Source organism: Leptosomus discolor, chromosome 5 (genome assembly GCF_034619465.1).
Source record: "Leptosomus discolor isolate bLepDis1 chromosome 5, bLepDis1.hap2, whole genome shotgun sequence".
In the NCBI taxonomy this organism is placed as follows: Eukaryota; Metazoa; Chordata; class Aves; order Leptosomiformes; family Leptosomidae; genus Leptosomus; species Leptosomus discolor.
The window spans coordinates 5,312,796-6,466,228 of record NC_141395.1 but is presented as its reverse complement, the minus strand read 5'-3'; the positions used below and the strand labels follow the sequence as shown (position 1 = coordinate 6,466,228).

Sequence of the window (1,153,433 nt, the reverse complement as noted above, 5' to 3'; positions counted from 1 at the left end):
AATCTGTTCTTTCTTGCCAGGGCTGGACAGGCGTGACCAGACCACCGCGTACCGCAGCAGCGGCTTCGAGGAGGGGCGGCTGTAAGTGCACTTCAGGTGGACACGACCTTGCACAAGCTCGGGAGTTATCACTGGTTGCAAAGCCAGGCTTGTGAGTTTCTCTGGAAGAAGGAAACAAAAGAAGGGCATAGCACAAAATGTTATTTTAATATTGCAATTGTTCACTCAACAAGAGGATATCAATATAAACTAAACATGGGAGAAATGCTACATTTTATGTTCTCATGATTGGATTATTAACTATGCAAGCACGAAAATGTATTTCATACAAAATGCAAAAGTTTCTAATTGCATACTGACTACCCATTGTTGTTATAATATTTGACCTGGTTTTTGATATTTCTTTGGGTTTTTATTTTCCAGTAAGAGAAAGTTTATTGAAATGAAGCACGCGGATTAATACAAATTAATTACTCTGGCAAAGGCCATCAGCTGTGCTTTCCCCTGAAGCCCAGCCTTTTGATCCAAGTTTTGCCATAAGTACAGAAGAGATATGAGAAATCGTTATGTTGCAGAGGTAAACTGACTCTCAGAGAGCACCCAGCCCCTATTGTCGTGCTCTGTAGGTCCTTTCCAGGCTATTCTGGGATTCACCTAGGCTGAGTCTGCTTGATATATTCTCCCTCTGCCCAGAGTAATGCCATTGCTCTAAAAATACAGCCTGCTTTCTATAGGCTTCAGCAAGTAGTGAAGTCTGAAACTTTTCTTCATTAACCTCGCCTGGAAAGTAGAAACAAGAATACTGTAGGGTGATGTTCTTTCGTCTCTAGAGACCTGGGCTCAAATCGAACATGAAGCTGGTTCAGATGCTTTGAAAGGATAAATTAAGTAACATCTTGGCAGTGTAGAAAATATTATGGAAGCCCAAGAGAATAAGGTATGAGGCTGTTACAGCAGAATGAAGAACCAATATGTTAACATCTGTCCAGGGCAAACTACAAGAGGTAAGAAAAAGAAACAAGTTACAAAAGAATAAAAGAATAAGGGCCGGCTGTTTGTATCCTTCTCTCTTTTGTTTTTAAGGGAAGCTGCCTCAAACTGTGGCTCACATCATGACTTTCTGCACGAAATTATGCCAGAAGGACAATCAGCTCATGGGAGGGTGTGAGCAAAATTGCAAGCACGTATGCTGCTTTTCCCAGCCGTGTCCTTTCTGTCAGGCTATGAAGCTTTAAATTCATTGTGTTTTGCAGCTCAAAGTGCTGACGGGTGTCCTGCTCCCAAGCCTCCAGAGGATGGGGCTGGGGGATTGACCCTGGTAAGAAGCTGTGATGATGCCAGTTGGACCCAGCTCTGGGGTTGTGCAGAGGCTCCTGTGGTGCAATGTTCACAGCTGAATTTAAGATGGAGAGTTAACAACCCCCAGTAAAAAACTTCAGCTTTAAGTGTTTTCCATCCAACACATCATACTGCAAAAACATCCTAAAGACAAGAAGTTAAAGACTAGGGAGAGCTGGACCTCACTGAAATGCCTAGGAAAAAGGTGAAAGCTTCAACAGCAGTGGTAGGGAAAAGGCAGAAAGTCGTTGGCTCAGGGTAGATGGGAAGGGATAAACTTTCTTTTATGAAAAATGCAGGCAGATTTACATTACTAAACATGTATGGATCAACAGAAAGAACAAGACTAATCACCCAAAAGGTATTGGTAAAAAATTCTTCAAACAAAGGTAGTGGAAATCTTATAGTTTAAAACAAGCCAAGCTTAAACTGGAAAATGACTGTATTTGCTTAAAAAGTCATTTCTGAGAAAGAATCATGGAAATTAAAGAGCGGTTTCATTTATTTTAATGGATATTTTTTATTTCAAGTAGTTGAGTTAATGTCACTATGTTTGGGCCTTTTTTCCACCCTCTTCTCCATGCGGGAATGTTAAAATGTTGATAAAGATAAAAAAATAGATATCTCTCTCTTTAAAGTTTATTTAAGCTTGAATTTTTCCTGATTGAAAGGTGACAACCCTAGTTTCTCAGTGTGTTATGTCTCTGTCCAAAAATGCTGAAAGGAATGTATAAAGGTAATTTTTTCCTTTTGAGAAAGAACTGTCTTTTCTGACTAAATCTATATGCACCTGAACATGCCCCAAAGTTCAGAAGGTTTAACTGAGTGAGCAATTGCTTTCTGCCATTCCTTTGTTTCCTAGCTACCGAACAGAGGTTAGATCTGTTGTAGTAGGCTGAAAATTATTTCTGACGAGAGTAATTATATAAATGTCATGAAAAAGATGTTATCAGTTTGGGTTTTTTTCCTTCCAGAGTTTCAGAATTATCTTTTGGGGGGAGATACTGGGTTACCAAAGATAAGAACAGACCTTAGATACTGTATCCTGGATACAGTGCCTCAATAAAACCGAGACACCTCAGCTCACTTGCTGTGCAACTTCAAGCCAAAACGGAGCCAAAGACAGTAGGAAAGGTTACATGTGAACTGTAACCAAGCAAAGAACACTTCAGTAATACACACCAGATTACATTTTGCACTGGTAATAATAGCTATTCTTCAGGAACACCTTGGACTGTGCCGCTGATTTATTTTCTGCATGGTCTGCATCTCACTGGGAGTGATGCTTGACTTACAAGGTCACAGAGGCGTGCATTGCAATACCAGGACCTTTGAACACACAGCCAGAGAGGCATATACAATCTTATTGACAAATACTTTACTGATCCTCACCTTCCGCGCAGTAGCCCATGCATCCTTGAGTAGGTTGCAGGAGGTACACAAAGAATTCGCCACAGTTCCTGACCGCGATGGGTATCCGAAACAAGCAGCAGTCCTTGGCGCCCCCAAAGAAGACTTGCCAGGTAGCACACGCCGTGAGCCGCCTGCTCTCGCCGGGAACCGGCAGGGATTCGGACTTCAGCCACAACCACACCGGAGCTTGTGTCCCGCATTTATTCATCTGAGAATGCACACAAAAGAAACTGTTACAGCAAATGTGGTAAGACTCCGTGGAGAATCACTAAAACCCAGGAATTTGAGCGTGGTGAACTTGGAGGGTCAGTGAAAAAGCTGTTTAGGCAGGGATGAAAATGTCTTGCTCAGTTTAGAGAGGTGACTTTACACAGATAAAATTCTCAAAGAACACAATAACTGAATTCCAAAGTATTTTCCTCTATTGTTGGTTGGTTTGTATGAAAAAGATGAAAGCATGTGAACAGGCTAGATCCCTTCTCTGGGAAGCACGCTTGGGGCCACGTCAGCTGGCCGTTCCCATCCGTGCTTCAGCTGTGGCAGAAGAAAGCAAAGGCTGACAGAGCATGAGGGGCAAGAAGAGGTTGAGACCATCCTGAGGCAGGACACTACTATGCTCAGAACATCACACACCAGCACCTTCCCCCACAACAGCTACAGCTTCAGCTGCCCTTGTCCTGACAACTCCTGCCCTACCTGTCCAGCACATACTGGACATGTCTTTGGGACCTGAGCCTCTTGCTCACTCTTGAAGGGACACACATACTCAGGATATATGAAATACATGTGCAGGATATACAAGTCTTGATCAATTTTTCTGGGGTTTTTGACCTTCAGGCTTCTATCTATTAACAGATTCCCTGGATAGCCTGAACATAGGAAATCCCAAAGCAGAACGAGTTGGTCCTTAATGGTTTAAGCTACAGCACTGTGAGTCATGGCCAGGAGTGGCTGCACCAGATTTACCTTTCCCAACTTCCAGATGGATGTTCAGCCGTCTCAGATCTGAATTGCCCTCTATACCTGCTGGGCGCTTGCCACCGACTAAAGGGACATGATTATCCAAAGCTGTCTTTAAGCACCTCAGTGAGGAGACTAGGTATAATCAGAGCCTAATAAAATTTACACAGACAATTATAATGGTAACTTGTTATTCTGCACTGTTACCTATCATTTACCAATATGCAAAGCATGCAGATATTTGAGCTAAAATTTCAAAACCATTGCCAAATACTGGCAATAATTTACTCTCAGATATCAGCCATATTCTGCAAAGTGTGACTGCTACCATTGCTTTGCATTTCTTCAGCCAGCAACAGTGAACTGTCTCTAACAGTCCGACGCAGTGGACACGCTTCCTTCTGGTGTGAATTTTGGGCTATAGATCACATTAAAAAAAAACAAACCCAAACTACCATTTTCCCCATTGGCCTGGGTTTGCCGCTGCACTTTTTGAGATCAGAAGTTGTTTGTGACAGCAGGGGAAGTGGTGAAAGTCAAAGAATAAATTTATTAAGTCATGCACCAGTGCCCTCCTGTAGTTTGAATTTTACCTGGGAGCTATACAAGCCAGATAGCAGGGATGGGAGAGCAGGGGTTGCATGTGCAAAAAAAGAAAGCTATTCAAAGAAAATAAAGCATATGGCACGACATGGTCTGATTTCCGTTTGGAGCTAGTTGTTGTCAGGCTTCTAAGAACAAGGATTCCTCAGAAACACCATTAAAATTGTCCAAAGTCTTTTTTTCCTCCAGAAATGTGGCAGTGGCCAAGCAGAGGGGCTGACCCTGCCCTCCCATTCGGGTGCCTGTATCCCCAGTGTCCTTGTGGAAGGCACTGGAACTTGCCCAGCACAGCAGGTCCCTGGGGAAGAGCAGCTTGCTGGCATTGTGCTAGCAAAGAAGAAGAGGGGATCAGCACAAAAACACTTTCACGTGGAATTTTAGATTAATCCTTTCCCTTCCTTTATTTAAAAGCCTTGTTGTGTATAACATTTTAAGATATTTCTTCTGTTTATTTATTTACAGGTTTAAGGGACACCGGTGGTTTCTGTGCTGGGAAAAATGGAGATGTCAGGAATTTTTTGTATCCTGGTGAACTTCTGACCTAGAGAGCAAGACCTGATGCAAACTAACTTGTTTCCAAAGCACATTTATGAGCATACACTTGTAACGACAGAAGATAGCGGAGCAAACATCATCCAAGAAGTAGTGCTGTATGCAAAGGGAGAAGAATGGGTGCAGAGAGAAGGACGGCAACTAGAGCTCAGCGGTCTCTGCTTCATACTCATGTTTTCCTCTTAATGAGATAATTGCTCCTTGAATTTCCTTGTGCTTGAGGTAACTGCCGACTTCAGTGCCTCTGCATGGGTGAGTAAAGATTGCTGGACTGAACCGTTATTTTTCGAATTACATTAAGGCGCAGACATTTGTGAGTGCACCTCGTGGGTGTTTTGAACCCCACAAGCCAGGGAGAATTGGAGTAGCGGGGTACAGAGCAGAAGAGATGAATAAGCGCTGGAGCCCAAGGGGTGTGCTTGCAGAAAGCCTTGAAGGAAAATGGTTTGGTAAGGGGACACACACAGCCTACTCATCCCTCCCGGGGCACTGCCTTGCTCCTGCTGACCCTGAGGCTGGCAGCAGCACTTGCTGCCCAAGGAGGAGGAAGAGGGCACTGCTCGTGCCATGGGAAGCATTCCCAGTGCTTCTAACACCTGCTGTAGGGGGCTGTGGCCACCATCTACTGACATCTATTTGCTGAAAAGTGACCTTCATTGCCTTGAGGTGACTCGATCTCCTGCAAATACCCATGTCTCACGGAATATTTGTACCCATGGCTGAACGAACTGAAAAAATACTCCAATGATTTTCTGTACAAGACCTTTTGCTGCTCAACATCAGCTGTTGCATCCATTTGCTTCTGCCTTTACCAGTGTAACTGGCCCAAACAGTCGGTTACGGTTCCATTGGGAGCGTGGCTGCCGGGCTGCCTCTCGCCAGGCACACACAGAGCCTCAGTTTCCCTGGATGCTGGCTGACCTTGAGCAAATCACTTTATGTACCTCACTTGCTTATCTCTAAACCAGAGGTAGAGGTGACTGAGATGGTAATAGTACTTCCCTGCTTGCAGCAGTGCTGAAAAGATAAATTCATTAATGAGACACTCATCTATCTGCTGTGCTGTGGGCCATGTAGATAAACAGACAGATGCAAGTGTTTTCTGGCTGTGGAAAAAAAAAGACAAAATGTGATCTGTACATAAAAGTGGGTCTGTATCCCCTGTTAATACACAGAGGAAAAAAAAAACCACTGAAATAACAGGACAGTGATTTTCTCTCTCTTTGTAGTTATCCTTGCCACAAGTCTGAGAGCCATTTCAGTGCTCAAGAAAGCGTGGATTAGCATCACTGACGTCAGCCACCAGCGTTGTGTACAGGCTTTCTGATAACCCCCCGCTGTGATCTGCAGCACCCTGGATTTGTTCTGGCAAATCTTCCACTGAAACCATTCGAGCGAAATAGTTTATTATGTAATGTGGGCAGATTACAAGCAGTAATGAACACTTTTGACTGATTTTGCACCCAGGAGAGGTCTGACTGTGACAAAGCAAGTTATTGTAGCAAACTATCATACAGTATTACAGGCTGGCCAAGGAAGAATTTTGGTATAAACCAAGTATTTCTGTTTTCCTGGTAGCTTTATGACATACACGCATTTATTTTCTGCTTTGAGCTACATGCTGTCCATCTGAGTCAGGCAAGTTGCCCCATGCTGGGAAGGCAAGGGCAAATATATAGTCAGGTATTCAACCAGAGGGAGAGACAAAGAACAGAAAAAAAAGCCAAAAACCCGAAGAAAACAAAGCAAAAAAAAATAGGAAAAAAAAGTCTGGGAGAAGAGACTTCAAAAAGCCAAAATTTTCAAGTCCCAGCTCTGTCATAATTAGCATTAAATGTTTTAGCAGTCATTTGGGAGAGTAACCGGAAAACTGAGTACAGAGGTAGCAAATGATTGACGTTTAGGATAGAGCATTTACCTGCAATAGCTAGTCATTGTTGCTCTAAGAATAGCATAAGGCTGTGGGAATCTCACATCATAATTCAGCAGCATTTCCAAAATGAAGAAGAGGAATTATACAGCTGCCTCCACAGAAGAGCGAACTCTGCAAGTCTCTTGTAGGCAGGAGCTCGTCTGCTGGGAAGCCGGTGGTGAGGATCTCCAGGTGATCTACACAACACAGCCTGCACAGCAGGAAGAAAAGCTACATTCCCAGCGGCGCTGGAAAACACGCGTGGGCCCACAGTCCGTCCATTTGCTTCTGAGTATATTGGTAGGTCTAAGGAGAAATAGCCTCTCTCCCCGCAGCTCCTGTCTCCCTTATATGTCTTTAAGCAGTGTCCCGGATGGTGAGCTGCAATGGAAGTCTGATTAACACTCCATAGATGAGGTCAAAGGCATTTGATTGCTTCACTTGACGTGTTTACTTGGACTTGCAACTGGTCAATGTAACGACAAGTTAGTGAAGTAAACTATATTCTTGTAAACCCTAAATTTAGGTCATTTTAGGCATCCAGTGACACAGCTTGCACAAAGGAGAACTTATCTAACACAAACAGGAGTTTTTAGGCTGTTGCCAGGCTTCTTTAGTGCTCAGTATCCTTTCATACTTTATGCCATTATAATTAAGTGGTGTTTTTAATCTTCAAAGCATTTTATAAACCTTACCTAATTAATCTTTGCAACACCTCTATGTGGCAGGTAAGCATTCATTAAGTATTTTTGATTCATAATTAGGCACCAGCTAATCTTTTAAATAATTTGGTTCAGAAAACCTAGACGAAAAAAAAAATCAATTTGTTCCCCCTTTGCCAAAACAATGGGATAAACCATTATTGTTTAATCCAATGATGTCTCCTTCCATTTAGTTGGGGTTTGGAGAATCAACTGGTTTGATTGATTGAACACTCTAAAGTTCTTTATAATTGCACAAAGAAATCAAGCTTGATTGTTCTTGTCACTTGGGTATTGCACTGAAATTATGCTGTTAAAAATAAGTAGCACTGTATGCGAGAAATGCATTGTTTTAGTTAGATGGAGATAGAAGGCTTTTTGGTATACTGTTGGTTGGCAGTTAAAGCATTGTGGTTTTACATCTGTTATCCACTCAAAACTTTATCTTAGTTTTTTTGAATTTCTTTGTAACAAGTTAAAGTAAATAAGACTTTTTTATTTCAATCTGGGACCAAACTCCACAGAAATCAGTTTACGTCAAGAATATCTGTAGTAGCAATTAAACCTGTGCCTGTCTTGTGTTTGTTTTAAGTACATGCTTCTGAACAATAGAGATGTAATTGTAATTTCTACAGAAGGCTTTTTGTATGCCTGAAAAACAAATAAGAAAAACAAAACCTCTTCATACCTACCATTATGATCTTAGAGTATTCATGTATACATGTGAGAAAGAGAATTAGGGGTGAAAACAAGAAATATTACCTTGAAAGTTTCACTTGCTTTTGAGGTCATAAAGCAATTGCAATCAAGTTAGGATTGGATTCAGAGCAAAATAAAAATTGAAACAAAAATTTTAAAATAACTGTATCCAGTTGAGTTATTGTATTTTGATTGTGAGTATAAAATGTTCTACAACAGGTTTGTGTAGAGGAGGAAATTAAACTAAGCATGAGAAAAAGTAAATCATCTTCTTCTCCAGGGGCTACAATATTAAGCACCTTCGGCAGGTTAGATTTGACGCGCTTTAATATGACCTTGTTTCATACACCAAAGATTAGCATTTAAGCCTATGTTTGAGCCTACTAGATGTATAGATAAAATACTATATTTTAAAAAATGCAACTGTTGAGAAAACATCAGCCCTGACTGCATAATATGTTGTTCTTATGCCACATTTACAGTTGTGCATGAATTTAGAGCAAATTTGGAGACGGTTTTGCTCATTTAGAGAATTAAATTTCTATAGGGGGTTATTGGCAGTCAGAGGCAGGTAATATTATTCGGGATTTCCAAACCAAAGTGTCATATCCATAACTAACCTGTAGAAATCCTTGCTGCAGGATTGTGAATGCTAAAAAAAATTACAGTGACTGGGCTGGCTCACGGGAGAGAAATCCCTTTAAAGCCTCCCACAACCCATGCCTGACTCCAGAAGCCCCTGAACCAGGGCTTGCTGGAGACTGGTAACGTGCAAAGCTGAAACCATTGCCCTGCTCCTGCCCTTCCCTCCACACAACCACATTCTGCTGCCCACAGGGACGAACACCTGGGGCTGGCGGATCTCCACTGTGGTGCACAAGGTCATTTGGAGGCTCCTGCTGTGCATGACAACAGGGCTGCAGAAAATACAGTGAACCCAAGTGAGGGGTTGCCTTAAGACTGGGAGGAAACCAAGAGTGAAGCTCTGAGAGGTTGAACTTCAGCTGACGGGATGCGGTGCTGTGCACATATACGCTTATGTGTGTGTGAGAGGGGGTGTATCTGTGTAAATGTACGGGTACACACCTGGTATGTGCCTGTCAGTCCTGGTAGTATGCATAATTCTGTGTGCATACATATGTGGATGCTGAAACATCATCCGGGCCATCTGTATTGATGGGTGTGGTGGGAGAGCTGCTGGCTGATGAGGTACTCTGACATTTCAGAAGATCTGGAGACCAATGTCTCACCTCAGCAGTGGGTGGGCCGTGATTTTTGTGCTCAGTGCATCAACATCCATTTTAATCTCTCTGCCTGAGGAATACGGTACCACGAATCCTTTGTTTCAGAGGACAAGTGTTTGATAGTGACAGTTGTTCTAGTAGCAATTCTGGTTTTAAATCCTTTCTTTTGTGCGTATTGTTTGCTGTTTGCTGTTGACTACTCAAAGCTGGGAAATACTAGCATTGCTTTGAGAAGTAATGAAGCCGACTCATGCATGTGGTATCAAGAGTATTGTTGCTGGCTCCAGAACCAATTACTATTTGCATAATCAAATTCTTAATTGATGTTTTTCCTTAAGGTTGCAGAGTATAATCTATGATTTTCACCTCCATGTAAATGAGGGGAAGAAGTGCATTTCCAGCCACATTTCTGGCTTCATCGTGAGGCGTAAGCCAGCGTTGCAAGGCCTGCCTGTCATTGGCATGGCGTGGCGTTTGGATTTGCGTTAGGGTTAGCAGCATGTGCTGCTCTTCTGTATCCACAGACTGTATCGATAACATTAGCGGGTTGTGCTCTCTCACATTTCATTTTAGTATTCATTCCTTTCGTGGGACTTGTCCACAGATGCATGCAGACAGATGTATACCCCTTACTATTTCAATTCAGAAGCCTGAATTTCTGTAGCTGAAGAGTGTTTTTCCTATACTGACTGTTAAACTTTTCCCTGTATTTTTAATAGGTTTTCTGTTGAGCCTTAATTTTTACGTCACTTTTGCTCTTCCCCTGAAGGTCATTTTACTACTAGGTCTGGCCATGTCTGTGTATTGTTTCTCACTCCTTAGTACAGTGCCTTAATCTTAGTAAAAGCTTCCCTGTGCTTTCTTCCTTCAGTGCTTTTGCCTTTCACAGTGAATTTGGCAGCTCTTGAAGAGCAAGCTGTTGTTTGTGATCTGTAGGCAGCAGCCTCAATACCTGGGGATACAAAATTTGCAACTTCGTGTTGCTTTTCTGATAGGATTTGGTTCTGGATGGGGAAGTGGCTGTGGCCAGGAGTGCATGCCCAGGATCCGGTAATTGCTGTGCCTCCTTTGGGAGCACAGGAGGAGAGACGAGGAAGAAATAGAGGGAGGAAGGTCAGGATCATTTATAGCCCCCAGAGAAATTCAGCAGGCAAAGACTAAATTAGAAAGCTGTTTCAATCAAAAGTATTTTGCCACTGGAGGAATAAGTTTATGGACAGTTGGATTCAAGGGATGGAAAATTCAGGAATACAATTCATATTTTCACTCTCTTTGACGTAAAAACTTTTGGGTTTTTATTCTGTCTTTTTCCCTTTGTTTTTCGTTTGTTTGTTAAATTAGTAGATCAGAAGCAGCTTCTTAAGAGCTGTTACTTGTTTTTCATTACAAAGGTTGCTGTGGATCTTAGCAGCGACACGGCTGTAGACCGAGGCTCTCCTGACTTCTGTATGTGACTCGGTTCTCCTCTCTGTTGAACATAATCCTTTCTATGGTTGAGAAACTATCCACATTTTTATTATGGAGCTTTTTTTTTGTGGCAAGATCCAGAATTCAGGCTTTGAGAGCATGTCTGAAGGCGTCAGCTACCGCTGCCCAGGCACCACAGTCGATTGTGGGAGCTCACCTCCCATGTGCCCACCAAGCACGTGCCTTTTGTCCTGCCGCAATTCTCTCCCAAGCTGAGCAAGACCTCTAAATCTCTATTATGGTTTAAATCCCTTTTGAGCTCAATTGGGTGACAAGAATCCTTACCTACTATTGCTTTGAATTAAGAAGTTAATCTTGCCCATCGATAAGCAGCTAATTGTATCCAGCCAGTATCAACAGGATATCACCAGGCGCATATTTTACAACGTGCTGGAGTAATGTACTTTTTAATTCTCCAGCTGTACTGTCAGGCTTTATTTGGTCTCTTTTCTCTTCTGTCTGTTCAGGATTTTGTCTTTGACTTGTTTAATTAAAATCAGCTCACTCCGGCCAGGCTGGAATATCCAATAATAGCTGCTTATTAAGGAGTGGAAGCTGTGCAGTTATTAATTTAAATTATTTTATTCCAGAGGTTTTTGCTCAAATTAAATGGAAAACCAAATTAAACAATGATTTAATTAAGTGGAAGAGATAGAACGTAGAGGCAGATTTAGAAGGTGAAGATCTAAAAGAAGCGCATTCTTCCAGTTGTGACATCTAACAGATGTAATCCTTCATCAGCATGGTGAAGCAGAGATTTACTGTCATTCAGAGGATAATGAAGAAACCAACGGCAAGAATTATGTTGCAAGATAAGAAACTAAATTAATGAATATAGCTCTACAAACCTGAATAAAAAGCGCCACAGAAGAGATTAAAAGAAACAAAGCATGCATTGTTGGAAAGAAATCTCATACAGTCGAGCATTAGTACATACTCGAAATTGTTGAAATACAATGACAAATCAAATAATTTCATAGAAAATATACACACTGATAGAGTAACTTGTAAAAATAAACTTCATAATGCATTGGGATATTCAAGGATGACCTGTCAGGAAATGAATATTTCAATAATAGTCATGCAATTTGTTCACGTTAATTAGATTTATGGTTTGTGTATGCAGAGTTAGAAATCCCACAGAAGTAATAATTATCACTTAACATTTAATTTAACATTAGATTATTAAGATATACTTCAATTGTGACATGTTCACAGGTCCATTTTGAGTGGATATGAAAAGTTGTTTGCTAATTTTGAGAAGGTCCTCCAGGTAGAGTAGCATCACCCAATATAAACTTCCTGGCACTCTAAGTTGAATATTTCATCTTTAAAGTAATTTATGTTAATTAGATTATTATTTTCTGAATAATTTTGTTTAACATTATGTTTGAAATTATTCTAACCTCCTGCAGCTAGGCTATTTGAGATGACAAAGACTTTAGATAGAGTCTCAAGTTGCTCTGGCAGCAGTGATTGCAAGTTAAACGTCATTGCCATACATATTAAACACACATAAAATCAGGTAATTATTGTTTTGTCTCTTTCAGAGAGTACTCTTATGCGGTGGAGCTTTTATGCCCTAGAAAGCCATTAGTATACTCATGCAACTAAATAATATATGAAATGGTAATAGTGGAAAAAGACTCAAATTTAGCTTTTCCTTCCGTATCACTAAAGAATCTCTTTTAATATCAGTTTTTCTGATTTTTCCCTTCTGATTTCATAATAAGAACATATTCCTAATTCACAATAAGTTATATAGGGATAAAATCAGGTTCTAGAATATGTTCTTAAACCAATAAAACTGCTTGAAAAGATTATAACTTAAGTGACATATGTGGATTACTAAGGTTCTCTCTTTAGAGTTGAAGAACACCTTCCTTTATGTTTGAATAATGCCCAGTCCATAGGGATCCTGGTCTCTGACTGCTGCCCTTGCACATGACAATACTATTATTATTAAAGTCATTTTCCCATTACCACTCACCTATCCCCACTGCAGTCTATTGGCTATGAGGGTATAGAGGTGTCTGGAAAGGAAAACTACATCAAAGGATTTATTCAAGTTCACCATGGTTAGTGCTTAAGGTTTACTGACTTCGACACATCTTGTTGGCATTTCTGCAGGCCTGTTGCCGATCATGAAACGGTACCATGCTGGTGGCAAGGAGTGGTCACAAACCAGGTCCTGAGTTGCTGTTCGCTGCAGCTCCAGTGAGTCAAAGCTGGTGCTGCGGTAAGGATTGCGGAGGACACGGTGTCCCTCCGGCAAGCACTCGGGAGCTGGAAAGGGTGAAAAAGGACAAAGATTGAGTAAGTTAACTCAAGAAAATTCAGTTGGATACTGTTCATAACCACTTCAAGGGGCGATACATCCTCTTGTGTTCAGATTCCGTTTAGGATTGGGCTAATTTTCAAGGCGAACACTGGGAAAAGATCAAATTTGGAATTAAATATATAAAATTGGAAGCTTGGTAACACAATGATTTAAGTTATCTAGTTTTTCATCATATTTGAATCAGAACCAGAAACCTTAACCTTTTAATTTCATCTCAGTCTAGTTTTAGGGATTGACATCTGAATTGTTCCTTCTCAGAAATCAAGCAATATTTTGAGGTTCCAAAGCCTCATGAACTTTGAAAATATGTGGGTTTTAAATTTAATTTACGATATACATGAGCATTTTAATCCCAATGTAAATTGATGCTCAAGTATAAAGTGCACTTTACATACTTTAAGATGCATATTGAGAATAATGAAAACAAGAAATGTTAAAAGGGAAAAAGAAATGGTGAAAAAACAATAGTACAGGGTTTTTAGAAATAAGCTCAAGTTAGGCTGACAAATACTCAAACCACAGGTCAGACTTGCTTGAGGCATGTACTCATAAAGCCAAATACATCAGAGCTTCTGTGCGCACATCGCAAAATTTGAATCAAAACTGCTGCCACACGACCTATGTTTGTTTCCACGCCTGCCCTGTTTATTTTCATATATCTCTTAATTTTTTTTTTCAGAAAATTCAGTACTTTCTTACCACCTAAAAAAAAAAAAAGAAGCCTTGAAGGGATTCTTTTAGAAGTTGTTTATTTTCAAAAAGCTGATTATGTAGATAAAAGGGCCTTTCCTTGGTTATTTTAGCCATTTCTCTATGAGGCAAAGTCCATTTTCGCTGTGTTGGCGCTGCAGAGTGGGTCACAGCAGGGGACCGAGGTGGAGCCTTTCTGCTTTATGCATCGGCAATAGAAGGCGCAGCTAATTTCTTGCTGCAGTAATCTTTAATTGCTAATGATGATGTAAGAGGCAGAGAGAACATCGCAGGAATTGCACAACCTGGTTTCAGGAGGGAGCCGGGCAATTAGCAAAAATCACCTTTTTGCACTGTAAATAGGGCTTATACATGTGACACCGTTGACAGAGAGTAAGACCCCTCCCCATAATACCATTTTTTCAAATGTCACTTTTTGGATTATAACTCTGCTTTAATATTACACCAGTGGCACTCTGAAACAGATTTATCATTTTTATTTTATTGACAAGATACTCAGAAGGTCAAAGTCAATCCATTTACGGTACTATTTTTTAAGATTATTTTTATTGTGCCAAAGGCAAGGCGATGGTATACAAGACAAATGGGGACAAAATGTAGCGTAACAGAGCCTTTATTGCAATTTTCGGGGAACTAAACTGTCAATTCGATAGTGCAATTCCCATGCAAAATTCAGCTGAATTAATACAATTGCCTTTTCAAATAATAAAGGAGTGCCCTAAGCTTTTCTTTTCTACAGGTAAGAGCCATTTAGAGAGGGAACACTTGGAAATGCTGCACCTCTAATTAAACCTGGGATTCCATTCCCTCTCTCAGATGTTCTTTCTAGGGATTTGGGCCCAGCGGTGGGGACCGCATGGAGACTGTCCTTTGCCAATTCCCAACCCAAGGGAAAAAGTGACATTTCAGCAGACCAACTATTTTACCCAAATGAAAAGTTTACCCTATATTTAAAAAAAGTTAAAAAATGCAGACCCTCACTGACCCCTTCAACATCACTCAGTGCTTCAGGAATGTAAATGGGAACAGGACTTTGAAACGTGGTGCCTTTTGCTTGCCTGAAGTAGCTCCTTTCTGAACAAAAGACAAAAGAATCTAAAAGTAAATGGTTCTTTGCACAGTAATACCACAGGAATCCTGCCAGAGCATTGTAATATAATTAATAGCATTCAGTTTCTCAATAATAATAATATCAAATACTCCCTTTGGATGTAATTAATAACCTTCTACTCAATGTGTATTAGTTATAATCCAAATTCTCACAATGTGTTGTGGTCTTACTAATGATTAACTGCTCTGTCTAAACAATGCAAATATATTAGACACTGAGACACAGCTAATTATTTTTCATCCCTTGCATAGTTTTGTTTGCAGAAGTTTAGAAAATGCTGTTTCATGTATTAACATTAGATCAGCTGAATGCTGAGGATGGGACTTGCAAAGGGCAGGGAGGGACTCGGAGGAGCCACAAGGGAGGCATGCGTGGTCAGTAAGGAGAGGGATGTTCGTCCATGAGAGGTAACAGTATTTGGGACAAATGCCACGTGTTCACGCCCTAAAAAGCATATATGTGAAGCCCTGGCTCAAGCAGCCACCACTTCTAAAGGTGTATTTTATTCTGTATTAAATGTCAGAGTATGTTTATGTGCCTGTGAGTGCGTTTAGTTATGCTTGCAGGCTGTCATCGAGGAGGCAGGAAGGCAAATTGATCTGCTGTCAGCTCCCTTGGAGCCTGACTGACGGATTTTGTTCTCACCCTGATGCAGATCAGACCGAACCACACCAGAGTCGATGGCGGTGCAGGAGGGAGCACGAGCAAAAGCTTGACCAGGTTTTGCAGCAAGCCATGAGCAAAACAATCCCTCAATTATCAAGTTTCCCTTGTAAAATGGTGCTTATTATGGCCTTATGACAGAATCATTCTAAACTTTAACATGTAAATTGCAGGTCATGGTACAAGTTAATTACTACTGCTTTTCCTGCAGAAATAAATAAATAAAGGCATCACTGTAATCAGACTGTATTATGAATATGCTATTTAAAAAAAACCCGAGAAGACACAGCTGAGCCGTGTTGGTTGTTCACCTGAGGGATGCCCGCCTGTACCTTACAGTGACTGCAGCTACACTCTAATCAGATGAAGCCTTCCTCTTCATTTTTAATTCATGACAAAGTCAGATGCAGATGTCAAAGCCTGTGTACAGTGATGAAGTGCTCAATATCACAACTGTCCCCCCTGTCGTGGGGAACAATAAAAGTCCACATCGATGTCTTATACGGAATTGCTGTTACTCTGTGGTATGCAGGCTAGATTGCCTTTAAAAGGAAATATTTATTTCTTTACATAGGAGAAACCTATACATTTAATTTAATCGCCCAGCTCTATTCCTACAATTGCTTTAAAAGGGCTTATGGAAAAAATGCTGGCTTTTCAGGGAGCTGAGTGCTCATCATCGTTACGATCATTTAGATTTCCTTCAGGAAGAAATTAAGGTGTGCAATGAGATTTTGTTGCTCTCGGTCCAGCGTGTTGTTGGGATTAAATGTTGTACAGTAGCTGGTGCTTTAGTCTCCTGCAAAGAGCTTTTTCTTGAACCACTGTCTCTTTCAATATAGGCAAGGAGCCGTTGCTAAGACATAAGGATTTGTCTGCTTCATTAGACTTAAAGCATTTTTTTTAAAACCTGACAATTTTGTGGCAGCAACTTGCTGCAGAGAGACACTGAGTGGCTCCTTTTTGATGCAAAAAGCAAACAAATAACAATACCTGTTGCAGCTGCTCAGTGAAAATGGCATTGGAATAAACTGATGGCATGATAGAGCACGTCCTGTGGGGAAAAATCTGTCCCCATTGAAAGCCGTTAATGCCTGCAGGTCGAGATTCACCTGACGATGATGTGCGGGAAGTGGTTATGTGCAAATGAAACGAGGGGCAGCCTGGGGGCTCACCGGGAAGAGGAAAGCCTCCTGCAGAAGGCAGCAACATCCAGAAATATCTGATGGAACATGAGCAGAAAGCCGCTATCTGAACTGGTGTTTCATGCTGAAATACTGTTGTGGTGGACCTGGGGTTTGGCTCTCAGCTAAAGGAAATATTTATGTGACCATGGCTGGAGGAAGATGTGCATGTCAGTAGATCCTGGGGACAGCATCCCAGAAGTCCCTTTTTAGTGGGTTGCTTAATATTATGCTGAAGCAAGTGGGTGGGACTGAAGCTCCACAGGGCTGTACAAGGGACCAGCCAAACAAGAATCTAGAAAGGTGATTTTAGGGCATTACTCAGATGCCCCCAGCACAGACCCACACATTTAACACTTTAAACATCCATTGGCTGGAGGTTATTTCAAGCAGGTTGGTGGCTGGATGGTCTGCAAGGAGCCAAGCCAGCCGTGAACTTCTTGGGCAGAGGCACTGGTGGAAAAGATGCTGCTGCGGGGACCCCCAGGCATTTGCTGAGGGTCCATCCATCCCAGCTGGTGCTCGTGGCCATGGGAGGAAGGATCAGACATGTCAGGGAGGGATGCCAGGAGAATTGGAGTGACAGGCTGAAAACTTGAAGGAAATAATTCACTAAACCTTTCCTTTTATTTCTAAAGGCAGGTGGATGCGGGTGTGACTGAGCTCTACCTGTCACTCTTGCTCCCAGTAAATATCAGTGGCTTATGGGGAGGAAGGTTTAAGAAGCTGTGAGATTTTGTTTGTTTGCTTTGAAGAGCAGCTGCAAATCAAATAATATCAATAGGTGATGGCAGCTAGAAAACCCTGAAAGAAATATAGTCCACAAGCCCAAGGTGTATGTTTGTTTTGGGCAAAGCGGTGCCAGCCATGCAGTATATTTAAAGGGCATTCTAAAGCTCTGGGAAATAGCTGGCAGATTGCAAAATAATTTTTGTGTGGAGGGTGAATGAAAATCCAGTGACTGAACCAGGTAATACTCAGGAACAGCACCATTTGGTGTGACCAGGAAAAACAGATTCTCAAATGGAGATTTCTCTCTCACTGTCATCCCCCATACTGTGGGAGCCCAGGTGGAACTTTCCTGCAACACCACAGCAAGCCCCAGGGCTGGGGGAGTGGGGCTGCCCGCCAGCTTTCACATAGCTTCTCTCAAAGGTGGAGAGAGGAGGTACTGGGGAGAATTTGAAGTACAACATTTGAAAATACACACGTGCAGGTGTGTGTATATATATATATATACACACATATGTAAGTATACGTATGTGTGTATGAATGTATATACATATTTTTCAAATTATGTGTGAGAATATTTGTATTTTTGACTTTTGTATGATATACAGAAAAGTTTTGAAGACACTCTCTGGCAGATTTTCAGATTTCCACTTTTTGTTTCTTTCGATCCATAGTGGAACAAAACATTTTCCACAGCGTTTTAATCTCATTTCACAGGAAAATTACAAAAGATTTTGCTTGGAAAAATCAGTCTGAAATGCCTAGGCTATTAACTCCCAATTAGTTGCAGACAAAGGATGTATTTGCTTTCTTCTCTTCCTGTTTTAGAGACAGAAGGAGAACTTTTTATCGTGAGCCACTTCCATGCCCAGTGGCTGCATTTCACTGACATAGCAAAGCTCTGATGCTTTTAATGTGTCAGTGTCATCCACTTCCCCATATTATGATTTACCATACGTTGAAAGAAAGTTGGGCAGAAAAGGAAGGCAGATGTTGGGAAAGGGAAATTCTTTCCAAGCTCTTAATGAATGTGTTGAAAACAACAGTAGAAGGCTTTGATCTGACAGTATTCAAAAATTTCTTTTGGTGAGTGCAAGTTCCAGGTGAACAATAATCTGTTAATAGATAAGGCATTTGTAGTTAAGGAACATCTGACAGGTTATTGCAGATGAAAGTTGCAGCCTTATTTCATCAATATTTGCTAAGATTTTAATGCAATTATTCTGCATGTTGATGACAAAAATTTTATTCCTAAAAATATTCAGAGGCAGAAATCTGTTGTGAATGTGAAAGTGGTCACTACCTAGAATGCTTGAGCCATATATGCTCCTCTGGCAGCTAAAATGTAATTATTTTATAAAAAACCTTGATAGCTAATAAATAAAACTATTTTCAGATAATTCAGAAGCAGAAGAACCTCCTACTTAACTGAAATTATAGGGAAGCACATTGTATAAACACCACATGCTCTTAATGGCCAGGTCTTGGACAAGTCATAATGTGTTCATAAGACAAAATTGATAGAAGTAAATGAACCATCGTGTAATATTAATATAATTATAGAAAATTTGACCCAGGAAGAGGCTGAGCATTGGCTGAAAAGCATAGGACGTTTTTCATACATATTATTTGTACTGAGTAACAGATTTAAGAAGGAAAATCAAGCCAAGCAGGAACATAGTTTTCTAGGAGTCTGCTGCTTAATGCTGCCCCTTAGATATTACACTGTTTTGAAAATAAGGTGTCTTCTTGTAACCCCAGGAACTCAGCATACAATTAAAGACTCTCTCACAGGTTTGTCCTACAGAGTAAGCACTCTTCTTTCAAGGCAGGCTTTAGACTGTTCAACTCTAGGGTTCTGCTATGTTTGGAAATGAAATGCAGTCTGCAATACACCCTCCTGCAGTGCTGGAGTGCAGTCTGAGCATCGATGACAAAGGCAGCAATGTGGGAAGAGATCCCTTTCCTTCTTCCCTCCATCCCACGGATGCTCTATATGATGCCCTTGATATTCTGTACTTATGGTATATGTAACTGAAACTCTTACTAGGATTGCTCCCATCAGGCAGGATTAGTGAGTTTATTGCTTGATTCTTAGGGAATTCTTTTTTTTCTGCAAAAAGGCGATAGCGCAGGGCTTCTACACTGAGGGGGAGTGTAGCTGAAAAAAATCCTCCTACATTCTCAAGATGTCTGGATGATGCATCAGAGTTTCGTTTGCCTGGGAACAAGGTCACTTATCATTCCGGTCTTCTATGAAGTAAAGCAATGTGCTATTGACAACCAAGGGCCAATGTTCAGTTCCAGAGAAAACAATTATTTATTCATGCTAGTATCTCCTACGTTGACTTGCATTTCTGTTTTTAACTTGTGGTTTAGAAAGGAGGAATTGATTATATGAAACTTTTCTCCTAGTCTGTTTCTCCTGAATGCTTTGCAAAATAATGCACCGATGCAGCTCGCACAAGAGGATGCAGATAGAGGCAGACGCGCATTTTGCATGGAGCCAGAAGAGGTCTCAAGAGGGGCTGACAGAATAGGTGACAACGAGGAGTCCTGTAAGAAACATGAGCAAAGCCTGAGGAACTTCTGGGCAGTTCAGTGTGGAGTTTGGAGCACTGTCACAGGAGATATTCTGAAAAGTGCTTTCTTCAGTGCTTCACAAGTAGAGAGGATGAAGGAAGCGAGTATTTATTTGCAGGGACAAGAATAGATGCGTGGCCAACTGACCTGGACGAGCCAAGAACTTTCCAGCAGAAGTGTTGTCCTTTGAAGTTTCAGTCTCCAGGACTTGCTATCTAGCATCTCTCATCAAAGTGAAAATTGTTCACAAGTAACATGGTGGGTACCGGACGGATGACACATGATCACATAGATAAAAAGCAACAGGCAGCTGGACAGGACAGGTAAAGCCTGTAGTTCACCTGCTTTGTGAAATATAGCCTCATCTATTGAATGAGGCAGTTCGAAAAACCAACAAAGACAAATTGTGTCAAGTACTCTACTGAATTTCAGCAAGTCTCATCCTTGCTAATTTTGGCTTAGCTTCAGAGCCAGGAAGTCTGAGCATCTGAATATAGAAATCACTTACTATTGCAGCGTCAGAAGAGAATTAAAAACCTCATAAATTTCCTCAAGTTATCTCCAAGTTAATGATGATGCCTTTAAGGACTTCTGAGCAATCAATAAAAAGAAAATTATAATTATTGTTATTGATTGGTCTATTTTGCTCTTGTCCCTCAGAATGAAAATGTGAAAAAAAATTAAAAGGTTCTTTCTTACCTCCTAATCTTGGTTGAACATACACTTGCAAATGCAGCTTTCCTAAATAGCAGCAGCAAAAACAAACTCACATGTTTTGATTTTAGAACCCACTGGGCTCTATTCAGATGGAAATTTGATTTCCATGGTTTACCCCTTTGAGAGCAGGAGCTGTTTCCATGCCTCAGTTGCGATGCAGGCTAATTACAATTTGCGAGCCACACATTTTGCCAGACTGCTCCCATGGCAAATGCTGAATTTTGGCCACAATCCCCCCCACTTCTTCAGTTTAATTCTGTACATGGATGATATAGCTTTTGGGAAAGCGTCACCACTAACTTATTGTCGGTGCATCCAGGATGCAGCAGAGACTGGTGGAAAGATAAGGGAACTCCGACTGAAGGCAGCTAAGCGCTGCCAAATGCCAGATTCGTGCGTGTGTCCTGGGTGTGATTTAGTTCCTAATGTATGCAGGGTGATGAGGCAATTTTTCCTGCTATTGTTTTGCTATTATTCATCGCTATTATTCATTCCATTCACTGGCACAATAGTGGTTTCAGCAGCCACACATTCCTCACATGTTTATAATGGGCTTTTCTGTCAGGGTTTTGACATTTAGGAAGAATGGTTTGGTTTGCTCTTGCCTTTGGAGTAAGCCTTTATTCGTTGCTGTTCTGCAGCAACGTACATGGACACGCTCCACTTCCCAAATAATGCAGAAACCTGGAAGGATCTCACCGCCTTCCTATCAAAATTCAGGTCTTTTTTGACCCTGGCCTTCATCCTCTTGTAGGCTGCCCACACTTCCAAACTTGGAGAGCTGATGCAAAACTTGAACACATAGCAGCTCCTGCTGAGGATGCAAAAACCCTTCTCATGCATTACAGCGCTTTGGATGGATTTAAAAATATGAAAATAAAAGGTCATGAGCAAGAAACCGTTGGCAGCCTGCCTGGCCAGCATGATAAGATAAATATAGTACTAAATATAGTAATAAAGTACTCCCAACTGTGGAAGTGCGACATTAAGTCTAATAGATTTCTAGAAACTAAGTTTATTAGCAACTCTTTTTGTTTCTTCAACATCCAAAAGATATGGGGTTTGTACATATCGCCATAATTATCTCCAAAATTAAAATGCATTGGTCCCTTCCTCCTATAGAAATAGGATGGTCACAGTTTCAGCCAGTGGTTTCCCTCAGCCATGGTGGTATTTCAGGGGAATCACCTACCTCTAGTTGTGAAAAACACTGCCTATTGTGTGTCTAGAACTTGAACGAGATCTGTTGATGCTTATTCATGCCATAAAAGGGCAAGGATTTCAATTCTTATACATGAAAACCCCCAGATGAATTCATCTACTGTTTTTATTTAGAGGAATTTAGTTCCCATTCACTGTTTTAACAGGTACTAATTTACGTTTTTGTTTGGGGTCATCTCTGCTTTGCTTGCTCCACAGATCTCTGCTTATTTACCGAGAGCAGTAGAAGCATTCATAAAAATAGCAAGGTTTCAGGAATTTATAAGGACTTCAGCTATAAGCTGCTTTTTGATACAAAAGAAAATCCAGTTCAGCTGGTATCAGCTGAGACTTCATTATATTTACAGCTGTTACCTGTGCAATATTTTAGGATGTAATTACCATAATAAGAAAAAACATCTCCATAATTATATGTGCATAAAGAAAAATGTCCTTCTCTGGCCATCCATCTAGACCTATAGGTACAGATATGCACGTTTACAGAGGACACAGGGGATTAGTGAGGCATAGGATTAAACACGAGACAATTGTTGCCCCATATGGTGCATATTATAGGCAGATGTGTTTTGATCAGTATCCGCTGTGCAGAAGGTAAACCGACTGACTTTTTCTCGTTTACACTGAACTAACTTTGATCACGGTGCAGGTTTGTGTGTTTTAAAATTTATGTGCACTGAAAAATGACTCCAAATGTGCTGGGCAGAAGGTCTCCTGAGCCAGGAAATGAGCTCCGTCCCTTGGCGGCTGGTCAGGCTTTGCTTGGGGTTTCCCATGCAGGGATGGGGATTTCCTTCACCGCAGTCGATGTGGTGCCAGTGGTTTTTACAGGGGGTGTAGCACTGGCCCTTTCCAGTTCTTTAGAAAGTAAATAAAGGAAAATCAGATTGCCAGATGGAGTATTCTCGATGGGAACCACCTTCTTTCTTCCTTAGACACTCCTAACTCAGTACAGTTTCTTCCCACCAGACAAGATGAATCCTAATACTTTCTATTTCCATGGAGCCATTTCCATGCTGAGCTTTTAATTCTACTACCCCACCTCCTTCTTGCCTGATAACAGTAACAGTAGGCTTCTAGATTATAAAATAGAGGTATAAGTTTTATTGAAAAAGATGGATTAAAAACCAGTATTACTGAAGGAGGAAGTAACCAGATCTTAATGTTTTTTCTAGGGAATAATTCAACAGAAAATCTTATCTATGTATCACCATCCATAGGCAAAATAAGGGAATTATAGGCAGATGTGCACTATTTCAGGTTTTCTTCCATCTTTCTGTTATCAAAACCAGACTCGATTTTGCATTCTTACTTGGTAATTGGCTAATAACTGTAATTTTCATCTTAAGAAGATAGGCTGGGAACCACTGTTCAGAAAAGCCCTACAACATAACAATTGATCAATTCTTCATTACACTTGATGCATTCAGTTTACCACAGTCATTTCATTTGCAATTTGAGCTAAAAAAAAAAACAAACAGCAAAAATCTACTCAAGCAATTTCAGATTGGAAAGCCATAACACAAATTAGTACACAAAGAAACAGCAGGCAATCAATTTATCATTTGCTACTTTATTCTTTAGCAATTTGCAGTCATTGCTGAGTTGCTTTTGAAACTTGTGAAACTTGATTATGTGAAACCTGGTGAATGTCAGGCTTTGGTCATCTCTGTGTTGTGTTTTATGAGTTGTGTAGAGAACAGAGAGTTTGTATGGGTAGATCCATCTGGCATCTGCTAATACCCTGCACAAGCCCACATAACTAAAATTTAGCATGGAAGCCGAGGCAGCTCTACCTCTGTATTTTTCTGCTGTAAACTTAGTTCAGAGAAGTTTAGTTTAGTTCCCACTAAAGCAGGTATATGCCACTTCAAAAGACACACTGTGGACCTGCATCTCCAAACCAGTGCATGAGTCAGCTGTGCTCTCAAGTGCAAGGCTGACTATTACGTCTCCTACAGCATCCACTGTGTGGGTGGAATATTACAGAAATGTAACGATGTTTTTAACCCTGCTGCTCGAATAACATGCCTGTCAGCCCATTAATAAAAAGGGGTTTGCCTGTGATAGACCAAGAAGTGGTGGTGACATATGCTGCTGTGCAGACCTTACACCTGTTCACATTTATTCATAGGTGACCTCAAGAAGGCTTTCTATTTTTTGTCCCCCACAATGTTCATCTTTCTGCATTCAGAAATGAGGATCCCATTAACCTTTTTTAGCCTTGACATCGAATTGAGTTGTGTAAATATTGTTTGTAAGCAGCAGATATACTCAGAGAGGCACTGGAGCATGATCTGCAGAATAGACCCAGTGGAAGAGCAATGAAAGGCAAACAAACAGGCGAGAGTGGGACTGACTTGGGGACATCTGCTGGGTTTGAGCTCCACTGACAGATTGAGAGCTGACTGGTTTTCCCTGACTTGAGACCAAGTCTGCCATGTCCTGGGGCAACAGCCTGAGCACTTGGATATTCCATGGCAGATCCCAATCCCACCGAAACTGCTCTTTTTTGTATAGTTTTGTTATCTATAAATAAGAACATGACAACTTTGCCAGCTTCCAAAGTTGTTTCCCTTCTTTTTAATTTTCTTTGCACCGGTGTTCAATTAGGTTTATAAAATGCTTAATTTCATCAAGAAAATCTACAGGTCTGATACCAAAATGTTCTGCTGCTTCATGATATCCCTGCAGAGCAGAACTCAGGGAGTGGGATATTAAAATGAGTTTCTTTGCCCCAACCTCTGCTTAATGGCTATAATGAGATGGAAAATGTCTCCTTTTTTTTTTTTCTAGGCAAGAGAATTTCTGAAGAAGCACTTAGCTGTGGAAGAGGGTTTCACAGATGAGACTTCTGAAGTGGATGAGACAGATACCAAGTTCCTAAAGAACAAGGTTTACCTGCTGTCACTTGCTGTGGTCTCACTGTGAAAATTTAGGCATCTCCCTGCTCAGCCTCCTGGTTGTGCTGGCTCCTGCCCTCCCATCTTTCTGGTTCACATGCTGTGAGGCAAAGAAAATTGCTCCTTGTGGACTATCACAGAACCATAGAATGGTTTGGGTTGGAAGGAACCTTAAAGATCATCTAGTTCCAATAAAGGGACACCTTCCACCAGACCAGGTTGCTCCCAGCCCCATCCAGCCTGGCCTTGAGCACTGCCAGGGAGGGGGCAGCCACAGCTTCTCTGGGCAACCTGTGCCAGTGCCTCACCACCCTCACAGTGAAGAATTTCTTCCTTACATCTAATCTATATCTCCCCTCTTTCAGTTTGGAACCATTACTCCTCATCCTATCATCACCCTCCCTGATCAAGAATCCCTCCCCACCTTTCCTGTAGGCCTCCTTTAAATACTGGGAGGCCACTAGAAGGTCTCCCTGAAGCCTTCTCTTCTCCAGGCTGAACTGCTTTGGATGAGGGCATTCACTCATTTTGGAGGTGGGCTAGGTACTTTATTCTGCACTGCTGTATAAGTAAATGTCCTTACTGGACTCTCACTCTAACCCCGTGTTCTTAAAGCAACGTTTACGCTTAAAATCACCTTTGTTGTGAATAGTTCAGAGACAAAGGGTGGTCAAAAATATCAATTTTGTGCCACTCAAAGAATTTCCTTACCTGCCTGATTCTTAATTTATTCTGTTTCTTTTGAAAAAAATGATGTCAAATTACCTTTTTTCTTTTCCTTAGCTTAGAGTTTGGGTTGGTTTTTTTGGAGTGTTTTGCATCGGCTAGACTAATTCTGCAGCTGATCATGTTTGGCATGTTTCGGTCTCAACTGTCCAAAAATCAGCTTTTCATCAACACAAGTATGCAACACAAGGCTTATTGTCTCTCATTTGAAGCCCACTGCGGACAGCTCTCTGTTTCTGTTTGACAAATACCAGAAGACACAAATTTTGGGCCTGCCAAGGTGCATCACACTGCATTGCAGGACTGAGATACAGCTATTTTTCCCTTTTCTGCTTCAACCCCCACCGTTTACCCAACTACCTCCAACTTACCCTTTTGGCAGGAACTGCAACTCATTCAAACGTGGTGTGAAAGAAAAGACAGGGTCCAAATTTACTGTGAAGATCTTTGCTAGCTATTTTTTAGCCTCTCATACCTTCTCTGTCATGCCACTGCAAAATCGTAGGCTAAGGACAAGTTTCATTTCACCCTTTCTGTTATTTGCTGAAATAAGTGTCTAGTGTAAAGGAAAGCAGTAAAATCTAGGTTATTTCCTTACAGAACATGTAGATTCAGCAGCATTGCTTGATATTAATAACAACTGAATGGCTAAATCCCTGCAAACTGGGATAAAAGTTTGCTCCTAGGGATCCAGCAAACACACTTAAACCATTGAATTATCTTAATTCTAAAATAGCCTTCCAGCAGTACCACAGGGCCAGGTTATTTTGCTGTATCTGGAATTTTGAGGCTATTCCAAAGACAGACAAGCACAATGAAAAGCAGAGTTGGCCAAACATGTGAAGACTTGAGGTATAAAAGGATTAACAGATGCTAATGTTCTACATTTTTCTGCTGCAATAATATAAGTACAGACAGCACTCAGAGCAAAGCAGAGAGGAAAAGATTGCATGTAGGAGGGACAGAAAGACAGAGCTATAATACTGTGCTGTAGTAAAATTTGAAAAAGACAACTGTTGAACAGATGTTACCAGCACATGGAAGATTTAGTAAGTAAATGATTTGCAATTCACCAGTCCAGTGAGGAAAAGTGACTTATTTCAGTCTAAAATGAAACCTTTCAGGTTTTACAGAGAAATAGAATCTCTAAAATCACCAAGACAGACTAATAATAAATGGAAGTCAAACTAAACTCTTCTTCAACCTGAAATTAAGTATCTTGGAAACAGGAGGCATCGAGACAGTTCATTTGCAAAGACGTTGAAAGGAAATATTTCAACTTTTAGAAAGATATGCCTCTCTTTCTCTAGGGCAAATAGTTTGTCACGTTCAAAATGAAACTACAGTAGATCTTGCTGATATAGACAAAAGTGTTGCCAATGCCATTTTAATCCAAGCTCTGCTCACTCAAAACACGCTCCTGAGGGCTCTCATACCATTGGGTTTGCCCCAAGGAGCATGATCTCTGTGGTTTTGTTTTCCCGATATCAACTGCTTTCATTTGCATGAACTGCTTTGTATGATGAGCGCTTATTTTTATTCTTTTTATTCTGACTCCGGGACAGCCAGATCCAAAACACAAGGTCTCCTGCAAGACCCCCATCACATTACAAGCTGGAAGTTACACAACTCCTGTTGCTCTGGCATTAGGAAAGCAATGCATGCGCACAGCATAGCTATATAGAAGAATGAAGTGTGTCTTGGTGTGGTACTTATCCCAACCCTGATTACCCAGTGTAAAGAGCACAGAGGCATTTTGGCATGAGCAGTGCTGAAAAGAGGGTCAGCCTACTGCTTTTCGTGATAATCCTTCTTATCTCTAAACTATTGCTACAGCATCTGCATGGGAACATGAGGCAGGGAGACTGCTTAGGTCTCTTGATGGTCCTTGTATAATAGACGTATTTCCCTGTCCTCTACCTCAAGTCTAATTCTTATTTATCTCCTTTACTGTAGTGATCAGCCACATAAATGAATGACTATGCATTCAAAATGCTCTGGATCCATGTCACCTGCAATATTTTTACATATTTCTTCAACAGTAAGACACAGGATTCATCTTCATTTGTCCTGAGAGACAACTGCCCTTCCTACATTTTCGCACTTTTTTAGGTTGCAATTCTTAGCCACGATGCAAACTTGTCCATGTTGCCAGCAAGTCCAATCTACCATTCGGATCTCAATCACTGATATGGGTAATAAAGTGCAGGTCTGACCTGAAGCGGCCATCTGAGCCAGTTAATTTCTGTATTTCTCTCGAACTCATTTCTTGATATTTGTTACTTATTCATTATGACTCCTTGACTACAAAGAGTACATCAAAGCTGAATATTTCTCTTTAATCAGGGACCAAAACCATTATCACTCTGATCATAGGATTGCAGCTTTCATATTTTCTTCTCAGACCTATTCTTGGAATATATCCCATCATTTAAAATCCTCTTCTAAGGTAGGAAAAATGACCTTTTTTCTTTCAAGGCAAATCTTTTCTTAGGATAGTCTGTGGACTTCATAGGTATATGCCAAGATGACATAGATTTTTATACAGATTTAATCTTATTTGCAGTAATAATTTGCAGTATTTTTGCATCGCCAAAATCCTTTCAAAGATTTCTTACAGCAGCAGGTTATTTTGGCTGTGATTTCGTGAGAAATAGCAGTTCAGCTCTTTGTAAAAAGCTCTGCAAATAGTCATTAAACTAAGTCTCCTTTCCCATGAGAGTAGGATGTAAAGAACTGAGATGTGATCATATGTGTGTGTGCATATGATATATGTGGAGACAGGGGAAGAGTCTGCTTTACAGCCTTTTTATAAGATTGGTAGATATATGTATAATAGCTAAAATAAGAGTAGATTTTTTTTTTTCTGCCAGATCAAGCAGGAGTTGGAGCTGTTAACAAACAACGTTAAGATTAAAGACAATAAACAAAGCAATTAATCATTTCTTCTGGCCCAAGTAAAATTAAGACTACAGCTGAGTTAGCCCCTCTTACGCTGACAAGGGAAAAAAAATCCCCTGTCTACAAGACAAAACCTTTCTAGAAGGAGAAAGAGAAAAACACACTGGGGAAAAAAGACTGCCTGTCCCTGTTGCCCTGAGGTCTAGCCTGAGCCAGGAGCAATGGGTTACAGGACACTTGGGCAATGCAGTAGAAGGTCAAAGCAAACAGGGCAGCAAAGGACTGGGAACGGTCATGTAATCTACACACATTCAACAATGTACAGCAGGGATTATACACAATCCCTGTTTCCACACGTGGTATAACATCGTGAACTTTAGAGACGTTACCGTTGCTCGGTCTGTGCTCTAAACAGAGTGCAGTGCTTTGATGCAGAACTTATCTTTCTGAGCAGCTCCCAGAAATTCCCTAAAAACGTTGCAAATTTATTTGCTCAGAGCCTCAGGTGCTGCCTCAGGAGAGTATCTTCAAGGTCCCCCTGAGGAGAGGGCTCTGGGCAGTCTCCTGTTGCTCAACAACAAGGGGGGGGCTTGTTCACACCCTTGTCTATTTAGGGCTTGGCATGGATTTTAAATGTTTGTTTTACTCTCTGTCTGCTAACAACTTGCCCCTGAGTATTTGAAATCAGTATAAAGTGAATAGAGTGAGATACCATATGCTAATTCCAGTATGTTTTTTGGCCGATAAAAGTGAAAAGTATAAACTCTCTTTGAGATTATTTCACACAAATGAGTTAAAGCAATTGCATGGATAAGCTAGAAAAGCAGTAGCTTTACTCATTAAGATTTTATCTAAATAACGCAAATGTTATGAAGGAGGGAAAAAATAGGTAGAAGGTTGGGTAGCAAGATCAAACTACCTAAAAATCTGATCTCTGGTCATGCAGAGATTTTGAATGTTAAACTTTTTAGTACGTCTAAGAGATGCTTAGTACGTGGTGGTGCAGCAGAACTGTTACTTAGTCTCTTGCCTGGGTGAATGTGTATATTTTGCTATGGCACATAATTTCTCAGGCAAACAAATACAAGTGGCAAGGGAAAGGATGTTGTTTCTTGACGCAGTTGTTCTCTTGACACTTCGTACTATGAAATACACTCCAAATTTCCCAATAGAAAGAGATTGAAATTATGAAGAATAAGATTGACTGAAATGGATGACAGTGTTTAAAAAATGTTAGCTAGTATTGATGTTTTGGAGAAAAAAAATACTCTGAGAATGCTGCCCCAAGGAGGTGATTGATACAGCTGCCATGGGGGCCTGTGTCACGCTGGAAAAGTCACTCCAGCTGTGTCAGAGGTGATCATTACTTCTATGCTTCTCGTTTTCTGGGTGCCTGACTGACGACCCTGATACGCAGAAATATGAGCCACTGAAAGCTTAGGTGCTACTGAAATCTCGATGTTAGATCTGGCTGCAAACTTTCTGAGGAAAAAAACTTCTGTTGGAAAATGTTGACTTGCTACAGCTAAGATTTTCACAGAAGTGCGTTTTTCCATTGAAGTTACCGTTGTGTGATTTTTAGTACAGAATTGCTGGAGGAAAAAAAAAGGAAGAAAAGAAAAGGGAGGCAGCTCTGTACTTTGGAATAATCAAAGCACATGAAAAACTGAAAAATGAGAGTCCTGGGCTCTGCTCTGGGGCTGCCCGAGCAAAACTTCGCAAATTAATGCCTCTATCTCCTGGGCTGATGACTATTAGGAGATTGGTGGAGGGGGCAGAGGGGTAAGAGAAAAGGATCTTTCTGTCTTTCCCTCTCTTTCTAAGTGCTTTTACTAAACATTTCAAAGGGTTTGTTTTTTTTTCATTTCAGTGTGAGAGAGTGAAAAAAAAAGTCTCTGTACTTTTCACGGAAAGGGAGAGCAGCTCTGTGCTGGGCTCCCCTTTGGGCAGCTCTGGGTTCAGAGATCAGACACTTCAGCAGATGGGATACTTTTAGCCCCTTTTCCCTGACTCTGAAGCCATTAACTTGTTGGCCTGGAGATGCTGGTAAAGTCAGGATACATCACACTTCACACTTGCCTTTTACTCACTAGACCAGTAACACTGTCAGAGAAGGAAACTGGCTCATATGTTACAATTTGTTCTTAATAATCCACGCCAGCTTTTTTCCCATCACATTATTTTCCCCTTTTCTGAGGCAGGATTTAACATTGCTAAGCCACCCACCTGTGGGGCTTGCCTATCCCGCTTCTCAGCTCCAGATGAAGGGAGTTTTGATCTCCCCAGACAAGGTGTCCCACCACTTAAGTCTTTCATGATCAGAAAGCGTCCAGCCTTTGCCTGTGCTGAGCTCAGGCTGGTCTCCCTCTTCCTCTGCCGTCTGTGGATATGGGGAATAACCAGCTGCTGCCTTCTCCACTGCCCATGCCAGAAGACTAAACACATCCCCTTTCAGTGCTCTCTTCTCTAAGATAAGCCTATTTTAACTTTCCTTGCAGGTCACATTTCCAGGATCCTTGTTAGTTTGCTGCTCCGTTTTTGAACTACCTTTAATTTGTCCAGCTTTATTTGAGTAGGATGAGCAAAATTAGACATAGTACTCCAGCTGTGGCCTCTGAAGTCCAAGTGCACATGTCTAATGAGTTCTGTGCTTGATATGCACTTCCCCTCAGTAACAAATTTTATTCTTGTTAATTTTTCCTAATAACTCTGCAAGTTGTGAATCATTAGGAAGCTGCATTGAAGGTAATCTGGCTGGTCTGTAGGTTCCCAAATCATCCTTTCTTCGCTTTTTGATGTTAAGTACTGAATTTGTGCTTCGATCTTTGTCCTTTGGATCTCAGAGGTTCTCCATAAGTTTTTGAAGATAACTTTTAATGATTCAAATAACGATTTGGCTGTTACTCAAGGTGGATTCAGCAGTTACTGGCAACCTGGATATACCCATTTTTAGCTGTCTCTCTCTTCTTTTTGTGCCTTGTGTTCCTATAATTGAAATTAACTGTGCTAAATATCTGATTGTAATTAAATTCCTTTGAGAAGACTGAAGCGACAAAGACTTTGACTGCGTCTGTATTCCCTATGTCATTTTACCTGCTCTCCTTCCCTGTTAATGGACCTGCACTACATTCCTTTGCCTTGATAACATTAATAACATTTGCCCTTCACCCCACAAGGGCTGTGAAAGTAAATTAATGACTGTGCATTAAGCACCCAGTTACTATAATAAAGAAGGAAAAAGCCTAGCCTATCAGGAAATTAATGGCACTTCCAAGAAGGTTGTTGCTACTTTGTGGCACACACGCATTACAGCTGCATGCTCACAAGTGAGAATGACATGAAATACTGACTCGCTGCTCGGTAACGGAGTGCCATCTATCCATCCTGGGCACCGAAGGAAGCCCCAGTCCTCGCGCAAGTCAGTGCACGGTCATGCTGCAGAGGCTGGCTTAGGATTTGCAAGCACAAGGAGCAAACTGAGGCAGCACAAACGACCTTCGCTCTGGGGTTTCCTGGTTCGTGAGCACATCTCATCCCAACTTTGTGTCCGTAGATGGAAGATGAAATATTTGCCCTGCCCCAAGTGCTGGGTAGTGTCCTGTCGGCTTCTCCAAGGCACTGAGGGCTTCCTCGCCTCGGAAGAAGTTAGATCATTCACTCCTGCCTGGGATTGTAACTATCGCCCTGTTACTCTTCTCTGGTTTTGTAGTTCCTTATCCACAGACAGAGCGAATAATACGCTCTCAGTGATTACAGAAATTTCTAGCATCCCCTTCAGTAGTGTCTGATGACTGCATGTATGTACCAGGCTGTCTTGCTGTCTTCTCGAAACTTTTGGAGATGGTAACTGCGACTTGCACAACTCTTTGTGAGTGTAGGCAATGATGTAAATTGTCAATGGAAATTACTCTGAAGTGAACTCAGGCCTCAAGCTGAAACAGCACCGTGTAAAACTGAAATAGCACCATGAAGATGACTAGCGAAAGTGATCTTTGCAAGCTTTCTGTTCCCCCAACACTTTTACTTGAGATGACTGGGGACCACATGACAACCTGACATGATGTGACCCCCAGCAACCTCTGCAGCAAACTGCAGAAGTTTCTAGTGACTTTTTACGGATCATATCCTCCTTGATATCACCACTACAGTGCTGCAAACCTGGGTGCCCTATGGCTCATAAGACCAACTGTTTTGTGACCTGTATCTAGCATCATTCTACCCAGAGGGAACAACTTGAAGTAGACTATGTTGTCTTTGTAGCAACCAAGATTTACTACAATAATGATATTCCTACTTGATGGCTTGTAGCAAAATTAAGACTTTATTTTCTGCTGAAGAGGTATGAACAGTCACCAGAGTGGATCCAGAGCTGAGCCTGATTTTGTCCCAAATAGTCTTTTTGTTTTTCTCCTGTTATCTAGCCTGGCTGCTGGGGATTTTACTCACAGGCTGTCATCTGACCTCTCTGCCCACAACTGTAAAATTAATTAAACATACCTCTCTCCATGCATGCTTGCTAAACAGACTGTCCTTTCCAGCACAAGTTAGTACATTGTTTGTATCAATATTAACAGGAAATATCTAAATACGGGGCATGAAAATTTTGCACTCTACCTGCTGTACAAATCAGCTGATTGTACATCCTCTCCTTGTCCTACATGTGTAGCCTTTTGTCTCCTGTGTCCTTTCGACTTCATTTTACTGTGCCCTCTACTTTCACCTCCATTACTGTGTTATACATGGGCAGTTGGCTATGTGACTTAATCATATCAGCCTCCTCCTGCTGTTTTACTTCAATCATCTCCAACCTTCCTCCACTGAGCTGACAAAGATACTTTCTCCTGCAGCATGGAAAACATGATCTCAAACAATACGGTAGTGTTAGAGTTCTGCATGCATAATTTCAATAACGTCCCATGTAACCAGTCACCTGGCTGGTCTTTTAAATGAAATTGTCCTTGTTATCAACCTGTTTCCATTCAGTTCTCACAAAAGGATTGCTCACAGCATGAGTCATGCCAGACATTTCAGTATTTCTGTCAGTAATTCAGTAAAGATAATAAAAAGAAGTACATGCAGACAAAACTTTGGAAATACAACATTTAAGAGCAGCGATGCTGCTGATAGCTTTCAGTGGCTTTGCAGAACACTGAGAAAAAAAAGCAATAAAACCCCAAAAGTAACATTTTGTTCATAAATACTTTTGTATTGCTCCCCACGGTGTTCACTTGCATCGGTTATGTAACTCTAAGGTTTCCAACTTTATTTTTCATTATAAAGTCTTCCGCCCTCAGGAGTCTCTTCTTGGTAAGGATACGAGGAAGCTCAGCAAGGCAAGCAAAGTCACTCATCTAATCATGTGAGGTTGGGGACCAGCCCGCTGCCACAATTCCAGGGAGGTAGTGCAGACGGGTGCTGAGAAATGCACTCTCCTGCTCCCTCTGCTGCCCTTGGGTACACGGGTGAGCGCTGGTACCTCTGGCAGGGGAGGTGCTTTCTGGGTTCAGTCCACTCCCATCTAAATAAGAAAAGGATCACTACCGCATGCACACAACTGTACGCTGAGATCATCTGTTATTTTTTGCCTAAATGTTTTTCTTCTGAAGAGAGTATTTTTTTTACAAAGTCAATTGGCAATATCTACATCGTTACGAAGCTTTCCTGGCACTGCATCTGCTGATTGATGGCTGTGAAAATGCAGCATATTTCATTTTCTTTTTCTAGACGCGAAGCCAGCTGCTAATGGTTTTCACAGGGTGAAGCTGGCAGCTGCAGGATCAGGTCTCAAGGCTCTAACATGTATAGTTGCAGATGAGCCACCTGAGCTTTTGGCTGTTTCATTACTGGTCATTACTGCTCATAAAAAGTGATCTAAGCAAAATGGGTGCTGAGCCTGGCTGTAAATTCTGGGGTTGGATTTAGGAAACCACAGTCATTAGCATCAGATGGAAGTGATCTCAATGATCTTGAAATCTCTCTGTACGCAATTAAAACTTCCATTGCCTGCTTCCAAAACCACATTAAGTCCCATCGTCTAACGGTTGACATTTATTTAGTTTTATTCATCTTCCTTTTCCAGTCAAATACAGAAACTAATACATAAGTACTATCCTCCTTACGTTAATTGTGAATGATTGCCAAAGACTGAAATAAAGCGCGAACGCCGGTGCATCATTAGACTGAATGAGAGCGAGACTGTGGCTCTCTGCAGACACCAGACAGCAATAAGTAATCTTCTCCTACACGTCTTGGATAAAATCGCTATCTAAGTACTTGTTCCTTTCTAGAAAAAGGCCATTTATTTCTAACATGTCTATATTTTGCCCGACTTCCCTGTATTTCATGCACAGCAAAGGGCAGAGGATGGCAGTGGCCGCTGAGCCCATCCGGGCTATTGGATTGCTGTCCTGCTTCTTCAAGCCCCATGCAGCACCCTGTTTTCAGAAAAGCCCTCAGCGACTATGAAGAATGAGATCTGGTTGGTCCATCCTAGACATGTAGATGACATGCTCTTCTGGGAGGTGGAGGCAGGAAAAACACATGGGCTTTGGCAGCGCCGCGTGTTACTCACTAGGCTGACATTTAACAAACCAGGCTGGGTGCCTTATATTTCCTAGAGAAAGACAGACTCGCCAGGATGCCTGGGAAAAAAAAAAGGCAGAGCTGTGAAAGAGATTCACCATCAGTCTTGTAAGCTGCTGTCAGACAGGAATCAGGCTGATCGGCACTTGCATTTGCATTTTTGGGAGTGTTTCACAATGACTTAAATGAGAAAGAGCAAGGCAGAAATGATCGGTCGTGTGGGGATTCCTGAGAGCAGCAAGAGGATTTCATAATCACACAAAATCACGCAAGCATAAATTTCGCATTGTTGGTCACTCTGTCCTCACAGAAAACTGACCTTGACACACACTTGAACAATTTGAAACAAGAGGAATAGTTTCCATCAGCAGAAATACTGCAAATCAGAACCTTCCTTCCAGGTTGGAAAGCCCTGTTTGCTTGATTTCTGACCTGTATGATCAACAAAAATCTTTCATAACTGTTAAGCAACTGAAAAGTGGGCCTAGAGTGTACACCCCTTTCTCCTGTGATGTTCTGCAGGTCGAATTCTCTCTCATCAGGGTGTGCCACAGAGGCTTTAGATAAGGAACTGGTGAAGAATAGCTGAACAGTGAAAGCTATTATCTCAAAAGACTGATATTTACTGGATTCCTGCTTTTTACCTTTCTAGCTGAGTCACAGAATTTCCTTTGTTGCTGCACATTCGTTTTCCTCCTTTCTCTAACAGATACCATTGAACTGAGTATGCACATGCCTTATATACTGTTATCTAGAATTATCTCCAAACCCCCTTTTAAGTCCTGTTCACATACAAATGAGACTTGAACACTTCCAGGGCAGAGCAGTGCATTAGCAAGCCTGCGAATTAACAATACAATTGGGTCAATAAAAGAAGGATATACCATCCGATCACAAGGTGACTGCTTCCACTGTAAAGTGAAAAGCTACTGTCAGTGCTGAAAATACAGTAGAGCAACAGTTAAATTAATGCCGCTGTACAGACCTCATTTGGATCCCTGCGTACACGTTCAGATTTGTGCAGAGGGAATGGCTATTAGGATAATCAGGGGAACGAAGAGCTTGCTTTGTAAGTAGAGATTAAAATTAATTTGCTTAGCCTAGCAAAAAGGAGACTGAGGATGCATTTCGTGTTGCTGATACATAAATAGGAGGGAAAGAACCTGTAGGCTAAGGGCGAACATTGTTGTGAGAACGTCTGCCTTAGGAGCGACACCTGTGAACATATTTGTGTGGAAAATAGGGAATTTCTACCTACTGAAAGGTAAAGATCTAGGTGACTTGAGCAAAATAGCAGTTTCTAAGATGGATTTGACATCTGCCTCTTTATCAAGGGACTTGGACTGAGCAAGAGCGATGACATGGTTCGTACAGGAAGGCCTTTTATAATGTAACTGAAGGAACTCTGCACAGTGGCATTTGCCAAATCCTCTTTCCAGTACACCTTCTTAGAACCTGTGTGTGATCAAAACAAGTCCTCTGTGTGGCCTGTAGAAAGGCAAAGATAGCTCCAACCACCCTGGCTGGACTGACAGCTCTAGCAAACCACCCTCTTGTGGATGTAACACTTGAAAACCCTTCTGGAGACTGAAGACGAGTATGATGCATAGAGCTCCCCTACAGATTACTTGGGTGTGTTTGATGAAGAGAAAATACCTACATATTACTGCAGCTACTGAAGCAGTGAAGCTGGAAGGTTCTAGTCCAGGGGATCAGAGACCTCTGAAAGTTTTGAAATGTTATTCTTGCCCTTACCCACTGCAGATTTGATTTAATGCCTACAGGCCACATTATTGTTTATAATATTTTACTTTTTGATACAAAAATTTTGAAAACTCTTAATCTAGTTTGCTATTTTATCATCAATTATTGAATTATTGTTGGGGGGTGTGTGTTATACATTCACCATTTCATCATAAATATCCTGGAATATAAAAGTATCTGATTTGTAGACTTTTACTATGAATAAATTAAGCTGGATTTATGAGACTTATGCTCTGTTCTTCCTCTGTTCTTTGGAGGGCTTTGTGAATGTGCAATGAGAGCTCTTATTTCTTATTATGGATTTTTATTGCCACTGTGTAACTGGGTTAATATAAGAAGTATAAATAAGGATACGCATTTGCCTGTGAGATGTTTTAATATGGAGAAGAGCATCTGAAGTTCAAAAATATGAACTGAAGTACAGACTGTATATCTTACTCTGTAAATAGGAAGAGAAACCATTTCAAACACTGAAGAAAGAATGGAGTATGTGGGAACTGTCCCCTAGGAAAGGTAAAAAAGTAATTGGACTTTTTTAAGCCATCTTGCTCTACTCTGCAACTGCATTTTAGCAAGCATCCTGAAATGCTGTGGTTGCTTCCTCTTACCTGCTGGTCTCCTGCATAAACTTTCATAAAGTGAAAGAAAGGGCACAGAAAGCAAGAGAAGCTGGAGAGGTCTAACAGCCAGGATATTTTGCCTTCTAATAGTTCCTCTTCTTTTTGGTCTACATGAATTTGGCTGATGTTACTTCATGTAGGCTGAGACCCAGAGAATAACCACATCCTACTTTTAAAAGAAAAAAAAAATCGAGATATGTGAAGTACACTTTTTAGTGAAGAATATAAGTTAAATCCTGAGACTCTCTCTCCTGTGCATGAGCAAATAAAAATCCTCATTCATTCCTGTGCCATCTTCTCATCCTTTACATACTTCAGTGGTATTTTAATAGCATTAAGTCCAGAAGGATACAGGGGTTGTCCATGCACACACATGAAGGGAAGGCAGAAGGCTGCTGTCCACAGATGAGGACGGAGCCAGCACAGCTGTGCCTAAAGAGATAGCAGCTGGAAAGGGCTGAGGTGGCCACCAAAAGGGAGAACAGCTGGAAAACCAAAAAAGAGGTTTTAAAGGAGGCACGCATGAACTGGCTTAACTGAGAGAAACGGCTGTTGTTTCTGGAGAGGCGAGATTGCCTTGCGAGCCACGTGAGCCCTCACCGGGGGGTGACCCCAGGGAAGGAGGGGTGACGGGAGATGGAAAGGGGAAGCGGGAGTTTGTGCTTCATACAGGTTGTGGGAAATACCCCTCTAGCAGCTCTGCAGCCTTTGGGTAAAAAGCCGTGGGGAAGGGGTTTGGCACAACAGACTTTTTGGTTTCCCGTCAAAGCAGAAAGGACTGCTGGAAACCGGCACAAGGCTGCTGCTGCTACCAAAGGGCGGCTGATACTTTCAGTCCTCCTGGGCAGATTTCCTTCTGCTGCCGACAAGAGGATTTGCTGGTTTTCTGGTTTTCTATAGGGACGGGATGGGGACAAGTTCACTGATTGCAAAGCTCAGTATTTTGGAGTGGGGTTCATTGCTCTTTGTATGGTGCTATAGATTATAAACTTTAATTCTCTTTTTCAAAACTAACAGACCTGTTTTCCTTTGGCCCTAAATGTAAGAGTACTACAGGTATTCTAAACACAATGGACATTTTATTTAAAAGGTTAAAAATCGCACTAGCCTAGAACAAAACTGTGGTTTCCTATTGTTCATCACTGCTGTAAGCCATCTTTGCTGCTCTGCAGTGTCAGACAGAGAGCTGGTGGGTTATTGCTATATTATGTTTCACTGTGAAATCCAGTCAGATTAATGACTTCGGGGTCACTTGAGATTTACATAATTTATATCGATGACTTGCTGTTTAAAGTGTTTTACAAAATCAGGAAATAAATTGTAGGTTTTTAAAAAAATCATAATTAAAAATTGACTTGTACTAACTGTTGGCTTCGGGAACGTGCATGGAGTTCAAGTATGATGGATTGCTTTGCTCAATGAAAACTATAAAAAAACCAGGAGAGACTTATGATGATAAAAAGCTTTTTTTTTAGGTGGTTATATTATCAATTTTTATATTGAGCCAAATGCTGCTTGTGTTTCTTCTGTGCATATTTTATTGACTTCATTGTGACCAATTGTGGAAGGAGAGCAATATTTGTATTATAGTGAAGAAATATTGTCATATTCAAGATCAAAACATGTTCTTGAACCAAGTATAAAACTACAGAAGCCAGAAATCAGACACTTGTTTTAGTTATGTCTTTAATATGACTTAATCACTCCAGAATTTAGCAAGCTGTGATAAATTTTTCTGTTATAAAAACAGAAGGGAAATTTCCTTGCCTTTCCTCACATTAGCAATAAAAGTATTCAGACGGTAAATGTTATTTTTTCAATAGTTTGACTTGGGAGAAGTATGAAAAAAATATGCAATGGCAAGGGGAAACTGTGACACGTTAAGGCTGTGTTTTTTTAATAAAAATGGGTTTGAGGGCAGCTGTTACGATGCAAAAATGAGCCAAACTTTGCTCTCCTTAAGACTGGTCATACTAACATGGTATTACAGGGTTCATAACATGCAATCCTTGTGTAAGAAATTAGACACATTTTTCCATTCTGTTTGGTATCAAACCAAAACTCAATTGTTCAAGCAGGATACCAAGATGTGGAAAAGGACTGCTAAATATAAAGATCTGCCTTGTTGCTACAGTTAGAAATAAAGCCAGATATGCTTTCCTACTCATTCTCCCTGGAAGAAGGGTGCTAGGGCAGACAAAATGTCCAACTCCAACCACTGCCCAGTAAATGACTGAGCAGGAGCTGGAGGCTGGAAACAGCAGACGTTGGTATGAAGTGGTCGCTGGTCAGGGTGGGAGGAAAGCAGGAGCCTGGGACAGTGAGGGATGGCACAACGGCACCAAAACAACTTGCTAGAGTTCATCTTACAATTATTAACTCAAGAGGAATGAATCAGGTGGACAAATGTGTCTTATTTTATGAGAGAAACTGTACAATTACAGAAGCAGGGCAGTGCTAGCTGGAGGCTTGCTCTTTTTAATCCAAACTTTTCCTATAATGCGGGTGGGTATGCACAGCAAGGAGCACTCTGTCATGGTGCAATTACATGCTCAACAACCTACACCTCTTTCACATAATATAATGGTCGTGTAAACAGGGCTCTTTCTGATCTTTCTGATTCACCTTCATGAAATGGGTTGGAAATAAGTTTTGATCTGTATGCCAGATACCTGTGATAATAAAAATGAAATTCCACTTAACGACTACTTTTTCCCTAGTTTTACAGCCCAGTTCTGGTTTGCTTTCCTCACTGAGGGCCCTAAGAGAAGCCAAAACAGCATGGGAGTTTCTGTGAACAACAAAACTGAGAGCATAAGGCAAAAAGAAAAACACGGGCACATGCATAAAGCTTCTTGATGGTAACCACATAGTGTAAGTGGTAAGTAAAACCCAAGAGATCAGTTTTACGCAGTGGCTGTACTACAAATGTTCTGCTATTTTGTGCTGTCTGTTACTCTCAGCTTGCATGTTCCTTCGCAGCTTCACTTGGGTTTCAAATGAACAATCGCACGCTGGTAAGTTTTCTGGGCCTTTATTTCCCAGTTCCCTGAATTTTGGGGTAGTGTCAAAAATCACACTGATAAAATCTTCCAGATGCCTCATCTGAGTTTCAGAAATACCTAACTTGTTGGGTTCACTCTTGAGCTCGCTCACAAAACATATCACTAGGGGTCACCAGAAAGAAGCAAAACTTTGTATTTAATCTGGAATGCTTATAAATTTATAGTGGTTTCCAGCTAATCTTTTAGAGGGGATAATTTACTTTTCAAAACCCAAGACAAATTATTTTTCTACAGACGACAGGTATTTCCTACTAATGAAAATGCCATTATAGAAGGCCCATGTTAAAAAGAGAAAAAGAGGCTTGTGTGCAATTTCTCGCTCACATAATTGCATGCTGATACTGAAAAGACACTGTTGAAACATTACTCCAAGACAAAATAAGATGCTCGCTCTTATGGTTTAGTAACCTGTGTTAGAATACTGGCTAATACAGCAGTATGAATTTTAATTTTTTCAGCTGGCTTTAAACAAAGTAGTAATGATTTGGTTTTGGTAAAATTCCTTGCAATATCTTTAAGTTTATAATTGTAGAAATATAGGTTACAGTTTTTCAGAATTTGTTCCAGCTCTATGCTTGCAAATCTTAGAAAATACATTGCATGAGGTGATGAGAGGTTTAGCCAAAGGTGCTTGAAAGGACAGCCTGCTCAGCTAGAAAGAATAATATTTTGGTAGAATTTGGGAGAAAAGAACAAAGATAGCATGGGTAGAGTTCAGCGGGGATTTGAGGAAGAATTTGGCTCAGGACTATTTTATTGCTCTTCTATTAATTCTTAACACTGAGCAAGGGCAAAGTTTCCCTGTGAATATTCAGCCAACAGTCAGTTTAGCTTTAACAAAACCTGAGAATAAGTCAAGGAACACTTCATTTTCCAAAATACATATATTTCTGTATTTTTCCAGTGACTTGATGCCTGTCACAGGAGAGGCCAGTATCTTGCAGGCGTATCTGAATGCAGTGATAGCAGAGATCTGCCTGCGCCCAGCAAAGCTGCGTAGGTCATACTCCTGTCAGTGCACAGTCATGCATATTCTTCCATGCTTTGTCTTGTCCCCCTTCAGTCTAGGTAAAATTGATATTGTTTCCCCCTCCCTTCTTGAATGTATGTATTTTAGAGCTAATGAAAATCTCAGGAAATAAGCTCATATTGATTTTTCTTTTATATAGTGCCTTTTCCCTAAATGGATGCCGGAATGCACTCTTAAAATCAAACTATATAGAACAATAATTTCTACCAGAATGGAAAAACATGGCAGCAGCTTAACAGCACACTTTAGTGCTAGACAACACTTTAGGAAACGAAGGCATCTTTAAGGAGCTGGAATAATCTTGTGGCCTTGAAGAAGTTATTAGGTATGGAGCAAGACCCAGAGCAGCCTTTCTCACCCACAGCTGCCTGCACTGCGTGGGGGAGAGGAACGCCTTGCCAGCCCCTTGCTCAAACCCTCTGGTATTAGGGAATAGGTGTTCCCAGACATATCTTATAGGCTGAAATATTATTTAAGCTATGAGGGCTCTTAAGACATCAGATTTCAGTTGATGTAACAAAGAGCACAACAGCCCCCAGCCCTTCATACAGAATTTACTCAACTCACTCCCTGATAGCTCTCTGCCATGGGCCAGTGCATACCTGCTGCCCTAGCTCCAGGGTCCTCGTCAGATTCTCCCAATTTAAGGACTCATTTGCCTTCAGTAAAATTATGATTTTTGTAAAGCAAAAATTAAGTTCACTTTATCTTGTTTTCTTTATGTAAAATATCCAATTCCCTTATGCCCTCCCTTAAGCATAAAACAACTGGGGATACAGGATATTCCAGGGCTTGCTTTCTGCAGAAAAGGACCTTTGATTAAAAAAACAGTTGAAAATCAGTGTGTTAGAACATTGCTTCATAAGCACAAATGAACATAAATAACTCCCTTCTGCATTGTTGGGAACTCGCAAACAAGTATCATTACTAATATTGAAATTTACTGCCGCTTTTCTGTAGGTTGTTCGTTCTTCTAAAAAATGTATGCTTGGGTTAGAGGTGGTAGGGAATTTTAAGTGTTGATTATTTTATATGCTGTTAATGAAACATTTCATACAAATTTGCAAGTCTTGAGAAAACCTGTGCTATTTTCAGTATAGGTTTCATCTTAGGAAGGGAGGAATTTGGAGGCTCATGCACTTGGGCATATGGTTTTGACCACAACAACATGTATTGATCAACTGAATCATCAGCCTATCTACCTGTCTAACTCTGTACTAGAATTGCTTTATTTCTATTTTCATTTTTTATAAATAGCTAATATACATTATGCCATCAAATGAATGAACCTGCTGTCCATCGCAGTTACTTACACCTTTACAGTAAATGAACACATAGGAGACTGACACAGAAGCCCTCATTCCAAGATGTATTTAATTACTGATAGAAAGTGAAACAGTTAAAATAAGAGATCTAAAGATATTCTCTCTGACATAATCGATAGACCAGTTCTGAGGGCACTTGTCTGTGACAGAACAGATTGATCCAGCTCCTCTATCTTAAAACACAACATCTTTCCTGTCAGAAGTGATTAACGAAATATCAGGGTATCAGTTAGCACTTTGGGTTTTTCCCAGTTCTGTCTCAGTGTAAAGTAAATTTTTAATTGTTTTCAATTGTTAAAGCAAGCAGACAGAAAAAAAAAACAACCTTCCTGTGTGGATCAACAGCAGTTACTCAGCCTGAAGTAGGTTATCTTTGGGAAGTTGTATAGTCTATAAACTGTTACACAGATAATCACAGTGCAGAGCTGGGTTATAACAGCAATGAACCCCTGATAGAATCAAGAGGCAAAAATCCCACTTAATGGGTGGATTTGTAGGGTATATTTTTTGTGACCATCATAATTTTTCCTGCAGCATTTCTGCAGCACTGATTTTAGCAGTAATTACACAAAGCAGTGGTAACAGTGGTGGCCAAAGTGGTGTTTCCTATGCTTAGGTACACATGGGGCCATCTGTGTTACCTGTCTTAGTTTTATATTCAACTTAGCCCTTTTGAAAGCAATATAAGCATTAATATATGTTAAGGTTGTCAAAGGCATACTTTATGCCTGTGTGCTGACCAGCTGCAAGGTTCTAAATCTGAGAACCTCACCAAAGGGTCTTTCAGAAAGCCTGTGTTTCACTACCATGGAAGGATTTCTCAGCAAAGCTGACTAAAAGACACCAGAATAAAGTTATATGCTTCAAGGGTTTTAAAAAAATAAAATCCAACACCACCACAAAAACCAGATTTTAGGAGGCAGCTTGTTTTCCAGCTAATCTTTGTATATACAAGTACTATCTAGTGTCTGTGCCACCAGCCTTTCTGAGTGATAAAAAAGCTCCTTCCAGCACAATTTTTTGACCTTGTGACTACTTCTGTGCCGGAATCCTTGGGATCTGCATGGGGTTGACCAGGCACGGCTTGCCAGGTCCCCTCACATCCCACTGGCACTTTAATGAAGGTGCTTGGTATTCTCAGGAGGCAATCTGCAAACTCAACCCTCAGACAGAAGATGAAGTTGTTTTGAAACAGCAGATGAATAATATTGTCAGGAGTGTATTAATGAGAGACAGTGTCTCCACACCCGTGCAAAGAGTATAGGTAATAGCAAACAGAACAAGAATTGTTAGCAGATAACAGACATTATGAAACAGCAGGAATAACTGTAGGTGATTTTCATGACTAAGGTATCAGTTATAGGGAAAATATCAAAAAGGAGGAAGAAGGAATCAGGTTGGGTAGTACATTTATGATTTATGACAAAGCTATTTGTATTGCAAGGCAGCAATCATGTCAAGAGGAGAAAATAGTTGTAAAATTCCTCTGGGAGATGTGTAGCTTGTGCTGTGATCATAGTTTGCAGCTTGAATCCAGCTATCCTGAAGGACATCAGTATCTTTAAGCCTAATGCCCTAATACAAGCATTTGCTAGGGACAGGGATTAAGCTGAACTTCTGCCCTCCACATCTGAGCCCGGGTGCTTCCACATGGGCATAGTCTTTGGCTATGAGATCTCAATAATATATCAGACCTAGACTCCTATGAGGTGTGTTGCAATGGGCAGGATTGCACCATTACTGTGCTGGGAGGTATACGCTGGCCGGGCACAAGTGAGTCCTGCCTGCTGCTGTTTTGGCAGATGCTGACCCACCGGGTAGGTCGTGTCTCTGCACAGGTACCCCCATACAGGGAGTGAAGGATGGACAAAATGCATCTTTGCTTGACACTGGGAATGTTACAAGCTACTCCAGCTTTCCAAGTGTGACTTTTGACAGTGGTTTATTAGGGATTTCTTTTACAGGATCAATTGAAATAGCTAGTTCAGGCAAAGGACTGAAAATTATTTGAAACCGGAGGATTCTTATATTCAACAATTATAAGTGAGACTTTTAAAGGGTATTATAGGAGAAAAGAAGCCCAAATACTTCAGGAATGTTATGGGGTGTGTGTGGCTGAGTCCCATTGGCATTTACAAGACTCTGTTGGAGTAAAAAACAAGTTCTGGGGTGGTCATGGGCTAGCTAAGGGAGAAGGATGTCTTTCTTTTACCTTTACTTTTATTCTGCTTTATACACATTCAGAAAATGAAATGTCCGTGTATTTTATCACTTGAAGAATGAGTTGCAAGTACTTTGGGGTAGGAATCTGCCTCCTCTTCATTTTCCCTGTGTTTCTTGCAAAAGAGAAACAAGGAATTAATTAGATTTCACCCTTTTTATGTCTTTGTTGCTAGCTCTAATCTGAACATCTAATAAAAGAACAGAGCAAATGGCTTGGTGAAATTTTATATATTTTTTCTCTAGCCCATTAAGAAAAGAACAGAGCTAATGATAAGGTAGCCCAAGTGAACCAAAGTATCTATGCTGTGTTATTGAGGGAGGCTGAGTCACAGTCAACTAATTTTATAGCATACCATAGTTGATTATAAAGTAAATAATTGGAGTAAAGGGACAAGGAAGACTATTAAAACTAATCTCTGAAAGATGTTTGCGAATCTGCCTGTTCTGGTAGCTGGACCAGGTCAACAAATAACATATCTGCCTAATGCAGTGAGGTCTAATAATGCTAATTCTAAAGAAATTCTGAATTATTAAGTTATGAATAACAAAACGTTAGCTTAGCGACTAAATAAACTAGTGACTGAGTTTTATCTCCCTTTGCTCTTCATATAGGTCTGTAGAAAATCAATGAGTTAAAATTCCATGAAAAGTTTGCATGACAGTCAAACATCAGCAAAATGCAATTTTCAACAGAGATCAGAAGCAAACAGGAGCTGACATAAGACAAGCTGCTTTCTGTAAAAGAATGGTCTAGTTCATATCCCAAGTCATTCTCCACAAACACCATTAAGCTCATTGTAGAGCTATTAATTCAGGAACTTCTGAGAACTCTCTTGTCTCTGTATTGTCTTCTAGATTTTTTTCCATAGACTTTTGCCTTCTGAGACAAATTAATCAGCCATTTAAAAAATAAAGAGAAAGTAAGGCTGCAAGGCTGGGAGGGGAAACTTTACGCCTTTTCTTATTAGCATAAGGAAGAGGAAAAGTTGGGGTATCCACCAGTTCATGGCAAGTGCAAGAGCCACTGAGCTGATGAAGCGTTAGCAAGATACTACATGGGGGAACATGTACTGAAACTGTCAACACATAAAGCTGTCAAGAGACAGTTGAGTTGTAAAATGCTCCAGCTACCACAGGAGATGCATTACATTATTGTGGTATGCAGATGAATTGCTATCCAGCTCATGGAAGCTGCTTTGTGAACAAAATAAGGGAATAAGATAAACTCGCTCTCAATCGATGAATTAATATAAAACCAGCAAAAGAAGCAGAGCAGACTACTCCAGTCCCTCAACTATATTAGGCAATCAATTTTTTTTTTCCTTTCCATATGTAGAACATTCCCTTGCAGCTCCCCATGGATGCCATGCAGTGTGAACACAGCAATCAAAGTAATAGACGTCAGAATAATCAAAATAATATGTGTCAGAAAGAAGCAAATGAGTACATACATTCATTAAGTAAATCTCCTAAGAGCTTAACACATGAAACTCTTTCCAGAAAAGCTGTACAAACAATTGCATGCACTAACACATGGTTTTACTGGTGTTTCAAAATCAGACGAAAAATATTCATCAAACTAATCCACTTTTTCAGCTTTCACCCTAAATAATCTCTACTTAGGGCAAAACACATAATGTAGCTGCCACAGTGAAATTAATAAGGGTCATTACTGAAGGTAAAATACGCTACTTTGAAGAAAACTTAAAAATCTTTAAAAAAGCAATATATGCTGCCAACCAAGCTTTAAAGGCAATATCCATTTCTGTAGTGGATTGGGCATCAGTAATGTCAACACTAAACCTCCATCTGTGAAGTGACAAGAAAGACTTTTCATCCAGGAAGAAAGTAGCCAAAAAGTCAGAACAAACCCACAAATGTCCAAGGAAACAAATTTGTAGACAAAATCAGACAAACCAGTAATCTAGCTGCCTTGAGAACTTTTCCCAATAAACTATTCAAAAAGGTACAGTACAAACCCAGCGAAAAATAAACGAAATAGTACTTCTCACAGTATTCTGAGCCTTTTGAAGTGGCAAGCCTAGGTCATAAAAGTAATTGGAGGAAATATATTGGAACGAAAGAGCCATTTCCAAAGCCAGGAATGTTTTATTAGGCTAACGAAGTGGTCTAGGAAGAAGTAGGAACAAACAGAAAACAAATTCTGTCTACAATGAAGTTAGTGCAGGAAAGACTTGACCTTCTTTTCTTCAAATAGATTTGTATGATAAAGTAGATATAGCATGTTGGAAGTGAATAGATGATTGAAATCATAGGGGATTTGGGGGAAGTCTCAAGTATTGGTCAGTTAAAATATGTTAAATAGTCTAACCCCCCCCAAACAGTACTTTTTGTCCCTTTGAGTTTGTGTGTGTAGCCATTTGACTTCAGAGTTTACAATGAAGATGGAGAAAGGGTCAGCATTTTTATTGCACTCCTATTTACTGTTCTGTTTTTTGTTTCAGTTATGAATTGTTCTGCTGGTAATGGGGCTGGGTTGTGACTCATGAGGCCTCGGTACAGATCTCAGCTCCACCAAAGGACTTCTGCATGACCTTGAGCCACTTCACGTTTCCATCCCATCTGTAAAACAGAATGATGATGCTTCCTCTCTGCAGCAATTTGTCTTGTCAATTTAGGAACAAACACTGATTTGTCTTGACTACTTGCAGCTCGTATCGATTGCAAAGGAAGTTAGATGTATACAATACTTCTTCAGATTTGGCATTTGGAGACAAAATAACTTTGAGGAACTGGACCATTAAAGCAAGCATTTTGGCCATGAATGTCCTATACTGTTATGAACAGTGTCTAATAAAATGATCCTCAGTTTTAGTACAGCACAAAGTAATAAATAGCTGTTAAGGAGTTTCAACAGCATACACATTTGGCAGGTCAATGGGAAACAGACAAATCCTTGAGAGGTGCAGTAGCAAGGCAGCCCTCTCACACCAAACATATTTTGTAAGCCTGCATAACTTTGAAAACAATCATTAGTTTTCATCAGAAGATTAAAAGGCAAATGCATGAGCTAAAAATTATTTCCCTACCAAATTTCAAAGTCCTAAAATCCAGCAGTGACATACTGACAGTGCTCAGCAGAGTCACAAAGATGGAAGAGGTTCCCTCACCCCAGACTGCAACAGCATCCCCATTTTGCATTCCTTATTAAAGAACTATTCCTGCAGTAAGCATAACCCTGTTTTTCAGATAAAAAGGAGCAGAACAAAGAAGTTATCAGCAAACAGAAATCATTGTACAACCCCTGCTACTAGCTTCGCTTTGACAGCACATAATCAGATAAAATCAGATTTCATTCAGTTCAAACAGTACGAACTGGCTTAATTCCAAACAATGGGGCCAATGGGGTTACTTGATGCTGACAAAAACCTAAATAAGATGGAAATAAAATATTAACTTCTAAACAGCTTCTGATAACTAAAAATAATATCGTGAGAGAAACATGCTGTAAGGTTGTTCCTCTCCCTTGGCGAGTTGTTATTGCTTATTTGCCATGGCCAGGGATTCTTGGTTTTACTTCTGCAGGGAAGCATTCAACAGGGTATTTTTTGTTTGCACAGTGCTATAAATGTTTGTTGTGCTTTCCACAGAATGAAGACGTGGAGCCAGAATAATCTCAGTGTAATTTCTATGGTCACGGGAATGTCCCTGATCAGACCCACTCATGGCCCAAGAGCTTGATCCCTGCAAGCTGTTTCCAGGCCTGATACCCCGGGGCCTCCCTGGGGGTGTTTGCACCCCTCCTGTGCTCAGGGACCCAGAGGCTGGCAGGAGGCCTGGGGCTTTGAGGGGTTGCTGGGGACCTGGGTGGCATGTTTGAGGTCTGACCAAGCGAAGGCAGGGTTTGTCATCTGCAGTAGAAACATGAAGCAGGTGGGAAAGGTCTTGAATAGTTTGAATTATTCCTTTTGAAATACTCATGGGGAGATGTTTTCTCAGCTCCGGTACATTATTTCTTAAAGCATGAGAAGTCCATCACGCTCAGATTTTACAGCAGAAGCTCATAGTGAGATCATGGGTTGCTTGTGGGTAGCACACAAAGCAGATTACATACTCTGATTTTCATTTCGTTCTTCTAGTGAAAGCGAGACCAGGGTTTATAAAATTGCAAGACAGTGAATAATTTTTTTTTTTTTTTCATGCTAGACTACTCTCATTTACTTTCTTAAATCAAATTAGACCATTTGGATCAGTTGAGAATGCATGGTCTTCTCCCCCTGGCTGTAGGCACCTAGCCTGGCCCTAACACCACCATCTCTCTTCTCCTCTTTCTTCGCCTCAGGATATGTTTGATCTTTTCCTTATGTGTTTCAGAGTTGAGCAAAATCCACAGGAGCGAACTTGCAAACAATTAATTGTATCCGATCTTACTATATATGTAATACCTTGCAGTGAAGCTCTGCTGGATTTCATGGGCTTTGAGGGAGGCTGGTGCCTTTGCAGGAAGCTCATATCCAAATTAAAAACTTTTTCAATTGTATGTTATGAAAAGGCTCCAGAGAGGCTGGGGAGCAATTCCATCTTGATGGTGACGCTACAAGCAACTATCTATTTTAAGATAAATACTTTTGTCTAAAATACCTCTGTAAAAAATCGATTGTCTTTTTCTTTTGACTGACTTATTTACAGAATTTCCTCTGAGAAAAGTCTGACAAGCTCTGTGTTGTGTCAGCCCTCCCACATGTATGATTCACTGAGTTGCTTTTGTCCCCGATGCTCTACTTAATCTTCTACCAGAGAGCAGCTACGGACGTTATTGGTAACCCTTTCATGTTTCTCAGTCACAGGAAATGATGCAAAAACCCCAAATAATGAGAATATCCTTAGTCACTGGGAGCTTTGTTCCCTAAAATAAGACCACAGAAGATGATAAAGTTCTTCCTTGGTCTTTAAAAGACTTTTTCATCTTCTCCTTCTTAATAAAGCATCTGCAAAAAGCTATTTGGTCAGACGTTCCTTATTCAAAGTTAAATTTTTCTGGGATTAGTAGGTTTGATAGAGTACAAAAGTAAACAGCATATGGCTCTGTTAATATCCTCATAATGTCACAACACAGTCTGTGAGAATGCAAACTTTTTTGAGCAGTTTCCTTTACTTCAAGTTCACACTGTGAAAAAAAACCCATCAAAATAAGCCTTATGAATCTTTCCACATCACCTCAGAGATAGCAAGCTATTCCTTAATTCTTGTTTTGTGTTCCCAGTTTAATAAGTATGTCTGTACATATTACCTTCAGTATCAAAAATACAGTGGAAAATACAGTTACTTAGTTACTAGGAGTTAAAAGGTCATTTCCCCTTGATGAAAAGCTTGTTCTATCAGATAAGTAGCTGCTACACTCCATAAAACTGGCAACCCTTCAAAAGGTTTCAGAAATTAGAGGCATTGTTTGAAGATAAAGGCAATAAGGTCATTTGCCTTGTATTTAGTCCTGCAAACCTTTCTGGGTGACCCTTTGATATTCAAATGAAGTGTGCTTGAAATTGTTTTATCTTCATCGAGCTAATGAGTGCTGACTGACAATCACTTTTAAGACTAGTTGAAACTCTACTGGAAATAGACTTTCTAAAATATTGTGGTGTATTTCCATTAAGCGGGGAAACTCCACAGAGTTTGCCCAAGCTGGATCCATAATCACTCACAGCACTATGCTCTGGTCCTATCACTTTTTTTCAGGCTTTTCTATTAACTCTGTTTTTAGTAGTTGAATAAAGTCCAACGTGATTTTCAACTTATTCCTGCAGTAGATTAATAAAGTGGTATAAACAAGCTACATACGTAAAATCTGTGTCATCTTTGAGCGCCATGCTAGAGTGAAACAAGCCTTACATTTAATGTGTACAGCAGTAGAAAAATTGCTCGTGAACTTTTTATTGCCAGGGACTGTATAGCTGTGTATTATTGTATCTGTAATTAACTAATCTATAACGTTGCTCTGATATATGGTGTATATGCATCTTTCCTTAGAGGAATAGATTCTTATTTTTAAGCTTTTTCTTCTTTTACGGTTCATTTCATATATTCCATTTGTGGGAAAACGTTATGAATATTCTATAAATCACTTTTTTTTTTCTAGTAGGAAGTAAGAATCTTCACAGATTTGTAATTTCTGTATTAAAAAAAAAAAGAATGAAAAAGTAAAATGAAATTCCTGTAATGGATAATAAAGCACTGTGTGCTGTAAGTATGTCTGGTTATCACTGTGACCTTCCTCACTACTTTAGAAGTTGTTTATTTTAACCTTAGTTGCATTCTATTTTGGAGACTCTTTCTAATAATAGCCCTCTATCACTCTAACCCACATTCAAAAGTAAATGTAAACAAGATCATCTCAGTTTAAAATACACATGAACTCTATCCCCCAAATGACTATCAAATAATTAAAAAGTACAAAATCCTTACCTAATGGAGCTGACCCAGTGCTAATGGCCAACAAGGGAATCCAACAGAGGCAGGCAGCAAGTTGGAGATGCTGATGGAAGGGAAAGAGCTCCTGCATATTGTCCAAGATAGGTTTTATCCATGCATCTGCAGTTGCTTAGAAGTTAACTTTTGAAGTAACTAAACTTTGCAGGAAAAGCCATCAGCCTGCCTGCTTGTTTCAATTCTTTTTTTTTTCTTTTTTCTTTCTTTCGTTCTTTTCAATCCACTCTCTTGGAGAAGGCTTAATGTGTCATTAATCCCAGAATTTCCAAGAGGGAAGCCCTCCAGCTATACACAAACCACACGTACCCACCCACCCACTCACCCACAAACAGAGCAGTGGAGAGCGTGTGTCCCTGCAGCTGCTCCGGCTGCAGCTGCTTGGATTTACACACCCGGTAACACACCCGCGCACACATGGAGGGTGAGAACAGCATGTACTGTCAGTGTCGGTGGTAGGAGGTGATCCTGGAGAAATTAGGGTTGCAAACCAAACGTGCCTGCTTGTGAGGATTTTAAAGCAGACAACACTGGCTTCAGATTGTTGTAGTCATATCTGACATTATGCTGGTATGAGAGGGGTTTAAAAAATGCTAAAATACAAGCTTGCAAACAGTTTCTTTTTCGCTTCAGATTCCTGGAGGTTACATTTATGCAAAACTGTTAACAGAAGTGGTCTGTGCAGTGCCAACAGCAGTCCTGAAGGTTTGTGTCTTGCATTGCTGTATCATTGTCTGGTCTTTTAGAGAATAGTCCTTTGCTACCGAAATAAAGCGCGGCAGCATTTGCTCTGCCAACCAGACCTGAAAAATGAGGTATACATTTCAGAAGGTCGGCTAACCAGCAATAATGACGGAAATAGAAAACAGAAGCAAATGGCAGAGAAAGAATTCAATCACTCATGTTGCTCAATCACGTTTTTCTAAAGTTTAGTCTCATTGGAAAGTGCCCTTTTGCTACCACATGGGTCCTTCGTGTTACTTCTAGTGGATGTGAACAATGTTTATTGTGTGACAACACACATTGTCAGCTTAATGAGAAATATGAAGAAATTGTTACTAAATCACATGCTATACTCTGATATTCATGGCATTTTGTTTAGAAAACATTGTATCCCCAGCCACTGCTCAGTGTTTTCCATTCCTGCCAGCATTTCTTTTATTTGACTTGTCAAATTTGATTATTTTGTGTCTGCTTGTTTAAGTGAGGATATTGTAAACTATCTGATAACAGAGTAATACACAAGTCTGTAAGGTTTTCAGCAAATCACTGTGAGGAGCATTTCATGTAAAAACATAAACAAAGCCATTAAAAATATTTTGCAGTGCAGCCAAGGAGTTTCAAATGTTGTTCATTTGAGTTAACTGCATCCCTTGAGGAGATTTACTGCTGAATTCCTTGAGGGAAATACAGGTTATTTAAGAAGAAACTTCTAAAACCTTTTTCTTAATTTTGATTTTGGATTTCAATGTTGCAAAATCACTGCTTTTCATAGTCATATTGGATTAGCTGTTTCGTAGTCCTGACTTGTAGCCCTTTGGGAGTCTTTGTGAGTCTTTCCATTGATTTTACTGAGGTTTAGATTATATTCCTTCAAGATCATTAAGACTCCAAGCCCAGTACTTGTGATTTTTTTTTTCCTGAGATATTCCCATCCATTTTTTGAGTATAAATGTATGACAAATTACAAAACTCAAGTTTATTTTAAACAGGACACAATTTCGACTTTTACATGTCTTTCTCAGTTATTGCTTGAATCTATTTGTGGCACTTTCTACACACTGATAGGGGTCCAATCTTCTTTGACTCTAAGTTTTGGCCTAAAATGTGTATCTGTGTTGTTTAGATTTAACATGAAATTTAAGAGATTTATCCTTGCCCAAACATTGGCAACCAAAACCAATTTTCAACAAAGCAAGAGAGCTTCCCACAAACAATCCAGCCTTTGTTCGTCTTTTGGATACCAAAAGCAAAATTAACCAGGAAAAAAAAACAATGTTAAGTGGCAAGTATTCAGGGCAACAGGAGAAAAGGTATAGTTTTGTAGACTTGCTTATCCTCCTAGCTGTTGTGTCCCTAAGCAGGTTTTAATCAGGGGTAGCTTTTCAAGGTGGTTACTCCTGGTAAAGATGAAATGAAGCTTCCCATTGTCTCAGCCAAAGAGTCTCCCTAAGTTGGATATTGTTCACTTCATTTTGGGAGGACTATCAGCTCCACGTCAGAAAATGAGGTGCATACGTTCCCCATTTCCCACTCTTCCAGACCAAGACAAGACCAGACAGAAGTCAGAAAACTAGTGAATCCCTCCCTCCAAACTTTAATCTAAAAGATCATGGGAAAATAAAACCATGGAGAACCTGCATACAAATTTTGGAAAACACTCTGGCAGTTTCCACACCATTGACCTCAGTAAGAGGAGAACCTGAAACTCCCCAGAAAGTTGGTGTAGTCAAGAGTGGCTAGTGAACACTTGAAACAATTAGCTTCACTGTACAAAAAGACAACACAACACTGAAGGCCTGACACCAGTCCATCTTGTATTAAATTAATTTTCAATGGTGGGGCTGGATACGGGGTGCTAAAACAAGCCAAAACTCACAGCTGTAAGCTGGCAGCAGCATTTCAGACTTGGCCAAAAATGGTTTGATGGATACGCATGTTAGGTATACAGATCTCTTCACTTTATAAGAAAGAGACAGTGTTTTCCTGAAACACCCCACTCAGCAGATTGGTGCTGCAATGCTGGGGCTGGGTTGGAGAAGCTGTGCTGACCCGGGGCAGAGAGGATCGGGCAGCCCACAGGGAGGTAAGCAGAGGTAGAAGGAAGGCTGTAGGAAGAGTACTAAGAACAACAATCTTGGCTTTTCTTTTTTTTTTCAGATGCAGAACCAAACCTCTGCATGGGACTGAATGATAACATGACGATAAAAATGCGAATATCCTGAAGACCTCCAAAGACATGGCGCTTTGACACATTGTTCCAAGTATGAAATGCTCAGGCTCCCGAGTCAGTGTAGGAAGCTTAAGAGTTGTGCGCAGAAGTCCTGGGCTATAGCAAAGTTTTTGGGGATGAATCCCATCACGCGGGTATCTTCTGAAGCTCATGTGGAAGTGTCAGTTTACCTGTGTCCCCCCAGGAAGGAGAAGAGAGGTGTATACCATGTTCCTTTTCTCAAAAATTTCGTGTGGCTAGCCCTTTCCTTTTGCACTTCAGCCAGCAGGCAATTGTACAACCCTTTTATGCTCTGACACACTCATTAGAAACTGGTCTAAAAATGACAGTCCAGGTGTATTTCCTTCTGTTTCCTTTGAGGAATACCTTTACTATGAGCCTGTCCCCTGGGGTGGCTTTCTAGCCATAGAAGAGATTTGTTTTTCACGGGTGACATAGAGAGCACGACCCTGCCTGTACAAACACGTTCCTAGTAGGACAGAGTTCTTCAGAGGGAAAACACATCTTCATTAAATATAAATATTTTTCCGAGTCTGAATTTACACATTTATGCGTGCCAAAACCCTCCCCTGTGCATTTTTCTTTGCATGTTTTGTCTTTTCGAAAATACCTGCCAAGTGACAAGCAATAAACTTGCTGTGCTCCCAGGGCAATCCCTTCTCTGTTGATATGGGCTAGCTGTGTCCACTGACTCTTCCAATCCTTTCTGCAGCTTCCAAGCAGGTGGAAAGGTTGACATAATGGCTTTTAACTGAGTCCCAGCAGTCTCCAGCAAGCACTATCCCCAAATGATTTTCCTAAAAGGGGTGAGAAGGGGTTCAAGTCTGGGATTCTCTCTCTCTTCTGTTGGCTCCTATTTCTTTTAGTCATCTCTGCCGATATATTTTAGAGAAATGCCAAGCATACTTATTATAACTAAAGTACAGTATCCACACACTTTGTTAGCCCAAACAACCACTCTTTGTCTCACCACTCTTATTTCAAGACTGCACAGGTGATTGACATTAAATGGGAGGAACTTCATATCAGCTTATGCCTATTTTGGGAAAATAAACAGTGGTCACACAATGATTAGAGCTTGTGTTTTCCTCTGTTTTGTGTTCCAGTGTATAGGATGCAGCATTTCTGGTTCTTCAGAAAACAAGACAGTAGTATTATTAAGAGAAATAGTACATGTAATTTACAGGACAAAGTTCTTCATTTAAGTGAGGACTAGTCGTGATTTTTAGGGTGATAATTCATTGTGCAAAAGCATATCCTTTGCACAGCTCTGGGAGTATAGAGAGTGATTTGTACGTTCAATCATTTGGTGTGTTTATCTTTCAGCTTCTAATTCCCTTGTGGGAGAACTCTGATGGTTTTCAGTGCATCACTCCTCATTAGCCAGTGGACCAAACTATGGGGGTTCAAACTCTAGAGATAAAGAGAAGAAACCTATTCACTATCTCCAGGTTTTTTAAGGGTATACAGAGCATAAGCACTTGGGCTCTGAGACAGCATAAGAGAAGCTATTAGAGGAATTAAATCCATTCCTTGTAACTACGCTGCCCCTTGGCAGGGATCAAAGTTGGATGTGACTCCTGACCTGACATGGTGCACTCACAGCTCTGGGTGTGCAGGGGGATGAGCCTCTGTTTTGCTCTCTTCACTGTTTTGCCACGTGTGTTGCCCTGGCCATCTGAACTTTAGCTGGGCACAGCATGCCCTTATTAAATTTGATGCATGCATCAGCAGTGCCTGTCTCAGACGGACACCTCTGCCAGGGCAGGTGAGCTATATGTCAGCCAAGCACCCTGTGAACTCGCGTGTGCTAGGGCAGGGTCATGACTGAGATGTGCGTTCTCCATACGAGTTCCTTACTTAACTGGAAAACACCAAACTATTGCAGATATGTCAATGTAAATCACATCTCCGACTCACCTCTGCTCCAGAGTGCCCTAAGACGTATCTAACAGAATGGTTGTCACTGCTTAGCAGCTCAAAACCAAGAATTGTTTCTCTATGTGAAAAGATCGGTAATTAGTAAATAGTAATAAAAAGAGGACACCCATGTCCAAACTGTATATTTGAACTGGCTGGGGATTTCTCATCAGAACCCAGTATCAGAAAAGTATATGGTTTCCACAAAATCGGTGGAAAGGAGATACATTTCTTAGAAATCTTTTTTTTGCTCTTGGATCAGCTCAGGATTTCTTTCATTTTTTGTGAGCTACTCTGATGCCTGAATCAGTCATGGTCCTGTCTTCCACAAGGAACTTCTTCAGCTTCTGTGAACATCATTTATTGTACAACTTGGGTGAAATGGATTACTTCATTAAATCCTGCATTTTGATTGTTCTTCTGTGAAGTTAATAAGTATGGAAGTGTCACAATACTCTCAGAGAGTGGAAATTCTCAAAACACGTTTACATTGGTGGATCAGTCCAGTAACACAGAATACAAGAGGGAAAAGGAAACGGACTCTTTCTGAAAAATTTCTTTGCCTTTTCTCCGTAAGTCTTGACTTATCTTGACTGGATAGCAAAAAGAAAGAGTAAGAAAAATGGCTACTCATAGCCTTGATTATGGGCAGATAATACCAATACAAAAATCCCTATTAGTCAGAAAGATTGCAGACAGAATTTTCTCATTGAGTGAACTTTCCATTTAGGAAACAGTTTCCTTTGAAATGACAGCAGAAAGGCATTTCGCAGGAGTTTTTCATCAGTATTAGTAGTGGAAAGGCATGAAGTGGAAAGGTGTTGCTCCTGCCTTGAACCATTTCATTCATCCTTTTTCTGGAACTTTTCTTTTCGAAGAAATTAAAATTATAAAGGGCTACCCATGCAGTGCCAATGCCCTCACCCCCAGATCTTCCAGTCAGGAGTAATAACGAGAATCAGAGCAGAACCAACAGGTTTAAAAACCAAAGATGGAAATTTGGCTTGGGTTAAAACCAGCATACAACCAGCATTAGAACCGACTATCTCTCACCTCTTCTTTCATTCTCCTTTTCCATCTTGGCCATTACCATTTGAACTTTTACCAGAGTCTATGTAAGCAGATGTTGTGTTCAAAGAAAGCTCGATTACTGCAAGTGGCTTTGGTAGGTCTCCTTCTGAGCAGACCTCATGGTTGCTTCTACTTGTTCAACATGGATGTTGCCTCTTCAGGGCTTTTAAACTGCTGAACAAGTAAGGGATGCTAAGAGTAAATAAAAAACCCATCATAGCTGTACCAAAAATGCAATATAAGTGGTACCAAAACATAAAATAAGGCTAACTAGTGGATGAATGAAAATAAGCGCCAGAGAAATGTGAGTTTTACAGCACAGATCACTCCTCTAATTTGATTCAATTGCTTTTCTACATTCATTCAAGAAAGAAAAATATTTCAAATACTGTTTCTTTTCAGAGATGATAGGTTAACCTAAGTATTAATGGGAATACTCATCACTATCAGATTAACTCTAAAGATCAACTTTAAGAAACAGGCCTCCCAGCAGATTTAATAAGGACAGTTAGATTCCTCCACAGAATGCTCCCCATAAGATATGATTTTAAGGTATCTCAGAAATTCCCTGGAGAAGCCTCATGGTATCACCGTAGAGGAAACCAAGGCGTGTAAGTCTACTTTTAAAATTCCCCCTTTCTTTCTGCCACCAGTATCATTCACAAATAGGAAATGAGTTTCAACAATTTTGTTAAAACATTTGCAGTGAAACAAATAAGAAAATAAGAATTTTATTTCAAGCTCCCAGTAACGTATGTTTCACTCTACAACCTTATCACAGATTAGGTTGCTTTGGAAAAGACAGAGATTTATTCTGAAACATTTTTCTTTGATCTCTTTATAGTTCTGTTGATGATTTTAAATGTTTGTGCTGTTGGTACTTACATACAGTAAGTGATAAATGATATATTACAACAACAACTCCATGAAGCTGAATTGCCTTTTTTAGTGAATTTAGTGAATTTACTGCCTTGAAAGGTAACAGATTGATAGTACTAGTGAATTAAATCCTCTCTTTATCCCCAGAACAAGTATAATATGGGCATTGCAAATATTTTCCAGACCTATAAATCAGCCGTGGCACCTCAACTATCATCCGCAGGGACCTGCTGCTCCCTGCTTTTTTTTCTCTCTTTTTTTTTTTTTTTTTTTTCCCCCCTGAGAGTTCTTCTTCCAGGGGTTTTACAGAATACATCAATTTCAAGAAGAAACGGGCAGTGGTACATCTCATGAGCTTCTCTTTTCTGTATTAAGCAATAATTATCAACTTTTTATACTAGAAAAAATATGTGAGGAGTACCATGTGTTGGTAACTAGTGATGCCTTAGAAAGTGGAACAGGAGCTGTTGAAACACAAGTCATAAAGAGTATACTGCCAGCCATGAATGGCAGACTCTCTGTCACCTCTTAGAGAAACTGTTTCTTTAAAAATCTCAGCTTTTTTACTGCTCATATTGTCATAAAAGTCTTGTGGCCACTGGCTTTAGTCTACCTTGAAAATAACTGAAACTAGAGAAATGTTGTAAATACAGGGCTGGATTCTCTCAGATATATTTACTCCATCGCTCTCAGTGGAGTTAATCTGATTTATACACACCACCCCACAGGAAAAGCAAGTTTCCAACAGAGCTCAGAAAGACCTCACGGGAGGTAAGGGCCAATTTATAGCTGGCCAAATATTTTATTTTCCACAAAGCTTCCTCTGTTCAGTATTCTCAACCAGACATTTTGCAAATGCCAGGTTTTCATCTTCTGAGACAGGTAAAAATCAATTCATTACTGAAATTTTCTGAAGAAAATTGTGTGGAGGGAAAAGCAAGCGTTAAATAAAAGCAGAAACACTCCAAACACATTATTTCAGCTTTTATAAATAACAGCTGTCTCATAAATTCATCTCTTGTGAAGAGATCTCATCTATTTCACCTACCTTTGAAAACCTGGTATTACAGAATTAGCAGAATTATATTTATTGTTATAGAACAGTAACATTTTAGAGGGAATGAATGTTCTAGAATAGGTGTGGGTTTTTTTCACTAAGGTAAGCATTCATTCCAAATATCACATAAATTGGAGTCATAACTCTACTTTACAAACCTGTTTGGCTCTCTGGGCAGTCGGTAATGGGCTGCTCTTAAATAATTGTGTTGCAGTCTCACATTATACATAGACCTTTCTCAGGCTATTTTTCGAATGCTTCCTCTCTTTTGGACTAACTTTTCTGTTGTCATCCATTTCAATAAGCATGGACACTTTTATGACCTCACTTTGGATTAGCTGTTCTTAGTCACTTTTTTAAGGGACAGTTCACCTTGAGTACAACAGCCCTTGGCTTCTAATATTCGTAAAATTCAGATCTTGCCTACAGTCAGTTGTTCCCATTGTGCTGTTCTACAGTTGTTTTTTTATCCTATCAGTTTTACTGGCAACATGAGGTTTGTTATTAACCACCCCACAATTCCACAATCACTGCTTCTGAAGGTTCATGAAAACAATACAATTGCAGCAGAGAAAATATTTAATTTTCCAGTATTATTTTTAATCTTGGCTCAAATTGGTACAATGCAGGTACCTGAAGTTAGTAGCCTGTCACAGCAAATCTCATACAAGCATTATGGTATCTATTTATATAAACCCAAGAAAAACATTTTTGTTTTATTAGGGACTTTAATCACATTTACCTGTTTGGGTTCAGTGTCACATGATAGTTTTTACACAGCTGACTGCCTATTAATTGAATACTCTAATTCAGTCTCTAATGGTTGAAAGCCCATTAAAGCAGCTATTTCTCTAATAGCTGTATAGAAAATGTGATGTTTCTGGTTTCGCCCAGACTGATTCTCCTCCTCATCTGCTGATTGAGCGGTCTGATGGGGCTGCCCAGGCCCTTTTGGTTGGAGTTCGGTGCCAGAGCAGTGCAAAGCACTTTTTCGGAAGTATGCTCGCGATGGAAACAAGATAGACTTGCTCTGTGTACATTATCCACAATAAAACACTCCTCTAACTGTATCCTGTGAGCACATTAGTCTAATATTATTTATTAGCCTATAACAACGGTCTACAGATTTCCTTTCTTACTTTCAGAAAATTTGGGCCAAACCCTTTGCCTACCCAGCTGGGCAGACTGGATGAAGCTAAATAAGGTCTCGGGAAAGCTTTTTTTCCCCAGCATGCACAGAGCTTTATAGCACACTGGTCCAAGCGGAGTAGGTTACAAGACACTTTTCCTCCTCTTCAGCCTCAAAAGAAGCAGCAAGTGTTTGCACTTGCCAAATTTGCTTTTGTCTTCCATGCTGTGAACCTGTAGTCACTGCAAGTAATGACATCTCGCTGAAGAGTTAACTCAATAAGTAGCATTAAGGGACACGGAGCTTATGATTCATTTTTTTACAGCATTTTGTTATATACTTAGTAGAACTGACTAAATATCAATGGCTAAATTATGACTAAATACCACTGGCTAAGTTATCAAGGTAGCTGATTTTATAACTCTATCTAAATGTGATTTGCTCTTTTGCAGGCTCTCTAATGTATTACAAATTGTCCATTTTTTTATTTATTCTAGAATATGTCAACTTACATCGTTGCTTGGCCAAAAGTCAAATGTAACAAATGCTTTGTTAAATAATTGGTCTAAGACTAGAGAACAAAGTCATCCATCATCAAGTCACAGGTTTTGTTTTGTTTCCAATAAATTGTTTCAGTGCAATTTCCTTTGGTAATAAATCTTAAATCTGTGATATTCAATACCATTAAACCATACTGAATTTACTATATGTGTTTAAATGTAGGCTAAATACCTACATGAGAATCAAGAGCTTACACAGACCTTTTACAGCATTTTTGAGTGTATAATGGGCATAAAATATTTAAGACATGAGCCAACTACTGTTCAGCTGAAGAAAAAACTTCTGTTATTCCCCCAGCGCTCATTATCAAGTTTGCTGAACTTTCCTCAGAAGCAGCTGGTGCTGGGCAGCGCTCGACAAGATGAACAACAAGCTGGCTTGTCGCATCGCAAGTAAGTCTCTCAAGTTCAGAGTGGGTCACAGAACAGAAATCGGCTGTTTCGTGGTGCAGGAACTGTCGCAGTAGCCGTATTTTCAGCCTTTGGATAAAAACCACATTATTGCTGCTGAGTAAGGATGCTGGTCCTAGAGAGCCATGCACTAGGTGCTGAAGATGATCAAACGGGGAATAAGGCACATCAGTGATGCAAGGAAAAGTCAACAGCCATTTTGGGAAAGCACAATCCATTTTGCAGCGTGACTTAATAAATCTAAGAATCTAATTCCTATTATACCACCATTCTCTAATTTTTTTAAAAAAAATTATTTAAACTGTTTGGAAGGTGAATTGATTAGTACAGGTTTCAGTTTCACAAGCTCACAGAGACATGAGAGTCTAAACGGTTCAATAAATCAAACAATAAATGTAAGTGTCTTTGGATATGTTCTGCCTTTCTCTAGATTTTAGGATCTGAGTGAGCCAAAATGCTACCAGAAGACAGTCAAATTTTGCCTATTTTTTGTTGAAATTATTGAGAGTTCCTCCTGATTCTGTAAGATTTTCAGATTAAATATGAAGCCCATTTTATCACAAGTTTCTCTGAGACTATCTTGCCAAAACTGAGTCCAGGTTTACCTGGAAAAAACTTGGGATTTTGCCCTAAAATAGCAGTATGGATCCATGTTCTGTTGCCCTAAATCCCACTAACAGTGCTACCAGAGATAGTTGTAACTCCAGAGAAATGCATGACCGTCAGCTCCACGGATGAGCGCATAGAGAGCTTCAAGTCTTTCATGAGATTTGCTATGATTTTGCAAGGTGAAGAAAAGACATACATGGCATCTGATACGTTAGCACAACACAACAGCACGTCAAGGGCAGTGAGTGAAAGCATCGGCCGCTCAAAAGGACTTGTCAGGAATTTCTGGAATACCTGCAGCGTTTCAGCAATGCTTACAAATTGCAAATGTCATTTTGTGATAGACTGCAAATAATTAAAAATGGCTAAATATACTGCTTGTAAGTGGGCTTGTTGAAAACTTTGATCACAGACAGAAAGGAATTCTTTTAAAAACCTACTGTTAACAGTAGGTAAAAAGTTAATGAGAAACATGTAAATAATTAATTCTTCCTCTAGAGCCAGAAAAGGTTTGTTGTTGCTGCTAATGGACTCACAATATAGGTTGTATTGTCTTTTCTGAAGTAAGCACTGTGTTACTTGATCTTCATACAAAAGAAAATAATTTATTTTGCCAATAACTTTATTAGCGTTTGCATTCCCAGTAAAGAATATTTCCCTGGGTTAAATAAAGCAGCTTGCCTTGATGACATTCACAGGATGGCAGAGCTAAACTGACACTTCAAAAAGAACACCATACTTCAAATAAAAAAAAAAACCCAAAACAAACAAAAACTGTTGAAGGAAAAATATGCAAAAAAAGATCTGGCACTTGGTATTTGCAAGAAAGCAATAAAGCAATTGCAAAGCACACAGAACTATTTAAGATGATCCGGTTGCAATACTGCATTAAAACATGTCTCCTTCCTCCACGTGTTGTTCTTTGAAGCAGTATCATCAGGAGAAGCAATGCTCTTCCTTTACTGACACATAGAGAGTATGCAGAGTCATCATAGCTTGAAGGTCATTGAGGTCAAAAATAGAGGATCCCAGGTGTTCAGACGTGGTCATTTCACAACTGAACTGAAAATATACTCTCCCTACATTATTTGATAAATATTTTAGCAATATTACAATAATCTTTCATTTGACATTATGGTATTAAGTGATGTGATTGCTCTCAGTTGTCCTATTGAAAATAATTCCTACATAGTTCTGCTGAACTTCTAAATTTCATGCAAGCTTGCTCAGTACACTGTCTGCATATTATTAGAAACTGTGCTGAGGCAGATACATCTCAGGGACAATAGAGATACCTTGGCGTATACCAACAGATAGCTTGGGGTAGGTAACAGGTTTAAAAATGTAAAAAATTGTCTTCCAAGTTCTTTCTGTATAAGACAGACAATCAGCTCCTGGTATGGCTTCATTCATGTGTGACAGACACTGGTAATATTTAATCATAATGAATGCACAGGATCCACTGTTGCTTCTGTTACTGACGGAGAAAATGCACCTTGGCTATCTGATGCTATTAATTTTCATTTATATGTAAATATAAGTGAATAAATATATTAGAAGGAAGGTAAAGTAGATTTCTGAGGCTAGGGTTTTACACCATTCAGTTGTGAGAATATATGTTAATATTAAACAGAATCTAATCTAAAAGCCACTCGGAAAAAAATCCTTGAATACCCCCAAACGAGTCTTTTCAGCTGTGATTGAACTGATCTTTACAGGAGAAAGCCCTGGCAAGGCCCCCAGCAGGGATGCTGCAGCCATACTCGTGCCCGTACTGCTGTAGGACCTGGCCTAACCATGTACCTAGCCCTAGCCTTGCATTAACGACTATCCCCTGCTCTCCACCTATCCCTTAACAAAATGGCCAAGTTCTTCATCCAGCCTCGTGATCCCCACCCAGCAGCGTTTGGCTGTGTGTGGCACTGTCCTGCCTTCAGGCAGATCTTTGCAGCTCAGGTAGCACATTACATCTCCTCTGGACACTTCTTCCCGAAAGGGAAAGCATTTTGAGTTTCAGTAGCACCTACCAGGAGCACGAGAAAATTTAATGTCTTCACCCTTCTTAATTTTACCCTATGGGGGTCTGAAATAGCTAGAGGCATTAACAGCTTGTATAAATTTGTGAAAGCTGAAAGGGCTGATGTAGTGGGGGGATCTTGCGCGGTTCCAGCAATTTGTCCTCTGCAGAAGAAAGAAATCTTGCTGCCTTTTGTGTGAGGGCCTTACTCAATTTAAGGGACAGTAACAGGTTGTCTCCCCATGTTAATGGGTTAATGTTTTAGCCTCGTTTCTGACTCCTTTGAAAGCTATTCTCTACTGATCCAATCATTAACAAGTCTGGTCATTTGGGCTGTGGGCGGGAGGGGGGAATGAAAATTCTCCATGAGACACCATCAACTACACCATCCTTGTTTGTGCCTTAGGCTATAGAAAGTGATGTGCCTTAACCATGTTAGCTGAGTTGATAGGCCTGTGGCTTTTCAGATCACTTTGCAGAATACCACCGATGTACCACAGGTACCCCACACTGTTACTGGAAATGATTTGTATCAGAAATAAGCATGGAAAGAGGCTACAGTAAGTTTAATACACCATACAGCAAGAAATCCTGCAGCATTTGTACTTCCTGCAAGAATAATTTCTGGGTCTTTGTCACATGCTGTTTCCCACATCTGGCCATGGCATGCATCTCGACTTGTCAGTGGGTGTTGCTATTTCTAGGTTTCTGCTTTGCAGGCTTTATGTATGCAACTGCATGTGACCTAGCCACATATCTGTAAGAGCAAATAATATCAGTCCTGATGGGAATCAAATTAATATGTCTTTTACAGGGCACAGCTGCTGTACTGGTGCTAGTCCCTGCACAGAAATGTTATGAAAAATGTTCCCCATTTCCCTACTCATGTACATCCATGCAAGGCAGTCGATTTTTATTATGTATCTATTTAGCTATGTCTTACATTAAAATTAGCCTGGAAAAGCATCAGTCAATGTTAATAACAAAAATAATGAAAAATTACATGATGAGGGCTCACCAAGCATGTTGTATGTACCCAAGAAGCTGTGGCTGGGAGTCACACACGCTTTCGACTTCATACGACCTCTCCATTTGCTGTATTAACCGTCTGCCCAGTAGATGGTGGTGTTATTTCAACTACTTTGCTCTGTGCTCCCTGGGAAGCAGCCAGGCTGCACAGAGCAACTATGGGAAAAGTTGCTTTAGGACTTTGTAGCTCCTAAAACTGCACTTACAGGTTATTTCCTAAGGCATCCTGATAGTCCTTCTTGTAGAAATAACTGCTACCAGTATATATTAAATTAAATATTCTTACAATTGTCTTGATGAACATGCTGGTGACAGGAGGAAGGGCCCCTTCTCACAAGCAGGATGAAATATTTCTTTCAAGGATCTCTTTTCCAGAAATTTCGGTCTGCTACAAGCTGCGCTCCAGCCTTGGTCTGGTATTGTAGTTAACTCCTGGTATTTCCAATCTTCTGTGCAGCGTATGTGGGACAAACTAACTACTCATGCTTTTTTACCAGCAATACCCTGTTCCTTTCTTTTCCAGTTCTTGTAACATTTTTATTCTTTCTTCCTGTCACCTCCTGAGCAGATACTTCATTAGATTTGCTGACTCTCTTGCAGCTCTGCTTTGCAGTCTGTATTGTGTCCTTTTCCTTCTCAAGCTACTGGCCACATCTAGAAACACAGCAGCTCAGCTCCTGGCTGTTTGGCTGTCATGGAGTAAGATCCCACAGTGGAGCAGTAAATCCCATCACACGTTCGATGGCGTTTCCCTCTTTGGATGGGAGCCCGAGGGGGAAAATAGCACTTTTAACGTGGGTTGTCTCTCTACAAGTGCTGAATAAAGTTGTACTTAATCTTTTTGCTTACTTTAAAAACTGTTACAGCCATTGCAGCGTGACATGGGCAGCCACCAGTTGGAAATGATCATTCAAAGGCAGTTTGAGAAGTTCGGTTGCTCAATTGATGATATTCAATCAGTTATGGTCTGACACAATATTTGGAAACTAGGTTGTGTTTGAGTTATAACATGTTTCGGCGCGTGTCTTTTGAGTTGTTCCATGTATTTAGTTAGCTGGTGCGTATCTTCATGAATACTTTATATGAACATAAAGTCTGAAACGTGATGCAAGTAATTTCTCTGATGCCAGCAAGAGTGGAAATTTGTAATCCTTGTTTAGGTCTCAGTGTTTCCATATTACAATGCTAAGAAAGCAGTAACTGATTATGAATATCATATACTGCCTAGAAAAGCTTAGGACCAAACCTGTTTCTTGGATATGGCAACCCCTTTAGCAAGACCTAGGAGTCCAAGCAACCTTTGGCATGAGTGGCCTTAATGACCTACTGTGAAACAGAGTTCGACACAGCCGTACCTCTATGTCAACACACTTTTGATAATACTATTTTTTCCAGTCGTTGATCACGAACTGAACTGCTGCACTTTTCACATCTGTAGTGGTCACCAGCCCAGGCAGACCCATGGCTGGGTATGGGTGGGAAGCAGGGCCAGGCTGACCACCCTCCAGCCAGCTGCTCTTGTGCTGCTGCTGCTGCGTCCCGCTTCTCCTGGGCACTCCAGAGACACGCTGCACACTAGGCTGTTTGCACAGGAGACCAGCAGCTTCTCAGTGTCACAGGCTGCAGACAGCAGCTGATGTCTCCGAGAGAGCATGGCTGTTGCTGTGTGGCTGAAAACCTCTCCACCACCCTGCTGTTTCCTCTAAGCGATGCCAAAGGCAGGAGTCAGCCTCCTCTCATCATCCTTTAGGGTCTGATAGCTTCCAGAAGGACTGCTCCTCCTGTTGCACTGCCTCACAGAGGTGTCACAAGGCTTTGTTCCCATTCCCTGCCCCTTCCCAGGGAATGTAGACACCGTTCCAAGTCAGCACTTCACTTGCAGCGTGCTTTGCCTGAGGCTGCATTAGCAACCTCCAGCCAGGTTGCACAGAGATGGCAACGCCCTTGAAGCCTCTGGCACTTCTGGCCCTAGTGGGAGCTCCCAGAAATCTCAGTTTTGGGGCACCCACTATGAACATACAGCTGAAATCTGTGGGCAGGACCCAAACTTATTTCCAGCATGTTTTCCTCAACTGCCGCTGCTAATGCATGATCAAGGGGCACTCGCTACTTCAGCGCTGTAGCCTGGGTTGAAGTTATCCCAAGCAGCCAGCCATTCACATCCACTTAGCCGTGCAGAGTAAGGCATAAAAATGTAAAACACATGAGAATGAGACTGCTTGAGAAGTACAGAGTATATTTTTTGTAATATAAGGCAATTTATATGTAAAACATCTGTAATCACAAAAGTGCCTTAAATACAATATTCAGATTTCAGCAATAAAAATCCTGTATCTGACAATGATAAATCAGCACATTAAAAACATGTCAGTCAGAGAGCAGATGCTCTTTGCAGGGGAAACACGGTTTGTAATGTGGAGTTAAAATAGTGGTGACATAAACAGGATCAGTCACGCACAGCTGGTCTGTGTCCCCAGCAGTGCCAGGATGGGAGCAGAGGAGGTGCAGAAATACTTCTGCAGCGTGTTGCTATGGATATGATGACATCTTCACCGGGGCTGCCAGGATTGTGTGTTTACCGGGTCGGACCCCATACTGACCCTAAAATGATAGGAGCTACTTGCTGGTCAAGTGGTAAATTCTATTAAATTGGCTCTAATAGGAATATTCTAGCTATTTCTTTCTTCTTTATGTTCCAGGACCCAAATCCCTTCATTTTCAAATTGTCTACAATTCTCCACAAACTAAACAAATCTTACCTAATTACGTTGGTGTATCCCAGTATGAAAATAGCCTTTGGATCATACATGTCCCTGGTCTTTTGGATGACCTTCTACTGCACTTGATTTCTACATGGATGATCAGAAAGCAGCTTTTCATGTAATCCAAGGAAAAAGAAACCAAGGAGATCTCTCAAAGTAGAAAGCACAAGCAGTTCCATTGCTTAGAGAAAAAGCACCCCAAAAAATTCACTACAGAGAGTGAAATTAGTGCATACCATATAGACACAAGCTCAGCCTGAAATGAAGTTTAGACAGCTATATAAGAATTGGGAAATTTCATTCATACAATGCAAAGAAAAAGGTCACAAGCTAACTTTCATGGGAATTAGATCTTTAAATATCTGGTCTGTGCTTGATTAGAGCAGTGGGCTGAAGTATAAGAGGTTTTCTAGTATATTTTTTTCTTTCTTTTTTTTTTTTTTTCTTTTAGTTAAATCTATTTCTAAAGTGATAAGATGGAAGGTTTAGATGCTGGAAACCAAGGATGCCATCAAGCAGTCTCATTCACAGAAGACTTAAACATGTAATACAGTGTGCAATTTAACAGGATTATCAGAATGTAATAGTTAAGGTCTTGTTCTACTAAATGTTCACCCATCCTTTGTCAAGTATTTCTAATTACCAGGATCTTAATGGTAATGTTTAACAGCCCCAGAACTCCAGGGTCTTTTAATATCTGCCACAACAGAGTTTTTCAATTATCATAATTCTGTCCTTAATTTCCATCATCATAATTATCCTTCGTTACAGCAACATTCTTAAATCTGACTCATCAAAGCAAAATTTTCCCTTGTTTCACTTGACTTGCAGCTCAAACTGGGATTTAACCTCTGAAACAGACATTTCACCTATAGTTTCAATGAACGAAAAAGAATAACTTCTCTGGTTTCCCACATACAACTGTATCAGTGTAGGGGACACACAATACTTTTTGTCAAAACTAAGAGTCAAAGGTTGAGTATTTATACAATTCTTATGACATCAGTTACAGTACAGGATAGAAATCTCTAATATTTGCAACAATCGCTCACATCACAGCATGGCTGACCTTCAGGAAACCTAGCATGTTACAAAAAAAAGTATTTGTAGTAAATAACAGCCAACTCTCTAATTCACCTGCCTCAGAAGAGCAATCCATTTGATACGCTATTAATGACATTAAAAAGTACTGGGATACCAATAAGCTACAGATCTTAATTTATTTAAACTGCTTATATGCAATTCACTTTCAAAGTGCCTCAACATTTGCACTTGAAAAATGTGATCAGCCTGCAAAAAAATTAGGTGTTCTCAGTGTCAAATCTTCTAGCCCCCACCAGCTCTGACTCACCTCAGCTTGATGGCAAAACCAGGATAGAGTCTGTCTTCCTCAAAAAATGGCTTTCAAACCCACTGAGGAAGGGTTTGAAAGCCATTTCAAAGTGGTGCACTGCTACATCGAGTCATTCCTTACCTCACCCTGCAATTATTAAAGTCAATTTTATTACTGATTTTGTGGGAACAGACTCCAGCTCTCTATCTCTTCGCCAATGAGCTTTCAAAGTCACTTCTGCAGTGCTTCATCCAAGTCAAGAACTAAATTTAACAAACTCAGAGCAGAAGGACTACAAAACAAACACAGTTTTAACAAGCAGGTCATGAGAAAGTGTTAGGTACTTTATGTTACTTCAAGTATTTCTGTAGTATTTCCTCTCTTAAGTCAGTGTGGCAGCCTCAGCCTAGAAGGTTTCCAAATTAAAACTAGAATATAAGTACTACGTCATAAGGCTTTAATAGAGAAAAATAACTGACAATCTCACTGTTATCTTCTATCATTGCCCTGTGGGAGGCTGTGTGGTGTAAGGAGATTGTGTGTTGTAATGGATGAAGCAAGCCCTGGTAGCCAGCTGAGCCTTGGAGTGGCTGTGTAATTTTGGACCTGTCACTTGTCCTTCTTTTGCTTCGCTCAAGCCAGCTGGAAAATTAGAGGTAACATAGAGCCAGAGTGAAAACTGGACATTGCTTATTGCAGTGTTTTATAGAAAGGTAAATTGCAAGAAAATTATTTTGTAATACCAGTTGTTTTCAGTGCTGTAATGTGTGTGGTACATGCAAACAACAATTCTATATATACACAGAGTACAATATAAATTTATGAAATTTATAAATGCATGCCTTCAGTTTTTGGCTGTATGCTATGCACTGAAGAGATCGTCTTGCAACTGCCTAAAATCTACAGATAATAAAAGTGTAGTCCATACTCAGTTGCTAATTAATCTAAGAACTTCTCTTTACATTTTTATTGATTTTAATGTAGCTGGTGAGTGGGCAGAAGACATGGTTTGTACAGAGGCCGCAGTTAGCTCATCACAAGAGGCTTAGTCTCCTAGCTGTAACATAGCAGCAAAGGAGGCTTGGATTTTTTCTCTCATCTGTATGCTTGCTCTCATTAATCTGGTGTTGACTGTATGTCTTGCCAGGAGGGGACAGAGTCATTCCTGTTGGACTGCAGGTAATATACTGGTCAGATAATTGAGGATCTGATGAGAGATCCTGACTGGAAGGTGTAAATGTTTTCAGACTGAAGTCGGCATTAAACCCATTTCTTCACATTTCCTTGGCAAACCTGGAGCTCTTTGGGCACTTTGTGCGTGTTCTTATTTTAACGTGGCTGATGGCCTCCGGTGACCAGCTCTGTCTGCCTCCTCTGAGGAGGCTCAGCAGTGCTCTGAAATACATTTCTGTTTACCCTCATGTCCCTGCCAGGCTGAGCACAGAGCTGAGGCTGTCCAGCCATCTCACCTGCCTCTGCAGCAGAAGCATACTGCGGCTCCTCTTCCAGAGGTTTTCCAGGATTTGACCCTGGCTGATCTGAGCTGGTCTTGCTGATCATCCTGCTTCAGTCAGGCTGGAGTAGATGACCTTCAGATGTTCCTCCTACTGGCATTTCTAGGCTCCCCTGGCCCTGCTTGCTCGGTGATATAAAATCAGCTTTGGTATGATGGCATCATCCCTGAGTGTGGGCAACAGCTGAGGCTTAGGTGGCTCATTAACCTACTCAAGAGGCTGTCTTGGAGACTTGGAAATCCTCAAGAGCTCACTTGGATTTGAGTTATCCTGTGAACTCTTCTGGGTGCACAAGTCTGGATCTGAGTCTTACTCATAGCTCCTCTCTAATTGCCTTTGATCCAAAATCTGCAACTGATGTAAATAAGAGATGGTAGAGCATGTTTATAAAAAAGGATTGTGGATACTATAAATATATATTTTCAATCTAAGATGATAGTTGACTTTTAATAAACTTTTCTGTCTCCTATAACTGCTCCTGAGCTGCTGCCAATGCAAGAGTAACAGCTTGAGAGCAGTTTTGTTCTTCCTTTTCAGTAAAATTATTTCAGTTGTCACAGATAAAGCAGTAGGATAACATTAGTGCTGAGAATTACCTTTATCAGGTCAATGTGATTGGAATTAAAGTCTATATGTAGCTATTCCATAATTATATAAATATTTATTTAAAAAAAATCAAGTACAGCCAAGAAATACGTCAGAGTGACAGGCAATAACTAAAATAGTGTATGAAATTATGAATAAGACCACGTGTACGTGTGTGACACCAAAGAAATAAGGAGTTACAAGGCATGGCTTAAATGCCACTACTGTACTGGGAAACCAGTGCTCTCATATTATACGGCAATCTAACGCAAAGATGAGTATCTTTGTTTCCTGATGGCATTTTGAGAACCAGCCCCCATACAAGCTGGTGTTCCTTAACTTAATACTGTAAAGAACTGTCAAGATTAAAGCAAATTTTTGCACATGAAAGGGTAAGCAAATGCATGCGCTTGAATTTATGTGCTTGTTTCCATGCGGTTCCAGTGTAACTTCTCCTTATGTCCATGAAGTTAAGCAAAATCGTTACTTAGTTGTGTCCCATTTAAAATCTTCAGAAACTATTAGCTACCTTAGACAATGAGATCAGGAAATGTCGTTGGCACCTAGTTGGTATTTGGACCAGCTTTGTGCTGGAACTCCTGCAATGTAAAGGAACGTATGATTAAAAATATACTTATTAACGTTTTAAAAATATTTACTGAAAATACTTTACTCACACAGTGTTACATATCACTCTTCAACTCGGGCTGCTAGTGGTAACATGTTGAAATTCAGTGATGATCAAGGGAAGCAGCAGAAAGTAGTGTCCCAAGCTAAAGTAAATTTATGAACAGGTTATATCTGTGCTGGATGCATTACCATCCCTTGCTAGTCATTGCAACACATTGGTTATGGACCATCTGCCATTTAGCATGTTCCACCCAACATCTTCTGTATGATGGAAGCAAAAAAATGTCATTCTTTGCTTAACCTCTACTGGAGCACAATCAGTGGCTCATAAGAGCTTATCACCCCGTATGGGGAAGGAATCTGAGCTAGCACTTGGAGTCAGCTGTGCTGGAAATCGGTTACATTTCAGAAATCCTTCACAGCTGGAATTTCTATTTCATCTGGTGGAACTGAATCAGTTCATTTCATCCAAGCAGTAATTCAAGCTCCCAGAAGAGCCAGGCAGGCAAATTCTACCAGAGAATCGAAATTTGGCTGTGCATGGAGAGCTGACTCCAGGCTTGAGTTACCTTTACAAATACAGATGCATATTTCAAACTCTGCAAGCACATATGGTATTGGTTGGCAATTAAGCATCCCCTGACAGGGTTATTTGTCTTCAGAGTCAAAAAATGCAGTATGATTAACCTTTGTCTAGGTAAAGAACAAATATATTAAAGCTCCTTATTTGAAATTATTTACTTTGTTTATCATTCATAGAAGTTTAATCATGCCACCATTTAATCTAATAAGATAATCTTGAAAGACACATGTCAGGTAGGTAAAGTGTAACCGCAAAAGCTCACCAAGTGATTTTTTCTGTACTTTGATTACGATAACTTACTAGACTAGCATAAAAACACTAAAGAGAATGGAAAACATTCATCCTGTTCACTTTCCTATTAGCACAAGACTGTTTTGCATTTTTTTTCCTCAGTATCTTGTCTACTTTAGCCTTCAGTGTTCCTGACTATGAGACTTCTGAAGTAATTTAGCAACAAAATAGATACTACTGTTAAAATTTTCTCTTTGCTATGTATTGGTATTGGCCAGATATTTCACTCTTTTCTTATTAACAAGAAGGGAATAAATGTAAAGCTTGACCAAGCTCTTCATTGCAGGGCTTTTTTATTAAATGCAATGAAAACGAAGATGGTTTTAGAGTCACAATAAAATTAAGATTTGGTTATGATTATGATTGATAAAATTTAACCAGTTGCATTTGTAACCTTTGAGCTAATGTCCCTTCTAGTAAATCATATTTTTGTGTCCTTTATCTCATGTTTCTGTCATTGTAAGAAGTAGCTACCCTATAATGCTAGCAATAAAATCTGTTATTCATAGATGTGTTTTCAAATGAAGCTGTAATAAGCAAAGATTTTCAACAGAGCTTTCTTTAACAGAATAAATACATTGTTGCAAAATAAATCCTGCATAAAGAAAATCATGATAACGGCAAATATGTCAACAGTCACAGGCTAGCCAGTCCTGCCCTTGACTGGCTGAGGGAAAGCTTTTCTGCTTTGGTAAATATTAAGAGTAGAATTCGAAAAACACTAATTAATGTGCACAGCCCCTGTTGACTCTCAGAAAGACATGACTTTCAAAGTCACTTAGCCATTTTTGATTATTTCATCCTTAGTCTTCAACAGGATACCCACATCACCATGGTATTCAAGAAAAAATGATGTGCCATATGTTAGAAACTACTCTAATGACTGAAAAATCTAAATCTATTTTATTTAACTATTTAAAAACTCTAATTAGAAGAAAGATGCCTGGCATTTGGACAGGGGGATCCAAATATATCTTGGATGCTGTTCCCTGCATAAGTAGAGAGAAAAAAGTGTATAGTTGCCTCAAATAGTGAATGCAAATCAGCTAGTCTTCCTTTAAATCCAAAATACTTTTGCCTGGGCACAAAGTGAGCTGTCATTGGGAAAAATATCATAAATAAAGTATGATTTCAGTATGCACAGCAAATAACTTATATAACGCTTTAGTAGCAACAGCAGACTGAATGACTGCTCGTAGAAGAGAAGTACGGTTGTTATGATCAGCATCAGAGTAAAAACGAGTGTCCCAGAATGGATTCCTTTTTGGCTTGTTATTGGATGTAAAAAACACTACCTGTCCTTCTCTGGGGAACAGTAGATTGGTTGTTTGTCTTTAAGGGAAAAAGCCAAAAGGCAATAAAGAGGAATCATACAATCCGCCAGCAGTGCAAACAGTGAAAGCTGGACACGTACATCATATAATGCTTCGTAAGCTGACAACTGATACTGATAGATACCACCAGAGCATACCTCTGTCCTCCCACTGCTCATCTTAATCTTGCCTAAAAATACTAGGAGTCTGGTTACAAGAACAGAGATTCCTATCCTGATGCAGTGGAGCGTCAGTGATGGAGAGAAACACTAAGCTAAAAGTAGGATTTAATAAAGGAGAAATATTTTTATTATGATTAGCATAACAAGAAGAATGAGTTATGTGACTAGCAGGGAGCTTTTTGTGACTGGAGATATTGAAATTTCTACTCATCTCTACGACGGAGGCTTATAAAATCCATGAAAAATATCTGTTGAAACGAACTGCCATGTGTTTTGCCTTATAGTCTAGACCAAAGGTCTATTTCCAGCTCTGCCACTAGCATCACCGTGACCCAGGGTGGGCCACCCACCTCTCCTGTGTCTCTCTCTCCAGCTATGAAAAATGGGTTAATAACACCTATCTTGCAGGGAAGTGTGAGCTTGCATTTTTGAGCCAGACTGGGGACGGTGAGAAAGCACGTTGAGGTAACTGACTGATACTTGCAAAGTGCTTTCAATGTGAATATCAAGTAGTCTGACTTTATTCAGGCTTTCTTATCTTTAACTTCTCATTTACAAACCAGTGCACATGTGGCAAGTTTCTTAGTTACAAGAGACATTTTTTTAAGGAAGTTTACGAGTCATAGCATGTCAGAAGGTTGGAACAGGGCGGATTTGTTTTACTTCTTTCAGATTAACTGTTTACAGCTTTTGCCATTGAAGTTTCAAAAGCGCAAGAAAAGAAATATACATGCCTATTTGGCTTTAACAGCATTTGGAAGACTATAGCATGATTGTCTTCTCACCACACTGAGTGATTTTTGGTGACTCCTTCTTTCCATTTCTGCCTCAGTCTTGTGCTTTTATCGGTTTTAGTTTTTCACCTTCTTTTCGATTTCTTCCCCTCTAAGTGCACACACTTTCCACCTCTCACTTCCCCGCTCCCTCCTGAGGTATGAAACGCATGCAGCTCTCCAGTGCGACGGCTTGTGTATTGCTCAAGGTCAAAGGCTTGCAGTTCCTGTGACTTGCCATATGTTTTGTGATTCTTCTTGTGTCCCTGAAAATGCTAATGCTGCTGCTGCACTGGGAGGCCATGAGCTGTGGGTGCGAAAGCTTCTGACAGCAGCAGAAGTGTCCCAGGCACCCCTAGAAAGAGGGCGAAAGGTAGAACCCAGCAAATCTGCTGGCACCAACAGCAGCTCCTACCCCACAGAAATGCTTCTAGGGAACATCTACTCTTCCTCATGGGTTTGCAGAGGTGGGAGCCTCCTCTTCCTCCTCCCTTTCCCAATAGATTGAGCCATCACCAGTGCCCCAATTCACAGCTTAACCTATGGATTTTGCAAAACCAAATGACCTGGCAGATCCGGCCTTTGGAGAGTTGAACTGGCCATGTGTAAATGCACTGAGGACCTGGTGTGAACATAATTAGCAGCAACGTGCAGTCAGCGCTGGAGCGAGTGGCCCTGAAGTTCATGACAACTTTCTTTTTAATTTGTTTTCTAATTTGCTGAACAATTTTCAACATGACCTGGCTGGTGTTTCTGAATGATAACAGCCATGGTTGTTATTAAAAAAAAATACAGGAAGTATTGTTCTCATTAGTCAAATATTGATTCACATGCTGTTTCTCCTGGATAGACACTGTACAGTCATGATTACATTAATACAACAGGACTAAGACATGTGAAATCAAGTCCATTTCCATTCTACAGGCTGCTGTGTTTTCTGAAGATCATAACATTCCCTTTGGATGATCTAGGACAAATTTTTAGGGGTTTAACCAAGAGATCTTTATAACTGTAGTAGTATAAAAGACCGTTATAAATACCACACTCTTTTGTGATGCTGATTCAAGCCTGTAAGTAAAAACCTGTCAGCTGTATTAATATGCCTTGCCACACTGAAGTACACTGAGTTTTCATGAAAATGCGTGTTTTTCGTTGTATTTTCAAGCTCAAAAAATCTGAAGTTCTATCAATAGGTGCACAAGTATTTAGCCTTTGATTGCAAATTGTGATGTTGCTTTTGCTAAATTGAAGCCCTTGTGAGACAATTGTGTTCCTGCTCCAATAATCTCTGCAGTTGCTCGTTTCCATCCAACAGCTTTCTCTGTGCTGCAGTGATTGAAGTTTCTTCCAGTTCAGGAACACTGCTACAGACAGAGACTGGTTAAAACTAGTTCTGACATGCATGAAATTCTGACTCTTTCTTCTGCGTGTCACTAATCATCTTATTTGGTCTTTAAAACGAAGGGTCATTGTGCAATGTTGTTCCAGAAAGCTTCAATGTCATTGATCAAGAAACACAAATCCATCACAATGTGTAATTGGGTGTGAATTGTCATCATCCCATAACAGGCACTTTGGCAACATCAGAAAGGATGTGCTTTTACTTAAGTAGTCATCATAGCAGGATCTTGTCTCTTGGTAATACAGCTTTTATTAACTGAGAATGGGAAAGATAATTTGACATAGCTGCTCAAAGAAGTTAGGAGCAATCTTTGAGCATATTGCACAGGCTCTAACAATACTGCAAGTTTTCTCCATTATTAAAATAGATGATTTTATGGGTGTAGTGTTGACTAGCCAAGTACTCACCAAATCAAAATCACTGCACAGCAGTGTCCAGAGCCATCAACCGGAGAGTTTTCAGAAGGGCCTCAGTGAAGGCCCAAATGTTGTTGGTCCTATCATAGTGGGTGAACAAATATTAGGGCTGACCAGCTGCTGGGAGGAAGAAGGCTGCTGCAACACCAACATTAGGTGGGAATTTGAGCTGATTCCTTTGAGGGCAGTCTTCCCGGTTTTCTGAAAAGTCTTGAAACACTGTCCTTTCTGCTATATAGATTTTAATTCATGGTTTGACCTTCTTAGGCATACATCAGAAGTTCAGATGCTTGTCTCACACTTAACTCCCTCTTAGATGCTCTATTCTGCTGTGCTGCCTGCAGTGAATGAAGGCAACCGGTATGTAAACCTGTATTATTCCCTCTCTTTACTCCCTCTCTTTATCCTTCTTTGCCTCTGAGATTTGCAGAGGAGGGATTGTGTTTCTGGTGTGTTCAGAAAGCATCACACTTGTAGACAGTGTTACCAAAAATTAAATAGAGTAAAAATGGAGCAAAGATTATTTTCAAAAACAGCTTGGAATACTTTATTGGCTCCCATCAGTCAACAGATGTGCATGAAGAAATCATGCATACGGGTGACATCAGAAACGAGAACATACATTTGCCTTCTAAACCAAGAACAGTTATAAATATTTGAAGTTACATTCAGATGACGTGTATCTTTTTAGATGTACCTTGAATTCTTTTGTAATGTGAATCTGGTCAAACAAGAGTAGATATCACTCCCTTCTCTGTTTTTCTCTTTTTTTTTTTTTTTTGGACAAAATATTACCAAAAAAGCTATGGCAGTGCATGGCAGGCTTTATATAATAGAGGGTTACAATGGATTTGCTGACGGGCTCTTACTTAGTGCAGCACTAGCCAACAGAGCTATGATAAAGAGCTTTATCTGGGATTAAAGCTTCTGGAATTACTCATTAATTGGATTAATGAACTGTAATTCATCATGCATGTCAATCCTGCTTTAGTCTAACTCCTTCTTTCACCCTCCTTGTAACATTCATCCAAGGAAGACTTCTGTTCTGGGAAAGTTCAAGAACAATGTTAAGACTTCCATGATTTAACAATCATTTTAAATCCTTAATGTGACCAAAATTCCCTTTAATTCCTTCCCTGAACAGCTCTGTAGGTTTTCTTTATAAGACACTTAGACTAGTTTTTAAAACCCCTTATTTCAGAGCTCAGGTCTGAATGGATTTTTTTAGATTTCAAGGCCATAGAAGTGTCTTCACTGGTCTTTTTTATTTTAGAAAATTAAAATACCAGAAGTGTTTAACTTGGATACTTTTGTTGTTGCTCTTTAAATACAGTGCATTCTATTAAAATATTTGCTTAAGTAGAGTCAAAAAAAGACACAGCTTAAAAGTTCCAGTAGTTTGCGGTTAGAAATCTCCTCTGGAAAATATGGTCCAGCTTTTTTTGCCCTCCCATGTTTTTCTTATATGCTGATAAAAGATCTACCTTATTAAATGGTTTTTTAGCTTTTTTTCCTCAGCTGAGGTATTTCATTTGCACCTTCAAAGGACACTTCATTGAATATACAGAATATACATTATTTGAGTGATGGTACTCTGAAACAGTAACATTAGCCCTGCTCAGCTGTCAAAAGCTGAAAAACAAGATTCTGTAGATATCACTTCTCTGGAGTTGTTAATAAATTGCCTCAGAGTCTGGTTACAGAAGCATATGTGCATGGCAGGAAGTCAGAATTTGAAATGAAAATGTTTCTGAAGTTTGGAAGTTACCTAATCACACATCTTCCCATTTGCTCTGTGTGTGTCGAAGCCCCTTGGCCTGAAACCAGAGAGGGTAAGGAGCTCTGTGCTTTCATATCTTGGTGGAGGGAAAGAGCCGTTTCATCTGCATATCCCAGCGATTCGCAATTTTCAGCAGACAGAAGCTCCTGAGGGAAAGGAGCTATCTACTCCCATTGTAGAGTGGAAGTAAAAAACGGTCACGGAGATGATTTAATGTGCATATACTTTCTATACAGAGCACTTGCAGTGAAACGGCAGGACTCATCCTGCCTAAAAGAAGGGCCAAATAGACTGAGGAGTGGAGCAAAAGACCTTCTGCTATTTTACATCAAGGAGCTTTTTCTCTGCTCCTGTCCGCTCTGTGTTGGTGGGAGGATGCTTTGATTAGAAGTGGTGAAAGCCTGCATCTCGCTGAGATGCATTGTAAAGCCCTTCTGCAGGAGGCGATAGCAGAGATGAGCCAATGCCGGCGAGATCTCACCAACTCAACGGCTGAATATGACTCACGTCACTAGAGCTGGATTAAGGTGCCTCAAGAGAAGGCCAGGCTCGCCAAATGGACTGGCTAGTTGCCCCCAAACTCTGATATAATATTCGCTGGCACCAAAGCAGGGACATAGCTTAGCCAAGGAAGAAGCGAAGGGAAGTCATATCCAAAGTGACATTTTTCCATGTGCTCTTACTTCGGCTGGGGGAATTGAGTTAATGAAATACTGACAAAGTTTCTGTGAGTGAATGCATTACTTAACATTAAGAGAAATAGCTTGTAAGGAAAGGTAATACACCTTATTAAACTAACTAATATAATTAGAAAACAGATAGAATTTCAAGGCAGAGTCCCTTTGTCAGTCTGACAAGAAGAACAAAATTCAACCTAATGTAGGTCAGACCCAACAGCTCATAATTCAATCTAATTGTGTTAATCACTTTGTGGCAGAGAAGGGAGCCGGCACCTTGGTGCAACGAGGGCTGTTAACAGGGGACAGGGACCATCACCTTATTCTGGGTGAAATATGAAGGTGCTCAGTGCTGTAAAATGAGTGAGAGGAAGATTGTAATGTACTGTAAAACCAGAGCTTTTACAGATTTGTATTAACCAGCTGACTTTTACATTTTTTAATTCTTGAGTTGTCTTTCGAAGATATTTTCCTGGGTCTCCTGTGAGGATCAGCTCTGAGAGATTAAAGACAGAGCACCTGCTTGGAGGAAATGCTCTTCCACTGGAAAAGTAGAAATTGTGATTCATAAGGCCTTTCTGTCTTCCTGATAGGTCTGTTCACTCTTTTTTACCTCTAAAAGTTTCCCTTTTTTTGTACACAGAATTAGGGTGGGATTTATATCACTGAAATTTAACTGCCTTGTATGAGAGAGTCATCATGCAATCAGTGAAGGCAAAAACATTCTGCCAGGGAAAAATGCACGTCACTTACCTTCAGGGGAGGCTGCTGTTTAACTTAATGCATTTGATGGAAAACATTGGTGATTCAATAACTGTCCTGTCATCTACAGCATCCTACAAAGGGGCAATGACGCAGGAAAGCCAGCTGGGGATGGAAACCACCGGGGTTATCCAGCCTAACCTAGGCCTGGTGTTTCAGATATGTTTTAAGATGAGTTGGATCAGCCTTTATAGGTGCCAAAAGAGAAGGTGCCAAGGTAAGAAGCTTGAATCAGCTGCCTTACCTGTGAAGCCATCCCATGTTTGGTGCAATTATTTCACTGAGTGAAAAGTAAGGGGTTTTTTTCAAGTTTTATTTGTAAGCAAGGGTTAGCAAAACACTGTTAATCCCAGGAATTCACGGAGGCTGCTCAAGCCAGAATTAGATTTCTTTTAAAGAGATCATCTTGTTATTTGAATCTGGCTCTTGCTGCTAACAGTGGGATTTCAAGGGTTAAATCTAAAGGCAAGTAGACGTGGAAGAAGTTTGCAATAAAGTACTTTTTTTCAATTAGGATAAGAGCAAATTGGGCTGATTGTCCAATTGATCCTTCTGCTTTCAGGAAACATGGGAAACACCACAACTTTGAGGTTTCTTGACATGGGTAGAAGGCAGAAATGAACACAGTGAACCAATAGGATCTCTTAAATATAAGAGACTGCACTTTTAGTATCAGCCAGAGATACTTTGTCTTGTTTTCTTCATTGCAGACGTAAGCTGGGATGGTGACAGATAGACTTTCCCATGCCACGGACAATGAAGGCAAAGGAGAGAGCCCAGGGCTCCTGGGACAATCAGCCTCTTGCAATGCACATGACAAATCCTCAGTCTTACGGTGAAGCACAAGAATGACTGCACTAACTCTAACCGACTGCTGTCTGAGGTTTAGCTGCAAACGAGCTCGGACTCACGGCCAGCCTGTGCTGTTTAGGTTGCACAGATTGCCTAAATGTACAAATTGCAATGGGTGTGCTTTTATGGCTGTTACTATAACCTTGATTTCCCCGTTTGCAAAACAGAACGCTACACTGAATAGATGCGTCGTTTATTCTGATTTATCCCATACGCAGGGTATTAGACGTGCAGATTTATGCCATCAGTTATGCCACCATCTTCATGTCAAGAGCCAACATTGATTTCATGCTAAGGTGAAGCATTGTGTGGGTTGCAGTCAGGATGTACATGTCTGAGCTGCTGAAGGCCTGCAGAGACTAAAAGCTGTCTACAGCTACCGATAACAGTATCAGACATCCTCATTTATGAGCTACCTTTTGGAGTCTGCAGACTCTAGGGTCTGTCTTTCATACCATTTGTGCCAGCAGCAACCTGGTGTGTGCCCGAGAAGCGTCTGACTCAAAGCTTTGGTTATCCAAGGCAAAACTGTCTACCTTGACCTCAAAATCTGAGCAATTTGCGTGCAGTTTAACGCACCCAGTTCAGGCCATGGAATACGACAGTAAGCAAGCACTGCGTAGAAACACCACTGCGTATACTAATATGCCAGGAGAGTGTTATGCTGAACTGAAACTGTGTTTCTGTCTGTAATTTCCTTAGGTGAAAATCAAGATTGCACACCTCATGGATTGACCCACAGTGCTGGCATATCTCCATTCCACTTATAAGTGTTCTCTCAGCCTAAGTGCAACTCTTTCTGTATTGAGATAAATCTCTGTAGCTTGTCATTTTCTTTATTCAAAGCAGACTTTTGGGTCTTTTTTATACCACAATATACAAGCAATATACTCTGCATCTATTGCAGCTAATCTGAGTGGTTTTACTCTCCAAACCAGGTAAGCATTGATCTCATCCTGCTTCTGGATCACCCCTACTCTGAGGTTTGTTCTGTGCTTCACAGAGCCCTCATTCCCCATCCTAGGTATTACTCCAAGCAAATGATAACACATTACTTGTATTTTAGGATGTAGATTGAGGGCTAATATTGCTTTTATGAAAAATCCCACATCTTTCACCGTTATGGAGCTTTTCTTGAACATAGCTGACACCAATTCATATCTAATATTTTTAGATGGCTGCTATGAAAAACATCAAACTCTTTCTGTTGAGTGTAAAAGTCAATGCCTGAACCCTAGGAAACACTGCTCAAATTATCATTTAAAATGTCAGCACTAACTATAATGAAAACTGAATTTTCAACTACTCCAAGCACACTTACAAAGGGATTTTTTTTAGAGTTTTGAGAATTCTGTGGTGTATAGGAGAGAAAACATCATTTTATATATATATATATAAAAATTAATTTCCAGAACTACAGATCATATTGCATTATTACTTTATTAACACTTAATGACAGGATCACCCTACACAGAAGATGACAGTTTCTATACAATTTCAAAAAACACGTGAGCCTAGCAAATAAAATCTGATTTTCTAATACAGCACAAGATAAATTATGATATGTAGTTTTACAAAAGAGTGAATCCCACAATATTAAAGAAAAAGTTTATTACAGATAATTGTTTGCTCTGTTGATGTTGTTTCTGTAGAACTTGGATAAGCAGTTTAAGTTACAGAGATTTATAACTGTTTTCATGAAGATGTATGAAACTAAAAAAATTGCAAGCTTTTTTAATCCACCTATAAATCATTTTATACATTTAATTTCTTCCATATAAATTTTATGGTTTCATATACAAATACAAGTTAAAATTGCTACATGCTTTCAGATGAACCAGCTATTGCATTTCTTGTCATCTTTTTATTATTACCTTACGTATCCTCTTCAAGTAGAATACATTAAAATTCCCACAAGGTACTTAATATTAAATATTTCATGGCTGTTATAATTCTGCTTTTAAAAATATTTTTGTAAGGATGTCAGTGGTGGGCACTGCATATGTTTCTTCTTGACGGGACTAGCAAGGTGTTCATTAGTTTGGAAACCAGAGTAATGGTGAGTGAACCCTGGACCAAAGCTATCCCAGGCTGTCTGCGAGGCGATTGCCAAAGCAAAGGGAAACCAGCTGAGGGGCAAGCAAACCCCAGCGGTGCTGAGACCCAGCACTCAGGTCAGGCTTAAGTCTTCTACATCGTCCCGTGGCTGATCCCTGCCCTCGCGCCAAGCCCTGGGGAGCTGGAGATGTTGGAGCTGCAGCTCAAAGGCTCCTTTTCCAGTCCATTATCTCTCTTTGCAAGATGCAGCAAAATCCCTCTGGTGTTAGCAAGACTCTGTGGATTTAATTGAAAGCAAGTGGCAGGCACCAAGGCTTTCTTCTCCCTGCCCTTGGTAGCTCACACTGTCCTGGTCTCCTCCTTTCTCCTTGTCATGCCCACTCTTCAGCTGGCATAGGGCCAGACCTGTTCCTGTGAAGTTAATGGAGGTTTTGCTGTAATTTCAGTGGAAACAGGACCTTAAATTGTGAAATCCCCTAAAGTTTTCTGGAACCTGTTAGTCTGCAGCGTGACTATGTCACTTCTATGGCAACAACATGACATTGTTCACTCCTAATTGTGTTGGCTGCTTATTCACACGAGTGGATTATTTGTGCTTTCTGAGAACTGATTTCTAAAAAAATACCGCTGAGGAAAATAGATTTAAAATGTCCTTTTAACATTACATTCTGTAGATAAGCGAATACATATGGAAAAATTTTAAGTGATCTTTCTTTTTTGCATTTTATCTAAAAATAGCACAAGAATTCTGACTTCAGAAATGGGAAGATCTGATCATTAAGGTTCCTTTTAAAGCATAATTATAATTTTAAAAGGCACTAGAGACACAGTGGAGATAAAGTATCCATTTTCCCCAAAATCCAAATATAACATTTCAGTTAGGGCAAATTTAGCAGAGTGTGAAAACAGATGGGGACATCCTTTTTATTTGTGCAGAATTCTTGTTTTCACTCAACAGAGGTGCAACTCAACCTTACTGTGAAAAACCCTGGTACTGTGACTACAGGCACAGCACGGAGGGAAACAGCATGAGTCGTCCCTTGCCACTTGACTTCCAGTTGAAGTTCCATAAAGTGTCTGAGCGCCTCCTTCACATTGTACTTTCTCTTACAATTGCCTTCTGGTTATGTTACCTGATCTTTCCCCTTGCTCCTTTTGTAGTTTTCCTTCTTTTTTAATTGTGTGTATGCATGTGGGTTTGGTGGTGGTGGGGTGCATGCAGTACACAAACCAAATAATGCAAGATGTTCCTTATTTCTATGAAGGAGCCCTCCAGTTCCCCCCCTGCTTACTCCAGGACATCATATTCCAGCTGGTCCACCAGGATTTCCATTTTCTTCCACCATCCAGTGAACTCAGAGTCCTTGTAGGTTATTTAATGATTTTTCAAAAGACCTAACAAAGTTATTGCCATTAAAGTTCTTATCTCTCAAAGGAATGAGAAAAAGAAATATGCAGTTTAAGCCACAGAACTTTACAAAATCTTTTCAGAAAAAAATCCTCCAGACATTGTATTTAGGCATCTGGGACATATACCTTGATGATATGTAACTGTTATCAACGTGCTGCTACATATATTTTAAATACGACAGACCTTCAATTATAAATTACTTTTTCTGTATTATTTTAAATGGTAGTTAAGAAGTTCAAAGCCATTTCATTACTACTGCGAAATTTATCTGTGGGGACACTAGAATAAAAAGTACTTATTTGCTTTGTGACTTAAATTACACCACTGTGGGGTATCAGCTTGCATTTTAAAGCTGTAAATTCACAAAATTGCATTATGTTTATAATTGTCATAAAAATATAAAAGGGAACATTAATCTTCTCAAATTTAATTTTGCCTGGATTTTAATTCCATTGCTTATTACCAGAGGGATTTAAATTTTTTTTTCTTAGTATCTCTGACTTCACAAAGTTTGTGTTTGAAAAAAATTATATGCTACAGTACTAAGTAATTTTCTAGTTGATAGCTTTAGTATTGCCCTCTTATTCTCTAATAATTTACATACAAGTATTACAGTACTCCATTTTTGTCCCGGTTCAATACAAATTTTATGCCTGCAATATTTCAGCCCTCAGCTGAAACACAGTACTGGGAATGAGATCGGAGTTTCCCAGGTTCTGCACAAATTTCTCACAGCTCTGCTCAGATTAGAGGTGGAACCAGATGCCCTACTGAAAAAAAGATGCTCTGATACTTCTTTTAACTGTCAAGTGTTTTTTATTATTAGATTCAGGCTTCTTTTCCAGCAAACTTTACATTTCCATCTCTTTCTGGTATCAAATCTCCTAGAGCATGGGCTGGGTGTTGCTGAGGCTTCATGCATTCCTACATGATCATCCCTCTCAGCTACCCAAACTGCGTGAAGGAAGAGAAGGACCTAGTGCACGTCCTCCTTTGGGCAAACAGCATTGTTCTGTGGTAGTGTAGTTCAGAATTGTTAATACCTTGTTAATACTTAACCTCCCTGAGGAAAAATGGGAGATTATTTTTCCTTCATTTCTTTTCACAGGCAAATATTTTATTGAGCAGATGGGACTCTCATACTCCAGTATCAGACAAGACATGTAAAATATAATATCACTGGTGGTTGCCTTGTTGACACTGGTATAAGAGAAGCCTATCTTGTTCCACAGTTTTGAGGTCTTGCATGAGGTGTAAGATGAGAAAGGTGTGTAACACGGCAGATGCACATTTATTTGTCTCATGGCTTAACATGGGAAGAGCAGCTGAAGTAAGAAGTTGCTACAAGAAAAATGTATGTTTACCTAGATCTCAAAAATTTTTTTTTTTTTTTTAACAGTTTAGGCTTCTAGTTTTAAGTTTCTTAATAACATAAAAAGAATAAACTGAGAAATGGTGAGAAATTGCTCACCCTGCTCAGTGTTTGCTGCATGGTCACCAGGGTAACCCCCATGAGATTCATTCCTTCTTGGAGACTGCCTGTATTTTCTATGACTCTTTGGGGTCAATCATTCTTTGCTGGTAGGCATTGGGGTGAGAAGGTCAACAACAGCTGAACTGCCTGTTTGGGACTAATTTCTGATATTGGAAATTACCACCAACATCCAAGTTCAGGGAGAAATTACTCTTTTACCCCTAAATCAGGCGCTCTTCATCACTGCCTACCCCACTCTTTTGCTGCCTGAATTTTTATGGGCTGTATTTTAGCTCTGTTGAGAGAACGGCAGCTCCTACATCATGAAACATTTTCACCCAGGGCAGCTTAGCTCTTCCTGCATTTCCTTATGGATTTTCCTTTTTCCATTTTGTTCTACAAAACTGGGAAGCAGATTCAGTTTCCAAAAGGGATGATTCGCAATATTTGCTAACCTGACTTGAGAGGGGGAAACAGTTAATTTGGACACGCTCATTTAGATGATCTTTTTACCGGTCCTTGTGGGAAGACAATGAATTACTTGCAGATATTAAAATCTCAAAAGTGTAGTTGATATGCTAGTTTAATAGAAGTCAGAACTTATAAATATTCTGTGTGCCTGGGATTGTATATTGCATTTCTGCAGTTTTTGTACCACTATTATCTGTTTTTATTATAAGGTTTATTTTACCAACAGCTCTGATAACTTCAGTAAAAAGTTTATTTAAGAAAACAAATCTAAAAAATGTTTTCATTGTAGACTAAGTTAATGTATTTTTGGACTGTCTGTCATTCTTATTTCTTGTTGGGATTTATTGCCTGTTTGTCACTTGTAGTCTACAGATTATACTTATCAGTAAACAAATACCTGTCTTTTATTACAGCTTATGCATGTCAAGGATGATTTTTTGCTTAAATTCGATATCAGACAAGCCAATTTCTGAATATCTTGCACCTATACTTTGTCAGTTCATGGGATGATGTGACACCCCTGTTGCCATTGTTGAGGGTGTAGCTATATGAAGTATTATACTAGGGTATAATTCATGGACCTGTGACTCAAGGTACAAATTGAATAAACTACGATGGATGGGTTTGTTCTCACAAGTTCCTTAGGATTAAGATGATTTTGGGTCCAATTTAAGCTCAAAATTAAGAAAAATGTGGTTGATTTCAGACTTTCTATGAACAATCAGGAAACTAGATAATTTACCTCTCTTATAAAAACTGATCCAGGATCTTTCTACCTACCTGCCTACACTGGTTAGAGCAGTTACACACTGAGGAGAAGGCATTTTCACGGGGCCACATCCTTCATATGCATTTCAGACATACTAAATAAATAATACGTCCATTACTAATGTCTCAGCAGGCTGATCTTTCACCCTTTTGCTCTAGTCTCCGGGAAACCATTGTAGTTCCAGTTACAGTCATGCTCTTCTAATTTTTGAAAAGGTTAACACAGTTTTATCTTTAATAGCTGCTTGATCATTGCAGAAGCTAACAAGTCATGTTGGAAACATTAGTCAGGGAGACAGGGGAATATATCTGGATGTCTTGCACAATTATAAGGAGAGTTATTCTCCTGCTGTTATCACTACATTACCATGGCTGGTATTGAAATGACATATTTATTAGGGAAGACTACATGAGGTTCAGGAAGCTTTGGGTGCCTGCCAGCAGTGGAGTGTTTGCCTCTCTCTCCACCATCTGGTCATCTGCTTGTCCAAACCATCTTGTGAAAATAGTCAGGCTATTGTTGCTTCTCTTATGTTCAAGGATCCCACGTTGGCCTTTTCATTAAAGGCCATCGCCATGTTCACTGCCATAATGATTTGATTAAATGGCAGAACATTTTTAAGTAGATAACCAAAAAAAGCAGCTTTTTAAAAAAATGTACCTAATTAAGCATATGCACCTCTGTGTAAATTGTCTTTGGGAAATAAATTATAATACAAATTTTGTTCATTTAAAAAAGTAATCTTGGCATTTTCCCATGTCTTCTCTCAGACTATATCCAGCAGAGCTCTCTCTTCACCAGGAACAAGTAAAAGCCCTCCACCTCTCCTGCTTTGTGTTTCATCTTATCTGGACGATCTGGTCGGTCAGGAAGAAATGCAATGGCTGTCTCTTCTTCCCTGCTTCCCCAGCGGAGGGCTCAAGGGAAGACAGCAGCCTTGTGAAGTGGCAATTCAAGGCCAGCTTTGCTTTGCTCTCGCCTCCTCCCCAACGTAGAGGAGAACAGATACCAAGGTGGAGGCAACGCTTGGGTGCATCTGCGTGTTCAGGATCCCAAAAGAGAATGCTTTGCTGAACCTGACTGTCTCCTGTGTTCAGCACCTGCCTATGCTTAAAGACAAGCCTGACTTAAGCTCTATAAATAGAGATAAACTGAAAAAAACCTCAAACTGCTGTGATCAAATCTGTTACTTACAGCCCTGTACCTTGTTTACGGTACAGCTCTTGGTGTTACGCTTCCTGATTCCACCTGCACTCTGCACACACAGAGACATTGCTTTTGCAGCTGGGAAACCTCGCCAAAATAAAACTCAGCAGGAAATGTTGGTTATGTCTTTGTAACTTGGATGTTGAATAATTTAATGGACACATACAACTAGAAGAGCCTTTTTCTGCTTTGTAATGCAGTTAGGAAACCAACATAAAACGACGAGGAAAGTGGATTGCGTTTCTATTACATTTGCATGTTTAACTCCTTGAAAGAGAAGAGAAGCTTGGAATGGTCTCAACAGGAGACAAAACACGTACAGGATGGAGAAAAGCTAGAGGAGGAGCTAGGAGAAGCACCACTGCCCATGCTCTTTTAGCTGTCCTCAGCAGGATTAGAAATGATGCATTTTGCACTGTACAGATTAGGTATCAGGAGCTGCAGTGGTGTGAAAACTGGAGTCATGGGACAGGTCAAAGAACATAAGCAAGATCAGTTGCCTTTCATGTGTTTTCAACCACAAATCCAGCTTCTTTCCAGCAATCCAGATTAGGAAATGTTATAATTCTTCCCATGGTGTACATAGCCATGTGCTCTGGGAAGGGCGTAGGTAGATGCAGATATGTTTAGGTTGCTTTTTCACTTGAAGAGAAAAACTGTATTAACCTGGAGTTCCGCACACTGATCTGATGTTATCTGGCAGTAGTCTACAATTATGCCTTATTTCTAGTATTGTGGTGCATTTCTTCACTTGCCTTAGTTCCTAAAATATTTTGTAAAGAAAGACTACAACCAAAACAATGTTTGGTACATATTCCTTTTTATTACAAAATATAAGGTTATTATGCTACTTCTTTATGCTACATATGTATACATACATCTCTCTATATAATAATATATCAATATCTATATTGGTAGACATAAATAGATATCAACATTTGATATCGATGTAGATATATATCTTAATATGGATATTTGTAGAAACATTTCATGTTTAAGAAATGAGTACTTTAAGTAAAATATAACTGGAACATCTGACCAGACACTAACGAGGTTGCTCAGGTAACTGTTGGTACAGAAGTAGCATAAGGAGTTTCTTATATATAAAATATGGTGTTTTAGTGAAGGCACACATTGTGAGTAAGGCACAAGGAAATTATACTCAGTGCAATAAGGTCAACTTGTACCCACACCTAACTACATTTTAGCTGAGTATAGGTTAATATTGCAGCATCTTTGGTAAAAATTTTCACTAAAAGTAACATTTTAGTAGCAATATTTGTAGTTAATTTCACATCGAACCACTATCAGATTGCATTTAAACTATTTTAGTGGCTTAGTGTTACTACTGGACAATGCTAGTTAGTCACTGTAACTGCTTAAAGATTCCATATTACTTTTAAATGGGAAAAGAAATACTAATGAAGTTATACAATTAAAGTAATAATAGATAACAGTCAAATAAGGATGTGAATTGCATCTATGGTGCTGTTCAGGGTTCTTTGATGTCCTGGGTTTAATGACACACAGCTGAATATTAAGAGCAAAAGCTTAAGAGAAATTAAATGTTCCCCATCTAGAGCTGATGACCTGAGATTGTGCAACAGCTTAAAAAGATTAAAATTCTAGCTGAAAACCCAGCCTACATTTATTACAATGCAGTTATTGCAATAACATTTTGATTTTTACTATATCATCTGAAAATATTTTAGAATTAGAAAAAAAAAATCTGTGGAAGATATAAAAGAGGCAGAAATTAAATCCATTACTTTGTACAATTTCAGGAGATGTTTCTGACCTGAGCTATGGGTATGCACCTGAGGCATATCCTGAGATCCTGTCTTGTGGTTACCTTCCGGTATGCAGGCTGAGAACGTGGAGTTCCCAAGCAGGTCTACAGCAGGGAGGGTGCTTGGGCAGTGAGAACGTCTCGAAGATGGCAGAAGTGTCTTTGCTAAAACTTGTTAGATCAATACCATTATCTAGGAGGGAAATTTTTTGGGCAGAGATATGTGGAGGCAAGTCTGTAATGATTCTGGGCAGTCTTTGCAGCAAAACCAATGGCCACACCAGAGTCCAGAATAAAGAAGGCATAAGTGATTTTCTGAACATTTTAAGTGAGCTCAAAATACAAATTTTTTAGTTAAAACTTAATTTTATGGAAAAATAAATTTTTTTTTTCTAACTAAGGCACTCTCTTAATATGGTTTATTTAGACTGTTTGCACTCACATATTTTCTAAGGTTGGATTTCTCTGCTGCTTAATGTAAACACTGGGCAATGTCTTGGTTATTTTATCAAGAATGTCATACTAAAAATGAATGTGTCAACACGAATAAACCTAGGAAAATTCAAAATAATTGGACAAGTGGCTTCTATTGCAGACTCCAATTGACTAAACTAATAGCAAATGAGAATGCCATGATGGAAATATCGAGACGTACAGCGCAGAAAACACATAAAAAGCTAAATGATGACTAGTTTTTTTAATTATGGGAACTGAACGAGGTGCAGCATCATTGATTCTCACACAGGCTTGTGGGCCTTCATAGCTGACAGGTAACATCTGTTATTTTGGCTTTCAGCAGGGCCATTGGGGAGCTTCATACCCAAGGTGAATTTGTATCCCACGTACCTTTGGTACTGCCTTGTCAGAGGATGTTCAGCTAGCACCCAGCACCTTCAGTCTGTTTTTGCAAGAACACGGTTTCCAACAGTGTTTTTCTGTTGTATGTTTACCCATTACTGTAATGTTTTACCCATTACTGTAATGCTCAAGGACTTCAAAGCACAAAAACTTCAGGCACCTTTTTATGCTTTCTAACCTTGATAACAACGCCACATCCTTACAAAAAACATTATGCACAGAATTAATCATATCAATGACGTTCAACTACAATGTCTGTAACATCTGTGGTACCATGGCCCATGCTCCTGTGATCAGTGAAGAATCAATGAAAATCTGACATCAAATTACAACAGTGAAACAAAACCTGCCTTCAGAACAAGGAAAATGGAACGATGCTGACTGAAACTGCTATAACTTGTGACAGGCTTTGGCCGTGGTAAGCATTCCAGCTGGTAAGTTGGCTTCAATGGAGGCCCACTTAAATGCCTCTGTGGAAATGCACAGAGCACGGGGAACAAATAAGAGGAGTTAGAGATGTGTGCACATCTACAAGGCTATGATGTTATAGGCATCACTGAGACATGGTGGGATAGCTTCTATGACTGGAGTGTAGGAATAGATGGGTATAGACTTTTTAGGAAAGACAGGCAGGGGAGAAGAGGAGGGGGTGTTGACCTCTATGTCAAGGACCAGCTGGAGTCCATGGATCTTGGCCTGGGGATGGATGAGGAGTTGACTGAAAGCTTATGGGTCAGGGTTAGAGGAAAGGCAGAGGAAGGTGACATCATAGTGGGGGTCTGCTACAGGCCATCTGACCAGAATGACCAAGTGGACGAGGCTCTCTATAGACAGGAGTGGCTTCACATTCGCAAGCCCTGGTCCTCATGGGGGGCTTCAATCACCCGGACATCTGTTGGAAGGAAGGTGCAGCAGGGCACCAGCAATCCAGCAGGTTCCTGGAATGCATTGATGACAATTTCCTTCTCCAGGTGGTAACGAACCGACGAGAAGGGGTGCCGTGCTGGACCCTGTTCTCACCCATAAGGAGGGGCTGGTGGCTAATGTGAAGCTAAAGGGAAGCCTTGGCTGCAGTGACCATGAAATTTTAGAATTCAAGATCCTCAGGGCAACAAGGAGAGTGAGCAGCAAGCTCCCTACCCTGGATTTCAAGAGAGCAGACTTTGACCTCCTCAGGGATCTGCTTAGTGGGGTGCCATGGGAGGAAGCCCTGAAGGGGAGAAAGGCCCAAGAAGCTGGTCCATATTCAAGGACCACCTCCTCTGAGTCCAGTAGCAATGAGTTCCAAAAAAGAGGAAGGCAGGCAAGAATGCCAGGAGGCCTGCGCGGATGAACAGGGAAATCCTGGACACCAAAAAGACAAAAAGACAATTTACAGAAAGTGGAAGAAAAGACAGGTAGATTGGGAAGAATACAAAGAAGTTGTCTGAGAGGCCAGGGATCAGGTAAGGAAAGCTAAAGCCCAGAGAGAATTAAATATGGCTGGGGACATCAAGGCTAACAAGAAAAAACTTTTATAGGTATGTCAGTGATAAAAGGAAGACTAGGGAAGCTGTGGGCCCTCTCCGGAAGGAAACAGAACTGGTCATGAGGAATATGGAGAAGGCTGAAGTTCTCAATGACTTCTTTGCCTCACTCTTCACCGGCAAGGGCACTAGCTGCACTGCCCAAGTTGCAAAAGCCAAAGGCAGAGACTGGGAGAAGAAAGATCTGCCCACTGTAAGTGAAGAGCAGGTTCATGACTATCTAAAAACCTGAAGGTGCACAAGTCCATGGGACCTGATGAGATGCATCCACAGGTCCTGAGAGAACTAGCAGACCAAGTTGCTAGGCCTCTTTCTGTCATATTTGAGAAATCATGGCAGTCTGGTGAAGTGCCCACTGACTGGAAAAGGGGAAACATCACCCCCATCTTCAAAAAGGGAAAAAAAGCCAACCATATCCTGGGCTGCATCAAAACATGTGTGGCCAGCAGGTCGAGGGAGGTGATTCTGCCCCTCTACTCTGCCCTCCTGAGGCCCCACCTGGAATACAGTGTCCAGCTCCGGAGCCCCCAACACAAGACAGGCATGGAGCTGTTGGAGCGAGTCCAGAGGAGGGCGACCCAGATGGTCAGAGGGTTGGAACACCTTTTGTGTGAGGACAGGCTGAGAGAGTTGGGCTTTTTCAGCCTGGAAAAGAGAAGGCTCCGGGGAGACCTTCTAGCGGCCTTCCAGTACCTGAAGGGGGCCTACGAGAAGGCTGGGGAGGGACTTTTTACAAGGGCCTGCAGTGACAGGATGAGGGGTAATGGCTGGAAGCTGGGAGAGGGCAGGTTTAGACCAGATATAAGGAAGAAGTTCTTCACGCTGAGGGTGGTGAGGCACTGGAACAGGTTGCCCAGAGAAGCTGTTGCTGTCCCCTCCCTGGCAGTGTTCAAGGCCAGGTTGGACAGAGCCTTGAGCAACCTGGTCTAGTGGAAAGTGTCCCTGCCATGGTAGGCGGTTGGAACTAGATGGTATTTGACGTCCCTTCCTATGCAAACCATTCTATGATTCTGTGATAATCCACCACCTAAACCTGTAGGCATGTCCGCTGAGTTCAAACCCAGTGTGACAAGATACAAAACTCAGCCTGCAGAATCCAAACGACCAACTAGGATAAGTTCTGCCTTTCCCCCCAAGGGCTTCTGGTACAAAAACTCTGGAGTCCCATGGAACTTCTACCAGAGAGCAAAACCAGTGTGGAGAAGCTCACAGCCTGGGAAGAGCATCTCAATAACCATCTGCAGCTTTCAAGACTGCCATTAAAAGGGCTCCTTCAACCTGTCAAGTTTAAAAAAAAACAGGAGATAGGAACAAACTTCCAACAGATGTAGCTGTCATCTAAGATTAAAGCAAAAAGCTGGCAGTACAAAACCTTACGATGTATGCAATCACGCTTGTTTCTACCAAAGCAAGAGCAGCAACATCTCTTAAAATATTTCAGTTAAAAATAAAAGAACAAAGTGCACCAACAATAAATAAATCAAGACACTGAGTAGAAGAGCTCCACAATATGTCCACACATGCATCCTATAAGCACCTCAAAGCTCTGTCCTCAGGGACCAATAATCCTTCCAAAGAATCATTTACTTTTCTTTTCACAAAGCATGCTGAAACATGAAGTCATAAATTCATCTTCTGACAAGAGGAAAACATACCTGCTCTAAAAGTGAGAGAACTAGGGAACAGGAATGGTTAACAAAACCCACAACACTGGGCAACGTCAAGTCTGGGCAGAGAAGAGCTGCCAGAGTCCCTGGCCCAGGATCAAGTGCTTAGGAAAGAAGCAGAGAAGATAGTTGTTTTAGGAAAATAGCCCCATTTCAAACCAAGCAGCCATCCTATCTAACACAAATTAGTAGTGCTTCCAAAAACAAGCATTCTGCTAACCTGGAAATAAAGTAATCTTCCCATATTAATCTCTACTGTGTCCTAACACCGCACGTGTCCCCTCAGCCAAAGGAGTAAATGGTACAAATACTGTCTCATGTCGCCAGGGCCTTTTTCAGCTTCTCAGGGCAAGGGAGGATTGAGTGAACAGGCTATTGCATACACAAAGTGGGGATAATTGCTTTCAGGCAAAAGAAGCTTACAGTCATATCCAAAATCCACTTTTACTCAATGAGAGGCAAGCTATTGATATATATAAGAGAAAAAAAAATCTTAATGAAAATGTGTCTAAAGTTCTGCTCATTTTCCTTAACTATAAAGAAAAGAATTAACTTTTTGGTTGCATTTATATTTCAGAAATTGTGTCTTTCCTATTCTACATATTTAAACAATCTAATAGCTTAACACTTACGTACAAAGGAATGTAAATTTCAAATGCCACACACATCAGAATTCCTTCCCAAGTGAGCGAAATCCTAATTTTTAAGAGTCTATCCAATTTATTTGTATTTTAAGAATCATGTTGGTTAATCACTGACAAGCGGCACAGTACAAGAAATCAGTTGAGCGCATATTTTTTAAAAGTACTATATAATCAAACCATTTAATCAAGCATTTTATATGTCTCAGGACAAAACAAACCTTTGTCAATAAAATCACAAAGCATATCACAATCTACAACAGATGCCTTATTGAATTTTTAAAATATATTACTCTATTAGCATCAGTTCATGTCACTGTTACACTTCAGGTGAAACCTTCTTAAATGAACACCAGATAAAGGATGGACCTGTTGCAGCGATAGATTTACTGTTATGGATTTAAGAGGTCTCCACTGTATTCACATTACTTTATTACCATTTAGCACATTCTAATTAAAAATAAAAAGACATCTTCCCTTTGCCTTCTTCCCTTGTGTATTTTGAAGTGATTTAGTCCTAAAGAGAAAGAGCAAATGACAGATCAAAAGAAAATGTTAGACTGTAAATTACCTGCTTCTCTGGACACATGGACTATTCATTAAGTATGAGGTTGAATGCTAGTTAAATTCCTTGTCTGTCAGGTATGCTAATTCACCCAAGACATTTTACACATCATGTAAGACATTCCCATGCTGTGATTTAGGGAATTGCTTCTCAAATGGAAGCTCCAGTTCTCAGAGACTCTCCAGCCACATCTGTGCTGGTACAGCAAAGACTGGCACCACTCATTGGGAAGGGGTCACCCCTGCTTTTACCTTCTAAGAATGGAAAAAAAGGACTTTGCTCAGGAGTCCTGTGCCCAGGCTCAGTACAGACGAGGCTGCACCACCCTGCCTTTCCAGCACAGCCCCGTAGACCTGTCAGTGCCAGCTCGGGCTGCACCAAACACGAAGCGAAAGTCCTGCTCTCAGGACAGCAAAGCATCCTTCCTGTCAGCCTGTCCTTGGAGAATGGCTCACGGGAGGAGAGGTGCAACTGAGGCACCAAAAACATACCTGCTTTGGCTGCAACCAAGAGCTGAGGGAGCCTGCTGAGCCCAGACCCTGTTGAAGTGTGTGCAGGATCAGGGAGGAAAGCCCAGGCAGGTAAGCCCAGGCAGGCGTCTGCACTATCATCACCGTTAAACACCTGAGATTAACTTAATTAACGCTGGATCGCAGCCCAAGAAGGTAAGCAATCTCAGCCAAGAAATTGGTAGGAATAGAAATGACAGGTGTATGGACTCGTCTTTCCCTTGGAAAAATTCAGGTTACCTATATAGAAGTGGCACCAGTCAAATGCTGGGCTCCTCCATCTTTGAAAGTGTCCAAATCTTTAAAGTCAGGCTGTGCCCAGCAGCATTTGTGTTTTATACTGGCAAGGCAGGGAAATGACATCAATCAGAAATGGAGCCGCAGAAAAAGCCGATTTTCTTGACAGCCTAAAAGCATGTTAATGGGAGAGTGGGTAACCCATGCCTTTTCGTACATTGCGAATGGTTTGTGCTTAAAAATAAGCACAGAACTTTGTTGGACATACAAAGCTGCAAAGTACCTACGTTAACACCACATTTTTATTTAGTTTCAAAAAGCCCCATAGAATTTGCAATGTTTATGCAAAATTGTAGTATGGTAAAATTGTCTTTATTAATTGTCTTTATTTTTTTAAATGTTGATGATTCTTAACATTCATAAAAATAAGAAGACAATTTGCACTGGATAGATCCTAGCAAAACCCTGCCAGAATCAGCTTAGCCTTCTCAGCAGAGCTGAGTGAATGCAATTTAGCATTCTCCAGAAATCCTTGGCACTTCCCAGGCTTCTTTTCATCAGAGACCTGCCAAATTATTTTGAACTGCTTGCTTTTTTTTTTCTGACTTAGATAAACATCGTGTAGGAAATTAAATTAATACTAGTTCACAATGGAAAACCTTTATGACCCTGTTTCATTATTACTACTTGGATCATCATTCACATCATGAATAAAGATGTGGGGTACTGCTCCTGGAAATACATTATACTGCTAAAAGGCAGGAGCTTGTTTAAAGCTACCTTTGCCTTGCTGGAAGTGAAGAGGTGATGTTGAGGCAGGCTCTCTTGAAAAGCTTCCCCTGTTGCCAAAGTAAGCTGCTACAGTGAACTTCCAACAAGCAAATCACCTCTCTGAAACGCACACAAGCTGGCACTGGTGTCCGACCTGCGCTGACAGATCAGGTCCAATGGTGTCGCTTGCTTTGCTGGTGTGGAGCTCACTTCAGCAAGGTGAGATTCACTCGACGTGGAGTAGAGGATGAATGAACATAATTAAGGATAGAAAATCAGGGTCAAGGGCAGTCTCACTCCTCACCCTCTCTCCAGAAGTGCCAGCACTGAATGACACAGGCTAAGAAATAGGGGATACTGCCTTAGACTAGAATTTTTTTTCTTTAATGTCTTTTATAGCATACCTGAGTCTCAGGTTAAAGTACTTCCCAGCCACTAGATAGGGCCAGATTAACAAAGTTGAAGTTTAATCACATGTTGTCATTGCACCTCCACATGGTTTTTGCTGGGTGGGTTTCCAAACTGAGGATCACATGGTTAAAATTTATTTGGAGATTTTTCCTACACAGTAAGTTTACCAAAAGGAAATTCACTTCCATGACAGAAGAGAAATTTTCTCTGTGTGTCAAACCACTTCAGTCATTTTGGGATATAACGAAGAATATGTTAACCAGTTTTAACTGGATATGCACATAAGACGGTATATTTTAACTACTAAGCAGGAATTTGGTTCTAGAAATCAGGGTTCTCACTGTCATTGTTGTGAAAAGCACCACTGATTAAGCATGTTGTGGCAGGATTCTCCAGGTAATTTTGTTAACAACAGTCTTAAAGTTATTTTTTTCTGAGGGACGGCAAAGCAGAATATTTGCCTGGAAAAAAACATAGTATTGTTCTTTGTTCTCCTAAAGAGCAGTCCTTCGAGAGAAATTGTCACATAGTCGAGAACTTGTTCTTTCATTTTATTCTCCATCTTTCAAGGCGGTTCCCAGGACAGAGTAGCTTTCTGGGAAGTGAACCGTGGTACATGGGTTAAAGTTTTCAGAAGAATGGATTATGGATTGCCTGCATATGACTTTTTCCTTTTATGAGATTGATGTGTATATGTACAAAGTAAGTTAAACTCAGACTATAGCTAGACTCTGCTTCGCTGGTTTCTCCTCCCCAAGAGCTACTCTCAGAGCCTGTAAGGGCAATTCCAGCCTTCAAATGTACATAACTTATTAGAATGACATTGAAAGTCTGGCCAATTAGTGAGACCATAAATCTGAATTAAAATTAAAATAAAAAAAAAAAAAAAACTTCTAAAGATTTCTGGTTACTGACATTGACTGTAATCACTCTTGCTTTATCATACCCCGAGAAGTAAATTGTGCAGTGGGTTTGCATGGCTTTATTTGTATATAATTGATATTGTGTCTCACTGGCAGTGGGTACAGAAGATTTACATTGTTTGGAAAGATGAGGGGAGGAGCTGGCAGTTCACATTTCAGTCGTCAGAGCTGCTAAACTTACAATTCAAGCTACATTCCTGTAAACATGAAATATGAGGATGAGTAAGTGATTTAAATTTATGAATGGGGAATAATGTTCTCCCACTCTAAAAGTCTTACTATTTGCTGTAGCTAGTGATGGAATGGTTTGTGAATTTACTTTGTGACTAAACTACAGATTTAACTAATTCTGAGCTTATAGAACATCAGTGTTGGATGGCAAGCAATAAGATGTAATTGTCAATTATCACAATATATCCATAAAGACAAAGTCATTAAACAGCAGTGAAATTGCAGATGGTTTGAAAGGTGTGTAAATGTTTCTAAATTTAGCCCAATTAAAATAATAGACCAGTGTAAAAAATAGTGGTTTAAGGAGTCTGAGGGGAAAAAAAAAATGAGACAAGTGATCTAGCAGTCTGTGCTCTGTATAAATAAAGCTCTAAAGATTCAGAGACAAGAGACTTTAATTGAAGTCCATTAAAATCAATAGAGGAATAAAAACCAGACAGAAATAGAACAGGAAGGAAAACATGCCAAGGGAGTTTCAAAGTACTGATTGTACCAAGGGAGTTTTAAAAGATCAAGTGCCCACCTGTAATTTCTACTGAATTAACAAAAGCTATTGATGAGCAAGACCTCAGGAAATCTAGGAAATCTGTCTGCTGCTGAATTTTGGCATCAAGTCCTGCTTTAAGGACATTATTCCATTGACCTTGCTCAGCCTGTAATTTCACCCTATCCCTCTGTTTTTCCTTTTTTACAAGGTGTGGACCATAAATAAGTCATAATGCTGAATCACTCTCTTTCTGCAGTGGAAAATTCTCTGATCTGCTGCATTTTCTTCAACTGAAAGTGTAGAGAAAAGTATTGATGTCTATCCTTAGGCCTGTAACTAAGTACCCTGTGAGCACCCAGTATCTCTAAAAATATAGCTGTCATTCAGAAAATACTTGTTTCCACCCTGTGCTCCTGTTTCTCATGGCTATGAGGATCCTGAGGAGCCTCGCCAAGGTACAGGGACTACATAAAAGCAGGACTAACCTTCGTGTTCTGAATTCATGAGCCAGGCTTCAGCAGCAAGGTTTTCCTTTTATTTGTGTTTTCCATCTGCTTTTTCAATTTCAGGTGTCATTTTCAAGACTTTCTTCCCATCTATGAAGAATGTCATGTTTCCAATTCAGGGAAACCCATTTTTAAAGACCATGATTATAAGTGTGGAAGATTTAAGAAAACTTGCATGAGATTTATAAGAGATAATTAAATGAGATTTTATTGGTATACCTTAGAGGAAATTTCCCCTTATTTGCCTGACTCTTCTCTATTAAAATAACACAAAAGCAAAAAAAAAAAAAAAAAAAAATCTACAGCATCCCCATACCCATGTAGTCGTTATCTGAAATTACAGTGCTTTGCTACCCAGTTGACCCATTAGTGATTATCACTACAGCCAGATAGTGCTATTTCAGAAAGACCATCGTATTTGATTATAAACTGTGGAATACATATAATTTTAATATGCTATGTTGGCCAGATTAACCCATCCTTCCTCTTATAATACAAGTAGACTCATTTATTTCAGTATAGCACAAAATTAACTTAAGGAAAAAATAAAGGAGAGAATGTGTCAATTTAATAGTCAGGCGCTTGCACGGCTTGCACCGCTCTTTCTGCTTCACTCAAGACAGGCTGCTGTGATAATTGTAACTCTGCCTCGTCAATGATGATGCAAAATGCAGGCCAAATGCTGCACACCTAGCTCATGGCAGCGATCCCACTAAACTGGGATTATGGTGGTTTCTGTATTCCATCAACTGGATGCCATGAAATGAAGTAGGATAGTCCATTAATTTCTTTTAGTGCAGGACTGGCAAAGTGATGAGTGCACAAATTGATATGCTGAATAGGGAGCTGGGAGGTTAGAAACGCACCTGATACTGAGTCATTACAAAACACTCCAGTAAAAATGACCATTAAACAGCAAAGTGTATTTTTCAGAGGAATATTTTCCAATACGAAATCAACCTCTAAAATGGCTGTCATAGGTAACACAGAAAAGGCTGGAAGTTTTCCCATTTCAAGTGAGATGTGTGTATAAATTGGCTAATAAACAAAAGAAACAAGATTATTTGGCAGTCACCCTTAAAAGAAATTTTAGGCCCATCAAGCAAAGAGATTATATGTTACTGTAACTATGCATGAATCCCTAGCTCAGAATTCCCTTTACTTTTATTTGTTGGACTAATTAATTCCCATTTATGTTTAAGTAAATGATTTTTCACAGCATTCACTGGCTAAGTTCTTATTGGATAAACATAAACAAAATTTATGGATAACTCTAAACTCAAGTCCTTGGACTGCTGAGAGGACTGTCTTGAGATTTCAGCCTTCAATTTCTAACTTCTTAAAAAGTCCAGAGTAAGTAATGATGCTCAGTATATCAGCCTGATACTGCCTCTGCACATTAGCACTGGTTAGATGGTGTCCATAACTCTTGCAATGCTGAAATCCACAGTAAAAACAAGTACCATCATGAGGCTTTTCTCCCTCAATAAAAATGTTTCCTTAAGTGAAGACCTATGAGCCTATATCAAAAGAACTTGTCTAACTAAATAGCCATTTGCTCAACACACTCTGGAGAGCAGAAAGGAGCAGAAAGGCGCAAGTTTCAGCAGTCCGAGACGCTCCTCTGGCTTGCTTTGCTCTGCTGTCTTACAAAACATAAGCCCAAAGGTGGGCAACATCTGATAAATTGACAGGGGAACTTGTAACTATGTATTATCCTGATAGAGCAATCTGGTAATTCAAAAATATCAACAGGAGTGAAGTTTACCTTAGTAACAATCTTGTAAATGCTCGGTTTTAGATCTTTAGGCAAAGGCATAAAAAATATTCAAGAAATAAATATCATGATTATTCAAATTTGCGTTTATAATATCTAGTAATCACATACTGCCCTCACTTTTGGCCAGATTTGGGCAAGAGAATGTGGACCTGAATAATGGGCTGGCAGGTATTTAAAGGAAACAAGCAGGCAAACAAAACTGCATTTTCATTTAGAAAAGGAATTTTAAAAAGGAAATGGGAAACAGGCTCTGAAAGAACATTTGTTCTTAGCAGATAGGCAGGCATTTTCAGAGAATATCCAGACTACAAGGGCATTAGAATAAAAATGAAGCAATTTAATGAAGAGAACAAAACATTTCAAGAGCACTGGAGTGCGTTTTACATAACGAAGAATTCAAAGAAAAAGGAAGAAAAGAATGAATTTTAAATACCATTTTCAGTAGTAACTATCTCAAAGTCTCTAATCAAAAAATGAAGCCTTTATACATAGCACAGCAATTACAGCTATCAAATACAATTTTCTTTCTTTCGTTATTTTTTCCTTTCATTCTTTTTCTTTCTTTTGTTCTTTCTCTGTTTCTCCATGTCTTTCTTTTTCTCTCTCCCTTGTTTTCTTCTCTCTTGCATGTGCTCTCTATCCTTTTTCACAAGTTTTTCCGCACTTGTTCTTTTTTAAAGTTATTGCCGGAAAACTTCCGTAAATATTTGAAGTGAATGATGACATACTGAAAACGTGTGCAAAAAGCACTCCTCATGTTGATTTCTTAAAAGCGTGTTCGAGTTTCGACTGTGAATAATTATATTTAGAGACCGATTAAGTAACATGACCCCAATGAAACAATACACTTTGCTACCTGCTAAACTATATTTTGTAGACACAAGGTTGTCTCACAGGGGGTTTAAGTACCAAAGTGCTTTGGCATCAGAGTTCTGGCAACAAGATAAAATAGGAAATTATGCAGGTGAAAATCTGTTATTTGTAGCTGGGCTCTGTTTGCTGGGACTGCAGTCTCTGAAACTGAGTCTATACTTGTATCACCTTCAACAGCAATGGCATTACACAGGGGATGTCTAATGATATAAATAAGCCCATATTCAACCACTTGCCAACAATGATAGCAACCAATCATTTCAACATCACACATAGAGCATATAACCCTACAGCAAAAAGTCTGGGTAGCTTTAAATCATTTTCTTTAGTGTTCTAGTTTGTCGCCCTCTCTGTGTCATTATCTCTCTCGCTCTCTTTTTTGCATAATTTATTATTATAAACAGTTAGGAATGAAATTGCCTACATTAGAAAAAAAATAATAAAGCAAATAAGGCAGAAATGGTTAATGTATTTTTATCCCCAGAACACCAAAATAGTAAAAACACAGGGAACTTTAAAACCTTTATCACTGCCCAATTTGCTTAAGCAAAGCACAAACACAGGAAAACTAGATGGAAGCAGAAAAACTGCTGCTGTATAATTTACAATGTAAAGAAACACATGCACATCTCACCTTTCTCTCTTTTCCAACTGACACCATGCTTTGTGAAATAACACATCTTGCTAGACATATCTGAGTGCCATGATACCCCCAAGATTTTCTACACAAGTCAGCCTAGAATGCTGCAACATCCTTACAGGAAAACGGTTTCTGTTTTCTGCTATCACCAAAGTAGATGAGCTTTTTGATACACGCACTAGTTCCTAACAACATCACTGATCTCATTAACACTATAAATATCTGTGAGGCAATATGATGCCTCCAAAATGATTAATGACATAATTTCGTTTTCAAGTGAAACCTTGAAAGTGTTTGAAAAGGCTGATACATTGAGCTTTTAAAAAGGCACTGCTGCAGACTAATTGTCCTCTATGTCTGTAGCCTCTCAGCTGTTCATTTTCATGGAGATATACGTTAGGGAAAAAAATAAAGGTTTTAGATTTGGTATGAAGATTGTTAGATTGCAAATAATAAACCAAATGTGACTGTCCAAATAAACTAAAATATTGGGATTTTCAGGCTCACCTACAAGTGTGTTTCTTTTATTACTAGTTCTGCTGCTTCTAGTAATTCAAGTTTTAACTGGAAAGAAAGTAAATCCATTCCTTGAAAAAAACTTCCTGCAGAATTAATTTAAAACAGAGCTTCAATGTTTGTTTTTCAGCAAGATGCTTGGCATAATACGTTTTTACTACGAAAGCATCAGTCTGTATCTTCCTGCACTGGGGAAGACTTAAACAAAAAAAATTATATTGCTTTAGAGTTTCCTCAGGAGGCCTCCTCTTTTGCGGTTCTTTTATGATATCTAAAGTCCCCAAAAGAGAATCACTTATGACGGAAAAGCAGGAAAAAAAATTAGAAGCCATTTCTTCCAGCTTCCGTGGAGTACGCTTTAAGTAAGAGCTGCCTCTATTTTTCACCCAGGAATCATTTTCACTCAGTTATCAATACTGACTATTTTACTCGTTTAGGAAAGACGTGATTGGTTTTGACAGGTCATTGTGACAGGTGTGCCAAATTGTGTGCAACTCCCAGGCTCTCTGCTCTGATTCCCATTCCAGAACTTTAAATATCTGCTTTTCTAGCAGGTCAGATGCCATTGTCTTCTCCTGAGGAGATCAATTTCCTCGATGCCAGTAAATGAATGAATGAAGACACTGCTGTGTCAAAAATCATTGCTGGATACTGGTAGTTCACACTAACAAGAGGAAAGAAGCCAGTGAGCGATTCTTACAGTTAACCTTCACACATACACAGATGGGCCTGAGCAAAAGATAACGCCATGTAGAGCAAAGCCGTAAAGGCAATATCAGAAAGACAAATGATCCTGATGGAAAGTGATCTTTCACCACCAGGTCATTGGTTCAAACCCATTCAAAAACTGCAAGAACAAGAAAGGTTAAAGGATTGAAGTTACTATGAGCCCAAGGCTTTAAAAGAGTTTCCTGTCTTCTCTGTGTACTTAAAAGGAAAAGATAAATAAGCAGCAATACCTGGTAAAAATTTCAGTGAAACATGAAGAACGTCCTTTTAAAAATACAGAAAAATCAAGTTAATACCTTTCTCATGTGCTCAAGTAATCTTATACTAATGATAAATACGGCCACATTATCACAGGAAATAACTTGAACGGGAAAGTGAATGCAGCTCATAGCAACAATAATACGTAGAAAGTGCTGATAATAATAAATAAAAATGGGATGGAATACTGATGCATGCTTCAGAAGGTGATCTGGTAAGTGAATAGATACGGGAGTGGTAGAGTAAATCAAATAAATATTTGCAATAAAAAAATAGTATATACTGCAATGTCACCCAACCAGCGTATATGAACCGCGCCTCAAACTTCAGCACGCACTTGCCAAAACATTCAAACCCCATTGGAACTTAGACTGGAGTAGACACAACTACTAGAGATTGTCTATCAAAAATATTAGCCTAAGAAATATTAACACCTTTCAGATATGCTGCTGAGCATTGCCATGGAAAAACCTTCACAGGTACCCACTTAAAATGCTTTCTTTACAGGAAATCCCAGAAAGTTAAAGTACAGCGCTCTTTCAGGCTCTTTCTCTTCTACTCATTCAATGTTTACACTACCTGCAACATTCAAGATATCTTCAGTTGAGAAGTAGGTTATAAAATTGTCTTTTTAAGAGACTGGGATTGCTGCGTTGTCTGTACTGGCATGACTGGCTTAGTGAAGTTATTACTGAAGCATCTTTATGATCTCAGAGAAATTTTCAGTATGTCCTAGATGTTACCCAGGTTATGCGAGTCTATCAACAGCATCGGTATGCGTGGCATGGGTCATGAGAAGACCTCATTTCCACCTTAAGAAGGAAATAAGGTGCCAAAATTTAGTTAAATATCTGAGTCAGCATAGTAGGGAAGCAGGAATCTTACTGACTTCTGTTTTGGTGCTTTTGGAAATTCTGCCTTTTATGACATTTATAAATGTTGCCAGTTAATTGCTTGGGAGAGGGTTGAGAAAGAACAAACTTCATGTGCCAGATGTTGGTAAACAGATCAATGTACTTCTGAAAGAAGCAGTTGGTAGAAAATTAAGCTGATATAGGGACCTGTGCATAACAATACTTCTCAAGTTCATTTCTCTTCCTAATGTTAAATAATATGTGTTTCTCATATGCAATATTCTATTCCACTATTCACCCTATTAATATATACCTCTTTTTCCATTAGCATGGAATGTTGAATCTTGAGTTTTGATGCATGGCTTGTTGGATAGATGACAAAACCCAGCATGGTAGTTAGCATATACGAGTATGAGGGAGCAGGATCAAGCTTCCCGGGCAGCACAGCGAGTGATATGCGCTGATGGATGTGTTTTCTTGTTTGCTTGCCAAAACAACTGCACCATCGCCTCATGCTGAGGCCCAGAATTCAGGAGCAAACATGGAGAAGTCACTGACAAGTTTCTTCCAGCAGAAAGTTAATTTAATTTGCTAGTAGAGTGGTTTTCATGCAAGAGCACCACGGCATCTGACACGATATGCTTTCTTCTGTGACTTAAAGAGTTTTCACCAGTTCTTACATCACCATTTACTTTGCTCTCCTTAAGGTTCAGTTACCAAAAGAGATGGAGAAAAATACTCTCATATCCCTTTAAATTATCCAGGAACAATTAACCTCTAAAATAAACTTTTGCTCTACTTTTGGAGGAATCATTAAGCAATAATGGAAACAATAGACTTTTTAATTAAACTTCACTGGGGAGGCAATTCTGGTATTTGCTGAGCTTGTCAGATGCCTTAACAGCATTTCCCAGTTTTGCTGGCATGGTACTACTTTTTCTTCCTGACCGTCACTGAACTCTAGCTTTATTTTGGGAGTCTCAATTTTAACAAAGTTCCTAACAAACTGAATTTTCATCTCACTTGCAGATGTTTTCTGGCTGCCAGCATCACCTTGTGCACTCCAAGACAATATTCATTGCTGCCTTTCTTATCTCAAAGTGGTGGATTAGGGAGCAGAGAGGGAAACATCCATCCTTTAAATTTTGCTTTGGGCGTTGGCTCTCTGCTCATATTTTCTCATGAACCACCTGACATTCTGACTTCTCCAGGAGTGAGCCAAGTTTTTGAAGAGATTTCCACTCTATTTCAAAGGGATGGTCCCTTGACACTTAAACTACCATTACCGGCCACTTGCCCTCTGTTTGGGGACTGGCAGGTACAAAATAGTAGAGAGAATCAACTTATGAATGATCTGCTGGGGAAATGACCAGTAGAAGAAATACCAACACCACCAACTCTAGTTTTTATCCCATTTTGAATAGTCTGTATAAGAGCACAGAAAAAGCATAGAGTGAAAAGTGGACCAAAAAGGAGCAGTAAATTAAGATGTCAGAAGCAATGGAGCATGATGAGTTCATGAAGTCTGCGTTAGAAAAGTGTAATGCTTAAAATGTAGGAAAGAAGGTTGCTAGAGAAGGACACACACAAAAAGAATGGTCAGAGCTGGGCCTATATTTAGAAGTTAGTGAGGGTGGTAGGACATTAATAGATTTTCAGTGATTCAAAGAGAGACAACTGAGTATCGAGAGCTGGAACAAGAGCAGCTCACACATACTCTCCAAAGGCAAAATAGAGAACTTTCCTCCCATAGCTCATTTGCGTGCAGCAGAAAGACAAATCCACTGCCAAACCATGTCGTGTTCCAGCCGTCTGCTAAGGCACCATGATGAAGAGACTAATACAACTATCTGTTAGTGGCACAGCTCTCCTGAAAAAGCAACTGCAGATTATTTGAAGTCTTGGGTAGGCAAGTCCAGAGGCAAAGTCAGAAACATAGAAGACAACTCAGGCATGGTGCATCAACTAGACCTTCATCCCCAATCCAAGAAAAGATTGTAAGAAAAGGTCTTATAAACTCTATGTGGGGAAGTCACAGCCTGGGTTAGACAGGTATATCAAGATACCATCATAAAAGGAAATTAGGAAATGACTGAAAATTGTATTATGAGATTATTATGAAGAGTGAGAGATACTTAATCAATAACTGCCTGGATGTGCAGAAAACCTTGACTGTGAAAAGTCTAAAGGAAACAGTTATTTAGTGTATTACGGAAACTAGTTCCTTAAAACCAATGTATATTTTAGCTGTCATTTTTTGTGTGGTTATCCAAAAATTTCTGTTCCAACTTGTTCCTTGCATCTACAGTAATAATTAAAAATAAACTCATGTTATCCTCTTCTATCACCTATTTAAAGAACGACATTAAATTCTGATATAATAAATACAAAATATATAAATAATGTTTGGACTTCTTAAATTTCACCAAGGAAAAAATAATTTGTTACTTGAAAATTACGGTTTTCAACCACCAAGGCCTTAAATTTCTGACCAGGTGATTTTAATGGGAATCACATTGGACTATTGCCAGGCATTATATGAAAAATGTGCTCTTAAGTGTCTTCATTAAAATTATGAAAACAGTGCAGTTCAGCTAAACCTAAAAAAATTTATCCCTAAGTAATCTTGCCATGACTTTTCATTATGGTGCATTAGTTTAAGGAATACGTTGAACCCAGACCAAATCAATATTTGATTTAAAAAGGAAGAATAGTGAGTTTTGTAAAACGCTAGATGTGTCAGCATCTGTACACGTCTTTTTTCCAAGAACCATGCATTGCAATGAGCAAGTTTCTACCCTCAGCTATGTCACTGAGAAAACCTTTGGTTGGCATTTTTTACAAAAACAAGCCCAATAAAGAATGCCTTAACATACTGTCTGTAAATCCAGCTGAGGCCCACATTTGAATAGCAGAATAAATAAGTGCCGATTTTCTGACTCTGACCTGTTCATTTCTCAACTCACACAATTTGAGAAGTGCTGAGTTTTCCATTCCAAATCTTCCATCACCAAAAGTGTACCTAGCAGAGTCTGATCTAATCCTCCCAGGAGCTAATTTCCATTGAGTTTAACAAGATGTTCAAGACTCCTTATTTTCATCTTTTGTTTATAATACAAGCATTTAGAATGGATCCCTGTGGATACAGCAGAAGTTTTTGCATTATGTGCTTTTGTAGCTTATTCTAGTATCTATGAAATCTCACTCAAATATCACAAGATGAAAATTTATTTTTATGCATTCTCCAACGATATTACTAAATATTAGAATTATGTTAATGTATAATTAAAATATTAACATTCAATAAATGTTAACTAGCTAGACGATTTTAGTCTGAACTACACCTGCAGCCTTCAGCACTGTTACTATGTAACAGCCATCGATACCTGGGAATTCTTGGAGGAGAGTTCAATTTCTCTTCCTAATTTCTCCCTTACACATTTTCTGCTCTCAGACTCACTCTGTGGCCTTTTGGGGGAATATTCTCCTTTCTGGACATGTGTTACGGTGCTGTGTCCATGGAAACCGGAGTCCCAAACAGGCAAGAAAAGCAGAACAGCAGTTTTTGCCTCCTTCAAGACCCAGCACTTTGCCCCAAATCTTCTTCTACACTTTCCTTATCTCCCAGATAATTATTTGTTTCAAACTATTTATTCTTTTTTCTGTAGTGTTTTTGTTTTCATCTTAGTTTTCAACTATTCTTAAAGGTATAAAGATTGATTACATTCTCCCCCTTTCTTTTTAGCTGCCATTTGTCACTGTTGTGAAAAACATCAAAATGAAGGCTGCTTCTATTAAATGGGAAACACTATAATTCCCATGCAATTTGTCCTTGTATAAGAAAAAAATAAGAAATAGCCTTTCCTCCATGGCTAGATTTGATTTCCCCACATAAATCCACACCTTCACACACCCCACCCACACATCATTTCATACATGCTGCCAAGTTAGTGAAATGCCACCGAGTGCAAGCAAATATCTTAGAAACAATTGCGTTTATCTTGTGAATGGCACCCTCTGATTAGCTTTCTTATAATCAATCACACTGATATCTGATCCACAAAAGCTCGATTATGCCTCTGCAAAAGCAATTAGATGGAGACCTTAAAAGAACAGATTAAAAGGTTTGAATACTTGAAGAGAGTAATTGAAAAATATTAAAAGGAAATTACTTTTTAATTTTATGTATTCATCTATTTGTAAGTTAATGAAATTAATGAGGCAAGAAATGAAATGGAAATTCCACAACTTTGCATTTCTATAGTTAGTTTGTTTGCCAGGAGCAATCCCAGAAAAGCCATATTTACTACCAGTCTACAGCTAAAAATAATAAATAGTCTAATTGCAAAAGTATTTCTATCACATATTTTGCCCCTTTTCTCTCATATAATCTACAAATACTCTAAATATCTCCCTGAAGGAGTCTGCTGGCCAGCATGAGGCTGAAACCCTACTGTAAAAGTATATAAAGTGACCCTGCAAAAATCGAGCATTTCTATTAAGACTATTTTTTCCTTTCTGCAAACAATATCTACTCAGCACTCTGTGTCGACATAACTTTGAAATGCATCATTTGAGGAATTGAAAGCTGTGGCCTAAGAGCTGTGAAAAAAAAAAAAAAAAGGCAGTTTTCAGAAGATGTGCATACTTGAGGTGTTCTCTTCCTACTGCTACATATGGGAAAAGATTTGCTCATTTCTTTTGTCTTCGCTTGGAAAAATCAGCACAACCAAAATAAACAGAAGAAATGGGCTGAAACTCAAGCTGCAGTTCCTTTGCAACCATTGAACATCTGTAAATTTTGATCAAGCATCCAAAATACAGATGAATTCCAGCAATTGACTAGACCAGGTACTCTTAACAAGATAGCTGGTCAACATCTGCTGCTGACATCTTGTTCATTTTCAGTTTACAGTTGGTTGTTTATAGGTTGCCATCCTCAACCTTTTTCCTTAAAAAAAAATAGTGGTAATTCCCCATCCCAGCTGTGGGACACACTAATACATACAAGGAATTAATACTTAGAACCTTAGAGACACAGGTTGGGTTATGTTGCTTAGAGCTGGTTTTGCTGTAGGCAGGATCATGTCTCTGGATTAGGGTGGGCTATGCTAGGAGCTAAGAAGCTCTAAATACAATAGTAGAAAGTTTTTTGGTAGTTTAGGACCTGAAAGCCATCAGCAGTAAATGTAGACACAGAGTGAAGGAATAAAACCTGACAGTGCTGAAATGAAGCAAAAATGGGAACCGCTGCTCTTGAAAGTTCTCCTTGTAAATGTTAGGAAGGTCATTAAATAAAACCTTATTCAAGTAGGTATTAATATTTGATAAAAATCTGGACCTTAAGATCTGATTCAGGGTGAACAGATCATGTCTACATTTAGCCTGTACCCAGGGCTAAACTGGAACAGTGGCTCTATCACCTGGCAACCCCTCACCAGCAAGGGATGGGAATCTAGGAAAAAGGAGAGCAAACCTGGGGGTAGAAGTGAAACAGATCTAATGAAACACCACCAATACCAACAGAGATACACTCAGCCAAATGAATATCCACTCATCACAACCAACCAGAGAGCACTCCTTGGGAGAAGTCAGAAGAACCTCAAGAGAAGCCCTACAGGGACCCTCTTTCCTCACTAAACCTTCCCCCTGTACAATGCCCATGACATTTTGGGATGGGCTACCCCTGTAGCTCACTCGGGTCAGTTGCCCTGGCTGACTCAAACTGCTAACGGCCTACCCAGCATGGCTGGGCTGGGATTCTGTCCCAGCCAGACCAGGACAAGAATGGAAATGAGAAACTTGGAGTTTTGATAACCAAACTATGACAATTCCTGTAGGAGCTCACACGTATCAGAGAACTATGGAGGCTGGGCAGAAATGTTGGACTTTCTGCCTATGTCCTTAACCTCTAAGCAAGTCCATAATCTGGTCAGAGCCCTGAAGTCTGTTAAGCTGTTTAATATTGCACATATGTGTTAGTAATTGCAGAATGTAATTGAGAAGTGGAGAAAGACCGGATTTTTCAAAGTTCTTCAAGCTTTCAAGCTCATTTCCTGAAGAATTTGGAAGAAAAGTAAGTCTGATGCTATGGCTCATGAAATTGGTGGGAGTCACTTGGTTGAATTCTGAGCTCCTTTGGGAACACCGTTAGAAGGGACGGGAAGGGGAACATGCAAAGCGTCAAAATCTGAACAATTGCATCTAAAGCAAAAGGGAGTTAGTATAATTATTTGAAGAAAGTGGCATCAGTAGCCTATAGCTCTTGTGAGGAATAAAATGAAAATATAACTTTTGAGAACAGTAGAAAAAAATACACCATCAGGGCTGGTGTCCCCAGCGAATATAACACCAACTCAGAATATATTTTACTTTTACTGGAAGCCAGGAAATACTTAATTAAAAAGATCATGTTGGCAAGAAGTCTTTTTATTAGTTATATCTAATCACAAGCAATTACTGTAGTATTAAACAGGTAATATACCAAAAGTGTCATTTATTGTTATGAGATTCTGTGCAGTTTAAAGCTCTGTTTAATAATACCCACAATGGTGGTAATAACAATAATGGACAAAGCATTAGCAGGAACCTTGTGAGACCATTCCCCCTATTGTCCTGCCCAGAAGAAGTCCTCCTGGCAATTTTGAGTCTCAAATTGCAATGCTAGGACTCAGCCAGATAGAGAGTCACAATGTTGCAGCATTTGGGTCTCACCCCATCAAATATGAATGTTTTCAGTCTTTTCTATATCAAAATGACATGTGTGAGTGACATCCCTTTGCTCTGAACCAGGTTTCCTTGCTGGACACTTGCTGTTGGTCCCCCATCCTTGCAAACCAGGATGCAGCATGGGCTGCTGCAGGGTTTGCCATAAACGCATCTTTCCTAGGACCTAAGCTTGGGAACCCTCTTTTCATTTATATCTTTCTTTAAGATGAATATTTAAACCAGACTTTTTTGAAGTAAAGTAGCTCCTCTAATACGAATGGCTGCAGATGGACACACAACACTTCAAAAGAAGCAGACATCTGGCTTTAGATGCTCACTAGTCACTCTTTGCTTTGGCTGGGGTAATGAAGACATCAATCTGGATTTAATAATAAAACCCTGTAGGTATTTCTTTTCTTAATTTCCCCCATTACTTCTACACATAGACCTTGACCCTAACAGTCCATCCTGTACCCCGTTTCTCTTCTGCTAAGCAAGGATCCGCTGTCTCACCTGACCTATGAGTTCCCTTCTTCTCTTACTGATCTCATAGTCAAACAGGAGTTATCTGTTATTAAAATAGTCCTTTTCTTTTTTCTTTTTTTTCTCCCATCTAAAGCTTTTTTTAAAATGCCTCGCGCAGGGATCTTCCCTTTTATAACGTCAAGGCCCATTTAAAAACAGCTCCTAGGTCACTCTCAGCAAGGGACTTAAGTGTTCCACTGTGATTTTGTCCCAAAACAGTGGCTATGTTTCAGGTCTGATGATGGTCCATGTGTCATCGAGCTTTAACGACTTTCTATTATTTCTAGACAAAATTATGCCAATGGTAGCGTGCACGGGACTTAGTATATATCAAAGCATCCAATTAAGGAACTATTTTAGACCTCTACCCAGAAATCATAAATTCTGCATAAACAGATTCCCTGAACCATCACTGCTAAGTCAGCTGTGAATATATGTGGGTAAGTGTAAGTGCTTCTGTAAGTAAAATAAACAAATAAAGTAGCAGATGACATTAGATGTTTAGTAACACTAAAATAAATCTTCAAAGTAAAAATTAGATTTAGTACATATTTGTCTGAAGACAGAATTTGGCCTAAGAAGTTCAAAAACCTTTAAGCATATTAACCATCCACAGCAGTGACTACTTAATCTCCCTATTTGCAGTAGCCCACTAGCCACACTGAAAATTTCAGGCCCAACTCTGCAATTAACTTGACTTTGAGAGGGTTTTGGACCTAACGGGAGTCAGTTGCAAGATAAAAAATATTCTATTGAAAGGAATCTGTTACTGTATATTTTATTTTAGATTTGAAAAGCATATTCTTTGAAAATTTAACTCTAGCAAAAATTTATACGTTCTTTATGATCTTTGCATTATTTTTACAGGGAAAGATTTTTATTTGTGTCTGTAAACCAACACAATATCTTGATTTTCTCACCTACGCAAACTGTTATACATGAAGTCATGCTACCTTCTTCAATGCTTTCCTATTGACATTGGCATCAGCGATATTAAATATATTGGCAACTACATGATTTTAGGTGCATCCGTGCAGCCTTAGGTATTTATTAATTTTGCATTTCTCGTTGCTATCATGTATTTTTCTTGGCAGTAGCTTTCTTACCTCTGCCCACATCATTGTCTAACACAATTAATCAACAAGAAGTGCTGGTCTGTACAGTCACTGACTCATAAATATAAAAGCTCTGGTATTGCACACTGACAATATCAAAATAACGATATCAAAATGTATTTCTATTCTTCACTCCGTTACTTTTATAGAACCGTAAATAAGTGGAAAAAATGGGGAAAAAAATGGGAAAGAAACGGACTTTTCAGTAGAGTTTGATTGCCAGAGAAAGAATTCACTCTATCTCTCCAATTCTGCCTGATTTTCATTTGCTTCATGGATGACCGTATTCAGAATATGGATATTGTAATGACTGAAACTTTATTTAGATAACAGTTTGAGTTGGAACTATCTGAATCTACTCAATAGAGAATAAATTCACAGTAAATAACACATTACCTTTATCTTTCAAAACAAAATAAAGAATTTTGTTGAGAACAAGTGTGGAATGTTTTCAAAATGTTAATTTAGGAAATTGGATGCTCACATTTATTTCATGCATTTCAGGCTGGTCTGCAAGTGGAATCACTTGTTAACCAAAGCAGAACAGAGAAGTAATAAATTTGCAGAAATACTTAGAGTAAACCTAAGTGAAAAAATATTTTTTTCAGTTAAAAAATATTAGTAATAATGGGAGAAATACATGTCAATTCCTGCTTTTTTTGTTTTCCACTACATTGTCAACTTTTGCAGCGTGATCTTAACTCCACTGAAGTCCATAGTAAAAAACAAAAATCCCTCACTGGAGTAAAATCAAGCACTTTGTGAACAATGTGGCACTCTGAAAATTAAGACCTTGAAAACTGAAACCACTTTTTCTTTTGTCCTGTTTTCTTATTATTACTTCAGAAACTTTCAGCTTATTTTTCATGAAAATTATGAACACATTTCTGGCTCTGTTCTCTCAACTGTCCACCAATGCAGAAGACAACATTTATCTTCTTATTTGTAAAGCAGATCTTCGGAGCTATTGTTTACCACAAAACACATAATACAGGCAGCAGCAGTCAATAACTTGTATGATCTCCGCATTTAGCTCCAAAATGTTCCAGCCTTTGGAATAAAAACATTGCTGGAGCTGGAAAAGCCCTTCATTCACAATCCCCTCAATAAGACTAAGATTTTTTTAGTGGTCCCTGCCAATAAGACAGGATATTTATTTTGGCCAGGTTTCATATGTGTTGACAAGGGAATGAGCAAAGTCCTAACCCACTTTAGACAGGCCATGAAATATTTGCATCAAAGGGTAACAGTGCTAAACTAAGACTTGGGCTGATTTTAAGAGGTGAAGAATGCTGTATAAGCATGAATCCTTGGAGCAGTTAAATCCTTCAAAAGGCATCCATATAACAGGATTTAATCTAGAAGAAGAAATAAAAGACCTACATTTTTGGGTCACATATGAGATAAAGCTCAAATTCTGCATTTTTAATTTTTTTTCCAAAAAATGATTTGAAGAATATCTACTTTATTCAACTGCCAGACCTAAGGCTTTCCAAGATAATATACTGCTTCCTTTGATCCTACTTTGGCGCAGACATAATATGCCTCATTGTAATCCGAATCCTCTCTTTTGTTTCTTGTTTAACATCAGACATTTTAACAGAAGAAAAGTCACTGTTCCATCCAGGCCTCAAAAACATCTCTGCATCTTTTGCTTTACTTCTGAAACTGGCAGATCTCACACATGTAAGATTGTGTCTATGATTTTTCTGTGTTTTCTGAAAGTTTCCCTGTCCCACAGCTCTCGTATTCACGAACCTGCAGTTTGAACCCATAAAATACTCCCCATCCTTACCTTGTGGAAAAAACCAAATATATGCATGTCTTAAATTTGCGTTCAGTTCTCAGTCACATCAAGATGGTCCAGTTGAAGTTGCTGCCATGAACTCAGGCCCTCAGATTATTCACCCTAACAACCAAGAAGTCAAGCTTTAAATCTAGACTCGCTATCATTGAGTACAGCTTGGATTTATGATCGAGCTTCTCTTAAATGCTTCTATCAATGAATCATAATTGCTCTTCTGAGACAAGCTGGATTTTGCTATTCGGATCTTCCTGCTGCAAAATCAGCTGACTGCCCTTGACAGTCATATTTTCGAAAAGATTCATAGATTTCCTTCATATACTCGTTAAATATTACCCAGGCTCTTGATCCATCTATCACATAGCAGAGTCCAAAACAGCACACAGAGCATGTCATAGTGTCCAGTAAGGGGAGTTTTTGGAAAACAAATCCCACAACAAACTAGGCCATCAGTATGACTGACCACTTCAGACAGTACAAGTATTTTGTAAGTGATCATGACTCATTGGTGTCATATATCTCTTGATGGAACAACTTATAAAGGATTATACAGACTTCTAAACAGCTTCATATTTCTTTTTTTGTTCTCCTTTGCTCATTATCAACTTCAACTGTTGCATGGAGTTGTCCATCTGTTCTATATAGCCTTCAAATTATTGCGTTAAGCCACATATTCTCCATGTTAGCCTGAATTTGCATTTGACACAACCAGGTTGAAACAGTTCATTTTTCCCTTGCAAAGTGGTGATTTAGTTAATTATTGTTCTTAGCTCCTTCTGCAGTTTATTCCTGTTTTGGTCTTGGCACAGTGTTTTCTTCCAAGAAATGGGAGAAATACTTCCTACAGACATGAAATAAACAGCTACAGCAGAAAGTTTGATTGCATCTTTCATCGCAACTTGGCAGAAAATCTGCCAGGCATAGTGTTCCTCACCAAGTTTTAATGACTCTTTTAGGTATTATAGACTCAGGTTTTTCTGACATCCTTGAAAGAAATTTTTAAAATCTCTGAAACTTTAAATTTGTTCTTGTTTGCGTCTCACTGCAACAATTTCAGTGAGGGTGGACACGTCTAGACTGTAGAAGGATCTTTGCATGGCTGAGAATCTAACAACTTGACTGTGCACAAAGCAATTAAATATTCTCTGAGTGCAAAAGCACTCAGTTGTTCAGAGGTATATAAATGAGAAGGTCAGATGGGAATCTTTATTCTTTCTTTTTAAATAACGACTAATAGAGCAATTGTCAGCAGGCTGAGTCATAATGTAAATGTGTTTCTGACCAAAGGTCTGACTAATCCAGCACAGTTCAGAGTATCCAGAGAAGTACATATAATCTGCATCCACTCCAGTTATTCAGCAGACTCCTGTAATTCTCTCAAGAGCACTGTTGGAAAGAGACAAGCAGACATGGGGAAATTGTTGGAGTAAATCTTGATGTAACTGAACTGAAGACACTACTTCTATTATAAGAAGAAAGACTTTTTACAGAGGCCACAAACCAATTACAGTAAAATGTACTACAGTTCATCCTTGACATCAGAAAGGTGTCTAATGAATATTTTCAGCACAAAGAGTGTCTTCTAAGAGGATACTTAAGTCTATCCTTTTTGATATATAGGAGAGGGAAAAGAGCAACCACAGGAGAGTGAAAAAATGGAGGAGAGAACCATGGTTTTAATACAAACAGAACTGGGGTATTTGGATCAAATAGTTTAATAAGAAGTAAACTAGCACAAACAGAGCTGCAATTCTACCTGAAATTATTAATACAAAGTGAGATCACAGAAGACATATGGTGAGAAGATCTGGCATTGCTCACTTAAGTAGAAATGTGTCAGGAACTATACTGTCCCTTCCCCTGGAGAGTATGCATCATTCACAATTGTTACCCAAATTTAAAGGGTTCCATATACTTTTCTAACTACACTTTTTCTAGATGGGTGGATGAACGAGGGTCAGAGGTTTAATAAGAACATCGGAAAATAAGGGACAGTCAGGAAATAAAAGGATCAGACAGTGAGAAAGAATGTAAAACAAGTAAAAAGAGGGAGACTGTGATGTTTAGTAGCTTCTCTTGCAAATACAGAAATAATTTGAAAAGAAGATAAAGAATTTACATAAAAGGCGTTTTCAGAGGAAAGGTGTATTTGCAATTTGGTCAAATCCCAATTTCAAAAGATATTTAAAAAAAATATCCTTAGTATCTATTTTCTTGATGTTAATTGTTGTCAAAGACTGTGATCTATTTTGACAGTCATGGTACATTTATATGCAGCCTCTCAGCTGGAAAGGAGCTGAAGCAGAAGGGAGGATTTTTCTAGACTAGGCTGCTAGGACACAAGTTTTTGGCTGTGCAAACAGGCGCTGACTCTCAAGTAGGTATGTGCATGTGTTTGCACAGTGTTTCAAATATTTTTAGCTTTGGATTGCCACCAACTTGTAAACTTTCTGTGTGCCTGTGCACAGTAATTCTTTCTCTCACTGTAAATTTCCTCACCTTTGGGGAAAAAAAATGGCTTGAGATTATGTTAGGAGAGTAAACACACTTAGCCATAGGTCTAGGTCAAACATTGACTCGAAGAAACAATAATTGCGTCAGTAAATTATTTCTGGCACAATATCTGTCACCTGTTTCAAAAGAGTTGAAGGCAAACATGTCCATTCCTCAGCTTAAACAAATCTGGCCTCCATGCTGCTGAGCTGGCAAGAGATGGTTACATTTCTTTTCTTACTCTTTTTTTTTTTTTTTTAATCAAGTTTTAAAAGATCCTTCTTGCCAGGTTTCAACAACAGCCATTTAAAGCCCTGGGGCTTTTTTTCCTGCCAGCTTCTGGTTTCTTCCTTGTTTTCTGAGGGTGAATGTGAGGGCTTTGCTCAGCAGGAGATAGGACAGTCCCTTTCCTTCTGCTCATGTCTCCCCTTCTGCTGGAGAGGCAATGCCTGGAAAGGACTTAAAACTTGGGGAATCAGTAGTTACTAGCAGACGAAGTACTCAATGCAAGTATTTGTGTAGACATTAGGAAATTAAAATCCTATGTATTGTTAATACTATTGTATAGGAGAATGATTATATTGAATAGATATATCATTAAATAGAGAGTTCAGGACTCACTGAAGGCAGCAACTTCTTCTGTTGATGTTTGTACTAGTTTAAAGTTTAACTGCAGTGTTATTATTAGTTGTTCTCAGTTTGCTTCTCACTTTAGCCGTTTCTGAAGTTTTTTAGACTAATCTTGTTATTATCCATCCTAACTGAAGAAAAGCAGATGGACAAGATGGATCACAGACAGTCTTGAAATTATGCTGTATTGTCCAAGGAAGGAATGAAATCTGGCGGGTTTATCATTTATGCGTGGCTATTTACTTATACTGCCTCATAACTAAACCCTGGGATTCATTAATGACTAAAATTCAAAGACACTGTAACAAGTAAACCTTAGTGAGTAAAAAAAGTCATATGCGTCTTTCCTATTATGATATAGGAGAAAAATAATATCAAATAACCCAGAGTATGCCACAATGTAAATGTATCAGCTGTCGGTCTGCATAAAAATAAGGTACATAAAACTTTATAGCCAATGTCTTTTTAATATTCTAAATTACCACATAAAAATTATTTTGCCTATGTCCTGTTAGCCAAGGAGTCCAGAGGTCTAATGTTTTATCTTATAAATTTATTTTAAGAAATAAAACAAGCTGTCTTTGAAATGTATGCCAATGCAAAAATAATGACTACTTGCAAAAACCTTAGCATAAAATGAAATTAGACAAGAAATAAAGGAAATGATACAATACTATTTGAATGATTAAATCAATTTAGGCTGTGGTCATGCTGCATTAAGGGAAGACGTTATACAGGCAGGACTATATTTTCTCTTCCTTTAGAGAGGATTGAAATTTATTTGACTCTCATACCTTAGCAGTACCTGTGGCAGTACCTGTGACACAGAGGAATGTTATTTTTCACTGTCATTTTAGTAGGAAATGAAAGCTGTTCCTCTTGAATGCAAACCTTGCCACTGTGACCCACTGTGACCCATGTATTCTTGAGTTTGGGTTATTTGAAAAGGTTATACTACTAGTCACCTCAGCAAATGAAATTATCAAGGGCAATCACATCTCCCTCATTCAATGTTTTAGCAGACACAAGTCTGGTTTTGTAAACAAGCTTGCCTTGTCTGCTGATGCTTTAGCCCTTCCCTGTACCTGTTCCAGTCTGGATTCGCCTTACCAGAAGATGGACAACAGGCAATGTACGCACCCACTCACTTCAGAGTCTTGTTCAGTAACCTAAATATTTCATGATCTTGACTGGAAAGAGGTGGCAGCTGCAGCCCTACAGAGCAGCTCATATGCAGCAAGCAGCTGAATACTGTACGTTCTATTTTTACATGTGTCAAACTGATGACTTCAACACCATCTTCTCTACCTGAACTAATAATTTTCCGTATTGTACCCAATCAGATGTTTTGCCAAAAACCGAAAACCAGGATATCAATTTCCTTTTCCTTTTCCTTTTTTTCAAAAATATGAAATGTGTAAAAAAATCATGATGATTTAAATATAGTAGATTTATGGAGCATTTTACTTTATTTCCTCATATGCATTTTTTTCATCCCAAATGCAAAAGACAGTGACCCTAACAGATGTATGGCATTGGTTTCATTTCTTGCCTTAAACATTTTTTTTCTCAAGGCCTCCCTCTAGGAGTTGAAAAGGCTACATCAAAATGTCTAGACAGCGTTTGTGTGAAGTTGCATGTCGATAGCTAAAATTATTTAAGATTCTTAAGACTTTAACTTACTATTTAGTTACATGGTTGGCATCATTTTAGCATGAAAAATGCAAACTAAAATTAGGCTAATGAAAGGACTGCGTTTTAGACCATGCATATGCAATTTGTTGAAATCATTGCTGTCAGATACTATTTAGAGAAGGAGTTTAGAAGCATTCAAAGTAGTGATTAGCCATTGGTATGGACAGAGTGAGTTTTGACTGAACACCAAATAAGGACATCATGAAGGGGCTATGAGCCCTTGTGCTTCAGGGCACAACAGTTAACCGCAGTGCTTGGGAGGAAAATATTGTTGCGACTGGGTCTTTGTACAAAGATTATTGTATTTTCTTCTGAAACAGCAATGCCTAAAGGAGCAAACGATGCTGCAGTAGATGGACCATAGGATAGTTGTGATATTCGAACAAACAAACAATCCCAGAAAATCAAAACTCATCATTTTAAACCCCTTAATCTATTCTATCATTTATTCTGCCTATTCTGTTTGTAAACTCCATTAAAGTGCATTAATGAACTGTAATACTGAAGACAGACAAGAAATCTAATTATCTCTTGTCGCAAAGCACCATATGCTTCTTTTAACTTCAAATAATAGAGAAGAACATTAGTATTTTAAACGAAACTTTGATGAAGTTGAACAAGAGAGAAAGGAAAAAAATAAGTTAACTGATATATTCCAGATACACTGGGTTTTGTTAGATGGGTTACCTTGCCACATACCTACTTTGCGGCATACCAAAGGGTAAATGAAAACAGGTGACACGGTTAGTCACTTTTATGTCAGACATCTTTTTACTTCCAGCTGTGGCCCTGAGGAAGTTTTTGTTCAGGGTTTTTTTTATTATTACTGTATTTTTGGCATGCTCATCTATTTGCAAAAGCACCAGATGTCTCCATTGACTTTTTGAATGAACAAGCAAACTAGGAAAAAAAAAAATCATTTTAAACCCCTTCATATATCGCACATGTAAAGGATGGTCCTGTTCTTGCAGATTTATTTTTTAGTCCAAAATGTTATACTGCAAAATATAAAAAGCAACCAACACCCCAACCCACCAAAACGAAACAACCCCCTCAAAGCAATCCGTTCTTGTGGCTGGCAAGTGTGGATCCAGCGAGCTGAAGATTATTTATTCAAAAGCAGCGAAGCCAACGCGTTCCCTCTCCATCCTGCCAGGTGTCTGTGTATGCTGAGGAAAGAAAGGCTGCCTGGGTACAGAAGAGGGGCCATCAACCCGCCCCAAGCCATGATCTTCACCCAGAACCTCACACACCGAATTTCTGCTGTTGACACCACACAAAGGTTTTCTCCAGCCCACATTTCAGAAAAGGGTGCGTTGCCCCAAGGACCCTGAAGAGAAGCGCAGAGGTCACCCTGCTTCACCCCTTTCTCCAGTGGGATGGTGAGCCATGGGTCAAACGCGGTGTCCATTTTTCCAGGGCTATCTGTAAGGAGGTGAACCCTGTTTTCAAATGGCAAACCTTCCGGTGATAAGAAGAACCGTACGGAGAAATAGTGGTTTAAAAATGTTTCTATTGCCCATCTCTGAATTTTTCCTTTTCCTCTTCCTTCCTGATTCACGGGTTTTACGTGAGAGTTTCTGAGGTAGCAAACGTATTTGTACAGTTCTTTCTACCATTGGCAGCTACCAGAATTTTTTTTAAATGTATGATCAGACTTTTATTTGGCAATCCACAAATAAACTTAAAAGATAAACAAATGGCTATTTACAGTATCAAAGTTAGAACCAAAACGACTATTTTAGGTACTTGTCAAGACTCATTTTGCTTTGTCTCCAGCTAGAAAGAAAACAGAAACCATTTGGCACTTCTGCAAGGATAATGACATACACACAGGCTGTCACTAGCACTGCTTCAGGAAACCATTGCATGCTCTTCCAGGTGATTAATACAAGCCTGTGACTTTAACAGTGCATTTGGAAGAAAAGTGAAAATAGTTGTTTGGATGTTTTGATGTCAGCTTTCTCTCCCTTTCTCTGTACTTCCCGACTCGTTGCTCAGTTTAAGCTCATTTTATTATGCTTCGATACCTGTGCTGAAATTACACTCATATTTAGAAAGGTGGAGATTTGGTAGAAACTTCAGTGGGCTCAAGGTGCTCAGTTTTTATTCCTTTGCCTGTTTCCCACCAGAGTTAGAGTTCATGTGTCTTGCAGGATCTGAATTTTTTATATTTTAACTGCATTTTTCACTTTTATGCTACTGATATGACATGATGTGCTTATTTCAGACGATGTGTCTTTGCCTTGGTGTGCAACATAAACAATGTACCTTTGTAGTCAAAACTTAGGGAAAAGAAGAAAAAGGCTTTCATACATGGACACACATTTGCTTCTTTTAAAGGATTACTCACATTCTTTCCAAAAGAAGTTGGAAATACTTTTGCTTGGAAAGGAAATTATTTATAACAGTAACATCTGGTTTCCTTAAATATATTAGTACTTTAATACTTGATATTTGGTTAAGATCTGAAAAGAGAAATAAAAGCTGTTAAATCTTTAACACATCCCTTCAATTTCCTCAGAAAGTCTGGGAAAGAAATTCTATCTATTCTATTCATTACATAAAGCAAAAGAGGACTGTTTTAAGTGTGTTCAGAGACCTTAACTATGCAATATCCTGGTGGAATTCAGATGTAACGAAGATTTTAGACCAAATTCTGCTTTCAGATAAAGCCACAGTTATATCTTTGGCTTCAGGACCAGTTTGACTGAAAGCAGATCTTGCCCACATCCTGGTCTGGCAGTTTTTTGGGCATCATCTCCTTCCCTGATCAGAGAACTGTTCATACGGGTCAATCCTGCTACGAATGGAGGCTCAGGGACCCTCAGTCATCTGCAATATGCTCTCATTCTGAGTGCAGAGTGAAGGAATTTGGAAACTAGATAAAGAAATGTAATATTGGTTAGCGAAAGCGTTTTACTCAAAGCAATAATCCACAAATTCAAATGTTTTTAACTGATCTTAAGAATGTCCTTTTTCTGTTTCACCCACAGAAGGAGAGGCGTAGCTGGCTAATATAATTTCCAGACTGAAAAGAAATAATTTCTTAGCTAAGCATTTCATTTGGATCCTGACAGTTCATTCAAGATCCTTTGGGTTTTCATCTCTGCACTTCAAGTACATTATTCCAAGTAACAGCTACAGTATTTACCACTTTTATCTCCTCCTCTCAGTGGTTCTATGAAAGTTCTTTTTGCATATATTGGTCTAAAGTGTTTCTTGCAGGGCTTTTCAATGCACTGAGGGGCACTCCAGCCAGTGTTGGCTGGAAGTGGGTGCTTAAGACACTTTTGACCTGTTTTTTCCCCCCCATTATCAACTACAGTTTTGTATACTCACTTTAAAATTAGTCCATCGATACCAGAGTTAATTGAGTTTCTTTATAAAGTCTCTCTCCTGCATCCTCTTTACGATGATTCCTTTGTAGCTGGCCTTATTTTGGGGGATGCATGTTCAATTTTCCTGGAATAATGAACCTTATATTACTTCTGAAATGTGGAATACAATTAGAAGGAGGGATGGTGACTGCATCCTGACCAAAAACTGCTGAGAAAGAGACATAACTTTGATTCTACCGGTGGCTGAGGATGTCTTTCAGCTCCATCCCAAGGCTACTAGTTTAACCTCAGTCTACTAATAAAAAGTGCAAAACTACCTCTCTTCTAAAAGTTCTATTACACATTTAGGCAGGGATGCTGTTCTTAAGTAAGCCTTCATCAGTTCCTCAAAAGAAAGCACGTAGGTGACTCTCTTTGTTCAATACTTTCAAGTGAGATGCACGTGGATGACGGCATGTGTCTGAAGTCCCAAGTGAAAAACCTGCACTGCAGTGAGGACAGCACGTAAAGGACTTTCCTCTTTTTATGTCTTCCACTTGCTTCTTTTAAGTGGATAACTCCTTAATTGTACAGTTGAGGATACTAATAGTTGAAGATGTCTCCTCATTGTGGACTTTCAGATCTCAGGTCCCAGATACTTTAGAGAAAGACTAGGATGCAAATAACTGAAATTAATTTCTAAAAATTTTTTATTTTTTTCTTTAAGTTGAACTAGACGATTGTTGTAGGTCTCTTCCAACTGAAAATACTCTATTCTCTATTCTATTCTTTTTAATGGGTTCAGTCTTCAGCATCATTTGCACTAGTAGCTCCCCATCCTGTCTTTGGGCAACAGCTTTTTTAAGTTTCTCGTCTTCACTGCAGAGTAATTCTCTGATCACCAGGAAAGAATAGAGAAATGGACAGTTTCTCCTGAGCCATCATAAATATTTCCTGCCAGGACCCCTGTGATAAGATGGAGCTGGTGATCTCATTTTGCAGCTGCATCACAGAATGGCAAAAAGGAGTCATACGGTGTTACTGCTTATAGAGCTCATAAAGCCCTAGCAAGATCTCTGTCCCCACATGCCCACGCTAAAGGATGGATATGATAAAGCTTGGATATCATCCAGTCCCTGCTTTCTGTCTCCAGTTTTCTGTTTTCAACAGCCTAGCTTTTCAAATTTATACTAGAATAATGTGACCTCAGGAGATGTTTATTTAAACAAATAGAATTAGGTTGTATAGCTATATTGCTAATGACGGTTCCTGAAACACATTTAACAGAGATTTGATGTTATTATTACAGCTAAGTAGTTTTCATAAGGCCCCAGTTAAATATTTCTCCACTAACTCATCAAGACAAAGAGTTGACCTCAGCTTTCTTTCAGAGTCCATCAATACAGCTCCTTGGGAAGCAGAGGGGCCGTTTAAAACACAAACAAATCCAAGAACTTCCACCTCCTCCTGTTCCATATTAGCTAAACACACTGAGCCTGCAGGGTTGCCCATCCCCTGATGGCTCATAATAGCCTTTTTCATTCTATTTTTAAGGGTGAAGTTCTTCATAAAGGTGGGCTGCCTGCTGGGCTCATGATGGATTTAAGATCTTGATATTCAGATTACAGTCAAAGTAGCTAAAGAGGAAGGAAAATACATCCTAGTCTTGCTGTTGTGTTCAACAGAAGTCTAATCACATCAGGTATTTTTTTCAAATTAGTATTATTTGTGTTTAGCCTTCATTAGTGCAGTTTAGATTAAGCAGTCAGTTACAGTAAACCCTACAGAAACCAGGACATGCTTTGTTTTAAATGCTACACCATAAAAATCTCTTAAGCCTCTCTATAAAGGAACCTAAGGGCTGTATATTGATAGAGATCCATGAAAAGGATTAGAAAGGAAAAAAGCACGCATGCTTTTGTGTGAATTTAATTTGTATGAATAAGATGAAGCTATTAGCAGGAAGAAAAAAGACTCTGCCAATGAGGGAGCATCACTGCACTTTGTCAGCATGATGGAAATGTTTTGTAGCTGGGTATTTTCTTCAGAATATGCACATTGCAGAGCTCACCAGCCCTGACATTGCCCTAGAGTCTGGGTTCAGTGCCTCTCACATTCAGAGGCACAATGCCCCTTACCGCTAAGTGCTCCTCTCAGTGTGGCCACCCCATAAGACCTGGGCTCATTTTCCTGTCCTTCCTGCAAAGAAGCAGCTGAGAGAAAACACTTGGAAACACAGACACATATTTCCCTCGAAGCACAGCTACAAGAGACCTGCATGGATTTTGAAGATGGCATACACATTATTTTGTGCTTGATCTCTATGGTCTTGGAAAGCTCTCCTGGACCCAGAGAAAAGTTTGGGCTGCTGGGCAGATCTGGTGTCCCAGAGGCGGTCAACGAGCTCTCAGAAAGGTTTTTGACTTACCTAAGGTTTGTCTACTGCCTGGAAAAGTCCTTCTACATGGTGTCCTGCTGGCAATAGCGCTGCTGTTCATGTCAGTCTGTGAAGATGTCCTGTTATCCTGGATGTCCTTGTCCATGCCTTCTACTTGCCCTCTATACTTTTAAGCCTGAACTAATGTAAATCTACGTTCTGCAAAATGTCAAGGCCCATTTCCTTCAATCTTCCTGTCACGAGCATTAACTCCTAAACAGTGTGGGATACGTACGGTTTCCTGACCGGCACACAGCTCTCTTCCAATTCCAGGTAAAATTAACAGCATGAGCTGCTCTTTCCTTTATTCAAGGTCAGATTTTTGCTCCAAGCCCTTGTATAGTCCGGGGACTAAAAAAGCCGTCAGACACCTCTGAGCGCAGTGCCTGGCTGCTGGTGGTCCAGGGACCTTGCCAAAGTCTGCCACGGCCTCATCTGCAAATGGCAATGCATCAACAAGGAGAGCTGATGGAATAGCAGGATGAGTTAACCCAGCACCAGAGAAGCAGGACACTGCCATGGGAATATCTGGTTGCTCTCCATGATCTATAGAAGTAACTACAGAAAAATAACAATTTTGCTTAAAAATGGAAGGAGATACGATTGAAACCCCTCTATGGAGAATTTTAAAGCAATCAAAGGACTATACTCTGAGTTTGTAAGCAGGCCACCATGTGTTGCCCGAGCCTGAGTCCTTTCAGCATCCACTCAACTACGTGCACGTGTTGAAAAGTCAATACGCAATGTTATGTTTTTCCCTTCGGGGGAAAACTCTGAAAGGACTTTTTCGTCTTTAATATACCAAGAGGTGTAAAAGATTTCAAGCCACCTTCAGATGTCAGCATCAGATTAGGATGTGATGACAGAGGACATAAGGTATTGCTGGACAGTAAAATGCCTCTGGCCACAAGCAAGCCTGTCCTCGTTAATTTTATCTCAACCCCATCTCCCTGATTCATCACTGGCTCTGAATTCTTCAATCCCTTCTCCCCATAAAAATGTCTAGCTGTCTCTTAAATTCATTTATGCCATTGCCTTTTATGACTTTACTTGATAACTTACTCTTTGTGTTTTCCATGCTGAGTAAAAAGCCCTGCCTAAGCAAATTTCCTCATTGGTCTTAATTTCTTAATTTTGAAGTTGTGTGGCTTTCTGCCCTAGTTATTCAATTCTTCACCAATATGAGCTTTATATTTATGAATGTTTATTTTTTCTCAGCAGCTAAAAATATTTTTTTGTTTAAATGGCAGTTAATTTACTAAAAAACCTGTGGGCAACGTTTTTGTGTTAGCCGTAAGTTTGGAAAAAGTTTCGAGAAAACTTACTTTTACACTATACATACATATACTATACATATAGCACGGACTCATTACCAGGGCTGAACAGGGGCCAGATAAACACGGCCCTGAGTCAAGTTGCTAGTTTTGGCAATTTTCTTCCTCATATACCAGTCTTTTCCAATTTTCTATGGATTGTATATTTTAAACCATCTTCCTCTACTATGGCAACCATCAACAGATGAGAACACAGCTTCTGCAAAAACATTCCTCCAGGCTGTCTTGATAATTTTTGCAATGCTTAGAATATTAATGAACTTTAAGAAACAGTAATAAGAATACTATGTGGACATGTATACCTCTACTGTTCACACCTCAGCTCTATATGCTCTTATATGCATTTTCTATTTTGAGAATTTGTGCTCCAGTCCAGCTCAAAAGGCACTATTAAGATTTTCCCCTTTCATTTCTGTACAGATTCCGTTGTCCGTCATGGTCAATACATCTTCCCTTAATTTTCAGAGTCCAGCCAGGTAGGTCATGACCAGTTTCTTCCATAATCTTTTTATATATTTAGACACTGTAATGAGATCATCATCCAGTCTACTTTTTCTTTCAGGCTAAATATGCCACACTTTTTGAGACTTTTTCTCATCTATGGCATAAATTTAACTCCTTACCTTTACCACGCTACTCTAAAAACTGACTAAAGCATCAAAGCTGTAGGTGGTATTTCAATCTTTGTACTTTTAGGTTAATAGATTATTTTAAAAATATGGTGGGTCCATCTTAGGCACAGTTCACACACCTTTCTTAAGTAGAAAGTTCTGCCTCTGTGACACTGCTGAGTGTTACAGAAGCTGCCATCTGAGAGCACTAATCAAAAAGAAAGCAAAAAAAAAAGGCAACTGCTAATCCCTACATGTTGGTTATTCCAGCTGGTTATACTGGGACCTGATGGTTATCCTTACCAGCATCCAACTCACCAGACAGAGGGAAGGATAAAGGCTCAATGCATTCTTGCTCCTTTATTACAAGCTGTGCAGACCGCAGAGCTTTGGTAGGAAATGGACTAAATCCTCAGCAAAACAACCCAAGGTCTGTTCTGGAACATGCATAATGCTCTCTTATAAAGGTTTGTTGTTTTTTTTTATTACAGAATTATTAGTGAGAAGAAACTGTGAAACACTGAACCCATGGATTGTGCTGCAGCATTAATGATAACTCGTTCTTCTTGTGTTATCTATGGGCTAGTAAGGAAATGGTTATGTCCTTCCTCTCAGTGTTTAGCAATATTAATTCCTATGTCCCTGAGTTATGTGGAAAACATAAGTAGAGAACCCAGAGGAAATGCTGCATATATTTTTCAGTACTGTCTACAGTCTCATGGGGCTGGCGTGGTTTGTACCAAGGAAAGATAATAATTTGTTCTACTTGCAAGGAAGGAAAAAAATAATTGGGGGCGGGGGTGGTGGAGGGTATTTACCATAGTTCTATAAATAAGACCGTGTTGACGCTGATTTTGGAGGTAGCTGTGATAGGAATTGTCAGACACATAAAAGAGTATTGGAGCTGATGCTTAGTAGCTAGGAGAGGCAGGAGCCACCCCAAGGACAAGGTCACACAAGTGCAAGAGAAACAGTGGGCTAATGTCCGTACTGCTATCATTCGCTGCAAGGCTGGCACAATAGACGTGCACCGTGTAGCACTTTAAAATATTTGTTCCTAGTTGTAATTTCATGTATGAGCTGCAGCTGCTTTGCTCGGCTGCTGTATGTCCTTCTTTGGCGTTTCTATAAAAACGGGAAAATTTTCTCTGCAGAAAATATAATAGATAAGGCTCCACAAGCGATATTTTTAATATTGGTAGACTGTAACTAGCCAAAGATGATACTTATCAGGAAAAAAATGCTGCCATTGGCTTGATTTGCTCAAGTCTGGCTGATTCTATGAGCATAGAGCTACACTTTCTCACATCCTCCAAAGCATGCCTAAGAAATTGCATCCAAGTGCTATTCATTAACAGTTTTACCATGCATGTTTATTTTGCACTGCAAATGATGATGTGTGAACAGCAAAATGGATAATGTCGTTATGGAGGTGCAAGTAGCAGCTCTGTAGTTATGAGCAGGTTTATGTTTTCATTCAAAGCCATAAAGCATTTTCTGCTCCAAAGATTTGTCTGCATGATGTGTTTGCTTAAAACAGCAGACAGAAAATTTGTTTCAGGAAATTTAAGTCTGGATTAAACACATTTCTATGTTAATTAATAAAACATCATTTAAGTATCATCTTGTGCTGTGCTTTTAATACAGATTTCCCACACCCAAGAAAATAGCTAAGGCAAGATGGACTTTAAGCCTCATCTGTCCTTGCTCCAGGAGTCAAAATGGCAAGAGATGTAATTTAAGCAGCCCACCCTGGAGATGGCAGCGTTGGCCAGATTTCCTGAGATGTGCATTTTGACTTTGCATGCTTTACTTGAGCAAAGCTTTGGCACAAACCCCGATGCCAGGATTTGTATCAATAAGTATGGAAAGCCCCCAGGGCTCTACGCAGCTGCCTTTTGCAGCGTGTGCAATAACATTGGTCTATCACTGAGCTCCGTGGTTTCAGTAGCTCACAACTACATGAAGGAATATGTGATTTTTGAAGGAAATAAAATTCCCACCCAGGAAAAAAATCTAAAATGGCTCTGAGAATAATGTGAGAACATGAAGAGGCACAAAAATGTTAGTATCTCACCCTAAGATGGGTCTGAAATCCATTTTGAAGGAAGCAAATGTATACAAAGGAAGTTACAACGCGTTTTTGTATAGCTATTTGTGTGAGAAAGCGGGCTGCTTGTGTATTTATTACATGTTAGAAAAATGTACACGCCCTGTGCAGGCAGAGGCTCCCTCGGTAATGCGGCAGGAGCCGTATTGTCCTGCCTTGAGACAGAGCAGGTTGTTGTCTCCCAGCCTTGAGCACTGACTGCACAAACAATCAAGGAGCCTACGTCACTACCAGCCACATTTGGGGATTTTTTTTTTGACAGAATGAATTGCCACCCATGGAGAATAATTTATCATAGCTGAGCCTTTTTTGGTAGAAAACACTGGCTGAGCAAACTCTTGTCAGGAAATACTTTTTAGCTGCAAGTTCTGTTTGGGATGAAAAATGCCTCCCCTGAAGTAACCAGCAAGCTGATACCCAAGACAGACAACAAGGATGTGTGAGGAAAGGTCCCTTTTCTGATGAATACACTTGTAAGGCTCAAAAAAAAGAGACTAAAAGCCCCTTTTCTGCACAATAGTCAATAACCACATGACGAGGGCTTGCTCTTGGAAGATGGAGAAACAGCAATGCAAGGACATGAGTCTGTGTCCTATGCCTCCAAGCTCCAGACATCAGCTTTCCCCAGGAAAATTATTTATATCTTCATGTTTCCTAGGAAAGTTAAATCCTTCTCATGAGGGAAATGTATCTTTTTAGGAAGGAAGAGGTTTTTATTTTGTGCTTTCTTAGAACAACAGAAATCCGGCATTACATTGCCACCTTTCAGCAGAACTTTGTCTCGGGAGCCATTGAATTCTATTACTTATTTCTTGTGCCATGTGCATCTGCAGGCTTTCCTCACTCTCAAGTTGGTCTGTGGTGTCCTAGAAAACCTGGGTACCAACAAAAAAATTCCAGTAGGTATTTTTTTTTTTTAGATTTAGGAAATATTGCCATCTTTCCAAACAGCATAATAAACAAGGCACCTGTGGAAACAGAACGACAGATTTCTTCTTTTGTCTCTTCTCTCCAACATGCTGCAGCTTATTTGCAGGAAGCAGGAATTAGCTGCAACTAAATGATCATATCCATGATCAACTCCAGCTTTGTGACAACTAGGCAAGAAATAGTTTTCTGGCCTCACCAGAATTTTTTCTGTCTTGGAGGTTGGTGGCTGCCAGATGTGGGTGAGGAGCCAAGGTCTCGCCCCTGTTACAAGAGGGCTGTGAGGCTGAGGGAGTTTTCCTGGGCCCAGACAAAATTTTTATTTTTCTTAGGTTTCATTTCAGTTTTATGTTCTAATGTTTACACTTCACTAAGGGATAACAAAGTATCAAAACAAAACTCATTTCCAGCCTTCAGAAAACACCTAGATGGGTTTAGAAAAGGTTGCAATGGACCACATCAATAACACATGAGCCTTCCTCTCTGAAGAGTTTTACATCAATATCTTTGTGGAAACAAACATTTTCCTGATTTCAACAGGCCAGTGTTTCTCCTTAAAATACCTTTCAAAGTTCTTGACTAGTTCAGGCTACTGCACAGACCCCCAAATCCCAGAAACACTCTTACTTTCTTTAGGCTTTTTGAACCCTTATAAAACAAAGGTACCATTTTCTGTTCCATTTTCTGGAATAGAAAGACCTATGGAAAACTGTAATGGTTTAACGTGCACTGGACTTTTGCAGCAAAGCCCCAAACACAACAGTTTCTTCTCAGGTTCTCCAAACCCCTACACTTTACGGTTGGGGGTCTACGAGAGAACCAGAGACATTTCCTCAGTGTCCTCAACTGGCACTGGTGATGGGCACAGGCAAAAAGCTCCATGTAATTGGAATCTCGCTCTTAAATCCATGCGCCTTTTTGGGAAACTGAATACGTGTTGTTCCAGCTTCACCAACAGCAGGAGGGCAACTTGTCCCTGAGCCAGCTGCTTCCTCATTTCACTCCCAGTGTATTCCTAAGCCCAGTGGGTAATAGAAATCTTGCTTTATTACCACCCCTCTATGTATGGATTAATGCATTCACTACAGCATTTTAGCAAGACACCAAGCACTCCCCTGCTCAAGTAATAGACTATAATATCCCTGACATTCAGGAGGAAACAACAGAATACAATTAAAAACAGACTATGTAATATTCACTGAAGTAAAACAGATTTCCTATCAATTAAAACAGACTCTTCTTTCAATAGCGCCAGACAAATAATAAATTTACAAAACTAATCGGTCCTACACAAGCTGAGCTAATGAGTGTCATTTGGGTCACATCCTCAAATTGCAAATAAATGTTATCATTTATCAACCTAACACATTACTCAATAAATCTTCTGCACTACTGTTCATACTTATCAGCTGTGTCATTTAATATTCCTTTCTGGTTTAGAAAACTATTTCCTCTGGTGCCTGACCCCTTGTAATGGAAAACTACTGAAAACAGACAGTAGCTAATTCAAGAATTGTGTCATTTAGAGCTAAACAGAGCTGTGGACAATGTTGAAATGCTCTAATATTAATTTTTCAGTAGGTCTCCTCCCAGGTTGTGATAGAAGTTTAAGGAAAGTCAGACTGTAAGAAGTGCAGTAGGAGCTTCTACGGTATATAAAATCATGCAAATGATTACACTCTGTCCAGACAAGGAGATGTTTTCTCCTTTTTGCAACAGAAAGTTGTGGACACTCCCTATTTCAGGCATAAACCCTCCTCGTCTCAGCAGTCTGATGTGCTGCACACTGCCTTGTGTGTAGACCAGTGATTCAGTGATTTCAGCATTTCCCAGTCCCTGCTAAAATGGGAATAAGGGGGAGCTTCCAAACACTACTCCTTCACCAACACCCCCTCCTTCCCCTCAGTGACAACCAGAAGGGAAACAGGTTTTGTTGCTCCATGGGTGATACCTGGTGGGTCCTTTCCTTCATCCCAGCCTGCTTCCCCATCCGTGGCATCCTTCAAGGCTTGCTGCAGGCTTCTCTGCATAGCACAGACAGACCTTTTTCTGACACATCCATTCCAGAACTGAATTACCCAGATTTGTCTTCTTCATCTCAGACACATAAAAGCATAGGCATACAGCCACTGGGACACACCTAAGAGGGACATCTTGCAACCGACCTTCTTCAGAAGTGTACTTCTTTCTGTGTCTCAAGAGCATATTTAGCTTCACTGTCAAACACTAAAGGAGTTATGAACAGCAGTGTCCTCTTTGTGCACTTGCTTTACAACACACTGCATAGCTGTACACAATATATAGGTACAGGACCACATTTCACCAGAAGGGCCTTTATTATCACTGCAGCGAGTAGTAAATGATCCATTCGAGAAACTTGGATGAGCTGGGGGTGTCGGTGATCGGCTAGCTTGTGTTCTTATGTGGATCTAACTTGCTTCTCATTTTCTGTTGCCTTTCCCCTAGCTCCTTCTGCTTGCTGCTATCTTTTCAATCTCCTGCCCCGCTTCTGCTCTGACTAGCGCCCTTGCAGTGATTCAAGTCCTCACTTTACCATCATCATCAGTCCTGTCCTTTCTTCTTCATTGCTCTTAACATTCTGGTCAGCTTTCTTATTTTTGCTCTCACCACATATCACATCCATTTCCTATGACCTCATTTGTTCCCCCTCCTTCATTTCCCTCCTTTTCACTCATCTCAATCCTTACGCTTCTTCATTTGAGTCAGGTAAGTTTTCTTATCCCCCGCCTGCCTCTGGCACCAGAATAGCTAAAAGCAAAGGCAAGACAGTCTTTTTGTGGTCAGTTTGAGCCTCATTGTGACATAAACCCCAAAATGCAAAAAGATATGACTGCTCCAGCAGCTGGAGACCCAACAGGAGCAGGCTGTCACCCCTCACGAGGAGTGGTGAGAGTAAATACTGTGCATGCCAAATGAAAAGCTCTGCAACAACTCTCTGCCAAGCTGAGGGGGGACTGAGGTTTGCAAAGATTTCCCCTTTGGGGAAGGTTTGATTACAAAGTCAGGAAAAAGCACCTCTTGCACAAGAAGACACTGCTGTCAAATAAAGTGTTATCATAGGTATAGCTGTAGATCGATGCATGGAAATCCAAAATAATGTGGTTTAAACCATGTAGCCAAAAGCAAACATAAGCGCAGAGAGAGTTATAAGCAACTGAAAATCAGAGGTTGATTGTGCGAAGTGTTAGGCAACCTTGACTTAAACATACCATATTTCACACTATAGATATGGTTCCCATACCACTTATAAAGAAGTCTAGATTTAATGAAATGCTCTAACATAACCTGTTTTGCAGTTCTGATGAACTGGCCTTAACATATTACGTTCTATCTTATCTGATTTCACTGAGGATGTATGGAAACAAGCAAATCTGCCATTTCTGGATTTCCATATCAACAAAACTCAGATAAACATGGCAACACTTCAAACTGCTCATTTGAACTGTAATTTGGATTGTACTGTTTTCAGTGAGAGCCCTGAACATTTAACAGTGCTGGAATATCTCAAATAGTATCTGCTGTGCAGATCTGAGAGGGAACTTTACACTTGACTGTTACACTTATTTTTACATTCGTTTATGCAATTTAATAAACACAGGAGTACTATAGATGGAATCTAACAATGTGTAAATATCTCAAAAATAGTATGCTTAACATTTACGGCACAGGATAGTCATAACACATCAACCGCTATTAAAAACACATTTACTTGAATTTTAGGGTTGCACTTCACACTGTTAAATGTCTTAGATATGTTTATCCAGCCATTTCTAATGTAACATGCAACATTAAAGTTAAAGCAAATGCATTTGCAGTGCCTGTTGACCACTTTAACCAGTTTAATAAACCATTCATAATAAGATATATGCAGAGAAGTGTTGCATAAGTATTGGATAAATCATTGTTATTAAAATACTCAGCACTCCAAATAAAATAAACATCTTTTCTTTGAATGTTAATAGGAAGAAACTAACCTGAGTTATGAACTCTCTTTGCGCTTTCAGTAAATATTTTCCTTTGTGAGCCTAGTCTGTGTGCATTGTGTGTGTGTGAATATACTTCAGATGAGTGTTTTCTGGCAGTATTTACATTTCTATCTGCACGTCACCTGTAATGATAATGAACAACTGTTAAGCATCTTACAGAGCTTTGCCTTCGCTCCGAACTATTTCTTTCCTTTTGCACATGAAGAGGCTTTTTCTTAATTTACTGTGTTTCAGCATTTAGAACAAACTTTAGTTTTATAACCTGGAAATATTTTTACTCGGTCATGTTATCTACTTAAGGCAGCTTTCAGGTAGTCTCAGGTGGGGTGAACACGCAGGCTGTTCCATGACAGTATCTATTTTCAAAAACATGGAGGCCACAGCTGAGAGAATTCACAAACCGCACTTCCAGTATTTGTTATTTCACTCTAGTGCATAGTTTTACATAGAAGTAGCAAGTAGATGTCCACAGGGATGTAAACTTTACACAAATCCCCTGCTTGTTTATTCTGTGAAGATATATACTATACCTTTATTCCTTCGCTAAACCATTCTTCATTTAATTACCCCTTTGTGCCACATATTCATTACACCCATGTACAACCAATTTCCTTTCTCTGTGCTTTCTGTTCACTCAATACTGTGCAGAGCCTGTCATTCCATGCATATATCACCCCTCTTCCTACCACAGCTTCTGCAAAGCCTGGCTTGCCAGCTGAGGAAGAACCAGTTTCAGAAAAAAAATTACCAACCGTTTAATAAGACTTTGAGTACCACTCATCTGGATTTACTCTGCGGGTCTTTAAGCTGGTATTGATCACAAGGAATAACTCTGAAATAGTAGGGTTCCGGGCAAATAAATAGGAACAGCAGAGAAATTTTTTTACCCATGCTTCCAAGTATCGAATGCTCCATTATGAAAGCCACTCTGGTTATAATTCCCCTCTTATCACTCTTTCTGCTGCTTTCTATTTTCAGTAAAACCTAATAAATAGTTTCTGCGGGGTTTTGTTTTCAAAGATATAGAATAATGGTTGGAACTTCCCTCGGGCGCCTGTTCACCGTGGTTACCAGGTCTGAGACCTGCCTTTTGACTGAGCTTTGGACTGCAAAAGCATGGGCTGAAGGACTGAGCCCCTACCATAGAAGAAGCCTGGGTCTCCCAAGGTAACAGAATAAATTGAAGGGTAATTGTCAGAATTTATTTTTAAAAAACATATGACATCAGAAGCCTTAAAAAAACCCTCCACCTTTGGAAAACCAGGCAAATCGCTATGTAAGATGTCTCATCCTACAGTTTGTGGTAATTATTGCAAAATCTTTGACCTTCTTCCCCCCCAAATTTCACATTTTCACTCTGAGCTCAGGCATTTCTTAATTTTGCCGTTCTTCAACAATATGCATAAGATTTTAAAAATATTTGCCCACAGCACTAAGTAGAAATCACTGGATGATGAATTTTAAACTTTGATTGTATGCAAATTAGAAAGATGAGAATGCATCAATATGCTACTGTTCTGAGAAATGACCAAAGTTTATTCTCTTACCAGTTTTAGGGTTGTAGAATTCTGACTTGTATGAAGGTACTTTAGATTTATTTAGCTATATCATAGAGCAGGATGTGCTCTGTATAGTGTAGTGTCTGCCGACTGAGTTTTCAAGATTAGTAAGTACTCTCTAAAGCTAACATTCTGAAAAAGATCACCTAATCAGTGTGCTCTCTTGCCGTGGATTTTATTGCACACGTTAGTTGGCATTAGCAGTCTGTTTTACTTCAGGCTCTGCAGCATTTTGGATATCTTTTGAAACTATTTCAATAAAGTTTTGGTAGAGAGCTCAGGGTGTTAAGCACATGTTCACCATTAACAATAATGGGAGTCATGCACATACTGCTGTCAGGACTACATTTACTAATTACCTCCAAGGCTTTATATTCAAAACCAAATACATTAAGTGCAGCATTTGCCAGAATGCACTCGAATTTCTTTCATTCATACTTCTGTTCTGGTCTCTAGACAGACAAAATATTCTCATCTTGTCACTCTTTGATGCTAAATTGGATACAAATGTACTCAGATAATTAATCACACTCAGTGCTTATTGTGCATCTTTCTTATTACTATGCAAGCAGATTTCACACAGCTTGTAGTTCGTTATCAGATTGCATGAAAACAGCTGATTACTTTTCTTCTCGTATAATTGTATTAACAGCAAAGCCAACTTCCTTTCTCCATGTATCTTTGACCATGTGGAATATTTCAGAATAGACTTGTTGGGAAAAAAAAGAGCAATATTTCACGTTATGCAGGTTTCAGTTACCTCTGTCGAACACTATATGTTCAGCAATATTCAGTATTCCCATCCCCATAGAAAGCAGAAATAAAAGAAGGAAATCCCTTCCGCTGTCACTTAAGTCCTGTGGTGGTAAATTCTGCTAAATTCATGCACACTTCTGCCTCTGCCTGGTCGTGGTCATCCTCAAGAAAAGAGTCTGCCATAGATGTTACATACATGAAGCATCTTTTTTTTTTTTCTGTTATAGCTACTATCATTCAAACTTTCTCCTGTTAAAAATAATTCTTAGTCTATGTTCCCTGCATTAAATTTTTAATAAGTTCATTCTATTATTTTTAAGGAAAACTTTCTTAAAAGCTATCTTAATGTGGTTTGGGGTTCACATGAGGACCCAGGGAGAAAATATAGTACTGACATGAACACAGAAACACACCTAGACTGATCTATTTAGCCTTTTTGCTGATGTCAAGGGGTTTACACAGAGTAAAACTTGGCTGAATGTCATCACGACCTTTCCCAGGAAGAGTCACGTTCTGGAAAATGTCACTAGTTCAACCTCCTTCCTTGACAGAATTGCTTCTGAAGTGAATAAAACCTTAACATTCACAGGGTACCTGCAAAAGCTTTCCTGGCCTTCTTTTTATTGCCTCCACCCAAAAAAAAAAACCCAACGAAACAAAAAAAAAAAAGTGGAGAAAAAGAAACCTAGATTGATTTGGCCACAGAAACGTGTTTTCCTTGGACCTCTATTTTCATTGTTAATTACTAAAACATCCAAATTTACCATAATCCAGTTGCAACAAGTCACTGACTTATACTTCTTGTCACTCTGGGTCACTGGGGCTCAGTTTTTTCACCTTACCCAGATATTGCTTTACTCTGTGTCCATAGCCCCAGGAATGATGGTTCAGGATCCTCCTTTGGGAATGGATGCTCTTCTTCTAGCCTGGCTGCAGCTCCCTCTGTCCTTTTGGTGTTCCCATCTTGGGGACTGCCCAGAGCCCTCGGCATTCCCCTTGGTCAGCTGCCTGTGTGCTCTGAATAAGATGCAGACATTTATTTCTGAAGCACCTAAAAAGAGAAGTGAGCCCCATTTGGACTTACGTGCTTGAGATACAGCCACAGTTCACCCTTTTAATGCTGGGTAGGGCCTAAATAGCATCACATAAATTTATGCTGTAAATGTGTATTTTTAAAATAAACTAGAAGTGTTACTTAATGATGATTATTTTAATTTCATAGAATCACAGAATCATTTAGGTTGGAAAAGGCCTTTAAGATCATCAAGTCCAACTATTAACCCAGCACTACCAAGCCCACCACTAAACCAAGCATCACATCTACATGTCTTTTAAATACCTCTAGGGATCGGGAGTCAACCACTGCCCTGGGCAGCCTGTTCCAGTGCTTGACAATCATTTCAGTGAAGAAATTTTTCCTAACGTCCAATCTAAACCTCCCCTGGTGCAACTTGAGGCCATTTCCTCTCATCCTATCGCTTGTTACTTGGGAGAAGAGACCAACACCCACCTCACTACAGCCTCCTTTCAAGTAGTTGTAGAGAGCCATAAGGTCTCCTCTCAGCCTCCCCCAGACTAAACAACCCCAGCTCCCTCAGCTGCTCCTCATAACACTTGTGCTCCAGACCCTCCACCAGCTTCGTTGCCCTTGCTCTGGACACACTCCAGCACCTCAGTGTCTTTCTTGTAATGAGGGCCCCAAAACTACACACTGGATTCGAGGTGCAGCCTCACCAGTGCCGAGCAGAGGGGCACAATCACTTCCCTTCTCCTGCTGGACACATTATTTTTGATTTCATCTTGACAAGATGTGTAACTTTTTGGTTTTATTAGATTGCATGAAAGGGCACAGATAAGATTTTAGCTTCCTTTGTGAGTTCCTGCACTAGATATTTTGCTTTGTATTAAATCTGCATTGTATTATTAGTAACTGTGTTATTAATAATTGCCCCTTTTTATCTGATAACTTCCAGGAAAAGGAAGAAGAATGGCTTAAATTCTATAAAGAAATTAAGAGCTTTGCTGGCAAAAGATTAACACTGTATTGACCCACTTTAGTGTTCTTTTCAAAACTAGCATAAAAGGAGAATTCATCATCCCCTAAATATCGAGCATTAGCCCATCTCAGATATAGAAAAATATTGCTACTCTTATTAAAAGTAATGGTAAACATAAAGCAGAGAAAACTTTTTTTGAGATGCTCTAATTGGCTTGATCCATTGAAAATAAACATAGAACTGCAGTCTCCCAGAACAGCAGATAAAATCACGCTTGTTCTCCCTGTGCAGCTTTTGCTGACTTGTACATACAGCTGAGCAGATAGATTTTATTTGCTCAATATTTCAATAGGAAGAACTGCCAATCAAACATTCGCTTCCAGGAGACAGATGAATCTGTGCTAGTAAGAGTTGCTTCAGAGCCATAGCTTCTTGTAAGTGTTTATAAGAAGATTCTTCTGTTCAATTCTGTCCCACAATGCAACTACAAATTCTTATTTCTTGCTACACATCTTCTTTTGTTTGAAATACAGAATGGCTGAGCAGTTAATGTGCTTATTTGCATATGGCAGCACACACCAACAACCCTGTTCCCTTATGTAATTATATCAGCTCAGCTTTTTCCTAGGGCTTTCTTCTTATTATGCCTTCACCAGTGCTAAACTTCTCTGTGTGTGCCTCTAAATTGTCTTCTTGGCCCAATCAACATTTAGAGGTTTAGTCAAACTGAGTTCAGATTCCGCATCTTTTCTCATTAGTTTGGTTACACTTAAAAAACTGTGGAGACGAGTAACATTCATTTCTATCATACTTTGGTCTTGCTTCTGGGATCAAATTATCTTTCACACCTGGATGAAGCTGTTCACTGTGCACAGATATGAAAATAGAATACAACGACCTCATTGGATGCATAATAAAATAACGCTTTCAGAAAATTAGCTCTCCTTTCTGTTGGGATAAAACAGTGGCACAAAACCAACTGTAGACACATGTTTACAATTCAGAGCCCTCAATTATTTTCCCAAAGGTTATCTTTATTTGTCTATAAATTTAATGAGAGGGTAAATACCTCTGGTACCTTATGAAAATTTGTAAAGCTTTTATTGTCTTATTAATGACTTCCCTCTAAAATGTGCAAAAAAAAGGGAAAGTACCTCCTGAACTCTGTACTACTTTGGTATGTCATATACATGTTTAAATACTTACTGCTTACACGTAGGTATCACATCACTTACGTCAAATAAAGCAAAACACACGAAAACCTTCAATCAGCACCAGGTTTTCTTTCATTACTGCTTTTAGACCCTATGCTAGAGGAAAGAAAATGTCTTCAATGTTAATTTCACACGTTAAGCAGAACATCCTTTGAAATGTCTGTATTTGTTATGAACGTGAACCTATACCATATTTTCATTGTCAAAATAATGGAGCTTTTTCAGATGGCAAATTTTTCACAAGCTTTATCCTTGCAAACAAGAGCATCATTATTTTTTTTTTTTTTAATGTTAAAAATTAATACGTGGAAAGAGAAAAATCTCTGCCCTCAGATAATTACTCAAGTAAACTGGTTTAATCTTATATCAAAGGCAAGCCAATAACTATGTTGCAACAGGACATAAGCTAGCATAAGTAAGAGTGTCTTTAAGTACTGGTACGGTTAAATGAGACGAAAGTAAAATTAAAGCTTTAGGTCTCTGATGGGCAGGAGATACATCTTGTCTTCTACTACAGTGTTTGTGGAAATCCAGGATGTTTCCAACTATGCTGCTTTGGGATATTGTTTTAGATTTCAATCTTTCCCTTCCTTTTCTCTGCCTCCCATTTTTTATTTCTGTTTTACTAGGAGCTAGAATTTAATTTCTTTAGAAGGCCAGCTTAGAGCATCTTGCTCTATATATGTGTTTAAGTTCATACACTCTGGGCCACTCTGAAAACGTGAGAGGAAATACTATTGTTCTCTTCTGATGTTCCCTGGGACACAACGCTCTCTGACAAATACCTTCTCAAGACCAAACTCCAGTATTTGGATTAGCAGAGCTTGCTGCACCCCAGGAGGAACACTCAGTCTGAAGGCAGCACAGACATGTCCTTTTCTTGCTGTGTCAGAACCAAAGCCTGGATCAAACATCCTCAAAACCAAACACCCTTGTGACAGAAGAACAGATGGACATCCACAATTTAAAATCTCTCTGGAATTCCACTGGAATACTTAGCAGTTTTTCTTTTGTTGTTGTTGCTGTTGTTGTTCTTTTATTAAACAGAGCTAGATTAAAAAGTATCATCTCACTGAAGAAACTGAAAATTGTAATGAGTTTTGTGGTCAGGCAGTAATTATATTAGCTTTCCCTAAAACTGGATACATTCAAATTCTCATCTAATTACGTTTTCAAAATGAAGCAGGGGAGACAAAGGTCATAGTATTATAAGCAGCATATTTTGTTTTCTTCTGGAAAAAGTACAAGAATAGTTTCAATGGAAACAGTTTGAGATTATGCTTGATAATTTGTAATTAACTCTCCAGGGTGCTGTGAGGCCTAATTAATTACTCATTGGAAAGCATTTGGAGATCTTTGGATGAAAGTTCCTATAGTAATGCCAAGAATTGTTGTTATTGTTATCATTAGGTATTTTCCATCCCCAAATGCAGTTAGGTGGAAAATGCACCTTTATTACCTTATGATACCTTACAAACAGGACTAATCTGCTGAAAAGCAGTATTTAAAAGCTTAGAATAATTCTCTCTACAGTGGGAAGCTGAAGACGTTTGTTCTAAAACTGTGAATATACTTTATGAATAAGCCAAACGCACAAATTGCATTCAGAAGTTCCACAGTAATAACACACTTTATATTCTCCATCTGCAGATAAGCTGTGCATCTATTTGTAGAATTTGTCTTATGCTATGAAACTGCCTTCAGTACTATGAAACTACTGTATCATGAATGCCTCTGTGTGTTTAGCATCCAGCATTTGTTCTCAGGTCTGTCAACAGGAACATGGCACCCAAATGCAAGTAACCCAAATTAATATAATAATGGAAGTCATGAAGATACTTGGATTCCTATTTAAATCAGGACGATACCTTGGTGCAAAACACTGAGAAACCAATCCATCCCAGTTTAGTCTTCAAAGCACTTGGGTTTGCAGAGTGGAACAGACTCACATGTCAAAAAGAAGACAAGTGTTAACCCTTCTCCAAAAGCCAGAGAAGAAAGGACAACTTCAAAAAAACTCAAGCAAACAAAGTTGTAGGAGGCTTGAGCTGGAGGAAGAAGTTTGCTTTTGCAGTACGGTCTCTGCTGTTCAGCTGAGCACTGAGCAATGGAATAAAAGGTATGTGCAAGGACCCAAAAGCCTTTCCACGTCTCCATCCAGAAATCAAAAACTGTTCAATCTTGCTATAGAAACTGAGAAAGCTGTAGAGAATTTTCTCACAATCGCATGGAAACAGTTTCATCCACCCATCCACCCTGATCTTCCTGGGTTTATGGAATTGTTTTTAATCGAAGCAATTGATTAAATTATGCTCTGTAACCCCTAACCACATCTATGTGTTTATCTTGAGTATCAAAACCCCTTGAAAATACCTGCAGTAGTGAAAAAGGGTCTATCTGTTTTACACAGAGGGGTCCAAGGGATAGGAAATATACCTGAGGTTTCCTCACTGTGAAAAGCCAACAACCCGAGAATTTAAAGGAGGATGCTTCACTATACTCTGTTTAGACAAACAGAAGCTGAAGTTTGAAGCTAGTTTGTGTCTTCCAAATACAGATCTACCCTGAAGGAACCCTGTCGGTGCTGTAAAAGTGTGGGTAAAAATAGACACAAATATGCATGCGATCTATGGTACCCAAAATAACTACCTACAGAAATGTGCTTTACTAAGTCCTCGTGCTTTCTTCAGAGGAAGAAAAATCTCAAAATGCATTGCTTATAATATTTTTCCCGTGTAGTAACACATTTGTGAATAAATGTCAACATGTGCACAAGATAGATATATAACACTGTTTTTTATGGTGTTGAATACGTAGTTCCCTCAAGCATTAGCCGACTCTAACAAGCAGGTTGTGGTGTCTCTCTGTTTACCTTGTCAGCAGTATTCATTTCTGTTATCACTCTTCTGGAAGAACAAAGTTTCTAGATATGCCTCAAAGGTGAACATAATTACGCTGTTTACACTGTTATTCCTACAGGGATCATAAAATAGTACTTAGAACAATGTTTACAGTCATCAACAAAGCAGAAATCACTCTGTACCTACCAGAAAGACAGAAAACAATCCCCCGTCACTAACTAATTACAAATGGGACTGCGTTGTATAAAGATGCCCCCTCTGCATATGATCTAGGTGCTGGGTACATCAGTAGCCTGAAGCGTCCAGCAATTACTCTGTCCATCAAATCAAAATTTCTCTGAGGTGTTTTCTTTTCACTGAGGCCCTGCAGACAATGCGACTTACCAATTTCTGACTTTATACTCAAAGCAAGAAAATAAATAAACCGAACGTAATGAAGCATGCCTTAATGCACCAACTAAAACACATCCTTCCTCAAAGGCAAACTTTTTCATTTTTCTACTGGGGTCAGGGACACAGTTAAGTGAAGCCCATAGAAGAGTTTCCTTTAGCTTCATATGGTTGGAGTCAGAGGTTTGCAGTGGGGCTCATAAAAAGCAGGAGTGAACTGGGGATCCTTCTGCAGGAGGCTTCACACCAAGGGAGAATGGCTGCTCGTCCTGCCCTCCTCCTTATGAGCTGCCTTCCGCTACATGCACGTGTGCTTTGAGAACAAGGCTTCTTAAAGTTACTTCTGTAAAATGTACAAGAAATACTGATTTAAGACAGCATGACAAGGATAGTTTGTGCATTTCTCGTAGATGACGACCCGGAACTGTTGGGTTTTAGCACAGAAATGGTTATTTTCCTTATTTCCTGATTGTTAATCACCAGTCAGTCTGTTCCATTCAACCTAAGGTAACTGTGATGTGCTTTTATATTCACAGTCTTCCTGTTGTAATATTAAGCTTTTCCTGGCTGACACTTTACATTCATCACTTAGTGACTTGGTATCCTAGTTTTTTGCTGGAGGGAGAGCACAGGGGAGGCATCAGCTCCATTGCACATCCGTGGGAACGTCAGTGACAGAAGTTCAAACTAATCAGCCAGCATCATCAAATATGTATCATAACAACCCGAAAACTATCATTGCTGAGAGAAGAAAAATAATAAAAGAACTACAGCATGTGAAATGCATCAAGGATGCAGCAAACCCAATTTTTGTGGGAATCCTTGGACCCTGTCGACACAGCACTGTTGTTTATGGAGGCAATTACACTGGTATAAACATATTGCTGATATAAACATGCAACTTTTGAAGCCAACCAGCTGCAGGACATACCTTTATCCTAGTTAACCTGGAGAGCACAGGGGTCTGGGGAGCCCTGCGGGACAGTCATGCTATGTTGCCGGTCCAACACAGGCACCTGGGGGTCCCCCTGAAACCCTGGGGGTCCCCCTGAAACCTCAGCATCATACGGGGTGCTTGGGGCTGAGCTGGGCAGCGCCTCCCTGTACTGGGGTGCTGGTACAAGAAGGACACTGGGGCACTATAGCTACATCTTCAGTAGATATACCATGCATGCATTGGACATTGCTGTCCAGAGATCAAAAAAACTTTTTGAGGGTGTTTTTTTTTGCCCCCCTTTCCTTTTTTTTTTTTTTTTTTTAATCTAGAAGTGAGAGCTGGTGAAGTCACTGAGCACTTAACCACAGACGACAGCGAGGTCAGGGTTTCCACCAAGCTGTGAAGCTTGTTTTTAGCACAGCACTTCCAGCTGCAAAACACAGGCCAAATTCAGGGTTACTGCTGTCACACGTATTTAGGAGGTGACAATCATGAAAGGGCATAAGAATCCACCAGAGGTACAACACATACATTATCAATTTCAAACCCATCTGTTAAAACCTGATCTTTTTAGACCTATTTCCAACTTGACAAAATAAAGCTCTAAGAAGACAGAGGCATCTTCTAAGCACTCAGAAAATGGAAATAAAACATGTCTACATCATGGTTTGATGCATCTTTTTTTGCCATTTGTGTAGCGTATTACAGTCTCAGTTACTCGCTGAGTTCTGCAGTTACACTAAACTGAGACTGGAGCTGGTCTTGGCTGCCTTTCTCTTTACAGAGTTTTAAACTAAAGAACTTACCATGCCTCAAATACTTCAGTGTTGAACCAGTGTTTGCATTATTACAAAGAAGCAGTTTTGGTTTTCTTGTCTTTACAGAACACTGTTCATATTCCTCTGCAAATGGGGGAGTATTTAGAAGTCTGCACTACCTCCAAAGGCATTGACAAAATTTCTGAAGCTGTTGACATGTATGCATTTTTTTAATTATTTCTTATTTAATCTTTGACTAAACTCTGCAAGTTCAATAGCTATTCACATATAAGAAGTCTCATTGATTGTGATGGACTTCTTTCCGCATCTCTTAGTAATAATGGATAAATGTTTCAAATTAATTAGGTAATTAGCTATCCTCAATATCATTGCATAAGTAGATTTGTTTAGCCAACTACGTTAATGTGATTTAGCAATTAAGGTCCACATAATGGAAAAAAAAAAAAAAAAAAAAGAGAGAGAGGAACTGCTTATAAACTTTCAGACACATGAAGAAAACATGGCTGGAAGCTGGGGGTGACACAGTCAGAAGGCTTCCGCCTGGCGCTTTCAGGTGTCAGACATGACTTGTCCCCCTCCTCTGGATACCCATCCTGGTTGGAATGGCCCCTTTTTTTATGGCCCCAACCGCTCCCCGAGCAGAGCCAGCGGTGCTGATTAACCTGTGAGACCAAACGAGCAGAAGCGGGGAGTAGCTCCGCTCACGGTTGTGGGGAGGTTTGTGCACGGACTGTATCCGAGTGCTGTGCTTGGTGCGAGGGGCCGCGTCGCCCTGACGTGAGCTCATGCCAGCAGGTTCATCACCTGAGATAACACCCTGATCACACCTCACTGCATGGCTTGCCCCTCGAGATGAAGCAAAATGCCTCGTACACACAGGCGTTTATAAAAATCTGCCTTTTCAATACTTGGGATAATATTTCCAGATTAGTCATCTCTTACTCATCTTTAAATCACCTCACACTTGTTTTCTCTGATTTCCTTCTCCTTCCAAATGTTGCCAAAATAATTGCACCCTTCACACTGATCGTGTTGCAGCCTCTTTTTGCACACAACACTTCTCCCTAATGAGTCCTTTCTCTTTTATTTCTTTCTCTGAGACCAGGAGGGACTCTGGATCGGTGTATCCGACCTCCCGTTACGTGTACCAAACACCTGTCTTCCAGAAAGGCACTTAGCCTCAATATAAAAAAGTTAAAAATAAATTTGTTATTTCCATTGCTGTTTTAAATTCAACTATCTTACTTTCCTGAGTAACACCCTGAATTTCTTTATTGCCGTCATATTTTAATTTGTATACGGATAAATTCATGCACGGTTTCTTAGGTGGACCAGGAGGACTAGAATATATTCAAGAAATCTGTTTCTAGGAAGCTCTAAATTACATTAGCAATATATTTTAGTAATAACAATCAAGCCTGGCTCATTTTCTTGGGATTAATGACTAGCTGGGAGAGCTGATGGCCCCAAGTAGTAGTCATTATTTTATTAGAGATTTTTTTTTCTGTTTTTAATTAGGCAAAGATTAGGAAAAAATCCTGTCTTCTTTGTGCATAGGAGGAATGATTACATCGCAGGAGAAAAAGCACAGTTACTCAGAGTAGGGAAAAAGGTCTCTTTAAAATGTTTGATAACCTTTGGTTAATACTGTAACACATCAGTATTTTCTGTGGGTTTCATCTGCTCTCAGTGTTTGCATTTCTCTGCTCCCAGAGGATTTTTTGTTGATGTTTTGAAAAATGAAGCATGCAGATTCTGAGGAACATTTGTAAACATATTGTGCACTTTTAGAAAATGTTTTACAACATAATCTTTTATGATTGGTGGCTCTGTCTAACTTTGAGTCTGTCAGCTAGAATGCCTTGAAAATCAGCGAGGGAAAGGAAGACTGGAAAATGTCAAAGAACTTTAAAACATAAAAAAAAAAAATGGGGGAAAAAAAAAAAAAAAGAGCCTGAGATTTCCAAACCAGTCAATTTAACCTCTCTTACCAAAAAATATTGGAACAGCTAGTTAAATTAACTAATTGCAAACACCCAGAAGATAGTAGGGAAGTGGGTAACAGCCAACACAAGTTCATCAAGAATTGTCTCACTATTGTGACAATATTCTTCATTGAGAATTGTGTCAGCTATTTTCTTCTATCACAAGGCAAGAGACTTGTGCTACTTCCGTGAAATTTTATTAGGTTAACATGGCTTAGATGAGCTTGCTAGGGTAGACAGTGAAAAACAGTCATCAAACCCATGCTGACAAGGAAGACAGGAGGGGTCTGAGCGTCAGGTGGTGTGGACATGGCGAGCAACTCCTGAGCGAGCTGCTGCATCCTCAGCTTCCTGCAAACTCATGTTTCATCAGTGACCGGTGAAGGTCAGAGCACAGACTTACAAAATTTACACTTAACGTGAAGCAGAAGGGAACAGCAAGCACACTGGAACATGAAAATAAATTTTTAAAAAAATCAAAATTGTCTTGATGAATTGTGGAGTTGATCTGGAAAGGAAAACGAAGGTGCTTGTTCAATAGGAATAAATTTCAAATGTAAAAAGGAGCAATCATCTGCACAAATACAGGATGGTGAAGGGCATCTAGTTAGAGGTGCTGTAAATCAGAAAAAGATGCAGAGCTCAACCAACAGTGGCTGAGAAGAGCAGAAAGTATGATCAAATGTTTACAAAATGCACAACTCACATAGGCACATACATACAGCTGCCATCCTTGATTTTGGGGAAAGAACAGGCGTGGTACTTAGCGGCAAGGTGGTACAGACAGTGATTTCATAGATAAAGACAAGGATAAAAATATTTGAGATGAGACTGATTCTGAGGAAAAGATTTTCTAACCGTACATAACCAGGTTGCTCTTGGGTTCCTTTGCAGCTTTTGCACTTTTCAGAAAAAGTTGTGAAGAAAAGGAAAAGGGAAGAGGCCTTCTCAGTTTGTCTGACAAGCAAGAATTGCATCTCCTGAATAAGAAAAACCTAACCCATCATAGAAAAACAGGTGTGCAGAGTTATGATTGGTTTGACCCCCATTTTCAAAACAACTTATAAATTACCATCATCTTGCAGGTTGTCTCTCTCTTTAAATGTGTTATTTGTAACTTTAAATGTTGTGGCTAAAGAGAACTAGTGCCCATGGCAATGTTGTTTTCAGTTGAAGTACACTCTTGATGACTTTGTCTTTGTTAACTTATTTGTCTTTGCTTTGTGAAATTATCTGCCGTTTACTCGTCATGTCTTGGAAATCCTCTGCAGTAATAACTGCATGCAACAGCCCTTCTGTCTAGTCAGCTGAGATTTGACAGCCTCTGTTTGCTAAACGTATCACTTCACTGAGACTTTGGAACACACTTTTCATCTCTCTCCACTCTCATTATCCAGCTAAGGTCCTTATAACATATGGTCCTATTTTCCTAATTGCATTCACTGTTACACGTCAAACCAAGCTAATCTTTCAAACCGTCAGGCTAATCAGTACAAAATGCATGGCCACTGTTTGCACACATGCTGGTAACAAGAGGGGAACAGGACCTACACAAATCAGAAAACGCCACTGAGTCCCAGCTGGCTTGTTTATTCCTCCTTCATTGTCTAAGATTATCTGAAATGCATCTTTTGCATTTACATTTTCAGAGTAATTTTCTCAGCAGAGAACTATTAGCACTGGTGGCTGTTGTCCTACCCAGCCAGACCTTCACCATAAAGTACAACCTTGGCTAGTGGTTCTCGTGAGACAGATCTTGAGGTGAAGGACAAATATTGTATACTATGTTATCATTATTCACAAGAAAATCCAAGGTATTATTTAACCACCTTTAAGGCAGCAAAAATGTAGGGATAGTGTGGTAATTACCACTTGGTTGCAGGTTTATTAATTGGTAAAAAAAAAGGTAATATGCAGCCTGTAATTTACTTATCATATCTCTGACATAATCACAACAAGCCTGATCATTCCCCCAAAGCAGGTTAGCTGGCAACATGCAGAGGTTAGGGGAGATATTGGTTTGCACATTTAAACATACAGCTATAGCCTATAAGAAACAAAGCCAAAGAAAAACTCCATGCTTGCATTTAAAAATATTTTTGGTATCTGGGCCAACAGATACATCACAGACAATTCCATCAAAGCTGTATGGTTTCAGTAGACCTGACCTAACTTCTAATGCATCTTCAGTAAATGACTGAATTTTCTTTAATCTTGAATAAATGTACCAGAAAACTGAAGCCTGAGCCATCAACACTCTCTGGAAGAATGTGCATTAGATAGGTGCTTTGATTTAACTGAGCAAATTCCGACAGCTAAAAACAGCATACACACACAGAAGAAATAATACTGATTGCACCAATTAGCAATTTTCTGTTTAAAAGCTGTTTTCCCTAATCCGCCTTTAAAAATCTTCCAAGTTTCCCAATCCAGTAGCCCAGTGGAGGTGAGGCTGCTGCAACTCCACGCACTGAGATCCACCCAGCAGTGAGGCTGAGCATGTGTTCCCAACAGACACACCACAAACACACATATACAAGTTGACACGGACAGTAACACTCATGTTAACACGGATGGTACCAAAGGCCTTGTCCTGTCTCCCTCTCTAGCTGATCTAGATCAAGGTCCATTCATGGGAAGTATATACACATATTTGGTGTGGATTCCTTCACCAGCTGCACTGAAGACACCTAAACCACCGAGTAGCTAGCCCAAGATGGTACTGCCATCTCAGCGCTGCCTCACACACAGACACACACACACACACATACAAGCAGGTCTCCCAGCCAGCCTGCAGACCTTAGGGTCTTCCCTGTAGCCAATGTGGACCACGTCCCTTCAGCAGCCTCCAGAGCTGGCCTTGACTCGGGTTTTCCCCACGTTTAGTTCCATTCCTCAACATCCCACAATATGTCTTGTACTGCTGTGTCCTGGGCCCTTTCAAGTGTGTGTGGGGCTGAGCCTTTAACCACAGGCCTAACAAAACCTACCAATTCTCTAAGTTTGGCCTGCAAGCACACCACTCATGCATATAAGCAGCATTCCTTGTGGTGTTTCTCCACCAGTTACAAATGTACCAGAGGAACAGCCTGAGAACACCTTCTGCACAAGAGGTATAACCGACTTCAAATTAAAATCTGGGTGCCAAGGGATGATTAGCTTATAAAATCAGATTTTGAACTATCTTTTGAGTGTAAATAAATGTTTCAAATACAATTAATACAAATCCTCAGAAGCCTTCCTCAAAAATTAGCTTCTGTAAAAGGAGTTTAGGAATCACTCCCCCTTCCTGCTCTATGGACAATCCTATAACTTGCTCCCAGCTATGAAGACGTGGGGTTTCCTGCTCTTGCAACAGCAAGTCCTGTTGCCTAACCCGTGATAAAGAGCAGTGAACCGGAGAAAGGACTGTATTTTCTCATATAAAGGGAACAAATACAGAATTCAAGGGTCCTGCTCTCATTTCACTCACACCTTGCATGTCTCAGATTTATTTGAAACGGGAATTGTGGAACTGTCTTCTGTAAAAGAAACCTAAGTGCTGCTCCATGGAAATGTATGTATTCACACTGGGACCCTATTAAGTGCTTTAGTTTGATCTCTCGTCTAAAGTTGTATCTGAAGTAACATCAAAGTATGATTTTAGAACAGTTCTTCTTACATGTATTACATAGTTGACTTTATCAATTCAACTGATACAACTCAGTCTAGAAACCAAGTAGATAGTGATTTAATGTGGGATACGTAGCAGTGCTAGGAAAGGCATGTAGAAGAAAGGTAAAGACTACTAGATATAGCGAGCAGCCTCTGTGTGGGGAGATATTAAACAGTTTGGTGTGTAATCTGTTTGGGAAAGAGATGGCTGAGGTCGGATGTCACAGGGGAAAGTTATGAACAACATAGAAAAAGTTAATAGGGAGCAATTATTCACTATTCCTTACAACAGAAGAGTTTGGGATGGTGCAATAAATTAATTTGTGTAATTTAAGAACAGGCAAAGGGCAGCGGTTTTTTCATGCATTCATGATTAAACTGTGGAACTGATTATTATAGGGTGTTAGAGATGCTAAAATCATAAAAAGGTTCAAAGGTAATTAAACTACTACAGGGAGGAAATGCACTTCTGGGGCTAATCTAAGAAAGATGCAGATACAACCTTTGGTTCAGACCCTGCTAATCTGTGAGGGTGAGAGCAGAAGTGCCAAACTGCAGGTGTACTCTTATTTCTTAGGCATTTGCTAATAGCCACTGCCAGAGATGAAATACTGAACTGGACGGCTTTATAGCCTAGTCCAGCCCGGTCAGTTTTATGTTTTATATTCTGAGATTCGCCTGTACACAGAGACATCTCAGAGGGTAGCTCTGACCCTGGCCACTCCAGAGCCCCGGCAGGAGAGGGCATTCACATCCCACCAGCAAAAACCCCAGGGTGCAGTGCTGAGCAGGCAGTAACCACCTAGCAATAATTAATACTGGTCACGTAAGCTATAAAACTACTTGCTTCTAAACACATTACTAAAGTTCAGCTAATGGCTGAAAGAAAACAAACTGTAATTAAGAAAATTATGTACTTCTCTGTATTTTGAGGGTCTCTGAAGAAAAGGAGGAAAGGATGCTTAGGAGCTTGGATTTTCAGATTCAGATAATTAAGTTCTGCATTAGAGGCTTATTAAAATATATTGCCCAAGAGACCAGACAGAATGTAAAATGGCTGGGTACCAGACTCTCAGAGATAGAGAGAACAAAGCTTCAAGGCCTAAATGACCTTTTGCTATTCCTGAATATCTTATGATGTTTGAAAATGAAGATCGCGAAACAGATGGAGCTGTTAACGAGTTTAGGAAACAACACGACATATGCTCAGAAGAGCTTTAGGAGAAAGCTTCCATTTCGTATGAAACGCTGAGGGTCAGTTAAGATCAATCAAAAGTAGAAAGGAAAAAGTTATAACTTTTTTTGTTATTAAAAGCCAGAAGATATAAAGGCATAGCTCCAAATCTGCTGCAGCATTTGTTCATCCAGATGATACCCTCCACTGGCGGGGTACTGGTGGACAGAATAGGCTGAGTATGTCCCAGAGGAATGGAATTGAAGCTGGCAGGTCTATAGCAGAGCTAACTGCCATGTTTTATGCTTAAATAAGTGAAATCAACTCAATTCAGCAAAAATCTATGGATATTGTACCAGCAACCAATTGTTGCTTAAGAAAACAGCACTAAGAATTCACACTTCTGTTCAAAAACTGAGACCCTATGCCTTTTCTCAGTGCAACCTTTGAAGCATATTTTCCATGGAGAAAAACCAGCAAATTTTATCTGCTGCCAGTAGAGTACTGGAATATGTTTTAACTTTTTTTATTTACTGCTCCCTGGAAAACACAGTTTCCATACTGTCTTAGCCCCTGTTAATTTCATGCTAGCCAGCTGCATGAGCAATTCCCTACCTCTTGGAGCACAGTAGCTTGTTACACAAAAATTGCCCAAATTGTTGATGTTACCACTGCTGTTGTGATGTGTCCTCTCTCATGGTGCATGGAGCTTTGCAAGCAACGCAGTTACGTGGCCTCCAAATCACGAGATCTGTGTCACTACAAAACTTACGGTTGTCTGTTGCACTTGCATTTATGGGGAATTTGAAAAAAACCTCTGCTTGGTTTTCAGGCTGAGGAAATGGTCTAGCCCTGCAAAATGCATTTTTGGACAACAACCCACAGAGCAGTAGCACACATTCATGAGATGAAGCCACATATCCTACTGTCCTTCAACATCCTGACGTAATCTTCTGGTTTTTAATGATGTTAGCATTGAATTTTCTTGATCTCTACAAACCATTACTGGCAATTATATTAACTACAAGACCGAGGGAACCAGGGGCAACAACTTACAAAGGGGCTGCTTTCATAGCCTCTGAAAAGGAGGAATGCAGCGTTCAGGATTGGTACCCAAGTCCCTGAGGGCAGGGTAGGTTTATCTATCAACTTCTTATTCAGGCTTTTTTCCAAACTTACCATTTCTCTGGATTTCCTTTCCACTCAGCAAATATTCTTTGGCTTAAACCCCTCAGCTTGTTTTCTGTAATTGGAGAAAAACTGTTCCTGGTTGGAGCTCGGGTGAGGTAGTTTAGCATCCCAGGAAAGCCTGGGTGAATGCTACTTGCATGTGGCTTAGCTATTAAACCAGGTCCTCGTCTTGCCAAACTGCACCTGACAGAAAGGTTAGATAAGCTTTCTCTTACATTTCATACCCACCACACACAAAATATAGACTTTAATAATTTATTAACATTTGTCATTAATATTGCAAAGTCAAGCGTTCATAAGCCAGGTTGTCTGGGCAACATTCTTTTTTGCGCTCTTGAGCACTATATTGATGCGATCTGTAATTACACTGTGACATGCTATTATTTCCGTAGGACCCTTGACTCGTTTGGTGCACGGATCAACCAGGCCTCCTTTAATGAATACAGCTAGTCAATATTTTATTTCATCCCCACTGTTAATTGTGTGGTTGTATCACATTTACCAGCACTGTTTAAACCCAGTGCTGAGGACAGACACACTAAATTCCTCACTGACTTTCAAACCACATTCATTATTTCTCCAGTTTTGTGTGGGGTGACCATTTGATCTTCATCTCACCACCACAATGACAGGATGGTAACCTGCTAATTTTATTGTAGGAAACTGACGTACACACAGATGAAGGTCAAAATGGTTTGCTAATTTTGGATGTCCAGTCTGGGACCTTTGGGATCTAAATTTTTTAGAGGGTTCAGCATTACGAGACATTAGGTACGTGCAGTGCACCCCTCCTGTTGCCATCAGCGGCATCTGCAAGTGCTCAGCATTCCTACAGATCACACATGAGGGCACTGAGTTGTATACCCAGAAAATGTTCCTACAGAGTAGGGCCAGCAACTGCTATAACTTACAAATATTTTTGCATCATCTTCCGCCTTTGTCTGGCAAAAAGACAGAAAAGATAACTGAATTATTTTCTCCCCTTTCATGGCTGCTAGGCAATGAAATGCTGTAGGACAAGTGCCAGTGTTATGCAATGTCCCCACAATTACCAACGTGAGATGTGTCTAAAGAAAACATGGGTGCAATGAAAAGAAAGGGAAGAAAAGTATGCTTTTGTACATGGTGGTTTTGGAGAGTTTGGGGCACAGAGTCACAGAGGTTGGGGCAAAAAAGTCCCCCGTAATTTTTACTCAAATTTAATTAGCTGGGTTTTGGGTTTGTTTTTTGGGGGGGGGTTGTTTGTTTGTCTTGGCATTTTTTGGTGTGTCTAGTGGAATATTTTGAAAATATTTCACTGCAATACTTCAGAAACAGAAGTTTTGTTTTGGACTCCATTTTTCTTTTCAATCAAAAAAATGACCAAAGGATAAAGAAATCTTAACTTGTAACTTGAAAATGTTACAAGACTCACCACATTAGGTTGAATTAAACACTCTTCATTTTCCAAATTATGTTGTTCCCATCTTGTTACTATTTTACGCTATTCAGACTTTCCTTCTCATTCCTTTACTGCTGGATCGTCTCAGAAAGCCAGAAAACTCATCCACTTCTGAAGTTATCATCACTTGTGTTCGGCTGGGGTTGGGCTGGCCTGTGGCCTGTTAGAGCAGGACAAAATGATGAACTCTTCTTAAACAGGAAGAAAGAAACGAGAGAAAAAGGAAAAAAAAAAATCAAAGGCTTTTAACAGTGTACTACTAATTTTTCGCCTTCATTGGTATTTTCTTTCTCTGGTTCAAAACCATTCAGTGCTCAAGTGCTTCTGGCGATGCAGGAGCATGGCTGCAGCTCTCTGCAGGGCTAGTCCCAGTGCACCAAACCTCGCAGCTCACCGGAGTTAGTCAGCAATTTCTGTATCTTACTCCCTCGCAGTCCCATGCAGCTGTGTCCTGATACTGCTTTGATGGAAGTACATAGCAAACCTTTCAATGGTTTTAACAGATCCAGGCTTGGCCCAAAAAGAATGATGTCTAATGCTCTGTTCAATTCGGTAAATAATCTTTTCTTGCGATACTGCAAACAGGGAAGAACTGATCCACGCAGTGACCTGTGTCCTTCTCTCATTCTCCTACCTTCTGCCAAGCAACTAAACAAATTAACACAGCTTCAAGGCAATTGAGTTCAGAGAGGACAGAAAACGGTGTATTCTCTTCCCAAAGCCAAAATAATCTACATTTGTTTTGGAACACTACCACGAATCACTTTAATCTTTCCTTTCTTGAGATATTTTTTATTTCTTTCTATAAATTCCATCCTTCCTCGGCTGAACAGTGTCCGTTTCAGTTGCATTTGAAAACTCCTCAGATGAGGTTTTAGTGATTTGCTTTCTGGTGAGTAATTGTACTCATTTTCAGCCAGAAGACGGTTAACCTTTTGAGACAGTCAATTGCCCTCTCTATGTACCTATCGCTGTTCTTACTGGTAGTGTAAGACTAAAACTTAATAACCTAGAAAAGATGAAGCATTAACATCCCTCTGACAAAAACACATTCTGTTTTAAGGCCAGAAATTTTAAAGGGAACCTGAAGGGTTTGGTTCTCAGAGAACTACAGTTCAGTAGAGTTGGAAACCTGAACAATTAGTACTTATGAGATCGTGGTCTGTATGACTCAGACAACATCTATAATACTTCTGTTATACTTGATTGTAATAACTACTTGAGTTTGAAGACTGCTGCTGAAAGATATTGTAAAATATAGGGAATGCACAGCAGTACATCAATTAGATCATCAATTAGAAAATCTTGTTTTGCTTTAGAAAAAATCTTATGGTCTTAAATAAAATTATAGCATTTTTTAACAAACATACAAGGAGATTACAATTATCTATAAGCATATTTAACTCTACATATCTTTGAAAAAATTCCATTAAAAGAAGCATTATATGCATTACATATGCAAAAAAACGTTGCAATGTGATGCTCTTGGACTGCTGCATTTGATAGTAACTTAATAAACTCCAAGTTATAACAGACTGTGCAAACACAGCAAAGCCATAGATCTTTAACAGTTTATATGCAAAATTCTACCCCACTTTCTGTAGAGGCTCACAATTATCCAGACAAAGCTCAAGGTTTTTAAGGAGAGGAGATGGGAAAAAATGAAGATGATATCCGTGGGAGTTGGTAGGAGACACACAGGTGGAGCTCTTCTTCTGAAAGGCAAAGAGAGAAAGAACTAGGTATGGCTTTGGGGACTGGTTTTGTTTGGCTTCTATTTCTACCTGCTAGGTGAAGAGGGCACATGGTCTTGTCATTGGATTTGGATGTAAAACGGATCTGTAAAATCATTCTTCACTTGACAGACTTGGTCTCCTGGGTGGGAATAGTGAAAGCTTTGAGAGAGACTGTTTGGAAAAAAAAAAAACAAAAACCACCACACAGTCTCACCAAAAAAAAAAAAAAAAAAATCCCAAACAAAACCTGCTAAATATCTTAGAGTGTAAAATCTAAATAGCACTGTGTGAGATATGCTGAGCTTCTGTCTCTGGCCGAGTACGCTAATGATGATGCTGCTATCTCAGAGAAGAGCAGATGTAAAGCTGAATTTGCATAGTGAGGTGAGTCTCTGAGTCACATCATTCTTCCCTTGTGCATCATGAAAAATCAAGACTCTAGGAGTCTTATCTATTCTGTACAAAGCAGATGGCCTTTTGCAGCTCCTCAGCAATGCTGGTCTTATCTCAGTGTCTTCTCACCTGCCACAGCATGCCCACCAGCAGCCTGTGGCAGGGAGCTAGAGATGCCCTTCCTGCTCTAACAGCAGGAGAACAGTAAACTCCCAAACTGACACATCCATGGCTCTTTCCTCATCCCCATTTGCAGAAGATCTCATTTCTAGAAGCCTTTGTGTGGGCTTGAAAAATTCTTAGTAAAATTAATCTTTTTTATAAGCGTTCTAAACTCTTAATTCCTCAAATGTTAAGAACATTTACTGCTGAGAAATGTTTTGTAGAAAGTTTCTTACTGCTAAATCCATTTGCCTGCATAAAGGTGAAAACTTACGTACATTTCTTAACAGCTCCATAATGATATGTTCTTCTGATGTATCTATTTTCAGATGTTTTGTGTTTTGCTGCAATCAAAATTACAAAACTTTCTAAAATGATAGCTGAAAACTATTTTTGTGTCATTTTGAACTTCCTTCAACAGACTACAGAGTCAAACAGCTAAAAACCTTCTGTATTCTTTAGGCAGTCACTGTCTGGCAGTTCTTAAGCAATTTCCTTGCCAAAACTAAGAAGAAATATCCCTACAAAGATACTTAAAAAGAGACAATACCTGCTTTGGTGGTCACTCCATGCAAAGTCTTTGTGAGAACCAAATTTAAGAAGACATGCTTAAAGCTGGAAGTCTTTCTTTGTTCAAATAAGAATGAACTGACCTGAAACAGTATTTCACCTCCTTTTCAAACCCTCAGAAACTTAAAGGTGTAGCACAAAAAATGTCCTGCATTTAAAAATTAGGATGGAAACTTTAACAATGTGCAGTAGTTTCTGCCCAGACAAAGGACATGCAGACATCAAGCTCAGTAAAAACTATAACCGCAACCTGGAGCACATAACATCATGACCTGATCCTGCTAGAATGGTAATTCCATGGAAACACTGGGAAAATGACAAAAAGGAAGGGAATGAGGATTTTTATCAGCCAGTGCCTGGTAGAGGTGGCATCTCATGCTGTGTGATATGTGGTGATGCCAGGCGAGTGCAAGCCCCTGCGAGCAAGGGAAGAGCATGGTCGGTCCCCTCCAAGCTATGGCTCCACAGCAGCAGGGATGATAGGACACAGACTTGCCCAAAACACCCTGCTGTTTTAGACCCTTGGTTTCACTGGTTTGGAAGAGGTAGAGTGGACCAAAGCTCTGCCAAAGAGTTACATTTAAATGTGTCTTGTAATGCTTTTATGGAATAATTGGAGGATGATGTAAGACAAAATATCATCAGCTTCACTGCTATACATTTCTCCTGTCCACTTGAGGGTGTGATATCCAACCAGAAAGGATGTGACAGTTAATCCTGATAAATCTTAAGAAAAAAATGCTATGCCATTTGCAAATTAAAATTTTAAATTTTAACTTATTTGGCTGTTCTAAAACACTTCCTCCAATTACTTGAATAATTGTTTTCATTCTTTGCTTTGATCCCACGGGACTTAGTTGTATAATCAACTTTGACTAATTTTAAAATTGTTTACTTAAAGTGGTTTACTATATCAAGCATAGTTCCTGTATCTTTACATATTCTATCCCTTTATAATCAACTTCAGTTTTCTCTATAACATCTGGACAAGATACTCTGGGGCACAAGACATCTTAGCCTTGTCTCTCTAAGGACAAGGTCAAGCATGGATTCACTAGAAAATTTGCAATATTTGTCAAAAGCTCTGCAATAAGATTCGTAGAAAAGGGGTGGTAACCGATGTAATGTCCACTTTGTTTCTTTATCTTTCCTATTGAAAGAGAATATTGACGTCAATAGAGTCTTTGCTAAGACAGAGCAAAGAAACACATGTGACCTGAACTTACAATGAAGTGAGCATCAGGAGATCTGCCACACCACCTGTACATAGCTCCAATGCAGAGGCACAACTGCTCTCGTGAGTTGACCAAAATACTGAAAAGGCCATGGGTATCATTTCATAATTCATACGGAAACCACTGCAAACATCTCAGGCTTTGCAGTGTGGGCCCACACAGAGGAATTCGGCTTTGATGGGAACAGGCCCTGCAGCCACAGAAGAGGCCGTACCAAGCACATCTGCTTTGCGTGTCCGTGGGATGAACCCACACGTACGGCTGCATGCAGAGCCCAGTGAAACCAGGGGCTTCTCCCAGCCCAGAATACAAAATGTTGCTTGGAGTGTGACAGTGGAGAAACTCTACACAGGCGATCTGCGCATGAACATTTGTTACTAAAACGTGCAGAGGCCAAGGCACCCATTGCACACAACATGCTTTGATGCTGCTGTGCAGAAGGTGTTCTTGAGCTCTGAGGATGCATGAGACGAGAGCTGTAGGGGCTGCGTCCCCCTGGGCTTTCACAACCTAGGCATGTATTTCTTCTTGATGCCTTCATGTTTCATGTGGCAAATTTATTTACTATTTGGCACATCACGCTCTTTGAAAAACAGTAAAAACACATGTATGGTTTCTTCATAATTACTTGCTCTCTCCTTTCTTAGCTACTAAGCCAGACAATAGCTTTCTATAGTGTCCTTTTATTAAGAATCCTCAGTGTAGTCACATTTTTCGTCTTTATCTATTGGGGTTTTTCAGCTACTCCTCCGGACCCAAAGCCTGGAAATTCAAGAAACATGAATTATGCTAGATTCTCCTAAGCAGCTTCGACTATTTCTCCAAATTCTTAGAAAATCAGGGAACAAGTATAATACGATTTTCACAAACCATAATATATTCCAGAAAAGCTTCCTTTCTTAATATATTCATGATTTAAGAGAAGCAATTATCACTGCCAAGCCTTATTTTAGGGCTGCAGCTTTAACAGACTGAGAGCACTGTGATTTCATTAATAATCAATAAAAGAGGCAATAGAAGCCTCCCCTTTAACCAAGTATTCACCGTGAAGGAATCTTCTAGTTTAAGGCAAAAAATTTAATGCAGATGGATGATGACAACATCACTGGAAAGATCTTCAGGCATTTACATATTTTTCTGATTCCAAAACCCATTAGAGAAGTCAGACACATTTTGCACTCACTTTTGAGCACTGTGAACACCATGAACTTAATAATAAAAAGGGTTCCAAGTCACTGCTAGCATAGTGTTAAATGCAACCTGCATTTCTCATAGGTTTTTTCCTAAGTGACGATCTCAACAAGTCTAGACAGACTTTTTCTCCCATATATTCACTGTATTCTTCCCATTTTGCTACTGAAAAATTCCAGCAGACGCTGCAGTGAAAACAATGCAGCCGAACCTGGACATAAAACTGTGTTACAAACCTTCAGCGGATAGTTGTGGAGCAGTATCTTTTTCTACAAAAAATTTATTGATAACTTGAGCATCTCGCTTTTACATATTCAAGTAAAAAATTCATATTCCCTGATGATATCAGGGAACGGCTTGCAGCTGAATAGATACCGCTAACTTTTTCCTGCTAATATTATGATAGTAGGATTGTAATAGCTGTGATGGTCTTACAATATAAGAGAAACAAGGGTTTTGAGGCAAGAGGTAATATCTTTTATTAAACCAGCTGATGTAGCTGGTAGACACACAGCAACTCTGTGCCCCTGGTAAAACTTTTGTGTCTGAAAACATGTGTTTGGTTGGTTTTCTTTCCCTCTCTACTGAAAGCAACCGGTCTTCTTCCTACAACCACTTATAATTAATTTACACCAGCTATGTGAGGGAGTCCTCGACCCCTCACTACCTCTGGCACCGCCACAGACAGACAATAAAAATCTCCCTCAAAGCAACATCCAGAGATTCTCCACAGCCTTTGTGGTGAAAATTGTCCAGAAAAGATGGGGAGGAAAACAGGACTCTAGTTCTCTGTCCTGGCTTACCTACCTATGGAGGTAGGTGACACATAAAGAGAAATAAACCATAACATATGAGATGCAGCAAAAAATCCCAAGAAAGACGATGCAGTCTGTGCAATCTCTGCGTCAATGCTCAGCTGCTGCAAAAATGAAGTCAGGACAAGGAGGGAATAACACCACTCGAACCAACAAATCTTTCCCTAAAGGAGAGGTCAATATAAAAGATGACTAAAGGATTTCCTCATTTGTCAAAAATGCCATCTTTTGATGAAAATGGTAAGCACAAAGTCATTTATTTTTCATGTATTACATGGCAACACTTGTCTTGCAGTCAGGTGTCGCAGGCATGCTTTCAGCACTGGTGTTTTAATGAGGTGCTTGATCCTTATGTAAAATCAGCACCACAGCCCTTATCCAGCAAGAACTAACAAGGAACTATAAATGGCCCAATTACCAGGCTGAAATGTCATTCACACATTTGTTATCTCCCATACCAACAAGGAAAAATAACACAGAGACACAGTAGCTGAAGGCAAATTGCAGTTACTGTCGATTGAACTAGAACTTGTGAAGAACTACATGTAATTCAAAGCTTTAAAATTTAACATGAACTATATTTAGTTTCAAACATCAGCTGGGTTCATTGATATTTTGTTTTAGGTTTGTCAAAAGTCACAATATCCTCATTAATAATATTAGCAGCTCTATATGTTGCCTACATGATGCTACATTGAGTTTTTAACTCTATAGAGAACTTACTTTGGGAGCAGCAGTGCTCAGAATGGAAGATTTCTGTGACACATGGTCCTGGAGGTCAGATGCTCTTCCACCAAGTCACCACCACTTCAGCATAAGGCGTGATACTTGAAGAAAAGATGTTGCATATTTGTCTTTTAACAGAATTTTTCATCTCAAATCTTAATCATTCTATTCCTAAATCGTATGCTGGCAATCTTTGAAAAACAGACGCTAATCCTATCTAATTTACATGTTTATAGTAGCAGTAATGTAATACTGGAGCGCCTAAATAAAACCATCTTCCCTGGAAGGAAAATGAGGCCTGCTCATAGTTTCATCATCTTTAATATTATAATAGCAGTATAACAACATGAGCTCTGTCAAATAGTGGGAGTGCCATGGCCATGGTACGGCAGCACTCAGCTCCTCCCAGCTTTCCCCATGTCTCAGGCACATCAGCTAACCCAAGCGGAGCTCTGAAATAAGGCTTTTCCACTTATAGCGAGCACAGGCAAGTCCCACTGAATAGACATAACCTCACCCCCTCGCCGCTTTCAGAAAAATAAGGTTGTTTTTTCTCTTTTCTTTTCTGTGAACTGCATTATTACTGTTAGATACCTGAATACCTATTAATAGGCGACGACGTGATCTCCTATAAAGCACTTTGGATGTAAAGTTGAAACAAAGCTATGCACTGAACGTCTCATTTCTGAAGCACTCAGGAAAGCGACAGGATGTGTTTAGGTATCAGCATTGTCAAGTTTAAAAAGCCTGCTAAGAGAAGAGTTCTTGTATCCTCCCCTCTTACCAGGAGCTGTCAGTAGATTTGCTAATTGGGGCTGGGAAATTACTCATTGCTGGTGTTATCTGAAAAGCAAACAAGAGATAGGGATAAGGACGGGGCAGATCAGGCGCTGAAATGGAGGATGCTATTTTGCTATTCACTCAATTCTAGATAGATCTTATACAGGTATAGATCAAGTGTCTGCAATATATTTCTGTTGATTTCCAGCCAAGAAATATTAAGCAGATTTTAACACATGTGCTTAAATTTGCTTGCAAGAGCACGCTTACAATGCACTTTATATAAAAACTAATTATGGTAATACGTGTTGCTGAATGCAGGGAGCTATAAGCACTAGAAAGAATAAACATGTCTTATCTTCCCACCTTTGTGAGTGATAATACTTCAGGCTTTTAATAGTGAAATACCATTTTTTACCTTTGGCATAGCTTGTTCATTCATTGGATTTCACTGAACTTTGGTATAATGTAGGGAGACAGACTAATTTTCAGTAATTTTTTGTAAATCTCACTTTATCACCCGTCTTTCAGAAAATGTTGGTGTCTTTTATAGACGGACAATGTTATGGACTGTTTTGACTCCAAAGTGCATTATTTCCAAATTAAAATTTGGAATTAAAAAAGGTTATTAGAAAAAAAAGCCTGGTTTTCATCTAGACCATATAGAGCATGAGAATTTTCCATGAGAATATTGCTATAAAATATCAGCAACATTTTAACACAATAAAAAAATTGCTCCTGAAATTTTGCTGGTTTTCCTATTCTTACTATTTAAAACACAAGCAGCTGCTTATTGCCATTTAGTAGGTCTTTCCTTTTTCTCTACGTTTTTACTTTGGTTCTGGTTTGTTTTGGTGGTTGGCTTTTTGGAGGTTTTTCAGGTGGTTGTGGGTGGGGTGGTTTGGTTTTTTTTTTTGATTTGTTTGGGTTTTTTGAATTGCAACTATTAGGATGGAAGATCAAGATAAATTACATTTTCTACCCATCATTTTTCACCTGGAGTATCCTTTGCATCAGCATTTCCGTCAAGCTAAACTCATGCTTCACCATTTTTTTAAGCACAGCAACCAATCTCAGGGTTGCCATCTCATAGCAGAGTCAATCCCGCTTGCAGGAGAGGATATTACATTATGCTTTCTACCCTGCACACATCACTCCCTCGAAAGTGTGTGCCCCTTTCTGCTGTTTAATAAGGGGAGCTTTGGCCTTTGGATCAAATGTCACTTGCAATACCCTTTGGAAGAATAGTGTGTATTATGGATTTGCTGCAAAATCCACTATATTATGGAAAGTTCCTTAGGAATACAGCGGTCAGTGGTTCCAGAAAAAAAAAGCAATAAACCACAGGCAGACACAGAGACAACCACTGGTGTGGATAAAGCTCCTTAATTTTATTTCTTTTTAAATATCACCTGAATGAAGGTGCCTGCTTTTGGCTTGGGATGTCTAGACACTGAGATCAAGCCAGACTCAACAGCTTCTTTCCTCTGTCTTGTAATGTATTGGCAATGGACAGCTACAGCCAAACACTAATCCTGGCAGCGCATGTTGCATGAACATCTGCTGTAAGTAACTGCTATAATTTACTCTCCTGATCCATCATGTAGTTAGGGCAGAAAGCCATCCCTCTCCTCCACCCCTCCTTCCCAGGAAGCAAAGAGGTAGAGGTGTCCAGCTTCCACGGCTGTAAGTACAGCACAACAAAGTTTTTTCTCTCCTCTGGTTTTGGGGTTTGGTTTTTGGTGGGGTTTTTTGGTTTGTTTGTTTGTTTGTTTTTAAATAAAGAGTGTTAGTTTTGCTTACGGGTCTTGGTTGTGTTAACTTACACAGAAACTTAGTTATAATCAAATGAGCAGCAGTGTTTCAAATACATCCCTACTTGAAGTCAAGTAAGAACTTAATCCCTTTGCAGGAGTGGTCCCTACATTATAGCCTTACTTGTAGATGACATTTCCCACAGGACAAGAATGTTCAAAGGGTGTTGATAGTCCTATGGACATCCAAGGTATCCAGAGACATAGTTAGTAGCTCCAAAGAAGCTGGAAGGAAATGAAAACATTTATGTTTCAGATATTCATGGGCTGGGTTGTATTTTGTATCTTTGTATCCTGAGTTTAGGGAAAGAGCTTTGTTAGTTTTTTTCAGACCTCTCACCGCTGACAGAGACAGATTACTGAAAGATATGGTCTTTAGGTCTCATTCAGTTCCTAATCACTGGATCCCGTGATGCAGTCAGCCAACATTTTTCTCTCCAAGCACATTACAATTTGTAGGCGAACTCAGTAACATTTTCTAAGCTTGTTTAATATTTCTAGTGTGGTTGTCAGTTGGCTTGTAAAATATTTACCTTTACAGTGGTTTTTGTGTTCCTTTCAGTGAGTTTCTTCTCTGGAAATTAATCCTATCCATGATCTTATGCAATGATATTGCCAGTGCTGCTGACCAGGAGTAGTACAGAGTTTCCTGAGGCCACTTTATAATTGCATTTTGGAATACAAATGAGTTTACTCTCAGAAGAAGATATTTCACTGGAATTCTTCCCAACATAATTTCTTTTTTAAACTCCATCATCCAGTGTTCATGCAGTCTATCCACAAACTAAATAGTATTTTGTGACTGTGCAAAGCAGTTCCTGTATGGGATTCTGCTGCATAATTTCGGCCCCGCTTTATAACCTGCTCTCTGTGAGGACTAAGGCCAGATGAAGCAAAGTGGACGCAACCCAAAGCCTGCGTGACATGCAAGGTTAAGCTGTGCATCACTCTGCAGTGATATTGAAATTGCAAACTCAGAGTTGACTTGCACAGCTGTGAGTCAAATCAAAATGAAATAGGCAACAAATTGCAAGTGGATACTATCTCAGACCACCCAGAGTTCCTCTGATGGAGTAATGCTGGAGTAATGCTGTCAGGTGGTGGCAGTTACTATTAGAGCTGCCCCACTGTGGGGATCTGGGTCAAAAATCTCTGGAAATGCTAGATTGTTCCCTATTTTGTATTAGTGTTTTGTGATTTTGAAAGCCCTGCCTGCTATACCCCCCCCCCCCCCACACCCAGCAGTTCAGAAGGGAAAATTCCACAGCTCAATATATGTCCTGCCAGGAAAAATGTTGTCGCGATTAAATGGTGATTCTCTCCTTCTTGTATTAATGCTTTTTCTCTTGCTTTTTGGTGGCATTGTTCCCTGTTTAACTGCTGAAACACATACTTATGCACTAGGCAAGAGCTCCTGAGATCATTTGGCCTGTCCCCTGGCACTGTGGTGCCCTGACCACCCCCAACTGGCCACCATAAGCGTCTAAAGATGTCCCCACATAACCTGTGGCAGCTCTTCATTATAGTTCTAACACAGTGAATTCTTCCACTATCCTTGCTTATATCCTTTAAAAATTTCTAATCATGATTTTCCAGCCTGTCTAGACACTGATAGCTCATTTTATCTTTCCGCACAGTGCCTGCTTTGCCAACCCGCTAACCATTTTTATAGCTTTTCTCTAAACTCCCTCCAAATTAGTCAACAGCTTTCTGTTAATGATGCATTCAGAGTTAACCTAAAAGGTGAAAAAGCATCATTAAATGAGCTCCGTTCTACTTTAGCAGTGGCTTAAATGAAAGCAAGTTCAAGTGAAAAAGCTGATTTTAACGGTACTAGTGGCTGAGTAGAAGCCTGCTTAGATGTGGAGCCACTAGGCGGCAGATGGATTGTTACATGAATTTTAACAGACCAATATGCTAATGTGGAGATGCCAATAAACAGAGTCATTCACATGAATATTTGATGAATTCAGGACAACTTCATAAGGATTTCAATTTCATTAACATGTCTAGGAAATTAGAGAGAGACAGAAACATGTTCTCTTTATGCAGCTTAAAGGAAATTTTTGGGTTTTCCAATCCAACAATACGATTTTTTTAAAGACAAGGAATAGTGAGTATGCAGCCTCTATATCTATAGAAATGTCAGTCTTCAGGGACCGACTGAAATATTGATTCTGACTGCAGCAAAAGGGACTTTTGGCACTGGGGGCTTGAGGTAGAGAAGGAAGTTTTCCAAAATACTACTAGGGAAAGCAACACATTGTGATGCACGGTAACCACATGCTATTCCACTGTATCCATAGACTAACGTACAATTCCTTTGGTGTTACAAGTGAGCAGTAACATGGAATTGCACAGAATTGCTCGGTTTATAAAACATTATTGTTGTGTAGAGAGATTAGTTTTAAAGTTAAATTTGTGTGTAGTTCTGTAAATGTCTTGCACATAGCACAGTACAGAAATATAAAAATTAAGTGTCCAGTCCTTAAAAAAGTCTGCTTGAGTAAAACAATAACTAGAATGCTAAAGTTGAAAAGAGTCTAGATCTGCAATTGCTAAAGCAAATACTTAATCTTTGGTACCTTAATTACACGAGCACTAATTCCATGAGAAAGTGTCTCTGGCTGGGCTAAAAGGAAAATATGAGTCAAGCAACTTAGATTCAACATCAAATCATGAGAAAACTTCTGATGCTTCCCTCGGCTGAGGATTAAGCTCAAAACATTTATGGAAATTCATAAGAAATTATAGCTTCTAATGAAAAGGAAAAGTGTCCTTGTAAATTTTTAATACGAGCTATACAGACAATTACATTAATAAGATTTAATTATACAATGAAATATTTAGTGGTTTTCTCTATGCTAAGTATTATTTTGAACATAGTTCTAGAAAGATTTGAAAGCTTAAGAGGTACTTAGAAGCAAAACAGGAATAAATGTTGAAAAAAAAATAAGTTTACAATAGTATAGACCAATGTTTCTGTCTTTACATAAAAAAATGGAATTATTTTGGTCAGCTATTACATTTTATTATCTTTATAAATAGAGACATAACATAATAAATACTTGGTGCAATATGTTTAATTAATAGAAAAACAGCTCATGTATTATAGATTTCGTTTTAACAAGTATATCACATAATCTACAATTAACATCAAATTTTTGGCAGAAAAGCGTAACTATTTATTAGTGTCTATATTTACTTTGTATTATGCCAAAACTAGTCAGCCATATATTTACTATCATCCACAATGTGACTAGCTAATTAATCCACTTGTGAAATACTATTTCCCAAATTGTATGCCGTTGCTATTTTTGTTACGTGGCTCTTCGGTCTAACACTACTTCACAATGAATGGATGCCGTGTTTCCTGCAGGAAACGTGCCGGTTTCTGCTCATCATAGTCCTCAGCACCAATCCTGCTTCCATGTAGGCTGTGTTCACACTGACCCACAGGTTGGGGGTCCCTTTCCCACCCACACGCCTGCCTGTGGGTGCTGGGACTTCAAACTGTAATTTGAGCACACTACCAAAACCAGTGGAATACCCCTGGAACAGCTGTAATTGGATAAGCGAGTTGTTATTCTTTAAAATTAACATTTCCAAGGCCATGGCAGTCTTCCCTGTAGTATCTAAAGCACTGTACAACATATCTGTGGCTCAGACCCACTGATTTCACTAAGGTTCATAAGAATTAGGTGCCAGAACGCCATCACGTGACGTTTTTCACCCTAAGCATGAACAAAATACTTTATGTATCTAATATGGCCGACGTTCAATACCCAGAAAGTGATTCCAAGGGTTTACCTGGCGTCCAGGTGAGCATAGTGCAGGTAGAGCATGCAGGGCAGTGTGTTGGAAACCACTAGGGACCCCATAAAATCACGCAGGACAAGTCCTTCCTGGGGATGCCATCTCCTCCTGAACGGGAGCGAGTGTTATGGAAGCAACCCTGAAAAAATAGGCACAATTTTTAGTAAATGGGAGGTCTCTCTTTACATTTAAGCCAGTTAACATACGTACTGACTCATATCTATACAGATTTTTTAATATGTATATGCATAACATTCATATATGCATATGCACACACACCTACCTATATGTGCCCACGCACACACACACACACAAGCTGTACAGAAGCAAAACCCCCAACCTCTGCTCCCCGACCCCCTCCCACGTCCGCAATACAGATTATTCCTATTTCTGCGGGGCATAATCACAGTTTGTGGACGAAAGAGGAGAGGAGTTTGCTCAGCACGGAGGGTGTCCGTGCCAAGACAATCTCCGCTTTCCGCAGGCGTCTCTGCGTTGAGGGCAACGTGTGATTTAACGGCACGGGGTTTGCAGCCTGCTCCTCTGCACCGGTGGGGTTTGACATATCGAATGGGGAAGTGGTACTCTGTGTATTCAGCCCCAGCAATTCTTAATGTTTTATTTAATAATTTGTCACAGGAGGAGACACTATTACTAACTTTTAATACAAAATGGGCATGCTATTTCCCTACGGTAAGTTGTTTAAAAGTTCTGCCGGCAACACACATAAGTTGTGATTTCCTGCTCGTTGTAATTTCCCTGTCTACCAGGTCTCACACCAGCTGGGGCACCACAACTTCTTCTAAATTTGCCTTTCTATTCTGTTTTATGGATTTTTCTCTGCCTTTTTCCACATTTTCCTGCCTTTTTTATTTTTTTTATTCTCTCATTTTTATCTCTTTTTCCTTTTGTCTATAACACCTTGTTAGCTTTAGCTCACCGTATTTCCTTCTACCTGCTCTTAGAGGCTGCAGTTTTTATTTGGTTCTTTTCCATTTTATATGGAGGCCAATAAAGGAGGGAGCAGAGCAAGCGGACCCACATGCACAGAGGCAGTAAGGCAGGACAGGGGCTGGCACGCTGGAGCCACCAGCCCCACATGCTTGTGGTGAGGGGGCATGAAAGAGAAAAATTGCAGATGGGGAGCCTGTAGCTCAAGGGGAGAAGCTGCAGTAAAGCACAAGGAGCCAACAGTCTGTCCTCAGAGGAGACGAGTAAATAAACCTGCCTGGGGATGAGAGAGAGGACTGCACAGTTTGCTGCAGCTCAGACTCAGAATTAAGCAAAGAAAATCCCACCAGCCAGCACAGACCTGCAAGTGCATGGCAGGGAAGAGAGACAGAGATGCTCAGAAGCTCTGTTTTGCTGTTCTGTCTCAGCTTGTTTCTTTGAGGGCTGGTTGCTTGGGGTTTTTTTGTTTAGAACGTAACTAGATTAATTTGAACTTTAGAAAAAAAACAGATTTTTTTTTAAAAAATATTTATTTATTTTAATTTAAAGCCTTCTGCTCTTTCTTGGAAGCTCACAACCAGGAAAAGGCAAGGGCAGACCCATCTCAGAGTGAGCTGGTTTGGTGGTCCCGTCACATCTACCCTGGGAGGCAGAGATAAGTATGGGCAGAGCTGGTTGCCTGGTTAGTGCACAGGGCAGTGGAAGACATCCTAAAAGAGTTAGGAGTATTGATTCCTCAAACTTATACTCAGGCAGCTGCTTGGGAATTGTGCCACAACTTGTATTTAGCGACAACTATGGCTTAGATTTAAAATACACTCGCCCTTTCTATTTTCACTCTTCCAAGCAGTAAACTGGGCACAGTAGACCTCACCTTTTCTTTTCTAAGGTGTGAGATGACCACCCACACATCTCTCCCCACTGGCACGCAGCAAAGTTGCCCCCTTTGGACCAGCAATCCACGGGTAGAAAAAGTGGTCAGCTGCTGTTACCACAGTAACAGCAACAAATTTCACCATCCTTGAATTTTCTCACCTCAGGCACATAGCCATGCACATGGGCAGGAGGAAAGAGGGAGAAGAAACAGCTGGAGCCAGTGCATCGTGGTATTCACGGAGGGCACGAGATTCAAATTTAGGCTTTGAAGACATAGTGAGTTGAAAATAAATACCAATTTACCTTGCCACCTTACAAGCCTTTTCTAGAACACTAATTCAGTATATAAATAAACCAATTACACATGTGTCTGTGTTAACTTTGCTATTACTTAAAGGAACTTTCACAGCAGCAAATGTCCCTAACATTTCGGGAAATTATTCTCAGAGGAAATACACCTTATGCTTAAAATGTGAACTAATCTCTCAGTGGCTGGACAGCCATTTGAGATGTCACCTCAGCATCTGAGTGCTGTCTCTAAATACTAATGCACATGGTTGTGATTTTGTTTATTTCACATTCTATCCTTACGAGCCATCTTCACTGCATCTCAAGCTGATGTTCCTGTATCTCAGTCAGAGAAGGTAGTCCCATAGATAGGCCTCAGCTACCTCTTCTCTGGATGCTTTTCTTCTTAATTTTTTTATACAGATAAAAACTTAGTTGAAGCAAAGGCACAGCAAAGAGAAGCAAAAAGAAAACATATCAAGTAGCCTGCTGACAGCTTGGATTGTATCCACCCAGAAGGCCATGACAGTCTACACTTCTGCTGGATTTTAACAATAATTAGGTAATTTTTGTCATAATAAAACCATTTGTAGCCATACCATGGAAGCAAAGACAATAAAGACAATGAACTCCCATGTTCCGAGCAGTGCAGACAAGTACGGTTGCCTCCCACCACCCCATGGACCTCTGCCAGCGAGGATGCCTGAAAGTGGTGGGAGGTTCTGTGGGTAGGGTGCTGGGTCAGCTTTGGTGGGCTCAGGGTCTAACCAAGTACAGGACATTTTATTTTTCTGAAACCAGGAAAATGAAAGTCAGTCAAGTGCAAGGTTTAGAATTAACAATGGGACAATTTTGCGACTAGCAGAGGAAAACAAAAATAAATTTTGGCTAGAGATCAGCTTTAACTCAGAGGCGAATCCAACAGGCGCTAGTGATAGCATTTAGCTTTTATCCCTACAGTGACAGAGGAAAACATCAAAATAGATCATTTCCTTTGTGTCTGTAACAGGCCTTTGTCCCAGCCCTGCATACACACAACCTGGACTGGATAATACAACGAGGCTTATCGCAGCCCTGATGCTCTGACAAGGGGCTTTCTCAGCAAAGCAAGGGAAGGTTTATCATCACAGATCTAGTTATCGGTCCTAAGAATACTTGCCATTTTAGTTTGGTCATTAAGATGGATTCAGTCTGCAGGTCTTTCCTTAGTACTAGGCTAAAAATAAGCTAATGCTTTCCCTTCACCCACACCCTTTCTGTTCTTTGCATACACTTTCAACAGTATACACCATAGTTTGACACACATGTATGTATACACAAAATGGTATTTTCACACGCAAAACTTAAAGAAAGCTCAGTTCTTTACAGCAACATCTGAGAAGCCCTAGAAAAAATATACTGCTAGAATTTAAAATTATTTCTGCTACAATAAAAAACTTTTCCAGGGACAGATGCTCAGATAAATTATCACAGCTCCTCTGAAGTGAACTGAGCCATGACTGTGTATACTCCAGCTACAGATTTTGTCCATAGCAGATATCTCTGCAGACTGATTCTGATCCTAGTGAAGTCAGTCATCAAATCCCATATATTTTCAGTAGGGCAGGATTGGTCCCGGTGTATAAATATAGTTGAACTGCTGAATAGATGAAGGAAGAAAAAGACATCGTAAAGTTCTTAGCTTGCTAAGCAGATGGGAGAAAGAAGGCCAATTATAGTGCAAAGCATCATTTCACTAAAAGAAATGTGAGTGCTGGAAGAGCTCTGAACAGAGGGGATTGTGCATTGCCATGTGTAGTCTCTGGGAAACAAAAGGAAGGGTGTGACTGAAATGAAGACAGGCAGAATGCAATATTTTCCTTTGATGTGTAAACAGATTTAATGCAACAAAAATCAATGAGGAAAGTCTCCGAAGGAGAGTATTTTAATGTGTTATCATATTTCACATAGATTTCATAAAAATTCAATTTCAATTATAGCACAGTTTACAAACAGCGCTGTGCCTCCCTGGAAAACATATGGCCATCAAAACTTCAAACAAAATACTGCCAAAGTCTCTCATAAAAAATTAATAGCCATAAGCCAGTGTGTTATTGTCCTTTTAATGTTTGTTGAATGCCTATAATTCTTCTTGTGTCCGCCTCGGCTGTCAGCTTTCTGACACTCGGGTCTCCCATTCGCACACCTCCCCTTGAAGATGTCTCGGAGCAAGAGCTGTATTGTGAGCAGTGCTTAATTATTTTGGATATTATCTTACGTCTCCAGCTGGGCTGCTGCAGAAAAAGAAATCAAATAAATAACCACCACCACCCCCACCCCCCAAAATAGCAGTGTAGCAGCAGCAGGGAGAGGCTGAGCTGAGGTGCAGGCCACCGCTGCAGCAGCTGCTGGAAGAGGAGAAACGGTCTCTACCCCACACAGCCACAAAAGGTTTCCCAAGAGCTCTGGGCTCCATCCACCAGCTCCTGCCTTGAGAAATGAATAACCTGCTCCGCAGCTTGGTTTGTCCCCTTCCAGTGAGCTGCGACAGCCCTGTCAAAGCTTGGGCACGTGAGCTGGGCGAGGAGGCACCTTGTCGGCAGCCCTGCTGCAAGAGGCAGGATGGAGTCGGGCTCTGGCCCCGTGCAAGGTCAAAGAGAGCACTACGCAGGCAGGTAGGGACCTGTGGCTGTGCTTTTGCTGGGGGATTACATCAAAGTGAATTTTGAGCTTTCGCAGTGCCCGGTGCTGCTTAATACACTGCGTTGTGCAACAACAGGGCATTTGCATCTTACACAGAAGTTGCTGAAAGTAGATCAAAACGTTCAACATTGTCCTTGCAGCTGGCTCTTTCCAGCTGGTCTGGGAGCTTCAAGGCAGATAGGAATGAGGGTAAAAGTCTGGGCAGGAAGGCAAAGGTGGCTTTGAAGCATCCCGCAGTTGGCAAATGTGCAGCTTTGAGAGCAGCACAGCCTGCATGTACCCCGATGCCCGCTGCTGGGACGTGTGTGACAGACCCCTTCTCATGCAACTGGGGTATAGGTACAATTTTATGAAAAAGACACAATGCCTTTTCCCCACCTTTAACTTCAAGAAGAGTCACTACGTCTCTCTGTGCACTTTCCAACCGACGGAGAGATGAGCTTCTTCCATTAACAAAACTCTGCCCTTTTTTCAATTGAAATGTTTTGCTTTTGTCCTTTAAGAGCTTCCTGCTGTCGGATGGAGACCAGCATGGACAAGCAGAGGGATGCCATGGCTGGAGGAGGAGAAGGTGCCCCTTCCCTCACTAAGCTTTTGCCCCTGCACAGTCCCCACAGAGGGTGCAAAGGCGGGCTGGAGGGAACTCCTCTTGAGACAGGGCTGGGGGAAGCAGGGTGAAGGCAGCACTCCGTGAAGAGCCACCCTCCAGGGCAACACTGCCTGGTACAGTACACTTAGGTCCCAGATGTGTTTGGGCATATGGTGGGGAGCTACTGGTTACACAGGTTTTGCAGCGTGCTTGGGCCAGAGAAGGAGCTGGGGGTAGAGAGAGGTGAATATGGAACAAATGCTGATAAAATACCAGCAATGCAGCAGAAGAAATAATAAAAAAAAGAAATATATGGAAGAAGGAGGATATTATTGATAGTGTTAGTGAAGTGTAAGTGTGGAGAAGAAAACACGATGTATGCTGGCAAGGGAGGAAGAGCTCACAAAACCGGTGTATTTTAGCTGTGAGACAGAGGGCAATGTTCAGAACTATTACTTTTCCTTGGCACACACCTGCCTAGCAAAGACTGTGATGTGATGGCAGGCAGTAGTGCCAGCTGGACCTCCACATAGGTCTTGCAGCTGGTACCCACAAATTTTGCTCCATTTTCACTGGAACAGGGGTCAGACATCCTACATAAATACAAAGAAGAAGAAAAATCATTTCTCCTTTCTTAGTGGTAGCCTGCACCTAGGCTAGCGATTTTTTTTTTCAGAAAGCATATAAGACATATCATCCCTACCCTCCCACTGCCGTTACTGTGCTGTCTCAAAATATGCCCAATCCTGACTCTATCCTTGGAGTAAGTCCAAACATTCTCACGTCTGCCATTAGGATTTTACAGGAAACCATTTAGTGGAAATGTTTTCCCACAAGTAGTTCGTCTCTTCACAAAGTGAGCCATTTTGTCAACTTCTTGAACATCTTTCTAGGTGAGCTCTTAGGGGCAGTCTGGTATTATGGCTCCGCAGCATAAACAGCTGCCAGCAGTGTGGGTTTGGTCACTTCTAAAATAATAAAGACAAAAAGGAAAGCCTGACATTTTTTTGTTGTTTTTTCCTATTACAAACAACAGTAGCTAAGTTGACAGTAGACATTGTAGGAATACTAAAACAGATCATTCTCCAAAGCCTTCAGAAAGTAGCAATAATTAAATATAAATGCATTACACTTTCAAGATAGTACAAACCAGCTTCATCAATAAATATCATTATACAGAAAGATAAGAGTCATAACAACTTCTGAAAGAACTTCAAAATGATGGGAAAACTTTGAGTACGATTACAACAACAATAGTATCACTGTGCATAGGAATGTACATTTCTGCACCTTAAATAGTCTCCTTACAACCTACCGCCTGGGTCTCTCCTGTGAGGGCAAATTTATTCTGATCATTTCCAATGTTCTATTTAGAGATCTTTAATGCCAAGGCAGCTTGAATCTCTAAACCATGAATCTGCGCTGAGACAAAAAAAAACCCTGGAGGACATTTGTAGGCGTGAATGTTGACTCGGCCTCACCACTGAACACAAAACCCCAGAATCCACAAAATGAACGGTTTTGGTTGGTTTGTTTTTTTTTTTTCCTTACTTTGGTTTCCTCCTACCCCATTAGGTGAGAACCTTCCTCCCTGAGAGCGGGCAGTGGTGGGGTGGTGGGCTTGGGTGTCGAGAGGGGAGGGGTTTGAGTCTGTGTGCTGCAGAAGACAGCATGTCTTTGGGAATGATCTAGTGCACGTACAGGAAAGCATCAGGTTAGTATCTAAGTGCTTTTAAATATTTAACGAAGAGTTGTGAAGAGGATATTGGCTACCTTGCTTAATCTATAAACAACTTGGCTGTATTAGCTGACGAATAACAGCGAGTGTCTAAAACGCTAACAGGAAGGGAAAAATAAAGAAAAACAAACACAGAGCTAATGGAGGCATAAAAGCACCTGCGTTAGCAGATAAATCAGCAGCCTTGCTCTGCGTGGGAGGTGGGACTGGAGCCCTCCAGTGGATTGCGCCGTGGGCTGTGAAGAGCAATGGTATTTTGGGAGCTCCTCAGAGAGCACTGCCTGTCCTCAGGACAAGGCTGGGTGAGAGGAGAGCAGCTCAGATATGTCACCTCCAGCTGCTTCTGGCTAAAGCAACAGAGAAATATATCCTTTTACCTTCCACAAACTCTCCAAGGATCCGCAACAGTAAAATTAGAAAGCTCTAACCTGACATTTATAAAGAGGCGTATAAAATATTGTGGTGGTGGGTAAGCAGTTGGTTAAATCAGGCTAGAAAGCCAGAAAAATGACATCCTGTGTGATGAAGTGCAGCCAGGAGGACATACCAGCAGGAGGGAGGACAGTGGAGCCCCGAAGTGGCCAGGAAGAAAAACCCGCTGCTTGCCTGGGATGCTGAGGCAGCTTGCACGCTCGGGCAATGCCCCGGTGCCTTGGTCATGCACGGGGGGAAGAGAGAAAGGAGCAGAGGACACGGCTATGGACCTTCAGGCACGGCAAGGAGCAAGTGGCTTTGCAAGACCAGGACAGACTTGCAAGAACTTTCAAGCTCTCAGGCGCACCCAGGGTTGACACTGCGCTACCACCATGGGAATCACTGGGGAGGATTCCCCAGCACGAGATGACTTTCAGGGAGCTGCAGTAACCCCAGAAGAAGGTTGGAATTTTTTGTGCAGATCAGCCCTGGGTGCGCTCCCCAGGAGAGGAGCAAACAAGTTTGGGCCACACTTTCTGTGCTCTGGCTGAGGAGGTGGGAGAAGTTGCCACGTAAGAAAGCTGTGCCGGACTTTAATGAGGCGGCCCATGAGCAAATGTGAAACAAATAAAGGACAGTCTATGGAAACTAATTATTACTTAAAAGAGCTCAGTACAGATGTGTTTAAGACACAGTTATGAAAGATATAGTAACATATATCTAACATATATTCCAACAAAACCTGTGTCGAATAACAGCCAAGCCCGACAGTCAATTAAAGCGTGACGTTGAGATATTCATGTATAGAAAGCAATAAACAGCTTTTGCAGTTGATTAAACAGCAAAGGCTGGGGCTATTAAATTAGCACAGGAGATATTTGCCGTAAGTACACCTCAGAGTCACAGGTATTATTGCTCCAAACAGGAAGGTTTAGTCAGCTTACCTTCCCCAAACCAAGAGAAGCAAATGCGTGGGCGAAGACAAATAAATTATCATCTCAGCGAGGCCTTGGCGAGGCTGGCCATGGTCACGAGGGAGGTTGGGAAGTGGCTGGTGTGTGGAGCAGAGACAAGCCAGGCCTCCGAAAGCAGGTGGAAGTGTTTGAAAACAGGCACTCATCTCATTGCAGTTGTTTGGCTTTTCCTCTTCCATTTCACAGACACTCCTGTTGGGTTTTAGGCAGAGAAAAACCATGCCAGAGCTGAAAATGACTTCAGGAGCGCAGAAGCTCATTCTTAGAGCGCCTGGCTTCCGTAGCTCATAGCTTTCAGCCATCACCCTCAGCAACAGCCAGACATGCCATATGACAGTCAGGATACACATACACAGTAGCAAAGTGCCTTTCCCAAACTTATTTTTATAGACAAAGAAAGAACAATAGAAAAGCAAAAGGAGCATTATACACATTTCACAATGCCCCACCGCTAACAACAGCCTCCTGCAGCCTTTATGCCTCAGCAAATAGCTTTACTGAACAATTTACTGGTGCCACAGAGAACTAAAGCTGGGAGTGGGTGAATTTTTGCTTTCCACCTCGGTGGGTTCATTAAGCATCATTAACCTTCTACGTGAGAGCACCACCATCTGTGCCTTTGCAGTGCTCTATTGTCTGCTATGCTACAACCAGCGGTGACACCAGTAGCCCAGGATTTGTAATCGTAGTTCATATTACTCATTGAGAGCCCCACACTTACAGAATGTTTGCATGGATTGGACATACACAGCCCAGACAAAAAAGGGTAAGGTGGTAAGGCAAAATTTTTGTTACACGTTTTCTTTCTCTGTTAAGTGACCATACCATGTTTCCCAACTGTATCTACATGGCAAACAGCATAGGGAATGAAATAAGAGGAATTCTACTCAGAATATCAGCTGAGAACTGCAAATAATATAATATGATACTAAATCATACATATCATATCATATCACATAATGCAATGCAGTGCAATGCAATGCAAGTTGCATACTGGTGTCAAGAGGATTGATGGCCAAGTCAAGATAAGTTGCTCAATACAGGGGCTCATCAACAAAAGTAATTAGCCCCCATGAATAGATAATATATAAAAAACATTATTATTTGTACAGGATCTGGATTGCTGAAGGAGGATAAAAACCACCTGGTTGTGCCAGGAGAAGCGAAGGGGCAGGATGGGTGGAAAGGAAGGGACACATTTTTAATGACCTTGTGCTGGTTTCAGCTAACAGCCTGAGTTCTCCGGGCTTGGAAACCGAGCAGAGCTCCCTGTCGAATCTGTGCTGAACTTAAAAGCAGCAGAGAAAAGCAGCAACTCAGAACGAGTTTTAGTAATGAAACTGCACTTTACTTTTTGTAACAATGGATTTTTTAAAAGATATGTCAGAGAGAATTGAATTTGGATCCATGAATACTGCAGTAAGTGATATAACTCAAGTTAATTAAATTCTCTCTGTCTCCCAAGAACTAGATTTTTTCTTCTTCCAGCAGATATATGCTGTATATTGTAGTCTTGGTTAACGCTAAGCATCCACTCTAGATCAATGTGTTTTCCTAGTGAAACTATTCTGAATACACTTAGAATGTACAAAATATTGTCATGGGCAAAAGCTACTGAGAATGAAGACAGGAAAGTAGAGACCATGTGAATCAGTCTGAAATCCTTTCCTGTGAAGTTTTGGTGTATGTGGAGGCGTACTCCTAGCCAAGCCCAGCCTGTGCTCCACGAGGTGGGGTATTACCAGTCTCTCCCCTTTGGGAGATACCAATTATGGTACAGCAAAAAGCTCCATCGATGCACAAAAGAGCCCAAGGGACCAGCAAATGACCAAACTGTTCTTGCAGCATTAAATCACAGAGGGTCCCGAGGTGTACACGGGAAAAATAAGATGGTGCTGCTCTGATAGGGTGATAGAAGACTGTCTCTTTTTTTTGGCCTTTGGCCTGTGAGTATCATTTCACATCCAGATGCCCATCAGCAGTGTCCAAACAATGTTCATTACAGTGACATTATTATTGTTCTTGTTGAAAAATGAAAGTAAACAGAATGCATGTACATATCAGCAAACCATAGGGCAACAGGGTTTTTCAAGCACTTTAAAATACATAATTTTTCAATTGTTTCACTTGAGTACTCTCAGTAGCAATATTGTCTGTTCTTACAAGGGTTTCAGACTGCAGATTTATGCTTTAGTGCGAACTACACTGCTACCTTCAGCAGTAAACTTGGTTTAGGAAAAAAAAAAAAAAAAATCTCATGTGCCTTGACTGCACAGTGAACCTAAAAAAAAAATCTATCATTAAGAAGCAGGCTTGCTACATGGAATTTTGAACAGTCTTTATTTTCCACTTTACATTCTCACACACACTGGATGGTGAACTCCAAGCTCGCACATGAAACATCCAGAGGCAGGATTTTAAATTCTAGAGCATAAGGAAACTGATTTAGGCTTCAAGAATGTTGATAAAATAGTTAAGTAGGTTAGATTAAAATTTCACACTTAGAATATTTTATGAGCAAAGCTGTTAGTCCTATAGGTGGCATTTTTCTTTGCCAGAGTCTAAGGAAAACACTACAAACAGCTGTGTTAAGTACACTGAATATCTGTTACTTATATCATAATAACTGCTTAGCTCATGGCAAACTTGGAATCCAGATACTCAGAAAGAGCAAGTTATGTACATATCCGTTCCCTATTCAAAATGTAATTACATTAGACCAGGCTATGAAAACCAGAAATTTTGTTTCTTGCCCACGTGCCTGGACTTTAGAAGTCATCCACATGTTTCTGTGGCACAATAGCCTCAAATATTCCAAAATTCCTAAAAATTCCTAAAAAAGTGAGTGTCACTGCATCTCGTACTGACACGAGAACTACTTACAGAAGTGCGTTTTGATATTCAGACACAAAGCTAAGCAGCACCACGAGCAGTATCACGTAAATAAGTCCATCTCTGCGGTGACTGCTGCTGAATTCCCCCGAGCCTGGCATGCAGAATGGGCAAGGAGATTGCTTAAAAGCATTCAAAACAGAAATTACAGTAGAAAAGGTAGGATAATGGAGTAAGGCTGCTGTGGGTTAGGTCAGCCAGTGTTTTTAATGGAAACAAAAAATTTCTATGAAGTCATAGCAATGAAAACTAAAATGCAAGATGCCTTTATTATAATAAACTTCCATTTCCCTATGTATTCTTCAGAAACGCAACTTTTCAGGAACTGCACTTCTTTATAAGGTTATCACGATCCCCTGATTGCCTCAAAGCAAATACGTATCTTTGCACAAAATGCAGAGGCAGCCTGTTCCTCGCAAGGGAAGCGAGCCAGTCAAGCCACCCATCCTTTGTAGCGCCCGCTCCCCAGAGGAGGTCAACACCAAGTGGAAGTGAGAGTGAACGCAAGAGCCATCAGTGGGAGAAATGGCAGAATTTCAGTTCCTTGGGGCTAGGAAACAGCGAGAGTGGTGGCGAGGGTGAAGAGGGAGAGGAGAGGACTGGAGTGCAAGTTGAGGGCCCCCACAACCAGCTGGAGAGAAAAAGGGTGGGATCATTGTCATTACACAGAACAGACCTAGTGCTTTACACAACTACAGCATTTACACTGAAGCATTTCCCCCTGCTCCCTTCAGGAAGGAAACATGCGGTCGGGGAATTCCTGGGGTTGCTCTACATACCCACATTCCCTTTTCTTACCTTCTTTTCTGATCTCTGAAATCCTCTTTTTGGCAGGGAGTGAGTGTGCTTGAATGCTGAGGCGGGGTGTGTGTGTGTGTGTTGAGGAACAAATCCAAAATGCCAGCAACAAACCCCCCAAAATACCTCACTAGAAGACCTGGGAACGTAAGAAGACATCAGCTATTTGAACCATCATCCCAGAGAAAGCTTCTGCCTGTTAAAGCAAACAGGTCTGTCTTCCAGCTCCCTTATGGCCTGAGTCTCTGAACCCACTGGATAATTCAGTCATTATTACTGGAAGAGTAACACAAACGCTATTTTTTTTCAATGTGTACAAATACGGTGCCATTTTTTTTCCTGAAGGCTAACAGTATTCAGCCAATTCCAAAATATAACACCCCCCAATCACCGTTCAGCGCTGTTCCAAAATGCTGGGGTATTTGTTGACTTTCTACCGCCAGCAGCCCCAGTGTAAATACCATGGATTGTGCTTCCTCAGCTGCCTTTTCTGCAGCCAGAGGATCTGCAGTTGTACTTCTCACAGCCAGTCGTTAGTGCTAAACTGTTAATGGACTCACTCATCTCGGGAACTACAAATGGAGCACATCATTGCTTTCTTGCTGATGCTGTGAGTATCATCAGACAACTTAATCACACACGTACCTGTGGCTCTGCATTTAAAATACAGTTGAATAATGTTGTGCCCATTAAGTGCAGCCTGTTACACGGGTAAAATGCGTGCCTTGCAGCTTATCACCGTAATTTTTATCGTAGAAAATGAAATGGTACTGTTTTGAAATAAAACATGAAAATGAATATTGCTGGTGTTCGGTGGGTTTTGTGATGAACGTTGCACCTCTCAGGAAGTTTTCAACCACTTATGAATTGCTTTTGTAACAAGCCCACAGAATCATAGTCCCCATGGCCCAAACATCATGAACTTCTAGGCTGACCCCTTGTATAACATAAGCACTACTTGAATGAAATCTTGGCTGAATTGCAGCATTATCCGTTTAGAAGAAACATTTAGTTTTGATTTAAGGATTTCCAGTGATGGAGATTGCAACAATGACCCTTGGTAATTTGATCGTGTGGTAAATACCCTCATTGATTGAAAACAAAACCTCAGAACTAAAGAAAAATACGCTTCTATCCTGAACATCATCAAATTTCACTCATCTGGTTCTAAATCAATCCCACGGATGCCAGACTCATCTGTACTCCTCTACACTGTCTCATGGAGGGCTCTGTAGACTCTGACCAAGTGACCCCTTAAGCTGTTCTTTGTGGTAAGAAGTTTGCAAAGCTGTAGGTACTTTTTTTTTTATCAATGACCCATTTCAGCCCCACAGCTGAGCTATGACCTTCCTTCAGCACCTTGTTCAAGATACTTTCAAATTTCATAGAGTTAGCATTTTAATTTCTTACACTTAGGAGTTTTGTTGCACTGTTGGCATTACTGGTTCATTATCTGTGTTACTGACCTGATGCTTCAATAGATTCAGCCTGCTGCTGCGAAATAAGGCAGAGCAGGGGAGTCAGTGGAGACCTTCCATCGAGCTAACGAAGCTCAGAGGTTTCTCTGGCAGAAATGATTAGGAATTCTTTGTACCACCAAGTCTTGTTTTTATAGATAGATATAATGAAATCAGATACATTGGCTATATTAGATACGTTAGATACTGTCTATGTGATTCTCTGATGTCTAGAGTTTTGCAGGGAAATTACCTCATGCCTTTTTTAGATACGGATATAGCCTTGTGGTTTTTGCTGAAATACAAAGATAGTGGCCCGCAGTGCCACTTCAGTTAGAGAACTAGTTTCTTACAGGTTGTGCCTAGCACGAGCAGGGATCAATGCGTGTATCCATTTACAGGTTAAGATTTATAAGCAAAGAAGCGACAATGCAGAGTTCTGTGTTCATTTGGACTGCAGTAAGGAGGAGAAGGGAAGGAAAGCGGCTTTACGAGTCCCATGTTGCTCATGGACATCTTCAGATAGCAAGCATGGTCCAGAGCTCCAGTGAAAGAGGACAACATGACACTGTTTGTCTTCATGCTGCCACCCATAGTCTGGTTGGAGATGCTATTCCAGCAGGCTTCTCCGTGCTCACGAGACATGGAGCAGGACTGAGCTGTGCACACCGCAGCGTCATCTTGTCTGCTTCATTCTAACTCTTCACGTTCTTAAAGGCTGTGGAAAGAAGTATGGTTTGTCTGTGATGGATAGGACAAGCAGCTTTAAAATTCAGCAATGGAAATTGAGACACATGCATGACCAAAAAAAAAACCCCAAAAAACAAACCCAAAAAACCCCAGTGCAAGTGCTGGAACTGGTTGATTAAGGACATTATTACTACTCTTCAAAAATGCTGGAGAGATACCTATAGTGGCTGGTTTAGCTGTAGCTGATGCTGTTTGGGAAATGCAGAGAGGTCAAGAAGGCCCCCCTGAGGTCCTGTCAAGCCCTGTGATTCTGTATTTGTTATTCTTAATTAAACAGTTCCCTCCCTCAGTGCTGTCTACAGGGTTTCTATCATCTCTAATGAGCATGAATCTGTTTTTCTGTCATTCAAATCCTGCAAAAACATCACAAGTTTTAAAATTGCAATTCAAACTCTAAAAATATAAGAAGTACAAATAAAAAGAACAGTTCCGTACAAAGAACTCTATTTCATATTATCTGTATCCATGGAAATCCAGTTAATTTCCCTGATTTATTTCAACCTGCCAGTGAACTGCTTCATAGAGAGTAGGAAGTAAAAAACCCTATTAAAATATTAAAGAAATAGAAATGCAGTTGAATACATTGGAAGATGAATAAGAAACTGTTGAAAACAATTTAACAAATAAGATGCTGTTGGTGACGGAGTCCTACAGACTTTGGATAAACAAAAATACTCTCTAAAATATCTGAAGAGAAGAATAAAAAGAATCCCATCTAAATCTTTTAATATACATGATCTATAATGTGATTTACTGGCTAGCCTCTTTTCAAGAAACTTGTAACAGAATACCTAGCTAACCAAAACCGATTAGCAAACAGGCAAGTACTGGGGTATAATTCTGTTTCCACTTTCTGCACTGGAATGCTGTTAGTATTTCTCTTCTGCAAGCAGCAGAATCCAGGACACCTAATTCTGGACTCAGCCTCCCTTGTGTAGCACATCACTGTTATTTCTGACTGCAATCCTTGCACAGAAAGTGACACATCACAAGATCATTGTAACAAGAGTCCCTGGAGGTATTTAGGGCTCAAGTGTGGTCCCCAGTATTGTTCAGCCTGCTGGTGAAACCTTCTGGGCTGCCAACGGAGGGGTGGAGACTCAGTCCTCTCCTGATGCGTGGGTTGAGCCCCTGGGCTCACGCGTCAGCAGTGGAGGTTTATTCAGGTGCTCTGTGGAGCCTCTCAAGGAAACTCTGGGAAGCCAAGGCAACTGGTAAGAAGTATTAATCTCCCTGAAAGCTCCTGCCAGCTAAAGGAAAATCTAACCAGAAGTATTTCTTCATAAGATTGACATTCAAAATAGACCATGTAGTTATAAACAAACAAAACCCAAAAATCGTAATCTCAGTCTTCTTCCTTTTATTTTAAATTTTGGCTAACTTGCATGTAGCCTTCCACGCACCTCCTGAAGTCTCTGTCCTTTTGAAAACCTCTGAAGTGGCACCTTTGGAGACAGTCCCTTCTCAGCGCACAACACTTGCTCGTGTAGCCAAGCATATTTTGCAAGACCCCCAAAGGCTCGTCCCATATTTAATCTTGCTTTCTGAAACTTGCTGTTATAAGATTGTGTAGGTGGTGTTCTTAATTAAGAAGTGCATCATTCCACATCCTCCGAGACGCAACTGTTGCGTTATTAGGTCAAGAGCCACCTCCTTTCCTGATGGACTAATTAACTGCTCCTTGTTCCAGTGAAGGGTAACACTTCCTACTCCCTCCCCTTTGGAGAGTCACCAAGCACATCTCAGTGTGAAGTGTCCTCTTCAGCGAACTTTCATATTTTACATCGCTCTGTACAAATAAACACACTTGATGCAGTATCTAAATTGAGTTTCAATATTCACAGGTTATTGCTTGTTCCTGGCTGACGTGATAGCAATTAACCACACTGGAGTGACAATGAGTGTGGGGTGACTGACCTCAACATTTTCCTCTTTGGGGTACAGCAACAATACTTCTGATCATAATGATGTCCACAAAAATAGGATGTGATACAGTAATATGTGACAAGATTCAGGCTCTCATACTGTATTTATTTGATACCACTATTTAAACAGAAAATATAATTGCTGCTTTTTGATTACATTGTCATTATGGTCAACGTTTTGCTGTCATTTAGTGTTATGGTGCTTGTTAACCTAAATTAATTTATTCCTTTAGTAAAATATTCATTTTTCAAAAATACATATTTTTTTTGAAAAGACTAATTTATAAGATATGAGAAAATTCTTTTGAGTTATTGTCAAATATTGAAACATGTTATTTACATTTTAAAATACTTAGCAGTAAAGGCAAATGCCAATGGGTGTGCAAACGTCTTAGTACGAAAAAAGGGGGTTGCCCTCTGATCATAGTCTCTTAAAAGTAATGTAATATTGTTTGTTTCCATTTTGATATTCCTTAAGAAAGGGCACTGCTGTCCAGTCAGATATAATTAATTAGGACTTTTCAGTGACAAGAGACGCTGTTCAATCCCTTGATACTTACTAATTTTAGAGAAAAAAACACATGGTGAGAGCAGCCATATAGTTTGACAGATACTCTTCAAACTGAGTAGACAATATTTTGATTAGGCCTGTGAACAACTGTATCTGTCCAGTGTGATTCAGTTTTGGAAATAACAAGTTAAGCATTTTGCTGGTCTACAGAAGTGGGGCCAAAAATAGTGGTGGTGGTGGTGGTGGTGGTGTCCCCACCAGTCCTTCACACAGCACAGTGCGACAGAACGACGTGTAACCCGTATTCCTTGCACAGTCCTTCAGTGCATGACATTCCTTTCTAACTGTCGCCACGGTACTAGGGGATTACTTTCAGCTCTTCCACTTGCTGTGTCCCAGTGACCTTGCATATTTAATCATAATTGGAAGTCAAGTGACTTTTACGAGACATGAATGTTAATTAGCTTTCAAATTGCTGGAGAGGGTACTTTGTCTGGAGTTCCTCTGATTGTAATAATTAATTAGTTGTGTGAGGTCAGTCTCCTGTCTTGCACAGTTCATTGAACAGTGTCTTTTCAAATATTTATAAAGATGTTTTACTACCTATCACTGAAAGCTACATTAATGTTTTAATTTTAAGCAGAAAAAAGGACAATCTAATCCTGTCAGACACAACTTTGGTAGTATACATAATAGGAATCTCAAATTAGCCATGTTATTATGTTTTATTTTATTCATGTTCAGTAAGAATAGGGGAAAAATATCTGATTCTGCACTATAGGAAACTAAAAAGAAAAGAAAGCCACAATTGTAGAACAATTTACATTAAAATACTGTTCAGGGCAATGAACTATTAGGACTTCAGGAATTTCAAGATGATTAGAGTAGCTAAATATATGCAAAAAATCATCACACATCTTTCACAAAGGCTTAACATCTGAAAAGTGTCAGATAAGACACATCAGGGCAGGACAACGCATGAACCCAATCAGGCACACAAAGACAAAACGAGGAGAAGGTTGCTGTCTTTTTATGGCAGACCTGTTTTCAGACTGCCTATGGAACTACAGGGTACATATGTTCTTTTGAACTGCTACAGCTCACTGCAGCCAGTTGAAAGGCCACAAAAAGACCACAGGATCTCCAGCCTGGGGAAGCACAGGCTGCACACCAACCTTGGGGAGCTCACATGCAGCTTGGGTTTTACTGCAGAGACTCTGATTATGCTGTACAAAGCATCCTGATATAATCTTAGTACATAAAAGTAGTTCAAATGACTATCAAGAATCTATAAGTGGAATATTGTGACTCCTGCAGTGAGGACAGCAGTGCGGCGTTGCACACTTTCATACCTTATGCTATTTCAACAAACTGCATTTGATCAGTGAGGATGCTCTGGCCACCTTAAAACTACCTGGATGCTACAGTCCTACTACGAAAAGCAGCAAATACAATCAGACTTCTAAAACAGAGCCTTTCTGAGCGTACACACAGGTACCGGGTATGCACACATTACATTTTTGAATGGAGTAAGAGGAGAAGAGAGATGTTAGGATCTACAGACATGCCTGGAGAAGGGCAACCTTAACCTAATACACAAGACAGATCTCCCATCCCACCTCACTCTCACTACTCTACTCTTCCTTAAGCATATCTCTTCCAACACATTGTTGTAAGATGTGGCAGATGCCCTCCCAGTACACGGGAACGTTACTTGAGCATTGCTTCCTTTTCCTTTTAAAAAACCCCAAACAGGTTATAGACCTCTATCAGCTCAAAATAATAACATAATTCATTGATGTCATGACTCATATTTCTGGAAGTTTTAGGTTCCTGATTCACAAAATACATATTTTTGATATCATATTTCACCAAGGATGGAGAATTTCTGTTGGGTAACTCCCAAACTAGTATTGAGCTCTTACCTCCAACCTTTTTCAAGACTTCCAGAATATTCATCAAATTCCTGTAGGCTATGTGAGCTAGCTCCCACAGAAGATGAGGTTTGTTAACTACACAGCAGCAAGTTCTGGATAAGGATGTTAGCTATGCAACTAACACCAAAGATCCTAACGAGATCTGGGCTTCAGAATCAAATAGATAACAACCTCACAGGTTTTATTTTTCTATTTTAAGCTCACAGTGGCAGTGTATAATTCCAGCAAAGGTCTATGTGCTGTGCTTCACACTTGCCAACATTGGGAACTACTGTTTGAAATTCAGGACTTGTGTGTCACGAGGAAGCATGTATCCCAATAAAAAGGGCCGCCTACAACCTATGTAATGGCATTTGCCAACCTTAGAGGACACCTAAAATGAGTTATCAGCATGCTGCTGTCAGACACCGTACAACAGTGATCACTGTGGTATCTCAGGGAAAACTCTCTCCATTAAATTATCAAGATCCTTTCAGATACACAGGCAGAAAACTATTTTTAGAGACTTGCTCCAGCAAAACGCAGTACAGGACACACTCATTGCATCTGAACAACAACATAATTCCTCTCTGGAAAGAAAGGTCACTCACCTGGCACTGCTCTTCTTTAAGATGTTTCACCTATATGTACACTCACACGAGACGCATGTCTACACGCAAACACTGCAGGCACAGTATCCATAAGGACATGTCTAAGCTTTCACTGTATTTTTAAATATTTCATGAAAGGAAAAGGGGAAAAAAAGCTTCTTCTCTTTTACTCTCAAAATGAGGTCACAACATTTTCCATACCCTGTTTCTTGGCAGTGAAAAACAGAAGGATGAGGCTGTGAATTTCATATAGACAACATGCCCCAGAGGAAAACCAGAGTTTATCAGTTTCTTAGGAGAAGTGCAGGCTGCTTACCTAAATGGAGTGGACGAGCAGCCTCCAGGTTGAGGTAAGAACCGTTACAAGTGTGAATGGAGCTAGAAGTAACTGCTCTAACCGTCACAGGAGCTGACACGTTTTGCTGAAGTCCGACACACAAGCCCAGATGCGGTCAATTATTCAGGGAAATGGTCTCCCATCTGACAGTGCACCCCATAACCTCTCAGCCAGAGGTGTAGACACTCGGTTATACTTTCTGAACACCATGAAGGAAAGGCAGTGTACGACAGCGTCACCAGTAGGGCATGAGGTCTAGCACAGAAGACAGAAAGCTCCATCCAGTGTGCTCTCTGCCACACCTTTCCTATCAGATACGACTGCTCTCACACCCAGCATGCTCTTCAAAGGTTCATTCCTGCCTTCCTAACAGACCAGGACTCCACCACCCTTAGACTGGGGTACCCTATTAGCTATGCAGGTGATGCCCAAACCTTAGTCAGCTATAGAATTAAATTATTAAACTTTGTATTTTAACATTGTCTCCTGCTCTTTGGACAGAGCAAGACCGTTGAGGTTCCTGGCCTGATTTACATGTTGGCCTGTTACAGAGCTCAGTGCGGGGCACACACACATACACAGGTCACTCGATTTAGATATCAGCACATCCAGGCATGTCAATGCAGGTGGAAATCCCTTCCCAACCTCTTCAGCTACGCAGGTGGCTGCACACTCATCTGTTGAGCAGATCTTCTCTCCAGCTAGTGCTGTTGTGACATCTACATGTGCTTTTCTTATTCTGTTTAACGAATCATCAAACACCTACTTACGTGACACAAGATTGCTGCTTGGGCATTACGGACATAAAACACATGTGAGAAAACGTTTGACTATGCAGCTTTTTTTCTGAAATCTTTTGAGGTGCCAACTCTTGTAACATTCAAAACTGTTTATTTAAGATTCAGAAAAATTCAATGACCAGCTTGTATAATCCTTTTTTTTTTTTTTCTCCAGGTTGAACACTCACTTTAAAAGAGCTTAACAGTAATCCTAAATTAGTATATCCCTTCAGTTTCCATGGCAGTTTCAGACCTTCCTTTCTACTTACCTGTAAAAATGAGATTTTACTCAGAGTACCTACTCATCAGTTCTGATACTTTACATATTGTGTATATGTACATATCTTGGTATTTAAAAATTCTTTTCTTTTTTTTTTTTTTTTTTTTTACAAAAATAGATCATTATTAGGTTTAGTAGCAGTAGTGGAGGTAGTAGTATCATTATCTTCTTTCCAGGAAAAACTCATTCAACATCCTCTTGAGGCCAGCAGACAGTTCCCTCTATTCAAGTACTACTTTGAAGACCACTGGCAGAGGTCATGAGAGTCACAACATGTACTAAGTGATCTGCAGCTGGCATAGGGAAGCAAAAAGATGCTTTATGCTTCTTTGCTTCTTTTTGTTATCTTACAGGCACTAAACTAGAAACCCTTATTTTCATTAGATCTGTATTTCACACATGTGGAGATGGTAAGCACGATAAATTAGAGAACTAGGATGATTATCATTCTCTGTCATCCATACCTCTGCCCATCTAAGACTTGAAAAATTCCAAATGCCTCAATAATTTTGCAGAGATTCCCAGGGCTAGACAGACAAGACTCACTGGTCGTCTGCTTGTTTCACATGAAAAAATGTCTTTATTTTTAAGGCTGATAACCTTGAGAATCTTTTATTATCACTGACATTTCTTTCCTTTACCATCTTATCCTCCAAAAAGGGGGATGTACGAGAAGATACCTAGTTTTATTCCGATACATTATGCCCTTTTATGTGAACCAAGTTTTCGAAACGTGTTGACACAAAATTTTATAACATATAGGACTGCACTGATTCTCGTCACTATGAGCTTGAGAAAAATAATTACTGTTATATTAGGACCTTCTCCACAATCTTACTGATAGATAATAAACTTAGGTAAAAGAGCTTTCCTTCTGCCAACATCAAATCCCATGACTGTCTTGGAAAAGTCTTGGAAATGAAAGACCAATTAAAAAATGCACCTCAAAATACATACTCTCAAATGTGCTTCCTAGTTTGTTTATCAACAGGACTACATTCATGGTGGCAATCTTAGTCGTGTGGAATGGCTAATCAAAGTAGCAAGAGCATCATCCATCCCAATTTGTCATTTCGGAACTCTTGTTGTCATAACTTTGCATAAACACTAACTCTTGCCCAGGACAAGAGGCCTATCATAATGCAGAGGCTCCACTGCGCTGTTGTTACATGTAAATATACTAGTATAACCTCTGTGGGAAAAAAAAATATTCATTAGACACAATTACATAAAGTTTGGCACAAATGCTTTTTTCCCCCATGTTTTGTGTAGAGCTTCTCCATTCAGAAAAGAATTTAAGAACTAGTTTGTGATGGGACACATCATGCCACCCTTCAAGCTTACAATCATTATTTTTTTTTTTCTGTTGAATGAAAATGTGGGTAATGACAGTAAAAAGAGACCTAGAGCTGTATCGTGGTCACCCAGGAACCTGGAACCATTCCTTAGCCTAAGAGTAAAAAGTAAACGGGCACTGTATTTCAGGGTTAGATTTATCAGAAGTTCCATTTCCTTGAATAATTTTAATACCTGATATTTATGGAGCCCACAAAGTGCTTCACATGGCTAAGAAAAAATATTAGTAGTGTGGAAGAAAAAATTTACCCTGATGAATTCAGTGAAATAGTACAATACTAGCATTTCCCATAAAATGCCATTAGTATCTTCGGGAAAGCAACCACAAAAAGCCTTGCAAAGATACCCTGAACAGATAGATGTTTTAATCAGTGATACAGACACATCTATATAAATTTTTTTTTGTCTAAGCTCAGGTTGACTTAAAATACCCATGAAGCTCTGGCATTAATAACAGCAAGAAGGCTGTGGAAATGTAGACAGTTAAAAAACTTTCTTGTTCGTTGTAAAAGTTTACAGAATTTCCTGCCCAAAATTATTTTACTAAACTTATGAGGTCATTAATCAGGTCCTTAATCTTTCACCCTCCAGCTCCTTGTGTGCTTTGTGCAGCTACAGAGCCTGAGGATTCTGGGGCTATTATAGGATTGTGAGAAACTTCCTACAGAGAACCTTGGTAAAGTCAAAAAAACAACCAAACAAAAACCCATTGGGGATTATTACACTGATGTGTAATTTAAAGATTTTTAAGGCATGGCAGTGGTAGAGCTCAACACCTCCCTCAAAATTCTGCCTATAAACTTAAGACCAGATTCTAATCTAATATCCAGTATCTACTAGCTGCACTGACATCAACTGTGTATTTCTAAGAAAATAAATAACTAACTTTTTAAGAAGTAATTTACACTTAAGTAAGTGTACAATAAATAAAAAAAGTCTCACTGAAAGGAAACATGAGACATCGCAATAAATAAATTTCATCAGGTCTGTATACGATTTCAAACTCATGTTACTTGTATACCCGCTAGTTAGAATTTAGTTCTACCTGAGTATTAAAGGTATGAGATTCTCTGCCACAAAATAAACAGTAATGTTTCTGAAAAGACCAACTACTTACGCCTCAAAACAACTGTAATTATCAAAAACTGAGGGCCAAATCCATCTGTGGTGATGTCAGCAGAATAAAGGCAGAACCTGTGGAATCATAGCTGTATGGTTTGAAACTATTTAATACAGTATTTTTATAGAAAATAGAATAGTTTTAAAATTCTATTGACATAATATACAGCTATACACCTAAGTTATCCAAAGATGTGCAGAGCTGTAAAAACATTCATATAGAAGTTGTATAAAAAGCAAAAATTTTCATTAAGAAAAGGCATGTGGCCATTTGTACAAAATCATGTTCTTTCCCTCCAATTTACTCTTCCTTAGTTTTCTCTTTGTAAGTTAAAATTAAAAATTAGTCAACACACTGAATTAAGTATGTAGATTTTCATTTAAATAAATCAGTCAACAATTTTTTTATAAAGTATTTAACACTTCATTGTAGAAACATAGGCAAAATGACTATTATAACCAAAATGAAAAATACTGTTCAATTTAAAAAAATGTACTTAAACAAGAACCTGAAAAAGTTTATGATATGCATAACATTGTTCAAGCAAAATTGCACTAGTATTACATAAATCAAGAGTTTTATAAAGGCCCCAATATGGCAAAGTTTAGAAATAGGTAGTATGCATGCACAATAGTACAACAAAAATCTTTTATAAAACAGCAGTTATTTTTGTAATGTTTGTACAAAGGGAATAAAGAGCAACCACAAACATATTTAATCTGTTAGGTTAATATATATTATGATAGCTAAAAGTCAGTCATGTCTAGCAGAGGAAGGAAGGGTCCTCCACAGTATATGTGTGAATAAGTCTTTTGTGCCTTTAAAGTTATGTATAAAATATTTCGATTCAGTTCAAACCTGAAAGAAATTGTATTCTTTATTTCCATCAAAATTAAAAAAGGTGAGTCAGATTTTTCCTCTTAACAACAACAGAAAGCAGACCAGGTCAGAGCAAGTGCTGGAAACTGATACTGATGCTTTTTTACTTTCGATAATTGGATTTTGATGTTCAACCCAGACTATTGAAACTCGGGCTTAGGTAAGGTTTCACTAATATGCAATTTGGTTAAGTTTTACCTCTGCAATATCACAGTTTTATCCTCATTTAAAGAAACTGCTGTGTTTTGTATTCTTTAATATCTCTAAACAGGTGTGACTTTTTTGTGATTGTCAAAACTGAATGCTGTGATCATCTGTGTGTGCTTAAGGTTTGGGGTTTGTTTTTTTTTTTTCCCTACTGCTTGGTTTGTGTTGGGGAATTATTAATCCATAAGTAATGCATGTGATTAAGTGAATAAACATATAATGAATGTGTAGGCAATGCCCTCTTGTGCTCTAGGGTGGCTACTGTCCTACAGGACTGTTGGAGTTTATACGCTTTGTCCCACAGCAAGTAAGGTTTCAGCTTCCAAGATATATCGTTACTATGTTCTATAAGGTTTTAATAAATACAAAGCTTGTTTACATGGTATATATGTTTAGTATATCATGTACAGTCACTGAATTTCTGAAACATAATCATTGTGTTCATGCAGATCATTAGATGTTCCATTTCTATAGCCTTGTTTACTTCTTGGCAACCTAAAGCTAATTTAAAAGCAAGTTATGTTTGTTTGTGAAAAGTTATCTAGCTTTATCAGGATCTGAAGAGAAATTCTAATGGGCACAAAGAAGAGAGTAGACCATTCAATCATTCTTTCACCATTTAAAATAAACAAAATTACACACTGTACTACAGCTTCCAGACTACATAATGAAAAAGTGCAGATACCATCTTCATCGATTAAGTAGAACCAAAAAAGTTCATAGAAAATAGATTGCTCATTTCCACGCTACAAACGAATATGTTGTTTGCAATTTTAACAAATTTAAAGGTGTGTTATTTCAGCAGCATTGTTGTAAATTGTACTGTAGTGCAGTTTCTTTTTCATAAAAATACCTTACAAATGGTCAGTCAAAAGTCATCAGCAAAAGAAAAACCCAGAAAACAATCAACCAAACAAAAAACAGAGGTAATGCTGATGTCAAAACAATTATAATACTGTTGGTACATAGAAAAGTAATCCTCATATTTTATACATTTATACAGAGTATAAAAGGTAACAACAGATTATGCCACAGTCTCCCTTATCCCAATATCTATTTTCTTTGGAAGGAGTTCTCTTCTTTCATCAACACTTGCTAAGGAGTTTCGACAGTTTTGTCCATCCATGTATAACTTTGCATATACTGGATTGGCGTAATTTGTTGGCTGCAGAGAAATTAAGTGTACATTAGATCAGTCAGATTAAACCAAAATAAACGGTTATGGAAATGGAAATGGTTTAGTTAAAGCAAGAACAAGTACACATAAAATATAATTGGACATATTTAATAGATACCTGGACTTCTGAAAACCTGATAATGAGTTAATTATTTAGTTAAAAATTAAATTCATGATGAGACATGCTATTAAAATAATCAATGGCATGACATGCAGCATATTATGATATTAAAACCATAAAAACAATGACAACAATTAAAACAAAAACCTTGAAAAATGTCTCTGAAGTTGACTTGTCCACCTTATTACACTGGAAGATTTCAGAATAGATATGAACAAGTTTATAGAGAAGGTGCACTGTGAGACCATGTGACAAGTTCAACAGTAGAAAACTGCAACCAAGTTTCCATATATTACCTGTTCTAAGACATCAGCATCCCATCAATAGCTGACCATGTTTTCGAATTCTGTGGCCCAAATATACAACATGATTTGACCAAAAATTCAATACTTTCGTAATGTAAATTAAACTTTAATAATAAATCAGCATAAATGTTAATATATCATAGTAGATACAGATTGAGAAGTATTTTCTCAACAATTTTGGTAGTTTGGACTGTAATGAAAAAGATCTATTGAAACGAGTGTTACTTCAGTATAGGACAAGTCCATTTTTAATCCTGCAAAGCACTTCAGTATATGAGATCTGCGTCTGACAGCACAGAAGGATGTATAACATGGATGAAAATTTTCCTATCACTCATGCTAAGGTGAAAGCATTAGCCAAAGTTTATCTCTGCTAATTCCTCCATACTTTTTGCCTTTGTTGTCTCCTAGAAGACCTTGGCTGTACAACTCGATGTTCAGCTTTTTACCTACAATAACTGGAAAGGGTATGTTGTGGTCAAAATCTTCCTCTTTCTTATAGCTAATGAAACAGCATTACACAATGCTTACACAAATACTGAGTGGAACACCAGTAAGCTATAAAATAGGTAAATTAATTTGTTTGGTGCACATAAGCAGTAGCTAAGCTTTAAATTACCCAAAGCAGAAGTGGGTAGGCTTTCTTCACTTGCAAATATCCTGAGTACACCCTGGGTGAGAAGGAATGAAAGATGTCTAGAATCTTAGTTCTTCCTTTCCCTCTCGATCAATGCCATTTCTGAGCCCAGGACTCACATATTCCTTAGGCTGGCTAGCACAACATCTACTGATTTAGTTAGTTAAAAGCTGCCTGTTCCACCTGTTACAGATGACAAAGTGATTGCCTGGTCTTTCACACTTCCCTGGAATGGAGGCAGAAAAAGGTGAGTCACATTTATTTAAAAAAAAGAAAGAAGTAGCTACTCTTCTATACTAATGAAACATAAATATACAATCAACTGCCGTCACAATTTATGAGAGCAAATTCTCACTTGTACCTGTCTGTCCCCATTGAATTTGAGATCTTTACGTTTGTTGTAATGATTATAATCAGAAATTTAGGAAAACAGAAATTCAGTTTTATTTCAACGAACAGAACTTTTTGTTTCATTGACAATCGTTATTAAGGATGCTAATCACAAACAGAACAGACACTTGGCATCTGTATAGTGCCTTATGGAGTTATCAAAATTATATATAAGAGTAGGCTCTGTCTCACGATCCCTCTTTGAGTAGCTACTGATAGCATAATGCAGTACAGTGAGGTACAGAAAGTAACTGGAGTGACTTGAATAACAGAAAAAGTTAGAGATGGGCATATAGTCTAGCTTTCACCATCCATGGTTTTGTGCTCCATCAGAAATATCATACCCTATACGAATTGTTAAACCCCCCAACACGACATACTACAATCATGCAAGAACGCGAATGGCACAAAAGATGAATAGATATACTGAGGCACATGAACATGAATGTCATACTGATGTCCCTTTTTAATATTTTAAATTTCAGCGTTTGCAAACATCATGCTAAATTGTAATCAAAATCTGATGTTTTAGAAGTAACTATTTTATGATAAAAAATGGATTGAAAGTTGAACAATCAAAAAATGCATTGCAAATATTAAAGGAAATTGTTCACTTCAGTGTGTATCAAATTAATCTAAAATAAAAGGCCTTGTTTTCATTTATTTGGAAAGTTCTTTCAGTTTGATAAACTTCACTAAATGCCTGTGATGACATGTAAATTACAAATATATCAAAAAACATGGCTGTGAATGCTATGCTAAACTTACACGATGCTATGGAAAAGCATCACATCGCTTACTGGTTTTGCATGCCTTTGCAAAGACACATTTGCAGTTTTAGATCATGTTACAATGATGGGTAGAGATGAACTTTTGTATGCAAATAGCAACCCTTTATTTCAAATAGAAAATGTATTATTTACTGTCACTCTTCTTTCCATGAAAAGAAGAAAATAAAAATTAAAAACAAACAGAAAGTGCCTCTATTAAAGTGACAGACAAACTTTCTTTAGAAAGGGGCAGTGGAATGAAATGGATTTGAATCATCATTTCTCACCCCTGTTGATAGTGGTCCTTTCAAGTCAGAGTTTAGGTAGATTGATGGAGCTGTATGGGGAAGCTTGAATGCAGTGGGCCCTCCCCCTATGTACCTGGCCTGTATAAACAAAAAATTTTAGTTTCTGTGCTAACAGAACATTTTCCATGTGTACTTATCAACACTGTTACATAAACAGTGCATCGATTAAACACATTCTTTTAGAGTGATCTACAGTTAAAAAAAAAAAAAAAAATCTACTTACAGGTATTCTTCAGCATGAAAAATGCTTGCATTCAATGAGAATAAAATTCAGCATTTTAAAATCATTTTCCATCAAGGATTAGAGCCAGACTTCACAATAAGCATTGGCTCAGTTACTCTTCCTCCAGTGAGTGGCTCCATTTTCAGCTTAGCTCTTGTATCCAGCACACTGACTATGTGATTCAGCGATGACATTCCTAGAGCTAACAGTAATCCGGTTATTGCTTTGTCAGAAATGCCACAGAATGATGGCTGCCCTTTGGTGTATGTCTGATTACGGAGCTCTAGGAAAGATATCGCAGCATTACCCTGTTCATCCCATGTCACATCACTCAGGGAGTTCAATCACTGAAGAGCGGTGCTGCAGGAGTGACAGCACTTTTTACAAGAAAATGATAATACTTACTAGCTTTGTGTAAACATGTAATCTATCTATCCAGCCAGGACCCTGAATTCTTTATGCCTTTGGAAGTTTTCATATACGAAATAAGTTAGCCTCATATGAATGCACACACTCTTTCACGCTTCAAATGGTAAACTGTACAATAATATATTTGCATTCACTACTTGCGACTACACTAAAAGGATAGGTTGCGATTTGGCAACTAAGGCAGATGTGTCTATGACAAAAAACTCATTTTGTAGTTTAGTTCTAACTCTGTTTTGGTAAAATAGAAAACATGACCATCAGAAAGCACCAGACTGCAAAACAGGTGTTGATATATACATGACATTTACTGTAATGACATCTAACTTGCCTTTATATTCATTAACTAAATTTAAATCTCATTGTTTTATGTTGCTATTAATTACATTTAAAGTCAAAACCTTTGTAAGACATAAAATAGGTAGTAGTTTTGCCATTAAGAAAAAGAAAAAAATTACCTTTTCTGCATTTACAGTAAAATCTGAGGCTAAAAGACCACCTTCACTGTGATCATGGCCCACCTCATACATGTTATATGATGGATTGCCAATTTCTACATTGATTCCTCCATTTATAATGGGTTGTCTTCTGATAGTTTTTGTTCTATGAAACATAAACATACACACACAAAAAAGAAGCTAGTGACTTTTCAAGTAATTTCTTGAATGCTTGATCCTGAAATAGTACAAATCTTATTTTATTTCTCTTTAATCGTTAAGACCAACAGGATGAACCAGTATTTCCCGCAGAGGCAATCCAAAACCACTTTCATTTTTCAAACAAAGTAGCATTCTGAGTCGATGTGTAGATCTCACATAAGCTGGAAGTAGCTTTTTGTTGTTTTCCTTGGTTTGGCTGTAGCGGTATGAACTTATACAAAGTACTCGCTAGTGGCCTATAACACTGATTTTCTCCTATTATTTCCAGATTCCCCTCACTTCCCAAGGAAAGCCTTGCAAATTCATTGTAGATTCCCTGCAGTAATGAAGATGGAGCAAACATGAGTCATGTCCCCTTGCTCAATCATTTCACCTCCATTTGAAACCAGTTGCCAAAAGTCAGTTGTCATCTGAGGACAAGCAAATGGTTTCATTACAATGCATTAAAAATGAATGAACTTCTCGTAGCACCAGTTTGTATTCCCTGCCAGTGGTTATTGAAAAGTTGAAATTCAACTTGAATTTTTTTTTAAAACTTTAATAAAAAATAGAGTCTTATTTTTAACCTTGAATTAGATATCAGTAAAGACAAGTGATGGAGTTAAATTGTTGTAGTTGCTGAATTAATTTCTTTTAGCTAAGGAGGTGATTTTAGTCTGAGTAACTGAAATAACCTCAAGAGGGTAATTTTTTCCAACACAATTTGTTCTCTAGAATTACAAGGGAATAATAGGGAGGTCACAGTCAGGATGATAACAGTCGTGTCCTCTTGTTTGGTTGAGAAACAGATAGCCAGTGTCTGAAATCCAACACACTAGAGGATCTGTATTTTTCACAAATGGCATAGAAAAATATTTCCTAAAATAAGCACTTATCTGTAGCGCGCAAGTGTTGAACATCTATACCTAGTTGAATACTTGACAGTTGTCTTTGAAGAGGTTAAAAAACCCTAAAATATGTTTTCAAATATAATTTTAAGAAAAAAAAATTCTTTATTTAGATTAGTTCTATTTCTCTACTGAAGATCTATTATTTAACAAGCTATTTCAACAACTTAATTTACAGACCAGCAACTGGTTTTCAGGATTTCGTTATCACTAAACTCAGTTTTTAGGTACAGCATCACATAATAACATCCATAGAGCCTGGCAGGGTCAGAGTTACTAACAGTATGGTCAGGGAATGTATTTATCCTGTTGGCTTTTGAGAAAGGATTAAAAAATTAATGCTTACTAGTTAGCACCGGATTTGCAGGGGAGATGCTATGCATGATGGTAGATTATATTAACTGAAAAGATTCTTTTAGTCTGGAGGACTGAAATAGTCTCATAAATGGTCATATTTGCAGGACCAGTAGAACCATCACAAGGTCCAGAGGGACCTCGACGGGTTGGAGAGGTGGGCCCATGCAAACCTCATGAAGCTCAACAAGGCCAAGTGCAAGGTCCTGCACCTGGGTCAGGGCCATCCCAAGCCCAGATACAGGCTGGGTGATGAGTGGATCGAGAGCAGCCCTGGGGAGAAGGACTTGGGGGTGTCGGTGGATGAAGAACTGAATATGAGCCAGCAACGTGCACTTGCAGCCCAGAAAGCCAATCGCATCCTGGGCTGCATCAGGAAAAGTGTGGCCAGCAGCGCCATTGGGGCTCTGGGGCCTAGAGAAGACGAGACTGAGAGGGGACCTTATCAACACTTAGAAATATCTAAAGGACGGGTGCCAAGAGGATGGGGCCAGGATCTTTTCAGTGGTGCCCAGTGACAGGACAAGGAGCAACGGCCACAATCTGGAGCACAGGAAGTTCCACCTCAACATGAGGAAAAACTTCTTTACTCTGAGGGTGGCAGAGCACTGGAACAGGCTGCCCAGGGAGGCTGTGGAGTCTCCTTCCCTGGAGATATTCAAAACCCACCTGGATGCAGTCCTGTGCAACCTGCTGTAGGTGAACCTGCTTTGGCAGGTGGGTTGGACCAGATGATCTCCAGAAGTCCCTTCCAACTCCCATCGGGGGTCCCCTCTTCTCTCGTGAGACCTCACCTGCAATACTGTGGTCAGCTCTGGGGCCCACAGCACAAGACACAGACCTGTTGGAGCAGGTCCAGAGGAAGCCACAAAGCCGATCGGGGGGCTGGAGCACCTCCTCTGTGAGGACAGGCTGAGAGAGTTACGGTTGTTCAGCCTGGGGAAGAAAAGGCTCCGGGGAAAACCTTATAGCGGCCTTCCAGTGCTGAAAGGGGGCTGCAGGAAAGAGTGAGAGGGCTTTTTACAAGGGCATGTAGCGATAGGATAAGGGGTAACGGCTTTAAACTGAAAGAGGGGAGATTTAGACTAGATGTAAGGATGAAGTTCTTCTCTGTGAGGATGGCGAGACACTGGCACAGGTTGCCCAGAGAAGCTGTGGCTGCCCCCTCCCTGGCAGTGCTCAAGGCCAGGCTGGATGGGGCTTGGAGCAACCTGGTCTGGTGGAAGGTGTCCCTGCCCATGGCAGAAGGGGGTGGAATGGGATGGTCTTTAAGGTCCCTTCCAACACAAACCAGTCTATGATTTTTGCTACTTCTAAAGGACTTTACAAAAGAAGATATTATCTTGGTTTGAGAGGTGGGCTAACCAACCCCACAGGAAAGGAAGACAGCTGCTCAAGACGAAACAGCAGGCCAGCTACAGGCCTGAAGTAAATAGCTGTCTGATTCCCACTACAGGTCTTCTCTAGTTGGCCATGTCCTTATTACTAGGAATGTGTCCTTGTTAAATCTGCATCACCACTAACATCACTTTCTCCTTTCTCTGAACACAAGAAAGTTAGCAGCTCTCTCAAGTGTCTGCATACAGTAGAAATACTCTTCTTTCCCCTGCCACCCAACGCGACCTTTGAAGAAACGGCCAAAGTCAAAATGTCTACTACACTTCCTAAGTTCATTATCAGCAATAATGCAGCTAAATTCAAGAGAACAAAAGATTCACTGTTCAGTGCTGGAACTTGGCTTCCTACTCAAGATACTACAGAAACAGAGTAATGATGACAAGGCTGGGGACTCTGTTGTAGGTACTTCGAACATTGATTACATCTTCACTGTAACATACATAAAAGTGAAAAAAATCAAATCAAAGTAATTTATTTGAATTCAACTGTAACTAGAAACTGGAGATTCTGCACAGACTCTGTCTGAAAGTATTTATAGACGTGAACAATATTAATTATGTGGTTCCAGTGAAATACATTAATTCTGTTTTTACTAAGTGTGGTGAAATGCTAGGCTTGTAAGGTTCGACTTAAGCAAAAGTAAAGCAACGTGTTTATCGCGCTCTGGACAGAGCAAGGACGGAAGCTGAGCAACTTGCTCAGCTGGAAAAATGCTGGTATCTGCTTCTCCCTTCTACAAACCTTGCGAGGGTAGATAACAGCTGAAACAGGGAGCCTTGTGGTGGCAAGATGGCTCTGTTTTGGATAAAGAGTGAGGAACCATGCAGAAAAACAGTTTCAGCACAAAACTTTGAAGGCTATGATGCCCTGGAGTGAAACCTTTGCTTAATTATCTAGAAAATTAATATTACAGTTAACACCCCTGCTTATGTTAATGAGAATTATAGGGATTGTGCTATATATATTATGACTATGTTACTCAACTCTCTGCCTAAATCATGCTAGACCTAATCCATGGGAGGGGAAGCAAAGAATTAGAGAATAAAAAGAGGAGAATAAGGGCTAAAAATCGGGAGAAAGGGACTGAAGATCTAGAAGAGATGGTTGATGGGCTGTGCTCCTCTTCCTCCATGCAAGATAGAGATGCCTTCTTGGTAAGAATTGCACCTTCGCCCCTGGTGAAGAATACCAGGGAAAACTTGGCCAGCATTACTGTAGTATGTTAGCGCTGCTGCAGTGAGAGTATTTATCAACGTACTTGTTAAATCTGTCATGTTAATAAATTACCTAGATTTGCAACCTTGTGAAACTCTCTCAGTGAAAGTCCCTGGGAGGGCTGACAGGCAAATGTCACACTAAGTTCACTAAGTCTCTCCATAATGTTATTCCCACTTACACAGCCTTAGCAGGATTGAGCAAACTGGATAAGAAAGGAACTACATTTTCTTATCTAGTGTATGTGGAATGTAAGTATAAATAATAGACATGATCATTCCAGCAAGAATCAAATGTAACCACCTCATTGCATCCAGAAACAAGTTTTGGGTTGTTTGCTGTATTATTTTTTTTAAATATCTGTTGAACATTTATAAACAAATTTTTTATATGGAAGAGACGCACATTATTTAAAAATTTACTTTTTTACTTCATATATCAATATAAAATTACTTACCTTCGTTTCCTTTTGCAAAGAAATAGTCCAATTACCAGAGTGGTGATCAAAGTCACCAGTAAAACAAGAGGAACAATGATTGCAATGCTTCCTAAAACAGGAAAAGGAAATATCATTGAATACTCTCAGATACATCTAATAATTTCTTCACAGCTGTAAAACAGTTGAATTAATTTTAAAAGAACAATTTCCCTAACAAGTGCATTTTCATGTGAAGAGCTTCACTGATTTGAGATTGCAACATCGATCAATTAAAAAAAAAAATCTAGATAATGGTGTACACACAAGTACATCTAGCAACAAATCAGGAGCTTCTATCTTCTGGACACCAATATACTTTGGACCAATTCCCTGCCCTCATTCACAGCGATACCATACAAAGGTGTGTGAAATTCCTGAACAATTTGGATTGGAGTGGCATAGCCACTGACTAACTGCCACCATTGCCTTCAGTAGTCTAAGTCACACAACTATTAATTTAAAATATCCACTAGGCATGGCTCTGATTGAAGAATTCCATTATTATCATTTACACGTATTTACTACTTTTATTTGTGGGAAAATGAAAAGTAGTAAGCAATATTCATTTCTAGATGGTTGGTGCACTCCTGCATTTTACTGCACTGTACTTGAGAGCCAATAATTTTGTTATGTTGATACAGGCAATCAAGGAAACTACAATAATGCTTAACGTAGGAGAAAAACAGTGCACAGATCAGACAGCCATGTTAAAGGAGAGGAGGGAAGAGGAAAGAAGAAAATGGGCTTAACATTAGTTTGGCAGATAACTTCACTGAAACGAGACTACCTGCAAAAATAAGGTCAGCAATCGTACCCTCCTAAGAATTTCTCAGCTTTAATGTAAGTATCTGGCAATAAAGAAACACATGCAACAAATAATGTAAAGTTATAAAAAACTGGCCCTTATAAACTCCAGGTCTCCAGTATAAAGCCAATGTGGAATGACATGAATTCGCTTTAATATCACAATCCTTAACTGCTGGAAAACAAAAATTTTGTGGGTTGTTTCATTGGTTACATTTATTCAAAAAATAAGCTGTTGGCAGTCTCTGCTCTACATTAAACACTGTCTAAATAAAGAACTGAAAAAGATGCCTTGCATTCTGCCCGAAGGCTTACTGAAAGCCAAATCAGGTTGTCAGAGGCCTGAAACGAATTACTGCTGAATAAAAACTTGAAGCATCCTGAGTTCACTTCAGCTTATGAAGATTCAGGATGTAAAGGACATTACAACAATGCTAGTTTAAGATAACATTTGATAAATAACTGGATGAAATTCTACTTAGGAGGCAAAAAAACCCTGCTGATTTTATCTTGGCAGATAAACATTCAATAAAAAACACTTTGAAAAACAGCCCACCAGGCATGAATTCCCATCTGGTGACCATGGTGCAGCCTGGGAGCAGGCACGAGACGAACACCCATTTCCCAAATCGTAGCGGAATTCCCTCCACATGAAATACTGATCTAGGTTCTGGCTGCTTTTTTGCCCATTTCCAGCTTGTAAGTGTTATTTCACTTGTCTGCATCTCTAAGAAGATTTCATCGAAGCATCAAGCTGACCTGAATACTGGGAGAATCATTTTACTCCTCCAGTTGGGTTAAATGTGACCAACAGAAGTACAGCAGGGTACCATCAGCATACTCAATGTACCGCAGGGAATTTGTCCAGTTTAAACTGCCAATAGTGTAGCAATACCATCCTTTTATGCTTACAGATACGTTAAAAAAATATGACAGGAGCTATTCTTACTTTCAGGATGATTTTCACAGTAGATAAAATTCAAACCTCTGCAGACAGCCAGCGCAAAAGTTATGAACTACTTACAACTCTATTTTTGATGCTTTCAGGAGGACTGTAATGGTCAGAGGTCTCGTACTAGTTCTCTGCACAGCACTGACATCACCAGGCACTTGCCACTTGATACACTTTCTTTAAGAAAAGTGCAGGCTAGCCCTTGAGGCAGTGAGTGTATAGCATATGGCTTGCATACAAACCATCTCATGGAACACTGAATATCAATCAAAAAGTTGAGATCTACGTTTCTTTTTATTTTTTTTTTTTTAAAAAGTACAGGGTAACCAGCCCATTTCATGACACAAACCCCCATTCTAAAACATCAGCAGATTAAAATTTCTAAACTGAGCCAAATCTGACAAGTGATAGCAGTTATTTGAAGTACTTACTTGTACTGATATTGTCAGACTTGCTGCTTTTGGGAGCTGGCCTCTCACACTGTGTGCCTGACCAGTTGGCCGAACATCTAAAAGGATCCAATTAAGATGGTAAAGTTAATAGATGTCAGTTATTAACACACTAACCTATTAAAGAGACCACCAGCATCTTCTCAAGAGCTACACAAATGACAACAGTGATTCTACAAAATAAACAATAAGCTTCATGGAAGGAGTCAGCAGTACTCTGCCATGGCACTCACAACTCACATTCTGAGTATGTTTTTAGTTTAAAACTACAGCTTTGTGTCTTCAATTCCTATTACTATCGCTGCAATCTTCATTACAGAGTCCTTTTCTAAAATTCTTGGATAATAAAACAACAGGCATAACCAATGGCATATTAACATCCTATTAAACCAGCTATGACCTACAACACAATAATGAAGGAACACTTGAGCTGGATCCATGCGTAGCCAACTTAGTCCAACAAGGACTTTAGCCATTTGCTGAAGCACTTTATTTGCACCATATTGTTTTATGGTCAGCTTTGATCCAGAAGATCTAACAGCCACGTCCGTACTGCCCAATGCATATCTGACTGGACATAAACTGCTACACGTGTCCTGTAACCCACAGCATCCACACCAGTTGGCTACTTCCACAGTTCTGCTGTTCCCCCACTGCTCTGGACAATGCAAAGTTTACTGTAGAATTGTTCTTACAGACCTGGTGGTATTAATTTGCTTGAACAATTAAGACCTATCTTTGACTAACATTCAAAAATTAACTGAAGTTCCCCTTTTCTTTGCCTTCAGATTTAAACATTTTCCTGAAAACTCTACAGTTTAACAGCTCTATCTTTTTAAATTTTGAGCTATATAACTAGATACGTATTTGCAGAAATATATACGCGTGTGCATGCAAGTGTGAGAGTTAGAGCATAAAGAGCTGTCCTGAAGGGACAGGAGTATCTACTGACTTTGGAGGGCCCTGAATACGGTTTATGTTCAGAATATATGCTTCCAGGTGCCTGGATGAGTACACAGTTATTCTGCTATAATTTCCTTGTGTGAATATCAATATGCAAATACCTCTTCAAACGGGATTCAGAATGATCCCCATGCACACAAGCAAACACAAGGAGTCCATGGATGCAGACTCAGCAAATCCATCAAAAATGGAAACAAATACCTGAATGAAATTCAATTGGTTATTCATCCTGCTGTAAATACGATTAAATTTCCTACAGAGCCTCCCTCAAACGCTCCTTGTGGAAACAGCAGGAAGCAGTCACTTTTCACCGGCCTCTGTTGCATATCGTGCATGCAAGGAATCACATTTTTTCTAAGTATTTTTGAATTATTTATAAATTTCAACGTGGGTTATCTTTAGGAAAATATAATGGAGCATGACCTTGCACGCAGTTCTAAGAACTGCTGTTACCTGATGCCTTTCCAAGGATTTAACAAATTGCAGAGTTTAGAAGTAGACATGCTTAACAGCTGACGTTGTTCTAAAATACAAAAGGTTCAGAAAGGTACAAAATATTGCAGACAAAAACGGTGGAATTGTTACAGGAGAGCCCTAGCCAGCTCTGATGGTGATGCTTTTGACTCTTTTTTTGCCTTTGCAGATCACTGCAGAAGAATGGCTAGTTTCTCTCTTTGCTCCTAAGTCTATTCCAGCACAATCCAACATTCAGATAAATCTCTTCACTGGGTTTCATATTAAGTTTGAACTTCTTTGGGGGGAAAATAACTTCATTTTAGGTAGGATGTGTTATGAAGGTGCTTAAGTCAAACTCTACAGAGGGATGGCACAGATGGTCTTTAAAAACATGTTTATTAATTTATAGTTGATTCAAAATTTTTCACACATCAGATAAATTGCATTATAATTTAGTAAGTTCTTCATGTTCATTTAAATAAGTTTGTTCATTACATAAGGTAAATTTCCTCACTGAAGGGAACCCCTCCAATTACTATTTAATTACACAAATTATGGTTCAAAATGACATATTTTAAAACGGAAACCAACTGATATTTCCATTTGCTTACCACCACTTTAGACGTTCTAACTCACACGGAACACATGATTTTAATCTTTTAAATGATGCATCTGGTTCTTTTTTTACAGATCCCCTTTTAGCAATTATATCAGATGCAAATGACTACACTGACAACCTACCTTACTAAGACACTATTCAAGGAACTTGTTTTTTCAAAAGATCACTATTCAACATATGGATGCAAAATAACTACCTCCATTATTGTAGGGAAACACCATAAATCTTCATACTTAGAATATTCTACTGGGATCCAAACTGTTGGCATGTGACAACCATGAAATAAAGTCTTTATATTTCTTACTGGAAGTTTTGCATCATTGCTGTTGGGGATTCAGCTCATGTGATTAAAGCTTGTTATGAGAGGCAATTTTCTTTTGATACTACGCTACTGAAAGGGAAAGATTTCTTTCAGAGTTAGACATATCTTTACTTTGTACCTAAATCCTCATATTGAAGGTTTCAAAACCTTCTGCTGTATAAGAGAATCATTACTATAAATCTGTCTTAAAACAGCTTAAAGAATATAAGACAGACTAGCAAAAGAATCACTACGAAGCATGTAAGTATAAGCTTATAAGAAAATTGTGTCTAATGTACAATTATGCTTTTCGAAATCTCACAGCAATGACACCACAACAGCTGGTGAAGAAAGAAATCCTACAGCTATACAGGTAGTAAACAGAGGAACAAATTAAAGTAAGAATATTAGCAGCTCTTTACCTATCTTGGCATTTTAATCGTGAAAGTCAGCAATACTGAAACCCTTCTGAGGCATTTGATAAAAGTCTCATAAAACACGACAGGTAGTTGCCACTTCATTTTCATTTTTTCCCTGTGCTTACTGTCTCCAATAAATTCAAAGGGACTGAAGCTGACAGGATGGCAGTCATTTCTTTCTATACTTAGAGGTAAAATGATTGCCCTTTTATGGTCCAGCAAGCTAGTAAAGGCTTGTCTTGGGCAGACAGAATAGTAAAAGAAATAAAGCCCATGGGAAAGGTATGTTGTCTGCGGGGGAATTTGACATAGACAATTAGCCGTGAGCAGGCACAGGAATAACGATGGGGTTGGGACACGGACAACTGTTCATGTAGGAACACAGGAAAGGAGCAGGTCTTAACCAGCTTCAGTTGTCTTCACGTATCGTAGACAGAAATTGTTCTTACTAATATTTTCTGACATTAGGATGTTTAAACTCCGACCGCTCAGTACCTAGCAGGGGAAGTGACTTCTGGTTCAGTGTGAGGCACAGTATTTTGTACCTTTCCAAATCATTTCGTACCAGGAGCTTTTGTTCTGTAGCATTGCCCATAGTTGTACGGTCAGAGGTAGGACATTTACAGTACAGGAAAAGAAAAAGCATTAACAAAGCAAAACTACATAAAGCCACTGGTTTCATTGAAGACATTCATATTACCAAGAACTGTGAAGAAAGAACAGTGGTAACACCTAATCTGAGATACACATAAACAATACAGATGGAAACAGATGGGGAGCTTGACAGTGAAGGACAGGTTGGAGTCCGCTGAGTGGTGCAAGGTGCTACAGAGAACATCTTAAGGTGAAAACCTCCAGTTCCCAACAGATTCGGTGAACAGATCAAAGAGCAACAATATCATAGACAATGCCAGTATCAAAACTGAAAGCAAATGTAATAAATAAAGGTTGTGCACAGTCTGCTGTCAGTCAAGGTCATAAATAAAACCGCTACAGATCTCTCTGTGACAGATTAGTCTATATTTAGGAAGAGTTGACTGCTTGGGAAACATGTTCTGAGATAGAGAATGCCTATGCGATAGGAATTATTTATCTCAAGGAAATAGTATTACCGAAGAGAGACGTTTTAAAAACTTTAAACTGAAATTATAAAGATGTCCCACTTGTAGTGAGGAATATTTAGAATTAATGTACTTACATTTCAGAGACTGGTCATGCTGTTGTTACAGAATCTATTCATGAGAGAAAATGTCTCTCTCTTCTATTTTTATATAACCCTTACAGGTCAGCGCACTGAAACACTGAACTCAATTATATGGGCACTTGACCAAAAGGAACCATTTGACTATGAAATGTCTGAACAAATGGAAAAAACTAGTAAAAAGGCTAATTTGGTGGCAGTGTGCATTTTTTTCATTATTTTTTTCTCTTTTTCCCCTTTTTTTTGTGCCACAGGCATTGTCATAAAAATATAATATAGCAGCATAATATGCAGTTAAAAGTGCTTTGTAGACAACTGCTTTCCAGCTCAATATACCAGTGTGTACAAGAAAAATGACAGAAAGCAGCACTGAAAGATTAGTCTAGAAGTATAAGAATCTGTACAACAATCATTACAAAATGGAGGTGGAAGGGGAATTGAAAATGTTTCTTACCTATAAATGATATTTCTTCATTATGCAAAGTAATTTTCAACTTTGCTTTTCTTTTTAGTTGCAGCATAGATAGTAATGTATAGTAAAACATCCTAATGAAAGTATCCAGCCTCACTATGTTAAAAACACTTACATTAAAAATTCACTGGAACGTGTCTTATCATTAATATTAAAACTCTTCAGAAGACGAGATAAGAGAACATCTGAGCTACAGTTATTTACTATCTATCTGTATTAAATTGCATTGGAAGATGGAAATCAAATAATCCCCTTTTTCCCCCAAACTCTATAGGATGACATAGGATGACAAAATCCTTGCAACTAAGCCAAATCACTAAACTATTCCTTATAATAAAGTTAGCAATACTTTTGGAAGTATGCTTTCTCCATACAGGGAGCTGATATTATACAGCTATACCCACAGATAAACCCTCAGGGATACAAAGAACCTTCATAACAACGAAAGACCAAAAAAATCCACCCCAACTTAGATCAATAGCACATCTTATACCTTCTCCTTTATTGAAGGGTTTAATTACTTTAAAATAATCACTTTTCCATAATTACTTTACACATGAACAGACCACATTTTAGTATTTTTATCTAGTGAGCATCACTTGGTATGTTTATAAGTAAAACAAAGTGAAGGAATTCAATGTAGAAGCTAAGGGACAGAAACTTTACAATGGTACTTGAAAATAAAACACAGATTACCTTGCAATCCAACAAATTAAGAATAATTATGTAATCCAAAGGCAGGCAAAACAAAGAAAATTACTTCAGAGAAACCTAAAGAATCTTAAATTTAGTAACAAAATACATGAAAAAATAAAATGTGACTTTAAACATGAATTTTAATTCGTGCATGACATCACTATATACAACATAAATTCACAGTTGCTGCATGGTGTTCCCTACAAAGGAACAAGCCTTCAGGTGCAACTCAGCCTCTATCATCCCAAGGTAAGGAAAAAAGTCATTAAGAACTGTGCTATTGTTTACAGCATGCATGCTGTGCAAGTATTAATATTAACATAGAGTAAATATATAAAAATTAAGCAAGTCTAGATGACTACTGCTGTGTCTGAAATTATGCTGAGCAACAAAACAAAAGGAAAAGAAGAGATTGAAATGGTAAAAAAACAAGGAGAAATGACTAGATCAATAGGTATGACAAACCGTGTTTTACTCTCCTTCTCACAGAGGCAAAGTAAGCAGTGACGTACAGCAGCAGCTACTATGCAAGGTTTACCTAAATTTTAAACTTATGGACAAAGAATGTCTGCATTATAGCCTAGGTAGTAAATGTTTGATGAAAAATATACATACTCTGCTTTTCCAAGATCTTCTCATTTCTTCCTTTGACAACCACTCTTGAAACATCTGTTTGCATTTAATTCTTGAACTAATGCTAGCTTGCGATACAAACTGAATGAAAGATTTTCTATAATAGGAAGTTATAGCTGGCTGATTATGTTCAAATTCAAGACATTTATAACAAAGGCTTTTTCGGTTGAAAAAGAAAGCTCTCAAAGACCTAGCACAATACTGCGAAATACCTGTTGTAATAGTAATCGGGGAGCTCATTAAATATACCTCAGGAAATCATATGGAAAACATTTATTGCAAGATATTTGATAAATTTTTCTGTTCTCTGGCTTACACTGCCTGTCATGGTTACCATTGCCTTCTCCTCTTAGGCAGTCTTCTCAGTGCTGCAATTGTTCTGCGCTGCACTGGCTTTTTCCGCTCAACCTTCAGAAAAGTGCCAGTCAGGGGACTGCACGGTATGGTCTCTTTCTTGTCCACAACCGGACTAGGGATGTGCTTTAACCTTTTTCTGAACAGAGGTTTGCCATGGTTATGAGTTTTACATTTATTTATGAACTTGCATGTACTTACAGCATTTGTACAAGTCATACATGTGCTTACATAAAAACTGCTCATATCTGAAGATTTTTCAACATGAAAGGAATGTCAGACGGAACGTATAGGAGGAATGTTGAGCATCACAGGAACATGAACTGGAGGGAAGTCCCTCCATCATGAGGAATGCACTCTTTTCTTTCTGATTTCCGCGACAAACATATGCACCCGTGTACCCACACACTCAGAGAGTGTCTCTCTCCAACCTGCTGGAAATAAAGCTGCAAGAACAGCTCCTATTAATTTCATTCCTGCAGGAATTAGTTTTTCTAATTGATCTATGTCTCCACTCCCAAGTTCAAGCTTCTTGTTATCACTTCTAACCTATTCCACAACCTGTTCTCTCCCCATTTACTCACTGTTGTCTTTAACCTATTACTCCACCAAAATTCTCAGTTTAGAAATGAAGTAATTTATTCCTTCTCCATCCTTCACTTTTCAGTTTCCTCTGATACCAAACTTACGCTTCCTTTCAAGCTCCTGTATGGTATGTGCCTTTTAATTAATCTGAAAGATCACTGATTTCTCTTATCTAATTTGCTCTCAAAGTTATGCATCTGCTTACTGAAAGCAATTAACCTATCCAGGATGACTTATTCTTCATTACAGAAGAAAATACGTTCGTTCTAATGTAGAAATACAACCTGAATCCCTCTGAACAGTCAACACATCTAGCCACAGGCAACTAATTTAATGCTGTGCATTGTCCTCTGAATTTCTCTGTTTCTGATGACACCTAGGAAACACAGGCTCCGAACTGTAGACACAAAGAAATGCACACACCTCTATGCAGAAAGTAACCTAAGAAGGAATAAATTACTATTCTCTTCATTAGCCAGCATAATATAATCTTACTTGTTTCACCTTAAAGTCCTCAGCCACAGTCATGCAGCATTGCTCAAAAGCTCATTACAGCATTTAAAAATTCTCTTTAAAATTAGTTTGGCTTAGTTGAGGATCAATATGATTTATATCTTTTACCGGTTTTGATTGTAAACTTATAACAGAAACTATCCTTCATTATACTTCTGTGATACCTAGTGTAGGGGGGTTATGATTTGACTGCATTTATTTTCAGGTGCTAATATTACTACTACTACAATTAGATCACATCTACATGCAGATGCAAACAGTAATTGTAACACAAATAAAAAGATGGAATTATAGCAACCTATAGTTACATGAAGGTATGAAAGAAACAAAGGTGATACAGGGTAATATTCTGTACTAAAGAAATTGATAGAGCACTGCCTATGTAACAAACAATAACGATTTGTATAGTCGAAAGTTTTAATTTTTTTCCAACTGTCTTCCTTGGTATAATAACAACATATAATCTCCCCCTGAACCTTGCTTCTCTTGCATGAATGTATACGCAGTTAGGTAATTAGTGAGCAGGAAACAGTGAGGCAAACAGAGGTAATTATTAACACAAAAGACAGCCTGATAGGACAGATGGAACTGACAGTTTGTGAAATAAATAGAAAAAGCGTTTCTTGATTATTTCCCATCTGAATCTGATCTCCTGTTCATGCTGTTTTCAACGGATTTGTGAAGTCACTGCAGCAATTCAGACACATCTCATATGCTTCTAGTGTTACACACATCACACTCCCCCAACCCATTAGTGAGGAGTACTAAAGATATTCTTAAAAAACAGTATGTGAATGCTAAGAAGGCAGTAAGTATATGTAAGATAATACTTCTTTTAAAGACACCCTCAGTGGCACATTTTTTCAGAAAACGTCAGTACCTCAAATTTTAACATTCTGATACTAAAATCTTGCAACTTTTTTTATTGAGCAAAACGGACGATAATGGGGGGTGGGAAGAATGTTCTTTATATTTCTAAAAATAAAGCTAAGAATTAATAATCTAGATCACATAGGACCTTATATCCACAGAGATATCACAGTATATGCTGTATCTTTTAGAACCTGACAGAGCATTCATTGAAACTGGAGAACAACTTCACAAAACCTTCCTTTCATGGTGGCTTACATTGCAGCCACAGTGAGGCCTTAATTCATTCCTAAACTGGTTAGGTAAAAAGCACAACTTCTATTTCCAATGTGCACCTAATTTTACTGCATTCAGGTTAAAAAAAAAAAAAACAAAAAAAACCAAACAAGCAAACTTATGTTAGGAAGATAAAAATAAAATGTACCCTACCAGTACAGGTTGGTAACAGAAGAGTATGTTCTTATAGGCTTACAGGTCCTCTGTATAATTACGGCTTCAGGATGGCCCTTTGGAACAGAAAAATCTTATTCTCTACTGTCTTTACTGAGTAGTGAGGGCTTGATTATGTACAAAGTTTGCATTCTCAACTGATCTGGCTGTGAGAGAGAGAGAGGCTTTCTTGCTGAATGACAATTCAGCCATTTCCTTTTTGTTCTAAAAACCACCCACCCATGAATTGGAGACTGGTTAAGGAGAATGTTAGCCCTTAGATAAGTGTGCCTCGGAGACCAGAGACAGATGTCATGCATAACATGGCCAGACATGCAGGTCGGAGGGACGAACCATTTTTCCTAACAGAGCAGAACTTACACAGAAAATCTTTGAGAAGCCTGTTCCCTGACACAATGACTCCCGTGAAGCATGGGATGATTCCCTTTCTTCCTGGGGTCTCCTACTTGACAATATCAGGTTGGTAAAATTATAAACAAGCTCCAGTTAAGAACTAACTTGGTGCCAGAAAAACACAAGATGATGGGAACAACTGGAGCTTGAGCTGAGGTTGGCAAGGAGAACTGAGACATACAGAGCTACACTTCTTCCTCGCTGTCACTGTAATTGTCTCCAACTCCATCGAACAACTTCTGTTTGCTTCTCTTCCCTTTCCTCTAAGCCACCTTGGCTTTGTAAAAAAAAGAAACAGTTTAGAAGATTCTAAATTCCTAGACGCAGGCAGTGGTGGCCATACTAACCCAACAACCAGTCTGAAGAGACAACAGGAACACTAGTTTTATCTATACCTATATTCTGAATGTGAAGTGAATTATGTACTTATGTATGACACATGGAGACACAAACTGGTCCAAGCAACCAAGGCCCACAGAAACACTGATCAAAAGACCCACTCCACACTCTTCAAAGTTTAAGAAACGGTACTTACAAGACTGATCTACTTTTTCAATGGATTTATGGTAGCTCAAGTCATAAGAGTTTCATTGCTTGAGAACACTGACAAAAGAACTGTGATCATATTTTTCAAAAAAATGAGAGGATTATTCACCATTAGTCACTGTCATTGCTACTCACCAGACAACTGTAGCACATCCCCACAGCATTTTATGTTTTCATAAACCATGCATTTAGATGAGATAAGATTAAAGCTGTTGGAGTTTCATATTTTATCCCAAGTCTAGGCCTTTGGCTTGTGATTTCACTTCTGACTTTTGCATTACAATTGTTGAGTAAAGCTATGTTCATCTGACTGGTATTTCATATCTCTGTGTATGTCTGCCTTACAGCATTTTCAAAGACTATGGTTGTTTCTTTCCCTGAGGAGGATTAAACTTTTCTCTTTAAGAAATAGATCTAAAATTCTTCAGAGAAATACAGCATACAAATGTATCTATTTCATACATTTTTTTTAATCAGAAGTCAGAGTTATGAGGTAGCTCACAGTTTCGTTTAACGGTTTCTATTTTGCAGCATTATTTCTATAAAGCTGACAATGAGACTTAAGAATACAAGGTTAACTCCTGAAGTGGTACCTAAATAGCTCTTCTGTTCCTTTCCCTGCACAGATAAGAAATAGGAAGTCAGTTTTGGACTACAGAACATGTGCAACATCACTGTTTGCTAAACTTTATGCTGTGTAGGATTAACTTGGTAAGATATCTCAAAATACGAACAATAAAAGCCAAGTGGCATTTTCAGTATTTTCCATTCATTTCTTAAAAATAAAGCTTTTTCTTTCTTCCTTCAATGCTATAGATACTTCAAAAGTATGTTTAAATATACTCATCAGAGCAACTATCAAAGGGTAAGTGTGTATTATAGAAGCGAGCCCCCAGATTAAGTATATATTGTGAAATGTATGTGAATGTGCATGACTTGAACCAATGAACTGTGGCCTGAAATGATGTCACAATGTGCAGCATTAAGTGGAAGGTTAAACCTACTTGCATCTTGGTTCATTAAACGCAGTTAAAGTGCAAATTCCCTCATTCTGACAGTAGTAATCACAAGGGTTCACTTTCTGGTCACAGCGCTGACTTTTAAACCCCACAGAGCATCTGCAGAATTTCAGTAAAATAGACCTATATAAATATTCTACCTTTTGCTGAACAGATTTTAAACGCATTATATATAATGATGGCAAGACACCCACACATCCACAGGCAGACACACACAGATAACAAAATTAATACTCTGTTTTTCACGGAAGGTCCAATCTGACTGTACTGAAAAGTTTGCTCATCAGCATTGACCAAACACTTTTAAAACAATGGGCTTATACTAGCTGATGGGTTCAGGAATTTAACATTCTTAACAAAGCTATTATTGTCAAATGTACTATACATTTGTATTGATTGATCCAGAGTGCAATGGCCTTAAAAACGTTCATGACTTTTCTTAGCACTGCTAACAGTGTTGGCATTTATGTATTGTAAATCCATACACAAATTAACGTATTAAACTTGTTTTCCTTGAGATGCTATGGTGCTCCATATGAATTTGAAAAAGAATAAGCCAGTTTTATAAGGAAAAAGAAAGGAATAATCACAAGCTTCTAAAATAGCCATTCTAGGTGTTTAAGCAAATGAATCACCAGACTTAATCATTATATTTGGGCCTTACATATTATATCTGTGATATTCTCCTTTTGCTGAGATGTATGAGTCTCTCTAGTCCTCAACAAAAGACGTTTAAGGAGACATGAATAACAGGCCAAAAGGGCTAAATCAAAATAATAATGAAAAAGAGACAAAGCATTTTCAGCTGAATAAGGACAACTACGCAGAACTGCATTCCACTGCCTCTAGCCCCAAAGCTGCAAACAGCTACTGACAACTTCTTTTCAATAGTACAGCAACTACAGTTTTGCCCCTTTGCACATTCAGAAGTGGAGGAACAGGGAGGTCCATCTCTTACACTGTTCAGACAACAAAATCCAGACATTTCTCTATGTAACTTCATTGAAAGTCCGAATACAACAAGCACTCTCTTTTAAGAGCACCTACCTCATTCACATCAACAAAATGAAGGGATGGCTGTATCTGTACTTACAAAGTTGTAATGCCAGATCCCTTTGGACAACAACTGACTTATGTCACCCTGGAAATGAGACACTCTAGTCCAATTCTCTCTTCCAACACCTCAGGTCATGCTCTGACCTGCAGGTTGTTCTCAGAAGTGGAAGGCTATTCCACAATGAAGCTTTTCAGCAGTGCAGAAAAGATTGGATCATTTATTAGGCAAAAGGAAAAAAAAAAAAACAAGGAGTATGACTATATAGCTCAATGTAACTGAGAGCAGGAAAGAAATTAGTTTCTTGCTACAGTGACTACTTCTGTATTTTACATTTAGCAGCTGAAAAAGAAGATACACCATAGCTCTCAAGAAAGGACTAGAATGTAGGGTTTTCTACCTCTTGAGAGTACTTCACTGTCTAGACCACAGAATCACATTTCCTTTGTCATCTGACGTCTGGGCTTACGAAAAGCTCCCTGGATTATTCTGTCAGCCGTGGTGCAGGAGGAAGAGAGCAGTCTCACCACAGAACAGCCAAGCTACTGGGGGCAGTGTGAAGGTTAGGGATGAAACAAGAGATACATGACCATATCCTCAGATCCATAAAGGAAATAAATGCTGACATGAGTCTTCCTATTCTCTAGCCACCAGGTTCATTACAGGAGTGTGCTGCCCCACCTCCGACCAGCTTTATAGGAGAAAAGACTTAATCCACCTTCGAGCAGCAGGGCAGGCAACCATTCTGTACCTCTGGATTCCATTCCTGAATAAATTCCTAAACAGGCTTTAGATCTGGCCTGAAATTATTAGAAGTCTCAAAAGATGTATCTTTGTATCTAAATGCATTCACAATATATACTGTAGTAGTACCTTTCAATACACATATTGCAAAAATGTAGACAAAGTATTAGGTTACAGAAATAGCCAGAAAATATACTGTAAGTGATGATTGCAACCGGCACATTATACACCCTACAGAGATCAAAAATAAAGACACATGCATAATAATTTCATTATTTCTGGCCCATATTTTAATGAGCTACACAATGCAGGATACTCACAGACAGACAGGCACATTTGTCTCTGGGTCCAGCTGACATGTACCACCATTGTAACAGTAGCCATCACATAACTGGCAGGTAGGGGCAATCTTTCCATTAGTGCAACTGTCATGGTTAAAAAAATTACAAATAGCAATCAGTATCTTATTAAATCTAGTGAATTGTCTTATAATTATCCATATACTAAAATACTGATTTTATGATACGTATGAGATCTACTGATTGCAAAACCTCCACGTTTCCACTTTGAAAAGCTAACAGAGGCAGTGAGCTTATTACACAAAATACTTTTAATCTTTCTTTTTATGAAAATAAACTATTATTACACAAAAAATCACTAAGCAATATAGCAGCACATCTTACTACGTATGCTTTCATTAGCATAAAATGTCTCTATCACTGTCACAGGTACTGCAGAATGAACAAATTTCAACAGTGTGGTAAATCTTGACTGTTAACTTTATTAACTACTCCAGTTTTTCCAAGTGAAGACCCATTCAGCCTCCTGCTACACTATGCTTCCCCCAGTGAGGAGTGCTCCAAAAGTTGGTTTGAAAAGGTAGGAGCCAGTGGGTTTTGCGTGGGAAGGAGCCACGCAAAGGAACTGTTCTGATGTGACCGGTTCAGGGGCTAGCCCTGTGTAAGAGACTTAAAGGTTAATGCAATATAATTGCTATGAAATATATGATTTTGAACACAATCATCCCCCCAGGCACACTTACTTGCATACTATGTCATTAGTCTCCTTGTTTATTATGCAGCGTCCCCCATGACATCTGATACACTTGTCCACTTCACATTTTGGACCTTCAAATCGTAGTGGACAGACACATTCTACGCTTCCATCATCAGAAACAGTACATGATTCAGAATTCACACAATAATGGTGGCAAACATCTGCAAGCAACATGAAAGCAAATTACTGAAAGACATTAAGGAGCATCATAGAAAAAAAATAATACTTTTTCTATGTTTTAAAAGGTACTATAATAAAAACAAAATGATAAATGAAGCTGGTGTCTCACTGGCAACTACAAGAATCCAGAACACCCTGTAAACAGATATATAATATGTTAATGACATAGTCTTGAGAAGTGAAATAGAAAGAGAAACTCATAAGAGATTTCCCCCTCCCCCCGCCCCTTCTAGATGTCTAACCAATTATGGCATCATCCCACATAATATAAAGACTACTGATGAGAAAAGCACAGCAGTGTTAATGTATTTAATGGGACATTGGCTGAATAGAAATCTTCTGATACATTCCCATTACCATTAACAGCATTATGCTAAACTGAAATGGAAACAGTATTTTGAAATAATTAAGTTTTATTTTCACTTATCCACATATTAAAATTTCATGAAGTTCTAATAATAATAATAATAATATATAAAGACATAATCCATAAGTTCTACAACAAACTTCATACACACTTATCTTTACAGACCGTGCAAGACTCCATTATCTTACTTAACTTCTGAAATGCCAGCAGAACTGAGATTTCAAGTAGTGACTTCTTTAACTCTTTAAAAGCTTCAGTAACTGTCTCATTTTTTTCACCTCCCTTTAAAAAAACCCAAGTTGCCTACCTGAAGAAGTTTCCAGAGCTACAATGTACTGGCATCTTAACGTTTTGGTTCATTTTTATTATGCAGTAGTGACAACTTCCTTTTACTCGTGTGTGGTTTGGTTGAGGTTTTTTGTTTGTTTGTTTGTTTGGCATTTTTTAAGTAATTTAAGATCCTTAATGGGGCCAAACAATTCCAGGTCTTTGTTTCTCTCTGTTTCTAATAGTTTCTCCAGTTCTGTGCAGTTAACATGTTGCATTGAGATTTTGGTGTTCTTGATGGACAGATGAAGTAATTGATATACAAGATGTATAAATTCTGAACTATGCATCTGTATTAGCTTAGAGTTAACCTGGTCCATATTAATAAAACATTACCTTCCTGATAAAACTAAAAAATTCATGTCCTTCAAAGCACAAGATACAGCTGAGGGTGAGTCAGTAGCAGCTAGAAGTAGGGCATTATCAAGCCGTCCACAGAGAACAAAACCTTGGCCAAAAGGCAACCTCAGCCTTAAGTCTGGAAGTATAAACACTCCAGCTGCCATTTGACTTGGGACACGTTGTAAGCAGCAAATTGGAGACTACTAAACCAGATATATTTTCCTGAATATATTCACGATGGATGATTTGTGAGGGTATCTCAAAGTGGGAAACATTTTGCTTATGCTTCTCTGTGCTTCTCTGAGCAGTCTGAACTGACCCCCATGCCATTGGTACTCACCACGCTGGAAGAGCTCACCTAAAGGACGAAGCACAACTGCTGGAGGAGGTTATTTCTGTTTGACACATCATTGTATGTCTCCAGCAGTCTATGCAGGCTACAGACTCCTCTGCTATGGAATCACTACTGAGCAACCAGAGAGGCTTAAAAGACACTAAATGAAGTAGTTCGTTGTTTGCCGTTCCCAATTCAAGGTACAGGATGGTAATCAGCAGCAGGGGGGCTGTTTCTTGAACAAACCCCACCGTAGTTTGAAAGCTAATATTGAGAGACATTTTATGAAAAAAGCATTGCCCGAGGGAAATGTCTCCACGTACAATAGGAAAAAAAAATCCCCCTCAAAACCTAGGAATAGGAAGTTTGTACTCTAAACCAATTATTAAGTTGTAGTATTGATTCTAGTCACAAACATCTTTAATCTTCTGCTGTATCCTAAAATGCATATGCTACATTTGGACTGAAATGACACAAAAATAATTCTTCCCCCCCAAAAGAAAGTAATTTCAGTTTCAGGGAAAGTAACAGCTTGTGAAATCACTATATCCACTTTGAATGATTGTAACTGTGGGAAAATGTTTTCTATTTTTTAGGTTGTTTGGGCCTTAAATGATACAAGAAATGAACTTTAACTAGTCTGTATGTCTTATTTCAGGAATTTAAAATAGGGAGTTATATTCAAATACATCAAATTCATGTATATATAATAACACGCACAATGTTAGTTGAATTCTATGTAAATTCATTCACTTAAAATTTATTTCAGCAGTGCCAGTGCCTTGACACGGAGCACACATTTCGGTTATTAGCCCTTATGTGAACTAATCACAGGAGAAACTCTGCATTGGGTAATCGGAGACGATAAGTATGAGGAAAATAAGGTCTTTGCAATCTGGCAATACTGCGAGTAAATGTCTTCTCCCTGCCATAAAAAACACTAATAATATTTTCAGCTTGGAAGAATGAATAAAATACCTATGCACATTCCTGTATCATCCTTTGCATATGAACTAGTTTCAATCACAACATAGAAAGGCTGAAAAAGATATCCAAGAGACAACCAATCTCTGCAATATTGCTATATTAATATATTCCAACACGCATACAAAGTGAATTTGATTAATAAAGCAAAAAATCACACATAAGTGTGAATACAGCAAAAATTCATAGATCTGAATTTATATACACGTTGTTAACTGTAAACCTGTACAACTTCTTAGAACTGTTATTGGCCACCAAAAAAAAAAAATTTCTTTAAAAGATTCTAAGACTATTTTTTTTATTAAGACATAAATAAAGAAAAGCTTAATTTTATTTTGTATTTTACAATGTGTTCAAGTGTCTGTATTGTGGCATTTTTTCAAAGTGTCAGAGGACAATCCAAATCTGATAATAAGCACTGCTTAAAAAGTGCCTCTAAATTTACATTTAAATTAATTCTTTTTTTTTAAAAAAAAGAAGATGTTTGCAGAAGCATTCAACTAGAAACAATTTGTTTGGTTTTGGGTAAGCCTCAAGTAAATATTTTTTCTTAATCTGTGTGTCTGTCTGTGCATGATTTATGTACTATACAGTTTTCAAACACCCAATTGTGTTTGCAGATAGCTATTTGTGGATCCATGCAGTTTGTTTAATACCAAATGGGAGAGAATCACAATTACTGCTGGTTTTCCATTCAAAGGTTTCAATTTATTTCATAGTCTCCCAACTGAAAATACATTCAGTTTACTTCAGTACAAATCCTATTTAAGATACACGCTAACCCTTTCCTTGTTTGACAGACCTTTCACTAAAATTAAACACTATTTGTATCTTGTAGATAATTCCAAATCAGACCTTTATAACAGCTAATTCCCTTTCCGTTTTGTTCAAATCTAGCCGTCTTCAGCAAATCCACTGAATTACGTACAAAAGAGATGATGGCTTTTACATTTATTGTTCTATTCTACAACAAGCACTATGACAGTCCTCTATTTTAGAATGTTACAGTCAAAGCAAACCAGGAGTGAAAAAAGAAGATTAAAAAAATAATAATTCTGTTCTTGGAAGAATAATCAGGTTTAGGTTAGGGTTGCTAGTGAGTCATCATGTTGGAGACATAAGGAAGACAAACTGTAATTTTGAAATGAGTGACCAAAAGAAGAAATTTATGACTATGTTCAAATGTCTTGAGTTACAGAAAACAGATAATGGTGATCCACACTAAGAGAAAGCATGGAGAGAAAAGAAAGATGAACAGAGTAAGAACAGAAGGCCTATTGATTGATGATAATCTTTCCGCTCTCCTCTGTAATAGAAGTAAAAAATTAGAGAACATTCTAAAAAGTGAGAAAAGCCTCTCTAAAGGCATGGAAACCTTTGGAAAACAGTATCTCAACGAGAAGAGACTGATGGGCTAGTGGAACGAAAAACTAGGGAGAACCTTGGATGCAGAGGATAGAATCTGAGTCCTGAGAATTACACAAAAGTAATACTTAGAAATCCTGATTTTCAGTAGCAGGAGAGGGCAGAAACCACACAAGGTGATCTTAGACTGAGCAAGATGAAGGAATGTAGAGGCGTGAAACTCAAAGCAGTTGTCAATGTACTGCTTACTGGGGTCAGAAATAAAAATTAAAGGTAAAGTAGCAGCTCAAGATACACGTGTTGGTCTGCAAAGATAAGAGGTACTAGAGAAATTCTTTAACCAACTACATCAATCCACTATATTTAGGTATTCCACCAGTGGAAGATAACAAATATGAGAACCTGGAATACAAAATTTTAACACAATTATCTCATCTATACTGGCAAAGTCAGCTGTCTTGTACAGCTCCATTGTTCCTATTCCTTCATGAAAATAATAAATAAATCGTTCCTTAACAGCTCTTTCTTCACCTACACATGCAGATGGACACTGTAGAAATATGTTCAAAGATCACTTGAGTACATCAGACTACAATCCCTTAGCAGTCCGAACAATTTTGGAGCTCAGTTTACCAACGCATGCCGTAAAAAAACCCTAAATCACTCAACTCATGTTAAACTTCAATTTTGTAGAACTTTTGTTATCAATCTGGATTCAATAGTTTGTGGAGAGCACTTACAATACTGACATCTGTCTCCTGTATACTCAGGCAAGCAGTTGCAAAAGGGTTGATTCCCAGCAGTGACACTGCAGGTTCCTCCGTTTTGGCAAACGTGATCGCAGACCATCTGACTGCAGTTTGGTCCTGTAAAACCCAGCGCACAGTTGCAGGTAGGCCTCCCTAATCAAAACAAAGAAAACTATTTTATGATAAAAATAAACAAACGTTAAAACAATAATCAGCACTTTAAAGACAGATATATCTATCGCAACAGTAGCAAGTTTTTATGTATGAGCCCAACTACATTTCTCCAGACAGTAATAAAACTTGCCTTTGCAAACATTGCTTGACTTCAGAACTCTTAAAAAAATAAAGTTAGCACTGTAAGAAACGGGCATCTGAAAAACTGCATCGATGCATTTTACATTTGTGCATTTATGGTTACTGACTATTTTGGAATTATTTTAAAAGACGGTCTTAAGTAGGAATGTAAGATATGACTAAGTTCTTCAAATCAGTTGCAGAGGATAAATTGCTGTGTAATTAACATCGATGCCTCTTCAGAATGCACTCAGCTATTCTCAAATCTACAAAACTTTATGTATAATCACATGAAAATACAAATATTTACTAATGCACTAATAGTCAACTTTACAAAATAATTTTTACTAAACCACCAATATTTGTGCCTGTTTTGTTATTCTACCCCTCTCATACAATAAATACTGTAACGTAAAAATGGCTGTCTTGCATCAGACCAAAGATGCCTGTAAGGTCAATATTCAATGTATGAGAAGCTGTGAACACCTCGGGATAAACATTTGTACAATACGAACTCAGAGTCTACAGCTTCTTCTTAAAACATTTTCAAATAGTATTTAAACACCAATGTGTTTTCCTCCCATGATTCTTTCCTCTTTTAATTTTCCCAATTTTTTTCCTTATCTAAATCTCACATCTAAAGGATTTATAGCTTCATTACAATTTCACTGTTTTATTAAAATCTTCTGCTTTTCCTTGACTTTTTACTTAAGGCTTCTAGATCCCGTAAATGTTTTTCCACCTCCTGACTTTGCTTTTATATCTCATTTGTAAATCTTCTCTTCAAGTAAATGACCTGATGTGTCCAACTAGCCATCTCCCTTCTCACTTCCTAATAATCTAGTCTCATTCTTGTTTCTCTCTGACAAAACATTACTTTTCCCCCACCCTCCTTCCTTCAGCTTTCCTTCAGGGTTTAAAATCACAGACTGGTTTGGGTTGGAAGGGATCATAAAGACCATCCAGTTCCACTCCCCACTGCCATGGACAGGGACAACTTCCAGTACACCAGGCTGCTCAAAGCCCCATCCAACCTGGCCTTGAACACTGCCAGGGAGGGGGAAGTAAATCAGGCAGCAGTAACTTTTCTTAAACCTAGGGAAAACAGAGAGTTTAACTCTTTTCTTCCTCCTAGCTTGCTGGTAAGGAAAGAGATGAAGATCAATTGGGACCTGAGGACACTTCTGTAATACAGGGCAGACAGGATGGTCTTCACCTGAATCACAAGGAACCCAACCCGCCAGCAAGTACACCAAGAACTTCACTGCATCACTGCAGAGTAGGGGATAGCTGACAGGCAAAGACTCACCCCTTTGAGTAAAGTCACAGCCATAACTTATCTCTGAGTAAAGGACAGTGCATAGGCCAGCCATAGCCAAACCGTAAATAGGTATCAGGCAGAACAACAGGAATGCCTCATAAGCAGACTACAGGAAACCAAACCAGTAACACATGTGCTTCACATAAACGGTAACAGTCTGAGAATTAAGATGGAGAACCAAAATGTCTAGTCTTGAATGGGAACATCAATATCATTGGCTATAGCAAATTTGGAAAAGGAAGGCAGCTAATGGGCTGTTGTAAAACTAATACAGAGTTCCTCGATATCTGGTCTTTGCCAGTGACAGAATAGGGCTACATGTTCAGAAGTGTTAAAGTAAATCAGATTAGCAAGGTAGCTACATAACGTACTGTATGTGTGATGCAGAAGCCCTTTGGATGGAAATTACAGGCACAAACAGGAAAAACAGCCTATTAGATTTTATTATTGACAGCCCAATCCAGATAATGATATGACTGTGGAATTCAAAAAAGATCAGAGAAAGTCAAGGGCTATGTTAAGGATGAGAAACTCCAGTTATCCCTAGATTCATGTTTGAAAAACTTTACATCACACAACAGGGCAGGAACAAACTCCTTACATATGAACAACCCTACTTCACGGAGGGGCGGGTTAGTGAGCACACAAGGGAAGCCATGCTTGACTTGGTTTAAAACCCACAGAAGAGCCAAAATCCTAATTAGTCAAATGAAATAACATTTAGGGGTTACTTTTCCATAATAATTCTCTCTCGTCTTCATACCGATCTACCAGGAAATACTTACTGCTGCCTGATTTACTGACGCATTATGACTAGTTCTCTTCCTTGCTGTCTTTTGTCTCATTCATTGTTTCCTCATTTTAATACAATGTCTGGTGTAGGTACCCACAACTGCTTTCACATTTGCCTCCTGATGTCTTTTAGCTGCATCTAAAACTCTGAAATGTGCAACCCTTCTTGCCTTTTTCTGTTTCTTCCCTATTTATCTGTTCTTTATTGGCTGTCTCATTAAAGTAATGTAGATTCAAGTAAATACTCCAGAAACCCCACAATTCTAGTTTTCTTCTGGACTGGCTTTGTTTTAATACTATGAAATCATTTAATATCATATTCATTGGAGAATTTTTCAGTGCAAGTGAAGCACCCTCATTTTTTCTGCTCTCTCTGATTCATGCAGAACGATTCATTTATTCTTTTTCCTTCACTCACTTCTTACTCTTCTTACATGAAACCCTTCACATAATTCTTTTCTACATTTTCTATTTTAAGCTATGCTAATTTAAAGTGTTTTGCAAATCATCCTAAAGGCCATGAGATCAGTTAGTCTCTTCCTCTAATGAGTACAGCAGGAACAAAACCATTGACTTAAAAATAGCTCCAACTAGTTTAATATGCATCAGCCTGGTTATTCATATCTATCCCCTGTGATCTAAACATTAAATCAAAGATGTTGAACTCAGATGTTAGCACAGACTCTTTTTGTTTTTCCCCATGTATACACTTGTATTTAAATTTCTGTCCCCAAGTCAGGGGGTTTCACATAATCCTTCATCTGAATCAGTGTTTCAATAAAAAAGATTAAAAAAAAATAGTGCTAGAACACAGATCTGGAGGTCTGAAATCAAGTTTTATTATTAACACTCCTCTATTTTTTAAAATGATGGGGCAATGATATTTTCCTATTTTGTAGAAAAGATTATTCGATTCTTTGCTAATATAGGCTGATAAATATGCCAAACTGCTGACAGTTATATGAAAATTTAATACAGTATAGCCTAAAACTCATTTTTGTCAACCGATTTAACATGACTTTAAGTAATGTTAATAGTTCATTGCCTCTTTATACACAGACTGTTGGCATCTAAAATAATACTAATAATGACATTTTAATCTGCCTTATTCTCATAAATTATTTCTGATACAAAATGGTTCCAAGTACAGTTTAATAAAACTGCAGTCTTAAACAATGACAAACAATGACAAACAATGCCATAAGGTTTTGTATCACAGAATCAGAACAGATTAATGTTTGCAAAGAAAATAGTCATGTTAACCAAGATGTCACATACCCTAACTAACAATCGCTGTATGGTAATCTCATGCACAGCGAATTTGACTGGTTTTACTGTTCATGAAGTTTCAGGATTAGAGCCATACAGACACAGAAGTAAAATTGCCTCTTAATTCCTGACTTCACCAGCACAGAAATGTTCACAACACATTACAGTATAGAAAAATATTAATAAGGACAGTGGCTTATGGAATGCTAAACTGCTTCAAATTCAGCTAACCAACTTCGGACGTATTTTATGCAAAAATAAGCAAAAGTCATTTTTGGAAAGAAAACACAAAATATTTTCCATTTTGAGCTCTTCCTTCTTCAGCGCAATCCTCAGCTGGATTTACTGGATGACAATACTTTCTTGTTTTTCTCTGCCTATTACAGATGAGCATCCCAGCGTTCACCTATCCTCTTCTTTAGCCTCTTCCCTAACATAATAATCCGAAGAAAAATTTCCTGTTTCGAGTACCTACGTTGAAAAGTGTTGTTTGTCAAAGCGCCAAGGGGGACAAGGTGGCAGCACATTCTCAGCATCTCATGTGTAAATCTTACAATTTTAAAAGCAAAGTAATATCTAGAAAGCAGCTCACCATTTTTTGTACAGGATTTCAGCACTCTCAGTGATTTACAATGGACGTGCGTGTGCTTTGCTATTTACTTTCTCAAACCCATTTCTTGGATACACTGAGTTTCTCACTATATATATATGCAAGTGGAAACATAATGTATGTAGTCCCTACATTGATAAGACTATTCTGTATTTAAAATAACTATAAATAACAATTATAAAGAGATGAATTGCAGCAAATACATTAAAGGGTGCCTGGTAAGACATATAAAACAAGTAACGTAAATAACGATGAAAATTCTCTGAGGAAACAATGCACTTGAAAGTCACTATTGCCTGAAGATTCTTTATGTAGCCTCTCTCTTGAAAAGATAAGAATAATAATTTACAGAATTTTTTATCTTAATTCTAGAACTGATAGAACTTGAAACAAACTTACAAAATTCTCACATATTTTTTCCGAATGTTTTGCACAGAACTTAGTAAATTAAAGGAGAATATTTTATGGTGACCTTAGGACATACAAAGTTATTTTTGGCAGTAGGACATAAAAAAAATGTGAAGTTTTTGGCATGAACATGAAATGCAGTTTCTGCCTTTCTTACAAAGAAAAATCATCCATAAGAAGACGATAGGGATAAAATCCAACAATGTTCAATTAGGCTTTAATTACAGAGGCTGTAGTAACTCCTAGTTTGCCAATTTAATTTGCTATCTAATAGCAAATACCTTTAAAATAATCTTCAAAACCAGCTAATAAATATTTTAGTGCACTCTTTCTGCTATATCTAGGTAATTTCCTTCGGGAACATAATCATACGTCTTCAACTCCTATTTACATTTATTTTATAATGGACAGAACTCTAATGGGATCAATTTTTATTCATGCTATTGCCTAAACACCACAGAAATATGTATTTTGTATGACCACATAAGGTATTTTGCAATTAAAAAAAATAAAATAGGGAAATACCTCTATTTTTGTAAGCTTTCTGAAAGTTTTGAAAAATGAGATCATGCAGATGAATGCCTGCGCCAAGGCATAGATTGTTTATGTCTTCCGGTCAGTGGTATATTCAATACCAGCAACATGTGTTTTTAAGTTGTTATATCTGAATATGCACACATTTAATTTGCATATTTCAGTTGCCGTCACGATTAAAGAAAACAATATGGCACTACACCAACCTACTGTAAGTAACATCATGTCTTCTGGAGTGGTTATCAGAAGTCTGTGGGAATCGTAATTATTAATTTCTGCGTGGCTGATGAACCATTATTAGCTTTGCTGAACCAACAGTAGTGGAGAGAAGCTCTGTTACTGTACGTAATTAGTAGGCGAGCTGACTGGGATCAATCCCAACAGATCTACATTCTCTCCATGTTGTGAAAGAAAGGGAGAAAAGAACAATCTCAAAATACGTTAGAGTAGCCTCAAAGGCTGCTTTTACCAAGGCTGGTTGGGGTGGTTCTGTTGGGACCCTTGTATGAGCACCAGACCAGACAGCCTCGACATCTAGCTAAATACCACCCCTTGCCCCTTCCCACAGTCCCTGCCGTGGTGACGAGATGATGTAGCATCGCCCTTTGGGACTGACAGGACATCAGCAAAGTAAACAGGTTCTCCACTGACAGTGTTTTCAGTACGCAACATCGTGTCCCAAAGTCAACTTTGTTTCATTACAAATTAGAATATAAAATAATATCTACTTTATATATTTTTTGGAGAATACTTCATCAATTTTCCTTTAGTGGAAAGACCTAAACACTTTTATTCATTTTGATACAAACATCACAACTCTGTATGGTTAGACATACTTTTTGTACCGTAAGTATAATACAAATATATATTCATCTAATTTTGTGAACTACCTGGATCTAGTCAATGTGTTCAAGACATTTGGTAAATTATTGCCTTTTTATGGCAACATTTTTTTCCCCAAATTCCCATTAATTTAGCTTACTGGAAAGTGTTCATTATTACACCCAAACTTTTAATTACACGTCTCAGATGTGTACTTTTAATTAACTGATGGCATTTCCTTTGTTCAATTATTGTAGTTCAGTACAACTGTCATAAACTTATAAATTTTAATTAAAGCTGCCCCAATCTCTAGCTATATAATGTTCACATAGGAATTTGCCAAAAGGCTTAGCAGTAAGTAAACCAACAGTGAATAATCCCTGAATTGCCAGTGGGATTTGTTTAACAAATTAACATTTGTGTGCAGATAATGAGGTTCTACAACTTAACACATCCAGCAAAGATTTAGCACAATCATCTTTTTAAAAATGAGTAATACTCTGCAATTTACTTAATTAGTTATCACATCACTATTATATATTAGGTGGTGAAAGAGAACAGGATTTACACATTCACGAGAACACACACATTCAGTAGAAGAGTATTTCATATGCTGCATCATTTTATTTATATCAGAATATGCTGAAAGGCTTTTTTTCAGGATATTTCTCCCTCAGTTTTTGAGCCAGAAGCCAACAGTGAGGAAATTCCCTGACTCCTAAGGAAGCCTCCCGGCAGCAGGCACCCTGCAGAAGCTCATCTCCCTGTGAGGCTGAATTTAGTGCCAGGCCCGAAGCTTTCCAAAGGGCATGAGTGTAGAATGACACTCGTCACATCGACTGCATCAGAGCTGTCTGAGTTGGTTAATATACAAGAATTGATAAGGGCAATCAGAGCTTTTAAGAAAGACAGAGTCAAGCAAGCTGAAATTATCACAGGTCATTTAGATTTTGGGGGTAGGATTTGGGTTGGCAGTCACACACATGTGGCTTCTGCAACTTCCAGAGGAAAAAGCTGTATCATTTCAAACAAAAATAAATCTAAAAAAAAAAAAAAAAGTGGGAAAATACGTTCAACTTGATTGTATCAGTTTAGCAGGACGGTTTGATGAGCCAATTGTATAACAGATCAAAAGTATAACCGCTGTTTTTTAGGAACTGGTTATGAGCACTGTAGTACAGGAGGTGGTATGCAGAGATAGCAATAGCACTGTAGATCAAATTAAAATGATATGGAGCTGACTTTATTTCACAATTGTAATTTTGTACATTCCAGAAGTGTGAGGGAATTCTCTGCCAAAAAAAAAAAAAGTGTGCAATGTACCTACTGCTGGCAGACAGGTCAAACTGGTAGGACATAGTATAAATCTAGACACAATATAATGCTTCAGTCCTACAACCATTAAGGGAAAACTGAGCAATTCCTAGTCATAAAGAACCTTTTTATTCCTACCTGTAGCAACGTGCAAGAATAAAGTAACATGACCACCAGCGACACTCATACGAACCTGACAAAGCAGATCAACTCTGCCTTGAAGCCTGAGACAAGAAGGACATGAGCGAATGCTGCTCTGGTCTGGATTTCACACCCTCAGTTCAAACTGGGAATGGTGTGTGCAGCCCCTGCAGCTTAATGTCCACTCACTGAATGCAAGGACTGAATTTGCACAGTGGTGTACTTGACTGGAAAGAGGAAACAGTTGCTGCAAAAACACTTGAGGAATTAAGCTTTTACGACTTAATTACAGTTTTCAATGCTTTTGGTGCGTCCATTTTAGCCTTCCTCTCTAAAATACATACCGTCCTTAGTATATCATGGATTAGATTAAACTAGGATAAGAGGACATCTCACTGACATGCTAGTTTGTTTCAGTAACACACAATTTATGGCCTGATATAGATAAGAAATACAGTCTGATAAGAAACAGAGATTTCTTCCTAATAGAATATTTACAGGGTCCAGGGGTTAGGCATGCAAGGAAGATGAGATGCGGATCAATTTGAAAATTTTATCTGGAATGCTAGATGGAGTCCCTTTGATTTAGAAAGATAGACAGGGTTTTTTTCCACATCTCCAGCACATGAAAGTTATGGCACGGGCTTCAAGGCATGGCTATCCTCATGGATTGGAAATGGCAGACAGGAAATCTGGTTAACTTGAAACATGATTAATACAAATTTGATTGAACTGGAAAAGTGGACACAGCACAGCAGAAGTATATTCTTATTAGCAGGTATGCCCAGTAAGAGACATCAGAACCAGCTCTATGCTGATCTTGGCTCATAAAGGCTTGACACACTTTGGCCATGTGTGGTACAGTCAACGTTAGTTGCAGTTAAAGGTTCAGGTTCCCAAAAATCAGGCAATTGAACAGTGTGATGTGGACTGTGGTGACATCCACGCTGGCTCTCCCGATGCATTTTTTGGTGTAGGCACATTATCCTGTTTGAGACCAAGCAGAAATAAGGTGAATGCCTGCTCTCCAGGCCCTCCGTAGGAGCTGAGGTCACGCAGCAGAAGTACATTGTAGAATCTGCTCATATATCTCCTTTACTCACTAGCGACTAAACCTACCACACTAATCATTTCAGCAAGTCTGAGAGATTTCAGAAGCTGAATATATAGCAGAGGGAAAAAAACCCAACCCAGGCGATAGCATAGCTGTGTGAGCACAGCAAGTGTTTGCTGCCTGGTAAGGAAAACACGAGCTGCTGGAGGTGAGTGAGCCCTATGGCTATTGCCAAATTAAAACCCTGGGGTCTCTGCAGGATACAGAGCCGAGCTGAGCTGCTAATGTTATGAAGACTTTTAACGCCACAAAAGAATCCATTAAATGCCAGACGTGTAAAGATGTGGGAGTAAACACTCTCTCTTCAAATGACAAGTTCTGCACATCATTTAAATAACCCATGACTTACTTTCAATCACTTGCATGTCCTCACTAAACATATATTGATCTCACTACATTGATAAAAATCTCTTCTTATCATTTGTGCCACTAGTTCCACCAGCTGTTAGAAGCAGTTTCAAGTATAATTAATCAACTTCAAGTAGAAGTAATTCTCATTTTCTAATATTTAGTCATCATTAGCGATGTTAACTATGAACAACATTATTAACCCCCAAGTACTCAGAACCGAAAAATCCTGTTTGGCACACAACAGATTGCTAGATTTGCATTCACTTGGAGTTTTGCCACCCCATCTCAGTAAATAAGAAGAGGCTCCAGAGAAGCCAGCATAGTAAGTGAAGCTAAATTACTAAACTGTGTAAGTTAAAGTTAATTAGCAAGGAGTGCTGAGGGAAACATTGAGATCTAAGCCCCCTCTCTCACAGTAGCTAAGGTAACTAATTCTGCATTACAGGGAGCTTTCTGTGCTAACCAGTCACAAACTCCTGCCTTAAAGTCAGGTGCTTGTACTTTTCTTTCAGAGATCAGGGTGTTGGTCACTTCATCACATAGAAGAAAATGATTGACACCATCTTCAGCAGCTGATAATCCTCTGAGAAGAAGAGACCAGACACCAAATTCTTCTCCAGCTGTTGTACTTTCAATCAAATATTTAAATATTTCTTGGAGCAGAAAACAGAATTCAACTTCTCCTTTCTCACAGAATTACTAACTTTTAGAGTACTTCTTATCACACTTTCCCTCTCTAGCTCAAACACTAACTGCATTATAAAAGCTATACAACAGCTTACATGTTAGGGACAAAGATCAACTGTCAAACATCCACTTTTTGACAGTTAGGATAATCTCCCTGAAGATAAGAGATGTAATTTCAAGTTCCTTGAGGAAAACAGAGGATCTGAGTTCTGATCAACCAAATCTTCCTGTGAATTAGATGAGTAAAATGCCTATTTTGTGAGTTCCAGTAAGACAAAGCTAAGAGATTGAGGTCACACAACTCCATAACTGAAGGAAAACTCTCAGTGTATGCAGTGTATGAATTGAGATAAAGAGAGATCAAGATGTGTGGGGTTGTTCCTGTCATTTGACTGGAACTTACACTCTACAGTTCCACTTCTACACCTCAACACGTGCAGCTGAGCACTTATGTGCTCCCTTTTCTGGGACGCAGCTTAACTCTGCCAAACCACTAAGACACGTGAATGAAAAGCACTACTGATTATAAAGTATATGCATGGTATATACCGCTATTTTGCACATCGTTTAAGTACAGACAAAGCAAATAAGCTACAAAGAGAAAAAGGAACCAATTCAAACACTCAAATTAAGGCAGGTATAACAGTAAGATATAGCTGCGCAGACATATTTACCGAGGAGAGAGGCTCCACAGGTTCCTCCGTTCTGGCAGTAATTGTAGCAATGGTTAGTTTCACACCTTTCACCAGAGTAACTTGGCCAGCAGTGACATCGGGGATCCCCCTTCTCATTTATAACGCACTTTCCTCCATTTTCACAGGTTAATTTACAGGAATCATCTGCAGCAAGACAACACACAGAGAGTTGTTTCCAACAACGCCATTTCATCTAACTGGCAAACCAGAAACTTGCATCATAAATAGAGCTACGAATGGGGGGCTGGGGTGGGAAATCACATTTCAAAATGGAGAAAATAAACTGCCCCTTCTGTTTCCACAGTGCTAGAAAAAAATATAAACTTAGGAGACCTGAAGCACTGGAAAGGCTGTCAAGAGCTGCGGTGTCGGTGGCTAGCCTGTACCACAGGGCTGGGAGCTTGTGCCCTACCAAGTTGGGGGCCTGTGCGTGGCAGTTATGCTTCATCCAAATAATGCCCCAGGAAAGCTGACCTCCTCAGGAGGTACGTTAGTAATAACAGCATGAATTCTTGTTCGAAACTATCGTTCCTAGTTAGTTTAAGAAATGACAAGATGACTGTTGGTTTCACCTTGGGGATCTCGGAAAACTTCCCAGTCATTTTCTAGTGACCTCAGCCTTTTCCTATTTGATTTTTTTGGATGTTTCTTCCACTCTATTAACTAACGCCTGTGGGAGTGTAGCTCGCTGAAAACAGGCATGGAATGCTAGAGGGCCTGCACAAGGGAAACTCTGTTGAACAGTTTGTCTAAACTAACATACTAGGCCTCAAGGACGCTTCGACCTTGAGGGTCAGAATAGAAGAATTAGAAGCTAACATCCGTATGAGGCGGAACACATTAGTATTAATACTAAAGTGATAGGTAGAAGCAGATGACTGATGTATGTATAGCACAATTGGAGTTTATGAAAATTGCAAGTCATGATGACTTTGGAAAATTATGCTATATAAGAAAGTGCATCTGCACAATAAAATGAGTTTCCTGATATAACTCATATTGAGTCTTTTGTGGATTCTCCAAACTCCCGTCTCCGCAAACGCCCTTCTTAACTAAACCCTACCCAAAATATTTAAAAGGAAATTATTCACCCTTTAAATCCTCCTCAAAAATTGATATTTGCATACTAGTTACTCCTAAACCATATTTTCTGATTATTCTTTTTTCTTGTCTGCTCAGTCTGTAAAATCACTGAGAAGAGACACTGCCTGCTGCTCTGCATTCACCGAGTGCTCACGGCAGCAGTGCCACCATCTTAGCGGTGAGGTGTGAGGTGACACAAATTCTGGTTAGGCCAGATTGAATCTCTCTATAAAGCTGTTTGCAATTAGAGCTGTGCTTGGCTTGGAAACACTTGAAAAATAAATCTCTATTCATTTCAGTGAATAAGATATAAAATCATTCAATGACACCAACAAGAAATTAATTATAAACTAGCACTCATACAATGCTCAAACATCCAAATAATTGTAATCCTAAAAAAATAGACAAGCGCCTTTCCAGCCCAAAACACGCTTTCAGCAATACGACTTTTCATTTCTCACGTAGCAACACAAATCCTGTGAAGCCAGACTGCTTCGTAACTAATCCAGCATTTGAGCCTACATGGCTTTTAACAAGAGGGACACCACAAACACTGAGAATTCTTCAGTAATATATCCACCAGCTGCAGATGTTTTGTTGAATTTGTCTGTTTTAGTCAAACAACTAACGAAAAAGCGTCAAGGTTCCCATTTATCCTATACGTGTTGAGGTCTAACACTGGTTGACACAGCCACACCTTTTTTTTTTGACGTTTAAAGAAACGCATTTTGTTGTAAGTGAAGAATTTAGGAATGTCAGATATCCCCTAGCTGAATAGTTCTCTCCAGCACAGACTCTGCAGAGATCAGTCATACAACATGCTCATGCAGCAGCCTTTTCTTTGGATGCCCCCAGGTCTCTCTTTCCTGCCTGGGCCTCTCCTCGGCAGGGGCTGGCTGCCTCCGCTCACGGCCGGCGCTGAGATGGTGCAGACATGTAACCTGGGATCAGACCTATTGAAACAGAACTTCTAGGAATGGATCATTGTTCAGGTAGTTGCATCTCTCTCAAATTAAGCTGAAACTAGACAACAAATCTAAAAGCGTATGTGGGGGACTGACTGGCACATCATTATTTCAGGCGTTTTACAATAAAAATACGAAATACTTTATGCACTTAATTTTTTTGGTATCTGCCCTGAATATATACATCTGCTGTAACAAAGCTACTTTGTATTTGGGAGTTTGAGGATGCCTCAGTGTTTTATTTATTTGGGTGGTTCATTAAATCCTTTGATGTTCCATGAACCATTCTTCAGTTACTCATTATTGAAGTTGTTTAAGTGGATAATGTAGCATATCTTATTGTGAAAAGGTCTATTTTTGTTTTGCTTATCTTATCTGTTTTACTTATCATTAGTCATGAGTTTATAGAGCAGAACTTGCTAAAAACAGAGTGAATAACACTGAAATACAGACAAGTGCTCATTTTTACGAACCTTTCTGACAGTACATTAAAACATACTACATTTCTCTTCTAGAGTATCAAAAGGCATATTTAGAACAATAAAACTTGAAAATTAACCTAACCATGCCAAGAAATACATGCCTTTGTATTTTCAGGAAAATATACTGAGCCAAAAATTGCTCACAGTAATGATTTTCTACTCCACTTAGCTTTCAAAGATTGGGGCACTCATGTCTTACACTTTTAAAATGCACTATATGTTATGAATTTATGCAATGGTCAACTGAGGAGATTCTTGAAAAAAAACCCAAAATTTGTAACATTTTGTACCATTACAGGATTATTAATATACATTACTGATTTTGTTCTCTGTAAAACATTCTAAATTCAAGAGTTTCAATACAAATCTAATACAAAACAGAGAAAAGTTACTACAACAATTTTGTACTTTAAATAAGCTAAGAAATAGGATTGAAAGATGTAATAGATAAGCCAGTTTTAAAATACCATGTTAGACCTTTAACAATATGGGGTTTTAATGCTGCTGCTTTGTTGTCTGAAGGTAAATACAAGAATCAAATTATTCTTGTTCATTCACATCAGCTGAGTACAAAAGTGGATCAGATGCCTTTGTGTGGGAGACCGAAGCAGAACAGTCCAATAGGAGAAGACAGGAAGAAAAAGAATACAGGAGAGAAACACGGAAGAATTGATATCAAAAGCTGAATACTCTTAATTTGAACTACTTAATAAAGACCTCTGAAAGAAGAGCTGGAAACAGGTCTAGTAAGTAACCACCATTGGAACAAATTTTGAAAAGAAAAAAGGAGAAAAAATGGAAAAAAAATCTGGAGTCAATTCCATACTGCTCTAAGCTTGCTGGAAGTCAGACTCAAAGACCTCTCAGCTGCCCTTTTCGCTTCTGAAATGACAGAAATAAATCATTTCCCTTGTTACCCTATTCCTAGTCTAGCTACTGGATTTCTCTAACATGAAAGGAAGGAAAGGGTTACAGGTCATGTAATTTTCTGTATTCTCTTCCAGCCTGGTTATTTAGTCTTCTGCTGCCTCTATTTGCCTACTTCAATCTTAATATGTCTTTAATAAAGAATCAAATAACTTTGATTTGAAGTTTTTCTTATGTTTTTCTTCCTGATATGACTGTTTGACACAAATATTTACGGACTTATGGCTTATTTGCTTCATCTTTGACTCTTTCCTTTAACCGAAAGTAAAAGGAAAATCTTGCTGGAAGAAACACTAATAAAGAAGCAAACCAAAGCTTTATGAACTCTACTGGTATCTTTTCCCCGCACTCGTTCAGTTTTTGATATCCATCCCTCTCCCCAAGTCATAATCACACACACATCTTTTATTGACATTTCTGTAACAAACCTGTCTTTCTTGAGAAAAACGCAACTTTCTTTTTGCTATTTTTTCCCTTTGAACCATGCACTGACTTCTGGACTAGGCAGTTAAACGGAGAGATGACACTATAAAGCACAAGGTTCACGCACTACTTTCTTTGGGACAAGAATAGTTTCCCTCCCCACGGTGGAAAATACTCATCTTATGGGGCAGAAGGGTATTTGTTCTTGCCTGCCCTTCAGACAAGGGTGCAGCTCATCCTTCACTGAGCTGAACACACCTATTAAAGACAGAGTGCAGAGTTCTAATTTTATGGTATAAATCTTCTTGTCCCTCCAGGTAGGGGTCTTACTATCAGCCAGTTTTCCATATGCCGAAATTTATCAGAACAAGTTGTAATGCCCAAATTTCATCTGAGTGCTCTAAGACAGACCCTCCTCTTTGTTTTCCCTTCACATTTTTTTTTTTCTTTTAAAAAACTGTTTGCTTTGCTATTTTAAACGGAAAAGAAGGGCTAAGAAAACAGTGTACAGTGAGAAAAAACTAACCAACACCTGCTGTAATGTAACCCATTTTCTTCTGTTCTGGGAAATACCAGTCCCAACAGTAACTCCTCCGTAAATATAGAAGATACTGCTGTAAACAAAAGGCTATTTTCAAACCAGAAACAGATTTCTGTGTGACCCCTGTTCCATTTGATAACTAAAAAGAGTCAAAGAAGGACATAACCCAAGAAGATCGCATGGATTGAACTGCCATCGCTTTTGCTAGTACAGTTCCCAGAGGCAGACTTTGTGGGTGAAAAAGAAGGTATATAGGGATTAACCTCTACATCCCCAGACAAAGCACTTGGTCTGCCTGCAATCTTTGTGTACAGTGGGCAAGTCCCCACAGAAATGTGCTGAAGGAAAAACCACAATAAATTAAATGTTTCATCTCTGTTCAGAAGCAACATCAGATCTGAGTCTTGGTAATTTTTCTCATGCTTTTCATCCAGGCAAGAGAGCACAAATATTCCCTTATTAAAATGAAAGCGATAAATGTGCAGCTCCAGAATACAGAACTCATGGAAGTGTTCATTACTCTTGCTCATTCAGCTGTGGTAGACACTGCCTTCCTCCAGCGCAAGTCTCTGTATTTTCATTCTCTTGGTACATGTTTAGCTTCATTGTGCTACAGACAATTAGATACAATAAACCTAATGGATGCAAATCCAGTGGTCTCTTTTAGGAAAATGAAGTGGTACTCTACCCATTTGAAAACGAAGGGGTAGCTTCTAAACTGAAAAAGTCAGGCCTGCTATAGCAAATAAATAAATAAACCACAAAAGAACTGTGCTCTGTCAATCATAATCATCTAGGGAGAAATGAGACAGAAGCTTATCTAAGAACACACAGGAACTCACTTTCATTTTGTTATATAAAAACATTCTGAATGATACAACACACATACGTTGTAATAACTCCAGCTTGAAAAAGCCAAATCAAACCCAAAGGCTGTTTCTCATCAGTTGTGTGAGATTCTGGTGGAACAGCTGTCTGAAGCAATCTGGATTCAGTCTTACAGAAAGCCACTGAGGATTCAATATTTAGAATTCCTCACATAGGACTTACAAATAAAAATCGACTCGATGGATCTAGCCAGTAACAATATTCTGCAGAATGTCAAGACTTAGCTCAATTTTCTTTTGTTAAAAAAAACCCCAGACCAACAACCCAATGAACAAGAATCTGAGTCAGTTTTTGGGATACAAGAAATATAGCAAGAGTAAGATTACCTCCCAGTCACCAACCTTAAGGCAGACAGACTAAAAAAGGAATTGTACAAAGTGCACAAAGCATCTTTATGCTAGTCATGCTGAAAACTACCAAAATGAGGAATAGCATAATAATGTTGCAAATGATCATTACTTGTTGGAAGGCATTTCTGAGAAGGATAGACACATATGCATTGTCAAAACAGAATCTTCAAACACAGACTCTCCTGGGGGCACTATTGAAGATGGATGGGAACTGGAGATGGCTGTCCATTTTGACTCTGTCAAGTCATGGAAATCTACTCCTAGCTTCCTTACTACATTTTAAAAGACCCAAACCACTTAAAGACACTAAAAAGTATTATGAATGTTCAATATTATCATCAATCTTAGAGAGTCCAATGGAGGGCTAAGATGATGAGGGGACTGGAGCATCTGTCCTATGAGGAAAGGCTGAGAGACCTGGGGCTTTTCAGCCTGGAGAAGAGGAGACTGAGGGGACCTTATCAACACTTATAAATATCTAAAGGGTGGGTGCCAAGAGGATGGGCCCAGGCTCTTCTCAGTGGTGCCCAGTGACAGGACAAGGGGCAACGGGCACAAACTGGAGCACGGGAAGTTCCGCTTGAACAGGAGGAAAAACTTCTTTACTCTGAGGGTGGTAGAGCACTGGAACAGGCTGCCCAGGGAGGCTGTGGAGTCTCCTTCCCTGGAGAGATTCAAGGCCCGCCTGGATGCAGCCCTGTGTGACCTGCTGTAGGTGAATGTGCTTCAGCAGGGGACTGGACTAGATGATCTCCAGAGGTCACTTCCAACCCCTATGATTCTGTGATATACTACTGTTTACTCCTGTAACTTGAATTATATATTATTCAAAAAGTACAGTTTAGTCACACTGTTACTTGATATCCACAATTACTATTAATTTCTGAAACTGAAAGGCTTCTCACAGGACTCCAAATAGCTACGGTGCAAGTACAAAACAACCAGTACAATTCACTTCAATTGCTACATGAATGATGTCCACTAAAAGAGACCTAAAAACTTGAGTTTCAGCTCTGTAAATTAGTGGTAATGTGTTTTCAAACACATAAAATATAATGTACGCAAATCATCTACTATACAACTATTGCATTGTGATCAAACCAGTAACAAAACCAAATGAATATATCAGTTAACAAGTGTTTCACAGATACTGCCGTCTCAAATGAAAATCTTCTAGATTTCATTCTTTTAGGGACAAACCAGAAGACTACCAAAATCAACAGAAATATTTCAACTGACTTTGAATTAGGATTTTATTGTAGACCAACAAAAAAATATGACTATATAACCTCCCTTTGTGTTACTGTCAGGTCACTCGTCTACAATACACAGGTTTTGACAGCCACGTAAAGCAGGAACTGCTGGTTTGGGTTACTGACATCCATAATGTGACAAAACTGCTCTGAGACAACAAAGAGAACACAATGCCAGAATTAAACAAGCTGAATGTATGCAGTTTGAAATATTTCATATACATTTTCCAGCTCTCCATCAGAAAAGGAAAGGACAACTACGCCTCCTATTTTTTTTATTCCATACAGTATAACTTCCCAATGGAAAGGAACCTGTTTTAGAACTTGGCTTGTCTTTTGTTTGCAGGCTATTAGTGACCTATTAATGGCAAGTATGCTGTCAGCCAGCCATTAATTATAAACCTGTATTCATTCAAGACGCTGATCTTGAGGTCAACTCTGATCTTTCCAGGAATCTCTGCTGATCCTTGGAAGACTAAGTGGAGCATCAGCCCGAGACAAACATTTAACATCCACTTCATACTTTTTTTAAAAAGTCAAAATATTGCAAAAACATACACTTGTTAGTGTGCTATCATACTGAGGCTTGTTTCAATTAATAATTTATAATCTGTGAGGCTACGGAACCTGCAATCTACTATTACAAAAATAACACACAAGAAAAAAAATGTACAAAAAAACCCTATGCTAGACATTACATGAAATACAATTGTAATCATAAAACTGTGAAACACTTATTCAGCAGCCCTTTCAAAATGGCATAACAGATATTGCAGTTGTAGGAAGATACTGAAAATTATCAATATATTAAAAATGCTTCTCTAGGCATTTTCTGTCTATCCATAAAAATTTACAACCAGCAGTGAAATAATTTAAAAGCTTCTTCAGATCTTTCTCTCATAAAAACACACCTTCCTGAAAACTCTACCATGGCATAATCCTCTGCTCCATTAGCAAAACCGCAGCATGCTGAAACTACAGGTTCAAATTACTACCAGTGAAAACCAATATTCTTTTATTTGTCCTTTCTTCAACACCTAAGGAGTAGCTATGGGTCATTTGAAATAATTTTCAGGTGGTATCAGCAGAAAATCTTGACAAGTATCCATCTCAGACGAACAAAGAGCTGACACCTGGAGGGGCAGGGAGGGTGGATGCTCTCTGAAGATAAAGCTTGTTCAGACTGATTGGTCTCGAGTGTTAGAAACCTTGTACAGTACATGAATATTTTCCATTATATCTACTTCAGTGACATCGGTTCTCCCTGAACAGCGGAAATTGTTGTAAACCAGCCGTAAACTACGTTGTAGTTATGTAACTATTCCATAAATACACAGATAGGTATTGAGCCAAGGGTGTACAGTCACAACAGCGTTGATTTACTGTATTTTTGCCACATGGTGTAGCACATACAGAAGTTGGTACTGTAAATGTATTGCATACAAGGTACTCCTATATAAGCAAAACTAATTAATGGGTTTGTTATCTCAGACAAGCTTTCTAATACTGTTTTACTCTCTAAATTATTCTTAAAATTCTTGATGCAGAAAGAGAAATGCTTCTAGACAGGATAGCTTTATTAATACCACATCATAAACTACTAAAACACAGGTATGTTAATTCAATATTTAAAGAGTAGGCAGTATAAATAGGTAAGATTTTCTCCACAGAATGATGACATGTCTGGTAAATTAATGTAATTGCTAAATTGAACTTTTTCAGTACGGAGGATCTCACCAACATATGTACCAACTACACTTCTGAGCCTGGAATTAAACGTATAGAAAAACAACCTAACACATCCTGACTTTTCATACACATAAGAAATCCTATTGTATGATTTCTAGAACCTTTTAAAATTCAAGCCGGCTAAGAACTTATTCTAGCAGTCTGACCACCCCGAGGTTTGGCCTCAATTACAGCGGGAAAGTTTTAGAGTACTTAATAATCTTCTATGAAGAAAAGTTTTCTTCCCCTAAAATATAGCAAGAACTTAGTAGCTCTTTTACCATGAAGTCTGGTTTCCTGTGTCTTGATATTAGTCATTACAGAAGGTACTGAAAGATATAATTTTAGATAAAACTATTTCATTTGGTTTTGCCCGTTACTTTGAAGCCATTATTTGCTATGTTGCTCTTACTGCCTTTTGACTATCGCTGCATTCTAAGCAGAGGTGTTTCTTGACTGTCTTTGTTGTTGTATTTTTTTTTTTTTTCTCCTGAATGGCTAATGTTTAATTTGGAACCCAAAACACTTTAGAGCTTTTCAGACTTCTTTTGGTCAATATATATACACATTCCCTTTTAAATATCGTCTTGTATCAGTTCAGCTGAAAGATCATTTTTCATTTTGATTAATATAAACAGTTTTTTTGAATCAGGGAATTTGCTTTTTCATATTTCATTTCCATTTCAGATAAGTAATACGTATATTGAACACCACCACAAAACTCATGACTTGCAGACAGCCTAGTCTTTTGCAATGACAAGAACTGACCAGTTGTTTATTTTCTGGCTCTCACACAGTTTCCAATACCTACCTAAGAGGCTCTGATCGATGCATGTTCCATTCAGCAAAGATTTTCCTTCTGGACAAGCACATGTTGCACCAGAAGGGTTGAGTAAACAAATGAATTCGCATATCAGGTCCAAGCATGGATTAGGTACTGTTTAAAAAGACAAAATATCAAAAATATTGATATAATTTTTTTTTTTTTGAATTACACTGTGTTCTAGAACTAGGAAAAAATAACTAATTAGATATAAAAATTCTGATACACTCCGAGTTTCCAGGATATCAACAGTCTGAAGTCAGTGAACACATGCACTCAAATTGCAGTGCAAGACTCACACCAGGATAGAATTTATTCCAGTAACAAAAAAGGCATTGGTAATATGCAGTAAAAAACTTCATCTGTCTTTAGCTAGAGGAACTTGTATTCAAGTTATTCATTTTCATATTCATTCATATTCATATTCATATTCATTCATATTCATATTCATATTCATTTGTTTTTTTTTATACCTCATTTACATTGTGGACAAGGTAAGCATTTGTCCAATGTCCTTGCAAATGAGAGAAAATACATTAAAAAATCTAAATCAAACATATAAAGAAATACGACTAAATCTATTTCCAGTTTGTACAATCAGGCTGTGTTTTACATTTACACAATTCGGTTACTTCCCCCCGCCCCCCGAGGTGAACTTGCTCAATATTGAGTTTGAAGTAATTATGCTTACTCACAGTCCATCTGTTTGTAGCGGTGAAAAATCAAGGCACTTTTTGCTTTATCAACATCCACACTTAGATACTCTACAAGGCTCCCACCAAATTTGTGTACTCTAAACGCGCCATTTTTAGGACCTGCTCCATATATGTAATCCTCAAAAATGTCAATTCTATGTGGATGCAGTAAACCTTAAATAAGAATGAACAATACAAATACATATTCATATTCAAATAAACAACTTTGTTTTAAGAATAACTTCAGTTGCATTATTGCGATTATCACCTAAAGACACTATTATTCAGACAGCGTGTTTTGTTACCCACAAAGATTGCCTTTAAAAAAGCAATCTTCTTAGAAAGAACTCTTTCCATACTACAAGCAACTAAAATCTCAAATTTTGTATTCACTTTCCACACGATTCACCCTCAGACAATGGTTGATAATTGAAGACAAGGGAAACCCTACAGTAACAACTAGCTAATTAGAACATAGATACAACACTTTAACTAGAAGTATGTGACAAGGAAGAAACAGATTATTTTGCTATACATAAAAGAAACTACTCTGACAGAACGTTTCTTCAGCTCCTTCTTAACATATTTGAAGTGCTGGCTTTCATACTACACTTATTTCAATCTATAATTATAGTAAATTAATGCAAAATAAAATGTTAAGACTATCAATTCTTCATTTTTAAGAGCTACGTGTGCCGATTAGATCACGTAGTTGGATTTCCTATGTGCAACTGGTTGTAGAATTTCACACATTTATCCATGTAACAAGGCAATACCTTCTCTGTCTGAGATGCATCTCTTCTTGATTTGAAGACATAAAGAAAAAGAATCTACCATTTCTTGTGATACCTTGTTCCTTCCATCATCCCCATTTACTGTAAATTAATTTTATATTTCACTTGTTTTTATCTAGTTTCAGTTATCATCAGCTTTTATTTGTTCCTACTGTTTTTCCACTCTATCAATACTTGGTATTCAGTATTTTATTTCAATAAAAATATTTATGAATTTTAATTTATTTTTTAATGCTTGTTTAATTAAATCAATTGAAGTTTTAGTCTCATTGCAAAGCAATTTCTAAACCGCAATTTCCTTTTGGTCCTATTTCTTTAATGTTTCCATATTTAATCCAAATGTCAATAGGAGACAAAAGGTGACATTGCTCTAGTGATCTTGTATTTCAGTTTTAAAAGTATGGAAGCAACAACTCTCTACATTCCACTTTCACCTTTAGAAAGCCCAAAGTTGCTGTGTTTGGCACAGTATAGTACAGCCCTTCCAGGCTACAAAATATTTCTAAAGTCATCAACTTACACGCCTTCTACTTTGTAGCACTGTTGTGACTTTTTTCCCCTTGAACAACATCACATTTATTCTTAACAGAAATGACTACTGAGACACATTAAAACACAATCTAGGATACTCTGTCAGTCTTTGTACCAGCCACAAGCACTAAGTATGTATTTTGTGATAGCTTACAGCCTAGCTACTGTGAAATACCGCAACCAAAGGAGGTGCAAGCAAAGTCATGAGGAGTTACTGTCTTCTGAAAACCTCCTGTTGGGCATCTGCACAGTATAGTTCACTATTACAGGAGGCCGTAGTCAGATCCCTGTTCCTTCTTGAGATGACTGCTTCCATGTATGTTGATCCAAGTTGTGAAATAAACACTTTTAAATCAGAATAAGATTATTTCAATCTGGTCTGCTCAATTTGGATTATGGGAGATTTTCCCTGGTATCTTCCAGAACCCCCTGGTGAATTCCAGATCATTGGCTAAAACACTCCATAGCACTGGATGTAACATCATCCTGAGGAACCTTCACTACCGACTGCTTGTTAAGCAACCCTCCCGAAAAACCTGCTTTCAAATTTTTAATTTTTTTTTATTGTGTTTCCTCTCTTTTCTACTCAAATTTCATTAATTGTTACAGAAATTATCAAACTGTTAAAAAGCCAACACACAATTCTATAAAACCAGTTTGCTCAATCAGAACCTCCTTTCTTATGAAAGGAGCTGTCCTCATTCACAATCTATTAGCAGAATTCTGTGATTACTTACTGACCTGAAAGCCAAACCCATTATTTTTCCCAGAACTGATTCAAATCAACTGTTCTATACACTATCGAATGCCTGTGCAATGTAGAAAGCTCTAATTTTTAACTAGTCAGGGTACTCCTGTTGCTAATGTAAGTCCAGCCTATTATTTGATAATACCTAAGCTACTGATTAGGTAAGAAACTTGGAGATTTGCAGGTATTACTGAATCATTGATCCCCTAAAGTAACTTTATCAGATTATCTTAAAGCTAAAATGATCTTAAACATCTCTTTGTTTAGATAACATCTGAAGCATTATCTAACAAAAGCAATTAATATTACTTGATAATCACTGCTTTTTGCTTACATAGTTTCTCTGATTAGTGAAACTTCAGCCAAATAAAATAAACTAGAAATCACGTTACACAAAAGCTCTCCATACCTTGTTTACTGCTCACAGACACAACTGAATCGGAACCATCGAAAAGAACGCTGCCAATGACAGATAATTCAAAATCAGCCCAGAACAAACGCTGACTGAACTGATCGACTACGAGACCTATAAAGAAAATAAAGTTCAAACAAGTATATGAAACCCGAAAAAAAAAATAATTTTTATGTAACTTTACATTCTCATGTCATTCATATTCTTGTGAACATGAAATATGTTGACTATGAAAAATCATGACTGGAAAACAAGGAGAATAAAATATAACACCTTCTCTTAAACCTTCCCCTTGAGGCAGCTGTGGTCTTTAACTTGCTCCTCCAAGGTCAGTGCCTTTTCAAACCCATTATCCTCAGCAGGTAGGGACATATACCAGGTGGGAATTAAAAATAGAATCTAATCCTGTAATTTGCTCTACCAACAAAAAATCTATTATGTCAATAGATTTCTAAGCAGTAGCACCAGTGTGACCACACGTTAAAAACAAGGCATTCAGATTTCAGAGTCTTCCTAACCTATCCTGTTTCCACAGGTATATCATGGTGGTTTTTTAATCACCAATAACTCACTTGCAGTAATTATTACAGAATTAAAAATCAGATTATTTTCATTACATCGGCGCTGCAAGACTTAAACAGCAATATTGACAGATGTATATATTTACATATATATGAAAAGAAAGCACAAGAGTGAGTGACTGAGAGCTCAAATAAGAATAAAAGATAGGTAACATTGTGACTAGCCAGCCTCTAGGCAATAACTAAATAGTTAAATCAAGTAGTCCCTGTTTCATAGAGGATGATTAAATGATTAATATGCCATTTTAGGTCATGTCAAAAGCTTCAGCCTGAAAAAATATTTGAACCATAAAATAATTTAATTCTGAGCTTTTGAAGTTGTAGTGTATTTTTAATAAGAATGGGAAAAAGTATTTTTCTTCCCATTTATGTAAGTAGGTAAGTCGGAAAAAATACATCAAAAGAAATTATACATAACAGCAAAAATACTCCTCTTAGGGTCATAAATTAATCAGCTACAGATAGATGAGAGGAAGTGGAGGAAGTCTGACGCATAGACCAGTGAAATATGTTTACATTTGCAACTCCATTAAAAACCCCACTCTTTAAAAGAAACACTGGCGTTCAGGCATACAGCTAAAGAGAATACTTTCTGGTAAAAGATAATCACAATGTGTCAACTCTGTGTGATGCATGGTACCTGCAAGGGGGAACATTTATAAGCAGTCCCCACTCTCCAGCTTTAAATTATTCTTTGCATTTTATTAAGAATATTTAAATATCAAATAATAAACAACATTCTCAATGTATCCTTCACAGTATCAGAGATAACAATATAAAAAAGGACTTATTTTTGTTTTATACATACAGCACTCCTGTGATAGTAATTTTTATGTAAATCCTGTGAAGTCAAGCCCAAATGCTCAACTCTCACTCTTTTACTTGAAATAGGAAAAGCTTATTTAGTAATAAATTTAAGAGCAGATGCTTAGTAAAATCTTAAACAATAAATCTCTAAACAATAGTAGTTTCATTTGGAAGGAAATAGAAAAGGCTTAGACTCTTTCTTTGCATTCCCTCGACAAAGACACGGATCTGTGTGAAATATCTGACAAAAAATTAAAAGACTCCATAAATGTCTATTTTCTACCAGGAAGTAAAGGAAGAAAAGCTAAATCTGCTAATTTTCCTAATTTTAATTTTATTTGCACTTGTAAGGAGAGAGAGGTATGGTTAAATGCTTATATGAAACTCTTCTATACAAAGTATATCAAGTAAAGTGTATCAGTTCTGGTCAGGGAAGAAGGAAATACTTGCATTTTCAGGTAAGTTCGATACCATTACCACATATAGAATTCAATAAATTCATTAATCCAAAACTCATGGCCATAAAGAAAAACGTGGTTTAAATGCCCTTTAATGGCCAAGGAAGTGGTGCCTGGCTCTGTAGGACATAACCTTGGCAATCAATCAGACTGATAAGACACAAAAAAGCACAATTCTGGCAATTAGAACTAAATCTAATGATTTGTACATCTCATATGTTCACAATATTTTATATAGGAAGTTCAGTAAAGAATACGTAACAACTCTGACAATAAAATTCTGTAGTCTTTCAGTCTGAATAAACAGAAGCTTCTTACTGAATTTACTATTGACTACATGTTTTTTATTACTATTGTGCTTCTTACTTGCCTAAGGAGCATAAGCTTCCTCTCCTCAAAGCTTTCCTGATCACATATGTAATTTCTCAAGTTGCTATATTTCAATCTAATCATGTCAATAAAGAAATATTGTTTCCTTTAAGGGATGAGTGTAATTTGCACACACAACACCATAAGCCCACCTTAGCACTGGACTTAACAGTCAGTTAAAATTTTATTACTTGTTGCTGTGACAGCGGCAGCTTCTGAGACACTTAGTCATTCAGAGAGCATCATCTTGCCAGAAGCCTTACGTTTCAATAGATATGCACACCAAAGTTGGGCAAGCCCTAATTAGCAATGCAATAACAACAAAGTATCATTGTAAGCCTGGAGAAACATCAAAGATCGCATGAGAAAACGGGTCATGAACAAGTCATTTGTGGTTGCAAGACAGGATGCTGCTATTTAAGAGACATATTTCATTCTGGATTTATCATGTTCTTTGTCATAAAAACGACTTTTATCCTGCCAATGGAGTCTTAATGGTAATTCACAAGATCTCAATGTGTACTGTCAAGCTTCACAACAGTTCTGTACAATACTGAGATAATTAAGTTGTTGCTTCTTTGAATATCTAAACCTTGTTTCATACCATTTTGCAGTGTATGCAGGCAAGGAACTAGAACAGGCTGTGAAATTTCATGTGCTTTCTTAATAAATGTGTCTCACTACTAACTGGTGTTCCCTTAATTGATTTTGCTTGTTCAGTGTTATTGAACAAATCACATTTTAACAGATTATATATAGTCCTCCAGTACCGCTTTGTAAAATCATCATATTAAGCTTTGTTACAAAAGTGTAAGTCATATGAAGATGTATCATTTGAAAACAGAACTACTTGATTAGTAATTGCATATGAATAACCAGAATATGTATTTTTTAAAGTATGTACTTTTTTTTTTCAAACCCAGAAACTGGAATTCAGCCAAGCTGAGTTAGCAAGGGTCATGTAATTAGGAAAAATGGATAAGCTCTATACCTGTAGGTCTTTGTAAATTCTTTTGAACCAATATCCTTCTCAGAGTACCATCCATAGATGATTCCTCTATGTGAGAGCGATCCCCAATTACTGTCCAGTACATCATCCTAAAAGTATTAAACGTAAAAAATAAGCTGAACCTCAAAACGCTTCATTGATATTAAATGACTATGAGCCTTTCAACCTTCCTGAAAGATGGGAGATAACTGATCCTGATTTACATACAGGTAAATTGAGCAGGTAAGTTAAGTAAATGACTTGGAAAAGTTTAGACATAATTTTATTTCTCATACTCCACTTTGCATTTTGGTTTGAATTACCAAAACAGAGTAATGTTAAAACATACATACCCCTTCTTAGGATTTACAGCGATTGCATATGGTTCTCCTGCCATGCTTGTAAGGAGTCTTGTACAGTTTGGCCCGTTCAATTGACCTACATTGATGGAGTATCTCAGACTAGTCCAATGAGTTGTATAGTAGCTGAACCAATGCATTCTGGAATGATCAGTCCAGTAAATATTTCCAGCAACCCAGTCAACAGCAATGCCCCTAGGTCTTTTGAATTCTGGACACTAAGAGGAACAGATGTTAAAGTCAGATTAACAGAAATCATCTTGCACAGCAGCTGCATAGTCAAAGTTTTTTATAACCTTTTACAGTTAAGTAACTTCTACCTTTAATATGGTGAAATTTTCAAAAACACTGCATTGGAAAAATATAAATTCCACATTCAGGAGATCAGCTCCAAGCAATCTGCTGACAATTCAATGCAGAAGAACAAGTCAATAGTTCAAAACTGTTTTCTCAACTCTAAGGCTACCTACATTAAGAAAAAGGCAGGCACAAACTACTTGAACTATTGATACTGAAGCAAACAAATGTTATATACTGTAATTTTAAAGGAAAAGAAAAGGCAGAATTAAGATTACACAGCTATTATCTCCATGCAGAACTATGGTATGATGTCCCATCTCAAAGCCCTCAGTGAAAATGGTGCTTGAAACCATCCTGAGGTACAGCTGCTCAGCAGTCTGCCAAGGATAAATAAAATCACTACATTTAGAAAACTGCATAAAATCACCTCTGTATTCTGACCAATACTAGCATGCAATTGTAAGGAAACTTTTGAAATGTTTCTCTTCCCTTGCTGTTAACTGTTCCTGTGTTCCACCACCGATTACAACTAGAGTTAGTGCAATATTCAGCTTCACATGTAAAAGAGGCTCGACTGATTATAATTTTAAAATTATAAACTGTAGTATCTCTGACATGATTTCACAATTATCATTAAGGCCTACATCCTAAAAAATGGTCCTAAGGATAGAAGTTCATATTGCAAAGTTTACTAGAATTTCTGCAGCGAGAAGTAAAATCTGTAAAACAGGAATACCCAACTATTTCTAACATGAATGCAGCATATGATAAAAAATTCCAGACCTGCATGAGCTAAATACAGATGCAGTTGTTTGCCTGTTTACCTATAATGACATCAAGTTAAACTATGAACAAAAACTGTCTATTCCTGGACAAATGCGGTAATGGAATGCTACTAAGCTATGTAACTAAAAATCAGGAAAGAAAATCCTAAAATAACTTGTTTTCCTCCAGTGTCAGAGTTCCCTAATACCACAAGACATTTGTAGACTATTTTCATCATAAAATAAAGGTCATTTCATTCTTTAGGTGAAATAATAGGGCTGCAAGGCTGAATTTAGATAGTTCATTGTTCACAACCTTTAATTCTCCAAAAATGTCATAGGATGCATGTTCTAAAGATATACAGAACCCTGGCTTTCTATTTAGATGAGTATTAAAGCAGCAAAATCAATCACTGCATTTACAAAACAGTATTTCTTGAAAAACAAGGTCACAGTCATTTTTTTAAAGTTAAACAAAATAATGTACCATGATTCTTTGCTATGAACTGATGACACTGGCAGCTTATGCTTCCAGAAATACCACAAAAATAAACTATATTTTTTTCCAAGAAATGTTGCATTGGCATTCAATAACTTCTTTTTTTTTCTTTGTTACATCATCCAAGCAACATTCATGTAGAGAACAAGGTATCAAAAAATGTGGGTATTTGCAGATAAGCGCTGTTGTATTTTTATCCAAACTCCTTTTATAATTCCGGGTAATATTCAGGCACCTGAAACCTCTTATACCTGGAGATCTCCAGCTACTACCTTGGAGGCTGCAAGGGTTACCGGCACTGGCCTACAAGGCTGGAGCAAAATACTCTTTCAGAAGGAGGGCAGCTATCACGGACAGTACAGTCCCTTGCCTTTCTTTGGGCTGTTCGACAACCAAAGACTGGTTATTTTGGAACCTGGTAAGCGCGTGATGGGAGTTACCACGTAGTGTGAGAGACGGTTCCCAAAAAAGCTGGTAGTTGAAGCAGATGAGACAAAGGGACGTCCTAAAAAGATTCTGGGACAAGGCTGGGTCACTTACTAACACTGACTCTTTCTCATTCTTTTCAACTATACAAGGAGAAGTGAAATTCCAGTAATGCCGGGGTGCATATTAAAGATCAAATGAACAGGGGGCTAGCCAGAAGAAATGAAAAGCAGCCATCTGGTGTAAGAGACTAAAAAAGAGAATTAAAACCACCAACTGATGCCATGGCTGTGTAAATCTCAGCTGTGTTCATTAAGTTTCAGCCTAGCTACATCATATTTCTGATGTCTTATGCATCTTCTCATACTAAGAAAATTACTTACTGCAAATGAGCTTTTACCTAATAGCTTATTTGGATTATGTTAATTTCAAAGAATGATTTTGCATACAGAATAAGGATGAAAATACAGGAACAAATTCACATCACTATTTTCTACAGCTGTTTTAGCCCATTTTGATGCTAAATATAACATACTACAACTTATTAGAAAAATCAGGGTTTGAAGCCTAATCGCCTTTCCTAGTGTGGTAGTCTGCACAACTACAGACCACGTCAGCTTGATGACTTTTGATCAGAACTGCTGCGCACCATAAACCTTTTTAAAGGTAAAGAACTAAAATAAATAAATAAATAAATAAATAAATTTCAATCCCCATGGCTGAGTTTGGAGAAAATACGTTACACATGCAGCAGGAACCCATCACCTTGCAATGCTTAGCATTTTAACACAGGAAGACTAAATTACAAATTTAATTTATACCATAAACAGATGTGAAGCAATATTTTCTCTATTTACTTTACAGCTGTTTTCGATATGGCATTGCTGTGGAATAAAGTAAACCAATGATTTCTTGTTGCTTAAAATACCCTCATTAAAAATACTCCATTATCTAATGACACATTATTAGAACAGTAAAAATAAATGAGAAACAATAATACTAGAAAACTTTGAGACTTTTACTTGCTGAAACAGAAAATTTTCCTCGACAGACGAGCAGTCCAGTAAGCGCAATTGTTCACCAAACCAAACCACCATTTGTATTACATAAATAGGATCGTTTAAAAAAAAACAACCAGCTGATTCCAGGAAGAGAGGGTCTCCTAAGTACATAAATGTCATCCATACAGAGCTATAGCTTTAAGGTAGAACCAGAAATTAAAACTATTTAGAGAAAAGGGTCTAGAAATTTGTTTCCACTCACAGTGATGCACTGAATTTCACTCACCCTGGGGCAAACGTTGGGAGTATATATGTGGATATATCACAAGAGTGGTTAAGGGTCCTTGTTAAGCTCTCAGAGCAGCGGGGCAGGAGCAGGCTGGATACGTTATAACATACAATATACCGACTGGATTCGTTACAAACCCAATGTTTTTCTTCCTATTCTATGGTACAATTATTTTAATGTTCAGCTTTGTGTCCTCTTCCATGAAAAACAGCACTTGAGTCAAGAGTCGCAAGTCACTCTGCATCGAATATTCACCTCAGATAACTTATGCATCTCTCTCCAAGGGTTATGCCAGCAAACAGCTGCACCAGTTACCACCAACTCGCTCACACTGCCTTAACTCGATTGGAATGCAACCCTCTTCCGCATCTGTCAATAAACTCTGAAGAGTTGATATCTACTATTTCCTTTAATGCTTCAATTTGTACCAAGCTTAAACCCCTTTTCACAGAAAAATATGAGAGATACTTAAAGCTATTCTCTGAGGAAGGCTCTTGATATGCTAATTCCATGGAGCAATTTCAGTTGAGATGGATTTTTGCATTAATGTAATTACCTGAAAATGCAGGTGACTTTGTTCAAGTTTACTGTTCCGATTTACATATCAAAGTCTAAATATAAAAGTTATAATGTAACCTTTGAAAACTTATCCATTAAAAAAACTTGGGTTAGAATTAAGGGATTCTCTAGCTTTTCAAAACCAAATTTAAGTGACGATATTAAAGCAACACTACAAAACCAATTAACCTACTGATCGGTTATATAAGGCAATAATATTTGGGTATTAATGAGATAAAGCTGGGAAAATATTCTGAATAGTTTAGCACAATGAGAAGTAAATGCTTCACAAACATAAACGAAATGTGTCCGAGATATAATCAGATACAGTCTGTGCATTTTCCACATACAGATTTGTAAAAAATCTTTGCATGGCTTGGATCAAGCATCTTCACGAGCACCTACCTGTACTGAAAAGACAGGAGAAAATAGTGTACAAAGAAAAACATATTTTTCTTCAATAATTTTGAATTAGGAGGAATTGGCAAGAAAGCATTCTTGCATAAGGGTGAGAGAGACAAGCAAAATGTATTTCAGTACTACAGAAAAATAATAGTAATTCTAAGAGCATTTGCTCTGTATTATATTAAACAGGGACACAGCGTGAAATCAGCTATAAAAATTTCAACCCCTGGACTATGATCAATTCTCAGTGAAGTTTATGTTCAAATTTATGGACCTGTAAGAAAGTGTAGATCCATTCGGGGGGTTGCAGGTCAGCAAACTACACTTACCCTTGCAGAAGGCCTCTGCATATTAACCCATAAATAAATAAATAACAACAAAACCCCCTAACACTTCAGTTTCACAAGACTTTACAAGTTCATGATTTCCTAATAATGAACTCGATACAGAGCTGTGTCTGCCAGGCACAGGTCTCTGCCACATTTAAATGAGGAAAATGTCACAGTAGAATTACTGCGTATCTTCAATACATGGGTTCTCAAAGTATCCTTCCCCAAAACTCAAATGACTATCTGACCTCCTAGAAATGCTAGGAATAACTTTCTACTCTAGATCTACTTTACATATATTCTCTGTCAACAAAATCTAGACCCTCCTCTGCTGGGCAGGCGGAAGCACTGGCTTTTAACCACTCTTCCCACCTACATGCCATCACAGACACAAGGTATCTTCAGTGTCCATTGGTGTCTACATCTCCAAGCTTTTTGCCCTGTTGGCATCACAGGCCAGAATGCCATTTGTTTGCAAAGGAAACATTGTTGGATGAAAGGTACTTAGAAGTGGCTTCAGATGTGTAAGAGTTGAACAATAGATGAAAGATCAGTCTACTGTTGCTACTGCTGTTTATTCTACCGGGTATATAAAAGCATTCAGGTGATGTAAGGTCGTCCCTGTTACCTCTCCCAAGTTTAAGAAAACATTGTTAACCTGATTTATCACTGGCCAAGACAAAACCTAAAAACTCCTCTCCTCTGCTATTTCATTTAATAAAAAGTAATAAAAAATAAATCTAACTTTTCAGCATTATAGAAACACCAACATAAATATCACATTGTTGTCTTCAGTTCAGCACTAACGCTTCCTTGAGAATTTCGTACAAATATATTAGGGAAAATGAGAATCAATCTGCATTTATGTTATTTTCGACTAAAGACCATTTGAAATTACACTAGGTTATAAAAATCCACATTTCTGCTGTAAAGTGCACATTTATGCTTATTCAAAATAAGATACTATGCAGTTCAACATATAAAGAAATAATACTTATTGTTCTGATTTTCAAATGTTTGTCATAGCTTTGCCAAACTTATCGCTTATATGATCACTGAAGAAATAAAGCTTGTCTTTGGCCTATCTACATTTTCTGTTTTCCAAGGATTTGAAATTCATGCTTTTCTTCAAACCATGTGCTACTTACATACATCTATTACATCCTCTCTTTTCTCTCTTAAGATAAAAAAATCTTGATGGTATACAATCTTTCCAAGCCTCAAACATACTGGTTATTTTTCTGTAGAAAACTGTTTTAAATGCTATAGTTAGAGACTCAACTAACTGTTGGAGTCCAGGATGGAAAGGCACTAGTAGACATACATCCAATTTGAATAAAATCATTCTCAGATATTTTAAGCTACTAAATCAGCACGTGTTATTACAGACAACCAGAACAGAAAAGTAAATCAAAAGAAATCTGTATCATGTAAACTTTGATTTCGATCACTTACTATCAAGCCACTGCTGCTTTGCCTTCTCTCTCTGTCGTGAAGTTTTCTGTAGAAAATCCCTCCTGGATTAAACTGAGTGCTCCAAACAATCATGTCCCCTTGAAAATATGCATCCATTCCAGTTATCCTTGAATTATGTTCAATATGTGATATTTGCTGAGGAACATCACTGTAGTTGAATGGATATGCAAAACCCAGGATGTCAGTGTCATTAGCAACATAGAGAACTTGATCTTCAGAGCCTAGGGATTATTATAATGAAACAAAAATAAGGTAAATGTCAACTAATGCGAAATCAGTGTTTTTCACTCAAGTAGCTTTCTGGTGTTTATCTGATATAATTTCTTACATTAAAATTATTTTCTGATTGTGGAAGACTGCAAAAACACTCACACTCTGGGCAATAAATGCAACTCTTCATACTCCGGCACCAATATATGTTACTTCATTGCTCTCCAAGCTCACACTCTGACACCTAAGACTATATTTTAAGGAGAATTTGAACACTTTAAGCAGTATACAAAAATAGGGGATAGCAGGCATTAAGACCATATGGATCGCTACATATTTTTATATGCATGCTGTGACTAGAGGGTCCTGAATGGATATTTTAAAGGAACACAAAGTTGCCAGTAAGCATTATTTTAAATTGCTTAATTGGAATTGGGAAATTAGAAATGGAACGATCCTATCTTTAGCGAGTGCAGTGAAGTTTTGAAATTGTAACATGAGCAAAAGGGACTGAAGCTGCTACAGAACATGTGCAGTTGTACCTTATATCTCCTCATTTCAGACAGTGAACATTCATGGATACCTGTGAATGGGTGGTATTTATGGATGCCTAGTTACCATCTCAATCCTGAAGCTGTAAAGTAGGTTATACATAAGAAAACGCTCTCTGGTATCTGTTCATCAAGTTTTGAGGAGTTTCAAATCTGCCGGATACATTACACTGCATTTGTAATTTTTTAGTTTTCCAATTTACATCACATTTATCCACCGAGAATCAACTTATGTCTTTCCAACACGTTTCCTCCTTAGGAGCATGAAATATCAAAAATAATTTGTTCCCTCATTCCTGCTAAATACAAGAAGGAGAAGCTCCAGCAAAGCAAGTATCAATGAAGGAAAGTGGGAAACATTAACTGTATTAAAGTGGAAACAAAGCTTGTGAAAAATTCAGACATAGGCTAATGACTCCCAGATCTTTGTTATAAACCCTCAGAATCACATCTGTGTTTCTGTAATAACAAGCCTCTGTCCTCAAATAGCAACCTCATTTGTTCCCATGTCACAATCTGACTGCTTCTTCAGTAATAGGCACTGATGCTAAAACCTGATAAAAGTCTGCATTGCGTATAGAGGAAATTACTAATGACTATGATCCTCCTGCGGTAAGTTGTCTTCAAGAAAATGCGAGCAAAATGTGTAAGAAACCTGACTATTACCATCTAACCACCCAGAACGGGTGTACCTCCATTACTGACTGGTGTGCTACAAAGAAGGAAGAACTGGAATGAACGTGATACAATCTGTTATGTTCGTTCACAACATGTGCTTAATGGCCACAGGGTTCAGATCAGGTACTGCTCGTGGCTGCGCACCAGATAGGCACAGAGAAGTGCAAGGAGCCACACCTTGTAGATTCAACACTTGCTCTGCACCGAAAGAAGGTATAAGCCTTCCAGGTGTTGGTATAAACCAAATTCGCACCAAAATGTCACTAAATGACAGGTGAGATGCTACGATCATACTTTCAGTTACTCAGATACAGAGCCATGAAGACTACATTAACTTTGCTCAGGCAGCTGGATTATTGCTTGTTTCATTTCTAAAGTGGTTTAAAAGTTATATACCCTGACTTAACTACTACCTCTATTTTAGGCAATACCTCTGCCTTATGAAAGACAGAAATAACATCTATGCGTGCCTATTTCTTTACTTTCAGTGATCTAGGCAGCTGATCCATATGAGGATTATCTTCTTAGGTGACTAAGAAAACCTCCACTTAGATGACTTCCATAAGATTTCTCAATGAGAAAGCAAAACAGGTTAACTGCAAATACTATGTTATTTATTCTTAAAGTTCTAAAACATGTTTCTGTGAAAGAGTTGATTCTTCTCTCAAGCTTCTAAACCTTCACCAGAATGCTTACATGCTAATAAATAATCTCAGTTTTTCTTATTTGTGTATATCTTTTTGTAAATAGCGAAAGCTGGAGTTGGAAATGGACTTTCATATCAAATATGTTCATTTACATGGAAGTGATAAGAATTTACTGCTTACCAAAATGAAAGGTAACCCTGAGTGGTTTTGAGAATTATTTCTGTGCACTATTCAAGAAATACTTATCTAAAAATAAATTCTATATGCAACACATTAGCATTAACCACCATGTAGATATAAATGATTTAGAACTGTCTCTCTATTTCGATTTTCATATCCTTACCTTTTGCTATGCAACTGTTATTCCTCTCTTTATAATTTTTCTCACATGCACATTTGTATGACCCCTTAATATTATTGCAGTGTTGGGAGCAGGCACCAAATACCATACACTCATTGATATCTAGGAGAAAGAGAATTGTAATTTATACCTATAGTTTAATACACTACTATTTAGCACGTTCAAAAAATCATGGAACAAAGCAGATGAACAAAAGGAACTTGTAAGCATTGGTGTATCTTGCAACAGTGAAAAGAAGCCTTCTGCTATTATCACTAATGTTACTTCCACTGCAATCAACATATCTCAGAAAGATCTTTTTCTATTACTTCTGCATCCTTCCTATATCAACCTATTATCGTTACAGCTTGAAATCAACTTTGGGAATGAAAATGTCTGTTACCATTATCTCCGGCATACCTTCCTCTGGTACAGTCAGAACTACATGATTACCTCTTCCCAGAAAAGCTCCTGCGTATATATTCTTAAGAGCCAAACAATGAAGTTTTTGTATGCAAGCATCTATGCACTTCGACAGTCCCATTGAAGTGATCTCCAATTTTTATGTACGCTACTGCTCGCCAGTAAGAAAATGAATTCACAACCCATTCTTTGCGAAGGTAGATTTATCTCATCTTTCTGATCAACTCTTCCATTATAACAACTGTGTCTTTCTTTTTTTCTGAGCAGTGTGGTATCATCTATATTAAGACTACATTTTCTAAGGAATTATACTTTCAATCTGTTTAATTTCAATTTCGTTTATGCATCTTCATCATTTTAAGCCACTCAAAATATTCTGATGTAACAACTTAACCACCAGTCCCAATTGCTCAGTTAAATAACCTACTAGACCTTAAATCACCCATTTACCCCTTCTATTAGAAAATCACGTAACAGTCTGACCAAATGTTAAACTTTGATAACCTCTCCAGGTAAAATGTGCAAGTCTACACTCTGTACATCCTTTCGGGTTTTTTTTCTTGATTTCTTAATCCCATAGCTATGAAATAGTTTTTACTCTGTGGAAAAAAGTATGTGATATGTATCTCCTTCTCCAGCACAGTTGACTTCATACTTTACAGCAATGGATAATGGAAAAGATCTGTACCTTCACACTGTCTGTTCCTCTTGTTTCTCTGAAATCCAGGTTTACACTGACACAGTAGGGATGTTTTTGTTTGATTACAGTATGCATCATCTCCACAAGGGTTCACATTATCTTCACATGTATATTCAGCGACACCTAAACATAAACAAAATGTCTAAAAATCCATTGATAGATTTGTTTAAACTGTTAAAAAAGAGATTAAAGTAACAACAACAAATATCAAATCTTTCATAAAAGAGTATTAGGTAAATTTTAAACAGATATATGACATCACAGTGTTTACCTACATACGTGTATTTAACTGAGATACTTAATTTCACATCAAGAATTTAATACTAAACTATATCTTGTTGCAAATATGAAATAAAATACGATCAACTTATAGCTAAACTGCTTCAAAAACCCAAGAACTACAACCTGAATTGCTATAAAATTTGCCTTCCTTTTGTGGTATGTCAAATAGAATTAACTCTTTTTTTAACCAAAATAAAGTAACTTTAACTTCTGTGTCATTGAGTAGGTTTTGCATGGATGAAAGACTCAGTTAATTATTTACTTTCTGCTACAATCACGAAAACATATCTTATCAGCCAAACTCACTTATTTTGCAGTCTTGCTCATCTGAACCATCTCCACAGTCATCAAACCAATCGCACTGTAGCTCCATTGGAATACATTTCTTATCATTACAAGCAAACTCATCCTTTTTACATGGTCTTGCTTTATATGTGATTTTATCTATATAAACACAAATTAATAAGGGAAAAATAAATCAGTATGTAAAATTCTTGGATTATTTTAGACTCATACAAATGGGAATGACCATGAAGCATTAAGCAATTAGAAATTATTTCAAGCTTAATTTCTTTCAATTTCAAAATCTGATCTACTAACCTCCAGTTAAGCTTTACTGAAGGACAAGCAGATCTCTGTAACAAAGTTTGCCTTCAAGTTGTTTTCTTTGATCTGAATGCCTTGAAAGGTAATACCACCTACCGCAGTGATCTTCATCCGAGTTATCACCACAGTCATCAACCTCATTGCAAATCTGCTCAGGTCGCAGACAGACCCTGTTGTTTCTACATCTGTATGGCCTTGTTGGAGGACATGGAAACTTTACTGCATATTAAAAAAAAGAATCAGCTATTACCCAGCTAGTATTCTTGAACCTTCTTCAATGTCTCCTTATCAAAGCAATAAGCAGGCATGAGAACACAGTTGTACTTGACATACAAATGGCACTTGATTTTAACTTCTGATAGCTAATGGAATAACAGTTCAACAATGTTTCCAGTACAGGTTCTTCATTTAGGGAATGAAATTATTTTGTGTGAAAAAAGTAATCACACTGGGTTTTTTGAGAACTAGTAAATATGACAGAAATAAAACCAAACAAGTGGAAGTTTAATGACGATCAGTATTTCAGTGTAGAAGTAACTTTTCCCCATCTGTGCATTTCCTACAATAATATTAACTTCTCACAAGTATTTTATTTGAAATTACATGAATATCAGTAACAGGAAACTAGATCCCACGTTTCAAGCTAACCTTCTAGAAATAAAATAAAGAAAACTTAGATGCATATGTCCTTATATATTTATGTATGTTGCATGTCATTTCTTGGTTTACTACATGAAAAGCATTGAAAAACGTAATGTCATACCACACATTTCAGCAACTTCGTCAGAATTATCGCCACAGTCATCCTCGCCATCACAAACCCAAAAATGTAGTTTGCAGAGGGAATTGTTGCACAAAAATTCATCAGCTCTACATATATTTCCCCCTGGGAGGATGAAAAGAAGACAGAAAAACACCCAGGGAAACAGAAAGACAAAAGAAAGAACGTCAATTCGTGATAAAACCAGTACAACCATTTATCCCATAGTATCTGCAGAGAATGACACGTAGCATAACTGAATGAACAAATCCCAAATGAAAGGGTTGGAGAGGCAGAGAGAAATAATCATTTAAAAATCTATTCCTTGACCGGATACTTCTTTCACTCTCTTTTCATGGCTGTTAGCTAGGAATTACCTACCTGGCCTGACAGAAAGGGCAGTTATCAAACCGACAGCTCGCCAGCTACGTATGTTCCCCTTGCGTTTAGCCAGGAGATGCTTAAACTGTCTTTCTGTCTGTGACTTCCTTTGGTGATGCCGCCTTTCAGAAAAGGTCTGGCTGGGTACATCAGTAATTTCTACCATCAGAGAACGGTACAAACCAGAAGACAGAAATACACTCGAACTCGTGAAAGGCCACTTTCAGTTCAGGTGTGTTTCACATGAATGTCTGATCCTCCATTGATTCCTACTCCCACTCTGAGCCACACATCGTGTTCAGAAGAGACAAAGTGATTGCAGTCCCTTAGCCATGAGGTAGCTGAGGAGTAATAGACTTTGCCAGGCTTGTAACTGCCCCATCAACTGTAAACTCTGTAATTAGGGCTAAGATCTAGCCATGTAGGCACAGAGTAGATAAGACTAGGTGTCTCTTAACAATCTCTTACTTTTTGTAACTTCTGAAATTTCTCATTAGGATATTTACTGAACACAGAATGCAGCAAGAATAAATTCTTCCATCTAACTTCAGTATTGACGGAACTCTTAAATCACATAACAAAACAGAACAGAGGGTGAGAGAAAATGTTTTAAGCTGGAGTGCTGGAACTTTAAAAATTGGTTCAAGAGATTCAGTTTTAACACGTGCGGCAGTAAGAAGGCATTTTGTTTCAAAATTATGACTGAATTTTACCACTACCAATCAATCAAGTTATGGAAACTTCTTGAAATGAATTTTCTACATAACACATTTTTATGGTAACTGGATTCTCAGTCTCCTGAGAGGAGTAGAGCATAAAACAAATAAAGCTGTGTACCTGCAGAGAAGGAAACAATGAAATTTTGTATGATAGCAACAAAAACTCTCACTGCGGCTTACCTCAGTGCATTACATCCACCCTAATAGTGAGATCAGGCTCCGGTGACTTTTTACTTAATCATTCAGTGCCTTGTTCACACCCCATTAAAATCAACAGAAGGCCTTCTTTCACTATAAGGGTTTGGAATGGTTTAAATTATTTTTTTTTCCCCAGAAAACTAATTTGCAGGAAATACCCACTGTGTAAGAGGAGGTGGGGAACTCTCACACTGTGTTACCAAATGTAATAAACTCCCATTGCAAATACAACTTATGAACATTAACAGAAATATTATTTGCTATTATCCAAGGAAAAATATATAAGATTCAAGTACCCTTCATGATGAAAGACATGAATATAAATAATTGTGTGTGTAATCACAATATAACCATAATTCTAGTTGTATAATAAGATTAAAAAGAGTTATGTTTATAAAGATGCACAGTGGACTGCAGATAAATATTACGGAGATTGTTTTAGAATGCTGTAGAATAAAACTCCATTTGTGTTTGCTGTATTTCCAAAGAGGAAAAAATTAGTTATCAGTGAGATAAACTGTGATTGCTCTGCTGTCATAATTTCTTGAAGGAATAGATATCCATAACAGAAATCATAATTGTGACATAAATACGAAGTATTATAGCAATAACCAGCTAGGCAAAAGGCTCCTTATTGCATTATAAGCAATTTGCAGTTCACAGAAACTCCATTATGTTATCTAAAGCATAATGTGGGCTTCAGATAAAATAAGGGTGTTATGTTACACTTCATTGGTTTTTAAAGAGATACAGTACAGATATTTTAAGAGTTGTTTTAAAACGGACTAGAAGGGGTTTTTTTAAAACGGTGTTATCTCAGTCTTCTTAAAACAATTCATTCTTCAACGCCTTCAAATATGATGTTTTTCTCTGCATCTAAACATCTTTGGAAGCTTCTTCCCGTTTTCTTAATTTTCTGATCTCTCTTTCAAACTTAATCATCCCATACACCTTCTTTTTTTTCCTAGTGGTAACTATTGCTTAATAGACTTAAAATAAGGGAAGGATATTTTCCTCTGTAATTGCTTGCTTCATCTCTGATTATTACTTATTTTTGTACTTCATTATGCTCTTGAAGTCACACACATATGTGACTGTAGATGACTAACACACAGTACTCACTTTAAAGAAAGGGAAAGAGAAAAATCTGGAAAACCCAAGAAGCTGACAAACTGCTGAGTAAAATTTTGCTTTTGGAAAAAAGATTCATTTAATTTGAGTGAGAATTTCTGTGTTTGTCACAATTACTGAATTACTATGCTCACTACGAATTTTATACAGTTACACTGCTACTGCCTGGCAACTGAAGCAAGGTTCAGTTAAAAAAAAATCAGCAACAACTACGAGAACAGATGTATTTCTCAAAAACATATTTGCAAGCTTAATCATAAGCATGGCACTGTGAGCATAGTGTTTAACTTCATGTGAATCAACTTATGTGCACAGTTCTGCTCTCTAAGGAGAGCAAAAATCCAAAATGTAGTTTTATGGGTTCTGGTTAGTTGCAACATTTCATCTTTACAGAAGTAAACAGAAACCTGGGGTCTTAAGATTACTTATTTAGCAATTTTTCATTATATTGTATGGCTTTGTAATTTATTGTTGCCTGTAAAATTGCAAATTAAATGGACTTATTGCTGATTTCCCTGATGAGACAGAATATGCTTCCAGTAATAACACAACCTTTTGGTCCTTGGGGAAGGAAATACAAAGAAGGAACAAAGACCTGTGAGTCATAAACAATGTAAGTTTTGCTTCATCCCACAAATCGCTTGTGAAGCTGCTATGCTGTCGCAGAAGAGGTCACAGAGCTATCATTTAATCACTCAGAATGGCCAGGGTACCACCAACTTATAATGTGCATTAATAAAAAGCCTAACAAAGTAAGCCTTTTAAAGAAAACTGTCTCTCGCCTTGGTCACAGTTTTCTTCATCACTGCCATCCACGCAGTCATGGATCCCATCACAAAGCCATCTGACAGGGATACAGTAGGCCTTATTTCTGCATCGAAACTGATCTTCTTTACATTCTGTTACACAATCCATCTGTGTGAATACAGAGATGAACTAAGCATTAATGAATGAGAACAACGACAAGCTTAAGACAAATTTTACCAACACTGTTTTCTGTTGCCCTACGTATTCGATACAATAAATTTGTACCTGACAACTCGACGTGCAATTTAAACAGCCTCTGGAGTCCAAGTGAAATTGTAACCACACGTTATATATGTTCTGATATTACATCTCTATGTTGGTTAGTATCAGCAATGGAAGCAATGGCCACAGTTATGTTTCTGAGGTCAACTGCCCTACAAGAAACAACACTGGACACGAGGCCAGTTGGTGCCAACTGGCTCACACCCACATTGATCAGGACTCGAAACCTGCAGAGCAGATTGTCTCCACCCGCACTGTGCAGCATTTGGCCCAGGCATCCTTCATACGCCAACCGGCACCTTTATGGCTCTGAGAAATAGAAACTACTTTTGTCCCTTTTTCTGGAAGTTGTTCATGAAGGTGGTAACTTTTTAAAAAGGTATCAAGAGTGCAACATGTAGGAAGAGCATGGCATGAAGGCCCACAGAGGCTGAGGTGCCTGCTAGGATTGCATCAAGCTAGAGGACAGAGGGAGCCAAATGTGTCACAAACTTGTCCACGCTGCCAGTACAACGCAGCTCCTGAAGCAAACGCCCCCAGAACGATGCTCAGGTTTTGACTTAAGGGAAATAAATTCGTCCACTCCAAAAGGTGGCCACAGAGTAAACAAACATAATGCCGTGTAGCTACTGGGGAACTAAAATCATGGGGTAAGTTATCTGACAGCGTTCAATGGATGCAATAAAACCCTGTTTGCACTCTTAATTCTTTTCAGACCTAAACCTGTTAACAAATTGCATGTCAGACAGTAGGGGAAAAAAAAAAAATCAACAGAAATTTGTCAACTACCTCATCAGATCCATCAGCACAGTCATACTCTCCATTACATTTCAAAGATGCAGAAATACAGCCTCCACTTGCACACACGTACTCACTTGAAGAGCAGGTTGGAGACGCTGGTTACAAACACATATTTTAGCATTAAGAAAAAGACAATTTATAAATAAGTTGCTTTATAATTTAATGTTTTCATCTGGTAAACATAGTGAGCAAACACGCATCTGTAGCTGACCAGAGCTGTTCCAAACATTTGTAAAGCACACTGAAATATATGACAAAACTGAATTGTCAAGTAAAGTGTATGATAATAGTGAAAAGATACTTGTGCTTTATCACTGAGAAATGTCTTTTTTTGTTTTCCTTATACTTGGAAACAATGGTAACTACAGACACACACTTATTCATAGAACAAGTATGTTAAAAAAATCGCATTCTTTAGAAGGGCCCTAAGGTTTAGTAAAGTTATGTAAGTGCTTATAATGCAATAAGCTAAATTTATAAGAAACCATGGCTTTAGAAAGTATACACTATTACAGTTAAAATAAATACATATTAATCAGTTTTATTTAAAATATAGGTGGTTATTTTGGTCACATAGTAAATCAGGGGAGCTTTGTCATTGGCTTCTATCAGTCTATCAGTTGCACCCCTCTAGACGAAGTTTACAACATTCAGGAAAATCCTTGCAAATATAAACAACTGCAGTTTCCAACACAGTAAAAAGGAAATGAAACAATAACAACAAATAATAATTTACTAGAGAAAACCTCTGCATAAGAACTAGTGAACTTTGAATGAACACCACAAAGTAGAAAACCTGCAGAGACACTTTAGTAACACGACAAGAATTACTGCTGTTTTCAGAGCAGAATTTTATACGCTGAGCATACATTATCAAATTATATTTCAATATAATTAAATTAAATCTCATTCTCCAACGAGCTTCATATTTCATAGCTGTCCATAAGTGGGCTTTTCAAAACTTGAGTAGGAAGACACAACGATGCACATTCAAAAGATAAAGTATTTCAGAGTTCTCTGCACTCCTCCCTACTTCTAGTGCTGAAGAAATCTTAATTTGTTGATTTATTTTCTCCTTGCTTTATTCTGATTTAATCCTTGCTTCATTTTATTTCTCAGCATTATTAAAAAAATACCTGGTTCACAATTTTTCTCGTCATCCCCAAGTTTGCAGTCCTCATGACCATCACATTTCCATTTCGCCGAGATGCACTGACCATTGGAACACTGGAACTGATCTCTTGAACAGCCTGTTTCACAATACCTCTGGTACCATAAAAAAAGGTATATATGAGATCAAGAGTTGCATATAAACATTGGTAAATATACAGCTGATCACAGAAGTTACAGTCTATACCCCTCCACACTAGGAAATACAGTAATGCCTTGTGAAATTAAATATATTTGCAGATCTGATTCATGAAAGGTGGCTTGCACCCTTCTAAGTAGGTGAGAAGCACCTGACGTTCAGTAATGGCAGGAATGGTGACGGGACAAAAGCCACAGGAAAGAACAGAAAACCAGCAAAGCATTACACAGTGCGCTTCTGCTACACAACAGTCTACACTGTTTTCTCAAAAAAAAAAACCAAAACCAAAACCCAAATCAAACCAAACCCCTGCTGTGTGTAGAAAGAGTGGTTCCCCAACCAGGATACAAAATATTTCCAGATAATTGCTGGGATAAAAAGATGTAGACTGTTTTTAAACGTGACTTGATTTTATTTGCATGTACTCTTTTTAGCATAACTATTTCAATAGGTTTAGTTTTGATTTAGTAAAGATATTTGCATATAGGGATTCATGTGCAGAATTCCAATTGCTGCTTTTTAGAATATTCATACGTGGGAATTCCTTCTCCAACGATATAAAACTATTAATTTTCTAAAGAAATATTCTTCCTGGCAGAAACCTACCTCATCTGAGCCGTCTGCACAGTCATAGTCTCCATCACACCAGAATCTTGCTGAAACACAGTCTCCATTTGCACAAAGAAAGTCTTTCAAAGTGCATGTTTGAGGCTCTGAATAAAGAAAAGTAACAACCCTAGGTTTATTAGCATTTCCTTAAAATATTTTATACATAAAACCCCTCAATCAATCACTGAATGACTAGAACAAAATCAGAATCGTTAACTTGCAACCTATAAGGACTTTTTTTCTGTAGGATTTTGTTTCATAACATTTTATAACTAAATTTCATTCACATATAGTAAGATATTAATGAAAATACTTTCATTTCAGTTCTATCAAATTGCTTTGGAAAATTATGTGATGCTGACTATATAAATATTATTTATTTCAATGCATGTATGTTATTACAGGTTCTGTGGGATACGAGCACAGACTAGAAAATAATTTTGCATCTGTTAATTTCCAGTGTAATTACAGCTGACCAAAGGAACAGTATTGAGATGGTAAATGGAATGCCTAAGAGCTAAGGTTTGGAGCTTCAAGTAAAATCCATTTTCCAGAGATTAAGTATTGGAGGAAGCATGACAATAATCCACTGACAAAATTGTTAAAGAGATTTCACAGAATGAGAATACAGCAAGCTGTAAAAGCCAATGGCTAGTATAATTTAATAAAAAAACCCACTACTGTCAGTTTGTTAGAAAACGGGGAAAAGGAAAAAAAGTATGGATAAGGATGGAATTTTCAAGTAATTTTGGGGAAACAGAATACTTGTTGGATAACAAGAGTTTTAGGAGCTTATAGATGGAGAGGAGACAAAGGTTGGAAGGTAAGTGGGATATTTTGTGATAAATGGTATGTTGCTCTGCTCGCTGGGAAGCAACAATACACAGGGAGGTCTGAAGTCATTGCAGAAGGTGGATAGAATAAAGGGGAGGAGTAGACACAAAATTAATTCAAGGTACAGGCAAAGCAAACAGGAGGAGCATGCTCCAGGGAGTGATGGAGTCATCCTGAGATGAGATTGGCTGTTTCACTGTCTGCACAGCCCTGCATTTTCACTACTGCTGCCGCAAAAAACACTGGCAAGGGGACCAGTGGGGAAGATTCCCCCAGCAGAATACTATGTGCTTTCCTCCTGAAAGTGAGGACCGTTACCAAAGACATTGGAAAAAATGAAGTTAATGTCTGGACTTTGGACCATTAGATTAAACAAAGGTAGAGAAGTAGCGGGGATTGAGGAGAATTTAAGCAAGTCTCTACATGCAATTCAGACTTTGCCTGTCAGAGAGCATTGGGAAAGCAGGACTGAAAAACCAAACAAAGATTGTTTGTGGGATTATTTCCATCACAGTAAACATTGCGTTATGTAAATAACGTAAAATCAAGCATAAGGATTAACTAGTAAGACCTTTTCAACACAGGGATGGGAAAAAAGTTCAGGCAAATGCTAAATGACAATGACCAAATCAATGAAGGGCAAAAAAGAAAAAGGAGAGACTGAAAGCAGACAGTGAAAATGGCCAGTGATAGACCGGGTAATGCTAAAGGGTCCTTTAGCTAGTTATGGAAGATGGAAGCATGAATGCTTTTGAAAAACATATGATAGTGATCAAGGAAAGCAAACACAAAATTAGAGGCTTCCAATTGAAAAAAAATTGGTAAATACCAGCATGAGAATACACTAGACGTGAGTTGCGCGGATCTAAGGAAAAGTTGAACTCAGGTCTTTTTCTGGATTTATAAAAGTCAAAAAACTGTTTTGAGAAATGAATAGCTTTAATGAACCTTTCAGTTACTTTATTTCTTCACTTCATAAAAAAAAGTCAAAATGACTCTGTTTGCTTGGAACTTTTTAAGAGAACTTTCTTTTTTCAAGTAGGTACAACTTTTCATTTTGAAGTTGTAGGAAAGTCACAATAAAAGCAGATCTACAGCAATTGCATCAGTTCTCCAGCAATGTTATATTTAAGCAAATCAAAGGTTAGCATTTCTATGGATTCTCAGATGATTCACATACTACTTTGAATTTTTATCAAAGCAAAAGCTCATTGTATAAACGTTAGCAAATCACTGACATTTGATTCTTTTTGTCATCAGCAGGCCAGGAAGAGGAAGTTCATGATATGATAAATCATGTGAAGGAAATAATTTGTGGAAAAAGTAATTCACATGCAAATATACATTTGTCATGTTTCTATATTGATTTGCAAAATATAAGCAAATACATTTTCTGCATGGCTAATGAATTATTTATAAACAGAGGTATGATTCTGGAAAAATGTACACAATGAGCTAACTTCTCAATTCTCTGCAAGAAATATTTCTTCTGCTGCTGGAATATATCCCTGTGATTTACATATGAACGCAGAAAAGTACTTTCCCATCAGCGCTCAGACTTAGTGAAAGGAGTATTAACAGACTTCTGTATAAGCAACGAAGCATCTTTCAGCTTCTGCTTTATAAAAACACTGAAACTCCTTCCTGAGAAAAGTACTTTTTAATCATTAGAAAGAATTTTATTGGAAACACAGCAAATAAGATGATCTACTACTTTCATATTTTAAAGCCTGAAAATAATCTGTAGAGCCAACAGACATTCGTCATCAACTTAAATGGTAGTAAGAAAAGGATTTCGTGAGAATCATTTAAAATTATTTCATATTTGGGGTTCAATTTGCATTGAATAGGCATAGATATTGCACTAAGTAATGAATTGAAAGGATTTTTTAGGAAACTGATATACTGATATACAGGTCCAAGGGGAAAAAAAAACCCCTACTTTATTTCCTTAAAATTAGATATGAAGTTCAAACTTATAGTGTACTTTTTACCACTATTTCTACAGCATAAATACGTTTGCTCCTTGGGAGAATTCTATGTCTTGAAACAGCTGTTACAAAGCAAACTCTTAGAGAAACTAATATATATAATAGGAAAGGTGGAACTTCTAGATAGAAAAAGAAGTAACAGCAATATAAACATGGGATAGGAGCACCTCCACCAAATGAGTTCCAAGTGTCCACTGACCTCTTGATTCATCCTGGCATTTGGCAGTAGATCACAAAGGTTTAAAGGAATGAGCCCTCACTTTTTTGGTGATGACTGAGTATTCATCAGATCTACTACTCAATGGTTGTGTTGAAGTTGAGACCTTTCAGTAAGCCAAGCCCGAGCATCCAGTGTGATGCACCCACACAACATCAGTGAAACAGTATTATGATGTGAGTTAACCCCGGAGGGTGGCTAAGCCACACACAGCCACTCAGAAGGGGAAAAGTTCAAAAACTTGTGGGTTGAGATAAAGACACTTTAAAAGGTAAAGCAAAAGCTGTGTGCACAAGCCAAGGAAAACAGTAATTTATTTGCTACTTCACGTAGGCAGGCTGGTGTTCAGCTGCTTCCAGGAAAGCTGGGCTTCATCATGTGTAATGGTCTTGGGAAGACAAATGGCGTAACTCTGATCATCCCCCTTCCCCCTCTTTTGCCCAGCTTTTTATTGCTGAGCACGACGTCATATGGTATGGAATATCCCTTGGGTCGGTTGGGGTCACTGTGCCAGCGGCGTCCCCTCCCAACTTCTTGTGCACCCCCAGCCTACTCGCAGGTGGGGCGGCATGAGAAGCCAAAAAGACCTTGATGCTGTGCAAGCACTGCTCAGCAACAACTAAAACATCAATGTGTCACCAACGCAGTTTTGTTCACAAGTCCAAAACACAGCATCATAGGATCTACTATAAAGAAAATTAAACCTATCCCAGCCAAAACCAGTACACATGACAAAGTGGAAGAGGAGGAAAACCCAAAAACCCCCTTCCTTGTAATTCTGTGTTACAATACTGCTAAAACCAGTAACATGGACCATCCTGCAGAATGAATGTTTGTAAACAGGATAATTAAAGTGGTCATAGGTGCTTTTCTTTTCGTATATTTAATGTGGCATTAAATGAAGATTTTCTTTACTTATTTTCAATAACTTTACTTAGCACTGTAGTTCAGCAAAACAAAGCTCTTTGTTAATCTAGGCATAAGACCAGCAGGTGTATATACAAGAAGAAACCTCCGGTACCCATCATTTTATCATACTGAAGTAGCATACTTGTCTTTGGCTAGCACTGACACTTTGCTGCTTTTAAAAAACTGACTCTAGCCATTGTCTGACTTGCATCAAGTCAGATGAGCCTTAAGGAACGTAAAGAATGTGAGTTTACAGTGTTGCCCGCTCAAAATTTACCCAAGATGACATTATAAGACATTCCAGCTTAGTTTCTTTCAATGTGCTGGTTTAAAACGTTTTCACTTAAACATTAAATAATTGTTAGTTCTCATTGTATTTGGGATACAAATTTATTCCAAAACAAAATTAACTAATTAGTTTTCTTGACAAGGTGTAGGAGCACCAAAATAGCATTGAGAAGACTCTCTAGCAACAGTAATATTTTTACACTGATTGAATTAATGTCTTTTTATATCATTATTACATTTGATTGGCTTCAATGTTTAAGGTGCATTATATTTTTTTTAATTACACTGAATAAAGCATTACTACTTTCTTTTCAGCAGGAATAAGTTAGTCATTCCTATGGAATTTTCCTTTTTTGGAGTTCCCTGAAAGAGAAAACACTGGTTTTGCTCTAATTTGTTTTTAAAAGTCCAAATAAACTCTGAAAGCAAACTCCCGCTCCAAAAAGATATTAACTCAGAAGATTTAAAAACACATTCTACTTTGCTTAGTGCTAACTCCTCTGGACCTATACATTCCTAACAACTCCTACTTATTTGGGAGGGTCCAAATATAGGTAAAGGACCACAGACTTTAGGACAAATACAGTTAAATAACAAAGTCATAACAGGCACAACTATTTGCATTATACCACTAATAATTTTTCACCCTCATATGTGATTCTTTCAACATGCATTCTGTTTCACACCTGATAACTTCACCGGGATGCTGTGTGTGCATGCGAAGGAACTATACTGAGAAATGCAAATACTTCAGCTGATTTTCTGTAATTCAATGAATTCACTCTCATTCTTGAGAAACGACTCATTTTCTGACAGAGTTGCCTGACAAACCCCTTTGTATATTCATGTATGCTATGAACAACTTACTGTAATGTGCAATGTAATATAGTTTGTCAAATGCTTTTGAAGTTCTATTTTCATATATATTTGTTTCACTACACTTTATTCTATAAGTGGCTTGAGAGCCTATGAATAATTTTATACATCTATTTCAAACAACCGAACAGTATTATGTATTTTCCCAAAGCTTCCAAGACTTTGAATTTTACTGTATCAGCCTACTGTATTCAACTTAAACAACAGAATATGGGATTCAACAGTTAGAAGTGAAATATTCATTTGACAAGCAAAAGAAAATGAAGAAAAAGCTAACACAAACTACAGCTCACCACACCGGCCTCTAGTCCGAGGCACTGGCTGTGTCTGGGTACTCTCAACTCACTTACTCCATCTATGACAATCAACTACAGATTTCTTTATCTGCAAGTCTAGAGAACAGTCAAGAACTGAATATAGAACTTCATTATTGATGTGAACACAAAGATGGCAAGCTTAATAAATATTTTAAAAACCCAACTGGACAGATGATTGCTCCCTCATTATTTGACTTTTTTTTTTTTTTTTTAAATAAATCACTTTGTACTATGAAAATCGAAACTTTAAGGAAGAAAATTATTAACGCTAGGGGATAAATAAATCCCACTTCCCACACGGCAAATTTCAAATAAGACACTTGATACTTATTTTGCGAAAAGACATAATGTTTGTGGGAGTTGGGGATTTTTAAACTTTCTAATTTTCCAAAGATTATCTAGTCATTGTAGATTAACACCACTATAGCAAAACTATGTCTCTATTTGATTTTTACATGAGAATAAAAGAACATAAAATAATCTCTTGATATTTATAATGTTAATGAAAATGGAAAAAATCCCACTACCATTAAGAATCGTTTTCTACGTAAAATCTCCGATGAAATTAAGAAAGCTTTTGTGTGTCACTCCCTCGCCCCCAGAGTATAACAATAATCGGCTCTGAGTGATTACTGAGCCACATGACATTTTCCCCTTTAGATAAAACACTTGCATACGAAAGCTACAGCTCTACTGCTTACAGAAACTCACAACATTTTCAAATGCAGATAGTAAACAGATGGCAGACATATCCACTTTAACCTCTCAAGCAAAATAAGCCAGTCTTCAGCCAACTACATGTACCTATGGACACCATGTCTCAGACTGGAGAAAGGGGCAGAGAGCATGTACTCAGCATTAGAACACCTAATTTATTAAGATTTCTAGGTCGTTGCCTTGAAGATACTAAATATACATTCATGATATACAATCAGGAATATGTATTCAAGATTATCTACAGAACAAGATATTAATTTCTTGGATTTCAGAAGAAAAAGAGAAACATAAACTGTCAACTGAAGAGAAGGCACTTCAGAACTATTTGAAGAATTTCCTTCTTGAAATATTTTATAAAGGCAATGATTATCAGGGAAAACCATTAAGAACTTGTCATTTCTTCCCGAAAATCAGATCAAAGTCAACTCACTGAAAGTGGTATTACAGAGATTTCTTAGGCATTCCTCACAGGTAGCAGAGAACTATGCTGAGTTACTTTGAATAACGTTATCTACTTATTAATGTGATTAAATATTATAGAACTGGACTTCTTACCATACAAAACAAGGCAAATAATCTCAGGAATATAATGAATGTAATGGGTAGGTAGTGTTTGATCAAACCTTAATGTTAACAAATGTTTATCGCATTACCATAGAGCAGCTTTTATGATTCTTATTTAGAGATAAGAAATGTGATATGTAACTTACTGACAAAGGTAAACTGATTGTAGTATTTATTTTGAACTGACCAAATTATTGAGAAGTCACGGGCTGGGCATTTTTGCATAGCTGATACAGAGTTACAGCTCTTTATAAGAATGAATAACATTGAGAATTTCAGCAAGGGACATTTTCGGTTCTGGTCAACTGATTTTCAACAGATCAGATGTCGTTGCATAAAATCATACACGTGCAGTTTATCAAAACTGAAAAGTTTACTCTAACATGTTGCTAAACTGACTCCATTCCTTATAATGTGTACTTAGGTAAAAGTTACTTACTACAGTTTTCTTCATCAGAATTATCACCACAATCATTTTGGCTGTCACATCTCCAATGATCTGGAATACAGTTGTTGTTCTTGCACTGGAATTCATGAGGCCCACAAGTTTTTTTATCTGCAATTAAGATGAGTATCATTTACATCATTGCAGACAAAGAGTCAAAATGGGAAAGACTGCTACTAAACAGTGACATGAGAATATTACTAGATACATTTAAGAGTGAGCAACCATAATACTTGAAATGTTACTCGCAGAAATAAATTACTACTCATACCACATTCTTTAAGATCCTATTTACTCATTCATACCAAAAGAGAGATGCTCATAAATTTGATAATAAAATTAAAATATGGACTGTTTACACTGTAGCTTAAAGTAAACCCCAGGAAATTCAGAAGTGGTCACACATTAGTTTGAAGAGAGGGTATTATTGCACTGAGTCTCAAAAACTGCATTGACTTTTCCTGGAATTTATCTGTAAGGCTGCTCTACCAAAGATCAGGTCACAGTAAACCACAATATTTATTTGAAAGTATACTAAATATATATTTTGCAAAAGTTATGTTTGCACATAATAATTAAAGACTACTCATACCTGACAGAAAACTTTATATTTTGATTTACATTTTCACCTTCTGATGTCTTGGATTGGAAGTCTACTTATACAAAGTAAAACATTATAAAGCATATAACGCTAAGCTGAGATTAATTTTCTTCCTGCAGTAAATTTTTAGTGAGCTTTCCTGATTACAGAGTAGCATTGTAGGCAAAGCTTCTTGCAGATGCATGAACATCCTGAACTCCTCCAGCAGAAAGGAGCTGCTTCTGTCTTTTATTTATATTTTTTATTTCTCCAGAAATTAAGGTGCTAAGGACTGAGACGAATTGAAGTAAATTAAAAAGTTATTGATGACATTTTCTTTGGAAAAAAAATGTTTGCTTTGTAGAAGCCTCAATGACATATTTAAAATTACATGTCACTAATATTTCAATAGAAATTTTCAAAATTTCCATAGGCTATTAGAACTCAATGAGTTCTAATGACTGACAGAATCAAGGAGGACTGAAACACTAGTTTAAATCAATCTGCTTTCTCTGTCTGTGAAATGGAAAGGATCACAAATTACAGGTATTAGATTTGATGCTAGAGCCTGAACTACTTCTTTTTGTGCTTTGTTCTAGGTGTGTTTCTGGAACTAGAGTGATAAATCAAAACTACGTTCGAATATCAAGAAGGTGGCGGTAAATGGTGTTGCAGCTCAGTTGGGTACACTCAAAAATTTTATAATCACAACACTACCTTTTGCAGTCGTTCCTTATTCTCTGATAATATCGTGACTGTAAGCAGTTTTCTTCCAAAATACTTTTCCCTGTGGTGTTTCTCAACATGACAGTCTATGACATTTCAGTCATGACAGTACGAATACTTGCACTGGTAAGCACTTAAATATTTAACATTACAAAATATAAAAATATTCTCCCCTGAAAATAAGAGACTCTTGTATTTTGTTTCTGTAGCTTTGCAAAAGATCAAGTTTCAAGCCAGAAATCCATTCTATGTTTATTAAAGCACTCCTAGCAAAGTCCACACTCTGCCGTTAACATGTCTGCCCACAAAATGACTCCTAGAGACTAATGACAGATTGCATTGTATTTATCCTTCGACATTCAATAGAAATACCACGATCTAATCAGTAATACACAGAAGCCAGAGATGACATCCCTTCATTTCAGTCACCTGCTAGGACGAAGAGAACATGCAATATATCTTTTCTTTTTCTTCATAAAGAATTATCTAGCTGTTGAGGATGCTAAATCCATTTTCTTTACCATTGTGAGGAAAGCCTGAATTTATTTTTAATTTATCCAAGTGTAGTCTAACCTTATAATTACCACTTGAATATCAATCTTTATTTTCTTACTTTATTTTTACTAACATAATAGAATATTTAGGGTTTTTTAAATGCAAAATACATTGCATTTTTGTAAGGCTCTCTTCTTCACTTCACAAATCTCAAAGCTTTATTCTTTCTTTGCCTTGACTGAACTCTCATAGTAGCTTACACTTGACAATGTCTTATAAACCAGAATTCCTTGTCTTGTATTTCCTTCTTCATGTTAATGAGTCTCCATGAAAACACTAGGATACTAGAACTGAGATACAAGAAAGGGGAAGATTTGGGAAAGCTGTGTAATCTGATCTTTGAGAAAGACTGATGTACTCAACTCGAAGGAAATTGCGCAAGACATTTTTCTGAATTGTGGTACCCTGAGAAGCACACATGGGCCCACACGCATTTTGTGTGTCTTCCACACTACATTGTTTTCCATTTTTCTTAAAATGAGACCACCTTAAAATGTGAAAGTTCAGATAGGAATTGTACAAAGGCAAAGAAAGTACTGGTAACTCAATGTTCATATTCCTCTCTTCAAATTATTACGAAGAGGTTTATTGAACTACTGCAACAGACAAAGGCCCCTTCTCAGAAGTTTGTGTGACCGCCTGAAGTAGCGGCTGGTTGGATGGCATTCGTCTTTTGTGCACACCGACCTAGGATTTTATTTTAGAAAGAATTCTAAATGAGCATGACGAAAATAGGATGGAGGCTCACATGGAAAACAAACCAACCCAACCCCCAAAATATTACATGTGCACTGCAAAAGCATTTTGAGTCAAATATCAATCCCTATAAATTAAAGCACTAATTTGTCACTAATTGCACTACATTACCATTTTGGCAATTTAATTCTATATATGTGCACATGTGTGCATGTGTGTGCCTGAGAGGGATAAAATCCAAAATGAGAAGAAACTCGCTTTTGATCACGGATCAGCTAGCTGTTCCAGAGCTTGGCAGGCTGTCACTGATGCTGGATACAGGAAATTAAAAGCCTGTTGAACTAAGTTTAAGTTTATATAACGCATCCTTCAAATGTCTCAAAGAACATATTTGTCATCATCATAAGAAAAAAAAAAACGTTGACATTTTAGGCTCAAAATAAAATTAATATTGAAAAAGTGAGGAAGCAGAAAGCAGCCATATTAATGTTGACACATTATGCTAATAAAGACCTGAAGTACTTATAACTTTTAAAGAAGATTATAATCACTTTCCAAGGCCACACACAACTTTCTTCAGACTCTAACTCAAAAAGGGCTTTTTTTTTTTGATGTAAGGTATTAAAGTTTTAAGCAAGGATTACCATAATCTAATGGCTTCTTTTAATTGCCTGGACAGAAAGCATGAATTAACTCTACCTACTGTTCTTTGAAAAACACCATACACTCATTATTAAACCTACATTTCCTAATTCTACTTCAAGAAAGTAACCACTGAAGACTTAATACATTCAGACTACTTCTAATAAATTTACTCAATATAATATCTCCAATAACACACAGTAGCAGATGTTGAATGAGCAAAATACATATGACCATGCAGCACTTAAGAAAAAGATTTCCCTTTATACAAGTTTCGCATTGTAAGCATTTTGGAAATGAACTATAAACGATAATAAGTTAGTATTAGCATCAACATATGCAGATCTTTATTATACTCAGCTTGCAGCTTTAGAATTTATTTCTATCAAGCTCACAAAAATAAACCATCTTTAAATTAAAAAAAAAAAAACGCAACACAGAAGATCGAACAGTGTTAAAACTACTCTAATAAAATTATTTAAACATATTTCAAAAGCTATAAGTATGGAAAACTTAAAATGTGATTAAACACATTTCTTGTGTTCTTAACAAGGCTTAGTTGTTCGATGTGTACATAACTGTGTGTGGCACAGAGATTGTGAATATGGATAAATTGTTCTGTCTTCTCCAACACAAAAACTAAGAGCATCATATGCAGCTGGCAGAATTAAATTCAAAGTGTAGGTGGTTTTCCAGGGAGGTGCGTAATTCAGCTGTGGCACTCCTCCTTGCAGCATGTTGTGAAAGCTTTACAAAGGCTAAGAGAGACCGAAATCCATCAAGGCTTATTGCATACAGAGACATACTTGACTCACAGTATCTCTGCTTCTCAAATTGTTAGAGGCTGGAAGAGTATCCCAGGGAAGTTTCAATACAGGCCTGCTTTGCTCACATATTCTTTCCTAGATTACTAGCTTTCAGTCACTACCAGAGATAGAATAAATGGCAAGATGAGTCTTAGATATTGGCTAAAATGATGAATCACAGTGAAGCACCTATTATAAATACAATTTTTCCTGTTTAGCGTTAGTTTTGGGGGTTTTTCCTCTTCAGTTTTAAACTTTGTGTCTTGAGGATATTAGATTAATTATTTTAAGACCCTTTGTGCCATATCAGTTGGGCTTTCATGGATTGCTCGAAATGGGAATGCACAGCTGGGAAGCTTGGAATGCTGTCTGAATCGGAAAGAAACGTTGTGTTGGAGATCAAGGTGATGGGGGACAGTGCAGGAGAAAACACCTGTGGAGTGGATCAGAAGGTGAGCAGTGCAGGGGTAGCTCTGCGATAGCCCACAAGAGGGTATAAAGACTCTCTATGGCAAAGGTTCATCTCCTTTGCATTCACTGTTTCTTCAAGCCAAATGATTTCTTGACTGCAACTTCTCTCCAGTTGTATGATTCATTAGCTTCCCCTTCTTGACAATTCAAACAATGGTCTTGGATTTTCAGTGCTGAAGAAGAGTTCAGTTTCCCAGGCATATTTACCACCTCCAGTATTTTCATATATGTGCTTGTGTCATTTGCTTAAAACATATCCATGGAAGTCTGTCTGTCTCTCAATGCTTTGTCCTTGATTACAGCCTGTAATTTTGTTACTCTGTTGTCTCAGAGGTAGCATAAACTGTCCAGACTCACGTGTTTCATCAAACCAGTTATTGATGCATGGATGAATACTAGCAAGAGCACTGAATGTTCTGTACAATTGTTTTTCTTGTTCTCTTCCATCTCGGAAGATTTTTCCATCTTTTCGTCTATAGACCTGTTTTGAAATTTCCACAAGTTTTTCTGCACTGGGTGAGAGTGCGTCTTGCATTGACATCCACGTTCAGCGATTTTCAAACAATACTGATCCACTTAATCTGACTCTGATTAATGAATACTTACCATTTCCTTTCATTTACAACAAGAGTTGACTCAGTTCTTTCCAACAACGCAAGCAATGACTGAGAACAGCTACTTCTTCTACTATACAGTGTGATCATGTACAGACCATTGTGAAAATTACTTAGATTTTCAACTTCCTATCAGTATTGTCTTAATAATTTGAACTGTTTCTGCAGAAATATAATAAATTCAGCTTATCTGTCAATGAGAAACATGATAAAATCTGTAGAGTTATATATGTGATCCAACAATGAATCTTCAAAAAAGCAATAAAAGAAATTCTTGGATTCAAAGCTAGTAGTTATGCTCTAGAAAAATCTGCCTCAGTGGCGTAGAACACTGTGGTTCAGTATATTGTGTAAAATCTGACAGAAACTTGGGCTCGGTTTGGCAATGGTGCAGTTCTATCCTTGATATTCTTTGTAGAGTATCTGCCGCCTCAAACTATCAAATTTAAGTACATAAGTTTCATGGGTTCTTGAGAAGTCATATGGAGATGCAAATTTGGTGGAGTGGTGTGTCAAGGCACATAACTCCCTGGAGCTCACAGAGAGAAGCAAAAGTTGGTCCTGCCCAGTTGGAATCCGGACCCTTCTGCACAGCCAGTCTTAACCAACATGATTTGCAAATTATTACATTTTTCACTATGAACTTCAGCAGCAACAAAGTATGCAGAATAAAATGACAGAAACTGGCTAACACTAAGAAAAATCAAGAATGTCGCTATATTCCAAATGAGATACTCATTTACAGCTCCTGCCAATAAAGTAGTAGTATAATACGTTTATAGACTACTCATATAAAGATTCCCATTCAGTAAGAACTGTATGAGCCAGATACAGCTATCATATCAGATAGGTATTATCATGCATTGAAAGAGGATATATTAAGTGGGATGATTATTTCCTTTTGATACTTTTTTCAAAAATGTCAAGCTATATTCAAAGCCACCAGCATACTCACCACAGTTAGCTTCGTCTGATCCATCAGCACAATCTGGGTCTTCGTCACATACCCACAGTTTAGAAATGCAGTGTTTTGTTGTTTTACACTGGAAATGGTCTGGAGAACAACTGTTTTCAGCTTTAAATAAAAGGATTCCAAATTAAAAATAGAAATTTCTGCTGATATTCAATATATTTGTTTTAAAGAAAAAAAAAAAAAAAGGATTCAAAATTTAAAAATTGGATACCTCTAGCATCACTTAACATCTGTAAGAGAATAGCATTCAGGTTTATATTGTGTATAATTTTGTCTTCTTTTTATACATTATGTATAACAGCAAAGTCAAACAAATTCAATAAAGTGTCTACTGTGATATTATTTTAAAAACAAATACACTTGACATTGATACAATCAAAACACTTTAGTAAAAAGCAGTCAGATTTTTTTTTTCCTAACTTCTTAAATACCGGTTACCAATTCTGAAAGTCAGTTTGAAGGACTAAGGCAGCTCTCAATGCTTTGATCGAAAAGGTAATAAAAATTATGTCTAATTTTGGTGAAAACCTGTGCTCCCTGTTAGAAGAGGCCATGGGTGAACGCTGAGAATAGTTTTGACAATTGTTTGACTTTACCAGTTTAGCACAACAATTTTTTGAATGAATCCTACAGCAAGCTAAAGATGCAACGCTGCAGCTAACCATCCTATTCTTCCAGGATGCTCTAAGTTAAAGCAGTTAAGCAACTGCCACTTGACAACATCAAAGATCCTCAGTGCACTCACGTGATTCTAGACTGACTCCCTCACCAGCATGTACGCCAGGTCTCACTATTTCTTAAACCATTATAACTCAGAATATAGAGGCAAGATGAAAAAAGGACATATTTCTGGACTGGACTGTGAGCAACCCATTTGTGACCATATGCATAAGGATTTCTTTAGAGATAAGCATATGTACGAGAACCTCCAAATTGTTCTAAACTGAAGATAGGTGGAAAACAGTACGTTCTATTCTCTGATAATGTTCTCTCATGTGAATGTTTGTCCCACTTTTACCCAGAGCACTCTGTAAGGTTGTTAACAAACTTGCCTGTCCCTATTGAAAAGCAATGTGCTCCTTGATACTATCATTCTTGTTTCTTGGGTTTGGCAGGATTTTAGGTTTGTTAAAAGTTGGTGTATTATTTGTTTTAGTGTCACGTAGCTATACATAAATTTACAGTGCTGGAATTAAAAAGCATTTAGACCTGGCTATGCTGCTAACTATACTTATAAAAAATAACACTGATTCTCAGCTAGGACACCTCACCAGGGGATTTCAAAGTGCTTTACAAGGAAGACAAACATAATTACCTCCATTTTACATATGAAAAGCCTTAAGTAAGAAATGCAACTTTTTCAAGGTCACTTGATATATAAAATGAAACAGTGGTAAAGCTCAAAGAAGGTCTGTATTTTATGAATCCTAGTCCAGTGAAATCAGAATGAAATAGATAATCTCATCTATTATCTCTCCTGTGACAGAAGCCCAAGCCAATATAGTAGACCTACTTAAAACCTCCCCTTTTTGTAATCTCCCCAGAGGCAACTGAGGAGTCTTCAGAAGCCATAAGTGAGGTTTTATTAAAATACAAACTAGCACACTTAACTTTCTTAGAACAGAAGCTAATAAAGTCTAGGTAAGACAGAACAGAAATAAAAAACCCGTATATAATTAACCTCCCCCGCTCCCCACTGTGTCTTTGCAGGTGGGTTGATGGCTGAGTTTCAGACAACTGAAAAGGCTTGCTTTATGTCACAGCAGACTGTCCTATTCCCACTAATCCCTAGGAAGTTTTCAACTCCATCACGGCTGATCCTGACCCTATCCCTCCCACAGTCCCTGAGCACTGCTGTGCTGCAGACTCTGCTGCTCTGATTTCATTTCTGTCAGCTACACCTCAAGGTTTTGGGAACCTTCCATATACCATGTGCAGTTCTTCGTAACAAAAAAAGCACTCTCACCCATCTTCCACAGGAGTTTACCTGACCCCACTTAATCAGTTTTCAAAGAAACGTAACATGCAAACCAACGTGTAATCCTGTCTGCCAGAGACTACAGCTCTGCCGAGCTGTTTCGAAGACGGCCATTAAACATGACCATCAGCAAAGCCTTTGTATCCTTAGCAACCCTTCCCTTGGAGCAGGCCACGTGCTTTGCAAAAATGCAGCGTATGCAAACCTTGAGAAAGCTAATTCAGAAAATAGGAATAAGCATCTCCGATCAGCAGTAGATTTGAATAATGATTTGAGTGAAGGACAGAGATGTCTTTCAAGACAGCGCCATAATTTTAATTACAAAATGATCAAAGACACAAGCTATTCAATACATTTCCATTCTAAATCCGAAAATATTTTCTCTTACTTTTATCCAAGAAATATGGAAGGAAAATGAATTTATACAAAGATGCATTAAAAGCTGAGTAAATAGAAATCAAGTTACATAGACAAATTAACAGAGAAGTCCCCAGACGAAAGGGAACAGAAAAGGTAGAAAACTCCCATCAAAGAAAAAGGATGTAGAAGGAGCTATGGATCTACATCTTTTTCAATAAAAGATGCAGAAAAATATCTTTTTCCACTGAAATGTGCTGCTGCAAGGCATGGCAGATGAAAGCCTGAAGAAGATGAGCCATTTCTGAGGTGGTTAAGAGCAAAATGGATGTTTCAGTAACTCAGAAACCCAATTAAATGCTTGAAATTAATTGTTTATACAGCCCGCTTCTTTGCAATGACTAAAAAATAACAAGTAAAAAATGACATTTTAGTTTGTTCTCTTGTATATGACTCATTGTACATCAATCAATCCCATGAATTAACTGGTTTGCATGTTCCTCAAATTATTTTACATAGAGAACATTTACAGTATTTTACATTTTTTACTTCAGTTCCTTGTTTAAAACCAGCTACATTTGTCACATCAAAATTCTCTAAACATCACTTACGACAGTCTCTTTCATCTTCTTCATCGCCACAATCATCCTGTCCATTGCATCTCAGATTTATTGGAATACACTTCTGATTCTTTGTGCACTTGAACTGACCTGACAGACACACATGTGTGTCTGCAAATTAAAAGAATAAAGATATCAAGTTAAAAAGATTAAAAGTTAAAGATTAAAAGATTTGAAAATTAAAAGGTAAAAGAATAAACCCAGAGTTTCTGGAAAGAATTTAAAGCACAGCATTTAAATCAGTTGAGCATGCTTCTGAAACTACACTGTACATAATCACCTACCACAGTTCAGTTCATCAGAATTGTCCCCACAATCATTCTCTCCATCACAGATAAAGGCTGGAAGAGCACAAAGTCCGGTTCCGCACTGAAAACGTCCTGGCTGACATCTGAATTCAGCTGGGAAAAAAAGAGAACTTATGAATACTATCAGAGGAGTGGTTAAAGTATCAACAGTGGTGCTTTTCCTCTATGGACTGGTTTTAAACAAGAAGAATTTATAAACCTTTCCCCATATAATCTTGATCTGAGTACATATTAGTCACTAAAATGTACACATACTATTGCAAAATTAAAGTCTGAGATTTTAAATTTGTGTAATTATAGTTATACCTTACTAATGAAACAGAGCGCAACCCTCTACATGTTGCTGCTTACTATTAGCTCAACAGAGACTTGCAATTTAGGGTCAAAACACTTGAGTTCAAGTCTGCATTTAAGAAACTCAGTATCTAATTCTATTTCCCGTGAAAGGTCTAACATTGTTCCTTCTCACAGCCACTGCCATTTGAATGAATGAGCAATTATGTACCTCTATAGTAATATTTTATATAAACATAGTGTAGCTTAAACTGTAATCTCATGTAGAATGATTACATATATTAAAGCTTGCTTCAAAGGCCTCCGCAGTAAAAAGAGAGAACAATTATAAAATCGTACAAATGTGGGTGAGAGATTTCAATACAAAAAATCAAATCAACTGTTACTTAACTAGAAGATTTCAGAACACATAGTAAAGCATTCTGTGTATATGAGCTTAAGGAAAGAAGGCAAGGATCTTTTTATTTATGTACATTAATATAATAGCACTAAAGTAGTCAGTGACTGGGACTGACAAATAGCATCATTAACAGATACTACTCTTTGTGAATTCAGTTAGAAAGGTACTTTTCTAACAAGTAAACTTGCATCAGCTACCATCACAGCAACCATCCTTTGGGATGCTGAAAATATCATCATCATTGTCTTCCAGTTGCCTACAGTTCAACAGGGGAATACCACAGTAACCTCCTATCAGGAATATGAGAGGCTACCGAGAAATATGCTGTATCTGCACCACCTTCAGGACAGTGTGTCAAAGTTACACAGAACACATGAAAAATGGTCATTGCATAAAATTGTTCATACTGGAGGGGTGAAATTTAGTCTCCAAATTTCCTTTTGATAATATTTTTAAAACTGGAAAATGAAAATATTTATATAAAACATACTGTGAAAAATGCACAGAGTCTTAGTAGGAATCACATGGAGAACGGTGCTGTTCATAAAACTGCACTAATTAATTGTAGCTAAACTTGTATAACTGAGATGAAACATAAGCAAATGAGATTAGAACTCAACATTTCTGTTATCTGCAGATTAAACCAAATAAACCTGCCAGAATTTTGTATTTCTTTATAAAAATCAGTAAGAATGTAGCTTTAAACTAAAACTTGTTAGCAAAAACATAAAAGGGATGAAGTAAAGGTTTAAAACACGTTCTTTTGATTTTCCAAAGACTGTTAGTAGACAAGAGTTAACTGACAAAGAAGAGCCTGCGCCTTTTGTAAATTTGACAGAGACCAAGGAAAAGAAAACAGTGCTGCAAACAAAAGCATTCAAAAAAATCCTCTTCCTAGCATCTCTAAAGCATTATATTTGATTGAGACCCTACTGACAAAGCTGGGTTCCAAATTCAGAAAGCACTTACGGCATTCCTCAGGCTCATCAGAGCCATCTCCACAGTCATCAACAGTGTCACATTTCCACCAAAATGGAATACATTTGTCAGTTTTGCAGCGGAACTGTAAAGACAAAGAAAGAAGGAAGAACAGCTTTGATATGAATATTTATTTATTTATACAGAAACAGTACAGTTTATGAAAAATTAGATAAATTGCTTAAGTCATTGTTCCATTAATCAACTCTGGCTGTTAATTTTATAAAACCTATTTTTTAAATATTCTTTTTTTTTGGAGCTGTTTTGCACTGAAACTTCCACTGATACGACGCATTGTAGTTTCAATGACATTGCTACAACACTGACTTACAGTGCCCCTGATATAAACCGCTGCATTCTATGATTTCATTCTTCAAGATCTTATTCAAAACAACCACTTTAATTCTTAAACAGTCTTTCTAGGCTTGAAGCGGACTTAGTATCTTTTTTCCAGATAAACCAAAACACCCACAGCTACAGGAAAAGGCCTTAACGGGCACTGTTGTACTTGTATACAGTATTGCTTACAATGTTTGAATTAAATGAGAAAAGCAGAAATTGGGCCTTCCAACCTTTCAGACGGATAAAATGTTTGTACTATAAAAGAAAAATCCTTTGTAAAACCTTGGCAATGCCTTTACTCAGAGCTCAGGCAACACTGTACCTTTGTTCTGAGAGAGGAATGCAAGAGTAGAAATTACGTGGTGCAATCTTCTAGGGCTAAACCTAAAATCAGAGTTCATTATGTGGCTAATGCTAGGGTGAAAAATCTGGATAGATTACCAGAAACTTAAGAAATGTTGTGTTTCCTACCTGGCGGCTGTGTGAGCACAGAAAGGAAGGAAATCAACGGGTTTAGAAGCGCAAGGAATCTTATTTTCTGTGTCCAGGCATAATTTCTTCATTTCTTCACATTTTTGAAATAATTGTTTATTCAATAAAGCTGCATTTCAAAGGTGTATTAAGTCTGGTGCATTAGCTCAGTTTAATCTTTTCTGCCAAGACCCTTTAGGGTTTCATGGCCATTTGTGTAGTAGGACCTATAGTTGGAGCGGCATGATTCTTGTACCATATTGAGGGACACGCTGCACAACAGGCTGCGTTTGAAAAGCAGCTCTTCTAAACTGTTAAACTGTTCCACAAAGGCATGCATCTCAGAGTGGCTCAGCAGAAGGCTTCCAAATGTGGAATACAAAGAGAAACACTGACAATTCTCATTCTTAGTATTTTCTACTTGCTAGCATAGCCTTCCTGCTGCTTAACTCTTTTAAGGTGCCAGCCCTGCCTTGCTCACCACAAAGGGCTGTTAACATCCTGAATTTAATTCCAAGAAATGGGTACTAACTCTTAGGTGCTGTTATGCTCTGCATGAAAATGCTTGCATTCCCTTCTAAACTGGGGAGCCAGACACTTCGCAAGATCAGGGGTCAGTCATGAGGGAGTGCCTGGAACGGCCTGCGATGGCCTGAGTGTTGGTGTTCTAGAGTCTGATGCATTTTGCACTAGACAGCTTCTCACATCAGGTAAGCCATCAAAACACAGCTGCAAGCCTGTAGGTGCACAAGACCAGCGTATCAGCCATCCAGCTCCTTTTCAACAGAAATAGTTAACACTGGGCATGTCGCCAAGAGCAATTACATCATAGGAACAACTATGGTTTTACAGCATCATCTGAAAATCTCAAGTAGCAAAGTCTATTTTTGCCACTGATCTCTGCATCTGATGCCACCAGATTGATGAATTATCAAACAGTAAACAGATTTCAAAATTGGAAGAAAATGACTAATAACCACTGTCAATTTGGAACTGTCTGTCTGAAACAGGTTCTATTTAACCCTGCTCTCCCTCCTATGGAATCCACAAGTGATAAAATATTGCTTCTGGAGGATCCAAGATGTGATGCTATCCTTCAATTCAGACTACCAACTAATTATTTAGGAAGGAATAAAGCCATTCTATCAGCTATTAGCATATAAACTCACTGTGAAATAAATTTCAGTGCCATTTAAAGAAAAATAAAAAAAAAAAAAAGAAAAAAATGCTTTTTTTCTAACCAAACAAATTTGATAATCTAGTTATGGGGGAAAAAATAGGTAAGAAATTTCTCATTTTTTTACACTCTCTTTTTGTTCATCACTTAATGGGAAGTAACAATCGGACAATCTAAACACAAAAGATTCGATGAACATAATAAAATCACACCAAACACTACCTTAAGGAAACAGAGAAAGACAGCCAGAAGGTTTCTTAAATAACAATATTAATTCAATGAAACCGTACATAATTTATTAAAATGACCACTGTTCCGTAAAAATTTAGAGTAAAACTCTTTCCTTAATGAGTACAGACAAAATGTATCAACAGTGTAGAATGTTGTAAGAGATCCTTAGCATACATATAATAAAAGCGGACTACTAGAAAAGCTGGACTACTACAAAGATTTTAAAGGCCATACGTACAACTACAATCAACCAATTAATTGTCTGGGTAGAACAGTCCAAACACTTTTATCAAAATAGTTCTCTTCTAAAGAAATCAGTATGTTCTACTTTATCTACCTTATATTTTAAGAAAAAAAAATCACCAAATATTTATTCCAAGTACTAGGAAATCCATCTCCTGTAAAGAATTCAATTATTTGATTGATGCAATTGTTAATTAACTGCATATTCTACCATTCCCATTTCAGCTACTGGCTTGTTTTTAATGTAACCTTATCGTTTACCTACCTACCTAACTGGACTGAGCTTGTTTTCTTGTATTAATGTAAAGTTCATTCATGCATGAATACTCCCAAATCATTGTTATACACACTTCGTATTATTGTTATACACGTTTTGTATTCTTATGTTTCATATTTTATACAAATGTTTTTTCAAAGCAATTTTTATGGGTTTAGTAGCCGTATTTGTTCTAATGACTGGCAGGAACAGTCACATTTGAAAGGGAACAAGTTCTGCATTCTCTGGAAAAAAGGCATTTGCAAACCTATTTTCAACTAATAGCCTTGAAGATGAAATGCTTTAAGTGTACCCACGAGTTACCTAGTCTTTGGCTCCTTTGACGGATGCTTCCACATTTCATAGGCACCAGCAATCATTATTTAAAAGCAGGTGGAAATACAGTAAAATATAATCCTCCTTCCCCCATGCATATGCACTTACCTGACTGGCAGTGCAGTTCGATAAGCACGTCTTGTTATCCGCAGCAAGGTAAAAGTTAGTGGGACAGGCACAAGTGTACATCTTGTCAGGGGCTAGGAGGCATAAATGACTGCAACCACCATTGTTTACTGTACACACATGTTTAGACACTGTGGATGGAACAGGAAAAGAATACCAGAGCCTGTTATTTCAGTGTACTTCGGGGTATCTGCTTTATAGAGGAAGAAAAATGTATCACACATACTATTTTTGCAACCGAACGTCTCAAATCAAAAACCCATAAGAGGCAACCTTTTCCTTTTGCCTTTAAGCTATTCTCTGTTGTATGCAAAAATGAATTAGTACTATGGATGTAGATTCAATACTGAAAGAATGAGAGGAAGAAAGAAGCACTAGGTTCTTGGGGGAGGTGGTGGTGGTTTGAGACACGCAAATAATTAGCTTATCTAGGTCAAGTGCCAAATTGTATTCAGTTACAATTCAAATACAGGAACATCAGGAGATCAGACACAATTGTAACACCTACATTCCCTGACATTCTCTCAGTCCAACAAGTTTCTAAATAACAGTATTCTGTATTATTAACTCTCTCTTACTTTAACTCTCTCTTACTTTTTGAATAATGTTTAATGTTTTCATAACACACTGTTCCCATCTTGGTAACTGGTAACTTGTGCTGTAATGCAACTTAACAATATATATCACATTTATTTAACACCAGGTATACATATAACATTAACCAAAGATTTATGTTTTAAAATGTTAATTTGAAAACTTCCACAATTAGAAACGAAACAGAAATAAAAATGAATCACTGCAGATAAATGAGCTTCCATTAACTCAGCAACTGGCTACTAAGTGAAATACATCAGTGTGCTGCATAGAAAGCATGGACAGAATAATTACCATCAGGTTGCCTGTAAGAATGGTACACCTGAATGTCTGTTATGGTATGCCATGAGTTAATCAGTGATAGTCTGTCTGATCCAGAGGTTTTGTGGGCACGGCTGAGCGACTTGGTTTTCCCGTCTGTCCAGTAGATGTAGTCTTCAAACAACGTTAGTGCAATCACCCCTGGAATGTCTTGATTAGGGACTGTAAGAGAAGAGATGCTAAGATTAATGTTCACTCTTGGAAGACTGCCAGTTAAAATATTCCATACTGTATGGGTTGACAGATACAACTGCTATATAATGTCTTGAGAATAATTGTCATGACAATATGTCGAGCCTAGAGGGTTCTTTATTACCAGTTACGATAAAGATGGATGGGGTACGAGCTCTGCTTGCTTAGAATTAGTTGGCCCAATCAGCGTTAAGGAAATGAAAGAATTCCAGTTAAGAAAAATCACGTCCAGATTCTAGTAAGGTAGTACATAACACGAATATAACTCAACCTACTCTTTACAGAAGGCCAATATTCATTTGCAGGTTTAGGGGAATAAAAGTTATTAGAAAATGTCCGAAGCGTAAGGTATACATCTCCAGATGCACTGTGTTTAACTCCTTTAAGACAATTAATAGTATATTATTTCAGCAAAATATACTGACAAGAGAGATAGGGGAAAAAAAATTAAACATAGCAGTAAGAGGGCTTATTCATTATTCCTAACATAACCAACCATAGAATTAAAAAAAAAACCCAACAAACATACAATGTGATGATAATACCCCATTGTTACAATATCACAAACTTATGAGTCAACATCTTAGAGGTTTTTCCCAACCTAATGATTCCACGCTTCTATGATTCTAACATCATTTTTAAAAGGATGGAAGGATAAAAGGGAGAAAAAGCTTTAGAGGCGTTCCTTATCCTGCTGTACACTCTTTCGTCTTGAACTATTTCTTCTAGGTAAACAGAAAGTGAACGCCACTTTAACATAGCTGTAATCACAAATGTCACAGGAGAATATCTCACCACAATGATTGATTCGTAAATTATGATTTTTCATCACTGAATCACCCTAATTATGGGCAGGGCTGAAAAGGCAGATCAGAGCAGCTGAGTCTGCCATTTTTAACCAGCATATCCTTAACACCTTTACCTTGGCTCGTTAGATGAACATAGCTTCATCTTTTTACCTGGAATGTGCTTAGAGTTGGCAAATCTGAGACTCCAGTTGGAACATTTCATAGTTCACTGACAACTGGTGACTGATACTGAGAATATGGCATGACACCTTTGCCATTCAACTTTGCATACAATGGTCTTGCCAATAGTGAACTCCAGGATAGGGTATGTTGCCTCCTGGTCTAGGACACCTTGCTTCTCAGACCTTACACCCTTCTTGTATGTTTAATAATATATACCACAGCCATCATACTGAAATAACAGTATGATATTTTAAAGAGCTTCCTAAGATTTCTGAGAAATTAGTCAAAGTGCAAAAAAATCTTAATTTTGGCACTTACTACATAGGCAACTTTGGCATGGTTCCTGACATAGTATAGTACCCCCAAGAAAAACTCTTACACTTTCCACTACTTATAGCATCACACTGTGAATAGGGGGTCTATAAATTGGAAGTGAATCACTCCCCATGGCAATTGTTGCTATACTGTTCCTCCGAGTGAGGAAGGGAAGAATTCTTGAAGTACTATTACTTTGAGTTTTGCCACCAAAGTAACAAATCAAGTTCAACAAAACAAGAATACAGAAACTGTAAGTACAGGAATTTCCATCGTACTGATTCTTTTCCCTCTTTCCTCTTTTTCCTTATTTTCTCACCACTGGATTTCACAGAATAAACTGCAAGAAAAACCTCCTAGATCTGGGAAATCACCCAAAGGCTAGAGCAGGATTTGTCTGTCCACTGGAAGACCTCTGTGTATTATCACTTAATTAGGTCAACTACTTGCATGTTAATCTTATCCCTACTCTGCTCTGGAAAGAACTAAATAATTCCCTTGGAAAGGAAAATAAACTGTAGACTAGACAACAGTACCCAGCTTCACACTAGATCTCTAGTCCTGCAAACTGTGAAACAAACCCTGCACCTAGTCACAACTGAGCCTAAGCATTCGCGTCCCAGTCATTACCTGTTTTCTTTTTCTTACGTTCTTTTGCTTAACGTGGGTGATTTAGCTTGAACCTCCTTGAGAGGTTCCTTAAGTTCTGCATACATCCTTAATAACGATGAATTCAACTTAATACTGTTCCAGAAAAGGCACGTATCTCTAATTTTAATTTTAAAATGTGAATGATCTTAATAGGGAACACTAATTATCATACTATATGCTTACTACCAGATTACTTCAATTAATTAAGGAGGCATTGAATTTACAGATTCATGTCATCTGGAAAAAAGGAAATTACAATTCTGAATTATTTCAAAATCTGTGTACATGCCTGCTCTGTGAAAGACCTTTTCATTTGAATCACTATCCAATATTTCAGCAGATCCCTGAAAAACTGGACACTCAGCCTTCCACCATTGCCACTCTTCCCAGTTCGCTACTTCACTGAATTTAAGTCATTTAGTTGCTTTATTTTGCTATTATATTTACCATGGGATTTTGAGTACATCTGGGTACAATCCATTGTGTTATCTTTATACACAGAGACTTAGGTATATTAAACTCGGCACTTTTTATTTTAGGTATATTATAAATGTTTGCTATTGAAAGTTTTACTGTAACTTCTAAGTCATGTGATTGTGCCACATAACAAAAATTAAAAGACAAGCAGGAATTGCTTGTCCTTCAAAACTGCAGGAAATTCCCCACTGATCCTAAAGGGCAGTTTCGAATGAGAAACACAAACCAGGCTGACAGAAGAACTAGGAAGGAACAGCAGAAGGAAAAGAAACCTGCTACTTTAAGTGAAACTCTGAAACTATCCATAAAGCAATTTTTTAAATTTTTGCCTGACTTCTGGAAAAATATTTGTTTGTATAACTTATGACCTTTGCTGCTACTTTTGACATCAAACTAAAGATGTGAAAGGTACCGCTCCAGTCTTTCTACATAAAACAAATGCACTTTTGTCTGTTTGCTCTTACTCTGACCACAGTTAAGATTAAAATCAGAATAAATGGGCATGTTAAAGCCTTAATGCACATGAAGAGGAAAATTATTTTGATTTCATCTTTATTATTCCCCACCAGTGGAAAATGTGTCTAGCGGCCACCCTCTCTTTGGCCACCCAGGAATTACAAGCAAACACCATATCCTGAGTATAGATGGATAAGCAAATGCTTACTTTTGTTTCTGTGCATGTTTGTGGATTGCCATAAAATTTATCCTAGCTTCAATGGATTCTGTCTACACCAGAATCCAGATGAAACTATATCCATCAACTAAAGAATCAGGAGAGCAACACATACTGTCTGAATTGTCTCATCACACATTATTAATAGGGAAGCTAAGTTAAATGCATGGAGTAAAAATGTTAAATACTACAGTTAGAGCACTGCATTTAAGAAAATTGTTCATTGACTCAAGTACATTTTTCTTTGTATTTTTTTTTTCTTTTAAAGCAATTCTGTGAGCATCAGGTTTAAAAGCTTAAATCTTCCAATCATCTTAAAAAAACCCCACAATATCAAATACAATGGAACAAATATTATACTCTTTTTTTATGTTCTTTAAAAGAAGTATGACAGAGTGTTTCTAAAAACTGGATTTTCCATTACCACCACATACTGGTCAAAAGTTGAAAGTGTCAATGGTTTAAACACTTGCAGATTAGGGTTGTAGTTTGCCTGCCACCATCTCTTATTTCTGAGAACATTATCAGTTTAATGGGCTTCTGTGTAAAAGCCAACTTTTCATTAAGTGATGCTCAACACGAACTTGATCAGAATTCTTTCAGAAGTTTGCACTGTTTACGGCTGTAAAAGTTGTATGTATTCTGTTGTGATTATGAAACTCAGAGAAAGTTATTAAAAAAATCAATCAAGGAAGCAATAAATGGACTGCTAAAATAGTACAAATAAAGGTAAATAAAAATCTACATAAAATAAAACAAACAGAAAATAAGTACAGCATCACTGAAGATAAATATTTTTTATAAAATTCTAAGTTGACCATTCTTATAAAATAAGAATTAATAATAATTACATAATATAAAAACTCTTAGAAAATACTTCTAAGCTGACCACAAAACTCAAATGTATTTTCTTGCAGTTGACACATTTGTATAGAATGAGAGAAGTTTCTGAAAACAGGCACTCAATGGCAGCTAATTCTGCTTTACTTTACTGTGTAAGGAACAGTTCTATCATAGCTGAATATTATTTTTCTTTACTTTTTCAGTGTATTATAAACAATGAAACATCAGAACTGTTGACATATAATTATAACATCTACAGTTCACATCAACTACGAATGACCAAAAAAAAGGAACACAAAACTGAGAAGGCATTTTTACATCTTATTTTCTGATGGAACAGTAAAATAGTCTCTCATGCTCTTTATTCTTTGCTTTTGAGGACATCAGTGTTTCAAGCTTTAAAAATTTCAGGCAGTGACAGTTATTGATTTATCATAGATGTATGTAGCAGAAAAAAGACCCACTTTCTTTCTTCAGCCCTTCCTTTAACTTCAAGAGAACCTTAGCTGCATTACTGATCTACCGCTTCATAAGTGACATACATTAGTTATACACTGCAATGCTAATTACTAACCTCACAGCACACATTACAGTGTGAATCACAGTTTTAAAGAGGGAAGCAAGACTAATTGCTCTTCTTTCTTTGGCAAGCACTGTGCAAATGGACTACTTTCTGCAAATTCAAAGTGGAGCCAGGTTAGTCATAACTGGTAAGTACCTCTGCTTCCCCTGCATCACCTATCTGAAAACATTTAATCAAGATGTCTGCTTGACAATCCATCAGTGAGAAAGTAATATATTCTGTTAAACACAAAAATTACATTACACCAACATAAGGGTCAGATCTCAACCAGCAAATTCATGGAGAATTTAAATAGCGATATTTTAACACGGTGCCATGAGAATTGCACTCACAATTACTCTCCAAAATTACCTATTTATTCAATAGATTATTTTTTTTTTCTTTTAAGATTTCTCATAACAATGTCACCCTACGGTCTCTATGAAAATTTCCAAAATCAGGTTAAGTAAGCTGAAGCCCAAGCCATATCCCAAAACACTCAGCAAAATTAACTAATTAAACACCCCACCTGCAGACTACTGGATACTGCTCTAGCAGTCTACAAGTATTTTACTACACCGGTACTTACTACACATGCTTTTTTTCACCCTCATTGTTAGAGCATCAAATCCTCAAATAATCTCTTGTAACCCAGGCGTATTACTTTTCTCTTGAATGAAGAAATCTCAGCAAGTTAAATGAAGTGCAGTTCAATCAGAAAAGAGATAATTGCCCAACCACCATAGGACTCGGACTCCATCAACATGGATGGGCACATGGGGCAGCTGTTATGGTGTGAGTGAAGAGGCCTTTAGCCCCTTCCATAAATCCTTGCCTCAACGGTATTACTCAGCTGACTGCTTCCACAGAGTCCCAAACTGTTATTTCAGCGACTTGTTTCTTACAGCTTACGATACAGTACATCTCAGAACACATATGCCAGTTTTCATAAGCTGCAACATACACTGTATATCACAAAAGTGTAAAAAATGTTTTACTTTGTGCCAGCAACAGAATCTTATTAACTCAAACTGATACTTTGATTTTCAAGACCCTGCTCTTCTTTTTTTCGTGTAGTAAAATGCACTATAGGGGCATATTTAACAACTTAACAACTACAAGGGACAAAAACCCATGGAATGCAAAATCACTGCCCTAAGTAATATCTGAGGAAAAAAATGCACCTGAAATTTGCTTTTGTGATTCCTTTTTCTACCACAGCTTCTTCATACCAGACACGGGCGAATCCCTTGCAATCCCTCCTTTTCTAACAGGCCTTCTGCTGCCACCTCTAGTTCTTTAACAGGATTTAATTTTATACACAAACTGTGGATTCTTTTACACTTTATGCTAATCCCAAACAGTGCTTGACCAAACAACTAGATGAGAAATGTGCTAAGACAGAGAAGGTAGAAAAAGGAGTGCACAGGCCTACGAGAAAGCTGCAGAAAACAGGAAGAAGAAATACAGGTGGGCAGTAAAAGGGAAAAAAAGGAAGGCTTGCAACAGATCAGAAGCAGTAGAAAATAAAAATTATAAGATACTTTAACGTAAATAAAAATGACAATAGATAACATACTAAAGGGAGCTAGAGTGCTGCATGAACTTAAGAGGAGTCACTTATCTCCAAACGAGGGAACATGATTATGTAGACATATAAGAAGCATCCACAGACTTAATATATATGTCTGTCTCTCTCCTGCATTTTGTACTTTGATCCAAGAATATAAATTCATATGCTGTAAGTCATATCTGCAATGTCTACTTTTCTTTTGTGTGAACACTGTTTCCCTTATTTTTTCTGTGTAATTCTACTTAAGCATAAAAAAATGTTAATTTGATTTCAGGGGTGAAAATCCTGTCATCTAGGATTTCTTACCTACAAAATATGCTTACTGAAGAAGTCATACAGAAGGAGTCAAGGCCAGTCTTATTCAGCTCTTATAGAAACATAAATATTTCCAAAAGTAAAAGCAAATCCTCTAACTAAAATACATGAACACAAAAAAGGTCTCATTGTCAGCTGGTAAAATCCATGTGCCAAGAAAAAGTGTTCTGAAAAAGGACAAATGCTGACTTCTAACCAATAAACACTACAAAAATATCTGTACTCTATCATGTCCCCCACGATGAGATTTTCTTTGGCGTTCAGCTCCTGTTCAAACTGAAGATGGCTGATGGTTTCACTTTTGAGAAGGAGATCTGTCCCTTCCCTTTCCAAAAAGAAGGGACTGAAATCTTGCCATGCCCTTGTGCAAAGTCTACTGCAAGAGAAGGGGTGAAAGATTCCTGTCTTGCTCCTCCCAAAAATGCATTCAACCAGGCAGTGCTGGTAAGCAACAGCTAAAGGTAATTAATTGCTCTTAAGCAACTTTTAAAATGACCCCCGTGTCATTAGAGCAGTTTCTGTTTAACAATTTTGGCACTCAAGGACAAAAAATTTACATTGGTGTTCAAACCTTAAAAAACAGACTGCGCTATTTTGCATTCCACTCTCTGAAACTCTTGATTCTCTGAACTGCAATAAAATAAAAATAAAAAGCCTACTGAGATCTTGACTCAAACAGAACCAGTGATAAACTCTTAGGAAGAATTAAGAATCCTCCAAGGATGAACTGCAGCAAGGAACAACACCACTTAATAAGAAAATAGACACTATACCTCCAAAACCAAATAAACTTGGAAATTGCTGATCTTCTCTTGTGCTGCAATTACTGGCCCATACTGTCCTCTTTCCATTTGAACTCCCTTGTAACCATTTATGTCTCATTTTACATTCAACTTGTAACCTCTTCGAGACACAGTCAATACTTTTTTATTTCTGTATAGTGCTTACTCCTGGTACTTGCTCCTTTTGATAATGAATTTGAGGTGCTTATACAATTAAATTAATAACTAACAATGACAATAAAACTATGTCTATTAAGCTTGTCAAAAAGTACATAATTTTGACAGATGTAATTGAAGTATGTTACTTTAAAACACTAACTTTTTTAAAAGATGAGACATTTTATAATCACTATTACTTTAAAAACCTGTCAAACTCAATGAACAGAAAAAAACATTATTCATAGGGTATATACATTAATTCAGTTATTGAAGCCATATTTCACAGAAAAAAAAAAATATGAACACACTAAGGATTATATTACTGGTATTTTTAATACCAATATGTGTACGCATGCATATTTGTTTCTGCAAACGTAATATATACATCACACATCCATACTGGGTAATATGGAAGATACAAGTCCCAGCATTAAGTGGTAGGATATTTTGCCTAGATCAAATCTAGGACTGAAATAGTTTATTGCCCCATTTTAAAATATTTTGTTGCTTTGTTAATTTCACGGTGAGCAGTGGTTTATATGCCAGTTATCCCATAGCAGTGCAGAGTAGCATGCTGTCACAGCAGTGATTAAATTATTCCCAAATTTATATGTCACCATTCGAGTAGAATGACTCGCAGTGTGCTAATGAATTTCAAAGATTCTTCAATTATTTTTTGGATTTACACAGACCATTTACGCGCCTACCAGCCCCTACACCTTAGACTTGTGTCTTGCTGCTGATTTCAATATTCATCCCCACTCTGCCCTCCAAGCCGTTCGTTCATCATCGCCTCTCCATGCTCCTGCTGGGATTGTCTCCTGCCATCATCCAACTATGAGTACATGAACTGCTAAAGCCCCTTTGCTTCATCTCATTTATCTTCTACCGTAACTGCAGGAGTTGTTCAAGACTGTAAGTTTCTTCATCAAAAACTTCCTGGTTTTGATTGCATTGGTATGAACAGGGGGAACTTGTGACACAAGAAAAGCTGTATTTTATGTTCTCCTCTCTGGTTGCTTTCTGACAGGAAAAACTGCATGGAAAGTAATTGCCCATTCGTTAAAATCTGTGATGGGCACATGTTCAGCTCATACGGTGAATGCCTGCTAAGTTTTTAATGAGTATGCAGAAAAATTATTTTCAGAAGTTTATAGTCTAATCAAATTTGGGCATATTATCAAAAGAACAATGGAAGATACAGGAACCAACCTGTTGGCAATCTTCATAAACTGAGCTCCATAAACCGGGGGTTGTGGAACCTTAGACTGATGTAACTGCATGAACTGCCTTTAATATAAGTGAATCTGTGAGTTTTTCCTAAATATTATCCATTAAAAGAGATACAACACAATAAAACAATCAGATTTAGGAAGACGTATGAATTGGAGAATTTTTACCTGAACAATTATGAAAACTGAATCTAGAAAGCAACAGTGGCAGTGAAGTAATTATCAGTTTGTACTATCAGACGTGGCTATAATGAGCAATTCTATAGATTCCTCCAAAGTTGGGAAAAATTTGTTACACTATCAGAACTACTGTTTATTTCTCAGCTGTTGCGCAAACCCCTCTTTTCAGACTTCTCTAATTGTTGAGCTGTGAAAACTGCAGTATAAATCTGGAAGGAACTGGTTTCTGAAATCTCTTAAATTACTCTTACATCAGGACCATTTCCTACATAACTGGATTTACTGTTCTATAAAACTCTGGTGGCAGAGTTAAGAACTAGACACAAATGCGCAGTTTCTGCCTACAAAGCCCTTACAATTAGCAATTTTTGAAATTACCGGAGCTAAAAAGGAAAAAAGGTTATACTCCCCAAAAACCTTGTACTGTTACTCTAAAACCAATTCTGAGGTTTGTAAACACTCAGGCAGATGCCAGTTCTGAAGAAAAGGGTTTTTTCAAATCGAAATACTATAGGAAAGTTTCTCTGTTAAGTATATTACAGCTAAGGAAATAATTCATGAATACTTAACTCATTTGAGGTTCAACACTTTTTGATTGCTTAATTTTCATGCCCCTGTAAGATGAAGCAACAAAGTGCTCAAATTTCGTTTTTACAGTATAAAACAAAGAAGTTGGCACAGTTAAGGACTAATCTCAGCTGAGAGAATCTTCCGTACTTCCTAAACTGGACTATCAGATTCCACTTTTATAGTTTCATTATACTGAAATTCACATCTTCAAAGAGTGTAATGGGAAACCAGTAGGCACCTCTGGGGTTTAAGAGCTCTGAAGGATAGGAAAACCTGCATGAAGCAATCAGATACCCAGGGAACAGCGAAGCTCGCATCTCCTCTGGGCAGTGGGAACCAAAAGCAGCTGTTAAGTCAGACAAATTCTTAAATGTTGGGTTTTTTTCAAAGCTCACAGAAGTAAACCAGCTTAGCACTTAGCCAGATTAGTGCTTCAATGCTTGCTTAATCATTTACTGCGCATAACGTTTGTGAATGCTGCAGTGCTAAATTGGCTAAGCTCTAAAGACAGTTTACATAATCAAGCATTAAACTTCAAATAGATAAGCAAGGTCATTGCTGCCCCTAGTGCCAAGAAGAGCTCCTGAGTACTGTAAGATTTCTGGCCTGGTTAGCATGTTTTCAAAGTTCTTACTAGGACTCTCTTGACAATTATAAAAGACCGTTTCTCTATTGAAATACAGAGGAATTTTACAAGAGAAAAGCAGCAGATGTTCTCTTTTCCTGAAAAATGTTTTAAGATTCTTAAGAAAGAAAAAAATAACGTTGCAAAAAGTGTTAACGCTAAGATCCAAATTTTTAAAATACATGTAAACTCCCACTGCATGGAATAAACACTCCTTGGTTTAGGATGTCAATAATTGTTCTGTTTGTCCTCAAGAAGCGTCTAGTGTAGAGCACAGCACACTGCAGTCTATCTCATACACTAATATCTCTTTATGATGTAAGATTCACCCATTCTGACAAGATACTTATTTGCTGGGTCTTGTGGAATCTCTGAGGCATTTTGCAATACATTCTGTAACAGGTAGTTTAAGATCCCAAAAAACATATTCTCAGCAAAAAGTAACAGCAAGCTAGCTTTACCCTCAAAGGTCACAGAAACAGGTGAAAAAAACACTTAGCTTATGGTAACTAACACTTCAGATTGCATCACTCACATTATTCCCATTCAGACTTTTTTTTTTCTCTGCTCCATGAGTATGTATTTTATGGTCATCATATCTGTGTTTATCCTTCTCCATTTGAAAACAAAAAGGACAGAATAAACTCCATCATCCTTTAGTTAACTCTGACAATACAAAGTGTCTCAAAATGACAAATGAAAACGGACCATGAAATCCACGTGAACAATACCTCTTCAAGAAACACAGTTATCACAAGATATAAAACTGATCTTTCTCATTTAAGTGCTTATCAACATGGAATACAGTTTCTCCTATCAGAAAGCTAAGAGGGATGACAGTTTCACCTCCTCTAAACCCCAGCCACCGAACTCCCCCAAGTTTTCCTTATTAATACGATTAATTTGCAATGATTTTGTCTTCCAGAAATATTTTTAGTCTTTAGTGCTGAAACTTGAAGACATGCAAAATTTATTTGGTAGTTTGTTCCAGGAGAAGGGGGGAGACAGGGAAAAGATTCTGATTAAAGATAAATTGATCATTATGTACAAGCTTTGCAACATTCTCAAAGCACCCTTTGGAGCACCTACAGGCATGTTGCATCTAATTCAGACACCAAGAATTCTATCACTTTTTTGTTAAATCCTCAGAAACTTTTCTATAACTTGATTTTGGTTTGGTAAACACATTTAGAGTGAAGGTCCTGATGACAGAAAGTGACAAATAGTAGCTAAAGAGAAAATCTTCCTCCCACATTATTTAAATACTTCAGGATCTTTCTCCCAAAACATGTTTCTTATTGCTTGAATACTTACACATCATCCATCCTTAAAGAGACACATCCTCAAAAAGTACAATACCAGGTTTGCACAAAGTCACTGTCGCTTTCGGAGCTTGCCTCAGATATTTAATTGGTACTAAATTTTTACAAATTTTCATTCACTAATGGAAATGGTAAAACTACCAGGCACAAAAGCCCACAGAATGTCCAGTAACACTTGACTTCTAGCACTTTCATTGTAGTTCCTAGAGAGTCAGACGTGCTCCTTAAACAGTCATGAACACATTCAGCTGTCTAAAACTAGCAGTGGTGGTGCTCTGTTGAATGAGAATTTATTGTATGAAACACTGTTCTTCACTGGTACCAGCTGTGGCTTTCTAACAGATATCCTTCTCTAGGTTCACATATCCTCAGGGGAAGATATTACTCTGTGAACAGAAAGGCACTTGAAGCCGATTTTACCCACTTGGGCAAGAGAAATCCACAGGCTGGAGACTGAGGAGGCAAGGGACACCAAGGACAAGATGACTGGAATTTTTCAGGCATCTTCTGAAATTTAGTGATAGGAGGACACCTTCTAAGAAAGAAAAATTCTGAAACTTTCAGGTTGAAAAAGGAAATTGAGAAATGTTTGACCACTGCAGTCATGTTAGGGCTAAGAGAGACACACTGGCTATTATTTACTTCTTTCCTTTGAAAGATCCAGAAAGAAGAGTAAGAGGATAACTGTATGAGAACAAGCCAGCAGGACTGCAGCACAGGGAATAACATCAAGAGGAGTACGGAGCTTTTCTTCATCTGTCTGAAAAATAGACTGTCAGCAGGAATCCAGCTGGCACGCTGGGGTATGTCTGGGCAAGTACTGCTTAGGTGAGCAGGTTACCACTGTCCCGTATTCCTTACAAAACCCATGGAAGTTAATGCTGAGTTTAATGGGAACGTTTACAGCTCTCATAGCTATTGCTGTAGTCTCTCCAATTGTGAATTGCTCACTATCTACTTATAACTTACTACTCACGAATACGAGGGCTAGAAAACTCTTTTTTTGTTTATAGAGATTCAATCTGAAAATGAAGTAGTTATTTCGTGAACTCTGGTTTGGAGAAAACCTAGAGGTACCCAGGGGGAGATCATAGAATCACAGAATGTTAGGGGTTGGAAGTGACCTCGAAAGATCACCTAGTCCAAGCCCCCTGCCAAAGCAGGACCACCTAGAGTAGATCACACAGGAACGCATCCAGACGGGTTTTGAATGTCTCCAGGGAAGGAGGCTCCACCACCTCCCTGGGCAGCCTGTTCCAGTGCTCTGCCACCCTCACAGTAAAGAAGTTTTTCGTCACGTTAATGTGGAACCTCCCGTGCTCCAGCTTGTACCTGTTGCCCCTTGTCCTGTCATTGGCCATCACCGAGACGAGCCTGGCTCCATCCTCCTGACACTCGCCCTTTGATGTTTATACATACATAATGAGGTCACCCCTCAGTCTCCTCTTCTCCAAGCTCAAGAGACCCAGCTCCCTCAGCCTTTCATCATAAGGGAGATGTTCCACTCCCTTCATCACTTTTGTGGCTCTGTGCTGGACTCTTTCCAGCAGTTCCCTGTCCTTGAACTGAGGGGCCCAGAACTGGACACACTATTCCAGATGTGGTCTCACCAGGGCAGAGTAGGGGGGAGAAGAACCTCTCTTGACCTACTGAGCACACCCCTTCTAATACACCCCAGGATGCCGTTGGCCTTCTTGTCCATGAGGGCATGTTGCTGGCTCATGGTCATCCTGCTGTCCAATAGGACCCCCAGGTCCCTTTCCTCTATCCTAAAAAGGCCCAAATGCATTAAGTTTTACCAGGACAGCAGCAGTTCTGAGGTTTGGGTAAAGCTTGTGGAAAGGAGCTCGAGCAACAGTTTCATCTCAAAAATAAAAAAAAAAAACAACAAAAAAACCCCCTACACACCAATATTGAGTATTTCATATATTTGAATTACAGTGAAAGATCATTAATTATACCATTTGGAATATGAGAACTATTCATCACAGTGTAAAACTTTATTTAAATACTTTATAGATAAAAGATACTAACTTTTTAATTATCTGTCAGGTGCCAAGCAGAACACAGGGATAAAGATTACTTCACTACATACGTATTTCAAAAGTTGTTATTTTTACCCATCTACCAGGGAAGGCCCAAATTACATTCGCAATACCAGTCTCCTTATTGACTCATGCTGAGCAGACTAACGGGCGTTTCCAGGCTCTCTCAGGCTGGAGAAAATGCTGCTTTTAGCTGTTCCGACACGCGGCGCACAGGACATACCCCTTCAACCGCCACGTTTCAATGGCTGTGTAACTTGGTCGAGAACATGTGCTGCAAATATGCACTAGAGCACAGACTTGACAGGGCAGCCTCTGATTGCTGAGTCTGCTCCTACCCAGAGTTTCTGTTTTCATTTGACATTTTTTCCATGGACATATATTACTGTAAGTTATGCAATTACTCATATTCATAACAGAGAAGGAATACAAAAAGCAACTTTGAAGATCTTGATTAAAAGGAAACAATGTATCAATAAAAGTTGCAAAAATGTTTTACAGATTTACATAATTACGCATAACATGCAAAGCATTTTCAATTTAAAAATTATCAAATAGAAGAAAACAAATCAAAAAAAGAAAAAAAGCTGTTGACCAACCTTTATGTCTATGAGATCCATCCATGTCAGAAAACTCAATATGATTTTCATCAGCCCAGTACAGTCTGTGGTTGACATAATCTATTGTAAGAGCCATAGGTCTAGATATCTGTGTTTCTATGACAACTGTTTGACTGGAGCCATCCATACCAACACGGCCAATGTGAGGATATTCACAGCAATCAATCCAGTATAAGTATCTATAAACCAAAATGCAACAGTTGCTTTGTTTAGAAATGCAAAAATAATAACAATAAATGATTAATTTATTTGTTTGATCTCAACAATATATCATAACGTTTTCATTCTTCAGACAGGTTTTCGGATTTTTCTGGACCTGTCTGTAAATGAGTGTGCTAAATGTAAAGGGTCTGAACAGGAGAGTCCTCATGTCAGATGTGATGTCATCAAATTAATTATGGACTAGTAAAAAGTGCATTTAAATTGCTTAGTCTTGATACCTTAGAACTTGAAGTTCTGCCTGGATTCGGTTTTGCGAATCTCTTACCCTGCAAAAATGGCATCACTACTAAACTTATGGCAAATATTCTATTACAGTTACTTTTTTTAATACACATATTACAAAACCTTGTTTTCTTGTTAAAAATAATACAATGCAAATTATCTTACTTCAAGAAGTACTAGTTCGAAGACATTACAACAGTTTCTCACATAAAGGGCTTAAAAATGGGCAAAGCATTGAGAAAGACTGTTGGAAAGCTGAGCAGCAACTTTCTCTTCAATACGCTATTTAGCCGCGAAACAGAGCATGTTTGGGGTTTTTCTTTGAAAAAAGGAAAAGTCCTATTATTTAGCACAAGAGTGTATGTTGCTATTGTTGTATGCCATTACTTAGAACCTCAGGACAGATCTTTCCAGCTGGGAAGCTGATATGCTTCTACTCCACAGGTTTTGGGCAGGCTCTCAAACCCTGCAGAGGCAGCTCATATTCTTAATAGCCACCTGGAATACTATTTGTGTGCAGGAGAAAACGGTGGCCCTAAGAACAGATATAGGTATCCTGCAAAACACAGGTGCAATATGTTGGCACTGAGCCTGCTCCACATAAGCAGTAGAGAAAGGGAACTTTCTCCACTGACTTCAACAGAGAACTTTTTCTTTGGAAATGTACCATTACTGTTGTATGTCGTCAGCAATATAGTTGATTTTGCATTTCTCATTTGTGAGAAAAAACCCAAGATACAACTAATACTATTTCAAACAATAACTCTGAATTTGAAATGCAAACAGAGTTTTTATTTCCAGCAGCTTTCCGTATTAAAATAAAGAAACAAATATATTTATCAAAAAACCCCACCCCAAACCAAACCAAACGAGCTTGGCCTCAGAAAGCTAAGTCTGTACACATACTGTGCAATGAGCAGGAGCACAGTAAGTTTATTATGCCTTTGTATATCTACACCTCCCTGGAAGACTGGGATTCTCTGTACAAACTTTGTAGAACTGATTTTTGCACACAGAGAACATGTCCTTGATATCCAGGCAACCAGAGAGGGATACTATGTGTTGGTATCTTGAATACATTGAACAAATGTTTACATCCTCCCTGCCAAATTTTTCAGTGAAGAAAGGGTACAGTTACAAGAAAATTCAATACTAGTTCTAAGAACTGGTAGAAAATGGCTTTTCTCTTAAAAATAATGAACTAGTTAGGTGACATTTCTCAGCTAGGAAGTACGCTGCTTTTCTTTGTTAGAGAATCCAGACCAACTCAACAATTTTCTCTTGTCACTGACATTGGAGATGATTACTTGAGCCTTAGGATTCAGAGATGGAAAAGAATCATTCATTGGCCATGGTACTATAGGAGTGTTATGAGACACTACAATAGCTTTATTCATCCAGTTTAGGCAGAAGTATCCTCGTGTTCCACAAAACAGAAAGCAATACATACGGAATTCAGATCTGAAAAGACATAGGGCAAACTTTCCATAGTCTATAATTTATTTATTGAGGAACTAGACAATAATTTCAGTATTACTATTCAGAAGTGTTACTTTTCTTAAAGATCATATGCAGCATAAATACTTATTTAAGAGAATTCTTTTGGTTAGAAATTCTCCAGGTTTTAATGACTTTCAATTAAACGTACACTGATGTGACAGGGGTCAGTGTAATATAGATGATGGTTTAGTGGTAAGTTGAGAGGCCTTTGTTTATGAGGCATTAACTGCATATTGAGCCATACAGACCCAGTGACTCAATGGCTGTGGCGTAACACACGTTGTCACATAAACAGGAAATATCTCAATGGTTTTATGCATTTTCCATTTCAAGAATATAAAAATCTTTCTTCTTCTACCATCCAAATTAGCTGCTGGCATGAAATAATGAGATAGTTTGAGTCTCTCTGATTTGGTTTTGATCAAATAGAAATGGGTAGGAAGTTTCTGTTTAAAAAAAGAACAACAAACAGAAAAAAGTAAAAAGCACTTGTATCTCTTGGGGTTTGACAAGATGACTTTCAGCCATTCCAACCTCAATCATTCTGTGATGCTCAGAAAATCAAATATTAAATAAACTTGTTTATGGAAAGATAATTTCTTTTCTTTCTTTCTTTTTTAAAATCCATAGCATTAGGTTAACCATCTCAAGGACATATGTTTTATGGGAAAAATTATAAACTTTTAAAATTACAGTAACTGTGAGAAAAAAAAAAGTCCATGGATCCTATAGCTCTCACACCAGTCAAGAAATCAAAAATGGCAGTGGTGCTCAGAACTGCAGCCACAATACCAGCACTGATCTATCGATAAATAAATTCTAGAGTCATGCAATAACTAATAGAATTAGCAATTAAAGGTACCAGCTAACGAACGACTTTACCTAGGCAGCCGTCACTTCTTATCACTGTTGTTGCAATACATTTTTCAAGCATATCGTCTCAAAGTTCTGAGAACTAAAGTTAGAAACTAAGTCTCCTAAAATAAACCCTTTGTATCCTAATAATTAGTCAGTCCACTTATTAGACTTGTTTGAAAATCAGAACTTTAACTGTATAGACTAAAAAAGGCAGAACCTATCTTCAAATTACGTGTGATTAAATACTTTTACTCTTTGAATAATGTGCAAAAAACGTCAAAAAAAAGTCTTCAAATATGTGGTAGCTGAATGGCTTAAATTATTTTGGAAACTAATAAACACAGAAAAGAGTGCTGTGCTAACAGGACAGTGCAGTACATAAATGAAAGAAAATGTAAAAATTTACATAATATGAACTTTCTGTTACTTTGTAACAAACTTTTAAAATGATAAGATATTTTTTGAAATATCTGCTTTCCTCCTACCAAAAGAAAACATTTACAGAGTAGTAAATATAACAAAACACGTTTTAGTACCTGCATTCCTCTATTATACCACTTTTATACATAATAATGATATGGTAAGCATTGGTATTGCGTTTTAGACTACTGATATCCAGTTTAGCTGAAAGTTAAATAATAAAGAACTAATTGTATTTCCTATCTTCTGTTTTTATAAAAAAAGATTTAAATATCAAATTAGGATTAAATATGAATTACTGCAAAATGGCTGCTTCATACCCAGCTTGAGGATCTAAGGACAGATCTCTAGGAAACTTCACTCTTTTGCTCACAAGGACGGTAGGGTATAAGCCATTGAGTTTAGACACCTCAATAATTCTCTTTTCAGTATCAGACCAATAGAGATTCTTCCCAATCCAATCAACAGCCAGTGCATTGGGGACAGCTGTATTGTGGACTACCTAGAAAAGCAAAAATTACATAAATTATTCATGTAAATACTCGGAAAAGGAACAACAATTCAAGAGTTACTAATACCAGAAGAGAGAGGCTGAAGTAATGACACTTCTTAAGTGATTAAGACAATGTGACATTTTCCTTAAGGTAAGGGACGATGGGGAATGTTACGATGTAGTAAATACCAAGTTTCCAACTTCCCTGCATTATGTACTAACTGTTAAGAATTTTGTATCCTTCCTTTTTTGTCTTAAGTTTCTAATTTTCCTTTCATTCCTTCCTTTTTTTTTTAATTTAAAAAAAACCCAACCTCCCTTTACTATTCTGTTTATTTTTCACAGAACTGAATGATGAGGCTTCTCTCCCCATAGCATGCCCTCAAACACAACTGCTTATTAGCTCACCATGTCTCCCACCAGTCTACATCCGCATATATTTCATTTTAATATCACAGTAGTGCCATATGTCATCATGACAGATAGACCATAAGGGCACTCAACTCAGGCAAACAGAAAAAGATTACCTAGTTGGAAAGTAAATACTGTGCTCTCATTTCCAACATTCATGTGGTAGAAGAATGAGGAATTTTTCTAAGAATTAGTTAAATTGCAACAGGACTATGTTATTAAGGAATAAACTAAGAGACAGAAGCAATTTAGTGACCTACTGGAAAGCCTGTGCTCTACTGAGAGGGATGTGTTATTCTCACAATTGACAACTTCAATAATTCTGCAACTCGAACAAACGCCTCTAGACATACATGATTACAAATCTCGTCATGATTGTATGACTCAATCTCGCTTGGCTAGGAGTACTTCTTGTTAAGCGTTGAGTGACATTTGAATATTGCCGATCATTAGAGCCCAACTTCTTCTAGGCTTAAAAATTCTATTCCTGATAAGGTCTATTCTGAACCTGTTTTCTTCCTGATGAGGTCCTGATTAGGTCTGTGCAACTAGAACTTAAGAAAAAAAAAATCGGAAAGAGCAGTACTTGAAAATATTTGAGATTTCTTAAGTACTAATAACGGGTTTATTACTGTAGCATACATCCTAATTTATTGTCATCTTCACCACTAAAAGCATGTGCAATGGAGTATAAACTTTACACGTAAAGATGATTATGTATAACTGAATGTGTTATTTTTAATTTTATTTACCATTTGAAGAAAAGCCTTCAAGATAAGAAGGGATACTGTGAGACACTTTAAACCAATTTTATAGTTATGAATATGTAAAAAACACTTTAAGGTTATTATGTTATTTATCACCTTATAAAATATTTTTTAAATTAAATCCAGGCAAGCACCAATTTTTTAATATAAATAGAATACATTTTCTAATACCTTCGCACTATCAGCTTCACTGGTTTATTAACGTGTAATTCCAGCAACCACTGCACTGTAACAAGGGACATTTCATGCAGAAGTGGATAGCTCTGCAAACTTAGATAGCAGTTTAGCTACACTACCTAGAAGCATCAACGTAATTAGTCTCTCTTTGCTGACAACTCTCCTTTGGAGAGTCACTTTAAGCCTACTCCAGTCACTGAGATCACTAGTGTGACATTTAATGCACACAATCCAGCTTACTACAGCATTTTCCAGTAACAGATTTCATTTACATCTACAATCCTATACATAAAACCTTTTGTTAATGTTTGAACATGTTTATGTGAAAAAGTTGTTGCTTATATTGTATAAATATCCCCTCCATGATCAGATGCAGAAGAAAAATGAGACGCCATCAGGCTTCCCAGAACAAGAAAGCTAGAGTTGATATGCTGAAGAGATGCTATCTTCTAAAAGGGAAATCCTAGGTAACGTATCAATAGCATCATTTACACTAACAGTACTTTTATTTTTAGTAACACAAGAAGTACGAAGGAAATAAAATAAATTCATACATCAAGTGAAAAGGCTGTCAATCATAAAACCTGTCTTTTATGACGAAAAAAATGTTAAAGAATTTAAATAGGTTTGCTGGGAAACTAATTATTTGCATCATTAAATATGGGCTATGTTAACCTATTAAAATCCACGTCGAAGAGACAAAGTTATCATTTGGTGCTGGATAAAAGATTACTGACAGAATATCAGTCAGTTACAACATATAATTATTGATAAATTTTTGCATACATTTTCAGAAGCTGAATCTGGGCCAAGTCTTTCAGTGAAAAAAAAAATTCTTATGAAAAGTAAGTGCACTTATTTTCATAATTTTTGCGTTCAATTTGTATCCTTTTTGTTTATTTATACTCATGAACATGACACTGATTCTGTAAACGGCAAAATATTAATGAAGGAACAATGACCCTCCATGCCCCCAACCTATTTTTCTTCTTTTGTTCAAATTTCGGAAACCATTCCTTAAAAAATGAAATTATTATTACTTTATTAGAAAGCAATAGGAGTTTTTTTGTACTCTCCCACGTGGCAACTACAACTTTTTGACTGGGAAAAGTTCTTTGACATCTTAAAACAGTTAAGACTAGAAAGAAAAAGTCTGGGGTCGTCCCCATTCCTGAAAATTTTCCCGAAGATAACAAGACACAGATTCATCCAGAATGGACAAGAAGTTAAATAGGAGGCTTTGTAAAATGTTTAAAGACCATAAGGATCATTCAAAGACTGAATGGACTTTGAACCCCACACTTGCCTGTCTCTTATTTTTTTGCAGGAAAAATCTTTGCAAGGATTCACTAAGACTTTTGAGTACATGCTGGACTCCAGTTTTACCCCACTGGAATCAGTGTCATAACTTAGATTCACAGAGTCATTCAGGTCGGAAAAGACCTTTCAGATCATCAAGTCCAACCATCAACCTGCTCTACCAAGTACACCCCTAAACCATATCTCCAAGCACCACATCTAAACGACCTTTAAACCTCCAGGGATGGTGACTCAACCACCTCCCTGGGCAGCCTATTCCAATGCCCGACAACCCTTTCAGTAAACTAATTAACTTATTAATAACTTATCCTCATTCATACTTTTTTTAAGTTCTAAGAACAACTATTTCCATGATGTAAGGATGTAAACAAGGTTCACTGATACCAGTCAGTTTCAAACCTCAACCCTCAAAACCACTAAAGTTGGTGTGCTCTGAGGATGTGCACTCCATGTACTAAGCTGTAAACGAAACCCAGAAACTTCCTTTCTGCATAATTTACTGGTGTACAATGAGGGAACAAAATTCACAGGATGTGTTACTGCTTATTTGTTCCATGTTTAATAAGGTCAGATATAAAAGAATAAGCAATGAAGAATATCTTACTGCTTATCACAAATTCTGGAAAATCGTTCAGGTAAGTCAACAAATATGTTTACAGTGGATTTGTGAACTTATTCCACTACAGATGTGGAAGAGGCTGTGCAGAAATGGGAGCGCATTTTTACCCTGGATTATTCACAGCAAAGACATTGAGTTATTTTCATTGAAGTGTAGTGGAGGTAAGACAGAAACAACTCAAAAGCATGGAAAAATTTATATGAAGAAATAATACATTAGTGTGTTTCCACAGCTTATACCTAATTACATCTCTTTTTAATTTGGCATCCTGTAAACCACACTGAACTGTCAATTAAGTCATAAGAAATTTAGTTCATAAATACAGTCCTTTTAGTCCCTGTCTCTACTTCAAATAAGATACAAACACAATCAAATTTTACTAGGACTTGCTAACTCATGCTGTGTTTGTACGCATATACCAAACCCTCAGAATCTGGGTTAAAAGCATGAAGGAGCACTTCCCAAAATTTAAATTTAATTCTACTAGTGACATTATTAATCCCCAATTACCTTGATGTCACTTCCATTTAAACACATTCTGTTTATGCGACTGCCATTCGGTCTGCTGGAATCAATCCAATAGATGAACTCTTCTCTATAGTCAAAGTCTATTGCAATCACGTTGTTCAGCCCCTAAAAACAGAAAAAAAAAGTCCATTTATTCAAATATTTGAACACGAACTGTTGGGTAGCATTCAGAATGCAAAATACATTGCATGTAATATCCAAAAATGTTTTATTTTACTGATTGCATATTTTTGAAGTACCTCTCTTATTTTTCCATACATTACTTGTAAATAATCAGAATAAGATAAACATTGTAACAGAAATAAAAACCAGAAAAGATAGAAAACAACTATCTCACTGAAAAAATGCAGATGATATGAAACTAAATGAAGCTTCTGCAGTTTTCTTTCCTATTATTAAAATGAACTTCAGCAGTAAATACTTCAACTTTTGCTCAATTTCTGTGTTAACTGCTACCTTTAGCACTACTTTGGCAAACTAGATGACGTTCGTTTTGTAACAACAAACTCAGAAATAGCATAAAACTTATCATCTTAATGAATATACTTCATTATTAATATAAATTAATCAGGAATTTATAACTGTGATGTTCTAAAAAGCTTTGATTTTAATTCCTGAATAAGGAGGTTTAAAATTTTTAGATGATATATTATAGGTACTGTGTACATACACATATGTATACACATGCACACAGAGGTACATAAAGTGCAAAAGTTAAGAGACCCAGCAGGCATTTGGATGTCTCCTGTGGCTCCAGTTACTGAGCCAATAGACTGTAAGAAGGAGTGCTGATCAAATCTGAGGTACTCCTCCAGGTTGGAAAGAGCAGTCATATAATATTGGCTTTTCATCCCAAATGGCAGAGAAGAAAGGCAGGTATTCCGTTCAGATGACGGCTCTTATTTCCTTTTCTGAGCATAGGAAAGCCTTGCCCATAATCTGCTTAACATTCTGATATGTAGTGAAATCAGAATTATTCTTAATATCAAAGTTGCTGCAAATCAAAGATGGCGCAGCAGCGGTAGGAAAAATGGATGCAGCTTGCACTGCTTTGAAAAGCGCAAGATCAACTGGTTAATCGATCCCCTTATCAGCCCAATGACATTCTAGTCTCAGGTAGATCAGCAACTTCCCTCGCTAATGTAAGTCACAGTTGTAGAGGGGATGTGCTGCACTGGCCAGCTCTAAGCCAAACAATATTTAATTGTACAGAGGCAATACATTGCTTAACTACCAACTACTAGTGCGACAGCATAAATCTATCTTCTGATCAAAATGTAGAGGAAAAGAGTGCTTGGGCTGCACAAACCATCATTAAAGAAAGCCTGAAACAATACAGCGCTGGAGGACCACCCTCATTTTCAAAAATCACGTAACCATGCATACAGTGTTTTAACAAAACCAACTGCAGCTCTGTCAGTCATAACTGTGCTGCAAAACACTCTCCTGTCTCTTTTTCTACTATTAGTCTAAGTGCATCTACAGATAAACCCCCACCCCAAACTCTTAACAAAGGAGACAACAGATGAATGAATACAAAGACTACCAAATATTTATAAAATTCTAGAAATCAAAGTCAGTAACTTGTGAAAAATTAGCCTTTTATCTACATATTCTACAACACCGTAAAAGTTTCTGAAGTATCCAGACTAATAAATAGAATCGACTGCCTGCAAGTTTTTGGTTTCAAGTGTTTTCTTTTGCATCATTTCAGTTACAATGTTTATCAGAATATCAACTGCCTGTAAAATTATTTCTGTACATCTGCAATAGAGTTCTTTGTCCAGACAACATCTCCTCTTCATGATCTACTTATCACTTTTAAGTCCTCCTAGCATAATTCTTTTCCATTTCTCATGTAACTTGCTTTTAGAAGGAACAGGGAAGACTTCAAACAGCATCAGCTGCATTAGTCTCTCATCTTAAATGTGTGGTGGTGTTTTTTTCTGTTATGTGCAGCACACGGTATCCTAGGCTGTAATTTGTGTTTCGAGGTAAAAATCACAAATAATTTGGAGGAAGATTCTCTCTATCTACTCTGTCTATGGCAAACCTAAGGATTTTGATGACTACGAGTGAAGGAAATGGAAGGCAAAGAACATACATGAGACAATTCAAACAGTTGTACTGTTTATGTGTATTTGAAAAAAAAAAAAAAAGAGAGGAAAAAGCTGGCACGGAACAACTCAGAGAAGACTGAACGAGCTCCTACTTTCAGCTCCTTTACTCTGAGTTTTTATGAACAACTGTCAGAATGGCAAAGCACGGACCAAATACACAGAGGAAGGTGGTTTTGCTCCTTTGCCAGAGCAGCTCTGGTATTTGCCTTCATCTGGTAGATGTCTAAGAGCGAGCCGATCCATCATAACATTTCAAGGACAAAAAGACGTCCTTATGAAGAAGACAGCCCCCCTGTTCTGCTGGTATAGCTCCCTCTTTTGCTTTCAAATCTGGGTGCTTTTGAAAATGCCGTATTTGTAGGACCAAAGGCCAGCAGGTTCAACAGCAGAGATATTTATTAGACTAGTGAATTAATGTGACATGGAAAACACAGATTCTCTTCAATGGCTGGAGCTACGTGGTCTCTAACGTACTAAAGAGGAGTCCGTTAAATTCAAGACTAACGAAGCTCTGAGACAATCTGGCAGCACCAACCATAGAGGAAATTTACTGTTGCTCCCCTCTTTTCACAGGCTTCTATTAATAGATATACCAGCAAAAGAGGCGAGAGGCAGTGAGATGTAAATGAGAGGTAGTCAGAAGGATTTCAGAACAAACAGACTTTAACATAACGCTTGCTATGCTTAAATAAAGTCAATGTTTAATGCAAGATGGGTTAATTTTGTAATTACTGTTGTGAAGACCTGAGCACCTCTCTTGTGACATTAAGATGCACAGCTTATTGACACAAGAAGTCACAAAAAAGCCTAACGATATTGACTGGCAATAACTGATTTTTCTAGTCTTTCTACAATTGATTAATTAGTACTCAAGGAAACAGATATTTTAAAACATATTTTGGAACTCTAATCTGTGGTAAGTAACTACACTTAGGTGAAGCATAGAAGCAGAGCAGAAACTGCTAAAAATGACAGCTCCATATTTCCTGGGTCACTTTAGTTTTGAAGGTTTTTTTCACAGAAGTAATTTTTTCCTGTTAAAATAATTTAGAGTAATTATTTCAAAAATTAGATTTAGTGAAAGCTGTAAGTTAATGTATTGTAATACAGTAAATCTTGGAATTGTCTGCCTAAACGAAAAAAAAATAGATTTGAATTATGACAGCGAGTAGTCCAAATACATGGCCAAATACTTTTTTCTTTGGTTGATGTTTTTTTCTTTTGTTTTGTTTTGTGGCTGTTTTTTGTTTGTTTGTTTGTTTGTGGTTTTTTAAACTGACATATACAAATTGCACAAAACATATTGTGATGGAAGAGGATCACAAATAACAATTTTTTTTAGTACATCAGAATGACTGACGAAACAACTGCCTGAGCTTTAATCACGTCAAATTCAGGTCAAATAGTCAATTCAAAATATTATAGAAACTCTGAAGATGCTGCAGTTGTTCTATGGTGTGTACAATGCCAATTGTAGGATGACGTTTCTGTCAGTTGCACACTTTAGAAAAGAATAAAAGTATTGAGTTAAACTTAGAGCATGGTACTATGATTATACCTGTTTCAACAAAGTGTAGTTGGATCCATCAGTGCTAATTTTTCTTATTTCATGATGATCAGCCAGAATTAAGAAAGGTTCCTCATCTAAACCCCGGGAGAAAGAATATATTAGACTAGCTTTTACGTTAATTTATGGAAAATCAGGAATACAATGCTGAAATACAGATGGTTTGAAAAATAAATGTTACATGCTCTGATCAATGTTATGGATGAAAGAAATATTTAAAACATTCAAATGTTCCAAGAAAGATCAATGATGCAGTATAAAAATGAACAAAGCAATCAATTAGTATATCTTTCAAAGTAATTTAAATTTTTTGCCTTTGTAATATGGGAACCATACTGTATTTTATTCTAATTTAGTGTCAGAGATTAAATTTGAAATATATTTCATACCACTTTTTTATAATTTCAACATTCACTTTCAAATTATCACTAAGACCTTTATTTGTTACGGTTGCAAACAACCAAGCACATTTTGACCACTGTCTTCTGAGATTCCAATACTCTGAACAGTACAGACATAAAGGAACGCCTATTCGGACAAAGCTTCACATTCTACTTCTGAACTGAAGCCAGATTTGGCTTTTTTACCCCTGCTTTTCTAGTTTATCAAAAAAATATTCCTTCAGATACTCACTCATGCCATCAGTTACTTTGAAACATCTCTGACACTGACACGTGTAATAGCAAATGGAAAAAAAACAGCATAGTTTTAAAAAAGCTATCTTTATTTTATCTCTATTAACAGTGACCTCAGCTAAAATAATAAAAAAAATAAATTACTACGAATAACTAAAAATGTATTAACGGCTTGTATCTACTGCTCATACATTTTGGAATGTAACGGACTGTCCAGCCCGCTCTGCTCTGGTACTCAATACATTGTACCACCTTGCTCGCATTCTATGTTCCACCCTTAAGCCGTTCTCCAGTCCTTAAATGATCCGAGGCACCATCCTGAGCCCTCCCTGACACTGGTCTGTGGAGAGTGGCTGCAATGCTCTGCTCTGTGGTGTAGAGTTCAAGGCCATTCACGCAAGAACTCAGCGCGAGGCCAAACATTCACACGTTGGCACCTCCTCGCAGCACAACCATCCTTGCCACAGCTCAAACAGCTTTGTCATGATCACTTTTGAAGTTTGATATATTACAGCTCCAATAAATTGTACTACGATGTGTTCCAGCTGCCTTTCTCATTGGAGTGATCTACGGCTTCTAAATGTACGAGTGGCTTGCAAGGCGTGAGATAGGAGTAAAGCAAAAAACAGAGACTGTATTTCTGCCCTCTCCTGTGTTTCCTCTGATTCCTCAGGGAAGCACCTGAGACAGGAATGTGACAGAGGTTCCAGTCGTCTTGTCATTTAGAAAGAAAACAGATTTTTTTGGATATTTGAAACCAAAGCACAAACAATTTTGTGCAAGACTGCAATAAAGAGGAGCCTGCTCTAGTCAAAGATTGACTGTACTATGAAGGAAATCCAGCAGAACGCAGTAATGGGTTTTTTGTTTCTTTCCTGTTGACATTTTGCTATTCCTTTCACTGATCTAGCAAAATCCCACCCACTGAAGCACATAAAAATAACACCAGTGGCATAGACAGAGGGGTGAGGAAATACCCAGTGTTCTTATGTATCTTGAACTTCATTGTGTACTACATATAAGACTGGAGCATTTCATATGCTACAGGAATAACAGATTTTGCAATTTCTATTATTTTTTCCTGTTCCTTCTTTTCATAACAGGAAGTTTGAACGACATTATAACATTCTAAAGTTGATGAAATAAAACAGCAGAAGTCTTTTAAGCACATCATAAACATATTATTATCATGTTACTCAGAAGTAGAATTGATGTGTTTTAACTTTCCTAATACTTTTTCTAATAAAGTTACTAATTCAGACTTTCATAATCCACTGTACCTATCCACTACAAAAGATTTGCGCACAATGCATACTAAAAATAGAACTTATTATTACATTCACACATTGAATCACATTCCTATTGTTTACTGAAGAAGTAGTGTGCTTCAAAGTACTTCCCTTTATCTTGCATAAAAGGGTAACCACAGGGCTAAGGTATTTCACAAATTATTTTGGATACAGCTGTGGATTAAAAACAAAAAGTGATACCTGAAAGGGATTTGCAGCCATTTGGGTTATCAGGCTGTATTTCATACCCTTCTGCACACAAGCATTTGTAGGTTCCATAGGTATTGATGCATTGCTGGCTACAGGGAAATCCAGACGAACATTCATCAACATCTACACATGTTTTGCCATCATCCTTCAGCAGGAATCCGGGCCAACATTTGCACTGGGAAAGAAAAACACATACATTCATTTTGAGTTACTCATTGACTCTGTTTGTTATCTTATGTGTTTTCCTCTGAATATGTTAGCATCATAAACTATTCCATGTAGTCTCAGTTTTTCAAGTAACATCTTAATTACATTGCTGTTTATATTGTTTACAGGCAGACATTCCTACATTTCAACTATTGCTGGTGCAATCCTAAGTACCATTCCCTCCCAAATAACCCTTTAGAATGAGTGATTATTCTTTCTTCTTCAACTGAAGTAACACACACATTTTCAACAAAAGCATGGAAAGGATTCTTCCATGAAACTAATGATGGACGGACCCTTTGGAGTTCTTTATTTTCAAGTACATGTGTGCTTTTTTGGTGAAGATACCCAGTTTTTAATAATTTTTCTTGAAGAGTTGATAACATCTAGCATTCAGTGTAACAAATACAGTAAAGTGAATGAGAACTCTTGAAGCTTTTTTTTTATCATTTAAGATTTTTATTGGGGTCTGACGATCACCATGGCAGGCTTCTCACATGTGATGTGAACGATACAAAACACAGCTGGGTAGAAGGGTTTTGAAACAGGGGCATAGTTTCATCAGTGGAAAACTTTGTCTCATGTTCCATCCTGTATTCTCTGATTAGTCTCTGCAAAGACCCATGACATGCTTTCTCCACAACGAAGCTACTTCAACAAGGCTTTTGCTGTACACAATCTAGTCTCCAGCCTTCCAACTAGGACATGGATTCAGAGGTTTGAATAACCTTAGAGCTAAGCATGTTGGATGGATTTTGTTTAGTTCTCAGTGGGCCAATATTCTATGGAAAAGATGAAATTTAATTTTTTTTTTGGGGGGGTGGTGTGCAGTTAGGGTTACTTCAGTTAAAACCCTGAAAAAAATCTCTTTCCTAACCTCAGCTTCTCTTTAAAGGTTAGTGCAGTCAGTAGCTAGGGTTTAGATAACACCCAAAAAGTATTCCTCTCTACATCTCAAGGCCAAAAAGCAGATTCAGGTAATTCAGAGACACCATCACATGCAGACATCTACAGTTTTATTCTGCAACTAAGGCAATTATACTTTGTTTAAATATTTCTACAAGTCTCTCTGACTTGGAAAAAAAATTTGGAGAAAACTGCTATTCCTGCTACTCACTCCTATGTGTTTTCCTTTTTTCACAACTGATTTTCAGTGCTCTGTATACATCAGTATGATTTGTTGTATTTAAAGCATTGTATGTTCTTTTCCATAGGTTTATAGTCTGTATCGTACCAGCTTTTTTATACAATTGGCAATTGTTTGCTTACTGGAAATAAAAATTTGAGTGTTCTTACTACGTTAGGTAAGCTACTTCATCACAAGGAAGTATAACACAGTGGAGTTTTATTATGTGGTAGTTAAGATATAGTTAAGAATTAAGAATTTGCATTATATTACACCACATGTTGTAATTATTCACCTTGTACCCAACAGGAAGATCCTGACAATCCTGAGAACAGCCGCTAACTTTCTTACTGAGGCATTCATTAACGTGGCAGCTTTTCTCATCAGATCCATCACTACAATCTTCTTTGTTATCACAAACGTCACTTTGAGGAATACACTTGCCATTTTTGCACATAAAAAAAGAGCTGTTACATGACTGCTCTGGAAAACAAAAAAAAAGAGAACACAACTTGGGGTGGTCTATTAGTATTCGGAATGAATTTTCTCCTGGATCAGCTGAAATATGTGCTTGTGAGACAAAACAATTGTGTAAAAATTGAATATTGATTTCTTATTGATAGTATTATAATACCTTTTTACTTTTCAGTGTCCTTAAAGGTTATTGTTCTCCTGGAGAATGTGTGAATACTTCAACTTATTACTGCCTCCTACACATTGTTCTCATAAAACTGAGAATCCTCTGCATTATCTCTGCACAAAATACAGTTCTACAGTTTACAACACTTAAAAAGCATGGCTTCTCTCTCTTTTGGAAGCTGAAGTGTTTAGTAACATGACTGCCTGAAATCTGACGCATTCACATGTTTTTTCCCCTATTTGGCAAAACTTGAATACATAATTTAAGCTAAATTCAGGTTCTTCAAATCAGAATTAGAACACTTAAATGTGTCAGGTACGTTGCCTTACCTCAAAGCAAATGAGTGATTTCCATGAAAAGTGGCATAAGCAACTGGGCTACTGCACAACAAACTCACAGGATCTAGACAGAAGAAGTGGTCTCTCAAAAGGCCACAGAATAGAGTGTCACATGCAGACCAGGATTCATTTACCTCTCAAAAACCAGTCACACCTCAGCAATCGTATTCATGTTCGTACAAAAAAAATCAATAAAACCTATCACATTTAGTCAGTAATTTACTAACAAAAATAAACCAGCATTTATTATTTATAGGAAGAAAAACTTCACATCCCCTTTTGTATGATCTACTTCTGTAGGATGAGTACATTAAACAAAGTAAACATTTTTAGGGCAAGCTAGAAACTTTGCAATTATTACATTAATGTCATCTTATTCTAGTACCAACAGAATTTATGCATTAAAGAATTAGCAGCTCTGTTATGCCATAGGAACTGGTGGCTTGAACTTTGTGAACTGAGGTTTTCAGTGCTCAGGACTGACAACTCGTTCTCCCAGCAAAACATAAGGAATATCACCATGAAAGGCCAGGAGATTTAAGCTACGAGGTTTTACATTTGCCTGTCTACAATCCTAAACCATTGCTTTCCAAGCAGAAAGGTCACACATGTTATTCATAAAATTAAATGCAAACCTGAGCTTCTGCATTTTATGTTTATAGGTGCTTCGTCAGATCGGTCTGGGCAGTCAAAATCGCCATCACATTGCCACTGGGAATTTAACAGGCATCTTCCATCAGCACAGGTGAACTCTCCAGGACGACAGTGACGATACCCTAGAAATACAACAATCAATGGCTTCATATGTCGCTTCATACCTTTGACATAAAATTTTGCATACGTGAGGCAATGCAAATAAAAATATACTTTGTTCCATAGAGAGAGACAAAGCATTATATGCTTACAAACGAGCGTCTACCAAGAAAGAGAGAAATCAAATGTGTCTCATGCAGCACAGTATAGTCATGAAACGATTCCCACATATGTAAGACATATTTATGTAGTTCTCAATCATAAAAGAATATTCTTTCAGGTATAATTTAACTTTTTGCTATTGTTAGGAAATAGCTTTCTAACAGATATTTTAGAAATTACTATAACCAGCAAACCACTTTTGTGATACGCTTACTACTATATGCTTTCCCTTGAAAATACGCAGAACACTAACATTATAACTACACTAAACATGTATTATCTAAGACGGCCACAAAATTGGTATAAATAAAATGTATACATTTCCAAAGTTAAGGTGTGTTTCTAACAGAAAATTATAACACATAACGAAGTAAAGAAACCACAGACATACACGGAACGCAGCTGTTTAACCTACAGTTCAAAAACAACAAAGCAGTAGAAAAATTTGGAAGAGTCAGTACTAATTTAGTTTTTTCTATTCAATTCTGAAACATGAAACTTGAAAAAATCCCAGAGGGAAAATCACCATCTATTTGTAAGATATTTACTTGTAAGATTCATTACACTAAACCACCTACTAAAAAACTTCGGTTCCTGTTTGGAAAAGAAAACCGTAACTTTTCCTATATTCTACATGTGTAAAATCTGCCTCAAATAATCTGTAGTCCTTTAAAAGTGCCTTGAAAGCAAGCCTTGATTTAGTTTAAAACTCAAGAAAAAATATAAAGTAAATATGGTTATAAAGTAAGAATTATATATATAGTATATATATATATATATATATATATATATAAATATAAAGTAAAATAGGAACACTTGTTTTGATTATGAAGAATGATTTTGCCACTTCTTGGAAAGAAAAATCTAAATTATGCTGAACTATGTTTAACATTCTTTCCTCTGCAGATTTTAAGCTTCAAAAATTTGATTCTTCTGAGAAATATATCCAAATTACAGAAACTGCTAAAGCTTTAAGTACTGAAGCTGTGCACATCTGAAACGAGCACTGATAACTTTCTAGTCCCTAAAAGCAGAAAGTTAATATTTGTTCTTTTTTCTAATTACTTTATTTCCTGCTATCTAGTAGAGCTTTTTTCTGATAGCAGATGGAAACACAACTGGGATAAGATATCCATCTACATCAAGAGCTTTAAACCTCTTGTATATCCTTAGTTGTCTTCTAGAACTGTATTAATGTACTATTTTCAAAATGCAACATGTTATTACATCAGTTACAAATACTACTTGGAATTCAAGTAATTCTGTGGTCTCCCGAAGGTGGCAGGGTTTTTTTCCCTTTTTTTTTAGATAGATAAGGCTTGAAGGAAGATAGCTTGATATGGGGAAAAAATAAAAGCTTTTTGGTTGTCTGAGACACTTTTGAATGCAAGATTTTACAAGACAACAGCCTTACCTCATGTCTGACAAGTAAGTCATCATCAAAAAACTCCTTACAAACGTGCAGAACAAGGGCTTCTACTTAATACTGTCTCTGCTCTGGAATACAGGACATCAGGACATAAAGAAACTGAAACCAGAAAATCCTGCCTATTCCTGTATTTGTCTTTTGATTAGCCACATAAACAAAGTGTTTCACCTTCTTGATGAAATTTCATATTCTTGAATAGATTTCCTAAAATATATTATTTTTTAATTTTTCAAGAACCTAAGAAATACCTTACAGGATGAGACAGAGGCTCATCTAGCTCAGTGTTCTGACTCTGACAGCAGCAATAGGAGATGCAGTTCAGGGAGAATGTATTTTCATGCTCTCCCCAGCTTGAAATATTGCTATTCTTCTGTTTGCAAGTAGCTAATTATTAATATTTCATTAAAAAGAGAGGATTATATAATGGAATCAAAACTTCTATCAAAGAAATTTTCAAGCATTAGAATGATCATGAACTTTTAAAATGTGTTTAGATGCAAATACTGATACAAGTAAAAAGTGGTTACTTCAATCACCAATCCCATTTTTATCTTATATCTGAATAATACTGTAGAAGAAATAAGAAAATACACCTTTCAATGGCACAGATAGAAAAAAAAAAATCTAGATTTTAAAATGCATTCGCTTAATTCAGCTTTTAGGAATATATTTCAAATCAAATTTCATCCCCTTTAGCGGGCCAGTTGCTGAAGAGTATTTTTTTGTTGTTGATACCAAGATGCAGAGGTCTAGCTCTGGAATCTAACACAGCTATGATGAGGCTGCCTAGTTTGCAGTGAAAGCAGAAATCAAAGTTTAAAATCTTGGTGTTTTACTTTTCCATCCTTGTAAACAACACCTTGACAACACCTTGAAAAGTGTGTTTTGGAGTTTGATTCCTAGTTTCTATGAGCAGCGCCCTTGCTCACAGAAGAATGTAACCCTTTCCTAACGTTACAGTATAACAAGTTTACCACCCTCATCACCACTGAGGTGTGTATTTAATTACCATCTAACAGCAAATTGCATTGTAGCAGTGCAACACAAAACCATCATTGCTGTACAGTTCAGTCAGTAGAAATCAAATAGAGCCAGTGCCTGAAGGCAGGTCCATACTACAATTACATCAGGAGTTTGCACATCCTCTGCTTCTGTTGCTGTTTTCCCCTCCTGTCTCTTTCCCAAAGTCTGTCAAACTATCACTATTTATTTGTCAGCATTTTAAGGAACCATGCGTATACGTGATGCTATAGAAAATTAAATACACCAGCAAGAAACTATAAGCACAAAGAAAGAAATGTGCCTATTTCCAACGTTTGTGGCTGTTTAGCTCTAAATACTTATTTAGGAATTGAAGATTGCTTCCAAGTAAAACCTGAAGGTTCTCCCACTCCCCCTCCATTCAACCTGATCATACAGGGCTAAGTAGAGGAACAAACCCATAATGGGTCACTTTCTAGAAAGGGTTCTGGCACGCATGAACTATTACTAATGAAGGAAATCGTTTATAGTTTAATTACTGTGTGGGTCCACTGTCACGGCCTCCTTTTGGCAAAAGGGCCCAGAGCACCACATCTGTGTGGAGAGCAGTGCTATCCAAAACATCACAGCGTGGGCTGCGAACCTGGCAGGATGGCTACACCAAGCCGGGTTGCCTGCCTGACCTCATGGAGCGCTACAGCCCTCTGCGGGTTAGCGGGTACATCTGCCAGCAACCCCACGTCCCGCGCTGGGGCAGAAGGTCCCATTGCTCTGCGTGTGTCCGTGTGCTCAGAACTTTTGGGCCCTAATTTTAAAGTGGCGTTTCAAAATGCATAAGATCTACCACCAATTGGCAGGTGTGATTAGCCCGCTGTGTTGCTGCTAGTGATGCTGAATGGATAGCTCACTGATTTCCAATTAGTTATCTGGCATTAATATATCAATGACCTGCTTTGAACCTGATTTGTTTTAAACCACACGAACTAAGCAGTGTTTCCCTACAACAGCTTATTGTTGCAAACTGCTCCTTTCAAAACACCGTGTAGTTCACATAAGGGAAAAGCAAACGGAGCTGGCGAGGAAAGGTGTGTTTGTTCCTTTCTTTCTTCAAGGATCCAGAAGTCTATGCTGGCAAGCATGTGGCACAGCAAGGGAGGAACAGTAGAATGCAAGAGCTGGTAATGACAACCCAGTATCCACACTGGATGCATTTCAGGATCTTGACGCTAGCGCTCTCCTGCTGTTGTGGACTTCATGCCCACCACCGGCTGAAGTGTATCAACCAGCTCAGCTTTTTTTTGTTTTTTTTTTGTTTTTTTTTTTTCCTCCTGTCAGTTCACTTGCTTCAACACACTGCATGTGAGCCAAAACGCTGTACGTGGGGGTGAGTGGGAGCTTTGTTTCCAAGGTGCTCTCCTGATGTGGCCTCTCTAATGTCAATGCAGCAGGAACGGCTGATGCCTCACAAGTACCAGCCTCCTTCTGGGCAGCATAGAGAGAAAGGACAATTTGGTGACTGCCCAGTTCACCACAGGAGCAGATTTTTTCCATGTCATAGACAGTTCTAAATGATGTGGATGAAATCTGCTCCTTCTATGACCACCAAACAACTAAGTTCTTATTTGCTACACTATATTATTTTCCTACAATGTTCCATTACAAGTTTGACTCGGACTTTACATGAAAAATTTTGCTAAACACAAATACTAAACATGATTTTTCTTACAATCATTGGACGTCTACTTACATCATTTATGCATGTACACTTCAGGTGGTGTGTACACTAGAAAAGCCCAAAATACATAGCTAGCTATCTTCTGCAGTGGTTCTCATCTCTTGAGCAAATTTAATAGAGTAAATAAGCAATATAGATTTCAACTGCACAAAACCAGGCATGATAACCAGTAATTCATCTTTTTGGACGGAATATTTGCTCTATGTTTTCCATAAATTTTATATAGATGAATGTTTCTGAGTATGGCCTAGATATACTGTACAGACAGTCACATAATATATGAAACCCTAAATTCATATGAATAGTGAAAATTTTAAACATTCACATATGGCTTTAGTTGATATAATTTAACTGCAGCAATAATCATGACAGAAAAGTTTCATTATTTGCTAGAAAAAATGTGTATAGAGACAAAGACAAAAAAGAACTATAAACCAGATATACACAATAAACAAGGAATTACAGACCATACATTTTTAAATTCTGTTAAATGTTATTAGCAATCAACTGTAAGTCACAACTACAGCAAATAATTTGTCACTGTAGCTCCAGCTTGAAGTTAATACCGAGTTGTATTAATTAATGCATAATTTAAAAGTTAACATTAAAAAAAATTTAAAAAGGGAAGAGCTTTCTTTTTCAATAGCGTCAGAGTAAGAGGCCTTGCAGAAGGCCTTACAGTTAGCAGTCCAAAATTTTTCTATTTACTCTACTTTTGTTATACTTGCCACATTCCAGAGATTCATCTGATCCATCACCACAGTCATCATCATGGTCACACACAAACTGTTTGGGAATGCAGACTTTATTATGGCACATGAAAGCATTCTCGTCACAAGTGTTATTAGGAGCTAAGGAAAATACAGTACATAAAAATAAATGAAATTGAGAACAATAAGATACACAGCCATTTCCTTAAAGAAAGATGAAATGAGAAGTAGTTAGTCCGAGTGGATTCAATGAAAATAATCATAACTTTTGAGTCACACAGAGCACCGCACAATTCAATAGCAGAAAGACAGCTAAAGAAGTAAGGATAGCTAAAATCTCATGTAATGCAAGACAAAGGCTTCAGGAGTTGATGCTGTCTACAACTAACCTAAGGTCTGCCTCTGAGGAAAAGGACATTCGGGCAATACAGATGTCCTTCCTATGTTCCCCTGCAGCAGCATTTTCTACAGGAAGAGCCATAAAACTGCATGGTCAATAATGTGCTAATTTTCACTAGTAAACACGCTGTATAACGCCTACGACACGACACCCCCCTGCAATCCTCTATATATTAACAAAACCTGAAGATGTTAGGCTGATTAAAACATTGAAGGATCCTGGCAGGTCTGCTGACATGTGGTTCATCAACCTTCACTAACAATCTTGACAGTATAAGGGCATGATACTACAGACACAAACAGCACCTGCATATTGCAAAGGCAGAAGTACCACGAAAAGAAATACTATATATTTTTAACGTGCAAACCTACCACAGCCTGCTGTTGACAGTTCATCGCTTCCGTTAGGACAGTCTCTTTCACCGTCACAAAGCCAGTGCTGGGGAACACAGGCATGGGAGCCTAAGCAACTGAACGTGTCTGCTGCACAGGTCACTGAACCTGAAAAAAAATTACACGAGTCCTGAACATGTTCTAACTGATGTTTTTTAAGGTAATGAGTAATGATTCAGTAAGAGTTTTCCTTTAAAAATAAGACTAAAAGAAGACCTTATTCTGCAGAGTATGACAAACTTACTGGCTAAGACTGTATTTTACAATAAAATTTTGACAATCTGCTATTTCTTCCATTCTTTTCCTTTTTTCAGTCTCTATTTTCTGCAAGGATATTTAATCTACCACACTTGATGAAAACTGCCCAGCAGAATAACTTCTCAAATAAATTTTGGTCTTCATGTTTGACTGCGTGTTTGGACTGACCAAACAAAGGATCTAGTCTTGTAAACCGCAATCCTTGCGCCAGTGTACTCTGTGCCAGGAGGCTAAATGTATTAAAAACTTGCATGAAGAAGTAGAATGTAGAAAAGAACAAGGTGTAGGTACAGTAGAGGTGGGAGTAAGAAAATACCTGACAGTTCTAATGCAAGTAACTCAGCATATTGTCTATTTGATTTTTTTTTTTTTAACCAGCCTTTTCTTCAGATAAGAATATTATAATATTATATCCTAGGATTAATTTTACTCTGGAAGTAAATTTTTGCACAATCCACCACTTATTTTCTTAGATAAGTTAAACGTACTTTACTAAAAAGGAGACAGTGTATTTTCTACTAATTTTAATTAGAAATAAATAAAATAGTAAAACAAATTAAAAAATTTAATTGTTGCACTATTTATGCAAGAGAGACAACTTTTCTTACTTGTTATTTTTTATACTTCTGAAGTTAATGTTAAACAAATATTGATTTTTTTTTAAGACTAAAAATGTGAAGTCATCTTCATCTCTCTTTCATTCTTGCAATTCAGATCTGCCTCTTAGTCCCAAGAAGAAATACAACCTTAACTCTCCCCTCTTCATAACTGGTGTGGACTTTTCTCTCTTCAAGAGATGGCCTAAAATTTTATTGGTGGGCTTTCTTCTAAGAAGAGATCTACAATGTATTGCAAGTCAAGATACCAAAAGCAGTAATTCCAAACAACCTTAAAAGGAGAAAAAAAACCCAAAAGTATGTTGTAGTGACACTTGGCAGTTTGCTGGCCTTTGTTTTCCATTCCCTTTTTCTATTTTCTGCTCTAAGTTTCCTATTAAGCTTCAGGCCTCGATGCTTTTTAGGGTTTCACGTTGTTCTATAGTAGTCCCAGATGAGGTGCTTGTCCTCTCATTTCACACCTTCTCCTTTCCTACGGGAGAGAGGCAAAGAGAAATCTTCCCTTTCCAACAGACATTGCTTCCAACTCCCCAGTCCTCAGCATGACCTGAACATCATGAGAAATTGTATTGTAGATGGATGGTACCTGAAGACAATGTAATAATTCATGCATATTTTTCCACAGTAAACCAGTACAATTTCCACCTTTGTCCTTTTTATTTGTTTGCATTTCTACATCTATGTTTGATTAAGAAAATACTTAGCAAACCAGAACTCTGAATAGAAGCTGAAGAGATTTCTTCTCTGTCTACTTAACACTTCCTGTAAAGTTATCAACAATATTTCTACTGTGGTATCACACATGAAATAAGGAATAAAGTACTCTTTCTTGAGTAGACTTGGAGTAAGAGGATTTTTGAAAAGGAAGAAATTTATATATATATACACACGAGTGAAAAGTTGGAATTTTAAAAAGAAAATCTTAAAATACAGCATAGATAAGGATGGAACCAATGTATAAAATATCATGGAATTGTGACACTATGACTTGACAATGTGATTTTCCTGCAAAAAAATCACTAACACATTTCCAGTCAACTGAATGCCAGAATGAAAATAAAACTTTCAATTCCTTATGCAATTTGAAGTGTTTGGGAATTTGAGAGGAATATTATGCAATGCTTATGACTGTATATACAAAAATTTAAAGAGAATAGGAAAAAAAGAGCTAGAGAAAAAACCCAACTTTAGTGTCTTCAAGCACCTACCAATGAAATGTAAAACTCAAACAGCAATACATGGGTTTTACCTCAAGGATGGGAACTGGAGAAAGTTGGGTTCTCCTTTTGCCCACGTTGGTGTGCCATATCTTCACTGAGAGACTATACACAACTCATATAGTGCCCATAAAAAGGTATCTAGGTGCTGGTTGGAGGTGGCTGGGGGAGGATATCCTCTAATACCCTATCCTTAAAGCACATGCCCTTTGGAGATTCTGTACTTGTTCCCTTTCCACCACCTTCTTGGATCACTTGGTCTCTGACAATACAGAACTAAAATTATTCTACTTACCACAAATAGCGTCACTCTCATCTAAACCATCTCCACAGTCATCCTCACCATCACAAATCCATTGCTTAGAGATGCATTTGTTTGCAGAGCAAGCAAATTGATTCCATGAACAAGACGAATCTAGGAATGACACCAGGCACTGCATTTGTTAGCTCACAACACCACTGCGTTCCCTGTGTTTTCTAGCATAGGTTAGGAATCTCCACACTGCTCCTTTCTGTCCTCCCAGTTTTAGTGAACCCAAACACTCAAACACATATAATCCTAATCATGGTATTCAGAATGTTTCCAGTTTGTCTAAGAGTTTGCATTCACCCATACATTTATAAAAATAAATAAATAAATGAATAGGAAAACGTTCAAAACACATTGTAATATTTTTAAATATTTTGCTAGTAGCCGGACAACAAATACTTTAAAAACATAAATCTGGTTTGTGTATTTCACACAGATATTGTAACTGCAGTGAAGTGCTTTAGCCTGGTAGTAGGGCAGAGACAGCACTGTCCAAATTTTCCCACACAGCTTTGCTCTTCTTATTCCAGTATTTAACTCCATCTTTAGGAGATTTCATGTTCTTTTCTCTCACAAGAAAAATTGCTGTGTGTTTGCATTTTGTCGTGCCACTTGCACTTCTGTATACATTAAAAATAATGGCATGCTTCTGCATTTCAGTCCGCACAACTGCTCTAAAGAAATGCTATTACTATGACCTTTTCTGAAAACTTCACATTGCTCACTTTTCCCAGACTTCTTTGAGAATAAAATTTATTTTGCTTTTAACTGATGACAACAAATTTTAATATTAACAATAAAAAGAACTGTAAGTATTGCAATCTGAATCTAGAAGTAGAGTTTTGTAGCAAGCACCTCAAAATGAGTAAGAGCAATAAGCGGGGAAAAAAGAATTGACACAACCCCCTTCCCTCTCTCCCACAAAAATGATCTAATAGGTTTTACAGGATTGCGTATGTCTGTGTAATAAAGCCTGGAAACGTAAACACTGAGTTAGGCCTGATGAATGTGATCAGCACAAAACCTCCCGATTTTCATAATGCACAGCGGTTGCTATTTTGAAATTGTAAGATGTATATATGTGATGTAAACTGCAAATCAAATACAGAAGCATGTTCATGGAAACTGGGTCATGAGGGGAGTAACATATAAATTTCGGTCATGTTAATAAGCAGTAAAGCAAAAAAAAAAGAATATAAAAAATTAAGTTTTTTTTTAAAATAGGCAATAGGAAAACTTGGTATTGCTTTGTGCTATTCTGCTACTTTTTAATTATAGAGCTAGTCCATTCAGTTAATTCATACAAATTTAAGTTAAAAGACAAGCTCTCACTATGACCAAACCCAACCTGCCTCGCTCCTCAATTAGGTAGAGTTTAAGAATCTTAAAAGGTCTGAGACAGAATGGACCTTTAACCTATTCACAGTTTATGCTGTATTTTATTCACATCATTTTTGTTGTTACTTTAAATAATCATACCTGTATGGCCTCTGATAAGAATAAATATCTATTTTTATTTCTTAAAGGTATGATTTGGTTACTTCCTGTTGGGATCCAGAGACTGATATGAACTGATTATATCTATAAAACTGTCCTAGTGAGGAGTTACGAATCATCAGTGAAATTAAAGCAATAGAAAAGTCTGTATACAAACATATCTTTAGGTGAAAAAGGTTTTGACAGGGCTTTCATTCTGCCATGAGACAGGGTTTAAGGTATTGGCAGTATGAATTATTAGAGCTGAATCTGAAAATACAGTATGAAAGATCTCTCTCTATGGCTCTAGATTCAGTCTCTGAGATACACACGCACACTTCCTTCTGCTTGCAAAGCGCATTAGCGATTACAGAAACACAAACAAGATAAAATGCTCACCACAATGCAATTCATCTACTCCATCCTCACAGTCTTTCTGCCCATCACAAAGCCAGGTGGTCAGAATACATCTTCCACTAGGACAACCAAAATAATTTTCTTCACATGTGGGTTTGTTTTGAACTGTGACAAAATAAAGAATGTAATGTAAAATGGTCTCTACTAGTATGATTAGGAGCCTAAAACATTTCTGCTAAGTTTCTGAATACTAATGGGCAACCAAGTGTTTATGTCTAAAAATGCAAAAAATACTATTTATATTAAATTGCGTTCATAGCAAATAGTGGTAGCTAAGTAGTTTAGGGAGCTAAAATACTTCATTTATTTAGAGAAGAATCAGAGCACAGCTTCAAACTAAATTAAAAGGACCTATAGAGGAAAGTAGTTCAGTTTACAGGTTTCGAGCTTGGGTAGATAACACTGTTTGTTGTTTTACACCAGCTGAAGAAACTGCCCTTCTCATCTATCCACCGTCACCTACAAGAAACCTAAATGTGGCACGATTTTTGTCACATTCACTGGGATAAGCTACAAATCTGATGCATGCACTGACTAACTGGAGGCATACTGCTGATGTCGGAGCCGGAGACTTAGAATTTGTCACAAATTAAAAAATTCTTCTTCCTTGCTTGCTTTCTTTGTAGAGCGTGAAAGTAATTTAAGATTTTACTTTAATGAATGGTTAGAAAACAGATGCGAGGAAAGAAAACATACCATATATTTGGTTTCATGAGGTAAGCACAAATTCTAGTTCAATGAGTAGCACAGGTTATTTCCAAAATCTCAAGCAAGGTCTTTGCCTGGGAAAACCAAGGCAATACACACTAGTTCCAAGCACTGGAGATCACTGAAGCTCTCTGCCAAGGTTTCTATTACTCCCTTATTGTATTGGGGCTATCGACACTGGTTTTGCTTCTTCCCCTCTCTCTCTCTTTAAAACAAAGTTAAAGTTATATTTATGGCTTCTATAGCTGTATGAATAGAAAAAAAAAACAATAAAGAAAGAAGTGGGATGTCTATGATGACTGGATAGATACGAAAGATTGTCTAAGTACAGCCACTCCTAAATGAATATTTTGCCTTAATTTTCTCTAAGAACAACAACACTGAACAAAGACTGGGGGAATTATCATATTCAGAATAGAAACAACACTCAAAAACTTAACGTGCCAAAGTTGGTCAGTTTTGAATGAAATGACGAAGGAAATCAATCGCATGTAGGTTGAATTGGAATGGTGTTGCTTCCAAATAAAGGGAGGAATGATCCAGACAATTAGTCACACATTAAAATGATGGAAGCTTTTGGCACACATTTGAAAGACAGAATAAAGTAATACAAATAAACGGATGAAGGAATAAAATGCAACATTAGTTTACTTCTGCAACATTAGTTTACTGAAGCTATAGCACACTGCCCTCAAAATCTTCTTTGGTGTGGAAAAAACCAGCCCTATAGACAAAGGAAATACAGTAACTCTAAGCTATTTTGAGCTCAATGAAGTATTATATACAGCAAATCCTAAAGAATTAATAGATAATCAGGAGAATATGAAGATTAGAAAGGAAACTATAATTTAATATGCATCTGGCTTATAGGAAAGATGAAAGTTCTCAGTGTCAGGTTGAATTGACATTAGTGCTGAAGTTCTAGGTTCCTTCTGGATCCTGGTAATATTTTCATCAAGAAAGTTGTCACAAAACATATGAGAATTCTAACTGAAGACTCTGGTGACACACTGGGATTATCACACAGAAAAACAGAATACTAAATGGGAACGAACAGCTGCTGTTAATTACTAGGCAAAAATTGGATGTATTTTAAAACATAAATTGAAAAGTTTTATTTTTACAAATTAATAATATTTATTAATTAGTAAATATTTATTTTTTCTAAATATTAATCCTTAGAAGAAAGAGATATGGGGCACAGGAGGGCAATGACAATCTAGCATGAGTCAATTTTGAAAACAAACAAAAAAATTAAAATGTATTTGCACGGATACAAGGCAAAAGTAAGATTTCATCTGCTCTACTAAAGACTAATATTTTACTCAAATAAAAATGATTAATGACAGACCTAACTTGGAAGAAATAGAAAGCTAGACAATACAGTTTTCCGTAATGCAGTAGTAATTTGTATTAATTTGTGTAATCTAATGAAACACAAAATAAAGACTGGTGAAAAAAATTGCATTCAGCATTATATTAATCTCTATTAAATATAAATATTGACTGAATAAACATGTTGCAACACAATTAGAAAACAGAACCAGAAATATAGGAATTTTTTTTTTAAAGTAATTTTTTATTGTGTTTTGTTTTGGTTTGGTTTTTTGTCTCGTTTTTCACAGTTACCTGGGCATTTCAGTTCATCTGTATAATCTCCACAGTCATTAGATCCATCACATATCCATTCTGGCAGTATACAAAGTGAAGTTGAATTACAGCTAATAAATCCTGAAGATTTTATTCCAAGTTTATAGAAGTAAGCACAGTTTGTATCATCTGGAAAGAGACAGTAAGTTACTGTATCACACCTAACACCGATTGAGAGCCTTATAGTTTGGTTTTCAGGTTTAGCTTGAGTTTGCGCAGACCATGCAGCTGCTGGTACCCAGCTAGTCATGACTATGAATTAACTGCTACATAAAAGGAATAATCATGGAACAGATGCTACGATGAACCACAAACACAAACTTACTGCAGTTCTTTTCATCTGAAGCATCTGCACAGTCAATGATCTGGTTGCACTGTGCTGATTTTCCAATGCAAATCCCATCTGCACAACGGAATTCTGTTGAAGCACATGTTGAATCTATAACATATGGTTATGAAAGATGTAAATTTGTGTACTAAACAGAGACTTCACATGCATATTTTACGCATTATGTTTAAACCTTCTACCTTTTAGAATGAGGAGCTCTGAACACACTGTACCTCCCATAGCTAAAAGTTCAATAGAAATATAAGGTATAATAAACTTGAAAGCATAAGTTTCTAATTTCCAAATACTTTTTGAGCCTAAAAGTCCATCTCTAGATAATTCTATTCAATTTGAGACAATCACCACGTGAAGGAAGAACTTGCAGGCCCACCTACGAATCTCTCCGATTTCGTTCATGTAACACCGGGCTGGGGTTTTTTGCCTGCACGCTTTTCTCTCTACTCATTTTCAGCTAAATGATTAAAACCCATGCCGTGCTTTAAAAACAGTGCTAGTTACTACAGCTACACAGCTTTTAGCTATATACTGTGGAATAATTTCCCCTCCAATCGTTCTGAATTCTAACTAAGGATTTGCGTTGTCTGCTAGCCAGTCTTTATTCATTGGCTGATGCACAGAATATATTCATGTTTTAAGACATAAAACCAATTCTGATATAAAGAGGAGCCAACTCCAGTAAGTTTTGCAAAGGACACAGACATTGCCATGCAGCTGAGCAGCAAAGAAATGGAACACTAGCTACTTCAACGAAGAAACAGTGCAGCAGATGCAGAGAAGAAATCACCCACCTTTCAACCCTTCCGTCTGTAGTAAAGATACTCTCTAATTTACTACTTCACAGAAGCAGCAGCACCTATATTTTCTGAGTTTTCCATAGCCAAAACCACTCTCCTTCTAGAGGACTGTAGGTGTAAACCAAAATCAGTCTTCATATCAATCCCAACATGGGCTTTCTCAAACATACCAGTGTGCACCTGCTTGGTTTTGAATTCCAACAAAAGAAACCCAAGCACCTGTGGTCCCAATAAAGTTACATGCATTTTCAAGCGACTTCTATTTACATGCTAAGTATTTAAGAGAGCAATATTCCAAAATCACCTTGCAAATAACTGTTATTTACCTTTACAGTCAAATTCATCAGAGTTGTCACCACAGTCATTTACACCATCACATACTTTGTGACTTGAAACACAGCGACGATTAGAACATGGCTTGAAGCCCTTCCGACAGCCTCTGTTTTCTGGAAAGTTAAGCACAAGCACATAATTTCATTTAGACACTTGATATGTAATAAAACTAGCTTTACGTTACAACCAGACAAACATCCCAGAAAAACATTTTAAATGAAAATGCATCTGAAGCTACAGGAAAACCCTCAGAAACTGTTCATATATTTTCCATCAGAAGAACTTGGACTGATAAACAGATAAAGAATAATAAATAAAAGCATGATAAAAAACCAAAAGAATAAAAAAAAAAAAAAGAAAAAGGAAACCCTAATTCCCAGTTTTCATTATCTTGTGGTATAAAAATGTGCTTTAAATGTATTTGTTTTGACACATTTTTGTCAGGCACGTGACAGTGTTTGCATATAGCATCAGTAATTCTATGCTATAGAATGAAAAATACCAAATTTGCTCTAAACCATATCAGGAATACATGGAGAGAAAAATAACAAAAAATATCAGCAGAAAAGTTTCTAGACTTCTGAATCCTAATACTGAAAGTGTTCTGCCCAAGTAGGTGCACTATTGAAGACTGTATGAATTTTACCTATGTTGACATGTTTGAAAATTCAGGAACGAATTCCTAAAGCCCTAACCATCGTAGAAGTCATGCCACAATAATAAATAATGTTCATTGGATTAGTTAATTGATAATAATGAGTCTAGCATTCAGTACTTTATCAGATTCAGAAAACAACATACTGTATATGACCTCGTGCACGACAGAACCACAGCTCTGCCTCTTTTCTCCAAGTAAAAAGCAGCAAAAAGTTCAGTACGTTTGATTTCAATAAAGCAAAACTTACACTGCCACACTATAAACTAATATAATGCCCTTCATAAAATTATGTGGCAAATCCACAGAAAGACAAATTGTTGGACCTTGCATTTATATGTAGAATAAAGTCTAAAATAGTTTTAGCAGCTCAGTTATCCTCAGACTACTGACATAAGACATCTTCTCTGGAATGACAAGAAAGAGTATTTTGAGATCCCTCATCCCCTACAACTTTCTCTGTTCCCAGATGACTTTCTCTCTATTCCTTCAGTCTACTCTCCTCTCCTAACAAAGTAAAAGAAACTATATGAAACCTTAGTCTTCCATGAACTGTGAATGAAATAAATGACTAAAATTAATAGTAGAGACAAAGAGGTCTAATCCATATAAAAATATATCTGACTGGGTTTTTTGGAGGTGGTGGTAGTTTTTGTTTTTTAAATTTTTAAGCAATATGCAGACATAAACACAAATATATCAACACATACTTAGTAAGGAAACCTAAGAATGAATTTACAGACGTAAGTCGTTTACTTTTCAGTGCTTTGACCTTTCCCCCCTGGTAACTAGCAGTGCTTTTTATATTCCAGATTCTTATTTCCTTGTCTGATGTGTTCCCTTTCTTCAGAGTCAAACAAACCAACCTCCTTGGTTATCTACATGTAGATGATCTGATGGAATGTTACTGTTAGTTTTACATGACACGATCAAACCGTCTGAAAGCTAACGAGACAAATTGAAGATGAAAGAAAAATGACAAAGTATCAGTTGCTATACTAAGATTGTTGGTGTCAATTTTTTTAAGGAACAAAAAAATTCTAGTTGTTTCTTTTTCCCCAGTATCAGCCTTGGCTATTAAAATGGCAGAGGTAAACTCCAGGAAGTAAAGCAGATACTTTCACCAAACTGTAGAGGTGGCAGGTATAAACACAACGGGTGTGTTTGAAATGACATGAGATTGTTCATTCGGGAAACAGAAGAGATTCCAAGGCTGTGACAGAGATACACAGAACAAAAAGGCGGCCAAGAGTTACAGGCACAGGGGTAACAAGATCTCACTTGACGTGCAGGACCCAAGAACTCACCAAGGTGACTCAGTGATTTGGGAAATTATTTGAAAAGCAGTGTTTTAGACAGTGCAGCAGGCAAACTCAGTTGGACAAAAACAAACCCTGGAAGTGATTCAGTTAGTGATTATTAGGGAAAAAAAAACCCTAGATAAGGATAGAATCCCTTGGGAAAATTATGAAAATAATGAGTAAACATCCTTGTGACTAACTTGTTGCAAGGTGCAGACTGATTGGTATGAAGAATGGTGATACTATAAACTTAAACAGAAAAATTGTTAGAAAGAGATCTATTACACAGCCATTTTTGAATAATTCTATTTTAGTGTTTTCTATTCACAGAGAAAATCTTATTAAATATGGAAAAATAAATCAAAATTGCTAAATTAAAGATGAAAATACTCAATTTCTCATCTTTGCAAAAGCAGCTAGTTGTGTTTTTTCCTCACTTTTGTTTTTGAGACAGAAATATGAGAACATTTGATATGCTTTTTGTTAAGTATAAGTCAGCTAATACATGAAGTTTACAAGGCAAGTATGTTCATATGTTCATATGCTATCCATATAATGTCAGATTTTTTTTAATGTGCGAGTTGGCATTTTCTTCTTGTGCATCTTGGTGAGCAGTTGGTACGAATGAGTAGAAAAGTCACAGAGGAACCAACATAAGCATATATAAACAAAATAAGAATGTGAAGGTGAAACATCTGGAAATACTTACCACAGTAGAAAAGTTTCTCATCAGACTTGTCCTTACAATGAGCAATGCCATCACAAGTCAGCTGATAATCAATGCATTCACCATTCCCACATTCAAATTCAGAATAAATGTTGCAAGTAGAATTTTTAGCTAAAAATAAATCATATTAACATGTAATTTTAATAGCTTTTACATTTAGTGAAAATGAGAAATATATTGGCTGCATTTAAAATATCTCCTACACAGGTTTTGAAAACCTAAGTAGAAAAAATACCACCATGGAATCAGAACTCAAGAGCTTGTACAGAGTGGTGGCCTGCAAGACTCCTATACTTCTCTGTAAATGTGTTGATATTATGCAGGACTGAGGACAGATATCCAAATAGCAAACAATTTTCAGAAATTTTATATTCCGGTGAAATCCAAACCAAGGTAAGAGAGTCTGTAAAAGAAAAATACATAGTGAAATATCCATGAAGGAACATGGATAGACACCTCCCCTGTGAGGACAGGCTGAGAGAGTTGGGGGTGTTCAGCCTGGAGAAGAGAAGGCTCTGGGGAGACCTTAGAGCGGCTTCCAGTGCTGAAAGGGGCTGCAGGAGAGGTGGGGAGGGACTCTTGATCAGGGAGGGGAGTGATAGCACAAGGGGTAACGGTTTCAAACTGAAAGAGGGGAGATTTAGATTAGATATTAGGAAGAAATTCTTTACTATGAGGGTGGTGAGGCACTGGCACAGGCTGCCCAGAGAAGCTGTGGCTGCCCCCTCCCTGGCAGTGCTCAAGGCCAGGCTGGATGGGGCTGGGAGCAACCTGGTCTGGTGGGAGGTGTCCCTGCCCATGGCAAGGGGGTTGGTACTAGGCAATTAAGGCCTCTTCCAACCCAAACCAGTCGGTGATTCTTTGAACATGTAGTGAAGCAACTTAAAGGCAGCAACTCCAATCCATAGACTTTGTAACTACTGTGCTCAGCTATCCTCTATATCTTAACAGATATTGAAAAAAAAAATCTCCTCGACACAGCATATCCAAAAGCAAGAAGTAAACACAATTACCTAGCAGTTAATTTGAACTCTCAGCTCTGTTTTGTGGCACTGTGCAGCTGCTTAGTACGTACACAGGTACCAGCGTTAATGTACCACATCCCATGTTGAAGATATAGCCTAACACCCAATGAAGAAAATCTGTTTGGTTTACTTATTTATTTTTATTCACAAAAAAATAATTGGTAGACATGTACATTTTTTGTGTCCTCGCTTTCTCAGAGTGGCTGTTTTATCTATTATTTTAGAAGAGAACAAGATGTACATTTAAAATTTACTCCCGCTTTCTCTTGCATATAGATTTTCTGTTAGTTCAGTTACAAACTAAAAAAGCCTCATAGAATTGACACAAAACAATTTGGTCAAGAACTTCATGATAGTATGTGCATTTGCTTCATGCGTTCAATTCTAAAGAAAATACCAAACAAGTGAAAAGAGAAGTATATACAACAGCTCAAGAGAAAGAATAGGGAAATAATATCTAATTATTTTTGGCCTTTTTCTTGTTTCTATTATAATTACTTCAGCACAAATTCAGGAAGAACCAAAGTCTGCTATTTGCAAAAGTCAAGCCAATATAAATTGAAAACATTTCTTGATTTGATTCAAACATGAAGAAATAGATAAAAGTGCTGAAAATACAGATCCTGGACAAGGTGAGATCTGATCTTGAATATGATTTGTACAATTGTTTAAGTTTTAATCAAGTTTATAACAGCAATTGTTTTTCTCTCTTTTCCCTCCATTTTTTAGCATTGTAAGAACTTAGACCTTGGGAAAAGTAATTCTCAATCACATTTGTCATTCATCTAGTTCAGCATCTTAGACTGCAATCTTTAGAGAAAGATGGAGGGGGAAAAAATAATCAAAACATAAGTATAGTATAATCTGCCCTCAGTTAAAGTAACTGCATACCCTTCAAAGATTGTTTCAAACCCCAGCTTTCAGAAACAAAACACTTTAATGCCCTTCATAACTTTGAATTTTACTGAAGCTTTGTCTCAAGAATCTTGACTGGCAGTAAATGATATAGTCTAATTACTCTTTGAAAGGACAGTTAATTCCTTTTCTCAGTTAGAATTGCTAACTTTCAATTTTATTGAGTATCCCTTTCAATTGTGTTATGAAGAAAGAAACTTTGGATCTCACAGCTAAACTATAGTCTGTATCGTTTCCACCCTTCCTGTGCTAGTCAATCCCAACGTTCAATGTCCAAGTCTTTCTGGGTTTTTTTTTTGTAACTAGTAACTCCGATCAACACTTCCTGCAAACATTCTACAAAATAATTTAGACAATGGAATCTTACATCATGATCTAGATGAGGATTTAAACACAGTTTTACCTAAGAGTAATTTTAAGAGTTTTAATGCTTTTGGAAAATAGAAATACCATATAATATTATTAAATACATTATCAGACTTATGAAGTTATCTGATGAACCTCTTTCACGTCCACTGCTGATTGCTACCCCAACAAGGTAAAGACATAGGTGAGAAAGCGCTTTAAGTAAAGGTTCAGCTTCAGTAACTCATCTGATACAGCCCTAGACAGACCCGATTGATGCACATAGATACTTTTATCTATCTCAGTAGTCATTATGACAGATATATGAAAATCATAATTATTACTAAGACAGTAGTATTTTACTACCATAGTAGCCGTTACATTTTTCATCTTGGTTATGTTTTTTTCAACCTCTTTGGGATGCCAGTGGCCATCTTTTTCTCCCACCTCCAAACAAACCAAGAGTTTTATTGCATTCATGCGATGAGTTTAAATCATGACATTTACATTACAAATGAGTTTAAATCATTACAATAACACCCATTACATTTAATGAAGGCAAAATGAGGATCAGTGAAAGGTTTGTCTCCTTACTGCTCCAAACATTATGAATGCCAACTATTCTTTGTATTTTCTCTGATTTTAATTAATCGAGGAAGCTGACATAACTACCCTTACCAAGCACTGAAAAATTTTTAACCTGCTACAATACGATCTTGTCTTCTTTATCAGCCAATTAGGTTTCTGCCCTGCTGTGAGGAAGTAAAAAAACCCACTAGTCTCTTGCCAGACTAGCAATGAAGGAAAAATTCCTTGCCAGATTCAGAGAAGGCGGCAGCAGTTACTTTCAAGTCTTCAGCAATTCCTGTACTTTAGCATAGTCTATCTCATGGATAAAGGTATGGGAGAACGTCAGCTGAGCGAGTGACAGACCTGTCCCACAAGACCAAGTACAGACTGGTAGGCAATGGAACTTAAGGGAATTTTCCAGTTCTAAAAGGTCTCTTGGATGACCAAAATCAGTAAAACCTGACAGAATGGGAGGGTGAAATAAGGTGATTAAATAAGCCTGGTGGTAATATGCCACCTGCAGGAAGAAGAAATATTTGGCCCTAGTGGAAAATATCTTTTTGTAAACTAGTAAAGTCCTAACAAATATCTTTGAACCACTAACAATCAGAATCTTGTCCATACAATCTCAACTGATCACTGGATTCTGTTACTAGACTAAAAGTCTGCTACTTTGAAACACTGTTATAGTTTAAATTAAAATCTTTATTGCTGAAAATCATCTTTAAAATTCGTTGTATCTCAATTATACAGCTAGACAAAGCAGTTTTTGAGTAAGAGCTGTAAATGTAGTACAGGTCAGTTGTACACTACTTTACCACTGCATCTGAACTCTAGACCAGCTGTATATTCCCTGTTGTGAAGGATAAGAGTTTCACCCCTCTTACTTCCATATATTTAGCTACAGAACGAGGTCTTTCTGTGAGATCTCAGTGACTTTATAATGCACTACATAAACACCTAGTTAATAACTAACATGTGTGAGCCAAAGGTAAATGTGAAGGACTAACTATGAAGCATGTGAAGGGGCAGAATAAAACTGTAGCAATTCATGAATTTGTTTGGGACACGTTGGTAGCTACTGTATGACTATACTGATCATATGCACAATTAACGTCTGCATCTGGTTTCATTTAGCAGCAATATCTTAGGAAATTAAGCTGAGGGCAAAACTATGGATCCAAAATAAACATGGTAAAAGAAATCTTAAGATTAATTTTAGATACGATAACCAAGCAATGAGCTTGCTATGGTATAAAAGTAATTACAGGCTTCTCACAGCGCTGTGTAGCTTAGCGGCCAAGCCGATGTATCTGATTCTAAAGGACTGGGGTCCAGCCCAAAGGATGCCTTGAGACAATTTCAAATCACATCAATACTCAAAGGTGTAATTCTGCCCTTTACCTCATCACAGTCTTTTGTTCTCACTAGTTCTCTTCAACTGGCTCTAGTGATCTTGCAGTGTCAAGCTGAATGAGCCCTGCTCACTGATCCAACCACAACTAGGTTTAAACCCCCCAAAATCCTAATTCCCAGTCAAGGAAGCAGTTAATTCATGATTCAGTTACGCAGCTGCTATTGCTGCTGAAAGGCATGTGATGGGAGAGAGCATAAGACTGTCCTTAGCAGAAGTACACTTCTTGCTCTTCTTCAACTGATCATTAAACATCAGTATCCTCTCCTGTTATGATACTGCTGATACAAAAATACTATTGACTCAGAGGTACGAGGAAAGCCTCATATCATTCGAGCATGAAACATATCAGTGGCATGACCAAAATAAACTCTGTTAGCAAAGGAGTAGGTTTGCCAAATAACCAGTACAGGGACTACATCTCTTCATATCCCACACCAACACAGCTCTGCATATACAGTTCAGCATTTTAAAAGTGACTCTCTGTTGGTAGAAGAGAAGCCACTGGCTAGGCTGCTCAGGAGCAACAGACTGACACAGAAGAGTCTGAAGCAGGTAAACTGTCTAAGCTTCTAGCAGGATGGTAAATCTTGCTAAATCATATATTAAAAAAACCCCATATTTTCTTGAATGTTACAGTGTCTCTCTACTGCTACAATCAAAAAAAAAAATTGATTTCGAGAAAGCAGGTGGGTCAAAGCTATGAAACTGAAGCAGTAGAACAGGCATACGTGGCAGATAAATATGGAAGTGGAGAACTTGATCTAAGAGTTGGGCTTTCTGCCCCACAGAGGGAAAGGTCCAATAAACCACTGGAATCTGGAAGCTGTCTCTAACTGTGACAGAAGAGCTATAACACAGTGACATTAACAAAGACATAAGGCACTGCATGCTTCCCCCTCAGCTTTCCCTCCATCCCCAATCCAGCCAGCTAAGGGAAGAAGCAGTCACATTCCAAATTATGAATGGCGGTTATCCCTTGGGAAACAGCCCAAAGCTTTAGAGTTAACTCACTCCTGGTATGGCACAGCATTAGCAAAGCGACAGAGATTTTCTCCAAATTATTAGAAAAGCCAGAAGAGTGCACCGTGTGTACAAATATAGCACCCTTCCAAATTACCAGCACATATTTCATGTTCATAAACATCAGTTCTGCACAGGGACAGTGTACTCCAAAGAAGCTGCAATTGATGACCATCTATTCTGAACCACTTCTGAACTATGAAAAACCATGTATCTTGTATTTTCTTTACCATATACTGAGACATACTGGTTCAGAGGAATCATGGGAAGATGCGAGAAGAGAAGAGCTTAACACAGTGTAATGCAGCAATGCAGAATATTCTCCAACAAAACCAGTCTCCAAGGAGTCTGTCATCTTGAAGTGATACATTTCCAAATTACTAAAACACCAATTCTACATAATTAAATACAACAGCTGGATAATAAGTTACAATTATTTTGTATTTTTAAGGAGATGAAATGAGAATATTTGTACGCAACAGAAACAAATTGCAAATAGGAAACGTTGAGTAGAACACAACTACTCAAAGTGGAATTTCAGGAGAGTATAAGTATTAATGCTTTTTAACCCCCCAAAAGTCTCGTAAGACATAAAATAGTTTAAAGCCTGGTATGTGCTGAATTGCCAGATCAAGTTTTACAGTGTATAGAAGCAATAAAATTAATGGCTTGGGCCAACCGCCTTTGCTCATGATAGCCAACTCCATCACACCATAGAAAAGCATTGTGTCAGCTAGTATTACTTACTCACACATCTGTTATCATCTATCAGTATTCTGTCCCCTCTACAGGAGCAGTTCACTCGTCCGTCAGGAGTCAGAAGGCATAAATCATGACAACCTCCATTCATTTGTGCACAAGGAGATAACTCACCTGAAAAACAAATGATAAAAGATGAACTCTGTTTTACTAAATTTGCTTCAATGGCCAATGTCTTTGAGAGAGCAAAGATCACCATATCTCAGATTCATGGGCAATTGATTCAAGTTTTATCAGCCAGATGAAAATGTCAGCATGCCTCAGATGCTAGCATGCTAAAGATAAACAAATGGAGTTACTTTGAGTATAGTAATTTTAAACCCCTACAACATTCAAAACTGCTGATATTTGTCAGGAAATGATTTAACTGCTATCAAATGAGCACAAAACTGTCATTCAATAGTATTTATTTACTTGGGGAAGAGGTTACATCCCATCTTTTGTTAACAGTTCCGACAAAAAGAATTTATGAAACACGACAAAGTGTTTGCACAGTTAAAACTAAGTAAAATTGATACTGGAATTAATTCTAAGTAAAAATGATACTGGAATTAACAAAACAGTGTATCTTGCTTTGTAACTTACAACTGTTAGTATCGTTGGCAACAGCAATAATGCCCATTGGCTGATGCGGGATATCAGAACGAAGAACTTTGGTATCTCCTCCTGTATATTTACTGGAACGCAGAATAGCTCTCCTCACTCCATCTGACCAGAAGATATAATCATCATATACAGCCAGGCTGAGAAAAGTACCTGGTCCAGATTTGACAATTACCTGAAATAAATAAGTACAGAGGAGAAACATGAGAAGGAATGTTGTCACTGAGTAAGAAGTTTTAGAAGTGCAATCTGTGACGCACATTATATTTTTTAGACAAACCACTTAATTCTTCTGTACTTACAGCACCTGGAAAAATGAGATAACAGCACTTGAAATGTGCAAAAAGGATGATACAAGCTTCCAAATTTCAGAAACCCAGGAATCTGTTCCATAATTACAAAAATTCACAGTTTATCTCAATGTGCCTGTAAAAATACCTACTCAACACACTACCTGCCTAGTAGTTCAAACGGAAAAGAGAACAAGAGGTACTGTAGCATGGCTGAAAGTCTAAAATTAATTCTGGGTCTTTATGAATCAAAGCAAGAAGCATGTTTCAGAACTGAAGAACCTTCACCATATGATCACATTAGAACCTTGAACCAAAGTCAATCAATGTTTTGTGTTTTCCAATTAAAAAAAAATAGTCTCTTCAGTCACCAAACTAATTATCAGTTCAAAACTTAGAAAGAAAATATGAATTGCAGTTCACTATATAGGAGGGTTTGAAAGAAAACTACAGAAATACAATCAATTAATCCCGGTCTGAATCACAGCTCCTGTAAAGTATTTTCACATATGTTCTTCCTATTTTATACATCACAATTAAAGATTTAACATGTACAGTTTCTGTTCTGAAGAAGATAACACATTTTGAATCAGTTCTCTAGTTGAAAATTTAATTTTGGCTGAACAGAATATGTAATAACATAATGGAAATAAATAATATTCTGAACATATTTATTGCACTGTATCCTTCCATGTTTCTCTGGGAAAATGAGTAACATGTATTTATAAAGTGGGAGCAGTTCACTGTCCAGGGTATTTCAACAATTTGCTAACATAAACAATTGTAGTTCAGTGCACAGGAGTGTCAAAATTACTTATATTAATCAGACAATTATAATAAATTCTGCATCGCTATGCATATTATATATTCCTGCATATTTGAAAGAAGATTTGACCAGCAATTCCTTTTTTCCAGCCAAGACTTTTTCCAGCAATCAATGTCCCAAGAGGACAACTTTTCCCTCAGCAACCTTTTTGACAAAATTAAAAGTATTAAAAGATAAATGGGAATGCATCAATGGCAAAAAGACCTCTTCTGTAATGGTGCACATTTACTGTAAGACACTTTTCATAATACACTCTTAAAAGCCTATACTATTCATATTCAGACACATTTCAGAAAAAAAAAAAAAAATCAATCATGTATGTTTCTGAAAGATCTGTACGAAATCTGGCCACGCAGATTTTGCAGTCCCATATTTGCTCTCCATGACAGTGTGAAACTGTCCCAGTTTGAAGGATTTTACTGTCAAAACCAATGCTAAAGAAAGCACTATTCTGTTCAGCTTTCTGTGTTTTGTAGCACTGTCGTAATTTTTCTCAAATTGTAACAAAAGAATGTAAATTTATTGCAGAACTGATCATTGTTGTTCAGCCTCGGGAGATTTGAGATCCAAATAAAGGGTCACAAAAGCTAACATCCAGAAACTTTTGTTCATTAATGCTCATACCACTTCATTCACTGAAGTCTCCTCTATTATGTCACAGCACTATCCAAGGACATTGGTTTTACCAAGCACCCAGAAGAGTGAGCTCCTATTTCTACCAGCTTTTGGACAACTTTACAGCCCTTATCAGGGCTGTAAATTATCAGAATTATAATTATCAGAAACGACTGAAAATGAACGATGATTTCTTTAAAAGTCTGTTCATCCTTTGGTTACCTGCCAAATCACGTTTAATCCTGAGGATTCAGCACCAACCGAATTTGCTGTGTGTCAAGCCTGTTGCAAGTCATCTCTGTTTCTAAATCTTGTATTCTATACAGCTTGCATGTTCATTTTCCCAGCAGTGTCTGCAGCTCTGCACAGAGATACCTATACATTCACTAGCAGGACCATGCAACGAAAATTCATGCTCTTACAGTGTGACCCTACCAAAATTCTCCTTGGGTGGCCCCATCTGGCTGGCCCAGGATGGGTAGGAAGCACAAAGGGGTCTAGTCACTACCGCCTGCTCCCTCTTTCCTTGCTGCTTGCTTGTCTCTCAAAAATAATGATGGAAGCCAATACACTTTGCACATTTGTTCCTCTGAGTTATCAACAGCAATCTGATAAGCTTTGGATCTAGACATAAGAGAACTGCTGCAGTCTTTCAGGGACTGCACGTACTCAACTACATACCACAGGGAAGAAACCCAATGCAGAATCAGTGATCACCATTCCATCATAGAAAAATCATGTTTTCTAACTGTAAAAACTCAGAGATAATCGACTTATAGCAAGTTTTATATAAAATGGTGGCTAAGTAGGAATAAACGAACCAAAGCAGTGCTCCCACAGGCAAAAATCTCCTTACATATCCCATCTAGAAGCATGTTATCAACACAAGCATAATGCCCAGTTAATCTGCAATCTATAACTGCAGTATATGCTGCTTGTTGTTCAATTAAGGGTGTATAAACTGTGCTGGAATTGGAAAGCCGCTGTGTACACTGGGTCAGAGGGTAAAAGGATAAAGTACCACAAGAAACTGAGTGTCTATATGACACGGTACCATACACGAAATAACTTTTGAACCTCTGCAGACAATCTACAGGTAAGGAGGACTAGAAGGTACAACCTCAACCATCGCATTTCGGCAAGTATGACATAGACCACAATGTAACTGAAAATGACTTCAGAAAGGCCACATTCATGCACTCCCACAAGCTACTGCAGTACTGTATAAATACTTAAGACCTTTTCTCAAAAGGACAAAAACTGCTAAAAAGCACCCTGTGCTGCAAGCACAAAGCAAGAATAATTACGGTCATCAGCAACGGTTTTGGTCACAGAAGAGAGAAGTGTGGTACTGAATGAATGGGCACACATTGAAAAAAACCAATGCGTTGCCACTCTGTACGACAAAGATCTGAACAGATTTCTTTTTTTACAGTATCAAGTTTTCAAACAGTTTGTTTTTAACAGCATAAACCAACATCAATCATATAAAGACCCTGTCTTGACATATTTTTATCACACATCTAAATTGATACTAAAAATTGCAACAATATATGTACAATTTTAAAACATTAAGGGAACCTGAACATGACACCCCTACCATCCCTTCCACCTGAACCAGTGGAAGTCAGACACATCCAATAGTACATCACGTGTTTAAAACTGAATGATACTGACATTCAGCTACAGCACACACTTCGAGCTCTGAATACCAGATGAAAAGTCTTCTGTTTCCTGTAAAGAGATAAGGAGCCTGGGGGAGGAATGTCACAATTAGCAGCACAATTTAATTTTAACGCTGAACCTTTCTTTTTTAGTTCTGATTTTTAAGTTCTCCACACAGCTTTTGTTTTAATATATAGCGGCTCTAAATTTGAGGTAAGTGTAGCAGTTTCTCTAGAAAAACGTGATTGAAGAGGGGGATGATCCAGTCAGGTAGACAAGAATTTGTGCCAGAATACTATAATTTGAATGATTTATATAAAACTCTTATTAGATTGTCAGTAAGAATTAGATTCATAACAATTCTTACCGTGAAAACACTTAACTTTTGTAGAAAGACAGTTTTTTTTTTTTTAAAGGTAAGTGCATAAAGTCAATGCATCAGCTTAAAATATGAGTTGCTTTTAAGTATTTTAACTCTAATAAATGGCTTATTGATAATAATTCTCTTTCAAAATGCTTAATTAATGGGCAGTGCCATCTAATAAAGCTTTCAAAAGTTTTTTTAAGGGCTATAGTCTTCTAAAGATAAAAAATCTACTTAGAGGTCTATAACAAAATGACAAATACAGTATAGAGAACTACACTTAAAAAGGCTAAGATTACTGACAGTTTAAAGTCAATTGCATAATAAAATCATTACACAAGTATAAAGCAATATCAGTAGTCTAAGAATAAACAACATTTTGGGTGGATATTGGAAAACTCAGTCTGACAGAACTGACTGACACAGAACACCATGTTAATCAAAATTACCTAATGTATTTTATTCTTTCAAAAGGAAGACATAAAATAGCACGCCATATGTATTATTCAGCTATGAATAATTATATGAGACTGTGATACAGGTAAACAAGTTGGTATTTTTCCCCAGCCATGGGAAAAATAAAATCATCTAAGTCATAGCTTGTATGGTTTTGATTTAGCCACCTAAAAAATATACACTTACATCAGACTCCTTGTTTTGCTTGTTATTGATGTAGTTGCTTTAGGAAAAAGCAAAAATTCTATCTCTTGCTGGATAAACAGATCTATCAGCCTTGATCTGCAGTATCCAAAACATGCCCTTCCAACACTGTGATGTGGGTGGTGGTGGGGAGGTTAAATACAGAAGACGACAGACATTTGGTATTGAAGAGAACACTTATGAGTTTACCAATTCCTCGTTCCTGTTGCCACAAAAGAAATTAGAATAATTCCTAGGTTTATGTTGAGTTTTGTGGAAGAACAGTGCCAATCGCTGATATACCCTACCAAAAATAATCATGCTTTTTATTGATTGGCCCAAATAAAGTCCCTAATTTCAGCATTGTCATATCTTTAACACATGGATTTTTTTTTCATTTATTGAATCTTTCAAAAATATCTTCATAATAACTTGAATTGCAATCACATAGCAAAGGATTCAGAGGACATACTAGAATACCGTGTTTTCCAAGAACAGTAAGATCCTGTTTCCACAGAACTGTCCAAGTGTGATGTAACAAAATCAGAAGCGCTTCCTCTTTAACAATGTATTTTTGTTTCTCCATGCTAGAAACAAATTTTTGTTTCTCCAAGCTTCTCTTGCAAGAGAAAAGAATCAAGAATAGAATATTCCCACTAAAACTAATATATTGATATTGCTGGACAGAGAAAATTAAAAAATCCACCACAACTTCACTTCTAGTACCATTAATTTCCAAGATTACCCACACCATTCTAGCTGCTTTTCAAACCCAGAAAGAATGAATTGATTAAAAACCCTGGAACCTAACAATAAACTATCGTAACAAGGGGAATAGGAGACGCAAAACATGACGAGCTTAAATGTCTAGGTGGTAAACTGTGGGTTTTGTGCCAATAACATCAATTTTTACTGGCATTTCTTGTTTCTCTACTATTATTGTGTCTAGTACTGTTTGACAAAATCACAAGGAAGCAGTATAAACTGAAGAAATGATGTCTCTATGGAGAGTAGGCTCAATTTTATTTTTTTCTGGACAACCACCCAAGCTTACTAAAGTATCTTCCTGCTAGTTGACATTATATTCCTTCAGGTTAGTTTTCACATTTTGTTATGTATTAATATACAGTGAATACAGCAATGCGATTCTTCAACTCGTAATTACATTCAGGTCCTGAATCTTTTTGTAACTGCTCATGTTCAGACCTTAGTGAGAGTCTTTTCTAAAACTTTTTATTAGCACATTCTGATTCCAATGGGAATCAGACATTCTACATTTTTAATTGTTATTATTTTTGCACTATTTATCTCTGTTCTGGCTACCTTGGCCAATCTCACATTTACCCTTGCCTTAGTGAGTTATTCGGCCACTTTTCAAGGTAATATTGATGTCGCCATGAATACCTTCCAAGAATTGACCAAAATTACTCTGCTGTCCTCAACCATACTACAAATAAATATAATGACGTGCCTGAAAAGTAATTTTAGATGTCAACCATAAAGTCAAGTTTTTCACAAATGCACAACTAAACATTGAACTTCCTTTTCTGCATCTAGTAGTTTGAAGAACAGATTTGATAAAACGTTACTGAAGATAACACAAATTGAATACCAAAATCGGAACTTGTTTAATTGCTTAAATACAGAATTCCAACAAAATAGAAAAGTTGTAATTACAGGAAGGTTGCAATTACACAAAGGTTATAATTACTGGAGACACTTCTAAAAATATGTTGATTTTAACAATCACACCTGTAGGCCCACAAAACTAACCGAGACCAAAGCGTTCCAACCTGGGTGTTAGAGAATAATCAGACCCCCATTTACAATAAATTAACTATATTCTATGTTTTTGATATGTAAAATATTACCGAATACTCAACACTGAAGAAGAAAGTGAAAAAATCAAAATTGCTCACAATTTATTGGAAAAATAAGTCCAAAACAAAATCAGCTTTATTTGCTGTTGGCTCAGTCTCTTTGTTCATGAACAAAATGTTATAATTAAAGTACTAAGCAGCTAAAACCAGCTGTGGCCACAATATGAAATCCAAGCAAAGGCAGGAGCAAAAATGGAAGAAAAAGGGGAAGGCATTGTGAAAAAAATAATTGCCACTTTGGCTTTTCAAACAGGAATGTCTGACAGAGCAGAAGTGTTAAAACAAACCCCTGCGTATCTTCTAAGAAATAAAAAGTAACAAAATATTCTTCCAAACTTGAAAGAGTACTCCAGCAACAAAATACTAGTATTAAAATATCAGCTTAACACAAAATCAATAAACTCTTACAATCCACTTAAAGTCAATTCAATACTGCTAAATTATTGTCTACCCATTCGTCATACCAGATTATTGTGGTGAGTAGAATGAAGAAAGAAGCTGCTATCTGGAAGAAAATCCATTATATTACCATTAGCATTTCATGCTCTACTATACAATTTCTACCTTTGTTATCTTAACTGAAACTAGATGGCAATGAAGCAGAGATATCAAGGAAACGGATAATCTGTTTAACCTGTTTTCGAGGGGCTGTTGATGGCAGGACCTTGCTGAAACTCCCTAAAGAATCTCAGATCACCATAACGGTGGAATGATTATCACTTATTACTGTAATGAGGAAGAAGAGTTAAAATGACAGAGAGCCAAACCAATATATACACAACCAGTATATAGTAGGAAAATTAGACATTTCAACTTCGATGGCTGAAAAAACTGAATGAGCAGTGCGTCTTGCTGATGCAAACTGAAAGCTAGATGTCTGATAAAAAGGTGGGATTTTAGTAATGGCTTCTGCAACAAAGTTGCACCATCTCCCATTTCATCTTTGTGATGTGTATTTTGTTATACCCTATGTTAACCCGTAGTTAAACTGTCTCCACATAACCTACTAATTACCATGTACTTAACTGATGGCATATTCAAAACCTGAAGTAAAACAGGATCGGGAAAGTAAAGCTAATCATGGTAGCAAAATGGAAAAGAACAAGATAGACCTATACATCAGAAAGTAGAAATGCAGCCAAAATGAATAGGAAAAAAAAATTAATTCTAACTGAAAAAAGTATAAGAAAATAATATAAGAATCCCTGTTGAACTATAAGAGGAACAAAAGTATATCAAATCTAGAAAGAGATATTTTCAGAAGAAAACAATTGATAAAAGCATAGAAGATAAAGGAAATTCTTTTTTAAAATTATTTACTGTTGCTGATCTGAATGAGGTATTTTTCTCTTTTCCCTAATTAATGTGACAAAAATAGTAGTGACATACAGAAATAACTTCATAGATAGAGATGTTATTGTACTTAAGCAAAGCAAATCACTGGAATAAAATGGCATGTATGTATCTTTTTATGTATACCCCTAAGCTCCAGGAACTTCAGAATACACGTCTGAATTTGCAATAAGCTTGCAGGCAAACACAATGTTCCTACTTGTGAAAGAAACAAAAGTTGCATGTGTCTTAAATATGTATTTTTAATTGACCAGTGAACGTTACTTCAAAAGAGGAGTTTGTTATTTACAATTATAATAGCGTAGATTAATACATAATGTGATGGAATAATATATAAAAAAAAATCCTCTAATATATTGTTGGTCCTCAAAAAAGACAACAAAATAGAAGATGAAGTACTGGAAATCAAGAGGAGGGTGATGTAATATATTAGAATGTTCAAATTGTGATCGAAGGACATAGTTGAGAAAGCTGACAACTATGAGAGAAATGGATAATTTCCTCTACCTGTATTTCAAGACAGCAACAAGTCCCTCAAGATTGCATTTGAAAAATACTCTAGTGTGGTAGAGTGCAAACTGAGGTACTCTCCAGACACATAATTATTAAAAAATAATAGGTGTTTAAAAAGCATGTAGATGTGGCACTTCGGGACATGGTTTTGTGAACATGGTGGCATTGGGTTGACTGTGGGACTTGTCTATCTTATAGGTCTCTTCCAATCTTAACAGGGGATCATAGGACAAACACGAGCCAACAGTGTGCACTCGCAGTCCAGAAAGCCAACTGTATCCTGGGCTGCATCAGAAGATGTGTGGCCAGCAGGTCGAGGGAGGTGATTCTGCCCCTCTACTCTGCCCTCCTGAGGCCCCACCGGGAATACAGTGTCCAGCTCTGGAGCCCCCAACACAAGACAGACATGGAGCTGTTGGAGCGAGTCCAGAGGAGGGCTACCCAGATGGTCAGAGGGTTGGAACACCTTTTGTGTGAGGACAGGCTGAGAGAGTTGGGCTTGTTCAGCCCGGAAAAGAGAAGCCTCTGGGGAGACCTTCTGGCGGCCTTCCAGTACCTGAAGGGGGCCTAAGAGAAGGCTGGGGAGGGACTTTTTACAAGGGCCTGCAGTGACAGGATGAGGGGTAATGGCTGGAAGCTGGGAGAGGGCAGGTTTAGACTAGATAGAAGGAAGGAGTTCTTCACCCTGAGGATGGTGAGACACTGGCACAGGTTGCCCAGAGAAGCTGTGGCTACCCCTTCCCTGGCAGTGCTCAAGGCCAGGCTGGATGGAGCCTTGAGCTACCTGGTCTAGTGGAAGGTGTCCCTGCCATGGTAGGCGGTTGGAACTAGATGATCTTTGAGGTCCCTTCCAACTCAAACCGTTCTATGATTCTATTCAAATTAGTTACGAATAAGAACAGATAAGACTGGATACATTTTAGGAGAACTGATGAACGAAGCAGGATTTAAGAAAAACACCAAATAACAGAAACGTCAAGGTAGGAACTTCAAGATCATTGCACATAACCCAATTAAAACTTTTGATAGTTTATATTTAGTAACATAAGAGATAGAATAATAAACAATTCTGCAAATACGATTGAGTTGGGACATGGTTCAATACAGATCCGTTACATACATCTGGAACACCATGTGCTTTTCTGTTACACTGTCCGACAGAAGATGCAGCAGTAACTGAAGGACATACAGACCTAAATGACCTGAATCATCTTTGAAAGCAGGACCTGAATTTATGTAAAAAAGTAAGTACAGATTTTGTGTAACAGTTAGAATCAAGATATAATTAAAGGATAAAACCCAAGGAATAGTATGAAAGAAGGAAAGATAGTAATTCCATTTTTATCACCCAAATGACAAAACAAAACAAAACCCCAAAGAAAACCAAACTGCCTTCCATACGTTATTCTCAGATACACAGGTGGATTCACTGAGAAAAAACTCCAGAAAGTTAATCAATTTTCACAGTAAATTCATAGTCAGAGATTATATACTTTAAAATCCATATAGCTTTGGTTTGTCCAGTTTCTGATGTAGTTACTGCCTCTGAAAACACTAGTGAGCTGCAGTTAATTTATATAAATGAAAAATAAGAAAGGAAATGACGCAAAGCTCTATGTGTAGTCATGCTGATTTTGCTTCTGTTCTGCTATTACAAGCTGGCTTTCTTTCGCTCCAATTAGGCAGTTTTCTCTAAACAAAGAATGTGGAACTTCTCCTGCATAAGATTCCAGAAAAACATGCAATTTTCATTTAAGACGCAAAAAGGTTTCAAGGCTTTTATACAGTATATGAAAGATTTATTTATTTTTTTTACATTACTAGATATGAAAGTGAGCTGATGTACCAAACATTATCTTGTAGAGTCGGACACCGAAAATGCAAGGCAAAACATGCCCTTCATTCATTTTATCATGTACTTTGGTAGGTGCAAAATCCCCAAAAGGAAGACTTCATGTAAGATGAGGAATTGAGAGCTAAACTTGGAACAAAATTGTCAGCTGCCTTCAGCATATTCTAAGCGAAAGGTCTGCTTGAGCTGAAACTAATGGAGTACTTGAGTACCAGTATGTATTATGATTAAAGAATAACGGACTGCAGTGGAATATATCTGAAAATGTATAGTTGGAAAAGAAAAAAAAATAAGATTTGTAGAGTTACACTCAAGCATTACACAAGAGTTCTAGTGCATTCAGAAAAGTTTGGCACTGGATGGAAAATTAAAATACTCCTACATAAAGCAGAACACTTCTCTACGTCTTCCAATAAAGTTAGTTCTACATTTTTTTCAAGCTTATACAGATAATTTAGGACAGTGATGCTTCATGCTCAATACTAACGCAAACAGATTTCATGGTAAGGGCCAGCATCTCCAGAAGGTCATCCAGAAACTGGAACGTGTGAGTAAACAGAGCATTACTTGTAGCTCAGAAGTGGTTTCAGTTTTAACTCTAATATGCAACTAATATTAGGAGAAACTTAGGCAACTAATGATCTTTCTCTAACATTTTCATTTTAAAGATGGTAACAAATGCAAGCAAACAGATTTACAATTAATATGTTTGGGATTTGTTTTACTTACATATCTTTGTGATCCATCATATTCACACCTCTCAATTTTTCCCAAGCTGCCATCTGAAAAGTAAAGTTTCTCCGCCCTGTGATCAATGGTAAGTCCATTTGGTGTCAAAATATCTGTACTAATGATAACCTGTGCATTTTTGCCTGAGAGGGTAGATCTCATGATGCTTGGGAGCTGCTCATTCCAGTTAGTCCAAAACATTAAGCTGTATTAAAATCAAAATATCAAAGAAAACCGTAAGATACATTTTATAATTTAATTCTCTATGAAACGAGCAACAGAAAAAACATACGCGTTCACAGACAATTACGAATGGCATCTATAAGTAATTGTGAATATCAATGGTGAGTAAGAAAATGTAATAGCCAACATCCTATAAATTACAGCAGTTTCCCAGTTCATTAACTTGTGTATGAGTACAGAATTTTTTTTCCCCTTCACAGGTCTGTTCAATTCTGATCATGTCTCTACACTAATATACCATCCCAAAGAGAACTAAGCTGTGTAACAATAAAAACTTAATTCTGCTAATGTGTATATTAGTAATTTCTCACAGTGAAATTAATCTGCAGCTTTTCCCACATTAGAACTGTGATAAGAGACCAAAGGACTGGTTTGCAGAAGGTTGTTAAGGGGAAATCAAGGGACCTCAATATGCTCTCCAGGAGGCTTAGTCGGCCCATTGCTACCGTTAAACCCTGATGGACAAAATGTTATGGAATGAGCTGCGGATGCAATTCAGACCCTGATCAGAACCTGCCCGTCCTCTCATCGCAACCTCCATCAGTATTTAGTTGGCTTATTGATGATACCTAGATAAATCGTATTTTACAACACAGTATAAACTCTTAATTTGCATAAAGTGAACATGAAGTCACACATGGAAATAACCTCGACTACCCACCAGTTAAAAACGGAACTTAATACAAAAAGCAGAAATGTAGCCTAGCCTCCCCAGAGGGGAGGCAGCTACAAGAAGCAGAAAAAGCATGTTGCCTTTCTTCCAGAATTAAGAGAAGATTAAAGTAACTCAAATTTGTAAGACACGTATTAGCAAGAGACTGAAGTAGAAATATAAACCCTCCTATTATCTTACAAGGGAACACCTTCTTCTTGAGAGTGGCAGGAAGGGCACTACATTAGACTTTTTTCCAGGGTGTCATCTACAAGCACCGTAAGTGTGCATCTTTTGTTATATTATTTTATACAACTGTGATTTTTGTGATAAACACATGGGCCTATCAATTTGCCATGCAGGAAACTCAGATTCCTTTTTGTAAATGCTTAAATTAATTTTGTTCTTATTTAAGCAATGAGAGTAACATGTCTGACAAAAGAAACCAGCAATATGATTGCTCTTGATAATTTGCATTTAGGTCACTTTTTTTAAAATCAGCTTGAATTTTTTAATATTCCATGAAAATGTCATGATTATTTGCTCTGAAAGATAAAAACGTATAAAATGTGGTATCTTAATTCTGCAATTGCTTTAATAAAAATGAATGAATATTTGTCTCCTAAATGAGGAAATCTACTTAACCTTCATAGGGTTCAGCAGTAGTAGTTGACTGTGAAAGAAGTGCTGCTGTGTCTTTGACACAAACTAAAAATTACAACTTAGTAAGTAAGAAATAATACATACTTTTGGCATTCGTCTAGAGCTAACACGTGTGGATGATCATCTTCAGACATTGTTATTACTGCTTCCCGGTTGAAAGCTCCTCGACGTCTCTGATCAACAGTGTGTCTTGTGATTGAGGATGTGGTTGAACTGGTCCAATAGAGAGTGTCCCAAGCTCTATGATAAGCAAGTCCCTCCACTGACCCAACATCTGGAAGACATGGTTAGAGACAGAGCAAATAAAACACCTTCTAACAAGGCATTTGTTCGTTCCCCCCCCACACCCCCAAAGCTGATCCTGCAGAATCACAGAGTTCAGCTCTTTCAACCTATTGACTCCACCAATTTCTCATTTCACGTCTGTATTTTTTATTGGAATCAAAGTCTTATTAGTTTTTCACAAATTTAAATAAAAAACATAGAGAGCAAGATCATTATTAATATCCCTGTACTATATTTGTCAATTCTAACACTCATTAAATTAATATTTTTACTACAGTGTCCCCAGATAATATATTAGAAATAATAAGCATTTATTCAAGACAGCAACAATTATTCACAACTTCAAACACCATTTAAGCCAAGTCTTGGCCATGTTTTCACTAATTACTAGTATTATTTAGCATTATCTTTCCATGTATTTTCTAACACAGATGCACATTACATTAATAGGGATCAAAGTGTCCTGTTGCTATTAACTGTAAAGGTTTCTTTTAAACACCTGAAAAATACTGAAAAAAGACCAACTCTGAAGGTCTCAGCATCAAGACGTCGTTTTAATAAGCCACAATACCACACTCTTTCATGGTACATAAAAAATTGAGCTAGAAACAGAAGCAAATATTAATAAGCAGCTGAAGCATATATTTAACGTCCAGAAAAGAGAAATTGTATCTGATTCCAATATATAAAAGTGACAGACTGTGAGAAATAGGAGTAATTATTTCCTACCATCATTTTTGAATTACTACAAGAACATACGTTGATTACTTCACTTATTATTTTGTTAGAAACAAATAATTTTAGACCAGAAGGTTCACACAGCTTATTAATGAGCTACAGAAGGCAAAAATCTAGAAATATAATAAGGATTATATTACACTGGTTATTACAATTTGCATTCGGCTTGCTGGAAGATTTAATTTTTATGATGCAATTCATATACGCAGAACAGAAAGTCCCAAACTGTTTGATCACACTGAAAGCGCCAACGCAAACAAAAATTAAAACTATAAGGCAAAAAATTATTTGTATCAGCTCTATACGTTTCTCTGTCTAAAGCATTTGGAGATATTCTGACTACATTTTCATGACAGATTTGTAAAGAAGTCTCAGTAACTTCTCTTAAGGAAGAAAGAAGAAATAAATGAGATGACCCTTCTTAAGGCAAGGGAATATATGCAAAAAGGGTTTTCCTACTTATGAAGGAGAATTTACGAAAAAAGTTAACTTCAGCTTACAAGTATCTCAAAATTGTGACTGATTTTAACTTTACAAATGGCATTGAAGGCAACTTGGAAGTTACAAAACTCTTCTGAGCATTGCAGAGATAAGAAAAAAGACCCTTTTGGTAAGAATTCTGGTTTTCAAAAAGGTGAATGAGCTACATGTATTCTTTCCTTGAATGCAATATTTAATATTTATTAATGAATATTTATTAATTTATTTTAAATCTGAAGCATCAAACCCATATTGATATATTTATTTTTTGTTTCAGAAATCACCCACTGAAACAAAAGATAATCAGTTCTATCAAACATTGTGACAGAGATGTGCAAACACCTACTGAAGGAGATTAAAACCAGATAGAACATGCCCGGATGGAGAGTTACTGTCACTTATGGCTTATGCGTTTTCTGGGTACGTTGGTCTATACTACGAACCCAGAAAGTCAGTTGCTTCATTCTTGGGTCTAGCACCCCGGAGCACCCACACCACATGCATGTGCCTTTACACCAGGGCAACCCTCTGAAACAAAACAACTAATTCCTCTTGAGACGTAACCCATGCATTCTGCAAAAAATTGCTACTCGATCTGAACATCCCCCCTCTTTTGGGAGTATAAACAGGACCACATCAGGTTTTGCTCCTTTTGCCTACAGAGACCTCGCAACCGCTGAAATCTCAACACCTGAAACACAACTTAACTTTCTCAAATCATGCTTTGGGACATGCAAAAAATACCCTTGACATCCTAACATCAAAATACCACTCTTGGGAGTGACATACAGCCAGCACATAGTTTTAGGCAGCATGAGCCAAAAGAAATCCTAAAAGTAATGACAATTTCTCAGAGCCAGAGAAACACAACATAGGATTCAAAGGAAACTCGGACTGCCCAAATCGTTCTGGAGGCACTAGGCCCAGCTCGGCAGACATGAACCACTCTGCTCCCTGGTCTGGGCCCAAGGACCACTCCCAAGGGCAGAAATCTGTACAGTTTAGATACGGGCTCTGATATACTTCTTGGACAATACTTACAAACCTTCCACTAACTGTGATACAAAAAATAAACCTTAGTAAGTGTGATAAGTGTTAAAATAAAGAGACAGGAATATAATTCTAACTTAATTACTAATTTCAATTTAAATTATATGCTGAATCCAAATTTACTGCTACTTAGAATTCTCTAAACCACAACCAATGCTCTTAGATATAATTTGGACAATGCTCTGAGATATATGGTTTAACTCTTAGGTTTCTTTGTGTGGAGTCAGGAGTTCATCTCTATGATCCTTGTGGGTCCCTTCCAACTTGGGATAGTTTGTGATTCTATCAAAAAATGACAAAAGATGTATTGATATTTTCTGACCAATTCTGCACTTTATTTGTAATGAACAAACCAGAGCTTTTATTGCACTATTTTTACCTTTCATGTCTGTGAATGTCAAGTATTTCCTCATTTTTATTATGAAAGTTTTTAGAATAATGAAATCAAGTCTTTACCCTGTGGTTACAGACGTAGCCCTTAGGAGGCGAGGATTTAACCAAGATTTGCTGCAAATAATGCTCTTTATTTGAACGATGACTATCAGAAAAATAAATTCATTTCCCTCATGTAACCTCTTGAATTTCTATTAACTTTAGCTTTGTTTCTTATCTGAATCTCAAGAAATTTGAAGGCAAACTGTTTATACAATAAAGACTAAAACTCTTTTGTAATAGACAAAAGATAACGATCTTGTTCCTGCCATAGCCAAATGTGATGAACACAGCTAGGATGGTGAAAGTGCTTTTCAAATACAAGATGTGCAGGTTCACTTGTAACTTCTATAGTTAAGAGAACTCCATTTTCTACACGTATCAGAAACTAGAGCTTCACGTTCTTAAACTGGACCAACACATCATACTGTGACTCACATTAAGAGTCTGTAAATGATGACAGAAGAAGGTTTAATTCAACATTATTATTTATAAAATGGTAATTTCTACATTTTTAGAAAACAGTTATTGGAGGTTATGCCATCTATGGAGAGAAGCAAAAATTTAGCATATAGATGAAAAATGTATCTTCCTTTTGTTTTAATAAAATATCTAAAATGAGCAGTTTTGAAAAACCTTGCCATATATACTTATGTTCCCAGTGGCACAGAACTGAAACAAAGCAATCAATAAAACATTTTATTTAAAAAGAGAACAGAGCAACAACTTTAAAAGAAAATAAAGAAGCTAAGATTTAAAAAATAAATCTCTATCTTAATGGGAACATCAACAATTAAGACTGTGAGTGAAAAGAAAATAAAAATTAAATCTGAAAATACCCCAGCAACAGAATCAGGCAGTAAAAGCTGCCTGAAATCAACTATCTGACATCCAATTAAGGAAGTGTTTTATTACACAGAAAACTTCAGGAACTGCTTGATGTATGTGTCATTTTTAAAGAAGACGAGAGGGCTCCTTATTAGATGATCACACCTTCGGACAAATTAACCCTGTGTCTGTGTTCAGCCTGTACCCAGGGCTAAACTATAACAGTTGCATTATCAACTGACACCAGCCAGGGAGGGGAATCAGGAAAAAGGAGAGCAGACCCAAGGGTAAAAGTGAAACAGATCTAATGAAACACCACCAGTACCAACAGAGATACACTCAGCCAAATGAATACCTACTCATGACAATCAACCAGAGAGCAGTCCTTGGGAGAAGTCAGGGTAGGAGAAGGAGGAACCTCAGTAAAAACCCCACAGGATCTCCCCTTTCTCAGCAAACCTTCCCCATATATAATGCCCATGACATTTTGGGATGGGCTACCCCTGTAGCTCACTCAGGTCAGCTGCCCTGGCTGACCCAAAACTGCTAACGGCTTGCCCAGCATGGCTGGGCTGGGATTCTGTCCCAGCCAAACTAGGACACTCTGCAACCATCAAAAGGTTCAGGTGAAAAGCATGATAATGGTTTAATAAACACCACAAACACAAAACTTCAGAGTAAAAAAAAAAGTCTTAAAAATACAAACCAACAAAAAAACCTCAGAGGAATTTAACTGCCTTGATTTAAGACAAGGGAAAAAAGCTAATTAAATATAAAACTGTCTGCTGCAAACACATGCCAAGCACATTTGCTTAGCAGCATCAGAAGTATAAATTCTGGAGGATTTATACCAGGCATTCTCTTTTATTTGCCAATAAACTTTTAGTTTTATAATGTTCCTTACTTATAGAATTGAGAACTCCACCAATACAGAAGAAAATTCTTTAATATTTTTAGAAATCTGTAAGTAAGGTGGTTTTAAAGACAATGACATAAGACTTAGAGTAGGTGCTAAAGCAATCCAAGGTTTAGATAAATTCTTACAATAGAAAATACAATTAACTTTCTTATTAGCATTAGTATGAGCCGGATGAAGCACCTTCAGTACACTACTCAGACAAATCTTCAGTATAGAAAGTTATGAGTGCTAATACAATATTTTTTGTTAGTTTATCTTGTTTCTAGATTAAAATAAAATTTTTGTTTTAGAAGTTAGTGAAGAATCCCAAAATTCATATAAAACCTTTTATCAGTGATAAAATAGGTGCCAACTGAGGACCGAAATGGTCCTAGAAATGGTCCCCTAGCCACTTCCTTAAAACTAAAATCTTCTAGCAACTTCATAGTGCCAAAGACAGGACAGTGGAGAAGATTCCAAAGCAACTGCATTCTAGTATTATATCATTACCAGTTTACAATAATATTATTTCATATTTACCTATCTCACACTTCCTTAACAAATATTCTAGAGAACTTCTTTATTTTTCTTTTAAAAGTTCATTTATCATTAGATAGTCAGTAACTTTAAAATATATCAGAAATACGTACTCATCCTATCTGGTGCTACAACTGGGGGACTCGGTCCCAAAGTCTACTGACAGGATGAAAATTTGCAATTTGTTTACTCTCAGCTTCATATTTTCACAGCATCGTATAATACTCTGAATTAGTAAAGCATAAAGAAACTGGAAATGAAAAGAAACACATTTGTTTCACTGACGTATTGAATTAAAACACTGATGGCATTAGATGCCTACAGCACTGATTAAATTTATTCTAGCCATGAAGCAACAGTTTATGATTTTCACATGAATAGCATACTTAAATGAAAGGAACATTAATACAATATGATATTAATATACAAATACTCACATTATTCACCTGCCACTGACATTCTGAATTAAATCAGTAATGGAGTGTATAACTGATTAAATATCTACACAAGAGAATGCAACAGCTTATGATTTACAAAGGCAATGGTAGAGTGATCACATCATTACGTTGCCAAATGCTATCTATCACTTTTACTGAACTTAACGAAGATGGATTGCATCCCACAGATGAGATGCAGCCTATAAATATTGTCATGCTGATCTTCATCTGACTTTCCCAGGGAACAGACAAGCAACAAATCAATAACTGAAGAACTCAGATTAGAACTCCCTTATTACTGCAAACAGAAAATAAAAATACTAGAGGACTTATCATTTAAATTATCCAATAGTTGTTGCGACTGACTTTTGGTCATGTATATACTATTTCCCAGTTTCCTAGATTTTTATCTCCTATCTTCTACTTTTAAAATTCTCTAGAAAGTTTACAGTCAAAACCTTTCCAGTTGCACCACTTCAATTACATTTTTTCCCTTAATTTCATATTTTTACCAACTCGTTTTCTTTAGCAAAGTTTTAAAGCAAGAACAACAGTCAACATAATTTTTTTTAATACTGAATATTTTGGGTTTTTTGTTTTTAATTTCATTATGCAGACCGACAGAAATATGTTATTCACTCTTACAAACATTTTCAGTTATTCAGAGAGAGCTCTGTAAAAGTTGCAGACCAAGAAACGGAAAACTCACAGCAGCATTTCAATTTTAGATTTTTTTTTTTTTTTTTTTTTAATATCCCTCCCCGCCAGTAATCGTGTTTTTCTACAGCTCCTATACAGCTTAGCTTACTTTGGATCAAACAGGCGAGCGCAGGAACTCACACTGAGAGAAGAGAAACAATGCCACCAACTTTTTGGTCATTTTTACGTGAATATACATGGAATAAGTAATCATCTCTTTAAAATGAGGAAAAAAGTGACTTTGAAAACTGAAAGCTTGTTCCAGAACTATGCTTCTATGTGCATGAATGCTGGGGTCCCAGGTAACAGCATTTAAAAAACATTAGACAAGCCACAGCAGGTAGCACCGTCATAATTTCCACCAATAATCAGCTTTTAAAAATCAAGTCTGTTTCATGTTACTAAATAAAACAATTACGTATTTAATTCTACATCTACATTCTTGTGTACCACAACAACTTTATTCAAAGAATGATTTAGCCCTTTTATCATGGTGGGAAAAATAACCAACAGCTTTTTATGCTGAAATCTCTACCTACTTCTAATTACTTTTTTTCCCCCCACAATGGATATAGCTCTTCTGTAGTTTTTCCCTGACAACTCACTGAAGTAAACCACATCAACAGAAATGTAAACCTGCAATATTCTCTCATCCATTGTCCTAGATATAACTTACTCCTTGATTAGGTTTAGGGACTGTCTTGGGGGGGAATGACATAGCAGAGGAATAATGATACATCACACACTTAAGGAAATACAGAGAACCCAACAATTTAGGAAAACAATAGTATTTTGTATAACTAAACTGTAATCCTCCGAGTATAGTTCAATATATAATTACTAATCAACAAGGGATATAATATCAAAATTTCAAAATAAAGTACCCATGTAAAAGAGGCTTTAAAAGCAGAAAGACTTTTAGACTGGAAAGCTAACATAGAGAGATGAAGTGGTTTATTAGGTCTTAAAACCTCAACAATTGCCATGGAAGAATTTTATTTTTCATAATTACAAGAGCCCACATTATCTTTTTAAACATTACATGTAGACCCTAAAAATTAAAAATACTACTCAGCTTTAAGACTTTTAAATCAACACTATTAGAGTGAATACCCTAAGACTACTAAGTTTTCTAATAAGTATGTATAATCACACATTTTTATTGCTACTGTTGAGGTAAAACCAAACACTATAGAGGTTTTAGAAGCATTAATGGCAGAACAGACTACTAACCTAATAATATTTGCTGGATCACATTACTCTTTAGAACAAAACAAAGGAGAAATGTCAAGAGATGTTCCTCGATATAGCTTTCTCCTGACAATTCACCAAATACAGTTTTGCATTTTATGCAACTAAGCCACAGCTGCTGCTGTAAAAATTTACATCAGCAAATATTTACATTAATAAAAGTTTAAGGGCAACGTGAAAAGTTGAACAGTCACAACCAGTATTAATTCTTCACGAATAATCTCAAGTTTAATAGGCAGAAGCACCTTTCTTGAATATGAGGTTGGGAACACGCAGGACATACTGAACTAAAAGACAGTGGACGTCAGCTCCTGTCATGAATACATTTCAGAGTTTCAAACCAGGAACAGCTGAACAAAACACAAAGTGTGCAGAAGGACATATTTCTAGAATAACAACTGGTTAATATAAAGTTAGTAAACTTTATCCACCTATAGCAACAGCTCATAAATTTTACTCACTAACCATAATATGCAGCCACATCCAGAAACAAAATATCATAAACTAGACACTTTGCTTTTCAGTAACAAGGCTGCAGCTGTAATAATCAATTTTAGTTTTTACTACTTAGATGCCCTAGACTTAACAATAGCCTCTCACTTTCGCTCCTTTAAAAAGTGAAAATCACTGGACCTATATTCCAACACATACAATTATAATGACTCCAATTCATTTAGGAAATGAAAAGCAACAATATTAAAATATTTATTTTTAACAGATTAAAAATTTCTTTCCTGGAGAAGAAAGCTCCAAAACTAAAGGTGTCTCATACAATGTACCAAATTTAATGCTCTAGAAGAGAAATGGGAACATAAATGCCTTTTTGACAGTTAAATTGGACCCATTTAGTTAGAAAGAACAGTAGCACACATTGGAACACCTTTAAAAGATTCAGACTGTAAAAAGCCTTACAATACATCACAGGATCTGACACTTTATGTTAGGAGTGAAAAGATTTCTGCCTTCTATAGACACTAGTGCCTAAAGTTCAAAACAGAAGGAGCGCTTTTCCACATAACACTTCCCTTTGTGCTGTGAAAGACGTTACACTGGCAAAACGTCTCAGTGCCGTTGTTTACACAGTTAGGAAAAAAATCCAGCTTATTGAGAGCATCTCATTTTAATACTTAATACTCCTCATTTGCTTTCTTTTGCCTTTCCTCCCCCTTTTTTCCTCCTCTCTCTTCTTTAGTTTTTAACTTCTTCATTGGTCTTCCGTGTACTGTTGTACCACTACATTAAACCTACTTGAATGCTGCGTTGTTTTTCTGCAGATACACTCAGGTGGGCTTTGGTTAATGAATATATGACCTCAAGCTTCTGCCTATGATTAAAAAAACCCAAAACTGCATTATCAGCTTAGAAACTGAAACTTAGTTCTAAAAAAAAAAAAGTCTTGCTTGTATGAACATAAGCTTTGAAACAACTTAGGACAACCAAGAGCAGTCTCCAGAAATGCTATGAGGCAGCTTCTTGTTCCCCGCTGCAAATTAGTCATCAACTAGTATGTCAGCCACTGTCTAAAGCTAATCTTAATTTCCTTTTTTACTGGGATGGGAGATAGCTCACACAGATGGTTTCTCAGAGAGATCGTTTAAGATGGTCTCCTGTCTGTTCTCAGTCGATAGAAATTTTCGACTTTTTCCAGAGCTGCTGATACACAATGTCACATTCACCAGGGAAGGAAGAAGGAAAACAGATGCTCCTCTGGCACTCTGCTTCTAGTCAGGCAGAGAAGGAAGGATGCTGAAGTAAAGAAGTTTAAGCAGATGGTTTGTGAATTAAGGCTTGATCTTGGATATTATAGAAGAAAAAAACATACCTTTATCCCATCCAATATAATGTATTTTTGGCTTAATGGGTCAATCCACACTGGTAATCACCTTATGTGTAACAGGAAACAAAGTATACTGGTCTTCACGATTTTAATTTAAGGCTTCCATTAGTTGTTCGATCCATCAAAACCACAAAGAAACTATTTTGGCAATAATATACCATCTTTCACAGACTTTTTCTGAGTCCAAGTGAGACCTCTAATTCCATGTAGAAGAAATCTCTATTCAGATCATCACATCATTAAAAATAAAGTTAACTCGCCATTCATCATTTGACAAAACAAACAACAGTCAGAGGGAGATGTGGTATGAGAGGGGATAAGCATGTAAGATTAAAAATCTCATCTATCAAATCGATGCTTATTTCTGTTGAAACATCTTCATTTCCAATCATTTCAGTCTACTTTAAAATTACTTGCAGATGGAAGATCGATCTATTTAGATCTATAAAGATTAAAAGTACTTCATATATGTTTATCAGGGTGCCTTCCAAATGGCTTCCAGTTTCAATACTACAGAAACTGGTTCAGAAGTTTGAAATAGTAGTGTTATTCTGTCTAGAAGTGACTAATGACAAAGAAAATAAAAGTAAAATTCTCCCCTGGACTCCCTCTGAGAGGAGAATAGACCCTATTGTTCCAAATGAAACTGATAACCTGTAGCAATTTTGAATAAGATTTCCAAATACCTCCTCATATACTTTTTGTGCCTTTAATTGCTACCGATTTCTGTTCTTTCTTTCTGTATTTTGCTCCACTACCTCATTCTAACCTAGATTTTCAGCACAAATTGTACCAGAGAGACTGTCAACAGTTATGTCTACTTCTGGTGGGGATGGACAGAAATGGTAAAGATTGTTCAGAGATGGTCACCCCAATATATTGATTTAAAGTCAGTGTCACTTCCACATAAATTTGTTACCTCTTGTAACTACTTTTGTATTTAATGCTTTCTTTCCATTTTCTAGAAAGCCTGAAGTCCACTGGAGGCCAAAATTAAATGAAAAACAACTTCCAAAGGGTATGTAATCTCCCTGTATCTCCTCTTGACTACCAAATGAATTACAATTTGATTTGTTGAGGCACTGGTTCTCACATGCAAAAGCTCCAGAAAGCGTATAAGAAATGAAAAAATACTCCTTTTTGCAGAGTGAAGCCTGCACAATTCCTCAAACTGGACGAAGAGGAAGTGTGTATGTATATATATACAGTATGAATATCCCAAATATATTGACTGTGACTGTGTTTTGCTTTACAAAGGACTACCACTGCCAACGAAAAATAGGAATGTCGTGACGGTTAAACATTTTACCTTAACAGGTTCATGAAGCTTTTACAGCACAGCAGAATACGGAAGTACACACGTGTATAGCTAGCTCAGGTTACAGGTGAGAAGCAGAAGCAGGCTAGCCTGTGTAAAGTGAACTGCAAGGCTGATCTTTTCAACCGAAAAAGAAACGGTTACAAAGAAATTTGTGGGTGGGACCCCACAGTAAGCTCCTACTCATTCCTTTATAGTCCAATATTTCTCAAAGTGTGTGCTTAAAGCAAGAAAGGCAATAAAATATAATCTCTTCCACTCTTCGGAAGGAAAGACTGAGATCAAAACACATGATATAGATGGCAGACATGTCACAACATATTTAAAATAAGTATTACTCCATCGGTAAGTTAATTTTTAATATGTCTTCAGACTGGATTCAACTGTACACGATGCTATAGAACTAAAATAATGAGTGAGGTTAGATAATTCATCATCCAAAAGAACAATTGTGGGAAATCATGGCCAAGAACAAGTTAAATTTTTAAAAATTGGCAATCAAGAATGATTAACCCCACAGAGTTACTGATAAAACTAAGAAAGTAAAAGTCCCAGCTGACTGACCAAAGGAAATAACGCCCATTTCATCAGCAGAGTTCATAGGTAAGAAGAATGCACCCCAAAAACCCACGCTGCAGAAGAAGTAAAGGTGTTAGGGTATGGCACACTATGCACATGCTACACTAGGGTTTTTTTTGTTGTTATTGTTTCTTCTTCCTGCTGAAGCCAGAACTTGATCAGGTGCTGGGTTCTTGGTGAGTTTTGAATCTGTTTTTAGTGAACCGGAACAAGTTAGATAAAGTTGTTTATATGCTGTAAATCTACTTTCCCTGAGCCGAAAATGTGTTAGCTAATGGGTTGTTTATGAGTTGCAAATCTGTTCAGTGAGGTGAAAATTTGTCAGATAATGGGTTGTTTATGAATTCTAAATCAATATTCAGTGAGTCGGAACTATGTTAGATAATAGCGTGCGTATGGGTTGTAAATCTGTTTTCAGTGAACTGGAAACATGCTAGATAATGGGTTGTTTCTGGGTAGTAAATCTGTTCTCAGTGAGCTAAAAACATGTTAGATAATGGGTTGCTCGTGAGTTGTAAATCTGCTTTTAGTGAACTGGAAACCTGTTTAACAAAGGGGTCTTTATATATCTTAACTCTGTTTCTAGTGTGCAGAAAAGTTCACAAATGCGCTAGATTTGAGTGGCATATCTGATTTCAGTGTGGTAGAAATCCAGCTAATGGATTCTTTATGAGCCGATCTACATTTAGTGACCTAAAAATCTGGGACAATAGTACCTTGTATGTAAGGTTCTCTATTTTGTCTATTTGAGTCAAAGACTGAGTAAAGGTTTGCATTTTTTGCGGACCTAATGAGGTAGACAGGGGTTGTAGAATTGTTAGAACCACACTAGATATTTCCAATGAGGTTTTGAACCTCTTCCTGGCAAAGTAAAACTTTCTACAGATGCTTTCTAATAATTTTGGAGGAAAAAAGATAGTAAAATGAATGTCAAAGATGTTATTTTTTTAATCCTCAGTGAAACACTTTTAGTAAAATCAGTCAGCTGGATTCCATTTAACAATTTCTATGTAAACACATATAGTTAACGTGGAATTTAAAAAAAAAAAATAAAATAGAATTTTACGTCTTCCAGTGAATGGAATCACTGGTGTCAACCAGTCTTACCACTTCTTTTTCCTTTATAGGTATCACTGTTGTTCAAATACTTCCACTATATCAAGCAGCCTCATGAACTGTCTCCTGTTTACAGTGAGGGAAAGTCAAGTGCACACTGTGGAAAGGTAGGATATGTAGTACAAAAGTACCAGCTGAAAATGAATGACTCAACATAAAGAAAAGGGCTTTAAAATACATGAAGGGGAACAACAAACTAACATATACTGGGATGCGATATCCCTTCTCATTTACAACGAAAAAAAACCCTGAAGCATTTCTAGAAAACAAACACCACATTTCACAAATACATCCCAAGCATATACAGTAAATTTTCTTGCAATGATACAAAACTTCATCTGACATTCAATTATTCAGTGTGCTGACTCTGCTAATGAAAAATTAAATCGGGCATATTTAGAAGTAGAAATACTTCCTAACAATTTCTTAAAACCATAATTCTCAACTATGCTTTATGGAATGTCTTTAGCTCTTGTACAACAACCTACTATAAAAGTAATGAGTAAAACTTTATTGTTCTTTTAAAAAAACAATTTGTATCTGCATTGATGCTTCACCAGTATTTCTTTCTCCTCCTTGTCTGTTTTAACAACAAAGGCTTTTCATGAAATACTTTTAACCTCTTCTTATAACACCAGAGTTAAAATAGTGCTTGTATGTCACCACTGCACATGTCTGCGAGCTGTTTGCGTCTCTTGTACAGCTGATCTCAACTCTGAATCCCCAGGTGTTAATGCTTTCCTGGGAGTAACGAGAACATCCTGACAACATTGCTTAGCTTCTCTTTACCGTATCTTAATACCAATACAGTTAATTTCTCTAAAATATGCACACTTCAAAACTCAAAGTAAAAAAAGGCCTTGTATTATATTTGAAAAATGCTCTTCCATTCATTAGTGTCAACAGCTTTCATGACCACGAATACCTTCCCAGAGCCACGGTGCAGAGGTACATAATGATACAATTATCCAATGACAGTTGTAGAATAATATTTTGTCAGCTTTCATCTGTTTAACTTCTTACTTTTCTAAAAATATTCCCATTAACATGCAACAGCCAAGGGTGATACATTGCACATCAAATCTACTTCCATTTCTCCTAATCCCTTTCTTTGGTCTTGTTATTAAACTGTTTGACCCAAACAAATAGTTTAGCGTAGCAACGCCATAGGCACAGTAACATACGACATCAGAAACTCAGATAAGAATTAACGACAACATAAGAAGCAAAACCATACAACACTTCAGACACACTGGAAAACAGTTACTGAAGTGAACTGCAGCCTCCAAAAAAAACAGACTGTATTGAAAAATTTCAAGGAAGAGAAAAAACAGAGTAAATATATGCATCTGATAACTGATGGCAGGAGAACAAGTGAGTATTCAGAGGCTAAAAAATCCCAAGTTTCATAAACCTCCTCCTACTAGTGTGGTGACTGAAGGCACAGTAAACGTGCAACGCTAATGAGTAAGCCTCTACTAAAAATGAACTATGTAATAGGTTGGAATTTGCCTTCAGTTATTACTGAGCAAAAGTCATTTTTCTTGGGCTCACTACAAGAGTGAGTCAACTGGACATGCTGCCCAGGGTTCTGATATTTTATACTCAGGAATGGTTACGTCAGCAGAGGTATCTTACAGTACTTCACCCACACTAACTAGAAAAATAAACAACCAATATGTTCGTGGGGTGAGGGCACTTGTTTTGTTTCCAAGCATTGCACAATGAGGTTTTGTTCCAACTGTAAAGCTCCTTAAAATCACAGTAATACAAATTAAGCACTGTCATTATCACTTCTAGTTTCTAGTAATATGCTTCACGCATTGTAAGATTATTACGAAATAAATTATTTTGAAATTTTAATTTTAAAGATAATGTTTAAATGTAATTTGTAAGAATAAAATACAGTAATTGTGTTACATGCTGAAGTATGGTAAAACATTATTGACTTTTTTTTACTCGTTTACTTTGCACTTAGTAAAGTTTATTGAAATAAAAGCCGTATTTTGAGAAATAATTTTGTTACTTACTTTCAATCAGCACTTTTCTGCCAGCCCAGTTGTCTTTAATAACCTGTATGTTTCCAAAGTGTGCATCGCTGAAGAATATGCGGTTTGTACCTCTTCCTTTCAGGCTGTAGTCAAAAGCAAGAGCTATCACATTTTTGAAGTACTCTGGATTTTCATATGGCCTTACTGGTGAATTTAAGTTGGTTTCATCTGAAAGATGTATACTTTTTAATATTGTCCTTCCCGAGTACAACAGGTAACCTTCATGTCTCAGGCAAGTAATTCCGTCTTCGGCAAGATAGCCATGTGCACAAGCACATGTTCTCCGTGCACTTCCCCGATAAAGGCAAAGTTGATGACATCCACCATTGTTCTTGGCACAAACATTAGTACCTGTAAAAAAAAAAAAAAAAAAATTAAAAAAAATCTATCTTTTATAATATTACACTTAGCTAACTCAAAAGTCATGTAATTTTACGTATTCTGAGAATTCTTCTCTTCAAACTCTTTCTACAACATTTACAAGTAAAACAAAGGCCAAAACAGTAAAGAATGTAGCTTTAACCCAGCCTAAAGACAATATTAAAGAACACAATTAATGAGCAAACATAATTCATGTCCTTTCCAATCCACAAGAGAATATATTTTAATAGAAAATGATAAAATGGGCTATTCCTCCATAATCAGCTGAAGACTTAGAAAATGATTCAAGTGCTTTGAAAGATTTATTTATTTTTTTTTTAAAACACCTGTTACTGGCAAAAAGTCAAATTTAGAACCCATCAGAATACAGTACTGGTTTTAGATGATTTCTATCAAACTGACGACATGCATATTGACAGTTACAAAACTGTGTCAATCCAGTTCCCTGCTTAATAGACATTTCCTAACATTTCTTCTAATTTCCTTTACAACTTCATTTAAAAAACTTACTCCCTGACAAACGCATACTATTAAGAAATCATTGTCAAATTAGTAACTTCAATGACTTAAACTACACTTGTTGCAAGCAATATTTAAAATTACAATAATCATCAACACATAGGAGCTATTTTCCATTGTCTTGTTTTGAACTACGTATGAATTACTACTACAATTAATTTAGATAACTTAGTTTCTATTTCTGACAGCACTTTTCATATAACAACTCAGCTCTTTCAATATAATCATTTTCCCATTTCTGAAAGTTTTCTACATAGTGAAGAAGAAAAACATTTTAAATAGACTGTTTTCAGGTAGAAAACCATAACAATTGTCAGGGATTATGTAGTGTCTGAAAGTACTGTTGATTGTATTTTCTAACTGCTACATTTCAAGCTGAAGAAACTTTTAAGAAAAAATAATGAGGTATGAGAGCTAAAGTGCTCTTAAAATTAGAAACATTGGATTTTGTGTTCCTAGGCAAAATTACACGAGGCATATTCCTCCAGAGTGATGTAAAAACATTTGGAGATTTAGCTGTATACAGTTTTGCATTTGGTTTGTTTTAAAGAGTTTTTTAAAGTTTTATTAGGCTAGAAAAGTTAATATCTGTTTGGAAGGATGAGAGGTTGAGAAGAGAAAGGAAAATATATGAAAAAGATCCTCAAGCTTCTAAAATCTCTCTTCAAAAACTTCAATGCTTCCACAGTTCACCAGCTGAAAATATTTTTTTAAAAGGGTTAATTCTGAAACCAGTGTAGTTAGGACCCGTCCTTGCAGACATGGAAATAGCACTGAAGGATAGGATTCCGCTTGCTAACAGCACTGCAGGACTGGCTCATCAGAAAGGGTAAAACAGGTGTTTGAAAAAAAAGCATTATTCACAATCAGCACAATTTGTTTGGTTTGTTTTAATAATAGAAGGTCAGGAAGCTACCTAATTACATTTTTTTTTAAACAGTTTTAATTGCTTTTAATTTAATGAACTTAAAAAAATATATGTTATAGTGTGATATAGAAAAAAAGATATATAATAGTGTGATATAGAAAAACATTCCAAAAACATTTTTCACCTGTTTTTTCCCTTTTGTCCTTGTGGCTCACTGACATCCCCTCCCAAAGACATTAACCATTTGTACCCTAGTAAAATTTGAAAAATATATTAAAAAATCATTCAGTTATGATTTTCAAACTAACATAAAAAGATTTTTAGCCTCAGTAACCTTTTCTCCCATTCCTAATGTGATCAAGTCTTTAAAGCTATCAATAAAAATCATTACATGTAAAGAAGCATTGTTTTACCCCATTGTTCTATTTTCCTAATTCTATAATATAAAGCCCTTCCAAGCAAGCAGACATTAACTATTTCTAGCCTAGTTAATAGAAACGATAATTTTTTGCGTGGATTTTCTTTTTATCCACAATATACCCACATTACTCTGAAATTACATGCAGAAATTCTTATTAAAATTAATATTCAAATGTTTGCAAACTAATTTTTTTCAAAACTATTTAAAATTCCCTTAAAAAAATGAAAAGACAATTTTTCTTACTGATTGTTAAATCTGTTTTCTTTCAAAGTGCAGATTTATTTTACATGTCATATTTAATGCAGTTATTTAAGAAAGATGTACATAAAAGAAACAGGGTCTTTGGGTATGTCATGCTGTGATTAAAGCTACTTTTGAGTGCTACCAACCCCAGAGATATATTTGTATTAAGAAGTTTATCTCGTATTACAGTAACTTTCTTTTTTCCCCTCTGTTTTTTGAATATAATTATGGAAAACATGGCCTGGCAGCAGTTTGTTCTGAGAAAGTTATCATAATTTTTGGTAGCTTTCTAACCAACTTTGCTCACTGAAACAAGTTTTTCATGATCTCTTCAAAACCAGAATTCTAGGAGAAAAAAGACAGCTAAAAGCAGGATTAATCTTAGTCAGGTAGTGGAGAACAAAATTTAACCATTGATACCATAAATCACAGAGAATGTCTCTTGAATTTGCTAAACAAACGGAATATAAAGGAAATGTGATCCTTTGCAAGGTCTCTTCCCACTCAAAAAAAACTAGGACTCAAAACCAAGTAATTTAAGGAAATATATACTTGAGACACAGAGGCTGGGAATTTCTAGCTGTGAAAAAAAAATCTGGTTTGCTTTCCAATAGAAATCTGAGACTGCCTGAGATTATTGCTCTTTAAAGCACAGTTCAAGGTCCCTCTCATTCCTAAGACTGCTTTTTTGCTTTTGGAAAAAAACAATCAAAACAAAACAAACCCCACTAAACCTGGAATGACAGGAAGTGTTTTGGTTTTAGATTTTCTCCTTAAAACACTCAGAAGAATTTTGGTAGAATTTGTACTATATGTTTCCTTTAGTACATTAATTTTAGCTTTAAAAAAAAAAACTTCAGGAGTAATAAGTGGAGATAAAATCAGTGATTACTTAACTTTTGGTATGCTTTAAGATACATAAAAAGTAGCAGGTGATATTAAAACAATTAATAGCATCCTTAAGAACAGCCAACCTTTCTCTCGTGCTCTATTAAAGACTTTCACTTCCTTCAGGTTTATTCCAAGGCCAGTCCTCATGGTCACAGCATCCGTGGCCTCATTCTTGTGGCCTCTTCTAATAGAGCCATTTGCATGTGCTCTGCCAAAAAAGTTGAAGATGTCTCATCAACAATCCTCAACTAATTCATACCAAACAGATGACTGAAGGGCAGTGGGCAGTTCACCTCACAGAAGGTGAAGAAACCTGTTCTCGTCTATGACACTGGTACGCTTTAGCTTTCTGCATCAGAAATGCCCTTTCTTTGGAAACTGCATAGGTTTCTGCGATCCATTCTGTGACCTTGCTAAGGAATGGCTAATCCTACAAAGGTGAAGCACCTGGCACTGAAATAACATTTTGAGACTCAAATACTTATGAAAAATAAATTACCTGTCAGACCAGTAGATGTAAGCTCCAAACACTGCGACTGAAAACATATCCACATTGCTCCCTGACAGCACAATCTCCCGATTCCCTCCACTCTCAAGGTCAATTCTTTCTATCTTGTCGGTACGAGCATCACACCAATATAATTTATTTTCCTAAAGATTAATTTTAAAGGAAACGTCAACAGTCTTGTCCAAGTATTTAATTAAGAGTTCTTAAGATTACATCAAAGTGGAAGAAACTGGCTTTAATGAAATGTAACAAACACTGTACCTTTTAACATATATTAGAAGATAGAGGAACTAACCTCATAGTCGATGGAAATCCCATTAGGCCACGCAATCCCCAGGCTCACAAGCACAACCTTCTCAGACCCATCTAAGTGTGCCCTGCCTATGCAAGGAGTCTGTCCCCACTCTGTCCAAAATAAATACCTAAAATGTTGTAGAAATTACCAATTAAAATTTAGCATCAACATAAGACCTGAAAACATGTAATACTGTACTTCAATTGCAAACAAAATGCACCACTACCATTAAATAGGCATTTAAAAAACATGATAGGAGTGATGTCTAAATAATCTTATGAGATTAAATGTATCGTAATACTTGTTTCATAGAACATTTTGAGAGATTTTTTTGCAAACGATATATAGGAAGTAATTCTTAAAAATGTATTTGATCAATCAATATGCAATTCTATTCCTTAAATAATTCAGCTTTGTGCTTGGAAATATAAAAGCAAATTATGAAAAAAAAAATTACTGGAACAGAAGCTCGTGTATCTAATTACTAACAAATGCTGTGATAGTACAAGAGATGTCTGTCTGACTTAAAAATGTTTTAAATATGAAGCAGTGAAGAGCACTATGGAAAATACTAAAGCAAGGGGATTTCATTTGGGAAGAAAATATTTCTCCTGTTCTCCCTGAAGCTCATGGGAAGATTCTGCATCTTATTTATCTAATTTTATATTACTGTATACATACTGGCACAGTAACATCACTATTTCAGGATAAGATGCTAGGTCAAACTTCTGCTTTGACCTCCTACTACTCAATCTGTTGCAAAATGAGGTCAGTTAATCTACACAGAGCACGTTCTCTACTGAACAGTAACCTACGGAATAGCTTTTATATATATTCTAAGCAAGAAATTTCTTCCTAAGATAATATATTTGAGATCTAGCATACTACTAATGGCCTGAAGAGAGATAATTCCATAGCGAATATTCACAAGAACACGCTAAAATATTGTTTAGTAATATGCTGCACAAAAAGCAAACAGAACATACAAAACCATCTCCATTGCTTTTCTCTGTGTGGAATATATGTATTAGTCTCATTTTAAAGATTACAAAAGTCTTCCGTGCATTACTAACCAGTTCTACCCTTTAGTCTGGCAACATCATTATACCAATCTGTTGTTAAATAGCTATATTTCACTGAATGTCTGCAGATACCTGAAATAACGAGGGATAAAATGGGACAGGGGAGAACAAAGATGGATCCTATAATTAGCTCATCAAATTTAGCTTCTGCAACAATGTCCTCCTTACTTTGACTCTAATTGTAGGGCTTTCTGCCTATAATGAAAACAAATTTGTTCTCATACTTCTTGACATAACAAACAGTAATACGAATACTAACTATAAAACTTATACTACATTAGGAAATTGAACTGCTACATTAGCCAAATTAAAAATATGTTTTAGAAATGTTAAAATAGACAGTATTAACCAGCTGGATATCAACAATCACTGCTTAAGTTTACTACAACTGCAACCAGACTACTAACAGCACCTCTAAGCAGAACTGAACTTGCTTTCAGGCATCTAGTCAGAGGTACTTTCTTAACACAGGAGATCAACTAAACGTTGCCTACAGAACGGCAGGCATTCAGTATACTTGACTTAAACATTCCGTGCTCTTTCCTTACACTACTTACTCTGAGGGGAAAAAAAAAAAAGAAAATTGAACCCCATAATTAGCAGGTTACATGAATCTACACTCCTCCAAAGAAAATCGTGAATAGCTGCCAAAAACATAAGGCAAGTTACTTAATACTTTCTTAGAGCATTAATGTTTATAAATATATTGATATATAAACTTACATAACCTATTTACCAGTATAGAAAAACTTGATCGCCCCACACCTTCATAAAAGATCTTACCACCTAAACCACTTGTTTCCTGGGCCTTTGCAGGTAGCAATATGCTACTAACACATTTGTTGTCTATACTGCAATGCTAGAATAACTATGACTCAACTTATTTCAGAACTATCCCATGAATAATTTCCATAGCTGACATGGAGATGCAATCGGCTGAAATTTGATGCTGGCCTAGAATTTCCAAAAAAAAGTTGATTGGAAAAAATTAAATCAGGGTTTGAACTCTGGCCCACTCCACCCCGCCCCCGCCAACTCTAAACACAAATGAAATTCCCAAAACAGTCTTGAAGAAGGAATCTTCAAAGTCTCAGAATTATTCCAGTATGATCTTAACTCCATATTTCAATCATAATCCTGAACTTCATCAGAAAACTATTATTTAATGGGGAAACAAAAATAAAGTCAGCCAAGTGTATGTTACATGAATAAGCATACATGATGAGGGACAAATACAGTCCTTTGAGGGAATACACATTCTTCACTTTTTCCTTAGCAACAATAAGAAATGTTACCAACCAGCTGGCTGCTGGCTGCTTCATATCTTGGCATAACTGGCAGATTCAATGAGATCTAATAACTGCTATTTTCCCCTCTATTCTTACAGCTGTCAACTCAAGTTTAAGAGAAAAGAAGAATGTGAAGTCAAGACAAGGGGAGGGAAGAATACCTTTGAACGTTTTGCCTCATAAAGGGAAAGAGATACGACACAGAGGGTAAAAAGGCCTGAATCTTCCCACAGAAAGGCATACCTGCGCTTCAGTAGTAAAACACTGCTATCCTTCTCCTGAAGAAACTGTGACTGGAAACATCTCAAGATACCATTTTGTGGCAGAGCATTAAAAAAGAGAGATGAAGCTTACCTACCTTTAGAGAAGATACACCGTCCTACCAGACATGTAAAAGAATTACTAATCTGTGGTCCTCTCACCCTCCTGTTTTGTTAAATATTCAAAACACACCCAAAACCCAACTCTATGAACAAGATCAAATCATCTACGGGATGTTTCAGAACTTAATTTCTACAGTTAACATTTCTCTTCTTTACTTTTTTTCTGTTTGAAATGCAGTAATTTAAACTCCTCCAAACTGCATTTTACCCATATTTTATTAATATCTGCTTTCTGGTGGCATTACACTATTATATTTTAAGATCTAAGAAAATGGTTCAGCAACATCTCTAAATATCCATTAACTTAAAAGCAGGAACTGTCTCTTTCCAAAGAATCTTGGTGATATTGTTGGCTGTTATTTCATCTGCTTATGTGCACACACCATTTTGGTAAAATAAAACCATGAACTGTTGAGTCAGAAAGCATCATGTGAAAACATTGTCATTAAAATAAAAACAATCCACACCTTTAGTAAAAAAAGGCAACTTTTCTATCAATATTAATATTAAATATTATTCTGTCAAGGGTTCTGCATTTACTCTTCCCTATAGCAATTGTTAAAAGCTGTTTCTCAGCTACAATCCATCTTCTCTCTCCAAATACCGCAGAAGAGTTGATTACATTTTTTACCACTTCTTTTAATATCCAAGTATTCTCCACAGAAACTGCACCTGCTGTACTTAGTCCTCATAGACTTCATGGGGGCTTTTCCTTTCCTTTGGTGTAAGCAGTGAAAATCTATCTGTGTATGTGTACAGCAAATACAATATATATATATATGTTCAAGAAAATTACACTGTAAACTAACTATTGTTTTGAACAAGTTTGGTTTAACCTTCTGAATATCAGGCTTCTGTGTACTTACCTTCAAAAGTTTTGTTTTCTTTTGTTTTTTTTTTTTTTTAAAGTTTCCTAACAGAAGAGCACAGCTATTCTGGTATATTAAAGAAAAAAATGTAATAATTAATTCAGCCAGATTCTGACTAGGATCTGGAGAATATCCTACTCTGAAGAACAGCATTCATCCTAAACAGTTAGCCCATACTGCCAAGAGACCAGTGGTGCTATATGAACACAGCTGTAACAATTTGTGGCAAAACCTGTTATATATGCAGAAGATAAACCCAGTTACCGCTTTCACCTTCATTCTCAAATATATTAAGTTGCAATGTTCCAGTTCACAAAAGACACAGATCACTATGTCTAAATTCTCACAGAAGAAATCACGGCAAAGATCTAAACAGCATTTTGCATCACTGGTATCAACCCGGCCTCAGTGAGAAGTCAGAATTCTTCATTACTATGGCGGCAAACTCCTCTGAGCACAGAAACTGCTTTCCTGAAAATAGTGCGATACTGATTTGATTGATTCAGGGGAAAACGTGCTACAGTGCCATTTTTGGCTTTGGGGACGGGTAGCTGCAAAAAAAACTCTTTAAGTTTTTGATAGACGCCATTTATCGCTTTTAAGTGTAGCAGTTAAATCCACTGAGTCTTGCTTATGCGCCTGTTTCTCAGAAAGTACATTTCATACTCCCATGGGAAAAAAATGGGAATTCTTTGCAGATTTTATTGCTTCTGTTTTAGTTGCAGGTCTGCTAACAATAGTTTTGGAGCTGGAATGGGACAGAACATTCTCTGTTTCTGTTGATTCTGCAGTGTAGTCCCTACTCTCACAAACAGCCGAAAGAATACACATGTCATTTTTGACGACGCGTACTTTTACCTACACGCTTCATCTCACATGACTTTCAGCTACCCTGGGCAATCTCCTTGGTTGTCGCAGTGAGATGTTACATGACACTAGAATTTATAACTACCAAGGGTTACATGTTCTACAATTCCATCATGACATCGAGGTCTTCATTGGCTAACGTGACTTCCTTGGATTTGCTGGAAACTTGAGAACAGATTTAGGCATGCTTCCAAGCGATGTCTAAGCCTCAACTGAAATGATTATCTTAGGAAATGAAAACTGTTTTGCAAAGAAAGTACAGTATGTCATGTATACAGCCACCAATGAAAAAACTCAGCATATGATAAGAACAGCACGTCCTTCTACCTGTGCTTAGTTACAGTGCAGTAGTTTCCAATACAACCTTATGGGGGTTTATTAAATGCTTACTAGCAAGAAGGGCTTAATTTACTTATCTAAGAACTTCAGTGCTAGCATGCAAACTAAAAGAAACGCAAGTAGCCATGGTCATGTTACCCTTTCTCTGGGTGTACCGCAATAGATCTTGGCTGGTCCAAACCCTGGGATATAATTACATAGCGGAATGAGCCGTTGAGCCTGGCAACTTCAATTAAGTTGAAGCCATGATCCGTCCAATATATGTTACCTAGGAAAAATACCTTGAAGTTACTGGAAAAAGAAAAGACTACTTGAAAAGTCTATAAATCTTAAGTGTGTACGTTAGGACGAGAAACTAATTGCTGTATTTTGACTTATATGTGTCTTATATTTGTAATTTCTAGTCCTATTCAGCCTTCTGTTTTAAAGTATAAACTTTTATTCATAGTTGTCACCGTTGAGACTGTCCATCTAAGAAGTAACATCGAAGTTATTGAAATAATTTTGATTTTCAATTAAAACTGCAAAAAACAGTGGTGGTATCTTCAGAGGAAAATATCTAGACATTTGGAATATTAGAAATTAGAGCTGGAAGCAAACCAAGTTATTTAGTCTTGAGCTGAAGATGCAAGAGTGTACTGTCAGAAATCATGACAAGACCCGAAGCAGGTTAAGACCTACCTGCTATCCAGTCCACTGCAATGCCTTCAACTCTTCCCAAACCATTTGTAACAACGTCTTCTTTCCATGTTTGGTCTCGTTTACATCTGCTAATTTTGTTGAAACCCATGTCTGTCCAATAGATTGTATCATTTCCTATAAAATACATGCCAATGATTCTGAGATTAATTCAGTTACTTCAGTCCAAGTATCTTCTACATCAGTAACTGTAAAAACTGCTAATTGTAACTTTGTTAATATGTCTCGGGGTAAACAGAAGAACTATCATCTTTAATTCCTCATTCTTTTGCCTTCTTTTAATTTTATTTAAAATAATTAAATCAGGACTCTATGTTTCCTACTGGTTGTTTTAGTACTGCATATATAACACAATAAGGCCACAACAACAGACGGAAGCTACTACCCCTGTTCAAAATCACAACAAATACGTTGTCTTTTATCCCACAGGGAAAAAAAAAAAAAGTTTGAAAAACTTATTATTTTGTTTATTAATCACATTCCAAAATATTTAGTGGTCTGAAAAACTACAGTGTAAAACTGCTCATACAGTCTTTTCCTTCAGTAATCATACAGATTGAATTTTGGCAGTATAAAAAATGACACTAGAAAAAAAAAAAGTGTGACATTTGAGAGTGATACAGTGATAAAAAATAAAAAATTGACTCCATCCACAATTCATCTTTTATTTTAAATGTCCTGACAAGCTTTCACTAGGAGTCGTCTTTGGTGTTTAAGGCATTTCAGCTGTCTTTCCTGCCATTCTGCTGCAGTTGGCTGTCCATAAGGCAGAAGACAGAGACCACTATGTAGTCTTACAGTACAAACCTATTGTCACTGACCATTTGAACTCATCAGCCGGGCTGAGAATTTGGAGTGGCTAAAGCACAGATATGCCCTCTCCTCTGTTGCCACAAAGTACCCTTAATAAAGAGATGGGGCAAACAAAGTGGTGACATCCGTCAAGCAGAATTGTCTGTATTTCCATCAACAGAGCTCTGAGTTAACAACGTGGATATGCTGCAAGGCACATTCTGGTTTCAATGGCATCAGCTGAGGACCTCCTGTGTGAGATATTTTGTCTAGGAAAGACATTGCTCAGACACAAATAATATTTTTTCCTTCTTTATTTTTTCATCCTTTATACATCTGCTTTTAATTCCATAAGAGAGAAAGTGTGTGTGTATATATATTTATAATATATATATTCCTCTATATAAATATTGGAAATATTACAGATATAAATATATATACGTGCGTGTGTGTGTAACAATATATAAAGAAAAGATAAAAACAAAGCTTACACAGATAACAACTAGATAACCAGTTTGGTATGCTCAAGAAGCCTAGCCACACCATCAACAAAACCCACAAGTACCCCACACATACAGTTTGATCATCACTTATGGGAGCCATGCATTTTGCTACTTACTTCAAATGAGTACAAAAATTACGCAGTTCTTAGCATGAGCTGCACATACATTCAACAATAAGACACTGATCTATCAGTGTGTGCAAGTGTTTGCCAAATACCCTGCAGTGGAATATGAGATACACAGAATCACTACAAAGTCTTACCTGAAAGTACATAGTTAATAAAAAAAAAAAAATCCATCTATTATGTTTACCAACTGAATAAGACATGCTACAAGTGAATTTTATGTATTTCATATTCCAGTTTAATTCATCTCCATAAAAATAAACCACTTTGTATTCATACTATGACTACTTAAGTCAGCCACGTGAGCCAGAATACAAATAGCAGCTTAGAAACTGTTATAAGAACACAGATCTGTGGTTTCACTTCCATGACTAAATCTTAATGTATACAGCACAACTGACTTCGTACTGCTATTTTCTTAGAACAGTGTCTTAAAGTAATCCAAAAATTCTAACAACTGAATTACCTGGATTTGCTTCCAGATAATCACATGTAAAGAGATAGAACAAATTTAAAAAAATAATATTTATCTTTAAAATACTTCATTACACAACAACCATTAAAAGTCTATCTAAATTACTAATGTAATTTATGTGAAATGCAGTATTTTATGACACAACTTTCTTTTGTTAATGATGAACACTTTTCCTTAATACACAATATACCTGACCTGATGATAAACGGGTAGGAAGCAACTAATGGTTCTGTACATCTACAAAAAAGGATGGTGAGGACACATGAAATTATGGAGATGTGCAGATGTCACTTAAGAGATAAAATACTTGCCAATAATAAAGCAAAATACATTTTAAAGATAAAAATTACAAGGAATACTCTTTTAACATCAGTCAAATTGGATTTTTATTTAGTTGGTAGTGTTCCTGTAAAATGAACAGAATTTTTAAGCAGAAAGTATCCGTTCTACAAACAAAAAATATATAAGTAGTTTTGGGACTGGAACTAATCAGGGAAACTCAAGTAATATTTACTCTGTTGGAGAATGTTCACAAAGCACATGCAGTTCACTGCTTCTAGAAAGTATCCTTAAAAGTAAATGCCAACAGCTTGAGTATGCAAAAAAACCCCCATACACAGATATTAAACCTCAGCTAATACATAATTTCCTTAAAATTATCTTTTTTTTTTTTTTACAGTCATATGCTTTACTTGCCTACATTTTGTATCCTGAATTAAATCCTCATTAAACAGTGGTGTAAAACGCATTGACTATGACATTTTGATATACTTGTTCAAAGATACTCCAAGGCAAAAAAACCCGAGCAAAACCAAACAATAGTTTTCTGAAGTACTGAGAAAGGTTATTTATTCACAGCAATGAAAAACTTTTCGGTCATGCTCTGCGCAATACATTGGAGAATGTTTTCTGATTTTTCAGGTATTCACGACAGCTTAAGAAAAGGAAAAAACTATACTCTCTTGCTGTACAGTGTGAAAATATCCAAGGAATTCATTGTCACCAAACTAATAAAGATCCCTGTGAGTTTCAAATACAAATAATACTACAGAATTTGCTGAGTTTCGGTTTGCAGTTGGATGGTATGATCCAAATAACAAGCCTCTCTCATTTTATGGAGAATTTTTATGGATTCCTTTCTGTTAATAATCAATCTATCATGGAGTAACATTCTCAGTAGGCCTCAACCACTGAAGACCCATGCCATGCAGAGCAAGCTAATAGGAATTCAGATTAAGTGATTGGCCTTTATTTTGTTGTAGTCTGTTAATTTATAAATGTGGATGATGTTTTCACAGATCTGGGTGTCGGTGCTGTCTCTGTCAGGTATCACTATTCATATTTGACTTCCACAAACTTGTTTTATTTTCCCAATTACTCTGAAAAATAACAGACACAAAATGAAAACTCCCTTGGTTCCTGAAACCAGTTCTGGCTTCAGACAGATGGAAAGAAGGCCTATACTCAATTTGGAGCCTTCAGTATCTATTTACTCATTCTATTGCTGTAATCTGAAGAGAAGAGAATTACTACCTGGAAATGACAGTCACCAGAAAATGGAAAACAACTGTCTGCAATTTTATGCAGCTTCTACAAGCATTTTGCTAAGTGGTGAGCATTAGTAACCATGGCCTCACATTGACTCCTACAATCCACAGGCAGCTTATCAGCAAACACCGAAAATTAATTCCATTTAATGCATTAGTATTTTGCCAATAAAATCCCGTAACTCAAAATTCAACATACAACGTATTTGCTGAATATAACTTCGTCAGGCCTTGTCAGCTTACTCTGTAAATGTTCAAACTGCATATTTCAACAGAGAGAAATCTATTCTCCTCCCCCCTATATATATCTGTAAATACACCACAGATACATATGCCTGGAGGCACAATGATAGCATGAGTAAGGGGGGGACAGAAAATTGAGACAAAAGTGTGGAAAATTATGTGACAGAACAGGTCTGGGGTCCCAGTTGCCACTAAGTTCAGCAAAATTCAATGAGGGACTGGGAAGACTGCTTTCCACAGAGGCAAAATCTTGCAAATCTTAAGCTGTTTCTGAGCTGAACTAGTGCAGAACTGAAAGGGGCTCAGCAATAACACTGCATTATTTAAAAACTAACAACAGCTTTAACTATTACTCCACCTTCATGGAGGCTTTTTGGCACTAATGAAAACATTCATGTAACTGTGCTGCATCGCTGTACTTTAGAAAGACAGAAAGGCTGCTACTCATTAGTTTGTGCCGTCTAAGCCAGTAGGAGTTAACATAGCATCTCCTGAACAGGATCACTTCCTTGGAGACAGAGTTCTACTCATCAATTTGAAGACCATTATTCTGCAAATAAACGTGATGTTCTCATTTCTTCAATACTTAGAAAGCCCTCGATGTCTCAAACACAGTAGTGTTTCTCTGCCATGCAGATTCTCCTTCAACCGGACTAAGCTGAAGTACAGAGTACCTCCCACCATGTGAAATAATGATTTCAACAAATGTGAACCAGATACTAAGGTAAAAAAAAATATGGTGAGCTTCCTGGAACAATGGAGAGGAAAAAACAATGGGTGTTTGTCTGACATACTGTGAAGACGTCTTCAGAAGCAGGGAAGAACCGATGCCGTTATCTTTAACAATGGCTACTAGGATCACACTCAGTTTTATAAACCTGGGTCTTAAATAACACTGACAACCCCGCTCCCCAACGACCTCTAAAAAAGTCCGAAAGGTCAAAATTACTCTTGTAGTTCTTTAATGAGAATTTAGAAGTATCAAAACATAGGGAGAAAAAAGGTACATTTATCTTCCAGCTCTTTCACATCTGCAAAAAATATTGCCGTAGAAGTCTTTTAACTATGGTACACTATACTGCTGGCATATGTTAATGTATTTTAGCCACTTAAACATTACTGAGAGTAGATCAGAATTTGGGAAAGTTTCACAATTAAGAATAAAATGCAAACAATAGCCACTAAGGGAAAAAAACCAACAAGATGAAATCTGAAAGTACCTCCGCTTGCCTTCTGAATAATATTTGATGAACAAAGGTTTTAGGAATGAATTCAGGAAATTCAAGGTAAGGTATCAAAATGAGAAATACAATTGCTTTTTAAGATGAAATGCAGTTGAAAGCCATACTATAACTTTTTGTAACACAGAATCCTCTTGTGATTTCACTGCTGCAGAAGATTTACATTCGTGTTTAGGAATGCATTTGCCAGTGTCAATTGTATTCACGTTCCGTGTGCTGTAAGTGATCACCACACAAGTTGGCAAATCTCACTCAATTTCATCCTTCCTCAAAGGGATTCATTTTTCCAAAAAGCTACAAATTAGTACATGCATCTTATTCTTCCAAGATATTAATTTGATATTGACTAGCGAAGTCCAAACAAAGCTCTCCTATAAGTAGACTACGCTAAAAGAAATCCCAAACCCAAAGAAAACACAAGATGCAAAATCCTCAATAATAACCTAGTATCAGTACTTTAGATCTAAAAGGTCAAAATTCAGAGTTCTGTATTACACATCGTAATTTTGTAAAGCTTACAAGACTTGAATTAAAAAATGGTAATTTTTATGGACATATATTACAGTAAAAATATAATCCCTGGAAAACCCAATTGCATTGTCTCAGTATTCTGTCATGCACATGTGCAGCTACCACTTCTCTATCATCCAGGAAAAGAGGAAATCCGCTGTGTCATACTCTTTCCCACCTTAGATATGTGTATAAAGGCACTGGCTTTCAATTGATTTTGATGCCTCTGTAGTCTGTGACTGAACTACACCTATGATGCAACGAAAGCTCTGAACATTAGCTGTCACTGATTCGAAAGCAAAATATACAAGTATGAAGGCACTGTAAATTGTTGAGTGAACTTGGAATTCTGCCAGGCAGAGTAAAGGTACAAGAGTATCAGTGATAAAGGCAGGCCAAAATAAAGAGAAAACGTTAGTGAATTTAACTCCTAACCCCTTAACAAAAGATTAGTGATATTTGTGTGATCAAGTAGTCAAGCAGAACAAGCAGAAAAAGGTCTGTTTTTAATATGAAGGCATATATTAACATATACTCAAGCAAACACTTAGGATCTCTCAGTTTCGAATTCACAGGCAGAATTTACTTCACAATGAAAAACAATGGAGTATGACAAAATAATTGTATGTTTCAGGAAGCCAATGTTCTGGTGTATATAACATAGGTAACTTATAATTTTATTTCCAAACTGCTGGTTTGTAAACTCAATAGGTAGCAAAAACAGCTCAAGAGAAAATCAGTTTTAAAGGAGGGCTGGTCAAAGAGCTCCTGGGTTAAAAATACAGAAGTGCAAGATGCTTTCAGATCACTACTTGGTCACAGACTTCTTATTTTCTGTAAACTAATCAGAAATTCCTTATGTCTTTGAAGATACTCAAATACCAGCAGGAGACGTATCCAATTACTTTTCAGGATCTGATCCTTAATTTCTTTCCACCTTCTTTCACTTGCATTCAAAACAGAAACAACCTAATTTCATTGGAAATTTGTGAGGCTATCTAAACTAAAACCTGTTTCCTATTTATACACTGCAGTGGAAAGGTATGTAGTGTATGGAAGATGGAAATGCCTGTTCTTCAAGCTGTTAGAGCATCAGCTTCTACAAGGAAGAAACAGATACAGAGGTGGTTTGTACGCTGCAGTGAAGTGGCTGAGCTTCACTGGACAGAAAGCAAGCCATCCCACTCAGCTGTCAAAACCACCTGCTAAGTACAATACATAGGACTAAGAAAATTCAGTGGAAAAAATGTCATGACAGGAAGAACACTTTCTTAATATGAAAGAGGAATCCTCTTTCCTACAGATTTATGACCGCTTTCTGTAAAGTCATCCGTTCCCTGCTCAAGTTCTCGGTGATGTCTCCACTGTAAAACAGCCGATAGTGTTGCTAATGCAATCTACACATACTTAAAACATGTTTTCCTATTTACTGTAAATAATAAATAGCTAGAGGTTAACACCGTGACACACAATCAACTTCCAATTCCCTTACATATAGATGTAATTACTTAGAATGTTTGAACACTGGGGGTTTATTTCATTTATAAGAACAATGTACAATATTTACCATACATCCAATAAACTATACATATTATTTACCTGCATGGAAGTCTATGCCCACAGCAAATGAAGTTCCAGATATAGGCATTAAAGCATCCATTTTATCATTCGGATCAAGAGGAATTCCTCTAATTCCTTCATGAACAGAATACATAAGAAATGATTCAATACCTGTGGGAAAAAACAAATAGCCAATGAGAGCAAAGTGGAGACTTTCTCAATTAACAAGACTCAAGGAACCAACAAGGACTAGACAGAGTTTTCCAATACTGCTCCATAGTTTTCCAGAATGATAACTTTATCTTTTTGAAAAAACATCCAGGAATTATTATGAGGTATTTCTAATTAAAGGATAAATGAAGCCTTATAAAGAGAAGGGAATCAGTGTCCATTTCAAGCATCACCTTAAATTAAGTAATTAGCAGTAATGAAAACTAAAACTTAGGAAGAAAATGTTTCTGAATTATGAGAAATTTACAAATATTTTCAGTGCACATCTGCACTTTCTGTACATATTCAGCAAGAGATCATTATAAAGAATTTGTGGAAAGCAGGACTCATGACTAAATTGTCTTGTGAGGCATGGGATTCGTCTTGCCTCATTTAGTCATGCACATTTCCTTTACAGAGAACAGAGAGAAATACAGTTTTATTGAACAATGCAGTTGATGCATTTTAAATGTCTACTTTTGTGTTAGTTTAATCATACTCCAGATATACCTATTTCTATTAAGTAGGAAGAAATTCTATTGTGTAGAAGTCTTCATAACAAGACATTCCCAGTTGAGATGAATCACATCTAATTGTTGACAACTAAAATTAGAACAAATACTTCCTTGCCCTAATCTGTTCATATTCACTTCTAAGTTTAAGGGAAATTATGCAGCACTATGATACATAACTCAAATGAAGAATTTTAGCTTCCATACACAAAAGAGTTCCATTTCTTCACAGCAATTCTTTGAAAATTTCGTTCTTTGTACAGTGCTAGCTAGTAGAAGTCCCTAAGCATGTGGACTAAAATGTTTCAGGTGGAGAATTACAAAATTTTCTTGAAAACAAGAAGAAATCTAGCTAGTATGTGGAAAGAGTAATGCCAAGCAAGTATATATGTACAGAACAGTATTTGTCATTTTTTTTCCATGAATATTCAAGACAGAATAAAAATCACAGAATCTTAGAATCATTCGGTCGGAAGAGACCTCTGAGATCATCACATCCAACCGTTGACCTAATTTCACTAGGCCCACTAAACCATGTCCCGAAGTGCCACATCTACACGTTTTTTGAACACCACCAGAGATGGTGACTCCACCACTGCCCTGGGCAGCCAGCTGCAATGTCTGACTAATGACTTCTTTTTAATTGAAGGACATTTTAATCATAAAAAGCTGTTATGATCTAGAAAGCAGTATATCTAGACATAAAGGAGGAATACGTTTCAAATATACAGCATCCACCAGTTTTACCTTAACCCACAACTAAAAGATAGAAATTTCTGAAGACATAATTGGGAAAAGTAAAAAAGTCTATTTTAAAAAGAAATAAAAAAATGTTAAGAACATGTTATTGTCACATATGAAAAGCGCTGAAGAAGTAGAAAAGACACATTTATGTTGCTTAATTCTCCTTCCGTGTATACTCTACTATTAACTAGATGAGGTAGCAATCCCTCATAGGAATAAATAATATTAAATTTATACAATTATATGGCACCTTGACCATAAGGCTATTTTGTATTATTCAGGCAAAAAGTAAGACCTTGGATGCAAGCTATGTTTTGATTTTTGTCTGCACAAACAGAGAAAATGTCTAAAAAAAAATCTTTCATTAAAATACTTTATATTAAGAGCAACACAATAGGACGAGATACCCAACCTTTCAGATATTGTAGCCTATAATTTAGTTTAAAGATAAGGTATATGACCTTGAACAAATATGTACTGCTATTAATGATGGCTCAAATGGTCTGTTTCTCTGCCTACATTTAAAAAAAAAGGAAAAATATTCCTCAGAGTTTCCACAAAAATCTATGCAGAACTACAAGACATTCAAAGCTGAATTTAAATTCTGCCCTAACCACAACAGACATTTCTCTGTTACTGCTTTAATCAAGCATATTAAATACAGTTATTTAACTTAAAATTTGTAAGGAAAGTTATTTACTCATTACAGCATTCCCATACAACTGAAATTAGTTAAAATAAACACTGAAAGCCGTTTTACCTTTGCATGCCATGCGGTTTTTTTGAAGGTTGTAGCCTACTGTACAGACACACGTCCTGGTGGTTTCTGATGTTGGTAAACAAAGCTGGGAGCACCCACCATTGTTTAACTGACAGGAATTGCTACCTATAAGACGATGGGAGAAGAGACCAGAGGAAACAAAATTTGAACAGTGCAATCCTGACTAAAACTGAGTGTTGCCATCAATTTATTAATATTACCAAAACCAAGCTTTGTTCAGCTAACTTCCTTCAAAAACTGCGATACGCATAAATATTTCAGGCTATGCTACTATTCATATACTCTTCCATGCTTCATTCTTACAGTATTTTATCTGCACATTTTAGTGTTTTTCCTCGGAATATTTTTTTAAATAACAGATTTCTGAAGAAGAATTTGCCTACTTTTAAAGTAAAAGCATATGATAAAATTGAAAATACTGCATTGTTTTGAGTAGCAATGATGAAATCTCACTGACATTAGTCTAGAAGGTGCATCTTACTCTAGATCATGACCAAATCATTGCCCATATTGTATTCATTCATCAAATGTTATATTAATCCTGTTATCTTCACAAACCAGCATTTGTTTAGTATATTTAAGATATGCTCCAATGTGATCATAGAGATCCATGCTCCTACTTTTCAATTAAAGCAGTATTTACTTTTAAGTAATAGATGAGCATTTTTTAATAAGATTTATAATGAACATTTTACACAGTACAATGAACACATCTCAAATTTGAAGGTTCAGGAAGAAAAATTGAAGTCTACTAAGACAGTCAAGGAATTAGTTGATTACAAGTTACCAAGCCCATATGAATCAGAGTGCTACTTGTCACATTTATTTTTGCATTCCTAATTTTGAAGAAGAAAGCACTTCTTCATCTAAAATCACAGATGTTTCTAAAAATCCAACCAGACAAATGGAAAAGACAAGTTTCAAAGTCACAGGTATGCTCAGACAAAGACAGAAATTGCAGAGTTAAAAAAAAAAAATAAAAATCCAGGATGTCCGATTTGTATACAGAGAAATCTGTAAGCGCCCTCACATCACACTTGCTCTAATGTCATTTTGATTTAACGAAATGCAAGATGCATAGTGAATATGCAACGATTCTTTAAAAAACGTGCAAGTGTAAAACTGAATCTCTTGTACCCAAAACCCTGACATTGCTCTCTGTCAAAATATAGATCAGCAAGGTGACATTTCACTACACAGGGAAACTACAGTTAAAGTTCAGTAGTACAACAAGAACTGTAACTTTTCTTCAGTTTCGTACAATGGAAGACACATATTAATGCCATGGACAGTTGATATTGCTAAGATTTGGGTGGTCATGAGGCTCTGTGCATGTCTCCAAGGTAGGGAGTTCAAGCATTTTAAAATGATAGAAACATTATCGAATGCCTAGATTTTTATTACTTACTGTTCCACCACATTTAAAACTAAATGCCAGGCTAGCAAAGCACCTTTCGTGTTTCCTAGATCAGGTAAAACAGCAAGGAGTTCCCAGAAGTGCTCCATATGGAACTGAATTACTGTACTCTGTACATAGACTACTTATGGTAGTAAACCATTCTGTGTTCTTTTGGAAGCTTCTCCACAAAATGAAATAATTTGTTTCATGTAGATCCCATCCTCATCACTGTCAGTAGCTGGAATCAGAAATAAACTTTTTCTAAAGAATCTCCCAAATGTTTTCATCTTTGATCCCCAAGTTCATAAAACTGAGTGCATGACTCCGTATTATCTTAGCTCCCAGTTTGCCAACTAAGTTTTGGCATTATTAGCAATATTCCCCCAGTTTTCTGCTGTCTCACTTCTGTCAATTTAAATTGTCTTAAACCAAACAGATAATGAGGAACATTAATGAATTCTCTCAAAATACTTCACTTCAAATTTCAATAATTTGAGATGAGGTTCACATACTAACTGATCATTTTTGATTAAAAATTTTAAACTCAAATTTTCTAAAAGAACTTCAATTTCTCTGTAGTGTAAACTTCAGAAAACATCTGATAAATCAAAATATATCAGGCAGATATGCTAAACCAATTATCCTATTATATTCAGTAATACAATATTTTATTGTATTTTATCACTGAATTACAGTGAAATACGTATTATTTTATTCTAGCCACGTGTGGAGTATAACATGGGAAAAGATAACCATGCCATGTAAAAGTTGGTTAAACACGCTTTAAATTTAACATACCTTGCTGTGCTGCTTTATCATACACTTTCATATGTACCACACCTGAAGTTTTGTTTCGCAGGACAGTTGGGTTTCTTCCATCTTTTTTGTTACAGGTACCAATCTGAGCTAAGTTCTGGTCCGCCCACCAAAGCTTTTTATCTGTAAAATTTTCAAGTTTTAAAAATTAAGAGGAGCACTATCAAATTATATATGTTTGAAACCTAAGGTGGGAAAAAGCTTTTGAGGACAATTCTCAGATCAATTTCAAGGAAAATTGCTCAAAGAATTAAAAAAAAATAAAATTTAAAATTTTAAAGCCAGAAATTTTAGATTTATAAATTTACTGGTTTGTTTTTTTTGTTTTTGTTTTTTTTTTCTTTAGGTGATAGGATTTCACATATTTTTGAGTGGAAAAACTATATTACGCCAAATTTATAACTGACAGTTACAAAACCTTATTCACAGATCATGTACTACTACAACACAGGGTTTCTTCTCAGACTTTGCTACATCCATGCATTATGTACGTCGAGATGACAGGAACTCTGGTTCCAGGTTTTCATTACTTCAGTGTTCAAATTAAGAAGTATGACAATCACCACAAAAATAATTAAGAATCTGTTGCTGTCTTAAAGAAATTATTGAAATCACTAACTTACATTGGCAGTAACTATTTCATATAATTTACGCAATATTTTAAAATAACAGAAAAAATGAGACATGCTATGCACATACTAGGATAAAACTTCAAACCACCCTTGTCAATCCACACATGCAGAATATTTGAATCATAGCATGAAGGACCTGCAAAAATTTACGCCACAGAATTCTCAGTTGATGCAAAATTACAGTACATGCAAGATATTTTTCAAGGGTTGTATTTCAGGTGCCTTTAGTCATAAAGATTTCACTTAAATTCTAGACAGAATTCTAAGCGACACAGGGACAGAAACACTAAGTTTGATCATATTGCTGTGACTGTATTGGTTACTGTGGAATGTAAATTTTCATTAAAAAAGAAATTAAGATACAAATGCCAGTATTACTGCAAAGATAATCTTCAAAACAATTTAAACAACAGTGTATGAAGACAAGCAATTTAAACAAATTTCAAGAAACTGAAAGGTGTACATGAGATGAATATTCTCTACTTTATTTCACTTACATCACTTCAGGAAAATATTATTTTTGAAGCTACATCAACATAATTTAGATATTAACATAATTTAAATAACAAAATTAGGGATTGCTTTAGTTTTCTTCAGAAATGTACAACACTTAGCAATGTTATCAGTTTGTCATTTTGAGACTTTTACTCAATATCTGAATGAAAGAGCCTCTTCAGTTAAAGAGCTTGTTAGTCTTTTATCCATCTAACAATAGCTAGTAAAATACCTCAGTGTTGAAGGTTTATGATTTCTTTAAGGTAATATCTTTACTATGTTTCCTCAAACCAGTATCAGGGTGGTATTCCTAGCAAGTTTTCAATATTTCATGTTTCATGCCATCATTTGGTATTGTACAAATGGGGTATAAAGTAAGACAGAACAACCACAAAGCAAAAAATAAAAAGCAAAGACGACCTATCAGGAAACACAGCAAGAAGAAATAATGCAAACAGAAGAAAAAAATATTAAATATACACTTTTGAAAAACCTTCACAGCAGCTCTCATAGAAATTGGTATTCCCTACTGCTAAGGCTTGGAAGACAGAATAGGTCAAAACGAGGGGAAATCAGAAGAACGCTAGAAATGCCCTTCACTCTCTTGGTATTCTTTATACCCCTATGCAGATAAAATGCCACATTTATTAGCTTCCCTGCAGCTCTGAAGGATGACATCAAGATCATAGAACCGCTTTCTACAACAGCTACAACCTGTCGGTGTTTCAGTGAAGATGCTGGGGTGATGATGGAAAAGCTCCGCAGTACAGCACTGCTACTTGCAACGGCCACGCTGTCAGGGGCCACAGTCAAGTGTCAGGAATCAGGGGTGCCCAAGGACAGCTCACCCTTATATCTCACCTGAGACTATCACAACTTGAGAATCAGGGTACCGAAATCTGCCATGACGTGCTTTTGCGACTTGCCATGTGCCAAGAGAGGAAGAGACCCCAACCTTTAAATTTCACATATGCAGGCAGCAGCATTGCACACTCAAGGTGGAATCATCTGTTTAATGCAAACTAATGTTCTACACAAATACCTTCCATGAGGGACACGGTGATGGTTCAGTTTAGAGGAAATTAAAGAATGAACTGAAATTGCAGAAGCGTATTTCTGAAAGGCAAGCAAACTTTTGTCAGACCCAAAAGGATCATAAACATAGTAATGATGTTTACTGCCTAATTCTAACAGACTAAACACTTAAGAACTTAAATTTGCTTCCAAAACAAGAACTCAGCTAACCCATAACGACTGAATGTTCACAATGGAGAGCTCCTTACCTAACCAATGCCAAGTCCTTCAGCTGTTTCCCTTATAACATAATCTTTTCACTTTTATCATAATTAATTTCAGCCAGCTTGTTCCCATTATTCATCAATCTCAACGGTTGCTGGAAGTAAAGTAAATCAGTCCTTTCCTGCCTGGGGAAGACTGAAACACAGAGCATACCGAACACACAGAAAACGCTTAGCCAATGCTAACTCTTAATGTCATCCTTCAGACATCGCATAGAAGCATCATTTCAGTGAAGAACTTCCTGATGTTTCTAGCTGCAGATAAACAAATCCAATGCAAAGCACTGCCAGCTATTTCTATCAAGTTTAACAGGAGCAACAACATCCTGTATCCTACTTTCCACAGTAAAGGCATGAGATACTGCTGCTAGCTTTTGGTAACTATTATTTAAAACTGTGGGAAAAATCAATGCACAGAGCTAACACATCCTTTGTCAAAATACAGATTTCCTTTTGAAGTGAAACCAAGAACACGCATATGCCATACTTCCCTGACGAAATCAAAAGCCACCCTATACAAAATCTTGTCTGACTGAGCCCCAGTGTACAGCAAAACAGCGGAATGATTGACTGGTTGAATCCCTTCAGCTTGCCAGCAGCCAGATGGCCATGCAGCACATGTGTTGGCCAGCATATCATTTCATGGGTAGCTCTAGAGTGGCAACAGCCTGTGCTGTGTTTTGACACAGAGAAGATGGGGAATGGAGAGATAAAATGGGAGAAATTTAAGGAATACGTGAGGAAAATGGGCTATTGTGATAGCAAACTGGAATTGTGAATGGGGGAAGGGTCTACAGGTGCTTGCAGCAGAGAGCGCTGTTGCACAGAAGAGCAGGAGAGAAATTGGGATGAGGTCTTAGGATGAAAGATGTGGTGTATTGCACCAGAGGTATTATGCAGAGAAGGTTATAGAGAGACGCTGAAGGTACTGTGTTATTAAGATTCAGGAGACATGAAAGTAGTCTTCACCAGTTCCACTTTTGCTGCAACAACTGCTGGTTTGAGGTTACTTCTATAGAAAATCCTAAATTAAAATGTCTAGTTATACATGGAAATTCTGCTGACTTTACTCTAGGGAAGATATTAATTTTCACAAGTGAACAAAATTCCTTGTAATATTAAAATACACTTTTCCATTAAAAACATATTACAACCAGTAACTAAGAAATCATGAAAAAAATGAAAAGCAGGCTCTTCCTCCCAATGCATTGGAATATAATTTTCAACAGCTTTGATATCAAGCTCGAACTTATTGAACTAATGGTCAAACACTGACACATAAATGATAGCCAGTCTTCTGACTTCTAGTCCTTAACACATTACTCCTCACTGTCTCTAGAGTACACACAGAGGTATGATGAGGGTGGACTGTTCAGTGGATAACGAATTGGCTGGATGGTTGCATCCAGAGTAGTGGTCAACAGCTCGATGTCCAAGTGGAAAATGGTGACAAGCAATGTCCCTCAGGGGCACTGGGACCGGTGTTGTTTAATATCTTCATTAATGATATTGACAGTGGCATTGGGTGCACCCTCAGTTTGCTCATGACACCAAGCTGGGTGGTGCAGTTGATATGCCAGAGGGACAAGATGCCATCCAGAGGGACCTCGCCAGGCTGGAGAGCTGGGCCCAGGTGAACGTCATGAGGTTCAACAAGGCCAAGTGCAGGGTCCTGCACCTGGACCAGGGCAAATGCTGGTACCAATACAGGCTGGGAGAAGACATGCTAGAAGAGCAGCCCTGTGAAAAAAGACTTGGGGGTACTGGTGGATGAAAAGCTGGATGTGAGCCACCAGTGCACAACTGCAGCCCAGAAGGCCAACCACATCCTTGGCTGCATCAAAAGAAGTGGGGCCAGCAGGTCTACTGTGCACTGGTGAGACTTCACCTGGAGTACTGCGTCCAGCTCTGGAGCCCCCAACACAAGACAGACATGGAACGGCTCAAGCGGGTCCAGAGGAGGTCATGAAGATGCTCAGGGGGGCTGGAGCACCTCTCCTGTGAGGACAGGCTGAGGGAGTTGGGGTTGTTCATCCTGGAGAAGAGAAGGCTCTGGGGAGACCTTATATCAATCTTCCAGTACCTGAAAGGGGCCTATAAGAAGGCTGGGGAAGAACAGTTCAAAATGGTTGGTAGCGATAGGACAAGGGGTAATGGTTTTAAGCTAGAAAAGGGTAGATTTAGGGTGGACATTAGAAAAAAAGTTCTTTAATATGAGGGTGGTGGATCACTGGAACAGGCTGCCCAGAGAGGTAGTGGAAGCCCCATCCCTGAAGACATTCAAGGTCAGGCTTGATGGGGCTCTGAGCAACCCGACCTGGTTAGAGATGTCCCTGCTTATTGTAGGGGGGTTGGACTAGCTTACCTTTAGAGGTCCCTTCCAACCCAATATGTTCTATGATTCTATGGTCCAGGTTGACAAGTTCCACAGCCCATAACACATTTCACAGTGTCTGTTTCTCATTTTCTCTGAATACCAGAACACCCTGAGTCCTTACTCCCTTCACAAGACTTAAACAGTACAACGACCTCATTCCAACTTATTGTGGGTTATCAGTTTCTCTTGACTTAGTCAAGTCAGTCACCTCAGTGACTGGCTAACACGCTGTAGCTCACCATTTCAGATAAGAAGATACAGATTTTTATGTTATGAATTTAGAATTATATTTCTGATGATCCACAACCTACATTTTCCCTATATTCCTATACTGTAAAGAAATACAAGCTATTTTGTTAGTAAAATTTAGCCATTCAAATAAAACACAGTTCTGGTACTAGCCTTCTAGGAAGTCTCAGTAAAGAAACAAGGTTTCATTGGCCCGTCTCGGTAATGTTGTCTTGAGTTAACAAAATGGTATAAAAACAAGTGCAAGCAACTCCCCTCTGCTCTCAGCCTTTTGGAAGAGTAAGTACTTTAAACAAACCGAACTAGATAACATTTTAATACCATATTACCTCAGACCTAGTTTTGACCAATATTCTCAAGGGCCACATCATGTAGTTTTTGTGTGGCTGTTAAATTTAACCATGAAATGGAAAACAACAGAAAAAGGGAACTAAATCATAGCAGCAATTTGAATTCAACTTTATCTTCAGTTTGTCATGTGTATTTTTAAACTGGAACAGTGTAAATGGCAGCATACAGACAGCACCACATGCTTAAGTTACTCACAGAGTACTGCTTTGCAGTAAGTTCACATTTCACTCATGGCTACATTTAAAATATTGTATTTCACAGTAATTAATCTCACAGTAATGTTCTACATTAAGAAAAAAGTACGAATAATTTTTTTTTGTCTCTAAATACTTATGTATCTTTTAAACATCTGAAATTAATAATTAAATGGGGCAAGTCTGTATAATTGTGAATTTAACATCATCAGCATTTTCATTTCAGACAGAAAAAGTTATTACTGTAGATGAACCAAAAGGGAAACCCTAGATTGAAAAAACTTTTAAACTTCAGGAACACTGCCTTTCCAACAAATATTGTGTATTAGCTTCAGTTTTAGCTCATTTTTGTTTCAGTTGAATGAATTGTTGCTTATGCTGCAGTTTTAATATTTAAATAACTAATTTATAGAGCTAGACAGTTGAGTTTTTCATGATGGAAAGTGCAGATCTGAAAAATAATTTCCATTGCAGTAACTGTAAAAAGGTACTGCACAAAAGAAAATAAACTCTGAAAATATCAAGGAAAAAAAGCATTTATGGAGGTAGTAGTCTTCACAGGTATATGGTGAGACAACAATCCACAGAATGAAAATACTCTGAATACGAAGACTTCGAGACATAAATGGAACTCTCCAGTGAAACCTGGGTAAAATTTAAAGGAAATCTATCATCCTACGCATGCAAAGGTGCTAGAATCGACTGAGTTAAAAGATCATCCTGTGATATCAATCTGTTAAATTAATAGTAGCTTGCATCTGATTATTCTTTTACCAGACAATCCTTAGAACAAGAAATTCCTGTGCTCAATTTTGATGGTGTGAATTATAACAAAAAGACAGATGCAAGATAAGAATATAAAAGTGACTATGTGATATAACTCATAAATGAAATCATAGGAATTTGACTTTTTTCTATTTTTTCTGTGAGACTGTGACCCACAATAACGAATTATCTATCCCCAAGTTTTAGGCTTTTTCAATGAAATTATTCTATGTGATGAAGTGGTTTCAGTTTTCAAATCTTCCATTTGGCCATGAATCAGGAGGGCCCATTAAATAACTTCGGTAATGACTGCTGCCTTGTGCATAGCATACTAGAACTTACTATTTTACATATCCAAATCCACCCATAAAATTATTAATTTTTTTAAAGAATGGAGCACAGGGAGGAAGCAAAACACATGTAGTTTTGGTGTTTTTCATCATTTACTTCAAACAAGCAATCAAACTCTTTCAGGCATTCATTAAGAGTCAGTCGGAAAACAGCATTGTCTCAACCTTGTCATCAGGGATATGGACAGTAAAGTACACCGAAAATTAGGCTAACATCTTGACATGAGTCTGCAGCGGCCTGCCTGAGACACAGTTGCTGATCCTGAGCATGGAATGCCAGGCTTGTAAGGTCATTATGGCCTGGACAGAGCAAGGACAAGAGCTGAGCATCTCATTCATCTGGCAGGAAGCAGCAAAAGGATAAGAGGGCTGGTATCTGCTTCTCCCTTCTAGACACCTCGTGAGGGGAGGTAACAGCCGAAGGAGGGAGCCTTGTGGAGGCAAGACGGCTCTGTTTCGGCTAAAGAGTGCTGGGCTGTTCTCGGGTACCAGGGATGAGCCTGAGAACTGTTATCATGAAAAACTGATCAGCATCGATGGAGCCAAAGAGAGGTGGAGATAGAGAGGAGGAGCAAGGAGTGTTACTTGGCATAAAAGATGGCTCCTCAGCACCCAAACTTTGGAAGCTTTCCCCACCAAGGATCACGATGATCGTTGGGACCGGCGGGACGTTTTCTGAACCTGGGACCATAGGGAGGCCCCTGGACCCGTGGTGGTAGCTATCAGTCTCTTTCATCTTTTCACTTTACCTTTCCCTTCCCTTTCACCCTCTTTCCCTATCGCACGCCGCTTTACGGGCGAACAATAAAGTTTCACTGTTTGATTGAAGCAAACCTCTGTGGCATGGTCGCCTTGATTTTGCACTTAGAGATGACAGCAAACGAATCATCACGAGTCCAGCGAGTGGACTGTGACAGCATTTCTTGAGTATTTTGTGCAAAAGCTCATACTTGGCTATGGACTCCACAGACTCACAAAACTGCAATTTGCTGACTTGCCTGTCTCTTATGTTAAAGAAGCAAAGAAAAACCCCAAATAACCAACTCCACGCGTTCTTTTACCAAGAGATGAAGGCATGGCATGTGCTTAATCAAGAAGTTCAATTTCCAATAATTATTTACACCACAAATAGTTTCATTTCCCCCTTTCAGTCTTAGCCTAGAGCCAAACTGTTTCTAAATCACCAAGTGAATGTTCCACCATGTACCTCTCTTGCCTATTGGGCTACGAAATGAGAGTATTTCTGCTTTCATATACAGTTAACAGTATCTAGACAATTTCCATCAATCCTGTCAGACATGTCAGATCATATAATTCTTCTCCCTTCATGACAGAAGAAAGCGAAATCATCACAGCATAAAGTCACTGAAGTACCTGACTGTGAACACAGAGGTTAAGTAGTCTCCTACGTCACCTACACTGATAAAAAGAACAAATCACAACAAAAAACAAGAGAATACTAAAAATACGCTTCAAAATTATTCTTTTATCTTCCTCTTCCATCCTTGTTAATATGACACCTGGATAAACATTTAATTAAAAACGTAACTAACAAAACCTTACTGAACTAGTATTTATTGTTCTCTTACATGGAGGCTTTATATGGTGCACTACAAGTTTTAGAAAGAGATATAGACAGAATAGGGGCAGTTAAATGAGGAAGCTCACGAAAATCCTGACATTTCAGGTATATTAAAAAAAAAAAACAACAAAAATCGAAAAATGAAAACCAGACCCCAAACAAAAAACAAAACTAAGAAACCAATCCACAAATTCTGAAGTATAGACATCTTGAGGTCAAAACTGAAGGTATGACTACCTGCCACAAAATAGGAACTGGTCACAGCTGGCCAGCTATGCCCTAAGAGCTAAGGAATACAGGTTTTAATTGTTCAGAAACTGCTAGGAGGCCAATATACACCAAAAACAGTCGCACACCAAAAAAACCCCAAATGTGTTACACAGCTATTTTTAACCATAATTCTAAGCAGAGTTTTGTACTCTTTCTCTCTCCATTATTCTCTCAGTAGATAACTCAACTGCAATTTCTAGTATCAGGATGAATTAATCTATTTAGATATTAATTTTAAAATATAGTAGATGATTTTACAAAATCGCTTGACTTGAGCATAAAGACAATGCTTTCTCAATCTAGGGAAGAAATAATGTTATTTGAAACCTTTAAACGTCAAATTGAAGTTAAATGATTTATTAGCTTGATTATGCTGTGTTGTTCGGTCACTAATTACAAACTTGTTACTGAAACTGGGTTATAATATACAATAAAATTTTTGTATTTATCCATTTTGTTACGTAATTAGCATTAAGCGCAGCAACATATTGGGAAACAGCAATTTCAAATGCCAAAAATTGCTACACTAGCATTGCGGCCAGTCCTTTGGAGATTTCAAGCAGTACTCTGAATGCAAATTTTGATGGGCCATTAGTTTTCATTAATGGTGGTTTGAGTATTTATGGAAGACAACTATGTACTGTACTTAGAACTGGGCAAATTGCCTAGATATATTTCATATATTAATGCTAATGTAATGAATGGTGTTACGGCAATTAGAAGACTGATGACTTGGAAAATTAAGGTGTATGTATTTGAAGTTTCCTGATCTAAGCAGCCCCTTTCACTTCACAATTAAGTCCAGCAAAGTCACAGCTCCCACCATTTGAGTTACTAGAAAGGCATTCTGGTGTTATTTTTGAAAATTCTTTTAGGATAAACAAAAAATCAAATAATCAATAAATCATTTATCTACATGGTGAAAGTAAACAGCAACATGAATATATTCTGGTAATATGAACGCACATTTTCTGTCTAAAATGAAATACTGTAATTACTGTCTATTTTGATTGTTTGATAATACACCTTGATGGCTGTATTATATACAGTTTGTGTTCAAAAGACATTCTAATAGCTGCACTCCCATTGAAAAGCTATTATATGTCTGATTTTGTTGTATTGCTGATTGAATTTTTTTTTATATGAATTTCAAAAGAAATAGTACTTACACATAGAATCATTCACTGTGTGAAGTTACTCTATTTTATACTGGGAAAGAACAACTAGAAAAAAGCTACTACTTAGCATCACGGAATACTTCCTTCGAGGTTTCTACCACAAGTATTTAAGAAAAAAAAATCACCAATGCACAACAAATTAGATCCTTATTATACAGTCTTCTTGATCTATATCATATTCCTATTTTTCAGTGAAATGAGCTGAATTTTATGATTTTGTGTAAACTGTATTTCTGTGAGGCCCTGATACAAAATCCAATCAAACACCCACATCAAAACTGCTGACAGAAGCCTTCAAAATCTTCTTCTTCTGAGCTACAAACTTACAGTAACTAATCAATACTTTTCTAGCAATGCTCAGTTTGTGATTCAGAGCTATATATCATTCAAGAAAGAATACACCAGTTTGGAAATACATAAGAAATCGCTGCAAGTTTGGAATTCAAATCTTGTAGTACAAAGACTGCTCACCAATCCAGAAACAGGTACAGTTCTCACAAGAAAGGTAAATTTCCAGCCAGTTTCTGTTACAGTCAAGGCACCATTTTCATCAAGTAACTTGGAAAGGGGGAAATGAGATTTCATGCAGAATGCCAAATACATCTATAAAATTTGATCGCACTCAGACACTGGCTACCAGGAAAACTGCTAAAGTCAGATACTCAACATGATATATTAAACTCAAACCTTAACACAAGTATAGGAACCATTTTCTTAATGTTGAAAAGAATATCATTCTGCCATATAAGAAAATCAGAGATTCTCTCACATGGAACATCCTGAGTTTCCAAAACAATGGATTCATTTGTTATCAACTTGTAAATGGTGTCAGCAGTAGGTGTTGAAATTTATGTGGGGCGTGCTGTGAAGCAGATAAGCTTCTAAAAGACCAGAAGAAACTTTGGGTTTTGAACAAAATAAAATGAACTGTTAACATAGTAGCAGAAGAAAATTACCGTTGACCAAATGCAAGACAATAAACAGTGGGAGGTATTAAACACAGCATTCACACGCATTTTTGAATGGTAAAATAACTAAAAATGGCTGATGTGGCATGCATTGACATTTCACACAGTGAATGTGCATTTGAAGAAAAAAGTGGGAAGAGTAGAAAAGCAAATGTGACTTCATCATGGATTTGTAGCAACATCTTTGTAATAGAAAGTGGCAACAGCAAAAATAATGTTTTGTATGCTTAAGGGCATGGAAAAAATAGTAACTTTGGATTTATTCAAATGCTTTACTTTCAAAGGGAATGTAATTTTCACCCCAGCTATATCATGCTCAAAAAGGAGTAGCAAAAGCAGGCACTAAAAGACCAGGAATTTTGGAGCTCAGCATATGGAAAAAGAAAGATGACTGACACCACTTAGTAGAAAACCAGTAAGTGAAAGAACGAAAATACAGAAAGATGTGAATTATATAACTTGTTTCCACTACCCTCCAAAAATAAACTTGAGAGTCACTTTAGCAACAACTTGTTTGTTAATATCATTTTTTTATGTCTTGTCATTACCTTCTATATGCTCCCACTAAATGATATAATAGTAGGAAAATGTTAAATAGGGTCTGGAAAGGACTAAACAACAGTAAACACCTGAAACGGTAGTGGTAACTTCCAAACAGGTTTCAACTGCTAAACTGCCGCACTAAAACAGAGGGATTCAAAGCATTGAAGTACAAATGATGAGGAGATTGAGGAGGAGTACTAAAGGGGAGTTGCATCCATCATTGCCTGGTGAAGCTCTGAACTACTCCGTAAGCTATATTAAAAAGCAAAACAAAACTTTACTGACTCAGCTAGCATTGCTTATTCAGTTCATATCTCTGTACACAACCATGGAATGCCTAACTGCTTATTTTTTTCCCATTTTGAAATTAACAGCATCAAAGATCAAGATAACACAGAGGCAGCAGAACAGCACAGAGATTACCAAAGCCAGAAAGGAGTCAGTCTTGGGCCAAGCCTTTGTCAGTCATTAGTTTTTTATAGTTCTGAAACATCTTCTGGAACCCAAGATATAGCAAAAACCACTGGTAACTGGCAGAAGATATGTTAGTTTTCTGTGCAAAATGCTGTCCAGACAAAGAATGGAAGACACTAGCTCTTCATATACACTATTGGATTATCCTCAGGTGTCTCTGGGAGCTCATGCTTCTGATGGCTGGGAAAGATGCCAGTAAGGACGTGCTTCACAAATAGATTAAAAATAATTATAAAATTTTAGAAGCAAGAAGGACTGAGGTGCTAGAAGAGATCACCGGTGTAGTAAACTTATGAGAAATTCGCAATTTTTCTGACAATTCTTTCTCCCCCAGTGCACCTAACCTTAGCAGAGGGGAGGGGGGCACGGGAACCAGGGCTATCTCAGGTCGCATTACCCTGTCCCCTCAGTCCACCATTCCATGGTTCCCTCCACCGTTGCCTTGTTTTAGCTCTTCAGAGCAACAGATGTCCTCCTGATCAACAACTGACCAACGCACAACTGGTGAGACTATTGCACAAAGGGTGTCTCAAAATAACCACCTCTATCTCCTCTTTCTGCCCCAGTGAAATATTACCAAAAAATATGACAAGATTGTATACTTAAAATAAAGAAACAAAAAATATAAGCTGTCCCAAACAGTGCTTTCACCTGGAGAGACACTAAATGCAAAAGACAGCAAAATGCAAAAGACAGCAGAAGCCTACAAGACTCTGTAGCGCTGAGTGGAACCTAAATGCCACAAAACAGTTAAGAGTTTGGGCACAGCTATCACGTCTGTTTTCTTTGCAGTCACTGATGAATTCAAACGGTAAAAAAAGTCCGTTTAGTATATACACAGAGAAGAAACATTCCAGCTCATGTTGATTTTGTTGTGTTTCTTTGCTTTTAGATAAAAGCAGTCAAGAAAATTTATGAAATGGTGCAAAAATGATGCAATAAAGATCATAATTACTGTGACTCACCTACTAAAACTTCCTATTAAACTTGTAGGCAAACAGATCAACAGGGGTACTAAATTTTCACATACTGCCATGTCAAATCTTACACTAGACAAAATTATTCCTTCTTCTTTATTTATATACTATCAGTTATGATCCTCTATCAATTACAGATGCCTTGTTGGATATCACATTGGATTTTCTGTTCTGATCCATTTTACATGCACAAAAGCCCGACTATAATATGACTCAAAGCCACAAGCATCTCAGGAAAATAGATGGCATTTATGTTGCTACAGTATGTTCCACAATATAAAATCATACAGGAGAAATGAATACAGAAACTTTCCATGTTTTTCAATCAGCACATACAGTGCTGTTTATAAAACTATTTGTTTGCACTTTTCTCCAACAGATTTACATACGGAATCATACTGCAATGGCATTTACCACAACTATGGCTCTGAACCAAAGACAAAACGCAAAAGCAAAATAAACAGAAAAACTCAAACACATTGTAAGGTTTTTTTACCAACTTTGAGTAGGACGAATTGTCTTCAGCCATAAACCAAAGCACATCAAACTGGGAATATGCTTTAAAACTATGCAGCAGTAACTCTTGCATCTCCGCACCCGCAAAAATTCAACTACTTTCATCCAAACAAGCATGAAACATTCGTTTTTAAATGAGAGCTATAAACTCTTTATTCAATATCCCAGATGGATCATCATTGTTATAGCTTCTGTGAATCACAGATGAATACTTGATATCACAGACATCCCAGTGACAATGTGAACAAATTTCATATTAAAGACTTCCAATAGCTCCCTAAAGGTCATCTATTTATTCTATTTCTAGTCACAATCAAATCAACAACAAACAATTTATCTATATTAACATACATGACTCCTCCTGACACAAAAAACTTGCTTTTGTTTATGAATGCATATATCAAACATCCCCTCTCCAATACGTTTTGAAAGCATTTAGAGTTCAATACTGGAAAATATGTGTATAATAAAACTATTTCAGCAGTTACTACTCTAAACTATAACTTAATTTACACCATGTGCATAAAGTATCTGTAGTTTAGTCAGCATAACTTTCACAAGCACACCATCTGTATGTATATTATATAATTAATCAATCAAATAAAATACTGTATAAAAACACTCTGGCAGTTGATCCCAGCAAAAGTCTACTTATCAACGAAACTTTTTTTTTCTAACATTGAAGATAAATATAAATAATTTTTAATTGAATCAGAACAGAGGTCAGTAAAGCAGTTGGAGGAAATATGGAAAGCTCTGAGGTTATCTCTAGAATCATAGAAATACTAGTTCTGAGTCAGACTGGAATTCTCAACACACTGTATCCTAGCTCCAGCAAGGGCCAAGAGCTGAAGATGTATATGAGAAACAGCCAATTCAAAGTAATAGTCTCACAACATTCATCAGACTGGAACTTAATGAATTATTGAACTTTTTAGGATTTTTTCCTTATGTTACATTCTTCTTTTTTTTTTTTTTTGATAATTTCGACGTTTTTGAACATTCTAAGTATTTCTAATGTGCAAAGTACAACAAACAAAACAACCTTTTTTCCAACCTATTTAATATGTGGAATATTAGCAGACATCTGAAAATCCAAAGCATCAATAATCAATTTATAACCCGAAGAAGTCTTCACAAAGTGCAAGTCGATCTGACAAGCTGAGGCTATTCTGAACTAAGACAGCAGAAAGAAGTAAGCATGACACACCTCCTTCCAACATACTTTACAAGTAACTACAGTAAATACAAGCCATCAGTCTGTCACCTTCATCCTGTGTATACATACGTGACTAATTTTAGAAACATGTACTTGCAATACAGATTGTAAACTGTCTGTTAAAATATAAAAAAATGTTTTTCACAAACAAACCAGTCTCACTCACGAATGTTCTGTATGTATTATTTACATAAAAAAACCCAATAGATTTCCCAAGCCTTTGCTATTTCACTATTAATTAGCTTCCAATCATTGAAGAACTATGTTATTACCACCGGACTTACCCATAATGGTTAATGCTGTGGCTTTCGTTAAGTCTTCTTTCATAGATTCTATTATTTCAAGACCACCACCGTCCAAGTTGCATCTGTTTATGGTTCCATTTCCTGAACTGATCCAGTAAAGTTTGTTCTCCCCATAATCTATTGATAGACCTGTAATTAATGTATACAACTTTAACTGCGGGCTGAATAGATAACATACATTTAGTGTTAAGCTGTTTTCATAATAAAAGCGTATTTAAGAAATACAGATATAAACACATAAAAATTGTGTTATCTATCCACTCATTCACTCAAATTTAAAAAAAAAATTGAGAAAACCAAACCAACTTGGCCATTTAGAGTGAATAAACCCATGCTTTTAAAAAGATCCCTGCCTTTTATTTATCCCAACATCTATAGAAATCAATCAGTGACTGACCGATGAAAGAGCATTATCTGGCAATGGACAATTACTTGAATTAACTCGGGTCCTAAGCAAGGTCATTAACTAACAGTAAATGCGATCCAGAAGCCATTATTTATATTCTAAAATTATGAATACATAAGGACTTAGAAAATAAGCTACTTTTTGTGATTCAGAACTGTAATGTCTGTTCTCCCCATACACGCACAGCCCTCTGCTGTGAATGCTGAAATACCAAAACCTAATTCTCAATAAATTTATAGTATTTTTTAATTTGAATTTCGCTTCATAGTGAACAGACCTCATGATCAGTTCTTTGGAGTTAGAAGCAAGATAACTGTAGAAATGAAAATACTTGCGAAGTAACCTAAATGAACAAAGCATATCATTTTCTGGAAGTAAGAGCAAAGAACTAAGAGATAACCTATTTCAGACTTCTGTAATCCTTTAAAAATATTCAAGTAGTAATAGCAGGAGATTTTCCACAGTGAAATACACTTGGCATGGGGACAATACAAGACATAATAATTTGCTTTGGTACTAGACTTGTCCCAGAATTCCTGTTAGGTATCCAGCAGCAAGTTGGCAAACTATATTGTATTTCACTCCACCGGTCAACCTCTAGATATTGTACAGTACACTTGCTCCATCCTGTGAAATGCTTCTCTGTGGAAAGCCAGATCTCTTCAGAATCCTGATGGGAGAAGGCAGTGCCACGTGCTGCAGTACTTACAGCTGGCATCTCGCCACCCCTTCTCGACGCACGTTTGACATCGTAGGCCAAAAGGTGTCCACTTTCCAAGCTTTTCAAAACCAGCTTTCCAGTTCCTTTACAGTTACCAAGATTTTTTCCCCTCTCTGCAAGTGTATCACCCAGAAGAAAACAACACTTGCTCGAGAGAAGGATAAGGATACCGAGCAGTGCCTTCAGGAGAGACTGATCTTGCGGCACCTCTCTGCACATAGGTATTTTCATGCTTGTACAACAAGCATCGCTCAAAGTGGAAAGACAGTGCCACAGACCTCGGAGACAAGCAGCACCTGCAGTAAATAGGCCTAGCACAGGGAACTTCCCTGGGAATATGGATGAACCTTGCTATGGGTTACAAAGGTAATACGCAAGTATAAAGGTTTCCTTATTCCGAGACGGATAGCATTTGCTACTCTGTGCTCCCCGTCAGCTGCTCGCAGGCTTCACCTAGACAGATCTATTTATGAGATTGCTGTGAATGCACTCTATACAGCAATTACAATGTTATCTTGTCAGGTTTTCTACTTCTTCAGATATTAAACTGGTGCTTCTACACATGGGTATCCCAATTACACAGCAGCAACTGACAGAAATAACATTCCTATCTCCTTCTACACAAGCCTACCACGTTTTTCTTCTCAAAGTATTTTCCTGTTGTGTTATTCTACCTATTAGCAACTTTTGTGAAAACATTATTTCTAATATAGGCAAAGCATGCTTATTTAGATTTTTTTTTCAGGAATTGTCCTCAGAGATCATCAAGTCCAACCGCTGACCTAATACCACCATGCCCACTAAACCATGTCTACAAGCACTACATCAAGACATTTTTTGAACACCTCCAGGGCTGGTGACTCCACCACTGCCCTGGGCAGCCTCTTCCAGTGCTTGACAACCCTTTCAGTGAAGAAATTTTTCCTAATGTCCAATCTAAACCTCCCCTGGTGCAACTTGAGGCCATTTCCTCTTCTCGTATCGCTTGTTACTCGGGAGAAGAGACCAACCCCACCTCACTACAACCCCCTTCGAGGTAGTTGTAGAGGGTGACAAGGTCTCCCCTCAGCCTCCTCTTCTCCAGACTAAACAACCCCAGTTCCCTCAGCTGCTCCTCACCAGACCTGTTCTCCAGACCCTCCACCAGCTTCGTTGCCCTTCTCTGGACATGCTCCAGCACCTCAGTGTCTTTCTTATAGTGAGGGGCCCAAAACTGCACAGAGGATTCGAGGTGCAGCCTCACCGATGCCAAGTACAGGGAGAACATTCAACTATAATAAGCCATATATTTGTCTTTTTCCATAATTAACCTGTGAAGTCACTTATTAGGTCATCCATCTCACTTCCTAAACACTAAAAAATTAGCACTGCATGAATTAGAGTTTCACTTATGGAGAAAGACAGCTTCTCGGCTATAAATGAAATATTAAATTAGGGTTTTAAGACTGCTACTCTCTGGCTCTTCAGCAGTGTTTTCTTGTTCTGAGAATGTCTTACGCTAACGGTAAGAATAATTTAAACCATTAAAACAAGCTTTTTGAATATATTTGAATTCAGAGTTTGATACTGAAAATTGACACTTGTTTTATCTATAAGGTACCTGATTACTTTTCCTCGGATATGCAACAGAATCTGTTGTCATGTCCATCCTAACTGACAATAAAACTGAGCCAAGATGTCTACCGATTAAAAAGTTTCTCAGCAATAGAGAGGTGCAAGCTTTATTTTCCCTTTACATGTATACATATACATCTCTCTCCACACTCTTTACACACTACATACTCTACACTTTACAATTTAGCACACTTTCAGACTACCAAGAAGAAGGGAAAAACAATTAAATCTGTATACTCTCCTTATTATGCAATAAGAACCTTCAGTCTGGATATAACCTATTTCAAGTAATTCTTATCAGATCCAAAAGGTCTTAAAAAATAATTTAATACTACAGAAAGAAAATAAATTGTCTCACTTGCAGCTTTGTGGTGAAGTAAAAAAACCTTATGTTGCAATTGTCATCCCTACAGGGCTTACAGGAGTGTTTAACTGAATGAACAGTCCATCTGATGCCAGTGAGACTGTGCAGGTCTGTGAAGAAGAACATCACAAAACCCACATGGATTCGGCATGCGCAGCCTTTGACAGTACTGATATACTTATAGGAAATAAAAAAAAAAAAGAAAATAAAGAAAAAAAAAAAAAGAGTACTTACCATTCTACCATGTATTTGGTTCAGTGGCTTTACTGCTACTCAGAACAAACTCAATGACAGAAACCATAAGGACTGCAATTTAGGACCTTGTGACCTATGATCACAGGATATTCAGTGCAAAATGTTGCACACAGCCTCACTTCTCAATATTGTTGTAATATTATTAAATGTGTTTATGCTTGACACTAAAATTAGTGGGTTTATCACTCTTTTTTTTTTTTTTCTCCAGATAGATAAGTGTCTTTTCAAGAGGACAGATAGAAAGTCAAATCAACAATAAAACAGTTACCAAATATTTTCTACAAACTTCTTTGAATTTAGGGTCTAAAATGCATGTGGTGTTGCTCTTATGTAAAATTTATTGAATCATTTAACTATTTAAGTCATTTTTGCTTCTGATTGCTTAATGCATTCAGTTATGAAAACTCATAAATGCTTTAAAATGTAATCACTTTATTGATGGGCCATTAATAATGCAACAACAATTGACATAATCACTTTTACTCTCTAAAAAAATGACATTACAAAAAGAAAAAGACCTGAACCAAAATAAATAGTACATATAGAGGGAGCATTTTTTTTTTTCAGAAAGTGCCATAATTTATCATCATCTATATTAATTCTCAAATACTAAAACTGAGGATAAGCCATTATATGAAATGTATGCTTCAATTGTTGCTCTTTCCTGTATGTGATAATTTAAGAGCTGAATTATCTTTGATCATGCAGCTGGGATTCTGGTGAGGAAGGTTCTACATTTCCAGTCAAAGCATCCTCTCACATATATCCGTAACTTATTAAAACCCTGCTGTCTACATTTTTTTACTCATGATCCACAGATTGAGAGATACAGATGGGTTCTCCTTCACCTTCAGTCTACTGTAACCCTAGAAGTTGATACGACTACACTTAACCCACTAAAGCAGATTTCAATTAGAATGGGGCAAAGATATTTTAAATTGTGAAAATGAAAAGTACATCATTGTTTTCCATGTCTTTATGTCTATCACTGTTATTTAGTATATGAAAAACATGATGGTATTCTTAAATAGCATTTCAAGATAATGTCCATAATAAAGCACTAGCACATAAAAAAGAAACAGGAAAAAATGTATTTACCAATAGGATCTTTTTGATTCTGAAAGAGTATTTTGCTGTTGCTGCCATCCATGTTTGCCATGTTAATTGTGTTACCATCTGTCCAGTAGAGCTTACTGAAGAAGAAAATGAACGTATTTAAAACATTGCTTTATGTACACAGTATTTTTACTGCATCGGTAGTGAAAACGCACATAAGTTTAGAAGCAGGAAAAATGTACAACTAATGATTACATGATTTAATCAACAGTGAGCTTTAGTAGGGAAGCAGTATTCAGCTAAGAAATTCTCAGCATAATCTTTCAAACGCATGCATTTACTTTAAGTTTGAAAGAAAACAGAATAGGCAAATTCAAAACCTGAACAAAGAAGAAATCCTCTGATGAGATTTACTGTCACTTATTTATTAAAACCATTGATACCTTACCCTTTAACCGGGTGAACTGCAAGACACTGGGGTTTATCAATTCCATGGATGATTGAAGTTTTCAAAGAACCGTCTAAATGTGCCACATTAATTTGTGTTTCATCAAATTCTGAGCTAATCCAATATAAATTTCGTGATATCCAATCCACTGCAAGACCTCTGATACTCTGAATATCTGCAAAAAGTGAAAGCAGTTGTTCTTTTTATTTTCTTTCTGGATTACTCTCAGTCTTGGAGGAAAAAAAAATAATTTTTTTTCTACAGTTTGTTACGCAATATTGTGCAATATTCTATTCAGATGTATTTATTAACTAGTTGCCAAGAATTGACAATCATTATTTTTCTTCTTGGCCCTGATACACTTACAATAAGAACACCAAAATTGTACTTACGATTCAGGAAATCCTCCATAAACAGTTATTTAAAAATTAGCATAAAAGCTATTGTCCAAAAAAAAAAAAAATCAGAGAGACTCTGAATTTTTGCAGTGTATTTTTCTATTTAAGAAAGCATTTACTACTGAGCATACTATTAAAAAGTGTGGTTTGTTGTGGGTTTTGTAATGGATGAGGAAGTAGAATGAGTTAGCCTCCACTAGGGAGTTCAACAATCATATTTAATAAACATTACTCGTGACATAAGAGGAAGGTTCATATTTCTTTAGTTGTGAATTACACTTTACATATAGAACATTAAGTGCGTTTCTGAAACAAAACTATGCTGAAGTTTAAAAGCCTACTCCCTTCTTTAGTACCAGGAAGGCTCAGTACAGAATATTTGAATTAAAATCACTGGCCTATGGCATAGTTCTATAGCACATAAGTAGGTAAGTAGCTACATCACTGAAGTTCTTTGCTTTTATTTCTGAAGGCCTTTAAGATTCCAAGTTCCTCCCCGCTTTCCTGCAAATAGCTAAACATCTGTCAGCCAATGGGAAGGAGTGAATGAATTCTTTATTTTGCTTTGCTTGTGCATGCAGCTTTTGCATTTCCTATTAAACTGTCTTTATCTCAACCCACATGTTTTCTCACTTTTACCCTTCTGATTCTCTCCCCCAACCCACTGTGGGGAACGAGCGAGTGCTGCTTGGGGCTCAGCTGCCTTCTGGAGTTAACCCACACCACCTGTATTACCTGAGGTAGCAAAACACGAGTAAGATATGATAAATTTGGTAGCTTCACAAGTGTCGGTATGTGATAGCCTTCCTTAGCAAGATATCAAATGAAAAAAAAAAATATCTTAAAACATGTTAATATCTGCCTTAACCACTGCTGACCATCTAGATACCAACAAGCCGCTCTGCCTTGTATAGCAGCTGTTCATATTGGCCAGCATCTTTGCAGATGAGGAAACAGGACAAGGGTGATTTAAGGATTTCATTATAGTTCATAGTTTGTATGCTGTCTCTTTCTCAGCTTGATGTGGTTCCTTCCACTGACAGAATTCTTGTCATTGACAAACTAACATGGATATGGCTGTGGTCTTCCACTAGGAAGTTTGCCAACTTCAGAGTACGCAACAAAGGACACAGAACACATAACCTTGACCCATTTTAAACTGATCCTGTGCTTTTCGGGGTTTTTATTTGGTTGGAGGAACTAGAAAACAAGCATTTCATACACTTAAAAAGATTAAAGTATGACTTCGGCTTCTTTGTGACAGTGGCATAAGACTTCATCCAAAGAGAATCGCACTAGCATGCGACTGCAAAGCTTCTTATGTTCTTGTAAGAAGTATAAAAATATAACTGTAAGCAAATGAGATCATTTACACATAATAAGTAGTCTTCATGATGATTTCATGTGCCAGAACATCACAATTTTGCAAATTTTAGATATAATGAGTTATGTCTGACAAAAAAACCCCACAGAATCCTCCACCACAGAAGCTACCATAATGTGAATATGAAAGAATGCTGATAAACAGAAACACTCACACATAGTATGTTTATTTAAGTTTCATTAAGTTTCTTGACAAGTTTTTATGATTTTTCATATATTTTATATAGTAAACAATGTTTTTATTCTACTACTTTCAAAAACCCCAACAACTCTCTCTTTTGAGCGTCTCAATTCATGATGTAAAGAAGAGCTCCAAGAGGCACTCTAAACCTTGTTCTTGTTACTGGTACTGAAAAATGTCTCCACTTGTTAATAAAGTTGTCTCTGAGATAGCAGGGGAAAAACAAAGCTACCCACAGAAAACAAATAAATTCAGCCTACATAGCCAAGTGGGGATATTGCCGTATTTGTCCAACGATTTCCCAAAATGTGCTAATACAGAACAAATTTCTTCTACAGTGACACCAGGGGCAAAGATTTAATTATTTTTCTGAAGTCTCCAAATAATCAACTGAAGAAGTATTTTATTTTTTTTTAATTTGTTCTTAAAATTAGAAAAGGTCTGATCTTACAGAATTGTGTTTGTTTTTGTTTTTGTTTTTTTTTTTTTCTCCTCTTCCCCTTCAAACATATATTTAACAGTGGAGGAACCAGAGTTTGCAAAATTTGCCTCCAATAGCGCCTGTCAGGCAGTTTTCCTATTTTCAAGCAGGTAGGTGTATTACAAAATAGAAGAACATCATGTGCTGCCAGGAGAGGAACTGACAGTGGTTGGAAACAAACACCACTAGCAAGGACAGCAAATGGTATCACTGTAATACCAGAGCTACTGACATAGGGTTGAAGCAATCAGTTATAGATTTTACAGTCCATTAAGTTTCTGTATTCAAAGTACAGAGCAAAAGGAACAATGGAGGCGTTAACCGTAGAAAACCCTGCCAGCCATGATTTTCCATTTGCAATATTCTAAGTTTCCTTTTATTGCTGTAAGCAACCCACCTATAATGAAAAAGCTCAGTAAAAAGGAAAACCTGAATTGTAGTATCACAAGTAGCCGAAGCAGCAACAGCAGAATAAATGTATACAGGATTTAAAGACACAGAATCAAAAGATTCCTCTTCCTCATGGTGTTAAGTACTACCAGCAGCCTGACAGCAATCAGTTTGAACATGGCACACGCTGCAAGAAGACAACAGGTAAATGCATAACACCAGTATCGCCAAAATTACGAAGCTACCCTATCAGGCATTTCACCAATGGTGCCAAAGCTGAAAGATCTACATGGACTGGAAAGAAAAAATAACTCTAATGGAGCTAATTGCCTCACTAGGTCCGCCTAGATAGTCAAAGGACATAGGAAATCCAAAGGGAATTCTATGCAAATCTGTGTCACGATACCGTTCTTTTTCTGCTTTTCATGTTTATTTGTCCCACCTTCCTCAGAAGACGTAACTTCCATTGTTAACTACACATTTCAATCTTGTATAAAAGCAATGCTAGAAGGACATCCCAATAAATTGAACTAGAATCTTAAACAAAATACTGCTTTCAATAAGATCAATTATTGAATTAGTTTAGATCAATTATCCCACACCAGTCAAAGATACACTTAACTAGAATTTGCATGCTCATATTTTAGCATGCTGTCCTAGCTTACAGTGTAAAATGTGCCAAAAGGAAAAAAAAGTATTCTATCACCATCTTCAGGAGCTGTTGAGACCAGGTGGGGCGGTGCTCCCTGCCTCCCCCCTCTGGACTATCTCCTGTTCATGGGCACAACAATGCCTTATCGCCTGACCCATCGATAACTCGCTCCTGGGCTATCTCCTGTTAATGGCCCATCAAGGAACTGCCTCACAACTCCCCATCCCATGGTGAGATGCTCCGCCCGGGGGGAAGGAGCCAAGCAGTCCATGCCAAATAAAAACGGAGATCTCCAACACCCTAGCAGCCTTCTTCCACTGGATTCCCAGAGGAGTTTTTTCCCCCCCACTGGAGTTCCAGAGGACGAGAGCTACCTGCCGACCACTGGACCTTCGGAGGAAGACCAGACTCTTTTACCTGATCGCTGCTTCAACAGAACTACATCCATCGCTTCAGGAGGACTGCAGCCAGCATCTTATCGGACTGCTACTGCCACCCTAACAGGGTGTCAGGTTGTATTCCTGACTCTGTCAGTGTAAACCAGGGGGTTGTTTGGTTTTTCCCTGCCTTGTGTTATATATATATATATATATATATATATATATATATATATATATATATTAGTAAAGTACTGTTATTCCTATTCCCCATATCTTTGCCTGAAGGCCCGTTAATTTCAAAATTATAATAATTTGGAGGGAAGGGGGTTGCACTTCCATTTCAAGGGAGGCTCTTGCCTTCCTCCGCAGACACCTGTCTTTCAAACCAAGACACATGCTTATAACACACATTTACCTATAATGAATTACTTTTACTTCAATGTTTCACATTTACCTCTTGAAATAATGGTCTCCAAGCCAGTCCCATTAATGAAGGCACGCTTGATGGTCTGTGTTTTCACGTCAGTCCAGTATAAGCGTTCCTCAACAGCATCAAAATCTATGACCGTCACATCATCAATGTCAGGAACGGTGAAGGCTGTGATGAAGTTGAAGTACGGGTTCTCTATGTCCACCCCTCTTATTTCTGAACGCCTTGCGTAAAGAAGAAATTTCTTCCTTTCTGTTAGAAAAAAGGAAAACATTACTCCTCATCCTCTTCACAACATCGCTAACAAAAGTCCAAGTCATTTGAGACCACTTTAGAAATGTGTAAATAAAGTTTAGATGGGCAATTTAACGTCTCCAGAAAACCTGCAGCCTAGTGACACTTGAGAAATAAAGTATGTTACAGAGTATAAAAATCACAGGAAAAATGTATTAATTCTGGATGCTGGATATGATGTTACTACATCACTAAATCAATATGGTCTTGTGCATGTCTAAGGAAAAATGTTAAAAATGCTATTTTAAAAATTTTACCCCACTTATCCCAATTAAAAAAATACTGTTTCATTTGCACATGGTAACAGATACTGACATTTGGTATCTCAGGGGAACAGAGTATCACTGTAACAGGGAAGTTTTGCAAACAACAAAACTCGGGATTTATTCCACAATGTATGTGTAAGCAGCGAAAGGCAAACAGGTGGAAGAAAAAGAACACATTGATTGTTCTAATTTAGACAGCCACTAATGAAAAAGTGGATACACTAAAGGCAAAACAGAAGTTTATTTTTGTTATCTCAGAAGTCTAAAGCAACTGTCTGAGAATGAACAGTAAAGATAACTTTTTTCTCCGCAATATCCTTGCTACGACAAATTATTTTTTTTTTATTTCCTAAACATTATTAAACACTGAAAAGAGTAATGTAGTACAAGGTTTTACAGATAATAGACACAACTATTTGACATTTTGAGGGCTTTTATAGCTTAAAAGTGTTTATTGTAATTCTTTATAAATCTCCCCTGTAAGGCTGCATGTCTAATATTTACTCTTCATTTCATTTTCTTAATCCCTGAAAATGAAACTAAGACAACTTTAGAAGAACAGGTAGAGATTTAAGCTATTAAGTACCTTTTTTTTATTCAGCTTACCTGACTCATCATTTTCTGATGACACACTTTACAGTATAAATCTTTCTGTTTTGCAAAGATAAGTTTTACTAACGTACCATACACATAAGCAACAGAAAAAATGGCTGTGGTAATAAATATCAAGGCTCCACACACCCCATATATTAGAATAAGTTATTAATTCTCAAAAAGTAGTTCTCCCTTTAATACATATTACTAAAATGCACTGTAGAGATTATTTTTAATATTATATATTTTAATTTGTCCAGTTCAAAATTCTAAAATCAATACAATTGTCAGGCTTTGGGAAGAAAACTTACCATAACATGTTTTCTTGTCTAAAGACAGCTTCATTAGATGTGGACAGGCACACGCAGCGCTTCTGTTGTGATTGATCAGACACATGTGAGAACACGGACCTCTGCCCTCATTAGCAGCACACGGATTGGAAGCTAAAATTGAATAATGAAATGCACAAAATATAAAAACACCTTTTAGAACTAAGGTTTGTCAAACCAGTGTAAGTGCACTGGTGAGAAAGTGGCGACAAGTCTGTTTAAAGACAAACCTGGCCTCATTGATCAACAGAGCTTGTACTCTAGTCGCTTTTTCTAGGCTAATATTCGACACTTCTCCATGCTTTTTTTTTTTTTGTTAGTATAGCCACAAAATTTATCACTGTAACTTCATGAAGCCACCGGATAAAATTTTCCCATTGAGATATTAATTTTGCAGTCTTTTAACGCAAGCAACTGTACACTCCTAACCAGGACACGTGGGATGAAAACATGTTAATATGACGAGGACCTGAACAATAAAATTCGTTTTGTGAAGACTCAAAGCTTGGATTATGCGATGAATTTTGGCAAATTCAACGTTCCCTCTCAGTTTGATCTACCTACTAGAATATTAGTTGGAAATCTAACATGCAAAGACAATTTGAAAAAAACCATGCCAAAGTATTTTTACTTTTCTCAGAGAAAAACCTCTCCTAAGTAACTTTTTTGAAGTAGCTTCCTATAGTTCACTAATTGAACAAGATGTGCCAAAATTGCTTTAAAGAACAGAAAGCAAGCTGATTCAGAGAAGACTAGTCTTACAAAACCTACAAACTATTCTTATGATCTTTTTTCATTAGTATACACACGCAATTCCAGAGCACTCCTAAAGAGACATTCCCAGTATAAACAGAAAGTAATGTTGATTTTACCATTTACACAAAAAAAAACCCAACCCAAAACCTTAGAAATTTAAGAGTGATGAAAAGGGAACTGGTAATGACTGACTTATAAAGAAAAACTTATAATTAACAAAATCAGTTAGTTTAGAATTTTTTCCTCCAACGCTATGCTAGCCTGCAATATAAGTAATTAGACAATTAGAGAAACCTGAGGTATGAATTCCTTTGTGACATAAATTTAGCTTAAACTCAAGCACTAAAATTTGAAGACAATGTCAAGGTTTGCTTCATTGAACCATTTCCTTTCCATCAATGTATGCTTCCTTAAATTTGTCCACCAACTCCTGAAGCCTTTAACTACTTACTTGTCAGATCAGAACTAAGGAAGATTGAAACTTTCACAACCTTGGATAAACAGGTTACTTAACTTCTTCCATCATTCTATCAAAAAAACCACAGGCTTTTACAGTTTTCTGTAAAATCCCATTTGCCCCTTACAAACACTGGCAGCACTGGAGGTCACTCAGCCCTCTCCCAGCCTTTGCAGTTTCTCTTGCTATTCCAAGGTTTATTAAAGAAGCATCCCATATACTCTCTGTCAGATCTTCTAAACCTCTGACAAAAAGTCACCTGAGCCAATAAGATTAAAAATATTTATTCTTGGTTAATGCCTTAATATCTTCTTTGACTGCTAATGGACTGTAAATACTTCATTATCCTTATGTGACGACTAAATTTGACTCTGCCTTTCCCAAAACTTACAATAGAGAAACGTTTATTTAACATCATCACTTTTCTTGTGTCTGTAGTAACAATGTGACAAAGTCAGGGGTGATCCCTTAATAAGTTCACATCTTTGTGTGGAAGGTAAAAAATGTGAAGGTGAGGAAAAGAGCCTGAAGTTAAGAAAGTTCCAGGAGCCCTTCAGGATAAGAATCAATTATTAAGGGACTATTAATATGAGTAAATATGTGTCATCTATCCCTATGAATTACACATCAAAAATGAAACATAATTCAGGGTTTTGACAATATTGTGAAGGAGATCACAGAATCATTCAGGTTGTACGGGATCTTGGATCATCTGGTGATTCAGCCTCCTGCATTTTTTGCCATTCTTAACACTGCTGCTTAACACTTCACCTTTTGTGAAAAAGCATTTCCTTTAATTTGCCAGTGCAAAGCAATAATTTCAGGGGAACCTCAACCACTTCATATGCATACCACTGTCTGTGGCAAAGATCTCCCTAGGTCCTAAGAATGATAATCCCCATCTTGGCTTTGTATGCAAACGGTGCATTATGTTCTTGTCTTCCTAAGTTGCTAATTGAGTATGGAATTCAAACAAAAGAACATAGAGAAGAAAAAATACAAGGCATGCTGGTTAATGATCATCTTAAAGAAAGAGTTGTGGTTAAAGTGTGCTACATGCATCAACAGAGAGGAGACAGTACAATTTGTGTACTCTCTGTCCACATCACAATTCCCTTCGTTTATCACGGAATACAAAATAGGTGGAAAAAGAAGTGGTATAAAGCAGATGTATTTATTTCCACGTGCATGCACAATCGGAGGAGTAAACTACCCTAATCTAAAAATTACTTACACCAGCACATATGCATATATGCCTTTCATGTTCATCTTGCTTTTGCTGAGTAACAGCGAAGCCCGTTCTTGGATTTTCTAAGAACTAAGTCTCTTGAAGGCAAATAGGTATGCCATTGCTCTGACTCACAAAAAATTGGCTCTTTATTTCCTTATTCTAGTTCTAATACTTCCTTCCATTCCTTATTCACCTTCTCCATGCCATTTATGATTTCACAGACTGCCATCAATACAGAAGTCTGTCTATAAGCTGTATTTTCAGAAGCGCCAGCTTACCTGTCTTCATACAAAAACCTTTCCCATACTCTTGTCAGCCTGTCAAGCTTTCTTGGTATACAGTATTCAAGATATGGGAGTGATATGGATTTATATAACATCATAGTTCACTCTCTGTGGTTCCTTATTCCTTTCCTAATCATTTCCACCAATCTATTTTCCTTTTGATCACAGCAACCCACAGAACTGGCGTTTTCACCAGCTGGCCAGCCTTTTGAATTATTTAATGGATTTCCACTGCTGATTGCTTGTCAATCCATTTCTCTTACAGTACTGAGCACAGATAGACATATGTAACTCTTTGTGGTCATATTTCTCCTTGACTGCTCTCTACAACATTATTTAAACAAAACGTTTGTATTTCTTGACCAGTAAGCCTGAAAAAAAAACCCTTAGACATTCTATCACCAGTTGACAAATGAACAGCTGCTCTGACAAACTCTGAATATGCATTCACTATGGACCAACTTATCCTCCATATTAAATTCATATTCAATCTGTCCCTTCTTGGTATCAGATTTTAGCTACGCAAATTTTAACCTTACACTCTAATGGTGTGCCACATCATTAAATTCTGCCTGCACCTTGAAATATATGCACTATAGTTACACCAAAAGGATACTTTTAGACTGCTGATAATCTATTCCCACTCATATTTAAAACCAGTTATAGATCTAATCCTCTGCTCACCGTCAATACTTTCTGCAGTATTGCTTTTCATTGGGCCAAGTTCCTTCTGCTGTACTCAGTCAAGTTAAAATCTTTATACTACCTGACTGTATCTGATTTTAGCATTAATCTTTGGAATTTGTAAGTTAGGACTGATCAGAGAATGCATTAGTTCTAAAATACGTGTTTATTTATATTCACTAGTTCTACTTCAGTTTTTCATCATTCACTTGAAGAATTGGTCAGTAAAGCATCTAACAAAAATTTACATATTCACTACGAAACAAAATAAACAAGAATATTATTAGCTCAAAGTTAGCACAATTCTTCATGATACTCTATTGTAAACGGTACAATAGCTTTATGGTAATTCTGAGGCTCTTGTTAATGAATCTCTCTCTTCCTCATCCCCCGCACCCCCCAAGTGTACAGTGTGAGATGAAAAAGTATTGCAAAAAACAAACAGAGAAAAATGTAATTAAAGATAGAAGTCCAAAACTAAGAAGGGACTGTCTGGAACGACTGACCTCAAAAAACACTGGCAGATAAGAAATGCAGATGTAAAAGAATAACAAATGTTGTAATGCAAGGGTATTACCATGTGGAAAGGCTAAAGGAAATAGTACTTTTAGGAGCTGGTGCTACGCTTGATAGAAAACTTTTTCTGTTTTGAAATTTACTGTTAAATTAAGTAACAAAAAAGCAGTGACAAAGGATTAAATTCAATCCAAGTGTGAAAAGCCACACAAGAGCTTCATGACAGAGCGACTGAAAAATAAAACGTCTGATAAAATTTAATACATGGACAGAAATACACAAATTAAAAAAACAATCTCAAGTTACATACATGAGCATGAGCACTGAAGAGCCTTTTCTGAAGCAACAGATTATATTTGTACATATGCAATGGCTGTGCAACACTCCTCTTACTAAAAGAGCTAGGACACACTGAACAGAATCATCAGGTACTAGGGTCAAAACAAGCAAGACTAGGTCCTCTCTCAGACAGTGCATAGTTACGCACCAGAGCCATCTGTCCCCAGAGGTGCAGACATTGAGAGTTTGCATTAGTTCAAAAGCCAATTAGAAAAGTTCATGCAAGAAGAACCAGCCAAAGGCTTTAATGCCTTTGAAGCACAAAGGTACCACTTTAGGTTCAAAAATCACTGAGTTACAGGTTACTGGAAGCGGACAGACTATATGGGAGAAGCACGGCTATCACCTTCTCCAAGGTCCATACTCTCCTGTAGGCACTGACCAGCCACTGTCAAAGACAGGATGCTGAGTTAAGACAAAATAAAATAGCCAAAACTTTGCTCAAGTGCATCTTAAGCTACATTTCTGTAAAAAAAGTTATTTATTTTAAACAGCCTATAATCCAGGCCTCAACAGAATACTGTAACAAAACAGAGCTATGAAGTTAAATGTTTTTCATGTTTTCATGAAGTTAAATGTTTTCATTACAAAAAAGCCCCGCAGTACCAATACACTTTATATTCAGCAGTTATTATACTGCTTGTCCTGATTTTTAGTCTACAAAAATTCAATCTGCAAAAAAAAAACTAATGCCATGACCACATTGGTGGCTTTTTTTAAATTCAAAGTAATATCCTTGAGAAATACAAAAAACTGGGGCATGTGCGAAGAATTCACAGCTTTCTGTTTTCAAGCCGTGATCCTTCCAATGCACTCTATTTACTCTTCTCGTCACTATCCTCAGTAGTACACCTCATGGTACAAGTACAACTTGTTGTGCCTAAAATAGAAGACCTTGTTCTTCGCAGCAAGTGGATTTTTAAAATACAATGGAGGCTGAGAAAATATTCTTCCTAGAAAACCTGTGTCTGCTGTATTAACAGCATTCCTAACGCACAACCTTGACTCTGAAGATGAGTAGGTCTCACACTTGTATTCCTCAGATGTGACATCATTCTGCATTAGGTCAAGAAGCTTTCCACCGTCCCCTGGTGGTTTATTGACAGATGAACCTATCATCCATACAAATATCTCACTACAACTTCACTACCTGAGATTAGCATCTGTCCTAGATTAATTGAAATAATGTTGCTTTAGGCTACAGAAATTTATTTAGCTCTGCTCTACTTTATTTCAATCAAAATGACCTGCATGTTATATTTTAAAAGCTAATAACCTTTCACCTACATAGGTGACCCAGGTATATACCTATGGAGATGAGACTAGAAAATATTTGTCCTTCAGTGTCGTATTTATACTGATGTTTTACGATGTAAGCCTACCGTTAATTTTATTTTGGGCATCTGAACTGCATGCTATCTTGTTTCATTTATTGCAAAATTGCTACAAATTCAAAAGAAAAATTAAGAAGTAATTGCATAGTATCACCATTTTTCTCTAGCTCCAGTAAAGCTAGATACTGGAGATTAGTAGAAAGAAATTGCTTCCATTGAAAGAGGATAATGCACAGCAAACCCAGAAGACCAATAATAAATTGGAATTTATGTTTTCTGCATCATAAAATAAAAGCTGCAATTACACAGCTTGATATTTGAACTTCTTGATTCTGGCAAATAACAGCTGAAAACCCTTCTACAGCTTATAGCTTGCCTTGAGGCCAAGGTATCTGTGACTATGGAATACTGACTGAAGTCTCCCTAGGCTATAGTCCCTCTCTACAGACATTGCCTGGCCCTAGTCCAAAGAGAAAATAGTTGTTTTTTTCTGACAGCAAGAAATGGCGAATGGGAACCCTACTGCTACTGAGAAAATACCAAATATAGAACACAGTGCCTCAAATCCCAAAGTTCAGTGACTAATTATAACAAATAGCAAAAAACATTACTTGAAAGGGGTGTGCAGAGATGCATATTTATACTCCACCCATATTTTAAGATCCTGGGCAGACATACTCCAGATGTCAGACAGCTTTGTTAGAAGTGTACCCTGGCCTAAAAAGTAAATTCTCTTAAGAGGCTTATTTCAAAAAGTAATAAAGCCCAAGGAACTTGACATCCACTGAAAAACTGTAACCTCCTTTAATGTAAGTTCATTACTATTCCAAAATAAAACCATCAGAAAAGTGTATCCTGACAGCATACGTCACATATCGCAAGGCAGATCAGCAGTTGTTCACTGCGAGTCCTTAACCACAGTTGTCTTCATGCTTGGACTCAAGAACCAACAGTGAGTTGTGTTCATTGCTCTCCTGTTTCCAACGCATGCTATTAGGAAGCATTCTTCAACTCTTTTGACAACTAGGGTGCAGGGAGAATTTACTTGCTGGTACTCATTTACATCAGATCTATATCCATAGTCTTCTATGTATAACTAATGCAGAACTGGGTTCTGAGGCATTTACAAAGCCATACGAAATTGTCAGGATTTAATGTTTTCAAATCAAGGTTGCTCAGAACCTACTAACACAAAAGTCTGAATAGCTTACCGAGCACTATAACCCCCTGGTGAGAAGGAAAACAAAATATAATTTCTTAATATTAAAAAACCCCATGTATACATGATATGAATTTTTAAGTAGATTCTATTACCATCAACTTTTTGCAGAAGAGTTGAAATTTATCCAGAGATCGTGCAACATTCTACAGCTAATTGGTAGTCATCCTCCAGTGGTATTTTTTACTTTCCTATACTTACATACAAATTAAGTCACTGCCTTTTGTTATATCTCACAATAAAACTACATATTCAGTTTTTGTTCAGCATTGGTATTTTGCAGGGCACATCCCAAGAACTTCTACAGCTAGAAGCTATAACTATATAGCTATACCTAGACATAGCCCAGAGGTGTCCTGTAACAACAGAACTTAATTTACTAATAGAAAATGCACCTGGTGGTATCTCAAGCATGTTAGAATGTAATATTGAAATCAAAACTATAAAAACAAGTGGAAAAATGGACATTCACATTTGCATATGTGGAGTACATACACGTACACATGTATAAGTATATATTCACAAATCAACTATGCGTTGTTATAGATGAGATATCTATAAGGCATTACTCACTCCCTAGATAACGTGTATCCTGAGGCCCACTCACACTAAATAAGCTACAGAAAGTCAAAGACAGGTGATGGAGAATTGGATATGGTGAAGTTACTAGGGAAGAATGAACAGCTTACGGGAGACAGGAGACAGTAAGAGGATTGCAGGAGAATAGCTGCTGAAGTAAACTTGAACATATGTATAATCAGTAAGAAGTCAACTCACCTCATCCATTATCATGATTTGTTCTGTTCTGGATGATATGCTTTGTTGTTTACAAATAACCCATGAGTTATTGATATAAAAATATATATTAAAAAAAGCCTACAGAGATGTAACTCATCCCTCCGATGGCTGATACAACCAATAAAAAATTTGCTACACGTGCATAGGAAAGCTGTACAGAAGAGCTAGACTATCTTAGGAAAGCTGGCCTGCCAGCTGTGGTTGAGAGGTTCTGAGCTCTGATCTCTTTTTGATCAATACTCTGATGTATCTTTTTTCAAGAATGGGTTTTGAAATTGTCACCAATATCATAACAATGTCTTCCTGTCCTATACTTGGTTTGGTAACTTTATTTTAAACATCAACATAGTTATATTGAAAAACGTCACTTTATTTAGTGCTTTTTACGTGGGGATCCACTGAGAGAACTGATCTCCAAGTATCCTTCCAACAAAATAACTGAAGAAGTTTAATCAGGACTGTCTTCTCCTGCTCAGCACCCTATCATATCCTTTCATTACTACCTCAGCTAACAACCTCTTCCTCATTATTTCACATAGAATGCAGTCAAGCTTCTGATCCAGAAGTCCAAGGACTCCTAGTAAATGACTATGTAACGACACTTTTCAACTATTTCTGTTAACATTTATGATTCCCAAGCCAGGGATACAGGGACTTTGAAGTGCTCAATGTTTGAAAAGTCAGAGAAGGGGGAATTATAAAGTCCAGTTAAAACTCCCTTTTTTTTATGATAATAGAAGTGGAGATAACTGTTAGGAAGAAGAATATTGACAATTGTCAGCACTGTACTAAGTATCTTGGCTTCACCTATCCTCAACTGGACAGTATTTGGGGAAAAAAGGAAGTATGAGGGAAGGCAGGAAGATGTCTTTGGACCAGTAGCAGACAGCGTTACCAACAGGTAGGTATCAGGATGAAATCACAGCAAAATGTGCCAAGTCCCTCTATAATTAATTTGGATTTAATTATTGCTTATGTTATTAGCAACATGCTTAGGTACAGTCTATATATTGCCATAACTGAACCCAGAAAATTTAGAATGGAAAATAAATTTGTAACAGTTAAATAAAATCTCTGCATTTGTAATCCTCATAATCCTCAGAGAAGTAATATATACAGTTACACACTAGAAAAATAATAGATGTGCAACTAATGCACTACTCCACACCAAAAAAAGGGAGTCGGAAGCCTTTCAAATAACTGTGGTTCTGCACTGTATTTGTAACAGATCAAGAACAAGAGTCCAAAGGGGCAATATTCACAGACACTGATCCCATGAAGCTTTTGGTTTGAATAAAGATTCTATTACAACTCCAGGAACATTAATGCTGAACATGACATTTAATTAGGAATTGTCAGTTTAAGGCATATTTGTATACAGACATTTGTATATAAAAAGAACACTACTTTCCTCCTCATACGTATAATAATTAATTATTCTATAGTCACCTTGGGGTTGACGACTTGGATGATATATTTGAAGATCAAATGGCTGAGCACTTGTTTTTTGTATTACACTGACATTTTGGCCAGTCCATTTATTGGCTTTTGCAAGTGTATTGGTCCGCCAATCTGTCCAGTATACTTCACTCCCATACAAAGAAACAGCGAAAGGGTGAGAAAGATATTCATGACCCCGAATAATCTCTATCATGCTGGTTCCATCATATAATGCAGAATAAATGGCATCCGATCTACAAGAAAACCCCAAATTTAAGATTTCATAAAACCAAAATAAAAATCACACAACCATTATGACATCGGTGCAAAATGTATAAAAACCTTGCTCTTACATACTGGTAAGACCAAAGAATGTTTACAGTGCAATCCTTAACTTCAGAAACGATTTAGTTCACATTATTGATTTAACTAGGGATATGAAATACAGATTTGCTTGTACATTGTTTTTAAATTCAATTTTACCTCCATGCTGTGAAATTACAGCAGGAAAATCAGCTTCCATTCAGATGAACTTATGGAAAAAAATAGTGAAATAGCTTGGGTCTTCCATGTATAAGTGTCAGGGAGGGCAAATGGGTGACTGCTCTCTGAGGCACAGCGAGCCAGGAGCCATGGATGATACCACAGCTAGCAGGGCAGAGGTTTCACTGTCCAGGGCCACATCCCACTGCCCCCAAGCGAGGCGAGCAGAGCAGGCCCCGGGGTGGCAGCCAGGTTCAACCAAGAGTACAAATCACCATAAAAGTTTGTGGTGACAAGACAGAGTCAGGCCAGGAAGCCATCCTGTGGGTTGGGATCTGGACCAACAGGGCGCACTGCCAGGCAGTGCTGCAGCTGGGCTGGAGACTGGTGCTCCAGTGGTATCACGTCAGCAGGGGCCAAGCTCGAGAGCTGAGCTGAAATGGGCTCCTGGAACCATGGGCAGGGAGTGTGGAGGAAGGTGACTGAGAAGCCATTAAGGTTTGCTGGTTCAGACCATTAAGAAATTATGCATAATATGAACACAATTAAAGAAATGTACATATTGTACACTTGCACATAATGTATATGACTATATTCCACTTACAATGTAGTTCACATTTCTGTATGTAAGAATAAGGATTTATAAACAGATAATAAGAACACTGTTATCACTTTACCTGGCATCTGTCCATACTATTCTTTTTTCAAAGTGATCTACAGTGAGGCCATTAGGCCAGGCTCCAGTATCCATATCCTTATATATGATCTTTCTTTCTGCTCCACTCATGGACGCAGATTCAATGCGAGGAAAATTTGCATCCCAGTCTGTCCAAAAAAGAATTCTGGTGAGAGGAAAAAAGAGATATGAGAAAATATTAAAGTATGGAGAAGCATCTAAAATGGTTCAATAAGACAATAGTTGGAAAAAAAGTTCAAACATTCATGTGTTTTAAATGAGAGGAATAAGCATAGATTAATTTTGGCAATGATATAAATCCCTGGAAGTAATTGAGTAACATGGAGGTAATAATTATTAGTGTTAGAGTAATCATGAAACTCAAAGTTTTTTAAAAACCAGAAGTTTAATAATGTTCCCTTTTTCATGTCCATTAATACAAGTAACAGCTTGTCTTGTCTTCCTTCTATAATTAGAAACCCAGCTCATTAAAAAAAAATTATAATGAGAGCCTTTGAAAGTAATCCACAGATGAAGAGGATGGGGAGGGGAAAAAGGTGATTAGAGGTAGCAGAGATTAAGGAACAGGCTAAATTATTGTGGTGGTTCGGTGTCTGGTGGGGTCTGGACACGGGTTTTGTAGTGGGGGAGGGGGCTAATGTGGTGGCTCCTGTAAGAGGCTTCGAGAAGCTCCCCCAGCTCCAATTTCAGAGCCTCCTCTGGGCAAGTCCAGGCCAACAGTGCCTCTGTGAATAATTATTTAAGAATGAAAGAAGCAGCAGATTAATCTCATTGGTTTGTTTGTGTGTGTTGGTGAGCAGCTGAGTGAAGGGGGATGGAACTTGAGGCCTTTTCCTCTCATCCTATCGCTTGTTACTTGGGAGAAGAGACCAAAACCCACCTCACTACAACCTCCTTTCAGGTAGTTGCAGAGGCGATAAGGTCTCCCCTCATCCTCCTCTTCTCCAGGCTAAACAACCCCAGTTCCCTCAGCCGCTCCTCACAGGACTTGTTCTCTAGATGCTTCACCAGCATTGTAAAACAAAAAAGCCTGTTTTTTGACCAAATTCCGTTTCTTTCTCCCTGTTTCGTGCACGCTGTGTGTACAGGCAGCCATGTGCCAGCAGCTGGAGCCAGACAAGAGCTCACGGGGCCAGTACGTGTGGGGTGCCAGCAACTGGAGCGCGCGAGGGTGTGCACGTCAGCGTGGGATCGCTGGTAAGGGTGCAGCCAAACTGGTGAGGGCACCAAGTGCCTTGGCAGCCAGGTGTATGTGTGTGGGTCTGGGAACAAGGCAGCCGGGCGCGTTGGCTACCAGAGGGACCGGGGGGCCAGGCCAGCTGGCAGAGAGACCGCGTCTTGCATGCACCTCTTTGTGAGAGACAGCAGGGGAGAGCGTGGATCCAGAGCTAGCTACTGGATGGACTGGGTGGGACTGGATGCCTACACCCAGCTACAGCTGCGCGTGTGATGGGAACCTTACCAGCTGCTGGTGCGAGGCTGCAGCCTCAGGGGCTCACAAGTCCTGGAGCCAGCAGCTGGGCAGCCCAGCGATCACTGGGCCAGCCACTGGGTAGGCTGACCGTCTAAAACCAGCTACTGGAGGAATCCACATTACACATCCATATGTATTTCCCCCTAAAACACCTTCATCCTTAACAGGCAGAGATGTTATCAGGATGAGACCATTGGTGCTGTTTGTTTGTGTCAGTGCTGAGAGTTTCTGCCTGTGCAGATCCATGCGGCCACACGTGTTTATGTACATACATTTACTTACACGTGTGGCTGTGTGCGTGGGCTGAGAACGCATGCTCAGCCTCACTGCAGGTCGGAACGGAGCTATAGTGGCCGTGCCTCCATTGCGATACAGGACTTGTGCAATCCTAACACAACCACCTACTTTGAAGCTTCGGTGTTTGTTTATTCATATTTATTTGTGAAAAGATTGAGGAGCTGTTCCCATCTGTGCTCAAAGATTTCATTCTTTCCTCACTTCTAACAAAATGTAGCATACAATTGCTTCTAGCTTTTCAAAAGGCAGATAAAGACTTGAGTTTCAGGAGGAGTGGTGATTTGATTTTTTTTTTCCCTCCCAAGCATTTAATTTGAACAACTTATCTGCCAATTCTTCTGACAACAGGATGCCTCTTTAAAGATCTCTATAGATAAGCGATGCACTCTGTAAATAAGCTTTCTAGCATCTTTATTGAGGGAGCAGCATCCTTACTCATTAAAGCATGTACGTCCCAATTCAGAATTTAGGTCCCAGAGGGACCACAGGTCCCAGAATCTGGGACCTTTATCTACTTTTATTTTTATGTTCACAGCTGTGTTTCTGAAATAAATATTCAGTGAAGACATATGATAGACCATAGCAAGTTCCTTAAAGTTAAATACCATGACTCTGCAAACTCATTGTAATTTATATTATTTTTGGTCACATTTAATTCGTGAGGGTTTTTTTGTGCGGGTTTTTTGTGTGTTTTTTTATTCCCCTCTGAAAAGAACAATAATTATGAGAAGAGGATGTAGCTATTGACCATTACATTTTGGCCTCTGTAAGAGGATCCAGCTACACACAATATTGGTTAATGAGGTTTCTGTAATGAGCTTTCAATTTCATATAGCTTCAAAACACTGCTCTAGCTCCAAGAATCACGAAATTTCTGTAGGAGTAGACTGAATTTCAATACAGAATCACAACTGACACCTGGCTCACCAGGGAGTTAAGGGTTCCATGAAGAGTTTTGCTTCTCTTCCACTACTTAAGTCTATTGACTTTGAATTTAAATAAATGGTATGGCCGATTTTTGCTCTGCAAAAAAATCAGAGGGTAATTTTAAAAGGAATCAAAAATATCATAAGTAAAGTTTTAATGTTGATACGTTTTTTTACTGTGAAGATTTTAAAATTAAATACGGAAATACATTTATATGTTTGATGACTGCTGAAATTACACTTTATGGGAAAAGTTTCCATTGTGTTAGCACATTATCAAAATCGGGCAACATTTTAAGTCAAGCATACTTTTTTTAAACCTACAATTTTGGCCTTTTTAATAAATATTTTGTTTAATTTTACAAAAAAAATCTAATATTTATTAGAAACATTTAATTATGACAGGTATTAGATTAAATACACATTTATGGTATTAGGCTGAATCTACTACACTCAGTTGCTTATGATTCCAGTTTACAGAATATCCCTTAGGAACAGGTAGAAAAAATACTGACAGAAGTTGGCAAGCATTATCTCCACTTTAAAGATGGCATTTACCTCACTCAGCTTTTTGTCTACCAGTAACATCTAAGCTATACTTTTTCAGTGACACCAAAAAATCAGTCTCTAAGTGAGATGAATCACCTTGGCAATGCCTAAACCTGTCCATTAACTGCACAGGAAGGTTAGACCAAAGGCTCCAGTTGCTAACATCCACATTAAAAAATTAAATGAAACTAATCACAAAGCAAGGGAAGTAATCTGCCAACAAATATATCCCCGTTTCTCCCGACTTACCTTTTCTTAACCCTTTTCACTGGGGCAAAACACATTAATAATGGATTGGTTTATTTTCTTTTTTGCTGCGAGTTCTAGTTCCTAACTCATCTTTAATAGTTCTCAAAAGTATATTTTCAGTGAATACAATCTCACACTTAAACCTCTATCGTTAAAATACTTTGCCACAGGAAAAAGTAACCTTTTTATAATTACCCATATCTGGGGTCCAAAGCAATAGCCCTTGGATGCTCCATAGCTCCTGCTATTAACGTCGTTCTCAAAGTGCCATCTAGTTTTGCTACTTCAATTTGGTCCAAATTGCTGTCTATCCAGTATATGTTTCCCGCAATCCAATCTACAGTAAGACCTTCAGGTGTGGCCAGGCCATGTTGTACTACCACCTCAATGGCACTAACACCTTAAAAAAAAGAAAGGAGAAAGAAAAAGAAGAAAAAAAAAAGAGTCTTAAAGAACTAATATAGAGGCTGATAGAGTGAACACGGACTTACAAGTCTATCATATGCTCTTGGAGTGAATTCTTGGTTAATATTTGTTCCACGTTACACCTTTTCTTTACAAATGCGAGAGACTGCTGTAAGTAAGTACACTTTTGGCAGTATACAAATAAACTTCATTCCACAGGAATAGAAATTTTTAGTTCTCTGATGCTTTAGTGAGTAAAGCTCTGAAACTTTCAATAAAAGTCAGAGGTCACACGCAGAGTAAGACAGAAAACATACATGTGCCCTATTACCAGCGACCTCTTTTGCAGCACAGCCAAAGGACATGCTCCTGCTTCGCCTCCCATACTAGAGAAAACTCACACAGCTCTAGTTCTGTTCTTTCTCAATCAGAAAAAGAGAGAACTGAGAGATTGTGATGAAGACAGAAATGGCAGGGAGAACCTTGTTTGGACTACACATTTTTAAAAGATCTACAATAAAGAGCCTTGCTTTGTTCCATGGAATTCACACGCACAAGTCATACTGTCACAGTCTACTAACAGCTCTTCCCTACCAAATACTTCCTCTGGAGGGTCTCAAAAGTTTTCACACAAAGGGCAACTGCAGAAGCAGTTAGCCCTCAGGACTTCCAGGAAGGCACAGTGCTTTCTGCAGATGTGAGTCAGTTCTTGACAGCTGCAAGACTTGAGGGAGTAAATTTTTATTTATATATTTTAATACAGCACAGTAGTCACTCGGGTTCTGGTACAGTGTGATTAAAACACAGCGCGATGACAGCAGACTACTTTACTGGTTTCATAAAAACACTCCAACCATTAATGAAAAATAGCCAGTCTTGGCTGTCTTTACATACTTGGCAGTGTAGGATATTTCTTTCCTGGTCTGGATCTGTGGATATAAAAATACCCACAAGTACCATCTGCTAAGGAGAAGAAAAAAACCCAGAAAACAAAACACAAACACGCCAGAGAACATACGTACGAATGCATACGTGAACTTTTACAGAAGCAAGTTAAACATCCTTTTTTCTGTTAGCTTATGCAGGGATGAAAGCATCTGAATATACACTTCAACAAAGAACATTTTGTAGAAATGCTTTTGTATCTATGATGAGATTATTTTGAGTTATAGGTCATAATTATGTCACCAGGGCAAAGAACAAGTTTTTCTGAAGACTATAAAATTATGAAGCAAAATCTTTCACCTAGTGAGATCAGATAATTTATTAGATGTCTGATAAATTCTTATACTTTTTTAATACGGTTAAAGTAAATTTTAAAAAATGAAAAAAATCAATATTGTACTCATTGGACCAGGAAGAAATATCAGCCCTTTGCATCTGCCATTTTCTTCTCCTTGTAGCCTATTGCAAAAGGAAAGTTTTGTACCAAGAAGTCTTTTTCTAGCTCTACATCAAGTACAACCTAGATACACACCTTTTTTAAAGGCAGAATGCCATCATTCTGTTTCTGTGAATGGCAGCTCAGTTACAATTTATCAGGTCTAACACCCTGTAACTACAGTTGTTCTTACTGTTAAGAAATTAAAGATCAAACTCTTACCTCCGGTATCAGAGAGCTTGCCTCTGTAGATTTTGTCCTCTACCACATCTGTCCAGTACAGTAAACTCTGACTGAAATGAAAATCAAGTGCTATTGTATTTCTTAAACCAGGAACTAAGAGGCTGTAGTCACGTTTGTGAAGATCAATCTTTCTGATCTCATGTCGAATAGAAAAAATTATGAAAGCCTCAAATGGATCTGGAAACAGAAGATTATACATATCAAAAGAATAATAAAGAAGATATTTCACATATTGATATAAATGACAAATGGAATAAGAACAAAAGAACTCTTTATTAGGAGGAAGAGATGATTAAATCAATTAATCTTCTGATGAAGAGGTCCTTCAACACATTTTTAGTCCCACAGACGTCTCACTTCTCCCTTCTGGCACTATGTTCGATCACAACTAGATATTAAACATTAAATTTGGGAATATCAAACTCAAGTATTGAACCGTGTTTTCTAGCTCTGCCACAAGGAGTCTATAATCGGAGCTTTAAAAAGTCGCATGTTATCAGATTTAAAATCCGTTTTCTTAAAAGTTTCAGAAAAATTAATCCATCAAATTCTACATTGTTTCAAACGCCAAGTTAGTTAAAACAATTTACCAACATTTACGTACCTTCTGTTTTCAAAGTGCTTTAAAAACCCTCACCCCAAACTAATGAGCAAGGAAATGAACATTTTACATGCTTGTTGATGTGCCCCATCACAAATTCAGCTACCGCTAAAGTTATCCTTCCTTTGCTACCCAATTAATGCTAGATTATTTGTGTCTGTGGGCTTACATCAAATTACACACAAATACCTGTAAACGCTCTCTGCATAGGTCAACCACACTATACATTTTTTTATTATAGTTCTTACATATTTTAGATTAGGAAAAGTTCTTCAAACATGTAGCTGTGTTAATAAAACAGAAGAGAAAGGCAAAAATTTGATTGTATAAACTGTTGAATCAACTTGGTATATCTACTCCAATAAAGAAAGTTTTTCACAGCAATCCTTTTCTGCGGAGAAGTAGCTTTTTTTTTTTTTTTCTTCAGTTCTTTCTCCTAGAGTGCAACACAAATGATACTGGGGGTTTTGTTTTCCATACAATTAAACCTCCATTTTCTGTAAAAGACAGATTATTGGCAGTTTATGGTAATATTGTTCTTTAATACTCAAAGTTGCACAAATTATCACCAAATACAAAGATGATTATATACCTAATTTTGAAAAAAACTAATTTCATGTTGTTCTCTTGTTAACTATTGCTATACAGATTAAATTACCTATAGTGTTTTACATTAATCAGGTACCTCAGCAGAGTTATGTTTCTGCTCTTGAAGTACTTGTTCATAATCTGGCTTGGATTTTCCAAACGATCCTCCTAGTTGTTAAAGCAATGACTTACTTTCTGCAAAGCCAATTTTTCAAAGCTCTGTAGTAATTAAATAATTTAATGAAGAACAGGATCACTGACATTAGTAGCTATTTCACAAATGCCAGTTAGCTGAACCTGAGAAATGCTTTAATGACACTTCCCAATTTCTTATAAATTGGCAGCTATTATGCAGGAGATCACAAGCTACTGACATGATGGGTTTTAGGCAACTCCAGTGAATAAGAACACACTTGATGGACATCACCAGTAGCTTCTTTTATGTTTCTCAGTAATTAACACCACAATGGAAAAAAAGAAACCTAATAAATCTGTGCTATGATGGATGAGGTTTTTTCATTCAAAGTAAAGGAAGCCTAGCTTAAGCTACCTAACCCACTGTGCAAATTATCAGGTACACCGATGAAAAGGTATTAGAGTTCAATGGGATCTTGACAAATTTAAAATAGAGTACCTATGAATGTACATCAACAATGAGAAATGGGTAAGAAAATATGTGTAGGCAAAGTAACACCATTTTTATGCAGACATTTTGGGTTAAATGAGCAGGTCATATTCTGCTTTGTTTCTTGCTCTTTCTTATCCTTCCCATAACAATGCTAAGATGTAAATTCAGCTCCTTGGTTACTGTGCCTGATACACAGTCAAGTCACAGATGTGGTACAACATGAAACAAAAGAATGACACTGCGAAAGAGAAGAGACACTGCATCATTGTGCAAAATTGCTCTGGAAAGAATTCAGAAAGAACAGAAACCAGTTTTACACGGGTTCCTCTACGATAAGGCTATGTAAATATAGCCAAATGGATAGTGGTGATTATTGCCTGGCTAGTGAGTTGTGTGCCAGAGACCAGCCACCACTCTGCTTTACATAATGTGGTAATCCATCCCCATAGACTGGACGACTGGAGTAGTCTAGAATTTTACTTATTACTGCCTGACCCCCCCTATAATTGTAGTAAGTAACACGTTTCAAGGACAACAACCTACATAAAACTGAGTATATAATTGATGGGACACCAGATCTGCAGGAAAGAATCCAGAAACTTAGATCAACAATGGCACGGCACTGTAAATAAGGTCAACTCAAGGTTTGCACTTGAAATAAACATGACATAACCCTTCCACTCCCTCCTCCTAAGCTCTGGTGAAGGAATCTACAATACCATACCCTATTCTGAGCACGGCTCATAAAGAAGAATGTGAATCAACCACAGGAATGCAAGAGGAAATCAGCAAGTGTAAGAAAACATGGCCTGCAAGGAAAGAATGAACACACTGGAATTGCTTAGTCTAAAAACAAATTGAATAAGACGATGATTTGAAGCACATAAAACTCTTCAAAGACATAAAAGGCTTATGAACTGAAAATGGGGAAAATCTTGTTTTCTATATAAATGACAAGTACGCTAAGGATTAAAGGCTTAAACTGTAGCATGAATACTCAGAAAAACTGGGGAATAAAATAAAATCTTAAGGAGAGTGAAGCACTGAAACCTCATCACTGGGAAACTTGGGAGTTCACCACTTAAAGTGTCTTGAAGGTCTTTGAAAGCAGAAAACCAGCAGCAGTATTAGGCAGCTTTTGATCTTCCTTCCTTATCATTCAATGACTCCATAAAATGAGCTATATTATAATGAATTAGAATTTTCAGATCGAATTTAAACAATTTTATTTAAGATTATGCTTCCATCACCCTACAAAACAAAAATTTGATGTTATTTTTCCCAGTTGATTCCTCTTCCGGAAATTGAGAGCAAATATTCAATAAAGAGTACCAATTGATTAAGAATATTTTAATAAAATCTCACCTTAACTTAGTTCAATGTAAGGGTTAGTGATTCCATTCTTTACAGCATTTTTTAAAGAAAAGTATTTGATAACAATTTATTAGAGAAAATTCATACATTTCTCTACCTTCTGGTTTCATGACTGCATCAAGATTTTATTATATAGGTAAGCATATATATATGAGACAACCATAAGGCATGAACTACATTAACAGTGGTAAGAAAGAATTCTAATAGAAGAAAACTGTGTAAACAACACATTCAAAAAAGACCATATAGAAAGAATAATGCTTCACCTTTTCCAGTCGCTTAAATTTAAGAGTCTTTCTTGGGAAAATTGCTAACTGAATCTTACTGTTTCACTGAAGCTTACTAAAGAACAGCAGCACAGCAAGCAACCTACACTGTGATTTTATGAAATTTACCTCAAAGGAAAATGATAACCTCTTAAAAAGTCTGAAAAAAACTTCATTAAATGTTTGACACTGCTTAGAGAGGATTGGACCACACTTCCCTGCCTCCCCTCCATTTTAATATTGAAAGCTATCTGGAAATTACAAGAAAATTGAATTTAAACTCAGCTAAAACAGAGCAAGCACACGGACACCATCCTCTTTTCCAAATGCACATATATATATATATATATATCTAGTAATATTACAGAGTTCCCACAGCTTAGAAAAGGTTGACAATAATTTTTTAACTAAATCTATACGAAGCTAAGTGTTTCTGAGTTCATCTAACTTTTATTACACTAAATTCTGCAAGGCTGAACATAAACATGAAACTTAAATATCTCAGGAACAGGTTTCTTTCTGTGTGCTTATTATAATCTAAAACGGTTCAAGTGCAATGTAACAGTACAACTTATTTTGAGATGCGTTGCAAGAGAAACTAGGAAGAAGAGTATTAAAATATATCATTTATATTAACTTGCTATCTGAATAATGGAGGTCTGTAGCATACTTTTAGTTCAATCAATACAAATTTAAATGTGAATGAAATGTTTAGTCTTTGGGAAGTTAGTAATAATGTAACAGTACCCATTCTAGCACAGCAAAAAGCAAACTAGATGAAAACAAGAGATACGGAAAGTGAAGAAACTGATGGAGAAAAACACAATTGCACTTGAAACCCTCAAGAAATGAAGAGAACATAAGCAGAAATAAGGAAAAGCAGGGGAAACTAAGAGAAAGACATTGAAAGAGACATTGGAAGAGAAACTAAAAAGAAAAGAACAGCTCAATTCAAGCGATCTATTTCTACATACTTACTCCACAACTCATTATATCTCCCTGGCACTTCATTAGATTCCTCTGACAAACACACTATTTGACTCTGTTATGACACCCCCAAAACACCCCAAACCACATACACTCCTGCATTTACCGCATTCATATCCTGATTGGATTTCTGATGGACACTCAAGTAAATGTTTTTACAATATTTTGAAAAAATGAAGTGCTGCATAGCAACTTTACACGTTATTGCTGTGTGCTAGTGAAATGTTTCACTGTATACAGGAAAGTGCTATTTTGGATAGTGTAAAAATGTAGCTAAGGGCAAGGTAATCATTTTCCTCTGAGTAATTTTTTTTCTCTTGGAAAAAGATTATTAGTTACTGCTCTAATATAATACACTTCTACTCCCGGTTCAAGGCATTTAAAATCACTATGGCTATTCTAAGAATTCCTTTATACCAAGTGTTATTATTGAAGAAGTGGTTTGGCATTTGGAGGACTATTTATCTTCGCAAGATCACTTTGAACTCTACTTGTAATAGTATTATATGAAAGCTTTTTCCTTTATTTTATATTCATTTAAGATCTCATGCACAGAGGCAGAAATGGTGTGGACGTTTTGAGGCTGACTCACAAATGAGAGCAAAATTATGCTCACTTTACTAAAATGCTGTTCACACAGTCAACAACTAAAGCATCAGAGGATCCGTCCTTCAGAGTATTTATTAAGTCTTTCAAATGAAATAAACTGAAACAGGCTAAGATTATTAGCAACTACAAAAGCATACGTCATATTTAATACAGAGTATTTTTGTTGCAGCTTTGATGGCATTAGGATAGTATCTTTACAGTTTTTAAAGAGAGGTATCATTTTTCTTCATGTCAGCTGACACCACCGCTCTCAGATCATCTATTTAATATTACATTCTTTCAGAAAATCTGTAAAAATCAATTTGTAACTTCAGATTCCCACCAACATCAGTAAACATTAAGCAGAAATAACTCATGGGTTTAAGAAAAACTGAGAAACCCTAGTCTCACTTGTCTTACTTTTCAGCACAAGTGAGTATATTTCACTTTGTTTGGTTTTTTTTTTCCATTAGCTTCCAAATACTGTTCATTTCTATTTGCCTAAATTTTAAGTTTGTTTCAAGCTTTCCTCTACCAAGTCTTAAATTATTTTAATCCTTTCATTTCTGTAACCCAGTAAGAATACACTTATAGAATTAGTAGAAATGTCTATAATAAAACAAATTAGATTGATGAAAAGTCGGTGAGAATAATACTAAAGCAGTGTCACACAATAAGAATTTCAACAGCAATAAAACCAAGTTCAGTTTCACAGAGCCACATCTGAACAACATAAGTTCCTGATCTCACACTGTAGTAGTAACTATTTACATATGATAGTAACAATTATGGAGACACAAAGGCTCAATTTGGAGATCATTCTGAAACTATAACAACAGTTATTCCAACCTGATGAATGTAAATCCCATTCTTAATGAATTAAAAAAATAGCTCAAAGGCAAGACGTGTAATTCATGAGCATTTGCTAAAAGATATGAAATGATACAAATTTTAACTATTAATTGTTTTGGAAAGAGAAAGATTATTTTTATTACATCTGATAGATATTTTGGCCATGAGTAAATTATGGGTTTCATTTGTACTGTAACGTAGTTCCAAAGTGTTGCTTAAATTAGCTCAAACATTGTCAAAGCATGAAGATTAGAATTTGACTTTTCTGAGATATGCACCATTAAGTTGGCTGCTAACTACGAAATTATTTCAGGTGACTAGCAAGAGGAAACAGGCTTTTATTTCTAGCTTAGTAACTCAGAAATTTTTTTCATGTGAATCATCTGAGGAAATCCTGAGTATCTGGAATAAATCAAGAATATCTTAATCAGGGTATCTATAGCATTATGAAATACCCAAATAAGTGATAGACATTTTGGGAGATATTTCTACTCAGAATTAATAAGATACTATCAAAGAATAAAGATAATAAAGAATAAAAATATCAAAGTATCCTAAACAAATTTTGAAAATCTATACGGCAAAATCAATGCTAGAGGGGTAAAGATGTGATGACAGTTTAAATGGCAAACACATGTTGGTATTTAACACACAACATTGCACTTGAAAAAGATATCGCTACCATCGTTTCTAAATCATGCTTCAGTACATATCAATAGTGAACAAGGAGGGGAATGCATTCCTTCTCCTGTTTCGGCTTATGTTGGTTTTCTTCTTGATGAGTGAGCTGAATGGGCTTAGTGATGTCAGAAAACAAGTACCAGAATGTCGTAGGTGAAAAAACAGCTTAAATTGTGACTGCTAACAGGCAGCAGGTAAACAACCATATGTGTGCGCATGCACATTCAAAACTAAACTTCTGAACCCTCAAGTAATACTGATCAATATCATGTGGTCAGATTGATCCATTTCTTCAAAATACATAGTAAATCCCCCATACTCCATATATATATATACACACACACATATGCATACTCACATATATATATCCTCTGAATATTAAATATACATGTAAAATGTATAAAACTGCAAAGAATTTAGAAATTATTTGGTATTAGCATTCTTAGAAATTCTTATAAGCAACAAACTAATATTCTAATACCCCTCCACCCTGCAACAAGAATAGGGACAGCTTTAATGAGTTCCTTCAAATTGCCATCAGACCCACATTTGAGTAATCCAAGCCTATATTGTTATTTAAATAAAAGAAATAACCTATCCCTAAATTGACATAACAGCTATTACCATCTGGAATATTAAGAACACACTGAATTTCAGCTTACCAGTACTAATGCAATTTTCTCCATCCTTACTGAGCTTCCAGCCTTCGTAACACGAGCACTTGACAGTACTTTTATGCTGTTCACATACTTGACTACACTTCAGGTGCTTGGTACAGTAATCCATAATCTCACAGGTTTTGTTGTCTATACTAAGACTGAATCCTGCAGGGCAGGAGCATACAATTCTTCCTCCAGGAACCACAGAACATTGATGGCTACATCCACCATTATTAAGTGAACATTCATCTGAAATCACACGGGGGAAAAAAAAAAAACAACAAACAAAACACTGAAGGCCACAAGGGCTGTCAGTTATATTGCACATTTTTAAAGTCACTAGGTCAACTAAAACCCATAAAAGGCCCCTAAGAAGCACAAAGTGCATTTTACATTTGTTACACAGCATTCTACTATTATTTTTAAAATTATCTAAATTGTAAGTATTCGGTATGGTAGCTTTACAGCAACCTTTCAAGATTTTAGAATGACAGATACACAATTTATACACAATATATACATTTTTACAGACTTTCATGTGCACTATTTCATTCACTTAAAAATTATAGAGTGTCCATACAGAGTCAGCCAAAGGCCATTATAGGTCAACCACCTTCAATGGTGACCAAAAGCTGCTGCACAGAGAAATAAGCATACTTTCCCAAATACTTCCCTTGCCTCTGGCCACTTCAGCTCGCAGGGAGAAGGCTCCAACTTAGCCCTATGTATCTACACCACAAGCAACTTGTCAAAGAACCACGTACAGATAAGATTTAAAAATCAGAATTTCTTTCCCCTCCTTTTCCAACAAAAGCTACTAGAGAATGCTACTTCTGCATTCTCTGTGGCAGTGCTCTCACATTATATTCTGCAGGCAACTGATGATTTGCAAAGCTCTGCTAAATGGATTGAAGGCGATTTGTGAAACCTTTAAAGCATCTGAATTAAAAGGCTGATAATTGTGTCTGTGAGAAATTCTGCGACCTCTGGGAAAAAAGCACATAACTACTCCTTACCTCATAGTACCACTGATACCCAGGGAACCTATGGGAGGAAGAAACTGGTCCATCGTTATACTGGAAACGAGGTTTCATTTTTATTTTGTAATAAAAGTGAAAATAATTTTTATATTTGTGTCTTTTAGTTATTTTGTTTGATTCTAACAAGTCTTTGAAATCCTTGCTCACTTGTGGTAAGATACATAAAACATCACAGTTTTATACAGAATAATTATTTTCTTCCCATGTTAAAAAAAAATAAAGTCCCTTCTAACAGCCCCTCTTTTTCTTTTTTCATGACAAAAAAGGATCAAGTTCCTTTATGTGTCTAACACGCAAATGTGTTGCCAGACAGCCCATATTTCTGCTTCAGTTTATGCCTAGGTGTGTTTTAAAACTAAATAATTAACAACTGCTGCAAATACTTGTGGACTAATAACACACCATCTAAAAGTTGTAACAACTGTTAAAAAGGTGTCATAATGGGCTGCTACTAGTAAGAAGATAATTGTCCAAACACAGCAATAGCACAGAAATAATATACACGACCTTACGCTATAATTTCTTTCACCTGGAGTCTAGACAGCATAGGATTTATATGCAGCTCTCAGAGGATTTAGGTCTACAATATATTCTTAACATATTCCAGAGGAACACTGAATTTAAGATCCCCTCTTACAGTACACCCTGCAGACCAACAGGGCAGCGTAAAGGTCTTTTCGCCATATCCCGCAGCAGCTTTGTCAGTGAACTCCGCCTCCTATGCCAAGCAACTGCCCTTACCCCCCTTAGTAAAGATAGATCCTAGAGGGTGAAAACGCTTGCAAACATGTCCAAATGCTTTGTAACAGAATGCTGGAGACATTTTATGCAAAGAGAGGTCAGTGTGGAAAGACAAAACGTGATGCAATAAAAAAGAATTATAAAATCAGGCAAATTTCCTACAAACTGTGTTTCACTGCTTATCTCTCAACCATCAGTACAGTACAATACTACTGCTATAGTATTGCCAGTTCTTTTAAAATATATTCATTTTATCTTTGCATCTCTTTTATAATAATCCAATTATGTTATCTGTTACAATTCTGTCAGATTTATAAAATGATTTTTGTACATTTTTTTTACAGAACACAGCTTTGCTAAGATAACCTACATTGTCTGACATGGCATGAAATCCTTTCAACACCACCATCAGAGAGACATGTTAACTCCTCCTAGTCATCCCACTGCATTTCCCCAGCAACTCCTACACAGCTACTGACAGGATTCTATCAACTCAAGGTGTAGCTGGCAAGAACTGCAAATTAGCTGAAACCCTTGCATATATATCAGTCCTTTTAAATTGTTTACCTCCAGGAGCATTTTAAGCGGTTAGGAAATGAAAGACTTACCTAAGGAACTATGTTTTCCCTTATTTGAAAAATAAACCCAGTATGATTTAAATTAAGTAAAAAATCCTCACATAGGCTACTGTGATGAGGCTGCAGTAAGACTAACATGAGAACCGTTTTTTCAACAGCAAGTACTGTGACAGACAATGTCAAGAATAATCAGGAGAATGTGTCTAAAAGAAGTACCACAAAGATCGCCTTCATCAGATCCATCAGGACAATCTCTTCTCCCATTGCAGAGCTTCTCAGGCTGTAGGCAGATGGAGGTATCATTAGCACAAGGGTATTTTGGTGGTCCACACATATAGCCCTCGCAATTATCCTCATCAGACTGATCCTCACAATCAATATCGCCATCACATAGCCACGCTTTGCTAATGCATCTCCCTTGGAGAAAAGAGACAATAAACACAGGAAATCAGACTGGAAGCAAACTTAGGAAAAAACCTTCAGTAGCATTGCATGGATTTTTTTTTTTGTTAATTATCCTTTTCTATTAATAGTACTTTCCCCTGAGACGAACAGAAAGAAACCAATTTGTACTTATACTCTGAAGCATCATCCACATCAGTGTTGACAATCTAATTTTCCAAACAACGTCAATCCTAAGTATTTCTGTGCTGAACAAAACTGCATAGAAGCAGGACACATCCTCATCATCTGTTAAATATATCGATTATATTAAAACTTTTTATTTTAAAAAATAAATAAATCTGCTTTTCTTAATTTCTTTTCCTTTATCTTCTACTCCAACAGCCTTCCATAGGAGCAACATTTTGCTACATGACTTTCTATTAGCACAGGTTGAGAAACAAAAATCTTTCTAGAAAGCATACACAATACATTCCCAGATTACGTCAGACAAATGATCGGCTTGTAGACAAGATAACTACAGCAGATGGAATTTCTGACATGATTTTAGTTTTATCAAACCAGCGCTCAGACCATTTCCCTCACTCCTCAAAAGGTGAAAAAAAAAATATCCACTTTTGTGCTGAACATCAACGTTTAGAGATGCAAGACAGTCTCTGGATTGAGGAAGGGGGTTTGATCTTTAAAAAAACCACAGAGCTTAAGTGAGAATCACCCAAGCCAAGGATTTTAATAGGTGAAAAATAACCGAGATTGTGAATGCTACCACTTATAGGCGTGCGTGTGTGTGCTCCTGTCCCAAATTATTTTTCAGCTCTAATGCATAAAGTTGTTACTTATGAGCTACAACCAGTAGGGCCTACTTGTAAGTTTTGATCACACCTGGACTGAACAGAAGTGGCATGTACTCTCCAAACAAAGAGACAACAGGTGGAACCATGGGTTAGGAAGCTCATCTTCATTGTACTTCTGCCTATAAACTATTCAGGTAGAGAAAATCAGGCTGGAATGGGAAAGAAGATTCTGGAGATGTCTGGAGCCACTGACTTCAGCAAGGCTTTTGACACTGTCTCCCAATCTCATCCTCGTAGGTAAGCTTAGGAAGTGTGGGATAGATGAGTGGACAGTGAGGTGGATTGAGAACTGGCTGAAGGCAGAGCTCAGAGGGTTGTGATTGGTGGCGCAGTGTCCAGTTCAAGGCCTGTGACTAGCGGTGTTCCCCAAGGGTCAGAAATGGGTCTGGTCCTGTTCAACATATTCGTCAGTGACCTGGATGAAGGCACAGAGTGCACCCTCAGCAAGTTTGCTGATGGCCCAAAACTGGGAAGAGGGGTGACACGCCAGAAGGCTGTGCTGCCATTCAGCGAGACCTGGACAGGCTGGAGAGCTGGGCGGAGAGGAACCTGATGAGGTTCAACAAGGGCAAGTGTAGGGTCCTGCACTTGGGGAGGAATAACCCCACACGTCAGTAGAGGCTGGCGGTCGACCTGCTGGAGAGCATCTCTGCCAAGAAGGACCTGGGAGTTCCGTTAGATAACAAGCTGACTGTGAGCCAGCCATGTGCCCTCATGGCCAAGGCCAATGGTGTCCTGCGTTATATCAAGAGGAGTGTGTCCAGCAGGTCGAGGGAGGCTCTCCTCCTCTTCTACTCTGCCCTGGTGTGGCCACACCTGGAGTATTGCATCCAGTTCTGGGCCTCCCAGCTCAACAGGGACAGGGAACTACTGGAGAGAGTCCAGCAGAGGACTACGAAGATGATGAGGGGAGTGGAGCATCTTTCCTACGAGGAAAGGCTGAGAGACCTGGGGCTCTGGGGCCTGGAGAAGATGAGACTGAGAGGGGACCTTATCAATGCTTGCGAATATCTAAAGGGTGGGTGTCAAGAGGATGGGGCCAGGCTCTTCTCAGTGGTGCCCAGTGACAGGACAAGGGGCAACGGGCACAAACTGGAGCACAGGTAGTTCTGCTTGAACATGAGGAAAAACTTCTTTACTCTGAGGGTGGCAGAGCACTGGAACAGGCTGCCCAGGGAGGCTGTGGAGTCTCATTCCCTGGAGAGATTCAAGGCCCGCCTGGATGCAGCCCTGTGTGACCTGCTGTAGGTGAACCTGCTTTGGCAGGTGGGTTGGACCAGATGATCTCCAGGGGTCCCTTCCAACTCCCACCATTCTGTGCTTCTGTGAAATAACGAACTAGGGTAAAACTCTGATATTGTTGGTTTTTTAATACACCTCAGTGTCAAATCTGCTACAGGTTGTCTTTTACTCTGTATCGACCATGACACGGTTCAATATAAAACCACCTCGAAAGAGATTCTGTACTGCTGTTCGCACAATGTAGCAACTGCCTTTAACTGTAATTCTACTCTCTGCCATAACACAGTAGCAGATTTCACTTTCCTTTAAATGATGTATTTACTTAAGAGTCGTGTGAAGCTTTTTGTTTGCTAATTTAGTCTTCTTTTAACAGGAAAAATGCTGACGTCTTCACAGAATGACTATGAAATAAAATAATGTGAAACAAGTACAATTAAAAAATACATTTCTGCAGAATTCACAAGGCAAATTTGAGACTGTTTTCACTTTTAGTGAAGAAAAGTAAGAAGTGAAACTTCAGGATCATACTATAGTGTGTATGGTTTCAAACAACAGAACATAATTTTACCAGTGCAAAATCACCTGGAAAACTTAAACAAGGAGTAGTGTCAATCAGAATGAAAAGCTTTCACCATTTTCCTACATTTTCCAAATATCCTAAACTGAAAAGACAGACTTGCACAGACAGAAGGAAATAAAGTTGTGTGTGTGATATGTATGCCATTTATCATCATATGCAACCACAACTGTTTCAAAAAAGTGTCCATATTCTTTATCTTGAAATGATCATTGATTTTAAATATTATTCTAACACAGCAGTAGAACGAAAGCTAATGGAAAATACCAACGCCAAGTAAACTAACCAGATCGCAAAGTAAATTGATGTGGCTTCCAGTAGAGCTCCTAATCTGTTTTTTAATCTTTTATACATACAAGTATTTACAGAGCCAATTCGTTTCCCTGCCTTTCTCTTACCTTAATGAAGATATGTTTTATAATAAAAGATTCATCTTCCAGTATGATAGCTGTGACATGTTCTTCATTAGAATATACTTTCAAGGAATTAATCTTTGCCAAAACTCTAAAGAGACGGACTTAATGTAAGTATTATGACTGTCTTGAAATCATTACTTAAAATTAACTGATGCATTTTTGCTTTATTGCCCCTTACTGAAACTTCTGGTTTTGGTTTCCAGGAATGTTTTTAGTAAAATTTTATCATAATGGATATATCCTTTCTTATCCATAACTCTTTTGTGCAACACAGAAGAAATATGTGTAAAGTAGTGAATCAGAAGTTTGAAGCAACAAGCATCCAGCAAAGCCCAACTCAAATGTTTCTCCAACTTTTTTTTTTTTAAACAAATACTAGCAAGTACAAAAGAATCAACTTTTTATATACTGTTCAGTCTTTCTTGGGATATGGAGCCCAGGAAGGTTTTCTAATGATTATATAGTCAACCTTGATAGAACATTAATCGCATTCATTTTCTTCTTACTGCCTAAAGCTGTAATGCCTTCCTAACCTACAGATCGGACTCAATCTCATTCCCATCAAAATGAAACAATGTTCTCATCTGACATATTTAACAACATGTGACGGTCAATGATATTGCTTGTCCTGTAGAAGACACCTGAGACTTAAAAGGAACTACATTGTTTTGAGAACATGGTAATTTCTGGCATTTAAAAGCTTTTAGTAGAAAGCAGATGTTTATACATGTCTCTTGGATGAGATAGAAGAAAAAATTTCAGGGCCTAAAGAAGAGAGCTATTACCACAGAAAATAATGATACTATGAACTGAGGATAAAAACAATATTGGGACAACACATATCACTTTCTAGTTTGCTTGCTGTGATGCTTGCTTTGCTTCTTTTCATTTAAATTTTAACGCCTAATGAATCCAACCCTCTAGTCAGAAATGTCATCATTCTGAGCCATCAGGATGTTCAGAATGGTTATTACAATAGTTGTACAAGACGTGCAACTCTAAAGATCTAAAAGTGAGAGAGGAGACAGAGCAGGAAGGGAACAAGCGGAAGCGACACTGGTAAACTCACCTTATGGCTGTCGTGGTTTAATCAGGATAATGACTGATACCCTTTCCACCCATTCATTGAACTCATCCATGCGCCCCATTCTTATGTTCTTATTAAATCTTCTCCTCTTTCAAAACCCCTCCTGTGCCGTACCTCTCCACAGTAACCCTTTCCTCCTCATCAGCCCTCACAGAATCTGTAGGGCAGCACTACCAATTTCCTCATCATCTTCTTTCTTGAAAACCCTTCCTTCCCAGCCTTCCTCAGTATCAACTTCTCCCCATTCTTCTCTACCTGTCACATACTTGCATTTGACTCACACTCCCCATCCAGACAGCGCTATTGCTGATTCTCTGCTCTTCTCCTATCACTGCAATGATCACCCCTTCACTTTATTTCCTCTCTACATACATTCCTTATTTTCCATTCCAAAGAAATTCGACTTCTTCCTTCATCCTTTTTTTCCCCTCTAATATATTATTAACATGTAAGAAAAAGTAAGTATAAAATACTAGCCCACAGGGTAGCATTATAAATGGTAAGATACAAAATTAACTGCTTCTTGAAAGAATCATAAAAAGCAGTAAGGAAGACAAATATACATTATAGTTCAGATCCACTGATTTCTAAACTAAAGTATTCATGGCTCTTTTGCATTTGCCTTCACAGAAGTACTTGATTATGATCATTAAAGTAATTAGATGACTTTTTAAGTGAGTTTGCACAGATTCTGCTTTTGGTCAAGTACTACTAACGGCAAAGTAGGGAGATGGAATAAAAAGGATAGATTTATGTAGCACATAAAACTGAGTTGAAGTACATGTCTGTAATAATTTTTGGAGGACAGAATCAGAATTCAAAATAGGAAGTTGGATCTTAGTCTAATCTAATTTAATCTACTGTAATTTAAAAGAAGTCTAATCTAGTTTAAAAGCAGAAAATAACTGGCTAGAAGCATCCCAACAGTAGTTCATCTCCATTAGGTAACTATTACATCTCATATCCTTCTGCTGCTCAAACTTTAGTAGATTTTTCATCACACATCACCACAAACAACTGTGTGATGTCCTCGAAAAAATTAGAAACATCATTCTGAAACCTGTTAACTCAAGTGACCTGCAGCATTTTGGCTGCGGTTGGATACCACAGCTCAAGAACGGCACAGGTCAGACAGTTCCATTGAGACCAACAAAAATACCAAAGGTTTAAAAATAGAAAATAAAAACAGAAGACACGTGAGAGAAAAAAAAAAAATTGTTTATTGAACAAAAAATGTGGTTAAGGAGACGTATGACAGAATATGAAAAAGATTTTTATACTGGTGAAAAGACGAAGACAATCAACCAAGCTTGCAACAAAGGTTCGGATAACTTACTAAGAAAAAAATGTTAAACTGTTAAGAGGCAAATTACTAAAAGGCTATCTATGTAAGTTATACAACAGCCTCTGTTGGATATTCTTAAGTGCACATCCAAAAAGGGACTGGGTGCGATGAGTTCTTGAGACCAGCATTACTCTTAAGCAAAAAAAATCACATTTGGCTGAAGGCTGACAAATGCTGCAATTGTAACACGACGTTCACGCCTCCGGCATTGTGACAGATTAACCAGAGCCAACAAAAACTACAGTAAGGAAAGACCCTGCAGCTACTCTTTACAGCCATACAAGAAGTAAGCAAAAAAATGAGTAGTAACATTTCACTATTACTATTCTTACTGCCACTTCCCTCAAAACGTATTGGATTTTTCACCTCCCCCCATACACATGTTCCTACACAGACCCATCATATTCCGCATTAGGAAAGCAGATGCTACCACCTAGCAATCTATAAGGGGAGAATTAGCCAATTTCTCCTCATCTGAACAATTCTCATAAGTGTGGAAGCCAGACAGTATTATTTCTCCACAGAGAAAATGACATTTATTCTGAAATGATCATGACAGACACTATTTCTCATAAAACCATTATTACTCATTTGTCCCACCATATGGAATTAAACTGAAAAGTAGCTAAACAAAAATTTGCTTTTACTGTTTTCTGTTCCAATGCATTACCAACAAGCCTCTTCCATAACAGCAGTTTTGCTCTTTCCAGGACTGACGGAAGGAAAATAATGAAAGAAAGTAATTATGGATGAAGCTGTCACAACTGATTCCTAAAGCGATGTTTCCACACAACCAACAAGCGCCACTGCATTTTCCCCTAAATCAAAGCCATATACCCTTGAATTTAGCAAGCGTTTGATGAAAATATTTTTTTTGCTGTATTTGTATGTGACAGCTGGAGAAGTCACATTTCATCCTTCATCCTGTAGACTGACTGAGATTTTGCCCTCCTTGCACAGGACTGCAAACACAGGCAAGTGTATAATGAGGCTGTGTAGTCTGAGACCTTTTCCCTATCTAAGCTCTAGGAAAAAGACAGTATCAGGGAGAAGGGCATTTCCTTTGTCAGCGTTTCTATCAGTCTAATATTACTACTTATTACACTCTCAATTAATTTTTGCTTTGAAAGTTATTTTACCATTAATATTTCATTTAGCTTTGAAAGACACTTTCCAATTTTTAATCCAATGCTGACATATATTAATTTCTTCCTTAACTGGACTGTCCCCTAAGAAAATGTTCCATCTAAGCATTATCTTGCAAAATATCCTCATGTAAAGATTGTCATATTCTTCTCACATTTTTTAATGAAGTATGCTTAGCAAAATTCGGTTTTAAACATTCCCAAAGAATGTATTTTTCTTCCAATATTGTGGTTCAAATTTCCAGTGCTGCAGTTCTAATTCTTTGAAGTCTTCTAGCTGATTACTTTATACCATTTCAATCAACTTAATTCTAGGGACAAATACCTGGACTTTGAAGTACTATTAAATGCTACATTTGGTTTGATGTACTATCATACACAACAGCTTCAGCTTTAAGTAATCTCAAACCCCATCCATTTTACATTGCAAATGAGAAAACAGGTTAGGGGAAGTACATTAATACTCTTTTGCTGGTATAAGTACAGTGAGTAACATCACCTCTGTAGAATTAAACATTAAAAGCAGTATACAAATAGTAAATACGCGATCAAATCATACAGACACACACACATACAATGAGTAAATGACAGCAAAACATATCTGCAAGCACATACCTGTAGTCTTGCAGGAGAACTTTGTTTTTTCATCACATAGTCGTATAGTTCCATTACAGCCTTTTTCATCACTACCATCTTCACAGTCCTTTTCTCCATCACAGCGCCACAACTCAGGAACACAGTTCCCATCAGGACTGCACTGAAATTCTTTCCCATTGCATCTTCCAGGAGAGGGAGTTTCTTAGAAAAATAAGGATTACATCGAAGAATTTGCTCATGTGATTTTTTTTGCCAAGTCTACAATGACTTAGAATTCCCCTTCCTAACCACAATCAAAATCAGAGTCCCCAAATACAACACTCAAAACTCACTATTCCTTCCTAACTCATCAGTCCAACACAAGCTTCAGGCAAGCTCTTTCTTATCCTGCTCACTCCCTTCACTCCTGCCTCCACCACAGGCTCAAAACGCTGATGTGTTTTTGCACAGATGTCAGACAAGAATGACTTTGGAGCTGGAAGGAGGACCAAGGCTGCTGAAGTTTTCCTGCTGCTCCGTAAGCCCTGCAGCTCACCCTCAAGCTACATTCCCTCCTCCTTCTTCATTCTCTTCTATTTTCCGACAAGGTCCATCTCCTAGTTCGCAAAACACGAAAGGTCACACCTCTGCTCTAACTGACACAAGGCCCCGACACCTGCCCGGCCTGGGCTCTTACAGCACCAGCAGACTTGTTGTAGCCTTTCCGAATTCCACAGCAATGAACTCAGTTCAGTGTGATTTTAATTATTCACCACCTACTTAACTCTTTATATATCTTCTAGATGACGGCCTTCTCCATGTTATCCTTGCCCTCCTCTTCCCAAACTATTACCACTGTGAGTATTTCTAGTATTTCATAACATACTAACAACGATAACATGCACTTTAAAGTAATGATAAGCTTATACATTACTGTTAGTACATAAAAATATTATTTGAAAAAATCTTATTTATTTCTTATTCTTTATTCATTATTTCTTATTTACTTTCTATAATTATATGGCTTATTTTATTAAAAGTTGTCTTGTCTGTTGGTTTTTTTTTTTCCTTTTTTTTTCTGCTAAATAATCTCCATTCTTGCATTTTATCCTAAATAAGCAAAGACAAGTTGCTGGAAAGTGCGCATCACATAGTAAAGCAGGACACAGAAGATGTATGAACTGCCAATAACTGTGTAAAACAGTGCTATTTCAGGGACAGTGGTGCAAATCCCAACATAACATGGTATTGTATAAAAAGGCAGAGCAAGACTTTAAGCTCTGAGATGGACATGAACATGAGGGAAGTGAGTAGTTTAGTTCCAGACCAATTGCTTTGATACAGAGAAATAATAATTTTTTAAAATATATATAAATTAAGGACTTGACATTACTCATGCACAGCATTCTGCTAATTCATCTATTTGTATGAAGTCTTCAAGCAGATTTAGAATATAAGCTTGTGAAAAAGGACCAATAAAATAATGTACAATTACTTTGTTGTGGAAAAATCACTGTGAGAAAAATATGCGAGAAAAAATATTCCCTCATTATTATCTGATTATTTTTTATCCTTTGCTATAAGAATCCTTCCCTTGTCTCCTCACCCAAATAAATACAATATATGGCATTTAAATGGTACTGTAGTTTGTTAAAAGGTTTTTTATGCTTCAGTAACACTGTTGAAAAGAAAACAACCCAAAAAGTTGGGCCAGACAAAAATGAGATTGTTACTGCATAAAAAACGAGAAAATATATAAACAGTAGCTTAAGGAATGCTGCTTACTGTCTCTTTATCTGGACAGCATGCATCTCTGTAATAGGACAAACACCACATTTAACATAATTCAGTAAAGCAAAACTACAAAACTTATCTCAGTATAATACCCTTTCTGTTTTCAAATGCATTCTCCTTCTGTGATACACTTCCGTATCATTATATTACACTTGACATATTTTCCATTCCAACCTCTACCAAGGTTAAAAGCATTTTCTCTTTCTCTATTGACTGAAGACGGGTCCTCTGTATTTCTAATAAAGTATTTGCTGTTTTTGTAAGTATCCAAATGTGGGAAGAAAAAAAAAACGCTCACCTTCCCTGCTGCAGTTTGTTTTGGTTTCATCACTGAAATCTCCACAGTCATTGTCACCATCACACGCCCAGTGACTTGGGATACACCTGCCATTATGACATCTGAACTGATCAGCAGAACAGGAGTGAATGCAGCCTAGTTCATCACTTCCATCACCACAGTCATCATCTGCAAATGTTATATATTATTTTAGAAGATAAAAGAATCTGAATGAAAGATGCGAGGCGAAAAAGGTATTTTCAAAAAGGCAAGAGAAAAACAATGTGCAGTAAATAAAACAGCAAGTTGACTGCCCACAGGCATATGGTAAAATTATTTCTAATGCAAGTAATTCCTTAACTCTAATCTACCAACAGCACTTGACTGTCATTTTGGACAGTCTAACCCCTTAGACTTACTCAGCTATTCAATCACAGGCACCAGCAACCATGAGAGGGCTGTAGAGCTTCTTGATTTCTTTAGTTGTGTGGAACTATGCAGGCTTCCCAACACAGTGGTTTGACTTTATTCTCAGTGATTCATTGACTTAGTTAAGCACACGCACAAAGAGCTTCACATAAACCAAAATGAAAACCTGATGGCAGAATTTCTTTTCAACAGTATTACAAATGTTGTTTCCATGTACTTGCAACAGCGCAAGGTGGAGAAAGGTGGCAGCACCTATATAACAGTGGAATGTAACTTCTCGTTACTTTAATGTTGTAGTCACTACAACAATCTTAAGGCAATTCCCATAATTTGATTGTGATCGCCAAGGGAGGGAAAAGATACCTATGTTGGGTAAACACTAAAGGTCTCCTTGTACAGAATTTCAGTAAGCATATGGCGATAATTTGGGGAATCTGTCCAATTGCAGCTATGAACTCCTGTCAGCCTCATAAAATTACAGTGATATCAAATGCTATGGTGGATGAAGAACCAAACCAGTGTTATTGGGACTGGCATGACACCATAAATTCTGAGAGAAGATTCATTTGGATAGCTGCCATTCCAATATGTACTCTTTCAGACAAAAGAAATAACTACATTGTAAAGTCTTCCTAGCCTTCCCTTTTGAGGGATGCTATTTATTAAATCGAACTTGCCCACAAACAAGAAAAAATCAGATATTTTGGTCACTGGAACCAGTTTTCTAAAAGTACAAAGTACTTTGACAGGTGACAGCTTACCTTTTTTTTTTTAACTAATGAAAGTTTACATCACACTTCATTCTACAGAACATACAACTTGTAACTATTACCATAGCCACTGCATCATTCTGTATATGAAGCTTCAGTATTGCTGCTTTCTAGTTTAGGTCAGTAATTTAAAAACGCTGTATTTATCCTCTGACCAGTTATAAGCCAAAGTGGCAATATCAGTCTCAGAAGAAAAGAGTGAGTACCAAAGCAATATTTATGTAATATTTACCATATTCATTTCAGATATAGAACACTTGATACTTGCCTGAATCACAGAGCCATTTGCTGCTAATGCATCTTCCATTTTTGCATATAAATTGAGTCAGTGGCTCACATGTTGGGAATTCTGCAAAAGTGTTCAAAAATGAAATAAAAACTATTTAATGCATATCCTTTTCAGTATTATTCCTCCACCTTCCAATACACATACATTACACCATGTATCGTATCACACATTTGCACCTGCTAGATACTTAATCCAGAGAGGAGAAAAAGGTGACACCAAAAAAGAGAGGATAAACAGGCTTTTAATTGTAAACACTAGTCCAAACGCTATCCTTCCTCAACATTGAAATGCATTATTCTGTGTCATATAACATGGTCCTCTATTCCCATCAGACCAGGGCTGGTTTTGCCACTAAGCATGCTAAGATTTACGACCAATTATAGCTTGACGACTGACACAAACCATATAGTCAATGTGTTTCTTTGTATAAAAAGTTCTCCAATTGCAATAGCACTGTCAGTAAAAGACAGGAAATGGTAGACTATAAAATGAGAAGGATAAGTACCACGGAAAAAAAACAGTCAAGAAACAAAGTTACTGTACACTGACATCATAAAACTCAAAGTTGTCATGATTTACAATTATTTCCTCCAAGCATTCTAGTTAGAGTAGTAGAAAACTGAGACAATAGCATTCACACTCATCTATATTACGAACAGATTTGGTTTTATAACTGTCTAATATGCTTCTGCATGGAACAACCTCCATTTTTTCAGACTTCTTTTTCTTCTAAAACCAGTAACGTAGCTAGGTATGTGCACTCATACTATTAACATGTTAAACAGTGCTTGTACCCATTCCGTTTGGAAAATACAAGATCTACTTTAAAACCATGGCAATCCACAGGAATCGAAGTCTAACTTGATTCAAAAGAAATAAGGAGGAGCCTAAATTCTCTCTACAGGCCATCAAGAGAAGAAAACACCTCTCAGTAACTGATTCCTAATGCAAACCAAAGGTGACAACGTGAACAATCTGCCTGAACTGCTGCTTAAAGGCAAGTTTGTCCTTCACTGAAGGATTTCTGGTTGGAAGTTCCTGCACAGTACATCCTAGATGAAACAAAAAGAAATGTCCAAAATGGTGCACAGTCCTGTCAGCCACACCAAAGCTGCCCAAGATTAGAACAAATCTCCAAGTGTATTCCTCATTACGTTGCTCTAGCTACATTGGGTTGTTCTAGTGCTGCTACAACTGAGACAAAGATAAGCTTCACAAAGATCCTGAGAATTAGGCCATGTACTCAGTAAGGAGGAGTTTTTCTGAATTTTTAAAACATGCTACAAACACAAAATTTCCTTATGACAAGAACTGAAATAGTCATTGAAGTCAAAGAATTTCTGACTTGGGTTTGCTGTCTCCTGCTGCATTTAGTGCAGGAAATATTTTAAAGTTAAAAAATTAACAGAATTAAGAGAAGCTCAGGGAAACTTTTGCTTAAAAAAAAGTCACACATGAAGCACCAAATCAAACCAGCTGCATCAAATAGTAAAATTTAGAGATCACCAAGATCTTAAGACTGAAGTGATTATTCTGCTTCAACACAGAAAAGGGTGGGAAGGAAAGTTAACACTAATGACAACGCTTTGTCAATCACTCCTAGAAAGTTAGGTTTGGTTTTGTTTTGTTTTGCTTTATTTTTTTTAATTAAAAAAAAGCTGGTTTTCTTGGGGGAACACTTCACAGAGACAACAAAAATCTGTTTGAGACAACTAACGGAGATGTGCAACTACGATGGCACTTAGCTATAGTATATGACTTGTGTGCTTCATGCAAAGCTGAAAGCAATTTTTAATTTTGCTTTTTAGTTGTTCAGTAATTTTCCCACAAACTTAACTCATATTAAACGTAATTTTCCCCTATTCCATACAAGAGTGCCTTCATAACTTTATTTTCTTTATGTTCATCTGTCCACCCAAGAAGAGTATAAACAGACAGAAACTAATTAAAACGAATTATGATTGTCCTCACCACCAGCACCATCTCACGATTCTCAGCCCACCACAGTCTTTCCAAGGATGTTTTGCAGCATCTCCAGTATTTCCTTCTCATAGCCCCAGCCTCCACCATCACCCACAGCTCCCTCTCACATCCTAGAGGACAGGCACAACACTTCCCCTCCTTGTCCCTATGGTCTCTCCACCTCTCCTTTCCCGTTTCACAGCAGAGATGCACATCCTGCAGCTGATTCACAGCCATCCCTGTGCTGACTGCCCTGCAGACAGAGAAAGCAAGAAAGGTGCCTCTTGAGCTCACACTGAAGTCTCTCCACAGCGTAGACACCGATCCCGTTTCTCTTTGCTATCCAGCTGTCTTGTAAAAGCTCCGCTTCTTTAATACGTCTTTCACCCTTCTGTTATTGAGTGCAAATGGTATGACAACGAACTGATAAACAGATGGGGCACAAAAAATAACCACAAGTCTTGTTTCCTTTAGGAAATAAGTAGAAAAATAAGGAGGGTCCCTTTCCAAATTTTCTTGAGGAATGTCATGCTGCTTAGTAAATCTGGTTGTATCTTAAGGAAAAGTGTATGCGCTATGGTACTGCCATCATCCTTCCAGTCCTGCTCACCTCAGCTATATGCCAATGTAAGTATGGTTAAGTATTTGAATCAACAGTAGCCAAAAGTTACTCATAGATGAAGACCGGTGCAGTTAAAAATCAACTATTTGTAACAGCAACAAAAAGCAAACCATGATTTTACTTTTAATACAAAAACTTGAAAATACATGAAGAAAATATATACCACTAAATAGAATAGCAAAATAAATGCCATTAGTGTGCCCATCAGCAATCAAATTGTAAGGCAGAACGAAAAATGAAATATCTGACACGTTTGCAGAACCGCAGTACTCGAGGATAAACAAGATTCTAAACCATGAAATGTATGTCAAGTTCGGCCAAACTGAAAAACAGCAGGCGAAATCAACGCTGGTTAAATGATCTGACAAAATCTTCCAGGTCAGCTGACAGGATACCAAACAAAACACATGGGAAGAAATGACAAAGCTGAGATTAATATCTGTGTACTGATAAGGTGCCAGAGAACACAAGGTACAGCTCGGCAGATAAACTATTAAGGTACCAAGTGCCACACTGTACCATTACAGAGAACGACACAATTTTAGTGACTGCAAGATATAGTGAGTCCACTGGGATCACCTGTTCTACCTCTGTACACAACAGAACTTACTTGATTCAAAGCACGGCAATTAGAAGTCTATCTTAATAATGTTCTAATTTTTACTCAAGTAACGATTTTATTTTATTTTTTTTTTGAGCACAACCTGTCACTTCATGGGTGATGGTACTAAAACAATCAGCATTCTTTCTTGAAAAGTCATTTCAGGAACATATCCTACTATCTTGCCACACACTTACTCATTCATATCAGTAAGTCAAATGATATCACAACTATTACCTTGTAAACAGGGAACACCCTGATACAACGTTCTGCAGAAAGCTCATTGACCCTTTTGCTCTCAGACTCACCGCAGTTGCCTGTGACCTGCTAAACAGATGAAGGCAGTCACGCTGGCTTATGAAAACCTGAATCGTTTGGAAGCAGCTGATGAGAGAGTGGCACCTCTCTCCATAGTACCTCAGTAATGCAGCAAGCAGCAGAGCTGCTGATACTCTCTCACGATATAAGCAAGACAGACTAATTTTTTTTCTGCAAAATACAACGTCAAAATAACCTTCTGTACAGACCTGAAACAGTCTGACTTTGCTGACATCTAGAACATGCCAAGGGGGCCCATGTGAAGAGGTGCGTGGTGGGGACAAAGATCAGTTTTTGAGGGTGAGAGTAGTTGATAATGTGCTGTAAATTAGGAAAGTGCTGACTGATCTGCATATTTGGTACTGTAGTTAAAAACTCATTAATAGAAAATACAGCCTTTGCTATGGGTTTATTTATTAATCAAATAAACTACATTTGCCATTTCAGAAAGAATATTACCAGTTCATATAAAACCAAAATGGCCCCTCGTACTTTTTCCTATCCATCCGTTCATGTGAAAAGAGATCCTTATACGTTTATCCTTTTATAGAATAATTTTACTTTTTTTCCCCAAAAGGAAATTTACTTACCACAGGATGTCATCTCATCGGTTTCATCCCCACAGTCATCCTCCCTGTCACACAGCCACGATGTTGGAATACAGCGTCCATTCCCACAAGAAAACTGGTCAACCTGACACGTTCTTGCTGTCAAGACAAAACACTCCAAAAATGCAAGGGAAATGGACTAAATCTGTTAGGTCTCTTGGTGCACGTCTGTACGTAGAAGCTGCAAGTCTGGAGGGCATCTCCTGGCCTGCTGCACATTTTACCTGATCTCACTAAACACCATTCACCTCCTTTGACTTCACAGAAAATTGAGGTTATCGCAGGACTGTGTTCTACATCTGTTACGTAGAAATCTTAGTTTCTTCAACAGATGAGAACATTAAGTTTTTAATGTAATTATACAAAACTAGATGGTAGAAGAGCATTAATGTTTGATGAAATAACATTACTGCTAGAGTTGAAGTAAACAAAAATCAGGGCATAAAAATGTTAAATTTACAACTGGAATATTAACCAACTGTACTTCGTAACATCAACAATGACCTAGTGAAATTCATATTTACACAGAAAAATTGTAATACAGCACGTGTGTGATGTGCCTGGCCTCACTGTTCTTAGAATCCTTGCTTTACAAATATACAACTGTAACGATCCAGTAACGGAAATGATGTATGTCTGTCTTCTGAAGAAATAAAGATGACTAAAAGAAATCATGCTATGCAACTACATAAATTCCTTTGAAAGATGATGAATAGTGAAACGTCAAATAAGAATCTAACATATAAAGGTGACGTGACTTATAATTTTGTTTGTTCAAAACGTGAACTGGTAACTACAATGCCAGTGACAGTGACATCGATTTTTGATACCAAATTTGAGCTTTTAGAGTTCATCTATGTGTGATTCCACGCTTTAAAAAGCAAAATAAAACAAAACCAAAACCTGATACATCAGAAACCCCAATAATCTAAAGAATATTTCTTCATTTGGTATCCTCAATTACCATCTTCCTTCATAGAAATAGCCCAAAATACAATAGAAGAATATACCTGTAAAATACTTCAAAGAAGTATTTTTTTTTAAACATGAATATCGTTTGCCACTGCAGGAGCAAAAGGAAAAACAAGAACGCAAAATTCAACCCATAGCCAAGTGACAAAAGGATGAAAAATACGGTCTTCATATCAGACTTTTATCCTACAAGCAAACAGTTGAATATCAAAGGACATCAAGATGTGTTACGATCCACAATAATGACGTAGAGGTGATAGGGACACCATAACTCTGCATTTGTGCTAGAGAGCTTTTGGCCAAATCGCACAAGTAACAACCAGAACTGGTTATTATCATACATATCAAAAATTAAATCAAGGAAAATTATTTCAGGGAATATTTTAACGCACAGTGTATACTGCCTATCACTGCATTTCAGCTTGAAAGAGCCATCGGCTTATTGATGCCTGATATTCTGTATATCAAATACTTGATGACTGTTTAGTGTGCTCTACTGACAAGCACCAAACATCACTTCCATAGAAGCAAAGCACATATTTGGAACTCCATGATTTACTGCAGTAGAATCAGTAAACAATCTTCATCTTGGCATTTCCTTACAAATCTAATACACAATTAATAATTTACAAATTAAAACAATCACAAGGTACCAAGGAGAAACTGAGTAACTAATTATGCTTTTGTCAGGATAAAATAAAATTTACTAGTGACATGGCACTCATCACAGCATGTTAACAAACAAAATTCTAACCACCAAAAAAGATTTACCAGGGACAAGTTTGTACCTAAGCAATGCTTTGACAGTCAACCCATAGGGATAGATTACGTTCTGAACTACGCTGGAAAGCACAGCCAAGCATAAGGATTAAGTAAAATATAATTTGTTATTCCAGCCTTAGTGGTATCAAAATCTGAATTAATTTAAAATGTCAATAATGAGATTACTAGTAGCAGAGGGGTTCAGTTCAGAGCAGTTTTGAACTGTTTATGGAACTGGAGTTTGAGAACTTGCATGCACGACCAAGTAAAATTTTTACCTGCACAGGTTTTATTTGATTCATCTTCATTATTACCACAATCATTAGCTCCATCACAAAGCCATCTCTTGGGAATGCAGCGATTATTCTGGCACTTAAACTGATCATCAGGACAACTATGATTGACTGGGGAGAAAAAAAATAAACGTTTTTTCCATAAGAAAGTAATCAGAGAAAAGCAGCTGAAAACAATATATTAAATGGTATTCCCTGGTGATGCAGTTATCATGGTTATTCTGTCTATATAATCACCACGATATAAAAATTGTTCAGCAAACCAGTCAATTTAAAAATATTGCAGTACTTCAATCGTAAATTAAACAATACATAACAATCTCCTACCATACTAGTGTCAATATGGAGATCCTCTTCTATTAACTACTAAGTGATAAAAGGTAGCAGCATTTTACTACGTTGCTATTTCTTTAATGAAAAGTGTCCTCGATCACATTTTATCAATGCGATGACACCTGCAAACTGAAGTGCGTATAAACAAAAGAAAACACCAAAGGGAACAGACGCAAATTGCTAAGTGCATATGCAAAATACTATTCCACAGCGAGCAGGGATTTGGGCAGGTTATAAAAGACTCTAAAATGATGCACATTACTGTCAGCGGCCACATGTAGAGCTGCTGTTTCCTTACCATGACATTGTAGGTGTCAAAAAGTGAAATATGCAACACAGTGTAAAACTGACCAAAACATCTGCAATTCAAGAGTGAACGAGGTATCTCACAAACATGTTTTTGCTAGCTACCAAGTGTCATGGAAAGAATGAAGACTGAATGCAGAGAAATTATGTAAATACTATCGGCCTGCTCTTGCAGCTGGAGTAAGTATACATGTTCTGCTTCTTTTATACGAATAGCAAGATCTATTATTAGCAGACAAGAGCAGTAAACTATGCACAGCTTCAAGTGCTGGGTTAAAAATAATCTCAAGCTATTTTCCACCTACTCAGCCATCCTCAGTCTCTTTTTTAGTTTAACATACATCTGGAAACAAACGCAATTTAAAAGGAAAGGATGTCTTGCAGGCTTACCCTTGACATTTCAGTAGCTTTTGTCTTTGACCTTTCTACCTATTCTTCCTATTGAAAACAACGCAGAGCAAGCGTGACAGCCATAGCATGTGAACCCTTCATGAGTGTTTTGTGTGGCGGGTGCAAGAACACTTGAAGGAAGGATTAATTCATAATCTGAGCAGAAAGGTATTCCAAGTCTCCTAATACTTATGAAGCAACTTAAACGGGAGAAAAAAGCTGTTTTCATTCATATAATAAAATTAAAAATGGAAGATTTTTTTAAAACCTGACTTTAATACTAGAGACAGAAATTGTTTTAAATGGTAGTTAAGCTTCTGCTCACATATATTTACTAACGTGTGTGTATTCTATTCATAATTGCAAATATTTCAGATTAACTAAAAAAAGAACTACTGAAGTTACTATAGCAATTGCTGAAAAGAGATTAATGTTATCATACTGGCCACCTAAACTGTATATCACACACAGATTTGGGACCAGATTATGATTTCATTTATACCTGTACAAAACCTCTGAGAATTACAAGCTTTGATCAATGAATTGGTCTATATTACACTAACTTAATGAGAAGTAAGTCAACTCTGCCAAAAGATTTTCCTTCTCACTGCCTTTATTAGTTGAGCTCCTTATTTCTGTGTAAGATCCCCTGGTGTTAAAATAAAACGTAAGTAAGCAACTAACTGGACAAATCCCTTCAGAACTGGACAACTGTTTTGAAAAGAGTGAGGACTGAAATCAGTAAAGAATATATGGAGCTATCAAAATATACAAATGCAGGAAAAAACCCCAAACTGGCTATGTAACAGCCATACAGAAAAAGACCTATGCATTACGGAGGATCACAAGCTCAGTATGTATCAGCAACATCAGGCCAGTGTGAAGCAGGGAAGAATTACTCAAGGATGTATAAACAAGACTATCAACCCTCACAATCGCATTCTCTCAGCCTAACCAGCTTCACAAAAGCCTCAGCAGAAGGACACAGATGCAGTTTTGGACATCCAACCCCTAGGATCGCTTGGCAAAGTACAGAAAAGAGCAACGAAATCTGAAGAAAACCCATAACCTACTGGGAAAAACAAAACAAAACAACAACAAAATACAGGTTAGAGTTGTTTTGTCTTGGAGAGACAAGAATGAGAGACTATGATATGAGTTTTCAGACACATCGAGCAATGCTGCACAGTAGAAGAGTATCAGTTCTTCATGTCTACAATCGAAAGGGAAAAAAAAGTATTTTCATTTCAATAAAGGAGATTTGGTTTAGAAAAGTGATCTAATGATAGACATAGGAAGCATTATGACAAACTGAGAGAGGAAAGGAATTTTCACTGCTGCAACTCTAATTTTATAGCAGGCTAGCTGTCTTCCAGGAATGGCACAGATACGTAATTGGTATGTTTTCTATTATTTTTCACTTCAACAGTGGGACTCCTCTACAGCAAAAAAAAATACAGCTCTAGTCAAACTGTATTTTTAAAGACAAAGTCCATCTAATTTAAAACTGGAAGTGGGAGGGGGGTTGGGTTTTGTTGTTGTTTTAGTTTGACTTGGTTTTGGTGGGTTTTCTGTGGTGGTGTGGTTTTGTTTGGTTTGGTTTGGTTTAGTGGGGGGGGGGTTGTTGTTTTTTTTTTTTTTTCTTTCTTTTTTTAAGAAATACATTAGAGAATCACAGAAATTTTTATGATCGGAAGGGACCTGTTGAGTTAATCCCCTGCTCACGCAGGGTCAAACAGAGCAAGCTTCCCATGACCATGTCCATATAAGTTTCAACTATCTCCACAGACAGAAACTGCACAACCCCTGGGTAATCTATTCCATTGTTCAACACAAGTCTTCTCTTGTGTTCAGATAAAATGTCATGCTTTTCAGCTTGCGTCCATTATCTCTTGTTCTGCCAGTGGGCACTACTAAGAAGACCCGGGCTCCCTCTTCTTCATTCCCTCCCAGCAGGTATGTATACACGTTGGTAAGATCCCTCCTGAGCCTTCCCTTCCTCCCAGACTGAACAATCTCAGCTCTCCCAACTTCTGGGACAGATGTGCCAGACCCTTAACCATCTTAGCAGTCCTTTCCTGGACTTGCTCCAGCAAATCCCTATCTTTCTTCTACTGGGGAGCTCAGAACTAGACACAGTCCTCCAGATATGACCTCATCAAGGCTGAGTAGAGGGGAAGGATCATCTCCCTCAACCTGATGGTGACTCTCTTCCTAAAGCAGCCCAGGATGCTGCTGGTCTTTGCCATGAGGTGCACTGCTGGCTAATGGTTAGCTTCCTGCCCACCAGGACCCCAAGGTCCTTGTCTGCAAAGCTGCTTTCTAACTGGACGGCCCCCAGCATATACTGATGCCTGGAGTTATTCCTCCCCAGACGCATTTTTCCTTGCTGAATTTCACCATATTCTTCTCCGTCCAGTTCTCCAGCCTGTCAAGGTTCCTCTGAATGGCAGCACACTCATCTGGTGCGTGAGCCACTCTTCCCAGCCTCGTACCATCTGCAAACTTGTCACATGTACATTCTGTCCAAGTCATTAATGAAGAGGTTACCGGCCTCATCATTAACCCCTGGGGTACACCACTAATGACTTAGCTCCAACTGGACACGGAGCCACTAATCACAAGCCCCAAGGCCTGGCCATTGAGACAGATGCCAATCCACCGCACTGTCCACATACCTAACCACCCTCTGTCAGCTTGTTTACGAGGATGTTATGGCAGACAGTGTCGAAATCCTTACTAAAGTTGAGGTAAACAATATCCACTGCTTTTCCCTCATCCACCAAGCTAGCCACAGCACCGTTGAAGGCTATGAGGTTGACTGAGCATGACTTCCCCTTCAGAAATCCACCTCGTTCTTGTCTTTCATGTCTTTGGAAATCGTTTCCAGGACTAATTGCTTCATCACTTTCCTAGAGGTTGAGGTCAGGCTGGCCCTGCTTTGTGAAGGCTGGACTAGAGTTATTCTGAGGCCCCTTCCAATACTAATTATCCTGTGACCCATATAAAAAAAGTAGGAAACAGCAAAAAAATACTGACACTCAAAGAATCCTACATGACCATGTCAATACCAAAAGATGACTGCTGTTGTACTATGCTATGAAATGAGTACACGAGTGTCATTTGAAATGACTACTATTATCATATGTAGGAAATTAAGAAAATGAAAGATTTACATGAATTACTTAGAGATTATTGGTTTTGTTTGTCTCCCCTCAGACTTACATTACTTTGTTTCCAATTTTTAAAATAAAGTATGAATTACAGGTTAAAATGTAAAAGCATACATACAGCAAATTTCTGAATGCTCATCACTGCCATCCAGACAGTCATCATCCCCATCACAGCGCCAGCGAGCCTGGATACAGCGCTTGTTGTTACACTGGAACTGTTCAGCTTTGCACAACTGCGGTGGCACTTCTCCATGGGTAGCTAGGAAAAACATCCAAGAAGCACATCTATTTTATCAGCTTGATACATACAGAATGCAATACTACCTCTACATAAATAGATGTAAAGTCTTGTTATCACTCTTCACAACATTTTTTTAGTAAACTTTTCACATTTGAGGTAAATCCAGCTGAAGCCTGTAGCAGCATGCATATCTGAGTGCATGGTTGAGGCAATATATTTTTAATAAATATAAGAACTCAGAACACAATGGCACTCAAACCGTTTTTAAATTGGTGCTTAGATGATAGTGTAAAAATACCAGTTTAAAATATTGAAATGCCTCATCAACAGTGAAAATATTCTTACAGACACAGACCAAATTCTGTGGCACGTTAAAGGGCTAGAAAATGATTACTGAAAAGCAGATTCTTGTATCCAAGCAGCAACTCAAACACCTGCTTTATGCACTGGTACAGACTCGGCAAAGAAGAAAAGATAAAATTCTGCTGAGGTAGAATTAAGTAGCAAGCTACAAGCATATCGATAAATCCAGACAGACACATTTCTCAACATAAGGTTCAGAAGGCTTAATGTGTAAATACCACACATCACTCTATGACCCTATGAGGAAAACCAAAGTCCATGGAAAGAGCCGGGCGATGAAGTGTGTTGGGGAAAAAGCAGGAAACCTGCTTCATTCAGATCTGAAAGTGTCTAACCTCTCTTCCTAATGCTTACATTCCATCTTACCAGTGAGAAGTCCACCTTCCAGTATTTTCTGCTAAAAAGAAAAATAGTTTTCTTTAGCAACAGTGATGGCTTTGCCAGCCATGCATTTGGGTCAAATTCAAGGTAATTGCAAGGTCAATAATGTTCATCATGTTATGAAATAATCCTTATTCTCTACTCATCTCTACTAGGCTTATTGCTGGAGACCTATATAAAGTTTTACACACTACACTTCAAGAGGTAGATCAATCAGAAAAAGAAAAAAAAAGGAGAATTTTAAGTAAGCTACAAATGTCAGGTCTAAACATTTTTAAAAATACCTGTATTATCTGATGAGTTATTATTTTTAAAAGAAAATATCACATTTTATTAACACATTTTTTTTTATTGGCATTTCAATGAAGATATCGAAAGAAGAGATTTAAAAAAAAAAAAAAAAGGGCCAGCAAAATTTGTTTAGTTTGTCAGGACCTGTTATATATAAATATATCTGCCTGACAGGTTTAATAAATAATTTCAGCATGACCATTTTCTGTGCCAGATTTCAATTTAAAATACTTAGACTATACAATAATCTGAAACCAGTTTATATAGATTTAATATAATATAATAATAATTTAGATTAATTTCTGGCATTTCTGATATTCTTTAAAAGAGGTCAGTGAAGTATTGAAGTGCTTTATCACACCAGATATTCTGAAATATTTTCGAATGCATTTGTGTACTTAATAGTTTGTCTTCTTTGAAAACTCTTTACTATATTTAATAAACTGTCCTCAATTAGAATATTTCTTCAAGGAATATTTTCTTTGTCTTATAGAACTGCAAAAAAACCTCTAGGAGACCACACTTTGATTTATTTTCAGATTTGACTTGATGCCTTAACAGTAGTACCAACTCAGATATTCTTTAAAACAATCTTACTCGTGCAGGTGGTACTGTTTTCCTCCAGAAGCTGATTATCAGCACAGGCACAAACTCTGCCTCCAGGAATGGCTAAACAAAGAGTGCTGCAGCCTCCATTATTAACACGACATGCATTATCACCTGTAAAAATAAAAAAAGGAGCAACTTTAAAACTAGCAGCCATGCTAGAACTAGGAGATGATTATTATTTTTTAGAATATAAGCACATGAAGAATTCTTTACAGTTATTTTCCTCTCATTTTAGGGACACATTATTCTTAGAGTTTGCTTACTACAGGTTATAATATCTAAACAATTTTAGTTACAAGTTGCAAAGACCTGTAAGAAAGATGATAATAATAATAATAATAATAATAAAACCCACCTACACCATCAGCTCACAACACTCTACCTCCCTTTTTTATGAGCGGAACAAATACCACAAAAAATGCAATACGACACAGCTACTTGCACGTAGTAGTTTTAAGAAATGAGACAGTATATTAAAAGAATGTTCTGAAGTCTACTGGCATCTGAATATGTTAAAACAATGTGACTGCAAATGTAGACTAATAAAAAGTAGAAAAGAAACTGAAATTAAAAGTAGAATGAGATCTATGGCAGATAGAATACAGGGCAGGTATTCCACTTCTCTTTTCTGATCACATCTGCTATTTCTCTGCCTTCTTTTTCTGTGTTATTGTTTCTCCCCGAGATCTGCACGCTGTTCACATGAAGATATTGACAGCTGTCAGGTGTTTTAATCATCTGCCCAGGACTGCTGCATCCTCACCACCTCATTCCTTACGCAAGCAGACCTAAAGCCGAAGCCCACTGCAGCAAATGTTACAATTTCTGCTTGTGTCAATTTGGTCATGACTTAATTGCTTAGACATGCACTGCTGAGGACATTCAACTTCTGAAGATCAAAGCTCTGCTAGTTTCATGTGGTGGTGATAACCGACTATGGTCAGGCAAGCTATAAAACTTCATGTCTGCTGAAACTTCACATTTAAACTACTTTTTTTCACCTTCCTGTCCTAGTAAACAGCAGGTGTTCCTTCCTCTGCTCCTCCTCTTCAGGCGTACAGAACATTAATCAACGTCCTGGGTTAAGGTAGACATCAAACAATTCCCTGTCCTCAAAGCACTACCACTTCTATTTTCACAGAAAAGATTAAGTTCTCACAGAGGTAGCTGAGAACATGCATATTAAACCATCCTGTCAGAGCCACACCTGCTTGTGTAGGAAAACAGGTTAAAATTATCAAATTATAAAATGAACATCAGATAACCAGCAAATAATTTAAGATTTTGAAAATTTTCAAATTCTAAGACATACCTCAATACATCTACGATACAGACCTTGAGCTTTTCATAATAATCTATTCTTAGACTTTCTTCTGACCCATCATACATAATTTCTTAGAAGCAAATGTATCTATCGTTTGCTAAAACCCCACTGGTCTTTCAAAGAAATTTGTGTAAAATAATTAATACAGAATCCTGTGGGAAGCCACTTTGGTACTTATACTTTCACTGAGCAGGGTGTAAGGAAGATGGAACGAACATAGCTGTATAAACAGGGAAAACTGCAAGTCTCTACGACGTGTGAGGGCTGGATCACAATTTCAGATAGAGCAGTTCCAACATAGACTGGACTGAAGTCAAGATCCAATAAAATACTTCATTGGATCTTGACTCCATATTTTAGACTATGACTTAAAACATTGTACAAAAATCCACCCCTTTATTACACCTGAGCTCACCAATACCCAAATAACACGAACAAACATCAAAAGAGTAAGTACATCTCTTAGTATTTGCATCTAAATCTTGGAACAGGTATAACATCAACCCAGCAAAAGTAGCCTTGAAACTCTCCACATCTTTAAAGGGCCACCTATTATACAAATCAAAGAATGTCAGTAACACAAAGATTTAAGGAGCTGCCAAAACAAACAAACCAAAATAAAATCTTCAAAAGTGAATCCAAAATTATAAAGCACAAATCAAGGAAATTTGCAGTGATTTAATTAAAGAATACGCGTGAGTTTGTCAGATCACTATAGAATAAAAGACTATTTAAGACAAATATAATAAACACTTTGAAAACCCACTACGATTCTGAAGCTGAATGTAAGCTTAAAATAAACATAATAAAATAAAATATTAAAACACTAGATCAAAGTCAACTGGTCTGTCTTGAAGATGAAAAGTTCCCACTTAACCTCATAATTGGGATGACAAAGTATAGCACAGTAGGCAACTTGCTAAGCAGATGATAAAAGAGAGGCTGATGACAAGGAAAATACAAGTACCAAGACTTAAAGCAAGAAGATCCTACAAAAAAAAGGTTGATAAAGCGAGCTTTAATGGAAGTCTTCAACCTGAAAGTGCAATGAGATCTTCAGTCCCATCAGTCTCCTGAAAAGACTCCTAAGCTAAAATGTCTCCTGAAATGCAGTACAACAAACAGGTTAAGCCTCTTTATTAAGCTGTGGAACTCATTTAGCTACCAAGTATTTATGAAATTACATTTCCTCAACTGCTGTTCACAACATCTACTTTATATGGGTCTTCTTAAAATAGTCCCAAAATTTTAAAACTACTTTCAAAGCTATTATATTTGTCGTATTTTGCCAGCTTTTAAACCAGCTGCTGCCTTGCCGCTTGCATATGATTAAATTAGGCTGATTCCATTTTAATCTGCTGAAAAAATAGGCCAGAGCTAAAGCAACAAGGTACTTGCATCTCTGTCACCATTCTCAGGAAAAAAAAAAAAAAAAATAGCAGCCATATACATTCGTTTAATCATCTCATTAAAAGATACACTGAAGTATTTATTGCTGCTTATCAACCCTTGTACTTCTATGTTTTCATGAGTACTCGTTTATATCGGTACCTTCCCATAAACCTAACCTCAAGTACTGCTACAGGTGTCTAAGCCTACTTTTAGGATCATACTAGACACATGAAGAGCAGCAGCCTGGGGCTCAAGCAGCTCTTCTTTGCAATCTGAGGAGTTAAAATATCAACTGATTTCAAAAGAGGCTATTTTAACTGCTGTAAATGGACTTACACAAGAATTACTTACATATGAGTAGAAATCTGCCCTTTCACAGCAGTAGAAACACCTGCAGGCCTTGGCAGGTTCATATGCTGACTGTAAACCCAACTCCTATGATTACTATGCTTCCTGCCACCTCCCCATTTTTTAAGGTTTTTCTTACCCAAAGACTAAGCCTAAGAAAGTAATATGAATTCAAATCTCTGAAAGCAAGAAAAGGATCATGTCTCATGAGATAGAAAGACAGCGAAAACCACCTCTTCTTAAGGAGACATCCAAAGCAGCTTAATGTTGCTACCCATAGTACTAAGCAAAGCAGGATTGGCACAGTCAAGTACCCTGTAAAAGACCTTCTAATAAAAGTGCCAGTCTCAATTCAACAGTGCCAAAATGAACTGCCATGGTTTCTGCTTGTGCAGACAGTGACAATAACAGCAGCATCAAAACAATCACCTTCAAAAAATCAGTGGCAAATATTCCTAAGATGCATGTGCTTAAGCTATAAATTGTACGATAAAATGAACTACTATGGTTTTCTCTGTACCACGATTCACCTTGATCTTCCTTTTTTAGAAGAAATACAAAAAACAAAAAAACAAAAAAAACAAAAAAAAAATTAGCTTTACTTTCTTTAAAAGTAATGCTTATGCTCCTTTGGGAGCAATGCAAGATCAGCCTCACTGAGTATGACAAAAAGGGAGGATCCTGAAAGCTGCAGTTAGCTTACAAAGTTTCAATTCCATTAATTTGTAAATTTCCCTTTTTTCCTAAAAGCAAAAGAACTTTTGAGTCCCAAATAAAGCAGCAGAAGTACTAATTATTTAAAGGAATCACCACATCTTCTCTTAGCAGATGCAGTTCAAAGTACTGTGAAATTTGGCCAACTTGATGGTAGATTTGGAGCCAGATTTTGCCTTAAAAAAAACCCAAAATGCCAAATCCAACAAAAAAACCTCAAACACACCATGTTTTCACATGACTTTATCAGTAAGAGAATCCCTGAAAAACATGTGTGATCAGAGAGGCACCGTTACAATGACTTTGACACAGCACAGCACTACACATACTACAGTTTGGTTTTGGCATTGAAAATCTAGATGTTATAATAGCAGAAAGGAGAAACTTTCAGCATTGCCTCCATATTGATAAAATCAGCTACGAGCTGGCTGTCTGGACCTCAGCACTCCATAATCAATTACTAATCTCAACGGCTTTCCCTAAGAAAGCCTAGATGTACATTCACAAACATTATGCAGCAGGAAAGGGAAGACTTCATATCAAAGAAAATCACTAAGCTTTTCAGCAAGGCCTCAGGTGGTTGAGACTTGTAAAAACTGTTTCTCCAAAGGAAAAACAAAATAGAGACGTACTTTTAGACAGAGAAGAAGTCTTTGTCTTCTCCAAAGAATATTAACCACGTATTGAAGTCTTCAAATATAGTAAATTTTAAAATGAAACATAACATTAAGTCACCTTATACATACAGATATTAAATGCCAAGAATTTGCCTATACACATATGCACTTCCCATTTTATATTTTAGCATTGTTTTGAAAACTAAATTGTTTCTTCCCTTCGTAAATCACCAGGGTTTTTTTTTTTCTATTTTTTTTTTTCTGGATGAAAAAAGAATTGTAAGACTAGACACAAGAAAAGCAACAAAAAATATTTCTTATGTGGGGCACATCAAACTTTTGAAATAAAACTACAAAATATTTAGCCAGTATATACAGGGAAAACAGTCACTATACTATACTTTCTTCTATACTGTATCACTTTTGTATACACACAGAGAAATGTATATATACACATTTGGCATATAGATATACGGCTATAATAAATATAAAGGCTAAATATTCCCTCTGTATCTACAACTGCTAAATATTTTTCTATTGTTTTGATTCTATCCACTCTGTAGTAGATTTATCAGTTGCTCTCCAAACCATTCATCAACTACAAGAGACACAGCCAAATCTTCCAAGCGCTAAGAACAGACATGAACAAGACACTGTACCCACATCCAGATCTGGAGGTGATGATACTGTGAAAATAAAATCGGGCTTCATGCACAGGGACAAAGTGCTTGTAATAGGCCCTGTAAACTAAAAAAACCCCAAATCAAACCCAAAACAATCTCTGCTTTAACAAGCATGTTTTGATATTGTATCTGTGCTAAGTAGCATTCAGATAAATGGTGCAATTTACGTTTTGTTACTTTTCTTGTTCATGTACAGAATCAAATGTAGCAGGACTGCCAGCATCTCAGTGTCTCTGATTTTCTATAGGAACTGTTGACTTGGAAATGTTCTACATGTCAAAAATGATGATCTATAGGATTAATGAGATCTACAGCCATTAATATTTAATATGGTCAACTTTTAAACAGCGTTTTATTTATACTAATTCCTGATGTTCAGTTTTATGTTTGGCAGCAGGCATTAATCAGAAATACATTTTTATTAAAGCAAGCAAATATTCAACAACTCATCTGAACACTGGATGCAGCAAATACCTTTCAAAATTTTCTTCAGTAAAATAGATTTGTAAATTTACCTGTATAGTAGCAATTGCATTTTCTATCTCCATCCATGCAAACCTATGGCCTTTATCTCATTTCTCTACTGATATAAGTAGGAACAACTGTGGATTTTTCTACCACTCTCAAAGGCCACTTACTCTGATTCTGTGTCACAATACCACATACTTTCAGGAGATTAAGGCATACAGTGCTGATGTAGACCAAGATGGGGGAGAAAATTACAGAAAGCAAAAGACAGACAGGATATGTGATCTTATTCAAGAAAAGGTAAATACAACAATATATTTTATGTCTATGAACCGATGTGTATATCATCTATTCTATTTTATACTTTCTTTCAAAAGTATCTCTGTGACACACAAGAAAAATGGCAATAAAGGTAGTGTAAATACACAGAAGAAATTCAGATGGGTATAACACTGTGATTCACTTTTTAGTAATACTATGATTCACTTTTTAATAACTATGAGATGATCAACGGATAGAAGATTGGAAAGTGTCTTTCTCATGCCACAAGTCATATTATTTTTTCTGTTGTTCATCTCGTCACCTCAAAATTCTAGGAGACTGTAAGGCAAGATATCCTTTTATAGCAGACCTTTGGAGAAATCTTATGTTATAAATACCTTGCTGTTTACGTGGATCATAAATCTGGAGCCCAAACAAAGGTGGTCTCTCACTTCTTAACAGTGTCACGTTCCTTGTAACCAGATCCAACTGGAAAATTGACCCGTTCATGTAATCTGTCCAGTAAACATAATTTCCGTGATGTGACAGTCCAAAAGGATGATTCAAATCTTTTCCACTGTAGACTACCTGCAATTAATTAGTGGTAGGTGAGTATTAGCAAGGTTAAAGTAACTATTAATATTTCTTAGCATGCACTGCAGAGAACATAAAATGGGAAACAGGAAAACGGAGATAATACCGTGCCCAAACATAACAAGTTAATGCAATAAAATCAAATAAAGAGTGTAAAGCTGTTCTATGCACCAGCATCAATATCGAACTTTAAAACTGCGTATAAATTCATTTTAAGTGTCTCTTGTCAGATAGCGCAACGGAATGTAGGTAACTCTGCAATCATTATGTTCAGTAAATATCTACCCCCTTCCACAGTAAGGAAGCATGATTCTTCATATAGCTTTGAGTATCTGTCAAGTATATCAAATATCTGTTTCTTTGAAAATGGAGAATAGTGTATATGAGCTGCTTATTTTTGTTGAAATGTGAAGTAAGGGCAGAGATTGCTTATTTATTTCTGTGAACTTCCTCTCTAGTTTGGGTTGTGTTGACTTAAAAAAAGCATTGCAGTTTGTTCCCAAAATAAGTCAAACTTTCTTCCATGCGCCTACTTCTGGTACATACATAAAACTAGAAACTACACCCCCAATCTTATCTTCATATTTTATTGGCCACAGAAACTCTCTAAAACTGCATCATTTGCTGAAGTTCCAGTCTCAGGACTCCTTCACAAGAACTGCAACTACCACAATAAAAAGCTGTCTGATAATGAGGAACAGTTTAAAAATATATTCAATCCCTATAGAACAAAACAAAACTCTAAAAGGAGTCTAAACTTACCATCAAGTCAACTACAGTAACTAGAATGATTCCCTTTAAAAATTAGACACAGAAAACTGCAGAACTCTAAATCATCTACTTTCCCGAGCCCTGCCTTTCTACTTCATCAGAGCAGCCGCAGTTTGGAGTGACTAAGTTCCACTCGTCTTCTGCTGGCTGGGGTCCTTGCTTGAACTAACGCCCAACAGTGTTTTTCTACCTTGCCTCTAGAAAGAAGGAAGCAGTTCATCAGATGCCCTACCTTGTCTTTACTTAAGAGACACAAACCCAAGACAACAAGGAGATAAAGACAACTAAAATACAACTACGTTGAGGTCACAAATTTGCCCTTCAAATTTTCTCTTTTGGCTTGGAATCCTTTTGGTCAAAACGCCTCATCCCAGTTAACTGGTTTTGATCAAAATTAATCCATCTATTATCCAGTATGTACTGGCAGAATTCTTGCAGGACTTTCACAGCCCCCAAAATCATCACCATACTGACAGAGAATTAAAGATTCTATTGATCCAGTTATATTTTGACCAAAATATCCTATAATTAACAACAAATGATTCATCATCAAAAGTATCTTCTAGTTATTTTTGGCTACATAAATGTTATTCAAATCGTTATGCATTTTATTTAAAACACAGGATTACAGAAAATCACTTTTCTAAAAACCAGAACTATACTGAGACACACTTCAAAACACAACCTGTAAAGACAGGTGCTTCTTATTATTCACCAGTTCTAGTGGTAAAACAGCAGTTCTCACTAGTAATCCACGTATAAGCCATGGCAGCTGCATTTAATCTTCCTAGACCTGTTCTGTCCAGGAACTTTTCAGAAAGTCTAGCGCTGCCAGTTGACAACGATCTCTAATTAAAAAACATCTTTCTGCCAATGTACTTAGCCCCCTCCCCACTCCATTCCAGACCATAATGGATTTGGAGCAAAAGTAGAAGTGCTAAATGTAAATCCTAACCCAGCTATTATGCAACACCACAGCATTAGTACAGGCTTAACAACAGATTACTCTATATTCAGGATTTTAAAAGCAATTTTAAAGCAATATGAGCTTGTATGGTGATGAGTTCCAGGGAGGACCGTGTCTACAGTTGCCACTTTCAATACTAGATATCCATGTACTGGTCCTATGAAGGCCATCATACAGAGGGAATAATGAGCGAAGGATAAATGAGAAGTCACAAGACACGTACATTTTGTGACAAAATCCTCCCACAGAAGGACTTAATGCCCACCATTCTCAATTAACGGTGAAATTTCAGTTGTCAGGGTGCTAATTTTATGAAGCAGATGGTAAACCTTCCCCAAATTATCAGACTCCAGTCTAAGCTTTAACCATTTTCCAGATGTCTGTTCTGTGCTTCTTACTACCACAAACCACCACAGAACTCCTATACAGACTTGTATCTAGTTCGTATAGGCTTTAGAACAACTAAAACAATCTCTCTCCATCTCCGACCGCACTTGTTGAGTGCTTCTCCTCTGCATATTATCACAAACGTTGAAACGAGGTGCTGAGATTCATCGAAAGCAGCTTAATAGCAAAGTTAAATAAAAGCCTCTCTCTGTCAGATCCAAAAGGTCTTTTTTTTTTTTCTGCTGAACAGCTCTTTGTAGCTTCATAGCTCAATCAAAAATGTAACTCATTGTCACATGAGAAAAATAGTTCTAAAAAAATTAAAGAAAAACCCCAACTTTTGTGTCACTTTCTGAAGATGAAAATTTCAAGCTGTATAATAGTCTCCTACAGGAGACTGCCAGCATTGCTTGTTTCAGCAGAGATGATGCTGGACATGCCACAGGGTTACGCAGACTTTAGAAAGCCTGAGAAGTATTTTTAACATAACACAATAAAATCCTGAGAAAGACCATGCCTGTGGCAAAACAGCAGTATTTTTCTTTTACCTTTCTGTCAGTTCCATTCAAAAATATCCTTTCAATGTGATCATAATAGGCGTCACACCAGTACAATACATTGGCACGATAGTCCAAAGTTAAACCATTTGGCCATAGCATCTTTGATGTTACAAAAATCTGCCGACTGTAGCCATCCATCCATGCCTTCTCAATTCTTCCCACACTGTCATCTATTTCATCTTCTTCCCAGTCTGTCCAATACATCCAGCTATGGAATTATAAAAATGAACATTCAGATACCATTTTAATCATGTGAATTATACTGTAGACTTTTAGCAGCAGTTCACAACAGTATAGCCACAAGCCAGAGCGATTTTGACTTTTGCATGTTTCTTTCCACTGCTGTTTCTACCACTACAGTTACTTTCCCTGTGTACTGGATGCTGCTGAAATGACACTTATGTTGATTTGCCCATACTGTAATGAATTACATGAATACAAACGGGTAACTGACAAGAACAGTGAATGAGTTGTTAAAGTTCTTATTTAATCCAACCAGAATTACACTTTCTTTTTTTAAACCAGAAATTTTATTGACTTTGTCACAAAGTGCGAACTTTTACTGGGCTTTTTTTTGAGGGTGTTTTTTTTTTTTTTTGTTGGCAGAGTCTAATTTGCCTTTATGATGCAAATCTGCTTTTTATTATGTTTAATACTATCAAAAAAGCTGCAATACATGAATTACTTGCACTCTAGTTTAATAGCTACAGGATAACCTTGACATTCTGTGAACTTCACATTCCACATGAAAGCAGCTAAATTACTCAAAAAACCCCTATTATGAACACTGTCCCTCACAAAAATGTTTAGGAAGATTGGCTATAAAAATTATTTGGAAAATTGCAGTAGGCAATTTTAGCATAGTGTTACGGCTTATAGTGCAGCAATGTCGATAACCAAAACTCTGAGAAATAGGTTCCTATGCTACTTTGGAAATGTAGCAAAGATGATAGTAAGTCATCTAGAAGTATCATCTCAGATGAATTCTCTGAGATGTTCTCTGCTGGACACTACAGAACATATCCCATGTTTCTTTTTGTTTTTTTTTTTTCCTTATTGAATTAATCTGGTTATAATTTTATTACAGAATTTGCTGGTGACAACTCTGATTTCAACAATTTAAAATACACAACCTGAACTTACACAAAAGCAGAGGGTAGCAAATATGCTAAGAAACACCACTTTTCTCTTTTTCTTACTTCTTTTTTTTCCCCTCCAAAGTTTGGAAAACCACAGGTTCATGGGAAAAAGCACACAGAAGTCTGTATGTAATCTGTGAAGCGCCTAAACAGCATTTCAGATCACATGACACAGTGAGATCAATATGCTGAAAAGGTTCACTAGACAGTAGACGTTTGCTTTTAAAGTCAAACCTAGGATTTCAATTATTAAGTGTTAATTAGATGAAAAACATCATACAGATCTTAAATGGATCCTACTTGTTAAAGTTGCCATGACTTAATTAGTATTTATGCGCCTCACCTTTGATTTCACCAGACTTCTGTTTCTCAAATAACTTGTGTGATCCTAACCCACTTAACCTGTCTCTACATTGAAGAATAAAGTCCTGGAACTGAAATTCTGAATTTACAAAGGAATGAAACACTGAAGTGAAACACAGTTTTGTCACCAGATCTGTGTAAATGATGCCAAATCTACTGCTCAAAAATTGTAATCAAATACACTCTAATGTATAAGCACAATTTGATCTTTTTTTTTTTTTTTTTTTAGATAAGAAATTGGAAAAGATAAAGAAAAAATTACATCATCATTACACAGGTTTCCAGACATGCTAATGTACCTTTTTTGTTTCTTTTCTGTCTCTTCCAAGTCACCCACCAGAAGGTTGTTTTGGGTTCTTTTAATATTTTTGTAAATATATGCTAAGAACATCAATCAATTTTTGCTCAGGAGGCTTTAAACTGCATGGCATGTTTGACTCAAACAACACTAGGTTTAATCAAAGAGTTATAAAACCTGCATATGCCCAAAAGCTCAGGCAGAGACGCAGGTCAGTATGGTATTTGTTTTATTGGAAGACAGAATATGTTTTACAAATATTTACATGACTGCCTAACAGCAATTACTGATCTTTTCTCCATTAACTTTTTGTCTGTACTTATTCTAGTTAACATGTCATAAGCTAAAACACGCTTACAGTAACAGACATTTACATTAATGTGCTTTAATTGTATCTCAAAATGCAGTTAATGCTTCTACATTGGTTAAATCAAGACTAATATTTTCTAAACATAATTAAAATGCCATAATAAATGCTATCCCTCAGGAAAAGCTTCCATGAGAAGTATAATCACGAAGGGCAGGCTATTTTATTAGAAAAGTGTGCTCTATAATAGCCCTTTTCAGACAATACATCTTCATACACTATTTCCTGTGCCACGCATTTACTGAGCTGGAAAATTTAACAAAGTAATTGTAGGTATGGTTATGGTTTGTGGTCCTGATTTTACATCCTTACTATCTGACCTTAATTAATTGTAGCCTTTCCACAGTCACTTCCATTCCTCAAAGGACAAGCTCGAAAGTGAACACCTGATAGTGCAAATACATTCTAGCACTAGGGAAACAGCAATCAATCCAGGCACACTAGAACTACCTGCCTATGCCATTGTCCAGTGACAATTCCCTGAATAAATGTAACAGTGATTTTTTAGGTAAACCACAACTATACTACACTAATATAATATTCTTTTTATTATGCAGCTTGTCACAATTAATTATGCTAGTAAGCAATGAAAAGCACCTGTCTCATTTAGTCTTGTAAACCAAAGTGTACACGATATGGTTATAATTATCTTCAGAAACTAAGACTTACAAAGAGAGAAATAAAGGAGAGTATTACGAAGTTCGCTTAGTATTAAAAATACGTACAGGTCTGATACACTCAATTTATTTGAGAAAAAGGTGAACCACATTCAGATTAACTGGATGTAGGTTCAATGGTGTCTGGGCACACACATTCTTCTGAAGGCTTCAGGCAAGAACACTGGACAGGAATTACAGATATTCTAGACTACCGTAGAATTAGACTACTGCATGACTCTACAAGCCCCATCCTAAGCAAAATCCAATCCTGTATTTATACTATAAAGAAAATCATTAAATGACATAGATTAGTCTACTTCATACCCATTGACAGGATCAACAACAATTCCTCTAGGGTGGGACATGTCTCCTTCCAACAAAGTTTTTCTACTCTGAGCAGCTTTCTCCAGTCTGGCTACAGCAATCGTTTTCCTGCGGCCATCGTTTGTCCAATAAAGATTATTTCCAATCCAGTCCACTGCTATGCCTTCTACATTATCAAGATCTGTTGAGAGAGAGAAGACAGTAATAGATTAATATTACATATGCTCTAACATTATCCATTAGTATAAACGATAGACAATACATGGTCCATATTGCTAAATTAGATTATTACCTTGAACCTGAATTATATTTGCTGTGTCTGTTTTGCTGAAAACACCCTACACATAAGACAAAGACTGGTCATGAAACTTGTGCATTAAACCATAAGCCTTCATATGTTAACCACAGCCAGCCCTGGGCAAATCACTATTTAACAAAATCCTACTTAATTTTAGCCCTAAATAGCAATATCACTCAAGTCAAGAACAGCTTCCAGGATCAGCTCTAATATTCTATATTATCTTGCTTTTACCCAAATCACAAGTTTCATTCTTATTAAAAATAAGCAAAATGTGCATTCAATTTACATTTGTTCCATTGTCCCTTCTTGACCTTGGAAAACATGTAAGCAAAAGCATCACAACAGTCCGAGTTATTCTCCACAGCTAAGTATATGAGCCATCTACTGACGTAGTAAGCAACGCACGAGCAAAAAGCAATGCTCCCATCGGATGTACGAATGGGCTCCTGAGTTTGACAGCTGTAGGGCTCCATCCAGAACCAAAACGAGTCAACAAAGTTCACTGCATACAGCATGGAGGAATCCCCATTTAAGAAGTAGGGAAACTATTCCCCAAGCAACAAATTTCCCCTAAATGATCCCACACAATCCCAATTCCTTAACTGACAGTGTATGGTCTCCAAAAGGTTTTCTATCTCCCTTCCATCCTATCTTTTCCCTTTTCTGGCAGAAAGATTTCAAAGTTCAGGTGCATGAAGTGAGATATGGAGAATTTCCAGTCATTCTCTCCTGGCCTTTGTATTGCGAAGGTTGAGGCATTACCCAAATTCAGGCATCACCCTTTGCCACACAGCCCATCTTACACCAGCCCTCTGGCATGCTTCTCCCAGTGTGGTCACTCCTCGTCTACAGGATGATCCCACCAGGTCAGGTCACACCAGAGGTGTGGTAATACTGAGGGGGGTGATGGCGCTTCAGCTACAGCATTGGTGACCACCACCTTCTCTGCTCCCTCTCCCTCACCTTTAAACAGGCTCCAGCACCCCAAGCACCAGGCACTCACTACCCCCTTTTCCTCAGCCCCTCCGTGGTGCATTTCACGGGGCGGGAAGGAGCCGCAGCTCCATGAACCCCTCTGCCAGCCGACACCAAAGCCCCCCTGAGCCCAGGGCAGCGCTTACAAGCAGCACAGACCCAAACTCCCCGGAGCTGCGCCGGCAGCAGCTCGGCTCACACCCTGTCCCAGGGCCGGTTCCCAGCTCCCGGCGAGGGCCTGCGCCCGCAGCACCCACTAACAGCCCTGTCAGCGGCCATCACACCCATTCGGGTCTCTCCCTGGCTCAGCTTGGCAGCCACAATCCTTCCTGGGGAGCCCGGGTGGGCGATCACAGTGCCAAGGGGGCTGGGGGTTCCTGGGAAGGTGGCCCTGACGCCCCCACCAGCCCTTTGGCCATCTCCTCAGGGGTGGCTGGGGCCAGCCTGGGGGCCAAAGCACAGCACCCAGCAGGGCTGAGGGGCCGGATACCAGCTGCTGCCTCCCACCACCTTCCTACAGCTGAGGAAGCTGCATTTGCTTGCTTTAGGATCCTTTCCGAGGTCGAACTTGGGGTGGAATCACTCCTTTTATGTGGTTTGGTAACTTTTCACTTCGATTAAAAAAGATAATGGGGTAACGGTGTAATAGCTGTTAGTGTAATAATAGCTGTAATAACTACACTGGGACTGGAGAATGCACAGCACTAAACTGGTGCCTCCCTTTGCTGTGACAAAAAAGGTCGGTATGGATGAAAGGGTAACACCCCCATCCCCCACCTCCCCTCCGGCCCAGAAAACCGCCACCACAGTAAAAATCCCCCTCCTTGCAACAACGCTTCTTGACAATATGGATCATATCACTTGGTTGTCATACCTGGATATACAATCCTATAGCACTATTTCAATGACAGGAATCATCAAGATTTGAAAAAAGGAATATAAATCGCTTTTTTTGTCCACGTTTATGCCAGTAATGCCATCTAGACACAAGCTTTCATCAGATTCATTCTTTATCACCAACGTTGATATCATTTTCTGATCAACACTGGAGTTTTTTTGAAAGATTTACTCCGAACAAATATGAAGCAGAGAGATTTTCATTGTGATGTACATAAAAAATTCATATATTATATTTGACAAAATCACTGATCCTACTTCAATCCTGCTTACACCAGGTACACACATGAAAATCTGCTAAACTGAACACAACTGTTTACTATTTGAACTGTGCTGCCAGACATATATAATTTAACTGTCAGCTTTCCAAACCACTTCACATGAACTCCTGAAGTGCTGGTTTGGGACATTTCAAGTTGTTATCAGTCATTTTTACTGCAACAGCATTGTGCAGTGACGCTGTGTTGTCATCGTCTAAACCTTCCTGCAGATTTCCACCAAGCTGCCTCCTCCCAATACAATCGGTAAGTACTAATGGAAGATCTTATTAACATTCGTAACTTCAGCATACCAAGAAATTTTTGTTTTGCAACATGTAAGACAGTTTCCTTGGAACAATCTCTTCACCAATTAGACCCCAAACACCTTTACCAACTGTCACTCTAATAAACTATTTCATTCTCTACAAGAAATCCATAAAATTCTTTGTGATGGACAGGAATCCAAATCTCTCTTACTGCGTCACAGACTACATAACTTATTTAGCACAGTACAGAAAGCTGTCTGCTTACCATAACCCATAGATAATATGGTATGTCATCAACAATACACTAAGATAAAATACGACAGATTTACCCAATAAATCAAATACTGGGCTTTTTATACACTTGGATGCAATAACAGCATCTATAAAAGGTGCTGTTATAGTCTCAATAGCATTGGAATATGACAAATTACTTCATAATGTTTTCAGTGAACTATGTTTTTTAGTTTGTTAGAATGTAATGTCACCTCGTTCCCTATCAAGTTAGCAGAGCTACAACATTTTCAAATACCTTGTCACCGCAAAAAGTTTCATACCTAACCCAGCAACCACCGAGTCTGACAGAAATCATCCCATCAAAGGGCAAAACAAATGTGGATCAGTCAGAGCGGGTGAGATCAGCGCCAGCAGCTCAGCCAGGTTTCCCAGGCTGATGGATACTGTCAGTTTTATTTATTGTCTCTTAGTGCCTGTCTACACACAGCCTGTACCCAGGGCTAAACTGGAACAGTTGCTCTATCACCCGACAACCCCTCATCAACCAGGGAGGGGAATCAGGAAAAAAGAGAACAGACCCGTGGGTAGAAATGAAACAGATTTAACGAAACACCACCAGTAACAACAGAGATATACAGTTACATTTAGCCAAATGAATGTCCAGTCATCACCATCGACCAGTCCTCTGGAGAAGCCAGAGGAGAAGCAGGAGGAACCTCAGCAAGAACCTCACAGGAGCTCCCTCTCCTCAGCAAACCTCCCAACAGAAGACAGACATGGAGCTGTTGGAGTGAGTTCAGAGGAGGGCTACCCAGATGGTCAGAGGGTTGGAACACCTTTTGTGTGAGGACAGGCTGAGAGAGTTGGGCTTGTTCAGCCCGGAAAAGAGAAGCCTCTGGGGAGACCTTCTAGCGGCCTTCCAGTACCTGAAGGGGGCCTACAAGAAGGCTGGGGAGGGACTTTTTACAAGGGCCTGCAGTGACAGGACGAGCGGTAATGGCTGGAAGCTGGGAGAGGGCAGGTTTAGACTAGATAGAAGGAAGGAGTTCTTCACCCTGAGGGTGGTGAGACACTGGCACAGGCTGCCCAGAGAAGCTGTGGCTGCCCCCTCCCTGGCAGGGCTCAAGGCCAGGCTGGATGGGGCTGGGAGCAACCTGGTCTGGTGGGAGGTGTCCCTGCCCATGGCAGGGGGTTGGAACTGCGTGATCTTTAAAGTCCCTTCCAACCCAAACCATCCTGTGATTCTATGAAATCTTCTCCCTTTACACTGCCCATGACATGGTGGGATGGGCTACCCCTGTAGCTCACTCAGGTCAGCTGCCCTGGCTGACCCAAAACTGCTAAGGGCCTGCCCAGCATGGCTGGGCTGGGACTCTGGTCCCAGTCAAACCAGGACAGTGTCTTTGCTACATTCTTTTAAAAAGGCAATGTCAGAGCCAGCTGGAAGTCTCTCAAAGTGGGAGAGTGGCCTTTGGTCTTGGAGTGAACAAGTATGTTGAGAAGACAGAAGTGCAATGTGTGACAGGGAAAAGAAGACAGCATCTCACCAAGGATCTGGGAGCCCAAGGCTCACAGAGAAAGACTGCTAAACTGAACAGGGAACAGAGACAAGCTGCAGGAGTGAGAGAAAAGTCCTTTAGGGCTCAGAGGGGTCTCGGCAGATTTTGCTCAACTCAAGAAAACACTGACATGTCTAAAATCAAGCTTGAAGACAAGGAGTGATTTGTTCAAAACCCATTTTATTTTTATCCTGTCTGACCTAGACATTTTGGGTTAATGACAGTTTTTATACTAAAAAAAATCAGCTTTTCAATGAAAATATTTTTGTGGGTTTTTTTCTTCCTTGGGAGACAAAATAGTCCAAATACGAACCGTATTAGTATCAACAACAAAGCTCAGTATTAGAGGAGAATTCTTAGATACCTCCCAAAATTTATAAGCATATTGCCCCAAGTCTATTCGGTTTCATATAATAGTTACTGTATCTGAGCTGCCATGCATTCTGCAGTAATTTTGGAGCATCCATGTTTCTAAACCAAACACAATCTATGTCAAAAAACCTCCTGGTAATTAAATATTAAATATATCAGAAAGTTTTAAAGTAACAGAGAGTTCTACAGCACAATCCTACAAGGAGAATTTACATTCTTTTTGTGAAGTTATGGTTTAAAGTTCACTTTTATTTATCTTAAAATACATTCCTTACTTTTTAGGTGGGCTTCACATCAAGCAGTAAACAGGAACATTCTGTCATTCTGGTTAAACAAGAATTGATGTTGATATAAGATTTTTTTAAAAAATCATCTTTCTAGAGGCAATAATTTGCCACATTGGATTTAAATATGCAAGTGATTATAAGGACAGTGTGTAACTTAGTACAGAATGGCCTAGCTCACCAATGTGAGTTAGATCATGTACACAGTGCCTAAAATACTAGATTAACACAAAAACCAGTGAAAAAAAGTAATTCTTCTATATGCTGAACAGCTTCCAAATACCTTTACAGACTTACTTTGATCTTGTTTAAGCAAAAAGTTAGCCCTTGACTATCTTTGCTAATATTTCTAAGTGAATAATATAACACTTTAAGGCTCACAGCACCCCTAAACAACATAAGGGGGAAAAGAAAAGTAAAAAAAAAAAACACCAGAGTTTGTGTTTATGTTACTTCAACTGAACAATATTTAAATCTTTTTAAAAATGCCTGATTTGTTCCGTTTTTTTTATTATTATTATTTTTAAAAATATTTAACATGGAAGTTTGAAACCTTAATTACAGCCACTTCTATTGCTGGTGAAAGTACACAACTATTGCAGTTGTGCCACCAACTCTAGGATAGGCTGTGCTTGTGGGCTGTCAAACGGTTATCAACACTACACAGCAGTTCGTTTCCCGAAGTGAAGAATAAGAAATCACAGCTGAAACTATACGGGAAACCAAACTCCAGCAGTGTTAGGTGCTCAGCGTTCTCAGTTCCCAGTCAACAGATTGGAGGATCAGGCTCTCATGCAGGCAAACTCTAATTATCCGAGTTACAGTGTTGTTTGAGCTAGCATATCTGTTCTTGCAAAACCTGATAGTCACAAAAAATGACAACTTCTAATCTGAGAAGTGACGCCTACTACAGATAGAGTTCCTCAGCAGCACGCCGTTCAGAGCGAATATTAAACCGTCTCCCGACACACCTGATTTTCGCTAGTAGCCTTCCACCAAGGAATGATTTAATCTGTGCCTGCTGAGTTCTTGAGAGCCGACAAGAATAAAAGCTGAGGTGGTATGGCTGGAGGCCATATTAATTTTTTAAATCATGAAAAATACATTAACAAGTGTTCTTTAAGCATACTTTAAAGTTATGAAACTACAAGTTCTAACTAACAATGTGAGCTCCTGGGGAAGAAGTGTGGGGAGAATGACAGTGACTTTTATTTTTGGGTTTTGTAAGTACTAGGACCAGCAATAATACATCACCAGATAATCCATAACTCTTGGTATTGCATTGCTATTTTTGCTATGTTGTACTTATAAAGAGCAGAAATTCCACTTAAACATTATTTAAAAGAGTCTCTTCAATTTGCTGGTTTGGTATACAAATTTTATTCGTGTTTGATTAAAGTAACCCCAACCTTTGACACCTTTCATCAAGGATGCTCCTTGGTGTTACCTTACAATGTTTAAATCTACTGACTGTCTGCTCCTTCCTCTACTCCACATCTCAATTACTTTGTTGTAAAATGAAATGTATGGTGTTTAGTAAGAGAAGGTCAGCAATGGAAGTTCTGTGAAGTATATTATTCATTTCCATATTTGCAGTGAAATTAAGAATCACCACATTGACAGCTGAGTATCCATTATTGCTCAGAAGCTGCCTTCTATTAAGTAATCACCAATACAGGGTAGAGAGCCATCTACTCCTTGCAACTGCGACTGAAGGGATCTTTGTGTAGACTCTGAGATCTGTGGAGAAACCTTATACCAAAACAGCACCGTGTCACTGCAAACTGGAGATAACTTCTCTGAGACAGATGAATTAAAACACGGGTTATGAATGACAAGGAATGAAAATCCCTGTGCTAAAACAATGATATTTTAGTTACTTCCACTGTCTCAAGCTTCAATTTACAAGTAAAGATATTAAGCTCTCTGAAGGCCAAGATGAATATTCATATTGCTTATTTTCTGGAGTAGTAGAAAATGAAGCAGTTGTTACCTGTTGCTGAAGCAGTCTTTCATGAAAAGGGTCAATAAAATACAGGCTGACAAACTGGAGGTTTTATCACCTGAACAGCATTTAGTACGACAAGATACAATCCTAGACCAGGGAGATTCTGTGAAGTGTGGTGGGAGAGCTGGAAACTAGAGAATTGCTGGTAATTTCTCTCATTGCTATAATAAATGGTACAAACACCTTAATTAAGGTTCTAAAAAAAAACGTTTAGGTCTTCCTCTTGCTTCCACATACACAACGGAAAATGCATCAGGAAAGAGAATGCTTTTTTTTTTTTTTTTTTCTAAGGAGTTTGCAAGCCCTACAGGAAATCTCACTGTGCCAAACTACTTGAATAAGCTCCAGAATCCACATTGTGATACAGGTTGGAGTGAAGGAGTCTACAAGCCCACAAGGATATGGGATGATGGCTAAGCGAACGATTACAAAAGAACTACATTACGGATCCATTGTATCTAACTACTGAAAGAATCAGTGGAGATGTAGGAGTGACTCACTGGTGGGTACAAGCTTCAATGGACAAAGTAAGAATTCACAACAGAGCAGCTTAACCAAACTTTACATTTCTGCGCTCACGAAAAACAAACAAGAAGTTGTAAAAAAAAGTATCTCCAACTCTGTTCAAGGTCTACTTTGGGTCTGCTTTCCATGGGAGGTATAAATAAAGCTCTAAATTATCTGCAAACATCAGTTCAGCTTCTCCTTAGTGAGATTCTCTGAATGTCACTATCGGTTAGCACTGCCTACCGTCTTTGAGGATTGTTTCTCGCTCTGTGCCATCAATTTTCTGACGTCCAATTAGGAAACTGGTAGTATCAGCAAAGTAAATGTAATTGGTTTCGGCATGGAAGTCCAGAGCACGAGGATTGACCAAGTTTTCTATGGGGATCATGTATTCATCAGATACTTTGGTATTCAGGTCCATTCCCCGTATTATTCCTGGGCGTCCCTTCCCATAAAAAAGAAACAGTTCATTCTTTGGTCCTGCAAAAGAAAGATTACAAACATAAACAACTGATGCTGCCTAATCTTCTTTTCAGTGCAGAATGTCACTGTTTAATTAACTGGCACAATTAGTGGGGGAGCAGAGCATTATTCAATACCAAAAATTAAACTTTCATATATTCCGAAGGTATCTAAACTCAAGAAATCTAGCTAATTATATCACCTTAATTAAAACACAAATTACTTCAGTGAGCTGCTTACATCTAATTATTTTTTTCTATAAAAGTTCACACAGAAAAGCAGTGCTAGATCACAGAATAACTTTGCATCTACTGTGAAATGGACATATATAGTTTCACAGACATTTAATTTTACAATTCATTAGGATCTATCAGGATAATGTAGACCATGACCGAAGTAATCATTAAATCTAACAAGACCATAAACTCTGGCAAATACAAACCACCATTTTTTTCACCTGAAGCTTCTCAGAAACAAACAAGACAAAATATATAATAAATTTATTTCCAATGGGAAGGAATACAACAAATCAACACACGTTCTTTCATACCGAGACACAAAACATGGATACCAATATTTTCTATTTCTGGGAAGATTTTTACAACGTAATCAAGTAGGTTAATTACAAAGAACTGAACCTTAGTAAGGTAATTTTCTTTCCTTTGAAGATACTTATAAATACCCTTAGATCCTTAGTACTATCAATATACCTCTTAAAATCCTCTAAGGTATGTACTTTTCCTAATGCCTCTCAAGATTTTTTGTTGAAATTTAGTGAAAACCATATCAGCTTTGACTGAGGTCATCTACCAGCATCTACCAAAGCATCTAATTGCATGCCTTTCACCTGAACTAAATCAATGCTATTTCACGCAGAAAATGGACAAAAATAGCTGTTCCCCAAAACTTTCAGGACTGTCCTGTTGGCTGTAGGTGACCAACAGGTAGTATGTACCTAAGGTTAGGCACAACCATAGTTACGCAACTCAAAGTTGCCTTCACAGAGTATGATGAGAAAAACCTTGCTTGACTTATTCACATGAACTGTCTGCTTCCGAGTTGCAAGCTGATTGTATGAGAAAATAGATGTGACAAACTATTTAACAGCATTTCAGTACCTATGTGCTGTGAGAATGCATAGTATATAAAGAAAGAGTGAGACTGATTATCATAAAACATGTGACGATGTTTAGAATTCTTTAAACAGCAACGCAGGTTTAATTTGTCACTTCTATGAACTCAGCCAAATCAAATCATTTTAAGGGAATGAAAGGAGTATATGAACAAAGTGTCAGGTACATGTTGCAAACAAATGTTACTCAAAAGCAGCCCGTGTGATTTCTATTGTTACTGATAAGCACGTTAAAAGAACACCCAGAACTATACCCTGGAACATCAGCGGCTGGCATCCTCTTTGATTTAAATAACGTACTTTTGCATGACCTGCCATCGCTCCCCAAGATGAAGCCAGTCCTGCAGCGACAAGTCCGTGCCTTGTAGTTGCCGCTGAGCAGACAGATGTGTGAACATCCCCCCGGCATTCCATATGGGTCCACTTCACATGCATGGCTTCTGACTAGGGCGAGTGAAAAACAGCACGATTCAAATCCATTTAAAGCAAAATATTTATATGCATCAGCATGTAGGAAGTTCAGACAGGAAAAAAAAAAACCAAAAAAAGATAATTTCTGTCACAATAAATCTTTCCCCAGAATATAACTACAAGGGAAGGTGTTTTTGTTAAAAAGATACCCAAAACAGACAAGTAATCCAAAGGCTCATCTTGTGGCTACAAGCGATACCTATTGTTGTGTGTGACTGCCCCTTTTTAAACTAGCTTCTGCACAGCACTTGCCAGGCAGCATTCCCCTGGGGTAGCTGACACTTTCCCCCCTTTTTATGTGTTGCTTTGGTTCATTTGGTTGGTTGTTCTTTTGAGAGCAGAGTGAATCACACACCAACGCAGTTTGCTGTTCATTCAACTCCATTAGACAGCACCTTTCCGTGGCAGATACCTGAGCAGAAACTCACGAACAAAACGAGCCTGGTAGTGTTTTTCCATATTCGCACAGTTGGGACATAAATCCAGCTGAAAAAGCCAAAGACTTTCTTTCCCTTGATTTCATATTTTCAAATGCACAGTTCTAAACATATCAAATCTATTTTTTTTAAACTCTTTAAGGCAAATCTGATGAGAAAACAAAATCTACCTTGCCATCCTACATTTACTAAGCTGGCTTACAACAGACCAACTCTGGTTTAGCTCAAAAAATGTTTTCTTCTTCTTTCTTCTTTCCCTCAAGCTTTTTCGTTGTGTTTTTTTTTAAAAAAATAATCGAGTGGTTTAAGGTCAATATTGTTAAAGGTATACAGAAACTCCAAGCTAAGACAGCTTTTACAGCGAATCCTGACAAGCAACAAACATGTCCATTCAAAACAAAAGAAGTAGCAGAGTGAACTAAGGGCAAGAGGAACAGAGTAATCACAGGATGTAATAAAAGATTACACTGTGCTCATGTCTCTCCTCTACTCAACCTCTCTGACTCCCTCCGGGGTACAAGAGGGGGGCCTATAGCGAGGAAAGAGTCTTTGCAGCCTCCTTCAGGCACTGACATCTGCAAATCAATGCCCTCAGCTATAGGGTGAAAATTAGTTCACCCAGTCTACATCAATTTAGAGTTTGTTCCCACTTCAGAAACTTCTCCACAAGCAGTCAGTCTGTTTAGTAACATTGACCTTGATCACTAGAATTGATGCGTTAGCTTTTCTGCCCAAGCAGTAGTCATGGCAATGATTTATTGCTATCAATCATATCAAAAAGTTCTCAAAGCATCACTGTAAACATTTCGGATCTTGCGGTCTTTCCCACAATGGCACTGCTGTTCTGAATGCAGGCAGGATGTGCTCAGAGCCACGACTGGTGTCATACAGGACTGGACCTCAGAAATTGCTCTTTTACCAAAAATTCTGAGATTACACGTTTTTCCTTCTACACGAAAATGAAGATTTCTTTCACAGAAGGCAAAGATGATATTTATACAAACCAAGGAAAACTTAACAGCAATCTCCTGCCTCACCAACTGCTGTGCTGGCAGTTAGGCCAGCTGCTGCTCACACCTCCGTGCTTTTTTGGCAACCCCGAGGACAGGGGCTCTCTCGAGGTTTGTGGTCTGTCCGAAAAGCAGGCCCAGAGAAACCAGGAATCTCTGAGGTCTGAGACCCAAGAGCGGGGACAGCATTGGACATCAAACAATCCCGATGGTGTTAAATTCGGAAAGCGTTGAGTGTGTGGAGCTAGAAACCCGCAGACCAGCGCTCTTTGGTGGTTCTCCAAGCTGAATGCTGTTGTTGTGTTAGGAGCTTAGAGGTGCAGGGAAGCTGGCAGTGAGCAAACAGAAAGCTGGGCAGATGAAGAAGCAACAGAGAGTTTGGCCATAGTGACAAATTTTCACTGCATTTTCTGATACATTTTTCTGGAAGAATAGTTTGAACCACACATCCACCTAATATCCGGTTTTACTTTCCTTAGAAAAAGGAATTTTGTCCTTACCTGGTGTTTGAGCTCTTTTCTGGTATACACGGATCTCTTTAGCATTGTCAAGTCCAGCAAGAGACTGAACATCAGTGCCATTATATCTGTTTATTCGTAAAATGCTGAGGTTATCTGAATTAAAGGTATATAAATAGTTTTCAAATACTGCCAAACCACAAAGATGCCTAATCTGGAAAAGAAAAGAAAAAAAATCATTATTTTAGCTGAATATTTTAGGTGTATCTATGACTTGTAAAAATCAAACATTACTATGAATTGTACATGCTAAAGTGTAGAAAAGGATTTCTGAATATGTGGATAAATATTTGTAAATAATAAACGCAATCTACGCTACAAGTATAGTTCACATTCTTGTAATTTGAAGTTCATAATTAGAAAACCATTGTACAAGAAAGGCGGAAAATTAAAAATATTTAGCAATGGAAATTCATTTATCCTCTGAATTTCCCAGTTTTGCTGCCTTTTAAATTAAAAATCCCTGCATTCTTTGTTAAGTGCAGCAGCTTATTTTAGTGTTAAGTAATCTTAATTAACTAACAATATTTAAGGTAAATTTATTAATATTAACTAGCATGTACTAATAAATACAGTAAATATAGCATATCAAACAGTTCATAGGTTGAATTGCTGTGGTTTTGATTATGTTAAAATCAAGGCAAGACAAACAGTGCAAGAGAAACCCACTGAATATTTTCCTAAGCACATAAATGAAGAAATAAACTCCCTCAGCTATGCTTGTGTTCTTTTTGTGCTGGTGTCTCTGAATATGGTTGTGGTCACACGGTACTGCCTGTTTCACAGAAAGTGAATTCTAAAATTGTATTAATCTGTGATGAGTCTGGATACATTGATTAAAAATTACCTAATGTTAGTTAGCGAATCACAGCCCAAACATGAAGGGTTTCACAACCTAGTGGTTGTGCTTGATTTGTAGATTAAGAAAATGTAGAATACCTCACTGGCAATTTTGAAAGCTGAACAACATACAGAGAATTTGTTGGCAGATGTTCAGATATTCACAGGGTGAATATCTTATTAGTTTAATCAATAAATTGATCACCACAAAGTATTTACTTAGCTCATTTACTCACGAATTCAGACATGGGTCACCAAAAAAATCCGCCAAACAAAAAAACCCCGTCATGCATCAAATATTTCAGTCCTTTCTGGAAATTACCCTCCAGTTGGACAAATTTTGCCATTGTATTCTGCCCTTACCGAGAAAAAATAAATAATTGAGATCCATGGAAGTGTTTGATTAAGACCCAATAGAAATTCAATCCAATTATAGTAAGATGGAAAGGAAAGCAGCCTTGAAAATAATGATGCATCTGTACCAAATTGTTGAATTCTCCTCTGCATTATAATTCTTCCTTCCCTATGTCCATTTGCACTCAGTTTAAAGCTTCATTATTTAACTCCTATGAGAGTTTTTCCATATCTACACTATCAAAACTATGCGACTCTTTTCACAATGCATTTTATAAACATTTCATTATTTGTATTTAATTCATGCATTTGTTGTTTTTCACATCTCATGAAGCTTTCCAGCTATCTTATGTATGAATGGAAATGTTGCTTGCTACAAAGAATAGTCCTTTGAAAGGCACCCAGGCTATCAAACATAAAAGCCCGTATCATTTGGAAAAGCATGTCTTTTGATCTGCTTGTACTTATGAAATAAACGTTAATCCCTAAAATGCCTTGAGAATAGTTTTCTGGTCTGCTGTTTCCTTGGACTAATGAGGGATAACTTGGAGTAACGGTCATTCTAAATACTGGTAAATGCGGGCACAGAACCTAGTGGAATTACCAACTTTTCATTTGAGTGGAAAGACAACCAATACGTTTCTCCTTTTGTGATAGCACTGACCAACTGAAAGGCCAAACTTTTAATACCCTTCACCCACATTGAAAGAAACAGACAAGCTTCTGCTGCCTCAGCTAGTTTAGAGAAGAATCCCTCTGAACTTGAGAAAAAAAATCCTCTTTTGCATCTAAACTTCAGAAAGAAAAGAAGGAACAAGCATCTCTCCTATGAAACCAGTACAACTCAGTTACAAGCCTGTAAAAGTATTTGTTAGTTGCTTCTGAAAATGGCTTTCTTTTCTTAAGTATCTATTCCAAAATGTTACCTGGAAAAAAAAAAAAAAAAAAAGAAGTTTACCAGACCTGTTTTTCCAGAACAACTGGCTACAAAGTAATTTGGTAAAAAATACGAAGGTGTTTGCTATTTAGCCAGGTGACCTTGGCTGGTTTTTGTCACATTCTCTGCCATTTGAAATGGTACTCACACTAACCAGTTACCCCTTGGCAGCAAGCAAGCAATGACAGCAGAGCAGGTGAAAGGTTTCTTCTGCCTGCACACTTTTCCACACTCTGTTTAAGCTCAGGCACTACCTGGTGTGAACATGGTACCCACACCAGCTCTGGGAGTCCAAGTAGCAACCAGGAACAGTTTGGTCTTTGCTAAATTTCCCTTGATTTACATATGCCTCACAACTGCCTGGGACCCCTTCCTTTCCCTGCTACCTACTACCCACTCTCCAAGCTGAAGCAACAATAATGGGTTGATCTACTCCTGCAACAGCCTCAGCATCTGTATTTATGACAACAAACACCTGGATCAACTGGGAAAAGCGTCATCACCATCAACAAAATATGATTTAAGGGCATCCAGACTGGTCTGAACAGGTGAATAGCTTTTGCTATTCTGTTTCTTTCACGTTCTTGTGCCTGTTAGTCTCTTCCTCCTGAATTGGCAAGGACATCTTGTCATTAATAATTTATCCCCTAGTATCTTTCCATAGCCCCGTATTTTCCCTCCTGAAGTCTCTTACAATGGGGAGTGTGACTTACACGGTGCATTGTTAATGAGACGCTGCGTGGAAGCTTGCCCGTAGGTTGCAAAATGGGCTAAATTGGAAATAAAACCTGCAGACAGATCTTTTAATTTCTAACATATATGAACTAAAAAGAGAAAAAATCTGAAATTACTGTAACTGTTAGCATTATGTACATTCACTTATCGATATAATCACTTTTTACTAATTTGCAAATAAATACCTACTTGTCTGCCTTTAATTATTGTATGCCTTTTTCTCCCTTGATAGTCAACAACTTCCACACTATCCAGATATATGTCAAGCCAGTACACATATTTATTGATGAGGTCTAGTGCAAGAGCAGTTGGCTGTTCAATTTTAGAGTCTACTATCCACGTCCTGTTCATTCCATCCATGTCACATCTCTCAACCTTGGCAGCATTCCCGTAGTCTGTAAAGAAAAGCTTTCTGTTGAAAGAAAATAAGATGTTGTAAGTTTCAGAGGAGGTGAGCAGAGAGCAAAGCTCCTCGTGGCTCTGTACAAAGTAAGTTTTTGGTCTTCTTCATTTCAGGGAGTTCATCTTTCAATAATCCATATAATCCATATTGATGATCTTATAATTACCAAAAAAAATCACCATATATTCTAACAAATTCACAATTACACAGAATTTTATTTCAAATGGAATGTACAGAAGTTCTAAGTGCATTTCCTTACACCACAGATATACCATGTAATACTTGTCTTTTAAATGGATGGTATTCATACGTACAGAGACTACATTACAGTCTTAAATATCTCTGTAACCATTATCGATAAAAAATGGCAAGATAGTTACAAATAATAAAGAGTGGCAAAACCACAAAGCACTTACATAGTTTGGAGAACAATTCATTGCATATGAGGTATAACAAATACAGTAATCCACACTGTCAGGCTTTTGAAAACATATTTCTAAAGCAGATGCTTTAGGCTGCAGGGCATGTGTTTCCAGTCTTGGAAGGATGTTCAGGCTTTAAAATGTTTCCACAAATCCAATGAGTCATTCCATCCAAGAATAAGGAGAAACTATCAAAGACTTAAAATTGCTACTAAAGCTTCCTAACCTGATACTTGATTAGCATTCACTGGGTTTAGTACAGACAAATCAATTTTGATTAACCTGACAATATTTTAACAAGATTACCTATTTGTGAGCTGAAAGTACACTTGCAAGCTGAAGACCACCTTGCTATGACTTTAACATGCTATAAAGAATAATCTGATTCCAGACTGAATGTTACTAAAACTACTTTGAGAATCAGGATTTCATTTTCCAAACGAAGTGAATTATCACCCAGTTATTAGCACTAATGGGAATAACATTGGATCAACTGCATATAAAAACCTGAGATACTTTTATGTTAAAGATCAGTAATTTATATAGCCTTGTAACCTCACATGGAAATCCAGCATTGTAGTATGTTTCAGGCTGGAGAGAATAGATGTTTGTTAAATAGCCAACGAAACCCCTATCCTTTATTATTATTAACTTCAAATAAATAAAAAAGAATACATTTTAAATGCAGTTAAAATGTTCCATGTGCAAAACATGTGAATTAAAAATCATTAAACTATTAAAGGCAGTAGAATTATCTATAATATATGTACAGCAGCTGTCAAATGCCAAAATGAATTGATCACAGAATCATAAAACAGAGCTTGAGGAGAATTTGAAAGGTCGTGTAGTCCATTGCCAGGCAGAATAAACTTTACCTATAACATTCCTGAGGGATAACTCCATTCCTGACAGGGGTTTCTATTTATCAAAATCATTTTGAATTCCTGTCTTGTCCTTCATTGAAATTCTGTATCCCAGCTGTACATTTTAAAAAACACATACTCAACATTCAGGTCCATATAAATCAAAACGTGCACACTACAGATGATGTGCAAAGTAAAAAAAATATGTCTGCAAAGCAAATGTTTAATTTGGAATGAAAACAGCTGAAGAACTGGGTGTATATAGATGTATATACACTTTACATATATGTGTGCATTTCATCAGCAATAACAAGGCCAACACGTAGTGCATTTAAAAACAGTTGCCGAAATGTCACATGTACTCCAGACTATGGTCTGTACTTCTGGGGATTTGATTTAGGTTATTTAATGGAACTTTGCATTTCAAGACTCAGTAATTCAAATAAAGCTCATTTCACAGTCATAGAACCAAATGGGTTTGCTGTGATTAGACACACACACACACACGTGTATATATAAATACACATACATACACAGAGCAACTACAAAGAGCTAAAGACTGACTTCAGACTGACACTCTACTTGATTGCTTAGAGCACAGTATTCTTACACAAGACTTAAAATTTCTACATGCTATCACAAAACAGACTAAAATACGCATTAGAAATAGTAAGTATTTGCCTTTAACAACTATATTCTCTTCCCAGATCAGAGAAGAAATAAAATGTTTGTACGTCAATAACAAATAGCTACAGTAAAGAGTATCTAATTTAAGTTGCCTCTCCAGCTTTCAGGAATGGGGGGTCCTTTCTTTCTTTTCTAAATTTCTGGTTTATATTAACATCATTTGTGCTAAGTCATGCTAGCTTGACTTCATGTGTAAATTACATTCTCTTCATTTTAAAAAGCATTACTCTTCTCCTGAAGACTGACAATAATAAAACTTTATCTTAAGGTAGAGGTAAAAGACAGAACAAGAAAGTTGTTGCCTAACTGCTGCTGTATGATCAAAGCGTTCTGAAAATTAAATTAAGAAAATGAAATGCTTTACCATGTCATCTTGAAATGAAGTTCTGTATTTAAAGAGTAATGCAGATGTTTTAGAATAAGGTTTAAATCAGAATTGCATTTATAACACATGAAGCTGACCCACAATTACACTGTATTTCCTTTGCCTTGGGAGTTCTCAAGGATACACCACAGTAGTATCCATCTCAGATCAAGACCAATTTTTCTGCTCACAAACGGTGCTGGATTTGCCTGTCCATTTTCAGCAGAGGGTGGTGAAATCTTTTCTCAATTTACAGAGCAATTTCAGCAGGAATACTGACCATGTACCATTTCCCTGTACAGCCCAAGCACTATGCATTAGTACTGACCTCGAGGGACCAGCTCCAGCAGGGACAGAGAGAGAGCTGTGCTCATTACAGACTTTATTTCCTGAGACTACCAACGAGGATGCTAACTGAGGCTGCTATAAAATAGTAAAAATTTTTGGCACTGAATTGAATTTTAGTAAGGCATGTCATCTCTTGAAAGCTACAGACTTCTCCACGCCTAGAAATTCTGAATATTCTCCTAGCTCTTTGACACTGTACAAATGCCATGTTCTGCCCATTGTTAAGCAAGAAGGGACATCTTCATCAAGTCCAGGCGCTTTGCAGGCATGCTATACTGCCCTTCTTTCGAAATTCTTGAACTCATAAAAGTACTCAGTTGTTGCGACCCAACGTTCCATCTCGAAGCTCTTCCAGAATGGTTTCATTGTTGTTCCTGCAGTTAGGAATCTACATCTAAAAACTAATGATGATATCGTTATGGCTTAATTATACCTACTGATTTCTGCAGCACACTTATTTGGATTAAACAGTTCTTCTCACCTGTCTTCCCCTCCAAAGGTATTTTTAAATGGCAATCAAATTATTTCACTCTCTACCTAGCAGCTAGAGATAAGCAAAGAAAGCCTTTTTCATCTCATATGACAGGCTCTTTATGTTGCCCTTCTGCACGGTTATTCCAATTTTAGGTCATGTTATGGAACAAACATGGTCAGCACTGGATGCACTGTTGCAGAGAGGAGTTCACCAGCGTCTGCACAATGGCACTGCAACTTCCCTGCATCAGCTGGAGATTCAGCCATCACGGGATGACATTTGCTATTTCCACAGCTCTATTAAACTGCTGATTTACAGTCATCCTCTCACCAGCTATTACATACATCCTCCTCCTGCTGCTGATGTCGAGCATTTATCTGACTTTCTGCAGTCTATGAAATACAATCTGTTTCATAGCTTAACAACATAGTCTTAAAAAGTTGTGGTGGGTGTTTTTCCAACAAAAGTTCATTTTCAACTAGGAAAACACAGAGAATATTCCTCCCGCATCTGAGCAATGAAATTTCTATAACATTTTAAAATATCCTCACTGACAAACCCACTGACTAAAATAGCTATAAAGTCATGTTATCAATTCCAGAGAAGACAAATGCCATCATGAGACAAAAGTGACAGTGAACTTCCCAGTCCCTGTTCTCTCACCAGTGGTCACAGACTCAGAGGTCACAGATTCATTTTTCCTTCATTATCAGGCCCCAAAAACATGTAAGGAAGGCCTCAAAATGCCTGCTGTTCTTTCCTAACAAAGACATCTGTCTTCAATAGAAACTTCCCAGATAGTTACTGTCTTAGTTCAGCTGCCAAATATTATATGCCTCCTTTATCATCACTGGCTTTGTCCAGCAACTTCTCTCTTGTTACTTCTTTTGCTTTCCAAGCTTTCAGTCACCGCATTCATAATCCACATAATTAATTAGTCAAGAAAGAAATATGTTTTCCTTGTAAAATTACATGTAGGCATTTGGAAGACTCAAAACTCATAATGTCTGGTGCATCTAAGAAGCCAAACACTGTATAGTACAATCAGACGCTTGGGGGGCAAAATTTCACAATTCTGCAACTCTCTGGCAAAAAACCCACCACCCATGTATAGAACAATATTATAAGGTATCATGAAGTTGTTTTCAACTTTTTTCCTGGCACATACAACTGCGCTTCACAGTTGAGTGTATTCACATGTCATAATTACTATTTTTTATTCTTTATTTCATAGAATCACAGAATAATAGAATGGTTTGGCTAAAAAGGTACCTTAAAGACCACCTAGTTCCAGCTCCCCTGCCATGGGCAGGGACACCTTCCACCAGACCAGGTTGCTCCAAGCCCCATCCAGCCTGGCCTTGAGCACTGCCAGGGAGGGGGCAGCCACAGCTTCTCTGGGCAGCCTGTGCCAATGCCTCACCTCCCTCACAGTGAAGAATTCTTTACTTACATCTAATCTAAATCTCCCCTCTTTCAGTTTGAAACTGTTACTCCTCGTCCTATCACTCCCCTCCCTGATCAAGAGTCTCTCCCCACCTCTCCTGCAGCCCCTTTCAGCACTGAAGGCCGCTCTAAGGTCTCCCTGGAGCCTTCTCTTCTCCAGGCTGAACAACCCCAACTCTCTCAGCCTGTCCTCTCAGGGGAGGTGCTCCAGCCCCTGAGCATCTTTGTGGCCTCCTCTGGACCCGCACAAGCAGGTCCATGTCTGTCTTGTCCTGGGGGCCCCAGAGCTGGATGCAGGAATCCAGGTAGGGTCTCACAAAAGCACAGTAGAGGGGGAGAACCACCTCCCTCAACCTGCTGGCCACGCTGCTCTTGATGCAGCCCAGGGTGCAATTGCCTTTCTGGGCTGCGAGCTCACATTGCTGGCTTAGACTCATTTTTTCATCCACCGACACCCCCAAGCCCTTCTCCCCAGGGCTGCTCTCAATCCACTCATCACCCAGCCTGTATCTGTGCTTGGGATGGCCCCGACCCAGGTGCAGGACCTTGCACTTGGCCTTGTTGAGCTTCATGAGGTTTGCATGGGCCCAACTCTCCAGCCTGTCCAGGTCCCTTTGGATGGCCTCCCTTCCCTCCAGCGTGTCGACCACACCACATGCTTGGTCTCGTCAGCAAATTTGCTGAGGGTGCGCTCAATCCCACTGTCCGTGTCGCCAATGAAGGTGTTAAATAGCACCGGTCGCAATACCGACCCTTGAGGCACGCCACTCGTCACTGGTCTCCACTTGGATATCGAGCCATTGACCATGGCTCTTTGGGTGCGACCATCCCGCCAATTCCTGATCCGCTGAGTGGCCCATTTGTTAAACCCATAGAATCATAGAACAATTTTGATTGGAAGAGACCTTCAGGATCATCCTAGCTGTACCAACACCACTAAACCATGTCCCCAAGTACAACATCTACCTGTCTCTTAAACACCTCCAGACATGGTGACTCCACCACCTCCCTGGGCAGGCTGTTCCAATGCCTGACAGCCCTTTCAGTAAAGAAATTTTTCCTAATATCCAGCCTGAACCTCCCCTGGTGCAGCTCAAGGCCATTTCCCCTTGTTCTATCACTTGTTACTTGGGAGAAGAAACCGACCCCTGCCTGGCTCCAACCTCCTCTCAGGTAGCTGTAGAAAGCGATAAGGTCTCCCCTCAGCCTTCTCTTCTCCAGGCTGAACAGCCCCAGATCCCTCAGCCGCTCCTCATACAAGACATGCTTCAAATCCTTCACTAGCTTGGTAGCCCCCCCCCTCTGTATCCTCTCCAGCACCTCAATGTCCTTCTTGTAGAGAGGGGCCCAAAACTGGACACAGCACTTGAGTTGGGTCCTGACTGTGTCTCTCCATTTTGGAGACAAGGATGTCATGAGGGACAGCGTCTAATACTTTGCTCAAGTCCAGGTAGATGACGTTGGCTGCTCTTCCCTTATCCACCTATGCTGTAACCCTGTCATAGAAGGCCACTAAATTTGTCAGGCAGGATTCGCCCTTAGTGAAGCCATGTTGGCTGTCACCAGTCATCTTATTTTCCATGTGCCCTAGCATAGTTTCCAGGAGGATCTGCTCCATGATCTTGCAGGGGACAGAGGTGAGACTGACTGGCCTGTAGTTCCTCAGGTCTCTCTTTTTTCCCTTTTTAAAAATGGGCGTTATGTTCTTTCCCTTTTCCAGCTGGCGGGAAGTTTGCCAGACCGCTACGACTTCTCAGATATGATGTATAGGGGCTTAGCCACTTCATCCACCAGTTCCCTCAGGACCTGTGGATGCATCTCATCAGGGCCCATGGACTTGTGCACCTTCAGGTTCCTTAGATGGTCTCAAATCTATTCTTCTTCTACAGTGCGTGGTTCTTCATTCTCCCAGTCCCTGCCTTTGTCTTCTGTGACTCGAGCAGCGTGTCTGGAGCTCTTGCCGGTGAAGACTGATGTAAAAAAGTTGTTGAGTACCTCAGCCTTCTCCATATCCAAAGTAACCAGGTCTCCTATTCCTTCTGGAGAGGGCCCTCTCATTACTCTTTGTAATAGGGAAGATGTACACTTCTCACCATGTCCAGAAGCTCATCAATTCAGCTTCCAGGCCTGACTCTAAACTGCTCCTTGTATAACTCACAAGACAGCCTATTCCAACTTCTTATTGCTCCTTTAAATCCCAGGTTGGCTTTTAAACCTCAAGTGCTCCTTCAGTGGACCTATGGAAGAGGCATGTGTTATCATACAGTAACCTCAGTCTCTCACGAGGCGAAGCAAAAGACAATTTCAGGCATGCCCGATGAGGACAGAGGTACAGAAAATAGCCATCATACATCTGATAGTATGAGGTGGTTGAAGAGCAAATTCAAGAGTGGACTCAGGTAGGAAAACAGTTTAATCACAGATGTATCCAAATCACACACCCTCCCCGTTCTGCGAGAGGGAAGATGTGGTACCCTATAGTTACCTAAAGCTCATAGGGTAACACTGCTGTCCATGTGACCCAACCTGTGCCAGCTGCTACGCAGCAGTCAAATGGCAATGCCAGGGAAAGCACCTTTTTTGCCTCCCACTCCATTTCTCTCTTCCTCTGGTCTTCTCTTATCAGAGATAAAGGTGTATTAGTGTAAGCACTACTCGGTAGGAAAAGGATAACGATTACAAATACACACACATTTAAAGGGTAACACATTTTACTTAAGCTGAAGAACCAGAAAGGATGTTCTTCTGGAGTAATTACAGGTCCACCAGCTTAATCTCAAGAAGGTGGGAATTGCAGGGGCAGTTTTGAAGGGATGAATGACAGAGAGCACGGCAGTTCACAGGGCAGGGTCAACTGCAATGCAGTATAATCAGAGGTAAATTTTTGTAGTATACATAGAAAGAAGGCTGCTTTCTTAGACAAAATTACTGCTGTAGACCTGATCTATCTAGATTAAATTAAAATAGTTGATGGTATACCTCACCAAGAGCTAAGAGTAGAAAGAGTAGTATTTAATTTTCAGAAATTACATTGAAAGGATCATTATCAAGACAGAAAGCTACTAAAGGTATTCTGTTGATTTTGGGAAAATGAATGCATGACAACAAGTTAGAGGCTTTTTTTCTAATTTAGAAGAGGGACGATGGTGTGGGAAAAAGTTCTGTGTTGGAGTAACAGAAATGGGGTGCAATTTAATCCGTTTAAAATCTACTGAGAAGACTGTTGGCATTGAGTGGCACCTGCCAGATATACTGTAGGACAGCTTGTAAACACAGGAAGGTACACTGTAGGATACCTAATATTATGGGGACTGTGGTGAACAAGGAACCTTCTTCAGAGGAGCTGATCGAAGCATCTCATTAAAAGGACCGTGTGAAAACATCTTTGGGATTCTCCTCTTGTAAATTAAAGCTTATGGTATCAGGTGATCTACTGGAACTGGATTCTCAGAAAGGGAACTGCCATGCAGTTCTGTATCTGATTTCCACTGCATTTAATAAAAATTAACGTGATTTGATTTAATTTACCTTGCATTTAATTAATATTATGCTTTATAGAATTGTCCAGGAACTTATTCCCCTCTGTTGAAATTTAAGTTGATTTCTGGGCTCAGTGTTTTTTGTATTGTTTTGTTTTGTTTTGTTTTTCACCTGCATCTAAAGCAGAAGAAATCATCCACGCTCAGAATTAGTCCATTTTTGGTAGTAAATGAGCCATGGCCCTTAGTGTACCAGAGAAATCTTAGGTACTTGAGGAGTACTACTTGCTAACATGCCCACATTTAATGAAATTGTCAGGTTTGGGGCAAAGGCAGATTTTTCCCGAAGGCAAGAATGTAAAAGACATTAGGTTTGGCCATTTGGGTACCCCTCCCCTCTGCCTTCTTTCTAGCACAACGCAGTACCCACCACCTTGAGGAAAATTTCCTCCTGCAAACCTATGCTTCTGCAGGTGGGTTAGAAACTTTAGAAACATAGGCTCTCCAGCAGTGCACCGCAACGGTTGTAACTGGTTTTGGAAGGAAATATTGGGTGGATGTTTTTTGTGTTACATAGCAGTGAAATTCTATTAAAGCTCCTATGTGAGTTCTGCAACATAAAGAAGGACATATGTTCCAAATGTTCCTAGTGTACTGGAACCTCAGCAATGAGTGCATAAGAGTAAAATAATAATGGTTTCTTCACCGAGAGAGCTGCAGATTTAGTGCCACGCAGGAAGCAGCACAGAGCCGAGCTGCAAATAAAAGCAAACCCCAGTTAGACCGCTCATTCACACCGCGCAGAGCCCAGCTCCAACCACTGCTTGTTGCACAACAGAACGTAGGCAAAATCAGCAAAAGCTCAACCTAAATGCCTTAGGGGGGACATTTGTAATGAAATCCCTCTCTTTTTACGGGAAAGTCACCAGTTTGAACAAAGGTTTTCTTATTTGCAGTACGAGGGATGGCAGCCTGAGCAGCAAACAGGGTAAGTAGCTGTGAATTCGGGGACGGACTAAAAATACAGCGAATCTGGTTTGCTGCTAAAGTAGCTACAAATTGTCATAATCTGTGGAGTTCGTATTGAACAGAGGAGCACAACATGGGGGAAAAGAGAAAATTCCTGCAACTATTTTTTTATCTTCTTTTTCTTTTTCCTACCAAAACTGCCCATCTATAGAAATACGCTTAGCATGAAGCTAAATTGGTTTGCCATCAAGAGGACCCCTGCCAATATAATTTCCTTACACACACAGAAATACGCATTTTCAGGGATGTTGTAAAGTGAATGTAATACGATAATTCAGGACTGCAATTTGTTATACCGTTACGACTATGCTCTACTATTGTTTTAGCTTATCAAAACAACATCCTGCACAGAATTTTTCAAGTTTGATCCTTTCCTTTTGAGGAGATAAAAGCCTTCACCTTCTCTTGTCTCAGGAACGGCAATCAAATATAAATAAAGTTTTTTAAAGGTCATAATGACCCTTAAAAAGTTTTGTCCCCTCCCTTTTCCACCCAAATATGCTTTCTCTGCAGGGAGGGACCAGCAAATCGTTCTCCAGCGCACATCCATCTACCATCTCTGGGAGCAGCAGGAATAATATATGATAGTAAGATGTAAAGCTAACTTTCTACTCCATGATAGCTTTTCACAGTTTCAATTTTCTCTCACAAGCTGTCCTTCTTCACACTCAGACTAAATATGAAGCAAACTCGTATCAACTCTACCGTATTCTCCTTCTTGCTCCACTTATGAATAGGTGTGAGCTTCTGTATATGCTAAAAAAATGCACGCCTGGAATAGAACACCAATAAATCAAAGACAAACACCCACAGAAATGAAAATTCAATTCATAGGTTTTGCTAGAGGATGAAAATGAAAAGGAAGTTTGTCTTCCACTCATTCTCATCATAATAGTTAAGTCTGTTTTTTCCCCCATCGACAATAAGATTACAGCTGTGAGACGTACTGTTGAAAAACTGCATCCCTTAGCATACATCAAATTTATACTTGCCTAATCTGCTTTCTGTCTAAATACAATTCAATGTCCTTTCATCAAAGCCATGTAATTACCTTGAATAATTTCCTGCAGCAATGGCGCATTTTCATGGTATTTCTCTTTTTTTCTGAACAAAAGGATGTTGTCTGAATTTTGAAAATTTATTCCCAATATAAGATTATAGGAAGTCAATAATAATTTATCTTCTACGTCACTGTTTTCATAAATACATGCAAATTTCTAACAACTGTTATTTCTATTTGAAAGAGATATTGCACATGTGGATTCATGAAGGCCCTGAACATTAGTATTTAATTTGTCCAGTTATTGCCATTCATCTGAAAAGGTATGGATTCGGATTTAAGTCAGATGCAATAATCTGGAAGGAGAGCCCTTTCAGACTGTACGTGAACTTCCCCATCTGGTACTACAAGCTCACCAATTAGAATAAGAATGAAGAAACATTGATTATTCCCAGTTTCTCACAAACCAGCTGTGCCAAATTGCTGTGCTGATCCACTGAGAAAATTCATTTTTTAAAGACACTCAAACTGGCTTGTAACATGATTTTAGATAATCACTTAAGTAGACTTTTAATGTGACAGACAAACAGTACCAAGAAGTCTTTATAATATTTTTAAAATAATATATGAAAACAAAACTATTTCACAAACAGGCTGTTATATATTTATAAAATGTGTACTTACATCCAAGCCATGCCCACACTGCTGTTAGATACACTTCAATCTGTAACTGAGCCTGGAGAGAACGTGATGATGAATATAGTTCTTGGATTATCCTGACTAATTATTTCTGAGGATTAGATTTCAAGTTAGTTAATTTCAAGTGCTGCATATTTTATCAAATCTACAAGACGCAGCGAAATAATTTTGCCATTGAAAATTAAAATTCTATTTCTTTCTTGCAAACTCAGGGTCTGACATATATGGTTTCATTCAAACTCAACTAGGTACATCCATTTGTAATGTAATATTTTTAATTATTCTGCTTTGAATTACTTCTGGAACAACAAAATGGTGCCACTTGACCGTTTTATAATATATACATGAACCAAAGTACATAGCAGAATCTGTATATTCAAAGACTGATTTTCAAAGATTCAATTAGTATTGTATTGAAGCTCTTTCACAGGAAAAAGAAACGGTACTTTTCTGAAGCTATTTATTATTTTAGTTTTATTTCATATTATTATATGCAGTCAGACTATTGTTTCTTCCACATAATAATCAACCTTTTCCTTTAGTTGAAAAGAGAGAACTTTAAAAATTACTTTTTAATAATGGGATTTTTTTTGTGGGGGGCGGGGTGGGGGTGGGGGGAGTTTTCAATAATTGTTCAATACTTGTAGGGATAAAAAACAGAAAAAAGCAGACCCCTGAAAGTGTGACTGACATGCAGCCTGATGAAACCCAGGCTAGCAGGGAAGCAGTCTGGCCCTTGGTAGGTTTAACTTTTGTCCTAGAGCTACGTTCAGCTCTGCAGCAAACCAGGACAGCACTAGCAGTAACTCGTTTTTAAAAACGACTGTCTAGACACAGGAGGATATTCTTTCCCGAACACACTTCTCCAGCGGCTTTTCCTTCTCAGAATTTGAGACACAGCCCTTTCAACCCAGTTGGAGAAATCATAGTTACACGGACTGTTTGGCACTACGAAATGCAAAAAACTTACCCCTTCAGTTTGTCAGAGATTTACATGGGAGTTTTTTGTACATCACCTACATCTATCACAATACAGATGTCTATTTTAAAACAAGCATGCTTTGTCTTCAAATGCCTGATTTCTGTCAACCAAATTTTTGTGTTTAGTTACATCGAATGAAAAAGACAGCATTTTCGCAATATTAATTGTTTTTAAAATTATCATTAATGTGAAAAATACATGCAAACAGCTTTTCCACCTTGGTATTTTATGACCTATACCACATTAAATGTCAGTAACAGCTGACATTTGAGAACCTGTCTCATCCATCTTATATGGAAAATGCTACAATAATCATCATTGTATAGGATTATATTAAATTAATCAAAAATCCACAGTTTGCATGCTTTTTGAATCTCAGGACTCCTCTTTCACACGCAGACCTGAAGAAAGGCAAGGATTATATGTAGAGGTGTACTCTTCAGATCCCTAATGCTTCAGACCCCACTTTTGAAAACTCATGATTTAAAGTCATGAGGAATTAGCAGTCAACAGCAAGGATGAGGATTTCTTTTTTCCAACAAATTCCTGGAAGAAGAATATATCAGTGGCTATTAAATGCAACTCTGTTTCTAACTCAAAATCACAATATCGTACACCGCTGGAAGCTGACAGGCTTGCTGTGGGATCTACTCTGTATGCTTGTTTTTTTCTTATTTTCTCATGTAAGCATTTCCTTTTGCTGCCTTCATGAAAAGTCACATCTAGGATGCTATGCCAAGGGATTTGCTAGAACATTCTCCGTATTACTGTCCTCAAAGCTCTTGGCTTAGATTTCAGTCATTAATCAGTGACATCAAAGCTGAAGATGATCTTGAATGAAGACATAGGATCTGCTGCAGAATAACTACTTTGACAAAAACTACAATTTAAATTTGTATTTTGTAGTCACATCTAAAGAATTAATTTATCTGAAAATTACACTTTAAAGAAAACTGTACCCATGCTAATAACTTCACCTTACGCCAAAGGGAAGCAAATACATTTCATTTTGACCTGTACAACAAACACTGCTAACACAATGAATCCTTAAGCTAGTTTAAATCGTGCACATGCCTACTTCGCAAGAGACAGCCTGTGCTTGACAGCAATGGACAGAGCTGATCTTTACCTCAACACGCCTCTTTCCTTTGGGACAAAGCAGTGAACTTTGCAGGTTAGGGAATTACACCAACCTAATTCCAGTCTGCGAACAGCAACGAGGAGGTATCAGGGCTCACCAAGGGAAACTGTATCTACCCCAACCATAACAGCTGTGGCAAATGAAATAAAAACAAGATTCCCCTCCAACACTTCCACGTTCCTGTTTAGAAATCTCCTTTCATGTTTTTCTAAGGTAATAAATTCTGAAGTGAGTATTAGAACTTGCCCTCCATCCTTAGTTTCTGATCAAATACCTTCTGCTGGAGCGACTGGTGCATACACTGCCGCTCTACACAAGGCTTGTTGAAGGCACATCATCAGGCAGGACTGCAGAGCCCGTAATCTCCCCACCAGATTCCAAGCTGGAGCGTTATTAATGTCAGCAACCACCAAGTTATCTGACGCCACACTTCACCGTGGCATTTGACAGCAAGTAAAGAAAAAATATGCAGTTCTGATTCCCCATTAACTACCAACTAAAGAAGTCATTTTCTCCCCAAAATTGAACTTGTAAATTAAATTAAAAAAACAAACAAAAAAAAACCCACAAAAAAACACCCAAACCAAAGTCTGGTTTGAAGCAAAGATCATGGACAATGCAATATCAAGTTAATAGAATGAAAAAGCAAAGCATATTTATACAGAATCATGATATCTGAAATTAGATTGGAAGTATTGTATTTGCATTATTTCGTCTCTTCTGAGATCAAAGACCCTTTAAATCTTCATGATATTTTTTCTTAAGGCATTACAAAACAGAACTAAATTTTGGTTAAGTGACAACTACTTTGGTTGTATTCCTCTAGTGTTTTTGCTGTTGTTACTCTATTCTTGATCTCATAACCTTTAATTTGCAGCAGCTAGCCCTAGTGGGATGGCAGAATTATTCATAATATTATTAATAATTAGTGACTAATCACTAGAACTAATATGAAACTAGAAAATTGGCTGGTATATATATGCAGGATTTAAAGCCAATGAACGCTGATTTGAAACACAAATCCATAAACAACAGAAGAATTTCAATTTTGACACCCAAAGGTTGCCACAACTGAGAGCCCAACGATGACCTGTGACATTGTTCTATTTCCACTGTGGCAGAGAAGTTATACAAACAATAATTGTCCAAAAGTGTTCATGCGTGCTGCTGTAGTTCCCAAATGTTTTTATAAACTTTTCCACAAACTTTCACTGAACGCTATGAAGAATACAAAGACAAGACAGTTTCTGTACGGGGCAGTATCTAATAATAAGCAGATACTGATGGGAGTGTAACAGTAAATTAATGGAGGTTGTGTACTTTCATGCTCAAAGTGATTTTAATTGAGCTTGAGCACGGAAACATGTTGCACTCATGTATTTACATTACTGAAAGGATGGGACAGTTACCGTGCTCTGATGTTTCGTGGCAAGTGACAAGATGTAACACCAAACATTTTGTGTTAAGAAATTTTGCGTATGGAGTCATTCTGTTGTCTACTTTTTTTTTATGCTGAGAGATAGATGTGACAATCAGAAGCTCAAATACTGAGGCAGGAACGGGTCAGAGCTGTTCCAAGTGAAATCACTAGAACAGGAAAACAAAAGGCAGTAAGTCCTTTTTGCAGCCACACACTATGGTCCAACCAAACAGTCCCTCATTTCTTGGGAGTACTTCCAAACCACTTCCATGCCTCTTGCCAAGCTCAGAATAGCTGAGCCCAGCTGAGCATTGACACAAACGTGGATTCCCCTGCTCAGGAGATCAGAAAATAAGCAGAGTAACTTCTAAAGGGGGAACTTAGGCATATTTCCACATATTTCTTTCTGTTTCACTAACACTTACCATCACATAATCATAAATTCAAGACATAACTCATCGGTTCATGCAGCTGCTTGGAATCTGCAGCATTGTCACTTTCCTTTTGCTCAGCCAAGTTATGAGAAGAAATTATTTTTAAGGTTATATTTTGGTCCTGAGCTTTCTTTAATATTTTCAAATTCATGGCAATGGCTGAATACACATAACTTCTGAAAGCTGCATTATCCTCTCATTAAAACCAACTTTATTGACTATGACAGCGTCCATGAAAAAAATATTTTTTTTCCTGAGAGTCTACAGTCACATAGAGTTTGCTTTCAACAGCTTACAGTCTTATCTTCCCTGACAATTTTCAGTGGAGATTAACTGATTCTTGATTAATATGTGTTGAGTCTCAAATTCAGAAAACTAGCATATGGGTAGCAATTAGATAAACTATATTCTGATACAAGTTACTGAGTGACACTAGGGCAAGGCTCATTCCCTACTGACCCCTACATGAATGGGACACACAGAGGAAACCGCTTTTTGCTCTTTACGTGTGAGCAATGATTTGGTAGGCAAAGATCAGAATATTCACGTTTCACTCATGTATTTGTAAAGGCTAAGCTATGGTGTCTGCTTTAGTGCTAGAAAACTATAATGGCTTATAGTCCTCCAAAATTCTTATTATTTCATAGGAATCATATAGAATCACAGAACGGTTTGGGTTGGGAGGGACCTCAAAGACCACCTAGGTTCCAACCCTCTGCCATGGGCAGGGACACCTCCCACCAGACCAGGTTGCTCCAAGCCCCATCCAGCCTGACCTTGAGCACTGCCAGGGAGGGGGCAGCCACAGCTTCTCTGGGCAGCCTGTGCCAGTGTCTCACTACTTCTTTCTGATAACTAATCTAATGTAATCTAAGAACTTCTTCCTTACATCTAATCTAAATCTTCCCTCTTTCAGTTTGAAACCATTACCCCTCGTCCTATCACTCCCCTCCCTGAGAGTCTCTCCCCCTCTCTCAAGAGTCCCTCCCCACCTCTCCTGCAGCCCCCTTTCAGCACTGAAGGCTGCTCTAAGGTCTCCCTGGAGCCTTCTCTTCCCCAGGCTGAACAACCCCAACTCTCTCAGCCTGTCCTCACAGGGGAGGTGCTCCAGCCCCCTGATCAGCTTTGTGGCCTCCTCTGGACCCGCACAAGCAGGTCCATGTCTGTCTTGTCCTGGGGGCCCCAGAGCTGGATGCAGGAATCCAGGTAGGGTCTCACAAAAGCACAGTAGAGGAGGAGAATCCCCTCCCTCAACCTGCTGGCCACGCTGCTCTTGATGCAGCCCAGGGTGCAATTGGCTTTCTGGGCTGCGAGCTCACATTGCTGGCTTAGACTCATTTTTTCATCCACCAGCACCCCCAAGCCCTTCTCCCCAGGGCTGCTCTTGATCCACCCATCGCCCAGCCTGTATCTGTGCTTGGGATGGCCCCGACCCAGGTGCAGGACTCCGCTGAACTTCATGAGGTTTGCACAGTCCCACCTCTCCAGCCTGTCCAGGCCCCTCTGGATGGCCTCCCTTCCCTCCAGCATGTCGACCTCACCACACAACTTGGTCTCGTCAGCAAATTTGCTGAGGGTGCACTCGATGCCACTGTCCAAGTCGCCAACAAAGGTGTTAAATAGCACCAGTCCCTATACTGACCCCTGAGGAACACCACTCATCACTGGTCTCCACTTGGTCATCAAGCCATTGACCATGGCTCTTTGGGTGCGACCATCCCCCTAATTATTTGTCAAGAACATGTCTCTCCAGTTTAGAGACAAGGAAGGAATAGTGAAAACATTTATTATCCTCCCTTTATATAGACTTTATTTATTTATATGTAAAATATGGCAAGTGGGTATTAAATCCTTATCCAAAATTACACCTTATCACAGGAGTCATATTAATGTCAACTAGTCAGAGCTAAATTTCATTCACTCAGATAATCAACTGAAAATATGAGAAGCTTAATAAAGCAATTTCGCCTCTGGAAGAAATCAAAATCTGTTTTTTCTTAATACAATACAGAATAAGATCCAAATACATATAAAGCACAGGTATAAAACCTGACAGTCAACTTCAATTTTTATTTTTATATCTATATACACACATATATTTGTTGGCGTTCATAGCTGTCCAGTGAAGAGCACGTGGACAATCAAATGTTATTCTTAGAATAGTTTGAAAACTGATAAAGAATTATTACCGTTCACAAAAATCAGGGATTAACCTAGTTTACTTCTTTTAGTGGCCTTTCTTATCTCTCATTTATTCAAAATCATTTGCAAGTTTTCCAAAGATGACTGTTTTACAAATGGCTGCAACAGTACTTACAGCTTAAATACTCTTGAAATATACAGCGTTAGTGGGTACTCCAGAACATATTTTGCAAAAATACTCTCGACCAAAACCATACAACCTAAGCTGTTGCTAATAAACACGTATCATGATTTCAAAATATCAGCAAAGAAAACTGGTGGCTTTTATTCACACAGTATTCATAGGTAACATCTAATCCTGTGTTCTCTCACCTTTCCTAAGGATTACAAACGCTACCTTTGTTCTTCTAACTTTTGCTTGAGAAACTGTTAGTACTCAGAATTAATGAATGTGGGTTGAGTTTTTTTGGAAGCTGTTAATTGCCATGACTGCATGACATATCTGAAGTTTGAAAGATTGGAAAGATGTCTGAAATTTTGTTTTTATATATATATATATATTTTTTTTTTAAAGTGAGTTATTGTCTTGAAATTTCCCATTTAATTTGAACAGATCATTCCAATCCTTATTTACTGAATCATCCACTGCTATTTTCCACACGAAGCTTGCCTCATTTCAAGGACAGTGAAAAACTGTGCTGGCATGACAAAGTACTTCATACAAAAGCTTTATCTGTCACACACTTGCTGTACTTGTTACAAAACTTAACATAAGTAATGAATTAAAAAACAGACTGCGGGAAGCAACCTGGGAATCGCAGGATTAAAGAGGCTGTCAGCTGATCCAGAGGCACAGAATCCACTTCTGCTCCAAACATACCTTTTTTTTTTTAGGTGTTGGTAAAATTTATTAGTTCAAAAATTATGTATTATCTTTATTTACAGAAATTATTGAAGGGATTTAGCTGAAATGAAAAGAAAAACCCCAGCCCCCCCTCTCTCCCCCAAAGAACCCACAAAACAACCAGCCATGGGAAAATTTTACCAAGTGACACAACAACGACAAAAGACTATTTCAGGGAAATACAGAGCAAGTTTATCTCTACATCTATCTATCCATATCTGGCAAACACCTTCAGCCACAAGGCTGTGACATTTGCTCCACACCCGCTTCTTCTCGGGGGGAAAAGCACGGCACAACAGCACATTCAGTCTGGAAAGGACTCCAGAAAGTCACAAAACATGACTGAATTAATAAAATAGAAAACCACAGGCCACCTAACTACTTCCCTTCCCCCCCTGCTCTACTCCATGCGTGGGCCTGGCACCTGCCCACACCCAGAAAACCTGGTGGACAGAAGAAGTCCTGCCCCAGGGTAGGAAACCTCCAGCTGCAGAGCGGCTCTGACATGCAGTTGCAGGTTAAAATCCCCGTGGGTCTGCACCAGGCTGCCCATGTCACCGAGGAACAAGTACCACCTTGCCCCACATTTCACGTAACCTGCAATGACCCACTCCTGGATTACCAACTCAAGCAAGAAATTGCACAAGCAATTTTGAAGCAAGTGCACGAATCTACTTCCCAATTACTCTTCTGCAACACTGAAAACGTAGAGGTGTATCAGCAGCACTGACTCCCCAGCTCAACGAGAAGAAAGAGGCAGAAGGTTTGCAGGGGAGGTGGAAATCAGTACACCCTGGTGACACCTGAATACACCGTTTCTATCATAATTTTACAAATACCAACTTTCCCTGTGTAGAATTAGACAGGAAGACAATTTCCGAAAAGGACTAAACTGGAAAAAATGAAGAAAGAATGAAGAGAAATTTTAAAAACTACTTTTCTTGCCAAGTGTAGGATTATCCTAATGTGCAAAGTAATTAGATTATGCCAGCACGAACTCATGCATTGATAGCTGAGCTCTCCAAGCTACCTCACAAATTTTAATACCAATTCTAAGACAATTTTCACTTAAAAAACTAGTTTAATTAAAACTATAAGAAAAATGGGATTCCAACGTATTTACAATGCACCTCACCCAGTCTCATAGGCATTTATAAGCCAAATCCGCGTAAGTGGTCACTAAGTCACTCTTCCCCTGCTGCATGTAGTCCTGCTCCCCTTGGTCTCCAGGTCACCAGGCACACAGCGATGCATCCAGTTGCATTTTACAGATTATTAACTAAGGAGTTTTATTCATTAACTAATTAACTATTTAATTTTAGGAAAAAAACCACTATATATGACCCAGTAATAACGCTGGGTATATTATATCACACGTGCTGTGGTGCCAGCAGAAAAGGAGCTGAACACCTCTCCTAACACTGCACAGGGAAGGGAGCTACGTGTACCAGAACGAGATTTATCAGTGGAGACATCTTTTATTAAAGCAACTGATAGAGTTTGAGGAGAGGATTCCCCTGCTGGTAGACAGCCCTTCAAGTCTGAAAGCCTATCCTGGTGCGTCTGTGTGTCAGGAAGGTTTAAACTGATACACGGTGACACGAGTGGAACAGAAAACAGACTTGTGGGGTGGGTTTTTTTGGGGGGGCAGGGGGCTGCTTGCTTGCTGGTTTTACAAAATGAAAGCAATACTCTACAGGCATAATTAAAAATACATTTCAAGACTATTTTTGTTATATTTATACATTATTTTATTTGCTGTCAGAAAAATAACGAATAACTACTTTGCATATTACTTGCAATAGCAGTTAATTTACTCTAATCAGTTTGAGGTGAAGGGAGCACAGATTAACTTGAGGCTTTTTTTTTTTTCCCCACACTTTGTTTCAACAGAATTGTCCTCCTCTGACATAACCCCAGTGAATAACCTTACAATCTCCAGCACTGTTTTAATCATTCAAATTCCTCGCTGCTGTCTATGACAAGGTGGGAGATAGTCTGGGTTGGGATACACAAGACATCACCTGCTGCAGAAGAGTTAATTCCTTTCTTACCTTATTAAAAGATGAGTTCCTGGTCTTTTCCCTTTTTATCCCAAAAGAGGGGAAAGAGAAGAGTGGTAAAGACACTACTTTATATTCTTTACAGGTTTTCTTGTGTACAGCAACCAGTAATTGCTTGGTACAGCCTGCTGCTTGATGGCACCTGGCAAGGGATGTGCTTACTTGTCACAGCGTAATGGAGAGAGTGCAGCGGTGACAATCAGCACAGCAGATCATACGGTGCCCAAATCCCAACGAAACCCATGGCAATATAAAGGATAAACCCCCGGGAATTAGTTGTGCAGATGCTTTCGAAAATCCTGATTGCTTTTGTCCCATGTCTAAACATCACTGAAATCTAGTCTGCGTCCCTGGGAAGTCAGATTCGAACAAGAACTCACAAGACAAGTTATGAACCCCAAGTCCCTGAACAGTGACTAGGGGGAGTGAAGCACTTTGAACTAGGATTCACAGCAGCACTGTTCAATTATAATGCAAAACTACATCCTTTCTGTTGTTATTTGGTTACTTTTTTTTTTTCCCTTTTTTAATTAAACTAGTAATTGAGGCTGTACTATGTGCTGAACTCAATTAAATATGTCAGGCTATGTTCAAAACATGCTCTTAAAACTCTGCCTCTCAAAGTCCAGGTTGGAACATCTAATCTGCAAGTATCAGACAGATGTAAACAGCAAATAAATTACTAACTGAACATCATGCTACTAAATGTGTCTTGGAAAAGACAGCACTCATCTCAGCACCCACATTACAGCTGGAAATCTAAGGACAATTCCAAAGGGGAGGAAAAATTCAATCCCAGGGAAGTGTAGATCAGAAAGGACATTTCTTTACTTTATTGGTTACATTATTCCTCATTAGGAATGTTGGTTGAATGTTTTATCAAGCAGTGATCTTGGCATCACATGAAATTTTCTGTTAAAAGGGCAGCATAATGTAACAGATATCCCACCGGCTGGGTTAAATCTGTTGCTGACTAGATGGCTTTTTCAAATCTGTATGAACCTATTTCAATATCAGAGAACCTGTCCCAATATTTTCTTTTGATGCTTTTGTGCTTTCCATTACTAATTAAAAACACAGAACAAAAGCAATAAGAGCATACACGAGAGACAAAAAAATTTTCATCTCTGCTCTGATGAAAATTATTTATTTACACATTGCTAAAAAGCTTCAATGAGAGAGTATCTGGTGGCTAAACAATTGTCTGGTGTGTTGGAGGAGTGGAGATTCCTCCCCCTGTATTCTGCCCTGGTGGGGCCGCATCTGGAGTACTGTGTCCAGTTCTGGGCCTCCCAGTTCAAGAGGACATGGAATATTGGAAAGAGTCCAGCAGAGGGCTACTAAGGTGACAAGGTGACTGGAGTATCTTCCCTATGGGGAAAGGCTGAGAGACCTGGAGCTCTGGGGCCTGGAGAAGACGAGACTGAGAGGGGACCTTATCAATGCTTGTAAATATCTAAAGGGTGGGTGTCAAGAGGATGGGGCCAGGCTCTTCTCAGTGGTGCCCAGTGACAGGACAAGGGGCACCGGACACAAACTGGAGCACAGGTAGTTCTGTTTGAACATGAGGAAAAACTTCTTTACCCTGAGGGTGGCAGAGCACTGGAACAGGCTGCCCAGGGAGGTTGTGGAGTCTCCTTCCCTGGAGAGATTCAAGGCCCGCCTGGACACGATCCTGTGTGACCTGCTGTAGGTGAACCTGCTTTGGCAGGGGGTTGGACCAGATGATCTCCAGAGGTTCCTTCCAGCCCCTGCCAGTCTGTGATTCTGTGAGACACCTGAACCTGAAGTCCCAGACGCTATACAAGGACATCCTATGACCATGGCTTTCCCAAGGTGCTTCCTCTTTCACAGTAACTTCGAAAGTTCCCAGGTTCACCTCAATATAGAACACAAAATCTTTTGCAGGACAGGAAAAGTTTTCCCCAGCAGCCCTACTCTTGCAACACGAAAACATAAACATGATTACACTTTCTTTACAAACAAACAAGAAAAGCCCAACCCATTTCAATGCCAGAAATCCTACGTAACAAGCTATTCTTTATTCTGAAATGCTCTCCTTGAATCATACCTATGCACAGCCTAAACTGACAAAAGCAGCTCAGAAGGGCAGTAGGTGTGCTGTTGGACATACTTTGTGTTTCTCTAATCTGCTAAGGATATCCAGCTTTTCTCATATTCAGGAACAGCTACGCTGTTTCAAATCAATGCTCAGTGTGTTTTAAAACGCACACCGCCATTACATATTTATGAAAACACTAGCTATTTATAGAAAAAAATAATTGGACATAAAGCTGTTCGGTGCTCATAACAGATCACTGGACATTAGCGAGATATTCATTAATCTTTGTTTCAGTTTGAATGGGAATGCATTCTGTTTGAAGTACAGAAATGGAAGCAATAACAGCAGAATACACATGTGTTTTATTAGCAGTTGTTTTTAGAATGCACTCTCTAATGTCACATAATGAAGTCAGTGATCCAAGAAAGCCAAGAAAATCGCAGGGTAAAAGGACTGAAAAGGATGATATTTATTAAGCCTCTTTTCAAGTTTTCCTAATAAAAATACTGTCACTAATCAGTCATTCATAACAAATACTCATTAATTTTTATCCTTCTCAAAGCTCTCTGAAAAAGTAAGGTATTTTTAGAGATGGTGAGGCCGAGATGTAAAGCAGTGAGCTCACACAATTGGCAAGTATTAAAACAGGAAAGAAACTTAGGGCTTTTTTAGCTCTTACACCTGCGCTTTATCCATCTGTTTATAGTTGGGTCTTTACTAAACATCAGTCAGGCAGCATGCCTAGAGCTTAAATACATCATCAAGTGACAGAGATGTATTCGCATTACCTTGCTTGCTAGGTACAGCAAATATTTGCTTTCATTTCCCAAGCCCTACATTGACGTAAAATAATTTACAAATCTACTGAGTATAAAACCTCAAAATTGTATAATTTGGCTCATGTAAAATTAATTTGATGTGCTAGAGAAGAAGAGGACTCTACATGGCCACACCCCAAAAATGTATAAACCCAAACTAAGCTCTCAGTGCTGCCTCCTCCTGAACACCCAACTACAAAGCTTGATAACAAATCAGTTTTGGTAAGGGTTCATGAAGACCTTCTCTATGTTTTTGGTAAAGGTTTTAGGCCTCTGCCACAGGCAATACTGCATAGCCACCGTGGCAGCTGCTGGAACTAAGACAAGATGCTTAATTGTATCAACCCAGTGCATGTATGTCCTTGGGTTTCCCCTGTTTCTCTGATGAATTTCCCAGACAAATTTCTGTGCAGAGGATTCCCTTTCAAGGGACTGAGATTTTGCAGCTAAACTGCTTTATACTCACAGGTCCTTAGAGTCATTTTTGCTGAGATCCAGCTGCTGTTTGTACGCTGGATTCATAGTTTAGTTTTCAATGCACTTGACAAACAAAAAGATTCACATACTCTCTGTGGGTTCTCCCATCCAATCAATTTTAACATCACTGACTACAATAAGTGTTCCGGTGTACCGCAGCTTCCCCATGAGTGTCGAACACTTGTAGGCTTAAGTAAAAGACTGAGATTGTACCACCTACCTGAGGCTTCTTTTCAAAATCATGGAGTTTCTTTATATCTACTCCCAGTGTAAAATGAGACTCACTCTGTTTTTCCTTTAGCCTACATTCCTGCCTCTTTCCAAGTCTCTCTATCCATCTGTTCTTTCATACTAACGCTTAGCTCCTTAACTGGATGTTTATCCTTACCCAAGTCAGCCACCTCACTGTTTTAAAGCACTGCCCCTTGACTGAAAGCCACAAAGGTGAAACAGTCTCAGCTGTCTCCATTTGGGAGATAAAAGGCTCAATTCTTTCAGCTTGCTTTTGAGACTTTGAGTTTGGCATTCAATATAGAGTAATTGCATATTCCTGGAAAGAACTTGTGTTGCACATAGATAAATTCACTGTATTTTAAACAGACAATGAGTTTTAAAATGCATATAATGATTAGGAATATTTCTTCATGTCTGTCACAAAGCTGTTCAGCTTTTTTTTTCTTTAATCTGTCATGACTGTAGCTATAACACATTCATAAAAAATCATGCAATTTGTGGATTGTTCCCAGGGCACAGGTTTTATTTGATTAAGCATTTTTAAGCAGCACTGAGTTTGGGGAACAATGGCTTGAAGCACAAAATGAAAAATAAAATGACACCGTGAAAGGTAAATGTCACCAATCTTATGATTTAAAATACAATTAGGAAGACTTCAATCTTGTAATAAATTTTGTGTATGATTTTTTTTCTTTAAGCTGTACCATATGCACAAATCTGCCGGCTACCCAGAGAACTTCACCTATAGAGGCCAGGGCATGGTCAGCCAATGACCTGTGACGAGTGCGCTGCAAAACATCCCTGGTGCTAACAGAACTGCAGTCTGACCTTTGCTTTACATGTCTTACTTGGGAGAGTGGTGTCAGAAACCGAAAATAGGACTAAAAAAAAAAAAAAAAAAAGACATAAACCAGAATTGGAACAACCTTCTAAGCCACATCTAGACTCAGCAGCAACACAGGAATGGTTCTCCACAGGGTGTTTTCCGGGTTTCTTTAAGTCTGCTTTTTGCTATAGATCAATGAATTAACAGGGCTATGCATGGTTGTCTAAAGTTTCATGAGGCTTCCTGGTTAGGAAAATGATTTGTAGCCACAGAGAAGATAAAATATATATCTGCAGAAAATCAGAATGATTAGTAAAAGCCACCTCCTAGATAAAACTGTAGCATCTTACCTTTTTTTCCCTGGTTTTATAGCATAATTCCTTTCAAAGCAGCTTCCAAGAACACCTAATCCTACAGAGAATCTGAAATTTGAAGTACAGTTTGCCTGACAATTAGATTAGGGAAACAGAGGAAGCCAAAAATATGGGCCATGAATATCCCTTGAAGCTTGAGGGTTAGCTTTGACATCCACACTGCTAGTCTGCTTAGCACTTCAATAGATTAGACTTGATGGTACTGAGTTTAAAATGACACTATTTACTTTCACAGAGAAGTAAACAAAATATGGAAGCTATCAGACTGAGTTCAGTGATGTACACATAATGCCGTTAGGGCTAGACTAAGTGCCAGCACTACCCACGCCAAAGAGACTGCTGGACACCGTAAGAGCAAATTTACCTTTCCTTCTCTTTCATAAAGCACAGTGGCTGGCATTAACCAGCTTCCCAGGAAAAAAAAAAATGTAATCCATGATGGCACCGGTTCCAGAAGTCAGGTAAAGCATTTTATTGCTTTAAAAAGCGCTTCAGCAGCTCTCATTTTATTCGTTTTGGCTGCAAACAAGTAGTGACGGAGAAGCTTTATGAATACTTTCTTTTCTCCCCAATCTTTCCCAGCCCAAATAGAAACATCTTTCCCTCGACATTTGGCACTGACAGTGACAGTCACTACTCTTAAAACTGAAATATGGTATCATCTCCAAAACCCCTAAGATCTCTGCTTAGAAAAGGAAGTCTCTGCAATCTTCACCTTGAGGTTTTCTTATCGTTTGTAGAAATCTATACTACATGGCACTGGCAAAAGCTTCCTATCAAACACCTGTGGATTTCAAATTGCAAATTAGGAGCTCTATTTCTCTGCAGTATCACAACAGCAAAATAAAATACCAGCAGGACACCAGATGTGAAAAAGCTAGGATTTGGCTCATCAAGAAAGATTTGAGTCCCATACAAGGGTAAGGGAAAATTCAGGCTTCTACAGTTGTGTTTTTTTTTAATACTGTTTAACAAGAAGTGGCCCATTCATTGCTCTTATTTTCTCTTTAACAAAAGGAAAGTAGGTTACTTCAGTTGATACATAGCTCAACCAAGGACAATTAACAAATGCAGATCTGTGTCACAGCACTGGAGAAGACACTATCCCACCAAAGAAATATATTCCCTTCATTTTCCTTTGCATGTTCGGATGGACACACATTTGGGAACATATAGACTGTGTGACTGTATCTAGGAAGATATTGAGCAAACATGCCATTTACATAGGGTCACAGTTGCTTCCAGCTGCTTAGAAGACTGAAAGTGTTACCAAGGATTACTTAATACACACACATTTAATAACTGCATGAAATTACTTATACGACAGTAAGACAGAACCTACAACTTCATAAACATATGAAACCTACTGTCATAGCTTTTCTCTCTCCCATATTCTCTTTCAGCAGATAGGAAACGGCTAAATTACCTTTCTTATCCAGCACAAACTGTTAATATGAGCTCTCAAACCCACCACACGCTGAGGAGAAAATACAGCCCAGGTGCCCCTGGTTATTACTAGATGTCATTTTTTTTTTTAATTCTAAGAGGCCTGTAAGACTTCATTATCTGATTTTACAGTGGTACTTTACTGTTAACAAGTAAAATCCAGTAAAGAAAGCACAGAGAAATGAAATCGTCCGCCCTGGGAGGTGGTCAGCTGGCCATCCCGAGAGCAGGATTCTCCACAGCAGACAGTCTGGGTTCGAACTGCGGCCAGCTCATCCCAAAAACTGTAAATCCAAACAAAACCTGTGCCCTGGGAACAATCCACAGATTGCCTGATTTTTTACAAATGGGTGGGATCACACCTTTTCTTTTTCCTAATACCTACCCACGTCATCTCCATCTGCAGCATCCTAGAATTAGTCTTCATCCTGAAGCTTTCTTCACTTTCTTCCTTCTTTCTCTTAAATTTTCTCCTTATTTTCTTCTCCAAATAAGGTTCACATCCTTCTCATACTTTTGTCCCATCTCAGCCTATTTGCTCCTTTTGCATTTTCACTTCTGCTTGTCTGATCTCAGGTTATTTTTACCGCGCCGTCTACAACCCGGCATTTCATATTGACTTTTCCCCATCTGTCCATACTCATTTTAAGCACTAAATCTTTTCTACAACACATGATAATAGAAAGGAATTGGAGCTTTCCAAAGTGATGTTTCAAAACTGAAGAAGCAATGGCTAGAGACACTAAAACCTATACATTTAAACTTGATCATAGAGAAGACTTTGTAATTGTGAAGTTCACATCTTTATTATAGTCTCTTTTCCCCTGAAACATCTCTGCAAAGAAATAACATGATAGAATAAAGTACCCGTCATTAAGTGTGAATCTGGAGGCAGGCCAAAACAGAAATAGATAGCTTATTTGGCTTTTGGCAAGACAGTATTAGGCATTTAATGTATTCAGCGGTAATCTGCATTGTATTTATTCAGTTGAGCATTTAAGGTGCACTTAAATGTGCGAATGATAAATAGAAAGGAGTTACACAAACTGCAATCAAACTTTATGCTAGCCTAGGCCCAGGAATTATTAAAATGAGATCTAATACAAAGAGAACTGGCAGGGGGAAGGTGTATTATGAAGGATATTCATAGCAATACCTCTAGGGTTTTATTTGTAGGTGCAATTTTTGTTTTTCTTCCAGTGGGAAACTCTAAGGGAGCTGTCTTATGAAATCTCATCTATGTACGGTACGATAGTCTAGATGTGAGTTTGCTTTTCTCATTCACCTTTTAGAAACGCTCAGATGCCATCCAAACATTTCTGCGTGCCGTTGGTTGAAGGCCAGTGCAACAAACACAAAACCCACAGATCGGGCACCGACTCAGAATAAACTCTTGTGATTGTACCACATGTATATTTTGGAGTCATTTCTGGAGTTTTATACTGTCATATATCTGTGGTCCAGCTCCAGTAACTTCATTTCAGATTTGCCCCCCCATCATGATTCTATTTTTTAGATATATTAATAGATAGATATATTAATTGCCAGATATTTACATGCTCTTTGTCATGTGTTCATAGCATTATCTTCAGCGGACAGATGTTGAACAGCTGCAGAGGTGTACTACCTTTTGTATGCATAACCGAGCAAGTTTGTGTTTCTGCCTGGGATTCATACCCTTCTCTGTAGGTCACCCAAACTTATCTTTCTGCAAGTTAACATTTGTCACTTAATATATTTAATATATTAGAGGATAATCCACGTTGTATTTGTTTAGTTGTGCTACTCGGGACATGAAAACCCAGGAAGGTTATTCTGCAATGTTCTCAATCGGTTGCAGAAGCTGATAGCAGAATTTTCTGGAGATTTTGACTGCAGCTGTTTCTCTGTTTTGCTTCATGTCGCTTATTATGCATTACAGTCAGTACTACAGCCCCTTTATCCCTACGTTTACTTGAATGCAAAATTGTTCGTGTGCAATTCTTTAACCAGCTGATGTTGGAGCCAGCTGAGGCAGAAGGAAAAGGGGTGTCAATATCGCATCAGTATGGCATTTCTCTAACGAGAAAGAAAGAAAACTGTCAGCTTATTGCAATCCCAGCTTGACCTTGCTACTTTGCAGGAGCCTAAAGGTCAGACCCTTTTCCTGTAAAAATGGAGCAGAATGCATACGGCTGCAAAACCAGAGCAGAATGCATACTGCTTACTGGGGTGTGATCTATGTATAAATTCAGGCAGCCAAAACACAACGCTGTTCTGTCCACAAGACATATTTGTGCTCTCCATGGCAATGTTTGCCCCACAAGACCAGTGCCTTGATGTCAGTGACCTGTGGTACTTTAGCCCCTGACTTCAGGTCTTACGCTCTCCCACAACCCTATTGACTAATGAGTTTGTTAGGACTAAAAAATGTATCTTAAACTGAATACCACAACGAGTATTCACTCCATATTTAAAGTGAAGTTAAGGATTATGCGTAGTTTTACAATGAAATGAAGAAAAGACTGTATTTAAGAGCACTACATTGTGAGAGACAACTGGAGCTTGTCTGTGAGTGCCTGCAGTGAGTACACAGGCACTTTGTTGCGGCTGTTTTTAACTGCATTCTTGTTATCCTAGAATGCAAGCAACACTGTACATTAAAATATTAACATTTCATGTGCGGTATCGCCTGCCGCCTTCATCTGTTAAAGCTGATGCCTTCAAGGTGATATACCTAGTTGGTCTTTGGACAATAAAAAAACCCCAAAACAGTTTGTATTAATGATCTCACAGAAAGCAAAAGCGCCATCTGACACAGACAGCACAGAGCGCGCCGTGGGGCACGGGAGGCACCAAGGGCCCCATCTGGTGTAACTTGTTCTTGTCAGCAAGCGCAGAGCACTCACTCGTGGATACGGTACTGCTTACGCCCAACTGGCGTAACTGGTCAATGATGTTAATTATAATTAGATGTTTATTGCAGAACTTTATAGCTTGTATGGACAGAAGAACAGAGAGTTGATTAACTAGCTACAGATTAAATCGAAATATTTCTGAAGCTAATGTTTCTGAAAACTATTAACAGAATTTAGTCAAGTAATATTTCCTGTTACTAACTGGCACGAGGGAAACAGATCATACAGCCATATCTCTGAGGAGTACATTAGATGAAAGATATGAATATCCTTATCCAGTCTTGTGGTTTGTGTGTTGACAGTCACAGTAATAAATCTCCTGTCAAAAACCTTTTGCATCGTATCTCTCAGCTTCAGTACTCCTACTAAAACCAGTATTATCCTGTATGTGCTTATTTTTTTCCTTTTTATAGAAGGGTCATGAGCCAGCTCAGATGCTATCGTGCTGATAGGCAACTGCTGCCAACTTTGCTTTCCTGTAAGGAGTGTAACATTAAGGTGATGACAAGCAGGAGTTCACACTCCCCACACTCTGGCAGCTGTGCCTCTCTGTACCTTCCAATGTCACTTAAATAAATGGAAGTGGAAAGACTGCAGAAATAATTTTCTGAAGTTCTGCTGGGCAGAAGAAAACTATCTTTAAGAATAACGAACAGCGGACAATGGAATACAGAACATATTTTGCTTTGAAAAACCAAAAGGTAAGGGATGACAAGCAATATGGAGAAGAGAATTAGACATCATACTGTTCCAACTGAAATAGAATACAGATGAGTAAGGAGGCATAGGAAAAGCTCTATGTCCACTTTGATTTCAACAGAAGCTGAACCAACCCAATGTCTTACCTCTCTGCAAAATCCCGCTGACCTCTTTTCAGCGAGCAGTGAATCACCTACGCAGCTACAAGAGAGGGAGCACCTGACTCAGCAAGAGGTCTTCAGGAAAGGATCTAAAGGGTGGGAGGATCTCAAAGCAAATGTAAAGGTGCCAGCCCTGTTAGTCTTCTCTGGACAGCAGCAGATAGAGCTTGAGCTGGTCCTACTGTCACACTGAGTCCAATAAATTTTCTCTGGCTGATGCTTACCCACTCTGTTCTGCAAAGTCTAGTCACTTCCTGCTGTGACCATGTTCAAGAACTGTTTTAAAACTGGTTTTAGTTTATCCTGGATTCTTTTACAGATCCTGTTTAGAGTGTGGCAACACAAACTGCTCTCTGTTGACTCCCCTCAGTGGGGGGAGTGACAGCTAAAAGGGCGTGGAAAGAACACGAGCAAGCAGAAGAATATAACCCGAAGAGGGAAATCAGAACAGCTGAATCAGTTTTACCAAGGTAACACCTAATCCAGCATCTAGTGCCAAGCCAGTTATATCACAGTGCCAAGGAAAAACTCCAGATAAACAGCAAGCATTACACTGAAGGGTTGACAACAGGAAACAAGCAAAAAAACCTTTCCTACTTCCCTTTGCGTCACAGGAAAATGGAGACCCAATGGAGACTTGACAAAGCGCAGCCACTAAAAAAGCAGATGCTTGGATGAAGGAGGTGCTGGTGGTAGGGAATCTATGGAAACACGTTGCAAGAAGTGAGTTTTCTCAGTCTACATTAAAAGAAGGTCTGTTGATTGTCCTGAAGAATCTAAAAAGTCACTACAAGAGGAGGGAAATAAACTATTCTTCACGTCCGCTCACAGCCTAATTAAAGGCAATAACCTTAAGTTGTGAGAGGCAAGGAACATAGAGATTCATGGAATCTCTTCTCTGAATATTATGAAACTGTTAGACAAAACCTCCTTGAGGAATGCTGCAGGGTAGTTTGTTCTGCCTTCAATGAGGGTGATGAAATACGTGACCCCTCAACCTCTAACTCTAATCTTTACTCTTTTTCCAGAATAACAGGAAAAGGTACAGCAGGTGTGGATTTATGTAACTTATCTCCACACTGTGAGATAATGAAGAACAAAATAAAAACTTGCATCAAAACTGTTACAAGTGCAAATTCAAGCATTAAGATGTTAGCAAGTATTACAATTCCTGTCTTGTCTTAAATTATCCCATGATACAACCAATCAAAATTCTTTGATTACATCCATGCTCATTATTATTTCAAAACACCCTGCCTCATGCCCTGAAGACTGACTATTGCTTTCTTACATTATGTGATGCCTCATACCCATCAACAGAAACGCATTTTGTTCAAACCCTGCTCTGAATACAAAGCTGTTCATTTCCGAACGGGCACTTTACCCGCGTTCGCACCACCGTCTCCTACTGCTTCCCACATATTAATGTATTCTTCCTCACAAAATCCTCCCAAGCTTAAACAAAGTAATCTCCCATAGAAGTTAAACCCAGAATTTCAAACCCACCCACTAATCACGACTGCTCAACTTGAAATATGTTAAGCCTGATATTTCGCAGCCTGATTTTGCCTTTGACACTGAGACATTACATTTTCAAAACCTTATTCCAAATCACGGACAGTTGAACACAGACAAAACTGCTGCATACCAAGGACACGGGCGGCTCATGCTGGCTATTCAAATAATATAAAATACATAAGCAGTGGTGTCTTGTAGAACAGTTGACTAAAATAACTCACCAGCAACAGACAGGAATCCTCTCCTAAAATCTTCGACAAATTCCTAAGTAGAATGCAGTTTTCTTTCCCAAGAACAAAATACTTACTCTTCACACTATCCTTACCTCATTCACATTTCCTACCAGATGGAGATAACAAATGAGGAAAGCTTCATTAAGCCTGAGAGTCACTACGGTCTACAACGTGCAAGCCAGCTGTAGTAAGAGAAGTGAATGTCTGGACATGTGGTTTTTATGTGTATATCATACACAGACACACACACATGTAATATTTTCTGTCTAACTGAAACAATTCTCAACAGTCTCAGCTGTTAACTGAATTGTGTATGACTTGTAGGCATTCGAATCTTTCAAAGTAAAGCTGACAGTATATTGGATGTTTATACATGTGTTTAAGTGCCAATATTAAGATTTCCCTTTTGGAAATGTTAGAAGATACATCAATTTTTGAAACGTCGGCTGCATATACTGAAGTACTATGGTACAGTAAAATATTACTATGTTGAGAAAACTGTCTACATGACAAATAACAAAATAGTAGCTTAACAGGGAGCCTAATACATAAAAGACAAACAAACAAGCAAAATCCTTGAACTTTCAGAAGATGTAACACTTTCACATCAGTAAACCATGTCAAACATTCAGGAACACAAACAAGAGCTTAGCTTGGTGTAGTCAACCAATTTCTGTTCCAATTTAAACATTTTGGTTAGAGGTCTGATTTTCTGTTGAAGTCAGTGGAATCCCTGTTGGAAAAGCAGTTTGCTTATTTTCCTCTCCTTATGCTCAGACAAATGAGCCGTGCCAGCAGAAAGGACCATATATTATCATTCCGCTGGATGAGATCAGCCCAGAGGCAGTGCTTGTGTCTGAAGGAGTCCATAAGCAAAAATGTACATTTGTAAAACTTACAAAACTGTAAGACTGTAAGTGGTTATTTTTCAGCAGGTAAAAAGGCAGTGAGTTTGAAATATCCTACTATTAATATAATGTTCTCATTTAAAATCTGTTAAATACAAATACCTGAGTATTTTGGTTTGGGGGTTGTAGATTGCTGTCAAATTGTAATGAATAAAAATGATCTAAATCAAGCTCAAGCAGAGTCAATGAGATCATTTTTTTCTTCATGGCCTTTGTCTAGGCTTCTCTGTGCTAAAAGTTTGCACCTTCAGGTAGCTAATTACCCATTGATTCAAGGTAAACATGTTTTCCAAGTGCCAGTCTGGACAGTGCCCAAACTCATAAATTCTGTATCTCAGAAACACTAAGCCTGAGGCCAACTGCAAACTTGGACCAATTTTATTATTTTTGTGTGTGCATGTGTTCTCTCTGAAAACGAAAGAATTAGCTCAAGGTACCTGGTAATGAGCAAACTTAAAGCCAAAAAAAGGTTTCTAGTACTACAGCATATTCAGTTTGAAAACTAAAGAAAGCAAGTGCTCCCTCACTTTCACAACTTTCGGTGTATTTTTTCAATATGGCAAAGTAATTGATTCCCCTTCCAACGCAAGGCTGACATAGTTGTGTATTCCAATAGGTGAAGGCCTTTTAACAACTCATTTAACAGCTACGTAACCAAACAGGAGAAAGAGAAACTTTGTCAGTAACTCGGAAGGACTCAACCGTAAAGAAGAGCTGCTCATCACCCACAACGCCCAAAACCTTCTACCCAACGCAGTCATTAGCCTTCTCAACCACACCAGGAGAAAGCTGCTCCTACTGCTGTATGTATGCACACGCAAATATGACTTTTAAGCTTACAATTCGATTGCAGTCTCTGTTAAAATCAAGGCAATTCTTAAAAGTCCAGGATGCTCCTCGTGTACGGGAACTTTTGCAGATATTCCATTGTACATTTTTAATTTTGGTATCAAAATCCTTTTACACCAAGTTTGCAGCTTCATTTGCACTAAAACCTACCACCCCTAAAAGAAAATGGAAAAAAAAACAAACAAACAAACAAACGAAAATTTAATTTTTGACACTTTTTGCTTAAAAACTCTCCAATCCCTTCAAGTGGGGAAGCAAAACAAATGATTACTTCGGGAATGTTTCAGCTGCACTTTTTAAATAGCAACACTGAAATGTTAGTAGATATGTTTATTCACATTTAGTCTTCCAGTATCCCATTCTTTGACATTATGGGTTTATAGACACGTACCCATGTACAGCCTCCCGTAGTGAGGAAGGGTAGCATAAGGCTAGAATATCCCTGCCAGACAGAGTCCTAAGCATCCCAAATAACTGAGATTACAGCTTTTACATGCACCATATGCTAACATCTCCTCAGCCTTCTAAATGTTTCCTTCATCTATCAAAGTCTCTGCTAATTAAAATGAGTTTTTTCCTGTCCTTTCTTTAACAAGGAGCATAATAAACTACCTTTCTATTTAACCACTCTTTTATAGAAAATAGTCACGGATTTTCTCAACCTTCTCGTTTCTAGATTAGACTACCTCAGTTCCTGCAGGTTTTGCACAGACCACTTTTTTTTATATTTTTATTTTCTATGATTAACTCCAGATTTCCTCTGGCTTTGCTATACCTTCCACCAAAACGGGTCACCTGTCAGCTGAGCTCCAGCAGGGCCTGTTCACATCGCTGAGCACAGCAATGAGGGCACGGACATGCAAGAAACCTCAGGAAAACAAAATTTGGAAAAACAATATGAAAAACTAAGTATCTATGTAAGCAACCTCAAAAGAACAGCAGTTTCTGTCAGGACGGCTGCTGATGAATTAACTGAACAGGTTTCATCATTTTTGCAAGTTTGGGTGGTTCTGGTTAATCTGGAAGAGTAATGCCAGCGTTTTGCATTAATTTAATTCTGTTCATTTTATAGGAAAAAAAACTTAAAGTCTCTCTCTCTCTCAATATATATATGTATATATTCACAGACACACACTTTAAATCCACAATAATGCAGTACAACTTAAAAAAAGATGGGTCCTGAACAGTTATTTTTTAAGATAGTTTTCTGTGCTTCCACTCATGTGGTGCCCTAACTCTTTTCAGAACCTGTCTTCAACATAAATGACCTTACAGAAGCTGGTTAGATAAGACAAGCAGGTAATTAAAAAAAATGAAAGGAGAATTCAGATGGACATGAACATAATGTACATGCATTATAGAGCCTTAAACTCCCATTTATATTCTTGTTCAGAAACAAAGTGGCCTCAATTCTCTCTAGCTTAATTGCTTTCATCTTGAAGAAAATCATTGATAAGGTGATTTAAATCATGTAGCTTTTGCCTGGACATTTCAGTTATTAAAAAAAAAAAAAAAAAAAAAAAAAAAGAGGACCTCAAGACTCCCACACTAGGCAGAATAACCTGCCCATCTTCCAGCTCCCTCACAAATAACAAATTCTAATTCATAGATTCACAGTAATTTCAGTAAAAGATGAGCATTTTGATCAGAAGCTTAATTAGCTAAGGACTGAAGGACAGGGATCTGAGGACAGGCATAAGAGTAACTCCACTAATTACACAGAGACAGTCTAAAACCAAAGTGAAAGGACGTGTCTTGCATCAGCCGTGACCTGCCCCAAGCAATCAAACTCACAGAGTTTTATTAGCGTTGTGTCTGTTCAGTGTTCAGCCTGGTTTGTTGAGATGGCTGAAATGGTAACAAAAAGCACCAGGGAGACCCCATAAAAAAGTAGGTTTGGGTAATGATGACAGAACTCAGCTGACAGCCGAGTTCTTCAGGTGGGTTCAGGAGGACCTGAGCCAAGTGAGAGAGAGGTGATGCTGCATGGAAGGCCCTCTGGACCAACCAGCTGAAAGGCAACTTTTGATACGTGAAAGAGCTTTACTGACTTGCAAGCTATTTTATATTTTGCCATTTTTTTTACAAACTACAGCTATTTTGTGATTTCATCAATCGGTTTTTCTTCCCACTGAATTTTTTCCATAATTATTGACACTACTCAAATATTGTTCCTATTAGTAGCAACACAGCTCTGAAATCCATTACCGGGCACATGCTGCATAAGGAAAAAGCTTACTTAAGTTTGTGTTGCAAAGGCTGTTTCATCAGTATTACCCCAGCTAGCTTTTTTATTCTCCAGACAGCAGTACTGATTATTAGACAGTACCATCACTGTGAACATCACCTATACTAGTAACACTGCCAGCCTTCACTTTGCCAACTCTTTGACAAACTTTTATGATCACTGGAAAATGTATTATTTATTCTACCATTTGTTTTCATACCGAGCACAGTACATCTTCCAGTATACACAAACGATTGGATATTAATTGTAGTCATCAATTATTAATTTCAGTAGTATTTGATTACAAAACCACTATGCACAATAGCAAATGCACTCACATAATGACTTGTAAACGTGCACGTGCCAAACTTGTTCAAGCTTATTCTACTTTTACTGTCTTGATTATAGCAGTGACTTTGATCCAAATCTATACCCTGCTGGTGGTAATGAGTTCCCTTCTAATCCAGTTGTGTAATGTGCTTGATGTTCTGATCCCTTCAGTTTTGCCAGTGACTGTGAATACTTTCCAGCTGTATTAACTGACCTTTTCATTCTATATTCATAAATTTATTATTTTTTTTTTAATGTACTGAAGAAAAAACATTATTTCTGCTATTTTCTGTCTGGACATGCATGCAAACCCATCTCATGTTCCTTTGGGAAGACGGCAGATGAAGCTCCCCCCAGCTCCTTTCCGTCACTACCAGCAGCAGCAGCAGTGAGGCTTCCCACCGAGCGCAGCTGTAGTGCTGCTCAAGAAATAAAGTTTCAAAGGGGATCAGGCCCAGGGAGAAACGACACCTCAGTTTAGTTCACAACAAGTAAGACTAAAAGATGGAATAGCGTGGAACTGGAAGCACTGTTCTGAGAAACAAAGATCAGTCAAAAAAAAAATCTTTTTTTATGCTTCCTAAATGTTTAGCAGGCATTTGAGCTAAAAAGATGACAACAAAAGTAAACATAATTTTAAAAGATTTATTTTTGGTCCGATTAAGTATTTTTTCTCCTCTCGGTTGTTTTGGCTACACTATTACATCATTTCCAACTGTTCACAGCCTGAAAGAGGTTGTAGAGGGGGAGGATGAGCAACAGAATCTGAATTCTTCATGAAAACTTTCATATTATGATTAGTTATTACAAAGTTTTTGTTGGTTTTGTTTGTGTTTTTTTTTGTCTGTGTCTTTTTTAATTAATAAGATTCTTTTTCAGGTCACCTTTAAAACTTTAAGTGTCTTATGTGCATCTTACAGCTCTTTGAAACTACTTTGTGACAAGAACAGGAACTGAGCTCTTTTAATAATGGCATGTTATTAAAATACTAATGATTTTGCTGTTTAAAAGGGAGCTTTAATGATTGTAACACTTCTCTTTGATCAGCAGAAAACGATGCCTAATCGGAGAGGGGGAAGAAAAAAAAAAATGTTTTAAGACTCAGAGATCCCTCCCAAGCCTGTGGCTGCTATAAAAACTCAGAGACAAGAGAGTAAAAAGAGAATAAAAAAGGCAGCAGACAATAAGTGTAGATGTTTTATTTTTATCCTGAAAGACTCCCCTGTCTAAATAACAATGAAGCAAATAAATAAAAATATATACTGGCTTGACCTCCCCTGCTTTTTGGATTCCTGCTCTTTTCCTCCCCTGTAAGAAACTTGATCTCCTCATTGATAAAGTCCTTGACTTTCTCTTCTTTTTCCTGGTTCGAGGAATCACTCAAAATCCAATTGCCATTTATTGCACTGTCAGGGCACTCTGCCAGGTCAGGCCAAAGACTTTTTTCGGTCTCTCTGCCTACCTGAGCAACCCCTGGGGCATCACGCCGTCCCCAGCTGCTGCCTAAGAACAGGCGTGAAGCAAAAGGCCATGGCTCTCCACAGCCCGGACACGGGGACCCCCCTTCACTACTCAGACCAAATGGGAGAAGTAATTCAAATGAAATCATTTATCATGAAATAAAAAGAAAGTACTAATATAAAAAAAAAAAAAAAAAAAGGTAATAAGAAAAAGTAAGGGTTTAAAACAAAGATACTTTTAATAATCTCACTAAGGTTCAAAATGACGTGGACAGCCTTGTCTGCAGCTACACCCCGGGTGCTGGCTCTCCTCCTCGCCGGGTCCCAGATCAGCACCCGCTGTCTCACCCTCTTAACGGGGAGGGGTTCTGTGGGGAAGCCGAAATGCCTCCTGGTGCAGCCCAGGACCCTGCTTTACCCTGCAAGTGTGTTTTGTCACCCCTCCATTCACCTTATTTCACGCTTAACTCAAGGCAAAGGAAAGGTAAATGCTAACTCTGCTCATTGTGCCTGATGCAAGGTAGAGCAGCTACACTTTGGGGCTTTTTTTCAATGATACAGGTACAGAAAACAAGAAAAATGAAATTGCTCTTAGTAAAGTTGTTTTGGAAAGGACTCTACCTCCTCATCAGCTGACTTGCTCTTTTCCAGCTTTTGCAGGTTCTGTAATACAGGATTTCAGGGCTGGCCTCAGGCTCTGTCTAGTCAAACACTCCATCAAAGACTTTACCCAGGCAAAAGTTTCTCTTAGCTTTTTTCTAAGATCCCACCAAGCAGGATCATTCTTAGTGGCTTACAAGTCCTCCCATGCTGCCAAACAGATTGAACTGACAGACCCAAAATCTTTCTATTTATATCTTCACAGGGTTAAAAAAAAAAAAAAAAGAAAAAAGAAAAACAAAAAAAGAGAAGAAAATCTCTTTGACCTCTGAAGGGTTGTTTTCCATCCTCTGGCAAGGCTTTTCCATACCCCAGGCACTATCTCCTGCGCGTAGCTCTCTAGCAAGGAGAACTCTTGACTCAACGAGTGTAAAACCTTCCCCATTTCCTTGGCTTTTTAGTGTGAACCGCTCAGCGGATCTTACACTACATTCCAGTCCGTCCCAATAAACACAAATATCCCTGGAGGATAATCATGCACAGCTTGAGTAAGCATATATGCAACAGCAGCTAATCCCTCTGGACGATAACAGGGTTCACATGACCAACATCCAACTCCTTCCTCTTGCGCCTACCAAAATTATTTCAGAAGTAGAATAAATTTACAGGTAAAAAGCAAAAAACTTTAGAAACAACTGTTTCTTACGATTTTTCCGTATCTTTTCTCAAACACGATGTTTCAAAGAAGCTGCTCAACTCCGTCCTTATACAGAAGGCTGTATTTCAAAATGTCATCTTATCTGTTGCATTCTCCAATTTTCTGAAATTTCAGACTGAGGCAAATTTCCCTACTGTGTTTCAAAAATACCCTTATGTGATTTTAATTATTACTATTATTTTCATACTGGGGCTTTGACTTTAACCACAGAAAAATCTGTGCTTAGAATCCTTAGAATCGAAGAGGAAGCTAATAGAATAGTTTTCTGTTTGTCTTTTTTTCCTCAGAACAAAATTCTGAGGTGAGGAAGGGGAAAATCTAAGCTATTAATTGTTCTCTTGTTTTGCTTTGTGGATCAGAAAGGTATCAACTGATTTCTATTACAGACTGAAAATGCAACGGAACATTTTTTTTTGCTGTTGTGTAGTTGTTTTTTCTCCCCTGACTTATCAACATCACCAAGAAATGGTACATAACACCATAACACATTAATAGATGTTGTTCTTCTAACATCATCATATCACAGTCTCTGTATGCATTTGCAAATGTTGTGTGAAAGAAATAAGCAGAGCTTTGGGTGGGTTTTTTTTATTATTTCTACAACATAGCAGGAGGAAAAGCCGATTAAAAGATTTATTCAAATATTTACATGACACACACTGGTGCTGTATTAAAGCGTGAGCTTGCTCCCTTTACAAATCTCTTTAGCAGTAAGTCTTTTCTCCCCATTGTCACTAATACAACTTTTAAATGGTAGTTACAAGTTTCCGTGACTTCAGCCTCTAATTGGGCATCCTCTCCAATTCTTCCCTCCCTCCTCCTCCTCTCCCCCTCCAGCACGCCTTGCCGTTACAGGCATCCAGGGAGGAGGCTCTAACCCCTTTCCTCACTCCTGGCACTTCTCCACACTCCAGCTTTGCTCTGCACATCCTCTTTGTAACCTCACCCTACTTGCCCTTGCTCTACACATCTCCTTACGTTTGGAACACTTTTGTGAGTGGGTGCTAGATCAATACCCTCTGCAGTTCAAAGGCTCTCCTTAAAATTCATCTTTTTCCATAAGCCTATGGAATAGAGTAGAAAATTATGATCGGCAACCCAAATCACTTCAGAGCTATCGTTACAAGTTGCACGTTGCTGGAACCAGGAGTAGCCCTGAGCCAACAGCCTTCCCTGCTATTCCTGCCTTTCCCCATCTCCTGGCATTCCCAAGAAACAGTACAATGAGTCCGAGGAGAAATTAAGACACTCTGATATTGATATTACTCCACATATGGCAGATGTCTATGCAGCAGGATTAGGACTGAACATGTCAAGTGCTCCCGTTGGGAGGGAACCTCAGGATCTCCTACCCCAACGCATTTTTCGTTTGTAAAATGTCGCTGTACGTTCTCCACGGCCATGGTGGTGCAGTGGAAGGCAACACTATACCTTGAACGCTGGAGGTAATTAAGTATAGGAATTTACAGTATGAATATGTAGATGTACACAGCAGTGCATTCTACAATACTAATTCCTAATGTTCCTGAATGCATGCAAATATCAGACAAGTTAAACAACATGCATTTTATGGGCCCTATTAAACAGAAGGGGATGCCAAGATATAGTAAATAATAAAATGCTTTATTTATAGGCATTTAGCTGGTTTGTGGCAGAGCTGGGAGAGAACCTAAATCTGATCTATCCTCTTCTGAGTTTTAAATATATTACCCTCTCTACCATGTATCAAAGTCTCATGAATATTCACACTTACGGCCAAACCAGCTGGAATCCTTTAAAAAGTCATTCCCTATGTGTACAGCAGACCTACGCTGAAGACCTTAGCTAGAGAGAGAATCATTCCAACTCAGCTCAGATTTGTTTCGTGTGACAGCCATCAGCACCATCATCTATTTTACAACAGTTTCAAGGATCAGTAAAAGTAATTGCTTCTGTTTCTTGACTGCTGAAGAAAAGAAGTCCCATATTAAAATTTATCAGAATTATGAACTGAAGACCTATGGAGTCAAACACCTTACTTCAAAGGCATTTGACAGATACTACTGCAAAACAATTTATTCTCCCTCTCTGTTTCCAATTGCCACTTTATGTCCTTCTAGCGTGGCCCTAGCTTTTTCTTCACATGTTTCCCTGACGATCTGGACTCTGAAATACTCACCGTGGTCAGCGTAGGCCCTCTGGTAACGGCCTCCCTAACACAGGTCCAATACTTACACTGAGCTACTCTTAACTGAAAATTAGTTGATGTAATAGATGAGTATCGGTACTGCAAAACCTCTCACTGGGTAAACTATTAGTTCATTGTTTGGGGCTGGGCGGGGGCAATTTTTTAGCTGGGCATCCATTAATCACAGTGTGGAATAACCAAAAAATGAAACACAGTTCAGATTGACAAAAATGCTGAAATCCTAAACCAAAATACCACATTTAGATCAGAAACACAACAAACTTGCTTGTTCAAGTCCTTTTTGAATGGCAGAATCTTTCTTCTCTCAATTTAATGTTCAGTTTTAGAAGAATAACAAAAGTTCATTTATTCATACTATGATAGGAAATAAGCTTCATAGCTCAAGTTCCATTGTAAGCTCATGGAAGAATATATAAAACTATCACCACTAAACATCTAACAGAACTCCCAGGCACAAATTAATAACACTCAAAATATATTCTTGAGAGCAGCGAGGGGAACCATTCGGAATTAAGAAATTCTCCACTGGCGCTTTATTCATTTTTCTGATAAATGAAGAATTTCTGGTTCATGAAACAACTAAATGCATAACACCACAGACGTGAACTTGTAAGGATAGCAGGGCTTGACCCTGTGCTACTACAGAAAGTTTATCAGAGGCATAAAGGCTTGTGATCAAGCTCTGACTTCCTTAGAAATGGTCTTCTCTGTGCGGGTGTACCTTCAGTTTGTAGGTACTGGGGCCAACGAACATACCGTGATAGCACTGCATCTTACAAGAGCAAACACCTTACAATGTAATTACATTTAATACCCTAATATGTAATCCTAACAGGAGATAAAACCTCACAGAACAGCCTGGCCTTCATATTTAAATAAATTAAAAAACCCAAACAAACCAAAACCGTGATTTATAATCATATGCTTTTGGTGTATAAATGTAAGAAGCTATTGCACACGCGCTTTTATGTAGCTCACTCATTCAGTGCTCAACTTGAAACATTTTTTTAGTATGGATGTTTTTGTGATTCTTTAAATAAAATAAAACCAGCAAGTTACCTAGGCAGCAATATCATGCTAATACTTTGACACAGAAATAAGTCACAACAACTATCAGCACCGAAGAGTAAAAAGAAAGGAAAAAATAATAATTAAAAAAAGACCAGAAAAAAGGAACAAATCATTTTCAAGTAGCCAGAATGCTTTTTCATCATCTGTTTGCATTCTGTACCAAAACCCAGTCACAAACAACCAGAACTAATATATAAGTTGCGGCTTATCTGTTAAAATGTAATTTAGATATCCGATTAATAGAACAACGTATGTCAGCTGACCAATAACACTGCCAATAAAGCCAGTAAAGAAATAACTGCTGAAATGCAAAATGTATTCTGAGAAATTTTTCCACCCAGTGTTTCCATCATGAAATAAATTGGTACTGCTGCACGATGCAGAATCACACTGTGAAATATCATAATCGCTTCTGGTCTTCCCTACAGGCCAGCGCTCACATCCTCGCTAAACCAGACACTATTACTTGTGTATATGGCACTGAAAAAGGCAACTATCGGAATAAGAATAGTTTGCAGCCAGCGGGTAAGAAACGAAGGAAAAACCGTCTCTCTTCTTCTATTCCACCCCTCCTCACCGGATCAAGGGGTCGGATACAGTTTTTACATCCCTGCCAGGTAGGATCGGCTAACGACAGGCTTTGGATCCATCTAATAAATCCAGCAAAGAATATTCAAGCAAACATAAAGAAAAAAAAGGCTGCTGTTTGCAAATTTGAAAGTTTCAAGCTCTTTCAGATCAGAACTTGAAGAAAATGAATTTCTACATGATTTTTTATTTTTCTTTTAAAACAACTCTGCAGTCAGATCAAGCCAAGCTTACCATCTGCTGCAGACAGAAATACAGCCATATTCAAGAACTACATTATAAAACTTCTTTGTAAACTTTACATGCAAGCTGTTCTTGTCAGAATTAAAGGCATTGTGATAATGCATCTTAATATTTAATCAGGCTTTAAATAAAGAGTGACAAAAGTCCACATATGGATGACAAGCTGCTCTACAGTAAATATTTTTGTATTTATTGAGAAGGCGCTTATGGCAGTTTAGGACATATTCCACCAGGCATTTCAGTCTAAACTACTTATGGACTAATAAAACCAAGATAAAACCCCTGTTCTAAAATCCTCACTAAAATTTAGTTTTTAAATTAACTTGATCCTATTCCTATTTAGCTACGCTTTTACTTCTTCCTTCAACTGAAAACTTTTCCCAGCTGGTGGCTGTTACAGAAGAGAAGACTTCTAGTGGCCTGTATTTTAAGCAAGGTTTTATTCCCAAGTGACACTGAATGTATCTATGGAAGAGAAACGTAATTTTACCATTTTAGCTGACGTTCTAAAGCAGAGTAAAAATTCTTCCACATTTTTACGTAATTAAACTTGTTAAAGCCACTTCCAATATTCCTGCAACTGAGGGTATACAGTATAAAAAGACCTCAAAAGTTCCTTTCCCACATATTGTAGTGAGAAACACAATATTCAGAAAAACAGAGGCAAAAGAAAATCTTATGCCAAGTAGGGATAAAACTGTTTTTTTTTCATTTTTCATTCCATTTTAAGAAGTTACAAGGCGCACGTTGCAACTAATATAGTTAACTACTTGCTACAAGTTCAGTACACGTTGCTGTTTTGTTACAGCCCCTATGCAAGTAATTCAATACAGCAATAAAAAAATAGTTTTTAAAACTCCGAATGAAACAGATGAACTATATGCAGTCATAGACAACAACACATCATATAAAATAAATCCTAATGCAGATAAATAATCTTACCCTGATGTGGGATCAACAGCTATGGCCTTAGGGTTATTAAGATCCAGCTCGATGAGGGTAATGCACACAGATCCGTTCTGGTTGCAAACGAAGATCCTGTCACTGACGTGATCCACAAAGTAAAAATTTCCCGTGATCCAGTCGATTGCTATTTGCTGTACATCTGCCAAAAGTAAGAAAGAAGAAAAAGCTCAGAAGTGCATTTGTAATACAAATAACCGAACTGCTAGCTGCTTCTCCAAGCAGATGCTCTACTCGGTTAGAGCTCAAGCTTTTTTAACACATATTACATGGAACATAACCAGGAATCCAATTCTCAACACACAAATACAGTTGGGAGAGAATTTTCCCTTTTCAAGTAGCTTCAAAGGCATCAGATACACGTTTGTTTGTAGTTCTCTTAAACATTTTAAAGTTTATAATTATAATTCTGATTGTTTTCATGGTACATTCAGAAGGAACATCACTGATGGCGAAGCCTGTGAAACAGGCCCGGAACGCCGGCGGTAGCAGACCGCAGTGGGAAGGCACTCCAGCTCTGAAGTTAGTGTTCTAGGACGGCTGTTACACCGTGGGGCTGCTACACTGACAGAGCTTGTAAGAGTTTATGGGTTAGTTATGTTTGAAGGGGACCAAAACCAGACAATAAATACTCCACAGAACTTCAAAGCAAATGTGTGTAGATATGCATGTCTAAACCCACTGTATGGAGCAGCAGACACGTGTGTGCACATACTCATTTTCATTTAAATTACTTTTAGTTTTGGTAGTTCTGAGAAACCTGGATGCTGCCAGATTTCTGATTCAACGGCCACAATAAGTAGCATTAAAGTAACTGTCTGCATGACACTTAGACAGAGATGTTTCTTTACACTGATGCCTGGAGTTTTCCTGCCCGGGATGCTAAGGCAGCTTCACAACTACCTACCACAACTGTTCTAAAACAGTGAGCTCTTTTTCTTGTGGGATCCTGGAACCACTTTTGGTAAATGTCTTCTAAATCCTGCATTTTTCTTGCAAGTCAACCTACGTGTCCATACCTAGTGTTACTGTTACAGCAAGCAAAAGTATAAAGAAGTGCAGAGAACATAACTTTATCATTTCATTTAACTAAGAATTCTTTTGTTGACAGTATTGAAACCACCCTGTAAGATAGAATTAGTTATTCTTTAATTAAGAATAACTCATTTACTGTGATAATATTTCCTGTTAAATGTTTTCAACGTTAAATATTAACATTTTTATTTTTAAAAATACTTATTCATTGTATTACAGCGGTTTCAAAATACTGCTAACATAAGTTGCAATTCTTTCACGATGAGAGAAGCCAGATGTGATAAAATATCCTTTTACATAGAAGCTTTTTTTGTTTCTTTCAGTTTTCTGTATTTCTATCATCCTTCAGAAGCTGAATTTTCAGGACTTTTTTCCTCACGCCAACAAGAACGTGTTGCTACCACCACATACATGCTGCGTTGGAGAATATAAAGTATACTCGGTGCAGAAAAAAAACCTGTAGTCATTAAGTTTTTGACAATAACTGAGGGCTTATGAGCCATGCCTTTGCTAAATACTCAAAACAGACACGGAGACTCATGCGTTGTCCTTCAAAGTGCAGGTCACATAAACAAGATTTACTCAACAAAGTACCAGGAATAGCTACCAGCTGTATTCCATCTCAGCCACCCCATTACACAGTTCACTGCTGTCTCTTCTGTCTCAGATTTCTCCTCTTCTGCTATTCATTCTCCTTTTAATTCAAAGTGAATATTATGCCTCTTCCCTTTTGATAACTCCTATTACAAAGACATGCTGAGCCAGAACAAAGAAATGCTCCATTTAGTCCAGTATCCAGCCTCCAGAAGAGGCCAATGTCAGGTGCACTATGAGACGTACAAGAGCACTAATATACTTTAGACAATAGGGAGGAAAGCGATGGGTTTTTTCGTTGTTGAAACAAAATATAGAACATGCTTACAAAAATATCAGAAAAAACCTCTGTCCCTCTGGAAATCCGTAACAGTTTAAGCATTTTCAATGTGTCTGCTTTCCATTTTCAGAAGTTGGATTCATGGAATTAAAGGTTTATGGCTCCCTGATTCAACGAGACTTTTGAAAATTGAACATAGGCTTTCATGTAAGAGAAGCATTTCTGAAAATATTTTTTATAAAGCATGAAAGTTACCAAAAGGATTCAATTTTAAATATTTATAGAAACGAAACCAGTGATTAACTTCCTGCAGTGAGAGCTCTGGAAGTTTGGAATACACTAGGAAGTGGAGGAAAAGGAACAAGCCCACTCGAGGAGGGCACTAGTTTCTTATCCTGTGGGAAAAGTACCCTTTTTTACACAAATGCGATATATACCTGTAAGGCATGCCACACACAGATTATTACATCTGTTAACATAACAATATTCACATCGATAAAACGTTGGCTCTATTGTTTCTGTAGTTATTCCTTAACATATCACAATAAATGGCACTGAACAGGTTTTTCATACAGAAACCAAGGATAATTAATTGAAGGTCATATTAGGGATAACCATTTGCATCAAAGAGTTAAAACTGAGGTTGCTCAGCGATAGAGGAGAGTGGGACATCCAGAAGCAATTTAACACCATAACCTTTGTGTCAAAGACTTCAAAAAGCACAGGTACCCCTTAACACTTATTTATCTGATCTCCCTTCCCCAGCAGGTTGTCTTTGGGAAGGGCACGGAGGTACCAGCAGCACAGACGCAGGCTCATTACAGCTGCACACCTCGCAAAGCTGTTCATTACAAAGCACGCTATGCTTAAAGACTTAATCATAGAGTTTCCAGAAAAAGCAGCACATTAATTCACATTTTTCCTCAGAAGGCTACTACATGAAACGGAAGAGCGATCTCCCACGATGCAAAGAACGCTCCTCTCAAAATCAGACCTTCTGGGGCAGCACATCACTGTAATCTCGTAATTAGCCTGGGCGTTCAACGCACAGCAGCGTTTGCCTGTAACAGTTACAAACATGTTGTAGGTACCGTTGATCCAGTCTGGATTTCGGCTTCTCTGCACCACGTGCTCTGCAGTGAATTGGACACATCCAGTTCCTTACAAGAGGAGAAGTCTATAAAGAATGGCCCGAGTCCACTCCCCCATAAAATTCTATTCTACATGAAAAATCCACTCGGCTAGCAGATAACAGTTTTTACAAATCAAACTTTTAATCTCTATGGTTTTGCTAGCAGCTGTGCATTAAGCTGCTTTGAATGGCTCTCCAGTTATCACACAAGTTGAAGGCACTGTATACCATAAAGATAAGGTTTTGGTTGCACTGGGGACTTTTAAAATATATATATAGCTTCTTCTATTCAAGAAGTTACTGAATTCATTTCATGCCTATTTCTGGATTCTTATATTAAACCCCACCATGTACAGATGTCTAGTCCACTCACATCTTTAAAGTAATTAATCTTTTTTTCATTCATTCACACAGTTGCAGAAGTCTTTAAAAACTCTCCCTCCGAAAAAAAGCTTCTCCCTCTGAAAACACACATATTTATCCTGAGCAGTCTTGTCTATATTTTTGATGTCTTTTTCCTATATTAATAACAGTTTCCTTGGGGCATTTCTGCCAAATGAGATCATCCTTCCTTTATTACTTTCTAAAAACTAGGATTTCCTCTTAAGGACTTCATAAAGAATAGTTAAGACATCATATAGTCTAAATTCTACTCCAGTTAATGACATTATGTAGATCATGGGCACAAGCAAAAGTGTGGCTAGAAGTACACTTTTTCCGTTTTTTTTTTTTTTTTAAACACACAAATATTATTATACCTTTAGAGAAAACAGCAATTTTATATGAGGGTGGCTAAATCCTCAAAGGGCACTAGAACTATATGCCTTATAGCCAAAAATATAGTTTATGAAAATCAGATCCATATTGGATGATTGCCTTCTTTCACTTTAATTTTCAAACACATATCTTGTCCTGTATGCATTGCTACATTTATTTCAATTTCAAATCAAGACTTGCACAAGACTTGAGTTAAGAGAAGAGAGGGAAAAGCAGCGCCACATTCTTGTATTTATACTGCAGTTGCAACCAAGGATTCAGCACAGGCACTGCCTACTGAAGTCAATGTTATGTTAACATATTTCATTTATTTTCCAGGTGTTTTAGAAACACTAAACCCAGAAAAATTAGTAAGCTTTCTCCATTTATACACTCCAGTAAATCATCCCTTGTTTTTAATGTGAGAAATGATCTAAGCAAACTACTCAGCGGAACTCATAGGAGTTGGAGTCTTATTTAGAAACTTCTGAGTGAACTGGGAAACGATTTTGCAGTAAATTTAATTAAAATTAAAAATGCTCATCCATATGCATCTAGTTAATAATGAAAGAGATAGACAACCTTTCTCTATTTTAAGGGAATGAACTTGGCTTCTGCTGCCTCATGGACTTTACATTTTCCTTGCTTTGAACACGGCTGCAGTGAGGACTGCCCGAAGGAACTTGGAAATCTTCTCCAGACTCGAGGTGCAACAATTTCATTGACAGTTACTATGGGAAATTAGAAATTAGAACCATGATTCATTCTTTCTCCTTAGGAATGGTTTTAGACCATATAAATATATATATATATACATATATATATACACATATATATACAGCAATTCAGGACTGATTTCTTGCTTGAATTTTCCCAGAAGTACTGCATATATTTGAAAATGCTTAAAAATAATCTTTATTTTTGTCACTTTTTTTTTTCTTCTTTTGCAAAAGTTGACCTTAAAGTAAGAATCATTTTGATTTACCCAAAAAACTAAAACTAAAAAGGTACTAATTTTTCTTCCATAACCCATACACATCTCTTCTGAATGAATGAAACAACCAAACTTCCACAGAGGAATGTCATGCTGCATTCTGGGCTTGCCTGGGGTTGATTAGAGAAGTGCTCTAAAAAGTGGTGGTTGTATCTTCAATAAAAGACCTTGGGTGGGCAGGTACCCTGACTCCCCATTAACACAGCCTCGAAACCTTGCAGGGAGGGAAGCGTTTGCTACTCCTACTGCACCTAAACCTCAACGGTTTATCTGACAGAAATCTTCCCACTATGCAGAGAGCAGCTCAGCTAAAAGTCACTTTTCCATTTATTCTATAACACAAGCACGGTGGCTTTGAGGATTGTGCAACAGTTGTTCGGGCGGTTGGCCATGTGCTAGGGGAATAAATACTTTGAGAAGCAAGAGAGGATCTTTGTAGTAAAACTTTCACAATCTTAACATTTCTGTGCCGGGCATCCTAGTGCATGGAAGATGTCAGTACAGTCCCCAGCAGTAATGCATAGAGGGCTGCAAGGGTGGTACTGCTCAAGCACCTCCTGCCAGGAAGAGTCACCTTCTGGCCTCACTTCCCCCACCGGCCAGGACAGGAGACCTGCAGCTCTCCTAGCCATGTTCACACCCCTTACTCTAAACCTGTTAGGTCAGTAACTGTTTGCCTCCAGGGCTTGCTTTCATAAACCAGCCTGGAGCAAGTAAGCGTTTCCTTCACTGGATTTTGACCAAGGAAGCACCTCCTGCTTTGTGCCGACTCAAAGGGTGAGACAGAAACAAAGGTTAAATAAAATAATAAAAAAATAACCTGGAAGCCAAATCCATGAAAAATGAGAAAGCATTGAAAATAAGTAAGAATGGGACAACATATTTGAGACGTTTTGCCTTTCCCTATGTTTTCTCAATTTTCAGGGTCTATTTTTTCCACATATTTGCATTTTACTCCTCCACGACTAGAAAGCTGCTTTAATTTTTTGACCGGAAGCTGAGATTTTAGCAGGTGAAGCTTTATGAATTGCGTCAGGTAGAGAGATAATAAAAGTGCCAGGCATAGCCAGACTTGCTTACTTTAATTTACTACCTATTTAGGAGAAAAAAACAACAACAAAAGGCAAAATTAATGTATTTATAAAGGAACAAACACTTTTTCTTCCAAAGAACAATAGCAAGCAACTTGGGCACACACTTTTTGCCTCCACCTGAGTAAAAAGACAAGTTTTGAATAACAAGACAAACAGTGGGAAACCTTTCTTTTTCTAAAATAGCCAGGAATGGTGAGACCAGGTAAACAGTAGTTAAAACATACATAACGGTGAGACCCTGCAGAAGCACTGCCTTTGCTGTGCCTCTCTTCTGAGAGTAATGTTGCTAATTAGCAGCCCAGGCAACCTTATACTGACACTGTGGCTTGGGAAAGTTAAGCTGTCATAGATTTTTCTGTGCCCCTTCTACTGACAGCAATTTGCCATAATTATGTCTGCAATGCCACTTAGAAAACATGTTTTTTATTAAAAATGTCATCATTCAGTATGTTAGACACACTGGTGTCTAAACTTTTAACAGCCATGTCCTGAATGATTATTGCATATGTTTAAAAATGAAAAATCAAAGGAAAAATATCCAACTACCTTTTTCAAATGACTCATGCTCAAATATCTAATTACTTTGAATTAAATCAGCCTTCTCAGATAGTTTGTAAAGAGTATAATGCAAAACCCTAAAACATACTAAATGTAGATAAGCACTCTGAAGCATCCAAACTTCAAGTTCCTCAAAAGATAAGAAAGTTTTTCCTCTTGTTTGCTGAGTAACATAATGTATATTTCAATAAATTGGGTTACTGTAGAAAATACCGTTGGTGTTCTTCCAGCCCTACAGGATATTTAGAAGATACTGCTTTAAAAACCTATAAATGTGAACATTTAGAGAGTAGCAGCTTCCCCAAGACAAAGAGTTCTCAAAAATAAGACCCTAATCTAAATACTATGAATACTTAATGAAAGCATCCTGATAGCTTACAAAGACACCGAGTCTCTGAGACGTATTCTCTCCAGTCACTCGGAGATTCAAGCATTCAGCTTCCAACTTTTAGGCATTTACTCCGTATGGGCATTTCTCCCGTTCAAAATCAGACTTTTCTCCTCCTACTGGATGCAGCTCACTTCTAAAGAAGATAAGATCCAACACCTGAAACTTCACACCATTTTGGAGTTTTTGAAACTAGCAGTTCCATGCCTTTCAAAGGGCTCCATGCAGACGGTGAGACAGCCTGGCCCACAAGATCCCTGTCAGTCCTCACACCAGTGGGTTAGTATCTGGGCACGGATGACAAGATAAGCTCACAGAAGCCAGTTTTGGGGTCTCTTAAGCAGCACAGCAGATAACTATGGGAGTTTGCTGCTCAGCTCAAAACTCAATCTTAGCCCACCTGGTGGCCCTGTTCTCCTACACCTTGCCTTGCGATAGCCCTGCTGTACACTTCTATCCCTACAAAAGCTAGACTTTCCCAGGGTATTTATGGCTTACTGTCTTCAGGCTAGTGCGAGGCGTGTCACTACAGATGGAAGTCAGGCAATGGAGTGTTACTAAGACGGACACGCTGAGTACATTGGCTGAGGTTGAACTTTGAGCAGGTACTGAGAGAGAAACGGGGGGTTAACCACAAGCCTCGTCCTCCCATTGGGAACTCTGGGATCTAGAGAACAATAACAGCAAAAAATCACATCTTCTGCTTCTAACAAATCCCTCTGTTTACAGAGCATTCAGAGGAAATGCAATGACAGCGGACCTCAGGAATGTTTTAGTCCATGTCTATGCCACGAATTTTAAAGCAGGGTAGCAAAATCACGTCCTAAATTTTTTAGCATTATTCCTTCTTTTACTTGTGTTACAGAACGATTCTAGCACACAATGTGCCAGGCTTCTGGAATGAGTAAAATGAGTGAAATGTTCTGTTACTGGGTCTTGAGTCCCAGAGTTGGCTGTGATGCCAACAGATTAAACGTGTAAGGAAGCAGCGTGAAACAATGAAATAAGGGCCTCATGAATGGCCCTATCTTCTAATCCTGAGTGTTAAGATTTTTATAGGGAGTGAATTTTCTGACATCAATCCCACGTAAGAAACAAGTAAGAATAGTTGAAAACCATAACGTTTCTAATTTCTGCGTTACTGACTTTCAAACACATCGCCCAGTGATTGTAAACTTGTAATGGGGTCCCAGTAGCCTGCATACACGCTGAACAATAAAGACAGATTTATCGAGGTACATAGCTATAACAGTCTCTTTTTTTTTTTTTAACTGCACATTCAAAAGCTTCTTATAAATCTGCTGAGACTGTAAATCAAACCCAGTTATTTACTTCAAAGCAGTTAAGTCATCCACTGTTAAAATTAAAGCATAATTCAGCCGCAATAGGCATCCCATCAAGCATGTGGACTAAGAGAACTGCTGTGGGGAAAATGACGTGGCTGCATTAGGCTGTACCACTCGTCTGGTTTAACCACCTTCCATCAAAGGCAAAAGTGTACAACCTTCCACCTTCCGAGAACTGCCTGCCGCACATATTATGAACTTCATAAACCACCGTCACACAAAAATAAGGTCACTTCAACATTTTCCCATAAAGATGCTAAGCAGTAGATTATTACAATTTTAAAGATATATCAATAAAATGTGGAGTTACTTTCATAATACAAAGTATTTAAGGAAAATGACTTCCAGAGAAAGTTTGAACAGTTTAATACCAGAGGAAGGCAATGGTGCTCTAAGGAATGCTTTTGGGGGGATAACACAGAAGCAAATTATCTTTGTCAGCTCTTAAAGAAAGGGTTAGGGAACAAAGGAAATCAAATTGCACATTTTTTGTAGAAGGTAACATTTCTCAGACAACACTGGTTCACAGGATCTGGATTATACTGTAGTCTCTTGCGGGTAAAATGCAGGTCAAAATTTTGTTGGGTAACTTCATTTTGAGCCCATTATAGTTGCTATTAGCAGTATATGGTCTAGGCAATATGAATATGCAGTATACGGCATGACCTAGTGCTATAAATCAATCTGTTCCTTTTCCCCAAAGGGCATGCTTGCATTCAATTTTAATCAGAAGGTAATACTGACCATAGAGTATTTCATTCTGATATATAGATATATTCATATATGGCACAAAAATCTTTATCTTAATCTGAAACATCTTAGAGGAAAAGGAGAAGGCATCACACTTTGCAAAAAACTTTTTGCTAAAATAAATTTTATTACAGAACTTTTAAATAATATAATCAAAATTTGCATAGAGTCCAATTCAAATCCAGCTTGAGAATTACAACGTAGAGAACACTAGAAAATTTAAAAATCTCTTCAATTATAGAAAATATAACCTGCACAGTTGGCAAGTGTATACCTCATTGTTCCATATAATATCTCTGAAACAAAACCCTATCACGTACCTTACTAGATGAGACAGACTCTTTTTATAGGGTTCCTAAGGAAAGACAAATAAATTCCTGGATGTACTAAAGGACATTAAGCTGTTTTCTTCATCTTTTTCCCTCACTCGAACAGAGGAATCACTGTCACCACCTGATGCTATCAGCACGCTTGTACTACAAAACACTCAAACCCACTGTACAGCACTCACGCATGTCACTTGCCTCACACTATAGTTTCAGGAGAACAAACAAATAAAACCCTTCATGTCGATGAACCTGACTGCCAACGGACTATTACAAATGCATACTCATGTAATCATTACCTCATCCTCCCTTTCTTCCTACCTGCCCTTTTTTTCATCCATTTATTACATCTTTGCAATAGCAAAATATTAACCTTTAGGCAGAAAACTGTTATTTACTATATGTGACCTGACCAACAAAGCAGAAAACTGCCCAGAATTAAAATACAGGCACTGCTGATGTACTTTAAAAAAAAAAAAAAAAAAAGAAGTTATTTTTTCTTGCTAACTGATTTCCAGTAATGCAAGAAAGAAAAATAATGCATGGGTTTAGAGTTATGCATTAATTATTTTCCTATCAATTTTCAACCAGACATCAGGGCACTGCTTTCTGTGTTGTTTATTTATTTCTATCATCATCACCACAGTGGTGGGATCCAACTATTGGTCTACCTGAGCACTATCTAAAAAAAGGAATATCACCATAGATTCCATTACAAAGTCTCATAAACCACTCAAATAGCTGTTGCTTCCAGTAATATAGCTCAAACTCAGTGCCCTTCTATTTGCAGAGCTTGAACTTTGCTTTCAGAAAGCTTCCAGCCCTTTCCAGAACTAGCCATTTTAGAAAGATATGAGGCCATAATCCCACCTCTTCTCAACCACAGAAGCCTTGTGTACTTTGTGCTAACTACTTCTACCTTGTGTATCCCCTATCATTTCAGCATTTCAGCTTTTAAACCTCACAGCATCCCTACGCCATATGGAAATACTGTATTCCTCATTTTACATGTAGAGGGGAAAAGACAAGATTACTTGCTAAATGTCATCCTGTAAGTCTCGGGGAAAAACAGTGGTCTCCTGACTACCAGCATATTGCCTTTCTTCCTAAATCACTCCTCCTTTCATGTAAACAATAAAAAGAATTTGTCCCAACACTTGGAAAGAAATACAGAGGAGAGACATGAATATGCATTACATCCCTTCTCCAGGCCCCCTCTGCAAGGTACGCTCTTGTCTTCCTCGCGGTAATACTTATTCCTACCTTAATGCTAAATTACTTCTGTGATGAATGATCCCACAGGCAGCAAGGGACAGGCTGTTAACGCTCGCTGCGTTCAGGAGCGGAGCAGAGGCACAGCACCGGGTGCTGCCCAGGCCCTGCCCTCACCTTACCCAGCATCCTTCCAGCCAGCAGTCGCCTCTGCCTTGCACAAGGCTCTCCGGACAATTCACACGTCAAGCAGAAGTACATTTCAATTCTTTTCAACTCAGCTATCTTCACTTTTTTTTTTTTTTTTTTCCCTTCAGTCTACTTTATGAAAGAATAATTGTCTGTCCAAGTACATGTTTGCAAGAGGAAAATACCCCAAAACCTCAAACTCTGACCAATTATTTTGGAAGATTTGGAGCACAGATTAGAGCGCATTCACAGACTGTTATAAAATATGCTTTCCCTACTACTTCTTACTTGAGTTGCCTTTTCCCAATGAGTTCGTTTCTGAAGCGAATGCAGTGGTTATGCCTATTTAAAAACAAACCTGAACTGTGCAACCAGTTGAACAGATTCAACTATGTTCTCAAAAAAGTCTTAAAAGGGAAATACATATTTTCAGTATATTCATAACCAGAAAAGAAATAGCATTGATGTTTTTAAGTGAGATATCAACATACAAGATGCAAACAAGCCCAGAAATGCCAACAAGAACTAGAATCTCTCTAACTGCAAATTGTGGCAGCTTAGTCAGCTTATTGTTTTCATTTATATAGCGTTTGTCCTGGTCTGGCTGGGACAGAATCCCAGCCCAGCCATGCTGGGCAGGCCGTTAGCAGTTTGAGTCAGCCAGGGCAGCTGAGCTGAGTGAGCTACAGGGGTAGCCCATCCCATCATGGCATGGGCATTATACTGGGGGAAGGTTTGGTGAGGAAGGGGAGCTCCTGCGAGGTTCCTGCTGGGGCTGCTCTCCTGTTGATTGTCACTGCTGCATATTCACTTGGCTGAGTATAACTCTGTCTACCTTTGTTGGTGCTGGTGCTGTCTCATTAAATCTGTTTCACTTCAACCCCTGGGTCTCCTCTCCTTTTCGTGGTTCCCCTCCCTGGCTGGTGAGGGGTCACTGGGTGATAACATCAACAGTTATAGTTCAGCTCCAGATATGGGCTAAATGTGGACTTTGTGTGATTACACGTGCAAAGACTATCCACACTTTATTATCAGCTTGAGAACTGTCATGGTGAATGCCTACCCCAACACATCAAACTGCAGCTGCTTTGTGACATGTTGATAGAATGCAGGGCTTCAGCTTTGCACACACCCACCAACCTTTTCTCATATTCTCTCTTTCTCTTCTCATTTAATTACCTACAATGATTAAAACGCTTTTTTCAAGAACTAAGAAATCTACATAGCTTAAGCCTGACTTTAGCAAAAGTGATTTACTCTGCTTACAAGATTTGTTACGTCCAATTTTTCAACTTCAGAGTAAGTGCTTCGCTAAAACCACCATTAAAAATTTTAAAGCAAAACCAAGATTTTATTTTAGTCAAACTGACAAATGGTGAGAAGGATAGGATTTGTTCCTCCACTTGATTTATTTCATAATGTTGACATGATCCATAAGGTTTTCAGCATTTCAAGTTCTTTTCCAAAGCTGAAGTCAAAAGAAAGTTTTAAATCAAATTTGCTTCATTCTAAGTAGAAATCCACAATGTAAATTTTGTGGATTGAGAAGACAAAAATATTTCTATGAACTGGAGATAATACTATTTGAGCTACTCATTGCTTCTGCCATTCAAAGAAGTTAAAAACTGAAAAAAAAAGCAGTAACATATTAAACCCTCAAATCAGATGGTGGTTTTTAATTTGTCATGTCCAGCACAGTGTAAATAATAATCACAGTTTTATCAACTTTTGCAAATGTGCAATTTCTATTCCTGTAAGCGCTCTTGATAAAGTAGTAAGTAAAGGGCAAGCCCTTTATTTTATTCTGATGTATACAAGCTCTTCGGGGTGTCTCCGTCACAGGCTACAGCACAGCAGCACCCAGGCTGTAGTGAATACGGAGAGCAGGCCAGCCCAGAGCCTGCAGTGGTATTGCTTATGTAGAATCTTTAAAAGCAGTGACAAAACTGCTGCAACTGGTTTTTATTTTGTCAGGTATGTAGCTTCTGATTTCAGATTTACCTGGACTACTGCAATTTCTTATTCATTTATGATCTCTAATTATGCTTTTCGCTGTAGCAGTACCAAGCGTTAGACCAACACATGGGTCACAAAACACGATATATAGGAGATCACAACTCACAATACTTGTGTTTTTATTCTAATACTCTTTCCATTGCATAAGATACGCAAGCAGGTTTTTTTCTTCCTGCTGCTTCCCCCAAAACATACAGCAGGCAGTTTCTTGTATTACTACGCACCTGACAGAGAACAGCAAAGTCACAGTACATGTGATTTGCAGGTTCCTGCAAATACCGATGGGGGTTGTGCCAATTCCCAACCAGTCACTTCACTGATGTCTGGTAGAGCCAGTTCTGCATGCAGCAGACACGGCACAGAGCACTCCTCAAACTTCTCAGGCTCTCTGCCGAAAACATACTGCTTCCTTATGGATTTAGCTACCAGATGGATCTCTGTCAGGGATGGACTTTGGTCTGGAATTGCTCAAGTGATTCATTTTTCATTTTAAAATATGGTACCAGTTATGAAGTCGGATGTAAGAAAAACTATAAACCCCAAATACTTTTTGTTTATGTCCCTTTCTTTCCTACAAAGACAAAAGTACTTCTGAAGAAGCCACAAACTTTTCTTTTTTATTATTTTTGCAATGTTGGTGCAACTTGCACTCTATGATCTGTGTCTCAGAAAAGCATTTAGGAGGCAGAAGAACTAATTTTAATCATCATAATGACATGATCCGAAGTGTATTATGTAAAAAGAAAGCTTTCTTGATTTCTTCAGTTCACTTTCGTAGGTTTTTTATGAAGTCTAAATGAAATATTTGCATTAACAAATTAATATCTGGAAGTATGTGGCAAATACGCTGTCAGTCTAATTGAAGGAAACCTGATTAGCATCATGTGACATGAATTTACAAAGAAATATCTCTGTTTAAGAAAAGCACTAGCTACACAATAAAAAAATGTTAAATTTATAAATAAAATAATAAAGTACCAGTAGAGAATAAAAAAAGTTCATGCACATGTAAGTAGTTGATGGTATCTACTAATAAAATATTGATGAGATATTTTATTGCCATTGAAGGCAGCTTCTAAGCGTGTGCACCTGAAGCCTCAAGTTCATAACCGATTTTACTGAACTGGGCAGGTTACAACTATATGTCTTCTATATATCTCCTACATACATCTTCTTTAGAAGAAAGGCAGAAGACATCTGAACACTGAGGACATCTCAAGAGCCTGAAAGATGTAGCATAAACAGCAGAGGACTTTTAACAATTGCTGTAGCTAGACAGTTGCTTTGATCCGGCATGGGACCAGAAAGGGGCAGAAGTTTTTGTTGTAAAAGGCAACACTGTTCTGTTCTTGTTTCACGTGGAGCATGTTACAAAAAAAAAGGACTTTCTGGTTTCAGCAGACAGCAAGAAAACCTACTCAACCAGTGCTGGAATCAGAGGAACTTCGTAGCTTCTTTCCTGATCTCCGAGAAGGCTGTGCTATGCAGATGCCTGTGCCTGCCTGGACATTTACCCATTACTGAATTCCACAGTGGATTTACAGAAGCAGAACAAGTTCAGGTTTTGTGAAAACTGTATTACAAATAACAGATCCAGTGGCTATCAAGTAAAAAACAAAATGAAGCCAACATGGCGCAAAAGGATGTCAAAGGCTTGTGGGAAAACGTGTGCCTAATCCCACAAAGCATGCATTGTTTCATTTCACATTTCAGAAAAAAAAAAAAAAAAATTGTTGGTTCTGCTGGTTTTTTTAACTGATATTTCATTATTCTTGTATCTGGAGATATGTATGCATTTGTAAAATATTCACTCCAAAATTGTGCATTTTATATCTGCAGCAACCTAATTATCTATGCATCAGATCTTTATAGCCCCCACAATTATTTTATTCTATCTTCAAAACCTTGTTAACAAAATACAAATGTTACTGTTTTACAAGCAGTATAATAATTTGATTTGACAGAGAGGAAGAGTCCCCCAGCATTGTCCCCGATAAAGATAAATTGACATGGTTAGTGATACTATGACCAAAGTGTCCATTTCTTATTTATAAAATCTTTCTTCTACTGTGGGAGGTGGCTTGCTTGCTCTTGGATTTCCTCTGTGGTGCAAGAGCTTTTCTATCAAGGAGGCTCAGGGATGTAAGGAAGACGCAAAAGATACGGTCGTGTCCCACTGGTAGGACAATAACGAAGTTAATTACAAATACATGACAGCTTATAATGCCTGTCTGCAGACAAGCTTGGGGCAGACTTCATGTAGGAATAAACACCTCCCCTCAGATCCTGACAGCTGTCCTCCTCCTGCGTAAGCCAAACTTTGCTTTGATTTCTCAGCAATATCCACAGGAGCTTCAGTCAGGCTGCTGACAAGCACCACCTCTAGGGCTTAGTGCTTCCTTCAGGGATTGAGCCTCACCAATGCCAAGCCAAATGACTGCAGCTGTTCTGAACACAGCGCTAGTAGTTGTTGGTAATAACTGCTAGGAAGTGTTTTGGGTCAGGGGGCGGTGGAGGCAATTAGAGGGACCAAAATCAGGGAAGAAATCAGGAATGTAACCATACAAACACTGTTGGATCCTGGGCAAATCCTCTGCACCCTCTATGGTCTTCACAACAATCACATACAACGAGTAGGAGACCCAAAAAGTCAGCGTTTTCTTGTGCTTGTGAGGGCAAGGAGAAGGTGCTGGGTTCCACAAGCAGAGACAAATACTTCGTCCCACCAGAGACTACAAACTATGCCCGTCCCCCTTTTCCAATCTTGGAGAGACTCTTCCCCTGTGCTGAGGTAGGGCAGGCTAGGAAAGGCAGCTAGATTAAAAAATGATTTAGCACAGAAAAAGTGAGAACTTTCTTTTCATCCAGACGGGTTCTGTAGAAGCACATCTGCCCGACAGAAAAACCTGTGTGCCTTCCGTGGCGAGGCAGGATCGACCGTCTGGAGGTACAAACCACCACAAGGTGGCAAAGCTGAACACAAGCATTCCAGGATTTGTACTGGTGTACTGTGAGAACCGAACGCCAAGAAAACCTGAATCAAGACAAGCACAGAGTATCATGCTTTGAAGCATCATCGCTGAAGAGATTTTGTTATATACTGCAGAATAATTGTGGTCAGAACCCAGGCTGTGCTGCCCGGTGCTTCTTCGGAGAGCATGGAAGGTGTTTGGTACTTTTAATGATGAAGATGCAAAATGCCTATTAAAATGAGGAAGAAGGAGATTCTGTCATCCAGAAGATGCTGCCCACCCCAACACACAAAAGCATTAGTATCAAAAATTGCACATCATGGCTTTGGAAGACCAGAGATTTGTGAGAGATTTTCTACATTCATGCCATTACAAATAATTTTTGCTGGTTTGGTCCAAGAGGTAGCACTTTCCATAAATCATTGTTTTTTAAAGTCTTGCTGTACTAACTGGAAGTGGATGTTAGTTTTGTTAAGTAACAAAAAGAACAGACTAGAAAACTGGGATTAAAAAACCCAGAAATCGAAATTCCACACACACTGCTAGGAACACTTGCCCCCCTACCCCAACACTTTAAAGGGATATCCTCTTTCCAGGTAGACATAAACACCAAAAAAAGAGTTTCCTATAAAGAAGAGATCTTCCATTTTTTATGTGAATAACTCCACGGCCATGACCATTTATTTGGCTTGAGCTGCCACAGAATGCAATTACACTTGAAACTGCTCAGGACGAAATTCTTGACAAACAGTTAAAATGAATTAATTTGCCTCATCAGATGTAGTGCTATATGATGAAGAGAAACAGCAGAAGTCACCTGACGGGTAACAGAAGGTAGAGGGAAGAAAAGGAAGAATTTAAAATTAAAACTCAATTTCATAGGCCACAAAATGACCTAAACTTGTGTGCAGGCATATGTAACAGGGACAGTAACTCGAAACTCCTGCTGTATCCTTGCAGGCATAACTCCAGATACATGTCTGGAAGAGAAGATATTAATCAGGTGGATAATTTCTGCATTGAGTATTGGGGGGGAAAAAAAAAAAAAAAACAACAACCAACGGATCTGCAACAGGTGAGTTCTGACTGAACCTTTGGGAGTCACGACTCCCATAAGGAGCAGCACCTTGTCCGTGCTGTCTCATGCCTCAGATGCCCCACTGAACCAGTCTGTTGAGAGCGTTCACTGCAGAGCTGTGAGCAGACGCAGGACAAAAGCAGCTTTCACACTCCTTGTCCCCCTGAGGAGGCATGCCCAAACCATGGGGACTGACGCTGCACCGCTGCACCAACCCAAGAAGAGCATCTGTGGATGGATGTGTGCCCGGGAAGAACCACCACCACAGCTAAATCTGCCAGACTTTGTCAGTCAGAGCTCCAAACCCGACTCCAAGAAATATTTCTTTAAGTTTCCAAGCGCTATCTCCCCAGTCAAAACTAAACAAGAAGTTGGAACAAGTCTGCAGTCGATTCCTGGCCATGAGAATTTCTGTTCCTCATTTCAACAAGACTGAACGATTACAGTGAAGCTTCAGAAAAATATGAGAGACCACAAGCTGCTGTGTACCAGCACTATGAAAAAATGATTAGCTCATTAATTCCAGGCACTGTATTAATTTCAAACCCATCATATACAGCCTTAATTGTGCAAACAGATGCACTAATGCAGTTCTGAACACCACAGAGATTAGCAATTCTCTTCACATGCAGAGAATAGAGGAGCGCAGGAGAGAACTACAAAGCAGAGTGCTAAGGTCCACTCTGGTGATGAAGATAAGTGACAGAACACACAACATACAGTTCAATACAAAACAAATTCTGCTAAGGACTGTAGTTAATTTGATTGCTCTTACTCAAAGGAAAAGAAAATAAAATGTCAATAAAAGAGTGATTCAAACCAGCGCAATCAATTACTACCACCGAGATTTTTAGGGCTTTTAGATATCTAAAGTATTAAAAACATTCTAAAATACAACATTAAAAAACTTCTGAATAAAATAGGAAGAAGGCAAAAAAAACCCAACCCAACAAACGATTATACTTTACACTTAGGATAAGAGAGTCCTTTAAAAGTAGAACAGCCACAATGAGTGTTGAACCAAAAAAAAAAAAAAAAACCCAAACCCTTTTTATTTTAAATTTAATTTTCTATTCTAGTAAATATATAATTAGGACAATAGGTAAAACCAAAAAATCATCCATTAGTCTGCAGAACTGACCACATTTTACCACAACTATCTTGATAGCCTAAAGCACAATCTCTATGAAGAATTTATCGCTTTGGCATGCACCTCTAAGAGGTATAATCAAATCTGTGATCTGAATATTCCCGATTCTGGATGGACAGAGAGTTCAAGATCCATTCAGAGATATTCTGTAATGCCTATCTCTCCTGAAAAAGATTTTGCAAAATCTTAGGTCCAAATTTAGGTTCCAGTCTTGAGTTTTTGGAAGCCTGTTATTAACACACCATTGCACTCCTCAGTGCTGTGGTTTATAAGCTGATCTGTGGACATCTCTTCTGTGAAAGGTGAAGAAAACTGCATTTATTTTGACTGCGTGCTATTTTGCAGTCCGTTCACGTGGGAACGAGTAAGTGGATGAACACCTCCTTCAGAAGGTAACAGCATTCCACAAATGGAAAAGCTGATTGAGAAACAATGCTGTAATGACAAAGACTAATTTTGTATGATGAGTTTAGGTCTTTTTTCATTTTTTTTTTTAATTGCAAAAGAGGCAGCAATTTATTTCTAGTAAGTCAGGAAATATTTTGTTATTTTCAAGAACTAACATAGTTGAAGCAAATGGGATATGCATGTGTCTCTCTAATCCATTGTTAATATTTTCCCAGTAGCAAAGACTAATTTTCAGGTTTTCTGTAGCACTACTTTGCCAGAGAAAAGGAAGCATTTTACATGTCTTCTGTTTCACTGATGTTTTTGTAACTACCACATTCTAGTCTAGAAAAACGCACATCTTTAAACTTTGCATAGATATAAATATTGCGACTTATATTGAATATATATATATATATAAATAGATATGAGTGAGAAACAGCAGTGCTTCAGTATGAGTTGCAATATTTAATGCCTTAAGACTATTTTGAACTGCAATTCTGAAGGCTCCTGCAACAGTTCGCCACGACAGACACTACTGTTCCGCTAAAACGCTGGCAAATACTTACTGTGAAGATACTGAGCCACGTTTATGATCCACTCATCTGTTAACTTCCCAGCTTTTGATATCCTGGTGCACTTCAGCTGACTCGAAAGATCTCTTGATTCAATCCAGCAAATGGTGTCTTCTTTGTAACTGTAGTCTACTGTCAGAATCGCAGATCCTTTCACAGGAGTTTGGGCAGACATTTTGCTTCCATTAAGATATAACACCTCGATAGTTTCAGAGCTTGTGATCAGAAGAAGAGGAGGTCTATCAGCAGGCTCTAAAAACAAAAGTGAAGAGAGTGTAAAGGGTTAACAGACTGTATACACCATATTTATTTTTTCCGTTTCAATGTTGTTTTTAATGTTTTTACCTGGATGTTTTAAGAGATATAATAAATAGGTTTTGTTTGTATTTTCACAACTATCATATATTCCAAATTACTAGTCTATTTTATCCTGCTGTTCTAATGGTTCACATCATTAAAGAAAATTAATTACCCTAGCCCCACAGCTTCTGTTTAATTCCAAGTATCATTATTGCCACATTTTTCATGCCTAAGTCATAAAATGAAATACAACTTATGCAAATTATTTCTATTCAGATTACTGGCACTTCTAAAAGAATGAAGGCCAGGAAAACCTGCAGAATTTATGAGCGCACATGAAATGGTAAAGTACTTTTCATATTAGGGTCTGTAATGTAAGACAAAAACTGAGGAGCGGATGCTGCTAAGAAAAAAATAAAACCAAGCTAATAAAAAACCCAATGCAGTGAAGCCTGGCTACATCATGCAGACGATGGGCCTACTACCATGCATTATAAAGGAGAAAGCACGCAGTGGAGTGAGTTTCCTGACAGCAAAAGGTGACTGAGAATGTGTAGTTCCCATTGGATTATCATTAATGTCACAATAAACAAAGAAAAAATATGAAGAAGCAACTCATATTAAGATATAACATGCAACTTTAAGTCTTGACACATTCACCTGGATCACTTTGCCCATAAATCCTGCTAGTAACTTATAAAAATACCGAAGCAATGAGTGAATAACGAAGGGAACAGTAATACCCCAAGAGTGAAGAGCACGTATTTAAAATACAAAATGTTCCAGTTCAAGTTAGACTTTAAAAAGTTACATCACCCACACAGGGGAACAAACAATTCTCATTGAGATAAAATACTTTTAGCATTATGATGCATGCTATTGGGCACAACAGCAGCTGCTCTTGCTTTGGGTGTACCTTTAACTGCATTGCTGCCTCGAACATCCAGGGATGGTTTGAAATTATGCATCTGACTTAGTCAACTGCAAATGAATACGACGAGGAGCCTGTTGCACGTGGTGCCACTGCTGACATCGAGCGGCATCTTGTTCTAGATCTAGACTAGCACTTGGACCTGAAATAAGGTCCCAGTTAATCCAGAACTGTCAGGGGGACATCTACATCAAAACCATATGCCAGCAGTTTCTCTTTTTTTTTTTCTGGGAAGAACTCCTTCATCAGATGCAGTATGGTAACATTGCTTTGCTTCAATCTATAATGAAGAACTGCTGTTGACATAAAATATTATGTGAATTGGCTGGGAAAAAGCATCAGACAGATGTATGTGCTTAACACAGAGGATAGAGAAACTGCTTCCTGATAAATCCCCTTCCTATCGGATGCTGTTCAGCGTTCAGAGTCCTGCTCCAAGCAAGACTGAGTAATGCAGGACCTTGTGAGAAGATTTCCTGAGGGAGGAAGATATGGTGACCCTAAAAATTGCTTCAGGTTTACCTGGAATAACAGTGATGTCTAACTTTGCAACAAGGTCTGTCCACGTCAATCACTTAATGGGAAGTTGTCCTTTGCAACACGGCCAACACCACTACAACACGTCTATTCATCCCGCTCGTTTGTTAAATTAAACAATGTTGTCAATGGGCAAACTTTTGGATCTTGTATTTAAAAATATTACCCTAAAGTACAGAAACTCACACTGCCGTTGTAAGCAAACGTGAAAAATATTTGTGTTGCCAAGTCAAGAGCTCTTGCTGCGATGTAATCTGCTTGTATTCAGAGGAATAAATGAATGTTTAAATGCTGTATTGACACTGCAGTACTTTCAATCAACGTTCTACCTAATGAAGTTTTCAAAATTTTACTAAGCAATTCCAGCTGTCTACATGGAGAAAAAAATGCATAAATTAAAGGATTTGACAAATAATATTTCATCAGCAAGTCTGATTTAAGAGAAAAAAAAATTTTCATTGAATATGGTGCTCAGTGGTCTCACTCAAATCCACAGAAACTGACATTAAATCCTGTTCTCTGGTACTATCTGTCTTTATTTAAGCATCTCATTTGATGATTTTTTTTTTTTTTTTTTGAATTTGGTCATACAAAAACCTTCTTTTCTATAAGAGATCAGCACGCATTCTTCCTAAAGTGAATTTCATTTCATTTTTTTTTCTGTTGTTTCTCACTCCATAATGTATATTCTACCTTGTAACATACTTTTTTCCTCCCCACTAAATGCCACACTGACAGCTGCAAACCCACACTGCTATAGCACTACTTTCCGAACTTACTGACCGTCCTCATCGGCCTCACGTTCACTTCCACCAACACACCAGTCACATCCATGCATTAGAAGTGGGTTTAAATTTGGGAACAGATCTAACAACTGAAGAGATTGAACTTCTGTGTAAAACAACCCCTTGTGGTGTAAGCCACGAGTGATGCTCCCCTGTCTTGCTTTTTCCAAAAGAGAAGGCAGTGGGTCCTTAGGAAGCAATTTCATCTGCAGTCTGCCAGGCAGGACGACTTGCAGTCACCAGGTGGCTGGTGTGTGTAAATCTCTCCTTCCCCCCCTTTCTTATCAACTTCTAGTACTCATCAGAAGAAGAGAGCCAGACTAAAGAGCTTCTGTCTCTATCACCCAGTCACCCCAGACACTTCCCTTACAAAAGGTGTTTCCACCTGCATCCTGCTAAGGTTTGGGATTTTTTTTTAACATCTAACAGCTCTGTGCTCAGCTTCTCCCTTCCCACAAAAGAACACCACTGCCTAATTCTGGACTCAATCACTCCTTTCCCAACCAGCAGCAGTGCAAAAAATCCTTTATCATTATTTTTGCTCTTATACTTTGTGTTAAGTAAGTTATTTCCACTCTCTGCAATCTATACAGTCTTCAAGAGAAGGCAGCTGCACGGGAGCTGATTGCAGTTACAAAGCCAGCACGGTTGTTCAGTCGTCCAAGGCTGCAACACAGAACCAGACCCTTTCTCGCGCTGTTTTGAACGGGTCTATTGAAAACCCTAACAAGGATTTAACACCTCCCTAAACTCTGGAGAAAAGTTGTATTTAATATTACTGCCTAAGACATAAGGGAATTCTGAAAAAGAATGAGCTTCAAAACTCCCGAGCAGCAGCTGTAATCGAACCTGCTGGCAGACAAAGGGGTCGGGAGGACTCGTGGCACCGCTAAGAGGTTCTGCTCAGCAGGCACGAGGAAACGTTAAAAATACACCCGTGTCCTGGCAGAACTTATCCAGAAACTAGATCACTGAGCTTGAAATGATATCTTTCAAGTAGCCCATACATGAAATAATTCAATGGATTGAATCAGTTAATCATGTTTTTCTCACAGTAGGGTAGGTAATGGGCTTATTTCAGTGCTGCTCAGATAAAGGCTGATTTCATAATTACTAAAAAAAAAAGAATAAAATTATTTGAATGATAAAACTACACAAAAATATTAAAAGTTCCTACAAAAAAAAAAAAATAAAGCATCTTACTGTACTGCATAATGCAGATGAAAAACAAAAAATAAGATGAAAAAAAAAATTATGACTTCTCCACCACAAAACCTGCTTGTCTGTTTCTCAAGAACAGGATCTACAAAGCTTAAAAGTTTAGAGGATAGGTCTAGGATGAGTTACAATGAGCTGACAGCAGCTTTTCAAATAACTGGACTTCATGTGTGCTATTTTTTAACAAGTTTTCTTTTTTTTTTATTTATTTTTTCATTTTATAGGAAAGATAAGAAGTGAATAGCTCTGTAATCCAGGAAAGTTTTATGATTCATCCCTCTTGACTAAAATGAAAGCACCTTCCTTTGAATTATGTTTAAGATAGAGTAGTGGAAAAGATGAAAGACTTGCATTTCCCCCCTCCCTGATCTTGTCTAAAATACAGATCAATAAGTGATGTCACAACAAATCAGAAACTAAGGCGTTTTGCTCTGCCAACAGTCCTACTTCTCTGGAAGAAAATCTTCAGAAAAGCCAGCAATTTTTGTTGGTTTTTTTTCCCACTACAATGATATGAAAAGGATAAATCCCAGAATTCAGTGTTTACAAGCAGCTTAAAACCCTCCTCCTGAGGTATGCATCGTAAATTGTAAGTACTTCGCTCTTACCAATACAGGTATTGTATAAAAGTCAGAGAAATATTTAGTAGCGTTAAATAAAATGCAGTCCAATTTTATTTTGAAATTAACATTGGATGTTTATCCACAATATACCCCACAAATAGGCTGCTTATTTATAAAGCCTTAAAACCGATTCTGGGAGATTTTACAAGAAAACTGCGTTGTGAAATCAATTTAAGAGCGACGAATGTTTTCTAAATATCAGAAAAAGCTTTTTGCTTTACTCATTATCAGTTCATCCCGCTTTATCTACATGACAAATGTTTCTCATCACACGGCATTTCTCCTAGATTGGCTATGCAGATATAAAACGCACCAGGAACTTTTGGAAAAAAGATCTTTTTTTCTCTTTTTTTTCCCTCGGCTAAAGATTTCCAATCTGTCATTTTGTTTCCTTAAATATTCTTTTAATCAAATGCAGGCCTTGCAGTATAGGCACACAAACTTGGTAAACTAAGTTCTAAAACTCTGTTCGGCAAAGCTCTATTTCGTTTCGTTTTCACCTCGGAAGATGTCATTAACTGCTTCTTTATTCATAAAAGAAAGTGTGTTTAAAGTCTGGAAAAAACCACGGTGTGCCCCCCGCTGTTTTGATACCTATTTTAACATCCCTCCCAAAGGTACCGTGCAGCTAGAAATTTCTGGCTCCAAAGTTATTTAAATGCGCTAAGGAAAAAAATGCCGAATTTAATGAGGGATAAACCTTTATCACCTTCACAGCCAAGCATTTGCCCGCCTGAAGGGTAGGAAAACAGCAGCTGCTGTGAACTTGTACCATGTCAGATGCGGAAAGACGGTGGTGTGGGGACGGGCTGCGAGGCTGTGCAAGGGCTGCAGGTGATCTCCACGGCCACTGCACCCATCCCCTGCGCCGGGGCAGGGCTCCTCCAGACCTCTGCTCACACACATGCGTCTCCCGCTCGGCACCTTCCCTAACTGGGGCCTCCACCATGTCCCCCACTTCTCTACTTGTAAATATTCCGAAACCTACCGCTCAATTGACAGAGACAACCACGATGTGGCAAAGGGCGGATCGGTGCTGCGGGTTGTGCCGTATCTCGGTTCCAAACGTGGATGGCAATTCCTATTCTTTGCAGTTCTGCTGTTATTAACATTCAAAGCTTTACATAATGCCTAACCTAACCTAAACCTCTACTGCTGCTTGTCTTTCATAGCTTTTACACACAGAACACACTATTTCTTAGCTCATTTATCTATTTGACAACTGCTTTTGTCAAATGTAGACAAAGAGGATAGCTTGCCCTTTCCATCCTTATTTTCTGCAGGCTTCTTAAGCAAAAAGAAAGTTGATAATTTTTCTCAGAGGTCCTTTTTTTTCCTTAGACACCTTCTTTTTCTGGATTCTGATCCACAGCTGCCTTGTGTGGTGCCCCTCACCGGATCTCACATCCCAGCTGAAGACTTCTCAGCCTTGAGGAAGCAGCAGGATTACTTCATATGCCTTGGAAGCAATCATCCTACTTACACACAGCAGGGTAGTAACCTCTCCCCCTGCGCAACGAGATGACATTCACCCATTTTTGACTTGTGATCCATCGCACATTCCTGACACTCTTCACCAGCCTATTTGTGCAGGGCCACACCTTGCTTTTGTCCCGGCTGGAACCTTACCCTACAAGGCCAAAACTCGTGAAAAGCGGCTTGTAGAATTACGGAATGATGACTGTAAAGGTGACGGTGTAGGAAAGCGACCTGCCGGTGCATGGAAACCTCACTACTTTCCACACTGTCTGCCCAGGGAAGCTACATAAGCTGTTACAGGTCCCTGCAGCTCTTGCAGAGCTCTGCCATAAAAGCACCTTCATCACGGTGCCAGGTGTCTTTTGGACCTCTGTGCCCTATGAAGTATTTGAATCAAATATTCATCATATTGATAAATCACTCGAGCGTTAATTCAAGGAAAAGTTGTGTTTACTCCCCCAAAAATATGTAATGAGCAACACTTATCCCTTTGCCATACCATGATCTTGATTTGTACTGTCCTGCAGAGATTTCTCTGACTAATGACTAGTGATTCCTTGCCGAAAATAACAGAAAAGAGAACTACTGTAAAATAAATACGATGCAGTATTAATAAATACAGGGTAGTAGTTCTTCTCTGTTAATCCAATTCATTTCATCAAGACACTGACAGCTCGCTACACCGCTCAGTTGTTACAGTCTGCTGGATCTAAGAAGTGAAACTCAAAGGCTCATCTCAAGCCCACTACTGGCACCATGAGGATTTCCTGTTCTAGAATTGCGTTATTGATTTTCATGTACTGGAGGGAAAAGAATATTAAAATATTTTTACTTTGTATGGTCTTTCTTATCTCAGAATTCTTTGCTGTGGATTTTAAAAAAATTGCTCAGCCATGTTGTGTGGATCAATACAAAACTTGGTACAAGCAGTAAAGAACTGTGTAACTCTCGTTGGTGCTCAAATCAGAACATATTTCACAATGCTCCTTACCTGAGGAAATCTCAAAAATCTCAGCATACCTTTCTATTTTCTGATGGCAAAATAACTGCCAAAAGGAGGACTCAAAAAATATATAACAGACACGGATTTATACTTGGATGTTGAATCATTGTGGACGTTGAATAATTTCTTAAGGAACTTCTGGGTTATTTAATGTAAAAGCATTGTTAATTCAACATGCTGAGTAAGAAAATACTGTCTACAATATCACTTCATTAAACACAATCCACTAATTTCCTCAAATACTCAATTCACTATTACTAATGAAAACATGCACTAAGGAACCAAAAGCCTAGTGTGAATACGTATATCCTGAAATTCACCTCTTGGGATATTGCAAGGACAAAGCAATCTCGTGTCTTTTTTTATCCTAAGGGTACAATTACCTCACAATCATTTCCTCTGTCTTCTCTATTGTCTTCCCAGAGTAAAGAGCCTATTTTGTTTGTGTGAGGAAAATCTTTGATTTATTTATGAACTGGGAAACTGGGAACTGTTCTAATCTTGGCTGAATTAAGTATTTCACTTTAATTAATAATAACCATATAATAACTTCTAATAATCCCCTTGGTGTATTGTCATAATAAGTGAAAACTTTTTCTAGAGTTGTTGTGTGGCATTTTATAGTAGAGTGAAGGAAAGTCCATCTCCTCTGTGTTTGTCTCTATCTTTTCTTACGTATCCTCTAGATAGGACTGAATCACAAAACATTTTCAATAAGGTAAAAAGATACTAAAACTTACCATTTTTGGCTTTGCAGGATTTGTTATCAGGCTGCAGTACATAACCCTCCACACAGCTGCAAGTGTACGATCCATCTGTATTTACACACATCTGGCTACAGCTCCCATACATATTACATTCATTCAAATCTAAAGGGACATTAACGAGATCTTGTTTAAGGATTAGGAAAAAAAAAAAAGAAATGCAACAAAAAGAATTCTAAGAGAAAAGTTTAATTCATTAAGTCATTATGGCATGATGCTTTATGTTTTCCCCTTCTCAAGCCATACCCTTATCATGGATGTTGGCTGTTGAAATTATTCCAGTAACCAAACAGAAGGCTAGAAGTTTTGAAGTTTAATAGCTACTAATTTTGAAAGACAAAAACCTTCATTTTTTCAAGTAGTACCCAGTGTCTATATCACGTTAGGGAGACATTTGGGTTCTTGCTAGTACTAGAGACCACGAGTTATCAGGGTTGATGAATGAAGCGACATTTCAAGAGAGGAAATAATTGATTATTCTTCTAACCTATTTATGCTGGCAATGTCTTATAGTTCCTTAAATGAACTGTCACAACTTCTACATTAAAACATCATCCACTACATCAAATCCTATATATTTCTCTAATAAATATAAAGAACAATTTTCTCAACTAGAGCATATAGGCATAATACCATAAAATCAAGGTATGCTATTTAAGAGTGGTTGAGGGTTTAAGTAATAAATTGACATTTTAAAAAAACTGCCATTGAAATTATTTCCTCAGATACATTTTTAATCACAAAACATGACAACCATAGAGCAAAAGAACTTATAATAAATTACATTTATGAAGAATCTGGGTTACCACTATTACTTGGAGAGAGGAGTGATTGGCAGTGAGCACACACATAAGGAAACAGAACTCCAATATGATTGTAAAAAGAGAAAAAAATAAAACAAGAAACAAACACCTGGTTAGAGAATTATGAAGTGTATTTCAGAAATGGAAAAGAACACCAAATTTGGTCTGCAATTAATTATGCTGAAATACCATTTCCCGCTAAGCTGTATGACCTCCAGCCTGGCTGAGGATGCTCTCCTTCCAGCAACTGAAGCCCAGCCACTGCTGGGGCACAGGCCCAGGCCACGGAGGGTCAGCAGGTCACCACTCTTTGCCCCTGCGGCCCCACAAGCCCAGGCTCATCCCTACCGAACACCTTGGAAGACGGGCGAGGAAGCCAGCCTGACCCCCAGCGTGGGCACCATTAGGATACTGGGATGTCGATGCTACAGCGTGTTTCTTTTTTACCTGAGCAGCTCCTTCCATCCCTGCTGGTTTCATATCCATCGCCGCAGTAACACCTGGTGCCATTCCTGGTAATGGCACATTTGTACTGGCAATTCAGCTGCTGGCATTTGGGTAGCAGTTCTGTAAATAACATTAGATACAGCAAAATGTTACTAAATATTTTTATTATTCCTAAATTGCAAACTTCAGAAACTTTTATATATATGTAAGTGCATGCCTCGGGAAGGAAACACCACCACATTCACGTTAGCTGATTTGGAAATATGACACATAACCCACTGCAAAATGCTTGCTTCGAAAATTGCATTTCAGCAATTTAATAAATAGATATCAGCATTTTATTTCTATCAAAAGTTGCTCAGAAGTTTATTATCGAGGTGTATGTTGCTCTGCTTAGACATCCATTTTTCTGCACATCAGTCATTTTCAGTCAAAGCAATGGTTTGGAAAAAAACCCCACCAAAGCTCAAACAGTTAGATTATAGTTATAAAAAACAGCCAAGGTTATGAGAAAGGTTTCAACATCTATGTCTTTCCTATTCCTCATATCAATTGATTTTCTATCTTTTTAAAGCTTGTTTTGATTTACTGATACACATATAACCTTCACAGCAATCAATGGGAATACATTCTGGCTCAATAATTTAACGTTGGACACATAATGTTGGATAAACAGTGGACATAGCGTATGTCGTTAATACTGAAGTCCTTTATAGAATCTATTGCTTAAATACATACCATCAGCACAAGGCATGATGCTAACAACCAGAGGAAATATAGCAATATACACTGTAATGATTACCAGCATGAAACAGCCTGAAAACAAACTAAAAAAAAAATCAAACACTTCCCAGACCCAAGCTGTCTGATATGTATCACTAATTTTGCTCACAGAAAAATAAAATGAAAGTATTTTAATGAGCAAAACCATTTATTTTCTACAGGAAAATAAGAAAAGGATTGAGGAAAACAGCTTGAAGCATCCTGGGGTGTATCAGAAGGAGTGTGGTCAGTAGGTGGAGAGAGGTTCTCCTCCCCCTCTACTCTGCCCTGGTGAGAGCCCATCTGGAATAGCGTGTCCAGTTCTGGGCCCCTCAGTTCAAGAAGGACAGGGAACTGCTGGAAAGAGTCCAGCACAGAGCCACAAAAGTGATGAAGGGGGTGGAACATCTCCCTTATGATGAAAGGCTGAGGGAGCTGGGTCTCTTGAGCTTGGAGGAGACTGAGGGGAGACCTCATCAATGTTTATAGATACGTAAAGGGTGAGTGTCAGGAGGATGGAGCCGGGCTCGTCTCGGTGATGGAGGACAAAGGGCAACGGGTGCAAGCTGGAGCACGGGAGGTTCCACATTAACGTGAGGAAAAACTTTTTCACTGTGAAGGTGACAGAGCCCTGGAACAGGCTGCCCAGGGAGGTTGTGGAGTCTCCTTCTCTGGAGACATTCAAAACCTGCCTGGACACGTTCCTGTGTGACCTACTCTAGGTGGTGCTGCTCTGGCAGGGGGTTGGACTAGGTGATCTTTCGAGGACCCTTCCAATCCCTAACATTCTGTGATTCTGTGAAGTGTTGATCTGAAGATATATTTCAAGCCTATATGCAGTTGGATCAGAAAATAACCTATAAATGGACAGAGAAAGTTCTGTTACAGGGTTGGCTTTAAGTAACTGGGTATGTCCCAACAAAAAAAGAGAAATCTGTAGTTTAATATGTGGGCAGTTTTAATCTGTCTGATCATTACCCATCAACTTCTCTTGGGGGTAGGATGAACATGAATACAAGGAAGAGTTTGCATCAGCACCTGATCCCTGGGGCTTCAATTCTGGAACATCTGCCAGTGTCAAAATAAAGCTGAAATTTTGGGACAAAAGTGGATGTGGTTGGCACCCAGACTGACTGCTTACTATAATGCAACTAGTCTAAAACCAAAAAGGTTTCATGCAGTTATCTCCGGGCATTCCCTAGAATTCTGTAGTCCACACAAACTACACATTGACTAGAGGCTGATAAGCCATCCACTGTCTAAATCTGTCCATTTTCCACGTGGTTTGTGTGTTTTCTCTCTGCCTTTTGTGCCCTTGTGAATAGGAAGATAATACATTTTCTTGGCTGTAGCTTGCTTTGTTGGTTTCTTGTCCCTAGTCCAGTCCTCATATCTATTACACCTTTCCAAGAACAAGCCCCATGGAGAATGCAAACCGGGAAACTTCCCCAAAGGTAACCTGAAATGGGACTGCACGCTGAGGCGTGGAGCTGGAACCAAGGCTGATTAGGTGGTATCTGTTTATTTAATATTTCTATCTGACCAAAATTGACATATACATTTCATTTTCTAAGCAAACATGGATCAACCATCCTTTACAACCTATAATTTTCTTCCTCAAATATTTGTCTGATGCTATACAGCCAGGAGCTTTTACCGGATGATAACTATTTAACTCACAAAAGGGACTTGGCTTGTTTGCACTCTTTCCGTAATGGATGCAGACAGCCAGCAGCTTAAACCAGAACAGTGGGACCTGCACACAGCCTTTACTAAGGCTGCTGGAGAACAGTAACAATAAAACTAAAAAACCAAACCAGCCTATCTGCTCATATTTTTCACAAAAACGGTTTCATTTCATTGATTTTAAATCATTGCTGTATCATGTCAGTGGCTTTCAACAACAAAACAGTTGCATTTTCCTTACAGGAGTTGCATTTTCCTTACAGTAGGTATAACTGAAGTGCTGTGGATAGACCATTTCTGCCCCAAATATTTCTTGTCACACATCTCAACCTTCATTCTTTCCACACTTAATTTTTCACACTGTCTCTCACAACTTTATTGGCGTCCTCATCCCATCTGCTATGCTTTTAGAAAGGGCTTCTCTGAGGAGGTATTCTACTTATATTTCCTGCCCTTAAGCAAGTCCTTACATTCACTTTATTGTGAATACTGTCTGATCCTATCGCTCAATTAATGAACTAATTTCAAATTCATTTTCTCCAAAGACTTGTTTCAGGGTCCACTATCAATAACAGTTTCAGTTATTTCACAGAGAAACTGTGAGACCAGTGAGAAAAACAAAATATCTTATCTCATTTTAGCCAGCTAGGAAAAGAAGCAAGCTACCACCTGCCTCAAGTTTTACACTAAAACTACTTTTACCTGGATGGTAACAGCAACCAGCTGGGAATTCTTCAAACACACCAGACTTTCCCACAAATCCACTTAAGAAGCACTGTTGACCGCCATATGTTTCTGACTTCAAGCTAACATTTCCCCCCCACTAAATTATCCACCAGATTATTACAACCGTGATGTGCCTCCATTCACAGCTCCGGTGATTAGCTTGCTTATTGCCTCTGTGACAGATGCCTTCGTGCCCCAGAACATTTTTGCTCTATTGCTGATCTGCCAGGGGAATCCACAACTGGAAAAGCACAAAATACAACAACAATGTCGAGGGTAACCAAAAATAGAATAGAATAGAACAGGTTTAGTTTAGTAGGAAGGGACCTACAAGGGTCATCTAGTCCCACTACCTGACCACTTCAGGACTCAGGAAAAGTTAAGGCATGTTAATAAATAGAAAAATAGAGAAATAAATAGCTATTTCATTTTCTTTATTTTAAGTAACTGATTCTGAAAACCTTTGGAAGAAAATGGAGTTTGCTTGCCTCTGGAAATGTCTGATGTATTGAAGGACATGCTATGGAAGACAGTGCATACATTTCCACTTTGGTTAGATTTGTAACGGGCTTCCTGGGAAGAAAGAAAAAATCATGAAGCAATGCACACTGGTATTTTTAATGCTCCAGATAGGAAATTTAAAGAGATAAAAGCCAGGGATGCTAATTTCTTGTTCTTTCCTACCCTGCTTTCGGATCAGAGTAGAATTCTGCACCCACTTTGGTCTCCCTTTCTCAATGTGAATTGGTTTACAAAGTAGATAGGCAGTGAAGAATGAGCATCACTGAGCTTTCCACTTTCATTGCAGCTACAGAAACCTCTGGATTTGTCAAAGCATGGTATTTTTGCTGCAAGATTTAAAGGAGGAAGCTGCGCTGAGGGAAAGCAAAAGGACAGGGTTTTATAGCTTGCAAGGAGACCCACAATTCAAGACCTGGAGCTGCAGAGCAAGCATGAGATTTGCAGAAATACAGGGCAGCAGAAGTAGTTGCGAGTGCCTTTAGGATGATCTATTTTCTCCAAGCCCAGGGAGTACTGACAATTCATCCAGCTCTGATTCAGGTCATTTTGTTCAGTGTTTTCTTTCTCCCACAGGAGACATGCAGGGCATCATTTTTTTCTTCCCTACATCCCCATGAACAAGCCTCTCTAAAGCTGTGCTCCAGCTCTATCACAGAAGCCACCCTACTTTCTCACAGACACCCATGTCAATCTTACGCTTCCCCACTTTCATATTCCTCTAACTCCCAGGTACCTAGTCCCACAGGAGAGCAGTCAATCAGGCAAAGTTGCTGCTCATCTCCTCTCCCCTAAAGTGATATACCTTTGACAGTGACTCAGAGGGGCTGTAAGCTTCTCGGACAAACTGCTCCCACAGGACTTCACAGTAATAAAATCTTGGCTTCATTTATTCCTCCAGTGTTCAAGGAAATACATTGCTTATCATAGTTCATCCAAGATGAATGATGTAAGGAACTATCATCTCTTGAATGGCTTTTTAATGAAAGGATTAGCCAATTGATCTGACTATCCTTTTTGTCAGTTCCTCCTGAGCTGACATGAGGTTCACAATAGGTTCACCCCAGGTTCTCAAGCTTAGATGTTTTGCCTGTTTCTATTAACGAGAAAAGCAGTTCAGCTTGTAGCTTCACAATACTGAAAACTTTTTTTGGCTCTTGGGGATTGTGAAGCAATAGAGTGGATTTAGGAAGATACCTCAGTTAGCTTTGCCTTTCCTGAGAGGATGAAAGAGGACTAGGTTCCCACCCAGTGAAATGCATTTAAATGCCATTATTTCTGAGCCATGTGGATGATATTAAGGCCTTTTGGCTATAGTGGGTTCCCCATTATGCTTCATAAGTACATTTGTATTACATAAACCCTGTACTGCTCTTTTGTAATGACAATGTATGCTGGAGAGTACAGACAACTCTACAGTGCTCTGTAAATTAAAATTTGTCAACTACATAATGTTGATAATCATCGATGACACAGAGCTGGAGTAAATAAAAGAAATTGGCTGAAGTTTACTAGTTCAAACGGAGAGATAATATGCTTAGAGAATACTAGCAGAGCTCCCGCTGTCAGTTTGGGCCTTCACAATCTGAAACAACAAAGGATCCTTGTCAAATAGTTCACCGGAGAATGACTATGTGCATTGAACTGACCTGGGAAAAAAGTGAAACGCATCACTGAGAGCACTGGGATACGTATTTCCCATAGAGAAAGTGTTGATATTAAGGCCCAGGATGCCGGTGAGTCCTTTTCTTTCAGGTGGCAGCTGTTTGTGGCTGTGCCCACCCCGACGGATATCTGGAGGACAAACTCAGACTTGAGCAGGATCAGAGAATGGCCTCAGGGATTAGCAGGGGCACGGAAAGCTGCAATCTGAGGGAATACTGCAAGTTTTTGTGTTGATTAGTGCCAGGAGACAAAAATGAAGAGGAATTATGACTGCTGTCTATGAATATATCAGAGGATCAACAGCGGGGAAAGAGACAATTTAAGGTAAAGGGCTGTTGGCAGAAGTACAAATGGGTATAAATTGCCCATTAATAAATTCTGGCTGAAAATAGGAAGGTTCTTAGCTATTACTGTAATCAGGTTCTGGAACTCCTCCTTGAATGGGAACAGCAGGGACAGAAAATAAATAAACGCTTTTGACGTGGATCATGGTAGATTCACAAAAGACAGCATATGGAAAGGCCCGTGAAATACCACAAACTGTGCTTGTGACCCAGGAGGTTCCTTCTACTACTATATTCCTCAAGCAACATACTATCTTATGCTAAAACATCATTTTTCATTATGGAACTACGATTAATCCTTTTTTCATTGTCTCTGGAACATACCCGAAGGAAAACAGGAGAGCTTGTCACTGAACTAGTCTTCTAATTGTACTCCATACATATTCTTCTTCTCTTAAATATTAGTATTCTTTTTGGCAGCTTTGTGTTTCACGAATTTACTTGATCTTATCACTGTGTTATTCATTCAGGTTTTGTGATTCAATATTCATACACTGATGTCTAGACTATTCTTATCACACATATGCTGTAAGCCTTATTTTTCTTTTCTAGTTCATTTTCCGAGTTTTTGAAGTACAATTCTTTTACAGATTAGACTCTTTAATGTAATCTACCCTAAGTTTTTTGTTTGTTTGTTATTGTTGATGTTATATACACAATAGAAAGCTCTAAGGTTTGTTTCTCTGGCAGAAAAGGGCAGCTTGATTGATAGAATTCCATTGCCGGATTGAAATAATGTTTTTATCTTACATTTGTTGGTCATTTTATTAGTTTTGACTATCGTACCATAAAAAAAAAAAGAAAAGGACAAAAATCTAATGGAACTTTTTCACGCACCTCAGCCCATAACTCTGCTATGGTCAATATACCACTGAAAAAGAGATATGGAAATCAGAAATAACCTTATAGTCCCGCTATGGCTGACCACAGTCAAAGTTCAGCAGAGAAGCAGAAGGAGTCAAATGCAAAAAACCTGTAATATGTGGCAGATATGCCCTGTTTTACTCAAACTGGGGAGAGAGAAGGGGAACAACACCTTAGGCTAGAAAAAAAGATTCCTGTTAGCCCTTAGACAGGTACCGAGATGAACATGTCCTCCACCTGTTTTGTGCTTCCCATGGCTGACCCACATCAAGCTGCAGCCTCTGCGTCTGGGCACCACCCGAGTCACTGCCGTTTCCAGCCTCATGGTCAAAGAGTCTTTGGAAAACACAGGACTAACGTTTTTTACTACTTCCTAAAATAAAGCACCCATTCTGAAAAATTAACTAAAATTTAGATGCATTAAAGACTGAGACATTCACAGTCAGGGTCTGCTAGCCAGCCTCCAGCTGCCTAGCCCCAGAGATCCACGGGGCTACTGTACAGGATTTCTGCATAACCCACAGCCAGGGTGGCAATAACCCAGAATGACAACTGAAAACCCCTGCACCCTGAACTGCCTACAGCAAGTTGAAGCAAACTGTAAGTCCTGGGTACCACTGCAACCCTTTTCCGTCACACAGCTTAGATGGCTAAGCCTGGACTGCTGTTGGGTAACTCCATTTGCTTAAATTCCAGAGTGCCGAATCTTTTTTCTAAGGCTAGACTGTTACAGTAGCACTTCTAGGAGAGAAGCAGATAACTGACACTTGAGAATGGTGCTTCGTCCTGGGTACCAGGCTGCTCCTGAATTTTCCCTAGAATATTTACTGGATAAAACGTATTAACAGATCGCTGTATTTCCACCCTTTGCCATTACTACAATCATCACACAACAGAGTGATACTCTACTGTGCACTCTCTGAGCCCCCCAAACTCCCTTTTTTCCTACCAGTATTGATTCAACATGAGAACACCTCACATCACGTGAGACGTAGTGACTGGTCCATCCTATGGGAATGGTTGATGGGGCGTGAGGTGTGAATAGCACTGAGGCTGAAGGCACACCAGGGTAATCCTGGGTCCCAGCTCCTAAGCAAGTGCTGTAAGGACAACGCTGTCATGTGAAAGCTGAGCACAGCTTCTGTCATCTTATTCTCATTAATAAGAAAAAGCTGCCTTAACTGTTCTATATCAAAGCTCATCCCCGTCAGTAGGTGTCTCCACTTTGGGAACCTTGGCCCACAACACCAATTGATGCAGAAAATTTCACCTGAAATAGGGAAGGTGTCTGCTCAAGGCAAGCACTTCTGAGCACGGTGGCGCAGGGATTGTACTTCATAAATTACACCCAATGTGTCTCAGCCTTCCATTGGATCTTTCTACACATCACTGTCTATGTGTTGGCAACCAGTTGCTGAGCAACTTAATTTATTATTTTAAATAGACATTACAACGTATTTGCCTACTTTATGATCACGAGAAAATTACACATCTTGTTTAACGCACTTATCAGTTTGCTCAACATCAGAAGCATCTTGCTGTGATTATTGTTCAGTGAAAACGAGAACGTCTTTCTGAGTAAGTTCAGGCTGGTTGTGAGTAACAAGATATTATTTTTAAAAGATGGATTTTAGTAATTTTTTTTTTTTTTTTTTGTCATTTCCAACATAATGAAGAAGGACTGTTGCAGGAAAAACAAAGCTTAAATAAGCAAATCGAATCTTCCAAATGCATACCCCAATCAGCACTCCGTTTCAGATGTGAGTATACCCACCTTCAAAATATTGCCTAACAGTATCTCCCTACCATGTTCATGGATAAATTTATTTTTCAAGGATGTACTATCGAAATTTCTTCCTGCCTAAATCTTGACCTACAATATTTGGCTGAGCTTCAAAACAATTTGTTTTATGTGGTGTTCTTCAACCATAGCATCACAAAACACTCTAAAAGATGAGATCAGCAGGTAGTAGGCATGTACTAAAATATTAGCTTCACCAGTGGAAATGGCTCATTATTTTGACCTTTTGCTGTTTTAGTTATACCTTGGCTGCCATACACAAATATAAGTACAAGCTAAAGAGAAGTTGACATGGGAAAATTAAACTGGATGAGTGATTTCATGACTAAAGAGAAGTGAGTGACTTATCTGGTTATTAACCTGGATAAAAGATACAGATTTAAAAGAAAAGATATTCTTAATATTAGAAGAATACATATGCTTATTTAAGTTTATATAAACCAGCTTATACTTTTAGATACTTTCACAATATTGAATACATATCAAAGCGGGTTCACTGAGTTACAGAGAATCATCATTAAATTAAGTGTGTCCAATGAGATATGAAGTCTGACAATACTGAACATGTTCATTAATAACCCAGAAATGAAAGTAGTGACAAATAAAGTTTGTGAACGGTGATAAAGACTGGCAAATGGATAAACTACCGAGAGGACTGCAGTCAACAAGAGCAGAGCACCCGGGCTTCTTAGTGGTCTGGACTTGGTCATACAAAACACATTTACAGAGTTAGCTTATGATTTCTCAGCCTTATAAGCAAATTGCATTTCAGTGCCTCAGGAACGCTTGGAGAGAAAAAATGTAACTTGGTGGCAGGTGCAGAGCAGGTTCTGCTGTGAAAAAAGTTCAGTAATGTTTTGGGGAGGTAAAGGATGTTAGGAAGCCTCTCAAGGGCAGTTCTGGAAATCTAAATGTGCTTGAGGAGTCTGTCCCTGATGAGGCAGGTCCCCTCTCCTGGGTTCTACCTTCACTAAGACTTGTCCTTTATTATTCACGTTCCAGAGGTATGAATCCTATTCCCCTCCCACCAAAATAATCTGTCTAGGATTTCCATCTGAGCATAAAAAAACCCCACTTTTTTACTGTGAGGGTGGTTGAACACTGGAACAAGTTGCCCAGAGAGGTTGTGAAGCCTTCATCCTTGGAGATACTCAAAACTCAACCGGATATAGCGCTGGGCAACTTGATTAAGGTGACCCTGCTTTCAGCAGAGGGTTCATCAGCTAGATGGTCTCTAGGGGTCCCTGCCAACCTCAGGGAATCTGTGGACCCTGCAGGTTGTCCCTTCCTTGCAAAGACCTGCCACCACCACTTCACCCTGCAGCAGCCTGAAATGTACACCAGGGAAGGGGCACAACTAAACACCATCCTCAGAGGGCAGGGAGCAACGGGAAGAGAGTAAGGTCAACGTGGAGAGCTGGGGAAGAGCTTTCTCCTTCTCTCCCTTCTTCTGTAGGTGAGATGGTGGTGCGAAGGCAGATCGGGCAGCGATTGCTCCCTGGGGAAGCTGCTATCGCTTCCCTCTCCCAGGTCTCTTCTAACCCCTAACTTCCCTCCAGCAGTGACAGCTGCACAGAGCTGGCAGGACACAGGAGGCTGTTCATCCTTGCACAGTAAATCTCCATTTCTCCAGGCAAAGCACACAGCATGTCACCTTCGAGACTTTTGCACTAGTCAGCTATCTACTTAGGTGATGAATAGAGCCAGCCCTCGTATCTTAATTCAACAAAAGGCAAAGTCACACACTAGGGAATAGGAAATTCATGCTATATTCACCAAATGAAGGAAAAAAGGGATTGACATTTCATAATTGACAGGCACACAAATGTAAACTACCATATGATGCTGTTCTGTGCTATCGTACAGCTGCTGTTGTAAGACTCTGTACAGTTAACCTTTGGATGTGAAAAGCAGCAAGCAGCTGTGGAGGAGAAACAACACACTGGCAGGACCGATATGGCATACTCGTACAGCTCTTGGTTGTTTTTTCAAACCAAAAGCAATTGGAAGGTCTGGACATCGTAATGGGCTGTACAAGTGCTCCTCGTTTGCTTTAATGTGAGGTCAACCAAATTAAGTTACAGAGACTTCTGTCTGAAAAAGTAAAGTTATAAATGTTACAAGAGGTAATACATAAGCTTTCTCTCTGGTGAAACACCTTCCACTTCAGCTTCTTAAATATCACTCGCTTTGACCATCAAGTATTTCAATGACCTTGTTCACTCTCATATTTATATACTCAGCCTTATTTCACATTCTGCTGATATTTTTTAATATGCCCATACATACCACTGTTGGATCTTTGCAACATTCATTTTTTAATAATGCTTTACAGTTTTGGCTTTTTTGTTTGTAAAAATACATACGTATGTGCACACATACCTACATATCAGTAGCTTCAAACACGTACTGAATGCATTTTTAGAAGTCATCTCAGAAGCAATAATTTCAAGCATGTTTTTAATATAACAACCTCCAACTAAAAACTACTGAGTGAGTCTCAGAGTGCTCTGGAAACATCAATTAATAATTGAAGCCCCACAGTGTTCTCTTGTAATAGTTACCCACTACATAATTAATGTAAGTTCACCAGGGATGCACACTCCCGTAGACGATTCCACTTAGCTCATCTAGCCACTGGATAACAAGGACTTCTAAGTGGAAGAGGTGTGACTTACATGTTTTCCGGCTCTATTTAATGGGAAGCCAGCTCACAGTGTGCCACCATCACTGTTCAATGTCTCTCTTAAAACGGTCTCTTGTAGATGACTAAAACATCTAACTTCCTCATGCAGATCTTCCCTTTCAAAAACAATCGTATTAAAGTCCATCTACATTCAGCAACAAAAAATTTGCATGAATTTGTTGTATAGCATCATATAACATATGAATTAAGACAAATCTCCTTTGTTAAAAAGTCCTTCAGTACCAAAATCGTCTGTTAATGCCTTTTATAGTCCAGAAACTAATTCTGATGTGTTTCCTCTAAACATAAGAGAAATATTTATGTTTTGAAATACTACTGATCAAGAAGCCACAAAATAGAATGAAAATCTTTTTAGTAAGGCTCTAAACCAAAACTTTCTCTGTCTCATCAATGAAAACTCATGTCTGACACCACCGTTGCCAAATCGATGTCTGTCGCCATTTTACACTGATCAGAGTTTTATCACAAAATAGACCAGAATATGACTCTGAAGGACTTTAACTGATGTTTTAATTACAACAAAGGTGTTGGAGGCCCTCCACACCAGTAACTTTTCTCCCTGCTTCGTGACCCCAAAGCAGCAACTTCGTGACCTCCACAGCAACACCTCCTCATGTCTCAGAAAGAAGCGACCTCTGCAGTAGCTCTAAACAGCTTGAGGTAAACGCCAGCACTCGCCATGGTCCAAGACTGATTTAGACCCAGGGACCAAGGGAAGACAGTAGAAAGCAAGAAACTCTCTCTTAAACAGCAGCAACTGATATTACGTGCTACACCTCAGGCCCAGCTCATAACAAAGAGTTCTCAGTTAACCAACTGCAGTCAATTCGCTTGTATGAAATGCTTCAGCTGAGACTTTAATACTGCAGTTTTAAGTACTGCTAGCTATACCTAAGTAAACAGAAAGTGTTTCTTTTAGTCCTAGTGGCTGCTAGGCTTGGACCTTACACCATCTCTACAGGCATTTACACTTCAACCACTCAGCAAGCTCAAAGAAAGTTATATTTTCTATGCTTTTTACAACTTGGGAGCCCTGTACGAGGTCACTGTAAGTCACGCGAATCTTCTTAGGTTTCAATCAGCTCACCTTTACCCACATTATAGAAACAACATCATCAACGGTCATAAATGCCAATCAATTCAGCGCAAATCAGGCAAAATTAATTGCTTGATACTCCTTGGGATCTTTTTAGCTTTTCAGCCATCACTGACCACCTTTTGATCACTGGGGGTGAGATGCAGTCAGACAGTGGTAGAGTAGTTCGTGTATCATATTACACAGATATAACTTACAAAAGTATAATCTGTATGGATTACAATGATGTGTCTTGAAGGCTGTGTTATACATTTAAGCTGTGGGGCACTTTGTTTGTTCTGCTGGATACTCAGCTTAAGAAGACATACTAAATATTCATTAAGCAATATGTTTCAAGAAGAATTACTTTTCCTATTATCTAACTACAGCGTACTGGCTTCTAAGTGACCAAGTTTCATTAGCAAATAAACTTTGTGGAAGGGGGACGTCCTGCAAGTCAGTAGCATAGGTCAGAAAAAATCTCAACACAGTTTTTTCCAAAGATAGTTCAGAAATGCAAAAAAATACCACTGTTCAGGACTGATAATATCCCAGGTTATTCTGCATACATGTACCTTTGCATAGTGGAGCCCAAGAGCTCTGGGATCACAAACATACGTCCAGTTCCATTTTACCATGCACTAAATCCATCTGGACAAGAGGAGATACTCTGCTCTCGGCTCCTACATCTCTCTTCTGTCTTCATAGTAAATTGCTATCTAGTCTCCCATTTTATTATGAATCAGAATCAAAATATTTTACACTACTTCAAAATAAACTCAGTGAGACTGATACAGTACACTGACTGCTATGAAACGGTGGTATCTACAAGCTCTCCCTCTTGACTAGAGTTTCATATTTGGGAGATGGTGCATGCAAGGAGTAGAGGGCTATTAGCTGGCACTTTAATTCACTACTGCAAGTAGATGGGATGGCTCTTACATGAGCAAAGCAGGATCCTAAGGGCATTTCACAAAAGCTTTAGCAATGTTGGGGAGTATTTGCATGGTCATGAGCGCTCTGTGGAGTGTAGGAGCTGTCACGTGTAGAAGCCCCTAGGCAATCTGACAACAAAAAGCAAGGAATTTGTGTGTTTTCACATATTGATATAAGCCAAGCGTCCAGTCCAATGGCTTAGTAAGTTCAGCTGATAATCTCTATTGTGCCTCAAGTGGATACAGTCTGGCAGTTGCAATGCCATGTTCCCCTGACGGGGCACTGCAAGATGTCTTGGTCTTCTTCTGGAATGACAGTTTCCAGAGATAAATGACAAGCTCAGCCTCTGTGTTTGTTCTGTTGCCTCCACTAGTGCTGCAGATATAATGGTGCAATAGAGCTGGGAAGGGCGTGGGAGTTTCAAAATGTTCTAGAGAGGCCAAAAGATTATTACTTTTCTTTTCCTGATACTGGGGTGAACAAAAAGGGAAAAAAAAAAAAAGCAAGCTAGCATCTTTATTTACTTCGCTCGGTTCTCAGTTATGTGGAAAAACATAATTAAATCATTTTGAAATCATAAAAGACACCTATAATAGCTTTTTCCAACGTCCAATTTCATGCCTCTTCATGGAAGTGGTACCTCAGAAATTGCTTCTCTTCATGAATACAACTTCACTTGACAGATAAAATCCTCAAAAAATTGCCAGGCAGAAACCTGAGGCTTACGAGGCAGTGCCTTCCTGGAAACTCAGCCAAGAACTTGGAAACAATTACATAAAGGGATTGAATAACAACGGATCCCAGAGAACCAAGTGTGTGGTTCAGTAACTGAACTTTTTTTACATGCAAAACTAAATGCAGTGAAGCATAAGAGAAAGGTCTTTAAGCTAGAAGAGAGTTAAAAACTGGTAGCAAGGAAAAACTATACTGGAGAAATCAAATTCTTATTCAACTGTTATTTTTTTTTTCCTGGGAGACAGACACATATACTTCTTAAGTGTGGCAGGGGCTAGAACAAGCAATACATTTTTTCTCAAGCAGCATTTACAGTGTCTGACAGCTAAAGAGGCTAAACGTTTACATTTTTCTTTGCAGCCAGCAGGGTTGGATAGCAAGTTGGCTTCTGGAGCGTGTTTGCCCCATTGGAGGTGCACAATTCATGACAAATTCCACTTAAGGGTTGTATATTGCTGCTGGCGTCTGGAAAGACTCGCAATTGCCAATTCTCAAAATGCCGTTGCAAGAGGTTTTCTTAACAGCTCACTTCTAGGAGCGTTACGAGTCGGAGTCCTGTCTCGTACGTGTATGTTAGCGTGCACGAATGCAGACGTTAGAAGCTAGAAAATACGAACCTTCAAATCCCAAAGCCTAGAAAATCACTGTGATTCAAACCTACTCTTCTGATGTCTGGGAGGAGACGCACAATTGTACGTTTGGTGATTTGTCACCATCTCACCTTGCATCCAGCTAGGACTGTTTAGCAGCAACATTTCTGGGAGAATGAAATATACTTAAGAGCACCAGCTGAAAACATGATCAGCAATAACACTGTAAAGTATGGTAACATTTGCTGCCATTTTACCATGACTCATCTTTCCTCTTTGCTCTTCTTATATTTTACCCAACTAACGAGACTTTCGCCTTTGGCAACATGTAATTGACTCAGTGTCGCTGCGTTTGGAAGCAACAGAAGCACAAGAATTGCTTCTCATTCATTGCTTCATTTAGTTGTAAGTCAGTGATCTACCCAGCGCAGCAGCTCCACTGCTCACAACTGTGCATCATTATTGCCCACACAAGCTATTGTCATAGGCACAAATAATACATAGGAAAGCTTCATTATTATTGCGTATTTTCCATATGACAATGACATTTGTTATTTTTCATTGTGCGTTCCCCAGCTGTTGTTTCAGGATGTTTTTTTCAGAGCACTTCAAGCCTCTAGAGCCCAAAATAAATCCCTTCCCTTAGCTCATCCTATAAACCAAACCACTGGTAAGTAGCATAGTCCGGTGATGAATCTTTTCAGCCAGACATAGTTTTTACGGTTAAGTAATGGTGATATTTTGCTGTAGCTGTACGTACCTTTACATGTACAGGAAAGGAAAGATGCAGTTTTTCACAGGAGATGTCATTGACATGCTTTATTAGTGGGGATAGTGTAAAGAAATGTCATATCCTGCCCCTTTAGCTTTACGCTCCAGGGCATACGCAGAAAAGGCCGATACATCAGCTAATACAACATGACGCAAAAATTCTCAATGCCAATTTCAAGATGGCAGAGCCTGGGATTATTAGAGGTACAGCTGCAAGGGCTAACACCGAAAATGAGTGACTCAGGTGATGTGCTGTAGAGGTTAAACGGTACTACAAAGATCAGCCCTATTTCTAGCTACCGAGAATAAATAAGGAATCACCATGGTATTTACACAAGGGCTTCATGTATTACTTCAACATTGAGCTACTACATTCTGGCACGTTAAAAGTTAACCTAGCTCTTCCCTGGCTTCTGGAGGGGAAAAAAGCATCAGTTTCTTTTTTCTCCAGCTTCCTTTTCTAAAGCTTCTGATTCTTTTAGAGAACGGTCTAACTGTGCCAAGTGCTTGGCTTCAGACAACGAATATTGCGCAGGTTTGGTGGGGATCGCTGCTTCTCTAAAACTCTATTTTGATATATCCTTTCCACAAAGCACAGTAAAATTCCCATAGCTCTTAGAGTAGCTTTTTCACAACTTCTCCAAGCAGAAGCACAGGGGATGTACGTAACTCTAGTTGCTCTTGGCTCATTCCAAGTTTGGCAGAGAACCCGATTGTTTTCTCCTTAAAGAACTGTTATGCTCCAGCTATGCAGGACTCAGTAAGCAGAGCCACCAACATCTAAATTAGGAAATTAATAAATAGATGCATTGCCTTGCTTTATGTTTGTTGCTATTTTTTGCATCTTAGCAAAAGAACGGATTTTTGCAAGATGAGAGTACTCTGAAATAAAAGCATTCACTATATTCAGTATAACAGTATAACATTAACAACATTGCGATACTCTTATCTCTGTATCGGACATAACTAAGTTGCATTTACAGGCAATAGTTCTAAATAACTATCTGTAACAAATTATTTATGTAATAATATTGTTTAAAAACTGTTAATTGCGTTTACATTCTAACTATATTCCATATATAAAATACAGAATAAATTCTGTATAATATATAGATAATAGTATTTTTTGAAGAGCTAAGTTACAGGGTTCTCCTGTGTAGTAATATCATCTGAAGTTACACATCAGAAGATAAAGACCTTATCATTTGGAAAAATGAAGAACAGATTCATTCACTTCTGTGTAAACACTTCGTACAGGAGACTGTTTTCAGCACGCTGCAAATTCTGCATGTCGTTTAAAGACTTCGGTAAAGACTTGTGTTTGGCCCTCATAAAACACGGTTTTGAAATTGGGCAAAATGTCTCACTATTATTTATTTTCTGCAGTCTTCACCAGATTGCAGAACAAAAAGCAAAGCTTTCTCCTGAACCACGGCTGTTTGCTGGCAGGTTACGAGTTATGCCGTCAAAGACACCTATAGCAGCTTTTACCACCATCAAGAGTAACAAAAATCTTTTAGTAGGAGAGCCCTCTGAAGGCAGGAAGCTCTTTACAAGTGTGGAACATCTTTAGTTGGGATTAGATGTCCTTTTTGCGTGACTTAGTAGCGGAACTTGTTAGAGGCTGCTCAGACTTCAAAGAGACCTTTTTCTCCACTGAGATAAGTACTCCCATCATTTCTAGAAAATTCGGTCATGCTAGGAGTTCGAACAGCAATTACAAGAAGTTCACAGTTACAGAATCGCCTTTCATTCCTTGAAAGGTAATATTAAAATAAAACCAGGGTAAAAGCATCTTCCCTACAGTATATTTGGTTTATTACTATTGGATTTGTGCCTGAAAAATTATACTGTTTACATATTGGTGATAGCTACATCCTTACGCACTTATGTGAAGAGACATACACAAATGTATTTATAAAACATCAGTGAAACAAACTTGATATATGGCTCTTAATTATCTTCTTGCTATTCCCTGTTACTGAGCCTAGTGGAAAAGCTTAAGCATACCCAAACTTAGATTGGAGTAGCTAAGGAGAGAAAAAAAAAAAAAAAAAATCCTTTATTTATTTAGTGACTCTTAATAAAAGCCACTAGGTACAGGCATTTCAGTACAATCTGTACAGTAGAATATCTGAACAGATGATTACTGTGAAAATAAAAAGGCCATTAAAGAGAGGATGATTTAAAATAGTTGCAGGTTAATTGAATTTTTCATGAAGAAAACAAAAATTGAAAATTAAATTGGGAAAGCATTTTCAGCAGCAGCTAAATTTAAGTGTGTCGAGTTCACCTTCACTTTTTCTAACAACCAGGATATAATAATTCTATTTAAATTTAGAAACAGCTTTATTTTGTAAAGCCTGTCAGCACAAACTAATCTTTTTTTCTTTTTTTTTTTTTTTTTTTCCCCCCTCTTCCAAAGCGCCTGGCTACCTTGGTACTGTATAGGAAGTACTGGAATTGGTTCGTCCATCATTGCTGCCAGGTAACTGAAGGGGATCGTCTATGCCAACAGCAAAGCAGCATTGCTGTGCTTTCCTTCTTTCTTAGCAAAGAAGCCCAAAATACAGACGGATCTCTTTGGATAAAGTGATGTTTATTTTTTCTGGGCAACTTAACTCCGTAATACTGCTTCTGAGTAGAAGACTGACTTTTGAGCAGTTTGGGTTTCAACGCTGCTCCTTGTAGTCATTATTCCTGCTGCACCTTTGTGTCTACCAGATTTGTTTGCTCACCGTTTCTTTGGGCTGAGGGTCAAATTTTCCTTCATCTGTTCACGGCAGCTGCTGAAGACATACCGGTAACTGATTTACTATGGCTTAATTATATTCGTATATTTTCATGATGTAACATGATAATACAATATTATATGACAATCATAATATTATATTCCATATAAAATCTTACATGATACTTAATAAATATATTTCTATCTTGATCTTCGAGAACGTTACCAGGACCTTTACTTTCTGCACGTGTTTGAATAGACAGGCCTTGGTTTCAGCCCAGGATTGGAGGAGCAGTCTAAAAACTGATAAACACCACTTCTACTACAGACTCAGCTATTACTTGTTTTCAGCAACAACCTGTTAGTGGCCAAACAAGATACCGCACAACACTTCCAGACCTGAGGGCTTTGAATTACTTATTAGGAAAATAGTTCTTCTTTTCTAACTAAACCTTTCATTTGATCTAGTTCCTAAATGAAGTGGTTGAATTTCAGAAGCACTGAGCACTTTTTAACTCCATTTGCGAGAAGGAATTGACTCAATGGGAGCGATAGCTGTTCACCGTGTCTCAGGAACACATTTAATTTGTGCATCTAAATGTGAATTTAAGTGATTAATTTAGCTACCATCTCTACAAACAAAAAAATAACGCCTGCTGAAACAAGCAAAGTGCCTGTTTATTCAGTGTTCTTTTGCAGCCCCATCAACTTTCAATGGTGTTTGGGTTGAAGAAATTCTGACATTCCTTTCTAGGGGACCTTTTTTCTTTTCCTTCCAAGTTTCTGGGTCTTGTCCTTACAGCAAGTAACTCTTGCCCTCTTTTAGGTATCTCCCAAGTTTTTAATTTTGCTGCATGGTCCTCAGTTTCTCTCCCTCCAGCACACTACCAAAAGTTCTCCAATCTGGGCACATGCAATTATTCTCCAAAAAGCACCATTTTCTACTTCTTTCAAACCGTTCAACTGTCCTCAGCCCAGCATTCTAGGATTCTGTGATTCCACACAGAACAAAGGACACTAGAAACAAAAGGCTTTTCTTTCCCACTGCGTCTAACAGACACAGTCTCTCCAACCAAAAAGCTATGCAATACTTACACAACGGTGAAAAAGAATTCTACTATCACATCCAAAAGAAGAGAGGTTTCAGAAGGCAAAAAGTATTATTTTGCAGAACTTTTCCTTTCTCATTTCTGTTAATGAGGTTGTAGGGCAAGTCAGAATAGAAAATTCATTATTGAAAGCTCCTCACTGTTACCTGACCACAACTGTACTACTAATTGAAGCCATTTAATACATTAAATATATATTTATCTATAATGTGGTTTTTGTTTCACACTTTCATGACTACTACGAGTGAACTTCCTTACCTCCAACCGTACCTGCTGCTGGCCCCCCTCTAAGCAGCTATGGACACCACCTCCCCTCACGGCAGGTGACCACCGAACGGCTCCATCCTGCCATCATCTGAAGCATTGCAAACACACAGTTTTTGTGAACTTCATCAGATTTTTTTTTCTCTGTGTAAGTGATAGCAACATTTGAGAGAGATGAGGAGGCAGTAACTAACATCTCCTCCAGCAGCTCTTTCACAGTCCTTCCACACAACTCCCACCAAACTCAGGAGAGGGCAAATCCAGCAGCCTTCAGCGGTTAAACTTCAGTTCACAAGCATCTTTGATGATTTCTTTGGGGTAGCATTACCATTTGTTGTATATGTCTTTCTTTTAGTAGGAGAAAATTTGTTCTGTGGATGGCAACAAAAAATTGCTGGTTTCCTACTCCAGTTCTGGTGTGAACTTGCTTTGTGAGCTTTGTCGTGTTTCCCACCCCTGAACCTGATTCTTGCTTCCTGTTTTCTCCCCACAGTCAGGTATACACAACCACATGTAAGCTGTATCCTATAATCCAGGCATGTACCATTTTCAGAAACCCACGATAGGAATCAACTGATAACAGACAGAAATTTGAAGAGACTACAGTAGATCATGAGATGAATCTGCATTTAGAAGACAGCAACAGAGGGTTGTTTGGTTGGTTTTTTTTCTTTACAGATTTAACTTCATTATTGCATAGCATGGCTTTTATATTTGGAATAATACTTAAAATATCAGGAAAAAATCCTCCATCTCTCTATACCGTAAAGCTATATTCTAATGACCTTAGTTACAAAATTATGCCACGTACTTAGTCCTACACTATACTACATAGTGTAACTTAAGAACTATGGTACAACATATGGTGTGTTTGTACTGTGTGAAAACAGCAGTTTAAACACAATTTAATTATATGAACATTTGAATATACATGAATTCCGCCATACATATTTAACACACAGTTTCAGAACTCCTTTCCAAGCCTTACTATCTAACGCAAAGTCAGCCTGACATTTGTCTGACACAGTCTGCAACGTCCATCGAAACCCCAAGCCAGAACACGACCCAAACAAGTAGACAGCATCCTAGCAGTCACAATCAGTTCCAAGTTATGTCCTTTAAGTAGCTGATGAATGGATATTATTATAAAGATGTCTATAAGATAGGTCTATCAGAGGAGCCCTGAATAAAATAAAGACTTCAAATACCATTAAAATTAATGAATGAGGTCAAGTCAGGTAATTCATCACCTGACTGAATTGGAATCCAATCTGAGGCATCCTTTAAAAAAAGACACATTCAAATGAGGCAGTGTTCTCAGGGATGTTCACAGTGAAGCTAATCATAATTTAAATGAGAAAATGCCTGCATAGTTTTAGGAAAATCTGACAGGGATTCTGTGCAAAAGCAGCATGGTAAGCAAAAGCAAATTTCCACAAATTAATTTGACCTTGATGAAAGGCACATATTTTTATCAATCAGACTTAACAAATATTGACTTTAGGCATTACCCCAAAGACATACATAAACATTCAGGTTGTTAAAACAGTTGTCAAGTTCATTTTCCTTCCGAAATCAGTTTGCTGATAAAGATCTAGCTGAACTTAACCTCTTTAAAAAAAAACCCGTATTGCCTCATAAAGCAAGAGTTGGATGGATTAGTCTTCTCTGCCTATCAACTGCTAAAAAAAGATGTGTCGCACTGGCAGACTGAAATCCAGAGCCAGAGTGCTGGCTAGGACAGACATACAAATGAAACTTGGTGTAATTATAACCACAATAGGTCCCCGTGAACACAGCCCATCATCCTCCAGCAGTACCAGCCAGGAGGCTGGGGGAGAATGGTAAGGGCACCACTTTCCCTGGTGACTACCGTTTATCACAGAGGTTTTATTTCCACTGGAAGGCCAGTAGGGCAGCATGCTTCGTGGGCCATGTTATGGGTCACCAAGACAAGGACTTCCCTAAGAAAAGTGTAATACATGGTAACTCCTTAAAGTTCAAGAACACGAAAGATGAATAGGTGCTGTAATAGTACTTTCTGCTCTCCCTTCTTACTGGACTACTGGCCCTTCCCAAAAGGAGAGGATAGCAGCTTGTGTAAAATGGTGCTGTCTTCTTTCCAGCTGCTCCATCAGCAGCTGAATGAAGAATCAACCATCACTTTGTGAAAAACCAAGATTCCCAATACACTTCCCGAGCAAAGCGTGCCCGCTAGCACTCCCTGAGAAGGTTTAAGATCTGTACTGCAAAGCCGGGCAGGAGCTCCAAGCAAATGCTGGGTGTCCCTGCAGGAAAGGCTCCCCGCTTGTGAGCACGGAGAGCTGTTGAACTCCTCGCTCCTCCAAGATCAAAACCTTCTCTGAACTGTCAGATTCCCTGAAAGAAGGGAAGAGCAGGGACCATAGTGGCAGCCAGGCTTCAGCCAAGCATTTTCAAACATTCAGTAAGGTGAGTGCAAGATTAGATTTGGGAAGCACACAAAGGCTTTTTCTGTAGCACAGTATTCAGACATCTATTGTGTGTCATATCCAGCCTTCACCGAAGAAACACCTTGAGGCATTTCATGACTATGTTGACATTTCAATTATGCTGCATTTAAATAGATTTGGTTGTGCTGAGTCTTACTTCTTGCTAAAATACTTCCCATTCTAAATATAGATTTAAGAGTTATTTACTAAGTCAGACTCTGACAGGGAACATACCAAGGAAGCAGCAAAGCAGAAAGTCACAGTATTTGCCTCTCCTTTTTAAAAATTCTTTTTGTCTCTCTGCCTTTTTTCATCTGCTCCATGACTGGAGGCTGTGCACAGAGAGCACTGCAGTGACAGAAGCAAAGCTCTGTAAGGAATCCTCAGAACGGATCCAGCGTGAGGAAAGGCAGGAGAAGGTTTCTTTTCTCTCCAGCCTCCTAGAACTGGCTGTAAAACGAGCTGGAGATCAGCCTACCCGCTGCCATGGCCAAAAAGGGCTCAGGCCAACACAAGAAATCCGTGAACAGCCTAGAAACGAACGGCTGTAAGTAACTCGGGGAGCCACTCAGCCAACCAAGCACACCAATACTTTTTCCTCAAACGTCCTCGAAGTTTATAGGAAGCAACAGTAGCAAAGAAGTGGAAGATAAAAATTGCTTCCATAATTTAGCAGCCTCTCTGTAATGACTGACTTCTCTACAAGCCATGAAAATGTCAAAGCCCCTGCAAGCAGAGTGTGCTGAGCTCTGTTAAACTGCTCACAGGCAGCCAGCCTTTAGGAACTGCAGGTTCCTAAAACACATAACAGATTCAAACACTCTGAAAAAAGAAGAAAATCGAAGGGTCAGTTAAGTTTCATAAACGCCTCCCCTTCTGCCTAGTCGTGGCTAAAGAAAGTGGAAGGTGGCTAATTCCAAACGCTGGGTATAAAGGTTTTCATTAACATTTTTTCTAGCACAGGCTGTGCATCTCTGTTGCTTTAGCTGTTCTGCAAGTGACAAATCTTATAAAGCCTGAATGTTTTCCTACCTGTATGTTTAAGATTTGTACTAACTGCTGTTTATTCAAAGAAATTAATGGCTTTGAATCCTGTCGAAAAATACGCCACATTATTGGTGAAGTTTTTACAGAATCTCATTTTATGAGAAAGAATAAAACAAGTGTGCACAGCTATTCAGCGGTATATACTACTCACTTTTTTTAATACGCCTAGAAATATTTGAGGGAATGTGAAGGTGATCTCTTGAGAATATAACCAATACCCACTGTTACCCTTAAAATTCCATGCTGAAACATCATTGCTAAAAATAGCCTCCTAAAGGTGACACTTCTGTGAAAGATGTCACAAGTTTCAGCAAGAGCCACATGCCTATATAAGCCATATTTACAGCACTACTACAATTTGCACATTTATTTCATGTATTCCTTTTCCTATTTCACATTCCTTTTCCTATTTTACATTTCTTTTCCTATTTCACATGAAGTTTTTGGTTTGGAGAATATTTTTAAGTACACGTAGTTATGCATGGGGCTTGCTTGAAAAACCTCATCATTACGGGAATGTGAAATATATCTACAAAACAGTGGTTTTGATCCAAAAAAGGAATCTGGAAATCAAAGAGCTAGAGACCAGTGTTGTACTGTTATTCCATACTGTTCCATTATGTTTTTGTATGGAATAACATATGGTATATGTCATTCCGTACGAAAAGAATTTACAAGGCAAAGAAAGCAAATATTCCAACCAAAAATATAATTTACTAAAAGAAGCAAAAATGTAATTATTTCCCACATAGTTTCACGTGAAGCAGGTCACAAACAGAGGTTAGCCCATCTACTCATGCACAGGTCAACAGTACGTAGAACTATTTACACGTATCCTTATGCACATAGTCTCTGGATGATCAGTGTAGAAATGATTTCTCACCAGCTGCCTGCCTTCCCCCAAGCCACCTTTCACAGACTGAAGCAGAGGAGGCAGCGAAAGCAGACTAGAACAAACCCTTTTGAAAATTCCCTGCAGGCTGACAGGGCTCAGCCTGGGCTGGTTATTTCAGCAGTACGTGTCTGTAACCTGGCTCATAGGGCTGTGCAGAGCGTGGCAGCTCGTGACAGCACCAAAACCTGCCCAGAAAACATGGGAGTGACAGGTCCCAGCTTCTGAGTCCTTCTGCTGGCCCAGGCACATGGATATCAGCATATTAGTGAGATAATCTGAAGCCACCTTAGACACATTTTAATAGTCTCAACCCCATCACAAGCCTTTATTGCAGTATCTCCTGGAAACAGGCTTCTCAGTGCAGAGACCATGTGTTACTACAACGACTTGTACGTTCCCCGTGACAGCTGAAGCTCCAGACCTGATGCAGATTTTGGGGGAACATATCAGGAAAAAAGTAAAATCTTTTGGAATATCTACAGAGAAAATAATAATTATTACTCAGGTGACAGAAAGGTTGCTGTGGGACCTAGATGTGATGTTAATTTTAGGTCATAGTCAGCTGTAGTGAATAGCTTCTTTTATTTCACGTTGTATTTCACTTCCATTTGCTCCACCTGTCACTGCAGTAGGTGATTCAGCTACAAGATGCAGACGAGCTGCAGGATGTTAGCTATTGGTATAAAAAATATTTCCACGGTATAATGCTTTGGACTCATTTTGCATACAGCATCATCACTATAAAACATGGGCAAAAAAAGAACCCTGACTTGTTAAATTCATAAGAAATGAGTTGGGTAAATTAAGTAGTATCCGTGTATCCCAACCCCTACTCTTTTTGCAGGGAGGGAAATACAATGTTTTAATAGCTTTTAGTACAACCAAGGGAAATTTACATTTTTAAAAGAAGCCTGAAGAAAATACTGAAGAAACAGAAAGTCTAGCTTTCCTTCAGACAGAATTTGTTGCATTAATAAAACACAACTATGATCCTCCTAGAAGCCCCCCCCAATAGAAAGTTTGGTTTTTTGTTTTTGGGGGTTTTTTTTGAGATAATGGGAACATTTATTGAAAACATCCAACCTAGCAGCTGTTTTGTTCTACACTGACTCAAGTTTTACGAAGTTAATAATGGCTAACTTTTTTTTTAAAAATAATAATTTCACAACCTAAGGTTGAAGGAGGATTCATACATAGCATCTTGACTCTGATGTTAAAGTTGGTTAACATTAGAGATAATCCAGTTCTTTGGTTTTGGCATGGTTGGTATAAAACCGAAACGTATGGATTGTTCTGAGGAGATCCAAGCACCGCAGTGATGCATCTCCAGAGAAACATCCCAGTGACTGAGCCAATTAATATATCTTTATATTCTGTTGATATGCTAGGGTACTAAAATTGTGCCTGTTCACTCTGAGGTTAGATTGCAACAGTTTATGTGCTTTATATACCTGGGGATGTGATGTTAATTACTCTCTGTCCCAAAAGATATAGAGGAGGGGACTACCACTTCCTCTTCATCAGTTTACTGAAGGATAGGTAAAGGACGGGTACAGTTTGGGCTCCCACTGGTTTTAGTGAAGAGGCACATATTCCTACAGTCCTCCTCTCTTGGTAGAGCTCTTCTTGCCTCTAATAAGCGTAGCAAGTAGCATGATAGCTACACAGGCACGACAGCCGGGACTGTGAAGAGTTACATCCCTACTACCACATGTTACTGTGCTATTCTTCCCCACTCGGTTGATAAGGCTGGAGACCTTGGTTGGCCTCCAGGATTCACTCTAATATATTGAAAGAAATTGCTAATCATTATAATAATATTGGCTCCTTGGAGTAAGGGTAAAATGTAAAGGGACGTGGATGTCCTGCCTGTGAGAACGAGGAACAGTTTCAAGCAGAGCTGTGCCAAGATTCAGGCTTCACGTTTAAAGGCAAACCCAGATCTTTATTTCAATACAAATGCACACAAAACTGGGATTATACTCTGATGTAAGGACTACTAACAAGACTCCCAATTAAAATTATAGCAGCAAAATCCAGCAATGTGTCAACCAGTAAGAAATCCAATTGTTCAGCAGATCCTGGCTGCCTACCAGGCTTAACTATCAGAAAAATACAACTACATCCAAAACTATTTCCAAAAATTCGTATGGAGAACTTTGAAGGGACCAGTATTATTTTTACTGACTTTTTACAATGTATAATGCTCTCTGAAGTGCCTTTATTAGTTCATTCAGGGTTTTAATAAATTGAGAGACCATCCAGGATCAGAGATTTACTTTCTTTTAAGCAGTTCCTCCAAAAACCCTTCCAACGTTCAGAAGTTCAAACCAAATGCTGACTATCACAGTGTGCTCTTCCTGACCTGAATATTTCAAATTCAGTGTTTCCTAATGAAAATCTCCCATCAAACACTTTTTTATTGACAATGGTCTACTCTTCAGAACAAAGAGAACTACACCTTGAGAATAAGAAATGTGTATCTGCAACCCTCCATATTTTATTGGCTACAAAAGTTCTCTGACTTCATGCTTTCTCCACACAAAAAAAATGACACAGAAAGCTGTGCCATTAAAATCATATGAGAATCAAGACTGCACTAAGAGCCCATTATTGCTGCTAATGAGGCTGATACCGCTGCGTCGAGTTGCTCTTTTGCTACTGCTGATCCGCAATTCAGGCAGTCTGATGAACTCGGATCTGCATTGTCAAACATCAAGAAGGCAGCGCAGGAAGGTCATGAAGTCTTTGTAGCATTAGGCACATTGGTAAAGTCAGAAGAAGAAAAATTGTTTAGAAAATAGCAAATGCCCTGTCTTTTTCATTAGCAGAATCAATCTCTAGCATAGCAAACGTCTGCTAGTACAAAAAGGAACGCTCCTGTGCTCCACCCAGGTAGCTGCAGCTGCAGAATATCACAATTCCCACAGCCATTGCAATGTAACAGGAGGATGACTTGAAGGAGCTTTCACAGCAAAGTGTCACCGCTTTCCGTGAGCAACCTGAGATACGGCGCACACACACGCATCCGCAGCCACACGATCTGTGCAGCTTCCAACTCAGCACAAAATCAGGCAGCTTAAAATATGACAATCATAGCTTCCTATTTTCAGATGGCACCATTTGTTACAGGATGGTTGTCTGCCGTGTATTTTATCCTCTACACATGAAAAATTTATAGTCACTCTTGAAAACGTTTCTGAAAAATTCAAGGAACTTACCATCAACTTTCTGTATAAAACAGCTCACATGAAAAATTCCTTCCTAGTCACACTAACACATTAGTGCTCAGTGCTGGAAAGCAGGAATCCCAGACACAGCAAATGACTGACTTGAGTCATAAACAGCACCCACCAAGTAAATTAACCAAGAGGCACAATCGCATGGGAAAGGCTACACCGAACTCCATATTCCTGTTTTCACTGAACGAATAAGACAGGAGGCACAGCAGTCCAAGTAATGCTGTGTCAGGCAGGTCAATGGACTAACATAATGGACTACTGGACCATATGGACGGCTATTTCTACCCAAAACATGACTCAAAACTGAAAAAATAAAATCCAGAAATATATTAAGTTCACATTCAAGACACTGATGTCCCCCAGACTTCTGGCAATTACTTCACCTTTGGTTGTATTTTCTACAACTACATGGACACATGCTGTGTGTATTGATAAGCAAGTATTTATTAATTGCATTTACCATTTAATTCCATATTTAACTGATTTAATTTCATTTCATTTCAGCTGAAATTATTTCATTTAATTCTTCAAAGATGGAGACAGCAAATATAAAAGGTGGATATTGATAAAGATCTGTGTAAAAGCAACAGAAACCCGGAAAAAAATTAATAGTAGAACACCAAAACTCCCAAGTTAAGAGGACAATTACAGCTGAAAAATAAAAAGCTAATGTATTTTCATGATCTCCCATCTCTCACAAGAATGACTATAGCCCTAGATAAAATCTGTGGTTTTTTTCTTTAATGAAATGACATTCAAAAAGCCCTTCAAGAAGAACAACTGGCAGCAGCTGCAATATTATTCTTTAGATTTTTAAAAAGAGAGAAGATGACCTGATTGAAAAATGCTGGTCAGGAACAATAGCTTTGTCCCATCTTTTTTTTTTTTTCCAAAGGAGAAGTGCTCCCTGACTGAGAAACGAGTGGGCAGAAAGCATGTTCTCCTAATCACTCTCAGGTAACAGGCCCCAGCTGAGCTCTACCAGGCAACAAGCCTTCTATTTTCTTTCAAAGAAAGGGAGGTAGACCTCATTTAGAGAATTTAGAAGTTGGATCCTTTCCCCCCCCCAACCCCTCATGAATAGAAAAGGCTGCAAAATTGGCTGAGTAATGCTGCAGAATCTCTTCATAGCCATATTGGGTTTATTGTGCAAAAGAAGGAGAACTTGGTACCTCTTCTGCAGGAAACAAACACGTGTGGATACCCACGGGCTCTTCGCAAACTGGCCAGTATTCCTAGTTCTACAGTGAGTATTAATAAACCTGTGTTTTCATCTCTTTAAAGCTGTTTGTAATCAACCATCGAGATATTTCGGAACAGATGAGAGATGCGGTTCAATCTGTATTTTAAATATTAAGAGCTGCAAAGGAAAAAAGAGGAGGGAAAAAAAGCCAATGGCATAATTTGGGCTAGTTTCCCTTGACCCTGACAAGGAACGACACAGAACACATAGCCTGGGATTAATTTGGATTTCATAATTTAATGGATAGAGCCTGTCAGTCAGAGAGGAAATGAGTTAATAAAATCCGATCAGGTACAAGGGGGGATTAGAATTCCCCTCTCTGCATGGGACTACAGTGGCCAAAGGCTATCGTTCAGAATATTAAAACTAAAAGATGCTGATAAACCAGCTTAGCATGTTTAGTAGCTGGTGCACAAACACAATAATCATTTCCACACTGAGCCCAGAATCGATACAGCGAATTACTTCCAAATGCCTAACAGAGTGTTTTCAATGTCACCAAGAGAAGTTGTGTCTCTAATCTCTGAGTCTTTATCCCTTGCCAAGACATCTCCCACTCGCTTCCCTCTGCGACGCTTTTTCCTGGCTCTGAACATCTCCCGTCTTGTCTTTTGACATCCTGCTCTCCTTCAGCTGCACAGCTTCTTCGCGTTTCACCCACCTCGTTGTATCCCCTCCCCATCCTCACACACTCTGAACACTAGTGGGATCGATCAGCAGAGGTAGTTATTTCTTAAGCTGCTCCATCAAAAAAAAAGTAAGAAAAAAAAAAACAAAAACCAAAAAAAGACTTTCTAATTCTAACTGGTTAACCAACTTTTTGTTTTTTCTTTTCCACCTCAAATTTAATTAAAAAAAAAAATCTGTGGCCAGTTTCTATCTCCTCTCTCCAGCTTTGTAATTTAGCAATTCTTTCTTTTAGAATTTTGTTTTCCAGAAAACAATTTTATTTCTCTTCTAGCCTTTTACCTTTCAGTGTTTTGTAGTTACTAACATAACTTCTAGGTCCTCTATTGTTCTTTTCTAGGTGTCTTTTATTCTTGAGTCTTTGTCTACCATATCTTCAGAGCTTTTTAAAAGAATTTCTATTACTCTCTTTTATAAATCTTTTTATAAACCAAATATGCTGCACTTGACAAACCTACAACTTCGTGTTTTGTGCATCCCAAAGCAAACAGTACCTAAACCCAACATGTCAAACAAACACGAACTGTAATAATTCCAAAAATAATCTGCTTTTAGTTTTGATTTGAACTAAACTAAAGAAGAATTAATGTGGTAAAGAATTCCACAAATGTGTTAGATCAACAAAGTCCACTTAAGACCAAGAAACAACAAAATGAGATACTAAAATAGAATGAGAGACTGAGTGGAAAACACCACTGAATAACCATAAAAAGAAAAGCAAGTAGAGATAACAAACAAGAATGAACTATATGAGACTTAGTAAGATCTTAGACAGAAAGCACAGGGAGAGCTCGAAAGGCCTAGAGGCTTCCTGAATGATGGACTCAGAATGGAAAACCGTGGAATAAAGCGGTTTTGTGTTCTATTGTTCTTTTCAGTATCATGCATTATGTTCTGCTGTCTGCTGTGCACGCCCTTCCCTTTAACATCCTCTGCTTTTTCATGGTAAATTTTTGTGGGCAATAATCTATATTTTTTTTTTTTTTTTCTGCTCCAACCCAGTTTTCATCTGTTTCAACATCTTTGCTTCTATGAAAATGGTGAGACTTCCAAAACGTGCTCTTAAGTCTCCAGGGCACCCACATGAACAGCAGCCTTCAGATCGCCGCAGTGCCACACTAACCGAGAGAGTCCTACTGTTCAGTGACAGTCACCGTTTCATCTACTGAATGGGGGACATTCCTTTACGGATATTTCTACTTGATTACACAAACTCTAGCTGTAAAATATTTATTCTTGATAACAGCAATGTTTTATGCTATAATGATATGATTAGATTGAATCACTGAGTCTTTGGTGCTAAACGTTTAAAAAAAGGGGTTATAGTACCTGGGCATGGATAAGGTGCAGACAACTGTTACTTATATCAAACACTTTGATACCAGAACTACCACGATCAATACTTCATTCTTAAAAAAAAATACCACCAAACCCCCTCACTTCTTCCATGCTATGATTCAATATTTAATTGCCAATGAGCATATCATAAAGAACATCCAGAATGCTCAGAGGAATCTCCATTCTTAGGATTTTCAGGTTTGGGACAGCAGAAATGCTCTGTGTGACAGCTTTGTTCCTGTGGGAGCTGTGCGAAAGGAAAACCTTGAGAGCGCAGCAAATTGGCACGGACAGGAGCTGGTGCTGAGCCCACCTGCAAAGCCACAGAAGTTGCATAATGCAAATTAAACTAAAAACCACAATTCCTGCAGAGTGGCTCTAATCTGTATCTTGGTGATGATTGTCACTCATCTTGATGAGAACAGTTATGCTCCTCGTTGCAAGCTGTTATTGTTTTTTCCCTGTGTATTTCAGGCACGTTGAATGCCAAGTCTTTTACCGCCTAGCTACAGTTCTATGGATCTTACCCGAACTTTATGTTTTTCTGCACGTTTCATTGTTTCTTCATTTATGCAATTGGCTCCAGCCTAGACTCATGACCTGTTTTGCTAACAACTTGCTTAGTTTGGATTAGGTGCCTTTTATGCGGAGTAAGATTTCTCTACATATGAACATTCATATTTCACACTTTCCTGGGACAAATAAAAAAACCATGAGCACCTCACCAGCACAAATATATTTTCCTATAAAAATATTATTATGACTCATTATCTTCATTTCTCTAAATTTTAGTTTGTACTTGGGCACCAACGAACACTTTTAAAAATTAGTTCTGTAGAGTAAATATTTTAAAACGTGTAATGTGTGCTACCCTGTGGCTACGCAACATAAATATAACCTTATTATACAAATTATTATTTTTTGCCAGTAACTGAGGGCAGAATTCCCTATAAGCGTAATTTATCTGTTTTCTTAGTGATGTATGAATAGCTCAATTTGTCTTACTGGCTCAACCTGAAAAAACAGTAGAGATGTGTCTCTATTAAAAAAAGCAGCAGGTATTTTTTCTCGACTGTATTGAATGCAGGTAGGGGGCAGACGTAAGGTGTAATCAGATTCCACTTTTACAGCCTTGGACTTCAGAACAAAACTTCTTTTTAAGTTGGAACTGTCTGATGATGCATATCAGACCTACCAAAAACTGAAGTATAAAAGTGTTAATTAAGAAAGGTAACGGTAATGAAATATAAATATTTTAGTGGCTTAATGAGAAAGAAAATGATGTTTCAGATCGCTTTTGGATCATGCTTGACAGTACTACATGGAATGGAGCTACAGTTTAAAACTGCCCTTCCGCTTGCCTAGATGTATGATACTACCCTAATTACTACCTTACATCCCATGAGGAAACATCATTTCTTATCCTATTCTTACATTTTTTGAAAAGTTACTTACATCAAAATTCCCCTTCTCATTTGGTGTTTGGAGCCTGGAAACTGAGAACTTCGGCCAAAGCCCCAAATGGTTAGGACTAAAGTTGAATGAGTAAAAAAGGAAGGAATACAATCAGAAGAAAGCCTAGTAGGAAAGGAGACAAGGTGCATATTTTCCCTCCTTTTTTCCCGTTCACACAGAAGAACATTGTGACATAAAAGGCAATCACAAAAACAAAGAAAGGGCTGAGTAATGAGAGTATCTAAAGTCGGGACAAATGATGAAATGCACTGAGTTTCAATTTCATTGCATTGTACTGCGAGACTACTCTAATGACTCTTCGGGAAGGTCTTCTATTTAAAAAACAAAACAAAACAAAACTTTGCTAAAGATTATAGAAATGTATATATTGTCTTGCTTTTTCCTTTGGCCCACAATATGCAGCGGGCTGAAGAAATCAGGCTTTAGAACGAAACCACTCCAGCAAGTTCACTTTTCCAACTGCTAAACTTCCTGCCCATATTTTACACTCTAAATGAAAAGTGTGGGGTTTTTAATATACAGTTAATGGTTACTTCATTTTCAAGGGGAAATGGTGGAAGGCTCATCAAAATTATACTACAAGGAGCAATCTTTACCTAAAAGAGGGATGACCAGAAGATATAACATAAATATTTCATCTCTAATTTCTTAGATTTACTGATAAACAACTCTGTGAGTCAATCATAGTACTTGTTAAAAGGGTGCTTTATAATGGAGAAATGGACTGCTCAGTAGCACTGTGCCCATAATACTCAAAAATTCTCCACCCTTAGCTCAAAACCTAGAAATGGTTTACGCTTAATAGCAAGGATCACACTCTGCTTGTTCAAAACTGGTCATTACCACTTTGAGTGTTCCAGTGAATAAATATTTACCTCTGTACTGGTTCTAGTAGATTGCTGGATGAAAAAACTGAATATTTCATCAATTTCATTTCTAACTGAATATTCATTTTGCATTTTGTCCAACTCTTCAGCAGATATAATGAATCGAAATGCATACTGGAGTTCTACTGAGTGTGCCTAATTGATAACACCGGCTAATTAAATTTACAGCTCCTATGCATATTAATTCTCCATTTTTATTTTGCTACTCTGAAATTCCATCAAGCTTCCCCTCATAAAGAATGCAAATGTTAATATATAGCCACTTCTGTTGCTTAGTTCACATCTGGAGTTTCAAAGCACAGGACCTACTACTTGTAATAAAAAAAGACACCTTTTGAACTCACTTGGAATATGAAAGATCACCTCGAAATAGCCAGAGTTTTCTGAACCTACAAAGATCAAAGTTGTGGTTGACTTAGGAATGATAGCTATTTGAAGATTCTTAGAGCAATATTCACATCCTCATAAATTACAAGCCTTAGAGATCTGTTTTAATGTACAGTATCAATTTTAGAGTTTCCTTCCCCTACATAATTCCAAGAAAATATAATGCACAGTTTTCACTAGCAGTTAATGATGGATGCTCTTTGGATTGATCTAATGTTAATCAAAATATTTTGTGACTTTGCCCTCCAAAGTCTGACCCTATCGGATTTTTACTTTACCTATCATGCGATTCGGAAAATCCTCCCAATCTGTGGATTTGTCCTTAGAATGAGTGCATGCACAGATGTCAGAATTACATTTTTTATTGATACGAATCTTCTATCGCACACAAGAATTCAGTGAAAAGGGCCACATCGCTATTGCTATAATTGTCACAGTCACTCTATCACTGTCATTTACTCATTCAAGAGGTCATACTTATTCAATATCAACATCATCACATGCCATCTTAAAGGAAATTAAAACAACAAAGATCAGAAAGAGACAACAAACTCGGGTTTAGAGCAGTAGCAGGTCTCCCACTGGTGCTGTACAGATGTCCAACCACCAGCATATTCCAAATCTGGGATTACATTACTCACATGAGTGGTTGACATATTTGACAGCAGTTGAGGAAAAAAAACAAGTTGTAGGGTGTGTGGGAGATTGAATTTTCCTTAGAATATTTTGCTCTTTGATTTATCTTTATATTTCAACAGAAAGACCTTTTCTGTGCAATTTGAAATCCAAAAACAGATTATAAGTATTACAGCGCCATAAAGCAAAGAGATGTTTTCAAAACTGACTTAGACCATTTAATTTAATAAACTACTTTATCTGAAGTCAGAGAAAAATGGTTTTGACAACCAATAATAAAACTTGGAGGTTCACAGAATGCTGTGTTAATAAGACTTGAATTTGACGGACGAATTTTGCTGACCTCACTGTAAACCTTTTACATTACGGAGATGTCATAAACAGCACTCAGTAGGAGTAAATGTGCTTGTTAAAGAAGGGAACTAATGTGGATACATTGGAATTTATTATTACATGATTGTTTTGTTAGATTACACTTTTATTTTTGAAATCGTAATAGAATTCAGGTCACTGATAATAACCGCCATTCATTCCCGAAGGGTTTTTTTACAGTGTAACCCCAGTGAACTTATGCTGCTGTCTATTATACACTTCAGATGTGTGCCACTGAATAAGCTGAAACATACAGCCTTCAGGAGTAATTAGTAATTGGAAAATGAAAATTAATAAACCATGTATTTTTCTGTATGATAAACAAAAGCTAATTGTGGGAAGACTTTCATTACTGTTAAGAACCTGAAGGAATACAGCAAAACACATGACTTTGTCGAAACAGCTATCAGCTATTGCTTACTTTATTGGAGAGAGTCAGATCCACCCTGTGTCAGTCCCTGCATTGGGCAGCAGCGATAAGTTACGATAGCAATCCTTTGGAGGGCTGCTAAAATCCACTCCTTCTCAAGCGACACCAAGCAAAGATAAGGCAAGTAGAGGAGGAGGATTTTCACTCTGGCTCAGAGGGAGATGCAGCCAGCTCCTCTGGGGCCTTCCACAAATCCTCCCCGACCTCAGGGATGACGCCAGTGCAGGGCACGGGGCTTGATCTCACTCATCAAACTCCATCTATCAGGTTGAGCCATGTCATGTCTTAACACATGAAGTCTGATGGAGGCTGTAGATTCCTCAGCTGTGAAGAAGCTTAAGACATTTAATACAGATCTCTTCTATGCCTGTTCTTGTTACAATCATTGGCTGGATTACTAGGAGCTAATAGCTAACAGACAAGATCATGGCCACACTGTTATGGATGAAAAAAGTATAAAACATTTCAAAACAGATGAAAGAAATTCATAAAACTAGGCAGAAACGACTGATCCAGATGCAACATGACTCTGGAAGATGCTACTCTTCCCAGAACAGAGAGCACGCACACCTAGTCTCTCCACCAGCAATATTTCTAGTATTTTTCCCAAGCACTGACTCCTGGCAGAGGCTGGATCCTTGGCCAGATGGACCTTTGCAGAGAAGTTCTTTTGGGGCCAGAACTACAAGAAAAAGTTTTTCCCTTTGCCTTATAATCTCTGTTACATTTACCTTTCTCAGTTACAGTACATAAAGCTATTGAATTAGCCAATAAAGGCCAAGTATTAAAGTTATTATTTCTGCACTTCTTAAGTTACACTTGAGAATAGAAGGCTGGGAAGAAGTTCTGCCTGATTCTTAGGGGGAGAAAAGGCTTATTTATAAAAAGTAACAGATGTTGCTAGATGAAAAGAAGTCAACCACACCAGTGCAAAAAAAACCCCAAACAAACAGAAAATCCCAAACAAATCCAAGAGAGTAATACTTCATTCAGCAAAAATGGATACTTGCAATATAGAGTATTAAAATGCTTCTGAAATTTTCAACTTAAGAAATGCATTAATTCACAAGTAAATGGAATTATTTGGAAAAAAAAATAAAACAACCTAAAATCACTGATTCATTTGTGCAGGATTTTTCAGAGAATCATCAACATAGAAGGCTTCTCTATTTTGATCAATAAATATGTCTTTCTCTCATTCTTCTATTATAATTCTTAGATTCATTAAATGTGCTTCAGATGCCACAGTTTGCTTGAAAATGGTTATTCTGCACCCAATAATTTGCACTAGCAGGCCAAGTTAGCGTGTGAAATTCCCTAATGCGCCCTTACAATGCATGTAGAAGAAGAATTTAGGCTGAATTCCAACGACGGGGAAGACCACAGAATGACACAGGAATGACAAATGGTTCCTGGTCCTGCTCTCTGTGCGAGTTTACAGCCTGACTTGAGAACACAGTTCTTTCTGCACAGGGCTACGCAACTGCCATCGCACGGCAGGACGTTTTCTAACAAGAGCACTGTGGCTTATAAACCTTAACAAATCAGGTATATTTTAATTCTTTCATCTAAAATCAATTCTCCCAGGTGACTTATAAAGACTAAGAGAACTTATACTTGTGTGCCAGAAAAGCAGAAATAAGTTATCGCTGATGAAAAAGTCGTCGGCAAGCTGCAAGCTGTCTTCTAACAAACGTGCCATTCCAAACTCTGCTGCCACCACGCCTTAAAATATCACCCAGACAAAATTATCCTAACTTTGGTTTCTTAAATTCTGCCATAGATTCACACTATGTAGAGCTGAAGGAACCTGAACGAACACTATTTTTGCTAATAATCTGGTGAGTAGTACAGAGCTAATTCACAGCAGTATCACTACAGACTGTGGTGATGGAAATTCACAGTGCTATGGATTAAAACAGAATGACAATGATTACCATAGGTATGTGTTTTGTATCTGCAAACTGCTTTTTATGTTTATCTCCTTATAGGAATATTTAAGCTCGTTCTTAGAAAGACTGAATAAAAGCCCAAAAGGACATAAACAGAAACACATAAACAGCTCTGGGTTGCAATTAGCAGGAACATAACAACTATGCCTCTTGATTCTTAATAAACAAAAACATGCTGTGTAACAATAGAAGAAAGTAAGATGAGCTGCAGAACCACAGAGCTGAGAAAAAGCCTCTTCCAGGAAGCTTCTTCCAGATGCTCAAGCGCAGCAAATGCTACCTGTGCCGTCTTCAGCGAAAGTACAAATCAAAGCCATTTCCCTACACTTAAAACCAATATGCTTTTCAGTAGTACTTTTGGGGGTTTTTTGGTAACATAACAGAAGAGCATGTAGGACACCTGAAGCACAAACATCCCAAAACTTCACAGAGTACTAGTGTCACTGTGAAGTCTGCAGTTCCCTGCTGAGCTTTGGTCCTGCGTGAATACGAACAATAATGCTCTTCAAAAGTGAAGAAACAACCAAAACCTTGGCTGAAGCCATTACCACTCCGAGCCTCTCTGATCACAAGGGTCCCAAGGACATTAGCACAAGGTTTATGTTTTTGTGTACGACAATTACTCAGAATTTAGTATTTTTCTTCTGCATATTTACAATTTAGAATTGATCTGGGTGCTGGAGGTCATTTTCTTTTAGTACAAACAAAATAAAGAGCACGGTATCAATATCTATACCCAAGGGAACAATACCTCCAGTAGGAACCCCAGGCCCATGCATTTTCTGTAATAGCTGAATGGGAATGACTACTTAAAGTAATAGGGTTTAAAATGTTTTCTGAGATAAAGCAGCAGTACTCCAGCAGTTGGGTTTTTTTTTTTTTCTTTTCATTGTGATTTTGCTAGGAAAGAGGTAGGCAGCAGTAATTCAGTATATAATTCCATTTACACATAGATCTGAACGTAGACTTGAGACTCCTTTGTATAATGCAGGGCTCTGGAATTGTCACATGCAGTTTATCTCGCTAAAGCCTTGTATTATACTTCGCAAATGCAAAACAGTTGTTAAGTTTCCCATCCCTAGGGAAAGTGCATGCACTGCAGATTTAGAGTATTCTGTCTGCGGGCGAGAGCCAGACAGAAGCTCCGTGCATCAGCTTTTCTCTTGGCCAAGGAAAAAGTGACCTTGTTCCCCGTCCTTCTTAGCAGGTTTGAAAGACACGGAAGAAACTGCATGAGAAGTAAGTAGCGACAGAGGAGTGGAAGTGGTTATACCATCCTTTTGGGCTGCAATGCAAATAAGCTCGGTAAGACTGTAAATATATGCGTGACTATCTTTCTCTTTCTTTCTTTTTTTTTTTTTTTTGGTATTTCTTTCCACATTTACCTTCTCTTTCCTGCCTTTCCTCTTAAGCAGGCTGTTACTGTCTATCACCTCGCCATGGGACCAGGTGGCACTGACACGTAGGAGAAAGCAGTAGCAGCGCTGATAAAGGATGCAAGAGCTACACAGATAATTATGTGTGGTGCTTAAGAGGAGGAGCAGCAAAACCACTGGCATCCAGCTCCTCTGTGTCTGTTAGCAGGTGCAGCAAGTATCTGTGAAACTAAACAGCACGGTGGGAATACAGGGGGTGGTTTAAAAATGAACTGTCAATAGACAGAAAGTCTACGCAGATTTCAATGTGCTTATCTGCTCCACGTGGGCTGTTCAGCTGGGCAGGCTTTTGTGTGGTACAGAACTATTATATATCATATGCACATACACACACCCATAGGTGTATATATAGGAGCATGTTCTATCTCTTGCACTGATATCTATTGGATGTAAAGTCAGCTTTGTCTGCACCCACATGTGCAGGTCAAGCTCCTGTCCCTGAGTCTGCAGAGATGCTCTTGCCCTCTCCAATAACGCAGCTACCAGAGCAAACGTTGTGTGTCTCATGATCTCCAAAATCAGAAGGCTTATATAAAAATTACGCAAGAGAAATGCTGCGACTTGACACAAAGCTTTTCATGGCAAAGCCACTGGACAATAATTTTTGTTCATGTATAATTCCGAGTGGGAATTCAACCTGAAAGGAACGCATTGTATGCGCCGTTATGCACTCACAATAATGAAGAATTTAAGAATAATGTTAAAAGAAGAGCATTCCTCTCCAAAACACAGCTACATTTTTCAAGTGTTTTTCCACTTGAACAGCCAGTTTACAATTTTTGAATTGAATATATATTTCAACCAAACTGAAGGCTGGGAGTTTTAAAGGTATTAAATTCTGACAAGACTTATGAAAATCAATAGCTTGCCAGGTGACAAACTTCTTTCCCTGCCTCCACAAACAGGGAAGCTGTGAAAAAAAAACACCTCCCTTCCTGGTTTGTCCCAACGAGCTTGGCAATGACCTTGCACCTCTGCCTTGCCAGCGAACGCAGGGGCAGCAGGGAGGAGGGACGGCACACAGGGCTGCCCACCGGGGTGGGCAGTGAGGGGACAAGCAGGGGTTCGGGGAGCACTGCAGGGAGGCAGGCAGGGAGCTGGAGAGCAGATACGGGGAAATGCAGGCTGGGGTGGGAAGGATGGCAGCAGGGGTAGGTCTGGAAGGAAAGCCGGGGTTAGCTTTCCTAAGGGAAAGGCAGGCTTGTGGGTTTCAGGGAAGATTACAGCAATTTAGCATTTTGGGGGGAAGGTCAATGAAGGTGAATAAGGATCGTTTCACTTTCTGACTCAGCACTTTTTTGGTCTGCACTGTTTCCAATAGTTGAATTCTGTATTTCCCCCTTGTCAGGAGGCTGCTGCAATCTTGCTTTACTTTGAGAGTTCAACAGCAGCAGCTTTTCTCGCTGACTCCTGCCTTTTAATCCCTCCAATCCTCCTACAATGCTTTGATTCACAGCTTATATTCCTCTCGCTGGTTTTCAGAGTCCTAACCCCACACGCTCCTACAATACCTATCCCAAGTGCTTTCCTACCTACTGCAGAGTGCAGGCATCCCATTTCCCTGCATCTTCCCCTCCATCGTATTCCTACTGCTGTCTTCCCACTCTGTAGCCTGAAAGAGAGGACCAACGTGGTGCCCCCAGCCTCTTTGTCTAACAGCACTTTATAGCCATCTCTGGGTCTTTGACGGTCATCAAACTTCTTAAATAGCCTGCAGCTGATTTTCAGCTGCTTTTACAAACATCTTGAGGTGTTAAAGTGAATACAACTTCCTTCAGCCCGAATGGCTTGGAATCAGTTATTTCTCTTCTATACCAAGAGGCAACTGTGTATTTGATGTCTCTGATGGCTGTCTTTGTTCAGGGATCTATATGCCTCTGCTTGTAGACAGTTGCAGCACGACAAAAAACTAAGGAGCATTAAAAATATTAGCCTCACTTCAGCTGACAGCACACAAATCTCAGTATTAACTATGAGTGTATAAAGAAAATCAGCCTGTTTTATGAACAGGCTCTGCTACAATTGCAGTAATAGACCTGTGCTATTAAAGAGTGACAGTTTGTTGTGTTTCCATTATAACTGTCAGCTTTCAGAACGGCACAGACCTTACACGAGTGCCTGTAGTAGCACGCCATGCCTACGATGAGCATGAGAAGCAGAGCGGAAAGATTAACTGCAAATCAAACTCAATGAACTACACAGGTGAGGAAAAGTTTGTAGAAGGGTAATGGCTCTGGGCCTCTGAGGAAGATACAAGCTGTGAAGGGAAAAGACTGTTTTCCGAGTCCAAGATGAGATCAGGAATGACAGAGATTTAACTGCACTCCTGCAATATCTGCTCACGCAAGCTATTAACTCGCAGATACTCCAGCAGGATGTTGTGAAGCTCGATTAATATTTGTAAAATGTTTGAAAATGAAATGCTAAGAATTAACCTTGCTATCATGAAAATCTGTGGGAATTATGCCAAAATCCTGTTTTCCAGCTACTCCCATTGATTCTCTTTTATGGAAGAGTTACAATCGCTTCTTGTTTGTGATAGCCTATTATCCACTCACCAGCTCCTTTTAACAAAATCTTCTTACTAGATGCTTCTGGTTTTCCCTGTTTAAAATTGTTAATTCTTATCTCTCGCTTATGTTGTACTACAGAAATCCAAACCCCAATTAAAAGAAACAAGTTAATAGCGTTGACAGATTATTATCAATATTTTTCAAGGAAATAAATAATTAGAAATTACTACAAAGTACAAACATTGTTTACCATTAAAATGCAAATGCTAGGCCTTTAAGCTGAAAATGAGTACATGAATTCTATGTGCCGTAAGCTGGTCAAAACCAATATTACATTTCATTTATCACTTCACATAAACGGAGAAGAAATCTGGTAGTCAAGCCTTTCTCTCTGAGATGTACAAAGTGTTCTGCCCAGACCTGACACCCATCAGGATGCCCTACGAGAACTTATTGTACTGCTAAGAATGATTTATAGTGTGCTATGAACATTGTTGTTTCGTATGGTGAGGTCTTGTTAGAATGCTGATGTATTAAGACAAAGTACCATCACCTCCTAAACTTAGCTGGGATAATACATAAAACCTGTCTTGGTGGTCATCGAGCTTCATCATTGCCACCCATAAGGAACAGCATCTTTCACCTCCGAGGGGCTTTTCATAATGCAGCACCCTCCCTCAGAGCTGACCATTTCTGATCAATCCTGAGCATCCAACAGCACCATAAGGAAAGACATCTCGTACTGTCATCACTAATCACAATTATCTCCTCGCCCCACCACTTAAAACAGTGAGTTTATTGTTAGTCCAATTCTTCTTTAAACAGTTCTGGTTTTACAGTTGGTGGCATTCCAGGGACTTAAGCAATGAAGAATACAGAGTTTTAGTGTTGTGACTCTGCAGTGTATAATTAATTTTTAATTAACTCACAGAGCCTTAAATGTAGGGAAATCCTCTTATGGCAGCTAAAACTACACGACACAGCGTTTTGGTCGATTTGTCTGTTTGAATTGTGTTTTCATGATGGTTTAAACACCATATAGTACAAAGATGTAACAGCAGAGTAACAAACTGTCTATAACAGAATATTACATTCATACTAATGGCACCGCCCAACCAAATTTCCCTTCTTCCATTACAGGCATCTCTGGTATTTCATAAACAACTAAAACTCAACATAAATCTCCCTCTGATGCACACAGGACAATTACAGATTTCAGCCTCATTGCATAGCAGATATGCAAATGCAGATCAGCAGAAATCTGCTGAACTGAATCAAGAAAAAGTTTATTCCTAAGAGAGTTGTTATGTAGATGCTGAATGCAGGCCCAAATCTATGTCTAGCTGATGCAGAGGCTTGCACCTTAGCCATGGAAACCATCTGAAAAAGCTTACAGAAAAGAGAGAAATAGGGAAGTAGTCAAGGTGCTGCTTCCACCCATTAGTATGTTAATCAAGGAATGGGATAATAAGCTTTTTGTTTTGTTTGAATTTAGCAATCAGACTGCTACAGCTTATGTATGAGCATATATTTAGCAAAATTAGCAAACAAAGTTAGCAATCAAGGAGCTGAAAGAGATCATCCACGCATCCAATGAGGCACGAAGGTTTATACGTGAAGAAGATGAAGGCAGGGTCTTTGGGTTTGTCTGCATTGCAGTAGAAAGGCTGCTGCAGGGAGAGAAGCGACGATCACCCAAGTCTGCTGCGGCCAGCTGATCAAAGGAAGGGCTAACTGCTAGGGAAGACATTTGGCTAATTATGATTTGGTTGCTCAGATCTTACACATTTTTAGTTAAATAAATCTCTGCCTTGACAGATGGACAGTAGTCCGGTACCTCTTGAAGCTGAAAGGGTTGTATCTGAACAGCTAATTGGGTGTTATAGGAGTGAAGAAATAATGTTGCCATCTGTAGCTCAGTCACACAATGCAAGCATTAAGTATCTAGTATCTCCGATACAGAGCAGGGTCAAGATTGATTTTTCATATGGATGAGCTTTCATTGGACAAACTATTGTGCAATATTTCCAAATTCCCATCATTTGATGAAAATGAGTTTGACTCTACTATTAGTACCCTTTAAAGTAGCTGACAAAAATGTCTTACTGACAAAGGAAAGTAGGGAATAAAGATATCGATACATGATTGGTTCTAACAAAGAAGAAAACGTTATAGTCAGTGGATCTTGCAGTCACGGAGTAAAATCACACATAGCTGAATACTTTCATTACTAATTTAAAAACTGGTATCTTGCATACCGACTATTAAAACCACACAGTCATCTTGCAAAGAAAACCCCACAAACATTATCACAGTTAGGACAAAGTTTTACAAAAATAAAAGGAAATTCTGAATAAGCGGGATCCTCCATCCGATTTTTATCAGACTGCTAGCAGTTAAAGGTGGAAAGACTGGAGGGATATTTTCCTGTGGACTGGTTGGTAGAATGAAGGGATTTCTCTTGAATGTAGCTGGGGGGGGGGGGGGGGAAGTGGACCTTTGCTGTCTTTCTCAGAAGAGAAAGAACTATGTTCTAACTATGCCCCTTTCTTATTTAAGATCACCTCATCCAGACGGCTTCACTCTATCAGAGCTCCTTTGAAAGGCCTTGGCAGCACACCCTTAAAATTCACCAAAGTTCCCCTTTGCCCTTCCAGTTGCTTTCAGTTGAAGTTACAAGTACTGTTGTGCAGGATTTGACCCACTCTGACTTGCAATACTGGGCAAATTACCATACTTTTCTCCCTAAAAGCTTTTGAACCCTCTATTTCCATCAGTTTTGATGCTACGACAAATAATGCAAGAGCAGACAACTTTATGAAAAGATGCCATGAAACATAAAGTGCAATGAAAAACCAACCCACAAACCTTACCTGCACTGGGATTTTGATCCATTGAGCAAGTATCCAGATTTTAATTGAGAGTGTTAACAAACTCCTAAGTAGAACCTCTTTTCCTAGCCAAAAGCATAGTTAACCAAATCACACAAAACAGAAGGAACTGATAGTAATTTTTACATTCAACAATCATGTAAGAAAATGAGCTTGTTTTAGGAGAAGCTCGAGTAGGGAACATGATCATTTGCTCTCTCTAGTCTTACCTTCAGTTAGACAACTATTTGTGTTAAAGACTAAAATTTAGTGACACGTGCTCCATACATACACACCCAATTGTTTTATTATCTGGGGACTGGTTTTTATATATTTGTTAAAAGAAATGTGAGGTAGACTGGGATCTTTCTCAGATGCAGCAGATCTGATTGCTGTGCTTCTACAAGGCCATGTAGCTAACACAGCTTTAATTTAAGGTCACAACGAACTAAATAAATCTCACTACTGTCAGTTAACTATAATCTTTTATTTACTCGGATTTGACACTAATTATAGTAGAGCTTTCATAGTGATAAATATCTTCTAATACATTTATCAAGGACCAAATACTGTAAAAAGACAGTGACTTTGGGTCAAAATCTATTAATTTACATTGATATAAATCAAGATTAATTTTTTGCATTTATACCATAATACCTTAAAAATTAATAGTTCAGTTTTATGCTTTACATTTTGATGCTGTGCCTCTTGAATGAAGTTAATTTAGACTCCGTTGTACATGCCAAAGTCTTCTAGGTGTCATTTGTATTTTTAATACAAAACTAAGCATTTCCACATACACCTCCAAAACAAAAAAATTCCATGAAACAATAAGGAAATCAAGGTCCTCATTGCTCAATGCTTCAAAATGCTTTTTGAAAACTGAATTGTTAAGTACAGCTTATACATCTGTAACAGAAATAGCTTATGCAATTGTACGCAGCGCTCAGATTTTTAGCTGAATGTGCTCATAACAAGCTGGCATTATTGAGTGCTCTGACAGAGCTCTCCTCATCAGATGTTCACCAGGTGCCTTGAGATACACAAGCAGGCAGCATTTGGGGCAGATGCTTCCATAGCGAATAGTCTGATTCTTGACTGTGTCGTAAGAGGTCTTTTAATTTCTTACATCTGGCAGCTCCCACTGCAAATGAAATCTATCTAAACCTCTGGAGTGAGATTTCATGCACCCTTGAAATGATGTGTCTGGGTGTTTAGATGAGAGGATTTGAACTAAGACATGCTGTTTGCACTAAAATTTAGATCATGATGTCACAAATGCAGAGATAGTGTTCATTATTATGGCTATCTGTATTTTGAAAATTTGCTGAAGGCAGCTATAGCCGGGGGAAAGAAGAGGAGATGTGCTGCTCCTGTTGACTCTACTTGCAATGTGGCTGAAGGTGCAGGAAGCCACTACTCCCCGTTCTAAACCCAGGACTTTTCAAAAGGTGGCTGAATCTCATACACCTTGGAGGCGAATTTCCGACAGGTGCAGAGGATAGCTGATAGCAGGCAGGCAGCAGCAAACAGACAGCAGATGGGCAAGTCAGTGGGAAGGTAACCCCAGGCTACCAGTAGATGGCCGGGGCATGGAGGGCAGCTCTGTGTAATCAGCAAGTGGATCAAACTGCAGAAAGACATCGCGTCTTGGATCACCACTAGTCGTTTATCACACTTGTTGGGTTCTGTGAATGTCTTTTTCTAAAATGTTTTAAGGGTATGACCAGCCCTTCCTCCTCACGTTAGTTTGTGGGATTAAACTGACACAGCACAGCCCGAACACTGGACATTGCAGCAATGCCTTTTTAGAAATGTCTATCTTACTTTTGTTGGGTCACACAGAATCATAAAATGGTTTGGGTTGGAAGGGACCTTAAAGACCATCTAGTTTCAACCCCCTGCCATGGGCAGGGACACCTTCCACCAGACCAGGTTGCTCCAAGCCCCATCCAGCCTGGCCTTGAGCACTGCCAGGGAGGGGGCAGCCACAGCTTCTCTGGGCAGCCTGTGCCAGTGCCTCATCACCCCCACAGTGAAGAATTTCTTCCTAATACCTAACCTAAATCTCCCCTCCTTCAGTCTGAAACCGTTACTCCTTGTCCTATCACTCCCCTCCCTGATCAAGAGTCCCTCCCCACCTCTCCTGCAGCCCCCTTTCAGCACTGAAGGCTGCTCTAAGGTCTCCCCAGAGCCTTCTCTTCTCCAGGCTGAACAACCCCAACTCCCTCAGCCTGTCCTCTCAGGGGAGGTGCTCCAGCCCCCTGAGCATCTCTGTGGCCTCCTCTGGAGCTGCTCGAGCCGGTCCATGTCTGTCTTCTCCTGGGGGCCCCAGAGCTGGATGCAGGAATCCAGGTAGGGTCTCACAAAAGCACAGTAGAGGGGGAGAATCCCCTCCCTCAACCTGCTGGCCACGATTCTCTTGATGCAGCCCAGGGTGCGACTGGCTTTCTGGGCTGCGAGTGCACATTGCTGGCTCAGACTCGTTTTTTCACCCGCCAGCACCCCCAAGCCCTTCTCCCCAGGGCTGCTCTCGATCCACTCACCGCCCAGCCTGTATCTGGGCTTGGGATGGCCCCGACCCAGGTGCAGGACCTTGCACTTGGCCTTGTTGAACTTCATGAGGTTTGCATGGGCCCACCTCTCCAGCCTGTCCAGGTCCCTCTGGATGGCCTCCCCTCCCTCCAGCGTGTCAATGGCACCACACAGCGTGGTGTTGTTGGCAAACTCGCTGAGGGTGCACTCAGTCCCACTGAATACCTTATTTTAATCCCTGTTTAAAATAAAGATGTGTTTGTTGTACAAACTTGAAAAAGGAAAGTATTTTAGAGACTACGTAGTCCCTGTGGCTGTAATGAGCTATTAGAGGAAAAGACAAGGAAAGCAATGGAAGAACATAAAGAAACCACACAGGTAACATTCCCCTATCAAATATCACTTGTGAGGCATACAGTGCAAAATATTAATGACACGAGGCCCTTAAAGTTTAGGTTTTTAAAATTCATTAAAACAGCACTACTTTGTTACGTTGAAAACCGTACAAATGCAATAATAAAGCAACACTTCAAATTCTCTTTGTTGGTTGTTGTGTTTTGTTTTTTTTTCCTATAGCACAGCATGCAGATAATTTGCACTGGCTCAAAGCACAGCAAACTAAGGAAAACAGAACACTGAAGTCTTATGCATGACTTCAGCCTGTAGCTCCCATCTCATTTAGCATTTTATTTTCTGTAGAAGTGAACTTTTGTATTCCAAATTCCACAAACGATTAAACCTCGTTTTCTGATACTTTGGAAAACTGGATAGCACATATCACTGGCAGTTTCTCTGTTTGGAGACCAGACATTAATTCAGAGAGTAAGTATTCAATTTGCATTTCTATCAAAATAGAAAAAGACAAGAACACTGCCACCAATTTAGCACCTCCTCCTGCTCCCAACCTTCTTTTCCTCTCCCGCTGCCCTTACAGACCTTTCCCGAGCACAGCTGAAATTAGCCTATCTGCATACATAACACTGACAGACACATTCGGAGGCTCTTCTAATTTGATTTTTATCAACTCAACAGGGAAAATGTGAATCTTCACCGCATCTCATTAGGGACCAACCAATTACACTAACTTGAACTCCCAAGCAGAGATGGATAAATAATTAACAATTTCCTAGATGATTTAGGTTCCAATTTTTGCTCGTAAGAAGATTGCCATTTTTTTTGCAAATATTTTTATTATTGCCTTTGAAAATACCTTGTGAACTATTTCTGGAAATAATTATTTGTCTGTAGTTTCCAGTTGTGTTAGGGTATCTCAGGGGCATTTGTTACTCTGCACTTACAGGCTGAGGGAATTGTCTGTAACCATAGATCACATATTATGTTCCTGTCATGTATTTGGATGCCTGCAATAACTATAATTATTTTCTGATGTGACTACTAAGTTTCACCATCTAAAGCAAATTCTTCTGCATTATTTTAAAAACTAAGTTTCCATAAGCATTCTTGTCACTAAAACCACTAGACAGTACGAATACACCAAAAGGCTTCTTCATTTGAATATTAAAATTATGTGTGTAATCGCGGTTTGCAGTATTTCTGCAATGTCATTGGAGAGTAAGATAGGAAATAGATGTATCATTGCATTTGCTGAGGGTTGCTTCTGTTCTGGTACTCTTCCAGCCTCAGGGGCAAGAGAGTCAAACACCAGTCTCAGATCTGGAGTCTGAATGAAAGTAAAAAGGGAAAAATATCAATAGGCGAGTTACCAGAGCTGGGATCGGCAGGGAGGAACAAGGAACTATGTTCAGAACAAAAAAAAGATATGGAACTGACAAGGAATGAAAGCAAGCATCCTCTGATAACAATGTATAGAATATTTAATGGTTTAGTTCCAGGACCCAAACAGCTCTCTACATGAATAAAACATGTGCCTCTCTGTTTCAGACATTATTCTTCCTGTTTTTAATATTTTTCACAAGCCTTTAGTCTGTCCAGAACCCAAGGAAAATGAGAGAGAAAGGAAGATATGGATACACAGGCATGTATAGGTTTGAAAATATGCAGATACGTAAATTCAAAGAACTTTCAACTTGAGAAGCAAGAACTACCAATGAATGGATTTAACCCATACTTAATTAACTCTACATTTAATTATTAAAACATCACCACTATAGCAGCATAAAATATAGCTGCCTGGAGACTATCCTTCTTTCCAAATTGTATAACTACCAATTTCACAATATTGAACTCATCCTAATACTACTAAAAAAATATTTATCTACTAACAGAACACGCTATGAATATTGCTAGATAACTGAAATTGTGCAAAACTATTAACTTATCAAAAGAATTAGGAAAATGTTCACGTACACAGCTCCCGTTAAAGGAATGCAGAGGCATACATTTTTTTCATAGGGAAAAAAAAAAAACAAAGAAATGAAAGATATACTAATACATCAAAGAAAAAACAGTTAAGAATAAACACTGTTAAGAAAGGAAGTCTCACCAAAAAAGTCCTTGTTTAAGACAATTTTTTTCCCCCCCATTTCTATAGCTAACAATTCTTTTGGTTTTCTCAACATTCCAAAATAACTATGTGTTTTAAATCATTCTCTAATTTCTTTGGATAACTCTTTGTCTGCAGCATATTTATAGTGGAGTTAAATACTCAATAATCCACAAGTGAGCTGCTTTGATTATAAGCTTGCTATGTTCTGCTTCTTGAGTGCATGATAGGCCTTAGTATTAGCTGTCTGTGTGAATTCATTAAAGATACTGGTAAGAAGCTGCTAAGCTCCTTTGTGCAACCAGGTAGCTGAAACAATTCGAGATGTCCTTAAAACGCTGGCAACCATCACTATTCAGCTTGACAGGATATGCACAGGACGTTTGGGAACAGGAGTTTCACAGAGTATTATTTTGTGGCCATTTTTATATTAATGAGACAAAAGTAGAAAGACCAGTGAAGCAGAGAAAAAAAGCTGCAAATCAGCCTGGGGCACAGCCAAAGAGGTTCTGGAAGCTCTGTCCTTAAAGAAAAAACAAAGCTAAGAAGGAAAGCTCCTGGGCTGAATGCCGGAGAGAGCATCCGTCTTGCAATTCCTGGCCAAGGGAAAAGAGCTTTGGATATTCTTTGTGACTAAAGAGGATTCTGTTAAAAACAAAAAAAAAAAAAAAAACAAAAAAACACAAAAAAAACCAAAAAACGACAGCACTGTTTTTGGCTTCCTACCTGAAACAAACTCCAAAAGCCTGAATGCGGTTAACTGCTTAAAGAAAAAGGTGCAGTGCAAATGTTGCTCATGGAGTTCAGTTTCCCAGGAAAGTAGCTTGGAATTGGTCCTCCTGATGATCCATGGTGGAACAAACAGTGTAGGTACTTTCATAGCTCATTGATGTCTTGGAAAATGAAAAATATGATTTAAAACAAGGGCTGGACATATAAAAATGAATTAAAGCAATGTCTGAAAGGTTTCTAGAAAACAGCTGAAGGACGTCTTGTTTTTGGAGCTCAAACATCTGTTAAAGTAACAACCGGACCGTCTAGACAGATTATGAAGTCCATTTGTCTCACAATGGTAAGACAAATCAGGACGAAGTGGCTAGTAATGCAATTACTACTGACAAAAATATTTTTCATGGATAAAGGGGAGAGAAGTTAAAGAAAACCTGCAATTTCTTAATAAAAGGAATGGCAGCAAGGACTTAAGCCCCTGAGAGAGGAGTGGAAAGATTGCAGAGTGCTTATTTGGCAACATTTGGAATATTAACAGGAAAAAAAAAAAAAAGCCCAACCCTATTTCCAGCAACCAACCAATGGTGAAAAGAACTTAGAACTGATATCACTAACATGACTTGGTTATCCCTGTTTAGTGTCTGGACTTTCTACAAGGTTTCATTCCAGCCATTTGTCAGGGAAGGGTAAGGCCCAGTCAAAAGCTAAAAGGAAATATAAAGAAGAACCTCTGTCCAAGCTGATAGAGGACCTTGGGAGACTTGCCTTCTTGGCACAGCAGATTAATTACTTCTAGGATAAACCAGAAATGACCTGTTTTAGAGGTCTTACGAAATTTGTCATGGAACATGCAGTGATAGTCAGCAGAGTAAGCATCTACCAGGGCAGGGAAAGCAAGCTGTTTGCAACAGTCCCCAGTACGTCCTGATGTCTAAGATGTCCACGGGACAGAGGGTTCTCATCTGCTCCATGACATCCCTGAACAAATATGATCAGTTTGTAAAATAAGAAAAACAAAAAGTAGCGAAAAAACTGAGGAAAGTGGCTCAGGGAGATATATGTAATACTGTATTGGCTCAGTCACAAAATCCATCAGCCCAGTGTGCTCCTCCTGAAAACTGCCAGAAGCAAATGCTTAGAGAAAGACACTACCAACAAGACACGTGCAGAGCCATTTTTCCTCTGGTTTATCTTCCCAGGTACTGACAGCCAGCGGCCAGCAACCATCTCAAACCAACAGCTGCATCTGGTATACTAGTTCCCGATCAATTTTACCACCAAGAATATGACTAATCCCTTTTGTGCACTCACATTTTTTTTCGGAATTTTAGGGATAATTTAACTACATTCTGAGTAAAAAAAAATTGAAGAGAATGGCCACAAACCCCAAAGCACCACAACTATTAAGAAGCACAGTTACACTGCAGACCAAGCACCAAACATAAAACAAACATAAGTTGAAAGTCACTTTCCTGTTGCGAGAAAATGCAGCAACACAACCCTGTGGCACCAGTCTGTGCTGTTTACCCCTGGACCTCTGTTTTTCTTTGCTTACTACAAACTAATAACAATGTTTGTAATGCAATTATGTACAGGAGTAGTAGATATTTGCTGAAACTTAATAGTTATCAGATCCGACACGCTGAGACAGCCTGGGGGAATATTAGCTGCTAAAGTTCTGGTCGATCTGGAGGAGAAATGCCATACCTATCATTGCCAGCTGAACGTTTTAACTGTCAGGGAACGGTAAAGAAGGAAACGCTGCTGCAAACCTGAAGAAGCAGCCTTAATAAGTAGTGAGAAATCACAAGGGAGTGGCACTTGCCTTCAATTGGGCAAGTCTACTTTTAAGACACTTTCCAGCATGGGACAGCACTTGCACTATGCAATAAAGACAAACTTAACTGGTCCAGTCAAAAACTGAAAAAAAAAAAAAAACAGAAAGAAATATTTCTATGAGGCTCTACTTGAGTGTTTAGTAAAGAAGGAAGAAACTTTCCAGGCCGTTTGGTCATTTATCGAAGGTATACCTGAGCCTTGGGCCATTTTGTAAGTTGTCATCCAGTTCCAAAAAATCCCTCAAATTTCACCCAGGATACACTCCAAGGGAGCAGGCACTGCATGTTGATCTTAGTAATTGCATGTATCCAAAGACTTCTTACCTATACTCATTGATCTATTATGGTGTCTGATTTTTATTGGTTGTACGAGCGATTCATTTTTATATCTGCAAATCAGTATCAGACCTTGTATTACCAACTTGCATAACTTCTTACACTTGTTTTATTTCCTGACCAACGGTTTAAACAACCTTTCTGGATTATACAGTAACTTTATATCAGCATTCCCACAGTTCGATCCGCTTAGGTCTGGCAGGAAAACTTCTAATTAACTACATCTCTCAGCCATCTAAATTGCTTTGCTTGTATTTCTGCAAAGTTAAAAATCTCAATAGGGTCACCATTGTTTTAAAGGATTCTTATTCACTAACATCCTAGATGCAACAGAAAGTTCAATCGTTTTTTCTCCACACCGCATAAAAGGAAGGTATTGGCAACTGGAAGTGGATCTGAAGGAGCAGGAGAGATTGCTGGCAGAGCAAGCCAAGGCCTGTTGTAATTTAAAGTCATGACTTTTGGACCTGGCCGTACTTAAAAGGCTAATGGTGGGGACAGTGCATGAACTGCCTGATATTAGGCTATAGAGTCTTGTCTGTTGCACACTAAAACCTTTGAAATGTATGAAAGATGTGTGAATAATTTTGAAGAAACCTAACCTACATTGTGAACATAAGCCATGAGCGAGAATTTCCTCTCAATAAATGAAAACGCAGACACTGTGGAACTGTTTACGGCCAGACACTCAGCTGCAGAGTGTTGACTCCACTCTTTAAAAAAAGGAAAATGTGGTTAATTTATTGATTCCTTGGTTAAGAAATTAGCAAATATATATACTGAAAATAACTGTATTTTAAAGTTCGCAAAGTTTTGGCATTATGACAAAATCTGCCATAAAAACATACAAAGTTATGGTCCAAATCGGTTCCCAATGGAATAAAGCACAACAGTAGTGCCAACTCTTAAATCTGCAGAGTTAAGGCAGCTTCTCTAGACCTCCGTAAGTGAAAGATGAAGTTGATCGAACTACACCTTTTAGCTAAGATCTGATTATCACCCACTAAATCTCACTCATCTGAACATCTATTACAAACAGCATCGGGAATCAATGCCGTTCTCTGGCCCGGTCATGAGCCTCCCGCCTAGGCAGGCAGGGCGGTACGGCTCCCGCCCAGGTTCGGACACTCCGCTGAGATCCTGGGCCACATCAAGGTATTTTCGCATGGTGCCAGCTGAGAATGTCGGCAGAGAAGCTGGAACAGTTGCGTAGATTCCTAATGCCAGGAAAACTCGTCTCCACGTGTTTTATGTGTATTTAGCAATACACAGTGTTTATTACAACTATTTTCATGAGTTACTCAGCAAGGTTATAAATTCCCAACTTATTCTTCCAAAAAGGCCGTATTTGATAATTTTAAGAAATATACAGCAACGGCTGAACGCACTGAAATTCCCAGCGCTACCAGGAGGATGAGCAGTATCTCACCTGCCAAATCCAAACATGATGAAAAGGTCAATTAAGAAAGGCTAGGATCTTAAAATAAAATAGGCAAAGGTGTGGTATATTTGAAAGGCAAACAAAAAGATAAATTAAAAATTAATAAAAAATAAAGCTGATGGAAATTTCTTGCTAGCCAACACACTACTTTTTTCCCTTGGAGGACACCGTGGACTCTGTTAGAATTTGAAGCTCGTGAGCACTTGCAATGCATATTTAATTCAGTGGGTGAAGTTCCAACTGTTGAAAGCATTAAGCTCAGACATTGTATATTCCACTGGCATCCAGGAAACAAAATGCTTAAGCACATACACATCCACTCCCAAAGTTCCGCTGTATCTGGCCTATAATATGTATTCAATTTAGCAACGCTCTCCAGAGAGTTCTGGTGACAAAACGCTACTCTGTACAGTTTATATTGTGCACTCCCGAAAAATTATGTGCTGCTTTTATACAACATAAAGGTCAAATCATTAGCCTGGAAAATTTCTGCATTCAGAGTTAGAGAGAAGAGCTGTCTGAAGCTTTCTTATTCAATGTCTGTTCAAAGGTTTCGCTGGTATTTTATAGGGTCTCTCAGGTATCTTCAGACTGGTAATATGTACTGTTCAACTTGGTCATACATTGGTCTCTAGAACGCAATATATGTGATCCGTATTTTGTTTGTCCTCAGAAGTTTTAGGTTAAGCACAGTTTCCCTGTCCTGGCACTATGAACGCGGCTTTCTGTATTGCTTCTATTGATAGATCATCTACGTACAATGTTTTTAATGTCAAGGTCAGTTATGTGCAGGGTCACTGATTACTTGCATCTTTTTCTTCCCTTAAGAACCATAAGATTTTGACCTACCAAGAACCTTTCCACTCTTTATTTCCACCAAATTATCTCAGCAACAGAAGAGAAAAACAATTCTGGCTGAACTGGTTCTGTCAATGCTTTAAAATATTGTATCACTATCTGAAGTGATTTATGTGGCACACCAGATGAATGGGAGCACCTATCAATTGTGTGATCTATGATGCATATGCGTCATGTATTGTGACAAAAAATTGATGGAACAATAAAATGTAACAGGTGCAGCCACAACAGATCAATATTTTTGTTACATTTCAAGGAATACCACAGAGCAAAACACTTGACATATTTCAATATTTACAACGAAATTAAACATGTGTGAAAAAGATATACAAGAAAACTTGTTCTCACTTAACTTTCTTGATGTTGTGCCATATTTAGGTGTGGCTTCCTTCGTTTTACATGCTTTGCGTTTTTCAGGCTGGAGCAAGGACTACCAATACAAGAAATCTTCATTCTTTATCTGCCAAGATGAGAAGCCAGCCAAGGCATATATGTTCAAGTCATTCACACAGCTTGTATCAGCACCTGGTAAGATTTTTTCAGGCTCATTCCTTCTTAGGAAAAGAAATGGCATGTATATATTTAAATGGCCATGTTTAATCTTATGTAAATCTTGTAGTATCACAAATACAAAAGTATTTGATCAAAGAAATGAGCTCCACACACCAATCTGTGGATGAAAGGACACCAGTATCTCACGGAGACTAGCTACAGATCAACGGAGATAAAGCACTTCAGGTCCTTACGGTAAACGATTCCTGTAATAACAACGTATCTCCAAAACAAATTACAGCCCTTGCATAGGGCGGGCACACCTGACAAAGGATCTGTGGCAGCCCATGTGGAGTAACAGCTCAAGAGTGGGTATCCTATGGCACATAAAAACTATCAGACACTTTGGTTTAGTCCCCGAACCTCTCTCTTAACGGTGTACGTGTTCTCTGGCGGCCTAATGAATGTACACAGTGTGTACGCATAAAATGATAGAGAGTTTTGCATTTAATAAAGTGCTCTAAAACTCCACTCTTGCGTAACTGTAATAAAGAGGCAACCTCATATATGCAAATCTACACTGCAAATCGGTAATTATTTTTTCACCACAATTTTGACAAAGCAACGGGCACAGTATTTGGGTGGAATTTGTTTTAAACTGATATCTGAATTTCCATAACAATAAATATATACGACTTAATTTAATAATTATGTAAGATCTGGTAAACATCTTTCATTCTCAAAAGCAAAGTAAATAAAAGGGAACAAAACTAACTTAACAGATGTCTCATCAACTCTCTCTGTACTATAAACTGTGCATTCCTTAACATTTTTCCCTAATGCATAAATAGGGATAAAGAAATAGGTTAAAAGACAAAATTTGCCTGTGATGTCAGTTCCTTCCCAGCTCCTGCTTTGACCCAGACCTTTTCCTTTTATCTAGTTCCCTTAGCACCGATGACTCAGTTCCTACCCTGTCATTCCCAACAGTGCAGTTGGGAATGACAATCTAAGCTGGGGTTGATACTCAAGCTGGAGCTGATACTCAAGCTGAGGCTGATACACTTCAGCAGTAGCTCAAATGAGCAAAGGAGCCAAACACTTTTGGCTCAAAAGAACATTTTTAGAGCAAACCTCTTACTGCTGCAGAAGCAGCTGCAAGGTCTCAGTCTTTGACCCCCCTGTCTCAGTATTTTAAATACCTAAGATTGTTAGGTTTCTAACGGAGTGAGGGAAGAAGAAAGAAGCCAACTTACCACTCAAGCTCACAAATTTGATGATACAGAACGTAAGATACTTACAGGATGACTTTACACCCTTGCTATAGCTCGACTGTTGTTTTATTTTCAGAATTAATTTTCTCCTGTATCTTGATTACATCTCTGTGTATTCCCTTAATCTCACTGCGTAATTTGGATCATTACCATTTCCTTTGAACGTACTTCTCCCAACTGTTTAATGTCATTAGCAAACTTCAGCATCTCACTGCATTGTTCTCTTTAGAAATAAAACGCAGAAAAGAAACCTGCACTGTCTGAAGACACCATTTCAGTCACCGTCTCGCCTCAAAAGACCCATCTGTCATCAATATCTTTACGCACTGAAATCCCTCCCCATTCTCCTCTTGACACATTCACCAGTTACTGGTTTGCATTATACTTTATTAAAGCTTTCCACAGCTCAGATTGGGCAAGTATATTTACCTAAATGTTGCTGCCTGGAAAAGAGACTTAGTGATGACCAGCTCACACGCCTCTTTCACACCTGCTGTTTCTAACTTGTCAACAAGAGTTCCATGCAATCCACACGGTAATTAGCATAGCTACACACTCAGCAAAGATGGGTTCCTGCTTGACTGAACAAGAAGGAAGATGCTACAATTGCTAAAATTACGGTCCCTGAGCTCTAATTTGGGATAAAGCACACAACAATATTATAATGAGAAGATTTAAAACAACTATCAAGTTCAGAAATAATTTTGTAAATAACACTGTCATTTCAGAAAATACAGCAAAGAGAGCAAGGCATAAACCGGCACAGGAAACTACTACCGTGTATCATGTCTGATACATGTCTAAGAGCTTCCTTGAATGGCAACCAGTAAGGCGAGTCAACCAGTGAGAGCTGTGCCGCTGCCCAGGTGGATCTGGGCATACCCAGGCAGACACGAGCCCACCTCAGCTGGTTCTAAACCCCATTTTCCAAGCACTCCTGTTGCGGGGGTTACCTGCCTGTGTGCAAAACGAGCCTGTCCTCAACGCGGCGGCGGAGTGACCCTGAAAGGCCCACCGGGAGGATCCTGCCCCTTGCACCTTCCTTTCCTTCACCACTTGCAGAGCAACTCCCTAGGCAAAACAATCTGCAAGGTGCATTGCTACTCCTTCCTGGCCTGAGCTGAACTGATTCCCTAGGTTTGCTTCTATGTTTGAATGGAACTTACAACACAATATGAAGCAGTCTCACCATTTAAAATCATTGACCGGGGGGCCTGGCACATTTAAATTTTATCATTATCCCATGTAAAAGAAAGTTTGACTAACATGAAGCTTTTTTTTTTTTTTTTTTTAATAGATGTTGATTTTATTTTTTTAAAATAAGCTACAAAGCACTTACATGCGACCAATCTACCGGTATTTTTAACAGCTGAGATTTTAAATGCCAAGCATTGTATTTATAATGGAAATGCTCACACCCATTTAATTGTTGCATTGTTAGCTGTGCTGATATGATAAAAGCAACGTCATCTATCCTGTGATTTTGCCCTGATTGTTTGTGTCAGTTAGTCTTGTAAAAGCTCAGGGGGGCACAGCGTGCTTTCCTGGTCTCTAAATGGCAACATGAATTGTGGTCATTAAAGCATTCATGACCTGTGTACAGAACAAGGTATCAGTGTTACCTCAAACTGAAGGATCCTCTGGGACACAGATAATTGCTCCTACTGGTATGTATCAAACTCTCTCTCCGCTGCACGGGTTTATGAGTTTCAAAGATGAGAGATCTTTTCACTTTGAGGTTTAGGAATGCTATACGGTAGAGTATACTCTATTTTCCTTCCAGAAATGAGATTTATTGCTAATCTAAGGATAAAATAAGGATGATACCAAAAAGGAAAAACCCCAAACCAAACAGAAATACAGTAGTTGGAATAAGGACCAGATCTGACCACTTTCAAAAGGAAATACACATCAAGTTATGTATCTTTCTTGTGACCAATATGTCTTATTTATTTACGAATACATGGATACATGGAACCAATAAGACTGTATATAAGTTTTAATGTGGCAACTGTGACTATATCATTTTAATTCTATTTCCTTTGCCAAATCCTTTGAGTAAACCGAAAACCAGGAATTAAAAAATACCTGGGTCAGCCAGAAATGTATGTTCTCAAGTATTGATTTACTTATTTTTGGCAGAACCACTTTCCCCACACCTATTTTCTAATTTAGATTTAATAAAACATTTGGTCAACGGTGGATCCAGCTCAGCTGCTAACAATGACCATGGAAGAGTAAGAACAGAGCAGGTATGTGACACTTCCCCCTTAGTAGTCTCTCAGCCTCTAAATATAGTCACGTCAGTGATTTTTCTAAGGGAACTACATTTGCTATATATTCAACAGCCCTCAGTGGATGTTTCTTCCGTAGACTTACCCAGTTTGCCCTTGCACCCATGTAAACTCGCACATTTACAACATTCTTTGGTGAAGAATTTCAGAGGTGTCCATCTTCCACTGACTGTTCTCACACCTGACACCCATTGGTTTTCTCTGATGCCCTCTAATTTTTGTTACAGATTGTTACCGAACAACAATCCCTACCCACATCACTCATGTTTTCATAGACCCCTAAAATATTCCAACACAGACAACCATTTTTGAGGATGAAGAGTCTTAGTCTCCATTATTTCTAAAAAAAAAAAAGTTAGTCCATCATCCCTGTTGAATAAAATCTCTTGCCCTTTACCAATTTCTCCTCAGTTCTATAAAGTATCTTATTTCTATCGTGGGCATTTTTAATAAAGGTAGCCAATAAAACTTAAGGAAATATTTAGACCTTTATTAACAAAACAGAGAGGAAGAAGCTGTCTTTCAGTCCCGAACTACTCTCATTGATACACAGTTTGTGGTAGATTGAAGCAGAGATCCCACTTGCCTGACTTGATATTAAATCTTCCCAGGTAAGATTGATTAGGATGTTCCTCTTTAAGAAATTAAATATATATTTTAACAAAAAGAGTAAAAGATAATTACTCTAGAACTCAGTGTTCATGCTCCAGAAGTATACACCTAAGCTCGATTTTTTCACTAAAGGATATCTCAGTAATTTAATAAAAAATCAATTTCAACAGAGGTTGAGAGCTGCCCACATAAAATACCTTGCAGCATGATGATCTAATAAACTGTGTTAACCAAGGCAGGGAGAAGTTCATGTGGACCCAAACAAACAGCTTGAAACATGTCTCTTGCTTCCTGATGAAATGAATTAAGTACAATTTGGCAAGGGCCTTGCCCCAAAATTTTGTGCACCTCGGTATAATATATTCTGAAAATGGGATTAAAATTCGCCATCATTTTCATATCATTCCATAAAACCTGAAGTTTCAATTAAAAGGCCACCAAAAACATTCACCAAATCCTAGTCTGTCAGCAACCCTTGTTTTCCAGAAAAAAAAGTACTATATTTTAGAACTAAAATCAACCCAGTAGATACATTCCCTGCAATGTTTTCGACCTTTACGTAACTCAGTAATACACGCATTTCTCTTCACGTGCAGGAACATAATGTTTTCACACAACGTATTTCGCAAGGCAGCAGCCGAGTGCAGTATGCAAACAAACACACTCCCACAATCTCCAGACCTGAACAACACATTAAATCTGAAATTCAGAAAGGGAATAAAATGTCAAAAGTTGAGTTTTGAATAAAGCGTGACAAAGAACTGATTGACGGAGTGAGGAGGATAGGCAATAATTACTTAGTGACGACTCAATCGAAAGCAGAAAATGAAGAAAGAAATATTATTACTACAAAAAGATGCGAAAAACTGGGTTTGCATCAAGGCAAACATGCAGTGCAGCATCTCCCACTGCATGGGGCTGATTTTCATTTTTTTTCACTTTTCCCCTAATTAGGTTAAGAGCAAACTGACAAGTGCATCTTTATGAGGCAGAAGACATCTATATCGCTTTTAAGCTATTCGTTGGTTTTCTATTTCTGTCCATTTACCTGTATCTATTCTACATGTCAAAGCATGCTGCGTGCAAATGCAGGCTGAAAGTCTCAGAGCTTAGCAGGTGTTCCATGTTTGTCTGAGAAAGGTATTCCCACCATCTCTGCACACAATGAACAGCTTCCTCATGTCATATTTAGTAGATGCTTGAGGACAACACTCTAAACCACTTAAACTACTTAATTTCCTTCTTTCCTCTTCTGAAGGGAGGAGTATTCTTGCACTAATTTTGTAACTATGAAGGAAAAACTACATTCAATGGCATTTTTAATTACTGCTCTTCCCAAATCATTTTCAAAATTTAAATTCAAATGCAAATTTAATTTTTAAATTCAAACAAATATATTTCTAACAGCTTGTTTTACTGCTAGTAGTCTCCAGAGATCAATAGTGAGATCCCCACAACTCACATTTAGAGAGTCCCTGTCCTGCAATGTTTCAAATTGCAATGCACAACACAGGCAAGGATTAAGAACATGCATTACGCCTGTCTTGTCACTGGGGGAAAAGGGCATTGACAGTTTAAGAGTTTTCCAATAAGCCATGATATTAAAAATATCAATTTGGACGAGAAAAGAACGGAAATTGTCACAGTTAAGGTTCATCACTGGATACGGGGTCCTCATCAGTGATTTAAGTGATTTTTCTTTAGGCACCGCCTGCAATCCGACCATAGTTCATTGGAATTTTTCAATAAGGGACTGAATTGCGTTGATGTCTGGTTACCCAGCATGTGCCTTTCTACAGATAGCTTCGTAATTACAGAAATATTACATAGGTATTATTTCAATTGTGTTACTATTAAGAAGAAAATACAAATCAGCTTATGTCAGTTTTGGAAGCAGTAGAGTAAAGGAAGACGAATAGAAATAACAAACCTCTCGTGTTTTCCCTAAGTCGGGGTTTCAATTGGTAATGAGCTGTCGTTTGTGCAGTCCTTTCAGGTCCTCAAAAGAAAGATGCTCTGAAATATACTGCTGTTGTTATGGCAAAGGTCACCAGATGGCACTGTTAAACATTTAAAGATTTAACTGATAAAGATTTATTTTCTTAAATGAGCAAGGTTTTAGTCTTAAAAGAAAATGCCATTGTGTTGCTTTTTGGATAGGGAATCTTTGAGGAAGGTCTCCGACCATTAAGTAGGAAGTTTTCTGCCCATCTTGATTTCTCTAACTAGAATCAATAACGGAGAAGGAGTGATCTCCCGAGATCCCTGGTTTAAGTTCTCCAATGAGAGGCAATTGCCCATGTGGGCTGCTTCTGGCTTCTTTGCTTTGAAGACCAACATATGTAGTGTAGAACACCCTCATTACACAAAGAGCAAAAAGCTCTGGTTATGTAGCACTGATTTTTTTCATTTGGAAGCAAGCCAGAAATGTTTATATTCGGCACCACTTGTCAAGAAGGGGAAAATTATTATTTACCTTGGAAAGGTGAAGTGGGCAGAGTCTCCCCATTCCTTAATAAAAATTTCCTTCTATTTTTCTCCATGCTTACAAGTCCCCATGTCTTTCCCTGTAGTGTTCAGGGAAGCTTTTGTAATAACAGGAGAATCTACTTTAAGAGAAACTTCTTGGCAATGCTTTATACTAATTGATACTTTATGGTCTAGGAAAAAGCATACTGATCATCCCTCAGCATTACGCTGTTCTCGTGGGAAATTCACAATCTACCCAACAACTTCTTCTTCCCATAAGACTGGTGGAGTTCCATCCATACGTTAACCTGAAATCTCTATTTTCAAGCACTGGAAGATATATTGGTCAGCACTCTTTCACAGGTTATATATATCATATTTGTCTACATAGATCTAATAGTAGTAGAAGGAGTGGGAATGTGTACAAACTTGCACATAAAATGATAAACAGCACAGTCATGTTTGACATAAATTTTATCACCTGGCTGGATGCTGAGGAGATTTATGAAGACAAGTTGTCTAATGGGACCTGAAACAATACATAAAATTTCACTAGCTGGTCACTCAGGCAGGGAAAGCTCTGAGGAATTTCAGACCATGCTTTTATATTTAGTGAACACTCTTGTCACTTAACATGTTAGTATAAATAATACTGTATTTTTAAAACTTCATCCTCGAGAGTATAAAACTGTCAGCATGTATAAATTGTTGTAATAATGTATGACAGCATAGTTTAGGCGAGTCAGCAAAACCGTATTTAGAATTAACTCAGTGATTAATTTCATTGGTGCCAATTGAAAAGAAAGTCAGCAAATACACTACTTTTACAGCACCATAATAATACATAGAGGACCTATAACCACACGGTTTAGGTGCTTTGAAATTTCATTTTATCTCCTGGTGAGGCAACAGAATTCCTGATAACTCACTTAAAACGCTTTTGATTTTCCTCCTTACCTATGCAGTGGAAACCACAATATTGCCTGACATCATTTTAACTTTCTTTTGAGACTGTGTCTACCATGGTCTCACTCCAGCCAATGACAATACAGGCGAGAATGATTAATTCAGACATTTGGGTATTTTAAGGTATCACTATTTTCCTGTGGTTTGTGGGGAGGAAAAACCGAGAGTCTTGAAACCATTCTAACATAAAGCAGAAACCTTTCTGAAATCTCAAAAAATACCATCACAATATTAACGTAACCTGTTGCATTGTCGATATCTCTAGACTATACAATTAGTAAATACACAAAATTGTCTTAATACCTTCCGTATTCTGGAACTTGCTGCCTCCTTTTATATTAAATGTAGATGTAATTTAGGAAAAAAAAGTATATTTCCTTCATTGAAGACTTAAATCTGATACAAAAATTAGTCTACCTATGTCTGGCATTCTATCAAGAATTCCAAGAAAAATGGCAAATACAATCAACCCAACATTACAGTACATTTGACCATGTAATAAAGCTCCAGAAATCAGTTCAGAAAGAAAAACACGTAAGTTCAGTTCTTTCAACTAAAACTCCAGGTGCTCAGAGGCTCTGATGTCACTCTGAAACATTTATACGCTTATGTTCCAAGTACTTAGAGCTACTGTCTTTCATACTGTAGAACACACTTTACGGTAAAGGCTGTCCATCTATCTCTCTTTGCATGAACAAGGACTCAAGTTTGTATACTTGGCTGCATTTTACTAGAGAACTCACCTAAGAAAGGCTTGTTTGGTTAGGTTCAGAAGCCAGTTCTGATACATATAATCCAAATAATCTCACTGAAATCAACTGAATTACAGTGATTCAAAGTTGCCAAGAAATTGAATTTAAATTCTGATAAAATTTAAGAACCACTGAGATCCTTACATATTTAATTTCTATCCCATGGACTCTTCCCGTGTATAATTTCTTTTAATCAATACACGGCTAAACTGTAAAACCTAAGGAAAGGAAAGAAGGAAGACAGAATGCTATTTAATCTATTGATTCAATGGAGACGTCTGTCTTATTTTCCGTTGCATCTTTAATCAATTAAACAACACAATAACAACTAAAATGCACAGACTTTTGGCTCGGGAATACTTGTCATAAGTGTAACATCTGTTAAAGCTGTGGGAATGAACTAAATTTAGTTCCCATACCTGTAAATGGCATTTGGGGGGGGGGGGGGGGGGGGGGGGGGGCGGAGATAGTCCCCCCAACCCCAAAAACTGAGAAGCTAAAATTTCTATGCAAGATTTATTTTTTTTGTTCTTGTTCTGCCAGTTTCCTTACTGTCATGCATGGTAATTATTTATTAACACCCTAACGGGAATGAAAATAGAACTTAAATGGAGATTTTTGTAGGTGTGTCAACCTTTGTTCCATAACCAAAGTGTATAAACTTAATTTTTAACATTAACATCTGCATTAAATACATATTTGCTGCCTCTCTTAAATGAATTTACCGCTATTGCTGTCTCTTATCAGCTTCCAGTGTCAGAAATTGATTACCATGCACAAGAAAAATGCTGGAACATGAAGCAAAGTTGATCAAAACAAAACTCTAAATATATCAGGAAGAAAAGAGAGAACAAAATGGCACTGGAATATAAGAATAAAGGCAAATCTGCAAGAAAAGAAGTTTAAAAGGTTTCTCACGTAATTAATTTGATTTGGGATAACAGCAGAAAAGGTCTCCCAAGTGGTGGTTATTAACCAAGGCATCATTACATATACCTTTATACACACACACACACAAGACCACCAGCAAAAATAACTTCTACTTTCAACATTTTGTGCCAAATTTGAAAATGTAATTTAATACAAGTGGGAAAGTTAGCACTGTAGCTGCCCCCCTAACCCCAACTCAAAGAGTTTAGCAATAACTCTACAGTGTTCTCAGACTGGATACCTTGGTGTGACACAACACCTCCCCAGCAGACAGCCACTGCCTTTTTTTCAGGTCTATAGGATCCGCCCAACAGAAAGACTGGAAGTTATTTGAGCAGATCTAGGGTACAAAGAACTACAGAAAATGGGTGCTCACACAAGCCAGCAGATATCCCCCTCATTGTGACAGTCTCGAGGCTCAAGGTCTGAGAGAAATTCTACATGTTTGTGTGCATCTGTTCACGTTTACCACAACCAACTAACATGAAGTGTCCTCTTGCCGTGCGTGTGACAAGAACAGAAGAAAGACACTGTTGCCTGGACCTCGTCTGACATTTATCTGGCTGCATCCCCCTAACTCGCTCAACTCAGAACAGCCATTTGCAAACAGACCATTGGATGGGACTTGCAAGAAAGACAGAAAATACGAGAAGATTCTCAACTGCATCTTTGCACCATCAGTCAGCAAGTCTCATGTACAACCAGAAGTCTGCTTATAATCATTAGCAATTTTAGAGGGTGAAGCAGAACAGACAACGGCAAAAGACTTCAAGGCAAATCGAGCTGAACTGAAAAGGCAGTTTATAGGAAGAATTCTGCTATTTTCAGTGGTAGTTAATGAGAGACTACTGGGAATTATCTAAGATGAAGGAATACTCCAAAAGATGATTAAATGGAGAGAGATGTATATAAATTAACCTCCAGTGGATTACAGTACGGAAGCTTCTGAGCTATGAAACATTAGAGCTCATTAGGAAAGAGACAGGACAACTTGAAATGTGGTAAGGGAAGAGGATGATCCACTTAAAAGAGGTGAAAGTAAACAAAACAGGTTTGTAAATATTTAAGTTGGGCCATTCTCTAGAAAACATGACAACTTACTCAATTTCAGTGCTAGCTTGAAAACGCTGCGAGGGAAATACTATTTGCAAGATACTTAGCAAAGAGTACTACTACAGAGAGTAGTAGGCCGAGGCACCTGTGAGGGGACCAATTACAGAAGCAGTAACTGCGTAGGTGATACGCTGGATAAAAGGACCGATCCAGTCTATGTATGCATTTGGGAGAGGTCAAAAGAAGCACTCAGGGTGTTAGGACACTGCAGTAAAGGGTTAGAGAATAAAAAGACAACTTAAAAACTGGAACTCTCCAGGAGGTAAAGCAGATACTAAAGGAAATGTAGTAATAATATAGAGACTAATAGTAAAAGAAGTGACTGTGACCATACGCAGTCACAGTGAGTATAGCACAGTGACTAAGCATAATTCAAGTGTCTTGAAGTGCAATGAAGACGATGCTAGAGATAAAGAGGACAGGGCACGCTGTTTATCTACGAAGCAGTCAGGATTAAATGAAAGTATATATAAATGGGTTCTGTTTAGTCAAATCCACTTTGGAGTTCAATGGTTGAAAAGATTGAGGGGAGTATCAGGAGTCTGTTATGTGGACTTGGATTTAACTGACAATAAAAGTAATGCATTAAAGCTATCAGGACAGCAGTCATCCATGTCAGGGTGGTGTACATGCCTAAGTGGTGCTGGGCAGCACTGTGGAAATGATGACAACACCCACTTAAAACCAGCTCCATTTATAGGTTGCCGTATATACTTCCACACACCCACATACACTACGTGGTTAAAGCAAGTCACTTCTGAACATGACAAGAGATCATTGATTAAACGTGTGGCTAGGAGAGAGACTGGCATTTGCTTGTGATTTAAGTAGACAACTCTGTTTTATAACCAACTAGAAAACTTAAACTCCAATGTATTACAAGTTATTTTTCACTGTGAGGACATGTATTATTTACTATTTACCATGGTTTGGCAGGATGTCCAAGAAACTTCAAATTGGAATCACTGGCCAGTTAGCACCCAGTAGGCACTGCCTGGAAGTGTGAAAGTAACACCTGGAATCACGTCCAATTTGAGACTAGAGATCATGGACTGGAAAAACCTCTTCCTTCTGCAAAATGATCCCAGCATATATAACCTAGTAACAGAATAGTTCTCTCTTCGAGAAGACAGGCATACTCCAATGAGCGCTCTTCATAGCGTACTTTATCCTGCACCTTTGCTCCCATGAGCTTCCCTTAGCATGAGTAGCAGATTGTAATTCTTCCCATGTAGGAGGAAAATCAGTAGTGGAACAGTTTTCATTTTCCTTCTAGAGCTCCAGCTTTGGAGAAAAAACTGCTAGAATTTGTAACCGAAAGACCCTGCAGCTTGTCCTTACAGAAAGTACATCTGATATGAGTAACTGTTGGGTGGACACAAGAAAAATGGAACATCATTAAAACAGATTCTAATTTTGTGCAGTATGGAATATTAGAGCAGCACATTCCCCATTTGTTCTTGCCTTCGCGCTAGAGGGGTCACTCACAAGGTTAACTCTCCCGCACAGGACAGACGGTGGCTGCCTGCTGGTTTCACTGCGCCAGAGCGAAGGGCACTATTCCGTTGGTCATTCAGGGCCAAAGAGGGATTAGTCAGTGTGAAATATTGAATTGCGAATCCCTTTTTGAAAGTAGTCAGTAAGGAAGATTGACAAAAATCAGCATCAAGATTCTCAGTTGTTTAACTGCTTTTCTTATGGCACGTAAGTGTCTCTGGGAGACTGAAATGCTGTTACGGGTTGTCATGTCACCTTAAATTTTGGTGACTCAAGCATCGTAAATGACTTCCCTGAAGTACATAAAAAAAACAGCAGGAACAGTAGAAGTAGCTAGTGAATACCTCTGGATATTCAGCACAATTTAGACTCCATGAAATACAGATTTTTTCAGTACAACTTATCCACCGCAATAACATGCTGATATTTACAATTGATTTGATTATTTCTGAGTATTATGTTAAAAAAGGAATAAAAAAATCAAGAAATCTGACAGCAGAGTGGATGGTGCCTGATTTTGATGCCTTGGCTGCTCTCCACTACCTTCATTACCCAGATCAATGGGGTGCAAGATCAAGAAAGACTGATTCCACCTCTAGGCCAGGGCGGCACAACTCTAGCTGAGTGCAGTGTTCTTAGGGAAGCATGTGAATTGTAATCACAAATTACAAACCCCTCTTCCGTAGAATATTATTATTCTTCCAGAAGTCAATACCAAGGAGGAGGTGGAGAAGGCATACGAAGGGATGAAAGCACAGACAGTGCAGTAATGAATACCAATTTTGTTTAAAAATTGTGTAAAAACAGCCTACTTTCATTTATTGTCTTCTTAACATGCACAGTTGGACTTCTCATATTTATGCACTTTTGCCTATTTCAACTTATTTCCATTGAAACAGTACATACCTTTGTTGTACTGCTGCTAATGTGTAATTTATTTTGGCGACAATAATCCTGTGCATTAGACTAGGTCAGAAAACAAACAGAACGAACATAATGAAAGTAATTTCTTTTCTATTTGATTTCCATGCAGAAGATTTAAATGTGTTTTCCGAAAAAGCACGAGGACCAAACAGACACTGTTGTTGAGAAGCCATGGAAAGAAAGGTGCAGCAGCCTCAGAGACCTGCATGCTGAGCTTTCCCCCATCCTACGCGCGCCAAGGGCTGCCAGGAGGAGAACAGCAGCTGCCATGCCACACAAATCCTGCGGCTGGGCACAGGAGCAACGTATCAGCCTCCCCAAAATCAAAAGTATGGCCAGGATATTAGGATTTCATAACCGTTTCTTATAACCACTTCATACCACAGCTCTTTGATGTGGGAGGTTATGCGTTTATTCCTCTATTTTGCTTCAAAGTGCCAAGCGCTTGTATTAACACGTAAGAAAAATATTCAGGTCAGTGCTGAACAGTAATAATCTTCCATGCAAAAGGATCATAAAGTAATTGCAAGACATCTAAGAGTCATCCTCAAACTGAAATGCATCCATGTCTGGGATGGAAGGCAGGGAATTTGTTACAGCAGCCCCAGTCCTTCTAAAAGTGATAACTCGGGATAAAATAAGACACAGCATCAAATGAAAGTCTATATAGACCCCACAGAACAAATATAGACAAGATAATGATTGCGGCACACCTGGACTTTGGAGGAAAATACTGCAGGAACCAAGTGCTTTCCTAAGTGGAGGCACGGAGGTCTACTTCTCTGTTCAACACATCCAGAGCACTTGCGAGGCAGGAGGAGCAGTGCCAGGCCCAGCACTTGGTTATTCCTCAGGCCTTTGGCACGACCATTCTCCTCTGATTTATTCACCAACCCACCAGAGGGTACTGCATTTTCACCTTCAGCCCGTTGCCATTGAGGAACACAGGCATTTTGGTCCCTTTCTGCAACCAAGGACACTGATGCAAGTTACGTGTAGGCTAACCCTGGAACACGCGTGATTCTCCTGTTCAAGCCAAATTGCCCTTCGGGCTCCACAAACCATTCCGTGGGCAGCTTTTCGGAAATAAGCTGTGTAAAAATGGACTGAATCTCACTCACGCTTCATCTGTATGAATAGGTAAATCTTTCCTAGACCAAGTACTTAAGGATCTGCATTGGCTCATCAACATTCATAACTTCTGCCATAACATGAATGAGATAAAGCCCAAACAAGCTCTGAAAAGAAGATAAAAGAAGAACTGTTAAAAGCAAACATTCTCCTTTCATTGTGCTGTTAATTTTCTCTTTAACAGGCCACATTCCCAATCCACCCTGAGCAAGGCAACAGTCTCAGCGGTGGTGTATTCTGCAGCTCTCTCCGCAGTAGCAACACACAACCCGCACCTATATAGGACACAGCTGCTTGAAATTTCCAGGCAGCCGCCAGATTTCTTTTCATTTGGGAGGATATCCCCTCAATTGATGCACAGATGGAGAAGGCAGTTAACTAGCAACAATAATAATCATCCTCCCTGACAGGCTTAAAGCTGAATCCAAATCTAAGGTGAGGAGCTGCAGGAGATTTTAAGGCTCGGAGTCAGTGCCCTGATCGCTACAGAGAACACTAGCACATGGTGCAAGAGGCACAAATTCGCTGTTTCAGCTGGGGATTGACTCCAGTTTAAGACCTTAAGCTCAAGATACAGGTATGAGACAGAACCATTTAGTACCACGCCTGCTGCAGTACAGGATACAAACCAAAGAGAAGCCACTGTTTCAAACAGCTATTAACCTTGGTGAACAGGTGAAGTCTATAATCATAAAAATGTGTTACCTTGGAGGCTATTAAAGCAGGGAAGGACAAACTCTCATCTCCTAATCTCTCATGTAATTCCAATTCAAGTGATACAAAATCCTCCAGAAGTGAAAGGTTTTGTTTTCTTTTTTCTACATAGCCCCAATACCCCAGAGAAAAGTTTATCACGCAAGTGTTACATCCATTATCTTCTTAATTATCATTATTATAATATTAGTTACAGGTAGAAAGATTGATCAGTTTGGTCTGGGTTTAGATACACATGGTAATATATGAATGGTTAGGAAATTTAATTTGCAACTTAAGATGAAGTCCTCTGAGGCAAGCTTTCCAGTACTTCTGGCTCCACGCTAGTGTAAAATATGAATAGTGGGTGAAAATTATATCAAATCACCAGAGTAACCTTGAATTCTGGGAAAGATTATAATTCAAACACTTCGGAGCACACCAAATTCTTGTTTTCAAAATGTTACATCAGCTTTTCCCTACGCACTGGAAACTAGGGCATAAAAATGTTTCCCTCCCTCCATGAATAACTACTCTGCTATATTAGGGTTTTTTTAGTCCATGGAATACTGTAAAATGAAAGTAGTCATGTACTTTCTACCTGTAGCACCAAATTAGAAGAGGAAAGGTGCTGCAGATATTTTGCAGTTAAACAAAAGGCAATTCATTTTCCTGTAAATAACTACTGAAGCAGTAACAGAAATATAAAAATATACCTATATACAACATATCTGGCTTATTAGTTTTAAAACAATTTAAAATACAATTTCAGCAGTCCCCAAACTGCAGCTTATGAGATTTTATGATGGACAATCAGCCATTTCGGAGATGCCCAGTTCACCTTGCTCCTGGTCTACCCGGAATGCTCTCCAGGTTGGACTGTCTCACTATGTTTCGTCCTTTGCCAGCAGTCACGGCTGCAACCACAGTAGAAAATCAGCTGAACCTAACTCAGATTTAAGTTCCATGCAGTTTCAGTGAAAAACAAAAGTTTGGATTGGTTTTTATTTTATCCAAATGGTTTCAACCACCCTTACATTGCAATGGCATGAGCAAAGGACAAACAAGGTCAGAGAATAATGAAATTATGATTCAGTGACAAAATAACAAGGAACAAATGAATGCATTGGCAAATCAAGCCCAACAATAAAACATCACTCAAAACAACAACAAAATGATTAATAGATTTAAGTATTCCTGTCAGTGATTAAAATACCTAACTCTGGTACTTGTGAACTTCATCATTTTCTCCGTGTGAGTAACAACAGCTATGGGGTAATTGCTGCCTTCTTTAAGTCACCGGCGTAGATTTAATGTTCTCAAAGTAAAGCTATCACTGCTTTAATGCCGTGCAAAATGATTGCGGCCTTTTTGGGCACCTATCAATAAAAAATGGGTTTGTGGTGATATTAAAAGATGAAAATAACTTTCTGTTACTTTACTGACATCTCCTTTTTGAAGTTAACTTTATGACTAAAAAGAGAACAGACACCTTTTGTCACTGTTGAAAGATGGATGGATTAAAAGGAGCACAGATTGCTGCTGCAAATAGAGATCTGCATCAATATCAAACCACAAAGCATTTGACTGTACTAGGGAAACACATTCTGAAATTTTCATTCCATGAAGAGATTACAGGAACTTAAAAAGGCAAATAGCCATTGATTCTTATTACACAAACTGTTAAAAGGAAGGAGAAAAAGCAAACACTTAAACTATCCCTTAAAAATCTCTTCCTTAACTTGTGATTCATCTTTCTTAAATGCTAAGCACTGTTAGCAATTTTGTGGAGTCTACGCTATGGTTTATGTTTTCTCCTTCAAACTTCAATCAAATTTCATAGAAACTCTTTTGTTTTGTCATTGAGCACAGCTGGCAACATCTTCTCTACTCTCGTAAGTGTATTTTTTTCATTAGGAGGGCCTGTTGAACATTCTGAATACAACAGTCACGTTGTTTGTATTTTACACTATAGTACCCTACAGGCTCATCGATCTGACTCCACGTAATAACCAACTGGTTTTCCCTTACATGCATACTTATGTGTGTGATAATTGTCCTGGTGTGACTAGTTATAATTACAAGGCAATAATCATTACTTTAGTACCCAGGAGTTCGAGCCACAGACTAGACTCCCTCTTATCAAGTCAAAGTTTGCTCTGCGACAGAAAACTTCCAATCCTTGACAAACCAACTATGCAGGGAAATAGGAAGGGAAATAATGAATAACAGCCAGATGGAGAGACAATTGCCTAATGTGCCAAGGACCCCATTTCATGCAGACTAAGTAAAACACACTATTTTTGTGTCTTTCCAGAAGATCGATACATCTCTTGATTTTCTTAAAGATAACAAGTACCCACAATTTTTAACACAAACTTTATTTCTTAACACAAACTTTATTTTTTAAAACCTTTTCGACATGAAATCTGAATGAATATTATCAATTCTAATTAACTCCAAAACAGTAATAAAAGCTTTAGTGTTTTGGATTATGTCTCTCTTTTTTCCCTGAAAACATCCACCCTTAGATGACTTTGAGGAGACTAGGAAATTTTAGCACTATATTCTAAAAGTAAATTACACTGCAGCTGGTGACACACATCTCTTTAAAAATAGCGTATATATTTATTGAGGTAAAAAGAATTAGTTAGCTTCTTTACAATGGCACGGCTATTTATTCCAGGTAACATTAGATGTGCTTTCAAAGGTTCCTACCAGCCATACTCGTATATCAGCATCAGTGGTTATTTCCTGCCCACGGAATGGTCAGTCCAGAGCAAACGAGGAGAGGACGGGCCAGGAAGAACAACGATGCACCAGGAGGAAGATTCCCCATTTTGACCTCTGTGATTTCAGGTAGCACAGTGCTCTCCTCCTCCCTTGGGCGCTTTTCTGCCTGGACCCACAGGTCTCCTGCATCTCAGCACCACCTTCTCACCCTCCACAGCCAGAAGGTACTTGAACAACTGTTATGTTTTCCCAAGCTCACCAACTAACGGAGCTCTGCCAGCAGCACAGAAGAGTTACCATGCAAACATCGCACAGACACGGCATCTCTGATCCAAATGCAGGGAATCTTCAAGCTCTTTTAAAAAAACCCATGGTTTGTGAGATCTTAATCTCCAGTGATTATTTTATATCTTCAGCATCATGAATAAAATCTATTTTTACGAAATTTTAGATTCTAACTCTATAATATATTGTCCGACCTTTCTCTAAAGTAAACATCTCTATATACGGCATGGATTTATTGGAGGTTTCTGCAACTCTCTTCTTAAAATATATCAGGATGGGAATAAAAAGAAGTGCCTATATTCTTCACATTTAAAAGAGCAGAGTTTCTGTGATGTTTTCCTAAAAAGCTAATATAAAATCTTTTTTTAAAATTCACCTTTGACTTTCTAATTTACAAATATTCTAGTGTTCTGTATACAGCAAAATTTAAAACCAATTCCATTAGTTTTTATTAAAAACTCCCCAAGTTGTGGGGTAACATCTATTAAGAAAGACCAAAACAAATTATCATGTTACGGTCTCTCCAAACACTTCCCCCCTCTGCCCCCAAAATGTCATTTTTAACATTCAGATGAAAGTACCTTCCTCCATGAAGTTAGCAACAAAAAGCCACAAACAAGAAATGTCTGTATTGCCTATGCTCAAGAAAACCACTTATTGTGCCAAAACTAGCTATGCACGGGTGCCTCACCTGAGCAAAACCTAAGTAATAACTGAGAAAGTACCCAGGCTGTGCCTCAGAACAACAGCTGAATCCCAGCATCTACTTCCACTGAAATAATCAGGTCTTTAGAAATACATATAGTATTACTGCAGTAGACTCTATAAAATCCTAATTATCAGCTTACTACTGATGCCGAAGTTTGTTCTGAGTTTCCTAAATACTGGAATTACGAATATGGAAGCTTTAGTTACAGTCACACTTCCAGGTATTTTAGGACTTCCCAGAGTGAGAGGCAATGACTAGTAGCTTTCTAATATTAAAACTACATTTTCTATAGCACAGGTCAGTACAGAATAGAAAACAGTCTGTATTACACCTAAAGCATGAAATACATTCTGGATGAATGTTTAGCACTACAGTCAACATTTCCAAGCTCCTTCCCAGCAGAACTCACAGTACTGAGCATCAGCAATGTCAGCTCCTCGGAAATCTCTGACATATTTTACATAACCCAAACAGACTCCTCGTCTACGTTAATAATCCTTTCACACAGGGAGGCAAGCTCGTGAACACAAATTCAGGATAGAACGTGTATTACAGCTAACGAAGGTCGCAGCACAGTAACTTCTCTGCACAAAATCAGCATGGGATGGAGGAGTAAAGTCCACCTCTCCATTAGGCAAACACCACTACCAAGGATGAGAGCTGGGAAGGGAAATTTAGCAGGTCTCAGGCTGCCTACTCACCTTCTCCCATGCTCATGACTAGGGTGTGACTATGAGAAAACTCCAGCTGGTACATGTACAAGATGGCAGAGAACAAGCACAGTTAAAAGGTGCTTTTGTTCTCTCGTTTAGATTTCTCACTTGCAGCAACCAGCCAGCTAGCCTCAAAAATGTGTCCCGCAGGAGGCAGCAATAGCAATCCAAAAGCAGTAAAACTTGTGGCAATGAACACAAAATGACAAAGCAGAACAAACAAAAAAAACACCCACAACGCCAAACCACAACCAACAAAGAAACACCCAGTGATTTCTGTTTGAACTAGAGTAGAGTTGACGGTTGGATTTGACGATCTCAAAGCTCTTTTCCAACCTGAATGATTCTAAGTGTAAGTCTAAATGTTTTCAGATTTTACACAGTTCATGACTTGCTCAGCCAGATCTCAAAATCAAATTGAAACACCATATAAATTCTGGAAAATGTGAACATTTCTCAAACTGCTACAGCTTTTACACGCTTCTACCACCAAAAATGCCCACAACATGAGACAATAATAAATCTCACCAAAAATTAGTTGCTAATAGCAACTCTTTTTGAAGGCAGACAAATTATTTTGGAAGTCTAGCACTCCTAATCACACTCTTTGTCAAGTCCCTAAATGCACAGCTGTGCCTTCGGCAGGGGAAAAGGGAAGATGTGAGAAGCACTTACGCAGCTGAAGGCAGAAGCAAGGGCCTGCAGATGTATCTGTTAACAAGAACAGTATTTCATGCACGTTACTTTTTACATGGGAGATGACTGTACTTCGTGCTAACGCAAGCCAACAGCAATTTCTACTTCCATTTACAGCCCATATATTGGAAAGAGCTTCCTGAATCCTTTGGCGAACACTGACAGCGGCTTTATTAAGATCAACAGACCGACCTTCCTTACGCAAGGACCGAGTACACTGAAAGCACTACGGTTCCTGTTATATTTATGTCAGGGTGGACACGGACGTCTGTAGAGCTGAGGTCCAAAACAGCCCACTTGCTCGGCAGCTCTGGGTGAATTTACGTTAGACCCAGCTTCTCCCTCAGCTGTTGAAATTGTCTTAAGAGTAACTGAGGCAGCATGCCACGGTGGTACCTTATTATCACGTTTAAAATTAATAAACAGATTGAGATTGTTCCTTCAAGTACCAGAGCTTTACCCTAAAAGTAGAGGAAGAAAAATACCTGTAAGGAATAGTTTCTGAATAGGCAGAGTGTGTTCTAGATTTCCAGAAAAAGGGGGGCAGAGCAACTAACAGCTCCTGTCCTTCAGCAAAGAGCATTTTCTCTCTTATATATCCCCTTTAACCAAAGTACATAGGTCACAGCTCCTATGTCCCTACTCCAAAAAGATCCTGTGTGGTGAGCAGGCTCTGGTTGGGACCCCGTCACCATTATAGTTGTGTTACAAGTGTATGTAACCAATAAAGAGCTGCCTTTCTCATATGTAACTGGACGGCTAAGATTCTAGGAGATGCACATCATTAAAAGAGGGAAAAAGTCAATTAAACAAGAGGCAGGTCCTACATCTGATGCATAATTCTGAAAGAGGCTATCAAATATGCAAGACCATTAGAAAATAAAAAGTACCTTAGACAGCAACAAATTGTGCTCAATTGCCTGCTGGTAATTAAAAAGTGCATTTGTTTAAAAGACCATACACAGTTCTTAATGAGCAAGGATTCTGACCTTCTATAGCAGGGCAAAGAGATGTGTTTGGGGCTTAAATTACTATAAATGAGTCTTTCATTTTAAAACACAGACATTTTCTCTCTGGCTGATCTGGCTCTGGGAACGTGACATCAACTCTTATGGAACCTCAGATGAGTGTGGAAACCAAGCTGCACCATGAAAGGGTCAGAAAATTGTCACTGTGCATCAGATAAACCTATTTTTGGAATCATAATCTGGTCTGCTGCTAACTCTTTTTTTTTTTATAATCTTAGTGGTCATTATTTCCTTTGAGAAAATAGGAAGGCTGACAAGGGTCCATTGTTCCATTAATCCATCCCCCATATCTTATCTTCCAAACAGCATTTTTAACACTTTGCTACAAGTAAATGGATTTGAAGAACGACTGGACAGACAAAAATTATCTTAGAAAAATGCTAAGTATAGTCTCAGAAAGTTTGATTTTGTAGGCTATGTTCTACCACGATATCCCACAGTTCAAAAGAGACAGTCAGAGAGCAGCCCGTACAACTGCAGCAGCCTTATTCAACAGACGTGTGCCAGAAAACATTATTGCTTTGCACAGAGTGGATCACGGTCACATCCTGAACTTTAAATATGGCTCATCCTTCTCCAGGCGTAGCGTTTTCCTAGAGTTTCTTAAAAAAAAAATAAACCCAAACCCAAATCATCTGCATATGTAAATGCTCAAACAGCACCTGAATACAAGTGATTCAAAAAAACTTGAGCACATTTTTTTTGTTTGGACAGGCCCAAATCATGGATATCATGGAAATGTTGCCATTAATTCCAGTAGGCTTCAGGTCTCATTAATGAATTTTATTTTTTATTCTTACACACTGCTTATTTTAATTGTTTTTTAACAAGTGTCTTCACACTTGACAAATCTGTTAATGAACTTAACCTGACAGAACATTATCTACACCGAGAACAGTAAATTTCCTTGGCATAATGTGTTGCATTTCAAAAACAATATTAGTAGAAATTATTTATCTTTCTATTCTGCTATATGCCAACAACATAGATTATCTGTGATTCCCATGCATTGCAATTCTATTACATTTATTCATGTATCAGTATCAGTTTATAAGATCTGAAAATTCTCTGAACTTCACTGTTTCAAGTGAATTTTGGCGCTCTCTCCAAATTTCAGGGAATGGAAGTTTGTAGTATGTCGTATGGAAACAGGCAGTTTCTTCAATTCAAAATCTGTAAAAACATGATGACAAATCATAACTTTTGACCACTGAAAACATGTTGTGTACTATCCTGCATACTGGTTAAGACAAGTGGTGTGTGGAGCAACTGTGGTAAGTTCTGTGATGCTCTAACGGACCAGTACCAACAACCAGGGACACAAAGGGCAGAGGGAGTAACTACCACAAAGAAATGACGATGAGCCATACAGGTTGATACCACTGCATGCAGAGCAATGATGCTTTCAATACACTCATTTTCACAAAAGAAAAAATACTCTCAGATTAGAGAGTCTTCTGGCAAACTCTTGGTTTCTTATGTCAGTGGAGTGAGAACATGTTCCTACTCTTTGACGCACATGTTCCCAGAGAGCAATGATGTAAAATCACACAGAATCACACACAGAATGTTAGGGGCTGGAAGGGACCTTGAAAGATCATCCAGCCCAACTTCCTTGCCAAGGCAGGACCACCTAGAGTAGATCGCACAGGAACGCATCCAGGCAGGTTAAAAATAGGTCAAAATAGGTCTGCTTTACTCGTATGAAGGATTACACTGAACTTTATATTGGCTGTCTCTCTATTTTCCCAGTTTTTCTTCTTATTTGATGGCTTCAAGTGATTCTTTTTACCAGCCATTTACTGTCTGTACTTTCCCATGGTATCACTTCTTTTCTTTCTCCCACAATTTTTAACTCTTTCCATCTCATCCCACAGTACTGTAATCTGTACATTTCACAGGTAACTCAAATACCCCTGTGAGTTAAAGACTAAGTTACACTTTCTTAAAACAGATTTTTGAGGAGAAAAGATGGCTGATATCTTCCAGAGAGGCTAAAATGAATTCTGAAAACCAGGTTTTGTATGCTCTGTGCATGTTTTTACTTCTGAGTGGAAGACAAAGAGTTATTTCTCAAAGCGTCAAAGCAAACTTCCTCACACCACTATTATCAATCTCACTTAAAATCGCTGGTGACATCTTGACTTGCTTATCAAAGTCCAACAAATGATGGTAACTTTTAATTTTTAAACTACATTACACAATTTGAAAGTGACGCAGACTTTTTGATTATACAGCTTAAAATTGCAAAATGAAAGAAGTGGGATGCCGTAAGAAATTAAAGTCCTGGTCTAGAAGAAAAAATTATGAGTTCTCTTCAGCTATAAATCGCACTGTGCAAAAAGGCAGAACACAGTGTATGCCAGATATACATGGTCAGGCAGGTGGATGTTATGTAGAGGCATACGTATTCCAGGCGGGACTACATCTACCCCAACTCCCAGAGATGTACCCACTTTGGTTAACAATACACAACTAACTGCTGAGATAGGAACACGTGAGAGACCAGAACTGACTCTGCCAGGAGAATTTCAATGAACACTCCCGGAGCTTCAAGTATTTGCTGTATGAAATGTTTAACTGTTTATTCCACAAAGAGCGCCGTGAGAAGCAAAAGCACCCCCCACGCCAGACATCTCGTAGTTTGCTGATTTGTTTATTCACCTTGGGAAGATAAGGAGCTGGGAAGTCAAATCCCCTCAGGCGGGGAGTGAAAGAACTCGAAACCAAGTGTCATAATTTAGCTTGGCTGAGGACTCCTGGGGCAGAAAACTGACAACTGCACTTCTGACAAATTATGTGACGCTAGCCCCAGACTTTGCTCTTTTCTTTCTTCTTTTCCATATTCAATTTGATACCATCCTGTAAATTTAGGTCGACTTTATGAATAGCTTTAGGAGGACTAAATCCACGTTTTTCAGCACACGTGCCTTCCACTTAATTTTCTTCCTCACTTCAAACACCGGGCTGCCCAGTTATTTTAGAACTCTGTTGATGTGAGCAATGAATAGGCAAATAATGTCACTGGAAATTTAATACTGTTTTATTGACGGACAAGTACTTCAGATGCTTTTTTCCTCATCAGATATAATCTCACTGTTAGTTAATTTAAGAAGTATTCATTGAATCCTTATACTACAGTCTAAATTTAAAAGTTCCTGTATATTCTGAAAAAGAAAAAACTGTCAAAAGGAAACGGATAAAAGCATTATTCATTCTACATAAGGTTTCAGTATGTCTAAGCTGTCCCCCGCACCCGGAATATCGGTGACAATAGCCGAAGATAAACTTTGTGCTATCGTTCTCCCTACGCCTCAAGGTTACCAGCGTTTCGTAAGCATTTGGTGTCAGGCCCTAGTTTCTCCTCACTGAAAAGCCGTCTCTGACGCCTATACATCGAAAACGCAGTTAAGATATACTCGGTGATGTGAACTAATGGGAGCCGGGAAGCAGCTACAATTCCTGCTTGCAGGGTGAGTTTATGAGTGTCAGGTTTTTTTTGCCATGTGAATATATCTGGAAGTCTTGATATAGAGATTATGCCCAGAGTATTTATCTTCATAAAAGTACTTTGAAATTTATTTGTACAAAAAGCATCTTACATTTCTTACATAAGATGATTCCTCAAAGAGTTTTACTAGCTGTAACAGGGAAAAATAATTGGGTAACTATACACACTAATCAATAGAAAGATAACAAAAATTGTTGCATAAAACTGAGAAAGGGATGCTTATCGTAGAGCTTAAATGTTTATTTTGTCTTCTCAATAGAGGGCAGCCTCAAAACAGTAACAGCAGGAAACAATAAATACCATTAAACCTAAATCCCTGTGAAGTAGAACAAAGCTTTCTCAGACCATTCCACCGCATCCCCCTACGACACCGACTGTAGCTGCTTTCATCAGGTTTGTGCACCTCTGAACGTGAGCCAGTTAACTACCATCATGACTAACAGGCCCTCTTAACTACCACAATCTTGTTTAAAATATGATATATTAACACGTCTGCTGCACTTTGTGCATTTTACTAGGCAACGGGATCATAGAAAGATTGAAACATTGGAGTTTTAATCTTTACTCCTCTCTCTCATAAGGAAGATTAAAAAGAACTCCATGGTGCAACCATTCCACACTGCATTTCCTACTGTAAACATGGTTCCCATGACCTTGAAGAAAGCATATATATCTAAAACATGTGTGCTAAATAAGAAAATTAATCACTACATATATTCTGGGAGGTAATAACTGAACATGCCTTGATTTTGCCAGTAAGGAATGTTATCCAGCATTTTCTCTCAGGAAAAATAATATAGCAGCTTGAAATGGAAATACTGTTTGGGAGCAAACAAGACATACATCGCTCCTTCAGTGGAGAAGATCACAACACACTATATGAACTACATACTAGTCACATGTTATTATCATATATGGTCAAACAGTTAAATTTTACACTTAATTTGCCACACAGACAATGCTGATATGTTAACAATGGTGTTCATTTGAAGATTCTTGCCTAAATCTCTTTAGCAACTGCCCATGAAAGGTAGGATGAAATCACATCACTCAGATGTCTTCCACTGCTCTAGCCCCCTGCCAGCCACCTTTAATTTGCTTTGCTGCAAGAGGATTTTCTGATAGAAAGTTATTAAATCACCAAGCCCGTGACTTCCTTGTCTTGACAACAGATTAGACTAAATGACCTTGGCTAATTTCAGTGAGCCACATCATGCTCTATTAAGGCAAAGGGATGGGAAAGACAATAATATACAAGAAACTGGATATTTGGATGGTGAAATGAGAAGGAGATACAATAAAACAAACAAACAAACAAAAAAAGCAAACTAAGCCTTCGCTCGGACAAATGTAGTTACTTACTAGCAGCTTTGTTCCAAAAATACCTGTGATCCTCTTATTTTAGTGCCTACAGTTTTTGCTCTTTTCTATCTTATAACCACAAGTAAAAACCTTGATGCAGAACGCAGAGCGGTTGCAGAGGGAATCACTTTGAATGCTATGAAAATGATGGTTTCAGCAGCCCCACTGGTATGTCAGCAGCACTGTGAGATTTCCTGGGGGTTCAAGGATTCAGTACCCTAATGTGACACTTTGTACATCACAGTCTTAAAGGATGACTGATTTAAAGCCTGTCAGAGTAAACTGAATGAGTTTGCAGGGATTTCTTTTGCAGGTGTGCATTACTTCCACAAACAGTCCTGTGAGAAAATGGTGGGAACATTCATAATTCTAGACTAATTTAAGTTTTGTTACACAACTTCACGAGAAAGAAAGAAAAAGTAAGACTAGGATCTAAATGTATCTCCATAACTTTCAGTTTTATAATTTTGCCCCATTCCTGAAAGGCCTAAAGTTTCCATAAAATAAAATTAAACTTGTATTTTCCCCTCTGGTAAACATTACTTAAAATTTACCAGTGTTCCAGCTGTAGAAGTGCCAGAACAAAAACGTGATTCAGTAACAGCAGCATTTATGTTCATCTTATGAGAACAATTAATTCAAAAAGCCTAAACAGAAAAATAATACTCTGATTATAGGCTGCTACAACTGTAACAACTATTCAGCCAAATCATCTGTATGTGTGTTCTGCAGTATTTTAATACTAAACGACCTAGAGTTTGCCTTTGTATATTCCATTGGCTAGAGATTATGGTTCTGATCACAGCTAACAAAGATCCAAATAATCTGAAGACTCGGAAGGATTCTATGAAATCTGTTATGTTCAGTCAAAATTTCAGTTGTAATTAAAAAAGAAAGTATCTCCAGTAACCTCTGCGGTCTCTCCTAGATTTTCTTAATCTTAATTCATCTACTAAAAATATGTTGGGTTACATCTAGTTAATAGATCAACCAAAAAATTGAAGTTATCTTTGTAAGAGATTTAGTCTTCCAAATGCAGATTCTGCTGCATACCCAGGCTTGTCTATCCAACGGTGCTAGGTGGGCAGGCAGGCAGACGTGCAGGCAATTACCTTATGCACAGAGACTCTCCAAATAGCAAGGGGCATTACTTGACGTTGCACTCTTGTTATTATGAATAATTTCAGTGTGAGATGGTATGTGCAATCTGAATAATCACTATTTCAGATGGTAAAAGATACAGTCACATTTTTCATGCAACTCCATCTTCAGTGGGGAGCTGCTGGGACTCAGAGCCAGGAAGAGCAACATCCCGAGCTCCGCCGAGCCCTGGTCCAGCGACTGCTGCATGTCACAGAGATACTGGCCAGATACTATTGGCAGCTAATCAGGAGCAGCAACTAGAATGAGAGAAAGCGTCCTCATGATCCTGCTCAACTCTTTGCCCTTCAGGATTTTAGCGCAAGCAGACATCTAGGGAATCCCTACAGCACTCCTGCTTTCCCCTTCCCAGAGCCTCGGCTTGTCTGCCCTCAAACCAAAGAAGTACAGACCATAATCCATGTCAAGGCTGTGACAGAAGACTGTTTAACGAGATCCCAATGTACTTTATGCTGAATGTGTCCATTGAAAGAGCGTACATGCAGACCATTAATTCCGTTACAATTTCATCTCGTCACGTAGGATGCTGCAGAATTCCCACTGCACAACACAACACGCTCCATAGAAATCCAACGGATGCTGCAGTACAACGCAAAACATACTTCAACTTTTAACATCAGAGCATCAGCGTGCAATTAGTGCCTTCACTGGGCTCTTACCTGGGCCTCTGAATTCTGCGTCAGTTTTGTTTCTCGGTAATTGTTCCAAAAATACTCCACTTTGTGATACATTGGCATAAGCCAAAGATACACAGAATATTTGTGGAAACATTCTTTTTTCAGCATTCTTTTAGTATTTTCTGTCTGGAATATCCAGAATTTTAGCATAACTATTTCTGCAGCTATTAATAACTTACTGCTTAAGTTAGTTAAGAGAAAAAAGACATTTCTATATTCCGTAGAAGTTCTAGTTTTCTATAGCTGTAACTCAAGGATAGACCAAAAACTAAGTTTGGTATATCACCTTTAATTCTTTCCCTTATGTGTGTGTGTGTGTGTATATATATATATATAAATACATACAAATTTACATATATAAAAGTAATGGTTTACAAAACTTTACAGATCACCTCTGCAGCCCCATAAAAAAACCCTTTCTAAGATTCACAGGATTGTAATTCTCTAGAAATTATCTTAAGGACATATCTAATCCTTTACCTGCTCAAGGCCAGGTTACTCTGTCTAATCCATAATGGGTATTTGTCTAAGCTGTTCCTAAAGCCTTCAGAAAACAAAACAAAACAAAACAAAACAAAACAAAACAACAACACAACAAAAAAAAACCCACAAGGTATTTTAACCTTCAAAAGACCACAAAATCAGAGGCTGGAGCAAGCTGTAGCCATATGTCTACTTTAACTGACCACAGCCAGACCCAGTCCTGTATCAGCGATACCCCCGGTGACCTCACACAGGACTGGGATGAACCACGGGAAGGAAGGAATTAGAGCTAAGTAGTTCAGCTTGCAATAATTCGGCAACTACCCTGCGGCAGAAGACTTCTCAGCTTGTCGCATGGCTCAGCTTTAAAAGTGGCTGAAAATGCAACTGAAATACAGACCTGACTCTCAAAAGAAAGCCGAAGAACTATGTTAAAGGAAGAAACTTAATTGTCAAGAGCAGCTCCGGATCAGTCATCTACAAGGTCTACGCAAGCCTGGGTCTAGTTTTGGCATTGGTAAATTTTACCTGAGCCTTGTCAAGCCTCCAAATAACTGATGGGCACCAGCTCCCCCGTTCAGCAGGACTGGATGGTGGTGAAATTATCTGGTGAATCTCAGAGAGCTGAACAGCCCCAGTCCTAACCTATGCTTTATAGGAGGGTTTAGTACATACTTTGGCCACTTGCATATTCAGCCTTTCTGAATTGTTATTTAATTAGTAAAAAAAATAGCAAAGAATCCAAGATGACCCAATAGAGAGGTCTTAGCGCTATTATATGCTGTGAGTTTCAGTTTCAGTGAACCACGCACCACTTCTCCTCTGAAGGACACCGAAACACATAATGTGAGACAACCATACCTAATAAAACATTTTTTATTTCATATTGCCACAACCCCTCCTGAATTTATGCATTACATTCACCAGCAAAAATGCATATGTGCCTGAAATAAAAGATGCTGAGACAGGAATGTCTTTGTATTTACTACTGTTTCCTTGAAATTTCACATACATTACCATTTCACTCTGCAGCTATGACTGTATTTTTACTTGTCCAGGGAAAGGTGCAGGCTGAATATCTCTCTCAAAGATCGTAATGTAATGAATTAACATAAGAATATTGAATTTAGAGAAAGAAATTCCAGTTACTGAATGTTTATACACCATTAGTACTTAAGCATTATTAGAAGCTGTCAGCCCCATGGGGCTGTGACCTGTACACCGAAATGGTCTTTGCCATGGTCACACACCCCATACTTCGTATCACAGCTTATTGTCCTGGTGTGTAGACCGTGACTTACACACACAGCACTACTAGTGTCACTAGCAATACATTATTTTAACATAGGCAGCTCTGTGACCAGCTAAGTTGTTTGCAATTAAATATTTAAAACTGCCACGGTCCTCTTGATCAATCAAAAACTTCATCTGAATGTTAGTTAAAGAGGAACATACTTAGAATACCATTTTTGTTACTAATATCAACAAAAAGCTAACTGTTTGGCTAGGTTTCTGAAGCAACTGTGTAGCTTTTGACTGAAGAAATACCCACGCATTGTTCTGGTATATAGAGATATATATATTAAGAGACTAATTATAACCATACTGTATTCATACCAAATATCTAATACATAAGAACGTATCATAATGACACACCGGTGGCAGTTGTTAGTATCAAACTACACGATCATAATGTAAAGTTGTTGCTTTCTATATTCTTTGGCTTTGTTGATAGAAATGTGCTGCTGATAGAAACGTATAATAATTTTATTATACATTTATAAAACATATAAACCACTAGTATATAAAACACTAATAATTTCAAGAACTGCCTCTAATAAACAAGTCAAAATATGTAATTGCTACAAAAATCAATATTAACGAGTTTTAACCATTCACTAGATGAGGTATTGGGAGACAGCTTTAAACTAATAAATTACAATATAAAAGAACTTCCTTATCTATGTTTTCTGTGTGGTTTAGATGAAATGTTTGTTTAATAAATTTTACTAAATTCTATGATAATTTATTAGAGCAGACATTAATTTTACCACTGGGAAGTTTTCAGATTCATATATGATAATAATGAAAGGAGCAGGTATCAACATGAACCTGACAAGGTGTATCTGAGCATAAATTAAAAGGAAATGAACAAATAGTAGGTATTTTATATGCTATCAGATTCCAAAGTACAGGCTGCATATATGAAATGCTACGCATGAAAACCAAACATATTTAATTTACACTAACATAAGATTTCATTTTTAGTCTATTTCTTATTCCTGATTCTATTAATCTCCTAATGTAAAGAGTTAAAATACAATAAAAATACAAGAGAGTTATAACACAACAATTATTCAGCACTAGAGGTTTTATATCCTCTGCCATTTAATCCAGACTAATTTATACAGCTATACGAATTACTGAGGAATATACATTTAAACAGTGCTTAATGTTTCAATACTGTTCTCTGAAAAACACTAATCTGCAGTTCAGAAAGCTTCAGTATGGTCCAAATCCTGCTTTGGCCAGTTTACCTTTGGGGGTTTTGTGGATGCTGGGACCAGAGCTAAAATCACTATGCTGACACAAGTTTTGATTTTGTGCAATGCTCATTGAACAAGGACACAAAAGTAGAACCTTCAAGAAAAGAAATTATTCCTATCACTATGAGTAGGAATTGTCACATATTTTATGACAGCCTGTATCCTTATCTGGTTATATAAAAATAACTATTTGTAGTTTTGTGAAGTCAGCAGTATTACACTGATTAATTCCAGCTACTTTTTTTTTTTTCTTTCTTTTTTTCTTTTTCTTTTTTTTTTTTTTTTTTTAACACCGCTTATTTTTGGTGCAGGCTTAGATTTTACTGTGACAGTTTTGGAAAGCTGTCCACCTGAACTCTTAAATTCTAATTGAACTTTCTGAACTATACTATTAATTGTATCTTTTACCGTATATTGTCACATTGGATTGTAGCAGGAGTCCCAGGACCTGTCCCCGAGTTCCTGGTTTTGAACATGAGATCTGTTGAGAATCATCAACAATCATTTGCCTGGCAGTAAAGGCTACTGGCTGAGAATAATTGACGGGCTAACGACTCATGGTATCCAAGGTTTGGGCTTAATATGGCAGCCTTACAACTATCCCCCAGGCAGACCTTAATGAATCTTCTGAGTAGTAGAGCTGCGAAGTTAAAAAAGTTGACCTCCACCAATTTCTGCTTAAGAATTCTCATTGACAGAATTTGGAAACTACACTCTTAAACAGTAGATTATTGGAATAAAATCCTCCCATGAGCAAGCCCTCAATACAAATTAATGTTCATGGCAAATCGGATGTATTTTTCAGTGTTCGTTTTTGGGTTTAAGCAAAAGTTACAAGGAAAAAAAATATTCTGCCAAACAGCGTGCTCCCAACCTTTGCTCCTTGAGAAAGGGCTTCCTCACCCTTCTCTTGCTATAACTATTTCCATCACATAAGGCTGGTAATTATTAAAGAAAAAGCCTGAAAACCTGCAAGGGCTTTTTACTTGCACTTGCTTCACAGAAAATATTTCTAAAGTCAACTTGAAACACACATTAAAACATGCTTCTATCAATCCACTTTTGGTTTATGTGTATTCCCAAGAATAAAAAAGTTCTGGTTTTCTTTGAACTCAAAAAAAAAAAAAAAAAAAAACAAAAAAAAACCACCAAAAAAAGCAGAAGACTTCAGGTTAAAACATTTTTTCCTCAGCAATTTTACTTACCCCGGCAATGTACTCCTTCGTCATACCCATCAGAACAGTCATAAACACCATTGCAGAGCTGGGACAAGTGGATGCATTTGCTTGTACCGATGCAGCTAACATAATTTGGGGTGCACTTGAAATCTGCTTCCTCGGGACCTAAAAAATACACAGAAAATTTCTTATACATATTTTTATATCTACAACAAGACCAAGTTTTAGACTGCATTGCCATTTAAAGCTAAGGGTAACACTCCATGTACCAGTCCATTTTGCAGATTTTTATATTTTTAGTGCATTATCATTGCTGTATTTGGGAGAATTGAAATAATCAAGAAACGATTAGTGCAATTAAAGGCAAAATCAAGGGGTCAGGGAGGATTATTTCCCAAAATACAAGTGTTTTACAGATGCTAAAACTAAGCTTTGCAAACATTAAAAAGTATCATAACATTTTCAATTGCCTTGTGAATATCGTATCTTATCAAGAGTCACATCAAGAGTAATAGGTACCAGTACTTACATTAATTGTTGTGCTCTATAGATAATTGCAGGTATTTATGAAATTACATACGAACGTTACATATTTACGGCTGCATTAGATCAGAAACTGTTCCTCCAGCCCGAGAGTCTGCCTCTGGAACTGCGCAGTACAGAACTACAGGGAGAGGATAAGGACGCTGCAATCACTCCCTTTGGGATACCACCCCGGCTGCAATCACTCCCCATCCCCTTATTGCTGAGGTGTTCAGTACAGGGATTTTTGAGGAAGTTCAGGGGGTTTTGAAGATCTCTTTTGTTTATCTCTTAGAGAGGGCTCTGACTGATAAAAAACCCAACAAACATAATGTCACATGATAAGGATTTTCAGACTTTTAACACACTGCAAAGAACCTTTAGAGGTCTGAAGGATTTAGCTCATTTAGAGGATGAACCATCATGTATAGGCAGTATACGATTAGCTACACAGAGACTGAAGGTGTGGAAATTTTTAAGGAAACAACTTAAAGCTCCTTGAGTGCATGTATTGGAGCCTTGAATCTGTGCTAAACTGACGGCTTGTAACAGTCCTCAAGGGAAATATATCCTAGAACGCACTGCGCTCAAGTGCAATATGCTTTCACCTTCTCTGAGGCACTAACTCCAAGACCAAGGACAGAAATCACAGGCAGTAGCTGAAAGCTCCCTTATAAGTGGGAAGATCTCAGCTTTGGCAGATCCGATCTCTTGAAGTCAGCAGGAGAAAGCAAAGGAGAACTCTGGGGGAGGGGGGAAGAATTTACGACTGCTGTAACAAATACAGATAGCTCTTAGCACGGCCATTAAATAAAAATCCTAACTTAAAAAACTTGTCCCCATTAGAAAAACTGAATTAAAAATTCCCACTGCTGTGCTACATGTCAGGAAGCTGTCCATCATTTAGAGTGGGCACAACCAATACCAAGTTTCAGGGGTTTGCAAAGCTTTTGCCTGTATTCTTTTACGCAACTCCCATCAGCACAGGGCAGGTGCCTTCCCCGAGCAGAGCACAGGCCCCTAAAACAGACACATCCACTCCGCAGGAAGGGTGAGGTACAGCGTCCTGCTTCCCTCCTCTCACCCTTCCAGTTTCACACCTGGCACCGACGGGGTGGCACCAGTTACACCCTTGATTAACAGAAACATCTCACACCGGACAAAAAAGCAATGTATATGGGGATGAATGTACTCTGTCTCAACTTGTGTGCTTCCAGGATGAACAAAAAAAAAAGGTATTTTTTTTTTATTATGGCCATATACTACATACAGTTTTTCATTCCTAAGCTAAGGATAAGAGATGTAAATTCCATTTGAACTCAAAGAAAAGAAACTCTCACTATGCTCTAGGTTAAGTGCGGAGGAAATGTAGAGGTATTAAAAAACTTCACTAAGAATACGTTTTTCCTATATTTTCCAACAATAGAAAGTTAAGAGATGATTAAAACTTAACTAGATGTCAGGACTTGAAGATCACGGTAATAAGAATCAGAGGTGTGACCTCCTGGTGCTGGCAGAGACCCCTGCATCATGCCAGAAAACAAGAGGTGAGGGCAACGTGGCTCCATGCCCTTCCCAGACAGCACACCCACTGGGTGAGGCTTTTTTTCCTCAGGCTTCAGGCATTTTACTCTTTTTTTGATAGCTGGACGTAGGACACTTCATCCCACAAAGCATCCCATGGAGACATGCACGTAAAGCTCATTACACTACCTAAAACCTCTGGCAGTGCCCAGCGTTCCTCCAGGACTGGTTTAACTCTGCAGAGCTTTCGAAGAACGTCAATAAAGCAGCTGAGGACAGCCAAGCTCTCAATGTCAGGTAGGTCAAACAAAAAACTGAAAGATTTAATTTGCTTCCCAATTCAGGTACATCAGGATTTGAAGGCACCTAACATTTCATAAAACCAAACTAATTTTCTGATTCACCATTTATACCTTGGTTATTCATTGCATTATAGCAACTATGAGTAGAGTGTGAGGAGTAAAAAAGAGCTTTTCTTCCAAAATAGAGAACATTCATTAAAACACTTCGGACTGTGAAGCGTATAAACCACGGTACTTGCATTACTTGCATATAAACTCAAGATTCCTAGAGGACTTTCAGCATTCACACCTTCTCAAAAAGAAAACTGAGATCTGTGACCAAAAATATATAAGCATATATATTTATCTTCTAAATTTAATGAGTGAAAAGAATGACTCCCTTAATTAACATTTAAAATCTCAATAGGACTAGTCTGATATGCTCCTGGCTAACTATTTTGGGATTTAATTTAGATTTGATGCTTCTTGCTTTTAAAATACAAGATTCCTTCAGGATAAAAACATCCTACAATTTTAAACATTTTATCTAACTTAAAATACTAGTAGGGGAGCTTCCTAAATTAGATTTCTTTGATTGGGAACTGCATATGAGGGGAAACTGAAATATGGTCCCAGAAGTATTACTCACATTGTTTTCAAGAGAAATTTTGTGCATCACTTGTGAAAACAGAAAGGTTACGCCTAGAAGTGATTAACTTCTTCATGTGATTAAGATAAATTCAGATGTACATTCTCTTTCCCTACTAGCACGATCCTTTGGAAGTCAACTTGACCTAAAAATGAAGATGAACTTCCGTCCAGAGAAGCCCTGTTTTATGGAAGATTTGAGACCTATTTTGTCTGCGAAACGACTCTAAAAGGAAACAGGTGTCAATCACCCAAGGCCAGCGGAACAAGACAGCATGTCCCAAGGCCTCCCTGCCCACAATTCCTCATTGAATAAATAAGTGAAGCTAAACAAAGCTGCATGTTGCGATGCCTTTGAAGCAGCACATGCTTTTCCCACTGAATCCTACCCAGCTGCTGCACTTTCTGAAATGTCTAATGCAAATAAAGATGAGTAGCTTTTTATCTTGTTTACTCCTCTTCCCGCTTCCTTTAACAGACAGCCACTTCTGGCAGCATTATCAAGTGAACTTTGGGAAAAGGAATTTAAAAGTGTTCTTCAAAATAATCTCAGTGTATTTTACATCAGTGCAAGAATGCTAAGAATATAAAAGACGGATGGTGTCTTTTCTTCCCTTCAAAAGACACCATAATTCCTAGCCTTGCCAGTTGGTGGAAAAATAGTCAAAACTACTGGCTGCAATTATGGTAATACACCGTCTTGAAGTTTCAAACACTTGTAACAAAGACACTGCTTGGAAGGTGAAGAGGATGCAAGCAGCACTGCTCATGCAGTGCTGTGCAGCTCAAGAGACTCTGGCTCAGCAGAGTATCGGACCGTCTCCTTGGTATAACTGCCTCTCAGCAAATGGCAAAAGGAGAAATGGAAGAAAAAGCTGAGCGGATAGAAAGGTGAGCCAGGGCCATGGGGGATCCCCCACGGGCTGGTAGCCCACCCAACGGGTGGGTGACTGGGGAAGTCCCAGCCTGGGACATCGGGCACCCCCATGGGGATAAGCCGCAATATCTGCCCATGGGTGGGGTCAGGATCGGGCCTGGTGAGGGTACCAAGGTCAGACACAGCCCTGGGATGGCCGGGAGGGGTCAGGCGGACAGGTCACTGCTTTCCCAAATCCTCCGTGAGGCAGGCTGTGCCCAGGAGTAGACAGGATGAAAACAGAAGGCCAGCGATTCATTTCAGGTCTGGATTTCCTCAGCTGTTGAACTGACTGAGAAGGCCATTTCTGATTTGGTCACCCTGCGTCAAGGCTCACTGCACTTGAGAAATCGTGGAAGAAAACTGCACCGTGTTTCGACCATACCTGTGCAGTGAGCAGTGACTCTAGCTGAAGTCCCTTCAACAAAGCGCCAGTAGTTCAGGGGAGGTTGAGAAGAGGTGGGAGTCCTTGTGATATCCTCCAGCAGGAGACAATGGAATCAACCAAACACCACCTCTGGATTCCCACCAAAGAAGCATCGTGAGAAAGTATTAAAGGCCACCATCAGAATTAGCAGCGACACTTCATCATGCACTTTTGACATGGTATCTGTCCTGAATTTGTGCTTAACAAAACCTGTACCTGCCTCGCTTCTGGCTCATGCTACACTAAGTTTTGAAGGACAGAATACCACTCAGAATATACAAGCTGATTATTTCCACTAGCTTTTGTTATAACAAGTAATATACAAGTGTTTATTAGTAAAAATTACGGATGAACATTATTTCATTATGTACGTTTCCTTCTTCTAGAAACATTCCCCCTAATTTAATGTAAATTAAGGTACAACTTTGTCTGGCAAGTTTACTAAGGAGTTACAAAGCATGAATAAAAGAGTTTTGCAAAGACTGTAGAGATAGCCAGACAGAAGGACACAAGCTAGGGTGCCCAGCACAAATTCAAGGTCCACAAAAAGTTATTACAGAAACCCCTCACCCCCCCTTCTTTCAAATTCATTTAGAGATGCTCATATCTGCCATGTTACCAACAAAGCTGCTACTTCTGAGCTTATTTTTTCACCTTTGTTTTTCTCAGTTAAGTTTTTACAAAGTGCTTTTTTTTTCAACATCTCAGGTAAAGCAGCTAGACTTTTAAATAAGACATTGGTCAGCCAAACGTGGTACATCCCTTTTACATCACTGCAACCAATTTACTTGAAGACCAGCAATTTTCTAGCAGCTCTTATCCTGGGCTTTCCTCAGCCATGAGAAACAATTATACCAAACTGTGGGATGCCTTCAAAATTCCCATTTGTGTTGTCCATCACTGACTTACAGATCCATCCTGCTCTCCTAAGTGTCTTTATGGAGAGAACCTTCTCTGCAGCGAGCAGTTCTCCTGAACAAAACCTCATTCCCCTGGTTCAATCGCCTTTGAATTCCACTCTGTTCGCATGTGTAGGTAGGAACTCTGGAAAAGTTATTTTGTACCTTTCCAGGTACAAAAGCACCAACACAGCAGTGGATGGAATGTGATCCAAAGACAAAATTGATAATTTTAAGGCAAATAACAGAGTTGTCAAAAACTGCCTTATACCACTCTTGACTGCAGCACACATTCGTCTAGAGGAGTTTTGGTATAGCAACAGCTCAGGTCTTCTCTGTGCTATTATCGAATGAAGTTGATTAATAACTGTAATTAAGCCAAAATAGCCCATAGTTTAAGAAACAACAATCCACATAACAACTTTTAGGATCATTCTGGATAAATAAGGGCTTAAATGAAAATACTCCACTATGGTACAACACAGTATGCAGCTTGTCAAACACACACACAAGCTTGTGAGACCTGTTTCTCCCTGTTAGCTCGCCTCCGCAGCATTGCCAATACCCCATTTCTACTGCAGATTCACAGAGCAGTACAGGATATTTAAGATTGCAGAACTGATAGAAAAATTTAATATTTTTCTTTAACACAACTCTTGGCAACAACAACTAACCTGCCACACGCAGCCAAAGTAACATAAAATATCTGACATAGTTTTAAAAGCGAGAAGTCATCCTCACAGGTGGTTTTTTAAATTTATTTTTGGTCCAGTTCACCATCGATAACCAGGAATTTTAAAAGTGCTTATCTCTTCTAAAACTTCAAATCACAACACCTTAAAGTAATGTTTCTGACCCTGCCAAGACAAGATACTGTACCTTAAATATACTTAGGATTTAGGGCTAAATTATGGCTATTAGAAAAGGTTGCTTTTCTGGGAAAATTAGAGATTAATGGGGAAAAGGTATTATACTTCCATAATTAATTCTTTTTTATGTTTAATGTTAGAAAATTTCCAAGAGGTTGAATACTACCTATTAATTTCTGTAGTTAGAGGTTAATGTGTAAAGAGTACACTAAACACACATAGTATCCCATGGTATCATAATTGCTTTAAAAATTAATTTTTCACACAGACTAGATGCACACTTTTAACATCAGGGTTTTGAAACACTGGAATAAATTCACGGAAATTACTCAAAATCTTTACTCTTTGGTATCATATATATATGCAAAGAAAGGATTTTATATTTAATAAGGATTTATGTATCCTAAGTAACCCCTCATTCATTGCTACTTTTATCCATATGCTTTATTCAACCATATAGTCTGATAATGAATATAAGTTTGAGTCACCTTCAACTACTTCAAGTATTCAGCTGTCCATGAAAGGAGGAGATGAATAAACACTTTCAGTAGGATGTGGACAACTGAAAAGAAGAGGAAAGCAAGCAAAATATTGTGCTGTTTGCAGCAGAACAACTGCTGTAATCTCTGACCTCACAGACACAGCATGCTGTCTCCAAAACAGTATTTCACAGGTAAAAATAAAACCAGTGGCAGCCAGTAGGTTTGTGAGTGTGCAAAAGAAGGAACATATAGTACGCCCCCATCACTTATGACCAAACGTAAGAGACGAGCTAAAGACTGTAGAAAGCAATACTGAAACAAACAGAAACAAAAGAGAAAATGCAGAACTTTGGAAACCAAAAGATGGCTTCGAGTCATCATGGTTTGAAAATCAGTGATCTGTGCCAGTTCACAGCTCTGGGGCGTCTAGTGCCAAGCCTCTCCTCTGTCTCTATCAATGGCCACAATCAGCCCTCTGGTCTCTACCTCTCTTTTCAAGAACAGGCTTTGGCTCACCGTGCTTTGTACAGGGAGAACCACCACAGCTACCCAAGCCAAAGTTCTCCAAATCCAATCAAGGATTTGCATTGATCTTCGCCTGTGCTTAGCCTGCCAATATACAATTTAGTCAGTCAAGGACTCATAATCAAAAGAACTCCCACCACTGAAATTCGCTTCCAAAGGCTGGACTTTGTGTGTGACTGTAGACAAAACAGTTCAAAAGGTTACCTATCTGTAAAGCTTAACAAGCCTCCTAGAGGCACACAGAGCTCCAGTTGCTACGCTCCTGTGATGAGCTTTTAGCACCGGCACTAGCGTTACATACAAATGGACTCGCGGGTGCAAAACAGAGCATATGGGTTGAAGATGCTCTACCCTTGCTTGCCTTTTCCTCTTTGCGTGGTTCTGAAAGCACTAGAGAAAAGCAAACAGCAGATAGCCTAACTACAATAACTTTAATTGTTTAAATACTGCTTTTTGTTTAAAACCAGGAACATTGTTTGCACACTGCCATTCTAATGACTCTGTCAGGAGCTCTGTTTGAGACGGCTCTCCAGCCAACACCTTCCCTTCGGCTATCTTTTTCCTGATCACTGCTTTCGGTGTGTCAGACACTTGCTCATTTTCGCTACACAGATGTAAATAATTAACGGAGCCACAGGACTCCTCTTTTCCACTGTAATGTAGCTGATAGCCACTGGAGAGGAGTAGAAAAACGACGTTGAAGGTTTCACAAAGGCTGGCGAAGAGGAAACAAGAGGTAGAGGAAATCTTTGTAAAACAACTCCTCTTTGGATCATTATCCGAAACCCCTCTGGGCACACAAGGGCTGGGACGGGGCTGGAGTTAGAATCCAGCTCTTTGGGTGATCAGGCCGAGAGTGGCCACCGGAATCGAGATTCGAACTAAAAGCGTTTTTTGGCTAACAGAAATGTGCCTACTAAAGCTGGAAACGCCATGGAGGTAATCAGACTAATAGTAAAATCAGATCATGACAGCAAAACCTGCCCAGATTCCTAAATGCAGTTAGACATTCTGCATCCAAAAATGACGTCAAATACAGAATTCACTGGTCCCACAGGAGAAAACACCACCTCCTCGGCCAAAACCCACCTAATACAACATTTCTACAAGACTGGAGTAATTTTTCACTGAACAGCTCTAAACGAAGCCAGTTCTGGATTGAATAGCATGACAACGTGATTATTTTTGTTATTCTATTAAAACAAGGTTAAGGGTAGTCGGAGAAATCAATGGCCACAAGGGGAACGCCAAACCTTACCTGCCCACCAACTTTTCTGCAGCCTCTCTAGTTATAGGCAAAAAGCAAAGAACAAACAATAGCAGAGACAAAGAAAAGGAGAGAGGAAACGAGACTGGAGTCGCCTGGAGCGTTCTGTCTTTCCAGAGTTCATGCACTGTGTCAGAAGATTAATGTAAGAAATCAATTAACAAATATATAGTGCTTAAAGACTGCCACAGTGTATCAGAGGGAAAATTAGTTTAGGGAGAGGGTAATGCAGATACATAGCTGTACTTTATGACAAGGACCCAAAGTCCAAAAGAGAAACATGTTTTAATGTTTTCTGGGTTGTTTTGTTTTTTTTTTTTGATTTGCACTTGCATTTATTCAGATGTCAGTGAAAATGTCTCTATCGGTAGCAGCAGCAGGGCTGCATCTCTATGCATTAAGGCCACAGAGTGTATTTGGCACACAACACGTTTCTAAGACATTTCCATCCCTATAGAACAGATTATAAAATTCTGGCCTCTACTAAATATCTTATTTTTTTTCTCGTTGCTTACATCAAAACCTTATATTCTATCCACTGCTTTATCAGATGATGGCAAACTCATCTTTTCTGTACACATTATCTGGCTTTCACTGGCCCAGACTTAACAACTATCTTTGTTTTACGGACTCTACGCACGCACATTTACATGCGTATAGTGCCTTAAAAAAAGCATACACGACCTACTAGCATGTAAATACTGTAAATCACACCTTCCCATTCCCCATTCTATAATATCATGGAGTTGTGAATATAAATATTAGAAATGGGTCTCACACAGTTTTTAAACCTCTAATTTTTCTTAAATATTCCTAAATTTAACCCTCTTTGCAGCCAGAAAATACTAATAAAAATATCTAGCTGTAGAGAAAGCAGGTTGGTGTCTGAAAGCAAGAAGAATGAAGAACACACAAGAGCACACACAGCATGAACTTTTCTTAAAAATCAAGTCTCTATCTTATCTTGCAAAACTCAGTGTACCAGCGGTGTTTGATTAAAAACAACAATAAAACAATTCTCACCATTATAATCTTCCATCACAACTGCTCAGCACAATATTGTTAACGCATCAATGAATCTTAGTATTTTTATATACTTGCCCAATGACCACAGCTTCAACTTGTGCAGTAAAACTATACCATATGGACAACAAGAGAGAGAGAATTTATGTTCTTTGCTACAGTCCCTAAAAATTAAAAAGCTAAAACACACTTTTACTAAGCTCTTGCCTGTAGGATGTATCGGAATATAAAGGAAGGTCCTTGTATGTACCCATACATAAGCAAAACCACTGCAAATTATATTCCCTGGTTATTTTTGGAGAATAGATTCACAAACATTTGTCAATGAAGACTGCATAAAGAGGAGAAAAAAAAAAAATCTGTTTCCAAGAAGTAAAAATAATTAATACTCTTGTACAGAAAAGTTTCGTTAATGGATTTTTTTAGTGATTTCCTACAACACAGTAAAGCAATGCTTTATGATCAACAAAGTGAAAAATTAATATTGTTTCATTGAGATGGTCATTCCTTATGAGTTATAAGGAACCTATTTTTAATTTGGAGATTTTTGCTTAATTAGTGTCATACATCTCAAGGCTGTCATGTGTCAACTGTTGTAACGACCCGATGCCTATGTGCAATGTAGAAGGGGATGCTAATAGTCTCAGTTTGAGAAAAATTATAATGAACAAAAGAAGTGTTAATTACTTACACAATTAAAGTACCTAACACCAGCAATATTGTAACACATCAACACTTCTGTTATAGATACTTACACATCCAAAGTATATAAATGCCAGTGGAAAAATGCATGTAGCTGCTCTTTACAGAGCTATATAGTGGTGTAATAGAACGGCTGGATACAACACAGAATACGGTATCGGAGTCTCTGCAGCATACTAGCTTTGTTAGACACTATAACAACGTATCTGACTATATTTACATATATCAACCATCTATATATATTGTGTTCTATCACATTGAAGCTCAGTCTTCATTAGACTGCAGAAATTCTATTAAAGAAATGGAATAGGAGGAGCTAATTACTGGATCACGCCTGTAACAAGCTCTGGAAATTTTGATGGAAACCCTTCCATGGCCCACATTTTTATGACCATTTATGCACCCACAGACAGCCTCAGAAATGTCTGTGGATTGAGACAGAATTCGCTAAGTTCATGTTTGCATCGGTAGAACTGGAATTCAAATTCAAACTCAGAAATAGTTTTCAAGTCCCAAATAATGTGAAATTTCACAGTTTTTGATGAGCTTTATAACACGACACACAAGTGTTTGAGAAACAAGAAAGGACTAGAACGTACACTGATACCTTAACTTCTTATTTTAAACAGCAAAAAGCGAAATTTCCATCTTGTTTGCAATACATTAAGACTTTTTAGTGGAAGATGTTAGCATCAACACACATGTTTTATTTATGATTTTGGGGTAGAAATTTACCATTAAAATGCATAACTGTGTTCTATAACCACATGAAAATTTAGCTTAGAGGGCCAACATTTTCTAAGTATTTGAGCTTTTTCTAAAAACATGTTATTAAATCTGCATTCATTTTAAAGATTATCTTGTATGTTTAATTCAGCTTTACTGCAGTAACTTAGAAATACATGTCACGCATTTTTAAACTGAGCTAGGTAGTTTGCAATCATAGAGTTGTTCATTTTTATTTTGTACACAGACACATAAATGTAAATTACATCTAATTAAAACAAATTGTGTGACTTGTTTCTTCTTACGCAGCCACGCACTGAAATGATGAGAACCAATTTTAATTGTTCTAAGTACAGAATTTAACACTACGAAAGGTTTAATCAGGTTTGGTGGAGTACACACTGTGTCAAAAAGGTAAAAATGACAGGGCTTCATATTGCATAGGCACTGAGGGTCCCATTTCATTCAGTATTGGCCTACAACTATAAACTGACCCGGAATTACTTTAATTTCAAACAAAAAGTAACATGTGTTGTACAAAGCTTCCGTCTCTCACAACATACCCACATCCTTACTTCCTTAGAAACAAATACAGGTGAACCAAAATTCATATGGCCAAAAAAATTTGAACAGCTGGTAGAAAAATCCTGCATTACTGACAGGAAATGTTAAATCAGTAGTTCCCAGAGACTTCTAAAAGGCTTTGCAGCGTGATAGGTACTACAGTTCAGCGAGAAAATTAGTTTCACATGTTTACCAGCTACAAAATAAAATAACCTTCCCTCCCCATTTTTGTACTCCTAGAATAATTCTATAGAGGCATTATTTAACACGATTCAGCCTTGGCCGTATCTTTTTCACAACACAAAACCCAAAGTGGCTCCAGATAACAGCGCGGTAGAAGCAGACAAAGAACCCAGGCTAGACACAAATGCAGTAAATCCCAGTGAACAAGCCAACACGCTCTAGCCCTTTCAAGCCAGATCTTCCCCCACTATTGGGTATGTACTAATGAAATTCATGAGAAAGTTCCAGCTCATTCAGCTCCGTTCCCTTTGAAACAAGATTTTGCTGAACTCGAGGCCAGGCCACCTCAGCTGCGACTGAATACAAACACCTAGAGACGTGATCCTTATCCCCCTGCTCAGCCGCTCCTGGAGGCTTCTGCTGGTGCACAGGTAAGAGTGGGAAACGAACTGCTTATGGTTTCTCCAAAGAATGCTTTAAAATGTCAGTTTCAGTGTAATTCTGTATAATAATCTTGTTTGAAACAAAAATTGGTAGTCCACCACTACAATAACAGTCCAGCACACTGGAATTTCCAGGAGCCCATGCCTGGCTTCTAACTGAATCCTTACCAAGAGAAGGGGACATTAAAGTCTAGTCAGTCTGAGGAAGCAAGAACAATTTCATGTGAAATACAGAGGAAAAACAGTGGAGGGAAAAAAAAAAAAAATATTATTTGCCTGCTGCGTTCTTGTCCCCAACGAGAGCTACAGAGACTTTTTCTCCCTCATCAAGCAATAACACAGTTTTTCAGAGTGGAACATTTAGACTTTTCATTGCTTATTATGTATTTTAAGCTTTCCACCACGTCCTAGAAAAGCTGAATACTTCAGCGGACTCCAGAGGAAAGGGAGTCCAGGAGCGTAGGGACTTTGGAGAGGCAAAGGGAAGCCAATGGCAACACCTGAATGCTGTATTAACCTGCTGAACACTGGAAGGCAATAATCCAAAACATGGTCAGCTTTTCATCTTTTCCCATATCTGGCAGCATTACTTCTAAAAGCAAAAATGCCATAAAACTGAGGAAACTATATAGTTGCAACGTGAAAAAAACTGACCAAAACCTGCTATGCCTAAATGTGATCAATCCCTACAATGCGAGTAAGAGCGACTTGTGCAAGTCTCAGGTGCGACTTGCTTGAGGCTTTCCTACCTGGCAAGGCATGCTGCGAGGAGGTGTTGTAGAGGGAGGAGAAAGCCACCCACTCCCAAGGAGGAGCTTAAACGAGGAAAAAGAAGTAATTGGGTTTTGTACTTCATAACAGCAGATGCCCCATTCCTGGAAACAATTCGAGGTCAGGCTCTGAGCAACATGATCCAGCTAAAGATGTCCCTGCTCACTGGAGGGGGGCTGGACTAGATGACATTTAAAGGTCCCTTCCTACCCAAACTAGCCTATCATTCTCGTCTCCCTTCATCCTCCCTTCTTCAATAAAATACTGTTGTTAAGCCACAAGATTCATCACTTGTGACTAGGGAAATCACTTCCATCAAGGGGAGCTTGAGGCAGTGCTTACTTAAATAATCCAGCCTTTATTGGTACTCATCAAGGTCTAGCGGAGAGGCGTGTGTCATGGAAAAGTCTTTAAAAACTGTACTCCAAAATGAGAAAAAACTTTGTTTCATACAACAATACATTAGAATGGATCCAAGCCATTATTGAAATCCTAGGTTTACAATCTACTCAGAATGAAAAAAAGAACCAAACAACTCTGACTTCTTGTTATGAAATTATGACGTAAAATCAAAGCTGTTCCATGTAAATCGATACGAAATAGTAAAAAAAATTATGAAGTAAAATGGACACAGAACACAATTTGCCTTAGCATCTGTGCATACTATCTTCAGAAAGGTTTTATATATCTGTGTTAGAAGTGTATGGTGACAAACTAATTAAGTAAAATTAGCATGTTGAGGAGAGAAATCATAGAATCACAGACTGCTCTGGGTTGGATCACCTAGTTCCCACCCCCTGCCATGGGCAGGGACACCTCCCACCAGACCAGGTTGCTCCCAGCCCCATCCAACCTGGCCTTGAGCACTGCCAGGGAGGGGGCAGCCACAGCTTCTCTGGGCAGAAGTCAGGCTTGTATTTTTTCACAGTCATAAAAACAGTTTATTGAAAGCATTTGATCTCTTTCACAACAGGACTAGTAGCGAAGAGATTTCCAGTTAATCACAACAGGGTGTGCTGAGCCGGACTTACGACAGCTGCTGAGACCATTTGCCCCAATACTGGGCTTTAACTGACAAGACTCAAGATTTAAAAATGTATTCAGGTGAATCGTGGCAATGTTTTCAAACATCAACCCCAAAAAAGACTCAACATGGTTTATAAACAAGATGTATATTATGCTGCTTTTATATCTAATATTCCAAACTTGAGAACACACTACTCTGTCAAAAATAAAAGTGGAGTTTCTGTCTTGAACATTTTTACTGTCTTGTCCTAATATGTTGTAACTCAACAGTTACAGGAAAATTCAATACAGAAGACAGATTATTTAACACTGGATCTATATTGGGGAAACAATCTAAAATTCTTGTACAGATCTATAAACAAATCTTTTCAAATTTAGACAGGAAAAACATACAATTGTAGTTTCACAATCACAAAAAAAAAAAAAAAAAAATCCGTTACCAAGTGTTAAGCAGAGAAATGTTATCGTTCCCATTGATTTCCCTGTAGCCGTATAGACCTAGGCCACTGTGGTATGCTGGAATGTTCTGGTATGAGCACGGTAGTTTCAACTTCAATTCTATACCGAGCTTTACATATATGGGCACAGAATCCTGCCTTCAAGAACAGTGCTGACACTGATGACATCAAAACTGATCATTTTTCTATTATATCAAGAAAGAACAAAACCAACAAAAATATTAAGACCTGGTTCCTAAATCCTGCTAGTGCATCGGTGTTCAGTAAGTGTTGCTGAGAATGAGCAGCCCCTATGAAATGAATAGGCTTACTGCAGCTCAGAGTAAGTGCTGCAATTTAAGAATCTTTTGAGTAGGGACAGTTACTGTTCACTTCAAATAAAAAGTGGAAATTTTCCAGGAAAGCAACAGTACATTACAGATACTGTTGGGGTATGGGTGTTTTTTTTTTTAAAAAAAAAAGTCTACAATGGTTGACTAAATAATGACAGAAAGTATATATCTGATAACTACAGAGGATGCATGGGTGAGTTCAAATGCTGTCAGAATAATTTTCAGTCTTTACAGTCAGATTATAGGAGAAGTAGTTCATTTACTTGAATATAATTTCAAGAAACCCCTTTTGTGGTTACTGAACCTATCTGCTTTGCTCTGGCATTTGGTGAAGCACAAAAGTCACTTTATTCTGATGAAAGCAGCTCAGAAAGAAAAGATTGTAATATTCATATTTTACCTGAATACATTCCTAAGGACTTTTAGGACGTATATATTTAAAGGATTCCATTTACAGACTGCTGCATCGACAATGTTATCCCATTAATCTCAATAGTTTGCCTTTGTGCTGTGTATTTCTGCGTTAGGACCTAAAAAGTAACATAATTGTGTTCCTTTTCTTAGCATTGCTTAGCTTTCATCCATGCTCAACTCCTATTAACCTTAAGCAACTTCCACAAGAGCACGATGTGATTTTAGTTATCGTACGTTCATATTTTTTTAATGTTCAGTTTCTTGCACCTCAATGTCTCTTATTTCCTTCCTAAGCAAAGCAATCAGTGGTGTCCACATTTAGCAAACACTTACTTTTCTGTCTGTTCACTACCTCCCACACCTTCAAAAGTTCTGGGTCTAGATCCAGAGCATGTAAAACATGTGGAGTGAAATCAGGTGAACGTTGGACGACCGAATTCAGTATTGGGACTGGAAAAGTCTGCTAAGCTTGGTGAGTGACATCCATTTTCACTTCCAAGAGGCACTATCTAGAAACACCAGACATAGCTCAAAACAGAGGCATTTGCGTAGCACACTGAGGCATCCTGGTACTAGTTCCGCTGCCACAAACAAACTTTAATTTAATTTAAATTAATTTACCTTGATCATTAACTCTAGCTGGGACCAACCTGGGCTTTCAGTGCTGCAACTATATGAATGCTGGGTTTTATAGCCCTAAGGCAAAGTGGAAACTGAATATTGTTTCTTATTTCCTAGCCAAAGGACTGAATTGCAGGTTAAGAAGGATGGAAGTTGCCAATAGACTGAAGAATTTGTGTTGTCTTTTGTGTGTTTTACTGAAAAAACATGGAGGTAGGTACATCACCGCGGCCGTCTGTTTGAGAGCTGCCCGCTTGCTGCACAAACGCTCCGCAGCGGTACGCTGTTTGAACGTCCAGGACATTTCAGTACAAAGCCTGTAGGGATCCAAAGTTGCGCCAAACTACCCATTTTTGCCTTTTTAACCTTGCTTAAAGAAGAAAAAACGTCAGAACCTCTCGGTACTGAAACCTGCATTTGTTCTCTGACTGAAAACAGAGACCAAAACCGTTAGCGTTTGTTTCGCTGTCGACTTGTGGCCGTTGGTTTGGCCGTTTCACGTGAGAACTTTTTGATGCCCTTCTAAATCCCAGAAGATCAGTAGTTGGGAGGACTTTTTATCCCCATTTCGCTGCTTCAAAAATGATGTTTCATTCTTGTGCTATTGAAATTTCTTTCAGTTTTAAAAGAATGTAGGAAATTTCTTTTTTCCTGACCTTTGACCCACACGTCTCCATTACAAAGACCGTAAGTAAACAATGGAGTTGGAGGGAAGTATTTTAAATGTAACTTCTATTCTTGCTCTTTTCTCACAGAAGCTTTTTGCTTTTTCCCATGCTAGAGATGATTAAAAACGAGAAGCCTACACCATGAAGAACGGTCTCAGCCTCTGGACCTCTTAACTACAACAAATACTTGAAGAGTGATGTTTCCCTTTCTCTCCGCTATTGTCCTGTGGATGCTTTTATGTTGAAAAAAAAATTCGATATGCTGTTTGCGGGACCTTTCTCCCATCTTTTGTTATCTCTGCCTCCTGGTGGTCTTTGTTTTTCGAGGTTTGATTTAAAAAAATACCACTTTTAAGTGCTTCTTTAGTCCTGACTTATTTTCTGCTGTTCACATTCCTTTCTCTAACAGTCGCTGGTTTTACCCTGGCGCGTTTACTTTACACATTAAATGAAAGGTATTGAAGCCGAGATCACAATGTAAAAGTATTGGCCCCATTTTTCCTTGCAAATACATCACTTAATTTTCAGATCTGTTCTTCGGAATCTTATTCCTCAGCTCTGCTTTTATCAGGTTTGCTCCAAGGTAATTCGCTTTTATCGGAACAGTAGTAACAAGTAAACCTCCCAGCCTATGAACCAGTATCCAAATAAATTTCAAGGACTATATTTTATAGTTAAACAGAAGTGCTTTTCCTATTTACTTTCATGAAACAACAGTTGTGAGGCTCCTTGCTCCAGACAGCGGCTCCTGTGAATATTAGTTTAAAAAGTTTCTCCACCTCACACTGCCTACAGAGTAGCTACAGAATCCATCAGTAAGTAGAGATACCAAAGAGAAAACACAACAAAACAACCATGGTATTAGTACAAACATATCCACATAGTCAAAGTAACACTAGCAGTATAACCAAGGGTAAGAGACAATAAATTAGGTAACAGACACATGCAGCAAATGGGGAGGGACACGATACAAAACCAATAAACAAATAACAAAACCCTCAAAATGGACATTTGCTATAACATTTTTGTGCACTTTTCTTAAGGAGCTACAAAGTTTGCTGAAAGGCTTTGACTGATGGATGAGAAAATAGCTTCTTCCTTAACTTAAATGAGTTGAAAAAAATAAGGTATTTCATATCTCTCTATATATTCAATAAATGATAAATGTAGTTGTATGCCTGCAAAGAGACAGGTACTTTATTCCCTGCCATGGAGTAACCTATGTAAGTAGAAAGGTAAACAAAAGGAAAATCTGTAGAGCTCCATTAAAGCTCCAAAACCTCATCAGTATCGCATTGTTTCCCTGGAATATTTACTGGTGTGCAGACACCAACAACTCTTACCTGAAAGATTTTCAATCAGAGGTCTCAGTTAACTTCTTTAGTTTTCAGTCAAGCTCTTGGAGAAACTGCCATGGTTTCTGAGCAAAGAAGTCCATAGACTTAGGTGCCTAAAAGCACAAACCTACTTTTCAGATTCTTAAAGTCCGAGACGTTCCAAGTTTCAAAAAAGCCTTTGTTCTCAATGAATTATTCAAAGTTTAAATTTTACATCCACAAAACCAGTTTATCAGACTATTGAAATCCTGTACATCCAGTGCCAGGATTTTAAATTGTTTAACAAGTGGATTTCAAGACTGGCACAGCACTTTGTTCATCATTCAGCTTCTTTTTCAGAGGCCTTACATTATTTGATGACTAACTGCTGTACCGACCATCCTCTTTCCTGTTACACAGTTTGACTTTTACACCGGTTTTGGGTAGTCTACAGCGAGCTTCGCTTTCAGAGCGACCGTGCCATAGGGGTAATGGAATTCATGCCTGGCCTATTGTGCAGAACTGCCAATTTTGCTACTGCACGGCTATTTCATAGCATGACTTTTAGTTCACAGAAAATCTCTCCCCTTTCTGAACAGAAACTGCAAATTATACAATTAGTTTCCTTTTATATCTGAAGAAAGAAATCTAAATGTTAACTAAATACATTTTTTCCTCTTGATGTGTATTCACAATGGCATCTCAGTCGTCTTAGTCCACCAACCACACACTATTAATAGTCTTTTTTTTTTTCCTTCAGACTTCCTATTTCATCTCACTTCTAAAACTCTATTTACCACCAAGATTTCATTTTTCTGAAGACTTTTGCGTCTTTGTTTTCATCAGCTTCAGTTAGTCCCTGTGCCATAGCAAGTCCAGGGAGACTGTACATTCTACCATCTTTCTCTCATCTTCTAGCAAAGTAGATTTCCCAACAGATCTCAGTAAAAGCAAAGAAGATTTTTGCAACAAAACGCAGGCAGACTATTGAATGACCCCCTCCATCATTTATAGAGGCTTATGCCTTTTTTTAATTTATCTTCTTTTACTGAGAATTTTCGTAGGTTTTCTATTGCTAATCTTCATTAGCTGTTTTGCTACAGCTTACTTTTTGTTTCTGAACAGAAGTGAAATAGAAAAAAGATGGTTGGTTTTGTTTTGTGAAAATGATCCCCAGAATGTTGTCATCGAGTTGAGATTTCTCAGCTGGAGCAAAAGAAACATGTGAAATTGAACTTTCCACATCTTTGACGAATACTCTAGCCACTGGATTATTCTGTGCTCTCTGATATCGTAACTTTCTCAGTAACATTTAAGTAAAACCGATACTGTCCATGGAGTGTCTCTATTTCAACATTCAGCATCTCCTGTTCACCAACAAAGTCCGTGTATTCCAATATAATCACATAACTCTCAACATAACAGTGTAACTCTCTATCTTGCACCAGCTCAAAGTTTTCAGGCTACACCCTAAGTGTCTGCACTGTCCATTAGCTCTCAGACAAGATCAGTAAGCTCAGTAAGTAAAACAATTTTGTTTCGCCTTGTTTTTAATAGGCAAGCTGAGACTTCTTCAGCCTGTAGCTTAAATTGTTCAGCATTTCAGATACCATCTGGTTTGTGCTGGACACCTGCCATAGACAGATAAATGCTTACAGAAAGAGGCTTGTTTGTTATTTGGCTCTGTTTTTTTTCTTTTTCACGCTGCAAGTCTTTCCTGGTTTATGACCATATTTACCTTCATTTGCAGGAAATCATCCTCTTAACAGAATATGTTACAGCTTTTTTTAATACAGCACGCGCGTGAACTGAAGAAAACAAATAATCAATTTTCATAAGGGCTTGGCACCTCCTGCTTCCCCCCATCGCGTCTCATAGGAACTGCAGGCAGTGTCACCAGGTGGGCAACTTTGAGACCAAGACCCGAGTGACACACAAGAGTTATTTCTGCCTTGACAGACAACTCCACCCCCTGGCCCGTCCGTCACGCACACGTTACAATTCAGTGAAAGGAAAAGCAGTTTTCAATGGGGAGAAATTGATTTTATGACTGCACTGAACTTGGCAAATCTGCCTCGGAATGAAAGGAGTATTTTTTCTTTTTTTTTTTCTTTTTTTTTTTTTCAAGTTCTGAAAATGACTTAAACCAAATTTTTTTTTTTTTTTTTCTGCTGTCTCCTTCGGGGTTTTATGGAAGGATAGTTCTCCCTTATCAAAGACTGTTTGAAAGTCAGAGGCACAGTCGCATGTACGCACTCACAGAGCTACAATCAAATACCCTAATTCTCCGTATGTCTTCCAAGAGCTTCCCAGTAGAAAGCTGCAGGTAACTAACCCCCTTCTCCCTCCCGTACGCAGCCTGGCAGGCCCTGTGACTACTGTTCTGCTTTATTTTACAGGAACTTGGTAGGACCAAACTCCAGTCGCGTGGTGATGCTGGGACGTCGGCGCAACCCAAGACATCCCTTAAGCACGGCAAAGTTTGATCGTGTTCACCCTGGAACGCAACAGTGCGCTGCAAGTTACAGGAACGGATTATCACTTTTGAGTCTTCTAAGGGTCTCCTATTCAGCCAAGCACGCCACCCTTCAAACCCCCATCTTTTTTCTAGCAGCAATGCTGTAACCACTAGCTCAATTACTTAGATGAACATTTCTAAAGCCAGCCGGCTTGTCTGAAGGCTGCATAGTCACAACCAGCTGCATTAATTAAAGTAGAAACTCCAAATGCCTTTACAGTTATTGACGCTTTGAAGGAATTCAATCTTTTACAAGCTGCTTCTCCAGCTGTTATCTCACTTTTTCACCTAGCTCTCCCTGTGCCTTCTCGCAAGTGTTTTTTGCCGTTAACCTTAAGTGATTTACAACTTATCTATGTTCAACAACTGGGAAGCCTGCTTGAGTGACTTGACATCTGTTTCCATACAGCTAGAGATCTCTCCGTCACCCCTGATCTGAGGACAGTTGTTGACGCGCACAGAGATTCAAACGATTGTCAGATCTGACTGTAATCGGCCTTTTTTAAAGCTTCAGTGAGCTACTGCACAGAGATACAATCTCAGGAGAACAAGTCCCTCAGTGCACATGAGCTCACTGACATTTCTTTAGGTGAGCATAACAATCAGGCTTTGACCCTGTTTTGGTGCTTAATATAAAAACAACCTTAAAAGAAAAGGCAAAGGGGAAAAAATATTTTTTACCCCTCTCCAATCTAAAGCCTACACCCTCACCAACAAACAAACAAACAAGAAAGACAAATAAAAGTAAACCAAAAATCCACAAGTGAACTGTATAGATAAGCTGCATTTTATCAAACTTTTTTAGTAAGTCAAAACTATCTCAAATTCTCACAGAAACACAAGATTGGATTCTTACTGAGTTCATGAGCCTAATTTTATCAAAACCCCTCTCTGTCCCCTAAGAAATGAGCAAGCCAAATGTTAATCCTTGCAAACTAGAAGGAGTAAGTGAAGGCCAGGATGTCACACTGGTCTCTTCAGACATGGAATGAATCCTGTCTGTTCTGGTATGTAGGAAGATAAATAGGTGGTAGATTGGTAGGCAGGCAGGCAGATAGATGGGGTATTCTGCTTATTTCTTACATTATATGAATTTATGTCAGAAGGATCAACATTATGAAAGGAACGTAGAGCACAGAGTGAACAGAGAAGTATACCCATCACTGATTTTTCTCTTTCAGCATTACATGAGGCATACAGAAAGCATGCAAAACCACCATTTTACAGAGACAGAGAGAGACTTCAAAAAGAAAGGCAAATGTCAGCAGAAAGATACAAAATAATCTATGTGAAATCACTTTAATAAGATGGCCAACAGCAAGAACAGGAAGGATGAAGAACAGTAATTACAATCATAATAGAAAAAAGCTTTGAGAGCACTGGGTTTAATACGTCTTTCAGTGGATACATCTCCCAGAGCAACAGCTGTTTTTACGGTGCTGACCCTTTCATGAAGTGCTACCAACTTTTAGTCAGAAAAACTGTGACAGAAAAACTGAAAAACTGAAAACCACGTCACTCAGCAGAAGCGACTCCACATGTATTTGTAACTAATATTTTCCATCCTTTTCTACAGACACATCTGATCTGGGTATGCTGAAGCAAGCAAAATCTTTAATCTGAGCAAGCAGACAATGTCATTGAATGACGAAAGTCACTAGCTGGGATAAATAATGACAAAAATAAAAACCAGAGGAAATATCCAAAAAAGCCACAATGTTAGCAAGTAGAAGACAGCAAAAAAAAAAAAAAAAATAGAACAAACCTGCACAAGGTTTTTTAGTAAGTCAAAACCTGACGCAGGTATCCAGGGTTTCACAAACCAGATGCTGATGTGCTTGGCGATAAATAACTATTTCCGAGACAAGAAACTATCTCACTAAAGTGCAAAAGCACCCACGTGCGGATCTCAGTAACACCACCACGTCAAGAAGAGCACACAACGTGTACTAGGTACGGCACTGATTATTCACGCCAAAGAAACACTTTCACGTATGAGCTCAGGTCTAACAGAGGGAGTCAGACTGGATGGCCACCAGAAAGTGAAGTCCAGGCTGGGAATCCTGCACACGCCACCTGCGTGATGGCCTGATTAATTGTTCTATTTATTGAGAACTACCGAAAAGAAGTTTAAAATGACAAATTCCCAGTTTGCAATACATACACAAAGACCAGTCAAATCATTCACATACACATGGGGAACACACAGACTAGAACTGAACACTACCAGCACCACAGCTCACTTGCCTTTAAATTAAATGTTCCTACTAATTATAGAGTATGTAAGTGCAACTAACAGGTACTTTGTCATAATCTTTATGTAACATAACCCCTCTACACTAACCTCACACACGAACTAAGAATAATGTGGTTTAATACAGTTATGATTTTCACAGTCACTGTTTGCTTCAAACAAAAAAAAGCTTACTGTACTACGGCATTCTGTATTTTCCCAGAAATGCATATCTTTATTCAAATCATCAAGAAATATTAATGGAAAAATGTGAAAGTTTGATTTAAGTAAAATCTTCAAGCAAAGTTCAGATCAAGATTTCAAGATGATTTTCATTCCAGTCCCTGAATTCCAGGAAGAGATGTCAATATTGATATGTCCTTCTCATCCTTCCCAAATATATCTTTAGCTCCGTTTAACATAACCAATGAGGCTTTGATTTGAAAAACATTAGATCAGGGTCTCAAGGGTATGTTGATGGAGAGACAGTACATAAATTCTTAAATTCAAGTAATCAAACATACAGGAAAAGCAAAACATGCATACAAGATCATGCATAATTGACTATATACTAAGTGCGTGCACAATACATTTTTGAGCAATTTGTTTCTTAGACCCATAACTGAAATGTTCATTCTATTGGAGCTATTAATATTCCCTAACCTTTCTGTAAAACAGCTGATGTTCTTTATTCCAGACTTTCAAGTATGATGCTAAGAGGCTAACATAGCTAACATCTATGTAATTACGTGGAGACTGTGTGGCTGTATTAGTTAATATTTTTTCTATATTTATTTATAGCAACATAAATCAAGAGTAAGTTCACAGAAGTCAAGGCAACTACAGGGCTATAAAACGGATGCAGGTGAAGATCACCTACCCCCTTAGAACAAAGGTTCATTATGGCTGCTTTTCATAGGAAGAACTGATTGACGATGGGGGGGGACTGCTTCCCGGGAACAGAGTATCCAAGAGATACAGAACCTTTTACCTGACAGGAATTATCATATTTAGCTATTATTAAAAATCAGATTAATCATTTATGCAATACACTTGCCAGCATAAGTTTCTTACTAGCCAATTGACTGGTTATGTACCTCATGGTGTCATACAATTGGTTTCTGAATTCCAGTGATGTTCCTTCCCCACTTCGATCTCTCTTCAGTCAAGCCGGCTATGAACATCAGTTCACAGATCTATAAGCATCATTTCCTTGGCACAATTTTGTGAATAAGGGTATGTTGGAGTTTGAGACTGAAGAAAGATTCTGTACACTACAATTCAGATTAAGAAGAGGAGATGAATCAGAAAAAAATCTCTGGTCTCCTTGCGCCCCCACTTCCTTTCCTTCCTGCCAAATTTTGTAAAATCTATTATGTATGATAATCACAAAATATCATTAACTTAAGGAACTAAGAAAATTTGCACCATTTCAACATTCTCTCTCTCCATTTAAACAACTGCATGTGAGTAGGATACAAAATATCCCAGAATAGAAAGTTGTGAAAAATTGCTAATATTTGATCAATGAAGTTGTTCAGAGGACTGGAAAATCTCCTTTATTCACTTAAGAAGTGCACAACCCTGAGCTGAACTAAAACACTCATGTAGACACAGCCTGGCAGTGAGGCGGAATCATCGCTGCCTCCATTGTGCAAAGTGGGCAGAGAAGTAATACAGGGGAAACAAAATTTGTGAAGATGAATTCTTGTCCTAACCACAACAAGGCATGTCAGCTCCCAGAGAGGTCAAGTGAGAGCTAATGAAATGCCAAATGAAAGGACGGAGATGGTGCAGCATCACTCCAGTACCACGCTGGATAAGCTAAAATCTTAACTGAACTCGTGCACCTGACATGTCACGCTGCTCTTCACAATTTCAGAGGCGGGACAGTCCGCGGTCAGAGCAAACACCGCGGAATCCTTTAGAAGCGTGCAAATTCGAAGTGCTGGGAGAACCAATGCTGGGATCCAGCTAGATGGTCTGTGGGGATGGTTTGCTGAACACTTCTAATTTGAGGCATCAGCGAGCCACGCAGAGATCAATCCCAAAACGATTTTTTTCTTTTCTTAAAATTGTAAGGTCAATTGTCTAATGTGATACTAAGTAAAAGTAGCGAGGTGAGATTTTTTAATAAAGGTAAAGTGCATGTTGATTTTAAATCTGTACTGTCTCATACATCCAAATTTTTAACAACTTTAATATTACTGAAATCTAAGCAACTTCTCTGCAGACCATCCAGAAAGTAATCAGTAACTCAAATCTATATCCATGTACACACTGACACAAGATTCATCAAAGTCTTACTTCTTGCTTATTTTTCTTAACCCAAATTACAGACACTAAGACAGGAAGCTTTTTCTGACGTTGGTAGCTGTCAAAAAACTTTCCTAAAACAAAAACCTAGGAAACAGTACTGCATTTTAATTTCCATCTGATTTCAAAACAAGATATTTTTCTCCCCTACTGGCAAACTACATCAGAACACAATGGTGCAAATGCGCCCTTGTTTCACTCTGATAAACACTGTGCTTTCAGTTACTTCTTCCACTCTTGCCCTTAAAAATCCTTTAGCTTTAGTCTTTAGCTCCTGCTGCTTTTGCTAGTACTCCTTCCCCAACTATCTTATTTACTTTTTGGATATTCCTGTTCTGGTGATCTGCTTTTAGATTTGATGGGGTTATTCCACCTCCATCATTAGTTACATGCTTTATTCTTCAATTTATAAGCAAGCAGGTTTTCTCCCCATAGTTCCTGTTTGCTTCCTAATTTTCTCTCAGCATTTTTAATCCAAGTCATTGCAGTATCTTGCCCACTTCAGCTTAAAAGTCATCAAGGAAAATATTTCAGGTATGAGACTATCCCTGCCCAATTACAAGGTCCTTTCAAAGCTGTTCCATCTCAAAGAACCTCCATGGCTGGTTTCTTCTGAGCTGACAAAGCTGTGAGTCGGTGACATGCTCCACAGCTTGAACACAGACTGTTAATTTAATACTGATATAAACTCCTTGATTATTTGTTACACAGGTGCAGGAGGAATATGTCATATGTATTTTCTATTTGATGTATCATTTAATCGAATAATATTTTGAAGTAGTAAGCGGTAAATGGAAAATTCTTCACAGAACAGGGTAGGCCCTTCTATGTAGGTCTGGACTTCTACAGATAATCTTTTACTATATGATTCTAGATGAACAAACTAAAAAAGGACTCAAAAACCTTGACTAAAAGAAACTCTGTAAATTTGATATGTCAGTATCTACCTCCCATTGTACTGTTGTTTTGTTGTGGGTTTTTTTTTTCCCTTAAGCATCAATCTGCATAGCAGTTGGTTTCCGTAAGTATTTGCAGAAAGAAAAACTTACTTCTTTTCAGTGTTACCAAAAGAAATTATTTGTTCAACAACTTCAACAGGCTCTTTATCTTCCTTCCATGTGTAAAAACGCAGGATTTCAGAGGAATTAAATATCTATTCACAGTTCATTACCCTGCAGACTAAGAGCTTTAATTGGTCAAATACTTATTTGCTAAGAAAATTTCAGCCAATTATCTTGAAGTATGCTGTTGGTGGAGAGGGAGGATTATTTCTCAAGAGGATGCAGCTGCAGACCACATTCCATGATATCACAAGATACTCTGGATATGCTGTCTGGATAGGCTGAAGAACATTTTGTGTGTGCGTGAAACGGATGTGGAAGAATCTCTATGCCAGCTCTCCCGTTTATCCAAACCCCTCAACAGCTCTTAATATTTCAAAAAACAAATGACCAAAAAGTGCCCTATGTAAGGTTCTCTCCCTTCTCACGAGAAAGCACCAGAAATTCCATTAAGGCAGTTGTAGCTCTGCGTGAAGGCAATTGCGTATCATGGTGGAAAAGGTAAGAAAAGACCCATTTGATCTGCGTGTCCTGCAGTGCTAAGCAGCATTAATCACACTGCAGCTCCAGTAACTGTATACAAGGCAACAAAGAAATTCTCAGCATTCAGTTACAACCAAAATTTAATTTCTTTAGAATAGGGTCTGTCTATACCCAGGAACATGACCTTATCTCTGCAGCTTTGTTTACCTCTCTCATTGATTTAGATCCAGAAGATAGAACTTATTTCAGTGATAAACTTCTGAACAATACAGACGCAGTATTTATCCTCTTTTGTGCAATCTTTCCAAAAACTCATAAAGCTTTTTTATTACAATCGCACCTTCAAAATATTACTGATTTCCTGAGATGTGCCCCTCAAAGTGAACGTGTCTCACTTCACGAGACACGCAGGTTAGGAAAGTTCAGTTTTGAAGAAAAACACGCAAGTTCCCAACTTTGAAAATATTAAGATCTTGTCAAAGAATAATAGTGGAGGACCAATCAGAACAGTATGTAATAATTTCGAAATACAATTTGCCAATCTCCTCGGAGCTTCTGTGGGGCAGCGCTCCTAAATGACAACAATTTGACTGGCAAATTGTAGAGCTGCAAAAGCTCATCTTTGGCATCTCCATTAAAAGGCTTTCAGCTATTCCTTAGCTTGCTGAATGTAGTTTTATTTTGTTTACTTGTTTGGATGTAATTGCATGCAATTTGTAATTGTGCCTTCCCCTATAATTACATATGCCAGTTTTCATAGTGAAAAAATGACGCAGCAACCACCAAAGCATGGCAGTATATAAAGGTACATGTGGTGAAAATTGATAGATTTTCACTACTATGTATGTTTTCAACGTGTACGCGTATCACGGAGAAGAATAAAGACCTCCTAATTCCTGTTGTGCATGCATTTCAAAGCTGCATCAATTTTTCAATGGAAATCTAAACATGCATTAAAATTCTTTTCATCTGATTGATCACAGTGCAATAAATACTTAGCTAAACTAAAATCCTTTCATTGTTTTAAATCTTTTTGGAGATAACTATGTAGTCTCACAACACTCTAATTAACCGAAATAGCGCTGTTTTACAAGCTTCTGTGTGGCGTCCAGTGATCCATGAGTGTCATATAGCGCAGTATTTCACACGCCGCATTTCACTAATTTCTAAAAATAGGTCTAAAATACAGAAGTCTGTCAGTCACTAAATGGATGCTTTCGATAATCCCTTCAGATATTGTTTATACAGAGATGGGGACAAGGTACATAGCAGAACTGAACAGTAACGGATACAGGTGTCCATGCAGTTCACCGAAATGAAAATCTGATCCAGAGTTTAAGAATTCCAAATCTAAACTATTCAGGACCCAACCCTGAACTGAATAAGTAAATTGCAACCATGGAGGAGAAATGATGTGAAACTAGAGAGCAAATTCTCATTGTCCTTCTTCCCGCTGATCAGGAGATGAAGAGGACACAATACCTTTCAAGTCAGCTCATGCTGGCTCTTTCCCTCTCGTTAAAGCTATGCTTAACCTCTGTTTCATTTGTTTCCCTTAATTTCCTTTTCCTTCTAACAAATCCTAGATTTAACAGCAGCGTAGAATCCACAAGCCAGAATTAAGCACTGCAGTCTCACCATCACACAAAATCGGACACTCTCAAAGGATCTTCTGAACACGTGCACGGGGAGCAGAGAGGCACAGGGAAGCACTGGCTACGTATTAGACATCTTTTAATTGGAAACTAAGAGTGAAACAAAACTGAATCCCCTAGTCCATAGCCTGTGTGGCAGGCATGAGTATGAATCCTTCAGAAAGAAAAGGGAACAGAGAGTGCTCAGACCGCTAAGCCATTATAGCTGACTGGGACGGCAGAAACACCAGGAGTTCTTATACCTCAAGCACTAAGTTAATAAAAGTGTCCCTGAAGTTTTAATTATCACTATGTGTTACTTGTGGACTAGATCTGCCGAGCTTAGATGAGAGTTTGTCCCTAATTTCTCTAGCTAAGGTGGGTTTTGGATACACAGAAAAGCAAAGCCCTGTGCACTTTCCTGTTAAAGAGAGAACTGTGCAAAAAGTTTGGAGAGCCTCTGCTTCAGCTGGCTGCTGAGCAAGGGCAGAGGCTCACACACAGAGGTAAGCTACTGATGGAAGGAGGAACTTTGCTGTAGTTTGGGGAAAAAAAGCAACCTTTCTCCTAGTGCTTCAAACACATCACCCAAACTTTTGGCCCACAGCTATGAATTTACTGACAAAAGGTATGGAAAAATACATTGCCCCAGTTTACCAGAATATTTCTGCAGTATTGACAGAATACTAGCAAAATATTTGGATTCCTTTAGGTTCACCATTAACAAAGGCAAAGGGGAGGAGTAAAACATCTCAAGCAACTGGCCACAACAAAAACATTTCAGTCACTTATATAAATGGCTGCAATTCCAACAACAGCATTACTAACATTGCATAAAAAGCCCGTGCATAAAACCTAATAACCAGCAATGGCACATGCATGCTCTAGCCTAAACATTCTCCTCTGGCATAAGAGCATCTGCATATGGTGTATGTCTGCGTATTCGGAAAACATGAATTACAAAGCTGGTGTGGACTGTTACAGTTCTGCCTACAAATCATTGGTCACGTTCATATGATGACAGCTAAATTACAGATTATCTGTCAAGTCCAGTCATTAACTCTGCGTGTGTGTGAATATGCGTGTGTATATAAAATACACTCCATTTCCCAAGTATAACGCACATGGGTTAAGCTATCCCATTTTACTTTGAAACAAGACTGAATATTCATACATTGTTCGCTTCTCATTTGACAAGCAGTAGCTTCCTGAATGATTGCAATTTGTCTGCTTGACCATATTCTGACCGGTCCACCCAACGGACATCCTATTATCCTCATTTTACAGAAAAAATAACTGACACATTATAGTAAAACAGCAGAATGGTGACAGACAAACTTCAGATTCTTCATTTCTAATCCGCCCTTACTATTTCCACGCTGCCTTCAAGATATAGGCAGTTATCAGTAGACTTCCACACTTTGCCTTTTTAAAGCTAATTTTTAGTCTTTTTAGCACTGCAATAGTTGCAATATATGTATGGGTACAACTTTTGTAGGCAATAAATACATTAAGAAACTTTACTAATATAAAACAGATTAGGTACTAGAGAAGCTTCACTGATGTGACTTTGTATTGTTTTCCAATTTTATTCATGCATTTTACCCTTCCCAACCCCAATTCCTTTTCAGGGCAGATTTTTGCAACACTATGCTTAACCTTTTACTATCTCCATCAGAAGCTGGAAACACTCTGAATGGGTAAATATAAAAAAAACAAATGAATTTGTAGCTGACAGAAGTCCAGCAGCCTCTATAATTTCCATTGGCCAGTTATTTCTGGCAGCTGGGGGTGGTGGAGGGGAGGGAACAATGAAAAAGAAAAGCCACATTCAAATGTCTTAGAAAATTTCCTCCAAAACGCAATCTCCATCTATTTCTCCATCAGTGTCCCAACTGACCTCATAGGAACAAATCTATTCCTTATTCCTCCGTCACCAAATGAGAACGCAAAGGAGAACGAAAACAACAGAGCAATGGGCAATGAACATTTCTCAGGCAGGCAGGAGCGGAGAATGGATGTTTCCTGATAACCAGCTCTACTCCATCCCCGCTTCCCGCCCTGTCCCTTTACCATGCAACACCTGTTTGTGAACTGGGCACGGTTACAATTGCAATACTTATGTTCTGTAATTCAGGTAGTAATTCACTGATGAGCTGGTTTAAGCACTAAGTTGTTGCGGAGAGGATGCTGAGACGGGCTTCTGCAATGCAGAAGGTAGTGAGATGCCAGCAGTGACTTTTTGCTATGCTTTCCCCCAGCTTGATACACTTTTCACCAGCTCAAACTCCCTGACAGTAGTAACCACTTCTGATGCTGTGGCTGCCGAGTGGAGAGGGTTTATCGGGCGCAACTGTGGTGCTGTGATTCGTGACTACACCTTTGTGCACATCTATTACTTATCAGCTATCAAAATGACTGCTCCCTCCTTAGCTATGCATGCAGTTTTGTTTTCCACTAATGAAAAACAGAAAGCAGAAAATAAGGGGTAGGAACCAGTTATGAAAGGAGGGAAGGAGTGAGGCAGCTCTCACCCCAGCAGCAGTTCCTTCCCACGAGAACCCACGGCAGCTTTGCACGTGGAAGACCACGAGGACGACGGCACGAAACCACCGAGTAACAGCACAAGGTGCGTCACTGCCACGGGGGCCCTGGGAAGCAGAGCCACAGCAGCTACACCGCAGGTTACACAGCTAACAGCAAAAGGCAGGCTGGAGACTTGCAAATGCAAGGCCTGTAGCTACACGAGGGTGAAGGCACCTGCAGGATCACCCAAACCCTTTGAACTGCGCACGTTGGTGCTGCTCTCTGCAAGAACACCGTTAACTCCATAGAAGCCTTTTCACCAGGGTACAGGCACAGCAGAAATAGTCCTCCCCCTCCACAGTCTGTTCCTTGTCTTACCTTAAATTCTTTTAAGTCATATTGGCATTTAGCCTTCATTCTGTACTTCTTCCTCAAACTGAGTAACTAGTCACCTACGTTCAAAAAACTGATGTTATAACAAAAAAATAATGTATGAAGCTACTGTTCCAATTTATCCAGTTTTTAATCCCACGGACTAGCAGATAATCTAATGAACCTATCAGCAAAAGAAACCTTTAAAGCTTTGAAAAATAAAACTCATTACCATATGGTGCCCTAACTTTGAGATCAGTATATAGAAACCCAAGTTATATTCACAGCAACGTCAACTAACAACAGAAAAATCCACATCAAATCGTGGCATTCTAACCTTATTGGCATCGACTGTGGTGTCTTTGCCAAACCATTCTGGGTAAATTGTGGTTCTGCAGCTATCAGATTTGTGTGTCGCTTCTCTTCCACACTAGCAAACCCATTCTGGGATGAACTATCTCTTCTCCAAGATGTTCTACTGCTGCAGATTTCCATGATCTAGTAAAGATGCCTATTAAAACAGCAAATTCGCAGCAGCACTAGCTTATGGTTTAATCCATAAGAGTTTCCTCCACGTTCAGACACACGCAACCACAGTTGCAAGCATAACAGGAGAAAACAGGGTGGCAACTGCTGTATGTTTTTCATTTAAGCTCAGTAATTCTTTAGAAGGCTTATTATGTCAAAACAAAAGGGTTAGTATCATTTATATCCTTCTGAGAAATATATTATGTTATATATCAAGAAAACTAATTAGAGACAACAACATCGTTTTCTTCTTTTTTCTAAATTGTACACAACCTTTTTATTGGCACAGTGAATTGTCCCTGGGTGAAAGTGATGATTCCTTCAGTGCTAAACACTTAAATCTTTATTTAACAGTGGAGCAAGCCCTGAAGAAACAATATTCCCATGTGTCGAAGTAGTGTATTTTTGAAAATACAGCCTTCTGCAGAAACAGATTTCAATTACAGTTCTTAATGCTTAAAATACAGTGACCTCATTGACTATTTTTCCCATCTAGTTTACACCTATGGAATATATAACAATTTCAATATCAACGCGGCTGGCCGTAACCAACAAAAACAATATTTACTTGAGAAATCAAATGCTATATTGTCAATCATTGCATAAATTGACTTCCTACACTCACAAATGTCACTAGCTCCAACCATGCCACAGCAATGACAAGTTACTATGGAAACTAATGTATAAATTATGTTTTAGAATAATTAAAGCGTGCATTTACTTCAGCATTACAGTATTTATTAGAGCTATGTAGAAAACAAACCCATTTGCACAAAGGCATCCACTATCCCAGAACTGACTCCTGAACCCCATGGAACTGAGAAAGAATGGATCTTTCTGTCAGTGAAATACTTGATAGTTTATCTAACATTTGTCCTCTGAGGGGAACCATTATCTGTGCTTTGTATCTTCGTCAGGCACCAAACTAAATGTAGAAATCAGCAGCTGTGTACTCAGCCCTCAGACAAGGGCAAAGCAGACCTGAAGGAAGAAGAGAAATCATTTTGGATGCTCTGAAGACTAGCAATGGAAAGTATTTCTGAAGTGAATGTGGATCTAGCCAACATCTTCCTGACCTTCTACGTCTTCACAGAATGCAGCAATGTAACTAATCATTTTCCCTCACAAGTTAACACGGTGATAAGCAAATGAAGAAAAAATAACAGCATCTTAGTCCCAAAAGATCAAATCCTTTGTTCTGCAGAGCATGTCAGTGCATCTGTAGAGGGATCTGTGAAAGGATGGAGTTAATTGCCTTGTGAGTCCAATGCACTGTTAATAGACATTTCTTCTGAATAAATAATGTGGAAATAGGAGTATTAAGTAGTTCACGATTTTCTAATTTACCTTAATTTGCACTCGTTTTGAATTGCTAGAGCTGAATGTGTTCTGCTTCTCAGTTTACTAAGGAATGCAGAAAACCTTCCCTCACCCTGGAGACGCATGGGAGGTGAGAGCCAGAACAGACGAGCTCCCAGACCCCAGCGGTAAACACGCCCTGATGTGACCGTGGGCACGCGCGTGCCGTATTCCTCCACCTTCCACTGGCTGGGATACGCTGAAGATCAAGTGTTCATGAAGATGCGAGCAAGGGGCTCCCGTGGCTGAGGTGCACCACCCTCAGCCTGACGGCTTCCCAGGGCTCTGTCACAGGTCTGAGAGGGCACTGGCTGACTTCTCACCCCACAGCTTGTTCTAAGGGAAAATGATAAAAAGCAACATTTACAGCATTGACTCTCACAGAAACACCTCTAGTGGGCCTTCATTCCCCATTATTTTGGGCAGTGCTATATCTCTTCTTCCAAGTGACAAATGCCTGCCCCTTCTCCTCTGCTCTTCTCTTAACGAAAAGAATGCGTACGTTCAAATCAAAAGGTTCTACTTTTGTACTAAAGGAAGGGAAGCAATTCAAAATACTTTATAATCCAGATTTATTTTTCCTTTTGAGAAGGAGCATCCATGCTGTGAACTGTATATCTATATTTTAATTTTTTTTTTGGCTAATTAAAATCCTGTTCACCTATAAAGCTTTGAAGAACTCAAATAAAATTAACATAAAATAAAATTAGAATAGAATAAATAAAATAAAACAGAACAAAACAAGACAAGACCCCAGACCCTACCTCTTTGTCGACATTTAAAGGCTGGCTGACTGCAAAGGCAGCAGGGAAATCTGAGCCAGAGAGACCTGTTCAGGTACCAGAACAGCAAAGATGCAGCAAGTTCTTAGTCTCCTTGACAGCCACCATTTTCTGTGTGAGTAGTAACCTCACCTTTTGTTGGCACTGAAACATGCTCAGCTGCTTAGTCTCTCTGTGTCCATCACACATACTTCACGTCACACTGAAGTGACATTTTGATTAAAAAATATCTACCTCCCCCCAAGGTTTTACTCACATTTACTCACTCCTTCCCCACATTTAGTTAACTGAAGTTAACAGAAGAGCCATTTGAGTGCAGAGTTCACTAATTCTCTCATTTTAATGTGGTTTGGTTTGGTTTGTTTTCAATGAAGTATTTGTGCACAGCGACTGGGAGAGGGCCTGAAAGTCTGGATGGTTCAGTTCTGCCCCCCTCTCTGTCTTTCTGGCTCACAATGTGAACTTGGGTCAAAATACTGGTTTTGCTAACTTTTGCTCTTCCTTAATATTACTTACATGCTTATAGTAGTCATCTTCTAAAGCGTCATTAATTACGTGTATATAACATTTGAACTCCAGCACCAAAAGGTTCTATATAAGCGTTATTTAACCTTGAGTTCATTATCACTATTAAGTCTTCTAATCAAAAGAACTGAATAATCTTATTCATACTAAGTCATGATCTAAATATTAATCATTCAGAAGGTTAGAAATGTTATTAATAAAAAAAAAATATCCTCATTTTTTGGCTTTATTGCAGAACTTACATGGGGAAAAATAAGAGGGGGGTTAAAAAAAAAAAAAAAAAGAAAAATTGTACCTTTCCAAGAGCACTGTAGGTTATTAATTCCCCCACCTCACATCTGCCCAGAACAACTCAAGTATACGCACTGGCTTTGAGGTACTACATAGTACTATTCCAGACAGCTTTGTGTCGTGAGAGCTGCTGTTTTAGAACATATTTCAGTGACACAGAACCACCATTTGACACTAATCTGTAATTAATAATGCTGGGAACTCATTTGAGAAAGAAAATGTATCAAAACATCTTTTTTAGCTTAAACAGAGCAAGTTTTCTAGCAATAATACAAGAAAACATCAAATTTTGCTGTTCAAAACACAGAACTACTCCACTGGTGAAAATGAACTTTGAAAATTAGCTGCTAGACAACTAAGGAAAATGTGCTTTAAAGGAAAACCTAGCAGGATTTTCTTCTTCCTAGTGTCCTGGGGTCTGCACAGTGTCACATTTTAACTGTTAAATATTGAATTTTCTTAATTTTCTTTCCCCCATCTAAATTGATTACGGAAACTTCATTAAGAGATGGACTGAGATTTTCTAAGTGAGTTAAAACTCTGTTTCATTATATTGCTAAATCTAATCAAGAAGGCTAAATTTATATAGAACAATTCTTCAGAGGAAAGTCATTTTCATAATGTGAGCTTAGTAAAACTTCAGATTAAAAAAATTGCTAAGGGAACATCGTTCTTCCCTGTCATGTAAATAAATAACCACAATCATCAAGTACTCTGGGTTTGCACATAGATTCTTACAGTATCAGCTCAGACACAGACAATTGTCTTAGTTTTCTGCTTGAAAGGAATTATCACTTTGGTCACTATGGCTTAAAAACAAAATTAAAAAAGGGAAAAAAAGGGAAAAAAAGAGCCAATAAAACTGTTCAGATATTCCTCATCTGTACTACTATCGATCTTTCCTTAACTGCCCTTTCATACGTCTCTCTGTCTGTATTCCAAAAATCGCTGGTGGGCTCCATTTGCAGCATTTTGTGTCACCACCAACAGGACTGAGTCTAACCCAGCTCAGAAACTGTGGGGTGGGTTTTCAAGGCGAGAGAAGTCTCCGTGTCCCTTTCAGCAGAACGAAGCGCTGTTAACCACTGAGGTGTATTACTCTGGTTGACCTTGGCTCTTTCCAGCAGAAAAGGACAGCTCTCTGCTTACGTAAACACAAATATCAACTCCTCCATCCCTCCTAAGAAATTGCTTCCCCCAAAGCAAAATCAACACACTGCAAGAAAATACAGGATTTCACTCTATTCCTTTCCCTTTTTAGGACTAGCGAACAACCCACAGTGAGAGATCATACTCACATCCCCTCAACTATAACCAGTAGGTGCAACATTACAGCAATTATTAGTATCCACATAAAACAGAAGTACGTTTGTATAGACACAAAATGAGACTCCTAATCTTAGTAAACATGCAGAAATTGAATCAAAAAAAGAACTAAAGAGATATTAGACAATTAATAACATACATAGAGAAACAGTTAAAATAGTGTCACAGTGCCTCTCAAGTCCATACAAGCCCATTCAAAAGTCATGAAGCTTCTGGCAAAGAATAATTAATATGTTATGTCTATATGAAAACCTGTATTGCTAGTGGCCCTTACCTAAATATCTTAAAATAGCTGTATTGTCATGAGAGAAGACAGAGGGTCATCTTGTGAATTAAAGATTCCCTAAAAGATAAAAAGGATATGGTAGAATTACTTGGGTTGGTTGTTGTTTTTTTTTTTTCCCATAATAGGAGATGTAGGTTATTTCAAGGATCAGTGCTCAGATCCGTGATATTCAACATTTAAGTAACTCATGTGGCAAGTTTGAACATTTGTACAGAAGTTTGATTGAAAAGGCACAGACAATATAGAATGTCTGGTGATGAAATGGTAGATACAGCTCAATGGCAATGAGCTGCACACAAATAAAAATAACCCTATCAGCACAATAATAGGCTCTAGATAATACATTGCCAGGCGTGCAAGACAACTGGTATCATGTCAGACAGTTCTCCAAAAGTGTCAGCTTAATGCTCACTAGCACTCAAAAAGGCAAATAGAAAACTATTAAGAATATCTCAAAACTATCAGTATGCCTTTGTATAAATTCATGATGTACTATGTCTAGAATTTTCCATGCAATCCTAGACCTCAAGAAGCACTTATAGCAGAACTATGAAAATGTATAAAAAAATTAAGTTATATTGTACAGAAGTTTTTAAATAGGAAAAGATAATAAAAAGGAAAAAAAAAAACCCACAACACAACAGAGCAAATGTTTTTCAGTCTGATAAAGAAACAGGAACAAGGCCAGAGTAGATAAAATAACGATTTGTATGATGAAGTTGAAAAAAAAACAAACTTCATGTGTTTCAAACAAAAAAAAGGAGGATAAATTTTAAATGGAACGATCTTGTAAAATCACCATTTAAAACCTCAGTTTTGCAACAACTGTTGTAGGATCTGATGGAAGCCAACGGGTTCAAAAACAGGTCAGGGGCAGAGTCTGTCATTGCCTATCAGTTGTGATGGCTATTCCGGCTAAGGAGTGCCCTTCTTTTCTCCTTAAGGCATCAGTTAAAACCTGGGAGGTGCTCAAGATTGGGTAAGTCTCCATTTGTCCTGTAATTTTATGTTTCCCCAGTGGCCGCTTCCCAAAAGACCTAATTGAACTGGTTGACTCGGTACCACCAGCCTAGCTGTTTTTATGCTTCTGGACTATGCTTCTGAATCCTTAAGCTTATTTATTATTAGTGTATACTGATCCAACTGAACTTTGACTTAGATACTATTCTGTTTTATTTATTATTGGATAAAAGTTACTTAGCTGAAATTGTTAGGAGGTAAGAGTTCATTATAAAGCTACTTCCCAATATCAAACATTTACTTCCTTTTTTTTTTCATTTATTTTTTGCTTGTGCCTTCTCAGAGCTTTCCAAAAAAGTTATTTAAACTCCATTTTACATGATGTGACAGAAGGAACGAGTTCCTCACCCCACTCTTCAAAATTTGTATCCATGCAAAAGGAGGGGGTTGAGAGCACCCTGCGCAAGGTCAGCGGTGAGATAACATTTAAACCAGCGTGAACCTACTCATGCAGAACTATTAGCTAGCTGAGAGCCGAAAATCTGCTGAAAGTTTGCTGTACTGCACAAAGTGAAAGACAACTTCATGGCAAAGGTTAAGGACTGAAATCAACAGAAAGAGATTCTGCCTCAGCCATCGGACAGTATTATCCAGTATTTTTCTCTAAAACAACAACTTACCCAGCAAATTGCTCCCATCCAAGACACACAGACACTGCAGTCCCACGGCACTTTAAAATATCTGTTCCTGATCTTCCTCTATAACCAAGGCTTGTCTGTCCTCCTCCTGTGTACCAACACCCGCACTTGCACGACCCAAGCCTGCTTAGAAAGCCTGAACGCACAAAAACTAACCCTACCGATCGACAAACTGACTAGTCTGCAGACAGATCAGCTCCCAACATGGCTCATTGTGCAGATAAACAGATTTTCAGTGGCAGCAAAGAAAGAAACAACAGAAACACTGCTGCTACATGAACTATACGCAAATAGTCTGAGTCACACTATTTTTATCATCGTTATTATTATTGTTTACTGTAAAATAAGAGCCTATACTTCCATAACAACTTATTTCCATGAAAAGAAGTCCTTACTAAAGAGGAAAAAGTGGGAGTTTTCCCTCATCTTTTCAGATGACTATTCGCTTCTCTCTAGAAAGGTATTTTTTCTAAAGAGATTTAAAATGCTTTCGGTCCCACAGATAAATAAAGACCTCCCAGTAGTACAAGAAGATCCAAATTGATTAGCATTAGTAACACGTCCGACTACATAAAATTAATTGAACTGGTCAATGAGGAACTGTCTCTGCTACTTGTGCAGTGGCACTAAGGGCACAGGAGGACTGGAAAGAATATGCTGTTGTTAAGGTATCACGTCAGGTTTTATACTGTTAGTATTATTACCCAACTACATCTTGTTAAGGAATAGCCCAGCTGCCAGGCAGCTAAATATAATGCAGCAGCTAAATATGATGTACCACTGTTGGTCCTCATGCATGTCATCTTCGGTACATTTTTGTGGGATGGGATTCAGACTCAGACAGCAATCTGAGTTTGAGCTACAGAGCTCCATCCTGAAATGGAAGAGATGACTCTTCCATCAAAACTCACGACAAGCCACGGGATACCATAGTAAACAATAACTTCCTAAATCTTTTTGCTGAATAGTTATTGTTAGATGGAAAGCCACAAACACAGGGAGGCAGTTAAGCCCTTGCAAGGCTGGGGCAATACTCTACCATATCAGTTTTAGTATTTCAAAACCTACGATTGCTCTAAATTGAGAAAAATAAAAAGCATCCTGAACGGTTATCCATACTGCAGGTTGAAATGTCTTGTTTCAAACTTACCCTTGCACTCCTTGGTATCAGGAACTGTGCAGAGGTGTAAGATGGTATTTGGGAGGAGTACATGGCCCATCACAGCCCATGCTCAAGGATCTGCTCTCCATCTCTCCCAGTACCCAAGTCAGGACACTCAAACACAGTCGTTTCAAATGTTTTCAGCCCAGTTCTTACTCACACAGTATTTTGGGAAGTCCTCGTTCCCCTTCCCCTCTTCACCCAAAATATCAAACTGACAGATCCCTGCAAAAAACTTTGGGCTTCACAACGCCAGCAAGCTCTACGTATCAGAAAACAGGTACGGTGCTCTGCTTCTCTTCTGACAACTTCGTACACTGCATGGCAACGAGGCAGCCAATCTAGATGCTGCCCTCTTTTGCGCCAACTAGACTGTCAGTCATAAGTACGAAGTATTTAATCAAATCCAAACAAACCTCCCAGACACTCGCTAGGGTGAGAAAAAACAAGAATGCTTCAAAAAGGGATGCAATTCTTTCAAAAATAATCATCTCTTGAAGCATTAAGTTTCAATAGCTTAGATTGGGGATTTCTTTGCCAGTTCACCAGGCGTGCAGATTTCCTTCCACATCTGCTCAGAGCTGGATATCCTACATCTTGTGAATTTTATTCAGCTTCTCCAAAGGGAATTTATGCAATAATTTAATTAAGGCTTCCTTTTGTTCAGCTAGCCAGCCCGGGTCAGGGGATTACAGGGATCCCAGGCCCAGGCAGGATGAATGTGTGTTCATATTCAAGCCATACTGAGGATGAGTTACACCACAGGGATGGAAAAAACACATTAATATAGGAACCATATGATATCACAGGGAACCTTCCGTACTCTTTTTAATCTCTTTTACTAAGAACGGAGGGAAATTGAAAAATACTTTTGCTTTCAACAACGTATTTGTTCAATACCAGTAAGAGACGGAGTTAATGGAGCCTGAGGCTCAGTTACGTGGAGACCCTTGGTGTTTCTGATGTTTGACAGAATCCCCTATTAAGACAGAAGATTTGGAAACTCAGAAAGCTGCCTCCAATGAACGATTTATAGCATTCCTTATACCTCTAATCATAGCACAAGGAAAAGCTTGCCTTACATTATCTTCAGCAATTTCTTCCTCACCCCAAAACCAGGTCATGCACCAAAAGTACATAGGTCTGTGAAAATGAAATATATTATTGCTACGTTAAGCATATGGGTATTTAGGAACATTTAACCATATTTGCTTCAGGCTTACCTGAAATTGGGGTTTACTAATGTTCTTGTTTTAGTATCCTGTCTACTCTGAAGACAATCAGAATGGATCTAGCTTGATAGAGTAATTCACACTAAACAGTACTATAATAATATATATATATATATATCAAAGGCATGACTATCTTGAGGACGTGCACTACACATAGGGGCACGCACCTGAACACACAATAATTACACTTATTATTTAAGCATACAAACAGCGAGTGAAGTCTATACATTTTCATGTGCTCACAAAGGTAGAGGCAGAGAAAGAAAGCAATTTTAAGTGTGCTCAAAAAACTAGACAGACCTCTTCAAATTCTACACCAAAACATACCACAAGATAATATTAATTTTTTTCTTTGAGAATCATTCTCCATTTCATCTCTTCTAGCTGTAGAATTCTAAATCTAGTTCTATCAGGATATTTCCAATAAACTGAAGTAGAACATTCAAAATTTTTGACTGAAGCATTTAATCTCTTTTTTGATTTAAGAAATGAATATATGTAGACCACTTCCTCAAGGAAGATCAACTGTAATAGCTTCTTTTCATTTGCATTATGGAATGCTGACAAAATTTCAGCCTTCTCTGTCCTATTTCATTATCCTTCCTCAGTTTTTAAGAACATATGCTTTGTCAGCACTCTTCATTTATAGCATATTGCTCTATTCTCTATGACTGTTCTATCTTGCTAAAAATAAAATGAGGAATTTGTCTTACATAACTTGGGTATGAGGCTTGTTCCATATTCTTCCTCACCTTCCAAAAATCCACTTACTGTCATTTCTGTCTTGAAGCTTCTCAAAATAATAAATATCAGTAGGGTATATATGGCTTTTTCTTGACAACTGCTGATTCTTCCGCTTGACAGAGGTTTTCCCTGCTCTTACAGACAGCACTTGCACAGCCAACATTTACCCAAGCTTGAGTTTGCGCATGGAATTTTTTAACGTGTCTTTAGCTATCAGTAATTTCCATTGCATTAAGACAGAAACGTTATAAGACAGAGTTGCACGTTTACCCATAAAACAGTGTTTGGAATTTTTTTGCTGGAATGAGTTTTGATGCCCTCACCAAGCAAAGCTGCAGGTTCCGTAACTCTCAGCTGGCCTCACAAACACACCGCTCTCACCATCACGATGACAATCCTTCAGTGTAAAACAGAAAGGATCACTGCAGTGAGACGGCTCAGTCAGCTCTGTAACTAAGGCTCACAAATGGGCTGAATTTTCCACTGTTTAGAAATTCAGCCCAAACCATGCACCTGTGGTTTCAGCCTTTAGCAATTATTATTTGTTTGACAGGAAAGTACGCCTTCCCCTCTGATTAGCTATCAAATTACTATACCCCATCCAAAACCAAAGTCAGGCCTTAACTTTCACTTCTACAATTTGGACAAATTTATTTTCTTCTAGTTTTCCATTAGAGGGAAAGCACATAGACTTTTCGTCTTTCTTGGAAGGAAGGCTTTTATGAATATTGTTTAAACTGTCAACACATGCCTTGAACTGTGGACAGAGACAGGCGACCTTCTGGCAGTGTTTATAAACGAACAAAATGCAGAGGCACCGTTTTTCCCTTCCTACCGGATACACCTTGTGTACTCACATATGGCACTGCGAACTCATGTTTAATTCATTCCCATCAAAATAACACCCTGCAAGAGTAATGACTTCCTAGGTAGGATCTTCTGTTCCGAAAGTGTAACTTTAATACAGGCACAGGCTTTTGCACATGCTGCTTGCTTGCACACAAGAAATTCTGGCCACTCTGAATCTGACCTGTTACTGTCATCATTAACCACATCCTCAAACCCTGTGTAAGCTGAAAACTTTATGAATACTCATTTTATATTTACTCCATGTGATAAAAAGTGTTAAACACTACAGAAAAAAAGAACCTCAAAACACCTACTCTGTGATGCCAAAATTGTTTTAAACAAAATTGCTTTAAAATGTGCCAGTAGCTTATTTTTAACCTACTGCACCGTGCTGTTTTGCTGTTCTTCTTAGGGTATCACGTGCTACAGATGTTTTTTCCAAGGTGTATGACTAATGCCAACATCTTTATCAATCAAGCTTGTAATCTCATCAAAACCAATATCAAGGTAGCTTGGTAGGATCCATTTTCCCTCAGCCAATGCTATTAGGCATTAATTACATTACCTTCCTTAATTTTTTATAAAGCAAGCCTAGTATTAACCACTGCATTATTTTGCTCCGGATCAATATCAGGCTAACAGGCCAGCAATCATCAGGACCGCTGCATTTACTCTCTTTAAATATTGGCACACCATTATCCTTCTGCCTGGCACCTGCACCTTCCCCGGATGAGTTATTTCAGTTATTACAAAGAGCAGTTCTATACAAACAACAGAAATGCCATCGCTGAAGTAACTTTATTTTGACATTTTTTGTATAAAACTCTAGAATGCATTTTCATGAAGCCTTAGGCATCTAAATCCATAAACATTAAGAGCTTATATCCACCTTTCTAGTGTTTATGGGTACCCAGAACTCCCCTTACAGAGCAGCACAAAAATGAGCTCTGAAAATGTTCAAGGTTATGGTCAAGACTACAGTCAGCTCCTTCTCTCATCGGGCTCATCATGTAGATGAGCTCTGATTATTTCAGGAAAAAAAAAAAAAAAAAAAAAGAGAAAAAAAAAGAGGTGCCCCGCTGCCTACCACTGCCTTCCCTGCTGACAAAACATTCCCCAGGGGAGATCCCGGTCCATATCCTCCTCCAGCTGAGGAGACTTTAATCCCTATTTCACACCTCCTTGGAGGGTTCCCAACTGTTATGCTGTCGGGTATTATGCAACTCCATCTGTTTGTGCTATCACATTTTATATGGATTACGTACGTAGTCACTGAGCTGAAAAGAAGGGAAAAGCAAACCTGACGCTACAGCGTGGGTGGAGGGAAGAGCTAGATCCCGGGCCCTGCTTCTCCCACCATTCAGTGTTTAGTGGCACGCTCTAGCCAGTGAGCTAGTGATTAAGAAAAGGCTTTTAAAGAGCAACGTAGCTGATTGATTGAAGAGCGCAGCGTCAGATATCGACAAGTTATTGCAGAGCAGATAGTAACAGAAAGCTATTAACTAAAAACATTCATAAGGAAATTGTTCCTAAAATTTCATAAACTACTTTTGTATAGGTATATTCATATATATATATATATATTCATGTTTTCATATATTCATACACAAACACACATATATTTATCTATTTAAAAATAAAGGCTGCAGGGAAATAAGAGTTGACATCTCTATAGAACATGAATTGCATTGGAAGTTCTGGAACAAAGGAAATGTCATTTCATTTTCCTTCTGCTTCTGGGTGTTATACTGCACTGTCATGTAATATAAGCACACATATATTTTATTAAAAAAACAGATGCAGTTTCATTATAGATTTAGCTCAGTTTATACATCTAGACTAAAAAATTAAAATTATGAAGTAAAACCGAAATGTCGCAGATGCCAAGATGAAAAGTTTTGACACTATCACAACAAACTGAGGAGCTTACGTAAACCTACTGTAACTGAAGACAGCAGTGATACAGATGGGAGCTAATAAAAGTTCTAGAGCTTGAGAAAAGTTCATACTCTGGTCAAAACCATTGCATAGAAAATGGGTGTAACTGCTTTACTATACATATCTCTTTTAATACTTTGGGGGTTTTCCCCAAAAAAATACTTCTTTCTGAGAGGCAAACTGTCTTCCACAAACAATACAGTCTTTTGAATCAGTGCAAATTATTTAACTGTTTTTCCTTAAAACGTTAATTAAATGTCAGTGACAATTACAAACATTCTTCTATCAGCTAATTTTTCAAAACATGGAATATCACTTGCTTATGACATTCAACTCTACAGTGCCCAGCTGATTTCCTTTTTCTCTTTACTAAGCTTTTGAAGCAGCAATACTAGTAAACCAAAGTACTCAGTACCCATAGGAGCTGTTTCTGCCTTTCTAACTTCACCACTAAAAGTAACCATGTTCTTAGTTACTGCTAATCAGTGTCTAAATTTTTTATTATTTCTTTTATTGACAGCTCATTGAAAACAGCAGCAAAATAGTATCATAGCTCTCAACTAAATTAAATAATGCTCTGCACTGACAGAAAGAACACAACATCTTTGAAACTTGTACTTGTTTGCCAACTCTACCTCAGAAAATCTCAAGGCAGTATCAGGTGAGGTGGAAGTCTCCCTGATACGACTCTCAAAGTAACAGAACTCTGTTCATTTCCTAAGAATGTTCTGTAGTCTTATAAAAAAGCAAAATTTTGCATTGTCTCCAACCCTTTCATTCACCCTACATAGCAATGACAAGGAGCTGTTTGCCTTCAAGAGAACACGCGGCACAGAAGCAATTTCAACACACGTGAATTCTTTCCTACATTACTGTGCTCTATTCCGTGCTAAAACACCAAATGCTTATCCATTTCACTCACCACTATAACAAATACACATAAATAATGCACAACAAAACATCACCATTCTCCACAAAACCCTCATGTTAACTAGTTTTTCCTATTAATTCTTAATGCACGATGAAATAGCTAGTTTCTCACAGGGTACTTTGCTGGAGCAGAGCAGCTGATCCAAACAAAATGAAAGTGATGTCCTGTAGCAGGAGCAGGATGATTTTCACAAGCCAACATGGAGATGACTAGCTATTTTTGAGTGATATCAAACCACAGAAAAATATTCCACTTTCAAGAAACTCCATCCTTCCTCCAAATGAAATTACAGAATCACAGAACGGTAGGAGTTGGAAGGAACCTCTGGAGATCATCTGGTCCAACCCCCTGACAAAGCAGGTTCACCTACAGCAGGTCATACAGGACAGTGTCCAGATGGGTTTTGAATCTCTCCAGGGAAGGAGACTCCACAACCTCCCTGGGCAGCCTGTTCCAGTGCTCTGCCACCCTCAGAGTAAAGAAGTTTTTCCTCATGTTCAAGCAGAACTACCTGGGCTCCAGTTTGTGCCCGTTGCCCCTTGTCCTGTCACTGGGCACCACTGAGAAAAGTCTGGCCCCACCTTCTTGACACCCGCCCTTTAAATATCTTTTTAGCCACAAAGACATCTGGGCAAGGAAAGAGGGAGAAAAAAGAAGTAGACTTATCCCAGAAAGCCTTGGGAACCTCTTATTGAATCCGTATTTAAAAAAAAAAAAAAAAAAAAAAAGTATAAAACTCAAACATTGGTGTAGCTTAAGGTAGCCAAGCCTGCTTACCCTAATCCTTCATATAATTTATATACAAAGTCCTGTAGCCTTTAAAAAGAAAGTATTCTATTATTACAAGAGTAGCCTAGGAGTTTACTGCTAATTACAACCAGTTACAACTTTAACAAGCTCAGGGAATCGATATGGCTTAAGAAAAAAAAGCTCGAACACAGACTAAATATCCTACAAAACCCAAATCAGTTATGTTTGGGCACAGCCATTTTGTACACTGTTCATAGCAGATGAATAGTTTATATTGCCAACCCTTAGCTGCTGCCTACTGTGTTCATAATGTCTATATTTGAACACTTTCATCAGGTTGAGTCTAGTCAGGAAACTGCCATATTCCATTATGGTCCAAAGCAAACAGTTTCTTGTGGACTCATTATTGCCTGGTTTCAAGTAGCATAACGAGTTTTTAACAGATTTTCAGAGCACAAGCTATTAAAAGTAAGTAGTGCGTGCCAGATGCGAGGTTCGAAGTTTCTGCTGTGAATACCAGATCTCTCTGTGCCCCTGTCTGCATTTTCAAATGCTGGCTCACACACACTCCTATATTCTGAAAGCAGAACACACCCCCCAGGCAGACAACATGCAGGATATACAACGCAATGGTTTATTGATGTCTTTGGTTAGCCAATCCCCTACCCTTTGTAAAAAGTGTGGCCTGTCTTGGTCAAAATAAAGTTTGGGTAAGTAAAATCACCGCTTTAAAGGCTCCCTCAGTGTCAGTTAGGTAAAAAAACAAACCCCTCAACTTCTTTCTCAATAAACACACTGTATTGCAATAATCCTCACGGCCTGTCCCAGGTACGTAATGCACCTTGGGAACAGCCACGCTTGGTCATTTCCCCTCTTCTGGTGGCCTGTCCTTGTAAACAGAATGGGACAAAACCAAGCCTAGGGCTGGTGCTTTGAGAGGAAGAATGAGAAAGAGGATTTGTCTTATTTGCTGCGTCTTTTGGGAACATAAAAATGTTCAATGACGTAGATATTTAAGAAAAAAAATCCCTTTTACCTCCCCTGTGAGAGGGTGCTCTGGGAAACATAATCTGCCTGCAAACAAGGCAAGCCTCAAAGGATTGCTGTCCTTTCCTACCTCCAAGGTGACTCTGTCCCCTCAGCACTTCCATCTCAATCAGCTGCCTCTTTTTCAGGCGTTTATTCTCAGCACATTATGGTTATTTGAAAGTTTGGATATATGAAACTGTTAAGAATATTCTTAATAGTAGGTTTTTATTAATATGTTGACTAGCCTTTCTGGAACAGGTTGAGAGGAGGCAGAGATGCAAAGAACATCTCCGGAGGCTCTGCCATTGGAGATCTACAAACTGCCATCGGAGATCTAGGCAAACCTTACCTTCATGCTTGATAAAAACACATCGACAGTGACAATATTCCACCTGGGCACTCTGTTTTCTCAGTCTGTTCACTAAAGCCTGTATTTCTTTGAAAATATTTCCATTTGCTTACTGTCAAATAAACTGACAGAGACCTGTGGGAATTCCAGATATTTGTAGCTACCCAAACTGATTAACCGGTTCTCAGAACAGTTTGGTAGAGAGCTGTAAAAACCACATTTTCGATCCAACTGAGGATGCCCGAGCTTCAAGGCAAGGCAGTATGTTTGAAGTGAAACGTGTTCTAAGGAACAGTTACTAAAACTACAGTAAAGGGCTAGTTTAAAATTGCGGAAAAGTACAAATTAAAAGCTGCTTTGGTAACGTGGTTTCAGAAGTGAAACAGCATTACAGGAACCATGTCACAGTTTGATATTGGGTTTTTTTGACAACTCAATATAAAAGTTTTTAGAAGGTGAAATTTCTTAAATGCTGCTTCCCAAATTAGAAACAGTTAATTTATACATATTTATTTATTCATTTAGTTAGTTTATTTCTTCTGGACTTTGATACAGGTTCTGGATTTCAGGGAATTCAGAGCTGGAGGGGAAAGGGCAAAGAGGAGATGGAGAAGACAAAAAAGAAATGAATCATCAATAAACACTCAGCACACTTCAGTGGAAGAAAACCATAGAAAGTTAATATGCCTTTTAACTGAATAAGCCTTATACAAAGGAAAAGCCTGTAATATGAATTCTTCACCTAATAATTATGTACAATTATAACAAGAAACAAGACTGGGATCAAGTTTTCTGCTTTCTTCTCTCAGCCACTTTTTCATTCAAAGAGACAAAGTTTGAAGAGTCCTACTTGCAGTCTTGGTGACAGCTCTATGTGCTGCCGTTTCACCTACAATGGAGCACTAAACAATGCAAAAGAAAGTACATGCAAATATTAGCCAGCAATTAGTGGGGTTTATGAGCTTGCTCAGAATGTTATTCTGTGAATTGATGGAAAAAACCTGTTATTTCTTTCATGAGCAGTTGACATTTGTGAACAACAAGGCACCAGACCATCAGGTGGCTAATTTAAGCATTAACAGTCCTTGGCAGGAAAGATAGCCAGACTGCATGCAGGCATTTATGACAGCATTTCTAAATGTAGGTTTTAGTCTGTAATCCTATAAATGAACATTCTTTTGTGCAATATTTTGACAAATCAAGGGAAAAAATGCCAGGAAATATCCAGCAGATAGTATGAGTCACACCTTTCCTAAGCCATTTCAGGCATCTGTTACTATGGGACCATATGGATAAAACAGAAGATGCAGGTACCTTTTCCAGTCACAAGTATTCTAAAGATATCCATATGGGTAGAAAAACATTAAAAAAAAGAGACTCTGATTTCATTGTCTGTTAATACTATGCACTATGCCTACAACAGCTTTTCTCTCATCACCGTTACAGCTAATTGTGATTCACTGTTGCTTTTTACACTCTGGCATCCAAGTGCCAAAACCAAAAGTAAAACACTTCACTTTCACAGTTTGGGAGGGTTTGGGGGGGGGGGGTTTGTTGTTTGGTTGGTTGGTTGTGGGTTTTTTTTTTTTTTTTTCCCTCCACTGGGAGGAGTGTTGTGTGTCCAACTCTAAGCTCCTCATTCCTCACCTTGATTATTTTACTACAAGTTTACTATACTGTTAGAAAATTAATTAGTTCAACAGAATAGGCTGATACTGTATTTATTTTCCCCACATTAGGAGGTCACTGAATGATGAATGTGAAAATAGCTTTGATACCATGGGTTAATGGATCATTACCTACATTTGCATAAAATAATCATCACTGTTCTTTCATTTTATAGCCAAAGAAGATTCAAGAGACATCACCACTGAAAAAAAAAAAAAAGGTAATAAAAAGCCTCATGTATATTAAATGCTATAAATAACATTTGCTTACCTCATGTATTTCTATATATGGGGTCCAAAGTCTTGGCAGACCTATAAAGAATCAAAACCTCGGAGGCAGAACAGCCCCTGCTGGTACTACGTATGTCCATACTACTGCACTTTAGAGAGAGATGCTACAACTAAAATCGCAGTTTTTAAGATGATATGTGACTCAAGCCACAAAGCTTGGGAGGGTTATTAATCTTCCACATGAAGATCATAAAATTAAATTAAGAGATTACAGTGTATGGATTGTTTAATATTATGGGTTTTGTATTTAAATCATAGCATGATGTATCATCTTAAGATTTCTAAAAGCACCTGCCAGTTTTACTGCATTTTCCCATTTTGGGTATCAGAAACATTTCAGGAACAGACTGGTAAGAATTCTTCAAGCTGTTCTCAAGGTGTGAATGAATTTGAGCAACTTCCAAAACCATGACAATTAAAAAAATTAAAGAAAAGTCCCATTTCCAGGCACCTGAAGAGCTATCAAAAGTAGAAAGCAAAGTCTAAAATAATATGCCTTTTAATATGCAAAAATCACATACAAGTATATATAAATCTGTATGTCAGAGTTTCAAGTCAGCTGAGCTAAAACGACTGCCGACGGTAAAGCAGACAGTAACATTAGAGAAATTTGTCACAGTATTTTATTATATCCAAGTCTTATAATAAATTACCACTATGTTGAGCTTTTTTATATGTTTTTTTTTCTTAAATAAGTGTGGCTGTTTTGAAAACTTCTTTTGCTTTGCTTTGATCTGGGTTCCAGTTCTTCAATTTGCACGCATCCTTTTGGCCCTGATGCAGGATTCCATGCTGGTTTGGATCCAGTAGAAACATTCACATTGTCAGTGTGTTAAAAAAGCGTCAGCTTTTTCCTTCCTTCCAGCTTCTCTTCCTTCCATCCTGAAGGTTTTTAAATATTGTATTTCCTCTCCACCTTCCTTATCAGTAAGCCATATGCAGTGTTCATCATGAAAGCTGTGTTATCACCTCTGGTCTTCCAATGACAGTTCTAAGAGAAATCAGCTTTAAATCAATTCCAGCATCAATCAACCTTCGTGCACTTCAAATTCAACAGGAACTTGCGTTTGAAAATATCCACTGGAAAGAGGTCTGAAAATATACACAGGGGACTACCTTCTTTCTCTCAGTTGCAGCGTCTTTTTATCATAATGATAAGCAATGACACTTGAAATAAAAGTGTTAAAAATCTGAATCTCGCAGCCTGAACAATGTTAGTGTCTCAGGGCACTTAAAAAGAAAAAAAACCCAAATCAAAACCTAATGCTGCCTGTTTTATCTGCTGCGCTTCTTCCTGTCAAGTGAAATAGAAGAGCAAATCCATAGAATGCACAAGGACGAAATGCTCTTTCTTCCCCTGTGCACCCCCTGCTGTCCTGCACTGAAGGCAACTGCTGTTTAGTCAGGAATTGCCGAAAATAAGAGAAGCTGCAATAGCTAAGTGCAATTGTAGGCATAACACAGAGGTGACAAGGGTCCAACCTCTGAATGTTCTCTATTGCGAGCTAGCGAGCTTCCTCTCATTTGTCCTTCCAAAGCTAGCTCGAAGAAAGGTTCATTTTCTGTTAGAAATCATTTCCAGATGCAGTATGTAAATGGAGCTTGTCTATGTTGACGTGTATATTTATTATCTGTCCCTTAAGTTCGTATTTCACTGAAATTCTAGTTCTGTATTTTGTCACTAGTAAAAAGTATCAGCAAATACTTTTGACTTCCACACCCCTAAGTGTCCTGTCGCCCTAGTGCTAGCACTATGTTGGCTTTGCTCACTGCCCAAGTACTGCTGAGAATATTATTAGAGCTGATAATAATAACCATAGGAACCATACTTCACATAACCATAGGAATCTTTCACTCCTCCTTCGCAAATTGCTTTAATCACAGAATCACGGAATGTTAAAGGTTGGAAGAGACGTTGAAAGATCATCTAGTCAAGCCCCCCATACTTCTTTGAGATTTTCATGTATGTAGTCCAACACGTAACACACTAAATTTGAAGCACATTTGAAAAAAGTTAGTATTGAAAAATATCCTAATATACGTATGGAGGACTATTTTAAGCTATTTTGCTTAAGGTGGACATAGATGTACATGGATACAAATGAAAACGGGTTGGCTTTTTTAATCAAAATAAATGAAGAAAGATTATGCTTCTTCCTCCTTTTGTTTTCTCTAGAGGAAATAATCAAGTTCTGTTTTGAAGACTGAAGGATATTATAGCAAAATGATTTCACGAGGTACAATTAGAAAATAATCTTATTTCCAATTGTCAGTGAGAAATATAATGTGCTCTTATTAAACACTAATTACAAATCATTTATGTATTACTTCGAATAAAAAAAAAATCCTCTCAATAAACCATCAAGTTACATTATTTTAAGACTGCAGGTCATCTGCCCATGTGTATAATCACCAAAGGCCTTGATACTCAGAAGCAGCAAATACAGAGATATTTCACACTGAGGAAAAGAAAGGAAACAAAATGGGGGCCCAAATCTTGGTTCCAGTCTTACAACAGAAGTATTTAAAAACGTTTGCTTTGATGAAAACAGGCTGACCTGTGCAAGTATTAGTAAAGAAAAATGTTGTTAAACAAATTAAGCAAGCTAACACTGGTACCAGCCTACCAGAGCTGCCTCTCAGCAGGTATAAGACATTGGATCCTGCCTGTGTGCACCTGGGGTCATACCTTTTGTTCTATTCCAAAGCAACATGGCAGGTTCAATACAGCAAATGGCACAGAAACTTGGGTTCATTTTTCTTCTCCATGCACAGGTTAGTACCATTTATTCATATATTTATATTTATACGTATGTATGTATATATTGTGATAGCAAGAGAAGTAAGCAGGGCTAGAGATAACGGAGGGGGTTTTTACAAGTAGAAGGATTATGTAACTCCAGCCTTCTGTTTTTCCTTTCTGTACAAAAGGAGGTCAAGGTTGAGCTAAAATATTAATACATCTAACTGTAAAATCATTTCATAACAAACATAATGGCATCCCAAGGTAACTGCAAAACAAACCCAGTTTTTCCATTTGAATAGCTACTCTGAGAGAACAATGGGAGATCGCACTCCGGAGAGAAACGTTAAGTTCAATCCTGAACTTCTTTTACTAAGAAATAAGAACGTAAAGTAAGGCGTGATCTACGGGTCAGGATACACAGCTTGGCTGCCCTGGTATCCAGGTGCAAGACCAACACCGGAGCTCCCAGTCTCCACAGTCCCTCCTAGCTAGAGAGTGTTAGGGCAGGTTGCACCAGAGAGCAACCTCTACTCCACTCCATTCTTGAAAGGATCAAGAAGTAGCAAGTGAGGATGGTAAAGCTCATGAGCCGATTCAGCAGAGCGGTTTAATGGATAGTTTGGCCTTGGCTGATTTAAATCCTTTGGAATTTTGTTCCAGAGCAAATCCATAGTTAGGAGACTTTGCACGGCGGATAGAAAAGGACTAACCGAGTAGCTTCATCCTGAAGGCACAGGCAGGACAGCGAAGTGGGCATAATCGAGAAACCTTGAAGACCAAGATATTTCTGAATTTCAGATAGATCATAAAATAGCTGCAGGATGAGAACAGAGAGCATCTCTGCTGCTCACCTTGCCAGGAGGCACGGAGGACAAGGCAACAGTGGACAAGCTTTGCTCTTACTATTGGTAAAATACCAGCCTGACAGTGCTGACTGCACGTCACAGATGGACATGGAAAAGTTCTAGAATACTTGAAACGGTGATTTATCTCCAAATAGCTGTCATACAGGTACGCAAGACTTCAAGGGAAAATTCTGTCATGTGGCCACTCTCTGCTATTGAGGCCAAGTTTTATAATCAGTGTAACAGCCCGATGAAGATGGCTCTACCTTAATTATTTTTTTTTACCTTTGTTTTGATCAAAGGCAGTTCAAGAACCGAACTCCTACGGTGGTTAGAAACTTTCTTTTTAGAAATAAGAAAATAATAGTCTGAAAAGAGAATTCAATGTGAGCCTTTGACCAAATCCAATTCCCAACCTGAACTGAAGGTTTTGTAAATGTTCTCCAACATTTTATTATAACTATTTCACGTATCTTTGATCTTCTTGTTTCTTTCTGGGGCGATTTTCAGGTGTCAAAATAGAAAGAACAGAATAGAGCTGAGTCAAATAGTTCAGTTGGAAGTGGTCTACAATGATCATCAAGTCCAACTGCCTGACCACTTCAGGGATGACCAAAAGTTACAGCACATTATTAAGGGCATACTCCAAATGGCACTCTTAAACTCTGACAGGCATGGGGCAAACCCTCAGCAAATATTTCAGTGATGCTTACAAAGCATCACTCCTAACACGAGTATCTGACCATATTAATTTTCTGCTTTTGGGGATACAGCAAACAGTTACTTTTCCTCTAAAGCTTGTAAACTGATGGTTAGTGCAGGATTTTGTCATTTTGAATAAGAAATCATAATTTGTTACATGGAATAATTTAAATTTTCTGAGTTTACATGTTTCTCTGTACGCACCAAAAACTTTAGTAGTCATTTTTTATTCATTTAACAATCTACAGTATTTCTTGACAAGACTTTCACCCTTATTTTACCTCTGTGTAAATATACTGCATCTTTAGGCACACGTTCCATTCAAGTCAGAGGCAAAGGTAAGTGGACTGTAATGAGCAAGAGCTATATATCTTTACACAGATGCATTAAAAGACCTTCTAAAGGGCATTATACCCTTGGGAAAGGCACCATTTACGGTTCATTATCCTAGCAATCTTTCCTTAGCAATAAGTAATATTTAACGATTTAGGGCAAATCAGCAAAGCACATAACTGTGTGCTTACATTTACGGATGTGCCCAAGTCCTTCTCTACTCAGCACAGGCCACTGACCCCCGTTCAGCAAAGCACTTACAAAATTCTGCATAAACCTGAAAGCACACACACATGTGAGAAACTGCAACATGTACTGCCATCAGTTTTGCTTAAAAGCCAGGAAATTGCCTACAAAATACTTAAATCATTGCCATGCTTGTAAAATATTCTTCTTCCTGTTCAATATTATAAGCAATTCTCTCAGGAGTTAATAGTTTTGCTATATTCAAAGCTATAGAGATAGGGAAGTCCACAGAAGAAAGTAAAGTATGCCACAACCTGCAGTGACAGCGAATGCTGCAATTTCCCTCTATTTCTACAGTCCATTCCAAAACACAATCCTCACTAAAATATGGTTAAATGTTTAATGGTTAAATGCGTTTGTCACTCACCCTCTTGTCTCCGCAAAGCTGAAGTGAAACAGATCAGTGACTTCTAAGATGTACTCTACTTCATATGTGTGTGTGTTAGATAATTAGTTTGGACTAGAAAAAAGATTTGCTGCCCTCCACCAAAGACACTGACATTGATGTGATGTTATCCTATTACTCTTAATTTTCCAGACAAGTACCGAACTTTAAGAGAAAGTATACACAAGAGATGAAAACAGGCACAAGATCCATCTTACAGTTTTGAATGGCACCCCATAAATATCAGAATGACAGTTTTGACCTTTTGGAATCTGCTAAAGGACAGAGATTTCTGAGAAGTCTCTATTTTGTTTGGGGTTTTTTTTACATAATTTTGTAGAAAGAAAAGATTCAGAAACTGATTGTATACACATAAGTTCGATTGCGCTTGGCTCAAAGCTCTTAAAAGTTTGCAAGTTGTTACTGTAACTCCGAGTACGTTTACCAGACTTGTTCTTCCACCACCACCCAGTTCTCAATACTTTGGACCACCATTTGTTTGGGGTTTTTTAGTGTAGTTCTCTCTTGGTAAATCAATAGATCTTAAAAATGAAAAAGTTCTGAGGAATTTGCTTTGAAGAATTGCTTCAGTAAGTTACAAAACACGAATAAAACTAACTTCAAGCACAGAACCTCCGAAAGCCACTTCTGGGAAGACAAAACCGTACTCAGTATCTGAGGTTATTGTACAGAAAGCCCTGGAGAATTCCACACTTGCAAATCAGACAGCATTTGAATGCCATTTTATGAAGGCTGGTTTCTGCGAGGCAGTTGTCACCTGGAGGCTCTCTGATATTAACAGCAAATCATTCCTGATAGTGTGTTTTGCATCAGAAGCAAGAACATGGTTATAGCATTTTGATCTTACGCTAAATATTCATGTAACGGCCACAGGGGTGAATAGTAACTATTCTCCAATGAAATTATTTTTTGTGTATAGGTGTCAATGTCACAGGAGCCGAAGATTAATCTTTCCCTTAGGTTGCTACAGAAGCGGTGGATAGGACAGATGAGCTCTTAAAACTGCCAACCCAGACTCCCAGGTTTTGCCCGACTGTTTGCACTGTCCTGCCGTGAACCAGAAATAAGACCTCAGCTGTACTGGATGTTAACGTACTGCATTGCTGCCCCACTTCTGTCCATTTCTTTCAGCAACTACAGTGACCTAACACCATCTACTTTTTGAGGCTTTCTAATAATAAACTAACACGACGTTAGGTAGAAGGCAGAGATTTAAGGAAGCTATGTCAAATGACTCCATCATAAATATTTTTTTCCTCCCCTTCATCTTGCTTCACATTATGTTTAAAATCAAATAGATCCAGCCTCTACTAATCAGCCACTAGAACCAAAAGGTCTTCACCCTGTTTATCTAATGTAGCTGTTCTGATGAGTTAACGGCTGCTGCCATGGAAAACATTACCTCTATCTAAGATTGGAATAAATTTATTGTATCTTAGAGATGAGTATATTACAAAACACAATTATCTGAATCGTAATTACAACCAATGCATAAGGTGGTGTGCAATGAAGTATGACTAATGATGACTCTACTACCACTAGAGAGAAAGCACACTATAACCTTAAGTTCTTTACCTCTCTGTAATTGGAATATATCCTTTCCCTCGATGCCCTAGCAGAGGTATACCCACTATGACACTGTGGTTTGAGTCAATACCCTGTACAAAAGCCAAAGAGAAAGGAGATGATTTACAGAGCCTGCCTACTATTTTCTTTCTACTGTTTATGTTCCTTGATAAGCATTTTGACCGCAACCGATGTCACTGCAACACGTTAATATACCTAGAGCTGAGAAAAGAGAAATGGCAAATGACAACAGGCTGGTTTAAGGATTATGCTTAGTTTTACCCTAATTCTTTTGGCAGGCACTGTCATCATGCTGCGGTGAGCAAAGATCAGATACCAATAGGCAAAACCATACTGCAGCGCTGGAGATGCGTATGCAGAAGAAAAGGGACTGCACCAGGATGGCTGATCTTTGATCTGTCAGAGAACGACTTCTGAGGAGAACAACAACCAAGGTCCCTAAAAATACCCGAGCAAGACTAAAAAGAATCTTTAAATATCTTCTAAGGTGATGTTAAAGAGAATTAAACACAAGGCTCTACTCTTGAAACAGTTCATACCCCAAAGCTAGCTCACTTCTATTTCATGCCAAATGAAAGCTGTATGAATCACATAATAAAATGTTATGGCTGCTGGCACAATTAATTAGAGATGGAGGAGAGCACAACTTTCACCTCAAACAGAAGTGTCATATTAAAGGAAGAAAAGCTGTTAAAATATTGACACCGTTTCTAACTGATTCAGTCCAGAAATCAAGAGATGCTAAGAAAATACTAATTTACAGGAGTTATGGAGAGCATGTATCACTGCAGCATTCCCACTACATGGTAATGTTTGTAAAACACCTTCTGGAGATCATGTTGTGATGATGGTGGATCAGCACTTCAGATGGCAGATCTCTTAATTACTCTTCTGCTACTTATGGCAACAAGAAATGTAGTGGCATCTTCATGGGCCGATTAAGTCCAGATATATATTTTTACAGACACGAAACTTCCACAATTAATGCAGTAAACACTGAAGTCCACCTTCACAGTCTTCCTTCTATGCTTCAGACAATTATATTCCTTCAAGCATTTGAGGAAAACAATGAATTGAAGATTACTCAAGATTGCTATTGCAATGTAAACCCCACTGTGTATTTTATTTGTGGCTGCGTTCATGAAGCACCATCTCTACATAATTTGGGGACATGAAGTCCGTATGCTACACACTATGCTGACCTGCACTGCACAAACAGCCGGGGAATCCCCTAATACTACAATGAAGCAACAGTTTTGTTGCTCATTGTTCTCAATGAGAATAAATGTAACGTTTTTCAAATAAATATATTCCAATCATAGCTAATATCATACATGTCTATTAAGCACACCTACGGTTCCATATAAATTGACAGTTACTGGTGCGAATGATTAACCTGAACAAAAAACTTGCAGTATTGCCCTAAGTTCTGCTTCCCTGAAATCATATGAATGGTTGGTTTAGAAGAAATGTAAGAATAATAGTACTCAGAGTCAACAAAAATTAAAGTTAACAGTGGTCAAAACACACCTTCCATTCACCACGGATGACTATGACCAGTCATTGCTGACAAGACAGGCATGGATTTAGGACCCAGGTTTTGGCAAATAAGGATTACCCTACTCACATCCCGCACATTTCAAACAGCATGCACAGTCAATCTAAGCAGCGTATCAGTGTGTGATTTAACGGATGACAGTCAAGATGTCAGTTGTAACCACCGATGCCTGATTACGTCAATTCGCACAGAAACTATTTTAGACATACTTAAATACACAATGCAATTCAGCAGAGTTTGAGGATCCAGTTTTGACAAAAGCACAGAACCACAGACTGGGGGGGGCTGGAAGGGACCTCTGGAGATCAGCTGGTCCGATCCCTCTGCTAAAGCAGGTTCACCTACAGCAGGTTGCACAGCATCATGTCCAGGTGGGTTTTCAATGCCTCCAGCAAATGAGGCTCCACCACCTCCCTGGGCAGCCTGTCCCAGTGCTCTGTCACCCTCAGAGTAAAGAAGTTTTTCCTCACGTTGAGGCGGAACATCTATGCTCCAGTTTCTGCCCACTGCCCCCTGTCTTTTCACTGGGCACCACTGAGAAGAGCCTGGCCCCATCCTCTTGACACCCACCCTTTAGATATTTACAAGCATTGATAAGGTCCCCTCTCAGTCTCCTTTTCTCCAAGCCCCAGAGCCCCAGGTCTCTCAGCCTTTCCTCGTAGGAAAGATGCTCCACTCCCCTCATCATCTTCATAGTCCTCCGCTGGACTCTCTCCAGTAGTTCCCTGTCCCTGTTGAGCTGGGAGGCCCAGAACTGGATGCAATACTCCAGGTGTGGCCACACCAGGGCAGAGTAGAAGAGGAGGAGAGCCTCCCTCGACCTGCTGGACACACTCCTCTTGATATACCCCAGGATACCATTGGCCTTGGCCATGAGGGCACATGGCTGGCTCACAGTCAGCTTGTTATCTAACGGAACTCCCAGGTCCTTCTTGGCAGAGATGCTCTCCAGCAGGTCAACCCCCAGCCTGTACTGACGTGTGGGGTTATTCCTCCCCAAGTGCAGGACCCTACACTTGCCCTTGTTGAACCTCATCAGGTTCCTCTCCGCCCAGCTCTCCAGCCTGTCCAGGTCTCGTTGAATGGCAGCACAGCCTTCTGGCGTGTCACCCCTCTTCCCAGTTTTGGGCCATCAGCAAACTTGCTGAGGGTGCACTCTGTGCCTTCATCCAGGTCACTGACGAATATGTTGAACAGGACCAGACCCATTTCTGACCCTTGGGGAACACCGCTAGTCACAGGCCTCGAACTGGACACTGCACCACCAATCACAACCCTCTGAGCTCTGCCTTCAGCCAGTTCTCAATCCACCTCACTGTCCACTCATCTATCCCACACTTCCTAAGCTTACCTACGAGGATGGGATGGGAGACAGTGTCAAAAGCCTTGCTGAAGTCGAGGTAGACAACATCCACTGCTCTCCCCTCATCTACCCACCCAGTCATGCCATCATAGAAGGCTATCAAATTAGTGAAGCATGATTTCTCCTTGGTGAATGCATGTTGACTACTCCTGATAACCTTCTTTTCTACCACATGCTTAGAGATGACACCGAGAACGATCTGCTCCATCACCGTTCCAGGGATGGAGGTGAGGCTGACTGGCCTGTATTTTCCTCCTTTGTGCCCTTTTTGAAGGCTGGAGTGACATTGGCTTTCCTCCAGTCCCCAGGCACCTCTCCTGCCCGCTATGACCTTTCAAAGATGATGGAGAACAGCAGCAATAAGATCTGCCAGCTCCCTCAGCACTCCTGGGTGCATCCCACAAGCAGACAATGATTACACAAGGGTTCATTTATACTCTCCCTGCACGTGTCAGTTTTAACTTCTAAAATGTCCATTTAGAAGACCTAGAGACTGGCTATTTCAATTATACCTAATTACTAAATGTGTCTTCAAAGTTTGTTTCATTTTGGTCTTTTAAGTTTTTTCTAAAGACAAGAGTTGCTGTTCACTATAGAATCCAGGAAACTTTCTGCAAAACAGGCTGTTAGTAAGTAAGACTTTTCTCAGTCTCATGTTTTGATGTTATGGTTTGTACAGTTTGTTAGGCAACAGTTACGCTCAACTGACTCAATGCAAATTGCAGCACTACACGGATATACGTAGTGACACACTTCTGTCTCCACCAAACCTTATTAACAACGATGATTGACACGAAGCTCTGTGTCTTAGAAATGAAACTTAACTAGGTTTGCTTCTGTGATGTTTACCCACAGGGAATGAGGAAAAATACGTATTCCTAGTTAGAATTTTTCCTCCTTGCATTTAAGGGGAACCAAGTTTCCCCTAGGTATACATCCTTCCATGTTTATGAACAGATGTAGGAAGGAAGCCTAGTTTATGGTATACTAGTTTTAAATTGACTCATTTGTGATTTCATTAAAATGCAAAATTTGCTATCCCCAGGCAATATTTCCACAGGATTCTTTAGGTTAAGATTTTTTATTTCTCTAAAAAGAAAAAGAGATTTTCTAAAAGCTTGCTGATTTTATATATCATTAAAACTGCTGTTGAAAGAGGAATGAAGACAAGAACAAATTTTGTTCCTCAGTATTCTTCATTACTTCTTAAACCAGCATATATTTCATGAACCTGAGAAACCTCATCAGAAAGCTAAAGAGCCTCTGCTTGCTGAGAATCTATGCAAAATCCACATAGAGTAAATGCTTTTGCATATGTTACACTTTTGACTTCTCTGCCTTTTTCTTCCTTTTGTATTAAATGTATTTATTCTGGATTAGATTCATTCATTTTTATGCAACAAAAACTGAAAGAGAAAGCTGTTGGTACGAAGTTATATAGAACAAGAAACTACAGTATCATTCCCTTCATCTCAGGAGGCTGTAAGATACGAATATGAAAATGAGCTACAGTCCTTGAAAAGATGATTTCATTAAGATGACGGAAATGCTGGTAGCAGTGATCATCGTGAAGCTATCTGTACTAGCACTTTATTTTTAAAATATTGAGCACTAACACATCCTCATTATCACTACCTTTAATTAGGCAAAGACCCGCATTCTGAAGAGCGGCAGAAACTCGCAGGGAACGGCCGCTTCGAACCGATCATTGTTTTCGCCCCTAAGGCGGTGCTACAGGCCAGTTTGCTTGGCACAGAAGCATCGTATCACCTATCGACAGCAGCACCTTGTTTCTGGAGGAAGCAGCTTCTGGTGAAGTCAAAACTGCACTACGCTTTATTTTCCTCCATGACCTTAAACTACTGCGTGGTAGGCTGAAGGCATACATCAATGATATTTAGCTAAGGTAATATGGAAATGAAGAAAAGTATTTGACGTGCAAGACCATACCCCCTTTTCCTTAAACTCAAAGCCTAGAGGTTTAGGTCCAAAGTGACAGTAAATAATAACAAAGCTCAGTAAATATCTTACAGAGGTACCTGTGAATATTTCCTAAATTCTATGGTTGACCAAAAAAATGCCTCTACATAGTTCAGCATACTACATTCTACGTAAAATTTAAACTCACCAACTACTTTGATAATGAACATTAAACTTTGATGAACAGTAAAAAGCATTAAGGTTACTTCTGGTTAAATATTCATTAGACCCAGGTGTTTTTTTTGTCTTTCATGAAATTTCTAATAATGCCATTTAGGTGCCTTAGTGACTCTACAAGCTATCCTCAGACAATTTTTGAACTAATGCTTGAAAATACGGCACACACAGTATGCACCTGAAATGCCAAGATGAAAAATCATTTCAAAATTTCATCATGGGGGATTTAATTGCAACCAATTATACTGAGGTTTTACACAGGCAGTAAAAGATAACCCCAGACCTGTACTGCAGGTGATCAAGGGACATTATTATTTGCAAAATATCTGTTTCTTCAAATGCAACCATGGTAATTAGTCAAGATAGTGACAGGAACATACTCTTGATAGAGAAACCAAGTCTCACAGCAGAGGGTATGGATTCCTTCAGCGGCAGGCTTGTACTGGACTCCGGCCATTAGCTATTTCTGGATGACTCTTCCTGACACTGTTATTCCTTACACACTACGATGGACCAAACTGTTGAATACATAGAGTTTAGCAGAAAGTGTGAACTCTGACAAATTTGAATACCTTATTAATAGTTGGACTACTAGTTCAGTACCAGGAATTGCTAACAAATGTAAGAATTGCTGCTTAGGCAGGAGAGGTTATATATAGGTCGCCTGAAAATGTTTTCTGATCAGTAAAGCCATAGGGCAAACAACACAATACAGTATTTATTCTTCTATATTTATGGTGAAGATATAATAGAAATGTAGAGAGAAAAAACTAAGAGAAAAGTTCCCTTATTTTTCCATAATGTTTCCACCCTACAGATCCATCATTACAGCTATTATTCTGTGAACAAAGACTGAAATCTAGTTCTGAAAGCTTAATGAAAGTTTTTGGCTTTGTGACAGAACCAGTTCAGATCTGTTTACTTCAAATCATCTCACCGCTCCTTCAGTGGTTCTTGCGCTTGAGTAACAGCAGCCACATCGTAAGTAATGTAACAGGCTCTTACACTAAAACTTATTGAGAGATTACAGATTTCAACATGAATGGCACTTTTCTTGGCCTAACATACTACTGCAAAAAGTCATATAATAATCTTTGTGTAGCATTTCTTGGTAGTGTGTAGGGCGCTTATTTATAAACTGCCTATTTGGAATTCCTGACATTTGGATTGCAGCAAACTATTTATTCAGTGAGGACAAAAGAAACAAAGACTAAGGGAGAAGGAAGGTCAGGAAACTGATTCAGAGTTCACTCCCCAATTAATTTGATCCGCTGGGAGTCTTGAACTTTTCTAAGAATTGGAATTCAGGGGGAAACATGTAGCATGACCTAAGTATCTGTGACCGGCCTGATTTAGACTGCAAGAGCTATGGGGACAACCAGACAAACACTTTTCTTTCCTGCATAATACAGGAACGAAGTAATGTAAAAGAAGGCAGCATTTCCCAAGTGGCCACCAGAAGGTAAGTGCTGCAACAGAGGTTTTTATTAATGCTGTCTTAACTGCTTGTCTTCTGAAAAGCCATTTCTCTTTGAAAGAGATGAACAGTTCATTGCAAAGTTAGCTAGCGAGGTAAGCGTATGGACCCACTGGGAACCGGAGGTTGGAAATGGAAGGCAACATTGCGAAGTAATAAGCCCTATTTACCACATTAGGGTTTTTCTTTCTTCTGGTTTTGTGTTGAAAAACTGTAAGCGAGGGAAAAACTCAGTCTCCAAAACCTTTAATTTACAAATAGCCTTGTGCTCTAGACAGGTGGGGAAAAGAAAAGAAAAGAAAAAAAAGAGATGTATTCTGCTTGATTAGGTTAAAACTGCTCTGAAAACAATATAAACGGAGTAGAAAACAACTATAGGGTACAGAGAGGTGCTCTGTGCAGGGAGCAAAGGACCTTTAAAGATGCTAAAATGTAAGAAAATATCTAGTAAATATACATGAATTTTTAGATGGTTATACCTTGGCCAAGTATGAATATGAAGAGTAAAGATACTGCTATATTGCATGGGCAGGAGCAAGAACAGAGTACGTACACTCCAAACAACATTTTTTAATTGCAGTTTGAATGAGGAAGGTTGTGGGTCACTTTGGAAAGGGATGGAAGGACAAAAGAATTTGGGAAATGCATCCTTGCTTCATCGCGTCTCCAGAGCATCTTAGTGAGAGGCTGTACCATTTATATGTAATACTCAGCAAAACAATGTATTTTCCCTTAATCTCTGTTACTCTTAAATACTGGATGTATTTTGTAGCCTGAAATATCCCAGTATTTAGCTTAGCTCATATAACTGACATTGAAATTTCTGCCAATATATTTAAAGCTTAGCAGAAAATAAACAACTGAAAAGAGGGTTTGATATGGGCAGGCAGTAAACAACCTCAACTGTAACCCCTGCTGCAAGTTCTTCCAGTAACAGATATGAAGCAGAGTTTTTCCCATAACCGTCCAAAGATATTATGTTAGATTCTTTTCAAGCCAACCCAATAGTAGTAGTCGCCTACTGAATTACGAACCTGTCTGTGGCAACTTATCTGCCGATTTGCTACATCTTATGTGGTCGAGCAGACATCTCTTCAAGACAGCTTGCAGGAGCTGCGACAGACAGACTTCTGACATCTCTAATATTTGCTTAGATGAGTAACAGGAAAATTGGTCTGTCTGAACAGTGTTCAATCCAAAAAGCAATTTACATAACAAAACAAAGTAAATCATTAAATGCACTTTTAAAACAGAAAGTGCACTTGCAAACAAAGTATTCAGCAGCGTGTCTATTTTAATTATAACTATACACACAAAACATACACCGTAGGCATAGAAATGGATGGCAATTCTCTCTCAACTCTCCATCCTTGACCTAATTTCAAAACATTAGATAAGATGTCAGGAAACCATTCTGAGGGATGGTGAACGTTTCCACTTCAGGACTTACATAATGTTATTTTTTCAATATTTCACATGCCTGTCCTATGCCTTCTTAGTTGGAATGCTCTTTATTAGCCTTCACATAAGAAGACTGAGTGCCAAAAATGCAAGCACTTTACATGCTCGGGATATTTCTCTTTTTCAAATGGTAAGTATAATTGAATACTACTTCCCCGAGGAGATTAGAGTTGCAATATGTCTTATATATCCTAGTTGATTGGATAATATACTTAATGGAACATACCTGGGAAGATGAACTGCTTATCTGGTCGTAGCATATGTCTCCAGGAAAGATAAGACACTTGACTTTTTTTCCTTCCCCAACTGATAGTTCTTGATAATTCGCTTGTTTGTTCATTTGCATAGACAAACTATTTCATGGAGTCTTGTACACCCACTCATCAAGAGTAAAATGTGGAGAGGAGCAGCAGACAAGTGGTAGCGCTCTGACATCTCCAAGCTCACTTGACCCCCTTCACCAGCAGGTCTCCACAGATAAAGTAGCAAGTCTGAAGACCTTCTGTACGTCCTGTGCTCTGTGAAAGGGCTGTGGCAGGAAAAGCCGCAGCCAGGTGAGATCAGCCAGCCTTGCAAGGGGCCTGGCCGGGACTGTAAGCCCTTAACCCAATGATTAAGTACCCTGGCATAAAGACAAACGTATAGATCCCTCCTTCGCTCCACAGCCCTCTACCACTCGTCAGCCACGGTCAGAAAGACACCTTATATGTGCACACTCCAACTAAGACTGTTTGTTTACCACCAGTAATACCTAGAGTTCATGTTTCTTCACAGGCATAAACAGAAAGGTAGACCTTTTCCTAACCCTGGATTTGGGGTGGTAATTATAATCTCTCTCCTAATTTCAATTGGGTATAATGAAACTCGAGTGGCAGGTTCACTCAGTTTTGCCGCAGCCCATTACTGTGCCTTATCCAGTAACTGTGTCCGTAACTGAAATTCTCAGCTACTGGCAAGAGTTATTACTTAACAGGTCATAATACATACCTTACCAAAAATATCTTACCTGTACAGAAGGCCTTGCTACTTACTTATAACTGTGCTGCTTTAAGAAGTGTTATGCAGCTACCACCGCAGTATTTTTATTTGGTGGTATATCCCAAACCTTTTTTTTTTTTTTCTCCTGCAAGCCCTCCCTTGCTGATGCTTAGCTGTCTCAGGAAGAACACTGGCAAAGAGTACCAGGCATAAGCATTTCCTTTTATGATCCTTCTTTTCAGCAAACCCTTTTCTTTAATGAACAGAGACGAGAGCTATTGTTCCGTGAAAGGATGCAATCCGCCTCCTCTGCAGCTACTTTGAGTCATTACATCCCAGAGCTTTACTGAAAAGCTAGGAACAAACTCAGCGTTGGGAACAACAGGTGAGGTGGAAATGGTCCTGGGTAGGCCAATCTTTGCTTTGAGAAGGGGATTTCAGCCCCAAGGACTCAGAGTGGGGTCTGGCTCTGAACAAAAGCTTCTGCCTCATGGATTTATGTGGATGCTCACGGAGCTGCAGAGCAAAGGCTGTCCCTTGTTTGGCTCTGAAAGGCAGGCAGAGGGGTACTCATTAATAGCATGGCTCTCTCCCAGGCCATAAAGGCAGCACTTGTGATGAACTGAGGTAGGAAGCTTGCTGACACAATAAACACCGTTTCTGAAGCCATTTGGCAGAGTCATGGCCAAAGTCAAGGAACCAGTCATATGGAAAAAAAGGTCTACCTCAAAACCGTGAAGATTCTTTGGTGCATTTTGCTGTACCACACTTAATTCCTAAACTACTAAGCCTCTAAGTATCACAGAGGGGGGCAGGCTTCCCCCTCGAAGGGCTCAGGGTTCTACAGAAAGATGTACTTTGCGAAGGCAAAAAGACTCCAGAGAAAGATGCTGACAAAAGGTAGAGAAAGAAACTGGGTTTTGGCAAACTCCTTTTTACCTACATTACTAAAAGGAAAGGGAACAGACACTTTTTACTGCCAACAACCTTGCTAGCCAGTAGCTCACAAAGAAATGACTTAATAGATTTAATAGGTGAATCATTTCCTACATTAAGTTACCAATAACTATAAATACAGTTACGACAGCTGAAGTTACATAGTGTTGGTAGCGGGTCACCCTGGGGCCACATCTTCTCATACTAGCTGGTTCCTGATTTAAGAGCTCAACTTGAAGAACTGACCGAGTCACCATCAGCATGGTAGAAACAGTTCAAGGCTCATGGACATTACATCACTTCAAATTTCTGACATTGCTTACAACTGGGAAAAAAAAAAAAAAAAAAAAAAAACACACACAAAAAACACACACCAAAAAAACAGACAAAAAAGGAGTGGAATAAACTCATCTGCAGCCCTTTATTTAGTCAATGTAGATGTTACTGAAGACTGAATCCTCACTGTAGTAAAGAATTGGTGTAAATCACCACAATCCCACAAGAAATTAAACTATATTGCCATTAGGTTTGGTGAGAATGGTACAGGAATTGGATTTACACCACACAAAACCATTCCCATACTGAAGACATTCCTATGTGGTCAGGGAATGCACTCCTGATGCTTAAAATACTCTTCCTTTCAAACATTTCAAAAGATTTCCTCTCCATTTGCTGCAAGCTATCAAATGTCGCGAACAAAATAGTTCTGATAAGCAGATTACAACATCTCAAATGTAATGTCTTTCTGCTTTTAATACAGGTCAGTCTTTTAGAGTAGGATAGAGCCTATGAAAAAAAACTCTTCCTGTGCTCCTTTTCTTACTCTCTGTTGTTGTTTTTTTCTTATCTTTTTAACAGTATTCCATATTGAAAAAAAAAAATCTAACAAAAGATTTGTTAAGTTTTATAGTCTACATCTAAAAATGCCTTTCCACAAAGTGAATCTGCAGGTGCAGTACTTTGAAGGGAGTAACTATTCCAACTTGGACAAAATGATACAATTTTATCAGCATCAACAACAAAGAACAAAACCAAAAAGAATGGTGGAAAAAAAAAAAAAAAATATGGCCATACCTTAAATCAGGTAATTGTGGCACTAAAGATGGGAGAGAAAAAGAGAGAAGAAACAGTATTTGAGGGAAGGGGAAATCTACCCTACAATGATAGACCTCATTTGGACTGATATTTGAGGAATTATTCCAGTCATTCTTAAAATGGGGAGTTTGACTTAACTTCTTTTGTGGAAGACTGCTCTTAAAAACATGGAATATATTTTATCTTTTTTTTACTGGCTAGTAACAGTACTAAAAATGGAACAACTGATTCACACCAACATCTTACTCACAGTCCAACAGAAGGTAATAAGTAGTTTAACATTAATTGCATCTATGAACAGGAAACGAAAATGCTTCAAAACCAGTCAAACTGGTACACAGCACTGATACTCCTAAACATTTAATGCTAGCATAATAGACACCACCACACTAATCCATTTTAAAACCGACAACTAAAATTGACCGTGCAAGCCTAGCCTCTCCTCCACCTAAGTATAAAGCCTAATTGAAACATAAATTTTAAATGAAACATCCATGTGGCACGATAAATAATAAAATAATTATGAAGTTGTTTAAAGTAATTTTGATCTGTGTGTTTGTTTAGAATGGTCAGCTGCGTAAGCAACACAAGTCAATGCTTGCCAATAAAGCAGACAGAATATCAAGTGCAATACCCACGAATGCTTTCAGTCTTGATGTATATATTTCCCCGAGACTAAACTACATAACTGATTTATATTTTCATTCCTTCATTTTCCACAATAAATCCTCAAAAATGTCTTGAGCACCGAAGTTCAAGGTCCAGCTGCTCTCACAATCAACTTTATCTTTCAAAACAGTTGAAACGAATTAGGATAAAATTATTATCTTGATTTTACCGTGGTTGGGCAGCATGCTGTTGCCAAGCTTTCCAATTAATTATGTCCCTTTGAACTCCCCTAGACCACACTGTGGTACAAGTAACCCATACGTTCTAGCTAAGCCCATTTTTATAAGGAGAAATACGCTAAGCTGGGGTACAAAAACTACACCTGGAAGGGTGAAAGCAAAAGGAAAATAAGCCCAAATATCCCAAAAAAGCTTCTGCTCCTTTGTGAAGCATGTTACCTGTTTGGCTTTACATCTTTCACTGACCACAGAGAGAAACATTTAGGTTTCTGTTCTGATCTTTAAGAGAACAATTAGCAAGACTTAGGAGGTGCAGTTTTTATTTTCATCTAGGTTCTCCCTTCCTGGTTAAAACCGGTGAGTTCACATGGATTCATGTGTCTTGACAGAGCTTTTCAACAAAATTAAACTAATTTGGATGAGCTTACTTGATTAGCAAAATCCTCAAGCCTCAAAATATTTCATTTTGATGGACAGAAAAGATAATACATAAAGCTGTGCAAGAGAAGAAACTTGAGCATGTTATTGAGATGACAAGAAGCCTTCCCTTACCACTCTTTCATAAATGTGCCTAGGATGTAACCTGTATGTTTGCCTGTATGTGAATTAGGATGTATTGTCCCTCCCTAATTCAGTGGTACGTAATAGTGATAAAACATTTCCAAAGAGTTGCCACCAATCAATTTTGCAATGGTCTAACTTTAGTTACTCAGTAAAACCTAAGGATTTTTTTATAAACTCTTAGCATTGACCTGAGCTTGACAATTTATTAAAGACTTCAATTGAAAGAGCAGTAGGCCAGCCTCTAAAATCCCATACATACTAGTATATAGTACATGGCAGCTTCCATATACTGACAGTGATTAAAAACATAAGTTATCTTAATGACAATATTCTTAAATCAGTTTTGAAGTACTACTTTAAGTGATTACCTAACCTGAAACTTTAAAAATGAGAACTGAATAATGCTCTATGCTAACATGTACCATTTCAAGACCTTCCATCAGTTTAGCAGGCACATGCATATACCAGTGACATTCACAGATAACTTATGAAACATTCCTGCACATTACCAGATTAAAAAAAATGTGTTTCTGCTTTTGTTTTTAAAATGTTACTATGAGAAACACTGAAGGACTTGAGAAACTGCAAAGGCAAAATCACAGAACAGCATTTGCTACGGTAACTAATCCTACCCGCAAAATCCATCCGAGTAGAGTATTTGCTCTTTTGCTGCTAACTTGACAAGATAAACCATACAGTAACAGACCAAGACTCCAGAAACCTTCTCATCACTTGTCAGCTTTGTGCAAAGATCAAAGCTTCACAGCAACACCTAAAGTTGAGGAAAACGACAGGGGGCTACCTAAAGTCACAGCAGCTTATACAGTAATGCCTGTAGGAGCACCACCATGACTTAGGAGCCTACACCTTCGCCCTGGAATGACGCAAACGGTCAAGTCTTCAGTGGTGAGGTGCTTCTGGAAGGCCTTTCCCTTAACGGTATGCACTCACATCCTTGCAGTAGCTCTATAATCATCATGTCATTTAAATTTGCTTAGCAGACTTTAAAGAATTTGCACCTCTTTCTCACTTGCCACCTGATTAAAAAAAAACACCCTATTTAGGCACATGACAAACTTTAAGCACATCTGTGTTCACGAAGTAACTTCCAAGGGATTACTGTTACGATAAGTATCAACCATCCTTTGCAGTAATAGAGATGTAAAGGGGTGGGTAAATGTAGGGTATTTTCAAGACATCCATTGTAAAGATATCCACAGTTCGAAAACATAGAAAATTTGAAGTTTTGGCTTTTCATGGAAAGTTAATATATGTCTGCTGTAATTCCAGCTGTAGGAGTTACTAAGGTTCCTCTTTGTCTTGTTAATAAACCACAAGAATGAGAATAAACAGACTGAGAATATTGACAGAAGTGTGTTCATTAGAATAAAGTCACCCTTCCTTGCAAAATTTCACCCTTCTGTGTAATAATTATAGCTCAAAACCCCAAGGTTAACCTGATTATACACAGCACAACACACACCATTTTAAGCACCAGCACCACAGTGCTCCCAGTAGGCAGCTCCAGGCAGAGTATGGACCAAGTCTAGACTACCCACTGTGAAAGGAAGGAGGGAATGCAAATAAAAACAAGGTGTGACCTAAACTACAGTGAAAGAGCAGGGTGGCCACGATACTGCAACACGTGAAATACACACCTCTCCTTTGCTTTCGTGTGACCACGCAGAGAGGTACAATCTGTGCTCACTCCCAAGTGCCCAACAGTGTGGTCCGTTGGCTCTCCTTTTCCTTGGAGGAAAGGCACCAAAATGAGGGAAGATGGACACGTGGCCCCCCCCGCCATTTCGCCACAGCACCGCTAAATACGTGTCAGCAGCTTGCTGGAAACACAACCGCACATCCCTTGGTAACAACGAGCAGGCCCAAGACGGGGTACAACTCTTCGTAAAACCATTTTCCACATACGCCTTTTGGATTACAGGCATTTTGGAACAAATACTTCTTTTGCCTTTTTGTTCACTCACAAGGCACCCATCTGACCTCTTATTGCTCTAAGAAACACCTACAAACCTCGTCAATAAACAGTCTCACACACTGCTGAGAGTTCTGTTTTGAATTTTACGCAGGAAATTACTAATGTAATATGTGAGCTGTTTGTGCAGTAATGTGATTTTAACCTGTCGAGGTTTCTTTTTTTCTTGACTAATGGTAAATTACTGTGAATATTCAATGTCTTTTAGTAGTCTACTTTTACGTATTAACAACAAGATAATCATAGGTAATTAATTTTTAAAAAAATTAAAAGCTTTCACATGTTTAACTTTAAGCCCAAAGATGATTTGCATTTATTCCAGTAAGACTACTGATCATGGAAAGGTGCCAGTACTTTTCTGATTGCCAGCTTACTCCTGGAGTTTTACAAGGATTTTATTTTTTAATTTTTAAGTCCTTTCATTCAACTTCCACACTAGAGCAACATCTCGAGCTTTTGAAATGAAGCCCAACATCATCAAAATCCACGCGAGTAATTTCTGTTTTAATGAGGCAGTCAGTACCTGGCATTCAACAAATACCCTTGGTAGACTCTGAAGAGGGTGGAAGGGTTTCTAAGTTGCTCAAACTTGCCATGCTGATTTGCAAATAAGCTGGCGCTGGCTGCGTGACTACTTCAGCTTCCCGTAAGACCTTCCGTAATAAGACATATACCACAATAATGCCACACTCTGGTTTTCCACCTTTTTTTTTAAGCTTCTTTCACATTTGCCATTCCATGTGAGGACCTACCCTTGCCATTCATTTTTTGCACAGCCCTTCCCCACGGATTTCAGGGGGATCGATAAAGCTGATCGGTAAACACAGGGCTAGCGGCTGAGCACAGGGAAGCCTCTGCCTCCCCGGGGTGGCAGCCAGCAGTTTAAGGGTACACACCAGAGCCAACCATACGTGCCACAACATTTTCATTGACTTGACAAGAGCCTCCACCACCCTATCTTCTTCTCTGTGAATGAAACACATCAAATAAATCCGTCATATAAATAACGTGGTGGATGAAAGTTGATTCTGAGGAGAGACTTGGCAGAAAAATAATCCTTTAAGGCTGTTTTTACTTTTACCATGTCATTAAGATTCACGTATTTCTGTCCTGGATTACCTAGACCCAAACACATACACACCTGCATAGGTCCTATTCACAGTGTCTGACTTGTTCGGGCTTACTGTGGAGCGCAAGCCCTGATCTGCTGACCCACTGCGATTCAAGAGCAAACCTGGATTTTTCAAGTCTAACCAAAGCACTGGCTATGACAACACTGCAGGGTGTCTGGTCTGAAGTTTTCCAGTTCAGCCAGAAAAGATATTAATACTGAAAGTAAACACATTCGAGGAAATACAGACATACAGAAGTCCTACTTCTGCCAAACTGGAATGCAGAGGAAAAAGAAAAAACTGCCTTCAAACTTATTTCTGCTGGGTAATGTTAAATTGTACCATATAAATTTAAGGAAGCAAACCAAATAATCAAAACTATAGCCAAGAATCAGAAATAGTTGAAGAGTATAAAACACAACAGATTTGAAACCGATCAATAAAAATATGTACATATGAAACAATCCTCTGCCACAAAGTGTAATTGAGACAGGCTGCTCAGTGAAATACAGTGTAAGTTTAGACATTTATATGAACCCCTAAAAGATTTCAAAGTTGTCACCACTAAAGGGTGGTAAATTTAACACAACAATATAAAAACCCACCTATAATCAGTAAATAACTTTAGTTATCTGCACATATTGGTAGAAGCAAGATAGCCAAGACTTCATTACAGCCATCGCCATGTTCTTCAACTACCAATTAGGAAATTATTTCATCAATAAATAATTGTTGAGAGAACACTCTTTCTTCCGAGTCTCCAATTCAGAGGGACAGAATTCAGTGGCAGTTCCGGGCTTTTTCACACATTTTCTGTGTAATGTATATTTTTGTTGTCTCCAGATGCAGCAATTGCTTTTAATTCTCACGCTCCACTATGTCAGTGTAATGAGTCAATACCGTATGCTCAAGCCATGACCACCCCTGGTTACCTATCCTGCCAGTGCAACACCGAGTTTGACCTTGCTAATCAATCCTAATTGATGCTATTGATTCATTCGGAAAGAAAAGACACAAGCTTCCAAGGGAAGTCTGAGCCTTGCTAAAGAGATCATTTGTGAAAGAAACTCCTAAGGAAAAAAGAAATGGCAACCCATTGTTTGGGAGCGTTAAAAAACATTGTGACAAAATCCATTGTAAATATATCACCTGGAACATTATTGCCCTGGAGGGAAGATTAACTTCTCTGTCTCCTCTGCAGCGAGTCTAAGCTTATTTGCTGTGTATTGAGCTTTGTGTCATGTGCTATTCAAAGCAACTTTGAGGCAAATCATTTATCACTAATCGCTGTCTGTTCACTCTGGCACAAATATGTACGCCACAATTTTTAGGGCACTTTTTCCTTATTTCATATGTAATTTAAATTGACTCTCAAGTGAATAGGAGATATCCCTCTTGAGTTCAGTGACATGCTCTTAATTATTTTTGTAGTTATGAGAGCTATGAAAATCAGTGTTATTATTAAAACAAATGCATTTTATGTAAGTCACAGAAAATAATATTACAGGCTGGTCCCTTTTTAAATGTGTGCTTTATTTTTCTAGTATTAAAAAGCCCTTATGTTAAAAGCGCAATTCAGTTCATTCATAAATCACAACCTACCTAGAAAATTTTCTAAGTGAATGAACTAACGGATTCAGGAAACGGAAAAGTTGATTTTTCAACTGCAGGAAGGCCGTGCTTTTTTTGCTAAAGCAGAATTTAACTGCCCAAGTTTGACTAACACACAGGTTGTTTAAGAATCAAGAGAAGACCCACCCTCACAAAGCACACTTCTGAGATCAAACCCACACCCCACTCATTGAGCTAACTGCCTAAGCAGAACTTAACTCAAAAAAACCCCACTCCACTCCTATTTCTGAACATTTATTCCGCGTCACAATGACAGGCTGCAGAAAAATCACTATCACTCTGTTCCCTAGTAGCAGTTGACTTAATCCACTGTGGTTCTATGGACCAGAGGGAAAAACAGATGTATTCTACACCATAATATCAAGAACCAGTTGTTTGCATGCCACTTTTACACCCACAGTCTCAAGGAAGCCAGGCTGCACTTAGATTATCCCTAAAATCTGAAGAAACAACATTCTGGGAGAGAGAACAAGGGAGAGAGGTTATGTGAAGGCCATAGATGAAAAAGTATAAAGTAAAAGGGAGAGAGGGAAAAAAATATACCACCATGGATTAAAAGCCGTCAAATGAATAATGGAAAACTACAAAAAGTAAAGAGTCTAAAGCATGCAGAGGGAGGGAGACAAGAGGAGGAAGAGCTTTGGGAGACAGGGACTGTCGCTGCAGGGAGCCAGCAGGATCTGTCCTAACCCTCACCCTGCTGTCACTGGTGAGGGTTTATCCATGAGGCTGAAGAGCTTCACAGGAACAATTTAATGTATTTATTTCTTGGCAAGGTGTGACTCAAAATTAAGTTCCGAACTTCCCGACTGACTGGAGACTGAAATAAGGAGCTGATGTATATTGGGATTTGCTTTCCCGTTTTGTTGCCTCATTGTGACATTATCTCCCCCGTTCTGTTACAATTTAAATGTAAATCTATTTGGGGTGGTTTGTGCTAGTAACTCTACAATTTAGTACTGCAATACAGAAAGTCCATTTTAAGTGCTAAGTGCTCCCAAAAGGTATCTGTCACACTGCCACATTCTATTATGCTCAAACATCAGCGAGAGAAGGGAGAGGACAAACGCTCACACATTATGATGCTTTACATCGAGGTTGTTTCCCTGGGTGTGCAGGACTCTGCACAGCTGTGCAGTTCTGAATAAGCTTTCAATTATATTGATACAAAAGCTCATTAAAAAAAAAAAAAAGTAATTTTACTTCTAGGGTCATTAGTACTGAAATGCGAGGAATTTGATTCAAGCTGCACCCTATTAAAGAAAGCCAAGTTATTTAAATACATGTCTTTAAGCACTCCTTTCATCCCACAAAAATCTCCACAACAACACACCTAAATTCATAATTTTCCAGCAGTGCATTTTACAGATAGCTGATACAGGTGGGCAGTGCAGCTTGCTGTACACGGTCAGGTAACTACCATTGGCCAAGAACTCCTGTCATCACAACCAGCTTTTTATTAGTGATTTTAAAACACCATCAGCCATCAGGGTCAGTAGATAATGTTCAGAGCAACTGTTTCACTGACAGGATATACAGGGGGATTTCAACAACATCTCCTTTGACTAAGGTCTTCTGCTTCTTTGGCTAGAGACCACTTCCCTGCTCCATGCAGCATCACTGCAATAGCTGGTTGATCAAAAATCACAGTAATAATTACGTGATCAGCATCATCACTGTGACAGAACATGCAGCTTTTGTTATTTAACCCAAGTATCACATAGGTATTAACATGCAAACAGCAAAGCATTTATCCCCCTTGTCATAAACACAAACTTCTTCAGAATAAAAGACTCTGGGAAGAAATTTATAGTTCACAGAAAGCTGAAATTCCTCCCTATAACTGAAAATTCAACTGATATTCCCTTTAGTCCATGTTAAGCATACGTTGTGGAAAAACATGCTTCTGTACTCAATACACAACCACAAAGCAAGTTCATTAAAAAAGCTTTTGAGAACACGGAATATATATACACCACAAACTGGTAGATAGTAGGGTGATAGTGAAGGAGATCTTGGGATATTTATGCATCTACATTACCAAAAAAAAAAAAAAAAAAGAAAAAAAAAGAAATTAGAACAGGAAAACAGTTCAGGGTATGGTCTAATGACTTGCTTATATGGTATGTTTGTCCTCTACACAAGTTATAATCCCCTAAAGCCAGTTTATTTTGTAATATAAAATGACTGTAATCACATACTGTGATAAATTGTGTGGGATGACCAAGACCTGCAGCATTACTATTGCAAACTAGTCCAGTTTCTACGTTCTTTATTATCTATAGGATGGCAGATAAACTGCTATTTTTCTCCCATATAATTAGTATTCTGAATTCTTTCCCTCCAACCCAGAGTTTCATGACTTCAAGAAATACTCAGTAAAACATAAACAGATTTCTGCAGCCCCCCAGTCATGTCTCACATTCTGGGTTGAGTTTCCAGCTCACTTTTCCTTAAGTTGGATTTAGGTGTTTCCATGTTCACACAGCTCTAAGCAATATCTTCTCATTTGTATGTGTCTGACCTAATTTGATTCCATTCTTTTCTAAACCTCAGAGGTAAGATATAAATGTCAATACAAATTAAACTCTGGCCAATGTAAATCTCTTTAGTCTTTTATTTCTATTTAAAAGCAAACAAAAAGGAAGAAAAGAAAAACAAAGAGAGAAGCGGGCTGCAATCTCCTATGACTTCAGTTTGAAAATAACCATTCAACTTAAAATAAATCCTATCCCCAGTTTAAATAGCTATATTGCCTTCCACTACCTGGTAAATGTGAAAATGATCATTGATGGTCTAATGTGCACAACTGACATTTCCCTGTTCTATGAAAATTCTACCTATGTCTTGTAAATTCCCAGCCCAGCTTCTCGTTTAGCGCCTATTGCCGTACCTTTAAATTCAACAAATCTGTGGAAGAGATTTGTAAACTGGAAAGTTTACAATAACAGTATGATTCAGATCCTATATTTTTACTAACAGTTATTTTTTAGAGGAATCTAGATCATCTGTGCAGCTAAAAGAGCAGTCTACGGCACTTTCCAAAGTAGCTGTGTACCATTTCAGCCTTCTCACTGTTTGAATGAAATACTAAGTTAGAACAATTGAATATGAACAGAAGTAGACAGAGTTTATGACTTCTTAGCTATAAACAACAGAAAACCTGTCCACATCTTCCTTACCACAGTAGTTCATGGCTCCCATTTATAAACACATGTGATGTATTTAATACACATTGAGACAGGGCTGGCTTTTTTAATAGCACTTCTTCAAGTTTTTGTTCAACTTCTGGAAAAACTTTGCAGAACAGCCAGACCATGACAGTGTGAAGTTTGGCCTCTTCTTGCATCCTCCCTCTTCCGCTTAGATCTGCTGAATGACCTCCCACCACACTGTTGTGCCCACAACGTAAACCACACGCACGCAGTCTTCAGCTTGTCTTTCTAATGCTTTTTAACAGCTCCTTGCAGTTAACTTCTCTCTTTTTCCCCAAGAATTTACTCACACTTCAGCAGACATTGAGCAAACGTCAGCTGCCATATTAGAAGTGAAGGACACATCATAGAGTTTTTATCTTAAGCAAGTTCTGTAAAAGACACACACAAGACTGCTGCCTGCCTTTTCAACCAGCGCTGATAAACAAAGAGGTATAAAACAACAGCTTTCTGCTTTTCAGCTTACAGTCTCTGAACTTCCTAATGAACAAAAACGGCAAAGGGCACGACCTTCATTTCGGACTCCCCCTAGTATCAACTGTGAGGTGAAATCTCTTCCAAATCCCCCCAGCGGTGCACACCCTGCTCAGAGGCACAGAAATCCCCAACTCTGCACTCCTGAAAGCTTCTAATCTTCCTGCTTTCCCCCTCTCCTCCCAGCTACCTCTCTACATGGCGTTATTTCGTAAATAGTTATACTTTGACAATAACCACTGCTGCATATCCAGAACCCCACACAGTTAAATGCCAGGGCTGTTCTTAGTTCCGGATTTACTCATGACTTCAATTTTTATTCCTTGGCATTGGGGGAGGAGGAAAAAAAGAAAAGGGATGAAAATACACTCTTAGCAACAGATTTTTCAGAAATACATAAGTAACATTCATTGCTCAGAAAACATTACGGAAATTACATTCTACAGCAAACTGCTAGTAGTAGCTTGAAACAAATTCTGCTAATTGTAGTTTTCAGAAAAAAAACCCTGCGGTTAAGATAACTGATCAGCTGGGAATATTATAATCTGGCAAAGAAAGCTGTCAATTGAAGGAGGAATTTTTAGCATGGCTTATGAGCCAGAATTAGGACAGCTACAAATGTTTCACGGTATTTGGCAATATTTGAGGAGAGGCTAGATTTTAAGCAGGTTAAAAGAAAAAATAAAAGATCAACTTAAACCTATCACCAACAAAACAAGACAGTTGGGAATAAATAATATATATAAAATATATAATTTCAGTGCACACACACACTATATCTATATATTGCTAAAACCCAGGATTCTAATGCTCCATTATTCTCATTTTCACTGGAGAAACCCCTTTGTGCCTCAGTGTCATCATCTGAAAAAAGCAAGGATAATAAGTGCGTATAAAACTTTGACGTACGCCGGGAGATGTCAGTGTCTAGAAATCCTCAGACACCTAGAGAAAAAGCAACTGGTTGGCAGTTACAACAAACAGCTCAAGAAACTGCACCTTCCCTGGTGTGACCTTACACTTAAATCTTTTAATAAAATCCCTACTCCTATTCTCTCGTCTCAGGTCTCAGCTCCTCCACTGTCCCATACCCCATTAAAAGCAGGTTGCTTCAAACTGGTCATAGATTTAGTGATTTTTCTGCTCCATTTATAAAGCAATAAAAAACAAAACAGTGTTTACCCAGATAATGAAAACTCAGAATAATCTGGTCTGTGACCAGAATACTTGCCACTCTACTTGGTTATGTTGAAGCCAACCTACCCTTATTTGTGAACTAGAACAGTGGGGTCTCTAACTGGGGCAGGAGTTAGAGACCCCCGCCCCACCCAAAAAAAAAGGAAAAAAATAATAATAATAAAAAAAAAAACCCAAAAAGTCAAACCACTCCAGCTGAAAAAAAAAAAGACTAAAAACCTCACCACCATCAACAACACAAAACCAAAGCCAGAAAAGCACCCAATCCTCGTAGGCTGACACACGCAGTCCGAGTCAGCAGCTGTTCAGGAGTTTATAAGCACCTTGTAATGCAATCGTGACTCCAGAAAAGGGAAAAGACATAAATGCCAAAGAAATTGCAACTTCCCTCTCCAACTCTAAGGAAAGGTAACACTTGTAATTACCCTCATGATACCAGCAATTCACAGAGTCCCTGTAAATGCAGAGTCTAGGAGACCAGGATTAAAAACCTGCAAAGAAAGATCACTAAAGAGGATAAAACCATCTTCCCATACAGACTACACAAAGAGATAGAAGTGATGAACATTTGAGAGTAAAGAGAAAAAATATGGAAAAGTGCTACCAAAACTTCAGCTAATCACCTCAGTTTTCAAATTACAGTCTCTATATAGAAGTATCCTCACCAAAATTACACTTGTACATTCTAATTTATCATTTTTATATAATATAGAGTTATATATAATTATCTATCATCACAGATCAATAAAGTGCCCTTGGATCACACTCAGCCCTTGCTAAAACAGCACTGAAAAAGTACAGGACATGTCATGGTCTAAAGACTTGAAAGTTACAAAATTTGTACCGAAATACAGCACTTTTTCCTGGGCTACTTAATATAATTTTGGGGGAAGAAAACCCCATCAAACAAGTAAGATACGGAGCTTTTTAAGATCCCTTGTACATGCAATGCTTGCTTGTATTTTCCATCTATATCAATCAAATGAGAGACATTGCCTATCCCTACAAAATATGACAGTTTTCAGCCTTGTAACAGTGGAATTAATGAAGATGATGTTATATAGTGACAGTGTCGCTTCATTTTACTTCCCGTGAAGAAAAACAAAAAAAAAAAAGACTAAAAATATCTTTGGATATCCATGCATATTTAAGGAGTTCCACAGACTTTTAGTTATTCAGTGGGATATATGAAGTATTTGTACTCAAGGCTAATAAGATCATCAGGGGAATAACCACTAACGATTAAAAGTCAGAAAACAAAATTTACAGCACTGAATGGCACTCAGGCTGAAGTGATCTGGCACATTTAGGAAAGATCACATACCAATTAACTAGCATATTTAAAGAGTTTATGGAAATGTGCAGTTCTGTTTCTTAAAAGGTAATAAATAAATTTCATGCGATTAACAACTGGTGTGTTTGCCTTTGCGCATTTTACATGACTTTTTTTTATTTTTTAAATTGACTATAGGATCTATAGCAAAACTGAAAGACTAATGAAGCAAATCTACAGCTTCTACATTAAAAAATAAAATAATGGATCATGCATGAGAGAGAAAGACAACTGATGGGTTTCATTAAGTAAAAGAGTCACATTGGTACAGGCATAAAGCAAAGGAAGAAATTTACTTCAATTTACTTTACTTCCATCCAAAAGCACTAATGTAGATCCATAAAACCAAAAATTACTCAGACTGGAGCTAGGGCAGTGCCAAGCAGCACTCATGTAATAGGGAAATGCTGATTAGAGAAGGAGTACGAAGGTCATGTTCTAATTGAAGACTAATTGATCCCAGTCCACTGGAATCAATGAACTCCTCACCACGGACTGCAGTGCCAGCAAACTGCACAGCGCATCCCTTGCAGCGTCTGCTCTCGGAGCACACCCCGAACCTCACGGGCCTGCAATGGTTGGTTCTTACAGCCGAGGCGATGAGTGATGGCAGTGGTAGAAAGCCAACCATAAATAACAGGCTCATCGTGTATCACACTACATAGATCTTTATGCTTGGTCGCTCGACTTACTAAAAGTCACAGAACTGTGAGCTGCAAACTTCCCGTCAAGTATGGGATAGGGCACTCATGTTAGAGTTTTAAATGAAAAAAAATCTACAGAATATTAAAAATCCCACACCCTATATGTTCTACCATAAACAAAAAGAAAATGAGGCGATACAGTATATAAGGAACGACCTGTTGGTCTGATACACATAAAAAAATCCAGAAGTCATCTTCGATGCAAGATGGGCCATGACACGAAGCGCCTTTTAAGTGACACATTTTTATTCTGGATCTCCCATACATCGGCATGCTCTTGAAAGACTTACTTTCGGACTGCTCATAAAAAAAACATGAGTCACTTCTAGCCCTGTTACCAGAACCATTACATCTTTTTCCCCCTGTATAATTACTATACGATCCACCTCTTGCTCCTCCTTTTCCAAGTGTTGATTTGACTGTGACTCAGAGTCAGTTATTTTCTGAACACCTGATTGCCACTGTAATGAAGTCACATTGTACAGATGAGTTTGTTGCTTTCGTTGCCTCTCTCAGGGAGTCCACTTTATTCTCTTACTTCATTGCCGGTGACAATTTGTGGTGCAGCTGGAGGTGCACTGAGCCATCCCCGCAGGACTGTCAGCCACTACACTTCTACAGAGGAACACCTCCAGCTTTCAGACTCCAAAGGGAAACAAATTGAGCACAGACTTTTAGGAACTTCCCACTGAAAATAAAGTTAACACGGCATTGGACAAGAAATGTATTTCACATTGCATGCAGTGACCCTGGAAGCACTTTGGTGGTTACAGGAGTGTTCTGTGTCTATCGATGGGGATTGTTTTTACTGTATCTGATTTTCTGCCACTGCAAAAGCAAGTTGCAATAAAGGCTATTTCAGATCCAAACTCAAAACAGCACAAAGTGCAATTTCAAAAGAGAAAACAAACAAACAAACAACAAAACCCCAGCACTGCACAGCAGCCATCCCAAGCTGAGCCGTTCCCACCCATAGAGTCTCCAGCCTCTTTCCAAAAGTGCAAACCTCTGCAAGGAGTTCTGAGCTACCAGAGACTCTGCTGGTAAAGCCACCCAAAGCGGACCTCCATGCAGAGACCTGCCAGATCACGCCTGGAGCGGAACAGCTGTGGTCACGGGGCTGTGCCCCCCACGGCAGCCTGTGCACCCTGGTGGGAGCCGGCTCACCGGCAGAAATCACCCATCTTTCTCCATGCACACTCTCGTCTCTTTCACTCCCAAGATAAAGGAAATGAAACCAGTTTGTGGTCTGTTCCTACAGTGTGGAAATGGAGTTTAACCGGGTCAGAAGCTGCTTCTTCATGGGACGTGGCTCAGTGCTGCCAGGAGAAGGGCAGCCTCCCTCTGCCCATCGTCTTCTCCCTCTGCTGCTCTGGCCTCAGGGTTCTACTTTCTCGATTCCTCCAAGACACTGGCACTTGCGAGATCTTCCACCGAATCAGTTAACTTGCAAGCCAAATAGCTGAATATCCATTTCAAATAATAAAAATTTAAAAAAAATTACTCCCATTTCAGCAAGTTACATTTGCTCATGGAGCAGCTTGTTAGGCATTGGGATGAGTTCAGAGGAACTGGTGGGTGCATGGCCAGTGTCCTGGCAAGACGGGGAGGGACAGGACAGGAAAGCAGCAGAGGTAAGCAGCCACAGGCTCTGATATCCCATGCTACATTCCCACACAAACTAACGTGCTATTGATAACAAAACTCCAGCACCAACAAGAGCATTTCCCTGCATTGCATTAGGTACCAGCAATAGCACTCAGATTTTTCTGTGGAAAAATGGAATCCCCATCTCAGAATCGTAACTGAAAGTTAAAGGGAGTCCATATAAAAGCATCGTGTGGAAGTACAAACGTATCCCCAATCAACTGCCTAAGGCAGATCCTGCACACCTTATTCATTTAACCACTACATCAAATTAAAAAGTCTAACATTTTTGCAAATACTTTTTAAAATATCCTCTAAATAAAATACTGCATGCACCCATGCTACATATAAATTTCAGTGATTCCACTCACTGCATTCAATTACTCTGCTGTTTACTTCGGTTCTAAAACATTAGGGTATTTTATTTCTGTATTTTCTTCATTTTTTCTGTCTCTTTTGGTTCTTGGACAATAACAACTACTTCTACTCCAGTCTGCCAGTTATTATCCTTAATGGTGACAACGTGATAATGAAATTACCTCCAAAATATAACACTAAATATATTCAGATTTCACTACTAATTCAACATGAAAACGAGAATGCATATTCTAAGCCTTTTTGACAGAAACATCTCGATTCCATCAGAATTAGCGGTTTTGGAGCTCAGTATATACAAAATGCAAACTTCTGTGTCCGTGTTTCAGGTCAGCTCCATGTAGCACAGTCCTTGGCTTCTCAGATGTGCACAGAAAAGGCTGCAGTGCCCCATGTTCTGGTGGAACAGAACTGGACAGAACAACAGTAACCAACTTAAGGAGGAGTCGTACAACAACAAGAACAAAATAACCAACCTCAGGCACAATTAAACAGAGAAATTTCCAGCAAACTCTTAAAATTAACATGTTCCTAAGTGATTTCAAAATACCTGTTCTGGGATGCTAAGAGACAACCAAAAGAGGTGGTATTACCAACCACGGATGTAGTGTTTACACAGAGTCCACTGTTCACCCTCCAAGAGCGTAATCACTCCTGGAGGGACCAGGGCATGAAAATGTATGAGCTCCGATGCCAAAACCACAGCCAGATGCTGTAGGCTTATCATTAAAATCACATGGAGAGGCACTGTTTGCAAAACAATTTCATCCCACAATCTCTTGACTGATGCTTGAACACAAGCCCAGTTTGCCAACTGGCGCAAGGCTGGGAAGGCTCTTGAGCAAATCAGCGTGCTACTGGCCCTCACGAACTCAGCACACCCCATTCTCCCCTCCCTACCCCCAGGGCAAAGGGGCAAACATAAGCCTTCTTTCTGGAAACCACAAAATCCCTTAAGATTTCACCCCTTTCACATTTCCACCCCTGTCTCTGAAGCCTTCCTCCCCAGTGAATCACAAACTGAACACGCTACATGAGGATGCCGTTCCTAATGTGCAGCGTACCAAATCCCTGCATTTGAAAGCAGCCTCAGCCTTCCTGCCGCTATTCCACAGCTTTCCCTGGTTTGCTTTGCCTTTTAGCAGCCAGTATTTTCAAGCAGCATTAAAGCTTTCCCAGGCCTCTGCGGACAGCAGCTAAGAGAGAACAGAGAGTGGAACCTGCTACACTTCATCTCCATCCTGCTCTTCATTTGAGGGTAAGCTTTTTCAATTTGATACACCAGACAGGCTGTTGAAACTCATTTCTGCAGCAGTTTATAATTTCTTTTACACAACACTGTCCATGTTCAGGTCCCATTGGTTAAAGGAAATTATTGTGAGCCTTTTCTGTTTTGGTGGGTAACTTTAAAACTACTTTTGTTTTCTCCTCCGCCACATTCAAGCAACAGAAATACATAAATGGGAGCAGTTTGTTTTAGAAAAGCTACCATCTTGAATAAAGTCACAAGACTTTATTGTTTTGGATTAAACTACAGGCTCTACTCCCAAGCAGGATCTTCATTTTTTAAATCAACATCCCTTCCCTTTTACTAGATGATAGCTGTAAATTATATGAGTATAGCAAAGCCACTAAAAGTATACTTATCCCACAGAGAAAGCATTCAAACTATGACTTTAAAAATGAAAGACATCAGTTGCACTGGAATAGTAAGTTTTGTCTGAAATAAGTAGAATTCCCACTGAAACAGATTTCTGAACTGAAAAATACGTAGTTGAGTACTGTTCCACTTCAAAAATTTTTGAAAGTAATTCTGTAAAAGGATTTCCTCCATAAACCACATTCCCGCTCCATTAACCCTCATATAGTTACCAAAAATTATAACGTAATTATTGATTTTAACAAAGACATTTTACTGCAGAGACTCTGTGGTATTAAGAGTCTTATTATTTCTTCATTTAGTAGCTTCAATTCATTGTCAAAGATTTAATCTCTGTGACACAGCTACTATATTACAGGAAACAAATACACTAAAAAGATACAGGAAGGGAAAAGGCAGAGGTTGAAAACACCACAATTAAGCTTGTAGTTTACAACCCAGCTTTTTTTTTGTTCCCACATTACATCAAGAAAAGCTGTTTTTTTACCGAACCACCAAGGATCCTTCTTTCCTCCCCCCCGTAACACAACCAAATTGTCTCATCCGCAGCCGTCAGAAGAGCAGGACCCTGGTGCTCAGTCTCAGAGGCTGCAGGCCTGGCAGCTGCTGGGCAATGGTGCCCACCAGTAACTGCCCCCAGCGGAGACGCTGTCTGGGTCTGCAGCGGCACCGCAGCCTCCAGAGGGCTCTGCCTCGCCAGCTCAAGACCTGCTTGGCTGCCCGAGCTATTCTCGGGGAACTGAATTTCAACCCCCCCTGTGGTCCACTCCCATCCCCTTACCCTGGCAGGGCAGGATGAAGGGGAAGGCAAGATCAAGAGATCTCGTAGTTGAAGTCAAAAGATGCCAAGTCTGTCGTAGCCTACAAGAAGAATAGCAGAAAGCGAACCGAGGTCCTGAAGCAGGCGAAAGGCCATTTATGATTAATGAGACCTTGTATTTTTCACCTTTCCATAACTTTAATTAAAACACAAAAAAGCAGCTATGAAATATAGCCCTTTACTTGGCGCGATTAAAGCACGTTACCGCTTTCATTCACAATTCAGGGCCCTGACACCACACCTCTGCGATAGCTCGTCTCTCAGAGACTGTCCCAGACCACACCAGAAGGGCGCAAGCCTGCAGCTCCCGTTCCTCCTACTCCACACACTGCCCTACGCAGCATCTTTGAGCGAGGTGCGGCAGGCAATCTCATCCTGCTTGCTGGCACGGCTCCATTTTAAATACATAACATTCGTTGGATCAGCGTCAAAAGAGCATTTTGAGTCAAAAAATCACATTCGAGAACCAGCCGGTCGGGACACTCAGCTAATGACAACTGCCTCACTCGCAGCACCGCTCCAATGAATGCAAAACACTTACTCTACAGCTGCCACCAGTGTTTCCTACATAACCCAATCCGTCACGCACACTCTGCACAGCAGAGCACGATTCCTTGGAAAGCCTGAGCGGCTGGTGGAAAGTGCCAGTTTGAGTGGCAGCTGAGCCGCTCGTTGAAGATCTAAAGCCTGGACTTACACGTTTTAAGCGACAGGCATCTGTCTTAACTCTGTGGATGCAGCCTTTAATTGTTCCAGCGTCGGGCAGCCCGAGTGGACAAGCAAATGTCTGTGTAAACGTCCTGCTCAACCATGGAGTGTTCTCACCGAACACCAAGCTGTACAAGAGAAGTCTGCACTATGGATGACACTGAGAAGCACAGCATGCCGAGCATGAAATAGTCAAGAGAATTTCACTGCCAGCTGGAATTGTTAACCTGTACACAATGTGAAAAGTGAATCCTGGATACTCCGGGCAAGTGCCTTGCCTCGGGAGGTAGGAGAGTCTCTACTAGAAACAGAAGAACTGCTCAAGTTATAGTTCTGGTAGGAAAAAAAAGCAAATACATATTCTCTGGAGGTAATGCTCTCCCCTACAGCTCCCCTTTGATAACCAGAGAGATAAGGAACTTAGGAACACAGCAGAAGAAAGAGAGATTTGCTAAAAAGCACTGGAACAGTTTGCCCAGAGAGGTGGTGGAGGCTCCATCCCTGGAGACATTCAATCTCAGGCTTGATGGGGCTCTAGGAGACCTGATTGAGCTAAAGATGTCCCTGCTCACTGCAGGGGCGTTGGACTAGATGACCTTTGGGGGTCCCTTCCAGCCTAATGCCCAATATGATTCTACGAAAACGTGAAGGTAAAGTCGCCGAATGCAAACCTGTAAAACCCCTTAGATCCTATGGCCTGTTACGGCCTAGTGCTGCAAGCAAAACTTCACTTTTCCCATTTCAATCTGCTACTGCTTCTGGAGCCAGGACACCACTTTGTGAGACAAAGCAATTTTTGCAATAAGTTTCTTTCCAATTACATTAGAGCCTTTGCATTTCTTCAATCCAAAAAGAATGAGTGCCCTGATGATAGAGGAGAATGTCTTTTGCGAACCTGAGGTTTCTTCATTGTACTTTGAACACAAACACCTGGGAGATCTGCATTAAAAGTGCAGGGAAAACACAGTCCCTCAAGGGAATTTAGATTGCAAATTACTGATGTGCTAATAAGATTCTTTATGTACAAACAGGAATAAAGAAAGAAAGGATAGAGGCAATTTCCGTAGGATACATACAAACACACAAAATTAAATAACGCTGTGGGACTAATCCTCTGTAAAAGACACACTTTGGGGCATTTTATTTCTCTCCACTTAGTTAAACAAACGAATTGACTAATAGAAAAATCAGAATTATGCCCTTATTTTTTAATTTAACTAGCGCTTTATTCTTTTAAAATTACTTAAGGAGTCTAATTATTCCAGAAGTACCTACGCAATCAAGTATGTTATAGCTACAAAAATTCATGCTAGTAGATAACGGTAAAAAGTTCTGCAGACATGTAAGCTAAAAGCTGAAAGCTAAAAATATGAAAATAAGGGAGGAAACGCTGCTTTTCATTCCACTGAAACATGCTATGTATGTAGAGTTACTTAAGGTACTGAAAACCTGAAAAAAATCCAAAAAAGCGCATACCTGTCTGGTTTTACTCTGGTTTCTCAGTTCTGGGTTGCTGTTTTGTTGGTGGTTTGGGTTTTTTTTGGGTGTTTTTTTTTTTTTCATTTTAGTTTATCAAACCTGCTCATGACTAGTTTTGGCTTTATGTTAAGAATGTCTACTCCCGTAACAGCACATGGGCTCAGCATGCTGACCATATACACTCATTTTTCATTTTTGTGGCATACAGCAGGTGCCTATTTCCAATCTCAAGAAGCACAAACCCTGCAAACACTTGGTCTTCTGAGGAGTATACTGCTGGGACACAAACAATGATGAGAATAAATTCTATTTTGATAACTGAAAGGAGTTTCAGACAAAAAATTGTTTAGAAAAAAGAACAAGAGTTAACACCAGGCAGAATCTGATGCACACGTTCAAGGGGTGAAGGCCCCCCAAAAAATCCAAAAACCTGAGATGTTTCATCTTGCTGTATCCAAAGTGTTCTGTCTTTTTACTTTTAAGTAACATTAAGCATTTTCTGCATTAAACATTAAAAAAAGGACACAAAATAAAAAGCTGACAAGGCGGGGGTTTAATCAACACCAGTGATTTAGGTCATCTGTTTGCATCAGAGACACAAACAAAAATAAAATTACTTACAGCGATCTTCTGGTGATACATTTTTATTTCAGTTTCTTTCTGGAATCACGAGAACATTAAACCAGAAGTGACGGGGAAGTTGATGACATATTTCAAAACTATAGAGGAGTTTTAATTTCTGAACTGATGTTTCAGTTACTGGCTGTTACATAAAATCCAACTTATCAATTCTAAGAGCAGTTAAGACGACTCTCTTTTAAAAAGGGTTTTCTTCTTTTCCCATATGATTTCAATTTTTTCCTCCTTGGAACAGTGTAACAATGAGTGAGAATCTATTTAATTGGAAGTTTAAAAAGAATGGATACATTTTATATGTTACATAAATCAGAGCAAGAGATTAGACTTCTCTACGAGAATTTTTTTTTCAATTTTCAAGGGCTTGAAAAGATGGAGTTTTCTAATACATAAAGTTGTGAGAAACCATCTGACTTTTTGACAAAAGATATTATTTTTTAATCCTGGGAAATTTTAGAAGACAAATAACTTCTAATAATATAAGAAAGTTAGCACACCACAGCACACTAAACCATGGGCATACAGCCTTCCATAGCATCAAGAAAATGATCACTTAAAAAAAAACTCTTCAAATGCTTAGAATTTGTAAATATTTCCACTGTAAGTACCATTGCAAGTATACTGCATAGAGGTAAATGCACATTTCCCTTATTGTGCTTTCATCTATCAGATATCATCACAATTACAACAAAATTACAACCCCAAGTTATTGCAAATGTTACTAAAAAGCCACAGCAACATGAAGGGTCAGCTGCAGTAATTGTAAAGAGTTAGTACTATATGTAAGAATCTAGCCCCACGTATTTTGAATTATTCTAATAGGACAACGGAAAATGCATTATGAGCAAAGGAACTGACCTCAAAATCCAAATTTTCTGGTGACAACCACTCTCCTTCCCAGTCCTGCCTTTTCACGTACAGAATTAACGTGGGCGCTCTACACAAAGATGCTCTCCAGACGCACTTCTCACAAACATGCTGCACTCTGCTGTTCTTCTCTATATCCTTAGGGCTGATGTGTGAGCATCTTTCTCCAATTTACTGCCCAAAAAAGGTTTAGGTTTTCCCCCCTTTTTAAAACCAAAACCTAACACTAAAAACCTGCTAATTACGGTTAAGTACCTGGCATTACTTTACTATTTTCCACGTCTTCAACAATTTGTAGGCTCCTACCTTTGCTACTAATCAGTCATGATACCAACTTAAAAATCTGTATGTAAAGGTACCTTCCTTTAGATACCAGAGCTGCCAGCTACCGAAAGGTTATCCACACCATTTCCCACAAAAATATATTTTTGGTTCCTCAAGAAAATACTGCAAATCCTGTTTGTGCTTTTTCTCTCTAATAAAGAGCAATTATCTTGGTAGAAGAAAGGCATCTTTGGTAGGAAATAGACTTAAAAGGCTTGGTAATATCAGTTTTCTGAATTCACAGCCCTATCTTAATGCTGGACTGAAGATTTTTTTTTTTTCTTTCAACTCCCTCCCAAAGCCAGGTTTCTTTTTTCTCTTTTCTAGTCTCTGAAGTATCCTCCCATTTCAGTATACTGTTCTTTTTATGCCTCCCTTTTATTTTTTTGGAGGGGAAAAAAAAAAAAAAAATATATATATATATAGCGATGCAGCGGTGGAATTTCAACAGCTACTAAGCACATGAAAGAAAGAAAATCGCAAGCAACAAGCCAAAAGCGAAAGAGTTTCCATATTTGGCTCCCCAGCTACTCAGGACCAACTGTTGGAAGAGCAAGAATTCGCCGGGGCAGTGAGTGAGTGGCGACAGGGAGCCCAAAGCTGCCCTATCCCTTCGAGATGTTCAGCAGCCACAGGGAGCTTTGCCGACATGAAATCTCGGCTGAAGCTGGAGAGGCTGCTCAGGAGTCCCGTACGAGCTACACAATCGCTCCTGCGCCTCCCTTGTCTGAGCTCCACATCCCTGTCCCAGCGCAGCATTACGCTTCTCTGCGGGAATGCTGAGAACTGGCACTGTTCAAAGGCAGCCACCGACACGAAGGTCAGCTCCTTGACTGACACACCCTTATTCTTAAAATGAAACTGATGTTCGCTTTCTCTGGCTCTTCATGGGACAGACAGGGACTTTATACATTATTTAATAGGAATTTTACAATGAAACAGCAACTCCCGAAGGCTCTTCCGTAAAGTACAGGAGATTAAGGAAACAGGAGACTAAAGCTGGAGGTGCCAAAAGTGCCTTTCACGAAGACCAGCAGGCTTTACGTCTGTCTGCGCTCTTGTTCAGAGAAACAAAATTTCTGATGTATTTTCCATACTATCACACAGCTTTTGTGAGCAATTTGCTACATAATTAAGAGATCCAAAAGCACCACGTCACTGGTTTCAACAGAATTTAGTCCGAAATACCCATTATACCTAATAACAATATTCTGCCTTCTATGCTACAACATATTGTAAACACTGAGTAGCTATAATTAGCAGCTGAATGTCTAGACACGAGTAAAAATTAATGTTTGGTTAACGTGGCACTGTAGCTGTCGATGATGTATCGCTGCAAGTGTATTATAGTAACTACTGTTACAAAAACTCTGTACTGATCAATTTAAAATAACCTTGTAAAGTTTAATTGCCATCTAACATGAGTAATGAATTGAACAAATGTCAGATCCCAGTAAAAGTGTCTTTTATCATAAATCAGTATTTCACATACAATAATTATCCCATTAATGCTAAATGAAATTCTTATTGAGTGTATTTAGCATGCACTTTAAGTGGTTGAAATGACCAGGGAGATGTAATAATTTCCCGACAGACACAGTTTAAAAAAAAAAAAAAAAATCAAATCACTTTGAAAGGCAAATTATACTTGTTAAATAAAAGCACTAAAGAAGAAAATTTCTAATCGATGAAAAGGTATAGTGTCCTAAGTTCTCTTCAACATTTTCTGAGTTTAATAAAGAAAAAAAATACAGCAGTAACCTCCAGTATCTTCCTGAAGCAAGAAGGCTCTATGCTTCATTTGGTTTCAGTTCTGTCTTATAAAATAAAGAATGGAAAACAAGTTGCTGCCAATATACCTAACTTAACACATCCCAGACTTGCCAAGTATGCTGGGATAAATAGCTTTAACTACCTTCTGCTCATCTTTTTATTCTAGGACATGACAAAGCGATTTGTAGATTGGGGGGGAAAAAAAAAGGGGGGGGGGGGGGGAATTTGTGGAATTGAGAAAACAGTACTAACAGGTTCAGTGTGAAAAATACAATTAGAAAGGTAAGCAAACAGCAAAACTATATTTCACATTGAAAATACCTCAGGTTTTAGAAAAGCCTTTAAAGAAAGCTCGATATTGTTACGATCACGAGCAATGCTGTAAATAACTATGACGCTTTCTGAAATATGTTCTTATAGACTCTGTCTACGTGAGAAGCCCACGTGTGAGTCCACTACTGGCTCAGCCTGGCACCCAAGGGAAGCAGCCCTTCGCGGTCACATCTAAGTGGAAACCAAGACAAACATCCAGCTGTCCCAAGCAGCCAGTTCAGCGCGCTCTGCACAACACCGCTCTACCCCTCCCAACGCTCAGACCAACACACAGACTCCCACAGTCAGATTAGGGAGACGCCACCAAAGCTTTGGTCTCCTCTTCCCTTTCCATTCCCAAGCTCAAACCCGTCATACACTTTCCTTGTGCAGGTTTCAAAATGAGAACTCCTCTCCACATTCTTCTCTTTTCAAGTCACTATGGCACCAGTCTCGCATCTCTTTGAATCCGTCTGCCTGCAGGCCGCCACCAATATTGCAACAGCTTCTTTTAATAACTTTGTGCTGCCGTGATCAGCCAAAGAAACGTATGCATCTATATCTGCTACCTTGTAAATATGACTTTCCAAAAAGCTTAGGAAAGCTTGAGAGTGTGCCTCCTGGTTCATTAGTAACTTATGTGCACCAGTAATAACCATTATCATTAAATCATAATCATTAACCATTAACGTTAAATGCTCCTTATCCTCGTCCTCTATACCATGTTAACCAATTGTGCATCATGAATAAAAGAGTTTTTTCAACTCTTTCGATATACTTTGCACAGTATATCACATCGGTCACCTCATGTTGTGAGGCACCTTCTGCCTGATACAGAGAGCAAGGAGTTGCCCAAGTTAGCAGGCAGACTAATTTACTTCTTACCTGCTATGAACTGAAACTGTTTTCCAACCATCTCATTAAAGTAGTGGTTCTTAGCTGACAGTTTTAACAAGCCCATATCCCCAAAACTGTCACACGAATCTTGAAGTACATAATGATTACAAGAGAGAAAGAAATACGTTGCCTGGAATATTAGTGAATAAAGTTCACCAAATTGCGACTGAATTCCTAACATGATCAATAATTTAATTATCATATCATTCTGTCATCAACATGACAGAAGCCTGGCAGTTGTTGCAAAGCCATCATCTAACAAACTGCTCATCCAGAATCAACACAGATTTGAAATGCAGAGAAAGAAACCCAACATGTTTATGTAAACCGATAAACAAATATAGATGGGCTAGATGCCTGCCAAATATGAAGTCACCACAGGCTCTACTTCTGCCCACTATTTCTGACATTCAATATACTTTGTTCTTGTCCTCTATGCGTTTAGAACATTGTGAATACTGTTTTATAGGCCAATTTATAAGGTAAGTATCACTATAACCTTTTAATTCAAAGCGTGAAATAAAAACACTTACTGGAAAATCACTTGCCAACTGCTTTACCAATTCTGTTTATTAAATATTCACAGAAAAAAAAAAAAAAAAACAACCTCAAAACAACTGCCTTAAAGAGAAGTACTGCTTACAGCGACAGCATAGGAGCAAGGTACATTTGTACAAGAAGCCTGTGCAAGGAATGGAAACAGTCCCCATTTCTCTACCCCAGCGCACATTTTCGCTGCCGCTTTTCCCTGTCTCTGTTCATAGACTTCAGTGCTCTCTTGGTAGCTGAGTTACTGGCTGAGGCTATGGGTACAGGCAATCAAATATTATCTTTTTTTTTTAATCCCCAAATATTGAATTTGTTCAAACAATTAAGTGATTGCGACTCCCTTGCAAAACAACCGGTCACTAAGAGATACAGCCGTTCTCAAAGCTACTTGTCTGTCGATTCAAGTTCATAAACTGCTTTAACCCCAGTGGCAGCAGAGCTTCTCTAACTGCCCCACACGGCAGCACCGCAGGTTTCACAGCATGCCTTCTTGTTGGTGTTCTGTTAGAGCTACGCTAACAGACCATTCAAAGCATCTTTTGTTTCTTTACCCACAACATTCACTATGGGCTTCACCTGTGGTACCACCATAAGCCTTCCTCCGAATAACCTACCACTACCAGAGGTATTTTTTGCATGCATGTACGTATGTCTGTCTCTGTGCATGTGTGTATATATTATATGTCCATCTTTATCTGAATTATAACCTTTAAAAGACGTTAAAATGCTTTGTCTTTTACCACATCTACCATGTGGTATCGGTGACATCTGTTAACAGACAGAAGTCCACAGAGGCTATACGGCTATGGTGTTTTAACATGAGATTGTTTTCATATATGTAGATCTTCTCCAATAGATCTTCTCCAATAGATATTTATCAAGTGCTGACAGGCTGATAAACTGATTATACCACCACTCACCACAAAACTGATGATACTCTTTATTTCACCTTACTGTTTAAAAAATGAAACCAAACCAAACGCCAAACTTTTTCCTTCACTATTGAACAGAGACCATACTGGAAATGAGGAAATATCATATATTTTTGTCTTTAAAATTTCCCTTCTAGATAGATCTATGGTCTTTATGTGCCTCTTTGCATTTTAAAACCAAGCAAAGTTTATTTCATGGCACCTGTTTACATTTCTTATTTTCTATTAATGTTACAACATGCTTCACAGATTGAAGCTGAAAATCCTTATGAAAGATGAGGCTAAAACTTTTTTTTAATTCTCTCACATTTCCTGGAACTTTTCAGAGTGGCCTTAGCAGGTGAGAAACTGTGTATTTAAAAATCTCTGGGAAGAGTGTCAGAGTGGTTGTTTTTTTATGCCAAAGCTAATATTGCAATATACCGGTCACAGATTTATGGCCACACCTTCCCAACCTTCCTTCAGGTCCTTCGTGGCTGCGTGATTAAAGAATAACATTTGTAACTGGGTGACATGGCTGAACTAGAGCCTGTTATGGGCTATACTGTCTCGTAAAATGCCACGTGAAAATTCTGTTGAAACAGCAAAAAACCCAGCTGACTCACATTAGAAAAAACAAACTATGAAACTCAAGGACCACTTGAGCTAAAACAGCGAGCTCCATTTCTCCTGTGTTAGAGTACAAACAAAAAAAGGTAGAAACAACGTTAAATCGAGGTATGCTGAGTGCCCCCAGCCTTGCACCCGAGGCTGTAACCAAGGAATACCATTACCCTTCACCTCAAGGCAACCTCCACTTGAGCAGGGCTCCAGGCAGCACTAGCACCAGTTCCTCCGGAGCAGGAGTCAGGTTTTACCATGTTTCCACCACTCAAGGCATCGCCCTGGGGCGAGTGGTTGCCCTGGCACGCAGAGGCACTCCCGCAATCGGGCTAAATCCCCGAAAAGGCTGCCCAAAAAAAAAAAAAAAGATGAGAACTGAAATTGCATCACTGCAAGCAAGCATTTGCACGGCATACCAAAGATCACAGAATCACCTCCTCAGAAGACAAATTCTTCAGAGGTAACAGGTGATATCACAGCACAAAATGAATAGACTATTAGCCTTCAGCAAATGGGGTATTTATTGTTTTTAAATTGTACATTAGTGCTCAAGCATCGATGATATTTGTACTGCACATTAAACTGCAAGAATAAGAAAGTAGTGAGCTAAAACTGAGGACTTGGATTAGTGATCTTGTATGCCCTGAGGGAGTACGAGATCTAAATAGATGCACACATAAAGTAAATAAGATACAATGATACTGGGGGAATAGTGCCAACTGAGTCAGCAATATGAAAAAGCAACTATTCAGAAACATCCAGTGGGTATCAGACTCCAATCTCAACAGTTTGGAAACTGAAGGCATTTAATTAAGAGGGAACAATCCTGAAACAAGAGTAAGCACAGAGCTAAGAACACCTCCAAGAAAAGCAAAGCACTGACCAGTCCTTTTCCACTATCATGGCCAGAAAGCAGCAGAAATACCTCCATACACAGCACTCAAAACGAGCTGGCACACACCAGAACGCTGTACCATCATTTTATATTTTTGTCTTCAGGAGTTTTCCTCAGAGAGTGAGCTGAAACATCAACGTATTGGTATTAAAAATTCCTATTTTCTTCCTGCAGCTTTTAAGTTATAGATATTAACAAAGATGAAATGCTTATCTATTCAAACAGAAAGGCAGTTTTGACCCTAGCACATTAGTGTAAAAACAAAATGTGTTGTTTTGATATTTACAAGATGCCAGAATTAGCTGCACTTCACAATCAGCCTCATACCATCCCTGCTAAAACAGCCTCGCAAAAGCCCCTCTGGAGGAGCAAACAAAAATAAGAAAAAAAAAAACCCACAGTTGCCAGTAGAGGCTTTACAAATAGGACTTCAAATACATTCGAATCGAGCACTTGAGCTCTGTAGGATTCATGAAGCCCAAGCTAGAAGCAGTCTCTGCATATATGTAAAATCTTTTCCAACACCAGCCAAAAGCAGCCAGTGATTGCAGAGCTGCTGCAGAGGATGAAACCTGCTATCCAGGCAGCAGACAGTGCCACGTATATTAGTGAGAAATCATTAGTTTGCACAAGCCACACTCCTCCTGACTTGTCCATACACCGTTTCATTTGTTTGGCAAAATATGAGACAGAGAACTATGAATTGAGATGTTCTGGCCATGTGCAACTGCTGTTACACAGCTTATTAGCGAGCCACACCGAGCACTCGGAGCTCAGCCACCGAGCAAAGCAGACACGCAAAAGACACTGGTTTTAACTAACGTCCGAGCAGTCAATAATAACGAGCAGTGGCACCACAGTAAGCGCTGCAGTGGCATCAGTGACTGGCTGGAGGAGGTCCTACCAGCCGCCAGAAAAACGGGCTACGCTGCTTCCGAGCTTTTTATCTTGTTAAACATCTCTCAGTAACACACCAGCGTAAGGTCTTCAAGGATTTCTAATTTTTATTTTATTCGCTCCTTATCTCACAACAAAGATCCTGCGTGCTTTAAAGGAATATTAATGGTGCAGAAGACCCAACCCTGAACCCCCTGAAAGCCATTACAGTTTGCTGAGAGTAACCGGGCTGATGCCAGCTCAGTTTATTATATTGCCTTTGTTTGTTTCCTTGAAAACACGACGCTACAGTGAACCAGGGGCTGTTAATGTATTTCCATGCCATGCTGCATTTGTTTTTACTGCCAGAACTCCGTACTTAATATAGCTGATATCTTCTACGAGGCTAAGACATCTTAATGAGCTCAGCACAACCATGCGTAGAGGCCTACACCGAAGATGACTGCCTTGCGAGCTGTTTCTCGGGGCGGGCACGGATCACTCTCCAAATACTACTGCTAGCTGCAGACTAACTAATGCAGTTTTAACAAGCTAAAACCATCTTGCTAAAATGAATCTGTCATTATAAATAACTGACAATAAAGTGGGCACATGGTGTAATACGTTTACCAAGGCCATCGCACGGTGGGAGGAACCAGCTTTGGTATTTGGCCTGTTTCTACGCTGATAATGGTTGGGGGTTTCGGATATACTTTTTATTCTGGCAATTTCAGTTGCTCAAAGAGATCTTCCTGTCAGCTTGATGCATCTATTTGGTATAAGACAAAATCCCTTCAACATCCCAGTATCATTAAACTGTACCACTAAGAAGCCTGCGCCCGAGGAGTCCTGCCTACCCCTGGGCACTGAAACAGCAGTATCCCGGGCAAACTCTCTGATCTCAGCCTTTAAAGTACATCCAGTACCACACACCAGGATCACCAGGTTAGCACTACACCGCTGACCCGCAGTGCTACAGGTGGTTCAGGTACCTATATAGCTTTAATCAAGTAAGATGCGCTTCCTGAGAGACGGGATTCTGTCTCAGTCCAGCACTGCACCAGAGCAAGGCAAGATCTGCTTTCAGGCTTAAACTGAATCCACGCACTGACCTGTGCATTCACAGCTATGGAGCTCCTTATGTGCATACAGCTAAAGTAGGATTGCTACAGAAACACAAACGCACACACACATTTATGAGAAGGTTCTGCTCTGAGAACAGAAAGAAATCTTTAAATTCAAATACAAATAAAAGTACCTCTGATGTAGCGCTCCCCTGCAGAGCCAGAAAAATATAAACAGAGCTCAATCACAAAACAGAGCTCCCCAGCAGAGACAGTCATATAGAAGCACCTTACATCCAACACCTCCTTCTGCTTTGAGTAACTCTTCACATTGATTTTCCACGCACTAAGAGGGTTTTTTTTAGTAAGTTACCAACCCCTTCCAATGAAGGTCACACATGCAATGAGTCCAAATTTGGATTAAAAAAATGAAAGTTTGAGGTAGTTATGGGTGCTGCATCACTGCTTTTTCTACGCAATTGACTCCTCAGTTGCAATTTTATACATCTCTTAGCATTCTTCTCCACAATGGAAAAGGAATATTCCCCTTGACTGTGTATGAAGTTTTTCAGCTATTTACTGTTGTACAAAAATCAGACTGAAAAAAGGAAAACTCTCTTAAAGAATCTCACAGTATTTTTTTGGCATTCAAAACTGTAAGCCTGCTGGCAACCAGAATGTGGCCACAAATACAGCTGAGTCATAGACAAACAGAATAAACATGGCATGATTTATGTTTTTCTGATTTACCACAGAAAAGCAACTGAGCTGTCTGGATCTGCAATTTTCTCTTCCTTCCTAAGCTCAAATCACTCCCCATTAGAGCAAAGTATTTCAATTACTTTGAAATCTAATCCCTTTTTTTTAAAAAAAAATGTACACTGCAGACAGGACCACATGATAAAGCTGTTTGACTGTAAAGAAAAAAAAAAAGGAGCTGAAAAGCGCTCAACAATACTCTGTGACTAAGCGTCTGGCAGATCAGGCAGGGGCAGGTGAATCACGGGTGCGAGAGCGCGTGCGTCACCATTTGGCAGCAGCCGTTCGTAATCTGGGCGGAGGTGTAAAGGTTGCACGGTTTGCATTGACCCGCGTAGGCTGCTGAAGGACTTGGGAACTGATTAGATCCTGTTGCCCCTTCATCTACAGCTTCCCCTCGCGAGGCCAAGGGCTCCTCAGCCATTTGTCCCACACCGCCTTCCGAGGCTTTTCGACTGGGCAGCTGCAGCAGATCATTGCACCGGCATTAGCTGTGCTTCCTACGTTACCAGGCTGTGGCTGCATTATAGATGATGGCTGTATAACTACTGCGTGCTCTCATCTTTCTGGGTACTACTTCTGACAGCGGCAAGCCACAAAACAAAGAGACTGGGTCTTAAAGGTCAAGGAATATTACATGCATCATTTCAACCTATCATCAGCTCAAAAAAAAAAAAAAAAAAGGCAAACACCAAAACTCTTTTTCTTTAAGCTTAGCTTAGTCAAAGTTAACCTTGTTCTAGCTTATTAAGAAACATTTATCTGTTTCACGTTTTTCCAGTACTTCTAGGGGAAATACAAAAGAATGTGAAATAAAATGTTTAAATCCATGTACATACTTAGAATCAAAGAATCACTTTTGTTGGAAAACACCTTTAAGATCATCAGGTCCAACCATTATCCTAACACTCCCAAGCACACCACTAAACCATGTCCCTAAGCGCCACCATCTATACATCTTTTGAACACTTCCAGCACTGGTGACTCCACCACCTCCCTGTGCAGCCTGTTCCAATGCCTAACCACTTTTTCAGTAAAGAAGTTTTTCCTAATATCCAATCTAAATCTCCCCGGGCACAACCTGAGGCCATTACCTCTTGTCCTGTCATTAGTGACTTGGGAGAAGAGACCAACACCGGCCTCACTACATCTTCCTTTTAGGCAGTTGTAGAGAGCAATAAGGTCTCCTCTCGGCCTCCACTAGGCTAAGCAATCCCAATTCCCTCAGACACTCCTCACCAGACCTCTTCTCCAGACCCCTCACCAGCTTCGTTGCCCTTCTCTGGACACGCTCCAGCACCTCAACATCTTCCCTACACTGAGGCGCCCAAAACCACACACAGAACTCAAGGTGCGGCCTCACCAGTGCCGAGTGCAGGGGCACGATCACCTCCCTGCTCCTGCTGGCCACGCCATTGCTGATACAGGCCAGGATGCTGTTGGCCTTCTTGGCCACCTGGGCACACTGCTAGCTCATGTTCAGTCAGCTGTTGACCAGCACCTCCAGGTCCTTTTCCACCGGGCAGCTTTCCAGCCACTCCTCCCCCAGCCTGTAGCATTGCCTGGGGTTGTTGTGACCAACATGCAGGACCTGGCACTTGGCCTTGTTAAACCTCACAGCACTGGCCTTAATTTCATGTCATCTGCAAACTTGCTGAGGGTGCACTCGATCCCCTCATCCAGGTCATTGTTAAAGATATTAAACAAGACCGGCCCCGGGGAACACCGCTTGTGACCAGTCGCCAACTGGATTTAACTCCATTTACCACAACTCTCGTATCACCATACTTCATAAAAACAATGAATTAGCCAAATCCCTTCTTCCAGCATCCTTTTCCGTGGCAGACTAGAACACAGTCCTATGAAATGACTTCATTGAATATTCTTGCTGATCTGTACCATGATTGTGATCAATGCTCATGAACAAGGAAAGGGACACTTAGGGGACAGCCCTAGGCCCAAGCCCAGCACCAGGACTGTGCTCCCTCCTTCACAAGCAAAAAGGGACGTCATGAACGGTCCTTGTACTGATCTCCTGCATGAGTATGCATTCTGCCTTGCTTACATATGAATTCCTTCTCTCTGAGCAATCTGCCATTTTTCCTGCTGTGGTGATTTGTCCCTGATAAACCAAACTGAAAAATGCAGGAAAAATTCTTGTTCATTTAAAAAAAACGCCAAAAAACCCAAAACCAAACATTGAGAGTTTTCCAATTTGGGGCTCAATACTCAGAAGTGTAGAACGTGTTTGCCTAATATTTTCTGTCAACAATACCAGATGCATTTTTAATCAAAATAATTTGTGGGATATTTATTTATTGTCATTTGACATGACCAAACATTGTAATATCTTGATCTTAATTATATTTTGTATAATTCAGTATCTGAGCAGAGGTTAAGGACCACATCTGACCCCTTTATCAAGCTGTCAGCAGTGTTTCTTCATCGCTTAGAATCCTGGCATTGAATATGAAACTCAAGCTCATTTGCTATAGCACAACCACAACTAAACAGTTGCAAAAGACTCTGGTTTAGGTCAGCACAAAAAGCTTGCAGAAAGGGAAAAAGCCCATAGCTAAACCTATACCCAAATATAAATTGATGGTAACTTAAACCCCAAATACATCATTTAAACCATCAGTATATCTACCTAAATTTCAACTCCAATCTCTAACAAACACTCGCCGTGAATGCAGAATTTTTCTCTGTCACACAACGTACATGGACAGTGGCTTGCCCATATAGAGTAAATTTAAAGATCAGGGTTCTTGACATGGTAGATTAAGTTCTTCTTCCACACATTTCGCTTGCTGTGTAATTCAGTCATTAACAATCTTCCTGCCAGCTCCAGATAGAAACGTCTTTAATGTCTTTTAAAGGCAGCATTTTTTCTCCAGACATTAAAACCTTTTCGGGTTATTTTTTTAATCACAAAAAATTTCTTACTGCCAGTACTAGTAATATATTAATTATTTAACTGAAATAAATGCATCTGTTAATGTGTTTAATTAAGCATACAAAGCTCTTTATTTGATGTTATTTGTATTTAAGATTTCCTGTTTTCCCTGAAGTATTTATTATCCAAGGCATGATTCTTCTAATCTTAGATATACTCTGGGACCGAAGTCCTATTTTATATCAGCATTTCTCAGCTGCTTTTATCGTGAACGGATATATTAGAAACCATGTTAATGAGCTGTTTAGTATTCATATATTGGACTTTTCCTCATTTTATATGGAAATAATACTATAAAAATTCCAGGAATACTAGTTTTATGTGCATGATAATGATGAGATTCAAAGCAAATAAGGAGGAGGAAATCTGTGGTGGCAGTGAATACGAAATGGATTAGTACATCGTCAATGTGCTTTACATTGGTATAAAATTATTAAGCATGTAATTAAGTAGGATCAATTGCACTGTTTGTTTTTGGGGTAATGTTTTAGCTATTTTAGATGTTTCATCTTTAAGAATTTAATTTCACACTTTAATGATCTTCTTGTAATCTCCTCCTCCTGCTATGAAGTCACATAGTCAGGACATGCATGAAATCCACTACATATCAAGAAGTGACTAGGGTGGAAGGCCAGGCCAAAGTCACTGCAAAGGAAGATAAGAACAAGGCAAATTAAATAATTTTGTAAATACAAAACCAGTTCAGTTCAACTGACCTTATTCATCAGACGCATTCAAATCCCCAGGATTGTTAGCAGGAAAGAAATGATATAGTTACTTGCAGCAACTGCAGCTTTGACCTGGCTGACCTCAGAGCCATCTCCAGTGAAGCCAAAGCGAAATGAGATTTGGGGTTATAGGTGCCTAATGAGTAAAACCATCAGCCTTCAGCACACTTACACCCGCATGCAGGTCACAGAAGTAAATAAAATGTAAAAACCCAGCTTGGGTAAGGCGGAGAGAGAGAAGACTATTCTCTATCTTGGATAGAGAACTTAGTACTGCGTTACTGAATACAAACCCAACCGTCAAAATAAGTCTGCTATTAAACTGAATTGTCTCGTTTTGAACAGGGAATTACAAATCAATGAAACAAAGCACTTATGGAAATCCAGTGTCTGAGTAGGTTCCCTTATGAATTTCACATGCTGGACACAGCGCACGCTGCCCCTGCTGTCCCAGCCCACCCCTGTTCTCCTGCCCATGACCGCCCAGGGACTGGAAGCAGAGCGGTGGCACCAGCAGCACTCTGGATTGAAGGGGGTGAGAAGGTTGGAGGCAAATTCATTGAAAGTCAAGACAACAACAGGTACTATTTATTTTATTAAAAATATAGTCAGAGAGGATAGATTTTAGTAAGAATAACGTATCCTTATTTTATTATTGCACTGAACAGGTATTATACTATATAACTATCAGAGCAGATAACTATTATCTATACTATCCATTATTTGTACCTGGTTTTTGTACTTCAACTTACCATTGGCTTTCAGTAATGGATCACACTTGTAAACTAAATTACCTCTTGCAACAAGAAGCTAGAAAACCAGAGACAGCAGCACATTAGAGAGCTACCTTAGACAACTTGAGATTTAATGTTTTTTTAAAATGACTTAAAATATCAAATAGTCTTGTATAGAAGCAGAGCAGAAAAAGTCAGGATGAGTTAGAAAATGCTGGCTCAATATCCTCTATAGCCTGAGCATAAAGACAGAGTCACATAGCCTTGGCATACTTATGAACAACTTAAGTGAAGCAAAAAGAAGAAAAACTTTAGAGGTAGTTTTATTATCAGGTTTAAAAAAAGTATTTTTTTTCCACCTAGATTTTGTTTCAACACTTAAATAATGAAAAATAAGTTTGCTACATCTTTCATTTGAAGTAACTCATGTTATTGCAAATACATCATTAACAGCCATACTGTCTAGAAGCTGTGCCTGTAATGAGGTTATAAATGTCAGATGGTAACAGTTAATTTAGCATTCTCCATGAGGAAATACATACACAAACTTGGGTCCAATCTATAAACGCCTGTGCTCATGAGTAGAACTAACTCAGAATTATTTCGTATTGGGCATATCCAAGTTTTACACACAATTTAAGACCTATTTCTGAGGGCACAGCTCACAGTCCTACCGAGTAGATGCACGTGGATGTTGATGCATCTTTGAAGTGTGCAAGATGAAGGTGTTCAGCAATGCAGACTTTAAAGTCTTTCATTTGGCACAGCTAAGTTTCACCCAGAAGTACTGGGGCATGAGTAAGGGCTGCTAAAACACGGACTTCCTGGATTTGATCTGTACATCTGTAAGGTAACATAAGGAACTAAATCCTAACGGATACTTTCTGAAATTAAATCTCTTCCATCATTTCCTCTTCTGCTTTATTAAAAGGCTAAGATGTAGCACAGTTGAAGCCAGACAGGTGGCTACAGTGAGTTACTCTTCTTTGTCATAGTTACACATTATTCTTTGTGAGCAGAGGGTTTTGTCTCGCATTGCTTCTTCGTCCATAGCAAAATGCCCTCTTTGCTGACTAAAACCACTCTGCATTTCACTGCTAATAACGCATCTGAATTCTTATTCTAAATCACAGCTCTATTTTCAAAAAGAGCAATTTCACTTTTCTTCCAGAAAGCCATCTGCTTGCTAATGAGAGTTGTTTTCATCAGCAATTTTGAGAAGAAAAATGGTTATTACACTTTAGCACTTTTTAAGTGACAAATAAAGAATACCACCCAGACCACTATTTAAATACACCGTATTTCCCCCAGTACAGGATCTACAGGGCAAATGTATCATCATAATTATAAACATTTGTAATGAGTCTCAGTGCAATTGGGGCCCACAGTGAAGTATCATCACCTCAGATAAAAATCTTTCAACAAGAAATTTCATACATAAGATTGCTGTAATTTATAAATCCCTCCATTATCAAAAATTACCTTTTCATACCAGCAAAGCCAAAAAGGCTTTTGATGGTGCCATGTACGTACGCTCTTCTCGAAATGTATTTTTAAATTCTATCAATGCCTAATCAATAGACAATGCTGTGATACAGCAATTTTTCTGCCTCCCTTTCACCAACGCTATTCCTGGTACAGTACAACGACAGCCTAACAACCAACACTTTCACAATCATCTTGATATTTGGTTGAATCACCCTGCTTGAGGTGCATTCCTCATTTCCCAAAATACTCTCTTTTCCTGATGCTATTGAACAGCAGTAGCATGGCAAGACAACAACAGACAAAGGACGGTTAATGGGAAGATAAAAAGTGAGACAAAAAATGAAGGAATAAGACTTAGGACAACAATAAAGAGAAAAGGATGAGACCTACGGGAGGGGAAAAGGAATCTGTTTAGGATGATGACAGAGAAAAAATAAAGGAACACAGAGGATGAAAAATAGTTTTCATAGTAGTTTTAGTAGTTTTGTCAGCAGAACTAAGAAAAAAAGTGGGAAAATAATGAATAAAGCAACAGTGAGGATTAGGGCTAAACAAAAAAAAATTGCAGAAAAATGCAGAGCTGGAGTGAAAGCGATAACCGCTGTTCAGAAGTCCCTGAAAGAGTTGCAAAGACATAAGTACGAAAGGAAGAGAAAATAAGCAATAACATTGTTAAGTTGTAAAAGAGAATGCGAATTAAATGGATTACAAATAAATGTGCATGGAAATAGGGACAAAAACGTCATGGGAAAAAGTTCAAATCAATACATACCAAACTAAATAACGAGCTTCTAAAACAAAACAAAAAAAAACAAAAAAACCCCCACAAAACCAAGAAACCCCACACTGCAACCTCACATCTCTCCCCTCCATCACCTTCCCAACGATCGTTACTGCCCCACCTTTCCAGGCAGACAGACACTCTGGGCCCCAGCGTACCCGAGAGACTCGCGGGTGCAGCTTCTTTCAAAGACAGCGCTAGTGTTTAGCTCCTCCCTGGGCTCTCCTGCACTGACAGTGCAGGAGATACAGCCCTCCTCTGAATCCAGACAGGATTGCATCTGCACCCGAAAGTCGGCCCACGCCCAAACTGCGATGAACACCGAAACATGTGTCTTATTTGCGGCCAAATACTGTCAAGAATGTCAATGCTAAAAAAACCCAAAACCAAACGTCCTTAGGTTAGACTTAACAGCTAGCGCAACCTCATGATAGAGAATCTGTGCCAAGTCTTTCCACCTCTTCTTGCCACATCTGTGCTTTTTTGGGGGGTGTAATTTATAGCTCAGCTGTGAAAATAAAATTGCTTTGGGTTAAAAACTTGAAAACAAAGTCTTGGTCAAAGTATGAATTACTTTTATAGGTTTTTCAAAAGATTGATCTTTTCATTTCCTTGTCTTATGAGTATATATCCCATTAGATCTGCTTCTCTGTAGGAAGTGCAATTTTAGCAAGCAATTAATCCATAAATGAGCTGTTTCAGAGTTTTAGGTATCAGGCATCATCCTTCAAAGGCTCTATCCTGGCCTTGTATTATACCTACATGTTTCCACAGACCTTAACAGAGGCTCATTTTGTCAGCAATCATTTAATTGAATTCCCCGTGAACCACTTTTGGAAAACCATGCACAAGATAATCAGCTGTAGACCAGAAAAAAAAAAAAAAAAAAAAGAGTAGGATTTCTAATGACCATGTCACCGAGAGATACAACGACCTTCAAGTCCTTCAGTCCTGAACTTCTTATCGCATACTTTATTCCAAAAAAGAAAACATGCAGCTGGACAGCTACAAAAATTATACTTATTTGAACCTGGAGAGGTTCCAGGGAGGCAGTAATGACACCGCGATTCCTTGTGTAGGAGATTCTGTGATTTTGACACCACCACCCCCCCCACCCCCCTTCCAAATTCCTAAAATAAACATTTTGAAAAATTTGCCCCATGTGGAAAGGCAAAATGAAATCTAATGCTCCATTTTATGTTCTCAGATGGCCACATAAACTCTAGCACTTTCTTGAACACCAGGGAAAATCTCGTCTAAAGATCATTTCATATTACGAGCTCAAAGCATTTAAAAAACAAAGGAATTTTTCTTTCTTACAGTTTTTGTGCACCACACAGATCTCCTGCTGCACACTTGCAAGGCGCAAATCATTACTAGTAAACCCGAAACGAGCTAGCCTTACAAAAACCTATTGGCCTGTAATAAAAGTTAATGTAACTATTTATATTGCTAAGTTGTAAAGAATTGTTTAAGTATCTGCATATATAACACTTACGTTAACTTCAAAAGAATAATCAAACTCTGTTGCAAAGTCTTCAACTACTTTTTAAGGCATTTATGTTTGTCTGAAGCAGGATTAGATGTACGGACTACATAAAGGAAAACATTAAAGAACATTCAGACTGAAGACCAGAGTATAAATAAATACACAAAATGGAAAATAAACTATTAAAAAAAGTTACTGAATTCTTTTAGTCTTTAAAACGGTTGAAAAAATAAATTAGCAGAAGCACGTAATTCTATTCCCTGCCAAATTCTAATGTTTACCTGACTGTAGCACGTCACCTTCAAAACGATCATTTAAGAAAAAATATTCTTCATTTACAAAGCTGCAACTGCAGCCCCCTACAAAACGAACACTCCTGGAAGCCAAGCCCCTGTTGCTAACCCTTTACAGATAAGGCAGCGGTGCCTGACAAGGGACCAGGAATGAGACTCACTAGACTTCTGACACCAGCTGGACAGACTTACACCTTGCTCTTGCAAGATCCCTGTGTTCAGTACAGTGTAAACTTTAGTTCCTGCAGCATTACCTGGCAGACAGGGTATATGATACATACAATAGGTGTTTAGCGTACCATGGCACTCCTCAAGCCCTTTGTTATCTATCCTTTCAAACATTCCCTCTTGATCTTCCTATCCTACTCCAGTTCCCATAATTATCATGGACACATAGAGCCACCTTTTATCATTAAAAAAACCCAAATAAATAATTTAAAAGCAAGCACAAGCTTTCATTCCATACTTCCGATGGGAGAACGCAATGCAGCTCCAAGCAAAATCCCTAACACCTCCTGCTGGTGGGACTCATCAGCTCGTGCCCAGCGCCCCACCGGCGCTCGGCCGTACGCCAACTTTCCTTCACTGCGGGTTTAGCTCCGTGTATGGACACAGCCCACGTAATACTGGGATCAGACAGGGGTAGCCCTGCGGGGGGCTGACGGTGGCCAGTTGCCCGACACCCACCCAGCTGCTCGCTCGCTCCCCCTCCCCAACAGCATGGGGGAGAAGATCAGCCGGCAAAGCTCATCGGTCGAGATCAAGTCAAGGAGATCACTCGCCACTTACTGTCACAGGCAAAACACGCTCAAGGTCGGGACGATTAATCTTAGTCGAGAGCTGGACTGCAGTCCCTGCCAGGAGAACCTGCCCCACGCTGGGCTCCTCTCCACAGGACACAGCTTCTTCAGGAAATACCCACCTGCCCCTCCATGGTTTCCCCATGGGGTCTCTGCCCAGGCGCCCACAGCACCTCCACCCCCTCCTCCTCCACCCACTCCTCCTCCTCCTCCTCTGCCCTGGGTGCTCACAGGCCTGTTTCTTTACCCACCCCCCGGTGCTCGGCAGCGTTTTGCCCCTTCTTAAACACCTTTTCCCAGAGGCGCCACCAGCATGGCTGACAGGCCCAGCTGCGTCCTGCCCGGCACAGGGCAGCCCTGGGTCCCTCACAGAGGAGCCCCCGCAGGCCTGGCTGCCAGCACCCAGACACCCACACCCCCAGTACACGTCCAAATAACCATCACCATCATAAGCTCCATAGGAGGGCCACAGCCATCTGTTTAGTCACACCCAGTACTCAAAGTCACTCACACAATATGAACGAACTAGTTTTATTCAGAGAAGGATAACGCACGTACTCCAGTCATTTGACAATGTGCTTATGTCTCAGAAGTAGTATTACCGTCCGTTGGGAAATTATAGAAAGGAATTGCCTCTAAATGTTCTCTAGGGCCCCAATACCATTGCTCATATGCTGGCTGTGACAGAGAGTAAGCACAAAAAACATAAAAGCATATTGCTGGCCCAAGGCAAGTGCTCCCCTGCACCCAAGGACGGGGCAGCTCAAAGGGAAAAGGAGCAGAATTAGTGGTGAGAAACGTAGGAATAAGCCCAAAGTAGGAGCCCTCTCAGGAAGACAACTGGGCCTCATCAACACAGGTCCCAAATGCCACAGCGGAACAACCTGAATTCCTCCAGATCGAGCGCGACGCAGGATTTGTCTCAATGGGGTGCTTCTCTGTAACCTTTCCAAAAGGCTTAGAGGGTACGAGCACCATCGACATTCATCCTTTCCAGACTGTTTCCTCTAATATTCAGTTAACTACCAGAACATCAGCAATCCCATCACACCAGCAAAATGACCTTTCCTGGAGGGGCCGAGCGCAGCAGTTTTCCCAACCAACGCCGTAAGGAGAAAGCAGAGGTCAGAAGCCTTCAGCTTCAGGTAGCAGTCACACAGGGGGTCACCAGAAAAAAGGGGGCAGGCAATGGCAAACTATCGGAATGGGATCAAGCACGGCAGACCTGACAGACTATAGTAGAAAACAGGATGGCGAATAAATAATAAATACATCTTTTTACACCTTTTCTTTACCTGTGGTTACCAACCACAGTAGCTTTGCCAGACCTCAAGGAGATCCTCAGTGGAAGGTTTGTTTACTTTCAGGTATGTAAAAATTGTATTGGGAAAGTTAATCCTACTTCAAAACATTCATCTTGTTCTGTCAGAAGCACTCCTTTTCACCAGCTAACATAAAAGCATGGCAATATTGTATTGCATTAAGCGTTTAACTTCATTTTATGTAAACTAGCAGCAGTTTCATAAAATTTGTTGACATTTGTCATTTTGTTGTGGTTCATTTCCTACAAGAGCTTTAAAAGTTAAGTTCTACACTACTGATACAGAATCATAGATTCATAGATCCTGATCAGACAGAAAAAGCGAGTATACATTCATCACCTCAAAGCAGTTTAAATTAATCTAACCAATAACACAGCCAAGTAGCTTGCTGAAGAACAGGTGTAAGCAGCTGTTTTATGTAGCAGATTGCTTGTTCGACAGTAACTACGTACAACAAAATTATAAAGAATGAAAATATAAGACCACATTTTCCCCTCACGTCCAGCATTTTCTCCATTTACCTTCCATAGCCTCATGGCAGCTCATCTTTAATGTATGCAAGTTATTCATTGATCTGGGATTTTCCAAAGCTACTTAAGAGTAGTTTGGGAACCTGGCTTCTATTGAATGTCAATTAATCTACTCATAAAAGAATTAGGAGCTTTAGGAAATTTTATCTTCATTGTTTCATACCACAAGAGCAACACGGCACTCAATTACCTTCTCCTTTGCTAGTAAAAGAACTACAACTGAGGTACCCAATTAACAATTTTCAAGCTTATGAAACTGGTCTCACATAATTAGCATCCAGAGAATAAAAGAAGCTATTTTAGCAAACAAAGTGAGACTCAAGCTTTTAAACAAGGTATTTCTGATTGTTGCCTTTCTTTTGCTCCTCCAACTTGAGTTTAATCATGATTATAAAAGACGATACTCTCTCAAATCCCAGAGAAAGATTATTATCAGAGATCATGTCAACATGTTACGATAAGCCTACATCTGCTCAAACTTCTAGAGATAGGGACCATTAAAATTTGATGATTTGTTAACAGAAACCAGGGTTCTTTTAATTTAGGACCAGACAGCTACAAATAAATTGTGTGTGTGGCATGTATTCCAACAGTCATTTGGCTACCATTTAAGAAAGCTCAAATACAAGAACAACAGTGCCAGCATAACAAAGAAAGTGCAGCTGTGGACAACACAAGAGGCACAGATGCAGTCTGGAGGTGCAGAGTGAAATGTTTTCAGGAATTTGATGCTGCTAAAATAACTGAGTGTCAAGTACTTTCATGTCTTGGTAGTAGGAGATCTCATATTGTACTGTGGTTTTTTTTTTTCCCCTCTCATAAGAGATTCATGATATTCAAGCAATACTTAAGGTCATAGATGGTTCTTACGGGTAACTGTGCCATAACAAAGCACTGCTGCCTGTAACATGCCACAGAATGACATGAAAACAGCTCAGCGATTACTTGTGCCAGACCTCGAGTCTCTCTTCATAGGGCAGGTATCAGGGAGCGTTATAGCATCTTCCTCTACGTCATGGCTAAGAGGCAATAAACCAGCCCCTGCTGGAACTGCTGCTGCACCGAGCATTACAAAAACCAAAACACAATCAATGTGTACAGTTCCAGAAAGAAGCTACAGAAAATAATTCTTTCCCTGCTCCTTTGCTTCACCTTGCCTTAGCACAATGCATTCTGACAGAGAGGAGTTTGTGCACTGATGTTAGAAAACAACATGCAAGCCAGACAAATTCTGAAGCTCCAAACACACAAAAAAAAACCCTCAAGTACTACATGGATGGAGTCATTTGCCTATATCCCTTTTAGATCTCAGCCTAGTAGGAGGTTGAAAAGGAAACCAGGCAATAGTGCATCAAATCAGACGGCTAGATTTCAGAAGCCATTGCGATTCCTTGGGCAGCCACACAGCTTGTTTAGAGACGAATGTGTTATTCGGAGGTACAACTGTGGAACGCCACACACACGTACCCCCAAAATAACCAACGATGTAAATTGGATCTTTAGATACAATTTGCGAACTTCCCTATAAAAGTTGCTGAGATAGGCAAATGCTTACAGCTTAAGACCAATAGTGGTGGTAAGAACGGTAAAATAATGGTAAAATAAACAAAACAAAATTAAAAAAAAAAAACAAACAAGAAAACCAGTATTAAACAAGTGTTTCCAATTGGCCTAAAGAAGCCAACAGTGAACAGACACTAGGTGATAAAAAAGGTTGTCGCTATTTTTGTTTTTTTAAACTCCATGCGTTTTAACAGCATATTTGACTTTTGTTATTGTCCCACCAAAGCAGTCCAGTAGATGAATCTACAGGCAGCAACTTTTTTCTTTTTTTTTTTTTTTTTTGGTAATTATTATTTTTACAGTAAGGAAGTCCTCTAAACATTTGCAACAACCTCCAGACCAACAGCTATCTGTAAAAGTCAAACTTGTCTAGGCAGATTCTGGGGCGCCTGATAAGAGTTCTATCGATTCCAAGTGAACTTGCCGATTTAGCCTACTGAAGAACCTGGCATCATCCGATTACGTTAAGTAAATTGATTTTTGAATCCTGACTACTTGCAAACACCTTACAAACAACCTAGAGACCTGCTACCCAAGAAAGGGTAGAAATTACTTGGTCAAGAGTTTTATTAATAATATTTTTTTAAAATCAATTTTCTCACAAACAGAGAAGCAACAAAATTGGTTCACTAAATTATTCATCACAAATTACTGAACCAGGTTCTTCCGCACTATAAAAAGCAGCGGCTCCACTGAGAGCAGAAAGAATTACAGCTGCTACGAAAGAGCAGAACACAGGTACAGGTGCCGTAGGAAATCACTTCTGGTTTTGCAAAGCTATTTCTGAGACCATTTAGTGGAAGATGGGGAGTAGAAGGGAAACAGGCTGGTGATGGAAGCTCTTTGTTGACTCAGAAGAGTCGCAGGCAGTGACGGGACACCTCCATCACACTCGCTGAAAGCCCACGGAAGCTGTGCCTGCCGAAAGCCCAGCCCCAACCTTTGCCGAAAGCCCAGCCCCAACCTTTGCCAACGCAGAAGCCGAATTCAACGATACCCAAGAACACCACGTTTTTCTCATTTCTGTCCAATCCTAGACCTCTTTACTAATGCTAATAAAGGGACTAGACTGTATGATTTCAGGTGAATTCGTGAGGAAATTAGTTAATACGGTCATCTTAAGTGTTTGTACAGTCTAATAACTTTCAGGTGCTATTGCAAAACCTGCTTAAAATGCCACCAGGAGAGGGGCCACAAAGATATTTAGTTCCTAGAAGTTTTCTGCAAACAGATGGTTGAGTGATGAAACTAGTAAGGCTTTGCATATTCTCACCATGGGAAAAGATGCAGCATGAGAATTTCCCTCTTTTTACACACCCTGAAAACCCCATCGGAGAGAAGGTAAGAACTTCCACTCGCAGGAAAAAGCTTTGATCAATGCTTGCATGTTATTAGAACCCAGAAAACCCTATTACCAGGCACAAATCCACAGAAAAATCAATCAAACTCCATTTGTTTACGGCTATAGGAACAACTAGCAATATCTGTCAGGCTACACCAAATAATTCATCGTACGTAAGTCAGCAAAGAGCTGACAAATAGCGGCTGCATTCATCTATAAACACACAGACAACATGACTCGGTGCGCTAGAACTGGAAGGTGCTGCATCCCTGGCATTAACACCACAGACTCCTCAAATATTTCATAAGGTTATTTTACAGGTAGTTTATACCTCCTTGCAGATGCCGTGATGCCAAGTATCAGCAGGAAAATTCAGGAACGCTATATTAATCTCTAATGAGAAACAACTTACCTGATGAAGAAATAATACATTTGATAGCGAATTGCGCTGACTAAATCAACACAGAACCGTTGAGACCAAAAACATAATCGTGAGCAAATACATAGGAAAGTTTCCCCCAGCATCCCAGTGCCGTCACTTGGTTCTCAAGCGGGGTCCTGGGCTGAGTTGAACCGAAAGGGTGAGACAGGGCACCAGCCACACACGATGACCGTCTCGGCCAGTACAGCCAAGTCTTGCCCAGGCACCTCACCAACCAGCAGCTTGTCAGCCAAGGTCTATGTAAGCTGTCCATGCACAAGGAGTCAAACATCTTCCTGCTCTACAACCAGAAAAGCCACGATGCTAACTCCTGCCTTTGACTTCGGCCAGCCAAAGGAACGCATCCTCCAGAAACTTGTGAGCATTTGCAAAGGGGAAGGGGTTTCCACGAAGATCAGGCTGGCTGACGTCAGGAAGAGCGCAGGCTTGCTTCCCCACCCTGCTCCCTTTTTTTTTTTTTTTTAAAGCCATCAGTAAACTTCAAAGGTGTTTTTTTTTTAATATGACATGACTTTGAATGACATGACTGAACACAGATCATACGGTCTGTACAATAAACACGCAAAGTTCCTGAGAGGAAAATACCAAGGCACCCAGCAAGCTGCTGGATTTGGAACTACGTGCTAAATATCAGGAGGTAAATTAAAAGTTGTGTGTGTGACCATTTTAAGCTCTTATCACAATATTCATTAGTTAGCAGAAAAACCTTCAACTGCACATACTAACACTATGCTTAAAGATATGACATGAGAGAAGACAGTCATCAGAGCAGTAATAAAATCTTAACTGTACCTGATGCTTCCAACTACAGTATTTTGTTTCTGAGAATCCCAAAGTATTTCAAAGGCAGTCCATCAGACAACCTTCACCACAGCCCCGGAGGCAATTTTCCTATCTGTTCCACAGAACAAACGCTGGAGCAAGAAGGTTGCAATCATCGGTGCAATGTTTGCCCAGACAGAAATGGTTTCCAGACATCTTGAATTTCTGTCCCTCATTTCAAAGATTAGGCTCCTAAATACTGTCTGAAGTTTGATATTTTCTTTTCTTGTAGCAGTAAACCACATTTCTAGCCTTCCTGATTGTCAGTATTGCTTTGATACAAAGTACATGGTTCTTCTCTCACATTAAGTGATTATCCTGGGGATAAAATCAGGAAATTCCCTCATTTTCCTCCGAACGCACGAAACAAGGGAACATTAAGATTTAATATCACCTCATCAGTAGTCTACAAGGCTGATAAGAAAAAAAGTCTGTAAGGTTGCTACTCCAGTCTTCAGAAGCTCTTAGCCACATTGAAAAAAACAAGGTCTTTTATTATAATTAAACATGTTTTATTAAAGCTTTCCCTCATTTTCCTTTCTTTACTTCTTTCCCCCTCATAGTTTTTACATCGTCTTTCATTCTTCCCTTTGATGTTTGCATGCTCTTCATACTTTTATTGAAAACATTTTGCACTACTCATTTCCACCCCACCTCCCCCTAAATGTCTTCAGGGGAATACATTTTTCCTGTGTCTGACTTTGCCTCTGCCCTCTACAGCACATCTAGAGCTCAGTGAGAGCAGAGGAAACATATGCTCTGGCGACAGTGCTCGTTACACGGTGGCACGTGAGCAAAACACCTTCCATCTCTTCCATTTCTTTTGTCTCTCACCTACGCAGTGAATGTAACCTGTTCCCCTTGATATGAAGGCTTATTCAGGATTTATTAAAAAAAAAAATTGAATCCATCCTTTCAATTGTATAGTTAGTGCGACTATAAATGTTGTCGTTAAGAGGAAGACAAAATATGGTTGGCTCCTTTTTTTTTTAATTACATGTGTCTAAAGACTCCTCTGAATCACCAGGACAATCAGGCTCTCCATCACACAGCCAGTGCTGGGAGACACAAGTCACGTAATCACGACACAGAAGCTCTCCTACATCATACAACTGATGTTCTTCTGAAAATGAGAAACGTTTTAGAATGCAGTGATCATAAATGAAGGAAAATAAAGTGGCACAATGAAAACTGAAAATAAAGTGATTCTGAAAACAGAAATCAAAGCAAACAATAGAAACAATATGAAGTAATAATGTAATGATATCTAATGCCCTTACTTAGTCTGTAGAGCCTAACATCCAGCTGCAGTGTTTCAGGGGAAGCATCCCATAACCGTTCCAACCAGACACGAACAGCATCAGCATAAACTATCTCTATCAAACAGAATTTTAAGAAATTCTAGTTTTCTCTTATCGTTTTACCATGAAGTAAATTTGTTTACTAGATAGAAATCAACAAGCTTTAATTTCATATTACCAGCAGGGAGGTACCCCATTCTCCTCTCCTGCCCCAGAAAACATTGTCAAATTGTTGTTTCAAAACATCAGATTTTCAAGGATGCATTTCTGTAAGCAAAGGGATTTTTAAATAAACAGATATATTGTGTACTCTTTCTTTAGATACATATTTTAAAGACCAAATCTTATCTCAATTTTATACAAAAACCATGTTATATTTCCTGTGACAAATTTGCAGACAAAGGGTTTAGTTATTGAAGGTCAACACTGAGGCACCTTGAAAACAATGGCCTTAAAGAGGGCAATTTTGGAAGCCTGGCACACCCAAACCATCTGCTGGATTCAACCACCAAAGTCTGATGTCCTTGCTATCTAGAGGTAATTAACTCAAGAGTATTCCATCATTAATTAATTTTAAACTGTTCCAGCATTAATTAGAGCTCACAAAGCCTCTGTGCAATATATTGTATTCATTTTATCTATATATAAGTTTCAGTAGTGCCTGCCACAAGGTTACATTACAGATGGCTGGAAAAAGATTTCTTGATTATTCTTACACTGATACAAGTGAGAAGCAACTTCACTGGAGTCAACCCTGTCACAGAGTTATAAAGTCAGGCATAAACAAGGCCAGAATTACCCCAGTTCCGCTTGTAGACCTATCCATCGGTCTAGCTCATACCAAAGCTCACCGATTCTGTTGCCTTTTTCTTACCGCTCTTTGCACGCTGGCAGTCGGTGCCCGGCACACCGCTGGAAGACCCTCGTTGCTGCAACTTGTGATTAAGTGCTTCAACTTTTCAGGAAGCACTACAGTATTAATTTCTTAGTCTGATATGTCAACTAGAATTAGCATGTTCCTCAGAACAACCCAACTGGCCTCCTGAACAAAACACCTATTTCACAAGCAGACACTACATACATATTTTGATGTTTAATCACTGTAAGATGTGTTTCTAAACATGCTTGTAAAGCTGGCTGAGCTTCAAAGGAAAACCCTTACAGCACAGTTTGCGGGACATTTATGTGTTATTACTCTAGGAAGTAACAATGGGAAGACTCCATCAATATTAACCTATCATTTCATATGCGCATACCTCATTTTCAAGGTCAGTCTCTAAAGCTATCGATGGATACAGGTTCAAACGTTTCCAAGTTGCAACTATTATACAGATATATTTCATACTGCTTAAACTAGCTACATCACAGCTCTTGTAACTGTAGGAACCAAAGCATTTCTGTTATATTTTAATTCCTCGCCTTTACTTCAACAGCAGTGATCACTCATTTAAGTTGTTTCTCGTCACTGAAAAAAAACGAGTGACTAAAATTAAAAGTTTACATGCACGTGGAACTGGTTTTGCTTAAATCTTCCAGGGAGATGATCAAAGGTCCTGCTTTGATAGTGCTTCTTGAAAAAACATCTTGGAAGTCAGACAGATAGGGGGAGTTTGGCAAGTTTCAGCATTTTAAAGATATACAGTACTATGAGCAAAACCTATATGAAGAACTGTTTAATATTTTGGTTTTATAATATTCTTGAAATTCATAATAAACTCCTGTTTCTTTATGGAAACCTTGTACTACAGTCTGAACTGTCTTTCTCTGTATAATACATGCCTGTTTGTAATAGAGCTGGGGATATTAAAACTAGCACAAAACCAGTTATCTACCACGTCCACTCATTTATACCAAGAACAATTATTTCTCAGACCAAAAAATAGTCGAAATGGCTAACTTCATGAATTAAGATTCAAAAGATCAAATTATTTCAGATTAGATTTTTCTAATTTCGTAATAGATTACTGAACTGACAGCTAAGTGGAAAAAAAAAACATTGACGAATAAATATAAAAATGTAAAGTTGTGAAAACATTTATGTAGCCAAGTTCACACAAGCGACTGGTTCTACATGAGCCTACCCAATTACCTACATGCACAATACCTAGAGAAAAAGAAACCTTGATTTTTTTCCAAAGGCCTAACTGACAGTAATCAGGTAAAAGGAGAAACCAATGTGGTCTTCTGTGCCAAAATGTAAGACTCCAAGTCTAATTCTACACTGCAGCATGCAGAGCCCAGTGTTTAGAAAACCAGATTTGAAGCCAATGAAGAATTTCACTCAAGTTATTCAAGTTTGTAAACAAGCCTTGCAGTGATCACGGGGAAAGGTGCAGAACTGCTCTTTCGTGGCTTTTCGGTGCAATGTCTATATTAAGCCCTGTCCACAAGTCCTGCGGCTGTCACCGAGGAAACCCCAGCACCAAGGGAGGAAGACGGTGCAAAATGAACAGATCCCTGTTCTACACAGCCCTTAACATTGCTCCCTTGGAAAAGTTAAATTTAAAGCAGAGCAAAAGACAACCCGTAAAGCTGCCATTAATTTAAAGACCTTCCTCCTCTGCAACATTCCCTTATGTTTTATACTTTTATCTGTATGTCCCAGGTTACAGCGTAAAATGTGCCAAAAGGAAAAAAAAAAAAGTATTCTATCACCATCTTCAGGAGCTGTTGAGACCAGGTGGGGCAGTGCTCCCTGCCTGCCCCCTCTGGACTATCTCCTGTTCATGGGCACAACAATGCCTTATCGCCTGACCCATCCATAACTCGCTCCTGGACTATCTCCTCTCAATGGCCCATCAAGGAACTGCCTCACGACTCCCCATCCCATGGTGAGATGCTCCGCCCGGGGGGAAGGAGCCAAGCAGTCCATGCCAAATAAAAACGGAGATCTCGAACACCCTAGCAGCCTTCTTCCACTGGATTCCCAGAGGAGCTTTTCCCCCCACTGGAGTTCCAGAGGACAAGAGCTACCTACCTACCACTGGACCTTCGGAGGAAGACCAGACTCTTTTACCTGATCGCTGCTTCCACAGAACTACACTCATCGCTTCAGGAGGACTGCAGCCAGCATCTTATCGGACTGCTACTGCCCCCCTAACAGGGTGTCAGGTTGTATTCCTGACTCTGTCAGTGTAAACCAGGGGGGTGTGGTTTTTTTTTTTCCTGCCTTGTGTTATATATATATACATTAGTAAAGAACTGTTATTCCTATTCCCCATATCTTTGTCTGAAGGCCCGTTAATTTCAAAATTATAATAATTTGGAGGGAAGGGGGTTGCACTTTCCATTTCAAGGGAGGCTCCTGCCTTCCTCCGCAGACACCTGTCTTTCAAACCAAGACACTGTAATAAAATCCCTTTTCACTACTCAATGTCAACAGCCAGTCAAAGCGCATCCCAACAGTGCTACTGCCAGCCGGGACCACAGACCCAGAGAATCCTGGAGCCGTTTAGGTTGGAAAAGACCTTTAAGATCACCGAGTCCAACCGTTAAGACAGCGCTGCCAAGTCCAGCACCAAACGAACAGGAGTCGGACAGAAACTTCCGCCTAACACCATAAATGCCTGAGTAAACGGCATTCCGAGGAGAAGCCCTCTGGAACAGGGAGGTATCCCAGCACCGTGCCCAAGGGCAGTGAGTGTCTGACACAAAAGCCGGGCAGGAAGATATGAAGCTTTTTCTTTTTTCTTTTCTGGGAGGAACAGGGATACAGCAATCAGGAAGCGCTGTCGTAGGGATTATCCCTCGCCTATTCGCACACCAGGTTCTTCTAAAGCAGCACATGGTCACATATGTCTACACAAATAAATCTTCCATTTGTTCTTATTTTGGGCAAAGATTATGAAAGTAGCCTAACTGGACATAAACAAGTTCTAAAAAGCTATTGTATACATAGCTCTAGTTTTGAGCATGTGCGCTCGGAAAAAAAGGCTTGTTTTCTACTTTTTTTTTAAAAATTGAAATAATTTAGCTACTTCCACAAAATTAAATTCTTGGGTTGTATTTTCTGCAGTGGAACAGAAATTATGGAGATCTAAGCTTTTTATATTCTCTATACCTAGCAGAGTGAAAAAACACTAAGTTATAAAACATTTGGAAAAACAGATCTTGTTTAGAATAAAGCACCTTAATATTAGCTTGGGGTTTTATTGGCGCTGAAACTGCTTTTTCAAACTGTTTTATTTTGCATTTCTATAGAATTATCTCTATTTTCAGCTGCTATCTTTAAAAAATTAATTGGACCAGTTAATCATAAACACACACTAATTAGTGGGTTTTTTTTTTAAAAAAAAAAAAAAAAACAAAAACCAACAAACACTTCCTGAAAAATGGTCACCTAAGATGGCCTTGTTAGCAAAGAAAGCAGTTCTTTTCAGCGGCACCTCTCCGCACACCGTTTCCTCCTGTATTTATTATTTGTGCTGCTCAGGCAGGCTCCCAGAGGATGAGAAAATTCACATTTTTTAACATACCAATTCTTTGAGATACAGAGCAGATGGTTAGAAATCATCTCTCTATGGGTAAATGAAAGCTTTGCCTCCCTAAGGATCATACTCCTATCCTATGTTGCAAACACCTGGCAATGTCTCCTAGACGGAAAGTTTCACACACACAAAAAAAACCCAGTGCCTTTGTTTTAAAGTCAATGTTTCCAGAGCCAAAAATGTGTTGATTTTTGGTTGTTTGGGTTTTTTTTTTTTTAATTATTATTTTTTTTCTAGACAGGCATATCTTTAAGAGGACAAAGCTCAAAATCTCCATTAGAAAAGTAATTACAATTATAATTTATGCAATTACACTAAACTTGGAAGACCGAAATTCCATTGTGCTGTTAATAAACAAGGGGGGGGGGGGGGGGGGGGCGGGGGGAGAAGGCAAAGAAACGAACAAAAAAAACAGCACACAAGACAGTAGCCAATGTCTGCCTACAACAGGAACGTTCTAATTTAGCAGGGCACTTCCCTCTGTGAACATGCACTCAGCTCCTAAATGATGAGGGATCACTGTCCGTGATCACCTGGACTGGTACAGGTCAAAGGGATCTGGATCCTTTCCATCTGAGGGAATGTAATTATGAAAAGCAGGTCAGCAAGGTTCTTGAAAAGGACTATACAGGAGATAACATTTATATAATTGAGTGTTTCTTCAGTTCTGTGATGAGAATGTAAATGATTCACTGGGAATCTAATTAATATCTGCCTTCGTCAAGCAACCGGACGTGGAGAAAAGCTGTTGATTTCTACAACTGTTGTCCTCTGCAGGCGTCAGCACTGTCCCACCTTTCAGAAGGCCATTACTCTACGGATCTGCCAGGCTTCTACTATGGTCTAGGTGACCCCACCACCCCGCTTAGGTGGCAGCTGCTTGTGTGCCGTCTTCAGAGCACTTCAATCCCCATCTGCTAAAAGCACCTGAGCGCCGAAAAAACCCAGATCTCCCATATGGCAACACTCCTCAAAGTGAACAAAACTCAGCGTAATAGAAGTCTTGATCCGTTATAGCAGGGAATCTGCTCATTAGGCTTTCACTAAATATTCATAAAAACCACACGTGCAAAGTAATCCAGAAACCACGTTCAAGCAGAAGCTTTTGAATTATACAATATAGCACTATATCAACGAATGTTTTGGGATAAAAGATCATCATAACGTAATTTTTAAAAGCTTTTATAAAAATAATTTAAGATTAACTCAAAGTAAGAATGTTTCATGAACTCAATTTCATTAAATTTTGTATCCATTAAAAAAAAAAATCTATATTTTTACCATGGTTCAAGTGAAACAAAAAACTTCGGCATTTTCAATTTCCTCTCCGTTTCAAGAATGGAAAAGGGCAATAAAAAGTGCACATAGAATATGGGGATGTGTGTGTAAATACGCTTTCCTTTTCAATTGGGGAACAGCAAGATCAAGGAAAGAACCATAAAAACCATGAATAAGTACGATAAACGTATACAAGTGCTCAGCTGGTTTCTGACCGACTGCACACCCAGACAAAAATCCCAGGAAAGGAGAGGAATTTTTTCAGAAGCCAACAAGTAAGAAGACTAAGAAAAGGCAGAAAGGCCAGTAAGAGTTGTCAGGAAACTGCAACCCAACTGGACATTTTCATTCGGATCCACTGGTGACTGCATCACCTGTCTGCATGACCAGAAACTTCTACCAATGATAATAAACCCATTCTGCCATGTTTCAGGGATATTATGCAACCAAAAAGTTGCACTTTTAAGTTATTAATTAGTTTTGCTTTGATTTTAATTAAGTTATCTTCATTACAAGAGCTTAAGAACACAGAACTTTTTTTTTCTCCTTCTCAAAAGCATGTTTTCCATTTGGGATTTTCTTTGATCTCTCACTGAAACTTGGAAGGGTTTGCAGATTAATTTCTGCAAAATTTAGTCAAAAGTTGAGAACTATATTCCATGATAGAATTCATCATATGCTAAAGCCTAAATTACTGTAACTGAAAGGGAGATGGGAAGAAAGAGCATGCACAGCACTTCCTACTTATGACTTTTCAGACTTTTATATAATACTTTTCCAACCTTTTATACCTTTTGAGTTAAATCTACATTTTTAGAGCACACAGTAAAATATTTTAGCTGCATTAAACTACAAACAAAATCCTTGGAATTTGTCTTGCAAAACAGTAAACAGAGTTTTACATACTGAGTATTAAAAAATGTTGTTATTTATTTCTGTCCCAGCCAGTTCAGTACAATGCTGCGTCCAATGTCAGAGAGTAAAAGTTTTATTCACAGGATTCAAAAATCTCTCTCAAGATCTACCAGACCCTCATTTGTGCTTCTGCAGTGCAAAGGGGCTTAACCAGCTGTAGGTATGTTCCTATGCATATAGCACTCCTAAACAGGGGTACATATATTCTAGGTGTATTTACTCAGTTCCTAGCATGTTAGTTATCACTCACTTAGCACTTACTAATCAACTAATTGCTTTATCCATAGGCAAAGCACAGGCACAGGTACCAGTCCTTAAAAGGACTGTATGTTCACTTTATGCCACCTATCTTTAAATGCCACCTGAAAGCTTCTCTCAGTCTGCGCATCTTCTGCCCACCAAGGTAACCGTCAGTCTTTTGATTAACATCAGACCTCGTAGTTGTCAGCCCATAACCTAATCCATAAATATTCACGCTCCAATTCCTTATTTACATCACAGAGCTACAATAATTCTTCATATTTTTCACAGTTGCTCAGTGCAGGCTGAGCAAATAATGTTAACAAGAAGACTAGAAACATCCCCTGTTTCACACAAATCCTGAAGTATTTTCAGAGGTGGGCAGGTGATAAGTCTAAGGGCAGCCTTGTTCCTCTCATTTTTGCTCTTCCTTTGACAAAAACGTATTTCCATTAAGGGGGCTGACCCCGAGTCCCCTCCTGTGGATTTGAACCAGAGAAGGTTATTATTCAGCCTTAATTTGGCACACATTATAGACAGAGAAATCGACGAAATATTCATATAATGAGAAAGACCCAAATATTCCTGTGACAATTTTTACCTCACCAGCAAAAGGTCGCACAATAATACGTGTCTCAGCAAACTACGAAATGACATGATAGTGATGTTCTCTAATGACACCAAAATATCACGGAATAGCCAGATGCCTTCTTTAATATAAGAGATACACTAATAGAAAAACATTACCTGTAATCTTATAATTTGCCAATCCCTACTCCAAGTAGCCCTATACAGAAAGGAGGTTGAAGTCCCAACAAGCTCACTATGAACTAGTTCTCCACAATTATCTTTTACCTCCTTGAAAACCAGAGGAAACACACAAACAGGTTCCCCAGGGTGAAATTGTCCTTCTTTCCAAACAGCCAGACTTAGATGGAATGTTAGTGTCAAGATGGAGGGTCAAAGTGACCATCACTTATCCCCCTATGTATGAAGGATGACAAGCCCCATAACAGAGTCAACAACGTGCCCTTTCAGCTGCTGACAGCTAGACAGTGCCAAAGTAAACGTGAGTGAAAACGCTCTCATTTGTGGAAAGCCCTCAAAGGTTTCCACTGAAACAAGTCTTCTCTCTTCCCCATGTCACAGACAAAACGTCTTGGAAGAAACCATTTATATGGAATGAGAAATCCCCTGAAGGTCTCCACCTTGGTCTGTATTATCATAATGTGTTCATCACGGTCTTATTGCATTTGTGTTGGTGTTAAGCCTTCTCGTCAGGAGGAAATGGTTGCAAGAGAAGATAAAAAAAACCCATAAGTCACATTAAAAAAAAAAAAAAAAATCTTTATATGGAATTGTGGCAGAAACCTTCACAGGACGACCAAGAGCTCATACCTGAGGACACTATGCGCTTCCTAGTGTAAGTATATACCTTGATAAGCCACACAAACTTTCACAAGCAAAAGAAAATTTAGGACAGACGACTTGCACAATACACTTTTTTGTATGCACACGTGCTTGCTGCTTCTTCAGGAAGCTCGATGGAGAAAAGACTAAGGCTCTCAGCTACACCCAGGATCAAATCTCACAAAGGTCTGACAGACAAACTCCTGAAAAGCAGAGGAAATGAGCAGAAGGATTGGGACTGAGAACAAGTCACCCTGAGCCAATTTCAAACCCAGTTCGACGCAGCGTGCCACTTGCTGTGCCTCTAAGCAGGACTTCAAATGAATCTTTTTCATCTCCTGCCTCTGTTAGCTGTTTTAACTTATATATTTCCAAGTTACACTTTTAGCTTCACTAGTTGTAAAGCTTCCAAATTTAATGTTTTTATGGCAAAATTGCTTCTTTTTCTTAAAGTAGGATGGAAATCGGGACTTGAGACAAATTATTTAAATAAGTGCCATACACAATATTTTCTCCTTTGAAAGCTGAAAACATTCATTACATTGCTTATTACAATACCTTTGATAAGTCCTCTGTTGAGCAGATGTTCTATCACCGTGAATTTTCACATACTAACCTTTTTAGCAAATACTGAAAGATAATTAATTTAGATAAATGCCATATATCAAAGAGTAATCAGTGATGTAATTGTTTCAATTCGGTAGTTTTATTACCATGTAAAACATAACAAAACCATTTTCTTTGAATTTTTTGAGCACTAATAGGATGACATCTGCCCAAGCAAGGAAGGAAAAGCACATACTAAACTGCTGCAAAATTTGAAGATACCAGGAACATTGTGGAAATAAAAATAAATTTGCTCTGTTTATCATCACTTTGAATAAAATTAAAGTTTTAAGTTTTCTTTTATAGCGTAGATAACTTCATGAAGGAAAGATAAAGCTAGGTAAGCTGTAGGTAATTCAGATGACTGCATAACGGGAAAACAAAGTTATACTTAAACAGAAAAGAGAAATAGAACCAGCAAGTTATCCTAAAGGACAAAAAAACCCAAAGCAGTATGGAAGGAACTATAAAGTATCTGGACTGAATTGCACCATCTTCTTTGCTTTCTCTTTTATTTCCCTGGAGGACGATGTTGAGGCTATGTTATCACTGGTAGTCAATTTGATTTTTTGCTTTGGTTTAGGACTCAAGGACAAATTTTGTTCCTTTTGCTAAACATTACATTTCGAGTATTATACCAGATAATACATCCATTCTGAAATTGTACAGTCTTTCAGCAACTAAATGGTTTGCTCAAGAAGAACTTCCTTCCTCCCTTCTCTTGGGAGAGTTCATATACTCCATTACTTCTTTTGGATTCAGTGGGCCTTTCTCCCTTCCCTCCCACCCGTGGGCTTCAGGAACGACTGCGAGTCATCAGCGACTTCAGAGAACCTCAAAACACGCAGGACTGGCAGCGACCTCGTGAGCTTACCCAGCCCAGCTCCTCCAAAGTAAACCACAGCCTCGTTTCCTAAGGCCGATCTAGCTCACACCTACCAGTGCAGTTCTCACACCCTCTCGTGAACCTTCTGTCCTCCTCAGCTCGTCTATCCCAGTACTCAGCTCCTCTTACGGAGAGAACATTTGCCGTAACGGGCAGCCTCGCCGTCATTACAGCAATCAGATAGTATTTACCCAGCTCTCAACCGCCGCTTACTGCTCCCACTTCAGCGCAGTAGCACAGAGCTATCCATCTTCCCTACCCACTCTTTTGTCGTTCCATTGCCAATCATTTAATACTAACTGCTCTGCTAACCATGATCAGTGTCATAGAGATAGTGGCCGAGCTTGATGGATAGCAAAGCTGTTTTTTATCCCACAGCGATTAATGTAATGGGCTGGGGGGAAGATGTATGGAAGAACTTGCGACTTCCACACAATTTAAGTACATGAATATAGTACATAATGACACGGAAGGCAGCAAGGCAGGAAAAGTGAGAACCAAACACTCGGAGAAAACCTTATCAGAAGGCAATAAACATGAAGGTATTTTTGCAGCTAGGAAGGAAGCCCTGTCCTACCATACTCTCACAGTGAGGTGTGGCAAGCCTGCTGCGGCTAAGCGTACCTCGGAATGATCCCACTTAAAATGACATGATATAAAGATGAACAGGTTTCTATAGCAGATGGAAGCCTTTTACATAATTCCCTTTTAATGACCAAAGAAGTCTTAAATACAAAGGTTCTGTTTGTGCAACAAGAGACATATATGAAACAGCCAAATCTGTTACTGTAAGCAACCACACGTTTAACACATGTTCATTTTATATTGGAATCATTAATCTACAGGGAAACAGGGTTAAAGACTGTAAGATATCCTTATATTAAACTCAATGATTAGAAGGAGTAAAGAACTATGAGAAAACCAAGTTAAAAGGCTTTCTAAATAGTCTACATAAATAGTAAAAGGGCAGTCTTACCAGGGTTAAGTATTCAATCCAAAGTGGATACTGCACAACTTTAATACCAAAAAAAGCACTCAGAATATTAAAAATGTGGTAGTAATAATAGAAACTCACAACAACAACAAAATCTATTTTTCATATCAATCATTTTAATATTTACTCCAACCCTTACAAACGGCTCCATACTTATGCTGGGCCCTACTGAAGTCATGTCCGTTATTTTAAATAACTCCAATCAACAGTTCTAAATGAAATTGTAAGAATTAAATCAATGGCACGCCAAAGGGTCACCTAATTTAGGCTTAATTGCAATTTAACTGTCAGGAAAGTAGTTAAAATTGTGATCTTCTGCAGTTAGATCTGACTTTTTTGATAGCACGATCCAAAGCTGATAATTTAAGGTATTATTTAGAAATGTATTCGTTGAATAATAATTTTCACAGCACTAGAGAACAATGTATTGCGATTTTAGCTGCTGCTGTCAGTATGCCTTGAATGGGAATGCCTGAGTAGGCAAACACATTATTTAGAGGTAGGAAGGTGTAGTATTTAGTAAAAAGTTAGTAAGAGAAAATTTTGAATTCTATTTACAAGGGCAGCTTGTATTCTGTCCAAAATGGGAATGTTACAAAGAAGGATCGCATCAAAATAACGGATGAACTTCATGCCTTTGCGCTTTGTAATGCTATAGCCAACACATACGCACATTGCATCACCTCGAACAGCACGGTGTCACCCAGCTGCCTACAAACAAGTTTTGAAACTACCCCTGCTTGGATTTATTATCCCACATAGGACAGTGGGAACAGCACTGGGTGAGTTATGTGAGCCTTGAGGAAGGACACGCAGGATTAACGAGCACATGTGCCCATTTGCTCCTTGGAAACAAGAAGGAAACAGTCAAAGTTTTGACACTAGGGAGAAGAGTTGAGTTGATAAAAGGCTGAGAAGACCATCACAGGCCTCAAGTATGGACCAATAACAAAAACTTTTCTTTTTAAAGCAAGCTAGGAATCACCCAACCCTGACGAGAGCTTTCCTGCAGGGAGAAGCTCTTGTCTTAGGTTGCATTCTAGGATTATCTGCAGCTCATCATGCCAGGAAGAGCGAGTACTACCACCGAATTATTTACTGTTACTTAAAAAATAATCAAAAATGTATTTATTAAATGTTTTGAAACATTAACATCATTTAAAAAAAAATCATATACATAAATTAAGTATTTAATTGTTCAAAGGCAAGCCAACACCAAAGAAATCTAAGTTTAGATAATGACTCCTTCGGCTTATTAAGGTGAAATTCCATCATCCTTCATAAATGTTACCTTGTTTTTTTAAAAAACACTGGAAAAAGATATAAAAATGGATATAAGGGAAAATAAAGACAATGTTTGATACAATGTTATTAATCCAATTTGTAGAGAGAATTAAAAAAAAAAAGCTTATTGCCAAATATTCACTTGACAAAAAAAGCCCCACGTCCTTATGGAGGAAACACTGAATTCAAAGGCAGCGTTCCTATGGGAAGACTTAACGTCAGCTATTGCTTTTTCAGATCCCTGCAGGCCCGAAGGCTCTTTGTGTCACACAGGATGGTCGAGAGGGTGGAAACAATCCATTAGAAAACTAAAGACAGCATCAAGAACAGGGTCAATACGACGGTACGCATGACTCCGCATGCACGCTGAAATTCTTAGTTGTACGGAAACCGAGGATGAAATAATTTCGTTTTTAACATAACGACTTTCTTCTGACTATCCTGGTATCTGATGATTGATGGGTGACCAAGGCAATCCTAACTTTTCAAAGTCCCACTGCAGTCACAGAAATCAGGCTTATAAGCCTGACGTGCTGAGGAAGTGGGCACCTGAACAACCATGACATACCACGGCCTTCATAGAGGAAGGTCTCACCTTACAGCAAAACCTGCTGGAGGACAACCATCAAAACACAAACTCAGGCTCGTCTTTGTCCTCACTCTCTTCCGTCCAAAAATCTTTAAGTTACTTTTGAGACTTTCCACATGTGGGGAACAATAATTAAAATTCAAGGGATGGCTGAGGAGACAGAAGAGGCAACCGAGAGCTTCACATTCAGGAAAAATTGACCAGCTTTAAATAAAAACCAAGAAAAGTTATCTGCAGGTAGTAAGCTCATGATAAAACCTGCAGATATCATCATTTTATCAGGTCAAAAGGATGATCAATATTTAACCTTTGTTAGCAATAACCAGATCTCACTTCAGCAGGAAAGGTGCTGAGGATTTCAGCACCAGCTTTGCAAGCTGCTGAGACTGCGCTGAGCAAATGATGCCTTGTTTTTACCACACATAAAGGTGAACAAAGACTCTCTTTGCATTGAGCTACTTTGGCTCTAAATGCTTATTACTGATTTCATGCATAGCAAAGGTGAGCCATGCCGTATACTGTAAAATACGTAAAATCTTGTAAACTGTCACTTTCTTGACAGTGTTGCCACAGTCGTTCCCAACTACCTCCAGGTGATGTGAAAACATATGCTTGAACTATCTCTGCTGGGACTTACTAAACAAACAGTATGTTCTGTAGATACCATAATTAGGTATGATGTCAGTATTATAAAAGCACAGGAATTATGCCCCCATTTGTTCTGCTAATTTCCTCAGCACTACAAACGTGAATCCTCACAGGCTACCATGAAACTGGTAGTTCACAGTTCAGAAGTCTCCTCTCTTCTGATGGGTAAAAATACTTTTGTAAAACTAACAAAGCCAGCAGGTTCCTCTGACTGTCTCTATCTATCTACATATTTAATTTAAAGGCTTCACGGCACTTTGGATCAGGCCATAAATAAGGAGCTCTCATACCTCTATGTAGTATGGACCACTTCATAGAGTTAAGCAGCATTCATTATCTTTATACCGTCTCCTCCCTTGAGAATAGAATAATAGCAGATGCCAACACAGAAAAAAACCCAATATTAGGAAGCATGTATTTTTAGCAACTTTAATTATATTCTAGCAGCAGGAAAGAAAGAGATGCAGAACCATACAACCAGGCAATTCTCCACAGAAGACAGACGCAGCTCTGGAGCTCCGCAGCAGAATGATTTCACTTGCAAGTGATTTCAAGTCAGGGAATTACTGAGAAGGCTGTTTCTTTGCTGCTGCACTAGTTATTCTCTGCAGTTGCTCTACAGAATCTCAGCAACCGGGCTAAATCACAGAAGCAGACTCAATCCTTGTGATCTCTCAGAAACATATGTATATGTATGTACACACACTCCAGAAAGAAATGGTTTGGCCTGAACTACGATCACAGTAATAACCATACTTTTTAGGTTTGGGGTTTTTTTTGGTTGGTTGCTTGGTTCTTTTTTTTAATGGCACCATATTTCTAGGTTTCCCCCCAGCTGGGGACTGATTAAGAGCAGCCCACTGTACTTTAGTGCACAGGCAAAATCAGTTTTACCTCTGAAATCCACTTGTTGAAAAGATGCAGACCTGAATGCCAGTCTAGATTGTGCGATATTTTTAATATGCATCCTAGGCAACTGATATTCCAGCCACATAACGGTCAAAGTAACACTGGGAGAGCTAGAGAAACGGGGTTTTGAAATGATTCAGCTGATGAACTCAAGTAACTTCTTTCAATACGCTAACAAAGCGGTTTTTCTGGGCAGTTTGCTGAAGGAAAGATACAGGACAAAACATTCAAATCACCACTACTACTGATTACATGCAATCATTTTTTCATTATACCTATTACTTTCGCTGTATGCAAGGCATGGTGTATAACTTAGATTTCATTTAAGATGCAAGTGAAAGAAGAGCTTCATCCCATTCATAAATGACAGATTTTCCTGCTGCAAAGCCTGTACCTCTCACCAGCAGCACAAATAACCGCATGACTGGATAGCAGCTCAGCGTAGGAAATATTTACATCACAAAAGTAAATGTTTAGTTTGGCGGTTTAGTGCCATATTCGTTTAGGGGGAAATAAAGCCTCCTATGTTGACTATGAAGGGACACGTTTCTGGAGCTGCTGGAGGGCACCTGTGGAGCCCACACAGCCACCTGCATCCCCAGCCCAGCCCAGCCCAGCCCAGCCCACAGCAGCTCCCACCCAGGCGCTGCTATCTGTTTTTTTAAGATACTACAAATTCCAAACCTGTAATAGGAAATTACCACGGCATAGCAAGCAACAGAGCATCCCGTGCATGTTGTCTTTTCAGGGTGGGCGTTATCAGTGTAGACAAAAGTACACCTACACTAGAGACTTCGTATTGTAGAAATAAATCAGTGGTGAAAGAAACCTTCACTCAGAACAACGTCACTTTATAGAACAGCATTTAAACGCATGAGTTTTACAACCCCTATTAAAATAAGCGTTAATAAAACCCACACAGCAAAGCATAAGAATATATACACTCTTGCGGATGTATCTATCACAGCTTTGAGAAGAAGGATCAGGAAATACCCCCCAGGGGCGCAGTCCACTTCCACAGGACCCCCACGAAGGAGGGGATGCAGGAGGCGCTTGCTGCAGCGCAGCTTTGGTGTCTCTCTCCCTCCCTCCCAGGTGCCGCCGTGTGCCCAGTCCCAAGCGCTTCAATGGTCTTTGCAATTTGGGTTATCCTCAGCAGAAGCACCCACAAAGAGTCCTCAGGGACAGTATTTCAGGCGACACGTGAAGAACTGCCAGCCTGGCCAGCAACAACCCAGGCAGAGGTCTCTGGCACGATGGGTCTGAACGTTTTACAGTGCCACCAGCACGTCCTTGCGCACTTCAGCCCTACAGGACTGAGCTTTGACAAATTCTTTAATAATCCATGAGGATTATAATGATGACTGTAAATTCTTAACAAATGAAGCCGTGCTCACTCAAGTATACTTTTTGTCCAAAACTCTGCCAGGAACACATGCTCTGCTGTATTCAATGGGATACCCTCTGCCCACTGCTGCTGAGGCCAGTTCAAGTACCAGCTCTTACAAAGATTATTTAATTAAAAAAAATAAAATTAGTATTTATTTTAACAGTACTTACTTTACACTAACAAAATTATTTTATTACTTTCTTATATGCTAACAAAATTATTTTATGTTAATACTTATTTTATGCTAACAAAATCATGTACAGTATTAACTGTTCGAGTCATCGTTTGAAGGCTTGTGTAATAAATATTTAAAGTATTTTAGTTCTGAGAAATAATTGCAATAGCTCATGTTACAGTGTGACAGTCAAAAAAAAACCAACTTTAGTTTCACTTACTGTATTTGCAGAACAAATATAAGCCTGAATTACGGCTCAGGGAATGGAATATTTAGATTGTACAACCTAAATATATCTCCCAGGGAAAAACAATTAATTATCTTTGTTACTGCCACTACTGCTGAGAACAGCTGCAATTCCTGGCTTGCCAAGTTCACGTCACTGAGGGTTATTCCTATTAATATCAATTAAGATCTAAACTGTTTGAGCCTCTTCAATAATGATGCTCAAGTAGATTTAAAGTGCCATTTCACAGAAAGCACACCTGTAGCAGAACGGTGCCACCTACTCTTTCTTTATCTAAAAAATAAGGATTAAAGAAACACTGATATGGCAGAACACTGAATTGTGGTTCAAGCACCGGTAACTAAGGCACTTTAATTCCTAAGACAGCTCCAAAGACCTGTGTGTTTACTTCCACTTAAGATGCGTGGCAAAAACCTTGTTCCTCAATTGGACTGGAGATACTATTACACCATCGCTGACGGACTGCGATCGACTCAGCCTGCGAAGTTGTGTCAAACTGGCATCACGTTGTGTGACTTCAGTGCTGAGCGCACTTACAGACCACCACGGCTAGAAGGAACTCCTCCCTTGCCACCTCAGCCTGGCCTTTCATCTACCCAAACTATGAGATCAGCAGAGAAATTAGTCTTCTCACCTTAAGAGAAGTCCCTGCTTTGCCTCACACAGCTTTTGACTTTTGTTCTGGTGACTATCTTAAGTTATTCAAATACATTTCTCATCTACAACACAAGAAAAATCATCACCTTGCAATGAGTTTCTTTAAACTGCAATCAAACAGCATCAGATACAAGAAGACTGACACAGACTGAGTAAAGTCTACCTAAACCGAGGCCTAGGAATTTATCATTTAATAATTCTTCAACCTTTACCTTCTACTTGACTGGTAACAATACAGGACTTTTTTTCCCCACCCGATCCTCCTCTACATTTCATGGACACATTTTTAAACAACCTTTTCTTAGATCCATTTTCTGCAGCGGCATTAAAGAAAAAAAAAACACAGCAAAGGTTTCAAAGATATTTCCAGAGACCACATTGTGAAACTAAAGTAATTTATGATGGGTTAGGAGGAAAGATGAGGTAAGATCCAGCAACACACACAGGATGTTTTGAAAGCTACTTCGTGCATCTGCACAAAGAAACTGGTTTGTTGGTTTTTTTTTTTTTTTTTTTTCCCTGTTATTTGCTACCTAGTAATGATCATGATCATAAACATAAAGAAAGTTTAAGCAACAACAAGTGTTCAAATCCTGGAAGATAAAGATTTTAAAGGCAATTTGACAATAAAAATAAACCATATGTCTCATTTTGAAGAAAATCATATGTTATCACCAAGGACAAAAACAGTATTCACGGTAGAAGACATGAATATTGAAATATTTCTATCTTCCATACTGAAGAAGAGTGAAGGTGATAAATGCAGCTGAATACACAGGGGAAGACTTTTTTTTTTTTTAAATTCACACCACCTCTATGAAGATAGTTCAATGATCCCTTAAGACATGCTTTAAAATGACTGGATAGTCGAAAATATTTTGGAAACCTGCCTTGTAAGGAAATGGCAAGAAGATTTGTTGATTAAAACTCTCACAATTTTGAAGTCCAAGATGAAAATCAGAATAAAAATAAGATAAAAGTGCCCTAGCTGCACAGTATTTTGTTCATCGCTTTGCTAAATGGACTGAGGACTTCTTTTACCATTATTATTAGAATCTGACAGAGAAGATGGCAAGTCAAATAAGAGTAGTCATGACTTTCCAAAAATCTCCAGCTGGGAACTCTAAGGTGGTTTAAGCAGTCATCTGCCTCCTGAGGACATGCCAGGTCAGCTGTATCTCCTGGCTCGAGTAGCTAACGATTCAAGGCTCTGCGAGATCTCTGCACACCCTTCCCGTCATCCCCACGGACTGAGGCATCAACATGCAAACTATCCACGTTACGCTTCACAAAAGAAATAATTTTTAAACCATCTTGGCCACTGGCTCACATTTGCCGGTCGGATCACTTTTTATCTTTCCATCTCCTGCCGTGCTGATGGAGATCCACGTCAGAACAACATTTTACCCCGGCCCAGACCTCGGGCAGCACTTTCCCTCGCTTTTGTTCAATCAGAAATATCACACTGTGAACCCATTTTAGCTAAAAGGGGCACGACACAATGCAGTCTGAGGAGCGAGGAGGTAGAGCTGGGCCCATAGTTTCCTTCTTTTGGCAGACGTGTGACCGGTTCAGCCTCCCATGGAGATTAATCCGCCATTCCAAATGAATTTTACCTTCTGCAGCAGAAAAACTTATGTATTTATGAGCACCAGGGAGGAAAAGTAAAATCGGGTCTTTAAGGCTTTTATTGGACACTTGCATGGGAACAGCTTTTCATGGTTTTACTTCCCTACTGTGCCTGACCTCAGCGAGGACAACAAAGACATTGTTTGGTCCTCGTGGTTTTCTGCGTTGGCCCAAACATGTCACTGGACATCATCTCCCTTCTCATTTCTACCAAGTGACATAACTTAATGTTGCTCGAGAAAAGACGCCGGGAGGAAAGAAGTCTCTTTCATTTGAAGAGGGAAAAGGCCAACAGTACCGTGGGACTGTTGTTAAGGAAGCAAAAATGAGATGAAATTATGTTGGAGATAAGACAGACAAGAAAGAGATAATAAAGCGACAATTAAAAAATACTTTAAAATACCAGGATGAAGGCAAAACAAAGAGTAGCCCAAGGAGTTACTACCTTGTGTGAAACTTTTGATATATTAGAAGCTGGACCTCTGCACATCCAAAATCCATAGAGGAACCAGGTGAGTCAGAAGGAACATTTTATCAGCGCTACAATAACTTTGCATCAAGCAGATAGAGAAAATAACCTTTGGAACTGGAGTCCTATTATTCATCATGCAAAACCAAATGCAGTTTCGCTCCCGCTTCACTCAATGCTGCTTCTAATACAGTGGTTTAGACTCACTTTACTGGCTTACAAGTTCATTTTTATTCTGATCAGATTCACTGACAGACATCATCGTGCTTCCTCATCTTGTCAAAGGAACACAGGACCAAGACAATCTCAAGGCTGACGTTTCGGTACATAATAGTACATTTATTCAAAAGCAAACACTGTATTTAAAAAATACCCCAACTAAAATCCTGTGGCAGGTAAAAACCCTTCTAAGTTTTTCTAATCATGATTTGGTCAAACACTACCAACATAAAAGAGACCATTTCATGAAAAATTCCTATTTTCCCCCCAGCCCTGAAGATAACTGCTTTAAGCGCTGCATAAATTAAAATTCAGCAACATTGAACTTAACCTAGATAGTTACTTTACATAACTTAGAAGTGATGAATAACAGAAATCTGCAGAACTACACAGATTATAGGAAAGTCATTTTACAAGTGTTCTAAAAGTAACGACCTCTGAATAAACTCAAGTTACATTTCTTTTTTGCCTTACCGGACACAAGCTAACATTTCCCACTTTCTACATTTTCTATTATTTTTCAAACAGTTCACGAGAAAGTCTGTTATCATTTTTCATAAATTTTGGTCAGGGATTTCTTCCTCTAGGGATGCAATTATATCATTAACCCAGACAGACATGCCTTCCCTGAGTTTTCCGGTGTGCTTTCCACAGAATAAGAGCACTAAGCGCTACTTCTACTTGCAGCAATGCTACATTGGTATCATACAACTATATTTGTATATACAAAACTCATTCATGCACAACACAAAGTATAACTTTTTCCTTCAGTATTAGTACATCCGCATAAATAATTAAGAATTCCAGCCTGCAGAAATACAATCTAGGGAATAAAGATCACTAAGAGAAGAGATCAAGTGAAATTTATTTATTTAGCAGAACGAAACAAAGGCTGAAGGGACTATCTTCACCATCTACGGTGTTTATACAGGTGTCCTTGTGCATTAGTATCTAGATTGGGCAAGATTTAATATTAAGGCTAGAAAAGCTAGACTTTTGAGAGAGGTTCCCTCATGACCAATAAAGGCATAAAATTTAAAAAAAAAAAGTTACAGTGGAGCTTAAAGAGAGTTATGAATCAGAGACAGAGCTTTCATATATAATCTATTCCCAATGTTCTTGACCTATAAAGCACAGTCAGTATGACCAAAATTTTGCATAGTCCATTCTAATGAACATGCTTATACTTTCATTTAATGTGTTTACTCAGAGCTAGCATCAATAGCATTTTTTTACTGCGTTACAAAGACCAGAAGCCGGCATCAGCCAACTTGCAGTTAAAAACAGCAGCCAAAAGCAAAGCATAACGTTGCTGTGCCGTACCCCTTTAAAAACCTCTGTCCTCCACTTAATTGCAATGACCCTAAAATAATATCCATTTCCTGGAACATACAAAGTATTCTTTTTTGACGAGGACAGAATATATTTGTTTCCCAAATTAGGTGGAACCCTACAGATGTTGGCATTAAGCGTACTGATGGGAATCATGATCATCTGTCAGAAAAACGTATAAATCCTTTGGGCTCTATAACAAGTTGACGGCATTCCTGCGAAATATTAACTAGGCACAATGCAGACATTGACATTTAACTCTGTATTTCCACTGGATTTTTTTCCCCGACTCATCATTGCTCTCTCCAGTCTTCTCAGGCTCCATATTTTACAGAAATGGCCATATGTTTAGATTTGTATTTGATGACATAATTGCAAAACTGCAGCGAGCAAGCAGCTAGAGCTCTGCATGTCAGCTGCGTTGTGGCCGCAGAGCTGAAGAAACCTTCTGCAGTGCAGCGAAAGCCACGCTAGCAACTTCCAAACCTTAGCGATGAAATGGGTATTTATATTGTCAGCTATGGCAAAAGCACGAACCCAGGCAGCCCTTAATATAAACTAGGTCCCTCTGTTACTTTTACAAAAGTAACAAGAGGAAATGGTAAATTTTAATCTAAGTTTCTGGTTTCTGTGGAGAAGAGTTGGCCTTTCTGTAGATCTATCATAGTTTACCATACAGCAGCATGGTAAGACAGAAAGTTCATGAATGTTTTATGAAGCTGTAGGTGGTAGGAAACTGCTTCTTGCTCAAAAGAGTAAAATTAAGAGCTGGAATCTTTTTCTCATCAAGAATTCCTTCATGAACCCAAGGGCCCTCCTCTTCATTAAAAGTCTCAGTAGAAGTGGTACGTTTTCCACATCCATGCAAGGTGTTTCACTTTTGGACAAACAGGCTTTTTTCTGATTAAGTCTATTTGGTTGAAAAAACTTCCAACCAGCAACTTCTGAAACACTCAAAAGAGAACATGCTCAAGGTACAGCAGCATGAGGTGGGCAATGGGGGATTTAACAATAACTGCAGGTATTTGGCCTGCTGTCTCAAGTGCAACTCATTAGATCCTCTCTTCAGAAGAGCTCCTGATGATAATAAGCCATCAGATGCAGGACAATATTTCACTCTTGAATCACCACACAGCTTTTCAAGGCTTTCCGCTCTTGACAGTCTTAGCCGAGGATGTCAATGTGGTATTTTCGAGGCACTGAAGACGCCCTGAGCACTTTTGCTCTCTTCAGGTTGATCTCCAAACTACGAAAGCAGAAGTAAGTAACTGAAAGCTTCTACTGCAGCTGCACATTGCCTCCCACTGACTTCAAGGCTTCATCCCCTCACCTGTATAGCAGCACAGTTTAGATCTGCCCTGTGCTGCACTGGTAAAATCCTGGCCTGAAAGAAGAAGAATCCCACTGAACTGAGCAGTGCATGACTCCACATAAAAAGGAAGAGAAGTGCCTGTATAAATTTGTAGTATTTACTTGGACACAACTCCCACCTGAGCGACTCTTTTGTCAGCATAAGATCCACAGCACTGCCTGGGTACCAAACCTTCTTTGTAAGGGCCAGTCACACACGTATAAGCCACCTAAGGAGTAAACTTTGTACAGGCAATAAAAAAAAAAATAAACAGAGAAGGTCAGAGAAGCAAATGGAAACTATTCCCTCACAACAGACAGTGCTGTGGCCATGGAAATGCTTTCCAAAGTCTGGACAATGGCATCAGGTGGGTCTGTAGGCACAGCATGTCGTCCTGCCCGCCCCTCGGAGCCGGGGACCCTCCAGCATCTCCACGCTCTGCTGGAGTACGGGCTTGCTCATCGGTTTCCCCATACAGGAGATCGCTCCACGTGGTACTTGGAGCACCTGCAAACTTTTGCTTGAATTGCTTCGCTTTTTCTGTAGTTTTATTTTTAAAAACTGTTAATAGGCTTTAAGATTACAACTGAAACAAAAGTAAGCATTTCACTTCACTAGGTTTTTTTTTTTTTAAAGTTTCTTTACACACTAAACTAGGAAACGCCTGATTTTCTTCAAATGCTACAGAAAGCAGAACTTCAACATCTTTCATGGAACAAAACTTCTGTCCTCTGCATTCTTCTAATCAGAATATTAAAGTAATTAAAACTCATCCAATGCAGCTAATTATCATTTGAACAGAAGCAGAGCCAAGATTCAATAAGGGAAGTGCTATTAAAAAAAAAAACCAAACACACAATCAGCAAAATCTTGTACTCTCTAGAAAAACATAATTGGTCTAACTTGACATAGATGTACATTAAGTTCTTGGATGCAAAAAGCAAAGCTTGATTACAGCGGTAGAGAAAGCTACCATGATTATCCTAATTAAAAATTTGCCAAGTTATTTATAGTATAATACAAGGAAATGACATTCATTATCCTATAAACTATTCAACAAACCATTAAGCACCGTAATAAAATCAATTGGCAAAAAGAGGTGCAATTATATTTATACTCGTGTAAACTCCTTAGTGAACTACAACCAAAGCATCACCCAGTCCCAGTATTCTTTATACAAGCAGCGCAGAGGTGTTTGAGAGATTCAGAAACATAGAAGTATCTCTTAATTAGCATGCTACCAGTTGTTTCATCTGTTAACTTCCAATTCAGTAGCCAACCGCCAATTACACGTCAGGTTTGCAGAGCACTGAGTTCAGAAGAAAAAGAAATTTGAAAAAGCAGTTACCACCCCACAAAACATAAATAAAAGTCTAAAACTATTTTACCACCTTTTAAAATGTGTTGATTTATTCTTAATTAACTGATGAAGCAGCATTCTGAAGTCTTTCTATCACTACACACACGATTAACTCATAAGCAATCAAGGAAATTAGAGGAAAATTAGAAACAGGATTGTCACAAAGTGTTGATCATCAACACCTGCAATACACATCTGCTGGAATTCAACTTGCATTATGAAACAACTGGACCAGCCTACTTTTTTAATTTATTTTAAGCACAACATTGTCCACAATCTGGACTGTTTTAAGTTAAGAGAAAATAATTGCTCTATAGGTCAACCTTTCTGATTCATGGTAACAGTAAGAACCAATTTAGATGAACTGAAATACATTTCGCAAAGGTAGAAGTGAATACGCCACAATTTGTCAACACCTTTTCAGTGCCAATTCTGTTTAAGCCCATTTAGAAAGGCATTATGCTACTATCCTATCAGTTCTACTGCCCTATCAATTTCTCAAGCTAGAAAAGTTCATCACCCTTATTTCTATCAGCATGTCCTACATCAGCTCCCAAACCCAGCCCGGCACTGACCTTTGGCTACACTTGTGGAGAGCTGCTACAGCCAGGGTTTGCTTTCACATCACCTAAGCTGGAGAGGAACCTCTCATTGATTCGTTTGGCATAAAGTGCAATAAAATAATTTTTTTTTTCAAGCTCAAAGATTGGTTAAGCACCTGCAACAACAAAATGAAGTTCTGTGGGTTTGCCAACATATATATTTTTTTGGAGAAGCAATTAATGTCTTTGAGGTAGGGTGTCAGTGCAAGGGGAACTCCGTGCTTTGATCTCGTTAGTGAGAATGAATCACGACTGGAATCCACCAGGGTAAATAAAACCAGGAGCCTAAGCTCACATCCAACCCTTCTACTGCAGCAAACCAGGAGACTAACTAGGACTTCCTCACAATAACATATGTTATTCTGCAGATTCATCCTTTCACCTCTTAAAATGACAAATAAAATGCAATCATAGTCTACTTATAAGTAATAAAATATAGCTATCTTTTCCTCCTTTGTTCCAAGAGATCTTTCACAACTTCCACTTCCAAGAGCAAGTATAGGAAATGTTTGTACCACACCTTGCACCTGCTTAGCCCTCTGAGTAAGAGATGCAAATTAACTGCACATATTATTAAAACCCCCAACCCAAGAGTTTAAGTTCAATTTACAAAATCCATCAGTTACACAAATAAATCTAATACCCTTTATTGAGGCTATAAGGCACCCACAAATCCTGGCTCTCCACACCTTCTGCTGTGTCCTTCTGCATGTACCACGCACCGTAGGAGCCGCCAGCATTTGCTGGCAGCAAGGCCCTTCAATGCAGGGCTAAGCAGAAAGACGACTGGAAATCTGTACTTGAAGCTCACAGAAACAGCTGTTTTCTCTCTGGTAATGTAGAAACGAAGTTTCACATCACTCGCTCTCTCACGAGAAATATGAGCAATGAAAAAAATCCAGTTCATCCCTCTTGCTTTCGGTCTCCAGCTGAGAAAAGGGACATCTGTTTGGCCTGAACACCCCCTGCCAGCTGACAACCTTAAAAACACTCAGAGGAGCAAACACCAAACAGAAAATTTTGATGTTTTCTTTCTTTGTTACTAATATTTCTTCCCTTACAATAAGGTCTTTTTTTTTTTTTTTTTTTTTTTTAATTCCCAGTGTATGTTGAAGAGTCAACATGAAGAATTTGTACCCATATTAGAGGGGAAAAAAATTCCAAAACGTAAGAGTAACACATCTTCCCACTTAGTGGTGAAGTCCTTCAGGTTTACAGCATAAGCAATGATGCATATACATGCTAGCACAACAAGAATTAGAAGGGGAACCATTCAGTATAAGGAACGGAGGCACCAGAAGAAGGGTTATGAGTGAAACCAGTAGATAGCATCAAACCCACCTGAAACCCCCTCAGTAAAGTACCTGGTACCCAGCTCCAACAGCAGTTCCCCCTGCCTCAGTGCCCTGGAAGAGGACTCAGGCACAGGGACCCAGCTATATATCTGTTTTTCTTTCACAGAAGTTACAGCTTTTCCACTAGGAATTCCGAGCAAGTTCTTACATTTTTTGCATGTGCATACATTCATATTACAGCTGAGGGCAGGTGATAGAACAGTTCAGTTGGAAGGGACCTACGCTGATCATCTAGCCCAACTGCAGCATAACATAGCCATGACCAGCTGGCCTTAAATCTCCATAACGCACAGCCAGTGATGGACTCAAAGGAGCAGGATTTGGCCCTCCAGAGTGAATCAGTGAGGCTTCGTCTGTCTCGCCATGCATGTTCCTGCGTGTATTTCAGCTTCGTGTCATCTCACACGCTGACAGCGCTATTAATCTCCGCTGGAGAAATGCAAGGCATTAGCTTCTTCCTTAAGCCTTCTGGAAATTTTGAGTGGTGCCATATCAGAAAGAAGAGGAGAGAAGTTCAACCTCACTCGCTCTTCCTCCCACCACCTTCAAACTTACACGTTTAACAACCACAGTGAATTTAACGCCTTTATTGGACTGCACTAGTACTGGCAGAGATACTATGCAGAGCAATGTGGGAAAATACCAAAGAGACAAGCTCAAACAAACAGAAACAGAATTAAATCTGTTTATTATCCTGCTTTTACCAATTTACCCAGAGTTAGACAGCCTGGGACTTGCAGAACCATTTGACCAGTCCCTCGGCTGTGAAGGCAGCCAGGCTGTCGGGGTCAGCAGCGCCCAGCAGCGATGGATGCTGCTGACACAAAGCTGGGAGCTGCTGAGCGAAGAGGCTGGATTGGGAGAACAGAGCTATAAAAAGCTAGATTGCCTTTTTAAAGGGCCAACTTAATTTTTAATAATACAGGAAAATTTAAGGACCCATATGCAAGGAAACAAGTCCTCCATCTAAGGAAACTAAACCACTTCTCTTGTTTAAGTAAAATGCTAGAGTGGTAGCAAACATTTTTAGTTCCAAGAAACGTTGATGGTGTTTTGCTTCGTATCATTGAGAGAAAAGATGAAGGGGAGGATGAAGAGGAGGAATGTGGTATGTGATAAATTCAGTGTGAGAACACATTCAGAGTGAAAAACCTCACTTTCCTCCAAATTCAACTTTCACAATCCAGCAGACACCCGCTATTTTTGCCCCACACAAACTTCACGTCTTGTTTTTAAACAGCTGATGACCTGCTTGCAATTGCAGCTATTTGTCATGAGCCACCAAAGGGATCATGTAATGTTTTCTCAAACTAGACTCAAGAAAGAACTTTTATGAACTCTAAAAGCAGGATTAAGCCCCCTCAGTACTGCTAGCACACATTCCTCCCGTTTGCCAAACCCAAGCCTGACCCCCCCTTTTTAATTATTCCAGCACACAAGGACAAAGCCAGGCAAAAATCACATTTCCCTCTCTCTTTTATACTCCTACCAGTGGGGCTATTTCCCTTTATATATATTCCGTGTTTGCTGAATATTATTTCCCTTTTGTTCTTCCTCTTTTTAGATTATTTCAATTTTTATTGAAATAGAAGCTAAGGATGAACAGCTTTTTTTTTTTTTTCTCTTCCCAAAAGAAGCCACCTCTTGTTAGACATCTTTATGAAGTAACCACATTTTTCTGAAGGCTTGGTTTGGTAATGGGAACAGCTAGAGGATGTTCTTCAAAAATGTAGACCCCAAATTACCTGCTGCTGTCTCTAAGCCTTCTGAAGCGATAAAGAAAATGAAGACAGGGAAAACATTTGATCTTTCATGCTATCTCCTGGTAGAAATTCCATCCTATCTTTTAAACCCATTTAAGGCAACTCCTGGAAGTAAAAGCATATACACAGGTGAAAGTAATTGTATGATACTGCAGAAGATCTGGCTTTGAAGAAAATTGGAATTTTTCAATGTATAAATAGTACATGTGATGCACTTTGCCTGGTTTTAAAGTTCTGCAAAACTTGTGCGTGTGTAGTGAGGCCCAAGGTCACAGAAAAAGTTTATTTAGTTGTTGATATATGGAACATTTCAAGGCTGAACTAGTCAATGGCATTTTGCCACCAACTTCAAAGGGGTTGGGATCTTCCCCGTAGCAACATTACACACAAAAGAACCACAGAGTTGTTACTTTTATAAACCTTTCATAAGATTCGCATAAAAAAAAAAAAAAGCAAAGAGCTTTGCTCAGGATGACATTAACACTTGCCAGCTTTCAGTGCAAGAAGAGCAGCGTCCTGTTTCCAGTGGGTTTATTTGTCAAGCTGCACTGGAACAGAACGTGCCTGAGAAAACCACGGTGAACAGAGCAAATGGATCTGCCCCTCACCATGGCTGCACCATGAGCTCCTCACACCACCACTGCCTTCATTAACAGGACGGCACTTTACGATTACAGCTAGGTGAAAAAGCAAGCTGACTTTATTTCATTTCAGTAGGTTTACAAAACTACGTTAAAAAAAGGGAGATGAAAAGTAAATGCCTTGTGCTTTCCGAACTAAGATACAGGATTAACAGTATTTGAAGGTTAGAGAAAGCAGTCACCCAAAGATGGGGGGAAAAAAACCCAACAAAACAAAAACAATGGAAAAAGAGATCAGGCCACCCAGACTATTTATTACAAGTTTCATGAAACCAAGGATGTGAGCAGGGCACACGCACTCTTGTTCAGTTGAGTGTATTAGATTCGTGCTGCCAGCACTGCTACCACTCTTGTAGGGAACCAAAAGCATGCTGAACCAGCAACAGTGCCGTGCCCGGAGCCAGAAGATGCTGCATTACATAGTCTCACTCCCTGCTAGTGATACCAGGGATGCCACAAAAAGGGTCCAGAGCAGCGGAGACAGAACTCCCCAGCTGAACGAGCAGGTCTCTGCTCAGGGCTACCTGAACAACCCCAACACTGGTGCTCCAAAGGCTGCACACTGTAGAAAGGCTGACTGAGCCTTCAAGTTAACGAAAAATGCTACCCACGTGGGCTTGAAACCTTGCTCCTTCTGATTTAATACACTGGTATGTGCCTCCATCCACACACAAGAGTTGCAGACTGAAGCCTTCTCCTCGAGGATGGCATCAACATCCATTGGGAGAAATAACAAAAAAATGCCTTACCGTTTTGCTTTCAAACCATGCTGGAGGGCCATTTCTATAGTAGTCAAGTGGTTAGAGTGTCTACGTCAAAGCAGCTCATGTACACCACAAACTCCTCAGCTAGGGAAGACCACCCAGAATTTCCACCTCCCAGAGGAGAACCCAGGGCTTTTGACTATGGACTCTGCAATCTATTAGATTGGTGCAACGATCTTGAGAACATCTTCCTCTGAAACCACGTCACCACACAGCTGGTAGCACAAGCTGCCCCCGCCTAGAAGTGCTCAAGGCCAGGTTGGAGAGGGCTGTGAGCAACCTGGTCTAGTGGAAGGTGTCCCTGCTCATGGCAAAGGGGTTGGAACTGGGTGATCTTTGAGGTCCCCTCCAACCCAAACCGTTCTATGATTTTATGAGAGAAAGCATGCGAAACAAGGAGCCCATCAGACCCTGTGTCAGGTCTGGAGTCCAGCCTCTGCTTGTAGGACAGCTCAGACAGTTCCACATTGAATAATTACTGAACAACAATAAAAACAACCCAACAATTACCTTCAAAAGTCTAACTTGTTTTCTGGTTACACCTCTTTGTCATCCTTCCAAGAGGATACTCAAACCTCCCTGAGAAAAATTAATGGAAAAGTTTAATAAACCTGTGAAATCTATCTTGAGGAACCAACAAGAATTAATTGCCAAAGAAAATAATCTTCTGTTAAAGATGGAATGGAGTAAACCACTTGGGCATGGCATTTTTGGATTTCTTTTGCAAAGAGAGGTACTTGATTCGTCCTTTCAGACATTAAAATGAGTAAAACACTAGCAATACCTAATGGTAATGAAATAAAACTCAGCAAATACAGCACACATGCTTACTTTTCTGGGATTTTTTAGATCTTTCACTCATGACAGTTCTTGTAAAGAAAACTTAAGTTGAAAATACCAACAAGTTACCTAGGCTTAAAAATAGCTGGTGGTTGATCACCACCAAGTCCACGATGCTATGAAGTTATTCTGCTCCTTACTAAAAGTCACTTTCCTTTCCAAATTTTGGAAGTAAATTATCCCCCACGCATTACGGCAGCACGCTGCTAACCCGTCACCTACAGCTTACGATTACGGTGAACCACACGCAACAGGTAACCCTTCAGAACAAGGTCCAGGTTATGCAGCAGCACCAGGACTGCTGCAACCAGCAAACGGAAACACGTTCCCTCACACTACGTTATATTCCCCAAGGACTAGACGACGAAAAGATGCTGGCAGCTGCCGAAAGGAGAAAAGCTCAGTGAATTATACAAGCTGCATTAAAGCAGTTTTCACATTAGCTCCGCAAGCAAGGGACAAAGGTTTTGAGGTGGGAAACAGAACAGCGTTATCATCAAGTGCAATATGCAGGGAGGTCCAGATTACTGCCCATTGCCAGCCTCCTGTTACATTAACTCTGCAGCTGAAGTCTCAGTACTCTGCATGCAAAACCTTCATATTTCTCACTTGCAAATAGGCTCTTACCAGGCTCAAATGTGAGCTACGTGCAAGGAAAAAACAACTCCAAGAGAAGCAGATATGAAAGAAAATCTATTAGATTGGTCCAACGATCTTGAGAACATTTTGTCCATTCAGTTTGGTTTTTTAGGACATATTTTACTTGGCCTTTTCATAACTGTCTTTTAGAAAATAAATAAAACCCGTGGTTTTAGCAGTTTAGCTATGTGGTAACGACTGGTAGGAAATCTAGTTAAAGTTTTCTAACGTAACAGAATTGCACATGCATCATGTCGTCATCTTGTTTCTAAATGCCACTGGATATAGGCCAGATAGTCAGGATTCTAATTAACAGCTAATTAGAGACATGGGCCTTCTCTTGGAGACTCCCAATAATCTCTAGATATCTCCAAGGTGGTTATCTCATCCTTTGCAACAACTGTTTTGCACAAATGAGAGTGATGTTTTTTCACCTCTAATGCTCCACCTTGGCTTTCTTGGGCATATCCCTTGCATTGATTGCAACAGATCAGTAAGGTCAGAAGTGGCCTAAAAATCAATTTACTGCAAATTAAAGTACATCAAAAAAGTTCAGGTTTTTCCCTAAAATTTAATATTTATGCCTCCATTTACTACAAACTAGGTTGTGAAAGTTTGATAAACTTCTGTTTTTCAAATAAATAAGGATATGACTACATTTGAAGAATGTTTCTTTGACAACAGTGCACAAAACTGAAATATCTTGGAAGTTTTCAGGTATATTAGTGAAGGAATTACCCTTTACATCCTTTTTAAAAAAAAAAAAACAACTCAATCAGTTGAATTTCTTTAAAAGGAAGGAAGTGCTTGACACAAACTCACCTTCTCCCTTGAGCAAACATATTTTTGATTAGTCCCAGCCGACAAAGCTCAGTGCTGAATAGCACAGGTAGGAAAAGAGAAGAGCAATTTAGATTGTTCTGGGACTCGAGGGAACACTACAACAGCCCAAGACGTAACCCTGGGATTTTAAATTGCACAGTAGCACTGCGGCTGCCAGGCAGCCTCAAACACCAGACAGTGGTTCTCAATTCGTATCAAGAAGGGATCCACTGTGTGATGCTGATTAGACTGATAACGTTTTGCTGACATTGCCAGAAACATTTATTTTAATATAATGGAATAAGTAGCTGAGGCAAATTTAAGTTCGACCTTGAAAGAAAAATATTACACAACAGATAGACTTGCTGTGCAGGGATATATATACACACATATACACACACACACACACAGAAGCACAGAGACAGGAAAGCAGTGACCGGTCAAACAAAATACTCAGCCATGGGAGTCAACATGACTCTCCGTTACCCAACGAAATTCAGGATCAGGCCCCATGTATGTTCCAGATTGACTCAATGATGCTACTGCAGCATCTTCTTTGGCTCCCACCTTTCCCTATTCTACAAAATGAAAGGAAATACGAGCAAGATGTTTGCTGGAAATTTGTGTAGTTATTAGCCAGGTGTATGGATGCAGCACACTCTGCCTGAAGCCAAGAAATACGTTATCTTTGCTTTTCAAAGTGGTTGCATCAAGCCTCAGGAAACAGAGAATTGATACAGCCCAGACACACAAATCACTTTCAAGTAGACATTCAATCCCATTTCTCTATCCATTTATATCCAAGAACCTAAATGACTCTCTTCTGCTTTGACCAGGGATGCAGTCTGGCTTGGCAAAAACGCTCTGACACACCTGAACAGCGTTCACAGGTATTTTTCAATGCAACTTGTTCTAAGAGTTATGTATGTTTGATATGGTTTGTTCCAAACAATAAAGAGACAATATTTTTTTTTCCCTAAAGAGCCTTATCAATACACGAGGAAACTTCAGAGCCAGTTCCATGTCACACAAAACTCGCTGTGCTCTCACAGCCCACTTCAAAGAAAGTATCAAGAAGCGTTTCTGAGGTTGCAAACCTCATCAGCTCTGCAAGGCGTTATAAGCCACTTACAGGGTTAACACCAGCTCTAGTCCAATTTTCCCCTCTGACACCTGGCCAGGGTTTTTTTTTTTCTTTTCCCTTTTGCATACTTAGGTGTCTCCAGTTGCTACAGTGCTGTCTCCTGCCACTGCTTGTGTACGGCACTCAGAAGTTACATATCAACTATGGCTAATAATACACAATTTGACTGTTTCTCTGGTTTGTGCTTAAAGTTGATTGCACAGGTCTTCCATAAAAATAAGCCAACTCCTTATATCCCCACCCCACCTCACATACACACACATTTTCTCGTCCCAGACCCCGAGTGAGCAAACAGCAATTTTCCCCCACCAACAGACCTGAACAAAAAGTTACCTTTTCTGCACACTAAAAATAGTCTTATCCTCCAACTTCAACCTGAGACCTATTTTCAAGAATAATTTATAATGTAGGCAGTATCAGTGCATTAAATTCCCAGCTCTCGCACCCAAGATCACTGGAGCCCCCTGGGTTTTTGGTCCTAGGGCATGAATGCTGGAGACCTACCCCAGAGACCATACCCCCTGCCTTACCTCTCTTATCCTCACAAAAACTGCTGTTCTCTCAGAGTAATCACTGCCTCAAGGCTTCTGTAAAGAAGTGTCCTTTCCCATTTCGCTTCCCAGACCCTTACCAGCCTCCCTCTCACTAAGTGTAAAAAACAACATTCTTTTTCCAAACCCTAAGCTACCCATCATCAAGGTGGCTCTCTCCTTTCACTCCCAAAAACATGTATTTCAATCTAACCATCATTAAGCTTCTAACACTCACCCTGTTCATCCTGCTCAGCTCTGTATTTCTTATTATTAATTCTTCCCACATTAAATCCCAGAAGCTGTTTTCTCTTAGAGCACCACAAAAGCTGCTGCTTTTCTTTTTCCATCCTTGCCTCTGAATCTTTAAAGGGTCCAGGTGTTTTCCACCAAGTCCCACGAGGAGGCAACTGATTCATCACAGCTGACCTGAAGTCCTCCCCGCTTTAGTCACACCTGACCTGAACTTTTACAATCTTAAAACACTTCGAAATCCTGCAGGATGCCGTGTACCTTTATCTATGGTCTTTTAAAAACTGTGTAAGAGAACATAAATACCTCTTGAAATAAATAAAAAATTGAACTAGTTTGTTCTATTGCAATTGTAACTGTTTCTAGATTATGGGCCTGTTAGAAGAAATCACTACTTCTTGCAGTGTTTCACTCAGAACACCCAGTGCCTCCTTGCCTCGCTCCCTCACCCCAGCACCCCAGGCAGGAACAGCCCTTTGGGCTACCTGTCAGGAGAAAGCAGAAATAAACCAGTTGCTGGCATGATCCCAGTACCCATGTGTTTCATAATGGTGTGATCCCAGTACCTACGTGTTTTATAATGCCGGCAGAGGCTTACACCCACTTTGAGCCAGGTACCTCCTTCCAGAAGAACAAGGACCTGGGTAACCTTTAGCCAAAAAATCAGGAGATGGAGGGTGACTGCTGGATCTCAGTTCTAGACTAAGTACTTAAGTAACTTCATAAATCTCACATTAATGTCTAGGCCTTGCAGGGAGGATCCAGTGATGGAGTTCATAAAGTTATAATCACTGTCATCAGATGAAGCTTAGAAGAAAATGATAGATATGTTCAGGCTCATCTGCCAGTGGGGCTATTAAGGAACAAAACAAACAGGACTGGAAATTCTGTTAATATATGGCTTTGAAATAAAATGGATTCTATGTCCACACAACGTTCCTGCAGTATTACCTAACGCACTCCCTTTCTTGCATTGTTTTTCTTCCCCCAAGAAGAACATTTTTAAGTAACATGTCAAAGTTACACATCATCAGGATGGGGTATCGTGGTTCTGAGAATTTAAAAAGCAGTAGGTTGCTAGAAGCCCTGGGTAAAGACTCGCTTTCCAGCATCGTTTTTGACATCACGTTCTCTTACTGCGTATTGATATTTCCAAGAAATTATTTTTACACCACAGTCTGTGGATTCAGAGCGACCCGGGACGGACATCGCAAATTAGCAGGTGGAAACAGTTTTCTTCTTTTTGTGGGTTTTTTTTTTTTTTTTGGTTTTGCACACACGCTAACCCTGTGCCAGCTGCACTCATTCTGTGTGTATCCTGTACAGTTTTCTTGAAATTTCTTTTAACTGATTAAAGATGGATACTAAATTAGCATTTATCTGAAATCTTTACAAGTTTTACACTTATTGAGAAGTTAAACTTTACAACTAAATACAAATATCATAACAGCCTATTTATGCATTACTGCTGCAGCCAAATAGGAATATTTTTTTAAAATATTTTTACGTAAATATATTGCAAAATAATACAACAGAGCAAATCAGACAAAATCACAAATCTGAGTGTCAATATGACCTTCTGGCTCATGTAATAGAAAACCAATATATAATAAACTAATGCTTTCCAGGGACATTATTGATACATTTCAGTTGTCTAAGAAGGATTCCTGAGGTCTGATTCTTTTTTCAAATATTCATTTTTCCTTTTCTACCTTTCTTTTGCCATGGTTATGGTGAACAACGATTAGGGTCATCATTATTTTTTTCCATATACTTTGTGTTTTTCCAGAAGAATAGGAAATATCATAAACAAAGTAGAATATAGTGAGTAGGTCTGGAATGTGACATCATAATTTCGTATAGCATTTGCATATTAATGGTGCTGATGGGAAGAACAAACTGAAAGCAGTTATTAGAACATGTAAGCTGAATTTTCTTGCATAAGCCATTTTCATATCATATCACCATAAAAAAAATTGTGATGAATGTTCCCCCTGAAGCTGACAAGCTACAAGGGCTTGTACTAAGGGAATAATAACTCCAAGATTCATAAAAACGGTAATTACTTTATCAACCTTCTAGTCACATTGCAGACACATATACTGAATCACTCCAAAATAACACTGACATCAAATTTAGACTTCATGTTGATATTATACTTCTTACCTGCAGTTTCCTTTAAAAAAAAAAAAAAAAGTCCAATATATTACTAATTACCTTGAAACCAAAAAAATCAGGTTTATTTCATACATCTTTAAACACAGAGGTAAGGCTGGATGGGATAGGGAGAAAAAGGAGCAGACATCAGGAGGAAAGAAGTATTCAAGTTTAAGGATGACATTGCCAAGGAGTAAGTTACTATATATTTTGTCTAGGAACAGCGAAGGTTAAGAAGTTGACAGCTCCTTATAAGACACCATCTTCTTGGAAAGCCTCCCAGGAAGGACAGCAGAGACAAAACTAGACCATAAACCCAATCACCTTAAAATGGAGCTTGATTAATTAATAAAAGAGATTACGTGGTCATGCTACAATCCAGGAAGATCTCCCCTGTCCCACATCCCCCTTGGCTTCATCCATCACCGTGCTAGCCGCGAATGAGATCCACAAACGGGTCCAAACAAACCCTAAACCCATGTTTTATTTCTGATATGAAACTGCCCAAAATCTCTACAACTGCACAGGTACAGGAGCGATCAGAAATAGCTACACGCATTAAAAAAACAGATATTCTTGTCTCCGGAGGTAGCCCTGACATGCCTTTTCAGAGCACATCCGGAACCTACAGAGAAGACAGAGGAGAAAAGTAGTGCCTTCTGCAATAAAGAAGACAAAACGCTAATTGTGACCGCGGAGTTATTACTGAGCAAGGCAGGGATCCCTGCACTCGGTCCCCGAGGCCCTGTTTAACTGGATCACATCGGCAAAGTGGCAGGGTCCTGTCAACACCTCTGCCTTCACGTCCCAATTCATTCCTCGGCCAAGAGAGAAGCCCGGCCCCTCGCTGCAGGTGGGAGCGCTGCCGACTCCATCGCCAGCACTTCGCTCCCCTCGGGCAATCCCTAAGGACAGCAGGCGTTCCCCCTGGGACTGCGGACACTAAAAGATGGCGGGGGGCTTTCAGCACTCAGGTCCTTTCCAAAGACCTAACAGTTAGTCCTTTGCAGTGTTCAAAGTCTTCATCGGCATCCCTGTGAGACAAATAACATTACAATCGAGGACGAGAGGTAGAAGCATTTAATTTGTTTGCTCGGAGCCGAGCGGATAAGCAGCATTTGTTCTGTGTTTTAGCAATAGGGTGCAACTAGGGGGGGGCAGGAAGATGGGGCTTGTTACTTCTTACTCAATCCTTTTACTCACTATTTGCTCGTGGAGCAACCTGGAGAGCTACGAATGTCACCGGGCTGGAGGTAGATGGATGGTGTTCCCGCCAATTTTATTTATCTTTTTTTTTAATTTTAACATGCAATTTCTGTTATCCAGCAAAACCAGAATTTACTTTTTTTCTAGATTATTATGTTTGTGTTTTAATAAAACACAGCTTTAAAGACTGGAAGATTCATGGTCGTTTTTTTGATGTTCTCACTTTAAAAATTGTCGGTCAATTCTCCATCAGGGAACCACCGGGCCGTGAAGCAGAGATTCTGTTTGGGGAGGACAGAACGGGATTAAACATGTCTCAGTGCATAACGTCCATCGAAATGCACGGGATCAGGAATGCATGGGATCAGAAATGTATAAAGTTAGAAATGCAAATATGATGACTATTTTTAAAGGTTACTCACACGACTGAGGCCGAAAACCATCCTCAAAAACAACACTGCAAGTTTTCTGTCTTAGGTATAAAGTTACCTTGCTTGTTCTCCCTCTGCGAGCTTGAACTACTCTTTTTTAAATTATTCATCACATTATTTTAATTCCTAATTGGTCCTTACGTCAGGGCATAAATATAGCTGGACATTTGAGCCCTTTAAGAAGACTCTCTGGCAGATGGAAATCTCACTACAGAGCGACTGTATCTTCCCTGCGTGCTTCCAGGCTCAATCTAGCCTGAAAGGAGGCAATAGCTCAGCCTTTGTTCCAGTTCGGTCCTTGACCTCCTTGTTTACAGTGCTAATGGGGACAGCAGTTACTCAGAGTCAAGATGGCATTTTTGAGATGTGAATAGTCACACAAGAAAACAGACTGAAACAGTCAGTACATTCATATCGCCTGCCTAACTCAGCTATTAGCTCGTTACGATGTTCAGCCACTGCTACTGATCTATACGGGAATAGAGACAATGACCTATAGGAAATATAATCTGCATCCCATTACCAACTCCCTGAGACATTTTTTCCCTCTAAAGCCCAAGTTTTTCAACGACATCCTTCTAAAAAGACCCTCTTTCATGTCGCTTTTATCATTCTGACCTTGTTCTAGTGGGAATTTCAATTCTCTCCTTTGAGACACGCAAATGATGCAAAATTTCACTCTTCTCTTGCTTCACAAAGATCCGAAGGGTAAAACCCCAGGTCACGACGGGGAGTGTCCCCCCACAACTTGCGTGACTGGCACCCAATGTGTGCTCCCGGTCACGACGCACAAGCCCGTTCACGTCGCAAAGCCTCGGCTGGCCTGTCCCTGCAGCACCAGCTATACTGCCAAGAAAACGCAGTATAGGAAGAGTTCGTATATCAAGTCGATATTATACACAAACTATATTTACAGAACTTGTTTTCGCAGAAGTGTAAATCATCCTGTTTGAGAACGTAGTCTTCACGAGCGGAAAAATGCGACATTCGCAAATAACTGTCTCAGTGTTTTGCTTGGCAGTCAAAGGCACAGATTACAATCCTGGCAGTTTTAACACACCTCCTCAACAGTCCCCTGTAATGCTACTTGAGCGAGCAGAAAACACCCCACATCGAACTACTGTGGCCTGGATTTCCTTAATTATATCGGAATAAGATGAAGATTTCCCCAAAGCATGGCCGTGACTCAAATGCGCTCAGGTTTACCCAGCTAATGGGGTCACAACCTCCACAAACATCAGGTTCATAGGTACCACGGCTCAAGGGCCGTGGCCTTAAACACAACGCATTCAGCAGAGTTGTAATTATAACATTTAAAACTATTCAGAATCCAAACCCATGCATTAAGCAAAAATGCCAAGTATAAAATACTGTACGGAGAGCAGGTTCTTTGCTAGAGCTCATGATTTTAAGCTTCCTCGTTCATAACATTCAGCACTTATCACTGTACTTTGCACCTGGCTTTTATAAAAAGACTGGTGTATTTTGTATCTTGGTGCCAGTAACAGACAGGAAAAGAGAAGAGTATCCGAGGACATGATCAAGGCTGTGTTAATCCACATTTCTGGTGCCACACTCCTTACTGTTCTTTATTACGGCTTTGAGAACCAAGATCCTTGATTAGCGGAGGGCTCTCGCCACTAGTGTTGGGGTCCTACACAATGACTGGAGCATAAGAAGAATGATTTTAGGACAAATATTCACAGCACTTTCAAAAAAGGAGAGATGATTTTTTTTCTACTTTGGTCTTGGAGCTTTGATCAACAAGTAGTAATCTTTCCTAGAAACTTCAGAAACCGCTTCTCTGGATGTTGGTGGAATCACAGCCCCTTCTACCTTGGTTCACAGTCTATGTTCAGTCATCTGTTCTTCCAAGTTTCACCCGAATGTGGATAAAAGCCTTATTTTGATTTATCCGTCTAGGAAACGCCAGAGCGGTAACATGTACAGCACACGGAGTCGTTGTTTCCTCACAACAACGCTAAGGTTACACAAATAAGAACTATCATTTACAGCTTCCTGAATTGCACAGATGTGGAGAACACCACCATTCTGCCTACTGCAGCTTTTAACAGGCTTGTGAGACGTATATAAAAATCTTCAATAATTTCCGTAAGAAAAAAGAGCTTCTGCTTCACCCTCCATCTCCCTGTAATTTCAATGTATTTAATCTTCAGATTAAGTTGATATAAAGAAACGTGACATCACTGAAGTGCAATTAGCCAGCTGACTTTCTAAGCAGAGCTATAGCCATGAAAGATTACTGGAAATCAGGTGGTTAAAGCACTGCAGCACATGTAGAAAACGCAGCGAGTAAGGTCAAACTCGCAAGCAAATTCACACGATAAGAAAGAATTGCTTTGATGATTTTTGAAACATCATAGTCATACTGTATTGGGTCATCCACACTAGCTTGAATCTTTTTTAAAGTTATAATAAATTGGAAAATCCAATTTCTTGGATGAAATATTTTTATTTTTAAGTCAAATTCAAGCTTGATTGAAATGTACTTGCAGGATTTGCAAAGTAAGCCAAGTCTGTAAAGCAATCAAGAAATTTCGATGTAGGTAGCTGGAATAGTGTCATATGTGATCTCCAAGTTTCCAACACAAAGTTTCCCAGAGATGTACGAGGGAGGAGAGCTCAGGGGTTCAGCATATCTAGTAGATATACTCTGTTCTGGTGGAACTAATGCATTTAGTTGCTAAAACTAAATGGGAAAGATTTAAAGGTGTATTTGAAAATGCATTTAAAAATCCCCCAAAAGAAGAGGTCGAAACAAAATAATGTTCCCAAATTTCAAGTAATTTTCAGTGATTCACCTATTTCTCCTGTCAATTAATAATGTTATGTTAGCTGCTATGGAAACCTTCATTTAAGCAGATAATAGTGATGACACCAGTAATTTGGACAGGCCTGATCAAATAAAATTCTTGCAGCGGAGCCAGATCCCGGAGTGACACATGATCTGGACACCCCGTTCTACCACACAAAGATAACACACACAAATTATTTGTTGCAGAACACACTTTGGGGAGCCTGTCAGCACACTGCACTATGCGTACACCAGTGTGTAAAATCTCATGTAACTGTTTGGTTTCAACCCGGCTCTCTGTAAACTAAACGGGCGAGCTCACATTTTGCCCTCTGAAGTCCATGGGCGGCTGCTCTTTGAGGATTTCTGGATGTCAGCGTACAACCAGCATAATCAGACTTTTCCCTGAGAAATAAAAGTATTTTTCCCCTGTCTCCTTCTGGTTGGAATGTGATTATCAGGCCAGGGATTCGGTGTTATTTTATTGTCTGGCAGCTTTAAAATAGAATCGAGATATTACATACCTGTTTCCTTGATAGCCTTTGCAAGATTTTGTCTTTGAGAGTGTATGAAGCTGCATTTACCTTGGATCTCTTGCCATGAAGCGCTCTGACCCCTCTCTGCAGCAGCCTCTGTGCCCTCTGCCTTGAAAGGAGGCCGTGGCACAGCATCCTGCAGCCCAGCCCGCAGGGTGCTCGAGGCCAGACCTGCAGGAAAAAATATCTTGCAGGTTTAGGACGCTCCCTACAGAATTGGGGGGGGGAATGCTAAAATAGAGAGCAGAGAGCTGGCCTAGGAAGGAATTTAGACAGCAGGCTATTTCTGGGTGAAGTGAACTGGAAAGAGCTTTTGTTTCTGTAACAGTTGGCAGAGTCGCAGCTCGCTGGCAGAGAATCCCCAGAGCAGGAGATGAGATTTCGGATGGAGGCAAAGCTCAGGCAGAACTCTTGTTTTTCACAATCTTCTTGTGGAGAAAGCAGGAAAGGGGATCATCCTCCAAAGACACCCTAGCGTACTCGCTCTTGCAGGCTTGCCATGTGCTGTTACTCTGAAATACTATCGTCCCGTTTTCTGTATTATTTTAGGAAGGTGTAAAAAACAGTGGAGAACTTGGGAGTACTTACTCCTGGTCTACGCCCCGGTTGCTAGTATCTCCTGTGCCTTACATGTAGCTGAGGTCCAGCACATATATCACGCTGCAGGACTACAGCTTCACGCACATGCTCTGCAATGGCGCTTTAGGAGGCAAAAATAAAGACTTCAAATGCAGTATACCTCTATTAGCATGGTTTGCTTTAGATGGGCTACCAAAGGACAAAGCAGTTTTAAACAAATCTTTTATGTCATCAAAGAAATCTTTGTATTGTTAGTCATTTGCTGGGACGAAAATATATCTACATATTGCTTGAGGGGAGCTTTTCTGCTCTTTTATCGTATCTGTAATAACAATTATTTCCAAAAGTTCACAGAAATGAAAACTTCGCGGAGCTCGGGGCAGCTATGACATACACGCCTTTTACAACAGGATCAACGCAGGCTCTTTGTTGCTTTTTACCCTTAAAATTATTTTAAATTGGCTTGTTGGGACCAAACTGACTTTCCCCAAACTGCGTCTCCAATTCTGCTGTAGCTTTGGAGATGAGATAGCTGGCAAACATCACAAAGTACCTGCTGTGTCCACAGGCTTTCTGGAAGGCTCGAAGCCGACTTCGCTGCAAGAAACCCCCCCTCTCAAAGGCTTCCTTAGGTACCATATTTTAATTAGTGCAAAATCATTCCTACGCTGTGCATACACGGTCTGCACAGGAAACCGCTGCTGCAGGAGGTGCACTGGGGTGGACAGGGGGACAGAAAGGTCCCTACACCTCCCTCTGCCTGATTACTCCAAAGAGGGAGAGCCTTTCAGGGAAGAGGCTGGGATATTTCTCCCATCGTCCCCAGGGTACCCAGGGCAGGGAAGCTCACAGGCAAAGACCATCAATACGTGGGCTTAGCCTTAAACTGCCTGTCACGCCACACTGGTAATGCTACAATTACCGGCGTCTCTTGACGTCAAACTCTGTTGTACGCTGATGCACGTTGCTGCAGAAGGATTTTCTGAGGTTATCTTTTCGCCTGAAAAATACCCTGATTCTAGGTGCATCTGATGCAAGTATTACTTTTTTAAAAAAAAACTACCCAGAGTTTCTTTTTATACTTCAGTTATACAACCACTCCCAACCCCAGTCATTTTTTGCCTTCAGACACTTGCACCAATAATGGGTGCAGAAAGAGCTTGGTACTCATACGAATCTGCTGTGAACCTGCAAAGGCAGATTTTCCTATTAAAGAGAAGCTTTATTTGATGACCTGGAGGGTACAGCAGCATGCGACTCATTTCCCTACCAACCACACCTTCTAGCACGCAGGAGAAAGGCACTGGCTCTTCTCCCAGAAAATTCACTAAGAGTCAGGAAAGTATAAGAAGTACAAGTAATCGCATCAGAAGGAAACTAAAGTAATTCTACAATGTCACCAAGAACTTTAAAAATGAGCAAACTTGAGTCAATAATAAACTAACACCAGAAGAAATAATAAGAGAATAATAAAGCTACACCTGACCGAAGCTGGTCACTAACAGGATCACAGAAATGTTGGCAGAAAATGAGTATGCACACAGCTAAGAGCTACAGAAACAAGAAGTATGAGATCTCTTAGTGTGGAAAAAGTAGATGACAGATGACTTTCTGGTTGCTGTAAGGCAACAAGCTAGAATTAAGTATTGAAAAGCCTACCACAGCCACCAAAGTGATAAGCTAAATGTGAGATTCCAATGAGCATTTATGCTACCCTTAGATATTGCACATAAGAAACAAAAGGCTACTGAAAGTGGCGGCTGATGTCTGTAACCCTAGAAAATCCATCTGATTAACAAGAAAAAGTAATAAGTAATGCTTAAAAATAATCAGATCCTGGATCAGTCTTCTAAGTTTTGACTTAAGGTGCAAAAATTTAACTCTCATACACATAATTAAATAGAAAGTTGAAATTCTTTTTTAAGCACAAGCTTTTAAAGATGTGGCTTCCAGACAGTTTTATTACACTGCCAGTAACTAATTGCAATGTGCAAGATTTTCTGAGCATAATCCCCCCATCACTAATATAAGGATTTTCTGATTTAGATGTTCTGCTTGTTTGGTTTTATTTCCTAGTAAGACCACAGAACCACATGAGAAACGGACCCTTGTTGGAAGCACAGGGCACCTGAACAAATCCTCCCTATTTAGAGGTGGCTCCTGAAAAAAGTCACTTACTTTTTATGATTTATTATTGCCACCTTCTACCACGATGCCATCTAGCACTGAGATTTCTGCTAATGAGGGACTAGAAAGCTTCTACACTAAACAAGAAGTAACACATTTAGATACTTTTTTGTAAAAAGTTGGCAAAGCAAAAGCTCCGTTACCATCTGTAGTGAAAACCTCCATCCTATGACGATATGATCTCTGCCTAGATCGAGGAAAAGTAAGCTATGATCCATCAGGGCAGTAAAAAGACACTTCAGCTGCTGATTCCTCAAGCAAACTCTGTAAAAATGGTGGCAAGACTTCTCAAGCAGAGGGACTTCTTCGGAGAAAGCTGGTCTCGTATTTTGTTGGAACCAAACGTGTCTGACACTGGGATGCAGCGCAGGTACATTTGTTCTGGCAGCCTTTTAATTGAATCTCTTCGCTGGCAGAGAGGCAGTTCTTGTGTGTGACAGTAATGTAGATTTATGGAAAATAATAAGGTGATCAGCTGTCCTGCAGAGTTATTATTTTGTTTCATTCAAAAAAATAAGACATTAAGACTAAACTGATGGGTTGGTGCATGCAGTGACGTATGGCGCCTGTTTCAGAGTTCACGGAAGTTAATGGAAAAACTCCCGTTGCCTTCACTTATGAATCAACCAGCAAGTTTAAAAACAAGACAAAACAAAAACTTAGAAAGAAAAAAACCCTAGTACTAGGTAAGTACCAGAACACTAACGACTTTATAAATATCCAGATAGTTAAAAGAATTTCTTTTGACTCCATTCTTGTCCCTTTGTGTTCCCTGGGTTTCAATATTCAAGCAAATTTGTTTAAGGCAAGATTCATCACTGAAGCAGTGAATTTAAAATTAATATCCCAGAATATGAACAGAATATCATTAGGACACAAATTTTAAATTTATAATCATGTTTATGCAAAAATAATAAAGTTTTTTTTCACACATCTACCTCCTGGTAATAATCTCATCCGAATAATAAACTCTGTCAGATCAATGGAAGTTCTCTTTCTGACTTCACCGAGCATGGGAGCAGACACCGAATCAGAGAATAAAACATACTACACGATCCAGTGCAGCCAAGTAAAACTTCTCGTGCTTCAAATATCAATCTAGAAAAAACTCAACACTTCTATTTTGTCCTTTGCAAAAAATCCCAGGGAAAAGACTACAGAGCAATGAATACTAACGAGAAAATGCACAGGGCAGAAATTAAAGATGATACAGTTACACACATATATTCTCCTCTTTTCTGTTAAGTGTAACAAGGAAATAGCCAGGAAATGCTGTAATAGCCTTGAGACCAAGCCGTATGTTGAAATCCCAACTACACACAGCACGCTGGGTCCTTCCTCTTTTTTCATTATCAGGCCAGAGACATTTTTAGGAAACCTGACATTTTCAATTTTTTAATTAATATTGACGAAACTTCCTTTCATGCACACAAAATTGCTTATGCGGAAACAGCTGGAAGTATCAGAAGAATCCAGCTGGCTTCACAACATAAAACTGTGGTTTTCACCAAACAGGGTATCAACTGAAAAATATCCTTCACTTAACCAAAATGAAATATCATGGTTGCAGGCAGGTTCCCCTCAACACCACTGCTTATCTTCTTCATAGAAAAAGCCACTTGAGAACATCGAAAATCGTTAAAACATCTAAAAAGTAAATATTTAGGATCGGTGCATGTCACCTTAACTTATTCTCTGTAACTTTCATACAGTCTTCAGCACCAGCAAGACTCAGATGTTCATACTTAAATACCTTGTGCAGCAAGTCACACGACACAAGTAGAAAGTTTCTCCTGTTCCTCGTGGCAATGACACCTGGAGAGGCCGAGTATTTTTCCTCCCTCTTCATTAGGCTTTTGAGTCCAATCCTGACATTGATCAGCTCGCCAAACTCCAAGTGACTTCAACGCAAGTTCATATAGAGCTCCCCGGAAAAGTGGGATTTATTAACACGCTGCTGGAGCTCACAGACGGCTGCCGCTACCTTATTGATCGGATCCTGTGAAATAGCATGTCTACCCAGGGAGATTATGGATATAATCAAGCAGGGGGCACCAGACTGACTGATATTTTTACAAATTTCATATTGCTTGTTATTTTCCTGGTGCTGCATGCGGGGAAACACAGGTACTAACAATGCAGGAGGGAAATAATCTCTAAAAAGTGAATATAAAATGAACTTACAAAAACTAAGTGGCATTTACCCTAGGCAAAAAAAAAAGTATTTTCTCTGGGACTTATCAACAGTGCTTTTCAAGGTATGAAGTCCTCGCAACAGATCTTCTTGGGTTTGGGTTTTTTTCTTCTCACTTAGCTTACCAGCCAATCTAGTCCTACAAATATTTTTTTCTGATAAAAAATCCCAGCTGACAACGGCCCAGGGTCCACCGAATCATTCTAGGATTTAGAAACCGAGTTTGCATCCCCATTCGATACACTGGGGCTCGAGGCTTCAGGTGGACTTTAATCAAATGCACACTGCCCTTCGCTTGATCTGAACAATCAGCTCAGAAAATTTCTCATTATGGCTTTTGCAAGAAGAAATAATAGCCTGTCTTCTTGCGAGCAAACACAATTTGAATGAACAAAATTAATGGCCATTTCTCTTAATTTTTTCCTCCTACTGATGTGATAGGTTATATATGAGGTCTAATTACAACAACGTCAAAGTCTCTGTTGAAAGAGTTAATTTGCTGGGAAAAATTCCCACCAGGAAGAAAAAAAAATCATCTATGATATGCAGATGAACTGTTTACTTGGTAGCTCTTCTGTGATCAAAATGAAACTAAGCTGAACTGCTGAAACAATAAAAGTAAATTGTTACTTGGGGTTTGCAAACCTCACTTAAATAAATATTATGCAGTAAACAACATTCTGGATTTTAATTAGGATAAAACAACTGAAAAAGGAGTTACCAAGCATTTGTGTTTATCTCATAGTAACCTTCAAATACTTCTTAGAGGAGAGTATATAACAAAGAGGTTTCTAAAAAACACACAAAAGAAAACTCCAGTTTTCATCTGCATCAAAAAGTCATCTTAATATGTATTTCCCCTCCTGAAAAGTTTCTATAAAACTTTAAATTAGCTAAATATGGGTATTGATGGTGGTTTTCTGGTCCCAGCTTTTCAATTACTTCTAAGAAAGCAAAGCATTTTGAAAATAATGTGATCAATTTGTTGTACTTGCTCTAACAAGACGAAATAGCCATGTAATTATCCAGCCAAACAAAAATGAATGCTAACTGGGGGGTAACTAATTTTAAATGGCAGGTACCAGGATGGAAAATCATGCCTCATTTTGCATTTTTCCTGGTAGGTATAACGCCATGCAATACAGAGTTTTGATTATCCATTTGCTTTGTTGTAATGCTGCGCACTTGGTAACAGAGTTGAATTCCTTGCCGAGTTACCAGACTCCAGCGTGTCTTTTGCAACGGCTAAAGCAGATTTCTACAGAAACTGAAGACACGATCCACGCCCTTATACCTCACCAGTTTGTCCCAGCTCTGCAACTGGGTTCCTACAGCAAGCTGCAGCCGACCTTTTCACCCCAGAGCGCAGTACGCAACAGGGAAGCACCAACGTGTTGCTACGGCTTAGAGGAGAATAAGATGTCTTGCCACTTCTTTGGGTGGCGCAGTCAACATCCCCCAGCGACGTGCCCTTTGGGTGACCTAATGACTTCCACGGGAGGGCAGGGACGGCGGCACACACGTCATGTCTGTGCCCGCGGGGCCGTACGAGCCAGCGCCGCTGGAGCGGCCGCGCAGGGGCCCTTCAAGCACAAAGTGCCACATGACTCACGGATGCCACCAGGTCTGCGCTCCCGCGTCCCGATCGCTGTTTTGAAACGGGCTGAGAATAGCTGAGGGAAAAAAAAAAATACTGACAGCGTGTAACGAACGGGTGGACCCTTGTCACCTCGGGGAGCACACCGGGTGTGAGCTCTCGGAAGAAAGGCCATGGCTGCAAGCGGCCTGCTCCTGATGCAGCCCCAGAGGCGGCTGATGGCCGATAGTGGTTCCCTCCACAAGGTGCCACTCATGTCTCTGGGTGCTTCAGATTCCTGAGGAGGCCTGAAGCGCCAAAGCCTCCAGATTCTTCCGTTTCATCTGGGAGCTCTGGCAGCAGGAGGCAGGATACAAACCTCTCCCCTGCCTCCAGCAGGCTGAAGAACATCACCTTCGTAAAAAGGCATATTTATATATGCAGGCTGTCCAAGTGTCAATTAATGTCAATTAAGCTGTCTTCAAAATCCTGAAATTCCAGACTTCTTATAAATATTGTTCCATTATTCAGCAGCACGACAGCACATTCTCAGTGGAGACAAAATTATCGGTCTAAAAATGAGAAGTTAGGCTAGTAAAGAAATAGCAATGACATTTCTAGGGGCTGACATTTCTGCACAACACGGTGAGCTATTAATTTGCTAGTTACTCACATAACACTATTTCAGTGGCTAGTTTAAGGAACAATTTAAATTGAACCTGAAGATTAAAAAACTTGGCCTAAAGGCTTGGATTTCTTCCTTCATTTTACACTACAATCTCTAAAGTAAAGTAAATTAACCGACTCCATTTTGTGTGGCTTACTTAGAAGAGGCAAGAACCTCGACGGTCAGTCCCTGCACTGCCTTGGAGCAACAGTCACAACTGCCAGTTAGTCTCCTCTATACCAGCAGAATTGATGTGCTTTGACTGACTTTTGTATTCCCAACAATACCACCGGTGTCCAGAAACACAATTGGGTTTTGCCATTTCTCTCTGCTTTGTAGAGAATGTTGTTGAAACACCTGCATTCACACCTCGAGTCAGGTAATTGCTACGGTGCTCTCAGACCTCCTCTGTGCAAGGAGCTTCGGAAGGGATCACACATGTAGGTGTCAATACCTTCTGCTGCTGCTTCTTTAGGTGACGATTCCCTAAATCAGCTTTAATTCCACTTTATTAAAGAGCCAATGCCTTACGAAACGTCATCACACCAGACCCCTGCTGCCAGGTAATTTTTATCAACCCAACATATTGGGAGGGTTTGGGTAGAAAAAGAGACTTTTTTTTTTTCACTAGCAATCTGGAAGAGAAGGGAATTCTTTTCCCAAGAAAATGATAGAACGGCCTGTACACAACAGGCCAAAGCGTCACGTCAGATTTCCAACGTGATCTCCAGCAGTTCCTCAGCCAAGACTCACACTCCATCTCCGATGAGTCAAGTCAACACTACAGTCAAGCCTCAGCTGACAGCCGTCCTCTTGGCTCTCGTTCCATTCCACACCTCTGATCTGCTCCCCTTAACCTCCCGGTCTCCTTGATAGCTTTTTTTTCCCCTGCTTAAAGAAAGACAGGTCCCTATTTTAGGGTTCCCAGGGTTCTCATCCCTATTTTAGAGATCCCAGCAGAGACAAAGACCTTGGCCATCCCAACACTTCAGCAGTTTGGTTCTGTGTTATCCAGAGGACAACTGCTGAAGGTCAAAAGGAAAAATTTCCACCAGCCTTACGTACATATGGCCTTCACTTCCATATGACCGACAGCTTCCAGGTTCACAGAAGAAAGACTGACAGTTCTGTGATGAGGAACATCAAGCTAAATCCAACCTAACGTATTTAAAAGAAAATCCACCCTTTAACGCTTCAGTTGGTTGATTTTTTTATCAGCACAACACAAAGCCCATAGCATAGCCAAATTCAGAAGTGACATTTCAGCTATTTCTTTCTCTCCTCATTCCCAGTTTCTCAATATTTGTTTGGATGTGTTGAAAAAAGAAATGAAGAAAACAGCAAGGGGGAATTAGGTAACTCCGAGTTACCGGGCAGTACGGTACATTGTACAATCTCTGGAAATCAGCTCAAGTTCTCCAATGGTACTGACCATCAGAAGAACAAAATCCATGTTTGGATGATTCAGAGATCTTTTATTATTATTTTGGTATTTCTGTATGTCTCCTGAGGAACGCCGTTTCCTGTCTCAATTACTTTTCTCCACCCACAGCCACCTGCCGCGGCTCAGGGAGCCCCACGCCAGCGCTCAGCCAGTCACCGGCTCCTCCGAGCCTCCTGCAAACGGACACACAGGTATCCCTGTGCCAGCACACACGCAGAAAGCAATCAGTCGTCTTTAAATGCGGGGTTTAATGGGCCGTATTTGACTAATCTCCCAAGCTATATTCCTTAATGGAAAGCTTATCTAAGTACATATAGACGCACAGCTGTGTGAGTGTATACTCTACTCTACATAACGTCCACACAAAGAAGTTTAAGAAGCTTTCTTGTCCTCATCCCCAGCCTCACTGCCTACGTTTTCTTTCTGTAGATACATGTTTAGGGTACATTAGAGAACGGGATGCATATGACTAAAAACTCCTCTGTCCAAGCTATGTTCAGCTGGTCTAGGATGCCTCCACTGCTGTAAACTCCCGTCTAAACAGAAATCTTTCATAAGAAGAATCTCAGTAAGCTGAGATGTAGCAAGCTGCTATTAGCTGGCTAGTGTCTTTTCCCCAGACTTCTTCGTTGCAGCCAAGCAGAAGCTCACAGAAAGACATGTCAGCCAAAAACTCCCTGTTCAGAGTCCTGGAAGGCTGAGAGTAAGAGCTCTGCAGACCAGGATGCACAAACCTTGTTTATGGAGATGAAGAGGAAAGTGAGTTTCACATCAAATGTATATAAACAGACTGGTAGGTAAAACAACATTCTTACAAAATCTAACCTACGAAAAATTAATGTTTAAGACAAACATCATGACTTCATATGCAAAACAGGAAGGCTGGCAGCCTACGGGTATAGGGAAGATGAGAGTGTGAATCTGGGAGAGCGCCAGTACAAATTTATAGGAAATCACTGAAAGCTCACAAGGCTGCACCTAAAATTGACTTTGCGCCTCAGTTTCTCAGTAGATCTTGCAGTGACAACTTATTGCTGCTAAGCGAACAAAGAAGCCCTGAATATATGGTTAAATTAGGCACAATAGCAAACATTAATTAATTGATAGTTGAAGAGCGTACTGAGAGTGTAACAGTTGTACAAGTGGGATCTGGGGAGCATTCACTCAAATTTGACATCTCTGCTATTCTCCGTTCTCTTTTCAGCTCCCCGGTGCGGTGAGAGCTGTGATTTTAGCAACACACAATGCCTGATGTACTAGTTCCCGCGGCTGGGAGGTTAAGGTGGGGATCGTGGCGGCTTTGTTTTCCTGGTCACTGCTGGAAGTACTCGTGCTCTCTAGCACAATGCGAGGATGCATGTGATCTTTTACTTTTGAAAGTCTCAAGGCATTTATATTTTTATTCAATTTTTCAGAAAGGTCAGTACCATTCAGATCACTTATCAATGATACCTCCTTGCCTATGTATCATTTTTATACTGTGGCACTGGTTTTCCTGGTTCAACAGTCAGCTCCTAATAAAAGAGGATGACATGTATTAGAAGTAAAGAAAAATAGCTGTAATAATAGCACTCCAGTCCTACTTACTTGTCTCTTAACCTCTTTCTTTCAAAGGCTCCCACGCTGCAGCGCTCAGAAGAAAGTTACCATTGAATTATCTACCAGAAATCTTTTGGCATCTATTGTTGCTTTGGTGCAGCAGCGTACAGGGCAACAGTAACAGACAACTCTTCTCAGATCCCTGCCCCTCTTCCGTCTCAACGTATGGGTCTAGAAATAAAACTTGTTGCAATGCCGAATATTTTTTAAATTAAGCTCACAGTTTCAGACAGGTATCAGCTCCGACTGACAGCTCAGCCCCCCAGGACCACGGCGCTCACCCACTGCCCCCCTGCTCCTTACAGGCATTGTTCTGGGGAAGCGGTTCTACAAAATTCTCACTGATGATGAAAGGCAAATAAACTAAATCCCAGAAGCAAAGGCAAAAGCATCAATATAGCTTTCTCTAGCAGCCCGCTGCTATTTATACAGGTGACTGTGAACATTCGCACATCAAAAAAGTGGTATTTTGGCATATCTTCCAGGAGCAATTGTCTCCCTAATGGATAGCATGGTAAATACGCTGTCCCTGATGAGGAAAAGATGGTTGAATTATTAGAGCATCTGAAAAGGATGCAGATTCGGTTCCCTGTCAGATTTCCCGATACGAGATTTTTTAGAAATCTCACAGGTACCTTTGGATTTCAGTACGAGGATCTAGGTGGCTTTTAATGCCACAATTAAAATTTCTTTGCTTTTCCTAACTTCACAGAGGAATTATCAAGATTGATACATGAAAGAATGAAGGATTCATTAGGGAGCTGGCAGCACACAGCTTTGGTATCTAAAGTGGATGGAAATTGGGACTGGGTGAACTAAGCCTCCAACCTAAAACTCAACTGGTTCCACAAATGACCATTTCAAAAGGGCAGAGGAATGCCTGTGGTCTGCTCCCTTCATATGGCACAGTACTACCTAACCGCCGAGTTATACCTCTGTCCCCACAATCCCCTTTGAGAGGGGCCCAGAAAACTTCCCAGCAGAGGACGGCTGGGTCTGCCTCTCTGCATGGCACGGTGGCAGGGCTTCCCTCCACCTTGCTGCCTTCACAGCAGAGGTGGGACAAACATATTCATCCAGTGCTTTTCAGGGACAGGCAAGCCAATTTCACATATGTATTTTTTAAATACCACTTCTTGTGCTGATCTTGCAGCCCAGGCATTTTCACTGCAATCTGTGCTATCTCATTTCTAAGATTAAGCAGTTAAATAGTCTTGGCCTGGGTCTTCTTAATCACACTAACACCACTTTTACAGTGTCTGCGCTGAAAGGTTTAGTATTAAGGACGATCACCCTCTTCCTTTATTACCAGCCAACGCTGAGAAAGTGCATTTAATGGGAAAATCATCGTGGGCTTCAGAAAGAATGAGATCAGGGTTAGATTGCTGTTGACATGGAAATACTCGGAAATATCTATTAAGAAGTGTCCCAAGCACTGAAGTCCTCTGTATTCCTCATTCATATCTTAATGAAGACACCGCCACAAGTCAGAATTTGGAGCTTGTCTTCCTGTTGAATGTTAGTGCAAAGGATAAATAAGAATTAAGATCGATGAGAATAATTTTGGCACTAAAAAAGCTAGTGTACTACATGTCCTTGCCAGTGCTCCCCCGTGTATCTGACAGGAATAGCTGCAAGGACTGGAGAAGCAGTAACTTTTGGAAAGTACTATATCTGCTACAGAAGCATCACATTAAGTAGACCAATTACAACGAATCCCAAATGCTCATGTTCATTAGCTTTTTGTGAAAGCAGAATACCATGTAAAATGTACATTGCACAGCACGACTTATACTGGTGCCCTACACGGTGAAAGAAGTCAAATCACATCCCCAGATTAAACAGTCACTGGAAAAAATATTATTATCTGAGCCAAAGAAACGCTATTCCGTAGAATTGGAATCAAACAGAACTGGGAAGGCTTCCGATTTCTTTACACAAAAGCATGAAATACATGTATTTTAAAATCAGCCAATAGCTGCTTTATAGACCTTTCAAACAGAAAATAATGTATTTTGCTATTACTTTAGATAAACAGCGCATGATGAGTCCAGGGACTTAGTTCAGCGTGGAATAGGATATTAAACAGCAAATGTGTCAGTTACGTTATTAAAGCAAAACCACGATGTTAATATATTAGCTTTTTTTTGAAGCTGAGAGACAAGGCCTTAAAAAACCAACGTTCTCCATAAGTAAGACACTACGGGAGCTGATGCTGAAAGACGTAATACGTAATCTCTAAGGCTTTGCTTGGGCATGGGAACCTGGCAGCAGTTCCCAGTTTCTGGGATGGGTGTGGCAGGATGAGGCCAAAACGCAGCCTCCCTTATCCCCCTCCATGCGTCCTCTGGCTTGTCGCTCATCCAGCTTGGACACTTTCTGGGAAACTTTGTTCTTTGGTAAATGTTAGGTATTTCTGCTTTTTACACAGACAAATCCATGTGTCAGACATCAAGGGCTTCACAAACAATACTTTGAACCAGTTAAAAGACAGAGTTCACTAAGTGGGATATGACAAATGTCATCGTTGACTGGAACAATTACTGCTTTTCCTTGTAACTTTACAAAAAGCGCCTTCTGTCTCCTAGCTAGAAGAAGTGGTTTTTTGTCATGTAGGTGAGCCAGACCAAAGGAAGAGTGGAATTAAACTGGAATATTCACTTGTTTTTTACTACTGCGATCACTGTATAAATTTTGCACGTGGTGAGCATCAGGATGCTCTTGACTACCGTGTGCTTATTGCTAGTTCTTTTTGTTTATTGATATAAAAAGCAAAAAATGAACAAAAGTATTATTTAACTCACCAGGGAGTTATGAACTGTCACCGTTATTGATAACAACAGGAAATGAGATCCGCGGCCGTTCCCCTTGCTCAGCATTGACGTGGTAAAATCATAAAGCAACTGGAAAATGCAGAGCCTGCATCTCTAAGTGCAAGGCGAGGGACCAGTTTCAGCACCGTGCCACCCCAGTCTGACATCTCTGTGACTCCAGTAATCTCAGCTGAATCATAGTGGAGCAGTGAATCAGACGCCTGCGGCAACCCCTTCGTTTTCCAGTTCACCAATGAACTTTGTCTACGGCAGTTCAGCAATACATTTTTACACGTCTCTGACTTCAACAAAACGCTTCAGTGTCTGCTGAGCTGTGCTCCAGATGGATCCCTACACAGTAAAGAAGATGTAAGTAATCTACTTAATCAAACTGGAGGCCGCAGCCAGGATGCTTCATTAGATGGACCATGGCCAAGGACAAATGCTTCACAAGAAGGTAGACTTTGCAAAGGCACATTTAAATTTGATTTTAGATAAGAAGTCACGCTTTTCTTGTGGAAACCTGTGGCAAATTTACCTATAAAGATAATTTTTATTAGTAATTTTGAAGAAGTTATGCATCTTTCCTAGCAGAAGTCCAGCAGCGGGATTCTCTGTGGAGAGACAGCGCTGACCACCATCACGGCCCAGCATTGCCCATTGGCTTCTCCCACCTGGAACCTCAAGGCGACAGGATAGCCCGTGTCCTCCCAACAGCCACCAGCACGACAGATCTGGAGGACATCCTGCACGTTCCTGCTGTGATCCTCCAGGCATCTGTTGGCAATATCTCCTCAGCCCCTGGAGAGCACTGCAGACCCAAACTCCAGAGGTAACACACCAGGGACAGGGCAAGAAGAGCAACACACGACAAGGACAGTGGGGGAGACAGCTGTGATTTTGAGGAGAGAAGGAAGTCAGTACAAATGAACAGAGAAGGTCCCTGTTGAGTCATCAGGTGACACAACATGAAGAGCAAAAATCAGTGGCTGCTGCCCGTGACTAAACACTCCACTCCTGCAGGGTACTGGCCAAAGAAAAGTCCCCAAAACAGCCTTTAAAAGCAGCGATTCCAGGGCCTCGATGCCTTTTTGTCCTCCACAAGTTACAGAAAGCGAAGAGCTGAAGTAACTCTATTACTTGTCCAGGACTACTGGAAATACCTGACAAACAGCCAGGACTACATCACCAGGACCTTGAGAAAGAAGCTTAACAAGAGATGCACAAGCTTAAGACAGCATTTAATGTCTAGTCCCTTTAAGTCCTCCATGCTCTTGCAGCAAATGCTCTTGCCTCTGAATGCTTCCCTTGGTTTTTCAAGGCTGATCACCTAAACATGATTTATGTCAGGCCATGAAGACAGAGTGACAGACTTGTCCTGCTCTGGAAGAAAATGCTACAGGACAATCAGTGGCAACCCAGGGCAAAAGTCTAAAGACAAAGCAGCGCCCCAAACCTTCCCTAACCTGTCAGCCCTTTCCCTCATTGTTTCCACGACTCATTTGCTTCATGACCCTCCATCAAACTGCAAGCCCACCACGGGAAGAGCACACTTTGCACCCAGGCAGAGCTACAGTAGCTCCTATCAAGCTTACATCTTGATCATGAAAAAACACATTTATCCTAAATCCTGCCAGAGGGCTCCAGCCTTCAACTTCCATTTGAGAAGGTTCCTCATGGATCCCTCAAACTGTTCTGAAGCCCTCTGCCAGGACACCTCTACTAGGATGATACAGCAACAGCACGAGCCCAGGTGTGCGCAGATGCTGCCATCCTGCTACGGATGCATCACTTCTGCACGGCAGAAAAGCAAACACTTTGCTTCAAGTAACACTGAAAAAAAAAAAACCCCAAGCTTGGAAAGCTGTGCTGCCAGATAGCTCTGTGAACACAGCTTTTACCCTTCGTGTAAGTACAGAAATTTCTGCAGCTGAAGAAATGAATCAAGAAACACGGATAAAATAGAACAAGCACTAGAGCTTGATGTTTCAAGTGCCGTCTGGTTCCTAGGCACAGACCGTCCAGCGGGCGCACAGGTACTGAGCTGCGCTGTTTTCAATCAGCAGGGTCCTTACATCACAATTATCAGCGTCATCTTGAACTAATTGCTGGAAATGGCGTAACGTAGACCAAACGCAGCCGTCTCACCCTCTTCTAAACCATCCGGCGCCCACAAATGACTCCGGATTCTCATAAGAGAGAGGAAAGCCGCAGGCGAAGCGAGTGTGGGTGCTGCCCCAGCGCCCTGCCCCGATGCCGGAGCTGCGGCACGTCCTCCTGCAGCATCCCTGACAGCCTCTGCCTCACATGAGCAGGTTTTGTGGCCGAGCTGCTGTGTCCTCTGACAACTTCAGCAGCACGAGGCTCTCCGAGGACGACGTGCTGGAACTTAATAGCTTGTTGTTCTACAAACTGTTCAGCCACGTTGTTGGCATGAAAGAGTAGCATTGGTGTTGCTTCTATCTGTACTTCAGCCTTTTGAAATGAAATATTGCCTTTTTTTCTTTCAAATCCAAGTCCCCTCAATGAACCCTCAGGTTTTCATTTCCCATCAAAACCACAATGTGCACAGTGACTCATGCATAAAAGATTAGTCGTAAACTCATGCGATGCTTGTGTAGGTATACTTGATGAGTGAGGCTAGAGATTTCCAATTTGTAAAGTTATTACTCCAAAAGCACAGTTTGCCATGTAGCAACCGTAAAATTCAGAAATATTTATTCAGATAAGATCTGATACTGATCTTCATCGCATTTCCACTTTTGCAGAGATTTTTAAGGACCTTAGCAGTTATCTTCTCCCAATTACAGTACCAGAGCTCCACCTATAACAAAACAAATCCCTACTATCTTTGTAAAAGCACAACATGTAAATCTGACTTCCACATTAATCCCTGAAAAAATGGATACTGTCTATGCAGTGTTAATAAGGCAATTATCACACAAGCAGCACATTTTTTTCTGTGATTTCCTAATTAACATGACTATCAACTGCTTATTAATAAAGCAGTTTCCTATGCTTTGACTTGCAGCATATTGTAAACAAATTTAAGACGCCATTTCCTGCTCTGTCATTTACATCACACTGTTAATTCACACTTGTATTTGTTTTTCCTATTTGTTAGTGCATTTCAGAGAAAACAGTACATCATGATGGGGAAGAAAAGCAATACTCGAAACAAAAGCACAAAAAGCAGATTGGTGACTAATTTCCTATTAAATTACACACTCAGGAACTTTTTCACAGTACGTGAAACTACTTGCCGGTAATCTGGACAAACTACCTCCTCCTGCATCAGTATTTTATTTGCCTTTCTCCAACAGGTGCTACTGACACTTTACTAAATGGTGCACTGCTTAATAAATTTAGTAGAGGAAAAAAACCCATTTCTTTTCATGGAAATTAGATCACGCATGAACTATGTCAACTGCAGAGTTTGGAGGGAAAAAAAAAGCTTCAGTCTAGTAAAGGAGTGGGAAAACAGGATTCCTACGCTTTCTGATGTTAACACCAAGCCATTTCCAACACAACACATTCTTCCGATTTGCCGTTTCCTGTAAATGCCATCCCGTGGCTAAATTTTCCAGAGCCAGCAATTTAAATACCCAGCGTTTTGAAATGACATCTCTTCGGTGGCACAGCTGTCTGCAACCGAGCACAACATGACTTTGAAATACACGGTGTTATACTAAGTGGTGGTTTTTTTAAAGAAAAACACCGCACCTTTGCACATTCCTTTCTGACGGACTCTTTTAACGTGAGCAAACATTTCCGACTGAACTTCTGTCGAAGGTTGTGCGAGCGTTTAAAGGCTGTAATATACAACCTGCACCCGCACGGGCTGACTAATGAGTCAGAGAGTGCCGAAACCCTCAGGTCCCATAAACATCCACTAATGAGATGAAACAAGATCTAAAGTGCTCAAATGTTGATAAGTACAGAATGTAGCTCACGATGTACTCTTCACAAATTAGTGAAGGGTTGCTATGGCTCCTTAATGAAATGTTATTATGTTTTAAAACTGAAACCAGACATCTGGGGGTGGGGGGGGTGGGAGGAAATGGGAGCCAGTGTTTGAACACCGTTGTCTAGGCTTCCTTTCATCAGCCAGCTGAATTTGCTTACTTGTCCTGAATCAGTGGATCCATTTCTTCAGCCGGTGCAGCGCCTCGCAATAAAGCCCAGCAGTGTGTGCCGTCTTCCGCTCCCTGGGAAGCAGAAATCTCTGGTATGGGAGAGGAGGCTTCTGTAGGAAAGACTATACGAGCTGCTCCTTCCCGGCTGTAAAAGTCTCCTGTCCTCCCGCAGGGACAAAGAGCATCCAAAGGATTCGACGAACGCAAGCATACCAATATATTCAGCACATTCTCAAAATGACCAGTCAGATCTTAAAAAATGCAAGCACTAAAGTGTTGAGAGTCGCTTGTTTCATGCTGAACTCTGATGTGAAAATATTTAAAGTTCTTTATATGACACCATATCAATTTCTTTCCTTGCCAACCTCAAGATAGATAGATAGATAGATAGACAGACAGACATATAGATAGATAAATATAGTGGCATACATATGTATACATATATAACATACATATGTATACATATATATACACACATACGTGCACACAAAAATATATATACAAAATTTGAGTGAGAGACAAGGATGGGTCTGGCTCTAACTACAGCAAGCCCTAGGATTTCCTACCTCCTGGTAAACAATGACTTTTTAAACAGTGCCCAGCACACACAAAGCTACATCCCTCCTGAGTTACAGCGCAATCACTGTATTATGAGCTTTGATAAGAACTAAATACTCCAGCTCTGGCATTGGAGGTGACTCTAAAATCACTTGCCTGGAGAGGAACGGGTTAAACTAAAGCCAAGAGATACCGAGAAGCACACTTCTTCCAGCAAATCTTCAAAACATTTCTTTAAATGCATCCTTTTAAACTTTCTTTTCAGAGGATGAAGTGAGGGAGGACCAGGCTGACAAAGATTAAATGAGCTGACATTCACTCTCCAGCACTCTGGGACGCAGGAGCCTGCTGCCGGCGCTGCCTATCAACACCGGCGTGGGCGGCAGGCGCAGCCCCCAGGGTGCCTCGGAGAGCCGATTCCATCTTTCCTAACAAACAAGCACACAAATACATATCCATTTTAAATTTGATTCAACTTAAACCAGTTCGTTTGAGTCAATTTACTTCTCCTGCTCGTCTCTTCTGCCTTACCTGCGGCAGCACCTCCAGCCCGAGCCCCCTTCTCCCTCACGTGACGGGAGATCCTGCGCCGCTATCGCCTTCCGAGGGTCCCTACTTTCCAAACTGAGGACAGTTTTAATATTTCACACTACCTTCTGCTGGCAACTCTGGCAATAGCTCTCGAGGGGAAAATTTTATAAACGGAGAATAGAGCCGTACAGCTCAGATGCCCGACAGCTACTCCCAGGCTTGGCAGGCCTACAAATGGCACACCGGGGCCCGTGCGCGCGGCTAATGGCCATCAGCCCAAATTGCAGGACCGGGTTCGAATACCTTCGTATCAATCATTCTGGCTGCTGAATCAATTGAATCGATACATCAGAGCAGAGGCCCGACCCACTTCTGATTAGAGTCAGTGAGATATTTCTTACATTAATTACTGAACTGCCCCTACAAGTACTTGAGAGGGATGAAAAAAAAGCAGACGACTTTCTGTGGCCTACGTTTTCCTGGATGTCATTTTAGGGTACTCTGGTGGCTTCTTCAGACCTTAAAAACATGAGTATGACTCATCATTGAGTCATACATGCAATGTAATGTGAAATTGTAAAACGTATCATTCAAGCTCCTCAACAGGACCCGGCTCTCATTTCACGGCCAGGAGCCCACCTCCCCCCCCCCGGCATCTGTGATCACGCAATATTTGCAGGAAGAACAACACACCAGCATCGCAACGGCAGTGCATCTGCTGAGACTCGAACGTACAGCTTCCTGGGGAAAAAGTTCTACATGAAAACAAGCACTTCAGTATGCAGAGTGAGGAATAAATTTTACCACTCAAACTAATCAGCATGGTGAAAATAACAGATTGGATGAAAAACAGCTTTACTCTTTATTAATTACACTATTTTCTTCCTCTAATTACAGTACTCCGATAATGTGGTGCTACGCGCATGCATTTGCAACATTTTAAAAGAAGGACAAAGAAAAGGAAAGAAAGTTTGTGTGTGTGTGTGTGTGTGTGTGTGTATATATATACATATACACACGGTCTAATTATCTTTAAGTCATTCAAATACAGATCTCAACAACCTAGTACTGGAAAACCCAGGTTGATACTACAGTTCTGTAATCAATAGTCCCAGTGTAATTACTTTACATTTCTATGAGAAAAAAAGAACACTAAAAGACTCAAAGTGATTTCAAAGTAAGTGATTCAGATGATGTATTATGTGATTTCTGTTTATTACTACCTACTCCTTCTGATTTTTAATACCAACACAGAGGTCTCAGGATAAGATTTCCAACCAATTTGGTCTTCTTCCATTTGGCAAACACTGTGTCTAATGGAGCTTGAAATTAAACCAGCTTTTTTGGTTACTTTCTGCTTTGCAAAGTCCCAGCAGTGATGACGGGCTCTGCTGTTCACGGGCTGCAGCAGAGGATGCCCAAAAGAAAAAAGCGTATTATTGTCGCTCTCACACATACAGCTGAACTACTCTGTGAGGTTCCAGCCCATGAATGAGGTCAGTAGGAGCTCCCACTTTAAAAATGGATAAAACAAAATAATATACAGGATTTTGGGTTTTGCTGGAAGTAGCAATGATTGTGATTTATCTATTTGACTGCCTGTGCTGGGACAAATGCAAGTGATAAACGGTCACTATAAATGACAAAGCAGTAGATGTCGTTACCACCTCACTTGGAATCTGACAATATCCCTGTCTCACTAGATTAGCAGCGCATGTAACTTAATTAAAGATACTTCTCCAACTCTTATTGAGTGTTTCAGTCAGTCAAATAAATGCACTCACAGATCTGTTTGTCTTTTTCTTCTTAAGGGTACTTGATCTTTTCCTGTATCTCAGAATCTGTTTAGACAATCTAATCTGCTCAGAGAGATGAGCAGTTATGCAAGCCATGTTTTGAAATGTCTAAGAAACACTTGACAGCCACAACCTGGACTTTTTTGTGTCCATTTGCGAAATTACATACGTATTTAAGTCGGAAGTTACTCATCCTGAGTGCCTAATAGATTAGTCTTCATCCAGACTTTCAGTTTTCATCTCCAAAGTAACACTAATACCTGCACAGATGCACCAGCTACAGCTACAAAGGATATTTCAATTTGATTTACAGTCTGGCACTAGGAAAAGTATTTTGCTAATTTTTCCATTAGTTTACTCTGTGCCATCTGTTAATTCCTCATGAATACTTCATTCCACTGCTTCCTACATTGCAAATGTCTTCCCCTCTTCCAGTATACCCCATGGTTTAGTGTCACGAAGGGACTGGGTTTTGCCGGAGCCACCCCTCATGGAAAGCATCCAGAGTCACTGAATTGACCAGCTGTGCTCTTTCAAACCATACAAATCTGCTGTAGGGCAGTGACAGATTGACACTGTCCAAGATTTATGCTCTATTTTCCAAACATTTCCTGGGAGATCATGACCTTGTTGTGGATTTTCTTGGGGGAAAAACTTAGAATTATTAACTTCACATGATATGTAAATATATAGATCAATGCTCCTCTCAGCAGACAACTGCCAGACTATTCAATGACTGCTTTTTTGTACAACTCTCTCCTTCCCTGAAAATCTCCTCATAAATGTCTCTGATGGCAGATCGTTAAACGCTGAGCTGTGGCATTTCCCTGAAGATATAATTATAAAGCTGTGGGAGGAAAAGAGACAACTCTTTAGACCACACTCTTCCTTCTTGTATGGCTATATAGTTCAGTGGCTAATGTGTATATTGAATTTAATTTAATCACTTCTGTTATTTCTACTAGTTAGATAGCAGTCATTTCATTCAGACATATTATTAAATTATTTATATGGGACCTTCTACTAGCTTAACTTCATTAAGATGGAGTTAAAAGTTTATAAGCACAAAAATAGCATGACTGTCTGAGGTTATGGCAAGAAAGCTGTAATACAAGAAGATTAAATTGCCATACCAGTACGCATATGCCTGTATATGAGCCAGATGCCTAAAACCCCATCGCCACCGGAGAGCCAGTGCCTGCAGACAGAGGAATTTGCAGAGCAACGCGATGGGGAGCCAGAGCCCAGCCACTCCCCAGGGTTCATCGGCTTTATTGATCAAGGCTCCACTGGCACAGCGGATGAGACACGTTGGCTGCATGTAGATACTGACATTTAAGTTAGTCTCGTATTGAATCCCACCAAAAGGGACCGGAGTTGAGTCACTGCTTAAGAAGTTTTGAAAAGTTTTTCCTGGAAAACAGTCTACTCTTTTCACTGAATCCTTCTGACCTTCTTTGTCTTCAGCATTAACTTGAATGGTGTTTGAATCCAGGAGGAGCGGTTGGGTAATACCATTGTATTCATTTTCGCTAGGAGCATCATGGTCTGGTTTTAGAAGCTCAAAAAAGAAGACAGGGATGTAAGACAGGCATGCTAATCCATCCCACTCACCCATACCACACAACGTAACACAGGATTACCAAGCTTACCTATTCAGCCTTCCATGACAATTCTCCCACGCTTTCCCTACACAATCCATGCTCGTGCCTACTTTCCCTCCACCGTCCTCTCATACTGTACAGTACCTATCTCAAACCCACGAAGCACCTCTCGGGTGCAGCCCATACCCAGCTGATGGGCATCTCGGCAGCGCTGCAGGCCGGACTCGTGTGCTGCTGAGAGGCAGACCCCAGCCTTGGCCCTGCTGGCCGAGCTAAATGAAAGCCTCTTCTCTCAGCAGAGCTCTTTTCAGCACTGATACCACTATATGCAACTACCTGAAGTTAAGATTTCTTCCAAAATTACCTCTTTTTAATAAGCTTAACTAGAAATTGCCTAGGTTCAATTGACAATGATTTTGTGTCCTTCCATTTATTTTCACTATATGCGCAATTCAAGAATTATCTGTACCACAGACTCCTTCTTCCCATCGCACATGCACTGACTTGATAAAATATATGTGCAAATATCCCCAGAAATGTGAACTTTGTATATCAATTTTCCATCCACACATCACGGGAGTTGTGCAGCACTATTATTATGGAGCCAACCTATTTTCGTTCCCAAATGTGGTATTACTGAAGTCAATTGAGTTACACACAGTTATCAAAAGAAGAACAAAATTTAGAGCACTGTGTTTTGGATTTCAGAGACCGAGACGTTTCCTAGCCATTTAGCTGACTGGGCATGTGGTTGGTTTCCATGATCTTTAGGTCCTATAATAAGTACTATTTTTATAACAGCAAGCTGTAACTATCTTCTTTCAAAAACCTGGCCATCTCCCGCAGCTGCTGGGGAAAGAACTCAAAAGTTCTTGTTAAATTATACCAAAACATGTCATGTAATATACATAGTCATAAGATATTATAAGAACAAGGGACATGTGAAAGAGAAAGATAGGAAAAGAATAAGGGCTTATCTACCCCAAGATGTTGTTTGACTTGGCATGATTTTAAATTAATCTAGCTAAACTAGTGAAAAGACTTTGTAAACCTTATAAACCATTTTTACCATGGATTAAATCAATTTAGAAAAAAGAAAAAACAGATTAAAGTCTTGGACACAGGAACTCGTTACCATGAGTAACAGATTTCTGCACCACAGGCAATCTGCGGTTAAGTGGAATATGTCATATAAACTGAAATAACACTGTCTGTGGAGACGCTTGTTTTAATTTATCTGAATCACCTAAGCCTGTATGAAATTGAGACCTCCTGTAAAAAGAGACCAGGAGAGGCAAAGCAACGAACGAGCAAGAAAAGAGCATGGATAATGTTTCAAATTATACACTGCGTGCACAGAGGTCACGAGATAAACAGTCATGTAACACAAATTTATAGCCCTGCTGAGGGCTCTTCCCAACATCATAACACCAGAAGAACAAAGCTGGAGTGTTTTCTTGCCAAAATGGGATTTTCTAGCCCTTTGCTGACTGCTTGTTTTTATAGAACAATCCGTTTATTTGACTACTTTCAGTCTCTGCATTGAGGCTTCTGAACCCAACCTGCAGGAACAACAGCATTTGAAAACTTAGTTAAATATTGCCAACCACATCACAGATCACTGCAGTCAGCTGAAAAAACACTATTAACCTCAGTGATCTTTTACGAATGTGCTTACTGCACTCCAATGTCCGACATGTAAAGATGCCACTTTATAAAACACTTTGGAAGATTAGAAGAAAGAGGTATGAGAAATGAGCTGCTCTCCATCCCAAAGACAGCATCTTCACATTAAAGATAATCATATTTACCGTCAGAGGTGGACAAAAGTAATCAAAGTGAGTTACTTATTTCATGATCAAAAGTCTTCTGTAATTCTTTGTAAAGTGTCCCTAAGATTGCATTAAAACCATACTACTAATAGTGTTAAGAACGACTGAGCAATTCACTTCTGAAGAAACTCAACAGCATACACTGCCTGCACAAATATCGCAGACTTCTGGATGTCTGCCGTTTATTCCCTCTGCTATTTATACTCTTAATTTCTAAATAATATTGATTTACAAAATCTATCAGCTCAGGTGGATGGCGTTCTTCCTGCTTTCTAGTTGCAGGACAAGTTGGGAGAATTAGAAACAATTTCCATGACGTAACAGGGCAACGCCAACATGGTCCACCGCGAGTTTTTCTAAGCAACTTCTTTCCCCCTTTTGCTGTAAAACTGCATACAAAAAAATTAATCACTAGGAATCCAACCAGAGCAGGTTATGTCATAACAAAAAATTCAAATATTTTTTCTAACAGCCCCCTAACGACACCTCTAGCCCTGACCCCAGTTCTCCAGGTAGCTGAACTGGACTCCTCTGAAAAAAGCATTGCATATAATTTTTTAAAAGTAAGTGAAATGTTACGGTCTGGCTCCCTGCCACAAAAGCAGGGACACTGAAAATTATAAATGACATCCTGGCTTTTATTCACACTACCAGTTTCTTTCTCGATCTTACGCAGCAGTCTTGTTTTGTCACTGACCTTTGTGGTGCTGTAAGAAGCGGGAAAGGTTTGACACAATAAATCATAATGTCACTTTCGGTGTAATTGTATACTTTTTTTTTTTTCCTTTAATCAAGTTGAACTATAAGGCTACGGTCTCTTTAGTGTGCTCAAATAAACCCTAAATCCCAGTAAAAATTAATTTTCTTGTCCTAATCAAATCACCAGCTGATCTGGGCTTCTTCATGGACGAATACAGTCTGGCACGATAACGCACAGAAAATTGGGTGCAGGGTACATTAGAAAACGAGCTAAAATTTTGCATTGCTCAAGCCCAGCCTATCATGTTTACCTGCAGTTTTTAAATAAACCTCTTATGTACTTAGGGCTACATTACGAGCAACTTCATACTCAGCATGGTTACTCCAACCACTTTTGAAGCTCATTACCTTATTTCTCTGTCCCAGCTCTATGTTAACTCCCAGCAGACTTTCACCTTTATGGGGTCAAATGAATTGCTGGAAAGGTTGGGACCAGGACTAAACACTATTTGTCCTTTAACATCTTCTTAAGTGTTTGATTCTATGAATATTTCATACAGCAAAAAAAGCCTTATTTGTGCATGCCGGAAAATAAGGGTCTCAAGGATCTTCCATCTAGCCAAAAAAAAAGAAGAAAATCTATCAGAACTCCTCACCAGGGAAAAAAGAGAAAAATGCAGCCCCAGGAGCAAGAGTTAGGCACTTGAAAGTGCTTCATCCTCCCAAATTTACATCCTCACCCAGCAGACGAGCATGCTGCTGATGCTGCACCGCCACCAAAGCCTGAGAAGATCAATAGTAAGTGGGTAATTAAAAACACCATTGTGTTTAAGGGACTTTTGTTGTTTGTTTGTACCTAAGTTTTCAAATTTGAGTCTCTGTATTTAAACCTCCTGTGTTTGTTCAATTATGAGAAGATGTGCAATAATTGGCAAACGTCCCGAGTCAGCTGCCCAGATAGATACTGAGATCAAAGTCCTGGAGAAAGGGAAAGAAGGCAATCCTGAGAAACCCCCCAAAAGCAGGAGCAGCTAGAAAAGAGGAGCAGCACTGGCAGTTGACTTGCACCACAGCCACAGGGTTTTTCACAAATTCACTCAACGGGTCCAGATTACAACCCATTTTGCACAGATTATTTCAGGCTTTACTTTCTCAAATTTATTGAAGTGAGTTGGTTTATTTTCCAACCTGTGAACAGACAGAAGATTGCACTGAAATTCAAACTCTGGCTTGGACAGTTTTAATCAAAGTCCATCTTCTGAGGGTTTGCTGGAGACAGACCGATGCTGAGGATTTTCACTTTACTGTCATTCAAAAGATCCAAAACTCCCAAAGAAATTTTTAACTGATTAACTTTCAGTTTAAAGGCTATTTCTAATGGCACCAAACATAAATAGTATTTCAAGAGCATGCAGGGGTTTTTTTGGTTTTGGGTTTTTTTTTCACAACGGAGAAGTAAATAATAGTGAAAGGATATAGATGTCAGATTGCCTGGATCCTAGGTTAGAAATTATATTTTAATGCAATCTCCTTACACACCTCCTTCAGGAGTGAAATCAGCTGTATGCACGGGGAAGGGTGTTTAGCACTGAACAGTGATTCCAGGTCTCTTTAATTTCATCCTGCTGCGACACGTAAATACTACTGCAGTCTTCTCACATCCTCTTCCTAATAAACATAAAATAAATATATTTATACTTATTAGAAAGGGGATGCGAACATTTATTACACATTTTTGGGAAGCTATTCATATATTTGCAAACCCAGCTACCTTCATAATTTTTTTTAATTAATAATGTGTGTCACGGCCTTGATATTTATAGGTACAGGTTTTTCGCAAGAAAATGTTAATTATATTCACCAGCCATGAGCAGAATATCTAAGAAACAATTTATAAATTAAACACAGTAGTTTGTGGTTTGAGGAAATCAGAGGTAAACGTAAACTATGTTTAGATTCACGGATCAGAAATACTTACTGATTCACTACAGCATATTGAAACAAGCAACAGATGGCAGAACACTACTGGGGTTTGGGGTTTATGGTGGGTTTTTTTCTTAGCACACAATTATCTACATTAGATTTATAAGACAACAGTGTCAGAGCTTAATAAGGATTGGGGAATAAATGCATGCTTTGAAAATGTTGCAATTAGAACACATAAGAAAGGAGGAAGAGGTTAACCCATGCACCTGGTGTGTGGAAGAAGGAACTTCTAACTTAGATACTGGGGTAACTCAGTCCTAGAAGGCAGAGAGATACAGAAGAGGGTAAGTTGCAATACGAGATTGACTTTTACATTAAAAACGCTGGCAAATGAGAAGAGAAAAAACCTGAAGCCGAGCCTAATTATCTCCCACATTTCCCTAATTCAGGGAAATACAGCAGAAGTGTACAACAAAACGATCTTTGGAAGAAAACTCTCTACACCAAGGCTACAGCTAGAACTGCTCCCCAGTGCATTTGGGAGCAGTCTGCGAAGCTACATTTCCCACGTGATACTGCTGGATTAGCATTGAGCAGATTTTCTGCCTTCAACCCTGCCATAGTAAACAGTCAGCTAAAACCTCACAAATAAATACACATACACAGGCACACACCCATGTACATATACACATACACCCCTGTGCTTCCCACTGCCCATATGAAACATACCACTGCAGTCCATGGAAATGCCTTAAGGCATAAAGTAAAGCTTGTTCTCGGATTTGGTGGCCGAGTTGTTCCATATTTAGGAATAAACACCTATGAAATTCATAGCAAATACGTGGTGCTATAAACCAGACATGCTTAACAAGATGAAAGCTGAAGTCCAGTGCTGTCTGCTCCAGCAGCCCCTACCAGGTCATTATGGCTTTCTATTCACCTCCTAAACCCTACATTGAGAGGTTTGGGCATACCAGTGGGGTGGGTGATGGCGACCCTGGCGTACTCCAAAGCATTCTGGAGGCCAGTTGCAGGACCCAGGGACTGAAGGGTTCCTCTGTCCTGAGGAGATACATGTTTCGGGTCCCGGGGTTTGCAAAGACTATTTCCTGATGTGTAGCAAGATGGCAACTGCCATACTTGAAGTTCAGCAAGTGTCTGTATGAGGTTAAAAAAATTGGAGCAAACCTGAAGTTCTGAACCTGAGAAGCTGTTCCACAGCATCAGATGAGCATCATGAACACAAGGAAAACAAACCATGGCGCTCCAGAAAGCACTCAGCAGAGCCAAACCCCTCATCTGATAATACTGTGAAAAAAAAAAAACCAAAAAAACAAAAAAGAGAGAAAACCACCTGCTTTGAACAAACTCGCTACCAGAGAGGGAACTGCAGGTAAACTGACCTGTTCAGTAGGAATGAACCGGAGAGGTTAATGAAGAAAAACACTTTTTGTCTCCATCTATTGGTCCAAAGTTAATTTAGCTGCTGTTTGGGTGTGTATTTTGTAATACTATTCCAGAAAGGACATCTGTGTAGCGAATACCCTAATATCCCCATTTTTTTCTGTCTTGTGATGAGCCTTTTTGATGCCCTGGAACACATTCTCCGTCTGCCTGATAGAAGCCTTTTTGTACAGAATGCAGGTGTCCAGCTTCGTTATTTGCTCATAAGGCTGCAATAATGCAGCAGCCTCTGACAGACCACTTTCCTCTCTGAGAAATAAAGTATGTGCCTTTACAAAACAAGAATATTACAGACAGGATCATAAACCAAAGAGGTAATTCAGGTTTTTAACTAAGCACAGGAGTTAGAATAGCATATTGACAGTATCATCTTGATTCCTGGTGACCTGGAAACCAGAATCCATTTTTTTGGTGTAATAAACAGAAATGTAAAGGTCTGAACCAAAGAGAACTAATGTTTTAGGAATTCTTCAGTCAGGAAAGCACATTAGCACTTCAGGAGAGAAGATGCAAGGGGAATAAGTAGCTATTTAAATGTGAGCAGCGTCCCTTTCTTTTTTTCCCCTTATTTTTTAGCATTAGCATCCACAACAAAACAACCTGTATGTAAGTTAATATTGGCATACTGTCCCTGCTCAGAGAGCATTCCTGCTGCATTACAGAAGGCAGCTGGGTGGCACAGTAAATGTGTCATTTGCTATTTAACATCGCTGTGACCTGGATTTAAATTCAGAGCCGCACAAAATGAGACTTCAGTTCCCTCGGAAGGCTATTAAGGCACACACAGAAAGACTTGTGAGGCATCCAAAGCCAGGGGGAACGCGCTCCCCGCACTCGCCCCTGTGGATGCACACCCTCCGAGGCTGCAGGGGAAGGGGGGACTGGATAATTTTTATTAAAAGGATGCCTTCAGTTTGGAAGAAAGGCACCCAACTACTGTGAATAAATCTTCTGTTTATTTAAAAGGTTACCCACAATGCTTTAACCTCCCCGTGAGAAAAGGCATTTGGTAAGTCGCTGTCCACCCTAGTGCCTCATCACAGGGCTTTACAGGTCTAATTGTTTTCCTATCCACAGAGAACAAAAAGGAGAGCTGCGAAAAATTCAAAAATGTTATATTCTCTCCCTTAAAGCATCATTACCCACCATCTACTGCATAATACTCCCAGCCTTGCTGGTACATCTGCATATGAGAATGAATTGCCTGCCTTACCTTTACGAGGCAGGACAAGTGCTTATGATGAGGCTTATCTTTAAATTAAGCTCAAAACTCTCCTTTTTTATTAGTTTTACATCCACCACCTCAAAAAGATTAAAACTTCAGCTTTGGCATGAGCCAGTTTTTCATTTTTCTGTGCCCAGTTAGTCGCTCTTTGAGAACTGGCCCAGCAAGACCTGGGCACCAACGCACAGGTGAGTTGGCATCTCTTTACCATCACATACCACAGGCGATGTGAACCCCACACCTCTCACCCATCTCCTGTACCCTCCATCCCATTCCCGCTCTGAGGACACAGTTTAACCTTCATCCCACACCAACCTGGACCCCTGCTGCTGCTGCAGCGATCCTGCCCTGCCCCTGCCTCCAGCTCCAGCCTCCCGTCCTCTGCAACCAGCCACATCCAGCAGCTCTTCCCAGCTGAAATCTTCTCTTTTTATATTCTTTCCTCTTCCTTTATTTTGCTGGATTCAAACATAGGAATTCCTTGGTTCTCTGACTACCACGCAGAAGCCCATAGTGGTGCTGGCACAGAGAAGGAGGCGCAAAGGCTATGACAGACTTAGATTAATCCTGACCAAACCCTAGATACGAACCCAGAAACTCAGCTGAAAGCAGAGCTGCTTGTAACGTTTCCAGGTAAACGAAGTTACACGGAGTTTGATTTTTGCCATCGTTTCCTTGGAAAATGGAAATAAAAAATTTAATTTCAGATAGCTGAAGTTTTACCAAAGCATCTCAATTCCTCAGTCTAAATCAAATCATTCAATATTAACGCATACCTGTCTGAACTGCCACAGGGTCTTTTCATTTCTCTTAAAAACTAAAATATTATTAAGAGTTTCTAAACTGAATGAACTAGAATGAACCGAGTTGTTAGTAACGCTGAGAGGTACTTGAGAAGGGAGCAATCAAAAACACAGATAAACTTTTCAGCACGCTTTTATTGGTCCTTTTACTCCTCTATCTGGAAAGCAGAGTCAAAAGGAGAATTTAAGCAGGATTTGGATACCTGTCTGACATGTGCCAGACCAAGATTAATTCTTTAAAAGCCCCTTGGACCCCCTGATGTCTGTATCTCACAAAGTACCACTGGCCCTGCCAGCCTTCGTTCCCTGCCTCACTGCTGCCCTGCCCTGCTGCAGGGCCAGTACGTTGTTGATTTTTAGCATGAACTTCTTTCCCCAAAGCTTATTATTATTATTATTATTATTATTATTATTATTATTATTATTAAAGTGTCTCCTGCAATTCAGACAGGTCCCAGTCAATCTGAGGTCTCAGAGCACCAGACCAGGCTGTGCCCCAGCTGCCCTTGCTCCCCACATCTAGGGATGAAGGTGCTACTGCACCATCAGTCTCACTCCCACTCTCCCACACCCCTTCCCTATTTTATTTTACCAACCATTTCAGTATGCTACGCAAAAGAACAGCGCTCAGCAGGAGGTGCAGTCGCAGTCTTCAACCTTTGGCCATCCGTGCCAGGCATTTTCTGCCGGCAGCATAAGGAGATCCCACACCCCGTGGACCTCATGTGGACCCAACTGAGGCTCCCGCATCTCTCCATAGTTTGAGTTTATACACATATGGATTTAAGCCCACATACTTGTCTATTTACATCCTCAGTTTTATCTGTATTTTGTCACTGTCACCAAGAGTTACATGTGCTAAAACACCTACGAGCCCCAGGTTTCATCGAGGATCTCTTTCTGGCGGAGTTTCCTTTATTTATTTTATTACCCTGCAGAAAAGTCTCATTGGGATGTTATCCACTGCTTTATTCAATTCCAACAGGACTCTTCGGGACTAGAGAGAACTACAAATCGAATGCTTCAGAATAAATCAAAGCATAAAATTACATTGTCTCTGGCAAGAAAAAGATTTGATTATCCACATTTCCGTACAAAGAAATTACAGAAGAACTTGTATTCGCGTTTAAAGGCCTGTCTTGTTCTCAATTGAAACGTAGCAAGCAAACAGATATGTCCCTCCAATCTTAACCTGACAGCAATCAGTGTGAACTGATACGTCCCCTCCCTGGTGACAGGGAGTGAATGCAGAGCGCTTGGTACTGCAGATGTGGGCTATTTCGGTCCGTGAGGCAAATCGACGAGGATTTTATGTGTAGCAGGAATTGAATTGTGCATCTTTCCCAAATGATGGGAAAATCACTCCCTATGAAGGTGAGGCTGTAGAAGGAATCAAAGTACAGTACAAAGCACACTATAAATAAAGGTCAGCCTCTCTCTGTATTTTATCCAGAGAAGGGCTAAACTTGGAGACATGTTGAAAACAGGTAATTGCATTGTCTGATGCATATTTGTAGTCTGTAAAATCCTGTATTTCAAAAATATAATCGAAGCTGAAAATGGGCTATATAAGGATTAGCTATAAAAGTCAGTAGTTAATGATTCACCATGATACATGATTTAGCTGTAAGCTAGAAAAACATAAAAATAGCTCAAGAAACTAATTTCTTATGCTGTTTCAGGCATACGGACGATTTAAACTCAGGCATTTCCATATTTTTTCAGATCCCTGAGCAATGGCATCTGATGAGAAACCGATCTGTTTAGACATTCTCTTTCTAGGGTAAATAACGACACTTTATGGCACCCGAGAAAAGACTGTGTAGTTCCATAATTGGTAATTTTGTACAGCTTGCATGAGGTCTGTGTCATCTCACAAATTTCACAAAGCAACTGCTCTGACTGGGGTGCTATAATTAATTACACAAAATTGCCGGGGTAGAGAAACGAGCACACTATCAATTACATTGATAGAAAATTGGTGGGACCGAAGAGCGATTTATAGCCACCACCACTCAACTCCTAATGGCAGGGACAGGTACAACACTCACGTCTCAGGCTTGCTGTTAAGTTACAGCTCACATAAGGAATGATTCTGGACAGACTGCACCAGCAGAGCAGCCTGGGGTAATTTCCAGCGGGACGGGACAGCTTTTATCACGGGGAAAAGCCAGAGCTCGGTGCTGAAACGCTCGCGTTTCATTCCCTGAAGCTGAATCCCGAGCTGTTTCCCTGGCTCTCTGCAAGTGATGTCAGCCCGATACCAGCTTTGCTGTTGGCATCTTTACTCTCCTGTTCACTTTGCTAGGTTGGTACAGCCCCCAGTCAACCGACAAACTTCTGCAAATGCTTTTAAATTCCCTAATATTGCACCCTGTGGGTGAATGAGGTTTTCAGCCATTGAGTTCAGCTCTTGTCAGACCTACCTCTAACTGAGCAGAGTGCTTGTGATTTCATGGGAGCAGATGATGAGGCTCAAATGAGCTCAAATGATTTTCCATATGCTACAGCCAGAGAGGGTCTATCCTGCCCTTATTTCACCACAGCAGCTCAAGTCCTGTGAGGACTCCTTCTGCTCCTCAGCTACAGGAGAGAGAAGATGGGACGGATGATAAAGCAACAAACTTTCAGTTCTCCTCGTGGATTTTGGATGAGGTCTGCATCTAGATGCAGTATCTTCCTAGCTTCAGCACGGAAAAGAATAGGCTTTTTATGTGGTCTTCTGAAATTTCACCATCTATTAGCATTAGTGGTACAACAACAAAAGATTTCCTACACAAATAAAAATGAACAGCCTAATTCAAGTCTAACCTTCCAGACAGAAATACCACGACATGCGTCAGACCACGGCCCCAGGCTCTTTCCCCTGTCATTGCTGGGAGCCCTGTGTGTTAACTGAAGCCCAGCTATTGCAGAAGCCGCAAGATAATTAATGGGTAGAACTCTGCTGGTAAACTAGTGAAGAAAAACCCTAATGAAGAGAATTCTTATATATATAAAGGGCATGTAGTATTTTTTATATATACACTTTTTATAGATGTATGTGTGTATACTTTATCCTGGTGTATCTCAGACTGATATTAGCAGGAGCCGCGCCAGTTCCTGAACTCAGACCCCGGTGTTTTTGTAAACAGCAGAAAATAACTGAAAGTGCTTGTAATGTCGAATTCCTACACCAAAATCTTTTATGTAGCTTCAGAGCTTCCCATAAAGACATTAAGCACAGTTATAAAAAACAACAGTCTTCCAGGAACTACACTACAATGACTTTTTTCTGACAACAGTCATCACAAAATCTCTTTAAGATGTTCGATGTGGTAAAATATGTAAACGATATACAGTTGCTAGGAGATAAAAAACTACGTGAACTTGTGAAAACATTGCAATCTGCTGCCTTTGAATCTGCAAGGTCAGCTGTATTTTCATGATGATAACTTATTTATATTGTCTCCATGCTAAAAATGAGTTTCTAAGCAGGTTATCTCTTTACTTAATACTAGCTGACCTACTGTACCTATAAATTGGTATTTATTACAAGGCTGGTTAACTTCCTCACAGAGTTTACAGCCCTTTAATTACATTTTGCCAGACTAATTAATAAATACACTGTACACTACTCCTTTCTGCTGAAACAAGCAAATGGTCTGTATTCAACACTTCTGTATCCATTTATTTATTTAAGCATTTCATTGAATGTTAGATACGTCTCTTCTTAATGAAAAATGCCGGAACATGAGAATGAAAGTGTGGTTTACTGTCCAATTAACAAATCTAGTAGCTTACTCTGTCACTCAATGAATGATAATGCATTGCTCATAAATCAGGAAGAGAACTACTTAGGCATAGACCTTGTAATCAATGCTACAAGTATTGGCTGCTCTCCACATAATACAGCGCTAAATGTGCAGCATGATTTTATTCCAGTAACACATTAACAGAATGTACAACCATTTTGACTTTTGTAAATGGTCTAACAGCGTCGCAACAAAAAGCATTTGTCCATTTTTTAAAATAAATGTACCCCGATGACAAATGTGTTTAGTCATTTTAGTGATGAACCAGCACCATGAACTAACTATGGCCTTTTAGTGCTTTTTCATCCCTGCATTTCAGATGGGCTCTCCACCAACCGAGGTGCGCTGGCTAGGATTCAGTTTTCATAAGGACCTTGATTGTTCTGTGTTTCCATGGATATTCTTGGGATTCCTTTACTTCTACATCTGCACAGGAGGATGATGCTTCTATGGGCAGCACCAGTTGCACTGTTTGAACATAAAAGGAGTGCCAACAATGCCATAGGTTGTTGGGGCAATGGTCAGAGGCTTTATAATATCACTGTGACAGAAATAAAGCAGCAGTTTTCCCACTTCCATCCCCACTAAGGACTTCCAGGCATTGTCCTGGTCCAGGGATTTGCAACTCCGCTGTGGAAAGATGGCAGCATTTCACTTCTTGGACTGAGTTACAAACCTTTTCTGCTGTAAAGTTCTCGTGTTCTGAATGCTCAGAGGGAGTTAAACAGAGTTAAGTTCCAAAAGCTTCTCGCAAGAAATAAACAGAAACACGCTAAAAGACTTTACAAATATATCAACAGAAAGCAAAGGGCAAGATACACAGCTCATGTCACTTTTTGGTTGACAAACCATTTTTGCTGACGCAGACGCTATGAGGAAGTGAAAGAATTGGAGACCCCAGTAAAACGACATGTGATACTGGTGTGTCAAACATAAAAGCCTGGTGAATCCAGCAATTTTTTTCTAAAGTGAGCTCACTTATTTGCTAAGCAGCTTTGTCTGAGCTTTCACAGCTAGAGCTGTGGAAGAACAGTAACTGAATTACGGAAGATCCCCCTGGGATGTTTGAAAGGGTGAGAAGGTTCCAGAGTAGTAGAAGAATAAATCCTAATTCTCATCCAAAAGAGAGAGAATGGGATAATCATGAAAATATTAGCAGGATAAGCGTGTTGAGTAACAGCCAGAGGATCTTTACCAAAGTCATCCTAAGTAGGATTGAGGAAACACTGAAATTAATAATATGTGGATTAGTACAGTTTCAGGATGAAATGGTGTTTATGTATCAAATCTCTCCAGTCGCACAAAATGGAGAAATTGTGGGATTTTGTGTGACGATTTCACAGAAGTTTCTTCACCTAAAGAAGTGATCAAGATGTGCAATAATGGAAAATATCTGAAACAAGAGTAAACAAGTTTGACTCTGACTGTTCTGCTGTACTGTCTACACATGTACTGAAGCAGATAATTTAGATTATTTTAGAAATCTAATGGAAATACTTTTTTTTTTTTCCCTACTTTCCTCTCTTCCAGGAAGAAGTAATGCATTTCCTAAGGGAAATAGCTGATATACTGCCACAGTGATCTTGGCACTATCAGTAAAGAACAATCAACACATGTTATAGTGAAAACTAATGGGAAGTGGGAAGGGAGAGGAAAAGAGATGTAGCTGAAACGTATCTGAAAGAAAAAAATTATTAACAAGGAACATAGCTATTCTTTGAAAAAAATAAGATTATTTTCGAGATTATGTGAAATGGAATCAGAAATTTCTCAACAAAGCCTCTACCGCTGATGAAGGACTGAACTTTCCTTCTGCAGCAGTGGAGCTGTCACTCAGACATATGATCTCACCAGACTAAAGACAAACCAGAGTTTTTACATTTGTTAGAGCTGTAATCAAAGACTTGGTTAGCCAGGAAGGCACAATTACACTGGAGCTTCGTAAACTACTGCAATTCACTCCAGATCATGACTTGTGAAAATTACCATCTCTCCCTAGCAGCTGTCAGTATAGTAAGTAAACAAATGTAACAGAAGAATTATGCAAAGACCGATAGTTCAGTGAAGTAGGAGAACGATTACTTATCATCAGTGGCCAAGTATGAGATGAAATACAATCTTTCTGAAGTGTTTTAACAGCTCCACCATTGTTTCAGTGTGGGGAACGATCATATTAACAGCAATATGCAGGTATCTGGCCTCATCCAATCTCAGGCTTCATTACAAGCTCTGGTTGAGAGGACATCGTCATGAATTGAAATGGAACAACCCAACCAGTACATTAATTCAGAAAACTAAAGAGTTCTTGGGAATGAGATGTGCTTTCATTTGTCTTCTTCAGACTCTCTGCCACTCTCCCTTCTCTTATTCCTCCAAATGTGTCATCTCGCTGGCTTTTAAAATGTCTTTGCTCTCCAGTCACCATATTTCACAGAATCATAGAAAGGTTTGGGTTGGAAGGGACCTTAAAGATCACCTAGTACCAACCCCCCTGCCATGGGCAGGGACACCTCCCACCAGACCAGGTTGCTCCCAGCCCCATCCAGCCTGGCCTTGAGCACTGCCAGGGAGGGGGCAGCCACAGCCTCTCTGGGCAGCCTGTGCCAGTGCCTCATCACCCTCATAGTAAAACATTTCTTCTTAATATCTACTCTAAATCTCCCCTCTTTCAGTTTGGAACCGTTACCCCTTGTGCTATCACTCCCCTCCCTGATCAAGAGTCCCTCCCCACCTCTCCTGCAGCCCCTTTCAGCACTGGAAGCCGCTCTAAGGTCTCCCCGGAGCCTTCTCTTCTCCAGGCTGAACACCCCCAACTCCCTCAGCCTGTCCTCTCAGGGAGGTGCTCCAGCCCTTGATCAGCTTCGTGGCCTCCTCTGGGTGTAGCATGAAGGTATGGTATTGCCTTTCTGCCTTCGACTGTTTTTTTATTAATCAGGGCATGTAAACAACACAACCCCAGGGCAGGTGGTTGATTCAGGCATCGGTGTTAATCGCCTGCGGTTTTCAGTCTTGTGACTGTATCCCTGTGAGAGGAATATGCCGGAACTGAACACATTTGGAATTAGTGTTCTTGTCTTCTTCGTCTTCTTCTTCTAATGGGACAGCCAAGTTAAAGCAAATCTAGGCAGAACGGTTAAGACTGGAACAAAAATTCAGCAAATCCATTTTATTGCTTCCCATTGAGAATATCACGAACACCAAAACCAGCGGGACCACATGGGTAACACCTGTGTCAACAGTTTTCAGCAAGTCCTTGTTGGAAGCGTCTTCTCCAGCACACCATCTAAGGAATCCAAGTCACGAATGCCATAGTTTGCAACACTCACAACTGATCGCACTATAGGCATCTGGGGCATGGATGTGAATTAAAATAATAAATGAGAAAGGAGTCCTTAGACTTTCAGAACTTGCCCATTCTCATGATCACTAAACTGACTGTATGGTTCCTGACCTCACCTGATTTCACAGAACCATCTTTGCCTTAGTTTGAAAAAGTCTGCGAAATATGCAGACGCAATTTTTCTTTCTCCCCATTTTTTCCACTTAATAATTTCACTTCTGAGTTTGAAATGGTCATCATGTTTAGAACTACAAAGCACTGAAAAGTTTTATAGAATTATTTTCCTTTTCTAATTAGGTCATTAACTCCAGCGAAGTTTTTTCCTTACTGCACCGACCTTCCACAGCAGGTCTGAGTTGTTTTTCCTATTTTTAAGCAAAAGGCAGATTTAAAACTTTACCTAAACAGACTAATTAGTTGGTTAGATGCTTGTAGGCTGACTGCTGAAGGGATAAGTAGATTGCATTTCATTAATCAAAATCAGCTTTAAAACCCTATTACTCATAAAACATTTACATTTTACAAATCAGCTGATATATTCGCAGCCTATCCATTAGAGGTTTGCTTGTGCTTATCCAGGATTCAACTTCTTACCAAGGTTGCCGTGTATCTAATGAGTACAACGTGTTCCAGTGACCTCCACAACATAAAAATGCTGCTGTTATTTAGACACAAATTGTTTTTCTCCATTTTACTTGGTGAACATGAAAGTGGTTAACACGCTATTGGGCCATGCATAATTTAACGTTGTATTTATTATTCTCCTGTTCTGCTCAGACGGACTTGGGGTGGAAATCTTCAAAATATAGGTACTGAACTCAACACTAGAACAATAGCCATAATACAGGCATATTAAGTAAGAGAAAGCCGCCTTTGAACAGTGGTTATGGGCTAACACATAGGAAACTTTGCAACCATGTGAAAAAAAATTGCTAAAGGATTTAAACAGAAGTCTTTTGTGGGTTGAACTGTGACACCAAATATTTCCAAAAAAGTAAGGGCAGAAAAGGCACGGCTTTAAGAAGCGCAATAGTTAAATTGCAGCTCGCGAAGTATCAACGGGATTTCTTCTCTGCTTACTAACAGCAGTGCAGTGCTCTGCCTTAAGACTTCCCGGGAGCCATTTCCCAAATTGCTCGATCTCTCCAAATCTCTAAAATGAGAATAATAACAATTTGTATCTCCTACTCTAAAACGTGGTGAAGGTCTCCTGTCAGGTGTTTGTGCAAAGACTTCCACAGCGGCTCTGAGCTCAATTGAAGTCTCTGGACATTGTTGAAATTTAAATAAAATTATTACTAGCGACTATTACCAGTGATCACCATCTCGCAAAACTTAACCATCAGCTGCCATTTGAATTGTCGGTTTGAACATGGCAATTGTAATTCACCCTGTTCCAGAAGTGATTTCTATCTATAATTTATATGGCTATAAAATTTAAATGGCTCAGCCTTTCCTCCTCCGAGTTTGCGATTCACCTGAATGAAAAGACATGGTATGCCCGACACTGAAAGGATGTTCTTTCACCTCATAATGGACTTTGTTCCTTCTTTCCTTCCTTCCAAGGCACAGTTTTACGAGGATTTGATCCCACGGCCAAGGAGCTGTGCGGCTGCTTTCAAAGGGTGAAGGAGGAAGCAGCATGGGCTTTATCCACAATAGGAGAGGACAGACGAACCGGTTGAACCTTACATCCTACTGCTACCTGATACATGCACAGTTTCTCCCTCAAAGCCAAGCAAACCCAGAATTCATTACAATATCATGAGCTTTAAATAAATTAACACCCAGCTTGTGTCAGGACTCGCTGCGTGCTGAGCAATTTGCATTCTGGAATTCCTTGGATGTTTCTTCTCCTTTGCAACCCTCCTGTCAGCAGAAATCAAATCAGGACACGAAGGATTTCACTAAATTCTAATTCTTTACATCTTTTACTTGAACTTTGCTTAAGACCAGTACGAAAATTGTAAATTGAAGTTTTAATAAAAGTTGATATTAATCAAGGCAGAAATTAAATAAATCAAGTGTGACAGAACACCCGTCAGACTGGACTGAATTTGGCTGTCCTAATGGCCTGGGTTAATTATCGGTCCCCCTTTCCCCAGGCAGGCTGGCTCACGCACTCAGAATCACGGTGTTTGTGACTCGCCAACAGCATGGAAATCACAAAAATTCAATGCAGTGCTGAATGCTGGAATATCAACGTAATTGCAGGCTCTTGGACCATTGCTGTAGCATACTTCGGTGCGGTCGCAATGTGTGAAGTATATTATCCTCTTTCAACCAGTTATATTTTCTCACAAAGCAGCCCCGGCATACTCCAGATGTAATTTAGAACTGAACATGTCTGACATTACATGCTGCAGAGTTTTTGTATTTATTACACTCAGGTTTCTCCCCGCTTCAAATGCTTTTTACTTGCCTCACCGCTGGCTGCATTAACTTGGCGCAGTCTTGCAGAGAGGAAGGAAAAATGCGTGAAGGGGGTTTTTGCCCGCAAGTACCCCACAGGTACCCTCACACATTGCACATACGCACAAGCATGTCCATCCTGTCTGCCCCCTGTGTTTCTTAAACAGAGAACTTTACAATTCCTATGAACTTCTTGAATTATGTTACTGAAGAAAATTATTTCCTAATTATGAAGAAAGAAAAATGACACGGAAATAATACAAATAAAATAAATTAATGGTTATTCTTCCTGATAATTTAGGGCCTAGCCTATATTTTAGTAATAAAATCTCAAAATAAATAAAATAATTCTTTCTTAACGTTAAAAAGAAATACAATTCTCCTGGCTTACGACCAAATGACCAAAGGACAAAATCATGCATGTAAGTCCGAGTGTTGTGATGACTCATCTGGGACACAGTGCCCAGCACTTCACTGATGAAAGAATAACTTTCCAAAAAGAAAGAGATGTCCTCAATTATTACTAATTTTAGGGATAAAAGCCGTGCAAACCTTCCTTGCACATCGAAACGACAAAGGCATTGAGTGTGAGGACTCGTTTCGCAGCCAGCCCTAAGTTTCTTATTTCACCACAATCCCTGTGCGCTGTGCGCTCCTCCTGCCCCTCCGGTTTCCACCTGCCAGAGGTAAATTAGGAAGGAAGGGCCTATTTGTATGTCACCCCCCCCCCGCCTTCAAAAACCAATAGTCACCGAATAGAAGAACTGCCAGTTTTTGGTAACCTGCTGCTACTATCAACAAGGTTTTCCCATGGCACCAAGACTTCTCCATGACCGTTAAGTCTTGAGGTTTTGGGGAAATATTTTCTGATTTATCTCGGTTTGAATGTAATTGAATTCAGTTATTTATCAACTCCGTTAGCCTCCACCCTACTCACACTACAGTACCACGGGTCTGTTGATTAAAGATCCATCTATTCCATAGCAAGGTCATCTCACCCATGAAAGCTATTTATGTATGGGATGCAAGCTCAGGACATATTGATCCATAGGATGAAGAGAGATCATAGGGCAAAATGCCCTGACTATTTATAGTTGGGTTAGGGTTTTTTTTTTCCCCTCCTATCAGATAAAAGGAAATGACTGCTTTAATGCATTGTGCTGGCTCCCTTACTTTTCAAAGGAAAAGCCATATATGTCTGTATGTGCTGCAGTTTAGCCGTCAGTTTTATTATACTACAGCCTTTACATTAGCAACATCGAGACAGGACCTGAATGCTGGCCATTAGGTGAGATTGATGGGCCACACTCGGCGTGCTCAGAGAGGCTCTGAAATCACCCGGGTGCCAACGTGACTTCAGGACAGCAAACGCCAAGATGCAAAATACCTGATCCGGCCGGCGCTGCTCTCCTTGCGAGCCACGGGCACGGGCTTTCGTGGCTACAAAGGCCAGCGCTGCGGTAAAACGGAGGCGAGCGTTTCTAGCCCCTAACACTTTCAGTCCTGGACGTTCAGCGGTGGCTTGGCTCGCGATGTTTAAATGGTTGCTAAAAACTATTTGCAAAAGCTCCCCAACCATAGGGTGAAGTCGACTAATACAAAAAAATATATTTAGCAAAGAGCTTCAGTTCTCCCATTTACCTTCTGTTTGCAAATAAAAAACACTTCAATTTATTTGCTGAAGCATTTCCATAAAATATTAAAACAACCACCGGCATCAATTTTTCTCCTATTGCATAAAAAAATTTGCAGCTCTATACAATGCCAGTTAGAAAGCTTTTTACTGCATTTATTTCCATAAGATAAAATCAGAATCTGCTTTCTTTTACAAATCTGATTGCTTTTGCCTTCTGGTCTGCTTTATCTCTTTAATGTTTATTCTTCCAGTCAGCACTTTGCAGCACTGACTGCTTCAGCTTTTTTCCCCATTAGACAAAACTTTTTCACAAGTCACAAGCTCCGAGCTGGGCTTGGCACTAGTACCAGTGCTTATCTGCGTCACACAGGGCTGCACCGCCTTCCACTTGCAAGTAATGCATTTCTTAAATATCGCCTCATATTTGCCATTCCCATCCCTAACAGCATTCCCACTTTTCTCTCTCACGTGCTTAAATATCACTTAGTTTTGATGGGCAACAGAGAGGCTGGTACCACAGCCACCCCGCAGCAGGGGCGGGAGCAGAGGGCTCCGCAGGACACGAGGCACTGGCTCTGGGACAGGGCGGCTTAAGAAAAGGACTGTCAGGCGCAGCGTGACTGAATGCTTTGGGTGAGGAACATCATCTCGTGCCATCATCTCCTATTTTTCTCTGTCTGGTTACCTGCCTGTTTGGGGTTAAGTCTTCGGCCCCTGAACGCCTGTGCCGTTTCTTATGAAGCCGCCAGCTGACAGGAGCTGAAAATTAACCTGAAAAAGCAATCCTGGGGAGCAGCTCCGTCACGGACCAGTCAGAAGGAAAAGATGCACAGAAATTTTGAGGCGGGAGGAATGGAGAGAGATTGTATTGCTAGCCCCAGGGCTGACTTGTTTCCAGGCTTTCAGGCAGGTAACGTTGAAGAAGTTTGTTGCCGATATTGTTTCATGCTCTGCAGAAAACATCGCGGGGGTTTAGATTTCCTACAAGCACCTTGTTTTAGAGAAGCGGTAAATACTGCTTGAGCCTGCACAAAGAAAGAAGTAAAAGAGAAATGACTATCAACCACAGCGCACTCCAGCGTTTCAGTCTGGGCATGGGTGAGACGTAACTAAAGAGGCTATCGCCTCCTTACTGGAGGCTGCATGCTGACGCTCTGTGCCTTGGAATAACCAAAACCCCACCGCTTTCCCACAACTTATGTCCATCTAGAGGCCTGGGCACGTGAGAAAATACTGCAATTGCATCCAGCAGAAATACGCACATTTTTTTGGCCCGAAAGAGGTGAAGCAGATTTCCTCTTCCTACTTGTCCTGAACTTTATCTGTAGCGCAGCTATTTAGGGAAAGTCTTTTCATGACGAAAGGTTAATTGTCTTCTCTGTCATTAGCCCAAATGAAATTAAAATTAAAAGTTTTCAAGATGTTAAGAACTAAACCGTCTGTGCTCTTTATGCTTATGGCAACGCATTGTTCTCTCTGCTCAGAGGGAGGATACCGGAGCCGCTGTTTGATCTCTAGAGCTTGTAGAAAAAAGGATGGAGACGGATGGAGTGGCTGGTGCCCACTCAGCAGACACAGAGGGGACTGATGGTACTCGATGCAAACCAGAGCGGTCCCTAAGTTGTGATAACCACGGTTCATCTAGGAACAGGCTAAGACAAAAGTAAGAAATACGAAACCTTCTGTCAGGCTGCACGTCTCTTAAACGCCAAGGCCACAGGCACTAACGAAGAGCTCCCTTTGTTTTGCGAGTATAAAATGCCTGACATTAAGCAGCTGAGCATCCACAAAGGGAAAGCCAAAGAGCATTTCAAATGCTCTGCTAAGTTACGTGTAACAGAGCCTTCTACATTCATTACAAGACACCTTTTCCTGTGCATCTGCTTTGCTTATTAGTAAAATGAATCCTTAATTGAAAAAAAAAACCAACACAAAACAATCCAAGTACATGGCTTCCTCCGCACTTGCTGTGTTAAAATCACTGTAGCCCGTGTACGTTCGGTATCAAAGCTCTCGCTGCTCTCTGTGAATACATCTCAGAAATCATCCCTTGCATCACACAGCCAGTGATCTTGACACAGAAGAAACACCGTCTTGAAGGATGTTTTCATTTGTTTTCATTTTCTCCTTTGTGTGGGAAACAGCTACTGCTTATAGATGGCATACACCAAGTCATGTTTGACTTTCTGCACTGTTGACTTTGAAGCTCCCATTCATACAACAGCCTTATACAGGGGAAAAACACACTGTGACAAGATTATGCGTAAGCAAACGAAAAAAAAAATAATAAATGAATGTGGCAAAAAAAAGCCCACGACTCTTTGCCAGAATCAAACTTACGTATATCCTGCTGTTCAGAAAAGCTCCATTAACATCATTCTCTTTATTTATGTCTTCCAGCCCAATTTTGAACCAGAAGGGATGAAATGATTGCATGAGTCTCAGCGCACACTATTTCAGGCTGCGGCTAGATTAGGCTGCAGCGCGCGCGGGAGTCAGGTGAGTCAGATGGCAGGAGCAGAGAGAAGTCCAGGACTTGTGAAGGAACTTGGGAGGAGCCATGGAAATGCTTTGAGCTACCTTTGCTGGTCCTTCTTGGTGGGGAAGGTCCTCCTGTCACTGTGAAGCTGGATGAGGCTGCTCACTGAGCAAAGAGCTGCCACAACTAGAAGCGTGTATGTGCACACAGTTTATAAAAACACTCAGGGACTAGCTTCTGCACAACTTCGCCAAATTCCCCCAGCAAAATCTACAAAAATAGGAACCGCTGATCGTTCTGATAATTGCAAAATGAAAAATAGATATCTTTTCTGCTACAGATTGTGCCAGAACTTGCAATCTGCTCATAGGAAGCATGAAGTCATAGGAGGGAATATTCTTCTGGTATTGTATCTGCATTGCCCTCTTTCTGTCATAACATTTCTGAACCACTATGAATTTACTAAACTCTAAAGTCTTGCTCCTCTATTACCAGCCATAAAGAGCTTAGCTTCATTATGCAACTGTAATTTCGCTGAATTTTTTGAGACTTCAACATAATTTTCTTCCTGCAGAATAAGAAAAGTTACTGAAAATGACAACATTTTAGTTGGGTTGAATGAGCTTATCTCCATCACTCTTCCAGAGTTATAATTTTTGCTGCCTAATGTGGAAACCTACCTGATTTCTGTCTAAATACAAAAGGAAGGAACATTTACTCTTGGTTTCATGTATTTTAGGTAAAATAACATGAAGCTCTCTAGGAACACTCAGATCTTTTCAAAGTTAATTTGCATATGAGCTTATTTACTGTTAGTATAAGCAAAAATTACATACATCTTCTAGCAACTTTTAAGAAAACACTTATGTGTTTTTGGACAAAAAGAAAAATCTCCAATATTAAAAAAAAAATGATTACTGTAACGGGCTTCTGTTATTTATGGGGACACTTAAATTTCAGGTAAGCCTGAGGCCCACTCAGCTTGTCTAAGGGTGATGGTCTGGGTACACAGGGGCACGGCAAAAAGCACAAGACTGTCTCTATCCATCTTTTGGCTGGTTCCACAGGAGCCACAATTCAGTCTGCCTCGGTCGGCAGAATGCTTTTAAGGTCTCTTATGAATGCTCCATGCCACGGGTAGAGACAGCTCCTCTGTCACAGCACAGGGTGCAGATCTGGCCACAAAAATGACTGTGGTCTGTATTTTGATTGAAACCTTGCCTTGACTCTTGAGCCTGCAGCTATGTCAACCTCGTTCATAAAGATGAGCACAAGCTGATTAACACAGACACCTCTTCTGATGTCAATGGAGCCACTTTTACGGTTGAAAGCCGGCCACGAGCAATGCTGCACAGGCGCCCTCCAAGCCTGTACATCTTCCCAAAGGTTTGGTGCAGTGTTATTAAACGCTCACATTGCACAAGAGCAATCTGGCAGCAGAGGACATTTGTCAACAGAGGGTCTGGCTTCAGCAAAATGACTCGCCTGTCAAACTGGAAAACTGTCACTGAGCTGTGCCAGGGTCACCGCAGCTGAACCCCCAACAACTCACAGCAGGTCTATGGTGACCACCTCAGCCTCCCGCTGCTGGCAACCCAAAAACACAGCGAGTCATTTGAGTAGCGAACCCACCCACTCAGTTATGGGGAGCTGACACCTGAGGGAGAAGCAAGGTTTTAATGTAAGCTATTGTAATTATGAATTTCTCCTTTATTTTCCATTGCATGTAGAGGAAAATGGAGGTTTGTTTCTTAAAAGCTCATTGTCCCAGATACTTTTCCCCATGCCTTTTAATTAGAAGCTATGCTTGCTCATTCATTATCATTTCCACAGCACAGGGCTACAAGTAAATATCAGCTTTTTGGAACACAAACATGCGCAGTGTCCTAACGCTTCCCAGCGAATAAAGGGAAATGCTGGAAGCATGTTTCATAAACAGAATACTCCCCAAAGTCTTAATGGTTGCTCATTTGGTTTTAACTTGGCCATTAGCAGCTCTCAAAAACTCCTGAGGCTTCATACGCAAAAAACCTGCAAACGTGCCTCTACAGAGAAAACGTTAAAACATTTTGAGTTGGGAAAAAGTCAGGAAGGCAAAAGAGACACGTTTTAACGTGCCAGCCTACCCTTTCCACTTCTGCATATTCACTTTGTTTATATAGGTAGGAGAACATACATTTCAGGGTAAAAGGAAAGAGCAAGAAAGAATAGAAGTAGGCCATGATGTACTAAGCAAGATAAAACAGTTTAATGAAGTCTATTGAAAACTTGGAAACGACCTTACAAAACAGAGGCAAATGAAGCCAAACTGTTGCTCTCACAGACTCCCTGTGCTAGGCATGCCTTGCCCCCCCCCTCCATCTCCCAACAGTTTTTAATCTATCAGACTAGATAAGCAATGTTTCCCTGTCTTTAATATATCTTTTACTTTTCCTTCTGAAAAAGACAGACAATATATTTTGAGTAGGTAAAGTCTAGAATTTTAACTCCATTCATCTGCTCTGGTTTTTGAACAAATATATTTTGTGTGAGTATCATCTATGACTCTGCTACTAAATTGAGACAAATTACTTTAACAGCCAACAGTAGGGCTGAGATATTGGACTTTCTCTTTCCATATCCTGCATCTCTGCAGAGTTCATCCGAAAATGTGGTAAGAGCTAATTCAAGTGTACATAACACGCTAGGTAAGTTGTATTTACATTTTGTACAGTTATTTTGTTATTAATATTAAATCAAAAGCGTTTGTTGTTTATCAGTTTTTACATTTGATAATGTATCATTTGTATGATCTTGTGTTTGTAAAAATGTAACACAGGCTTTAATTAGAATGGAATTAAGGTGTTCTTAATATGAACCCTCTTAAACCCCCCAAAATGTAAAACACTGGCTTTATTTGTTTTACCCATTGGAACTATTTTAAGTCATTGTATGAAAAGAAGCATGAACACTCAGTTTTATGTTTCAAAATGGTAAGCTAATAATGTAGCAGCTGGACCTGGCTGTCCTTAGTCTATCCATCCGACAAAAAGCACCAGCCCAGCTTCTTCTCCTTCACCTGAACTCCCTCAGGATTTCAAATACTAAAACCTTCCCACGGATTTAATGCTTTCTCACCCTACCATGTGCCAACACAGGAACTCACACTCTCAGAACCTGCAGGCGTGGGTGTTAATGACCGTCAGGTACCAAACGAGAGAGACGCCTGGTGTGGTGGTGGTGTGCCCTTGCACGGGTCTGAAAAATCCCCGCCGCAAGGTGAGGATGAAATGGAGAAAATGAGGAGAAAATGAAGCCTTTGCCATGCAGAACCAGTCATTTCTCCTGCTGCAAGCAAGCCCATTGCTGGTTTTCAAGACCACCAAAAGACACAGAGTACCTGCTACGCCTCCCCTGCTCCTTCTCTCTTGCCTGCTCTTCCCACAGACCTCCCAAACCACGCCGGGCAGGCAGAGACACTTAGATGTCCTCTGCAATTATTTTGACTGCATTATAACAAATTGCTACGCTGCAGGAACGCAAGTTTGGCCTCTCAAGTCCATTATGCTTTGACTGTGGAATAGTTGCCAGCAGTCAGCATTTGCAAGCAATTAATATAAAGCACCGTGAGATTCGAGATACCATTACTCTTCCTTCATTAGCCTTTTATACTCGCCTTTGACAAGCCCGTGGTTGGCAAAATCTAACTTTTAAGAGCTTCTACGATATGCAATTTTACCTCCTAGTATGCTGAGATTTCCAAAGTGCATACTGAAAAAACAATACATCAATAACGAGGAGCATCCTAGCTATCCTGAAAGGATTACTTAGTGAGCACGGAGGGGCTGACCGGCTGCAAGGCAAAACCTGAGGCACACAATTAGGACAGTCCTGGAATACTATGCCGGTAGGAAACACAAAAATGCCATCTCTCACAGAGATGTGATGGTTCTGAACAGAGCAGACGAAAACTTTAAAGGTAAAAACTCAAATACAGATGCTCCTACTACAATTTCCCATATATATTTCCTATATATCTATTCCCATACATAAAGTAGAGATTCATAAGTGAACATGTACATGAGTCCACCATTAGTAACACGGAAAAACGTCTTTGGGAAGACAGAAACACACAGCAGGGAAGGACAGAGAACAAACACTTGTCCATTATTCATCCCCATCCCAAGTAGTGGCCACAGCAGATAAAAGTGTCAAAGGATGCCAGCATACCATGCCATGCTCACCCAAAGCTTGCAATTCTGGGAGTATTGTACTTGTTATGTTCTTGTTAACCTTCCAGAACCAGTATGTCATGATTAATTATTAATGAAAATTGGTTGAAATATGTCCTTCAGGGAGTACAAATACTGTAAAAACTCTATTCCAGTCAGCACACTCATTCTTTGAAGTACATGATTAATTAAGGTAAGACTTTATGGTACAATTTATAGGTCACCTTGCAAATAGGTACAATAGACTTTATTAGTTTATTTTTATTAAGTAACAAAGGTGTTGGTTCCAACAGATAACGCAAGTGGCACTGTAGCAATGGGCAGTCATTATTTCCATGTCAATATTCATCAAGTGTCATGTCTTACAGACAGACTCTGCAGATCCACAAGGAAAACAAATGAATAACAGCTAGTTTAGGAATCTGCATTTATTCCCCAGTTTTTCACTTACAGGGAACTCTTGCTAAAAAGGAAAGCATAATACTCAGAGATTTGCAAATCAGAAGAATTCAAATTCTTATTTATTGTTTGAACAATAGGATCTTTTAAGTAAAAGGCATCCTTTAAGCAAAAGGCATTAAGGCTGCAAAGGCTGCACGGGGATGCAGAATGGAGTATCAGGCAGAAAGAGTGTGGAGGAGTGAGTGAGATGCTGCTTATTTGATTGACAACACGGGCGACAGCGATGTTTGACCTTGAAATAACGTCCAGAAAGCTCAAATTGCTGAAAGAGCAAAGCACAGCCTCTGATTGTTAAGAGTGTGTCTCTGGGCTGCTTCATAACACAGTTATTGACGGATAAGAGCATTTTTACATACAAAATTACTCCCTCCTGTTCTTCCTCAAAGACTTGATGAGAATCTGTGCTACTGCTTAAAACTTATCAACATCCATCCTGCTGCCATCTGCCCCCATAGTTGCTTCCATCACATTTTTTTCTCTGCAATAAGCTTTTGCCTGAAAACATGGCTTTATTATTTTTTTTTTTTAAATTACCCCAGAGATGGTCTAGTGGGTGTTTATCATTACTGAGCGACAGTTTATCATAATTCTTCATTTCTTTTTCTGAAAGACGTTTAAGTGCTTTACAAATTTTGCAAACAGGGACCACATCATCAGAATATGGCCCCCATAGTGAGCTACTTGGCAACCTCCTAACAGGCACTGCAACACCATGCAACGCTGACAACAACAACAACCGTCTGTGCACATTCCTGATGGCTTTATGCAGGCAGAACAACAGCAGGAGTTATTTTTGGCTTACTCCTGCAAATATATTTGTATTATTATGTTCTCCTTTGAGGCAAAGATAGATTATGATCAAAGACAGTGTCGGGCGATTTCTTCCTTTATAGAGCTTTCCATTTCATCACTTATAATAGAGATGTCCATTTGTCCACAGTTGAACAGGGTTTTGTTGAATCACACGAAGGCTGATCAAACTTAGTCTCAAGAGAAGTATTATGGATAATAGATCACTGCCTCCTTCCCCATCCCTGAAGAACTTGATGTTTGAGATAAGAGATTCTCCTCATCTCACCTTAATAATACTCAGCACTTTGCAAGCTCTGCTTCAAAGCGTTATACAGACACGAACTGTCACAAAGCCCCAGTGAGACAGCAAGGTGTTATCTTCATGTAAAAGATTTAAAAAAAAACCACAACACAAACCCAGTGAGCTTTAGTGACACCTCATGGTGGACAGAAACTCCAGGTCGAGCTGGAATTAGACCGCGGAGGCTCTTTGCTGCCAGTTTAATCGCTAAATATAATTTTACCCCATCTGCCTCCTCTGGATATTAACTATTTATAGAAGTATTGTCTCCTCCTCCCTCTACCCAGATTCTTCATTTTCAATGTTACTAGCACGATAATTACACAAAATTGAACTATTAGCACCAATTTCTATACAAATCTATAAACTGCGAAGCATAGCCTCAGTGTCACATTGTCTAGAAGAGAACAAGGGCACGATTTAATTGAATACGACTTTTCTTCTTTATCTAATTCATTTCATAACAACCTCGTGGCACTGGTAATATCGCTCCTCTGTAATGGGTGGATAAAGTGCCGATTCTTCTGATCCCATCCCTGCTCTGCTCTCCTCTTGCAGCTGCACCTTCGTATACGATTGAGACGATCCAGCCAAACCACAGGGGCAGTCCCCAGGGACCAGAGGAGCTCCAGGCACTCGCTCCCACAACTGGCCCCGTTGGCAGCCTCTGGCATCTGGTGCCCTGCCTTGGCCACCAAATTTATTGGCAGCAGGGAAGAGAGCAACAGGAAGATACCATTCCCCTGCCATCTGGCTATGGTGCTGATTTTCTTAACCTTGTAGATGCTAAATAGTATAATAAATTTTGAAAACAGACTTTGAGGTGGCTCAAGGGATCCTTTATTATGACAGGATGAGTCCGTTATGAACAAACATTACCAGCTATATCTCACATACCTCCGAGTGTGCCTGCACCCTGTTATGTTAGCTTTAGGCTTTCTAGGTAAGTAACTCTTTTTGTAAACTTTTTTTTTGGTTGTGTAACCCTGCTCTGCGCACTCAGACCTACGGCTGTAAAATAAATACATCAGTTTGGGAGCTGTAACCACATCATATACAGAGAGCAGCCTTCTCAGGGAGTCGGGAAACTTGAAAGTAATTTTAGCTTTCCCCGCTGATCTGACCCTATTACTTCAGCCGATGAGAAAGCAAGCAGAATGAATTCCCCTGAACGGTGAGACTCTTGTTTCAGACCGAGGTAAGCAGGGCAGCTGTGCCGTGAATTCCTCCGACTCATCAGTGCCGGAGCCTGCTCACCGCGGGCTCTGCAGCATCCCCGGAGCTGTGCCAGCGGCGCGGCGCTCGGGGCCACGCGTTTGCCAGCCACCGGGTACGGGCGTTCAGCTGAGCCACCGGCTCAAACGTTGCCATCGTGGTAAGCGACAGGCAGAGAGAGAGATGAGAGATGGAGCGACACACTCATACGAAAGGAGTGGTTTATGCGTTTGGATTCAATTCTGCCACTGACTGGCCTTGAAGGAACCACTGAATCTTCTACCGACTCCATCCCCTACCGGTATCCTGGTGAGCTCTCTGGGTTAGAAACTGTCTCCCAATATTTGCCCACAACGGTTTTGGTTGGAGATTCTTGGCGCTACCTTAACGGTAATCAACAACAGTCTCTTCAGAGCACTGAACTGGAAAGAGAAAGAGCAGATGGGAAAAGTGATCCCAGTGCCTCCCAGTGACTATCCCAGTCCTGCTTCCGTACCCCGTGACACACATCCTGCTGGGGAACAACCCAAACCAGACAGCTCATTTTATGAGAAGATTCTTCTAGAGCAACTGACGGCAAAAAAAGAGCCTTCCATTCTTTTTACTACTGATTCAGTATCTATCCTACCTATATAAACAATCTATTTTAATCTAAAGAGAAATGACCCAAAATCAGGGGACAAGCTCATTTAAAGTCACCCTTTTTTGGTGAAGTGCATGGGTACGGCCGTACTCACCGAGTCACAACTTCCCTAATGAAAATTTGTTCTTTCCACCACATCGCACAGCCCCTAAACTAATTCTCCACTGTAATTATATTTGTAAACCATCTGAGTTAAGTTTGCAAACCAAACCTACCGACAGGGGAAGAAAAAAACTACATCTGCAAGCTCAGAATTGTTCCATATTGGTTTTTCCTCGTTTCTTTCTTTCTTTTTCTTTTTCGGTTTCCATTATCAAATTCCAACCTACTGTCCATTGCTACTACAGTACTTCACAATTAATTGCAATTAATTAACCTTCGAGAAAACCTGGAAGTTGCTGTTATAAGCTCCTTTTTTCCTGGTTTGCTTTTCTAATAAGACTGTTCTGGGGAGATGTTAGGCTAAGGAAGGATTAAAAAATCCCTGATACCAACACTGAATACTAATTCATTTGAGGTTTCATCTGAATTTCCCAGCTCAAGCTGCCGTCCCTCCTCTTTCTGAAAGCCTCTTACCCCTAGAAAGCACAATCATGAAGAAAAATATAGGAAATAATTTCTTTTTGTTGATTTATCTTTCCGTAACTAACACATTATGGGTTCACAGTATTTCCACAACTGCTCTTTTCTAGAGAAAGAGCCCAATCAACAAATACAGGCTTGATGGAAACCTGGCTAGGAGCAGAGATTCGAGGGCATCGGTGCCATTTACACATTACAGAGCCCACAGGGAGAAATCCTGCTCAACGCAGAGCCCAACAAGATCCCCTCTGAAAGTGGGACACGACGACCTTTCATTGCATCCAGAATGCTCTGTCCTAGGCTGCTCTTCAGCAGAATTGCCCGTAGATCCTGAAAACCAACGCTTTTCTAAAAATGGACTATTCCGCCCGTAGGAGGCCTGATGAGCTCCCCCAGAGCTAACTTGTGAGCACAGCCCCAGTGCAGCGCTCCCAACCTGGGCACGTGCGGAGTGAAAACACATCGAGCTTAAGGCAGGCAGAGTCCTCCACGGCACAGATGAGAAGCGTGACTGATCCTGTAGCGGGTGCTCCCCTACAACCCCTGGCCACGGCTGGCATCATCACCCACTTCTGGGTCTTTTCTCTACATGCTCAATCCTGCATGCGGGGTCCCCACCGGTGACCACACACGTCAAAAGGTACATGGGATTTTCTATGGTACTGGGGAGATGTAAACAGTGTATCTGGACTCCAGTACCCCCAGCACACTCTGCATCAAACTGAGCTTGGGAAAACAATTTCATCGGAACAGGGGACACAGGAAAATTATCCGTTTTCTATACTACGAATGCAAGTGGGGACACTTCTTGTTTGTCTTTCTGAAAGAGATCCTGGCTTGCTGCAGAACAGAGAGAGCTTAAGGGCTCCCAGACATGTTTTTATGTAAATCAGACTTCATGCATTACCTGAAGACACATTTTGGAATGTAATTTATTAGTGGGTCATTTTTTCCTTAAAGTTGAGATTCTATTTCATGGAAGACTGGCTTTTGTCAAAGCCTTTCTATGTAGCTCAACCTCCACTACTGTACCCGGCTAATACGAACAGAAGGAGATGAAGGCTCATTAACAAGCATAAAGAAATTACACGAGACAATGCTATCAGTTTTAAATTCACCAGCCATTTCACCTAACCTTTTAAATTATGGTAGCCTGCAAAGTATGCTTCAAAACCCAGGGGAAAACAGTGGCTAGGCACTCACAGAAGCACAAAGGGAAAGGAATCCTTTGCCCATGATCTATCCACAAAGACTATCCACCATCACAGCTGTGCCTGTCCACGACATCTCCATGGGGCTTGCCAAAGGTGCAGAAGAGTTAGGACAAGGACCCCAAAGCAGTACCCAGGGAGTCTCCTCAGTTGTGTGGGAACAACCCTGCCTCTCAGCCATGCTCCCTGGCTTGGAGACATCATTATGCAATGTATGGTACCAGAAATAAACCACAGGAATAACCCGAGGCCTGTTCCAACCTAATGACTCTACGATTCTAAACGGGAGAGAGAAGTAGGCAAAAGCCCACAGAGCTGAAGCGCCGGAGATACATGGAGGGCAACTGAGGGCACACAAATAGTGTTCCTCTCTAAGTGAAAGGCACTGGCATGGAGGAAGACGGTCAAAAGGTAGCTTTAATTTTTATAACAGCTGGCCTGACCTTGTCAATGTATTTGTATTGCAGCAACAATTAAAAGCTCTGGTTTGGGATTAGGACTGGAGTATGCTAAGTGCTGTACAAACAGCGATCCCAGACAGACAATCCCCACAACAATAATTTCATAACCAAAGCATAAGGTGAGGCAGAGACAACAGATGGATACAACAAAAGGTTAAAGCCGCACACCATGACAGCGAAATGATGATGATCAGTGCCACAGTCAGCATCTACAGCACGCAAATGCGTGGCTGTTACTCAGGATGCTGTAAATACCACACCAGAGGCAAGCATGAGGAAAGGACCAGAGTGTAAATGTCTACTTGTGGCAGAAGCTCTACAGAGCAGACAAGAAAAAAGCAGAGATTTGCTTTAAGAAAACCGAGTAAGCCTTGTGGGCAATGATACTGTCCTGGTTTGGCTGGGACAGAATCCCAGCCCAGCCACGCTGGGCAGGCCATGAGCAGTTTGAGTCAGCCAGGGCAGCTGACCCGAGTGAGCTACAGGGGTAGTCTATCCCAAAATGTCATGGGCATTGTAAAGGGGGATGGTTTGCTGAGGAGAGAGAGCACCTGGAGGGTTCCTCCTCCTCTTTCCTTCTCTTCCTGCACACAAGGACTGTGAGGGCCAGACATTCTAGGCTGAGTATAACTTTGTACAGTTTATTTGTTTCGCCTTTTCATTAAATTTGTCCTTACTTCAACCTAGGGATCTCCTTTTCCTGTTTCCCCTCCTCAACTGGACAGGGGTCACAGGGAGATAAAATAACTGCTCTAGTTTAGCTCTGGTACAGGTTAAATGTAGACAGATAGATAACTAAAGACGTAAGTGGCTGCAAGAGAGACAATGACAGCATATAGGTAGTAGGAGAACCCCTTAAAGATGGATAGTTGGTATTTGGTGGCCCCATTTTCCTCCACTGTTGGGATGTCTTGTTCCAGACACCCCAGCCTCTCCTATCTGATATCTTTTATCCATAAGACTTCCAGTGGAAAATGCACACTTCCTTCAATATTCAGGAGAAAGTTAGCACAAATAATGGAAAAGAAAGCCTAACTGCTCTAGTATAGTGGTTGTCATTCTTTGAGACTCATATAACACCTGACTAAAAATCCATCTAATAGCGGCACAGTTTAGTCCAAAGGAGACTATACTTCCATATAATCAGTGTAACTGTTCTTAGAACTCAATCTGTCAATATGGTCTTTCAAAACAGTATTTCCAAAGGCTGCTTTCAGACTGAAGGCTTCGGCACTTAAAGCATATATGCTTTTCTGTAGATTTTTTTTTCCAATTGTAGTTCTACAATGCAGCCTTCAGATGTATAAATCATGCAATCATCTACACACATCTGTGGGGAGTTGATTCCAGCTTGCCTTTTGCAAGGAACTGCAATTATGATCCAGGAAGGAAATCTACATTTTACTGTTTTTAAATAAATGACATAATCTTTACCTATAACAGCCATTCTCTTATCCTGCACACATAAAAATATCACGTATAGCACAGAAAACAGAACCACCCATCAAGTGTGGTGTCCAAGCCAGGCAGAGAGGGAGCCCCGCTTTGATGCTGAAAACGTCACTGTTCCCAACAGTGCACAGTTTGGGAGCACAATCTTCTGTGGCCTCTCACTGGTACAATACTGTATTGATATTAATTTAAATGTATTGGCCCAATATGAAATGCTAAGAGCTTAGATTTTATACCTGACAAAGCAGCATTTAGCTTTTGAAAACATAGCTATAATTTCACAAGCGTTTTCTGTCTGTAAGAGTGCGAATACAAAGGAGTGCTTCGCTTAGTGCCCATCTCTAACAGCGAAAAAGAATAACCTCACTCATTCGGCAGGATAATGCCGCGTTTCCTCACCACCTCTGCTGCCAGCCCACGGGTGACGTTGTGGCTGTCCACAGCCAGGTTCGCTCCGCTGTCCCCCCAGCCCAGCGCTCGGGGGCAGGCAGTCAATCACACCTCCCCGCTGCCGAGCCTGACCTGCCACAGAGGAGGTACCAACTCACCCTTTTTATCCCAGAGGTCGCTCGTTTGAACCCTCACCTTAGCCAGAACGGAGCCCCAGGAGGATGCGTGGCCAGAGGTTAAAGCACAGGGCCAGCAGCCTGAAGACACTTATATAGAGAGCTGCCACGTGTCTTCGGGGAGTGTCATGAATTTTGTAGCTCTTCAGTTTGCTTCCACAGAAACTGATAAAACGCCACATATTTGCTCCGAGAGCCACTCGCCACGATACCCTCGACTTCGGCACAAAGAGCACCGAGGTCCAGGCAAAGAGACGGTGAGTTATCATCTCGGCTCTTCTACTGATTGCCTGCAATATCTCTCTGCTCTTTATAATTCTTAATAACCAAGGTCCCCAGCCCCTGCCAGGGGACAGATAACTGTAATTTACCAAATGTACAGCTATAGTGACGGAGAGGTTGGGCGGGTCATGGCAGGCAGACCTGGGAATGGAGTCCACGCTGCTGCTAGACAGACTCACCTCTTACCCGTTTGGTCTTTCAGGAGCAGACTGAAAATTATAAGATCACTGAATGGCCATCTAGCTGGCTGGCAGGTCACCTAATGATCACGAAGGAGATTTATGAGTCTATTTTTTTGCATTTCTGATATTATGTAGTGAATTTGGCCACCCAGATTTTAATACCTATTCACAAATATTTATACAATCTGGAACAACATGGGATGATTTGCCTTGGACTGGGTGAAAATCCCAGAGGACAAAAGAAGGACTGCAGCAAATGTTGGCTCTGAATTCCTCCAACTCATCAGTGCCGGAGCCTGCTCACCACAGGCTCTGCAGCATCCCTCCCCAATTAGCAAAAAATGGTATTTAAATTAATTTGATGAGCCAGGTGAGGTGTCAGAAGGAGCCTAAACTGCAAAATGAGCAACACATGGGTAAAACTGGAAGTTTATGGATCTTAGCACATGCTGCAGAACTTGTCCTAAGCCATCGTTGACGAAATTAGGGAGGACAGCACATGAGTTTTTATTCTGTTTATAGCAAGGGGAAGCCTGCTTAGCATGGCTTTACAGCAGCTACGATTCAGCCTAAAAATTGCATCTCTGCAGTGAAAATCCCTCTTTCTTGAACCAACAACAATAAAAGTAGTTAGAGAAATCAGAGTTCCCGGACGCTTTCACACGTTTGAATGCAAAGGCTCGTGTCCAGCCCAAGCAATTAGGTAGCACCAGGCACTGCCATCAAACGGATAATTCCCGACTCCGATAAGAAACAAGGTTTTTGAAAATAACTTGCGAGTACATGCTTTTATTTGCAGACTTTAGTAACAGCCAACTCACGAAGGTAAGTTTCAAGCAGAGACAAGACTGTCACACGAAGCATTAGCAGGATGCAATGCAGAACACTGTGAACCATTCTTGGTTTGAAAAAGTACAGCTAAATCCTGGTAGGATGATTAAGGAGGAGGAAATTAAAAAGAGCTTGGTCTGTTTAGCCTAGCAAAATGAAGTCTGAGAGGGGATACAATTATTCTTTATAGGTACATTTGGAAGTAAACAGCAGGGAAGGAGAAGAATTATTTAACTTTAAAGGCTGACACTCATACAAGACCGAGGAGCTATAAATTGTTCATGAATAAATTTAGACTGGAATTTAGGAGATTTCTGACAATTTGCAGACTTTCCAAAGAAGCCAGTATAGGCAAATTGATTTGAAAGGGAGCTTGATACATCCTTGGAAAATAAGATGGAGCAGATACGATCTTGCAGGCAGAAATTAAAGTTTTTGATACAGGATTCAGGAGTTTGATTTGCTGTGATTGTTCAGATTTGGCTAAAGCAGACTCGATAGCCTTGTGTGACCTTTTACATGGAGGTCCCTGATAGTTTGATCTCGTTGACCATACAAGACAGCTGGACTGAGTGTCAAATGCTCAAGATCAAGAAATAGTTTTCAAGGTGAAATGCTGTTTCCAGATGAAAGTGGCAGGTTAGTTTTGGGACTCACTTTTGCTGGAATTTAGTATCTGTGCCTTCTATTTTTGAAAAGACATGATTTTTCTCTTCTTGTGCAAGAAATTCTGATGCTTTTAGTGATAAATAAGAGGCAAACTGGACGGTTGTGTGGTGGTCATTTGTGGATCAAACGTAGAGGGTTTTTTTATGGTTACACGCACATCTTCTGCAAACATCTTAATGAATATATGGAGCCGAATAGTATTGGCGGATTTTACATTTGCCATCAACACACTGCATGATCTAAAAGCTCCTTTACTTTGATCCTCTGCTTTGTTCCTTTCTCATTTTTAGATACAACTTATGTATGAAAACTAATTTTCCTTCTACAAAAACGTCTCCATGTATGAAGTTGACTACAAGTACTTATAAGCAACTCCATTTTTTAAATTTACTGACAAGTCCTTTACCTACCTCCTGTAAAGGCTTTTGTGTGTTACAGACCCACTAAGGTTTTCACAAAGACTGTCCACAACACACGACATTTTTTAGTACAAATTACAAAAAAAAACTATAAAGGGGATTCATTTGCAAAAATGCAGGTTTCTTTAAAGCTCAGTAACAAATTTTGATCTCATGATTCCCACATTTGTTTAAGCTTACGCTTCTTCCTAGTATTTCCATATCCCTTCTAAATCCCGCACATTTCACCAAAACACCTTTAAATATTCTTGCATACCTCTGCACTAAAGCTGTTTTCTTTTCCAATGCATTTCAAAATGGGCCATTGCCACAGTGAGGATTTTAGTGCAATCCATCAATCTCACTACATTACGAACATCAGTAATGGCAGAAAAACCTTCCTGGAATTTTTCTTGCTTATTTGGAGAGTGGAATTGATGAATATCATGATATGTTTGAGCACAGCATTCAGGAATTGATTGAGGCAACTAGACAGAGAAGGCTGACTCAGGTATGCGATACTCCCTGCTCACCTCCAGAAGGGCTTGAGGACTGATCCTCAGCGGGTGGAAATCAAGGTAGCACCACTGAACTGGATGGCTTATTCCAATTTATATGACACAATATCCCTCCATGATTTACCCTGAATGCAGAAAAAATTTTTAAAAACCACTCAGAAAGAGGGTGAGCGACACTGACTTTGTGCCTTTCTTCTCTCCTCCAGCAAGAATGTGGGTCAGGTTGGTCTGAAGGAGACTCCTACACGAGCATGTGTGCTGGATGTAACACCCATCCATCTTCCCAGGTTTACACAGCCATCCTCCAGAAATCTTGTTCTTGCAGTTCTTCCCCTTTTATACTTTCAGCTTATGTAAAAAATGCGGAGGCACATAATGATCGAGATAACTCTCCTGTAACCTCCGCAGCACGTTCGGTAGCTGTCAATGTCAGCCTGTGTGTGTTCAAGGTGCAGCGACTGAACAATGTGTCTGGTAACATGATCTAAATATGAAATTATCTATCTACCTCCCTAAAAAGTTAAATGTTATCAGGTCGATAGCAGAATCTGACTTTTGCACATATTAATATATGATAACATTATATGCTCTGACTTAAAAACGTAGGCATGACTGCATGTTTTATTTACAGACATTTGGAAAATGCACAGACTTCTATTATTTTTAGTACTGTAAACCAGATACTACAGCCTATGAATTTAGAATAGAGTAGGAGAAAAGGAAAAAAAAAGTTACAGTTCTAACTTTCACTTCAAATGAGGTGTAGATGGATGTCAGTCTCTCATCTGGGATACAGAAGAAAATATATTCAACATCATTTACTACCCACTGCAGAAGGAGAAGCAAATTAAATGCAGCAGTAACAACATTAAAACTGCAACAGTTTCCAAGAAGTTATGGTTACAGAAAGCGCATCCCTTTCAAGTGTCAGCCCTCCAGCACTCCAGGTCCTCATCTCGCATTGTTACCACTAACCTCTGATCCTCCTGTATTGAGCTGCACAATAAAGCAAGCCAATTAAGCAACAATAGATCCATAGAATTTTTTTCTGCCATGGTCTTAGAGATGTGACATCATACCACCACTGTCTAAATACGTAAGACGAAGAGCCTAACCTCCTTGGCTCTGTATACTCAATGGAGAGCACAGAGGTTCCTCCAAAGGCCAGACACCCCAACTTGTCCAGGGAGGACAACAAGGAGGTGGAAGATAGGAGTGTTGTTCTCCCTGCCTGAGCAGGAGCAGACACACCGGGTTTTACTTTTCTACCCAATTCTATTTCACCTTTTTAGTACCATTAATATTAAATAGGTACTAAGCCAAGAGATAGGAGTTGAGCCTCATTAACTTTAAAATAACCACTTATAATAGTTTTGCTCATTCTATGTAATTATTAATTACTCTTACTGAGCTGTATTTGAAACTGTTGTGATTGTCAAGCCTACATAAAGCCCTAGGCAAGCAGTAGGATGCACAGCCTCCACATAGTCCAGAAGTTACAGGCCTGTGCTCACTGTCCCTGATAACGAGAGGCAGATAAACCCAGACAGCTCTGGCCAGGACAGTCACTGCCAGGGCACAGCTGTGCACCAAGGAAAGGACATTCGTATGGAGGGTGAAAGGAGTATTGACAGACACCCAGCTACCCTCTTCAGCTGCAGGAAAAAGTAAAATACGAGTGTGAGAAACGCTGATTTTCTGAACTATCACCCTTTATTTTGCCATTAAGATCCTGAAAGGATGTTGCCCAGTTTCCAAAGCTGGGCAACGAACCTCCAGCATCAGAATGCAAAGCCCCCCTTGTGCTGACTTTATCCTTAAAGCACATCCTTACACATCACGTAGGGATCACGTCTATGTCATCAGTAGTAAACACCGGCTGTGAAAAAACCTACGCCGAGCAGGCACATTTCACTACATTTCGAGAGATGAATCGGTAGAAAACAGCAGTGAAATACCTAAAGCAGGATCAGGATTCATCAAAACATTAGCGAGAGCTACACAGCTAACTGCTGCAAAGCGCTGATGACATTTAGCACACGGTGTTTAGAGAAATACTGGAAAAAGCTAATTGAATTGAGCAAGAAAATGACTGGTTAAATGCACAGTTTACAGGAAAAAAATATCCACCTCTATGGATCTTTTCTGCAGACTTAAGAGCAGAAGCCTGAGATGATGCTCCCTCCACAAAACTGAGAATTCAGGGTCTTATTGACTCGCTGAAGAAGAAAACATCCCTCAGCATTTCTTTGTTGTGGCACGTACAGGAAGCCCTGAATGTGATCAAAAAGGGTAAGGCTCCACTTCGGGGAGGGCGCAGGAGCAAAACGCAGGGACCTGCTGCAGCGACACCCGTCCCTGTGTCCCATCCCTCCCCAGCTCCCGCCCACCAGTACCGGCACAACGCGGTTCTGCTGGCGCTGCGGGTGCCCTAAGCTGTCCATGCTGCCTTGAATTTAGGGAGGGAGAGGAGCAACAACAGACTGGGCAACAACCGAACTGAACCCTGAACCACCCTTTGCTGGTTCCTGCTGGATTGCTATTTAAAGAAGCATTTTGGGGTACAAAATCTGAGGGGTTTTTGTCCCATGTTATCATCCAAGTGTAACTACTCAGTAGCAGGTAATCTGTGCTCAGAAGTTGGATCACTTCACAGGATACCAGCTCTCGGGAGATGGTCTCATGAAAAAGTGCCGGCTGCTCGAATCAGAGCAATTAATCAGTTATTGCAATACTGCAAACTCCCATCACTAAAATGTTGCTGTGATACACCGCTAGAGACTGCATGCTTTTCAGCAGACTCTTAACACCGTATCATAGACAAAAAAGCATTAATCTAGAAATGGTTTAAAATGGGTAGGACTACAGGATCTGAACTAATGATTCATAAAATCATTTGCAGCCATTAGTCTACAAGGATAAGTGCTGCTTGTGCTTTTATTTCAGTGCTTGGTGTGGTACCATCAATTTAAAATCTATCTCGTACGCTGTGATGGATTTACGTATGCTGTGGAACCCACAGCAGCCCTGTCAGGATTTTAAAATCTAGATTGCTATATAGAATTACAGGTGTCACAATACGAAATAACAATCGAAGACACTTAAAAGGAAACTCTGAAAATTCTTGTGCATACCATGCGGGAAGGCAGTTGTTTAATATTCCTGTATCATGCTGTGATTATTTCACTTGATGGAAGTGATATATTTTTACATAACTTGATCTAAGGTTACACCTCTCATGAAAATGATCTGCAGTCTTGAAATCCCTGAGGACAAGGAGAAGTAAGAGGGATATTTTTAATGGGCAGATGTCATTTCTATGACCGTTTCACCAGCTGTCAATACAAAACCCTTCATCTGGTGTCTATCTTGAAAAAACAGTTGAAAAGACTTTAGCTGGCAGATGTTCTCACTCTTAACCTTTTTCTTGAGTAGCAAAAAGGCAAAAATATGCAGTGCTAGGCATATCTAGAAGCGTTCGTATTACGTAGGTGAAAACAGTCAGTGAACTGAAAGGAGCGAGTTGGTTTAAGGACGAGCCTCTCGGAGGACGTGCCGTGGTCCCTCTGGACAGATGTTGGGTCTCCGAGACCCTGCAGCTCACAGGAGCTCATTTGCTCCCTCTCCCCAGTGCAACCTGACAGCAGTACTTCATTTCTATCTGTATAATAAATTAGATAAAATGGTTGAGGTGTTGGGAGACTCACGAGCCCAAGGGATTGCTGACTTGATGAAGACTTTATTTTTAAATCACTAATTGACATCCAATCATGGGAAGAGTAATGAAGAAATCATAGTTGTCTGGAGACCGCATGGGGCTGGCAGACACGTTAAATCCATTTTCTGCACGACAGACACGCGAAACGTAACGCAATACGACAATACACGCTGTTATACACGGCAAGGGCAACCTTTCCAGGAGAGGGATTGAAAGGGCAGAGAGAGACATGAATCATTTCAGCCTTTTCAATGCAACGGCCACGCAACAGCTAAGGGGAATCACTTGTCTTACAGCAAGAGCACTTGACCCCCTGCTTAAAAGTGCAAGGGGCCCTTCACTGAGGTTTGGGGTTTTCTTTGGACTGTTCCTGTTCCCTGGCATGTCCTTGCCTGAGTACAGGGAAAAAAATAATCTCCAGTGAAGACAGAGAGCGTATGTCTGGCAGTATAAAAACAGTAAAGCTGGTTTCTGAGGACTTTAATTTAGCAATGTTTAAACTTAATTAAATTATTTGTATTGTACAATTAATTATGCTAAACTGCCTAAGTACTTGAATGAATGTGCTTTGCCTTTTAATCTAAATAAAACACATGCATAGCAAACCAGCAACAATGGAGAAGTCTGAAGCTGATGCCAAGACATGCAGAATTTGAGACTCACGTGACCTTTCAGGGGCAATGCTGAAAAAACAAACCAACCAGAAAACAAATCCCAAATTACTAAGAAATGAGAAAGTACGTAAGACATTTTCTGAAGACTACAGAGCACCTTGTTCAGTCACCAGGAGAAGTAAATGGACTTCATTGGATGATTCGATCTGTCCGGGAAGTTCTTTCCTCTGCCAGTTAACGAAGTGGTGAGGAAACCAAAGCCTCTTTCGAGGTTCACCATCTTTGTCCCTTACACCTTCCGCCCAGAGAAGGAAACCCAAAAGGACAGAGCTATTGATCTGCCTGTTTTAACGAGCTGGTTTGCTGGGAGCAAGCCACCAGTGAATCAGAGTTTGGGTGGATTATAACAAAGGACTCAATGTTTACCTTGTGGCATTCGAAAGATTTGGGAAGTCTCCTCTTTTTTTTGAGTGGGAGGAATGAATCAGTACGTGCAGGTCTGTATCCCATTTTAAATTACAGAAGAGCTATATACACATACAACCTCATTAGCCTTTTACAAGAGTAACTGTCATTTTTATTCTAATATTATGACTGTAATGCTGTGGCTGGTTAATGCTTCTGATATTTAATCACAGAGTACAAACCATAATTGTTCTATTTCTAATACATCTCTGACCTCTATCCTCCAGATGATAAACTATGTAACTGGTTTTCAAAATACATAAATGTCTGTAGATCTTCACACGCTTTTACTTACAATAAATAATTGAAAATATTTTAAAAACTCATATTAAGCATTTCTATTGAGGCAAAAAATTTGCAAGATTTTGAGCTATACATGAAGGCATTATTTCAAAATTTTTAAGACTATTGGTAAAGAAATAGAAATGCCATTTCCATTTTGAACTGTCCATTTCTACATAGGCAGTTAGGGGATGATATTAAAATGCCCTCTGGTTGCTCTAAAACAGACGGCAGTGGGTGTAATCTAAAACGTGAAGATCCAGTAAAGTTTTCCATTTTCTTAAGCGCACTTGGATCTTGCAACCAGTATTGATTCAGTGTTTGTGTAAAAAACTCTCTAACACCTCATTCACTTGATAGGCCCTTTGGGGCATAATATTGTTCCTTCTGTTATTATGGACCATTGCCTTCAAATACTGTAACATCTGTGGTACATGATTATCAGCTTCTCGGGCCAAATTAGTCTCTGGTGTAACTTCACCGGAACTGATCAAATGATGCCAGGGTGAGTGTGACTCTTTGCCTTTCCACATTTCTTCCCAAAAGTTGTAGTGCAAATGGTGCAATCCTTCACCTAACTTTTTTTTCTAAATAAATAAGCCAAGAAAATTTAAGCGGCCTGGAAAGAGTAAGTCAAGTAAAATCCAGAATTATTATTATTATCCTTTGTATGTAATCCCCAGTTTTCTACACGGGAGCAGTCATTACTACTTTTCCCTATCTCGGAACATAAAGCCAAAAAAAAATCAAGAAGTTTAATACTAATTGGAACTTGATATTTCTTTAACTCTTTTGGAAAGAAGCCTAATACCCCAGCTGTGCTTTCAAGTGTGGATTCTTTGGGAGGCAAAATGAAGCGCAGAAATCCAGATGGGGAAGAAGAGGAGATGCTTCACGCATCCTTAGGGAGTCTTACACATCTCTTTAAAGAATTCTTTGGAAAAAAAGGCTATATTTGGAACCGTACAATAATTTAGGTTGTAAGGACCTCAAAAGGTCCAACCCCCTGCTCATACAAGGGCTGACTTCAACGTTAGATCAGGTTGTAGATCTTTGTCCCCGCCATTCAATCCCATCCTGGGGTTAGCACTATAGATAGCCAACATGTAGGAGGAATCCTTAATGGGGTTGTAATTGTCATTAATTCCAATGGCTGGCTCATCAAAAGGGGTATTTTCCACAGCTGGAAAAGGGGTAGAAAATGTGAGTTATCGCAAAGCTGAAATGAAAAACCTGCCATGGCTGCAACGAGAATGGACAGTACTGGAGAGCAGGATAAAAAAAATATTGCCCGGGGCCGAGCACAGCCTTGAGTGGTGCACAACTGGAGAAAATATGAGAGGCTAAAGAAGGCAGCATTTATTCAGAGGAGGAAGGAAAAATGAGCGAAATAAAACACGGTGGAGCGGAGAAATTTGTCAGAAATGGCAAAGAAGGATCACAGGCGAAGAAGAAAAACCTGGGTGTAATGGCGAGAAACAGATTCTCAGCATGCACTGACTGCAGGTTTCTCATCAGTCCTGTTTTCTACAGATTTACAACACCAAAGAAGAGAAAAACCCAGGACATAATTAATAGGACTAATCTACATATATAGATGTCTGTGGCAAAATATGTCGGACTAAAGTGATATCACTGGCAATCATAAATCTACCCAACACAGAGACCCAACTGGATGTTTTTACAAAGTCACTTGTGCAGACAGACATGTACAACCAAACCGGTATCAAAAGAAATATAAAAACCTTTGCACAGAGTACGAAGGTGAGTAAATAACAAGGAGGGAACTGGATTCAGATCGGCCAGGACTTTGCACAGAAGCTACCGAGCTGCCTTTGGAGCACTGTGACTCCCATGGCACAGAGATTTCTGTTCAGAGACAAACTGTCTTGATTGCCACAGGCATTGAGGAACTGTCCCTTCTCCTTCTACCAAAGGATTTCGAATGGAGTTACAAATGAGCTGCACTGATCAAAAAATAAGACTGATAATCGATAAGACACTTCCTTAGTGGGCTTAGTGAGAAAGGCTTATAAAATTCACTCGTACCGCAGTTTATCGTACCGTAAATTATCATAAGGATCTTTTTTGAAATAAGTATATACTAAACATTGCAAACCATGCAACATTTTACATTTTTCCAGCAAAAATCCCCCACCTTATTTCCAGTAGATACAATTCATAACCCCTATTATTGCTGTAAGATTCAGGGGTGTCTCTTCCAGCCACTGTGATATTTCACATGTTATTAACATAAACAATGGTTGCTCAAAATCAGTGACAAGACACCAGCTCCCTGTTGTTTCGTAACAGTGCTCCTGTTCTACCTATATTATTTAATGCTGTCAGATACTTTCATAGAGGAGTAATACTTATTGCACCCTTGTAATGACAGATAAAAGTAAGCCATGACTGACTAGGAATTACAGAGTTACTGATTAAAACAGACTACTGAAATCCCATGATTTGTTGTTTTCATGGTATGCAGAATATAATTTCTCAGTCGCACCATCTTGTCTTCTTAATTTCTGTAGCGTAATTCAGCTTTCAGTGTTAGCAGGAACCTTCAAGAGCAGTTTATGACCTTGGCTAGCTAGATCTGGAAATAAAACCGCTTAATAATTTGTTAGAATGTACATACTTTTTCTAAAAATAGAATATGTGCCATATAACATGCAGATAATATATGCTGAAAAATATTAAGTAACTTAGGGAGAAGAAAGGGGAATAAAAGAGAGGAGACATTCATTAAAAAAAAAAAAAAGATGGGAAAAATTAGCTTCTTCAAGACATGGGACATAGAACAGAGATTCACAGCTTCCTCATTACTTTTTTTAACTGATGCTTCCATTTATAAGGCATATGAGAAGGAGTAGAGACACAGGCGAAATGAGACAGAATTGGTTTGCTGAGAATTCAAGAGTCTTCCAAACAGCAACAGAATTTCCACTTACTTCCACAATTTTTTTTGACTACTCTGAAATGATCGCACCTCTTAATACTGTTTTTTAAATGTAATTTCATTGGCAGCAAGTAAGAGTTAACAGAATAATTTTTACAAAAACATTATGCATTTGCTTAAAATACAGAACCTTTTCACGACAAGCAGTTTGTCATACTTTTGGCAAGGTTATACATGATTGCCTTTTTATTTTTGGCTGTTACAGAGGCTAATGGCATACTAAAAATCTTCTTTCATGTACAAATTAATTGTGTCCTTTTGCAATTCATATTAGCCTGCCTTACTTTCCATTCCAAGGCTTTTAAAAGGTTTATATGGAACCAATGGATGTTCTCATTTATTGTGCACACCACTTCAATTACCTAGTTTCCACAAGCTGAAAGCAGAAAGACTATAAATGCTGGATACAGCCCATTGTCAACACGCGGTAATTTGGCAGAAAAATTTTTTGAAAAAAAACGTTCTCATCAAAATAAAAAAAAAAAAAAAAAAAAATTAAACTCTCGGAAAGCTTTGGAGATTGTTGGCAAATTAATTTAGCAACTACAAAGAAGCGTGTGCTCCTTAACGATGGAACTGCATGTTAGCAATTTGCAAAGCTCTGGTTTCACTCCTATTTCTGAGAAAAATACATTACCCGCTCTTCCCTCGCCACTAACTGAAGTTCAGCACTCTCCTTCCTGCACGCCGGTTTTTTTGCAAAAGGGAAAAGATTTTCTTTTACGCGTTAAAAAGCCTACGCCAAGGCGGAGCCCGGTTAAGCAGGGCTGAACGGCGCTCGGTGAACACGCTGTGTTGGGGGCAAACGTCAGGGGGGGCCGCAGAGCCGAGGGCGGCCGCTCACGATGCTGAGCTGGGAGATCCGATGGCCGTGGTGAGCTCGTATTTGGGCCGCCCTTGGCCTTGGGACACGGAGACATCTCTTAGGAGCTGGAGATTTCTGGAAGAGCTTACGGTATTTCAGCGAGCAGGCAGCGAACGCGGGGGATGGCGTGCAGCAGGACCACAGACCAGTTTGCCACCCCGAGCAATTTTGAAATCCTGAAATTTTGATCATACACCTCAACATGGCCCATCTAAAGCACCTGCAGGAACACGCAACCACTAAACCGACCCACAGGCTTGGTGTCTTTGCAGGCTCACCTCTAGCACTGCCAAGTACTGACTTGTTATCAAGCAGAGTGAAACCACCCTTTAATTTTTGCCGGTCATTGAAATACTGCACCCTTCTAAACACAGCTAGAGAAGCTAACAAGAAAAAAAAATCTATACTCAAAAGGTATTTATTCTCCTTGGATTCAAAACACAAATTCTTCAGGCATAGACCGACTACAGTAAAAAGCAAATTCAGTCATTTTTTTCCTTTCCTTTTTTCCTAATTTATACCTTCTATGTTCTAAAGAGTATTATTAATTTTTCTGCATTTGGTTAAAACTTTTTCATGTGTTCCGTAATACCAGGTAGACTAAGTTGCAGAGATAAACAAAGTTGCCTTTCACCCAGCCACTACTGCTGTAGATGCATCTGCAGGAAATTTGGGCAACTGGATTCACATGGGGAGAAGGAGCCATTGCCTATCAACCCTGGAAACTACGTGTCAGAGTCTGAGACCCTGGGTAACAGGTAAGTGTGATTTCAGCTAGCACTGGGTTGTGTCATTTTCTATTCTCTGAAAATTTTTAAAAAATATATATATTTATGTAATGAAAATGTCTATACATATTCCTCCCTCTTCTTGTTTTTACATTCAAAAAAATACTTTTCATACAAGAATGTTGACATTTTGAAGGAAGGAAAAAAATAATTTTCTGTTTCTTTCCCTCTTAGCATTTCATGGTTTGTGTCATTTGATAATATACATGACTAGGTTTAATACTCAATCGTTTCCCAAATCCAATTTGACTACCTAACAGGGTTTAATTTACATGATGATACAATTTCTCACACCAGAAAGCATAGTAACCCTTCTTCTTTGGAGGTTAATGGTGATCTAGCTTAAAGCCCAAAAGATAATTACAAGGAATGTGCTTCAGGTGACAAAGTACTTTTGACAATCCCAGACTGTTGATAGCTTTTTAATTATACTTCTTCCCACCATAGCAAACACTATGCTTTCTCCTAAATAGTTTGGAGGCATCTCGGGTTTATTTATTTATTTTTCAGTAAATTGCTATGCACTGTAATCAATATTTTAACTGACTGTTACCCCAGGCTCTGCTCTCTTTCTTTCTTTTGAACAGAGATTAAACGTCGGGTTAATTTTTTTTTTTTCCCATACAAAGTGAAATACAAAAGAGCATCAAGAGAAGAATACAAACATTTATTGACTCGCTGCTTATCTTCTGCACCCATTTGATATTTTGTGACATTTAGAAATTGAAACTTTGCAGGATTTTTAGGTGCAAGCTTTGCTAACAGAGAAGGTCAGGCTCTTAAGCAACAAGGCAGTTTATGATTATTAAATATGACCAACTCAGAAGGAAAAAAAGAAAATCCTGTGGCTGGTTTTGCATATTGCTGTGCTTTCTGAATATTTTTCTGCGCCTGCTTTACTCAGTGGATTAAAAAAAGGCTGTTTTGGTCAAGAGAAGAAAGTAATTGTAAATTAATGCGGTACATGGCAGGAGCAGTAACGTGCAGGTACCCTTTTTCCATTCCCTTTATATGCAAGAGTTCATTGGGTTTTATGCCACCAAAATTAGTTTCCCACTTGTATTTATGTGTCTTACAACAAATTGTTTGTCACTTCCCCTGATTAAATGTGCTCTTAATAACACCCAACTTTAAAAGTCTTTTCAATTTGGAGCCTACAGTTCAATCATGATGCCTGCCCCTCTCAGCACCTCTTATTTGCCCTTAAATAAACACCTCTATTATTTAAAGAGAACGGCAGGAAAGTAAAAAATGAGACCTGGATGTAAGCGCTTCTAAAAAAGGGTTTTAGCAGAGAACCAAAACCGCAGAAAAAACAGTAACTGCTGTAGGAATGAATTAAAAGAGTAACACTACCTGCTCCCCCAAACATTCACTGCATCTTATTACTCTCCCTGTGTGATGTTATTAATATGCACAGAGAAAACCAAGTTCTCTGTCAGGGCACACAGAAAGTGAATGAAAGCAAGTACAAAGTAAAGCTTTTCACGGTCAGATTCAGGCCAAGGATTGTCTTACTTTTGGTTTATGCTTTTCTAAGTCCCACCTCTTGTTTAGCTCAGGCTCCTATAAATTCCCAAGCCTTTGAGGAAATACATCATTTTAAGGTAATGCCAGGGTTTCTTAAATCTCAAACAGTACAGCTCAATCTAGTTTTGTCCTCCTAACTGACAATCCCTGTAATTAACCCCTTGGATACCACGGAGTACCCAAGACCAGCAGGCGGGAGGGCCCTATAGGCAAGTTTTCAGGGCTTTACAATGAAGCTGTGCAGCTCCTGCGCCCTTGCTCCTGTGCCAGGCCAGCTTTCCACTGCAGAGTCTTGTCAGCAGCAATTACAGCGGTGCAGCTCTGCTAGCAAAGCCTCCAAACATCAGTTTAAGTTATCCAATTTTTTCTATTTGTTTGTTCATTTTTTTCCCCAAATATAACTCATATTGAAATAAGTGCTCCTGAAAAAAAAATTTAAAAATTAAAAACCCGCAACCTCCCCCCAAAAAAACATCTCCTAGCTGGACCAGCTTCCCTTATCCTGAGGACTGCATAGGATCTGCTTAAAGAAGCCACAGACAGTGTGTGTTTTTGCAGACAAAGCAAACAGGGAAGAAAGACTGAAGCATAGTGTGAAATTTATGAAGAGTAGTATTTGTTGATAAACAAATAGCTTAAGCTACTCTATCCTTATGAAAGCTAGACTGGAATGAACTCTCCCAACAAACTTCAAGGCACATCTTTGCTAAGGATTTACTATATATTCATGTTCTTGTCATAAATGACCTTTTATTTTATTGTGTGATGTTTGCCCTTATTAAAGCCTAGTGACGGTGGTGGGTAGTATTTTAATAGCATGTCATCGTTAAAAATATTCAGCATTTCTGTTTCTAAAAAAAAAAAAAAAAAAGGAGCTTTGCATACAGCACGGATCAGACTTCAAAAGATGTGTTATTGCCTAGAGTGTGGTTACAAGGAAGTGCATTATCTCTCATGCTACATTTTAATCTGAAAATAATAAGAAACCCTTCTGTAAATACACTGCAGCCACACTGAGTTACTGCAGCGAGAGCCCTGCTACTTACTCCCTGTGAAACGCTACCATGCGTGGTGCTGGTGGAAATCAGAGCAGTCTTATTCTGTCCGATTTATTTGAAGTTTCAAGGACAGACTGAAATAGCAAATGGCATCTTAGATTTGCACTTTTTTTCCCCAGTATAGACGTATGTAGGTTAATAGATAGCTAGAGCAATTGGGACTGAAACACATTATGTAAGTTAAAAAGGTACCAAGTGTGGGGTTTTTCCAGGGCCTCAACAAAAAGCACTGTACAGATGGCTGATACTGGAGTTCATGTTTCCCTCCTGACTCTGATCAGCAGCACCTCTGCAGTAAGTAAGGCTTAAATTAGTTTCCACTAATTTGCAATAACTAGAGTAAATGAGATCACGTTTAGGCCAGAACACTGAATCACTTTTTTTTTTTTTCCCTTCTTCTCAGGTAGCCCTTGGATCCTTTAGCAAGTTTTTTCATCACCACTGAATCTCAGAACAGACTAAATGCATTACGTGAATTTCAGCAGTCGTGAGTTTGGATTCTGTTTTGGTTTTCCTTAATCAGTCTAATCTAAAAGCATAATGTCAGATCATAAGTATTTTCTAAAATCCTTCCTGTTCTTCCTTTCCTCTGCCCTTCCTCTAGTTTCTGTTTCCTCTTTATAGATCACATTGTCAAACTCTTTGATGTGGTCATCACAGGCATTACATCTGATTTACTTCCCTTCAACAGTTTATTTTCTGCACAGGTCAATGTTTTCACATTTATTTTTTCTGTCACATTATCATCATGTTTTCAAATAACTTACTGAGTATATTCAATGTATGACTTTCCTGCATCAAAAACCCCTTCTAAACCAGACTTCAAGTATAATGGCTTTCAATGTCACTTCTTCTGATACCAGGCAGTTGTGAAATCTGCATGAGATGCTTTTATTCTCTCCAGATAGACATATAGTTAAGCAGCTATGAAGCTATATAAATAGTCTGGACCAAAGTAGTTATGTAGCGAATTGTAAGAATAACACAGATTTCTAACTGCAACAAAGATTTTGCTTAAGGAATTTGTATAGCTGCTTTGTATTATTTATGCAAAAAATAAAATTTGCATTATCTGAGCTGTGCTTATTAAAAGATTCTTAAGATTCAGCTGTTTACTCAAGGTCCTGATGCAAGCTATACGTTCAGCTCCAGCACAGCCCTCCCCTGAGAGGCCAGCTCTTCCTCCAACCCTTATTGACTTAAAGCTTTGCTTCCTAAAGGTTCAGACAGGCAACAAGCTACTCAGTGAAGTCTTTCCTAGGTATTCCTGCTTTAATTTGTGAAGGTTAGGACTAGAAGCCATCTCTGTTATTACAAACACTGTAAGACATAGCTGTAGCTTTATTAAAACTGAAGATGCTTGTTTTGCAGGTGACTAAATGCGAATGGCATCAGAAAGCAGAAGTTTCATGCAGGAAAGCTGAAGAAACAGAACCCCTCTCACCCTGCAAGTCAGTAATAAGAGGCAGCTGTGCAAACTTTAATAAAGGCTGATTCGTATTTTCATTCCTATTTCAAATGTAAGGATCACATCTGTCGAGCCACGATCCTCATGTCTGCACAAATCCATGTTTCAATCAAATGGCACCTTTTTTTTTCTCCCCTCTGCCATATGCATAATGATATGGTGACAGCTGAGAAGAGGACGGGCTGACATGTTCATCGCTGTGAAGGATGGCCTCCTGTCATCTCAGCTGTGACAGAACAGTCACAGCCTGAAAGGGCCTAATGAATAAGGAAGGATGTATTTTGTCCTTCCTTAGCAAAAAGTTGCAATAATGCCTTTTTTCCCCACTTAATGCAGCAATGCAACATTACAACAAGCAATACTGCACGAAACTGTTTCCTCGAGATATTCGGTATCTATTTTTATGACACTGAAGAGCTCAGCGAAACAACAGCAGCAAATTTCAGGCTGCTCCTTAGCACAACAGAAACGTATAGGATAAATATGTCAAAAGGCAATTTTCACCCACGTTACCCAAAGAGGCCAAGCAAAACATGCAATGCTCCCCCATTCCTTGGCAAATGTAAACACCCGCTTGTTTTCAAAGATACCCTTCCTGGAGCTATTAAAGCCAAGAACAGGTCATCTGTCAAGGTACGATCCAGTAGTACATCTTGTCCTTCTAATAAGAAGGATTTCTCTTCTCCCGTGACAGCAAAAGAGAAACAGGAGTACTGAGCTAAAATTTCTCAAATTGACAGTAACTACAACTTCTATGGGGGCTCTAAGAAGACGATCTATACACTCACAGTAGCTAGAAAAGCCTTTGTAATTCATGTGCTACTGCAGAAGGTCATCCTTTTCCAGACAGATGGATTGAGCATGTCCTTACGTATGGAGGATTATAACTGTGCACTCATATACATACGTGTGCATTTTGGTTTATGTGTTTTATGTGTACAACGTATACATATCACACATAATGGGATATACTGCCACTGTTAATGACTCCTCATGTATAGTTCCAAACATGAACCATGACTAATTTATGACAGTAAGGGTTGGAAGGATGCTAGGAATTAAAACTCTATATTGTCTCATAAAGCAGAGAAGTGATTCTCTCTTCAAATATACGAAGGTTCAGAAACATTGTTAGATGTACAATCTCTTTTACTTTTGCATTTTCAATTAAGTAGCAATTCAGTCTAAATGCTACAATGACTGTAGATACAAGTCACATATGACCAATGATTTTTCTTTTTGATCAAAAAAACCCCTCGATCTATGTAATATTTTCAGTAAAATGTTACAAATATAAAATGCTGAAAGTGTTTTATTAACTTGCTCGGTTGGGCAGGGGCATGGTATCATTTGGATTCAGCAGAGTATCATTTTAGTCAAATCAGATTCAAAGCACAGAACTAACACCCTATATAACACAGACATTTGAAGTCTTATTTTTGTTCCAATTCTGGACAAGCCCTAAACCATCAAAAAGTGTATAAATGAACATTCTAAACAAAGATATTAAGTGGGTCCAAATAATATATTTTAAGTCAGGCCTGTCCTTCCGTCGTATCGTCTTGTAAATGCAAAATAAACCACTTAACAAGTATAATTGCAAATTGAAATCTAGAAACTTTCTTTTTAAAATTATCAAATGGGCTGTTTCAGCATTGCCTCACAGGAAAAACCTCACTAAGAAATAGGAGTAGCAACGTGAGACAACTTCATACAGCCTCGCTGAGCTGGCAGAGATGGTGGTGACTGGACGCAGCGAAGGTTATTTAGTGGCTTCTCTGCAAATTCCCCAGTGGATTGGGCTACGGGTGTCCCCTTGGCATTTCTGCTTCCCCCTGTGCTGTCTGACACCTCATGAACTCGAGCCCTGTTATAGTCTTTCCTGGAGCTGTAGCCCCAGGTCTCAGCATTGATGCTCTGTTTATTTTTTCTGGAGCATTGCAAAACCAGTTCAAGTGTAGCTTGTCCTACCTGCTGCAGTGTGATTTCCAGCTGTTATTTCTAAAAGAAGGCTGCACTCGCTTTTTATGTGGAACACATGACAACTCCTCCAGGCTGTGAAATACCCTCCTAAACATCTCTCTGTAGCTACCAGCGTGTTAACGACGTGCAAGCATCTTTCCTAAAGTCTTGCTGAGGCTACCCAAGAGGACTGAATCGAGCACTGCCAGTCTCGGCAAATCTAACTAATAACACGTCGCACGGCCGTCTGCCAAGCGCGCCTACGGGTAACAGGTTTTTATTCAAAATCGACCAAGGGAAAAAAAAAAAAAAACAACCCTGCAATTGTGGAACAGATGTGCTTGTGAAATTGTGAAAGTTTGCAGGTGTTCAGGTTTAGACAGAGGGATAACGAACGTGAGCTGCTGCGCAGGCGGAGAACCAAGGACTGAGCCCAAACCACGGGTCTCCAAAATGTGAGCCTCAGCTGCTTAGTGCAAGAGGCATTATAGAAATAAATTCAACTATTCCACTCTTTGTATCCATAAAACCTGCTTTGGAGTAGCTTTCAGCAGATATTAAATAGAATTAATTATACCAATTATTTGGGATACAATCAGTTCAAGTTTGTTGTTTTTTTTTTTTTTACAGTTCTTGTGCTTACTAGATTTTCTCATTTAACGTATTCTAGGGCGTTCATTGTGGATGATAAGTTCTTTACCATGCAAATGGCACTATAAATGTACATTGTGCTTGAAATTACAAACCATTACCTGAGGATTTAAAGATCCGAAATCCCAGGCCCCTGCCCTGCAGCTGTTTCCAGGGGCAGAGACCCCCTTACCTGCACCAAACGCATTTCAGTGGGAACACGGGTACAGTGGATTGCTGTGATGCAAGTGTCAAGTACTGCAGTGTACATCACTGCTTTAGAGCACGAAAAGGCCATAATCCACTAAAGGGATGAAAAAATAAACAGTCAAATTTTATTTTGCAACAAATCCTGGAAAACATAGGGATTTTGCCTATAAAAAAGTTACTTGCAGATGTTGTTTTTAAGACGGGAATTAAAAAGAAGAGAGGATGAAGGCAATATACTGCCCAATGTATAAATTACTTCTGTATACTTGCTATTACATAAAATGTGTAATTAAAGAGTTAAATTGCTTCCAAGCTTATACCTACAGTATCCACTGTGTAATAACCCCGAAAATGCCAGGGATTACACAAAACAGAAGTGTGTCAATCTTAATTCACATCCGCACACTAACTCTGCCCAGAAGCGCTGTACAGAGGAGCCGGGCTGGATGCTGCTCCAGCGAACGCCCCGCAGGCTGCCTGCCTCAGCTCTTACACTCGTGCCGGGGCCGTTTTGCAAACCTTAAGCGTGGCAACTACAAAGAAGTTTTAGGAAAACGCACAGACAGGTTGGCAAGTCATTAATTTTTTGCTGGAAGACAAACTACGATATTTAATCACCCTGTTGTCTAAATCTGAAGAATTATTCCCTTCCCTAAGCACCTCCACGAAGGAGGCAGCAGCCAGAGAAGGCAAGGGCGATGCTGCGGGAGTGCCCGGGCTCCCAGTATCTAGCAGCTCTTCTGCTGATCTGCAAGGAAAGCCGTGAGCCAACTGGCAGAAAACAATCAATTCCACCTCAATTCCATCACCATCTTGTTGAAATCAAATTATCGCTGCTAAACATTTCCATTCTGACAACGCAGTCATCATCTGCTATTACAAAACACCCGGAGTGAGTAAATTCCCAGCTGCATTTTGCCCACACTTGGAAATCTGTACAATTTGGAAGTTACCTTTTGGGATTACACTGCTGCTGTTTCAGTATGGTGATTAGTTTGAAGTGAGGAAAGTGCTTAGCAACACGTGTTTGGCATTAAGAGTAATTACTGCTGCCCATTAGGCTTGTGACAGCAGAGATTTTTTTTGGTTTGGGAGTTACTTCTTCATTAGGTGGAATATTCTGAATTACATGGGGCAGCTTTCTCAGACTGAGACACTCTGCACGTATACTACAATACGGAATTCGTCCGTGGATATCAACATCCTACATCAGCCAAAGATTTGCTGGTGTTTTTGGAGTACTAATCAACAAGCTGACTGAAGTCCAGGACTCAATTTGGTTCATAAATTCTTTTTTAAAGCAGAACGTAATTCTGTCTCTGTCATTGTTGACCTCTAGCTTCCCTAAGCCTTCTTGCTTGATGTAATGATTTTTTCCTACCATTATTTGAAAAACATTGCTAAACAACCTATCTGAATAGAAAAGAGAGAAAGTACACTTCAACAGGACATATGAACTGCCAAAAAAGTTACTTTGCATTAAAAATCATGCTACAAACATGGTATGATCTGGTGTACAGAAAGTCCGCACACGAAGAAAAGTTTGTAAAACTGCAAATTAGAACATTCCTATTAAATGTATTTATGTGTACAACAGAATTAATGTCTTATGATATTTCACCCTTTTTTTAAATTCCACATGGTTCTAAAAAATAACGAAGGTAATAGATGCCCAACCTTCAGTGTAGTTAAAATTTTGAAAAACTTGGGTTTTGTATCCCAAATTTTTAATATTATATAATATTATCAAGTCTGATATGTTCCAGACTAAGTTTTCAGAATTTGAAAGCCACAGGTTTAACAACACCCAGCACCAGTGGTGTTACACACACACCTGCGGGGGCACGAGGTGGTGAGGCAGGTGAGATCGGGTCTTTTGAAAACTGGATTAAGAGCAAAAGCTGTGGAAGTCAACAGCAGTATATTGGAGACAGTGGTACAAAACCAGTAGTAACAATTAGTGTTATGTTCCACCATTCTGTAGGAACAATATGAAATTCTCTCCTCTTCCCACACTCCCTACAAAGACTCGCAAAGAACCTTCTGCACAGCACTGCAAATTAAGCCTGTTAACAAGTATGTATCTTAGCTCTTCTTTCTAATTAAATGGAAAAAGATTTCCTCAGGAAGCAAAGAGCACAGAAATGCAAATGGAAAGAACTGACAAATAAAGCTAATACCCTGTTTCCACAAACATCAAAGAGCTTCCTAAGTGACATTTTGTACATTATTGAGATTTTGTGGTGTTTATAACCGAGTTTTATTACCGCTTCTCGCTCTGTTTTAGCTACAAATCTGACAACGCAGAGCAGAAAGTAAACAGACCTAACCTGTAACCAACGTGGCTCAGCCATTTATCAGATCTCTGATAAAGCAAGTAAAAGTTTTCAACTGGTAAGAAAAAAAAAACAAAACAACTTATACTTAGGGTTTTCTACAGCGCATTTTGTTCTGTATCTACAGTAATGCTCATTCTTACAGGTATTTAATTGTTATTTTTGCACCACTGGAACAACAGCTCTGTCTATTTCAGATTTAAACTCTGGTCTGTACCTGGAAGAAAAACTTAAAAGCTGACTACACCATGTCACTGCTACCTAGTCTTCGAAAGCACTTTTTTTAATGGTTAAACATTAAATAATGGAATTTTAAAACTCCAATTTCAAAGTACTATTTAAAATACCTTGTGTGCTTTGTGAGATCCTTCATCATTTTGTTAACAGCCACTGTCATATTTGATCTCCATCCTGTGCACAAGCGAAATGGACTAAAGCATTTCAGCCTTCAATGAATTCTGCTATTGACGCAGCATACCACAATCCCTGCATACTAATAATCGGCTTTGATTGACAGTTCTTTAAATTAATGGCATTTGGACAACAGTAGTGAAGATGATCAAGTTTAAAAACAACATAAAAATTAACTGGCAGAAAGTTCAGCCTGCTGTAAAAACCCCTAAGTGCCCCATAATGGCCAATATAAGCTTCTTTGCTTCTCCTGGTCTTTGAGTTAACTAGCATGTTAATTTATAGACCATTTTGCAGCACGGTATTTTGGCCAAGATCTCTCTCTTTATGGCTTTCCTTCCATAGCATCTCTTATTTACCATTTAATAAAACATCTATAACGTTTGACCATCAGAGGCCACTGGGAATTTTTCTACTGTCACCAAAAACTTCCTCAGGAGCATCACCTTTGACACAAAAGTAGAGAAGAAAGAGCAGAGTGAGACCTTTCTCCCCGCAGCAGACTGCCACCAGCCAAGATAAGACAACCACCCTACTGCTACTAGAAGTGTAGGGTCTACAACACGCAGGCAGGTTTACCATGACCTTGGAGAGCTGAGTTTGCAAGCGTTGGCGCTCAGCGACCCGCCCCCCCCTTTTATTTAGACGTGAATTCTATACAGAAAACAACTGAACAGCAACAAGCGCCAACACCAGCACCTCTCCAGTGCTCCACAGCATGGATCCACTTCTGCTGCCCGGCTTCAACCTACGGTTTGGAAGAAACGCTTCTGTTGTGAAAGCGCCGTTTCACACTCGTCCTTCCCCACCGGCATGGTCCATCCTGCTGACAGCATCGATCGCGGTGGCAGGAGATACTTAGTTCATCACTCCAAGCTGAGCTACTCTGCGAGTCGTTTGCTAAAGCTGCTGGGGTCTGATCATAAACATGATAAGCAGCAAACTGGAAGGAACAGCATACACAGTTCAGCGAGAAGTCAGGCTTTTCTTCAAGCTCTTTGGACAGAATGGAAGGAACAGCTTGTCCTTTTTTTCTTTTTTTTACTTAGTTTTTATCTAGTTCTTCTCTATTCCTAACTAATTCAGCCTTCAGAATTTTACACGCAATTTAAGCTCTGCAAGGTCACTATTTCCTAAAGGGATTTTAATTTTTAAAGTTTTACAGATGGTTATTCAGTTCAGACCTGTGAGTTCATAAACGATTTTTGAAATACGTGGTTTACAGTTGTATTCTAATTGTAGCAAGATGAAAAAGGAACAGGCTTGACTTCTTTTTTTCCTAGCTTCAGGCAGAGTATTTTTCCTTTGAGCTATACATTTCAGCCTTTCTCAGAGCATGTGAAAGGTAAGAGAGCTAATATAAATAAGATTTTCTTCCTACAGCTCAAGTAGTGAGTCTTTCCACCTGCTGCCAGACATGTCATATAAAGTTTACAGACATTTTGAAAATATAACATCTCTCTCTCTTTTCCTTGACACTAACAGGCACCTGGATTCATTTTTTAATTGCAAGTGCTTTCAGCTAAAGCGTCAGGGTGTAGGTGTGAGTGGTGATCAAGAGCATTTGCACTGTACTTCTCCTAGAGAAGAAAGTTCACAACCACACTTATCCCAGCTACACTCCACACCTCTTCCATTTTTCTTGTATTAGAAAGTAATGCTGACCAGGAGATAAATGATCAAAGAACAAATCAGAACATGCTAATTGTATCTACATTCATTCCATTTTTAAATGTTTTTATTATTTTTGCTGAACTGGTAATATCTTAATTAACTGGGAACATTTACAAATTTCTCCTTGGGTTCAGTTTGCCCTAACACGGATGCCATTACTCAGTTACTGCTCACCGGGGATGACATCCAGCCAGCTGAGGCACTACTCCCCTCTAAAGAGATCTGACCATGGTGATTTATGGCCTTTAATGATAAATAATCTTTTACTACCTCTACTTTTCTTGGCCAACTGCACCCAAGTTCTTACATGTGACATCATTTAATTTCCATTAAACGGAACTGTGTTATCCTTTTGCCAGCAGGTCTATCTCCTGTTTGGCATAGAGGCTGGTAACATAGAATTGGCTATTTTCATCGTGAAACACACTCATTTATGAGCACAACATCTCTTTTCTGTAAGAAACACCACAAAGAAAGCATCTTCTTACAGAGTGCTTAAAAAACGGCTTCCCCCAAGCTGATTTTCCTCTACCCCAGACCACCAGCTTCCCTCGGTCTTGTGCTCAAAATGACTGATCCGCTCTGAATCTGAGCACTTATTCCAATCTTCCCCTTTCAAGTACATCCAAAATGTCTCTTTTTTTTTTTTTTTTTTAACCTCTTTGCAGCCATTTCCAACCCCAGGATCTCCACAGTTTAAAGAGGAATTAGCGACGTAACCTATTTAATTTGTATTTTGGGACTTCTGAGAACCTGAATTTTTCCTAGAGAAATCCTCTGCTCTGTAATTACACCATCGTCTTTTAATGGTAATCCAATATTCTATATTTTAAACTGTATTTTATACATGTATTACTGTGTATGTTAAAAATCCATGCATAGAAAGATAGTCAGTATTTTCTGCAGTGAGTCACCAGCTTCACAGTTGCTGTTCTGAAACAATATTTTTAATCTCCAGTTTTTCCAGCTGTGTCCAAGCAGACCACTGCTCCTGTGCTGAAATCCCTTCACTGTAATGGGTACGACACACACATATTCCCATCAGGGGCAGACTGCAGAATAAAGTCTCAGTCTGGCTGCCTTTTGTACGTGCCAGGCTCTCATGAAGCTGTAGAGGTGAAAATTGAGAGAAGTGGAAACAATGACATTGTTGACACCCCGGGGCACGGATATAACACCTGAAAGTATGTGTGGAGTATTTTAAAGAATATAATTAATTCATGGGATTTCAGGCTGATGATGTCTCCTAAGAGAGTCAGAGCATCTCCTCCTCTACCAAGAGCAACAAACCGCCTTCCTTGCAACTACGAACAAGTTGGATGCAAAGGCTGTGTTTGCCCCACTGTCTTCTTCCTGCAGAGGATAAAATACATTACACAATGAAAGTCAATGAGCCTGCGTCACACAAGGCCAATTCTAGCGCTATCTCAGAGGGGTTATGATTGAGTGAGGCAATCGGAGGCGCTGATGGTATAAGCTTATACAGTCCACTAGGAATATTTATTCTTCATTTCATATCTGCCACAAAAGCCTTAAAACCTGTTTGCTGAATGTCACTGTTTCAGTTCATCAACACCCAACACAACGATCAAACTTTATTCAGCAGGGATCTGATATTTCCTCTGCCTTTCCTCTGCTGAACAGCATGGGTTAATAAACTGTGAAATGACTCATGACATCCTTTCTACCAATAATAATCTCTTTGCCTTTTAAACTTTTTTAGTTTCAAAATTGAGCACAATTATTTAAATAAATCAGTGTTCACATGGAGGCATAGTATTTCCAACCAGGTTTAAGTATTCCTTATTTTTCAGTTTCCTCCTAAGTCATCAAACTTATTAGAAACTATCTAAAGCAGACTGTTTCAACAGCTGCCCTTTTAAAAATAAATGTTCTCTCTCCCATTTCTACAACAAAAAAATCTAAAGATTTAGACTCCAAACAAGCTAAATAGAACCATCAAAATATCTGCTGCTCTACAGGAAGCTCCATGATGCCAATGATTAAAATAAAAAAAAAAGAATTTAGAAGATCAGTTATTGCTGTTTTATTTCTAGAGTTTCCTTTTATTATTTGCAGTGATTGTGCAGGGACATCTGGAATTAAAAATCAAGTATTCTTGAATGTCTACTGAAAAACAGAGTGACAGGGCCAAGAGGGCTCGTTGCGCCAGATGAAGGCTGCCCTTGCGGGTGCTTTGGCTGCATTTTATTGACCCAACCCCTGTGTCACTCCCTCATATGCTGTATCAAAACAACGTTATTAATAGCACATGTCTCACTTGTGCTGTCGCTGCCATTTGTTTTTCAACTGGGATTTGGTAGCTACAAGCACGCTTTGCTGTCAACAGCCCTATTCTCCAGTGCTATCTTGGTGCATGCTGGTGCCAGTTCAGTATGTTGACATCAGAAAAAAGGTGAGGGGTTCACTGCCCATCACCTGCTTTTTGCTTTATGCTTCCTGGCCTGGAAGGGTTCCTATCAATAAACATATGCAGGCCGATAAATGGGAATACAATCGACTTTCCATACAAAAAAGGACTGATTTATCTCCATGTAGCAAGCATATGTAGACCTCTTGGTAAATCTGGGCTAATTTAGGCATAGTCACCAGCGCAAAAAAAGCTGGAAGCTTCAAGAGAGGCTCCTCAGAGGATATATCCCTGCCTCAAAGCAGCAACAGAAATGCCCAGCAAACAGCTTGGAAGCACCAGCTCTTGGCTGCTCCTGCTCCGAGGAGACCCAGACCTGGAACCAGCATGGCCCAGAACCAACTGAATTGGCAGCAAATGAGAGAGATGTGCCCAGCGCCTCTTGCCTCCATCCCCGTGCGTATACGGTGCTATTCCAGCACATTCCTCCCTGGCACGTACACGACTTCACGTCCTAAAGAACAATCACCTCTTAACAAAAGGAATAAAAAAAACAAACCCACATAAAAAACAGTCACAAATGCTCACACAGCCTTTTTGAGCCACCAATTATTTGAATGAAACAGTGATGTTTCCCTTTCCTTTAACATTATCTTCCCTCTTGATAACTGAGGCTGGTATTTAGTAACGCAAGCCTTAAGTTTAAAGGCCCTGAAGTCTCACTGCCCAGTTCCAGTGACTTGGCATGCCCCCGCACCACAGGAGCCCCCTGAGAAACAGGGGACGCCATGAGTGCCGAAAGCCCACTGTGTCAGTACCCCTCCTGGTGAGAATCCTTGAAGAGAAAAGGTAAGGAAACCACAGGGGCCGTGCTAATTGATTTTCCATATAAACAAATAAGTCATTAAATAAGCAACTCCATGGTTTTACTTGCACGAAGTTAATAGCTAAATGCTCAAACGGAATTACACTTAAGTCCTGGTTAACTCTTAAATCTATATATGCTGCTTATGCTGCAAACTAACATATGCTAGTCAGGAATAACTATAGTAAACAAATATTTTTATTTCCTGCATTTATGTGGAACAAAAGCAAGAGCTACTTGTCGTAACAAAACTACATGTTTCAGAACAAACAAAGCCAACTGCTTATATTTTCAATTTATTGGGGGAGGTACTCCAATAAAAGACATGTGTTTATATACACTACATTTTTACACATGCAAAAATTTATAAATGAAGTGAAATCTTGTCTACCAGAAAGGAGCTAAATGCCAGCCGGAGCCACGGGTCTCTAACACCCAGGAGATCTCTGGAGCACAGAGGTATTCTTTATGTATTCTCACAAGCAAACCTCAAGCACTGGGGAGTCTTCACCAACACATTAGCTGGATCTATTCACCACAAAACACCATTACACCAAACCACTCCTCCTCCCAATCCTTCCTTTCACTCTTTTCCATCCCCACAATTATCTAGCCTCTCAACATCCACAATTCTCATTTTGCACCCAAGATTCTCTCTGGTAAATTACAAACTCACAAGCTACTAAACCCATTGCTCAGCAGTGTCGTCCTAAATGCTTTTCTTATCCAGGTCCTTGGCTTGCTTTCAGTTGCCTATCTTAGTTTGCAATGTCACCTATTTTAGTTTGCAGAGGCCCTTTCTATCCACCAACCAGTCGCTTCCTGCAGCAACAGCTCCTGCTCTCATCACTATGAGCATCAGCTTCTCTGACCAGCTTTCCCACATTATTTCACCAGCAGTACTTTCTTTAACTCCACATCATCCCAGCATTTTGTCTCTGCCAAGATCTCAGTAATGACTCTTTGGAAGGAGCAAGAGTTTTGCTTTTTAGTTGTACATTATGGTAGCCAATGTTCTGCATAATTTTGGGAATAAGTCTTACCAACAAGACAGGAAAAGAAACCACAGAAGCGCAAACGCTCACAATATGCTCACACATACCTATTTATTTAATACCCATGCAATTGCAAGGAATAGCTACAACCTCCTGATAGCTGCTGTAGTTGAAAGCTCAGTCTGTGCCGGCACTGGGAAGTAGCATGATGCCACGGGGCAAGTGCCGCTGCTGACCTGAACTGAAACCTACCACAGACACGGCCCAAGTGAGGGCCAGGCCTGTTCTCAAACACTGGAAAAACACTACCTTTTTCACTTCTACTAAAGAACCAATAACGGAACAAACAGAAGTCCAATATGCATACACTAATAATTCACACAGGTAATGCTTTGCTGAGCTCCCATATTTCACCACCTCCCCGGTACCGCTGAACTTCCATAACTATTGTTCCTGTCTCATCACCATTTGGAAGACAAACGTATTTCAAAACTGCAAATGACATGCACAAAAAATGAATATGAAAAGCAAAATGTTTCTTCATTTCAATGCTAATAATGTTTCTAATAACTGTTTTCATTCTAAGTACTCAAGATACTAACTTTTATACAAAATTCATTAATTTCATGAATTATAAATTAATCTAATGCCTTTCAAGCATCTACCTTAGCTAATTTCTACTGTATTAGCAGTTCTGCAGTACTGGAATACATTTTTTCATTGACTGCAACAACAACAAACTAGGATTATTAATTTTTCAAATACCGGAGTATTGGATTCTGCAGAATTAAAACCAAATGAAGTATCTTTGGATACTGATGGGACTGGTTCTTGGTCACCTCCTACTGATATTCTGTTTGCACAGTAGGCAGATGAAGGATGTTTTTCAAATCATTCAAGCCAGTACAGTGTAGGGTGGAATAGGACTAGAACATGTCCGTCTTCAAAACTCAATGCAAATTCTTGCAACTCCAAAGACAGAGAGGAGCATGCTAAACTCCTTGCAGCTTGGGCTGCATTAGCTTGGTCCTCAAACATAACTCAGAGTCTAACAGATGACTTAAAATAATGACAGTAGTCAAAAGCCATAAGGTAATAATAGATACAGAAGGTATTAAAAAATAAATTGCAGCTAAGCCCTAGAGTATTTCCCTCTGCTGTGAAATTCTGCCAGTACTGGCTTAGCAGCAGAGCACCAACCATTCCTAACGCAGAACAGCCCCAAAGCCCAACAACCCGTACTTAGTGCTGCTCACAGAGGTGATCCTCAAGGGCACCTGGCTGAGACAATCTCAGAAGACAGCTGGTTATTGCGAGATGTCTTAGAGGTTCACTAGCCTGGAGCAATTTTCATTGGACTCAATGAATTCATATAGGAACACTTATTTAAGCTGAATGTGAATTTCTGGTACCTACAGAGGTTTACCCACCATTGGTCTCAACACTTTTCAAGGATGATGCTCTTAAGCAATCATTCTTTCATTTGGTAGGTACAGTCTTTCTTGTGTTTTCTAGTAAACGCTGTAATTTACAGGTCTTCATATTCCTGGTAAAGAAATGTTGCACAAACCTTGAACAGACCTTTTCCTTTTTTAGTCACTTAGGGCAAAAATAGGGCGAAATACATATTTTCTAATTGAAAACTTGTATTATGAGACCAACACTAAAGCAAAAATGGTGATAATATGTCAATAATAAAATCCAACTTCTCTTCTCCTTTGAAACCCTGCAGTACCTGATTGACTTGAATGGCAGAATAAGATCCATTAAGAGAAGCATAAAAAGAAAAAAAAAAGAGGTTTAAATTACAGTTTAATTTATTACAAATTCTGTTTTATTTAACTGTTTTATTCTCTGTCTATAAACTCTGGCAAAAATTCTACAACTTTGGTTTTGTATATTTTTTTAAGTAGTTTTCAGAAAGATAAGTGTAACATCAAAATTCTAATTAATTATTTTTTGGTTGATCTCCTCCTCTGTTACCTATCCCAGATTTTCTGGTCATTAGGTATTTCTCATGCATGTCGGACCTTTCATTTTTAATGCTCAGAATGATCAAGAAGCCTGATGTTTTGTCATTTATTTTAAAATTAAGATGACCCTGAAAACTAGCGCAGTTAGTAATTTCTGTACAGTAGTCCCTTATCATTAAAGCAGCAACATTTTCCCAACCTCCATAATTAACCTTTTTGTACAACCGAAAGCAATAGCAATCTATCCTTTGAAAGCCCTTCTGGGTCTACTTAGCACACTTCTCTCGCAACTAAAAGAAATAAGCCAGCAAAGATAAAAAAAAAAAAAACCCAACCCAAAACCCAGAACCACCCTGCTTTGAATAAAATTAGATACTTTGTTCTACATCAATCATAAAAATATCACAAGTCAGAATTAAAACCTCACTTAACTGTTGGGGTTTTCTTTTTCAGGTCATATGTCCTGCTTTGTTTTTTATCTCTATGAACCCATCAGTTACTGGTAAAATGTGTATTATCCAATTGCTTTCAGCATAAGATTATTTCCCCTTTTATGCAATTGTTTGCTTCTACGCACTACTCAAAAATCAATTTTTATTGATCGATCCAGTCAGCGGCTGGCACATTGTTTCCAACAAAAAGGAGAACTATGTCATGCAAATTCAGGGCACTACAGAGAAGCAAGTTCTATGACTATCCACCCTTCTTTTTCAGAAAAGGTATCTTGTATTTTTCCATGTCAAACAAGGAGAGAAGATGATAATAAACACATGCTTACTTCATTAAACTGGATGCAATACGAAAGGAAAAATTGCAGCAAGAGAAGTTCCGCTTATGTGGACAGGCATTAAAGCAACAGTGCTGATTTACCCCAAGAGCTTGCCTCTCACGTATAAAGACAGGACAATAACGCTGACAAAGCTTCATTTATCATTTTAGAGCTACTTGGTGTTTGGGATTGCAGAGGTACTCATAAATGACAAAGCTGGGATTCACGCCGGGCAGCCCATGTGCACGTCGATAAGGCACTCCAGTCCCCCCACGTACACTACAGAAAGCCTCTTTCAAGAGCCTGCAGTGTTGTTACAATTATCAGAATAATTTTAAATTTTCCTCCTGGAAAAGATGACACTGAGCATGAAACACAGGAAGTTATAACTGTTACATAAAAAGGCCGCTATTTTAAAGTTAGTATTTGAAGACCTGTTTCTTATAGCTTGGCTGTGAGCCTCTATTTCTGTCATTACAGAGAACAGAAACATCCAATGTATAGATTTGCCACAGTGGCAGAGATGAAACCCGTGTTTGGAGGAGGAAAAGGAATCAAGGTCTTGGCAGAAGGGATTCTGTTTGTTTGTTGTTTGCTGTTTTCATTCTTCTGGCAGCTGTCTGAAGCAGTTGAAGAGTTTTGAACGATAGAATAAATCTCAGTAGAGATACAGTGAGCAAAAGCAGGTGAAGGGAACAAAGCTTAAATTTAATCACATTTCTATTATAATCAAATATGCACTCACAGTTGCGTACAACGTATTATAAAAACACACAATGAGCTAAACTGTGATTTCAGCAGTGTAAATAGCAGAGAAAATGCATTGATCTCAGGAGAGTAGTTCTGGCTTCTCACTGGTACAACCAAGAAGAATTTTGAACAACATATGCTAATTATATACAATATAATCTGGCAATCTGTAAACCCACTGCTGAAACTCAACTTGGATCATCCTGCCAGAAGGCTCACTGGTCTGAAACTTTGCTGCAGAAAGAAATAAAACCCTCTTATTTTTGTCAGGCAGCAAGTCAAAACTTTGAGTCATATTAAAATAGGGGACAGCAAGACACATGTAACAAAATACGTACATTCTAGTTTACCTTCCCAACTCAGTTTGTGGATGAGGTAGGATTTCATAATAATGACTCACCAGAACCACAAAGAAAAATATCCTGCAAAAGTATTTTTCCATTCTCAATTTTACCTAATTCGTTGTTTGATTAGTAGAGATATAGAATTAAAAACAAAGCCCAGGTAATTAAATTAGGAACTGATTTATTTCTAAATTGTATTCCTCACGGCTAGCAAGTCAGCAACAAAACTCAGCCTACATTTAGAGGGAACATCTGTAAGAAAAATCCCATTAATAAAGCAGGTCAGTGAAGGCAGGCAACAGACTCAGCTTTCTTTTTCGTTTTTTTTTTAACTTTTTCCATCAGAGGTAGAATCATAAGGCTAGAATAGACCTGTAAGATCATCAAGTCCAACCATTGACACAACCGGTGATCCTATACAAGTTGTAATACATATGTAGTCATCATTTATCAAAAGCTTTATTTATTAAAGCTTTTCTTTAATAGGCACAAATAGCCCAAAAAGATTAATACTGTACCAGTTGTCTTTATCTCCTCAGTCCCAAACTGGCTTTTATGACAGTAGAATTGAGTATCTTGTCTCCTTTTCATCTACTGTAACCGGAATCACTGTGGTTTCACTGATACATGAAGTACTTTAAAACCTAATTACTCTTACCTCCAGTAAGAAGGAACGTTTTTGCCTCGTTAAGAGGACTCCCGTGCAAGTTGATGGAAAGCCTCGCCCTGCCTCGTGGGTGCGTGACTGCAGCCTGGCTAAAAGCCCAGCAAGCAACATGGAAAACTGTCCCACCGCTTTTCAAGCTCACTGGATGGGGTTTCCCAGGTTTAATCGAAATCTGAATGTCGACTCTAATTTTCATGTTCCCCGGAGATGCTACCCAAGACCAGTGTGGAAAACCAGCTTGCAAATACTTTAACTCAACACCTGTTGGCTTCGATGAGCATTAGTGTTTCCCCACAGGTAGCTATGCAGAAAGTACTTCTTTCCCTGTATCCATTTCAACATCTACCCAATGAACTCTTCCTCAATATCATCTGGTTTGAACCTGAGGTTACAAGTAAACCATAGTACATACGATCATTTGTTGCTCCTGACACCTTCCCTTTTATCCTCACTTGAAAAATTGATCATCTTAATACCAAAGAAAGTTTGTATTAACATAAATCTATTCCACTTAAGCATTGGCTTGGACAACGAATTATTAAATCTTGACAAAAAGAATATTTATGAGATACAGAAGAGCCTTTTGACATAGAGAAATCAATATATTTTTCCTCAGAATTCTCGGAATCATCAAAAAGACAATATTTATATAGGAAAAAAAACCCTAAGGCAATGACAAGCATGGTATCGTATTTTTCTTAAGTCAGTGCAATAAAATAAACAAGAGAAGAAATTAAATCTAATGAAAGAGCCCACAATATGTCACAAGGACATATTATTTTATATACTAGGAAAAAAAAAAGAAAAGATTTCACACAGTTCCAGATGAGATGCTGCCACAAGCACGCAGAGTTGCACCCACACCTTAAAAAAATGCATTGTAATGGGGCACGCAAACCTTCTATTTCAGGATTTATATCATCAGTTTTTGCACTGGACACGAGCACAAATCCATACTGTTCACAGGTACACAAAATGTATATAAAACCCTGTCTCATTAGCAGCAAAACCTCCTTTAAAACGCATTGCCTTAAGTACAGCCCGCTGGCTGAGATCTGGTTGTGGAACAAGCACAGGAAAGCCAAAGTGCTGGTTCTGCACCCATCTATGACTGACGCTACTCCACTGTAGCTGTTGTGTTAGGTGAGGGTGGGAAAGCTAGATGCCTATGGAGATCATTTGAGGTTTTCTAGTGATGCCTTACACACAAAACTGCACCCTGGGATTTGAGGACTTGCCCTTCCTTCATCTTCAACTGGACCCTTGCAATCTTTGAAAAACCCAGCCATGCTTATCTTCCCATATTCCAGTTATCGTAAGCTCTGAAACAGGAACAATATCACTTGTTTCATATTTATTTTTAAAGGTTAATTAATGTTTGTACACCACCTTGTAACATGCTTTGATGACTAAATTCCATTATTATTGATTTTCTCATACATCAGTGCACAAGACAGCATGATTGGCATTTTTTGCTTCAAACTGACGCAGTACTGGAATCAAAGGGTATCGATGGTCACAGTTGAGATGCCGTACAAGACCTTGTTGACAACCACACATATTGCCTTCCTAAGGTAAAGCTGACCCTAGTCAGCACTATTGATCTTCCATTAAATTCACCTGTTAAAAATAAGAGGTGAAAAAACCACCTAGTTTCCTCACTTCTAATTCATTTTGCTCCTATTTCCTTTTGCCCATTATATGGTGTAATGATTTAAAAAAGGTACCAGGTACTCAGATTATGGCCATTTTTCAAACTCATTGATTTATATATTCAGGTGAATTTACGTCCGACTTTTCTTTGGGAGATTTAGGTTTTGGAAAATGAAGACCACCACCCCCACCCCCCCAGGCAGGAAAAGCCAGAAGAGCAGCCCACTGCAAGCACTCACCTACCAGGAAAGCAAACAGCCCTTTTGGGAAATAACAAGATAAATCTAAGATCAGACAGCCTGTGATACTTGTAGATATTTGAACTTGAAGGGAAATAAAATTAATTCCTCCTGTTTTCACATACCAGAGTGAAAATGTTCAATTACTCTACTTATGACACCTTGATTTTATTCCTAGATTGACCATTCACCGTATTTCTAACCTGGGATAAATGAGGACAGAACCCTGTTTCTAGGATTTATAAAGGAATGTCATCAAGCCGCCCTTAATGGAATATTGAAATTAGTTGCAATGCATAATTACTATTTAAAGAAAAGCACCTGGAGATCTTCCAGTGAAAGGCATAAATACCAGAAAGCATTATTATTTTTAAAGTATTTGAGTGCATTCATCTGCCATTGCCTTTCCTTTTAGACAAGAAAAGCTCAGAGGAGCTCAGCTGACCTAAGTGTTATATATTTCCCTCTTATACTCTGTGGTCCGTTATGTAATTTAAATGCTAGTTTTCATTGTTCAAAAGAAACTATACTTCTGAGATGCTTCTGATAGGAGATTATTTTCATTTCATTTTGTGGTAGTTTGAATTATGGTCAATCTTTTGTGTCTTTTCTGTTCAGTGCCAGGTGCTTTGTACGTTGGCTGGTAGCGAGTTCTACATTCCTGTGTTATAGGAAGGGACTGTAGGAAAAGATCATCATCCTTTTGTACTGCAAAAGGAACGGTATTTCATTTGAGACAAAAAGAGCACACTTTAAAGCCAAATTATCAGCTGATATCGTAATATAACATCCACTTTTTTTAGGCATGTACAAACCAACCCTCTGGGAACACGCAGTACTTTGCATAACAGGTCAGTAAATAATTTGGCATTGGTTTATGCTAAGCCAACTAATGCCATGTTATTAATATAAAAAATATTGCTACCACATTCACCAAGAGACTGAAGAAGTAACAAAAGTATAAGAGGTCTAAAAGTCATTCTAACAGAATTAAGAATAAAATATAATGAAACAGTTTAAATAGATTCCATTTAACTGGATGTGGAGTGTGAGAAAGAACAGCACCATGACAATGCACCTGTAAGAGATGCCAGAGAACAGAAGGTTGGGGGGTTTTAATCTATACCCTGCTCTCTCTTTGAAGAAAGTGTATTTTTCTTTCTACAATGTGGGTAAACGTTTACAATAATCACATGCTTGTAATTTCCACTATGCTCAAAGCAGCATCTCGCTAACTTCAAAAGTATTATTCTGGCCGCGACATTAACAAACGCATTAGCTGACAGCCAAGCACCCACCCAGGGCAGCAGGTTACCTGGGCAGAGTGGTTCCCATTCAGTTCATGAACTTTCCTAGAGTTTCTAAAGGGTACAGCTCCTCAGAGAGCATTTGGGCTTAAAAAAAAAATCTTCCCCTTGGGATCATTTGCAGTTGCTATGTACTAAACAGTTTTCAAAATCCAGCTATCTTTGAATCAAAAATCCCATATGCATAGAAGTCACCCTTGGAGAAAAATATCTGTGAAATCCTGACCTTCTGATTTCATCTTCCAACCTAGACTTGCGTGATAGCAACAGCTCCGAAATAAGCATTTGGCTGTTAACATCCTGAAAGCCAAATTTATGTTCTTTAAACGCTTTAATGGACTGCAAAACAATCCTCTTTGCCTCCTTTTCCAAAATTTCATAAATACCTTGTGAAAAAAAACTCTGATTTATCAGAATTGTACATAAAGAGGAAAAAGTCGTAAGCACATTCGGGTCTGTGAATTTGAGGCTATGATTAAACAGCAAGACGTATCTTCTTGGGTTTGTAAAGCGCTGCCTTTCATACATCACAGTCTTTACTCTTTCGATGTCAATACTTTCAAATGTTATTCTCACAAAGCTTGAGAGTGAAGCAAACACAGCTCTGAGGAAGAAGCAAGAGGGCCTCTGTGGCCCTGGAAAATCTAAAGATGCTTCATATCACCTGAACCAGCCACGACCCCTTCCTCTGCCCACTGTCCCATGGGCAAGCGGAGGTTCAGCTTCCTTAGAAAGACCACTTTGATCAGTATGCCAAACTCCAAACGCATGAGGGTGAGAAGAACATCTATTTATAAATTGCCTTTTCCCATCTAATTTGCTTTGCCTTAAGCCACTGCTGTTTTGGTAACGGGGTTTAACCAAACTGGCCTCTAAACTCAATACGTGGGAGACAGCATGAGTATGTTTGGACGTTTTTATCATCAAGCATTTTTTGCTTGGGCCATAGACACTGTAGATGAAGCAAATACCCAAAGAACAAAACCACACCATTCATCTGCATATGCTTAATCACAGCTGTCTTGTTTAGGCTTAAAAACACGATGCGAGGATGAAAGTAGAAAGCTGCATTTTTTTAATTTTTTTAATTTTTTTCCTGAGTTTGCTTTACTTTGCATTAGAAATTGTGCTTCTACAGCACAGGCTCTGGCTGGCAGGGTGGAGATCTGCACACTGCAGACACAGAAGCCTCCCAGATGTTCAGAGGGTGCAGCTACTCGCGGTATCACCCAGCACCCCTTCTTGGAGCCATCTGATATTGAACAATATCCAAGATTACACAGTACAGGCACTTGAAAGGAAGAAGTCTCTTGTGAAAGGCTTTCTAAAAATGGTAAGAAAAAATGGTTTCTGTTCTCTCGTGAAATGCATCCTTCCCGTGGTGATTAACATCACCACTCCGAGCACGGTCGGCAGAGCTAGTCTAAGGGCAACAGACTGTGGTCATTTCTATTTCGGGAATCTTAAGAGGAGAGAATATTGCTATGGGAAAAATTTTACTGAAGTTGTGAACTCTGAAGATTTCAGGGAAATAAGCACTCATTTTGCATCAATGAAACCCTGCAGCTTCCTTGCGCTACCCCTAATTTACACATGGGGAACGGAAGGAAGAAGCAGGATTCGCTCCACAGAAATCATTTGGGCTCTCACATCTGAAGTGTAAGAACATACAAGATTCATGCTACCCCCAGCTCTAATACCCCACCCCACAAAACAGCACAGGTCAAAGCCAGCACCCTCTCACCACCTGCTCTGGCTTTCCAGCCTGAATGTTAGAGCTTGCATCTTTAGTCACTGCGTGGAAATAACAGTTAAATGGGAAGTTTCATTTATATCAGCTCCACGCAACGCAACTGCCCTAAAGCAAAACATCTTATGCTGGTCACAAAGTACTGACAGAGTTTTGTAACCAAATCTGACCCTACTATTAGAAATAACCATCGCATTTTTATGTGTCATTTTGTAAGTCATATGTTAACAGGCAGATGTATACATGGTGTGTCCTGATTTGAAGGTAAAACAACAAACATTTCACTAATGTGAAATAAACGCCCTACACACATACTAAACTGACCGCAGACAAGTTGTACGCCTTCCTAACACTGAGCCTCTCTTTTTCAGGAGTGTTTTTAAAGGATTGTCATAATGATAATTAAATAAGAAATAAAAATATCGCTCGTTCATTCCACAACAAGCCTGCAGACGCGGCAGCACCTGATCTTCTTTCTAGTTAGGACCCATCACACAAATCCTCTTCCTTTAGTTGTTTTACTACAATACGGAGTACGGTTGCCACGACACGGGATCTCATTTTCTCCCATCCCCTCCTGAATGCTGATGGCAAGGCTGTATTTTACAAACACTTTCCAATTATTTCCCTTGGGCTGGATGAGACACACACTGGTGAGCACTTAAAAGTTCAGCGCTTTCTCTGAGATCTGCAGTGAGTGCCTACGATAAAGCTCTCTCTGCAGGGCACAGCGTATTTGAAACATAGATTTCCTCGGCTCCCCACAGGATCTCACAAATACGTCTCACAGAAGAACTCGGCTCTCCACAAATCGACAATGTTTACATTTGCCTACACGGTCCTCCAAGTGCCCCAGCGCTGGTGGTAGGTCACGTAAAGAAGAAACCCCCAACTATCTAATTACAGCACTGAAGCGTGTGTGCCTAAAAGCTCTGTGTGAATACTCTACTCCTTGAATATTTCAGTAACGCGATAATCCAGCGCAATGAATAATAATATCATGTTAGGTGGACAACGATGCTTAAGAGAAAACAGTCATTTGAATCTACGAGACGCCCTGTGTTCGCTCCATCCCTCCTAGAGAAGGAAACGACAAGCACACCCCACGTAGGTATTTCAGCAATGTCACTCTACCTAAGCCTGACACACCTAAAAGAAAATTTGGATCTGGAAAAACACTGCATACCAGAGGGGAAAAAAAAAAAAGCCCACACCAGTCTCATTTTGCACCAGTAATATACATTCTGGTTTTCCACTGCAAGGTAATTCCATGAGCGAAAATAAGGTATTTTAATAAGTCTTCTCATGAAAGTTAAAGTCGGTGAAATCCATTTCTTTCTGTCACAACTCAAGTATCCCAAGAGCAGTCACAGACTCACCTGAGAGCTAAGTGTCCTTGATGCTCCATTCAGACATCTCTGATTAACTGAAGTAAGTACTAAAGCCCATGTATTGTCAAGACTTAAGAAAATGTCTGGGAATGTAAGGAAATCCTTATAAGCAGCCAGTCAGGTCACATACTCACACTGTTTTGAAAGGTAGCATGTCTCGCTAAAATAAATGATCTGCAACAAAACAAACTGGTTTTTTTCCGTTTAAAAAAATCATAGAAAAATCCTTGAAAAATACCACCAAATTGTAATGTGCATCCTTATCTCCAGAAAAATCATGTGCCAGAGGAAAGAAAGGACCTAAACTTAGAGATCTCTGTTAGAGCACCTGAGTTTGCTGCAACAAAGAGATCAGCAGTACTACTATATCCCATTTTGGGATTCACTTTTGGAGCTTGCTAATTATCCTGGAGCATTTGGTAGCCAGAGTTCAGACCTCACCTTTGATTCTTGCAGAAACGAGTAGCAATTGTACGTTCAGAACAAGTACAACATATGCACAAATTTATCTTCATTATCAGCCTCTTTTCAATGACTAGAACAGTTGAAAGATGCCAGACTTTGGTCTTATTTATGATACTTACAAAAATACAGATATGCGACTAAATACATCCGTATCACTAACTTAATTTCTTCAATTGTGAAATGGGACTAATAATGCTTAGCAGCCCACATTGCTCATTTAACGAAATAATTAACTAGAGACAATTTATGTTCCAATTTAGAGACCCCTTACAACTACAGCAGAAATAAGAGAATTTCACAGCAAGTCGGTCATGGCACAGTGCCTTCAAGGCGATTAAGTACCTGCTGAGGCAGGGTGCCACAACAGAGGGGGCAACTGCTCAGGTTGTGACTTTGAATCTGCACATTAAAAAAAAATATAAAATAAATGCAAAGCCACTTGAGTTAGCGCAGAAAGTTTTTTCATCAACATGAACATTTCAATGCATTCAAATCAGTAGAGGCTGAAATTATTGACCCATCGACCTTTATGCAGATTAGAAATAAAGCCTCGACTCATTTTGCAAGCTCTGCAAAGCTCAGCCTAAACAGCTAAGTTATTGGACACCGAAATGTTTGACACGTTGATCAACAAGTTATCTGTAATCAATCGCGCTTCCAAAGGGGGGTGTGTGTGGAGTTACGCACCCCTACAAACATAGGTTTTTGCCTGGACAGACTTTTTTGGCTTTTTTAATGCAGTTTGGGAAGGAGTGGAGCGTCAAGAGGCTGGAGAGGCTGCAGACTCCAAGGAGGGCTTTGTGCAACTGCAGGTGGGCTGCCACAAAGCGAGCGTTAGGGTACATTTACGCTAATGGCAACCTATGAAACACGGTACTTACTGTATGAAGGTTACTGCTCAACGTTACTTCTGCTTCAGCTTTCAAGATCACCATGACATACATTAAAGAACATTTCCATGCACATTTTCTTTGTGCTAACAGTCAGTACTTTGTGGAGGAAAAGCGAAACTCAAGTCATTTAATGATTTATGCTTCACATTCTTTGTGAACTTTAACACTGGAGTTTAGGGATATTTCAGGAGCCATTAGCATAATGATCCCTTGTTAGGATCCTCAAATGCTAAAATTCTCAAATGGCCTTTTCCAATTGTAAGGTCAGAACAAACATGCAATCAAATTGCTAAATATGTCATGCACAGGAGCCACACATCTGTGTTCCCATGGAAACCACTTCCGTTATGTTTGTGGTTGACATTTATTCATTTTTCTTTTATTTTACCATCTCTTAAAACTCACCTGTTCATCCAAAGTTTTCAACTTCCAAAGGCGGATCTCAGTACTGGGAACACTTTCTTTTGAAGCAGACTTAAGACTAAAAATGGCTTTTCATTCATAAATATTGAACGAACAGCAGTTTGGTTGGGATTAGTACACGTGTCAGAATCTGAAAAGAAACTGAATGCCTAAAGTTTTCAATTTATAAACTCCCAGCTGAGTCACTCTTGTCCTTTACACTTCTTCTCTACACCTTCAAAAAGGCTACTGTGCTACTTCAGCAATTAATTTACACAGTCTTCACTTTTCTTATTTTTCTTGCAAGTTGACTGTTTAGCCAGGATTTTTCCCCTCGATGTATCCATCTTGTCTATTTTCCTTGCTATATTTATACAAGAGTCCATAGGAATGTTTTGCTTCACAAAGCTTTCTTATACATGTAGGAATTTGTATTAGTGTAGCTTGGGAAGAACAAACCAATTTAGCTAAAACCAGGAATTGACCCAAAGTGCTGTCAAAAACTTAAAACCTGATCTTTAATCTTTTAGATGAACATACCAATTTAATGAAAAGTGGCATTCTTCTGAACTTCCGTATTGCATCCACAGGCAAAGAAAAAACAAAGTCTGTTCACAGCAGACTACAGGTCCAAAGTGAGGAAATCAGAGGAACAGTTTCCAGCGGGTGGGGTATGGCCAACGCTCATTCAACAGCACAATTTTATACTACTATTTTGGATTATTGGAGGCATTACCAAGACAAGACTTTTACTGGTTATAATTTTCTCTAGTCCTGTCTTCTCAACATACAATTCACCTTTTCCATGTTATTCCTGTAATTTGCTCTGCCAGCAATATAGACTGGCTGTATCTGTAGAACTCCAAGGTGCATTTTTTGACCAATTTCTCATTACCACCATAGTAACCAAAACAACCTTGTCCTTCACCCATAAAACAGATTTCCTCCTGTATAGGCAGGATTTGTCAGGAACCTTTGTAATGAGTCGTTTGGACCCACTCAGAGCACCTATTAGATCTCCCATAGCTGTTGGCCTCATCACTATGTTAAACCCCCATAATTCACAATTCACAATCTTCATCGCTCAGAGCCACTGCAAAAGCTCAGTGTCTCTGAGACTTAACTTTATTTCTGGTGTCAACAGGACGTTTATGTCCTCACAGGCTACTTCTGTCCCACCATGCTTGTGTCTTTGATAATAAAACCAGGAAGTAACTCACTAGTAACTTGGCTTATCATAGTCTCTTCAGTGCATCTGCACAGTGATTTCTACTTCAACATCCTAGAATTATCAGGTTGGAAGAGACCTCTAAGATCATCAAGTCCAACCATCAACCCAACGCCACCATGCCCACTAAACCCTGTCCCAAAGCGCTACATCAATGCATTTATTTTTTTTAACACCTCCAGGGATGGTGACTCCACCCCTTCCCAGGGTGGATTTGTCCTCAAAAAATCAATCTAGAGTCATGATGCCTCTCAGCTCTGCTTACAGCTAACTTCTAGATGTGATATTGTACTAATTTGTTTACATGTATGGTCTGCAATATAACAGATGAGGTTGGGTTTTGTCCTAGCTAGCTCCATGAACACATACTACTACTTGAAAAAGTTTCTCCCCAAAACATTTGCACCTCACAGAGCAAGACAAGCACATAAAAAAATTGACCTCTAGTGCAGGGGAGGCCTCTGGACTGGCTCTGCTCCCCCAAATCCAACACTAACTTTCAAATCATTGCAGGTTCTGAATACATTCAGTAGCTGTTTGCACTTTGCACTGAAGGACTAGTCAAAGGGCCTCTGACAGATCCTCCACTCACAAGACTGATTATTCAGAACTTAAGATCATTTGAGGAGTGTTGACCCACAGTGGTAGAATGACTGCTAACACTGCTGACACAGAATAAGAACAGGCTCTGCAGGACTTCAGTACATAGTGCCAGCAGTGGGTTCCACGACACACGGAAGATTCACGATCAAACAGTGCAATATCATCTGACACTGCAGGTACCTTCTGAGACAGGCAGACAGACTGCCCAACTCTTCTGGCCTGGCAAAAGTGACAATTTGGACCAAGATTTTAAAATCAGAAACACCTCCAGCCTCCTAAATCCAACCCCCCCGAATAACAAGCAGCTCTTGTCTGACTTCATGGGAAGCACAAGGAACTTTGCAATTTTCCAGTATCTAGAAATGAATTCATATGCTAAGCTTTAGAGTAGGTTTCTGAAAATCCAGGTTCCAGGTGAAGTGAATCAGGTAGTAAATCAAGTAATCTAGGTTAGTATAAGAACAGTCAGGCTGGCTTGGGGTGGAAAGACAGGGCACTATACTGTCTAGGGGAAAAAAAAAAAAAGAAGAAAAGAAAAGTTGAAGTGTAAAACTCCGTGAGATGTACTATAGAACAGCAAAGGGGATAACTTTGTAATTAGCATAAAAGATAACAATGGCTCTGAAAGCCATTTGACATGAAAACAGAAGCACAAACAACATTAAAAATACGCATTATTATGCTCAAAGCAACATAACAACTTTCCAGAGTAACATACATATGGATATGTGTTTCCTTAGGATTTAACTACTTGATAGATGGAGGGGAACAACAATCTGTCCTAAGGAGATCTTTTAAACAAAGCACATACACACTGTAGTACTTTAATTGCACACCTCTGTATTTCAGAAACATATCTGACCTTCTGCATACTAAGAATTCATTGATTTTCAATAATTTTTAGTGCTGAACAGGATCCTTGATTCTCAGAGCAAGCCGACTCGAGTATTTGTAAACCTGTCTCTTAAATTGTAAGTGCCTTAACAAAAGGTGTCTGAGCTCTTTCTTTCTCAGCAAATTTATCTTTTGAAATTTTTACAAAGTTACACAGGTACATGTGTCACTGTAGGGCTCAATCCTTGCGATTACAGTTTTATGAAAACAACAGCTAGGTAGTAGTAGCCCAACTTCTTCAATAAATATAAAAAAGAACCTTCTTTTTGTCATTTTAGGACCAAGCAGCAGCTTAAGCATGAAGGTTATTCATAATGAAGCAATGTATTCATAATGATGCAGTAAACAAATTCAGCCACATGCACGAGTTTCTTCAACTCACGCTGAAATATTCCTCGGTGTCTTTGGGTTGGGCACCACATTACAATGCGCATGGCAAAGGAAAAACAACATCTCAAGAAGTTCTCCTTTTTGTCCTTGACACCTATGATCCCGCTAGTGGAGATGTGTATCAGCAGGATCAGCTTTTGCCTTCAAGTTCCTGTTATACCAACCCTGGGTCTCCCTTGAGTTAAACAGGCACCACACCACAATTCCAGGACCACTCTTGCAGACACCAAGATGACTAGGAAGAGATTTCCTTAAGATCAAGATGTCAAAATACTCCCCTTATTTTTCTTATTTTGTTTACTGTTCCCTTGATTGCTTTTGTCAACCTATTGTTTGTCTTCCCCTTGGTTTGATTTGCCTCCCATCACGTATCCCCTCAGTTTAAGTCTTCTAAAGAAAGTATTTTTTATAAAGGGGATATTTTTTCCTAAAAAAAAAAAAAATATGCTGGATTTAAAGGCTGGCTATTTTAAGTCTTGAATAGTGTTCAGCTCTTGCTTTACACATTCTCTTCGAACATTGTTTTGGGGTTTGGGTTTTTTGTGGGGGTTTTTTGTGGGGTTTTTTGTTTGTTTGTTTGTTTTTGGTGGTTTTTTTTTTTTTTTTAAAGTTAATAATCTGCAGGTTTTTAAAGGTACCTAGCAGTTTTTTTCTGTAATCACACCTTCACAGCACTGGAGCAAATACTCCACAGTGAACATCACACACAGACAGCACACCTTCCCAACCGAAATGTAAAGAAATGAGACAAGAAATGCCAGGACTGGGTTGGAAGCTAAAGGACAGGTACATGTTTCAACATATAATTTTCCAGTGGGCCACAGTGCACACTGCTGTCTCATCAGTAAACACATCCTGGCAGCCACTTCTACTTAAATTAGTAAAGTATCCCATTTTTCTACCAATTAACAACATTGGTTTTGGTTTGGTGTTTGTTTTTTTTTTTTTTTTTAAACACTATTTACCTACTAGGACAAAGAAAAAGCATGGGCATTCTGATACTAAAAAACATTCTACAACAAATTGTAACACCACCACTGAAATTCTATTCTTCCCCCTACCCTCTCCTTAACAGCAGCATGAATTATTCTTCAGCAGACAGCAAATAACATCAATTAGGAACAGAAGCAAGATGTGCTGCTATAAAAGGACATTATCTCCCCTTGGCTAAAATGACCTTTTTAAAACCAAGGTAAAACTTTTAATTAAAATCTGAGTTGCTTCTAGGACTGTCTTAAAACTAGGAACTTTTCATTAAATTGAGGTAATTATGAAGTACCAAACACGTCAGAGTTTAAAGTAGGCTATATATATCACATATTGATTCATATAGGCTATATAAATTTGTGTAACAAGCAGATTGATGTAAGCATATTTTATTTAAAAAAGTGAGAGATCAAATCCATGTCCATTTGTTTGTTACATATTGGTTTATGAATAAAATTTGTGGCAGGTCTACTTTATTTTGCTTGTATACAAAATAGGGGTTCATTTATGACAAATTGATTAATGTATATAATACCTTGGTTTGCAGTGGCAGAACACTAAATGCAGCAGAATTGCTTTTGGTTTTGTAAGTCACTAATTCATTGATAGACATACTGGTTGGATTTAAACACATAAAAGTCTATTTGCCTTTGTTTAACTTTGAGTAACAACCACTAGAGTTGACAGGACTTCTGTCTGTAGCTAGACTCTTCCAGTACTTAAAAAAATATATATTCTTACACTTACATGAATTAAAGGCAGCCATAACAGAATTTGAATATTAGCCTAACACTTGCATGATATTTAGGGATAACAGAGCAGCAAAATGTGGAAGAAGTAGTTAAGTTCACAAGAAGCACGTATGTAAATACATACGTACGTAAAACAACATTTCCATACCAGGTATGCATTGCACATCTTATTCACAGATATTCAATCTTAATATTAGACACAACTTAATGATGGCTTAACAACGCACATTTTAAGCAATCTTTGAATCTCACCTCATTCTCCTCATACTCTGGGCACAGATTTATCAGGGGGAAGGGCAGTTGGCAAGAGGAAAGGAGCAAGAAGAGAGCTTCTCTACCCTCCCCAACATGCCCAAACAGCACAGACAGCAGCAGCCTACAGCCACACCACAGGTATATTTATTTTACCAAAGTAATGGCTTTATAAGCCATTTCCACCATAGCCTGCTTGCTCCATCTGTGTTATAGCTGGTCACATCCATTGTGGAAAAGAACAACACAAAACACACAAATACTGCATTTTATTTATGAACTTGGGACCAGACTGCCAGGCGTCAAGCAACAACGGCGCTGCCCAGCCAGTGAAGCAATTTCAGTCTTGGCAACGGAGCCGAGGTCCATTGGAGCTCCATCTGCTGACATGGACGACAAACACAGCCAAAGCTCGTCTGGAATTATCACACCCATAATTTCCACAGATCTTTCACCTCTGGCACAGACCTGTCAAAAATCCGAGCTAGTGACTGGTCACAGAGAAGGGAGCAAGGCCAACTTTTCCTCATGGGAGATGACTACTGAGAATCATGAGGAGATAAAGCAAAGAACGGGGGAAAGGTGTTCCCCACAAAACAATTGTTAATTTCCTCTGTCAAACGCTTTTCCATGGGAAAACATTTCCACATGGGAAGGGAAAACAAGGGTCTATGTATGTGACTTATGTGGCTTATATATATATAAATATATATATATTTGCTAAAGATCACAACAAAGAGTTTGCATAAGAGTTCCCCACTCTGGTGAGACCCCACCTGCAGTGCGGCGTTCAGCTCTGGGCCCCCAGCACAAGACAGACACAGACCTGCTTGAACAGGTCCAGAGGAGGCCACAAAGCTGATCAGGGGGCTGGAGCAGCTCCCCTGAGAGGACAGGCTGAGAGAGTTGGGGTTGTTCAGCCTGGAGAAGAGAAGGCTCCGGGGAGACCTTAGAGCGGCTTCCAGTGCTGAAAGGGGCTGCAGGAGAGGTAGGGAGGGACTCTTGATCAGGGAGGGGAGTGATAGGACAAGGGGTAACGGTTTCAAACTGAAAGAGGAGAGATTTAGATTAGATGCAAGGACGAAATTCTCTACTGTGAGGGAGGTGAGGCACTGGCACAGGCTGCCCAGAGAAGCTGTGGCTGCCCCCTCCCTGGCAGTGCTCAAGGCCAGGCTGGACGGGGCTTGGAGCAACCTGGTCTGGTGGGAGGTGTCCCTGCCCATGGCAGGGGGGTTGGTACTAGGTGATCTTTAAGGTCCTTTCCAACCCAAACCAGTCTACGATTCTATAACCACCTGTACCCAAGGAAGAGTAATTCGTTGGAAAAAAATGATACAGTCATTGGGTTGAGCCTCAATATTGGGTCTCAATTCTGGTCCAAAGGTGGTAGTTTCTTACGCAAGGGGTACTGGTTTTCAGTACCAGCAGCAGTAAATTTTACTCTGTGTACTAATGACAAAGTTTCAGACTCTGACAGTGCCAGAAGCTAGAACGTTATAATGCTTTTAAAACATTACTATTTATTCTTTGCCATGTACGATAGGAAAGTATTCCCATTTTAAAATGCAGACAAGGCGATCAGAAGAGGAAACAGTAACTCTAGACTAGCAGAGGCTTTGGAGAGGTTACAGCATACTTGGCAGAAGTGATGGAAATCCGTGTCAAATCAATAGGTGCAACTGATTACCTGCTATCACGGATGATGTTGATAGCACTGCCTCAGACCAGAAACGTGAAGGCTCTTGTCTGATGATAGGTTAAAGATGTTGCATTCACATCTCACTTCAATTACATTGCAGAGGTAAGAGAAATTAAACAGGCATTAGTCAGCCAACCTTATTGCCTCTGAGTTAAGACAGAAAGGCAGAAATCACTAATATAAACACATATTTTGGTAAGGCAAACACCACATTACACAATTACATACATTAAAAATACGATTAAGAGTAAGATTAGAAAGTTTTTTTCAAGTGTCAATGTTTTACACGTTTGAAAGAACGCCATGTTTGAAAATATGACGCCTGACCGATTAATGTCCATTTAATCTTTTCAAGTGTTACATTTGCTTTTAAATGGAAATGTATTTGCTGAAACACAAGAGCTCTACTGACTCCAGTGCACTCCTAACCAGAACAAATGCATCTACCCTGAAGCCCAACTATTTCAGCCAAAAAAATCAATGCATTTTAACACAAGCCAATAAAATTACAATCTGAGACGAAATATTCTTATTATAACCAATACATTTCCCCTGGAATGTATGTAACATTACTGAGACCAACCTAGTCATTGGAACTCAAAGTCAAAACTCATTTAAAGGCCAAAGAGAAGAAAAAACGGACAAAAAAACTACCACCAGTGCTCCAACCTTTACTATGTATAAGAGAAAATGAAATATTTCTATTTCTTTGTCACCAAACTCTCTAGCTTCATTTATCTTGTAGAATTTCATGCATTATCAATGTCATGTCTCTGCCCAAAAGACATTTCAGATCATAGCAATCTCATTTCAGTCAGACAATAGATTTCCTTAATACAGAAAGAAGGACGAAGTGTGAAGAGCATTGCACTATGTTTTTTTTTAAATTTCTCTTTTTATTTACCAAACTATTTTAGGAATATTATGAAAAAAAAGTTACAATTCACATCTGTATTGCCTGGATGCTATGTTTTTTGTGGGGTTTCCTGTGATGGGGCAAGCAAAACACTGACCCCTGGGGGAAACGACAGCTCAGCAGGCAGAGGTTGACAGTACCTCTCTCTCACATCCAAGCATGCAGTAGTATTGGCTGAAAAACAGTATCTGCCCGAAATCTGCCTTTATTGCCTTGCCACTTTGTGCCTGATTTGTATTCCAAACTACGCTGGAAAACGCAAGGTGCCACTCTTGCATACTAGAAACTGTGAGAAACGCTTTATTTATTTTTATTCAGATAAGGTTTTTTTTTTAAAAAAAAAAAAACAAACCCAAAACAAACCCTATCCTTTCTCTTTTGCATGTTTTCCCCTTGACCAGTGACCCGAGATATACAAACTTGACTACTAGTAATTATATCTCTCTCTCTCTATATATATATATATATTGTTGCCCAATGAGATCATCCTGGTTTGACAGGACTAAAATTTTAAGTCCCTGAAACAATATGTGCTCCCTCTAGTGTCCACAAAAATCCACTCGAAATGGCAAATAAAGTACATGGAATAAGAGCTAAGTCATATCCAGTTTTAAAATATAGGCATATAAAAACCTAATACATGGCTTGAGAATTAGCAGATACTGAATTAAATTTCACCCATTTACATTTCAAACAGGAGCCAAAAATCTATGAAGAGTTAAGGCTGAATATGGACCTGATCAGGGAAAGATCCACGTAACTGGGAACAGAGGAGTCTTTTGCTGTTTGGCCAGAAATTTATCTGCTAAATTTCTCTTTGATCACAAATCAGTATATTTAAACTGATACACCAGTCAAGTAATCGGTCTCTAAGAAAACAGCTAACACTATAAATTCACAATAAGATTAAAATCAATTATTTAAATCAAAGTTTTCTGCTTGTTGGTTTAAATCAGAGCTAAATCACTTTGATTTAAGTCATTTCACCTTACTGAACACTTTAATCTTTATGTCAATGACAAAGCCGCCATTGACTTCAAGAGGATGGTTTAGGAGGATTCCCTCAGGCTGTGCAAACCAAACTCTTGCCTAGTTTTGCCAGAATCAAGTTTAAAAAAAAAAAAATGAATTACTAGCCACATCCAATAAACTGGTTTTACAGACCAACATACAACAGCATCAAGAAGTGCACATCCTCATGCTGTAAGACTAAGAAAACACAGTCTGCAATCTTTCCCCATGTCATCCCCTGCATGTTTAGCGCTTAACTAGCCCTGGTCGAAAGCTAACTCTGTTTCTTCTCCAGGAGCATTAAAACCTGGATGCAGCAGCGCAGCACGTACGCAGAGCTGTCTGAACCAGTGCAAAACTCTGTTTGCACCAAATCAGGCCCCATCTGTCCACTCACACAGAGTATGTTGGCCGATCAGGGTCTAAGGGGTTTCTGCACTTCAACTGTTCTTTGCTGGAGCATAATTACAAACGCAGCATTTTTAATAAAAAGCTGGCTAATGTTTTACTGCCATTGCAGCGAAAGGGAAAGAGAAAGATCTTGCATTCATTATTCAAAACTCTCTCTGAAGTCATGGCTGGATTTTGCCAACACATTAATTCTCACTATTTTTCTGAGGAAAAAGAAAAGATCTTTGGAGGAGAACCAAAGCAGTAAGCATACACAACAAGCACACACACACAAATCCAAACCAGAAAATGTTTTCAGCTAAAAGATTGTTGCATATAAAAACAGAAAGGCAATTTAAACAATCAAATTAAATAATGCAATTAAAACAAACTAGTTCATATATTCCCATGGGTGTCTTGATGAGCTCTAAATGTAGGACCAAGTTAAAGGAAATAGTACTATTAATTTAACAAAACAATGTAATGATCCTTGCCCCCCCTGCCCCCAAAATGGCCATTCCATTAGATATCCCATGTTTATGCATTTGAACTATTCCTTTCTTAATAGCCATTTCTGAGCATCCAAAGGGCTTTTGTGACCGGTTACAGCATTCCGGGAACTGCATGTAGTTCTGATAAACATTGATATAATAAAATCAGGATCTACCACCCATAATGAGGCAATTATCTTGCAAGCTACAAGTAAATACGAAAAATCCAGTTAACTGACTTTATTCTCGCCAACACTGACCAGTTGTTTTCCCTGCACCTTTAACTCAGAAAACATACACAAGTTATCATGTAATTTGAACCCAGAAATATGCATTTGGAACCTAATTTCACACCCTATGAACAGACCTTTTAGAAAAACGGAGCCCTAATTCAGTAAACACTGTTTTTACATTTTCTTCAACACTTCTGGGAAGCATCAGCAACAACAGCATGACCGTATCGCCAAGGCAGACAAGAAATCAGTAGCTTATTACCTATGATCATACCAAACTGCAGATGAATTATGTAATTCGTCTTTACAGGTCACATTATGGTGACTACACTTGCATTGTCCCCATGGTTACACCTTGATTAATTCCTGTATTATTTGCAGAACTTTAGCATAAGCAGCTGCTGGGCAGAAACCCAATGTAAACAAGGTACCCTGCTTAACTGGGATATCCTATTGAATTCTCTTTTATTGTACCACCAGAAGGCTATTAATAGTGACATTTACAATAAGCTGGATTTTTGAAAGTGAACTAGAAATCTGCACAGTGGGAAGGCACTTAGAAGTTATTGCTATACCACTAAAGAAATACAAAACACAGTTATTAGATGAATTTTTAAAGGAAGATTTTTTTTTTACTATAGGATTTTTCTACAACTGCGCCCACAGTTTCAGGTCTTAAGGTGTTGCCCAAGCAAAACAAGGGCTGTGCTTACTTTGCAAGGAAATGCTAAATTAATGATGACAAGCATAGCATACACTAAAGCTAGTAGGATTTCAAAGACTATAATGGTAAATAAATGGCTAACCACAAAGAGGAGCACATGGGATAGAAGAGGTCCATCATCCCAGTCCAATGGGATGCTGGTCCAGGAGCAATTGCACAACAGTAAATAAGTAACAGGGTTTTTGTTTGTTTGTTGTCTTTTTTTTTTCCCCTACACAGACCTTTCCAATCATAAAACTACAGGTGTTGTATGAGAAAGGGATCCTTTTCAAAGCTGGTTTAAAAATATCTACAGCAAGAGGATGTGAAGATACGGCTTATACACCAAAGACACCAATACTGTCTCAGAAAATTCTGCTAAACCAAAAGCATATAAAGGAAGAGGGGGAGAGGGGCATAGGGGGCTGGCAGAGACAAAATAAGTGGGGAAAATAAAACCCAACGAAAACAAATAGGGTAAATCTGGTGGATGTCCTCCTAGTCTTTCACCAGGTTTTCCCCTGCATCTATGCAGAACCAGATACATGGATTTGGGCCAAGAAATACACAGTTATGATTTTATTGAACAATCTTTATTGGAGGAGTGGGGTTGTTAAACTTTCACTTAGAGCTTTTTTTTTTTAAAGGTAGTTTAGTAAAACGGTTGAAGCTCTGGGGATGGTTATTCCAAGATAAATGTGAGAGCTTTACAGACCCAGAGTGAATCTGCTTATGTAGAACAAGGACAAAGAAAACATTCTCGAGAATTTAAGTTTATCTCCCACTTTTCATTTGGTCTTTTGTTCCCCAAAACTACCTATCTCACCCTAATCTTATTTTGTTTCAAAACTTAAGGACTCTTCAGGCCACTTTACCCAAGAAAAGCACAGGAGTCAGATCTCCCATCCTTCCCTTTTATCATGCTAACAGAAGCCTTTTTTGATGGGGTTTTTGTTTGTTTGTTGAGGGTTTTTCTGAAACACCTACTCAAACCGTTTTCCAGTCCATTCATCTTTGCATCTGCCTTCCCACTTCATCACCACTTGACAGCTGGCATTTGAAGCCTGGCAGTTCCTCACGTTCATGGAGTGCATGCCCTGATCTCTTTTGAAGGGAAACTTTGATTTATCTGCATGGTCTCTTCCTCAACGCGTACTTTTTTCCTACACCAGATAACCCCTGACTCAACATACATCCAATATGCACTTCATAATTTTTTGGTAACTGATCCCCTACTTAGGAGCTCTATTTCGCAGCTTCAAGAAAAAAAAAAATCAGCTTCCAAAGGCAAATTAAGTGAAAAATGTATTATTCTTGAGAATGCAATTGTTATATAACCCCCTCATTTATAAGATTATTCACTGAATAATGACTTCAGGAATATCTTGTGAAGATCAGTTTTCCGTGTCTGTTCGTCGCCAATCCTGAACCTTATCATTCACCCCGTTCTCTCCTAGATGAGAGCTGCAATAGCAGATTTGTCATCAGGTTTTGTTCGTCCTAGCCTACAATGATAGAGGAAAATGAAATAATTCTTAATCCACTCTGTCTAGCCAAGAACAAAAGGAAATAATACAAGTGAGGCACGAGTGAACTTGCTCCAGAGCCCCAGCTACCCTCCTGCATTAAGCAGACCAGACATGAGGAGACCACAGGGAAGCAGATCAGTCTCCAGGCAGGTTGCAGATATATGGATACCAAGTGGTAGGACGGCACGTTTTCACCAGATAGCACAACTTCACATTTATTACTAGAGACTGTTTAAGGACTCAAAGGGAAAGACAAGAGCTCCCCCAGGAGCCTGGCTTTGGGCTTGCCTGGACGGGTCAGCTGGCACAAGCCTTTCTTGAAAGGACTCTGCCTTGGCCAAGTAATACAGCTCAAAAACATCACATCACCTTGAAAAAGTGGTGGAGCTTGGACTTTCTTTAGATTTATCCTGGCCTTGTAAGACAGAGAAACAAGCACAATTTCCATGCAGGCAGGCAGACTGGCTCTCCTGGTGGCAGGGGCCAGTTTTCTTGCCCAAACCCAAGCTATAAACAGCAGTATTACTCATGCATCAATAGCAGATACTCAAAAATATCTCAAAGACAAGAGTGACTGTAAACCAAGCCAAAGCAATACATACAAATCCATACCATCCCTAAAATAACCTCTCTTTTGTAGCACTTAGCCAAGGAGCAGCTGCATCCTCCTGGTACAGCAGAAATGTCAAAGGCATCTTCCTCTTTATCCATTTGGATGAACTTGCTAAGAGACGCCGTGCTGCTGGAGCAAATCAGGTACAGTTTCAAACAGAGATTAAGTGTCTTTCACAGGTTGGAAAGAACACTGGAATAAGGGGAATGAAAGGGAGAAAAGATTAAAAGAAAGGTGAAGAGGTGACCTCCTTTGATGAAAAAATGAACAGGTTAAAAATGAAAAAAGCACAACCGAAACCCAAAAGCTCAAGCCTTTCCCATGGTATTCAGACAAACCCCAAATAGGAACAGATTGTTAAGATTTGTGGAATCAAGAGACATGATTTTTGTGAAACACTGTTTAGTGATAGGTAGTATTTTATATGTATTTTGGAGGACTGTTTTTCCTTTCAGATTTTAAGAAAAAAAAAAATAGGATTTTTTTAAAAGCTTATCTATTAGCATACACTTTGTATAAGTAAAACAGATTTATGAAAATGATTTTCTAATTAAACAAAAATCAACAGATGGCACTCTATAAGCAAGCCTCTATTTTCCTCATTTAATATATGGCTTCGACTGAAATGTCTTGTGTGATTTGAAGAGTTTGCGATTTGAACACAACTACTACGAAAAAGTTGCATGAAACCCATTTAAATTGTATGGTCCCTAACAATGCCATTAATGACAGATGAAAGAGAACTGTAGAAGGCAAAACATCCAAAAAGAACTGTTTTGAGGTACAAAGCACTGTATGTCATTCCATTCAGCAATTATTTCCCAGTATTTTACATTAATAACAAGTTTTCAGCCACTAGAACTGTAATTATCTTCTGTCAACAAGATCATTTAGTTCTAACTCCCTCAAAGACTTATCGGCCAGATACACGTGTGACTTTGCACAGGGAATCACAAGATTATTACTTTCCAAGTGTGAAATACAGTAACTCCACTTGCTTAACCCCCTGTACAGAGTACTAAAAAAAAACCAAAAGAAAAAAATTAGTGAACTGAGCTGCACACAGACTATCTCAACAACAAAAAGCAAAAGTGAGTCTTCCTCACCGCAGCCCTCTGAGGCAAGTTAACAGCCATAATGCACTTTTTATATGACAAGCACAACCCTCATCTAGCTAACGTTACCTTCCGTAACCCTTGGCTGGAAAACAAAATGGACTGGGTCTGACTTCTGAAATCCATTGCTCAGACAGAAGGAGTTTTGTTCTGGACTATGTAGGAGACATGATTTCAGCAGTGTTTTCTAGCCGAGGAACTGTCAGAGGCAACTTCGGCCACCGCAGCACTGTCATAACCCGTTCTGTGCAACAATTTCCCTAAAAGAGTGTTTCAGGCCCTAATTTGACCCAAACTGGAATTTTTTTAGCTAGCACTAAATTAACACACACACCCCTTTTTTTGGGGGGTGGGGGGTATCAATTAGTAGGACAACTCCACAAGGTGTTTTTAGTTGATTATCACAGATGAAAGAGGACCACACTGCAATTCCAAACAGCAGATTGCCACGCAACTGCACGTTTTTCGTCCTTGTGCAAATAAGGCACAGTTTACTGTAGGCTGATTTTCTACATGTAATATCTGGATTAGCAATTAACATTTTAATTAAAGCTAGATTAACCAATATTAGGAAAATTATGTCTGGAACTGTTCAATTTAAAATCCACCATATATATATACAGATAAACATATCTTTAAGTGCAAGTCATTTTCTGGTCTGTGTAAAAATGATATGATTTACAACTCAGAGAGACAGCATAATAACTTGATATTATTATACATGGAGATAACTACTGAACAAAAATAATACATGGGGGAAAAAAATTTTTTGGAGAAGCTGTATAATTACCATTAAATTAAGTGTTAGATGTTCATTTAGTGCAAGTTCTGACTGCAGTTCAAGAAGCTCTGCCTATGGACTATTTTAATTTAGCTATGTTTAAACAGAGCATCATGGCAAAGGAGGACACACTGTTCTAAATGTAAATTGTATTAGCAACAACATATTGAGATTTCTGTACTTCTTGTTCCATTTGCAGTTTTTTGCCACGAGAATAAATCACAACGTGTTTTCTGTTCTTGTAGCAATCTTTGTAGGGAGCAGCCAGAATCCGTACCATGTGCCTTTCACTCTGCATCTGGTCTCCTTTTGTCAAGGCATCCTGGGAGCTGGGTTTGTTTTCCTGTGGTAGTTTTTTTGGGGAGAGGACACCTGCTAATCTCCATCTCACCTTCTTTCTAAAGAGGACAAAATTATGAGGAGGGAATAAGCGGCCCTGATGGCCAAGCAAGCCAAACAGAATACGAAAAATAACATAATGTGTGGAATACGTGAACCTATTTACTGGTCATTACAATTATACAGAAATTGAACTTTCAGTTCAGTCATAAGAAGAAACTGGGACAAGCGCACTTAGGGCAAACAGTATTATCAGAACCTTCAAAAACCTTAAATGTTCTCATCAGCATCTTTTGAACCCATTTGGATACAACTGAATGACTTTGCATTTATAAAAATTTAGTATACTTGAAGGCCTAGTAAACAGCATAATAAATACAATGAAGCATTGATTTATATGGCCGGCCCTTCTACTCTTTAGTACCAAGGTATTTTAGCTAACAATAAAATACTCAAAAAAAATTATTCAGATCTTTATAGTGCACTGTTTCTAAAGCAGCAAACAAAAAATCTTTTAAGCCAATTAACTTCAAAAGGGCAAAGCTTTCTGGGGTTGAATACATAGCTCCTCAGCATCTCCCTGGGTTTAATTTCACTGAGATGGGTAGTGATAAAGAAGTAGTGAGGTGGCAGAGCACCTACTGGTGGCTGGAGGCACATGTCAGATGAGAAGTGACTGCAACAATTCACAGCTAAGCACACAAGAAAACTGAACACCTATGGAAAGGGAATAAGCCTTTTCATCCAGGCCAATGTTTAAGGCCACATTTATATAGGTCACGTCAGATTTGACTATGATTCCTTTCTGTACGTTCAAGTCTTGCATTTAAAAACTCACTTTCAAAGCCTGGAAGGAAGAGACTGAACAAGGAAGAGTTACAAATGTCTACAAAGCAACTGGAAAACACTGAGGCAGCAGAAATACATTTTTAGAGCTGCTCATTTGAGTTTAAACATGACATTTTGCTATTTCATAGGCAAACAACACAGAAGTATTCACAATACTGACTGCTTACTCCGCCACCACACTTCCTACAGGCTGGCCCAGCATTTTCGTGGAACAACATTGTCAAATAGTGGTTCAGACTTTTGCCTTTTTTTTTAAGATACTAGTATCAACATTATTCCCAACCATACCGAGGTTCAAAGCCTTGGGCTTAGAACCAGCTTACTTGCATTTAACCGTTGGTATTAGACTAGAACAGAGTCAGTGGAGAAAGGTAGGGACGGGGTGAACTGGTTTGTGAGAGGACAGGCTTCTTTCTCTCCTACCCAGGGAACCTACATAACTCAGGCCGGCAGCAGTGATAAAGAAAATACAACCTGGGTGCCTGCCCAGGCACCCCGATGGCTGACACCTTTTGCATTGCAGGCAGCAGAAGCAGCACCTAACCTCTCTATTAACCTTGCATGGACTCACACTGAAAGTCTTTCTGGAAAATGTAACTGCATAATTTAACAGCTTTGAGATACCAAGAGACACCATACACAGCATGGCTGTAAGCCACAGCCAGCTCCTTTGAAGAGGCAAATCGTTGAAGCCGTGCAGGTGGGTACATCGTAATGGGAACGCTTGTATTCACAGAATCATAGACCAGTTTCAGCTGAAAAGACCTTAGAGATCATCGAGTCCAACCTTTGTCCTAGCTCTACCAACACCACTAAACCATGTCCCTAAGTACAACATCTACCTGTCTCCTAAACACCTCTAGGGATGGTGATTGCACCACCTCCCTGGGCAGGCTGTTCCAATGCCTGACAACCCTTTCAATAAAGAAATTCCCCCTAATATCCAGCCTATCAGTAGCCATAGTATATGATAAAAAAATTCCATCTACTGAGAAGTTCTCCGATATGAATTTAAGACAAACAGGCCCCACACATTTCCACTACAAACACTGTAGCGTATGTGCCTGTTCTTTCTGTAAGTCTGTTGACTTAGTCCATAGAGCATCCTTCAAAATTGCCATAGAGTTAACACCTTGTTGTTTCTTTAACTTGTCAAACCATGCACCGCTGTTAACATTTCAGATCTAAGAACAGAAATAAACAGCGCAGACTGTCAAAACCACAGCTGCATTATTGGGAGAATAGAAATATAAACTGCTGGCCGTAAATTCCACTAAAAGGGAAGTTTTACAATCTGCTCACAGAAGCTGCTGTAACATTTGAGGGGAGAGAGGGTATTTCGAAGGGGCACGTGTGCTGCTCGAAGCTGAGCTGTCATAGCAATAACCTCATTAAAGCACCCCTCTTGGGAACGCTAACCTGTATTCCAACTGTTGGAAAGATGTCATTTATAATGGGACTTAATTCAGTTAAGAGTCAAAGTACAGTAGACTTGCAGAAAAGTGAAATTGCTAATTTAAGGAATTCACAAAGGAACATGAATACCGTATCAAATGGCTGTGAAAAATCTGGCTTTTGCCCTCATCATCTTCCATTCCCTAAAAACACCACCAGTATTTCAGTCTTTTAAGCCTATGATTTGCAAGTTACTGGCAATTCCTCTTTCATCCTCATCACCCCTCGAACCAGGGCTCAGGACGTGGCTGGTTTTATCATTACCCCTACATACAAGGCATTGCCATCTCATCTGCTCACCCTAATTTTCTCCAGCTCTCACACTGAGCTCCTGCCCCAGCAATTCACAACTGTAACTACAGCTGAATATGCTCCACTCCCCCACTCTGTCACCCTTAAGGCTCTTCCTTCAGTGTCTCTTTTTCCCCCAGAATCCCCACAAAAATGCGTATTTCAATGAACATTTCGACCCTTAGAAAGATCCACCGATGTCCAGAGCTGCCTCGATAAAATACTTGTCACTTCTATAACGGCGTGCAGCAACTGAATATATTAACGCATATTTGGATTTCACTTTTAAAGATCTATGATTTAATAACTTTAATTGACAGCAATAACGCATAAGTACAATACATTTTGGAAGGGCCTTTCAGTTTTTAAAGCAGCAGCGATAATTGTAAATGAAAAATGAAAGAAAACTGCACTGCTTAGTAAATGAGTCGTTAACCTTTCAACCCAAGAGCTATGGCTGGAAGCCTGACCGGAGGGACTGCAAGAGATATAATAAAGTTAATACAGAAGTTTTAGATTTCTTTTACTCGTCTTTTAAACTTTTTCAAGCTTGGTCTCCATGTCCCCAAAACAGAGTCACTTGACACGCTATTAACGTGTCACCAGAGAGGTTTACATTTCCCGCCCCCCTCTTTGGTAGATCTTGCAGAAGAGCTGAGCTTCACATGTTTTGTGGCCATTAAATGCTGTCTGAGCATTTTAAGCTAAAACTCAAACTATCCAACTGATGCCAGTGCTTTGACCTTGAGTGACAAATCCAGAGTTTTTCTCCAAACGGCGGGTGCAACCTCCATGAGGGTCAGGGAGCTGCAGTGGCACCACAGGGCAGCACACACAAGGTAAGCCCTGAGCCCAGCACAGGAGTCAGGAAAGGCACCGCTACCAGCAAAGCACAGAAACTTCCAGTTTAAGCTTTTGGGGTATCCCAGAGATAGAGTTAAGACTCACAATTCACATTGTTCTCTCTCTCTCAAGGTTGCTTGGACAAGCTATATGGAAGCATTTAAATCAGCTCTCCAGGAAGACAATAAACCCTGTATTTTTATTTTTTTTTATTAAATCTGGTACAGCAGTAATCCCCAAACTTGATTCAAACTCTTGTAGAAATTTTAAGACTTGCATCTCCTGTGTTTTGATGAAAGCTTGCAGTGTCACTTAGAACAACAATACAATATAGACAAAAAGTAATAAAAATGCCTGTGCAGCGTCACCTGCATAAAACAGGTTATTTACATCAGGGTACCAGTACATTTTAAGTTAAAACAAAAGCACTGATCGCATTTGCACTGATCTCTTGGTTATCCCACTCAGACACACTTATCAAGAGATACTCCTGCTATGCTTATAAAATAAATACTAATTTTCTTCTAATCACTTCCTTTTAATTACAAAATGCAATTATTAAATTCTGGTCTGTTACAACAAACCATCTCCACAGTTCAGGGTATAATTTCATCTGGTACACGTGGAGCTGTACAAGGCCTCCTGTATTTTAATGTGTTTATTTGCTAACTGTTGGCAGAGTTGTACAAGAGAGTGCTTGAAGCCAGTTGCAACTTACAGATTTTTCAATAAAAAGGGAGAAATATTGGCCAGATAGTTAATTAAATGGCACCAGGACTTTTTTCCCCTTTCATGAATTCCAGTTAGTATTCCAAACCTGTATTAGGTGCCCCAATGACACCAAAACTAATAAATCTTCATTTATTGTCAGCAGATTTCTAAACTGTTGTTTTTTTTTTTTTTAAACAGCATGATGAACACATTTTAGCAGAATATATTAGCCATGCCAATTTAATAAAAGGGAGATTGATGGATCCTTTCCTTTTGTTCCTCCATAGAGGGCAGAGCCCAGCTGCAAGAGCTCAGGAAGAAAATCCCTTGGGTTTTCCTTCTTCAGCAATCTCTTTGCCTTTTCTGGGCTACAGTTTCTCCTCCCCAAGCTGTTACTAGCCAGTCCTCTCCAAATCTCTGCTACTGAAATTTAAGAGTGATACCAAGCTTTAGCATCACCCACCTGAAGAGAGTGTGGAAAGAAGAGCACCCTGAGCCTCAAGAGCAATACTGCCATGCCCAAGGTCTGCTCAGGTTTCCCCTCCCCGTTGTACCCTTTATTTGGTTCAAAGCCAACACACATCAAAGCAGCCTGGCCCTGGCAGGGAAAGAGGTCTGAGGAGTGGGCACCCTCCTGTGGGCAAAAGCCGGGATATGGCCCAGGCGAGCAGGTCGCAGAGGAGCATCCCTGACGCCACAGTCCAGGTGCACCATCACCACCTCCAGACCAGAAGGTATTTCTGGCTCTCAGATCAGATTATCTGGCAATCAAAGGGTTACTAAGGGCAAAGAAGGAAGGAAAAAGGAGAGACTTTCTTCCCCACTCTACAACCCTTGTAGTTGCCCTGAAAAATACAAATGTTTCCCTTCTTAACCAGCACGCTTACCTTCACTCAGAGAACTAGCTCCATTCCTGAGCTTGCCTCAACTTGACGAACAACCCTGCTCCACCACCAGGTACGGGCACAGCTGAAGCCCAACTCAAATCTTTCCCGCAATGCTCTACCTAGTCCCAACTATTCAGGTACTTTCCTTAAAAAATTATATTTACCAGTTTTGCAAAAGCTTGCCCCAGTCACTTGCACAGAAAAGCCTGCAAAGGGAAGGGAGAGGGTCTAACCTTGGGAAGTATATGAGCCCCACCGGTCTAGCAGAAACTACACATTTTGAGTGGTGTTCTTCCCCCAAGTATGGGTACGCATATCGTTACTGGCTAATGAAATTCATACACATACCTCCTACTTACTGCTTCTGAATGATATCCTTTTGGATGTTTTGTGGTCCATCAGACTTTGACATCTAAGAACATATTAGTCTGCTTTTTATTCCTCTGGTAATTAGAAACAAAGTTCAGATTACTGAGAGAATTAAGAAGATCAATATTAATGAGCTTTTGGACTATGTTATGAGACAGTTTCATCCCACAATTGCAAAGTACTCTGGCTTAGTTTGCCAGGGTTTGGGTTTTGTCTGTTGGTCTTAAACACTAACAGATTTCTCAGAAAAAAAACAGTTTGTCTATCTGTGCATTCAAAGTGGCCAACTTTGAAAACTCAGTTTATACCAATAATTACACAGTCTGGCTCCTAAAAAACAAAAGGCCTCTAAAGATGAGACAACTCTACAAAATACAGTTTTGAGGGATGTGCTTATTTTTAACATAATCCGTTGCTTTAAAGGGCAACGATTTCCGCAGCACAAAGTTCACAAATTTCCCCACAAGTCCCCAATGCAAACACTATCTGCAAAGTCCATATGCTTTGTATTTCACAAAAGCTTTGCAGAATACATTTAACATAAGAGAAAACAGAGCTAGGTTTTACTTTTCACTTCATCTTTTTGACAGAAAGGTGTCAATAGAAAGATGCTGACAAGAGAGCTAACTGTAACTCATGCAACTATATTACCGAAGTATGGGGGGGATTACTTGGTTATTAAAACATCACTGCACTACTGCTGACAGGTTTTTTTTTTTCTTTACAGTGGCAGCAGTTTCTATTGGGATGAGCTGCTTTAAACCTTCAGTTATTTATCAGTCGCAAAACAAAAAAATAATGAATACAAAATACACTCAATGCAGACCTGAAGTCCCACAGCACCTTACCATTCGTTTCTATAACAATTAGATCCAGATCATCCATGAATTCTTCACTAATATATTCATTCCCAAAAGCAAGGGTCTCAAGGAGGGTCCTGTATTTTCAGGAAAGAAAGAAGGGAGGTTGATTTCCCCATGGCTTATAAAATACAATACTTGCACATGCCAAGTGCTGCTGCTTATCTCCTCACCTATTCAGAAATACAAGCTCTTTTTGGTTCAGAAGCACTGTGGAAGCTGTTAGGGGCTTTTTTTGTACTGGACATGGCCTTTCTTGCTCCCAACCAAATAAAATAAACCTGTAATTTAAGGAGTAACCCTCCCTGCCTCTCTGTTTCCACTATCCACTTCCAGTTTTTGTTTCCCTGAGGCTGCAATCCCAAATGAAAGCAGCTTTCAATAGGCACCTGTATCGTCAAAAGCTGTTACTCACTGATAAGCTCTGCAGCACCTGGTCACCAGAAGTTGTAAGAGATTTTCCCAGGCAGAAGATTTTGTAAATTTGATAAAAAAAAAAAAAAAAAAAGGGATATCCTACTCGAGGTGCCAATGTGAAACCAGGAGCGAACAAGTAGAATTACCACTCCACTTGCCCACAGTACAAACACAAAGCCCATGGCCAGCATATGCTTCTCAGGTGTCACATGAAATACAAACATCCAAAGATTTCCACTTTGACGGGGCAATTTTCTACTCACTATAAAACAGAACAGCAAACGGAATGAAACAAAGGGATTTTTTTTAAAAAACTAGTAAGGGGTAATTACTTTATGTAGGCACAATCAGGCAGTGGTGACCACTTCAAGGCAGCCATCCTCGACAGACAGGTATTTCCTCCCCAAAAATCAGAGAAAGGGTCACTAGTTAGCTTTGAGGCAAGCACTCTGCAGTGTTAATTTACTTCTAGGACCACCAAGGACATGCTGTGCTATCTTTAGAAAAAAAACAGCTACTGTGGGGCTAAACAGACTGTTGATCTATTACGCTCTGACATTTTTCATTAAGATATATAAACTTGTAGAAGACTCTCTCAAATTTGCATATTTGCATCATGCTTTTCATAGACACATAAACAGCCTTTTATAATGCACTTAAATTACTCTGAGTTGCTGGATTAGCAAATGTGATGCAGCAGCAGAATCCAGGTTGTGCCATACCTGCTAGCTCTTTAGCACTTATTTCATGCAACTACTTTTAGCTACACTCCTAATATTCACAGCCACGTATTAAGTTGTCCTGAATTTTGAAGTCTTTTACTGGTGGCCTTCACAGCACCAGTCAACAACAGAATGGCAATCACGGGCAATCACTGTCAGCCTTCTTGTATCACAACTTTTTGCAAGGCACTTTTGACACAGTGTGATACTACTGTGAGAAGACAGGCCACCAATTAATGTAAATCAGTGCAGTTTCATTGAGGATCATTTAACGATTCTAACTGACATAAAATCATAACATGGTTCATAGTGTTTTACCCATTAGTGAATACCACTAATTGGTATGGGGCGTTCTGCTGTTTTCAGTAAAAGAAACAATTTGTTATCACAGAAACACATGAATTGCACCAAGAATATTCCACAGCAAAGGTAGTTAACGGCATTAGAAATATAAGCAGGTTTTAAAGCACATTCAAGCGCATAAATTCTGAGCCTCACAGTTTGTATTGAAGCAGTATTTCAGAATTTTGTCATCATCTGTTGACAACCATCTGCCTCAAACTTCTTACTGCTCTAAGAGTGGCCAAAATCAGGTATTGACAGACAGAAATTCTACACAGAAAGGAAACTATTCACAGGACAAAGTAAGTGACAATGGCTGGAGACCTGGACATACATGCCTAGAAATCTGGGGGAAATAAATAAGAAAATTACAGAAACCTAGATCTGACACTCTCCTGTGATGTTACTGGAGACGCAGTTTGCAGGTCTCTGAAAACATCGAAGTGGCAGATTAGCTGACACCAATTCTCCAGAGGAGTATAATCTACAGAGTAAATGGGTAATATTGTGTACTGTCAACTCTGTTCAAGTCACAGCCATTCGAAACCCTGAGAAAGAAATGTAACGTCGCAAGGGCAAGCTGAGGAATTAATTCAGGTGGGTCTGTACGTACACACTGACCTGAACGGCTTGCTCCAATTTGAAGAAATGTGATAATGGGCCACTTGGGTCAGGGCGTAAGATCTTGTCTGCTCAAAAAAACCCCTGGTACTCCTGGCTTCGCTGTACTTAGCAGTAGCACTTTTCCCAACTCTCCCTATATATCCAAGGTTTTATATGCACATGTATATACATGCAATACATTCGCAGACAAGCAGCTTGCAGCAGCCCTACAGCACTACAGCAGCCCTACACTGCTGCAGCTCAGGTTAGCCTCCAAGACACTGCCTGCAAAATACCTCTTGCTCCACATAGCCTTGCTTTGTTTCTATCTAAGGCATAAAAGAAGTTCAACCTGACAAGCTGTAGGCATGGGACAGTGCTTTAGTTTTCACACTTTTGTAGTATCAACTTGCTTCATCTCCCTTGTGTACAATTTATTACTGCAGCCTCAAGTGTTTTGCCTGAAAGTACTATAATAAGACACTACTATGAAGAAACCATTTGCTTATCACCAGTCTTTCGGTAATCTGAATGCAAGAATAAACCACTTGGCTTAGAACGTGGTACGCAAGAGAAGTTAGTTCAGTTTTGAAGCCTTCTTCCCTTGCTTCCAGTCCTTAACTCCCACTGCCTGCAAACTTCCCTCAAAAATACAACTTCAATACAGTTACACAAAATAAGCATATTTTAAAACAAGTGTTTCTGACGAACCTGGAAGTCAGGTCAGTTTCCCTCCAAGCAGTGCATGAGTATCAGGACTGGAGAACGCAGAGGATTGACCCATCCCTACTTAAGCTTTACAAAATACTGCTGGAATAATAGCTACTTTAAGATAAGCCTCAAAATAAAGTCAAGTGTGCTCATCCCTGGGTGAGCCTATAAAGATTCACAGGGAAACGACATGCCACGTGAGAAGGTACCACCTTTACATTCCTTGCAGATCACCAAAACCCACTGAAAGCAAGACAACATTTTCCCAACTAAAAGCATCATGCTTCATCTAGGAAACCAGCAGCTTTGTCTGTATTACAGAGAACTGGGTTTAACCAACCTAACAACTGCCAAGTACAAGACCACACACATCTTAGTGCGTTGAGCTATCTGGAATTTCCTCTGGTTTTCTGACCTCATGAGAAGACTGTCTTTTTGCAAAAAAAAAAAAAAATTACTTAAATAAGAAATTATCGATTTCATAAACTACTTAATTTTAATAAATAACATCTTTTGGAGGTTTATTACAAACAGAAATTAAAAGTAATCGTGACTCTGATGCATATATTTTCAAATTAGATGTGGGAAATATAAAAGTGGGTTCAGTTTAAGGAACCCAGGCAAAACAGAATTAAACTTTGGAATAAAAATATTGAAAAAAATATCTATTTATTGCATAAAAGCCATAAGACAATACTGACAACATAATTTAAAGGCCCTCTAATTAAGACTGTTCAGTGAAGTTTTAATAGAATGGTCCACATTTCCCTTACACTTAGATGAAGCCTGATCCTACAACCACCAAGGACAAAATAAAGAATCTGTTGACTTCAGTGGCGTAGGTTCAGGTCTGCAATCTATTTGTTCGCACAGTAAAACACAAATAAAAACTGTTCTTCTCCAGAGAAGAAAGTCTCCTCAGCAAATGACATTCTTTCATTTCATAAGCACACAGTTTTACACAAATACCAATATACTTTGGGTAAATCAGTGCGTGTTTGCATATGCAAAAGAGCATCCAACTAGCTATGATCTTACTTTGCTCTCTCCTCTTTTATCTCCACAGTATTTGTAAGCAAAAAGAGGCAGGTGTTTTGGGAAAACCTATCTACCATCTAGAAAATTACTGTGATTTTTCATTACCTTCTTGCATTAGTGTAACTTTTTTTAACTTGTATTTTTAGGACTATGCAACTCCACAGCGTTTCTCCAAAAGAGGTACATTTGAATAAGGATGTATCAGAAGTGATACTTCCAGTGCCTCAGAATTACTCAGAAAAACTACATTTGAGGAAAAATACTTTCCTGTATGTCAAGGGAGGGGGAAACCCAAGTTTTCTCCACCGTATCACAGCCTCTGCAAATAGCAGGAGTCCAAACTATTTGACAATATCAGAATTGTCTCTTTAAAATCGCTGACAAGAATCTTTTTGCTAGTTTGCAGGTAGGTAAATTAAAATCATAAAGCATTATATGAAAGTCGTATGGGTATCTTTTTGTGGGAGTGTGTGTATGTGTTAACAGAACAGTTTTTCTCCTTGACAGAACACCTCACGTGAAAAATACTGCACTTGCAAAGCACTGCATCAGCATTTGTCTTGCACATGGTCTATCCCCACTCCAATATATTATTAAAACAAAAACCACACCTTCTCATTCTCCATGTTTTCTTTGCTCGTTTGAGGAAAACAGTAGCAAAGCTTATGAACTGCTATAAAAAAAAAAAAAAGAGCTCTACAGTAGTGAAAACCTTGAGGAATTATACCTATTCTCCTTATTCTGAAAGTTCAAGGTTTACCTTATAGCACTTATCCTATTAAACTTGAAGTGTAAGTCATTCAATAGCGTCACACACCAAAGTTACCAAGGGACGTCCTACTGACCATCAGGCAATGGATACTCCAAAATACACCAGTATCATCAAGAAAAGAAAATAGGTACAGTTTTATTGCTGAAGCAAAGCTGAGTTTCAACAGTTTGGCTCCTCTGGAAGGCCGCATCATTCAGCGGGAAGCAGCACGCAAGACCTTTAGGAACATCTGGCGGGTGTCCAAAGTGCATTTCAGGATTCAACGTACCGTATCCAGAATTCACAATACTGTAATCTCTATCTTTCCACTTTGGAGAATTAGACTCAATTTCTAACTGAAAATCTCAAAGTATACCTTAGTTCCAGACTGGCATTACATCATCTTTAAAAAGCCCTATTACTTACGAGTACACATTACATATTGCAGTCTTTTGTTATTAATATACCACTGCAATTTACTACGAAACAGTCAATAAAAATGTGGTTGCTAAAGAGACACGCAACCTTTCTTCTAGCATCCAACTCTATCCTCAAATCGGTAGGGTTCATAAACATCACGCATGGAGCCCAATTCCAATTCTATATTTACAAACTGCTTGAGAAGCAGCAACATATATAATAGACCCATATTCTTCCCAGGTACATAGAAAGATCTTAGTCCTGCTACTAGAACCTTAAAAATTAAATCAGATTAATAATATAACGAACATATTACTGGCAAAAGCATGTGTTTGTCTTTCTAATGATCCTTCCCAGTTCCCATTAAATCTAATTAAAAGGTACTGACTGAGTTTTATTGGAATTCCATTACCGAGATCCAACCCTGCTCCCACACAGCCCAGCACACCCCGGGAAACGGCCCTTCCCCAGCCCGCGGAGGCTCTGGAGCATCCTCACACACGCGACGTGAAGGCACCCGGCTCAACAGGACCACGGCTGCCTGGGTGACCAATTTTACAGCAACAGGGCCTGGTTATTCCACCTTACCAACTACCTAGAAAGGAAGATCCTGCTTTACAGCGCTAGGAAGTTTTGATACATCTTGGGAATCTTTTGCATTATGATCAACAACTGACCAGCTAGCTGGAATCTAACTACATTTACAAATATTTTCATCTTTGGTAGACAGAATTTAAGGGCAAAAAAATCAACTTGTTTAATTAAAAAACAAATTAGTGGGTTGGACAGAAGGTGCATAGTCATTATTTGAGTAATTATATTTAAAAAAAACCCAATTAGTTCCTAATTGCACTTACAAATTTAGGACCTAGTTCTACCAATGTCTACACTTAGCCCAAACTCACACTAAATACAGACCCAATAGTCTGAATCACTTGCATAAAAATAGCCAAGTTCTGGTATTTTCATCTTCACTGTTCATCATTAAGAATGTTTTGGGTAAGTGTAATTAAAATGAGTTCTCTAAGCAAAATTTGTTTAACTGTGTTTGAAGGAACAAGACTATTAAAGAACAGATTAATAGATAAAAACTAGGAAAAAGCAACAACACGCTGTGATTCAAAGCACGCTACTGTAACAAAAGCAATGTTCTACTACCTAAATTACTAGCATTTCTACAGATAGCCATAATTCTACATTCACAAATCAAAATTACATACATCCTATACAGTCAGTACGACAAAGCGCAACCTATTTTCTTCAACGGCAAACAGCAGATAAAAGGGCCTATAACCAGGCAGTAGAGGAACAGGCACTTCCAAGCTCCAGACTGAAGTCCATGTGAGTTTTGCCACTTTCTTTGAATGGGGAAAGATTGGAGTCCATCTGACATACGCTCAGATTTACATAGCAGCAGCCACATCACACTTCAGAAGAACCACTGTGTGAAGCAAGAGCTTTTCTCCTTGTCTTTGCAGCTACTTCAACGTGAAGGACTATCGGCAGAAACTCCATGATAAATTAGTAAAAGGCTTGCTAGAAAACAAGTTTACATATAGTCTTTTCACATCAAACATCTAGTTTTGAATTTTAAAATGCATTTTACCCTTCTAAATAGTTTGTATGTTTCTACCACTTTTCTTTTTATTATACTAAAGCTCTCCGAAACCACTGAACTTAAAATCATGCAGGTAAGAAAGAACGTTCACGTCAAGTTAACAGAAAACCACACGCACAGTTTTCTCAGACTCCAGAAGCATCAGTGGTTTGTGCATGCAGTCACACACTCAACTGAGGACATACATACATCACCGACTGCCTGCAAAACCAGTCACTGAAATTGCATTTGTGGACATCTCCCGCAATTTCTGTCTTTAATTACCTCTTACCACACATCCTTCTAACTACTGTCCTAAATTCCTCGATATATTTTCATCCTCCTCTGCAATCTTCCCTCTCCAATGACAGGCAAGTTCTTAAATAATATTGTTCTTTGGACTAAACAGATAAATGGCAACGTCACTGTGAGGCTGGAAACATATCTTTGGCATGTAAGATACTAACACCTGCTATCTAGGCTCAAGGCACAACAGTTAGGTATGAGAACATACATCTCTAGTACAGAACAGAAACAGCTTTTTTTTTTTTTTCCCCCCTCAGAAAACTTTCCCACTGATGGCCAAGCTGGAGCTCAGCTGGGTGAAGTAGAGCAGTGCTTGGTACACCCAGTTTCAAACATTAAGCTACTAATAATGAGGCAGTTGTAAAGCCTCCTGATGTACTCACAGTTGCCTGCTGTGACACCTTACCAGGGAATGAAGGCCATCAGCAGTCATCACAAGGAGACAAATTTATTTCACCTCGTTTGTGTTTCTTGCTACGGGGCTGAGTAACCCAGCTGAATCTTAAACCTGAAAATCCCATTTCAAAATGATTTGTTTCCAGTCTTCACTTAAATATGGTCAAAGGACACTGCAAAAACAATAAATTCCCTGCTAAGTGGAATAAAGACAGAAGTTTTGGAAGTGTTTGTGACTCCAGAGAGGATTAATGTTCAGGAAAATCTGTCTTTCAGTCTTCAAAACAGTTTAAAAAAACTGGATGAGTGATATGCCATTGCTCAGGGAACTTGAGTTTTAAGTTTTCTGACAACATTTTCCCATTCAGAAGAAAGTCTACCTTCACAGAAGGACCTCTTGCAAGACTTTGCTGATGAGCTGTTTCACCACACCAGCACTTGAAGGACAGATCCAAGACACTAAACCCACACGTGAACAAGCCCGCAGCAAGAAAGCAGCTCTGTGCTGCTGACAGAAGCGATCTGCCACCAAAACTGAACACCAACAAACCAGCAGCTTCACCACAGACAGTAAGTCAATTAGTAACAAGCAATGCACTCACTAATACTCCTGTGGATACACGTCTCGCTGACAACTCCACACACTTGTGAAGATTACCAAAATCAAGCCCCTGTTATCCGGGGCACTACAAAATTTGGATAACCCCTAGGTAACTGCACCAATTCACACAGTGGATTCATGTAATGCCGTTCCACAGCGGCAGAGACACAAAACCCACACAAGTATGACAAAAAAAGGGGTGTAGGAGCCTAGGCATGAAGCCAAGGTGAAGCTCCAAGGCTGGAGCAAGCTGCGGGAAGGAAATACGCCCACCAGAACTGCAAGAGCACCTTCAGCTCAAGCACTCAGCAGGTGGAGATGGAACCTGTGAAGTTCCCCTGTACATCTTTAGGGAGAGCAGGTAACACATGCAGTCTTTTCAGCTCTGTAAGCTGTTAGCAAGGTTTTTCTCAGGCTTCTGAAATTCATTTACTGCAACAGTTGTAACTCCTTCACCAGGATTAACAGGGAGGAAATCTGGGTCCGTGATCTTCCTCATGAAGAGGCCAACTGAAGCGTAAAAAAAAGGAAGTCGTACCTCTTCGCAGCTTAAGTGGCACAACCTCAACTGCAGGACTTCCCCCTCATCCTATCACCCTCCTGGCTGGATTCCCTTCTCCTTATTTCCTTTTTCCATCTCATTTCCAGCTCCCCAGCTCCATATCATTTCCTCTTCCCAATTTTTTATATATACAAATAAAATTAGAGGAGTTGAAACCCAGCTGAGGACAGACCTGATAGGCTGGAAGAATTTCATTGTATTTCAAACCCAGAGAAAAGGTTTCGATAATTCAAACTCCAGTGGGGTTCCCCCACAGCCAACCTCTTCTTTTTTCTCCTGATGTTATTCACGAGTCTAAGAGAAGGTGTTACCTCTCCCTACAGCACCTCACTAATATTTTATATTACCATGGCTACCACAACACTGCTATTAACACAACCTGTGACATTTTCCCAATTCTCTTATTACCGATGGTGAGCCTCAGTGCATTCCAAATTTCTGTGCCTTTCACATACATTAAGCTTTGCATGCTCCAGTGACTCAGAATTTCCTCCTGTAAAGGAAAATCAGCTTGGTATGGTCAATAATTTTTGCAGTGTATCATAAAGTTTATCTCATGTGCAAATGTAATTCTCTTTCTGGATGTCTCATCCCGAATCCCTTTTAGGTTGAGACCACTTGACATTTTTTAAACAAAATGCCTTTTAAGTCCTAATTTGTACTCCACTCGGTTTTGATAAGACATGACATTATGATATGATGACTTAGTTGATTCTAAGTAAATTTGATTTATCCCACTTTTTGGGCTGGTATGATTTACAAGGATGTTGCCTTTTAAGATGAGATTGATTTTAATATAAGCTGACAGCCCTTTTTTTTTTTTTGTGAAACACTAAATCAGAGCAAGGTAACTATGAAGATAAAACAAAAGGAAAATGAAGCAAAATTTAAGCACCAGAAATTAATATTCATGAATAATTGGCACCTGCTTATCTCCATCAAGGAAGACAGAGTGACAAATCAGTTTCCAGAACAATTCCACAAAATGTTTGAAAGTTTGATATTTATTCATAAGATCAGATGCACACTACAGCTGCTGAAATGTAATCTGACCATTTTGTGAATACCATGGAAAGTTCTTGAAATATTTTTCCATCAAACAAGCACTATCACCACCACGAATCTTCATGTATCAAAGTAAAAGCATATGTACCCTTCATAATACTGAAAGATTTTCCAAGAACCTTTCCTGTTCAGGTGCCATTATACAGAATACTACCCTCATTTCTTTGCAATACCCTTGTACCTTATGACGCAGTGTTTTAAACATGCAAGTTTGTGATGCTGCAGCAATACTTTTCCCTTTGATAGGTAGTTATTTCTCATTTTTGCAGCATGAATCACCTATGTAATTTTGATAGCTAGGGGGGGAAAGGGACTGGAGAGGTTTGGTAGTTCGACTGAAGCAGAGATCTATACCCCAGCCTGACTATCTAGAGGTATCCGCACTCGCCCAAACGAGTTGTAAGCAGTTAGTAAACAATTTAGTAGGTCGTGTGTACGTGATGGAGAGGGGCCAGGTCTCTAACGGCGAGGATTCAATGCTTTATAGAGTTGTATTTCCACTGAAATCGAGCTAAATCCTTGCAGAGTGGGTACAACAGCATTCAGAGCAGCCTCATTCCCGAGACCCCGCGGTTTTGAAGCTCCAGGGCTACAAACAAACCGCCAGGCTCCGTTCTGATGAGCAGCGTTTTCTCCAGCGGTAAGAAAACCTGAGTCAGAGCCGCACGCTGCCGTCCCCGCACCTGGGCAGAACAGAAGGGGGGACTTTGCACTTGGCCAAGACTCAATTCGAACATCTCCCGGGGAAGTCAGAGAGCTCCGGTGAACAGACGCGGCAGAAAACCCCGAGACTAACTCCGGCAGGAGGACCGCGACCCTCTTTGATCAGAGACTTCTTCAGAGGAGGGGAAAAAAAAAAAAAAAAAGAAAAGAGTTGCAACTTCGGGAATTTCCCACTCCTCGGCTAAGGGGTCCTGAGCTCCTTCTCCCTCACCGGCTCTACGCGCCCAGCAGCCTCCCGCTGCCCGCACCCCCCGCTCGGACGTTAAGCGGGCGGCAACTTCGCCAAAATTAAACGAAGGAACTTTTGAGATGCTGGGGAAAGCCAAGGGCGTTCGCCGTTTCTGCGGTACCCCCTCCCGCCCCCCGAGCCGGCACCGCTCCTCAGGACGCGCCCGAGGCTCCCGGAGCAGCGGGTGCTCTCGCCTCCAGGGGGGTGGCGACGGACAGGACCCCCGCGATCCGCGCCCGCGTTGCCTCCCTAGAGAGAAGCAGTAGTGCGGGGCCGGTGCGTTCAAGCCGGATCACCGTGGGGGGGGGCACATCCCTCCCTCCCCCCGCCTTCACTCTCCGTCAGGCTCGCCCGGTGCTCGTTCCGCCCGGAGCTCGTTCCGCCCGGAGCCGCAGCCCCGCACGCCGCCCCCCCCCCCCCCCCCACCCCGGCACCCAAGTTTGCACGGAGGGCTACGCGCCCGCCCCACGCACCGCGGAGGGACACGGAGCCACCGCCAAAAAAAAAAAAAAAAAAAAAAAAAAAACCACAAAAAAACTTCCCATAGAGAAGCCGGTACCGGCGGAAAGTTCATGGGGCTGCGCGTAAGGGCGAGCCCCACCACCGCTCCGCCGCGGACGCGCCTTACCTCCCGCTGCCAGCGCCTCGGCGACGGGCGGTAATCCCCAGAGCGTCGCCAGGGCCAGGAGGAGCGCGGACATCGCGCCGCGGAAGGAAAGAAGGAGCGAGCCCGCCCGCCCGCCGCGGGTGCGGAGCGGCAGCGCCGCCATGCGCGCGGAGCCTCTGCGGGAAGCCGCCGCCGCGCCGTCACTTTTCAACGCGGAGCGCGGCTGCGGTCGCCTCACGCAGCGAGCGGGCAGCGCGGGGCGCCGGCGGCCGGCAGCGCCGCGCTCCGCCCCCCGCCCCGCCCCCGAGCCCCGCCCCCGCCCCGCGCCGCCGGACCGCCCCGCGCCGCAGCCGCAGCAGCAGCCGCCGCCGCCGCCGCCGCCCGGCAGGCGCGAAGCCGCGCCGCGCCGCACGCGCGCGCGGGGGAAGGCGGGAAGCGCGTCTGCTGCCTGCCTGCCTGCGCGGGCCGTCGGAGCGGTTGGGGGTTTTTTTTTGGGGAAGATTTGAGGCGATTTTTTTCAAATTCGCAAAGGCGAACCTCAGGAAGGCATGGGTGGCATGGCGGGTGAGTCAGCAGAAGGGAAAAAACAGATTAAAAAAACCCACAAACCCTCGTGCAGGGATGAAAGTGCCAAGAGAAGGCAACGTACTGCTGCTGTCTGTGAGCAAAGAGCGGGCATCCAAAGCGGCCCCGGCAAGCTTGGCTTCGGTTACTGATGCTTCTGGAAGGACACCTAAGCGGGCAGCGAGCTCACGGGTTTTATTTGTTCCCCGCTTTGCGCGGCCGAATCGTAAGTTTTACTGTCCGTAAGCGTGTTACCTTGAAATTCTCACACAACTACGGTTGGTTTATCGCTTTTTTTTTTTTATTTTTTTTTATTTCTAAAGCCAGGCCCTTTAGCAGATGAAAGGTGATAAAGCTTTTACATCATCCTCAGATACTAGTTTTCTCCAAAGACAGCAAGGTGCTAAAACTGACTGCTGAGACCTTTACGTTTCAAGGGTAAAGCCTCAGTCCTTTTAACTTCGTGTTTATATTCCCCAACACAGAACCTAAATACCTTTTATATGAGGCAGTACAGCCAAGAGACTTCCAGGGCCGCAAAGACCAGGCGATGCTGAAGGACAGAATAATACACAACCTAGGAGAAATATAAAATATTTAATTGTTCCTGTTGAAGGACCCCGTGATACGGTTACCCAAGAGCTGAAAAGCCCAGTCCCGGCCCCAGGGACTCCTCTGAGGTCAGGGCCTGGCAACACTTGCAGAGGGTTACTGGTAGCTTTATTACCGAAAATAATTTACAGCTGAGGGGAAAAATCCAGTTGGATCAAATTCTGCATTTATCTACTGTCTTTAAAGCCTATGTAATTCCCCTACAGTCAATTAGTATTTATACAGCCATAACTGAGCAGAATTATAGATCCCAGTGTAGAAAACCTTTGCTAAGACAGAAACGAGCAGATCTGAATTAAGGTGAAAAAAATCTGGCAGTGTCCATGGTCTTGGAAATCAGTTGCTTTTATAACCAAAATGAAGTCATGCTGAATGTCACACTGAAACATTATTCCACCGCATTTACAGATGAGATTGCTTTGCGTCCTTCTGCAGGCCACCAGAGCCACCTATACGGCTCTTACGCATTAATTATGATTTTATTTGAGCAACCTTTTCCATTTCAAATACGAAAATATGTAGATGCCAGAGCCAAATGAGAACATGTGCGAAGGAAAACCAGGGAATTCCAAGTTGTGAGGAACTCCTGCTTAAATCAGTGACATTTCCCACACGCCAGGACTGTCACGTGGTATAAAGTATTTGCAAGTGAACATGCCGTCCCTGTATTCTCGGGATACGGAACTATCTTTACAGAATAGTCTTCTTTCATCTTGACTTCTTGCATCTTCTGCAAAAGTCTCAAGGTCTGCAAGGTCACAAGTGGTCACGGTTTTCCCCCAGATGTTATCTGTTAATTGGCGTGCTGCCCTTTCGTGCCTTCTCACAAAAACGCCCCGACTAAAATTGTTCTTTTCAACCGTCTGATCCTTTATTTCTAATTTGCTCCTTTTCGGTCTTACTCCATACTTATTTAACCACAGTCCTCACTACTCTTCTTGAATAATTTCTTTTAATGATACAGTGCAATTTACTGCCCATTTTAAACATTAACATTTATGAGAGCCTTTGAAGAATTAATTGATCTTGCTTTCAATACTGCAGATCACATATGCATCTAAACTAGTTAAAATATTTAAATAATATTTATAATAAAAGTCAACGGCCTCCTTGTTTACGGGACATAAAGTGTCAATACGGAGTATGCAGGCAGAGTTATGACTAAAAATGCAATTACCTGTAAGTAATAATTTGTCAAATTACTGCCTAAAAGTGTAGCTTGCTATGAGGCGATAGTTATCGTAGAAGCCTGGTTTTAAAATACAGGCTGTTGAACAAATACAAGTTGACCTTTGCAAAATCATTCTCCTCAACTTCATTTCCATTAAACATCTCTCGCTCTGAAGTGATGGGACGACGGGACGTCTCTATATGATGGGATGGGACGACTCCAAGAGTACAGTGAGAATGTGTACAAGTAAGCAGCACTCTCACATCGCCTTCCCACCTCAAGAAAAGGCAGCACCAAGAGCTGTGTGACAGTTTTAATGTATATCTTCTATGGATAAACCTTAAAGTGTTTGCTGAAGTGACCGGAGACAGAACCCCAGCTGGGGATTGTAATTCAAAGGCTTTAAGCAACCACCTGCTGTATAACATGCTTTTCCTCTGCCTCAGGCCCGAGGAAAAACAAAGGAAACGGAGATTGTCGCTGGATAGAGTTTCTGTGTTTCCAGCCTCCCTGCTGGTGTTTGTATGCACACAACCTCATTCAGATTTCCGCGTGGTAGGTGAACTTCGGGACACCAGGGAGTAGTGACAGGTACACAGGTCAGGAACCAGATCGGTTTGGCACCCATTTATCGAAATCTCCAGCCACTCCCATTTGAAAGAACTCAACCAGAAGCACCGGGGAGTTGAACTGGGACCAGAGATACAGAAAGGAATGGAGCGTGTAGAAACGTCTTTTCCTCGCTACAGCCAAGTGAAGTTAATTATACAGGAGACTCGAGTCAAGTACTCGCCGGACAGAAAATTCAAAGTTAAAACTGCTGTTGGAGATCTGTTTGCTCCTACGGCGCTTTATAACTCCTTCCTCCTCATCAGAGTTATTAACACTGACAGGTTAAATAAATGAATTCATCAAGCTATAGAATATTATGAAATCTCTTATTGAGATAAATTAAACAAAGTAGAACCAATCATTTGTACTCGCTGGTATAACACAACACAGGAATATTAATTATCAGGCAAAGGTAATGCTGACATTAGTCACTATGAAACTACCTCGATTGCGTCACTGAAAATTGGGTTATGCCGTTACGTATTTATTGTCTGTCAGCCACGGCCTTCGAGTAGGCGCGTAGGTGGGTGGGGACGGCGGCAGCGACGATTCCTCCGCTGCCTGGTGGGACGGGGGTGAGTTAAGGGGTGTGGTGGATGCGGGGCGGCGGATATGAAGGCGACGTGTGCGGCCCTTTGGAGAGCATCGCGGGCGCCCAGCCGGGTTGCTAGGGGATGGTGCTGGCAGCCAGTCCGAAGGCGGTCGAGTGCCCTGCCCTGTCCCACCAGCCAGAGAAAAGTTGCCAGGCAGCAGCTGACACAGGAGCAGAAAGAAGGAAAAAAGTATTTGAGAGGAGCGAGAAGGGAAGAAAGACCAAAAATTAAAAAAAAAAAAAAAAAAAAGGAACAAAAAAAGCCCACCCTATCTGAACTCAGGGTTTTGCATTACAAGCTGTCCCGACTGGAGAAAACATCCCTAAAGGAATTTTTCATTACTGCAGTGCAACAGTGGTTTCATTATTAAAGACTTTCTGAATGTGCATCTTCAACAGCTGCTGGAAAAGTTCTTCATGTGTGAGCTGTGATGGGTATATTTGCATACCAAGTGCCATGGAAGGAAATCGCTGCTTGGCCTTCGAGATGTTCTGGCATGGCTTTAATACCTAAATTGGGAGGTATTAAAAACCACGTGAAAATGGATCGGTGCGAAGACCTGCCTCACAAGTGCGACAATACATGGGACAAGAAAAGCCCCTAAACCTGGAAACCATGGTCCTGAGCTATTCCTATTCTCCATCTTCTGACTATCGTACAGGAATTCTGGTATATCATTGTGCTTGAAATGCTTGGGAGGCAGCACTGGACCCTACACCGGTTCTGGCGACACGCAATGAACTGGTGCGAGTCTGCTGAAGACGAGGCAGCTCAGCGCCAGCTGACGGTACCCAGACATCTGCTTGGGACGAGGGACATGTTGCAGTTAACTGGATATGCTTTAGTGAAGACATAAATGGGAGAACTTAATGCTGATTGCAAGGTTTGTTTCTCATAAAAATAGGCTCATAAAAGTTATTAGAACAGAAAAGAACTCATCACCTTTTGAAGTCTGTTTAAAGGGCAATTTTTTGGGGAAAAAAAAAAAGAAGATGAGAAGATGATTCTATTTCAAACGAAACTTTCGAATTATTTTGTTACCCAATAAATTAGGTTGCTTATATAAAACAGGCCAACTTTCTTACCTGGCTTCCTGCTGTGCTGAGGTGCTGCAACAACATGCAGGGAGAGATCAGATTTGGTTCCGATAAGTGGAGTAGAAACTCCTTGTCCAAAAAAAATATTATTTATGGCTGATGCTGAGAAAAAGAGAGAAAACTATCTGGTTCAATCTGTTTCAAACTCCCATGGTAAACCTTGTGTCTGGACCCTATGCCATATTAACCAGTTTAAAGTACTTCTTCCTCTAGTTTACCCCAAAAGAAATATACTCTGTAGCTCTGAGTACCATAACAAAATTACCTTTGTTTAACAAAACGTGAGTTTCCAAGACAGTGGTCACCTTGAGTTCATCTCACAAATACTTGGGAGCACATTCTTAAACACAACTGTATTCTCCATCGTTAGTCCTGAAGGTCCAGTGACTGAAATGATTGCGATTTGAACACCTAAGTACCTCTGCAGTGCTACCAAGAGGTGGCAGAGGTAACCAGTCCTACCAGTAGTAGCTTTGGATCAATTCCATAATTTGTAGCATTCACGCAGCACCTAAACGTACAGGAAAATTGCCTGAGGAGAGAACTCATCTTTTTTTTATTAGATCTCAATGCACCTAATTTATGAAATTTTCAATTTCTTCATGTGAGGTAAAGTGTACAGCTTTATCTGCCTCTTTTATTTCCTAAACACAGCATCAGGAATAACCTAGTGGGATCTTTCTCAGTGATAGCAAATGATTAAAATAATAATAATACATAATGCATAATGTCATTCGACAGAAGTCATTATCCATTTCCACAATCTTCTATTAGGTTTCCATATTTTACTGCTCTTGAGAAGCATATATTTGCCATTTGCCAGAAGCGCAGGAACTAGAAGTAGTGTTTAAAAAACGTATTTTTTAAGACTTACATCTGGCGGTACTGAAATTGGAGAGAATTTGTGCCAATTAATAAGTATTGTAAACGGATCCCGTTATGACATGTACCAATCATGTGTTCACAATTGTGCAGCACATCATGAGGAAAAAAGATGGTTTACCACAGTAGATCTGTCTCTACTGACAAACCTGGTAAGCTTGTGGTTATCTGACAGGCCCTGGAAATACATAAATCCTTACAATAATAAAACCAATTATAATAAATTTCTTTATTGCTAAAAAAGTAAAGTTGCTACTCTCTGTTGTATAATATCAGCTCCACATGCAAAAGAAATCTTGGTTTGGAGCAAAGCCGTGATTATCATCAGTTCACATCTCTTGGTGTGGGGTTATATTATAGGTGCTTTTCCCAAGGGAGGTGCTCCCTTTCCATCCCCAACATACCTCCTCATTGCTTGATTCATCGCTGTTATAAACTCATAAAATTCCCCCTTCTTGATCAACATGCGTTACTGAAGAAGCCTGTATGAACACTTTACTTCTGGCACAACTTTTTGTTCTACAGAGAAGCTGAATTTTATGACTTCGTTGGGGTTTAGCCCGGTGGCTACAGGTGCATCGTAGCAGCCTCCGTCCCAGCCCTATTGCGTGGCAGCAGCGTCAGTGCTGCCTGGCCAGGCGCGAGAGCTTTTGTGCCTGGTTACTACCCAAACTTCCTCTAACAGTTCCATTAGGAGAAATCAGTATTTACCAGCTTGAGATGTTTGGAAAATTATCCTCGTGACAGCTATTATATTCACTTTTGCAGTATCTTCCTCCAAAATGTATCGGAACGAAAACTTATGGGTCTGCACCACGGTGTTTTCCCCATACACACACTTCAAAGCAAATTATCGTGTGATGGCAGCCAGGTACCATAGCAGGGTTTTCATTCTGGTTTTGGGCTAAATCTGATTAATCATAAAACAAATCAAATAAAGAAACATCTGGTACAAGGTTTTTGCCATCAGGTAAAGGCTTTACGGTAGCAGTCCAAATGACTGCCGTGGCAAACCGCCACGACTACAACTGTAGGCAAAATTTTCCTCCACGGCAAAAAAAAAATAGATTTTCAAAAAGAATTTGAATAAATGATTGTTTCACTCCATAAAATCAAGAACAGAGGGTGTGATTGTCATTACCGTTTAAAACAATCCCAAAAACTCAGTAGGCGAATAATAATTGTATCTGCCATTGAAACATGACGTACAAGGTACCTTGTTTAGAATGAAAAAAATGCAGACAAGCTCCACAGTCTACACGGTGCTTTCATGCTTTTAGCATAATCAGGCTCTGAATGTCATTTAAATGCACCTTTTAATATCACGTTGTCTTTCATCGGGGAATAGTACGGCTGCGACAAAAAATGTCTTCGTTTATTTTACTCACTTTTGTTCTCTCTATAAAAGGTAACGTGAAAATGTGCCCCAGGGTCTGCCCCATTCCATCGCAGCCTAATCTGACTGGTTTGGGAGGAGTAGGATCTATTTGCAGTACTTGAGTGCCCCCCATAGGCTACTGCTCAAGTCATTCTTTTAAACTGGGCATAAAACCGAAAATCTTTCAGTCTTGGGGAAAAGGAGCCTAAAATCTTAAAAACAAACACACTCCCCCACCCCCCCACACCCCACCCCACCCCCACCCCTGTCACGATATAGCTCCCAAAGCAAAATTACAGTGGTTGACATAACTCTAGTGCTAATCACTATTTACATTTTGAGAGCTGCGTGTGTTTAGTGGGGCTAAGGCTTCAGTTAATTCTAAATATAACTTATTTAAAGGTGGCCGTTTAAATTGACAAATTGTCTTCCCTCACACATATAATGTATTTAACAAAGTGGAGTAGTTACCCGTCCAACAGAATTTACGAAGAATTCAAGGTTTATAGGAATACAAACAGCAAAAGGATATTGTAACTTGCAATTATATAGTTCTCAAAATAAAATAATTGACATAAGTTCATGTATTAGACAAGAAAAAACTGAGTTTGTTATGATGCATACTTGAAGAGGAGGAATTTTAAAGTTATGTTAATATTCTCTCTTTTTACAACTGCCTTCCACTGATCTTTAGCAGGACATTAAAATATATTGTCCTTTTGTCCGGTGGTTGATGCTAGAGTAAACATCGCACTTTGTAGCTAGTGAAACTTTTTGCGTATGACCTCAGGGGTGTCAAACACCTCCTTGTCAAATACCTGCCTACCCTGGGAGCTTCTTATGTCTGCATAAATGTACTTACAGAGCACGGAGGAGGAAGGGTGGCAGAAGGGGCAAAAGAAAGTACCAGGGGAAAAAAAATCAACTGTGATATAAAAAAAAAATATGTTCAAGAGGTGCAGTCATTGCAAAACGTGTTACAAAGTGCTTCACAAAGGAGCAGAAACCCTCTGAGGGGTTAATTCCCCCCAGGCTTATTGAGCTAATGCTGTTAGGGAATCACAGCATTTACTCTTTCGTGTCAGTAGATGGAATAATAATGAAACTCAGAAATTGCTACATGGAGGAGAAGGAGAGCTAGAAATGAGAAAATACAGTGAATGATGCTGAGTGGAACAACACGCTCTGGGAAATTAAAATTCAACTGCTAAACAAAGATCACATTCATCTTTATGTAAATCTTCTTCCTCATAGCCGAAGCAGGTAGATCTGCTGCCTGTTCCAGTGCACAAGTGAGAATAGCATGGCTCTGTCCACGAAGTTCAAGGCCTGTCCTACAACTAGAGAGTGACTCTTCCCAGAGAATGACTTTGGCTCTCCTCGGTTTGAAGTCCAGCTCATTGTCTGTTAGCCTTCCCTCGCACGGAGGACTTTTGCTCCCTCAGACATGGCTGATCTAGTGGGACACTCAGAAGCCCATTTCTCTTCCCAAGCTCTGCAGTGTAGATCCGGAAGAAATTTCCTGAAGCAAGTGGCTAGGTAGATCTTCATTGGTAAGAGTTTTACAATCCCTGCTTGGGGCTTTAGATGGATTCCTCTTGAAAAATGTGATTCTATTTCAAAATGCTGATTTGCTTCTCTTCCCGTCTCCCTCCCTCCTCTGAAGGATGGTTCTTCTCCTCCTCTGGGCAGCAAAAATTCTGCCATGTTCTTTACCTGAGACGAGGATACAGGCAGTAGCAGTGCAGGAAAAGGAGACAAGTAGAGAGACGAAAGACCTTTATGATAAACCAACTCCTTGTTCCAGGGATCCTGGTTCATATGGGTACTCCCTTCAATCACCTGAGAGTCTCTTTCGTGGCTGTGTGCCACATGCCCGTCTGAAGGGAAGGCAGCAGCAGGCTGTGCCCTCATGCAGAAATAAAAGGGCACTCAATATTAGGTAATATCCAATGCCAGTTACATGTGCAAAATAACTTCATGGGCTTCCAAATTTTTGTCCAGTACTGCAACAGCAGCAAAAGAGGGCAGATGATATCAAAACAGAGGTGTATGGCTGTGACTGTGAGGTACCTGGCTACCTATGAGACACTGAGACTTCACTTTCTGGTCTAATCACGAGGCTGTGAATACGGACCTGTTGTTCTCCAGCCCTTTTTCCTCAATGACAACATGACAGCTCTTCTCCCTACATGGAGAAAAATGGGGCTCAGCTGCTCTTCTCCATGCAAGAGGGACACACATCGACATCCACGTGTTCATTTTCAGAGGGCTTTCAAGGATTCCTGTCGTTGAAGTCTTAAAAGAAAATTGCAGCAGGATGAGAGAGGAAGTTCTTTCATGGATAAATAACTGACAGATAAGAAACAAAGGCTAGCAGTAAATTATTATTTTCTCCGTGGAGAAAGTGAAAGTCACTACTGGAGTCCCCAGGGAGTCTGGATATTTCTGCAATGTCACATACAAGCCAAGAAGACATCACTTACGTTGCAGTTTACACTTTGTCTGTCTTAATACACGCAGAAGCCTGGGGTACACCAGCAGCCCGGTGCCCTTCCTCTGAACAAGAATGCAGGAGATTGAAGAAGAGTAAGTAAATGACACAGGGGGCAAGAAAAGGCAGAAAGGGGAACCCAAGAAAGGAACGGTAAAGAGAAACCTGCTGGCAGCTGGACAAGTTGGGAATAGTGGTCCTGGTGGGAAGCCTTCTCCAGCTGATCTTAAAAGCTTATTCAAATCAAGAAATAAAGGGAAGGAGAGGCAGGAATGGGAATGACTTCTCTGACCAAAAGAGGTGTTAAATAGCCAGTGGCGCACGGTTAGATTATTGAATGAACTGGTCCTGCAGCTTTCAAATTCAGAGCTTATTTACTTCTTTACCAGTAAGGCTTTTCTTTATAGTGATGTACATCCCGAAGCTGGCGCTTGGCCAATACTTTAAGACGATAACAGTAAAATTACAATAACAGATTCCCCCCATTGGGTTGTATTAAGCGATATTTCTTAGGGGTACATGTGTATGCAAAAAGAAGAAAATTACAATAACAGATTCCCCCCGTCAACTTCTACACAGCATTGTTTCTTAGGGGTACATGTGTATGCAAGGCATAAAACCAGACACCAGGGACTATATTTCTGTCTTTTCTCAAGGTAAACAGAAGTATCTCTGCAAACCCATAAACAACGAAGGAGGCAAAGCCATTTAACAAACATTCATATTAAATGCACTTTGATAGCAAGCTTAATTCCTTCTTTCTGAAAAGATCTACAAGGATAACATTACAGGAGGACAAGGGGCTGGGATTATTTGAAATGAAGGCAAGAAGATCTTGTAGTGCCCTATGGCAATCCATTTGGGGAAGATTTCAAAACTATCCAACACTTACTTTAATATAGTCTGTCCCAAAGGCAAAACTATTTGCTTTTCACAAGCATTTTTATGAGCTACATCTTAAAAGTAATCACTGGCAGAGATAATTTATTGTTAGCCAGAGAGGATATTGAAAGGCAGGGGAGCTATTAATCATCTATGCAGATATGGGTGAGATCCTGGCCCTATAGAAGTCAATAGAAAAATTCCCATTGACATCTGGGAAGCCGGGCTATTACTCTGTGTGCTGGAGGTTTAAGCGTTGGCTCTATCTATTAGGTCAAGTTTCTCGTTTGCATAATGCTGCTGATTCACACAGAGTTACATCGCAGTTAGACTGAGGAAATATCTCCCGTTTGCTTTTCTGCAAGAGTCACTGCTTCTGACATCAGCAACAGGAGTTGTTTCTGGATGACACGTACGATGCAGGTGTGCTGTGAAGGTCTAGGTAGAGGCTACGGTCGCTCTTTGTAAAGAATCGCGAGGAGGCTGCAGTCCAGACTTGGTTGGTGAGACACTTGCACGCTGTCTTCCTGGCAAGTCTGTCTGTATTTCCTTCTGCTTCTCCTGGTAGAAGTTCGCAACGGAGCTGTCAGCTATTACAAACCAACAGCAAGCCCGATAAACAATTTCAGAAATACCCACTCTTGAAATGCTTACGTACAGTTACGTATGTCCTTCGGAATAATCTGTGCCTTTCCTGTAAAGTGGGTACATGAGCCCCAAGAGTTAACTCTGGAGCGAGAAAAAAAAGAATGCCTGAAAAGAATATACAGTTTTAAGCAAGCTATTCCCTTTTCTGTTTGAGCTGATGGTCATAGCAGATCACTTGGTGACGTTACGCCACTTAGATGCCATGATCAGCACACTCTCACTTCTGCTCAATATTTAGATTCTTTGTGAACCGTGTTGCCGATACTTCATACAGCTCCATCTCCTCTGCGGCCACAAAGGATGTGATCAAATTATTTCTACCTGCTTGTAGACAAAGTGCTCTGGAGGTATCATTTTTAGTCTCAGCCCAGGGGAACAGAAGCGATTAAACAATTGCTGTTTAAAAATAGCATCACACATCACCAACAGTCCATCTCGGAGTCAGCTGCAAACTAGCAGTGGCAAAGATGTTTGTTTTTACCCTCTTCTGGGCTGCCATGGCAGCCAAAATATTCCTTCTCTGAATTGATTTGTTCTGAAAGCCCAAGTATATTTGTTTTCCTGAGCAAATCCTTATGATTAATAATAGTAGGTGAGAGTTATTTTGTGTACTTTATTTTAATGAATAAAACCCAAAGCACAGGGAGGTTTGTGTTCAAACAAGGCTTGAACAAAATTCAGTGAGGGATTTTTGCTTTTCATGTGTCTTTTGTTTGGTGTTCAGGATTCAAACCTGTAGTACCACGCTCTAAATCCCTATACAGGAAAAGAAGGGTCTGACCCCCACGGTAGATTAAATCACTCTATCCAGAATATTTGGAACTGCTGCGTTTTGTTCAGAAGCATAGGGCTGATATGAGGAACGATAGCCTTATCTATCTATATTTGTTTTCATGTTTCATTCAGAACAGGCTGAAAAGCCTGATCTCTCTTAATTAAATCATGAATAAATATGAGATTTCCTTCCTTTAAAGCCCAGCCTGCTGCCTGAGCTCAGGCCTTACATACCAGGCAGAGCTTGATCCTGCAGGTTCAGCTTGCTCAACCCTGTTGTCAGTAGCTTGAGTGATACGTTCAAAGTGCAAGATCTGGTCTGGCACGGAGAGAATGAGATCTATTAAACAAAACCCCGGCAGCCTAGAGCCTTAAATTCAGATTCAAGAGACGCACTGGCCTCCTTCCCAGGGCTGTGGGATGTCAGCACTGGCATTCCGCACCGTGATCCCACGTCCTGGGGACCCGTGTTCCTCTTTACCACCTCAGGAAGAAGCGTATGCTCCTCTCCAAGGAGGCGGGCAGCACGAGGTGAAACCTCCAGCTTCAGGGCTGGTCTGAGTTTCCTAAAGACGCAGCCCCATCGCGTTTTTCCCTGGGGGAGCGAGCACAGAGAGCAACGAGGGAGCTGGGGCAGCAGGTCTGGCCCCACATCAAAACCCGCCAGGAGCACACCCAGACCTTGGAGGTTTTGGCAGGCGTTGTTCTCCCTGCCCTTCGGTCCGAGGCAGGAGCTGTGTTCTGTCTGTCACCTGTCATGCTGCGGCCGGCCACCCATCCATCCCAAATTTTGGAGGGGAGATACTCCTGATTATGGAACATACGTTACCCTTCCCTGCGCCGTGCAGGAGGCAGCCAGCGTCAGCAGAGGTGGGTGGTGGATGGCACAGGACGAAGCAGGGGGACAATCCGGGAAACGTGCTCTGTGTTCAGCACACAGAGAGGCATCGGGTGCAAAAAGTGTCTTAATTACAGCAATTCAAGACAGAAGTAAAACTGCCTTCCTAATTTTGCAGAGTGCTGGTAGGAGACACACAGCCTGCTAAGGCAGCAGCACAGATGGAGCCTGACTGCCAGCAATAAGGTCATTCAAGGGGGAATGTGGATGGGGCAATACCTCTGGGGCAAGGTCCTGCTCTTCCACTGGATGCTGCCTTTCTGCTAAAATTGTCAGACATTGCCTTTGGTCACCCTACTCGTTTACCAGTTCCTCCAGGAGAGGAATTACTAAAAAGCATGCATCGCTCGATCAAATATTCTCCATTTGTCCGGGCTTTTTCAAAGAGCAGCTGATTTCAGTGCCTGTGTGGCTCTGTGAAATAGCTGTGGAGAGAAAGGGCTGTGATAGTATATTCCTCTGGCTTTTCCATGCGATGCACAAAAGCCTTTTCCACTTTACCAAATATCTGCATCCCCAGAAGGGCATCATAAGCCAATATTCACGTAGACTTCCAGAGCACAGCAATTTCCTTGGAGGGGAGTGGGGTTTCTCAAGGAAAGTGACTAACCCCGATTTTCTAATCAAACTGCAGAGAGTTGTAAAGCAAACAGAGATTCAGATGCCAGCTTCTCATCCCTCTCCTTGGTCTGTTAATTCTCAGTAACACCTGACCCATCCAGAGGCTGCAGAAAGAAGGGCCGTGCTGTTGCCTGCCTGCCTGCCTGCCTGCATTGCCCTCAGCTGTTGAAGACAACGCTCACCCTACTGGGTGGTAGGAGAGGGTTTGAGAGCTTGCCAGCAGCCTATAAATGCCAGCACGTGAGCAAGAACACCAGGACAGATTGAAGAAGACACGATGACAACCTGAAGAAAAGGACCGATGAAGGGTAGTAGCTCCCTTTTTGAAGTGGGTGAAGGCACAATGCATGAAGAACAGGTACAATTTTGAAGTCAGACGGTTAAACCCGCGCTCTGCCACTTGCTGTACCAATTTCAGGCACGTTGAAAGATGCTGTGGAGTAAGTGTACATATGGTGAAGGGTGAACATGCATCTGTACAAATGCAACACTTGGTAGGAATGAAGGCAGGGAATGGGGAACTAGCTAAACATAGTTTTATGCTACACTGAAATACTCAGCGTAGGAAAATCAAGGTCATATTTTTTGTGTACGTTATTCAACTCCAGGGCAGATTTAATGGCTGAATTTTGAGTTCTTTTCTCCCTCATTGTTCCTGTGTTAGAAATCTCACAAACTTCTTGTTTCAGATTGTATAATGCCTTCATTTTCAGGTGAACGGAATCTCTTTAGTACTTTGACCCCCACCCCAACCCCCTGTCTCGCTATCAGGTGAATGTACATGCTGTCGTGGTGTTTTCTGCATTAAGTTGCATCCCTTAGGCCAATTCAGGACACTCACTGTCAGCAATACCGTACCCAAATTTCAAATAAGCTTCCAAAGTAATCAACAATTTATCATTTATTTATGCATCCTTTTTATATCTAGCACAACATTTAAGCATTAAGATAAAAAAATGTCTTTGACTTTACTATTGCATTTCACTCTGCATAATTAAAAGTATGAATCTTTTTTGTTTGAGATATAAAACTCTTGTGACGGGGTATAATTCAGAGAACATTTCTGCTTTTAGTACTTCTTTATTCCTGTATTTCAGTAAAGGGAGTGGAAAGAGCTAGATGTGTGTCATACAGTGCTTTTTACATTTTGGAATTCATAACCCTCACAGGACAATAGCATAAATGATGCATCGTCAAGTTATGCATCATCTGCTGCTTATACCTGACACTACTGAAAAGCAGCTTTCCTGAATAATCCCTTCACACGGTGGGACTGGAGGGGCTCTGCTGCCCTAGGCAAAACTCCATTTTTACCAGTCACCCATACAAACGGGTGCTGCATGTTGTGCAAGAGCTGCTCTCAAGACTTTTGAGTTCACCCTTTTCCTGTCACCCACGTTACATCTGCTTTTCAGAAGTAAGGCTGCTGCCACGGCTATTTTGTCTGAAAATGGAAAATACATTAGTTCTGCGCTTTGACACTTTTTTCTTTCTTTCTTTTTTTTTTTTTTAATCTTTTTAGCTCTTTCTGCCCACCCCGCTTCCCAGTCCCATTCCCATCCCGGCTCCCGCTGGCCCAGCAGAGGCTAACGGCATCCCTGCTACCATGGAAGACAGATACAAAGGCTTGCTGCCCTGCATAAATCAGTCCACCTGAAAATGTCAGGCAACCAAAGCTGGTTCTTGTCAGCTACAGCAGGAACCAGGAACATTCAGCGCTCATCCGAAACGCTGTCTTCACAACAGAGCAAAAGCAAAACAAGTAAGAGTGGTTTTCTGTATATATTGGTGGGTGTTGCTTGACAATAGAGGAATTACACTAAATTCAGAAATTTTGGAGTTAGAAGGTGTCTGGAGAGAAAAGAAAACCTCAACCCTCTTACAGGTTAAAAAAAAAGAAAAAAAAAAGAGATCCTGGAGAACAATATCTAAAACAAACACCTAGGAATACTGGGTATTAGAGAGTTATTTGGTGATGGAGAAGAAAAATTATTAGATATGAGTTCCAGTAATAGCTTTCTATAGCAACCACAGAAATATGAGATCTGGGCAAAAGGAAAAAGAGAAAAAGATTTCTTTTGCCTCTGCTGATGAAGACAATTTTTACGTGAATAAGGCTGGAGAAATTTATCAAAAGCCATTATTCATAACATGCTCAACAGGGGAATATGAAAATATCTTACAATGTAATAAGCAGGTGTCTTATTCCTGCCCAGTATTCACTCCTCTCCCGCCTAATGATGGTGAGAAAAAAAATTAGTTTAATTATTAGGTTTACTTCTTTGCTGAATAAAAAATGGCTTACTGAGAGGAATTTGCATTTTGGACCTTGTCAGGAAGTCAATACGCACCTGCACGATCATATACTGAAGGCCTTAGATGAGAAGATTAAAATGTTCAATAATTTCAAGATAGAATTTGCATGTTCTGATCCTTAAATTGCAAAGATATAGCCATAGCTATGGCAATTACACGCTTTTTATTTACCAAAATAAAAAACATGGGAATGCAAAAAAGTGGATCCAGAAGAGTAAAAACTGATCTCACACCTCGCCCAAATTAAACAGGAAAGGTGCTGTTTCTGCTTAAAGTCTGAAGGGGCTTTAGACTCTTTAATAATAATTATAAATAATAGCTCTGTTTTGAAAGTTCTTTTATATTCAGAGATATACTTGGTTTATTTTTGTGCTTCTTACAGACCAAACTTGCTAAGTTTGGGTTTAATGATTATTAAATAACTTATAATACCCTTACTTCAACCATATTTTTAATTTCAGCGATATTAATATGCTACGAACAGAAAGAATGGTAAAAAGGAAATCCTGAGTCCCAGACTCGAGCCTGCCACTTGCTAAATGCTGTGCATTGATTGCTTGTCGCTCAGGCACGCAGAATTTCTGTTGACCCTTTGGTGCTACGGAAGGATCAGCCTCTTGCCCTTAGCACCTATTTTCCTACTCTCCTATCTCTGCCCCAGCCTGTCCCCATTACTCACTTAGATCAACCCTTACTCAAGCCTAGAGAAAAAAGATTGCAGCCCTAACATCTACTCTAGGTGGTCCTGCTCTGGCAGGGGACTTGGACTAGATGATCTTTTCGAGGTCCCTTCCAACCCCTAACGTTCTGTCATTCTGTGATTAACAGATTTGCTGCCATCTTACCCACTGCTGACTGCCCTGCCCTTGTGTAAATTCACATACTCTGTATTTGTGCCATGGTTTGCATCTTGTTCAGGCCTTGAGTAGGAGCAGTCATGAATACTGTCAGTAATAACGAACACCAGTCTTCAGGAAAGAACGAGGCTGCTTCTTTTTTACCTCCCCTTTTGAATCTCTGCTGCAGCCAGAGTCACCAAGGGCTTCAGTTTCCCATTACAAATGTACCTGCCTCAGCTGAAAGGCAGCGTTATGTAAGATTTATGTGTTGCAATTATAACGTATTATTTTTAGACATTTCTCCAGTATTACAGCATTTCAGCCAAAATCTAAAGTTGCATAAAAGAGCACTCAAAATGTAAACCTTAAAATGCAGTTTTAATAGCATCCTCAGCTTGGCAGCCACCCAGCACAGGATTGCTCCACTCCCGTACCAGTAAAAGCAATAAACTACGTAGAGGCTATGGGTGGGGAACGCAGTCAAGAAGCACCTAGACATAAATACTGGTTTCCACTCTGCCCACCAGAAATGCCAAGAACATCCCATTCACAGCTTCTTCAGTCAAAGCTTCGGTCCTGCAAATAAGGCTTTAACCCACACCCCAGTGTCAGGGTGCTTCTGTATACGTCAGAACTGCTTTGGTTTCTTTGGACCTGATGAGCCAAGAATTACTAGACCTAAAACTGGGTTGTGGTCAAGGTAAATGTCATGAGTTAGGAGCATATTGGCGAAAGCAGCTTGATTTGAAGAAAAATGGCAACCTTGGCACAGGAGCTCTGATTAATTCCCAGCACTTGTCTCTCACCTGAGCGATGCCAGGTGAAAAACTAGAGTCAACACAGCCCTGTCACTCTCCTCCCCTAAACACTCCCTGTCCTCACAAAAAAAAGTTATTGAGAGGGAGGAGGGGAAAAAAAAATACTGTTAGTTGCAATCTGAATTCCTCACAACTTTATCCAGTTTATTCCGGGCTGCAAAATGTGCTTGGGTATCAGTTATCCCGTTTGTGGAGAAGTAATAGACTTACTTTGCAATACCCAAGCATTTGTGAAGAAAACAAGCCCCTCAACATCTTAAAACACCATTTTTTTTTTTTAAATTATTTTTATTTTTTTTTCTCTCATGGTTGTGTTCTTCCCTGTTATATCTGATAACGCTCTGTTAATCAGAGTTATTTCCATGTGTATCTGGTAACTATAATATGAAGAGTAAGATGTATAAGGTGTATGTGAGCAAGACATAGAACCAGAGCTCCTTCCTACCAACCAGCATTCTTCCCCACTTCTCGTCCTCTGGCAAGTTGAAATAGGAGACCTGGAGTGTGTCCCTCCAGCCAGGCACCCCCTGGCACAAGGGAAGAGGAGTTCACATCTCCTTAGGGTGGGTCTAGAAAGGGCTCTTTTGGTCAGAAACTCTTACCTTGTGTATGGGTCAGTAGTACTTCCCCACCCATCTGGGGTTTAAAAGGAGAAAGCTCTACCTGGAAGGGCAGCAATGGGCAGCTGCCTTCACAAGATGCCTCTGGGCTTCCTTCCAGGCAGCACAGGTACCGTGCTTTCAGCCTCAGCTCAGGCAGCTGAGCTCAGGACAGCAAGGTGATTTTAGGCTTACCTTTGTCATCAGTACTTCTTGTTGCAAATCAGAGCTCATCCCTGCTCAGTGCATTGGTTTTTTTGGTTCATAATTATGAGACATTCGACTTTTAGTCCATATACCTACAGCTTTGGGTCCTGCTATTTCTCACCGTTTAAAATTGTAGATTTAAGTGACTTGTGGCTGTCTAGCGAGATTTATTTGCATTTCTACGGGCCTTTGCATCGTAGCATCAAGAGCACTCACAGGTCACGTGTGTTTGCGTGTGAAACCAGTTCCTCTGAATTTCATTCTGCTCCTATATAATGGCTGCTCTGCCCACTGCAGTATAAAATTAACTTCAAGGTGAGAGCTTAAACTGTGTGCATCGGCACAAAAAGAACCCACCCCAAAGTTATCAGCAAGAATATACTGTAAGAGATTATGCTGCAGAAAAATACCTGCTGCTGCTCCTTCCAGCCCATTTCTGATGCAATCTCACCTTGGCTCGTGTAGCTCAAATTTGTTTAAAGGAATAAGATGAAATAAGATTGCAATAGCAATATGTAGTCATGATTTGAGTTACACCTTTGTCCTTTGATCATGAAGAGAACCTGAAAATGTTAGCAAATTATTACTTCATTAGCATGTATTCAGTTTTATTGACATATTTTAAATTTATGCAAGGTCTTGCTGCTGTGGACCTTATCGATGTCGTCCATTAATAGTAACATTAAATTCATGTAAGTCTGAATTTCAGGGCAGGATGAAAACTACGGGATTCTATTGGTAGAACAATGCTAAATTTAGAAGTAGGAAAAAGGGACCCACAGTCGTTGCACAGTTTTTTTTAGTATTTTCCTGGACAGAATGGGTATGTGCAAGTGGAGAAAATAGGTTTGGTAAAGGTGATTTTGAAAAACCACAACTGTAGTTTTATAGAATTCTAAAAGACCGTACTGAGCGATGTCAAATATAGCTCCCTACATAAAATGTTGTTAGTTTGTCTTGTCAGTCTGCTGATGCGTGTGCCCTGCTCCATTTGGCATGAAGGGAAGCTGTGGGTGTCTTGCTGGAGTAACAGAGCCACAAGTGAATATGTTAGCGATTTTAGAATGATCATTTTTATTCCCTTTCTCTTTAAAGCTCTCTCTATAAAGTCTTTATGTTTCTTTGAACTTTTTCAGAGTTGATTGTCAGGACAATAGGGGTTTTTATCTACCATCAGCTCCATCCTTCTCTCTCTCCCTTCCGCTCTTGTTTTTCCTGTCTATTAAGCAGAGGTTTCAGGATACTTTTCTTTACCTCTCCATTCTGTTTGCAGTGATTTTAGAAGAAACTCCAAATCCGAATAATCTCACTAGCTAGGCTAATAACATTGCAGTCACACTGCAATGGACGTTTGGAGTTACATCAAATTTATTTCCAATACCCAATGATCTCCTGTAAAACTCACCAGATTTTAAATGGAATGCTGGGTTATTTTGCATACTTTTTCTTCGCAGATGTTAACAACGGTAATAAAAACCCAAACCCAAAACAATCGTTTGATTTGAGACCCATTCTGAATACACAGAGATTGCTTCCTTAGTTTTGATTTTAATAACCTTTCTATTTTTACTCCAAAATGTAAAATTCACATAATTTAGGAGTTAGTATAAAATAAGTCATTAATAGATTTTTATTTCCCATTCATCTAGTGTGAAATAGAGAGCTGTGGGCTTAGTCCATTAAATAGCCATGATAGCTGCTACATGAAAACTACAAATATTCTGAAGTTTCCAAAACAAACAACCCCAAACCTAAAAATTGGCTTCAAAACTCAGAAATCAGCCTGAGGGAAGCTCAAGGAAATGAATAAAAATATCCAGAAGGAATTAGAATCAACAGTGGGGAGGCAGTAATTGGGTTGACTTTAGGCTAATTCACACACTGAAAGTCTCATGATTTGGGGGTTGTTTTTTTTCTAGTGCGCCTAGACTTGTCTTCAGTCTCGTTCTTGGCCTGACGAGGGGGATGACACTTAGCCTCATATTTCCTACACTGCTTGAGCTCATTGCCAGAATACAGACACATGCATATATGTATGTGTGTTTATACGTAATATACATATATACTTCCAAATTTATATGGAAAAGACCTTTTGAACGAAATACACCACAAGCGAACTACTGTAAGCCAGGAAAGTAATTACCGCCCAAGGTAGACAGGCTGCAGCCCTGTGCTCATATGTGACATTTCCCTGGCAACTGTGTGACATAGGAGCTAAAACTTCCACTTCAAATGCGGTGCTAATGCCTCCTTCTTCACCATTAAAAAGTAAGTGATGATATTCTGCCTTTTTAGTATGGAAAAATGCATACTGGTGCAGTGTCGCTAAATTCTGAGCATTTAGCTCAAGGTAACACAAAAATAAATTCACTTACTTCCATACAGTAATTTCAAATCTACACTAGAGTAACTGGAAATAAGCATTTTGCACTTGAACTCAAAATTTCTTCCTAACCGAATTGTTCCAGAAGATCCCACATTCTGACCCAACACCATGTAGAGAGAGCTTTTTTCCCGCCTTTGAAAAAGTAAAACCTTCCCTTGCCCTATCAACCACCTAGATATTCATATGGTCGGCACAAATTACCAGGATGACTTTGCCAAAGAGAGAGATATTTGCAGTCAGCAATCTCTTCTCCTCACATGTCAGAGGTCGTATCAAGAAAGTAAACAAAATTAGAAATTAGACTGAGAAGAAAAATAACTGTAAAAAACTCTGGTTTGGTACTTCCAGTAAAATAAGGGCTCACCTTCCTGGGAAACTTTCTGGGCTATTTGTGTAGCTTCCGCATGACCAGAGGACCTGACACTGTACATCTATATATAGAGAGACATATAAAACCACAGCTTATGAGTCCTCAAGCAGCCACTGTTTTGCGAAAAAACATGTCAGCACAGCCTTAAATAAGCAACAAGATCCAAATTTTTACCAACTCGGGCAAACTAATGTGAGAAGTTGGAGGCAGAAAAAGGATTTGTACCTCAGTGATGTGCTTCTCTTCCAGAAAGCAGTGATGAGGAGGCAGGCTGTAGGATATCTGGAAAGCTGTAAGGAGAAAAGGAAAAGGCAATGTTGAGAAAACCGAGCTGGAATTTATCCTTTGCAATTAAAGAGGATGTTTGTTTCCCAGAATGGCTCACGGAGTCACAACTTACAGTTTACACACCTGCATTTTCTGGATAAAATAGGTGCAGTGCAAGCCTCCATCTGAACTCCCATCCGTTCGGATTACTACATTTCTTCAAGTTCTCCCGTGAAGCAATATTGTACCGATGCAGAGTAATATAGTTTGGCCTTTGGATTGCTCCAGGAGCTTTCAGAATGATTATGAGCCAGTATTTCTACTCCTAAGGTCTGTGAGAGTCAGGATGCTTATCAGCTTAGGTGACGCTATGATTGCAAAAGAACAAAAAGAACCACTAAGTCTGCACCTTTAACCAGAAAGTGCTTCTTAAAAGCATTACAGTTGCTGGTAAAAGTAAACATATCTATTTTAATTCATTCTCTCAGATTTTTTGAGTTGTGTAGTGGAATGTATAATACTGTATCTGGCCATAATGGTAGAATGGAAGGCAAACAAAATACGAGGATATTTTCCTGCTGCATTTTTTACTACGGAAGAGGTTACAATATCAACAAATCATCTCAATGGTATGGTCTCATCTGTAATTATGTCTTCAACTTTCGGTTATTACATAGAACGTGTAAGAGCAGTAAAGAGATGTAGTGAGAATGGATGCAAACTGTGAAAAAGAGAAACTTTTGGATAATTTTGGTTTTATATGTGGATAGATAGAAAATAATAAGATGGTTTAACTTGTTCAGAAATGATCGAAAAGGAAGCAGTGTATAAAATATTAAGTTCTGTATATTACTTACCAGGAGGTAAACTGTGGGATCATATAAACTTCCCTAATGTAAGAGGGATAAAACATTCAATAAAACTGAAAGCTCTCTCCTTTCAAACATATAAGAAAACATAAAATTATACATCTTCTCTCCCACCTTCTTCTCACGCTATTAACCTCTGGAACTCAATGTTAGTCACTGCTGGGATGCTAAAGAATAAGGGTTTGTATAGATAGCAAGAGCATCCACCATCAAATGTACAGTGACAGCTTCATAAGATGCTCACATTGCATGGAATTAGCCAGCCACATGCTAGAGTTAGAAAAAAACTCTCTGTGGAACCTTGTTGTCCCTTCTGAGGTGCGCGTGTGTCTTTCTCGCAAGTGCCAGAGGCAAGAAAATTCCTGGGGTTTTGACTATGCCAAGGTCCATAGTGAGATTACAGCATTTCCTGAAACAGAATAAAAGTGATTTTTATTTTTCCTGCATCCAAAGCAATTAGCACCGTTGCACAGGGTCCCTGAACCCCTATGAGTATGAATAATTTCCTGTTTCATGGAATTCAGGCCTTCTGTTCCGAAAGTTATTCCTCCCAGCTTTTTCCTCTCTAGCACTGTCTGTCACTGGACATTATCTTTGCAAATGGAAGAAACCCCACCAATGAAGAGGAGAGGAGAGGCAATGTTGGTTTGGGTTTGGTCTTGGCACTGTGTTGATACAGTCTCTTTGGCTTGCACACGGGAAGATGAGTCACTCACTACTCTCCAGCACAGACCATGCTATATTCCCTGCAAATAATCTCATGTGAAATCGTCCCCAGGTGAAATTATTCTCCATCTACCTGCTGGTTTACCTGTCAAACCTAATGCGTGCTGCAAGCAGGGGTCTGTGGAATGAACATCCTATAAACGCTTCTAAAAGGCAGGGCAGGGAGGAGGAGGATAGTTCATGTTGTAGTGGAAGAGCACTTGCTCTTGAGTCATTTAAAGATTTCCCCGTTTTCAGAAGCTTTTAGTTACCATGGTTCAAAATGACATGATATGTACATAGGCATACACCAGGTCACGTCAGCCAAAGAAATGTCATGTCAGTCCTTACAACAGCTGAATGGGGAATAATTTGCTAATGCCGTGTAACGAGGTGTTAGGTCACCGCTGCAGCGTGAGGAGGCTGGTGCCACGGTGACATCAGCATTCCCTTTTCCTGCCGGAGAGGGAAGAGGGACCATGGCAGCCGTCGGGCTGCAGGTTTCCCCTCCATCCTCCTGCCAGCCCTGCAGGACTCATGCCCAGCAGGAGCGGCTGCTGGAGCAGCTGCCTGCTCCGTGCCGGAGAGGGGGCAGATGCAGGAACATCTGCAGAAATGCATCAATCTCCTGGAGTGAGCGCCGAGGGGCAGTCCTCCTTGCTGGAGAGGGCTCCACATAATTTATTTTCATTCACGGTCTTTTCCTTTCATGCTAGCAGATAAGTAATCTTCCTCTTCTCAACTACATCCTTAATTATAGCAGACAGAAGATTATTTACCACATTGCAATTTCTTTCGGATCCATTAGTTTGCTCAATGTACAGCTAACCACGGCATTACTTTCCTTTGACAGTGTTATTGCGAAAGGGTTGGCTAATACACAAAAGCAACGTGTCGGTGTAATAACGCCCAAAACGTAGCGTCTGTGCCAGCCGTGTTGTAAAGGGTTAGGGAGGCGTAATAACAATGTGCCTCGAATTTGCACAGTCCTCCCCACAGGACACTCAGAAGGCTTTAGTAAGAATAATTAATGTGATCATCTTGGAAAGCACTTTTGAAATGGGACTATATTAAGTTTATTAGCATATAACAGAGCTATATAATAGGTCAAGTCATTAACTGCGATATTGTTATAGACAGAAGAGAGAACCTGATTAAAAAAAATTATTCCATTATTTTTACTTTTACTATTACTTCAATTGGCAAATGTCTGTTATAAAATGTGCCTTGAAATATTTGAAGGTGGATTTTATAGTCCATCCAAAGCAGACACCTTCAACAGCAGTAAGCTGGTTACTTTCACAGATTTCCGTGCTCTTATCTATAGCCTTGATGGTTAAAAAAAAAGTTTGGTTCGCTTTTTTCATTTTAAAAGAATTGCTTTTCACATGATTCCTGAAAGTGGGGCTTTTAAGCCAGTGACTATGAGAGTTCACATCACTCCATATCAAGCAACAAAAGATGGATATAGTGGACAAGGAGTAGCCAGACAGTGCACAGGGGTAAACGGATTATTTCAAAGGGCCAGAGCAGAACGAAGGAAGAGGACGAGGAGTGAGAGGAGTCTCAAGCACTCAGCCTTTGCTGGGTCGTGTCATAAGGTGAATGAAGGAGCGAGAAGTACAGCGGCTCCGTGGGTTCTGCTTGTGCCACACCATGCTGCCAACAGCAATTCCCCTTCAAACCTGGCAATCATGTTGCTTGTGGGTTTTTTTATCCCATTTACAGTTTCAAGACAACTCCTGAATGTGTTAAAAACTCAAAAAAAAATCCTGTTAAAAACTCAAAAAAACCCCAAACAAACCAATAAGACCCCCTCAGCTTATACCCTTCAAAATGACAAAAAGAAGGCTGAAACAATTTTCGCGACCTCAGGAGCCTGTTCCCCAATCAGGGCTCCTTTCTGTGCCCCCAGACATCTCGCAAGATTATTCCCAGGCTTTGGAAGAGCATTAAGGTCTTTCCACATAACCGCTCACCAGCTTTCCCTTGGGAGAAACAGTACAAGTGCTTTATCTGTTTCAGCTCGCCGCTGGGCTGCGGGAACTCTCCCCTGCGTTTCTCCACTCGCAGCAATCCCCTCCGTCCTACGTCCTTACTCTCAGCAGAGGACTTGCTGCCTGCAAAAGGAGGGGGTTTTAGTCTCTGGGAAGCACACGCAGGCATCTTTAGGACGCGAGTGCCTCCCTGATGGTGAGCTCTGGCGTGCTGCAACGCAAGGCACATCCTGAGGCTTTTCCTACTACCAGCATTGACTCTCCCTCGTTACTTGTGTTTGTTTCCCTTTGCAACGCTGACAGAAATGCTTGCACACATTATCATAATCTCTTTTTCGTAAACCTAGCCATAAGCTCCTGTTTTTAAACACCAGTTTTGATCTTTTATGTGGCACTAGTTCAGGTTATAGATTAGTTACTGGGGTAGTGAAATTAATGAAATCTCTGCTGATTAGTCTAATAACAACAGGAATATGGCCAAAGGGCAAATGGAGTTTGAATGGAAAAAAAAAAAAAGAACAACATTCAATTACTGTAACAACTGTGTTATATATTTTTATATCGATTTGATATTCACTGTTTCTTTAAGTCCCCCACACTCAATTCTCTGCCTGCTGTTACCCTAGGATCTGGGATTTAACAAGCCTTACAGATGAGCACTGCATTCCTGCTTTTCACAAATGCTGTTTCAGACTTTGAAAACTCAGGGGTATATTCTTGTAGTGTCTTACTTTCAGCTACCTTTTTTCAAGCTCTTCTTTGTAACCACCACGAGTAGCAGCAGGGCATTTAAAAACCATAACCTGAGAGTCCAGAAGATGATTTCATAGTAAAGAACAGTCTTCCATGCAAATTCTGGTGCAGTACACAGTCAAGCTTTGCAATATTCTGTTCAATATTTTTGTTTGCAACTTGCTAAAGTCAGTAAGGAGACTTCAGGTGACTTCTGCAGACTGTGTCTCAAGCCTGTATACTGTAGCTTTCTGTACGAGTGGCCAGCTTCTCATGTTAATCCTAGATCCCCTGATCATACACAGTATTTTATAATTATTGACTCATTGGTTAAGTTAAATCTCAGTCTATACTTAGTTCTTGTAACATCTTAATTGAAAAAGTAAAAAAACCAAACCTGAATATCTATTTGAAGCAACAACTGCTGTTAAAACTTCGAGGATAATTTTCAGACAAGGTTTTAAGAAAAAATACCCTTGTGTTATATCTGACTTCTGATCTTTCTTTTTCAAAATACAGCTTCCTTTTCAAACACGGCTTTCTTTGATAAGCCTCAGAGTACTAGTGTTAGCAGGCGTTCTGAATCAACATATCTGTCAGTGATTTTTTTTAAATGAAGCAAATAAAATAAAGATCAAAATGAGTATTGGAATAATGCAACGCATTTCTTCACATGAGGGAGCGACCTCGTTTGCCACTCTGCTTTACAGGAGCGATGCGCCAGCAATGCTAATAAAGTGCCATCAATTCATGTACTTTCTCAGTTAAATACAGTTGACTTCAAGAAGTGGCATTTCCTAAATTGCGTAGTACTGTACGGTACGTGATACACACACACACGCAACCCCGTGTGGCACAGCGCTTGCCTACTCACTCCAGCATTGACCCAGGCATGGGACGGAGCATGGCATGGGGGTGCAGCTCTTAGCTGAGCGTTGCTTCAGCTTTGTCCAGGCCTGGGTTCCTGTGTGCAGAAGGGTGAGGATCGAAGTAGTGTGTTATGGCCGATGAAGGAAAGCCATGTCTGTCAGACCCAGCCCCCCGAGCACCCGGCAAAATAAAATGTGTCTGCAAAACGTGCAGGAGCGAGTTGCCGCTGGCTTTCGACAGTTCGACACGGGAACCCGTAGCAGGGGAGCGGGGGGCAGTTTCAGTGTGAGCTGGGAGTTTCAGGCTCCCAATTATGAGTCCACACTAGATTTTTTTCTCTTTGCTCCCGTTGTTACCAGTGACTGCTAAATTAGAGTTAACCTGGCTACTGCTGAAATCCTAACTTAGCTTTTCTATGTGAATACCCGTTTAGTATCTGTATCTCGCTCCCACCTTTGTCAAGTAAAATAATAACATTCCCTTGCTTCATATGGTGAAATGAAGTTTAATACATTAAGGATAGTGAGGCACTAGTTGCTATAGTAATGTACTATTTAAATAACTAAGGGGAAAAAAAAAACACAGAAGTGTTTGAACAAATGCAGTTTATTGAGGGCTACTTGTTTCACACGAAACATCTTTGGGCTGATGAACACACCACGTGGAAAGTCTCCAAGAGGCTATTCAGGAAAGGACCCTGCTAAGAGCAATGAGGTGCTGGTGGTAGGAAATGCTGAGCACAAAGAAGGCTTTCCCACCTTGCCCATGTCCAGGCTTTGCTGTCTGCGGGTGAGGTGACTGCCATGGTGGGCAAATTGTCCATCTGGTTCCCCCAGCCTGGGAGAGGTACCTCTGACCATCCCTTCACAGACCGACCAAGGTCCATGGTTTGTTTTAGGAAGGGCCAGCAGTCACATCCAGCGCCTGTGAAACAGCCAACTGGTTTGATCATTGGTACTGATGCAGAAGCCTGGAGTGCAGCTGCCTTCCTGGTTGGAAGCGATTAAACTCTCTGCTGCTGGATTAAACTGTCTTTGGAAAATACCTCTGGTCCTGAGATCAGAAACCTGCCAGTACCTTGCAGTGCAATGGAAATGTGGGCTTGAACTTTCCCTGGCAGAAGGTGAAATTAAATATAAATTCTCCATTTCTTGGGCAAATGCTGTAAGAAATAGCTAGCATTTATAACACGTAAGCACTACTACCAATCATGCTCTAGAGGGCCAAGTTTTAAAAATAAAGTGACTTCATCTGTATTCTTCACATGTTTGTTGGCTGTGATCTGTGAGCAGCTATTAGATCAAATTCCTCAAGAGATTTGGGGAAAAGAAGCCTGATTTCTGACTCCTGATCAGCCTGACAGGTGAAGTAGGCATCACCCTATCGAGAGGAGAGAAGCTGCGGGCTGTAGGTGAGGCCAAACCCTACATGCCCAGGGAAGTACCTAGCAGCCAGAAGGACATTTTAAGCAAAAGACTTAGATACTTCAGTTTCACCTAAGTCACACTTTAGGCACCTGCATCATTTGTAGATCTTGTCCACAACCACACTGAATAATTTCCTAAGTCAGGCCGTAAGTGGAAGAAGAAAATTAGAAAGCTACCCCATTCTGTAAAGATGCTCTTCAGTTATGACGGCAAGGATAATTGTTTTCATTCTTTTTCTGATTATGATACAGAAAAGGTTACTGTGACAAAGAAAATGATGGGTCTTTATGACCATTTTTAAAGTTGTATATTTTCTAATTTGTCCTTCAAAAAGAATTTTTTTTTTTTTTAATAATTAGATGCTCTTTTCCTTTGTAAAAGTTTGGATTAAAATGCATGGGCAGAAATGGAGAAAATGGGCAAAAATGTATCTTGGTCACAGGTCGAATGCCAAATGTGTAACTTACAAACTAAACCTTGAAGCAAGTGAATCTCTGTTGAAATCAATAGAAGCTGAGGTGGCTGACTGAGCAGAAGGTGGGAAAAATAATAGTTTGTTGCTTCTCTGCAGCAAAGATAAGTCAAGTCAGTCCACCATGACCTCAGTGCATAGCAGATTTTATACTTAAATGGCTTGTTTTACATGTGGGCAATGGTCTTCTAGCCCTGACTCCAGCATGCACCAAATTCCAGTGACAGCATTACTGATGGAAGGATGGAAGTTCAACATTACAGTATGGTTAGACAGGCTTTTTTTTTTTTTTTTTTTTTAAGCAGAATGTTTTAATCAGGAAATTCTGACTCACTGTAGTGAAGCAAAGTGTCTCACGGGAAAGTATCAGTTTTGAGAAAACTTTTGCCTCAAATGTTTTACGAATTGAGGGTGAAAATTCTGATTCTGGTGATATAGAGAGAAACCTACCTCTAGAAATAAGTGTCTGTTTGTATCGGTTACAAACTAGAGACTTGAACCTGACCTTCCCCAAATAGCATAGGAACATTCTCTCAGCATAGTCTCATCCTTTTTTCCTGCTTCAAAATAGCGTTTATACAAAGAGGAACCACTGTGATAAAGACTTTCTGAACGGTTTGTTATGGTCCCCATCTGGGAAAATGATCGTTTCATTCTTTTGAGTCAAGTACTTAGTCAGCCCCCTTTCCTCACCCTTACACCTCTACTTCTTCAAAACCTATTTATTTATCTGTGAAAAGTAGACTCAGCCAGGAGAAGACAGCACAGGAATACAGAATAGCCTGGCAGGCCCCAGTCTCCAGGAGGAACCCCAGACTGAAGTCCCTGAACCAGACAGTGTTGAACTTGGCTTGGGCACATCTTAGGTGAATGCCTCCAACACTGAGTTTTTATAATGTTGCTTTATGGTGAAAACTTCTGAAACCTCTTGGTTATACCTCACCTCCGAACAGGACTTTCACATTCTGAGAATGTTTTATGGGATGAGGAAATTACTTCCTGTCTTGGGCTACTTTTCAAATTGGACCCAAAGTACTGTTATTGAATAGTTTTTAGGTTGTCCTGGCTGGTAACTGCGTTGACTCCATCATGATGAAGCTTTTATACCTTCTAAAAAAAATAATTTTGGCAGTAATTGCCTGAATAAACTGAAGGGAATTTCAGGCCTTGAATATTCCTATATTCAGTGAATTGTAGGACTTTTTTTAGCATTATGCAGGTATTAATTGGTTAGGAAAGAACATTAACACTTTACTCACATTCTCAAGTATCTGCTCACGCAAATCAATATCTGCTCACGCAAATCATCATATTGGTCTCCTTTTAGCATTTTAAATAAACAGTTAACAAAACAGCTTTAATTATTTTATGGTCCTTCATGTCAAGCAGCTGTTCTCCCTGTTTTAGAGGAAAGTGTTTGAAACATCATGGGGTAAAATTAAATTATTTGACTGAGACCACAAGAAAGACGCTTTCAAAGCTGAAACCATAAAGCAGTAGACCTTACTTAAATCGCCTCCACAGAGGCTTAAGCTAAAGCGTTATGCTTGTCGTTGTGAAAAAAAGCCCAAACCATGTACAAAGTCAGCCGCAGTCACTCGCCTAATAAGTGTAATCTGATAAACTGCTATAACTCAGGCGTGTTTGATTGTCAGCGGTGGCTCTAACGCCTTTTAGCTGGTGGGGTTCTCAGCAGAAATAAAACTTGCATGTGCAAGTGTGTGAATGCAGCAGAGGTTTGAGAGAACGGTGTCGTACAAAACAAAACCACTCTAAATGTTTAATTTCCAAGATAATTTAAGCCAGACGATATTTAGTTATATTTGAAAAAACAGGAGACATTTCTTTGTAAATGCTCTTGCAACCTCCTTCTCTGCAGCACTTTTTGTGGGTAGCTGGGGTTGCCACATGCCCATTTCAGCAAGGTTGGGGCAGCCCATGAAATCCCCTCTGGGAGCTGGTGCTTGGCGCATGATGGCACCAGAATCCGCTAATGCATTCACTGAACTTGTTTCCCAGCACAAAACTTCATGATAAAACCCGAGAGTTTAAGAACACCATTGCACAATTCGTTTGTACAACTGGCCACACAAATAAAAGCAGGATATGGAGGGGAGGACCCCACTCTCTCCCAGGTAAGAGCTCAGGCTGGTGCACAGCGCTCGAGTTCAATGCCCACCTCTCTAACTCGTGCTCTCAGAAATCCCACCAAGCTATGTTTCTTCATGAAGCAAGGAAGACAGCAGGAGACAGGGGACTGCTCATGTCCGCCCCAGCTTTACCAGGGGTGAAATGGCTCAGAGCTGATAGACTCTCAGAAAATTAAGGCGCCTAAGGTCATATTTTTCAAAATTTCAGAAACTTTCCAGAGCTAATTTTTGGTGCAATCGGTAACTTTCAGCTGTAGCAATCACTACACATAGAAGAAGATAGAAAGTTTTTTTTTAAAATTGAAATTACAGTTGACCTTTCTAGGATCCATATGTCAAAGGCAAGAAATTGCAGCTATTAGTTCATGGGCTTGGTGGGTAGATATGTGAATGGGAGTGTGTCTGGCTATGAACCGAAAAAAAAAAAAAAACAACCCAAAGAGCTTCAGGATTTAATGATACATTATTATTATTATTCAAAATACAGAAGTACTGCAAATGTATGAAACTCCTTATTATTTTGGTAATGCACTTCTGCTTTTGAAAGGTACTCAGGAAGATATGGAAAGTATACATCTACCATCATCCCTCATGCCTTCCTCTCCTGCAAGGAGAGGAAGATAAGAGCTGGCATGAAAACACAGAAGAGACTAATCTGGGTTCTTTTATGACCAAAATGCAATCTTCTTCCTTCTGGGGTATTATGGATCAATTTTATGCTGAATTTAAATATCTGCAGAATCATAGGTTTAATATAGATAATGTATTTTGTACATTTTTCTGATTTAATTTCCTGGCACTCTTTCTGTGTTGTACACTGTAGGCTTTGTTACATAACAGGCTCTAGATGATAGATAAAAATAATATTCTAATGAAATGTGAATTAACACTAATTCAATTTGGTGGGCTTTGGAGATGACGACTATCGATATATGGATTTCCTTGTTCCAAAGGAATATACAGTCAATAGCACTAAAATTGGGATTGATCCAATTAATCGTCTTATTCATGTTTGTAACTGCTTTCACAACTCAATTTTCCTAAAGATTCATAAATTTTAAGGATAACAGTTATCACAATAACTTAGCATCAGTCTACATTTTTGTGGCTGTAGTTAGAGTCATCTAACATTTAGCTCAGACCTTGTCACGGTTTCCAGCGAACACCAAAAGTCACCTGAAGAAGGGCGGGAGTGCATGGATGGGGATGGAGAAGAGCATGAAAACCAGTGACTTCAGGGAGCGACAAACACTTATTCCCGGCTGCTGCGGCCACCCACTGCCAGCCACTAAGCTGATCAGCTCAGCCCTGCGTCACACTGATTGCGACTTCGCCAATCTGTAAAATCTGACTTTCTGCATAATGCAGACCAAGGATCAAATACCTGTGGTAGCATGAGTCTAGCTGTTTTGTTGAATTTCTTTGATATGCATGGTTGCAATTTTCTCCCTTTAACGTATCAGAAATGGTAGCCAAGACAAAGCGAAAAAAAAACCCAGAAAACCCAACAACACAAAAACCAACCAACCAACCAACCAACAACCCCAACAACGTTTGGTGGCTGATTTTGTGAATAGCTTTATCATTTTTGGTATCCCTGACACTGGAAAGTAAACATAAATCTCAGATTGCTGTGCACATGAAAGGAAAACTTCCAAAAGAAAAGAATCGGGTCTAATTAACCAGTTGTCACAACATATTGTACGGTACATTCATACTTAAAAAAGGTTCAAAGCCGTTTAAAGAATGCATTTATCTATGGAGAAGAAACATAGTTGAATCTAACTGTATCAGCTGCAACAGCAGATTATGAATAAAAGATCATATATGCCGTTTATGATATCTTCAAACAGGGAGTGCCAAAATGTATTTCAAAGATGGCAGAACGATATATTTCAAATTTGGGATCCTTTCCAAGGTCCTCTGAAGTCAGATTTAAAATCATTCCTCTAGAATCTGACTCTTCCTCAAGTCACTGTGGTAAAAAGCAATGAAAAAAGAAAAATATATTAGCACTTGATGGTCCAGTTAAGCACAGCAACATGCAAAGCCAGAGAAGCATGTTATGATCAAGGGAACTGAAACATTTCCATTAAGAAGACTATGCCTCCAGCATCTTCTGGGGTGGAGAATGAAGGAGATGGAAGAAGAGAAAACCCTACTTGGTTTACTCGATTTTTTTCAACAGAACCCAAATGAATTTTACAGCACAGTACCACTAACAACAAAGCTTTATTTTCTCAGAGCTCCAGATAGTGAAAGATTCCAGCAAACAAGCTTTCTACCCCCGTCAGTAGGCCATGTGCACCATGTTATTTACATGAACCTTCGTCCCCAGATAACTTTGGCAATTACTTAGGAGCCATTAAAAATGTGAGCAAACTCCGAATTGATTGAACGATGACATTAAAGGCATCTGTGAAATGATTAATTCGGTCCAATTGATGCTCCACATTGCGTTCAGCTCCTGAGGTTCAGAGATGTAGTGCTGTCAATAGCAGTGCTGGCCTCATTCAGGGCTCTCAGGCTGGGCGTCCCTTCTGGCTTGCCCTTTTGGACTGGGAGGAGTCAGGGAATGGCTACTGGGAAATGGCCAGCCAATGAGCTGGACTGAGCTCCCCGTGTCCACTGCAAGCTCGTCCCTTGGTGGTGTTGCAACATCTGGCCCGGGAGTGGGTGCATGTGGCAGCACAGTCCCAGGGAACTGCTGGCTCTGGGCAAAAAGTCTCTATTTTCCACGTAGCCCTATTTCATCCTTTTTCCCAATGGGGGGGTGTCCAGGGAGCTCCTCCCCTCCAGTTTGGCTGTCTGGCTTCTGAAAATGAGGCGGTTCTGCTGCTCAGAAAGGTTGGAAAAGAGGAGGAACATGGGACTTACATACACTTTTTATCTTTAAAGATACACTTTTTCGTGCCTTTCCTGATTTAAATAATTTTCTGATTTTTTGGATCCTTTCCCAAAGTTGTCACGACAGAGGAAAGGCCTGAAGGAGTTTTAAATTAGGAGGGTTTTTTTGCCAGATCAATACAGGGTTGTCCTTCAGTACGTAACGGGAAAAGTGCAAATAGGAGACGCTCATGAGGGAACTGGCCAGGCAGTTAATGGTTGAGGGGATAGTTAATAGGATAAGTATTTAATCTTGTAACAGATGTCCCCATCTTTTTCTTTACAATACACTGTATCTTAAAGTGTAAGAAATTTGCCAAATTGATAGCTAAGAGAACGGCTTTAGGTAATTTCAACTTGAATGGCTTACACGAAGAAAGGCAAAACTGGTTACTCCAACACTTGTCTTTTTTTTTTTTTCTATTTTCTTTCCTTAATGTAAATCAATAGCAGCCCCACACAGATATCCATGTTGAAACCTATATAGGTACAATTCACCTGAGGTCTTGTTCAAATCTGGTCACCACTGTTGCTGAGAGGAGATTCTTATTACCCCATCTCAGCTTATCTGCCATGCTCTCCGCTGATGTTTACAGCCTGTGTTATGACGGAGAGGTGTTTACACTGAATAATCACTGGTGGCCAGCCTTGCAGAAAGGGAAAAGGCAAGAATTTCATAGCTAAAATTACTTTCTCTTTGAGATGGATCCCATCAAATCAATGTTGTGAGAGGTAAAAGATTTTGGGTGGCCTTTCAGTGTCACTGAACAAATTGTTGCTATTCTTTGTGGTAAAATGACAATGTCATTTCCAGAGCTCTCAGTCAAGGCAACATCTTTCCCAGACACTGAATCCTAATTGTTAGATTTCTTTATTTTATTTTGAGGTAAGTTGATAACAGTGAACAGATAAGAGACCAAATACAGTGATTTGTTTGGTAAAAAATATATATTAAAACTGTAAAATTTCCACATGTGGGGGAAAAATATGTCAGGCATTTGTCAGACAATCATGATCTCTTATGATCTAGCTATAGGAAAAGACATTCTAGTTCATCCTGCTCTCTCCAAATGAAATATATACCTGGTGCTGGGCCCAGAACCCCAACTGTAAATGCAAATCCCCCAGATTTATGCAGGCGCTTAATGGCTGTATCTGTATCAGCCTGCAGTGATAGCGGGAGCAGATCTCCATAGCAGAGCAGTTGGTGCAGACGTAAATCGATCTGAAATGGAGGGTTTGATGCAGAAAGAGGCTGGACTAGAGCGGGTTGATTGCTAGTGCTGCCGAAGCCTCCGTGGCCATCCCTGGCCAGGCAACGCACCCAGAGTCCCAAGGGTGCTCACTCATTTTGGGACCTACTTGAACGTGTGAGTAGAAACACTCTTGAAATCAATTGTTAGATTAGCTGAATACTTACTCACTGAAACTGATTATGAGTAGAGTTTGATTATAGTAATTTTTACATCTCTGAACAAGTTCTAGGGTCCTCTGATGAGTGCATATCCCTCCCCCTGCAAAATGGAGGCACTAGAAATTAATGAACACTTAGCAATATTGAAGATCTTCTCTTTTGTAGTCTATTTTTTGACAAAGGCTTTAATGCACTTTTGTTTCACACAGCCATGGAGAGGATTAAATACAACCAAGGCACAGACCAAAACAACACGCCAAAACACACCAAATGAGGCTGCAAAGAAGTCTCTGATGTGACTCTATGGCACATTTTCAACTTATGTGAGTCAAAATCATGTACGGACACTGAGATTTTAGTAGGATATTCATGATTCAGAAGGTCTTCACCTTCCTAAGTAGCTGTAAACTTTGTCTCCCAGAAAAATTTCCTTCCTAAGTATTGACATATATTGAAAATATTTGACAAAAAAACAAACCAAACAAACCAAACCACAACAAAACACCCTTTTAAGCCTTGGTCCAGATCTGTCACAACCCCGAATCTACCAAAAAATGTCATTAGAAGTTTAATTGACATTGTTTCATTACGGATTTTTATGTCCACTAGGCTTTGACCAGGCAGATAAATCATTGTTTACACTGTGCAAAAATATTATGTCAGGAAATAAATAATGTATTCTTACCCCCTATACAAGTTGCTATACATCAAAAACTAGTTGTTAGTCAAACATACTTTACCTGCTGCCTCCTTATAGGCACAGAAAATTCTCCAAAACCTCCTGTCTGCAATCTGCTATGGCATGTTATGGAAAAATATAAACAGTTGTTCAGCTGAGAATAAGGTGTGAATCCACTACTTAAATCAAGGGTTTACTAAATGAATTCAGGAAATCATGTAGAAGTTCAAGATTTAGAATCGCTTTAAAATTCTGAAGTGGTTCTATTTTTTGTGCTGGATTATTGAAGCAAGTTATGGTGCAGCACGGCAGGTTTCAGAAAGCAAAGAGATATCCTGTTTATTAATCTAGGTCTACCTAAGTCCAAGTATTGACTGCTGATTTGCCATGCTCCCTGAAAAGATCTCTAGAGACCGAAAATATAAGGATGGACTACAAAATTTGTAATCATCTAGGGCTGGGTATATCCCTGATTAATGAGAAGATGACATGATGACTTCTAAGCGCAAGAAATCAATGCTCTGTGTTTCCCTCTCCCCACCCAAAGGAAAGAAAAATTATGTCCATGACAATACTCAACTCTAACAAGTTTTGGAGACATATAATATGCACAATGGAAATGAACACCCAGAGATCCCAAATGTATCTACCTGTAAACTTAGTCATCTGCACCAAACAAACAGAGTTTTCAATCACAGTTTGGAAACGTTTTCTATTGTTTCTTTTATTTTTTTGTCTGTATAGCTTTTGAGAATGATCCTTAAAGATTCCTCTTATGTACTTTACATTTATATTTAGGCCAGATATAATATTACACATATTATATGTGGTGATTAAACTTACTCTTTTAATAGTTTGGGTATAAGAAGTGAACACTAATTTCAGGAGTACAAGCCTAACATTTTTTTCCTTTATACTGCTGCCTTTCTTTTAGGTAATTTCATTGTATCTACAGAACTGATGAAAACAAGCTCTTTACCTTTCCTTTTTCCACATGCATCTGTTCATACGGAGTTGTAAACCGCGTTTTGCAGAAACGATCACAACATTTCAAATAGCTGGGTTTGCTTCTTTCACCTAAATTAAATTTTTTAGATTTTTTTTTTCTTACTATTCTTGTGCTATGTTCTACTCTGGAGATTATTATAGTTTATCTTGCTTATCAAAAGCTCACTGACATTTATTGAGCTGGAAATATTGTTTGCCATTCACTGTCAATCAAAATCTTGACTCCTACTTCTAGCTATCCATTCTGCTTTATGGTTCTGATTGATATCGGAAAAAAAATCATTACTGGGTGAAACTTAACACAGAAGTAACTGGTGGATATGGTGGTGTGTTGAAGTGACAGCGTGTGTATCACCTACTGTCAAAATTCAGAAAAGTCATCCAAAAGCAAACTGGCTGTTACCTAAACCCAGCTGCTTTCAATTGAGAAAACTTAATGAAAACTTAATGCTAAGAGAGAGTCAAAGCAAAAAAATCTATAAATAATTGGCTGAATTCACCTACTGCTGATTTTTATGACCTCAGCAAAGCATCCTTTGGCTTCAGTATGAAGAGCATCAAACTTCCTGTTTTCTAACATTTCAGCTATGAGAATGACAGAATAGATAAGGGATAGTTCAGCAGGGTTGTAGAGACAACAGTGACAAAACAAGGGGAAGGCATAATCCTTCTTTCCAAAGTTAGAGAAATTGATGAGTAGCCTGTGCCATTTCTATCCTGTAGATCTAACAGTGTATCTCAAATGGGTGCTCGCATCCTTGACAACATGCTCTGTTCCAGAGGTGATAGATTTATCTATATGAAAATGGGATGGTCTAGGAACACATTGAGGAACGTGACTTCAGAGAGTGAAGGTGATGCAAACATGCTGAAGAGAGGGCTGAGGGTGCCCACACCTCTTGGGAAACAGGAACCACCACCCCAGCTCCCCCTACCACTCCATTTAGGCACTTAGGGTAACCAGTTAAACTACTCTGTCTCCTTCAGCTTCAATAGACAGAAGCAGGACCCTTAGAAGATGATGTCTGTGATTGGACACAGAAGCCCCTGTAGCTCCTGCACTGGATGTGGTCTCGGGCTTTGTGGTGAGGTGGCTTTAAGCTTTACTTAGTTTCTCAGATATTGAATGAAAATGGTTTCCCTAGTGAGTTTCTCCTTTCGTGTCCTCTTGGTCCCACACTCCCCTACCTAGCATACAAGTTGGTTCCTATTTAAGGTCATCTCCGGAGTGAACTCAAGGGTTCCTTGTTTGGGAACTCTGAACTCTCTCCCGTTACAAGAGGATTAGGCCATGGAGGCTCACTAAGTGCCTGAGCTGAGCTGTGTATTTTCTCACTCCTGTGCCTCATGATCATAGGTAGGGAATGACCCAGGTGATGCCTCCATATTGTTGAAAAGGAGCAGCGACAATACTGTAGCAAGAACATAACCACCTTCCCATCACCATCATTCTGCATAAACCTTATGCCCAGCATTTTTAGGTCAATGGAGAACGTCCTAGAAAGCAGGCAAACTCAGTAAATTCTACTGTGCCCAACATCTGCATATAAAAAGCAATTAATGTTCCTTACAAGTGTTGGTTGTGCAGCATGGTAGATTCAAATCTTCCTAACACCTCCTTTAAGTCTCATGGACAGAGGCAGTGGGAGCTTCGCTACACTGATCTGTGAATATGACCAGCCCTGACTTGCCTGGCTTGGAGGATGAGGGGGAGTGGTGAAGTTAGAGAACATATATTAAGTTTACTAAACATGGTAGATCAAGACATATTTCTCTCTTCTACAACCACTAATCAGGAAAACAGAAGTGCTTTTTGTGATAAAGGCATATATTCAGTTGGAAATGGTCAATTTTAAAACAAATTGTCAGTCTGTGAAGGGCTCCTTAGCTGTGAAAAACTAGGACCTTAATTTTTTTTTCAAATCAGACAGCTTTGTTTATGCAGCTCGATTTCATTACCACCGAGGTGACTTTCAGGGTCGCTCTGAGAAAAAAAACTAGCAATTATATTAAATAGGAGAACAAAAGAAAAAAACCTGACTGTTCTGTTTACTTGAATCCCGCCATTCTGTCATTCCAACAGGAAAGCTGTCCTTGAAGTCTAGTACAACCTACAGAGGCAAACAGTGGAGCTAGTTTATATAAATCAAATTGGTGTCATATGATCCCCAAGCCCTGATGAGTTTCTGTAAAGTTAGAAGCAAACTCTATTTTAAGCACCAAAGGACTACGTGCCATCTCTTGGTTTTGTTTTGTCATTCGCTAGGGGCATGCATCTAAATAAAAAGAGTATGTTTGTCAATAAAAACATGCTCCATATGGTGATGTTCAGCCCAGGCAAAACTCTAATAAATGACCTGCTTATAAGTCGTAAGCAAGTGCAAAGCCTGAGTCATTCAGTTGTCACACCTGACTCTTACACTGTGGGATGCTTCCGACCGAGAGGAAAACAGCTCGTGCATACAGTCTCGCAAAACAGCAATCCTATAAACTCAGCCACGGAACTTGTAGTGTTATTCCTGGAAACGGGTTTGGACGACTGCTTATATTAGTCCTGCTTTGTATGCGGAAAAAAACCCAACAAACAAACAACTTCACATGGGTACATGTTTTATCCAGAGGGAAAGCACACAGTGAGAATGGGGCAGCTGAGCGTTGTTTTGAAAGGGCAAAGAGACATCCATTCTGAGGCGAATATTTATTCCAATATTTCAGGAACCTAAGTTTAAGGTGAGAATAATAATAATAAAAATAAAAGGAGAGGACAAAGAAAAAATATTATTATGGTCAGCTCCAGTTCTCTCTCATTCTCTCTTATGCTCTCTTTCATCCTTCCCCCTTCCCTCTCAACATTTTTTTAGACATAAAAATATTATTTTTTAAGGTTTCAATTTAAAAACAAAAGCATTAAGAAGCCTAAGTGACTATTATTTCTGAATCAATTTATGTCCTTAGATATGGATTGAGAAGAAAGCCTTCCTGTGGAAAAAAAGTGCCTTTTTCTGTCAAAATTTATCAAATAAAATATCCAGTTTGCCGGCAAGAGGAGTGGAACCACCATACTTTAATTTTTTTCTGAAAAACAAACATTCTGAGCACAGCAGCCTATTATTTGCTTAGCACTAGTTTCATTATCTATAAAATTATGTGACCTTGGCTATAAAAAAAAACTATAATGTGAACTGCTTAAAAAAATCCCCTTCCTTTAAACAGGTTCTGTGTGTTATTCTTGTAGCTCGTTCATTTGTACTTTCTATTTCAGCATCTCTTTAATAACTCTTTTGAGATGACACTCTCTTGTACACTGAGTGCATTGGTTAAAATTCGTGTTTGTTTCAGAAATACTTAGAATTAAAATACACACACATATTAATATTTTTTTCCCCTTCAGGTAGCATCAGATTCTGTCTCAGCTTTAGTATAAATAGTCTTTGCTGGTAACCTTTCAGTTACAAAGAATGCAGCATTCAGACCTATCAATCTTTTAACGCAGAGCTGCCAAATCTCGTAACAAAGGAGTATTTTGTTTGAAGGGCAAACCAAATTGACTTGTGTTTCAAATAACTGTAATGTCCGGCTTCTTATCAGTGTTAATAAGAAAATGCAAATTACATTCCCGTCAAAGAACTGGAAAAAAGTTGAAATGAGCAGTACAAGCAGTAAATTGGTTGCAATATGCTATTATATTCAGATTCTGACTTTCAGCTTTACAGTACTTTACTTGGGGTGAGCAAGAACAGCAATCAACGTAAAAAAGGACAAAAATGTTCCAAGTCTGACTTTTAAATATGAGCAAACGGAAGAACATAATGGGTAATTGTACCCGAAACAATAACACATATCAATATGTAAAGCATAAGCAAGTTAACCGCTGATCTATTTATTGAGATTTTTATTTAAAATAACAACAAAACTACTATTAAATATGCAAGAGTTTAGAAATTCTGAACTGCCCTTGGAAAATGATCAACATTTAGTGAATCAATTTTCTGTCTGCTTTGTGAAAACAACTTCTGCTTTATTGCTTTTTGGAAACAGAATTAAAGCGAAGCCTTACAAAAGCTGTTAAAAGAAAGAACTAGTGGCTTGCAAAGTGTTGCCCTCTCTAACTCAATTTCATCATTGCTGTTTCTCATTTGATTACCTAATGTTATTTAGAAAGTGACGGGCTTACTAATTTTTTGCTTGTTCAAATTAAATACGTGGTAGATTAAAATCCAGCTTTTTCTTTTACGTGTTTGGAGTGACAAGAAATCACAGTGCGTCAATACCGAGTGTAAGGGTCAAATACGGTCCAAGAGTAACTCTCACTAATGCGTGACAGGAACCTCGGGATGTGTAATTACAGGACAGGTTAGAGGTTAGCTTTAAAAAGTTTATTCTTTCAGTGAATAGATGGTGTTAAATAAAATGTTCAATCTGTTAGTTGTTTACCTTCTTTTCAGGGTAACCTGCAATTTACATTAGGCACGGCTATCCTGGTTTGCAGATTAAGGACGGAACGAAACATCACTGAAATACCTTGCTAGTACCAGCATTGCTTCCTTTGGCAAATACAAGCCGATCAAGGGGATCAGTGTTAGGCCATGCTTTCTGTTACCTGTGAAGAATAATATCAGGGTACATTAAATGTTCATAAACATGGAAATTATTAGAAAGTTCTTATATGAATGCGAGCACTTAAAATGACTTTTGAAAGAGTTACTGTCCTCAAGAAGATACCGCTCAGGAGGAGATGCAGCCTTTCCTAGAGACAGATCACGTGGCATTCAGGAATTAATAGATGACAAAATTCCACCCCAGATCCAAGCCAGAAGCCATTACAAAAACTCTTGCCACACTGGTATCACTTAGGAGCACCGGTGCCTTCTGCATCTCGATCGATTACCAAGTAGACTGGAGGTGCGTTTGCATGGGAAGCACTTTGCAGGGATCTAATCCCAAAGTGACCAAGGCAGAGAAGTTGGAAGCCTACATCTTACTGTTTACTAGTGAGGTGCAGATGTGAAAGAACATAAATTCAGACCACACAGGCCACCTGAGAGTGTGGATGAATCATGAATCAGACAAATTGACTATTTAAATTCTGCTCAAGCTATGGTATAAACTATTCAAAATTCCCACGTATTGCCTCTGATTTATACGTTATCAATAATTTGGCATCACACAATAATTACCAAATAACAATGCCAGTGCTCCAGATGAGACTGGCCACATGCTATCATCCTTTGCCGTGACTAGAAGAACAGAATAAAAGGAATTTTTGGCCAGACCACAGGTGGTACCCCATTCTGATGATCTTCATATAGAAGCCATCCCATTTTTAAAAAAATCTCTAGTCAATTTTTCTTTGAAGTCTTCCATTCTACTAAGCCTTTACAGTTTTTGTTCAGGATGTGTGTGTGCACCATGGATTTGTGCAGTGACACAACACTGCATGACTTGGCTGTTTCACTGTCTGTGCCTTCCCCAACACATCCTGACATTTTCTTTGCTTTTCTGACTTTGAGGGAGTACTGACTTTCCATAACACTTCTACACCTACAACTTCTTTAGCTATTTTATTGCCCGGTTACTCAGCACTGTGAAATCCTTTCACTGCTCCTTGCAGAAGGCATTCGTATTGCCCAGGTTTCCCTGACCGTGCTTTCACATTCAAATGGACAGAGCTCATACTGTTTTCTATTATTTCCTTTTTTTTGGATTTGACTTTTTTTAAGGATGTCTCATTCTTTCTAATTATCTCCTGTGCAGTGTTCTTTAACTAAGCCCCATGATTATTTTTTTCCTTGATCTTTCTAAAGATATTTTTGCTGAGAGTTTGCCTTAAGTCAAAAACAAAGTGGTTTTTTTAAAACTAAAAAAATGCTCTCAGCCTACTACAAATATTTCACACTTTTGACTTCCCCTTTTAGCAACTTTTTAAAAGGTTATCTCAACTTTCTATGGTTTTCTTTATGTCACAGATTAGTTTGAAAACTGAGGTATAATATTTAGGATGATTTATTAATTCAATAAAGTTGCTAGTGCGTTAGTACAGCTAGACTTCCTATTACTCGGTGGCCTTTAGGACAAAGTCAGGAGTTTCTTCCTCCTACGTATCTAAACTATTAAATTATAATTTAATTTATCTAAAAATTTAATCTGACCCTCACACTCCAATGAGACTAATCTATGAGGGTCAACTGAATGCTCCCACTCTGCTGTTTCCACTGCCCTGGGTGATCTGCTCTGGGCTGTCAGCCTGGAGGCAGAACTGCTCTGAAGGCTGAAGTCTCTGAAAGCCTGGTTAAGAGTGTCTCTCTTTCCTTCCCCTACTCGGTAGCACTGTGCTGGTGGCCAGTTGCTGCCACTGTCAGCTCTTTGTCCGCTCCACGCCTCCAGTTCATCCACAGTGGTCACTGGGGCTATGAAGAGCATGAGCTGACTGGAAAATGAGTTTGCAATCAGTTCAGAAAGCTTCTTGCACGACTTCTTCCTGATTTTTGTTTGGTTTTTAGGGATGTGCTCGTTGCTTTTGCTTCTTTTCTTCCCAGTTGATCTGCTTAGTGTCTTTTTTGTGTGTTTGGTCGCAGGAAGGTAGAGGGCTCATCTCGTCCCTCCGTTTGAAACATCTGACATACGTTTGAACTCATGAGGCCAAAAGGACCCTGACATTGTATGAATAAATTACAACTGCTAGTAATAAGTCTGCATTTTCCTTAATTGAATAAAATGCTATATGTTGTCATAAATACTTCTTTGAAACTGGAATCTCCTATCTTGTTTGAATTATACTCTAGATAAGGTTATTTTTACCTTTTTTTTTTTCTGAAATACATCAATAAGGAATAAACCTATAGAAATTCACGCTGATCCCAATGAGAAGCAAACAAATTAATTCTTGTTGTAATTCCATCCATAACTCCAAGTAAGAATCGTTGTTGGACTTTTGTAAACATGTGAGCCCCGACCCTTATCCCGTTCATCCACTGGCCAATTTTCCCAAGTGTCTAATTCACCTAAGTGGGGGACCTTTAAATCTACTCTGACTGAGCCCAGTTCCACCTCAGAAATGAACCCAGATGGAAAGCTTGGGAAACTCTGAAACTAAATGAGTAGATGTGTAATTGAATAGCTGAACTTGAATTAATTAATTTACCCTTCACTCAATTTTTATTCCTTAAGAGTATCAGAATATAGTTGAAATCTTGATGCTTCTGAAGTCAGTGAATTTAAGGGTGTTGAGGATTTTATGCCTTTGTCAAAATAGCATGATGTTAACTAAAGTGACTGAAAGAGTATCAGATAGTTAGAAACAGTTTAGCTAGACCAGCTTTAAATTCCCTGTGCCCTGTGCCTTAAAGCTGATTTAATGGAGACGATATTGTCACATTTTCTCATCTCTTGTATATTCATGACTTTAAAATGTTCAGATAATTCATTTCTCAGTAATCAAAAAGCCCATGAAAATATCAATAGAATTATTCAAATCTCCTGTAAAATTTCAAAAGTATTTCCATAGTAAATGCCGGAATTAACGGCAACACTTCACAAAAGGAGGTTAATCACAGCTCATTGTTTTGCCGTTCACTGCAATGACAATACTCGTTATAAATGCATTTGGTATATATGTAGATGTAATACGCAATTTTCATAGAGCCACTACTCAAGTATTACAGTTAGATGTCTGCAATTCTTACTGTTAACTACCGTTTGCAGAAGAACCGGGTACTTAGTGTATCCAGCGCTAGAAACCATAGCTACAATCTGCACCCACTGAAACAATTTCTGAAGGCTACTGCCTGCAAAGCCAGGCAGTGTGAAGTGTTATGCATGACTCAGGAAGGGCCAAAGTTCTCAATTCCATTTGAAAATTGAACTTCAATCCTTGGTGACTTGGAGATAGCTTTTGACAACTACATGGACTCTTGTGGGGTCTTGCGTTTGTGAACTTGTCAATATAATGAGGGCTTTGGGTGCTTAAATGTAGCTGCATGTCTGGGATTAAAAGGAAATTTATCTTATTCTTTAAAGGTAAAATTGTCTCTATTATGGCCCACACAAAATATTTGCATTAATTTGCATCACTTATCATGTGAGTAATAAGCCCTGCGCTTCTCTCAACATTGCAACAAAAGTTCTCCTTAGCAAACCGAAAAGAATTCATCACTCTCTGAATTCATCAAATACATAAAACTCCCCACCTCATGATGATTAACTCTGTTCACAGTACATTAAAGAGACCAGTCCATCGGGACTATTTGCTGTGCTTGTTCACACATCAGAAAATCTAGTTCTCTGCAGCCTTTGAGTACAGTGAATTTTAATTTCAGATTTGATGTCTGGTTCCCTAGTTCTTGTTTTCTATGAATTGTAGATTATACTGGCCCAAATCTTTTCTACATTCCATTAATTCCATTGATGGGATCTCATGATATACACCGCAGTCACTGCTTCCATACTCAGAAAGAAAAGGTGAAAGATATTCCTTATCTTACAAGAATGCACAACCTACAGCTTCATGTGAAATCTGCTAGTAGGACATATTTTCACAGGGCACGTAAACTTCGCGCCGGATCATGAGTCAGGCCGTGTGAGATTACCGCGTACCACAGCTGCAGAGTGATTCTTTTATCCAGGCTTTCTTATAAAAACAGAGGGTAGACTAGAGCTGAGCATTGCTTTGACCATTGGTGATCTTTGTAAGGGAGACCCTGTGCCTTACAAGGAAACAGTGCTGATGCTTGTTAAGAAAAGCCTAAATAATTCCAATTCAGCTCTCCACAGCTTGCTTCTCCGCTTGTGTGCTGTGCAGTTCGAAAGGACATCTCACCTTCTTCAGCGTCTTTCCTACTTCTGACAAAATGCCCCTGTCAGCACAAACGGCAGCGGGCAATCTGCCCTGACCATCCTGGTGACCAAGAGGAAGTGATTGATTACCTGGAGAGAGCACAACAGCAGGCGCTGGCCACAAATACCTGCTTCCCTATAAGTTGTGTGGTACAGGAGAGAGAAGGTGCTCTTGCCAGAAGGAAGCTTCTCTGCAAAAAAAACCCAGAAGAAATAAGGTTCCTTGGTGCTGCTAAATTTTTTATGCAGTTATCTTCCAGAATAAGACTCAGGTGTCCTCAAATATTAATACTTGTAATGAAATGCTCAGATTAACAATTGCATAAATCCTTTCCTCAGACGGAAGTTTCAGCCTGTGGGATCGCAGACGATTATACAGATTGTTTCAGCCACAGTCACCTTTATTTAAGCCGATGCCAGGTGCTGTTATCCAAGCTGGAAGTCAACACAGTCTGCGAAATGTGCTTCTCTGGGGGGCAAAATCTGACTCATACTCAGCAAACTGGTGTGGTGGGTGTGAAACGAGACACCGCGGGACAGGAGAATGAGAGCAGGTTGCGGTAGGGACGATGAAAGGACTTCACCAAACTTTTTAATACATTTTAACTAAGAGTCTTGGGGCTGTATCTTGTTCTCAATTTTGTATTGACCTTTATGGGGTTTGGAAAGAGAGCAGAATTTCCCTGTTCTTAATTTATGCCACTTACCAAAAATCCCTGGAGTCAAATCTGTGCTAATTTACGCAATGTGCAAATCCTTAAAGTCAACGGGTTGCCATGTAAATCACAGTGTAAATCGGGTCAGAATTTGGCCCCTGATGAAGACCCAATGAAAAAATGTTGCCTTAAATGATTCAAAAGAAGCAGCTAAACCTATTGATTTTTATTTAAATGAATCACATTTGGATTAGAGCTCAAAATGTTATTAAAAATTGAAACAGAATGATCTTTATTCTAGAAGATGAAAGTATTTAGCATACATACTTGCTTGGGACCAGAAGGGAGAACCTGTACTGATAGCAAGAACCAATTCCTAAACAGTCCCTGAAAACCAACATATTCCATGAATGACAGAATCAAAATTTGGTACTAAATATCTAGATAACTTTGAAATAGCTAAGCAAAGGGGGGATGAAGAGCAACTGTATTTTCATTTTTTTTAGTGCTAGGGTCTTCATGATTTACTACATTATTTGTTCCAAGGCCATGGATATCTTTGCTGTCTCCACATATTCATAATATATCATTTTGGATCAAATTCATGGCTAGTTTTCACAGGTGCAGTCACATTAATTTCACACCTCTGAATTTAGCTCTTTGCTGTGTGTCTGGAGACCATTCATCAATATTCTCTGGAAACCGGCTTGCTCCCTTCTCAACAAATAACCATATCAGCCTCTGATATTTTCAGCCAGAGCAAATTCCACTTGGTGGCTTTCATTTATATACGTATATTATTTTAAATATAGGAAATACTCTAGCAGATGGAAGGCAGGGTGTATATAAGCTTCTATGGCAAACTTTAAATAAATTTGTTCTGTGAGGAGTCCTTCTCAGCTGGTTATTACATCAATAAATCAAGAAGTATCAAATGTGGAAACATTAATCAGATTTTGATAACATCTTCTAGAGTCATTCAGAACAGCTGACATGAAATAGCTGTAATTACACATTGCAGTATTGTATCATGTGTTTCATATTTCATAACATTTATTCTCAGTGAATGTCTCAACAGCCTCCTATTAGTGGAAGACCATTATCCTTTGACAATGGCCTCTTTTTCTATTCTACTGACATTAACTCCTAATTATCTTTTTTTTTTTTTTTTTTTTATCAATAAGAAATTAAAGTCAGTGAGGATTATGGAAATCTCTCCAACTAATACCCTGTGACTGTTACCTTAAATGCTTAGGGCTACAAAATGAAGTCTAGTGCATACGAGCTCAAAGAACCTATTTACTGCTTTAACATTTTACAAGTCATACATTAACATTTAGCAAGTCATAAAAAATTTACATCTTTAAGCGATTTGTACTTAATAGGTTAGTGATATGCATTTCATTCAGGACACTGGGGAAAGTGTCTATAAAACAAAGGCATCTTGCATTGTCTGCAAATAGTTTATACTGCTGGTGGATGTACATCAAACCCACAGAAAGAGTCTGGTATGCTGCTTCTGTTTAGTTAGAAGCTATTCTACACGGGAGTAATAATATACCCTCAGTAGCAAACTGATACAGTCTATCTTAAAGTTATTCAGCTGCTAGTAAACCAGTTGCAATTTAAGGAGAAAGACTTAGATTAATACAGCCACCACTGTGATGAAGTGATGGACATGGCTTATTGTGATTACATCGGAATAAATATTGCTATATAAAGTCTGTGAAAGTCTGCCCTATTTCTTTTCAGTAGGTTACTGCAGTTTTTTCGGTCCTTTTCTATATGCACTGAAAACATCAGTTAACAAGGACACAAACTTCATCTCAGACCCACGGTAACCAACCTCTGGAGTGCTCTGTAAATCAGTCACATCCATCGTTAACCAAGTTGGTGCCACTAGGTGGTACCCAAGAATGTGAAGCATAGACAGTCACTTTCACAGGATTTCCGTTGTTTTGCAAGGGAAGAAGTTGCCCTTGTGCTTCTGAAAAAAGACTGTGGTATGCTCATCAGCTTTCAGGTGGGTAGTAGAGGCACAGAGAAATTAAGGCCAAATCCCTCCCAGATGTGATCCTGTTCTCCCAGTTCCCGTGTGGCAGCATCGAGCACTGGGGCAGCCTTCTTTTCGGACGTGGGTTGTTAAAACCTAACAAAGAGGTGTTCAAGATGAGGCTGCAAGCAAAAAATTCTCCATGCGAAAACAGAATGTGAATTAATTCATGTAAATTCTGAACTTCTTTCAAATGTACTCTTAACAGAAAAAAAAATAAAGATAGGTTTTCCAGGTACATGGTTCCTATTCAATTATTTACTCTGCTCTACTCGTGATTATATAAGCTAATTTGGACATGCTGCTGTTTTTCTATTTGCATGTCTTTGGCATTGAAAGCTGAAAAATTAATATGATGACAGTACAGAATAGGATATTTAGACAGCAAAATACTGCAACAATAACTGGTGAAATGTTTCATTCAAAATATCTGTATAAAATATTGCAATTTGATTTAAAAGAATAAATTTCAGACATGGCTCCTATTTCCATAAAGTTTCTCTCTTTTAAAATACAATTGTGGATTACGTATCCTTTAAATAAAACACATTTTAAACTCATGGAAAGCCTTGAATAGGGCTCCACAGGATAGTTAGGCTTTCCCTTTGGGACATCTCCCAGGAAGCAGGCTGGTGTTGCAAGAGCTCTTCAGCATTTACCCTGTGGAGTTTGTGTCGCATTGAGCTGCTGCGGAGGGGCCCGCATAGCACGTGTGTCATGGCCCTCAGCAGGTAAAAGTGTAAAGTTCCTATGAAAACAGGGAATACGTGCTCCAGTCCTGGTCCTGTCTCAGGAGGGGCAGTAAAAAAAGCTCCTGAAAGAAATATTAATATCTTCATGTCACAGACTTTGAGAAAAGTTTTGTTGTTTGCTTAGTAATATTAATGCTTTTAAAATGTAGGGTTTTTTAGTTAATCTTTAAAGCAAAAGTATCCATTAGATCATCCCACATGTCCTCCAAAATCAGGCGCTTTTTAAGGCACTTTGATCAAATTCGTTCTTCTCCCTCATGACTTGTTTTTCTTATGACTTGTTCTCTCCTGTCTAGCCCGTCTTTGGAGAGGAAAGGAAAAAAAGTATTATAAACACTGTCAAATTTTGCTTGTACCTTTGCCGCTTTCTAGATTAAAAAGTGCCTTGTTCCATGAACATACAAACACAGAAGTATTTCTAAGGCCTTGAATGCAAACAATGCTTTTGATGCTCCTGCATCAACTTTGTCACAAGCACTGCGTCCCTCCTAGCTCCTCTCCAACCCACCCCACCTTTCAGCACGCCAGGGAGCACAAATCCAGCCTTTTTTAAACTATTCCTTTTATTAGACGGGTAGTAGTGCTATTTGAGTGTTCAATGACTGAAACAAATGCTTTTCTAAAATGTCTGAAAAGAAGTTTTTATCCCCCCTACCAGTTAGAGAGAAACTAAACGTTAAGACGTTTTGATCCTGAGCTAGCTTCCCAACCATTGACTCAATAAATACGCATTAATAGCTGGAATTTCTTTTGGAATTAGAAAGTTTTTTGCTCGGTTGACCGTTTTGAGCACGTCCTGAAGCACGTACAGAGCCAGGAAGCACAATCCTGCAGCATCCTGTTGCGAACCGCGGTGGCAGCAGCACGCAGTGACACTCACGGTGCCGGTGCTCCTCAGGTTTGCCTGTTCCCGCGGGTGCCGTACTCTCTGCCTCCCGAGCAGATGACAGAGTTCAGACCTATCGCTCTTCCAGCTCACACAGGTAATTCAGCACCTGTAACTCCCCGTTTAAAGGACCGTGGGGACTTGGAGCAGCTCGCAGAGGAAGGAGAAGTACCAGAGTTAATGTTCCAGCTGATTTCAAAGCGCAGTAGGTTAAACCTGCTCATACAGGTAATGAAGCAGCTTGAAGACAGGTCAAAGGAAGTTTAGCAAATCGAAAGCTCTACTGTTTGCTGGGGTTTTTACTGCGGAAACTGCTATCACAGAGACCTCAGACACCTTCCATTAATCCCTGCCGGCATATTGGGTCTTTGAATTAAATGTTCAGCACATTTGCTCTCTTTTCACTTAAAATCCAAGAAGAGAAACAAAAGAAAAATGAATATGAAATGGTCATGCTACGCTTCATAATTTGTTGACTCTTCATTATGTTTTTATTACATTGAACATAATTTGAAATGTCGGAATAGTTCCTCTGACACTGGGTGCTATCGACATTCCTCATGCCTTTGTGAAAAATAGTGGAGGAAAAGAGGACACAACAATATTGTGTTTTGCTTATTTTTAGTAACGCTTTTTAGGATATCCTGATTGTATAGCCCGAAAAGGTATTAGCTGGTGGGAGGTTCTGTAAAAATCAGGCCTGAGGAGATAGATACAACTACGCTACAAATCTATCTCTGTTTAATGACTGTAGTTGTAAAGAGGAAAGAGACAAAATTATTTTCAATAAATTTTGCACATAACTTGACATCCAATCAAGTGCATCCACATTAGCAATCAATTAGTAACTCAGTGCATAGTTTTGAGTGCTGTAAATTGCTGTATACACTAACGGCTCTTAAGCAAACCCCAGAGCAGGTTCCATTTTTTCACCAATGAAGCAGCTAACGTCGTAAAGCTACAACAGGGAAAAATATGCAAATTAACTTAATCTATTTTAATTTACAAATGCACAAACCTTACTTTGGGTGAAAATAGCAATAATAAGAGCAACGCAACTCTTTCCAAATCTCTTTGGACCATTTAGAATATTTCTTGTTCATATTATAGCTCAGAAAATATTTTTCTCCATCTCTGTCTCTCTCTTTCATCTGAAATGTCTGTCACTCCAGTTGTGCTTGGAGACTTCTGTGGGGTTTTTTCTGTTTGATTCTGTTTTCCCTTTGCACTAGAACTATAGCATATTTAAATGATACTAACTCCATTACTTCCTCATCCCCATAAACTTGCCTCATTCTCACTGAAGTCCCTAAGAAAATATACCATGGAAAAATGGCATTAAGCATTTTTCTTTATTGCCTTTCACCGACTCTGAGGCACATATGTTTTGGAGTCAAACATATATCTGACAGACTCCCTGTGAGCACCAGGATCAGATCTGCTAAGTAAGAAATGCGATTTTTAAGCCTGTTCTCTTAGCTCTATCATCATTAACAGTACATACTTCACTGAAATTTTCTTTAGAGCATTATGTCAAATGCTGACTTCATTGCACATATGTCACACACTGAAATCATTATTATTACTCAAGTCTTACTGGAAAGAAGTTGGGGCCAAAGTACTTAATTTACTTAATTAATTGTTAACTGTTTGACCAAGTATGTCTTCCACAGAGAAGATGGGAGTACAATGAAGTGAGTAAGATTTCACAGGGCTTTAGATCAGGCATTAAGTAAAGCAGTTAGTTATATCTTTTGGAAAAATGAATGCCATCTAACACAGAACTTCTTTCCTTTATTCAGAAAATTTGTTAATATTCTTGCTTATGCCAGAATATGAGCAAAAGTCCTTCACATGGACACTCAGCCTTCCCTTTCGCTGCATTTCCAGTATCCATAATTCACCTTTAATATCAGGTCTTTTAGAAAAACATAGTGGTAGTGATAAAAATTCTAGTCTTGTACACTGGAATAGTGAAATCAGCATGAGTATCCTTATGGTGGTCCTGAAGAGAAATATCAGGTGGCTGATATCCCTACTCCTCAGGTATTTACAGAGAAAGTAAGTTTACTCAGAAGAGGAGTCCCATTAAATGCCTGCATTTATTCAGCCAGTTTTACTGACAAGTAATGGAACTGTAATTGTGAATGGGGCCTTAATAAATATACCTGTTTCTTTCTCTCTCTTGTCTCTCTAAATAGCTGTTACATCCATCTGTCTATCAGAGTCAACATTAGCTTATTCACATAGTCTTTAGTTAAAATTAGGAAGTGGAAGAAGACAATCTTTATTATTATGATTTATAATGCTTAAAAATATAAACCTGTGGAAAGACAGAACATCCTAGAAAGGCAAGAAAGTAACCGAATGCTCCTTTTTCCTCTTTTTTTTTGAATACCCATCCTGCCTTTTCTTACAGATTAGGAGCACAATGATGGGCACCCACTTAGACTGCATTCCAAAAATGCAACTGTTTGAGACACATTGGTTTGCTTATTTAGAAACTTGCAAAGGATCACATGAGGACGACGTGGGTTTATGTAGGTAATTTACACGACATCTAAAGTGCATTGGGAGCCAGTTCTACTTCTCACGGCAGCCACAAAACTTTCTCTGCCCTTTTGCACGCGGCGGTGTGCAATAAAAAATGAAGGTGAGCCATCGAGTGAGTTTATCCTGGTCATTTCTTTTGGCTTCTCCCATGGCTACTTCTCTCTGTGCTGCCCGGGAAGCTGAGGCATCAGTGGCGTGGGGCGCTCCTCAACTGCCTGCCAGCATCTCCTCAGTGTTTCTCACTACCTGTTTGCAGTTAGTCTGCCAGAGATAAAGCTGCAGGAAAGCTATGTTTACCAAAATCTCCCATGCCTTTGCAGTTGAAGGATAGGGAGTTCACTCACATTGTACAGCCCCGTTTAAGTCCTCTAATCTGAACTATGAAGGGGAAATTGAGTAAGAGCTGAGTCAGTCAGAATTACACATTACATTCACAAAAAATAAAAGTTCCAAATCTCTATATTACATTAAAAAATGCATTAAAAGAATATTAAGTTAGCAAAATCAAACATTTAAAGGCTTGGAAATGCCATAAACCCCATTGCTACCTCGTGCCACTTCAAACTAAGCCTCCTTCTGCATATGACATATGATGCTGTCTTTAATAACAGCTTTTCATACTTTTTCCCACAAAACTTCTCCTTCACTCCTTCGTAGTATTAGTCTCCCTTTGCCTTATATCACCTGTCCTTAAATCATCTTACTTCTCCATTCGCCCCTACTTTTCACTCTTTTTTTCTTCCACATCCCTGAAACCATCACAATCTCCTTTCCCAGTACTGGTCAGCCTTCAGAAGAATTAATTCTTGGTAAGTCCCAGAAGATGCGATGCTGCTGGTCAAGGTCAGGGTTCAAGCCAAGGGGACTCAGAGAGGATGTGATGTCAGGAGAGGGGTGCAATATTGAAGTTAACTCTTTGCTTCTTACAACCGACACTAGTGAAAAGGTGCCCTATAGTTTATCCTGTATTTCAGCTAACAGAAGAGTACCACCTTGACAGGCAATCACTTCGGGAAAAAAATCTATTTAAAGCTAGAGCAGTTACGCTGCAGCCTCGGTTCCACACAGAGACATCAGTGAATGTCATTGCTGGATCTGGACTAGGCGAGCTAGGAAGAAAAGCAGTGAAATGGATGATACCCAAAATACTGTCAAAGGAGATATTTTCTCTCTAATGCCTTTCAAGTATACAACCTTAGGGCTCACTCCTAACAACAGAAGGTAAAAGATTTTGAAACAGACGTGCAGTTTTAAAATTGACAGTGTCCCTTTAACAACTTCAACAGTTGGAGAGTTTTATGTAGGTGGGTGAATCTGACGCTAAATAGTTAAACCTGTTTTAACTAAGAACTTGTGACTTCCAAAATAAAATCTTCTCTGTAGAAGAAGGTAACAGCAATTGTGAACAAAGCACAAAGGAACAGGCCAGCTTTAATTTATGCAGGTTCTAGGAGGCTCGTCTACGTGCCTGATTTTTATTTTTTTTTTAATGTGAAGAATGAAGTCAAGTTTCTGAGATCTGTCTCTGTCAGAAGAAATTGCTTCCGCTACTGCTGGGAAACATCTACTGCAAACAGAGTGCACAGAGCTTCATAGTAAGAGCATAGGAAGCCCTATCATGTTATAACAGCACATGTAATTTTTACATGAAATTCATACCGCCTCTCCTAGCAGCTTGTCCCCATTTATGATTTTTAAGGACGACCTGCTGTTGTAACTCTTCATAGGGCTCCCCTTCTCTGCTGCCTGTACAGGATATTTCAGCCTTCTCTCTTGCACGAATCCTTCCTCTTCAGCTTCTGAGACTGCAGCTTCTGTCCACTAATGCTTCTTTCAAGTCAATGTCTACTCTTTGAATCCACTGCCCTGTTTGTCCTTCCACCAGCCTTCTAGTCTATCAATTGTTCTTACAGCTCATCTTCAAGTCAGTTTAATTTTTTTTTTTCACTGTGAGCAGACCAGAAATAAAATATAGAGCTATTAATGAACTGATAAAAACTCACATCAGTTTCATTACCACTAAAGACCCAAGTTCTGCTGCTGCGATGGGTGATCTTTGGTGAGATGCCACCGCCCAGCCCAGTGCTCTACTGGTGTGAGCTGTAGGGTTGCCAGGCTCCTTGGTATGCCAAACAGAGGAATGGTGAACGTGTGCGTAACTCCTCTATATTCTCCAGATGACATGAGTGCAATGCGTCTCAAGAGTGCCTGTCTTCACAGGACCCAAGACATGGAGCTGATCTGCCTCCAGATCAACTGGGTACCTACGATGTTCTTCATTGATCAGTGTGTCCTGTGCTCCACTGTCAAACCACCACGGGCTGTTTCTGGGCTTGCAAAAGCTGATAGATCTGCAAATGCAAATGTATCGCCATTAATTAGAATAAATGACCACATGGTTGCATGGTTACCTAAGTTCCCAAAGTCCCAGGGAAGGAAGCTTATGCACTGATAAACACTGTAGAATTTGCATCCAAGGGAAACATTTTAGGTTTCTATATTTTACCAACAATTAAAGAACTGAGCTGGTGCTTTCCTTGCACATTTGCCATTTAAATCTTAAATTTTGGGCCACCACAACGTATTTTGGTTCCGTTCTTGTAGATTGATTCACAGGATGGAAAGAGTGACCTTGGGTGTGATGATGGTAGAATTCAGGACAAGAATTAGCTACATTGCCTCTCAGAAACTGTTTGGCTAGCGAGGATAATTTTTTGGGCAGCCTCTGCCACTGTACAGCATAAGGCAATATTAGACGTATCTCTGTGTGTAACCAAACATAGAGGGGAGCGAAGCAAAGGAGCCAGGCCAACAAAACCGGGTGAGGAAGCCATGAGGCTTGGATTCAACAGTCTGCAGTCATCTCCTCCAAAGGAGAGTGCAATTAAAACCTGGACTGCACTTTTACATATTACCCTGTTGTTAATCAGCCAAGGAAGGCTGGTAACAGCAACAGCCTTCTCTGCAAGGCAGCGCTGCCAAAGAGCCATTGTTCCTTCTGGGTCAAAAACAAACCACTGTCTAAAACTTCCAAAAAAAAAAAATTTCAGCGGTCACCGTAATCTGAAATTACCACAGCCACTTCCACTGCCTTTTCTGTGTCCAAAAAGAAGCCCCTGCTGTTGTTCATCCTCGCTATGTGAGCTTGTAGAGCTACCACTGGCCACGGGGAAAAACCAAGAGAATAAACAGCCATGGAGTACAGTCACATTCCTAAAACTGGAGAACAGCCGTCCCCAGAAAGGGATTTGAAAGAACCTCAATGAATGAAAACTTCTCTAAATTATCCTTTCCTTATAGGCCACTGTGCTGCAGGGGAGTGGGTCTCCTGCATGCAGGCTGCCATGCGCTCCTGTGGTAGGGATGCTCCCTTACAAAGCATTAAGCCCCTTAAAATGAACTGTGTTTAATATATTTAATATATTATCAAGTGCTCTCACATCCATACTGTTACTGCTGTACTTGTAATACCGTAGCTATTGCATAATTTAAAAACTTTCCATGAAACTACATAGAAGAATATGCGTTAGAAACAGTTTACACTTGAGAACATTAAAGCTAATCGTGCTTTTTGTGTTTCAATAAAGATTATTTGTTGTATAGGCTTGTACTGTATCTTGGTAAAGCCCGTGAAGATTACGTGGCAGATCTGTGGAAACACCTAATTAAAAATGTGAAGGAATGATTCCTGTAATCTGTAATTGAAATACTGTATTTCACTGTGACTCTGTTGTGAACCCACAACACACCAGCAGTTTTCATGTAGCTGAGTTGGTATGATTTTTAACCTTCCATTCAGACTGAATTTATTTCTGCTTTTCTCAAGCTTCTTTCAAATCAGGCTGGCCACCAAATCCTCCCTCTTTCTTGGAAGTCTCAGAATGACAAAAGTCACAACTACATTTTGAAGAAACCAGATATGCAGAATCGTGGACTTATTGGCAGGTGTGGCAAAATTCATGCTTCTTGTTAGTAACAGTTTGGAATATTGCATTACTCTTTCAATGCAATGAAAATCTTTGTAACTTGTACATTATCTGCTACGTAAAAATTTTGGTGAGAAGCGATAGGAGATACCCACCTGAAGAAGGGCAATGCTGCTGTTGGTTTATCTTTGTTGGTCTTAGAATAATTTAATACCAATGTCAGGGTATGCACCCGATTGTGGGGAACTTTGTGGGTAGGTATGAAAATGATATCCCCCCCAAGAATGAAAAGCTTGCAGCCCTAGTCCTGCCGGCTGCTTCAAAGGGACAGGACCTGTACTGAACCACTTCCATGGAGATACTCCACTCCAGCCCAGGACAAATCTGCACAGAGCAGCTTGGCAGGCTCAGACTTAAAGTTTTAAAAAACCGTTCTGTGACAGTTAATAAAAGCCTCAATTGTAAGTCACATAACATTAAAATACATGACAGGAAGAGAAAACAACTCATGAGACACCTATTATCCAACGATATTTCCAATTACAAATTGCAGCACAGCTTGAGCACCTGGGCTATTCATGTACACTATCCCGAAAGCTGATTACAACGTCATGATACGAGTGATACAATGCCTAATACTGTATCAGTACCACCATCTCCCACTCTGTTCTTTCAGTATCATGTAAGTGGAAAGTGTTTAATTAGAAAGCTTTCAGTATTCATTTTCTAGCTTAATAGGCTTTTCTGGTTGATAACAACCTTATTATGGGTTGGGAATAGATGCTTAGCCAACCCAAAAATATCTTTTTCCCCCTTCTTGTCTTTTAAGAAAAACAAGCAAATGTATTTCCCGTCCACTGAAATGCTGTTATTAGATTGTATGCATTTTAATAGAGCTGTGTCAGTTCAATTAGTGCAAGGGCAAGAAACCTTAAATTATATTCCAGTTCTGTGAGTATAGTATCATGGGTAAACCAGGGTAATTCCAGGCTACAGATGCAATCCTGCTCGTACTTTATGGTAACTCTGGGCAAATGTGCGACCCAGCAAATCTCTCTGTGAAAATGCCTTCTTGTATATGGCGACGCTTAATCAAAGCATTAGCATTTCATCCAAATTAAGTTCTGGCATTACTGTTCAATATATGTACTCATTTCTTCCAGTTTCAGCACTGGTTCCCTACCTGGTACCTCTTGAATAAGTTAAAAGTGTTACAGTAAATTATTGGAGGATTTTATGAGAGAATTCCTCTTTTCTGTTTGTTTGACGTGAGAGTTGAAAATAATTACACCACATAAAAACTGAGGCTTCTCGTGCTCATCAAACATAAAGCTTTCATTTTTGTTCCAAGGAAACTTGTGGTATAAGCAATGGGGTTTTGTATCCTTTACGTTCCAAAAACTTTCCTTTGCCTTTCTTAACAGCTATTCGGAAGAAAGAGAATTTAACTAAAAGGGACTCCTTGTCTTGCTAAGTATTAATTAACATTTTCCTCAGAGTTTCCATTCAAGATACGGGCTTCTTTTCAAAAGTGAAAATCTGAGGCTTGCTTCAGGTTATCCTTGTAGGTAAGGATAGACAAAAAAATATTAGCAGCTTTGTTTTAGGGGAAATTTGTACATAGTACATTTTTTGGTATTTTAGGAGGGTTTTTAGTATTTAGGAGGTTTTTTGCATTACACTTTAATCAGTTTTGTTTGATTTAGTTTTATATGGTTCCAACAAGCTCTGGAACGTGTAACTACAGCTGGAAATCTGATCCCTGCCAAGTATCATCATTGCTAGGCTGAACAGTTATTGTGTAATGTACTTTAGGGCGGCCATCCGGCAGGTATGATCCCACAGTTGATACCTAGGGGTATCAAAACACGAGAACAGGTTTGAATTTCACCTCTCCATTATCTGAGGATAATTATCCTCAAAGTCTGCACTGAATTGGTAAAAAAAAGAAAAAAAAAAAAAAGAAAGAAAAACCGAAAAAAGGAAGAAAGTAAAAACCTTTCATTCTCTCAAAGCAATGTAGGGTCTTAGCCGTGTCAGGAAGAGATGGGTGCAGGCACACCTTTGGCTGACTATGACAGTCAGTTGGAAGCAGTGGAGCCAGATGACAGCAAGTTTTCAGTTTGCTTCTGACACCAGAAATGGGGAAGAAAAATGCCTTTTTAAGGATGGGACGGTTTTTCAGTTGATGATTGAGATGTGGTTCAGAGATAGTTTTGTTGGTCTTAACTATGTACTTCAAACTTCATGGTGTTCTCCAGGTACAGCCATAATTCTGACTTCCTATATTTTCTAATTGGGAAACTAAACCATGCTCAGTTTCACCAGGGTCTCAATCAGATTGTCATATTTTTTCGGTGTGAAGTATTTTTTGGCCATTGTCTTATATCAAAACAAAAATGTTATCCTTTTGTCTGTAGGGTCCTGGAGGAGGATGCGTGTTGGAGGAGGGTCGGTTCTTGTCTGCGCCCCTGCACTGCCTCCTCCTTCCTCATCCTCAGACATTACTTTTCCTCCTGCTGCGGGTTCTGCCTGCCACTGTCATTAACACCCATACCTTTGCAACTCCTCTTTCAGAGCTGCTAGTGCCTACCACAAAGAATTATCCTCGGTGTCAGCTGCTACTCTGTGTTTTCCAGGGAAGTTTTGTGGTGGCTCCTGTGTCAGAAACGGAGTAATTTTGTGGTGGTTAAAATGTTAAAACATAACTTTATGGTGCAGTCGGGTATGTCCAGCCATAAATCTGTAGGGTAAAAAATACCCTTTACAAAATCTTAAAGCATTCCTGCCAGTGCAGTGAAAGCAAGTGCAGTCATTCAGTTTTTTGTGGGCAGTTTAACTCATATGAGTGCTTTGCTTATAGAAATGAAGGACTGTAATGATGAAATGTTCAATATGTAATGTGCAGCCGCAAAAATAGAATGGATAAGGATGTTTCTTAAGGTTTTTTTCTAGAACTTTTTTCGTGTTCTGTTTTCATCATCATTATAAAGAAGGTAAAAATATTCGTAATAGCCAGCGCTTTTAATGTTGCTGTTACCTGACATGAGGAAAATTGGTCTTTCAATATTTAGGGAGCTGTTTGATCCTTTATTTTCAGTGTAAACTGCCAGTAGGTCAAACTCCTAATGCCTTTCCTAATAAACAGATTTATATTTTTATATGATCTGAAGCATGCAAGAGTAGCTGTAATTAACTGTGGTTTAAGGTGTTCTGTTTGTGATGCACACTGGCTGTTAGAGGCACTGCATACATGCAAGGACTGAAATCGTCTTGATTCTGCTGGTTTGGTTGTCAAGTAAATAATCTTTGTGAACAGGACATAGGATAACTAGATAAATATGATTTCTTGAGCTTGAAGTTCACTTGTGCTAATATGGAAAGATAAAATACTATTGTATGTGTGATACTGAATAGTTTGTGTCTCCTTAAGACAATACTCGAGAAGTGAAGGGTTCTCTTGCAAACTCCATGTTGCTGTTTCTTGCCTGTTTTTTGTAAACCTTGTCTCAGCTGATATTCCCCTTAAATCTCCCTTATGAGCTATGGTTACTGATGAAAATTGAGCTTTTCTAAAGGGAGGAGAATGAAAAAGGAAAAGGAAAAAAAAAATAAGTTTTAGTGGAGAAAAGCTTGAGAAAGATATCTCTGAGATCTGAAAGGTTTAACATCAGAAGTCAATTGTGAGAACTCTCATTTTTTAAGTAACTGTTTTCAGGCTAATCTAATGATCAGGCCTGGCTTACCATTTTAACAGCTGCATCCTTCCTGACACCCGTGGAATTATTCATAAGGCTGACGTCAGAATATGCCAAGGTAAGTAACATTGGTGGGATTAGACCATTATGAACCAATCTTACGCCTGCTGGAAACACAATTTTGCTATTAGTATGAAAGGCATACAGATAGGCCTTCTGATTGCATTTATAGTATTCTGGTTTATATTTATAATTTGGTTTGTGTATACACTATTTTGTGTAAATCAGACCATTTTACAGTGTCAATCCCTGTGACTGTGAAAAATGCCTTTATAAATGAAACATAATATGCTGTTTTGAACGCGTAATGGTAGTTTGCATATTGCTCTGTGAGTTTTAGGTTTATGCAAGTCACATTGATATTTCTTATGACTTCTTTGAATCTATTTAACATACATTATTTTGTGTAAGAATCCTACTTTTTTCCAAATGCTTTTTTCTTTGTTTCCTCTTGTTTTCAGCTGTATTGCTCTCCACTTTTCTCTACTATTTGACTATTTGATATCTGCAGGAAGGCTCTCTCTGAATGCAAACAGTCCTGGCACACGGTACTGGAAGGTTACAGGCGAATAGCAGGAGACATATATAAGACATTGGTAGCATTACAATAGAGAAAAAAATGTGATGCATTTTTATTGTCTGCATGACCTCCCTCTGAAGCAATGCACAGCACCAACTTTGATATAATTATTCCTGAATGTGCCAAAGCAGTACTTTCTGAAATAGCCCCGGTGTCAAACATGATGAATGACCAATTCAGTAATGTCAGTCCCAGTGGTAATTCCAGCAATGGCACAACCCGCCAAGCCCCGGGTTGGCTGCAGACCTGGCTGGGGAGAGGGACCGGGAGAGACGACGGACATCGCTCCTCTTGTCTGCGTAGCGCAGGACGTCAGGCTCCCTCCGCTTCAGTCCTGTGTCGGTTCAAAGCGGAGGCACTCGGAGCAAGTCATCCAGTCTCGCGTTGTCCCACTCAGAGGTAGCACGTGGCGTTGCTTTTACGCCTGCTGTCAGGTGGTACGTGTGTTTGTCAGATTCATCAGAAGGCAAAACAAGTAATCAATGAAGTAGATTTTATATATGTAATTTATCAAACGAAGCGTCAAAACATGAACAGCTTTGAAACAATTACAAAAATCCTATTTCTGTTAGTTACACCTTTTTTTTTTTTATTTTTAAAAGAGGTGTATGAGTATTTTAAGTGAAGCTCAATTTTATGAATATGTTTACACAAAGTTTGAAATTCTGCATGTCTGAGGGTAGTGTTCAATAATTTATCTGGGCTGTAGAAAGACGGTTTCCTTGTTCAGTAACAACTTCCCCTTCTGCCACTGAACACCTACTTCTGCAGGGTCCCACCTCCAGACTCGCTGCATCCCAGGAGCTAAATCCCGCAAAAACAACATCTCAGCGCTGCGGTGGGGATTTCTGACACAGCAACGTAGTGCAATGCAGCACTTTGCCTCTCCACAGGCATCTACCTGCAGTGACTGTGCCACTGCTGATCAAAGAGAAGTCCCATAGAGATTAAAAGATAAGGTGCTCGTGTTGATGACCCACCTTCATTTTCTAACACATGGTATCAGTACATATGATATCACTAAATTTCTTTTTTTAATCTACTCTGAGCTCCTGTCTACACTGTTTTCCATTCCAGAGATACTCCATTTTCCTTTTATTTCACCTAAAAAACTTTTGCACTTCCAGAAAAATACACAGAATATGTGGAATGTATGGTGCCTAGCAGGTTTTTCTAAAAAAAAAAAAATGTCTCAGTCTTGTCTTGATATTTGCTGTGACAACGTTCACTTTTCGTTGTGTTTTTAACAAAAATTCCAGTCATAGAAATCATTCATCTTTATATGCTGCCTTATGCAAATTCCTCTAGCTTTAGTTTTCATATGAATTGCCACAGAAAGCATACAATCACTAATAAATGATATATTTAATACAGATGTGCTTTTGGAAAGTTGTTTTTCTTTCACTAATTAACTCTTCCAAAGCCCTGACTTAAGTGATATACAAAAAAGCATTAGCACTGGAGATCAATTATTACAATAAAGCTTTATTTGGGGTTTAAAAGCTAAAACTTTGTTATTCCTCAGTTCTAAATGAGAAATTGTTCCTTTTCTTTTGCTTCCATGTCCTGTTTGCAAATTTCAGCATGAAAGATGGCTGTTCCCTCTGCTGTTCCCCTCCCACTCTAACCAATGCTTGGGGACCATTTTGAAACTTCTAAGTTCTTATTTAGAGATTTTAGTCAAAGAGTGAAAACCTTTCAAGGATTACTTTTTTCCATAGGCAGTGGTAAATATCAAATTTGAAGCATGCCAGTCAGATTTAAGATTTAATATATTTCAATCTTAAGCCATCATTGTTTCAAAGAACAATGTAATTTATTAGAGTAACAAACCAGGCTATAATGGACTCAAATCAATATAATACAATTAAACCACATAAAATATGCAGAGCACAGTGGCATTTTGGCTCTTCTAACTACTTTATTCTCATGCTTATATGCAGCGCTGTCTCAAGGCATAGGCCCATGGGGACCATCCCCCGGTCCCCTAATTTGAAAGGGATCCTGCAAGCAGTGCCTAATACCTAATGTACATACATCAATGCCCATCTCACTTCTCCTGGTACTCGATGAATAAGACGTGGAGTCTGTGCAAGAGCTCAAGATCCTTGAGCGAGCCATGCTTGTTCATATAAACAGACGATATTACTACATTGTTCTGTAGATTAAATGGATTTAAAGTGGTTTGGTAGGTGGATGGGAGGAGAAATACTAAAAAAAGACAAAACCCTTTGCAAATGGTACAAAAGCAATTATAAAGGCTTAAAAAATAAGGTTAATTGTTAAAAATAATTCATAACACTTCCCACTATCAAAATCCTGCATAAAGCAAGAGGTTCACAGTCAGTCGTGAAATACCGAATACCCTCCTGTGATTACAAAAGGCATTTGAAGCATCTAATGCTTTTAGGCTTTGGTCTGGAAAGGTGCATAACACCCACATGTGCTAATAACATATCAACATTGAGGATCAGTCCTTTAATGAGTTTTTCCTCAAACTTTTTTCTTTAATTCCCTTCTGATCGTAAGACTTCTTTCATTATGCATATTAGTCCTGGAGTCTGATAACTACACTGTGGGTTTTTCCAGTATGAATAGCTTTAATTCTGTCAGTTTAGCTTTATACTCACGATGTGCAAAGCCAAAGATACAGTATTCTGTTATAAACCTACTTAAAATATCTGACAGATTTCAGCTTTTGGCAATTCTTTAAAGTTTCTGGGCATAAAAGAACCTTCCACCAACTTAATTTTGTAACAGATATTTGTAATCGATGGTAAGTACTTCACAAGTATATTACTTTCTATTTTGATACAAAGCATGTCTGGACATTTTAAAAGAAGAGGCTACAAAAAAATTGTGCCTGAGCCTCCTCTGGGAATCAAGATTGGCATATAAATTGTTCATGGTGGCTTCTAGTGGTGATTCAAAGGTTGGAGGCTGTGTTATGTTTAATGACAACCGTACAATGGAAGTATTGTGGCCATTAAATATGAAGGACCAGCAAGTACGCACTACACAAATAACTTTTGCAGATTTGAAAGGAAAGAGCTGTTTCTCAAGATGAGTGTCTCAATCCAAGTATCATGTTTTCATGAGTTTCTAATGGAAAAAATAAATCTCTCTTGAACTGAGCCTTATCTTCAGCTGGCGTAAAGGCCCACTCATTTGGTACAACACGGCTGAGTCACTGTAGCTGAACTTACGGTCGTGAATACAATTTCCTACGCTACCTAATCCCACAATGGAGGATGGGACTTGGGCCCCAAAACACTTTTTGTGTTTTTTTTTTTTTCTAATAAGACTGAAATGTTCTACAAAAATTGTGCTATTTTCTTTGAAATATGTGATCCTCAGAACTGTTAAGAATGCATTCAGCTTGCTTGGTTTTTTTTTGCGTATTTGGTTTTCTTGCAACAGAGCTTTCTTAATTGGTTTACTTGAAATAGAACTTTCTTATTTCACCTTTTTCATTAATTTGAGACGGTAGATGTGGTCTGGCTTTGGTTCAGAGCAATCTGACAGATTCAGACAGTAGAAAAATTAAGGAATATGCTATTGAGAAATCTTAAAAGCAAATTAAAAATTGCAAAATCATGATCTGAAACGAATGCATATTCTTTTCCTAGCTCCCTCGTATGTCAGTGCCTCACTAAGATAACCCTAACCTGATGGTTTGGACAGGCAAAATAGGCTTTTACTTGAACACCTGACGCTTTCTCTCAGCACTTGGTGGGGAGTTGGTGCTTCACAGTTTGGAGCCCTTACACCAGCACATCTGATTTTTATTTTTTCTGCAGTATTTGGTTTGCTGGAAGGCAGCTTTGAAAAAGACATTGCATGAAGCCCAGTGCCATAATGCTTGGCCTGGAGGAGGGCCTATGTCAGGGAATTTCGTGCTGCGTTGACACTCCAGATGATAGGGCTTATGTGGCTCTGTTTTGCCATGGCGTTGACCTGTGGTCAAGCTGACAGCTGACCTCTACCCTCCAGGGGTGATGAACCCCCTATGACCTTTCTTTTCCCAGTGCCAAACTACCTTTCAAACTGGGAAAAGTGTCTTGGCTCTGATCTCCTGCTCTCTATCTGTTTTTGCAACTGCAGATCGCTTCAGAACTTCTGCAGAGCTGAGGGCTTTTGCAGTGTTTATAAGTAATTTGTTTATTCATTGGATTTCTTGTCACGCATGTATGCAAAGTCCCTTTTAGTACAGGCTCAAATATTTGTTTACTTCCAGTGATTGCTTTTGTGGAATCTCTCATTATTCTGAGACCTCTGGCTAAAGTGTCTTTGTTTTGGATGGAGCTAGCTAAGCCCTGGCTGATACCTACCTTTTGTTGCTGAACTGAATCATGGAGTTTGTGCTTTGCTCCAACTATATAAGATAAATTTCAATCCCTTGGGTTATTTTTTTCATCTGTGCTACTTCTTTTTGTGGGGATTTTTTTTTACATGTATTGGTTTTTTTTTCAGCTTTCTGGGGGGGAGGAAGAACAAACATAGGGCCTGGGAAAGAGAAAAGGAATTAGGGAGTTTTCGAGCAATTTGAAAGACAAGACCTTTCCAAGAACTCCATTTCTAGAAGTCTTTCTTTTTTTTTTTTTTTTTTTTGTGGCACTAAGTGTAGGGAAGCCTGATTTTTCATCTCCTCATACTTTTAATTGTTTGTTTACATCTGTTTATCGTTATATTACATGGTGTCTGTATGCTGTCAAGAACCTTTGCATCTTGCCAGCACTTTTCTGCCTTAATCCATACTACATCTGACACCCTCAGGGTGGGGAAAATCCCAACTGTTGAGCAGCTACTTTTTCGTGATCCCATTAACATCACTGGAATTACTTAATTTCACATAGTACCTTGTGTTCTAAGAAACAAACCCAAAGAAACAAAACCCATATAAATATATTTAACAAGTCCACAATTAGAATTACGTTCTGCTTATTCTAGAATGTTAACATATGTTAGCTAGCATGTGAAAATAAATATTTTTCCTAGCCTGTATCTGATTGTCAGATTTCTTTTAAAGTAGCAGAGGGTTTTCACACCCAGCAGGCTTGCTGCCATTAGGCCACCAGAAGTGGTCAGCTGCTGCTCGCTGTGTGTAGAAGCTCACGCTGTCTCGCATATCAACTTCAGAGAAGACTTGCTCAACACTTCAACTGTATGTGATTCCTATGGAAATGAGAAAAAAAACTTCAACAGTGAGTGACAAAACAGTATCAGCTAGGCAGAAGAGGCTTCTGCTGATAGTATTCATCTCTGCGTACCCTGGGTGCTCAGTGAAAATGGGTTAGACTGAATAGATACACAGGGCAGCTAAGGCAAATTATGACTAGTTTATAGATGTGGAAGTTGAGACCAAGTAAAAATTAAGGAATCTGCACCAGGGCACAACAATAAATCTGGGAAATGATAGTCAAGAATGCACGGCCTTGGCCTTTTGCTTTACCCGTATTAACTTTTCTCCTTCCAGCACTTAAGTTATCCTTGTGCCGTAACAGATGCTGCCCGAGACAACCCTCTCGTTTATTTTACTAAGAAAGATCGATTCTCAGAGACAAAGTATTGGTGATCTGTGTTGGGCTTGCTTTAAGCACTGTTATAAGGACAGTTCACTTCAGGGTGACATGACAGTAATTTTTTTCATTTCTCTTAATTAAAGAAAATAAAAATAAAATAATAATATTCTTGATAAAACTTTATAAAATGATTATTTCTATTCATCTTCTTCTAGTTTGCAGTATTACTGGGCATTTCTTCTTTGAGTATGGAATTTCAAATCTCACTTCTCTTTCCGTAGAGAAAACTAAATGTTGTTGAGACAGCAGTATGGAGGTTAACATCACGGTTTCATACTGTGCTGAAGCCAGGTAGCACTCATACTTCATTAAACAGTCTCTCCCAGGTTTAACATGCAACTTTTGGACAATGAAGAAATCTCCCTGATCTGTCACACTACACATCATTAGATTTAGAGATATGACATGCTCAAGAAAAGATTTCCCTCTTTCTTTCTCTTTTCCCTGTATTGAAATGGCTTGCTGAAATATGGGATCAGCTGGAATCAGGCCAAAAGCACTTTGTGGCCATATATATATAATGGTTTTGTTATGAAGAATAGCATTTGGCTAATGGACCTATACAACTGCTAGAAGAATATTGATATACATTCAGATCACAGGTCATATACAGGGGGATAAAGCCATGAAGAATCTTGCAGAGGTTAGTTTGTTGTGTTTAGGCGTTTTCTTGCCATTTGTCTGTTTATGGTATTTGCTATTTTAACCTGAGTTCAGTAACATAGCAGATACATACTATATTTTCCAAGATCTTTTCTGGCCACTCTTTTGGTTCAAGATACAGTTCTTATAGCTCTGTCATCCAATTCAGACTTTCGTTAAAATGTATTAAAGCTTTCTGCTGAATTCACTTCTGCCAAGGATGCTTCTGTGAAGTACATTTTTCATACTTTTTCCACTGTGGTTCTTCGCAAATATTAGGTCATTTGTGTCAACTTGTAAACAGTCTTTTGGCTTATGATTCTTTTCTGTTATTATAGATTAAAGTGGGTTTAGTAGCACAGTACTGCAATATTGAAAGATAATTAGAATGTCCCAGTTTCAGGAGCATAGAAATTATTATGTTAAGCCAAAGCGATGCTCAAATAGGGTTTTGACAATAACCCACACCAGATGCTTCAGAGAAAGGTGGAAAACCCCCATACAGCACAACAATATAATAGCTAAATGGGAAGTTTCTCGTTATACCTATCAGCTAGAAGCTTGAATGCCCTCAAGCATAATACATGAAAAGTTTGAATTCTTATTTTATCTGCAGTTGTTCTTATATATATTTAAAACCAGGTATGAATCTTTACCTTGGCTGTGTATTACAGTACGACACCTTTTTCTGTGGGGCTCTTAGCGCTCTCCCCAGGTTAGAAACAACTCTGAAATACTAAGTAATCACAAATCTCCTTTATTCAAGAGATTCTTCCTTCTGTGTGGTTGGGAACTATCACCTACTTTTGGCTTGTACACAGAGAGGATGTAGGATGTGCTATTAATGCGCATTTTGGAATGCTGTCCTACAATGTAGGTTTTATTGTGGTTAGAGATGAAACTTTGATGATGTATTCTCAAGTCCCAGTTGTCATGAGTCTGTTTTGCAAAAGCACCTTTTTTATGTACACAGAAGCGCTGCTCACCGTTAGTACCTAAGAAATCCCGCATAACTCATTGCACATGCTAATAAAAATTGTTATCTGAGTGAATTAATTCAAAATCTTACTGCTTTATCTGCTTTATTAGGGCATGTACTCTGCCTGGGTATGCAACTGAAGCCCCAACACTCTGATACAAATGTCTGCAGTCATGGGGCCTTTTTTTTGTCCAAGTGCATTTGGTCCATTTCCCTGATGGATTCCTTTCAGTTCTCTCTGATTTTTTTTAAGAGAAAGACAAAAAAGCAGTGTTTGAAAAATATTTCAGCACATTGGTTTTGTGCTCATGGACAGAATATTTGGTGAAGACCTAGACACACTGACAAATACTCACGTCAAGCATAAATGTTCCATAAAGCAACATGAAAGGCAAAAAACTATGCTATGACTGACAAAAACAATGTAATAAATGGCATACATAGTAAGTACAATGTAGAAAAAAATGTTGTTAGATATTTGTAGACAGTATTTGCAATTACTTACTCTCAAATCATTTAATACCAGTTGTACTGGAGAGCAAGAAACAATATAATCCCAGAAGGAACACGAAGAAATATGGCCAATTAGTAGTGATGTATAGTAAAAATATTCTGAAACTAATGAGAAAATTAAGGCTACCCAGAAAAATCCAACAAGTGTAATATATACACTGCTTATCTGAGCACATATTTGCTTGAAGTAGATGCAGAAGAGTAGAGTCTCCTCAACAGCGGGACAGTAGGATGATGCAAGGTGTGGGGTTTATTGACTACACCATACAATTCTCAGTGTGAGAGAGCAGTCACCCTTGGCTGAGCCTACTGAAAGTCCCTATTTCAGGGACTCCTGAAGAGCAAGCAAGACTTAGAAACAACAAACTCCCCTTACGAGTTGCCTCCCAAGAGCAACTTGAAACAACAGAAATATAGACTGCTACCAATTCTAGTAAAATCCAGCAGGAGGAAAGCTGGAAACCTGCAAGGAAAGGCAAAATATGCCCACTGAAGACAGCACAAACCAGGTATTTTTATGGGTAGGCTGGTTTTGAACCCATCGGCTAGCTCTGAACAAAAAGGAAATGGAAACGACTACTCTTTATCAGTTTTGGGAGACAGGCTGCCTCACCTATGCAGAACAAATGTATTTGCTCTTTGTTACTTCTGACATATTGATCTTCTGGAGTCATGGAGCCACTTGGCAGCATCTTTCAAGATGCCCCTTTTGGGATGCATGCCTGTTTGGTCCAGGAGCTCTTGCAGAAGATCTGTGCTTGGAAAACTTCTACTTCCCTTGCAGTTTAAGCTGCATCTAGACTGTGAGAGCAGGATATAGGAATATAATAACAAATTCCTTTGATTCTTAAAGAGGTCTCCTGTGCAGGACATCTGCTGGCTTCTGAAGGGCTGTGCTGAGGGTCCAGAAAATAGAAAGAAAAGCATGAAAGGAGTCCGGTTCCTTCCTACTCTCCAGATGGATTTGGTACAAACACTATTGTCTGCACATAATAATGCAACCTGAAAAAGGTTAGAGATACAAAAATGAATTTTCAAGAGTGAAGAAACTAAGTATTTTAGACACAAGTGTCCCTTCTGTCACCTGGGAGGTCAGTGGCTTTAGAAAATGAATCTTCATTGAGTTACACAGCTTCTGTCCCCAGCAGACATTTGTGTGAAACACAAAGAGCAAACATGAAAAAGGAATTTGTATCAGTCAACAAGGAGCTTAAGCAAGAGCATAGGTTAACAGAGAAAAGAGGTTCAGGGGGAATCAGAAAGTCAGTGTTTTTTACGTGGAGTGTGCAGCTTCTCTGTAAATAGTTATCACAATAAAAAACCAGTTTAGTTTCAGAAACATGGAGTCCTTTCAGGTTATTATGCAATGTGTAATATGTGAAAGAGAATCTTCAGAGGGAATTACAGCATAATGTTTGAATTTGGTTTTGAAATGCCATTCATATGGAGATATTCTTGCCTCCAAAACTCTATGAATCTGTATAAACTCATCTGAAATGTGACATCTTCTTGTTCCTGTTGAGATTATGGAAGTATGCTAAAAAAGGAATAAAGATGGAAATGCTTTTTTTTTTTTTTTCCTCTGTATGGCTTTCACAAGAAAACAAACTATAAATAATAAAAAAATCCCTCAGCAGTGGTATAAATCTGGGTTTGCTGTGAGACTTAGCCTGAAAAGTCTTTGGCGGGCTTGCAAAGATAGCTGAATGATTTTTAAATATGAGGGATTGTGGTTATACTACTTCCAGCAAGTTTCTGATTCATAATCCTTTCTTTTTGATTCTGTTTCTTTTTCCAAATCTTTAAGAACATAAGAAAATCTATTGGTAGTTTAGTTTTGTAATTGTCAAGTCCCCCGATTAATTAGGCATGCAATATAAATGAGTACAACACAAAAGTAAATGTGTGGGAGGCTGATGAGATCACAGTTCTACTGCAGTTAGTTTATTTAATTCTCAGGGAGTTTGAAGTTTGTGGAGCTGTCAAACACTTTTTTATCAGGTCAAGGGAAAAAAAAAAATGTTGGTATTCATACAGAAGAAACTGCATAACCAAAATCTTTCACTGAAACTTTGTGCTTCTGTTACCCAGTATGTATAATAACCAAGCTGTTGACTGTATGGGCATTGTAGGCATGTCTTCCAGAGAAAAAACAAGTCATGGCCACTGGATGTGAGAAGGACTCTTGCTGTAGTTGCTGGGCTCTCTCCAGATAGGAAGGAAACAACAAAATGACTGGCACAGATGCTCAGCACTATCTCATCCGACCTGCCTAATTTCTGCTTACAGGATAAACACTGATGGCCCAGGATGAGGATGGAGTCCATCAGCCTAAGCAAGCTAGAAAACCCCAAGAAGGGAAACAGCCTTGCCACCTTTCAGTGCTAAGGTGAAGTCCTGCTCTGTCGCTTGTGGTACCTAAAGTGCACTTCAACAGCAATCTCAAAAAAATCAATAGACTAATTGCAGAGAAAAGTGTTACCCAATGGGAATAATGATTGGCAGAATTTTGCCCTTAGAATTCAATTAAAGTTATTTACTAGATTGCTGTTTTCAGCATCTTTCTTATGAACTAATTTCGAGAAACAATAGCAATTACATATCTGTCAAAAAACGTAATTTTCAGAACAGTAAATAGCAACAGTTCATGTGCGCTCCTTTACAAACCTGCAGGAATTAATTCAGTGATTTACACGGGGAAGGCTGGGATCCAACAAACTGCCCCTGCATGACTGCTAGAGATGTGTGATGCTCACCTGTGTGCTCCCTCATACTTAGCAAAATTTTGATAATTTATGACCTACCTTGTAAAAGCTGCTTTTACTTGCCTCAGCTGAATAATGCCTACCTTTGCATCAAAAGCCTCTTCTAGCTAATGAAACTGGTTTCTTTGGAAGAATTTCCCGGCCATTTGGTCACATCCATTCAATACAACACACAGGTGGAAAACTCATTTGAGTAACTCATGATCATGGAATCTGGGTGAAATAATTTAAAATGAATATGTGTTTAAAGAAGTGATTAAATACTGAAATTGTTCAATGAAAATTCCATATACCAAATGGCGAGATATAATAGCTATCTGATCTGTTAAAAGGAAAAACCTTTTAAACTAATCGATCTTCTGCACAACAATTTATGTCAGTGCCTTTTAAGATGATCCCTTCTTAAATGGGTAGCTGACAAAGAAATATATCTGATACAACCGCTAAATGAATAGATTTGCAACGTGCTAAGGCAATACATTTAAGAGGTCTTTCATGTATTTTGAGAAGAGGTTAAAAAGCCTGGCAGCTCTTAAAAAGCAGACTCTTAAGTGGCGTGCTTTTTGTGCCCTGCGATTATGACTGAATAGGACAGCACCAGCACAGCAAAACATGGTTTCTCTCCTTCTTCTTCTCAAGACTTTATTTTCAAATGAACTAGGCAAAAATGTTGGGCTTTGTTTTCACTCTGAAAAAGAAATCAAGCACATATTAAAAAGGGACAGACTGTCTACAGCAGTTTTACAGAGCTTGGAAGCAGTACCTCATTCCCACTCATTCATCCGGCCCATCGTGGTCTTGTCCAAATTATCTAGTCTCTGGCTGGCCTCCAGGACAGGCTGATGAAGGTTTTGTTTGCATGATTTTCTTTGGCGTTCTATCATCCATACATGTAGAGAAGTATTAAAAAATATTGGAGCTTACTGCTTTTTTGTCCTTAAGAGAAAAAAAAAAAGGAGGTATCATCACCATATCAAGAGCACTTTAGTCAACATTGTATTGTAAAGTTTTGTCTCTGAAGTACGGTGATGCATTCTGTGTCTCCTGTCATACCTCTCCTATACGAGTTATTATGAAGAACAGCGTAATATGGGAAAACAGCTACAATTTTTCATCATAATGTTTGCAGACAGTGACTGGTAAAAGGTGGGGAGTCTTGTATTACTTGTTCCTGAATATTCAAGTACAGATGCTACATCACCTGTAGTATTAAACCAGGAAACCTCTGTCCTGAAGAAGAGGAAAAAACCTTTGTCAGAATTCTCTTCGTTGTCTGCTTCCAGATATAAACTCTGAAGCGCGACCTCTTGTTGGGGGCAGACTGTGGAATGCTGGTCTCACGAAGACTGGCAGGCATATTTACCTAGAGGTAAATCGTATTGAGGATCTATAGTTTTCTCCTGTAAAAAATGAGCCAAGGCACGGCTATAACTCATTGTACATCTCTGTGCTTAATAAGAAACCACATGCTGCTCCCCAGTATGTCTCCATCCAAGTCTGGGTGCATCATCTTGTTAAAATCAAAGAACAGTTGAGATTTAATGTTCACCAGTAAATTTACGCTCTGCTCCCTTTAGGAGAAAGCTTCCGATCCGCAGACATCTTTATACGCCTATAAGTCTTTATTTTTAGTGTCACTGTCTTGCCTATGAGGCCTCATCACAGGGGTGGGAAGCTATCTAAATAAGGTGAAAAGGCAGGACTAAAAGATGGTTTTCTAATCTCAGAGTAAGACAGGCAAGACTGTAGAAATAAATAAAAAAGAACGGGCGAATCTGAGAAAGCAATGAGGTAATATTGATTAACATGGTGTGTAGTGTATCTCAGTGTGCCCATAGCCAATGAAAAACAAAGTAATTTCAAGAAAAGAGAGGTTTGAGGGACATTCTGGAGGAGGAGTAATTATTTTTTCTTATGTTTATGGGGAGCTCCTGCAAAGAGGGAGTGATAGTATGGGAGAAAGCATGAAAGTGCCAACTTGAAAAATGAACATTTTAAAAATGGAGTTTAGCGGTATGATCTGGTCCGAGATGGGGATACAACATGGCTTTGGAGGAGGAAACAAGAAGTTTGTGTTTGACACGACAGAGGAAGCAGGAGGAGTAATATAGGCAGGTCAGAGGATTAAGAACAACATTCTGCTCGAGGCAGGCATGTATTGATAATGCCAAAGAGAGGAGTACTGCAGAAGCTGAAATCCATGGTGAAGAGAGCCTCGGTTAATTTCTAGCTGTTTTAATATTTATAATGCTTATGCATCCTAGACATGCTGAGCAGAAAATATCTGCAAGATTTTACCTGGAGAAGAGGTAGAAACTGATGAAATGACAGCGTGATGGTGTCATCCACAGTGCTCTCAGAGAAGAAAGCTTTTTATTCAAATGAAGCATTCAGCCAGGTTAGGTCATCTGAGGCCAGAAAGTGTTAGAGAAAATTAGTGATGGGACATAACGTACGGCTAATGTGGTTAATGCCAAAGGAAATTGTCAGCAACCAAAATGAGAAGAGTGTGTTTTTTCCCCAAGTACGCCCTAACAAACGGACGATGCATTTGTCAGCTGCTGAGTGGGTTGGCATGTAAAGTGACATTTAGAGGCCCAGCCCTTGGTGCTTATCATCTGGTTTGTTGTCAGCTCACTGCAGAGGTTGCTGCATGGCCCAGCCTGGTCCCAGTGTCACGGGCAGAGGAGGAGGCATCATCTCTGTGCAAGCAGTCAGAGGGGCTGAACCTGAGGGACAGGTGCTCATCACTGGCCCCTGCCTGGCTGTGGTCCCCAGGAGTCTGGATGTGACCTTGGCCCAGCATCACTGCTCTCATGCCTTATCCTCTGTGCTGTCATGCCTTGGCCAAAAATAGCAATGCAGATGATTTTATTTAAATTTACGGCTAGAACAGATGATGCAGCACTTTAAAGTGCTAGAAACACCTCACCAAGGTGATAAGGACTTGTAGGCTGGGGGACAAGTGCATAGATATTTCACATAGCATGAAGCATGAATGAAATTCAGGTAATCTGAAGGACGGAGATGTGAGTGCAAAGAGGACACTGCTCAGGAGCAAATTAACAGAGAGATTAAAGATGGCTTCTCTGGTTACTATATATATTGCCAATATGCTAGTGTGAAGCATTCTAGAAATTGAGGTGCAAGCTAGACTGCCCTCAAGCGAAGATCAAATGTTATTCTTCAAAGTAAAAAAAATGGCTGATAAAATTTCCCCCTTCACATTCTGCATCCCTCTTTTTAATAAACTAGTGTGCACAGGACAGCTGTGCAAAGGATTTCCCAAGTAAAAAACATGAAATGGCATCTTTCTTAGCAGAAAACCAAGATTTCATTAACTATTTGTATTTGTCACTTTTTTATGGATGTCAAGTATTCCAAGACCTCAGTCAAGACTTAAAGCCCAGCTTTGACAGATACAGAAGAAAACCACCTGCCATCTAGTGTAATCTTTTACACTGTGGCTGATCATGTAATGCACAGGAAATAGTAATTTCATTATTGTAGTTTTTATCATGTAATTGTCATCCTCATATGCCCATTAGGAGGTGAGGTGACGCAGTAAGTAACTCCCCAAGTGTTACATGACTGTGTTGAGTATGAAAACAATACCTGCTGGGTTGGATCCTGAAAGGAGTGACACTCGGAGAGAGAGACGAGGCTAAACTAGCAAAGAGGCAGGGATAATTTCTCTGTTCATGCTAACCTTTAAGAAACAAGACATCTTCTGTGCAGAGCAGATAAATTACACCTTGGACCCTCAAATGAGATATTCAACGGAGAACAGTAATAGATATGCATGAATAGACATCTCCATGTGTCTGAGCGTGCCCATGAAAGGAACCACATTTCTTGCAAAGATCCTTTCAAAATTATATAGGATGGTACTCATTTCTTTGCTTTAAAGAACTTAACCAACAAATGTCAGTGCTTTGCAGTGAAATTATGTGAGAGAGCAGAAACAATATATGTTTCTAGTGGTTTCATCTTGATATTTGTCTTGAACAGAAAATGAAATACATTGCAAACTCAGGAGTATTTGACTTACATAGAACATGCCAACTAGAGAGGTAGGGCACCATTGTTCTGAAATATTTGTCTTACATTTTATTTTTTAAACACTGCATTACTTTAGAGAGATTAAATACGGAAACCAAGTAGTACCTGGGTTATACCTTTTAACTCTTTATATTTTAATGAAATCTAAATTCTATTGTAGACATACGTTTTCACTAAATATATTTTTTTCTAACAATAGAAGAATGTCTGATATCATGTTTGAGATATTATCACACAGGCAAGTTTATTGCGTAGGCTAATAGTTGTGTTCATGCCAAAAAATATTGATGAAAAGCCATGTTTGTTTCAATCCGAATGTTTCCATCTTGCCTCCATATGGAGATGTCACTTTGGTGTCACGTCAGGCAAGGGAAGATCTCCTTCCCCAGCTCCACAACATACCACTGCTGGAACCGGTCCTCTGCTACTGTCTTTGGAAGCCGTAGTTCGGAAACATGATTAGAAAATACGGGAAGAGGATCGTTCCCGGTATTTGCTTTTCAAGTTCTAGTATGGGCCAGCCTCCCGAGTAGCCTGTTTGTGCGTAGGTATGTAGGCAGGGATGTGTGTTCTGACGTGGAGCAGCCACCAGGACCCTGTGGGAAGGAGGACAGTACATCCACCCGTGGCTGTCACCCCGTTGTGCCACGGATTGCAAACCTGAGCAGCTTCAGCAGGAGCTCCCAGGCTCTGTCTCTCTTCACAGGAGTCAGACTCAAAAGCCCACGTATGAATATTTAAACAAAAGGCATTAACAAACCTGCCTGGGAAATGTAATAAGGATGTCTTTTTGAAGAAAATATGCTACCAAAATGATAGATAGGCACATTTTTCACCTCTTCAGTTCTAAGTGCTCTTAGTGTTAATTTGTGAATTATGGTTTCTAATGAAAATAGTACTTTATGTGGTAAGGATGGTATTATATTTTCTTAATCTATTTTACAGAAGCCCTTTTGTTGTTCAGGCTGCTCTTATTTAAAAGCTAAGACTTGTTTTGTATTTCACTGCCTGTCGCCAGCTTGCTGATGAAAGTAAAGGCTATGAATTTGTTAGACCCTACTTTATAATATATTCTGTTTATCATCATTTCTTTTTCATTATGGTGGTGTTATTTTCACCGCTGTACTGAAGGTGCTGTCAAAATTTCCATTATAAATATTGTTTCTGAGGGGTTTGTAAGTCTAAGGGTTCTGTATTAAAATTCTCCCTGGCTGAAATTTGGCATACAAGTCTCAGTAAAGAAATGTTTTCTTTACATGCAGTTTAAATTGGCTTAGTCATCTTTTTAAAAGAAATTTGCATGTAAGTATCAGGAGCCACACATATAGTACAGTCTCATATATTTAAATAACAACAAAATAAACATCTATTTATACAAAATGTTTCTGGATTTCAATAGGTATCAGTCTACTACCACTAAAACATAGGGAGGAAAAAGCCCTGATAAAATACACCAGCTCCATAAATACACATTGACAATTTTATGACTTCTAGGTTGCTGCGGTAGATTTATAGGGTAATGAGTAAAGATGCTGTGTTCAACGTTTGACAGAGATGCAATGCAAAAATGTAGAAGTTAGTAATGGAGGAATAGATAGATCATCGTACCAGCACAGGACAGGCGTTTCTTTTTGAAGGGATTCTGTTGACACAAGCAAGAGCAATCTTTTAGTGACCTCTTATTTCATGAGACATTCAAGATGCTTAGTCAGAGCTTCTTTACTTTTTAACTTATAGAACCTAATTTGTCCTGTCATTTCTCTGCTTTCCCTGACTTCTCAGGGATGATACACCTGTCTGATGCTGTTGTAATATCTTGTTACAGGCTCTTTCCATCGTTTAGTTCACCCACTGACCTCAAGATCACATGGTTCCTGCTCTTCCTCCTCTGAACTTCAGTAGCCTTACAATGGCAGAAAAAGTAAACAGCACTCTAAAAGAAAATGACAGAAGAAATATTTTTGATTAAAAAGGTGCAAAATACGAAGAAATAAGTGTAGGATGTGCCTCAGACAGTACCAATGAATAACTGTGTCACAAAAAAATGAGGAAACACAGCTGTTTCTCATGCCTCGATTTCTGGCAGTGTGCAGTTTTCTTAAAATTAAATAAAGGCATCATGGTAAGAGGATTGAAAAGGGGTGATTTTTTTCCCCAGTTTGTTCTATGCCTTCCCTACCCCCCACGGAGCCCCAGGATGAAGCACTATGCGCACCTGCCCGCAGTGCAAAGCTCTGCTTTCTTTCAGTCTTGTAAACGGAACACAGACTAGAGAGGATCCATCCGGAGCTGCGTTGTGCTATAACCTTCTGAGCAAAGGCAGCGGACATATGTTTGCAGTCTTTATTTCAAAGCAAAAGAGCAGTTGAAAGTCAGCGGGATGATGGATTCGGGAGCTGGCTATTGCTCCTCGGTGCCGCTCACCCCGCGGGAGCGTGGCGCAGAGTAACCTGTCTGGTGGAGCGGTGTGCTCTGGCTTTCCTCTGATGGGCACGCCGTGGAAGCAATGCTCCTCATGCCTTCCAGAGACCTGCAGAACTCTTCATAAACTTCTTTCTGAAGGTTTGACAGTTTGAGGTTCTTGTTCTTGTCTTTTTTATTATTATTTTTTCTTTAATAATGATTACAACTTCTGTAACTGAGAAGTAACTCTTTGGAGACTAAGAAGTTTCCATGGCTTGGAGCGTATGCAATATCTTGCCTGATTAATATCAGTATATATATCTGTATGTGTGTGTGAGTCTAATATTTTTTTTTAAATGGTTCATTAAAGAAAAAAAATCCCAAGCGGTTAAATTATATAGGAGATATTATGTTTGTCGACAGAGGTAAAGGGGAATATAGTGGCAACATATAGGAGAGCTGAGACTAATACCTCTCTCTGCAGTCCATCCCCCTTGTATTCCTTTAGCCCCAAGATGCCCAGCAGCTAAAGGGGTACAGATCTAATGAATCCAGCAGCGCCCCATGAAGGGGCAGATCCTGCTCTGGGCTTACATACTCACTGAAGCGCACCCAGAAAGCTTCCTAGCGACAGCAACGCAGCGGCATGACACTGAATTCCTGTTTAACATCCCCAGCTGAAATACCTACATAACCTCCCAGGTCCTTCAGTCAAGGAATAATTCACAGGGTATGAAGAAGAGTAATTAAGATAATCCTTCAAGCAAAAAAAAACCAGCAAAGGCGTGAAAATGCACATTTGCTGAGTATTTATTTAGGGGAGGGAAAACAGTTCTACATGATGACTCAATATTGCAAAAGTGCATTTTGCCTCATGTGTGTACACAAATGACTTCACCTCAGGATAATTCACAGGTGATGCTTGATCTTTCCCTAGAACCATTTTGCGAAGTGACTGATAGTTTAATTCATTCCTCCCTATATGTCCTAAAGTCCAAAAAAGTAAGTGGTTCTATGCACTGTGAACAAGGTAAGCTGCTGTGGTACCCTTTTTATGGATTAGGTAATATTAGAGCATTACACAATCTTTCAAGTTCCTTTTCCTTCAAAAGCCTTTCTATATTAACACATTTTACAATAAAAGCAAATTCTTTCACTTTTATAAACTACATTGTAGTACTGAGTTTCAGTGAAGAACCTGTGAGTATAAATAGAATCGTAATGTTGCTTTTTGAATAGTAATTTATTTAATCTTTGAAAGATATTTCATACAGGAATACATGTAAAGAAATAAAAGAGAGAGCAAATGTGCAAATCGAACAGTAAAATCCAGGTGGATAAGTGCAGAGCTATAGTTTGTTCTCTGCAGAAAATGGCAGGCTCATGGGACTGACACCATGTCAATAGAGCATTTCTATGAGTCATTTTTTCATTTTCTTTTTCGGGACAGGAATGAAAGAACTCAGATAAATATTGCGGGGTCATCTCTAGGAATAAGATTCTACTGATATGTGGACCCAAAACTAAATCTATTTCCATAACTTTACTCCTGTAATGGTTAAAAACCTTCCAATTTCCAGTTCCATTTATTAATGAACATTTTATTCTTTTTGTTTTACTCTTGTGCCGATATTGTCTCTTAAGTTAAGCAGCTCTTCTTCCTTCCCAGCGTTAAGCTCCATGCTGTATTCAGAAAGGAGATCATGTCCCCTCTCAGCCTTTCAGCAGTGGTAAATTGTTCCATTCGGTTACCCGTGGGCATGCTTTGAACAGGAGTACAATGAACTTGTTCCTTCTTTCCAAACAGAAGCTTAAACGTTGGCTTCCTGCCACTTGTCACTCAAAAAGCAAACGCAAGAGTGGTTGAAATTGCAAAAATGTCTCTATTATTGCTCAACTTGTTTTGCCTATCCCTCTGGTGACCAGAGCTAAACAGTAACTCCTGATACAGCTGACAAAAAACTGCAGTACACAGGAAAAGAGATGACCAAATTTAACGTTCAAGTACGCTTGTGTCAACCTTAGCAACCCCACGCACTATTATAAAAGGTATTTTCACTATTTCTACTATGTATCATAGCAGAATTGTACCCAAAGACTAATCTTTTTTTTATTACCTACAGTTTCTTCTAGAAGGCCAAGATTTCCATTTGGATGTTCCTTCAAGAAAATATCTGAGTGATGCCCAACACGCCCCAGTGCTGGAGGACCCAGTGCAGCGAGCACCATTTTAGTTTACTACCGGTCAGACATCAATTACTGTGTTTCTCTGTCTAGATTGCTATTTCCTTCATATGACACTTTGTGGAGGTTGCATTACTCATTCCCACAAAGACACAGGTGCAGTGGCTTCAGTGCCAGTGAGTTCAATACGGCGCGATAAAGTCAAGGCAAAGCAACTAATCAATTTTGGATGAAACACACAAACTCCTCCAAGAAAAATAAAACCTAGAGTTAATTTACTCAGTCGCCGTCACCATCAATTATATATACAGCAGGTTTAATATTAATTGCTGCTGTCCAAATACTAACCTTCTTCTTTATGAAACAATCTATGCTCCCCAAATATAAAAGAGGTGTGAACCAAAATTGTTGTTCTGTGTACAGATGCTGTACATCTTCAGTGGACCAAAAATCAAGGATCCAGATCTTTCAGCTGGAAGTTTGAAATTCAAATCCAAAAGAAACATTTCCTGTGCTCCACTGCTCTTGCCTGTTAGAGGGATGCTTTGATAGTGCAAGCCTGGATTCAAAGCTTGAGTTCAGATCCAGGCTTTTGGCTTGAGACCATCTCTTAAAAGTAAAAATAAAACAACCCCAAAATACACAACCTTTGTTTCTGCCACATGAGTTAAAGCAGGAGAGAACACTTCCCTAATGACCCTGACCCAGAATAAGTGCAAGCCTGCTTAAAACACTGCTTTACCATTTAGGAAAATTTATGGCACTGTAAGTACCGAACATTTGGTCACAGCACTTTCACTATAGGTTTGCCTAATGAGTCTGTAATCATCATCTTTTTGTTGAGGATTTTCATCCCGACAGGGTTGGTCTGACATTCACCGAGGCGCTCACATTTGTTAGGAGGAGGAACCCCACAGCAAAGAGGCGCTGGCGGCAGCAATTAGGAAATGCTGGCAGGAGCAGCGGATGGTGGGAGGGCAGCCGCTGCGCGGGGGGGCTGCAGCTGCGTCTCAGCACAGCACTGGGACCTTCTGGAAGGGGAAGGCAGGCTGGTGTGAAGTGCCCTGATGCGACTAGCACTCATGTTGCTCACACTGTATATTGTGAAACTGGGTCTGATGTTTAATTTTGAAAAATTTAAAAGTTTAGTGATAAATATACCCCATTTAAAGTGCACGTACATATGCAATTGAGCAGAAAAAAGAATATTTAAACTGTGATGTTCAAAGACATAATGGGCGTCTCACTTCCTTTTTCAGAGTCCTGACTCCCCTGAACTGCTGCAAATGTATTCCAAATACTTGGAAAACAGCATAAAGTTGTTGAAAGTACATTTTGTAGAAAGGTGACCTCAAAAGTAAACCATCGCCACAGGCAAAAGCATGTTACCAGGAACTCCTCAGAGACGGGGGTCTAATTCTTCCCTTCCTTAGGCTGGTTTTATGCCAAAGCATGTCTGCGTGTCTTACTGGAGTTGTGCTTTACACCAGGATGGCAGAGCCAGTACCCCTCAATCAGAAGGATGTTTATAAAATAGGAAACCTGTATCTCTACCCTCTTGCACTGGGTGCCATTTCCAGCGGCGGGCAGAAAGCACGGACAGGGAAGGGAGCTCTCCTGTCCTGCAGCAGGGGGACCCTGGAAAGGCTGCAATGTGCTTGTGAAGTAGGGAGAAATGATGCCATTTGACATCCCCTCTCCCACGGACTTTTAAAGAAAATCAGTTGTCTTCGGCCTGTATTGCAGGTCACTCTAGCCCTTGACGGTGGGCTCTGGGGCCCCCAGCACAAGACAGACAAGAGCAGGTGGAATCGGGTCCACAAAGCTGATCAGGGGGCTGGAGCATCTCCCCTGAGAGGAAAGGCTGCGGGAGTTGGGGTTGTTCAGCCTGGAGAAGAGAAGGCTCTGGGGAGACCTTAGAGCGGCCTTCAGCGCTGAAAGGGGCTGCAGGAGAGGTGGGGAGGGACTCTTGATCAGGGAGGGGAGTGATAGGACAAGGGGTAATGGCTTAAACTGAAAGAGGGGAGATTTAGGTTAGATATGAGGAAGATATTCTTCACTGTGAGGGTGGTGAGGCCCTTGCACAGGCTGCCCAGAGAAGCTGTGGCTGCCCCGTCCCTGGCAGTGCTCAAGGCCAGGCTGGATGGGGCTGGGAGGAACCTGCTCTGGTGGGAGGTGTCCCTGCCCATGGCAGGGGGTTGGAACTGCGTGATCTTTAAGGTCCCTTCCAACCCAAACCAGTCTATGATTAATTTTTTTTTAGGAAAACATTCTTCTTTGAGGAGATGAGTGCTGTAAGAAACAAAGATTTTTAACATGTAGATTTAGTGTCTTTCAAACATCTTTTCATTAAATATCTTTTGGCCATATGCAATTCCATGGAACAATAGTAGTGCTCACTAAGATGCCATGACATTATTTTTACATTGCAAAGTACAACACAAATATAACTGCTTTTTATGAGATTTGTTCAGCACAAGCTCCTCAGAGAGACCACAGAAAATTTGTTAAATGTTTCCTGGTAGCCAAATTTGATTTCTCTCGCCCCCCAAAAAAAACCCTTCCTGTCAAAGAATTATCACCCAACTGTCAACAGATGTCACATTTCATGTAGGAAAAGAAAGAACCCAACCTGCAAAAAACCCCATCCAAATTCACATCAGCTTGGTTCTTAGAAGCAGTAGAAGGAAAAGAAAAAAGTGTTCCAAATAATTTCCATAACGTTGCATGAAGGGTGGCTACGCTGTGAATGCAATACTGCAGAGAGGACAATATGTAGGGCATGGGCTGGGTGTGGGTCCTTCAGCTCCAGGAGGGCAGGTTGCATCTCCTCGCCCTTGGCCAGCCCTGGGATAATACCTAGCAGTGCCCAAAGGCTGCACATTGTTTAGAGCATATTGTTACAAAAAGTCTCTTAAATGATTGTCCAACACTTATGATATATTACTGGGTTCTTCTGAAGTTGGTATCAGAGTAAAACTCAAGATCTATAGGGTTAGAAACTAGAAATTTGGAGGATAATCCATGAGTTTTAGGCCACTAGCTTTAAAGAAAATCAAGGTATCTAAGATGTTGCTGAGGATCAGCTCCTGTGTAAACACAAGGGGAGGGAGCCGAGGTCTGAGCAAGCCACGCAGAGAGAGAAGGTGGCTCAGAGAGTGTCAGGCCCTTAATTGGGATGTATAACACCCCTGTGAAGAAGGCGTTATTATCCCCGATTTTACAGATGGGGTATTATTTTAGGTGTGACTTTTTTCATTTCCTCACAACATTAATTTCAAGAAGAAGAAAAGCAGAATGAACTGCTGTGGCTTCCCTGCTAAAAAGGAAAACAAATAAATGCCTCTGGAAAAACATCTTTCAGGAAGAACACAGTGCTCGCCATTTCTCTGTTTCGGTTTCAGAGGTGACTTCCTCAACGGCAGCAATATATCCTGAGAGCCCCAGTGGTGAAGGTAAAGAAGGTAGTCAGCACATTAGGAATTTACAGCTTCTTCTTTCTATTTGTGTCCTGTAATATCCTGCCCCAGTCCAGTCTGTGCCCCTGATGGTTTGTCTTTTGGAGGCATTTGTCATATGATGTCGAAGGATTTGAAAAAAATAATAAAAAAAAAATTAAAAATCCAGAGCCTATGGGAAGAATAACCCAGAAGGTATACTGGACTGATGGAAGTTGAAAACCAGATTAATCCAATTTTCTATTAAAAATACAGAGCTTGGATTAGTTGTTAATAAACAACTAAGCTGATAATTAGTTATGAGCTTTTGAGACCACCCCATCTAATATGAGTTTGAAAGGCAGTACCACAGAGGTGTCCTGACCCCCTGCCAGAGCCAGAATAGAATTCAATATTGAAATGTGAACTCACATAACGGGATGAGATCTGGGTCAAAACCATCTCACCCAGCCTTTCACAGTGCTCCATCCCATTTCAAAGGTTCTCCACCCACAGCAGCCACAACAGGAAACTTCCACATTCAGCTACCGTCTGTCGTGTGGTTTCTGCAGAAATGGAAATCTCATGTGCTTTTCTACTCCTTATCAGATTTTCTTTACATATTTACCCATTCTTTTACTTTTCAGCAAAACCACTTCTTGCTACTACCAAGCTTGCTAAGGAGAAACTTTTGTCCACAATTCGGCTGGTCCTTGTTAGGTGAGATCATCCCAGACAATTCAGCTTTTATTTCTGTGTATCAGACTTAATTATTGAGACCAAATAGTCATCAGTGTAATAGGTTTTTTATTCCATTTTTCTCTTTACCAATATCTAGTGGAAAGATGCTGTGATTCTCAATACCTGTCTGTGGGTTTGGGTGGTTTTTTCATTCAATGCAATCATCTGTGTCAATTTTCTGTTGTTTTAAAACTTTGACTGAAAGATTGACACAATTACCACTTTTGTGTCTCCACAGTGAGCGGTGCAAAATATTTCATGATAGCCAGGGAGCTATCATATGATCAATCGCACTGTGTCCTTTTCCTTGAAGTCTAATTGCATCCTACCAGCAAGATCCTCCTTCCTCATTGATTACCTCTCTCCTTTTATTTCTTATGGATTGATTTCTCCCATTCTCAACTTTAATTAACAGGGATTTCTCTTCTTTTTCCAGACATTCAGAAACTCCTCGACAAGCAATGACACAACTACAATGCGTCCATGGTCACACGAAGAGGTAATAGCCCAGCTGGTATAACTTCCTGCAGCTGAATATTTTTAGCTTTCTATTAACCTTGCGTGTGTGCATGTGTATGCCTGTGTGTGTATACATGTGCTTTGAAAGAACTTCTAGAGAAAGCCTTTTATCTTTTCAAACCAACAACAGGTCAATGAAATTCTTTTGCAATCTGCAAGCCGAAATCTCCTTATCTCTCGTGGAGTGGCAATCATTTTGCTCTCATGACTGACTCTTTTTCTTTAGTCTGTTGAAAGAATATACTAACAGCTTTGCCCTTTCTCTTCTGTTTTGACTCTTGGCAGTGGGATGGTGGCAGTAGATGTACTCTGTCTCTGGGTGCATTTACGGACACAGCAGCTTGTTGGAGTGTAAATATGCTGCAAGGAGAATGATGTAACCAGTTCTCGCAGGTTATAGATGTTACTGTAGAAATAGCACGGAAAAAATTAAATCTAATTAAAGACCTGCATCTGACAAGAGTTTTGATTGTACTCAGCTTAACCTGAAAGCAAGTACTTGTGTTTGACACAAACTTACATCTGCCTGAATGCATACATAAACCTATTGACTTTGAGACAGTATTTCTTCTCATATTGGTGTGCGGGTCTGAAAAAATCAATTCTGGAGAAGCTGGCTTCAAGGCTGGATGACTTGACTATGTTATTTAGGCACCTCGAGGGTGGCAAAGAAAAGTTAAATGTTTCCTTTAAAACAAAACACGCTTCCTTTTGGGTACGTGGGAGAAGGTTGTGATGCTCTGTGTAGCACAAAGCCATAAGAAGCAGCGCTGGGGACACGTGATGCCTAGAGAAGTTGTTCCTGCTGGATTTCTGGAGAAAGCCCAGCTCTTTGCTGTTTTAGAAGCTCTTTCTTTAAATGCGTAAGAACTACTTCGATGAAATTCACAGCTGTGCAGATCACAAACATAAGAGATACTTACGTTCTACTTAAGACCTACTTGAAATTACAGGAATAGAAATAAACCTTCTTATAGTGCTGGTAACAGCGTTGCATGTCTTGTCAGCTGGTACAAGACCCCTATGTCTTATGTCCTTTGCCTCAGTGATTATAATATCTCCTAGGTTAAATATAACTTGTAATTTATGCTCAATTATTAACCTTTCTTGTTCATACTCACATTCCCTGTTTACCTATCATCAGCCACATACCCCCAGAGCAGCAGTCTGGTACAAAGGCACAGCGTATTGGAAAATGTCTCACCATGCTGAAGAAAATCTGAAAGAAGATTTAGAAAATGCGTTCTAATTTGTCACAAAAGCAATGTTTTCACTGTTGGCTTGGGTACTAATATTTGGATAATAATTACTTAAATTTCTTTCTGACTACATTGGCACTGAAATACTATATCTTCAACAGCAACTTTGTCTGTGGAAAGCTGCCAAACCTCTGAGAGAAAAGCCAAACAGGGTAAATAAGAAGGTTCAGGGAATGGCAAGTCTGTCTTAAAATAGGAGCCTAACAATGAGAAAAGGAACAGGAAGGGCCATTTAGCAGACTCAGATAGAAGTGTATAGTCAGGGAAAAGAGCTCATGGAGCTTGTATTATGCATAGGGCTCACAGGCAGAACACTGGTTCAGACTGCACTGGTTTCCAAGCTCAAGTATAATATCCCAGCGCAACCACATCATGCAGATGATTGAGAAAAAGCCACGGAGCATCATTTAGTCTCTAACTTTGCAAGCCTTTACTGGGCTAATTTACTACACCAAAGGCAAACTGTTTGGACTGTTCCTACCCAACAAATACGTCGATATGTTGAGTTGCGCTGTTCCTGGTTTTACTCATGTGATGCATAATACGACAATTTTTTTGTTCTTGTATAAAAGACCTCATGGGAGAACAGTTCCTGCAATCAGTCACCATCCCGTTGATTTAACTCCTAAAAAGATCAAAACCAAGCACAGTTTCAAATATGTTCTTGCTACTGATGTCATCAAAGTAAAAAACAAATCAAACTTTCCTGGCCTTATTTCACCAAAATGTTTTCCAGAGGTAGCTTCTCTAGCTGGCATGATGTGTTGCATTGTCTGCCTGCGCCTTTCATTCTCTGGGCCTCACTTTCTTCCTCGATCTTTCAGAAATGTGGGCTACAATATAACTTATTGTACAACGCTGAGAATGATAGCTTTTGAGGTTTTCCTCTCACTATGCATTCAGACCTGAAACAACCCCCAGTTGTCATGTGTCCAGTCTATTTCATGATGTACAAATGCTCACTAAGAAGCAGAACAGAGAAGAGAAGCAAACACTAACCTGAATCTCCCAGAGTAGCACTCGGAAGGAAGTCTGAGAAGCAAAAATACCCTTGCCGGTTCCAGAAAACAGCCTTAAGTTGACAAAGATCTTGCCAATATGGGTCTCTCCTTTCAATCTGGAGCGGTCAGGCAGGCACAACCCTTTCCTGTGAATAAACCTTTCTTTTGATCTGTTTTGTAAAACAGTGGATACGTACATTATCTATGGTTTGACAGCTTTACAGGTGTAAGATTCTCAACATTGTTGTGTGCTGCTGATCGTTTTATGACCTGGCACTGCAGACTCGCAACTGTCCATGACAACAGTCCATACAGTTGATCTACCAACACAAAATTAACAGTGCAATATCAGCAATCAGAAGTGATGGACTTTAATTAAAGGTCCAGTAGTGATAGTAAGTCCACTGGCCACAGGCTTCTCTATGGTTTGGCCAGGTAAGTAGATTGTCTATAAAAATAACTGAGCAATCTTCCGCTGAGCTCTTCCCCTGCTCCGATCTGCTGTTGCCATTGGCACAGCAGCACACCACCACACTCCGGTATCAGCTCTGCTTTGCCATTGCAAGTCCCAAATTGCAATCCAAATATTTCCTCTTTGCAGTATAGGAAGCTGCTGTAAACCACAGGTTCCAGGTGCTAGGCACAGCATGCACGAGGCGTTTGGCAAGGGATGCTGATGATCTGAAATTTTCAGTCAGTAAGCATAGCAATGCAGTGATACTTCTGACTAAAGATGTTTTAATTACAAAACAAAAGTTGAGATAATAGGCAACCTGGCACTATCAGACTATGGAAGAAACCACAGCCAGCTTACAGGGCTACTGAAGTTCCCACAGTGTTACACATCTGGTATCGATTCAACCCTCTATTTCTTGTCATTAGCCTGCCCCTGCTTAAGAAAAAGGAGGAAAAGAAATGCAGCATTTTTACAATTCTGCCTCTTTGTACCTCCGCGTATGACAGGAAATGGATTCTAAAAAGCTGCCAAGAAAACTGTAAAAATGACATTCAGAAGTACTTCTGTAAAATTCTGATTACACTTTACATCTGGTGAAAAGACATGAAGGCTTCACTGATATCAGAACAATCCATCAGCTTTCACTCACCATAATTATTCCTTGTGAAAGTGGTGCTCAGGGAAGAGGGCTGGAGAATGCCCTTAAGTTCTTATGACCTCCGGCTGTGGCAAGCATTACTATCAGCTTTAAGATTGCTAGCAACTATTTGCATGAAATCCTGGTTCCAATGAGATTAATTGCAAGACCTAGCGGACTTCATTAAGGACAAGATTTCCCCTAATATCATAGATTTGGTTTTAAATGAGATTATTTAGATCACGCTTTCTCCTACTCTTACAATGTGCTGTTTGCTAAACATGAAGCCAGGCACCAGCGAATTTTTAGTATTTAAGTCTTGTAATGTTCATATCCATCTTCGAGTTCACCGTTATTTGCTAGGATGTACTGTCTGAGAGGGGAAATGAGATCTTTCCAGAAACTGAATATTCGGAATGAGCTAATTGCTCACCTGGTTATCAGCATCTCATGTCCTAAGCATCTCAGTGGCTACTGAGATGTGAAACCTGTACCTTCTATATGAGCTGCAGCTCTGCTCGGAGACAGAGAGAGAGAAGCTGTGTAGTGCTCCATGGTTGTCAGAGGCTGGTTTATGCGGTGCACCAGCTCCCTCTGCTTTTGTTCCCCTTTGGCAAGATCAGCTCAATTCATAGCGCAGGGTTACGAGGTGCACCTTGGCTCTGCACGCGGGCAAACACAGCGCTTGTCTCTCTAGGGTGGGAGCAGAGCCTGGTGGCATCTCTGTGTGGGGTCCCCCCTAGACACCCATGGCTGTTTGTATGTTGAATGCACCTGAATGCCCGGATGCTCATTCTAAATTTCAGGTCAGTAAATCTAACGCAGGAGAGATTTTTCTGTTTCAGTAACATTTTTCAGTGTTTTCATGGTCTTCATTCCATATTCTAGAAGTCTTGATTTTATCTCAGTGTGATCAAGAGATATTTAATGCACCATCCCACTGAGGGGCCCATTCCACTGTGTAGCTGCTCCTTTCCCTTGCTCTGGTTGTGAAGCTTCTGCTAGGGAGAAAAACTCTCTGCCGTCATAATTTTGGAGCCTACTTGCACATGATAGAGGGAGGTGGTGAGAGAGGAGTTTCCTTTCAGAGCAGAGTTTCCGTGTCCCAGCCATATTCACCGACATATATTTTATACGCACACGCGTGTTTGTGTACACATCAGCACAACTGCAGCACTTAGCACCCCTCACCAGCCATCAGCTACCACTGCTCCACACATCAACGACAGCTCGTGATAACATCCTTTAACAAACTACAGTATTAATGAGAGTAGATGTGTACGCTGGCAAAGACCTACCCAACAGTGGAGGCTATTTCATGTTGACTGGTGGAAGAGCTGTATTTTCTAGGTGTTCTGGGATGCTGTAAGTTCGCAGGTTTTTATTCAGTCTAGTTTTAAAAAAAAAAAAAAAAAAAACAAGACCCAATTTATATTAAACAACTTCCAATGTTCCTTTTGGAAAATACACTTGACTCTAATATAACTTCAGGATAAAAAACCCTGAAACCCCTAGCAAGTTATCCTACACATTTCCTTATTTAAACACGTAACCTTACAAGTATATTTAAAGTCTTATCTTATCTTAAAGTGTTTATTTAATGTGATTAAACTGCACTTTGTATGTAAGCTACTGCCCATGACCCAGTACGTCCCAGGCTCTGGCACTTTTCACAATGTTCTCGTAACTCGACCAGTTTGCCCGTGTTATGTTGATAACAGAACGTTGCACACCGAGTATCTGTTTGAAAGCTATTTTGAAGCTCAGTGCACTGCACAAGAAAGCACACATTCCACGAGCAATAGGTATTTCTTCATATTGTCATTTCCACTTTATCTACTGCTATCTGGTTATTTTGATCATTAATGTGCTGCTGTTAGGTATTGTGAAAGAAAGGAGGTATCTTCCCCTCAAGTCAGGATTTTTTTCCTTTCCAAGATGTCTCAGATGCCTCATAGCAAATTCAATCATCAGACATGTATCCAGTAACATTGTTTTATTCTTCTTCTCTTTTGCTGTGGGAGGGGAGACAGCTATTTGTAAATACCATACCTACACTTTACAAAATGTATAGAATAGGGAAGGGATCCATGTGGTTTAGACTAAACTACAATGTTTTTGATGATTCTAAAACTGCACAGTTGCTGAAACTGTTGCTATGTTACATGAAGACATTTTGTGGCACCAGAAATTATTGAAAAGAATGAAGAGCTATGCCAGATGAAACAAAATGCGATGCAATTCTACTACAACGTTTTCTCTTTTTTTTTTGCAAAATTTGGAAAGGTTACTTCAGAGTTTTCCTTCAAAGTAGAGAAAAATCCCTCGCTTGGAGCTTAATTGTGAGAAATGTAAGTGCCAGCGTATTCACTGAGGGTTATTTTTTCAGTTGTTTGTTTTTTTTATTTTTTTTGCAAAACCCCTGAAATACTCTTCTGTTAAATGCTTCTGTTTAACAGCCATGCTGACACAATTTACTACATACTTAAGGATGCTGTAAAGCTCACAGAACGATGCTACTTGCAGAGATTTTCAGTTTCCCATTTCATATGTAAAAGCCTAAGAGTTAGTTCCTGCTTTGTTTCTCGAGTCAGTACATATCAGGAAGCAGACAATACTATTAAATTCATGCTATTCTGTATAGGAGAAAACAAATCTTGAAGACTTGAAAGGTACATTTCCATAAGAGAAATAGCTATACCGACTCAAAACACATACAAAAATAACTGTGTCATTGCATTCCTTCTGTGTCTGCTGATGGAGCTGAGCTTGTGAAGTCCAAACGTGATGCTGTCTTTGGGGTGAACAGAAGAACAAACACTTTTTCCTTCTCAGTTGCAGAAACTGAACGGAAAGTTCCTACTCTGCAAGGTCCCTCAGAAGTGACAGCAATAGCTAAATGATAATTCCTGTATTTGTTGGTGTTTGTGTTTGTTATACGTGAAAACCAGCAAAGTTGCTCTTGTACAGAGGAAAAGCAGTAAAGCCTTTCTATTTAGCAATAGTGAGCCTATTGTCTAAAAAGCTGCGTAATGAGAACTGCAATACAGGGAGTGATTTCCCTATAGATTTTATCAGAGCGGGCACCAGTGAGGCTGTCAAAAATCCATTGTATAATAGCTTTCGAGTTTTCAATGAGACTAAAGTTTTACTAGTATAACAGATTATTTATCAAATAGCTTTAGTACTGGTTAGGATTAGGCTGTTACTTGTAAACCATGCTAAATAAAGAGCAGCACGTAATGCATGATCTGCTAACAGACTAGAAATTGAGATGAAAACACAGAAAAAATCACAGTTCCTGCTTCATTCTGTGTGGAGGTACCAGTGCATGAGTTCACGTCTTCTCACAGGGTATCGTGATGGCTGCCCTGGGCTCAATTCATCGTTCTGAGCCATTGCCTTGAGCCTTCTGCCCTCATCCTCCTCCCTTGACACCACTCGCCCCTTCTTTCCCCCACCTCACTCTTACTACCTAAGCACAGGCTCCTGGACATAAGAGGTTAAATTAAGAGCTGTGGCAGTGACTAGCAGAAAATCACTCAGTGATTAAGAGGAAAAGGATGTACATCACAGGAGCTGATTTAAAGGCATTCTCACAGTATTAATAATTTGGTGCTATGCCAGTCACCAAAAGCTCTAAGCACCAAATATGCCAAGTTCTCCCCGTTTGTCCGCGAGATGGCTGCTGCCTTCCCCTGTAGCAAAGTGGCTGCAGGTAAATACAACAGGGATTTAAAATGCTAAACACAAGGAAACTCCACTTTTGCCAAACTCCCAGGAGAAATTTGAAACTGTCTTACGGTGCATTTCGATTTCCATATGAATTTCAAATGATACGAGGAAGGGATGAATCTTGAACAATGCGGATTGTCAAATAATTGGGACAGATCTACATAAATTGTTCTATTCTCCAGAAGATTTCCATAAATTATATATCTTGATTTGGAAACAACATGTGAGTGTCCCAGCAGCACTGATGATAGGCTATGGGCCTCATAATGATGTCAGTGAGTTTTGAAGCTGCCCAAGAAACAAGAGAATTCACCCATGGCTTCTTGGAAGTGAAAGAGCAGTGTGGTACCCAGCAGCACAACACAATTGTAAGCAAGGACCTGAAAACCTTTTCTCTTTTATTGCCATCACCAGTGACAGACCGTTTCCAAATATAGAATGAGCATCTTTTTTTTTTTTTTTTTTTGCAGCTGCATAGGAACATACAGAATTCAATTCATTTTCCTATATGAGTAGTAATAAAGACTTTTCCCCTCACAGAAAACAAATAGCTGCAATTCACAGGCAAGAGAGATCGGGTGAGGAGAAGAGTGATGTCAGTCTGTACGGATTCTTATATAACCACACCGTAGGTGCAGAAAGTGTAAACCAAAAGTTGTATATATACATAAAAAAAGCCTTTGTGGGCTGGCAATTTTGGTTTTTGATATTGTTTAGATTTACAGTGCTTCTTCTGAGTTTTGTTGGTTGTGCTGTATTTCTTAATGATCGACTTGCTGCAGTAAATAATTCAGGAAATCATCCTGTACTCTATTGTTCTTCAGGCATATGGATTTTTTTCCTCTTCAAAGCTTGAGTTTCTACTGTATGTTGAAAATTTCAAAGCTCTCAGAGGAACCGAATACAGGTTTTGTAATTATAACTATTTCTAGCCTAGCACCTGTACATCTGCTATAGCCTTTAGGGAATAGAGCAAAACAAAATGTATCAATTCCCTCTGGATAAAATGTGACAGGATTTCCATTTTCTGTTTTGCCAGACCACCTAGGCTTATTATTTTTAGAACATTATAGATTGTTATTAAGCAATAGTGGAATGTTGTGAAAACGCAGACAAGATGCATCGCATAGCCCTTCGGAACAAAACCGACTGCACAAGTATAACTAACTCCTTCTGCAGCGGTGCAGCTACATTTTCATAGACCACAGCAGAAAGAGATACACAGGACTTTACAATATCAGTCTTTAATAGAAAGATAGCTTGAGGTCTTCAACAAGAAACTACTATTAACTGCTTCTGGTCACATGGAAACATCTTTCAAAAGAAACCTTTTAAAGGTGTTTTAGTCTGATAAGTGTAACAAATACTGCAAATTTCCACTTCTCTTTTTTTTTTCTATTCCTGAAATAAAACTTAGACTGTGTATACACATATGCATAGGCAATACAAGTCATTACGTGCAATTGAACTTTGTGAAATGTTTTTTATAATACCATTCGGTATCACTGTGCTGCATACGTATTATTTCATGTAAAAGGAAATGCTGAAGTAGCGCACTGAGTTATCCAATGAATATTACACTCTAAAATGAAAATATTCTTTTTCTAGGGGCAACTTTCTATTGCAACTTTTTGAAAGTGTGACACAGTGGAAATGATCTGCTTGATTTTCACCTGTGTAGCTCCTAATAAGCACAAAAATCAGGTTGGACACCTAGGAAGGTGTTAAATTTGTAGGGAAAGCCCAGCCCTAGTTCATTTAATGGCAAAAATCCAATTTCACCTTGGTGCTTTCTCAAATCACCTTAGAAGACTGGTTACCTTTCTGCCTCTGTTATCATTTTAATTATGCTGCTACTGTTTTTTAATTACATGCACACATTGGGTTGTGTCTCTTGTGCTGCTTCTACATATTCCCCCGTTCAGGATTTGAAAGCCGGAGGGGAACACCTGATTAAAAACGATATCTGAGTATTGCCTCCACTGAAGCCACTCTGAACATTTCAGCGTGTGGGTGCACCGGGAGCATCAAGTCTTGCCCCAATTTGTTTCACACCGGCGCTTCCCTGTCGCTTGAGCAAGAAAACGGGCACCACACCAGCCCTGCTTCCCTGTGATGTCTGCGCCAAACGCAGCGCTCGTCGACCCAAGCCAGCCCAAGGCGAGATCAGATTAGACTTCATACAATCATGATACTGCGTGGGGGCAAATCATACAGGGTTTTTTTTTATATATTATTACTGCAGAGTAAATGAGTAGGTCACTGAGACGGTGAAGTGTATACACGCACAGGGTGCAGCTAGCAAAACAGAGAGCACCCAGCCTGATCCGCAGGCAGGAGCAGGGCTCCTGTGAGCACACAGTTGTGTGAACCAACAGATTAAGCCCTTCTATAATCCACCACAGTGATAACAAGGGGTTGTGTGTGATTTGCAGTGAAATATTTTGAAAGAATTTATGATTCGTGAAAAACCGATTAAGGGTATATGGGGTTATAGACAGAACTCCAAACCTAAATTTGCAGCAGAATATACGCAAAATATTGTTAAGTCTATTTCAGAAAGACTCACAACGTTGTAGACGTTTCTTAAAGAAAAGATGATTGCGTGCTGCCTAATTCATATGAAAAATGAGTGAACAGCCAGAAGTTAGAAGAAAGTTTCAATCTAATTCTTATAATTATTACCAAGAGAGCTATTAATAATTTTCACCATAACAATAGACTACTTGTAGCTGCTGTCCCTCTTGAGGAGCTACTCTGTTTGTCTTTGACCAAAGAGGTGGCATTTTTCAACCCTGATTCGGACTCAGACCTCACCTGCCCATACAGAGGGACAGGAGGAAGAAGAGCAGCTGCAGTTGCCTCCAGCTGTACCATCACTCTCTCAAGGTCCTGCTTCTCCCTTGCTGCCAAGTCCCCTGGTCCTGCCCTCAGACACTCTCTGTTCTTTAGCTATCATATTTTTTCTCTTGAAAACCAGGCAATTGGCCTGAGCTGTTTCTGAGCAAGATGCAGCTTGGACGGTGGATTGAATGACAGAGTCATAAAGAAACAAGGAGATAAGAATAACTAAAAGCTAAGAGGTGTCAAGGACAGCTTTTTAAAGCTCTCCTCAGCTGTAGGTGGTATGACTGTAAAGGGCTGTTCCTAATTCAATCCAGTTTAGTTTAAATGGCTGCTGAAGAATGGTTTAAACTGCTCTGCTCACCTTTGCACTGAGCTGGACTACTGTCGCTTATGCAGTCTATCATTGCATTGCAGCTAGAAATGTTAGGAGCTCAGGGCACAGCCCAAACTGAGACAACTCTGAGAGCTGCTGTTAGTTCCTCCGTGCAAGAACATCCAGAGCAGCTGAATTACCCACCCCCTGATAATCCGGTCCGAAGCCCTCATTTTCACACAAGCCATAACTTAGAAGTTGTTTGCTTCCTAATCCACTGTGAAGCCCTGGGCTCTTGGTTGCCCACCCTGCATGCATGATACTTTGCCCCCGTGATCTTTTTTGGAGCTTCAGTTATTTCTTGAGCTGTGTGGACATGCACACAGGGAGCTCAAGTACTGAACACAATACAACCTGGCAGCTTTGCTCGTATGGACATGCCTTGGCTAAAGTTGTCAAATGAATGCAACCTCCTTGCTTACTTTAACCATTTCCTGCAGCGAGCAAGGGTCATAGACACTAAGTTCTCCTGTAACACACAAGCTCCTTTTGGAGCTCAGTGATAGTCATTTGTAACGAAAAGGTGCCAAGAAGCACCTCTAAAAGAGAAGCAATCAGTATTGTTTGGTGTTCCCAAACGAGTAGGACTCTGCAGGTAGGGTTGCGGCAAAATCTAGTTCTTAGACAATGCTGTAAAGAACTGGTTGGGGTTTTTACATGCATTTAAAATATGTCATATAGCTATGCAAAGTATCATTTTTAATGCTTTCTCCAAAAAGTCCCACCTATTTGTAAAAGTTGGTTGGGTTTTTTTTTTATTATTTTTTTTATTTTGAGTAACATAAAACATTTGACATGAAGAACCAAATGCCCATTTCCCTGCATAAATAATGATCCGGTTTTACACTCTCGGTGTAAAGGTGGTTTTGGCAATATGGAAGGCTTATGCAAACACTTACTTGCCCTTCTCCATAAAGGATCCAAGTCTACGCTGCCTTGTTGCCCACTTCACTCCAAAGCCCTGTTCTCTGGACGGTCCATGTTGCGTGCATCCTAGTTTCTTCCCATGATCCCTGCTTAGCCACAGGAGACATATGCAACCCATGTGAATGAAAACCAAGTGTTCTACAGTTTAGATCTGGCCAGCCTGATCCGAGGAGCAGTAGCTCTGCACACCGTGGAAGTGAGGTTACCCACCTCCGTTGGCCTGAAGGTCAAGGCTTTCTCCTTGGCATGGCCTGCCAAGACAGACAGAAGCAATTTTCCCTTTCCTCCATTGAAGGGAACTCCAGGAACCAGTGTGGTTGGCAGAATGGAGGTAGCAATTGCTGATTAACATGCGTAGGGATTTAGGGTGATCCTGGGTTTAACAGTATTGTTGTAGTCAGCTGGCTTGCAATCTGGAGCATGAAAGGACTACCATGTTCCCTCTGTCCAAGGCTTCATATACTTTCTCTTGTCTACCTCAGAGAACATTGTAGTTGGGCAATTGCTTTCTAATCTATGCTCTTCATATCATCCCTGTCACTTTGACATTTGGAATAAAAACCCGGGATGGTGTAAACAAACCTTTTGGCTAAAAGGGATGGCTGAAAGGGATTGATGGTATCAAAAATGGATCTTGCAGAGATGGTCTTTATCTTTTCCCTTCCTCTGCCTTATAGCCCTTTATCTCTTCCCTACTTAGAGCACAGAACATCTTAGTTCCTGCTATCTAAATTGCAGGCCTTTCAGCAGTTTGTTAAATGTAAGGAAACACGGATCTTTCGTGTGGTTCAGTAAAGCTCTCATTTTGTTAGTTACTAAGTCAGCACTCACACTGTTATTTAGGATTTGCTCACATGGTACCACAATGTCTAAAGGCATAGCAACCACAGCATCAGCCACAGCATCAGGGTAAGAATGAAAAACACGACCTCAGAAAATCATTGGGCTGCGGGGGGGGAGGGGATGACAAAGAACGTGCTGAACATTTGCACGCAAACTCAGAGAAGATGTTTTTAACCTTTTCACTCATTTTGAAAGGTTTGTCATAGATACGTGGTCCTTAACGATAAACAGAAAGGTAGAGCTTTGGGGAAATGCACCACATCAAGAACACGGCTAATTGCATAGACAAGTTAGTGATGAAAGCTTGTCTTCTTTTCAGAAATGAAAGATGCCTTAGACATCCTTTGCCATGTTCTACTAATTGAAAGTATTCCAGAAACTGAATGCCTTGTAAAAATCGAAGTGGAAAGTAACATCATTATCTTTTGTCTTAAGAGTTCAGCCTGAAAAATTTGCTTAAAAGGAGGAGGGGTGGAGATGGACCTTTAACTCGAGGTTAGAGAGAACCGTCAGAAGGGTAATTTAATGTTGGATATCAAGGGTTAGGTAACAACACTCTGGGCAGAGATGATCTGCAGATTAAATGTTGACATATTCTTAAGGTTTTCTTGCTCAATTTTTATTCCTCTTCCTGCCTTGTCAGTGGACACAAAATAAACAGGTAGAGGTAATACAGGAAAACAGCCTCAGGATCTTCACCAAGAAACAAATTAAAATTGCATGCCATTTCTATGTACCTAAAGAAGAGAGGGCAAAGCATTTCTTTCCTGGATTGTATTGGCAGCAAGTGGATGACAATTGCTCTCCCCTTCTGTAGAGGATGATAGAACTTAATCTGCGGTTCAGAAGCTCTCAGTTTTAAACTAATTTTCTCATTCTGAATGCGCACAGTGTTCTGAGTATAAAGAATATCTTACACAGACCAACTTAGAGGTTGAGCATATACACTAATGTTCAATCAGTGCTGGTGCTCTGTTTTTTATTAATCATTTTCCCTGCATATTTTCAAAATGGTCCCATTTTTTAAGAAATAGAAAAGTCTGTAATTCTCCTATTGGGGTTTTAAAAAGAAAAGGACTCTATGGATGGTGTTTTTAACTGGTAATTGAGAAAAGAAAAAGCAGAGTATTATGCAGAATTCCTTCTATTTCTTTGGGTTTAAGACCAAAGAGAAAAAAAATCCACATCCAGGGTAGAACAGGAAAAGTCTCTGTTTTAACTCTACCTAAAACAGAAAAAAAAAAAATCTCTCCAGTTTAATAATCTTATTTAATTTTAGTTTGATCATGGTAAATGTGATTCCAATTAATTTTACTTAGCAAGTGCAGATGGAGCCAAAATCATATTGATACATCTGAAGATAAAACTCAAATTTTATGCCAGGAGAAATAATAATGAAATTGCCTTGCCATGTTTAATAAAGTCATAGCGAACCGTCTAGAGTACAGAAAAGAAAAGAACTTCAGATTGCTTGGATTTAGGTGGTCAAAAGATCCATCTGATGCCAGCAAAGAGCATTTAGCATTGTTATTCTTACACACCAGATTGTTACGATGGATGCTTAATGAATGAATTCTCAGCATTTACAAATTCTTTTCCAAGCCCAGCAGAATATATTAATTGAAACTTTTAACAGAAGTCAAGCAATTGAATTAGTTAAACAATTATGTAGGTCCCGTTAGTATTTATGTACACATTTTAGGCTGTTGAATAACTCCACAAATCTGACCCTAGGTCATTTCAAAAACTTGCATTGAGGCCAAGCGTATGTGAAAATATCTAGGTGCTTTTGAAAAATCCTCTTTGATTCTTCTGTACATGTTTAGTCACTTGAATGACTTAATGGATTTGAACACACTTTTGCAGAGTTTAGCCTGTTTTTTTTTCTGTGTATCTATTTATCTCATTCACATTGGTGGTCTAAAATGAGTTACAAACCCATTCAATCATATGTGAGTTTAAGATTATTAAACTCATTTCTTGGGATCACACTCAAAATTTATTGTGCTTTCTGCCTTTTCCTCTGTTGCTCATTGGCTGTTTGCTGAACTGTGCAAATGTTTTTTCTCTAGTAATGAATACTTATTTTTCATTGACTGCTTAGAGCAAATAATACTCCCATGTGCTTGTTAACTTTTTTCCTTCCCCTGCTCTAAAGATGTTTTTCTTACGTAAACAGCCTGTATTGCTCTGAACCTTTTGATCTGGAGATAAAAATTCCCACACCAATGACTCTTCTGATTTCCCTTCTGATTTTCAGGGGCAGACTTCTCCCCTCAGTCGTAGATGTTGTTAAGGGTTTGTTTTTTTTTTTCCCTTCTGTAGCTTCTGCCTCTATGAACCAGAACTTTACAGTCTGTACCAGGGCTTAACTCTTCACGTCTGTAAAGGACCTGCCAAGTCTCACTCACTTTGAATGAGAGATGTATTAATTTTGATTTTAAAATTGCCTTAAAATTAGATGGCTCCACTTTTCTGGCAGATGATTGTGTAGTGTGTTTCAATAAGACATTCAGAATAGTGTTCCTAATCCTCTGAAATTTCATATATTTACACTGTCACACTTTGGGTCTTGTGTCAGGCTCCCCAGATTTGGGCTCTTGCCAGTAATAAACCATCATCTTCTCATTTCACCTTCTTCCTCTGTGTTTGCTGCGGTTTGTAAAGAAGAGCTGTGAACAAAACTATGCTGGTACCATCTCCTTTTTTCTGCAGCATAGATAATTCTTGGTATTCCATGCCTCATCCTTCATGGTTTAAGGTATACTCAGAATTACACGGTAAAATCTGAAGTGAAAACCATGTGCTTTTCGCTATCTGTCCTGAAAATGAAAAGAAAAAAAAAGAAGAAAGAAAAGAAAGAAAAAGAAAGAAGAAAAGAAAGAAAGACAGAGAGACAGACAGACCCTTGGAATTGAAGTTCGCTATATTTTTTCTTATCTATATAGCACTAATGCTGTTCTTATAATCTATCAAACTAATAATATTCCTAAGAGTGTAACTGAACTCAAGACCTGGTATGTTGCTGTTAACATATACTCTGCTCCTTCCATACTCCGGTGCATTCCCTGAAGATGGAGCTCCACTGTTTTGCCAAGATCTGAAAAGATTAAGCAGGATCCAGAAAAATCCAAACCTCGTGTATTGATCCCCAATACAGCTGTCATAACAAGAGCTCCCTTCTTTCTACCTCGCCAGCTTCTCCTAAAGACTAGAGTCTTTCAAACCTCAGCTGACTCCCAGACTTTCACCATTATGTTTACAAATCTAGGTGAAGCAAAATGCAGCTTTGAACTCAAGAGCAGTTGATCTAAAACCAAAGAAAACTGATGGCACAGAAGGCACAAGGTCAGCAGAACATTTAAGATTTCTTCGCTTTCTTGTGGCAGACCGATGATGATAGTCATGGCAGTTAACTTTTGATGTTACTAGCCTTTTTTAAATTTTTTTTTTCCAAATTTTAAACTATGAAATATTTCTGTAAGGCTCTAGATCAGAGGTCGATATTTAGGTGATAGGTGCTTTTATTTTTTTCTTTTCTCTACATCCCAAAGAGTAACAAAATTTAGGTCAAGAAAAATAATTCATTTTCTTTCATCTTTCTGCTAACAAAAGCCATGGTTGGAAAGAGCTGGGGAGAACCTATTCATAGTTTTCTAATGCTTGTGACTGTTACTGGTGAAGATTTTGCTGGTCCACAGACCTCCAAACCTTCCCAGAACGGGAATGGCTGCGACTACTGCAGCTGGGAGCAGCAGCTGTTCAAGCACTCTCCTTTTCCTGGGTCACACCAGCCCTTCCTCAATCAAGAGGCCCGTAGGTTTCCAAGACCCAGAGCACTTTTACTGTGATTTTGTACAGAGAAATGTGAGGATGCCACAGGATTGTCCTCTGCCAGCCCAGCCTCTGAGAACCACTGGAAAATAACAAGGTGCTCATTTTGTCAGCAAAGGTCGTGTGTAGGGACACAAGACAGCTGTGAGATTCATGTCCTTTTTCGAAAAAAATATTATTGTTTTTATACTTATTTTGAGATAGTTTGAACTGGGAGAGGCTAAGAGTTCTAATTTGGGTAGTAAAGATGATAACTTTGACTATCTCATGCTACCAGGATAAGCCTCCACGATGCTAATTATAGGATTAAAAACTAGACGTTAGAAACCCAGAGAGGTCATGCTCTCTATTTTTTTTCTTCCCAAGCAAATAATTAGATTAGGCGCTAACTGCTCTAGAATATTGTCGTTGTGGACAACTAGACAGTGATCTGCAGAATTCCTGCTGGTTATCTATGGTTTTAAGTTATTCCAGCTCTTGGATTGCATTAAAATGCTGAATGACCAGCAATTTCCTTAGGTAGCTGTTAGATGAATGAGATTAATGTTCATATCTGGGATAACAGTTCTCACATAACAAAAAAAAAGTACATTATGATTAGATGACATTTGGAAAAAACTTTTTATTATTTTTTAAAATAGCTTTTCAATGTTTAAATAAAAAAAAAAAAGAATCAGGTATAAATGCAGAACAGCAAATATATAGACATATGGATCTAGGATGAGTTTTGTTCATGTCTGAAAGATCATGAAGGATACAAAAGAGAATTGTGGCATATGGAGGAAGCAGATTAATTAATTTGAAAACAACCTTTGTACAAGGAACAGTTTCAGCTCAAGTAATTAAATTTAAAATGTGGTATAGTTGTCAAGGTTTGTGTAAGGAGAGGGACTCTGAACTGTTATCAGGTTCTGAGAGAGTGCTGTAAAACCTTGTAATCTAATAAGGTAAGAAACATTGATGTGCAATACTTAACAGCCAATTTTACTTGCAGAATTATTCCACGTAACCAAGAATAAACACATCATTCTGCCTGTAACATATGCACTGCTTATTATTTACTGTTCCTTCTCTTTGCCCTGCTGTAAGTTCAGCTTTGGGGAAACTTGCATCGCTTTCTTTATCATCATAATCCTTTTCCATCTTCATCTCTGACAGCACCTTTAAAATCTCACTTTCCATTGCCGATAGACTAAAACTCTGTTCTTTCTACTCGCTGCCACATCTGTCGCAGCTGGGGATGTACTTGCCCAGCTAACTCTCGTCAGACACCTTGCTTGACACTGACAAAGTTATAATCACCTCTTTGCGTATCCTGCAGTTTCATGACTTAATCATGGGACTGTAAATAACTGTCGAATAAAAAGCTATTATTTTAGATCTTCTTGACCATTATTTATTTTGAGGAAAATACCCTCAAGCCATCTAGTGAGGAGATAGTCCAATAAAATATTAAGAACAATTTTGTCAATGTAAACTCTGAAATATTGAGAGGGTTAGGGTGCAGGTGTTTTTTTTTTCCTTTCTGAATCTCAGATGCCAAGTAACCCTTGCCTCGAGCAAAGAAGATTATTGCCTAAGCAGAATGGTAGCCTGGGCACAGGTCTTGCCATATTAATAGCACTCTATTTCACTCCTCTTCAGCAAAGTGAGATTTGGATTTTGCCCTAGGTTTTCAGGGAAAATCCAATGCCTCATTATGCAAATATTGATAGATCATCCTTGAGCATATTTAGGAAAGAATTTTGAGTTATCTTAAGCAGTACCATAATTTAGTTTGCCTGTGAGGGAAGGTAAAAAAGAGAACAATTTGTATTGCCTGCCTTGCTCAGCAAAAACAATGTTTGAGATGATAGAAAGCGTACAAACCTCTCGGGTTTTGTGTTTGGCATGCTTTTGGGACTTTGTCATGGTTTAACTCCAGCCAGCAACTAGCACCATGCAGCCCCTCACTCACTCCTCCCCCCACCACCGGTGGGATGGGGAAGGGAGTCAGAAAAAAGTAAAACTCATGGGTTGAGAGAAGAACAGTTCCATATGTGAAATAAAATAAAATATAGTAGTAGCAGTAGTAGTAGTGGTGGTGGTGGTAGTAATAATAATAATAGTAGTAGTAGTGGTAATAATAATAATAAAAATAAAAATAGGAATGAAAAGGAAGGTAACAGAGAGAGAGATAAAAGCCAAGAAAGACCAGTGATACACACTGCAATTGCTCACCACCCGCTGACTGATGTCCAGTCAGTTGGCTCCCGAACAGCGATCCACCCTCCCAGCCAGCTCCCCCTCCATGTATATACTGAGCATGGTGTCCTATGGTATGGAGTATCCCCTTGGCTAGCTGGCGTCAGCTGTCCTGGCCATGCTCCCCCTCAGCTTCTTGTGCACCTCCTCGCTGGCAGAGCACGGGAAACTGCAAAATCCTTGGCTTAGGATAAGCACTACTTAACAACAACTAAAACTTCAGTGTCTTATCAATATTATTCTCATACTAAATCCAAAACACAGCACTGTACCAGCTACTAGGAAGAAAATTAACTCTGTCCCAGCCAAAACCAGGACAGACTTCTTGAAACTAGTTAACAAACCCCAAACGAAAAAAGAAAAATTCCCAAAAGCCAGTATGTGAATGCATTAAGTGTTTCTCCTCTGAATTCTCTGCCAAAGTCACTTTAGTCATCAAACTCACACACAAATGATATGCATGCATTCTTACAAGCAATTGCCTTTTCCTTTCAAATATTTCTGAAGAAAAAAGTAAAGTTTAATTATGGAGAGATAACCAGAGGTGTTACCCTCAGAATTTAATCATTATTTGATTAAATTTCAAAAAACACAACTAAGCTATGACAGGGGCAGAAAGTATAGTAAAATGGTAATTACGAAATAGGAGATATGAATTAAGATAAGTTAGGGAACACTTTTTAAGTGTATGCTTATGGGAAGGGGAATAAAATAAGTGAATGTTCTCTCATTCTTATAAAATAATAACATTTTGGGTTACAAGATGGATTAATTGATGCCATCTGCTGAAAGAATATGGAAACCACGCTATCCTTTATCTTCTGCCATAGCTGTCAGAGAAGTGGGGTGTTAATGTTGTAAGGTGGGCTTGGCTGTCAAAGCTGCACCCAGCGTTTGTTTGGAGGGGTACCCTACTAGTACGAGACAAGAAAGTCGTAACTGGCTTGTGCTGACGTAGTTCAGCTTCTCTGAAGATGACAGCTTCTTCAGGAGCTGGCTGTGCATTTTGAACTACACAAAATTTGAGAATAAAAATCAAATAAGTATGGTGGGATGCCCCAGTAATGAACCAATGATGAAAGACAGAGACCGAGTCAGGGCAGAAGCAGGCAGATGTATAATTCAACGTGGCCTCTAAAATTTACTCTCAAAGCCCTGCAGTTGCAGTTAATGCTGACATATTTTGAGCAGCTGGAATTTTAGGCTGCTGGTTTCCCAAAGACAACAAAATGAAACATAGTTTTAAGGCTTCATATTAATGATGGATAGTCTTGTACGCTTCTTTAAATTGTCAAGCTGTTCCTCGGCATAGAGAACCGCTTGCTCACAGCGCAGAGGAGCAGAGAGCTGAGAACTGGAAACGGGGGAGCTGAGGCTTCCTGCTTGTGAACGCACCTGCCCTAGGAGGCAGCTAAGCGGAGGACAAGCAGAGCTGGAAGCCACGTCGAGCTCTGGGTGCAGGATGGAGCAGCATCCTTGCTTGCATGCCAGGGGACAGCAGACCTCACAGTCCCTTTGCTGCTCCCCGGCACAGAGGAACCCGAGCCCACCTCTCGGTCCACCTGCCTGTCCCACCTTCCTACTCACGCAAACGCTCGCCGTGTGGTCTTCAGAAATGGCGCTAACTCAGGATTTAGCTTTCAAGACTTGATTTCAGGTAATGACCCAGGAATGTGTGCTGAGAGCTCAATCTGGCAAATCTTTACACAAGCAATAGTCCATACACACAGACTGTTCACTCTGAAGTTGGGATTGGTTTTACATAAAGTCCTCCTTCCCCAGATATAATTTTATAAAAAAAACAAACCTGTTGTTAGACTTAGCTTCCTAAAGACATCTAGCCCCTCAACTAAGTATTTATCCTTATTTCTGTTCTCTAGCACTTCAACTCCTTTTTCTGATGCTGTGTTAATTTTACTTCCAGATCATGAAGACATGTCTAAGGAAAGCATCTAATCCTGAAGACAATTAATAAATCCATCAAAATGACAATTTTATTAGAACTGGGGAGAGGACAAATACCTTGCGTGAGTATCTGCTGAGATTCCTTCGTACTGTCCTTTAATTAAGGATTTAACAGCTTACAATTATCCAACTGTTTTTTCCCTGGGTTGTCTACTGCCCTTAGGAAAATGCCAGATTTTTTCTTCTAGCACAGCCAATGGGAAGTTTCCTTGAGTGCAAAGACGAATCTGCCATTGAGGCTCCACCTTCATTTTTCCAGAAGGATGAACAAGTGCTACGGTCTTTTGGTACAATTCTAATTCAAATCACGGATAAGTTCTACTGATACTTTGTATTTCAGTGGAAACATGCTGCTTTTTTGCTAATAACACTTTCTTTTGTAGGCACCGTGCCTAATTTTTGAAGGAATAGGCTTCTGTAGGCTGGAAGGTAGAAAGAAATAATGCAAATGGTGCATTTATGCTATTAGAGTCTTATTTCAGTTTCACTTATAAGAAATGTATAAGCGTCACATTCTAATAGCACATTTTCTGATCATATCAGATAGAAGCTCAAATGTATATTTACAGGTAGTTTCTGTAACAGTGGAAATTAATTGCAAATGCAGTTTTTCTTTGTGCAGAAATATCAAAAAAAAAGAGTCTTGCCTTACTTTTCTCACTCTTTTCATCTGTGAATTACCTAGAAGGATACAGAACATAAAAATCCTAAAAATCTCTAAAATTGAACCTGTCATCCTTTAAGAAATATTTTAACCAAATAATTAGTATGAATTTCAAATCCACTTGCTAGAATTTTAAGACACTACTTACTTTTCTTATTTCTATCGTGCCTACAGAAGCTTCCCTAGCCCAGTGCCTTATCACAGGGATATATATGTGGAGAAGCGACTGTATGCCAGAGACCGCTGTGCACAATCTTAAACGGGAAAGTAAGAATCCTAATACTTGACACCACGCAAAAACACAAAGATGTTTCTCCTGTGGCAAAGTACTTGTGGTCTCCCTTCGTCTGTTGCTAGGAGACCTGTTTAAGAATTAATCAGGGAAACATCACAAATGCTGCTAAATCATGCACCACACTACAGATTGAGCTGCTCCAAAGAGATGAGAAAACTCGCTTTTTCTGTTAACCCGGCACAGGCTGGTATGCAGCACAATTTCCTTCAGTAAGTACACCGCTGTACAAGTGCAAAATATTTACACTGTGTCTCCAGCAAAGTTGACAGTCATGTCTAGCCAAGAACGAGTTGTACAACAAGGACAAACATAGGCGTATTAGAAACTGGAGATGGAAGAACAAGCTCAGCCAGCTTCAGGGCGTGCTGGAAGTTCAAAGTTGGACTGTTGGTTACATTTTCTTTTAAAAAAGACCTGGAGAATATACCAGAGGATTGCTAGGCTCTGCCTACCCTGCCCTGAGACCCTGGCATGGGCACTGAGAGATACTAAACGTGACGCAAGCAGAGAGTGAGTTGTCGTGGCAAGGAACGATGCTGCGAACTGGAGAAAAGCATTGCGAGCGCCGGGAGGTTCCACCACTTCACCTGTATCGGCGTAGCTGCGGTTATTCCAATGTAACTGTGCTTTTGAAGAGCCTTCCAGTTCCCGGGTGGGAAGGCAAATAAGCCCTTCCTCTATCAGGCACTTTCGAACCAGTCTGGCATGTTCCTGTAAAGGAACTGCGCAGAAAAAGCATACCAGCTAAACACACACGCGCTTCAACGGAACGCTTAAACCATTGCCAAGGCTGTATTTAGACCAGACGTGAGATTGGGGCTGGCAGGGAAAGGAGGGAAAAGCTGGCACTTTGTGCACAAACTGGGACCCGAGGGCTTGGAAAAGCATGCGAAGGAGCAGGAGGCTGAGAAGAGCTGGAGTGGTGGGTCAGATACTCCGCTCTGCATTTCACAGCGTATGTTTCATAGCTGCTCAGCCTGTAGAATTTAGACCTAAGATTCCTGCCATCAAAAGCCAAAGTTTTACAACAGCTTTACTTGTGTGAATGCAACCATGCCTTAACTGAGGAATAGGTCCATTCTGGCTTTTGGACTTAGAAGTAGGTTCATGTTCTGATCCAAGAGATTTACACTCCAGCCCTAGGTCCCAGTTTCAGGATATACTTAGCTGGGATTTTATTTTATTCAGATAAATTTAAATTTAAATTTTATTCAGGCTGTGAGTATGACGGGGGCTGAAATTTGCCTGAATATCTTTTGGATAAGGAAAATGAGGCCTTGGAGAAAAGCCTGTGCATAGCCTCCGTGGAAAGAAGAACAGGCTATTTTGCTTTTAAATCTTCATGCTTGCATTCTGGGGCATTTCTTACACCAAGTGCAAAATAAAGACCGTTTTTTAGAAACAGACAGGAAGATTCAGAGCACTGGTAACAGAACTGAGAAAATTTCCACTTTTCATTTAGTCCTTGGAGGTTATCAGCTTGAAGTCGGCACACAGGACTGTGACTGCTGCTCTGCCGGTGGTCTTGGTCAAGTCACCATCAGACAGATGTCTTTCCTGCAAACCCAGCACAGTAACTGGCAACCTGGTTGGAGATTTGTTTGCTGATATTCATAAAGCTGTTTTTGTTGTGCGAGTTAAAGGTGCTGTTAAATACAAAGGAGGAGAATTAATCTTAGTGAAGGAGCCAAAAAAATGGATTGGTGTGCAAAGCAAATTCCTCGCACTTCTCAATGTGTGGCTTCTCCTCCTTGGGGTGGGGACACGTTGGCAGAATGAACAAGCAGAGCCTGGTGCTGCAGCTCACGCTCTTGATCTGGAGAAAGAATTGTTTTCGGTGCCTTGCAGCCTGATCTCTGAAGTCAGTAAGTACATTTTCAACTGAACAGAAAAAAAAGCTGTTCCAAACCGATCTTCCTCCCAGCATCTAAGTGCAGCACACCTTATGTTAGCAGGTACCTTCTGTTGGGTTGTTCATTTGGGGGTGTTTGATGATTAGAACAGAAGAGAACAGAATAGAACATTTTCAGTTGGCAGGGACCTACAGACATCATTTAGTCCGTTCTCATAACAATTATCCTGGCTTCATGGCACTCTGCAGGATTCTTTCTACATGCAGAAAGTCACCAGAGAACAAGAAGATGGAGTTCCCTTTTCCCTCCGTGTGCTCCAGAAAGCCTTCTCCCGCGGGCAGAGCAGGGGGTCCCCTTGCAGTTTCAGGTCGCTTTAACTAGCAGGTAAGTGCGAAGGCGAGCACGCCGCACCGAACGCAAGCAGGTAGGAGATGGAAGCAGTTCTTTAAAGGATATTTGGAGCTACGGCAAAGCCTCTCCTCATCTGCGCCCACCGTGCGTCAGCCCGCTGTCTCGGAGAGACTCCAGCAGGCGCTCAGATCTCGCTCGCCAGCGCCGCTCACGCCCCAGACTACGTGGCTTTGATCACGAATTCGTTGCAACGAGCACAAAGCCGTAAAAATCCACACCTGCAGGATCTCCTTCCCACGTACGACACCGGCAGCAGTCCCCCTGGTGTCAGTGGGAGCAGGATCAGTTGTTTGTGCCCCGGGTTTTCAGAGGAGTACGTCTGGCTTTGTAAGCATCTTTTTTTAACGCATCCTTTTGGGTAAACATGCTGAGCTGCACAGACAGCAGCTCAGCCTTACAGCTAATAATAGGGAAGATTATTAAGATTCAAAGAGGATTAAAAAAAATATTTGAAATAAAACAAAAACACCCTAATAAAATGTCTGCAGTTACACTGAGAGAATGCAAATTTATGAGGGTCATAAATCCCTGCGCGCTGGGAGAGAAGTTATCGGGCTGCTCAGGAGCAGGGTGAGTGAACAGTTGTTATAGACATACCCAGGAACTATTTAAACGGTATCAGACATCAATACTGGCCACCGTGGATAGACGGATCTTGCACTAGATTAATCTGATCTGGCAAGGTGAATCCTATATTCCTAATACTCATAAAATATCTATTGGCTTGTCATGTAAAACCCCTCCAAAACCAAAGCTAACTCCCTCAGGCTTCGATACCAAGTCTATTCATTTCCACTGGTTAAACCTAAATCACTTCTGAAAACAGAGTGCTAAAACTGGAAAAATGGCTCTGGCCATACACAGCCAAGGAAATCCTCCTTCTTCTGTCAGGAAATCCAGTCACTCTGCTCCATCAGCATCCCAGCCCTCTCCAGCACGTGCTCCATTCCCTGCAAGGGGTTTTGCTGTGTGCCTTTGAGGAGGATTAGCTGCTAATTTTTGGTCGAATCTCTTGATTTCCCTTTTTCTCTTGCATACTGATCCAGGCAAACAGATGTCTCGAACACCTTGGAATATGCCCATCCTCACTCCCTGTCCTCCTTCTTTCCAAATGGTAATTGTTCCAGCCTCCGAAGAGATAAAAAGGCATTAAAGGTAATGACCCTTGTTCTGATTTTACGTACGGCTGGGCCTTACCCAACAAAATCCTAATCCCTGTTTTAAACATAATTATGTATCAAAAGTGATAAATGTTCTGTGACAACAATATATTACCCAGAGAATACTAAAAGACTGCTGTATCTGTGAATAACCAGACATGTGTTCTGAACGCGGCATTGCGACAAACACACATCTAATGCGGTGTTTGCAGAAACATTTCTCGTTTTGGAAACCGGATAATGTCAGCTGATATTTTGAAGGGAATTCTGCATGTGTTCAGAACTATTTCATTTCCACAGTTAAATTTTATAATGGCACATTAGCCTTGAATATCTATTAAAAAGAATTTGTAATCAGTTTGATGAGAGATGGCTACAAAGACGGTGCAGTGCTGCTTTAAAATTATTGATTAGATCAGTAAAAAGACATTCGAAGTAAGAATGAATAGCAAGTTTAATAAATGATATTGCCACGTCTCCTTCAGCACCAGCTCCTGAAGTAACTTTAAGCAATGTAAAATGTATTAACACAATGCTAATTTAAAAGAGGAGAACACAGCACACTTTAAATTCAGAATGAAAGCTGATCAAAATTAACAGGATCTGGAGGTCAGGAACCAATGGATTGTAAATGTGAAACCAGAGGAAAACAAGGAAAATAATGTCAGTTATTTAATTATTGTAGCTTTTAAAGCTCTTTAACAAAGCAGAGTTCAATCTGAGAAATTATTATTTCTCCAGAAAAATAATTGACAACTATAAATTCAGCGTATTTAAAACAGTTTGAAACCAATTAGCTTCTCACCTAGACTTGAAGGAAGGTCAGTGCTACTTCTGTAGTATAATGTAATCAAAACCACATTGAAGTATAACAGGAACTATCCTGACAATTATTTTTTTTTCAAGTTTAGAAACAAAATTAACAAGTGGAGAGAGAGAGTCACCATGCGCTAGGTTCATCAGTGGAAATATCCTTTGTACAGCAGTTCAAACTCTATCCCTCAGCCAACACAAAGCAACTTTTTAATAGGTTTAACTTATTATTCAATTATGCACTGACGTGGGAACAGAGTGGCAAGTATCCAAAAAACCCCTAAGGGATGGATTAAAAGACATTAAAAATTGCTAAGATTTCATACGCAATTCTGTATTTGGGCATGTGACTGCTGGGCTCTGGGAGACGTTCTGCACTCCTCAAGTTCTCCAGCTGTGTGTGCAGACGATGATCTCACCTCCATGACAGACATGCCCTTTGGTCTTCAGAAGATCTGTACTTCTGAAAATCATGTCAGCTCTTATTCTTGGGTTTTGGCTATTTGATCTCCTTAGTGCTTGGGCTACTCAGATCTAGGGCGAATATTGCCCCAACACAGTTCCATTCTGACATGAATGGGGGTAATATTTGCAGTCTAGGAGAAGGCTGAGACTGTGGATACGACAGACCACAGGCTACTCAAGATCCTCACTCAGTCATCATCTGGCAGGGCTTCTGCTAACAGGTTAGAGTCACTGTGGCCACATGATACAGAGCACTTGCCTGGGCTGAACCCATCTGGCTGATTCAATAGTGTTCAGGAATTATTTGATGGGTTAATTTCGTACGAGGAGTTGTCATGCTCATCATCATCATCACTGGATGCTGAGACTTCTAGTCTTTGTCTTCTTGCAGTGTCATAACTGATACAAAATCCATGTTGTGCACAGTGGTCACTTTGAGAGAAATGGAGACACCAGATCAAATCTAGTGTAAAGAACTGGTATTAATAGCGGTGGTCTATGCCTGGCAGGACCCAGAATCCTTTATCACTTGAGGCATCTATCTGGCCCTTGCCACCCGGTGTGGCACATTTGGGACCATCTCAGGTTGTGAGATTCTCCTAGATGCTGCACAGGCTGCAGTGTTTGACGTTCAAGTCTTTTCTGAAACATTTGCAACTCTTTTTCATTCGATACAAACTTAGCTAGTTACATATGCATTTTCACTCCAGCTCAGACTACCTTTCCGTACACAATGACATATGCCTTGAGACCGTTGATGGCAACGCGGGACTGGAAGGGAACACCTGCTTCCTACAGGCCGGGCCCCCACTTCTACAAGCGTATCGTGTCTTCCACACAGTGGCAAAAAAAACACCTGAAAGAAAGTTACACTTGTGAAAAATAAACTTTTCTTTCTGAGTGATTCCACTGAAGAGCAGTTCTTTGCATAGATCTCACATTCCAGCTCCCAACCTGCTTATGAAGAGCAATACATTTTACCCCAAAATTAGTGGGGACATGGGGGATTTGGAAGTGCTGGTGTGGCCAGACAGGTAACTTCTGTCCATACTGCAGCAGCTTTAATCAATGTTACCCCAGATTTTGTGCCAGTAGGTATGAGGACATCGGGTGCTCCCACTGTGCTATGAAATGTTGTGCCTGCTGGGGCTGGAGCCTCGCATCTTTACGAGCGTTTGGGAAGGCAGGGAGATGAAGCAGAGTTAGATCCGGAGCAAAAACGAGCCAGAAGGAAATAGTATATAGACCAAGAGCAGCTGTAACGCTTCCTGGATGGTGGGGATGCCCATGAGGGCTGCACGGGGCACCTCCTGCTCTGTGTGTGCCCACTGCTCCGGTGCCAGCGTGGGGCTGGCATGTCCTCTGCCCTGGAAGAAATAAGGCCTAGAAAGATTTTACCAACAGGAGTAAGGTTGGTGGGGATGGACCTTACGATCCCCAAGGAAAGAGCTGCCTCTCCTAAGGACCGTATTTAATTTAAATGCTGTTAGTAATGTGTATATTACGCTTGAATACTGTATCATAGCTTACTGCTATGAATAAATATGAAGACATAAACAAGGTCATTTATGTGAAGCCAACAGCAATATTACTGCTGGAGGAAGACACATGCAAAAATAGAAAATGAAACGTTTAAGTGTAGTGGCTAGAGGATGCTGCTAATGAAGAAGTAAACCATTTTCTTTTCCAGTATTGTTCCACTGATGCTTTAACTTCTGATATCTTAAACATATCTTCCCTTGAATAATATTTTCACTTCCTGAAAACAATTTGTTATTCAGAAAACATTAAACAGTAGCAAGATCAAGCTGTACTGATTTTGATGCATTGTCTACAGAGTTACAAGAAGTATGGATACTCAGGATGTCAGTAAACAAAAAGATGAACCTTCATACAAAAGACTGAAGCTATTTCTTTTAAATAAATGTGACATTGGATTGATAAAAATAGAAAAACAAAGAAGACCAACCGGAATGAGACACGGAGCTTCCTGCTAGGAGTTGCGTGCCAGTTTGACAATTAATTGATTCAGACTGATTGGTGACTTGGCAGGTACCATCAACACAGTTCCCTGCAATCTGCCAGTCCAACCATCCAAAGGATGTTACTGGATTCTGCCCCACTCTGTTCTCTCTCCCATCTGCTGCGTTATGCAAGATGAGATACAGCAATCCTAGAGAATTTAGAAAGTATTACAGAGAAAAGAAAAAGCATCTTCCACCTTGCACTCAACATAAGAGTGTAGGATCATGATACACTGAAAATGAAGATACAGCAAAGGAAACTCCTGTCTACTTTCTGAAAACTAGAGGAGCTTTTAGCACACAGAAATTGGAGGGGAACAGCTGCACTTTTTCAATGCAATAATCAGACAATAACGCAATAATAAACTTTATCAGATTCTCTACAGATTCATAGCAGCTTCTTAGTGGAAACTCTGCTTTTCATTTCTAAAGGCCATTAACACACTGGTTTTCCTAAGGTAGGTAAGTAAGTATGCTTTGCAGTTCCTAAACAATCACAGCTTTTTAACACCCTTAAGACAAAGTACCTTTCCTGACTTGTGAGGGTGTTCATGCTGTTGCTATAGATTATTCACACTTTTCTGCCAAGAGGAGCACATCTGGAACAGACACAAGGCACACAAGTGCCTCAAGCCTGCCAGAAAGTACCATGAGAGACCTAAGGCTTACTAGACCCACCTTTGCCAGCCACACAAGCTTCCAAGAAATCTTCTGAAAAGGCCCCAGCAAGTGCCCAGACACCTCTTCCAGATCCAGTTGTTGAATGCCTGCTCCCTTTTTCGGGTTACTGCTCACGTACTGCTCGTGCCTCTCCAGATGCAGCAGCCTGGGATGTCTCTGGCAGACCAGAGCAGACTGGAGTTCAGGAAGGTGTGCGGCCTCTGCAGCTGACAAGGCAAGGGATGGGTTGGGTGGCTCTTTCCATGTCAGAGGCTCCATGAGAGCCCACCTGCACACCAGCTGCTGGGGCACGTTGCTGGTCAGGGGCTCCTCTCCACCAACGCCTGGTCTAGGATGGCTTCCCCTGGCCGAGAAGATGCTGGCCACCATGCTGAGCGCATGCATTAGCACCGCCTGAGCTGGTGCAGCAGTGGCAACTGCTCTGCTAGTGACTGGTGCTCCCACTGGTGACGGGAATGCCAGGGAGAAGCACAGGACATGTATTCACTGGCAGGACCTCTCAAAAATCATGCTGTACACATGCATGAAAAATACCTGCCAAAATGGACGAATCGAGGTGTGATAGGCCAGGGGCGATCCTGCCCAGTGTCTGTGGTGGTGGGGCTGCCCCAGGAGCGCCCCAATCTACAGTTTCAGGTTCATTTGATTACTTCATGGAGAAAACGCATGGCCCCCTGGCTGGCCTCCTGCTCCAAAGCTGTGGAGATGCATTGGGTCTGTGCACTGAGACTTCATTTATTGCTGAGGCTTATAATAGGGAGAGCACTAATGTCAGGTCTTTTGAGGGAAGTTGGTGATGTAGGTCATAAGCTCGTCATGGTTCAGAAAGGTCTTGCGCAGTAGAGGCTAGAAGTGTCTAAAGGAGCACGTACCAAACCGTTGCATGATACCTGCAGCTTTGCACGCTGTCTCAGTGCAGCGCAGAGGGAGAGAGGACACTCCAGCAGTGACCTCAACCTCTGACGTGTGGGGATGTTTGATGTTGCAGCCTGTCCTGCTGTACTTGGGCGTGCCATTAAGGAACAGAGTTAGCTTAGCCAGTAGGACTTTCCATCAATTTTTATAGATTGGTAGTGTTCAAACATTTTTAATATTTACATTGGAAGATTTCCTAAGAGTCTAGGAAAGAGACTGTAACCATCAGTTGCAGACTGATATTCCCGTTGTACAGATAATGGAGCTGAGGAAAGAAGAAATGAATTTGGCATTTGATTTTGGCTAAAGTTTGATTCAGCATAGAACAAAGATCTGTTTAGAGCAAAATTCAACCTACTGATCTGTATTAATTCTTGCCTGTCCTTGTCAGTATTTGCCTGCAGAGTATTTTCCACAGAAAATATGTCTTAATATTGTCTTTGAAAGACTGAAATATTGATGTTTAAAATTATCTATGAAACAGCTGTAAATGCAAAAAGGGAGAAACTGTTCTTTGTCTAAGGGATGGCTTGAATGAAAGCAAAACACCCTTACAGACACTCACAGGAGATGAGAATAGGTGGATGGGCAGCACTTGCATCACTGGTGGAAGACAGAACAGGGATCTCTGATCACTTCCACTATGAAGGGAGGAGAGATGGCTGCTCTTAGAAGTCCTCTTCTTATCCACTCATTCCTTGTTTTCAGTCCTTTTTTTCAGCATCTTCAGGAAGTCTATTGAAGTAGAAGGGAACCAATGAGGCTACCGAGGCGCCACTCTCCCAGCCCTGTGCTGGAGCAGCCCCCTCAGCTTCATGAGAGGCACATCTGTTGAGACACAAATTTATTTAGCAGAGTATGCATAAGAATCTAGGCAACTCTTACCACAGTTACTCAAGCAATTACCCTACAGAATAGCAGTTCCCTCACTCAGACGGTCAGTGTGGCTGCATGTTCAAGGATCACAGACAAACTTTAGAGAGCTGCTTCTTCCTACAAAGATTTTTAGCTTGTAATTCTGTACTTCTGACTCCTCCTGTGCAGTTTCACATGTGTTTGATCCTCTTTAGTTATTCAGTTGCTGAACTTGTTTGCTGATTTTGCTAAATACATGATGAGGCATAATAAGCTGCAGCAATCTTGGTGCTGAACAAAATACAATATAGAAGAAAAACTCACTGTTCTACATTGTACATCCTAATGGACAAAACCAACATCTAAATTGCCTCCTCATTTTTACATTATTTGTAATTTTTGCACAGAAGTTTCAGTGTCCATATGGACAAGTAGCAAACTTTTCAGCCAATTAAGCCACTTCAGCCATGTAGGCCCAAAGCTTGGTTTAATATTTTTCTTAGATAACTGGGCATTTTTTGAACTTGTCCATTTATCTAAGGAGCTTCTGTGCCAATGACAAAGATGAAAAGCAAGTATCTCTTAAGTTACACATATTAATGACTGCAGATTCACTGAGGCTTGCCAGCTGTGAGAAACAGCAAAGAAGAATACAATTTTCTCCCCCAGACCTGCAGATCTGAGGTGCAGAGAAAACCACGGATAAAATCGGTAGTGGAAAGGAGAAGGAGCAGGAGATTCTGCAGAAACTAAAAGCAATACAAACCAGGCACGCAGGTAGATTGTAAAGTTGCCCTATGCTGTTAGTGAAGCCATTCTCTAAGCAAAAATATTTCATTATTTCAGCCATAAATGAGGAGGACTCATATATCTGTATGCACAGAGTCCAATTATATGCAGGATAATCTTAAAGTTTCAGTCTAACTGAAAGATTTCTAAGCATTCCATCCCTACCCTGGGCATGCAGCCATCTGGTGATGCTAATACTTCTTCAGTAAAGTATTTTATTTCCCAGTGAAGGTTAACACAAGACTCAAATACCATTGCAACATTTTTTGTTTTTACTTATCATCTCTGTGGTGTTCCTTCATTCTAGTTGGAATTAGATGAAATCGCCAGTTTGCTTCATTGAAGACGATTTTCTCACATAGATCAAATCCATCATCTTTCTTCTTCTCTAGCAGCTGAAAATCCACCAAGGGAGAGAGATTATCATGCCAGAAATTAAATCAAGCAACACATTGCACAAAAAACTTCGGTGCCAATTCAAAAAGCCACAAGAATTGTTCCTGATGAAGTTTTTCACCTTATCAAAGACAGGTGCATGGGTTTTTTCCTTGCCTAACAAGATCAGACATTGATTCAAGTGCAGATATGGAAAACATAGGTACACCTCCATGTTTTTTTTTTACTTTTTGCAGCATTAGATAATTTAAAATGTTTTTTCCTAATAAGGGTCTAGTACCGTATCATTCACGTTCAGTGTATTAAAAACAGTGCATTTGAGTTGTGCAGCTTCAAGATCTGCCACAAGAATTGTAGCTCAAGGTAGAGGTACATTTTATGCTGGGAAAATCTGTGTCACTGCTAACAGAAATTACATCGAGAATAGCTGTTCCCTCGCAATCTTCTCATGCTACCATTAGAAATTTGCCTTAAAATGGTCTGAATTTTAGGCTCTACTTAAGGAACCCAGAGAAAAAAGTGACCTACATTCGTATCCAATAAAAACACCAGTTCTTCAAAGATGTTTTTATCTCTAGCCTGTCACTCAATAGGAAACAAAATTGTTATGAATACATGAAATTGAACCTTACTAAAAATTTCGAAGGACAGCCAAAAACAAGCTTCCAGCTAAATCTTTAGTTTTCTGATAAATCTTCAAAGCTGCACAGCTGAGTTCTGAAACTCTTCCCTCTCAAAAAGGATAGCAAGCACCATATATTTAAATAAGACCTCCTAAACTAAAAAAAACCCAAACCCACAACCAAAAAAGAAAAAAAAACCACACCATACTTTTATTTACTTTCCAGATTAAAAGCCCTCACCCCCCTTTTTTTTTCCTTGCAGACTGAAATGCAATAGAAAAGGTTGTGCCAAGGAATAAGTTGAGCTTATCAGGCTGTAGCACTACCCTGTGACCCCAGCAGAGCCACCCACCAAGGCCCCTTTGAGCTGGGCCTGCTGAGATCCGCTGATCATCCGTTGCCTCGTGGCCCCAGTGTGGGAACTGCTGGCCAGGGGATGGGAGTGACCCCATCCTTGGCTGTAGAAGACACTCCAGAAGACAAAGCTTATGTCTCAGACGTGGCTTATGTCTGAAACTCCAGCCTAGAGATGAAACTATAGGCTGATCTGGGTCAAAGTACCCTCTTGCTCCAAATCCCGGCTTCCACAGCTAGTAAGGTGATGCATGACCCGAAGGAATGTTCAGAGGCAGAAAGGCTCAGCAGAGGGAGCGAGTCCTGTGCTCCAGCCCCCAACATTATTTTCTTGCTGCATCCAATTATCACGGTGAAGGGCAACGCACAAACTACTGTCTAAGCGTGGACTTGAACCCAGGTTTCCTGCTCCTTGATGGGCAGACTATCTGCCACAGCTTGAGTTTGTACCCCATCTTGCTAATTCACTCTGACTCCCAAACTCCTGCCTTCTTTGCTGCAGGGTGACCCCGTAGCTGTGCAGGCACTGCCTATCTGTAACCCGTTCTGAGGTGCAAAATGCATGGTTTGTCTGCTTGCCCAGAGCAGGGAATTGAGTCAGCGCGCTTCTGCTAGGCTTTTGCACAGAAGCTGAGACTTTTGCAAAGTTAAACTTTTTAAACTTTTGATTTAAACCCTCAGGAATATACTTCAGACTGTGGAGCCTGGAGGGAACGGGAATGCCTTTTTTCCAACCTGATTCAGCCTGGCATTTAATCTCCAGAGAGGACTGAGACTTCCAATACAGTTATGTGTTTAGCATTCCCTAATAGCCAGCTTCTAGCAATGCCTCACACAATGCAAAACTTTTCTAGATTACTCTTAGGAGCTTTAGATATCTAAATGCTTAGTTTTGATTCTGTTTTGAGTTTTAAATTCAGGGGTTTTTTTTTGTTTTGTTTTGTTTTGTTTTTTACTTAGGTTTTGTGGTATCTAACTTAGATCTGAATGCTTGTTTGGAAAAACAGACCCTTGTCTTCTCTGATGAGAAGTCAGATCTCAAACAGAAATAATGCTTTTTCAGAAAGCTTAACATGTTGCTTAGTCCAGGCCAATCTTACGGACTAATGGATTATTCTTCCTGCTTCTATTCTGTATGTATTCAAAAGACAACATTTTTGAACACTCCTGGATAAAATCAGTGATCCAATTCAGCCAAATTCCACTGATGCTGTTGTGTTCTTAAAAAAAATAAAAATCTACATAAAAGCTATTTGGATTCCAGGCCATCACGCTTCTTGTGAACATAGTATTCCCAATTTGCACTGCTGGAATTCTGAATCTAAGGTCTGCTTAAAAAATAAGTCAACTCCTTCTCCACAATCTCCACAGAGATAGTTAAAGAGATATTATGTGGTGTAAGAAAGTTACTTTTCCAATGTCTCAGAGGATCAGCTATCACTGAGAGTACTATAGTCTTAATTACTTAATGATCACTTCATTTTTAGGGGCTTAAACAGTGATTTACAACTTCCAGTTACCAAACAGAAAACATACAAAGCTGGAGTTGTTAATAAAGTACCTGAAAGCAACAGCTTTCCAGAAATTGCTGCAGCCATTTCAGCAAAATATTTGCCCCAAAATACTGTGTGGCAATGTACAACCTTTACACCTTTTTCCCTTTCTCCTTTTACACCAGGACTGGCTGCAGAAAACTCTTTACTCTCAGCTGAGCTGTAAATTCCCTGGTGCCCATCACACCCTTACATTGCCAGCAATGCTCCGTGGGAAACTGAGCTTCATATAAAATACGACTACGTGCTCTGTTTGTTTTGGTTTGCTTTACATTCCTTCTTATCCATTGCTTATCATGGAGGTAATCATGACCTGGAGCTCTTCAACCTGGAGAAGAGAAGCCTGAGAGGGGACCTTATCAACGCTTATAAATATCTAAAGGACGGGTGTCAAGAGGATGGGGCCAGGCTCTTCTCAGTGGTGCCCAGTGACAGGACAAGGGGCACCGGGCACAAACTGGAGCACGGGAAGTTCCGCTTGAACATGAGGAAAAACTTCTTTACTCTGAGGGTGGCAGAGCACTGGAACAGGCTGCCCAGGGAGGCTGTGGAGTCTCCTTCCCTGGAGAGATTCAAAACCCGCCTGGACACGATCCTGTGTGACCTGCTGTAGGTGAACCTGCTTTGGCAGGGGGTTGGACTAGGTCATCTCCAGAGGTCCCTTCCGACCCCCATCCATTTGTAATTCTGTGAGAGCACTTGCCTGAGGTGAAAGCCACATGCCGAACCCCCAGCTTTGCCTGGCAAGACCTGAACCTGCTTCTTTGTGCGGCACGTACCAGCCACCAGCCTACAGACTATGCAGACTGCAGGCACCTATCATCTCTCTTTCTCAAGCTGCCTCACTCTGCATAAAGTACTTCAGAGTACACTGGGAGAAGGATAAAAAGCATGAAGGAAGCTTTTGTAGGCTTGTGGTTTGGATGCTAAGGAGCAACGGCCCTCGGAGTGTAGTCCTTCCCTCAAAGACCAGCTATTTATGCAGTGGAGCTTCATGTAAACTGTATAATCATTTCCCTGAAGCAGAGAGTCATGTTTAGGACTAAACTAGGACACAGAGATGTAACAGCCAAGGGGAAGCCAGGCTATATGCTGCCATGCAGGTGATTAAAATGATTGAATGGCATCAGGACTGCGATATGTCTTCCGCATTTTGGGGAAGTGCCATAGCCACAGCTCTCTTTAGGAAGACGTGTCATTCTAGTCTCAGCCTGTGGTTTTAGCGAAAATAATAATGTGAGCTTTTGCTGCGTTCTCCGAGGAATCCAGCTGAGGTATCTGCAGAAGTGTGTGACATTAATGATACCAAACAGGGGGCTCTCGCTGAATGCAGCCCTGAGTGGCTGGGCTCAGGATTTGCTGCATCTCCCTCTCGGCATCTTTAGTCTAAGCCTATCAATTTGAGCCTGCTCTCTTGTGCTGGCCGGTTTCAACCCTAACAGAACAGTGCTTTAGAAAGGAGTAGATGGAAAGATATTACTGCACCAATTAGATGCCCATGGGTGCTTTACCACGAAGCGGTGAGGTGACAGAAGAGCTTATTGCCACCGGAAAGGGCAGACCCAGCTCTTCCCATCCTCTGCTCCCCGTGGCATGCTCCAGCTGTGTATTTTGCACCAGCTTTGCTGCCCACCAGACCCCTCCGTGAGCTAACTCAGCTACATAAGCTGGTGGAAAATGCACCCAGCAAAAAGATATGTTCCTGCTAGGTGATACACATGACTGGGCTCTCAGACAAGCCCGGCGAGGGCAGAGCTGGCAGGAGAGATGAGGGACCACAGGGGTGAGAAAGGCAGAGGAGGCAAGACCTCCCACCTGGGAGCAGCAAAGCATCGCAGCACATTAGCTTGTGTGCAGCCACAGCCCTTAGTTTCTTTTTAAAATAACACAGGATCTCATAAACAGTGATTCAAAGCACTGAGCTAAAATACTGGTAAGTCAGAGAGAGGAAAACCCAAGAGCCCAGCGCCAGGCTGGCAGTGATGCGCACACAGCTGCATAAAGGCAACAACAGAAAGCAAAGGCAAGTGATAAAGCAGTTGTCAGGAGTCGAGCAGTCACTGCAGCTACTTTTGTGGAGATATTATTGGGTTTTGCTTATGGTTTGGGAGAGCTCAGCTCAGGTTTGGGCAGTCTGGGCTTGCTTGCCTGTGTGAAAGCGGCGCTTCCGAGTTTATAGGAATGTAAGTATTAGCAAGGATTTTGTTAAGAAAGTGAATTACACAATCATTATCCTCTTTGGATGTTTAAGACACTACTTTTAAAAGGCTTTTTTTTTCTCTTTTCTATTCTTTCAAAGGTTAGTTAGCTTCATGGGTTGTTGTCCTGAACCTGCCTTGTTTATCCCGTATTGCAGTTTTATATCCTACATGAGTAAACTAAACGTACTTTCTCTGGGAAAAGCAAAGCTACCCTGCTGACTTGAGCAACTATCCCAAAATTGGAAGACCTGTTCTTGATAGTTTTTATTCAAGGATTATCTTATTCTATAAGAATTTCCCAAGGCAAGGCGTTAGCTCAGTTTTAGCTCATTTCTTTCAACAGTTAGCAATCAAAGGTATGGTTGTTCTCACATCACTTTCTGACTTTACTGAACATTTTCTACACTGTTGTAATGAATGGGAAGATGGACGCAAGCAGTTGCTGGATCCGGCCTTACAATGAAACAGTTGAGGCTTTCCAAAATAATCCAAAGAGAAGAACTTTGGTGATTCATTAACTAGCCTATTGCTAAGGAAGCATCAAGCCAAGTCCAGGTCCTTTCAGGACATCAGGTTGACTGGAATGAGAATGAAATACTGGATCTCATAAGCTGTAATTCCTTCTCTCCAATGTGTTTCTGAGTATAACCCAGAGGCAGCGACCTTGCAAGCAACTTCACAGCTTAGTGTAGAGAAAAAATGTAAACTTAGGGGGATTACAACTGCTTTGTCATTGCATTATATTAAACTATAGTAATTTTCATGCTTAAAATAGTAGTTGTGAAACTCCCGTTTCCTTTCAAGTTCAGCTCAGTTCTAGGTGTTCCACATCGAATCATAGAGTCGCTTAGATTGGAAAAGACCCTGAAGATAACCAGGTTCAATATAGTATCTGTGGGGTGGTGAAACAGGAAATAGCACCTACTGTAAAATTGGCCACAGAAGCCAAATTTCCTAAATATGAGTCACACCAATACAGTCAGGTGCAGGTAGCATTGAATTTGCCAACGCATACATTTTTTTTCTCCAAAGAGAATTCAAAGTTTCAAGATGCCTTTCTCAGAAATTCTGCTTTCTCACTAATTTTGTTCTTTGTTTTCTGGAAGAACTGCTAAAAGGTAGATTACACAAGAAACTGTTCAGAACTCAAATTACCAATAATGTTTGGATCCTGAATGTACCAACACACTGTCGGCACTGAGATGTAGTATTTTATTTGCTGATTGCATGAATGTTATAAATGCTTTAGCCAACAGTAGAGATAACAAATCCTTATTTGTGAATCCATGTTCATATAAAGCCCAACTGAGTAAGTACCTCAACAGAAATGCTGTTCATAGAGACACCATTGCCGTATCACCACACAGCTGTAATCACAGAATTTGATAATATTTCTCCAGTATTTCCAGAGGGGGAGGGGATAAAAAGACCCTTAATGAGCATATATAAAACCACACTCGTAAATCACCTACATAACATTTTAAATAGCTCCTTTGGAGTTTGATCCTCTACCACTAAAGTCAATGGATTTTTTTCCTGTTCATTTAGGTAGGATCAAATTCAAAGCTTTAATGTCCCACTGTGTTACTTTGGGGAAAATCTCTCCTTATTATAAGAGAGTTCTGTAATTTGGTTTCCAGCTGTAGAAGATTACTTCTTTCCTTTTCCCTTTGTATGCATTTTATGACAGAAATAAAACACTGCACAATCACAGTGCAAAACAGAAGCCCCAAGGGCATCTTACAGGCACTAGTGGCTCCTTAGGAAATCTTTAAAATCTCCAAAGCCACCGTGATTGCTTTGTACTACTTACTAAAGAACCCTTTCCAACAACTGGTAAATAATACGATATTTTGAAGTGTATTGAAAGTGCTTACAGAAGGTCAGCTGCATACACTCACTCAGAGTCAGTCTTGTTATAGTGCAATTGAGATATAGTGGAAATATTACATCTTTAATAGCCAATACTTCATGAAGGGATGACAAGTGTATGTGCTGTCCCAGTGTCTGGCTCAAAAAGCATTTTTTGGTGTCTGTTTTCCTTTGTTTACTTGTAATCTTTAGTAGAAGCCCATCTGGAGAAAAATAAGGAAAAGAAAAGAGAAAAAAAATTTGCTGCAAATATTCAGAGCTATGCAGAAAAGCTCAGGAAAAACCCTAAAACAAAGCAAACCAAAATCCCAGAGGCCTTATCCTCCCTTTTCTGGGGCATCAGAGGGCTCGATAGATGCTCTGAGCAGCCCTGGCAGTGTGGCGGTTGCGGGTCACCGTGGCTTTCCAACCTGCGAGCTGGCAGCGCTGGAGCTGGAGCAGGAGCCGCGTCAAGCCAGGTAAATCATGCATAAAACTGACATCTGCAGGAACAGATTGGCTAAATCCTATGGATATCACAGAGCTTGCACAGAGCCACCACGTCCCGACAACGGTTCCTCCCTCCTCTTAGCGCTGGCACCAGGGCTGGCACCGCTGCCGTACATTTTCCCTGCCCCCCTACCCCGCCACGCTGGTCGACGAAAAAAAAGGGCAAAATCAACATTGTCCAGACAAACTTGGCAGTCTCCGTTGCTCACTCTCCCTCAGACCCTTCTTGTTGCTCGTGTTTAGTTCTGATAACAGAATGTGCTGTGTAGTACTTTCATTTTTCTGAGAGATGAAGATTTCACATGCAAAACTCATCTTTGGAGTAGTTTAGCCTTCAAAAATCGAATGTTTGTTGAACATTGTTCTAACAAGCAGTGTACATAAAGCATATGTATTTGACAGGAAAAATAATCTCTGCTTCCCAATCAGAGACAATTTGCATATCTTATGTTACATGACATCTCAGAAAAATGCATTCTGTTCTTTTACTGCGTTCACTCCAGCAAGATGGAAAGCACGTATAGCATATGATATTAGCAATTCAAGATAGGCCCATACTGAGGTATATGCATATGCTGAACTTTGAAAGATATATAAAAAGCAAGGCTTGGTCATGGAGAAAGAAAAATAAGAGAGAAATCACAAAAAGGAGAAGGAAGATAAATGATGCGAGGGGTTCATTTATCATTCAGATAGTTCTGAGCATAATCTTCATCTTGTGGGACGAAAATGCAGAACCAAGGGGTTCAAGCTGCTTCCAGTAAGGGCACAATTCAAGTTCAGTCTGTAAACTTTGTACAAATTTTATTTGGAGCAGTAAAACATACTACAGTGGAACCGTGAATATTGTGTCCCTGGATATCACCTGTAATAACTTGGGAGTTTTACTGAAGGAAGGAGAATAAAAAAGAGGATTAACTGATCAGTCAGTGGCCAAGAAATACATTCTTGGAAGGAAATACGTTATATTGATATTTAGGTTCAGCCTCTCTGGTGTTCACACTCAGCTTAGCCACATAAACTCTTTCTCCTTCTGCTCTTGCCTCTACTTTTTGTCAAAACTAATCTATGTAGTTCTGCTCTGCAGAGCCAGGTGTCCAGGAATGGACCCGATGGGCTTTGAGTCTGTTGATGGGGTACCCAGACCTTCTGCAGAGGTTTGGGCACACTGTCACTAGAGGCAGCAGCCAGGAGAGGGGACTTCCCATGACTGTGACCTGCAAGATGCTCTTGTTGGTAGAAAGCAAACTCTATTTCATCTCCAAGAGCACAGCAGTCATCCTAGAGTCACACAGGCCTCTTGTCAGGATTTCACAATGTAAATAGTATCGTCAACTCGCAGCTGACTTCAAAATTTTCCCCGACGAGCATGGAGGAGACAAGTTGCTCCTCCAGATCCCCATGAGATACTGCCGTGACAGATGGCAGCTGGGATGGCCCTGAGGACCATTGTCTCACTAAGAGTCCATGTTCTTCTAACACACCACTTGCAGCACTGAGGTTTCCCCTGCTATGAGGACACTGTTTTCAAAACTACACAGCCTCAGACCTTGCACGGCAAACAGGAACTGTGTGGTCCGGCAGAATTCTCAGTGCGTTGGATGGACACCACAGTGTGGCTGCTGGCAGAAATCCAGTTACTGCTCTCCAGCAACCAGGTTTCCTCTACTAATGAGGTGCTGGAGTCTGCATACCTACCCTAGCTCCATAAATGTCCAAGTCAGGAAGCTCATCTTCTTCACCTAGATGGATTTAGACAACTTACATAATACAGTCAAGAAATTTTCAGTATTTGGTTTCTTTTCCCATGAGCTTTATTCTTAGAAGGGACCCACGACTTTATTCATTACTTGATGCTCATGATTGAAAACATTTAGGGCTTTCATCTGGTTTATCTCATCTTTCCAGCCTGTACTCAACGTGGAAGCAGTGGCAGCCTGAGATAGATGCCATCTTCTTGCAGCAGAGCATATATTGTTATGGGCCTTTAGAGGGTGGGGGTGAGTCAGGCTGCCATGTGAGAGGAATTAGATGTCTAATTGGGAGGAAGAACATTTAAGATCAAGGGAGCACAGCTGGGGGAGACTCCTGGGAGGAGGGATGGCAGCAAGCCTGGGGGCCAGCGATGAGGCAGGTATGTGGATATGGCTAGGTGGGACACAGTGGGATTCCCCTGGAAAAACTGCAGATTTTAACTTAGGAAAACTGCCAATACAGTATTTGCCCTTGCTGTAGGGCGGGCCCTCCTCCAAATTGTGGCTGCCTAAGGACGTTGTAGTCAAGGCTGTGCTCACCTTTGTCCTGGGGTTGCAGCTGGGACTCAGTGGGCAGTTGCACACAAACATCAGCTGCACGTAGTTCCTTGGTTATTTGGCTCTGCTGTGCCTTTATCCTCTGCTTTTTGCCAGAGGTACTTTTAAGAAAGAGAGGCTTATGAAGAAGCTGCATCAACTATGTTTAAATCAAGAACTCTAAAGGACAACAATTTTCCTGAGGAAACTGCTCAGTTTGCCAAGCAATAACAGAGTCACCCAAGCAAACCTCTGCAGATACTTCTTCACGGGTGCTTTGTGTTGCCTCCCACTGATCCTGGTGTTAACTTTAAAGATGCTTAAAAAAAAAAAAAGCTTTCAAAATGTACCTAAGTGTTCTGTCGTGTTTTTATTCAGCACAGAAACTGTTTACGGCTGCTTGTTTGTTATAAAACTTGGTTTAGCTAGGTTAATGTAAGGAGGGTGGTTTAAATGAATGAAAGTTTAACAATTGCTTAGTTGATCTATATATCTTACAGTTAATCCCCCCCAAAAATGAATACCAATACCTTTCTTAACATTGGCAGAAGTCTACAGCCACGTGCAGCCTGGCTAGCTGAACTTGCACTTGGTTCACAGTGATAAGGATAAACTTTGCCTCCTCTATGGAGGTAGGTATATGGGACATACTTCATCATTTTCCACTGCTCAAAAGTACAGATTGGCTGAGAAAAGCTAATTATTGGTTTCTCTGTGGTGCTGGAAGACTGCTTAAACCTTTTTAAAGCCCCTTGAAATTCCTGATTAATCCTTTAAAAAATAGCATTTTTATTCTTTAAATAGTTCCAAATTTATTTCTTAGTGTATGGGCAGGAACTTGCCAACTGAAATGTGAATATTTCTGGGTTTTTTTTTCTTGCTGGTCCATTTAGTTAAAGGTCCCTCACTTAGAAAGACCTGCTGCATCTTAGAGCATTTGGCACAGGATTTCTTCCAAGTTCTCTGCCTGGTTCTTGTAAGCTGTGACACTCCACCTGGGACAGGGGTGAAGAAGAATGGGGAGTCTCTCTTCATGGAGAGTCTCCAGGATACCCCTGGTCACACTGGCAGATCTTCTGCAGGTGTTAGCATCTTGTGACTGCATGCGTTATTTGTATTTGTAGTAGTTTCTTTTAAAATGCAATAATAGTTAAACCATGAGACTGAGGAGACACGATTTTGAGATGCCAGCACCTTCATCAAGTGAAGCTATGAGGTATTAACTGCTTTTGAAGACCTGTTCGCTTCGTGTAGACACTTGGCTCAAAGGAGGCTGGGCGACACAGAAATTACGGAACAGCATGAGCATAACTACTTAGAGATGTTTTCCAAGGGTGCACTGAAAAGAAAAAAAGGTCAGAAATATTATAAACTTTCCCTGTTTTTCAGAAAGTTATATTTTACTGTGGCTGTTACTGGCAGAACCAATGCCTGATCTCTTTTAAAAAAAAAAAAATCGGTTAAACATACAGAAGTTTTATGCAGTGAGGATGTATTCAGAGAGGTTTGGTGCCTTTTTACCATAGGTGTCACTATTTTTCGTACTCTCCTTAGGAAGTTATTCTTGCTATTTTTTTTTTAGATATAATGGTGTAAGATAACTTGCATTGCCAAACACTGTATTTGTAGACTTGGAGTTTGAAGTTCTGTTGTATACTTTATTTATAGACACAGAATGGCTGTTTGGTCTGGGACGTGCTTTTAGGGAGCTGACTCCCCTCACACACGGGGAAACAGGCTTCACCAGATCATACAGATTTTTGGGACAGAGCCAGAATTACAAGCCGCCTTTTCCTCAATCCAACATGTTCATATTTTCCTCATCACTTGTCAGATGAGTCAGAACTCTGAGGCTTTCTTTTCCTTTTTATAAAGAAAACCTTCAATAAGACAAAGGTGAAATAATTTAATTTAAGAGTGAGGAGAGCTTCCTTTATGCAATTCTGCCTCTATTATCGCAATTCAGTGTCAGCAATTGACACTCAGTTGAATTGCAACCTTGACACCTATTTAGTTATGGCATGCTGTTTATGAACAGGCTCTTTATGAACTCTTCCCTCCAACGTTTGTGGCTTAGCACCATGAAAATCTCGCTCTGCAAATACACACATGAATACAGCATAAACTAAATAAGTGGGACAACAGGCTGGTTAGACTTAGAAAGAGTACATCTTCTCCAGCTTTGATTGAGTGTCAGGTCATGTGTTCTCTCTTTTTAGCATGGTTGCAATGGCGGTTTGTGATGAAAAGTCAATTGGTGAACTTCAGCTCCTCTGACTCTTCAATATTTTTCCAGATATAGAGCACCTTAGGGGGACTGAAAACAGCCACTACCTTTCTTCATCCAGCCTAGGTGTCCCTAATAGTAATTCCTTGCATTTTTTTAAATCCACATTGATTTATTTTTCTCTGTAATTTCCTTTCATTGCCTTGACATGCTTAAAGCAGAGTTGCTACTTCCCCCTCCTTGCATTGCTTTTCCCGTTTCTAAGATTCTGGTGCTTTTGCCCCTACTCATTATGTTTCTGAGGTCATAGGGTAGCATGGCAATGCATTACTACTTTTTAATATATTTATTAGAGGCGCTGTAGATACAGTATAGTATTATAGAGATGCCCAACAGCAACTCGATATTAAAGCAAAGTAGTTTTCCCAAGTGTGAGCACCTTTTATGTGAGAAGTCATCAACTCTAGGCTTAAAGAGAGCATCCAAGGTCTCCTCCCACAGCAATGGTGAGCCTGGTGTGTTTTTTGAAGCAGTTTCTCTGTTTCTTTAGGTTTGTTTTTAATCTGCATACTAAAAGTCCAACCGTTGACCTAATACCACCATGACCACTAAACCATGTCCCAAAATGCCACATTTACCTAATTTTTGAACACCTCCAGGGCTGGTGACTCCACCCCCTCCCTGGGCAGCCTGTTCCATGGCTTGACAACCCTTTCAGTGAAGAAATTTTTCCTAATGTCCAACCTAAACCTCCCCTGGTGCAACTTGAGGCCATTTCCTCTCGTCCTATCGCTTGTTACTTGGGAGAAGAGGCCAACACCCACCTCACTACAACCTCCTCTCAGGTAGTTGTAGAGAGCGATGAGGTCTCCCCTCAGCCTCCTCCAGACTAAACACCCCCAATTCCCTCAGACACTCCTCACCAGACCTGTTCTCCAGACCCCTCACCAGCTTTGTTGCCCTTCTCTGGACACGCTCCAGCACCTCAACATCTTCCCTATACTGTGGCGCCCAAAACCGCACACAGAACTCAAGGTGCGGCCTCACCAGTGCCGAGTGCAGGGGCACGATCACCTCCCTGCTCCTGCTGGCCATGCCATTGCTCATAGAGGCCAGGATGTTGTTGGCCGCCTTGGCCACCTGGGCACACTGCTGGCTCATGTTCAGACGGCTGTAAACCAGCACCTCCAGGTTCTTCTCCGCTGGGCAGCTTTCCAGCCAGTCCTCCCCCAGCCTGTAGCATTGCCTGGGGTTGTTGTGACCCAAGTGTAGGACCTGGCACCTGGCCTTGTTGAAGCTCATACACTTGGCCTCAGCCCATCAATCCAGCCTGTCCAGATCAATATCCCTTAGATAAAGGAATCATAAACCCAAGAAATTTTAACCAAGACATTAATCTGTTTTCCAGGAGTGCAAAAAAGCTGTGGGGCTTTAACGATGAGATTCCCACCAATGTAACGGCAGGAGTGATTGCTGATGCAAGGTAAATTTTGCCAAATGTCCAAACATGTATTATTCAACGCTGGTTTCAAAAATTCGTCATGTGAACTTGCAGGTTGTAAGAGGTGATTCTTCCTGTCACAGTTTTCAACTGGCTGACAATAAAAACCACCTCTTTATTCATGTCCACTTCACAAAATGATTGTACTTGTTTTTACCAGGATGTGGCTCCATGAGCAACGTCAGCTCGTGCATTCACTGAAAGGGTCAAGAATTCGCGGCCCTGCCCCCTTCCCTTGTACCTGCTCTAGGCGAAATTAGGTCACTGATACAAAGAAGTATCACCTGGTTTTTGTGGGATTGGTTTTTGACTGACCTATCTTGTCAGCCTTGCTGACTATGACTATGTAGCTAGCAAGCCAGAATAAGGAAACCACTGAATGTGTCTGGTGGGAAGAGTTGGATGAGCATGCACAGCCATGAAATGGCATGGTGAGAAATGCATTCCTCTTTTCCATATGTACTGGTTTTTTTTTTTTCCTAGATGTAGTTACTCTATCCGTATTGGTCTAAACTTGAAAGATTCATAAGCTACTCTTGCTGACAACAGACTCACTTTTGAGAATTTAACTCTTTGATCTGCTTTGTTTCTGTCTTTAGTGCATTTGGAATAGTTCTCCTATTTCTTGCTTCTCTTAGACTTAAGGAAGGGTCTCTTTCTTAAAAAAAAAAAAAAAAAAAAAATATCCATAAAGTATTGGAGTCTTCCTTGGCAGCATTTTATGTGGACAACTCCTAATGTTACTGGAAAAGAAAATTGATTGCAACTGTCACTTTCAAAAGTGTAAGAAAAAGGAAAAAATATATGGGGTTAAGAGTTACTCCTTATATTTTAAAAGCTACAATATAATAAAGTAATGTGGTGAGACAGCATTTTTAGTGAGGATGCTCTTTAGTCCCACAACACTTCACAGTAATTGTGTATGGAGAGTTTAGTGCGGAGCCCTTAAGGTTAACACTCAGTTTCCTTTCTCAGTGTGTTTTTAAATTTAAGGGATTTCTCTTGAACCAGAGACTATGCACTATCTGTTGAAGTATTGCACATTCCTCTACCTGTGTGTAAATGCAGATAAAATGCATGGAGAGGGGAGGGGAGCCAAAACAGGCAAGAGTTCCTACTCGGTGCCTTTGAAATCCCCCAAAAGATTCGTTTCCTAGAAAGATCCGCAAGAAAATAGGTGTTACCTCTGAAGAGTCAAACAGTTTATCAGGAGTGGTGTTACCTAGTTTGACTCCAAGAAAATATAGTGAGGGTGAATCTGCGGAAGAGATACAGGGACAATCCAAGTGAGTACTTGTGAAACTGCACAGGGAAATCCATTCCTTGACTTTATAATCAGTCTCTGACTAATAAAAGCATAACATTTTCAGAAGAAGGAAACTTTCTCTGAGCATGCTGCTTACATGAGCTGTTTGGTAAGGGTTTATTTGCCTCTTGTTAGCATAACTTCAGGGGCAATAAGTCCTTGTAAAAATGTATGCAGCACAGCAAATGGAAAAGCAAGTGTGGACCTGACTCGGTGACACATGTGCTTATTTCCAATATTCTACTTGTTCTCTGTGGAGAATAGTTTATCGATTATGTCAAGATAGACTTGAAATGCCCCCACAAGGCTACAATTACATGCCACTAGTATGCTCAGTGAACCAAGCCTGGAGGTTTAATCAGTAACTTGGATATAAGTGTTAAGTGTTCATCTTGAGAAAGTTTTGATAGTCAAACCAACCCTGTGTGATTCAGAAAATACCGACTTAGAACAAGTCTTTTTGCATACACCTAATTACTGAGTTGTGACAACTACCCTAGCTGAGCAGAAAGAGCAAATTAAGTAGACCAGACAGTTGGTAAACTAACTCTTCTACAGAAACTCATAAGTCTAGAAAAGCAGTGTTGATCTGTGTGCTTCCCAATAGCTGGCTATTAGCCAATGGAAATGCGCACCCTTTCCTTGACTTAATAAAACACACCTTTCATGTTAGAGCTACGTGGTGAAATGGCTTGCTTAAAATCTGAGCCAGCTGTTTTTCTGGTTTTGATAAATTGAGTCTTTGGAAATAAGCTCAATTTCCTCTCTAAATCTGTTCTGTATGAAGAGCAGATAGCTTGCATACATGCTTGAAGGCTTTACTACTGCATGATACATCTATGATATGAGTATACAAATTCATGAAGTCAGGGCTTTTGGTTTGTAGGAAATACTCTAAGAACACTCCACAGTTTGCTTAAGGATTTCTTGTTCCTCTTCTCCTCTGTAGTTTTATTCTTGATGTGTTTACTACAGACAGTTACTAGACTATGAGCTGTATATGTATTTTAATCTAGAATCCCATTTTGGTCTAACCCAAATGCTATTAGCATAAAAAGATCCCCAGAGCACGCTAGTGTGGCTCATGGCATGTAAATTAGCAAACACTACCATTCTGTCAAAACTCTTAATATCTTACTACCATGAACTTTATTACACATGCTAGGTTCCTTATAACAATTGCATTGTTTGGTTTGGTAACATCCAAAAAAACAAGGGTTAAGCATGAGCCATTTTTCCCAAAGTGATTAATCGAGAATTATTAATTATATAAATGGGTTTAAAGTTTATGGATTTCTAAAGTATGATTGCCTGTTTGCATATAAATATGTTCTATGTACCTGGCTGGCAGGAAACATTCAGCACAGGTTTGTGCAAGGCCTTAACAGATGAGAAAGAGCCTTTTACGGCTCAATGGGTTTGCAGTTTTCCAGCCACTTAAATATAAAAAAATAAGACTGCAAAAATGAAACTTAGATTTCCAAACAGGCAAAGCTTTGAAGGAGAAATACCTTTCAGAACAAGTCCAAGGGTAGAACAGATGAGGTGTGAGTGAACCCCCAAGCAAACAGCAATTCTGGCTGAGGGTGATACTCCCCCAACCCCAAATTGGTGCCTGTGGAAACAATCCTGGGGATATGGATGTGGATTAAAACTAAGCTGATGACTACTTAGATTAAGTAGGAGTTCAAAGCTTGGCTGCTAGGTTCAGAACAGAAAAGATCTTTTATGCTTAACCTTGGAGTAAATGTATTAAAAGAGACTTGCCGTATTCCCCATTTGCATCCTTCGAAGCCTTTGGTTTTGTTTGCACTTTGTGAAGAAGTGTGTCGTCCTTTATCCAAGCTTTGTTAAGGTAGAAGCAAATAAATTTTAGAGTGTTCAGATATTTTGATGTTAAGGAACAAACTATGAGGCCAGTGTATATCTATAGGACTTGTAGGAGATCCTGGTCAATGTGAGCTGGTATCACAAACATCGGAGTGTAAGAAGCGCTTCCCAGTGACTGGTGTATAGCCATTTACATTCAACACCGTTAGGGTAGCAGGGAAAATGCTTGAGCTCTGAGCTTCCCAAGGGGCTTCAGAAAACCTTCTTCAACTCCTGAGCTATTTGCTGGCAAACATGCCACACAGCCTCTCTTCTAGAGCCATAAATAATTTACGTAATCTACTTAGAAAAAAGCATTTTGAGGAATTTGTCAGGGCTGACTGTAGAGCTTTGTATCCAGCTAGAACATGTTCTCAGTTGTTGCAGGCATTTCTGCTTGCTAAAAAATTTTGGATGAAGTAATTTTTAGGTATCTGTTTCAGCTCAGGTAACACAGTCAAGGTGCAACTCTGTAAGGCTGGATCAGTCATTTACTGAGCTACTCAGGAGATGCTTATGCTGGAGCCTACAATGTTCAAAGCATTGGACACTGTCCCACATGACAACCTTGTCTATAAACTGGAGAGATGAGGATTTGACATATGGGCCACTCAGTGGATCAGGAATTGGCTAGATGGCTGCACTCAGAGTTACAGTCAATGGCTCGATGTCTGAGTGGAGACCAGTGATGAGTAGCATTCCTCAAGGGTCAGTATTTGGACTGGTGTTACTTAACATCTTTGTTGGTGACATGGACAGTGGGATTGAGCACACCCTCAGCAAGTTTACTGATGATACCAAGCTGTGTGGTGAGATTGACACGCTGGAGGGAAGGGAGGCCATCCATCTGCTGAAAGGGGGCTGCAGAAAAGGTGGGGAGGGACTCTTGATCAGGGAAGGTAGAGACAGGACGAGGGGTAACGGTTACAAACTGAAAGGGGAGATTTAGATTAGATGTAAGGAAGAAATTCTTTACTATGAGGGTGGTGAGGCACTGGCACAGGTTGCCCAGAGAAGCTGTGGCTGCCCCCTCCCTGGCAGGGCTCAAGGTCAGGCTGGATGGGGCTGGGAGCAACCTGGTCTGGTGGGAGGTGTCCCTGCCCATGGCAGGGGATTTGAACTAGATGACCTTTAAGGTCTCTTCCAACCCAAATTATGATTCTATGATTTAATTATTGTAAAATACAAAGTGTGTTGGCTAGTGTTATCTCAGTATTCAGAACCTCAGAGATAGCAGTAGGAGCAGAGTATGCCAGAGAATGCTTTGAAAGGAAAAATTCTCGTTTATGTTAGTAGCAAAATGTGTTGGGGGACTGCAAGAAAGAAGTATGGATAACTTGGGCTTGAACTTTACAATGGCAGCTTTCACTATATGACTATAACTTGCTAGAGTAAGCACAAGACTCTTTCACTATCCAGTCTGGAATTTGCTTTCTAACCATTGTTCTTGTACTTAAGAGCAGTTAATAATTAATATTTCTCTGTAGTTTGTTCAACATTCACAAAATTGAGCTGATATAACAGCGAACAATATCTATGTATTTTATATATTGCATCTCATGCAAGAGGAGAGAGAAACAACACTGGACAGAAGATCAAGCAGGCAAATATAGCAGAACTGAAGAAATATGAAAAAGCTGTGATAGCTGCTTGCCTAACAGATGTACACCATCATGTGCTGAGTGTTGGTATCTGAACAACTGTATGATTTATGTATTGTGGAATGGTTTATGATTGAGAGTTTTCATGAGCCTGTCTTAAAATCTCCTTGATCTTTCTTTTCCTCAGTGTAACTTTAAGAAACTACCATGACAGCATACGGTACCTTTTGACATACGACCAGCTAAACAATATTAGCCGTCAAAGAAAAAGATGTTAAATGAATGATGTGAAAAATGGTTCTGGAGACTTGCAGTGTGCTCATTTAAATTGGGTCAGCCAATTATGACTATTAAATTCAAAGCAACCCACCAGCTTTGACTTCTTAGGAAACAAAAACTTGAACTGAAATAAATTATTCAGCATGCATCCTATGCTCATCTTTATGTACATAATTTTCCATGTCCAAATAATTTAACAATTTAAAGGCCAGACTTGTATTGCTGTTTTTAGGACATCATCACATTTTTTTCACTTGGTATGCCAGTTAACCTGCTGTGCTTTTGATGAGTTTATCCCAATAATTTATATACATGTCTATAAAAATGGATTTAGCCATGTTTACTGCTGTGTGTTTCCCACTCAGGTAGCTATTATAAAATTGGAGGTAGTTCAACATTTTTGTGAACCTACCAAATATTACCATTATTATCAACTTGTCTATAACTTCTGTGACCTTATAGCAAGCATTATAATAACACAGGGAAAAAAACACGTCTAAAATCTAGTTACTGTTCCAAAGTGCTTCACAGCAGATGAATTATGAAGCGTTTTGAAGGGAAATAATGAAGGACTTCTATAGGTATTTCTAAAGTGTTCTTCCCAAGAGTAAAAGATAGCACAAAGACGGTGCTTTGGCAAACCTGAGTGATGGCAGCCAATGTTGTGGATGAATGGGGAAAGGCTGAGCTCTTGATACAGCAGGAGGGGTGTTGGATCAGGTGTTATTTTGCTAAGGGCTGTGAAAGCAGACAAACATCTCGTTTGATATTTTTAGGGAGGGATGCACAAAGAGGAGCAGTGTAGTCAGCACGATAAGGTTATAAAATGTTATTTACATCAGTGCTACGACTGTAGATCAATTGAGCAGGATTGCTTTTGTTGGGGCTGCAGGAGGGCGGTGCTGTACCTGAGGCCCTAGAGCTGGGAGCATGGCCGTAGGGTGAGAGGAAGTGTCACATCCCCAAAATATCTTCTGGACTAGTTCTGCATAACTTAAATTTAAGGTTATTTATAGCAGTTTTCTTTTATCTTCCCAGACATTTTTTGAGACTTAAACTCTGAAAGGAAGAGTCCCTCTAACATGCAGAGTGGGCTCTGCCTCTCTATAAGTCACCTACAATGCCATTGCTCAGCAGTTCCTATTTCTGCCAAGCATCCCTGCCATCTGCAATGGACAGTAAAACAATTGGTTATGCTTCATAAATCACCCTTTTTTACTCTTAAAACGGCTTTTAACCAGTTTTCTGATACTGTTGGTGAACAAAGACTATAATCAGCAAAGTAAATCAAATACAAAGTGGTACTTTGACACTTACCCTACTTTATATAGAGAAACAACGCTATGAAGTCATCTCTTCTTTATATGGATGATAGAGGGGAATTCAGGTATTCAGATTTATCACCTATCTTGGGTGTTTGTAATAACTACCGTTATACAAACAGGTAGTGGCTTCTACTGTGAGTACACAGGATTTCTTAAGAAATCAGAAAACTGATGTAAATAAAAGATGTGCTAAAAATGAGAAGTTAGAGACAGCACTGTTAGCTGGTGTAGGAGAAAGGACTATGGCTAGAGACCAATGTGGGTAGTAAGCATTGTTGGTTTTTTTTTTTTTAAAAAGACTTTCTAAATCAAAATACAAAGATCTTAGACCAAGGGGCAGAGTTGTTGGGGTAATTCAGTATTTGTGTAGTTTAATAGTTGACAAAAACTTCAGAAAATATTCAATGCTTGTTCTGTATGAGAAGAAAGGGTATTTGTCCAGTCACTATAACAACAGATTTTTTCCCCTTGTATTTCCTAAATACATCATCACTACAGGAATGCTCTGGGTGTAGCAATCAAAGGATGACTCTTTCCTTGAGGAATAGGATGGCTTGATATCTTAGCTAATTCTGTATGTTTTCAAACAGTATTTAACATCTAGTTATCTAAGCCTACTGATTTGCAACAGAGAAAAGGAAGCACTTAACATCTAAATGGAATGATTACAAAACAACAACAAAAAATAATTCCAGCAGTAAATGAATCCAAGACACTATCGTTCTACTTCAGAGTGAGATTAGGAAAATATCAGTTTAATGAAATACCACAACTAGAGTGCTTAAAAGTACCCTCACTTAGAATCAATGTTGTCTGTCTGTAACCCCCACTGGCACTTCAGCTGCAAACATTTTTCAAAGTGGGTAAGGAGCTGATTAACAGTGCAGGGTTATAGAGACAAACTCATGTCAATTAAGCCCCAGGAGGGACCATCAATTAGTGTCAGTCAGGAAACCTTTTTACCACTTAAATTAACATAATGAAAAATGGTACTCAGTCATTCAAGGTTCAAGAAACTTTTGCCATCCAAAAATATGTTCTTTTGCAATAAAACTCTGGCAGACAAAAATATTTATTCTTGTGAAATAGTCATGTGAAGAATCAGCTTTCTCTATATTTGTGGAGAACTGTTGTTTTCCTAAATGATTTTTCATTTTTATTAGTGACTTAAGACAGTGTTCAAGAAACCTTGGCCATGTTCTTCTACTTTTTTACTTGGTTCTGCAAGATATAATTGGGTTGTGGCAGTCACTGTGGCGACAGGATTAAAGCAAATAACCTGGCAAGATGAAAAAGGGAGCAAACCCTTAGCACCTGCATTTAACTGGATTCAATGTTTTGAGGCCTCTCAGTAAAACCAATAAAAACTTAGCCACAAAAACCCCCACAGTGCTTCCTTACTTTGTTGTCCTCCCAGTTTCTGGCTCCTGACAATTGGCTGGGATAATGACGAAGATCAGTTCTGGATAGGAAGATACTTGATAAGGAGTTGGTCTGTTCTGATGCAATGAGTCCAGCTAAGTGTTTCGAAGATTTTGTTTGAGAAGTCCATGATATGTTTTTAACTTATGTGCAATATTGTGAGACATGGCTGTCAAATTCAGGTTCTCCCCTACAAATCACATGCACTGGGGGATTGCTTTAAAAATTAGATGATTGCCAAACAGACAGTGAGGACTGATTTGTGTTTTCTTTCCATACAGCAGTCAGATGAAACCTTGGCAATGTTGTATGAAATTAGTCCCAGGGTGACACTGAAGAGAGGTGAGAAGTGCAGGAGGAACAAGGACCTTTCAAAGTTTCTGGAAATGGAAATTCTACTTTTTAAAGTGTTAATTTTTGCTTTACACTCAGACTGTTTACTCTTGAAAGGTATTGTGCTATGAGGAAGACATTATTCCACTTTGAAAGCTCATTGCCACAATACAGGAGCCCGCAGGACTCTGTTCAGATCTACCCTTTCCTCTCCACAGCTTGTGGCCGTGGGATTTTACTGAGCTTTCTGGTTAACACAGCCCTGAGTGCACCCCCCCCCCCCCAGAAGCACATCCCCTTGCCAGCATTACTGATCACCACCTTCTAATGAGCAGCTCTGGGGTGCTTGGTCTATAAGCAGGGCTGCAGTATATAAGAAACCTGACTTTTTCTTTTTTTTTTCCAAAAAAAGCCTTTTTGTTACAGAGTTAGCCTTGAAGGCATATATCGTTGTACGCTGCTTGCTGAGGCTACAAGGATTTTCATTTTTTTTTTAGGGCAGATATTATGTTTTCTGTTTCTTTGGGGCCGCTTTATTTTTAGAATATCTATCATTTTATTGAACTGTGTTGCATTGAAAATGTTTACCTTATGCATTCCATGCTGCAGCCTGTGGCTAAGACACATATTAGTAAGCATATTGCTATTGATTTTGCTTTGTCCCCTTTTTTCCATGTGCATGTGAAATTGAAATATTTGTTTGCAATCTGTCCCTTACAGTGATCTGTCTGTGGTTTGTGAAAACTGATTGCGCTGTTGAGGCATGGAAAAAAAGTGATTTTTGTTATGAGACCGTTCGTGACTTCAGTGAGCTGTGGAGCCCCAGTAACTGTTGGGGCATGATGATTTAGTGCAAAAGAAAATAGCTAATTCTGGGGTATGTGGGCTAGCTAGAGAAAGAACATGGTCAGTAGATATGCTGTATCCTCTACCTCTTAGTTCCCGGCCCCAGAGTGGTATCCAGAGATCCAAAACTTTGCATCGAGGTCCTCTATAGAGCAAAGGGGAGAGGGAGTATGCATGCAGCCCCTAAACACTCCTATTGTGAAAGGGAAGCTCCTCACCAGGAGATAGTAAGAAGATTTTTGCCTGAATAATCTGCTTTCAGGTAACTTTTCCACCCAAGATATCCAAGTGTGAGTTTACCATGAGGGTATATGTGCCTTTAAAATAACGCCTGTAAGTGTAGGTACCACTGCTGAGAAGGCAGTGGTGCAGAGCAGCGTTCCCCTGTGCCCAGGTTAGGTGACACCTACCCCCTGTGCTGAGCCCAAAAGCCACCCAAGCTAATAGGTCCTTAGTGCCTGCGGCCATGAGAAGGTGGTATCGATGTAACACTCCTAAAAGTGTTAACAAATCTAGTATTTTCTGCACAGCTGTTTCACTCTGAAGGTTAGGTATTAGGCAGCTATCATAAAAACACTTTTTAATTAGCTTCTTCAGCACTGTATTTAATTACAAGCGCTTAGCCACAGGGAATGTTTATGTCTCATAACCTCTGAATGAGAGAATACACAAGCTGTAACACAACATGGCAATCTACATATGTATGAAATGGCATGAAAGGCTAAAAGTTTTTTCACATCGAGAGCTGTGTTAATGTCATACATCACAAAGCAAGACCTGAAGAAACACCGTTGAAGAACTTCTAATGTGAGGTGCCCAAGCTCCGTATGTGATCGAATTGCAGCATATCTTTGTCTAAAATTATGTTCAGGAAGGTAGGCAGAAACTATGGTATGAAGGTATGAAAAAAAAAATTCGTAGGTAAAAATTATATTCATGTTAGAGTGCAAAATTCATATTTCTTTCATTTCCTTAAGCACTTCTTCATTGTAATATTGTGTGGTGGATGATGACCCTTCAACTTGTGTGGTACAAAAAATGAACAGATCTTTGAGAGCTTAAGTATTGAGGCTTCAACAGGAAGTCAGTAACAAAATCTGGCAGGTATTATCTTAATAAAGGAGCAGCGGATAATGTTCACCGTATGATACTAACAATACAATAAAATATGAAAATTTCTCCTTACAAGCTATATAGGAGAATCTATTGTGTTTTAGAAAATGTGAGTGACTCACTCTGCTCTACCTTGGCTTTGAGATCCGTAAGAAATGTAACTAAGTATATAGGTTTGTGTGCCAATGATTAAGGTATATAATATTTTTCCCCATATGTGAGACAGAATGTAAAAGTGACTTCTTACTGTTTTTCTTTTTACTAAGTGTTTCTCCCTCTTGACTTTTGCAAGGTTCCTGAAAGATTAAGAACAGTATTGGCCATAATTTGAGTCTATTTTTACCAAGATATTATCTGTTTAATGGTAGGAGGTAAATATGCTTTTTAAAAAAATTCATAAAAACCACACTGACTATTTCTCAGTTTGAAACTTCCCATTTTAACTGGTGGTTGCAGAGGGGATTTCAGAAATGTATAGCCTTTCTCAGAGGGCTCCTGGGCAACAGCCAGGTAGAGCACTGATTATGCAGGAGTCTGAAATATATTGGCTAGGCAAGTAAAGTGAGGGTTTTCTCATTTTGTTCATGGCTTAAGATCTGCAGTGTAGTATTGGAGTCATTAGTCACAATTTAGTGAGCTCAGGTGAAAAAGTGAATGTGGAAATTGTTGACTTCAGGTTGTGTTTCCCAAAGCCAGCATTCGGGGCCCATATGTGTCTTGCATGGGGGTGGCAGAAATAGGAGGAAAAGCATTTCAACAGAAGTGATTTCTCATCCCCAGAAGGAATTTCACCTACACTGACAGCTATTAGGCAGAGTGTCTCTGAAGCTGCAGAAACAAGTAATCTTCTCGGCAGTCCTATTTGTCTCTCAAAAAGTGTGTGGTCTCAGCCCTTCCAAAGCCCTAAGCACCAAGTCTGGAAGCTGTGTTGTGGTGGGCATCTTCTCTGCATTCCCCTAGGCCCTGTTTCAGGGTTTTTTCAATACCAACAGTAGAGTTCATGACACATTAATTCCTAGACTCCTGTTTCAAGGTGTATTGAGTTTGTGTGGCAAGCTTTTGGTAGCAGGGCTGCTACAGGGGTAGCTTCTGTGAGAAGGTGCTAGAAGCTTCTCCTGTGTCTGACAGAGCCAATTCCAGCTGGCTCCAGGACGGACCCACCACTGGCCAAGGCTGAGCCCATCAGTGATGGTGATAGCACCTCTGGGATAATGTATTTAAGAATGGGGGAAAAAAGCTACTGCGCAGGGCAATTACAACTGGAGAGAGAGTGAGAATGAGAGAAACAATTCTGCAGAGACCAAGGTTGGTGGAGAAGGAGGGGGAGGAGGTGCTCCAGGCTCTGGGGCAGAGATTGCCCTGCAACATGTGAAGACCATGGTGAGGCAGGCTGTCCCCCTGCAGCCCACAGAGGTCCATGGTGGAGTTGATACCTGCCTTCAGCCTGTGGAGGACCCCACACCAGAGTAGGTGGGTGCCCAAACAAGGCTGTGACCCATGGGAAGCCCGTGCTAGAGCAGTCTGTTTCTGAGGGACTGTACCCTGTAGAACGGACCCACACAGCAGCAGTTTGTGAAGAACTGTAGCCCATAGGAAGGACTCATGTTGGAGAAGATCGTGGAGGACTGTCTCCCATGAGAAGTGACCCCATGTTGGAGAAGGGGAAGAGTGTGAGGAGTCCTCCCCCTGAGGAGGAAGGAGCAGCAGAGACAATGTGTGCTGAACTGACCACAACCTCCATTCCCTGTTGTTGTGTGCTGCTCAGCTGCTCAGGGGGAGAAGGTGGAGAAATCAGGAATAAAGATAAGCCTGGGAAGAAAGGAGGGGTGGAGGGAAGGTGTTTTTAAGATTAGGTTTTATTTCTCATTATCTTAATCTGATTGGTGATAAATTAACTTAATTTCCCCAAGTTGAGTCTGTTTTGCTTGTGATGGTAACTGGTGAGTGATCTCCTTGTCCTTATCTCAACCCATGAGCCTTTCATTATATTTTCTCTCCCCTGTCCAGCTGAGGAGGGGAGTGAGAGAGCAGCTTAGTGGGCACCTGTCATGCAGCCAGGGTCAACCCACCACACAAGGCAAGTAACCTCAAATGGACTTCTTGCATACATGTGGATTTTCAGAGTTATTTGGGAAAGATGTTTTACCAGCATTCATTAAGTGCCTTGGTTCCACTTGCCCCTGAATTCCCTCAGATAAAGCAGTTTGATTGCTCTTCTTGCATCCAAGATTAACAATAACAATGAGCACCAACTCAAGCACTTACCAAACCATTAGCCAAGTTCATTACGCTCAATTAATTGAGATGCATTTCAGTACCACTTGAACTTGTTGATCCTCTGTGATATGTTGACACTTTTTTTGAGTACATTTATTCAGATGGAAAGTGTGCTTTGCAGCCGTTTAACCTGTTACTACTGTTGGCCATACCAGACCGTAGTGGTTTAACTGCAGCCAGCAACTCAGCCCCACGCAGCTGCTCGCTCACTCCCCCTTGGTGGGATGGGGGTTGAGGATCAGAAAAGCACTGCTCAGCAATAAGGAAAACATCTCTGAGTTCTCAACACTGTTTCCAGCACAAACCCCAAACGTGGTCTCATACTAGCTACTATGAAGGTTAACCCTGTCCCAGCCAAAACCAGCACACGGACCTCAAATAAAATGGGAGCTCTGTTTGCCTCCTTCGAAGGACGCCGTTGCTCATTCTTCAGCACCTGTGTGCAAATGAATTTATTTTGCTCACTTTCCTGCAATGGTCAGTGAGTGTCCCACCCTTGGCTCTTCTCTTCCTATGTCCCTTTTAACGAAGAGAGTTTTGGAGGCTGTTTTCTTTTTAGCGGCTGATAGGTTGCAGAATGTCTTTAGTTTCCCTTTCTCTGTGTTCCATAGTGAAAAATACACTTATGTTTTTGTGGTACGCGGCAATTCTAAAAAGTTACTAGTGGTTACAGTTGCTTAGTTGGCTTCCACCAAGACAGTGAATTTAATGACAAATATCAAACACCTTTAGTGTGTCAAACTGCTATTAGCTGTGAGGTTGTATTTTGGATGACATTGGTGGTCTCTGCTACCTGTAGTAAATGAAATGTGTTGAATGTCTTGCTCTTAGGTCAGGAAGTTGCCTTACAACGTTGTTCATTTTCTCTTGTTTTCCAGAGTGTGAATGCACTCATACGTATTGTTTTATTACTTCATGGCCTTTTTGAGCAAAAGCGTTGAAATCTGTTTACCATGAGCTTGACTACTGTTCCCTCAGCACTGGACAATACGAATCTCTATTAAATACCATTAAGATGTAAATATTTGCTATTGCTCTATGTGTGGTTTGCATGTTGGGATAGTTGTTTTACATTTGAATGAGTATTTGAGAGAAGCTCCTTGTCTGTCTTGTCCATTTTCCAGATTACATCCAGCAACATTCATTCTTATTTTTTCCTCCCCATTTTTTGCTTTCTTCCCACCTTCTCTTAGTCTGCTTTTGCCTTTGAGCTCCACTGGAGAGCTTTATGAATTAAGCGACACTGAGCGTGTGAAGCTGGCTCTGCTGGATGATTACACAGGGGCAAAGCAAGTCTGCAGTAGGTGTAGCCCGTTTCTCTTCTTCAATGGCAGGTTTGTTGAATTTCACTGGTTGAAGTGGCTCGGTGAGACAGAAGATGGATGAAAACTGAGCTCCTTTTGTTCAGCCACTGAGTGGAGTGCGTTTTGCACCTGACACAAACCCAAGTTTTCTTGTTCACGTCTGATGAGGAGGGAAGCTCCATATACTCGGTGGTGTTTCACTGAACTATGCTAATGGCTGTTGTCAGGGGAGTCTGACAGGCAGCAATACCAGGCTTAGTTCAGGTAACTACCTGAGGCGTAAAGGAGAGGAGAGGTGTCTGAGTCAGCCTGGAAAAGTGGAATTATCTGAGATAACAGGCCAGAGCAGAAATGTGGCCCATCTGAGTACAGGCACGTAGACCTCAGTATTGGCCTTGAATACTGCTGGGGAGTAGAGCTCAATTTAAAAACAAAAAGCAAAACCAAAACCCCACCCATTCAAATACACAAAAAAGCCAATAAAGTGATTAAAAACAGTAGTGTGGAATTTCTCCATGCAATTTTTGACAAAGTGCAGATTTGACAGCCTGAATGTTTGAATATAGTTGTTCCATAATTCTTACGAGGCAAACCTTAATAAAAAGTATGAAAGCTCTGTTTTCAGTTTCTTGATTAAAATGTATTTGTAAAAGTTTTTGACTTCTAGTTTTCCCTTTTTGTTCATTAAAGCTTTAAAAAAAACCCCAGCCCTCAAAGATGTTTGTCAAAACAGTATTTCAATAAAGCTGAAATTATTTTTTTAATATTGACCTTTTATTCAAATCAGAACTTAGTTGGAATTTTCAATGATTAATCAGTTTTCCTTGCTTAAGAGCCATTTAATATCCATGCTATTTCAGTTCTACACCAAACCTTGCTGCGTAATCAATTTTCCGTTAGAAGGATCACCTGCTTAGCCCATTGCCGTGGATTAATAGTTTAGAACAAAGTTCATCCTTAAAACACCAGGAATAATCAAAAAGTGGAACTCCTGCATTGCAAAAGAGATGGCTAGAAAGCGGAGTCCTGCTCTCTCCTGACGTTACGCACAGGCTTTTCTGGCTCATCAACCCAAGCAGAGTTGCGAACAGGCCAGTATGCAGTCTGCTGTGGCTACTAGGATTTGGTTCAGCAAGCTCTTTGTTTCTCCTTTGTGGTAACTGCGAACGATTCCCTGAGGCTCCAGCACCCTTCACCCTTTCCCACTGTCCCCTAAAAAAGCCATTTGTTGTGAAGCTGCGAGCCAGCAAACACAACACGAGACTCGTGTGCCCCGACACGTGCGGCCGTACGCGGGCATGGCTTCACCTGCTCCAGAAGAGCCACAGGGCAGGAGCTCCTCTTGAGTGAGTGGGGGCGGTGGTGAAAGGCAAGTACATTTGAGGAAAAAGGGAGGGTGAATTAAGTACCGTGTTTAAAACACCTTGCTTCACTTGTTTCTTCACCAAAGCTTGCTTTCCTGTGCGGTGTTTGTTCTACCTAGAGGTGTTGGTGTTGTGTTGAATTCTGATGAGAAAACTTGAAATCCTAGTAATGGTATTTTATTATTTTTTTATATTTTTTCAGTGTAAAAGAACACCTGTTTATATTCAACTCGCTGTGTCTAGTCACCTGTGATAACACTTCTTCCTTTAGCAATTGAGTGGGCTAATCTAGGATGAAATCTAAAACTATCAAGAACCAGCACTGAGCTGTTGCATCCATTGGTGGTGAGAGCAAAGCAGACTCATCAGACTACAGGGGCTACAGGTCAGGACTGCTGACAGGCGTGTGCTTGGGATGTATCTGTAGCAAGGTGAAGCTGTTGCATTTCTTCCTCTGTTTTTGGACAGAAGCATGTGTTCAGATGTACGGTGAGTCACGGGCAGTGTGTCCAATGCATCTGTGGTGTGGTGTGAATGTGTAATAAATCCTGTACTCCTGGGGCTTTTAAATTTGCCCAGAGGTAAGAATCAATTTTAAAGCAGGCAAGCAGCAGGTCGGACACTCCTCAGTGGCAGCGAGCATGTGCTGAGGGGTTGATTTGTATATGCTGGAAAACAAACAAAGGATTTCTGGGCACCCTTGTCCAGACATCTCAGATGAATCTAAAGAACGCATATTTCAAAAGGGCAGAAGAAACCAACCAGCCATCCTCATGGCAGTTGTACAACAAAGAGCTCCCTGGGGTTGTTTGACTGACAGGGACCTCTCTGGTTACTGCAGGAGCACCATCACCGTCTGTCTGTGATGTTTAAAGGATCTTCTACCTGTGAGCGGACATGCTTTGTGCGATGGGTTGATTTCAGAAGTCACCTGTAAATGACAATGATGTGTTGAAAATAAAGGAGTTACTGTGTGTTAGGAATTTCTTAGGGGTTAGTTGTTTGTCCAGATAAGGGGGCGGAAGGGAAGAAACCTGGTAGGACAGTGGGAGGCTTCACTGATGGGCAATAGGAGATTGGCTTGAAATGGCCTTTAGCATTTTGGAAATTCTTACACAGCTATGCAGATAAGCTTTTTTTTTTTTTTAAGTAAATTGATCTGGTAATACTCAAATTGGAAATTATTACACTCCTCTTAGAAAGCAAAGAAATAAGGTACAGAGGCAAACCAACACCAACAGGTCAGTCAATGGGTGGGTAACACAGGTGGAAAAGAACCAGGGTTTCTCTAGAGCTAGTCCAGGAAATTACTTTTCCTTAAGTTGGACAAATTACAATTAATTCTGTGTTTGTTTCAAGCTATGCTTGTTCCAGTCTATGCAACGAAATTATGCAGGAGGAGGCAGTGATTGGAATTAGTTCATTATGCCCTTAAAGACCAATGGGGAGCTGGTTTTGATAAATTAATTTTTCACTCATATGAACTCCAATGTAATCATATGCCCCTTCTGCATAAAGTAAGGGGTTCTTTCCGTATTACCTGTGAAGGACAAATCGCCAACCCCATTGAGTTGTGCTTCAGCAGGTGTTTGACATCATAGGACTTTAAAGGTCTGCTCGAGGAGCATCGAAGCCTGGCCTTGATGAGACCTGTGGTTTTGGAGGGGAGAAAGGCCACTACACAGTGCCTTTAAGAACAGCTATGAAAAGCTACGAGTGAGAGCTCCTGTCCTCCTCCTGGGCAGGTGGATGGAGGGAATAAGTAGCTGTTCGCTGATTTTTATTTTCCTGGTTTCCAAAGTATGTTTCATTATGATAATTGTTTATAATGGAAAGCAAGAAAACACTTTGGAAATGACAAATACCAGCTTGGAAAACTGCGGAAGGTCTCTGGTCCTTGAATAAATGTCTACATGACTTTTCTACAGAAAAATATCAGAGTACTGCAGACAGATTTTCAGCCAAGTAAACAGATACAGATGGGGAGGGAAATGCAGAAAGGGCTGTTTTGGAAGTGGATTTTAAATATCATTAACACTTCTTAACTTTTACCACAGAGAGTATATCTGCATAATGATGGCAGTGGAGGTGAGCGAGGCACACTGTACTGTAGCACTGCTGGAGTGAGAGAAGCAGATGCATCTCCATTAGAAATATAGATTTTCCAGGTTTTCTTTTAGGTGTCAGACCTTTGTAGCGCTTCTTGGTTTGTAATTCAAGGCTATGGTCAGGAGGGAAGTATATTCATCTCTTTCTTAATGGGTTTGCACAGCTCCCATAAGTGGTGGTGGGAATTATAAATTGACTTTGAAGGAAAAATATACCTTTTAATGCTGTATTGTAGTTTCAAGTCTCAGGGCACAGCGGGATCTGTGCATATGTGTCTGTGTATACAATGCCTGGGGGATAAGCTTTGAAACACTTTATTACTTGGACAAAAAAGGATGGTGACCTGTCTTGCTGCTTTGTATTAGAGTTGCAGTACTTGTGAAGGAGTAGGGGAGAACTCTGCTCATGTTTTACATGAGAAGTCTGGTCTCATTAAGGTTGAAAGATCCTGTAGTGACCAAATCATTGCTGCAGGGAGTAACACTGATAACAGAAAACCAAAGCATTTTAGGGAAATAACTTAATTGTTTTTCTGTGGAGTCAGAGATCCAATGAGTTTCGAGAAAATACAGCTTGTTAAAGTTTAACCTCTTAACCCACCAATCTTTCTAAGGTGAGAGCGTTCATAGTAAATATCCTCATCATTCAGCCAAACTTGGGAAGACTAACCTTAATTCCACATGAAGAAAAGAACTTGCAGAAAATGCTTTCCAAGAAGCAAGGTAGCACATGCCTGATTTCTCCCTTGCTGTTCTCCTCCTAAATATCATGTGTCCATACCCAGACCAGCTTGCTGAGAAGCCTGCAGGTGGAAAAGTAATAGCCTTAATCTTGTCTGTTCTTTGGTTAGTTGTTTGTGCTGTTGCTTCACTCCTGGCCCTCATGCTTAAAGCCGAAGCATGTGGAAGAGCATAAGTGGGGAGAACTCCTTTCACACTGTTCTTTGTGTCCCTCTATGTGATTCCAATTTAGCTCAATATGCAAGACCTCAGCGACTTTTTGTTTTAATATGCAAGTATCATATCAACAATTTAAATTTACTGTATCATGCTTAGTTTTATCTTCAATTCTGCTGTCATACTACAAGGCATGTATTCCTTGAATTAATATATTTCTGGGTCAAGCCATACTGTGCACAAAAGTATCTCTGAGCCCCTTGGAGGGGGGAAGAGGTATACAGTCTGTTTTTAATGCTAGAGGCACAGGGAAAACTTTCTGTAGATCACATCTAATACTGAGCCATTCAAGGTTCACCCGTACTTTTTCATTTTACAAAAGGGCCAGTCCCATAGAGTGTTTTTCCCAGGGAAAGGTGGTTGTAGAGCCTGTCTGCTGTACTTTTTTCCCTGTTATTGTGACTAGTTGGTTTTCTGTTACTTGTTGTGACTTTCAAACCTGTTTAAGGTTTTTAAGAGGCATCCTGATTTCATGGACAGCATGTTCCTTATCTATTTCTACAGAAGATGGTGAATGAAACCTAACAAAAAGGATAAAATATTTTCTGATTTCTGCCATCTTGAGCAAGATGTGCTTTGAGTACCAAAAGCAATATTGCTGTCCTAGACAAACACACCACCTAGATAACATGGCCTGCTTCTCAGCTGGGCTAGCTTGTCCTTATGGTTGGCTGACTCTCAAGAAAAGATATTCCTGTATATGGGTAGTGTTGCACTGCTTGTTCAGTAATGGTAGAGACTATAAGCTTCTTGCATTCCCAAAGTCTGAAATAGGGTTTGGATCAAAGTGCTGCAGAATGCTGTTTCTTTGTTATGACTATTATTTCCTCAACATCCCCCCTCCTTGAATGAGGTATAAATACAACCGCATTGCTAGGGATTAGGTTGGAAATGAATTGGAGCTGACGATAAATGCACCGTTCCCCGAGATTTGTAGCTAGATTTGTCGTCCCCGCCGGTCTGGAGGAGGAGGCTATGCAGTTGCTCAACCACAGTGACTGTAACTAATGAAGAAGCCAAAGCCCCTTATCTCAGCTGATAAATCCTCATCTCCTTATATCTGTCTTCAGCACTGTCACTTCAGTGCTTGGCTCTGCCACTGGGTTTCTGTCAGAAGCAGGAGGTAACCTTAGACTTGCTGATCACGGTAACTACATACAGCATTTCATGCAAGGCAATCTTTACAGAAATGTCTCTGACTTCAAACCACTGTTCCCAGTCCTCTGGCAGAATGCTACTCTATTATCTGTTTACTACTTTGGGACCACACAAACAGCTCTGTTTGCGAAAACATGCATCTCTTGCTGCAGAACACATTATCTTTCAGACCTATGAAGAAATGCAGTCAATTCCACCATGCCAGATGAAAATGCAAACAGAACAAAATCCAGGAAATGCCTCCTGTGGAAAGTCTCTAGAAGCACCTTCCCAGTTTATTGGATGATCAAAGGTAATAGCTTTAAGTGCTATCTTTAAACTGACTATACACTTCATAATAACTTAATTTAGGCCATGTTGCCTGCTTTTACTTATGAAACTTATGAGAGCTAATCTAGCTATCAAAAGCCTTGCTGGAGTAGGTCTACAACTTTACGTGTGCTCATCAGTGTCAGGAATACCTCTTTTTGGTGACTGGGTTAATTTGTTCTCAAGGCATTCATACAGTCTATGTTCACATTTTTGCCTCATCATTTTAAGCACTTTCCTAATACATATCCAAGTATAAAAGCAAGGTTGACTGATCTTTAAATCTTTGGACCTTCCTTCTGTCTCCTCTTCTAAGAGTTGACACTCTCTTTGCCCTTCCCTGGTCCCCCAGGATTTCCCTGTCCTCTGAGTTCTCAAAGATAATTGCTAATGGTTCTTAGATGGCTTAAGTTAATTCCTTGAGTACTTGAAAGTGCATTTCATTTGTCCCTAAAACTTGACCGTGTCTAACTTAAATATTCTTCAACCTGTCCTTTTCATATTCCTGTCCTATGCTTTTTATCTCCCAGTCAAAATTCATTGTTCAAGTATCTGGCTGTAATTAACCTTAGTGAAAACTGACGAAAGGCAGACATTGGATACTTGAGCTTTTCTGCATATGCCATTATTTGTTTGACTAAAATAAGGCAAGCTGATGGTTCTTTATCTTCTGTTATGGATGATGCATTTCTAGAACTTTTTTCTTGGTTTCATTTACATTAATAGCTGGTTATAACTTGCTTTGTGCTTCTGCCTTTTCAAATCTGTGCCTACATACTTGTGCTATTCCTTTACACTTATCCTTAATTACTTTTTTCACTTTCAGCACAATTCCATTTTAAATAAAATTCACTTTTGATTATCTGGATTGATAAAGAGGTCCTGAGTCTCTTTATATTTCCTTCATCATCCCTGCATCAGAATTACTTGATATTGTGCCCGTAATAGGTTGCCCTTTAACACCAGCTGTCCTATACTTTTACAGCTTGCTTTCTGGTTGGTTTTTTTGTGGTTTTTTTTTTTTTTTTTTTTAACTCCAAGGACGATCTTGACTATTCCTCCAAACTTGCTGACGTTTCTTTTTAATGTACACTTTCCTTTTTCTGTTCTTTTTGAATTATGAACATAATTGTTCTGTGAATGTTTACATCTTCTGCCTTCAGATTTTCAGCCGACAATTCTTATCCTCAGTCCTTCATTTTATTGCTTCTGTGAATAGATAAAGCCAAAAGACCTAGGGGTGTCAATTGAAAGTGTGGAAGCTGAGAGTACTAATGGTGTCCTTCAAGACCTGTTTTGACGGGCAAGTCAATCTACAGTTTGGTTGTACCTCTCCTTTGAGATAACCAAAGAAGCACCATTTTAGATTTTTAAACTGTCTGCATGAGAAACATATTTGACACACGGGTCAGCATATACAAAGTCTGAAAAGCTGTCAGCAAGCATGTCATCCTGTTCAGTGTGCTGCTACGCTATACAATTGCTCCATGCAGTGAGCAGGTGTCTTGGTTTTGCTGCTTTCTTTGTAAGATACTCAGGCTGTTGGTTATATGCAGGTAATACCCAGCACATGGGGGGAGGTCCAGGAACGGTCAAACAGCAGGATGGAACAGGGAGGTGAACTGTCAGTCCTGGCCCTGGTCTGAACAAGATTTCTTGATTCATTAAAGTATAAAATGGGAACACCTGAAATAAAGTCTCTGCTGACATGCATCACCCCCACTTCTCCTGGTCGCTTCTGCTGGTGTGAAGCCTCCCTGTCATTCCCGCGGCTTTTTGATGTCTGTCCCCAACCAGCTCCTTTGTGCGTTCCTCTCCCCTCCTTCCCCACCTCAGAGCCCTCAGCCAGCAGAGCCAGAGCTCTTTCAATAACTGCAGCTGTGCCACTAAATTGTAACTTTCAGATTTTTATTGGAAAACTAAATTGAGATATGCTTAATGAACCCAGAAGAAGGATCTCCCAGCACAGCATAATCTAACAGAAATTTAGAGTGGCAATCTAGTAGGGGCAGCAAATGAAGCAGTGCTAGAAATCCACAGTCACAACAACAGCACAAATTTAAAGCATCTCTGGCTCCCTGTATCTGCATTTCACACGGCTATCAGCATCGGCTTGTTCTGTAAGCTTAGCTGGCTCTTCTCTTTCTCTTTAAAATCCCTCCCAGAAGCTCCTTGCCACAGCCCCATTTGCCAGTTAGCCTCCTGCTCCTGTTGTGCACAGCGACATCATTTTAGGAGATTTCAGTTCTTTTCGGTCCATCTCTGGGAACGAGCTGCCTTGCTTTTGCCATGCCCAAGCAGGGTCTTTGCCCTGCTAGGACCACGGTTCTACCGCCTCCAACCCACGACTGCACCGCGGGCAGCCTGGCAGAGGCAAAGCAGCCATTTCACCAGGCGCCATTCAGACCGTTCCGTCACCCCACCGAAATAGGATTGCTCTGCCCCTGGGGATCTGGGAGAGATGTGTAGACACATCTGCATCCATCCTGCCCCTTGGCTGGGGGTGTGTCTGCTCCATCAAAGCTATAACGCTGCCTAATTCCTTTCTCTCCCTCCAGAAAAACAAAATCAACAGAACATTTGCTTCCCCGCTCGCACTGAGCTGCATGAGATGCAGGGAGGAGGAGAGCATCCTCTGAGGCAGCGTGTCACAGGTTGCATGGCTGCTGTTTGCTGTCTTAGGAATGACCATGGAGCCAGAAGTGGGGACTGAGTCACACCTTCTTCTTTGGTCATATGGGGCTATTACCAACTCTGGGGTCTCGTGGAAGAGGCGCTGCAGAAAAAAAAGCCATTTCCCCATTTTTTTTTGTGCACAAAAGCTTTTCCCCGTCTTGTGCAAGGCCACCTTCATGTGCATGGACTGAGAGCCAATGTGCTCCAAGTCACGTGTAGTCAATTCTATTGACGTACAAGGAGAAAAATCACTGTGCCAGCGTTGGATTTGTTCTTACAGCTGAAATAAATGCAGGTGTGTCTATCCATAGCGTGGTGGTCTGACCAGCAGGAAAGCATTGGACCAGATGGATGGGAAGGGGGAATCACCTGTAAATTGCAAATGAAAATGTTTTAATCTCTATAGGTTTGGCACAGAAATAATAAGAAAAAAAAAAAACCCAAACCAACAACAACAAATAAAGCAGGCTTTTATCCCTTAGAAGGTGAAAAAGATTGCCCATTCCCAGCCTGTTCAATTATAGAGCTAACTACGTATTCTTTGTATTATGCCATACATTCCTTTGTCTCTGGTTCTCTTTGAAAATCTTCAATCCTATGTCCATTAGACCTGCTTCCCAACTGGGTTACTGATAGGTAAATTTGTAGTTGTAATCACTTTGTGTTAAAATTATCTTGTTTCTTGCACCTGCGTGGCATACAGCCACATCCTTCAGTAGGCTGCTACTAGTAGGCTTGTATCTACACTTTGCATATTGAAAGACAAAAATGGGGAGATGTTTAATGTTCCCAGTTAGTTTTTTAATTAAGAAATTAATGTGACAAGCCGAGATGACCTTGAAAACCACGTCTGTGCTAAATACAGATAGAAATTATTTTTGATTTTATTTTGTTAACTGTGAGCCATGTCTTCTTCTTCATTGCTGTCAAGCAGGCAGTCCTGGAAACACTAATGCACCTGGATGATTTTACTTAGGTGAGGGGTTTATATTGATTGGGATTGGCACTGGACTATTTTGGAGGCTCTGGAGCACTCAGCTAGGAGTTCTTAGGAACAGGAAAAATTTCAGCTTACATTGGGTTGGCTCTTTGTCAAACTGATGTAGGGGAACTACCTTTTCTACCACCTTTCTGTAACCCAGTGTTGACTTTTGTGGTTGTCGGGTTTTTGCCAAGTACGGCCACTATTTTGAGATGATAGGACAATACAGTTTGATATTCTCTGCATGTTTTGTAGGTTTTAATCACAAGTTTACGTTGCAAGATCACTTTTTAATAATCTAAACTTATTAAATCTCTTTCTGTGGTCTTTGTGTAGTTATAAGCACATAGGAAAAGAGAAACTTGTGAAATTGTACTCAGATTTGCCTAGAGGCTGACTTGGCTGGGCTATACTGAATCAAACTACATCTGTTCAACCTTCTTCCAATATCTGGTTATTGGTTTACGACAGAAATCAAACTGCATGTATTCACTATATTTGAGAAACAAAGCTATTGGGCTTGGTGTCTGCAAGTGGAACTGTATGACAGATTTTGGAGTATGAATACACAGACAGGAGAACTACGTGCATATGCCGGGACTGAATTTTCTAAGGAGGCTTTCTAACATAGGTGGAAATTGTCGTTATGGATGATAAAGTGTAGTGACAAATAGAACCACTTAAGCCTGGAAGTTGGTATTTTTAGCATATTTAAATTATTCAAATCTAGTTACTTCTAACTTTAACCTGCTGCCATGGCAATAGAGCTATATATTAATAGACTTAAGTGTGCGGCTGACTAATCAACTGCAAAGTCTGCCTACAGGTTGTGTAGGGGGTTTTGTTCAGCCAGCTCTTTCCACATCGCAAGAAAGAAGTGGTGTGGAGAAATCCAGGCCAGTGCAGCCAGCCACATGGTCGCTTCAGCAGTCACACAAGTCTGTATTTCCCAAAATTTGTAGAGGATAACTTCAGAATATAGATGGCTTAACTTCTCTGCATATTTAAAAAGAGATAAGAATTCCTCCACTATGTACTTAAAGCAGTTACTAATGCTTTTCACCTAAATGAGAATTACTTTTACACATTCGTGAGTTTGGTAGCATAAGAAGAGACATTAGAAGAGCTGGAGCTCTGTGTGTACATCTTTCCAGGACTGGCATACTAGCAGAAGGGGAGACTTTGCTTCTTCCCCTGCTGAGTTGCTCCTTGCAGAGCAGCAGTTTTTGCTTTAGCATGGTCAGTCTCTTCCTCTTGGATGGGCTTCTCTTCTCGAGGGCTGGGGGATTAATCTGTAAATGGAAGCTTTGCTGTTCTCAGCACTGCTGCTCCTCCCTGAACACGGTTACAAGTAAAGGGCACCTGATAGAAAATCAGACCTTTTCCTGATGAAGTATATTTTCAATAGGCTTTATCTCTTTAAGTGTAATATTTTTGATTAGTGTATAGAAATACTGTCTTTGTGGTTAGATGTTCCATGTTTAACACCATGCTGTAAGGTTCTGCAGTCCATGCTCGTACAACTGCTGGTAAAGAACTCTCCAAAAATAAATATAAAGCTTAGAGCTGAACTGCCCTATGCAATGCCTTAGAGAAGAAATTAGATACTAAAGAACTTGCTTTCCTGAGGGAACCTCCCCTAGTTTTGATGTTACCCCCACCTTAGGTCAGGACTTTGAGAGCTCACCTAGTACTGTGCTTTTAATTGAGTAGTGACATGTGTATAGTGGGTAACTTGTGTAATTATGTGCCTCATCACTGGGTCATGAGGCTGTCACTTACACAGTTCTTAATACCTGGAAATGCAGTACCCCGAACCTCATCCAATAACCTTGGAGAAAGTTCCAATGTCTTCATTTCTGTCAGTTGAGGGATAAACAATGCTCTCAATACTCTTCCACTTCCCTCTCCTGCACCAGCCATATTTTTTTTATGGTCATATAATTTTTAAATAACCACTGAGACTGTAACCTGCATAGAAGAAATTAATCCCATCCCTGACCTTGAGTAGTTTTGGAGCAGAAACTTGGAAATCTGAGCTGAAATTCTGGCTCTTTACTGCCAATTTACTTTCACAGGTTTCTGAAATATTAATTATTGCAAGCACAGTTATATTTAATGTATCTTTTCACTAAATAAGTGTCTGTCCTCTTGGCTATTTCTATTTCCATTGTAATAATACCTGTAAGAATAATTCCCAGAGTAGCCCCAATTAGTGTTAACATCCTGTCACCAACTAAATAGCCCCCAAGTCCCCCTCTCCATCAGAAGCATACCATGCATTCAGGAAAATCATAATCAAGGCATCCATCAATGAAAACGTGAGAAAACAGTGAAAACTAACAATATTTTTCAAAAAAAAGACCCCTTATTTTCTTTAAAAACAATTCCCCAAAATGAAACCATAAGTCAGTTGAAGTCAAGAGATTAATAATAAGCCCACAAAAGACTTGACCCTGAAGTTTTAGGTCATTAGTTGAAAATTATTTATGCTGTACACCACGCTAACCTTTCTTCCCTCTTGTCAAAAGTTTCAGATCTAAAGGAGTGAACTGTAGTCTTTAAAGTAAAAAAACTTCCAATGATTTACCCAGTCGTAGAAAAGCTTCTTATTCACAGTACTCAATAAAAGCGTTTGTCAAGCAAGTGGAACCAGGAACTCTTTCTTTCCAAAATACGCAAATAATAATTAATGCAGAACAAAAGTGTCAGTTTAAAAGGTTTTTGGAACCTTTCCAGTAGTGATCAACATTTAGGCACTTCTTACCAATACTAAAGCACTAAGCAATCTCATTAGTTCAGACTGTCCAGGGTAGGTAAAATGAGGACAATGTGAATCTGTATGAAGGAAAAAGTTTAGGGCTGGTTTCCAAACAACACCCTTGCCCTTGCCAGGGAGCTTTCAAACAGGCTGCTTGACTTCTTACCTGCTCTGGTCCTGCAACCTGACTATATGAGACTACAGTCCTATTTACTTTAATAGGACTTTCATACCAGCACGGATAAAAGTTTATGAATCAAGGCATTAGCTGATATTTGTGGCTTCTCTGTGAATTGATTTCTTGGAGACCACAGCCAGATCTAGTTATGCTGGGAAATGTCAAGACAGCTCTGATATTAAGACACTTCTCCTCTCTTGTTTTTTTCCAGTGAATTGCTGCATGATTTTCTGACAGCTTCGGACTCCTAACTGCATATTCATATGTTCAAAGAGTGAACTCTAAATCTTAGATGAAAATCTTAAGACAGTTATATCGATGTTCCCCTCTGCCCAGCTAAGGGATGGGGTAAACTAGACATTCACAAGCCCCAGGTTAATCAGACCTGAAGGCATTTAGGAATGAAAATACAGGTTCTGCCACTTGATGTTAAGGACCCCTTTGAGCACATGATAGCGGTTGATTGTATGTCAGTAGCCAGTCATGATGCTGAATCACAACCATAAGTGGCAGGCCTGAAAAATGTTATTTCCCTAGCCCACCTTCACAGCCAGAACTTCCTATAGCTGCTGTAGGGTCACACTGGTGCGTGCACATTAATACTTCTGCAAAATAACTCCAGTCTTTCTATCGTTCATTTTAGTTTTCACGTGAATATATCAATGTTTCTCTTCTACTTGCGCTGAACTTTCTATAATGCATAGATTTATTGATCATAGAACCATAGAATCATTAGGTTGGAAGAGACCTTTAAGATCATCAAGTCCAACCATCAACCTAACACCACAATGCGCAGAATAAAACCTTTGTAAATACTTAGCAATATATGCATGAGCATCTCTGTGGGATTTCTGTTCTTCTGCAGTGGTATAGGAGCCCTAGCACTGAACGTCACCCCAGCAAAGCAAGGGAACAGACATCTTTCATGCCTTCTGTCTGAAGAAAATGGCTGAACTTTGGCAAGTGAGCCAAGAATTCTGAAATTTTTATATGAAAAATAACTTAAGAAATTCTTTAAGGCTCTTTACTGTACAGTATCAGTAACGTATTGTCTATGTCAGTGAAAGCAACAGCCTTCGATTAAAAACTGCGTAGCCTTTGAACACAGATCTCAGAGAAATTGGCCGTTCTCTTTGCTGGCAAATGCCGAGCCATGGCTTATGTTCCTCAGTAAGCATTTGCCCTGCTGTTCTGCAAGTCTGAAGACCAATAAACTGACCTTTTATTTTTTGTCTCTGCTGCTGTCTTGTTTCTGTAGGGTTTTTTACTTAACCTTCATCTTATGGCACTGGTGCTGCATGCAGATAAGCCATTGCTTCATTCAACTTAGTGACTATTTTCAGATAATTAATGGAAGTCCCATACAAACATTCTGGAGTTTTGTGCATGTTTGTGCAATGGGTCTACCCCTCCTTCGGTTCCTGACAATAAAGAAACACTAAGAAGGTGCCATGCAGTTGATTCTGAATCAGTATCTTAGCTTCTTTCGACTGGAGATAATCTACAACTAAAGAATTTAGATTCATGTTATTCAAGCACCTGAAGCTTGGTGCAGTAGAAGTGTTTGGTGTAATTATTACTTGTAAAGTGGTCGTAGCAAGTACAGGAGCACTGGCAAATTCTGTTGAGGGATGTTTGACTCCCTATACAAAACACAGGTGAAACAATCTTGCTAATTAATGCCTATGAAGTATTTACTTATAATTATATCTGTCTCCAAAGACTGCACTTTCATTTTGCTTTGCAGCGCTGGCTCTGACTCTAGGAAGGAAGGGAAAATGTGCTCTTTATGGCTAAAAGTGCTTTTCTAAAGTGGATATTTAGTGGTGCTCTTGACAGGAACTTATTCATCCAGAGAAAGTCAATAGGACAACCGCAACAGACCCAGCAGGATCCTTACACTCAATACTAACAGCAGCAAGGCTTGGTTTGGAAAAGCAAAACCACAGAGAGGCCTCTATAATATTAGAGGTTACTTTCTCTTTAGTTCTGAATTTTGCCTTTTGTCTCTTCTACATCCCAGTATACAAAGGTGAATGTGATAAAAAGGAAAAGCAAGTGGGGAAAAGAGAGTAATGAATGTAGAAAAATCTGAAATGTGTCAAAATTACCATTACTGACAAGCACAATGGATAGCTAAAGGGGCCTGTTCATTAGGGAGTTGTGTATGTTGAATGTATTCCCTTTTCCCTCAAACATCTACAAAATAAAACTTGATGTTATTCAAATGCTATTTTATCAACTCCTTTTGAAGAAAGCACTCTAATTTAGTTGACTTTCTTTCCCTACTGTGCTTCCCCTGCACCTTTTTCAGTTAACAGCTTGACTTACATTTTTGCCTTCTGGGTCTGGACATACAGCAGGGACATGGTGAAAGCTGAATTCCTTGCGTGTTGTTTTTTTTTTTTTTTTTTTTTTTTTTTTCCCATGCCCTTGTGGTGATGGAGCTGTGCTCTGCATGCACCGCTCCCAGCTTTGAGAACATAACCCTAAATGTGAGCTGCTTCTGTGGTTTAGCTTGTCAGCTGCATAATTTAAACATTAGGAGACTGGAAGAAAGCAAAGGGTCAGAAATCAATTCTGCAGTCAAATGGCTCAGGGGACTTTATTTCTCTGAAAGAGGTAAACAGCTGTTCCTGTAGTGGGGCTGGCATGGAGGGGAATGCTCTGCAGAGGAGCGTGAAGGGGTCTGGAACTTTGTAGCTTAGGAGAAAAAAAATACTCAAGCACTCGCATATCCAGCCCACCTCTGCTCTCTTCCATATGTTTCCTCTTTCAGCTCCAGCAAGAAGAGCCTAGAGCTGAGTTTTTTGCCTTATTTCACAGTGGGTTGGAGCTCCTCCTCACTCTTGCAGCCCATGGGGATCAGCTTGTCTCTTGCTGCACAGGGACTAATTAAACGTAATGGGGCTGTGCAAGGATGGTCATACTTTATCTACCACAAATTCTGGTTGCAGCGATTTCTTGCATGTTTCAAGTGAGTTTGCACTCCAAGGGAAGAGGGGGTAAACGACTCGGCGCTCATAACGCGGTGCCTGAGTTGCCCCTTGGAGCCAAGGAAAAATGGGGAGAGGGAAAGGGAGGGGAGGTGGAAGGAAGGAGGCAGCGGAGCAGAGTGTGAGGATAACGGGGAAGTGGTTTCCTTAGCAACAGCAGCACTTTGGATGGTTTCAGACATGAGTACAACTGGGTACAAAGTATCTGATTAAAATTTATTGCAGGGGATAGAAGCAGTGCAAGCCATAGCAGATCCAACACGTGTGCAGAAGAACGGGTGCTGGAGATGTAAAGTGATTTGAATGATTTCTGTATTGTCTGGGATATCTTCTGTGCCCACGGAGAAGAAAAGAGGTTTGGGAAGTGGCAGATGGGTGAAGGCAGCATGACCAAACTCTGAAGGCACAAAAAAATCAAAATGAAATGCATCCTTGAGTTCACAGTTTAGGGAAAACATAAAGCTGCCTCGCACAGAAAAATCTCTTGAAGACTGTCCTGCTACAGAAAATTAAAAAAAGCATTTAGCTAGGAAAGATATAGTCTTTCTTCTATTGAGATGGACCAACTTTTGGCAATAGTAGTTGCTAACTATCCTACTGTGCTTCTATTTGTGAATTGAATTTTTTTCCCCATTTACGGAGGTGATAAATAAACATCCCATCCACATACTTTTAAGCCAAAAATAATTGCTTCTCTTTATAGTAATACTAGGTCCAGTGGCAAAAGAACTGCTATTAATATTTAGACTTCTGCTTTCCCCCTAGGGTAGCTGTTTGAAAATTTACCAGGTAGATGTTGTCTATTTATAAGTCTTTTAATTAACCTAAGATGTTGACTAGGTTATTTTTAGTACTTTATGTATTTTATATTTGACAACTCCTGTTTTTGAATTGAATTAAGATGCTCGTTTCTGAATGTGAATGCTTAAACCATCATTTAGATGCATGAGAGTCCATTTTAGATATTGAAAGTAAATGTCAATTTGATAGTCATGTACTTTGGTCTGTGCTTAAGTTTCCTCACCTGTAAAATGACTGTACTACATTTCTATGTCAGAGGGACATTGCAAGATTTATTTCTATAAGAAATATAAAATGTTTTAAGTTGCTTGTATGGCTGCGTAAGTATAATTTACTATCACAAGGAGAACTTCAGAACTTTGGGGTTTTGTCTGAAGTCTTGAGTCCTCAATACTGGACTCAAAAACTTAAGATAACACCCTTTCGTGCAGTCTTGCCATCAGACTTGCATTTTGTGAGTGTCCTGTGGTTCATAGAAAATATCTGCAGTGAAATGCACCTCAAAGTCAAATATTTCTTGGTTTGTTTTTTGTTTTGTATCTCCCTGATGTTGCAGCTCAGAGCAGATATGGTGGGGAGATAGAGAGCTCAGTTGACCTGTGAAGCATAGACTAGAAAACGAAGATCTTCAGAGTACTCATTGGACCAAACTCTCCAGGAATTGTAGAATCATAGGAAAACTCTTGGTCCTTTTAAGCACCTAGCATTGAGCATGAAAGGAAGGGGGGTTTGTAATGATGTCATTGTCCTAATGTAAAACCGTATGTGCTTAGATAAACTCAAATGATTGGAAGTCTTTTGCGAGTTACTGAAAGTCAGTAGGGTAAAGGCCCTGAGAAACCATCCTTCTGACGAGCACATGTTAGCATTTCCATCCAAAGGCAGCAAGGGGAAGGTTGCACAGCCTGAGACACTTGGACAGGGCCATCTATGTAGCCCCTCATACTCTCCCACTTTAGGCACTTCTTTGGAGGCATTATCACTCCTTCCTTTGTGGTAGTGAAGTAGAGAAACAGTCTTAGATAATGAGAATCCAGTTTAATGGATCAAAACCAACATGGTATTTTACCAGTCGATGTTGATATAAGCTCCTGAATCCAGAAGTACCAATGAGAAATACATCAGGCAGAAACACAGGAGTTACACAATAGCTAGGTTCTGAACTAGTTAGTGAATACAGACTATCTGAATGTTTTCAAGGTATATTTCTTTGATCAGGCTGCTTTTCTTTAAAAATAAATAAAGTTCCTTAGAGTTACTGCTTCCTCCTTTTACTAATACCAACGGCTATGAAAACAGCTGCTGCTTTGATTTTTTTTTTGTTAACAAAAATATCTGTTAGCACGCCCAAAAAAGAGTTAACTAACAGTATTGCAGTTCCCTAAATTAATTTGATAATTGTAAGCTGGCAGAGTTCAAAATAACTAATGGGGTTCTGTGCTTCACATTCTTGTTAATAACAATAGTACAGGGATGGCTAATAACCATAAATATTCCCTAAATTTGAAGGAAGCATTCTGATCCTTATGCTCTTCAAAGCAACCAGAATAGACGGGTCCTATCTATGGCACTGTCAACCTCTGTACCAGAAAGTGAATCTGATATTCTTCACTTGGCTTTGTGGTATTCCTTCCAGACTGACTGGATTAGCTTGTTATAGGTAGTTTTAGGTTTGGTGTAGTGTGATGCCAACCCTGAAGTGTACGGCAGAGCTGAGGTCATGTGGTGTCTGAGTCCTGTCTACTTGCTGCATATTTAGATATTGCCACTGGGATGCCCTTTATGAGCACAGGGCTTGGAAACCTGGCAAGGGAGTGAGGAAGAGTATGGGAGAAGCTTGTAGCAAACGCTAAAGGCATGCTCACACTGGTTTGTGAATGTGACTTTTCACAGCTCCATGCCAATGTGAGCTCTTCCTTCCCACTTGCTCAGAAGTTCTGTCCCATCACTCCTCCATGTCCTCCACTGTAACTCCTCTCCCACCCCCAGCCACCGCTTGGCTCTGAACGAAGATGACTTTCACAAAGCTTTTAGTGTTACTGCTCGTTGCACTGTAGTACCATGTATGATAGATTGATACAGCAGGATTAAGAAATAATTTATTATAATCTTCATCAATTTAAAGTCTCCATTTGATTTAATGAATTGAGAGTTTATCGGAAAAGCTTTTATCCACAGTCATTGACTTGAGTTCCCTTGGCCTGGCTTCTGGAGGAGATGCACTCTGATAACCGGTTTGAGACCAGAAGTGGTACAGGTCAATTCTTGTTTGCATTTCTAACTAGGGAAAGTAGCAGGCAGGGCTGCAGTCTGACCTGTCCACTGTTTATCTTCTGGGTTTTTTAAGTGGTATGGTATAGGAGATAACATGGCCCGCTGGGAAGGCATCGGTGTTACAAGAGCTAGAAGGTGCATATTCAATCCCCATCTTTACCTCTGAGTTCCTAGATAATTGTCTAGGCAATCTTGGGCAAATTAGATTTTTGTTAACCTATTTCCTATCTAAACAATGATAAAGAAAAATAAAAGAGCATTTTAAATAATTTCCTTGTAAGGCAATTTTTAAGCGCATGTCAGTAAATCAACCTGATACAGGGGACATATATATCGGGTCTATATGTTTTATAGTTCATTATAAATTACAAATTCTACTATACAGAAAGTCTATTTTAAATAGGATTAGCCCTAAAATTCAATATAAATTAAGTTCTTAAATTAAAACTGAGCAGCTTTAACTTTTATAAGGTGACATAAAGTATCTGAGATAAAATTAATGATAAAATGCAAAATTATTGTTTTATATTTAACTGTTCATTATATGTAACTGCTTTTACTTTGGGCAACCACCCATATAAAACAGAAATAAAATGAGGAGTAGAAGTTGAAAAATGTGAAGATACAGCACAAAAGTTTATTCGCTCTGTGTGTGTATATGTGCAAAAAAACCCCCAAACCCCAGTTATAAGAAAGTAAAAGATCCTCAGCATGAGTGTTGCTTACAAGCTACAATATTTAAGTTCCATTTTGGATATAGATTTCAAGATACTGCATAAAAAACAATGGATATTTTTTAAAATACACCTAAAGCTTTCCAACAGATTTTTATTAAATTTGATTCTTAGGTGAGATTTGAGCTATATTATACCGTTAAAATGTAAACTCCAACTTCACAAGTTCAACACCTTAAAAACTGTAGAGGTATTTCTGCTACGTTGCGCAGTTCTACCCAACTATTAGAACTGTGGGTTTTTTTTATTTTTTTATGGTTTTACTTTATTACTGGATTGAATTATTTGGGCTAACAGCACTCTCCTTTCCATAGGCGTACCATGGAACTCCATTTTCCTGCCTGTGCGGTCCACGGGGAATAGATGAGAAGTATATTTTCCCTTCATCAAAGCAGGAATAAACTTACACTCTCTGGTTTGCACCACAGGTCTACCAAAAATCAGTAGAGAATAGCAGAAGTGCAGAACATAACAGCAGAGATACAAACTGCACTTGAATGTAGATGAGAGGGAAGATTTATCCCTGTCTATGGCACTGTTAGCAATGCTAAATTTAACAATGGTTTCAGGGTGGGTGATGCTGATTCCTCCCTCTCTCCAGGTACAAATGGTGTCCGGTATTAGCATTCTTTGGCGCTTCTGATTGTTGCTATTTAACACACTAAGCAAATTTGGGTAGGTTTTTTTAATGTGTAGGAGAGAGGGTCCTGTTTAAATTTGAACAAGGTCTGTTGTTCTTAAATAGGTTGAGTGAAAATGTTTAACACATTGTTTTATGTCATGGAAGAACTCAATTTAAAGTTAAAGTGTGTAGCAGAGAGAGGTCCTCTCTGACGTATGGGGACCGGGGTTATCCAGATGGCTCGCACAGCAGTTGCCCTGTATGACCACCATGGGGTTATGGAAGTGAATAGGAGAAAGAGTGGTTCAAGGAAGGTGTGTTTTGGCAGAAGAGGAGGGGGATGAGTGTGAAAATGAAGTGCTGGGAAGGAACGAAGCCTGCCAAAATAGCAAAAGACAAAGTTTTTCAGCAGAGCAGAAGAAATGCCTCGTTAGCAGAGGATATGCAGAGCACCTGGCAGTGCAAATAGCGATCGGGTCTGGCAGAGGAAGGAAAAAATCCCGAAGCCAGAAAGTGGGAGTTGCCCTGGGTGCAGGAGGGGGAGCTGGCAGGAAGGCAGGGAAAGCCAAAGGATATCTTGGACAGTTTAACTCCTGCACGGTCAATATGATTAGGAAAGACTGGTTATGCTGAAGCTCCTATTTGAATTTTTATCTTTCTTTTATTAATGCAATGCAATACAATCTTTCCTCTCCAATATCATTTTTATATGTATGTGTGCCTGTGTATTAGATATATGCATATATATTGCCTCCTGACTAATTTCCCAAGGAAAAAAAAAGTATTTTCTCAATTTCCATGGAGGATTTATAATATTTTTTAGAAAGTATCTTGCAAAGTAAGTATGAAATCAATGCGTCTTCAGGCCCTCTCCCTTCTGAATAAAATAGAGTTTGTTCTCCCTGTATGGCTCCTAGTCTTGTGCAGTACTGTAAAGTTACTGTGCAGCGGGGGAATTCAACTTCCAGGGTGTCACTTACCACCATCAATAGTCCTAAATATTGAGTGGTTTATTTACAATTCCAGTATTAATCCTTATATGAAGGCAACACTGTCCTGTACATCAAAATCCTAAGGGAGGGAAATCAAAGACATTTTTCATGGAACTAGGAAGCATTTGATATGACAAATACTTCATAAAATTAGAAAAGCCTTATCATTTAAAAGATGAATCACACTGAGTTGTAACTGCCCTGCTGTGCTTTGCATTCTGTCTGCTGATATCTAGTATTTCAAGCACATATATCATCGACCTCCTTATCTGTACTTTACAATCATTTTTTTTCTTTTTTGGTGCTGTTACAAAATTTTTGCTGATCACTCATCTTTAAATTTAGTTTTGGAAGTGTTCTGTGGTTAATTTAAAGTATGCTTAAGGTAACATTTAAGCTCAAATTGTTGTTCTGGGATTTCTAGGGAGGGGGGAGGAAAACTTTATTTTATATACTGTCTTTTCCTCCAAGAACACCAGGGAACACAGATCTCTGGTACAATCCACACACATGACAAGAAAAGATACTGTTTTTTCTCAGTAATTTATCACCTTCTGTATGATGGAAAGCCTAGGTTTCCAAAAGAAAAAAAAAACAACAACCTGAAACAAACTCATATTCAATACAGGTGAGAAGCTTGATGACTAGAAGACAAGCTTATTTCCTGTATTTCTGATGGACCTTGGTCTGCCAGATACAAATTCTAATGGGGATGCTAAGGTATGACCCTGTTTGGTATTTATTGTCTAGTTTGTGGTGGGTTTTTGGGAAAGATGTTATTCGATTGAAAAATATGTTTAGACATTTCATAACACATCTCAAATGAACACCATTTTCTAGTGTGTTTTCAACCAAGCAAAATGTGATATGTCATCGTGACTGTAACAGAGAACCATATTTTTAAACAGATGTCATTTTTCTTATGATTACTGTATTCCATTATGAATCACCTCCGTTGTAGGGTGAAAAAAAAAACACCTCTAAATGTACAAAACCTTATACCTGAAATACACTGTGTTCTGGAAACAGTAATAATAGGGCACAGTAGTCCTCCTGTGCCAGCCTCAAATGTCAGTAGCTCTTTAGAGAAGAAATGTTTAGATCTTGGAAGATATCACAAGGTATTGCGGATACGAATTTTTATGTCAAAAGCAGCATGTGGCAATACTAATAAAGCCTTTCCGTGTAAACAAACATAATTGACAGCATTGGGTATCAAATGATCTATAAACTGTTCTATTTCATATACAATGGCTGCGGAGATTTAATAGGCAGCAGAAAGTTGTTATAAAATGCCATAATGTTGCACATAAGAGAGCTGCTAATTAGAATTGTCAATCACAGATTGATCACTACCTCATAAACTGCGTAAGATGTTGCTGCATCCAAGCAATTGTGTTATCTTAAGGGTACAAGAAGCTGCAGCATTCAGCTCCTAGCTGTCAGCAGGATTTCACGGAGCGAAGGTCTGTTCTATCACCGCAGTCTGTTCAGCAGCCCTTCCGAGAACACCTAGGGCATCGTGAGCTTCACTGCCTGCTGATAGAAAGGAATGTTGTGCTGTAATGTAATATATCTCTCAGACTTTTTTTTTTAAATATAGAAAAATAAATTTGAATGTTATGTCCACTCCCCCATTTTCTTGTTTTGTGTATCAACACAGAAAAAGAAGACCTTAATGGAGAGGTTTTTCACTCCCTGTGTGGACATTTCTTCCCTAAAGTTTGTTTGTTGCTCTCTCTTGGAATCGCTTTGGCCCTTATGTATGTTTTTGTGCAGCATATTGGGAATGAGTTGTGCCTTCTGCATCTGCATACCAACAGGTGAACGCTGTATTGGTTGTAGGGCATTCTCGTATCATGCAGGATAAAAGGAATATGTTGAAGAGAATATAAATGTATTAAAATTCTTCTTGATAAAGATCTATAGGAAATATACCATAAAGTTGGTGTCTGCTATTTTCAAAATAAACTGAAGACTGATTTTATTATATATTAACAGGGACCTGACGTTACAAAGTTCTTTCCTTTTTGAATTCTCAGCTTTATCTGCTTCTCTCTATATAAATTGTGTCCCCAGAATAGGAAAGTGTCTCCCTCGTCACCTGCAGATATCCAAAACGAGACTGGTTACAGTTTGCTGTAAGAGGCTTAGGGTGGCAATGCCACCTAGTACTGAAGGGCATAAAATTTGGAAATGATTTTATCTAAAATATTTGCATTTCTCCACATGACACTGCTATCAATCAAAACATCTGTAGAGTTTCTGGAAGGAAGAAATTCTAGGAAAGCAATATTTTATCTCTCTAGAAATGCCTGGTGTGGTGGGTGACCGTCAGCTCTGCTGAAGGGGATAAAGCAGAAATCAGGGTTGCAGTTTGGTGGGAATTGAAACAATATAATGACTCTGCCATAAACTGGTGAAGGATTGGGGAGCCTTGGGGTATCTGAGACAAGGCAGGGTCAGCCTAATGTCTATAAGTTTAGTGGTGGAATATTGGGTGTAAGTTGAGTATTTTGGGATCCACAGGTTGCAGAGTAGTTTGAGTGGGAAGGGACCCCAGGAGGTCTCAGGTAAGACGTTCTGTCCCGGAAGGGTCAGCTCTGGGATCTGACCCACTTGCTCAGGGCTTGATCCACTTGGGTTCTGCAAACTTATGAGGTTGGACATGGTGTGCTGTATCTGGGCAAGCTGATCCTCTGCTTGACTGCCCCCATGGGGAAAAAGGTTTTCCTCATAACTGCTCTGAATCACTCTTCTTCAGTTTTGAAAGATTAGTGTGATAAATGAAAAGATGATGGTGATAGAGTGAGTCATTCATGACCAAAAATAAAATTACCTTAGGATATTGTCTTGAAGAAAGACAACAAAGCTCGTCCAGATCCCAGATTTATTGTATGGCAGTTGTGACTAGCCATGGGAAACGCCTTGCACTTAAGGCTCGTCTGCAATGTTTTGCAAAGCAATTTTCAAACTGTAAGTGTTAGGAAGGTTAATTTAATACAGCATTAATGAAGAGACTCTATAACTCATCCTCCCTAATGTTAATCATTCAAAACATCTTAACTTGTTAACTGACTACTGTCAATTATCATCTCTAAGACATGCTGAATAGGTAATTTCTTGTATACTGATTCTTGTCAGTATTTTATAAAACAGTCAGCATCTCATTCAGAAAGCTTGAATTTGGAAAGCACAAAAAACCCTGTTAGAACAGATGGTTTCTGTGATTGACGCCCTAATGCACAGTTTCAACTCTGTCTAGTCACTTTAACAGGAAAGTGTTTTAAGGATTCACCAGTTGGCTTGTCAAATTAGCATCAGGGACCAGTTTGGGTGTAAAATCACAAGCATAAATCATTTAGTGACCTGAGGGTGGATGAAGTATTAGCTAAAAGGAAACTTTTAACTTGAAGAAAAGCCTTTTCTGTGCCCTAACATCATCAAGCAGAGAGGGTGACCAGTTGGAGCTGACCTCTTTTGTGTGGGTTGTGTGTTCTTCTATGCTGAAGTCGTGGAGGGATCTACTGCTCTACCATGAAGTAGTAATAGTGGTGGGGCTAAAAAAGGATATTTAGGAGCCCTTAACGCCAGAGTCTGATGCCCCCATGATCCAACTACTGCTGAGATTTTGGCTCTAGACTGTCTTTAATGGAGGGCTGTTCAGAAAGCGATGTTTAACTGAACTGATGTGAGCTGTGGAATGACATCTTGTAGTCGAGTATGCATAGTTCGTTAAGTCTAACAAACATCAGATCCTTTGTGCTGCTTCCATTGCTTTGTTCTCAGGAAATTCGACTTCCACGTAATAAATTCTCGGCTTAGGTGATGTTCCGTTTGGTCTTCCTTTTTGTGTAGAAAGTCTTTAACAGAGACGGGGGTGGTGGAAGATGTGGCAAACCAACAACTTCAGTTCACTGAAAAAAACATATTTAGTCATTTACTCAACACAATTCTGCATTATGAATAGTGCCAGAAGACTTCTCTGAACAGAATGAGACCTATAAAGAAATCCTCCTTCTTAGGGGATGCAGATTTCCAATTCCTGCTTAATTTTGCAGAGACTATTTTTATGCCAATAATACATGCCTGACATGAGAAAGAGAGGTGTAGAAACTGGAGGGAAAACTAAAGGCAGGGGAGAAGAGCAAGAAGGAAACAGTAGGGATAAAGTGAAAATGAGAAACAGCAAATAAATCACAAGGGAAGGGGAAAAAGGCAAAAAAAAAAAAAAAGAAGATAAAGAGAGGCATGAGTAGGAGGTGGCAGGTTCAAAAAAAAAACCAAGCTGTAAAGTGTGGAGGTAAGCTTTGAAACTCCTGCCACAGGACGTTGGGAAAAGTTGTACTCTGCCTGCATTGCTTTTTTGCAGTCAATATTGCTTCCGTATGCTTTACATGTTTAGCTTAGATGTCTTTAGCAGAGAGGAGAAAATAAAAAGGCACAGTAAAGAGACTTTAGGTTCAGGTAGAAGCTAGACACATTCACAGAAGAAAAATCCCCTCTGGGTAACTTGCTGTGTGGAAAGTGCGTCTGGTGGGTGCTGAACCAGTGGCTGTGGGATGCGCAGGGGCAGGATACGGCTTTTGCTTGCTGTTGGAGATGGGACATGGGATCTGGGACTGTGGCCTTGGCCCTGTGGGGCCTCTCTCATGTCAGGAAAGAAAACAATGCTGGCAGAAAAATGTGATCAGTGCATGTTGTGAAGGAAAGATTATAGACCCTAAAAAGAAGGGTGCGAGCAGAGCCAGAAGATTTCCAAAGGGTTAATCCATTTCCCTTTGCTCTTCTCATGGCACTTCCCTGGCTTTCAGCTCCTTCCCTTCCTCCCGGTAAGGTGCCTTCCACTTGCTGCCACCTTTATGACATTGTTGAAACCCATCATTCTCCTTAAGTACACTTTTGTCCTTATGGCTCCCTAGACAGGTATTATATCTTACCACTCAGTATTTAGACTTATGCTGTGCTCAAGTATAGTTCGCGCTAATCTCCTTCACTCTGAGGAACTCCTAATATTTATCTAGAGCATATGCAAGGTTTTCTTTGGAAGGATGAACATGAGGTACATCTCTCTGAATTACACGCCTTGTTCAAAAGTGTTTTGAACTGTGCAATTTAGCTGTGGGAAACAGTCATTTGAAACGCGAGGACCTTGTAAAGTTGCTGTTTGCTTGATGCTGAGATGCCATAAAGCCGTGCTAGTGGGATTTACTAGCAGCACCTCAGTACAGGTCCTGTGCTACAGTTAACGGCACAGCCTCAGTGGGATGAGCAGGAAACTGGATCCTGCATCATTCACTTAGAAATCTTGGTCAGTTGACCCAAAGCTGAGGTGTGGAATGGATTGGGAGCATGGGTGGTACAGCCCTGAGTCAGAGCGAAAAGGTCCCAGTCTGTGACTTTGAGTCATGATTGTCTTTTTGCCCTGTTAGTAGACCAGTTCCCTTTATGTACCCTTTGCTAAGGACAATGTTCTGGCTCAAGTCTTTTTTTTTTTTTTTTTTTTTCCCTTTGTAGGCTTGCACAGGTGCACAACGTGTTGCCTTGAAAGCGATGGGCAAGCTTTCTTTTAACCTGATTAATTTTTTCCTTGGTGAACTATGGAAAATTAATGAACGCAGCACATTTAAAATTTAACAGTACCGTTATGGTGCACAAATGCTTTGCAAAATGTCATATCTGCTTAGACTGAGAATAATTATTTGAGTCTTGCATCTGTGTAAGAAATACAGTGCTCCAAATACAATGAAATGTATCCGAAAGTTCCATATCTAACATGCAATCAAAATGAAGAGATTATATGTGCCTATAAAACAGAAATACTTTTCTCTGCTTCTCAAAGATTATTTTATATAATTTAACATATATAGAATATAATTATAAGCTGGGTGTTTAATTTCAAATATGAAGTGATAAAACCCCACACTGTTTTTAAGTGAATAATTTCTGTAATTTTGCAGTTTGTAATCCTTTCTAACCACTTCTTTGAAACAGTATTGCATCACAGACAATGCTTTACCATCCATTGCATAAGGGATTTAAGTTTTATTGAAGGGATTGTTTTACCAGGACTGTTTACCTCTGACAAAATTACAAGGTAATAAATATGAGTAAGTCAAAGTTTAACCTCCCAAACCATCGTTAACTACCCATTTCTAGATGATTATTAGGAGAAAAAAAAAATAAAATATTGGTTTCCTGCATGAAATGCTTATAAGAAACTTCAAGTGAGAATAGTATAAGAGTGCCTCCAAGTGGCACCTACCTAAATTCCACTTCAAAGAAAAAGTTGAAACAGGCTTAAGGAATTAGTTTGCAAAACCAAGCTAAACAAATACTTCCTTTTTATTTTGCTTAGTCCATTTAATTCCTTACACCATTACAGCCATTTATGTGTACTAAGTAGCGGGACTTGCTATTTGTTATTAAGAAACCACAAGAGAAGGGTATTTAATCTAAATCAGTGTTCTTGGAGGAAAGTCTTTATGTCCTACATTTGCAATGGTCATTTTTAGATTAAATTTAAGGGTTACATTGAGCTTATTGACACAGCATGTTGCAGCATCAGCGTTTCCTGGGGACTGTCTCTTTGCAGAAATTGTGTTTTCTTTTGCTCCCCCACTAAGGGGTCCCCAGCTGGCATCCGAGCCAGGGCAAAGTGCCAACCCCTGATCCGCAGGGGCTCTGCCGCGTGTTCAGGCGGCTCCGCTGCCATTGATGTCTGCTCCATGTAAGGGTAGACTGTGCAACAGGGAGACTTTTTGCCCCATGGCTGAAGGTAAATGGAGTGACTAACTGAAAGGGAAGATCTGTGGACTCAGTAAGCTGTGATGTGGTAGTGCTGAAAGGACTGGAAAAGCGTGTATGCTCACTAACACAGGGCAGTGAATTTCCCAGGCACGGTCGTGTGCTGGAAAACCGCGGGAAAAGAGAGAGGAGTGTGTCATCCTGTGCTCTCTGAGGTCTGGGCTTTGGATAGACAAAAGGAGCATTTTAATATCAAACCCCTCTTGGTTCTGAAACTCATTGGAACTAGAAGAAAACCTGTTCAAAACACAGAAAAGTACTTTATTCCACTGTGGAAGTGGTGTTCTGGAAGTGGCTGTCCCAGGAGGTTGTAGAGACAGACAGCATCAGCCCGTTCAAAAAGGGATTAGACAAATCCATGGATAACAAGTCCATGAAAATATACTGATGGAAGGGATCAGTCAGAGATGTCTGCTCTAATATCCTTGATCCAAGAGATGTGGATGCTGGAGAAGACTGCAGACCATGGCAAGTCATGCAGTCTCTCCCAGCTGGGCTAGATGAATCTAGGCTTTTGCCCAGTAGGGAATTTCTTTTGCCCTTAACAGAGATTAAACCCTATATGTTGGAGAGAATTGATTACAGAGCAGTTTACGTCTGTGTTTTCTTTTTTCTCTACTAGAAAATCTGTAACTGTAGTCCTGAAGTTTTAATCACCAAAGATGAAAATCACTCCTTTAAAGAAGACTTTATGTGGAATTTAAGAATGACACAAAATTATATGTGGGAACAAATCTACAAGTTCCATGAGCTTCATGTGGTTTTTTTTATATAGGTGTCTGAAGTTATTTCCGTCTTAAAAAAAAGATACAATAACTTGATATCTGGGAGAAAATCACTGTCTAAGAAACCTACTAATTTAAATAATCTTCCATGATTGACAGTTTATAACACCCACAACTAATATGTAGCTACTTTATGGCAGACTTCACAGTTTACAGATAGATTAAAAGAAAGCAGGAAACTGGTTCTTACTTTAGAGTGGAACAGTATCGCATACATTCAGCCTTCCTTTGAATAAGCAATCTGTTAAGAGAGAAAATCAGCTGATATGCATTAGAAGAAAACCAGAAAACATCAATAAAAGTTGCACTTATACTGGTTTGTGTTTTTACAAGTCTGTCTACAGGCTAAAGAGTTGGGACTTTAGAGGTGAGATGAACAACAACAACAATACAGCCTGGGAAAACACAAGTGCGAATATCCAGTGTTTGTAACTCGCATTGAGATTTACCTTTGCGCTAAATGAGTGGTTGCACTTTTTGCTGAATGTTTTCCGCACTTATCTTAAGACTGTTGGTTTTTTTGCTTTTTAAAGATAAATCATGTTTGGCTCACTTTGAGTTTTATGCGTGAAATACTTTCGTTTCTCTTCAGTAGTGATTTACAGTTTAGTAATCCTTGGAATGGCTTTGTCAGGGGAAAGAGCTTTGTCAGAGATCAGTCTGCAAGAAACACAAAGAAGATTTAAGAGACTAGCTGAAAGAGTGGGGAAATTTGGGAAAGCATATCTGAACAACCTATCTGAGAAGAGAAGAAAACGGTAAATGAGAAAAAGTACCGACAGAATTTTCTCAGATTATAATGTGTAGTTTATGCAGCTGGCACATAATACTCTAGACCTTGATCCATAGGAAGCTCAAAGCAAGTTGTAAACTGGTAGGCAGAACTGAGCTGGCAGGAGCTGAAGGTCGTTGGAAATAATGTGTATTATTTACTGCTGGAATGGAAGCTCTTACCCCAAATGGCAAGCGTTTTAAAATTATCTTCACAGAAAAAGTGTTGGTAGACTCCTAGTTTTGCCCATTGACTCTCTCAGTTCTTTTAAACACGCTTCAAAAGTAGTTTCCTTGTCTTTAAATGTCATTATTCTTGGGGTTTTTTTTTCTTCCTTTTCTAATGTGAGACCTTTTACTTCTCTGGGACAGCTAGAGATAAGAACTAATTATGTCATATTATCAATATGTAATATATTTTTAAGGAAGATATAAGTATATGTAAGTTGCGTAGTGACTTCATTCTCTATAAGCAAGGACTCAGCTTAACAAAAAAAAAAGGAAAGAATAAGTTCCAATAAGTTCCATAGCTGGTGAGCTAAACCACCTTTTCAAAATTCATCCCTTGAAAGCACAGCCACGTATCAGTGATGAGAACAGAGAGGAGAACTCAAATTTTGTGCAGGCATAAGCAAACATGCAGTGACGTAGGGATGAAACAGCTGCACCTCAGGTTCAATGCAGCAGATATTTTGCAAGGACAACACCATTTCACTTGCTAACTGTGAAATGAACTTTAAATTATTTTTTGTTCTTCAAGTCCTCTTCAAGAAGTGTCTGCTGGTATCCTCCCATGCTCACGACACAGTGACTAGCCAGAGAATACACCAGAGCCAGAACGGTGACACAGCTGATGGCAGTGGCCATGGCAATGGTTTGACATTTTAGCAAAATCCTTTCAGCACAATGAATCATAAGAGCGTTGGGCCAGATTCAGCACAGCCGATTTAAGAGGATATGATTTATGCCTCCGTCAGCTCTTGTCTCAGTGTGTCTTGGAGGACAAGAATCTTCTGCTGGAGTATTGTCTAATTAATATTACTGCAGAAAGAGAGAGAATCTGTTGCCCAGTGTTTAGAAAACAGAGGGAATGCAGGCCACCCATGTTCAAGCATCTGGTTTGAAGCAATCAGATGTTTGCCCTCCAACCAGCTATTGTGGAAGAGGGAAGCTCCTACTGCTTTGCTGCCCACCAATGCTGGACCTGCGGAGCAGCCACAGCCTCCTTATTCTGCTTTCTGCCAGCAACTCTGCATCGCGTCAATTTGATCCTCAGTTTTGTTGGTTTTATCATCTTTCAAAGAACCAAAAAAGAAGAGATTTTTGTGGTGGTTACACTCCATCTCCAGGCACTGAGAAGATTACTCCTCTGGCTTTTAAATCTCTTTATTTCAAAAGCTTATCTGCTAACTACCTATATCTCTACAATCTTATAAAAAAGCAATTGTTCAGAAATGCTTTAGAAGGCAATAATTCAGAATTAGGTAACTCTTTAGAGAACATCTTGAGCTCACAAGTACATCACGATTTTAATTTTTTTGTAGGAAATTAATCTTAGTTCATAGTTTTGTGAAAGTACTGCTTGTAGGTCTTCTGCTAGAAAATAATAGTGCCAGCATGATTCAGCATTAGTCAGGAGTGTCACTACTGCCAAAAAGTGAGTCAAGTTCTATCACGCAGCACAGTTACAGAAGAGATGGACCCATGCACTAATTCTGACATACCATTTAAAAGCACAATAACCCAACATGTCATTGGAGTCAGAGCTACATTGTGTTCCCTAGGCAAAGAGAAATGTAAAGTTTTCATTTAAAGTATGAAGGTACAGTTAAAAGTATCCTTAGAAATGAATAGTGTCCCTTAATATTTCACATTTTAAGACTCTAGTTTCACAGCCAGGATAAAGGCTAGCCTCAAAGTGTAGAAAATAGCAACTGGAGCCTGCCTTTTGATTTTCTTTGGTTAGCTGTTCTCTCAGATGAAGGGAAAATCTCTATTTCTTCTCCAGGAGAAATCAATCTGGTGGTTGGGCTACCTGGGTTATCCCCCTTCTTCCATGAAGGTGAGTGGGGGGTTCAGGCACAAGGTTTCTCTCCAGCAGCGTCCTCAGTGAAGCTTGACTTTGTCTTTCCTTGTCTGTTTGGCTCTTCTGCATGCTTTGTGCAATAGTCAGTGACTGGAGGGGTGCCCAGAAACTTGGTGATTTCACTGCTTTTGCTCTCAGGAGCCTCACAGGGATGAAACATATGGATATTTCCCTGCAATGGCAGGAAGCGGGGTTTGGCAAAGTCATGTATGGTTTGTTCGGAGTTTTGGAGACAGCGCTGAGAGCCAGGCTGGTCACTCACCTTCTCTCTTTTTGTAGGGATTACTGATATTTTAAGAAATGCTCAAACCATCTTTCCAGTTTTTGTCTTGGGTCTCCAGGTCTGCCAGACAAAATATTCAGAAAACATCTTCTCAAAGAAGGGAGCTCCACTGTAGCAGTTAGAAATCAGAGTCCCGTGCATCCCATGCCTTCCCATATTATCTCTGGTTTACCTTAGAGCTTGCAACCATCTGCTTGGACTATTTGCATCCATATCTATTTGTGTGCGTATATATTGGTGAATATATCTCACACAGATACCTTTACCTTCAGCAACAGCCCCCAAAACGTGGCAGCAGAAGCTTCAGTTGTTGAGAGAATTCTCACCCACCAGTGTGGAGGAAGAACTGGTCCTAGTCCGTTGCTATAGCAATTTTCAGAGGTGTGAATGTGGCTTAATAGTGTCATCTTGGAGCACTATAAATCTAAAGTAATGCCTGCCAAACTATTACATTCTGAAAATTCCATACTAAGAGAGTTAATAAAATTGATATGTGTGCAAATGGCATTTATAAGTTGCACATTACCAAATGTGCGCTCAGTCCCATTCCAATAAAAATCAGTTGAAAAACTCTTGTTGACTTTATGGCATTCAAGATGAGACCCAACATCTAGCTGTGATTAAGTATGCAGTCTTGACAATTTGATGAAGAAAAGATAAAAAGCAATGATCCTATAGAGAACAAAGCTTCTTGTCTATTTATCAACAAATGCATTCAAAATCTTCTGTCATTAAATTATACATCAATAATATTATAAAATGGAAAGGAAAAAGAGCAAGTGTCAAACTAAAATCTTTGATGTAAAAACTTGTGCAAGATGATGAAAAGCAAAGCCCAATATAGCTGTCTAATAAAATCTGCTAGGTGTATAAAATGTACGTATCTTTTTCTCTACTGTATGACTTTATAATTAATGCTAAATCATTTACAGTTTTAATTAGCAATGGTTAAAAAATTACCTTTAGCAAAATTGTGAAATATACACTTGCACTTCTGTGGTTTTTATATGTTAGTGTTATGGGACCAAATGGTCAGTAAGGGTTTTAAAAACGTGTTCAGCCCGTGTCAGTTGTAAGGCAGGTGCAAATTACTTTAATTGTCTAGAAATCAACAGTATGGGGGCTATTGTTGTGGAAGAGTGACAATACTAATGGCGCAGTGTGTTAGACTGCACATACCCATTGGGCTCTACTTCTAAAGAGCCTGACCAAGCAGAAAGTATGGGAATAACTTGGTTTTTCTTTTTTTTTTTCCTTATTTTTTTTTCAATAGGATATGCCATCTCATTTATTCAATTCACCCAATATCATTGTAGGTCTATAGACTTTAGTGGAATTGTTTGCACGTAGTTTTTGAGTAGAACACAACCCTGTTGTGGTATTTTTTTCATAGATAATGGATGTTACTCCTCGTTAGTCTCTTTAGAGTAAGAAGTTTATCTGTACAGGGCAGGATTTCTGAAGTGAACACTCTGTAACTAAGATGCTCCAATGTTAGTTTTCCTCCTTTATGAAGTTGCCAGTACTCACCAGTCTGCTCCCCGGCGCAGTGCTGTGAAGGTATACCAGGGCATGCTAAGGCACTGTACGTAGATGGGGAGGATATGGAATTAATGACTACTTTCTAAACTGTAGCTTTATGGGTAGGAAAAGTTATTTGTGTAATTTCATGACATCTGTGTTTAGCCCATACCCATGGCTAAACGGTAACCGTTGGTCTATCACCTGCCAACCCATCACCAGTCAGGAAGGGGGATCAGGAAAAGGTGAGGAGACCCATGGGTTGAAGTGAAACAGATCTAATGAAATATCACCAAGACCAACAAAGGTATATAGAGTTGTGCACGCCCAAATGGATATGCAGCTGTCACAATGAACGGGAGAGCAGGAGGAAGAGCAGCCAGAGCCCCAGCAGGAACCCAGCAGGAGCTCCCCTTCCTCACCAAACCTTCCCCCTTTATAATGCCCATGACATTTTGGGATGGGTTACCCCTGTAGCTCACTCAGGTCAGCTGCCCTGGCCGACTCAAACTGCTAACGGCCTGCCCAGCATGGCTGGGCTGGGATTCTGTCCCAGCCAAACCAGGACACATGATTTGCTCAGTCATGTGCTTCCACACAGTAAATATTGGTATGTCACCCGCCAAATCTTGCAGATGCATGGCTAGTTATTTTATTTCAAGAATCCAAGCAAATAAAATTTTATCCCTTTCTGAAAAGCAGTCTACCCCACATTGCAACTTACCTATTAAACTATCAGATAACCAACACGTTTATTATGCATCAAGGTCACTCTTCATTGCAGCAATCAAAGACTTTAAATAAAAAAAGATTGTAAGACTGAAATATTCTGAATAGATACTTTTTAGTTATATGAACCTGATCCTGTCTTTTAAAAGTTATGTCAATGCATTATGGTTGCTTTGCAGTGTTTGCTTTTCAGGGGATAGAAATTGAGGACATGATTCTTGCGATGGGAAATTAATCCAGCAAAGAACAGTGCAAGGGAAGGGGCAGAAATACTGCGATCACCAGATCTTCACCAGGGAGGTCCAGGGTCACCGGGGCAATGGTGTCTGCAGCAGAGTGACTAACTTCATCTCAGAAAACCTTGAAAGGTTTTGCAGCAATTTCAGCAGGAATTATCTGCCAGGTTGTATGGTCTAGTTTATGCTATGAAGTTCATATAAATAACACGGATTTGCTTTCACTTTGTTTTTCCTTCTCATTTTCTTTTTTTTCTGAGCTAAGCATGAACCTCAGCTTCCCTTTGTTTCTCAAGGAAGGGTTGGAGCTGCTTTCCAGCAATTATTCAGAAGTAAAGCTGATCAGCATGGCAAAGTTAAAGTAATAAAAATAACAGTACAGACAGGAAAAATATTGCATGATGGATTCTGATCTCCTGTGTTTCAGCATTAATCACAGTATTGATTTTAACAGGGATGACTTCTCAGCATAGTGACTGTAGCTGCTTTTTGTCCTTTTTATTTTACTGCGGCTGATTAGTATCTGTCCTTCTCTGTCCAGTGCAGAACCATTCTCTTGAGAGAGAGTGCTTTCAGAAATACTTTCTTTTTCCTTAGTAAAACAATTACTTGAAGAGTTTAGACCTAATAACTGCAGTTGAGTCATCTTATGTTCTTATTGGATTATTATGAAAAATTAAAAGTTATATATATACACACACAAATTTTGCTAAGAAGCCTGTTTCACTGCATGCCCATAAATTGTAGATGACTTCAGTTCAAACCATTTTGTGGCATAGGTCCTCCACAAAAGTGAGAAAGCTGCACCAGAAAAGCACATACCGAGAAGTCTGAAGGTAGAACTAATACTTGGAGCCAATGAACTGAATAAATAATTCTTCCTGATTATCATGCTCCACATTAAGAATATTTGAGTTATTCTATTGTACTGGACATTTAATTTTTATTTCTGCGCAGTGAATTAAATCCTGTATTAGCAACATTGAGATCCTTGTCTTCCTGCCACATGTAAATATGCAAATGTACATGTACAGAATGAACATGCATATCTCCCAGCATATCACAACAGTTCTTCTCTTTGGTGTCCTGTTAATCTGCCCCTCCTCAAGTACGTCTTTGCACAGGCTGTTTCCCATGAAAGGAATGCTTTTCTTCCTCTCAATAGCAAAGTCACTTTTCTGCTCATTTGTGGTCCTTATTAAGACTCTTAACAAGGAATATTTAGAATGGCTCTTTCTAGGAAATGTCACAGTCTCAATTATTACTGGCTTCAGTGGTGCTACTCAGAAATTAGATTGCTCAAAAACTTAATACTTGAGCTGTAATTAAATAATCAGGTACTGCTGTCTGAAGGTTTAGTTACATCTTTGCCCCCTGATATTCTTCGATTCCCTGCACCTTCTTGCTTTGTGACAATACAGGTATTTTGCTGACCTCATTCAGCAGGCCCTTTGAGGATGGCTGTCACAAATTGGATGCCAAAGGCTGGGGGATGCAGAACATAGTCCTTTCAGTGGCAGCACCAGTTTAAACTGTGTGCAAGGCTATGGTGTTGCAAGCATGAGAGCTTTCTGTGGAAGTGTGACTTCATCATCATCAGGGTAAGTTTGCATAAAAAAAGCTCTTAAACCCAAAAAAAAGAACTGGGAGCAGACTGCTGCTTGCCTGCAGAGACAGTATTGGTGGGAACTGGGAGAGCTCAGGGAGTACATGCAGCCACGTTGTGGCTAACAGTGTAGTTCTGCTGCAGCTACCTTGTTTTTTAATGTTTACGTCTTCATATTTAGCACAGAGGACGACTATGAAAGTGGTAGGTCTTCATACATAAACTACTAAAATTTCATGTCCTTTACTATAAGAACGACTACTACTGACTTCAACACAGTGTGTTTTATCATTATTAAGGCTGCCCATCTTTGTTAGTTCTTCTACTGCCTCATCGCCATTCTAAATATTCCTGCAAATGTGTCTTGGCTTCCCTGGGCTGGTACTTTAACCTCTGGAAAACTATTTTCCTTGAACTAATGTGCAATTCTCATTCAATCAGGGGTGTCTGGGCTTGACTTTGTAACCTCTTGAATGCAGTAAAATCACTAAAGTAATGCTTAATGACACACAGGGCTGAAAATATATTTTAAGATTTGCAGGGCTGTTACTTTCTCAATTTCAGATTTATCAGACAATTAAAATAATTAAATATTCAGTCCCCATTTAACTTAACAGAGATGTTGGGCCTACTTAACAGACTTTATTAAGCTCATGGGTCAAAATTAATTTGTTAAAACTACTTAATGCAAGAGATATTGTCCTGTATTGCATTTATTTAATGCTAGTCTACAAAGAAGCCACATACCGGATTTCTAATTCAATGCTTACCAGTCTTTAGAACGTTGTTTCAATCCATTTTACTGAGTAAATTTGACTGTGGCAAAATCAAATAACAAAGACAAATTAGTTGCATCTTCTGTTAATCATTGATTATAAATTAGACATGCTAGCTCAACTGAAATGTCTCTGAGGATGTGAATATTAGAGTTAATTGTTTAATTTAGAAAAGAGCTAGAAAGTTTGTTTCCATTTGTACTGGTTGTAATCCTTTGAGATTAACATATTTGGACTGTCTCTTTACTTAATAAGTGACACTGTCTTTCAAATACTGACTGCTTTAGATGGACCGCTGTTTAGAGAGTAACGGATACCTGGACAGCCAAAGGATTTGTTTCACTGTAATGTTGACTCTCATTTGTTGGTGTGTTTTCTGTGACCACACTTTGTGCATAGAAAAATTACACAGATTTTCGGTATTTATAGAGCTATTTAACAGGACCTGATTCAAGTAATTAACTACAGGCTTAAGTCCAATCAAGTCAAATATATTAAAATTAAGCTTTTGCTTAAGAAGTTTCCTAGGAAGGCAGAATGAGTAACAAACCACCAGCTGACAGAAAAATGTTGAAGCTAAAATACTATTTAAAGACATTCCAGTCATTTATTTCAACCAAAGTTCTGCATAGGAAAATTAACCTTTAATTTTGTATTAGTATAATGCCTGACACAATGGAAATCAGGTTCTTGGCTGATAGTCCTGGGCACTACTGTGTTATAAATAAACAATTTTAAACCCTTTTATGACATGATTTCCTATAGTTCCTTCTTCAAAGATTGAGTCAGACTTGCTCCAGCCTGCTCATTACTAATGGAAGGCAACAGGGCCCTGCGAAACTCTACTGGAGGCATGCTGAGCATTCATCCTTAATATTTTAATGACAACAGTCACAGTCAACTCTGAAAAAAACCTGTGAAGAGACTTAAATGCAAAGATTTGATGATGACTTGTTGACTCAAGAGCTCAGTCAGAGAAAGCAGAGATAAGATGTGCATCAAAATGAGGACTATCACCAATTCGGTGGTGAACTCTTGGAGCAGTCCTTTTCCTTAGCACTTTATATGAGAAAATTCTCTGAGGAAATTTATTAAGAGCAGTTAGTTCTGTGAATCCCAGAGGAAAAGTGTTAAAAAAAAAAAAACAAACCAAAAAACCCAAAACAGGCAGCAGTGAGAATCAAGAATATTATTTAAATGAACTTTACCCCTTGGTAATAGCAAAGTTTTCCCCTTTTTCCTCCGGTATTTATGGCAATGTTTGAACGGGTGTATGCTGTAGGTTGACAAGTCATCCGAGTGTGCTGGCCTGCCGTAAGGCATCATTTCTAACCTTTGACAAGTTGCATTTCTGTAAATGCCATGTATTCTTTAAACAGCTGTATAATTAGGACAAAGAACATTTAGAGCATCATGTATTCTAATGTGTAGCTGGAGGCCCATGCTATCCATTAAATCTGGGGAGGGGGCTCTGTTGGGTTTTTTTTTGTGTAATGCAGCAAACCAGTGGATTTCACAAACGCAACAAAATCTGTTCATTTGCTTGACGTAACATTTAAGGTTTTTGTTATGAAGCTATGACCATTGCTTAACGTTGAAGACGGTGGCTGAGAGCAGGGACTGGGCTGCTCCACCAGTGCTGGGGAGCCAGGAGCTGCAGGTGACAGCAAGGCCAGCTGCAATCGATAGCCTTCTATAAAAACATGCTGACATTGAGGTTTCTGTGCAGAAGGCATTTAAGTGCATTATTTAAATGCTTTCATGCTTTCAGTTGATGTTTAAACTCAGAGTAAAGTAAGTACATGTTTTACTCTATGCACAGGTATTTTCCTGAGCTGGTGCCTAAACCTGAGAGGAAAAAAAATTAAACAGTTCTTCTAATGGCAAAAAATAGTGTCTTAATGAAACTCATATAAGCATTGGAGTAACCTCCCCAGGGAAGTGGTGGATTCCCCAACATGGGACAGTTTTAAGATTCAGCTGGACAGGCTGCTGGGCTGTCTTGTCTAGACCGTGCTTTTGCTAAGAAAGGCTGGACCAGATGATCCTTGAGGTCCCTTCCAACCTGGTATTCTATGATTTTAAGATTGATTTTGCCATTTCAAGTTAGTATAATGATCAGAATGAACAATCAAGTTTAGAAAGTGTAACATATCAGTGCAATGGTAAATTGGACGGCTTCAGAGTTATCTGATTGGCCATGGTGATTTATGAAAATCAGAGACTTGATGACTGAAAAAGTCGGTTGAGTCTTTCTATCTCACTGTCTGTGTTTGCTGTGCTTTGTGTTTTAAACTAAACTGTGTGCATACTTGTATCAGTATTATAAAATGTCGAACTAAATACAGAAATAAATCTATGTTGATGTAATTTACCTCCATTTCTGGCTACTTTCCACACAAGCTTCTCCAAATCAAAACCCCATAAAGCTTTTCTACAAGATTATGTATATGTTTTCTTTGGTATACATTAACTTTTTCTTACACATATACTTCTTGAAATGCACATTTCACTTTGATACTCTAAGCACCTCTAACAACAATGGAAGTATATCTCTCAAAACAAGAATACATGATGTAACAAAATAATGTAAAAAGAAATGACACTACAGTTAGCCTCATCTCATCCAGTATGTGTGCTACCAGCCTCAAACACAAAATTGGATAAGCTGGATATTACCCAAGCTATGAACAATACAAAATAAATGGAGTGGAAGTTATCTCTGCATTTCGCTCTGCTGGGTAAAACACTGGCTGGACGGCCGGGCCCAGAGAGTGGTGATCAATGGAGTTAAATCCAGCTGGCAGCTGGTCACAAGTGGTGTTCTGCAGGGGTCAGTGCTGGGGCCACTTCTGCTTAACATATTTATCAATGATCTTGACGAAGGGATAGAATGCGCCCTTAGTAAGTTTGCAGATGACGCCAAGGTAGGTGGGAGTGTTGATCTGCTGGAGGGTAGGGAGGCTCTGCAGAGGGACTTAGGCTGGATCGATGGGTCGAGGCCAAGTGTATGAGCTTCAAGAAGGCAAAGTGCTGGGTCCTGCACTTGGGCCACAACAACCCCATGCAAAGCTACAGGCTTGGGGATGAGTGGCTGGAAAGCTGCCTGGTGGAAAAGGACCTGGGGGTGCTGATTGACAAGTGTCTGAATATGAGTCAGCAGTGTGCTCAGGTGGCCAAGAAAGCCAAAGGCATCCTGGCTTTTATTGGGAATAGTGTGGCCAGCAGGAGTAGGGAGGTGTTTGTCTCTCTCTACTTGGCATTGGTGAGGCCACACCTCGAGTACTGTGCTCAGTTTTGGGCACCTCGATACAAGACAGACATTGAGGTGCTGGAGAGAGTGCAGAGAAGGGCAACGAAGCTGGTGAAGGGCCTGGAGAATGAGTCTTATGAAGAGCAGCTGAGGGAACTGGGACTATTTAGTCTTAAGAAAAGGAGGCTGAGGGGAGACCTTATTGCTCTCTGCAACTACCTGAGAGGACGTTGTAGAGAGGTAGGTGCTGGTCTTTTCTCACGGGTAATTAATGAGAGAACAAGAGGGAACGAACTCAAGCTGCACCAGAGTAGGTACAGACTAGACATTAGGAAAAAAAATTTTCACTGAAAGAGTTGTCAGGCATTGGAATAGGCTGCTCAGGGAGGTGGTTGAGTCACCATCCCTTAATGGGTTTAAAGGCCATTTAGATGTCATGCTTGGTGATACAGTTCAGGGGTGTACTTGGTAGACTAGGGTTGAGGGTTGGACCTGATGATCTCAAATGTCTTTTCCAACCTGAATGATTCTATGATTCTAATAGTGAATATTGTCACTCCTGAACATTAGTCAGGATTTAGCCAAAAACCCCAAAGGTTTGATACTGCTGTTTCCTTGCATACAACCTTTCTCTTAACTTCTGGAGGAATCTTTCAATGGCAGTTATGCACACCATCCCAATATTTTTTGCATATAAATTTTAATATGATGTTAAGCAACGTGTACGTTATATTCAACCTACCATGCCGTATATTGCAGTAGAGTGGAAAATATTAGACACAGCATTTAAATTAGATTATGTCTTCATAAACCTGGAGAAGGTAGGAAATCTTCTTTTTTTTTTTTTTTTTTTTTTTTTTTTAATTTTAAATTTATCATTAGAAAAGGGTTAGTTGGGGTCATTTTCACCTGTCGTAAAATTGGACTAGTTAATAGTCCTCTGTCTAGATTGGAAAATGTCAGTAGAATAGTGTGGAACTCTGGAATTACAGCTGTGAGACATTTTTGTCTTTGCGATGTAGATGTTGCAAAAGCAACACCAAAATGGGAGTTAAATCTGGTGGCAGTGTATCTTCTTCCCTACTTCTTAAATTGTGAGGATTTTACATAAAGTTTGTATTCCTTTTTAAATATTCCTAGTAACCTGATACACGCTGCCACACTGGCACTTATCATGAAGTGAGATTATTTCTATAGCCTCATGAAGATTGGCTTCATATAATCACGCCACACTGTAACAGGTCTGCCTAAAATGCATCATTCTCATTTTTCTGCACAAAGTTTAAGATTATCCTCCCCTTCTCAGTAAATTAGACACTAAAGCCTTCAGGAAATCAAACTGAATAATCAAACACTTAATAAAAAATGCATCATGGTACGTCAGCCTATGTTATCAACTTGGAAAAAAAAAAAAAGCAGTATAAAAATGTTCAGACAATAATAATTTTCATGAATAAAAACATTAATGCTAACTTCAGCCTTATTGTACTTCTTCTGAGATGTTTAAACCCTTTTACCAGATTAAGTTTTCTTGAAACCTTTTTTGACAAACGGTACTTCATAAAAAACCACACAAGTTGATAAATGGTTATGAACGAACAGATTATGAATATGGAGTGAGATTAGGTCATGTCACAGATATCTGTACCATGCACATTTGTAAATATTTATCACAACCCCATCACTGTCACTGGCAGGTCCCACTGAACAAGGTGACTCCAGATCTTCCTGCCCCTCCTTGCAATTCTCTGTTTTGAATCAGATAAAGAGCGAAACATAATCTGGCAAAAGGCTTTTTACCTTACTTTCCAACAGAAGAGCCTTTCTGTATTTCTTCTAGAAATGGAGGACAAACTATTTAGAGTTTTAGATGGTGACTTATGGAAAAAAAATTCAGCTTACTTTGGTAATGAAAGATGTAACTTAAGTCGTTGAAAAGAGATACTGTGCTCTTTTCAGTGACAGAAATTTCACAAAGGTGAAATGTGAAAAATACATTTTCATATACATTTATAAAAATTCTCCCCAAACTGTCTCTCCTTAGTATCAGTTTATTTCAAGGTTTTGGTTTCTCTTTGCCTAATTTTGAACTGTTTATGAAAGGACTGCAACCTTGTCCAGTATCTAGCATATACCTGTATGTACAATTTAGATAGACTTGGCATTTGTAGCATTGAAATATACAGGATAGTCATGTGAGCAATGACAAGTTTCTCTTTATATTTGCAAAGTAAATACTATGTTTTTATAATATTTGCTTTCTATGTAATACTTTACTGAAGCACAAACAGTTTAGTGCCCTTATCAGGAAATGGCTAAAAATATTTCAAACACAAACCCCCATGATGATGATGATGACGCTTTGAGACAGTCTGAGAAACTGCTACAGAATTAACACATTTTTATATTCTGTATACGACATTTACATCCAGCCCATCACATGGTGGCCCCTAGCCTTTGCTGACTGTGAATAACAACTGTAACAATTAACAGGGCATTTTAATTTGCCTTTTCATTTCCAATGTTTAATGGTGATGGCCAGCCTTAAAAAAAAAAATAAATAGTTCTGTATGACCCATGTGCTGGAAGGTCATTTTCCTGCTTAATGTAAGGTTTAGTTTTCCCATGTTTAGTCAAGCCAATTTCTCAAAGGTGTCCATGGAAGTTTACTCCTACTTGCATCTTAGATCATGTATTGATCTAAGTTGCAGTGAATACACCCATGTACAATATTCATTCTTGAGTTAACTTTAATGCAATATTTCATAGTGAAGATTTTTTATAGGACATCATTTAGTTAATGCAATAAAACATTAAGCTCATACTCAGAATTTATTTTACAACTAGTTCTCAGTTTTTTTAAAAACAAAAGTCACTTTGCAGGGGTAAAGTCATATGAAACTTGAAGCACCTATCTTGGCAAAAACATTTCAGCTTGGCAAATATCATTTGGCATCAAATGACTGGTGGTAAATGTTGCTTTGAAAATTCTTGTTTTACAAGGAAAAAGAAGAGTACAAGTGTAAAAGTTGCTTTCTGATATGTTGTTTGTTGTACCCAGCAGCACTTTAAGACATCTGTGAAGCAACCCGTTATAACAATAACACCGATGACAATCTGAAGTGAACAGGTACACCGTAAAAGTACTAATAAAGTTCCTCTATATTCATTAATGTACCTTGTAATAGACCAGTTAGAAGACAATTTGTTCTTTCTTTCATGCAAATGGTTCTATTAATGAAGCAAAGAGAATGATGAAAATTTAAAAGGTCCACTAAAACACTCTGATGAATATATAGGCTGAGTGGTGTTTCTGTGGCTGGGTTATCACAGGAAAATAGAGCGCTAATATATCGGTATTACTATTGCTACGAATCAGTTCAGCCCTCAGTCTGTATCAGTTCAAGTATTTAGCAAAAAAAGAAAAAAGGTTAGATTGCCAAAAGAAAATTGTTTCCACTGTAACTGTACAGCCACACAAATGATCTGAGGATCAGTACAGAACCAAGTACACACATAGTGCAAATGGGTCTTAAATCCATTCGGTTCAATACATTTGTGCCAACGTGGAGGAGCGTAGGGTTTGATGTGACCTTTTGTCGTTGACTGAGGGTGGGTTCATCGTGTATTTGATTCTCTAGGCATTTAACTTGGATATTTTAGCTATCCAAAGCTAGGAGCCTGAGTAGGTTGTATAGGAAAGACAGGTATCTGCAGATAGTGATTCAAAATACCTCCATGAGATACCAGAAGTTAAACCGTGTGAACAGGAGCCTCTGGTTACAGGTTTCAGAAGTATGATAGTTGACAGGGAATATCGCAGACTCTAACCCAGCAGATCACTGAAGCTTTTACTGATCTGTGAATATAATTTTGAAGCACTCTTTCTTAGTCTTCCCATTGTGAATTTATTAGTTATGAAAAGAAAGCTTATTGGAGAAGTTATATCTCTGTTTTATACATTAACATATAACCCAATCTGGAAAGGGATTTGTATATATGATGTTAAGCTCATCAGATTTAATAGAACTATTTGTACACTTAAAATTCAGCACTGGCTTTATTATCTAGTTAAATCAGGATTAAATAAATCAAAGTTTATGTTCTTACTGACTGTAGGTAAGTTTGGATCAGGGCCTACACTGTTGTCATCACTCAAACTTCTTGAAAGGTTTTAAGAATATCACTAAACATAAAAATTAAATAAGAATAACTTTGTGGTGCTCTTAGTGTTGTTACTGTTGTGTATTTTGTGAGTTATCAGCTCATCAGAACACGCCATTACAGGAGGGAACCTTCCACAACTAAAGCTCTCAAACTGTGGTAGAATTGTGTAGTCTAATACCAAAACCAGCAAAAAAATAAAAAGCTGTGTGAAAACTTGAATCATTTTGCTCTGGGATTTTCTTCCACGGGACAAATAGAGAAGCACTTGTGACTCTGTGAAGGAGCTGCATCATCTGCTTGCTCTCTGAAAGGGCTTGAGCATACTATGCACCATAGTATCTCAGAAATTGCTCTGTAAATTTAGCACCCAGTGATCCCAAACTACCTGGAGAAATAAACCCCTCAACATTCTAGTCTTTCCCATCGCTTTTATATAATTTCCCCTTTTGAAGTGTGATGGCCAGTCTGGAAGAGACATCTTCTATGAGTCCTTCAGGAAGAAACTCCTCCTTTGAGAGCTGAGCTTTTCCTCTGCATGTACACTTCAAGGATGTGTTCAGAGCTACAGTGACACCTTTCCTCCATCAGCCCTTGCAGAATATAAGAAAGACAATCTACTAGGAAAAAGCAAGCAAGCTTTTTCCTTTTTTTTATAATTATTAGTTTCTTTGCCCTGGAAAGAAAAGCCCTATGGAGATATTATCACTTTCTATTATATCTGATGGTTCTTAGAGTGATTTTGGTAGACTCCTATTACAGTTTCATGGTGTCCTATTGATTTTGTTTCTCTTAAGGGCTTTCACACCAAAAGATTGTATATAATATAAAGGACAATAAAAGAAATTGCTAAGCGCTAAGGATTATTATTCTCTGTGTTTACTGTTGTACCAACTGTATGAAAAAAAGGGAAAAAAGGCTGAGGCAGTGCACTTATGACTACTGGGATTTGTAGTTTGTCCTGTGTAAATGTATGCTGACCTCCAACCGTCTGAGACAGTAAAATCAATAATAAGAAATCCACCCCATCGTTTATTATACTGAAATTGTTATGCAGGATATATATTAAGAGAGAACGTTTCATCTACAGAGTGTACTGCATCATGTTACACATCTGTATTTTTTTGAAAGCACCTATCATATCTGTGTGGGTATTATATTACTCTGGCATAATAGCATTGCACTGGCAATCCAAATTCAGTATTTTTTTTTCTTACAGGCTATATTTATGGCCAAAATAGCTACAATTTTCTTCACATAAAACACGAAGTGCAATCTAATCTTTCTCTTCCTGACAGAAGAATATTGTAATTGTATTCAGTCTTCAGCCATTATTTAAAAAGACTAACGATAGAATTTTGGAAAAAATGCGATAACTTATATTACAAATAAAACTGATCAATGTTTCCTCAGTTTTACAGTAATTGTATTATTGTAACAAATATTACCGCCGCTTCAAACTTTTTTTCAGTCACACGAATAATTTTTACTCAAGTATAGTATCACTTTGAATGTGGATTAGCATCAGTCGTGGATGTAGTGAAGAAGATTTTGTGTTTCTTTTGCAACAAAATCTTGTTGGACAAGAACTCCTTGAAAAATCTTTCTCATAATATGGTGTTGATGATTGACGGTATTGATGAAACTTAAACTTTCCGAGTGTCCCATGAATTTACAGACTTGTATGTGGTACCATTGACTCATCAACAGAACTCAGATTGACTTCAGTGACACCAAGAAAAAAGCCTGTTATAGGAGCTTGGCATCCGAAAATTGATGAACACCTATAATTCAAACAAGACTAGTGACTGTCGTCCACAGATCCATCATCTATGTTAATCATGCAATGACCAAATAAACCAAAATAAGTAGATATTTTTGAAACTATCGTTCTTAATATATAGCAAAAGTTTATGACAATATTTCCTTGGATTTCATATGAAAAAAATCATTAAACTTTACTATGATTCATGTGGATTTACAACTTTTACACAGCTAAGAAATGGAATGTACAACACAATTAAATAACACAATGGAATGCTAGTGTAAGAACTTTTAACTAAACTTTTAACTAAAAGAAAGTGCTCCATTTACCTACAAACTACAAAATTTGGTCCCCTGTGGTTGTCAAAATCATTACTATGTACACAAAAGTTGCCTTTTCAGTTCTGCAGAAAAGGAAGTAAAGGTAATTTAGTTTCAGACTTCAGTATCCAGGGAAAGTAAGAAAAAGACAGAGTGGAGTAATAGCAAAATGACCTCATTTACCGAGCCAGAAATGCATTGTTTACTCTTTGATGTAAAGAATCTCCTCCTTCTTTCAAATGAGGATGTATTTTTTATTTCCAGGTTTTTGAAGACAGGAAAGCAAGGAGTGGGCAGAAAAATTTGGATATTATGTAACAGAAAAATTTGACAGTTTCATGAAAAGAGCTCCTGATCAAAAAAATGTAATTCAGTTTAGAATATCTTCTCAAAAAATATTAGTGTCCTTGGATTTTTAGTTTTTGAGGGCCTCATTGTAGCCTGTAAGTAAGGCATAACTCAGTTCAAGAATCAGAGGCATCAAGATGATATTACTATGGATTATACTTGTTTTCTTCATCTCTTTGTTTTGTTTTTTTTTTTTTTTTTAGTGGGGCAATTGAATACCCGCTATAACCAAACCGGTATAAAAGGTCAGAGCATGAATTAGTCTCCTCTTGGGACACTTTACCATGTGTGTTTGCAGCTTTTAAGGACATTTCCGCTACGTTTAAAGAAATAAGCGTGCAAACCTGGGCATCAACCGTTTATTTTCAGTTGAATCTGCCTCCTTGGTTTGTCCTCCACAACACAACAGGAAACCTAGGCAGCCATTAGCCTACAAAAGAACCCTGATAAATAATGTTTGCTGAATTTGCTTGTTGTAAGCAGGCAATGTGTAATGAATAAACTGTACAGAAAGGGAAGTCTTTAGAAATGAAGATTAAAATATGGCCTAAGGTTAATGATATAATATCCAAAGTTTCTTTTCTTGCACGAAGGCATATCTTGGCTTATATACACTGTCGTTATTGAAATTATAATAGAAGAAAATATTTCGGTGGAGGAATTATTGCCAATATTTAAATTTAGAGAGAACGTGAAGTATAACACGCAATTTAAAACTCATTAAAATTATCTTACTAGTTATTTCTTTTACAAAAGGATTTGGACTGGATTAATTATATCATGACCAAATACAGAAAGACCAATGCAATGTTTTGCTGATATTGCCCTTTATACTTATATTGTAACTCTTGAATTCTGCTGCTCTGTATTCATCCTCTCTTCAAGTTTTTACTTTGAATCATTGTCTTAGTTTGTGTATGTAAAAATGTCTGTAACTAAGAACAGATTCATGATTACTACGCTTCTTTGCAGGAAAGAGTTCTGAGAAATGTAACACATTTTTATTTCTTGATGTATTATTCATGACAGGAGTGCTTTTTCCCATATAAAGACCTGCATGGCTTGATGAAATTTGGTCCACGACTTGCATCTGAGCCTCTTCTTGTGGACTGGAGTAATATGGGGAATTCTGTGAGTATCAAAAGGACTTTGCGTCATCTTTAATGGGTTTTATTGTATCACCTCTGTGGAGAAATGCCAGGCTTGTAAGGTTCAACTTAAGCAAATAAAGCAAAGTGCCCTGGATAGAGCAAGGAGGAGAGCTGAGCAACTTGCTCATCTGGCAAAAAAACAGCAAAAGGTTAAAAATGCCGGTATCTGCTCCTCCCTTCTACAAACCTTGCAAGGGCAGATAACAGCTGAAAGAGAGAGCCTCAAGGTAGCAAGATGGCTCTGTTTTGGATAACGAGTGAGGAACCATGCAGAAAAACATTTTCAGCACAACACTCTGAAGGCTACAACACCCTGGAGTGTAATTATGGAGAAACTGAATATTACAGTTAACATTCCTGCTTATGTTAATGAGAATTATAGAGATCATGCTATACATATATGTCTATGTTACTCAACTCTCTGCTTAAATCATGCTATAACCCATGGGAGGGGAAGCAAAGAATTAGAGTATAAAAAGAGGAGAATAATGGGTAAAAATCAGGAGAAAGGGACCAAAGATCTAGAAGAGACAGTTGATGGGCTGTGCTCCTCTTCCTCCACCCAAGATAGAGATGCCTTCTTGGTAAGAAATGCACCTTCGCCCCTGGCGAAAATACCGGGGAAAACTTGGCCAGCATTACTGTAGTATGTTAGCGCTGCTGCAGTGAGAGTATTTATCAACGTACTTGTTATATCTGTCACCTTGATAAACTACCTATATTTGAAACTTTCAGTGAAAGTCCCTGGGAGGGCTCTGACAGGCAAACGTCACCTCCTTACTCTTGACACGACAGCCTCAGGTAAAAAAGAAAGACGAAAGAGAAGGAAAAGGTCCTGTGGTGTTGCTGTAAAAACTGGGTCTGCGACGTAAGGAATATGAACATGGCTTGAGCTTGATGGCCAGCAAGGGTTTCTGGAGAAGCGGAGGTTGAGGACGAAGCCAGGAAGTCAGCCTGGTTTGTCTGCCTGTTCTTGCTGTAGCAGCTTAGAGGTGAAGAGCTTAAAAATTGTAATGTGTCAAAATCTTTTCATTTTGTTACCCGTCTCGTTATTCAAAAAGTATCTAAATCTTAAACCTAAGAATAAAACAGGTTAAAAAGAGTGGGGGAAAGATGAGCTATGTGTCTGCTTTCACATACAACCCAACCAACATAGATGAGTCACTATGGAAGCCTTGTAATTTTCTACTAAGCAATAAATTATTACCTTAGCCTTCACTGGAAATGGGGAAAAAGTTAGCTAAAAGTGTTTGAGAAAAATAATACCTCCTACCTTTTTGGTGCATAATAATAGGCATAGCTATCTTAAATGAGTCATGTTATGGTCGGTCATGGTGGGAATTGAACAAGCAGCATCAGTATTGAATTTAAAATAAAGCAACTCCAATTATTCAAAATAAATACTTTTTTTCCCCCATTTGGGAATATTTTCAGATATTCTTTTAAAAGTATTTTACAAGAGATTCAAACTGCATGAATAAGTAATATGTCATAATAAAATGTCATTAACTTTGTGTTTGAAATCTGAATGGAAAAGAGAAAATAACGCAGTTATTATTCAGACAAGTTTAGAAAAATAGGATTTAGGAAACTGAAATAATCTACCACTGGAAGTGGAAATGTGTGGTTGGTTCAGAAGTCAATGAAAAATTTCTGTAGTAACTTTAAATACTAATGAATTGCTTATTAGCTGTAAAAATAAATATTTTTATATCATCACATTATGATATGATACAGAAGGTTTTCTTTGCTGCCGTTTTAAAGTTTTGCAAAAATTATTTTTTTTGGCAAAATTTTACGATGATGGCTGAAGTTATTGATCAGTGATTTAATATTTGTTTTTCAGTTTCTCCTTTCTTCAGATTGATTTCTCTCCCTCCTCCTTTTATACATCTATTAAAACAATAAAACAATTAAAAAAAAAGGAGCAAACCAGAAAACAGAAGAATCAGTATCTCAAATTAGCCAGTTTTAAAAAGGCGTACATTTCAGTTTTCTGTTAAATTTAAAAGCCAATTAACCATTTTGGAATTCCAGTTTCCCCTGGAAAGTGTGTTTCATTTTGCCAGCTCCAATCATGACATGTTTAGTAAATATACACCTGCATCACCAATCTCAAGCTCTCAAACTGAGGAGATACCATTTACAGGGACAGTTACCCTCAAGTTTTCATTTGCTGCTTTGTTTTTCCAAGTGGACGGACTTTTAGACCACTGGGCTAATTTCATCCAATTGCAACAGAGGTGTTGAGCTTCGAGGGTAATAAGTACTTCCTACGGGTTTTGTGAAATAGGCGGGCGGATAAGCGAGAAAGACATAGTAAAACACCTTATTAGACACCATCTCCAGCATTCAGTTACAATTTCTTCCCACCTGCATTCCCTGGTGACATGCACTGATTTGTGTCTGTGAGTAAGGCAGCCTGATGTCTCTCCCCTTGCAGACTCAGGCACAGAAAGAGGTGAATCCCTGATGTAATTCAGGTAAAAAGCCAATGCCTTACAAGACACCAATCTGTTTCTTCAGGTGCTCATGAACTTCTTGCATTAGAGGTGATCTACCAGAGGTCGAGGAAGCTTTGGGAGCCCTGTGTTGTACAGGGGCTCTGTGGTACAGATGGAAGGACAGTGGGGAAGGGGTTGACTAGCTCTGAAAGTAACCTCATCCAGTTTCCAACAAATTCAGTGAAAAAAAATCAGTATTTTTTTGACATAGCTGAAGTCATCAACACTAAAGGTGATAAGAAAAAAAGAAGGGGGGAAAAAACCAAAAAGATGCTGACTTCAATGGTGGAAAAATTAAACCCTTGATCTTAACTTTCACAGTCTTGCCCTGAATGACTGAAGAAAATCCAATGTCAGAGGCGGACAGAACCCCATCCCAACACTGAAAGCCTGTTGAGGATCTGGCCTTCTGAGCATAATTAAAACTTTGCAAGACTAAGGAAAGGGCATTGGACTCTGGCACTGAAAAAGTTTAAAAGTGTTTAAAGAAGGTGTCAAAGTGTATACTGCAGGCATTAAATCATTTTTAACGTTGTCAGGTACATGCAATTGGACCACAAAATGTATAGAAGCTCAAAAATATCTTGGTTTGTAATTTTGTCCAGGTATATTGGAAAAGCAATATATATGCTGTCCTCTATTATTAAGAAAATTGATGATTACAAGGTAGCTTATATGTGATACAAAAATTTGTGTAAAGACTGAGTTCAATTATTATTCAGCACATTGACCAAGCATTACCAAAAAAAAAAAAAAAAGCTAAGCAAACCATATTGAACATCTGTCTCAAAAATGTTTAAATCAATAGTAAAAGCAAACTTTATTTGACTTGTAGTCACAGTCTAATTCCATTCCCAAATTTTCCACTGGCTAACTAATTGCAATTAACCAGTGATTAATGCTTTAACTAATAAGAATTTTGTTGAGGAACTGAATATACCATGCTTTCAAAAAATCATTGAGTAAAGCAGTTTAAAGGGGTATTTCATAGGCATAGCTAGAGATGGATCTATGGCAGAAAATGGATTATTATTTGATCGTTTCTGAAATTTGTCTTACATTTGATTTATGACTTTATCGTTTACAATTTTAGTTTATTAGGTTTTTTATGTTCATAGACAAAATTATTTTCTCATTTTCTGGGAGTAAATACACAGGCAATTCTATCTCGAGCTGATAGGAGAAGAAAATTTCTTTTTCTTCAGAAGTATTTCCTGTATTAACTAATGTCTTCTATTTTTTGATTATGCAAGTTTATTTCACTTTGTATAATATTTGTTCTATATAGCTACAGTTTCTTGAGTTTTTTTAACTGAAAATAATCTAATGAAACATTTGCAGCATCTTAATAACGCAGTATTTTCTTTTAAAATGAGGCCAGAAGTCTCCCATTTAAGTCAGGTAAAAGCAGAATATAGAAATTTTAGGGGTTTTTTATATCATGGTGACACAATTTGTAATCATATCATAAAACCAGAAAAAGTAATTTAAAGTAACAGATGGAGATATTCCAGTGCATTTGACCTTATGAAAATCATTGGCGTTTCATTATTTCCTTTCTTTTTTATTTGTACAGTTTCATCAAAGTCAAGGCATTCTGACAAAATGTGTCAGCTTCCAGAACTGAGTATTTTTTCAACAGAAAAACATTTCCATTAAAAATCTCAATTGATTCTACTGCTTTCCTGTAGGGTATCTCCTGTAGTAACTGGCTTTACTGTCTTCCAGATACAGAAAATGCTCCTGGCTGTTAAGTGAATGCCCAGGCTGGTAGTTTACCTGATCTGCCAGCCACTTTTGAGTCTCTTGATACTTGCCAATAGTTTTTATTCATCCTAGAATGATTCGTGATGGCAGGAAACACATTATCTAGGCTGCTCAGCACCTCTGCCATTCAGAAAGGAAAAGTATGGCATAGCTTCCTTAGCCATTATCTCTGTTTCAGGCTTTGGACTTTAATTATTTGAGGAATCAAGACATGACAAAAGCCCAGAAGGTGAATGAGGGAATTATTCTGTCACCTGTAACCTGTTGAATTAGGATTTTAGATTGGTGGCCATGCCTTGTTTGGGTATGATTAACTTAAAAATATTTTACAGTTACATCCCAGCTCCATGTTGAAAGACTCTGGCCCTCCTGTCCTCTCCCCTGCTTGTGTTCCCTTGCAGCCTGGCTTTCCTCTGCCAGACCTGGGCTTGCAGGTGACCAAGAGGATCCGTGACATGTGCACAGACTCAGACACACATGTGGCCAAATCAATGGAGAGGAGATATTCTGACACTGATGACTGAAGTCAACCTGCAATAAGTCCTTAGGAAATATCCCCGAAAAAGTCAAGGACTTAACATGACTTTGTCCAATCCATTATCTCTTGGGACTCCTCAATGTAACGCAGCTGTTTGAAACTGGGAGTGGGTCAGGCACACATCATCGAGCTAAAAGAAAAAATACATGGATTAAGTGCCATGGCCTTTGCTACACAGGAGATCAGACGAAATTAGACTCTGCACGTGGTACACTGTACATTTGTAGAGACATTGTCTGTGGTAACAAAATAACAGCGACTTCCAGTGACGTGGAAAGTTTTCCCTGTCCACATACCAAACCTGTTGGGATTTTTATTATTTTAGAGCCTGCTACTGCTTCTGAAACACTTAATGGGTTTTACCTTTTAAGTTCAGTAGTTGCTTAATATTAACAATAAATTTAAAAAAATTAAAAATTGTGTCCATACTTTGAAAGTTTAATCAGCATTCTAATGAGTTTCAGGTTGCCAGTTCCTCTGTTGCAGAAATACTTGCACTGGAGAACTTAAAAGGCATCTCTAATTTCTGTTACTGTCAAAGACTGGATAGGTCCAACATTTTACTTTGAAATTATGTTCTTCTTATGAACTGCTTATTAGGCAATTATATGTGCTGTTTAAGCTAGAACTAGCTAGAAATTGAAATAAAATTATTTTTAAAAGACTCAGTGGTAGCTCTTGTTGAAAGGCAGTTATGACTGTGTGGCTGTCAGATAGGGTTTAGAATAATGAGACACACAGGTAATCAGCATGAACTGGCAGGAACATTTTTTCCATGATTTCATTCCAAGGGGACCTGATTAGAAAAAATATTGCACTTATTACTTTCGAACGAGTATTTTAAGTAGGCTTGGCTAGAAAGAGAATTACTTATGGCATTACTATTTCAGGTACCTATAAACTGTAAAATACAAGTAAGAAGAGGAAAATTACAATTTCAAGGATTATCATTTTAGCAGGCCAGCTAGCCAAATGTTTTTACTACTTAAGACTTGAATGTGCTACTCTCGAGTTGTGAAAAACTTTCTAGTTGTTGACAGGCTCCAATACTTGTGAAACAAGAATCATACAAATTAAATACAGGGACTAGGTATAAGGTTGTGATTTCCATCTTGCCCATACAGGCTGGTGCTTTCTTGTGTGTTCCAAAGTGTTCAGTCTACTCTTTGGTTATCATTTCTCATTTACAAGGCTTCCTCCCTTCATTTAAGTGCCCCTCAAAACACTCCACAACCAACTTTGTGAAATGATCCTTAATTCCTTGGTGTATTAGGAAGTTCTTGTTAATTTTGAGAACACATGAAACAAATTAACATAAAATAGAATGAAATAACGACGACACAGACATCTGAGTTTGTAATATTGTGACTAGCCTAGCACAGACTAGGGAATATGGAGTATTGCATCTCTGCAATTTCTTGATCCTTTTACCACTTGCAAGTATTGCTTAGGAGTCCTAAAAGAAATATGCAGTATAAACAAAGAGAGTGAGAGAGGAATTAGCAGAAAAATATGCAATGATTTCAGCAAGGAAAGACAGAAGATCATTAGCAGAACTGGAAGAATAGCTCGAATCTCTTGATTCAGCATCCTTTGCCCTGAGCACTGTGCCAGTGCCCTTGGTCATGGACATTACAGTCCAGGCGTGATTCAACTAGTGCTGCTGCAGGAATGCAGAGCTATTGCTCTTTTGATACTGAATGCTTTAGAAATTGCTTTCACTGGTTTTTGTGTCTGTGAAAATGCATCTAAAAGGTAAATGAAATTGAAATATCGTGGCTAACTCTGAAGCCAATCATTAAGATTGTCTTAGATGATTTTTTTTTACATCTGTATAAAATCCAGATTAGACTCCGTGTCACCCATTTTTACACTGCTGAAACCTGATGAAGTTTTTGCAAGTAGCTACCAGATACTGCTTTATCACCACGGTAGATCCAGTCCATAGGGAAATATAATTTGCACTGATGTAAGTAAGAATAAAGTCTGATCTTTTGCTTTTGACTTCTCAAAGAAAAAAAGCATGATGTAAGGAATCACCAGAGCTCCCACAGATTCTCTTGAAGGAGTAAAGGAGTCGGTGACACTTTTGGAGACATGAAGCTGAGCTACAAAGCCCTATCCTTTTTTAAATCTGTGGATGTAACTCAACAATGCTTTTAAAACTGAAACTGTAATTATAAACTAAAAAAAACAGCTCACAAAGGGGAAAAAATGGGCTGTTCAACATTAGCTAGCTACCTGGAGTTATGAAAAGAAGAGCCATCATTCATATTAAGACATAATGAGATGCCAAAGTTGAAAGCATAATGAGATGCCAAAGTTGAAGAATATTTATTTGGTAGTCATCTCCTATATGCTTCTCTATTAGTTTAAGCTGAATAAACTCAACAGACCAGCATTAGTAACAAGCCAACAGAGTGCCAGTTGCCTGGAGCATCATATGGGTAATGGATTATAAAATGCATCTCAATCGGTAAATCTGTTGCCATTCCACATTTTATCCAAATAACTTAGTAATGCTGTTGGTAAGCCAAACCCTTAATGCAATAAAAAAAGCATTTCAAACTGCTGGACCAGACCACTGGGGAAGGAAGGAAGGTATAGCTGGCCTCCCCTCAGTGGAGGTGACGTGCTTTACGCAGTGGACTACACGTAAGGGCGTTTTCAGACCCCAGCTCCCCACGACACCCACCGAACGCGTCGTGATCTACTCATGCAACTGAACAAGACTGAGATCAAGCACGAGAAGACAACACCTTGCGGCAGCCAGATGCAGGCAGGACTATGTGGAGATAGCAAAACCCTGTAAAATGGTAAAAGCGCCCCCCAGCCAGGAACAACTGGGTTATTTTAAGACGAGTGGTGTGTTCTGGAGTGGGCAGCATGCTTCGGAGAGCGAGGAGGACTGCTGACATCTAGTGTTTTCTACTTAAAACAAATCGTCTGCTTGTACTCTGAAAGAGCAGAAGTGTCTGCATTTGGTTACAGCCCCTGGGTTGCTCGGAGAGCACAAGGTGCAAGGCTCCACCACCCCAGTTTGGTGAGGGGGTTGCAGAGGATGCAGGCTCGAAATTCCCCATCTCGGGTGCCTGTCCGTATCAGCTGCGTTTCTGCTACACCTGTCCGTTGGTACATGGAGGCAGAGAGGACTGCAGGGGGAGCTGCATTTGAACATTTACTTTCTTTCCCTCCTCTAGTTTTATTTTCTTGAACCAAGAAGCGAGTTCTAAAGTCAACATCATCAATCAGTGCAAGCAAAAGTCAGGAAAAGGCACTAGGAAAAGTTTTACTTCCTGCCTCACTTCCTTAACCCAACAACAGTTAAATTTCACTACATTTGCTTTACATGCAAAACAAAAAAAAAACAAAACCAAAAAAAAATAAAGCTGGAAAAGAATGCTTTCACAGATACAGTAGATGCAGTAAGAACACATAAATATTGTATGTCCTCACTGTGATTGTCACTATGCTGCCTTTTAACCAAACATAATTCTCCTATAATAGTTTCATTGGAGAATATGTTTTGCCTCCCTACGCAAGTTCATTCTCTTTACTCTGTCTATTTACAGTTTGTGCACGCTGTCTGATTATGTTAGGACTGTCATTCTGTGCTGTCATTATTATCTGGATTGTTTTGTTAGCTCTGTTGCTGTTAGACTCATTATTTTCAGCCTGCTAAATGTCCTGACCTAGATTTGATTGCCTACCAGGTGACTCATTATTTAAATTAACTGGTAGATCTACATCAGGCATTACAATCTAATTCCTTGAATTAGATTGCCTGCTGATTCTTCCTCTCCAGATGACTGATAGTTTGAATGATTGTCATTTATGAAAAAAAAAACCAAACCAAGCTTTTATATATGAATCAATATATAACTATTCCCTTTCCTTTATACTTTATTCTCAAATTTGTTCTTGAGGTCTCAAATAGATGTAGGGATGTGGACTATAATGATTTTACAGTGGAAAATATTGAGAATTTAATATTTTGCTTGTAATAACCTTTACTTAAATATTCTAGAATGATATTGCCTGGCTACAGTTGAGGCTGTCTTTACCTATATTGCAGATACTTTGACACACCAGCTGCAGGGAGACCTTTGTGCTAAATGCAGGAGGAGATAGTAACTTCCCTGAACATCTCATGCAATCTAAAGGTTACATTGAGAATGTCTTTTTTGCAGTGATGGATGACTGCCTGCACGAGCTGTATCATTATTTTGTATGGGACAACTAGTGCAAGTGCTACTCATCAGTGAGAATAACTGGTTCACAATCTGTCTCTCAAAGATAAGATACGAAAAGGACATAGACCTCGGAAATGACTCCCAATTCGTTACTTTAACCACAAGACCATTCTGACAAGGATATCAGCTTTTCTTAATGTGTTTGTTAGAGAAGACACTTTGCATAAAGAAACGAACTATTTAAAAAAACTTTGTAATCGTTACCCTCTATAAAATGATTTTTAAATGCATTGTTCTTGTACCACTATAATTAATATTGTTTCCAGCCGATGGTTGTTTCTGACTCCGCAAGGTCAACTGTTAAATTGCTGCAGTCACACTAAGCTCTAAGCCTGTTAGTGTTTAACAGGAAAGAGTTTCTGCCCTGAAGTTTCTGCTCTTACAGTAGAAGGGGTGAGATCTCCTTGTTGCTCTGCTAAAGGTTGCTCTGCCTTTTCTTCTTCCCCAGAATATTTATTCTCTTGGCTTTAGTTTGACAGTTTTGAGTGAGGTTAGAAGAGTTCATCTTATTTACAGCTTATCTGGATAAAAGTAATGTATATTCACGTACTAGAGATGTAAAAGGTTTGTGTTTTGGGGGTAGTTTGCTAACCCCCTCATTGAGAAGGCTTTGTCTCTGCATGTTGTCACAAGGCACTTAGAGAAGGACTAACGGTATTTTTGGTTTTGTAGTTGAATGTGTAAAAATAACAGAATCCAGCATTACTGCAAGGCTAACATAAACCCCTCAGGACTGCAGACGTAGCAACTTCTGTTACTCAGAACGAGGGTAGGTGGGGGCAGGCAGGCTGGCTGCTGAATAGTCTCAGCTCAGTGAACATGCAATCACGGGCCTAATTGTAATCAAATAAGTAATCCAGGCCCCAATCCATAAAACACATAAGTGTATAATTAACATTAAACAAGTGCCTAGTCCTATTAGGTTTAATAGAAGATAAGCATGGGCTAATGTTAAGCATACACTTTGTTGAATCAGGACCTACCCAATCTCCACATACTTCAGAGTAGCAGCTTTAAAACTCGTCTAGACTAAAAAAGCATCTTGCTTGCATGTGGACTCTAGCAGACAGCAAAACCTGGGGTGTGTAAGAAATGTATGTATGTAACATGTATAAATGTAGGCAGAGGATATGAAAAATTAAGAAAAACAGTGCATTTAAGGTAACTGAAATTCCCCTGGAGAGCATGCATCAGGGCATAAGACGCTCTGTGTTTTATTTTGTCCTATATGAAGTGTGAGAGAGGGTTAAGATATTGTTTCTGCTTGTTAAAATAAGAATGATATTTTACAATCTGATTCAAAAGCATGTCGTGAACTCCAGCATGCAAAGAGGGGCCAGAGAGCCTGTGTCCTTCAGCATTTCCATTGCTGGTTTTCAAAATTCCCCGTTATTGAAAAATTGTATGGGTATTAGACCAGGTAGAAGTTACAGGGAGAAAGACAGGGAAAATGGAGTGAGAGAGAATGGCAACTTACTATCAGTCGAGTTGAGAGTACAGGGATATGTGTTAGCTACTGATTGCAAAAGACATATACTATCAAACTGCTCTGCGCAGCCAGGGTAAAGACTGCAGAATTAAACATTAATGCTAAGCTGCTTAAGATGAATGCTGTGACTCCAGACTGTGTACATTAGAAAGGTTGACAGAAGACTAATTTCTAAAGGAGAAAATGTTTTAAAAATTAAGCACAGCCATCAATAAATCAGCCAAGCTTAAAATAAAAATAGAGGTTTGGATGTATTCTGACATTTGAATATAATATAGCTATAAGAATAAAGGTTTTACAGAACTATGTTCTAAAGTAGTCAACTATTTCTTACACTTAATGTCTTTATGCTGGAGATTGTGTTTAAAGAATTGTAACCAATGGTATAGTTAATGGATTTGTATCAAACTTCATATGGTACTAACACTACAATAATGATTTCCCTTAGAATATATACACCAGTGCAGATCTTCGGAGTGCTTTACCAGCATTATTTAATGACATGCACAATTGCCCTTTGAGGTAAGTATTGTAGAGATGGAAAAGCTGAGACATGGCAAGATATTTCTTAAAGCTATTCTGTGAATAAACGGAAGGGTAAGAATTAGAATTTAAGAGGACTTAGTTCCTCAAAATGACTATGGATCGTCTCTGTACAATGGTTTTCAAAAGTGATTAAATTATTAAAATCTTTCATTCAAAATGCAAATAACACATGTGGGCTCTAGCCCACTCTGATGTCTTTGGCCTAAACTACTTCTTTTCTCTGCTGAGGGCTAGATCCTCAAAGAGGCTTTGTAATCTGGCCCCTTTTAGCACAGTGCTTACATCAATAAGACTACATACTACAAAGTTTAAGCACATGCATTAACGCCTCCATGGATTAAAGCCATACGGTTCAGCTCCTTAAAAGACTGAGCTGTAAATTTACATTTTAATGTTATATACTGCTTAAGACAATTATTTTTTTAACAGTAAAGTCACAGTTTTTGACACACTTTCTCCAGCACAAAAACGAAGACCTCACCGGTCCGGTCCTTTTGCTTAGGGGCTCATTCAGTACTGCCAAGCCTGCTCTGTGTTAGGCTGCTGGCTGGGTAATGCACAATGTCCCCCAGGTATCTGGGGACATCACACAAACAAAAGCTACCTTACCATTCCTCAGCGCTCCTCTTGTTGGGGAGTTACACCCAAGTTGACGCAATTGTTTACTCAAAGCCTTAACGTGAATGTTGGGGCTCTTCTCTTTACGGAGAACAACAAAGGAAGAGGAAGGGTGGGGTGATTCATTTTCAAATACCACACAATTTCCCTTTTATCTTATTTATGTGCTTTGACTCCAGGTCACTTCACTGTAATAAAGAAAATGTATCTGTGCATATACACATATGTACACACAAAAATTGTCATTAACGTATCTGTTTTCATAAGTAAAATGTTTTTGTTGCTAATTTACAGTTAGCCCACCAATAATTCAGCTGCATACATCTATCAGCATCTCTTCAGCCGTTATCAACACAATATCTAAGCAAGCATATGGATTGTAGCAGACAATGAGAACTGCCTCGAAGGCAGTCAGTTCTGCGCTTTGAGTTTTAATGACAGCAAGCAGACGTTATTTGTGATGTTTTGGTTTAATTCCGTTTTTAATCAGTTGCATTTGATTATGATTTTTGTTTCTCTTCTCTCTGGAAATGAAAAGGCAAAGAAGTGTGCCTTTCCACCTGACTTGCAACTTAAGGAATGATTTTCTTATTTCCTCTTTGGGTCAGAATTTTTCAGAGCTTGTATCTTGCTCCTGAGAAGACTGTACTTAAAAATTGCAATACTCTTAGCCTCCCGCTGCAAGATGTCCCAAGAGCGGCAGACCTGGCGTACAAGATGACAGTAGCTGTCTTTAGCTCTCCATGGAGATAAAACTAAGATAGCATAGAGTCATTCTGGTTTTCAATCAGAGATGAAAAATGTGATTCAACAGTACATGAATTTGAACACTTCAGGGATGATTTTATTCACTGGCTCATCTAGAGGATGATCAGCTGTGTTGGAATTTACAAGTTTCTTGTTTCAGCAATCTTAACATTCAGTAAACTCTAGTCTAATTTATGGTTATTAGCATAGTTGCTTTTGTGGATAGATCCTGAGTTCAATGGGCTCCTCAAGCACTCATGTAGACGGTATTTACAGTGATCCTTACTGTAATCACTAATATTTGATTTTGAAAAACAATGAAGTTTCTCTTTTGATCAGGGATTCTAAGGAGTTGTGTTTCCATGTTAAATGCAAAGTGTTTGCTTTTGACTGATGAGCAACTTTTTTTTATTCTGTTTTGTGGCAAATTCTTTGTAGATGAAATAAGCTCCAAGTCAAAGTGAAAACACAAAATGCAAAAGTTGAAGTGAAACAAAACAAGAATATTCAATTGGAGACCATCAAACAGTATTACTGCTGTATTTCAAAAGACATTGATAATGTAATTCCAATGTATTCTATTTTTATTCATATTTCAATATTGTACTACATTTGCTACATACAGAACACGTTAGTTCTTTTATAGAGTTCTGTACGAGTCTGATGGGGTCCTGTGTATTTTGTTTGTCGCAATCTGGAGGAAAGTGATTAGCAGTAATATTCTGAAGGTGGAAACTCCACTCCTGGGACCTTCACCTGGCACGTATGACCTGCCATATGGTCATGTGTCCAGATGATCACTGTGTTGTTCTTGGACACAGTCAGGATTTCAGGATATCAGTTGCCCAGTACAAAGAGCTCTCCCACATCTTTTCGAGTGCAGGAATGCAAGGTGACAAAGTGACTGGCAACTCTTACAGCAAGACTCCCACTTTTCCTGTCCATTACACACATTTATAGTAAGTTCTGAACCACGTCTACTTGTGGAGCTGAGGCTCCCTGTTGAACAATTCTCTGCGATGTTCCCAGGCACAATCCCTAATTAGGTTAGGTACAGCTATGGCTGTACCTGCTTCTACTTACATATGAATTAGTGGAAATGTTTCCACGTGTCCATGCCCTAGTTGTGCCCTGCAAATTACAGAACAAGGTTTAGACACTTCGCAGCTTGCCTGCCCCAACCTTTTTTCTGCGAGGGGAAACCTGAGCGCACAGTTTGGAACGGAGTGAAAGAGTATCCCATTCTGTGGTTTAAATGATGAGGAAAGGCACATCATTGGTACACCAGGGCACAGCAGCACTATCAGCTTGGTAGTGACCTTTTGTTAGTTCTGGGCTCCCACAAGGCAACACTAAAGCTATCTGTGTTCTATAAAGGGTGCATCTGCAGGGACCATCCTCTGAAAGCAGCATGGTGGGCTACATCCGAGGTCAGATCCAAACAGAGGCTTATGCTCTGCTGGCATGCTAAGGATACAACGAAACCTAAAGGTTGGCCTGTAGCTTCTTGGCTGTGTCCAGTTCCTGGTATCTCCATCTTAGGCATGATGTGTGCAGCGCCAGACCCGAATCCAGGAAATGAGGTGTTGTCTCAGCAGGTAGTATTCTCTATAAAAGTCTCAGCCATCACAAAGCATATGCAGTTTGATAACATATACAGAATACAGAAGGATTTAGGAAGCAGACAGGTAGGAATATTTCAAAGAAATTTTCAACATTTTCTTATGTATTTCTTCTCAGGTCCAAATCTTTCTCTAGGACCTGCACTTGGTAGTGCAATTAGCTGAAGCCTGCAGCAGTAACCATTTAAGCTACCAGGTTTCAGAAGGACTGAATATTTCTCAGCCTCCTCAATCCATTTTTGCAAATGTGCAAAAATGGGATTACTGGGAGGCTTTGTACAAGTTGCTTTAGCTGTAATTCCCGAAGAGTTTTTAGAGCTGCTAATCTAAGAGTTCGTCTCTAGGGGCTGATGACTCTTAAATCTATCTCACAGATTTAAATACCTCACCCTTAATATCCAGGGTTGGGGTTAGAAATGCTGCTTACCCTTTCCATCCCCTCTCTGCTCTCTGAGAAGGATGATAAAATTACCAAGAGAGACAGATAAAGATGAGCAGAAGGGCGAGGAAGAAGAGAGGCATTTTTCCTTGCTCAGCCCAGCTTGCACTCTAACAGGTATTTACAGTCTCTGGCTCGTGGTGCTTGTACTCAACTGTGTCAATCTGCTTCTATCCACAGGCTGACTGTAGCTAGGAGCAAGATAATTTATCTTTCTTGCTCTTACCCTTGTCTGTGTCCCCACACATTAAGGATGTTTCTCAGGCAGCACAAATATGTGTGAAATCTCTTGATTGCCTTTGCCCCTTGTGAAAAGACATTGTATGCTCTGTCCTTGACCAGCTATTGTTATGCCTTTACAGCTGCCTGATGAATTCTCAGAGCACAAGCAGAAATTCTGACAGACTAAAAAAAAAATATATATATATATATATATATATATATATATACACACACGCTCTGTACTGGAAGGGCATAGCTCTTGGTGACATTGCCTGCCAGAGAGCTGCCCGGTGCTCTGTGCGCTGGATTTTCATATTCATGGACTACCTTCTGAGCAACTACTCCCAGGTGCTTATGGACTCCGTGCATCTCTCCTCTGTCTTTGCAGATTAGTGCTTTCTGGTGGGGAAGGAAGGTGCTGTATGCTGCTGCTCCTCTTAAAGGTCACTGCTCCCTAAAGGATCTGCAGCATCACTGGCACCATTACCCTCGCACACGGTATTCCCAATTCTCCAAAACCTAATGGCTCACTAATTTCTCCTTGGCAGCTGCAAGGATAAAAATCTGTGATTTTTTTTTTTTTTTTTTTAAAATGTGAGGAATTTCAGCAAGCATTTTTCACAATAGCTAAATATTTCTTAGTAAAAGACTAAGACTAAGTGGAAGCAGGGGAGAAAACACAAATTATTTTCAAGTGGTCATGTTTCTCATTGTCTATTTAATTCCCAATACAAATGGAGGCTTCCACAGATATTTATCAGGTTAAAGAGAGGTTTTGGTCCTGGGTAGACTGCTCCCAAAAGCAGAATCATCCAGGTTGTAATCTTAACATTCATCATCTCTCAAGTGATAAAATAGAATATCTTTATATTTCAATTTAATTTTAATTTCTTTATATATCGATTTTAGAGACCAGTACCAGTAATAAAACTATATCTGGAGATTACAGAAGAATAATCTTTAAACAAAAGTATGGCCATAAGTCACCTTTGGGAGACCAATGTATCATTCTGGCATTGCCTCAAAATATTTAGTTGTAAGATTACTTGGGACAGTTTGTACAACGGAGACTCCCCTTCTTCTGGCCCATATGCATAACCAGTGGAATCGGCAAAATTTTCAGGTTTCTGATTCATCCAAAAACTGTACTGAAAATCAGCTTCAGTCTATGATTGTTTCAGCTCTTGAAAGCAGTTATTTAAACCAAAATTGTTCAAGCACAACCAAAGATTAGAGATAGAAAGCCTTTTGTTTTTTCTACATCAATGTCAGAAGAACAATGTCATTTTGTAACAGGTGAACATTTGCCTATCAGTGATTACAGATTCAAAATCCAAGGTTTGACTAAATTAATCACTTTTATTTTGGGAAAAATGCCTGTGAAGTATCACGTAGCACAGTCATTAGTATGTGTTATGTCTCTGAAATTCTCACTTCTGTCTTCTTCAAATGCATTAGGAAGACCACTATAGATTTAGTCCTAACACTGTCTTCAAAAGAATTGTGAGCTAATTTGTATTTTACAACTATAATCAACAGAGGCCTACAAAGATATGTAGAAATACTGGAGAAATATTGGGAAACAGCAAAGAAATACCTTTGCAGACTGACAAAATTTATGGGAAAGTAATATTCTGAGGCTGCATAAATTCACCTCATGTTTCAAATGCTTAATACAAAAGCTTTAATTAGGAGAAAGTCTTGTAAGTTCTGTGCAACTCTTTTGGACTTTGCAATTTTTTTTTCTGGCATAGGAGCTTCTTCAGTAGGCGTATTTTGAGAACAGTTGCTGGCAATATTTGTTGCATGCATTCCCAGCAAAGCATTTTTGTAAATGTACAGCCATAATCCAAATTTAAAATGAAAACAAAGCATAATTATTTCCAGAGTGAAAGCAGAGGCTACAGGAATATTTGGAGTGCTGATTTTAGTTAGGTAGGGACATAATCAAATATATGGAATCTGAAGCCAGAGAAAAAAATCTAGGATAAGTGAGGCTAATTTATAGCTAACAGACGGGGTAAGGTCAAAAAGAAGTAGTCAAGAGTTCAGGTCAGCTCTGGAACCTCTGTATTAGGGAAATCAAGGCTCACAACATGAAGTCCAAAAGTCTTCTTTTTTGCCTTTATCTATGATCGTACAGGCACAAACGCGCACCCACCAGATTGAATGTTTTCCTATAATCAATGAAAAGCTGGTATAAGCTCTCTGTTGATTGTGACGCATCACTGTACTCGTTCATTAGAGCTAGACAGATAATTACTGTCTTTAGATACCATCGAGACTTTATCTGGAGTTTGCTCACATGCAGTAAGATGCTCTCAAGGCAGCAAAAAAGGACTTACAACACTGACTGAATTTGAATACAGCTGGAAGGTAATCTTCATCTATCTGCCACCATGTGCCTGAGGTGATTGTCCCAGCAACCACTTTAGTCAGAATATCATATGAATTCTCTCACTTCCCTATGGGAGATTATTAAGCTGTATAAAACCCTTGACAAACCTCATTTAATGGTCTGGAGGATGTCAAAACTCTTGTACAACCAGGAATATCTTGATGTAGGAGCTGTTTTCTTGCTCCTTCTATGGGAGCGAAGTAAAGTAACCCAAAGGTTACTGAATCTGAACCCAAACTCTCTACAGGTATATATGTATGTATATTCCTTAATATAAGTGGTAGATGGCAAAGGAAAATTTAATGGCAGACCCATGTAACTACAAGCCCTCCACCTCAGACCTCTGTTGAAACAGCCCAGTACTTCATTTTTCCCCAAACCAGACTTGAGGGAAGAGAGACTTTGTCTATTTATGAAGCAGCACCAAAGGAGGTGAATCACGTATTTCCACCCAAGCATTTCATTACTTTGAGAAAAGTTTGACCATGCTAAAAATATTTGAGCCTCAATTTGTATTTTCAGTTTTTATTGTAAACTAATGCTCTTTTTATTGCTCAGAATTGTGCTGCTCCTCCATCACCTTATCTGCTGTCTGTCAAAAGCATGTGTTGGCTTCAGATGTATGTGCAGCTCCTGTTGAATTCAATGGCACTTCTTAACCACAAGGATTCAATTATCTGCCGTTAATGGCCCATCCATTTTGAAAACACCTATTGCTTTCTCTAAGTATTCTCTTAACTCATCCTAGTATTGACTAGGTTTACCTGGAAAAGATATCTGCTGAGCATGCTGTCAGGATACCACTTACCAGTGTATCCTTTTCTTCACTTCATGTTCTGTAATTCTTATTTTAGTAAAATTATCTTTTCTACAGCGGTGCACATACCACTGTGCTTCTGTCTGTATAAGAATCTTAGAAAATTATGCAAAAATTTAACTTCAATGATTTCTCACAGAAAATATCAGCAGAATTTGAAGTAGTATCTCTGGGAGAAGCCAGGAAGACTGTGATGAGCTCCAGCTTGTAACCAAAATGCCATCAGCTCTTTAATGTGCAAATGGAACAGACGTGATTCCCCATATTTTTAACATTTCACCCCAAAGGACGCCAGCACCTAGAGTAGACAGCCTTATAGTCATTTCTGCCACAGAAAAATGAAAAACGGAGTCAGTGCTGGTGGAATAGCTAACTTTTTGGTTCAGGGAGTGTGATGCTATCAAGGTGGGTGCCTGAACCACAGGTAAAGAAGCCCTGTGAAGTACAAAGCAATCCTGGTGGTGTCCTACAAGCGGGGTAAACTAAATTTCCACACAACACTGGCTCTTCCCTCAACACAACAAACGAAGCCATGGGTTTTTCCCATGTCTTGTCTTAGCAGCAGTCCCTCCATGTGGGCACCTAATGGCTGCATCCTCACACCGCACATAAAAAGCTGGAGTATGTTGTACATTCAAACACCATTGAGTGCTGCTGAAAGCTTACCGACTCCCCAACGGCAGCAGCTTAGCACGGACAGCACATCATTTTCCTCCTCCAAGCAGTCTACGGAAAAATTGAAGTCTTTCACATGTTCACCTTGACAGATCTAGGTTAGCAGAATCCCTGACAGCCCAGCTGTCTTCTGTCCCTATGTGTCTATTTGGACGCAGACAGCATATTTTAGGAGGGGCAGAAAGAAGAACAAGAACGGCTAATTTGCCCTTCTGAAGGAGCTGCGGTTTTCACGAAACCCTGCCAGCCGAGCGGTGCCACGCTTTCTGCTGCTGCCTCGTCACTGTCAAACCGGCTCACCCTCCCGATCCGTGGCTGACAGTCTGAGATGCAGAAACAGTCTGAGATGTCCCTTTTTCTCTGTTTACGTGTTTCATGCGCTTGCTAATTACTTCAGAGGATAGTTAAATTTTACTTTGCAAACCATATTATGCAAGGTATTGTTTTTGTCCTTGTTCCTGGCAAATGTAGTGTGTTGTTTCTTTTGGCACATGACATCGACAGCAGTCTCTGTGCTAGCTGTTATTATTTATTTACCAGTTCAGTGACTCCACTATGCTAAGGCAAATAAAAGGTATTGTCTTTGGCCATAGGGGACAACATTGCATTTGAATGCTTTTATTTACAGATTGATCCTTATTAATATAAATTTCTCGGTTTTAGTCAGCACGTTTCCCCATTCATTAAAAATGCATGGTAAAAAAGCCCAACGGCACACGGTACTTCAAATCAGAGCCTTTCCAGGTATAGGGCAGGTAGAAGTTTTCATGGAATATCTGTTCATTTTGCAGGTACCAAGCAGCCTTCAGGTCCTGTGCGACACATGAATGTCTCCTGAGCACGTACAGCTGCAGATGCACACGTGCAGACTACTACTTCTGTTGTTCGTCAGTTCGAGCAATGGAAGCAAGACATTCTTCATCCTATTTCAGTATTATGTACTGGCACATTCTGTGACCGATGAACAATGTTAATAGAATCTAATTTTGGCCTGCACAAAGTTTTCATAGTCAGATTAACCAGGGATGTGAAATTCTCCTTCTTTGGCGCTGCTGGCACGATCCCAAGGCGTTGCGCTTACACAGATATAAAAGTTCTTTAGCGCACTATAGCACCTCCCACGCAGGAATAAGCTCTTCCAGGAGTATGTGGCAGCTCCTGTTTGTTTGCACTTTCTCTGCAGTTGTTTCACACTCCTTTAAGGAGAGGCGACTGAGCCAAGCGAAACTTGCTGGAGGGAGGGAGACTGGCTTGTGTCCACAGGGATGAGCACCGGGGGCTCGGCATGGCAGGGCCCCCACTTGGAAGAGCTAGGAAGCACTGGGGATAATGTTTTGGGCTAAACACATGCACACTAAGGATTGATAGAGATGTACCTTTAGCTTAGCCTCCTTGGAAATATTGCACAGTCTATTTTTATTTTTATTTTTTTTTTTGCTCTAATTGCTGTAATATATGGAACTGAGTAAGTCTACTTTGTTATTCTAGCATGAAGTATCTTTCCCATTAATCATTGTGTCCCTGTGGCCCACTAAAGTCCCTATGCTAATTTGAATTAATCACTCTATGCTGGGCAGGTATCTCATGGTATAGCCTTTCATTATTCCTCTAATCAGTTTTGCTTTGTTGTTTGGTTTTTTTGTCTTCAAATATATGGGAGATGCCAAACAGAAGCAGGAGGTAAAGAGTCAGCCATAGAGCATACATGCATTAGTTTCTCAGCTATGTTTATAAATTGCCAAATAACGCAGAAGATGCAGTGGTTGCACCCCGAGTGTAGCAACCATCATGAAAATGAAACGGTGCACGGGTGTTCGAGCTCAAACAACCAGATGAATGTCTGTCTGCTATTCCAGCGGGATGCCCGATCTCTGAATCTGTTGGAGGAGGAATGGCAATGGGTTGAAATAAAAAAGTTATTTATATACTTGACAGCACTGATCTGAAGTAACTTACTGGGTGAGGCGAAATGGCTGAGCTCACAGGCGTTGACTAGTGAGAAAGAATGATGGCACAAACTGCTCGGTGGTGGTTAAAATTAGGTCAAAGAAGGTCTGTTTCCTTAAAGACCTTTGCTGAGCTCATCTGTGTTTTGTAGCAGCAAAATGCTGACCTAAGGCTTCACCCCAGCATAAAGCAGTGAGTTGCTTTCATCATCTGAAAATGGGTTCCTGGATGTGTAGGTAGGAAAACTCTTTGTCTTTAAAGATCCCAAGTGGGTATAATTAGGTGGGAAACTAGGTGGTACCCAGCAGCCTTTACTGATCTGTGGGATGCAAAGTGGAAGAACCTGGTGGGCAACACCAACTCAGTTCTGCAAGGAGCCGCCGTAGGGCTTGTGATTGCATCTGTTCTTCTTCAGGCAGTTGTTACTGAGAGCTCTTGAGTGAAACACAGAAGGGCTCTGTTTGAAAGGCAAACCGCTCTGCCCAGGTAGCATTTGCCAGGTGGAGCAGGAGGGCAGATAGCTGGCTGTCACCCAGAGCTCTGCCAAGCAGCTTCCAAGCCCTGATGGCAGCGGCCATCATGTCGTACACCCTGACTCTCCAGAAGTATTCAGTGTGTTAGAAAACTAACAGACATTTATAGTCACATGACAAAGTATTCACCATGAGATAAACCTTAATGTCTGTTCCAAAAAGCCTTCATAACACAACCTGGGCTATCTGCCTTGTAAAAAGTGAGTAAATTATAAGCAGTTGCCAGTGCATCTTTTCTACCCCTTATTATGTTCACCTAAGGAACGTGTTTTATTTGTAGACCAAGGTGGCCGACAACTTGCATGAAGGCTTAGGGCACCGTACTGTGTACAGGAGTCAGAGAGGGAGAATGAGCAGAAGCAGCCAGGAAAAGGGGAGGGAACAAGGCAACAACATGGCAAACCAGTGTATTTAAACACCTTGGAAAAGGAGGTGATCAGATGTGTGTCTGAGAAGGAGTGTCCACATTTGATATTTTTGCATAACATTTAAGTCTGGTGAATCACACAGTTAATGACTGCGTAGGATATTTCTGGATGGTGTGGGCTTTGATGGCCCATGCTTCTAAAAAATCATATAGGAATGAATTCTTATGTTGAATTAACTCCTACTAATTATTGCATGGGAGGAAGCAGTCTGTCAGAGAAACATCCAGTCAAGGGGATTCTCATACTCACCTCTCATACAAGTGGGACTTTACTGGGACTGAGGTTAACTTTTCTTGTGCATTGCTGAAGTCATGGCTGAATAAAGCTGATTTTGAGGATTTGACCCTTAACGTGTTGAACTCATCACCCTTTGCACCACCACACTTTCACCACACTATATATAAAACCAGTAAGAGGGTCTTTGTGAACCAGATGCAAGCTGTGTAAGGACTCTTTTATACTTGGATGTTCAAAAATCTTGCTCAGAATGGTGTGGTAACACTGATTAGGTGGACCATTTTTTAAAGACTTTCGAGTGACAAACTCCACTCTTTCCACCATGATTTTTTTGCAGTTTTTTTTTTTTTTTTTTTTAAATAGGACATCGCACTTGCAAAGTCTTTATTGTTCTGACATTTCTGAGTAATTCAGATCGAGGTTCAGTCTACTGGACTTAGGTATTTGCATTTCAAAGACCCAGAAAGTGAGCTGCAGAGCCAGACACTTCTTGAGTTTGGGACTTGGGAAAAAAAAAAAAAATCAAAAAACTTTGGTAATTGTTAGCAGAAATGCTGACTCATCAGTGATGTCACGCCTTTGTAACCTGCCTGGGCGTCTAATTAAGGATTTCTAAAATGAAACACGGTGCAAAATGGAAAAGAGCAAGGAGAATTTGGCTGACAGGAGATTAGCAAAGGACAGAGTTGGATCTAAAGGGAACATTATCCCCTGCGTATCCCTGAAATGCCTGACTGCAGATCAGAGAGCTGCAGAAGTGTACCTGCTTGTTGAGACCATTCATGAGTGCACAGGATTTATAATAAACTGCCAGGTTCACTATATCTTTCATTAGCTGACTGAATGTTTTTTTGGTCTCAAGTGAAGATGACACAGAGCTAATACTCTGCTAACCCATATCCTTCCATGGAGCTGGCGATAAGCTGCCAAGGCTTGCTGAAGGGCTACAAAAACCCAGTTAAGCCTATGTTCCCATAGCAAAAAAGGAAAATGATGGCAAAAGACTAGAAAAACTTTAAGTTTTTCCTTTTTTTTTTTTTTTTTTTGTTTTTAATTTGCAAAACTGTGCACAACCCATCACTGAGCAGGGGTCCCTTTAGATCTGTGGTCCATGTCCGACCCCTGGATTATACCAGCTTTATGTGAATTCTCCAAGTAGCTGTAGTGAAATGCAGCAAGTCACTTTAGACATTATTAATGATGGAATAGTAAACACACCCTTATTTATGTATTTTATTATTTAAAATACCTTCACTGACAAAGGAAATCAACTATCCTTGGATTTGCCAATGTATCTATATGATGTCAATGTAGTGTTAGAAGCATTCAGCAATAGATTCATGGTAATGATTGTTGTAGAAATGGTGTATTTTATCAGTAAACCCCCTCAATTTTGGTGTCATTAGATAAGTCGATTGAGCCTGGAACCAAAGGCTAAGGAATATAATTACACAGATGCTCTTATGCACTCCATTAAAATATTGACAAGAAGTTTTTGTCCCGATTTCTTCTGGTCATTTGGAATATCCCTGCATTATTCTAATATTATATTATACTAATATAATAATTAATACTTACAAATATAAGTTATATTAATGGTTGCAAAATCTATTTTACCAGAATTCAAAAAACTCCAGTGTGGAACTAATAAAACCTCCTTTTTTTTCTAATGATCTTGATACCATTGACATATAATTTTCAGAAAATCAAAGAGCATCTTAATCTCAGCAATGTTAGACAAAATAATAGCGCTCAGAACAAAAGTTCTTTCCACAAACTTCAGAAAATGGGATTTTATTTTTTTTTTTAAAGAATGTTTATCTGAAATTCACGTTATACAGCACGACTATGAGTGGAAGTTGTTCTTTCTTGCTGATCTATACCTTTTTTTTCTAATCTCTTACCTGGAAGAATACTAAAAATAGCAAATTTCCTGAAAAAACTTACTTCACATTAAACTAAAGTTTTTACTTCCATGCTTTTGATGTATTTGTTTGGGGGGTTTTGGTTTTTCTCTTTGTTTGCTTGTTTGTTTTTTTGCTTTTTATACTCCTTTATTACAACATAAAGTTTGAAAAGGAATTTCGCAATAGAAAAATAAAAATGAAAACAGTAAAAATATACTTTTCCCCGTATTTCAAGTTTAAAAATAAATGATGTTAATTAATCAGTATTGACTCTTAAAAAAACCCGAAACATTTCCTTTTACCTCTTTCATATTGGAGAACAATTAAAAATAGTTTAAAATCCCAATAAGCTGTGAAGTCGAACTCAGCACATCTTTATGTATGAATTTTCCAGGATCACATTCTGTATCTTTTTTTTTTTTAATCCCCCCCACCTATATGGCATCTGCTAATGAGCGTGCAGACTCAGCACTGTGCAGCATGGGAACTGATTGAGATATTCCAAGTGAAAAGACAGGCGCAAAACTGCTGGGGAACTCTTAAAATTTAATTAACTAACGAAATTGGAACCAACGCTACAGTTTTAAAGCATTTTGTAGAGTTCACTAACACAAAGTTTGACTAAACACCTATGGATATATTCAGCAAAAGGCAAGATATTTCAGTTATCGGTAACAAGACCTCTCTTCTAGAAAACAAAACCAACCGGGGTAAGACTTGGGTAATCAAATCTTCACTATTCAAGTGTAAAAAAATCTTTATAAGAGGGAAAAAGAATTATTGTCCTATGGATCTGAACATCATAAACTTATTTAAAATCTGCCATTATTTCTCTTGAGCAGGAGGAAACTGAACAGGAATCGAAGATGTGTAGTGGTAAAATCATTAATACTTAAGATTTGAGAGGTCTGGCTAAGAAGTCCATCCTAGCTAAAAGAACATTCCTTTCAACTAAAAGCTGTGATTGTTTCCAACTCCCCACATCTGAGCTAAGATAATACTGGGTGTGCCACTCCTGCAGGCTCCACCAAGAGCCTTCTCTCCCTATTGTCACATTATCTACCGTCTGGTTCCTTCTTGGAATTGTGGCAGCTATCAAGGTACCTAAGGAGTCTGGCTTTGTTAACTCTGAAATGATTGGGGTTTTTTCTCCTTTTTCTTTCTTTTTCCTGAGACACTATATAGGCTGTCTCTCTGCAATCTCTTGGGAGAGACCAGGGCAGCAGAGAGGGAGATGCTGTCCGAATGTTCTCTCACTGTGATCATAGTTAATAAAGCTTCTGTCTCACCTGTCCTGCATTGTACTTCTGTTATTATGCACTTGGAGTTCCCAGATCTCCGACAGATACAAACATATTTACCCTGTTGTTGTACAGATGTATTTCCAGTTTCATTGATGTCTTCCACTCTCCAGGAACTACCTGGAGAAACCCAACTTAATGATTTCCGTCTACACATTTCTCATCTAAAGTACGCAAACTTTCATCGAGAGTCTCGCAAGTTCAGGAGGGACTTTCCAGCTGACACCATTGTGTTCAAGTACAAGTCACAGGATACATCTGATTTCACACAGCAACTTTTATTTGGTTGTTTAACTTCTAGAATATCTAAGAAAACTTCTTTTTTCAAGTACAAATGTATTATTAATATTAAAGGGAAAAAAATCACTATTCTGTTGACACAGGAAAGATGAGTATTATGAGGAACATATTCATGAATTTGCTTAATGGCCTTGCTGCTCGGGCTTTTGGATTAGGTTGTTCTCATGGTGGGATTAAGAGACATACACCGAAATAAAGGGCAGGAGTATCTGATGAATATTAACAAACCTCAGACTGCTCCAGGTGTAAGCAACGGTTACCCTGCTTGTTTTGCCTGTGCCAAAGCTCTAGAAAGCCAGGCTTACTGCTTCTGCCACAAAAGGTGTCAAGGTTTGTGCAGTACAAATTACCAATGAGTTCACAGCCAGACTGCATAAAATACGCTAACAAATGAAATATAGCAAGAGCTCCTGCAATACCATCTGTAGGATGACGGAAATGTTTTATTTATATGTCTCAATCATTAACCATGATATTTTTTTCATATAGGTTAAATAAAAATCTCGAGAACAGCAACATTGGTTTATCTGTAGTTCAAATTCTTTGCCAGGGACTCTCACGTTGGTCAAGTCCTTTTTCATCGATTTATCTCTGGTAATTTATTTGAGAGAAAATATTGGGGTTTTTTGCTAATAAAATTAATTTCTTAGTGTCCCATAAACATAATTTTTTTGCACAGGGTGAGTGTCTTCTCTGTTTTGTGCACTGCCTTACAAATTCATCATAAATTTATATTTACACATATGATGGTTCTCTGAGAAAAAATAAAATTTTACCTATGTTCTTGAAGAGACAAAGAGCTGAAGAAGGACGGTTTTCTGAAGTAATCTGAAAATAAACTCAATGTCACTGAGAATCTGGCTTTGATCTTTTGAGATATGTAGAGTGAATTCCTGGCTTGGCTCAGGGAGTTTTGCCCTGGAATTCAAGGTTTCTTGTCGTACCCCTCTGCAAAATGGTGAGATATGTACTAAGGTATGGTAAGAATAATAAACCCTTAGGCTAGTCTGCACGGGGGAAGGAGTAGAAAGATGAATGTAGAGTCTTTTGCCTCACATGGTGTCAAACTGCCCCTTTCCCACCCAAGGAACAGCTGAGAAGGGGCTGACACGATGCAAAACAGTAACCTCCCCGGCTACACCCTGCAGGGGTGTGACCTTTGCTTTGTGCTTTCAGCGACTTACTCCAGTTTTGGTTAATGCACAGGGATCAGAACGGGCACATCTACCCCGAGCCCCTTAATGTGCCTCATCCATCGTCACCATGGAAAAGCAGCCGTCGTGCCTGCACGGGGAGCTCGGCAAAGTTGCAACCCCACTTTAAATTCATAACAGAGCTTGTTCTGTGCTGACCTCCCCATGTAGACAAGCCCTTTATGAGATCATCTGCAGTTTTGATGATAATGGCGGCTTTATTTTCTTCTATTAGGCCTTGGGGTGCAAGAGCTATTGTAAATCCTCTTGCACTTGTGCATGCTATTTCTCTCCTATCCCCTAGACCAAAATACCAATGTAAATAAGCTTTTTATTTTCATTTTTCAAAGTTATAACTCTGCACAGTACAACACAAAAAAATCCACACACTTCTTTTTTTTTTTGTTTCCAAAAGTGCTTTTTTCAGGGTGGGGGCGTGGGGTGGGGGGTGGGGGGCTTTACATAGGAAAGGTCAAATGCTCCCTCTCACATTTGATTCATTTAATAGCAGGATGCTCTTTCTGGCCATCTGCTTATTGTTGAATTAATTGTCAATTAATTGTCTCTTAATTGAAGCATTTGTTTCCAATTTTCAAAGATTAGCAGGGTATTAAACAAGAGAGGTCAACACAATTTAGGAGAATGTTTTAAATTTTGCTTATAGAAGCTGGGAATTGTAGCTTTCATTAAACATCACTCTGGTGTAATTTGTGTCATTAAAAGTGGCAATTTCAGCCAATTACTGCAGCTGTTTTGAGTTTACTTGCTTGAATGATTCCTGATTTCAGGACTCAAGAAGAGCTGAAGTCTCACTATTGCCTGCTACCGGTACGTCTGTTTAAAAAATAGAATTAATCATATAAAGAAACCTATCAAAGTTATTATTTTTTTTTACCAGAAAATATAATGCTTTGATAATAAAACTGAAACATATGCTAATATCTGTTCATAAAGGCAGACGCTAGACTCTAATTACGTGGCTTTTAAACTAAGCCAGACTTGTAAAAAGGAAAAGGCTGCTGGTGGTGGAAGCACAACTCAAGCCCTGGCTCTATACGAGGGCTGGTGAAATGGTCCCGTATGCTTAAGGCTGATCTGTGGAGACCAGAATCCAGCACAGGGAGCACAAAGTCAGGACGAGTTATATCGGATGTAATTACACCGGGAGATTATAAAAAGCCTCTAAATGTACAGGAGCTGAGCTCTGAAGTCTGTGTGGGACCATTAGATCTGAACCTCAGCACTGCAGCAGCCATTGACTTTGCCATTAGCTGTTCAGGTGTGGAGCCCTGGAAGCTGAGTTTGACTGATGAATATTGTCCAGAAAGTACCCGATTAAGCCCGTGGCAGCTCAGGACTGCCGACAGCCCTCAGTTTAACGTTTCGCTTTTGTTTTACATTTCATTAAGTTATTTAAATGCTTAGATTAAAGAAGGCCTTGGTCTCTTAATGCTTCTGCTTTATTAGATGGAAATATTAGTTTTGGAAGCTACGTTTTTGAACAATTATTGTGGTTTATTCCCCAGAAAGTTACATACTAAGGAAAGAAATCATGCCTTAGTTTAATGCAATCTATAACTTTATTAACCAGTGATTGAGCAGGTTCTGGGGAGAATCTTTCCTTTTACACGTGGGATTTGATATTGCATGTCTTTTTGTACTGAGTAATTTTAGATAGATTTTAGTAAATTCAGAGCTGGGAAAGCAGAGCCTGTTCCCTCTAATTTGATGTTACTTTATTTAACAGACAACTACCTTCTGCCCAGATTTTAGGACGCAGACCAGAAGGGGTCTGGTTTTCCCAGTATCAATGCCTAGACATCGGCAGTTGTGTATGTGAACGGATGCAACCATTCATTTGACCACATTATGTCCACTATCTAATCACAGAGAAAGATCTTCCAAAGGCCAAGCTAACAGAGTTTAGGAGACCAGAAATATCAGTGCCTGAGTAGATAATACTGATTGCTTGTGGAATACAGTAGGCTCTATCTTATTTGATAGAGAAGAAATTAAATTTGATTTTGACGTTTGCATGCACTCAGTCTGTACAAGGATGAATGTATATTCATCTGTCACTGTGTGGGGAAACTCTATAACCTCTAGCCTTATCCAGTCCAGACAGTCTTATTTGTCTCTTCTCAGACATACAAAATGTTATGTTCAGAACAGCCACAAGGCAAGCCAGGTTACATCAGATAGCCTGTGATTAGCATACTTTACAAACAGATAAATAAGACATCAAGAAATGTAGAATGTTTTTTGATGCTGCCCTCCAACCCTGTGGAACGATGTCTTGCAGCTTTTCTCTGAGCCCTGCCGATTCACGGGACAGCCTGCAAAGGGCAGCTCTGAGACAGATGGTAGGATAAATACAGTGGAAAAAAAAGGATGTGGTATTTGAAGATGCTAAGGGTTGGGAATTTTAGTTTAAATCCTAAAGAAATGAATCCAAAAGAATGGTAAGATGGGGATGGATTATTTCTCTCCCTGGCTCTGCACTTTTTCAGTAAATGTCCTCCATTGTGCGTGATGAGTGTAGAGAAGAGGATGTTTGAGCGACAGCAGCATGAATTTAAACAGTATCACAACTCCTTCTACTTACAGTAACTAATACACCGTATACATTCGGGGAAGAACGACGTGAAAATGTGTGTTACAAAAGCCCAAATTCCAGGTGTATTCTATAAACCAGGAGCAAAGATAAATCTGCTGTTTCATTTAGCGTAAACCACAGAATCCAACAAATCTTTCCTGACTGAGCCCATACTTAACAGCTGGGAACTTGTTCTCACTGGGTCACGCCTGCTGGCTTCGAATGATTTATTTTTGATTTACATAAGCGTGAGTGGAAAATATGGCCTGATTGCTTTTACTGAATACTCTTGTAGAGGTGTGTTACAGTACAGTAAAGATGATTTAGTGGTTCTACATCAAGGTCTTTCCAAAAAAAAAAGTCATAATTTTGCTAATGGTTCCTACACAACTTCACCACAACAAAAGCACTGAAATAGAGGAATATTTTTTTTAAATAACATGCTTTGTGGTTGTTGTCACCGAACGCTGTACAGAATAATCTTGCAGAGAAGGAGGAAGATGTAAAGCAACATTTCAAAGGAATAGAACTATGCAGCTGAAAAATAAGGATTATGGAAACTGGAAACACAAATATTTTCTATTTTGGTTGAACAGTCATAAAAGGCTGTATTCATTTGTATGATTAGTTATTTAACGTGAAAATAATTCAGGTAGTATGCATCAAAGTTCAGGATAAGACTTCCACTAGAGAAACTTTGGTTAATTCAGTTCTCCAGTAACTTAATTATCAATATTGTATATTTGCTTCTGGAGTTTTTTGTCCCTGAATCCTTTTATGGCCAGGAATGGCCTTTTTCAAATGCTTTCCAAGTAACATTTTGGTACAATAAGAATTAGAATAGAATTAATCTTTAACTATAAAACCTGATGTACTCCCAAAAATATTGGGTTCACTGTCAAGATTAGTTCAAACGAGACAGATAAGTTTAATTGCATGCATTTCATTGAGTAATTACAAAAGTTAACAGGTTTGCTATGTAAAATCTAAAGAAGGTGCTAAAACCCAAACAGTTGTCTCCATCAAGTCACTAAAGACAGCAAACAATGTGAACATCATCTTTCTTTTTTTTTTTTTTTTTTTTTTTTTTTTTTTTACTTTTACAACTTTTTAATGTGGTCTGGTATGTGGAGATGTTGTTGTGTCAATAGATACAGGCCAGGGAACGCTCTGAATAACTACTCTCAGATGCTTTCATTAACTATCCGTTCTTGGAAGCACACCTTTGCTCAAATTACTCTTTTATATTTTTCTCAAACTGATATCAGCAATTTTCATCTTATTAGTGGAGCTTAAGTACGAACATAGTTTGTAACAAAGGCGATTCCTGCAGGTACACTAAATGTTTTAAAATATCATTGTTTTCCTTTATAACCAACAGGTAAGGTTGTTAATAAAGTCCTTATAGACTTTGATTAATGAATCTCCACCATTCACTCGCTTATGTCAAGCAAATTTCTGAAGCCTAAATATTTCTCCTTGCAATTTAGCAAAACTTAATCTTTCATATAATCAGTGCATACTGCAGCTAGTTAAATGTTGTTTCTTCCTGACATCCCTTTGAATTGGCAAACTGTTCAGCAAGACACAGAGCCACGTGGGGTGCCTTTACTCTAAATGTTTAGAACCTCATTGCATTTCTCGGTAAATTGAACACGAAAATTTGTGAGTTTTACCCTGGATGATATTAAATAGGTGTCTTTTTCCCGCTGTGAGCGAAACCCTCGCAGAAGAGAAAAATGTGGGATGTGCGATGCGCCGCCACAGTGTAAAAATTGCCTGGCTTGTGTTACAAATGGCTTTATCTATTTCGAAGCCATTGAAGAGAAAAATCATTTTAAATTATTGTGGAGTAATGTTCTAGCATATAAAATAAGACAAGTGTCAGCTACAGACCACTGAACGTGACAGGTGACTTGCTCTCGAGACATCTGTCAGTATTATTGGGGGAAAATGCCGTGTTGTCAAAAAAGGACTTCAGTTTGAGTGACATAATACTGGAGGCCTCATGCTGACAATTCTAAAATGTCCTTGAAATTTATAAATATTATCAATTGCAAATTCCTATAAAAACTGTTACACTTGGAGGCAGTCTATAAGAAATCTCATCTTGAAAGAGAAATAGATACTCATCACAGAAATAAAAATTAGTTCTCAAGTTGCTGAAAATAATCCTAATTTGATTGCCTTGGATATGTGCAAAAAACTTCAAATCCTTATTAATGTTAATGTTCTCGAAGACATAAACTCTGTACATCACATCATAGGCACTTTGCAAGGAATGTCTTCGCAATTTGGAATCAGTCATGAGCCTGATCAAAGTGGGACAAAGAAATAAAAAAATAACCAAGAAAGGATGTTAAATTGAAATGAATAGACTTACACATAGAGATCAACGAATCCACTGGCTTCATTTAATAAAAAAATATTTAAAGTCTTTTTGAGATATTTGCATTGATTTTAGTACTGCAGCTCCATATATATTCATAAAGCATATGTTACATACAAAATAACTCTATTGGCTCAGCAGTATTTTAACTGTGAATTTAAACACTTCAGAATTAAGAAATACCAAGTGTGTAATTGTCTGTGCAGTTTTATCTTTGCTCTTTTGTATATCTGTCCTATAATAGCTCACCGAGGTGCTGCTGAGGGGGTAGCGGCAGGGGCCAGAGTGCTTACAGGGGTTGTGACAGTCCCCTTCTGGCCACAGGCACAGCAAAAAGCCGGTGTTGGTTCTGCTGAGTCTCTTACCAGTCCTTTTTGTCATTCTTCGCAGAAATGGGTTTTACACTTTTCTGAAGACTCTTCTAAGCACAGCCACGAGTTTATTTTCTGATTTGAAGTGCACCCTACATTAGAAAAACAGTTAATGTCTCAGAGCTTATTCAGATTAAGAAAGAGAGGCATGCTTGATAAAATTTCAAATCTGAGAATTTTTCTGAATTCTGACATCTCAAGAAGTGGTGGTAATATTTTCTTAGAAGCACTCTTATGTCTGATTTTTCAGCTTTCTGCTTTTGTGTTCCTCCTGTTCAGGATATGCTCAGTCTTGGGAGGGAGGTAGCAATGTGATGCTGAGCTCTATAGCTCTTCCGTGAATGCTCAGGTTCTGCTGTGGGATGAACGCTAAATTAGACATAATTTTTATCTTTTTCATCACTGTTTTCTTGAAGAGTTGTCTACCCAACAAAGCGATCGTCTTGTGCCAGGGGTACATAGGAGGGTGCAGGCTCAAGGCATTTTGTTTGCTCCAGGTCTGGGGCTGCAGCTCTGCTGCAAGCTGAGGCAGCCGCTCTTCTCGCTCGGCGAGGTGTTTTATAATCACTCACGTCAGCTCATCTTGGGAACAGATGAGCGTTAATGCTGGTTTAAGAGAGGGAGCTGAAGCTCCTAGGACATCAGCTCGCAGTGCTTTAAATTCTCGTGACACTCTGATGGAGCAGTGCTGTCGCTGTGACTTGTAGATTCGAATCAGCTCTAGGCTACGTTACACGTGGTGGCCAGGTACAAGGAAAGCGTGCTCTACGTTATGTGTACTGTATAGCAATGCCCACACTGCAAACGATAATTTTTCATCGGAAGAGGTGGTATGGAAGCCTCCAACCACCTCCTGATGGAGTCACTGACATTATGACTGGGCTTTCAACAAAGATTTCCAAAAGACGTATTTCTGTTATTTTATTTACTTGGTAAGAAATGTTATCATGATTACCAGTGGCACAGCAATAAAAGCACTGCATTGTAAAATAACTCACCATCAGGAAACACAAAACAAAGGCTGCATTAACAGTATAGCTACTTCCCTGTGTCCGACTGATGTATTAGAGTACATACATATGTCTCCAATTTAAATGTAAGAATATTCTGTGTTTGTTTCTTTAGCCTCATTATAAAGTTAAAGAAAAATTACTGTCAAATTCACTTAGCTAGAGCCAAACAAGGGCAAATCCAAGAAATGGATTCTTTTTTCAGCTATTGTGATTGATCTTATACTAAGCTAAAGGAAGCACCTCCGCTTCCTTCATTCAGAAGTAAAGGACCACATTTCTATCACAGAATCACCCCTGTGCTACAGCACTGACTTCATTTTCAAAGTCCACAGACAGAGAGGGTAACAGGAAAGAGGAGGTATGAGACATCATAGATTTTTAGTTGAATCCTTTTTATCTCTACTGAGAGCCAGGCAAAGCGATTTGCTGGAAGGATTCAAAGACACAAAGAGGTGTATGGTTATTAGAGGCGTTCAACAGCTGCTTTTGAAACTCTATAAAAAGTTTCCACCAAGGAGAGCAGTCTCGTAGGTTCACCATCTGAACCAGCGAGAAGCGGAGATGGGAGGAGAGATACAGCACGTGTATTAAAGCTGTTGCACAGATGTTAGACCGTCCTTTTCCAATTAGCTGCTATGAAAAATGTCTGCTGGGAAGGCTGCATCATAACACGTGTGTCTCTCTGGTTCCGAACGACCTGTGCATCCTTGAGTATGAACTGCAGCAATTCTCCTCGCAGAAACCAAACCTCACTGAAAGTGAGAGATCTAACAGCAGCACCTTTTGAATATTACTTTGCCAATGGGATTCCGACTGAGAGGAAAAACAAGAGTTTCTGGGCTCTGGAGAATCCAATTAACAAACATAGGCTCTTGTAAGGTCATGTGAAAACCTGGTTCTGTGGGATGGTCATAACAGATCTATCGGAATATACTACATGTAAAATATTCACATAGGCTTTGGACCCTTGCAGCAAAATACATGCAATATCAGTGAAGGTTTGTATTTTAATACAGAACAGCAAAGATTTACAACCTAGCATCCGTATTATAACAAATTTTAAAGAATAAATCCTTAAACATTTGAAACTACTAAAGGACAAATTAAGTAATTTTTCACTGCTGTAAATAATGAGGCGTTTTCTCTGAGGCTGCCTGGCAGCTGGTACTATTTTCTGTTTTTTGGTTAATGTTAAACCCATTGCCGGTAAGATGGAGGGCAGGGAAACGTGGCTAGCGGCTCCATCCAGCAATCTGTGTTATCCCTTGCCCAGCTGTCTGGCGCTTTGGAGTCCTT

The 1,153,433-nt window shown here is 39.1% G+C and overlaps 1 protein-coding gene across 1 annotated transcript; it reads right to left on the bottom strand.

Annotated features, from left to right (window-relative positions):
* Window positions 1–193,628: 193,628 nt before the first annotated feature.
* Window positions 193,629–771,745, bottom strand: LRP1B (LDL receptor related protein 1B). Its single transcript, XM_086465459.1, has 94 exons — window positions 771,631–771,745; window positions 762,630–762,710; window positions 761,735–761,830; window positions 761,452–761,577; window positions 648,607–648,744; window positions 562,983–563,102; window positions 561,709–561,837; window positions 554,087–554,344; window positions 535,240–535,402; window positions 491,259–491,481; window positions 488,186–488,357; window positions 486,068–486,211; window positions 484,417–484,653; window positions 476,511–476,691; window positions 473,349–473,568; window positions 470,480–470,669; window positions 464,263–464,385; window positions 462,508–462,648; window positions 458,173–458,298; window positions 456,143–456,259; window positions 452,029–452,109; window positions 450,583–450,750; window positions 448,530–448,712; window positions 441,063–441,263; window positions 438,491–438,736; window positions 431,243–431,440; window positions 429,430–429,634; window positions 425,720–425,884; window positions 424,569–424,813; window positions 415,484–415,615; window positions 414,043–414,270; window positions 409,724–409,898; window positions 409,318–409,412; window positions 404,839–404,988; window positions 390,099–390,239; window positions 387,881–388,006; window positions 385,694–385,825; window positions 378,641–378,775; window positions 378,098–378,227; window positions 373,131–373,257; window positions 372,827–372,978; window positions 372,411–372,535; window positions 368,984–369,355; window positions 354,553–354,742; window positions 352,911–353,115; window positions 342,167–342,359; window positions 341,570–341,695; window positions 335,513–335,641; window positions 332,841–332,960; window positions 331,697–331,810; window positions 331,351–331,500; window positions 328,996–329,118; window positions 327,106–327,225; window positions 324,698–324,826; window positions 323,945–324,067; window positions 318,792–318,932; window positions 317,474–317,661; window positions 315,837–316,020; window positions 313,703–313,788; window positions 310,007–310,129; window positions 306,030–306,211; window positions 302,467–302,666; window positions 288,354–288,542; window positions 287,448–287,596; window positions 284,275–284,368; window positions 282,588–282,704; window positions 282,295–282,414; window positions 279,331–279,450; window positions 273,280–273,396; window positions 266,125–266,231; window positions 265,346–265,475; window positions 264,198–264,304; window positions 263,162–263,294; window positions 259,954–260,076; window positions 259,287–259,409; window positions 258,891–259,028; window positions 258,291–258,425; window positions 257,183–257,302; window positions 254,733–254,974; window positions 248,701–248,924; window positions 248,351–248,457; window positions 245,142–245,258; window positions 242,660–242,833; window positions 241,953–242,078; window positions 232,481–232,645; window positions 222,141–222,302; window positions 217,488–217,662; window positions 216,766–216,870; window positions 214,633–214,746; window positions 204,140–204,216; window positions 201,932–202,022; window positions 197,420–197,564; window positions 196,292–196,390; window positions 193,629–193,769 (listed from the first exon to the last, which is right to left on the bottom strand). Exons 1-94 carry the CDS (start codon window positions 771,743–771,745, stop codon window positions 193,629–193,631), a joined length of 14,124 nt encoding a protein of 4,707 aa, XP_086321585.1.
* Window positions 771,746–1,153,433: the final 381,688 nt, after the last annotated feature.

Bases quoted from the DNA above. Each gene is read 5' to 3' on its own strand.
- LRP1B (XM_086465459.1), bottom strand. From the start codon at position 771,745: ATGACGGCGAGGCTGCCCGTTACGGCAAATGTTCTCTCCGTAAGAGGA. The intron at 354,743-368,983 runs GTAAGTAACAAA...CATGTCTTCCAG, and splicing joins CAGAAAAGTGCTGATTGAAA to ATGTTGGGTCAGTGGAGGGA. The intron at 263,295-264,197 runs GTAGTTGACAAA...GTATTCACACAG, and splicing joins GTGCTGATGGATCTGATGAG to ATGGATTGTGTAACAGAATG.